This window comes from Berkeleyomyces rouxiae, assembly GCF_048999995.1.
Source record: "Berkeleyomyces rouxiae strain 22BRR77 chromosome Unknown BrBRR77_ptg000004l, whole genome shotgun sequence".
Lineage (NCBI taxonomy): Eukaryota > Fungi > Ascomycota > Sordariomycetes > Microascales > Ceratocystidaceae > Berkeleyomyces > Berkeleyomyces rouxiae.
This window is the reverse complement of record NW_027396494.1, coordinates 2,165,458-3,098,043: the sequence shown is the minus strand read 5'-3', so window position 1 is coordinate 3,098,043 and position 932,586 is coordinate 2,165,458. Positions and strand designations below refer to the sequence as shown.

The 932,586-nt window shown below is 52.5% G+C and overlaps 298 protein-coding genes across 298 annotated transcripts; 153 read left to right on the top strand and 145 right to left on the bottom strand.

Annotated features, from left to right (window-relative positions):
• Nucleotides 1-2,746: 2,746 nt before the first annotated feature.
• On the bottom strand, nt 2,747-3,790 carry BROUX77_005123 (uncharacterized protein; the record flags this gene model as incomplete). Its single annotated transcript, XM_073749962.1, has 1 exon — nt 2,747-3,790. One exon carries the CDS (start codon nt 3,788-3,790, stop codon nt 2,747-2,749), a length of 1,044 nt encoding a protein of 347 aa, XP_073605580.1.
• Nucleotides 3,791-7,658: 3,868 nt separating this feature from the next.
• Nucleotides 7,659-9,007, bottom strand: BROUX77_005122 (uncharacterized protein; the record flags this gene model as incomplete). The annotated part of the gene is made up of 3 exons (XM_073749961.1): nt 7,659-8,547; nt 8,629-8,688; nt 8,766-9,007. 3 exons carry the CDS (start codon nt 9,005-9,007, stop codon nt 7,659-7,661), a joined length of 1,191 nt encoding a protein of 396 aa, XP_073605579.1.
• A 2,094-nt stretch (nt 9,008-11,101) lies between these two features.
• Nucleotides 11,102-13,294, top strand: BROUX77_005121 (uncharacterized protein; the record flags this gene model as incomplete). Its single annotated transcript, XM_073749960.1, has 1 exon — nt 11,102-13,294. The coding sequence occupies one exon, from the start codon at nt 11,102-11,104 to the stop codon at nt 13,292-13,294; it is 2,193 nt and encodes a 730-aa protein (XP_073605578.1).
• Nucleotides 13,295-13,426: 132 nt separating this feature from the next.
• BROUX77_005120 (uncharacterized protein) lies at nt 13,427-15,181 on the bottom strand (the record flags this gene model as incomplete). Its single annotated transcript, XM_073749959.1, has 2 exons — nt 13,427-14,811; nt 14,881-15,181. The coding sequence occupies 2 exons, from the start codon at nt 15,179-15,181 to the stop codon at nt 13,427-13,429; spliced, it is 1,686 nt and encodes a 561-aa protein (XP_073605577.1).
• A 1,221-nt stretch (nt 15,182-16,402) lies between these two features.
• On the top strand, nt 16,403-17,317 carry BROUX77_005119 (uncharacterized protein; the record flags this gene model as incomplete). Its single annotated transcript, XM_073749958.1, has 1 exon — nt 16,403-17,317. One exon carries the CDS (start codon nt 16,403-16,405, stop codon nt 17,315-17,317), a length of 915 nt encoding a protein of 304 aa, XP_073605576.1.
• Nucleotides 17,318-17,476: 159 nt separating this feature from the next.
• On the bottom strand, nt 17,477-18,631 carry BROUX77_005118 (uncharacterized protein; the record flags this gene model as incomplete). The annotated part of the gene is made up of 1 exon (XM_073749957.1): nt 17,477-18,631. The coding sequence occupies one exon, from the start codon at nt 18,629-18,631 to the stop codon at nt 17,477-17,479; it is 1,155 nt and encodes a 384-aa protein (XP_073605575.1).
• Nucleotides 18,632-19,235: 604 nt separating this feature from the next.
• On the top strand, nt 19,236-20,348 carry BROUX77_005117 (uncharacterized protein; the record flags this gene model as incomplete). Its single annotated transcript, XM_073749955.1, has 5 exons — nt 19,236-19,242; nt 19,372-19,431; nt 19,502-19,596; nt 19,673-19,885; nt 19,962-20,348. 5 exons carry the CDS (start codon nt 19,236-19,238, stop codon nt 20,346-20,348), a joined length of 762 nt encoding a protein of 253 aa, XP_073605574.1.
• A 301-nt stretch (nt 20,349-20,649) lies between these two features.
• BROUX77_005116 (uncharacterized protein) lies at nt 20,650-22,202 on the top strand (the record flags this gene model as incomplete). Its single annotated transcript, XM_073749954.1, has 2 exons — nt 20,650-21,089; nt 21,137-22,202. The coding sequence occupies 2 exons, from the start codon at nt 20,650-20,652 to the stop codon at nt 22,200-22,202; spliced, it is 1,506 nt and encodes a 501-aa protein (XP_073605573.1).
• A 269-nt stretch (nt 22,203-22,471) lies between these two features.
• BROUX77_005115 (uncharacterized protein) lies at nt 22,472-23,899 on the top strand (the record flags this gene model as incomplete). The annotated part of the gene is made up of 1 exon (XM_073749953.1): nt 22,472-23,899. The coding sequence occupies one exon, from the start codon at nt 22,472-22,474 to the stop codon at nt 23,897-23,899; it is 1,428 nt and encodes a 475-aa protein (XP_073605572.1).
• Nucleotides 23,900-24,026: 127 nt separating this feature from the next.
• On the top strand, nt 24,027-25,949 carry BROUX77_005114 (uncharacterized protein; the record flags this gene model as incomplete). Its single annotated transcript, XM_073749952.1, has 2 exons — nt 24,027-25,448; nt 25,620-25,949. The coding sequence occupies 2 exons, from the start codon at nt 24,027-24,029 to the stop codon at nt 25,947-25,949; spliced, it is 1,752 nt and encodes a 583-aa protein (XP_073605571.1).
• A 4,620-nt stretch (nt 25,950-30,569) lies between these two features.
• Nucleotides 30,570-31,363, top strand: BROUX77_005113 (uncharacterized protein; the record flags this gene model as incomplete). The annotated part of the gene is made up of 4 exons (XM_073749951.1): nt 30,570-30,579; nt 30,678-30,915; nt 31,008-31,173; nt 31,229-31,363. 4 exons carry the CDS (start codon nt 30,570-30,572, stop codon nt 31,361-31,363), a joined length of 549 nt encoding a protein of 182 aa, XP_073605570.1.
• A 316-nt stretch (nt 31,364-31,679) lies between these two features.
• BROUX77_005112 (uncharacterized protein) lies at nt 31,680-32,285 on the bottom strand (the record flags this gene model as incomplete). Its single annotated transcript, XM_073749950.1, has 3 exons — nt 31,680-31,744; nt 31,805-31,897; nt 31,982-32,285. The coding sequence occupies 3 exons, from the start codon at nt 32,283-32,285 to the stop codon at nt 31,680-31,682; spliced, it is 462 nt and encodes a 153-aa protein (XP_073605569.1).
• A 1,346-nt stretch (nt 32,286-33,631) lies between these two features.
• BROUX77_005111 (uncharacterized protein) lies at nt 33,632-37,414 on the top strand (the record flags this gene model as incomplete). Its single annotated transcript, XM_073749949.1, has 2 exons — nt 33,632-33,873; nt 33,946-37,414. 2 exons carry the CDS (start codon nt 33,632-33,634, stop codon nt 37,412-37,414), a joined length of 3,711 nt encoding a protein of 1,236 aa, XP_073605568.1.
• A 511-nt stretch (nt 37,415-37,925) lies between these two features.
• Nucleotides 37,926-38,737, top strand: BROUX77_005110 (uncharacterized protein; the record flags this gene model as incomplete). The annotated part of the gene is made up of 2 exons (XM_073749948.1): nt 37,926-38,004; nt 38,109-38,737. 2 exons carry the CDS (start codon nt 37,926-37,928, stop codon nt 38,735-38,737), a joined length of 708 nt encoding a protein of 235 aa, XP_073605567.1.
• Nucleotides 38,738-42,144: 3,407 nt separating this feature from the next.
• BROUX77_005109 (uncharacterized protein) lies at nt 42,145-43,908 on the bottom strand (the record flags this gene model as incomplete). The annotated part of the gene is made up of 4 exons (XM_073749947.1): nt 42,145-42,372; nt 42,446-43,554; nt 43,801-43,841; nt 43,901-43,908. The coding sequence occupies 4 exons, from the start codon at nt 43,906-43,908 to the stop codon at nt 42,145-42,147; spliced, it is 1,386 nt and encodes a 461-aa protein (XP_073605566.1).
• A 1,147-nt stretch (nt 43,909-45,055) lies between these two features.
• BROUX77_005108 (uncharacterized protein) lies at nt 45,056-50,566 on the top strand (the record flags this gene model as incomplete). Its single annotated transcript, XM_073749946.1, has 1 exon — nt 45,056-50,566. One exon carries the CDS (start codon nt 45,056-45,058, stop codon nt 50,564-50,566), a length of 5,511 nt encoding a protein of 1,836 aa, XP_073605565.1.
• Nucleotides 50,567-50,875: 309 nt separating this feature from the next.
• BROUX77_005107 (uncharacterized protein) lies at nt 50,876-51,644 on the bottom strand (the record flags this gene model as incomplete). The annotated part of the gene is made up of 2 exons (XM_073749944.1): nt 50,876-51,409; nt 51,468-51,644. The coding sequence occupies 2 exons, from the start codon at nt 51,642-51,644 to the stop codon at nt 50,876-50,878; spliced, it is 711 nt and encodes a 236-aa protein (XP_073605564.1).
• Nucleotides 51,645-52,039: 395 nt separating this feature from the next.
• BROUX77_005106 (uncharacterized protein) lies at nt 52,040-54,008 on the top strand (the record flags this gene model as incomplete). Its single annotated transcript, XM_073749943.1, has 3 exons — nt 52,040-52,230; nt 52,308-53,205; nt 53,265-54,008. The coding sequence occupies 3 exons, from the start codon at nt 52,040-52,042 to the stop codon at nt 54,006-54,008; spliced, it is 1,833 nt and encodes a 610-aa protein (XP_073605563.1).
• Nucleotides 54,009-54,180: 172 nt separating this feature from the next.
• BROUX77_005105 (uncharacterized protein) lies at nt 54,181-55,390 on the bottom strand (the record flags this gene model as incomplete). Its single annotated transcript, XM_073749942.1, has 3 exons — nt 54,181-54,792; nt 54,894-55,073; nt 55,142-55,390. The coding sequence occupies 3 exons, from the start codon at nt 55,388-55,390 to the stop codon at nt 54,181-54,183; spliced, it is 1,041 nt and encodes a 346-aa protein (XP_073605562.1).
• Nucleotides 55,391-56,086: 696 nt separating this feature from the next.
• BROUX77_005104 (uncharacterized protein) lies at nt 56,087-58,988 on the bottom strand (the record flags this gene model as incomplete). Its single annotated transcript, XM_073749941.1, has 3 exons — nt 56,087-57,680; nt 57,742-58,348; nt 58,424-58,988. 3 exons carry the CDS (start codon nt 58,986-58,988, stop codon nt 56,087-56,089), a joined length of 2,766 nt encoding a protein of 921 aa, XP_073605561.1.
• A 6,234-nt stretch (nt 58,989-65,222) lies between these two features.
• BROUX77_005103 (uncharacterized protein) lies at nt 65,223-67,017 on the bottom strand (the record flags this gene model as incomplete). Its single annotated transcript, XM_073749940.1, has 3 exons — nt 65,223-65,429; nt 65,576-66,652; nt 66,718-67,017. 3 exons carry the CDS (start codon nt 67,015-67,017, stop codon nt 65,223-65,225), a joined length of 1,584 nt encoding a protein of 527 aa, XP_073605560.1.
• A 621-nt stretch (nt 67,018-67,638) lies between these two features.
• On the top strand, nt 67,639-69,179 carry BROUX77_005102 (uncharacterized protein; the record flags this gene model as incomplete). Its single annotated transcript, XM_073749939.1, has 3 exons — nt 67,639-67,758; nt 67,895-69,052; nt 69,147-69,179. 3 exons carry the CDS (start codon nt 67,639-67,641, stop codon nt 69,177-69,179), a joined length of 1,311 nt encoding a protein of 436 aa, XP_073605559.1.
• Nucleotides 69,180-70,137: 958 nt separating this feature from the next.
• BROUX77_005101 (uncharacterized protein) lies at nt 70,138-70,584 on the bottom strand (the record flags this gene model as incomplete). Its single annotated transcript, XM_073749938.1, has 3 exons — nt 70,138-70,187; nt 70,344-70,450; nt 70,568-70,584. The coding sequence occupies 3 exons, from the start codon at nt 70,582-70,584 to the stop codon at nt 70,138-70,140; spliced, it is 174 nt and encodes a 57-aa protein (XP_073605558.1).
• Nucleotides 70,585-72,552: 1,968 nt separating this feature from the next.
• BROUX77_005100 (uncharacterized protein) lies at nt 72,553-72,939 on the top strand (the record flags this gene model as incomplete). Its single annotated transcript, XM_073749937.1, has 2 exons — nt 72,553-72,749; nt 72,864-72,939. The coding sequence occupies 2 exons, from the start codon at nt 72,553-72,555 to the stop codon at nt 72,937-72,939; spliced, it is 273 nt and encodes a 90-aa protein (XP_073605557.1).
• Nucleotides 72,940-73,688: 749 nt separating this feature from the next.
• Nucleotides 73,689-75,305, bottom strand: BROUX77_005099 (uncharacterized protein; the record flags this gene model as incomplete). Its single annotated transcript, XM_073749936.1, has 1 exon — nt 73,689-75,305. One exon carries the CDS (start codon nt 75,303-75,305, stop codon nt 73,689-73,691), a length of 1,617 nt encoding a protein of 538 aa, XP_073605556.1.
• Nucleotides 75,306-75,899: 594 nt separating this feature from the next.
• Nucleotides 75,900-77,145, bottom strand: BROUX77_005098 (uncharacterized protein; the record flags this gene model as incomplete). Its single annotated transcript, XM_073749935.1, has 3 exons — nt 75,900-76,046; nt 76,107-76,540; nt 76,641-77,145. The coding sequence occupies 3 exons, from the start codon at nt 77,143-77,145 to the stop codon at nt 75,900-75,902; spliced, it is 1,086 nt and encodes a 361-aa protein (XP_073605555.1).
• Nucleotides 77,146-77,865: 720 nt separating this feature from the next.
• Nucleotides 77,866-78,504, top strand: BROUX77_005097 (uncharacterized protein; the record flags this gene model as incomplete). The annotated part of the gene is made up of 1 exon (XM_073749932.1): nt 77,866-78,504. One exon carries the CDS (start codon nt 77,866-77,868, stop codon nt 78,502-78,504), a length of 639 nt encoding a protein of 212 aa, XP_073605554.1.
• A 391-nt stretch (nt 78,505-78,895) lies between these two features.
• Nucleotides 78,896-80,369, bottom strand: BROUX77_005096 (uncharacterized protein; the record flags this gene model as incomplete). Its single annotated transcript, XM_073749931.1, has 4 exons — nt 78,896-79,472; nt 79,541-79,808; nt 79,879-79,948; nt 80,112-80,369. 4 exons carry the CDS (start codon nt 80,367-80,369, stop codon nt 78,896-78,898), a joined length of 1,173 nt encoding a protein of 390 aa, XP_073605553.1.
• A 1,874-nt stretch (nt 80,370-82,243) lies between these two features.
• Nucleotides 82,244-85,346, top strand: BROUX77_005095 (uncharacterized protein; the record flags this gene model as incomplete). The annotated part of the gene is made up of 5 exons (XM_073749930.1): nt 82,244-82,295; nt 82,362-82,943; nt 83,462-83,602; nt 83,662-84,355; nt 84,452-85,346. The coding sequence occupies 5 exons, from the start codon at nt 82,244-82,246 to the stop codon at nt 85,344-85,346; spliced, it is 2,364 nt and encodes a 787-aa protein (XP_073605552.1).
• An 11,400-nt stretch (nt 85,347-96,746) lies between these two features.
• On the top strand, nt 96,747-98,177 carry BROUX77_005094 (uncharacterized protein; the record flags this gene model as incomplete). Its single annotated transcript, XM_073749929.1, has 3 exons — nt 96,747-97,598; nt 97,661-97,924; nt 97,983-98,177. The coding sequence occupies 3 exons, from the start codon at nt 96,747-96,749 to the stop codon at nt 98,175-98,177; spliced, it is 1,311 nt and encodes a 436-aa protein (XP_073605551.1).
• Nucleotides 98,178-101,026: 2,849 nt separating this feature from the next.
• BROUX77_005093 (uncharacterized protein) lies at nt 101,027-103,686 on the bottom strand (the record flags this gene model as incomplete). Its single annotated transcript, XM_073749928.1, has 5 exons — nt 101,027-103,025; nt 103,099-103,232; nt 103,335-103,400; nt 103,527-103,599; nt 103,676-103,686. 5 exons carry the CDS (start codon nt 103,684-103,686, stop codon nt 101,027-101,029), a joined length of 2,283 nt encoding a protein of 760 aa, XP_073605550.1.
• Nucleotides 103,687-105,213: 1,527 nt separating this feature from the next.
• Nucleotides 105,214-105,534, bottom strand: BROUX77_005092 (uncharacterized protein; the record flags this gene model as incomplete). The annotated part of the gene is made up of 1 exon (XM_073749927.1): nt 105,214-105,534. One exon carries the CDS (start codon nt 105,532-105,534, stop codon nt 105,214-105,216), a length of 321 nt encoding a protein of 106 aa, XP_073605549.1.
• A 183-nt stretch (nt 105,535-105,717) lies between these two features.
• On the bottom strand, nt 105,718-106,746 carry BROUX77_005091 (uncharacterized protein; the record flags this gene model as incomplete). The annotated part of the gene is made up of 1 exon (XM_073749926.1): nt 105,718-106,746. One exon carries the CDS (start codon nt 106,744-106,746, stop codon nt 105,718-105,720), a length of 1,029 nt encoding a protein of 342 aa, XP_073605548.1.
• Nucleotides 106,747-107,593: 847 nt separating this feature from the next.
• Nucleotides 107,594-109,044, bottom strand: BROUX77_005090 (uncharacterized protein; the record flags this gene model as incomplete). Its single annotated transcript, XM_073749925.1, has 5 exons — nt 107,594-107,938; nt 108,049-108,307; nt 108,392-108,549; nt 108,624-108,808; nt 108,918-109,044. 5 exons carry the CDS (start codon nt 109,042-109,044, stop codon nt 107,594-107,596), a joined length of 1,074 nt encoding a protein of 357 aa, XP_073605547.1.
• Nucleotides 109,045-112,317: 3,273 nt separating this feature from the next.
• Nucleotides 112,318-113,466, top strand: BROUX77_005089 (uncharacterized protein; the record flags this gene model as incomplete). The annotated part of the gene is made up of 3 exons (XM_073749924.1): nt 112,318-112,354; nt 112,552-113,118; nt 113,189-113,466. The coding sequence occupies 3 exons, from the start codon at nt 112,318-112,320 to the stop codon at nt 113,464-113,466; spliced, it is 882 nt and encodes a 293-aa protein (XP_073605546.1).
• Nucleotides 113,467-113,746: 280 nt separating this feature from the next.
• Nucleotides 113,747-114,742, bottom strand: BROUX77_005088 (uncharacterized protein; the record flags this gene model as incomplete). Its single annotated transcript, XM_073749923.1, has 1 exon — nt 113,747-114,742. One exon carries the CDS (start codon nt 114,740-114,742, stop codon nt 113,747-113,749), a length of 996 nt encoding a protein of 331 aa, XP_073605545.1.
• A 428-nt stretch (nt 114,743-115,170) lies between these two features.
• BROUX77_005087 (uncharacterized protein) lies at nt 115,171-118,551 on the bottom strand (the record flags this gene model as incomplete). The annotated part of the gene is made up of 1 exon (XM_073749921.1): nt 115,171-118,551. One exon carries the CDS (start codon nt 118,549-118,551, stop codon nt 115,171-115,173), a length of 3,381 nt encoding a protein of 1,126 aa, XP_073605544.1.
• A 1,319-nt stretch (nt 118,552-119,870) lies between these two features.
• Nucleotides 119,871-120,601, top strand: BROUX77_005086 (uncharacterized protein; the record flags this gene model as incomplete). The annotated part of the gene is made up of 3 exons (XM_073749920.1): nt 119,871-120,146; nt 120,245-120,349; nt 120,425-120,601. The coding sequence occupies 3 exons, from the start codon at nt 119,871-119,873 to the stop codon at nt 120,599-120,601; spliced, it is 558 nt and encodes a 185-aa protein (XP_073605543.1).
• A 183-nt stretch (nt 120,602-120,784) lies between these two features.
• On the bottom strand, nt 120,785-121,666 carry BROUX77_005085 (uncharacterized protein; the record flags this gene model as incomplete). The annotated part of the gene is made up of 3 exons (XM_073749919.1): nt 120,785-120,960; nt 121,025-121,254; nt 121,320-121,666. The coding sequence occupies 3 exons, from the start codon at nt 121,664-121,666 to the stop codon at nt 120,785-120,787; spliced, it is 753 nt and encodes a 250-aa protein (XP_073605542.1).
• A 1,451-nt stretch (nt 121,667-123,117) lies between these two features.
• Nucleotides 123,118-124,302, top strand: BROUX77_005084 (uncharacterized protein; the record flags this gene model as incomplete). Its single annotated transcript, XM_073749918.1, has 2 exons — nt 123,118-123,363; nt 123,472-124,302. 2 exons carry the CDS (start codon nt 123,118-123,120, stop codon nt 124,300-124,302), a joined length of 1,077 nt encoding a protein of 358 aa, XP_073605541.1.
• A 717-nt stretch (nt 124,303-125,019) lies between these two features.
• Nucleotides 125,020-125,693, bottom strand: BROUX77_005083 (uncharacterized protein; the record flags this gene model as incomplete). The annotated part of the gene is made up of 2 exons (XM_073749917.1): nt 125,020-125,387; nt 125,459-125,693. 2 exons carry the CDS (start codon nt 125,691-125,693, stop codon nt 125,020-125,022), a joined length of 603 nt encoding a protein of 200 aa, XP_073605540.1.
• A 4,173-nt stretch (nt 125,694-129,866) lies between these two features.
• BROUX77_005082 (uncharacterized protein) lies at nt 129,867-130,471 on the top strand (the record flags this gene model as incomplete). The annotated part of the gene is made up of 2 exons (XM_073749916.1): nt 129,867-130,008; nt 130,104-130,471. The coding sequence occupies 2 exons, from the start codon at nt 129,867-129,869 to the stop codon at nt 130,469-130,471; spliced, it is 510 nt and encodes a 169-aa protein (XP_073605539.1).
• Nucleotides 130,472-134,133: 3,662 nt separating this feature from the next.
• Nucleotides 134,134-135,765, top strand: BROUX77_005081 (uncharacterized protein; the record flags this gene model as incomplete). Its single annotated transcript, XM_073749915.1, has 5 exons — nt 134,134-134,246; nt 134,318-134,450; nt 134,573-134,639; nt 134,770-135,084; nt 135,161-135,765. 5 exons carry the CDS (start codon nt 134,134-134,136, stop codon nt 135,763-135,765), a joined length of 1,233 nt encoding a protein of 410 aa, XP_073605538.1.
• A 434-nt stretch (nt 135,766-136,199) lies between these two features.
• BROUX77_005080 (uncharacterized protein) lies at nt 136,200-137,071 on the bottom strand (the record flags this gene model as incomplete). The annotated part of the gene is made up of 2 exons (XM_073749914.1): nt 136,200-136,846; nt 136,939-137,071. The coding sequence occupies 2 exons, from the start codon at nt 137,069-137,071 to the stop codon at nt 136,200-136,202; spliced, it is 780 nt and encodes a 259-aa protein (XP_073605537.1).
• Nucleotides 137,072-138,788: 1,717 nt separating this feature from the next.
• Nucleotides 138,789-139,771, bottom strand: BROUX77_005079 (uncharacterized protein; the record flags this gene model as incomplete). The annotated part of the gene is made up of 3 exons (XM_073749913.1): nt 138,789-138,817; nt 139,066-139,482; nt 139,546-139,771. The coding sequence occupies 3 exons, from the start codon at nt 139,769-139,771 to the stop codon at nt 138,789-138,791; spliced, it is 672 nt and encodes a 223-aa protein (XP_073605536.1).
• Nucleotides 139,772-140,303: 532 nt separating this feature from the next.
• Nucleotides 140,304-142,817, bottom strand: BROUX77_005078 (uncharacterized protein; the record flags this gene model as incomplete). Its single annotated transcript, XM_073749912.1, has 2 exons — nt 140,304-142,389; nt 142,450-142,817. 2 exons carry the CDS (start codon nt 142,815-142,817, stop codon nt 140,304-140,306), a joined length of 2,454 nt encoding a protein of 817 aa, XP_073605535.1.
• Nucleotides 142,818-144,840: 2,023 nt separating this feature from the next.
• Nucleotides 144,841-146,337, bottom strand: BROUX77_005077 (uncharacterized protein; the record flags this gene model as incomplete). The annotated part of the gene is made up of 1 exon (XM_073749910.1): nt 144,841-146,337. One exon carries the CDS (start codon nt 146,335-146,337, stop codon nt 144,841-144,843), a length of 1,497 nt encoding a protein of 498 aa, XP_073605534.1.
• A 680-nt stretch (nt 146,338-147,017) lies between these two features.
• Nucleotides 147,018-148,292, bottom strand: BROUX77_005076 (uncharacterized protein; the record flags this gene model as incomplete). The annotated part of the gene is made up of 1 exon (XM_073749909.1): nt 147,018-148,292. The coding sequence occupies one exon, from the start codon at nt 148,290-148,292 to the stop codon at nt 147,018-147,020; it is 1,275 nt and encodes a 424-aa protein (XP_073605533.1).
• A 1,543-nt stretch (nt 148,293-149,835) lies between these two features.
• On the top strand, nt 149,836-151,568 carry BROUX77_005075 (uncharacterized protein; the record flags this gene model as incomplete). The annotated part of the gene is made up of 3 exons (XM_073749908.1): nt 149,836-149,979; nt 150,032-150,982; nt 151,050-151,568. 3 exons carry the CDS (start codon nt 149,836-149,838, stop codon nt 151,566-151,568), a joined length of 1,614 nt encoding a protein of 537 aa, XP_073605532.1.
• A 2,485-nt stretch (nt 151,569-154,053) lies between these two features.
• Nucleotides 154,054-154,539, top strand: BROUX77_005074 (uncharacterized protein; the record flags this gene model as incomplete). Its single annotated transcript, XM_073749907.1, has 1 exon — nt 154,054-154,539. The coding sequence occupies one exon, from the start codon at nt 154,054-154,056 to the stop codon at nt 154,537-154,539; it is 486 nt and encodes a 161-aa protein (XP_073605531.1).
• An 874-nt stretch (nt 154,540-155,413) lies between these two features.
• BROUX77_005073 (uncharacterized protein) lies at nt 155,414-156,962 on the top strand (the record flags this gene model as incomplete). The annotated part of the gene is made up of 2 exons (XM_073749906.1): nt 155,414-155,493; nt 155,567-156,962. The coding sequence occupies 2 exons, from the start codon at nt 155,414-155,416 to the stop codon at nt 156,960-156,962; spliced, it is 1,476 nt and encodes a 491-aa protein (XP_073605530.1).
• A 6,559-nt stretch (nt 156,963-163,521) lies between these two features.
• Nucleotides 163,522-165,392, top strand: BROUX77_005072 (uncharacterized protein; the record flags this gene model as incomplete). The annotated part of the gene is made up of 3 exons (XM_073749905.1): nt 163,522-163,713; nt 163,800-163,907; nt 164,082-165,392. The coding sequence occupies 3 exons, from the start codon at nt 163,522-163,524 to the stop codon at nt 165,390-165,392; spliced, it is 1,611 nt and encodes a 536-aa protein (XP_073605529.1).
• Nucleotides 165,393-165,978: 586 nt separating this feature from the next.
• BROUX77_005071 (uncharacterized protein) lies at nt 165,979-167,396 on the bottom strand (the record flags this gene model as incomplete). Its single annotated transcript, XM_073749904.1, has 2 exons — nt 165,979-167,175; nt 167,250-167,396. The coding sequence occupies 2 exons, from the start codon at nt 167,394-167,396 to the stop codon at nt 165,979-165,981; spliced, it is 1,344 nt and encodes a 447-aa protein (XP_073605528.1).
• Nucleotides 167,397-167,889: 493 nt separating this feature from the next.
• Nucleotides 167,890-169,011, top strand: BROUX77_005070 (uncharacterized protein; the record flags this gene model as incomplete). The annotated part of the gene is made up of 1 exon (XM_073749903.1): nt 167,890-169,011. One exon carries the CDS (start codon nt 167,890-167,892, stop codon nt 169,009-169,011), a length of 1,122 nt encoding a protein of 373 aa, XP_073605527.1.
• Nucleotides 169,012-170,088: 1,077 nt separating this feature from the next.
• BROUX77_005069 (uncharacterized protein) lies at nt 170,089-170,775 on the top strand (the record flags this gene model as incomplete). The annotated part of the gene is made up of 2 exons (XM_073749902.1): nt 170,089-170,338; nt 170,462-170,775. The coding sequence occupies 2 exons, from the start codon at nt 170,089-170,091 to the stop codon at nt 170,773-170,775; spliced, it is 564 nt and encodes a 187-aa protein (XP_073605526.1).
• Nucleotides 170,776-171,250: 475 nt separating this feature from the next.
• On the bottom strand, nt 171,251-172,486 carry BROUX77_005068 (uncharacterized protein; the record flags this gene model as incomplete). The annotated part of the gene is made up of 1 exon (XM_073749901.1): nt 171,251-172,486. The coding sequence occupies one exon, from the start codon at nt 172,484-172,486 to the stop codon at nt 171,251-171,253; it is 1,236 nt and encodes a 411-aa protein (XP_073605525.1).
• Nucleotides 172,487-173,283: 797 nt separating this feature from the next.
• BROUX77_005067 (uncharacterized protein) lies at nt 173,284-174,787 on the bottom strand (the record flags this gene model as incomplete). Its single annotated transcript, XM_073749899.1, has 3 exons — nt 173,284-174,014; nt 174,143-174,562; nt 174,772-174,787. The coding sequence occupies 3 exons, from the start codon at nt 174,785-174,787 to the stop codon at nt 173,284-173,286; spliced, it is 1,167 nt and encodes a 388-aa protein (XP_073605524.1).
• Nucleotides 174,788-175,475: 688 nt separating this feature from the next.
• BROUX77_005066 (uncharacterized protein) lies at nt 175,476-176,308 on the top strand (the record flags this gene model as incomplete). The annotated part of the gene is made up of 2 exons (XM_073749898.1): nt 175,476-175,562; nt 175,622-176,308. 2 exons carry the CDS (start codon nt 175,476-175,478, stop codon nt 176,306-176,308), a joined length of 774 nt encoding a protein of 257 aa, XP_073605523.1.
• Nucleotides 176,309-176,509: 201 nt separating this feature from the next.
• BROUX77_005065 (uncharacterized protein) lies at nt 176,510-178,137 on the bottom strand (the record flags this gene model as incomplete). The annotated part of the gene is made up of 2 exons (XM_073749897.1): nt 176,510-177,961; nt 178,039-178,137. The coding sequence occupies 2 exons, from the start codon at nt 178,135-178,137 to the stop codon at nt 176,510-176,512; spliced, it is 1,551 nt and encodes a 516-aa protein (XP_073605522.1).
• A 486-nt stretch (nt 178,138-178,623) lies between these two features.
• Nucleotides 178,624-179,246, top strand: BROUX77_005064 (uncharacterized protein; the record flags this gene model as incomplete). Its single annotated transcript, XM_073749896.1, has 3 exons — nt 178,624-178,660; nt 178,847-178,971; nt 179,142-179,246. 3 exons carry the CDS (start codon nt 178,624-178,626, stop codon nt 179,244-179,246), a joined length of 267 nt encoding a protein of 88 aa, XP_073605521.1.
• A 1,520-nt stretch (nt 179,247-180,766) lies between these two features.
• Nucleotides 180,767-182,015, top strand: BROUX77_005063 (uncharacterized protein; the record flags this gene model as incomplete). The annotated part of the gene is made up of 2 exons (XM_073749895.1): nt 180,767-181,888; nt 181,968-182,015. 2 exons carry the CDS (start codon nt 180,767-180,769, stop codon nt 182,013-182,015), a joined length of 1,170 nt encoding a protein of 389 aa, XP_073605520.1.
• A 624-nt stretch (nt 182,016-182,639) lies between these two features.
• Nucleotides 182,640-186,347, top strand: BROUX77_005062 (uncharacterized protein; the record flags this gene model as incomplete). The annotated part of the gene is made up of 2 exons (XM_073749894.1): nt 182,640-182,896; nt 182,981-186,347. The coding sequence occupies 2 exons, from the start codon at nt 182,640-182,642 to the stop codon at nt 186,345-186,347; spliced, it is 3,624 nt and encodes a 1,207-aa protein (XP_073605519.1).
• Nucleotides 186,348-186,995: 648 nt separating this feature from the next.
• Nucleotides 186,996-188,026, bottom strand: BROUX77_005061 (uncharacterized protein; the record flags this gene model as incomplete). The annotated part of the gene is made up of 3 exons (XM_073749893.1): nt 186,996-187,075; nt 187,396-187,643; nt 187,944-188,026. 3 exons carry the CDS (start codon nt 188,024-188,026, stop codon nt 186,996-186,998), a joined length of 411 nt encoding a protein of 136 aa, XP_073605518.1.
• A 374-nt stretch (nt 188,027-188,400) lies between these two features.
• BROUX77_005060 (uncharacterized protein) lies at nt 188,401-189,482 on the top strand (the record flags this gene model as incomplete). Its single annotated transcript, XM_073749892.1, has 2 exons — nt 188,401-188,643; nt 188,709-189,482. 2 exons carry the CDS (start codon nt 188,401-188,403, stop codon nt 189,480-189,482), a joined length of 1,017 nt encoding a protein of 338 aa, XP_073605517.1.
• Nucleotides 189,483-189,609: 127 nt separating this feature from the next.
• BROUX77_005059 (uncharacterized protein) lies at nt 189,610-191,387 on the bottom strand (the record flags this gene model as incomplete). The annotated part of the gene is made up of 3 exons (XM_073749891.1): nt 189,610-190,838; nt 190,915-191,026; nt 191,136-191,387. The coding sequence occupies 3 exons, from the start codon at nt 191,385-191,387 to the stop codon at nt 189,610-189,612; spliced, it is 1,593 nt and encodes a 530-aa protein (XP_073605516.1).
• A 1,792-nt stretch (nt 191,388-193,179) lies between these two features.
• Nucleotides 193,180-193,974, top strand: BROUX77_005058 (uncharacterized protein; the record flags this gene model as incomplete). Its single annotated transcript, XM_073749890.1, has 4 exons — nt 193,180-193,232; nt 193,368-193,456; nt 193,535-193,666; nt 193,796-193,974. The coding sequence occupies 4 exons, from the start codon at nt 193,180-193,182 to the stop codon at nt 193,972-193,974; spliced, it is 453 nt and encodes a 150-aa protein (XP_073605515.1).
• A 3,550-nt stretch (nt 193,975-197,524) lies between these two features.
• BROUX77_005057 (uncharacterized protein) lies at nt 197,525-198,196 on the top strand (the record flags this gene model as incomplete). Its single annotated transcript, XM_073749888.1, has 1 exon — nt 197,525-198,196. One exon carries the CDS (start codon nt 197,525-197,527, stop codon nt 198,194-198,196), a length of 672 nt encoding a protein of 223 aa, XP_073605514.1.
• Nucleotides 198,197-199,303: 1,107 nt separating this feature from the next.
• On the top strand, nt 199,304-200,584 carry BROUX77_005056 (uncharacterized protein; the record flags this gene model as incomplete). The annotated part of the gene is made up of 2 exons (XM_073749887.1): nt 199,304-199,446; nt 199,522-200,584. 2 exons carry the CDS (start codon nt 199,304-199,306, stop codon nt 200,582-200,584), a joined length of 1,206 nt encoding a protein of 401 aa, XP_073605513.1.
• A 1,070-nt stretch (nt 200,585-201,654) lies between these two features.
• Nucleotides 201,655-203,953, top strand: BROUX77_005055 (uncharacterized protein; the record flags this gene model as incomplete). The annotated part of the gene is made up of 2 exons (XM_073749886.1): nt 201,655-201,665; nt 201,733-203,953. 2 exons carry the CDS (start codon nt 201,655-201,657, stop codon nt 203,951-203,953), a joined length of 2,232 nt encoding a protein of 743 aa, XP_073605512.1.
• A 3,481-nt stretch (nt 203,954-207,434) lies between these two features.
• Nucleotides 207,435-209,196, top strand: BROUX77_005054 (uncharacterized protein; the record flags this gene model as incomplete). Its single annotated transcript, XM_073749885.1, has 3 exons — nt 207,435-208,365; nt 208,467-208,668; nt 208,752-209,196. 3 exons carry the CDS (start codon nt 207,435-207,437, stop codon nt 209,194-209,196), a joined length of 1,578 nt encoding a protein of 525 aa, XP_073605511.1.
• Nucleotides 209,197-210,121: 925 nt separating this feature from the next.
• On the top strand, nt 210,122-213,527 carry BROUX77_005053 (uncharacterized protein; the record flags this gene model as incomplete). The annotated part of the gene is made up of 3 exons (XM_073749884.1): nt 210,122-210,148; nt 210,216-210,530; nt 210,600-213,527. The coding sequence occupies 3 exons, from the start codon at nt 210,122-210,124 to the stop codon at nt 213,525-213,527; spliced, it is 3,270 nt and encodes a 1,089-aa protein (XP_073605510.1).
• Nucleotides 213,528-213,691: 164 nt separating this feature from the next.
• BROUX77_005052 (uncharacterized protein) lies at nt 213,692-215,425 on the bottom strand (the record flags this gene model as incomplete). Its single annotated transcript, XM_073749883.1, has 3 exons — nt 213,692-215,148; nt 215,246-215,325; nt 215,394-215,425. 3 exons carry the CDS (start codon nt 215,423-215,425, stop codon nt 213,692-213,694), a joined length of 1,569 nt encoding a protein of 522 aa, XP_073605509.1.
• A 625-nt stretch (nt 215,426-216,050) lies between these two features.
• BROUX77_005051 (uncharacterized protein) lies at nt 216,051-216,556 on the top strand (the record flags this gene model as incomplete). The annotated part of the gene is made up of 2 exons (XM_073749882.1): nt 216,051-216,075; nt 216,156-216,556. 2 exons carry the CDS (start codon nt 216,051-216,053, stop codon nt 216,554-216,556), a joined length of 426 nt encoding a protein of 141 aa, XP_073605508.1.
• A 358-nt stretch (nt 216,557-216,914) lies between these two features.
• Nucleotides 216,915-219,092, bottom strand: BROUX77_005050 (uncharacterized protein; the record flags this gene model as incomplete). Its single annotated transcript, XM_073749881.1, has 4 exons — nt 216,915-218,359; nt 218,424-218,497; nt 218,574-218,581; nt 218,655-219,092. The coding sequence occupies 4 exons, from the start codon at nt 219,090-219,092 to the stop codon at nt 216,915-216,917; spliced, it is 1,965 nt and encodes a 654-aa protein (XP_073605507.1).
• A 1,271-nt stretch (nt 219,093-220,363) lies between these two features.
• BROUX77_005049 (uncharacterized protein) lies at nt 220,364-221,770 on the top strand (the record flags this gene model as incomplete). The annotated part of the gene is made up of 1 exon (XM_073749880.1): nt 220,364-221,770. The coding sequence occupies one exon, from the start codon at nt 220,364-220,366 to the stop codon at nt 221,768-221,770; it is 1,407 nt and encodes a 468-aa protein (XP_073605506.1).
• Nucleotides 221,771-222,114: 344 nt separating this feature from the next.
• Nucleotides 222,115-223,712, bottom strand: BROUX77_005048 (uncharacterized protein; the record flags this gene model as incomplete). Its single annotated transcript, XM_073749879.1, has 5 exons — nt 222,115-222,735; nt 222,809-223,092; nt 223,174-223,185; nt 223,247-223,265; nt 223,674-223,712. 5 exons carry the CDS (start codon nt 223,710-223,712, stop codon nt 222,115-222,117), a joined length of 975 nt encoding a protein of 324 aa, XP_073605505.1.
• Nucleotides 223,713-224,655: 943 nt separating this feature from the next.
• On the bottom strand, nt 224,656-227,307 carry BROUX77_005047 (uncharacterized protein; the record flags this gene model as incomplete). Its single annotated transcript, XM_073749877.1, has 1 exon — nt 224,656-227,307. The coding sequence occupies one exon, from the start codon at nt 227,305-227,307 to the stop codon at nt 224,656-224,658; it is 2,652 nt and encodes an 883-aa protein (XP_073605504.1).
• Nucleotides 227,308-228,533: 1,226 nt separating this feature from the next.
• Nucleotides 228,534-229,767, bottom strand: BROUX77_005046 (uncharacterized protein; the record flags this gene model as incomplete). Its single annotated transcript, XM_073749876.1, has 5 exons — nt 228,534-228,556; nt 228,616-228,712; nt 228,786-228,937; nt 229,065-229,244; nt 229,755-229,767. The coding sequence occupies 5 exons, from the start codon at nt 229,765-229,767 to the stop codon at nt 228,534-228,536; spliced, it is 465 nt and encodes a 154-aa protein (XP_073605503.1).
• A 1,853-nt stretch (nt 229,768-231,620) lies between these two features.
• On the top strand, nt 231,621-237,116 carry BROUX77_005045 (uncharacterized protein; the record flags this gene model as incomplete). The annotated part of the gene is made up of 2 exons (XM_073749875.1): nt 231,621-235,466; nt 235,530-237,116. The coding sequence occupies 2 exons, from the start codon at nt 231,621-231,623 to the stop codon at nt 237,114-237,116; spliced, it is 5,433 nt and encodes a 1,810-aa protein (XP_073605502.1).
• A 564-nt stretch (nt 237,117-237,680) lies between these two features.
• On the bottom strand, nt 237,681-241,181 carry BROUX77_005044 (uncharacterized protein; the record flags this gene model as incomplete). Its single annotated transcript, XM_073749874.1, has 1 exon — nt 237,681-241,181. One exon carries the CDS (start codon nt 241,179-241,181, stop codon nt 237,681-237,683), a length of 3,501 nt encoding a protein of 1,166 aa, XP_073605501.1.
• Nucleotides 241,182-243,032: 1,851 nt separating this feature from the next.
• On the top strand, nt 243,033-244,516 carry BROUX77_005043 (uncharacterized protein; the record flags this gene model as incomplete). The annotated part of the gene is made up of 3 exons (XM_073749873.1): nt 243,033-243,441; nt 243,510-244,116; nt 244,186-244,516. 3 exons carry the CDS (start codon nt 243,033-243,035, stop codon nt 244,514-244,516), a joined length of 1,347 nt encoding a protein of 448 aa, XP_073605500.1.
• Nucleotides 244,517-245,114: 598 nt separating this feature from the next.
• On the bottom strand, nt 245,115-247,015 carry BROUX77_005042 (uncharacterized protein; the record flags this gene model as incomplete). Its single annotated transcript, XM_073749872.1, has 2 exons — nt 245,115-246,612; nt 246,726-247,015. 2 exons carry the CDS (start codon nt 247,013-247,015, stop codon nt 245,115-245,117), a joined length of 1,788 nt encoding a protein of 595 aa, XP_073605499.1.
• A 1,986-nt stretch (nt 247,016-249,001) lies between these two features.
• BROUX77_005041 (uncharacterized protein) lies at nt 249,002-250,407 on the bottom strand (the record flags this gene model as incomplete). The annotated part of the gene is made up of 3 exons (XM_073749871.1): nt 249,002-249,411; nt 249,481-250,042; nt 250,393-250,407. The coding sequence occupies 3 exons, from the start codon at nt 250,405-250,407 to the stop codon at nt 249,002-249,004; spliced, it is 987 nt and encodes a 328-aa protein (XP_073605498.1).
• A 7,785-nt stretch (nt 250,408-258,192) lies between these two features.
• Nucleotides 258,193-262,641, top strand: BROUX77_005040 (uncharacterized protein; the record flags this gene model as incomplete). Its single annotated transcript, XM_073749870.1, has 2 exons — nt 258,193-259,139; nt 259,212-262,641. The coding sequence occupies 2 exons, from the start codon at nt 258,193-258,195 to the stop codon at nt 262,639-262,641; spliced, it is 4,377 nt and encodes a 1,458-aa protein (XP_073605497.1).
• A 1,483-nt stretch (nt 262,642-264,124) lies between these two features.
• BROUX77_005039 (uncharacterized protein) lies at nt 264,125-264,862 on the top strand (the record flags this gene model as incomplete). Its single annotated transcript, XM_073749869.1, has 1 exon — nt 264,125-264,862. One exon carries the CDS (start codon nt 264,125-264,127, stop codon nt 264,860-264,862), a length of 738 nt encoding a protein of 245 aa, XP_073605496.1.
• Nucleotides 264,863-266,313: 1,451 nt separating this feature from the next.
• Nucleotides 266,314-267,729, top strand: BROUX77_005038 (uncharacterized protein; the record flags this gene model as incomplete). Its single annotated transcript, XM_073749868.1, has 1 exon — nt 266,314-267,729. The coding sequence occupies one exon, from the start codon at nt 266,314-266,316 to the stop codon at nt 267,727-267,729; it is 1,416 nt and encodes a 471-aa protein (XP_073605495.1).
• A 336-nt stretch (nt 267,730-268,065) lies between these two features.
• Nucleotides 268,066-269,829, bottom strand: BROUX77_005037 (uncharacterized protein; the record flags this gene model as incomplete). The annotated part of the gene is made up of 1 exon (XM_073749866.1): nt 268,066-269,829. One exon carries the CDS (start codon nt 269,827-269,829, stop codon nt 268,066-268,068), a length of 1,764 nt encoding a protein of 587 aa, XP_073605494.1.
• A 565-nt stretch (nt 269,830-270,394) lies between these two features.
• On the bottom strand, nt 270,395-273,016 carry BROUX77_005036 (uncharacterized protein; the record flags this gene model as incomplete). The annotated part of the gene is made up of 1 exon (XM_073749865.1): nt 270,395-273,016. The coding sequence occupies one exon, from the start codon at nt 273,014-273,016 to the stop codon at nt 270,395-270,397; it is 2,622 nt and encodes an 873-aa protein (XP_073605493.1).
• A 796-nt stretch (nt 273,017-273,812) lies between these two features.
• On the bottom strand, nt 273,813-274,682 carry BROUX77_005035 (uncharacterized protein; the record flags this gene model as incomplete). The annotated part of the gene is made up of 1 exon (XM_073749864.1): nt 273,813-274,682. The coding sequence occupies one exon, from the start codon at nt 274,680-274,682 to the stop codon at nt 273,813-273,815; it is 870 nt and encodes a 289-aa protein (XP_073605492.1).
• A 3,636-nt stretch (nt 274,683-278,318) lies between these two features.
• Nucleotides 278,319-278,552, top strand: BROUX77_005034 (uncharacterized protein; the record flags this gene model as incomplete). The annotated part of the gene is made up of 1 exon (XM_073749863.1): nt 278,319-278,552. One exon carries the CDS (start codon nt 278,319-278,321, stop codon nt 278,550-278,552), a length of 234 nt encoding a protein of 77 aa, XP_073605491.1.
• Nucleotides 278,553-279,890: 1,338 nt separating this feature from the next.
• On the top strand, nt 279,891-280,592 carry BROUX77_005033 (uncharacterized protein; the record flags this gene model as incomplete). The annotated part of the gene is made up of 1 exon (XM_073749862.1): nt 279,891-280,592. One exon carries the CDS (start codon nt 279,891-279,893, stop codon nt 280,590-280,592), a length of 702 nt encoding a protein of 233 aa, XP_073605490.1.
• An 810-nt stretch (nt 280,593-281,402) lies between these two features.
• Nucleotides 281,403-281,849, top strand: BROUX77_005032 (uncharacterized protein; the record flags this gene model as incomplete). Its single annotated transcript, XM_073749861.1, has 1 exon — nt 281,403-281,849. The coding sequence occupies one exon, from the start codon at nt 281,403-281,405 to the stop codon at nt 281,847-281,849; it is 447 nt and encodes a 148-aa protein (XP_073605489.1).
• A 6,505-nt stretch (nt 281,850-288,354) lies between these two features.
• Nucleotides 288,355-288,759, bottom strand: BROUX77_005031 (uncharacterized protein; the record flags this gene model as incomplete). Its single annotated transcript, XM_073749860.1, has 1 exon — nt 288,355-288,759. One exon carries the CDS (start codon nt 288,757-288,759, stop codon nt 288,355-288,357), a length of 405 nt encoding a protein of 134 aa, XP_073605488.1.
• A 2,232-nt stretch (nt 288,760-290,991) lies between these two features.
• Nucleotides 290,992-291,498, bottom strand: BROUX77_005030 (uncharacterized protein; the record flags this gene model as incomplete). The annotated part of the gene is made up of 1 exon (XM_073749859.1): nt 290,992-291,498. The coding sequence occupies one exon, from the start codon at nt 291,496-291,498 to the stop codon at nt 290,992-290,994; it is 507 nt and encodes a 168-aa protein (XP_073605487.1).
• A 1,532-nt stretch (nt 291,499-293,030) lies between these two features.
• BROUX77_005029 (uncharacterized protein) lies at nt 293,031-300,825 on the bottom strand (the record flags this gene model as incomplete). Its single annotated transcript, XM_073749858.1, has 3 exons — nt 293,031-298,900; nt 299,002-300,353; nt 300,815-300,825. The coding sequence occupies 3 exons, from the start codon at nt 300,823-300,825 to the stop codon at nt 293,031-293,033; spliced, it is 7,233 nt and encodes a 2,410-aa protein (XP_073605486.1).
• A 1,189-nt stretch (nt 300,826-302,014) lies between these two features.
• On the bottom strand, nt 302,015-302,795 carry BROUX77_005028 (uncharacterized protein; the record flags this gene model as incomplete). Its single annotated transcript, XM_073749857.1, has 4 exons — nt 302,015-302,127; nt 302,210-302,324; nt 302,382-302,435; nt 302,589-302,795. 4 exons carry the CDS (start codon nt 302,793-302,795, stop codon nt 302,015-302,017), a joined length of 489 nt encoding a protein of 162 aa, XP_073605485.1.
• Nucleotides 302,796-303,955: 1,160 nt separating this feature from the next.
• BROUX77_005027 (uncharacterized protein) lies at nt 303,956-304,873 on the bottom strand (the record flags this gene model as incomplete). The annotated part of the gene is made up of 1 exon (XM_073749855.1): nt 303,956-304,873. The coding sequence occupies one exon, from the start codon at nt 304,871-304,873 to the stop codon at nt 303,956-303,958; it is 918 nt and encodes a 305-aa protein (XP_073605484.1).
• A 3,246-nt stretch (nt 304,874-308,119) lies between these two features.
• On the top strand, nt 308,120-310,007 carry BROUX77_005026 (uncharacterized protein; the record flags this gene model as incomplete). Its single annotated transcript, XM_073749854.1, has 2 exons — nt 308,120-308,751; nt 308,819-310,007. The coding sequence occupies 2 exons, from the start codon at nt 308,120-308,122 to the stop codon at nt 310,005-310,007; spliced, it is 1,821 nt and encodes a 606-aa protein (XP_073605483.1).
• A 254-nt stretch (nt 310,008-310,261) lies between these two features.
• BROUX77_005025 (uncharacterized protein) lies at nt 310,262-310,669 on the bottom strand (the record flags this gene model as incomplete). The annotated part of the gene is made up of 1 exon (XM_073749853.1): nt 310,262-310,669. One exon carries the CDS (start codon nt 310,667-310,669, stop codon nt 310,262-310,264), a length of 408 nt encoding a protein of 135 aa, XP_073605482.1.
• Nucleotides 310,670-313,267: 2,598 nt separating this feature from the next.
• Nucleotides 313,268-314,899, top strand: BROUX77_005024 (uncharacterized protein; the record flags this gene model as incomplete). The annotated part of the gene is made up of 1 exon (XM_073749852.1): nt 313,268-314,899. One exon carries the CDS (start codon nt 313,268-313,270, stop codon nt 314,897-314,899), a length of 1,632 nt encoding a protein of 543 aa, XP_073605481.1.
• A 411-nt stretch (nt 314,900-315,310) lies between these two features.
• BROUX77_005023 (uncharacterized protein) lies at nt 315,311-318,793 on the top strand (the record flags this gene model as incomplete). Its single annotated transcript, XM_073749851.1, has 1 exon — nt 315,311-318,793. One exon carries the CDS (start codon nt 315,311-315,313, stop codon nt 318,791-318,793), a length of 3,483 nt encoding a protein of 1,160 aa, XP_073605480.1.
• A 463-nt stretch (nt 318,794-319,256) lies between these two features.
• Nucleotides 319,257-320,734, top strand: BROUX77_005022 (uncharacterized protein; the record flags this gene model as incomplete). The annotated part of the gene is made up of 3 exons (XM_073749850.1): nt 319,257-319,455; nt 319,525-320,354; nt 320,414-320,734. The coding sequence occupies 3 exons, from the start codon at nt 319,257-319,259 to the stop codon at nt 320,732-320,734; spliced, it is 1,350 nt and encodes a 449-aa protein (XP_073605479.1).
• A 230-nt stretch (nt 320,735-320,964) lies between these two features.
• BROUX77_005021 (uncharacterized protein) lies at nt 320,965-323,011 on the bottom strand (the record flags this gene model as incomplete). The annotated part of the gene is made up of 3 exons (XM_073749849.1): nt 320,965-321,737; nt 321,811-322,711; nt 322,781-323,011. 3 exons carry the CDS (start codon nt 323,009-323,011, stop codon nt 320,965-320,967), a joined length of 1,905 nt encoding a protein of 634 aa, XP_073605478.1.
• Nucleotides 323,012-323,648: 637 nt separating this feature from the next.
• BROUX77_005020 (uncharacterized protein) lies at nt 323,649-324,786 on the top strand (the record flags this gene model as incomplete). Its single annotated transcript, XM_073749848.1, has 3 exons — nt 323,649-324,153; nt 324,236-324,561; nt 324,628-324,786. The coding sequence occupies 3 exons, from the start codon at nt 323,649-323,651 to the stop codon at nt 324,784-324,786; spliced, it is 990 nt and encodes a 329-aa protein (XP_073605477.1).
• Nucleotides 324,787-325,438: 652 nt separating this feature from the next.
• BROUX77_005019 (uncharacterized protein) lies at nt 325,439-326,257 on the top strand (the record flags this gene model as incomplete). Its single annotated transcript, XM_073749847.1, has 2 exons — nt 325,439-325,638; nt 325,768-326,257. The coding sequence occupies 2 exons, from the start codon at nt 325,439-325,441 to the stop codon at nt 326,255-326,257; spliced, it is 690 nt and encodes a 229-aa protein (XP_073605476.1).
• A 6,626-nt stretch (nt 326,258-332,883) lies between these two features.
• Nucleotides 332,884-333,129, top strand: BROUX77_005018 (uncharacterized protein; the record flags this gene model as incomplete). The annotated part of the gene is made up of 1 exon (XM_073749846.1): nt 332,884-333,129. One exon carries the CDS (start codon nt 332,884-332,886, stop codon nt 333,127-333,129), a length of 246 nt encoding a protein of 81 aa, XP_073605475.1.
• A 153-nt stretch (nt 333,130-333,282) lies between these two features.
• On the top strand, nt 333,283-338,091 carry BROUX77_005017 (uncharacterized protein; the record flags this gene model as incomplete). Its single annotated transcript, XM_073749844.1, has 1 exon — nt 333,283-338,091. The coding sequence occupies one exon, from the start codon at nt 333,283-333,285 to the stop codon at nt 338,089-338,091; it is 4,809 nt and encodes a 1,602-aa protein (XP_073605474.1).
• Nucleotides 338,092-339,437: 1,346 nt separating this feature from the next.
• Nucleotides 339,438-341,605, bottom strand: BROUX77_005016 (uncharacterized protein; the record flags this gene model as incomplete). Its single annotated transcript, XM_073749843.1, has 6 exons — nt 339,438-340,176; nt 340,239-340,595; nt 340,665-340,871; nt 340,931-341,054; nt 341,122-341,255; nt 341,325-341,605. The coding sequence occupies 6 exons, from the start codon at nt 341,603-341,605 to the stop codon at nt 339,438-339,440; spliced, it is 1,842 nt and encodes a 613-aa protein (XP_073605473.1).
• Nucleotides 341,606-349,479: 7,874 nt separating this feature from the next.
• On the top strand, nt 349,480-357,115 carry BROUX77_005015 (uncharacterized protein; the record flags this gene model as incomplete). Its single annotated transcript, XM_073749842.1, has 9 exons — nt 349,480-349,704; nt 349,819-349,875; nt 349,940-350,027; nt 350,084-350,149; nt 350,211-350,413; nt 350,481-350,721; nt 350,784-355,526; nt 355,582-356,204; nt 356,270-357,115. 9 exons carry the CDS (start codon nt 349,480-349,482, stop codon nt 357,113-357,115), a joined length of 7,092 nt encoding a protein of 2,363 aa, XP_073605472.1.
• A 2,441-nt stretch (nt 357,116-359,556) lies between these two features.
• On the bottom strand, nt 359,557-359,976 carry BROUX77_005014 (uncharacterized protein; the record flags this gene model as incomplete). Its single annotated transcript, XM_073749841.1, has 1 exon — nt 359,557-359,976. One exon carries the CDS (start codon nt 359,974-359,976, stop codon nt 359,557-359,559), a length of 420 nt encoding a protein of 139 aa, XP_073605471.1.
• Nucleotides 359,977-360,239: 263 nt separating this feature from the next.
• Nucleotides 360,240-362,357, bottom strand: BROUX77_005013 (uncharacterized protein; the record flags this gene model as incomplete). Its single annotated transcript, XM_073749840.1, has 1 exon — nt 360,240-362,357. One exon carries the CDS (start codon nt 362,355-362,357, stop codon nt 360,240-360,242), a length of 2,118 nt encoding a protein of 705 aa, XP_073605470.1.
• Nucleotides 362,358-363,224: 867 nt separating this feature from the next.
• Nucleotides 363,225-363,770, top strand: BROUX77_005012 (uncharacterized protein; the record flags this gene model as incomplete). Its single annotated transcript, XM_073749839.1, has 1 exon — nt 363,225-363,770. One exon carries the CDS (start codon nt 363,225-363,227, stop codon nt 363,768-363,770), a length of 546 nt encoding a protein of 181 aa, XP_073605469.1.
• A 3,132-nt stretch (nt 363,771-366,902) lies between these two features.
• BROUX77_005011 (uncharacterized protein) lies at nt 366,903-367,172 on the top strand (the record flags this gene model as incomplete). Its single annotated transcript, XM_073749838.1, has 2 exons — nt 366,903-366,929; nt 366,984-367,172. The coding sequence occupies 2 exons, from the start codon at nt 366,903-366,905 to the stop codon at nt 367,170-367,172; spliced, it is 216 nt and encodes a 71-aa protein (XP_073605468.1).
• Nucleotides 367,173-367,784: 612 nt separating this feature from the next.
• On the bottom strand, nt 367,785-368,722 carry BROUX77_005010 (uncharacterized protein; the record flags this gene model as incomplete). Its single annotated transcript, XM_073749837.1, has 4 exons — nt 367,785-367,911; nt 367,992-368,128; nt 368,308-368,323; nt 368,472-368,722. 4 exons carry the CDS (start codon nt 368,720-368,722, stop codon nt 367,785-367,787), a joined length of 531 nt encoding a protein of 176 aa, XP_073605467.1.
• Nucleotides 368,723-369,416: 694 nt separating this feature from the next.
• On the top strand, nt 369,417-369,890 carry BROUX77_005009 (uncharacterized protein; the record flags this gene model as incomplete). The annotated part of the gene is made up of 4 exons (XM_073749836.1): nt 369,417-369,502; nt 369,564-369,670; nt 369,733-369,765; nt 369,835-369,890. 4 exons carry the CDS (start codon nt 369,417-369,419, stop codon nt 369,888-369,890), a joined length of 282 nt encoding a protein of 93 aa, XP_073605466.1.
• Nucleotides 369,891-370,199: 309 nt separating this feature from the next.
• Nucleotides 370,200-370,731, bottom strand: BROUX77_005008 (uncharacterized protein; the record flags this gene model as incomplete). The annotated part of the gene is made up of 3 exons (XM_073749835.1): nt 370,200-370,280; nt 370,361-370,651; nt 370,720-370,731. The coding sequence occupies 3 exons, from the start codon at nt 370,729-370,731 to the stop codon at nt 370,200-370,202; spliced, it is 384 nt and encodes a 127-aa protein (XP_073605465.1).
• A 1,241-nt stretch (nt 370,732-371,972) lies between these two features.
• BROUX77_005007 (uncharacterized protein) lies at nt 371,973-372,697 on the top strand (the record flags this gene model as incomplete). Its single annotated transcript, XM_073749833.1, has 2 exons — nt 371,973-372,101; nt 372,383-372,697. The coding sequence occupies 2 exons, from the start codon at nt 371,973-371,975 to the stop codon at nt 372,695-372,697; spliced, it is 444 nt and encodes a 147-aa protein (XP_073605464.1).
• A 1,450-nt stretch (nt 372,698-374,147) lies between these two features.
• On the top strand, nt 374,148-374,936 carry BROUX77_005006 (uncharacterized protein; the record flags this gene model as incomplete). The annotated part of the gene is made up of 3 exons (XM_073749832.1): nt 374,148-374,381; nt 374,447-374,505; nt 374,606-374,936. 3 exons carry the CDS (start codon nt 374,148-374,150, stop codon nt 374,934-374,936), a joined length of 624 nt encoding a protein of 207 aa, XP_073605463.1.
• Nucleotides 374,937-375,680: 744 nt separating this feature from the next.
• BROUX77_005005 (uncharacterized protein) lies at nt 375,681-376,664 on the top strand (the record flags this gene model as incomplete). Its single annotated transcript, XM_073749831.1, has 3 exons — nt 375,681-375,689; nt 376,033-376,515; nt 376,635-376,664. The coding sequence occupies 3 exons, from the start codon at nt 375,681-375,683 to the stop codon at nt 376,662-376,664; spliced, it is 522 nt and encodes a 173-aa protein (XP_073605462.1).
• A 2,760-nt stretch (nt 376,665-379,424) lies between these two features.
• Nucleotides 379,425-380,582, top strand: BROUX77_005004 (uncharacterized protein; the record flags this gene model as incomplete). Its single annotated transcript, XM_073749830.1, has 1 exon — nt 379,425-380,582. The coding sequence occupies one exon, from the start codon at nt 379,425-379,427 to the stop codon at nt 380,580-380,582; it is 1,158 nt and encodes a 385-aa protein (XP_073605461.1).
• Nucleotides 380,583-381,316: 734 nt separating this feature from the next.
• Nucleotides 381,317-382,798, top strand: BROUX77_005003 (uncharacterized protein; the record flags this gene model as incomplete). The annotated part of the gene is made up of 3 exons (XM_073749829.1): nt 381,317-381,552; nt 381,613-381,978; nt 382,039-382,798. The coding sequence occupies 3 exons, from the start codon at nt 381,317-381,319 to the stop codon at nt 382,796-382,798; spliced, it is 1,362 nt and encodes a 453-aa protein (XP_073605460.1).
• A 588-nt stretch (nt 382,799-383,386) lies between these two features.
• BROUX77_005002 (uncharacterized protein) lies at nt 383,387-385,184 on the top strand (the record flags this gene model as incomplete). The annotated part of the gene is made up of 4 exons (XM_073749828.1): nt 383,387-383,593; nt 383,650-384,268; nt 384,330-384,728; nt 384,796-385,184. The coding sequence occupies 4 exons, from the start codon at nt 383,387-383,389 to the stop codon at nt 385,182-385,184; spliced, it is 1,614 nt and encodes a 537-aa protein (XP_073605459.1).
• A 942-nt stretch (nt 385,185-386,126) lies between these two features.
• BROUX77_005001 (uncharacterized protein) lies at nt 386,127-390,478 on the top strand (the record flags this gene model as incomplete). The annotated part of the gene is made up of 2 exons (XM_073749827.1): nt 386,127-388,737; nt 388,815-390,478. The coding sequence occupies 2 exons, from the start codon at nt 386,127-386,129 to the stop codon at nt 390,476-390,478; spliced, it is 4,275 nt and encodes a 1,424-aa protein (XP_073605458.1).
• Nucleotides 390,479-390,614: 136 nt separating this feature from the next.
• On the bottom strand, nt 390,615-391,577 carry BROUX77_005000 (uncharacterized protein; the record flags this gene model as incomplete). Its single annotated transcript, XM_073749826.1, has 4 exons — nt 390,615-390,683; nt 390,764-390,984; nt 391,059-391,135; nt 391,216-391,577. The coding sequence occupies 4 exons, from the start codon at nt 391,575-391,577 to the stop codon at nt 390,615-390,617; spliced, it is 729 nt and encodes a 242-aa protein (XP_073605457.1).
• Nucleotides 391,578-391,881: 304 nt separating this feature from the next.
• BROUX77_004999 (uncharacterized protein) lies at nt 391,882-392,838 on the top strand (the record flags this gene model as incomplete). The annotated part of the gene is made up of 1 exon (XM_073749825.1): nt 391,882-392,838. One exon carries the CDS (start codon nt 391,882-391,884, stop codon nt 392,836-392,838), a length of 957 nt encoding a protein of 318 aa, XP_073605456.1.
• A 252-nt stretch (nt 392,839-393,090) lies between these two features.
• On the bottom strand, nt 393,091-394,707 carry BROUX77_004998 (uncharacterized protein; the record flags this gene model as incomplete). Its single annotated transcript, XM_073749824.1, has 3 exons — nt 393,091-393,899; nt 393,966-394,251; nt 394,411-394,707. 3 exons carry the CDS (start codon nt 394,705-394,707, stop codon nt 393,091-393,093), a joined length of 1,392 nt encoding a protein of 463 aa, XP_073605455.1.
• Nucleotides 394,708-395,698: 991 nt separating this feature from the next.
• Nucleotides 395,699-396,172, top strand: BROUX77_004997 (uncharacterized protein; the record flags this gene model as incomplete). The annotated part of the gene is made up of 1 exon (XM_073749820.1): nt 395,699-396,172. One exon carries the CDS (start codon nt 395,699-395,701, stop codon nt 396,170-396,172), a length of 474 nt encoding a protein of 157 aa, XP_073605454.1.
• Nucleotides 396,173-397,236: 1,064 nt separating this feature from the next.
• Nucleotides 397,237-398,796, top strand: BROUX77_004996 (uncharacterized protein; the record flags this gene model as incomplete). The annotated part of the gene is made up of 1 exon (XM_073749819.1): nt 397,237-398,796. The coding sequence occupies one exon, from the start codon at nt 397,237-397,239 to the stop codon at nt 398,794-398,796; it is 1,560 nt and encodes a 519-aa protein (XP_073605453.1).
• A 4,413-nt stretch (nt 398,797-403,209) lies between these two features.
• On the bottom strand, nt 403,210-403,659 carry BROUX77_004995 (uncharacterized protein; the record flags this gene model as incomplete). The annotated part of the gene is made up of 1 exon (XM_073749818.1): nt 403,210-403,659. The coding sequence occupies one exon, from the start codon at nt 403,657-403,659 to the stop codon at nt 403,210-403,212; it is 450 nt and encodes a 149-aa protein (XP_073605452.1).
• A 1,320-nt stretch (nt 403,660-404,979) lies between these two features.
• Nucleotides 404,980-406,066, bottom strand: BROUX77_004994 (uncharacterized protein; the record flags this gene model as incomplete). The annotated part of the gene is made up of 3 exons (XM_073749817.1): nt 404,980-405,325; nt 405,504-405,851; nt 405,978-406,066. 3 exons carry the CDS (start codon nt 406,064-406,066, stop codon nt 404,980-404,982), a joined length of 783 nt encoding a protein of 260 aa, XP_073605451.1.
• Nucleotides 406,067-406,575: 509 nt separating this feature from the next.
• On the top strand, nt 406,576-411,746 carry BROUX77_004993 (uncharacterized protein; the record flags this gene model as incomplete). The annotated part of the gene is made up of 2 exons (XM_073749816.1): nt 406,576-408,019; nt 408,097-411,746. The coding sequence occupies 2 exons, from the start codon at nt 406,576-406,578 to the stop codon at nt 411,744-411,746; spliced, it is 5,094 nt and encodes a 1,697-aa protein (XP_073605450.1).
• Nucleotides 411,747-413,487: 1,741 nt separating this feature from the next.
• BROUX77_004992 (uncharacterized protein) lies at nt 413,488-415,035 on the bottom strand (the record flags this gene model as incomplete). Its single annotated transcript, XM_073749815.1, has 1 exon — nt 413,488-415,035. The coding sequence occupies one exon, from the start codon at nt 415,033-415,035 to the stop codon at nt 413,488-413,490; it is 1,548 nt and encodes a 515-aa protein (XP_073605449.1).
• Nucleotides 415,036-418,518: 3,483 nt separating this feature from the next.
• Nucleotides 418,519-420,469, bottom strand: BROUX77_004991 (uncharacterized protein; the record flags this gene model as incomplete). The annotated part of the gene is made up of 4 exons (XM_073749814.1): nt 418,519-419,581; nt 419,648-419,889; nt 419,962-420,054; nt 420,143-420,469. 4 exons carry the CDS (start codon nt 420,467-420,469, stop codon nt 418,519-418,521), a joined length of 1,725 nt encoding a protein of 574 aa, XP_073605448.1.
• Nucleotides 420,470-421,884: 1,415 nt separating this feature from the next.
• Nucleotides 421,885-423,190, bottom strand: BROUX77_004990 (uncharacterized protein; the record flags this gene model as incomplete). Its single annotated transcript, XM_073749813.1, has 3 exons — nt 421,885-422,132; nt 422,214-422,949; nt 423,032-423,190. 3 exons carry the CDS (start codon nt 423,188-423,190, stop codon nt 421,885-421,887), a joined length of 1,143 nt encoding a protein of 380 aa, XP_073605447.1.
• Nucleotides 423,191-425,026: 1,836 nt separating this feature from the next.
• Nucleotides 425,027-426,994, top strand: BROUX77_004989 (uncharacterized protein; the record flags this gene model as incomplete). The annotated part of the gene is made up of 4 exons (XM_073749812.1): nt 425,027-425,105; nt 425,195-425,247; nt 425,351-426,883; nt 426,962-426,994. 4 exons carry the CDS (start codon nt 425,027-425,029, stop codon nt 426,992-426,994), a joined length of 1,698 nt encoding a protein of 565 aa, XP_073605446.1.
• Nucleotides 426,995-427,597: 603 nt separating this feature from the next.
• Nucleotides 427,598-428,137, bottom strand: BROUX77_004988 (uncharacterized protein; the record flags this gene model as incomplete). Its single annotated transcript, XM_073749811.1, has 2 exons — nt 427,598-427,850; nt 427,938-428,137. 2 exons carry the CDS (start codon nt 428,135-428,137, stop codon nt 427,598-427,600), a joined length of 453 nt encoding a protein of 150 aa, XP_073605445.1.
• A 975-nt stretch (nt 428,138-429,112) lies between these two features.
• On the bottom strand, nt 429,113-429,974 carry BROUX77_004987 (uncharacterized protein; the record flags this gene model as incomplete). Its single annotated transcript, XM_073749809.1, has 3 exons — nt 429,113-429,388; nt 429,497-429,693; nt 429,794-429,974. 3 exons carry the CDS (start codon nt 429,972-429,974, stop codon nt 429,113-429,115), a joined length of 654 nt encoding a protein of 217 aa, XP_073605444.1.
• Nucleotides 429,975-430,860: 886 nt separating this feature from the next.
• Nucleotides 430,861-432,135, top strand: BROUX77_004986 (uncharacterized protein; the record flags this gene model as incomplete). Its single annotated transcript, XM_073749808.1, has 1 exon — nt 430,861-432,135. One exon carries the CDS (start codon nt 430,861-430,863, stop codon nt 432,133-432,135), a length of 1,275 nt encoding a protein of 424 aa, XP_073605443.1.
• A 228-nt stretch (nt 432,136-432,363) lies between these two features.
• On the bottom strand, nt 432,364-433,224 carry BROUX77_004985 (uncharacterized protein; the record flags this gene model as incomplete). The annotated part of the gene is made up of 2 exons (XM_073749807.1): nt 432,364-433,073; nt 433,146-433,224. The coding sequence occupies 2 exons, from the start codon at nt 433,222-433,224 to the stop codon at nt 432,364-432,366; spliced, it is 789 nt and encodes a 262-aa protein (XP_073605442.1).
• Nucleotides 433,225-433,795: 571 nt separating this feature from the next.
• BROUX77_004984 (uncharacterized protein) lies at nt 433,796-434,940 on the bottom strand (the record flags this gene model as incomplete). The annotated part of the gene is made up of 2 exons (XM_073749806.1): nt 433,796-434,869; nt 434,920-434,940. 2 exons carry the CDS (start codon nt 434,938-434,940, stop codon nt 433,796-433,798), a joined length of 1,095 nt encoding a protein of 364 aa, XP_073605441.1.
• A 1,642-nt stretch (nt 434,941-436,582) lies between these two features.
• Nucleotides 436,583-437,026, bottom strand: BROUX77_004983 (uncharacterized protein; the record flags this gene model as incomplete). Its single annotated transcript, XM_073749805.1, has 1 exon — nt 436,583-437,026. One exon carries the CDS (start codon nt 437,024-437,026, stop codon nt 436,583-436,585), a length of 444 nt encoding a protein of 147 aa, XP_073605440.1.
• Nucleotides 437,027-440,507: 3,481 nt separating this feature from the next.
• Nucleotides 440,508-441,994, top strand: BROUX77_004982 (uncharacterized protein; the record flags this gene model as incomplete). Its single annotated transcript, XM_073749804.1, has 2 exons — nt 440,508-440,817; nt 440,883-441,994. The coding sequence occupies 2 exons, from the start codon at nt 440,508-440,510 to the stop codon at nt 441,992-441,994; spliced, it is 1,422 nt and encodes a 473-aa protein (XP_073605439.1).
• A 507-nt stretch (nt 441,995-442,501) lies between these two features.
• BROUX77_004981 (uncharacterized protein) lies at nt 442,502-443,526 on the bottom strand (the record flags this gene model as incomplete). The annotated part of the gene is made up of 2 exons (XM_073749803.1): nt 442,502-443,199; nt 443,271-443,526. 2 exons carry the CDS (start codon nt 443,524-443,526, stop codon nt 442,502-442,504), a joined length of 954 nt encoding a protein of 317 aa, XP_073605438.1.
• A 125-nt stretch (nt 443,527-443,651) lies between these two features.
• On the top strand, nt 443,652-445,826 carry BROUX77_004980 (uncharacterized protein; the record flags this gene model as incomplete). The annotated part of the gene is made up of 5 exons (XM_073749802.1): nt 443,652-443,705; nt 443,888-444,976; nt 445,092-445,147; nt 445,233-445,380; nt 445,587-445,826. 5 exons carry the CDS (start codon nt 443,652-443,654, stop codon nt 445,824-445,826), a joined length of 1,587 nt encoding a protein of 528 aa, XP_073605437.1.
• Nucleotides 445,827-446,422: 596 nt separating this feature from the next.
• Nucleotides 446,423-447,060, bottom strand: BROUX77_004979 (uncharacterized protein; the record flags this gene model as incomplete). Its single annotated transcript, XM_073749801.1, has 3 exons — nt 446,423-446,664; nt 446,729-446,803; nt 447,033-447,060. The coding sequence occupies 3 exons, from the start codon at nt 447,058-447,060 to the stop codon at nt 446,423-446,425; spliced, it is 345 nt and encodes a 114-aa protein (XP_073605436.1).
• A 690-nt stretch (nt 447,061-447,750) lies between these two features.
• BROUX77_004978 (uncharacterized protein) lies at nt 447,751-449,391 on the top strand (the record flags this gene model as incomplete). Its single annotated transcript, XM_073749800.1, has 1 exon — nt 447,751-449,391. The coding sequence occupies one exon, from the start codon at nt 447,751-447,753 to the stop codon at nt 449,389-449,391; it is 1,641 nt and encodes a 546-aa protein (XP_073605435.1).
• Nucleotides 449,392-449,492: 101 nt separating this feature from the next.
• On the bottom strand, nt 449,493-450,899 carry BROUX77_004977 (uncharacterized protein; the record flags this gene model as incomplete). Its single annotated transcript, XM_073749798.1, has 3 exons — nt 449,493-449,763; nt 449,865-450,346; nt 450,426-450,899. The coding sequence occupies 3 exons, from the start codon at nt 450,897-450,899 to the stop codon at nt 449,493-449,495; spliced, it is 1,227 nt and encodes a 408-aa protein (XP_073605434.1).
• A 2,266-nt stretch (nt 450,900-453,165) lies between these two features.
• On the top strand, nt 453,166-453,807 carry BROUX77_004976 (uncharacterized protein; the record flags this gene model as incomplete). The annotated part of the gene is made up of 3 exons (XM_073749797.1): nt 453,166-453,243; nt 453,306-453,413; nt 453,508-453,807. 3 exons carry the CDS (start codon nt 453,166-453,168, stop codon nt 453,805-453,807), a joined length of 486 nt encoding a protein of 161 aa, XP_073605433.1.
• Nucleotides 453,808-454,221: 414 nt separating this feature from the next.
• Nucleotides 454,222-454,704, top strand: BROUX77_004975 (uncharacterized protein; the record flags this gene model as incomplete). Its single annotated transcript, XM_073749796.1, has 3 exons — nt 454,222-454,231; nt 454,301-454,584; nt 454,669-454,704. 3 exons carry the CDS (start codon nt 454,222-454,224, stop codon nt 454,702-454,704), a joined length of 330 nt encoding a protein of 109 aa, XP_073605432.1.
• Nucleotides 454,705-455,122: 418 nt separating this feature from the next.
• On the bottom strand, nt 455,123-455,550 carry BROUX77_004974 (uncharacterized protein; the record flags this gene model as incomplete). The annotated part of the gene is made up of 2 exons (XM_073749795.1): nt 455,123-455,395; nt 455,461-455,550. 2 exons carry the CDS (start codon nt 455,548-455,550, stop codon nt 455,123-455,125), a joined length of 363 nt encoding a protein of 120 aa, XP_073605431.1.
• A 395-nt stretch (nt 455,551-455,945) lies between these two features.
• BROUX77_004973 (uncharacterized protein) lies at nt 455,946-457,760 on the bottom strand (the record flags this gene model as incomplete). Its single annotated transcript, XM_073749794.1, has 2 exons — nt 455,946-457,279; nt 457,352-457,760. The coding sequence occupies 2 exons, from the start codon at nt 457,758-457,760 to the stop codon at nt 455,946-455,948; spliced, it is 1,743 nt and encodes a 580-aa protein (XP_073605430.1).
• A 4,512-nt stretch (nt 457,761-462,272) lies between these two features.
• BROUX77_004972 (uncharacterized protein) lies at nt 462,273-463,166 on the top strand (the record flags this gene model as incomplete). Its single annotated transcript, XM_073749793.1, has 2 exons — nt 462,273-462,949; nt 463,010-463,166. The coding sequence occupies 2 exons, from the start codon at nt 462,273-462,275 to the stop codon at nt 463,164-463,166; spliced, it is 834 nt and encodes a 277-aa protein (XP_073605429.1).
• A 1,710-nt stretch (nt 463,167-464,876) lies between these two features.
• Nucleotides 464,877-466,325, top strand: BROUX77_004971 (uncharacterized protein; the record flags this gene model as incomplete). The annotated part of the gene is made up of 1 exon (XM_073749792.1): nt 464,877-466,325. The coding sequence occupies one exon, from the start codon at nt 464,877-464,879 to the stop codon at nt 466,323-466,325; it is 1,449 nt and encodes a 482-aa protein (XP_073605428.1).
• Nucleotides 466,326-466,565: 240 nt separating this feature from the next.
• BROUX77_004970 (uncharacterized protein) lies at nt 466,566-468,227 on the bottom strand (the record flags this gene model as incomplete). The annotated part of the gene is made up of 1 exon (XM_073749791.1): nt 466,566-468,227. One exon carries the CDS (start codon nt 468,225-468,227, stop codon nt 466,566-466,568), a length of 1,662 nt encoding a protein of 553 aa, XP_073605427.1.
• A 1,842-nt stretch (nt 468,228-470,069) lies between these two features.
• Nucleotides 470,070-471,450, bottom strand: BROUX77_004969 (uncharacterized protein; the record flags this gene model as incomplete). The annotated part of the gene is made up of 6 exons (XM_073749790.1): nt 470,070-470,230; nt 470,380-470,637; nt 470,698-470,839; nt 470,895-471,001; nt 471,116-471,147; nt 471,431-471,450. 6 exons carry the CDS (start codon nt 471,448-471,450, stop codon nt 470,070-470,072), a joined length of 720 nt encoding a protein of 239 aa, XP_073605426.1.
• A 4,601-nt stretch (nt 471,451-476,051) lies between these two features.
• On the top strand, nt 476,052-478,268 carry BROUX77_004968 (uncharacterized protein; the record flags this gene model as incomplete). Its single annotated transcript, XM_073749789.1, has 1 exon — nt 476,052-478,268. The coding sequence occupies one exon, from the start codon at nt 476,052-476,054 to the stop codon at nt 478,266-478,268; it is 2,217 nt and encodes a 738-aa protein (XP_073605425.1).
• Nucleotides 478,269-479,197: 929 nt separating this feature from the next.
• On the bottom strand, nt 479,198-481,088 carry BROUX77_004967 (uncharacterized protein; the record flags this gene model as incomplete). Its single annotated transcript, XM_073749787.1, has 2 exons — nt 479,198-479,599; nt 479,688-481,088. 2 exons carry the CDS (start codon nt 481,086-481,088, stop codon nt 479,198-479,200), a joined length of 1,803 nt encoding a protein of 600 aa, XP_073605424.1.
• A 400-nt stretch (nt 481,089-481,488) lies between these two features.
• Nucleotides 481,489-481,926, top strand: BROUX77_004966 (uncharacterized protein; the record flags this gene model as incomplete). The annotated part of the gene is made up of 3 exons (XM_073749786.1): nt 481,489-481,491; nt 481,567-481,773; nt 481,852-481,926. The coding sequence occupies 3 exons, from the start codon at nt 481,489-481,491 to the stop codon at nt 481,924-481,926; spliced, it is 285 nt and encodes a 94-aa protein (XP_073605423.1).
• A 193-nt stretch (nt 481,927-482,119) lies between these two features.
• BROUX77_004965 (uncharacterized protein) lies at nt 482,120-483,272 on the bottom strand (the record flags this gene model as incomplete). Its single annotated transcript, XM_073749785.1, has 4 exons — nt 482,120-482,715; nt 482,797-482,928; nt 483,021-483,186; nt 483,246-483,272. 4 exons carry the CDS (start codon nt 483,270-483,272, stop codon nt 482,120-482,122), a joined length of 921 nt encoding a protein of 306 aa, XP_073605422.1.
• Nucleotides 483,273-483,890: 618 nt separating this feature from the next.
• BROUX77_004964 (uncharacterized protein) lies at nt 483,891-487,333 on the top strand (the record flags this gene model as incomplete). Its single annotated transcript, XM_073749784.1, has 3 exons — nt 483,891-485,496; nt 485,555-485,838; nt 485,918-487,333. The coding sequence occupies 3 exons, from the start codon at nt 483,891-483,893 to the stop codon at nt 487,331-487,333; spliced, it is 3,306 nt and encodes a 1,101-aa protein (XP_073605421.1).
• Nucleotides 487,334-487,866: 533 nt separating this feature from the next.
• Nucleotides 487,867-489,494, bottom strand: BROUX77_004963 (translation elongation factor EF-1 alpha; the record flags this gene model as incomplete). The annotated part of the gene is made up of 3 exons (XM_073749783.1): nt 487,867-488,975; nt 489,035-489,173; nt 489,318-489,494. The coding sequence occupies 3 exons, from the start codon at nt 489,492-489,494 to the stop codon at nt 487,867-487,869; spliced, it is 1,425 nt and encodes a 474-aa protein (XP_073605420.1).
• A 1,844-nt stretch (nt 489,495-491,338) lies between these two features.
• Nucleotides 491,339-494,461, top strand: BROUX77_004962 (uncharacterized protein; the record flags this gene model as incomplete). The annotated part of the gene is made up of 4 exons (XM_073749782.1): nt 491,339-491,417; nt 491,626-491,936; nt 492,014-494,150; nt 494,229-494,461. 4 exons carry the CDS (start codon nt 491,339-491,341, stop codon nt 494,459-494,461), a joined length of 2,760 nt encoding a protein of 919 aa, XP_073605419.1.
• A 580-nt stretch (nt 494,462-495,041) lies between these two features.
• On the top strand, nt 495,042-496,337 carry BROUX77_004961 (uncharacterized protein; the record flags this gene model as incomplete). The annotated part of the gene is made up of 2 exons (XM_073749781.1): nt 495,042-495,349; nt 495,416-496,337. The coding sequence occupies 2 exons, from the start codon at nt 495,042-495,044 to the stop codon at nt 496,335-496,337; spliced, it is 1,230 nt and encodes a 409-aa protein (XP_073605418.1).
• Nucleotides 496,338-496,641: 304 nt separating this feature from the next.
• BROUX77_004960 (uncharacterized protein) lies at nt 496,642-501,289 on the bottom strand (the record flags this gene model as incomplete). The annotated part of the gene is made up of 5 exons (XM_073749780.1): nt 496,642-497,227; nt 497,329-497,663; nt 498,064-498,281; nt 498,690-500,660; nt 500,725-501,289. The coding sequence occupies 5 exons, from the start codon at nt 501,287-501,289 to the stop codon at nt 496,642-496,644; spliced, it is 3,675 nt and encodes a 1,224-aa protein (XP_073605417.1).
• Nucleotides 501,290-502,255: 966 nt separating this feature from the next.
• Nucleotides 502,256-504,780, bottom strand: BROUX77_004959 (uncharacterized protein; the record flags this gene model as incomplete). The annotated part of the gene is made up of 2 exons (XM_073749779.1): nt 502,256-504,531; nt 504,594-504,780. The coding sequence occupies 2 exons, from the start codon at nt 504,778-504,780 to the stop codon at nt 502,256-502,258; spliced, it is 2,463 nt and encodes an 820-aa protein (XP_073605416.1).
• A 3,376-nt stretch (nt 504,781-508,156) lies between these two features.
• On the top strand, nt 508,157-510,254 carry BROUX77_004958 (uncharacterized protein; the record flags this gene model as incomplete). The annotated part of the gene is made up of 2 exons (XM_073749778.1): nt 508,157-508,980; nt 509,051-510,254. 2 exons carry the CDS (start codon nt 508,157-508,159, stop codon nt 510,252-510,254), a joined length of 2,028 nt encoding a protein of 675 aa, XP_073605415.1.
• Nucleotides 510,255-512,164: 1,910 nt separating this feature from the next.
• Nucleotides 512,165-513,674, top strand: BROUX77_004957 (uncharacterized protein; the record flags this gene model as incomplete). Its single annotated transcript, XM_073749776.1, has 2 exons — nt 512,165-512,577; nt 512,627-513,674. 2 exons carry the CDS (start codon nt 512,165-512,167, stop codon nt 513,672-513,674), a joined length of 1,461 nt encoding a protein of 486 aa, XP_073605414.1.
• A 669-nt stretch (nt 513,675-514,343) lies between these two features.
• On the bottom strand, nt 514,344-517,234 carry BROUX77_004956 (uncharacterized protein; the record flags this gene model as incomplete). The annotated part of the gene is made up of 3 exons (XM_073749775.1): nt 514,344-515,121; nt 515,193-515,792; nt 515,865-517,234. 3 exons carry the CDS (start codon nt 517,232-517,234, stop codon nt 514,344-514,346), a joined length of 2,748 nt encoding a protein of 915 aa, XP_073605413.1.
• Nucleotides 517,235-518,880: 1,646 nt separating this feature from the next.
• On the top strand, nt 518,881-520,086 carry BROUX77_004955 (uncharacterized protein; the record flags this gene model as incomplete). The annotated part of the gene is made up of 2 exons (XM_073749774.1): nt 518,881-519,412; nt 519,482-520,086. 2 exons carry the CDS (start codon nt 518,881-518,883, stop codon nt 520,084-520,086), a joined length of 1,137 nt encoding a protein of 378 aa, XP_073605412.1.
• A 762-nt stretch (nt 520,087-520,848) lies between these two features.
• On the bottom strand, nt 520,849-521,832 carry BROUX77_004954 (uncharacterized protein; the record flags this gene model as incomplete). Its single annotated transcript, XM_073749773.1, has 6 exons — nt 520,849-520,912; nt 520,968-521,200; nt 521,252-521,432; nt 521,485-521,543; nt 521,652-521,684; nt 521,800-521,832. The coding sequence occupies 6 exons, from the start codon at nt 521,830-521,832 to the stop codon at nt 520,849-520,851; spliced, it is 603 nt and encodes a 200-aa protein (XP_073605411.1).
• A 3,006-nt stretch (nt 521,833-524,838) lies between these two features.
• Nucleotides 524,839-529,294, bottom strand: BROUX77_004953 (uncharacterized protein; the record flags this gene model as incomplete). Its single annotated transcript, XM_073749772.1, has 3 exons — nt 524,839-527,166; nt 527,217-528,825; nt 528,879-529,294. The coding sequence occupies 3 exons, from the start codon at nt 529,292-529,294 to the stop codon at nt 524,839-524,841; spliced, it is 4,353 nt and encodes a 1,450-aa protein (XP_073605410.1).
• Nucleotides 529,295-530,529: 1,235 nt separating this feature from the next.
• On the bottom strand, nt 530,530-533,432 carry BROUX77_004952 (uncharacterized protein; the record flags this gene model as incomplete). Its single annotated transcript, XM_073749771.1, has 4 exons — nt 530,530-531,384; nt 531,453-531,837; nt 531,941-532,564; nt 532,627-533,432. The coding sequence occupies 4 exons, from the start codon at nt 533,430-533,432 to the stop codon at nt 530,530-530,532; spliced, it is 2,670 nt and encodes an 889-aa protein (XP_073605409.1).
• Nucleotides 533,433-536,489: 3,057 nt separating this feature from the next.
• Nucleotides 536,490-538,407, top strand: BROUX77_004951 (uncharacterized protein; the record flags this gene model as incomplete). Its single annotated transcript, XM_073749770.1, has 5 exons — nt 536,490-536,559; nt 536,784-536,902; nt 537,034-537,195; nt 537,254-538,018; nt 538,102-538,407. 5 exons carry the CDS (start codon nt 536,490-536,492, stop codon nt 538,405-538,407), a joined length of 1,422 nt encoding a protein of 473 aa, XP_073605408.1.
• Nucleotides 538,408-539,157: 750 nt separating this feature from the next.
• On the bottom strand, nt 539,158-540,212 carry BROUX77_004950 (uncharacterized protein; the record flags this gene model as incomplete). The annotated part of the gene is made up of 2 exons (XM_073749769.1): nt 539,158-539,493; nt 539,568-540,212. 2 exons carry the CDS (start codon nt 540,210-540,212, stop codon nt 539,158-539,160), a joined length of 981 nt encoding a protein of 326 aa, XP_073605407.1.
• A 1,493-nt stretch (nt 540,213-541,705) lies between these two features.
• Nucleotides 541,706-542,799, bottom strand: BROUX77_004949 (uncharacterized protein; the record flags this gene model as incomplete). Its single annotated transcript, XM_073749768.1, has 3 exons — nt 541,706-542,114; nt 542,203-542,656; nt 542,766-542,799. The coding sequence occupies 3 exons, from the start codon at nt 542,797-542,799 to the stop codon at nt 541,706-541,708; spliced, it is 897 nt and encodes a 298-aa protein (XP_073605406.1).
• Nucleotides 542,800-543,064: 265 nt separating this feature from the next.
• On the top strand, nt 543,065-543,274 carry BROUX77_004948 (uncharacterized protein; the record flags this gene model as incomplete). Its single annotated transcript, XM_073749767.1, has 1 exon — nt 543,065-543,274. The coding sequence occupies one exon, from the start codon at nt 543,065-543,067 to the stop codon at nt 543,272-543,274; it is 210 nt and encodes a 69-aa protein (XP_073605405.1).
• Nucleotides 543,275-543,887: 613 nt separating this feature from the next.
• BROUX77_004947 (uncharacterized protein) lies at nt 543,888-547,355 on the top strand (the record flags this gene model as incomplete). The annotated part of the gene is made up of 1 exon (XM_073749765.1): nt 543,888-547,355. The coding sequence occupies one exon, from the start codon at nt 543,888-543,890 to the stop codon at nt 547,353-547,355; it is 3,468 nt and encodes a 1,155-aa protein (XP_073605404.1).
• A 1,015-nt stretch (nt 547,356-548,370) lies between these two features.
• On the top strand, nt 548,371-550,224 carry BROUX77_004946 (uncharacterized protein; the record flags this gene model as incomplete). The annotated part of the gene is made up of 3 exons (XM_073749764.1): nt 548,371-548,418; nt 548,493-548,969; nt 549,064-550,224. The coding sequence occupies 3 exons, from the start codon at nt 548,371-548,373 to the stop codon at nt 550,222-550,224; spliced, it is 1,686 nt and encodes a 561-aa protein (XP_073605403.1).
• A 1,096-nt stretch (nt 550,225-551,320) lies between these two features.
• Nucleotides 551,321-553,483, bottom strand: BROUX77_004945 (uncharacterized protein; the record flags this gene model as incomplete). Its single annotated transcript, XM_073749763.1, has 4 exons — nt 551,321-551,568; nt 551,684-552,157; nt 552,234-553,203; nt 553,286-553,483. 4 exons carry the CDS (start codon nt 553,481-553,483, stop codon nt 551,321-551,323), a joined length of 1,890 nt encoding a protein of 629 aa, XP_073605402.1.
• A 1,399-nt stretch (nt 553,484-554,882) lies between these two features.
• BROUX77_004944 (uncharacterized protein) lies at nt 554,883-555,800 on the top strand (the record flags this gene model as incomplete). Its single annotated transcript, XM_073749762.1, has 2 exons — nt 554,883-555,598; nt 555,671-555,800. The coding sequence occupies 2 exons, from the start codon at nt 554,883-554,885 to the stop codon at nt 555,798-555,800; spliced, it is 846 nt and encodes a 281-aa protein (XP_073605401.1).
• Nucleotides 555,801-556,644: 844 nt separating this feature from the next.
• Nucleotides 556,645-564,207, bottom strand: BROUX77_004943 (uncharacterized protein; the record flags this gene model as incomplete). The annotated part of the gene is made up of 5 exons (XM_073749761.1): nt 556,645-557,218; nt 557,280-558,457; nt 559,976-562,081; nt 562,132-563,740; nt 563,795-564,207. The coding sequence occupies 5 exons, from the start codon at nt 564,205-564,207 to the stop codon at nt 556,645-556,647; spliced, it is 5,880 nt and encodes a 1,959-aa protein (XP_073605400.1).
• A 2,407-nt stretch (nt 564,208-566,614) lies between these two features.
• Nucleotides 566,615-567,682, top strand: BROUX77_004942 (uncharacterized protein; the record flags this gene model as incomplete). Its single annotated transcript, XM_073749760.1, has 1 exon — nt 566,615-567,682. One exon carries the CDS (start codon nt 566,615-566,617, stop codon nt 567,680-567,682), a length of 1,068 nt encoding a protein of 355 aa, XP_073605399.1.
• Nucleotides 567,683-569,440: 1,758 nt separating this feature from the next.
• Nucleotides 569,441-571,201, top strand: BROUX77_004941 (uncharacterized protein; the record flags this gene model as incomplete). Its single annotated transcript, XM_073749759.1, has 2 exons — nt 569,441-569,618; nt 569,715-571,201. 2 exons carry the CDS (start codon nt 569,441-569,443, stop codon nt 571,199-571,201), a joined length of 1,665 nt encoding a protein of 554 aa, XP_073605398.1.
• A 2,402-nt stretch (nt 571,202-573,603) lies between these two features.
• Nucleotides 573,604-576,877, top strand: BROUX77_004940 (uncharacterized protein; the record flags this gene model as incomplete). The annotated part of the gene is made up of 3 exons (XM_073749758.1): nt 573,604-573,776; nt 573,839-573,977; nt 574,031-576,877. 3 exons carry the CDS (start codon nt 573,604-573,606, stop codon nt 576,875-576,877), a joined length of 3,159 nt encoding a protein of 1,052 aa, XP_073605397.1.
• A 558-nt stretch (nt 576,878-577,435) lies between these two features.
• Nucleotides 577,436-578,939, bottom strand: BROUX77_004939 (uncharacterized protein; the record flags this gene model as incomplete). Its single annotated transcript, XM_073749757.1, has 5 exons — nt 577,436-577,671; nt 577,748-578,468; nt 578,539-578,604; nt 578,789-578,809; nt 578,889-578,939. 5 exons carry the CDS (start codon nt 578,937-578,939, stop codon nt 577,436-577,438), a joined length of 1,095 nt encoding a protein of 364 aa, XP_073605396.1.
• Nucleotides 578,940-579,818: 879 nt separating this feature from the next.
• On the bottom strand, nt 579,819-582,984 carry BROUX77_004938 (uncharacterized protein; the record flags this gene model as incomplete). Its single annotated transcript, XM_073749756.1, has 3 exons — nt 579,819-580,164; nt 580,223-582,763; nt 582,959-582,984. The coding sequence occupies 3 exons, from the start codon at nt 582,982-582,984 to the stop codon at nt 579,819-579,821; spliced, it is 2,913 nt and encodes a 970-aa protein (XP_073605395.1).
• A 1,677-nt stretch (nt 582,985-584,661) lies between these two features.
• On the bottom strand, nt 584,662-585,861 carry BROUX77_004937 (uncharacterized protein; the record flags this gene model as incomplete). The annotated part of the gene is made up of 2 exons (XM_073749754.1): nt 584,662-585,528; nt 585,601-585,861. 2 exons carry the CDS (start codon nt 585,859-585,861, stop codon nt 584,662-584,664), a joined length of 1,128 nt encoding a protein of 375 aa, XP_073605394.1.
• A 668-nt stretch (nt 585,862-586,529) lies between these two features.
• BROUX77_004936 (uncharacterized protein) lies at nt 586,530-587,663 on the bottom strand (the record flags this gene model as incomplete). The annotated part of the gene is made up of 1 exon (XM_073749753.1): nt 586,530-587,663. One exon carries the CDS (start codon nt 587,661-587,663, stop codon nt 586,530-586,532), a length of 1,134 nt encoding a protein of 377 aa, XP_073605393.1.
• A 465-nt stretch (nt 587,664-588,128) lies between these two features.
• Nucleotides 588,129-588,389, bottom strand: BROUX77_004935 (uncharacterized protein; the record flags this gene model as incomplete). The annotated part of the gene is made up of 1 exon (XM_073749752.1): nt 588,129-588,389. The coding sequence occupies one exon, from the start codon at nt 588,387-588,389 to the stop codon at nt 588,129-588,131; it is 261 nt and encodes an 86-aa protein (XP_073605392.1).
• A 147-nt stretch (nt 588,390-588,536) lies between these two features.
• BROUX77_004934 (uncharacterized protein) lies at nt 588,537-592,147 on the bottom strand (the record flags this gene model as incomplete). Its single annotated transcript, XM_073749751.1, has 4 exons — nt 588,537-590,237; nt 590,454-590,939; nt 591,456-591,781; nt 592,117-592,147. The coding sequence occupies 4 exons, from the start codon at nt 592,145-592,147 to the stop codon at nt 588,537-588,539; spliced, it is 2,544 nt and encodes an 847-aa protein (XP_073605391.1).
• A 669-nt stretch (nt 592,148-592,816) lies between these two features.
• BROUX77_004933 (uncharacterized protein) lies at nt 592,817-593,554 on the top strand (the record flags this gene model as incomplete). Its single annotated transcript, XM_073749750.1, has 1 exon — nt 592,817-593,554. One exon carries the CDS (start codon nt 592,817-592,819, stop codon nt 593,552-593,554), a length of 738 nt encoding a protein of 245 aa, XP_073605390.1.
• An 11,135-nt stretch (nt 593,555-604,689) lies between these two features.
• On the top strand, nt 604,690-606,867 carry BROUX77_004932 (uncharacterized protein; the record flags this gene model as incomplete). The annotated part of the gene is made up of 3 exons (XM_073749749.1): nt 604,690-604,712; nt 604,773-605,143; nt 605,201-606,867. 3 exons carry the CDS (start codon nt 604,690-604,692, stop codon nt 606,865-606,867), a joined length of 2,061 nt encoding a protein of 686 aa, XP_073605389.1.
• A 3,752-nt stretch (nt 606,868-610,619) lies between these two features.
• On the top strand, nt 610,620-613,176 carry BROUX77_004931 (uncharacterized protein; the record flags this gene model as incomplete). The annotated part of the gene is made up of 3 exons (XM_073749748.1): nt 610,620-610,659; nt 610,752-610,830; nt 610,926-613,176. The coding sequence occupies 3 exons, from the start codon at nt 610,620-610,622 to the stop codon at nt 613,174-613,176; spliced, it is 2,370 nt and encodes a 789-aa protein (XP_073605388.1).
• Nucleotides 613,177-614,082: 906 nt separating this feature from the next.
• On the top strand, nt 614,083-615,960 carry BROUX77_004930 (uncharacterized protein; the record flags this gene model as incomplete). Its single annotated transcript, XM_073749747.1, has 2 exons — nt 614,083-614,477; nt 614,625-615,960. The coding sequence occupies 2 exons, from the start codon at nt 614,083-614,085 to the stop codon at nt 615,958-615,960; spliced, it is 1,731 nt and encodes a 576-aa protein (XP_073605387.1).
• Nucleotides 615,961-616,666: 706 nt separating this feature from the next.
• BROUX77_004929 (uncharacterized protein) lies at nt 616,667-618,645 on the bottom strand (the record flags this gene model as incomplete). Its single annotated transcript, XM_073749746.1, has 6 exons — nt 616,667-617,243; nt 617,311-617,365; nt 617,428-617,520; nt 617,602-617,694; nt 618,120-618,138; nt 618,628-618,645. The coding sequence occupies 6 exons, from the start codon at nt 618,643-618,645 to the stop codon at nt 616,667-616,669; spliced, it is 855 nt and encodes a 284-aa protein (XP_073605386.1).
• Nucleotides 618,646-620,206: 1,561 nt separating this feature from the next.
• On the bottom strand, nt 620,207-621,659 carry BROUX77_004928 (uncharacterized protein; the record flags this gene model as incomplete). Its single annotated transcript, XM_073749745.1, has 4 exons — nt 620,207-620,553; nt 620,636-621,142; nt 621,207-621,423; nt 621,483-621,659. The coding sequence occupies 4 exons, from the start codon at nt 621,657-621,659 to the stop codon at nt 620,207-620,209; spliced, it is 1,248 nt and encodes a 415-aa protein (XP_073605385.1).
• A 5,760-nt stretch (nt 621,660-627,419) lies between these two features.
• BROUX77_004927 (uncharacterized protein) lies at nt 627,420-630,085 on the top strand (the record flags this gene model as incomplete). The annotated part of the gene is made up of 2 exons (XM_073749743.1): nt 627,420-627,476; nt 627,560-630,085. 2 exons carry the CDS (start codon nt 627,420-627,422, stop codon nt 630,083-630,085), a joined length of 2,583 nt encoding a protein of 860 aa, XP_073605384.1.
• Nucleotides 630,086-630,917: 832 nt separating this feature from the next.
• BROUX77_004926 (uncharacterized protein) lies at nt 630,918-633,509 on the bottom strand (the record flags this gene model as incomplete). The annotated part of the gene is made up of 1 exon (XM_073749742.1): nt 630,918-633,509. One exon carries the CDS (start codon nt 633,507-633,509, stop codon nt 630,918-630,920), a length of 2,592 nt encoding a protein of 863 aa, XP_073605383.1.
• Nucleotides 633,510-634,236: 727 nt separating this feature from the next.
• BROUX77_004925 (uncharacterized protein) lies at nt 634,237-635,079 on the top strand (the record flags this gene model as incomplete). The annotated part of the gene is made up of 1 exon (XM_073749741.1): nt 634,237-635,079. The coding sequence occupies one exon, from the start codon at nt 634,237-634,239 to the stop codon at nt 635,077-635,079; it is 843 nt and encodes a 280-aa protein (XP_073605382.1).
• Nucleotides 635,080-637,331: 2,252 nt separating this feature from the next.
• Nucleotides 637,332-638,399, top strand: BROUX77_004924 (uncharacterized protein; the record flags this gene model as incomplete). Its single annotated transcript, XM_073749740.1, has 1 exon — nt 637,332-638,399. One exon carries the CDS (start codon nt 637,332-637,334, stop codon nt 638,397-638,399), a length of 1,068 nt encoding a protein of 355 aa, XP_073605381.1.
• Nucleotides 638,400-639,221: 822 nt separating this feature from the next.
• Nucleotides 639,222-641,482, bottom strand: BROUX77_004923 (uncharacterized protein; the record flags this gene model as incomplete). Its single annotated transcript, XM_073749739.1, has 2 exons — nt 639,222-641,402; nt 641,453-641,482. 2 exons carry the CDS (start codon nt 641,480-641,482, stop codon nt 639,222-639,224), a joined length of 2,211 nt encoding a protein of 736 aa, XP_073605380.1.
• Nucleotides 641,483-645,060: 3,578 nt separating this feature from the next.
• On the bottom strand, nt 645,061-646,844 carry BROUX77_004922 (uncharacterized protein; the record flags this gene model as incomplete). Its single annotated transcript, XM_073749738.1, has 2 exons — nt 645,061-646,764; nt 646,815-646,844. 2 exons carry the CDS (start codon nt 646,842-646,844, stop codon nt 645,061-645,063), a joined length of 1,734 nt encoding a protein of 577 aa, XP_073605379.1.
• Nucleotides 646,845-647,302: 458 nt separating this feature from the next.
• On the bottom strand, nt 647,303-648,233 carry BROUX77_004921 (uncharacterized protein; the record flags this gene model as incomplete). Its single annotated transcript, XM_073749737.1, has 2 exons — nt 647,303-647,314; nt 647,388-648,233. 2 exons carry the CDS (start codon nt 648,231-648,233, stop codon nt 647,303-647,305), a joined length of 858 nt encoding a protein of 285 aa, XP_073605378.1.
• A 239-nt stretch (nt 648,234-648,472) lies between these two features.
• BROUX77_004920 (uncharacterized protein) lies at nt 648,473-648,892 on the bottom strand (the record flags this gene model as incomplete). The annotated part of the gene is made up of 1 exon (XM_073749736.1): nt 648,473-648,892. The coding sequence occupies one exon, from the start codon at nt 648,890-648,892 to the stop codon at nt 648,473-648,475; it is 420 nt and encodes a 139-aa protein (XP_073605377.1).
• A 1,305-nt stretch (nt 648,893-650,197) lies between these two features.
• On the top strand, nt 650,198-652,042 carry BROUX77_004919 (uncharacterized protein; the record flags this gene model as incomplete). Its single annotated transcript, XM_073749735.1, has 1 exon — nt 650,198-652,042. One exon carries the CDS (start codon nt 650,198-650,200, stop codon nt 652,040-652,042), a length of 1,845 nt encoding a protein of 614 aa, XP_073605376.1.
• Nucleotides 652,043-652,509: 467 nt separating this feature from the next.
• Nucleotides 652,510-653,355, top strand: BROUX77_004918 (uncharacterized protein; the record flags this gene model as incomplete). The annotated part of the gene is made up of 1 exon (XM_073749734.1): nt 652,510-653,355. One exon carries the CDS (start codon nt 652,510-652,512, stop codon nt 653,353-653,355), a length of 846 nt encoding a protein of 281 aa, XP_073605375.1.
• Nucleotides 653,356-653,752: 397 nt separating this feature from the next.
• Nucleotides 653,753-655,154, bottom strand: BROUX77_004917 (uncharacterized protein; the record flags this gene model as incomplete). The annotated part of the gene is made up of 5 exons (XM_073749732.1): nt 653,753-653,902; nt 653,973-654,475; nt 654,560-654,590; nt 654,658-654,780; nt 655,110-655,154. 5 exons carry the CDS (start codon nt 655,152-655,154, stop codon nt 653,753-653,755), a joined length of 852 nt encoding a protein of 283 aa, XP_073605374.1.
• Nucleotides 655,155-657,207: 2,053 nt separating this feature from the next.
• Nucleotides 657,208-660,526, top strand: BROUX77_004916 (uncharacterized protein; the record flags this gene model as incomplete). Its single annotated transcript, XM_073749731.1, has 4 exons — nt 657,208-658,158; nt 658,210-658,384; nt 658,439-659,865; nt 659,918-660,526. The coding sequence occupies 4 exons, from the start codon at nt 657,208-657,210 to the stop codon at nt 660,524-660,526; spliced, it is 3,162 nt and encodes a 1,053-aa protein (XP_073605373.1).
• Nucleotides 660,527-664,770: 4,244 nt separating this feature from the next.
• BROUX77_004915 (uncharacterized protein) lies at nt 664,771-667,288 on the bottom strand (the record flags this gene model as incomplete). Its single annotated transcript, XM_073749730.1, has 6 exons — nt 664,771-666,177; nt 666,245-666,429; nt 666,495-666,521; nt 666,838-666,863; nt 666,970-667,020; nt 667,263-667,288. 6 exons carry the CDS (start codon nt 667,286-667,288, stop codon nt 664,771-664,773), a joined length of 1,722 nt encoding a protein of 573 aa, XP_073605372.1.
• A 2,071-nt stretch (nt 667,289-669,359) lies between these two features.
• Nucleotides 669,360-670,104, top strand: BROUX77_004914 (uncharacterized protein; the record flags this gene model as incomplete). Its single annotated transcript, XM_073749729.1, has 4 exons — nt 669,360-669,394; nt 669,487-669,647; nt 669,732-669,755; nt 669,851-670,104. The coding sequence occupies 4 exons, from the start codon at nt 669,360-669,362 to the stop codon at nt 670,102-670,104; spliced, it is 474 nt and encodes a 157-aa protein (XP_073605371.1).
• Nucleotides 670,105-670,848: 744 nt separating this feature from the next.
• Nucleotides 670,849-672,110, top strand: BROUX77_004913 (uncharacterized protein; the record flags this gene model as incomplete). The annotated part of the gene is made up of 4 exons (XM_073749728.1): nt 670,849-670,936; nt 670,992-671,227; nt 671,334-671,939; nt 672,009-672,110. 4 exons carry the CDS (start codon nt 670,849-670,851, stop codon nt 672,108-672,110), a joined length of 1,032 nt encoding a protein of 343 aa, XP_073605370.1.
• Nucleotides 672,111-672,471: 361 nt separating this feature from the next.
• On the bottom strand, nt 672,472-673,271 carry BROUX77_004912 (uncharacterized protein; the record flags this gene model as incomplete). The annotated part of the gene is made up of 2 exons (XM_073749727.1): nt 672,472-672,777; nt 672,849-673,271. The coding sequence occupies 2 exons, from the start codon at nt 673,269-673,271 to the stop codon at nt 672,472-672,474; spliced, it is 729 nt and encodes a 242-aa protein (XP_073605369.1).
• A 645-nt stretch (nt 673,272-673,916) lies between these two features.
• BROUX77_004911 (uncharacterized protein) lies at nt 673,917-675,820 on the top strand (the record flags this gene model as incomplete). Its single annotated transcript, XM_073749726.1, has 3 exons — nt 673,917-674,224; nt 674,281-674,431; nt 674,483-675,820. The coding sequence occupies 3 exons, from the start codon at nt 673,917-673,919 to the stop codon at nt 675,818-675,820; spliced, it is 1,797 nt and encodes a 598-aa protein (XP_073605368.1).
• Nucleotides 675,821-676,367: 547 nt separating this feature from the next.
• Nucleotides 676,368-678,314, bottom strand: BROUX77_004910 (uncharacterized protein; the record flags this gene model as incomplete). Its single annotated transcript, XM_073749725.1, has 3 exons — nt 676,368-677,386; nt 677,448-678,244; nt 678,307-678,314. 3 exons carry the CDS (start codon nt 678,312-678,314, stop codon nt 676,368-676,370), a joined length of 1,824 nt encoding a protein of 607 aa, XP_073605367.1.
• Nucleotides 678,315-680,160: 1,846 nt separating this feature from the next.
• Nucleotides 680,161-681,140, bottom strand: BROUX77_004909 (uncharacterized protein; the record flags this gene model as incomplete). Its single annotated transcript, XM_073749724.1, has 2 exons — nt 680,161-680,984; nt 681,062-681,140. 2 exons carry the CDS (start codon nt 681,138-681,140, stop codon nt 680,161-680,163), a joined length of 903 nt encoding a protein of 300 aa, XP_073605366.1.
• Nucleotides 681,141-683,871: 2,731 nt separating this feature from the next.
• BROUX77_004908 (uncharacterized protein) lies at nt 683,872-685,332 on the top strand (the record flags this gene model as incomplete). Its single annotated transcript, XM_073749723.1, has 1 exon — nt 683,872-685,332. The coding sequence occupies one exon, from the start codon at nt 683,872-683,874 to the stop codon at nt 685,330-685,332; it is 1,461 nt and encodes a 486-aa protein (XP_073605365.1).
• A 362-nt stretch (nt 685,333-685,694) lies between these two features.
• BROUX77_004907 (uncharacterized protein) lies at nt 685,695-687,035 on the bottom strand (the record flags this gene model as incomplete). Its single annotated transcript, XM_073749721.1, has 1 exon — nt 685,695-687,035. The coding sequence occupies one exon, from the start codon at nt 687,033-687,035 to the stop codon at nt 685,695-685,697; it is 1,341 nt and encodes a 446-aa protein (XP_073605364.1).
• A 2,866-nt stretch (nt 687,036-689,901) lies between these two features.
• Nucleotides 689,902-690,504, top strand: BROUX77_004906 (uncharacterized protein; the record flags this gene model as incomplete). Its single annotated transcript, XM_073749720.1, has 1 exon — nt 689,902-690,504. The coding sequence occupies one exon, from the start codon at nt 689,902-689,904 to the stop codon at nt 690,502-690,504; it is 603 nt and encodes a 200-aa protein (XP_073605363.1).
• Nucleotides 690,505-691,950: 1,446 nt separating this feature from the next.
• On the top strand, nt 691,951-693,568 carry BROUX77_004905 (uncharacterized protein; the record flags this gene model as incomplete). The annotated part of the gene is made up of 4 exons (XM_073749719.1): nt 691,951-692,038; nt 692,162-692,641; nt 692,699-692,940; nt 693,002-693,568. The coding sequence occupies 4 exons, from the start codon at nt 691,951-691,953 to the stop codon at nt 693,566-693,568; spliced, it is 1,377 nt and encodes a 458-aa protein (XP_073605362.1).
• A 408-nt stretch (nt 693,569-693,976) lies between these two features.
• Nucleotides 693,977-694,734, top strand: BROUX77_004904 (uncharacterized protein; the record flags this gene model as incomplete). Its single annotated transcript, XM_073749718.1, has 2 exons — nt 693,977-694,462; nt 694,609-694,734. The coding sequence occupies 2 exons, from the start codon at nt 693,977-693,979 to the stop codon at nt 694,732-694,734; spliced, it is 612 nt and encodes a 203-aa protein (XP_073605361.1).
• A 925-nt stretch (nt 694,735-695,659) lies between these two features.
• BROUX77_004903 (uncharacterized protein) lies at nt 695,660-696,628 on the top strand (the record flags this gene model as incomplete). Its single annotated transcript, XM_073749717.1, has 1 exon — nt 695,660-696,628. The coding sequence occupies one exon, from the start codon at nt 695,660-695,662 to the stop codon at nt 696,626-696,628; it is 969 nt and encodes a 322-aa protein (XP_073605360.1).
• A 957-nt stretch (nt 696,629-697,585) lies between these two features.
• On the bottom strand, nt 697,586-699,181 carry BROUX77_004902 (uncharacterized protein; the record flags this gene model as incomplete). The annotated part of the gene is made up of 1 exon (XM_073749716.1): nt 697,586-699,181. One exon carries the CDS (start codon nt 699,179-699,181, stop codon nt 697,586-697,588), a length of 1,596 nt encoding a protein of 531 aa, XP_073605359.1.
• A 639-nt stretch (nt 699,182-699,820) lies between these two features.
• On the bottom strand, nt 699,821-703,023 carry BROUX77_004901 (uncharacterized protein; the record flags this gene model as incomplete). The annotated part of the gene is made up of 2 exons (XM_073749715.1): nt 699,821-702,063; nt 702,156-703,023. 2 exons carry the CDS (start codon nt 703,021-703,023, stop codon nt 699,821-699,823), a joined length of 3,111 nt encoding a protein of 1,036 aa, XP_073605358.1.
• Nucleotides 703,024-704,951: 1,928 nt separating this feature from the next.
• BROUX77_004900 (uncharacterized protein) lies at nt 704,952-705,449 on the top strand (the record flags this gene model as incomplete). Its single annotated transcript, XM_073749714.1, has 1 exon — nt 704,952-705,449. One exon carries the CDS (start codon nt 704,952-704,954, stop codon nt 705,447-705,449), a length of 498 nt encoding a protein of 165 aa, XP_073605357.1.
• Nucleotides 705,450-705,747: 298 nt separating this feature from the next.
• BROUX77_004899 (uncharacterized protein) lies at nt 705,748-706,042 on the bottom strand (the record flags this gene model as incomplete). Its single annotated transcript, XM_073749713.1, has 2 exons — nt 705,748-705,899; nt 705,967-706,042. The coding sequence occupies 2 exons, from the start codon at nt 706,040-706,042 to the stop codon at nt 705,748-705,750; spliced, it is 228 nt and encodes a 75-aa protein (XP_073605356.1).
• Nucleotides 706,043-706,500: 458 nt separating this feature from the next.
• On the bottom strand, nt 706,501-706,793 carry BROUX77_004898 (uncharacterized protein; the record flags this gene model as incomplete). Its single annotated transcript, XM_073749712.1, has 2 exons — nt 706,501-706,604; nt 706,676-706,793. The coding sequence occupies 2 exons, from the start codon at nt 706,791-706,793 to the stop codon at nt 706,501-706,503; spliced, it is 222 nt and encodes a 73-aa protein (XP_073605355.1).
• Nucleotides 706,794-708,185: 1,392 nt separating this feature from the next.
• Nucleotides 708,186-709,926, top strand: BROUX77_004897 (uncharacterized protein; the record flags this gene model as incomplete). Its single annotated transcript, XM_073749709.1, has 4 exons — nt 708,186-708,481; nt 708,535-708,607; nt 708,667-708,815; nt 708,876-709,926. The coding sequence occupies 4 exons, from the start codon at nt 708,186-708,188 to the stop codon at nt 709,924-709,926; spliced, it is 1,569 nt and encodes a 522-aa protein (XP_073605354.1).
• Nucleotides 709,927-710,236: 310 nt separating this feature from the next.
• BROUX77_004896 (uncharacterized protein) lies at nt 710,237-710,796 on the bottom strand (the record flags this gene model as incomplete). The annotated part of the gene is made up of 3 exons (XM_073749708.1): nt 710,237-710,295; nt 710,354-710,445; nt 710,510-710,796. The coding sequence occupies 3 exons, from the start codon at nt 710,794-710,796 to the stop codon at nt 710,237-710,239; spliced, it is 438 nt and encodes a 145-aa protein (XP_073605353.1).
• Nucleotides 710,797-715,150: 4,354 nt separating this feature from the next.
• BROUX77_004895 (uncharacterized protein) lies at nt 715,151-716,842 on the top strand (the record flags this gene model as incomplete). The annotated part of the gene is made up of 3 exons (XM_073749707.1): nt 715,151-715,784; nt 715,853-716,342; nt 716,401-716,842. The coding sequence occupies 3 exons, from the start codon at nt 715,151-715,153 to the stop codon at nt 716,840-716,842; spliced, it is 1,566 nt and encodes a 521-aa protein (XP_073605352.1).
• Nucleotides 716,843-717,640: 798 nt separating this feature from the next.
• BROUX77_004894 (uncharacterized protein) lies at nt 717,641-718,411 on the bottom strand (the record flags this gene model as incomplete). Its single annotated transcript, XM_073749706.1, has 1 exon — nt 717,641-718,411. The coding sequence occupies one exon, from the start codon at nt 718,409-718,411 to the stop codon at nt 717,641-717,643; it is 771 nt and encodes a 256-aa protein (XP_073605351.1).
• Nucleotides 718,412-723,996: 5,585 nt separating this feature from the next.
• Nucleotides 723,997-726,883, top strand: BROUX77_004893 (uncharacterized protein; the record flags this gene model as incomplete). Its single annotated transcript, XM_073749705.1, has 2 exons — nt 723,997-724,288; nt 724,368-726,883. The coding sequence occupies 2 exons, from the start codon at nt 723,997-723,999 to the stop codon at nt 726,881-726,883; spliced, it is 2,808 nt and encodes a 935-aa protein (XP_073605350.1).
• A 215-nt stretch (nt 726,884-727,098) lies between these two features.
• BROUX77_004892 (uncharacterized protein) lies at nt 727,099-727,950 on the bottom strand (the record flags this gene model as incomplete). The annotated part of the gene is made up of 1 exon (XM_073749704.1): nt 727,099-727,950. One exon carries the CDS (start codon nt 727,948-727,950, stop codon nt 727,099-727,101), a length of 852 nt encoding a protein of 283 aa, XP_073605349.1.
• An 836-nt stretch (nt 727,951-728,786) lies between these two features.
• BROUX77_004891 (uncharacterized protein) lies at nt 728,787-729,962 on the top strand (the record flags this gene model as incomplete). Its single annotated transcript, XM_073749703.1, has 2 exons — nt 728,787-728,907; nt 729,184-729,962. The coding sequence occupies 2 exons, from the start codon at nt 728,787-728,789 to the stop codon at nt 729,960-729,962; spliced, it is 900 nt and encodes a 299-aa protein (XP_073605348.1).
• Nucleotides 729,963-731,373: 1,411 nt separating this feature from the next.
• Nucleotides 731,374-732,507, top strand: BROUX77_004890 (uncharacterized protein; the record flags this gene model as incomplete). Its single annotated transcript, XM_073749702.1, has 3 exons — nt 731,374-731,958; nt 732,020-732,367; nt 732,436-732,507. The coding sequence occupies 3 exons, from the start codon at nt 731,374-731,376 to the stop codon at nt 732,505-732,507; spliced, it is 1,005 nt and encodes a 334-aa protein (XP_073605347.1).
• Nucleotides 732,508-733,949: 1,442 nt separating this feature from the next.
• On the top strand, nt 733,950-735,459 carry BROUX77_004889 (uncharacterized protein; the record flags this gene model as incomplete). Its single annotated transcript, XM_073749701.1, has 2 exons — nt 733,950-735,275; nt 735,337-735,459. The coding sequence occupies 2 exons, from the start codon at nt 733,950-733,952 to the stop codon at nt 735,457-735,459; spliced, it is 1,449 nt and encodes a 482-aa protein (XP_073605346.1).
• Nucleotides 735,460-735,585: 126 nt separating this feature from the next.
• On the bottom strand, nt 735,586-736,707 carry BROUX77_004888 (uncharacterized protein; the record flags this gene model as incomplete). The annotated part of the gene is made up of 4 exons (XM_073749700.1): nt 735,586-735,863; nt 735,937-736,053; nt 736,131-736,148; nt 736,233-736,707. 4 exons carry the CDS (start codon nt 736,705-736,707, stop codon nt 735,586-735,588), a joined length of 888 nt encoding a protein of 295 aa, XP_073605345.1.
• Nucleotides 736,708-737,613: 906 nt separating this feature from the next.
• On the top strand, nt 737,614-739,630 carry BROUX77_004887 (uncharacterized protein; the record flags this gene model as incomplete). Its single annotated transcript, XM_073749698.1, has 5 exons — nt 737,614-738,096; nt 738,170-738,456; nt 738,531-738,777; nt 738,849-739,245; nt 739,317-739,630. The coding sequence occupies 5 exons, from the start codon at nt 737,614-737,616 to the stop codon at nt 739,628-739,630; spliced, it is 1,728 nt and encodes a 575-aa protein (XP_073605344.1).
• Nucleotides 739,631-740,130: 500 nt separating this feature from the next.
• On the top strand, nt 740,131-742,119 carry BROUX77_004886 (uncharacterized protein; the record flags this gene model as incomplete). Its single annotated transcript, XM_073749697.1, has 4 exons — nt 740,131-740,138; nt 740,310-741,035; nt 741,097-741,465; nt 741,558-742,119. The coding sequence occupies 4 exons, from the start codon at nt 740,131-740,133 to the stop codon at nt 742,117-742,119; spliced, it is 1,665 nt and encodes a 554-aa protein (XP_073605343.1).
• Nucleotides 742,120-743,083: 964 nt separating this feature from the next.
• BROUX77_004885 (uncharacterized protein) lies at nt 743,084-745,909 on the bottom strand (the record flags this gene model as incomplete). Its single annotated transcript, XM_073749696.1, has 1 exon — nt 743,084-745,909. One exon carries the CDS (start codon nt 745,907-745,909, stop codon nt 743,084-743,086), a length of 2,826 nt encoding a protein of 941 aa, XP_073605342.1.
• A 14,230-nt stretch (nt 745,910-760,139) lies between these two features.
• Nucleotides 760,140-762,441, bottom strand: BROUX77_004884 (uncharacterized protein; the record flags this gene model as incomplete). Its single annotated transcript, XM_073749695.1, has 2 exons — nt 760,140-761,365; nt 761,433-762,441. The coding sequence occupies 2 exons, from the start codon at nt 762,439-762,441 to the stop codon at nt 760,140-760,142; spliced, it is 2,235 nt and encodes a 744-aa protein (XP_073605341.1).
• Nucleotides 762,442-764,074: 1,633 nt separating this feature from the next.
• BROUX77_004883 (uncharacterized protein) lies at nt 764,075-764,998 on the top strand (the record flags this gene model as incomplete). Its single annotated transcript, XM_073749694.1, has 1 exon — nt 764,075-764,998. One exon carries the CDS (start codon nt 764,075-764,077, stop codon nt 764,996-764,998), a length of 924 nt encoding a protein of 307 aa, XP_073605340.1.
• A 277-nt stretch (nt 764,999-765,275) lies between these two features.
• Nucleotides 765,276-768,422, bottom strand: BROUX77_004882 (uncharacterized protein; the record flags this gene model as incomplete). Its single annotated transcript, XM_073749693.1, has 2 exons — nt 765,276-765,679; nt 765,746-768,422. 2 exons carry the CDS (start codon nt 768,420-768,422, stop codon nt 765,276-765,278), a joined length of 3,081 nt encoding a protein of 1,026 aa, XP_073605339.1.
• A 513-nt stretch (nt 768,423-768,935) lies between these two features.
• On the top strand, nt 768,936-771,215 carry BROUX77_004881 (uncharacterized protein; the record flags this gene model as incomplete). The annotated part of the gene is made up of 1 exon (XM_073749692.1): nt 768,936-771,215. The coding sequence occupies one exon, from the start codon at nt 768,936-768,938 to the stop codon at nt 771,213-771,215; it is 2,280 nt and encodes a 759-aa protein (XP_073605338.1).
• A 279-nt stretch (nt 771,216-771,494) lies between these two features.
• BROUX77_004880 (uncharacterized protein) lies at nt 771,495-774,519 on the bottom strand (the record flags this gene model as incomplete). The annotated part of the gene is made up of 8 exons (XM_073749691.1): nt 771,495-772,048; nt 772,103-772,578; nt 772,640-772,923; nt 772,984-773,210; nt 773,268-773,641; nt 773,700-773,827; nt 773,885-774,176; nt 774,332-774,519. 8 exons carry the CDS (start codon nt 774,517-774,519, stop codon nt 771,495-771,497), a joined length of 2,523 nt encoding a protein of 840 aa, XP_073605337.1.
• An 868-nt stretch (nt 774,520-775,387) lies between these two features.
• BROUX77_004879 (uncharacterized protein) lies at nt 775,388-775,852 on the bottom strand (the record flags this gene model as incomplete). The annotated part of the gene is made up of 3 exons (XM_073749690.1): nt 775,388-775,524; nt 775,590-775,637; nt 775,696-775,852. 3 exons carry the CDS (start codon nt 775,850-775,852, stop codon nt 775,388-775,390), a joined length of 342 nt encoding a protein of 113 aa, XP_073605336.1.
• Nucleotides 775,853-777,073: 1,221 nt separating this feature from the next.
• On the top strand, nt 777,074-779,051 carry BROUX77_004878 (uncharacterized protein; the record flags this gene model as incomplete). The annotated part of the gene is made up of 6 exons (XM_073749689.1): nt 777,074-777,224; nt 777,300-777,551; nt 777,627-777,695; nt 777,755-778,062; nt 778,138-778,243; nt 778,303-779,051. 6 exons carry the CDS (start codon nt 777,074-777,076, stop codon nt 779,049-779,051), a joined length of 1,635 nt encoding a protein of 544 aa, XP_073605335.1.
• Nucleotides 779,052-780,255: 1,204 nt separating this feature from the next.
• Nucleotides 780,256-781,325, top strand: BROUX77_004877 (uncharacterized protein; the record flags this gene model as incomplete). Its single annotated transcript, XM_073749687.1, has 4 exons — nt 780,256-780,650; nt 780,844-780,961; nt 781,036-781,125; nt 781,194-781,325. The coding sequence occupies 4 exons, from the start codon at nt 780,256-780,258 to the stop codon at nt 781,323-781,325; spliced, it is 735 nt and encodes a 244-aa protein (XP_073605334.1).
• Nucleotides 781,326-782,252: 927 nt separating this feature from the next.
• BROUX77_004876 (uncharacterized protein) lies at nt 782,253-783,972 on the bottom strand (the record flags this gene model as incomplete). Its single annotated transcript, XM_073749686.1, has 6 exons — nt 782,253-782,396; nt 782,484-782,628; nt 782,694-783,153; nt 783,409-783,607; nt 783,770-783,801; nt 783,960-783,972. The coding sequence occupies 6 exons, from the start codon at nt 783,970-783,972 to the stop codon at nt 782,253-782,255; spliced, it is 993 nt and encodes a 330-aa protein (XP_073605333.1).
• Nucleotides 783,973-786,983: 3,011 nt separating this feature from the next.
• BROUX77_004875 (uncharacterized protein) lies at nt 786,984-788,190 on the bottom strand (the record flags this gene model as incomplete). Its single annotated transcript, XM_073749685.1, has 5 exons — nt 786,984-787,137; nt 787,322-787,446; nt 787,590-787,613; nt 787,691-787,785; nt 788,151-788,190. 5 exons carry the CDS (start codon nt 788,188-788,190, stop codon nt 786,984-786,986), a joined length of 438 nt encoding a protein of 145 aa, XP_073605332.1.
• A 1,093-nt stretch (nt 788,191-789,283) lies between these two features.
• Nucleotides 789,284-789,667, top strand: BROUX77_004874 (uncharacterized protein; the record flags this gene model as incomplete). Its single annotated transcript, XM_073749684.1, has 1 exon — nt 789,284-789,667. The coding sequence occupies one exon, from the start codon at nt 789,284-789,286 to the stop codon at nt 789,665-789,667; it is 384 nt and encodes a 127-aa protein (XP_073605331.1).
• A 1,633-nt stretch (nt 789,668-791,300) lies between these two features.
• BROUX77_004873 (uncharacterized protein) lies at nt 791,301-792,480 on the bottom strand (the record flags this gene model as incomplete). Its single annotated transcript, XM_073749683.1, has 2 exons — nt 791,301-792,084; nt 792,233-792,480. The coding sequence occupies 2 exons, from the start codon at nt 792,478-792,480 to the stop codon at nt 791,301-791,303; spliced, it is 1,032 nt and encodes a 343-aa protein (XP_073605330.1).
• Nucleotides 792,481-795,281: 2,801 nt separating this feature from the next.
• Nucleotides 795,282-797,281, bottom strand: BROUX77_004872 (uncharacterized protein; the record flags this gene model as incomplete). The annotated part of the gene is made up of 4 exons (XM_073749682.1): nt 795,282-795,509; nt 795,597-796,941; nt 797,003-797,084; nt 797,149-797,281. The coding sequence occupies 4 exons, from the start codon at nt 797,279-797,281 to the stop codon at nt 795,282-795,284; spliced, it is 1,788 nt and encodes a 595-aa protein (XP_073605329.1).
• A 2,230-nt stretch (nt 797,282-799,511) lies between these two features.
• On the bottom strand, nt 799,512-800,685 carry BROUX77_004871 (uncharacterized protein; the record flags this gene model as incomplete). Its single annotated transcript, XM_073749681.1, has 2 exons — nt 799,512-800,340; nt 800,420-800,685. 2 exons carry the CDS (start codon nt 800,683-800,685, stop codon nt 799,512-799,514), a joined length of 1,095 nt encoding a protein of 364 aa, XP_073605328.1.
• A 1,359-nt stretch (nt 800,686-802,044) lies between these two features.
• Nucleotides 802,045-804,447, top strand: BROUX77_004870 (uncharacterized protein; the record flags this gene model as incomplete). The annotated part of the gene is made up of 6 exons (XM_073749680.1): nt 802,045-802,217; nt 802,297-802,989; nt 803,066-803,319; nt 803,404-803,562; nt 803,629-804,229; nt 804,294-804,447. The coding sequence occupies 6 exons, from the start codon at nt 802,045-802,047 to the stop codon at nt 804,445-804,447; spliced, it is 2,034 nt and encodes a 677-aa protein (XP_073605327.1).
• A 477-nt stretch (nt 804,448-804,924) lies between these two features.
• Nucleotides 804,925-806,925, bottom strand: BROUX77_004869 (uncharacterized protein; the record flags this gene model as incomplete). Its single annotated transcript, XM_073749679.1, has 1 exon — nt 804,925-806,925. One exon carries the CDS (start codon nt 806,923-806,925, stop codon nt 804,925-804,927), a length of 2,001 nt encoding a protein of 666 aa, XP_073605326.1.
• A 9,276-nt stretch (nt 806,926-816,201) lies between these two features.
• On the top strand, nt 816,202-817,216 carry BROUX77_004868 (uncharacterized protein; the record flags this gene model as incomplete). Its single annotated transcript, XM_073749678.1, has 3 exons — nt 816,202-816,250; nt 816,311-816,351; nt 816,575-817,216. The coding sequence occupies 3 exons, from the start codon at nt 816,202-816,204 to the stop codon at nt 817,214-817,216; spliced, it is 732 nt and encodes a 243-aa protein (XP_073605325.1).
• A 1,709-nt stretch (nt 817,217-818,925) lies between these two features.
• On the bottom strand, nt 818,926-819,801 carry BROUX77_004867 (uncharacterized protein; the record flags this gene model as incomplete). The annotated part of the gene is made up of 1 exon (XM_073749676.1): nt 818,926-819,801. The coding sequence occupies one exon, from the start codon at nt 819,799-819,801 to the stop codon at nt 818,926-818,928; it is 876 nt and encodes a 291-aa protein (XP_073605324.1).
• Nucleotides 819,802-820,208: 407 nt separating this feature from the next.
• On the top strand, nt 820,209-821,089 carry BROUX77_004866 (uncharacterized protein; the record flags this gene model as incomplete). The annotated part of the gene is made up of 4 exons (XM_073749675.1): nt 820,209-820,233; nt 820,532-820,584; nt 820,647-820,939; nt 821,002-821,089. 4 exons carry the CDS (start codon nt 820,209-820,211, stop codon nt 821,087-821,089), a joined length of 459 nt encoding a protein of 152 aa, XP_073605323.1.
• Nucleotides 821,090-821,701: 612 nt separating this feature from the next.
• On the top strand, nt 821,702-822,763 carry BROUX77_004865 (uncharacterized protein; the record flags this gene model as incomplete). The annotated part of the gene is made up of 1 exon (XM_073749674.1): nt 821,702-822,763. The coding sequence occupies one exon, from the start codon at nt 821,702-821,704 to the stop codon at nt 822,761-822,763; it is 1,062 nt and encodes a 353-aa protein (XP_073605322.1).
• A 625-nt stretch (nt 822,764-823,388) lies between these two features.
• Nucleotides 823,389-823,833, bottom strand: BROUX77_004864 (uncharacterized protein; the record flags this gene model as incomplete). The annotated part of the gene is made up of 2 exons (XM_073749673.1): nt 823,389-823,552; nt 823,725-823,833. The coding sequence occupies 2 exons, from the start codon at nt 823,831-823,833 to the stop codon at nt 823,389-823,391; spliced, it is 273 nt and encodes a 90-aa protein (XP_073605321.1).
• A 382-nt stretch (nt 823,834-824,215) lies between these two features.
• On the bottom strand, nt 824,216-826,081 carry BROUX77_004863 (uncharacterized protein; the record flags this gene model as incomplete). The annotated part of the gene is made up of 1 exon (XM_073749672.1): nt 824,216-826,081. One exon carries the CDS (start codon nt 826,079-826,081, stop codon nt 824,216-824,218), a length of 1,866 nt encoding a protein of 621 aa, XP_073605320.1.
• Nucleotides 826,082-827,715: 1,634 nt separating this feature from the next.
• On the bottom strand, nt 827,716-830,061 carry BROUX77_004862 (uncharacterized protein; the record flags this gene model as incomplete). Its single annotated transcript, XM_073749671.1, has 1 exon — nt 827,716-830,061. One exon carries the CDS (start codon nt 830,059-830,061, stop codon nt 827,716-827,718), a length of 2,346 nt encoding a protein of 781 aa, XP_073605319.1.
• A 1,022-nt stretch (nt 830,062-831,083) lies between these two features.
• BROUX77_004861 (uncharacterized protein) lies at nt 831,084-831,562 on the top strand (the record flags this gene model as incomplete). Its single annotated transcript, XM_073749670.1, has 3 exons — nt 831,084-831,134; nt 831,208-831,267; nt 831,371-831,562. The coding sequence occupies 3 exons, from the start codon at nt 831,084-831,086 to the stop codon at nt 831,560-831,562; spliced, it is 303 nt and encodes a 100-aa protein (XP_073605318.1).
• Nucleotides 831,563-831,952: 390 nt separating this feature from the next.
• Nucleotides 831,953-832,540, bottom strand: BROUX77_004860 (uncharacterized protein; the record flags this gene model as incomplete). Its single annotated transcript, XM_073749669.1, has 4 exons — nt 831,953-832,051; nt 832,130-832,200; nt 832,270-832,348; nt 832,445-832,540. 4 exons carry the CDS (start codon nt 832,538-832,540, stop codon nt 831,953-831,955), a joined length of 345 nt encoding a protein of 114 aa, XP_073605317.1.
• A 2,278-nt stretch (nt 832,541-834,818) lies between these two features.
• BROUX77_004859 (uncharacterized protein) lies at nt 834,819-836,240 on the top strand (the record flags this gene model as incomplete). Its single annotated transcript, XM_073749668.1, has 1 exon — nt 834,819-836,240. One exon carries the CDS (start codon nt 834,819-834,821, stop codon nt 836,238-836,240), a length of 1,422 nt encoding a protein of 473 aa, XP_073605316.1.
• Nucleotides 836,241-837,393: 1,153 nt separating this feature from the next.
• On the top strand, nt 837,394-840,069 carry BROUX77_004858 (uncharacterized protein; the record flags this gene model as incomplete). Its single annotated transcript, XM_073749667.1, has 9 exons — nt 837,394-838,476; nt 838,545-838,727; nt 838,798-838,976; nt 839,044-839,081; nt 839,145-839,218; nt 839,289-839,349; nt 839,408-839,538; nt 839,605-839,798; nt 839,853-840,069. The coding sequence occupies 9 exons, from the start codon at nt 837,394-837,396 to the stop codon at nt 840,067-840,069; spliced, it is 2,160 nt and encodes a 719-aa protein (XP_073605315.1).
• A 934-nt stretch (nt 840,070-841,003) lies between these two features.
• BROUX77_004857 (uncharacterized protein) lies at nt 841,004-841,702 on the top strand (the record flags this gene model as incomplete). The annotated part of the gene is made up of 3 exons (XM_073749665.1): nt 841,004-841,241; nt 841,314-841,560; nt 841,618-841,702. The coding sequence occupies 3 exons, from the start codon at nt 841,004-841,006 to the stop codon at nt 841,700-841,702; spliced, it is 570 nt and encodes a 189-aa protein (XP_073605314.1).
• Nucleotides 841,703-841,917: 215 nt separating this feature from the next.
• On the bottom strand, nt 841,918-844,138 carry BROUX77_004856 (uncharacterized protein; the record flags this gene model as incomplete). The annotated part of the gene is made up of 3 exons (XM_073749664.1): nt 841,918-843,597; nt 843,680-843,941; nt 844,038-844,138. 3 exons carry the CDS (start codon nt 844,136-844,138, stop codon nt 841,918-841,920), a joined length of 2,043 nt encoding a protein of 680 aa, XP_073605313.1.
• A 241-nt stretch (nt 844,139-844,379) lies between these two features.
• BROUX77_004855 (uncharacterized protein) lies at nt 844,380-846,162 on the bottom strand (the record flags this gene model as incomplete). The annotated part of the gene is made up of 2 exons (XM_073749663.1): nt 844,380-844,970; nt 845,020-846,162. The coding sequence occupies 2 exons, from the start codon at nt 846,160-846,162 to the stop codon at nt 844,380-844,382; spliced, it is 1,734 nt and encodes a 577-aa protein (XP_073605312.1).
• A 734-nt stretch (nt 846,163-846,896) lies between these two features.
• BROUX77_004854 (uncharacterized protein) lies at nt 846,897-848,207 on the top strand (the record flags this gene model as incomplete). The annotated part of the gene is made up of 2 exons (XM_073749662.1): nt 846,897-846,946; nt 847,004-848,207. 2 exons carry the CDS (start codon nt 846,897-846,899, stop codon nt 848,205-848,207), a joined length of 1,254 nt encoding a protein of 417 aa, XP_073605311.1.
• A 188-nt stretch (nt 848,208-848,395) lies between these two features.
• BROUX77_004853 (uncharacterized protein) lies at nt 848,396-849,584 on the bottom strand (the record flags this gene model as incomplete). The annotated part of the gene is made up of 3 exons (XM_073749661.1): nt 848,396-848,869; nt 848,950-849,336; nt 849,540-849,584. The coding sequence occupies 3 exons, from the start codon at nt 849,582-849,584 to the stop codon at nt 848,396-848,398; spliced, it is 906 nt and encodes a 301-aa protein (XP_073605310.1).
• Nucleotides 849,585-853,589: 4,005 nt separating this feature from the next.
• BROUX77_004852 (uncharacterized protein) lies at nt 853,590-857,080 on the top strand (the record flags this gene model as incomplete). Its single annotated transcript, XM_073749660.1, has 2 exons — nt 853,590-856,360; nt 856,432-857,080. 2 exons carry the CDS (start codon nt 853,590-853,592, stop codon nt 857,078-857,080), a joined length of 3,420 nt encoding a protein of 1,139 aa, XP_073605309.1.
• A 524-nt stretch (nt 857,081-857,604) lies between these two features.
• On the bottom strand, nt 857,605-859,532 carry BROUX77_004851 (uncharacterized protein; the record flags this gene model as incomplete). The annotated part of the gene is made up of 5 exons (XM_073749659.1): nt 857,605-858,053; nt 858,116-859,137; nt 859,224-859,323; nt 859,392-859,436; nt 859,511-859,532. 5 exons carry the CDS (start codon nt 859,530-859,532, stop codon nt 857,605-857,607), a joined length of 1,638 nt encoding a protein of 545 aa, XP_073605308.1.
• A 647-nt stretch (nt 859,533-860,179) lies between these two features.
• Nucleotides 860,180-861,486, bottom strand: BROUX77_004850 (uncharacterized protein; the record flags this gene model as incomplete). The annotated part of the gene is made up of 3 exons (XM_073749658.1): nt 860,180-860,616; nt 860,711-861,091; nt 861,150-861,486. 3 exons carry the CDS (start codon nt 861,484-861,486, stop codon nt 860,180-860,182), a joined length of 1,155 nt encoding a protein of 384 aa, XP_073605307.1.
• A 1,153-nt stretch (nt 861,487-862,639) lies between these two features.
• BROUX77_004849 (uncharacterized protein) lies at nt 862,640-863,805 on the bottom strand (the record flags this gene model as incomplete). The annotated part of the gene is made up of 2 exons (XM_073749657.1): nt 862,640-863,602; nt 863,677-863,805. 2 exons carry the CDS (start codon nt 863,803-863,805, stop codon nt 862,640-862,642), a joined length of 1,092 nt encoding a protein of 363 aa, XP_073605306.1.
• Nucleotides 863,806-864,096: 291 nt separating this feature from the next.
• BROUX77_004848 (uncharacterized protein) lies at nt 864,097-864,903 on the bottom strand (the record flags this gene model as incomplete). Its single annotated transcript, XM_073749656.1, has 4 exons — nt 864,097-864,222; nt 864,307-864,366; nt 864,448-864,786; nt 864,874-864,903. 4 exons carry the CDS (start codon nt 864,901-864,903, stop codon nt 864,097-864,099), a joined length of 555 nt encoding a protein of 184 aa, XP_073605305.1.
• Nucleotides 864,904-865,376: 473 nt separating this feature from the next.
• Nucleotides 865,377-866,235, bottom strand: BROUX77_004847 (uncharacterized protein; the record flags this gene model as incomplete). The annotated part of the gene is made up of 2 exons (XM_073749654.1): nt 865,377-865,946; nt 866,056-866,235. 2 exons carry the CDS (start codon nt 866,233-866,235, stop codon nt 865,377-865,379), a joined length of 750 nt encoding a protein of 249 aa, XP_073605304.1.
• A 777-nt stretch (nt 866,236-867,012) lies between these two features.
• On the top strand, nt 867,013-867,576 carry BROUX77_004846 (uncharacterized protein; the record flags this gene model as incomplete). The annotated part of the gene is made up of 3 exons (XM_073749653.1): nt 867,013-867,076; nt 867,156-867,280; nt 867,361-867,576. 3 exons carry the CDS (start codon nt 867,013-867,015, stop codon nt 867,574-867,576), a joined length of 405 nt encoding a protein of 134 aa, XP_073605303.1.
• Nucleotides 867,577-868,250: 674 nt separating this feature from the next.
• On the top strand, nt 868,251-868,859 carry BROUX77_004845 (uncharacterized protein; the record flags this gene model as incomplete). The annotated part of the gene is made up of 3 exons (XM_073749652.1): nt 868,251-868,485; nt 868,557-868,636; nt 868,707-868,859. The coding sequence occupies 3 exons, from the start codon at nt 868,251-868,253 to the stop codon at nt 868,857-868,859; spliced, it is 468 nt and encodes a 155-aa protein (XP_073605302.1).
• An 80-nt stretch (nt 868,860-868,939) lies between these two features.
• Nucleotides 868,940-871,205, bottom strand: BROUX77_004844 (uncharacterized protein; the record flags this gene model as incomplete). Its single annotated transcript, XM_073749651.1, has 4 exons — nt 868,940-869,368; nt 869,426-869,687; nt 869,751-870,831; nt 870,917-871,205. 4 exons carry the CDS (start codon nt 871,203-871,205, stop codon nt 868,940-868,942), a joined length of 2,061 nt encoding a protein of 686 aa, XP_073605301.1.
• A 1,080-nt stretch (nt 871,206-872,285) lies between these two features.
• On the top strand, nt 872,286-875,664 carry BROUX77_004843 (uncharacterized protein; the record flags this gene model as incomplete). Its single annotated transcript, XM_073749650.1, has 7 exons — nt 872,286-872,330; nt 872,401-872,894; nt 872,958-873,090; nt 873,157-874,915; nt 874,975-875,165; nt 875,231-875,511; nt 875,571-875,664. The coding sequence occupies 7 exons, from the start codon at nt 872,286-872,288 to the stop codon at nt 875,662-875,664; spliced, it is 2,997 nt and encodes a 998-aa protein (XP_073605300.1).
• A 134-nt stretch (nt 875,665-875,798) lies between these two features.
• BROUX77_004842 (uncharacterized protein) lies at nt 875,799-877,238 on the bottom strand (the record flags this gene model as incomplete). Its single annotated transcript, XM_073749649.1, has 5 exons — nt 875,799-876,256; nt 876,336-876,457; nt 876,540-876,655; nt 876,720-876,800; nt 876,876-877,238. The coding sequence occupies 5 exons, from the start codon at nt 877,236-877,238 to the stop codon at nt 875,799-875,801; spliced, it is 1,140 nt and encodes a 379-aa protein (XP_073605299.1).
• A 335-nt stretch (nt 877,239-877,573) lies between these two features.
• Nucleotides 877,574-878,619, bottom strand: BROUX77_004841 (uncharacterized protein; the record flags this gene model as incomplete). Its single annotated transcript, XM_073749648.1, has 3 exons — nt 877,574-877,776; nt 877,851-878,466; nt 878,566-878,619. The coding sequence occupies 3 exons, from the start codon at nt 878,617-878,619 to the stop codon at nt 877,574-877,576; spliced, it is 873 nt and encodes a 290-aa protein (XP_073605298.1).
• Nucleotides 878,620-879,050: 431 nt separating this feature from the next.
• BROUX77_004840 (uncharacterized protein) lies at nt 879,051-879,857 on the bottom strand (the record flags this gene model as incomplete). Its single annotated transcript, XM_073749647.1, has 2 exons — nt 879,051-879,425; nt 879,657-879,857. 2 exons carry the CDS (start codon nt 879,855-879,857, stop codon nt 879,051-879,053), a joined length of 576 nt encoding a protein of 191 aa, XP_073605297.1.
• A 552-nt stretch (nt 879,858-880,409) lies between these two features.
• BROUX77_004839 (uncharacterized protein) lies at nt 880,410-881,601 on the top strand (the record flags this gene model as incomplete). The annotated part of the gene is made up of 5 exons (XM_073749646.1): nt 880,410-880,497; nt 880,578-880,591; nt 880,672-880,725; nt 880,797-881,507; nt 881,572-881,601. 5 exons carry the CDS (start codon nt 880,410-880,412, stop codon nt 881,599-881,601), a joined length of 897 nt encoding a protein of 298 aa, XP_073605296.1.
• Nucleotides 881,602-881,876: 275 nt separating this feature from the next.
• Nucleotides 881,877-884,585, bottom strand: BROUX77_004838 (uncharacterized protein; the record flags this gene model as incomplete). The annotated part of the gene is made up of 7 exons (XM_073749645.1): nt 881,877-881,976; nt 882,040-882,450; nt 882,508-882,800; nt 882,874-883,009; nt 883,070-883,281; nt 883,334-884,476; nt 884,535-884,585. 7 exons carry the CDS (start codon nt 884,583-884,585, stop codon nt 881,877-881,879), a joined length of 2,346 nt encoding a protein of 781 aa, XP_073605295.1.
• Nucleotides 884,586-885,380: 795 nt separating this feature from the next.
• BROUX77_004837 (uncharacterized protein) lies at nt 885,381-887,892 on the top strand (the record flags this gene model as incomplete). Its single annotated transcript, XM_073749643.1, has 12 exons — nt 885,381-885,815; nt 886,196-886,357; nt 886,416-886,541; nt 886,610-886,819; nt 886,873-886,994; nt 887,063-887,093; nt 887,147-887,173; nt 887,243-887,271; nt 887,338-887,381; nt 887,438-887,517; nt 887,570-887,684; nt 887,747-887,892. 12 exons carry the CDS (start codon nt 885,381-885,383, stop codon nt 887,890-887,892), a joined length of 1,527 nt encoding a protein of 508 aa, XP_073605294.1.
• Nucleotides 887,893-888,048: 156 nt separating this feature from the next.
• On the bottom strand, nt 888,049-890,583 carry BROUX77_004836 (uncharacterized protein; the record flags this gene model as incomplete). Its single annotated transcript, XM_073749642.1, has 1 exon — nt 888,049-890,583. One exon carries the CDS (start codon nt 890,581-890,583, stop codon nt 888,049-888,051), a length of 2,535 nt encoding a protein of 844 aa, XP_073605293.1.
• A 5,423-nt stretch (nt 890,584-896,006) lies between these two features.
• Nucleotides 896,007-897,275, top strand: BROUX77_004835 (uncharacterized protein; the record flags this gene model as incomplete). Its single annotated transcript, XM_073749641.1, has 1 exon — nt 896,007-897,275. The coding sequence occupies one exon, from the start codon at nt 896,007-896,009 to the stop codon at nt 897,273-897,275; it is 1,269 nt and encodes a 422-aa protein (XP_073605292.1).
• Nucleotides 897,276-897,325: 50 nt separating this feature from the next.
• On the top strand, nt 897,326-900,952 carry BROUX77_004834 (uncharacterized protein; the record flags this gene model as incomplete). Its single annotated transcript, XM_073749640.1, has 1 exon — nt 897,326-900,952. The coding sequence occupies one exon, from the start codon at nt 897,326-897,328 to the stop codon at nt 900,950-900,952; it is 3,627 nt and encodes a 1,208-aa protein (XP_073605291.1).
• Nucleotides 900,953-902,604: 1,652 nt separating this feature from the next.
• On the top strand, nt 902,605-903,573 carry BROUX77_004833 (uncharacterized protein; the record flags this gene model as incomplete). Its single annotated transcript, XM_073749639.1, has 1 exon — nt 902,605-903,573. The coding sequence occupies one exon, from the start codon at nt 902,605-902,607 to the stop codon at nt 903,571-903,573; it is 969 nt and encodes a 322-aa protein (XP_073605290.1).
• A 721-nt stretch (nt 903,574-904,294) lies between these two features.
• Nucleotides 904,295-905,517, top strand: BROUX77_004832 (uncharacterized protein; the record flags this gene model as incomplete). Its single annotated transcript, XM_073749638.1, has 2 exons — nt 904,295-904,489; nt 904,783-905,517. 2 exons carry the CDS (start codon nt 904,295-904,297, stop codon nt 905,515-905,517), a joined length of 930 nt encoding a protein of 309 aa, XP_073605289.1.
• A 1,054-nt stretch (nt 905,518-906,571) lies between these two features.
• BROUX77_004831 (uncharacterized protein) lies at nt 906,572-907,738 on the top strand (the record flags this gene model as incomplete). The annotated part of the gene is made up of 1 exon (XM_073749637.1): nt 906,572-907,738. The coding sequence occupies one exon, from the start codon at nt 906,572-906,574 to the stop codon at nt 907,736-907,738; it is 1,167 nt and encodes a 388-aa protein (XP_073605288.1).
• Nucleotides 907,739-907,902: 164 nt separating this feature from the next.
• On the top strand, nt 907,903-910,401 carry BROUX77_004830 (uncharacterized protein; the record flags this gene model as incomplete). Its single annotated transcript, XM_073749636.1, has 1 exon — nt 907,903-910,401. One exon carries the CDS (start codon nt 907,903-907,905, stop codon nt 910,399-910,401), a length of 2,499 nt encoding a protein of 832 aa, XP_073605287.1.
• A 2,390-nt stretch (nt 910,402-912,791) lies between these two features.
• BROUX77_004829 (uncharacterized protein) lies at nt 912,792-918,073 on the top strand (the record flags this gene model as incomplete). Its single annotated transcript, XM_073749635.1, has 2 exons — nt 912,792-916,461; nt 917,466-918,073. The coding sequence occupies 2 exons, from the start codon at nt 912,792-912,794 to the stop codon at nt 918,071-918,073; spliced, it is 4,278 nt and encodes a 1,425-aa protein (XP_073605286.1).
• Nucleotides 918,074-918,927: 854 nt separating this feature from the next.
• Nucleotides 918,928-920,094, top strand: BROUX77_004828 (uncharacterized protein; the record flags this gene model as incomplete). Its single annotated transcript, XM_073749634.1, has 1 exon — nt 918,928-920,094. The coding sequence occupies one exon, from the start codon at nt 918,928-918,930 to the stop codon at nt 920,092-920,094; it is 1,167 nt and encodes a 388-aa protein (XP_073605285.1).
• Nucleotides 920,095-920,258: 164 nt separating this feature from the next.
• BROUX77_004827 (uncharacterized protein) lies at nt 920,259-923,849 on the top strand (the record flags this gene model as incomplete). The annotated part of the gene is made up of 1 exon (XM_073749632.1): nt 920,259-923,849. One exon carries the CDS (start codon nt 920,259-920,261, stop codon nt 923,847-923,849), a length of 3,591 nt encoding a protein of 1,196 aa, XP_073605284.1.
• A 1,175-nt stretch (nt 923,850-925,024) lies between these two features.
• On the top strand, nt 925,025-927,799 carry BROUX77_004826 (uncharacterized protein; the record flags this gene model as incomplete). The annotated part of the gene is made up of 1 exon (XM_073749631.1): nt 925,025-927,799. The coding sequence occupies one exon, from the start codon at nt 925,025-925,027 to the stop codon at nt 927,797-927,799; it is 2,775 nt and encodes a 924-aa protein (XP_073605283.1).
• Nucleotides 927,800-932,586: the final 4,787 nt, after the last annotated feature.

Sequence of the window (932,586 nt, the reverse complement as noted above, 5' to 3'; positions counted from 1 at the left end):
CCCTAAAACCCTAAAACCCTAAAACCTAAAACCCTAAAACCCTAAAACCCAAAAACCCTAAACCTAAAACCTAAAAACCCTAAACCCTAAAACCCTAAAACCCTAAACCCTAAAACCTAAACCCAAACCCTAAAACCCTAAAACCTTTAAAACCCTAAACCTAAAACCCTAAAACCTAAAAACCCTAAACCAAAACCCTAAAACCCACAAAAACCCTAAAACCCTAAAACCCTAAAACCCTAAACCCTAACGAAACCCTAAAACCCTAACCCTAACCCTAAACACTAACCCTAAAACCCTAAACAAACCCTAAACCCTAAAACCCTAAAACCTAAAACCCTAAACCCTAAACAAAACCCTAAAACCCTAAAACCCTAAAACCCTAAACCCTAAAACCCTAAAACCTAAAACCCTAAAACCCTAAAACCCTAAAACCTAAAACCTAAACCCTCTAAACCCTAAACCCTAAAACCCTAACCTAAAACCTAACCCTAAACCCTAACACCCACCTATAACCTAAACCCTAAACCCTAACTAACCTAACCTATAACTAAAACCCAACCACCCAAAACCCTAAAACCCTAAAACCCAACAAAAAACCTATCCTAAAAACCCTAAAACCCCAAACCCTAAAACCCTAAAACCCTAAAACCCTAACCCTAACCCTAACCCTAAAACCCTAAAACCCAAAACCCTAACCCTAAAACCCTAAAACCCTAACCCTAACCCTATCCCTAACCCTAAAACCCTAAACCCTAAACCCTAAAACCCTAAAACCCTAACCAAACCCTAAAACCCTACCCTATATAAAACACTAAAAACACTAAACCCAAACTAAAACCCTAAACCCTAAACCCAAAACCCTAAAACCTAAAACCCTAAAACCTAAAACCCTAAAACCCTAAAACCCTAAAACCTAAACCCTAAAACCCAAAACCCTAACGACCCTAAAACCCTAAAACCCTAAAAACCCTAAAACCCTAAAACCCTAACCCCTAACCCTAAAACCCTAAAACCCTAAAACCCTAACCCTAAAACCCTAAAACCCTAAAACCCTAAAACCCTAACCCTAAAACCCTAAAACCCTAAAACCCTAAAACCCTAAAAACCCTAAACCCTAAAACCCTAAAACCCTAAAACCCTAAAACCCTAAAACCCTAAAACCCTAACCCTAAAACCCTAAACCCTAAAACCCTAAAACCCTAAAACCCTAAAACCCTAAAACCCTAAACCCTAAAACGAACCCTAAAACCCTAAAACCCTAAAACCCTAAAACCCTAAAACCCTAAAACCCTAAAACCCTAAAACCCTAAAACCCTAAAACCCTAAAACCCTAAAACCCTAAAACCCTAAAACCCTAAAACCCTAAAACCCTAAAACCCTAAAACCCTAAAACCCTAAAACCCTAAAACCCTAAAACCCTAAAACCCTAAAACCCTAAAACCCTAAAACCCTAAAACCCTAAAACCCTAAAACCCTAAAACCCTAAAACCCTAAAACCCTAAAACCCTAAAACCCTAAAACCCTAAAACCCTAAAACCCTAAAACCCTAAAACCCTAAAACCCTAAAACCCTAAAACCCTAAAACCCTAAAACCCTAAAACCCTAAAACCCTAAAACCCTAAAACCCTAAAACCCTAAAACCCTAAAACCCTAAAACCCTAAAACCCTAAAACCCTAAAACCCTAAAACCCTAAAACCCTAAAACCCTAAAACCCTAAAACCCTAAAACCCTAAAACCCTAAAACCCTAAAACCCTAAAACCCTAAAACCCTAAAACCCTAAACCCTAAAACCCTAAAACCCTAAAACCCTAAAACCCTAACCCTAAAACCCTAAAACCCTAAAACCCTAAAACCCTAAAACCCTAAAACCCTAACTAACGACCCTAACGAACTAAAACCCTAACGATAACGAGCGAAGAACCACGAGTTCTTCTCTGGTCATGCTATAAAGGGGGCCCCATGGAGCTTCTTCGTCGGGCACGGTCAACTCGATCCTATGATCCTGGCCAGGCCGGCGGGGAGGCATCTTTTTAGCAAATTGTGCGTCTGGATCAAACACCTTGACCTTGTCGTGCTCGATCCAAGCTGGGATCTTCTTTTTCCACTCTCTGGGGTTGGCTGGTACTCTATCTTTCTCCAAACGGGCCAAGGCTTTATTGATATCTTCGATTGAAGCTGCAAAAACCCGCAGCTTATCTCTCTTGGCGGCGCGGAAGAAGGTGCTCGCTCTGTTTATTCGTACCATGGTAGAGCGGAAGGTATGGTTTGTCGTCGCCTTTCCTCGAGCGACAATGCCGGATTTAAATCTAACTGTGTCGGCTTCACAGTCTATCCTTGCCCCTTGTTTCTTGAGCCATGGGTATCCGATCAGGATGTCTTCGGCTAATTTTGGTACTACCCACGCCACATGTTTTTCTATGTGGCCCGATATGTCAATTTTAAACACGGCTAGTCGGTCAACCGTGACGGTACTCTTTGAATTAAATGGTACCAGCGTTCTGGGACGCGAACTGAAAAGCGTATCAAGTTTCCATTTCTTTACAAGGTCACTGCTGATCATAGAGGGGGAAGCGCTACCGGTGTCAATCAATGCAATCACGGGACAAGTGTTGTTGATCACTGCATCTAATTGAATTGATGTGTTGGTAATAGATCTATTCAACTCTTCCCATTCCTTCACAGCAGCCTTGTCGTCTTTGAAAACCTGCTTGGGCCTCTGACCACGACTTGGGGCAGAGGCGATCAGTTTCCCGAGTCCTCCTCGGCGGTCTCGTAATATTCTTCGCCCTCTTCTTCGAGTACAGGAGGAGGGAGGTTCGTGGCTGCGCGAACACTCTGTTGTACCGGGGGGCGGGCACGCTCGAATGGGCAGTTAGGGGACATGTGGCCACCAGCGCCACAACGGAGGCACAGTCCTCTGGCTCTTCGTGACTGGAGTTCTTCCTTGGAGACCCACTTGGCACGACGGGGGGCACTGTTATGGGTGGGCGCCCAGTCCATGGCATCAGGGGAGTGTTGTGCCGGGACATTGCGGAACTGGGACGTCCGGGCAGGGTTCCTCGGAGGGTGGGCATGCCGACACTCGTCGAGTTTTTGCCAGGCATTAAGCACCTGTTGTGCGTATTGTTCGTAGGTTGGGGGGTCTGGGAAACCAGCCAGGGCAGACATCACTTGCCCGGGGAGGGTGCGCCTCAGATTCATTATGCGCTCTTCGTGGCTCAGTCTATAGCAGCCAGCGATCTGCATCAACCGACTGACCCGAGCCAAATGTTCCGGAGCAGAGGCACCTCGGCATTTGAGGGTGTGCAGCTCCAAGAGTGCACGACGGGAAGCTGAGGTGTCCTCGAAGCAGCTGTCCAAGAATTCCAGGAACTTATCCACGTTCTCCAACGATGGATCGCGGCTCATGCGGGCAATGTAGGTCTGTGCCTGGAGCAAGGCATTGTCGGCTAACAGACCGTAACAGTGCAGAATGAACCCTCCTGCGCCGTTGAAGTGACTGTGGTCGTAGCGGTACTTCATCTCCACGTATGACCGGTACGTTGGGTAGAGATCAGGCCGCGTATGGTCATAACGGACCGGGCGGAGGTCGGAGGAGGTGTTTCGCACAACCACTGGGGTCGCGGGGGCGGAGTTGGGGAGTCCCTGCATTTCGTTATTGTGAGCCATTGTTGCTTCGTGGAAAACCTCTGGCTCACCGGGGACTTCTGGTAGTATGCTGTCTTCTCGGAAGCTGTGGTGGAAGGAAGAATCGTCGTCAGAGGGTGCAAAATAGTTTGGGGCCATAGGGTTTGGCCGCTGTGGATATTCAAATGGCAAAGTAAAAGAAAAGTAAAAATATATCTCGATCCCTCGTCGGGTCGGCGGTAAAGTAAAAAAAAAAGGAAAGATAAGAGTGACTTAAGGAAAAATAAAAAAAAAAAAAAAAGGAAAAGGGAAAGGGGGGTTTGAGAATTCGAGATGATGTTAAGGTGTGATTACGCTAAGCTGGATCTTCACAGAAAGGGACACAGAGGGACAAAGATCTCGAATTGAAGAACAAAACTAAACTCTCTAAATGGTGTAGAAACAATGCGACTATTTATCCTGTTGGAAAGGGAGGCAACCGACGATCGGCGGCGACGACAACTAGTTCCTCTAGGAAGTGCCGTTAGTCTTGGTTCTGGTCTGGCATTAGTTTTGCCGTACCAGCGCCGGACTAGTCCTTCGAGGATACGCCGTTAGTGTTGGTGTCGGGCTTCCGTCGGTCCTTAAGGGTGCAACCCCAACACACCCCGATGCCCACCACCCGTTGAGCTTCACTGCATGCGGACCACTGATCTACAGTGCAAGCAAATTATACAAATAAGCCCGTCAAGGCTAGGCTATCCTCTGGGTGTTTTTTCATTTCCTGCTTTCATCGTGTTCATGTCTGTGGCTTGACTGACGAGATCACTTCTCTCAACAGCAAGCATCCTGCGTTCGACCTTACTACACTTCAACTACTCATCGTCAACGTGGTTGGGGTATATCAATAAACTCACCAAAGTTTGTCCACTTTGCCAGTATGCTTGGCTTTCCCAGTTTAAATCGCCTGATTTCTTTAACTTAATTATCAGAATCACAGGCCCGATCACCACCACACGTCCGACGTCACTGCACCTCAACCGCTTGTTCCCTGCGGAATCCAATTATACCAATAGCCAGATCTTGCTCGGACTATTCCCTAGGTCTGTTTTTATTTTCGTGGTGCAGTGTCGTCATGTCGTCAAATCAATTTCGGCGTCTCCACCCCGTGCATACCCCGGGTCATCCCACCACGTTCGCCTTGACAGCACATGAGTTACTTTTCGCCTCTACATTTCAACTATACTGATAGTTTTCTCTCATTCCGTTGGTTTCCCGAGTCTAGTTTACTTTTCTTCTTGCAATGTCTCCGTCTTTCGAAATTGATTTTGGCATCACCACCACGTACACACCTCCGAACACCACCACACGTGTACCGTCAAAGCTCAACCAACTCTTGACGCCTCTGCAATCCAATTGGTTTTTCGTGTGTATTTCAGTTGGTTCATCCTCCGCGCCTGTTTTTATTTTCAACCTGCACACTCCCTGTTCCGCTAAACCAAACTTCGCATCTCAACGCCGCGCACACCTCCGAACATCACAACACGTTTGTCGTCACAGCTCAGCCGCCTCTTGTCCCCTCTGCAATTCAATTGTATTTCCGTCTGCACTTTAGTTTGTTCATTCTCGGAGCATAGACTTTCTTTCGTCGTGCATTCTCCCCGTCTTGTCAAGTCAATTTTCGTATCACCACCGCGTTCACTGCTTCGAACATCACGACACGTTTACCGTCACAGCACATCGACCACTTGTCGCCTAGAAAATCCAATTATACCGGCGTGTGTGTATCAAGCAGTTCATGCTCTGTGCCTAACCTTTCTTTTGTAATTTCAATCCTGTGTTGTTCGCAACTTGACTTCCGCATCACCACCCCGCTCACTACCCCGATCACCACAACACGTCTGCCTTCACTGCATCCCAATCACTTGTCACCTGCACAATCAAATTACACCGATATGCTCCCCCAAACCAGCTCATTCTCCGAGTATACTTTGCCCTCTTGCCTTATCACACGTCATGATTGTCACTTGCCTTGACCTCACATCCGCTGCTCAAAGGAGATATTCAATTCCGGCCACCACCCAACTCTCACCTGTGACACTTCACCAGCACCAATCTCAATCTCCAGCCTATACTCAATGTCCCTTTTGTATCTTGCGTCACATCTTGCTCTGTCTCTGTAACTATATCTGCTCAAACTCGGTGTTGTGATCTACCAATTGTCTTGTGTGCACTCCCATTTGTGTGATGTTCATTATGTCAGCCTTGTTCTCTTAACCCTACCCAATATTCATCAATGTGCAATGGCTACCAACAAGCCAAGCAAAAAACGAAGTCAACCAGTCTTCTAACTTTTCAAACAACCACCACACCTGCACCACGTCGTTCCAAAAAAAAAAAATATGAATACTACAGCAACCAGTCCAGTGGTTTATCTTCACTTTTAAACACCTTTTGTTCATTTTAATGCAGTTCTCGTGAGTGCATCGAGCTGTGAAGACAGCCAATTGCCTCGATCACTTCCAATACGAGTATGCTATTCTCTGATTCAGCGGATCCCTGTTACTTCCCCACTGTTTCCTGAGTTGCACAGCAGCTTTCTTCGTCGAATTCTTTTTTCAAACAACTTGGATTTTTTCTTGACTGACCACCCCATCCCGAATACTTTGTCACATTTTGTCGCAGTTGAACTTTCTTTGAAATCTTCAAACAGCCACCACAACTGCAAATATACTTCAAAAAAATCATGGTCTGTAATAGTTTGTCTCTTCAAGCCTCAGCTTCACTCTAATTCTCTTGTTTTCTTTTTTAATGTAGATCTCACCAGTGCATCCCAGTGCAAAGACACTCAATAGTTGCGACAGCTTCCAGGCCATGTCCACTAAAGCAACCACTGTAGCCACTGTAAATCGCTGTCGTGCCAGTCACATACAACTGATTTGGATTTTTTTTGCCAGCTTCAAAATGTATGTCTCAACAGGCTCTCACGATGCAGCCATTTCTGAGTCGTGCAATTCAGCAACTGGATGTGTGTCAAAAGTAAAAGGCAATTGTGTTGCACATCTGTTGCTATCCAGTTTTTAATAAACAAAGCAATTAATGGTGAGTGCACATACATGAAATAGTAGATGTATGGTTGATTGCGTTGATGTTAAACACCAAGTTGTTCAATCGTGATGTCGCAAAATCAGTGTGTGCGTCAAGTAAATGTGTGTGTGTAAGTGTGTCGCTGGGACTTGGACATTTACAAAGGCACTTGAACAAAAAAAAAAGAATCCCATACCAAGACATGGATACATGTCGATTGCCAGGTCTGCTCAGCAACAGGACCAGGAGACAAGATTTGTTTTTTTTCTGCAGGCAAATAGCCGAGCATAAACAAGCGGATCCAGCCAATCAGAGCTAGGCAGTTTTGAACGAAAGTTGGGTTTAAAAAAAAATGTAAAATGATGATCCCAAGACCATCACCATAACCCCTATCACGTGACTACACAACCCTACAACTTATCCTAAACACCGCAGACGACAAATATGATTAAAGGGAATGCCCTAATCTAACAGCCCCTTTATTCAGAAGTATAAGTAGCGCGCGGCTGTCCAGGAGGTAGCCATAAGTGATAGACCTTAATAGATAACTTCAACTTCATCCAAAGTGCCGTTCACCACATTCACTGCCTTTTGGAACCTACAAAAAAAGAATATTTGAAGTACCTTTAGTATGGAGTAATGGGGTAAAAGGTACATGGATTAAAAAAAAAGATTAGTATGTGAAAAAGCAGTTTTGTGTCAAAACTGGGCCAGGGCGGGTATATATATAAAAAGAAGAGAGAAAGTCGAACTGCAACATACACTAACGACAAACATCAGTTATGGGCAAGAGGGATAACTAACTGTGATGGCCCCATACAAGTTATATTCACACACGGGGCTGGTCAACTAGTTGTTTGTGTATTTACGCTCAAGTAATAGAGGAAGGCCTCGAAGTCAATATGTGCTAGATAGAGTACCACGCACTATGTACTGTTCCTCAATCAAAACGGACCAATGCTTAAACATCCATTCCCTGAAGTCTGCAGTTTTCGACGATGGTACGTCCTGGGAAAGTGTCCCTGTTAAAAGTGCACACTGGGAGGTTAAAGATACAGGGCGCTGTGGGATCGGCAGGTAAAATCTCGGGGGTGTACAGCTGCACCTTGTGGCGATCAAAACAGGTCGAGGGGCCGTGCATTATAGTATCCTTGGTGATGCCATACTTTTCAATAAGCTTGGTTACGAGCTTTGGATCCTCGTCGTCGCCAATTCGGAAAGCATAGCTGTAGTCAACACCGTCAACTGTGCCACAAGCTTTCGAGGCCTCATTGTTAGGGTTGTAGCAGCCACCAATGCTTCTGTAGACAAAAGCCTTCCGTCCTTGCAGTGCAAGAGCGATAGAACGGAGCTTCATGCTATCAATGATCCCCTTTTGCATGTTAGCTTGTGTGAAGTTTTGAGAGATACCTAAAAAGCCACCACCGGCTAAAATGGGGTTGATGCCAGAAGTTTCATTGTTGATCTCCGCATTAAGTGTATTATGAAGAGACGCTGAGATGGTGGATTGGTAATCTTGAACGGCAGTCGATATGCTTGATGCAAGGTCACTCCACTTGACAAAGAGATCTGGTTGCGCGGGGGGCTTAACCTGGCCGCCCAGGAAGTTGATAGCTCCTTTGGAAGCTGAAGCCGCCGGCTTCAAGGCGCCCGTGAATGGGACAACACTCAGGCCAAGAGTGATCATGGAAGTCAGTTCTTTAAAAGGGGTGGAATCGTCTGGGGGTCTGGGCCAGATATCGTTAATGATGGCGGGAACCTCGAGAGACATGATACTAGCGGCAAAGGATACGGCGGTGTTAAGAGCATTCATATAACTATTGTAGTTCTGGACTGCGACTAGCGCATACCTGGATTAATTCGTTAGCTGAATGTCTCAAATACTTTGACTCTATGGTAGAGTCTGCAACTTTGCCCTCGGGCATGCTTACCATCCAGGAAGGTCGACTGGAAGACAGGGCTGGCCAGCGTTGCAGAATTTGTCAAGCCCGCTGAAAGTTTATATGTTAGTCTATTGCTGTGGTAGAGACGTGGTCCCACCAATTTGATAATTACAAGTATTACTGACCAAAAGAAGTTGGGGGCTCCGAGAGAGGAAGCCAGACCCTGGACATTGTTGGTGGTGAGACTCTGCGCGGTGGTATTGAGAAAACCATCAACCTTCAGCTTGGTCCAAGTCGCCTCGTTCAGAGGCTCAGTAGAGCAAGAGTCGGCGCCGTCTCCATTGTTCTGGGGCAAGGCGATTGGATTTGCCGTAGCCGGGTTGAATAACGAGAGTGCGATCAGGAAGAATGATGCTTTGAAATGCATCGTGATGGTTGTGTTGAAAAAATAGCCAGCTAGTGAAACGAAGGGAAAGATTGCATCAAGCAATCCGGTAAATGAATGAATGGAGAAGCAATTTGAAAGATAGCAGAGAAAGAATCAGGAGCTCAGAGTGTGATGGTGGCGGTCGGTATTTATACACTTGTAAGTACTGTTCTCTTTCTTGCAACTAACTAGGCGTCAACATTGAGCAACAGGCTGCACGTTTGGGCACATGGACGTCATGGCGAGGTCCCATAGAGCTGGAGCAAAATGTAAATCCTATTACCGATTCTACGTAACTCCGCGTTACCCGGAAATCGGTGGCATAGGAGCATCAGCCAAGGCAATCTTCACGGCACATCGAGCAGTCCTGAGAAGATTCCATGAACAAGGTTATGCAACTCAACCAGGTAGACATGCAGATATTAGAATGCATACCACTTGTACAAGCATAGAGTGGCGTCCCAATCATATGAAGGGTTGCGAGCAAACATTGGATATTTGACTAGCTCGTTTGACAAGGCATCGACGCATGGTCCTCACTTAGACGTAAAGCCTCCGCATTTACAAGGCGTCAGGGTGTGGTGGATCTGTGATGAGAGCCACGAGCCGGGCCACGGGATGTTGTTAGCTTGTGCGTGTCTACAAAGTTGGATGAAACAAGTCTTGTTATTGACCGGATGATATAGGTAGTCAACTACATACTGGATGATCCACGTGCATCTAGGTGAATGCTTAAGTTGGACAAGCCTGCCCTTGTTTGAGAGGGGTTAGGGTTATACCACAACAACTACACAACTGCCAGTATTGGACACAATTTTGGTGTTTAGAATACTGGTAATAGCTACAGGTGCGGCGTTAACATCAATATCTCCAGCTGGCCATGGAGTACTTTTATTATTTTGATGGGAGATTAGGTGAGAGTGATTGGCGTGCTCGATATCAAGTCGTTTTGCTCTCCAATTGTCATTGGCTCCCGACAGCTCGCCCAATCCAGGCCAAGTTACATCCGTCCTTATTCCAACTGGAAGTTTTGCGTTTGGATTTCAAGCTGCAAAAGCTTAAAAGGCTTCAAAGACGCAACACCTAAGAGCACATGCTGGATGAGCAAACCCCGTTGATGAGTGGTGTTGCGGCCGTGGCTAAGGCAGCACGATCGTTTAGGGGTTTACGCAAAGCTCATTGACATACGAGTAACCGGTGTTTCATCTAACGGAGCCGGAAAAACCCCACTCCATTATGCCGGGAACCGACATCCTCGGTATCACCCAACTCCGGAGGCTTTTATAAGTATACATCTTCATAACTCGGGGAGAAAACACAAAATATCAAGGCCCTCATTCCGCCAGTAACTATCATGTCAAAATCAGGGGCACAATATACTGACTAAACACTACAGGAAAACCCCTTCCGCCTCATAACCCATACAAGAGAGGGGTAAGAACGGAAGACGGGGTGAAACTTAGATCTGTATATAGTTAGTTACTTACAGTAGTTACATCGTTATACGATTCACACATCTCACAGCCACGATATGGCAACTAAAAATAGTCCACCGTACATCTGGTACACTAAGCCATGACGAACCCCAAATCCAGCCTCCAAGCGTTGTCATACCGAATAGAACAAAGGAATGACAGCCGTGATTGTTGGCTAGCCATACTCCCAACCCTAACCCGTGAGGAGCCGTTCATCCACAGGTGCAAATAAACAATCTTCCAGTCCCACGGATCAAATTATTCAGGTTCTCATACTATCACTACGATTCGTCCAAAATGTTTATATTTCTTTTGTCCACGAGAATAATTACGCATACGTCATAACAGCAGCACCTGTCTAGGCCCTATGTTATGGGAGTTGGAGTTAGCCCTGGCCTAGCGGCTAGTCGCGGCTTTTCAATGTTTCACTGTCACGAGAACATCAACATCCCCAAATCAACGAGGAGATGGCATGTTTGCATTTGTATATCAACCAGAAACCTACCGTTGAATTTATCCACCCCATTAACACAACAAAACTGCCTATTAACGCCCTCAACTGTTTACAATATTATCTCATCACCAATCTACTTCTTACTCTCCTCAACTTTCACCAACTATGCGTTCTCTAAGAACCCATACGAAGCACTTGTCTCGCCAGCATAGATGGAAGTCGACGACTACCAATGCCGACTCACCCCGTCTTGTTCCCTCCATTAGCCCGATAACCTCTCTCATGATCGCCAATCGTGGCGAAATTGCTCTTCGTATTCATCGAACCGCCCAAAACCTTGGCATTCAGACTGCAACTCTTTACACTGATCCCGACGCCTCCTCACAGCATGCTGCCATAGGAACCTACTCTTTCAATCTTGGTCCAGCCAACGGCTATCTCGACGGCGAACGTATTATACGCATAGCCAAGGCCCACGGCATACAGGCATTGCACCCTGGGTACGGCTTCCTTTCTGAAAACCCAGCATTTGCCGCTCGTTGTGAACAAGAAGGCATTGTTTTCGTGGGCCCACCTGCTCAAGCCATGGCCGATATGGGCCACAAAGCCCGCAGCAAAGAAATCATGGAAGCATCCGGAGTGCCGTGTGTCCCGGGATATCACGGATCGGAGCAAGGAGAGGCCCAGTTGCTCGGCCATGCACGGCAAGTTGGCTTCCCAGTACTCTTGAAGAGCGTCCGTGGCGGTGGTGGCAAAGGGATGCGCATAGTCAAGCACGAGGGAGAATTCCTGTCTCAACTGCAAAGCGCCAGAGCTGAAGCAAATGCTAACTTTGGCGAGGGAGGCGAAGTTATGCTTGTGGAGCGGTACATCGAGCGACCTCGCCACGTCGAAGTCCAAGTATTTGCCGACAAGTACGGGAATTGTGTGGCCCTGGGCGAGCGCGATTGCAGTGTACAGAGACGCCACCAAAAGATTATCGAAGAGTCGCCTGCTCCACACCTTGATGCTTCAACGCGGGCGGATTTGTGGAACAAAGCTCGGACAGCTGCACTAGCTGTTGGCTATGTCGGTGCCGGAACCGTCGAGTTCATTCTTGACAAAGACTCTGGCCAGTTCTTTTTCATGGAAATGAACACTCGTCTGCAAGTAGAACATCCAGTGAGCGAGATGGTGACTGGCACTGATTTAGTGGAATGGCAGGTTCGAATTGCTTCTGGTGAAAAGTTACCCTTAACTCAGACCCAAATCGAGAACAACATTGCCGCGAGAGGCGTTGCTATTGAAGCCCGCATCTATGCTGAGAAACCCGAAGATGGATTCATGCCAGACTCTGGAAAGATTATACACTTGAAAACTCCTTCTACCAACGAGGATATCCGCATCGACGCAGGTTTTTGCCAAGGAGACATCGTCACGGAAGCCTATGATGGCATGATTGCCAAGTTGATTGTGCGCGCCGAGGACCGCAAGACTGCTTTGCGCATGTTAGAACGAGCTTTGGCCGAGTACGAAGTTGTTGGGCTCGGCACTAACATCGAATTTCTCAAAAGACTTTGCCAATCGCCAGCCTTTGTTGAGGGTGATGTCGAGACAGGATTCATCGGAAAACATCACCAAGAGTTATTTGCAGCCGTGCAATACAACGACGAAGTTTTTATACAAGGTGCCTTGGCTTTGATGCCTGTGCCACCTAACGCACCGCACGCGTCTTCAGATACAACACACGGAGAGAACCTGGGGTTTGGAGGCCCGGTTTGTCTCGAAAGCTCAAGCTCTGTTGGGACTAGGAGCTTCAGCTTCAAAGTCTTGGACCCCCGGAATGAGACTGACGTATCTTCCACAGTAACTCTCAACCAAGTAGGACACCAGACCTATGACGCCTACGTTAGGCTGACACAGAAAGGTCAAACTGAATCCCGCTCATACGCAAATCTTGTTGCTTCCTTGCATTCCACTTCCATCAATGCCTCCGACGTCACTACCTTATTTCCCTTACAAAGAATCAACAGCAGTGTCGTGACTGAAGCTTCGGATCCTAAGCAGACTAAGATATCTGTGTTCCAGCACGGATTCAAGTACGATCTCCAACTCATGAGTCCCACGTGGTTCGATGAGGCCCTGGGAATAAAGGAGCATAGTGGTAGCGTCACGGCCCCAATGCCGTGCAAAGTCCTTAAAGTTGAAGCTGAAGAAGGACAAAGTGTCAAGAAAGGCGATATGCTAGTCGTGATTGAGTCAATGAAGATGGAGACTGTAATCAAGGCTCCTCGAGACGGGGTCGTCAAGAAGTTGACACACCAGCCTGGTGATATTTGCAAGGCTGGCACTGTGCTAGTTGTGTTTGAAGATGAGTAGCAGAACGAGTAGTTATTCTTAATATTTACAAGCCTATTGAACCGAATAGACGCCATCCCCAGTGTGACAAAAGGAAAGCACGCAAAACATGTCTATGGGTAGCAAATAGTTGGTAGATGTGTAACTCTTCCCTTACGCCATGGCTTCAATGTCCTTATGCGCTTCAAAGTCGAGTCCTGCAAAGCCATCTTCCATGGTCCAGAGCTTCTCTTGTTGCTCCACTGGTTGATTCAGTGCCGTGCACGCAGCACCAACAACTAAAAGTCCCGGAGGCCGCGAGCCTTCTGTCTCAATAGCCTGTGCCACATGTCGCAGTGTAGTTCGAATAACTCTTTGGTCTGGACAGGTTGCTCGCTCAAGGACAGCACACGGTATATCCAGAGGGAATAGAACTCTTGTGGGTTTGGGGTCTGTTAGGAATTCATTCTTCTCATACGGGAGATGTGTTGTTAGTTCTGTCACCAAGTCTTTGATACGATGCAGAGCCATAAGAAATACGACAGTCCGTGTAGAAACGAACTCTGGTGGGGTCGGGGCTACGCCCTTTTTACCGGTGCCGGTACAAATTAGAATCTGGTCAGAAACATCTCGTTGCGTGGCTGGTATCGCAGCAAATAGCGGCGCCGATAGGGCGGAGGTAATGCCAGGAAGAACAGTAACATCGTCGCCGGCACCATTTTCGCGGAAGAACATGACTTCTTCACCGCCGCGCCCATAAATGTATGGGTCCCCCTGCTTTAAACGCAAAACTGTTTTCCCCTCGGCCCAAGCTGTAATGGCAAGCGTGTGTAGTTCGGCCTGTGCTGCATCGGCATTACCAGGGAATTTGCGAGCGATTGTTACAGGGATGCGGCGAGGAATCAAAGCAAGAACACCAGCGGGTACGAGCTTATCAGCCAATATCACATCAGCGGTTTGAATAGCGTGGAACGTGGCACGAGTCAAGAGATCGGGATGACCAGGCCCCGAGCCAGCTAGAATGATCTTGCCACGGCGGCGGTTGCTCGGTTGTAACTGTGATGTTACAGTTGCATCTGAATCGGTTGCGGATATCACAACTTCGGGTGCTTTTGGCGCGCTAAGAACCATGTCAATTTCCGTCTCACTGACTTGGGCCAGCCGCTTCAAAGGCCAATATTCGCAGACTTGAGAAAGCCAGCGGAGTTTCCGGCCTTTCAAGGCTGCCTCTGACCCCTCCTTCACCAGCTTGTTGAACGAAGCATTCTGGTCTGTGGTTTCTTCAGCTTCATCAAGGGAATTTCCGCTACCTTCGTGAATTATTCGCCTCCGTATCGCGCCGAGTTTTCCGCAGGCGATTCCAAGTCCTGCGGGCAATGATGAAGTAATATCGCGTCGAATTCGAGAAGCCAGCTTGCATCCATTTCCGTTTGTGGTCACTCCAATTTGGAGAGGCCCATCGGTGTGTACACTAAGTAGAGATAAACTGCAAAGCTCTGGTGCGTCGATGACGTTAATGGGGATGCGGTTTTCTTTGCAGACGGCAGATATAGAGGCACCTAAGGAGACTATGTTAGAATACCTCAAAGGAGCGACCATGCCAAGTTTATAGTCGAGAATGGACATACTTTCAGACTTTCCAGGACCCCCAACGACAAACACGGCATCAACCACGCCCTTCACGGCTTCTCGACCCAGAATAAAGAGGAATTCGTCTCGGAAGTTCTCCCTAATCCATTGTATCTTGCGTTCGTCCAGTAGTTTTTGAAACGCTGAGTGTAGAGGTACAGAAGGGTCCGGAGATGTCCCAACCACGATGACTGAAGCGCCTGCTCCCAGAGACTGCGTACAACGAGTTGCCGCAAGGGGTCCCAGACCAACTACCAGGTGCACGTGGCCGGCGCATTGGAGAGCGGCAAGAAGAGGCATGGCGGGGTATGGCGTTGATCAAATGAAGCACTGTAGAAGCCAGTAACAGAGGAAGCACTAAGCCGAGCTTTCAGAGGTGAATAAAGTGGCGATTGACATATTTAAACATTTTTGCATAATTATCTGGAAGTGGGTTTCTGAATAGAAAAAAGTCGTTAACTAGTGTGAATGACGAGCGCAAGAGTCCAAAAACGTCATCAATAGAATACGCCATCACTAGCCAATCAGCGACGGTTTATTCTTGCTGAGAGCGTTGCAAGAAACATGACTACCATAACTAGTTGGCTTGTTGCCGATAGTTAACTACACACATTCAAGTCGTATATCTTTGGAAATATATAGTGAAAGAAGATTTACTAGTTAAGAGTCGCCTTGAGGAAAATGATCGTTGTGGACTACAAACGGTGCATAATACAAGTGTGTGTATCCTCATGAGATGCTGTAGGGGAACCCCGTAAATGCCTGCAAACGACAAGTAACCCTATATCACTAGTGTATAACCCTAGTATACCAGAGAACTGCTCAATTTGGAACCTGAAGATGACGACTGAAGGTGTTTGTGCAACAGTTACAAATCTACCTTCATCATACTTAATGATATGTAGAGCTGACGATAACTATCTTGAGCCAAGCGCGGTTGTCAACCACTAGATCAATAGTAAAGTACACACCTTATCTGTTTGGAAGTTGTATGCTATGTTTTGAGAAAGAAGCAGGTGTAGGCTTGCTTGGGGACGTCTTTAGTTTATACTCACCATTTCTATCAATCAATATCTGACAATATTTAGTTAGTGGGAAGATTTAGTAGAGGAGGACATTAGTGTTGTCACGTATGATACATTGTCAATATCTACATATTCACTAGGTGATGCTAGAAAGACTAGTTAACCATGTCAGTAGTTAGTTACTGAGAGTTGCTACAACTTTGCCTTTGTGCAACCTGGGCCAAAGAGCAAGACTCGTCGTTGAAAATAGTGGGTCTTGACAGGTCTGACTTGATTTTAAGCCGATTACTAAGAGCATGGCTGTGAGCTACATAGTTGACGACATTTGTTTGGAGTACTTGTACGACTTGGTTCGGAGTCTCATGCTATATTCTTCCAACGCCTTGCCAATATTCTGAGTCTGTGATACTTTTTGCCCTCGTTTCCGAAAATATCCCATCAAAACTTCCTCCTTTTGTTCCACAGCGATCCATCATCTAGCCTTTGCCCCTCCATCATGCCCTCGCATCAAGGCCTAGCTCCAGCTCAGATTGAAGCTTATCACCGAGATGGCTACCTTATCATCCCGAATGCTCTGAGGCCCGAGACTGTAACTGAGCTGCTGGCCGAGACTCACTCCCTGCTCAGTGAATTTTCTACAGACGATCACCCAATGACGCGTTTTTCTACAGGCGAAAAAAGTGATCATGTTGGCGACGATTATTTTCTCTCATCAGGGGATAAAGTCCGCTTTTTCTTCGAGGAAGATGCTTTCGACTCGGCCGGAAATTTGATAAAGCCCAAGGAACTAGCTGTCAACAAGATTGGGCATTATCTACATAAGCTCTCACCACCATTTGCCCGTCTGCTAGCTGCTGATTGTACTGAACCCACCTCACCCTCTGCCATCGCCCGTGCTCTTGGGTTCGCCGACCCACGCTGCTTGCAAAGCATGATCATCTGCAAACAGCCAGAAATTGGCGGTGCTGTGCCGCCACACCAGGACTCGACATTCCTGTATACAGATCCTCCTTCGGCTACGGGGTTCTGGTATGCTCTACAGGATGCGACCCTTGAGAACGGCTGCTTGAGCTTCCTGCCAGGCTCACATCGCTGGGCCCCCATCAAGACACGCATGGTGCGCAAAGAGGGCGGAGCGGGTGGCACAGAGATGGTTGAGAATACTGGCCCGCAGTTTCCCATCGGTACTGAGTTTGGCGGCCCTGAAATAGGCGGAGAGTATGTCCCGGGTGAAGTCAAGGCGGGGTCATTGGTGTTGATTCATGGCAACTTGTTGCATCGGAGCGAGTATAACACTGGAAAGAAAGGGCGTATCATCTATACATTTCACTGCATTGAGAACAATAATGTCGTGTACGATGAACGCAACTGGTTGCAACCGCCTGCGGAAGGCTTTACGAAGCTATTTTAAGTAAATACACAAGGAACAACGTGCGTTTATAAAGAACTAGTTAACTAAGAATGTCAAACCACGATACCAGAGGATACCAAGACTCCAAACTATGAAAAAAGAAACTTTTGTGTTGTCTTTTTTCTTGCAGCCAAGGCAGTCTCAAGAGAAACTTGCGAGTTAATCACTGTCAGAGTCACTAGAATCCGAATCCGACTCAGACGAGCTTGTATCCGAATCAGCCGTGACACGCTTCTTGCGGGACCGCACCTTTTTGCCGTTAGGCTTGACTTGAGTAGCCGTCGCTGGCTTGGCTTCTTTCTCCTCTTCATCTTGCGAAACGGTTTTCTTGGTTTCCATTTTCAGCCCAGAGTCTTCCGTGACGACTGCCTCTGTGTTCTCCGCAAGCTCGGCAATAATGCCCTCTGCTCGCATGCGCTTTATGATTCTCTTGACCATGGCCGCGCCCTCGGAATTAGAAATAGCATCCTGATCCGCTTCAATTTGCGATTCATCAATGTGCTTTACTCCATCTTTGCTTGTCTGAACTGTCAACCCACGCATACACTCTGCCAGCCGCACATGGTATTTGACATTGGCTGCCATCTGTGCTGCAGTCGGCGGTGTCGGCGCAGTGCCTGGAAGCGGTGCCTCGCCCGTAACGTGCTCCATGTCAGCTTGCTGAATAGAACGCGCTACGTTTAATAGGCGTACACGTGCGTAGCCTTGGATATCACGAATATATTCGTAAAAAGTAGTCATGTCGCGGGATGGTACGACGCTCCCGTCGTAGACATATTTGATGAGTAGTGTTTGGTGGTTCTTGTTGAATTTCCATCCTGTACGGTTGGTTTTCCACAAACGCAAATATTCGAGGGAGGGCGTGATATCGGTAGTCATAGAATGACCGGAGGTAGTAGCATTAGATCCGGCCGTTTTAGATTTCTTTGTCTTGAGCTTTTTGGGTTTCTTTGCCGGAGTAAGAGTCTGCGTATTTCCAGCACCAGTATGGGACTCAAGGGTTGTATCTGCGGAGAAAGAAACACTCTTGTACCTATTGCTAGCATGAGTTTCGGAGTTTCCGTAGTTGGAATCATGGCGGGGCTTTTTGAAACCAGAATCCGTCGTCGAATAGTCGTGTGTCTTTAACGAGGATCGCAACGGCGTGTTGTTGCTCCCAGTCGCCGAATCGTATTTGCGTTTAGCTGGGGGTGTCGGTGAAGAAGATACAGCGGAAGCTGGTGTCGGAGCAGAGGATGGCGCCGGAGAAGACTCAGAGCCAGAAGCACCCTTGAGCTTAAGGCCCAAACGTTTCCAGGCAGGAATAACCGCCATCGTGAGCTATAAAAGAGAGATGATGTGTGAGGTAGTGAAGTTGGTGGTGGTTTGAATAGTCTTTGAATGTAGACCCAGACAAGTCACGAAGTCTAGTCAAGAGAAAAATGGCTTTTCGAAAACTTGTTGCGAGTTAACACTCGAAAAGCAGATGGATGGGAATGCTGGAGGACTTCTGGCAAGAGAAGTGATGCGCAATGTGCTTCATTGCGATGGTGCTGCTTCAGGCTCAAGTGATTTTTTTTTTCTTATCAGCCAAGCAATGTTATCTTATCTCAGCGATTGACTGCACAAGGATTGGGGTCAAATGCCCCCTAGAGCTATGAATTGTAGGTTTTGGTCTGACAGCTGTCCGCCACCTCTTCACAGCTGCCAGTAGCCTTGGCTCTTTAGAGCTCCTCTGAATCTTTGCTGGAAGCAAGGCAGCTTCTTGCGCACGCGTTCCTACGTCTACAAAGCAACGTTTTACTCAAGTCCGACCTGCTAGTCAGTATCTTCTCGCTATTTGCCCAGAGACAGAAAAGCCGTGAAGAAGTATTCCTCTTTTATCCGCTGTTTTAATTGAAAACAAGGCCTCCGCCCACTTCATCAAATCATCGTCACAATGGCGGGTACGTTGTTCAAACTTGAGGTTCTGCCTCTCAGTGTTGCAGCTCATGATGATAGCCTCAGCGTTGCTAGTTTTCGGCATAGCAAATGTTCCGTAGAGAAAATATCTTACTAACCCTCATATTCAATAGGTTCCGGCTCCGACAGACACATCACCATCTTCTCCGAACAGGGCCGCCTGTACCAAGTCGGTAGGACCGACCCCGCGAATCCATCACGAACACGAACTATCCCCATACTAATAAATTGGCAAATGGATAGAATATGCTTTCAAGGCTATCACTGCGGCAAACATCATGTCAGTAGGCGTGAGGGGCAAGGACTGCGCTGTCGTGCTGTCTCAAAAGAAGGTGCCTGTAAGTGAATGTCGTGAATTCCATCCCCGCTCACTTCCTATGCAATGGCGATTCGGGTACTGATACTCTCCTATAGGACAAGCTCATAGATCCCTCCTCCGTTACACACATTTTTCGCATCTCTTCTTCGGTCGGATGTGTTATGACTGGTTCTATTGCCGATGCTAGACCCTTCGCTCAGCGTGCGCAGGCCGAAGCCGCAGAGTTTAAATACAAGTACGGTTACGAGATGCCTGCCGATGCCGTTGCCAAGCGCTTGGCCAATATCAGTCAAGTTTACACCCAAAGGGTAAGTCTCGACATTTCATTTTATATCTGGGGTTTCTATAAGATTTTAACTGACTTGTTTGTGTCAACTCTCGTAGGCTATGATGCGCCCCTATGGTATTGCAACCACATTGATATCCCTAGATGAAGAATACGGCCCGCAGCTGTTCAAGTGTGATCCTGCTGGTTACTATGTGGGCTACAAGGGCACTGCTGCCGGTCCTAAGCAGCAGGAGGCTTTGAACCACTTGGAGAAGAAGCTACGCAACAAGACGTGTGCTGATGGATCGTGGGAGGACGTGGTTGAGCTCGCCATCACTACCCTCAGCACTGTTCTAAGCATGGATTTCAAAAAGAATGAAATCGAGATTGGAATTGTTGGTGGCCCTCGCGCCGATGGAAAAGAGGGCACTGAGCCGGGCTTCAGAACGCTATCAGAGGAGGAAATTGATGAGCGGTTGCAGGCGATCGCCGAGAAGGACTAGACTACCCATCAGTATTGCGTTGATACTTAGCACTTGCGGCCACGGTCATAGTAGCAAGTGAAAGGTTCTTTGTCTATTGTAGCTCAGAGCAGCCTTTTAATGAGATATGCTACATGAATTTTCAACTCACAGTTTCGCTTGCCCACCTCCTGTCAAAGATCGTGAGCGCTAAATCGGGGGTTCATTAACCCTAGTATTAGAAGAGAGACAAAAAGTTGAATAGAAGCAAGGGTTGTCAAAAACACTAGTTAATCAGAAGACAATCCTATTTTCCATGGTACTTAACCTTCTTACACATACCATGCCTACCCCTACCTTTGCCGGACTTGACTCCCTTGACGCCGAAGTGGCCCAGTCCATTCAGGCGACAATCGAGAGGGCTACCCAAGTAGCCCAGCTTTTTGATAGTGTACACGCGGTCGTAAAGACCAAAATTCCGTCCATCTCGGACCCCACCGCTCGCGATGTCATCGCCAAACAACTGACTGCCGCTCACTCAGCCATCGCTGATGGATCTTTTGCCACCAAGTTTAACCCGGACGGCGGCCGCTCCGCCTCCAAGCGCCAGAACACCAATGCCCAGAACGGCAACACCGAGCCCAAGCAGCAGCGCGGCCCGCAGACTCGCTCCTTCAGCGACGTCCTCCAGGCCGGCCTCCCCACCCAAGGCCCCACCATTCAGGCCCCTCCCCCACCAACGGCCCCACTCCCCGCCGCTCCCTTCGGGACACCCACGTCTTTGTGCGCCGCCAGCCCGCAGCCACCACCCGCGTCCGCCTTTACCCCAGCGAGGGCTCCCCGCTGAACCATGCCGCCCCCTCCGACATCACACGTTTCCTGAACAACATCCCGGACATTAAGAACACGGTCCTGAGGGTCCACCCCATGAGAGTCGGCTTTGCTGTCGACCCCATCGAGACACAGGGAAACGAGGCCCTGATCCAACTCGCCAGAAACAGGGATGCCATCATGAGCGCCCTCTCAGCCGAACTCCGCGTCGTCCCCCCGACCTACGGATACATCGTATCCAGAATCCCTAAAGATATGTTCTGCCCGGAAGCGGGCTGCATCGCCCCCACCACCGTCGTGGCTGTCGCCCGTATCGCCAAGGATGAAACTGGCGTTCAGCCCTCCCAGGTCGTCTGGTCTAAACACTACGACCCCGACGTCAACGCCACCATCACCGCCGTCACCTCCTTCCCGGAGGCAGTCGGCACCTTCCACATCCGAAACTCCGCCCCCAGCCGGGCCCAACAACTCCGATCGAACGTGGACAGATGCGAGATCTGCCACGACTACGCCCATCCCACTCGGTACTGCAGACGCAGGGCCATGTGTGGATCGTGCGGCCTGCGCGCTCACGCGGGGGCCTGTACATCCCCCGTGAGATGCGTCAACTGCCTATCTCTGGAGCATTCAGTCGACTGCGAGAAATGCCCCGTTCGCCCCGTTATCGTCCGCGGTGGTGTCTTCTCCCCGTCCGGGGAGGAGCGCCGACGCGTCCGCCACGCCAATCGCAGAAGCAACAAGAAATCCGTCTCGAACGACAGACGGGATGAGGCTGCTTCTATCATAGCAAACGCATCGGTCCCCATCCCGGGCTTCGTCCCGGCTCCTCCTCCCTCTGCACCCTCCTCGAGCGTAATTGCCGGGGATATCAGAGGCCCCACCCAGACCACCAGTAGTCCTATCACGGACTGCATACCAAGCGGCGTAGTCGTCGGCGGCAGCCAGGACTGCAGCATGGGAGGCACTGCGCCTTCCAGGCGCTTGCGAAAGTCTCCCACGGGAGCCCCACGCCCTCGCGGCGTCCAAGGGAGTACCGGCGCGGCCGTAACCAGCCCCCGCAGCTAAAGATATTTCAAGCCAACGTCCAGAGATCAGGCCCATGCCATGACGCACTACTGCACTTCGCGACAGAACGCAGAGCCAACATCGTCCTGATCCAGGAGCCATGACCCAACACGCGGGGCCGCCGACGCCTATCTAAAAGCTGTCAGGGTTACGACCTCTATGCCCCTATCTCCCCTACCTCCGCAATCTTTCGCCCTAGGTATCTCACGTACGTGCGAAAGGCGTCAGGCCTGAACGCCGAACAACTTAACACCACGCCAACCACCGACATGATCTGCCTCCGCCTCAACTCTAATCCCCAAATCCACGTCACAAACGTTTACAGACAACCGGGCCAGGGAATCCACGCTAGCCTCGACCCTCTTCTGACCATGGAGGTACATCACAACTCCATACTCGCAGGCGACTTCAACCTTGTCTCTCAAAGATGGAATCAGCGATGCCCGCCCTCGTCCGGTATTCGAACCTTCGAAGAATGGGTAGACAACAACACCCTTAACCTATGCATGCCCATAAACTCTCCCACTCACAGACAGGGCAACATGATTGACCTTGTATGGTCCAACATGCCAGGTGTCCACGCACATGTGAAAGACAACCTCCACTCAGGATCCGACCACTCCATGATAGTTACCACTGTAAACCTTGCGGAACGACCCGAGCGTCCTGTGAGCCGCTTCATCCCAGACCTGGCCCCGTACATGGAAACCGACTTCGTTAAGAGGCTCAACCGGCTACCACCGCCGTCCCTATCCTCCTCCCCGCCACAAATCGACACCGCTGTCCGACGAGGCATAGACACATTGCATAACACCCTGCTGGAGGTTTGCCCCTCCAATCGCGTGTCCTCCGGCGCCCCTCGGAAACCGTACTGGAACCAAGAATGCGCCACAGCTAGAGACGAGCGTAACCGTGAAAGACGACGATCCGGAATGTGGAGTCCGGAATACATATCCCTGGCAAAAGCGCTCAAAAGTGCAACCTCCCGCACGGCGAAAGCATGTAGGCGGCGACACATGGATGAGGTCAAGACCCCAGAAGCCGCCCACAAGGTCATGGGTTATTACAAGGAAGGCTCCCGCTTTGCTCCACCGCCTCTGGTTCACGAAGGGCACGTCTACAGCACCCCAGCCGAACGCGCCGACATATTTCTGCGCACCAAACTACTACGCCCCACTGAGGCCACCGACTTCCTCTTCGACGCTTACAGCTCCGTCCCGCCACGCAACATCAGCTTCCCGGCTAGCACGTCTGAGCGCGAGGCTCGCAAATGCCTCATCGACGTCCACAACTCTGTACCTGGCGCGGACGGCCTAAACGCCAAGGCGCTTCGCTCCGTCTGGAAGGCTCCTGACTGGCGGGACTGGCTCATAGAACTCTTTGACCTGTGCCTGATGACAGGCCATCACCCAGCCTCGTTCAGAGAAGCCCAAGTCGTTCCCATCCCGAAGCCACACAAGGATGATCTCACAACGACTGCTAACTGGAGGCCCATCTCCCTACTCCCCACCATCGGCAAGGGTATCGAACGCCTCATAGCCCGACGACTCACCAACGCGGCCATCCTCCACTGCCTAACCCCCTCCCAACTCTTCGGCGGCCTTCCGGGCCGGTCAGCCACGGACCTCGTTGAGACTCTGGTACACCGCATCGAGCATGGCCTCCAGAATAGAGGTCTCCACCCTGGTTACACTTGACATCGAGGCCGCCTATGACAGCGTCCTCCCAAGTCGCCTGGCATGTCGGCTACTTTATTATGGCTTCCCAAGGTGGGTATGTCGATGGGCGCGCTCCTTTGCGTCGAACCGCTCGGCCCACGTCCGGATGGACTCCTTCATCGCCTCCACCACCCAACTCGAGCACGGCCTCCCACAAGGGTCGCCTGTTTCCCCCATCCTCTTCCTTCTTTTTATTGCGCCCATGCACCACAGTAAGATGCACTTTGGATACGTTGACGACGCAGCCATCCTGGGCCGCTCCTCCACCCTCGAAAAGTCCGCCGCGCAAGCCGCACAGCTTGCCAATGAAGCCATCCAATGGGGAAGGCAAAACGGCCTGAGTTTCTCTCGTGGCAAAACTGAGTTGCAACACTTCCACCGGGCTGCTGGCTCTGGCCCAACAGTGACGATCGATGGGAACACCATCCAACCGAACAGGGAAACCAAGTGGCTGGGTATCCATCTGGATTCCAAACTCAACTTCCACGCGCACGTCAAAGATATGACGTCGAAAGCCATGCGAGCAGCCGCCCACGCCCGCTCCTTGGCAAACGTCATTCGCGGCGTCCCAGCCAATCTCCTCCGTCTCGCAGCATGCGCCGCCATATTCCCCGTCCTTCTATACGGCGCCTCGGTGTGGTACCATGGACCACAAAGATACCTAGCCACAGGCAGACTGGGCCCCGCCCGCCAAATCCAACTCGTTGACATGGTCTCCAAAGCCATCGTCTGCACAGCCAAGGCCATTGTCCCCGCGTACCGCACGACCCCCCACGCGGCCCTCTTTAGGGAAGCTGGTGTTCTCCCCGCCCGAATCATGTTAGACCGTTGCCGCCGTGCCGCAGCCGTCCGCATCGCAGGCCTGGACGATAGGCACCCCCTGGTGCGCCTGGCCAGAGCCCGCACGCACACGCGACTCACCCTCCGCCACAACGAACTGCCGCGAGCACCCGCCGCGACCCGCATCCTGCCGCTGAGCTACCCACCGCCAAAGCCTCCGGAAACGAAAAGCGACCGCCAGACCCGCGCAACCAAAGCACGCATCGCCCGCATCCCGTACTGCGACCTGCAAGTCTTCTCGGACGACAGCAAGCTTCAAGACGGATCCACAGGAGCAGCCACGACAATGTACATCGCCGGCCTAGACCTACCGCCGGTCGCGACACATCTGGGCAATATGATGGAAGTCTACGACGCCGAACTGTTCGGAGCCCTGGCTGGCCTCAAAGCCGCCTTTGAATCACCTGCCTCCGCCTTCGCTGAAAACGTTGTCATCATGCTGGACAACCAAGAAGCCGCGTACCGCCTCCTTGTCGGCCATCCTACACCATCGTCGCAAGACATCATCCTGGACTTCCGCGCAACCGCCGCCAAGTGGCCAGCACGCTCGCGCAACCCCATGTCTCCTGGCCCAGGACGGGCCATCGTGCAATGGATCCCCGGTCATGCCGACATCCCGGGCAACGAAGCGGCCGACCGAGCCGCCAAGACCGCCGCATCTTCGCCCCCTTCCGAAGGCCCCACCCCGGTAAGCCTCGCAGCTCTCGCATCGTGGGCTCGGGCTGAGCACGTGAGAGACATCGCCGCATACTAGCAGAACCATATCCCCAGCACCTACCTAGAACTCCAGATTCCATAGTACACAAAGGCTCCACCGGAGCTCTCCCTGCCCCGATTCTACCTGAGCTTCATTCTACAGTGCCGCACGGCCCATGGAGATTTCGCACTGTACCACGAGAAGCTAGGCCACCCCCCGGAGAGTTGGAACTGCTCGTGCGGCATGCCGAAGGCCCGCACCCACTTCCTGTTCTGCAAGCCCGCCCGGCAGCAAGCAAAGACCGCCGCTCCCAGACTCCGCCTCGGGAGCATCCAGAGCCTTCTCGGTTCCCCGGAGGGTACCACCCGTTTTGCCCAGTTCCTCGCGCATTCCGAGTTCCTGACACGGTACTCTGTACCTGTCCACTACCACCCCACCTCACCCCTGTCCGTGTCTGGTCCGGCCGAAAGGCCCCAGACTCGAAACTCTTAGGTTTGTAGCTCATCGTTCCCCACGTAGCTATCTCTTCACACCCTGCGTAATGCGGGTGGCAGCCGTAGTCCTTCACATAGAAGTCCACATGTCCCCACAAGGATGAGGTCGTGACTCACATGCACCTACCTCGGGCCATGACCCTAAGGTTGCTCTGCACGTGACAGCTTCCTGCGTGACTATAAAAATAAATAAAAACAAAAATAAATCTTCCATGGTACAGGGATCTCTTTCTGGGAAGGCCTAGTTTTTCATCTGATGATGGTTGGACGATACCAACCTTTTTTCTTCTTCTTCTCAGAGATTTTTGAAAGTGGTCCAATCTTCAAAGACGCCTAATATGCACATGCGCAGTTATACTTGAATACATTTAGTTCTTCGGAGGGGTCGGTAGCCCTTCATGCCTACAATTTTATATGCATGCTTGCAACTATCACGTTATTGGCCAAGTTGGGTGTTTCGGCTTACTCATGCTGCTTCGTTTTTGACGTCCAAATAGGAACAGGAAGAGGTAAGTTCCCCTGACATAATCTCCTGTTTTGTTTCTACATGTTCATCTCCCATGGGGTTTACCCTTCTATAATATCATCATCTCCCAACCTACAACTTCTTATAGGCTGTCGTTTTGACTTGGCATTGTCTCTTGACATTGGGAGGGGCGTTACCCGGCGAGCCCAATGCTGAATCCTAGACCAATTAACTTACACAAGTGCACAAGCAGCCTATCATGTGAGCTTCATTGCTTCCCTCCCTCAAAGCGAGTTTGTTCGTGTAAGAGATTCAAAACTACAATACAAACTATGTGCAGGCTAGACCAGACTGTGCTACCTCTGTCCACATTGTTTCTTTTCATCCCGCGTAACAGGAGAGGCGTATGTATACAGAAGAAGAAACAAGAACCATGTCAATTCACTATCATTGACAGCTTACCCCTGTATCTGCTGAACCTCGGGAGCTGAAAGCTTGGATTCATTAGCTGACAACGTGGCTATATGTAGCACCTAGTTATACGTGGATGTACAAATGCTGTATAAAAAGGCTTGAAGACAAGGGAAAAGAGGGCGAAAATCTCCAGGCTTCATACATGAAAGGTGGTACACAAGACATTTGAAAGGGGGGGGGGTGAGGGAGGGCTGCATTCCTGATTATTCTTGTTGTTCATTCGCTCGAAGATTCTTGTGGTGCCAATTGCTTGTTCGATTGTCTTGGTATAACTAACTACACATAGCTATGTACATGTAGATCTCTATACAGCCATCCATGTTGCTTCGTTGTCTTAGATGTCTTACTTGTTTCGAGAAGGCACTTGTGTGGTTCTGTAATCTGCCTTAACCGTCATCCCCGCGAGGACACATGCATCCGACCCTTACATACTAGGTCGTTGCCCTCTCCTCTTCCTGTGTACTGAGGGTCAAGTCCAACTTCTCTTTGAAATGGCAAAACATATACTACAGCTTGGGATACACCAACCAGCGTCGAAGACCCCCTTTTCCTCCTTTTTTTTTCTCTCTTTCGTCGGGGTAGAAGTTTCTAAGCCATTGAGCGTCATGAAGACCAATGATAACTGAAATCAGCCTCTGCCATCAATTTCACTTGTTTCTAGGTTTTCCTCCCAAACAAATTCGAAATGATATGTCAATACCGTAAATCAAGTGCACATGTTGTCATATCGTCATTTATATGCTTCGATAAATACAAGTCCATGCATATGTGAGCTGCACCGCATCGAGAGCCTCGACAAAGATCAAACGGAAGATGCCGTTGAAAATTGATACCTATTTTCGGTTGCACGTATCGTCATTATACCTCGTTAACCCAGGCCCCTTCTCTTTCTTCTTGGGTGTTTTGGTGAAAACAGAAAACAGCCAAGCCTTTCTACACGCGGGGTTGAAGCTGCCATCTTGTCGATACATGGATACATCTGCTTCACTCCATTGAGTTTCACTCATCCTCATCAGTTGGACGCTGATTGCAAAATGTTGGCATAGAAAATGACGGAGCCTCGATTGGCCGACTTCCAGCATGTAACTAGTTATACAAGTGTAGTTAGTTAGGTATGTTACTCGCCATGTAGTATGTACGTACCTTGCTTTTTCTTCACATATCCAGTGATCGGCGTCAACTTCAATACACAGAACCAAAAAAGAAGCTTCAAATCTGAAAACGACATGTACACATGTATCTACAGGCTATAAGACGATGTATGCATGCAGCCCGCCGCACATCCCACTTTAACGTTTCTTTCACTCTTCTCACTCCAAATCCAACCGGTGAACTTTATCGAATCTATGTTTGTATGGACACCGCTACAAGTACTGGTACATGCGTACACGTATACGTGCATGCGTGTGCCTTTGTACCTTGTACTTCATATAACACGTTTGCTCTAGCTGCTTTGATTGGTACCTGTGCATATGCAAGCTTCAGCCTCTTTCCTAATCAGTCGAAGAATTGCTGCAGGCAACTGCAGAATGGCAAGCTGAGGATGGGATGAACAAGGTCTCCACTTGAATACATACTACACAACTACATAACTAACTGTAACTATGCATGGGTTCGCGGGCAACATTGGCAGAAAAGCAGGAAAAACAACGACAACAATTACTACCAGCGTGCGAGAGACGAGGGCGGAAGGCCAAGGAAGAGGGAACGAAAACAAGAGGGTATAGGGCTGAAGGGCCAGGTAACAGGTGCATAGGGGGTCGGAGGGGGAAGACACGCTTCCAGCTTGGACTCGGGCTTGGACTCGACAAAGGCTTAACTAGTTACACTATCACTAGTTAACACCTTAATGAAAGGCATGTACCTACTTAACCACTCCCTCGCTTGTGCTGGCCAAATTCAATTCCAATGCAACATAGCTTGATGTTCAAGAGGCGCAAGACTTGTCCATTCCAGCTATCTGCAACTCTCTCAAAATGGAAGCCGAACAGTGTATACTTGTCGGGTATCACATCATAATTGGTTGGCTTTTCTATTTGCGAAACTGGAGTTGAAGCGTCCAGTGGTGCTTTTTGTCTACTACGAGGAGGTATCCGACTCCTGTATCGCAATCATCACAAGGGAACCTACACCAGAGACAACAGAGCGAGAGGCCTGGAACCCCGTAGAGCCAAAGACTGTAGAGCACTTAGGTAGCTTGAAGGGCGGCAGGGGACATACGAAGAACACAATGATGCGCAGCTAGAGGGTATGTTAATATGGTAAGAGGTGTTTCAATGGCAGTTACACTCTCTTCGAAGTCTAAAGGCTAGCGTTGCAGTTTCCAGTCTCCAATTGTACTTGTAGGAGCTTTTGTCTCGGAATATCGTGGATAATGAGTAACACGAGCTAAAAGCACACCATGTTCCTCCCTGTAGTGCTTACATCGTTTTTCTAGGTATGTACACTCTACAAATTCTCAGGCCTATGTTCAGTAGAGTTCTTACTTGCAGCAGGCACAAAGGGGTCGTTGGAAGCCCGTGGAAACGTCCTAATTCTACCAATGGGGGTATATCTGGCGATAGACGGCCAAGGTGAATATGTATAGAGATTAAAATAGATACCTACCCAAGTGTACTGGGGACAGCAGGCTCACCATCCCCCGAGCCAGCTGAGTTGTTGTGTTACTACCTTTACAGTCATGCAACTACGTATTTTTGTTTCTACCAACATCTATACAAGCTCTTGGCTTGATTGTGGAGGCATGTTCCTTAGCTCCCCATCAAGACCCTGTTCCGGCCTTTGGCTCAAGGTCCTGGTCCAAGCTCCTCTGTCTGCTCTTCGTTAGCCTTGGTCATTTGGTTTCTGTCCTATTTTACAAGTAGTTGACTAGTAACCATATAACTACATGCATGTGCATGTAGTTATGTACATACATGCGTACATGCTAGTACTACAAGTATATACAGGTACAATTGCATCCATTCTGTAAACCCTTGCATTGTGGCCTTTCTTCGCTTCTCTTTTTTCTATCCATCTGGTTTTGTTGTCGCTCGCTTTTGTCTTTCCTCTCCCCTCCCCTCCGGTACTGTTCACACCCCTCCCCCGTCTCTTACTCTTAGAGGCAATATACACATCTTTAGGCCCAACAGCCTGGGTGGCCCATCCCAGCCGGGTGGCTAAAATACCAGGCACTGGTTGGCAAAACAGAATGCCGAGCCACCATATTGGGCATAGAGGGAAATGGAGCCGGGCCATGATGATCGGCTTTCCTTCCCTGCGTCTTCTTACTTCTATTGTCTCTTGTTGGCGGGCTCTGAGGTTCTGAAAGTAGTTGTTGGACAACTGGCTTGTCTTTCATTCTGAGCCCTGGACGTGTTTTGTTTCTTTGCAAGCTTTTCATCCTCCTAGGGTCTTTCAAAGCACTTTTCTTGGAGGCCGTCAAGCCCGCCTTCATTGAACTATGTATAAAGACCGGCTCTATGAAATCATGAGCCACTGATATTCGTTGCTGTAAATCACACAATCAACATCAAATATTTGGACTCCAAACTCTCTTTTCTCAAGCTACTCATTCCCATTTATACTTTGAACTTGCCTATCCCAAGAGTAGTTTGTCTTTTTCGACTCTTATTCCATATTCTCTTCAGGCCAGCCCAGTTTCTTGGTGTCTTTGTATACTTTCTATACATATCCATTATGGACGGCTGTAAGTCATCCCTCGGCAGTTACTCACAAGGTTTCCCAGTTCTAGTTGACTAGTTATAACTATATCCATGTTCTCTCCTAATTCCTGGACCCACACAGTCAATCAACTCCGCCAGATGCGTGTTGCAGAGCTTCTTGAGGACTTCCGTGTCTTACAGTACCACATTGCAAATGCCCCCCAGGATCCGGTCGAGATGGTCGACTACTATACCGAAGGGTGGGTTGCTCTTCGGGAAGCCCATCTGGATGGCCGGCATATTCTAGATTGTGCAGCAGATACACGCGTGCCTAGAGCAAAGGGTGGACCGGAGGAGCAAGAAAAAGCCGAACTGCAGCAGTGAGTTATTCCAGACATGGCTGTCTCTCCCTTCAATTGCCATGATAACCTCTACCTTCACTTTCACTAACTTTAGCCAACTCCTCATTTAGAGTTCATCTCGACGCCTTCTCGAGACGCCACGTGGGACAAAAGATTCACCTACGTCAAGCAGCTGCCATGCGCTGGATCGAATACCGTGCTCGTATCCTCGAAGGTGATGGTACTTTAGCTGCTACACAACATGCTTTGGCTATTCTGGACAACCAATTGAGAACTGTAAGCTCTTCTGCCTTCGAATAATGTTTCAAGACAATACTAACCATGGTAACAGGAACTCGAGGCCCTTACCGATGAGACTATATATGCGCAACTTCAGGCCCATGACCTTTCATTAAACCGATGGATCGGAGAGGACCCCAGTCTCCGTCGAGTAAAGGCGTGGATCTCAAGCCGGTCTCGAGTCTAATCACACCGGGGCCTGATACTCCTTGTGCAACTCGGCTGGTCCGAGTTACACAACAACAAGCAGGGCTTGACTTACTTTCTTGTCAGCTTTTTCTCATTGTTTTTTTCTTTTGTTCTCTACCTTAGAAACAGCATTGCGTGCCGGGTATTTTTTATGGTGTTTGTACATAATGAATGTCAAATAGAGTGTTTGGAAAACCAACAGTATCAATTCTCGTGGCAAAACAAGTTTTTTAGTCTTGGAGTGATATGCACCACGATCACCAATGACAACTTTCCAGTCATGAGACGTTGACTTTAAAACAGCTTTCTCGACACTAGGATTTACTGATGACGCAAAGACCAATCCCGATCAAAGAGATTACTACTCCCAATGCAGTCTCTATCACGAGTATTAGCAAAACGCAAAAAATAGTCACCTATAGAAGACAACAAGACTCACCTTTTGAAATAACCTTGTTTTCAACCCACCATTCACCTAATATTGTGAACAGGAACCCAAGGGTATTGACGATTGGGACTGTCAAGCTCAATTCTTCAAAAATGAATAGCAGGATGTTATAATTTAAGTGAGTGCTTTCATAAACAGGGAGAAGCGTAGATAATAGACATAACTCACCCGCTTGACCAATTAACAGAAAAAACCACACACTCCCTGTCAAATTCACCACTAGAGGCACTGCATACCGGGGGTTCCGTAGTAGATCCAGAACAGCGAACAAGGCGCCATAGACTTTAGACTTGACCCAGCTAGACTGTACATCTCGAGAGGTCAAGATGGGATGCGGCGGCGGCATATGATTTTTCGCGGCCCTCCGTAAAAATGGGGTAGTGAATCCCCAGGCTATCCCCACAAGAATGAAACTCAGAATGTAGTTGATAACAGGAGGCCTGGGCTCAACATCACTGGGCAGGTTCTCCATGGTTGTTGGGAGAATGACACGGCAAGTAGATGAGTACGGAATAGATGGTGTTGTAGTAACAAAGATGAAGGATCGTATATAAGCTAGAATGTGGTATACTGGTTCCGCGTGCGAATTGGGCTGGTGATGTATACGTACATGATGCGATACACCTGCATCCACGGAAGGTGACGTTGTCGCCAAAACGCTGCTTACATAACGCCAAAGACCTGGGTCTGGATTCTGGACATGTAACCCTAACAACGTCCAGACCAAGGGCAACAAGGCATAACTACAGCAGCGAAGGGATTCACACGCATGACAACAGCATTGTTGTTGCCTAGCGACAATAAGCGATGCCCCAAACAAGAAAATTACAAACAACCTGTGACACTGGACCAAAAGCAGAGTTCTTGGATCTGTTCAGTTCATGCTCGCTGAGTGGTGATGAAGGGAGAATAATGTCCGTAGAGATTTGGCTATTCACAAATGGACTATACATGCGTACAGAGCACGGCATAATGGCCCCTCTTATTTTATAGCCATTATATTCTTCCAGTTGACTAACATCTTGTGCCTAGGCTGGCAACTCACCCACGCACATGGAAGTGGTTTCTCAGTTATCGATAACCAGCTATTTGCCTTGCAGGTTGATCTTGTTGATCGTCTGTCCATGTGCATAACTAGTTATTTCCCGTTGCACAGGCTTACCTGCGCTGGCAGCCGAAGCATTCCCAGCCACACCCATTTTTTGTAGCAGTCGCCGGCCTCATCACGCTGTGGCTATGAAGCAAGAGGGGCTCCTGGTTTCTGTGGTTATTTCCCTGTCGTTCGCCTCAGGTCCTGAAGTTTTTTGTACATTTCTGGCGCTGCAGGGGAGGTGCCTGCATCTTATCTGCCGAAGCTTCCCTTCCATTGATCGACTCTCGTCTCTCTCTCTCCACGTCGCCAACTGCGTTTTTCTTCGGCGCAACTTCACTGGATTCCGCTCTCTTTTTTCCAATTATTTTCGTCTCTAGTTTCTGAGCGTCTCAATTCAAATTAAGTTCTGCTCCTCTTCTTTCTTTCGACTGCGTTGACTGCCAACTCACTTCTGGCCCTTCATTTTCTCTGCTCTATTTTCGGAACCCCGCGCTAACGCCCAAGTTGACTGGCAGGCTCAGCTCATCCCACGACTACAACCACAACTACGCTGACGCTTTGTTTTGTTGGCTTTTTTTTATTTTATTCGAAATACCCACACGAAAAATACATTCATCCGTCTACCCAGTACTTCCTCCTGAGCTCAACGGTTGACTGTGCAGCTTGGCGCTGAAGACTGCCAGAAACCGCACGCTACACCGGCCCGAGGCCATCTCCCTTTTACGATGACCACCAACAAAGCCTTGAAGCCGGGAACGCTCAGCCAACTTCAACATTCGGCTGGGATTTTTGCCGATGCCTCTATTGACGGCCCGGAAATCGGCACCTTGGTCCTGATTGTTGACCGCGCTAAGAACTTGCCCAACCGCAAAACGATAGGCAAACAGGACCCATACTGTGCGGCTCGCTTGGGCAAAGAGGCTCACAAGACCCGGACAGACATCCGAGGTGGACAAACCCCGCGATGGTAAGAATGATGCTGCCAGATGATATTTTTTTTAATTTAATTTCGAAAATGGGCACCGACTGACTTGAATAGGGATCAAGAGCTTCGCTTCAAGGTTCACGACTCTCCAGACTACTACCAACTCAAAGTTTCCATTTTCAACGATGACAAGAAGACTGATCTCATTGGAGAGACCTGGGTCGATCTCAAAGATATCATCAAGCATGGTGGTGGCCAAAATGACCGCTGGCAGAGTTTAGGTTGTCGTGGAAAGTATGCTGGTGAAATTCGAATCGAGTTGACGTATTATGACAATCGCCCCAAGCCCGTTACAGCGGTACGTTCGGGAGACTTAGATGTGAGCCCAATCAGTGCAGACCCCACATCAGGCTCTGCTCGGCGGCGGAGCCCCGTGAAGAGACGTCCATTGCCATCAGACCCCGTCACTGGCGAAATACCATCTCACGTCAACCCCACTCCGCCCCTGCGAACGGCTCCGTCTACGTCGCATATGGCAATACCCCCTCAAATGCAAGATGCTGTCGCTCAGCCACACCGTGTCGGGCCGCGTCCTCAACCATCTACCCGCGCCGAACAACAGCAGGCTGCTGCACTGGCCCAGAAGCAAAAAGTTATCCGCTTGCAACAACAACAGCAGGAACTCCTGGAGAGAAATCAAGCGCAACACCAGAAGTTTCAGCAGGCTCTCGCGAAAAAGGAGGCCGCTGCTGCTGCAGCAACGGCTGCGGCTGTTGCAGCTGTAGTGTCTTCATCTCCTCCCTCGAACCAAGGCTACACCCGTGATCAATATGGGATCCCTGTCCACTCTGATAATCCACAAGTAGCTGAAGCGCCTCAAGAAGCTCGCCGACCCAATGACTCTCATGGCAATATTGTGGACCCACAGTATCCGAAGCATCATGATTCGTTCATGGGCAATTATCATGAAGAGTCTGCTCCGCACATGCCTACTCAGGCCTATGGCCAGCAACAAATGTTATTGGATGGGAAGCAATCCTATGGCGCATCTCAACAAATGGATGATGCTCCTCCACCCCCACCAGCTCATAGAAGTAGAGGCGGTAGTGGCACTTTGCAGTCACAAGAAGCCTCTTATCGTAATGTATATGAAACTGTACAGCCTGCTAAGCCAAATGGGATGAGACAGGAAGTTTTGCGGAACCAGGCTCACCGTAACCCCGTTGTTGTACATGAATCGCCAGAGCATGGCCCGTTTGCCCAACCGCGATACCATGGGGCCCCGCACCAGCAAGCTCTTTCACACCGTCTTTCTATGCAGCCAACAGTCGAGGATGTTCCTGATTCTCCAAATGCCGCCTCTCAGACTATCATAAGGAAGTCTGTCGGCCGCCCCTCTCAACTGGGCAATTCCGATCCGGGTCACGAGCCCGAAACTGCGGGTCAGTATCAACAGAACTCTGTTCAGGTTAGTGACCAATCTCATCAACATCACGGCGGACCCAAAAAAAATCAGAATGAGGAGCATCAACTTTCGCAAGCTCCGGCTCACCAATATCAGCCATCGCCTCCAGCTCATAGCTCTGCTTCGCAGTTCTCCGGGCATAATTCCCAACCCTTAGAACAAGGTTCCCATCACCGTCAAGTCTCACGTCATGACTCGTCTCCAGATACCAACTATCAAGCACCACCACCCGCAGCGCCCCAACACCAAACTATGCACTCTCAGCATCACCCGCAATCTCATCCAGTCTCACAAATGGAACAACCTCATCTCCCACCGCTATCTACATCTCTGTCGCATAACAACCAAGGCTCGCAGTATAACGATTGCCAGAATCATCAGATAAGTGACAAGTTTGGACACACGGTGACCCAGAGTCCGATTCATGGTGAGGGCCATGTTTCAAGCCCATCACCTTATGGCACTAGTCCTCAGCCAAATTCTTCTCCCATAAATGAGTCCTCTGACATGGCCATGACTCTTGTCACTCGGCCTGTTCAGGATAAGTTGCCAGGGCCCTCAATCCCAGCTTCTCTAATCCCTGGCGTCGATCCCATCATCGCTCAAGAGATTTCCGATCTAGCCCATGAGAAACGTCAACGAGAACGAGGTTTTAGCTACCCAACTTCAATAAAAACCTTTTCTTATCAGCCATCTCAGGGTCAGTATCAGCAACAGCCACAGGGCCAACTGCCGCCTCCACAATATCAACAGTCCAACCCACGGCAAAGCCAGGATCAATTCCAAGCACATTCTCAGCGTGGCCGATCCATGACAAACACGGAAATTGTTCCTTATGGGTATAATGGGAGAGGACCTTCTCCGCGTCCATACGATCCAAAAGATGCAAACCCTAGCACGTATCTCAGGCACAGCCCTTCTCCTCGGCCACACACAGCCCAGGAGCCTTCCCCTGATCCATATTATGCATCTCACAGTCGTGATCAAACCGGCTATAGCCAGCGCAACAGTGCAGTGTTTTATGATGGTGCATCCCCTCACCAACCGTCTCCTCACTCTCAGCAAATAGTTCATCACGGCAAACGTAGTCCTTCGTCACATCAGAATTTCGAAAAAAGCCAATCACCCCACCCATACTCTGGGAGAAGCCCGTCTCCGAATCCTTATTCTGGAGGAGGCCAATCACCTAATCCATACTCTGGAGGAAGCCCTTCGCCAAACCCCAGCACCGGCCGGGATCCTTCGCCAAATCCGTACTATGAGCGTGGCTGTTCTCCCAACCCACATACAGGAAGAAGTCCATCGCCAAACCCGCGCTCCCAACCTCAATACACTATTCGTCGCAAGTCAGTTAGCCCCGCACCACCAACTTCGCAAAGCAGGCGCTCGTCTGCGGTCCCATTCAATCCAGCTTCTTACGACGAATACAACACAAACGCTTTGGTCGAAAGAACGTCGGGAAATTCAAACGACAAAATCATCATGTACGATGGGCGTGAGGTTGATCCGACTGATCATCTACCAATCGAATCTTGGGCCCCTGAGCCTGACAGGCCTCGAGATGATAACGGAAGACAACAAAGCCCCCAACCCTCTGGACGCAGTAGGCCGGAAGGCCCAAGCGCGTATCCCGGACCATCTGGTCGCCGGCAATTAAAAATTGCGGGTCATACTCCTGCCTCACAGGCCCAGATCGGCTATGGAGGTAATGACGTTCCACAAGGCAACCCCTACCACCCGGGGTCATCCCAAGTCCGGAACCGCCTACAGAAGAAGTCTAATCGGCCAAGTGGGGGCCACTTGAACCATGGCATCAATCCTCTGGGCCCAGCAAACAACAGTTATCAAGAAAACTTCAATCCTGGCCAACCTACTAGAGCCAAAACCTGGGACTACTCACAGGAAAATAACCCTCCACATAACTCTAGCGCGTCTCGGGGCGCGATTCAAGGTGTACCTATTGTCCCGGCCAAAGTGTCAACAACAAGTAGCGCTCTGGTTCGGGTTGCGCCGCCACGGGGGGGGGGCCCTGCAAATCCAGATGACTGGGCACTGATGGAGGAAATGCAGAGAATTGATATTGGTTCAGGACGGTCTAGACGACACGGAGGTTACTGAAGAGAGAAGGCAAGAGGTGAGGGTTGATGGTTGATGAGGCTTTGGCTGTTTATGCTCGCTTGCTTGTTTCAGTTTTGATTTTCTTTCATTTTCAATCGTACGTCTCGTTCAACCAACCTATGATCTGTACTGAATTGTTTCATATTTGATGCTGATTAGATACGATGTATGGAGAGAGTGATGGTAAACATTTTGCATGAGAACGACAAGTGACTAGTTAGTTATGTATGCATCTATAACGTTGCATAGTTATGTAGTCATGTGCATAGATCATTCCATGTGTGTATGTATGCACATACGTCCACAACAACTTGTACCAGTACACAGGTGGTTCACATATTTCTCCACTTCCGACCACATCATTGAAGCGGGGCAATTGATCTTCAGTATTTACTCCAACCAAATACCTCACGCACACTTGCATCTTGTTGTAACTGATCACGTCAATTTTCAGCATCAACGAGAAATCAGTCAAATCTTGTGAAGTCGTTTTTTTAACCTTAAAATAACTATGGACCCTGACACCATTGCCCGTCTAACCGACAAAGTCATTGCAAAATTTACAACTCTGCCAAAAAACCAGCGCCTCAGTACGTTTCTTATGCCCATCCACAAAAGCCAAACAAATTCCGATAGTTAGCTGGCTCTCTTGTTTGAAAATAAGTCACCCCTAACGAATCTATCGCTGTTGCAGTCATTGCAATTGCAGGGATCCCAGGCTCAGGGAAAACAACTCTAGCGCAAGCCATGACCACGACTCTTAATAGCCGTTTGCAAACTACTGCCGGTACTAATTCCACCTCTACGGCGCCTCCTGTGGTCTGTATATCCATGGATGGCTTTCACTATACCCGCGCCTATCTTTCCACGATGCACAACGCAGTTGAGGCTCACGCGCGTCGCGGCGCAGCCTTCACATTTGATTCCGCTGGCTGGGCTACGCTGGTGACGACCTTGGGCGCGCCAATCGATGCTGCTACACCGCACATAGATGTCCCCGGCTTTGATCACAGTGTCAAGGACCCTGTGCAAGCTGCAGTTCGTGTAAGTCCTGAGAGCCGTATTGTGATTTGTGAAGGCAATTATCTGGCGATGAATGTGGAGCCGTGGAGAAGCGCGGCGCAGAGATATGATGATCTGTGGCTGGTAGAGGTGGATAAACAAGTGGCGAGAGAGAGATTGGTTAGGAGACACTTGGCGGCAGGAATTTGCTCAGTACGAGAGGAAGCAGAGAAGAGGGCAGATGAAAATGACTTGGTGAATGGGGCTGAAATACTGGGGCATTTGATTAGTGAAATCAGCGAACACATCAAGAGTACTTGACAGGGGCATTATGCAAATCTTTGTCCTTATAACTAGTTAGTTAGTTACATGAAGTACTCATACATCATTCATTTTTTGTTCTTGTAATTCATTGACAGTGGCGACTGTTACGATTCATCAAGTGTCTCATTCGTTCCACCCGATGCCATTGTACAACCATCTCCAAATACCAAAAACCAGCTTTCATGTGTGTGTGAGTGATCGTATCCTCTATTTTTGTGTGCGGAAAGTCCATGGGCCAGATGCAAAACAGGATTCTCTGGGCTTGACGTTGGCGGTTGTTGTTGAGAATAACTAAGCGCATTTGTGGAAGGGATAAACTCCGGTCGTGTTGGGCAAAAGGCGATTGTTGTAGGCTGCGGAACCGAGGTGGGAGATGCAGCTGGTACACCACTTGACTGGAACTCAGAGGCCGTGGCTCTAGGCCGACCTTTTGGGTGTGTCAAGTTGTCAAATTCATAACAAGAACCTGCAGCAATAGGGGTAATTTCAGCTACAGTCATTACCACAGACTGTTTGAGTACCATTTGCGGCTCATGAACATTTGGAGTTGGTTTCTCAAACTCAATCAGAGGGATATCAACTTCTTGAGATCCCGACTTTTCTGAACCTCCAAAGATAGGGGTGCATATTGCAGCATTAGATGGCGCAACTATAGCTTCCCACAGTTTGTTCAGTCTTGAAAGCTCATCTTGTTCTACTTCAAAGTCCATCAGATTCATAGAACATCCCGATGAAATCGAAGGAAAAGTTTCAGCTATTGGTGGCGTAGAACGAGAGACCGAACCAGTGGGTGAGCCGAGGCTTGGAAGACTATCTAGGCCATTTTCAGGGGAGCCAGTCTTCCCTAATTCAATATAAGAATCAGTTTCAGACCTTGCGAGAGCAACAGGCTCCCATGAAATGCCGCTATAGAGACTCTCCAGGCCGATGATGCTCTCGGTTGGAGTTAGCTTCACTTGAGCCAGCCAGTCCTTTTTTAGCTTCTTTTCCATGTCTTGTAGATGAGTGAGAGCATGGATGAAGGCAATCCGCGTCGCATTACTTTCAAAATACATAGTGAGAGTGAATAGGGTGCTCTTTTTGTCAATATGGGTCTCGTGCTGAAACCACAAACGCAGTCCAGTGTCTTCCAAGACCTCGCGATAGCGACGGATATTCGAGGCGTTTACATAGATAATCCGGGATAAGTGACGCATGAATAAATTTAAGCCAATAGCCCCATTTTGGCGCTCTACCCACTCCAGTATAGCGTAGTATGTAGATCGCTCACCCCCAATTACAATGGACACTCGTTCTGAGAACGCCATGAAATGGCTGACGATATTGTACTGAGGATCATCAGATACCTTCCAGTTTTCTAAATATCTTCCGAGCCCCTCAACAAGTGAAAGATATGTGGGCACCGTTTTGTCCCATGGAGTGGGTAGACTGCCATGCAGACACGCCGTCGATAGAGAGGGATAGGAAGCAATTTTTACGTCTTCATGAGACTTTCGTAGTGGGGGCAAGTTTTCGATTGGAACCTTGTTGAGGTTGCTTGCTCCAATCGTTCTAGCCTGTAGCTGTCGAGCCAACTCTGCGCAGGAGGGTCGTGGCACAAAGTCGTTGATGACAACGCCAGCTAGAAGTTCATGAAAGGTATATCGAACGCGAAAATCCTCAGGGCTTCTATTATTCTCAATGTTAGGCGCTCCCACGTAAAACAAGCTTTTCAGATTTGGTCTCAAAGCTAGAATATCTAGTAGCTGGTAGCGATAAAAGGGCAATAGCCTGTGTTGAGAACAGTCGCTGTGCAGGCGTGACGGCGTCAACACGGGCGAAGCATTGACAATATGCTCAGTTACAGAATTCACCGAGAGTGTAAGATCTGCATTGATGGATTTCGATGGGGAGCTAGAGCGAGAGATCGCAGACGGCCTCTTCATGAAACTAGCAGGAAGTTTGTAGGTATTCATGGTTTTGTTAAAGTTCAAGCAATTGTTAGAGTCATGACTTTTTGTGCTCTTGGACATTTTAGAGGCACTGCGTGGCAGGAACTTGGTGTTCATTTTCTCAATAGGGGTGGGTGAATGCCTCTTTTTAGACTTTGGAGCTGCAGCAACAGCCTTGGGGCTGTTGGAAAATACAAAATGATTAGCTCAAAGACTTTCAAGTTGAGGACAAGCAATATCATACAGAGTGCGATTCTGAAAGAAAATAGGCTCACCCACGTCCAGATCTTTTACAGCTCTGGAATCCGAGTCATCAAAGACAGCATCTAATCATAGTTAAAAACCATCGCCAACTAGCACACGTTAATGCTTGACCTACTTTGAAACATTGCCCCAATATCACTGACGATAATTGGTGCCGTGCTATGGGTTCGACGTCCGAAAGACGTGGAGTCAAATGTAGATATATCGGTCTTGTTAGTAGAAAGGCTTGCATGACTGCCTAAAGAGGCAACTTCGTACGCCGCATTCCCAATTTCTAGCTAGATGGAAGGAAAATCAAGATGATTAGTAGGTGTCGTGGGCTTAGGATTAGGTCAACACTGTAGTTAGTTAAACAGTTATAATGAGAATGTTGTTCAACCCACCCGCATTTGGGCTAAAGAAGCAGCGATATCATCAACATCGTTATTCGCTTCCATGGTAGAAAGAGTCGTGATTCAAGGCGAGAGTATCCAAAAACAGAGAGCCGGGACTTGGTGTATGTGGCTTCTGCGTAAATAAGCGACTTCACTCTATTATGGCGTGAAAACTTGGCAAGCTAATGTGAAAATGATTAGTTTTTGATAGGTAAGCACAGCAAAGAAGGAAACATGGAAGACAGAACTTCCAATCTTTGTTCTGGGAAGAAAAGGACGTTGTGATTCGTTTCAGAAGCTGGGCTGCTATGAAATTTGTCTCTGTGGAAGTGGTGGACAACTATTGGAGATGCAAAATTAACAAGCCAACAAAGTCACATTTTGTGCGTGGGAGTGGATATAATGAGAGTGATTTCAAGCACATGCCCTAGATGCAACTTATCGTGCAAGGCAGTCACGCAGTTTTCTATCAGATTCCAACGCTCTGAAAGAAACGGGAAGTCGCGATCATGCCAAGAGGGACTGGGGTCAGTGACAGGGAAATAGGCAGGAAGTCTGTGGTGAATCATGATTGATCGGCCAATCTAGTAGAAAAGAACGCAGCAGCCCAGAAAAGCAAAAGACTAAATACAATGCTGTAGAATGTGGATGAAGAGAAAAGCCATAGGCGAGGTTAATGGTGGGGCCAATACAGGAGCACAAGATCGGCCATACACGGATCCCCAATGGCAAGTAACAGCATCTGTGTGAAGGCAATCAAACCGAGATAAGCGGACCCCCAGACAGATCATATCGGACGCAAACCAATTGAGGGTCAACTGAAAGAGAGTCACCCTCACATACGTTTATCTGTCTCGGGACCAGATACACCACCCGCAAGCTCTGGGTTGAGATAATCGGCATTTTCAGCGGCTTCGTACTCAGCAATCAGATCAGCCACAACCTGACGTGACTCATCAAACTCGCCAAAGTTCTCTGAAAATGGCGCAGTCTTTTTGTAAGCTTCGAGAAAAGCGTTGCGCTTTTTCATGCCATCAAATTGGCGAGCAATCTTTTTGAAGAGCTAGAGAAGGAAAATAGAGTCAGCATAAAATAGCCAACATGAGTGTGCTTGTTGATCATAGCTAATTACATACCGTTGCTATACTAGTGTGATTAGCCAACATCAAACCACTCACGCGGTGGTTCATGGGAATGTAGGGACTCTTTTTCGTCAGGGCCACCTGGATACTAGCTGGACCCCACGGGATAAACGTAGCCAGTCGACGTTCTCTGATTCGCAGCAAACTCTTATGTACATCAGTCGGGTCAACCTCACCCTGGATGACGTTGAGAATAGAAATATAGCAGCTCTTTTTGGTTGGCATCGTCGACACCATTCGATTCTTGGGTTGCAATAGCCGCCGCATGACATCCAAAACTGTGGTCTTCCGCACTGTCTTTGCTTGGCCAACCTGGTCACCTGTGAATGGCGTATAGGCAGTCATTAAAAAGTGGCAACGCGGGGTCGGTATCAGTGAAGCCAGGATACTGACCAGGTCATTGTGCATGTACCCGGGATAACGAAGTGTAGTGGTGCTGGCAGACATGACGGTAGAAACGAGCTGGTTAGTCTGAGCAAATGAAGGCTCTTGTACATGTAATCGATCTGCGGCAATGTGCGATAGTGCACCGTTATCAAGGACGACAACTGAGTCAGCATTTTGGGTTAGACGCCTCATGGTAAGTATACTATTGTACGGGTGTACAACAACGTCACCAGAATTGGTAGTGTCGGGGAAGACGGAGTAGGTCTGGATGATTTTCTTGGGAAAGCGGTCGTTCAGTCGTTCTAGCAAAAAAGAGCCCAGCCCAGAGCCTGTGCCTCCAGCAATTGAGTGGAGTAGCATAAAGCCCTCTAGCGAGTCACTACCCTCTGCCTCTCGGTCAATCATTTCGATAATGTCTTCGTGGACGTACTCGCCAGTCTGGTAGCCATCACCCCAATTATTTGCAGCCCCAGCGCCGCTTTTGCCAATGTAGAAATTCTCTGGGTTGTAAATGTTGCCATACGGACTAGTCTGGATGGAATTCAGAACTCGTGGTTCGAGATCGATCAATATGGCTCGTGGGATGTATCGTGTGTCATCACTCTGGTAGTAGAAGACATCTTTGCGATCACCGCCCTCAGTTGCAAAGTCCTCCAAGTTTCCATCTTGACTGATGCCGTGTTCTTGGCAGAGCTGCTGCCAAAATTGACTACCGACTAGAAGGACCGAGGAACAAGGTTAGAGGCAGAGCGGATGATGTTTGTGGATATTGAGCGTGCTCAGTGATAATGGGGAGAAGAGGGGGGGACATCTCAAGCATAAGCATAGCGGGCATGACGCCAGAGCTTGTATAGATGACGGTAGGTGACTATATGATGAACTCGCATCATGTAAGGGCAGCAGATCTGGCCCAAGTCAAACCTCATTCACAGCCAGGACGATGACGCATTTTCAGTACGTACTGCTGTTGCCGCATTGGCCTGCCTGAATGGTGATGATTTCTCTGTGTTTATGACGTCAGCGGTGAACAGATTCTAAGAAGTGGATGGTTGTTCTGCATACCTGGGCATTTTTTATGGTGTCGCACTGGTGAGGAGTAGACAATGGCTTTCAGGTATCTCTATCTTGAGCTTCAGCGCTTTCACGGTTGCACATCCAAATGTAGTTGGGAAGCTTGACGCGCTAGGGTACGTGGGTAGAATTAGCCGCAAAACAGCCGCTAACTAATGGGACAATCATCAACCTGGAGAGTGGGGCGTAATACCAGCTAACCCTTCCACATGCTCACATTGAACTTTCCTTTCGGTGTATTTTGCATGTAGAGACTGAACATAAAACCCTCGGCTGGAGCACAGGTTCTACGTGCACTAACTCGCACAACTTGCAACCTTAGTTGGGTTGAAATAATTTGTGTAGCTAACTAACTATCAGGATTTATACGGCTAACTAATACTATCCCATAGTTAGTTGAACAAAACTAGTATTATTTAGTACATACATACATACGCACACACTGATACCTCAGTGGTTGTGCCTCCAGTACTGAATTACACATAATACATATGTCGTCAGTACCCACTCGTTCTGGATTTAGGGGTAACAATGCCTGTTTATTGCCCATCGCTAAAGCAAAGCAAAGAACCAAACCAGTCAACTAACTTCCAGCCAACAGACTGACAACGTGACCAGCCAAACCAGACCAGCCCAAGCCAAGCCAAGCCAAGCCAGAGCATCAAGCCTCTCTCCTGCTTCCTATCCACATACATAAACATCCATCATATCGCTATCGCACCAAATCCTGCTTCCAAGCAGTGTCTTTAGCATCATAACCATCATAACCATCATCACCTTCATCTCAAGCATTGCCTAGAGCCCAACCCTTTGCATCCACGTTCAACCCGTGCGACGTCCGACTACAGCTGTCGGCTTCCGACTTGCCCGCAAAGAGTAGAGAGACTCAAACCTAAGTCTTTTCCAATTATTGCATTGCCTATAGTGAGTGCCACATAAACACTCAATATCCATTGTCAGGCTGTGAATTGAGAGGGGCCGTCCTTTGGTGTGCTGACATTGCTACTTTAGAAATATTTCAACTACTGCCTAATCACCATCGCGTCCGCACATCTTCGCTGTCAGACAGTGACCTCGACAACACCTGCATATAAAAGCCTAAAACACCTCCCTTTGCCTTGAACGGAACGGCAGCACGTCTCAGTTATGGAAGCCAATGGCATCGCCAATAGTAGCTATGCTAACAAACCGAGTCCCTCTCCAATTCCAAGCCCTAAGCTCGACTCACAATCTCCATCCTTGCAACAGCCTGCCTTGATGGCCCAGGAGCGGATAGATGCTCGCGACTATGTAGGCCTTGGCCGCAGTGAAACAATGCCTGCACTGGGTGATGGCGCTTCCAGGAACTCATATTCTCAGCGCAATATATCGCCACTTGCTTTACCTCCCCTCAACATCAAAGATGCATTAGACGACCGTATGAACGAACCACCTGGTAGGGTAACCACTGCCACCGCCTCCGCCACTAATGACCGCCGCAATGTTCAATTTGCTGGCCCCTCGATTCAATCGCATTCCCGACAGGCTTCTTGGGAAGACAATGATGCCCCCCGTCCCTTGACAGCTACTTTCATGTCCAAGCTAAAGTCATTAAGCCTCCAAAGCCCCCGTTCAGCCAGCGGCGTGGCTGATAGTGGCAGTACACAATCACGAGCCAGCTCACCAAACAATCTTCATATCCTACCCGGGAGAAGAGCAACTGATCCTAACTTAGGCTCTGGAGCTATCGCTTCTCCAGAAATAGATCCTGTCACCCACACCGACTTTGACGCCGATGCTGATGCCGAAGAAACAGCTGATGAGACGATACGCGACCATGGCGAGTCGAAAAAGGCCACCAAGAAAAAGCGTAAGATTCGCCGCCCCAGACTTCCAGAATGGGCTTCGTCACCGAATACCACTGAAATTGCACCTGCACCTCTAAGCGCCGGCTTGATGATGCGCCACCGCAGTAGCCTACCAGGTCTTAGCGAGGAGGCCGAGCGCTGGAGTGCTGTTGTCTCTGAAGGCGAGGGCCGCGAAAGGCTGGAACAGAAGAAGCGGCCTCACAAGAGAGGATATGGCCACCGACAAGGATCCCGGGCCAGTGGCACCGAGGCTGGACCATCGTCATCACGGAGAGGTCATATGCGTCGCCTGACTTCATTCGGTGGAGGAATTGATGTCTTGGGTGGTGGTGCTGTTTCTGACCTCGATGGGGCCGCGACACCACGTCGAGCCTTCTTCAGCCATGAGCGGGCAGCTACGCTTGGTGCTCAAGGCTGGCATATGGTGAAGAGCACACTGAAAATGCTGCGGTCTAAACGCGATGATAGATTCAACATGTCCAAGTCCGCTGAGCTTATCTCGGAGCTTCAGGCCGGAGCCCCCGCCGCAATGCTTCTGGCAACATACATGCAACGCGATGAGCACGGGAACAAGCGTATTCCCGTGCTTCTCGAGCAGCTACAGCTCAACATAATCGACAGCAAACACCGACCCGAGGATGATAGTGAGCGTCACTCTATTTTTACGATTTCCATGGTTTATGGAAGTGGCCCAAGCTCCATGAAGTGGACCATCACGCGAACCCTAAGTGACATCTACCAGCTGCACTTGCGTTATCGTGTGAAGACGACTACTGCTAGACAGGAGGGTATCCTGGCCCGGTATCGACAACCCAAGTTTCCATCCGCAATTTTCCCGTGGTTCCGATCCTTCCGGTCACATGGCGATGAGAGTGAGGAGGAAGAAGAAGGCGAGAATGCACGACCAGACGCTAAAGACAAGGGGAAAGCAAATGCAAATGATGTAGAGAACCTGGATATTGCCAACCTTCCGCCACTTGAGGAGCCGCCCCGGATTCACGATCAGAATTCTAGTTCCCCTTCTCGTTCTCATTCTCGCTCGCATTCACGTTCTCATTCACGCACAAATTCTCGTACACATTCCCTCAGCAATTTAACCGATGACGGGGAGTCTGGAATTGAAGGTCTTGGGATTGGTGGCTCTTATAGCGGCCAACTTGCCGCGTCAGCCACCCGCAGGCGTCATGTTGATCGACAAAGGAAGGCACTGGAAAAGTATCTCTGTGAGATGATTAAATGGCTGATGATCAGGCCTGACAGCAACCGCATGTGTCGGTTCCTTGAGCTTTCAGCTCTTGGCGTTAGACTGGCAGCAGAAGGCAGCCACCATGGCAAAGAATGTTATCTGCATATCCAGAGCAGCAAAGGCTTGGACTTTAGGCGAGTGCTCACACCTGGCAAGGTTATCGCTCGCCATAGTCGCAAATGGTTTCTTGTGCGTCAAAGTTATATTGTTTGTGTGGAGTCCCCCGAGAACATGAATGTTTACGACGTATACTTGGTCGATGCTGCTTTTGATATTGGACATAAGCGCAAGAAGAAATTCTTTGGCCGAGGAGGTAGCACTCCGGTGACTCCAGTTACGCCAGTTGCACTGGACGATGAAGACTCAGAAAAGGGCGAGGGCCCAATCAACAGTGGGAAACACCACCGGATGACACTTTATACATCAGAGCGCAAGGTTAAACTGTTCTCTCGCAACCACTCGGTCATTCAACAATTTGAGGCATCGGTGCGTGAGATGCTCGCTACTACGCCATGGCACCAGCCCAACCGCTTTGATAGTTTTGGTCCTGTGCGCCAAAATGTCTATGCACAATGGCTAGTTGATGGCCGTGATTACATGTGGAATGTGTCACGGGCTATTCAGATGGCTCGCGATGTCATTTACATCCATGACTGGTGGCTAAGTCCCGAGTTGTACATGCGGCGACCAGCTGCCATTAGTCAAAAGTGGCGACTTGACCGGCTACTTCAGCGAAAGGCTCAGGAGGGTGTCAAGATCTTTGTCATCGTGTACCGCAATGTCGAAGCTGCCATTCCCATTGACTCAACGCATACTAAAACCTCGCTTCTGAATCTGCACCCCAACATCTTCATCCAGAGATCCCCTCACCAGTTCAAGAAGAACCAGTTTATATATGCCCACCATGAAAAGCTCGTCATTGTGGACCACGATATTGCCTTCCTTGGGGGTATTGATCTTTGTTTTGGCCGCTGGGACTCACCGCAGCACCCACTTACCGATGACAGGCCAACCGGCTTCGAGCCGCCCAAGGAGGAGCCAACTGGTGCAGCAGGACTGAATGCTGGGCTTAATGACGGCGCCGGATCCGGTCAGCCCTTGCACAACCCTAGCCGCTATCAGATGTTTCCTGGTAAAGACTACAGCAATCCACGTGTTCAGGACTTTTACCGCCTCAACGCTCCATATGAGGAAATGTATGATCGATCACGTGTGCCGCGCATGCCGTGGCATGATGTTGCCATGCAGGTTGTGGGACAGCCGGCACGTGATTTAACCCGCCATTTTGTGCAGCGCTGGAACTACATTCGTCGGGGTCGCAAGGCGACACGGCCTCTACCGTTTCTTCTACCGCCACCTGACGCAAAGCTGGAGCAACTAGAGCAGCTAGGTTTGACAGGCACCTGTGAAGTGCAGCTGTTGAGGTCGGCTGGCAATTGGTCACTTGGTACCAATCACACGGAACACAGTATCCAAAACGCCTACATCAAGATGATTGAAGACTCGGATCATTTCGTGTACATGGAAAACCAATTTTTTGTCACCAGCACTGAGTTCGATGGTGTCCGTATCATGAACAGAATCGGTGATGCTCTCGTGGCGCGGGCTATACGTGCACACCGCGAAAATCAAGATTGGCGCTGTGTCATCATCATCCCACTCATGCCTGGATTTCAGAATACTGTCGACAATGCTGAAGGTACCAGCATCCGACTGATCCTAGAAAGTCAGTACCGCAGCATCTCGCGTGGGCCGTTCTCTATATTTGGCCGTCTTAACGCTCTTGGAATCAATGCTGAAGACTATATCCAGTTCTTCAGTCTGCGCCAGTGGGGAAAAATGGAAAATGGCGTGCTGGTAACAGAACAGCTGTACATCCATGCAAAGATCATTATAGTCGACGACCGTGTGGCTTTGATTGGATCTGCCAATATCAATGAGCGTTCCATGTTGGGCGATCGGGACTCGGAGGTAGCGGCGGTTGTTAGAGATACGGACCTTATTGACTCTCACATGGCTGGAAAGCCGTACCAAGTCGGTCGCTTTGCACATACCTTGCGCATGCGACTCATGAGAGAGCATTTAGGGCTCGATGTTGATGAGATTCTGGAAGAGGATCTAGTTGCTGAGATGGAGCAAGAGGAGCAGGATGAGTTTGATGGCTCTGATTACTCGGGTACGGGGTCGATTTTCAGCGAAGAAGAGGTTGAACTTGAAATGCCGGGATCCTCGCATTTCCACCAAGCCAATCCAGTCACTCATGACGGTTCTAGTAACGCCAGTTGTAGCGAGCCTGTGATTGCTCCCGAGACAACTGATGCTTCCAACTCAAATTCACAGACTTGGCGTCAGAGCCATATTGAGTATTTCGCCAATGATGAGAATTGCGACCCAGCAACTAAGAGCCATAAGTCCGAAGCCCATGGCTCCATAACCACGAAATCTGGAACTATTGAGCAGCCTGCTGAGACTAAAACTCGTGGGCGGAGTAACACTAACCTGTCACGCGGGCGGCGGTCTAGTCGCATGATCCCTTCATCGACGCCTGGTGGCCCTTCTGTTGGCGCGCCATCAACCGGACCCGCTCAAAAACCGGCTTCAGTCCCATTGCCCTCATCATCACACCCGTTGGCCGCTGATATCACACTTGCACCACTGGATAAAGACTGCATGCGCGACCCTATAGCGCCTGAATTCCTCGACAAAGTCTGGAACCAGGTTGCAGCCAACAACACAACCCTATATCGCCGTGTTTTCCGCTGCATGCCCGACAACGAGGTCTCCACGTGGAATGATTACCGCGACTACATGGATTATTCTGAGCGCTTTACAGCGTCTATGGAAGCTAATGTTGCCGACAATCGACCCTCAGGAAGCAGTCATGGCCATATCAATCATCCGACCATCGATCTGAAGGCGGCAGCACATGCTGCTAACGAAGCACGGAACCGCGTTGTGGTTGATGATCCTACAGTCCTAGAAGCTGTCGGAACTACACATGGAGGTGCATGTGGTACAACCAGTGCTGACCCCTCGGCACGCTTGCGTGTTCCGCTAAAAATTGACACCACAACTGAGACTACTACCTCGACATCTACTGCAACTGCTGTTAACCCCGGTGTTACTGATGGACCATCGCCTGTTCTCCCCGCCGGCGATGTTCCTTTTCCTCCTCTAGACCCTACCATTACCATTCCACCAACAACGCCCGATGGCGAACGCTCACGCGAGAAGCGCACGACCTTTTCAACTCCACCAAACAAGCCTTCTGCTGGTGGCTCTACCACCGCAGCCCATGAAAGCACTCCCGGAACCGGGGCTTCTCAACCCATGTTATCGGCCAGCAGCACTATGCGCAAGCGGAAGCGAACTAACACCAAGGGTAGTCGCCACCGTAGCAACACACATAATCCCTTGGAAGTGCTGCCACAGTCCGAGGCCGAAGAACTGCTGAGCTTGATGCAGGGGCCATTGGTGCAGTTCCCTTACGACTGGTTATTGACAGAGGAGAACAAGCGCAACTGGGGTTACCAAGTAGACCATGTAGCGCCGCTACAGATTTAGTGAGTACCAGACCTTGAGACAAAAAGAAGAACGACATACTGACGTGATACCGTGCTTGCTTTGTAGTATTTGATTTTGTCGTCAGTGGCCTTTTGGCTGAGAAAAACAGTTTCTTGGTTGCATTTTTTATTTCATGGGGTTCTTTTTCTCAGGATGGTGGGGTTTCATATAACTATTTATTTCTCATAACTACTTCTACAGATCATACTTAAGTAGCTCTTGGCCACCATAACTACACATAACTGAATATAGATGGATAGTATAGACATGTATCCACGGCTTGAAGTCGACGAAGGGTAAGCTATATATTTATACTCGCTCACTAACCCAGATAGCTGTGCGGCAACCACGCCGGATCACCTCAGTCAGCAACCAGTGGGGATTTGCTTCTTTGCTGTCATTACCAACTGCGTGATCAAGATGCTCGAGCTCCTCATCACGGATGCGTCGCAAAGTTTCTATTAGGTCACGGAACTCAGGCCCAACGTCACAGCCATCGGCTTCCCAGCCGGCCACAATCTCCAACAGCCCTCGGATCTGGTCATTGTAGTGGTCGCCAATTTCCGTCTCGACAGCTTCGGTGCATGCCATTGCCACCTCCTTGCCCATCATGGCTGTTCCCCAACCAAGAGTTGTTGACATCAGACTCCAGAGAGGGTACAGGGCTGTCGGTCGCACGCGGTGCTTGGCCAGCATGTCAGTGAATGTGCTCAGATGGCCAGCTTCCTGGTCGTGCATGTGCTGCATTAACCCACGCAACTGGGGCTCTTGCGCGACTATGACGGGAGTCTGGGCGCGGTAAATGCGCACGGCGGCAAGCTCACCGGCATGGTTGACACGTAACTGACATGGATAGGGTTAGCTGATGATGTCGGTAGCCGGAAAAGAAATGAAAACACACAGCACTGGACAAGAAGTCTCGTTGTTCTTGAGTTAGTGGTTTGCGCCGCTTTGGGGGGGTTGTCGTAGAGGCCTCGGTCTCTGTGGTTAGCCCCCGGCTCAAGCCCCATGACGGCAGCCGCGAAAAGCCAAAACGCCGAGCGACAGTATGGCGGGCGAGACAACGAGCTATGGGCATCTTGTGGGAAATACAAGTACTACGGATACAGCCTCAAAGTAGTCGTGCAGGTCGATGTGACATCATGCGATCAGCAGCTTCAAGCGGCTATGGAGCCACAAGTCAGCGGCTGTAATATCGAATGCCACATAGCCGGCTAATACTCGGCAATACCGCGTACGGTTGAGGTTTCCAAAGTTGCGCCAGCCTTGTCGCACTTTTTAGACCATGTTCACGGAGCTGTCCTTTAAATTTGGTTTCCCTCTCGATTTTCTGTCTGCCGCCGTGGTCTCGCAATTTCTCTGCTAATTTCTTCATCTGTCTCTCCTCACAACGCCGACATCCTCTGATATCGCAATCGTAGCGTAAAATAGCGAGCTTTGCCCTCTGATAAACACCTCCTTCATCCATCGACAATGGCCGACATCGACGACGAGCTTCTTGCCCTGGCGGGTGGCGGTTCCGATGGCGAGGACAACAGCATCCACAGCTTGTCGCCAGTCTCCAACGGGACCCCGCGCAAGAGAAGAAGATCGCGCTCCAGAACGCGGTCGCCAGCGAGAAGAGCACGCCATGACGACTCAGACGAGGAGGAAGGAGAAGCCAGGTATGCATATCCAAACCCATGCGCCAATATATAGTTTCCCATGAGATCCCCTTTTTAAACTAACGTTTAACCTTCAGATCTTCTGCTCCCGGGAGCCCTGACTCACAGCAATCGGTACCCATGGACGAATCTGATTCCGACGCCGAGCCCGCCCCATCGAAGTCCTTTTCACGCGATGCGATTGGTGTAGATGAGGAGTACCCCGTCGAGGGCCTATATCGCAGTCATGCCGAAAAGGCCGAAATCTCTCGCATGGTGGAAGTAGAGCGCGAAACCATCTTGGCCGAACGTCGAGAGCACATGGAGCGCTTCAAGCAAAACCGTGTGTTACGCCAGCTTGTCTCGCAGCGGGAATCTGGTTCAGGCTCGGGGAGCGGAAAGCGCAGTAAGCGCTCGGCAGGAGATGCTGACCTCGATGACTTGGGGTCGGACTCAGATGCTGACACTCGACCTAAAGGCCGCTCTGCTCGCTCCAAGGCTAGCGACAAGATGGACGACTACCGGCGTGCTCGTGCTGAAAAGGTTGACCGCATGCGCCGCTTGAAGGAAGACCGCGAACGTGTTAGAGATTCTTCCAATGGTCGCGACTATGACGCATATGGCGATGCCGACGAAGGCGACTCGTGGCATCATAGCCCTACACCAGAGAAAAAGCCCCGGCGTCAGCCCGAATTGGCAGACTTTGAAAGACTGCGCATCAGCAGATCTGGCTTTGCGCAAATTTGCTTCAAGCCGCAGTTTGAAGAGTCTGTCAACGAGTGCTACGTGCGCGTGCTCGGAAAGCCTGATCGCAATACAGGTGTACAGCAGTATCACTTGCTGAGCATCAAAGGCATAACTACCGGCAAACCGTATGCGATGCAGGATGGTCGTGGAAGCAACTCGTTTGTCACCGAACAATATGTTGTCGCTGGCTTGGGCAAACGGACTGAAACATATCCATTTGTAGCCATTTCCAGTGGCAAAGTCACCGAGGTAACAATCTTCTATGTCGCTCCTTATCCCACTAATATACTGACCGCATGCACTTCTAGTCCGAACTACAAAAACACAAAGATGCCCTGGCCGGTATGGGCCTTAATACACCGCGCCTGTCGACTCTCGAAGACCGACTAGCTGTTCTCAGCAAGCTCGTCCGATACGAATTAAATAACAAGGAGATTACGGAAATGGTCGAGCGCAAGAATCAACTCCGCCGTCGTGTCGACCCCACCCAGCGCGAGGCCCTTCAGCGGAGTATTACTGAGGCCGAGGAGGCTGGGAACATGATCATGGCGCGACAGCTGCAAGAGGATCTAGAAGCCTTGGGCTCTTCCACTGGCCTTGCCTTCCGCACTAGTTTGAACCCCAAGACTTCATCACCCGGTGCCCACCGAATCCAGCAGGACAAGATGGCTGAACTCAATCGCCTAAACCGTAAAAAGAACGTCGAAGCCGTGCGTCGGGCTCAGATCAAGGAGCGCCAACGTGTCCGTGACATCGAGGCAGCCGCTGCTCGTGGTGAAGTAGTGCACGAGGACCTGTCACGCCGCTTGAAGACCAAGGCTAAATTCGTGCATGATGTCAACGACGGCGGGCTGGGAGGGAGTCAAAAGGCATCGACACCCTCAGCAGACACTAACACTGTTACGAGAGCGGGAACAGGTGGGAAGCCCTCTCAGCCAGTATTCCAAGTGGTGCAGACAGTGTCCAACGGCATCCCAACAGTGCATCGGCCAGTTCAGGAAGACGACATCATTGCCAACTTGGACATGGACATTGACGTGGAAATAGACTAACATCTTTGGGATGTTGGCTTTCTTTGCTGGGCTAGCGGCGTTTTGTAGGTTCTCTGGGTTGTTTTTTGTGTGTAAATTCTGCTCTCGCATGATAACTTTGAACTCGCTGTTTTGTTGTTTATGTGAATATAGAAAATTGAGATTGTCCCTACCACAGCTTTCGTTCTCTCGCTCACTCTGTCCCTGTCCCGGCCTCGTCTTTGGCCTTAATTGGCGCCACCTTGACTGACACTTTGCTGTACCACCCGCCGGCCAACAGCGCCCTGCTCACCATCTTCATGGCCATCTTGATCAACCACATTTTCACCCAATCCAGTATCCCGATGCGCTTCTGCCAGCCAGGCGGTCCGGCAGCACGTGCAACAATCTCTCGAAAGCGGCGGGGGTCGTCTGTAACCACCGCATCAATGCCGCCAACACGTTGACCCGCCAGCGCGGCATGCTCCACCGCCCACGCCATGTGCGCCTCGTCGTTGACGGTCCACAAGAACAATGCCGAGTCGGCAAATTGGTCCAGTTCCCGCGCGCTCATGCCGCGCACTGTTGCCAGTGCAAGGTTCAAGCTGCACTGCGGGTATGCCGGAAGCACCTCTGCCGCGGCGTAGGCTGGCGACAGCCCAATGTGTGCCAGCGGCAGGCCAGGCAGATATTTCTGTGCCAGCGCCATGTACGCGGGTTTCCAGCAGCCGACGAGTATGCGCTGTGCCCATGGCCGATCTGGGGAGGGGACGCGCGCAAGCACGGCCGAGATTGCTTCGAAGAGCTGAACGGCATCATCGTGTAGCTAAACAATGTATTAGCGCGAATGGCCGATATGTGTGTAGTGTGATATATTCTCTTATGAAGGCAAGTTGAGTCCATGGAGAGAGGGTGATCGTGGCTCACCTTGATGTCCAGAATTAACCATATAGCTGCGTTCTGCGGCTCTGCGAGATATTCGAGGAGCTCCTGTAGTGATGGAACTGGTGTGTGCGGCGGTCTCAGGGATCGCAGTTTGGCCAGCTCAGCGAAATCAAGATCGTGTATCTTCTCCGTGCGGCCAAAGCAGCGCTTGAGATTGACGTCCTATAACCATCATGTGTGAATCAGTAAATCCCCTCTCTCAGATGCAATATTTATCTCAGGTTACATACATGTGCCAGCACAACCACGCCGTCACGACTCAGGTGCACGTCAGTCTCTAATGCCTGCGCACCGGCCTCCTCCACGGCTCCGCGAAACCCGGCCATAGAGTTCTCGGGATACACCGCGCTGAAGCCACGGTGGGCTACAGCCTGTGGCACCATAATAGAGGCATTCTCGGGGTGCGGAATAGCCTTTGCCCACAAAGCGGTCGTGTGCGGCAGGGGCTTAGGGTTAACTTCTGTGGGTTGAGAGGACATTGTAATGGTGAAAATAAAATGGAACGAAGGCCAAAATGCAACAAGTTATCAAGAAGGCGTTGACTGTGGAAGGAGGAGGCGTTCAAGTTAAAAAAAGGAGAAGGGGCAGTGCAGTAATATTTGAGTCTGGATGTACAGGTAGAACTTACAAGGAGCCGCGAGCTTAGTTATCGAGCCCAGGCCCTAGTTCGATCTGGCAGCAAAAGGAAGCGAACGGGAAGGGTTCTAAAAAGCATGCAGTTCTAGCTGGGGATGAAGAGATAGATATCGGAGGAAGGCACGGAAGGATTAAAAAAGGAATCAAGGGACTCGGACTCGGAGGAGGACTCGATGGCGGGACAAGAAGCCTATCAATCTCATTGTTAGCTTGCTTTTATGCGTGGCTTCGCCGGCCCGGATTCCTTGTCACCCATGTCATGAAATATGGACGTCGGAAAGTATTGATTCATCATGAAATCCAAGAAAAGAAAAGCAATGTGAAATATAAGATCATAGCCAGAATATGGCTCGGAGTGAGAACTCGACAAGTATAAATGCGCTAACTAAGGAACTCCCCCCTTTCTTAGAAACCCTCCCAAAAAGACAAATCAGCCTCCAATGGTGATATCACAAATACGTATCATTTTCAAAGACAACGCTACCCCATAAAAAAAACAAAAAAAAACAAAAACACCAAAGATGGAATATATTGCACCATTACACAAATGAATTGAACGTGTCCAAGATGTTGTCGCCAATAAATGGCATCACGTAGCCGTCTTCATTTGCCATACCACCCATCACTAACGGAGTAAAGTCCGTCTTGTGCTGCGGTGATCCCCCAGAAGGTGAGACCTGGGTTGCACTAATTTCAGCTGTTGTGCCAGCGCCTGTATGCTCATCGCTGCCAGCTGTTGTGTCGCTGATAGCTAGAGACGGCGGGCCACCGCCCACAGTCACGTGCATGTTGTAGTTCCACCCATCAGGGAGTTGCTGCTGACTACTGCTGGACGGTGAATCCCCCTGGCCCATGATCATGTCATGTTGGTTTCCGTAAATCATGTCGAAGAACTGGTTTGTTCCTTCAGCCACAGTGCTATCGGCTATCGCTGCTGACATCATATTCTTGAGCGCTTCCTCGGTTGACGGGTCGCTATCGATTGATAGGCGGCCTGGAGTCATGTGAGAAGTATCCATATCAGGTTGAGAAGCACGCTTCGGCGTTTCTAGCTTAGATGGAGATCCATAGGGGTAGAACAAGTCAAAACCTGCATCTCCCGGTGCAGTAGGAATAATGTTGTTCTTTCCAAGGTCGAAAGAACTCATAGCTGGAGTCCGAAGAGTTGGTCTTGACGGCATCGCAGGCATGGTCATCCGACGGAGACGTTCAGCTTGAGCCATAAGATCCGGCTCACTGGTAGAAGCGATGTTCAGTTTGTTAGCTTGAAGATGGTGGCCACTGTTGGCATTTCGACCAGAAGTCGGATTTTCACACCCAATGTTTGTGTGCGCGACAGAGATAGACCCATTCTCTGATCGAGGTCGGTGAGGTGTAGCCAGTTTGGATTCGTCCTGGAGACGCAAAACAGAGCCGTCTTCAAGTCTGACAAAGGCAGCAGCAGCCTTCTTGAAGTCGAGGCATCCAGGAGCCTTGAGACGGAACAGGCCCTTGACTATGAAGTTTATCAGGGGCACATTGCCCTGCAAAGAACTGTTTCCAGGTAACTCAAGTTTGATGCCTTCGTAGAGAAGAGAAAGGCCCGATACGGCTAGAATATCCGCCTTGTTAAGGCATAAAGCAAAAGACATGCGACGCTCTTCTAGCAACTCAATAATTTGCACAATCCGCTTGCTGGTCTTTCCGATGATCAAAATGTTGGCACCGTTGTTTGAAAAAGGCTTGGCCTCGAGAGCGGGGCGGTGAGTCAACATGCGAACGTAGTTGAAGGCGAGAGCTAGAATAGGGGATCTGCTTCCGGTCATGCTAGTTGCTGGCTTGTCTTGCTCAAACGTGAGCTTCAAGTGAAGGGGAAGAGAGCTTTCCCATTCTATCAGCTGAGTATCCAAGTTACTCATGGTCTGGACTGAGACTTCCGAAGCACACGTGGCATAAGCAGTATCGAGAACCTTGGCCATTATGCGGCTGAGACGGAACAAAGCCAAAGCGCTGGAAATTCGAGTAGCCTCTCCTGGCAAAGTAGGTTGGATACCAGTTTCAGAGATATACTCATCATCTGCATCAATGGGATACTCGGTTTCGACCCAGCTATCTGAAATCAAACGGGGAGTTCCTAGAAGTGCAGCAGCAAAACTATCATCATGTCTTAGTAAGTGTACGTTTTATAGAACAAGACTGGAGAGTATAAACTTACCAATCAACAGTGTACAGAGTCCAAAATGCCTTCTTCCGACTTTCGACGGTCAAGGCCCCAAAAGAGAAATGCTTCTGCTTGTGGTGCAGACCTAGACGAAGGCAGGTACTAACAGCAATTGAACGATAGTACTGGAGGCGTTTGTGGTTTCCTCTGACTGTGCAATACATTATGGCGAGAATCACGCATTGAAGCGTCGAGATGGAATTGTCCAGTATCAAGGGGTCAAGGAAGTATTGCCAGCGGCGTTCGCAAAAGGCAATCTGATCAGTGTCAGTCTGATCACTAGATAGAGCAGCAATGGCAAAAACGAGATATAATTGGGCAAGTTTATGTGGGCTTTTGACCTTTGCTTGGTCTGTCATAAACTCATCGTAGGTGCGGAGGAAGTCGGGCTTGTGTAGTACAGGGAATAGAGGGGCCCATTCCTGGAAGAATACATTGACACACTTGTCCGTGAAAAGACGAGGCGGGACAGCATTTGAATTCAACGGGCCAGGTGTTACTTCAGAAGTAAGAGGGCCACAACCTTGCATGTGGAGGAAAGCCTGAGGGTCGAATGGGGGGCAGTGAGAGGCCTTTTCCTGCATAAGACGCTTGAATGACTCTGTGAAGATCTGTCAGTAGGCTGTAAGTAGTACAAATACTAATTTCGGTGCTATTGAAGGCGTCAAAGTCATACCAATGAAGCTTTTTCCGCTGGATGGGCCCATGAAGAATGAGTCCGAGTTCTCAACTCCAAGTTGTAGTGATGGCACGGGAGTTTTGAATCTGTCTTCGGTTGAAGAGGCGCTTGATGCCGGAGTATTTGAGCTAGATGCGGCGCTCTGGGATAGCGATTGCAGCGGACTTGAGGCGGAGGTGCTGCCATTGATAGACGTAGCAATAGACTGGGTTTGAGTAGATGAAGCAGCTAGAGGTGTAGGGCGGTTGGCAGGCATGCGTGATTTGGAGAGGAACTCGAGGCGCCTATCTTGTTCATCAAGAGCGTCTTTGAGGTCGCGGTTTTCTGATTCAAGGCCACGAATACGCTCTTCGAGTGACTCGGTGTAGCCTCTAGGGAAGGCTCTTCTGCTAAGCTTGTCACTAGTTTTGCAGTTAAAGCCAACAGACGAACATTGTGAGCAGGTTGGGCGGAGACCGTCACAGCGGATCTTTTTAGACCGGCAGCGGTCACAGGCCTGGGCTATCCGGCTCTGAGAGCCCTTGCCAACCTGGATGACCTTCATTGGTATTATTCCGGGCATTGTGAGAATGTGTAGAGGTGGAGGAGAAGAGACGAATAGAGGGGGACAAGGGTGGTGGTTGGGAAATCTTGTGAAGTGGAAAATAGGCAATATAAAAAGGATTAAGCCGGGTGTTATATGCAGTTCGTGAAGGTCGGTGGCATCAGGACTGCGAGAGAGAGGCGCAAATCTAATAATGTCGAGGTTGGCGATGTTGGTGGTGATGAAGAATCAAGAAAGGCAAGAGGAAGATTTGAGGTGGAATAGAGAATAGAGAAGGTTTAGAAGGAAGGAAACAAATCTATAGTTTGAAGCAACTGGTAGTTGGGTAATTGTACAACATATACAGAGCACATCGTCGAGGGAAGTTGCCAACTTTGTAGGGGGAGCAATGATGCTTTAAAGCAACCGGATGCGAAGTGAGCAAGAGCCAGGCACAGTGTACTGACGCACAGTTAAATGGCCGTGGATTTACTGTACCTCTGTAGGTGTAAAATAAGCCTGCTTTTATCGTTCTGAAGGTTCTCTTTCCGCTCTAACAGGGAAGTTCCAAGCTTTGGCTCCCGTGCTAAAGCCCGGGGTCATGTGGGGCAACTCCACAAGGGCTTTTTCTGCAGGATTCTTTTTTTTGTTTTTTTTTTTTTCTCGAGAACTTGGGGTAATCATGACAACATTTGATGGGCAGCAAAAATGGGCGATTATCGCTTTGTCAACCTGCCTTTTCGTAGATACAATTTCTGGCTTGCAACTAATATTGTGCATTTTCCTGCTTCGCACTCATGACGATCCTTCCCTATACATTGGAACGCTGCCGGAACCCTACTGAAGGAGCCTCAAGGCCATCCTTCCCTCTTCTCTCTATTCTCAGACCTACTTCGCCTGGTGAGTGCATGGCATGACTTACAAGTATCGTCCGTCGAGGTCGCGGAAATGGCAAACAGTTGGCAGTAGGCATGTGGAATAGCGTAGAAGGTAGTCTGTAAATAGGTAATCCTAATACCATGCGACTCTGGTCATCCAAGGCTCTTGGAAAACTACCCCCAGCATACAAAGCTGTTGTTGTATATGGGTTAGATGGCAAACTGCATGATGACTGAGCGCCCGGATCATTGTCACTTCGAATGAGGTACGGAAAGTAAGCCAGAAAGTCACTTCGTCCATGAGCCAGAAATGCGAGCTGGGCTAGCCAGGCACAAGCATGGCCACTGTGGGTTCATGGACACAAGTCACTATAAAGCTGACATACACACGACTATGTGAAGCGAGTCTCACTCTCACTCTCATTTTCATTCTCATTCTCATTCTCATTCTCAGTTGATTTCAGTATTATCCACTTTTTTTCACAACTCATTAAGATGTTCTTAGTTTCAACGTGAAACCTGCACACCATAGTTACATATAGTTATGCTCGTTTTCGCTGATGGGCTGTTCGCACTTTAAGCTTTTGGTTGGCAAGTGGCAGCTGGAGAAAGGCAACGCCAGTTCGTTTGCAACCACACAGTTCGAAGCACACAGTATAAGAGCCAAGATAGATCAAAATCTACAAGTCGTTGGTTGTGCACATATATACATGCATACTTAAAGGTACATAACTCCCAACCATGCCGTCCTCCTTGTATACTGACACACGAGGGCAAGATCTCTGAACCTGTCTATAGAAGATACAGCTTCGCCAATCATCGGGAGCCATCTGTTCCGCTTTCCGTATCTTTTTCTTCGTTGCCCATCCCGCACGCTACTATTGTCCCCCCCCCCTCCCCAGTGTTCATCATCGGTTCGTCCTTCTGCGGTCTCTGTCTCATAATCTGACGACGATTCTCACGCCTCGCTCTTTTAAGATCTCACCCGGCTTATTCGTTGTCTCACTCATGTACATATTTACAGATAGTCACAAGTAGTTGTGTACATGTAGTTGGTTACTTGCCTGTCTTTGCGCACACTCCATGTTATCTGTCTACATTCATAGTGGCTGGTTCTTGGACCCGTCGCATGCCCCCTGTCACTTTCATTTCCTTGTTCGATGGGCTTCCTTCTCCGCATTTTCCATCGAAGCTTCTTTAACACCAGCCAACCAGGCCCATTTCCCCAGATTTCTTCCCCGGATTTTGCGGTGGGATAACAAGGGAAGAGGAGGATAAACCTCCATTCGTCCTCGTATGATGGGAGTGCAAAAAAGGCCAGACAAAAAAAAAAGTCCGATAACAAATTAAGTGCAGAATTATCAGGTCCAATGCTCGCCTGGTTCAACCACGAAAATTATCGCTAAATATGGATGTGGCTAGAGAAGAGGGCGCTGATCTCAAAGGGAGGCATAAGAGAAGGTAGCAAACAGACTACACAAGATGGATGTAAAAGTTCGTGCACATAAAGTCTATCTAGTTATGTGCTTGTACTGGTATTAATGCCGGTTCTCAAAACCGCTGTCGATCTGGATCCTTTCAATATCTGCCAGCTCGCCTCACCTATTTCCAGCTTAGTTGGCGACAGGGTCCCGACTCAAATCTTTGCCTTGCACCTGTCTATACATTCAACATATAGTGTCCGTGTGGTTCTATTGGACAGACTGCCTGAGCCACCAAAGTCAGGGAGGCCTTCATACTGTGGCCAGCCAGCTTTGGCTTTCCTCACGTCATGTGCCCTTGCGTACCAGAGTTACACTCGTCCTGTCTTGTCCGCGCTGCCTTTTTCAAGGGCGATTGACTTGAGTTTTTCTCTTGGGGTAGTTAACTAACTTGTTAACTAACACTTCTTCCAAGTTGTTGTTTTTTGTAGCATCTCAATAACTGGCCATGTACTATTTGTAGTTGTAGCTAGCCAACTACTTGTAATAGTTGCAAGAAATTCCAATGCTACCATGATTTACTAGTACAGCCACTTCTAGCTTCCGTCTCATTCCGACTTACTCTACCTGTCTCTACTTTTGGCTCTTTATCTCCAACTCCAACGGCAAATGTCGATTGAATTGGCTATGCTTTCGGGTTTGCCCTGTCGCCGGGAGTCACACGAAAACAGGAGCGGAAAGAAAACTTGACCTGGGAGATTGCTGACCATCTGCAGTTCATCTTTTAGCCCAGCACAACAGCTGGCTTACAAGTATATCGACCAAGCCAGCGTCAGCGCATCCTACAAATGCGATCTTTACAAGCACAAGATAACATGGGGGCTCGCTTGTTATAGTTGTTATTCTTGTAATGTTTCAATATGTAGGTCTTGTCGTGTTCTTTGTGGGCTAGATACAAGTATCACCAAGAGTTATAACTATAGGTAGCAACAGCAGCTACATGGCCATACAAGTTCTACCCAGGTACATGCATACTTTGACGTACTGCCCACTATGGTCGTAGCCAAGCCTTTAGGGGGGCTTGCCCAGACACAGGAATATAAATACAAGTCGTCATTTAAATACACAGTATAAACACCCAGACAATATAAACTGCGTCACTGGCCCAATGACAGCGAGAAAATAACCAATTAATTGATGTTGGGTCGATCTTCCTGGGGCTATGTGGCGGTTCAAGTCAAAACAGCCCGAACTCAGCACCATGTTTAAATCCCCTCGTTTCTGTGGCCTTTTGTTTGTCAATCAGTCAGCAGCGATTGGAATGAATACCTTTTTATTCAACATTCCATCTCTTTCTTCTGAAGTAACGCCTACCATCATGCTGCTTGTTTATTGGGAATCTGGGGGAGGCGAAGACATCATGATCATACTGGGGAAAGGCAACAAAAAAGGCGCTAAATGAGCCAGCAGTTTTGGGGCATGTCGATGATAGGGCGGCTCGCAGTTGGAAGCCGTACATCTACAAAAAAAACAAGATCTTTCGGTGTAATACTTTCCAAGCGACACTGCTCAGTTGCCATATTGGACTCTTTCTGAAAGTCTTTGCTTGATGTCGTCCAAGTACAACAAGAAACCACAGGAGCCAGACAAGCGCCAAATGAAAAGAAAAAAAAAAGGTGCATATGTTGGAAGGTTAGCGAAGAGTGACGGATATGCTACATAACATGGGGTGTTTTTTTTTTCGTGGCCCATTGTTGCACGGTCAAGAGCTCTAGCGCAGGAAACTCGACGGCCCCGACTTTGAGACTACGACGCTGGCCACGCGGAACAGGATGGGCACCATGACGAAGAAGGAAGAGGAAGGCAAGGGAATGAATCAATGGTAAATGGTCGACTAAGTCAGTGAGTGGCCAAGCTTGATGGGAGGGGTCAGGCTTGTTTTCTCTTTTCCCCAACTCTTTTTCCCTTGCCCCTTGTCCCCGCCTATTCTCTTCTGATTCATTGTTGTCTCTCTTGCCTCTTTTTGTCTTGTCACAGGGCTACGATGTTTGTTCAAGATTGATTGCCTATTTGGGATGCTGATGTACATCTAAGCAGGGGAGCAGGAGACGAGGTGATTGGGCTTGATGCTCCTGTCGGTTAGTGAGAACTCTGAGGTTTCGTTTCGCCTCCCTTGATGACAGCACAGCACAACACACCCAGCAAAGACGACTGGTGAGAAGGGGAGGGGGATTCCAAGCCCGGAGGTGAAGAGGAAGAATAATACGGTGAGCCATGAAAACTGAGGGCCAGGGCGGCATTGGGCGTGAAACACAGGCAACACAGAGCCAGAGGCTGACCTGCTCCACGTGCATCGCATCGCCAACTACCAACGTCACGATTTAGTCCTGGACACGCATAGACAAATATCAGCTGCAAACGCCAGAGTCTGGGCCTAGACAACCCGGAAATCCCGACTGTGCGGGCTTTTTTTCTTATTTTTTTTGTTGATTAGCTTGTTTTGTTTCGTTGCCGACTAACACGGGCATAGAAGATGGGAGTGTTTATGTAGTTATGTAGCTACATACATATGTACAAGTAGTGAGTTGCACCTCACACGTCTCAATGTGGACAGCCAGTCCTCTGAAGCCTGGTCGTTTTCGCGCCTCCCCCGCATTCCCTCTCCGCCTAGTCTATCTTGGTCCTTGTTTTTGATTCGTGGTAAGTTGAAGATTCTGCACCGCCTTTCGGGCGCTGATGGGTTTTTCTGGGGAAGTCCAACAAACAAAGACAGCGGCACGTTAAAATATGCGAGAAGAATACCTGCATCCGTTTTGTGGGGCGCCGTTAACGACGTGTTGGTGTGTCGGCGGGCGGAGCACGAGAGCAGAAAAGACGAAACAATAACTGGCGAGCTATGTAGCAGGCTATACCTGTGACTATTTGTGTCTGCAAATACAGCTGCACCCACGCATCGTCTATGTATGTGTACATACAGACATGGACCAGCCCAGGCTACTTTGAGACACTCGGGTCGTGCTCGAGTCGGAACTGGCTGGACTCAAGCTGGACCCGGCGCAAAACGAAAACCGCTCCACTGGTCCACCGCAAATCGCCATAAAAACTAATCCGCCGGTTCTGCTCGTCTGGCCTGCCGCTGGGCGGTGCGTCAATGTATGTGCATACATATGTAGCCCGTCCTCGTGATCAAGCCTCTGTTCCGCTCCCCCTCGAGTGGCTACTTCTATGCTTTTTTTGTTTCTTCCTCTAGCCTCCATCCTGCCACCGTGACCTCATTGCGCCTTCCATGAAATTAATTCTCTCTGTTTATTCTTTTCCATTCATAACCCGCTCTCCAGTCGTCTGTTGCCCTAACGTGCGTACATTTTATATCCAGAAACCACATGTAGTCAACAAGCCGCCTGACAGGGTTTTTCTGGCGTTCATCTTTTCTCTATTTTCGTGCCTGCCTGTCGTGTAAGACGAAATCCCACAAGGTACCTGTGTACTTAGCCCGTCCCAAATAGGAAAACAGTCTTCTTGAATGCCTTCACCCTTGCTCCCCTCTTCCATGTCTGGGATCTAGGATCTGGGACGCTGTGGGGTGGAGAGTCAATCACGCATGTCTGGAAAAAAGGGAGAACAACCTCTATACTATACAGTCACCCCCTCATTTGGTGAGACGAAGTGTGCCCCACGGATTCAACGTCTTGGCCTTCTATGCTAAGGCACCACCACAAGGACAAGCCAAGTCAAAACTAACAGAAAATTCCATAGGACAGCGAAGATGCCGAAGGGTTCCGCAAAACTAACTCTAACCAAGGCTTTGGGGTAAAGGAAACATCGTGTTATGTGACTGGCTGATCAACAGACTCGCCTCAAGTCTGGGGTAGAAGCACACAAACGGATGGCCTGGAAGGGTCTACTACGTGCTCAGCGCTAGTCCCGAGTTGCAAAGAAAAGAAATTCGGAACCAACCAGCTTCGTTTTCGAGCTCAGCTAAAATCCTCGTCCGAGTCGTCCCTGTTCGTACTACCTCTTGTAAAAGTTCCTGCTGCGGCGTCCGACTCTCCCAAATCCCCGTCGTCCGTTTCGCCTTTTTTCTTGAGAAGAGCAACCAAGTCTTTTGGCGATACTTCAAAGCCGTTATTGACGGCCTGGAGATAAGCTTGAAGAAGCCCATCTTCAAACTGCTCTGCAAGCTAAGTCACGAGACGATGTCAGTATGCATGTGCAACCCAAATAAAACAGTTGAGATATAGGTTGACAAGTAAGCTGCGTGCGTGCACATCTGTAATAATATGTACACCACTTGTCATTTTCACTGGGATTTTGTGATACAACTTACCGCGCTTTCCAAATATCCTATAGCCGACTGAATCAACTGAGCTTCAGTATACGCAAACTGGGCAGCCAATGTATACGTGTATGGCTTCCCTTCCCACAGTCCCTCATGTTTGGTGATATCAAAGTTTCGTGTAATCTCATCAATACTGAGCTCAGATTTCATCATGTGCAATGCCCTGAAACTGATGACAGGCCAAATATCCGAGTCTTTGAGCAAATTTTCAATGTTCATTGCCATGCCAGTAATGTCAGTTCCATCTAAAAACATGTGCAGTTCCTGGCCACCCTCGAGGTCTTGTGCGACCTGAAAGGTCAACCCATCTTCGGTATTTAGTGCTGCAAGATACGCATAAGGGCATTCCCAATACTTCCGCCCACGTTCGTATTCCGCCAGGTCTTCAGGTAACGTAATGCGCAGATGGGGCGTGTGAGATTTGAATGCGGCATGTTTGGCGCCAGCCAGCGGATCCGAAGTAGCAAAATGGAAAGGAAGTGTCAATGGGCGGACAACAAAGTCCATATCAAACATGCCGTAGGCAAACAGATACTCTGCTGCACTGCGGTCGTTGCCATAGTTGATAAAAATCTCGCTGCCCTTTTCCACAGAAGCGCCGGGTCGAAGTGCGAGAATAACATCATTTGTGGTGGCGTCGCGTTCCCAGTACGCATTGTTAGCAGTAGCATTGTGGTTGGCCATGTCAAGAACAGGGACCATACAGGTGCCCAGACCAGGAATTTCAAGAGCGCGTGAGCGGTACCACGCATCAGCTAGCTGCCAGTCACGGAGGGAGATGCCGGCAGGTGAGAAGGATAAGTCTTGCAAAAAGTCGAGGTCCTTTGATATCTCAACAAGGCGATCATATTCGTGTTCAAGTACATTGAGCTTTGCTTGTACAGGCTCAGCAAGCTCGGTGCCGTGCAACAGAGATATGTGGGAAGCAGGCCAGAGCGTAGGAGTGGGAATGTCCTCGGGGAGAAACTTGACATACTCCGTCCACGGTGAGGGAAGAATGGATAGCTCATGCCGTGAGTTTATGCGGTGAAACATCAGATACAAGACGAATTGTTCACGCAGGCACTAGGAAGGTGTTAGAATGAAGCGGCCAGATACTTCTTCTCAACTGCATAGATGGTAATACTAACTGACTTGCCATACGCGCTGAGCAGCTGAAAAAACTTGGGCTCAACTTTGGTGTATTCTTCAATAGCTAGCTGGCTCAGCACAACATCCTCTGGGACTCTGAGTACGGGCGAGTCAACCTGGACTTTGGTGTCTTCACTCTCGGGGCAGGAGATGTCCTTGGTAGCCACGATCCCATGACCGATTTCTGGGCTAACATGTGCTACCTCTGCGTTGTTGAAGACAAGGTTGTTAAGATGGCTCCAAGTAGGCAAAATCTCGAGACTGAGCTTTGGGGCGGGGTCCGGCAGATGGACTGGCATGGTTTCTGAAGGCGGTGACCGAATCGAATAAAATATGTGAAGCAACCGCTATTACTAATTCGGGGTCAAAAAATGTACCTTTTTCTATAACAGTCTTTCGCCCTAGAAAGATAAAGAAATATATGCAAGTTGGCACTTGACGGTAGACATCGATCAATCACAAAGTCGCAACAAGGCCGAGGTGAAATGGAACCCCACTTTTATAGCCGAAAAGCAGACCCACACAAGTCGCACAAGGCCAAAATCGCCGTTTGGAATAGTTACCAAATAACCGCCAACTCTGCGTTTTGCCGATAGACTGGTGCGCCTGCATTTCAAAACGGCGTTTAGCGTCACGGTGGTGGCTAACCGCCGTCTACAAAGTGGGGTGAAAATTTAAAGCCTTGTCTTATCATGCATATTCTGCCTTTGGTTTTGTAGTTGGATGGGCCGTTTTCTTTTTTTTTTCAGTGTGACTATTTGGACTTACTTTCCCTCCTCTTTGCAACGACAGTGATTCTGGTGTATTCTTTTTTACGGCATTGCGGCGTCGCTACAAATTTGTCTCCAGTTGTTTCTTGCGCCCTAGACGAAGAACCCTTTTTCTTCAAAGTCTCCAGCAAATACTCACCTCACCTCGCCATGGCTCGTGATCCGCTGATCGGCCTAGTTGGCAAGCCATCGGCTGGCAAAAGCACGACTCTGAATTCTCTGACTGATGCTTCTTCCAAAGTCGGTATGTTTCCGTATCCTCGCAGCCGTGTTTGTTCTTTTCTGTCTCCTCCCTCGCTCATTCTTGACAAGTCCGGCGCCCAAAACTGACCACAATGCAGGAAACTTTCCGTATGGCCGAGCTACTCTTGTGCATGACTAAATGCTAGACATCTCCCGCTAACAGATAATCTTCCATTTCCATTCGTCTCTCTGCGACAGTTTTACCACCATCGACCCGCAGCGTGCCATAGGCTACCTACAAATCGAATGCGCCTGCGCACGTTTTAATCTGCAAGAGAAGTGCAAACCCAACTACGGATCATGCGACAATGGCCGCCGCTCGGTACCCATTGAGTTGTTGGATGTAGCTGGTCTTGTGCCTGGTGCTCACCAGGGCCGCGGGCTTGGTAACAAGTTCCTGGATGACCTGCGACATGCCGATGCTTTGATCCACGTGGTTGATGTTTCGGGCACAGTGGATGCTGAGGGAAAGGAAACCCGGGGCTACGACCCATCTGTTGACATTGCTTGGCTGCGCTCGGAAATTGTGGCGTGGGTCAAGGGCAACTTGATGGAACGTTGGCCCAGTATCCGCCGTCGGCACATGGCCACAAAGTCTTCGGCAGTCGACACACTACGTGCGCAGTTTGGCGGTTACGGCGCCAATCTTAAGCTCGTGCAACGGGCACTCGACCGTTCAGGCGTCAAAGAGGCACTTGAAGACTGGGATGATGACAAAATTGACGTGGTGGTCAACGCCTTCATTGACGAAAAGTTTCCGACAGTCATTGCGCTGAATAAAATCGATCACCCCGACGCCGACAAAAACATTGCCAAAATCGCGAAACAGCAAGACCCTAACACGCTTGTTCTATGCTCGGCTGTCAGTGAAGTGTTTCTCCGCAAGATGGTTAAGCAGGGCTATATCAAATACACCGAGGGCAGCGAGTTTGTTGACACGCGCGAAGATCTGATTGCAGATGGCGATGAGCTGGGCGGCGGGCTCAAGGAGCTAGATGACAAGAACAAGACGCGCATTGAGAACCTGAAAGACATGGTTCTCTACCGGTTTGGATCAACAGGCGTGGTCCGCGTACTACAAAAAGCGGCTGAGGTTCTCGGCCTCGTGCCAGTATTTCCCGTGCGCAACATATCCACGTTTGGGTCAGCAGGCGTGGGCGACACTAAAGCGGTATTCCGTGATTGTGTGCTCGTAAACAAAAACTCAACGGTGGCGGATGTGGCACGCAAGGTCATGGGCGACGCGCCAATTGCGTTTGTAGAAGGCCTCGGCGGCCTGCGGGTATCCGAGGATGACATAGTGGGGCCCGGAAAAAATGACGTAAGTTATAAGACATACGACCACCCCGCCTCCCGATGCCGGCAGAAACGGAAGCTGGATATTGTAGATTCGGTTGCTAACAAATGTGGCGCAGATACTGTCATTCAAGGTCGGAAGAGGGAACTAGAAGGAGATCACCAGCTCAGTCGCCTGTAGCTATCACATGTGCTGGCGGCCTCAGTTGACCATGACCTTCTGCTTGTCTAAAAACAGGTCAGGTGCGATCTTACGGTGTCACTGCACATCCACCCACATATACATACACACAAATATGCATGAAGAGGGGCTAAAAGCTCGGTAAGCTCGGGATCAACTTTAAAAAAAGCAAGAATTGCCACAACTGATAGATGGCTGGGTTTGGGGACCAAACTATTTGTACAAGACGTCACAAGATGAATTTACTGCAGCGAACAATGTAGCTGTATCGAAATGGAGAAACAATAAGGTCATTTCAAGATTTTGTCATATGGGACGGACTTTAGAGTTATATGGAGTTTTATTTCCAGCACCAAAAAAATACCAAAATTCGGAAAAATAGCAGCAACGACAAGCAAAGAGGGGAATAAAAGAGAAAGACAGCAGTTAGAACAGCACACCAAAGGAAATTCGGGGGGCTAGACCAGGAGAGATGCATCCAGGGTGCATGTAGTAACGATAAGGTAAACAAGAAATCAGGCGGGAAAAGCTCATGCGAGGAAGATGCCAGAGAATGTGACATGTCAATACAAGACGAGTCTTTATTGGGGAAATTTGTTGCACACCTTCCCAGACGTTCCGGGCTTTCGGTCTTGTCAGGCCAAAGAGACGGGGGCCACTCCAAAAACGACGGCAGCTTTGCTTTGCTACCAGCGTGATGCTGAGTGAGCCATGCGCCTGTGCTTTGGGGGCCATTATCGAGTGGTTGACATTGGCCGGAGGCTTTCTCGTCCCGGGTCCCACCTCAAGGGAAATAAAGGAGAGGGAGAAATTAGAAAGACATTAAGATAGTCGTCAACAGCGTCAGTGGCGCGAGGGTTTACATAAGACCCAGACGCCGATGGAAGTGGCAGTGGCACACGCTCTGAAACAAGAAGCGAGGACGTCCGTTAATACTTCAGAATGATGTACAACGCGTGGATAATGCCGGGAATGTAACCTGTGAAGAGGTGGGCGCGGTTAGTTATGAAAAAAAAGGCCATAGGCTCTGAAGAGCCTGTGTGGAATAACGTTGAATGACGTTATCACGTGACTATCCGAACCGCCCCAAGAGAAGGTACTACACAGTCATGAGAACCGATGCAGGAAAACTCACCAAGAATGGTCAGCAGAATGTTGATGCAGAGATCGGCACCGCAGCCTCTCTCGAGGAAAACACCAAGAGGAGGCAGAATGATGGCAAGAATAATCTTGCAGATGTCGCTGAACGGCCAAGGGTTAGTAAAGAGGGTTTCACAAGGGATGGGGGCACGAGGAGCAAGCTAGAAAGCTCTCAAGCCGCAGCTGTAGAGGTAGCGATCCATAACAGCGCTGGCTTACCTGGCAGTGAAAGGCATGATGGTCGAATGGAAATGTGGTCGACTACAAAAAATAAAGACTGAAGAACGAGTACGAAGATTTGGAAGTGGTTCCTTTATGCAGAAGAAAAGATAACGATGAAAAAGGAAATGAGAAAGGGCTGGCTGGGGTGGCGGAGGAGGGGCTTGTTATAAGAGCTGCCTAATGGCCAAGGAGAAAAAATATTATTATTTCTTTTTGTGTAAGAAGAATGCCAAAAGAAGATCTCAGACTTGGACTTTGGTTTATGTGGTCTTAATGCCAGCTGTTTTATTTTCTTACACCCTTCACCAAATCTGACATGCAAGCTCAGAATGAGGTATGCCGAAAATATGTGTGCATACAGAAGCAAATGCTGTTGAATTCCTGTTCTGGCGGGATTTTGCTGTTCTTGTTGTTTTTGTCGTGGGTTTCTCCTTGTGGAACAAATCAAGTCCAAGATCAACCACGAAAGCTGAGGCCCAACGTTCAGTAAGAGGCCGGTTGACTGGGAAAAAAGACCAATCGTGACAAAGAAACAGAGAACATTGATTCGTCAGCCATAAGAGTTGACAGGGACACAGAGCTCGAAAACACGCGAATTAGCTCAGCTGCGATTAGTTACAAGGAAGTAGACAACGCCTATCGCTGCTTGCAGCTTTGTCTCTCGTGTTTCTTGTTCCGCTCCTGAAAGCAGGTTTGCTGCCTCCTACTTCTGTTCCTCTTAATGCGTCATTCGTCTATTCCCGCGTCTGCACCTGAATTTCGATCCAACAATGTCTCATACCTCCCACTGGCATGATGTGAAGAAAGAAAGCCTCGGCGTGTGTGCCTCAGCTTCATGTGAGCCTGCTGACTCAACGCATAAATGCCTTGCCAAGAAACTTGGTAGCGGGCTCAGATAGCCAGGTGCCACCTGCGCTGCTTTAAGAGGTGGCTGAGGCATGAACAGGAAGGATGCCCAAGCTCTTGGCGCTAGTAGGGTTGGCGGTCAATTCCAGGGCTGAATGTCACGTGAGTGGAGCCATAGAGTGATAATACAAGGGTTTATAGTCTGCAACCCTATTGGTCCTAACCCCCTGACTCCACTTTCATACGTCATCATATCCAACTAGCCGGGCACACTCGGGCAGGGTCGGTTAGGCCTTCCATGGTGCGAGTAGAGTCACTGATCGGTCATATGCATAACTTGCATGCATATTAGCCTCCATAGTTTGTTATCTATTAGTCTGCAAGTACCGTCTACCAACACACAGCACACCATAGGAACTCAGCACAAAGTATACACACATCAATATCAGAGTAGACTTTCATTCTCGTTTGTGACAGCCCGCTATCCAAATTCCAACCTTAACATCAGCTCAAATCTTCATACATACGATCTAAAACCCAACAATAACACAGATCTTGATTTGAATTTGTTTCTTCCCATTATACCAACCCTATTTTCCATGACCCTATTCGCCTTCCACTTGCCTATTGTCGGCGAAGTCGAAGTGTTCAGCCAACAAATCAGCCCATTCACTGAATTAGATCCCAACACCTCTGCTCTGATTGGCTGCTTGTACATCTAAAGTGGGTTCCATAGCACCACTGTCACACGACTCACACACCACTTTGACACCGACGAAGGCTAAGTTCCGACGTCTCTATATAATTTTCAGTCAATTGCATCCAAGTTAACTCTATTTTGCTAGCAAAATCGAGTTTTTCCGGGGAAGAAAACAAGATGGCCTGATCATGGCCAAGGGAAATCGCCGAACTCAGAGCCTTGACGTGTTGGTATCGAGTGAGGGGGGCGTCAAGATGCAATATATAAAGAGGCAGACCGGTATGTGTGTGTAGTTACTTGTATCTTGTCGTACCACAATCAACTCACTTGAGCTCTTCGACACCTTCTGCAACCTTCCACAGCATACTTTTACAAATAACCTTATACCTGCCTACCTCAACTTGTCTTAAGACGAGACCACTATCATAGACCAAACATGTCTCCCGCTCTTGCCTCCGCTGCCCGCGCATCTGCCCGCCTTGCTGGCAACCGTCAATTTTCTCTTCTCACTTCCATGCGTAATGTTGCCCGCTCGATGGAACCACACCCGTTTCAACGCCTACCTGGCTCGCATGTTGCAGCCCGGCCCGACTACTCGGCCATGATCAAGAGAATTGGCAAGCAGACCGTTGTGTATGTCACTTCATGTCTCTTCCTTAACTATACACACAATATGAATGCTATATGCTATACATTCAGTTTCACTTGAGTCTGTTAATCGAAACTAACATATTTGATACTTATTAGCTTCTCTCCTGCTTTTGCTACCATTATGTTCTGGCCTATGGCTGCATCTCAGCTCCTCGACGGCCATGTGAACTAAAGTATGACGAGAACTTCTTGATATAATCCGGCCGTCTACTCACTGGTTTTCTTGTACTTATTTTCTATTTTCAGGCGGCATCTGGGACGGCGTTGTTCTTTTTTTTGTTATTGTTGAAGAGTTCGCCTGTCGGCCAACTTCTGCTTCTTATTTATTGAAATACAGCAAACATTATTTCATTTAATCCTCCAACGTGACACAAACGTCATGTACATACAGACGTAATCGCAACCGACAACTGCCGGCCGGTAGTGCTGGACCCGAGAATCGTGGTACAGACTGACCTTGAGCGGCCGCTGGTTTTTTAACACGACTCTGATAGAACAATACTTATACATAGCTACAGCTTTGGGATAAGGATTCTAATGACTGTCAGTTGCGTCGGATGACTTAAAGAGAGTGGAACACATACATAGTCACAAGATGCCGCGCATTTGATGCCATATTTAGGGAAGAATTTGAACAAAGCTTTAAAAAGATGACCAACGCCACGCACGATGCGAGATATTTCCAGAGATAACAAAGAAGAAAAGCTTCTAGAGAACAAAAACCCAACAAAAAAGAGAATAAACAACCTATAGCACATCAGGCGTGTTTAAAGGCGAAAAGAAGGAAGAAGAGAAAAAAAAAGGACGCGAAATATCCCAACACTCGCCTCAAGTCTTGAACACTAACAATCAAATACACGCCATTTCGCATGATCTTGACTGACGGAAAAACAAATGCCACATGATTTAGGGCTAGCCTTTTTACGCTGCTCCCATCATCAAGCTCTCTGCCATGCCACTGGTCTGTGATGCCTGTTGCGCCCGCTCGACTTCATAACGAACCTTCCTCCGCAGCGCGCGGAAGCCTTCCCAGAGCTCAGCTGACTCGTCAACGTACTGGGCATACAGCTCCAGCAAGAGAATGCCCACTTCAGCACAGACATTGACGTAGCGGGGGTCCATAATGTGTTTACACACCCACTTGAGCACAGGCTGTACCGTGTGCTCATCACGACCCTCGAGCGCCGCCCGCAGCGCGTTGCGATGGCGCAGTGTCACCAGGACCGTCAGTACTGTAACTGGCTTGTAGTCAAGATTCTTACGGTCGAGCACTGTGTCAAGCGCCGTCGCATAAAGACCATGGCGCAGATCCCGCTGCCATTGACGTTCCTTCTTGGTGGTCGTGCGCTCCTCAGCAATGACGACGTCGGCACTCTCACCAACAAGATCGAGACGCTTGCGCAAGGATAGCGTGCGCTTCTTCTTGTTGGCCTTGGCATCATGTGCGGCAATGCTGCCGGCGAGAAGGGCCTCCATCTCCTTTTCACGCTCTTTAGCCTTGGCGGCTTCGGCGCCTGTCAGTCGCGTACGGATACTGAGCGCACCGCTAGCCATACCAACAGCCAGATGGCGATCCACGGCGTCAGCCCCGTTACCAGCCCCGATAACCTGAAGAGAGAGAATCGGGGCAGGGTATTTGGTAGTGTTGACAACATTCCATCCCGTAGTCTCGAATACTTTGACGTGGCCGTCCAGGGCACCTGAGAGCACACGACGACCACTGCTGGCTAGTGAAAGAGAAGTCACGGTTTTCTGGTGATTAGAGATGAGATGCAGGGGGCGACCAGCAACCAAATCAAGCACGGAGATAGTATTAGACGCAGCAGCAAGGAGAGTTGTGCCACTAGGAAGAGCCAGTACAGACTCAATGGGATTGGCATGCTTGAAGGTCATGGCGGCGGCTCCAGTGCCTGTTCGGGGATCCCAGATCTTAACAGTCGAGTCGTATGAGCCAGATGCCAGCAGATTGGCCATGCTGCCGGGCAGGAATGTTGCAGAGCGCACGTAATCGGTGTGACCATGGAAGGTAGTAGTGGGGTCATTGGCAGTCAAGTCCCATAGACGCACGGTGCGGTCGTCCGAGGCACTCATCAGAGTAGTCAACTCAGAGGGAGAAAACTTAGTAGTCCAAACCGGTTGTTTGTGTTGGTTCCATGTGCGCAAAATGCTGCGCGAGCCGACGTCAAACACCTGCATACGACCAGTGTCTTCTCCGGCTACTAGAATACGGCCATCGCGGCGGATCTCTCCGCTGCGGGCAATGTCGCCGAATCGCGAAATGGACTTGACGAGCTTCCGGGTACGGATCGAGTATAGCTGGATGCGCGTGCCGCTCGTTACGGCGAAAAGATCGTTAGTGGCAGACGCGAGCAGGGCAGAGTCATTTATCGGACTGGAGATGTGGGTGACAGCCTTATTGGAGGGCAGCGAGAAAAGCAGCTGATTCTTGAAGGACTTCCAGTATCGTTGCTCGGCAGTGAAAGGCGACGGGCCTTGGGACAGCTTGACCTGCTGCAGGGGAAAAACGGAGGTAGCCATGGCAGTGTCGTCGTTTTCGGGGGTATTATGGTATTATGGCTGTCGAGATGATTCGAGGAAAAGCAGCGATTTATTGAAAAGATGAAGACAGCGGACTGACCATAGAACCGCAAAAGCCTTGTCCAGTTTGAATAGTTCCCCGTGTCAAGGTTATGCCTTCTTTCTTGGCGGTTGAGGTCAAGATGATGGACAGGGCATTATCATTGTCGCGATGGGACAAATTTTGAGCGAGGGATGGAATTTTTTGGCGCTTTATCTTATCGATAGGAGTATCAATTGTGGGGTTTCTGTGGTGCAGCTTTGACCTGCAGTGTACCCTAACCCTAGTGATGAAATTTCAAATGGAGATGTGCGGTGATAGTTCGTGACGTAGTTGACTTATGCCTATCACAAAAGCATTCATGCTCTGACAATAACTAACCGAACATTGAAATTACAATTATCAATATGGTTTTAAACGCATTACTAAAGGGTTTACAAGTAATTGAATATATCCTCATTGAAATTCATGTTGACTCACTTCACGTTTCATGTTATGCGCGTATAGAGCCATATTTCTATGCTGGATCTCCATCATTTTGGGGCCCGTCTTCTTTAGACCACCAAGATGCCGCGGCTCAAGGCATCCATGAACATGTTTGCGAATACTGATGTCTGGCCTTTGCAGTCGCTTTGCTGCCGCTTTTCCATAGCTTGAGGCAGCCACTCTTGTATTTTCTTGATACGGGATTCGTTCTGGGCCTGGTTAGCAAATACACTCTTCCTCTCTGGTTCTTCCCCTCCTCCCCTGCACCAACTTACCGATGGATGTGTGCTGGCCCATTCAGGAACGTCTTGGTGAGTTCGCTTCGAGATGTAGTCCATGCGTTTCCAGAACTCAACTGCCTCACGCGGATCGTAGCAGCCCTCGGCCATAATCATTAGCCCAATGTAGTCCGCTTCGCTCTCCTGAACTCTACTCATGGGCATTTGGAACACCATGTCGAGCATACCAGGAAGAAACCAAGCAGTTGCAAAGAACAATGGTGGCACAACGTATGAAAGCGCCAGCAGTGAGTACATGAGCAAGTTGCTACCTATGGCCGATGACTGTCGTTCGCCAAAGTGCTGCGCGAGATTGTGTGCAATCTCGTGACCAAGAACAGCTGCAAGCCCGTCTTCAGTACGTGTCACGCGAAAAATACCGTCAAACACAAAAACCTTGCCACCAGGGAGAACGAAAGCGTTGGCGGTATCTTTGTACATGTTAGCAGAAATCACACAAAAACAGCTGGGTTTAGAGAAGAAACGGGGTATCGGCTCTTGGATACAGCCGCCAATTCTGGCACCACTCACTTGGATCGTGAATCACCCGCACTTCCCAGTCGGTCTCGTCCGGCATCCCGCTTACCGGAATCAGCCGCTGCATCACCCTCTTGACCATTCTCGTGCGGGGATCCCACTCTGGCAAAAATGACCCGCCTTGGCTTTCTACCTCGTACTCAATGCGCTTCACCTGCTGGTCAACTATAGCCCCGCCACCATCACCGTAACAATTGAACCGCCGCCGCCCAGAGACTGGCACTGTCTGGGTATTAGCTGCATAGAAGACCACAGCCGCACCGGCACAGCATGCCACAAACGACCACGTAACTGGCGACTTGGCCGTTGATTTAGCACGCTCGTAGGTGAAGAGTGGCTTAGCCTGTGAGAGTCGATACCGGTGCATCATCTCGAATCGCTGCCGGGGAGATATGTATTCTTCCTCGGGGGGATCCTCTGGCCGCTGGTTGGGATTCATTGGTGGACCATTTGGTCTGCGATAGAAGCGCACGCCTTGCCCTATACGAGAGGCGCGCATGGTGTAAAGCTCGTGTGCTTGTAGCGTAGGCGTAGATAATGGCAATAGACACGGAAGAGGAGACCGAAGAGAGCGCGCATGGCGCGGCCATACACGTGATGAGATACAAGGAAACATTTTGGGCCGAAGCAACAAGTACGGCTGCTTTGAATGGAAAAACTAGAATCGGACGGTCAGAATAAAGCAGCGAGCACTTGTGCTAAAGGATTCACTTGACATGCGTAGAAGGGAAAAATAAAAGTCTAAGCTGTCATGTAGTTGCCTCCACCGAAGTTGAGCTCCACCAGATTCGATGTTCCAAAAATATACCCTTTTACTGAGATTCCGTTGCACAAAGCAAGCATTAGATAATCCACAAAATGTGGTAGGATTTATCAAAGACCGTGCGCTATTTAGTGGCCCTTAGACAAGCAAGCGTCAATGTGGGTCTTAGAGACTTTCAAGCAGGAATACTTGGGCTTTGACAAGCTTCGACTTCGTTCTTCTGCCATGAACAAGGAACTAGGAACTAAGAACTCGACTGCTAGGGTGACAACGGGCCAGTGCCGAGAAGAAATCTCATGCTATTAAGCCCCAGTGTAGAGATGTGTAGTTTAGATGGGAGATAAGGATTGGCGGAGCGAAGTTCTCGCACTCTCCTTTCGTTTATCTACCAGTACCCTTCGTGCTTTTGACAGTCCAGTCACTTCTATCATAGAACTATATCCATCGTCTCACGAAATGGCTGTCCTTGACTTGAGTATCATCAAGCCCTTCTTTACCGCCTCGGGCCCGGAATCTAGTCAGATTCAAAAAATCATTGCCGCCCTGTCCATGATCAAGTACATCGAGGGCAGCTACTTTGTCGAAACTGATCGTAATCCAACACTGGTAGAATCTCCGTTCCCCGGTACTTCGGCTTCCGAAGAAACTCTTTCTTTGGTTTCTGTGCGCCCGGGATATACCCCAGGCTTCCGCAACGCCAGTACATCCATTTTTTATCTGCTCACGCCGTCTTCAGCTTCTGGCCGTTTCCACGCTAATCGCGCCCGGACTATCCATACCCTGCATTCAGGCCGTGGGCGTTATGTCTTGATCCCTCCAGACGGCCGCGTAGAGCAATTCGTGGTTGGGAAAAGCGTTGCGGGTGGAGAGAAGCTGCAGTGGTTTGTGGAGGGAGGAGCCTGGAAGGCCAGCTATCTGCTGCCAGATGACGAAGAAGACACGGACAGCAATGGTCTGCTGATTTCCGAAACTGTGGTGCCTGGATTCGAGTATCAAGATTACGAGTTCATGTCGCATGAAAGCTGTACGAGACTGTTGGCCCAATGTCGGGCGAAAAGCTGGACTGGTTGGTTAGATCTTGAGCGGGGAAAGTAACCGGTTTGTAAAGAGTAAATATCGATGCTAATATAAAATAGAGCCGCCGTCACTCAAGCCATTCCTTGGAAGATAGTATCTGAAGTGTCCCCACTGAGATTCTAAAAAAATGGAGCTTTTTGTGTGAATCGATAATCCATTAACTCCCTCTGTTCTAGGTTTTGGGCGTCCTCCTGGCGTCCCTTATGTACTCCTCGTATATCCAGTCGTGTGCGCACTCATTTATGTGAGGGACACTCATATATGTAAGGAGGCACTCTTTTTCTGACACTTTTGGGAGACAGAAGTCGCAAGGGAAGGAGAAAGCGTAGTCGTACAAGTACAATGTAATCCGTTTTCCTCCTTATCCTTGGTGGCGAGATTAACCCAATTCATTTTTATCTGGGGGAGCCTAAACAGCATGAGGTCTCCCAAGAAGTGGCTTACGGCCAATTACTACATGATACTGATGATAGGCATGGATGCGTGGGTCGCTAATATCTCTGCGCACGCCAACAAGTGACGCTTCGATCTCTTCTCTGCTACGCGCAAAATGGCGGTTGAACAATGCAAGAGAGAAGCCACTTAGGCCATCAAGCAGGACACGCTCCCATTTGCTGCCAATTGCCTTGTGTTTTGGATCGCGCGGCCATGTGTTGAGCGGTATCTTGTACACAACCTCCTGGACGTCAACGAAGCCTATTTCCTCGTACCATTGACGCAAGTATGGAGCAATGACAATTTGGCGATCTAGACACTCACTGGCCTCTTGTAGCTCACGGCACCAAAATGCCAGGGGGGAGCTTGGAGAAAGCGTACCATCGTCACAGAAAGCCTGGTGTTGGATTTCCTGGATTTCAAACCACCCGCCAGGAGATAAATTGTCAAAAGCCTGCTGAATGATGTTTCTCTTGAAGTTTTTGAAAGACCCCAGGCAACATCGGGTATGGATATAATCAAAGGGTTGTGCGAATCCCCATTCGTCTTCTCTGAAGTAAAAGTGAACTTTAGCATATAAACATACTCTTTCATGCAGTTTATGACAATGGAAACTCACGCATCTTCTACAAAGAAATGCACATTCGGTGGAACTTGCTTTGGCTGAATGGGGGATAAGTCGTTTCCTTGAATCTGAGTGTTCGGATATAAATCAGCAATATCCATTGCCCAGATTCCAGTTCCAGTCGCAATGTCCAGTACATTGCTAGGTGGTTGCTGTAAAGTCCAGGGAGCCAGGTGTATCCGACCACCAGAAACCTCATTTAGAATATGATACTGCCTATCTAGGCGCCGAGTCTCAATGGGATCATTGGGATAAGGATAAGCTACAAGACAATGTATTGGGGTCAGCATTGGTCCCGTTGCAGCTCGAGAACAATAGACAGGTACACTCACACCCCGGTCTAAAAGCCGGATAGGTCCGACCAAACTCTTCGGGGAAGTTCAAGGTGCTCTCGCTCAAAGACTGTGAGTCTCTGTCTAGAAATTAGTATCAAAAGAGACAACGTTGATGTAGTCACAAGTTCTCACGCAATATCAGGGCACGAATGCATCTAAAGAGAGGGAAATGAGGACAATCAGTAACTAATGAAGGAAGTGATGAGATTCGTGTGTGTGGCAATACTAACCAGTTGAGTGTCCATGTTGGGACCCAGGAATCTTTCATTCTGTGAGAACAATCGAAACCCTTTGCTTGTTCCCCAGATTGGCCCCGAGTCAAAAGTGAAGTCGAACTGGCGACCAGAGCCTGCTTCTCCATATGTATTGGAATCATTACATATGGTCTTTGGCTTAGAAGATGAGGTTGATTCAAACTCGGAATTGGGCACTGGGTGTACCGGTCCCAAAGGCTTGTTTCGCCGAGAGATGCGCGAAAACTTGGGCATTATGAGATGACTAATAATGAGTGATGCTTTTTTTTTTTTTTTTTTTTTTTTTTTTTTTTGGAAATACCACCACAGCAAGTAAATTCGTTATTGAAGAATTGGAGCACTTGAGCGATGGCACAAGAGAGGCTTGTAACTTGCGAGATTTCTTTTCTTTCAAGAAAAAAGAACATCACGAGACCTTATTAATAAAACGTTTAGGCCCCTGGAGACAAAAGCAACTAGACGCTGACTTGAGGGGCTACTCACTCACTGTCACATTCAAATAGAATAGTCAAAAACCCGACTCTCTGGGATCAGGACATCAGGCGGAAAATGTCCTTGCCTGGGTTGTTCATGTGCCTTGAGAACCAGATTCCCGGAGAACAAGATATATGAGATAGTTATTAAGCCTGTCGCCAGCAGGTTGGACTGGATGTTGATTGGTAGAGGGGACCCTGTTCTTTGGATTTCTCGCTCTTGATGTCAAGTGGCCCGCCCCAATACAATTGCTGACAGGCTCAAATAGCGGTGTTAGGAGCGGCCTGCAGCTTACATATTGCATTGCATCTGCGCACCTATGAAGGTGAGTTGGGCAGGTTGTGAGCTGTGGGTTGTGGATAGGCAAGAGCTAGACTTGTACAGGTGTTGATTTGTCAACCATGGCACCATGTCAATAGTGTCTAGCCTCAGGTTCAGTATCTCAGCTGCCAAAGCAAATACGAGCAAACATGTAGGCGATCGCACACATCAGCTTGAGTCAGGCATTAGGTCTTGCTTCCCCAGTGACCATTTCTATGATTGTACAAAGCAAATAGAGCGGGGAAGAGTGTGAATGGCTCTGCCCCCAAGCACCGTCCGTCCACGCATGCATACAAGTATGTACGTAGTACATACATAGTTACATACATATTCACACTAGTATGTGTGTACATATGCATGTATGTGGCTGAATAGGGTAATCGAGGTTCATTGGTATGCACTTTGTGTTTGCGCCTGGGTGGAGGAGAGCGTTGATACCATGCCCAGAAGCGGATGGCAAGCTAGAAACATATTGCCTGACAACAAGAAGCACCCAAGTCCTCGGGATGCCACTCGGAAATCCCAGCGGGCCGGGGTATGGATCAACACCCAGCTCAAGTATCCAGGGCGTTTGGCAACGACTAGTTGCTGCGGAGGTATGCAAACACTTGGACGTAGCGACATAAAATGCACGGTTAGGAGATAACTACTTGTAACTATTGCTTACGCCGACGTCTTGGTAGTGAGATGCTGCATGCGGGGAGTCAATTGCTGGTTGTAGGTACTGACCGTCATTGTCGACCAGTAAGTACGAGAATAACCTACTGTTAGCTGTTGGGAATGATAGCGTAAAAGAGAGAAATAGGCCGTGTTGTAAGAGTGAAAATATACGCAACTTCAGTGAAACTAAACCAACTGGATGTTGAAATCTCAGGTCGACTCGTATGATGTCATTACATACATATGCTAGTTAGTTACTGTAACATGAAATTTAGAAGGAAGCCGCTATAACTGCGGCGTAAATACTAGGGTTAGGGGCTGTCTAGCACGGACAAGAACTGCAAATACACAGTGGTGAGGAAGCCATACTATGATAGTACACTAACAGCCAGCCACTACTATTGCTAGCAAGTTAGTTAACAAATGATCAAGCACTGCCCAACTCACCCAGAATGAGGCGAATAATGCAAGACTCTTATGATGTCAGCCTCAAAGCCCCAAACAAAGCTCACCAGCTAACTAACTACAAGTAACTAACTACAGCAAGTACAAGCACTGAATATTCTGCCATTTTGTAGACAGCTTGCTTTGCGTTTTACGAAAATCATTTCTCCACCGCTTGTTTCATTATCGCCATCGCCATCGCCATCGCCATGGTGACTCTTCGAGCTGTGTACAAGGTTGCCTTGGCTGCAATATTAGCGGGTATGGAACTTACTTTGCGCTTGAAAAATCACTCTGCATCAGCTAACATGACCGCCTCAAATACAGCGACAATCATGGTTCTCATTGCCATTACCTCCCCGAGCTGGGCCTCCTATAGCATCACGACGGCAGCCGGTGAGCGACTCCACCTCTCGGTCGGCCTTCACCGCAGCTGCTCCAACAGCCGGCCCGAGCCGTGCCAGCCCTTCCCCGACCCCGTGACATGCGAGACGGATACCGAGGGCTTCTGCACAAACTGGCGCACGCTAGGATTCGTTGCGTACCTGGCCGAGATTGTGTTGCTGGTCATGGTGCTATGTTGCCTGATTGTTGCGGCCGGCCCGCCGAAGCGCCGCGAGGTGGGGTGGAAAGTGCTAGTCCCCGGCCTGGTTGTGGCTGCATCGCTACAGCTCTGGGGCATTTCGATAGCGGAGTATCTGCTGGTGAATAGCAGCATGTTCCGGGTTCCGGGGTGGCGGATGGACAGCGCGGCCTGGTGGTTTATCAGCGGGATGTTGGTGGCTGCAACCTCGGCGATTGGCCTGGGCGTAGCCTCTGTGGTTCTAGAGGGAAGAGAGATGGAGGGTTCGCTGACTTTGGACGACCCTCTGCTAGCAGGAGGAAGAGCTGAAGAGAGAAGCTCGGAGGGTTTGTAAACCCGTTCTCATAGATAACTACTCAACTATTACAACTAGCCAGTTCTAGTTTTCCTGCGGAAACCAACCCCTGTCACAAAATAACCACAGGAATCAACGGCTTTAGCTCGATTTTAGCGGGGCCGGCGTTCTTGCGCTATGCCGGAGGTGGAAGCCGGAATTCCGTTATCAATATGTGTTTATGCCGCAGCCACCCAAACAGCCGGGGACTTATATGGGTGGATGATTGCTACCATCTATCCACAGACTTAAAGACTCGCTATCCCAACGGACGTCTTGTTCTTTAATTTCATGCACTCTGTTTTTCTTCACCGAGTCAGTGTACCCTTAGCCGCAGGGTCAGTCCATCCTGTTCATCAAATCTTAGTCAGCATCGTGGCTTCTACTGCAACAACACCTTTCATTCTTTCATCGTACAATCAACCTCAGTCCTCCTCCTCCAACCTCTCTACCAGGACTAAGCTCAGCTCAACTCCACCAACGTCTTGCTTTACGTCTTACGTCATTTAGCGCCAAACATGGCGTTCCCCTACACAGATGAAGAATGGGCCGAAGTTGAAGCCGAGCTTCCCCGTCCCCAAGATCCCTTCATGGCCCAATACTTGAAGGGCCGTGAAGCTCTGATTGAACAAGAACAAAGCCGGCGAAGTGGTAATCACCATGCACCCGTTTTATGGCATCACAACAGTCACTCACTACTTGCTTAATAGATGCCGCGTTCCGCACCGCCCTATCGCCGATAGCCCGAGAGGCCTGCGCCATTGTTGAGCGCATTCGTGTCAAGGAACAAGCCACCATCTGGACGCCGGCGAATGAAGATGCCATGGCCCAGTCAGAGCATTTGCCGTACTACCCAGGAATGATGTTCACACATGCCAAGACTCGCATGGAACAGACAAAGCTATGGAATATTGTGCGCCGGCTACCCAAAGGCGCCCTTCTCCACGCACACCTGGATGCCACTGTTGACTTTGATTATTTGTTCAAAGCTCTGCTAGAGCTTCCCGGTATGCACATGTCCACAGACCAGCCTTGCCTGGAAAGCGCGGAGAACCGCAGCAAGGCTGCCATTCAGTTCTGTTGGCGCAAGAAGGAAGATCTGGTCGGCCCTGCAATATGGCGCTCCGAGTATACGCCAAATAAGTTTGTGCCCATCGCTCAAGCCGCAGATAGCTTCCCGCATGGTGGCCGCGAAGGCTTCACAAAGTGGCTCAAGACCCGCTGCACCATTTCAACAACGGACTCCGAGGAACAGTTCCGCGGCGTGGACCATATATGGACCAAGTTTGCCAACTGCTTTTTGGTAGCTGGTCAGATCTTGCACTATGAGCCCATGACCCGACTGTTCATGCAAAGATTATTAGCCCAACTTCATGAAGATGGAGTCAGTTGGGCTGAATTCAGGTATGGGTTTGTCTAACTGGAGGAATAACCCCCAAGGAAGCATATTGCGAATATGGCGATGACGATGCTAACAAGGAAAATCTCCTCATACTACAGATTCGTATGGCCTCGCCAGTACTACCGCGAACATAGCGAAACTCCCGAGCCCGGCCACGACGCTTTTCTGCAAACCATTGATGAAGAGCTGACTAAGTTCAAGGCAGCTAATCCTTCATTCTGGGGTATCAGGCTAATTACTACGACAATCCGCAGCTTTGACGCCCGCACTATTACGCACGCAATGGAGCAGTGTATTATGCAAAAACTCGCCTTCCCTCATTTAATTGCTGGTTTTGATCTTGTGGGTGCCGAAGACCGCGGCCGCACATTGAAGGACTTACTCCCAGAGCTATTCTGGTTCCGAAAACAGTGTGCGTTGGAAGGCGTTGAAATCCCCTTCTTCTTTCACGCCGGAGAGACTCTTGGAGATGGAAATGACACTGATAAGAATCTATTTGATGCTATTCTTCTCGGCACACGACGCATTGGCCACGGGTTCTCCCTTTACAAACACCCTCTGCTCATAGAAATGGTTCGTGACAAGCGAATCCTGATCGAGTCATGCCCCATTAGCAACGAGGTTCTTCGTCTGTGTAGCAGCGTCATGTCACACCCGTTACCGTCTCTCCTTGCCCAAGGTGTTAGCTGTTCACTCTGCAATGACGATCCTGCCATGCTTGGCCAAGAGCACGCAGGCATGTCACATGACTTTTGGCAGGCTCTTCAAGGCTGGGACAACCTTGGCCTAGCAGGCTTGGGCTCACTTGCGGAAAACAGTGTACGCTGGTCAGCGTTTGAAGATCAAACCAGTGAGGAATGGACAAAGGGCATCAAAGAGGCAAGTCTAGGCCAAGGCGAAAAGGCCACCCGATTGAAGGAGTGGAGGATCGAGTGGGAGAGATTTTGCTTGTGGGTTGTCACAGAGTATGGCGATACAACGAAAGACGAGTAGGGGATGCCGCTAAATGCATAAGCTCAAGGGTGTTTCTTTTGGGGCAACCTGATGTTGGAGAGTTCACACTAAACCCCCTTCCCCCTGGCCTTGATATTGGCAAGATTGTTCTACTTGGCGAGCAGTTGGCCGCCACTTCGACACAGTTGGGAAGGCCGATGTGGGCTTGGAGCCTTGGGTAAGATTACTTGGACATGAAGTAGCGAACATGGTGGTGATCATGAGAAAACATATGCTGTACATACATGAGGATTATCTTGCTCAATATTCATGCTATTCATATTGACAGACTATTAATTGTCACACCAAGCACAAATTCGTCTTACAAAATGAATTACGTATTGCCAACCAGGCTCCTTGGGCAGAATCACGGCGGGGGACAACAGCCTTGAGCATGAGTTAGTTCCCGTTGGGAAATCGCATCTGACGCTGTATTTTGAGTAAATAGTGGATGTCTGTGGTGCTTTTGCAACCTGATCAGCCCAACCTGGGTCCATATGAAGTCTCATTGACTGAATGAGGAGGGGGGTGCTTGGGAGAGCGAGGTAAGGATTCGCCCGTGTGAAGTACAGGCAATCTCTTGATTTTAATCAGTGGCGTGTCGTTCGATTTCGAGGTCTTGTCCAACCCTGGAGCTAGGGTAGCTACATGATACATCACCAGATCCTTTTCATCACATCGCCCTATCACACTCTTCTAACCCAACTTGCTGAGCCCGATCTGAAAATGAAAGTTCTGGCCGTCAAAGAAAATGAGGCCATTGTTTGGGTGTGTATCAAGAGATGGAAAGCCAAAGGTGGTCTAGATGAGTCTGATAGGTCATGTCGTCCCTTGTAGCCTGGGGAGTTTACACACCACATCCCACTTGAGACTAATGGCTGTTGTACCCATTGCCAACACTAGAGTGATTCCCGCCACTGCCGTATTCAAGTCTATGTATCTAGATGTTTTGCCCATAAAATATCTACTTCCTACACCTCCCGCGCCAGTCTTGACCAAGAAAGCCCCCAGCATGGCATCCAGTGGTTGTATTCCACCAGCTAGCCATTAAAGAAAACAGGTCAAAAAATAGACGGTACTCTTGAGCTGATAGCCTTAAGCTGACTATCACCAAAAGAGCATCTCCTTGCGAGATCCATATCTTAGACCAGCACGGTAGCATTCTCTTACCATTCCCCGATATAAAGTACGTACGCGCAAATGTCCCGTCTTTCTAAGGCTGCATGAAACCGATACATATCTGTTGATGCTGTTTCACATGATCTGCAGAAAATACCTGGAGGCAATCAACATTTCTCGTTGCACCAGACCAAGCAGGTTGCGAACAAGTAGACAGGCTACTGACACGAAGGTCCCAGTGATTGGCGAATGACTTTATGTGATTGGATGAGATATAGTGTGACTTTCCACATGTAAGCGACTATATCCTGATACAGAAACAAAGATTATGGAGTGCGGCCCAGAAGCACAGTTGGATTCAATCTTCATATTGAGGGAGCTAGATGTATAGCACATGGAACATCAACAGGGCAGACAACAACCAATGAGTTACAATCTATGGGCCTGTCAACATAGCAGAGAAGATAGACGACGCGTTTCTCCTGTCGTGTCCCACCTTCATGCATACCTCTAGGCAGATATATCTTTCCTACCCTGTCTCGGGCTTCATGCACATGCTCTAATCACCCGTGGACGAACCATTTGGTTAGTAGGACTCGTTCCCTGCAGTATATGCATTTGGTGTACTTTGATGTCGCATTATGACATACCATGAGTATTCATGTCTACAAGAACCAAGTGGGAGCTTGGAATATTTAATGCTACAGTCATGTTCTTTTTCTCTTAACAAGAGAAAAGAAGACATGGTGTGGAAGCAGAAGTCCTGTAGCCGAGAGTAACAATGGCGGGTGGACTGCCCAAGAACGGTAAAGAGAACCCGGAAGATGTGGCTCGGTGTGATTTGGTGTGCATCGAGACTACAGCACTTTATCAGCTTGCCTTGGAGCTTCCCTTTCTCTTCATGTCAGGTATATCAGCCAGCGACAAGTAGGTAGCTTACGAAAACTGCCCGGCGGTCCGCCGGGTAGATATTGCTAGTAATACGCACTATGTCTTACTCGAAAACGGAATGATCGCTTGGTTTCATTGTTTGTTGTCCATGTATAATAGATGATTTTTGCAGCAATAACCCGAGACATTCTAACCGAGAACATCTCTTGATGCCCGGCGCGGAGATGCTTCAAAGTCTCAGGTAACTATCTTGAATCAGGCTGTTAAGGCCGCGAGAAGTATTTAACTCACGTCGCTCAAGACTGGGGATACAAGGAGTTGGTTTCTCCAGGGGAGTATATTAGCGTTGTCCTGTGGTTAGCAAGACTATTCCAATATCTCTACAGCCCTTGTTTGTTTGGTTGTATTCTTTGGCATCTACCTACTGCTGTCTCGCACCAATACAACGGCATGTTCCGGACGGAAGCAGTCGGATGATGTCATCTTCCAAACTACACCCGGATCCTCCCCGGGCCCCTCCGGGAGATTCCCTGATAGGTAAAAATAGCCGGCGGCCTGTCACAGCTCAGACGGGACCGATGGTGTAATTGGTTATCACGTTTGTCTAACAGTTGCTTAGTGAATGTGTGGACACAAAAGGTCGGCGGCTCAAGTCCGCCTCGGCTCATAATGCTGGAGATCATTGCCTTTTTGCCAGTCCGGTCAAGTTTTTGCTCCGGGTTTAAGAAGAAAATGGAGTGCGTGTGAATCTTGATCTCGAGTCGCACAAGCACGAAAGACGCTAGGCCTAACCTGGTAAGACAGGTAAATAAAGACTTTCAAATCAAAGCCCAACCTGGTAATCTTGCCTTTTTGGATAGGCGTGGCTTTTAGGTGCTCAAGTAAGGCTCGGGCTATTTTTTTCTTCCCCGCTAGAGTTGTAGCTTCGTGCTCTAATTCTCATCTAGATACTCACTCATAATTGGCTTCCCAGTGCTTAGGCCCTGCCTTTTGCCCTCTATTGCGTTGCTTTTCCTTCTTCAGATGAAACCTTGTCCTGTCGGACCTTGCCTCGTTTCGTGCTGCCACTTGATGCTAGCTTGAGCAACTTAGGACCAAGCTCCTTTGTTTTTGCATGGATACATGGTAGGGGGGGGGGGGGGTGTGATTGTTACTGCTATGGGTCGACATAGAAGTAGCAGCTCCGAGCTCTACCTTGCAAGCTTCCCTCATAGCCCTGTCGCTCTGTTGTTTCGCCTGCTGGTCCTCAATTTAAGATGGTGGAAGAATATGGGGGCTATGATGGCCAATTAGGCTGAGAACGGAGGCAGGCTAAGCAAAACCAAGACGAGATGGCATTTCGCGGAGACATCTTTGTGTCAGTCTGTTGATGGGATCTGATCTCGGAGAGTAGAAGCGAGACGGAGGAGGAAGGCTACAAGGAGGAATATGTTATGAAGATCAAAGTGTTGGCCAAGTATGCACGAATCGCGATAGAACCCGGCAGCTAAGGCACAGAAGCATTGCTGTTCGGTGTGGTCATGATTGTATCAGTGTCTGGGTTTCTCTCCTTGCTTTGTACCAGGACAGGTGGTTTTCACGTTGCTATATTTTCGTTTGTCATGAGTCACTTCAATATCGTCTCTTGCGTCAGCTTTTTCTCTCCATGGACCGCTTCGCCTCGTTACGATATTCCTAGTCTACTTCAATACACAAATAGGTCAGAACAAGTGCAGGTACAAATAAGTAGAGTAGTAATGTTGGAGTACACTCCCTGGCCTTTTTGAAACAGAAGCCGTGGTGCTGCTTGTAGCTTTATTTCCATTAGTGCCCTAGCTTCCGAGGCACAGTTGACAGGCGGTTTAAGGCTGTACACAAGACGAGAGAGAATTTCAAATGGGGTACATATTCCATGTAGCGAATGAGCAAGATAGTTGTGTACTAGAAAATGTTACAAGTTCGCCATACCTTTTCAGGGAGTTAGTCTGCACACACTCATATATTCCAGAGGGGCTTAGGCTTTTTAGTTCAGGCCGAGTTTTTTCTTGACCCCTACTACCATCTCCCCTATCCATGGTGCAAGCTATACTACGTACATACATACAGCATACATATATGTAATGATGTTATAGAAACACACTATGTTGACTGGCCCTTCCTTTCCCTTGCTCCTTAGAGATCTCTGCAGAATCGGAATCGGAATCGGAATCGTAAGCACGCTAAATTGCACTCATATACAAGCTTGCAAAGGCATGACGACTAGTTAGTTAAACGAATCCAACTGCAGAGTATGGCCGGGTGAAGGGGAGTGAAGGAGGCTCAAGGCCCTGTTTCTGGATCCTTTGATGCTCCCACGGGGTGCAAGCCGAGGTCCAGAGATAGATACTGGCAAGGACACATGTGCTGTTAGTACTCACTATACGAGTATGTACTGTGTATTAGCTGGCTGTATCTAGATACTAAAAAGGATGAGAAACAAATGAAAACGTCCAAGTGCAAGTATACTTACACCCATGCATGCATTTTTATCGAAAGGGTCTGGCAAAAAAAAAAAAAAAAAGGTCAAGTATTTGTCTCTCCTTGTTTCGTCTCAGTTGCTCTATTTCACAGTCATGATTGTGATGCCAAGAACCACAAAGGCCGAAAGACGAACGACAGCTACTTGTGTACAAGTATGTACAAATAGTTAGTTGCCAACTAGCAGCTACAAGTGGTTGGTCATCATACAAGATAAACTCTGACATCCCTGGCTGATCTGCCTCTGTCTTGGCCTCTACCTTCGTCTTTGCTTGCTGTCATTTTATTTCCTTTTGTCTCCATAGTTCAGGATTACTCTTGCACATCAACTCAGCCAGGGCTGTAGGAACATCTGGTGAAGATCAACAATTATGCCCTCCGTGAACCGTAGTGTCTCAAAGTCTGTCTGGCCCATGTGTTGCATGTATGCATAACTGTGTGTGTGCACTTGCTTCTAGATAATCGGAAGCCGGCTGCTTCAGTCTGATCAGCGCCGAGCTGCCCCTTTGTTCTTATGCTTGTAAGCTTCAACACTGACAAGCATTTGGATGGAGATACTAGGACGAAAAATTACCGATAATCTTGATTCAGGCTCACGAGTAAAAGCTTCTCTTGCTGTAGGCATTTCTTGGCCACTCCTATCCATTCCTACGCTGCCTGCTATGGCTGAGTCCTTGAGTCGGGGGCGGGAAAGAGTCTAGATCTCAATCCAGAAAAACAGCGGAAGGGGAAAGGGAGACTCAAAACCCGATCTCGCTTGTTGTCTTGGGGGGGATGTAGATGTCTTGGTTCTGGAGCCAGTCTTTTGGAAAGGAAGCAGAAGGAATGAAAGGGGAGGGGGAAGCAACTGAGAACGAATAAAATAGAAAGAACATCAAAAGACTTCAACATTGTCCACTCTGCATGAACTTGTATGCTAGTCACTCTCAGTTCTAGTACAGTCATGGTTATCTGCATGAGTTCATGTGTTCATAGCATCAGACTGCCAATCAAACCGGCAGCTTTGCAACCCGACTAAGAATGAAAACTATTATGTTATTACGTATGATCTGCAGGAAAATGACACATCAAGCATTGTACTCAGCCTGATAGAAGGGCAAAGGGAAATGCAGAAAATATAGAAGGAAAAAAGGGAGAGCCTCCAGCTCTGGAACCTGCATGAATTGTTGTTCTTGGTTAACTCAGACCAACTAACTCCCCTAAAGCCACCGCCCTGAACTTAAAGTCCTCGAACCAGAGACTGAACACAAGCCGTGTATGCCATGACGTGTTCTTTTATGCATATGCTTGCATTCTTCTGCCTTGTCCACCCGTTGTCTTTTCAGCTTCAGCTTGGGCTTCAGCTTCAATTTTCTGCTTGAGTTAGTTAATGCTTCGGAGCAACAATGTTTGTCAAGCCCGCTTGGCAATCCGGACGATCTCAATTTTGGGGCAGCTTTCAAAAGCACGAGAGGCCGACGGGGTCAGTGAGCGGAGACTAGGCCTGTTAAAAAAGAAATTCGATAAAATAACAATGCAAGTCTGCTCACGCAAAAAGCCACAAGAAGGGCCCAAGCTAACAAATCACAAAAGGCTACTAGAAGCCTTTGGAAGGCTCTCTCTTGGCCAAATCTGGTGCCAAGCCCGTTGTATCTCCGCAAGCTCGTCAGGAAGACTGAAAGCACGAGACGTGAGTTCAGGGTCATGACAGAGAGAGAGGTACCGGTACAAGTAACTAGGTGTGCGTCTGCGCATCTATGGGTGTAAAAGTACATGAAAGCCAACAAAGCTTGGGGCCAGCACAGAATCACCCCGGCTCCTTGCTGGATCAGGTCGATCTAATCGCAAAGAGGTCTAGGCTAGGGAGAAGCTAATGACATGGCAGGTGAGCCCAAGTATTAGTATAGAACAGACACCACACCACAGTGGCAACAGCTAGCAGACAGCGGCCAGGAGCTAGGAGCCAACGTCCTTGGAGACAGAAACCAAACGATCTCCCCTGCGAACGTTCCCAGTGCCGCTCGCAAGTGCCACATCTCATTTTTGCACTGGGACCTGATGTCGGCATGAACGATGTATTGGGAAACCTTGCCGTTGTTGGTTTTTCCATAGTCTTGGGTGTAGTAGTTAGTCAGTCTGCCCAGGAAAGGGTTTTGTTTATGTTTGCTGGAAGTTCCCGGCCGGTTCGCCTCTTCCAGGTTCTGTTTCCCAGTCCTTGGACCTGGAGCTTGGCTGTCCTGTATGTATGTATGTACATATGTACATCCGTACATACTTATATATACATATGCACACCTCCATGTGTACTTGGACGAAAACGGCGACTACAAAGCCCGGAAGATGTGGATGGAGAAAAATGAGACTCATGCTGTAATATTCACTAGGGTTAAGCGAATGCAAGCTTGATCTGCAGTCTAGCATCTCCTTTTTTCTGTACATGCACATGTATTCAGCTATCTAGTTACTTGTACTCATACACCGTTCCACTCTAGATCGATCACACACCACCTGATGACCATCGACATCCTGTAGTACTTGTATACTTGTAGCAGAATTGCCATACAGACACAACCAAGGTTTCCCTCTTGTGCTTTGCTAGAGAGTTGTTTGTGTTGTGGCCGAGGGTCAGGGCAAGGTGGCACAAGGGAAAACACAAACAAGAAGTCTCTCCCCTCTTGACATCATAAGCAGCCCAGCTATGATCAAGACATGGCCGGGCCTTGTGTGGCTGAATGGTTAAAAGAGAGGGGTTTTTGGGGGTATACATGTAGGAGGGTCTTTGCAGGCAAGCCGTCACAGTCCGTACCTGAAGAAGGAGTAAAAAAAGAAGCAGAAGACTGCCAAGGTACTGGCATATAGAAGTAAGAGTAAGCTATACATATAGTGAGTGGCATGGCATTGCATTGCATACGTATTTTGCAGAGGAAAAGGCGAGCCAGATCTACAGGCCAGAGACAACGGCAGATAGCCATAGGTACAGGGACTAGCCAGAGTAGAGAAAGCTCGGACCTTTGGATAGATGACCTGGAGAGGAAGCTATAGCCAGCGGCGGCGCGAGGACCGAGACGATACGGGCATGATAAACTCGGCACATATACAGCAAACAGCTTAGTCACTGCAACGTAATAAGGCAGTGCTTGGACAAGCAGACAAGTACCCTCCCACTGGCCCTTGCATTGTTGAGCCCTGTGTGTGTATATGGGGCAAGTAATAGTAGCTAACTATAGTTGGCTACTAGTTATATGTACACAATTGTACATATTATTCTCGCCATATCCCAGTCTTGTTTGGCCACAGCCGCATACACCGTACAGAAGAAAGTGAAGCCGACGATGGAGTGCGAGGATTGAGTCGAGGCCGGGTATACAAGTGAAAGTGGAAGTGGAAGTGGAAGTGAAAGAAACATAGTGTGTGTAGTTGGTTACCAGCAACTAGGTATTTACTTGTCGAGTCAAGTACAATCTGTATGTACGTACATACACACGTACCTGTTGAAAAGATTAAAGCTTTTTGTCTTTCATACCCCCAGGCGTCTCAGCCCTGCCCCTCTCTACCCTGCTCCCTTGGGTCTTTCATGCTCAAGGCTCCGTCCTCCAGTAACTATCCTCCCAGTCCTGCTCGTTATATTCCGCACTAGCCCTGGGGTCGCTGGGATCTTCCTCAATCGATAACTTAATCTACAAATCTTGATTGCATTCTGCTAGCCCAACATACATCATCTGCATATAACGTTTCGCCTCCCCTTTTTTTCTTTTATTTCCCCGAGCTCGCGTTTTCTCCATGCCGAGCCAAGAAGAGGTCAAATACCAGAACAACCAGCATGCAATATTATGTGTCCAAGCAAACGGGCCATGTCTGAAGAGAGGACTAGGGCTAGGTTAGGGTCATTGATTGCTCTGTGCTTGCAGGACCACGACCCTGCATAGGATCTAACTGTGCAATTATATAGTTTGTGATGGGAAGATACTCGATAGCCTGCGTACACACAAGAGAGAGGAACTCGAGAGGTATCATGGCCGACATGTTGAGGCTTTCGTTTGGTTAATACAGTGTGTCCTATACGATAGGATGCTGGATTATCCGTCACCAATACACAACCACAACTACAATGCGGCACTATGCTGTACCGTGGCTGTCTCACACCGCAACGAGTATTGAATCAGGCGAACAACGAACAAGAAAAAAGCAAAGGGCAGAAAAAAAGGAAATAAAAGAAACGCAAACAGGCTGGTTGGTTGGTTGTTCCTTGTGAAACGTGACCCGGCTGATTAGTATCTAGTTATAGGTATGCAAGTGAGTATGTACAAGCAGCAAGCAGCAAGCAGTGTATGTGATGTGATGGAGGACGAGGTCGTCTTCTTCACACTTCATGATCGCAATTGGATAGCAGAGGGACGAGGAGAGGGACAAGAGAAGGAAGAGGTGGAGTACACACATGGGAGAGAGAGTTGAGCGTTTCTGGGTGTATAGTTACAGATGCCTACAACTAGTCAGCTACATGACTAACTACACATGGTTGGCCAACTAGTCAGTTGCACGCAACTAGCTACATACGTGCACATATGTACATGGCAAGCATATAACTAATGTACGTATGTATGTACACACATGCACACATGTGTGAGTACGAGGAAGCATGTACAGACCTACAAGTGAAGCACTTCACACAATAGTTCTGGTAGTTAGTGTGGACAGACAACAACTAGAGGCGTGATGTTTCAACCCACCCACGAAGGAGTGTTCCTATAAGAATGGTTCGGCGTGTGGGCCGTGAGGGGCGGGCGGGCAGAGGGCGTGATGATGCAGGCGTGCATGTATATGTGGTTATTTGTACTTGGGTATACATGTGTACACACACACACATAGTTAATAGTTGCTAGTAGTTATAGCCAACTAGTGAGAGATCAGAGAGACGAACAATAGGAGAGGAATAAATAACAGAGCGGAAGCTATGCATGATGCAATGCTCTGGGATTTGTCGGAAGCGAGGAGAGGAGAAAAAGCCGCGACGGGGCACACGTTCTTGACGATACCTGGAGGCGAGGATGTCGGCATGTAGAAGTAGATAGCAGCAGTAGTAGAAGAAGAGGAGGGGGGGCCACGGGAGCTTCTAGGGCGTTTGGAACCCCCGGAGAGAAGGGCGCTGAGACACTGGAAGGGGGAGGGCTACGCTACTTGGCGGCGAGATTATATCACTCCTGTAGGCACCCTTGATCGATCGTCTTATACGTTTCCTTTTTCTCCCCTCCGCTCCATACAGGCATGCCTATCTTTTATCTTGGGTTTCCCTTTGTCTTCTCCACCCTCTCTCCCCTCCCCGCGGCTCTCGACATCCACCGCACGCGTATCTGGCGATGGATACACAGCGCCAACGAACCTCCACACCCCTTCCCTCGTTGTGATCCCTCCCCCCTCCGAGAACCGCACATTTTAACGCTGCCCACGTCCTTGGAAGAAGCCTTGGCTAGTTTGTATCTGCATACTGCCCACTGCAGTGACACCCTCGCCCGGGCCAGAAAAAAAACAACAGCAGCCATTTGTGGCCCGGCTGTTCCTCTGGCCGTGATGCGCTCGATTTATTTATTGGCCCCTTTATTTGGTCCTAAGCACATTCTTCTGCTTTGCTCTCTTTGCTTTTCTCTTCAAGATGCAACTCTAGCCTATAAAACTACACCCTGATCGCACCTTCCCCGTGTTTTTTTTGCCTCGATCGTCTTTATACTGTCCCGCAGCTGCTTCGTTTCGCTTTCGCTTTGCCTGGCTCTTTCCTTGCTCTTGCTTCCCTCTTCCTTCCCTCTTCCCTGGCGCCTTCCTTGCTCGGCTGTATTGTATGTGTGTATGGATGTATGGATGTGTGAATGTACAAGTATCCTCTCTCCTGCCTTCCCTGTCGCTCTATCCTTGTTTTGCTTCCTTCCATGGAGGTGCTAGTCTGACTCTGCGCTCTGGCAATTGCAATTTACAGCCTTTTATTCTCACTTTCTTTGCTGTGCTTCTTTTCGTTCTTTTGCTTCTTCGCCTTCCTTTCTTCCTTCTGTTTCTTTCTCCCTTGCTTTTCGTATTTGTATCAGAGACTCCGCTGTCACCAAACTTTTTTTTTGTTTTTTAATTCCCTTCTTCCCAGGGGACGCTTCTTCTCTGTCTTTTCATTTCTTTCCCACGCACTTTCAATTCACACATTTGCAACCAACCTACCTACCTGCACTGGGGGCTCTCTCTACCTTATCTCTTCTGCATCTTCCTGGCTGGCCTTTTTTTTCTGCCCTCTGTCTTTAGTTCCGTCTTTCATTAGCTCCTAAGTCGTGCCCATTGCTTCTCCCTCGTTGCATCTTTTTTTGTGTGCGAATTCATTACATTTACCACCGACAATTGATTGCCATCCCTTGTTTGTGGAAATTGCCGTCTTCATACGCATTGTCGCTTCCGTCTTCCGCAACTGCTTTCCAGCGTCATCCATCACACCACAATTCACAGCAACTACCGCTTCCTCGTTTTCTGCTATCTTATCTCGATTTCCAACATCACCACATTACCGACCAAAATTGCCTTCTTCTTTTTCTTCCTCCATTGGTGCTTTTCTTTTGTCGCACTAACTCTGCTCTCCTCCTTTGAAACGCTGTCCTTCTTTCTTTGCATCGGACAGCTGACCTGTTCTTACTTGCTCCTGCATATCTTGCAGAACTGGCGGATTCCTGTCTTGAAGTTTCCTTCTAAGTATTTCGTTTTGTCTTCATTATAGACTCGGCATCGATTTTATATTTTGGTTTCTGATTTTGCGGCTCTCTGCTTTCTTCGTTTTCAACCTCCTTTTTTGTCTTTTTATATCCCCCCCCCACCCACCCGAACAAAAAGTCTGCTGGCAACTCCTTTTCCAACCTGGATATTCCATTCAATTCTGTTTCCCCTTGTCCCACAATGCGCGTCCAAACTCTTTCTCCACACCCTGGCCCGGCCCCTGCATCATCAGCCGCGTCTTCTCAGTACCAGCCCCGCAAAACCATGGACTACCGGGCTTCTATACCTCGGGCCGCCGAGCCCTATGCCTCGGGCCATGATATGCGCCGGGATACCGCCGGCTCTGCCCCCCGCCTTAGCCTTCCTTCTATAAGCGCCATGGTCCAGATGGAGCCCGTGCCCGGCTCTGTCAACTCTCAGGGGCTTTCTTCCTCCGTTTCCAGTGCCGCTCCCGCCAGTTTCAACTACCCCGCACACCAGAACGGACACCACCGCGCCGCCGCAACACCGTCATCTTATAGTCCATCCCCGATTTCCAGCGGGCCACCTCCCTTGCCGTCCTTGTCGCTATCCACCCCACACGGCCCTGGCCATGCGCCCTCACCCTTCTCGTCCGAGGCTGACTCCCAGATTTCGCCGTCTAGCGCCCATCCCAACTACGGCCACAGCACCTTCCGCGACAGTGTCAGCAGCGGCCGTTTCTCGGAGGCTGAGTCTCACCAGAGCTCGTACCCACGTTACTCGCCTGTCCATGCAGAGCTACCCGACCGAACAAGATGTGGCAGCCAAAGCGACCCCTCAGTATATATGACCCACGGAGTCCCGACGCCTCCCACACAGACACCGTCGGCGCCCTCGGTGGTCGGCGGGCCAACAGCGCCTCCCCAACAACAGCGGTTTCAATCGCAGCACTCTCCCGAAAACTACCCCAACGGCCAATTTCCTCTCCCCGTGTTCCGCGAGCACCAGCAGCCGAGACAGACAGGCGATTCAATGCAGCATATCTGGGACTACCGTGATATTCTTGTGCGGGTATGAAACATCAACAGTTCTACTCTCATCAGATCCTATTTATACTAACCTGGCTTTGATAGGCTTCCTCAGCAGGTCATACCATAACCAACTTTGTGGACCACTACTTGCGGATAGCAGACGACCAGTCTGGTGCGCCAGGAATGATTCCACGGATGCCTGCTGAGCGTGAGGTGACAGATATGATCAACAACATGGAGCTTATGCGCCAGTCCCTTATTCGTATGCGCACGCACATTGCCGAACGAGGGAATATGCACCGGGATGACACTGGCAACGAGCAAACACCACCACGTCGGGCTTCAGAGCCACGCCGACGTCGAGGTGTAAGTAAACCATGATTTGATTTCCCCCCCTCATACAATACTAACTGTTATTCTGTAGCGCGCTGCCCCCCCAGGACGTTGCCATTCATGCGCCCGTGTTGACACCCCCGAATGGCGCCGTGGCCCCGACGGAGCGAGAACGCTCTGCAATGCCTGCGGCCTGCACTATGCCAAGCTAGAACGCAAGCGTACCAACGAACAACGAGCAGAAAACGCCAAGAGTAGCGGCGGCAACGGTCCTGCCGCCAACTAAAAGGATACGGCAGATTATCAGGGGATATTCGCCTTGACTGTGAATCGCGGCTACCTGAAATCTCCATATCCAACCTCATCCGTCTATTCTTGCTCTTTGTTCCGCGTTGCCTCTTGTCTCTTGTGTCTTCTTCATTTTCATCCCTTGGCATTCCGTTCTCCTTTTTAATCAATGCCATTTTCCTTCTTTGTTTGGGAATTTATCTCTTCTGCAGCATTTCAGCACGAATGTTCTCTGTTTTTTCTCTTTGCCACCTGTTTTTTTACCATTACTTTTTTCCCCTTCCATTTCCTGTTCGTTTTCACGCCTCGGATGGCCTTTTTTTTTTTACCAAGCGTTGTATACCTCCTTTTGTTGTTGGAGGCCCGTTTCTTTTTCTCTCCTTTTTTTTTTTTTTTTTTTTTTTTTTGGTGGCAACGCTTTTACGCTTGCTCAGGTTTATTGAGTTGGACCTTTTTTTTTATTTCTCTTTTCTTTGTGTTTTTAATGACACGACTTGTTTGATGCTGTTTGATATAAATTATGGGTGTCTGCTTAGTTCTAATCGAATCAATCTTCTGCATCACCAACCAACTAGCGCTATATCAAATCTCGTTATCAAAGGTTGCGCTGATAACCCTTGTATACGTCAACCCTAGTATTTTTATTCTGTGCAGATCACCACCTTCTGCATTTTCATGTAAGTGAAACATCCACAAGAACTGGAACTGCACACTCCGCAGGCAAACCGACCCCAAATGCGCACAAGCTAGGGTCATGACATTAGAATTTAGATGCCCACGCAACCCGCGTGATCATCGCGATTCTTTTCTCTTTGCAGGCACCAAGGCAGACCGACCTACAGTGCTTCCTAGAAAGTTGCGCGCTTCCGTTTAGATTACACGTTGTCTGTGTATGTATCTTCATCCAACGACCCTGCAATATAGTTAGTCTTATATCACAATACCAGGCATGAAGCTATTGGCCGAGATATATGCCGCGTTTAAGATGGCGCTTGCAGAGACAAAGAAGGGGTGTGGGTAGGAGAAACATGCTTTTTGGCAAGTAACTAGTTAGTCAAGACACAAAGTTCACGACCACGAGAAACGCCCCCTAATTTCTGAATTTATTGCAAAATGTGATAGCAACAAGAAAAAAAAAGACCGACTGTAACACATCTTACAAGCACACCTGTGCGCTGGACAATGCCGCTCAATGGCCTTCGCGACGAGTACGCAGCTTGGCTAAACCATGCTCATGTATCGACCTTTGGCAAAACTTGCAACAGGCCAGTTTCCCTGATCCTGTATCCCAGTTGCCGGCCGGAGGGCGATTCTACGAGAGACAAAATACATACATACACCAAGCGTGGTGGCGGAGGAAGTTTCAAAGGAGCACGAGCTTGGAAAGTGATAGGCAGCGGGGAGCGGACATGAGTATACGGAGCGACCACTCATGCAGACACAAACCACAGACCACGGATACAAGGCCTCACACTCACACAAGCAAGACGGGCGATCGCCACTTCAAATCGCGGCATACAACGTCGTGCATCAACAGCAAGCAAAAAACCAAGAACCACTCCAACCGGAGCGTCCTTTCTTTTTTTTTCTTTTTGGGGGTGGGGGGGTGGGTGGGGGGGGGGGGGGGCGTTTCTTTTGTCTCGCGCATATGGTGGCTCGGTATTGACTGGTCTTTTTCAAGCCAGAAGGGCTATGCGTAGTGTATGTACGCAGTATAGCGTATCACAGCTCTGCACACCACAGCACAGAGATGGAGACAGCAAGTGACACTCAACAAGACGACCGCCAGAGACAGCAGGATGAGAGACAACTGGGCACATCTGCTTTCCAATCTTCCCGTGTCACATGGTTCTTGAACGCACCAAAGAATTGCTTTTTCCCTAAAGGGAGGGAAGAACTGCCCACCGGAAAAAAAAGAGAATCCACCCCCTCACAGCTAGCGATACATGTCACTCTGAAAGCAGCGCGCCGCAGCTCTCTTCTACCGGAGGTGATGGATGATTATTGTTTTTTCTCTCTCTTTTTGCCTGTGTTTCTTCAAGGCTCGTCCTGATATCATCTCCTTGGCCGTACTACTTCATCAGAGACATTTATCTGCAGGTATGCGGGATCTGAGTTTCTTTTTTTCCTTCTTCTTTCATGGCTAACCACCAGTGCATAGAAAGAGTGAAGCGGCGAATAAGCAGAGGCTAGCAGAACATCGTCTTGGTTTCATGCTACATCCAATAGTATACTCTGTCTATCTTTTTTTTTCTTCATATTCCCCTCTACCCCATCCGGGGGGTGTTCTAGCATGAGAAGTGCATTCTCCTTTGCAAGCAGGACGGTAACCTTTTGTACGACGCCAAAGATCCTGTGCTACCTTGCCACCTGCAGCGTCTTTGTGCAGCCTGCGCGAATGGCCACCTGCTCCTGCTAGGGTGAAGTAGCCCTAGTCTTTTCCGGTGATGGAGCTAGCCGCTTTTCCTTTCTATGGCATGATACCTCTGTATTCCCATAGGTCAAAACAAAAATCTGCTGTCATGTCTTGTATTTGTCTCTGTGCCATTGACCTGTGTTACACAGCAACGGTTAGCCTTGAGAAGTGAGTCGGGCCACGTCAGAGGCGAAAGAGGGGCCTCACGGACAGGATGCTACAATAGGTGGGCCTCGAAAGAAGAGGCGTAGGCGTGGACAGGGGCGGTTGAACTGATAAAATGACGTAAAAGCGTACAATATACATGTCGTCACTGCTGAAGAGAACCACGAGAAAAGGAAACACTATGTATTCGCTTAGAATGGGTAGAGTAAAACAAGAAAAGAAATGTGAAATGATAGCAACCGACAAACCCTTCATCGTTCTGTAGACTAAGCTTGAGACTCGATGGCTTGTCCGCTTAGGTTCCCTGCCTTAATTTCGTTGCCCTGGAGCGTAATGATGTCGTTGGTCTCAGCCTCGGTGCCTTCCACCTCAACGTCATTCGGCTCTATCATAACTACATCGTCCTCATCCTCTTCAGTGTTTGAGGCCCCTGAATCAACCATGACACTAGCTTCAGTGTTATCCACAGCCGTATTCTCAATATCACTGGCACTCTCGGCATTGGGCTCAGCCTCTCGCGTGGCCACCACCTGGAAGTCCTCGCCCAGCTTGCAGCCCTTGAAGTTTCCATACAGCTTGTACAAGCCATGTACACCGCCACCGTTGAAGCGCTCACCGTTGGCTTCACGGTCGCCGAGAGCAATCACTGCAGCAATCAGATCACGGTTGACTTCCTCGCTGACTACGCTGTCATGGTTGTAGGCCGGATGCGCGGTGACAAAGTCGCGGATCCAACGAGACGCCGTGCAAAGTTCACCACTGGCGCGCTGGCGGATCAGGCGCAGATACTTGACCAGCTCGCAGCGGGTCGATACGTCAACGTTGATGTTGTCGAGGTATGACTCTACGATGGTAGCGAGACCAGGGAAGCCATCGGGGTGACCACCGTTGATTACTTCGTTGATGGTCATTTCCGTGTACTCGTCTTCGACAGGCCCAAATGGCGACACTGGCCGGCTGGGCGCGCGTGAGCACGGCCGTGAGGATGAGTCACCGCCACCGGCACGGGAGGTGCGCTTGGGGAAAGGATCCTTGCGGAAGTAGAACTTTTGCGTGCTGACGGCATCGAGCGCGTGTGCCCGTTCCATATTCTCGTCTACCTTTTTAATGGGAATATAAAAGTTGAGGTCAAACGAGAGAATAGCGCGCGTGATCAGCACCATGAAGACTGAAAATGCGGCGTTTTCAAAGTCGGTCAACTGAATCTCCATGGGCCGGAACTCAACGCGCCAGCCAATCGAGTTGTCCGCTGGCGGGGGCTTGAAGCGCATGTGCTGCCAGTTCGTTGACTGAATGTTTTCAAAGTGGTCTGTTTTACCCAGATCAAGCTCTTGCAAGTCCTCTTCAAAGACAACAATCGGGTCGCGGATGAACAAGTGTGCAAAGTGTGTGGCCAGGCGGTCATCCATACCACCATCCATCAGCTGCTGCTTGATAGCCGGGTCTATCACTAGATCGGGGTCAAAGTATTCAGGGCGCAGTCGGGCATCGGTCGAGATGTAGGTTGAGTTGGAGGCATAACGGGATTTGGGAATTTGCCAGCGGTCGTTCTTCAGCGGCTCCTCGCCAAACTCCTCGCGCGTTCGATCGTCAACGGCGTTGCCAATCTGGTTCCATCGTACGTCGGTGTCAGCCAGGAAGCCCTTGTAAATAGGCGTGGCCGCTGTTAATGCCAGCATGATGGGCCCCAGTGGGCTCAGCTGGTCGTACATGGTGCGACCCTCAAGGATGTTCATGGCCTGGAACGTAATCTGCAGACAACAGCTGCCCATGCCAAAGGCCATGGCATCCATGTGGATGAAGTTGTCTGGTGCAGCGCCATTGCGCACGTCGGCATCTTCGGGCCAAGTGTGCATGTCGAAGTTGACTGTCGGATCGATCCAGGGCTTGGGCGTATTCTTGTCGAAGAAGACGGGGACATTGACTTGGACCTTGCGACCTCGGCGCGACCGGATATTGGCGGCAAGAGTGGGAAAACGAATGTGCGGGTTGGCAATCTCATCGGGTACAAACTGAGACCGCAACTTGTCTCCCGATGGTGGGTAGTACGGGTCGCTGAAGACGCCGGGCGACCCTAGACGCGGAAAGGTTGTCAGGGTTATGGGATATTCGGTGGGTAGCATGTGGGCTCTGGCCAGCTTCCGGCGCAGTCGCATGTCTGGCTCAACTTCTAGCAGTTCTTTGAAGCCAATACCCCAGGGTTTACCAGGCGTGGTTTCCAGCATGAAGCGGCCAAACTCGGGATGGAACACGGGCATTGCATGTCTAGCGAGGGGAGGCATTGTTAGCATGACATACGGTCGGCCTGCTCTCTTCTTAAAGGCCCGTCCAGACTTACTTTTTCTCTGCTCCTGACGCATCGCGCAGCGTGACATCCTTGAGCTTAGAGAGTTCCTCGAGAATCTCCGCCTGGCGCAATGAAACTACCACACCGGGTTTGTCTTTAGAGTAAACCACCACGAGGTACTCGATCTAGAAGTGAACAGTGAGCAAAGGGAAAGAATCGCAAATGCGCAAGAAGAAACAGGACGCTCTAGAGCCCCCCGCGCCTCTCGGCGGAGTTGGAGTAATCACCTCATCACCCCACAGCATGGCATTTCGCTCCTTAGTCTTGGCCTTGTTCCAGATCTCGAGCAGTTGCTACCGAAGGTTAGTGAATGGAAAGGCCAAAGCGGACGTCGAGCTGCAATCTGCCCTACGCAGCATCGTCCGGTGCATGTCCGGCTGCGGAGGAGACCATCGCCAGAGAACTCGTTGACCACATACTTGGATGCCCCATTCGCGCACCTGCTGGGCTTTCTTCTTCGCCTCAGGCCATTCTAGCGCTGTTCCCAAAGCTCTGTGCGACACTTTGTTAGAACCAAGACGATATTGAGCGACAGAGTCATGAGCGGAGAGGAAGAGGGGAAACTCACAATAGGCCCATTTTAGACTGTGGCAAAGATAGACGGAGATGACGGGCAGGGTTCTCAATAAAGCGCAGAGAGAGTCAGTACAGCAAAGGCGACACAGGAGCGACAAATCAACGCCTGCTTTTTCTCGGTCTCAGTCACGGCAAAAATGAGGAGGAAGAGGGAGAAAAGCCAGAGCCGAAGGATAGAAACAGAAAAAAAAGAATTCCAAGGCCGATGAGACTAAGAAAAATAAGAACAGGCCGAATAATAAAATCGATAAATGTGGAAAAGAAAAAAAAGCCGGCTGTGGTCCAAGTGTCTAAACAAACAAACACCGCAACTTCCTCTTCAGGACCTCCTACTACAATGGTTTAGAGCAACTACCGCCAGGTGATTGATTATCCCGAGTTTTCCCCTCCTTCCTCCTCCAACCCGTTCTTCAGTTGCACTATTGCTCTTGCCATACGTGGGGGCCCGACCTCGAGGACATGGAAAGAAGATTGATCATATTATCTTCCAGACTCGATAAACGCACCAGCCAAAGTCAGACCTGTTGCGCTCATTCTCTGCCGCTCTCAGAGCCTCAGACAATCATTCCGCCAGAATCAAGACAAGGAAGCCGATGACGCAAGAGGGGTGCACGAGGAAGTGAGGAGCAACCCAGAAGCCTTCTGGGCAATAGAAGCAATCAAAACTGATATATTAGTCCACCGCTTGCTCCTTCTCGGGCATAACCGCGGGTCAGTGTCGATTCTCAGGACATACGATGTCACTCTTGAAGACGATAAACAGTTGATCGGAAGACTGGGCGGGACTCCTTCTGAACCCCATTAACCCTAAGCTGCATTCGTTTCCTTTGTTCTGGTATTTTTAGGGGCGTAAGCCTCTAGGTCTCTGAACGACAACACCCATCGCCTGGTGACCTTTTTTTTTTTTTTTTCTCTCTTGAGATCATCACAAGTCATTTTGGCATCCGCAGCTCTTGGGCAAAGTAAGCCCCCCCATGCTGTTATTCTCACTACTTGATTGGCTGCACTCATTTCCCCCTGCTTGCACTGGATACACAAGATATGCAGGCTTGACTTGACTTGAGGAAGGCGTCATTGTCAGCCAAGGGTTTTGCCAGAAGCCGGGTAAAAGGGCCGCCATGTAATTGGCTAGCCAAGTGAACTGGGCTCCACTTTGTCACGGGAGGGAAATGCACGGAAGAAGCCTGTCAAAACTTTGAAGCCCACGTTTGAACGAGCCCTAGTTTGTACATACATACATGGTTATGTATAACGAGCATTACTAAGTCAAGCACCTCCTTGGAAATCACGCAGCTTTGACGTCTCGTCGGCCCGCGACAGGTTTTCCGCTGCTGCGAAGACGAACAGGCGTGCTTAGAAATCAAGACCCAGACAGACAACAAGCAGCAAAAACGCAGATTCGATCTGTTCTTCGTCAAGCTTTGTTAATTTAGGTGACTAATCTATGTCTCGTGGATTTTTTTTTAATTTGTGCGCGTGGGTGGACGAATGCATTGTCATGGTCTGATGGGTCGCCTTTTGCCCCTCTCCTTATTTCTCGTCTGTCACCGGAAAAGTAAGGTTCGATCTTCTGGCATGTCTGATCGTGACATGCGATGGCCCCTTCCGCAAGATTTTCTGCCATAATCTTTTCAGCACTCCCTGTGCTTTCAATCTATCTTCCGTATCAAGTTCTGTTGTGGTCGGGTTTGATGGCACACCATCGCCATTCCAGCGGGCAAGAGGACGACTCTCATCCTGTGAGTCGATAGTAAAGGTCGGACTGAAGGGCGCGTAGGTCGTGCTGTTTGTGGTAGCAGTGGTGAGTGGCGTGGCTGGCTTCAATACGCTCTTGTCGGGCTTTTTTTGCATGTCCAGCGGTGTTAAAGTCCTGCCTTTTGCAGAGTATTTGTCTGATGTGTCGCATTCACGTTCAGCTTCAAATAGTCCCTTGTTTCGCTCATATGCCGCCTGATCTACAGGGACACATGCCAGGACCCGGAAACTGACCGGCTGCGTGAATGGGTTAAAGTCAATATATTGCCGTAGGTTCTTCTAGGGCCTAGGCAAGTCAAATGGCCATGCACCAGGCAGAGGGTGGTTCCGAGCCCAAGTCAAAATCTGATCTTTGTATAGATGCAGCAGATTGTATAGGCCTGTTGCCTTGAAAACTCCATTGTCAGGTATCAACCAGTCCGAGGTTTCCTCTGGATTGACTTCATAGAACTCAAGCCCATCGGCGACGGCAACCGGCCGCTCTTTCTTTTTTGTCATGAAACGGCCATCTCTATAGCGACTATGGTGCATTCGGATACTAAAGTCAACCAAATACACAGTCTCTAGCATCGGGAAGTGAGCCGGGAGCCAAAAGAGACTTGTATGGCGAGGCATGAGATCACGAGAGGCCCATGGATCACATAAAACATTGGAGTACCGGAACGCAATCTTGTGAACATCGGCGAGTTGAGGGAAGATTGCGCATAAGAAAAAGTCATCTAGACGAGTATTAGGTTGACTTGAGGGCGAGAGCAAGGTCAGTTGACGTGGCAGAGCTTGATGGGAGGCAGAGGCAGTATCGATGTAAGAACGGCTGTCTGACTCTGGCTTCTGAGTTGCCTGTATCTTGTCGTCGGCCTTTGCCCGTTCCTTTGGTTTATCATCTCGAGATAAACAAATCTGGAAGAAGAAGATGTCTTTGACCGGATCAACATAAATATTGTTGGTAGCCGGCGTCTCAGAGTCTGACCAGATTCGTCTGGGAAGGAAGAATTCAATGGACGAATGGCCCAGTTTTTGGGCCTTCCTTCTGTTTAAAAGATCGTTATGAACGCGATACATAGATGGATTGGTGGCAGCGAGAATGCCCGAATCGTTTTGGCTAGGTCGAGTACGGGGTCCCAAGATTTTGAACAGTGGGCCGTATTGTCGGCCGGGGACAAGGCCGTCCCAAGCAGGCCGGAACCGATCATCGTCAGGGACGGTGTGAATGGAAAAAAATTGAGCATTAGATAGCCGAGATCGATTGAAGGCGTCGGGCCACGAATCAGAGATGAATGTAGGAGGGCGTTTTTTGAGTTTGGCCATCGTGGAATGATTAGACATTCGACCACCACTTGTGTTAAAACACGGATGCTGGACGGGATGTCGGTAGTAGCCAACGAGAAGAAATTGAGACTGCTGAGAGCCGTAGAGCTAGGCGTCGAAATCGAAAGACACGCGGAGGTGCTAAGGAACACAGAAAAGGATGTTTTGCAGATGTTCACCGAGTTTTAATGGCGATGGTTACTTTGCGTCTCTCAGGCCAAAGGGAGCGAAACTGAAGAAAACAAAATGCCACCACGGCAACGGCATCATGAAAAGTTTTCAGTGCCCAACTAGGGCTCAAACGCACAAGGTAATCAATGTCTAGTTTGGGAAAGAACCCAAGGCCACAAAGGCCCTACCTGGCAGCTACCTGCGATGGGCATGGTCTTCCCCAAGTGGGAAATGATCTCATGTCGACAATTGCCTTGTTTACCTAGAAATTCGTAGGCTTGTACGACCGGGATCCAACGTTATCTAAACAAGAGAACCGGCTGCGGCATCAGATTAAAGCATGGGTATCAAGGAAATTAAGCAGCGCGGGGTGATTTTGATTTTGCACACGCAACAAAGCACGTATAGATGTAGTTTAGTTTCTTGTTGGTATCGTAAGTGGTAGAAAATAAGGTGTGAAAGAAACAACGGAAGGACGCAATGGTCGGAACTCAGTGCGAACATGTGAAGACGAAACCAATTAAACAAAGCATGGCTGATAAAGCATGTGCCGTCAAGCTGCGCACAGGAGCCCCGAGCAAAACAAAAGTCGCGATAAACAATAGTATAAAGCATCAAACGCCTCCCAACCGAGAATACCCTCCCTTTCCATAAGCTTCTTTTGGTTTTGTGCTCTCTACAGGATGAGATCTTTTAGATTTCTCTGGATAATCATGTCCTGGACCGACGTCATGGTGATCTTGAGCAGATTTGTGTCGGTTGCATTAGTAAAATGGCCGTAGATCTCCTTATTAGGGTTTCTATTCAGCGCCTTGAACTTTTCAAGAAAGTACTTGCTAGCCTGGCGCCAGTCATCAGGGGGTCCGGTGTAGTCGGAAAAGCCATGTTCGTGTAGTGGGCTGATAGCGAGTTTTGCGCGGAAGAGGTCCATTTTGTTAAGGAAGAGGATAAGCGCACTCTTGGAAAACCAATGCGAATTTGCAACCGATTCCCAAAGCATCAAGGCTTCATTTATTTGGTTCTAAAATCCTGTTAGTACAAGAGCGTGTAGGTTATCATGTAAGGATGACTGGGAAGTTGGAGCGGGCGGGTGTCATGGCCAAGGTCCGGTGCGGGGTATCCAAAACTTACACCCTCTTTATCCTCAACCAAGCACTGGTCGTATCCACTAATAGCTACCAGGAAAAGTAAACAGCTAACGTTCTCAAAGCAGTGAATCCACTTCTTCCGCTCGGACCGCTGGCCGCCAACGTCAAACATGCGGTATGTGAGTTGGCCGAGATCAAAAACCGTTTCCGTGATGCCGGTGGTGCGCAGCCTTGCCCGCAAAAGATCTTGGTTGTTTGGAATGAACTCGGGAGCCCATAAGCGATCAAGGTCTTCCACAAAGCTGCAGAAAGAAGAAAAAAGAAGCAAGGAGGTTAGCATCTGACGCCGAGCCCGACTCGATCGGCATTTGCGGGAAGAGGCTCACTATACTAGATTGTCATGCAGAGCATAGACATTGCCCTTGGCCATAGCCTGGCGCATGCCGTCATCTACCCAGAGAGATTTTATGGGTTCAAAATACTGTGGAGGGAAAGGTTCACGGGTACCGACTTCATAGTCGACCTGAATAAGTTCCATGTGTTTCTAGGTAGGTTAGCAGACAGACACGGAAGTACCAGACTATATAACAGGCATATGCATGTATCAAGCGCACATACCTCGTTCTCCGGGTTCTGAAATTCAATCGATAGCTCCTTCATGACATGGTAGATGAGGCGGTAGGACTGAATTATGTTGTTGAAGATGACAGGCTTCCACTCCAGCTTCTCATTTTTGCTAAAGCCTTGCGCATATATGAGCTTCATTTGCTTCAGGACAGTAGATTTACCTGATTCTCCGGCGCCTATATCAAAGGAGGGAGAGGGTGGTTATTAGAGTCTGGGTGGCAGATCAAAATTGCCCGGAAAGGAATCTCTATGTAGCTAGGACCTCGCAGCAGCTCTGGGACTCACCTAATAGCAGTAGTTTGATTTCCTTGCGCATTTTCTTCTCGTCGGCTCGGATCAACCTGTCGATATGACGCGACTGGGCTAGCTCGCCATCCTCGACTTTCCGGCTACTAAAACACATGAAGGGCATTTGGGGAGAATGAAGCACGAGAGAGGGCCAAAAACAATTAGAAGGGGCGGGCTGGGAAAGCGGAAAATGCAATGCGCGGGGCACTAGATCACGATGGTCTGCCCTCAGATCGGATTGAGAAATGAGCGGGTGAGAAGCGGAACAAGAGGACAAAAAAGGCGGCCAAGGAGAAGAAAAGAAGCAGAACCAGAGACACGGTGGGACGGATTGGAGATTACGTCTTAGTAAACGGGCCGGCGAAAAGGCCTGATATTAGCTTCCCGTGACAAATAGGGACAAAGAGGTAAGGAAAGGAATAAAGGACGCTAGTTGTTGATTTAATGCGCAAAAAAGAGAAGAAAGAAGGCCAAGAGAACAACGAGGGCCGAAGAAAGTGGCAAAGTCACAAGGCGATGCTTTGAGTGAGATTATTCGCAGGTAAGACTTTGCAACCTCTAACAACGGACGGTTCAGTGACGAGAAATTCGTAGGCGGAGGGAGAGAGGAAGAGAGAGAGAGGGGCTATGGTATGGCAAGAAAGCAGAAGGAAAAAAAGAGAAGAGGATACAGAGACGACGGCTGCAGGGCTGACGGAATGCTGCAAATATCAAAAGGATGACGAGTCTTCGCGACAGGCGCAGGAGGAGGAGGAGGAGAAAGAGGAAAAGGGTCTCTGGCAATGTGTGCAATTAGAAGGTGGTCTTATGGTAAATTTGCGCCAAGTTGCTGTTTTTTTTTGCTTTTTCTTTTTCTTCTCTTTTCTCACCTTTGTCTTTTCCTGTTCCTTGCCCTCTGGTTTCTCGCTCTCATTAAGACAACCCCATCCTACAAGCTCAGCACCCATCCGCAACCTTGATCTTGACTCGCCCACAAACACGAACAGACAAGGGCTGAAGCAAGGATCCCCTCTGCCCCCTCCCCTCTCCTGCCCTCCCCTTCTCCTCAATTCGTCCTTCTGGTTGCACTACGGAAAGACATATTGCCTCAAGAGCGAACGGCTTGCTCGCTTGGCAAACAGAAAGGGAAGTCGAATAAGCCCCAGGCTCAAGCTTAAAGCTGCAGAGCTTCCACCCAGGCTGAAGGGAGTCGGGCGGGAGTGGCACAAACAACAGTGGCTTTAGAAAATGTGATTGTGCATACCAGCCAACATATACACCTGCAACTATTCATATTTGTACACATAAACACAATACAATGCACAGAGCACACGGATGGATCGGTGGTATTAATAGGCCCTACGGCATACATGGCATCGCGTTGTGTTGCAGCATGTATGGATCGGTGATTATCCCGACTCCTGTGTATGTGCAACTGTGCCATGTAGCTAGCATATGTGCACATAGACGCACATGACTACGCACATCCATCTATAGACAAGAATCTATAGTTGTCGTTTAGTTAGTTAGAAGTTGTACATGCAACTGTCGCCTTGTAGCCTCTTTCACCCATCCCATCCGCCCAAGCCAAGACCAAGACCGTATGGCCCAAGCACACTTGTCAACTTTGTGTTGCCTGGCTGACCTTGTCCCGAGCGTGTCCCGACTTGCTTTCCTGGATTGCCTTGTCCCGGCTTCGGCTGTTGAATGGGCTTTCGTCGATAAGCTCATGACAGGATTCCATGTTTATGCCAGGGATGGAGAAATGATGGGGCAGCAGCAGGATGGACGAGTGGTTCCTTTGCTTTTTTTTTCGGCAGACTTTTGACACTTGCCCTGAGCATTTTACTCTGCAAGGAGGGCGGCTAGACTAGGCTTGCGGCTGTGGGATCGCCTGATCGTCTCTTTTACGTGGGCTAGGCCGCTGTTAGTGCTGTGACAGCTTTGCTTTGGGTAGGGCCGTGGCCACAGTCACAGTCACAGTCACATTCACAACCCGCAGACTTGCCGACGACAAATAAAACCGGCTCCAAGTAGCACTGGTAAACAAATCGACACTTGCTTATCTCTTTCAGCAGAACTCCTCGCTTACGGGTTCCAGACTGGCCAGCTATGTTTGTTTCTCTGCAGGTTTCAGGGGGGTTTGGTACCTTTCTTTCGTCTGGTACCTGTGCTAGGAAATGAGCAATAGTAGAGCAACTATCTACGTATAACTAGCCATTGTTATTTACTTCTTGATTGGGCTCTCGCTTTGCTGGTTACACTACTTCTCGGAATTGTCTTGCTTCGAAATCGAGCTGATCAGGGCCACGCTATAAACGTTTTCCTGGCTTGCTATAACTAAGCATTTGGAAGAAGTAGGAATGGAAGGAAGGATTAAGCACTCTAGCCTTGCCCTTGCATTATTGAGACAGAGAAATGGGCGAAAGAAGCGTGTGGGAAATGACAATGCAAGGAACTTCTAGTCAGCAGGATGAGAAAAACGCCAGTTGCAAGGGTATCAGACAGCGGGTATATTGGACACATTCGACCGTAACCCTGGTGACACCAAAAGCACGTGACTGTAAAAACCATGTCCCGGCAAAACACCGGGTCAGTACGAATTTTCTAGAATGTCTGTTCTGCACATCATCGCGGCAAGCGACCTGCCAGCAATTGGACATGAGGCCGGGGCCGGGTCATGCAGCCGGCACAACGCATAACAACGAGGTGAGCGTTTTTCAACTCCTTCTCCAAGCCTTTAGTCTCCATCCCATCACCGCTCTTTTTTGGCGTCTTGGGAAACCAGCCAAAGAACTGTGCACGCTGCCCATTGCAAAACTTCCAGGCCGCCCCACTAGGGAAGAGAAAAAAAAACTGGACCGCCGAGGCCAGGCGCACACAAGTAGCCGCTACCTCGTCGCACCATGGCAGCCGGCAGCAAAGCTGCGTACCGGGTACTTGGTCGCACCACGGCCACAGCCACGGAGCCTTCCCTTCTAGGCCAGAGCACGGCAAGAAAAATTGTGCCGCGGCGGGCCTCAAATAAAATCTTTGAATTTCCACCATCGCGACCAACTTGCGCCTTGAACCTCTCCTACAGCCAATTTTGCAGCACGACGCCACAAGCAAAGGTGAGTGAATCCGGTTATATCAGCATGTGCTTCTATCGTTTTTGGTTTTTATCGCGCGTCTTCTTGTATATAAAAGACCACTGCCGCCCGTTGATTCGCCTGAGAGTTCTGGCCAATGACCGGCTAGTCTTGGTTTAATTCTTTTTTATCAACTAGTTATTTATCTTTTCTTGAACATCTTCTCCGCTTCCAACTCCCCCTTCTCCGTTTCATTTTCCCATTATTTCTACTCTGCGTCTGACTTGTCATCCTGACGTTTCTGTTGTCTTCTCAAGCTTCCGACTTCACATTCACAAACTGCAACAATGAGCGCCGACGAACTGTCCCACCCCACCATCCAGGGTGAGTCTTGCTTCCCTTCCTGTGCCAGTCCGAAGTAGAGATGTTGTATTGAGCTTGGCCATTGGTGTTTGCAATTGGCGCCAGGGTGATAGCCAATGGCCGTCGTCGACGTCATAACCGCACACTCCCCTAGGCCTGCCGTCTCTATGACCCCCCTCTCCATCGCTGCCCCCATGCTAACTAACGTCACCGTCCAGATGGCTGGTTCCGCGAAATCTCCGACATGTGGCCCGGTGAGGCCAACATCTTCCGCGTGAAGAAGATCCTCCACAAGGAGAAGTCTCAGTACCAGGACGTCATGTTCTTCGAGTCCACTGACCACGGCAAGATGCTCGTCCTCGACAACGTTCTGCAGTGCTGCGAGCGTGACGAGTTCTCCTACCAGGAGATGATCTGCAACCTGGCCATGAACTCCCACCCCAACCCCAAGAAGGTTCTGGTCATTGGTGGTGGTGATGGTGGTGTTCTGCGTGAGGTCGTCAAGCACGAGTGCGTTGAGGAGGCCATCCTGTGCGACATTGACGAGGCTGTCATTCGCCTGTCCAAGGAGTTCCTCCCCGACATGGCTGTCGGTCTGGACCACCCCAAGTCCCGTGTCCACGTTGGTGACGGCTTCAAGTTCCTCGACGAGTTCAAGAACACGTTCGATGTCATCATCACTGACTCCTCCGACCCTGAGGGCCCTGCTGAGTCTCTGTTCCAGAAACCCTACTTCCAGCTTCTGCACGATGCTCTGCGTGAGGGCGGTGTCATCACCACTCAGGGTGAGTAGCTCCCTCCGTTTTGTACACCCTCATTATTATGCACTAGCTAACCAACTGCTTCTCTCTCTAGCCGAGTCTCTGTGGCTGCACCTGCCTTTGATCACCCAGCTGAAGAAGGACTGCAAGTCCATCTTCCCCGTCGCCGAGTACGCCTTCACCACCATTCCCTCGTACCCCTCCGGCCAGATCGGCTTCATGGTCTGCTCCAAGGACCCCAACGCCAACCTCAAGACCCCCCTGCGCAAGTGGTCGGCCGAAGATGAGGACAAGTTCTGCCGCTACTACAGCGCTGAGGTGCACGAGGCTGCTTTCACTCTGCCTAAGTTCGCCCAGAAGGCTTTGGAGTAAGAGACGAACAAAGAAATCGCGGTGCGGATGACTCGAAAAATAGAAGGATACCTAACCAAAAACAAGTTTTGGGAATAACCATTACCCATTATAAATATTCAAGCGGGGCCTGGCATGATAGAAAATTCCGAGAAGCGGACTGTCCAGCCGCAATATAATTGAATGACGTCAAATTACATTTCTCTTTGTTCTTCTAACTAGTGAAATGTCAAGTCTTTAATCTGTAACTCTACTTACGCTAGAACAGCATCTTTGATGCTTCCTTGGGAATACCTATCTTCTACGAAATGACTACCTTGGCTCCCTCTGCCACATTAGCATAGACATCAAATCTCCGTTGTGTACTAACAGGAATTCCGCTTCTCGCATCACCCAAGGCCCCAGGCGTCAACTGGGCCGTGACAATGGTCTCCTCAGCCTCAGCTTCCGTCATCACCGTCGCCATAGGATCCGCCACCAAGCTATGACCCCAGGCATGGTATCCTGCATTCAAGTCGCGGGCCGGACTGCACAGCACCGTATACATTTGGTTATCGACTGCGCGCGCCTGCGCCAGCAGCCGCCAGTGCATCGGGCCAGTGGTCATGTTGAACGCGCCTGGAACAATAAACGCAAAGCAGTCGTTCCGCGCCGCAATAGCCGCTAGCGCCGGGAACCGGATGTCGTAGCAAATAGCGATGCTGACACGGCCATACGGCGGGAAGTCAACCACCGTCGCTGCCGAGCCACCCGTAAGCACCTCGCTCTCGCGGAACGTGATCTTGCCGGGAATGTCGATATCGAACAAATGCACCTTGCGGTGCGACGCCAACAACGTGCCGGTCGGGTCAAAGACCAAGCACGTGTTGTACAGCTTGTCACTAGCCTCGTCGCGCTCGGGGATTGAGCCGCCGACCAAGAAAACACCAGCATCACGCGCCATGGCAGACAGCGCAGCAAACGACGGCGCGCTGGCAGCTGGCGGCGGCGAGGGCGTCAGCACCTCGGCGTACTGGGGAAAGAAGGACGTGCCATACGGCGAATTGAAGCACTCGGGTAGCACAACGATGCCGGCGCCAGTGGCGGCAGCCTCGAGCACCTTTTCGCGGGCATGGGCCAGGTTGGCGGCCTTGTCAGCGCCAGAGGCAAGCTGCACGCAGGCAATAGTGACGGGCTTGCGGAGGACGGACATCTTGCGTATGTGGGCGAGAAACGAAGGAGCAAACTTGCGTAGGGTTGTTGTTGGGCGGAGAAGAGAGCTTGTGAACAGTGATAGTTTGCAGGAGGCAAGCCGCATTATAAGGCGTCTACCGTTTCAAATAGTTATTCCAGAGACAATAAACGAATGGATGTCGTTCTGTTACTTACTTGTACTTGCATTCTACATGTGTTTTGGGATTTCGAAGGGCGTGGTGATGCGGGGTGGACCCATATTTAAGGCGACATTTTAGCTCAAGGTCGGAGCTTCTCTCACGCTGTGGAGCAACTTCACCCAACTATCTAGTTAACTATCACAAGAGGCGCCAATAGCTTCTAGAATATAAAATAGTAGTTATTATTGACGACAGTCGGTCATATTACAGACACAAGATCAGGTCCACATGTCAAGCTACCAGGCTGCTCAATGACCACTCCAAGACAAGACGGAGCGTGGGTATAAAAAAGAAAAGAGTAACTAGTAGCATACAAAAACAAACATGAGGTCTGGCGTCAACCATCTAGAAACTAGTGGGTAAGAATTCGCACCGTCTGAAGCAAGATGCCAAAGAACAAGCCTCGTGACACCTCCTCCATCTGTAGACAATCAAACAAGCGGCCCATGGCGTCGCTAGTTGCATTTTGTCCCATCACACCCTTTAGCGCACCAGGGACACCACTTTGAATGAGCAGGCGTCTTGCTTTAATACGCAACTTTTCCTTCTCTTCATCCCTCATTGGCTCAACTGCAGCGGCTGCCTCTTCGGCTGTCGGTATCGCGTTTTCACGCAGTTTCATAATGTGAGCTGCAATACCAGCATCGGACGAATTGTTGTCGAGTACCGAAGATTGCATCATCTCTTGAATTGCAATCAAAGATGGGTTGTTTGGGCGTAGAAGAAATGACTTTGCCGCCGCCAGCAGAGTCCGGCGGAAATTCCAAGCCGAAGAAAGTGTATAGAGTTCATTGAAAACCGCAAACATGAGCTCAACTGCAACACGGGTGTCAGCCTGGCTCAAGGGAGCATGTGTTAAGGCTTTCTTAGAACCAGACTTAGTATTCTTAGTAGGCAAGATAGGTACCGATGACGTCTTATTGTGGGCCTTGACAGTATTGGATGAAGTCAGGTTCCGCCCCAAGGGTGAAGATACTAATAGGTTAGCTGATGCAGTTGGTGAAAGGAGAGATTCAACTCGGTCGCCTTTGTTGAGTCCAAGATGAGTCTCTTCAGCATCTTCAGTCATCTGATCTGGAGGCGGCGGCAGTCTCAAGTTTTCAAGGCTAGAAGCAGAGGGTGACCGTGGTGATCTCAAAGCTGCAAGACTGCTAGCCCTGCTATGATCACGGCTTCCTCCCGCACGCCCACTGCTCGAAATCTTCTCCCAGCGATCAAAATGAGACCGGCGAGCAGCTTCATTTTCATCCGGAATAGGTGGGGGAGACATGGCCATGGACTGATGACTAGGCCTACGCTCCATGGGTGCAACCTTGCCGGGCTGCACGGAGATAATTGAGGAGCGCGTGCTCTCAAGACTGGCACGAGCAAGAGAGAGCCCAGGTGAGGGAAATTCGGGGCGCCCAGGGGTACCAGTGGGTGACAGGTTCAGGCTCATGCGTGACTTGTTTTCTGTAACGGGCGGTGGAGAAAAAGCCGGTGAGGAGATAGGATCGTGCAATGTAGGCTCTGGGCTTGGAGTAGCTACCTGTGTTTGACGTTTGCCAAGGTTTCCAATAGATCCAAACAAACCCCCAACAACGGCTTTACTGCCCTGTAAGGCACCCTTTGGAGCATCGGCAACTGCGTCCAGCATGCCACCCATGGCGTTCCAGCCAAACAACGACTTTTCAGGCACCTTGGGCATACCTTGGTCCTTATCGAGGAATCGTTTCATGCCTTCACTCTCTGCTAAAGGCTGATACCAACAAGCATCTTTAAGATACTGTTCTAGTTCTGTTCGTAGGGTCGAGCGAGTATGGCCCTTCCAGGATGGAAGAAGAGTGTGTTGTTCCACAAAAGAAGACGCTCCCGAGACAGTTGCAATGCGTCGTAGAATTTCATGCAGCGACTCAAAATCGCTGTATCTCCGGACAACCATCCAGCCAGGGTAATGAGAAGAGGCAGGCTCAACTTGTATCAAGTATTCCCAGTTGGGTTTTCCCAGAATTTTCCAGGTGCTGTCGGTGTCATCATCATGAACAGTAATACTGGCATTGTGTAATGTGAGAGGCTCCTTTCTATTGGCATCCTCTTCGCTTGTATCGTTCGCCGCAGGTACCATTTGGTCAAAGTTTACGAAGGTCCGCTGTTCGCTTCCAGACACTGGGGCCACTGAGTCATTGGTACTTCTCGCATCATTGGATAGCTCGGGAGAGGCGGGAGTAGTAGGCGTTCTCACAATTTCACCAGGAGTAGAGTCAGTATCCACCAATGAGTAAGCCTTGTTATCAGAGCCTTGATCAACGTCAATAGAACTAGGAGCTAGGCTAGATTCCGATTCATTTTTAGGCGTTGAAGGTAGTTCAAAGCTTTGGGGGTGTGTAGCCTGTTGATCTGCAATCATCTGGTTTATGCGACGCATTTCCTCCAGAGCCTCTTCCATTTCCTCATCAGCCCTGCTGAGCTTTTTCTTGTGAGTGAATGTCTGTCGATGGTCTTTGTCCAAGCTTACTCTAGCGCTTGTTGTTTCAGATGAGCTATCAGCATCGGCATTGGCGGAGACCGTTCGTCTATTAGCATCAGGCTTGGCTTGCATGCCAACATCAATAGCCTGACTAAAGTCTGGTTCGCCTGCCTCCAAAAGAGACACGATCCAACCATTGATCCATTCCGGCTGTGAGCATGAAAGTAGTGTCTTTTCGAGAATCACGCCAGAAAGTATCTCACGTAGGAAGATGCGGGCTGGATCACATTCGAATATAGGTTTGTCGAGATACGTCAAGAGATCTTCGGAGATTGTTTTCAGTTTTGCTGTTTGCTGTTTTTGGTTTAAAAGATTTGCCAGATTGCTATCGGGGTTCTCTGCCAAGTACCCATAAATGACGTCAACAGCCGAGACTTTGGAATCGGATGGGATTTCAGCAAAGGCAGCAGATAGCTCAGAGAGAAAGACGATGATCATAGAGACCGAATTGGTAACAAAGTCAAGAAATACATCGGCGGGACGTTTACGAGACAGGTGATTCGATATAGAGATGATGTAGTTGGTCAAAGCACGGCGACAAGCCAGAGAAAAAGAACGATCACTCGGTACGACAGGACTATACCACGATTTAATGTACTCGCGGATAGCAGCGTCAATAAGGCCGTTCAAGGCTTCGCGGGTTTGAGGGGGGAAATCATCAAGGGTGCTGATTATGTTTGTTTCGTCGAGCTCCGAGTCCTTTTGGAGAGCCGCAGATGTGTGACTAGAGCCTAGCAATCGTTGGAGCAGTTCAGCACCAACTTCAGACCTGGCTGTTCGAGACTGCTGGGGAGAACGAGTTTCAAAAGACGCATAGATGGCCACGCCACCAACAGCACCAATAAGAATTAGACCAACACGGCCGAGGATGATGTATGTGGCAGCAGCAATGCCAACGCCTACAGCTGAGAGGGTGGCGGGGGAGGCAGTGGCCAGAAAGTTCGTGATCTTTTCAATGAGCTCTGCTTTTGCGGCAGCAGCGGCAGCGGCAGGGTCATCTGTAGACTTAGTGACTGTTGTTATTCTTGGTGTTGGACAAGAAACAAGTGGCGTCTTTTCATTTGAATCATCTGAGGGTTGTAATGAGGTCGTTTCAGGAGTTTTTGCTTTGTTGACTGACGGCTTCTCGATGGTGGTGGCGGGGTCTCCCTCCTCTATTTTTGTTGCGGTCGGTTCGCTCGTAGCCGATAAATGCCGCCCTGGGGCTTCGTGCTCGGAGTTGGACATTATGGCGGGTGTGTGTATGTTGGTGGTAGACGGATTATGAGATCAAGGAAGACTTCTTGCAGGCAAGATTCACATGTTAAGCTTCCATAGACAGGCAGAGTCGACAGAATACAAGTGACGAAGATGGTAGACCGAAAAGACCGAGGGTCGAGGAGTCAAAAGTCGGCCTTCGTGTAAAGAGTAAAGAGTTCAAGTGCTAAGTGGGCACAATTGCGATGGTTTCGGGCCTAATTTTTGGTTATTTTATCTGTCGATGTTTCGAACGGCGTATATGATAGAGAAGATTGTATCTGTTGATCTCGTTGATTGGAGAGCAAGAGAATGGGAGTGGGAGAGAAACACTGAGATATAGAAGAAACGATGGCAGGAGAGCCCTACGCACCATAGTAGCAATAGTACAATTATAATTAGCAGCGGATCCATATAGCGTGGGGAGCAGGGGAAGCTGCATACAAACACCACAGATTAGAATACAGAGAACAACCCCGTTAGCTGGCCAGTTATTAGGGAAGAAGGAGCTCCTGGATAGAAGAGGGCTTAGCTGCAGGGGTTGTTTCAAGTCGAGACGAGAGCTCAGGGAAGGGCTGGCAGGAGGCCGTTAGCGGGAGCCTAGCGACGAAGTTGGAGAGAGGAGAAAGACAACAGGAAAGCCGCCTAAGTCCAGATGGCCGTAAAGAGAAGAGGGGGAAACCAAAATCGGCCGACCACAAGGGAAAAATAAGAGGCTTTGCTGAGCAAAAGAAATCTGGCAAAAAGCTTCATGTGGGAGGAGCTCGGGTCTGGGGATAAGCCAAGGTGGGCCGGGCAGGCACCCAGCAAGACAAGCGCTACAAATAGTGATTGTACCTATGTATGTACAGCTATTTAAATGTGCAGAAATAGACAATTCAGGGCGGTGAAGCTTCAAAGAGCGTTACTTGAGCAGAGATGTGTAGACATCGAGCTTGAAACTACATAATTAACATCGCAAGTAGAAATGGGACAAAGGGGGGGGGAAACCACAAGCAAATGGGCACGTTAACTATGGAGTCCGGCCCCCCTTTTTTGCCCAGCTTTAGAGATGAATAATGTCATGATCCCTTCTCAACTTCTTATCAACGCTCAATCCCGGTGGCACGTGACTTGGCGTAACGCCAGCTCCCCACACAAAAAGGCTACACGCGAAGCGCGCTCCAACGCCTTGTCATGTTTGCTCAGCATCCCCCTGCTCGCTACTCAGCCCAAGTAACCAGCTAGTGCCAACTACTGTCCTTGTACGCCAATTTTAAGCTCGTCTACTTGTTCCAATAGCTGCTGGTCTTGATTACAGGAACCAAGCCATGTTCCCATCTTTGCTTACTGCAACGACTAGAAACATCCGCCATTCTGTCCAGACTCTTCCGTCACGGCACATCTTCTCCTCTTCGGCCGCTATTCTTCGTCCCCACAGACATCTAGCTCGATACTTTTCTACCGGTAAAAACATGGGCAAGTGGGAGAACAAGAAGCGATCTGCCAATCGCGCCAATGATTCAGGCGACGAGGGTGGCTCTCGCTCCCAAAAGAAGACCAAGTCTGAGGCTTCCGGCTCAAATGATGCCGAAGAGTCGTGGCAGGTATGTCAATTACCAAGCCATTGTTGACTTTGAAATCCGGCTTCTAGCTACATACAGGCTCTATAGTCCCTCTATTGTTATTAACAATTCTTGTGTAGCTTTCAGGAAAACGCAAGGTCACTCTATCGGAGTTCAAGGGATCTACCTATGTCAACATCCGTGAATACTATGAAAAGGACGGCGAGGAACTGCCTGGCAAGAAGGCAAGTCGGCACCAATTGCATCTGTTAGCTATAACACATATAGCCACTATTGATCAATAGCTAACATTTCACCAGGGCATCTCCCTCAATCTGGAGCAGTACCGCACTCTCATCGCCACCATCCCCAAGATTAACGATGTCCTGCTTCAAAAAGGCATAACCCTGCCCCTCTTAAAGCCCGCTGCTGATGCCGATGCGCCGACCAAGAAAACGCGGGAGGCCGAGGCCGTCGCCAGCGACAAAGAGGAGTAGATATTTCTTCATACTGCGCCATTATGTTTAAATATAACCTGTCAATTTGGACTACATGCTGCAATTACACTAAGTCAATTAACTACAGATTATGTCCAAGCCAAGAACATACGCACTCGGTTGACGAAATCGTTGGCAGCACAAACTTGAATGGTTTAAACCGTAACTCCTCTCTCTCAAATATTAACGAGTCATATAACCACCGTTTGCAAAAATAGTCTGTCCTGTAATCCATTGGCCTTCAGTCACCAAAAACTTGACAATAGGTGCAATGTCTGTTACTTCGGTAAGACGGTCTTCCATCGCTTGGCTCTTGTGAAATGCGACAGCCTCAGTAGATTCCTGGGGATAGAAAAAGGCTACGTCCTGTTAGTTGTCATGATGGGAAGGCGCTCGACGATTGTTGTTATGCGAGTGGCTTACGTGTATCCATTGGTCCTGGGGCGATTGCATTGACGCTAATACGACGGGCTTGAAGCTCCTTTGCTGCTCCACGAGTGAAGTGCTCCACGGAAGCTTTGGACCCTGCGTACGAAGTATACAGTCCGGTAAAGGCACCGAGTAAGGAAGTAACAATGGTGATGATCTTGCCACCTCGAGCCACATGCTTAGAGGCTTCCTTGAGGATAAAGAAAGCCGCCTTCGAGTTGATTCTAAGTCTCGTGCCAAGTTAGTCCCGTCCACGACAACTCGACTCAATAGAACGACGAAAACTCACGCAAACATATCATCGTACTCCTGCTCAGTAATCTCCATAATACTCTTTTTGAGAATCTTGCCGACCGTGTTGACCACTATATCGAGCTTCTTAAAATCACGCAGCACATCTTCGAATAACTTCTCAACCGCTCCCGCACTTCGTAGGTCGCCTGTATAAAATTTCACCTTGGCTGACGGGTTAGCCAACACAAGTTCCTTGGTCAAGTCATCGGCTGATTCCTTGGACAAGGCAGAGTTGTAGTGCAAAGCAAGAGATGGCCCGAGGGGCGACAGAGTGCGAGCGATCTCAGCACCGAGGTTTTTCGCTGCCCCGGTGATGAGGACGACTTTATTAGCGAGAGACATGACTTTTGGTGAAATTGTGCGCAAGTATATATCTACCTGGGTGATGATTAACAGGTTCCTAAAAAATGAGAATAGGAAAGGGCGGGGAATTCTATATTTTATTTGACAGCCCGAGAACAAGTCCATATGTTTGACTATAGTTAACTATCCATTTGTACTCCTTTGTATACATACATACACTCAACCTGACAGTCTCCTGGATTTATCGGCAGTGCTGACTAGAGATATCAAGAGCTAAACCAGACATGGCTGAAGCATGAGCCTACAACATAGTAAGCAATGGTTCTTTGCGGAAAGTATGACAGCGTACCTGTACAACTGACAACAGATATTGATAGAGGAAGTTGTCTTGATATTGCTGTCAAGTGTGTAAGTATGTACATTTTGCTCGTGTCAAACCTTACGAGCACCAATTTGAAATAACTAGTTGACTAAACAAATACATACTTCACAAGCACAGTGTGCTTACAAGTACAGATGAAAGCATCAATAGACTATCGAACCGCTCTCATGTTCTAGACTTGGGCTAATAATATGTGATGCTTGCACAAGCATTTCAAAAGTATTTCTTGTACCACATGGCCACTATCAAGCTGCAGTGGATATACTTGTAAATAATTGGCTGGCCAACTACAACTACTGACCATTCTATAACCAACTCAGCACTACCAGTCTCCATATGGCCTTGCCTGGTCTTCTCATAACTATAGATCGTTGTTGAGGTCTGGTCGTGCGCGTGGCTCACACATATACATGCGTGCTTGTGTATTGTATGTTTGGATGCATAGGATCAAAGCCTCCCACGAAATGGTAGAATCACGTCGTGGTGAACTTTGAGGGCGTTATAATCTTTGGCACAGTAACCTGAAAACCCAAATGTACGTCTAAGGCTAATGAGCCTCACACTATGGCCAGAATGTAACCCTACACAATCATCCAGTGACGATTTCTTCATACTCATCCATCGTATCAAAAAAGCCGGAAAGAAAAAAGGGTCAATCAGACTAGCCAGCACATAAAAACTCACAATTAGCCATCCCAATGTAAACATCACCTAATCTGCTTCTCAGATTTGATTTCCAGTACAAGCCATTCCATATCTCATCGTCTTAATTAAGTAACCAACCCCACTACAGATGTACTCTTGTGTGATTTCGTTGGGGAGTTGTTGGTGAACAGTTCGGGCCAATTTCGGTAAAACCGCATTCAGTTACACGCCTTCATTAACGAGCCGAGGTCCCCGCGATGGGCTGCGTATATCAAAAGAACAGCAACGCTGGTCCATAGCTTTCCACGAAATTTCCTAGAAACTCCTCGTTTCTTTGGCAATTAGCAATTGGCGGTAGACTATCAGACTAGAGCACTATACCACCGTGCAACAGTTCGGAATCTTTAAACAGCTTGATCTTTACATACACTCCATCATCACCCAATATCCCAGGCTGTTCGCAATGACTGTCACCGAAAAGGCCCCCCCGCGCCTACAAAAGACACAGGCCGTCAATGGGATAGCCCTCGTGATCAAGGCGGCCCGCCTGCTGCTACCGGTAATGGTTGCTGGTGTTGGCTACGCTGGTTGGTCCATTGAATGGGTGCCTATGATTCGCCACTTCTTCCTGGGTCCAGGCAAATGGTCACGCATGATGCTTCTGGGCTTCGGGTTAGCGAACTGGAAGAATATGCCATTTATGTGGACGGTGAGTAAATTGAACATCCATAAGCTTACCCATGATACACCGGTGTACTTTGCATCATGTGCGACAACAACACCAGTTACGTGTTTTCGTTGCTAACACAGTAGCTAGTACCGCGTTTGGAAAGCCATTATCATGCACTCGTGGGTCCGCTCCGTGCCTCCATGTACACCGCGCATGTTGTATGCTCCCATGATATCACCTTCCCGTACGCCACTGTTGGAGATTGACTACAATCTCCACAAATCCAACTCTACCTATTTCTCAGATCTCGATGTCAGCCGTAGTCACTTGGTGTCGTATATCGCTAGAGAGGGCATGGTAGCACTGGCCAACAACGCTCAGAATAAGATTGTTATCAATGCGACCACAGGTGCCCCAGCTACAGGCACGTTCGGAATCATGCTTGGTGCTGCACACTGTAGCTGGCACCGCGAGATTCCACCCGGCCAGAAGTACGAAGTGTGGACACGCATTCTCAGCTGGGACCGCAAATGGCTTTACATCCTGACGCACTTCGTGCCTGCTGGCCTGGGCCGGCCGTCTGAGTACCTTGACCCCAAGAGCGGCAAGGTTACAAGCAAAAAGGGCCCGGCTGTGGGTTGGGAAAAGAGAATTTATGCGACGGCATTGAGCAAGTATGTGTTCAAGCTAGACCGGCTCACTATCCATCCGGCGCTGCTGTTGAATGCTTCGAGTCTTCTTCCTGTGCGGCCTGGAGGCTGGAACAAAGAAGACCTGGTCGAGGTGCCAAGCGCGGAGCTCATTGAGGCGGAACCGGAAAACGTCAATGGCACTGATGGTCAGCCGGGCTGGGAATGGGTAGAGTGGCGCAGACAGCAAGGCATGAAGTATGCAAGTGGGTTCTTGAAGCTGGACGAGTTGTCGACGTTCTTTGAAGGCGGCCAGGGCGCTGCCATTGGTGTGTTTGGGCCGTGCTAAGCAGGGGGAACCGGTGAGAAGAAACAAGGGAGTGGTTAAATACGACTTGACTTGACATGGGACAGGAATATTCCTTTTACTGTCTCGCCTTGAGATTAACCTAAAGACTAGTGATATGTGAGCTGAGATGAGAGCGTGTCGTTGCATAATATTGTGGAATGAGTGTCCAAAAAGGGGAAGATGACACTTGGGTTCCGGGTCACTTATATCTAGGGTTATTCTGACATTGTCCTTCCTGTCGACGAAAATTGGTTGTCACCAGGACTATGTCGAAAAAAAAATGATTAACCGCAAGGCAAAACACAACATGATGAACGATTGCACAAAAAGTTATTTAGGTGACCGATCTTTTCAAATCGAAAAAAAAAGATGTTTTCTTGTTTGCATTAAGATTAGAGCGAAAACTAGCGCTGAACCGGTTAACTAACACGTTCTACCTGTGACCCCGAATTCAAAACGCCGGCAAGCATGAGATCGGTTGGATGCAGTGAAGTCGACCTAACTATCTTGGAAAAAGAAACAAGCAACTTTGAGGTGGCTGTCTCCATCTCCAAAGTAAATGGGGCCCTACAACGCCGCGCCGCTCACATCCCAAAACTCAACCAAATATCAAGTTAAACACCAAAACCCCGCCCATAATGAAAAAAAAGTCCATCCCAAAAATAAAGACATCCACTCGCAGTGAGGGATGAGAAGATATGGGGATCCAGGGCGCATTTACAGAGCCAGGACAACGGCGGCGGCCAGAGCCAAACCAGCAGCACCGACGCGCTCGGCACCAGAGTCAACGATGGCACCGGTGGTGGCGGCAGGGGAGCTGCCAGAGGTGCCAACGCTGCCGCCAGTGCCAGCGGCACTGCCAGTAGGGACGACAGCACCGCCGCCGGCAACGGTGGTAGAGCTGGAGGCCTCGACCTCGGTGGAAGAGGCGGCAGCAGCAGTGGTGGAAGCGGCCTCGGACGAGGCGGCGGCGGTGGTGGAAGCAGCAGCACTAGTGGCAGCAGAGGAGCCGGCGGCAGTCGAGCCGCTGGAGCCGCCCTCGGAAGAGACGGCGGAGCAGATCTTGCTGATCAGGCCGGGGAGCTCTATAATAGAAGGGAGAGATGTTAGCGGTAGGTAGATATGGCAGGAGGCCATGGCATGCGACAGGACGTACGGAGAACAACGTTGGACTCGCAAGCACCCTTGAGCAGACACTCGGTAGCGACAGGAGTGATCTCGTCCAGCTTGGAGCAAGAGCAAGAGTAGTCACCCTCGCCGCAGCTAGCAGCGGTCTCGGCGCTCTTGATGCAGGACAGAGCACACGAAGGGATCTGGGAGATCAGGTCGGCGGAGCCGGCAGCGCTGGCCACGGAGGCAACAGCAGCAACAAGAGCCATAGAGAACTTCATTTTGAAAGATTGAAAGGTTGATTATTAAAAGAAGATAAAAGTAGAGGCAAAAAGTGAACAGTGAAAGAGAAGGGACAGAAGTAGGCTGTGTTGGGTGAAGAGAAGACAAAAAGGTTTCCATCTGGGTGGAGGATTCCCCTTCTACTTATACAATTCCCAGGCTGGCCTGTCGACCCACTACCGATGGCCAACACCAGCACTTGTGGGATGGGGCCTCGAGCCGGGTTTAGGCCTGCCGCGTTCGGCCCATGAGTCTCCCATTTCCGTGAGCTCCTTAGAAACCAGAAGCTGGAACGCCACGGGCAGTTGCGGCCATGCCTCGTTGAGTCAAGCAGGCCCGCAACCAATGGCTTGCTTTCCACGAGCTAGAGAAGTCCAGCTCGATAGATGTCACGTATCTGCCAGCGTTTCCCGCTGTGCTGTTTCTGGTGTGGCTCTACACTCGCTTGATCCGGCAACGGTGACCGCCGCACCACCAGCCGGCAGCCCACAAGTCTGGGGTAACGTGGGGTGGGAATGATGCTGATCAGCATGGAATGTACTAGGCTAGGCGAAAACGTATGGCAGCTTACCTCTACTGCCCCCTTCAGTCTGTGTCTCGCCGGCTTTCCCTATTTCGCTGCTAGTGGAGAGGGCGATGTCCAACCGTGTTGAAAAGAAAACACCAATAGTTCCTGTGGCGGGAAGTGGCCTGGCTGGATACTTGGAGGTTTGCCGTCACAACTCTAAATTGTCAAACACGGCGATAGGCCCTGTGCTCGGACCAATCAGGGTGGTGAGAGAAGGATCAATTGTCTATGTCGGAGCTTTTGTCTGTTTTGAGTAGAAAGGAATTTCGTTTTGGGGGAGTTATGCAGGGGACAGGCTGAGGAGGCCGCTTGTAAAATGCTGCGGTCACAGGGTGCAGGTTAGTTAGTGGCTGTGAAGACATGAAATGGCCTTATTTCAGACCGCTGTAATTAGTGTGACTAGCGGTGGCAGATGCTGTAGCTATAGAGTGGGGCGCTGCAAAGGCAGTGGACACTCTGGTGTCATCAGTGGTGGATGCAGCATTTTGTGCACGCTAATTGTGCATCAGGCGTAGAGACATCAACAGAATTCTTTGGTTCTTCTGTCTGTCTGTGCATGTGGTGCCAACTTACTATGTTAAATGCAACTTAAAGTGCACACTGCGTCAGACTTTGGCGTCGCGCCGTCTCTGGAGCCGCTAGCCAGCGTCGCAGGCAGCTTGGGGCTTGGGCTTCCCACACTCGTATCTCAAAATCTCAAAGCACCGGCTGTGGGCGAATTGGCAACTTTTCTCCAGAAATTGGGGTTTTTTGTTCGCCTTTCTCCTGATTTTTTAAATCCTTTTTCTCTGCGCATCTCAAGTTGGAGACAGTAATCATGCATCGACCTTAACCATATCAATATTTGGCTCACACGCTCTTTTCCTCGGCTTCACAAGTTTAACCATTGATGGCTATCACCAGATACTCACTCGCATGCACCCGGGAAAATCTTCTCCCCGAATCTGTCAGAAGTTTTCTTACCTCTTTTATGCGTTTGCCCCCCTTTTTCTCGCTATCCCGCCTCTTCATTAGACGCCAAGAACGTGAAGATCAGGTAACACAAAAACAACTACGCCAAATTTGATGATGCCTGGCCATCTTAGCCACAGACCTGCAGTCAAGTTGACTGCGCACAAGCAAATTTTCTTTTATATCCGCTTGTCAACTGCTCTTGCATTCTGTAATGGCTACAGTAAATCCCGCTATTAACAGAAAGCTCCGACAGACTTCACATCCACACCTCGCTCTGGCATGCTGTAGGGGGAGAGGCAAAACAGCACCTGAACAAAGCTCCGAGTAATCCCCTTGTCAAAGCTTTTTTTCCCTGACACCAGCAAGTAAGCTCAGCTTCTTATGTTGGCGTCGAATTTTTAGGGTCTTTCGACTAACTTGAGAGCAAAGAGAAGCTGAAAAGACAGACAGCCCATACAAATGCCTTCATACACACTAGAACTTTCAAGCTTACGACAGTAAGAAGACCACTTTTATATTTGTACTGCTAGTGGTAGGCTTCAACCATCTGAGCGCTGAAAACTCGAGGCTGTCGTGGGCCGATACGTGAACTTGTGTGCATGCACACACATACCTGACACTAAGAAAATCCAGCCATGCATTTCTTCAGGTCATGTAAGCCCTGCCCCGCAAAACCTCTGTGAAAATATACCGCAACAGTGCTCACGCCACTTCACTACGCTTCCACTTCCACGCATCAAACCACACATAGTGTTCTCTAGAAAAATCCGCGTTTCTCGCCATCACATGGCAAAAGTTGGAGTTTCGTCTTCTATGCTTCTTTGGCTTTTGCCTCCTAGAAAGTAAGATTCGTATTTGCCTGATGTCTTGTTAGTTATGAGCCTTGGTGGCAAAAGAAAATCTTCAAGTAGTGAATGCCTAGTTACAAGCCTAGTCACAAAATGTGGTGAAACTGAAACCCTAATGCTTCTCTCTAAACCTCTGCAACCCAATTGATTTTTCTCTTTCCTATCCAACATCGCCAACTCCATGAAGCAAAAAGGAAATAGGCCTGATGCCACGGGCCAAATTTCTTTCCTGTCGCTCTCTCTTTTACTACATGTACACACATAACTCCAAATAAATGCAATTCCCCCTTCTCCCCAACAAATAAAATCTTCGGTTTTCCAGGAACAAGGATATACATACATACATATGTACACACATGCATACACATACACCCAGGGGCAGCGAAAGGACAGGCGAGCATGGGCATCCGTGAATGTGAGAGCCATTAGTTTCTTTTCTCCTTCGACAGCCCTAAGAAATATGTGTGAAGAGAGTATATCTGAAGACCCTTGTATGCTAGAATACTTGGGGATCTCTGCTGCTGCTGAGTCACAAGCCCCAGATCCCATCTTCCATGTCTTGAGAGACGCACCCAATGTAAATCGAGCCCGAATGTCTCGGCTTCTCTCTTTCAAGACTCCGTTGGCTTTCTCGATGAAGACTCGCACTAGTTGATAAATTGCTTGCTGCATGTCACTACTCCTTGTTCGCTTTTTGGGAAGGATCTGAAAAGACTATGTTCTGCCAAGGGACGTGAGAGAAAGCTTTATTGCACTAAGCTTCGATCCTGGCGTAGCTTGTTTTTCTCCCCAACATTCTTGTCTTCCTTGAACCTCTTCTCCCATATTGCCATGGCCTTTCTATCGTCTTGGCTACTTTCTTGTTCTTTGTCTATGCAAGGGACCGATTCTTGGAAGTTGTCTCTCTCGCTTTCACTGGCGCTTTTCTGTAACTGCTTTCTTTTGCCTTGGCATGTCTTCATGCTGCATGTATCATCAGCCGCGTAATTGGTCGAGTGTCAACTAAACGATTGATTACACATGAGTGATCAACTAGTTACAAGTACTTGTCAAACCTTAACCTCTGAAATCTGAAATAAAGTAAAGCATAAAGTTTCTGACTAGTGCGTCAATTCAATCAAGGCACTGAGCTCTTCAAAGAACGAAATGAAATGATCTTTTCACTCCAAGTCATTAAACAACTCAAAACACGAACTTGGAAATATCAGGCGACAAAATCGGGCAACCGCGAGCATGTCTTTCTCACCTCAGTTCAAGCCTTGGAGAAAAACAACGCAGGATTTACATTGCAGGGTTGATAGATGTTCCCGTGCCGAGGATAGTATTAAGAATAGGGTCTACTGATATTCATGGGTTTATGTCGAGTTCATCTTTCTTATCGATAGTGCGATGGCTCACATATAGGGTTATTGTTGCAAGTCCCTCATATCTTCAACCCTTTTAGGGTGAGGGCGAATATGTCAATGAATCGTTACTTCTCTTCTCTTGTTCTCCCTAGGCTCTATGTTTTCCCTCTCCCTGCCTTTGTATCCCAGGTCATGGGAACTGTGGGTCTCCATGTGCACGTGCCCTAGGGTCACGTGTCATCATGTACCCTGGCTGTACCCTTACGCCAACTCAACAAACCCCTCTTTATGGTGTTAGGACTTCTGTGAAACCATCGGATTCATTAATATGCGTGCTTTAACTAGTGATTCTTGATTCAAGCTTGATACGCAACTTCTAAATCACACTGTCGACATCTCAATACTCCCGGTGAAAGTTTCCACTACAACCTCGTATTCCTAAAAGACTTGTTCATCATGGCTGAGGGAAAGACCAACGTGCTGTTCGTATGCTTGGGCAACATTTGCCGCTCAACCATGGCCGAGGGTATCTTCCAGTCTATTGCACGGAAAGAGCCGTATGACGAGTTGGTTGGCGTGATTGACTCTTGTGGAACTGGTACGTGTGAGAAAATAGAAAGCTTATGCCGACCTGGGATATGCAAAACGCCAATGGGTAACCCGCTAACATAAATGTAACCGCCAAACTTACAGGCGCCTACCACATTGGTGATGGGCCTGACTCGCGAACCATGTGGAAGTTGCAGGAGAACGGAATAACCAACTATGTACATCAAGCGCGCAAGGTGCAGCTTTCGGACTTTGATAAGTTTGACTACATTTTTGCCATGGACCGGTCGAATCTGTCCGATCTACAGTCTCTACAGCAGCGCCGGGAGAAGTCCAAGGGCGAGCCAAGAGCCAAGGTCATGCTATTCGGCGAGTACGCTGGAATGGGGAAAGCTGAGGTGGTTCACGATCCTTACTACGGAGGCAAAGAAGGCTTCGAAGAAGCGTACCAAAGATGCCTCAAGTACACAAACAACTTTCTTGCCAAGTTAACAGAAGAGAAAGGAAAATAGATGCGCTGGAAAGGATTGCAATGGCACTGCTTGTGCACTTTCAGAATGCCTTGGAGTAGACTTTTAACGAAAGGAAGGGAAAGAGAGTCTGGAGAAGGACAGACATTCATAGAATAGAGCTCATACCTGTGATTTGTGCTTCCCTTATTTGATATTGATATACTTGTATCCTTCTAGATCCAGAACCACATCTTTGTGTTGATAGTACTCGCCAGAGAAGAGTATGTGGGAGACGACCGCGGTCCCATCATCTATTATACCGTATTAGAGGATAGACTTGAGATTGGTCAAAGAGAATTATGATGTCATTAAATCTCCTCTAACAATCATCGACCAGAAGACTTCCACAGGCTGTTGCAGTTGGTTTATAGGTGTAGGTGGGAAGATATAGATGATAGACTGATGGTCAAGCGCGTAATGTGAGAGACCAGTTCAATTCACGGAAACTTGATTAGTGACGGAAACTACTTGATGGTGCTCTTGAATGAGGCATCAAGATACTCCCCTTAGGTGCTTATACAGCAAGTATTGTTTGTATAATGTCAGAGCTAATAGTTAGATAAAATTTGCGGCTGCGAATGAATCATAGATGTGTTGGAAAGGTTGTACTCTTGGTATTCATGGATGCAGCGTATCGATTAAGAATACGATATAACTTGTTGGTGCCTGAGGCTCGTCTTGGGCTCCAAATTCCATGTTTCAATGCGATAGATTCAACTTGGCCAACGTATTGGTTTTGGTTTTGCAATTGTAATACAACTCAGGGATTTGGACGATATGATAATTCTCCTGCCCCCGGAAACGTATATGGTCAAACTTTTACACTCACTAAACACCAAAGCTCTATTCGGCTGGATCCACGGTGTGCAGAATCTCTCGTCATCGTGATGATCAGGGTGCGACCTGTTTTCCAAACTCACACCCAGAACACCAGGGAAAATACTTGGTTCTTTGTAGTCCCTTTGATTTACAGGCTCCTTTTATACTTTTCACTAAGCCTTTGGAAGATGTAGGTCACGAATTGTTGAAAATATTGCCCAGAGAGGTTTCTTCAAAGCTGGTCATCTGGGCTGGTTTGTCTCACGAAACACACGTTAAATTTGAGACACCATACCTTGTGAATTTCTTCAATGTCCCCTATTAAAGCTTGACATAATCGTAGCCTGATTATATACTGTTTTTCTATTTGATTGAACCTCCGTGAACGGCTAGGTCTAGCCTTTGGCTTCAGCGTGGAAGTTTCTTTCGCGGGTTGAAGTATGTGGATGACGGTTCTATGGTCCATCCCAAACTTCTTCCCAACGAATCTTGCCGATATTCCTTTCTGTGAAAGGATAACCATGACTACCCTCTCTTCCGCGGGAAATTCCTCACCCTTTTGCAATTGGAGCATCTAGTGTCATATAGAAAGCGTTTTGAAGTTCTTGTGACAAAGCGATGGGAGGGTTAGAAGTTGAAGGAGTGATTTATCCGGAAGACTTAGTTCTAGAAGAAGGATTGTCAATAACACTTGATATCATCATTATGATGTTGAAACGTTCTAGTCTTCCTGTAGCGACAATTGGGTAGTTCTTTGTAACTATGGTCAACTGAAAACCAATATCTACAAGGGGTTGATGAGTAGGAAACGTAATGCTGGGTGTCACAGGTAGTGCTATTGAGCATTCGTGGAGCTGCTTTCTTCAACTTTAGCCAACTACTTACTAGTCGACAGATCTAGCAAGACTGAAAGATGAGAATATAGAGGAGGGGGAGACAAGAAATAACGCAATACGCGTATGATATTGTTCAAGGTATCCTCTTTGACGCACATGTGATGATTTTTGTTACCGGCAATTGTTGTTGTAGATTGAGTAATATGTGAAGAAATATTTGTAGGCGACTAATTATAGGAGAGGGGAATGAATGCCCATTTTTTGAGCTCTGAAGATTATTGTCCAGGAGATAGAGTTGTGATGAGCCGGGATGAAGAAGTCTAGGGTAGACTGATGTTTGGGTAAGTCAACTATGTAACACGAATCGAGTTGTGGCGCTAACTAGCATGTGGCGGTATATGTGGCTGAGAAAAACAGCGTCTGGCAGGGAAGCAAGGCATTCTGTGTGAATGGTTTCAAGAACCGGCTCTCTGGTCGAGAAAAGGGAACTCTTTGTGTAGTTGAATATACTAAATATTTACACGTATCTTGCAATCGCTGAAACTGTGGATGCGTAGGAAAGATTGGACGAACTAAGACGGCGGAGTTTGTTCGACCGAACACACAAGCCAGCCAAAACTTCAGGCCTAGGCTCATGGTGGCGCCCCCAAGCCAAAGGGAACACGCGGTGCACTGATGGTTGTGAGGGTTTTATAAGAGGCTGCAGCAATTAATCGCAAGGATAGAAGGGGAGTGCCTGTGTGGTTGTAATAGGAGGATGTTCTCCTTAAGCTTGGCTCCAGAATTTCAAGCACAAGAGAGATTTTGGGGGTGGGTTCTGGACTATTTGGAAACACTGGCGAGAAGCGAGGGTGCGTGCGTGATTGCGAGAACCCAAGACAAGCAAGCGGCCAGGAAGCAGGAGAAGCCAGAGGTGGATGTGGGCAGACAAAGATGACCACAGCCAGCCAATTATGAGAATAGAAAAAAGAAAAACCAAAAAAATCACAAGAATGAAGTCACTACTTGGCTGTGAAAGAGAATACAAGGGTGTGTTTGAACGTTCTATTTCTGGAAACCCGCCTTTCAGCCGTTTCTCGGCCTGCCATCGTGAGTTCTTTCTTTGTCCTGGCCGGCGATCCAATCAGGGGAGCAGGACAGGGCACTTGCCAGCGATGCGCTTGTTCTCTCAATGTGATGTGGCTTATCCTACGAGTGCTTGCAAAGACTACGCATTCGTTGACTCTACCATTTATCTAAGCCCAAAGCTTTCCAATACCCAGGCCTCGGCTACAGGGGGCTTTGTCGTAAATCCCAAGTCCATAGACAAAGCAACCGAAGCAAACGAAGCGGTCGAACACAGCAAGACGATCTGGTCCTGGCTTGGTTGTGGGCAACAGGGAAGGAACTGCCGTAAGCTCCAAGACGAAACCGTTAGTTGCCCTTTGGCTTTCTGCGCCTGCGCTTTTCGTATGAAGGCCGTTGCTATTTTTTGATGACACTTTTCATCTTTCTTTGTTCCTTTTTTAATTAGCTACTTTGAAATTATTCCCACTCTTCGTCGCCAGCATCTCTGGCAGCCGGGCGTCAAAAAGGCAGCGCTTCCCTCCTGCTTTTCCCTCTTTGTGTTTTTGTGATCCATCACTAGAGCTTCCATTGTGACGGCGTCCTTTATTCGCCCTGATTTATCTCTTATTTTCCATTCGTTGATTCTATTTGCACTACATACATATACTGGAGCGAGTTCTTCTCGTTTTCTGCCCTTTTTCTTGTCTTGCTGACATTTTTGCATTCTTTTTTCTCATCTTGGTCCTTTGATATCCTCATCTTGCGCTCTGCTTTCCCCCCCCTGCTTATTACATATAGCTATCCATTATTTGCTATCCCCTAGTCCACTGAACGAGACCACATCTCCGCTTTCGATAGACCCCGCAAATTGCTACATACAACACTGGTCTTGACAAACCACGAACCCCCTCATAACAAAAACACCAAAACTCCAGTCTACCGCGTCGCCTCTTCTTCAAAATGGCTGATGTCCAGGGTCGCAAGGTCTTTAAGGTCTTTAACCAAGACTTCTACGTCGATGAGCGCTACACAGTGACCAAAGAATTGGGCCAGGGCGCCTACGGCGTCGTTTGGTGAGTCTGCACCTTTCTCCTCCGCTTCAGCTTACTCTTTAGTTCCGGCTTGATTGTCTAACACCATCTAGCGCTGCTGTCAACAACTTCACCAATGAAGGCGTCGCCATCAAGAAGGTCACCAATGTCTTCAGCAAAAAGATTCTCGCCAAGCGCGCACTGCGCGAAATCAAGCTGCTACAGCACTTCCGCGGCCACCGCAACGTAAGCTCCTTGTCTCCCTGTCTTTCTCTCTCTCTTTGCCCTACTATCTTGAGAGTCTGCAAGGCACTTCTGGCCCCCCTTTTGAGTTTGTTGTCTAACATCTATGTGTTTGGCGACTATAGATTACCTGCCTGTACGACATGGACATTCCCCGCCCCGATAACTTTAACGAAACCTACCTGTATGAAGGTGAGCCAACTTGCACCCGTCCACTATTTTTTTTCCGGCCGTGCTCCGTGGCCCCGGCTCTTTCACATCGCGAGGCCTCTTCTTTGGCTATACGTCTCGACCTCTCTCTAACTAATGCTTCCTATCCTAGAACTCATGGAATGTGATCTTGCCGCCATCATCCGCTCCGGCCAAGCCCTCACCGATGCCCACTTCCAGTCCTTTATTTACCAGATTCTGTGTGGCCTCAAGTACATTCACTCCGCCAACGTGCTTCACCGTGATCTGAAGCCTGGTAACCTGTTGGTCAATGCCGACTGCGAGCTCAAGATTTGCGACTTTGGTTTGGCCCGCGGCTTTTCTATTGACCCCGATGAGAACGCCGGTTACATGACGGAATACGTCGCCACCAGATGGTACCGTGCCCCCGAGATCATGCTAAGCTTTCAGAGCTACACCAAGGCTAGTAAGTGCAAACCAAGTCAGGCCTATCAACACTTGATTGAACCCAAACTGACAATATCTCTTTTCTCACGTCGCAGTTGATGTCTGGTCCGTTGGCTGCATTCTTGCTGAGCTGCTAGGCGGCCGCCCCTTTTTCAAGGGCCGTGACTACGTTGACCAGCTGAACCAAATTCTGCACATTCTCGGCACCCCCAACGAAGAGACTCTATGCCGGATTGGCTCTACTCGTGCCCAGGAATATGTGCGCAACCTGCCCTTTATGCCCAAGAAGCACTTTACCTCGCTCTTCCCCAACGCCAACCCACAGGCTCTCGACCTTCTTGATCGCATGCTGGCCTTTGACCCGTCTCAGCGCATTAGCGTCGAGGAAGCTCTGGAGCACCCTTACCTATCCATCTGGCACGATCCTTCCGACGAACCTGAGTGCCCTACTACCTTCAACTTTGATTTCGAGGTAGTTGAGGATGTTCCCGAGATGCGCAAGATGATTTTGGCTGAGGTGTACCGCTTCCGTGAGGTTGTGCGCCAAGTGCCCAATGCTCAGGCGGGAGCTGGGGCCGCTGCCGGTCAGCCGGCCCAGGTTCCCATGCCCCAGGGTGGTGGCTGGACGGCCGAGGATCCGCGACCGCAGGAGTACATGGCCCAAGCGCAGGGTCTGGAGGCTGAGCTGGCACGGGGATAGATTTGGACACACCAATACTCGAGGACCTTGGGCCTTATATTCTTTACTTTCATTTGCTGTTCATCTTTTGACGTACATGATACATATCACGAATACATATATACGCTGAATCTGTTGTTCCATATGCGATTACGAATTTCTTTGGTTGAGGTTCTTTGCTTCCTGCTATAGTGTGTTTGTTTTTACCTTGCTTGACCTTCCATTCATATATATGTAGCTATGTACATACATTCAACTAGTTACAAAGTACGTGATACTTCAACGCTATAGACGAACTCCAATATAAACCGCGTTCGCACAAACAAATTAAACCCAAATTAGACACCGGGGCGCTCTAAACAGCCCAGAAAATAACCTCAATTAACATAACGCCGCCCATTCTTCCAAAGCCTCAACTGAATCGATGGCTGTCTTGTTTTTGTTTTCGTCTTCGTCTATTTGGCAGGGCCATAGAGGAAGTAGTAAGCAGTGTACACAGAGCTATCATCTCCGGCCGAGGTGCAGGTGTGAGCCGAGCCACCTGCAGTCTCGACGCGGTAACCCGCAGTGATGCAGACCGAGCCACCAACATCACCAATGTACAGCCACGGTACAGCAGGCTCTCCATTGGGACCCGCGGTGGCATTGGCTGGGGCTGGCTGCGAGCCAAGCTTACTCGCAATAAGCTTTTCCCCATTGGTCAACTCAAAACGGGGGACGCCCTTGGCATCAAAAAAGTGTTCGCCAATATGCGGAAGAGGGGCGCGCGCACCAGCAGCACTCAGATCTAGAGGAGCTACAGGCGCCGGCGGGAATGGGTTGGCCGAAGCTCCCTCGGCAGACTGGGCTACGCGGGTGTTGGGTGCCGTGGTGAGCGGGAATGGTGTATCCAGAGCCGGACCTGTAAGACCCAAGAACTGTTCTAGAGAGAGAGAAAAGGGGGATTGTCCCGGGTACAACGGTGTGGCATCGTAGAGTACTGCTAGCGCGCCTGTGGCAGCGGCTGTAGCGCCTTCAAACGCGCAGGTATAGTTTTGGTAGCCATGGCCAAGGACAATGTGTTTAAGGACCAGGCCATTAGGGACGGCAGGAAGCTCAGGTGCTGCGGGAGGAGTGGGGATTATGTTAGTCTCTTGAATCAGGTAGGATCGACACGTTACGTTGGAGGGGACAGAGAGAAGACGTGAGACTTACAGACACCAGAAGTGGGAAGAATCGGCTGGCTGGGGGGATTGAAGGTTGGAAAGCGAGACGGCGGAGATACAGCGCGAGCATCAGCTTGGCTGGAAAGAACAGCAGCAACAATGGTAGCTGTGAAAAAGTGCATGATGGATGGGATGAGACTCGTGGTGGATGTAGAGAGTTAGGGAAGCGAGAGAAGAAGAGGACAAAGAGTTAGGAAAGAGTCAGTGGCGATCACAAAGAAAAAGAGCAGAAGCGCAAGCTAGGCTTTAGTATGCCCTAGATGTGTAGTCTATATTGACCGTGTGCAAAAATAGAGTGGCAGGCTAATGCAGAAACTGCAAGTAGGAGGGGACAATGCCTGATTTGGTAGTGGGCGTTTAACAACTGCGATAGTTATATGCAGTGCAGAGAAAGAAAGAGAGAAGAGAGAGAAAGACAAAGATGGGATACGAGGCAAAGAAAGAAATCAAAGATGGCTGGCGGCTTTAGCGAACGGGAGAAAGATGAGGGCGGTGGTTCAAGTGAGTGAAAGGTGGAAGAATGGTGATAGTCTGTTGTCGAGCACCAAAATTGAACATAGACAGACAGGCACATGGCCAGCTTTATATAACTATCTCGTTCTTGATCTTGTTCTCTCATTCACATACAGGCATGGTGAATGGTACAAACCGTCTTGTAGAGTTTCCGCCATTTCGCTCGAGCCGGCGAGCACGGGCTGAGATTCAACAGTCAATATGTCTCTCCCTCACCTACCAGAAGTCTCAGTAGTGTAACAAGACGGCTGAGACTAAGAAACCAATACAACGGCACACAGTCACGGAAGAGTGGAGGGGCCGGGGCGGCGGAGTCCCGTGCCCCCATCAAGAAGACAAATCTGGGGTCTAGCAGGCGGTACACTTGCTTTATTTTTTCTTCTGTTGCCTTTCGGCATCTGCTTTGGCCAAGGAGCTTGGACACTGCCGCAGCAACAGTTTGACACAAAAAAGCTTGTCACGAAACCAAAGCCTACAACAGCACCTGTTAAACAGCGTGTGGCACGAGCGTGGCCAGGGTAGACTTGACAGTGACAAGACACATGGGCAGGGGGGCGCTTTTGTTTCAAGGTCAAGCAAACAGGGCAAAAGGGTCTGGAAAACAAGAGAAAGCTAGCTAAAGGATTTCTGGGTGCTAGTATCAGGACAGAGACAACAGCGTGATGAGCACAGGAACGTGCACAGCACATGAAGACGATGCTCGTTAAGTATCATGAAAATTGGTGGACGGTAGACATGCAATACAGGAACAGAAAATCACCACCAACACTGCCATGTGTCGAAGGGGAAAAACGCTGCGACTTTCGCTCGCTTCCTGAGCGGCCCGTTTCTTCTTCCAGCCGCTCATCATCGCATCACCACCTTTACTACTCAGCTCTCCCGTATTCCACATCAGCTGATGCGCGAGCGGATTTTCCACCGTAATGCATTATGCTGGGAGCTCTTTTTAGCTGTGGATCTGGTTGATTTTGAACTAGCACGCCACGTTCTAGGGCTCACAAGACAAGTTTGGTTGAGCGGGTGGCTTGCGCCCGGGCTGCGGCCGCTGAATGTTGTGCCCGTTGTTCCATGGCAGTGCGTAGGGTTGTGCGTTAGGGTCCAATATACCTAGGCTCAGTGTCTATTTTAGGCACGGCTTGGTGGCACAAGGAATGGGCGGTGATTCTAGTTATTGCCCAAGTTTGTAGCACATGCGACATTTGTCTTATTCCCTCCATTTTCTACTCGACGGCACGTGGAATTCTAGACCTCGCTAGACTTCACAGCGGGGACAAATTCTAGTTGTATCACGGGCCATCTCCAGAAGCTGAATTGCTATGGTGCCTATTACGAGGCTGTACCAACATATTTGGTGTCTGGTTGTTGGTTAGAGTTATATTAAAATTCGCCGCCGCCCCCCCCCCATGTATTAGTTATCGTACCCGCGGCTTCTCCCTTGTACATTGGATATATATTGTATTTGTAAATGATTAACCAACCAGCCAAGGCCTAAATTCAGCTCAGGCTCGCACCCGCCCTTGCAGCGGACTTGAATGCGGTGAGCTTTGTGCCACCTCTGACTCAAATGTCTCTTCTCTTTGGGTTGCTTGTGGATGTATTTTACCTGGTGCGCTATTCTCAGCATCCACTGTTGGCCGCTCCATAGTGTGCTGAGTGTCCTGTGTTTGATTCGAGGTGAGATGTGTGGGGCCTTCTTCCATTACGACCTCTAGCTCGCGTGACGACAATGACCTTGTTGACCCCCTAGATATGGGCGCGATAGTTGAGTCGCGAGAAAGCGTCTCTCGACGGGCACTGAGGAGTTGAAAAGACGAAGGTGTGATGGCGACCACAGGCTTTTGGGGTAGCTTTTTACGCCGTTGGAAAAAGAAAAACTCCCAGGTGCCAATGATGGCTAGTAGTACGAAGAAGAAAACAGGTGCTGCGACCCAGGCGTAGTATGCTCTGGAGGGCGGAGAGGAGAGGTAGTGTTCGGTGCTGGTCGATGAGGATAGAGTGTCTTCGGTTGCGATGGGGGTGGCTAATCGAGGGCAAAGGGATTGTTAGCAGGCTGCGATTGTTAAGGGGACCGGGGGAAACATACCAAGTTCTAGTGTGCTTTCGGGCTCGAGAGTCGCAGTGTTGAAAGTGGATGGGGAGAATAGGTGGTCATCGATTTCATCGCTATCGTCATCATCATCGTTCTCATCAGACTGGAATGCCTCTGTTGCAATAGGTTCACTGCTCATCCAGCTTTCATCGGGAGCAGGGGTTCGCGGGAGGTTGCGGCCCCGGAGCGTGAGAGTGGTAAAAGTTGCAGAGAAGCGCATTGTGAATAAATGGACGTAGAGAAACATCAACTATTGCTAGACTACAAAAGAAAACAGATGGGCTTTCATATAATATTATATATACACATTAGTGATTCTCGTTAATCGTACTATCAACGCTACATGATTATCTCCTTCGTAAAAGCCCACTGCCGGGATCAAATCTCATTTTGCACTTGGGGATCTGAGTACACTCATCTATTTTCATCATCATATTTCAGCCCTGGCACACTGTTACGGGTGTTAAACTGTCCGAGCTACCCAAACAGCAGAAAGCCCGGATTACACAAGCAGGAGGAGCGCGTTGTACCAAGGGTAATCTCAAGGGGCACACGCTGCAGCCCGAGATAACCCAAGGCTGAATCAAGCAAGTCAGACTCATAACAGGATGTTATGAACGGAAGAAAAGAACAGCCTCCTGCAGAAAAACGAACAAGCCTAGGGCTGAAGTTTATAGAGCGATGGCAGCATCCGAGCAAGGTCTAGAAAATCGGCATCGATCGCCGGCTTTTCTCTCTCTACCCTGTTTTGCCTAAACGATGTGGTCCGTCTCGTAATACGGGTTGTTCGGGTCGTAGGGAAACTTGCGCACCACCACGTCACCCTTGTATTGCCAGAGGTCGACAGTCGCCGGCTCATAGTCGAGCGTGCAATTCTCTGCCTTCTGGCCAAAGTCGACCACTTTGGCCGCTGTACCGTTGCCATACTGAATGCGGATCATGTTGTTGGTGCGGCGGCTCTGGTCAACTAGGAAGTAGTTGCTGGGCATGAATTGAATACCGGAGTGGGCCGTGGTAAAGACAGTGTTGGGCAGATCACCGGTGTGAGGGACATGGTGCATGCCCAGGTTCAGCCACATAACAAGATCCTCGTTGCGGAGGTTCTCGCCGTCAAAGAACTTGCTGAAGTCGACGGGAGGGTCAAAGACGTCTTGCGAGTTGTAGGCATGAGCCACACGCGGCTCTGTATCCTTGTGGCGAGTGACTTGCACGTCATACTCAGCCCAGCGAGCAGCGTTGACCAGGTTGCTCGAATTCTTGACCGTCAGATGGCATGTGCCGGTGTAGGGTAGCACGCGGTAGCCGCGCAGCTCGCCATACTTGTTGGGACTGTCTTCGCTGACCACTAGCACCTGCGTCTTGCCGTTGTCGGTCCAGTTGAAGCGGCTGTCGTCCTCAGACTCGAGGAACGAGCGCTTGACCTGCATGGTGTTGCGGGGCTTATCGCTCCACGGGAACTTTTGCTCCACGGGCACGGTGCTCATCATCTGTACACTGTTGTTGCGGCCGAGAATGTCAAAGTCGGCTTTGAAGTTGAGCACATGGTCGTGCATAGAGCCGGACAGGTTGTCATGAATCTTGTATCCGTAGTCGCCGTTATGCGCATAGTATGCCGACTGAATGTACCCAGATGCGCGGACCTCAACAGCCATGCTGCCGTCCATGGAGAATGTGTAGGAGAACATGTAGTCATAGTTGCCGACAGTCGACACGGAGCGCACGGTGAACTGGGTGTTCTTGGTGATGCTGATGTACTCGGAGCTCGAGTGGCGTTGAATGGGGTAGTCGGTCTCGGTCTCAAACAGGCAGATGGAGTTCAGATGAGTGTGGGTTGTCTCGCTGACGTAGAAAGACGAGTTGAGAAAGGTTGCATAGCTCGGGCAGTCATAGCCCTTGACCATCTCAAAGGCATAGGGCCCAAAGCCATAGAAAGTGTCGAGGTACGAAGTGCCAGACTGCACCGGGTCGTTACCGGCGTAGTGGGCCAACGCCTCCTGCAGACCCAGTTCGTAGAGGATGCGCGTGCCCTCGTAGCGAATGTCATAGAGCGTCATGCCAACATCACGCGAAAAGCCAATGTAGAACGTGAAGCCCATCCACTCGACGTACTGCGCGTCGTGGTCCAGGCTGTAGCGGCTGCCGGCTGGGGCCACCTGTACTGGTGGCTGGGCTGCATCGAGCGGGAAGGGTGTACCAAGTTGGTCGGTCATGGCCCACTCACCCTCAACGTTAGGACCGTTCTTGACAAATCCGTCGCCCCAGTAGGCCTTGCGGAAGTCTTCAGTAGTGTTGTAGTACACGTTGTCATACAGCCAGCCCTTGAGCTCCCACTTGCTAGGATCACGGCCGGTGACGTCGCTCTGGACGTAGAGGCCTAGAGGCAGGAGTGTCTCAGAATCAAATCCAGAGTCGGGGTAGTTCCAGAAGCCATCCCAGCGAATAACACGGCCATTGTCTTGCCACAGGGGGTCAATACCCCAGATATCCATGGTGTCGTTGTCCAGGCCCATAACAGTGCCGTTCCACAGGTCCAGCGTGATGTCCGAGATGGAAGCGCCAATCTTGTACAGCCATTCCGAGTACAGAATATCGTCAGAGTCGGCGTCCAAGTTGCGGACACGACCCTCGTTTTGCTTGGTGTACGGGAAGGTTAACGGTGCCCATGTAGTAGTTCCGTTCCGAACAGGGATGGGTCCAATGACAATGTCCTGATAGTAGGGGTTCTCAGACGCACGGTAGTCTAGAACGGCGTGGGCGTACTTGACGGGCGCCGTGGAGTTGCCATCAATGTAGCTCAAGGCGTCAGACTTGTTAGGTGCAAGAGTCTCAACAAGTATACTGTGCGAGAGGTTAGCTACACTCAAGCTGGGATAGATGGGGGACATAATTGTCACTTGCATGGTGTTGTCCCACGAGGTGGCATTTTCCGAGACGGTAAGATTCAGGTCCTTCTGATCAAACATCCAGGCTACCAGGCCTGCTGCTTCAGACTCACTCAGTGCTGCCCAGATGTTTGTTTTGGGCGCCGGGATGTTGGTGGCCAGCGTCTCTTTGCAGTCTGGGTAGCTATCTTGACGGCGGTACATGCCACTATTGACGCCAAGACTGCCCTCAAGGTTGCGCTTGAGATTGTGCGACATCTTCTTGCGCGCCGGACCCTTGTGCACCCATGTGCTCTTGGGCTCCGGGCGTGCTGAGGACTCGCGGGCAAGGGCGCCCAGGAGGAGCACAACCGAGGCGAGGCCCTTGGAGAAGGGGGGAATCATGATTTAGGGGAACGGATGAAAACCAAGAAGAATTAGAAAGTGGCAGCCAGGAGAGAGCAAAGCCTCCTATTTGATTGTGGAAATGCAGCTGGTTGGGAAAGTAAAAGCGTCAGACTCTCTGGGTCCATAGAGGGTTATATAGACCAGAGGAGCAAGTCCGAGAACGGAAGTTGAGGCTGGAGAGAGGGTAGCTAACCTCGGAACAGATATGCGCCAATCCGACGTACATACTCATTGCCACGAAGAACGACCGAGCCAGCATCCCGAGTCATGGTGGCCTAAAGCGCTACTAGAAGATGTGCGTGTAAGTGCTACTACGAATACAGCCAATAAAAAAAACCTAAAATCGACAACTCGAACATGCTGTTAGCCAAGTCTAAAACCGCAATCACACCGAAGCGGAACCTGCGGATTCTCAAGGTGCTGATAACAGCATGTGAGGCCGCATAGTTGCGCTAGGCTTAGTCGTGTAGTGGTGATAGGATAGCGAGTGGTACGTAGGTGACAGTTGGTGGAGGATGAGGGGAAGTTCGCAATATCAATGCTACTAGTGGCTAGCATCCCAGCCTCTCATCAGTGACTTCCAGCTCCGGCTGAAATATATGGCCGACGAGTCCATGGCGAAGATATCTGAGATGATGATTAGTTCTAGTGTTTCTGAGGGATTTGAGTCTGCCGAGGAGAGGAATAGGTGCGGCATGTTGCCGCCTTCAAAGTGCAAGTAGTTATACTTGTACTACAGCTACTGAAGCAGCGGGCGTTGAAGACCGGCACTGGCCTAGAATTGGCAGCGGTAATACATGTTAATCCAGGAGAAACGCCTGTGGGATCGACTGACAGCTTGACTCTAGAGCTCGCTCTGGGGCTTGGCGTGCCAGGAGGAGAGTGGTACGAAAAGACGACACTCAGAAACATTGTCAAAGCCTACTTACTCAAAACAAGCTTGTAAGTACAAGCGCCTGAGGATTTCCCGGGTCAGTTCCACTTTGTTATCTTCGCTTTTTGCACTCTTGCGTTCTGTCTGTTATGATGTCAGCTTGATTTTGCCTCAACCCTTATCTTGAATTTCTCCCCGGGTTTTCCTTCAGGAAAACAGCAAATGCAAGTATGGAAATAAATAGGCATGTAAATAAGCTAGCTACAGCAATTAGTTGCCTGATTCGGTGTCCATCTTAGCTGCCTTTCCTGGAGGATCTTATCTATGGACATGCAAAGCGGAGTCTAACGTGTAGTACGTCAGTATCTAGATTTAAGGACATGGAAGCACACTGGTATCCATCCACTTCGTCTGTTCCATTCCATCCATCCATACCACCATTCCATCCTCCAGATATTGAAGATAAAACAACAACAGTCATCCCATCCTCGTAAGCTAACCTACACCCTGTCACAAACAACCAGAATTGACAAGATAACCCCATGCAAAAGTTCTCACCCGAAAGAGAAAATTCCGCACCGGCTGAGACAAAATCAACCCTATCGATGATTGACCGACGGTGTGTCGTGTCGTCTTCTACTGGCATGTCCCGAGCTTGGTTACAGCTGTGGACAGTTGCACATATGTAGAGTTGTCTGTGCTCTTTGGATGTCGATGTCAAGTCGTTGCCAAGACCGAAGGGTTCTAGTAGCAATGCTTCCATCACCGAGGGATTCAGTAAGTCAATCGGCTCCACGCCGCGGTCCAAATTTGGCTGCTACGGACATCGACAACTTGACGGTGGAAATTGTTGGACTCTCGTAAATACATACATTTAGTTATGTAGTTGGCTACTTGTATTTGTACATGTCACCAAAAGAATAGGCAGGAGCGACTCGACAAAGCCGGGATCGTGACACATCTATAAATACACTTGAACTGGAGTAGTTGCCCTTTTCAATTATATACATTCCCTACATTCTCATCGTGTCTCCTCCATTTCGTCGACTACAAACCTTGCCTCGCAGCGATCTTGCTGGGGCTGTTAACCACCCTCAAAACAAAGAGGCTGGATGCCTAGGAAGACCATGGCTAGTTTTGTTTTCTTCATATCTTTGTGACTGCCAGAGCATAGTGCAGAATTCCAACGCTTTGTGAAACGCCTACATCGTGCTGCAGGCCCTTTTCGGGTGGAAGTTCCGGCGAGGTTTCGGCCGCAGTACACGAACTATCCGACGACATGGAGATAGATGCTCGCATATTATCGCGAATCTTCCAGCCTCGCAGCACCACTAGCGAGCCAGCAGCCACAATGTACATGCAGCCGACAAAAATCTGCGCCCCGATGTACTTGCCTGTGCCAGCTACAATCTCTAGCGCCATGGCCTCGCTAAAGGTCGATGGCAGTACGAGGACTAGCCACATGAGATTAAGTGCCGACGGAATATCGGCAAGGCCGACAACCTCGGCTGTCACGGGTGCCACAGTCGTCCAAAATGTGCCGGCGACTGCACCGCCAACAATGGCGAAGAATACAAGCACGCCGAACGACTTGGCTGGAATCCAAACGGCGAACACGAATACGGCGCATAGAAGAGTCATGAAGGCTGCCATGTTGATTCGCCCCGAGCGGTCGCTAAAATACCCCACAAACGGGCGACCGACGCCCTGGCCTAGGTTGAACATGGCACTAACAAGTGCGGCATCAGAGGCGCCGAGCCCGATACTGTTGGCGTAGTTGGCAAGACTGAAAATCAAGACGATGTAGCCCAGCAATGAGAACCAGCCGTAAGCTAGCAGTAGGAAATATTCTAGTCGGCGAAACAGCTTGGTATCAAAGGCACTTTGGCGAGACCCGACAGCAGCGTGTCTGTCTTTGACGAGGGCAGAACAAAAGGCGTTCACAACAAAGGCCGTGATGCCTAAGATTCGATATGTCCACGCCACACCATGTTTCCGCAGCATTACGCCCGATACTAGAGAGTAGAGCAGGCCGCCCATTCCCGAGCCGGCAGCTGAGATGCCATTTGCCAAGGACCGCTTAGAAGTGAACCACTGCGGGATGACGTTGGAGCTGGGTACAAACAGGAAACCCATTCCGACTCCGAACAATAACCCCTGTGTCAGAAACAGGTGCCACACCCTGTGAGCAAAACTAGCGCCTATCAAGCTTGCAGCCTCGACCACAACGCCTATGTACATGGTCGGTTTGGTGCCGAAGCGGCGGGTGCACATGATGGCGAGGGGAGAGATCAACAGGGCACATGAGATGCTAAGAGATCCGATGAAGGCAAAGTGCAGCGACGTAGCACTGGGGTATGTCTTTTCCTTGAGATAGTGGGCGAGGAAGACGCCGTAGCTGCTATTTAGGCCCCACGTGTGTCCGTTGATGACGGCGACGCACGCCGTGCACACCCAGCCGTAGCCGCCGTCGGGCTGCAACGGTGCCTGGGGGTTGGACCCACTGGGGGTAGGCTCTGGTGCAGAACCAGCGGGCGCCCGCACGAGCCTGCGCCCGCTGGCGTTGGCCATGTCACATGTGTCGGGAGTCGGCTGGGTTAGGGCTGCAGCGGAGGCGGGAAGAGTCGAAGGCGGCGTTGACATGATCGGAGGACACGGAAAAGGTGAGAAGCGGCTTCCGAGCGAGGCAATGAAGACAGAGGGGAAAGAAGACAACGCCAAATGCTGCCGTAGGCCGTCCTTTTAACCAGTCGGAGTAGCTGTGACATGGCGCTGGGAATAGCGCGGAGATAGCGCGGTGCATGCACGAGGGACCGACTAACAGGGGAACTGACCAATGAGGTTAGCCGCGTTGGGACTCGGCCCGGGGCTAGCACCAACTACCGTGAGTCAGCCCGACGACTGGGAGCAGGTAGACGAGGAAATATGAGTCTTGAATTGCGGCTCAAGACTGGAGCCAGCCCTCAATCTGGATTTGTAAGCATTCTCTGGAACTATGTTCCCGACAAGAGTCACCCGGCGTGCTGGACGACGCCCAAGCTTGTACGACATGCATATACACAAGTACACATGGTCACCGAGAAGACTTGCAAAGAGTTCGAGATATGCAGGGCCCGAGGGCAATAAAAAGCGGAAAAAAACCCCTTCTACATGTACATCTCGATGTCGCTTATGCCAACGGTTCCAAGCCAGCTTCAGGGGCCTTGGGTTGATCTCCATTGTCCCTATTAGCCTGGGGTGAGATATGTATTTTGATATAACCCTCCAATCTCCGAGTATCTATCACCTCTTGCTTGCTTTCCTACTTCCTACCCCCACATTCTCTATGTCATCGAGTACGACGTTGGCGTCGGTGGCCGCGCGCGGCGCCAGTCAATCTGGCTTCGAATATCCCGGATCTCTTCCTCTTGCACACCACAGTCCGTGACGGCAAAGTCAATGACGCGCTTACGGCTACCCATCAAATATCCCGACGACTTGGCGCGCCGGTTCTCCTCGCGCTGCAGTTCGCCATTACGCAGCTGCGCCTCGGTAGCATCATCCAACATGCTTCCCTCGATGCTAATGAAGCTGTGGTCATCGCGTACACCAACATCGAACCGCTTGATACGGAAGATAGCCTTGCCGTCAACGCGCATCCCAGTCTCGTCGACCCAGTAGCCAGTGGACTGCGGTGTAGCACCGCCTTCAGCACTAGCATCAACTTCCATGGCATCGTCCTCCATCTCGGCCTCCTCGGCAGCCACCCAGCGCCACGAACGCGGCAGTCGCGATGCCTCGATGCTAGCATTGAAGCGACCCCAGCAGACTACACCGATATGACCCTCGGTCTGCAGTACGACCTCGCCCTCCATCCAGGCACCAACAGCAGGCACAAACAGGTCTAGGTCGGCAGTGACCCAGGTGTAGCCGACGGCAAACTCGTCGCGGGACTGCAACTTGACGGGCTGAGCATTAGTCTCGGTAGCTCCAACTCGCGACGGCCACTGCGAGACGACAACGTTACGATAGGCCAGAAGTACACCATGGTAAATGTTGCTGTAGCGGTTGAGCAGCGGCGTGAGCAATTGTGAGCCGGCGGCGGCGGCCGGCTTGTCAAACCCGACGGGGAACAGGCAGGTTTTGATCGAGAAAGTCTGGGTGTAGAGCGGGAATTCGGGTTCGTCGGGCGCAAAATCTGGCTTGAAGTAGCCGTTGCCTGGCGGTTTTGTTTCAATGGACTGTATGGGACGGTCGGCTGCGGAGGCGGATGTGGCAGTGGGCTTCTTTTCGTCGTCAGAATCCGAGCTGGAGTCGTCACTTTCTGCGTCGGATGCAGCTTCGTTAACAGCCGGCTTGGCCTCTGCAACCTCTTCTTCTTCTTCCGACGATGACGAGTCGGCAGGAGACTCGGCCTTGACTACAGGAGTCTCCTTGTTCTTCTTGCTCTTCTTGTCTTTCTTTTCGGCAGCATCAGCAGGCTCAGCCTCGCCCTTCTTGACCTTCTTGGACTTCTTTTTCTCTGAGTCGTGAGACTTGACCTTCTGTTTTTTGTTGACGGCAGCAGCGGCGTCGGCCTCCTCATCACGAGGGCGCTTTTTTTCGGAAGACTTTGACATGGCTACGGTGGACGGATGGTTGTAGGGCGCAGAGACGGTTGAAATGGGTTTAGGTTCAATGTAAACGGCCAGCCTCTAGAATTAAAATAGAAAGAAATGAAATGAAGACGAGGCGACAAAAAACAATCGTCGGCTGGCGCAACAAAAAGTCATGATGCAAGCTTCATTGATGGGAAGCCAGCACCCAGCAGAGGAAAAAAAAAAAGTCGCGCTTATCGATAAGAACAGACATTTGACATCTTATCGCGGCGAAAAGCTTTTGTGGCTCCAGAATTGCTTATCTGGTACCGTAGCTCGGTGAGACGCCACAAGTGTGGGTTATATGTGGCGCAGTTGTCTAAGTGCCACGAAGGAGATCTATCCAGGTGGACAAGGGAAATAAGCTTGGTGATAACTAACTATAGCGCAGATAGAATGTATGGATCTCTGCGAGTAGTATTCGGCTTGCGCTGTATTCAACACCCTTTGAAGAAAGACATTGCGCTACAAATATGCCACCTCCACGCTCAACAATCTGTAAAAAGGCCTCGCTGGACAAGAGTTCCAAAATGCGATATGTGGTGACGAGGCTTCCCCATCACTTTTATAGAGCATAGCGTTGTTCTCGTTGTGGTAAAGATTTTGCAACAGTGGCGGGCTAGTCAAGGGCTGCGTGGCCTATGATTGGCTAGCTCATCTCTAATCCGACAAAGCCGGGCCGGGCGCCCATCCTTCAAACCTGTTCGTTGCTTGTTAGTCTGCCTGTGATATGGCCAAGGGTTACATTGACTTACATCAGATGGGGAGGGGGCTTTCCTCGAATTGTGATAAGAGATGAGAACACTAACCTGCATCTCAGTGCGGAGAAGGTGGCAGCGGGAGCCAAAAGAACTAAGCTAACAAATACACACATAATACACGTGTAATCGAGAAAACACTAGAAAAGGGGAGTCAGAAGAAAACAGAGTACCACAAAGATCTCAGATCAAACAGCTAAAGGGGCTACAACAACCATCCAATCTTGTTTTAGTAACAACATCTACCACCACCACCACACCAATCTATCTAGCACACAGGGCACTCTCTGTACCACGCTTTCTCCAAGAGAAACAAAGCCGTTATCGTGTGGGTCTTGGTAGCCCGTCCTATCTGTACATAGTGAGGATAAAGGTGCCTATCAAGGGGGCGGGAGCATTAAGCCGTAGCAACACCAGCACCAAAAAGGGCCTCCTGTTTCTTCTGTGGTCCAGATAAGCCACTGGTCAGAACATTCACAAGAGGTGCAACAGCTAGGACTCGGCACAGATGCCACTTCGAGCCAGACGCGGGATTCCTTCGAGTGTATCTGGGCGTCTGGGGTTGCGTTCCTAGGTATTCCCATAAGATAGATTGTATGACAGAGTCCTTCGGCACTTAAAAGACACAGTCTGCCTCATCTAGACCTTATCCTCACGCTACTGTGCTCTCTATTTCTGCAGCCTCTCATTCAACGCGATAGCAACATCAAAGTTGTCGCCGTCTTTTTCTCGTCTTCTTTTCCGTTCCTGTCCCTCCTTCTCTCGCCATGGCCGATCTGCCCCGAAGCGAGGCCGGGCCATCGGCTACCGCCATCAACGACCGAAGCCAGCTAGAGCAGTTTGGCTATGAACAGGAGCTAGATCGCAATTGGGGTCTGTTACAGAACTTTGGAGTGTCTTTTTCCATTATTGTAAGCAAGATCACATGATGCCATCTATGTGCCAAACTAACACCTTCTACAGAGTGTCATCACCGGCCTAACAACTCTCTTCGGATACGGACTGGCCAATGGCGGTCCGGCCGTCATGTCTATTGGCTGGCTGGTCATCTCTGCCGCCACCATCTCAGTCGCTACAGCAATGGCGGAAGTCTGTTCAGCTCTGCCGACATCTGGCGGACCCTATTTCTGGGCTGCCCTATTGTCACCACCAAAGTGGGCGCCTTTTATGGCCTGGTTGACAGGATGGTTCAACTTCCTGGGCCAGGTAGCTGTGACTACAGGTATCAGCTTCGGTCTGGCAGGGCTTATTTCTACTGCCATTACGGTCAAAAACCCAGACTACGAGCCGACCGAGGCCAAGACCATTGGAATCTACGCCGCGATCTTGTTCTCCCACGGTCTCATCAACACATTTGGCGCAAGTACGTTGCGCCACTTAAACAACCTGTCAATTCTGCTGCACTCGGTTGGTGTGACATCCATCTGTATTGCCGTTCTAGCAAAGGCGCCTACCCACCAGAGCGCTAGTTTCGTCTTTGGCCACTTTGTAGACGGCACCGGTGTCGATGGTCACGAAGGCTGGAGTGAGCGCGCCAGCCCAGCATATGTCGTGTTTATTGGCGCTCTCATGTCGCAGTTTACACAGACAGGCTTCGACGCATCTGCCCATATGTCCGAAGAGACACAGAACGCCTCGTGGAGTGCGCCTATTGGCGTAGTCTCGAGTGTCGGCTGCTCGGCCATCTTCGGGTTTTTTGTGCTGCTATCGTTTCTGTTCTCCATCCAGGATCTAGATCGCACAATGAACGGCCCATACGGCCAGCCGGTGCTGCAAATCCTGGTCGACTGCCTCGGCGAGAATGGTGCCGTTGCCGTCTTTTCTATCATATGTGTGTGCGTTTGGCACTGTGGACTATTCAGTATTACCAGCAACAGTCGCATGATGTATGCGTTCGCGCGAGATGGCGGCATTGTAAGTACCTTCCGGGGCGTATCCTCATTATCATCCTTTGTTTAACTAACCACTTGTCGCCATGTAGCCCGCCTTCTTTGATAATGTCAGCACATCCTTCAAGGTTCCGATCCGCGCCATCTGGCTGGCCATTGTTCTTGCCTTCATCCTGGCTCTGCCTTCTCTCGGCTCGGACGTGGCCTACGCCGCCGCCACATCTATTGCCACCATCGGGCTGTACATTTCCTATGGGTTGCCGGTCATGGCTGGCCTTATCTGGCACAGCGAGTTTGAAAAGATGAAGGGCCCCTTCAACCTACATGGCTTCTCACGGCCTGTGGCTATTGTTTGCTGCCTGTGGATTGCTCTCATCACTGTCGTCTTCTGCCTCCCTAACGCTAACCCCGTCACCACCCAGACCCTCAACTACACTCCTGTTGCTGTTGGAATTCTGTTAGCTGGTACGCTGGGCAGCTGGGTATTATATGCACAACGCTGGTTTGTTGGGCCATCACTCGAGATTCAAGAGGCCATCCGTGCCATGAACACTTCAGTTCTGCCACCCGCGCCGGAGAAGAGTGCAGCAACAGACGTCAAGACGCCGTGAGAGCTACATGGCACAGAAGATAGGGGATAACATTGTTGTATAATTGGTAGTTCCAGACTTTTAACTATTTATATTGTAATGTTGTAATGCTTCAGTGGTAATTTGACGTCTTTATTTACCCAATCAAAATACCACAACGGATACTTAACTACGTCAACTCGTGTCTTGTCTTTCCATCAAGTCTCCGACCAACCCTGCCTCATTCAAGGCAGTGTTTGCCTCTTCTACCTCAAATACATATACACTTGCTGGTTCTATTTGCATGCAAGTATTTGTTATCCCTTGCTCACTGCATGTTTCTTCGCCTAATCGGTTCGACAGATCAAGTTGGCGCTCAAGGAGCGAGACAACCCTGGTCTATATATGCAAGACGATTATACCCTTATGCATGGATTTGGCTGTGGCTTGGCTGTTCTAGTTCGTGTGGAGTTGAGCCTCTTTCTAAAATGGATACGATGGGAAAAAGAAGGGCAAGGAAAGGTTATCCCTCCGTAGATGCGCTTCTACTTTCATGTACCTGCGCACCTTGATTCTAGAAGCCAGAGGTGTCCGAAAAATTGTCTATCTTCTGTCTTAACTTGGCCTATGGTCTCGGTACTGATTGATGTGCACGGGCTTCTTTGACATGAGAAAAACAGAGAACATGCCATGCCAGACCCCTTCTCATATTTGTCTGTACATGCATACACACACATCAGCCAGCCTACTTTTTGATTGATTAAATTGTTTGATGGCCAGCTAGCACAACAACAGATGGCCCTGACTCTAACTGGCTCTTCAATCCACGGACGCTATTTTGTGCTCTTTTGTATGGGCTAAACCCAACGGAGGCCGTCTATAATCCCCGGGGCCTCATCCTGCCCGACTTGGACTAAGATCCAGGCTCATCTCCGCATACCATGGCATATTAAGCATTGGGCCTCCAGACGAAGGCAAAAAAGGAGACTTTTTTCTACTTTGTGCTCTTTTTGAGGCCAGTGAATGGGACAGAAAACAAAAGTATGTGCGTGCGTGCCAGTGCATCAGAGGTGAAGCATTGGCTGCATAATTTCTTTCATTTGTAGAACGCCTAAGCTTATGCCAGTGGCCACTGTTTTTTGCCTGGTTTTTTTTTCTAGTTACCTATGCTGATCAGTACCGTAATGCACAGAGACAGTCAACCTCGCCACTGGATTTGCTTTTTTTCTTTTCCTCATGTCCAGTGGCCTTATCTCGTCTGGTCTCAATGTCAAAGTCTCCCCCTGATGACTTCAGCTTATCAAGTCGTCGTCCTCGAGGCCCCAGGAGGCAATTTCTCTTCGTTGTTCACGCCAGCGAATGGACTCGACAGGGAACACAAAAAGGCAATACCCAGGAAGTCTAAGCATTAGCCACCTCAATATGGTATCTGCCACAATCCTTCGAGGCATGCAATCAGCGTCGCGAACTATCGGAGCAAGTACGCCATATCAAAAAGCAATTGTCGTTTTTTCTTGCAACCCCGAGTCTACTTGCAACCCCGTGCCCATAATCTCTATACGCATTTACGTACTTCTTGTACAGGATACTTGGTACTTACATGGCATTGGCATCATCATTGCCCGTGCAATTGAATGCCCGTTCTGACGACTGGCCGTGTCACACGCAGACCGACCCCATAAGCCGTAGTCTTGTCAGAAAAAACACACAGACTAAATATCAGAGTACAGACCGACCTGACAGAAATGAAAGTCTTTGAGCATATGGCCCAGCCAGCGACACCCCAAGGTAGCTTTGCTTCCCGCCTGTTCAAGTACATATATTCATATTCGTATCTGCTGCTGGCTGGCTGTCTTGCCCTAGTGGTTCTTGAGCTCGCCCTCACCCGCGCCCTCTGAGATGCCGCCCCTAAATCTCACCCAGGTTGGGCTGTGGCGGGGCCCACACATGGTCTAGACTTATAATTTGCTGGCGCTGACCTTTCCTCTTTCGCTAGCCGCAGCCCAATGGATTACCCCCCCCCCTTCCATTTGGCGGTATGGCCTGTCAAGGATATAGCTGGACCGGGCTTCAGCAGACATTGAAGAGCGAAACAGACCGTGAGAGATATATATATCTTGAGCCCCGTGCTTTGGGATCCTTTGAATGGAGTGAGAGTGTGTCTGTGATTGACTGGCCAATCTCTCACCTTCATGTACTCACGTCTTAATGTTTTTTTCTTCTATACTCTGACTACACGCCTGCCCGCATATAATAATACCTAATCCTCGGGTACTCTCCTCCACGCATTCATTCGTGAACCTCCCTCCAGTTTTCTTGATCACCCGCTCTCATCCGTCCGACGTCTTCGCTCTCACCCACAAACCATATTAAATGTTTTCGACCATATTATCAGCACCCTCAAATCCAACATACGAACTTTTGCACGATCGGTAACTAAAAGCACCGGGCACCATTCTGCGCTCCGGCTTCTTGAATCTACACACAAACGCCATAATTGCATCACTCTCCAGCCTAGCTCTCCAACATGTCGCCTTCTACATCCCATAGCGAGCTTACCATGCAGTACTTTCTGCAATTGCAAGCACAGCATTCAGCACTGATGTCGCAGATTGACGCTCATCGCGCCTCATCACTCGAACCTTGCTTTACTGCTTCTTCTGCTACCATTGCTGGTCCCACGGCCACCGCTACATCTCCTTCTACCATGCCCTCTTCGCCCTTCGCTCTTTCCCGCGAGCACTCGCGCTCCTCTCGCCGATCGTCGCTCAACGCCTCAACCAGTCTGGACCTCTGGCCGTGGGCCAACGAAGAGCTGGACGTACAAGCCGAGGAGCGTCAGCTGTCTAATGTCAACGAGGACATCAAGCGCACGCTGACTGAGCTTCTCAACTGCGATGATGTGCGCAAGGATAACAACCGCCGCTTGTGGGTACAAAGCCGCCTCATGGAGACAGAGCGTGAGCTGCGGTCCGGAAGAAGACGGCGCAGTGCAGCCAGCAGCGAGGCCTGAACCAGGCCGGCTTGTCTGAATATCCAGAGAAAACACAAGAGACACCCCAAAACCGTGCTAGGCATAGACCATCACGCCAGTTCCGTCTGGGTATAGCCCCTCGCCCAACAAAACTCAAAAAAGCATAATTAAGTCTCCAACTAGGCCAGCACCGGCATCCCTTATGGACCAATCACGGCCCCTCTTGGCGCTTCAGCTTTTGATTCCGTCCGCCTCCGTCGAACCACCTCAGGCGACCTATCTCCTTTCCTTCTCCCCCAATCTTGTCTAGTTCCCCTCACACTCTGTCTTTGCCTTGGCATGACCAAGCCCCTCACTTAACGTAAGGCTGTCATCTTGTTCCAGTGTTTTGTTCATCGTGTGACATTTTCTTTTCTGTTTTCGCACCTTTCCGTGTCGGTTGGACACGCCGCATATTGGCTATTCCGTTTTGTTTGAAGAGCGTTTTCATTTATAGAGCAGCCAAGTCTCTCTCGGGACTCTGGTATACATACACACATATTATTTGTGAGGCAGCTTGAGCGTAACTATGGTCGTATTTTGTAGTGAATACTGCCGGCTTTCATAGGACCTGGGATCAGACTAGGACTAACACACTTTCGTAGAAAATAAAGTTGGGCTGAGACAAGAGATGCGAATCCTTGAAAGGTTAGCGTGTAAGTAGAGTCCTAGCGCTAGGCTTTAGTAGGGTTACAATCAAGACAAGGGACGATATATGCCTTGATTGTACTAGGGTTATAGTGCCATATTGCGCTTCACGTGATCTCACTTCGTCACGTAATCGCGTCGTCATCTCAACTTTTGCGATGGTCCACATCTTGAGACTCCGACTTTGTAGCATCATCACCGCGATAGGAGCTTCCAAAGCGCCACGATGTCAGTTCTGATTGAAACTAGCGCCGGCGATCTTGTCATTGATCTGCTTGTCGACTATGCGCCAAAGCTCTGTGAGAAGTGAGTTCTGCGCCGCCAGCGCCTCATGTAATTTGCCCATTAATTAACTATTAACTTCTGTGTGGCATTGTAGTTTTCTCAAGCTTTGCAAAGTCAAGTACTACAACTTTTCGCCCGTCCACTCAATCCAAAAGAACTTTTCGTTCCAGACCGGCGACCCGCTTGGCCCTTTTTCAGCCGAGTCTGATGGCGGCACCTCGATCTTCGGCCTGCTCTCTGGCAATCCAGCACAAAAGTCGTTTCCCGCTGAATTCAGTCCAAAGTTGAAGCATGCCGAGCGCGGAACGGTCAGTATGGCTACAGTGCCAGCCGAATCCGGCAGCGGCAGCGATGGCTCGGATGTAGTGCGCTTGGCTGGCTCACAGTTCATTGTGACGCTAGGCGACGAGACCGACTATCTAGACGGCAAGGCTGCTATATTTGGCAAGATTGTCGAAGGCTTTGATGTCTTGGAGAAAATCAATGGCGCATTCACCGACGAAAAAGGCCATCCGCTGGTCGACATCAGACTGTTGCATACGATTATCCTCGACGACCCGTTTCCCGACCCCGATGGCCTCGCTGCCAAAGAACCCCCACAGTCGCCGGTTCCAAGCAAAGCCCAGCTTGCTACAGTTCGGATCGAAAGCGAAGACGCACTTAAGGACAATGATAACATGGACGAAGAGGAAAAAGAGAAACAGCGCCGCGAGCGGGAAGCTCGCGCGCAGGCTTTGACGCTCGAGATGATGGGCGATCTGCCTTTTGCTGATGTTAAGCCGCCCGAGAACGTCCTGTTCGTGTGCAAGCTGAACCCTGTGACGACTGATGAAGACCTGTCGTTGATTTTCGGCCGTTTCGGCCGCATTGTTAGCTGTGAGGTGATTCGCGACAAGAACACGGGCGACTCGCTACAATACGCCTTTGTTGAGTATGATGAGAAGGAGGCCTGTGAGCGTGCCTATTTCAAGATGCAAGATGTGCTGATCGACGACCGTCGCATCCATGTTGACTTCTCGCAAAGCGTGAGCAAGCTTAGTGATGTGTGGAGAGACGGCGCGAATAAAAAGAGGCAACAGAGGCGCGGTGGTGGCTGGGGTGGTGTTGATCAGCTGGAAAAGCGCAGCCAGTACCGCGAGCAGAGTAAGAGCACAGAAACGACCTATGACATGGTGCATGGAAACGAGGAGATGAAGGGCCGCATGAGGAGCCGGAGTCCCAAGAGCGGAGAAAGAAATCGAGATCGGGATCGGGAGCGAGATGAAGAGAGAGACAGAAGAAGAGGTTTTGATGATCGAGATCGGCGTCGGGATCGAGACCGCGACAGAGGCCGGGACAGAGATTATCGCAACAGTGACAGGGATGGAGACCGGAACACTGATAGGCACCGGGATAGCGATCGAGATCGCAACAGAGACAGACACCGCAATGGAGGTGACCGTGATAGATACCGGGAAAGGGACGGACGTCGGCGCCGGGATGGCTACTGATTCCTGGGATCCTACAATACGGAACGCGGAGATGTAACGCGCAAATACCACATCGGCAGTACGGGTTATACATGTATACACCCAGAGAGATGAGATCAGACCTAGGCTAGGTCAGGATGTACATATGCACCACCATAACCACACACAGCCGCACGACAGAGTACACTACAGCAAGCTTGATGCTGCGTCCACATGTCACTACCATCAGCTTCGAGCTTCTTTGGACGCATCGCGAAGCTCCCCACACCAGTGAACGCCCATCATCAAGATCGCTAACTATGTCTTTGTGCCCGTAGTGCTGGACTTTTCTCAAAACTATCCATCCAGCCCTCTCGCTATGCCCTGCCAACCTCTTACGCTCTCCTCTTCGTATTAATTTAATTCCCTGTCTTCGCCTTCTCGCTCCCCCTTCAAGACGAAGCATAGCAAGATAAAGCTAGATTGGTGCTCGTGCTCCCTGCCTTGAAGATGTACGTTTCCTCACCGCCTCTTCTCTGCTCTAGCATCTTCATCTGGCAGTAGAGGCAAAATACGGCTATTGCTATGGCTAATGCGCCATATCCTCAGTTGGAACATGGGATTTGCAGAGAACCCATTGCGTAACACTGGTGGAAGGGATAGCCGCATATCTCTGAGGTCTAGGACGTGAGATGAATGGGGGCCTTGGAGAAGAAGACCCAAAGAAGGAAGAGGAGGAAAATGGATGAAAGAGAGGACTGGGTCACTCCCCAAATGGAGTGTAAAAGACAGAGTTCCATATGGTCAGTGTACATTTGTATCTTTTGTGGACTACATCATTTCCTATCGTGTTTGCTTGGTGCCCAACTGACAAGCTCCTACTATCCTGTTTGTTCTTGGCCCAGCCTCACGACAACGGCACACCACTACGAGATTAGCCGAGCTCATTTGGTGCAAGATGGACAGATGGAGCGCAATGAATAGTTCAGTGAACCCTAAGAGTTCCCAGTTAGCCGTGATATATTTGATATTAGCTGCTTAGATTCTGTCCATCTGTGGCGAGATGCTGTGCCTCTACCGGAATATCATAGTCACCTTCTACCGCCCTAGTCCCCAAGTGTTGTCTTTCACAGAGTGCCAGGCAATGGGCCAATCCTGAGCGAGAAACAACTCCCATTCGTCCTGTCTCCTGTTTTCCATCTTTTGACACAGCATTTTACCTTTCTCTGCAGGGACTTCTCGGCCGCTAATTATATTACTCGCGTATCTACACTCTCGCTTATTGCCATTTCTGCTTATGCATCGATGGGCAAGAGTAGGCTAAATATACCATTTTGCTGCTCGACGAGTGTCTTGTCTCCTTGTCTGAATGTGTATAATATATGTATGTACATACATACACGACGACCTAGCCGCTGGAGAAGGTAAAGCTGTGGCGAGCTGTGGCAGCCTCTGCCTGAGATAAACAAGCACGGAGATGAGAGCAAACGACTATTGTACACAGACACCCTATTTCCATGAGTAGTGAATGAGTGTCTATGTATTGACGAGGAGGGAGATGGGTGCCTTGTCAGATGAGGATATGTGATACAAAGGAGAGAAAGGCTGCATTCCAAATGCAAAAAAGACAAATATGGCCATTGTAGTAAGACGTTGAGAGTAGGACATCTCCTACCTAAAGGCTGGAAGAGAGAGAAAAGGGTAAAAGAAGGAATGGAAACCATCGATCACAAGACGAAGTAGTTGATGTACTGGTGTTGGGTGTGATATCACCGACCAAAAATGAAAAGAGCGAGAGCGAGAGCGAGAAGAGAAAGACAAGACTGCACTGAATAGTACGTGTCACTTAGTAACTGACCGAGGTATTACATGTTAATTCCTAAGAGAGTTCCCTCAATGGTAAGCACTCTAGCCATTTGTTAGTCATGAACTCTTAATGCATTCTAAAGCTGGCTTGGGAAGTTGTGCACCGACGTTGAAGCAACAATGACTCGACTAAAACAACCAACTCAACCCATTTCTGGCTCCGCTTTAGACGCCGCTTTAGTAAGACTGCTTTAGACTTCTTCACAGTAGCTAAAGGCCAAGATACACATCGTCGTTATCGACATTCCAGTTTGGTGTCGTTGACTACATAGTTAGTGCTTCAACCACATTTCCATTCTTACATTCACCCTGCCATAGTAGCGGGCACTATAGGCGCCACAAGACTCCCTTTCTACTAGCTGTGTCCCCTCTCTGGCTTGACAGACTTTCTGTTGCAATTCTTGTAATCTTTCACTGCATTTTTGTTTCTGTGTAATTCAACTACAAGTAGACACCACTGGAACGTGGAAGTCCGTGTACCTTGCAGAACAGCAGGCCTTTCACCCCCCCCCCCCCCCCCTTCGCATCGCTTTGGTCTGCTTTGTCTCCCTGCCATCGCGCTTTGCACCCATAACCACCCATGACTTTTACTATTGTTTCTTCTCTTGTTATATAGTTGCAACCTCCTTGTTTCTAGAAAGTAGACTTGGGACCCTTATTTTCTTCTTTCGCTTCTTTGTATGCCCATGCACATCACAGAGAGCAAGGTGTTACACAGAATAGTGCCTGTTTCTATTTTCAAGCAAGACAAGTTCTACGATGAGGATCTTTTGTTGGAAAGGATGGAATGGAATATATGTATGTGGCTGTCTGTGATTTATTACCAACATGATGGAGGTTTCCCTACTGACTTGGCTCTTTTACGTTCTCTCCTGTGTTCTGTAAAAGTTGCATTGTATTCCCACCCCTCCTCGGCTCCCAATGACCAAGAAGGTGAGCATGATTACCTTACCATGACAGCCCTGCGAAAGACCGATGTAAAGGACAAAGAGCCATGTCTCGCGGATGGTAGTTCCGGGGGCTTGGGAGGGAGGGTGGAACTAACAACAAAAGACAGAAGACAAAAAGGGACTGGGGGGGAAGTTTGGTACAAAGGAAAGGGTGAAGCACAAAGTATTGGAAGGACAAGTCAAAAGAATCAGGCCGGGTAGCGGTAGAATGGATCTGGCCATCAGGCCGTCGGTCAGATTAACACCATATTGTCAGCTAGGAGCACTGGAAGTAGGTGGTCTAGAAGATCAACAAACTTGCCTCAAAATGAACGTACCGTGCATCGAACAATTCAAGAGCCTTGAAAACGTCTCGGCTTACTGGATCTTCCTTGCGCAATCTATGCTTCTGGTACAGTTCTGTCCTTGTTCACACAGTGAATGGTGGTGTAGCTATGAGTGACTACATCTCTTGACCGCGATTAGCTTCGCGCAGCCAAAGGGGGGTTGGTCTAATGACTAGGATAAAAAGGAGGGCAATGCATTGAATGGCAATACGCACGCTGTGGCAGATATGTGGTTGTGATTACAACCATCTCTTGGTGCTAGGACTCACGGCATCACAGCATGGCATTTAAGTTGAGCAAGCTCAACGTGGCCAAGCCACTTTGTGCGGTGAGTCTGCTGCAAACAAAGACGATGGGAGTCACTGAATGACACCAACATAGATTGGGAAGAAGAGTAATAGCGGGAGAGAGACCGCCGATACAATGGCCCGGCTAACAAAACTGGCCAAGAAGAAACAAGACGGGATGCCCGTACAGAGCTTAGCATGCGTATATGTCAAGTTATAATTAGTGAAATTAAAGGTGCGGTGCTTGCTGTACTGGTAGGCCACCGAAGCAACTTCAAATAGCCATCATACTTTGGGAATGGCCCGCCATGAAGCAGGACATGATGGGGCTAATTCCGCACGAAACACCCATCATGTACAAGTACATTTACCACAAGGGGTGAAGTGAGGCACATGGGGCAATGTGTATGTACAAATAGTTATTTGCATAGGTAGAGGTGCCAAGAGGAGGAGGTGAGAGTAGTGACTACGGCAAATCGGCGTCAGAGTGTTCTATCCAGGTACTTTGCACACACATGTAACTACATGCATACATGCGTACATGTATGATGTATATGTGTCTACAGCACCAGAGGTCTCGTCACTTCTCGAAAGGGCAAGCAGTAGAGAGCGAGAAAAGAGGAAGGGCGGACTGCGTCCTTGGAGGCGGTGACGTTTTGGTAGACACAGCACACCCTCCCCCCGCATACAATTCCCCCAATTGGTATATGCAGGAAGGCTAGAGATTGCGAGTGGGTAAAAAGGAAAACAGTGGGGAAGACGACGCAGTCAGTGAGAATACAAACGACCCAGGGCTTGGTTGGGTGTTTTGAAGCGGGCGCAGACGTGGGCGACGGTAGTTGGGCGGTGGGTGGTGGGACCTGTCTGCCGGCCTGTCTGTTGGTCTGTATATGACAGCTTGTTGGCTTGCACCCAGGCACGATTTGTTGTTGTATTTTGAGGAGGGTGGGATACTTCCCCATGGATGGTCTAGTATAGCCCAGAGAGCGCTGTTCATGTATATGTGTATGTATGTACATTGTGTCAGCCAAAGCCGTCCGAGGCGTGGCTTTGTATTGTCGGTTGTAAGTTACATTCTCTCGGTTGCCTATGGCCATCTGGGCCATCCAGTCCTTTCCCACGCAACCCGCGCTGCAAAGAGCCTTGTAGACCTGTCTTTCACAGCATCGTCCGTCTTTTGTAGATGCATTGCATTGCATGGTACATGTCCATTGTCCATTCCCTGGCCCCAGGTGGGTCCCCTGTGATTTGTTTGCTCTATTTAGCTACTACATTCGGATTTCTCTCTGGTAACTATCTTACTTGGCCAACGGGAGTATTCTGGTCTCTCCTTGCTGTTCAGGTGTTGGCCTCAGGCTCTTTTGTCGGTGTTTTACAGGCTGGGTTTCGGCCAATCAGCGGTTGCGCTCCCAGAAGGCGCCAATCACAGGCCAAGGGTGGATATCTCGAGTTATACAGAGGCTTGAGACGACACTAGCCATGTTGGCGAATCAACACAAGACCTTCTTTTATTGTTTGTTGTTCAACCAAACGCTGGCCAATGCACTGGAGCTGGCTGGACAGAAACTCAGCTCCGCTGATCAGCAGGCAGGGCTTCACTGACATGGCCAAAGTACCTTCAGGGGCCCCTCCCAAAGGCTCTGGCTGGTTTGTTCTCGAAGGTTAAGGATCCGTCACGGTAAGGTAGCTGCCCTCACCCTGGCTGGGCCGCCTCGGCAATGCATTGTATGTATGTGCGTATGTATCTGCATCCTTGTTATGGAGGGAATGATGCTGAGGCTGGTGATATCGTACGTAGTGTGTAGGTCTGGTTCTGGCGGGGAAGGGGCGTCCGTCGCCCATGTTTCCAGATAAAGATGGGGTGGGACTTGTCTTGCTGTGCTCAGCCCAACAAGCACGTACACACACGCACGCAAACCAGGAGCCATCCTTGAGGTATTGACATCTGCCGTACTCGTATCACCTGCACTCTGTAGAGTGTCAAGAAATGGAAACGGGCGGCAAAAGCGGACACGAAGGAAGAAAAGAGAACTTCAGGGCATTGCAATATCCCTGGCCTGTCTGTTTTCCATACGCCTTTTGTGTAACTGCAACCTGATACAATTTCCAAGTTGAGAGAAATGCTTGTCGAAGATTAACGAAGGAAAGAGGAGGATCGCAGGGCCGCAACTGAGATCCCAGATACCAGAGAAATAAAGAATAAAATAGGGAAAATGGAAAAAGCCACCTGAGTGGCGGTCTACGTGGTACAGAGAGCATGGCTTCAACACGAGGAACGTGTATATCAGGGTCGGGCAGCCACTCTTGAGCCGGATTGATCTCTTGCATTTTCCCAAACAACCTTCCCGCTGCCTAGATCTCTACCTCGCGCAGTTTCCATCGCTGCTCTCCTGCGGCTTTTCTGTCGTGATTCGCCATCTTTTCTGTCCGTCTGGCTGCCCTCGCCATTGTTTCTCCTGACGGTCTTGTCTCTTCCAGGCCCGTAATAGTGTATTTTATTTTATTTCTCGTTTCTTCTCGCACATCTCTTGTTTTCTTATCCTTTCTGTCTAGCAGCTATTCTTGTCTCTTTTCTCCAGATCTTGATCTTCTTTTCTCGGCGAACACGCACCTAAACCCTCGCCTCGTCCCGCTTCCCTCTTGCTCCTGCCCGATCTGGCTCTTGCCTTCCAGGACTCGTGTTGGCGTCGATACTCCTTCCTTTCTGGCCTGGCCGACATCTTGCTCAAGTCCGTTCGGCGTTTGTCTCTCGGCTAGCCATTCCGCACCACCTGCTGCACTACCACCGCAAACGCAGCCGCACTTTTTTCTGCTACTCCGTGGTGGACTCCTGCACGTTTGGTTCGCTTGTCCTCTGCTCGATTTAGGTAGTCAGTTGCGATATCCCTAGTTCTTTGTTTTCTAGACGACAAGGGAAGGCTTTTCTCGTGTTAGTTTTGCTGGTTTTCTTGTCTTCAGCTCCCCAACTGGAACACTTCTGCGCTGGAGCCAGAGTCTTGTGCATTTCTATCTTGTATTGTCTTCGTCCTTTCTCTCGACCTTTGGCTTGTTCTCTTCTTTTACTTTTTTTGCTTTGTCGTCAATCGTCTCTTCAGCTCTTCTAGAACGTCTATTTGCCTTGTTTTCTCTTCTCCGCTCTCCGCCCTCATCCTGGTTACTCCTCTTTTCTGCAATGGTCACCCACAGCTATCTTCCTGGCCGCTTCAGCCATGCCGGTCCCGGATATCAGATCCCATACACCGACCGCCGCCAGGCCCTGAGCCACGACCGACGCGCTGTCTTTTCCGCAGCCACCGGCACTTCAGACAAGGAAGGCGGGAATTCTAATGAGGGAGCACCCCCGCGCAAGAGAATCGCAGTTGCTGTAAGTTCAGGTCTCCGAGTCTGGCCTCGACCGCCATCGGCTGAAAAGAATGCCAAAAGGGACAGTTGCTAACGTGGCCCACACAGTGCAGCCGTTGCCGGAAACGCAAGATCCGGTGCAGCGGTGATGATGGAACTGGCGCTTCATGCCAAAATTGCCAAACTGCTGGCGCCGACCAATGCCAGTTTTTGCGCGTAAGTAACAGCCGATCTGGCTTTCGCGCGACCTTAGACATGTGAAGTTGTGACTTGTTTCATCCTCACTCGTACCCATACCCATGCCCATGCCCTCCCTGTTCACCACCCACCCGCCTTGTCTATCCCTGCCTGTCTTGTCACCCGCTGACCTTGTTTGGCCTGTCCCTGCAGGTTGCCTCCACTGAAACGACTTTCCGCACCGACGACTCGACTTTCTCTTACAACATCGCTGCGGCCCGCATGCACCAGTCGGTGCCCAAGGGTGCCCCGCCGCCACTCTCAATGATGACCCCCGTCGTCCACTCGCCATACCCCGATCTTTCCACATCTTCGCTGCAATCACATGGTTCAGGCTCAGGCTACTCGCAAAGTGAGGTGATGGCCTCGTACCACCAGACTTCATACGCCCCAGCCAGTGATAAGTCGCACAGCAACAGTGGCGTGTCCACCATGGCGACGCATTGGACCCCTCCTTACGGCGAGGAGCAAGTCGACTGCAATGCCATGACCCCGTACCCCTACTCGCATGCACCACACATGGTATCGTCAACCCCGTCGTATCGCATGCCCGACGTCATGTCAAATAAAACCAGCCATGTGCATCAAGCGCATCACAGCTCTCATCCGCCCAGTCAGGCCTATGGCGATGTCGACACAGCCTACACATACGGCAATTCGCCGTCGGCTATCCAGCGCTCGGCGCTGAACACACATACACAGCACTATCTACCGTACTCGTTGCCCATGTCAACAACCAGCGCTGGAATGGGAATTGGCGACTCGGCTGAGCGCGTTCTCCCGACCCCTCAACGACTGGCTTCCACGCCGGGCCAGGTAGCAGCAATTTACCGCGCCACTGGTTCAGGTCACAATAGCTCCACCCACATCCACGGCCAGGGCCATGGCCATGGCCATTTTCACCACCAACCGCACGGGTCTAGCGCGACGAGCAGCAATGTGTCGACCAGTGTGATCTCCGACGTGTCTATGCCAACTTCATCCACGGCATACTCTGGCGTATACGAAATGCCGACTGCGACGACACCATCCTACCTCCCTTCGCACTCGGCCCCTGTCACATCGACGAGCATTCTGTCTTCTTCGGTATCCTCTACATCCTCAATCCCACGCTCCGACTCAACAGCCATGGCCAGTTTAGCGGAAACATACACAACCCCCACATCCAGCGATCCAGTGTACTCGCCCACTAATGGGGAGTCACTAACAGCTGCCTCAAGCAACAGCGACTTGGCATACCGATACAACGAGTCGGTGCGGCGTACGGGGTCTACCTGTGGCGATGACCTAGCCCTCTCCACAACTTCCAACACAACAAGCCTCCCGCTGCACCAGCTTTCAAGCTCCCAGCCATATGACTCGGCAGACTCTGAAGTCGCTGTCTTGACACATGCGGATTCCCAGGACTCGGAGACGCTGGTGATGAAGCAAGGAGAGGTGGGCTGCATGACCCCACATGCGTAGGTCGTGTAATTCTGGGGCAAACAACAGGCGGTGGGTAAGTGTTTCGTTTCTTTCTTATCTGTGATGCATTAGTGGTCTTTGTCTTTCTTTGCCCTGGGGTCTTCCTCTAGTTTTTATGAGCCCTGCTCTCCTCCGGTGGTGCATCTCTGCGATACAACCTCTTGTTTGATCTTGGTGGACGTGCTTGTTATTCTCCATAGGCCTTTCTTCATGTTGCCCTCCCTCGCTTATTCTTGGCCTTCCAATTCTCACATCTCTGTGAAGAACGCTGCCTTTCAAAGATTTTTGTTTTTGTTCTTCTCTTTTTGTGACCTAGGAGTAGCCTAGGCCCGGTCGACACGGTTCGCATCTAATCTTTGCTATGTAGTTAGTCAATTAGCTTATTAACCATGCTTTCTGCTCATTAGTTTTCTGTTTGTTTGCTTAGTTAGTTGTAATGGCAAAATGGCTTGCGGCAATCTCCGCAGTATAAAAGTCCGGGTAACACCAATGTTGGCATTTTGGGATTCTTCCACTCGTCTATCTCATAGGGCTAACTATATATGTCATCCCTTCTATCCCTTACCGCTCCTACCTCATGTACCTCTTACGCCTCGCAGAAAGCCTTGAACGTCACAAACTCGTCGTCATCGCTGCCCTCAGACTCGAGAACCAGTTCAGCCGATGCTCCCACAAAGTACACATAGCCGGCCTCAATAGGTTCCGTCTTGGGCCCCACGCTAATTTTGCCCTTGCCTGATGTGCAAATGACAACACTGGGGCCGTCAATGGACTCAAACGTAGCCTTTGCACCGTTGCCGTTCAGCTTGGTGCGGATGACAGCAAACTCATCAATTGGGGGGTCGTACAACATCACGCTGCTGGCGCTAGAGTATCCATTGCGGTTGAGGGTGGCATAGGGGTACTCAGTCGGCACCATCTTTTGCTGGTCAATGGGTGCAAAGTTGTACGTCAGCATTTCCACTAGCGTAGTCACGTCCTTAAACTTGGGGGTAAACCCGGCGCGGACTACGTTGTCGGAAGCAGCCATGCACTCGACGATATCGCCAGACACGTAGGCGTGAATGTCATCGGCCACCAAGAAAAGCGCCTCGCCAGGCTGCAGGGTGACAAAATTGAGGAAGAAGAGCACAAAGATGCCAATATCAACGCCGAATTCGCCGTGGGTGCGCGTCACCAATTCGGCCAGAACAGCACCAGACGTCGAGGCCACGCCACCAGCCGCAAACTGGTCGCCCTGGGTCTTGGCCAGCTCGATCAGCTGCGCTGTCAATGGCGCCAGCACATCTTCCTTTGTAGACGCCTCCATAGCAGCACCAAAAATGCGCTGCAGCTGCTTCTTGCTCTCGGAAATCTCGGCCTCGGACGGTTCCTCGGGCTGCGCTTTGGCGTTAGCAATGAAGGCGGCGGCGGCCTCCTCGCCAATCAAATCACGGAACGGCGCAACACTCTCAAGGAAGTGGACAATCTCAGCCAGAGGGCGGAAGCCGCACAAACCCTCAAACGGCGTCACGGCAATGGCCATCTCAGGCTTGTGGTTGTCATCGGGGTAGTGCGCGGGATCGCGCGCGTGCAAGAGCTCTGCGAGCTTCTTGTTGGGGTGGGCTTGAATGGAAAGAGCCTTGTTGATGCTCAGAATCTTGAACAGAAAAGGCAGTTTGGAGCCAAACTTGTCGGCAATAGACTTGGACAGCAGCGCCTCGTTCCCCTCAACAAGCTCAAGAAGCGTGCGGCCGGTTTGCACGTCACGCGAGGGGTTGGAGGGGTGAGTACCCATCCACAGCTGCAGGAAAGGAGAAAATGGAGCCCGGTTAACTTGTACTCGGCCCACGATCAGCGACAGTGTTATTCACGTACCTCGGCATACGGCTTGTCCTCCTGCACAGTGAAGCCCTCGGCCGGCGTGGCGGCGGCGTATTTGGCAGCAGCAGAGTTGGAGCCAAACTTTCCCCACTCGTACGAATTAACGCCACACTGCAAGCGAATCAGTGGAACGGGAAGCATTGTGACGGTGGTGCGGAGATGGAGGGCGTATGTTGGGAATAGGGAGAAAGAGAAGAAATCAATCAAGCCAATCCGCTGCTCAGCACTTCAAGTGGTGATGAAGCATTGAACCCAGACCCCACCATAGCTCAGGGGAGCTTAAACAGACCGAAAAGCCAAAGCGGCCAATCACAAGAACTGGATCTGCCACCTGCGGCTCCACTTTTTATTTGATCTCCCGCCTGGTGGGGCAGGACATGACATAATCCAATCACGTGACACGCTCAACGTCACTCTGTTGCTAGGAAGCCGGCGTCAGGATCCGCGAATGAACTGCCTTGCTTTAGAGCGCGATCGAGTTGGCGATCCAGCGCTGCCCTTCTTTGTGTTTTCATGCCTGGTACTTTTTTTCTGTTTGCTCTACTCGAGTCTTTAATTCTCTCATTCCTCTTTACCTTTCCCCCCTCAGCCTTGCCTCGCACCTCTTGGCTCTAGCCTCACCTCCGCAAAACACATGTCACAGCGCAATCGCAGCGGGCGTGGCTCGGCGCGCAACATCGGGACTGCTCATGGAGAAGAAGTACCCCTGTGGGAATCATGCCGGGATAAGATCAACGAGTGTATCACGCTGGTCAATGATGACAACGCGAATCTAGACAAGATCCTGTCTCTTGACTCGCAAGCCGCCGAGGAGGTGCGCAAGGACTCACAGCCAGCGTATCGTACGCTAGCCAAAATGGAAGACCTTTGCCGGACAGGCGTCAAGGCTGATGAAACCGCAGCAACGCATATCAAGAACCTGATTGAGCAGTTGACAATTCTCAGGGGTGTACAAAGCGCAAAGGAACAGGGGACTGCAGGCGATGAAAAGCCAACACCGTCGGGGCCAATATCACGAGCTGGATCGTCTCGAACACGCGAGCGGGAAAAGGAGCGGGAAAAGGACAGATCAACGCCTGTTCCTGCTGCCTCTACGACCGCTGCCTCATCTGCCGCCGCGGCTGCGGCAGCTGGCAACAGCTTGTACGATTACGATGGCGGGGCAGATTCGCTTGTCCCGAGCCCGGCTGGCGGGCCGCCGTCACGTCGCGCCGAGCGCGCCGAGCGGAATTCGCAGCGCGACAGCATCCCGCCAGCTGAAGACGACCGTACGCCAGGGCCCAGTGATAAGGGCAGCGGCACGCCCTCGGCACACGGAGGAAGCGGCAGCGGGTTGCGGGCCAAACCGCATGTTTTTGCCAAGGGCGATGCAGTCGCCTTCAAGCCCAAGACGGCACCCGGCGAGTCTCCGTCAGACTGGATACTCGGCGAAGTCAAAGTGGTGCTGGGCGAGGGCAAGAGCCGACGCTACAAGGTGCTCGATGTCGAGCCGGATGACCAGAGCCCACAGAAAGAGTACCGTAGCAGCGCAAGCAGCATGATCCCCATTACCACTGAGGCCGGGGTCAAGAGTTTGCCTGAATGGGAATCAGGCAAGAAGGTCTTGGCCATGTATCCTCAAACAACCACATTCTATCCGGCCGAGGTTATCAGCACAGCAGAGGACGGCAAGGTAAATCTGCGCTTTGAGGGGGAGAATGATTCTACGACCATGCAGCAGGTTGAGCGGAGGTTTGTCGTTGGCTTCCGCGCATAGACGAGGGCGGCATAGCGAGGGGACCAGGAGTTGTCCCGGCGTTGGGCGGAGTACAGTTTGTTCACATGGCGTTAGGAGTATTTGATTGAGTAAATGTGGCCATGTTTCTCGGCCTTTTTGTGTATTTTCTGGCGACATTTATGCATGGGTTCGGGCAACTCTTTGAACCCCGTGATGATCCAGTCAGTCAGTCTACTACTAGTGCAGGCGCAATTTTTTGGGGGTGCTCTCTTAGTGCTGTAGACCCTGTAACACCATATCAGGCTCTTCACAGTGCGCAACACACATGCCCCTTGCAGCTGAGCACTTCCAGCTGTGTCTAGTCTAGTGCATGTCCATCTCTACACTACTATTGGCAGAAAACACGCCTACCCAGGTCTCTAGTTATTATTACAATACCGGCCGGCCACTTTGTTACCCACGTAGCTATAGTCTAGCCCAGTCTGACAGCCAGCTTTCCCCTTTTTCCCTTCTCTTTTGCTCCATGAAACACGCTGGTTCCTTCGTGGCTAAGTCTCCTTTTGCGTCCAGCCCAAAGTCAGTGCTCCAACCCTAAAGCAGCTCTCTCCAGTCCATCCACAGCGCGGTAGCTAAACCCTTGTATCGCACGCAAAGTCAACCTCTTGAATTCCAGCTCGCCTCCTCCCCTCCCTCTCCTCTTTGTTGCGGCTGTCTGCCTAGGATCCCTTTATCACTCTACTGTTTGCTTTGCCAGACTTGTTTCCTAGTTTTCTCTTTCTCTTCTCAGCTCCGGGCCTGATCGCAGACGGGTTGTCCTTTAGCCACCAAATTACCACCACCATCCTATCCAGCTAAACTTTTGATATTACTACCACGATCCCCCTTTCTCGGCCACCAAAATACCCAGTGCCAGCAATACGAGCGACTCCCTTTTACCACGAGCCTTGATTTTTTCTCCTCTGTTCCTCTTGCATCGCGTGCGCGTTTGTTGTCACATTGCATCACGATCACGACTTTCGCTCTCGTTACGGCCACCTCGCTCTCGTCGCTCTCGAGACGCACCACTCCCTCCCTCCCTCCCTCCCGTCCGCGAATACACAAACACATTCTCTCACCATGGGCGGCCAACTCTCCAAAATGATGGCCAAGATCTTCGGATCCAAGGAAATGCGCCTCCTGATGCTCGGCCTTGATGCTGCTGGCAAGACTACTATTCTGTACAAGCTCAAGCTGGGCCAGGACGTCACCACCATCCCGACCGTTGGCTTCAACGTCGAGACCGTGACGTACAAGAACGTCAAGTTCAATGTATGGGATGTCGGTGGTCAGGACAAGATTCGCCCGCTGTGGCGACACTACTTTAGCGGTAAGGGAGCCCTTTCCCCAGGCCAGACCAGGTCCGCCCGGACCAACAAGCTCAAGAAACGCCAGTGCGTTTCTACACCACACCACCTACCTGCTAACAACTGACTCTTCTTCTCTTCTCCAGGCACCCAGGGCCTCATCTTTGTCATCGACTCGTCCGACCGCGCGCGAATGGAGGAGGCGCGCACCGAGCTGCACCGCATCATCAACGACCACGAGATGAAAGACAGCCTGCTGCTGGTGTTTGCCAACAAGCAGGATCTCCCCGAGGCCATGACCCCGCAGGACGTCACCGAGTGCCTGCAGCTGGCCAAGCTCAAGGACAAGGTCTGGTATGTGGTGCCGTCGTGCGCCACGACTGGCGAGGGTCTGCTTGAGGGCTTGGCGTGGCTGAGCAATAATATCAAGGCCCCGCCAGTGCCTGTTGCGAAGAAGTAGGCTGCGACCAAGGCTGCTTTCACGTGGCGGCCGGCTGGAGCATGCGCCAAGTATCCGGCTGGCCCGTTCGGCTCCCGCGCTAGCCGGTCTCGCGCCCGGCTGTGCAGCACCTCGGCCTCCGCTGCAGCACCCACACCCTCCTTGGTTTCTCTCGTGTCTTGTTTTATACCCATTTTCTTTCATCTTCTTCTCCTTCTCCTCTGCCCCATTTTGCTCTCCTATACTGCCTTTCTAATCTATGTAATGCGGTCAATGAAAGTTGTTTGTCAATATTCAATGCAATACTTTGTGTCTCGCTGTGATTCCGTCGTTATTTTGGTAGTCTGTTATTTCTACCGGGCCAAATATAATTCAACCTTGCATCCGGGCCCTCGCATGCTGGCAAACAAGAGGTGGGATGTAATAGTACCTTTGAAATTCCCTCTACGTAATCTAGTCCCTTTATACCCATTGGAATCCATCTCTTGAACCTCTCCTACTCCTTAAGTCGTTTGCTGGCCCGGCCTAGTGAATCGTCATGTAGTCCCGATCGTTTTGAGCCAGAAATACTACCCTGAGTGCGCATTTCGTCGTCTGGGCTAATGCGCCGGTGCGGATACTCGTTCTTCAGCCCCTCAAAGCAACCTGCTGTTAGTCTATCGCCGGTCGAAAAGAACGGGTGTTGCAATGCCTGAGATGCCGACAGTCTCTTCTGTGGATCGTATTCTAAAAGACCGGCGAGTAATCTATACCCTTCGGCCCCCAGAGACGTCAGTGGATAGGGCGATCCTGGCGTAGTATTGGCGCCTGGAACGTTTAGGCCGTTGACTGCTTGGTGGTACCACTTTTCAAGTAGTGACGTGTTTGGGGGTTTCTGATAGAGATTGTGATGTGGTTGGAGCATCATGGAGAGAGAAGTTTGCTCTGGCATGTGGACGACGAGAGGCCAACGGTCGCGCGAGGGCATTCCCATGATGTCGACAATCTTTTGCATTTGGCTGCGCTGAAAAGGTACCGTCTTCTTGCTGTCCATTTTGGCCTCTTCACCCTTGAAGATGGGTCGCAACGACATGAGCTCTGCAAAAATGCAGCCCACTGCCCACATGTCGATCGGAGGCCCGTAATGTTGCGAGCCAAGAATAAGTTCGGGTGCGCGGTACCATATGGTGACAACGACTTTGTCGCCACTAAACAAGCTATGTAGAGGTTTGTTGAACTGGCGTGCCAGGCCAAGATCACCAATCTTGACCTCACCGCTGCTCGAAACCATAATATTTGCAGGCTTCAGATCTCTATGAAGGATCCAGTTTGTGTGGAGGTATAAACAGCCATTCAGCAGCTGGAACATGATGCTTTTGATGGCTGTCGGCATGATTGGTCGTCGTGGGTGTTGCGTGTGGTGGTGAATAATCTGCAGCAGGTCATGCTCGCAAAACTCGAACACGATGTAGATGCACTTGGGCTCCAGGATGATTTCGATTAGCTTGACGACGTTCGCATGCCGCAGTTCTGTACACAGCGACATCTCTCGGATGGCTGATTGCGAGATTCCTGTATATGCTAGCTGCTCGCCCTCCTTGTCGGGCTTGAACTTTTTAATGGCGTACTCCCCGGGCCGGCCACTGCGATCCGTAGCCTTGTACACGCGGCCATATGTGCCACTACTAATGAAGCCCATGATCTTGTACTTGTCTCGCACGCGGTAGCGCGGCTGGTATGCCTGGAGGCCCATTGTTCGATCGGAGTCTAGATGGCAATGTTGAGTTAGTATGCTGGGTTCTAGTTGTAAAGAGAAGACAGGCAATGCCGCTTTCGCAAGTTATTGCTTGTAGGAAGGAATGCATGATGCGATTTATCGCAGGATCAAAACAAGCTGTGTTCGCGTTGTCGCCTGGACTGTGCGCTTTAAGGAATTCGTCCGCGCTGAGCCGGGACCAGACGCACCTAAAGACGGGTTTGTCAGGCTCATATCCCGCGGAGCTGGCGAAGAGACGGTGAGTTGAATAGCCTGCCGTTGTCGCAACGAGGATCGGTGGTTGCGTTGATGAAAAAGGCCCCGCCGAGCAGGGGACTGTGTAGGTTGTGGTTATGCAATAGTTATCTGATGGAAGATTGCGTAGCAAGCAAGGCTTGCACAAGTTCAAGGGATCGCAAAGACTGCAGATGCTAAGCAAAGCGTGTTGGGGGGGGGGGTGAAATTAAGGATACGGCGTGAAGTTCAGCTGATGCGTCGTTCAATATGTGTTGTGCAATCGTCGACTTTTTGTTTGCGCGACTTGGTGATGACGATTTAGTTCCCGATTGCTCAATGTGGCGCCGATAAATCAGGTGTGGCGCTAAAAATCCGCCACATCAACCTCAGGCCTCTATCACATACGGGTCGTGACAATAGACCAAGGACAACTTGATACAATAAAGAACTTGTTTAACTAAACCCAGCAACTACCATGCAATCAAAACGTGAGGCTGCTCTCGGTACATCGTGTCTCGTATCGGTACACATGAACTTCGCGACTGCTACCCATTTCTCTACCTTGGGCCCAGCTTCTCCAGCACGCGCACACCCTGTTCCTCCCACTCTTGCTTCGTCACCCACATGTTCTCCTTGTCTGCCATGATGTTGGCAAGCACTGCGCCGCCAAGGAACACCATGTGGCGTCGTCTCGGGGGGTCTTCTATCCGGACTTTAAACTTGCTCAGACGCTCGGGGTTTCCACCCAGCACGCGCGTCAGCCACAGCTGCTTAATCTCCTTCTCCAGTCTTGAAGGCAGACCGGGGTACATGCTGCTACCGCCAGAAAGAACAATCGCCTTGTAGAGAGCCGAGCGGACATCGACATCGGCTGCCTGGATGGTGTTGAACAGGAACTCGGCCATACCCGGCTGCTCGCAGTCGACTAGGTGGGGCTGGAACAGACATTCAGGTGCTTCGAAGCGTTCGCTGCCGACGCGGATGACACGACCATCGGGCAGAGTGTAGCTTTGCACTAGTGTAGTAGTGTCTTCGGAAAGACGCTTGTCCAGCTCCAGGTCGTAGGACACGTAGCAGAACTTCTCCTTGATCTGGCGTACTGTTTCAAAATCGGCAGTACGGTTGAGCGCATAACCACGGCGAGTGAGTAGGTTGATGAGGTTGCGTGTAACATCGCGACCAGCAACATCTAGACGGCGAGTGAGGTGATTGAGGACGACGGATTCGTACACGGGAACAATATGGGTCACACCGTCACCGGAATCGACGACAACGCCGGAGGAGAGACCTGGCAGAAGATACAGCGTCAGCACACGCAGCGGCATGTTAGGTTCCCAGGCATGTATAGCGTGCATTGGTAGGCCAAAAGGCCGCACGTCTAGGAATCAAGAAACAAAAGGACGCAAGAGAACTCACCTTGAGCATACAGTGCTAGAACGGCCTGGATCGCAACATAGACACCGCCAAACTCGTAGCGCTCAAACATGACCTCACACATCTGCTCACGGTTCTTCAGGGGGTTCATGGGCGGCTCAGTCAGCAGAATCTTGCGTCCTCTCGGGTCAACCTTCATCTTCTCGAAAAAGGTGTAGTCCCAGAGGTGTTGCATATCATCCCACTTCTTGACAATGCCGTTCTCCATCGGGTAGCTAATCTGAAGCATAGTACGGGCGGCAGCGGCATCGTCACCGCACATAATGTCCTTGATGACGAGGTCATCGTCGCCCTTTTCCTCGGTACGCAGAATCGGCCGTCCAACAATGGAGGGGTATTGGAACTCGGGGAAGTTCTGGGCGGCGTAACCGACCTTGAGGAAACCGGTTCCTCCGTCGAGCACTGTGGTGAAGAAAGAAAGAGGTCAGTCAAATCTGAAGGGAGATAGCGCCACAATAGTGGTGGGTGTATTTGTGGTGTGGGACGCGGAAGTTGCGGAGAGACGCCGAAAAGCCCCATGGAGGCTATTATCTAAGTATACCCGCAATTGAATCGGGGAGTCCATGACTGAGAAGACAGGATAGACAGTGAGAAAGAGTGCGTGGACATACCAATGGGAGCAGACATGGCGAAGAGCTTTCTTAACAAGACAGAACAAAGACAGGCAAGCAACCGCAAGCAGCCCAATAGCTTCCAGGCTGCAATGTGTAGATGATGAAGGGCAATTGGAAGGCGGTGCGATTTGGTCGCAGCAAGCTCAGCTCAGCTTAACTAGGCTTCCAGCGAAGCCTGGAGGATTGCGGTTCGAGGCTGAAGTGACGATATGGTCGGCTGTTTAACGGCTGTCAGAGGCTGTTGCCGGCTGGCGGATGGTCCGGGAAGGAGAAAGGGACAGTGTTGATGACGATGGCAGCTTCGGAGCAAATCGAAGATGGCCAGCAGGAATGAAGCAGATGGCTGTGTCGTGTTGAGGCGAAGGAAGGCTGGCGGGGTTTGAACGGCTATTGACAGTAAACAGGCGAGTTTACGGGGAGAGCCCCTGTATCTCTGCGTTGTAGTTTCAGTGGATTGGGGCATTCCGGCCGCCTGCAAGCTTAATACTAGCTCCAGTGCTTTGCCTCTTTCACGCTGGTTAGGGTATGGTCCCATTGCAATACAGGCAAGCTTCTAACCCTGGGCCTTTTTCGACAGATCTGATTACTCGAAGCCTTTACTCGATAAGATCGATTTATCAGTAACTACATATAAAAGAGAACCACCAGTAGATTAGTTAGCCCTTCTCGATCACTCTTTCCTCTGTGCATACCTACCAGATATGAAAGCCCTCATCATCAACCCCAACTCTTCACAACACATGAGCGACGGTGTCAAAAAGGCCCTTGACGCCCACGTTGACTCTTTAGTGAGTAAACAGGCACTGTGCATGCTCTAGGTCCAAGCTTTCCTGACCCATATTTCTAGAACCTCAATGTCGAAGTCACTGTATATACGGCTCCCAAGACTAGCCCGCAGAGCATAGATGACGCCGAGGACATAGAGGAAAGCTCCAAGGCCGTACAGGCCGATCTGTTCCCGCAACTGTCGTTTCTCCAGAGTTTTGGCATGATTCTGATAGCGTGCTTCAGTGTTCATCCCCTCGTGAAAGCGGTGGATAAGTACGTTAACAAGGGCCGCAGCACGAGAATCCCCGTCACGGGCATCTTTGAAGCAGCCGTCCTGGAGGCCGATAGTGCTGCTAGACGTATAGCGCTACCCTCTGACGACAACCAGAGAGTTCCGCGTTGGGGAATCGTTACGACTGGGAAGTTCTGGGAAAGTCATCTTACCCATGGTGTGGCCAAAAACCTAACAGACAGTGAGGACCAGAGCCCCAGCCCTCACTTTGCAGGGGTGTTTTCCACTGGCCTGAATGCAGGCGATTTCCACAATGTGGATCCCGATACAGTGAAGCAGCGGCTCTGTAAAGCTGTGGATAGACTACTCAGGGTTGGGAACGTTCAGTCTATCATCATGGGCTGTGCTGGCATGGCCGGACTTGAGGATATCATCCGGAACGAGGCTATCAAGATATATGGGGATCAAGGAAAAGATCTCCACATAGTTGACGGCCTAAAGTCTGGGTTAACCTTGTTGGCGAGTGAAGCCTAGACGGGTGGTTTGTAGATAGTTATATCCAACTGAAGATGTAATTGTAGGAGGCACGAAGCAATTTGAGAGAGCACTACAAGGCGCAGAGAATAAACGCAGCTGTAACCATCAAGCAAGGAAAAGAAAACAATAACTATACTAGTTATAGGAAGGGGAAGTGGGGAAAACAAAATACAAGTCCTGGACGACCATGATGTAAATTTAATCAAGGCGACGCGTACGTCCCCAGACTTCATCAGCATTGCGCTTGCCTTTAGTCTCGGGAACATATGATAGCACAAAGAGGAACACTAGGACTGCAAAACCACCAAATATGTAGTAGATCCAACCAGCACCGCCAAGAATTTCGTTAAGGAAAGTGTTTACGATAGGGAAAAACTGTGCAATCAGGAATGTTGCGATGTAGTTGGAGCCCAGAGCCCAGCTTTGAGCCGCGCCAACAGCCTCCTGGTTTACAAGTTCGGATGCCATGATGAATGGGACAGGACCCAAGCCGACAGCGAAGAAGCCGACAAACCCGAGAACCGCAAAGGCCGAGAGATACTTCATACCGGTTTGAATAGAAAAGGCAAGCAGGACGGAGCTAGTGCCTTGGCCAGCAATCGAGAGCAAAAGGCATTGGCGACGTCCCAGCTTGTCGGGGAGTGGTGAACAGGCGACAGTCGTGCCAAGATTCACGAGCGAAATGATGATGGTCAGTAGCGCAGAACTGATGGGCAGCATATCATTCAGCAAAGATACGGAGTACATGATGATGCTGTTGATCCCGCACAACTGCTGGCCTGTAGCAATGCCCACACATGCGACGATGCCCTGTAAGGCATCCGGATCATGTAGTACCTCGAGGAAACCCAAGTGAGATCCATCTGCAGTTGAGCCGGCGTTGGAAGGTGGGATTGGAGGCGAGAGTAAGCCCTCTTGTTCGGCTGTGGACTCGGCCCTGGCAGCAGAATCGTAGTCTTTCCATCCCGCCACCTCATCCGAAATGTCTGCATTTGGCCCACCACGAATACGTTGCAGATTGCGCCGCGCAGATTCAAACCGGTTTTGGCTAGCGAGCCATGCGGGGCTTTCGGGGATGAAGGACAGGCCGAAGAGGTGTGCGCAGCCTAGCAAAATTCCCGAACCGAGAATCCAGCGCCATGCGTTGCCATACGACATGAAGTAGCCTTCAACTTGTGTGATAAGGATGCCCACGTTGATCATGACCTGGGTCGATGTACCAAAGAGACCGCGCGAAGCAGGAGGCGCTACTTCGCTAACGTATAGAGGGACAATGACGGTGGATGATCCAGCACCCAGTCCCCCGATCAAACGGCCAAGCGCTATCATTCCGACACTACCAGCAAAGGTTTCGAATAGGGCGCCAATCAGGAAACAGGCACCGGTGATGCGCATGGCCGGGCGGCGGCCAAGCTTCGACGTAATGGGACCAGCGGCAAGGGCGCCAGTCAGACCGCCGATGGTGAATATGGAGGAGATTGTGGCGAAGGCGGCTTCGGACATGGGAATGCAGTCGGGGAGCAAGCCATCGCTACTATCCGCCATTGGGGCGACACCGGAACCCGAGACCCAGCGGCCGATTTTTGATGTAAGCGAAGCTGCCGGCCTGAGCTTGCAGGTGATGACATCTTGAGGAGCGTTGAGCTCAGCCTAGCAGTTTTTAGTAACGGGGCAAAAATCATGTAGACAATAACTAAGTGATGTAGGCTTTTAGTTTGCCAACTTACAATGTGGAAGCCAAACTGTAGTGGGCCCAGGGCTGCCAGGAACACTATGATGATGGCATAGATACTTGCGCCGCCCAAGCGATTTTGGGAACCAGACATCGTGAGCTGCACGGAAAACGAGAGACGAGGCTAGAATGAGTGTTTTAATATTGTACAGACGGAGCGCAAGTTTCCCGTCGAGGGAAGATAACGGCAGCACGTCCTACTTGAATATAAGTAAAAACAAGAAAAGATCTAGTTATTCCCAAAATATTCAAGGTCGCCAAGTCCGCAAATACAAAGTTGCGCTGGGCTGGGATGGATGTGCTTAAAAGTGGAATCATGATTGTTCTCCATTTTTGTTGAACGTACCTTTTGTGGGGAAGATGGAGGATTGGGGTGGAGCTTTCGGTGAGCCTAGCATCTGCACGTCTTTTATTGGCCAGTGACCGAGATTACCTAAGGATCAAGCAACATCGTTCTCTGGCCTACAGTAATTAAAGCTCTTGCGGAGAAGATCAGTGCCGAACTGCCACTCCAGATCCGCCCTCCGATAACCCGAATTTCGCCTTTCCCGGTTTCACAAGCCTTCCGCCCGCCGAAGTCATGACTTCTCCTTCAGAATCCACCCAGCCCGTCCGCCGTAAGCCTGCCTTGCACCAACCCTCTTCTCAACCAACTCAACCCGACTCTCACACTTGCGGGACGCCGGGCTCCAATCCGGGCTAGCATACCTCAGCTTATATGGCTACTCAAAGAGATCTATATTTGCTATTTTTCTCCTCAATTCGAAATATTCTGGCTAACCTCACATCGCTTAAAATAATAGGCGCAACCCGCGAGGAAATGCGCGAGGCGCGGCTCCCTCTGGCCTACCGTGATAGCTGTGCGCATCTTCTGATTCCTCTTAACCGCTGCCGTTACGATACGTATTACCTGCCTTGGAAGTGTGAGGTATGTCTATAGACGTCCATTGGGTCACCCACGCTATGCTGGGCCTATGTTGGCGGCGCCCCGAACACCCTCATTCCGAATCCGTAACTCGTCTTTCTTGGGACGGCCCAGCTAGTCAAAGTCTTCTTCCTTATTTTCGGCTTTCTAATTTCTTCTCTCTTGGTGTTCAGGATGAACGCCATTCATACGAAAAGTGCCAGTACCTCGAGTTCAAGAAGCGTGTTGCTAAGATGGACGAACTCCGTGCCGCCAAAGGTGGTGCCCGCAGCAACTAAAGATGTAGGCTTTCTACAATCGACTCATCTCACAGTTAAGCCATGCAGACCCAAGCTCAACCGTGCCAGTCACGTTCAACTTCGCGAGCCCAGTCGAGAAGAACCAGCCCATCAGCAGAGGCCATGCCATTTGCATTACAGACTGCCTAGGAGCAACAGAAAGAACAGTACCATCACGCAAATAAGCATACATAGATACAGAATTGTCTAGAGTTTTACCTTTGAGGATATATCCATGAGAGCGTATTCTGACGACGTCTAGCTAGGGCGCAGGTTAAAGATAGTGCAAGATTACAACAGCATACAATTGGTGCCCCCAGAAACGGCAATTGGTGTCAACCTACCTGAATTTACGGATATCTGAGCCATCTCTAGAAACCCGGATACTTTGAGTAGTAGATTATAAGCGCATGTATTAGTTAACACAAAGAGCATAGTTGATCGTAAATGAAGTGGTGAGGATACAGAGAGGGTTCTAATCTTGTAGACATAACGATCGTATGTATCGAAGGTCAGGTTTATCACTCGGGAAACATCATGTGCTTTGAGGTGATAGATGACTAGAATAGAAAGATACAAATAAATTTTCACAGGCTATTCACGTTAGACTATGTTCAGTTTCTCATACATGTGCACTATGATCACATATAAAATCGTCGGCCGGCCAGTCATGTTTGGGATGTTGAACAGGTTCCGAGTTAGCGCAGTAGGGTTATATGGGGTTTGGCTATTATGGGCATCAGGAAAGGCTGGTGGACCCCCGCGATAATACATGATGACGCGCGCGGCAGATTTGGCTTTATCAGGGATCACACAGCGACTGGGATTTATAATATTTGGCTAATACTACCGTGAAAAAGTAGCACGGAGCTGCGGGCGACATCAATACTGCATATTCTGAGCATCCTGTTCGTACCGTAACTAGAACTCATGTTCTGTTTAGCTGTTCACTGTGTATGTGCACATGTTTCCTTTCTTCCATGCCGCGGAAGAAGTCACAAACAGGAAGTGGGGCCCCGCTTCATTACTAATCACATCAATGGTCTGTTAGTAATAAATCGCCTGGTAAAATAGACAATTAAATCCAGAAAGAGAAGACAGAAGGCGGACTTCGGGACGTGCGCTTGATTTGGACTCGGAGGGTAGTTGGAGTCGGCCTTGACTGGCCTGATCTGGCAACTACGCTAACGAGAAGGGAGAGAGGGTTTTAGTTTTCTTGACGTCTTCGTCTCTCGGTCTGACACTTTCTTCTTCTCTTTTTTTCCTTCATATTTAACTTCGCACCCTTGGGCTGTTTTGCATGTCTCATTGTTGCCGTCCTTTGTTGTTCCCCCGACTCACTCGTTTTTTTTGCTTGTTTTTCAGCACCCCTCCTATTTCTCTATAAGAAGACGGCACGAACGTACTGCCCCTTCTCTTTCCCTGTGCAACCACCATATCCGGCCTCACTATCTCATCGCACCACTATCGGCCAATTGCAGTCGGATTCCAGTGCGGAAACTTGCTAATCTTGAATCGCAATGTCACGACCACCCGAGCCCCCGCAGACCGCCGTCGGCTCCGGCCCCGGCCTCGCAGTAGGAGCTGAATCCTTCCCCATCGCGACCCAGCTCCCCTCGTTCTACTCACCACATGCCGCCGCCGACCGGAACCCTAGAGCCGATTCTCCCGACAATATATCTCTTAATGGCGGTACAGATGCCGACTTCCCTGCCCCTCGCCAAGCGCCACCTGCGTCGATCCTGTCGCCTTCCTTTACCCCGCCGCAAACTCCTGGTTCACATACCCCGCGCCCCGACGCAGCCCCGCGATCTGTGCCCGTAGATAGCACAGATCCAAAGGGAGGCTGTGGTAACAAGCGGCCAAGGCTGCTTGAGAAATTGCCTGAAGTGACATGCCTAGTAAGGGCGCGCATTCCTACTACGGCCGGAACCGAAATGTTTTTGCATCTTTACTCCAATAATGTCGACAACAAAGAGCACCTAGCAATTGTGTTTGGGCCCAGCATTAGAAGTAGGAGTCTGGATGCTGTAGTTCCAGGGGAGACGGAAATGGACCGTATGGTCCGAGGAGCATACACAGGGCGCCTGTTCCCTGGGCGAACAACAAGTGGCATGGCTAAGGACGGCGAAGAAACCACTGCTGCTACTAATGTCGCAGAGCAGCCCAAAGCAACAACTCCCCTCGTTCGCATACATTCCGAGTGCTATACCGGCGAAACTGCCTGGTCAGCCCGTTGTGACTGTGGCGAGCAGCTAGACGAAGCCGCGAGGCTTATGACTCTGCCGTCCAACACAGATGGCGGGATCATCATTTACCTGCGCCAAGAGGGCCGAGGCATTGGATTAGGCGAGAAGCTCAAGGCATACAATTTGCAAGATCTTGGCTCAGACACGGTGGAGGCGAACTTGATCCTGCGTCATCCCGCCGACGCTCGAAGCTATGGCCTTGCAACGGCGATGCTCATGGATCTTGGACAGACTGAAGTCAAACTGCTCACTAACAATCCCGATAAGATCCGTGCCGTTGAGGGCCCTAACAGAGAAGTTGTGGTGAAGGAGCGTGTGAGCATGGTGCCGTTGTCGTGGAAGGGCCGAGGAGGCTTCCGCAGCCAAGAAGTTGAAGGCTACTTAAAAACAAAGGTACGTGAGCAAGATTGGGGGCAGAAAACGAGATGGACTCCTTTTATGTCTGCAACATCATACTAACGGATGACTACAGATAGAGAAAATGGGACACATGCTGGACTTGGGCTCCATGCCACAATAGGCGACGGATGAGTTTGAGAACAGAAGGGAGGAAAGGACGGGGTTAAGGGGGGATATATCGCAAGCCGGAGTTTGGATGTACCGCCAAACGAGCCCTTTGCTGTGCAATTAGCAATTAGCAATGATATTTTGTATTTTATCGTCTTCGTCTTCGTTGTTTTACATGTTGCTGCGCATAGCTGTCTGCATTTCGAATGGAAATGGTACATAGTACTTTGTACCCCTGTTGAAGCCGACCCACAAAAAAGTTCCAAGACTCTGTCCGAATATTTGCAAGGCGCGTTTGAAGAAATCCGCAATTGCAGTTTGCGACTTGCAGCAACAGCTTGGGCAAACTTGTGATACCTGCCTGTCTTGTTTCTCTTCATCGCAGCCCTTTGAACGAAAAAGTTGAGAGATTGTCGTTATCACCGGATTTTCACAACATAAAGCTGGTGGCATTATTTCGACCGACTCGAACCTAACATCCAAATCATCACCATCGCATTTGCCAGTGCGCAGCAAGTTTTCGTCCAACTCAACTTCACGAGGTCGGCTCTCCTCTGCGTCTCACGAAACCGATCGATCATACACCCAGTTCTCTTTGATAATAAGCCAGCCGGGGCTATACCTTAACTACCGGGCCATGAGACTTCGGCTGATTGTCCGCCGCGTTGCCGCGCCGGATTCACGGCTCCTGTGGAATGTTCCAGACCAGACCGATTACCCCGTGTCACGGCTCACTGCCCAAGTACACGCGGTGCTTCCACTGTATTCAGAGAACAACTCAGCATCTACGCTGGAGGACTTTGTTGTCGAGCTGGTTGATAAGAACGGCGGCTCATTTGAATGTCTGCACTTTCAGCAAATCACTGAAATCCTGAAGGAAGACGACCAAGTCTTGTGAGTAGAACAAGAGATCACGCGCCGTGGGGAGCTCTATTTCCTTTTGACTTTGCTGACCATATGCGCGCTCCGCGTCAACAGAATTCGACCTTTGCGCCACGATGAACTCGATGCTCGTGAAGCCTCTGGGCGCATGCTCTGCGAGGAAGACGGCCCAACAATCGTGGACGGCGTATCCTACGGAAGCCTGCGCGCCATCTCGCTCTATCCACCAAACACCAACGATGCGTCTCAATCTTACTCACGTGTCTCCAAGCGAAGACGCACTTCCTACTTCAATGCCAGTGACATCGAAGCCAGCACTCCTGCTAGACTGACGGTTGGGAACCGGGCACCATCGGAAACACCTACCTACCAGCCCGGATCCAGCACGCGATCACAGTGTGCTTTGGAAATAGAAAAACCTGAGCCTGAATTGGTGCCCAAGGACCGTCGCCTCTCAGATGCCCATCAACAAGCGGCACCTCTCCCAGACACGTCTCGCAGCCAAGTTATGAGAAACACCCCACCAAAGAACCTACCCCAGCCGCTTTCTTTCACACCAAGAAACCAACCTACACCGAGAAATATGCACAAATCCAACGGCTTTGTTGAAACGCAACCTCGGCTGCTTGCTAATCCCACAAAGTCACCTAAGGACTTGTGCAGAGTGAAGCAACGGACGGTTTTTGGAAAGCAGGACCAAGAGATTCCGGAAATAGCGGAGTTCGACTCTGATGAACCGCCCGAAGAGGCTTCTTCCAAGGCCCCCACGAACCAACAGAAGGTCCCTCAGATAGAAACTTTGTCAGTTGAAGTGGCCCAGCCAGTCCCACGGCCGCAGTCTCAAGAACCCTCCCATGGAGCTGGATCTTCAAAATATCAAGATTCTCAGAATGAGGAGAGCCAAGTCCTTTTGGCCCATAAAAATGTGCCCGACCTGGGAAGCCCCATGTCTGAGGATTCAGATGACAGTTCGGATGATGGCTCGGACGATAGTTCCAGCGATAGTGATTCTTCGGAAAGCGATGATGACCAGGTCAGGAAGGTTACCAGAAGGGAGGTCGCAAACGCCAAATCCACTGCTAATGTCGCCGAGGCTCCTTCTGCGCCAGTTTTGCTTTCGAGTTCTTCATCGTCAAGCTCGGACTCTTCAGACTCGGATTCGTCATCTGATTCGGATTCGGATTCCTCTAGTGATGACGATCAAGCTACTCGTCCATCCGCAGTTTCCACGAGCCATAGGCTTACACACACTAGCACGGCAATGCCAACCAAGGCTGGTATGACCAAAACGCAAAAGCGAAATGAACGCCGCCGAATTGCGCTCAAAGCCCGCCGTCAAGCACAAGCCCAGCCGAACGTGCTCGAAAAGGATAACACTGCCGATGAGATTGAACAACGTCGACAGGCTTTGCTAAGGTCACTATTGGGCTATGAGAGTCTTGCTCCTGAAATTGAAGCCGAACCACAAGCCAAGAATAAAGCCAATGTTTCTCCGCCCGAGTCCGATCGTCACCAAGAACCTCAACCTGAGGCCTCATCTAGTACCCATGCATCGAAGAGCGTCAACAGTGATGCATCTGATCTTAACAGCTGGCGCAGCAAGCTTAATCTCCGGGCTATAGAGTGTATCAGAGAAGACATGGACCTTGGGGAACCGCCTTTCCCCTTTGTTCAACGCTGGTATCGCAAACAGTCTACCACTCAAGGGAAGCGAAAGCGTAGGGAGTGGGATGAAGAGGCCACTCAGGATCAGTTACCATACGACGATACAGACGTCGTTGATCACGGCTATTACGATCACGACAGCATGGCGTATGGATACGAAGAGCCCCAAAATTACAACGACAAAAGCCGTGTATTGGACGTTCCGCCTGAGCCACGGGATGATCTTCCTGAGCCGCCTAAAGATTTGGCTACACTATCTGTTCTTAAGTTAGGAGAAGCTAAAAAGGAGATGGTCATTACCTATCAAAAATGGATCTTGTCGACAGCTACCAACTGGGAACCAGTGATTGCCAGTGTCACCGCCATCATCACTGAAGTTCATGAAGACTCGTCCTTGACAGTTCGTCTCTCATATCGAGACCAAGAGAAAGAGCGGCCCGAAAAGGAATACGACCCGGCCACCGGGCAGCGCATCTACCGTGGCTTTGAAGCTCCTGACGACGACGACCAAGACAACGAGAACATGAATGGAATCGAAACTATAGCATTTGCAGAATTGGTGGACCCCCGTGTGGTGGTGGACCCCACAAAGGACCACGAAGAAGCCCATATCCACAAGGACGGTACGTTTGGTGAAGCTGTACAAGACATCCAACCACATGGACCGCCTCAACAGTCGGAGGAGAAGAATGATCAGGACAAGAACGAAGCTGTAGCACAGATGGATGTGGACAGTGCTCAAGGATCACCCAAATCTAGCCTGGACTCTGATGCTGATGCTGATTCTTCCTATCAACCATCCTCGCCATTCATCGTTTCTCTTCCGACCATGGCCGACCAAGAATCTTCTGAGTCTCATTCACACCTTGATATCTCGCAGGTTACTGATCAAACTATGGTTGCTAACTTCTCTTCTCAGGTGGAAGTTAACTCCCAAGTAGATAAAACTGTAGATTCAGACCCCTCACCAGGCCGTGAGCTTGATGAGCCCCGATCACGCGAACCTAGTGTCCCAGGAAAGAGTCAGCCTGGAAATACTCTTCAAGCACTAGCTAGTGAGGGATCTGCATCACCCACCTCAGTCGCAATTTCTGCTCCTCCTTCAGCACAGAGCTCCCATCACCAGGACAGTGAAGAGGAGGTAGACATAAATATGCCAGACATTCAAGTCTATGACGATGCCCAAGAGAGCGTTGTACACTCTGCAGACCTTTCAGACACCTCCGACTACAACATGCCCAGCGCACAGAACTATGTGAAGTCCCAGAACACAGTCAGCATTGTTGACCCAGCTGAGGACTTACACTCAACAACCACTCCCTCAGAACCCAAATCCAATACAGACGACGCTACGCTCGACTCCAACAAGACCTCGGCCCTGTCTCCTCGGCCCTCTTACACCAGACCAACCTCCGCATCACCTGAGCTAGCATTCCTTCCTCTCCTCGAGGCCCAACTCAATCCACAAGAGAGTCCAAGACCGCAAACGCCCAATAACGGGCAAGATAACAGCCGGTGGGACACGTCCAGCTCCCCATTACCGACACTGGAGGAAATGCTCTCAGCCCCGAGAGCGACACAGTCTACCAATCGCTCCTCGCCCAGTCACACCCCCGTTCCAAGCTTGCGCGCATCTAGTCTTCGCACCCAGGCGATCCCGGGACTCGCTCAACCCGCGACAAGCATAGTCTCAAGTCAACTGACGAGCCCGAGTCTATCGCAAGCGCCTCGGACACCATTTGAGATGCGTCCTGGGTCACAGGTTATTGATCTGTTGAGCAGCGACGATGACGAGTAAATAACAAGAAAAGACGTTAAATTCGACATATAGAGAGCATTGTACTAGCGATGAGTCCCAGTGGAGTCCAAGTATGAGTGGCGATTGTAGGAGTTTGACCATTGATATCCATATACCCAGAGGGTCAGGCTAAGGTAATAAAAGTTTAGAATCACGATAGTTACATACTTGCTTTGTCCATCATAGAACCCACAACATTTTAGTCTGTGTAACCCTAGCCTCCCAGGCTTACGACCGATCATTACCCCTGAGCCGGCTCTCTTACAATTCATGGCATCACAGCACATAAAAATACAAAGTCATGAGCGTTTCCTAAGTTTTTTTTTTTGCTTAATTGTTGTTTTGTTTTGTCTTTTTAAGCAGGCGCTTCTCCAGCGACCTAAAACCTCTCTCTCCAATTCTCAGGAAGTAAAAATAAAACAATGTTCGCTTTTTTCTGTCATACAGCATCATCAAGGGCCGGATAGGAGATGTTCAAGACAACCATTGCTTTTATGCCTGGTGGCCCCAGTACCGAAAATGAAATGAGCCCCCTTCGTTCCCAGCACATATTCCAAACTGTCCATGGAAAAAAAGGAAGAAAGAAGAAAGGTCGCAGAAGAGGCGAGCCACGCAAGAAGGAAATAAAGGAGGACGGGCGCCCACCGTTTATTTCTCCTTCTTGGCCTTGGCACCCTTGGTCTTGGCAGTGCCACGGAGGGTCTTCTGGCGGTTCTTGCGCTGCTTGCCTGTTATAGAGATGATGTGTTAGTGACGGTAATACTCTTGGCAGCCACGAGGGGACAGCCATGCCAGATAGACCGCATGATGATTAGGGACGGAGTATAAGAAAGCCTCTTGTCTTCCCAGGGGAGAAGACAGGAGACAAAAGCCCTTCTCGACTCGTCTGTAACAGCCACCACCTAGGTAACTAGCAGCCATGGTAGCAGCCACGAAAGCAGACTGTTCGTTGTCTGAAAGACATTGAACCGAAAACAGCGTAGCCACAGGCTGCTAGGCACCCGTTGGTGGCAGTGGAAGCGGCAGAGAGAGCGAGGATAGCACTTACGCTGTTGCCGGGAGGCACGCTCAACCTTGGTGGCGAGGCCGACACGAACCAGGCGGTAGCGGGGCTCGAACTTGGTCATGGCCTCGGGGGAGTCGTAGACCAGGGCGAAGCCGGTGGTCTTGCCACCACCGAACTGGGTGCGCAGACCGAAGACCGAGACACGGTCCTTGGTGGCCTTGTACATGGTGGCCAGCTTCTCGCGGAGCTCATCCTTGGAGATGTTGGCACGGTTGGGGTGCAGGATGTCACTGGGAGTCATTTTATGTTAGAAAAGTGTATTCCGACCAGGAATCTGTGCAGTCGATTCGAGTGTGCATCAATGGAGACATTGTGACGTGGTTTGCGATCGTGTTGCTAGGTCGAGTCGATCGTTTCGGCGTGGTTGTCGGGTCCCATCGGGTGCTGCCGACGATGAATTCCTGAATGTTGTTGTTCAAAGCTTTGGTTTGGTAGGCTTCGAGTCGGATAGTTTCGATCACGTTCACAACAGTCTCACACAAATGCACACATTGATCGATGATGCCGGAAATTAGATTGGTAAAACTCACACAACCATCTGCTTGCGACCCAGCAGGGGGTTGCGGATGAACTTGCGGGTGCGCAGAGTGACGGGAGTATCGACGTCGGCCATTTTTGCGGTGTGTGATTTGCAAAGGGGAAAAAATCAGGACAGAGGAAGAGGGGACAAATGAATCGTGATACTTTTCTTCAGGCCAAGACAGCAAGCTCAAAAATGTTAATGTGGAGACTTGGCCCACGCCCCACACAGGAATTTTGCATCAATGGCCAGTTCGTGTGGGGCTGAGTAATCAAGCCCTACCAGGAAGTTTGTGGCTGTTGCCAAGCGGGGCGGCTGAAAAGCACGTGCAGATGACAAGGATTTGAAAGCATGCAAGTTGTGGCGCCCGACAGCCCCAGCCACAGTGCTTTGTACGACCATGATTAGACTGTCGCTGCGATCATTTTCCTTGTTCATACTTCATCCCATTCAGTACAACGCCAATCATGGGAGATCAGAACAGCACTTTTCAAGTCCAGCGCTTTTGCCGGCAATACTTTCAGCTAGAGCGCGATTTGGACTTTCCGGCAGCGGAATACTTGAGGGAAGAAGCTGTGCAGGCACAAATCTCTCAATACATCAACGATCCGCTACGCACCGACTCCGGCCCTCCACCCCGGTATCGACTCCGAGCCCTGAAAAGTCTTGTTTCTTACATTGAGTCTAGCATTAGTGACTGGGATGAACATGTGCGTTTCTTCTGTACATATTCTTAGCTGTAGGGTTGCTTGGCGCTGACTTTGTTTCGGGGCAGGGCGTAAACGAGGATCTTATGGAGGCTATGGCGGAACTGATGGCATCACCACTTGCACCAGAGGCCGTAGAGATCCAAAAGCGATCATACGTGACATATCATGTATCAGAACTAGAAAAAAACGAACCTAACCCGCCTCCGGCTATCATTCTTCTCGAGTCTCGGTCGCTAATTTCCCAGGGTGGGACAACGGGTCTAAGGACATGGGAAGCCGCACTTCACCTGGGAAATTATCTCTGCAACCATGACGCCGATATCCGGGGCCAATCCGTGCTTGAGCTTGGTGCAGGAACCGGCTACCTGTCTATCTTAGCTTCCAAGCATTTGGGTGCACAGAGAGTCGCAGCAACAGACGGGTCGGACGAGGTTATCAATTTGTTAACTGATAACTTTTATCTCAATGGGCTCCAGGCTGACCGAACAGTCGTCGCAGCCGCTTTGCTATGGGGTCACGCCATTCTAAAACCAGAGGAAACGGCTTGGGGCCAACTTGGTCCTATTGACACAGTCATTGGTGCTGACATCACATATGATCAACGTGTGATCCCGAGTTTAGTAGCAACTATTACCGAGTTGCGTGAGCATTTTCCCAAGCTCAAAATCATAATCAGTGCAACACAACGAAACGAGGAAACGTTCCAAGCGTTTGTGGATATTTGCAGAAACTCGGGGTTCAACGTCGAGTTCATGAACTATTCTGGAACTCCTCCAACTCACCAAAAAGGTCCCTTTTACGACACCACAGTCCCAATACATATTGTCAAACTGAATTAATAAAAGAAATACAGGCAACTGTTATCATTATAAGCAAGGCCCAAAGCTATCATCGGGGTATATTATCCTTTTTCACAACGCCCTTCCATTACATTACTCCTTTTTATACACATGTACTACACCATTTTCAGTCGTTCTTGCCAACAGCAACGCCCCAGAAGTACGCAGCCCAGGATCCCAACACCATGAAAACAAGGCCCACAAGAAGGCTCTTGCTAATCAGTGTGTTACGGTGCGTGTTTGTAGGCGATTCAAAGGACTCGTGAAGCTTGAGCAATACATCGCCATTTGCAAGGCGCTTTTTGCGACTCCATTGCAGGCGGCCCATTGTCTGAGTAGTGTAACCAATAGCAAGAAGAATCAATCCCACAACCACGGATGTGGCAGCAAGAAACACATAGGCAATGACAACGCGGTCGTAGCTATCATCCGGGGTGTTGTCTTGAATGACGCCCGTGATGATACGGACCAAAATGTTCATGCTGTTGTTGACAGTGATCTTAACGGCATAGCCCGAGCCAAAGACCTCTTGGTACCACATCGAGGTGCGAATGCTGTCAATAATAACGGTAGGGCCAAACGACACAGCGACAGCATAGATTCCAAATGAGGCAGCAGTTCCAGAGACAGTCTCGCCCCAGGCAACAAAGCACATGGACATCAGCATACCCAGGCCGCAAATTACCATGAGCGTCAGACGCTGGCCATAGATATCGACAAAGAGGCCAATCAAAGGGACGAAGAAAAACCCCAGGTACTGCGACATGGACGAGTACCAACCAGCCGTGACCTCGGAAATCTTGAAGCGCTGCTGAGCAAGCTCGGTCGAGTTCTGCGAGAAAATGATGGCTGTCGATGTCTGGAACATAGAGAAGAAAATGACCCCCCAGAAAGGCCATGGCAGTCGAACAACCTTGCTCAGCTCCCACTTCTTGTTCTTTTCCGTCAGCTTTTCTCCCGTAGCCGGATCGCGGATGCCAGTGTAGCGCTTCTCGCACCACTTAGAAAACCAGTAAAAGACACCGGTAGCAATGTTGGTGAAGATGTTGATGAATACGGCGGTCCAGTAGACCCAAGCAAAGTCGCCGGTGCTCTTGGCAATGGGGTTTGCAGTAGCCTTTCCAACAAAAGCTCCGATTTTACCAATACCCAGCTCAAAAGCCAGGGTGGATGCGAAGCCATGCGACGGAGGGAACCAAGATGAGAAAACCTTGTACTGGGCAACCTGTGTGGCAGTGTCACCAAGAGACTGAATAACGTAGGCGGCAATCATGAACTTGTAGCTACGAGCCTGGGCAGCACCAGCAACAAGAATGGCGCCAACGGTGTAAGCCATGTTTCCCCAAAGCATAGCGCCTATAAGTACGGTTACACCATGTTAGCTTTTGATATTATGATTAAGGACAACAGCGGAAAAGGGAATCAAACTTACGGGCTCCGCCCATGCGATCAGTCACAATACCAGTCAAGATCATCAGAGCCGTCTTGATGAAGTCATCGCTAGCCTCAAGTGCAGAATACTGAGTGTTGTTGATGTGCAGCTCCTACATATCGAAAAACAGCGCTGTTAGTTATCTTGCATCCGACACAATGGTGCTGTGTGCCTGATTGTGAAAGCAAGGAGGGTGAGGGAGGGGAAAAAAATAAACCCACCTTTTTCAGTGTTTTCTTCATAGCCGAAGTCAGGCCGCTACTCCAGTGAGACCCAAAGCCCACCAGGGTAATCAGGACAATGGCAGAGATTTTCATCTTCCACGGGACGTGGTCAGACATGGCACTGGCCGGGCGCGACGAGGTGCTGGGGGCGATCTGCACCACGCCGACGTTGCCCTTCTCCGATGAGCTGTTCTTCTCATGGTCCGACTCGGACTGCAGAGCGGCATTATCGCAAGATGTGACGTTCATCTTGAAGTCGCACGTGGGGTTTGATCTGATAAGAGAGCAACAGTAACCAAGTCACTAGAAAAGATGAGGACAATGGACAAGAACAAACCGGCTAGCTGCCGAGAAGCCTGGGCCTTTTATAGCTCGGGAACAGCAAAGCTCAAGTGCCATCTCAACAGCCCACATGGCAATGGCGAAGGCCCAACCAACTAGTGCGACAAAGATTGCAGAGGTTAGGGGCCGATTGATAATGGCATGCTGGTCGGCTTCCTGGCCAGTCTGCTTTAGCGCCGGACGAGGCAATAGCCCGGACGCTCTACGATCCTCTTGCTGTACATCGCGCAGCAACTTCCCTTTTAAGCCCGAGACATCGAGTCTCTGCCCGAGTCATCCTGGCCGTAGAAAGCCTGAGGAAGCTAGAATGCAACGCTAGTGCATTTATCTTATCAGATCAAAGTCTGCACCAGGCAATGGAGGAAATTGACGGTTACGCATCAACACACTGCCAAGGGAGTTAGCATGCTTAGTCAAAAGGATGAACGTTGTTCCCGGGAGCTGCTAGTGAAGCCAGATGGAAGAGTTTTTTCGGCTTGCCCTCTTTAAACTATTCTAGCCCGCCCATCGGAGGTTGTGCATACGGCATACGGCTGTTTATCAGATCAATCATTCTAGGCCTACATTGTGTATATCTTACAGTTAAGGACATACTCACACACAGTCTTGCCATCCACCTAGAATTTCTTGGCACGCTTTTCTCTTCCTTCGCCTGTCAGAAGCTTGACACTATTGTGATAATAATGACTTGATTTATTGAGGTCAGAGTTTTACCCCTTTGGAGGGTGTGTCTCTGATTCTATCTAGGAGTGTCGTGTGTGTGGGTCCAGCCACGTGTCGTGTGGCTGTTGTGGCTAGGATTGGGGTTTATACCACAACAACCATAGCTCGTTTTCTCCTTAGATATAGGTGCAATTACATGCATAACGACAAGCAGTACTCTCGGTCGAGGTATGGTCGATATCCATAGTTGGTCACAAAGCTGGAAATCTGGATTCATACTGCCATGTATTCAAAACGCTAGAATCTTTGTGTTGGGACACGATTCCAAAGTCTTGGCAAAAGAAGATCTCCAACCACAATGAGTCTCCAGCAGGCCGCACTTGTCAAACTACAGCCCAAGAGTCAATTCTCGGTCTTTTACTCAAAAGAGGAAGTCTGTTTTTCCAATCGACGCCGTCGGATGACCTTCAATTAGGGGTTTCCTAATACTACGACCCGTGGATAGAACCATCTCTGTTCCCACAACTATGTGTGCTCAATCCGGTGCACTCGGTTCTATGTATTGTTGCTTGCTAGAGAGATGTTTCAGCACGGAGCAAACCCTTGTCAGCAGCTTGAGAATGTGTGGAAATAGGACATTACTTGAGGTGTCTTGAGTTGGAAACTCGGCGGCATAATCTGCGTTTATCGCAATACGCATCTAGTACCTACGTGCAGACAAAAATACAAAGTAGCATACATAGTTAGTTGCCAGCAAATGCAACTGCCAAAGCCTAGGCTTGTACGACTCTTCAGCCTCATGCACTCGTTTTTGCTCGTCTTTCCTTTTTTAGCTCAATGAGAGGGGCAATCCTCAACCCTGCCTCTTCGTCATCATTGATTCTTCCTCAGCCTTGTTACATATTATTAGGCATTGATTAGGGACCTCTTTTTTTCCACTCAACCCGGCTGTGCTTCTTCCAACCTCTACTTCAACTTTCCTCACTACACAAACGCTACCATTTAGATATTCTTGCGTCCTTTTCCCATACCTATCATGGCGCTGCCCAAAAGAATCATAAAAGAGACCGAGCGTCTCATGGCCGAGCCGTAAGTCCTCCTTCAACGCTTCCGTCGGAGCGGTAGACCTCCGGTCTCAGGCTCCCGGGCCTGCTCTGCGCCCAGATAATATCCTTTGGTCTCCGTGTCTATTATACCATGTGCTCCTGTCTAACTTCTCTGCAGCGTTCCGGGTATTAGCGCCGTCCCACACGAAGACAATCTGCGATACTTCGATGTCGAGATCTACGGTCCCTCGCAGTCGCCGTACGAGGGTACATTCCCCAATAGACGTTCCTTAGTTGTATCATATACACATCTCTCTCAACTAACACGCGAATTATGTCTTGTAGGCGGCGTTTTCAAGCTCGAACTGTTCCTCCCCGACGACTACCCTATGACTCCCCCCAAGATCCGCTTCTTGACTAAGATCTTCCATCCCAACGTCGACAAGCTAGGCCGTATTTGCCTGGACGTGCTGAAGAGTAAGTCTCTCCATGAAATCACCGAGGTCCAGAGGTCAACATCATACTTCGACGCTTGCCCATACACACAGTCAACCCGCTGCATACCAGATCATGTGCTAACCCTAGATCTTGTGTCCTGTTCGTCAGACAACTGGTCTCCTGCTCTGCAGATTCGTACAATTCTGCTGTCTATCCAGGCCCTTCTTGGTGCGCCCAACCCAGATGACCCGTTAGCTGCCGATGTAGCCAAGAGCTGGAAGGAAGACGAGCAAGCAGCCATTGCGACAGCCCGTGAATGGACGCAGAAGTATGCCAAACAAAACTAGATGTCGCCAGCCGGACGTTGTTATTCCTACTACTTTCTGTTTTAGTTTCTCCTCGTCATTTTGCCCCTTTAATATTGTTGTTATCCTGTGACGCTTGCTTTGTTCTCTTAGTTCTAGCACTCTAGACCACCGGTTCTTTTGACTTGGTACTCTGCTTCCCATTTACTTCCTAGCCGAATTTAAGCCCAGCTTCGTATCTTTGTCGAGCTAATTTGCTCAGAACTTGTCATCTCAGGTCCTCATACTATAGCTCCATGCTTTCTGCCCCGCATCGTCCGAGCTGTCGGGTTTCTAACCCTAGCGCGTGTTTATAACCCTACTCTCTGTCATGAAGCAAAATGAGGTCACACAATCACACATGGATGCGACCATATGACAACCAGCAGCTGGTCTAGACCACACCTTACATTCAAAGCATATGCATGGAATATCAAAAATTTATCTTCTTGCATAGTTAACTAGTTAACTAGTTGCAGGGACTTGTAACTCGTGAAATGATGACGTACGGTTGCAAGTCCGTGTGAAATCCTTGCCGAGAGATTTCGTCTTTCTCTACAACTAACTGTACTACACACTAGCTAGTAGCTATGCTTGCGCGTTAAAGTGGTCGGGAAACTCGGCTGGGTCGTGTAAAAGTGCACATACCCGTCCTTGTAGTGCTGGTTATTCTGGCATTTGTTCCGTTGTTCTTGAATATATGTCAGGCGAGCATGTATGTGCTATGCATGCAGAGAGAGAGGGGGAGGCATGTAGGTAACGAGTTAGTTATTCGAATTGTGAAACGTCCAAGAGACAGAGTTGGTGAGTTTTCCGTGTTCCCCTCCTTCGTTCGCTCAAGGCAAGGGACTGGCTGTCCATGTCAACTCTACTACCAACTTTGCCGGTAGCGTTTGCTGCAGTTTTAAGTGCGTGCAGAATTCAAGACGAAAAGGAAACAGGCGGATAAACAACCATTGCACAGATTGAAACGAAACAACGGGACGGAAAAAAAGGAACCAAAAAACAGGTGCTAGTGGGATGGAAACAAAGATTGATAGGACAAAGAGGCCGTGGCGTGGTGTGGTACCTTTGTATAATTGCGTTGCACGAATGCTCCAAGCGTATCTGTGATGGCCCCCAGGAGATAATAAAAGCATAATCTCAACAACAAGACGAGACGAGGGACACACACGGAGAAGAGAGGCCGACTCTTGCGGTTATGACGCTGACCCGGGGAATGCATATAAACTTATCGGGGTTTTGTAAACTGTGGAGGGGGCTTTAGTTGTGCCAGGAGAGATTATACGTGTGTGCACATGGGCTTCCCCTATTCGTACAAAGGGTCACAGAGTCGGGACAGGTAGGCGGAAGTACAGGTACTTGTCCGGTAGACATGTCTACGGCTACAATGTGCCTGTTTAGTGTTTAAATATATGTACTTGCACTTGCAAATCTTGGGGGTCTTGGACCCTCCTTCCTCTGCTCTTCTCCTGCAGTAGTGCATCCCATCGCAGACTAGAACTTGATCGTGGAGTTAAAGTCAGGGGCTGCAAGGAGGAGTCCAAGACAGCCATAGCCTCTTGTGATTGGCTGGCTGGGTGGCCGGACCAAGGGGAATTCGCCATCTGATGCAGTCTTTCGGAATAAAGACCCACACTTCGTCTTGTTTCCACAAGCACAAGCACAAGCTCAAGTTGCAATTGCAGGCAGATTTTTGCTATACTCCAGCAGATGCCCAGCGAGAAGCAGCCAAAAGCAGCAACAAGATGCTTGTAGTCACCTGGATAGTCAACTGATGGACTTGCCCTGTCTGATGCGATCTGTGAACTGGGAAAAAGGAAATACCCTACGAAAATATTTTCACTTCTTTCCTGGCCCATTGGCGTGCGGCTTCCCTTATATTCTCATCTCCTCGTCCTGATGTTGCCCCCCCTCATTCTTTTCCTCCCATGATCAGCCCAGCAATCATCGCCACGTCTGCTATTTGTCGTCATATAGCGTTGTTTTCCACGCCTTTTTTTTTTTTTTTTTTTTTTTTAATTTCCTTGGACATCGCGTCCCAAGTTCACGGTAGCATCTGTATCTCGTCTCCAATTTCACGCGCTTTGAGCCTACCTTGCTGCACTCTACAGACAGCTACGGTACCTGTGTACTTGTGTAGATTGCTCTTCTCATCGGCTCGCCATCTTTTGCAGTCTCATCACACTCACCTGTATCAACTCATGTCAGTTTTTCCCAGCCTTCTCCTTTCCGGTTTCTTGATTACAGACCCGGCCAAGTGAAGCGAATGTTGCTTTTCTGCTTGACCTGGATTCTATTAATTTTCATAAAATGTCAAAGCTAAAGCTAAGAGCACGCTAACACTGCCGTTATTAACTATAGCTCCCCTTGTCTTTGATTCTCTCCCCCCTCGTCGGCCGTGTCGTTCGTTGCCTAGCATTTCAACTCGTCCACTACAATTCCTCAACGCACGAAGCGAGAAACGACTTCATTTGGTAACTTGTCTAACAAAGTATAGTCACAAGTCTACAACTCAACTCAAGCCCTGTTCCAAGTTCTTGGTCCCCTGTCGTGGACCCTCTGTTCATATATTCCTGGTCGCTCCCCTCCACCCACGCTCTCATCCTTGGTCATACTGCACTCACATACTTCTCTCGGTATACCTGTTTTCTACCAGCCCTTCTCTTTTTTTTTTCTTGGTATCTTTGTCTCTGTATATTCGCCATTGTCTCTGTCATCGCCAGCCATCTCCTAGAGAGTACGAGATCGTTCTGATACAATACCACGGGCTTATTCCTCCTCGCTCCCAAGTCCTATGTCGATCTGATTGCTGTTTTGCACGCCTGTCAATCCGGTCGAAACGAAACTAGGGCCCGCAACCCTTCATTATATTCTACCACCACATCCGCCTTCCTCTTGTCCTCCTCAACTTTACCTTGTTCAGGGTTCCCCTACACACTGCAACTTTAGCACTGCGACCTACCCACGCTCCTTTTTTGTACAACACATCCAAGTCACTGCACTGGTTGTTCAAAGCAGACTCAGTGTCTTGTCTCTTGATCTCTATTTCTAGTCTTGCCTCCTACCAACAGAAAGTCGGAGAAAACCAGCCCATAGAATTTGGCTTAAGATTAACCTACTGTTTTACCTATTTTTCCCACCAACCATTGTGGATTAAGTTAGCTTGGTCGGCTTCTGTTTTTGCAGTCGGACCACATTATTCTTACTTTTATTCTACTCTTTAGCAACAATTCCTCTCAAAACCGCCACGCTGGATTCCCTCAGAGCCTCGGATTCACCCTCTCGGCCTCTCAACACATCAGTGTGGAAATCTTCAGGCACTCCATACCGACCGTTGATTGTGCGTTTTTTTGCCACATTGGTGACCGCGTCGTCCCGACTTAAGGAGTCGCGCGCCTTGACACATCCTCACCATCAAGCCCCGAAACAAAAAAACCAGGACGAGGCTGATCAGGAACACGAGGACGACAGCCTGGTATCAACATCAACGCTTAGCCCCGTTTCGTCTCCGGCTTTGCCGTCACCCTCATCCGACAATAAATCTTCAGCCATGCCCGCCGCCAAGACAGATGCGCCGAAGCGCTTCGAGTTACCTGCGCTTAACTTCAACTTTGAATCGCTTACCGACGGCACCGATATTCCCCCGCCGCTGCCGTCTCCCGTGATCAAAACCCCTTCACCTGCACCAGTCGCAGTTGCAGCCAAACCGGCGCAAAATGTAGCTTCAATGCCTACAGTCGCCGCAACAGGAGCAGTAACCCCGGCCAAGGTTGCCGCTATTAGCCCTAACGGTAACAGTACGATTTCCATTTCCTCTCCTCCAGTTCCTTCTGCCACCCGTGGATCTAAACGGCGCGCCGACGAAGCGCCTACTGCTACTCGTCACGGTAGCCTTCGCCGTCTCTTAAGCCGGTCTTTGTTGAATCACGCTTACGTAGAAGATAAAGATTTGTCCACATCTGCCCAAAATTCAACTAGCCCGGGAAGTGATGGCACCGGATCGACTGCAGATGACAAGAAGGCCAAGCGCCGCAGCGGTTGGTTTCAGCGCCTTCGATCTTCCGACGGCGTTGCGAAACGGTCCAGCGTGATATTTGACGAACCCAAGAAGTCGGGCCCGCCGCCGCCCATGATCCCCGAGTTGAGCACTTTGGAAACCAAGATCGACCTTGGTAACGCTGGCGCGATTTCCGACGAGTCCTTCTTCAAAAGCTTCAAATGAAGACAACCTAAACAATTGGGTTGAAGTAACCATTTATTTACCAACCAACTTTCTTTTTCGCCATTTCTTTTTCCTTTGTCTGCTTCTATGTCTCCTTGCGGTTTTGTTGACGAGCGACGACGACTCTGAACCCTCCCCAATCCTTCATTCTATACGAGACTGACTATTTGGACGGTTGTGTCTTTCTTTTTCTCTTTGAAAATCAACACTTTTCTCTCTTAACTACTACCTCTTCCTGGTATTTTCCCATCTAACATATCCCATTATTCTGGTTGTTATACTTTACTCCTATTCTCCTCCTGCGCCCCTTGCTTCGCATCACCCATTACCTATTGTCCAGCTTCCCGACTCATTGATAACATGTTGGGAATCGAAATTTTTGGCGAAATCCCCTCGCATGATGCACAGAAACATGGTCATTCCTCACTCAACTGAAATGGCTACACCCATTTTCTTTGGCTGGTTTCCTGCGATATTGAAATGGCGGCTCTCACTTTTGCCTATGGACTTTCTGGGGGGGGCTGGGCGTCTTGATGGCGAGGGCTGATGGGCCAGGTGTGGGAAAATGGAACTTGCGATACCCAGCTCGTTCTCGGGCACATTCATTTAAATTTATTTCTTTTATACATTATTGTCTACATATCAACTTGTACTGTGTTTTTGGAGCTTGATCTTGATCTTGGTCTCTTGTTGATGTCGTTGATCCCATGTCGAGAGATGCGTCTGTGTACCAGCCCCACAAATGTCTACATGTGTCAACCAATTATGCGGGCTTAATGGGAAAGCTATTATCAGGGTTGTGAGCTGTTCGAGAGCTTTGGTTGACAGCCCTGGCTATGATTGGTGCGATAAGCTCGTTATCGGATCCGTGGAGCGGGACCAAGGGAAGCCAGTTGGAGGAATGGGGTGATGATGAGGTTTACGTCAAATAAGAAGCCTTTTCGAGAGAGAGCTTCTAAGTTTTCAGCATTGCTCCCTTCTGTACTTTTTTTTTTGCGTGTTGGCTGAGTTTGAATCTATGGGTGTGACATCCTGTTGTATCTCGCACAATACTCTGAGTGTCTAACCATTTAGTTACACATACCACAACACATCACAGACATCGCAATGCTTCGACCGGTCCTCAACAAACAGCAGCCGACGCGCCTGTTGCCTCGAATCTGCGCGCGATGGAAATCTGGACCGTACGGCTATACGCAGGCCAAGTCATTGGTTTACTCCAACACGGGTAATCCGGAGGAAGTGCTTCAGTAAGTTACTGGTGCTATGAAAACTGACCCTTCATGCTTGATGCAACCAGCTAACTTTGCCCCATTGGATTGTAGTCTTCACTCACATTCCATCTCGCCCACGATCCCTTCGTCTCAAGTTCTTTTGCGTACACTTGCTTCACCTATCAACCCCGCCGACATCAACACCGTGCAGGGCACATACGGCATCAAACCGACCTTTTCACAACTGATTGGCACTTCAGAACCCTCTGCTATTCCGGGCAATGAGGCTGTTTTTGAAGTTCTCTCTACTGGCAGCGGAGTGTCGCATCTTTCGCCCGGCGACTGGGTGATTCCCGCTTCCTCGGGTTTTGGCACCTGGCGCACACATGCACTGGCTGATGCCTCTGCGCTCATGCCCATTGACAAGACCGGCTTAACGACCACGCAGGTGGCCACCGTGAGCGTCAACCCTAGCACGGCATACCGACTACTGCGCATGTACGGCCCTCAGAACAAGCCACAGGGCCCGATGACACCACTGGCGCCCAACTCGGGCGCGTGGTTTGTGCAAAACGGCGCAAACTCGGGTGTCGGCCGCTCGGCTATCCAGTTTGGTCGGCTGTGGGGCCTGCGTAGCATCAACGTTGTGCGTGAACGGACCACACCTGCTGAGACCGAGGCGCTTAAAGCTGAGCTGACGGAACTGGGCGCCACGGCCGTGGTAACAGACGCCGAATTCACTGCGCGCGAGTGGCCTGCACAACTGGCGGAGATCCTGGGCAAGGGCGAACAAGTTGGACTTGGGCTGAACTGTGTAGGCGGTAAGAGCCTGACGGCGATGGCGCGCACATTGGGTCACGGCGGTAGTCTTGTGACGTATGGAGCTATGGCAGCACGCGAGCGCACGCAGGTGCCAGCGGGGCTGATGATCTTCAAGGACATTAGACTGCTGGGCTTCTGGCTGACTCGGTGGAATCAGACGGATCCCGAGGGTCGACGAGTGACCATCAACGATATCCTAGAGCTGACGCGGCAGGGCCGATTTGTTGATGTGCCGTACAATGAGCAGAAGTGGGAGTGGGAGACGGACGAAAAGCAGCTGGCGAGCACAGTGCAGAAGGGCCTGGACGGATTCCGCGGCGGCAAGGGCATTTTCATGTTTGGTGATACCTAGGGGGGGCAGGAGAGACAGAAGTTGAGAGGGGGGTGGGAGGTGAATGTAGACAGTAAGGCGTCTTGCGTGTTGGGGCGTGGTTCTTTTCCCTTCTTTGGTCTTCTCTCTGCACTCCCTCGTTCCCTCGTGTAGGCTGTGTTGCCAGTTGTACCTGCAGCTTCAACTCAGCCAAAGTATATCAGGAGCGAAGCGTCAGGCGGCCTTCTTTTTTTTTTTTTTTTTTCTTTCTTCGGGCCCTCTCTCTTGTCAGATAGTCTCTTGCCGCCTCCAATCCCACTCGCTGCGCAAAAAAAAACCCGTAACGTTGGGCAGAAATGCACAGTCACCCCTCTGACCCTCTGAGTCTATGTGCTGTGCCTGAAAACGCACCATGACTCGACCCCGACAAAGAACTTCGTCTTATCTCAGTCTGATAATGCCTTAACCAAGGGTTCGCCTAGTTGTGTGGGAACAGCCCAACTGGACTCCAGCAGACTGATGCTGTCCGATTGGACTGCGCTGGCTAGATTGCCCGTGCATAACAGGCGCACTGGACACATACATGCACACATTTACATTCTGATATGGTGCTATGTACATACTAATATGATAGCATCGTGCTCTTACGCACTTTGATATGCCCACCATGCCATGCACACAAAGCATCGCCAGCCTCAAGACGGCAACCTTGATCAACCAGCCCTGCACCAAGAAGCCTCGTGCCGACGCCTCACGCTGAAGCCTAGCCAGACTCGCTGCTGCGGCCCAGTGTTTGTGTCATTCCGGTCTTGGCTCAGAGCCTGAAGTCGAGCCGAGAAGTGAATGTCTCCAAAGACTCCCAGCTATCAAGGGTACCTACATACCGAGTCTTGCAGCTTATATAGACTACAGGTCCACCGCTGCACTCTATGCCGACTTGGGCTTCCTGCTTGCTGCATTCTTTTCTCACGCTGTGCTTTCGTGTCTTTGCTGCTGGAAGCTATTTTTGTCTTTGCCTTCTGTGCTCTCTGTTGCCCTTGTATAGTGATACTCGGAGTAACTGGCCGTTTTATATCTTTCTATTTCACCGTTCCATTTTTTGATTGCTCACCATGGAACTGTCGTAAGTCTCCCTTGGTCTCTTCCCTTTGGTTCACATATATCACTGACACTGCTCGTCTATCCCACAGTCCTCTAGAGCAAATCACCAGTGACCTCTCCACAGAACTGGACTCAAGATCGCTCTCCGTGCCTACTACAATCGTTCCTTCTGGGCTTCTCTCACCAACTTCAGCACAGATCCTCTACGCCTTCATCCACTTCTCTTACACTGGTGCTTACGCCGTACCGCCAAATACCTTGGTAAAGCGCCGCTCTCTCGTGGCCTCCATGGAAACCTGCATCGACGTTCTCTCGGCCGCCGCTGCTGCCAGAAACCAGGGTCTTGTCACTGTTGCCCAGGCCGAATTCACCTCTTTGCGCGCGCGCCTCAAGGACCGTGACGTGCTCGATATTCTCAGCATGAAGCATGGCGCCCACCCCACCGTCGACGCCGAGCTGCGCAGCCTGGTTGAAGACTACCACAACTCGCCAGCCCGTGCCAAAACCCTTCAATCTTGGGTCACTCTGGCCAACGCACCAAGCCTATGCGCCACAGTCAGCGGTGCCTACCTCGATTCGCGGTCCGAACTAATTGCTGTGACTGCACGTGAGGCTGCTGCAACGCAACAGGCAGCGCAGATACGCGCCGAGCTGGACGAAGAGCGACGACTGGGCGTACAACTGGGCGTGCAATTAACACAGCTGGAGGCGCGTATTAAAGAGCTGGAACTAGAGAGAGAAGAGGAACGCATGAAACTAATGGTAGAAGACATGCACAGAGCGAGTGAGGAGCGCGCATCAGTGGAGCACAAGATTCATGGAGACAGCCAAGCGACCTACAATGACGCAGCGGAACTCGAGATAAGGCCTAGTGATGTGGACACTGACAGTGAGTCTGACTATGGTCCAGATCCCACAGAGACTACTAGCCCATATTGCGAGGAGGACGGCGAGGAGTCCACTGAAGTGCATACTATCGCAGGCATTCATGAAATGGACGGCGAGCCTGCAGCTACTGCGACAACCAACACCGACGTATACGACCACGGATTGCCAGTCGCAGCTGTTACTGCACCTGTTGCTATGAATAGCCCCTCTAAATCTTCTGCGCCCCCAGAGGCAGTAGCTGCAGCAGTAGCCGCAATGGCCGCAGCGGCATCAACGGCATCTCCGCCGGCAAACAACAACCAGAACGCCACTACCGGGGCCCCTCCGGGCCCGCAGCATGCATTTCAGGACTTCGCGCTGGAACCTGCGGCAACGGACGAGTCGGACCTTGAGGATATTTCAGTGCATCCCCCGACACAGCTCATGGCGCCAAAAGCTCAAGCTGAAGCTCAAGACGAAGCAGAGGACACGAAGACCTCGATAAATGCACAACCTACTGGCGAACATGAAACCTCTCATCATGGGCCTGAGTCTGATAGCGCTGATGTGGTACCGCCCATTTCCAATAGCATTGTTGATGCTGTTGTTATTGAGCCTCAGACTGCCAATCTCGATGCTTCTTCCTCTGTCAACGAAGAGACGGCGACTTCCCCTCCGTGCTCCGGGAGGCCTGAGACCGATGTCCCATCCAACAATCCTGGCAGATGTGTCAGTCCCGAAGCCGAAAGGCCTGCGCTACCGCCACGGCCTGACAACAGCGCTAGCGTTGCCACCGCGGCCGTTTCCGCGGCCGTCACCGCAGCCGCGACTGCCTCTCCGCTACCGCTGCTCGCCACAGCGACGTCGTATTGGAACATGTTCCACCGCGACCCCCGCCCCGAGAAGCCCACCACTGCTCTGTCGCCTGTCACAGCAGCTGCCGACTCATCGCGCGGTACGATGTCTGACTCTATGGCTGTTCCTATCCCTGTGCCTGTGCCTGTGTCTATATCTGGTCGTAGTGACACAGCTGTCGCCCGGGCCAACACGCCCGCCGTCCCCGGCGCCTTCAGTCTGCCCGCCAGCCCCTCAGGCTCACTGCGGCTTAGCTGCTCCGACGCCGATGCCGCGCCCATGAGCCGGGACCGCGCGTGCTCGCAGCAGCAGAACCTCCCGCCGTCGCCACTGCCGTCGCCGTCGCTGTCACCGTCCCCGTCTACACGGCGGATGCGCAAGTCCCGCCGGCTCAGCGTCTGGCTCGCCAGCGGAAATGGCAGCGGCAGCCCCAGCGGCAACAATGGCCTCAAGGCCGACACATCAACGGCGGCCGAGACGGACCACACTGTGGTCACCCGCTCGTCACACACACACATGCATATGCAGGCCCAGACCCACAGCCAGATCTCCGAGGTCCGGGCCGTGGGGTGGTCGCCGTGGGCGTAGCTCGTGTCGGGGCGCTGGCTGTGGGGGTACACACGGGTGTGGCAGATGAGAGACGACGAGGATGTCGGTGATTGGTGGCTGGTGCCCTGTTGAGCAGCTTCTAGGGCGCTTTTACCTAGACCTAGGGTTATATAGAGAAATTGTTAGGGACTATTGTTTTGTTGACGTCATTTGTTCTGGTTTTCACTAGCGACAATATTACGGTTTGAGGAAGTGCCTGATTTTTCATGCATCTTTGTTCTTTTGCTCTATCGTTTCACTCCATTGTTTTAAATAGTAGATGGTATGTTCAGCCGATAATGGCTCATCACAAAAAGAAAAACAAAAGCTTCACGGGCCGCACCGAGGAAGCCCTTTTAACCCGAATTATGAAACAAAGACCCAAGCTACGAGTCCTCCTATAGTTGGTGGTAATTTATATGTATGTACATACATACAGATGATGGACAGGCGAGACGAAGGCACACAGACTGGCTACTGGACTGTGACTCTGAGGAATTCTCCTCCATGAAGCCGGAGGCTTTTCTTGCTACTGACTGTCGCGGGTTACGCCGACATTTGTCTGGATTTGATTTGCGGGTTAACATGTCGATCGACATTGAGCTAAACCGAGGAAAATGCACAGCAGAGTTACATACAAGAACACAACACACATGTACCATGAGACCATGAGCACTAGAAGCTACATTAGTTCGATATTTGGATTCGTACAAGTACATGGAAATGTACATAGATTCACACGCACATGCAATACAGACGGGTACATACAGATAGGCAAGTAAAGACGAGCACATATGTAGCTACATCTATACATACACATGCTTTGGCGTCGTACATATATCCCGTCACATAAAATTTACGGCGTGACCAGGCTGCAGACAAAATCATAGGCCGGAATGGTGTCTTGTGCGAGGCCAACAAAACGCGGAAACTTGGCATGGCAAATCGAAGTGGCAGACGCGGATTTTAAAGTAAGAAAGGAGAGAGGAGAACATGAAAACAGGCTCAAAGAACAAACGGCTGGCAGGGGGGAAGGGGGGAGGGGGTACTACAATGCAGTGTACAGGGGACAGGGCTGAGGAGAGGAGAAGACAAGAGGGGACATGCTGGCAGTGAGTTGGTTATACGAGTAGCCGAGGACAAGAAGGAAGAAGTGGAGGAGAGGAGAGGAGAGGAGAGGAAGAGGAAAAAAGTCTCTGCGGGCGAAGAAGAAGCCCAAGAGGAATGAGACGTGCTTTGCTGGTTGCATCTTCATTTATCATGGGCCTTTTGGCGGAGAGAGAAGATGGAGTAGAAGGGAGGGTGATGTGCGCTCTGAAAGCGAATCCAAGTGCTTAGAGATTGTAGCAGAGATCACGGGCGCGTGATATGCAGGAAGCAACGACTAAGCCATGCGTATTTGTATGTATGTGTGTGCGTGTGCTGCTTAGTTATCTCCAACTACACAAGAATAGCACAAGCACAAGTGGTAGCCAGGCGTCCTTTCACAGCCACATGCGCATGTGAACAAGAACAGACAGAGCGAGGAGAGGAACAAAGAAAGACCAAGCAAAGCCTGATATCTGGTGTGGGCTCTGGGCCTGGCCCTCCTCTGGTTGTCAGAAATCCTTATTGGCGTCTAATATGCAAAGTCACAGCCTCGGACGAAGACTTGTAGGAGCCTAGGGCTTGTTCCAAGTCAAATCGAGGTGACAGAGTTCGAGCAAGACCTGTTCGCTCGGCTGGTTGCCGTAAAGAGGGCGGGTGTGAAGGGCATCAAGGGTAGTAGTATTCCCGGTGTGTTTTCTCTTTTCCAGTTGGATAGCTAGTTACTTTGCCTGCACTGGACAATAGAGACTGGATGGGATGGGATGAGTGAGCGTCTTTTCTGATTACCTAGCCAACTAACACTTGTACTTGTAATCTTACTGTAGCCTTTTCCTCTACGCCCAACGGGCGTCCACTGGGCTGCACAACGAGCAGCCATAGGAGCTTGCCTTCTCTCTCGGGAGACTGCCCAGGATGGGTTCACCTTTTACGCCCTGGGATTCTTCTTCTGGGCGGCCGGACTCTTGCGTGCACGGCCAGGAATCCCATTCCAGGCCAGTGTCAAAGCTTATGTGGTCTTGGTGCTAATGTATACTGGGCTGGAATAGCCTGGTAGAAGCGCCAGTCTCCAAACTGTCCAGACTACATGTGTACAGACTGGCGTGGCCGGCTGTTAGCTTGTCTCATTTGTCTGGTATCCGTGTGTGCATAGTTGGCTATGGCTAGTTATCTGTCTAGATAGTTGCAAGAAGTTATAGCGAATTATGATGCAGATAGAACAGGCCAGATGTGTGCATGTTCCATGTTAGCGGGCGTGTGTACATTTGCCTGTGTGTATGTACATACATACATACATACATACATACGTACGTACAAGCAACGGCCGTGTATGTATATAGGTACCGCCCCCCGGTCGTCCTGTTCGAGTTTCGCCTTTTTGATGGCGTTTATTCCCATGCCTCACCTGCGTTATATTGACACCCACCACTAGTTCTCTCGAGGTTTTTATCGTCTCGGTGAACATCTCGTGCTTTTTGTTTATTCAAGTAGTTGCACCTACTTCGTCTCATTTTGCCGCGTTCTTGCTCCGTTGTGGCTCGGGCGTCCCTCATTCTTCAACTAAGAGCAGTCGCCCCCTAAAAGGCAAGAACGAGTCTGCCAAGCCTGGCAATCACTCCCGCTTCCGAGCCCGATCTTTCCTCACCCCGACCTTCCTGAAAACGAAAGAACCTCCGTCATCTGAAGTAGTGCCTTCCTGAGGCCGGGCATATCGTCGGGAGAATACTGTCCTCAATCTTGCCCTGCATCAAATTTTCCTTTCCTTTCCTTTGCTTTTTTATTTTTATTTTTTTATTTTTCGCGATCTTCATCTCCGCCGGGAATTTTTTCTTCCTTCATTTCTCGAGCTCTGTTTCGTCCCGCCCACTCCTAGGCTCGCCACGGCTCTTGCCTTCGCCCTCGGCATCTGACAGTTCCTTGTCTCACTTGTTTGTCTGACATCCGCTCTATCAAAGTGCTTCTTCAGCTTCGGCTTTCATCCTTCGTCTTCGGCCGCATGCTCCTTTGTCTACCTGGCGCTGTCTGGTTTTGCTTGCCATAACTAACTGTTATCGAGTTACACGTCCGTTTATACATGCGCACGTACTTGTACATACAACATACATTAAATTTCAACATATACCCCTCCCTGCTGCAGCGAAACGATTCCTTTTCTTTATCAACCTACTGCTTGTGCATCATTCCCCTACACGCTTTCTTCCTGCATCTGCGCCTACGCCTGCGCCTGCATCTGCATCCAAAGCTAAAGAAAACCAACTTTCAATCGACGCCCACCTTCCGCCCGATACTTATTCTATAGCGCCTGGTCTTTGTTCTCCTTACTCCATCCCCAACGACGAAATCTTGCAGACGCTCTCTATCCCTGTGCCGGCCAAATCACATTTACAGTCCAATCATGAAGGCGCAACTGGGCTCTCTTGGCTTCGATCCCGATACTTATTCCCATTCCCGTGTCTCTCCTCCAGACCTGAGTTTCAACCGTGGTGCGCCAGCTGCCCACTCCGCGTCCGAGCCGTCCGTCGATTTCTCTCTCTCCTTTTCATCGTATCTGTCGCCTCCCTCGCCTCCGCCGCCCCCACCGCCCGAAAAAGACCACATACCCGGCCGCCTCCGCACCATGGCTTCCTCCTCCTCTACCGCAGACTCCTGCCTGACCACCGTCTCATCAAGCTCAACAACTACTTCGCCGTCTTTTACTGCCTCAGCCAAACCAAATGGAATCATCAAGCCCGCAACACCGCCACCATCAATCTCGCGATCTCGCCGTCTTATGAAGCACCCCATATTGCAGCGCTTTAGTAATCGCACACCCTCTTCATCTGCCGTTGCCGATGCCCTCGACTCTCGCGACTCATCCCTTTCTCTACTACAAAGATCGACCCCCCTTCCACTACCAGATTTACCAGATGAAGCCCTGGGTGAATCTATATCCAACTCCTTGGCGCCGTTGACGATCGGGGATACTCTTGACAGTGGGAACCTAACATACACGTCTTCCAATTTGGTCTCACCTCCGCCTGTGGCCGAGTTTCAGACCCATCACCCCGACCCCCACGACCCTTTAGAAGAAGAATATGTCTCTGTTGCTAGCACCTCGATTCGACAAGGGACGCACGACTACCCCTTTGAAAATGGCCGCCGATATCACTGGTTCATGGAGGGGAGCTACAACTTCCCTAACGATGCAGATGAGCAGGAGAACGAACAAATCCGACACGAGCTCGTCATGATGCTGTTTGAAGACCAACTACATTTTTCGCCTATTGGCGACACGCCACAACGAATACTCGACCTAGGCACTGGGACAGGCCAATGGGCCATTGATAGTACGTTGTCAGATGTGGACTAGACATGCTCATAAACACACTGCTCTATGTGTCTCTCTTGAAATGGCTGCATTACTAACTTATATTTCTTTTGATTTTAGTGGCCGATAGGTATCCCAGCGCTCTCCTGAGAGGCATAGATTTAAGCCCAATCCAACCCAATTGGGTACCGCCAAACGTTTGCTTCATGGTCGATGATATGGAGGGCGCATGGATGTATTCCCAGCCTTTTGACCTTATCCACGCGCGCCATGCGGCATTAGCCGTCCGGAATTGGCCACGGGTCTTACGGAACTCTTTTATGTATGCCAAATTCTTGCGTTTTTCTTTTGTCGAGCTGAAAAATTTGTCCCTACTATGTTATTCATTTGCTAACTTCCACGAAGGAATCTCAAGCCTGGCGGCTGGATCGAACTCCAGGAACTCGATTACATTCCTTACGCCCTCAATAGAGAAAAAGATGTTAAAAATGAACCAGTCGGTCAATACTGGCGCCTTGTGCGCGATGGTTTGTCGGAGCGGGGTGTCAGCGTCCACATGGTTGCAAGCGGCCGTCTGGCTAACCAGCTCTCGGAATCCGGCTTTGTCAATGTTACTGAGCGCATGTTCCACGTGCCCATTGGCGCCTGGGCCGGCGACGAGGGTCTGCTGTGGCGCAGTCTCTTTCTTGCTAGTGTCCAGGCTACAGCGCTTGGGCCGCTGACGCGCGGGCTTGGGTGGACGAGACAACAAGTCGAGGTCTTTCTGGTGCAGGTTCGACAGTCATACATGGATGATTCGCTGAAACTGGGCATGACAATGCACGTGGTATATGGCCAAAAACCTACCTAGATGGATGGGTACGCCAAAGGGATACTTAAGAACGAACGCATAATGATAATTTCTAAATAACCATTGCAATGCAGATACTATGTACTGAAACAATGTAACGCAGGGCATGGGCGTGCTTTATGTAGGGTGGCAGGATGAGCAGTAAAATGTCCTAGTTGTATTGGGGATCTACCTAGCTGATAGTGTTCAAAGGCATTCTGGAACATCCGAGAAACTTGGCATGGAACTCGGTTGTTTAATGGAAGCATATGCACGGGAGTTTGTGCAGAAAACTTAATAGAGCTGACAACCGTGCCATCGAGGCTTCGGGAACGGGCAACTGTTCGGAAGTTAACTTATGTCGACCTGAGATAACGCCTGGATTGCTTTCCAGTATATTTCTTTACGGTGTTTCCTCATAGCTGCTCGTATTTTTACAGATCCTGACCCTAAATTTGAGGCACACTTAGGCGCCCCAAGATTGACTGAGACAATATACACCCAACATCTTGCAGAGTTGTAGCCAAACGAGTTGGAAGCTCACAGAACGACGTCTGAATCTTGACTTGGTCCCGCCCTTGCGTCGCACAAACAAGTTTAATGTGGTACAAGCATGTGGGTGGATGAGAGAAGCAGGAAGAAGTGGGTCACTTCAATCTTTTCTTTCCAGAGAAAAAAAGTATTCACACCTGCTAAGCACCCATATTCATACCATGTCCCCACACTAGCTCAAGATTCACACCGACTCTGACTAGCCCCTCCAAGTAGTCCCTCGGCCGCAAGCTTCTAAATTTCTCGTCTTTGGCGCTGACGACACTGTTCCGGTTTTCATTGACACAAGGCTTCTCGTCTTATTGGCTTTTACGTTGTCTCAGGTGTTGATTTTATTTTGTCCTCTTGTTGCTTATTGCTCTTGTCTCTTGTCTATTGCACACAGCCGGCCACAATGAAGCAGCGGTTCTCCTCGTTAGACGTCAAGGCAAGCCACATCTACAGCTTCTAGTCACATAGCCATCATGCCGTTCTAACCCTAGCCACAGGTTATTGCTCACGAGCTCAACCAGGTGCTCCCGTCGCTGCGAGTCTCCAACATCTACGACCTCTCCTCCAAGATCTTTCTCATCAAACTCTCCAAGCCCGACCACAAGAAACAGCTCGTCATTGAAACAGGCTTCCGATGCCATGTGACCGAGTTCGCGCGCACAACAGCCCAGGAGCCGTCGGCATTTGTAGCGCGCCTGCGCAAGTTCCTCAAGACGCGGCGAGTCACGTCAGTAGCGCAGATTGGCACCGACCGTGTGCTAGAGTTCCAGTTTAGCGATGGCCAATACCGAATGTACCTGGAGTTCTTTGCTGTGAGTTTGGTTCCAAAGGCTTTGTAAAATAAAAGGTTGGCTTGACTAACATGTACGCCTTGTGTCTAGAGTGGAAACATTATCCTCACCGACGCCGATCTCAAGATTCTAGCTCTGCAGCGCAATGTGCCCGAAGGCGAAGGCCAGGAGCCTCAAAGCGTTGGCTTGAACTACCGTCTCGACAACCGCCAGAATTTTGCTGGTATTCCCGAGCTCACAACAGACCGAGTCCGGTCTGCGCTAGAAGCAGTCATCGCCAAGTCCGCAGCCGCTAGAACCAAGGTACCAGCAACAAAGAAGAAATCTAAGCCGGGCGATGACCTGCGCAAGGGCATTGCCGTTTCCCTGTCTGAGCTCCCGCCTATGCTAGTTGAGCACGCCCTTGCCCAGGCTCAATTTGATGTATCCATTCCACTGGCCGACATTCTGTCTCGCGACGAAACTCTAGAAGCCCTCCATTCCGCTCTGACCTCTGCACTAGAATTATCCGACAATATCATCCAGTCAAAGACATCAAATGGTTACATTATTGCCCGCAAACAGACACGCGCCATTCAGCCTCTGGACGATAGTGCAGCAGTGCAAGAGCCTGTAACACAAGAAGTCCTTCTATACGATGATTTTCATCCATTCTTACCGCACAAGTTCAACAACAACCAGGACGTCAGTATCATCACCATTGATGGCTTCAACAAAACAGTGGACACCTTCTTCTCCTCCATTGAAGGCCAAAAACTTGAGTCAAGGTTGAATGAACGGGAAGTCATAGCAAAGAAAAAGCTGGATGCGGCACGGAACGACCAGGCCAAGCGCCTTGAGGGCTTAGAGAGCGTGGCTGTACTCAATCTGCAAAAGGCTGCCGCCATTGAGGCCAATCTTGAACGTGTCCAGGAGGCTATCGATGCTGTCAATGGCCTCCTGGATGAAGGCATGGACTGGGTTGATGCGGGCAAGCTGATTGAGCGTGAGCAAAAGCGCAAGAATCCCGTGGCTGAGATTATTAAACTGCCCTTAAAGCTAGCTGAGAGCACTATTACATTGCTGTTGAACGAGGCTAACGAAGACGATGACAACGAGGATGACGGTTACGAAACTGCGTCTTCAGTGGACGAAAGCTCTGAAGATGAGAGTGAGAGTGATGAAGATGACGCCACGGCCAATAAAAAGACGAAATTCCGTAATCAACCCAAAGCTCTCGACAAGCGCCTACAGGTGGACGTCAACCTGAAACTCAGTCCATGGAGTAACGCCCGCGAATACTATGACCAGAAACGCACCGCCGCAGAAAAGAAACATAAGACGGCCGAGCAGTCTGTGATCGCGTTGAAGAACGCCGAGCAAAAGATCAAGGCTGACCTCAAGCATGGCCTGCGCCAGGAGAAGCCCGTCCTGCATCAGATCCGTGTGCCTTTTTGGTTTGAAAAGTTTCTTTGGTTCGTCTCTTCTGATGGATATCTTGTGCTTGCGAGTAAAGATCCCACACAGGCCGACATGCTTTACCAGCGCCATCTCAAAAGAGGCGACGTCTGGGCTTCAGCTGATATCGCGGGAGCCTGCTCTGTCGTCATCAAGAACGACGCTGCAGCTGCCCCCGATGCTCCGATCCCACCCTCGACGCTGGGCCAGGCTGGAACCTTGGCTGTAGCTTCATCCGAGGCCTGGGATAGCAAGGCTGGCCTGGGTGCTTGGTGGGTTCGCGCCGACCAATTGACCAAAAAGTCCGCTGCTGGCGATTTCTTGCCTCCGGGGCAGTTCATTGTGCAAGGGGCGAAGAACTTCCTGCCTCCTCCCCAGCTGTTGATTGGCTTCGGAGTCATGTTCAGAGTGAGCGAGACGAGCGCTCAGGCAAACCACTCCAAGCATCGCGTGTACACACGTGTAGTCAAGAAGAAGGTTTTAGATAAAGGGGTGAAAGATGATGAAAATGCTGATGATAACAACAGCAACAGCGATAATGACGACGAGGGCTTGGCTAATAAAAAGGCCAACCCGTTATCTTCTAGCTCCCTTCCAGAACAAGACGCAGATAACATTGATGGCGAAGCAGCTGATAGCCTCGCTAAACAAGTGGAAAAAACCAACATTTCTGCTTCTTCGCCCTCCCAGGAACTACAAGAGGACGAGTCTCCTGTCACCAACACCCGTCAGGAGTCGAGTGATGATACCCTTTCTACCCACATTAATACTCAAGATCCGGACCAGGAAGCTTCGCCATCTACGCCATCATCTGTGGCCCCCTCCGTCGCCGGAGGTGACAAGAAGGCGCCACTCAAACGCGGCCAGAAGGCCAAGCTCAAGAAAATCGCCTCCAAGTACAAGCACCAAGACGACGAAGACCGCGCTGCTGCTGAGCTTCTCCTCGGCGCAACCGCCGGCCGCCAGAAAGCCGAAGCCGAAGCCAAGGCGAAAGCCCAGCGTGAATCTGAAGCTGAAGCAGCCAAAGCCCGCCGCCGCGCCCAGCACGAGAAGCATCAGCGCGACGCAGCGGCCCACGAAGCCCGCCGCCGCAAGCAGATCGAGGCAGCGGGCGCAGCGCAGGACGACGACGACGACGACGAGGACCCCGACTTTGTCTCGGCGCTCGAATGCCTTGTCGCCACGCCAGCGCCCGGCGACGACATTCTCGACGTCATACCCGTTTCGGGCCCGTGGACTGCCATGGCCCGCATCAAGTACAAGGTCAAGCTGCAGCCGGGCGCGTTGAAGAAGGGCAAGGCGGTTCGCGAGATTCTGGAGCGATGGAAGGTTGCTGCTGCGTCCAAGGGCGCCATCGACGACAAGGCCCAGGACACGGAGCGCATGTGGCCGCGCGAGACGGAGCTGCTGCGCGGGCTGAAGCCTGAGGAGGTGGTCAATGTCGTGCCGGTAAGCAAGGTGCGCGTTATGATTGCCGGCGGCTCGGTTGGCGGTGGCAGTAGTGGTGCAGGTGGAAAAAAAGACCAGGGCAAGGGCGGCAAGGGGGGTAAGAATGGCGGAGGCCAAGGCAAGCGCAAGTAGAGCTGGGTCTGTACGAGATGGGATATAGTTATTGTGTTAACTAATTACACTAAGCCAGTCGTCTATCTAGGCATTTGAGATGTAGTTACACAATCACGCCCTTTCGAATAAATGACAATCACTAAACAAGCACAAAGCAAATATATATTGAACATTGTCCCGGGCTAGCATCCATTTGCTAGTCTTCCATTCGCATCAGCTACTCCGCGCTTTGCCTCTCTGCGCTCCCGCAGCTGATTTGCCATTGACATGCTCGCCTGTCTCGCGCGGCGGTACCGCTCAAACTCGCCCTGGCCCGGAATAGGGCTGGTGAAGCTATCCAGCGCGTCGTAGACGTGGGCAAAGACCTGCTGGTCGACATCGGCGGCCCAGAGGAAATCAAGGTGCTCGTAGTGCGGTACCTCGGTGGCCACGGTGCGGTCGGGCAGCTCGCGCAGCATCACGCGAATGTCGACGAGCGAGTCGCTGCCGCCGTAGACGAGGGCAATGGGCGTCTTGATGTTGCGTGTGGGATAGCGGGCGACGCGCGTGTACTTGGAAGCGGAGCCCTGCAGGCCGACCAGCGGCATGGGCATGGCGGCCACGTCGTCGTCGTACATCTGGAAGGTCTTGTTACGGATGATCTGGAACCAGTGCACGACGCTCTTGGTGCTGGTGTACGAGTAGAGGTGCGGGTAGGCGGCGAGTTTCTGCGTCTCGGTGATGTTGCGCGTCTGCCAGTTGAACAGGAAGCGCATGCCGCGGTCAACCATGCGCACAAAGATGGGCGGATACAAGATGGACTGCCACAGCGTGGCAGAGCCGAGGATTGAGCCACGGCCAAACAGCAGGAACAGCACCTGCGGCGACGCCTTGACGAGCGCGTCGACAATGCCGTTCGACAGACCGGCCGGAGACATGGCGGGCGCCAGGGCAATGAAGACGTTGATCTGGTTATTGAGCTGCGGGTGGATGGACAGCGCGGCAAAAGCCTGGGCCGTGCCCTGCGAGAAGCCAATGTACGACAGACTGGGCTGGTCCGTGGTGGTCAGCACATATTCAATGCTGTCGGGGATGTCATGAAAGGCAAACTCGTCGATGCTGAAGTTCCAAAAGGCAGGGTCGGTCGGCGAGCGGTTGACGGATTTCTTCGAGTACTTGTTGCCGCGGTTGTTTCCCAACCACACGTCAAAGCCGCGCTCCACAAGCTGGAACGGCAGCGAGCGGCGTGCCTCGGTCTGACACACCCACACCTCGCTGTTCATTAGGAGGCCGTGGTGCAAGTAGACTACGCGCTTATGGATGCTCTCAGGGCCGTCGTTAACCCGTTGACCTTCCTCGCCCTTTTTCCATGCTAGCCGGTGCAGGCCTAATAGATATCCGTCTTTGGTCTGCACTACATGCTCTTCGGCCTCGTAACCATGCAAGCGGCACAGATCGACGAAATCAGAGGCATCGCGCAAGGCCGACGGCGCAAGTGAGCACGAGCCGTCGTCGGATGAGACGTAGCTTGGGAAGTCTGAGATTTCATCTGGATCCTCGACAACAGAGAGGCTGGCCAACTCAGTGGCTGTCGGCCTTGAAGCATAGCAAAGGAAGAGCCGCCGCGATGCGCCATAAAAGAAGGACAGAAGCGAGGTTGCTGCGCATGGAAGAGTTAGATTGGTTTGATTAGATGCAAAACAAGCAGGGGGTCCTGACTCTCTGGCGAGGATCCAGAATGAAGGGCAAGAACTTACGCAAGGCAAGTGTCATGACACGAATTAACGCTTCAAAGCCGACAAGCGCAAATGAGACCACCAACGCCAGGTACTCGGCCCTGCAGACGCCGTGTTAGTAGGAAGCCGGCCGGCGGTGTTTCGGCATAAGGGTTACGGGACAACTCACGGGTTAAGCCGACCCACGAATGGCATTGGCATTTTTGATGGTTCTGAATGAGAAAAGAAGAAAGTGAACGGACGACAGAGACGCAGGAAAAAAAGGGGGGATAAATTAAAACAAATTTAACAAATAAATATTAAGAAGTGAATGAGAAGAAAGAAGAAAAAAAGAAGGACTCGAGACAGTCTCGAGAGTCAAAAGGTGAAGAGAAAGAAGGCAGGAAAGAAAACAATGGAACAAAAAGAAGGAAACAAGAAGAAGAGAGACGGGTAGGTGCCTATCCAAACAAGAAGGCGTGAACAATGCAGTTGCCAAATATTTCTCCAGGAATCAGACGCCACGCTGAAAATAAACAATTGTCCGGGGTTTGAATTGCCAAAGTGGAAGGAGCTGCCGCTTTTTCTGTCTATTACAAGCCCTAACCCGAGGACTAGAGAAAATAAGCATGACGTCAGCAGGCGGCGCCCAACTAGGATATATATGGCATATAGTGACATGGAGTTGGCCTGATAAGATATGTAAATAAACCCGTGTTTAGCCGGATATTACCCGCTCGTCGAACCATGTTGAGCTGCCTTTTATCAACGACATGGTTGAGGAGCAAAGCTCACTGCGTCTAAAGAGCGATACAAAGTCGCAGCGTCTTCTTGCACACTATCCACAATGCCAAACTCATGTAGAGAGCTTCGTATGTGAACCCTAAATCCAGAGCCAACCCCCGCTCCCGGGCTCTTGCTGCCGATCGCCCGACTAACCCTTCCCCGAAAGGCGACGCCCTGGCCCAGTGCCTTCAGCAATCCGACTGCGTCATGGTGCAGCGCAACTCCGCAGCCGACTGCCTGCGCAAGCCGCACGTCGACTCGCTGCCGCCGGCATGCCTGCAGCTCAAGCGCGGCTTTGGCGAGTGCCGGCGCGGGCTGGTCGACATGCGCAAGCGCTTCCGCGGCAACATGCCCGTCAGCTACAAGCACATGCAGGAAGCCGACCAGGGCGTCAACTACCAGCTGTATGCGGGCGCACCGGCTTTTGCGACGGGCGCGCGCGTCACCGACGGCAATGAGCCCGAGGAAAAGGACTGGCGCGATGTCGAGACTGAGCGCTACATGAAGGAGATGGAGGCCATGAGAGCTAAAAAGGAGGAGGAGCAGCGGCGGCTGGCGAAGAAGTAAAGCGGTAGGATTGAATGAGCTTGGGGGGTGGGAGTCTAGAAGAATGAGCTTTACCCGAACGGCCTGTCCGTCTTGGCTGTATCGGCTACACAGGGCCACGGCCGATACCCATGTACCAATACCAAATAGTTCACGCATGTTGCACTTTCTAAAACACTGTTGTTTTGCTCACCAGCAAACCAAAGCTTCACAGCGACCTCATGTTCACACAAAGTTTCTATCAATGTCTATCAACGGTAAAAAATAGAAGAAAAAAAAGGAAATATGCCATGAATCCAGCCCTCCTCGCGGCTGGACAAACACCTACTTTCTTATCCGTTGTCCACACCACTATTTACGTTCCTTTGCCGTCTCATGCTTATTTGCCCGAATCCTCCTTGAGCGAGACAATCTGATTCAGCACGAGCTTTTCCTCGGTAGAGTCAGGGTCCATTGCAAAGTACGCCACGCGCATGCCCTGGAACCGCACTGTCTCGGCAGCCGGCTCAGTGCTCTCGCCAGTCTTTTGCTCGCCCTCGGTAGCGGGCCACGGCGCGCGGGCTTTGACGTCAGCAATGCCCGACTCGATTAGGGCAGAGGGCCAGACCGTCTCGCTGTCGGGGTTGATGTCGCTGAGGTAACCCTCCTTGAGGGTCATGGGGTCGTCGCTCTTGAAGAGCTGCTTGTAGATGCGCACCTCTGTAGGGAGGGCATCAGCGCCAACCCACTGGATGTATGTCTTGGGCTTCTTGCCCTCACGGTCAAACACGGCGCGAATCTCGGTGACCTTTCCGGTAGTCTCGTCTTTGGTGTAAGATACTGCCTTGACGGGGAACGGCAGCTGAAGCAGGCCAACGCTCTTGTTGGGAGCCAGGCGGAAGTATCCCTTGCTGTCCTCTTCGCGGAAGTCGCTGCGGTCAATGTACAACGTCTTACTGAGCTTGACCTTGTGCGAGCCCATCTTAGGGTCCTTAGGCGAGAACGGTAGATCTAGCTCTGTGTTCTCCAGGTCACCAATATCTTCAATGATAAGGGGTACAGGGTCTAAAACAAGCATCAGACGGGGAACTGTAGTCTCAAGATACTTGCGGACGGCTTGCTCAAAGCGGGCAATCTGGATGACACTCTTGGCCGTAGTGACACCAAGCTCGTTGATGAAAGACAGAATTGCGCCAGGAGGCACACCACGGCGGCGAATAGCAATCAGGGTGTATAGGCGAGGATCATCCCAGCCCCGGACGTAGCCCTGTTCGACCAAGGTACGCAGAGCACGCTTGCTCATGACAGTACCGGCAACATTGAGACGGCCATACTCGCGCTGCATGGGCTCGTAGACACCGAGGCTGGTGTTGAGCCACTCGTAACTCTCACGAGACAGCACAAACTCGGTGGTGCACAGCGAGTGGGTGACGTTTTCAAAACTGTCACACAGGCCGTGGGTGAAGTCGTAGGTGGGGTAGATTTTCCACTTGTCGCCGGTGCGAACGTGGTGTGTCTGGTTCTTGGGAATGCGGTAGGCAGCTAGATCCCACATCTGAGGGTTGTTGTTGACAATGTCCTGCTTCATGCGCAGAACAGCGGTTTGAGGTGCGTACTTGCCATCGCGCATATCACGGAACTTGGCAAGATTAGTGGCTTTGTCGGTCTCGGCATGCTCGCAGCGAGTGCGGGGAATGGAGCCGTTTTCACCGCCACGCTGGATCTTGATGGCAGCAGCGTCGCAGTGGCAGACGTAGGCCTTGCCAAGGTCAATTAGCTTCTCGGCCAGATCGTACAGCTTTTGGAAGTTATCACTGGAGTGGGTGACAGTAGCGGGCTTAAATCCTGAAGGACATGGACGTTAGTTGAAAGCAAAAGCAGATAGCAAAGGCCTAAAGCGGTGGCTTACCAAGCCAGGCAATCATCTCCTTGATAGCAGTGAAGTACTTTTCTTCCTCGGCGTCAGGGTTGGTATCGTCGAAGCTGTGTGTGTCAGTATTGGAGATTTGTTGAATTGTACAAAGATCACCACAGACAACCATGTAGCCCATGAACATACCGAAGAATCTGAATCTCTGAGTTAGTAACAGTTTGAATTGGAATACCTTTTCTTTTTTGTTTCAGTTGTAGAAAGACTCACAGTCTTGCCGCCATGGAAGCGAGCGAAGCCAAAGTTGATGGCAATAGCCTTGGCATGACCCAAATGAAGATAGCCATTGGGCTCCGGGGGGAAACGTGTGATAACGGGCTTCATGGGGCGGATGTTGAAAACGTCAGCGAGGAAGCCCTGCTTGAACATGGCGTCAGGGTCCAGCGGGGACTCGGCCTCGGCCTCCTTCTTGGCCGGCTTGGGCTTGTCTGCGTCAGGCTTCTTCTCAGCAGCAGCCTTGGCCTTGTGCTGAGCAGCGGCAGCCTTCTTGGCACGCTTCTGCATACGCTTCTTCAGTTCGTTCTTGGACACCATTTCTCCCGTCTCCTCGTCCAGCACGAGCTTGGCCACGGCGGCCGTGATCTCGGCAGTGGCATTGGAGGGCGAGGCAGCAGCTGCGGCCGGGGGAGGCGCAGAAGACTCAGACATGGCTTATGTTTGGGAGTGAGGGTACGTCTGGGCTCTCTGAATAAGACGTATATGTGAAGATGGCGAAGAGTCTATGTTGTACAGGATAAACAAGTGCTCCGACTCGGCAGAAGTTTAGATGAGGCTTGTGTCAAGCTGTTTATCGTTAGAGTCTAGGTAGAGAAGTGGGCCACACAAAGCGAAGATACCTCAAGAGACGTGAGCGCTAAGAAAATCAACGATGCGATAAGCCTTGACAATGAAGCACGCCACAACAAAGGAGAGTCGTTGATATAGCGGGGTGAGTCACTTGTATGATAAGCGATAAGACGGAGCGGAGGATAAGTAACCCTAGAGACTCCGGGGTCTGGCACCTGCCACATGGGGCGAGACAGCTGAAGGAGCCGCCAGACAAGGGGGGCTTACCGACCGAGTGCGTGGTAGCCCAAAAGGACAATAAGCTGACAGCAGCACAAGTACAAGTACAAATGTACAAATAGCTGCCATGCTTGCACATGGAAAACTGTATGCGCCTTATCGGGAACAACGGAGATATGGCAGCAGGGAGGTGGAGGGTTCTAGAGGCGAGGAACAGGAGGGATGAGATGAGCCAAGAGAGTGAATTCATGAATTCGCAGGCTTTCTGTCCCTGGAAATGTATGCAAGTCTTGGATGTATGTACATTTGCGCCTGCACTTTTCATTTTCCCCACGACCGCAAGTCCGCCGTATCAGTCCAAGCTCCTCGCTCACATAGAGCAAGAGCGCCTCCTTCAATGGGAAGCAGCCGCGGGCTGAATGTGCAGCTGCCAGCCTGCACCTAGCTGTTTGTTTGTCGACCGACTTGTGCAGTTACCTGTTGAAAAGCGTAAGCCATTTCTTGGCGCTTGTGGTACGAGGCTGTTTCTCCAGGGAGGACCTGTCCGCGCTCTTTAATTCATCGAGTTTACCGACCTTGTCTAGTTGGGTTATTTGTTTTTCTTCCTCCCCCTCCTCCTTTGTTAGCTCCTTGCTGTCATACATAACTACATCGATAATCTTTTTTTCTTCTTCCTTTGCATCGGCTCATTGGCACTGCCTGCGGTCCTCGTTCTTGCAAGCGTCTGCTGATGTCTCCTTTCTCTTCCTCGTTCATTTATTTCCGCCATTAGCTTCTCGGCCGTGCCCTTGACCTCGATCCCGACCTCAGCCTTAACCTCAACCGCCCGTATGCCTCTCGGCCCCCAAACATCGATAACATATCCTCGGGCTGTTTGATTATTCCTTGTCTCTATATATCGTGTACTCTCCGCTATGCTGCCCCTAAAATGTTTTCCTACCGTCAACCGCAAGTTCCAGCGGTCCCTCACGATCCTCATGCTGTTTACGCTTTCAACTATGCTATACACAACCAGGCATCTATTTGATGGCCCAGTTACCTCTGATATATTCTTCCCCGAAGACATCAATCTAAGTGGGATCACAGTAGCCCCCGATGAAGATGTCTGGGTCTCCCACCCTGAATGGGATCCAAACGAAGGCAAGCATAAAGCAGACAACGATCCTTCGGTGAACAACGGCGCTATTACAACCGGAAGCACTCCCATGCTGTTCAATACTGCCGCCCATCCGCCGCTCTTTGGCGCTGGAAGTCCGACGCTGTTGCGGGAGATCGACCATGGCTTGATTCCCACTCTCGACAACAAGCGCCGCCTGCTGATTATTGGCGATGTGCACGGCATGAAGAAACCCCTCCACCAGCTTCTAGCCAAGGCAAACTACCAGCCGGCCACCGATCATTTGGTTTTCCTCGGAAACGTCATCGGCCGGGGGTCTGTTAGCAGCGATGTGCTCGATTTCGTCATGGCGCAAAAGGCCAGCATTCTCCGTGCCGATGTCGAAGACCGCGTCATCCTGTCCAGCGCCTCATACTACGACGCCGTCGCCAATGAGCACGGCTATGCTATTTCCAACACCACCAAGCCCTTTGCCCCCGGCAGCAAAGTCGGCCCCGACCCCACCGGCGACCGCAACATTCACAAGCAGGACCATTTCCTCCACGGCGACCACGCCCACCGCGCCCTGGCTGCATCGCTCTCGGTCGAGCAGCTGGCCTACCTGTCCGCCGCGCCCGCCATCCTCCGCGTTCCTATGCCTGGTGTGGTGACGCCGCTAGCCATTGTGCACGGAGGCCTAGTCCCCGGCATCCCGCTCTCGGCCCAAAACGCCAATATCGTCATGACGATGCGCGGCATCCAATACCCGCGCGAAATCGCCCGCCAGGAAGACGCCGTGCGCATGGTCAACAAGCACATTGCCGATCTGGCCGCGCAGGATCTGCCGCATGTCTTTGGCCGCCGCACGTTTGAAAAAATGGTGCGCGCGCAGTTTGCCAACATCTCGCGGCCCACTGACCGCGACATGGTCGTGCCCACCGACTTTGATGACCACCCTGCGTCGGACAGCACGTTCCCGTGGGCCGAGGTCTGGAACGACCGTGCCGACAAAGCGGCCGCTGCAGCTGCCGCTGGCGCAGACGTCGGCGAGCGCTACATGGTCGTCTACGGCCACGGCACCGGCAATGGGCTCGAGGACGGCCGATGGACAGTCAGTTTGGACATGGGCTGCATCGACGGCGGTCGTCTGGCGCTGATGGCCGTGTCTATTACCGAGCATGGCATGAAGCGCGAGATGAAAACGGTGAGCTGCGGGTGGTGGTAAAAGAGACATGTGGTCAGCTGAGTACAAATGTGCTTTTGTGACTGGTACTGTCATTCTGCATGCATCAAGGTTCTTTTTTTTTTTTCGTTCTCCAGCAACTTTCCATTTTTTGCTTCTTTTTCTTGCTATCTCTTCTTCCATTCCCCCCTCCCTTACATTCTTACCCTGCGTCCCTCTTGTACATAAATTCGAATACTTCTTAGACTTGCTGGTATGTAATCATTAAAAATTGTATATTTTTATGGCATGGCTCGTAACCTACAAAACTAAGAACGTATCCCCACTGAAGAAACAATAAATCAACGAGCTAAAACGGCCGGCGACAGCATCGGAAGCATGGCCGCTTAAGCAGACAGCTTGGCCTTGATCAGACCCTTGAGAACAATGCCATCAGCAGCGAACTTGCTGATGCCCTCACGCAGCTTCTCAACGGCCATCTGCTCCTCGTTGAAGTCGAAGCGGAAAGTAGCCTCGTTGCTAATGTAAGACTTCTTCTCAATGTTGAGAGAGGCGGCAGACGCAGCGTTGAGCTTCTGGGGAACCGCGGCAGTGGAGTTGAGCAGTTCCTCCAGCAGACCAGGGGAGATGGTCAGGTAGTCGCAGCCAGCCAGCTCGGTAATCTCGCCGGTGTTGCGGAACGAGGCACCCATGACAATGGTCTTGTAGCCGAACTTCTTGTAGTAGTCAAAAATGGACTTGACCGAGGCGACACCGGGGTCCTCCTCCTTGGAGTAGTCCTTCTTGGTGGCAGCCTTGTACCAGTCAAGGATGCGGCCGACAAAGGGCGAGATCAGGAAAGCACCGGCCTCAGCAGCGCCAATAGCCTGAACCAGCGAGAACATCAGGGTCAGGTTGCAGTTGATGCCATGGTCGCGCTGCAGAATCTCAGCGGCCTTGATACCCTCCCAGGTGGAGGCCAGCTTGATGAGGATGCGGTCCTTGGAGATACCGCGCTTCTCGTACAGCTGCGAGGGGGGCAAGCGAACGGTGTTAGCAAAAGCAGTCACTATGACCTAGCATATTAGGGCTTAGACTCACAACAATGATGGCCAGGGCCTTGTCAACCGAAGCCTTGACGTCGAAGGACAGGCGAGCGTCAACCTCGGTGGAAACCTTGCCAGGGATGATCTCCAGAATCTTGGAGCCAAACTCGACCAGGATGTTGTCCATGGCGGCCTCGATCTGGGTCTCCTCGTCACCACCAGCAGCCTTGGCAGCAGCGACAGCGGCGTCAATGAGAGCAGCGTACTCGGGCTTCTTGGAAGCGGCGAGAATCAGAGAGGGGTTGGTGGTAGCATCCTGAGGCTTGTACTTGCCAATGGCTGAGAACGGCAAAGAGCGGATTGTTAGTATTGGGGGCCGTCCGGGGTGGTGGTATTGGTTGTAGCGGTGTTAAAACTCACAGGCAAAGTCACCTAGACAGCGGAGAATGATTAGCCATAGTTCAAACAATTGGCGGGAAGAGTCAGAGCTTACCAGAGTCGCAGACAACAACCTACAAAAAAGACAGAGAAGAACGGTGTTAGCAGATGTCTCTTTTACCCGCACTTGTTCCAAGCCTGGGGAAAGAGCTACAAGACTGAAGCTTCCTCCTTCCCCATTGACAACAGCCCCACGGCAGTCTTGACGTGGATCACCAGGTCTCAGCCTTGGTAGCTCGATAGGATTTTGGCCCCAGATGCGGCTTCAAATTTTGTTGGGAAAAGGCGGATGTGGGTGAGAGCGGGCAGCGCAATTGGAGCCGCGGGGCTTTCATTGAGGGGCGGCGGGGTCTCTTGGCCAGAAAACCAGCAAACCAGCCCTACTAGAAGCGCTGCCGGGCCGCAGCAGAAAGCCACAACAGCCACCGCCGCCCCAATGACAGAACGTGGCAGGAAAGGGGCAGGAGAAGGGAAGAACTTACAGTGCCAGAGGCCTTGAGCTGATCAAGAGAAGAAGACATGGTGGAAGATTGAAGAAGACAGCGTGGATAGAGTCTGAGGGTTTTGCGGGTGTGCTTGGAGGAGAGAAAGAAATGGAAAAGAAAAGAAGGGAGAGCAGGAAAGGGCCGGACCTAAAAAGAAAGAAAAGGAAATGCAGAGCCTCGGGAGCTCGACTTGCTGAAGCTTCCTCCCCAGTAAATAAACAGCCAAAACGAATGGAATGGCGGGGTTGCGATGGGTGAGCTCTGGGCTTCCAGGGCCAGGGAGGGGCTTCTTACAGCGCAGCCACCCGCTTCAGGACCTAACCCATAATTATAATGTTAACTAATGTATGTATTTATCAGCACTAGCTAAACCTCCAGAAACACCCCCCACGGCTCCTCAAACCCTTCCCCAAACAACAAAGTCCGCCAGCTGCCCCGAGAATCGAGAATAACAACACCCACTACAGGTTACAAGTTACAAGTTACAAGCAGTTACATATGTACATAGCTACATATGTATTTATTACCACGTATTGGCCTCATCTTAAAACACTCCAGGCAACACCATTACAATTACATACACACACACACCCACCCACCCACACCCCCTCTTTTCTCGTTTGGCCGTCCCTGTTCTCGCAGGCTCTCTCCTGCGTCAGGTCTTTTGATCTCTTGATCCCTTGTTCCCTGTTCCTTGCACGCTTGTAGAACCGCGGGAATCGTAGGCCGGCGCATATCAAAGACTGGACTCTAGACTGCTTGCTGGTGATACTTGCGGTGCTTGGTCTTTGCCGCCACTGCTATAGGTGTATAATACATATATATATGTACATGCTTGTGTACCCTAAAGAAATATCTTATCACGTGTACTCAGTATCACGGTTATCACCGCCGCTTTGTAGTCCTACCTGTTGACCACCACATCTAATATTATTCTAAAACTCCTCCGTGGTATATAGAAATATAAGCTCCCCATCATCTAGTCCTCAGTGATATCACCATACTCCCACATGCCCCGGCGATCGCTCTTAGCCTGCGACTCCGTATCCTTAAGAGCCTTGATGTAGGCATCGTAGGCCCGGTTGCGCTCCCATGCCTTGGGCTTGCGCGCCACCATGGCCAGGCCCTCGCCCACCAAGTCACGGTTCAAAGACTCGAAAGGTCCGGCTCCTGGCATGTACAGAGACACGTAGTTCATACCCTCCTTAACATCCACATGGTCAAACAACGCCACCAGTTTTCTTCCGTCCGTCTCGTCGAGCAGCGCATCAATCGTCTCCGTCAGGTATTGCGGCGCCGTCGGCAGCTGCACAAATGACAGCAGAGCGTCCATCGCCTGCGGCCGGAGCTTCTCCTTGGAGAATTGCTCCGTCAGCGGCCGCAGCTTGTTCCACGGAATCTTCTGAGAGTTGCCGTAGTCGACGTATACAACGTCGGCAACCTTGGCCGCTCGGTCGTTGGAACGAACACGGCCTCTGTACCAGCGCTTGTCAACGAACTGCGCCGCCACATATTCACCAACCTTGACTTCCGACAATGTGTTCTTGTTGCGAGGGTCATTGTGGAACGTTTGGAATGTGTTCATCATGGTCTCCAGAGCTGCGCTACTACTGCCGACTTGCTGCAACTTCAGTCTGCCATTCTCATCAATGTGCGTGACAAACACCTCACGGTAGTCTGAAGGCTTCTTGTCGGGAATGGTTTCCGTGGAAGCGGCGGCGGCAGACGACTTGGGTGCCTCTTCGTAGCTATCCTCCTCATCCTGCGAGGGGTCCCAGTCGTGCCACAGACCCTTGCGGCCCTGCTTAGCCCGGGTCTCTGCAGCAAAAAGCTCAGTGGCATTGCCCGCCTTCTCAGCACTGTACGCGTGCACGGAAGCTAGACCCTCCTCAACCAGGACCTTGGCGAAGCTTTCGCGGTTGACATACAAATCACCGATAAAGGCACCAGTCTTGTCGATGTCATGGATGTCAATCTCGCAGTCACGCTGATTGCAGCGGCGGTTAGCCAGGTCCAAAGCCTCCTGGCCAAAGGGCTCACCACCCTCACCATTGTTGCGGGGCGCACGGGGGGCTCGGATGCCACCAAGAACCATGGTAATCTTGGAGTTTTCACGAGGAATCAAGACAGTAAAGCGCGATCCAGCCTTGCAAAAGTCGATAATGGCAGCAATCTTGCGCTGACGTTGCAGAGTAGACAGCTGAATCTTAGCCTTTTGAAGTGACTCTGACATGTCAGTGTACTGCGCGCCCTTAGGCGGCTTTCCGCTCCACATACCCTTGGCCTCATCCTTGGCCTTTTCCTGTGCAGCCAACAGCTCGTCATAGTTGGGGGCACGGTCACTGTCATCGGCACGGTGTCTGATGACCGAAGCCCACCCGTTCTCAACCAAAGCCAGGTTGATGTTGTTGCCCTTCTCGGTAATGGTAGCAACATCCCGGGCCTCAAAGCCATCGCTAGCAGCCTTGTGACCATTGACTGCCACACGTACATGCTTGCCAATAAGCTTCTTACGGAGGTACTCCTTGGCGGCATCTCTGAACGGAGCTTCAGACGGCTCGCTGGTGCGAGGAGCACGGATGCTACTCAAGCTAATACGTTTTTCGTCCGTTCCCGTCTTGGAACGGATGAAAACAGTGTCGGCAGAAATAATTTTGGAAATGACCATGTCTGAAGTGCTACCCTCATTGTTTCTAGCAACGTGGTTGGTGTGCAGGTTCAGCTTCTGAGCCTGGGCCTTCTTCTCAGCCGCACGGAGGGCAGGCATCTTGTCGCCCAGGAGAGTCGAGTGGAAGTCGTTGCAACGGGCAAGGCCGGCCTCTAGCAGAAAGGATGAAATATCACCACGAGGATGAATCAGGCTAGCGATCAACTGGCCCTGGTTGCTCACGCCAGCGATGAAGACCTTGACGGAGCGCTGGTGAAGGCGATCCTCGACAAACTTCTTGGCATCATTGCCAAACGGCTCGGCGGCCTGTACACTACCATCGGACAGAGTACGTTCGGTAGTGGGTGTGCGAATGCCAGCAACCAGAGTCATGACATTGAGATGCTCAGACTCTGACACAAGCAATCTCAACAGCACACGGTCGCCGGACAGAACACGCTCGACAATGCCATCCATTAGCTTCCCCTTGTAGTTTTCCAGGAAAGAAGGACCACCAAGATCGTGTTGTGTGGTAAGGTAGCCCCCAGTACCAGACCAAAGACCAAGATCATCCATGCGAGCCTGGTCCTGCAGACTACGCAGCTTGTCCAGGTGAGTGAGAGTTTCTTCATCGTCGTCTTTGCGACCAGCCTCGTCGCGAACCTTGAGCCAACCCCACTTCAAAGCCTCATCAGGCAACATAGGACCGTCCTTTCCACCGTACTGTACAGTGCCAAAGTCTCTCTTAAGTGCCGGAACATTGTACAGAGGTGTGCAGTGAACGGTCTGGCCAATGAGCTTTTCACGCAAAAACTCTCTAGATTGGAAAGCAAAGGGCTCGTCGCCCTCACGGCGCATATGCGGGCTAGTTACATAGGCGAGAGAGAAAGTGCGTTCGTCCTGGGGGCGCTGGGGGTTGCAAAGCAAAAGGGTATCACCAGAGATGATACCCTTGACTTTGGCAAAGAAAGGATTCATCGACATTTCGTATTTCGGAAAGGAAGAAGACGACGGTAGATGAATATATAAGGGTCTGCATGGAGAGCGATAAAACAACAGTTAGCATGTTTTATTGCAGTCGTTGTGCTTGTGGTTGATGCAAACGAGTATCCAAAGGCCTTGGAGCTACATTCTCATAGGTTTTGGGGCAAAAAGAGGCGGATGCAGCTTCCAAAAGCTCCCCCGAAGCATAATTCGAGGCCAATGGCTCCCTAAATCGATTTTGACTTGACATTGAAGCTTGTAGTTGCAAGACACATGACACAATGTATAGTTGACGGTGAGAGGATCATCAATGCCATGACTTACAAAAAGTACAGAAGAGCACGAAGGCGGCTGTATAATAGCTCAAGAAGGAGAGTAGAATGTAATATACAGAATGGCCAGCAAAAGACAGACGAGATGAAACGTATCGCAAGCCGGCAATAAATATAGAGATGGAGATGGAGATGGGATGAAGGGAGAAGGAAACAGGAAGATTTTCTGTTATCTGGAAAGAGCCGGTCTTTATATAAGCGGAGACAGAGCGAGTAGTTACCACGAAGGCGAGATCAAGGCAACTACGAATAGTTAGTAGTACTAAAAAAAGATGGACGAGCTGTTCTCTTTTTGTCACTCCACACGTCTCGGTGACGTTCAAAAGGACAGCAAGTGGGTTTCGTGCTTTCGCTTCTTTTGGTTAACACGCCAGTTGACACTAGAAAGAAGCAAGTAACAATGTACTTTTGCGTAACTAACTACTGTTTGGTCGCAACTTGGCAACTGCCTCACCTAAGCAGCACAGCGCTGCTTTCAACAGACAGAGTCAAGGCAACTACCAACAGGGTCAATGGGGCTAGAGGCTGTGCTCAAGTTCAGGCAGTTGCGGGCTAGACATCCCATGTCCCACATCGTGCTTTCGGACCAGCTTTCGTGGCCTTTTGGGGAACCCATTGGGATTTGTCATCTCCAACTCTAACCCCAGATGTTAGGGTTAAAAATAACTAGACACTGACACACAGACGTACACTTTGCATTGCACATAGCAAGGGCAAGTTAGTCACGGCCATGTCAGCTTGGTTGAGTATAATACAAGGTGTAATAGACACATGAAGAAAAACAGATAGTTGGTTTCTTGATCAGATTTACTCATTAATGTTATGTGGTTGGTTTGTTGGATTGTGAGCCTTCTTCAGCATGTTCGATACGCAATCACGCACGAGGTTCTGCAATTAGGCGCAGATACCAATCACACCTGTAAAGAATTAAGTTAGCCAGCAATGCTAATACCGGGAGTCAATTGGCTAGACTTACCGCAGGCGGGACGGGGGCCGGCATTGCCAGTCTTCAGAGACTCCTCGTTGCTGCCCTTGCCGAGATCGTCGGTGCCACCGTGGACAACAATGGTGCGCTAGATTGGACGTTAGTACTAGGTCTAACAAGGATTTCCACATGATGGCCAGTGTCTATGTGTATAAACTTACACCCAGGACGCTGTGGGGACCAATCAGCTTGACATGGGAGTCAGTGATGGTACCCTTGGCGACACCGTTGGCATCAGTCTCAATGTTGCCAAGGTCACCAACGTGGCGAGCCTCGTCGCTAGGAGCACCGTGGGTCTTGCCGTGGGGGTTGACTGGAAAAGAGAACGACGGTTAGCAGGTTCATAATGCAGCTGGGGAGACGGAAGGACCGTCAGAGTGAAGAGTGCGGGGCATGGGGTCATTCGCCCGCTCCTCCAATTCGTTTCTGTTGTGACATACAGTGAGGGCCGGCGGAGGTGCAGCCGTTGGTGTTGTCACCGAAGGTGTGGATGTGCATGCCACGCTTGGCGTTGGCGTCCTGGCCCGAGATCTCGTAGGTGATGGAGGTGGGCTCGTTCTCCGAGGCCTGCTCAAAGACGATGGTGCCGGTGACAGTGGAGTCACCACGAACGACGCAGACTAAAAGAGTCAGTCAGACACATTAGCTTGGAGTCTTTTAAGAATTGATGGGCTGGCCCGAGATCGACACGCCACAATGGGGGTCTGGCCTATATACAGTCGCTGTGTATACATGGCTCATGTATGAAGCTTCATCTTGGTTCCTGTTACACACACAGACAGACACAGACACACGCGCAGGTAAAGAAAGCCCTTGTAGGGTGTGCATGTGTATTTTATGCTCACTCCAGCCGGCCCTGGCTTGAGCGTTGCACTCGCAGCAAATAACTTGCTCGTCCAGCCAGAAGAGACACGCCGCCCAGTCGGACATGAGCCGATATGCAGTGAAAACTTGCTCACGTCACCAAACTAGCGGTTCCTTTAGCCGAAAAAGACAACGGGAAGCTTGGTCGGTCGCAGTTGGACTGATCTGGCGTCTGGGGAACGGCAACGGAGGAGGGGTAGACATAGAGCACGTGGAGGGAATTTCAATAATGCCCCGCGGGGCGGGAGGGCACAAGAGAGACATACCAGCCTTGACCATTTTGAAGAATTGTTGAACGGAGTTTTGGATATAAGATGGGAGACGGTGGTTGTATGAGAAACGAAAGTAAGAGAAGAGGAGAGAAACGGAGGTCAGCAAGTGGGAGGGGGCGGTTCGCCTCTAAATACAATGGCCAAGATACAAGATACACATGCTCCAGAGAGCTTGTCACTCTCTCACAGCGCTGAATGGCTTGCTCTAACGCCGGAAAAAACGCAGTAAAATAAAAGCGGAGATGCGGATACAGAGTACCGAGCTCCCATGTCGAGCTGCAGCTTCGTTCCTCTGGCTTCCCTTGCGTTGTGCCGACAGCGGCCAAGCTTCGTGGGATTGAGCTCAGCTAAAGCTCCGTTTCAGTAGTGCTGTGGTGTTTGCACCGCTTTACTGTACAGCTGCGTTACAGCGTCTACAGCGCTTGTAGTGGGCTATTCTGGGCCCTGAAAACAGTTGCCGCCCCGCTGTGACCAAGCACAAGGACAATGGTAAACAACGGAACGCAGAGCTCAAGGCCACCGGCTTATTCGCGTGATGCTGACAAACGTGACGCATCGTCTACTTCGGTTTCTTCTTCTGGCGGCTTGCCGATGAGTAAAAGCTAAGCGTTTAATTCAGGCACACATTTACCGGGTGTCAATCGCACCCGTACCGTACCCGCAGACTTTTATCTGATTGGAAACTCGGCTCAACCATCTACCGAGTGCAGGCCGTCGGCGCCGATAGAACAGGCCGTGGGTCAGCTTTGACTAGGGTTGAAGGATCGCTGAACCCATGATGGCAGGGCTGCCACTGACTAGGGTTAGAGTGCTCATCTCGGACCTCGCACACACGGCTACTTGTTTCGAATGTTGCACTTGCCTCATCGTCGGCTGTTCAACGGGAGTTCACTCCACGTTTCCCCCAGACTCAAACAGCAAAAACTCAAAAGTTTTCCTCGTTCCAAATAGTAGACTTGTTCAAACCCAAATTATCACGACTTTTTTTGCTCCAGTCTCAACCATAGCCGCCCTTGTTTTGCTGGTTGCTGTTGTTTCGGCAGCGGATGCCAGGAGAGCACTAATGAATCCTGTTGCCGGTCTCCAAGTGTTGTCAGCTTTTGCCTTGCCTTGTGAGCTTTGTTTCTTCGCGGCCCTGCTTCACAACCAAAGGCGGTATTACCACCACCAGAACGAATAGAGTCCACCCTCAAGATTGGCTCACTGCCCACGGTTTTATTTTCGCTTTTTCGGCACCAGCACACCATCCCGGAATCAGACCTAGCACTCAGCTCTTGCCGCAGACAACCATACTCGCCATTTCTTAAACAACTAGGCACAGAGAGCGGGGGGTTTCTGGCTGCCTTGCGTTTCTCTATTGCGCACACCCGCAATCTGATTTTCGACTTTTTCACCAGATTTTCCAACACTTGATTTGCATCTATTCGCGAAACCGACCGGCTTCTACTATATAACCGCTTTACTCGCTGATCTGGCCTTTGTCCTATCAGGTACTGACTGTTGATCTTCCCACCACTCAACCATCGTCACTGCTTCCCTGCTTCTCCTCCCACAATAGCCTCTCGTATTGGCTCCGCATCTGGGTTTTTCTCATCCTAATCTCGTTGGCAACACACTCCGTTCTCGTCCGTTAAACCTGCGACTCTAACATTCCGTCTGTTCGATCTCGGCAGCCCGTTGCCTGATCTGGCTCATCGTACATTTCTCACAACGTTCCCTGTCACTCTCTTATTGCACCCTCCCCCGCTTTCAGTTTCTCGCTTGCCGCTTTACTTATCTCGTCGACGATATTCCCGAGCAACCATAGCCTTTTCTACTGACCCATGATCAATCTCTGTTCGCCTCAAGTCCACCGTCAAGATGTCGTTTCGCTCCGATTCTCAAGGCCACTACGGCCACGTTCCGCCCGTACAGTATCCTATTGGCGACAACAATGGCGCAAGTCCGAGCGATGCGACCGGAGTCTCCCGTCAACTGAGCTTCAACAACGGAGATGATTCTGCTGGTGTTGCACACTATCACCAAAATCAGCAATACCAGCAAGCGCCGTCGCATCAACAACACCAACTGCGACAGCAACAGGGATCCGACGAGCTCTTTCTACCTGCTGCTAGCACGGCTGTTACCTCGGCCCGGGGCTCTATCAACCATGGATCTACATACTCCCCCGGGTCCTCGACTGCCTACAATCCCCAAACCTACCGATCAAATACCATCTCACAGCCCTATCATTCCTCGCCCACAAATAACCGCTATGGAAACTCCGCCACAACCCCCTATGGATCAACCTCGGCCTCCCAACAGCAGCACCAGCAAAAGTTTACTCCTCAGACATACAACCCTGCCGCTTACGCCAACACTGGAGGTACTATACAGCGTGGCCCGACCTATCACGGCTACAGCAACTACTCCGGGAACACCAATACGCATTCGCACTCTCTTTCTCATTCTCGATCACAGTACTCGGGCTCATCTTCTGCCGTCTCAGCCAGCAACTCCCTTGCTTCTCCCATGACGGCCCAGTCTACTCATAGTTTTCCGTCATATGCTTCGCCTCAAGGATATGAAATGCTCCCGACCAGTTCCGCTGCCCCTTCAATCTCTCATAGTCATAGCCATAGCCAAAACCATAGCATCACGTCAATCGCATCCAACGGCACAGTCCCTGTGATTGGCACCCCTGTCCCTGGCGCTTCTGCCGCTGCTTCATACAACCCATCAACGTACAACCCCTCGACTTACGGTAATCAGTCGCAGTCTATCGGTTCACCGTCCAACGGTACTTCTACTTCGTCATCCGGGATGTACGAGCCCCCTGCTCAGATTCCTCCATACCCGATGAATTCCCATGACTCTATTCCCGTCGGTCCTGTTTTTGCCGAAGACTCATCAGATGTCGCGTACTATGATAATCTTGCTATCAATCGCATAGCTCGGTCCAATTCACATGCGTCTAAACAACCCCAGACACCCTATGAACCTGGCTCACTCACTCGCCATCCCACAAACGCTCCTCTACCATCGCGACCCATGGAAGACTACAGTGAAAGTGACTGGGGCACTAATGAAAGCATTAGCAACTTTGATGCTGATGAGTTTGCTCAAGAACATGCCACACAGGATAGCCTGATGCAAGACATTCAAGCCATGACACTCCAGCCACACCGTACGCCTTCAATTTCCAACAACAATCGCATTTCGCCCGAGGAAATGGATAACATGCGCTGGAAAGATTCTCCATCTGTTGCTGCTTCTGCTGCCCCGGCCCCCCTCACGGGCCATCAGAATAAACAGTCCGGGAGCGAGCCTGGCGATACCAACTCTGGATTTTCACAAACTAACAACTACGACTACGGTGCCTACGATGATCCAGATGATGACGATGACGATGATTGTGCCCAACTAGGACTGGCCATGATGAAAGACGCCGAAAGGGAAGAACAGTCCCATCGCTTTAGTAACGTTTATGTCTACGGTGGTTCAGGCTCTATAGCTTCAGATTTTACATCTCCGCAAACTCCTTCATTCACAGGCTCTTCGGTTTCCCTACGATCAACGTCTACTGTCACGCAGTCCAGTGCGACCACAACCACCATTCCGTCACGATCTGATACTGTACAACTACAGCTACCCGAGGAAGATGTTGACCAAAACGATGGAACCGATTCCGCCTATAATTCAACTCCTGCGCAGGGCTATAACACAAATGGTACCTACCAAGGTCCGGTGCAACATTATGGAAACAACGGATATAGCTATGATGCATCTAATTCTCAACTCAGTCCTATTGACAGCACACGGCCACAAAACTATCGACAGCACAGTTACAAGTACGGCGACAATGACAACAAGCCTGGATTTGAAGCTGCTGATATGGATTATGAAAATACTGGAGGCTTACATACTCCAGCACCTGAGATGGCATCTGTTGTGTATGACGAAGGAGATGCTGAGGAAGATCAAAGCTCACTCACCTCTGGCAGTGATGAATATCCCGATATGTTCTATCATCCTGGGCCCATCAACCGACCCCTCCCATCTCTACCGCCAATGTCCCCCAATGACCAGGCCTACAATGAAGGCTTCAGTGCTTCTCAGTCGAACCCGAGCGTGGATCACATGTCAAACTACAGCACTGAAGCCCAAGCGGCAACTCATGTTGAACGTGCTAGTTCGATGAATATGCACAGTCATACACCGGCCGTAGTTGCGCCGTCTCGTTCACGTACCGATGCCAGTGAATTGCGCCGAGGGCAGCGCACATCCTTGCTCCCTGCAGCCATCAACGCCACTGCAACTCGCACCTACGCCAACTATGAAGACAACTCGAACAACCTTGCTAGCTTCGATATCTCGCTTCCCCAGGGCCGCAAACGGCGGTTTGTCCCATCAAAACTATCTTCATCGGACATCCGGAAGTGCAGCCAACCTTGGGCTCTCAGCTGTCTGGCTTCTTGGATTCAGGAAATGGCTGATGGTGAGCCGGATCTGAAGAAGAAAACCATTGAAGAAGGTCTAGTGGCTCTTTTCACTGCCAAGGTTAATACCATGAATATTGCCGATGCCGAGACTCTTGGTGCGTATGTGGTCAACTTGATGCTAAAAGTCGAGTTCCTGATCCCTGAAGAAGAATGGGTTAAGTTTGGCACTGGAAGCATGTCTGGTGTGCTTTGGCAGTTGACAGGATTCGGCTGCTATGCTCCCAAAGTACACGAGGTTGCAATGGCTGGCCGCTGTTACTCGCACCACTGTGCGCGAACCTTGAAGAAGGCTAATCTGGACAGTATTCTTTCGGAAGACTTTGCCAAGTCTCTGGACTGGGATGCCCACTACAAAATGACGCCTGAAATATTGGAAACAAAGAGCAAGGCAGAGGCTAAACGCCAGCGTATTCTCCATGAGGTTATCACTGGTGAAGAAGGCTACATGAATCAGTTGGAAGTACTCCGCGTACTCTACCGCGATCAGCTATGTAATAGCGAGCCAGCTATTATCCCACCACAGAAACTCAAAAAGTTTATTCTGGAAGTATTCGGTCAGGTCGATCCCGTGCTCAAGGCCAACAAGGATAACCTTCTGGCGCAGCTCAAGTACCGCCAACAAGAACAAGGTCCATGGGTGTCGGGAATTAGTGATCTATTCCGTGAGTGGATTCGCAAAGCTCGTGATGCGTACTTAGCTTATGCAGCAGCGTATCCCAACGCTGAACTTTCCATGCGTCGTGAACAGTCATGTAACCTCCTCTTCCGAGAATTTCTTAAGGCCGTGAGCAATCACAAGCGCTCAGAGCGTCTAGAATGGACTACTTTTCTCAAGGCCCCGATCACGCGTCTGCAGCGGTACACACTGTTGCTACAGACTCTGGTCAAGCACTCAGAGGATGGCGAGGAGAAAGTGAACTTGGGAAAAGCCATCGAAGAGATTCACAAAGTCACTCTGGAGTGTGATGTCAAAGTGGCTGAAGTACAAAAACAGGTTACCATCAAGGAACTCGGCAAGATGATTGTGCTACGGGCAAACATGCACTCAACGCTCAATCTGGACCATCTTGGCCGTGAGCTTCTAATGCAGGGCGATCTACAACGCACTGGATCTAAGAATATGAGCTGGGTGAACACGCACGCGTTGTTGTTTGACCATTACCTAGTTCTTTCCAAGGTCAGCAAAAATCCACAAGGCGAAAAGAAGTACGATGTGTCGAAGGAGGTAAGTTACCATACCATACATTCCCTATGGTCATAGCTACACTGCTAACTATAACTACTGTAGCCTATTCCCATGCCTTTACTAGTTCTCGACAGTGCCAATGACGATCCTATTTCCAAGCAAAAAGGAATCACTGCTCCCCTCGGCCGCCCGACCCCTGCGGCTAGCAGCCAGCTTTCCCGCACTAACACGCCAGCCGGTGGAATGGAACAAATGACTGGTGATGACGGCAAGGTTTTATATCCTTTCAGGATCAAACATCTCGGCCATGAAGTTTTTATCTTGTACGCGTCTTCAGCACAAGCTCGCGCCGAGTGGTGTGCAAAGATCACGGAAGCTAAGACACGACATGCCAAGGCACTGCGTTCGCAAAACGCTGAACCCTTTCGTCTTCGTGTTCTTGCTGACAGTGCCTTTGCTTATGACTCAATGACAGCTGCTGGCAAGGTTCCTGGAGTACCAATCAAGGAAACGCCGTTAGACAGTGCTATCCGAGACTTGGAATCTGTCTATGGCCCTGGTCGTGGCCCTGCCCCCGTGTGCAGAGCCCAGGTCAACTGTGCCACTGGATTTTCAGCATTTGGAAAGTCCATTATTGCCATTGGTACTGACTTTGGTGTGTTTATCTCGGACACGACAAATCCTCGTGGCTGGACAAAGACGGTGACGGCAACCAAAGTTACTCAGATCGCTGTGCTGGAAGAGTTTTCTGTGTGCCTGATTATCACTGACCGCTCGTTGATTTCCTACCGACTGGATGTTGTGGCGCCGATTGGCAGCAGCTTCGGCTCAACTTCTACACATGATAACCCACGTAAGGCGCCACAAAAGCTTGCCAAAGACGTGTCGTTCTTTGCTGCAGCACGCATGAAGGAGCGCATGCTCGTCTTTTACAAGCGCAAGGAAGGCGTGCACAATACGTTCTTTAAGGTCCTTGAACCCGTGTACCACAAGAGCACAGAGAAGAAGTCTAAGCTGTTTGGTGGCTGGAAAACAACAGGCACTACGGAGAGCTTCCGTGACTACGACGAGTTCTACCTACCAGTTGAGTGCTACAGTCTTAATCTCTTCCACTCATACATTGCCGTGGCCACAGCGAAGGGCTTTGAGCTCCTCACACTCGACAAGAAACAACCTGTCTCAATCCCCGACCTCAAACAATCAGCCATCACCAACATCGCCAACCGCGTACGCGACCAAAAGCCGCTCGGCATGTTCCGCCTCAACGACCAAGAGTTCCTACTCGCCTACGAGGACTGCGCCGTCTACGTCGACAAGCACGGCGACGTCTCGCGCACCCTCATCATGGAGTATTCGGGCCGGCAGAAAAAGGCCCGTGGTGCCACCCTGTGCGGCCAGTACCTGCTGCTCTTCAACGAGGACTACGTCGAGGTGCGCAACGCCGAAAACGGCCGCCTGCGCCAAATCATCGCGGGCAAGGACGTGCGCTGCCTCGACTACGGCGCCAAGGGCCCCACGGGCAGCGTCGCGGCGGCGGCTGCGGCGGCTGCTGAGGACGTCAATACGGCTGTGGCCACGGGCCTGGTGGATAGCAGGACTACGGTCAAGATTGCCATGACGCATCCCGAGTTCACAGGCATGCAGATTGTGTTGGAGATGGTGCTGAACAATGGGCACACGGAGAAGTAGGTTGTGGCTTGAAGGTGGTTGATTCATCGTGTCTTTTTTTCCGGGGACAGTGTTGGGATCGTCTGTCTTTGTCTTTTTTTTTTCCCTTCTGCTTTTCAGGCTTCTGCCTCGTCGCGGAATCCTACGCTCTATTTCTGCCTTTGTCTAATGTGTTCTTTTTTTGTTTTGATTTCTGCTTTCTGATACCATGTTTCAATCTATGCGTTGCACTTTTTTTTTTTTTTTTTTTTCTATCTTGCGTTCTTCAACTTTAAATCAAAGTGTGTACATGGTATGGGACGTTTTCAAGATGACTTTATAGTTTTTCCCTTCAGAGGCTATATCCATGGGATCGTGAAACAAATCAGATAAAGAATAATAATGCCAAAATGTACCAGCTATTGAATAATCTAGCGTACTAGTTGATGAAGGGGGGGGGGGGGGGGGGGGGGGGGCAAGAACAAAAAACAAAGAAACAAACAAGAAAACAAATACTCCGTTCTGCAAGCAAGACGTTACCTTCTTGTACACTGTATATATGAAACACATCAGTCAAACTAATCCAACCAACTCGGCTCTCTCCCATCAGCTCGTAAACTCCAAAACCTTGCTTGTCCCCGCGTTCTCTCCCACATCCACCAACTGCTCATTCTCGACGCCGCCCACGCCACCGCCAGCATGGGCGTCGGCACCATCGAGCAAGTCTCTGCCCTGCGTATCATCCTCATCGTCGTCTTCATCGTCATCCTGGGAGCCATTAGGCGCCGACGACCCCGCAACTGCAGAGCCAGACGCCAGCGGGCCCGATCCCAACTGGCCGCCGTTTGCGAGAGCGGCTCGCTCCATTTCCTTTTGCGCCTCCTCAATGCGGCGCTGCACTTCGCTGGCCACTTGCATTCCATTGGTGACGATGTTATCTAGTACACCGCGCAAGCCGCGGCCAGCTTGGTTGAGGTTAATGTTGGCGCCGACCCCCGTGCCTGCGGTAGAAGGCCCTGCTGCGGCCGAAGCAGCAGCACGGGCAGCGCCAGTAAAGCTAACACCAAGATTAGAAAATGTAGTAAGAGTAGAAGATAAAGGCGTTGCGGCAGGTTGTAATCCGTCAATTATGTGGAAGGAGGCGGGGAGTGAAGACTCGAAGAACTGCTCGAGCATCTCATCGGCAAGCACAACCATGCGGAAGGTTGGTAGAGTAATGTGCAGAGGATTTGACGGGTCCAGAGCAGCATTGGCGGCCTGCGAGGAAGCTGATCGATCGGTTTTACGTCTAGTATTTTTCAGAGAGGACTTTGCTTTGGCCGGAGGGGGACTGTTTGGAGGCGAATCTTCCATAGTCAAAAGATCAATTTCGGGCATTTTGTCTGCGGCAGAGGCTCCGTCTTCTGAGATATCGTCCTCAGACTCATCACCGATAGCAAAAGCATCTGGGTCTATTAAGTCGTTCGCAGGATCAACCGAGGCTGCAGCGGCTGCAGCCTCTGCTTCCTTTCGTCTAGCCAGCTCAGCTTCACGAGCGGCCACGTTCTGAGGGTGGTCGGGATCGGCGTATTCAAAACAACGCCGGATAAATGCACTAACACTGCCGAGAAACTTTTCGTTATTCGATAGCCCAGGAATCACAATGCCGGGTACACTTCCAGCCGGCGCAGCCATGGACTCAGGAGGGGGCGAGTTATTTTGGGCAGCAGGGCTCAAGTTGCCGTCCAACCCCCGACGCGAAAGGAAGAGCAGGGCCTCAGACATGCGCAAAATACCCTCACGATCAACACGGCCATCCGAATCATCATCATACAGCTCAAAAAAATAAGTGATGGTGCCCATGATGTCGCGCTTCCCCTTGAGTCTCGCCAGCCCCAGCACTACATCCTGTAGTGTTAGGAAGCCCTTAGAGTCTGAATCCCAGCGAGCAAATAACCGCTGCATGAATTCATGATCAGCCGGCTCAGGACCAGCACCCCATGGGCCAAGGTAGACTGAGACATCAGATTTGCGGGCAGCACCAAATATTCCCTTATCTCGCTCCGAGTAAGCATCACGTCGAGGTGTAGCCGGGTTATCGGCAATAGCCCATTTGGTCATGTTAGCAAGGAACTCGCGGAAGCCGTCGTAATCCATCTCGCTGGTACTAGGGCCGAGACCCACACGGCCCTTGGCAATGCTGTGATCGTTGGACGAGATTGAAAAGGAGTCCGACGCACGACTCTTGCCTCCAGGACGGCCAGCATTGAAAGCACCGCGTCGGCGTTGTTCCTCGAGCAAAATGTTATCACGCTGTTGACGCTCGTATAGGATGGTGTAGAAGCGGTCGTATAAGGCGCCCAGCTCGTCAGCAGTCATAAGCTTGCTGTCGGGTCCCAGGTTCCGCAAAGCAGTGCGTTTAGCAAAGTTCTCAATGTTGTTGAGAACAGCATCCTTGTTCTTGAGACGTAGCTCAGTGATGCTACGATGGGTGATTTCTGAGAACTCTTTAAAGGCAACAACCATAAGTTCCTGGAAGCGTGTAACGGCACGGAGCTTTGGGTTTTCTGATTTGGGATGTGCCGACTCATCTAGGCGAGTAAAGTATGACTTGAGAACAGAAATAAAGGCGCCGTCATCGGCAGCATCCAGCAACTCCTCGCCATTGATACGAAGGATCGCCAGACCAACCTGGAATAGTACTTTGGGGCCTTCAACAAAGAAGACATCAAGCACCCTAAAGGCAAATACTAGGGGCATGGAGTTGATGTACAGAGACAAGAACCACGGCAGTGACACAACGCTAAGCTGAACATCGCTTTTAACGAGGTGTTCCCAAAGAACGGGCATGGTGCGCTCAACTAAAGACTCAAAGACCTTCTGGTCGAGCAAAGTGCCGTACATGGTTGTAGAATAGTACCCAGGCACCAAGCGATCGCAGAGGGCCGACAGAAGGAAGAAGGCCTGTGTTTCAGACATGTAGATGAGTAGGGCGGCGACAACTATGTTCATGGCCTGACAGTAGCCAACGTCGGCGTTGACCCAACTGTAGGCTGTAAGCACGCGGCGCAAACGACCAATTCCCTCTTCACTCTGAAAGCCCGGATACTCGGGTAGACTTCGGTTGAGGTCCTTTTCGATTTCATCGATGGCAAGCGACTCTTTGCCGGCATGCTTTTCAAGGGTGTCAACATACAGACTAGGGTTTTCGAGACGGAGATACAAGGAGCCTGATGTCAGCTCCCAAACTTCTCCGCGTAAACGATTAGGCAGACCAACACGGATCAACTTGTGGAAGGTGGGCTGGCGGATGAGGGTAATGTTGCGTCCGTTGTCGCGCAAATATTCTGTCCACAGACGCATCTTTGCTCGGTCTCGTAGTTTCTTTGCATCGCCAGGGTATCGGAACATCATCCCCAGACCAGCATCAGGCGGGGAGGATGGTTTCTTGTCAGCAGGAAGAAGGAGATATTCGGAATAACACTCGGAAGCAACACGTTTCATTTTGGCAACACTGACGACACCAGCTCTCAGGCCGCGCTTTAGCCCATCGCAAAAGCGCTCGCAAGCTTGTCTGGTTCCAGCCAGATAGATTGTGAAGCGCTGCTCGCGGTCTTCTGCCGAAGGCGTGACCTTGGAAGTTTCAAGCATGAAGCCATTCCAAGTAGTAATTGCGAGGGCGAACTGGAACTGATGGCTGTTGAGGCGCTCAACACGACGAATAGCGCACAGCGGGAAAGTAAAGCCGTTCCCACCAGGCCCGCCGCCATGGGTTTGGCCGGTGAAGAGTTGGGATGTGGCCAGGGTGGAGGACTGGACGAAGCTGGAGGGTGTTGTGGAGAAGGCGATAAAGCCCTGGCTCAAATGCAGTTTTCCAGCATAGCGATAACCGCGGTCATGGTCCTTTTCGCCGTATGTGGCATTGAAGGGCGGGATGATCAGCTCGGCGTTGATCTCATAGTTGGGGGTCTGAGAAGCGGGGAGGCGGAACTGGGCCTGGAAAAGAGTGGCTTTGTCTGGGTTGACGTCAGGATCGGAGTTGTTGGAGCGATTAAGACCGAGATTGAGGCCGGCGGAGGGGTCAATAAGCTGCTGAGCCTTCTGGACGAAGTTGGTGAAGTTGAGCATCGTGGTGGTAGGGGGAGCTTCCAGCCGGGGCTGCCGCAGCTATCTCCAGGCAGGCTAGTGGAGGGGAGAACAGAAGGCGCGGTCCATATAGCGGCGGGCGGGGCACAGGGTCAACTGTTGGGCAGGCGGCAGTTGTTGATGGGGAATGGGCGATAGTAGCGAGAAGCAGAAGCGAAGGATGGTCAGCGCCGGCGTTGGATCCGGGGTCGAGATTGGGGCGGAGTGGGAGGTTTCGCGGGAGTCCAAGGCAGCGACAAATACGGCAGCTGCGAGTCCTAGAACGGGTGTCGAGTGTGGGAAAGAGAGCGAAATCGACGGAGATGAAAACCGAAGAAAAAAGAGAAGCAAAGATGGAAGCTGGAGGGAGGAGAAAAAGAAAAGGGAACAGGGAAGGAAAAATAGGGAAGAAAGTTGAGGTTCAAGCAGACGGAAGCTTGATCCTCGCGGCAAACGGAATGACCCAGGAACAAAGTAGTTGCTTGTTTCGTGGTGATAAAAGTGGCCCTGCCGTGCCTTGAATGCGGCAGTTTCCTGTTGCGATAGCTGCGATCTGGGCGAGTCTCCTTACTTGCTGTGTACTTTCTGGGTAGTAAGGCTATACTGGAATAGGCGCGTAGCTTCATATATGTCTGCGTGTATCTTTGCTGTGCCTTTTCTGTATCTTTAAGTACATACACATGTAATTAACTAGCTACTTGAAGCTGCACTATCACTCTTCCTTTCATTTGGGACTTGGTCTCGCTCGTCATTTTTGTCGCTACCTGTACCTTCCTCCCTCACCTAGACCCTATTTAACCCTAGATCAGGTGGTGCATTTCTGCTGGAGCCTGTGCACGGATCATCGTGCCCTCTTCTGACCGTGTGACCCCACATTTCTCAGCTTGAGTCTGTCAGCTGACGGCATTATAGGCCAGCTGTCGCCATGTGGCCGGAAGCTCCCTGGTACTTGCATACAAGCTCTCCTTGGTTTCAGTTCCTGATCGGCTTCGGCTAGACTCTCGCTGGAGTTCTTGTGACAGGCCCTTGTTTTATCTTCATCGTGATCACCGTGGTCGTGTTGCTCTTGTTATTGTTCCTGTCGTTCTTGTCTTGGTTCTTTCAACTCTAGCTTTACTGAAGCTTAGAATCCTAAACACTAGCAGTTTTGTCCCCAGAGTCGGCGCAAGCGCGGCCTCTTTTTTTTTCCTTTATATTGGTGTCTGTAGTATTTCTTTTGTGTCTTTTATCTTTCTCATTCTTTTCTTCTTTTCCTTCTTTTTCTAGACTTCTTCCATCACTACACTTTTCTCTGTCTTGTTTCACCGCATCTCCACAGCCGAAGTGGTGACTCTACAAGCCTCGGTTTCGCGGTCTACTCGTACGGATCTTCACGTCTTTATTCGCTCTGCTATTCGCGCTTGTTCTTTTTCTCTTAGTATTCATTCTTTCTTCGCCGCCTTTCTGACATTTCTATTGCTTACCGCTACTGTCAACGAGGGAAAAAAAACAAAATACCACCCCTTGGCCCATTCCCTTCTCTTCCTCCGTCTTTTTCGTTCCGGCCAATTGCCGTGGCCTGTTTACAGTCTCCAGGTCATAAAAGGCCAAGGACCCGTCATCTTTCCATCTTTTCTCCATTTATCCTTTTTCGAACACAAAGAACCCAAAAAAAGGAAAAAAAAAAAAGAAAAGGGGACCCACGTTTCACTTCTGGACCATGCAACCAAACCCTAGTCCACTAACCCCAGAGACGTCATTCCTCTTCCGTTGTGCGACCACAACAACCTCGGAGTTGTTCTTGCTTTCAGTGTTCTTCCTTTGAGCTTTCTTTCTTTTCTTCTTCCATTCTTTTCCCTTCCTCACGCGCCCAAGATGCTGTGGCAGTGCAAAAAGAAGCCCAGCGACGTCACCGTCGCCACGACGGGCCCATGCCACAGCACGCCCAGCAAGTTCCAACCCTCGGTGCAGGCCCGGGTGACCGTTACTCCGTGTTTAACAGGACGGACCTACAGCCAGAGAACACCCCGCCACTGCAGCAACAGTTCTTCCTTGGCTGCTGCAAGCACCCAGAAGCATAGTACCGCTCCGTGCAGTCCTTCTCTGGAGCTAACCGTGGAGGAAAAGTGTGCCCGCAACATCCCGCTCAACACAGAGGACTTCAACCTGGTCCGTACTCTAGGCACAGGCACCTTTGCCCGAGTCTGTCTGGTGCGCCCAGCGGCCGAGAATGACACGAACTGCGGCCGCGTTTACGCACTCAAGATCCTGCGCAAAACTGAAGGTAAGGCTATCCAAGCAACTAGTGGCCCGGCCGCTCCCGGATGACTCTCCACTAAGCGACTCTCTTAGTTATCCGTCTTAAGCAGGTCGACCACGTCCGTCAGGAACTTGCTATTCTCTCTGCTGTCGCCGACCACCCATTCATTACGCGTCTGCACGGCTCATTCACCGATCCTGATCGCCTGTTCCTGCTGCTCGACTATGTCCCCGGGGGTGAGCTGTTCACCTACCTACGGCGCTGGAAGTACTTTGATGAGCCCGTGGCTCGTTTCTATACTGCCGAGATTGTGCTGGTGCTCGAGTATCTACACGAGACTCAGGACGGCATTGCCTACCGTGACCTCAAGCCTGAGAATATCCTGCTTGACCGCGACGGCCACATCAAGCTGGTTGATTTTGGCTTTGCCAAGCGGCTGGGCGGCCGTGGCATGTGTAAAGCTTCTGGCCGAGACACCCCCATGTCCGAAGCCGAACATGACTCGGCTGCGCCAGCAGGCCTGTATTCCTGTGAAACATACACCCTTTGTGGCACCCCGGAGTATCTAGCACCCGAGGTCATTCAGAATCGCGGCCACACAGGCGCCGTCGATTGGTGGGCGCTGGGCATCTTGCTCTACGAGTTCCTCACAGGCTACCCACCATTCTGGCACCAGAACCCTATTGAGATCTACCGCCAGTACGTGATTCCCTGCTGCCCCCGCCCCCTCACACCGGTTTCATCCTACTAACTTTCTCGGCACGCCAGGATTCTTGAGACAAAGATATCCTTCCCCACGTCGCCCGCAATCTCCAGCACCGCCCAGGACCTGATTCTCGGCCTATGCACAACCGACCGCAGCCAGCGCCTTGGAAACATGGCCGCTGGTGCCGCGCAGGTCAAGCAGCACGCCTTCTTTGCCGACACAGACTGGGACGCTGTCGTCAACCGCCGCTGCACGCCGCCGATTGTCCCGGTTGTGCGCCATGCGGCTGATGCGCATTGCTTCGATGTTTATCCCGAGGATGACGGCTCGTCGCGCGGTGAATATACGCCGGAACTTGCCGAGCTCTACGACAAGCAGTTTGCCGATTTCTGAAGCAGTCTCGGAGTCGTCTGAGATACTGCAGCGCAGGCATTATTTTGCCTTTTCTTGGTTTTCTTTTTCCTATTCCCCTTTATCCGTCCCTTCCTCGTTTTTGCCACTAGTTCCCTTTCCCCATACTTTTCTATCACTTCACTTTTGTTCTTCCACGGCGTTATGGTATACCTCTCCCCGTCTTTGATTTTCCTCGTCTCGCCTCTGCCGCCGTCGATGTTCGCGAAGTGGTCTTTGTCTAGTCTCTGTTTTACTTTTCATTTTACCTCCGGTTCCTAGACCCAGGACATTTTTAGTTTTCTTTTTCGTTTTTGACTTTCTGCTTGATAGCGGTTAGATATCTACTCCTTAATTATATGTAGCGCTCGTATTCTGCTTCTGAAGATGGTCCCAATACGCGTCTTGTCAAGATGCGGATCAACTGGGACGCGCTACGACGGCAGCTTGTTTTGTTGTTCCTCTTTTTCTGCTCTAATCTGTCGTAGTTTGTCTATCACATGTCTGCATGTCTCTATTCTCGGCGTATGCGGGTTCTACAAAACAAAAAAAAACGAAACGACATGAAAAGAAATAACGCCTGCTGCTCCATACCATCACGCTATTCAAACTCATAAAAATTCTGCACTGCGACATACGTAGCCGCCACCAGTGACAATACCGTCGCCAGCACCAGGGCCCCTTGCCGTGTGGCCCATACCGCCCCGGCCCAGCCGACAGCCCACTCCCTGCGACGTCCGGCGCGGCGCACCGCCCATGAGTCGGCATCTATGCTGGATGGCAGACGCGCTCGCGGATCGTTCTGCCACGCCGTTGGCATGTTGGTACCTACGACCTGATCGTTATCGTCACTATCATGGTTCATGTCGCTTCCGCCATGAGGCGGGGCGAGGACCTCCCGCGATAGGAGCGGCACAGATACGTGTAGATACACAGGCTGGTGGTCACTGGACCGCATGAGCGGGAGTGACGTGTACGTATGTACATCGATGGAGGTAGCCTGCTTCTGTTTCTTTGCATTCGTGCTGCTGCTGCTATCATGCACCCACGGCGGTGTATCAAGATACAGAATGCGATCTGTCCACGAGGGATAGCGGTGCCGGGCAAAGGTAGCTGGGACATGGGTCTCAATCTGATTCTCGGGTGCAACACGTGGCAATGCCTTATACTTGTACGTAGGCGGAAAAGCCACGGGTGCTTCCATCATTCCATGGAAAGTGCGGCCGGCCTTTCGCTCCCGCGTCAGCTGGTCCATTGGTAGAAACTTTTCAAAGTAATTAGGTGATTCTGGATCAGGAGACGGGAACACGGCATCTGGCGGAGGTGAAGTCAAGGATATGCGGTAGTTGAAATCGCCGCCAATGAATAGATGTGACGAGGGCTTGAAAACAGATAGATCGTGCAACTTTGCATCGAGATTGACCTTGGCATCGTGATGGCGCGCGGCTAGAAGCCCAATGTCCTCGCCATCCGAGTCTCCATGACTTCCATCCCGGTTTTCTGCATCACCAGTTTGCGCTGTCAGTTGAGCATGCTTCTGGATAACAGGCGCAGGGTCAGCAAAGGTCAGCTCACGCATGATCCTGAGCCAGTTTGCGTTGCGCTGGGCGAGATTTTCTTCCATTGCAGCCAAATGAGCGGCTACAAATGTGAGCTCGGTGCTTTCACTAGAGCTGTCGTAAGCGCGCGAGAATACAGTTCGCAGACCAACAGCGCCTTTGTTGCCCATCCCCGCGGCGCCAAATCCGACCTCGGCCACTTGCACCGGGCCCACAGCAGCAGGCGAGCGGGCAAATAGCATCAAGGCCGTCATGCCCACATTGTGAGACTTGATGAGAGAGTATGGGCGGTCGGAATCGGGCGGGAGAGTTTCAAAATGTAGCGGCAAAGCAGGCGTGCTTGTCGAGTTGGCATTAATGTTGCAGGTAGTGTCACTGGCAGCGGCAGCGGCCTGGGCACAACCGACGCTGCTGGTGTCTGTACCCACAGCGGCGTTAAGCGCAGCAAGGTTCAGGGCTTCTTCGAAACGGTGGAGATATAAGTCCAGCAGGGCCCCGCCAATGAAAGCGTTGGGGAGAGGAGCGACTTCCTGCAGAGATCTTGACAAAGGCCAAGGAGACGGGTAGAAAAAGAGTTAGCAGACAGAAAGCAGGCGAGTGAGGCGCAAGGCGTAGAGACTGGAGATAGCCCGCAGAGGCAGAGTCCAACTTACAGCACAACCATCTCGGGGAGCTGTGCCGGCGCTGCAGCTTGGCCGCGCTCAAGCAGGGCCGAGTACAAGTGTGTCGCAAAAGTGCCCACGTCAATGGCCGCTTTGGCACAATTGAAGGTGAGCATCAATAGATCGAGCTTCATATTGTCGAGATCACCAGCCACAGCGTGCTGCACGCCACGAGACGAAGAAGAAGAAGAATGACCTGGCACAGAGTGGGAGGGAGAAGGAGAATTTGGCGAGGACGTCGCAGTTGTCTCAACGGAAAATCCAGCAACGGGTGCCGCCATGACGTCGACGAGGTTCTGGGCCCGGGATTTCCCCTCTTGCAACTGCGGTTGGTTGGGAAGTACAAAGATGGCGATGAATAGCGGCTATGGATCAAAAAAGAGGGAGATAAAGAAGCAGAGGGCCAAGCTTTCGTCTCCCCAGAATACCAAAAACGCACAAAAATGCATTCATCATCGAAAAAAGGGAATTGCTTCAACTTACGCCCAGCTGCACTGCCAACGCCAGCAGCTCCTTCGGCCTCTGGTAACCCTTGTGAAACCCTATACATCACGTCTCTACCGTCCACATGTCCACTTCCACATCAACCCGCTCCTCCTGCTGACCCCACTTCCACTTCGACATGCAGGTCAGGTACGAAATACTTGTTTCCATGCATCATACGCCCCCCTTCGGTTAAGCTGAACCACACACATATGTCCAGGACCGGTGCGCCCTGGTTATCACGCTTGCCCTCCACCGCACAGGTCCAGATGTCATGACAGTCGACTGATCTGCTATCGAATAAGCAAGTTTCCCACAACGCCCGTGTCTCCAAATCAAATTGAGAGTGCATATATGGTTACCATCACAAAGGGGTAGAATTAATGGGCTATCATAACGGAAAGTTGTCACCTTGTAATTAAGTTCGCTGTACTACCATGTCTTCAGTCTCAGGACATAACCCAATCATCAACACAAATCCTGGCGCACAAAAACGCCTCGTCTGTAGGTGCATCAAACAGGGCTTCAAAGAAAATTCTTGTAATGATAAAAGCACGAGAGGAGAGCGCTCCGCATTTACGCCGCTTGGTGATCCAATGACAAGAGGAACAATAGGAGATAAAGGCACGCTAACAACTGCAAATAAGAAGAAGATGGCAAAAAAACAATGGGTAAGAGTTCCAAAAAGAATAACAAAACAAGGAGATCAGAGCTTTAGCTGGGTCTTGAACACCAGGAACAAAAGTCGTACTTCTAAACAATCATAGCCGAAGTCACAGTAACACTAAAGAGCCCGCTGCTCGAAAATTCCATGTCCCCCAAATAGGACACGAAAGGCTTCCAAACACAACGTTCCCTCTATTCTGCATGTGCCACTAAGGAACCGACGCTGACCGCAACACAACAAGCCCTGTGGTACCCGCGAAATTATCACAAGTACCTGACATGCCTTCCAAACCGCCAGCTTATCCTGGTGAGCTAGAAGCGCATGGTATGATGTAGACCCCCAAATGGGCCAAAATACACCATACCAGCTTCAGCCACCAGAGAAATGCCGTGGTTCAGGTAAAGTTGTAAACGAAACTAAGCATGTAGAAATAAGGTAGGAAAGTACAAGACAATAAGAGACCCCAACTAGGAGTCAAACGGAGGACGCCTAGCTAAGAACAGCCGAAGCATGTTCCGAGTTTAGCAACGTAGTTCTGCAAAAGTTTGGCAGTGGTCTTCAAAATCGTGATCTAGGTCGGTTTTGGTGAAGGCAAAGAAGTAGCCGACTAGATGATTTGTGAAGACAGACAGAAGCAACATTCGCGTGTGGCGCAGACCTCAGGTCAACGAGAAATACCAGAAAATGTCCTGGAGCCAGATTTAAAAAATCCGCCTCCATTCTTTTCCAGGTAGTCATACCCTCAGTTTGATCTCTCCAAGTGGTGCAAATAGAAACAAAAGCGGAGCCCCAGAAGGGCTTATTTCCGGATTGCATCTCTCGTCAAGTCGCAGTGTGCAGCCCAAAATGGATGTTGGTACTAGCCAGCATGGTATATAGCCATAAACACATGATACAGTGAACACCTTGGCCATCGAAACGCTTAGGTTATCGAAAAAACAAGACACGGTACCGTACCAGGTTGATAACGTATACAATCACACTGATTGCCCAACCATAATGACCTTGCGGTAACCATCTGGCTACAAAAACTGTATCGCGGGAGGTAAGACAACGTTGAGCGAAACCCTTATCTTTCACGGCCTTAAAATTTTGTTAGCAACACCCATGGTAGGGTTTAGGTTTTGTTGAAGGACATACCACCAGCGGCACGATTCTTATCAAGGTCCTCACCGTTCTGTTGGGCAATCGCCTGTGCATTTTTCTGGTACTTATACACAGTCCAGTCAAAGACATAATCATACTGGAAGCCCTCACGCACAAACAGATCACGGAAGATCTTGCGGAGATAGCTATAGTCGGGCTTATCATCGAAGCGCAACGAACGAGTGTAGTTGAGGTAGATGGCGAACTCATTAGGGAAGCCACGGCAGAGTACTTCAGTGGGGGTGGTCATCTTCTTCTCCATGATGCGGTCGTATTTCTGCTTCTTGGTAGCAGCCTTCAGGCCTTGCCAAGGGAGAGAACCACGGCAGAAGTACAGCATGACATAACCCAGAGACTCCATGTCATCACGGCGAGACTGTTCTATAGAATGAAAAAGAATAAAGTCAGTGATTGTCGCGAAGTATTCAATATTCGAAGGCACAAACTTACCAACGCCAAGATGCGTGTTGATGGAAGCATAACGAGCAGTACCGGTGAGGTTCTTGTTCTCTCTGTAAGGGATGTGGAAATGCGTCTTGGGATCGCGGTATTTCTTGGCCAGACCAAAGTCAATAACGTTGACCTGGTTGCCACGCTTTCCGATGCCCATGAGGAAGTTATCGGGCTTGATATCACGATGGATGAAAGACTTGGCGTGAATGTACTCGATGCGAGAGATGAGCTGGTCGGCCAGTAAAAGGACGGTCTTCAGAGAAAACTTGCGGTTGCAGAAGTTGAACAGATCCTCAAGAGAAGGTCCGAGAAGGTCCATAACCATGGCATTGTAATCACACTCGGTTCCAAACCAACGGACGAAAGGAATTCCAACGCCACCTGCTAGAGACTTGTAGACACGAGCTTCATACTCCAGCTGCGGGTGCTTGGCCTTAACGCTTTCTAGTTTGATAGCAATTTCCTCGCCCGAAATGATGTTGGTACCCAGGTAGATATCGCCGAAAGAACCAGAACCGATCTTGCGGCCGATGCGGTACTTGCTACCAACACGGAGATCCTATGAAAGAAAATGGCACGGTTAGCTTTTTTTTCTTAGGGGCTGGAGTGAGCCTGAGACTGCGGCTGGGAAGTGGATAAGACTGATGAGGCCATCTTCGCCGATAAGCAAAGGGCGATGGACGCGGATATGCAGGCGAACATAACCACTCCATCTACTACGTTCTCACGAAGCATTCAATCATGTCCGAAATTCCCAGCTCCAGCAAAATTATTTGAGTCAACAAGGCAGATGTGTTGATAGACGGCGGTGGGTTTCCGATGGTCTTGGGCACAGGCAGCGATGATGGCGGCCTTATGGGTTGGTCGTCCTCGATGGTGAAGCGAAAGCGGAGGGGGAAAAATACTCACCATGGCGGTAGTCATTTTGTATGCGTTTTCCGAAGAAAGCTTCAGATGTCTGCAACGTAGAAAAACAGAAGGTGAGGAGATGAGAAAGGAGTAACAAAAACAAGTGAAGTGATGATGGTTGAGGTGTGCGTGAAGCGGGAAGAAATGAAGGGGAAAGGAAGAAGAGATTGGGCCGTTGGCACAAAGCTTGAGAGAAAAGGAAGATAAGAAGAAGAGGAAAATGCCTGGGTAAAAAATAAATAATTATGGAATATAGCCCGGCCGGCAAGCCCTGTATCAAGTGCAGTAAGCACCAAGCAAACGGCCAAAGCAAACACATGTAACTATGTAGTTAAGTACGTGCTACATACATACATGGAGAGAGGGGAAACTCTCTAACTAAGTATGTGGAAAGTACTACAGAACTGACTAATACTCAAAAAGGGAAGGAATGCGGCAAACCGGCGAAAAGAAAAGAGGGTCTGGTGGGCTCTAATTGGTTGTAGCTGTCTCCCATCGGCTCTGATTGGCCTATAGCGTGCGAGCCTGGCCAGACCTGCTGCGGGCTGGCTGAGCTGCAGTCTGCCGTTCAGGCTTCAGCAACGCTGCCACAGTGCTGAGTAGGCCCTAGAACAGTTGGCTTACAGGGGGTCCAGAGCCTGGTAGAAAGATCCGCTATGGCTCTTCAAGACCCTGTATCTCCTTCTACACAGCCCAACATAGCCTAAAGGGCGGTAAACGACTAAAGGCCCTTCCATCACGCTAGAAACCCCCGGCGGTCGGGGATACGCGAACTTGGACTCTTGGAATCTGACTAGGAAAATGTGGCGGTGAAATCTCTTGGGTGCATAAACAACAGGACCAAGTGAACCAAGTGGCGAGATATCTGCAGATAGTTCGTTTTCCCTGACATTCAACGAGGAAACGGCCCGGCTCATCTTGAAGTTGAACAGCCCATGAGAGACTGTACAACTAGTTGTAGATATTTGTAGCACGTAACTATGTATAAATGTACATACATAACCACACCATCTCATGCCAGCCAATTTCCTTGCCTCCCTCTCATTCTTCCTCTTCGCCTCTCTTTAACTACCTCTTCTTGCAAGTACGAGTTCATCTTGGCCTAGGCCTCATTTACACTGACCACCTTGCCACAGGACCCATAGAGCAGGCCTCTAAACTTTATGCTCTTCATCTCAAACAATGTGACTGCGAAGCCGAATGGAATAACAAAAAACAATATGATCAGGACCTTCTACAGAATGACATCCAATTCATAACTACATGGGCTTGTATGATCCTGTGCCACTTGCAGTCTCCATTGGAGAGTATGAAAGTGGAAGTACAAATACTCCATTCGCTTGTTGTTCGCCTTGTCACTTCATTGCTGCAGCATTGTCTCAATCAACAAAAACAAGGAATGAAGCTGCGAATAGCGCTCACACGCTGTTTAGACCTTGTATCCCAACATTTCCTCGAAACGCGGTCTGCGTGATTTTGTCGTCTATGACAACATCCCATGCGATGCTGGCGCTCAGGTTCTACGTGGATAGCAACGACACTAAAATGAACAGCAACATCAGGGCACAGAGCACCAAGTGCCAGGAAAGAAGACTACCCAACTCCCAGCTGGATGGAATATCTAAGCGAGAAATGAAAAGTAAAAAACAACACCAAAGGAAACTGGTGACGCACACATTCAGTCGCGGGTCATGATAATGACATCTGTAACCATGTATGTAGTGAATGACCTAACCCTCGCTGTTAGGGTACCATCTCGCCGCTTGGGGTCGATAAGTACTGCAAGTAAAGCCATCGCTTTTCTGACCGCACGTCTCAGCCTGGACTGATCATCTACCCCATCTCGGCCGACGCTACGTATCCCAAAGCTTCACACAAATAGTTACTCACCACAAGTATGTGCGTTATTATATAGTTAGTTAACGGTTTCTCCCAAACTTCCCATCGTCAACTTCCCAAGCGCAGTTGCTACCTGTACAAAATATTGCCAGCAAATGAACAGTAGTAGGCCGGCGATTAATCTTCATCTTGTCCGTGTTGTAACTATACAAACTGCTCATCCAAGTCTCTAGTTCTACATACTCCAAGGCAGATTAGCTGTCACTGGGCTGCCAACACAGCACAATTCTGCAGCAGGGCGGGCGGGCCTCGCATATTTTGGAACACTCCAAGACGCATACCACCACCACAACACTTTACTGCTACACATAACTAGCTATGCGTCGGCGTTGTTTGCTATACAAGTAAGTATACATATTCCGCGACATACTGTTTAAAACAATGTGATCATTTTAAGTGCATGTATGTACACACGTATCCAATACGACTCCCGAAAAGTTGGAGATCTAGAAAAACAAGGTGGTGTGGAGTAACGCGCTTTGGATGCATGGGGCTGAAGTTTGGGCATACATGTATACTCAATCTTGGCTTATCATCGGTCTCTCTCTATGCTATTTGACTTTTAGATATACAGCAAAGAATTTTCAGGCTACATGTAATTTCTTGCCCTTATTAATATCACAAGTCATGACAAGTGCTGCAGGCAAAATTATACATGTAATGGCATTTGCTGTGGTGTGTACAGTTATTAGGGTATAGACCCTAATAACGGACAAGTATCTCTTCGGCAATGAAACTGTTACATGTTGTTCCTGTTTCAAAGCTGTGAAAACGGATAATTTTACGCCAAGTTTGTATGTACAATGTGTCGAATAGTTCAAAGTTGCTTTTATACTAGTTCACAGCCATGAGTGCCTTGTAAGTGAAGCTACATTAGTCAACTTATGTTGGTTAGATCCAGGTTCATTGACTCAGGGGAAAATATCATTCTGTACATTCTAAAAAAAGTCCACAATGGATCTCGTTCGGGGATTACATACTTTAGAAAACTCTATAATTTAACCGTTGAATCAGGATGACGATCTCTTCTATTTGTTCATGTACACGGTATTTTACAGTTTGATATACGGCTAGCTAGAATCTTGCACAGCCATGAATTCTGACCACGACAACAATGATAATACAATCGATCTTGTTTCGGGATTAGCAAGTATGAAACATGAATTTTTGGGTTTCAATAAAAGAATCACCAGAGGGACTTGAACGCTATATTGATGTACTCTAATCATCCATTCTGTCCCCTCACTCGTCCGTCACAAGCATAACGTAGCATCAGCATAGTCCTTGTCTCAGGACAACACCAAGATACTAAGGTAGATATCAAAACGCCATATTTTCACTGACTTTCAGATTAATGAGACTATTATCGTACTATGACTTTTATTATTCATTGTTCGGCCATGCGCAGTATAGACTAGAGGTACATACTCAATCTTATGATGTTACACACACAGTACCACATCTTTTGCTTTGTGTAACAATGCAGTGTATGGAGGACATCATCAAGATAATTACATACAAGAGGCAAGTCATGAAATCCAAGTAATAGAGTTCCAGTCACATCATGGGGGGGGGGGGGGGGGGGGTTCTAGAAGAATCTATCTTGATAGATCTTGGCTTGAAGAACAAATAACTATTGTTCCATTTCATCCAAGTATTAACCAGAAGAAACCCGTCTCCACCATCTAGCCTGCTCGCTCAACCCGCTTAGGAGAGACAAAGAAGGCTGGGAGCTCACAGAGTCTCAGTCGGCCATTCCGGTTTTCGGTGCATTTTTATGTAAGAACTGAGCAGATCATCCATGCCATGTATGCCGTGTGTGCTTGTACAAGTATACATACATATGCAGTATCTAGCTACGCCTGATGATGAAAGCAATAAGTAATGGGAGCAGATAACAATGTTTGTGTTTTTTATCTACATTTTGAACACATTTTTGTCGTATCTGATAGACTGCATGAGCATATAGAAGAGTAAACAGAGGGAGTCAACCCTTCTAGTTCACCTTTCTCGGTATCTAATCACGCTTGTACGGCATCTAGATCATCGATATGAGTGAAGTATGACTTTTGAATAGTGGACTCACTCATGCCAGGGCATTTTTGAACAAAGCCAGACTCTGAGTGAGAAGAGGGGTTGAGAAGCCATAATAAATCTGATATTCATAGTGGTGTTGATGACATTCTGAAAGTCGAAACTGGGAACCCTAATACACAACAAGGGAGGGTTAGTGGATGAATGACAGGGTTCGGATTGAGCACTCAGCCAAGTGGTACCTGAGACACTAATCTTGACAACTGAAGCTAGCTTAACTAGCGCTGGCCTCTTCGGAAATTGAGATTAGAGTTAGAGAGTAAATATATACACGTGCAGAAGAAAAAGCTAGACACACGTTGGTGTTCGTGATGGTGACAGGAAATTAGTTTGTCTTTGATGCAATGACCATAGACAGAAAATGCGAACGGTCTCACGAGTCGGAGTCGGGAACACACTCTTGTCCAGAACCACTTTAAGCTGGGTCCTAGGGACGATGCTTGGCTTGGCTTGACTGAGTGGCAAAAAAGAAGAGGTGGGAAAGTGACAGTTTGTTGGCAGACTCTGTTGAGCTTCCACAACAGGAAAAAAAGGGGCGGATCGCCATTGAATAACACGATTGCAGCTGAAATACAAATAATAGTATACTTGTTATTGTATGAGTGCTTGTATATATTGCATACAAATAACTATGTGTATAGTTGCATATCTAGTTTTAGGGAGGAAGGGAGTTTTCCCTGTTAGAGTTGGAAGATGAATATGTGCAAAGAGCCATGACAAGGTATGTTGAAGTCGTTGTTCTGGGAAACCTGGGATTGCCACGCTGGGGCTGAACCAAAACCAATCCACCAACGTATTCTGGTTGACAGGCCGCTTCTGCTCTATTGCAGCACTCAGATGTTGTCAATGACAAATTCAAGCCATGGAGGAGTTGCAACCTTGAGCATATAATCTCCCCTGATATTACAAGTAGGGAACTCCCTTGTATGTTATCGATAAGAGAACTGTGCTATGGTGCTGTAGCCGAACTTTTTTGTGATGTCAACAACGAACAACGGGGCCGGTCCGGCTTGCTTGATGTGAATGCTGAACAGGCGTTAGAGATGAGAGGGAAGTAAGGAGAGACACCAAGAATAGATGACGATTTTGGGGATGGATGTCAATAAATGGCGATGCAAGCTGAGTGAAGCGGCATGTACGTGTATACGAGAGAAAGGACATGGCATGTTCCCAGGAGGTACTCTCCAGAGCGTGTTTATGTGGCCGAGTACATTGACGATACATCCAGTAGCAAAGACAACACGGTTGGTGTGTTGTGCGTGCTTGGTTTTACAAATAGATCTCCTTCCAGATTGTTTCACCGCTTTTGCTCAACTAATTATGTGAGGTTGCCCGTTTGCTGTGTTGTGGGCTCGCATGACCAATCAAGTAGTTACTCGCCGTAAATATATTTTCTGCCACAATTAACTAATCGCCAAAAAGAAAATCCAACTTCCTTACCGCTCGTGTTCCCCGCCCTACATGGTTGCTATACACACGCACTACTTGCAGCCGGAGCCGTCCTCAAACATCTACACCGGGAAAATGTCGTGATCGGATAACAAAAGAAAAACCCCCCATCAGGTCTCCCCGCCTGCCCTAGTCGGCTTGGCTCTGGGCTCGAGTCTAGCTTAATTTGGCCATCAAACCCCAGACAAACCCAACCTGGCTTGGCGTGGCCTCCGACTGATGTGTTTAGGGAGACAAATTTTCCGAGGGACAGGACCGTGAGTTTGCGTACGTGACAAGCGTACTGAAGTAAGGTGAGGTGAGGTGAGGTGAAGTGAATCCTTGATACTGACAACCAATCTCCCCAGACAGACAGTTAGCTAACTGGCAAGCCAGAGAGCAATTGAGAAGCAGCCGAATTCCATAGCATGTTGAACACACCCACACCCCTCTTTCTCGTGCGCTCTCCCAGTCAATGTGCATGACAAGGCCAGCTGCCAACTGCAAAGACCACAGAGGCCGACTCGAGAGGCTTGCATTTTTGTCTCTGGTGCGGAGGTAATGGAGATATCCTGCCGGTGTGGTGGGGTATGAGGTTACATGATGTCCATGTATACGTGCATACATAGCTAGTTACTTGCAACTAGTCAACTATGTGCTTGCATACACATGTTCAGTCCCAGCCATCTGGCTGCAGCTTGCGCTCGTCGCTCTTTGCTTTGCAGCGCCGCCACTTTATGCCGCCGATGGTGTTGTATATGAATATGCAGTGCAGAACCTATATCATGCATAGCTTGAGGATGCACGTGCATAGTGCCTTGCAGAATCTGGGAGTTTTCAGCTATGTATGTATGTCGCGGACAGCATTTGGCTTGAGGTTGACAAGCCGTGCTCTATCAACCTTCGCTGTGCTGTGTGTGCGTGCGTGCTGTGTTGGCTATTGTTCACCTTGGCTTGAGTTGAGCATGGATACCCATTAACCTAACCTTCCCTATTTTACAGATGATTGACCCCTTCGCCTAGAAGGTTTGGTTAGCCCCTAATTTTGCTTTCTACGCCTGAGCCTCTCCATCCATACTATACATTTGCGCATTTGGTAGCCTACAGCGAATGTGTAAGCGAAAATAGATAGAGAAGAGACTAGAATAGTACTTCATCAACATGTCCAAGTTTCAGTTGCACATGAAGAGAGGCGGCGTGTTTTACCACGTCAACTTTTTGTTGCTTTCCAACCTAGTTTTTCAGCTGCAGATGCTTCGTTTTACTAGCTAACCGCATACTCACGCTAACTTCCAGGATTTACTGGTCGACTGACTGACTATTCGCACCTCATAGTCTTTCCTCTTGCCTCAAGGCTGGCTCGTTTTGTCTTTCACCATCTGAGCCAAAAGTAAGAGTAACTTGCCTCATATATCCATGCCATCACCCCTTGACCATGTTCTTCATTCAACCCATCTTTACACGCCCCCGGCTCATTGGCAGCGGAAAGTTGGATTTCTCTGGCTTCTGTCCGTTCCTGCGACCCTGCTGTCTAATTTCTCAATCAGCGGATAACTTTACATGCCTACTCCCTGTCTGCGAGTTGTCTGTTCTCCGTGGTGGCCTGCTGCTGTCTGCTTAGCCCTTCTTTATTCTGTCGGAATTCAAGTTCTTGGAACAATACGCACAGCACAGCAAGGCCGGGCTGGATAGCCCAGACAGACAGGAGGATCCTGGAAATATTTAAACGATCGGCTGTTGTCAAGTCCTGGTAAGGTATGTTGTGCTCATTGGTGTGACTTACATATAATACCACCCGGCTCTCTCCCCAACTCGAATCCGCCTCCTCCCAAGGGAAACCTTTTTTTTCTTTTGCCTCTTGAATTTTCGTGAGAGACTTTGGGCCCATACATTTCCCACATTACCTTGATATTTCTTTTTTTGCCTTACATGTTTCCTTTTTCTTGGTCAACTATAGGAAATTCCGTTTAACTATTTATTTGTGTATCTTTTCTTTTTGCTCTTGTTTACTTTGCCATTCTCATCCGTTGCCGCCTTCATATAGAGACGCCCACCACACCTCAAGACCCATCGATCTAGATACCGAGTTTCAAGCTTTGGACACTCCGCAGACTAACCTAACGACAAGACAATCACCTTCATTATAATCAGCTTGACAACACCCAGTGTTGAAATACTGCGTCAAATGGAATCACACGAGATTTGCGCCTCGTTATAGTCTTCGTTGTCTCCGAGTCCTGCCTGCCCTTTGGGCGCATACCGCTTGGAGGTTCAAGAAGAAGGTGTTGGGCCCGGCCCCATGCCTGTGGGCGTGTCCCGCAGCTTTTGTTTCGTTTCTTTTCCTTCGTTTTTCTTCTCTCTTTTCCCTCGAGGCTCGAGATGGGCAATGCTCAATCTCATGGTGCAGGCTCTGCGGCCGGTAAAAGCCAATTGCACAATTCTGCCGAAGGTGTCTCTCGAAACATTTATAGAAATACCACAGAATGGGCCTATTCTCAGCAGGTTTGCTACGCCAGACCTCGTTTCACATCTGCTTCGAGTGGTACCTCTGAAAATGGAACCCCATTAGTGGCCTCTCCGATAAAAATAAAGCCTGCGCATCGACCGTTTACCGCTGATATTGATGCATGCCCACCGTCTGCTGAACCGGTGGATATTGACTCCGGCCAGGCTCTTCCATCTACTGCAACAGTTGGCATCCCTGAAATACCAAAGTCTTCATTCGGTGTTGACTTCAGCAACTTTTTGGAAGGCACCTTGGTAGCTGATCAGGCGCCCAACGCTCGGCAACCTCAGCAAGCCTCTTCTGACATTATCATCACGAATGCGACCTCGACCCCAACATTAAAAACCGGTACTGCTACTGTGAATGCGGAACGACATGCGGGCAAAGCCGACTTTTTTACCTCACCATTTCCTTCGCCATCTCCCCCAGAAATACCTACACGAAATGCGCCTTTACCAACCTCGACATTCAGAGGGAGCCAAAAACTTCCTATCTTCTCTTTGGGCTCCGACGATAGCCGCCCTCCATCTCAAGCGAGCTCAGTGCACGATTCTCCCGACGCTGAGGATACCATGTTCGCCGGTGTCCTCGGTGATACAAACGCCAGCGAAGAAGACTTGAAACTTAGTATGAAAAAGAACAAGCGAACAAGTCTATTCCGTACACTCTCCACCAAGGATGTGGGTGAGCGTAGCATTAGAACCAAGAGTGTCTTTGTGGCAGGCTCTTCGATGAAGGATATGCTTGCCCGCAGAGCCACGACAATTGGTTATGACAAGTCAATTGCGGACTTTTACTCCAGTAAAGCTGGAAATAATGCGTGAGTACCGCTAAGATTCTTATATGGTTAAAACTGACCAATTCTTTATTAACTATTCCTGTCATTTTTTAGTGCCCACTCATGGTTGATAGCTGGGAACCGAACCTCGCGCAACTTTGATATGACGTCATATGAAGCACAAAGGCTTTTGAATCTGAACGAAATTCCATTCGACAACATGAAGTTTGAGCAGGCGTTCTCTGACAACTATAGCCCTACAGGAGATGTAAGCAATGATAAAGCTACCGAGACAATTTCTCGCGTTGCATCTGATTTATCATTTCTTGCCCCCTCCAGACGAAGATCCGTGGCCCAGACCCCCGGCGTCGCTACCAGAGGGCCGCCATCGCCTTTGTTTCCACAGCGCCCAAGCCACAGCGCGGACGAAACAAGAAGCTTTGGCCAAATAGAAAGCATAGAGTCAGAGCCAGTAGAAATCGCTATGTCTGCTGTCCCAGGCCAACTGACTGCCGACTGGCAACAAGAAACCCATGAACGTGCGGCAACACCATGTGAATCACACTACATGCAGCTTGGCGGCATCAAGTTTGGCTCGCTTCGGATCATGAATGGGTCTCCTGATGTAAGCCCTCGATCATCGATGGCGATAGCACTTCATGATGGTTCGGAAGACACTACATCAGCCCATAAACTCAATGATAGCCTTTCTATGGAAGCCATCTCTTTCGACAAGCCTATGTCACTGAAGTCCCTAGAGAGGAGTCAGCTTGGAGTTTCCTCCTTGAGCTTGACTCCTACGACTATACAACTAATCTCTACATCCCCGTCCATAGAGACCCCCGTCACTTTGGCCTTTGAAAACTCGCCAAAGGAAGAGTCTTTCGTCGTCGATGAGACCAAGGACAATATGATATCACTAGACTTACCAATCGTGGATCTATTTTCCGACCTCAACCTCGATTTCGGAAGCTTTTCCCTTTCCCCTCCGGGAAGCCCCAAGAATGAACTCCTGACCACGTCGAAACCTGAGTTTACAGACAATGATGTGCTTGAAAATGACATTGAATCCGAGTTCTCACTTGAGATCCTGTGTGTCAGACCCGACATCAGCGCTCACCCTTCACAGTCTACCGATACGGATATTTCAGTGTCAACCCAAACTATCTCACGATCGACCAGCGGCGCTGTCTCCAGTCCAGCGTCAGAGTACTCGCAATTTACTACTAAACGGTCCATCAACACTGACTCTGGCTATGGGTCTAACATGTCGATAAGATCTTCTCAGAGTTCGGTATTAGCAAGAGGCGATAAGCACAACCTTGTTCGGTCGGCGACCGGATCTCAGTCTCGACGCCGCGGCACTGTGTCCCTGGGACCGTCTAGCCTTGAAAGATCACAGTCATCGGCGTCATCTGCTAGACTACCTAGCTTGAAATTTAGCACCGTGTGCATGCCTGAGTCGTCTTCTCCTGTGGTCTCAAACTTCCCAAACATACAAGAGTCAGTTTCTGTTGCCTCCACTGTGACTTCATCACCAAAGTCTCTCGTCTCCAAGCACTCTAGAGACTTAGTCTCGGGATCACCACCGCGTATGCGCAATAGCTCTCCCGTGGCTCCCAAAGTGCCTCATGTAGCGCTTCTAGCTACCAGAAACGCTTCCATAAAGAAGTCCCGAAGAGCCTCGTCTTATTACAGCCCCAGCGCGTCTAGCGTCATGCCACCTCAGCAATCTCAGGTTATTCCTGCTACCCCGGTACCAGTTCATGCTCCTAAAGAATCGACGACCTCTTCCCGTGGTGGGGATAAACTGGGCAAGTTCAAGAAGTTACTCAGTAGTACTGGCTTCCGATCCTCCTTCTACGGTTCCAATAAGGACGAGGCTCCGGCTGTTATTATCAACAGTGGATCGAGCTCGGCATCTCCTGCTTCATCCCGGAAAGCCAAAGACCTGAAGAGCGCAGAGCTTTTGCATCCGTCTGTGAAGAGACTCATTAGGGGGCAGCCAAGCAAAGCAACACTACAGACCATTATGAGTGTCGGTAGCTTTGAGAATGCACTAACCCCCATTGAGGGCCAGGTCACGTCCATTCACGTCCAGGACCAATCTTCAGACCCTGTGATTCCCAAAACCCCCATCTGCGAAGAAGTACAGATTTTGAGTGAGCCGGCCAACAGTGTGCACGAGGCCAACACCAAACTGCGCAAAAGGAGATCTTTTTTGAACGATCCTTTTAGCAATGTATTGTCCCGTTCCAAGTCTTTGAAAAAGGCAGTATCTTCTAGCACCCAATCCAACAAAAATACTACACCGCGGTCAAGCCGAGTGGCTCCTCAAACCCCTGAGATACATCCCCAACGGCCTGACCGGTATAGAGCACGTTCTTTCAAAAGCGACAAAACAGTCGGCAGTAGCGCAAACCAAGCGAATGCCATTGTCGCTCAGAAACTAGCCTTTGACAAGGCCCTTGCTGATCTCAGCGAGGAACGCAAAAAGACCATCAACCCCATGTTGGGTCGTATGACGGACGGACTTTCCCGCTGCACCCGTAAGCGCAGTACCACGGATCCGACCCGTGTTGGTGCCTCCCCGAAGCCCGTTGTGGCGACGGCTCCAGCGTCAGTCGTATCACAACCTCAATCACCCGCGCTGTTTCGAGGCGCGTCTAACAGTAACATCGTGCGGACTTATTCATGCGGACTATTTCAAAGCGAAGCGTCACCTCCCGAGTCCCTTGGTCGAGCCTTTTGCGCATCCTATGTCATGGCGCCCGCTGGCGCTGCCACTCATACTGACTGGTCTTCTGCGCCTCCTTCTCGGCGCCGCAGCCTTGTTAGTCTCCGAATTTCAAACTTTTGGTCAGATACGCCACAACGCAAGACGAGAGATGGATCTGAATCGCCGAAAAAGACATGTCATTCCCGCGCATCTTCAAGAGATGGCAGACAAATAGAGACTACCGAAGCACTGGTGCAAGCCCGTCCAGTGCGTGTACGACTGACTCGTGCCTATTCTGATACGCAAGGAGTATCTAAAGGCATGACCTCGCCTGTACCCAAGGGAATGCGCGAACGACCCTCGAGTGCTGTAGCTGCCTTTTCATCTTCTGAAGCACAGCAAGCTGTTACCAACAGTACGCAGCGACATTCATCTCCAGCATTAGCACTGCCTATCTACCAGCGACAGAGCCCCGCGCAAGGCACGTCGACACACCACAGCTATGTCCAGAGCCACGGCCGGCCAGCACGCCGGCAGAACCAACAATCACGGCCCCCTTCATGTGCTCCTAAAATGCACCAGCTAGTGGACATGTATGCCACACAACAGCAAGAGATGTACATGCGCAACATGAGCTTTGGGCACATTCAACAGCTGCAAACCCCACGTCATAGAGGCAATCAGACCAATGTACATGCACGCAAGCGCAGTTGGAGCGCCGATGCTCAGCCAGGGCCGGGCTACAGGGCACCTTACCGGACACTGCACAGCTACACCGCTGCAGTCTCCCGGAACACGCCGTCATGGGGCTACGAAACCAGATGATTCATGTCTGCTGATCTTTCCATTCATTCCTTATCTTTCATGTCTTCATTTTCTTCTATATTTTCTATGTACATTGAAGCGTTTACTTTTTCTGAATTTTTCTTTGGCATGTTTCTACTCGAGAATTCCGGTATCGGAATCATTGACCTGACGATCTTTCATATTTTTCCTTTACATATTTCTTTTTGTTACGCATTCACCATTTGTTGGTGTCTAGCAGTATATAACTTTGAGGCTATATTTATATCCCACGATTTTTCATGTGAAGAGATCTTGACTATTGATGTAAAGCTATAAAAAAAGTAATAACCTAGGGTTAAGGACATGGCAGGCCATTTATAGAGAGAGAACCAGTTGCGGATGTATATCAGACTTTTGCGCATGGTCTACTGACGTGTCATTGTTTTGTGAAGATGGCTAGCTGACTTCTAGTAAAATAAAATCTTTCGACTCTATGAAAGGCATCCAGGAGACTCGACCAAGCTTTCTTTGGGGCCTGCACCGGACGGCGCAGATGTGGTCTGATGGCGTGGCTCTCCACCCCCCACCAGGCGCGAAAAACGGTGGTGTCGCCGGCGCGAAACTCGCTGCGTGCCCAGGACAGTGACATGCCTAGCCTAGCGGTGCTTATGTTGGCACCCCGCCTTGCTTAACTGTCGGCGAGATCGTTGCGACATTAGAGTGGTGAAGGGAAACTCGAAGCCAATATTAGTGGAGCGTGACACGAGTGGTGGGATCCTGCATGTGGTACAAGGAAACAAGTGACAAAAGAACAAAAAAAAGAAAACAATTCCCTCAGGTAAGCCCTAACCTCACAAGAAGTTAATCATCCCCACCAACAGTATTAAGAAACTTGACCAGACACAAACCATCGTGGCATGGGAAAACCAGAGTCTTTAAACGGGTGAAAATCCGGAAGCTAAGAGTCTATTCTCCCGCTTCCCGAAGTGGCCGTCGCACCGATAGATATGCCCTCAATATAGTCGAGGTAGGCCTTATCCTTGTCCTTTTCTCCAGACGTACGAGTCTTCATGGCGCATAGGCTCTTGATGCTCCATGTACGTTGAATGTAAACTTCTGTCCTAAGACTCAACCATTGGAAGCACACGCCATGACTGGGACTCGGCGTCCTTTTTGCTACTTCCTTTCTGGCTCAGAAGCACCGGAACTAGAGGCAATCCTATCTACTTTGCGCCTCTTAAGCGCATAATCTCATATGGGCCCGTGGGAGTCTAATGCTACTATTCGGGATATGGGGGTCTAGTTGTTTATCTTGTTCGCAACTCTGGTGCCAGACTATGATTCCAGCGTCAAGTGCAAGTGAACGTTGATAAAAGCCGCCAGTGCCTCAACTGGACACGGAAAAGAGAAGCTGTTGTCTTTCTCCTTCACCATTACATCTGAGCCTGCTTCCCAACTTCTCATAGCTAGCTGTCGTTTTATTCTTTCACGTTGACCAGTTCATCCTTTCCACTTCTTCAAGATGAAAGTCCCATTTGTTCTCCTTGCCGGCGCCTCTTCTGTATCGGCTACCTTCTGGGGTAACCTCTGTGCCAAGGGGTTTCCTTGCCGCGATGTGCTGGATTCGGCCCCCAGTGAGACTTTGATCCCGGGTCCCACCAAGACGATGAGAAAGATGCCTTCGCAGACCACCAGTTTGCCTGATAGCATGTACCTGCTTGACACCACTTCCAGGGTCAAGACCTCCCAGGACTCGGATTTCAAAGCAAACTGTGCCGACCTCATTCAATTAGACGCATTGCTAGAAGTCTCCAAGTCCGGCCGCAACTCTGAGGCCTGTGGCTCTCAAAAAGAGTGTTTGGACATTGATCAGTTGGGCGAAGTTTTAGGAAGCTTCGAATGTGGCGACAGTGCTGTCAGCTCTGAGTCCAAGTCCGAGTGCAACGTCAATGTTGACTCGGCACCTAAATACTGGGAGAAAGTCTACGGGCCCTATTGGAACACTGAGGAGCATAGGTGCATGATCGAACCTCGTACTATGCCAGCCTTTGAGGGAGTTTTTCCCGAAATTTATCCCAAACTTGAGGAGGCTGGTTGTCTCATTGATATGAGTCAATCACCTGACTACCTGAAGGCTATCCAAGAGGGTGATCCGTATGCCGATCGCCCTCATCCCGTTGATATCTCGCAGTGTCCAGACGCTTGGGCGTGGTTATTTAAGTCCTTGAACGTGGAAGACTCAAACCCCAAGAACGCGTGAATCAGTCTTACTTCCTAAAGACTACTAGACAGACTATCAGCCCCTAAATACATCGTTGACATTAGTTAAACTTTGTCTAAAACAACAATGAAGGGGTAATTTATTGTATGTGGTCTGTTCATGCGCGTACAGGTAGAGACTTTCCGCACAGTAGCAGCTCTTTCTCAACCCACAATTCGCTCGGGCGGATAAACAAATTGCCGCCAAGGAGTACTCATAGGATTTTCAAGGTAAATGTCACCGAATCATTGACAAACTGCAACGGCCCGTGCGCCGAGTTTGGAAAGATAGACGGCGTCAAGCCTTGTCAGATATTAGAGCCATGTGCAGTTATGCATGTATGTAACTATCCGAATACGTAGATCTTCTCATGATACCACTAGCGCCGAGACTAATATGCCTGTGTAGGAGTGTCTTGTTTCTATTTACTTCGATACTGGATCTCGGGTATTGCGTATGTGTATGTATGTGCATGTATTTCCAGTTCTGGCCTTTGCGAAATTTCGAAAACTCTGCGACATGGCTCAGGCTACGCCCTATTTCTAGAGTTCATGCTGGCGGCTCACTGCGGATGATGAATATTTGAAGTGTCGTTCAGGCGCGCTTAGGGGCGAGCTAGACAACTGGAACTTGCATCCTAAACCACCCAAAACAAAGCTACCTGAGTGAAGTCCCTGAGGCTGCGGGATGTGGGGTGCGGAATGTGGATAACGGGAAGTGGGTTGCAAGAGGGAGCTCGGCCCTACATAAATAACTCGGGGCAGTGTAGCTTCTATGAATCATTCTGATGTCAAGACTCCTGCTAGTGGCGTCGGGGTAACCGTCGAACCAATGTTTACGGTTCCTCTGTTTACCTTTCCATCCCACATATCTTACGTCAGACAAGGTCTTCGTGTAAGAGAACCCGGCAGGTCCTAACACCCTGGCAGCGGCAGATCCGACTGCCGCGATCCACCCCCTTCAGGCCGCCCTGGTGGCCGTAGTATCCTAGCTGGAGGTTCCACTCTCCGCAAATGTGTCTCAACTTGACCTGGCTATATTTAACGTCCACCAAAATCACTAAGATCACACGACGCCAGATTGGCTACCGGACGGAAACTTAGAGTCCTCCGCTCGACACGCCGCATAGTTTCTGTGTGTTCGGGTTGGCGCACTTTCCCCAAGCCCCGAAGAACCAGTGGTCCACACCCTCTAGCCGCCTGATTTGGTTTTATTCTTTTACGTCTGCCTACTGTTATTTTGCAGCAATACGACGGAGTTGCCAACTTCACCGTTCTCTCCATAGATACCTTTGCCGCGTCTCGATATTAACAACCACAGGTCTATCCGATATGGTCTAGGGGCTAGGATATCTCGCTCTCACCGAGAAGGCCGGGGTTCGATTCCCCGTATCGGAGGTATAAGCCATACTCGATGTGTATAGGGACACTTCCCGGATTAAAATTCCGAGGATGACTCAAATTTTTTTTCTGGCTAAATTACGCTGGGCTGTTAGTTACACAAAGACAAATGATGGATATATCAACCCTATCCCTGCATCATCTCGCCCCCATTTACAGGGTGACAAGAAGGCTGCAGCTGCGGCGCACCTAGCCTTGGTACGCTCCTCTTCCCCCTCGGACCTCTGGATATACACAGACGGATCCAAGCTGGGAGAGGGCCGGGTCGGCGCTGGGTGGGCCATCATTCGGGACGGGACAGTCCTGGACACGGGCAACTGCCCGATTCCTTTCCACGCCGAGGTTCATGACGCCGAGGTGATGGCCATTGCCAGAGCCCTGGAAAAAGTAGACTCGTGGGTGAAACCACAGCGCCGCAAGGTCTGGGTCTGCTCCGACAACCTCGCCGCGGTGTACCGCCTCACGACATGGGGCGCGAAGCCCGGAACCTCCGAAGAGCTTCTCCGGAGGGCCCAAACGATCTGCGCCGACTGGATTGGCCAAAGCCCTGACCACCCAGGTCCTAGACCGTGGCCAGATGGTGCCCCCGCTGTGGAAGTGATTTGGGTCCCGGGGCACTCCGACGTCTGGGGCAACGAGCTAGCGGACCGACAAGCCAAGATGGGCGCCGAGAGGGCCTACACGCCCGTAGGGATGTCCCTTTCCTGGGCCCGCAGCCATTTCCGCGCCCGGATCACCACCGAGTTTCGCACCTGGTGGTCGAATGAAGGTTGTGCCAACAGACCGCACCTGAGCCGACCTCTCCAGGCTCCTAAGAAGGCCTGGAAAAACCTTCTTGACGACACTGAGCGCAAGCTCGCCCGCGCTGTCCTGACAGCACTTTCTGGTCACGGAGACTACGCAGACTACCACCGCCGTTTCAATCACTTGAACGCGGTGCTAACCTGCCCCCTCTGCGACGCTGAGACCACCCCGGAGCACATCTGGACCTGCCCCCGCAACCCTCAACGGATGGCTAAGGGCTTCTTCCAGAAGCTCATGGCCACCAAGAGTGGAGCCATCTGGCTGGCATCTAAAGCGGCCAAGAGTCCTCCGGTGCTTCTAGCCCACCGCCGTGCGGTAACGGGAACGGACCCGCAGGAAGGGGACTCCCCAGTTCGCCCTCCGCCCGACCCTCCACCGCCTTGTCCGACCCTCCACCACCTGGTCCGACCCTGCCCGGGGCGGTTTAGCCTCTGGAGCCCTACTTTTTTGCGCCACCGCGCTGCCAAACCTCTGGCGCGAACACGCCGCCAACTCCCTTTTCTTATTTTGCACAAAATTTTTTATCACTACATCGACGGTGAGGCCAGGACTCTGGGTTTTGTTTGGTGCCACGCGGACGAAGGACAGCCTCTGCGCTGGGCAGGTGGGAGACCTCCTGTCATTATACTTTGGATTGTGGGGTTTCTGTATGCATGGTTTTAGGTTTTGGTTTTTGCTTCTGTTATGTATTTTTCCTGGTACTAGAAATAGTCCCCTGTCATTATTATTATTATTATTATTATTATTGCGTTTTACGTCTGTCTGTGGGTCACGTGGACCCGACCCTATTGGATCGTTAGACGTCGAGGCACCCTAGGGTCCTCGAAAATCCCTCCAAGGTGAAGGTCCGGAAAACAAAGGAAAAGTTATGTGGTACAAGAACCCCGGAAGAAGGGGAAAAACCGGTCGGAACTGGGGAGCGGGAGGGGACTCAAGCAGCGCTATCCTGGCTGAGCTTTCTCTCCTACCGTCCACCAAAACATGGCTACAAGCTACAGGCTACGGGCATATATCTACGAAGAATTTTGTTTCTTCAACAAACCTGCGGAAGTCGCGTGCACCTTGTTTCGTGGTCAGGGTGTCGTCGATTGTCATGTGTATGGGCCTCCTGGTGAAGACCTTCGACAGACGTTTGCCTTTCCAACAGAAGAAGAGGTGGAGGGGGTCTTTTCGTTTCCCGCATGAGCATGTGGCTTTAAAGTTGGCGTGGTTCATGCGCTCGTGGTATTCTTCGAAGTCCCCGTGGTGGGAACGAGCAGCGAGTAGCCAACCAAGAGTCTTTCTAGGGATTGTCAGCTCGAAGGGGGCCTTCAGTGTCACCGTGAGCCCGAGGTCCTTGTATGACGTGGGGGCTGAGGTAGCCCACCATTCTGCATACGCAACGCGTAGCCTTTCGCGTGCCACACGGTGAACGTGGGCGATAGAGGGGGTGAGGTTGGGTGGTGGAGTTAGAGACGCGCCTTCCTTTGCCAGAGTGTCAGCCATTTCGTTGCCGGGAATGCCCTTGTGTCCAGGAACCCAGAACGGGAGGACTTGTCCCTCTTGCACTCGAGGGTAGCGGTGTCGGTTGGGCCAAGTGCTAGCAAGTGAGTGGAACTCAAGGATGCGGTCTTGGCTGGTGTCTGTCGGTGTGGCCCCGGGGAGGAGGCAGTCATGAGCGGCCTGGTTGTCTAGAATCACCAGGATATTGTCGGCTAAGTAGGTGCAGGGGGTCCGGAGGGCCATCCTCAAACCAAACAGCGCGCCCGCTATCTCAGCGTCATAGACTTCGTGATTCGTCCCAAGGGAGCCGCGCCCGCTTCCGAGCAGATGGCCGCCTTGGAAGATGACAAATCCCCAGCCAGTGCGGCCGTCATCAAGCTTGGAGCCATCTGAGTACACCAGGATGTCACGGGTGGCGGCTGCCTTCCGGAGCGGGGAGAAGTCGTAGCCTTCCTTGGTCTTCTTGGTCGGTTGTGCCGTCTTGGGCGGGGGCATCAGCTTGGGTCTTGGAGGCTTGTGTTCGATCAGAGAAAGAGTTTGGCCAAGTCTAGTTTCGGGGCTGGCGTCGGCTCGGGTTATCAGCGGGTGAGCGGAGTCCAGGCTTGTCCACCTAGCGGCTAACCTTTGTCGTTTGTTTTCCAGGAGGAGCAAGGCGGGGGCGATTGCGGCTTCGCGATGAAGGGTTGAGGACGGCGTGGTCTTCCAAACTGGCAGCACCGCTCTCATCGCGACTCGGAGCGTGCCCTCTATTTTGCTTGCGAGGTGTTTAGCCCCAGTGGAGACTTGATTGCCCCTGGAGCTCGTCCGGTGGAGGCCTGGCCAGTACGCTTCTGCACCATACGTTGCGGTAGGGATCACACAAGCAATGACCGCAAGTCGGGCCATGACAGGAGGAACGCCACTCTGCGTATTCGAGATGGACCTCAGAAAGTTGGCTGCTTTGCGTCCCTTGGTGGACCATGTCTCTACGTGCTTGTTGAACGACAGCTTAGAGTCGAGCCAGAAGCCAAGCCATGTCATAGAGCTCTTCGGGGAAGTTGTGGTTCCACCAATCGTTACCGGAGGGTGGGGGTGGAGGCGGGATCGTGTGAAGTGGGGCACCTCAGTCTTGTTTGGTGCAAACTCTACTCCGTTCTCGTGAGCCCATTTTCGCATTTTCTCGGCAGCAGACTGAGCCGAGGCTGCAGACTCCAAGGGTGACCGGCCGCTGGCGAGAATAGCCACGTCGTCTGCGTAGCTGAATCGGTGTTTGGTACTGATCAGAGGCTGAAGGAACAGCATGAACAGAATGGGGGATACCGGAGAGCCTTGTGGGACGCCGCACGATATGTCTTTCCCTGTCGATCGGAACGAGCCCATCCGCAACCGGCATTTCTGTCGGATACAAAGGAACCCACCCAGCTAGTCAAATGTGTGGGCCAGCCTTGTTCGCGGAGCCGACATTGGAGTCGACCGGGGAGGACTGCGTCGAAAGCGCCTTTAACGTCCATGGTCAATAAGGTACTCACCTTGCTCTCCGCCCAATTTCTTTCGATGTCATGGATGACGCAGGCCACCAGATTAGATGCGCTTCTTTTCGGCAGGGCGCCAAATTGTTGTGGGTGGAGAATTGAGTTTTCGAGGGCTAGGAACGTGATTTTCTTGGCGATGAGCCTCTCGAGGCCTTTGCCGAGGCACGGTAAGTTCCCCTGTCGTATGTCAAGAATCTCTCGCGAGTAGACAGGTAAATAAAGACTTTCATCATCATTATATCAACCCTATCCTTAAGCATAAAACAAAATTCTCAAAAATCAATAACAAACACTAGCATAAAATGACAAGAAAATCAACAAGATGCCGACGTGCATCATGCCGCCATTCTCTTGTCGCCATCTGAACTTGTCCCATCACCTGCAGGGCTGTCATCGTCTTTATCGGCGTCGCCGTGATTAAGTAGATGGCCAACCTTGCCTTTGACCCAGTCCAGTGCCTGGTCAACGTGCTCTACGATCCCGCTGCTTTCCTTTTCATCAGTGTCACCGCTGTCGCTGTCGCTGTCGCTGTCGTGATTGCCACCATCAGACTCGTCGTTCTTATCGCTAGGATCGCCTTCCTTATCGCCATTGCTATCATTGTTGTTGTTGTTGTTGGCTCCGGAGAGGTTGTTGATTTTATCGGTAATCCAATCCCAGAAGGACGAGAGCGAGTCAACGGCGCCCTTCTGCGGGCTCTGTGTCTCAGAGGGGGGGGTTTCGTTGGACGCGGGCGTTGGCTCGGGGACGTCAATAGCCGTTGTGGAGAGTTCGTCAGCGGACGTTGAGATTGATGAAACGACCGACGTGGAGGAGATTTCAACGTCTGGCGTGGTAGCCACTTCCAGAACTGAGGAGATTGTGGTAGGCTCTGAAGAACTTGTAGAACTTGTCAGGGTCGTGACCTCCGTATACCCTTCTGGATCGTCATCTAGGTCTGCAAAATTCTCTGGCGCATGTGTGCCCAGCACCTGTAGCGGGAACTGGAGCGTCGAGTTGTTTGGCATCGGCATCAGTCCCACACTACGGCATACCATGTTATATACTTCAGTATTCTGGAACACATCGATTTCGCTATTGCCCTGATGTGGGAACGCCGGGCCACGGGCAATGAAGATGGCGCGCATGAGCGGGTTGTCATTGTCATAGCCATGCAGACCGCGCGGCTCAAAGACGCGCCCCTCCTCTGCCGCCGCCTTGACGTCGAATTCGCTGCGTGGAGCAATAGCCCAGCCAGTGCGCGGCACGATCCACAGCGGCGCGATGCGCGGGTTACGCGCAAAATGGTAGCGTGTAGGCATGTCGCCGTCACGCAGATACACGTCAAAGGCAGGGGGATCTATAGCCACAGCGCGCTTGCGCAGGTCGTCGTACATGGGTTGCAGGTCAGCGGCGGGGTCGTGCAAGCGCAGGCCGACCAGGGGCCAACCATCCTGGTGCGACACCTTGGATAGGTCGACGAGGTCGTCCAGCTGCAGCACGCGTGTGGTGTCGGTCGTTGCCATACCATGGTCAGAGACGATGATGATGTTGACAATGTCGGTCAGGTTGCGCTGCTCGAGGCCGCTGAAAAGACTGTCCAGCATGGTGTCGACGTCGGAAATGGTGGTGCGAATTTCAGTGCTGTTAGGCCCGTAGCGGTGGCCATCGGCGTCAACGTTGGGCACGTAAAAGGCAATTAGCTGCGCGCGCGTCTCATTGCGCGGAACGTCGGGCGCTTCAGCGCCGGGTTTGTCTAGAAACTCGAGCACACGCGCTACCTTCTTTTCCAACGGCTCGTCGCCATTAAACTTGTCGAGAAAACTAGGCTCGACACCGCCAATGTGCGCTTCGCTTCCGGGCCACATGTGCACACCGGCACGGATCCCTGCCTTCTCCGCCGTCACCCAGAACGGCTCGCCACCCCACCACTTAGGATCGAGGCTGCGTGCTGGGTCGGTATAGTAGAATTCTTTCTTCATCTCTGGGTCCCAGAACGTGTTTCCGACAATGCCGTGTGATTCGGGATACATGCCGGTGGCAAGTGTGTAGTGATTCGGAAATGTTACCGAAGGAAACGATGGTTTCATGTACTTGGGCGACACACCCTCCTGAATGAATTTCTTCAGGCGAGGGGTCAAGCCACGCTGTAAGAAGTCTGCGCGGAAGCCGTCCAGACTGACGATGATGGTTGTCGGGGCAAAGAGTGCTGTGCCATTGCTGACTAGCTGCTTGCTGTCAATTTCCACTGGAATTGTCGCAGGCGTTCTTGACGACTGGCCCCAGATCAGAATCACCACTGCTAATAGGGCCACCGCAACCACTGCTCCAATTGCCAAGCAGCGAGTGCGTGCACCACCGGCATGCGCATGATTCAGTCGCCCACCCCGCCGATAGTGCAGATCATCGCCATCATCGCCATCATCGCGATCTGAGCTAGATCCGGTAGAGCTACCGTCCTTGAACCCACCCTCCTCCATCTCGTACATCAGCTCGCCGTCTTCGCCATGCGCGACATCCTCCAGCAACTTATTCTTTCTGCGCTGGCGGCGCAGTCTGCGCGCGCTACGCTTTTCAAGCGTAGAATCCCGGGCAGCCGCGACTGACGACGACGCCAGGCTCAGCGATGACGACGAGCGAGCCGGGGCTGCGTTGCGGAACAGGCCGGCCAGCGGCTTGGCCAGCGGCGCCAGTGCGGACGGGCGGCGCGTCTGCTTGCGGCGCTGCTTCTGCACCAGCGTCTCAAGCTCGTCCTCGTCCTGCAGCACGAGCTGGTCGTGCAGGCGCAGCTCGGAACTATTGCGCGCGCGTACCTGCAGCTCGTCGTCTGAACTGTCGCTGTCCTGGTCGCTACGGCCGCTGTGCGCGCTGTGGAGCGAGGCGGCATCGTCATCATATGCAATGGGCGAAAGGAGGTTGTGGCCGTCGCGGCTGTCGAGCCCAAGATCGCTGCTCGCGCCAGACTTGCGGGAAGACATGATCTGTTGGTCGGTCGATCGGTCGGTGTGGGGGAGACTACGGTATCTAAGTGGGGATCCGAGGTAGGAAAGCGGCCAAATGTCGGGTGGAAAAAGACACTGACTGAAAAAAGAGGGTCCAAGCAGGCAATTGTCAAGTCTGCCAAGTTCAGTCCGAGCCCGGACAATTGCAGTGGCTTGTCGTTGATGTCGTGGTCAGGGACAAGTAACTTGATAGTTGCAGGAATCGTGAAACAAGACTCTCACAGGGGAAAAATTGCGGCTAAACTGTGGCTAAACTGTGGCTAAACACGAAACTAGTCAAGGGTTGCCAAGGGTTTTAGACACTGGGATAATAGCTTCTGCCCCATCCAAAGCGACCCAGGTTTTTCTTCTCTTTTTACCCCTCCGCACAAACCCCACTTCGTCCAGACAACTTTTTCATTTCATTTCATTTCATCTATTTTACATCAATCGGAGTGTTCGTCAAACACTCATAAGATGACCAGGCAGGTCCTGGCAACCTGGCAGCGGCATAACCGGCTGCCGGGATCCTCCGATTCAGACTGCCTTGGTGACCGTAGTCTCCCAGCTCCGAAGAAACTGTAGACGCCGACTCGGGATTTCCCTGTGGTGATAAGCACATCCTGGCGCAGGATACATCAGGGGGGATACATGAAGACTGTGATAATGAAAAAGGAAAAGAACAGGAAAAAAAGAAAGAAAAAGAAACAAGTAATACACGAAAGAAAGCACCCAAAGACAAAACAGAAATACAAAAACAAAAACACACCACGCCAAACGCCATCGCAGCTGGTCATTCCTCTCTCGCCCTCTTCAACTTCTTGAGGAGCTGCTTGCTTCCTTTGACTGTAGGGAGAAGCTTTTTAACGAGTCTCTCCGTCAGCCGTAGCCTCTGTGGGATCGAGTCACACGTCCACGGGTGCCACGGGGTCTTCTCCTGTCCACATCTCGGACAATCGTGAGCGGCCCCGGTGTGCTCGAACCTCTGGTGGTACGTGGCAAAGTCGCCGTGTCCAGAAATTGCTGCCATCAATGTGCCAATATCGAGTCGGTCGTGTTCCCTGTAGTCCTTGAACTTCCAGGGTTCGACGGGCTCTGGCTTGTCTATATGGGAAGGCCCGTTCTGTGCCCCCCACCACGTCTTGAACTCTGTGGCCGCTTGCTCCCGGCACCAACGTTTTGCCCTGGAGAGCGACATCTCGAGCCCGCCAACTTCAGTCCCAGCAACCCCTCTGGCTAACCGGTCGGCTCTTTCATTGCCGGGGATGTTCTTGTGGCCCGGTACCCATCTGACTCTTGCCTTTGGCGCAAAGAGCCCGCCCTGTCTCAGCTTCCAGCTTGCCAGGAGTCGTCTCGTCTCGTCGATGACTGTTTGGGATGTCCCCAGGTCGCCCTCTTCTGCATTCAGACGGTTCACAATGCCCCTGTTATCAAGACATAGGTAAAGGTCGCCGGTCGTCTCTTGCGGTAGCTCGTGGGCCGCTTGCACGGCGTGTAGGGCTGCGATTGCCTCAGCGTCAGCCACTTCTTGCCAGGTGCCCAATGGTTTGCTACCTTCGGCGCAGGTCGTATTGTCTACCACCAGGGTCCACCCGGCCCCTGCGCCGCCGTCTTTGACTTTCGCCCCGTCTGAGTAGGCCCACACCGTATCAGGCCACGCCATGCGCAGGTCCTCTAGATGTCTGGCTACCTCCTCATCTTTGTCGCCCTTTGCCTCGATGGGGTCGTCTGGTCTCTCCTTTGCAGGTCTCACCCCGCCAGGGCTAGGTATCGTTCTGGGCAGGAGCCTAGAGAGAGTCTGAATTCTGTTGCCAGTGTCCCAGTCCTTACACAGGTGGGCGTCGTCAAGGTTGTGCAGCCGGGTTGCCTCTCTTCGAGCGTTGCTATCGAGGAGGATCTCTGCTGGCGGAATCATCGCTGCGCGGTGTAACAGTCCGATTGGCGTCGTTCTGTACATTGGCAAGGCTGCTCGGATCGCTTTCCTGAGGGCTATATCAAATAGCTTGGCTGTCGTGGCGATCTTCCGTTCCTTGTGCATCGGCCACCAGGCGGCCGCAGCGTACGTCAGTTTGGAGACTGCACAGGCTCTCACTACATGTAGTAAAAGGCCCGGGGGAGCTCCCTTGTGGCATCCTGCGAGGAGTCTCAGCCCGCTGGCTGTGGTCTCAATCTTCCTGATCGTCTTGTCGCGGTGCTGAGTGAACGCTAGCTTCCTGTCCAGCTCTAGTCCGAGCCAGCGGAGAGTGCTGCCCTGTGGCGTGGCCTCCATAACGTTCCCGTCCGGTAACTTCACGGGAGGGTTCCCTGCCTGCTTTTTCTTGGTGAGGTGCAGGATCCCCGTCTTTCCCTGGTCCAACTGTAGGCCATTTCCTCTGCACCAGTTATCAGCCCGTTCCAAAAGGAGAGCCAACCCCTGTGCATTGGTCTTCAAATCTGGCGAAGCCCACAGGACACATCCGTCGTCTGCGTAACCCCTGGCTCCCGGTAGAGAGCTGTATAGAGGGGCCATGAACAGCATGTAGAGAATCGGGGAGACCGGTGACCCTTGGGGTAGTGAGCCTCCCAGCTGTCTCGTGTCCGTGACATGACCGTCCATCGCTAGCGCTGCGCTTCGTCCTTGTAGGAACGACCTTGTCCATTTGCACAGTGCTATTGGCCACCCTTCCTCCTGGAGTCGGTTGACCATGCGGTTCGGCGTGACAGTATCGAAAGCTCCTTTGACATCAAATGTAGCTATCGACACTGCGTTCTTCATTTCCCAGCCCCGTTCGATCTCGTCTACCAGACTGAGCAACAGGTCTGAACACGCGCGCTTTGGAATCGCACAAGCGTACCTCTTGGGAATGACGTCTCTTTCCACGGCTTCATAGGCCAGCCGCCTTGCCACCAGTCGCTCCAGGCCTTTGCCTAGGGTCGGTAGTAGCGAGATGAGTCTGTATGCCCTTGGCTCTCGACGGTCTCTCCCTGGCTTGGGGACCGGACACATACGAGTCTTCTTGAAAATGTCAGGGTGTACTCCGTGGGTCAGGGCCACTTGGTAGAGGCGGACAATGGCTTCTTTCAGGTGCGGCCAGGCCTTTTTCCACAGATCGTTTCGGAGTCCGTCCATTCCCGGGGCTGTGTTTGCTGGCTTTTTGATGGCCCGCAGCACTTCTGCCTCGGTTGGGGGGTCCCAGACCCTTCTCCCGTCTTCGTCTAGTGGACCCAGTGCTTCGTCGTCTTCTCGTTTTGTCGGTGCATGCACGTCCAAAAGGAGTTCGCACTTGTCCCTGGTGTCTGACAGCATCTCCCCGTTGGGGTCCAGACAACTCGACACTCCCGCCAACACTAACCTGCCGTGAAGTTTTGACTCTTTATTCCATTCATGCTTGGGGGAGTGGAACCACCCGGTAAGAGCCACCGCCATTTCCCGCCCCGATTTCTTTTGTAAACAGCTGCTAACGCAAAATTTAAAGTCAGGTGAAGGTCCTACACGTCCGGAAGGTGTTTCCCTTGGATTGTCTCCCCGCCAGCTTTGATCCTCAGTCCCCCGAAGGTCTCATGACAAGCCAATCTGTAAAGGAGCTTGTTGGCATTATTCTGGCGGAAGGCAGGCTTAGATACCGGCATTCACACACTGACAATTGCCTCACCCCATCGCCGTACACTTATACCTGCAGTCAGAATTCACACACGATGTGGAAAAGCGTCTCCCGGAATATCTGCCGTGTATGTCGCAGAAAAAACAGTTTCCGTGCGAAGGCTACTTAAAGCTGCACCCTTCCACGAGAGATCAACGTCTGACCCTGGAGCCTCATCACGAGTACCACAAACCTTATAACACCATGAAGCTCAGCATGCCTTGCCAAATACCCACTACAACTTCAAACGATATACTACTCCCTTGCCAAATATCTATTGATCTTTGAATGTCCCAACATCCTCCTTCTGACATATACCGAGCTCTGGTGAATTCAGGCACACCAGGATGTGAGAGTGTGGCTCAGCACCAGGTGTATTACCGTTGGAAGCGAGCAAAGGCCTCGATGTGGAAACGCGACGAGGATCCTTATGTGTCGGCGCGGACTCTCCTTTCAGAACCACGCTACATCGACAAGTTTAATAGCAAGTTTATGGAAGTGGGTGGTTTCAGCGGCATTGCCGTGTACATCCGAGAAACAATTGAAGCCTTGAGTGCAAGAATCCGGGAACTCGCCATGGATTCGACGCGTAGAACCAATGGGTCAGCGGCGGAGCTCTTTGGAGTCTTAGCTGAAGTGGATGGTGCTGGAATTCCACTGGCCTATTGCTACATCCAGCCTCCTCGTGGAGATGTCACAGCGACACCCGGCGCGAAAATCGAAATACTTGCCAGGTTTTTGGCGTGGTTGAAAGATGCTGGTGTGAATCCCTCATTTTTCGGCACGGATAAGGACGCATCTGAGATCGCTGCCGTGGGGCGGGTCTGGCCTTCAGCTACCCACCAGCTTTGTTGTTGGCATGCCAAGCGTGCGGTTCGGAAAAAGCTGGACAGCTCAGAGCAGGTGAGCCACTATGCCCACTACCATCCAGGTGAAGCATTGAGGCTCATTCCATCGCTGGAGGTGTGTTGGGGTTCGTCATTAATGCGGCGACCGCCTGGTGATCACAGAAATCGGCGACGCGAGTGTCCATCCCGCGACATTTCGACCATAGGACTGGGCAGACTGGAGTCGATGACCAATGCAGAGAAGGATAAGGTGTTGAGCTTGTTCTTGCGGCATTTCAATGCTCATTCTTTCATCCCGGACGCACGTGGAAATGTGTGGTCTCCGGGTGAGATCCATCAGCAAAGCGCACTGGAGATGTATCGGTGGTGCAAGGGTAAACATTTCCCTCGTTTGTGGGCATACCTGTTTACAAACTGGTATTCTCCTGCAAAGTGGAAGCTGTGGGCCAGGTCGTCAAATCCCCAAGAGATTCCAGTTCTCAAGACCACCATGGTCGTTGAGTCTCATTGGAGAAAACTGAAACAGGATTTTCTCAATAGATTCCACCAGCCCCGCATTGATCTTGCACTCTGGGTCATTATCTCCAGGGTTGTTCCGGATCCAATTCAGCAAATGATGACCATTCAAGAGATGAATCATCGGTAGGGGCTTGCGTCCTGGAGGAAAGACTTCAAGAGAGTTTGGACGGAATCTGAAGGACCCAGGCGATGAATACTTCTGCCCCCGTAGACCTCCCGTCTTCCCCACTCTCGGACTATTCTTCAGTCCACGAGAATCTGCCCCTAGATTCTAGTCCTTCCGCTTCCCCTCGCGTGCCTTCACGTTTGAAAATGGAACGCGACTCCGCGCCTCCCGCTGACGAGCTCGTCGCCCCCAGCGAGGTCCAGTTCCTGCACGACCAGATTGCAGAGCTGACCCGCCAACTTCGCAACTCCACCGTCCGTGACAAGTCTCCTCTCCCCGATCACCCCAAGGATTCGCATGTCGACGATGCCCACGCCAGAGCCAGCCTCGTCACCGTTCAGTCCATGAACGAAATGCGCTGGTCCTTCAAGGTCCCCTAGTTTGCCATCCTTTCCTCTGCCCTTCAGTGGGCCACTTGGTGCCAGTTTGTACTTGCTGGATTCACCGCTCTGGGCATTGAGCCTTCTGATCTCGTCTACGTTGACAACACCCCACGGATCCTCATCCTCCAATATCTGCGTGCCACAATATTTGTTTCGCTCCAGAAAGCTGTCCGTCTTTGTACTACCTACGAAGAAATCTTCTCAGTCCTCAAGGCCAAAACGGCAGACGCTTCTCCCATCATGCAAAGGGAGCTCCAGGCAAAACTCCAAACATGTAATTTCGAACCAGGTGAAACTCTCTCCAAGTTTCTTAAACGGTACGAATCTCTGTTGGAAACTGCTGAGGACATGGGTATTTGCGTTAGCTCTGATGAACGTCTGAACAAGATACGTGGTACTCGGATCTCCATGTTTCCTTGATTTAGATTGCTACCTGGGACGTTCTCTTGGATGTATTGAAGTGCATTTCTTCTGCCGAAAGGTTTAAGAAAGCTCCGGTCGCAGTCCCTAGAAAAGCCAACAACGGACACGCCCAGGGACAACGCAGATTTGGCGGCGGCTGCCACAACTGCAACGAGCGCGGTCATCACTCTGACCATTGCCCCAAGCCGCTAGACCAGGCCAGACTCGACGCAAGAAGAAGACGTGCTCCTGCCGCTAGACAGCAGCAAACAGCCAACCTCGTCCAAGAGGTTCAGCAGGAGAATGATACCCTCAACGGTACGAACTAGCCATCCCCAATTGCTTGCCCTACTGTTACCATCAAGTCCTCTTGCTTCACTTTGCTACCACGGAACGAAACTGACACCGATCCTCTCCACAACAGCTGGCTGAAATGGTTGGCCGCGCTGGTGCTTCCGTCCATGTTGTTAGCCATGAGGAGGATTTTATTCCTGGTACCATAGTCAATACAAGGGTCTGTGTTTCTACTGGCAATGGCAACGCGATTGCTACCAAACAAGGTGTCGTAATTCTTCGGTTGCGTGAATCAAACGCTCTGCTTGAGCTCCATAATGTCATGCTTCTCCCAAACGCCTCAATCAATATTTTATCTCTGCAAAAATGGGACTTGGCAGGAGGAATCGTATCCGGCAGAAAGATCATCAAGAACAGGAGACTGTTTGCTACTTGCGACAGCAAGTTCAGATTCCAGCCTAGGGTCGTCTCTAGATCTTACCAACTCATTACGCCTGCTCCCAACGACAAACCTACTGTAGCTTCTATCGACCAACAACCTCTTTTTATTACTACCCCGACATTGAACCCGTCGCAGCTTTCACGAACGAATAACTTCTTTCTGTCCCCGTTCCTAACATTGAACATGCCGCGTTCCCCATGAACGAATGCCCTTCTCCTATTCCTGTCACCAACATTGAACCTTCTGTTTCCCCAATTGACGAACTGCCTCTTTCTATTCCTCCCATTGACGATGTCCCTGTCTTGGCCGCTGTTGAGCAAGCCCCCTTTTTCATCCCTGACTCAACAGATGAAGTGATAGAGACCGCCCTTCCCCTTCCTTCCCCACGATCTTCCGCACATCTCCATGACCCAGCCGCATCCAGTACCCACGACCTGCCAGCCACCAAGACCAAAGGACAGCTCACCCGAGCAATGCACATGCGCTGCGGTCACGTCGGCAGAATCGCCCTAGCCAAGACTATTGCCGAAACCAGAGGCTCACTCATACAAGATCCCAAGTTATCTGACACATGGGCCTGCGACACATGCCTTGAAGCCAAAGCTGTTAGATTCACATCCCAAGACTCCCGACCTCTAGTCCACTCAATCATGGACTGCGTCCACATCGACGTAGCTGACGCGGGTTGGACTTCCATGAACGACTGTAAATATTTTGTGGTTCTCACGGATGAGTTCACGAAGTTCCGAGCTGCTGTGCCTATCCTGAAAGTTGTCAAAAGAGCTGGTGCTATCATCATCGAAAAGCTAAAGTCCTGGACCACCCAGACAGGGCGCCAGCCAGTGAAACTTATGCTCGACAACGGCACTGACGTGAACATATCGATGGTCAAGGCCTGAGCTGCTCAACATGGCATTACAGTGGTTACCTCTGCCCCTTACGTACCTGCACAGAACGGCACTGCTGAGAGAGCTGTCAAGGAAATCATCACCAGACTGCGCGTCGTTCTAGCCGATGGCGTACCACAAAACTGCTGGGACATCGCCTTGCCAACAATTCTGGAAAAGATTTACACGGTCGTCCCCCAGGATCAGGATACGTCAGCCACCTGTAGATGGAACAATGAGATCGCTCATCTTGCAGGCAGAGTCCCTCCTCCAAAGCCCAGCATCGCTCATTGGCGCACCCTCGGAAGCCCGTGCATTATAGTTCTCTCTGTTACTGAAATTGCCCGGAATCGTGTCCCCAAGACAACCACCCAGATACGCCACTGCGTACTCGTTGGACACGAAGGAACACACAACTATGTTGTTTACTGTCCTAAGGCCAAGAAGATTTACAGAACGCCGCACGTGTCCATAAAGGAACGGCTCCCAGAGATGATTCCAACCATCGTTTCCAGGCCGCTTGGTGCCCTTCGACCTACACATCCCGACATGCTCCCCAACCTCTCCACGGCCAGTTCTGGCACCAGAAATGCTTTCCTCTCCAATTCCCCTAACAAAAAGGAGATGGTCGCCTGCATTAGCGCCAAACTCTACGACACTTTCCTTCCTTTACCGACCGCAGATTCCTCAACCTCCACGACCAAAGAGACATGCTCCTTTGTCAGGCCCGTTGATTCGCCAAAACATGTTTCCGATGTTGCTGAATCCTTGTACGCCCTGACTTCCTTCTCCGAACCGTCAACCCCCTGACAAGTAGTGGCGATGAGCCAAAAGTGGGTTGAGGCCATGAGCAAGGAAATCGAAGCCATACTTTCCTACAACGTTTTTGATTTCGTCGACAAGCCCAATGACCAAAAGCTTATTTCCTTGAGGTGGGTCTTCAAAATCAAGACTGACGGTAGGTTCAAGGCTCGCCTTGCCGCCAGAGGGGATATGCAACGCGAAGGTGTTGACTACGGCGAAACCTTCGCTTCAACGGCCCATTCCGACTCATGGTGGATACTCATAGCCATTGCCACCATGAAAAGAAGAGCCTTGCGACAGTTTGACATCACGGCAGCTTACCTTCATGGAATTATTCACGAGGACATCTACGTCAGAGTCCCCAAGGAAGTCGACGGCTACTTGATGGCCCACCCTGAGCTTGCTGAGCACTTTGGCTACAGCACAGGCAAGGTCATCAAGCTCAAGCGTACCTTGTACGGCTAAAAGCAAAGTGGCCATGAATGGCAGCAAGTGCTCAAGACCTATCTTCTCTCCGTTGGGTTCACCCAATTGCCTTGTGACCCGGCCACGTATCGCAACAAGGACCTCGACATTACCGTCTGCACACACATTGACGATTTTCTGTACGATGGACCTGATGAGCGCACAGTGGTCAAATTCGAGAAAGACCTCCTCGACAAGTTTCACGACCAGTTAACTGAGGTTCCCGAATGGTTGCTTCGCGTAAGATTGAGCGTGAATCCCAACTCTGTTGATCTCGATCAAATCCATCTGATTGAAAGTATCCTGGAGGAAGCCGGCATGAGTGCATGCCAGCCAATTTGCCTTCAACAATCCGAGAGTTTCCCACGACAGGATGTTGACCCACCTTCTGAGGTACATCAACTGTACGAAGTCCCTCAGGATTACATATACGACCCCCGTCAAATCCCTTAACGGTCCCATCAAGTTGTACCTGTACTTTGATGCAACTTGGGCAGATGGCCCTGACGCCAAATTCACCACCAGCTACATCATCTATCTCGCCGGTGGCCCTGTTATCTGGTCTTCAAAGCGGCAGGCGGTCGTCACTAGAAGCACCCTGGAGAGTGAATTGGTAGACGCGTCTGAATCTATGGCAACTGGAGCTTTCGTTGTCAACTTTGCAGCGCAAACCGGCAATCCAATCGAGCTGTATGGATTCGTTGACAAAAAGGGAGCCTTGATCACCGCCAACCATCCTGATGCCACCTCTCGTGCCCCAAGACATATCAGGGTTGTCCACATGTACATTCGCGAGAAGGTCGCCGACGGTACTGTCACCTTAGAGTTTGTAGACACCAAACGCCGGATAGCAGACGCCCTTACCAAGCCTTTGTCCGCTCCTCTGGTCTCTAAGTTCAACAACGCCATCTTCGGGTCACGCGATCCCGAGACACCTCATCACGAGTCTATCGTGGTAGATAGTGTATCTGCCTTTGGCAAAAGGGGGGGGTGTTGCGAGGCGCTTAGGGTTACTCAACCACTGAGGCTCGCCGCTGATGTAGACCAAACAGAAAACAAATACAAAGGAAACAACAAAGGGAAGTACGAATAAGGAGAGAGTTAAGTAGAAAAAGAATGTGGTGACGGCGGCGCAGACGCGCTAAGAGGGAGACCCCGAGGGATCGGCGTCTCCAGGTGAGAGAGTGCGGGTGGGACCGCGTCTAGCGCCTGCGTGTCTGGCCTCATGCGGCGGTGAGCCAGCAGGGCCGTGGGGGCTTTGGCTGCTTTGGCGGCCAGCCAGCATGCTCCGCGCTTAGTGCCGATCAACTTTTGAAAGAAGCTGCTGGACACCCGCTGTGGGTTGTAGTGGAAGACTCAGATGTTTGATTTGAAAGTCTTTATTTACCTGTCTACTCGCGAGGGAATCTCGACATACGACAGGAGACTATTTCTAGCACCAGAATAATTACATAGTTAACAACAGTGAAAACCAAGAATCTAAAAACCATGCTTACAGAAACCCCACAATCCAAAGTATAATGACGGGAGGTTTCCCACCTGCCCAGCGCAGAGGCTGTCCTTCGTCCGCGTGGCACCAAACAAAACCCAGAGTCCTGGCCTCACCGTCGATGTAGTGATAAAAAATTTTGTGCAAAATAAGAAAAGGGAGTTGGCGGCGTGTTCGCGCCAGAGGTTTGACAGCGCGGTGGCGCAAAAAAGTAGGGCTCCAGAGGCTAAACCGCCCCGGGCAGGGTCGGACCAGGTGGTGGAGGGTCGGGCGAGGGGCGAACTGGGGAGTCCCCTTCCTGCGGGTCCGTTCCCGTTACCGCACGGCGGTGTGCTAGAAGCACCAGAGGGACTCCGTTGAGGGTTGCGGGGGCATTGAATTGAATTGAAAGTCTTTATTTAACCTGTCTACTCGCGAGGGATTCTCGGCATACGACAGGGGACCATTGCTGGTACCAGAAATACATACAGCTGTTTAAAAACCAGCACCCGAATCCGCCTATAGATAGTTGCACTGGCGAAGTGTAATGACGTGCAGTTTTCCACCGCCCAGCTGCTAGGACTGTCCCTCTCTCGTGCAACCTCCAAACAAAACCCGGAATCCTGGCTAACTGCTGTAGTACCGCGCAAAAAGCGCAACAACCCCAAACCATCCCCCAAAGAAAAAGTGGAACCAAAACCAGCGCAGCCCTGCTGTGGAGCTACCATCCCCACCAACATTCATTCGTCGGCTAAAGGGTGGGAAAACGAGAAAAATTCTCGCAGACGAACCAATCAGCGGACGTGGCCTGGGGGCTCTCGAAAGAGCGAAAAAACCACGGCCAGATGAGCCTCCAGAAGTCTGGTGATCGTGGGACCTGAAGAAAGAAAAGTTGGCGTAACCGTAGCGTGCGCAATGGATGAGGCACAGCGATACGGTTCCCGCGCCACGGGGCGGACTACCTGAACCTTCCAGAAAGGCGGTCCATCGAGAGTGAGTGTGTCTCCCTGAGGTGCAGTGCAGAGTGCTCGAGGGGCCGACGGTCGTAGCGGTGGTGAGAAAAGGGGCGAACGTCGACGAGATCAACCCACGAGAGGGGAAAAAGACGGGCTCAAGGCCTCACAACTCGAAAAAAGAATAGACGCAGCTTTGGGGATATGTGCGCGCTCGTTCAAGCCCACAACGAGGGGGGAATGTTCGTTTTTTGGCCAGGGGGCGACATCTTGAACTCAAAGGTGCCACCCCGAGGGTTGTAGGAGGGAAGGTTGGTTGCGGGGGCAGGCCCAAACAGCGTGAAAAAAAAAAAAAAAAAAAAAAAACAGAATCGACAGCGAGTTTCAATGGTGAAACACTGAACAAAATAAGAGTGAAATCCCCCACAACCAAAAAGGTTATCGTGATCTTTCGAGAGGAAAGATAGATTGCAACTGCGTAATCTGGGAATCGAACCCAGGGCTAATCGAAATCATTACCAGATGGCAACGATTAATGTTACCACTACACCAATTACGCCTGTCTTGAACGAGGCTGTTACAATCTCCACCTAAGAGGGGTCTGACGTCATGCGCATTTGCGGGAAAATGCTGTAGACGTAGAAGAATAAAATAAATCAATCAAATCAATTAAAACGCTCATTTCTTTGAGGACAAAACCACGCGTAATCCGCTGGGGGACAAACCCCCGTGCCGAGAGCCGGTGGCCTTTTAGACTAGTTTTTCACGCGGTTTGTTGCAAACCAAAAATACCAGGTAACCAACCCTGGAAAGGTAGGTGTGCCCTCGGGCCGCGCTGGACGGAGAGTCCTCCTGGCTTCTACGCCGGACCCTCAAAAGTCACAGGAGATGCTTGAAGTCTTTGCGAGCCTGCAATCGCTGACCACCCGGGAGTTGTTCGGAAGATGACATCATCCGACTGCTTCCGTCCGGAATATGCCGTCGTATTGCTGCGAAATAACAGTAGGTAGACGTAAAAGAATAAAATCAAATCAGGCGGCTAGAGGGTGTGGACCACTGGTTCTTCGGGGCTTGGGGATAGTGCGCCAACCCGAACACACAGAAACTATGCGGCGTGTCGAGCGGAGGACTCTAAGTTTCCGTCCGGTAGCCAATCTGGCGTCGTGTAATCTTAGTGATTTTGGTAGACGATAAATATAGTCAAGTCAAGTCAAGGGAAAAAAAACGCTCAAAGACCAATCTTCCCTAGGGAGATCCCGAGTCGGCGTCTGCAGTTTCTTCGGAGCTGGGAGACTACGGTTACCAAGGCAGTCCGAATCGGAGGATCTCGACAGCCGGTTATGCCGCTACCAGATTGCCAGGACCTACCTAGTCATCTTATGAGTGTTTGACAAACACTCCGATTAATGTAAAATAGATAGAAAATAAAGAAGAGGCGGTAGAGGGGACTAAGCGAGTCCTTCTAGCTTCCATACCGGACCCTTAAAAGGCACAGGAGTTTGTCGAAGTCTATGCGCATCTGCAATTACTGACCGCTCGGGAGATGTTTGGATGATGACGTCATCTGACTGCTTGCGTCCGGAACTAACAAGCATTGGTTGACCAGCAAAATGTATGGATGTAAATCTCATGAAAAGGAAGGATAATCTATCCCTGACTAAGTGCCCTGCTGTAGAAGTACACGCTGCATAACTCCCGTCAGAAACTCAAGGTTCCCAAATCTCATGATAGTGACCCTCCCAGACCGACTGCCAATTACCACAGTAGACCCATCAACTGATGAACAGTCAGGACGGAATGAAACAGTGATCCACAAGATTGGAATGTTTTCCTACAAGATCCAGCACTTGTCTGAACTGATTTTCAAGCCATTGTGGTGCTGAACAAGAGATTGGGAAGCTGTTTGGCTGATTGATGACCCGTTAGAAACATCTAGAACACTGTGATCAGTGGTATGAAAGCCCCCCAAACGATCGAATTTGAGAGTACGGGTGAACATCTCTAGCACTTGAACACAGGTGCCACCATCGCTTCGCCAGAGTCGCACTGTATTATCATTTGAGGCGGAGGCCACGAGCTGCCCGTCAGATGAAAAGGCCACTGAAGCTACTCCGTTAGTGTGCCCTTCTAAGACCTGTTCATAATGGTCCTAGTAATCATTTGTTCGTGGCTTGGTAGATATCCACTTCGGGATCTTTTGTTCAAAGATCCGTCGAACCAGACTATTTTTTGGGCTGAAGACAAGGACTAACGAATAAATCTGGAATAAATCTGAAGAGGAGTGTCGGCGATTATCGCCAGATTAACTCGTACCAATCGCAACGCGTCTTGCAAAAAAGCTTTCAGGTCATGGCTTTCTTCTGCCTGAGACGGTTAGCTCATCGATCGTGTCTAGTTCACAATCGGCACTCACTTTGAGAAGTGTTTGTAGCGTCCTCAGCATTTTGAGGCCTTCCGGGGCTCTTCCAATAAGACTCATTGCTTCTAACCAATTGAGAAAATGCTCCTTCAAGAACAGAATAACATCGCTGTTGTCATCGGGACGAGTTTCTCCTTTTTCCATGTGGCTAAACCAGTAAAGACATGCATAATGTAGCTCTAGAAAAATATAGGTTTGGATCGAATCGCTTTCAATATCGGCGTACTTCGTTCCTGGCAGTACGAGTTGGCAAATGTCATGACGCAAGTGCTTCTTCATGACACGCAAACAATTCTGAGCCAATCTCCTGTGGGTTTCTTTTTCGTCCACCCAAAAAGAGCTTACCCCACGCTTTTCCGGATCGACTAGAAAGTCACGGAAAGATAAGTCAAATAACCTTATTGGCAGTCGATCTAAAGATGGTACGCTAAGTACTGAGTATAACAAATCAAACCGAGTTTTGATTATGTCTTTCGGGATGCTAAGAAGCTGTGCCAGTGCATTAGTTGAGAGCGGACTCGCAACTACGAAAATCGGACCAACAATCTCCCGAAATCTTTCGATTGCAGCCTTCTGTTCTCTACCTGACAGACCCTGAGCAAGACTATACAAGACGGGCAAGTAAGTTGACTCTGACCGCGACATTTGACTCTCCGTATTCAGGCGCAATATTTCATCAAGTTATCTGCCTGGATTGGCGCATCTCTGATTGCCAAGGAACCGACAGGTTGTAGCCGCAAATATGAACAGTGGAGTGACCATTCCCAAAAGAGTCTGAATTTTGTCTTTTCCGGGCCAGTCAAGAGGTAGTTGGTTTTCGGCGTCCGCAAAATTGTTGTAATCCGTCCTGATTCTATGAAGCTCGTGTTTTAAGAACGCGTAAATATCACGTTCAACAAAGCTCGGCGGTATCTCATTAAGAACGAAATCTTGAAATGTCCCCTTGGCAGCGCTGAAGCCAAGGCGGATGGGTAATTTAGGTCGGCTAATGATAACCCACTTCAGCTTGATGTATGAGTTCATAGTATTTGCGCACGAGAACAGATTGATGATGAGCTTCATGTCTTCATCATTGTCACACTCGTCAAGAGCATCAATGACAAACACAAGCAAGGGAGCTTTGCCAGACCCAGGAGAAACGTTGGCCAGTGGCTCCTTGATCAGCTTCTCAAACTGGTCTCTTGGGCTCTTTCTCACAATAGCTTTGTCAGCATCGATTTCTTTGCGTATGATTTGTGCGAAGTCCGGGTACTTCTCGCTGAGCTGAGTCGCGAGCGTCGAGAAGAATCTTGACAAGTTTCCGCGATCACCCTCACCTCTTCTAAAAAAGAAGGTTTCACCAAGCTGGCCACACTTTGCAAAGTCCTGGCAAATGATTCGGGAGATGTTAGACTTTCCCGTACCAGCCACGCCATTCAAACAAAAAAGAGACTTGAAAGAAGGGTCAGTTGCCCATGTTTTGATATCGTCCAGAAGCTCTGCCCGGGTCCCTGGCAGGCAGACAGCATTATTTCTTTCGTCGTGGGAGTTGAATGATGCTCCGTTTGCGGTGGCGAGGATACCAAGACCAATTTTGAGAAAGATATCCTAAAGAAGATTACTAAATTGAAGAATTTTTAGAGTTGGCTTGAGAAAATTGGGAGGAGCGCCTTACGTTTGGTGGACTTAGAGAATGTGAGCGATGGTTTCGTTGTATCCCTGAATGTCCTCGATAAATCCCTTCACCTCCTCACTCTGAAAAGGCCATTTTAGCGCACGAGTAAATGGTCTTTTCCATTTTCTGGTACGCTTAGGCTGAAGCTTCGGGACGAGTGCCTGGAGCTTGGTATCGCTTTGTTTGAGAACTTGATCTAGACTCTTAGACTTTGCAAGTTCGTGTCCCTCTGGCTTCTTCAACAAGTCTTGAACTTCTTCGGCGATATTTTTCAAAGCTTCGACTTCCTCCTGTAGCTGGCCGGTTTCAGCAGCGGACTTTTTGACAGTTTTGGTGTAATCTAAGCAAAGTGAGCCAAACTTGACAGCCAGCTCAACAACTGCAATGACAGAGGCAGCAACACCTAGTCCCTCCATTATGGAAACGGCAGAGATATCGGGGATATCGGGCTCTCGTCGAAAGTGGCGATATCAGGTTGAGGATGTGTTTCACGGGAATGAAATGATGAAGCTAAGCTCTTGTCGAGAATCAAGTCTTCTTCGATTTTCTTTGGGGAGGAAATGAATGGTGAACTGAGGGGGGATTAGAGAGAGTTTTGGAGAATCAGGCTCATCCCACTGTATGCGGGCGAAATGTATACTGCCCAACAGCCACATGATTGACTTCGCAAACAGCCATGGCACAACCTGGGGATATTTGTCTCCTTGGCGCAAGTATCAGCCCATTGAATGGCTGAAATGGAATCCGAGGCTGATGATGGAATTTTCAAGATCTCCAATACACGTGGAAGATTTTTCTTCTTGCTGTCCTCATTAGCTTCAAACAGAAGTTACACAAGTATTTGTATCACATAGAAAGGAGGCAAATGCTCCATTGAGCAGTTACACTATGGTTATCTAGGCTTGATTTGCAGTTTTCCCCATCTCTCTCCTTTGCTCTTCCATGGCAGTCGGGACTGCATCGAGCCTCGGCCATGTCATATATAATTTGTTATTATAATATGGTGAAAATGCAGCGAGCCAAGGCGCCTTTTGACGAGCCAGTTGGTGTCAAACTATCGCTGTAGGGTTCGCTACAAAGAGGTCAAGTTAGCCAGTTAACGTACAGCACAAAGGTCATGACAGCCCAGCGTATATAATGTAAGACATAAGCCTCACTAAGTAAGCAAGTTCAAAGGAACGTTCGTCTTTTTGACGCTGTGGTAATTTACACACTTCGACAACAATTCGCCCCTTGACCCTTTTAATTCTACATTTGAGCCTTGTATCAGCTCTAGTGTCTCTTGAGACCAACAGTTTTGTAGACAACATTTCCACACTATATAACTGGTTGTATTGAGTCTCAGTATATGATTAGCGAAGCTCCGGCTAATGCCGGGCTTCCGAGAGTTTTCCCTCGGCTGTATTTTGACGCGTTTCCTCTTGATCAACACACTCCTCGTCTGTCTGAGCCCAGGAGTTTTGTAGAGAGCACCATTTGTTTGTTTGTTTTCCTACCGGTTGCTTCTGACGTTTGTTCAACTTTCTTCCTTGCTTGCTGGCGTTTCTTTTCTTGGTGTTTTGAAGGTGGATCTTCGATTGAATAGGAGATTTCCTCAACTCAGCTATGAATTCGGGAATAGTTCGTTATTGGGCAGCGGGAAGAGTCAGGAATCTTGATCTTTGAGTCTTATACCACTTGGGATATAGACTGCGAAGACCAACGCATATCCAAGTAATTTGATCGGTCTCTGGAATTTCGAGGCCATTCGAGGCTATCTCTTTGAATGCCTGGTGGACTTTTTGAGAGTATTTGACAGGGTTCGAAATTGTGCAGGGATTCTCAAGTTCTCGGAGGGCGTGCCAGGCTAGTGTTTTATCATGGAAGCTTGGTCGTTTGAAATAGTTCCTGAGCTTGGATAGGACAGTGAATGCATCGATGGTATAGTCGCCTTCGAAGCGACCAGCGACGCGTTATCAGAGGGTTTGTTCGACGTAGAGAAATAGAACCTCCTTTGCTCTCAGTTTGAGGGATTTCTTAGTGTCCTCGGTCAAGCCTTCGACATCAGCAAGAGGCTTTTCGATCGCAAGCAGGAATTGTCCGGAGTTTGCCAGGATAACGAGTTGATTGCGCCATTGTTCGAACTCGCTATCTTCCCTGAAAATGGGAATAAGAACAAGAGGAGTCATGTCATATGGGACAATATCAGAACTCATATTTGAGAGGGTGGATAAGGAGGACTGAGAGAAGTGAGATTCAAAGGAGTTGATTTGAGGAGAAAGGTAATTCGTAGTAGAGGATAAGAGGAGTTTCAGAAGGGCTGATTCCGATGTTGTGATTGCGGAGGAAGAGGGCCAGGCTCATAACCTAATAGACTACGTTGTATGGAAGAGAAGAGAAGTGAATCGATTGATTGAGACTGAACGAGATACAGATCATCTTCTTGTTGTTCAACCTCAGTCAATCGATTTACTTCTCTTTTCTTCCATACAACATTGTCTATTAAATTTCATGGTCACTTTTTTTTTTATTCTGAGACATGTCGTTTGGCTGGGAGGCTTGTTTGGAATTTGTATAACTTGACTTGAATTGACTTGACTGAACTTAACGTGGCTAAGCCGTGCGAAGAGCATTGCATCGTACCGATGGTAGGACTCTTATTAACCGGTCTACTCGCGAGTGATTCTCGGCATGGGAGCCCTCTCGGCGCCGACCTTACCCTCTCTCAACTTGGATCCGTCTGTGTAGATCCAGAGGTCTGAGGGGGGAGAGGAGCGTACCAAAGCTAGGTGCGCCGCAGCTGCAGCCTTCTTGTCACCCTGCAAATGGGGGCGAGATGATGCAGGTGCGCCTGTGAAGGGGGCCGGGTAGTTTGTGGCCAAGTTGTGCGGGAGCAGCATCTTGAGCCTCCCTATTCTACCCCAGTTGGTGGCTGTTGTTCCCAGCGGGTGGTTCGGCTGCGCGAGGGTGGCCCTAAGTCCGGCCGAACCAAGGCGGTTGTCCAGGACAAAACTCATTGGTGGGAAACCAGACGCTAGATTGTAAATTGCACATGGGGTTGTGCAATATAGCGGGAGCGCCGCACGAAGACCTCGGCGGACTATGCGATCCAGGAGCCTTGTGGCCTCCAGTAACACCGGCTCAGCGGAGCATTGGGCGAGGTTAGGCGCCACCATGTGGCCGCAGCGTAGGACAGCTTGGCGACAACGCATGCGCGGACTGCCGTGAGGGCGCCCTTGATCGGAGCGCCTTTCCAACACACAGACAGAATCCGGATGCCGCGAATGGCCGGTGCCGTTCTCTGTGCCACGTCTCGGATGTGTGGCACGAAGGAGAGGTTTCGTGACCAGCGCACGCCGAGCCAGCGCAGGGTCCCGTGAGGGTCGACCGCCTCCAGCATAGAGCCGTCAGGGAGTCGCAGGCCTGGGTTTTGACCATGACGCTTGCGCGTCACGTGGAGTTCGGATTTGGCCAGGCCGAACGCCCGACTGGTGGGTGTGAGAGCCTTTATTTACCAGTCTACTCGCTTGCTTGATTGATTGATTCTTTATTAGCCTGTCTACCCGCAAGGGCATCACGGCCCGCCATAAGACGGACCGGAACTAAAAGCACAAGAAAGAAGAAGAAAAAAAGAAGCGGAGAAATAAAATATAAAAGAGGGGCAGCTGTATGTGTGAAAAGGTGGGGACGGGTTCAAACGGGGCAAATAATTTTCGCAGCTGATAGTTTGTGTAACAATGGCGCTACGACCGACCGCAAAAAGGAAATTTCCAGCTGACCTCACCGAGGTCCCACGGCAAGGAAAAAGGAAACCACGACTCGGCGGTGGATAAATCTCCGATACGGGGAATCGAACCCCGGCCTTCTCGGTGAGAGCGAGATATCCTAGCCCCTAGACCATATCGGATAAGCTGTTTTTGATGGAGGACGGTCATTTTATCACCGTTTAAGAAGCATTGTAGAAAAAAGTGGTTAGTATAAAAATGCGTCGTGTGATCTTAGTGATTTTGGTAGACGATAAATATAGTCAAGTCAAGTGGTTAGTATAAGACGTGAAACATCGTCAAGTCAAGTCAGAAACTGGGCGACGTTGAAGCGAGGTAGACGTTAAAGATGCATTTTGCATGATGAATTCAATGAGATGAGCGAAAGTTCGAATGTGTCCGGCGTGGTAGCTCAAGATACAGTGAAGACAGACACACAGTGTTCAATGGTTACATGAAGACATTAAGTTATAAAAAAAGAAAGACATGGACCACATGCAAATAAGAAAACAGAGAGAAAAAGAACATGCTAAAAGAAAGAAAGAACTTAATAGAAAGAAATGAAAATGACTTATTAACACGAGAACAAAAGAAAAACACGGATATCAACTTGAAATTCAGAATCAGGTCAGGAAAAGAAGAAGGGAAAAAAAAAAGAAAAAAAAAACCAACAAATTTAGAGCAAATGACAAAAGAAAAACGGGAAAAAAAAGAGAAAGGTACTAGAAAAGAAAAAGAGAGGATGAAACGAAAAGGTGAGCGTTCTTGGTGGCAATCTGGACGCAATAGAGAAAATGAACTAGGTCAGACAAAAAAAGAGTAACAAAAGAAAAACAACACATGGATCCAAATCAAGTCACGGAGTAAGCATAAGGAGCAGACCACACGAAAGAAGAAAAAAAGGACGGGAAAAAAAAGAACCTCCCCTCCTTCAAACACACTACTCAGTCCTCGAAGAAATCATCGTCATCATCAAACCCATTAATCTGCGCGTCCGGGTCATACGCATGCGCCTTCATCATCGGCGGCGTGCGCAGCTCGCGCGGCGGCGAAGCCGCTCCGCTGGCCATGGGGATGCCGCCAACCGCTGACGAAATGCTGTCGGCGTGCGAGATGCCGCGCGTGCGCGACACGTCTAATTGCTGTGGCTGGCGCGCACCATGCGTCCCCGACGTCAGACGTCGCCCGGTCGCAGAGAACGCCGTCGGCTGCGGGTCGGTGTCGTCGGCCAGCGAGAAGCTGGCGGCTGAGAGCGGGGGGGCGCGTGAGGTGCTAGACGAGATCATGTTGGTGTTGTTGGTGCTGCTGCTGGAAATCACGCGCGAGCTGGTGCCCGGCGGCGTGAGGAGGCCGCTGAGGTTGCTGGACGCGGCGCCCGGGGTAGCAGTAGATTCGGGATGGGCGGCGGTCGTGGGCGTTGTGGCAGTAGAGGTCGCGGCAGAAGGCGCGGCACTGCTCTTGGTCAGCGGGGCGGTGGATGCTGAGCCTACAAGCGAAGTGGTCGCGGACGATCTGATGCTTGCAAAGGCCGGCTGCCCCTTGCGCCAATTACCCCAGGCCGCGGCGAGGGGGCCGACAGCTTGGGCAACACGGGGCGTGGCGGCGTCGGTGAAAGTCTTTGCCAGACGCGGCAACTTGATGGCAGAACCTCCGTTCATGGCGCGCTCGCGCTCCTGCTCCTCCATCTGCAGGTTGGCCTTTAGGCGGATAGCAGCATCTTTGACACGCTCGCGGTCGAACGAATCAGCAGACAGCGCGGCAATAACGTCCTGCAGGTCGGCATGGCGCACAGCAAGCAGCTCACGCAGCCAGACAATCTCGTCATCACGCTTGGTGATCTTGGCCTCCATGTCAGGGTCCAGATCAGCCGTTGCTTCCTCGAGCTCCTCGATGCGGTGTTCACGTGCCTGCAGCTGCTCCTGAAGCACCATGATTGACTCGCGCAATGCTTGGGGCGAGATCTTTTCGGGGAGTTCAGTGAGCCCGCGAGAAGCAGCACTTGTGGGTCCAGCAGTCGAAGACGTGCTGTTGCGAGTGGCCTGTTGAGCCGCAGCTACTGCAGCTTGCTTAGCAATCTCCAGCTTGTCCTCAAGATGGATCATGCGATCCTGAAGATGCTCTGTCTTGGACGTCGACAGGCTCAAACGCTCTAGCAAGAGTTGCTCACGGGTCTGCGCCTCGTCCGTCACCAGAGATAGTTTGTGCTGGTATCTCGTGTGTAGATCTTCCATTTCATTGGTGTACTTGTCGGTCAACTCCTTGATAGCACGGTCTTTGGTCTCGTTGGCATCCTCAACCATCATCTCAGTGCGGGCCTTGGAAGAGTCGGCATCCAATTTGACGTTGTCAAGCTCAAGGCGTAGGGCAGCAATGTGTTCTTCCAACTCAACCCGTGCAACATTGACTTGGTTGTTGGCCTCATCCACCTGGCTCTGCATTGAGAAACGCGTACGCTGAACCTCGTTGGCACCAGACTCACGCGCCTCCTCAAACTCAAGACGGTAGCGCATGACTGCCTGCTGTAGCTCGTGGTTTTCGCCACGCATCTTGACGAGCAGCTCTTCCAGCTGTTTGTTTTCGTTCATGGCGCGCATACCCTGGCGTTCAATGCCCTCCAGACGCTCCAGCTCCTTCTCGAGACGCTCACGCGTGCAGGCCTCGGCCTGGAGCTTGGCATCCAAAACATCTTGACGAGCCAGGAGAGCCTGCTCATGGCGCATGCGCCGAGCATTTTCCTCGGTAAACTGGTGAGAAGCGCTAGTCATGTCCTCTTGAAGAGAGATGAACTTGTTTCTCCAGTTCTCCCGAATACGCTCATTCTCCTCTAGTTGCATGCCAAGGGTAGCTAGAACCTTCTGCAGTTGCTTAACCTCCTCGTGGGACTCCAGAGCCTGGCTCTCATATCGCTCCGCAAGTACATTCTTCGCCTCAGCTTCAGATTGCCACTTTTGGGCATCCTTGCGTGCTGCCTCGAGTCCGGACTCCAGGGTAGAAAGACGAGAGGAATCAACGGACTTGGCCTGTGATGTGTTTTCGTTGGCAGCCTCGAGTAATGTCATGCGCCTGCTAGCCTTGTTGAGCTCCTGCTCAAGGGACCGGATCTTGTGGCTCTGCTCGTCAGTAAGATGCTGTAGTCTAGCCTCTTCCTTGGATGAGACGCGCAGTAGACGCTGGCTTTCAGCTGCCTCGTCTTGCGCTGCATGCCGAAGATCAACCTGCTCAGCAACACGTTCCTCTTCGTGACGCAGCTTCGTCTCCAGATTAGCATATCTAGAGTCCATGCTAGCCCGCTGGGCAACTTCATTGTTCAGGCGGCTCTCAACAGACTGGAGGTTGCGTTCCAACTCTGCGGCACGGTCCTCGGCAGCACGGCGATCATTAATCTCTTTATGCACCCGAGATTCTTCCAAGTGCAGACGCTGCTCGAGATCCAGAATCCGAGCCTGCATTTCCTCAGTCTTGGACGGAATCTCGTCGTTGAGAAGTGCCGCACGGGGAGGGGAAGCAATGTGTGCCTTGATATCCTCAATAGCCTGGGCCAGAACATTGTTATCATTGGAGTTGGTCATCAAGTTAGTGTGCTGAGAAATGGCCTCTGCAACAGCGCTACGGATCAGCTCCATTCGCTTCTCCTTTCTTGGGCTGACCGGGCAAACAGGCATAGGCTCATCATCCTCGTCGTCAGCATCGCTAAGCTGAATGTCATCAGACAGGTTGCGGCTACGGCGTTCGCGGCCGCTAAAGAGAGAATCTTGAATGGTTTCCAGGGCTTTCTCAAGGGGCTGGAGGCGGGCAGCCAGGACTTCATCGACCAACTGGTTGACGCGGCCATCAAAGAACGTAGCGCGAGGGCCAAGCTTGCCCTCGTCGTCTCCGGTGAACGTGCCATCCCAGTCACTAGGGGCCTCGCTATGGTTGCGGTTTCTATTCAGGCGGTGGATAGGGCCGGCAAAGAAAGAGCCGCTACGGGGAGTACCCATGAAAGCATTCTCTCCAACATTGTCACCCGAGTAGTCCACAAATTGCTTGTGACGTGCAGGGCTCAGGCTACCACTGTGGTAAAAGTCATCTTGCTCAGGAGAATTCTCAAAGGCAAAGGTACCAGCAACTGCTGCAATGGAAACTTGACGGTTGGGGCCAGACTGGTGTGAGCCGGAAATGGTCTTGTGCACGCCCATGTTGGGGTCCTTGTTCATGGCGAGCATGATGTCATTAATTTCCTCGAATGTTGGCGTGTGAGACTCGTCGCTCTCGTTGGTAGCGCCAGGTGAGGCATTTTCCTGAAGCTGTGTATCAACAAGTTCATCTTCCTCAAGCTCATCACCAGAGACTCCGTCGTTCTCGAGATTGGAGGGGGCAACGTCACGGGTAGGCGAAGGTGAAGCAAAGCGAGAGGCCTTGAGACCACGTGGAGGCGAGGCGAAGCGAGAGCTCATCAAGCCACGAGGAGGAGGCAGCGTAGGGGTATCGAGGCGGCGGGAATTGTTCGTGGAGGGTGCATTTTCGGAAACAGTAGTCTTTTTCTCGAGGACCTGGGGAACAAAGGTTTCTGGGGTGGGAGTAGTTTCAAGCTCTTCAGGTTGAGATCCAGACTGTGCAGCTAGTTCCTCTTCCTTGACAAGCTCATCAAGCTCGGCAGCAACATCAACATCATGAATGTCAGCTTCAGATTCCGCCTCGGGCTCAGTGTGGTAGGCAGCAGCACCGGGAACGAATACTTTAGCAGTGACAGACAACGACTTCTTGTGACCAGGCTTCTGCGCCAATGTAGTAGGCGCGGGCGCAGGAGTCCAATTATCGCCAAAGGGACGGGCTTGACTGAAATTGAGCATCTCTTGCTTAGATTCAAGCTCGAATGGAGCCCAGTTAGCCGCGCGCTGGCCAATTGACTCGGCCGATGGACTGTTGGCGCTGCTGGGCTTTGTGTCCGTGGGCTCAGACTGGACAGCAGAGCTTAGGTTCACTGAAGTATCTACAACAGGAGTGGCAACCTCATCATCAGCAGCCGTGTCGGACTGTATTTCACCTTCCTCAAGCTCGCCATTATTAAACCCAAAGTTGCCAGGGGCCTCTTGGGGTTCGGCAAAGAGGGGCTGAGCATCTTCATCGTCAGTGTTACGGCCGAATCCAAAAGCCCTAGCACGCTTGGCCCGGGCATGGTTGGTGGGGCGGCCCTCAGCATCTTCATCACACGAAGCCTCCTCAGTATTTTTGTCGCTGGGGACAACGATGGGAATAGCCTTGGACTTGTTCGTGAGGTTCTCTACTTCAGGGATCTCCACATTTCCGAACATCGAACTAACGTATGCCTCACTTTGGGCTTGGGTAGACGGAGTAAAGGCCGGAGCATTGGGTCGGAAGCTGGAAAAGCTGAATTCACTCTGTCCAGGGGAAAATGTGGCTGCCGAGGCACTAATCTTGGTCGAAGGAGGCGTAGCGTTGACAGCAGTAGAGGGGCCTTGGAACGGCTCAAAGGTAGATGACGAAGCACTAGCACCAAAGTTGAAGCTGCTAGGCGTGAAGTTGCTAGCGGGGTTGAACTTGAAGACGGGCGCGTCAGCGTTGAGCCCGGACATGGATGCCTTGCTGCCATGGCTTGACTGGCGCACGCTGCGGTTACCCGAAGTGACATCCTGCCACGGGTTGCTGACAGTAGAGAATGTATGCTGGTGGGCGGTCACATGCTTGGTGAAGTCAAAGCCGATATCAGGAGTCTCACTAACACTCTGGTCAGTTGGAACCTCGGCAAACTCATTGATGGTCTGCTGGGGCTCAACTTGTGTCATGGAGCGCAGCTGGTTGGCTAAGCTATTGGAGTCATCAGAGCCTTCAGTGACCTTGTCACCCATATAGAAGTTGTTGGCGAGAGAATGGCCACGGCTGTGTGGACGCGGGTGGTGCAGCACAGTGTTGCTAGCTGCAAATTGTGTTGTTGGCAGAGCTGCAAACTGGACTGAAGATTGTTGGCGCGTGTGAGCAGGTTGCGGGGCAAAAGTGGTCGTAGACTGTGGTAAGCTGTTAACGACATCATCGTTGTTGGGGTTGTAATCAGCATGCTCAAAGTCTTTCTCCAGCTGTTTTTCGAGGTGGTACTGCTGATCTTCAATCGCGTTTTGTTGATCCTGCGGTTGGCTTTGTTGAATTTCCTCCTGTTGGGTAGACAGATCGGTATCAAGATTTTGAACGGGCTCCACAACAGTGTTATTCTGTTGGACTTGCTCTTCTTCTTCCTCTTCCTCGTGCACAATCTCTTGCATCATGGGTGTCCTACGAGGAGGCATGGGCTGGTAAGGCTGTGACATCATAGGGTACTGCATGGACTGGTGGCGTTGGTGCATATTCATAGCCGGGCTACCAGTAGGCTGGAACGGAGAGCTTGGCGACATGGCACCCGGATATCCCATGGGGGATTCGGCACGGTGGAGCCCATGCATCATCATGTTTTGCTGTGCCCAGTTGGGTGAAGGCTGGTTCATCTGGAAAGGAGAGTGGGAAGGGATGGAAATTGACTGCCGAGCGTTGTATTTCGCAGGATGTCCACCCATGGAAACCGGAGTCGGGACAGAGTTGATGCCGGGGCTCTGGTTCATTCCCGCACGATTGAATTGCGCAGGAAAGATGAAACTGCCAGCAGAAGATGTCGGAATCGGTGGAGAGTAGACCTGTCCAGGGTGCTGCATTGTGGAAATGCGGCGATGGGTCATGAGCGAGGGAGCCGGAGAAGGCGTGGCGGGGATTGGCACTTCGGCAGCGGTAAGTACACCGAGAGCGCGAAGCTTTGCTTCTTGTAGGTCGGCAGTATACTTGGCCCATGCTATGAACGGTGTTAGTTAGTATGGCGCGAAATCCTCAGCGGGATATTGTAGGGCCATGCTTGAAACAGGCCCAGGAATTGTGTGTTCAAAAATGGCTTACCGTCAAGATCAGGGAGCACAACTTTGTACTTGTTTTTCCGCTCAATTGCAATGTCTTCAGAGCTGGGCCAATCGATGCGACTTTGGGCAGCATCTTCAAGAGCGTGGCCAATGATGGGAGTTTCAAGACTCCATCCAGCAGTCTGGTATCCAAGATTCTCCCATTCTCTGTATAGTTGGTCAACTTGCTCGGCAGACAGAGGCATATTGCCGTCTAGGCCTCTCCTGTCCTCCCGGGGGAGACAGAACAGGATGCACTTTCCCTTCCATGGGATCTTCTTGCGGACTCTTGCAGGGATCTGTTCTTTGGATGATGTTCTCCGGACATCGGCGGGGGCAATGGGGGGCTGAGCGGCAGACGCGGGCTCGGAGACTTCCTGGTCGGTGCTGGAAGAAGCGGCCAGAGGGGGAGGAGGAGGAAGAGGCTTTTCAGTGGCAGCCGAGGGCCCGTGGGTGGCATCAGAATCGGCCGTCATGGTGGTGGGTTTGTAAGAGTGTGAAGCAGCGCGAAGAGTTTCCAGGCTGGAGCGTTTGGATTCGTTGGCGAGAAAGCGAGAGAGCGATCTCCTGGTGGGTTTGGGGGAGTTGGAGGCACCAGCCCTTTTTCCAAGGCTTAGATTCCAGGGAGTAATGCCGCCAGAAAAGGAGCTCCTCAATGAAGAGTGCCCACTGATGGTTGCAGTGCCGGAATCGTTGGCGTCGTTGTCGCTGAGCCAGAGATAGTTTTCAGCCGAGTCGTTGGCGTCGGTGTGTTGGCGGATCCAGTCCTCGGTGAGGCCGCGGGCTGGGCGGCGGGCTCTATTGGCAAGGACAGATGCGGAGGCCGAGGGCAGAATCGCCGAGGTGTCGACGAGGGCGCGGGGGTGGTCGGGCGGCGGACGCAGAAAGGGAGTCGGCAGATCGAGGCGGTGGATGGGCTCGTCTTCCGATGACTCTGAGAGGTCGGAGTCGTTTTCAGAGAGGGCCTGGAGGCGGAGTTTCTCACGGTCGGAGTCGGGGTAGGGAGAGCCCCAGCTGGTGATGGCAAAGTCGCGCGGGCTGTTATCGACGCGGTCGCTGGAGGTGCTGCTGGGGGGCGGTCTCGGGGAAGATGCAGGCGGAGGAGTGCGCAAGATGTCCCGGACGCGATCGGACAGCACGGGCGCAGGCAGAGAGGGGAGAATGGGCGAAGACGAGCCGTCTTCTCCGTCTGCCGTCGACGTGGCTGAAAGAGCGGGCGAGGATGGGCCGGAGGTGGCAGCGACAGCAGCGGCAGGAGAAGCAGAAGCGGGCAAGGAAAAGGAGCTGTCCTGTGCAGCTGCACTAGGAGGAAGCGACAAGGCGAGATGCTGGGAAGACACCGTCGTGAGAGCTCTATATTGAGACAAAGGGAAAGGGAGGCTTGTTAGCAGCGGCAGCGATGCAAGCGCCCGAGGGCCACTGGCATGGAAGACGAAGGCAAATTCCAGCGGGCTCTGGCGCTCTTCTGCTTGCGGGGAGCGAGCGTCGACTTACGGCTGGAGATCAGCGCAGACGAAGATCAAGTCGTCTGCAACCGAGTCTCAATTGGAGCTGTGGTGATGCTGGGGCAATGGTAGGCTGAGTCGTTTTAGAATTAGGACTGAGGCCAAGGTCGGTCGGGGGGAGGGCCAAATGGAGATGGATGGACGGATGATGACTATCGACAGTTATAGACAGATGGACAATTAGACAAAAGAGACGGTCACGGTCGGTGGAAGATAAAGATGCCGGGGTGAAATGAAATGAGGGGACTAGAAACGAAGAGACAAAATAAAAAAGAACAGACAATAATAATAACAAAAAAGCCACTGAACGACTGCAGCATGCACGCGCAGGACGAGACGAGACTCACGGGCTCGGTGAGAATTGAAGAAGCACGCGGGCGGGCGAGACGAGAGGGCAGTAGGGCAGGGCACAACACAATGGCGGACGAGGAAAATAGAAGAAAAAGAAGGAAGAAAAGAAGCGAAAAAAGGGGGCGGACAGGGGGAGAATGGATGAATTAGCTGTGCAGGAAGTTCAGTGGTGGTGGACTTGGGGATTCTGCTTAATTAAGGCCTGTGTCTGCATAACTTTGTACATGGCATAGTTGGTTAATTATAATAACCAGTTCTGTATTGCAGCGCTGCAGCTATTCTCATCCTCTGTTCCCATCCTCTATTCTCGTGCTGTTGGTACTGTGTCCCTCCCTCCACTCCAGCTCAAAAGAAATCCAGGCTCGTCCTTTTCTGCTCCCTTCCGTTCACATGCACAATCCCCATCGGCTGAATGGCTCGCTCGCGCCTTTCCAGTTAGCCTCGCTCTGCTCGCTGCTATTGTATGTACGAGTATAACAACAGGGACGCCCCAAAGGGAGCGAAGCATTGATGGAGCTGCAGCTAGAGCTCCCCAATCCCAATACTTGGCCCGATAATAATATCCGACGTCTATCGGGTCCTGACAGGGTTAGGGTCTGATGCTGAACAATGTCCCATCTGCCAGCTGCCAGCACATGGTAGACAGCGCCGCGGCTTGTCTTGTCTGCCCATTTCTCTAGCCTATTCCGAAGCCCATGGCATTGTGTCCTGTCAGCTTACACGGCGCTTGCCAACGACGACGACAACGTTTCTTTGAGTGTCTTTGAATATAAGTGTGGCTCCATACATGGCCAACTATAACCAACTATAGTTACATGTGGGTGGATATTGCCAGCTCCGGGGCTGTTCCTTGCAGGTGAAAGAAAGCCCAGATCCGTGCTCCTCTCCTCTTCTCTTCTCCTCTCAAAGGAGATTCCTTGCCTCTCTCTGCTCTGCCCTCGAAATTAAGGGTCCATGCCAGTCTAACCTAACCCCACACATATTCATGCTGCCGCCCGGCACTTCCCCTCTGCTGCTGCCCAATCCAGTCCCCAAGCTCCCTCCTCTGCTTCTCTCCCTTTGACTCGTAGTCTTTGGTCCTAATAGAAGTGTAGATAGATGGTCTTAGCTTGACCTGGCCCCCCGTCTTTTACTGCCGCCCTCAATTCCCCGCCTGCCCTACAACTCGCAGAAGATATCCAACTCTGGCGTAGACGTAACCAACGCCAACTGGCCATCGCCATCTGAGAAGGTGGTCACTGCTGCTTGGCTGACAGTTGTCTTGCACTCGTCTGGACCCAAGAAGAAAAAAGAGAGAGAATACATCGTTAGCTTCAGTGCCACTCGCATTGACAGTAGCCACAGGAAACTCACTGTTCTGCGAATCGCAGTCACCCACGGTAAACGACGCTCCGCCCGAGTTGGCGATCGTCGCGCATTTGTTCTTTTGGTTATCGCAAGAACGGCCGGCGGCAGTGGCAAAGTCGGGCTGGATGGTGTTAGAGAGACCGGGCCGGGAAAGGGAGAAGGGGAGTATCCAACTCACAAAGGTATCGCCGTTGACTTCGTATGGCCGTGAGGAGTCGCTAGATTTGGTGATCTGATGAGATTGAGTGTTAGCCCCAGAGCCGAGATTCAACCAATCATATAAACAAACACAACCACAAGAACAGAATGCGGAAACACACAGGCACACAGGCACACCTATTCGGTCCATGCATGTCATATCCTCTCCCTCCTCCGTTCAACCTACCGGATCTGCCTCCGCTCCTCCCAATGCGCCCGTAAAGGTCTGCAGATTCTCGCTATCACGCGGCAGCAATCCAAATGTCCATCCGGCATTCAGCTCGTCCTTGAGTTGGATGGCATGCGCCGGCGCTGGGCCAGCACCAAGTAGTGCCGCGAGCCCAAGCACCAGAGAAAGCAGCGGGCGCGTCGCTGGAGAGGAGAGGCAGCGCATGGCGGGGGTAGTCTGTGTATCTGTGCCTGGTGGGGGTTGAGCGAGTTGTCGGGATGTTGTTGACAGTCGAGGCCGTTTTTTACAAGCCAAAGAGAAACAGGAATGAATATAAGATGGTGGTTGAATATCAGCTAAACTCGCTCTCCGATCTAGACTTCATCATGTGAAGCCCCTGAAACCTCCTCTTGCATGATGCGTACTAGTCCAAACTAACCCTAATAACAACAACCCTGTCTCTGAAACAATACCAGCGCGAAAGTAACGGGCGATTTGACAGTGGACCGACTTGACTGCCTGAAAATAAAATACCGTAGGGATCAAACAGGTGGACAGAGTCATACAAAGCAAACACAGACACATGTGATTCGGATCGAGACAAATCGTGTGACCGGATCTTATCAAGTAGTTACATATATAAATAGTGTAGAAATGTACAATCATCGAGAATGTACGCGTGATATGAGGGTGAGTCTTTGGAAGAAAGACCTGAAAAAAAAAACACCAAGTTCCAGACCAAAAAGAAAAAGCAAAAAAAGCCCAAAGCACCCGTCCATTTCCCGATAAATAAATGAAAAAAAAAGAGACAAAGATCAAACAAACAAATCCGAACATCAGCTGGAACCGTGAGCGGTGGTGGTGGTGGTGGTCAAAGGCTCTGTAAAGAGCGGCCTGCTCTAAAGGAGTGTAATATATCTGAAAAACGAAGAACGCAGTAGAGAATGTGTGTATAAGAGAAAAAAGACAGCAGGAAACATGGAGTGAGGGCTAAGCAATATAGGCTTCTTTTTTTAGGGAGTGGAGGGGACAGTATTAGTATGTATCTGGGTATCAAGGACCAATAACAAGCAGGTTATCCTGAATCGTGAGGCATGGCTCTGGCCAGACAGAGCAGCATGCGCAATACGCCATGACGCAGCACAGCGTACAATTTAAACTCAGGCTGCTCGATGGGCCGGTATATTGCTTGTAGCAGAAGACGTGGCCATGCGAAGCTACCGTATTTTGGATGGCCCGGCCTGTGGTGAGATGCAGCCAAGGTGTCGGAGCCGACCAACTGCCCGACCAGGTACAAGAGCTAGGGTATGGAGCCAGCGAGCCGACGTGTATTTTAGTGGATGTGGGAGATCGAGAGAGCTTAAAATGCCCCGTTATTATCCAGCCTAGAAGTTGGACGAAGCATTGACGTGTGTGGGTGCGTGGTACGTCTCCAGTGTAGACTGGAAGGGGTTCCGTGCCGGGGCCCCGGCAATAGGCGAGGTAGTGGTCCGGGGCGCGTTGCTGGTTTCCATGACGTGATAGCCGGTGTTAGTGCTCATCAGGCCGTCGTTCTCGTCGCTGTTGTTGCGGTTACCCCAAATTCTCCAGGCCACGAAGCCGACGGCACCGAGAATAACGGCACCGCCAATACCGACAGCCAGACCAATAACGGTGTTGCGGGTCTTGGTTGACATGCCAGAAGAGCCGTTGTCGCCATCATCGGCGGGGGAGGCAGTCTGGGTGGTGGTGGAAATGGACGTCGAAGTGACAATTGCACCTGAGCTGTCGGTAGTGGTGATGACGATGACGGTGGTAGAAACGCTGGCAGTGGCACTGGTGTTGTCGTCGTCGTCGTCGCTATCGCTGGAAGCGGAAGTAGTGGCAGCATCGTTGGCAGAAGTGGTGGTGGGCGAGTCTGAGGCTGACGACTCGTTGGAATCATTGGTTGAGGACGATTGGGCCGAGGTGGAAGCCGAGACCTGGGGCGTGGAGGTGGCTGTGGTAGGTGAAGATGACGAGGGCTCTGCCACGGTGGTGGTCCGGGAAACAACGACGGTGCTCGTGGAAGCAGGCGAGGCCGTTGACGTGGGGGCAGCCGACTCGGACTGGGAGGTGGCAGCGCTGGAAGTAGCAGCTGGAGTGCTGGTCTCAGCGGCAGTTGTGGCGTCAGCGGCGGATGTTTCCTCGGCGGCGGATGACGAGTCTTGTCTTCTCAAAAGGTTGCCGTAGCGGCCGGGAGCGTAGTGGTCCAATGAGGCATGGACCAGGAAGATGCAGCCCAAAGACAGCAGCAACAGGTTGAAGAGCCTAGAGGCGTACATTGCGGCGATTTGTGTGTATGTGGGTGAGAGAAGATGGAGGCCTGCCAATGGCAATCAAGAGACGTTCTGTTATCGTCGGGCACTTCTGAGAGTTTGACCAGCGTAGAAGAAGAATGAACTGTGGCAGAAACGAGAGACGGCGAAGGAGAAAATGGGTGAAGCGAGCGAAGAGAAGCAAACAGAATGAAGAAGAACAAAAACTAAGAATAAGAAGAAGAGATAAAAAAAAGATGGAGATGGAAGTCGTGAAAGAGTAGCGAGCGTGGGGAGAGAGAAAAATAAAAGAAAAAAAGAGGAGGAGAGAGCAGGGCAAATAGCAAATAAAAGGAGATAACTAGCTCTTGGGTGCATTTGAAAAGAAGGCGAGGGGGGAGACACAGGAAGAGGGATGGGAAAAGAGGTGAAGGCCTGGAATAAAAAAAGAACATGGGCCTTGTGACTTGCTGGGGGACTCGTGCAGGGAAGGCCACGGGGGGTACAAGTGACCCAGTGACAGCACAAAAGCACAAGACCAAAAGCACAAAGGCAGGCGTCAAAGGCGCGACGATAGTTATCGATAGTTGGTTGCGTGGGCGTAGCCACAAGGGGAATGAGCGAGTTGTTTTGGACCATTGTTTTCTTTTTTTCTTCTTTGTTGTTCTGCTTATCTCTCTTTTCTTCTGTAGTTATTGCTTAGATTCCTGGAATTGCTTCATTCCCGGCCGGCCCTCCAGGCAGTCCAATCCCGTCCCCGGGCTCGGGTTGTTGCTTGTGCTCCCTCTGCCCTCTCCCTGAGCGGCCTGCGCTGGCTGCTTAGTCATAGCTTCACTTTCGCACCTGCCCACTCTTTTTTTACCCGTTCCCATCCTTCCCTGGTCGAAATACGACAGTTGCTGACTTGCGACTTCCCCGGGCCAGAAAAAGCCAGCCAACATGATCCCATGATTGCGACATTGTGATAGTGATTAAAGATGTGGTAGCTACTCGGGGGAAGGAAAATGGGCCGTCAGAAAAAATGGTGATGGGTCATGTCACTTTTAACTTTTGCCATTGTAAACGCCATAAAAAGGAAGACTTTTTTTCCATCTCCCTCTCCTCTCAGGGGCCATCGGCCGAGGATCGCTGGATGATTTTCTGCACACGACACGCACAAGCCTACATCTGGTGAGAAGAACAAGAAGAGCAACCAAGCAGTACACACGCATGTACAGGTACAGAAGCAGCCGTGCTATGGGCTGTACAAATACTTGTACTCGGTACAAAAAAAATACACCTACATGTGGTTGACTATAGCCGCGCATCATATAGTTACTAACTGGCGCCCAGAGAAAGCCATAGTAGGGCTGTGATATGGCCCTGCCTTGCATTGATGTGTTTGAGCACGGGCTTGAAACAGGGAAGCATGAAGAGACTCGATAAATCCCAGAGAAAAAAAGAACAGCTGGCGAGTCACTCTAGCATCTGAGGTTGAGTGTCTTGCACTCCTCCACCTACAGCCGGCCCATCCTTCTCTATCTTTTTTTCGCTCTTTTTTTTTTACACCAGCGTCTCTCCCTGCCATTCCATTCCTTGACATTCTATGTATATGAAATCCCCCACCCTTCCATGCTGTTCCATCTGGTTCGGCTCCTCACACAATGTGGCACGTCACTTGCCACCCACCTTGTGTTTGTCTTTGGTTGAAAGCTCTGCTGCTGACTGCATTCCTGTCTGTCAGGTTTTTTTTCTCGTCTTCCTACATTCCTCTCTTCCTTTTCCTGCGTCTCGTGTTAGTCCTGGCGGCTTAAGCCTCCGCTAAACCAGTTTGGTTATCGTCTGTGACAACAAAGCTCCCGACCCCTGGCTAGAGTTAGCCTCAAGCTGACAGTGTCTACACGACTACTTAGGGTTTATCTTCAGGGTTCACCTACGCTTCGGAGAGGGCCTTCTTTCCTTTCATCTCCAAATGTGGCTGGTCGGAAATAATGGTTATCAGACGCTATAAATAGAAACACAGCCTCTCGCTCGTCTCTCCGCCCTTTCCTTTCCTGTCACTCCGTCCACCTCGCCAAAACCAACGTCAAAGCAACGCACAAGCTTGCCCTGAGATGGAAACTTTCCACCTCCGCACACCTGAAGAAAGCTTACCCATGAGCTCATCACGTAGCTATATATCTTTACAAGTACACGTAACTACGTCTCTGGCAGTCAATAGTCAGTCTGCCTTTCGAGACCGCCTCGCGACAAAAAGGGAGGAGGACTCCGACAGTCGCCATGGCTCCCCTTGTTCTAGAAAACCCGCCAGACAGACAAGTTTGGTTTCCCTTGCTAGTGATCTGAAACAATAGCCAACCTCTTCCTATTCCTCTTGTCCTTTTTTCTTCGGCGCCTGGTGGATAATCTATTTGACATTGGCCTGCATCTTTGCGTCTTTGTTTTCCGCAGTCAAGCCTTCTGGTGAAAGCCGTCATATGTCTGTCTGCGGCCTTGTCACTTCCAAGAATGTCCAAGTGTACATCCGGCTTTAACAAGTCCTGCCAACGTCCCTGTCAGTGACGCAGCGGCTGCTATGTATATTGACCTTGCATTGACTCGCCGAGGCACATGCATGGCGGTGCATGTGCGAGAGCTGGAGATAAAAGTCGTCGAAACCGGGTATAAACCCTAGACTTTTGTTAACCCTGGATACCGCTGCAAACCCTATTTTACTGACATCCGCACAGCAATAACCCCACACACCGTCAGCGCTCCGCCTTTCTTTCGGGCTCCTGGTAAATAACGCGGGAAAGGACCCTCAAGTGCCCTTGGTAACTGCAACATGCCTGAAATGCAACCCAACTCCCACGAACCTGCCAAAGGCGGAAGCCTCATGTAAAGCGCCTGAGGCCTTATCGCAGCCTCATCTTCTTGACGTCGTTGCTCGCCTCACAACGAACCACCAGAATTAGCCCCCTGTTTCTTCCGTTTTTGTACAAAAGTCGGAGCAGTGTTACCAAGGACACTCTCGCTATCTTTCTCCCTCCCTCCGTTCTTATTTTAGCATCTGACCTAACCAACCGCAAAATCCGCCACCAAGCCTGCCCGAAACGCCGCTCCACGCTGTGATAGCCATAGTCTGCGGCTTCTCCCCTTTGTGCTGTGCTGACCGCCTTTCAAGCGAGCCAGAGTCCGCAGCTTGTTTTGTGCACACCACCATTACCTCTCAACCACAACCACAACCTCATCCTTATCCTCGACCCACTCCCACTCCCACTCCCACTCCCACGCCCGCTCCTAGACCTCCCGGCAATGGACCCACCCCGTCCCAGCCTGCGCCCGCTGCCATTCCCCCTCAGCGGCGGCGCCAAGAGCAGCTCCAGGGCAAACTACAAGAGCGCCAGCACCCATAGCGTGCTGACTTGCAGCACCGCCACATCTCGACCGAAACACACCACGGCTGTTCCCGAAAGCCACTCCACTCCATGGACGCTACCGCCAGCTCGCCAGAGGAGTCGCGTGACCCCGGCCGCCGCCGTTAGCCGTCCGCGGGCCGAGGGCGCATCTATCGGTCTTGCTTCTTCTACTTCTAGCCCAGCGGACCCAACGCTCACGACTACTCCGCCCTGCGCTGCGCCCAGAGCCACCATCACCGCCCCCGCCGAAGATAGCTATACGCGCCTGCAAAGGCACAAGCAAAAACTGCGCCAGAAGCGCCAGACCGTGACTATCCATACGTCTATGTTGTTTGACCCACAGAAGGAAAAGTTTGTGGCTGACGTCACTATCGAGGTCAATGTGAATACTGGAAAGATCGCGCGCGTGATCCAGCATGATGCCGACACAGAAGTCGTTACAAAGGCTGGCGATGTCGATCTGCGAGGAAAGTTTGTGATGCCTGGCTTCGTAGATTCCCATACCCACGTGTTCTTGCACTCGTACAGGTGAGATGGAATACACACCGTTCCCGCCCCACTCATGACATTGACTAACTCCCAGCCCGCCTCTCAGAGAACGCCCCGCGTCGGTTCAGATCGCATCTGAAGGTATCGTAGAACGCACTATCCGCGCCTCCAACCACGTGCGCGCTGCTCTCTTTGCTGGCTACACAAGCCTTCGTGATCTCAGCACTGAGGGAATGCAGTCCTTTGACACCGACTTGCGCAATTGCATAAATCGTGGCCTGACGCCCGGCCCTCGGCTCTTTGTCGCCACTAGCCCGTTGACATCTCCGATTGCCGACCATTTTCACGGCGATCTTGCCTCTCACGTGATGATGGATCCCAGTGATGGCGTGGCGGCTGTCGTCGAAGCTGTGAGGAAACGTGCTGCCGCCGGCGCTGACGTCATCAAGGTGTATGCAGATTCGTCATCACGACTATATAGTGGGTCGCGGTATGCAGGTACATCCGAAGATGAGCCGGCCCGTGCTGTCCCTGCTTTTACTTATGCCGAGCTCCGGGCGCTTGTCACTGAAGCCCGGATCAACAATTTGCCTGTAGCTGCGCACGCGACCAGTGCCGAAGCAGCGCTCATGGCTGTCGAAGCTGGCGCATCGACACTTGAGCGTGGCCCGATTGATGCTGACGACGAGTTGTTCCACGCCATGCGCGAACGTGGTTGCATCTATGTACCGACGCTGGCTGCCCTCGAGGCGCTAGTCCCAGAAGCTATGCAGAGTATGCAGCGCAGCGTGCGGCTGGCCTACGACATTGGCGTGACGATTGCAGCCGGTAGCGACTCAGGCGTCTTTGCGCACGGCCAGGGCGCGCGCGAGCTCGAGTTGTTGCTTGATGCTGGCGTGCCGGTGGCTGCGGTGCTGTGCGCAGCAACAATCAACGGCTACAGGGCGTGCGGTGGCGGCTGGGCGCGTGGGGTTGGTGCAGGGTCAGGGAACAGCTATGCCAGCGGCAGCGGTAACGGCAGCAACGGCAGCATGACCGGCGTAGGCTCGGCGAGCGTGCAGTTTGGCTGGCTGGGCGAGGGCTGCATGGCGGACATCGTGGCGTTGAATGCCGACCCGCGCACGGACCCGCGCGCGTTTCGCAGCGTGGACTTTGTCATGAAGGAGGGCCAGATTTGGAAGCTGGAAGGAGCGCGCACGCCGCTTGTGTTTGGGCCAGCGGAGCTGGGCTTTCCTGGCCAGGATGAGGCGGAGGCGGGATGGGAGGTGGTGGAGAAACCGCCATGGAGAGACTAGATTCGCCGTGGGCAAGGGGATTAGGTGGGCGATGGCGGGTGCAGAGGATACTACTACAGATACGGAGGACGCGATTGACGATTTTATGAGGCCTGGTTTCTACAGCTACGGGCATACGCACATATGAATTCTCTTTTTTCTTTTTTCTTTTTGCTTTTGCTTTGTTTTTTTTTAAAAAAGAAAAACAGACATGCCATGTACCGAGACCCATCCCCTGTGCGCTTTCCTTTCTGACTCATCCGCCCCTCAGCGGTCTAATGCCACTCACACCAGGCCGTCCACGGCGAACACGTCTCGTTGCGCATCCAGCAGCAAAACGCGCCATCGCAATAAAACATGTCGCTGCTCGAGGCATGGAAACCCGTCATCACCACTACCTGTGTGCCATTCCATGAACAGCCGCCGCAGTAGCGCCCGCGCGGTACGATAGGATTGCACAGACAGCCGCTGTAGCTGGGGCATGCGTATTGCGCCAGCTCGTCGTCGGGGTCTGGACTCGAGCTCGGGCTTGGGTCGGTGTTCCACCACCAGTGTTTGGCGGGAGCGGGCGGAGCGGATCTGGACGGGGTTGAGCTGCCGGCTGCGGATGGTTGGGGGGCAGCGACGTCCTGGGCGCGAGCCGAGATTAGTAAAAGCGCTGTTGAGATGGCGATGGTGTGCATTCTGCGTGGATGTGGAATGAAGAAATAAGTATGAACGTTGACGTGAAGGCTCGTTCTGCCCACGGTAAGACTCAACAAGTCCTCTCCTAGTACTTATTGCTCAGGTTGTGGAGTTCTCGTACTACACGCAAACACCGACATTTTCCCAGCGGCTGTTTGTCTGCTCCTGTGCTCTGGTTGGTCATGCTGCCTTGATTCCCTGTAGCATAGTTACATACAAGTCATACTTGCGTGCCGTGTTTGCAGTAGATGAAGATTGACTTGGTCTTTTGACGATTTTGCTTGCTTACACAGACGATGGAACAAATGCAAGACAAGATTTTCTTCCTTGCTGGAATGTCGTTTTCTGTCGCTAGATTTGAATGGCAGTTGCCGTCTTTTTGTGTGATACAAATACTTGTGTAACTTCCATTTGGAGCTAATGGGAACGGCAAGAACAAAAAGTCTTCCGCGAGTATTGAACATCATGAAAATTCCATCATCAGTCTCCCACTTATTCAAAATATTGATTTGGCTGATATTTCCACCAATGAGACAAATATCTCTAATTTCTCCCATGGCTGTATGTAGGCAGTCTTGTATGCAAGGCCAGTCCAATTACTTGGCTGTTGGGCAGCATTCGTTTCGCCCGAATACAGTGGGATAAGGCAGACTCTCCAAAACACTCTTTTAGCTCCCCTCGATTCAGCTTTTATTTCCTACTCGCCCTAAACAACTCGAGGAATACTTGATTCTGGACAACACCTCGCCTTCATTAGTTCATTCCCGCGAAACACATCCTCGACCTGCTATTGCTAACATCAACGAGAAACTGATATTCCCTACTCCTCTACCTGGCCTTTTCACCTGACGGCTAGCTCGTGGCCTGGGCCTCATATGACGCAACAGTCAGGCTCTGGCGAAGCGATGATGGCAAATGCGTTCTAGAGCTGGAGAAGAACACCCAAACTCTCAAGTTTGACTCTTCGGGGGCCTTCCTTATCGCTGATCGTGGTGCTATGGCTGTTTCCAGCGGGACATCAACCAGCCAGACACCATCCCAGTTTCTTGTTCGGCCCTTTAACGACTTCAACATCAGTTTAGATGGATTCTGGATTTTGTGGGAAAACATTCCAATATTGTCGATCCCTATTATATTTCGTGACCGTATATTTTTCGATGGATCTACCGTGGTACTTGTCAGTAACACTGGGAGGGTCACTATCATCAAATTTGAAAATCTGGAGTGTATGGGCAAGCTGTGAAGCGCGTGCTTCTACAGAAATATACGTAGTTAAAGGTAAATTCCCCTTCCTCTTCAAGAGACTTACATTGACATATTTTACTTGTCAACGAATGCTTGTTAGTTCCGGACAGGAGCAGCCGGATGACGTCATCTTCCGAACAACTCCCGGGCGGTCACCGATTACAGGTGCGTGTGGATTTCAGACATTTCCTGCGATACTTCAAGGTCCGACGTAGAAGCCAGAAGGACTCTCTGCCCAGCGCAACCCGAGGACGCATCCACCCAGAACACCGCCGGGTCTCGGCCCGGGATGTTGTCGCCAGAGCCCCACTTTTCCCACAACTTGCATCCATATATTGTCATAAGCCGTCGTCCTTCAACAATCAGAAATGGAAACCAAGGCAAAGCGCACTCCCAGGAGGACCAAGGCACATACAGGGCGCAGTGCTGGCAGCCATGTCTGGACACGGAGACTTCAGGGACTACCACGAACGCCTCCAGCACGAAGACGCCGTCATCACATGCGATGCGTGTGGAAGAGACAAGGATATATCCCACCAGTGGACCTGCAGGAAGAAGCCACGCCCCTGGAGCGCACCCTTTGTCCAGAAGCTGCTGAGAAGCATAACTGGCAGAAGAACTCTGGCGGTGGCCCTCATCAAGGGGACAAAGGACTAAATCTGATGAGTGCCGTTTTCTCTTTCCTTTTGTTTGTTTGAGTGTTTTTCTTTTCTTTTGTCTGATTCGGATCGACGTACAGGGGGTATCTACAGATGGAGTCCTATGGGACCCGTGAGGGTATAGCCGGACCCAGAATAGATACGGGAGGTGGATGAAGGTAAACCGATGTCAGAAAACTCGGACCCGTGTCTCTGTAGAGCGCAACTGCTCCGGACTCAAAAATCCAAGCGCCATAGTTTAGGAAGAGTATAAATAGAACAACAACAACAACAACAATCAGAAATGGCACTATGGCCGAGTGGTTAAGGCGCTTCCCTGCTATCTAGCAGCTCAGGAAGTCCGTTCGCGGGCGCGTGTTCGAATCACGTTGGTGTCGACATTTTCTTTTGCCATCGTCCCCCCCTTTTTTTTTTTTTTTTTTTTTTTTTTTTGTTTGTCCATGTCGTCAGTCTTCCCTTTTTCACAACGTGTCAACAAAACCGGAAGTTTGGTGTGCTTTTTTTTTTTTTTGTGTCTTGGGTTTTTTTTTTTTTTTGGCTCCTGATTTCACGTTTACAAATTTGAAATTCTGGCACCAACATTTTCCTCCATTTTCAGAGGGCACCTTCGACATTTCGACCAAGCTAACAGCTACCATTATTGCAAACTACTTTACTTTATTTTCGCCCCCGGCAGGTCCTGTCATCCCTAAGATGATCGCGTCCGTCCACGCGCCCGCGCCCGCCGCGCCCGCGTCCGCGCCTCCGTCATTGACGTATGCGCAGGCCACCTCGCCCGCCAGCGACCCCTCCCCCGTGCCCACCACTGTCCCCTCCTCCGCGTCGTTCTCGCCGAACCTCGCCGGCCAGGCCCCTCAGGGGCTCCCCTCTTCCGTCGCGCGCGTCGCGACAGGCGCAAAACGCGTCAGGAGCGAAGACGCGCCCCTCCCCCAAGAGGCTCACTACGCTCCCATCTCGCTCCCCGTCGGCCCCGTAAAGGCTCTAGCCGACGCCCTCCGCAACCAGAAAGACGCGGAAGCAGCAACCCGTGATAGGATGCTGAACACTTTCTCGGCCATGGCCGACAACTGCCTGGCCGCAATGGCCCCGCAGGCCAGCGCGCACGAGTCGACGCGCAAACTTCTAGACTTCCTGCAACAGGGTCTTCTAGACACCCTCCAGCACGCCATGACAGGCGCGCCCCAGCCTCCCCCCAACCGTGCCCCTCGCGACACGACCCCCTCCCCGGCGCCGCAACGCGAGCGCCCCGCCCGCCCATCGACCCCGTCAGAGGCACCATCAGCCCGCGACCCCCCTGCTGCCGCTCCCGCAGCGCCCACCGAGTCCTTGGATAAGGAATCCTGGAGCACCGTCGCCCGCAAGGGCAAAAAAGCGTCCAAGGCTGCCCAGCCCGCGGCTCCCTCGGCCGGAGCCCCCAAGCCCAGACAGGGCAAAGCCAGCGTGGTCCCTGAAAAGGCCACCCCCGCCGACAACCGCCTCTTCGTGGTTGTGCCCACCGATTCCCCCCTCCGGAAGCTCTCGCCGGCTTACATCGTAACGAAGGCCAACGCGGGCATCCCCCGCGGCGAGGGCGCAGGCACCGCCACCGCCACCAAGACGGGCTTTGCCCTGACAGCCGTCCGTGACGTCGGCAAATTCCTCAGCCACGCTGAGCGCATCCGCGCCAACCTGACTGCGGAGAAGGTCCACAAGAGGGACGCTTGGTCCAAGTACATCGTACACGGACTGCCAACCTCGATCACGGTCGAGGACCCCAAGACCCCTGGCGCCGTGATGCTCCACCGGGTCACCCTAGACGATGTCCGTCAGGATATCGAACAGGCCTTTGGAGTCGTCTCCGCCAGCGCCACGCTGTCGAAGTACGTTGGCAAGGCGGGCGTGCCCACCTTCCGCGCCCACATCGCCTTCCACGAAGGCCTTGTGGCCCCGTCTGCGGTTCCCCGTCGCGTAGCGACACTCGGAGAGCTGCACATGGTCTCCCCTGACAACACCCTGGAGCGTTTCCCGTTCTGCACACGCTGCCGGGCCCGCCACTTTGACCGCAAATGCCCGGCCGACACCGTGACGTCGTCCTCGACCCCGGCAGCCGCCGCCCAGGGAGACAAGGTACCGTCCCCTAAGCCCGCCCAAGCGCCACTCGTGGCCGACAACACCACCACCCAGCCCCAGCCGTCGACACAGGACAAGAGCCCTTCAAGCCCCCAGGCTCCCCCATCCTCCGTCTCCTCGTCGCCCAGCCAGCCCTCCTCCCTGCCCACCTCCAGCGAATCCTCTGAAACACAGGACTCAATGCAGGTAGACGACAACGTCGAGGAAGTTCTGTAAATGTTAGGAAACCCTAACTCTACAGTACTGAACATAATTTCGGCGAATGTACAGAGGTCCTGGACCTGTGCACAGGCGTTGCTACAGAAGGCGCATGAAGACCAGGTGAACGTGGTCTGCCTCCAAGAGGCCCCGTCAGGCGCAGATCCGGGGAACAGAACGTTTCCCAGACACCCCTCCTATCAGGCAATTGTCCCGGAGGGTAACTGGCGCTCGAAACCCCGAGTTGCCACATACGTATCGACAAATAGGCGCGGTCTTCGCTTCCAGAAGGCGTACATGAGGGAGGAGCACCCAGACATGGTCATGGTTGAGGTGGTACACGGAGGACACTCATACACCATCGTCAACCTCTACAACGCGGGGGCAGGTTCTTCCCGCACGGGCGAAGCGCTTCACCTTCTCACAAGGATGCAGCCGGGACCACGCTCGGTGATTACTGGGGATTTCAACCTACACCACAGTGCTTGGAACCCCCTTAGCGCCTCGGACGATCTGGATGCAGAGCTCCTGCTGTCATGGATGGAAGAGAGGGCACTGCTGCTCGGTAACGCTGATGGAGAACCCACCCACGAGTCAGGCAGCGTCATTGACCTGGCGATCTTCTCGGCGCCTTTGTTCGCGCTAGGCGCGACCGCCGAGCTCAGAGACGAGTACACCTGCGGGAGCGACCATTTCCCAATGACAATTACTCTGCCACTTGCCGACCAGCCGACGGCTGCAGCCCCTCCTGGGCGACTCGTCATGGACAAGATGGACAGGAAGAAGTTCACTGCAGCCTGCAAAGCGGGGGTGCCCTTGATGGACGCCCTAGTCGCAGGTATACGCAGGAGACCTTTGTCCCGGGCGGAAAAAACTCAACACGTGGATGACTTCGCACGGACTCTTCAGGAAGTCATTCTCGGAGCCCTCGACGCGTCGACACCCAGGTCGCTCGGCAAGGCCAAAAGTTTCCCCTGGTGGGACAAAGATTGCAGGGAGGCAAGCGCAGAACAGCAGTCAGCCAAGCACCGTGTCAACAACGCCGACTCAGAGACTGCGGAACGGGAGGCGAGAAAGGATCGCAGAGAAGCCAAGAAGCGGCTGGGCATGGTCCTCAAGAAAGCTGCGGGAAACTTCTACGACAACAGGGTCGCCAAGGCCACGCAAGCGCGAGACATTTTCCAGATTGTCAAGTGGAGAACTAAACCGCCCGCTCGACCATCGCCAGCGCTAGCGCCGGTAGAGGGTGCAGAAGCCACGGTGCAGGACACCACAGAGAAGATTGCACTTCTCCGCAGCGTGCATATGCCATCCTCTCGCCCGGGTGACTTGCCCCCTCCAGACTTGTCGCAAGCCCCAGTCGGGACCGAGCCGATCACGAAGCACGAGGTCAAAGCTGCTTTGTGGAAGCCTCAGAACACCGCGCCCGGTCTAGACAGCCTCTCCAACAACGCCCTGAAGCTAGCCTGGCCCGCTCTGGGGAAGCAGATCACTTATCTTTTCAAGGTCAGTTTTTCCTGGGGGCTCCACCCTTCCCCCTTCAAGCAAGCGAAGGTGATTGCCCTCGCCAAGCCAAACAAGAAGGACCGGTCGTCGCCGCGCTCCTACCGGCTCATCTCGCTGCTGCCAACTCTGGCCAAGTGCTTGGAAAGGATTGTTGCCCGCCGACTCTCGCTCTGGGCCCTAGAGAAGGGACACATTGGGGACAACTACGCTGGGGCGGTGCCTGGGCGTAGCGCCGAAGACATGTGTCTGAGTCTGGTTGAGTCTCTAGAGTACTACATGGACCGCCAGATGGAATCCTCAGTCTTGACGTTCGATGTCAAGGGAGCTTTTGATGCAGTGCAGCCGCACCGCATGGTACAACGTCTGGTCGATCTGGATTGCCCGGCCGAGACATGCCGATGGGTATCCTCGTTCCTCTCGGACCGCAAGGCCTCGTTGGTGCTCGATGGCGTTGACGATCTCCTTCAGCCCACAGGAGGGAGCCTACCCCAAGGCTCGCCAATTTCTCCCATCTTGTTCATGCTCTTCATGGCACCACTCTTCAGGATGGCCCTCCCGTGCTCCCTCCGCGGCTATGCGGACGACGGCTGCCTGGTCAGCTCAGGCTCGTCTCTGGCAGCCAACTGCTCGGTGCTGTCCCACACCCTCAACATTGTCAACAACTGGTGTGTGAGGAACGGCATGATGCTCGACCTTGCCAAGTCGGAACTCCTCCACGTGACGCGCAAGCGCCACGGCCAAAACCCGGGTCTTCTACTCCCCGATAGCGGCTCACTAGATGCCATAGACCCCAAGGATACCCTACGATGGCTCGGCGTGCGTTGGTCACGCAACCTGTCCTTCGTGCCGCACATCCGCGACGTCGCCCAGAGGACGGCACCCACCATACGCGGCATTCAGATTCTGTCTGGTTGCTGGAAGGGGGCCCCGGTGAAAGGCGCCCTCACGGCAGTCCGCTCTTGTGTGGTGAACAAGCTCGCCTACGCCGCCGCCGTCTGGTGGAACCACGGAGCCGGGACAACTAGCCAACCCCGTGGGCTGAAGCAGGCCGTGGCACTCCTGGATCGCACAGTCCGCCGAGGTCTGCGTGCGGCACTCCCGCTATATTGCACAACCCCATGCGCTATATACAACCTAGCGTCCGGTTTCCCGCCAATGAGTTTTGTCCTAGACAGCCGCCTTGGTTCGGCCGGACTTAGGGCCACTCTCGCGCAGCCAAACCACCCGCTCGGAACGACAGCCACAAACTGGGGTAGAATAGGGAGGCTCAAGATGCTGCTCCCGCACAGCCTGGCCACAAACTACCCGGCCCCCTTCACGGGCGCGCCTGCATCATCTCGCCCCCATTTACAGGGTGACAAGAAGGCTGCAGCTGCGGCGCACCTAGCCTTGGTACGCTCCTCTTCCCCCTCGGACCTCTGGATATACACAGACGGATCCAAGCTGGGAGAGGGCCGGGTCGGCGCTGGGTGGGCGATCATTCGGGACGAGACAGTCCTGGACACGGGCAACTGCCCGATTCCTTTCCACGCCGAGGTTCATGACGCCGAGGTGATGGCCATTGCCAGAGCCCTGGAAAAAGTAGACTCGTGGGTGAAACCACAGTGCCGCAAGGTCTGGGTCTGCTCCGACAACCTCGCCGCGGTGTACCGCCTCACGACATGGGGCGCGAAGCCCGGAACCTCCGAAGAGCTTCTCCGGAGGGCCCAAACGATTTGCGCCGACTGGATTGGCCAAAGCCCTGACCACCCAGGTCCTAGACCGTGGCCAGATGGTGCCCCCGCTGTGGAAGTGATTTGGGTCCCGGGACACTCCGACGTCTGGGGCAACGAGCTCGCGGACCGACAAGCCAAGATAGGCGCCGAGAGGGCCTACACGCCCGTAGGAATGTCCCTTTCCTGGGCCCGCAGCCATTTCCGCGCCCGCGTCACCACCGAGTTTCGCACCTGGTGGTCGAATGAAGGTTGTGCCAACAGACCTCACCTGAGCCGACCTCTCGAGGCTCCTAAGAAGGCCTGGAAAAACCTTCTTGACGACACTGAGCGCAAGCTCGCCCGCGCTGTCCTGACAGCACTTTCTGGTCACGGAGACTACGCAGACTACCACCGCCGTTTCAATCACTTGAACGCAGTGCTAACCTGCCCCCTCTGCGACGCTGAGACCACCCCGGAGCACATCTGGACCTGCCCCCGCAACCCTCAACGGATGGCTAAGGGCTTCTTCCAGAAGCTCATAGCCACCAAGAGTGGAGCCATCTGGCTGGCATCTAAAGCGGCCAAGAGTCCTCCGGTGCTTCTAGCACACCGCCGTGCGGTAACGGGAACGGACCCGCAGGAAGGGGACTCCCCAGTTCGCCCTCCGCCCGACCCTCCACCGCCTGGTCCGACCCTGCCCGGGGCAGCTTAGCATCTGGGGCCCAATCTTTTTTCGCGCAACCGCGCTGCCAACCCTCTGGCGTGAATACGCCGCCAACCCCCCTTTTTTTTTTCTTATTTTGCACAAATATTTTTATCACTACATCGGCGGTGAGGCCAGGACTCTGGGTCTTGTTTGGACCACGCGGACGAAGGACAGCCTCTGCGCTGGGCAGGTGGGAGACCTCCTGTCATTATACTTTGGATTGTGGGGTTTCTGTATGCATGGTTTTAGGTTTTGGTTTTTGCTTCTGTTATGTATTTTTCCTGGTACTAGAAATAGTCCCCTGTCGTATGCCGAGAATCCCTCGCGAGTAGACAGGTTAAATAAAGACTTTCATTTCATTTGAAATTCTGGCTCTGGGTTGAGACAGCATCTGTCATTTTGATTACTTTTCTTTTTTTTGTTTTTTTTTTTTTTCGTTTTTCTTGTTTTTTTTTTATTCGCCAAGGCCATGGCTGACATCGTCTTCGACCCGCTGCTGACTAAGCCCGATGTGCTGCTGCTGAAGAACCTCCAGGACGACATCTTGGATGCCGAAAACACCGCCCGGCCCACGTTCGATGACTCCTCGGCTAGTGCCCTGGCTAGTGGTGCCCAGCTTGGCTCGGGCTCACACTTCGTCTGGCGTAAAGACCATGCCCAATTTCAGGGTGCGTTGTGTCACCAAGTTCCACCCCATACCCCCCCCTTGCCCACCACTATACTAACGCTCTTCTTAGACCGCGACGAAGTGCTCATCAACCACCTGACCGCGCTCAACACGCCGGCCGATCCGCTCTTTGAGCCCACCGTCTTCAGCAATGTGTCGTATGACGATCTGCGCCGGCTGCCGCCGCTCGTCAACGCCTGGCTGCTCCAGCCATACCTGCGCCTGGCCCGCGCCTGCATGCGTGTTGAGGCCGACGCCATCATGCTGACGCACCTGCTGCTCTACGCAACGACCACGGTGCCAAGCGCGCTGGCGCTGTTCCTAGGCCGCACAGGCGCCATGCACGGCGTGGTGCACATGGTGATGCAGACGTTGTTCGCCGGGCCGTACACGCTGCTGATGCACCAGCACATTCACGGGCGCGGTGTGCTGAACACGCAGCTTGCGCTGATCGACGCCGTCTTTCCGTACGTGCTGAACCCGCTGATGGGCCACACGCAAAATTCGTACTACTACCACCACGTCAAGCACCACCACGTCGAGGGCAACGGCCCGCGCGACCTGTCGTCGACGCTGCGCTACCAGCGCGACAGCCCGGCGCATTTTGCTTGCTACACGGCCCGCTTCTTCCTGTTCATCTGGTTCGAGCTGCCGCTGTATTTTGCTCGTCGCGGCCGCTGGCTGGTGGCCGCCAAGGTCGCCTTCTGGGAGCTCGGGTCGTATGCCACGTACGCTACCATGTTCCACATCAATGCGCGCGCTACCTGCTTTGTTTTCTTGTGGCCGCTGCTGCTGATGCGCATTGCACTAATGGTGGGCAATTGGGGCCAGCACGCCTTTGTTGATCATGACGAGCCAGACTCCGACTTCCGGTCGAGCGTCACGCTTATTGATGTACCAGTAAGTACCCCAGTTCCTATATTGTGTACGCACACAGTCCAACTAACTCCCCCTGCCAGAGCAACCGCCACTGCTTCAACGACGGCTATCACACGTCACATCACCTGAACCCCCGGCGGCACTGGCGCGAACATCCCGTCGCCTTCCTCAAGGCCAAGCAGACATATTCGGCCCAGCAGGCGCTAGTCTTCCACAACATTGACTACTTGATGATCACAATCCGCCTCTTGATGAAGGACTATGCGACGCTAGCGCGTTGTCTCGTGCCCATTGGTGATCAGATCTACATGTCCATGGATGAACGCATCGACATGCTCAAGGACCATACCAAACAGTTCACCGAGGCCGAGTTGGCGGAGAAATTCCCCAAGGCGACGTGATAGAGTAGAGGGAGATTGAGAGAAGATGAGGGAGGCATGAGGCCACGCTGTGATACCCCAACTACACGTTTGAGACGATTCTTCGCATGCACACATAACCCCGTAATTTTTCTTTTTTTCGTCTGTTTACTTATATGCCTCTAGGCTTCTCCTAGCCTCATTACTGTACACGTTTATGTCATTATCCATTTAGTATTACCTCTTGGCCGCCTCCCCAAATATCCCATCCTCTAGTTTGCTGCCAACAACTTCTCCACGGCCCACTTGACCGAAAAGTTACGCAGGTCCGAGTAATGTTGGCCCACGCCAACAAAAAGCACTGGCACGTTGGTGGCGTGGATCAGGCTGACCAGCGTACCGACCATGTCTCCAACAGTGTCGCACTTTGAGATGATGAAGCCGTCGAGGGTGCGTGCGGCGCCGAATGAAGCGTTGAAGTTGCGCGCCTGGGCCACGGAGTCGGTGCCAACTAGCGCCTCACCTACCATCAGAATCTTGTCTGGGTTAGCAAACTTGGCAAACTTCTCCAGCGACGACATCAGCCGCTGGTCGTTGTGGCGGCGGCCAGCCGTGTCGATAAGCACCACATCAAACCCCTCTTGCGCCGCAAACGTCACGGCATCCTTGGCTACAGCTGCAGCATCTTTGCCGTAGCCCTTTTGGTACAGCTCGACCTGACCACCTTCACGCGCCGTGAGCTCCTTGAGGTTGCGCACGTGCACAGCGAGCTGCTCGACTGCACCCGATCGGAAAGTATCGCCAGCCGCAATCAGGACCTTGTACTTGTTCTGAAGCAAAAAGTAACAGATTTTGGATAGATTCGTCGACTTGCCGACACCGTTGACGCCAACAATGGAAATGACATAGGGCCGCGGTTTGGATAATGACGTCATTCCGGGGGATGTGATATTGTTGATCTCTCGCAACAGATCAAGTGATGACGTCGGTGTCAACATCTTGGTCAGTGAAGCCTCCATCGCCAGCTTTATGCGGTCTTGAACGCCTGCAGGTAAAATCGGTCAGTATATCGTGTCACAGTCTCAAAGAGATTAACAAGGAACCAAAGGAACACGCACTCTCCCATGTCCCAGTCTTGGAACCAACCAGCTCCTTTTCAACGCTTTCGCATAGTCGCAAGGTAGCTTCCCGAGCCACGTTCTTCTTCAGCAGATGCTCCTCCATCGTCTTTATCGCCTTATTAAGACCCTCTTCCGTCATTGTCTTTCCACCGACGACATTCCGGAACATGTCGCTCAAAGCGCCAAACCCAGTGCCGACCAGTCCACCCTTTCTGCTTCGAGACTGGGCATCAGCCTCGGCCTCAGCCTTTTCATTTTTCCTTGAATTTGCTGAGGCCAAGATATCGTGCACTTCGTCTCCCAGGTCACGCAGCACAAACTGGCCCTTGGCTGTGGTAGTGCCCCATGTCGAGGCATCTGGGTTCTCCAGGTTTGCTGAGGGCCCCAGAGTTGCTTGGCTGTCGGTCGGTGCTGAGTAGTCCAGCTGCACACCGTCGTCCTCGGTAGCGAGTCCGTCGGCATCCCACTTGCGGCCCTTCTTCTTGGTGTCCTTGGTAGACGAGACAACTCTGGCTTTGCGTGTAGAAGAAGAAGACTCATTGCCGGACTGTACAGCCGATTGCGCCTGGGCTTTGCGTTGTCGGCGTGACAGCTTGCCACCTGGGCCCGCAATGGCGGTGGTCATGGGTGTCGTTGGCCTTGAAGGCATGGAGTCGTCGGCTGAGAAGTCATCAAAGGCAAGCGGTGCGCCGGGAACGGGTGCCGAAGTCTCGGCAGGCCCGGAAACTTGCTCGAGCTCGCCGAGCTGTTGGTCAAAGTATTTGTCAAAGTTGCTGCAGACGACGATGGTTGTGTTTGGCCGCTTGAGCTTGTCCTCGTATAGACTGACGAAGATGGTGCTGAGGTTGTCAACCAGGCTGTCGACCCAAGGCATGTAAACAACTGATCTGTAGACAGCCTAGGATACAAAAGTTAGTCGGCACTCTCGCAGAGCAAAGCGCACATAGACCTCTGGTGTGAAGCTTACCACAAAAATGACGCCGAGCTCCTTCACCAATGTCCACTTGACGGTATGGTGGTCAGTCTTGTAGGCCAAATTTGTCTTGGCCGAGCCGGTGTCGACTTTGGCACCGGGGATTTTGTCCTCAATGAAGACATCTGTAATAAAGCTGTTGACGACGGCCGGGCCGGTCTTGGTAAAGGACCGGGACCAGAGTACGACGCCGGCTGTGGTCACGACTTCGAAAGAATCGAGCATGTTGGAGATGGTGTAGACGGTGATTAACGTGCAATACGAGAGGCTGTAAGAGAAGGGGTATCAGACAAACAAACAAGGCGCAAAAAAGAAAAAAGAAAAAAAAAATAAGACTGAATCAAATCGCCACTCGTCAAAATCAACTGGAACGCTGGATGCAGCAAGATTGCGTCACGAAGTGCGCTGCTAATCAAATCGTCCAAGTTCTCAAGAAGCCAGCAAGCCATTAGCCTGGTAGCCCGATAAAGGCCCAGGCATGGCTTGATTTGATTGGTGCGATAAGTGCTCCCTTCGTTAGGTGGCACAAAGCTCCCAAGCTAAGCTAGCACGATGTCAGGACATCAGCTGCCACCAGCTGTCGCCACGTGACTCTTTTTGAAGGCCAACCAACCCAAGCTCATGCACTTTGAATGTGGCTCAACAACAAGGCGAACCTGTTCTTTCTTAGCGCTCGCCCACCATCTAACTCAGCTCCAGCCAGGCTCTGCAACGCGACCACCCCGCGCGTGACTGGCTATCTGTCGCTCTATTTATTCTTCTGCCTCTGCCCGCGTCCCCGCGCATCGCCAAACCCCGCTGTCTTCGGCTCCAAGCCTACCGCCGTTCCTCGCCCCCCTCCCTCCTCTAAGCCACGCCTACCATGCAGCGGCCAACATACGGCCAATCGCCGCCCCTACACCACCCCGTCCCACAACATGTGTCGACCGTGCCGCAGCTCCGGTCTCCTCCACCACCGTCGCTCTCACAACCGCAGGCCCAGCCCGGCACCGCTGGCTATGGCAACCCGTACACCTCCAGCAACACGCCGGCCGCTGGCGCGGGACCCGCCGGCAACATGTTTGGCAACTATGGGCAGTTCATGAACGATCCCACTGCTCAAGTGGCCGCACAATTTGGCCAGACGGCCTTTAAGCACGGCCAAGAGTATCTTGAACAAAACGTTAATCGCTGGTTCAACTTTGCTTCGCTCAAGCCGTACTTTAACGTCACCAACTTCTACGTCGTCAACAAGCTGTTCCTCGTGCTGTTTCCCTGGCGCCATAAGCCGTGGTCTCGCAAGCAGGCAATGGGTGGTGCCAGTGGCCAGGAGATGTGGTATCTGCCTCCTCGCGACGATGTCAACAGCCCAGACATGTACATTCCAGGTAGGACGAAGATGCAGACCAAGCGAGCTTCTCATGGAGGCGCATGACTGGCCATTCGCTAACACATGTCGCGCTCTTTCAGTTATGGCCTTAGTTACCTACGTCCTACTCTCAACTCTAGTCGCTGGTCTACGCGGCGAGTTCCAGCCCGAGGTCCTCGGAACCACAGCTTCGTCAGCACTGGTGGTAGTGATTGTAGAAATCCTAGTTCTCAAGCTGGGTTGCTACCTTCTCGGCATCTCGAACCAATCCCAGCTCCTTGATCTAATTGCCTACTCAGGCTACAAGTTCGTCGGCATCATTGTCACCATTGTTGTCGCCGAGGTTGGCAACGGCGGCCATGGAACGGGAGGCTGGATCGGCTGGCTTGTTTTTGGCTACACCTTCCTAGCCAACTCACTATTTTTGGTAAGCCATATAAGTGCCTATTTCTGTATAAATGCCGTGTCTTTATCGTCTAACACCCACCTCTAGATGCGCTCTCTGAAATATGTCTTGCTACCCGAAAACTCCAACAACAGCCACGCCAGCGTGCACACGTCGCGCGCCAAGCGCAACCAGCGCACGCAGTTCCTCTTTGCCTACTCATACCTGGTGCAATTCTTCTTCATGTGGATGCTGACCCGGCCCTAAGTCTAGGAACAGACTAATCTGGGCCGGTAGACTGGGCCTAAGCCCCGTGGAGGTTTGGCCAGTCGAGGCAATTCCTACTAGTGATGCAGCTTTACATGACTATTGGTTTTCTGTAGGCACAAAGCATCAGATTCTAAATTTCTCCTTCTACTTGATGAAAATATACGCTTTTGTTGATGTCGTGAACACCGCCCTCTAGGTACCACGTGATGCGTCTGAATAGGGTTATGGGGCTTGACCTCGGGGGTTACACAGATTTCAGGGTTTGTCTGAGATTTGTTCCCACGTCTTACTTGACAACTAACACATCTCAACCTTTTAGTCATAGCCTATTCAACTTCGTCACTACAAACTGATAACAAACCTTTTCGCAAAATCACCAAAGCCTCTAGTTACTCTATTTGTTATTTTGAGGCTGCTTAGTTTCAGGTTTCCGGGACCTCGCTTCTCGAGGCAAAAAGGACAGCCTAACAACTCCCAATTTAATACGGGAGCCTGCATACTCATCACGCAGAAGACAAGACAGGTCACTATCACTATTTAGTATACTCCACCCATTCGCCTGTGTTTGTGCGATATCCAGCTCAACATCTCGGCCTCGTACTTCATCCTGGCCTCAAAGTTGGCTTCTTTTCATTGGACTCTTCATGCCATGGCTCTCTCAGTGATTGTCAAGGTCACGCTGCAGGCTGCTGCCATTAATGCGCTTTCAAACCTCATTGCCCAAGGCCTGGCAGTATCGCGGGCTAGTCTGGCAGCCGATGAGGTGACGCAGGGCGCCAGAATTGACTGGATTTCGATGTTTCAGTTCGTATTGTTTGCCGTGCTGAACACACCGCCCAATTTCCTATGGTACGTAGCCGACGGTGGTGTTGCCATCATCACGTCTCATATTCTTTGTTTGAACCACGCGTTCTCCAACAAAGCCATTACACATCGTTCCGGAAAAAAAAAAGTACCCCTCGACTAACGCTCTCTCAGGCAAGTCTGGCTCGAGGACATGTTCCCATCTTACCACGCAGCACCTCCAGCCCCCAAGTCCACCGCAGACACCAAGCCGCCAGCGCCCTCCAAGCCGCGGCTCAATGTGCGCCATACGGCCATCAAGTTTGTGCTGGACCAGACAGTCGGTGCGGCGGTCAACACGCTGCTGTTCTCGGTGGTGATGGGCGCACTCAAGGCGTCGATGACGCCACAGCCAGGCGAGGCGTTGGATGACGTTGATCCCAGCAGCGCTGCGTATCTGTTCAGTGCGCGTGCGGTCGATGCGGCGCGTGTCGACTGGCCTGCGCTCTGGGCTGGCGCCAGGGCTGACTTCTGGCCCATCGTCATGGCAGGCTGGCGGCTCTGGCCGGCGGTCAGCCTGGTCAACTATGCCGTTGTGCAGAGCGTGGAAATGCGCAATCTACTGGGCAATTTGGCGGGGCTGGGATGGGGTGTGTACATGAGCATGTTGGCGGCTGGGCAATAGTCTGGATATACTTGTATGTGGACAAGGCAAAACGGCGCGATATAGGAGGGGAAAGGGGGGGCATGTTGGTTGACATGTGTCCAGCTGAGTGAGTGGGCCTGAGCCGGTCTGGGGGTACCCGAGGGATGTGTGCTACGCATGTGTTTGGCCTTGGAGTGTCCCCATCTTGCATTATGGGACTTGCCTGACAAATTACTACAAAGTTTTCTCGGCTTATGTGTGAATGCGTATGCATGCGTCGGCGCGTGTTGTCTATAGGTCGTGTGATTTATAAGATGGCTGTAGCTGTCCCTGCCCCCTAGTGAAATCAGCACAGTGGGTTTGGAGGCCACAGGGAGAAGCATCGAAAGGAAATTAGCCATGGAGCTAGAACGTGGAATAGACCAGATGACAAACACAAGCTCTCAAGACAAAGAAAACTAAGCCCCCCCCCTCCCCTTCTTTCGTCTCTCCCTTCCCCTTTCCTCAGCCAATATCAAACCGAAGCAGGGAACCCGCAGCTTCTGAACTGGTCTTTGTTCCTTGAAGCCAGCACCGACAAAGCAACAAGCCAATTCGGGCTAAGCTTCTTGAGACCAATAATACATGGAAGCTTCGATGCCGCACGGTGAACAGTATGATTTGCACCGGGGGTTGGGGTCATGGCACAAATGAAGGGAAGTGCGCATGCCTTGATTTCTTTGTGCTTGGAGTTTTCCCTTTTTCACCTAGAAGAATGGACATAACAGGCATCATGCCCGCGTCTCTCCTTTTCGTGGGACAATGTTTCTTTCATGCTAAGAAAGGTTGGGCCATCCTAGTCATCCAGGATAGCCATGCTGGTCAGGTAGTCAATTGTGGTTGTTATAATGGAGAGAGTATGTCTAGGGTTGTACTTAGGGTCTATGGGCTGACGATGTCGTCATGGACTTCTCGCATTGCAATGCGGCCACATTCGCACAACTACATATAATCACCTGTTGTACATTTATATATGAAGGTGGCTTGAAACGAAGCCATGACGCAACATGAACGTGACAATATTATGCATGCAGAGTCCTTCAACGGACAGTGTACAAACTGGGATGTAGACAAGTACCACTCGTGTAGACAATTGCTTCAGAATCGTTATGTCTGCCGGTGTTGTGTTTGGCACCGACCGGTACACAGGCCAGCAAGAAACGCAACAGATGTTCAGATGGACAGGACAGGACAGGAAAAGGAGGAGATTCACATGCGAAATTTGTTGCTATTATTGGGCGGTCAAGGAGAAAACACTGGGCCGGGTGCATGGGGTTTCACCTACTGATTAGAAGCGCCAGACTTGCATGTATAGTTGACAAACGTTGGTGAAGTGAAGGAGGGGAGAAGAGAGAGAAAAAGGAAAAAAAAAAAGAGAGAGAGAGATGATGATGATGAGATTATTTATTCACCTGTGTACTCACTCACTATGGGGTGAAAGAATTTATGTTTTCTTTTTTTTTTAAAAAAAAAAAAAAAACCAAGGAAAATTCCGAGTCAACATCCCGAGAAATCAATGTGCTCCAAAAAGGAAAAAGGGAGAAAAGATGATGAAAGTCTTTATTTACCTGTCTACTCGCGAGGGATTCTCGACATACGACAGTAAGGGAGAAAAGAGAAAACAAAAAAAACCGAGGGGGAAAAACAAAAGCTTTTAACCGAGGCCCATGCCAGATTCGAACTGGCGTCTTTGGAAGACCCTGATTGTTGTAATCAAAATCCAACGTCATAACCACTAAACTAATGGGCCCTCGCTTGTTGAAATGCACAACGTTTGTAGTGTATATAAATCATAAAAAGAAAGTAATTTTTGCACACGTATTCTTGTCACTTAACACAAAGTGTTGGCTACTGGTTCTTCGGGGCGTGAAGACGATGTGCTATTCCAGACACACAGAAACTATACGGCATGCCGGGCGGAGGGCACTCAATATCTGACTGGGAGCCAATCCGGCGTGGTTTTGTTTGGTAGACGTTAAATATAGTCCAGTCCAGTCAAGATGTCTTGGTAAAATCCGAATCTTACAGGTTATTTTGACAATATTAACCCTGGAGACGATCACTACTCATAGACTCACGCCAGCCAGCCAGTCAGCCAGCCAGCCGGGGCCATGAATGTAGATGTAAATGTAGACACACGCCAAGTTGGCCCTGGCGTTGAGTAAAATCCCCATGCGTGCCGCCATTTGCGGCTGCTTTTTCTTTAAAAAAAAAGAAAAAAGAAAAAAGAAACTTGCCTTTTTTTTGGGTTTTCCTTTTTGCCAATTCTTCACACCGCCATTTAATGGCTCCCTTGTTGCTGACTCCTACCGGGGAACTTATACCAGCAGCGTCCAATGTATTCCTGATCCAGAGAGAATGTGGGAGGAGGATGGGGATGTGGGGGAAGGAGAAACGAAAAACCAACAGCACGGCGCTGATTCTCTGCTGGTTGGTCAGAAACCGAAACAAGAAGAAAAAAAGAAAGAAAGATAGAAAGAAAGCCAAGAGACGACTGATTCCCCACCGCCCTTGGCTATCTCCCGCCATTATTTTATTTGTCCAAAGAAGACCCCGTGACCATCCTTTTAGGGCTTTTTCTCTTGTGGCTTGGGTGGTTGTGGATGTGGTTAACCAACCCTTTATACTTGTAACATAGCTGTACACATGTGTATCGTATGTATACTCTCGGGCACGGATCGACATCCTCTCACTGGAACTTTACTTTTTTCGCACCCGCTAAGTCCTTCTTTCCCCTCATCTTCCAGGCTCAATACCGCCGTTTCTAGCGTGTGACCTATGAAGCTGTATTATTACGTCATAATAGATTAACCGGGATACAGACCATGCATGTAGGTGGTTGAGGATTGAGTTGCGTGGTGCAAGGTTGTCCCAGGGAGAGAAAAAATGAAGGTTCCTTTATCTCGGGTGTGGATCAGCTATTAGACATGGATATATCCCTTCTCCTAGTGTTCTGGCCCCAAGTCTTGATCTTGCCCTCATTTCCGGAAGAATAATGGGTTTTGTTTTTGTTTTTGTTTTCCTTTTTTCTCTTTTTGTCTCACCCACTGCCTGTTGAGAAACGAAAAGAGAAAAGAATTACAAGGCAAGGGAGAAGAAAGTCAAGAGAGAAGGAATCCATTGTTTTCCAGCGCTAGAATATCAGTCAAATAAGGAAGAAGAAAAAAAGTCCTGGCACATGAGACGAGACAAATACAAGTGTGCACATACATATCATGATATATTGTAGATAGGTAGTCATATTGCATAGTTGCAGGGAAACAAAGCAGAGCGCGCGTATGCAAATAATTAGTAACTAATTGTTGTGAAAGAGTGTGTCTTTGTTGAGCATCAAGCTTGCCGTGTTTTTGATGTCGCCGGACAGCCTTGAAAGTTTTTGTATTCTTTTTATTATTCTTTCCTGAGGTTTTTTTTTTTCTCGTTGTTGGATGATATCATCCCACGGTTCTTCTATTTTTGGGTCGAGAAGCCTGTGAGGTCAAGTAATTACCAACCCAAATGCAAGTCCAAGAAAAGGCGAGGGGGATTGTAAGGGTTAATTGGAGACAAGACTTTGGTGAGACGACTAACCCTGTGTGTGCGAGTGTTATTTGAAAAAAAAAAAAAAAAACCAGTAGGACGACATCTCCTTTGATTAGCTCAAGAGTTAAAACATGGATCAATGGTTGGTTGGTTAGACCGGTCAGGTCATGAGGCAGTCTGTCGTTTGATTCGTTTCGGGGATTCTTTTTCTTGTTGTTTTCTCTTTGTTCTTTTCCAACGTGGGCGGGGAGACATGTCCTTTTATTACTTTTTCCCCTTTAGTCAGTTAACTAACTAAGCCATGACATCATTAACAGTTTCACTAGCCCAACCGTCATACCGCAGGGGCTCTTCAAGGTCATGGATTCATATTACTCGAAGTAACTTGTTCTTTTCTCATTTTATTCTCATGTGGGCCAAGCTTGTGGGAATTTCTGTGTTTTCTTTTTTCTTTTTCGTTTTCTTTTTGCTCCTATACATCGGGAGGATAAATCACACGGCAGTCGTCTTCTCGCCATGCCCGCATCACTAGGAAACGAGAATAACTATAATAACCAACTTTGCCTTTAGCATAGGAGCTCCCGAGCTAGCCTGGTCCTTGAACCTGTGCTTTGACTTCTTTGTGTGTGTATCACTTAGGGAGCTCAGGGAGGAGATAGGGCTGTTCTGTGTTGCAGTGATGCACGTAGTTGGAGGTGCTGGGAAACACCCCTAGTTGACTACAAGTACATATTTCCATCAGAGAACCATGCTCTCTTGGGTGGATGACTCTAGCATGTAGTATGCCACCATCGGACCTGGTAAGACACCAGGTGTTAGTCACTGTGTGCTGTGCCATTCTTTGCGTTCTCCCTAAAGCCCATGCCATTGTTTTTCTCTCTCTTATTTCCACAGGCAACGGTTCTGCGGTTTGGACCAGCCATGGTGAAGGTGGTTTTGTTTGAATTCTTGTCTCCTGTCTAGGCTTAACACCGGTGTTTTATGTTCTCCATCCCCTTTGCGACCCAGTAACAGAACGACAGAACGACAGAACAAGGGACTAGTGTGGAGTAGAGTAGTAGAAAAGACAAAACGGCGGCTGGCGGTCTGCTCCAGTAACTCGTTGAAAAAAAATGTGTTCTGCCTGACCGTCTTTTGATTTTTCTTTTCTCATGGTCTGGTACAGTATGAATGGTGTGGGTGGGTGTTGGTAAGAGTTGGTGCCCATTCCATCTATCAATAGCAGCAATAAAATATGTAGCCTTCTCTTTTCTCCCATCCTTGTTTCTCTTCTGCCCCCTCTTTATCTTGGTTTAGCCTTTTCTTTTTTCTCTCTTCTTAGATATGCAGGATGACGTGTGGACCAAGATTGTTCATGGGGACGCTTTGGCAGAGACGTGGTGCATGGGATGGAATGGCATGGGAAAGGGGAAAAGAGGAGGGAAGGGGGGGGAGAAAAAAGATGACCAACTCTATCATCTCTCACGTTTTCTCAGAGAACACACAGGTTCGCTGGCCTTATTTTGTTCTGGTGCAGCTGGGGCCGGGAGCGGGACGAGAGCAGACCGAGCAGAGCAGAACAGACCAGTTCAGTCTATAGTTAGTTGTAGCTGTAGTTATAGTTGGTTATAGCTATAGTGCAGTCCATGCTTGGCCGTGCTGGCTGGTATTTGGGTGTCTTTTCTCTCTCTCTGTCTCTCCAGGTCGAGGCTCGATCGACCATTGCGTCACTGGTTGGCGATTTTCGTCTCGTCTCGTGTTGCTGGCGGCAGACAGATAGGCGTTGCGCAGCATAGCATTAGCATTGTTCTTTTCTTCCTTGTCAGTTCTGGCCTTTTGCTTCTTTCGAACAAAGACAAAGGCCAGCCAATGGATGGATGGAGGGAGTGACGTGACTAGGCTGTTTTCTGGAGCAAAGAATAGAAGGTGGTTCTAGTTGACGAGCAACTAGTTAGCTAGCTAGCGGCTAGTTAGTTTCTAGTCTGGGGCTAGACGCAAGAGAGAAAAGGCGACGGAGACAGACACGGGGACAGAGACAGAGACAGAGACGGCGCTTCGTCTTGGACAGAGGCTTGACGGGCAGAATAAAGGTGTGGACTGCCATCACAGAGATGGGCAAGAGGAGAGGGGCATGTGCTTCCCCAGGCTGTGGCCTGGAGCCTGTAACTTGGAGCCTGTCGCTATATGTGTGTGTCTGTGCCTGTGTCCGTGTCTGTGTTCTCACCAAGACTTGATACAAAGCTGGTGGTCTGAAGTGAAGTCAAGTCAAGCCAAGTGGGATCCTTGAACCATGTCGTATCTTTTCTCTTCTGGCTCCTGCTCACTCGCACATGATGCAATTAACATTTGCTTGCCGGCGGCTTTTGGCTTTTGGCGCAGTTAGTCAGTTATTCTGCCACTGCCAGGTTCTTCTTTGAATCCGAATTTTTGGATATTGCTCCAGTTTGGCGGGTTCTTCTTTTTTTTTTTTTTTTTTTTTTTTTTTTTCTTCTTTCTTTCTTTCTCCTGGACTCGGTCTTTCCCCTTTCAACAACCACCCGTTTGCTCTCTTGGAGATAATTTTCTCGCACGCAAACCTCTGATCTGATCTCTTTTCCTTCTTTCTCCCTCGCTCCCACTTTGTGCTGTTGTTTCGTTTCCAGCACGAGTCTCTCCGTCTTCCACCAGGAATCTGTCGCTCTTCCGTGTTCCTCCCCTTTGTGCCCTTCCGCTTCTCGGCGCCATCACCGACTCGACTGCCGTCTCCTTCTCCCCCCTCTCAAGCCTCTCAAAGCGCTTGTGCCCTGATTGGCTGGGGGCTACTTGCGGACACCGCCATCACATCCCTTCACCTCACTTCGCCTCCCATCGCACCCACCTGTATTTTGCTGCCAGCCAACCCAACGACACTTAAAGCACGGCTGTAACGAACGAACCATCCCAAGCTCCTCGCTGGCGGCAATCCTTCACGTCTGTCTGCAGCTTTCTCCGTCTCATTACTACATCCATCCAATCCATCCAATCCAATCCACCTAGACCGACACACACACGACCGCCTGCTTCTATCTCTTTTGTCCCCCTTTTTCTTTTTTTTTCTTTTTAATTCTCGTCTTTCTTTTCTCCTGCCTCTTCTCATTGCCTCAATAATGACTCTTCCCGCAACGGGACCCGAGGAAGCTACTGTCAACCGAATCGACACTGGCCTTCCGCTTTCTCCTTCGCCGCTGCCGATCCCCTCCTCGCCGACCTCCGTCTCGTCCGCCTCGTCCGCCCGTCTTCCTTCCTTCGTCACCACTCTAATCTCCCGCTGCCGACGATCTTCGCAACTGCCGCTGTCACCATCACCGCTACCGCCGCAGCCCGCCACCTCCTCGGCCCGCTCTTCACATTGACAACGAGCCCGCGCCTTTGGCATCTTCCAAAAGCTTCCTCTACGAGCCCGCTCCCACCCCCATCTGCGCCGCCGCCCATCGGCTACCGCTGCACCATCCAGCTGTGATCCTGCTCTGCTTGTGTCAGCCTTGGACGCCCCCCCTTCTGCTTCCATGGCTACACCTACCGAGTCTTCTACTGGGCCGTCTTTGGCCCTGGGGCCTGCCGCCAACCCCGTCCCAATCGCAGCCACCGATATGCCTGCCCACCAAAGGAACCAGTCTCTGAGTGCCAGTCTCTCCCAGACATGCGTCCTTCCACTTTCACTGCCAGAGGAATCTTTGCCAAAAGCGCCTGTCCCGTTACAAGAGGACAACCAGCACCAACACCTACAAAATAGCATGCACATGCATGAAATCCCCATCCCCACACTGACAGACCCCAAGATACTGTCCGAAATCCAGCCTTCACCTTCTTCCGGTCCTCCTGAAAGCCCGGCCTCATGTCAAGGCACTGGCCTGCACATCCCGGCCCAGACCGGGGGCTCAACCCAGGCCCAGCAGGCCCAGACCCAGGCCCAGGCCCAGGCCCAGGCCCGGATCGACCTCCAGCCTCAGCATGAGTCTGTATCCTACTCTGCGTCTTTGGCTCCGTCCTCACCTGTAGCTCTACTCACACCCGAACATTGGCTACCACCCCCACATGCATCTCCGTCATCCCCACCTCAGCCTGAACATGTACCACAGCCTGAGCCCTCCACTCAGGCTCAATCCCACCAACCTATGCTGCCTTCATTACCTACGCCCGGCTCCGCTGCTACCGCTTCTACTTACTGGGACGAGTTCGACTACTTCTTGGCCGACCTTCTCGAGCCTGACCCTCGGCCTACCTTTGTTGTCAAGCTCCCTCCTGTCTCTTGCCCAACGAACCACCTGAAACCACAGTTGCACCGTCAGCCAACACAACTACCTGTCGTTACGCTGCCTCTCACTTTGTTTGACCAGACTCAGGCCCAGATGCAGACCACCGGAAGCATTTCTACAGCGTCAATATCCTCGGCTCTTGATGACCAGGACTCTGGCTTTTCTGCTTCTGTCATTCTCCCTTCGTCAGCACCATCTGCACAGTCTCTAGACCTGGAGCCGCCTACCTCTTTTATCACCCATGTTCCACTACCTGTGCCTGCTCTTCCTGTGCCTGAATCAACGTCCGTTTCTGCACTTGTGGCTGGGCTGCCGTCTCTATCTGCACCAATGCTAAGTCATTTCAACCATGCATTTGAGTCTTCACCAGCATTTGCCGCCGTGCTCGACGCCTTAAAACACGACTGTAGTCAGGGAGAATCCAGACTTGATGTTCGCCAAGACAACTTGTGGAAGTGGATTCTATCGTTCGCTCCAGATACTTATTCTTCACATACCGCCTTGGAAGATCAGACCCCAACAGACCAACCAGCCAGAATTTCGCCAGATTTTGCCCAGCCAAGGGTTGCAGTGCACTTCGGAACTCCGTGGACTGCCTACATTGTTAGACGTCAGTGGATTGTTGTCAGCGCCAAGACTGTACCCCAGCTTATTATGCCTACCGTTGAAGTTCCTGCATCTATGGGCATGGCCATGTCTATACCACAGGACAAACCTGTCAACATTCCTCTGCCACATTCGCCACTTATCCACGAACCCATGTTTGACTGTTCTACTGCCCGCTCTGCCTCCACTTCAACTACAAGCGTCGATGAAATCGACGAAAGTACCATCCTACCATTCAATGACTCCAACTCTAGCAACCACACCAAAAAGACCGACTTGCTATCGCAGACAGTGCCATCGTCTCTTATAGAATCTGATCTTGACCGCGATGCCAATGTCCTGGAAAATCCCTACGCCGAGATTGATGCTGTATCAGCTCTTTTCCCAGAAGAGACCATTGATGAATCAGAATCAAAAATAGAAACCACCCAGTCCTCCAAGTCTGACCTGGCTGAAATCCACCATTCCCCCCAAACAATAAATACCTTTAACCGGGATCTTCATTCATCCAGAGCCCTGGACTTGCAGCAGCAGCTTCGGGTGGTGGCCAACAGTCTCCCAATAGCCATTTGCCTGTCAAGCCCCCATGGCACCATCAATTTTGCTAACGACGAGTGGTATCGGATTTCTGGCATGAGCCGAGAAGAGAACCACATTCTATCATGTGTTGCTGACGAACACCGCCTCACTGTTGAGACAGCCCTTGAGGAGCTGGACAGCCAGAACATTGTCAACTTCCAGTTCCGCACCAGACGCCGGGACAACCGCGACAGCAACTCGTGCAACACAGATACCAAGTCTGATTCTTCAGAGCACAACTCCCACAGCGAACGTTACATCACGGCTACTGCTAAAGCTGAGCGTCGCACTAATGGACGTGTCATCCGCGTGTTCACCTGTCTCACTGATATCACCAATGTGACCCTGGAAAAGCTTTCTTCAGATTCCGCCAGGAGGCAGGCCCAAGATGATGAAAATCTAAAACGCATGGCGCAATATGCCTCTGTTGGAATGTATCATATCGACCGCAAAGGCCGCATCTTTAGTGCCAATGACATATTCTTCCAAATGACTGGCCAAGAGCGCGTTGACCTGCACGAAACTGAGGTCATGTTGGGTGATTTGGCATATCTCGACGAGGAAAATAAAACAATCGAAGACCTTTTAACCGAGGTTGCTGCAAATGGATCCTATGAGACCCAGGAAATGCGTCTCAAAACTACATGTATGGCCGAAGACGGTTACGGAGGCCGCCGGCCTGCTCCAAGCTGGGTGCTAGTCAGTGTTCTTCCTCTCCGAGATATGAACGGGGTTGTGTCATCATTCACCGGATGCATTAGCGACATCTCTGACCAAAAATGGCAGACGGAGAGAGAGCGTCAGCACAAAGAGGAGGCTATCGAGTCGAAGCGCCAGCAAGAGACCTTGATTGACATGACATCGCATGAGATGCGAAATCCTCTCGGATCGATTATCCAATGCGCCGATGATATCGTCAATAGCCTGAACACAATTCTTGAAGAGTTTGACGTGAGCTCTTTTGGGATGACGGCGACTTTGAGTGATAGCCCTGAATTGCCCCTAGACTCATCTACAACCTCTGCCCCATCGCCCATTACACAGTCTGCTGTTGCCATTCTCCCTCGCCCGATACCGTCGCCAGCCCAAGCGCGCAGACTACAGATGATTGAGGACTGCATGGAGGATGCTGAGACTATTGTCGAGTGTGCTCAGCATCAAAAGAGAATTGTGGATGACATTCTGACGCTGTCCAAGTTGGACGCTAAGCTTCTCATGGTTACAGCAGTGACCGCTGACCCTGTTGATATGGTGAACAAGGCGGTCAAAATGTTTGATGCCGAGGCTCGCCGTGTTGATGTCAACATGAGCTTTACTGTGGACAAGTCATTTTCATCTCGAGGCTTGAGTTTTCTGGACTTTGATCCATCTCGTGTCACTCAGGTTCTCATTAATCTCCTCTCCAACGCACTCAAGTTCACCCAAGGTCGATCCAAACGAAACATTACTGTTTGTCTGAAAGCCTCAGACCACCGTCCAGAGCCGCCCTTCTCGGCCGTCAACTTCAACCACCGATTGTCTCGAGCTCCTACCAATAAGATGAATACGGCCCTTGCCCCTCACGCGGAAAAGTCTGCTGCTGGAGCTGCATCTATGCCTGAGGCGAAAACAGTAGACAACAATAGCAATAAGATGTATCTGCTTTTTGAGGTTGAGGATACGGGTAAAGGTCTGACCGAGGAAGAAGCACGTAGCTTATTCAATCGCTTTTATCAAGGCAACTCGCATACCCATGTCAAATATGGCGGATCTGGTCTCGGCTTGTTCATCTCGCGTCGCCTCACAGAGCTACAACACGGCGCCATTGGTGTCAAGAGCAAGGCTGGTGAGGGCTCCACATTTGCCTTTTACATCGAGACAACGCTACCCCCCGCCCCTGTGGTTGACGAAGCCAAGTCCGCGGCGGCCAAGTCTTCAAAGTCTCTGACGGCACAGCGGCGAGAGCGCAAACTCCGCAAGTCGGCTGCACCCGTCGAAACAACAGCCAAAGACATGCATAAGCGTAAGGTCTCGATGCTCTCTAAGATATACTCTCGCACCTTTCCTCACAAGTCAAGCCCGACCGTGGCTGCTGTCGAGTCTATCATTAGCAGCACTAGCAACGTCTTGGTCGTTGAGGACAACTCAATCAACGCCCGTGTGACCAAGAAAGCCCTTAACGATAATGGCTTCAACGTTGAAGTTGTTACCAATGGGGCCGAAGCTATTGATAAGCTCAAGTCACAATCGCTCATTGTCAAGGCTGTTTCCAGCCAACTCAGTTCAGTCTCCACAGGCGAGCCATCACACTCTCTTCCATCTCGTGCCCCCGTTCCTACGAGCTTTCGGTCCCGCCGCTCGTCCTCTACTGCCATCGCCGCTGCACCTGGTACCCGAAGCCTCGGCACGCGCCGCACAGCATCCTCCATGTCTCTTAACGGGCTTTCCTCTGCCTCATCGCCATCGCCATCCGCCACGCCCAGCCCAACCACGGCAACAGCCACAGTCCCGCTCCCCGACCCGTCAACGGCCATCGGCATGGTGCTCATGGACATTGAGATGCCCATCAAAAACGGGCTCGACTGCACGCGGGAAATCCGCGAGATGGAGCGCGACGGGCGCATCGTGTGCGCCTCGGGCGGCCGCATCCCCATCATCGCCATTAGCGGCCATGCGCGCGACGAGCAGGTGCAGAGGGCGCGTGAAGCCGGCTGTGACGGCGTCATGGTCAAGCCGTTCCGCATTCCAGACCTGCTCGAGAAGATGAAGACCGTCTTCTCCGCAGTTACTGAGCCGGCTATCAGGGACACTGAAGCGCGGCTGCAGACGCAGATTAGCTCGGTCGCAGAAGCCAACAGGGACATGGAAATGAGCGAAGAAGCCTTGTTGGAGTGAAGGGCCAGCTCTATATCCTTTATTCTTCTCCCTCCCATGGGGGTTCTCTTCCCCATTTTTGTCTTTGATCTTGCCGCGACATTACCGACAAGAGGACACCCCAGCTTGCTCATTTTCTTCATCCATTCGTCTTTTAAACTGCCATTTCTTTTTTTCACTTGTTTTTTCTTCGTTGATACCACGGCCTTTATCTCTTTTTTTATAGCGTTTTTTTCTTTTCTTTTTCTCCTTCTTGTCATCTTTTCCTCTATCTACACACAACCATCACTTTCCCTCCAAGTTTGTCTTTTCTTTCTTTCTTTCTGCCCAACTACATGGGTCTCATCATTCTTGTTCTTTACAGCCAGCCATTCTCGCGCTACATACTATAGACACAACAGACGTGTGTCTACTCTGATTTTCTTATCAATTCTTTTTTTTGCGTCATCATTTTTTTTCCTTTTCTTTTGTTTTTTTTTCCCTGTTGTTGCGAAGCCTGCCAATACTAGCCATTTTGAATCTTGTTTTCTTTCTTTCTTATACACTACGTTTGCTTGTTTTGCTTTTTTTTTTGTTTGTTTTCTCAAAGGGAGGAGAAGCGTACTTATTTTGGCTTTGTGACGCCGACTTTTTTTGGGTCATTTGACATTTATGTCCGGTTTTTCTTTTTTTTTTTTTTTTTTTCATCCCATTCAACCTACCAAACACCATATAGACTCTTTTTTTTCCCCCCTGAGATTTAGCCTTGTTCTTATTTCTGCCTTGACAGAATCCAAATATACTCTAGCAAAAGAAAAAAACCCAACCTTTTTCTTGCATTGTTTCGTCTATCAATTGGTTACTGCCTCCTTTTCTTCTTGTGTAGTTGTCATGCTTTACGACCTTTGGTCTCTTTTTTATGAAATCATCGAGATTTCTGCGGCTAGTCCCTTTTGGTATAAGTCTACTGGGCCAAACTACTGCTCAAATGGGATAACTAAGAATTGAGTCGTAACTAGTCATTCCACGATGGGAAAAAGAAATGACAGCTTATTTCAAACAAAAGGCATTGTTGAAAATAGCCCTGGAAAGAACAAATGGAAATGTATGTACAGCGCGAGGGGGGTTGCTTTTGCGTGCTCAGACATGCCGGGAGCGTTTCGTGATGTTTTTACTACTCGAACTCAACATATTACCTTGTCACTAAGCAATAAATAACCCCCCCCACCATCAGACCTCATTTTCATCACGCTTCCCGCGGCCGCCACAAGATGGAAAAGAAAAAATAAAAAAAAAGATAAAAAAACACCAGACACCAAAGCAAACCCCTTCAACCGTTAGCTCATACCGGCTTGCTCATTTACTCCAGGCTCCCCTTCTCTGTATTTCTATAGTCTGAACCGCCGCGACCGGTAGGAGTGGATGCTTCCCATGTCGCTCATTTCCGTGGCTGTCTCTGTGCTGTTTCGGATGTCTTTGTGCTGATGCTCTGCCAGGACCGACATGGCGACGGGGTTTCGCTCCCACACAAACATGGATATGAGAACCATGGCGACGGTGACGTAGGCCATTATTCGTATCTCTTTTGCAAATGTCTCAGCGTAGGCTTCCTTGGATACTCTGGGAATATCCGGCGACGACTCCAGCTCCAGACTTGAAAGAGCATGGTTTGTACTTGTGTTGTAGGATACTATTGTGAGCATGATAAGCCCAAAGCATCCGCCGAGTACACGTGCTTGAGCTACGGCGCCCTGGGCAGAGGCTAGATCTTCATTGCGGATTTGTAATGCTGCGATAATGGTAGATGCGCCAAAGCACATGCCAACACCGAGTCCGATGATTGCCTGGAATACATATTGCGGCTTGACGTCTGCATCGGCCGTAGAAAATGTTGTCATGAGACCCAGACCGAGCAGCTGTAAACAAGAAGATGCAATGAGTGTGATTGACGTATTGTTACGCTTGCTGGAAAGCGCTCCTGCTAGAAAAGACCCAACCGCACACGACCCTAGCAAGGGTATCAAGTGTAGACCAGCAAGAAGAGGATTATCTCCATTGATGACCTGAAAGCGTTCAGGAATCGCCACAGTAAGGGCAAAGTATGGGAAGCCAGACAGCATGGTAACGCTAGAGGAAGTTAGTACGTGGTACTCGAATGCAAAAAAAAAAAGAAAGGACATAATACCTACCTGACGCATGAAATAAATACTCTGTGAAAGAACAACCGCACGGGAAAGACTGGCGCAATGTGTGAAAAATAGCCTCGTCCAAGCACAACCTGCCACGCCACAAATATCACAGCACACATAAAGGCAAAAGTGAAAGCGGCAACAATACCGGGAGAGTCCCATGGGGAGATTCCCGAGCCAGCTTGTTGCAGTGCGAGAATAAGTAGACAAAAAGAGCATAGAAGAGTGCCACTGCCCACAAAGTCGATGCTAGTGAACGAGGTCCAGGTATATCTACTCAGTGGAGAGTCTATCTCCCGAATGGATACAGGCCAGGAAAGCGTAAGTAGCAGAGTTACAGCCATGCCTGCCGGAATGCTACATGGTGAAGGCGAAACTGTTAGTTAACTTGACTGATAATCAACTGGCAAGGTGTCAGCAACTCACTTCATGTTGAAAATCCAACGCCAGCCGACGTAGTACGAGATAAGGCCGCCTAGAATCGGGCCCAGTACTAGGGCAATAGCGAGAGTGATGCCAACCATGGCTCCCACAAGACTGGGCGTACGAATAGGACCCATTTCCACAACCGCTATTTGGGCTAGACTATACAAGCCTGACCCGCCAATTCCCTGGAAGGCACGGCAGATGATTCTGGGCGGATATTAGTTGACATTCCGCAGGGTTTGGAAAAGTGGGAGGGTTGGGCTCACAGTTGTTTCATACTAGAGCTGGCACCGCAGCCCATTGAGAAACAGTTAAATATGACCCATGAGATGAGCAAAATGTCGCGTCGGCCGTAAATATCACTCAATCTAGAGATACAAACGGCGAAGCCTGGTGATAGACACTCAAATTAGCATGTTGACGGTCCAAGATAAAGTGCGATAGTGAAATTGCCCACCCATGTATGTGAGAAGATAGGCTAGGATGATCCACGGGGTGCTGATTGAATCGTTGAACTCGCGCGATATTGTGACTAGCGAGGTTGAAACAATTCCCGCATCGAGACTGGAAAAGAAGAGGCCTAATAGACTCCTGTAGCGCCAAAGAATGATCAGTATGAGCCCACCCTACTGTCCATGTTCTCACCAAATCTCAACTCACCCCACCATGATGACGGTTTGCCGTGCGCGGGTCAACTGAGGACCTTGTATCGGCACAATATCAACAGTTGTCGCTCTACTCCGTCGGTCCCGCGGCATCGGACCGAGACCGGGGCCGGGGCCGGGACCAGGGCCAGGGACTGGGCCAAGGCTCTGGCCACTGAGAGGTGATGATCCTGGAGGCGACGGGGTTGCCAGAGCCGGCGGCTCGGTGAGAATGGCAAAGTCGCTAAAGGAAAGATTCGGATACGGCAGCGAAAAACGAGCTGATGGTGCAGGCATTGTGGGTGGCGGCTTGGCCTTTGGGGGCCAGTTTGTTAGATGTGGGATGGGAAAAATAGAAGAGAACGTAGTGGAAGAAGAAGAAAACTCAAAGGCGGGGAAATAGAGAAGAAATATTTTCAGTTCGGAGGAGGTTCTGAGCGAGGCAAGAGCGGCCGGCAAGATCACAGTCGAAGCAATAGCTCCTTTTAGCATCAACTATCAAGGCAAGAAGGAGTTCGGCTCTATCAACAAGGCAGTTGCCTCTTTGGGAATGAGTATGCTTAGACAACAGGGTTCTTTCCGCAGAAAAAAAGGAAACGGCAAGTTTATGATGTAATCGGACTTGGGGCTCGTGACTGCTTTGTTAAAATATGGCCATAGGCCTTAGGCGGAGTTTGGCGATTGTGAAGCTGGCTGTAAAATTTAGCCCGCGAGACTTGGACGATGGTGTGTGCCTTTTGAGGCAAAGACGGGCTTTCTGGACACCAGACGTAGAACAAGGGAGGGCCGCTTCCCACGGGTGCTTGTAGTGATAGACTGAGAGATTGGGATGACGACGGCATGTGTCGTGTATCTAACAGCACTGGGCTTTAGCCAACGTTGGTCAAGGGCTTTATGATAGGCAAAGAGAGGCTGGTGGCAAAATATACAAGGTGAAAGCGACGGATCAGAACAAGTGTGAGAGGGCAGAAGAAGGATAGGAAGAAGAGAAGACAAAAGATGGCCGGTTGGCGACACAAGTGACACTGATATATTTAGAGAGCAACCAAAGACTGGATATCATCCAAAGTATAAGTTTGCTTCCCTCTGCTGTTGTCAAGCAGGCACTAAAGCACGTCAGGAGAGGAACAGAAATAAATAAGGCCAGCGAAAGAGCAAGCACCTGATATCTCAGCTGCCCTGCCTTATAATCTTCTGTGCTGAGATTACTAGCTCAATGGAGGGGTGCCTGAGTCTGACTCTGGAGATCGAGACAGACGACAAGAGTAGGAAAAAGGAAAAATAGCAACTTCTCAAACTGGGCATGCAAAGCAGGCATAAGAAACATGGACTCACCTATTTGATTGTCTGCCTTTTGCTGCTGGCTTGCGCGTGCTTCTCGCTTGGGGACTTGGATGTATCCCCTGTGGGTCTTACTGGTGGCACATCAGTCTATCTACTCCGCAGGTGGGATGTTCTCACTGGCTAGTGTGTTGGAACTTTGGGTGGGACGCTAGCAATGCTGTATACTGTAGTATTGTGTTGCCATCACCTGCTGTGTGCCTTTTTGTCTATTACAGCCCTAGGTTCTGTGCTGTCCTCAAAGGCTTGATATCAGAAGACGGACAAAATGGTCTTGTTTGATCGGGTCTTAGGGGTTTCTTTCTTCCGTCTGCACTATCAAGGCAGATGGGATGGAGAGTCGGGGCGTGCACAAGACACTGCTGGGGAACCTTCGTATTCTTGTGCGTGCGTTTTCTGTGGAGCGTTGCTGTCCCATGTAACAAGTGATGAGGTCGAAGAGTCTTGCGGGGAAATGTCAACTGACTATTAAGGATAGAGGAAAGAAAACGGAGGCAAGATATTGAGGCAGCAGAATCTTGGGTAATATCGCGATCGACGGAAGAAAAGAAGAGAGCATACTTTTGATCACGGGGTGACCTTGCAATCAAAACATAGCTACCGCTTTTAATCCAGATTCGGGTGATTCTTGTGCGAGGCCAAGAGTTCATCTGCTATATTGGGTAACGGCCTGTCTAGCAGATTGAACGGCACCTATACAAAGAAACAGTTGCGCTATACAAAACGCGAAGTGTCTTGTTTAGCCCTGAACCCCAGCACGACGACTCTAAGACAGGCTGAGCAATATTGGCGTTATTTGTTTGTGTGTTGTCTTTCAGTGACTCTTTCTTTTTGGCTTGTTTTCCTGGGCTGGTTGGTGCCTTTTAGGATAAACCCCCAGCACTAGATATGCTTTGACTGAATATAGGCGTGGTTGGGTTGCCTCGAGACTCAATAGTAACAGGTCAAAGATGAGTGAGCTACCAGAAACAAGAGAGAAGCAGGCCCAAGCGACGGTTGTTAGAGTTGCCGAACGGAACATCCAGTGGCCGTCCTTCTTGCGCTTTTTCATGAGTTCTCGGTCCCTAGTCACTCCTATGAAGGCTGTTCGATATAGCACAGAAATACTGGCAAAGAGGTGATGAAGTTTGTAGATGGCGACGAAAACCACATGTCAGACCTTCAGACGTGCAAGTTGACATGGGCCCTTCCCTGCTACTACTCTCATCGAGATCTTGGACAACCATAAACGACCCAAACCACTGCTCATCTATTGCACCTTGCCTGTTGGCGTTTTTTGACAGGTGCTTTGGCAGACTGAGGAGCGAGCAGACAGAAAAAGCCCTTGTAAGCGTGGTGGATTTCGGCTGGGTACCAGACTAGATGTCTGCATGGCGTATTTTGAAGGTTGTACGAAGCCTGCGAGTGCATGATTCTACCAGGAAATCTATTTTTAGGTGAATTTTATGGCGCTATTAATGCCATTGAGACGTATTATACCTCGCTTCATTTAGCCTTGTCTCGCTGCCATTATTCTCAGATACCGAAAGCGAAAGATGGCACAAGACATGGTCGTGGCAGTTTAGTGCTTTGCGTGAAGTCTTTCAGGGGGCTTATTTTGACCGCTCGAGGTGGGAGGCCGTTTGGACTAGTCTTTATAATTTCAACTTTTGATGCTCGTTTCATTCAGAAAGGCTGCGCAATGCCTTTCAAAAAATAAACTACACTACGGGGTCCTCTTCCATCTGAGTCGTTTTCTGCAACCGAGCGAAGCAGGTCTGCTTATCTTCCTCTAGATATGCCGCAGGAAACCCCGAAGACGGCTAATAGTTTTTTTTTGCTTTTTTTGCTTCTATATGCTCCAGTGGGCGCAACTTCAGCCCACAAAATGTACAGAGCCCGGGCTAGATGGTATTGTAGGAAACTGGTTACTTGATGGGAGCCCATGAACTGGGAATGGACGCGAGATAATAAAAGTGGGACCATGTCACACAAACAAATTGTTGAGATGAAGAGGCACAAGATTGATGAAGAATTGCTGTGCTGGTCGGTCATTGTCTCGCTTCTTGGCTCCCTCACTTTTCAAACTCATTATGTAAGTATTTTCCTGCCTTTTTTCTTGCGTTTTGACTACAACACACTTTTGAGTGCCTTGTCGATTCTTTCTTGATTGGGCGATGACATGTCTTGTGTAGCACCAGGCCAACAACACCGCCAACAAGATATTGAGTTGGAGCTGCAGAGTTTTAAAGTCGCAAGAAAAGTCAGGCATTCGGAATTCTATTTCCACCTATCTTTCGACCCCCTAAGTCCCTTGCTGGTCCCAGTACATCAGTGTGATTTTGCGATCATTTCTTGGCTAACGGGTATAGGCACATCCAAGTACCAATGCAAAGGCCGTTGGAGTTCTACCAACAAGTGCTGTTAAACCTAGACAGATCATCTAAACTATGAGTATTAAAGATGCGTCTCAAGTAAGAATTGATGGGAAATGTCGCATATTGAAATATTATGACTGTGGAATAGGATTATTCGACTTGAAACTGTATAGGGTTAATAACCCTTTTTTGTCTCTAGGCTTATAAGACAAAACAAAGGTTTTGGAGAAAGACAAAATCACAATGAGCTGACCGGCAATTAAAGGACGAGCTCAGACGAGTCTTGAAACCGCTCTACAAGCCGCTCCAATCATTGAGCATGTGACTTATGCATGGGCAACGCCTGGTGTAGCTATAACAATACTGACCACGCTGGTGGAGAGTTGTTCTTTGTGTGATGGAAAAGGGAAACACGGAGAAAAAGATGGCCATGGCGTGTCGATATGATAATATTGAGTGTCGATGACAATGGCAGTAGGTGGGCATATATCCTTGCAGTACAACACATGCACTGACTGGATATATGTGGTTTGATGCCGCCTGCCCTTTAGATGTATCTTTGCAGTACAAAAATATGTGCCTTATTTTTACTGGCATAGTCAAGAGAAACCGTGGCCAAATGATGATGAACCGTAGTGAGAAAAAAAGAGTTTGTACGCGCGTATGCAGGTGTTGGCACATGCACCAACGCGTAGTTTGGCTTACGTGCGTTGAGCGTACATATATACACGCATAGCAAACAGCAGCCTCCTGGCAAACACTACCGACATATAGAGACACAACAACACAGGGTCCGATGGTAATTTGATGATGCATCACTAACCGTGGAGGTTGAATTACTACGGCCGTTGCAGGGCCTTTTTCTTCTAGAAGCATTAATACTCAAGCCCTGGCAGCCCTTTGGCGCCGGGCATGGCAGAAATGCAGCCACCCTGCCGGCCGATGGCACTGAAGAAGGGCGGGACGGACGGAGAAAAGACAGAGCCGGCAATGTAATGTAAATCCGTTCATCTTTGGCTAGCCGGCGGCCACTAGTAAGGGTATCCATGACAGCAGGGTTGTAGATGTAAGTCAGCCCCTGTAAAGCGCTCGCACACAGCGGGCCGACCTAACTTCAGTACAAGATCAATTTGTAAAAAACAATGACAGAGCTCGAAATCAACTTGAACGCTAATGAAAACACTGCTAATAAAGCTTGACCGCATGGCAATCTTTATTCTCATGTTCTGCTCTCGGAACCGGACCTGGTTGTTGGTGTAGGGTATCTGGCATTTCTTTTTCTTTTCTGTCAATACCGCCGCAAGCCCAGCTCCGCAAAGATAATGAGATAAAATTCTTATCTAGCAACAATTATAATGGCTAGTTGTTAATGTGGTAAGATGTATGAATTGAGGCTCAGACCCAGAACCCTGGGAGAGATTGAACAGACTTTTTTTCTTTAAAAAAATAAACTCTGACTTTGTATCTCTGTTCCGTAACGAGATCACGATCCTCTTCCTCGCCTTTCTTTAAATTTCACTTGAGTGGAAGCGAGCAACGCGAACCATACAATGTCTTACCTCATTCTCTTGATCTTACTATTTACAGACAGCGTTTTCGTCTCGTCTTGCCATTTTCCTGGGCTGTTCGTGCCGTTCATTGTGCTCCTTGGTTTGTGTCTATGTTGCGCGGCAGCGAAAGAAATGGGTTATTATGTGTGCTTGTCTTTTGAGTGTCGTAGGGCCTCAATTGGCGGTGTGGACTGCGAACTTGCTACCCGTATGCCTCCCCCTGAGCCCCGTAACTATCTACTCAGCTACAGATAGCAGTACTATGGGCGTCCCCTTTCCGCCATTCTGCATGCGTGGGAGGAATAAACTTTCCGACAAGTTACGATGAGCGAGATCTAAAGACATAACCCACATTGCATCGGCCATAAAATAGATGGGTTAGTGGATAGATAGATATGTTGGAATCGACTTAAACACAGCAGCGCCAAAGGTAGCAGTGCACACAATGGAAGGTGAGAAGCAAGCGGGCAAGAGAAAAATAAAGAATGATATTGGGCAGTTAGTCAAAGAAAACATGAGGACTCCGGCACATGTATCATTGATTATTGTCAATATTATATCATGCCAGTCGTACATATTGGCAGGTCAGCATGAAAGCCGCGCCATGACTCACCATATTTTGGGAAGTTGCATGAGGCCTAGTATAAATCTTGGATAGTAGTTGAGTCTAATTGAAGATTCCGTGGCTCAGGGTTCCTTGTGTTTGGTGCCAGTTTGGACCAATTAGGCAAGTGAGCAGGGCTTGGTGAGCAGAGCACAAGATGGCGTTAAATCAGTAGGGTTGCATGGAGCAGATATCTTGTCCATCAAACTGAGCATCATATCGGGAATAGTTGATCTGCGTAAACGTTAGAAAAAGGAAGCTCGGGAGTTTGGACAAGGTGGTCTCCGTTACTGTCTGTAGCAGATGTCTACCAAAGTGAGACCCGGGACAGGACAGAGACAGCAGAACAGCCAAGCACGCTCAGGGTAGTGAAGAGACGGCAGCCCAGGGATGTCTACGGATACTCAAGGCAACTAAGAGACAGTATGTCTCCGGCTCTGGCTTCTCCTTGCTGTCAGATGTCTACTGAGCCGGCCATTATGTCCCATTTCCGTCCTGTTTGGGCGGCACACTGGACGAATTTCCCTCCAGAGTCTCTTATTTTCCACACAGCGGCTCGGAGATGCACTCCCCCGTGCCATCACTAGCAACTGAAGAAGCAAGTCAAGGCTATGGAAACTCAAAGTGAAGCAGAATCATGCCTTGCGTCTTCTTCCGAGTCGACCAGACCACCCTGCCAAGGAGAGACAGAGGAAGAACAGGAGAGATATTAAGCATTCAGCTCCGAATGAGAACCCAGCAAACCCAACAAAGGGGATTTTGGCAACGAAGAGGGAGTATGTGATCTGGTGGATACGAGATCTGAACACGGGGCGTTGGTGTGGAAGTGGCAGGGCCGATAATTGCAGTAAATATCCATTGCTGCTTTTAGGCATACTCCGGGCCGTTGATTTGTGTGATACTCTTGGCCTCCTGGTAGAGTTGATGAGCCGCCCCTTGCGGCCCAACATATAGCACGCCACGTGTAGCTTTGGGCTTCTGTCCTGAACCCCAATCAAGCTCTCACTGCCTGGGCCTCTTTGCTTGCCGCGGGTCGACTGATGACTGCGTTCCGCCCACCTCCGTCAAACCTGCCCTGCTACACGTCCTTGCGCGCTGTATCGACACACGCTTGGCGTCACCCTGCCGCTGTCTTGCCCTATTCCGCCACTCCTCAGTTTGGCCGCGCTGGCCTGGCTGGTGGCCTCCCGGCGCCTCGACTCGAGGCTTTCCCCTGTGACGTACTACCGGGCGCATCTGTGGCATTGGGCCACGCACATCCACGGTAAAAGGTTCCTTTGTGTGTCTCCCGCCACTCTGTTCTGCCGCATTATCCTGGCCTTCATGGTGTGTCGTGCTTTGTGGCTCCACATTAAGGAAGAAAGAACAAGGAAAGAACGCGCAAACAAGGTAAAAAATCCAGCGGGACCGCGCGCCTTCCGTGATTAATCTATCGCTGACAGACCGCTTTATCCTTCATTTTATTTCTGTTCATATGCCATGTATCCTGCCCGTTTACACGGGGGCATTTGGCTCTTCTTGCTGTCTATAACTTGGGCTGGTGCTCTCTGCGATTTACAATTTGACGGCTCCTAGCTTTCGGTGTTTACTGCTGTTTCTCTCTGAGCTGCTTTCATCTGGCTCAAGTATTCTTTCCCCGTTCTACTGGCTTTTTTAGTGAAGGCAGTTTTGCCCACAATATCAGGCATCACGGTGAGTAGAGCTACTACCTCTGGCCTAGTCTGGAAACCTAGAACTGGCCATCAATGCGCCTCTTTCTGCTGTCTGTTTGCCTAGTAACCCTTACGTCTATCGACATACCTTTGGCACCCGTTTGACACAATGGGCGAAGAGTCATCGTGGTTGCCGCCCGCGTTGAAAACTCTTCAGACTCAACAACGTAGCTGCCTGGCCAGGCCCCGATGCCCCCACCAGCTGTTTCCCAATCTGAGCGTGGTTGCCCTTCAGGCAGTCCAAATCGTGCCGAATCTCTGGGTACTAACCTTTCTTGCGATACTTCTGCCTAGAATCGACCTTGACCGCTGGTCTTGCATTGGTGGCCCACCTGCCGCTCTAAACAACGTGCAGTGCGGACTTTTCTTCTTTGATCTTGTTTGCTTTTTCATATAAATCTCACACGTACACGCACACAGGCCGCACAAGCTTTTCTCTTGTGTTCTCTTCTTCTCATCTTTTCTTTTTCACTTGCAAAGCATTCATCTGCTCTTTGCCATCGCCTCTTTCCTAGATAGCCACAACTATCTTCTTAAGTCTCTGGCGCTTCTGCATCGCCAGACTTTATTCTTTCTCCCTTTCTCTCTACCACAACACAAATGCAGAATGTCACAAATACCACCGCCACCATTATTACCAGAGCCGGCCCCAACACTGGCTACACAACCACAAAATGCCGTGGTTATCGGCATGGGTTGTAGGATGCCGGGAAGTGCGACTTCCCCCAGCCGGCTATGGGAAATGCTGTGCCGCAAAGAATCCGGCTGGAGCCCTATCGACCGGTTCAATGCGCGGGGGTTTTACCACCCCGACTCAAAGCGACAGGGCGCTGTAGGTTTTGCCCGTGCTTTTTCCTGTGTTGATGTTGACTTAAAGTTGGCGTCTTGTTGCTATACCTTGCTTAATTGAATCCTTTGGCTGACTGGCAGCTGTCATGGCGTCTAGATCCCTGTAAAAGGCGCGCACTTTCTCGGCTCGGATCCTGCGAGCTTTGACGCTTCAGTATGTTATCCCTTGAAGGTCCCACAACACCAGTTGAAAGTCTCAAAATTTAACACCAGAACAGTTCTTCTCTGTCCCGGCTGCCGCCGCACGGTCCATGGACCCTCAGCAAAGATTGCTGCTGGAGGTGACATACGAGGCCCTTGAGAGTGGTAAGAGAATGCAGATTTTAGGACAATGTAGCTTGAACAGAAACTAAATTAAACAGCCGGACTCACTCTCGAAGAAGTCAAGGGTTCCATGACCTCAGTGTTCATTGCTTCGTTTGTCAAAGGTAAATGCCGGTCTATTCCGAAGCTATGTCTCCCAAGACCAAAACCCTAACACCAGGACAGACTACGAGGCAGTGTCACTGCGCGATATCGACAGCCAGCCTGATCTGGCTGCCACTGGAAACGGTACAGCAATCCTCTCAAACAGGATCTCGTACTTTTTCGACCTCAAGGGTCCAAGTGTCACGATCGATACGGCTTGCAGTGGCAGTTTAGTGGCTATCGATCTCGCGATTCAGTCGCTCAAATCCGGCTCTTCGGACATGGTGAGTCATTTTGTTTTGGAAGAAATCTCTTCCGTTAAATATATCTCTGTCTGCTAACCCCCCGCAGGCCATAGTCGGTGGTGTTAACATGATGTTGATACCCGATACCATGATCCCCATGTCTTCCATGGGTTTCCTGAGCTCGGACGGAAAGTGTTACACTTTCGATTCCCGAGCCAGTGGATACGGACGCGGCGAGGGTGCAGGCATCGTCGTTTTGAAGCGGCTGAATGATGCCATTGCACACAACGACCCGATTCGGGCAGAGGTCGTTGGTCATGGCACCAACCAAGATGGCCGGACATCAGGTATGCTTTACACACCACCAATAATCATGCCACAGACTTTAAAAACTAACATCTCTTTTTAGGCATCACTTTGCCAAACGCCGCGTCCCAGGAGATGAACATCCGGGACGTCTATACTCGGAGTAATCTTTCCTATTCTGACACCGCCTACGTAGAGTGTCACGGTACCGGCACCATCGTCGGTGATGCCACGGAAATGTATGCAGTTTCCGCTGGCATCCGATCGAAGCAGTCCCCAGGACAAGGGCCCCTAATAATCGGGTCCCTGAAAACCAACATCGGCCACTTAGAGGGTGCTGCCGGTGTTGCCGGCTTTATCAAGTCTGTTCTGGCTGTTGAAAGAGGGCAAATCCCCCCTATAATCAACTTCGAAAATCCCCGCAAAGATATCAGTGCGGAGGACTTAGGACTCAAGATCCCCCTTGAGGTCATGGAGTGGCCCCAAGGTTACCGCAGACGCCAGGCGAGTATCAACTCGTTTGGCTTTGGAGGCACCAATGCACATGTCGTGGTTGCAGATGCGGTACATCTCAATCATAATGACCATAGTGCTGGTCCTTTTTCTCTCTGTCCTGCCCTTGCACAGGAACGCTCGCAGCCCTTTGTCTTCTCCGCTCACGGCGCATCTAGCCTCAAAAAGATGCTTGCCCAGCTCCTGAATCATATTGAAGGAGCACCCAACGTTGCCGATTCCTACTTCCAGAATTTGGCTTACACCCTTGGCTGCCGCCGCTCACGCTTCGATACGCGTGTTGCCGTTGCGGCTTCGTCTCTTCAGCATCTACAGGCCCAACTCCGCGAAGTCAGTGACACTGCCTTCGTGAAATCAAGCTCACTGGCTCCCAGAGTTGTGTTTGTCTTTGCTGGCCAGGGTGGTGTTTGGGCTCAAATGGGCCAAAATCTGATTTCATTCCAGGTTTACCGTGAGAGCGTTGCTGCCGCAAATTCGTTCATCAAGAGAACGTATCAGTGGTCCTACGATATCGAGGACTTGCTGGCGCAATCTGCGGAGGAGGGTAGTCAGATTGCCGATGTTGACATTGCGCAGCTGGTGACCACAGTGGTCCAGGTTGCCTGTGTTGACCTTCTCACGTCGTTTGGTGTCAAAGCTGAGTGTGTAATTGGCCACTCTTCCGGTGAGATTGCCGCTGCATATGCAGCAAGAAAAATCACCCGCCAATCTGCGTGGTCGTGCGCGTTTCTGCGTGGTCTTTGGGTCCACCTTCTCCTAGTGAGAGACCCAGATGTCGAAGGTGGCATGATCTCCGCCGGTCTTAGTGCGGGAGATGCCAGTGCCTTGCTTGAAGAGCTCCAGCTAGATCGGAGCCGGGTTGTTGTTGCCTGTGTCAACAGCCCACGGTCAGTTACCATTTCTGGCCGCAGCTCTGAGATGGCTGTCGTTGCGAAGGAACTCGCAGCACGCAAAATATTTCATCGCGTGCTGCAGATTCCCTGCGGTTACCACTCTCCCGACATGGGAAGAATTGAGGTGGATTATGTCCAAAGTCTATACATCCACCCTCAAAATGAGGATTCTTTTTCGGCGGCTGGGGTTGCTTCTGCCCCTATCATGTACTCATCGCTTCTTGGTCGTGCTCTTGACAAGAAGCCTCTGAGTAATCAATACTGGGGTATGAATCTCACCCGCCAGGTGCAGTTCCAAGCTGGTTTAGAAGCAATGGTGTCATCGTTTACCGAGCCTTCCTCTACCAACCGACCAACTATTTTTATTGAAGTTGGAACTGGCGGTGGAATGCGGACTCCGGTGTTGGACAGCATCGCTGGGCACTTTTCTGGGAAAAGAAGCCAGCCGAAATACCTGTCGCTGCTCAATATGAGGCAGCCATCGGAGTTGGCTGTCATTCAGCGGCTTGGTGAGATGTGGACATACGGTATTGACATGGACATGTCAAAGATGGTTTTGCGGTCTCCTACCGTTCCTCTAGGTCAACTCTCTTGCTTGGTTGACCTACCATCATACCCGTGGAATCACGAGACAACATACTGGTCTCAGTCCCGTCTCACCACGGCTCACCTCACCCGCACTTGGCCCCGTCGGGATTTGATTGGATCCCGCAGCATGGATTCTACGCCTTTTGAATCGAAGTGGCGTGGATTCCATCGCCTTGCCGAAAATCCCTGGATAAAAGATCACAAGGTCCAGGGTACAATCCTTTACCCCGCAGCTGGAATGATCGCAATGGTGATTGAAGCAGCCTCTGAGTTAGCTGCCGAAAAGTCTGGCGCTTTTGTCGCCTTTGAAATTATGGACTTTGTGATTCACCAGGCGATGGTAGTCCCCGCAGATGCTCAAGGTCTTGAGAGCACTCTGTCGCTGAAGCTTGATCATGCTTCACAGACCCCATCCTATGCCTTCGACATATACTCCCAGACCTTCTTTGGCGCCCCTCAGCGCAACGCCTCGGGCACTCTCGCCCTAATCTCCGCCAGCCCAGAACATGATCTCTTGCTGGCCAAGCAAAACGCTCGCCTTCTCGAGTGCTATTCGATCTGCAAACAAGACAGTAGCACTATCGAGCTGTATGAGACTTTAGAGTCAATTGGCTTACAGTATGGCCCTACCTTCCGCAACATCACCCAAATAAGTCGGAAGGGCAGCTGCGCCTACGCCACTCTAAAAGTCCCTGACACGAGAGCCACAATGCCACATGCTTTTGAGTTTGAGCATATCATTCACCCCGCGACATTGGACAGTATGCTTCACGCTCTGTTCAGTCCCGAAAGCCAGCCCATGGTACCTATCGGTATCGAGAAGATTGTTGTTTCGGCATCTCTTCGTGGCGGCAATGCCGGGTCACACTTTTATGGATTTGGTCATTTGACTAGCCATGGTATGCGTGAGTCTAGAGGAGACGTGGTTATGACTCTCAGTGTGGCTGATCCGCCACAGGTCGTTCTCAGTGGCATCAGACTCGCCGCTCTACAGCTCCCGGAAGGATGGTTGGCGCCCCATAGAAACTTGGCCAGCGAAATCGTGTGGAAGGAAGATATTTCTACCTCCAAATATTCCTCCTCTCTCCACTCCCTCCACGATGTTCTTGAATCCATGGTGTTCAAGAAGGCTTCTGTATCCGCTCTGCAGATTGGATGGTCTGTGACCACGAGCCCCGATGTCCTTCTGCAGCTTTCCGCAGTTTGCCGGCGTCTGAAGCTGACAGTCCAAAGCCACATGTCGCAGCCTGTTGATGAAGAGTTTCTCCAGCATAGCAATATTTCGCACAAGATCGTTGATATGTTTGATGGTGAGTCTACCCTTGCCTCAAACTACGATCTGATTTTCGTTCATGACCACGATGGTCTTGACATTGCTGCCTTGCAATCTCATCTTTCGTCTCATAGTGTGATGCTGCTTGCTGGGTCTCTTGACGACATCAAAGCATCTTTGGAAATAGAGCAACCTGCTGTTGATTTTTCTCGGGCCACTGCTGTTTCGTGCTTTGGAGATGCCTTTACCATGCTTAGAACATCTCAGGACGCTGCCACTATGAGCAAGCCAGTCGCCATACTTATTCCACAGGACCGCCCCCACGACGTTGTTACCATGGCCACCAACATCCGTTCTCTCCTCGTTGACCAAGATATCACAGTCAAGTCTATTGTGATGCCAATGGAGGATCCACTCGATATTGCAGGCCACCAGGTCATTTCTCTGTGCCACTTAGCTCGTGACCTTTCAAGATGGGAAAGCTCGGACGATATTTCAGAAATCCGGAATCTCAAAAGACATTCTGCCGGTATTTTCTTCGTCACACAGCCTGTGCTTGGGAACTGCATGTTCGGTGCCCAAGTTACCGGATTGGTCAGAACGCTGATCTCCGAAGGTTCGCTTATCCCTCTTGGTGTTCTCAAGCTGTCCGGAGAGGCAAAATTGGCCGATATATGTGTGTCCTCGTCTGTAAGAGACGCGGTGATACAAGTCTTTGGTTCTGCTAGATCTGGAGATGTAGAGTTTGAAGAGCGGGACACGGTGTTGTTTGTTCCCCGGCTCCAGCTTCGACGAGACGTCAATGCTATAATTGACCCCTCTCTAGTAGAGTCTACCAAAGCTAGATTTTACAGCGCCGACCCTTTAGAGCAGACAATGCTAAAGTGCCGCAAGATGACAGGTGAAGCCGATAGTCTTCACTGGGTGCAGGCCCCCCTGGCATTCCCCGGCCCAGGCGAAGTCATCTTCCGACGGTCTGCAACGCTTGTCTCTTCTGGCGATGTCATGCAGCTAAAAAGCCGGGCTTCTTCTCTGTCTTTCCCATCTCTTGGATGTGACTTCTTTGGTTTCGCTCCGTCGCTCTCGTCGACTTCCAAGTCTGGATTCGAGAATGGCTCTGCTGTCGTTGGTCTGATGCTCCCCCAGCCACTTTCATCTCACGTTCTAACAAACCCACTCCTGGTGCGACCTCTCCCCAAACAGTTTGGCTACTTTAGCCTATCAGCTTATATTTCTGCTATAGCTGCACTGGTCGACTCGCGCCCGCTAATGGACGCTCTTGAATCATTTGATGCTCGATCTTTCCTGTGTGGTCACAGACCAGCAGTTGGTAAGAGAGTATTGGTTGTGGGCGCAGCATCGGTTCATGGACAAGCATGTGTTCAAGTGGCTTCTGCTTTTGGTTATAACGTCTTTTGCCTCGTTGAATCTTCGGATAAAGCCGACATGGTGATACAAGCCGGTGTTCCCTGGGAGTGTGTTGCAGCATCAGAGTCTGGGCTGGAACGATCTTCGTTCAAGCAACGTTTCGACGTCGCCTTCATCTCCCCAGGATACCAATGTCCAGCTTCCATCAAATGTAAGTGAACGCTTTCTTGACTACCCCTAGGCATAATACTAACCTTTTTATTCAGGCCGCCATCTCTTCCAAGTTATCGATTACGATTCCAGCAGCCCTACTTTTTCTAAACCCCGCGGTGCTATCTACTACGAATGGGACATTAAACAACTCCTTAAGGAAGAAGTCATTTTATTATCGCAAGTAATTGACATCATCCAAGTTCTTTCGTGTTCTGGTCAGTTAGCACTCAGCTACCCCGGCCCCATACACGCAGTGTCCTCAGTGACAGACGCTATCCGCCTTCGTGAAGTTCATCCAAACCACGGCATGGTCGTTGCATCTTTTGAGCCTGATCACAATGTCACTTTGACACCGAAGATTGAGATGCCTACTCTGCCAACTCGACTTGTCAAGGATAGCTTTTATATCGTCGCGGGATCGCCTAGGGGTTTGGCGGGCAGCATCGGTCGAATGCTCGTGCAAAACGGTGCCAAGAAGTTGGCCTTCCTATCTCGCTCCGCGGGGACTTCAGTCGAAGATAAGAAACTCGTCATGGAGTTGGAGGCCCTCGGCGCCGTGGTACAACTTCTGGCTGTGGATCTGACCAATATCGGGCATGTGGTAACGGTGGCTTCAACTCTGATGCAACTCGGTGGTGGTGTCAAGGGTGTCATCCAGTGTGCAGGTGTCCTACAAGTAAGAATCCCTTGATCTTTTTTCTCCTTATTATCAGCCTAAACTAACGATATGCTTCACCATAGGACTGTGTCTTCGATTCAATGACACAAGAGCAGTGGGATACTGTCATGAAGCCCAAAGTCCAAGGCACAAAGAACTTGGTTGCAGCCTTTACGCCAGCCAATACACCATTGAAATCGCTCCCGTGGTTCGTCTTTCTCTCCAGCGCTGCCGGTGTGATTGGCAACCGTGGTCAAGCCAACTATGCCGCCGCCAATACGTGGCAAGATGCCTTTGCATCAGCGCTGCGTACCCATGGCATATGTGCCACATCACTAGGCTTTGGTCCTATCATGGGTCCAGGCATGATTTCACGCAATCCGGCTGTTATGGAAGCCCTCAAAGCAAGTGGATTCTTTGGAATCCGCCACGCTGACTTTCTACGGTGTGTTGGTATGGCTGTGGCAGCAGGTATGAGACTTCCAGCACACATGGCCTTTGGACTCGGAACGGGTGGCTTGCAGCGTCAGATGAAAACCGCAGACCCTTACTGGCTTAACACGGCCATCTACAACCACCTTGCACTAGTTGATATTCCGGCAAACAACGAGGACGACACAGACGACAAGGCAGAAGAGACATCAAAAAAGCCACGACTAAACCTTACGAGCGTGGAGAGCGTGCAACAGGCTATCGCCGACGCACTCGCCGAGCGACTAGAAATGGCCCCTGGCAGCATTGACGTTGAGCGGTCCATGTTGGCCTACGGCCTGGACTCGTTCAGCGGGTTTTGGCTGCGCAAATGGGTAAAAGACAACACAGGCGTGGAGATTCTGGTGTTTGAAATTATCGGAGACGTGACACTGGCGGCGCTAGCGCAAAACGTGGTGAGAAGATGGCAGAGCCTTCAAGCGGCATCATCTCGGTGATTGATATTTATGGCGAGGACATACTACATACGGCGGCGGGTACTTATTGACATTTAAAAGAGGCTGAATAGAAGAAAGCCTGGGATTTGTTTGTGATAGTTAGAGAGAGGGTTTAGATTTCAGAGGCGGCTATTTACGGAGGGATACTATAAGTCGGGGCTAAGATGCCTAGAGGACCAACAGAACCGGGTTGCATTGGTGTTTTTTATAGTTGCTAGTTCTTTGTCGTTTTATTAGATTCGTGGGTTTGTTTTCTTTTCTGTAACTAACTATTTAGCGATGGTGTTTTCGGAGTTTGTCTTTTTCTTTCTTCTTCTGTACCAATGGAGCGATTTGATTTGATTTGACTTCATTGAACGTGACCAAGTTACACGCCTAATTGCGTCCACAACCCGAGCATTCCCATAATTTATTTGCTCTCGCACGGCAGCAAGAAGCTCCCCTCATACTTCTTCTGGTTCAAGAATTTCATATTCGCCATCCTGCGCTCTAATCAGCAAACTCGCCTCATCATCGGAATCTTGACGCGGACCGTCATCGACAGTAATAACGGGAGCAGTGTTTTCACGTCGAAAGACCTGCGTTATGACGAGGTGCTGGTTTGTCCATGAAGAAGTCATTCGATGCCGTTTAAGAATGTCAAAGAACAAAACCCTACCCCCAATCAGCTCAAAACAGTTCAGAATATGTGTGCAAATCAAGAACCGACGGTGAAGAAAATATCAACAACCGCGGGTCCAAGTCGCAGGGTTGGTGTGGTGATCAATGATGAGATCGTTGCTAAGTTTGTCATCCACGGGCTTATCCCACTCACTCTTGAACTCTTTGCGCCAGTGAGCAATTCCCATGCGGGAATCTCTTGACAGCATCGCGTTCATTCGTTTCACGGTGTCGGGGATTGAGCGGGAAACGAGAACCCAATCAACCTGGTCGATTCGGGGCCGTTTGAATTTGTGGAGATAGTCGTGCTTGACCCGCCGCTAATGAGACTCCACGATCATCGTTATCTTTAAAACGGGAATCTCCTCTGCCTTCACTGAACGCGCCCATAGTACCCATTGAGCAGATTCGTACCAATTCACAAAGAGATGGGAGAAGAGTTTGTTGCGCTGAGGCCGCAGCCTCATTGGACCTGGGGTTCTTTTATATGAATGACTAAGCAATGTGCATGTGATGACTAAGCCAGAAAACATAAAAGGGAACAAAAGATTTGGAGACACGGGGAATCGAACCCCGGACCTGATCCAAGCTTTTTGGAGGCAACAGCTTCAAACATGCTAAGGATCCGTCATACCACTAGACCATGTCCCCTGTTGATGGTAACTAACAGCTTAGCTGTATATATATAGCCCATGTCGTACCCTAACCCTAACGCGTCCGTCGCATTGCTGCGCAATAACAGTAGGTAGACCTATATTTCAACACTTCCCCAGAACTCACCATCCAGTCCCATTCCCAGCATCACCACAAACTCAACACGTTTAGTTTTTCCCAAGGGCTTTATCAATCCATCGGCCACCATATCTTTTGTTCCAATGTGTCTCACGTTGATCTTATCCTATTTCAACAGATTCCATAGGCTGTGGTGATGTGTGTGAATCGATGATCTATTCTCCTCCCTCTGTTCTAGGTTTTGGGCGTCCTCCTGGTGTCCCTTATATACTCCTCGTATGTCCAGTCATGTGCGCACTCATTTATGTAAGGAGGCACTCTTTTTCTGACATGATGTACGTCGATATGTTTGACACGGCCCAGCCCGCCCTAGCCTGGGCCAGTGCGACCGCGCCCTCATTGTCACATCTCAGCTCGGTTATGATGTCAGGGGATGTCGTGGTGATGACTCCTTTCCATAAGTTTCTCAAGCCGTAGCCATCCCACATGTCCCGAATCAGCCTTGTCAGGTGCAGTGACTCCTTTGCGCAGTGGGACAGCGCTGTGTACTCCGCCTCGGTAGTTGAGGTGCTGACGGACTTCTGTAGTTGACTCTTCCAGCTCAGACACCCCCCAAAGAGTTTGAACACGTAGGCCAGTGTTGATGCTCGCTGCTCTTCTTTAGAGGCAAAGTTGGCATCGGAATATTCCATGAGAGCATCGCTTGATCTGAAGCAAATAGAGTATCGCTTCGTGCTTCTCAGATACCGGATGAGATGGTGAAGAGCCTTTTCATGTCTCACCTCTGAGTCGATCAGGTGTTGACATAGCTTGTTTACAGCGTATGCTATGTCCGGTCGAGTTTGCTGCGCAAGGTATTGGAGGCAGCCCACAAAGTGCTGGTAACGGTCGATGTCTGCCTGTGGTTCATGCTGTATGCGTGGTGATAGCAGTTCGGCCTCATTAGCCACCGGCGCTGTTGTCGTGCGCTTTCGATCAGAGACAAAACCAATTTCGTGTACGACCTCATTGACGTGATGCTCTGGTGAGAGCCATAGCCGTCGGTTGGCTCAGTCCCGGGTGACTTTGACCCCCAGAATAACTTTCACTGGGCCCAGATCTTTGATGCCGAATCGCTCCTTCATCTTGGACTTAAACCATTCAATCTGGGAGCGGTTTTTGGAGGCACACGGCATATCATCCACATATAACAGAATGTAGATGCCTCTTTCTTGATGGCGGAACTGGCACGGATCTGTCTCGATGCACGAAAAGCCCAATGCTATCAGGTACTGCGAGAGTGTCTCGTACCAATCGCGAGCTGCCTGCTTGAGGCCATACAGACTCTTTTTCAGCTTCAAGACGTGGCCTTTGGGAACATTGGTGAGACCTTTGGGGATCTGTAGATATATGTCCTCTTTGAGTTCTGACTCGGTGAACGCGTTGTTGACATCAATTTGGTCACAGTTAAGGTCGAGAGTTGCAACCATCGCTATAAACAATCGCAAGGACACTGAGCTGGCGGTCGCAGCGTATGTGTGTGTGTGACGTCCACGCCATATTACTGAGCAAAGCCTCTAACAGTGAGGCGGCTTTTCAGTTTCTTCAGTGTTCCGTCCAGGTTGTGTCTCGTGGCAAATACCCACTTGGTCATCAGCAGATTCATGCCCTTCTCGAATGGTATTGCCTCTCAGGTTCCGTTAGCAATAATAGCCGTGAGTTCTGCATTGGCCGATTGAGACCACATCTCCCCCTAATCTGGGTCGTCCATGACTTCTCTGTACGTCTTCGGAATCGGAACGTACTCTAACGGCCCTGGTTGGTCGGTTCCGGCAAGCATGACTCGGGCCTTCTTCGTGATTTGTTTCGCTCTGGTCGATTCTTCTTGCATGTGACGCTTGCCCTCATAGTTCCTTGCTTGCTCTTGCATCCTCAAGGCCGTCTCTGTTGACATGACTACCCCTTCAATGCCCTCCTCATCGTTCGTAGTCAGATCTTCTGGTGTCGCGTCTTGTGGTCTCCGCATCGGGATAAGCTGTATTCCGGTGTCTGGATCTATCTCCGCGGGCAGATCGACTGGTTCATCACATGTCGGCATCTCCATCTCTAAGTCCTCATCACGGGGCTGGGTGGCAAAGGAGACATCCATCACATCGGCTTCTTGAGGACGCACAGTCTCTGGGGTTGTTTCAACTTCATCGTCAGGGTCAATCATCGATCGGTCGTCAGCCTGGGTTGGCATCTGCGTTCCCGTTGTCTTCGTCGTGTGGCCGGCTCCCCCGGCTCCCATGACCTTTCTAGGACGACCGACTGGTCTCCTATTCGGGCGGTTGTTGTATATTATGGGGATGCCTGTGGGGATATTAAGATCAATCCCTGCTGCCCCGCCGGGCATCTCGTCATACCAGTCAACAATCGTTGCGGGGATCACCTTCTGAAGATCCGGGGCCCAGAAGCGCCACATCTTGGTCGTATCTTTGCAGTGGCCGACGAAAATAGCCTTTCGCCCTGTGTCCATGTGGCTGTCTTTCCGAGTTCGAGCAGGCAAGGACTCAGCGCTGATGTATGTGTAGGCTTCGCAGCCCCATGGGTGCAAGTGCTCGATGGTTGGATTCGTACCGCAAAAGACTTGGCACCTACTCTTCCCCGTCTCCATGTCGCAACTCTTCATGTTGAGCAACTCACAGGTTGCTTCCATAGCAAGAAGCCAAAAGCAGGTAGGAAGCCGAGAGGACTCCAGGAGCGCTCGGCTACCCTCTTCTAGGCTGCAGTGAAATCGCTCAACCTTGCCGTTTTGCCAGGAACTGTAAGGGACTGTCAGCTGTTTAACGACACCGTCGGTCTTCTGCCATTGCGTGGATAACTGGACCAGTTCCGGGGCGTTGTCCGTTCTCACCGCTCCCAGTCTCTGGCCGCATCGTTGCTCAGCCTCTGCTCGCCAATCACGCAACACTTGCGGTGCTCCGTTTCGCGTGCGTAGTCCGAAAACCCAACACATGTTTGAGTACGCGTCCACTATCACGAGGGAATAGACCGATTTATCAAGTGCCGGTGAGCCAAACTTTCCCGCAACATCGACGTATATCAGTTCCAACACTCGGGAGGGTTTGTTAGTAGTCTGCTTAGGCATCTTCTTCGTCATTTTCGTCTGTGAACACGCCCTGCACTTCGTAACCGCCGCAGGAGGATGGACACCAGCAAGCCCGCAAGCCTTTTTAATGGAGCCGGCGGCCAGGTGGGCGAACTTTCCGTGCGAAAAGCCGTGGTCGTGAGGGGCGACTTCCTCAATCTCGTACGTATGTTCCTCTGAGTCATCTGTATCTGGGGAATTGCTGGTCATCTTCTCCCCTTCTTCTTCTACTTCTGCCCTGGTCGTGTAAGCCTTCGTGGCGTCTGGTCGTGCCGTCATTGTGACTTTTGGAGGTTGCACAACGCAAAGATCGTTCTTCCGCTCAGCCTGCAGGACAGTCTGTCCCAAGTCGTCTTGGAATGTGAATTTATTCGCATCCACCTTGCCGGTCAATCCCTGGTCGCATAGCTTGGACACCGACAACAGATCATCTTGGAGTTTTGGTACGTGTAAAGCCTCCTTGGCAAGCAACTTATTTTTCTTGCTATCTACTACCTCTATCTCTCCCAGCCCCACTCTCTCAGCCTCACTGGTTGCGGTCAGGACCGTTCCTCCCTGCGCCTGGTAGGTCTCCTGTCGAAAGTTTGTTGACGTCTTGCCCATGTGATGTGTGGCACCGCTATCAACGATCATGGGGCTGGGGAACGACTCACTGGACCGTTGCTGAAGTTCGTTGAACTGGGGGAGAAGCGGGCAGTCGGCTCGCATATGGCCCAGCTGCCGGCAGAGGTAGCAGATCATTCTGCGTCGTTGATTCCCGTTTCTAGACCTCGGGACTGGCGAACTGGCCCTGTTGGCCCTCGGCACCATCGTGAGGTCGCTTCTCTCCTCGGCTTGTATCATCTTTCCTACGATGAGCGAAGTGTCGTTCCCGAACCTCATCCCGAAACGTAGTTCGTCCCTGAGCGGGAACGGGAGGACCGGTTCTAGCCTCTCCGGCAGGTCGTGGTCTCTGGCGAACATGTGCCCTTCCTTCTTGTCGAACTCGAGCAGCAGATTCCGGTGCCTCTTCAGCTGTGTCCAGGTCTCGCTGATGTTCCCGGTGTAAACGGGAAAGCTGATGGCCTGGATGGCCTCGCGCTCCTGTTAATGCATGAATTGAACAGAGTATTTCCGGAGAGTTTCAAACGCTGCCTTCGGATCTTGGCACCAATTGACCGTGCTGGCGAGTTCTCCGTTAAGACCCGTCAACATAATTCGCGTGGTCTTTATGCTCTCAGCTTCAGATGGTAAGTAGTCGTACTCCTCTTGGAAGACAACAAGTATAAGGCCTTCCGCGGTCAGGACCTTCACCAGTTCCTGCTGCCATTCAAGCCAGTTAGAACCGGTGAGGTGTAAGAATATACCGGTGGCGTGACGCGATTTTCAGTTCCCGAATGCCAGTACCGGAGTCCGCCTTCCTCTAGGATGGTGCCAACAAGTTCCTTTATCGCCGTGGTTGTGGTGGAAGTCTCAGACGAGGGGGAACCGAACTCAACAGGAAGAGAATTCATTGGAAAGGTTTTCTTGACATGGAAGACCCGATCTTGTTTCTAAAGCTCGCGTTGGCTAATGATGCGTTAGCAGGTGTTATAGGAATATTCCCATAACTGTGAATCGTTCACAGAAATGATGAGTGTGTTGCGTCGCCAGACAGTTGTCACCATTCAAGATCTCGCTGCCCAAGTCCTACGGCAACTATGCGACTTTGAAATTTCACCAGGTGAAACACTGGGTGAGCTGCTGGACCGCTATGACGATCTGATGGCCAGAGCTCAGGTAACAGGTCTTGATCTTGAGGAAAGAAGCAAGATCGCCTACGTGATGTCGGCTGTCGGAAAGCATTACGAGAGCCTGGAAACTCTCATCCGACCCATCAAGGACTACGACGACGCGTACAGCACTCTTCGCGCCGAGGCGAACATGGCGTCCTTCAAGCGTCCTCCTGTTCCCAGACCGACCACAAGGGGCAACAGACCAGCCGGAGCCAAACGACCACGGACGGGATGCTGGAACTGCAATGTCGTAGGGCATCACTCCGCCGTATGCCCTGAGAGAAGAAACGATACCAGGATGAGGGCCAGAGCCAGAGGCAGGAATGATGCGCCCAACAACACTCATGGTGGCAACACCAACACGGCTCGGTCCATGAAACCGAAAACGAAGAAGGTATGAGAAAAATCCAACAACAACCCATCAACAGTCGTCAGAAGCCCTATGCTCCTTCAACATTTCTGTCAACTCGAGGGTTCCAAAAGGAGGGGAGCTTGCGGAGTCCTGTTCCCTTGCGCCGGCTACAAGAGGAGAAAAATTACAAAAGTTGCAGCAACGGTCAAGCCCGCAAAAGGACAAAGCTACGCGTAATCCGCCGGGGACAATCCTCCGTGCCGAGAGCCGGTGACCTTTTAGACTAGACTTCACGCGGTTTGTTGCAAACCAAAAAGACCAGGTAACCAACCCTGGAACCCCGCACGCTTGCCCTCTGGCTGCGCTGGACAGAGAGTCCCCCTGACTTCTACGCCGGTCCCTCAAAAGTCATAGGAGATGCTTGAAGTCTACGCGAACTTGCAATTGCTCACCACCCGGGAGTTGCCTAAAAGATGACATCATCCTACTGCTTCCGTCCGGAATATACAGTCGTATTGCTGCGCAATAACAGCAGGTAGACGTAAATCCATAAATTCAATTCAAACTCCCTTCTTGCAACCTTGCTCATAGAAGAGTGTGGATCACTGGTTCTTCGGGGCTTGGGGACGGTGCACCATCCCCAACACACAGAAACTATGGGTGTGCCAAGCAGAGGACTTTAAATTTCCGTCTGGTAACCAATCTGGTGTCGTGTGATCTTGGTGATTTGTGTAGATGATAAATATAGTCAAGTCAAGCCAAGTCAAGCCTAAAATCTCAAACTTACCTCTTACAACCCTTGGAGGTACCTCTCCGGCCAGCCTAGCCGGAGCACGGAGATGGACAAGGGACCGTTCACGTCTCGACTATGGAGACTGGTGGCAAGAGCAAAAAGGATGCCGCCCACTCGGAACTAGTGTCCCCGCAGAGTCTCCCTTCCATATCTCCTGTTACCATAGCCTCATCAGGATTGAGCTAAGCCATATTCTGACTGCCAGAACCAGAGACGGCGGCTTCGACAAAGTCCATGACCGGTAGGAACACAATCGTCCACGCGGGTGCCGAGCCTGCAACCAGCCAAAAGAACAAGGTCACCGGTGGACGTTCAGGGCAGTACCGAGGCCATGGATCCAAAGATTTGCGGGCAAGCTCCTAAAGACTACGAAGAAAGCAAATTACTGCATTCCGTCTCTCGTTCGTGCAACCCTCAAACATAGCCCGCAGCCTATTTGCTGCCGAGATGATGGGTTTTGTGTAACCATGAAATCCAGTGGAGCAAAAAAGGCAAAACATACAACACTGGGGATTCCCACGTGGTCACCCACCGTAGTACTAGTCCAGCGCTTTGTAGGTTAACTAAGGGAGAGCGGACGGGATCCCGTGCTTTCTACAAGCTATGGTCGTATGTGAAGTGTTGCAACGGTACTACGAAATATTAAGCATTAACACACACTAGGCGGAAAAGATCACAGGCAAAGAAACAGCCCGACTGAGTTCCTCGGACCTTGAGAGCACTCCTCGGCAGATGGTGACATCTAGGATGCAATCTATCGAGGCCGTTGAAGAAGCTTCGCCATCATGAATGGCATTTTCTTGAGTCTATAGTCCTACGAGTAGTTGAGTCTACCAGAATGAGAGAGTATAAGAATGTTGATAAAAGCAACGATCAGAACGGCAGCCAAGGGTTGTCATAAGACAAAAGACAACGGAGTCATGAGGACATGCTCCCAAAAGAGGGAAGACAAAGGCAAAAAAAAGCCAGACCAAATGACAAGATCTGACAGAGTTGTGGCGTAGTTCCAAGAACAAGACATCCTCTGGACCAAAGAACATGCACGGTTAAGGGCAAGAAATCAAACAAAAGACAAGAACTAAGAGAGTTGTGGCCAAGTTCCGAGGTCAAAATAACAGTTGACCCAAGAGCCAGAAGAAGTTAAAGCCAGGACCCACTTTAGACGACATGAACTGAGAAAGGCGAGGCTTGGTTTCTCTCTTCCTTTCTTTCTCTCTCTCTCCCACATATACACACACAAAAAAAAGGTAAGTAGGAATTCTGGTGCAGGCGTTGGCCTGGAAGAATGCGCAATTAAAAATCCTCATAGACAAAAACCATAACTCTACAAATTACATGGTGTTACATGGCGTACCCATCTTTGCCATAGAAATTTGCAAGTGGTATAGTAGCTTCAGGTAGGTACCAACTATAATAATATTAATAATAAAACGAGATCCGGTGGTAGGTATGATGGCTGCCCCCTTTTTCTTCTATTTCACGTGATTCACATGGGGCTTACACGCACCGAATTTTGTCCCGAACTGCTGCCTTCGTCTTGTGCGTTCTTCTGCCTCTTGTATTTGCTACGAACGAGCCTGCATTCTCACTTGACCTATTCTGCGCAAATTTCGCTGGAATATTTCTGCGATAATGTCCGATCAACTAATGACACAGGACGAAGCCGTCTCTGCGCTTCTGGCCTACATATTCTCTGGCGCATTTGGCTCGCCGAAAGGGAAAGGCGTGAGCTATGCACTGATGAAGACAACACCCACTACCTTCTCGTAATCGGCAGCTTTGGAGGACTTTGATGAATCCCCTACTCCCATTACTCGGTATCTAGTCAACACTGACAGACAATCAAAAGAGATATCACCTCCTACACCTATTTGTCTCTCCGAGTCGGAACTTGGCGAAGCGATTTTATCGGCGACAGGTCATCATTTAGACACATCCACTCGATTCACAGACGGGGCGTTAAGCATCTCATACAATATCACAGTCGAGGAAGATCGCCATGTCGCATACATCGTTCAACTTCGCCACCACGGCTCTGTAGCATCCATGGACGCGCTCATGACCTTGATTTCGAGCACAGTTGACTCCCGAACCCTGCCCGTGCCCCCTGTTTATCCCATTCTGGGCGAGCAGGAGCAACAAGTAGCCACATGCATGGGCCGGCAGATCACGCGATTCGTCCCGGGCGTCATGGCGTCGTCGACCCCTTTACCTCGGTGCGCGACTACCTGTGCGCATAAATCAGGTCATCGCTCGTCGCGCTCGAGAAGCAGGAAGACATCGAAGAATACAAAGACCGGTTCCTCCTACGCATCAGGCGCTTTGTCGAAGATGATGGCCTGTAGCACAAAGTTCCCTGTATCGTCGAGGACGTCCCTATCGTCGCCATGCACGCCGATCTAGGCCCGCATAACGTCATCGTGTCGAGTGAGGCGCCACACAGCTAGATACAAGCCGTGATAGACTAGGAGTTTGTTGCCTGTGCGCCGTACTCGTCGCAGCACCGCACCCTGGAGATGCTCTTCCGCGAGTCTGGGGCCAACGGATTTGGACCCGAGTACGAGGGCGCCGGAGAACTGCGCGACGCTTTCTGGGCCGCCATCTCCGAATGGAAGACGTGGAACGAGAGCGAGGCAAGCGAGGTGTTCCTGGAATAGTTCGGGTTCGGCCTCTTCATGAAACCGGAATGGAGGCCGAAGGACTTGCCTGCGGATGAGGCCAGCAGTTGAGCCACTTCACGACCAAGATCAATGATACATATCGAACAAACCCTAGCTCAAAGCCATTTTGTCGCAACCCTAAACAGTGCTACAAGATCCGAGTCAAAAAAAACAATGGAAAAACCATCCAAGTAGAACACAGCTGAAGAGGCAGCTCGAAGCGCATCAGCGCTTGTTTTTTCTCAAGTGCAAAAAAGAGTAAAAGACTGCGGTTATGACAAGGCCTGGAAGTTTATTTAAATTTTTTTCTTGAAGTTTTATATTGGTTGGTCTCTTGGCTTTTTTTTTTGCACAAACACAAGAGAAGGTCTCTATGAACAAACATGAAGAGAGTGTAGCATATATAGAGAGACGCTGAGAAATCTATGCATGGTCCCCTTTTCTTGAGAGCAGCAGATACCCGGGACAGCGGCGGCGGACACAAGAGAAACGACAGAGGGGAAGGAACAGGCAGGGCGCTTTATGACAGGGCAAAGAAGGCGAGGTGTGTGGCAAAATGGAGAGAATCACGAGACAGACGGACAGCAGAGCGGGCTTATACTGGCTGGCTTAAGCCTTGGCGGGGGCAGCCTCGATCTCGTCAGTCTTCTTGTCCTTCTGCGACTGGTGCCACATGGCGATGCGGCCCAGTTGAATGATGGCGACCAGGCCGACGAAGAAGTTCACGGCAGCAAGTCTGCGGAGCGGGTGTTAGCTACATACGAACAGGCGAGACAAGGCAAGACAGCGGCGGTAAAGAGAGCAAAGGAAACGTACAGTATGTTGCGGGGCTTGATGATGAAGCACCAGCGGGTCCAGATGACACCAGTGCACATCAGGGCGAACTGCTGGGTGGCCGAGATGTTCTCAGCGGGGCGGGCAAAGTCTGAGATACCGGCCAGGACGAGAGACCACTGGCGAGGAGAGTTAGTCAGAGGCCTGGCAAAGAAGGGAGCGAGTGCGTGGGAGAATCAATAGCCAGGGGTGTGGTAGGAAGTGAGACGGCGGAGTCTCGTTTGGAACGGGATGCGAATGTCCGAATCTTGGCTCATCGCGGAGATGATATCGGCGGAAGATGGCAGTGAGAACGAACCTTCATGACAGGAGCCCTATTCGGAAACAAAAAGGTTAGCTGGATGGATGTACACATGCTTGAGAAGCGTCTATATGGCCGCTCGGGGCCCGAAGCCCGAAGCCCAGGCGGAGCCCCGCCGGCTCACAAACCGGGCAGCCAGAAAGCAACTAGAATAGACTCACCAGAAATGGACCGTCTTCAGGCCGACGGGGCTGTCCCACATGCGCTTGAACCACGACTGCGCAGGCTGCTCGGCAGCGGTGCTCTGGAAGCGGCGAGCCCCCTGCTGGAAAACCCTCTTAAAAGCCTGCTGGGCTGTGGTGTGCGAGAAGGCGGGCGATGCACGGGCAGCGGCAGAGCGGAAAGCGCCGGTAGCGGGGGCAGGGCGCGCCGAAGCGCGGAAGGCGGTGCGGGCAGCAGCAGCGAAGGACATTGTGAGAGAGTAACGGGCTCTTTTTTTTTTCTTCTCAAAGGTTGTCGTGACAGAGGGACAATCGGTTCGGAATTGTTTTTTGGAGGCGAGGATGGAGGGAGGGAGAGATAAGAAAAGAAGAAAAAAGCGAGACAAAAATAAAATAAAAAAGAATAAAAATTGGCCGAAGGACGGATTTGCTGCGGAGGGGCAAAATAGCCAAGATTTGAGACTCGAGACACAAGTTTTGGCTCACTTGGCTGCGCTTCCTCTCAAAGATAGTCGATGCTTGCTAGGAAACAATTACCGCTGTAAGAATGAGCCGATTCTCGCTCTCAATGAGCGTCTCCTGTCATCTTAAGAGCCTCATATCGCTGTAACGTCTCATCTTCGTTTTGTCATAGACTAACCCTAATACGGCTTGCAAGCCCGTCTCTCCGGTTATGCTAGGGTTTCTGACCCTTGGGCCCGCTATTCAGCCCTGTTCCCCAGGCAGCCAGACCCGGGCTTAGCTTGAGCTTTGCAACTTAGCCAACCTGACTGGAAATCCCGCGATCCCGTTTCCCGGCTCGCCAACTCCGCACTGCCTCAGCCCGCACCGAGTTTTTCCGTATCTCCGCTTTTGCTCAGCATCCCCGCCTTGCTTGACCTACGGCTATCTGTCTCAGCCAGCCTTGCCGCATACTCCCGTCCCCCCACCACCATCAACGTCACGATGTCCGGAAAATACGCCTTCAACACGGCTGTCAAGGAGCTGCGCTTCCTCTTCTGCAATGCCTCCGATAAGGGTGCTGCTACAAGGTACGTCCTGGCCTATTTTCTGTCTTCTGGCCGCTGTGCTTGGGACTAACGTGCCGTCTAGAACCTTCCTCAACCGCGCCTATCCGACCATGAAGAAGAACAACCCCAACACGCCAATTCTGATGCGCGAGGCCCTCGGCACACCCTCGCGCGTGTTTGCGCGTTACGGTAAATGAAGGCTGTTTGTAACACTACCTGCACCAGTGCTACTAACACGAATCCCCGACTAGACTTTGGTGTTGAGAAGACCGAGTCGCTTGAAGGTACGGCCATGCCCCTCATCCCATTGCATTGTCCTAGTAGAGCCACTGCTAACACAATATTTCCACCAGGCCTCTCCGATAAGCAGATCGAAGATGCCGTTTCGGCTCTTGTCAAGTCTGCGTGATCGATATTGCCCCGATAGAAGCACGCCCAACCCAAAACGGCCAGTCCCATCCAGCTCGGCAGACAGCAGACGAGCGAATAGAGGAGCCCCCTCTCACCATACGCACACAAAGCACGACAACAGCTTGGCTATTAGAGCCAGTAGACAACACAGCAATACAAAGTATTCCAGACATGCATAGCTTGATAATTGAGAGAGCATGTATTGTACAATGTTCCGTAACTGTGATAGGGCGATTGCTCAGATGAGATTCCACTCCATTGCGTATCCGCCTGGGAATGTTGGCCGATGCACTGCTGTATTCTCTGATTACTTCTGGGCGTGCACAAGCTTGAGAATCTCTGACTCGTTCTCGCCAGCAACCACCTTGGCGTTGTTCCAGTCGACGACCTACACTCCACCCTAGCGTTAGCACCAAGTCCTCTCGGCTCCTGTGCCCACTACGCACCATTCACACGGGCACTACTCACCACCGGACGCTGGAAGCTTTCGGGCGCCAGCTTGTACTTCTTCAGAGCCTCCGATTCGCTGCTGGCACCGCTGATGATGCTGGAAATGCGACTCGCCCCAGCATAGCTCAGAATCGTCTTGAGCTGATCCTCGGTCGGCGCCTGCTCCGTCACGTTGACCTCGAACAGATCCCGCGCGCCAGACGTAGAGTTGGCCGAGGCCACAGCCGCCTGCTTGAGCGACTGGGCAATGCGCACAGAGGCGGGAGAACCAGCCTTGCTAAAGAGCGTGATGATATCGATGGCTTTGGGCTATAGAGGCAGGTCAGTTTGCGGGAGCCTGGAAAACACGGAAGCAGCAGATATCAAGAGCAACTCACGAAACGGATCATGGTGAATGGGAATCGTGTTTGTTTTTGTTTATGGACGGTTTGTTTCTATTGAGCTACTCGCTATAACTAACTATGCATTCAGTTCGGTGTGCTACGAAGTCTGATGCGCTCCAGCTCCAGTCCGGACTCCTCATCATTGTTAATGCCTGGAATGTGGGGCATAGACAACGAGAGCTCCCGGGCTAGGGTTAATTAAGCCTAGTTAGAATGGCAACATCTACGCTACGCTACACCTGAGGGCCTAGATTTGTGCCACCTATGGCATTCACGAATTGAACATTAGGTCACCACTACTCGAAGGATAAAAATTCAAGAGTCATAGAAAATGTATTGACATGCATGGATGGCATGACAGATCTAACTAAGAAGCCATCAAGACTCAGTTCTCTGCGTTTACTATAACACTTTAGGTAAGTTAGCCAACAGTCCTCAAAACTGAGTAGCAGTTTGAATGTGTGAATGGATAGGGGCGATTCAGAATATGTAAGAAAAGAAATGTCATTTAACCAACTGCTATAGCAGCCCCGGCGAGGGCGCCAACAGAAAGAATCAAACGCAAATTACCTCATCAGGAACGTGTGAAAAGTGAAGAAACTGGAGTGAAGCTTACCAAGAGCTGAATATTGAGGCGCAAGACTTGCTGGATGGAAGTTAGTGATGGCTCGAGATCAACGTCCGGGGCCGCACTTGACTCAAGTAGCGGACGCCAGATCGAAGACTAGAGTCGATAACTATAAGGCTCGAGGCCAACACTGAGGAGCAAAGGGATTCAATAAAGATGAACAAAGATTGGCGCTTCACGAGAATTTATGGTCGCCGGGAAAAAAAAAAGTTCGACAAGGCTAGACACCAGTGGGGCTACATCACGTGTAGATATGACCCGGTATCGCCCAAATTGATAAGACTTATCTAGAGCGAGCGCCACAAGAATTAATCCCTGCGTTATTCTCGGTGAGCCCGCACACTTTTACAGGAAAACTTAGGGCTCGGGTCCACAAATTTCTCGTGGGACCACAGACTGCAAAATCGTCGCCCAGCAAGGCTGGTCTATCATTGTGGAAACCCAAACTAACCACACAACGTTGAGAGTCATCACCAAGCTCTTGGTATGTGAACATCCAAACCCTCAAACATAAACCATCAGATATCTCGACAACCGACTCTTCATTCTTTCATTTTGCCCGACTCTCCTCGACTTTCCCGTCTAATCTTTCTCCTCTCAACTTTCAGATATTTTCAAAATGGCCGAAGCGACGGTAACGAACCCCAGCTGGCGTCTGGTCGAGGTCGGCCGCGTCGTCCTCGTTCAGGGTGCCCACCCTGACGCTGGCCGCCTGGCTGCCATTGTCGAGATTATTGACCACAAGCGCGTACGTTTCTTCTTTCTCGCCTGAAAAACCACCAGGACTTGAGTGAAAGCGCAACTTCGAGCCGAGTTCCAGCGATATCTTTTTCCTTTGCCATGCGATATCTTCCAGTACATCCGAACCCGAAAACTTGCGCAAGCGTATCATCTAGCATTACGATCAAAAAGCCGAACCTGGAACTCGGATATACTCTCGAAATGCGCCCACACGAAATCCGCATGCTGTCAATCCATATTCCCAACCCACAGAAAGCGCCAGTTGTTAACATGTCTTGCGTTATATAGGTTCTCGTCGAGGGCCCCTCTTCCGACTCCAAGCTTGCTGTCATCCGCAAGTCGATCCCCCTGTCCGACTGCCTTCTGTCCCAGCTGGTCATCAAGGGTCTTCCCCGCGGTGCCCGCCAGGCTACCCTGAAGAAGTTCTGGGAGGCTGCTGAGATCGATGCCAAGTGGAAGCAGAGCAACTGGTTCAAGCGCCGCGAGCAGATCGAGAAGCGGAGAGCTCTGACCGACTTTGACCGCTTCAAGGTCCTCCGCCTCAAGAAGCAGCGCCGCTTCGAGGAGCGCAAGGCTCTGGCCAAGGTCAAGGCCTCTGCGTAAACGCTTTAAAAGAAAAATAAATTACTGTTTCTTATTGCGACTTCTTGTTTTTGCGAAAAACTTTGGGACACAATCGGAAGAGAGAATAAAAAAAAAGTTCAAAAAAAGCATTTCTTTTTGTGCGGGAGTCACTTTGGGATGTCGTCGCTCTCTTCACATGTCAACAAAGGGAGCGATGTTTTGAACAGGACATGGGATACCGGATCACGGCTTGCTTGCTTCAGCCAATTTTTATTTCTTTCAGCAGGGCCATCGCGATAAGTAAGGTCTTTGTGCCATTGCGTCATTCTCTCATTGGGATTCGCAGCGGGAAGAGCTGTATGTTCATGTTTTCTACAACACACTCATAAGGACAGATGACGGCGTCAAACGGAATCAGAGAAATGTATTTTCAAGCATTAGGAAAACGGTCTCCTAATTGTATGGGTATTGGGTATTTTAAGACCGTTACAACTACTCCCCTGGCTCCCTAGATTTATTGTGTTTACTGTGGTGTTTTCTGTAGTTGTCACTGCTGGATTCATGTATCGCTGAGAGGTGTTCTATCTTCTCCCCTCTTGAGGCTTCTGATAATCGCCATCTCAACAGCGGGCTAGAGTCCCCCTCGATGATTGGCATGTGTAGTCCAAAGCCTGAAATTTGGCTTGATGTAATTCCATGCGCTGAGTTGAAATCCCCGTCATGTTTGTTGATTATCTGACATCACATATTGACTTTGTTGCTCTCATCGTCGTCGTCGTTGAATCTGAACCCGCATGCCCCGTTTTCCTCGGCTCGCGTTCTTATCGTTATCAGTCCACTTGTGGAGCGCACAACTAGAAAGAATGGAAATTTACTGATGACTAAGCCTGTAGTACCAGTCACTGCAAAAACCAGAGCCAATGAGTGAAGCATCAGAGAAGGAAAAGCCGCTTGTCAGTGCTCTGGCTACAGAGCAGCATGAATGTGGAGGCAGGCGTCTTTAGTGGCTGCTGTACTGTACTTGGTGGGTGGGCTTGTGGTGGTACATTGGCCCACGGTGTTGGCATGCACCCAACCCTAGGTATTTGGATGTCAATCGAAGTTTTCCACCTGTGCCAAACCTAGCTCTCTCAACATCACCAACCAAGTTTTACCCTTCCCACTTCACATTTCCGGTACGTTGACGCTCCTTTAGCCCATTTTGTATGCCGGCCATTCGTATACTCCGCCATTGTTAAGCCGGCCGAGGCAATTCTTCTCTGGATCTGAAGCTTGCTATGGTTGAGAATTTCATGTCGAGAATAAGAATCATGAGCTGGAGAAAATGCCATGATTCATGAAATCACCAAATTAAGCCCCTGAAAAGAAGAATGAGATCAAGGCAGCGCTTTGGTCGAACAGATAAGAGCAAAATCTGCCTCAAAGAGCCATACAACTAACGATTTTTGTCCACGATTTTTCCCCGCACTACAGACACATCATATTCACAATGTCTGACCCCCGCGTTGAGGAGCTCCCCGTCGACGAGACCAAGAAGGTCGTCGCCCAGGACCACGATGACAGCTCCGACTCTGAGGTTGAGGCCGGCGAGGGCTCTCTGCCTGCTGGTGCCCAGGCCGTCGTCCACTCTCGTAACGAGAAGAAGGCCCGCAAGGCCATTGAGAAGCTGCACCTGATCCGTGTCCCCGGTATCACCCGTGTGACTCTGCGCCGCCCCAAGAACGTACGTACACGGAGACTTTATGTGCCGATGCCTAGTTTATACGTGTGTACTAACAGCAATGGCAGATCCTGTTCGTCATCAACAACCCCGAGGTCTACAAGTCTCCCCACAGCAACACCTACATGTAAGAACACAACCCCCCTTCCCCATGCCACTTCCGCACTGGCAAGTAATTGCGGTAACCTGCTTGACCCCGTCCAACAATGCTAATGCACCGAGTAAAGTGTCTTCGGTGAGGCCAAGATTGAGGACATCAACGCCGCTGCCCAGCAGGCCGCTGCCTCTCAGCTGGCTGCTGCTGCTCACGACGACCACGCCGGCCACGACCACGACCACGACCACGACCACGACCACGAGACCGAGGAGAAGAAGGAGGAAAAGAAGGAAGAGGAGGAAGAGGAAGAGGACGAGGAGCCCGCCGACGAGGAGGGTCTTGAGGCCAAGGACATTGAGCTGGTCATGACCCAGGCCAACGTCTCCAGGAACAAGGCTATCAAAGCTCTAAGGGAGAACGGCAACGATTTAGTCAACTCCATCATGTCACTGAGCATCTAAGACGATGCCAAGGGCGCACCAATGGTGGCTTCTCTAGCTGTTCTGCTGTTGTGCTGTCAGTTACCGCGGCAGCTGTCTATCATGCAACCGCAGCAGGACATGTATTGAAGTCTCCTGTATAAAAAAAATCGATCCAAAATATTTGGGCCTACTACCAATGTTGTCGCAATTTGATGTCTTATTGGATGCATGTGTAGAAGATGATGTATCGTGAGCAACTGAATATATGCATATGTGTGACCACCTATAAAGTTGTAGCAGCCTTAACTGGGTTGCTTGTGGCCAAGTTAATACCCGTCTGTCCAATGTTTAACCTGCAATAATGTTGATTGCCGATGGCGGCGGCTTCAAGCTGGCTTCAATAGTGGGGTAAAAATCGAAAACTCTGAGATACAGTAGCTTGGCCAGAAAGACATCATACGAATAATAACAATTGAGTGCTTGGGACTTGCCAATGAGACTTGAAAGCGACACTTTATTTTACCTCCAAGATGTTCCACATCATACATCGAGTTGACTACCAAGTTTATAGACTTGGATTGTCATTAAGATGGCGGGGTTCTCGGCTCTACTAGGGTTAGGTTCACGGAGAATTTACATCACGTGATTTGCTTAGTCAGAAAATATCGGGACAGGTCGGCCAGGCCATCAAAGCCAGGCGAAAACAATTGCTTCTCGAGTGTTGAAGGTCCGAAATAGAACCTCACGTCTATCCAACCCACTACACTTTTACAATTCTTCACAATGGCCACGGTACGTGCAATGCAATAGTCCCCCCCCATTGCCAAACATTCATTTTGTTCCACTGCTCGGCTCTGCTTGGTTCCTCGGCAGGAGAGGCGGAGGAGGCGGAGGAGGCGGAGGAGGCCCCGGGCCTGGCGAGGCTCCTCCTGACGACGGCCCATTGAGGCCTGGAGAAACAATGGCTTGAGCTGTACAACGCGATAGCCAGGCAATTGGTGGAAACAAGCTGAAGCAGAGCTGTTGGCTGGCGGTTGGAAGCCGGGCGAGCGGAGGGGGGTGACAAGCACCAGTATCACGAGCAAATTAAGCTAATTCATGTGTGGGTTTCTTCCCCTTTTTCGGTGGACTATAGCGCAGCGCTGCTACCAAGCTCGACTGGGTCAAGGTTGCCTCGTCCCTGGGCCTCCGCGGCCAGACGGCGTCGTCTCTGCAAGCCTTCAAGAAGCGCAACGATGAAGCCCGCCGCAAGTTGACTGCGCTGAACGAGCTGCCGACCTCGGTCGACTTTGCTCACTACCGCAGCGTGCTGAAGAACCAGGCTGTTGTCGACGAGATCGAGAAGCGCTTTGCCTCTTTCAAGCCCTCTACCTACGATGTCGCGCGCCAGGTCAAGGCTATTGAGGCCTTTGAGGTCGAGGCTATCAAGAACGCCGAGGCCACCAAGACCAAGGTCGACCTGGAGCTCAAGGACCTCGAGAAGACCCTGACCAACATTGAGTCTGCCCGGCCGTTCGAGGACCTCACTGTCGAGGACGTCGTGGCTGCCGAGCCCTCGATTGACGAGAAGACCTCCCAGCTGGTTTCCAAGGGCCGCTGGGTTGTTCCCGGCTACAAGGTACGTTTGACTAATGGGAGAGAGAGGTGCATTGGGCTGGGGGGTTTTGGTTCTCTGGCTGGAGATGGCCGTACGCACACGAAGCTTGCTAACTGTTCTTTCTTTCCCCCTTTGCGTAGGAGCGCTTCGGCGACCTGGCCGTCCTGTAAATTTCTTGCTACGATACGACATCGAATCCCAAGCCGAACTCGACGACAACATCGACATGGACATCGACGCTATCGTCATTTGTATTTCCTCGTCCTAGCAGATACGCAGTGTGTACTTTAGCTTTCGTAGATGGGAGACCTGGGCAGCGCCATAGTGAAAGCCAAACAACCTTCTACCAAACACATGAAACCTGTTGCCATCTTCGTTTTCCCTGCCTTTTGATAATGATTTGCCGTGTGGGAGGGGGGCGGGGGCGGAGTGAGATTGTGATGTTGATTAAGATATGTCTGGGTGCGTGAGGGCTTTGCCGTGGCGGCATTTCCTTGTGGTCGTATTCAAGCTCCAGCTGTCTGGTGTATTGATGCCAGGAGATTTACCAAGAGCAAAGTCAGCTGACGTAGGGATGATGAGGCATGAACCAGTCTGTCAGCCTTCAATTTGCATATTGGGAGACATTTGGCTGGCCCTACGTCAGATGTCAAGGCTGAGACGGACGGACACAAAGGGAGAGTATGATGGAACAGCGGTGCACATAGCCAGACATGCATCCTTGGTAGTAGCTTGAACAGACAGACGGCACAAGTTGCTCTGCAAAGAACCAGACGAACCTCGGCTGTCAGCAGCATCGTATTGTGTTGGAGCTCGAGGGCCTGTCTTTATATGGCAATGTCTTGCTCGGATGGGACGTAATCAACTTGGTGCTGGTCGTTGTTCGCATTGTTCTAGATTCTAGCGCCATGGGCCGGCCAAGGCGGGCGGAAAGGCGCTAGATAGCCCCAGATCGGCGAGGGTGGCTTTATCTGTTTGTCTTGCATCTTTTCCTGTGGCTGTCGTTCGTCTGTCTCCTCCCTCCCTCCCCTCCGCCTCTCGACCCCGGCACATTGGCGCATTACGCTGGGTCTTGGTTTAATCCAAGTTGCTGGGAAATGCTCTTACGGCCGGCCAACGACAACCACTAAAATGCTGCGATTCTGTATCTGCCCCCTGGACCGTCTCCTGGATCCCCTTCCTGGGGTCCGTTTCCACGCGAAATCATAGATCCTCGGTAACGGCGACCAGCTGACCGACAGTCCTCCTGTAAATCCATGCCCGCAGAGCCCGGGTTGAGCGAGGCATGTGTAGAGAGAAAGGCATGCATCTATGTCTGCTTCAGCTCTGGTGGTCGCTGTCCTCCCTCTTGAGAAGGTCGTCGTTGGAGCTGAGGGCGTGTTCCAGACACCTTACCAAGAACGCGGATATGCATCTTGCATCTGTACTCGATCTTGCATCTGTACTCGATCTTGTTTGCGTGCCCCCCCCCCCCCCCCCCCCCCATGCCATGGCCATGCTATTGCGCTTTTGTTTCGAGTCGACAAAGAACCCATGGCCCAGTCTCAGCATCAAGCTGGTACACTTTCTGGGAACTGCTTCCTATCCAGTCAACAGCAAAGTATGGTAAACAATCTCGAAGGGTAGCTGACATGTCGAAATTGGGGTTTGAGCTTTAATCCTGCCATGCTGCGGCTTGGGTCTTTGGAGCGTTTGGTGAGGCTTCTGGACCGAGTATTTGTCGCGTCGATCTCCCCCTTCCCCAGAGGTGGTAGCATCAGTGTCAGCTCTGCTGGCTAGACTAGACAGGTCGCTTTTGTCTTTTCTTTTTCTGCCGCTTCTATCACATTGCTCCTTGGTCTGTCTCTGGGCCTGCCGCAGGAGGTCGAGAAGCGCTCTTTGCATTATCTGGTTCTGGCTCTAGTTCTAGCTCCCTGACAGAGAACAGATTCCGCATTGGCCACTACAGCTGCAGCACTGGGATCGCTTGTAACTATACATAGGACATAGTTATGGTTATAGGTGAGAACCTGCTAGATACCCCTGTCTAATAGCGACAGCATGTACAGAGCTGAACGGCTGGGGGGAGGGGAGGGGAGGGGGTTGAAGTTGGAATCCTGGTCCAGTGAATGCCTGTGTATAGAAAACTACACACAGTAAAATCGCATAGTTGGTTAGGTCCTTGGGAAAACCGACAACACGCCGGCTGTGACTAAACCAAGCCATCGGAACGGGTCATGAAGCGAGGAGAACAACCAGCCGCCCTGACTGTGAAACAGCGGGAGGCCAGGCCAGCCAAATTCCCAGAGGCTTGGGCTGACCAGTAGCAGCAGTCAGTTCCTGTTCTAGTTCCAGTCCCCAGTCCCCAGTCCCAGACACTAGACCGACTACCTACATACAAGTATGGCATGCCTCTACTCCCGGCCACACATCAACAAGTATCAACCCAGTGTGGCATCCTTCATCTAGGACTGAGCAGAGGTTCTTTCACCCACGTACACGAGTACAGTACAAGCACCAAGCCAACCAGCACAAGTACTGTACATCTGGAAGTATCATCTGAAGCCGCTGGCTGTACATCAGCACCGTTCCTGTTTCTTTTTCCTGGCGCGTGTTTAAAGCCGGAGCCAAGCCCATTTCCATTTCCTTTTCCCCCAGCATCTTCTGCTTCTGCAGCCCCGTGACGTCGAACACTCTCGCCCTGCTACAGTGCCCGAGAGCTCCTGGTCTTCCATCTCCTTCTTCCTGCTGCTTCTGCTGCTGCTGCCACCCGCCGCCGGTGTCTTATGCAGATCGACCTCGCCTGCAGCTGACATATCGTGTAACAACAACAACAACAACACCAACAACAACATCCTACCCACTGCCTTGGAAAGGCCATCTCCTTTTTTTTCTTCTGTGTTTCCTGTCTGTGCCAACGTCCGTGGTATCGGTTCAGCGCCTCGGCCGTAATGCGTTACACTGTATCGTGCGCAGCTTCGTCCATGGCGCCCCCAGCTGTCATTAACCCCTCCCTTGCAGACCTCAACGCACTGATTCTCACCCAGTGTCCCCCCATTGACAAGTCGTGGGCGGACCACGAAGCCGCCAAGGTGGCAGCATCCCCGCCCTCGGATCGAACAGTCGTCAAGGAGAAAAAGTCACATGTCTCTTCCAAGGCCAAGGCCAAGCAGCAAAGCTATGCGCACGAGTGCCGGCTGCTCAACCGGCGGCTCATGGCACCCGATGGCCTGTTCCCCGAGCTGGCCCACGGAGTCCAGGTCAAGCAAATGGCGGCGCGCTCGACTCTAGACAACGCCAAGGTGCCCATTCTACGATACTCGCGGAGGCAGGATGCCGGGACAAGGCCAGACGCCGTGCTCATATACTATCATGGCGGCGGGCTCTGGATTGGCGAGGCAGACAGCGAGGAGCTCTCGTGCCGCAAGCTGCTTGTCGGCAACTATCACGTCTACTCGGTGGGATACCGGCTACTGCCCGACTATGCCGGCAGCGTGTGCCTCTCGGACGCCGTCGACGCCTGCCAGCAAATACTCCGGTGGGCTGTGCCGGGGCCGCGGCCGCGAGTCGTCATCGTCGGCAGTTCCTCGGGCGGCGAACTGGCGGCCCTGGTCTCACAGCACGTGGTACAGCACAGCCTCGAAACCAGCACGGCCATCCCGTTTTGCGGCACGATTCTGCGGTGTCCCGTGACCAGCGACGTGTGGAGCGGGCGCGACTACGTGCCCGAGCCCGTGCGCCACATGCACACCACGGCCCAGCCGGCCTTTTACACCAGCATCGCCGGCGACATGAAGCGGCTGGTGCCCCGCGACGGGCTCGAGGCCATGCCGCTCGAGGCGCCGCCGCACGTCCTGGCCCACATGCCGCCCACCTGGCTGCAGCTGGCCACCAACGACGTGCTCTACGCCGACGGCCTGTGCTACGCGGCGCTCCTGCGCATTCATCAGCGCGCGCTCGCCCTCGACGTCGTGCACAACTTTCCGCACACTTTCTGGCTGCTGGCGCCACATTTGCCGCGGGCAATCACGGCCGACGCGGCCATGGTCGATGGGCTGCGCTGGATCTTGCAGCAGGCGGAGGAGACGGAGACGGAGGCGGAGGCGTAAGTCCCCGATGCGATGGGCGGCTCGGCGGAGACTTTAGAGGCTGGGTAATGGGAAGTGATTCCCGAGACAGGGGGGAGGGGTCAGGCTTTTTGTTTTTGTTTGTCCTTTATTGGATAAATTGGAGTATTTTCTCATTTTTCTTGTCATTCTCGCACGAGCCAGAAGTGACCCGATGCAAAGCATAACTAAACTTCATAATCGCAATGAAATATTCATGATGCAGAGTTGGGTGAAGTCCCGTGTTTCCCACAGTAGGGTTGGAAAGTAAAGGGTTAGATAAGACAAAGAACGCCCTGGCTGCTGGACTGCCTGATTGTTTTGATTGATTGAGTCCTGGCCGCCGGACTTCGGGCGGCGTCGTGATTCATGATTTCTGCCATGGGTTGACTCACGTGATGCCAGCTGTCAGCCAGATGTGATGTGATAGGCGGAGACTAACTTTAGAGACTGAAGGGGGTTTTGTTGATCGGCGATAAGGGATAAATAGCGATTAAACCAGCATGTTGATTAGAATAAAAAAGAATTAGCTTGGAAAAATAACTGCTAGTTGGAGACTCCGGATGTGCATATTTAGTGGCAGCGGCCGCGTCGCTTCGGCCGTGGACATCTTCTCTTCTCTCCGTGGTTTTCCTTTGACTGAGCGACAATAGCAAGCGTCGGTCTTGTTCTTCCTCGAAAACAAGCTCTAGTCCCTGTGCCCGTGTGCCCCGGACTTTGCCTGTGTTGCGGCCGCCATGAGCAGCACTACCCTCTCGAGCGCCTCTCAATCTTCCGCACCCGCAATGGCGTCACTGGCCGCCGGCGACATCGTCCAGTTGCCGTGTGGCCGGCTTGTCAGCCGAGCTGAGCTGGCTGCCGACCGCGCCGTGTCCGCGTCTGCCCCGCCGCGCGCCGCGTGCTCGGAAACGGGCCCGGTGGCCGGCGCCGAGGAGGCGGGCTGGCGGCGCGTGGTGCGCAATTTCACGCCGTCGTGAGTACTTGTCCCCCCGGTGGGTGTGTGGCGCGGCTGACTTGGCTAACGTTGTGACAGGTGGTTTGCGGCCAACATGGGCACGGGCATCGTGTCCATCCTGCTGCATGAACTGCCGTACAATGCGCGCTGGACCGAGGTGCTGAGCTGGGTCTTTTTCGCGCTCAACGTGCTCATGTTTTGCACCTTTTCGCTGATCTGCGCTGTGCGATTCTCGCTGTACCCAGAAATCTGGTCCGCCATGGTCATGCATCCCGTGCAGAGTCTGTTTCTCGGCACTTTTCCCATGGGCCTGTCGACCATCATCAACATGCTGGCGCTGTCGTGTAGCCACTGGGGCAAGTGGCTGGCGTACACGGCCTGGGCCCTGTGGTGGGTGAATGTGGTGCTGGCGGTGGCCACATGCGTTGGGATTCCGTTTGTTGTGTAAGTCCTGAAAGAGACACCACGCGACTCTTATTCTCCCCGCTAACATTCCCACTCCAGAATGCACTTCCACAAGCCTGGCTTGCACACTATCACCGGAGGCATCCTGCTGCCCATCGTCCCGACCGTCGTCGTGTCGTCAACCGGCGCGCTGGTCTCCAGCATTCTGCCGTCGGCATCGCACTCGCAGCTGACCATCATCACGAGCTACGTGCTCTGGGGCCTCGGCATTTCCTTCAGCATGGTCATCACCGCGCTGTACTTTCACCGCCTGACCGTGCACAGCCTGCCGTCGCGTGAGCTGATTGTCTCCGTGTTTCTGCCCGTTGGTCCGCTCGGCCAGGGCGGCTTCGGCATCCAGCGGCTCGGCCGCGAGGCTCTGCGCGTCTTTCCGCAAACCGGCCTGCTGCGCCAAGTCCTGGACGACGGCGTGGCCGACGGCGCTCTTATTGCCGGCCGCTTCTTTTATCTGACCGGCCTTTTTCTGGGCCTGATCATGTGGGGCTTCGGTTTGCTGATTCTCAGCAACGCTCTGCTCAGCATTGTCCTGACCAAAAAGTTCCCCTTCAACATGGGCTGGTGGGGCTTCACTTTCCCCATTGGCGTTTTAGCTACCTGCACTGGTCAGTTGGCCAAGAGCCTGGACAGCACGTTTATGCGCGTGGCTACAATGGTGCTATCCTTGGCAGTTGTCGCCCTGTGGGGGCTGGTAGCGACTAAGACTCTGTGGCTGGCGTACACAGGCGAGATCTTCTATGCGCCTTGCCTGAAGGATCTGCGTAAGAAACAGGACCGCGGGGAGGAGTCAAAGACAAACTGAGATGTCTGGTCAAATGCCTACAGCGCATACGACAACTACAAGAACTCGTGAACCAACTAGGGCTCCAGAGCCGTAGACTAAACAATATTCATAATACTCACATAGATTGATAGCTACTACACAAATTAAAAGTTTTCATTGTGCTCTGGTTACTGAGCCCATGCCCATGAGACGGTGAATAGTTTGTGGTCCAAGTGTTATCTCATTTTCTAGCTGGTCAACTCTCGTGTGACATCTCATCCGCACGTGAATATTGCTCCCGGACAACCCTAAGAACTTAACATGTAACCCCTAGTCTCCACGATCCTGGTCCATCGATCCCCTCTGGCTTGTTGATCTTTGGGGAATTGATAGCCGTCGTTTTACCGAGCCATAACAATCACATGGTTAAGCTACAGCTCTTCGTATCTCCATCTTCACAAAGACGAAACAGTTGACGACATCACCCTCATCTCAAGTGTGTGAAGAGATAACAAAAGACCCTTTTATATGCCAAGAATGACGTCACGTCTTCTAAGAACTGCCCGTGCCGTGCGGCAGCCGTCCTTAGGCCTGCCGCTACCACTTGGCGTCCCACTATCTCGGGGCATGCGGTATTCTACTACGGCAGATGAAACTCAGAACAGCAAGTGGAGCGGAGCATCTGTTATGTGCGTTGCGGTGGGAGCGGCAGCTCTAGGATGGGGTATAGCGCATGGGCTTGGCGGGCAGACACAGACGCACAAAGAATCCAAAGAGAGGGGAATTTTCGACTTGAATGTGCCAGAGTATGCATCTCTAGAGCAGATGCAAGCGGTACGTGCTGGCGGACAGGCGACTGGGAATAGTGGATTGACCGTTTCTTCTCCTAGGCTATTGCTGAAATCCAGCGCGAGGTTGACGCGGATGATATAATCTCTACGGATGAAGAGGATCTGAAAGCTCATGGGTACTCGTCGTGGGCCACCGTGAACCCCGAGCAGCTGCCTGTAGCTGTGGCATATCCGCGCTCGACACGGCACGTGTCGATAATTGCACGGATATGTAATAAGCACCGGGTACCGGTGATTCCGTACTCTGGAGGTACCAGCATAGAAGGCAACTTTTCAGCACCCTACGGCGGCGTGAGCGTGGACTTTGCATACATGGACAGGATTGTGCAGCTCAACAAAGATGACATGGATGTAGTGGTGCAGCCGAGTGTCGGGTGGCAGGACTTGAATGCCGAGCTTGTGCGACAGGGAGTGAAGCTGTTTTTCCCCATTGACCCGGGACCCAGCGCTAAGATTGGTGGCATGGTTGGTACTAACTGCTCAGGCACACATGCAGTGCGCTATGGCACTATGAAAGACTGGGTGATAAATCTGACGGTGGTGTTGGCGGATGGAACCATAATCAAGACGCGAAGGCGGCCGCGCAAGTCATCGGCTGGGTACAACTTGAACGGCATCTTTGTGGGGTCAGAGGGCACTCTGGGTCTTGTGACTGAGGGTAAGAGCAATGTAATACAACAAATACCCAGTCTACCAATACAGCTAACCGGGACTTTTAGTTACCCTCAAGCTTGCCGTCATTACGGAAAGTCTATCCGTCGCCGTAGTCACCTTCCCGACTATCCGCGACGCGGCTTCGGCTGCCGCAGGCGTTATGCAGGCGGGGATCCCTGTGGCTGCAGTCGAGCTGATGGACGAAGTGCAGATGAAGGTAGTCAACGATGTGGGATCGACGAGGCCGCGCGTCTGGAAGGAAACGCCCACGCTATTCTTCAAGTTTACCGGCACAAACCAGAGCATAGCCGAGTGTATCGAGCACGTTCAGGCAATCTCGCAAAAGAACGGGTCTAGCCAGTTTGAGTTTGCCAAGGATGAAGCGGAAAAGGTGCTGCTATGGTCAGCACGAAAGGAGGCGTTGTGGTCTATTCTGTCACTCCGCAAAGACAAACAGGAGTTTTGTGAGTGTCTACATTCCGCATCGGGCAAGAAAAGAAACATGGACATCTTACTAACGTAGATATGCAGTGGGCACTGATGTTGCCGTCCCTCTTAGCCGACTGGTTGACATGATTGAGGTGAGCAAGAAAGACACAGCCGATCTGGGGCTGTTTGTCAGCATCTTGGGTCACGTGGGCGACGGGAACTTCCACGAAAGCATCATTTACGACACGACTGATGCCGAGGAGGTCGCCCGGGTGAAGGCATGTGTTGGCCGGATGATTGATCGGGCCATGGAGATGGACGGAACGTGCACGGGTGAACACTCGGTTGGCATGGCCAAAAAGGACTACTTGGTTAAGGAGCTAGGGTTGGAGACTATCGGGGCGATGAAGGCGATCAAGCAGGCGCTGGACCCGAAGTGGATCATGAACCCGGGAAAGATTATGGATGTTCCAGGAGAAGAAAAGAAGTAAAGAGAGAATATCAATTGAAGAGTGTGGTAACAAGAGGAATATGCCGGCAGCCGTCGGAGGCACGGGCCGGCGTTCCAGTTTAGGCAATGCAAGCTGGTTACACAAGGAACCCTTCCGCGCCGATATTACATGGGAAGGCAGAAAACAACAACCTCTCTTCCGATGAGGCTATTCAGAGTAGCTTGAAAGAAGTCACTTGGCTGCAATGCATCAAAATGAGCGGCTTTGTTTGCAGTGAAATTAAACGACGAAATCCTATGAGTCACCAATGTTTGTGTCGTGTTGGTATTTGCCGACAACATCAGGAGTCAGCCCGCCTGTCTCTGGCAAGCAGGAATGGTGCCGGTTTGCTAAGTCTTGTGCGGCTGCCGCGCCCTGTTGGTTTTGAGCTGTGCGTTATCCTTAAGCAAGAGCCCCTTGATATCGGGTTTCTTTCTCAGTCATCTAGATTGCACTTTTATCCTTCTTGCGGATTCGAAAAGCTTCACTCTTGTGTTGTGGCCGCCCGGCAGCATCAGAAGCAGGTACACGTCGCGTTCCATTTCTCTTAAATATTCTAACTAGCTCTAGGCGCCAGGAAGCTTCGCCAGAGTTAGAAAGAACCGACGTCAACAGCAACAGCACGCAGAGAAGTGAGGCAACTGCTACCAACGGCAGAAAACCTGTGTACCCGAGACCTGTTGCAGAGTTTTCATTGCTTGAAAGCCTTAGGCAGGCGCAGTGATCACGTGAAGTCGTCCGCTGTACTGAGGCATTCCAAACGAAACTCTTGGTCATCTTGGAAAATCCAGCAGTGAGATCTCCTCCGCCAATTTCTCCCCTCGGAGACCCGGTACTCCCCCGATTAGCCCGGCCTGCGTCGTATTTAAACGAGTGCCCGTCATTTCTTTTCTGATCTTCTGGAGCAGATGATTCATTTCTGCCTTTGCTCATGACGCCAATATGAGTCTCTCCCGCATCAAAAGCCCGGCCATGCCTGGCGTTACATATCCTGCCGTCTTCTGCCTCAATCCCGAAGCCACGACCTTTGGCATTCTGATCAGAGACGATGTCATGATGTCCATGAGAACCATAGCCTCGGACCCCGTCGATCTTGGCTGCCGCCAGTCTCTGGAGTTTGATCTAGCCCGCAAGCAGATCCGTTTTTGTTTTGGGCTCGCTCGCGCTGCTACGAAGCAAACGCCGTGTGTCTACAAGGCCATTATTACCTTTGACAATATCGACGCCATCTACTACGAAAACAACCCTGGTACCCGCCAGTCACAGCACGCGTCTCTGAATCTCCGCCTGACCATGCAGTGCCCCCCGCTATACTTCATGAAGCGCGCTGACTCCGACGCCAAGCCCGGGGGGCCTAATCATACTCAGGAGCCCTGGGCCCGAGCAGTCAATATTGGCGCAGGTGAAGATGCCCGGCAGGTGCCTCCTCTAAACTTCCACACATCTTCGAATAAACCATCATTTATTGATCTGGGAAAGTGGAAGACCCTACGTTTCCGAGTCGCGCAGTGGTCCGATCGATCCGAGCTTTCTGCCGCCCTCGATGATTTTAAGCTGCCGCTGCTTCCTGAGCCCACACCGCTCGTCCTCACGCCGCGCGCTACAAACAATGTTTGGAGCATCCTGGATAGCTCGGAAACCAGCACTCCGCCTTCATTCAATAACTTTGCCATTCTTTCGTCCATAGGTACTACGCCCCAGAAACTGCCATGGGCCGTTCGCTACCAGCTGGAAGTCTGTATCACGCGAGGAATTTTCGAAGAGCACGCCATCAATGAAGACTTCATCAAGCTGCTGGCCGCCAAAAGCGAGGAAGATGCACGTTTTCTCTTGGAGCAAGCTGCTGACTTGCGCGACCGTAGCACAATATCCAAGACCAAGATTCTAATTCCTAACCCTCATGATATTTTCGATCTAAACAATGCCCTCCTCCAGGGCTGCAGGGCCAATATACGGCCTCGGATTCCGCACTACTGCGCCCTCATCCGTAAAGCCATCATCACGCCAACCACCATGTACTTTATGACACCAGCCATTGAGAGCAGTAACCGCGTCCTACGCAGATACCAACATTTGCAGGACCGCTTTTTGCGCGTCCAATTTAGTGACGAGCTACTCAACGGCAGGCTCAGGCGTGGTAAAAGCCACACCCAAAGCAACAGCGCGTATGTGCGCATCTTTCAGACGTTGTACCAGGGCATTCGTGTAGGCGATCGCATTTTCAAGTTCTTGGCTTGCGGCAACTCTCAGATGCGCGAAGGTGGTGCGTACTTTTTCGCCGATACGCCCGACGTCACGCGTGATGACATACGCACGTGGATGGGCAACTTTAGCAGCATCAGAAGCATCGCCAAGTGCACAGCACGTCTAGGCCAGTGTTTCTCAACCACGCGCGACATTCGCGGCATTTCGATGCCCGTAATCTGCCGTATCGCTGACATCGAGCGTAATGGCTACTGCTTCACTGACGGCATTGGCAAAATCTCCACGTTCCTTGCTCGCCTAATCATGGAGGAGATGGAGCTTTTCGTTGCGCCCGGCGAGCCAATCCCCGCCGCCTATCAGTTTCGCATGGGCGGCTGCAAGGGTGTGCTCGCAGTGTCGGACGACGCCACCGGAATGCAAGTGCACATCCGCAAGTCCCAGGAAAAGTTTATTTCGGACTTTAACGCCTTGGAAGTTATCCGAGTGTCACAGTTTGCCATTGCCACTCTTAACCGCCAGACTATCGTTCTACTGTCAAGTATGGGGGTTCCCGATGAGACCTTTGAGAAGCTGCTCAACGACCAGTTGACAGCCTACGAAAAGGCCATGGTCGACCTTCCGACGGCTGTGACTCTACTAACCCAACATGTTGACGAAAACACCATCACACTTCAGATCGCCGACATGGTGCGTGCTGGCTTCCTCAAAAAAGACTGCCAAGAGCCTTTTGTCATGTCGATAATGAGCCTGTGGCGTGCTTGGTCACTGAAGTTGCTCAAGGAAAAGGCCCGTCTTGTCATTCCCCAAGGTGCATTTCTGCTGGGCTGCGTAGACGAAAGCGGACTTTTGCGAGGCCACTCCATCGCGAGCGAAGGTTCCAAGTCTCGTGACATTGAAAAACTGCCGCAAATATTTGTGCGTATCCCGCATCCTAGCTTAAGCGGGGAATATATGACCGTTGAGGGCCTTTGCATTGTGGGACGCAATCCATCTTTACACCCAGGTGATATCCGGGTGGTCCAGGCGGTTAGCATACCGGGGCTCAACCACTTGACCAACGTGGTGGTGTTCCCCAGCATTGGGGACCGCGATGTGCCCAGCATGCTGTCTGGTGGAGACCTAGATGGCGACGACTTCTTTGTGATCTGGGATCAAACATTGATTCCGCCCCAGTGGAATCATCCGCCCATGGTGATGAAGGCCGCTAAACCCGTTGAAAATCCAAAGGATGTTAGCATTGCTGATATGCAAATGTTTTTTGTCAAATATCTGCGCGACGATATTCTGCCTGTGATTGCGCATGCTCATCTTGCCCTCGCCGATGCTCAAGGCGCCAAGAGCAAAGAGTGTAAGTGGTCCTTGTCCCTCATATATGACCTTGGTTCATCTACTTCGTATCACGCCATTTAACCATATGCTCAACAGGCCTCAAGCTTGCTGCACTGCACTCCAAGGCCGTTGACTTTGCCAAGTCCGGTATCCCAGCCGAAATGCCTCATTGGTTGCATCCCAAAAAGTGGCCGCACTTTATGGAAAACAAACGTGGGGCCATCTACCATTCAACACGACCGCTGGGTGTCATCTATGACCGTGTACAGCACATTGAGTTTAGCCCGTTTTACACCAAAGCAATGCACCAGAGCATCCTCGATCAGGCAGCACTGCCTGAACACTTGACTCTGGCGCGCCAGATTAAACTGCAGTACGATATGGAAATGCGACGCCTAATGGGCCAGTTTGAGGTTGATACCGAGTTCGAAGCGTGGACAACATTTGTGCTTCGCTGGTCGCGTACTGTAAACTCATACAAGCTACAGGAACGCCTTGGTCGAGAGATCAGTGTTCTGAAACGGACATTCAGAGAAATGTGCGTCGAGAAGGTCGGCGGCGTTCTGTCGTTTTATACCGTCAGACCGCTGTTAATTGCCATGTACCATGTGACCCACGAAGAGCTACGCGAAGCTTTAGCAATATTAGCTAGCCATGGCTGTGGATTGGAAGAGGCTGAAAAAGGTAATGAGACCACCAGGAAGCCACATCCCAAGAACATGCCGCTCATCAGCTTTCCGTGGCTCTTCCCTGAATTTATGTGTCGGTTGACGGCTGGCAAGGACAAAGAAGAAGATGCCTTTGTGTTGACGGAAGCGAGCTCTACAGGCCTGCGGCATTTCAAACCGAAGCAGCACTATCCGATTGCTACTACTACTCCAGAGATCAGGTCTAAGCTAGAAGATGAGACTGCTGTCTCTGTTGCTGTTGGTGCGACTTCATCTCCTACAGTACCAAATATGCTGCCTTCAGAAATGAGCTTGAAGACAAGCCTGTTGCCCCAAGACCCTGTGCTCGATCTGCCAACGAGTGTCGTTCTGCAGGCAACGAATGTCCCTGCAATAAGTACACCTATGAACGCCAAGGCTCATTCTGTGCCTGTGATTATTGATGCTGCCAAGCCGGCTGAAGTCTTCAAGACCGACAGTCCCAGTGACGACACAGAGACGGCGCATATCGAATGTCTGCCTGCTACACCTAAGCCCACGGAATCTATCTGCGAACCTCCGAATACTGCTAAACTGGCAAGCCACCTGAGCCCAGTCAAGAGCAACCCCGTCACTGTCTCATACATCTCCACCCAGTCAGTGTCGGGTGACGAACATTCTGTCGGCCTGTTGACGTCTTATCTCGACGAGCCTATACCAACCATAGACTGCGTCGTGCTGGAGCCAACAGGTGTGCCAAGCCAGAGCTCTCTGGTCCCGCCGCACGAGACCAACGCTAGTGGTGTGTTTAAGACGATTGGCTTGCGAAGCAATGCATTCAATATCATTCCCAGTGATATTGGGGTTCTATCATCCGTGCTGAAAAGCGATGGCAAATCTGCAGGGTTTCTTGAAACACCTAGCCTCTCTGATGCCTGGGACATTCCAGGTCTTGAATGCGAGATGAGAAATATGTCGGTCACGGAGGGGTTGAGCGAACTACCACAGAGCAGTGAGGAGGCTAAAGATTGGGACAACGGTGTAGAAGGTCTTGGTGCATCCAAAGGGGGACCCGCGTGGAAGAGGTGGCTTGAGATGGAGCGTCTTTTGTAAGCGGATTAGCAAGCAGAGAGACAGAGAAGACAAGCGTGGTTTACATTCATTATCATTAATTATCAACCGGCCATCACGGCGTGCGTGCGATGCAGTAGCGCTTGATGTGAAATTCCTAGTGTAGACAGCCAGCTCGCTATCGCGGCACACAAATATCCGAGCGGATGATCCATTTCTCTCCATCCTTGACCTCCTGGCCCTCGTGCTACCCCGAGATGCAATGTCAGCTACGCCCAATGTAAAACAGAGAACTCTCCCCACACAGTAGTAGTGCCGCCAACTCACCAGCATGCAGTCGTCGCCGTGCTTGTGTAGCAGCACCATGCCCGTCTCGGGTGCGACAGCAATCTCCTCGCGCTTAAGCGGCCGGTCGAACGGGAAAAAGACGGTCTCGCCACCAACGCAGCCGTCGGCCGCTGACGTCAGGTACAGCAGCAGCGTCCATGTGGTCCGCGCTGCCACTGTCGTGGCGCCCTGGCGCAGCGAGACGGGGTTCCAGTCGTCGTCTGTGGCGGCGGGAAGGCGGGTGCGTGTGTTAGCGGGGGACTTAGTGGATGCAGGGAAACAGGCGGATACATACAGTGTGCATCAAAGAATTGGCCCTTGGTGTAGCGATAGATGCGTATGTTGGGGTTAAGTCCGATAGGCTCGCCGTCCCTAACAAGCGGAGGGGGAGGGGGAGATTTCTTTTTAGTACAGCTTACCACAGATATAGACCCGCCAACCATCCGACTCACCACAAATCGCGCACGCCCTCCTGCAAGACAGCTTCGCGCAGGCCCGTCTCCTCCCACAAGCGGCGCGCAAACTCGGGGTCCTGCACCTGAAACCGATCATTAACGCGCGCAGCATCGCCGCGCTTCGGCCGGCCCGGCGTCGTGGCCAGCGGCAGCGAGCGCAGGAAGCTGACATAGTCGCGGCACAGGCTGCGTGGGAAAAACGAGCGCAGCAGCACGACTTTGTCTGGCAGCGCGGGCAGCGGCTCGGGCGCGAGCTCGGTGATGGGCAGCGCCGGCTTGAATGGCGGCCAGTTGGGCGCCGGGGCGCTGGGAGCTGCACTGGCTGGCTTCGGTGCGGGCTTGGTCTTCTTGGCGCACATGGCAGCTGGATAGCGTGAAGGTAGAGGTTTCGGTGTACAAGGGGAACGGGCGACGGGATGAGGTCGGAGGACAGCTTTGTACAACGTGAGACCCCGCGATAAGGATGTGTTATCGATAGGCGATAAGCGCGGGAGGAACCCCGCTATAAAACTTCAAAGCTCCCGCGATCGTGGAGCAGAGCCACGAGAGCGACGACGACGACGACGCAGCCGAGACAAGACCAGGACCAGTTATCCAATCCAGCGACTCCTGCATAGCCGGACAACTTCCCGAACACACCGGCAACCTCAGTCGACGCCCGCAATGGTGCAACCGCAGCCCCCAGCGGCTGAAGCCACGACAGCGGCCCCATCCACCACGCTTCGCCGCAAGACGCCCTCCGAGCGCACCGCCACACAAGCCAGCCTCTTCATTCTCGGCGCCAGCTTTTCTGCAGCCTCGGTGCTGCTGACACGGCGCGCCGTGCACCGGCGGCGCGTAGCCGCGGTCCCGTTCTTCTTCCCGGCCCACGCCCGCCTGGCGTTCCCTGCGCGACTGCAAGGTGCAATCGCACAGGCGCGCGCGCAGGCTACTACCGAGGCGGAAAGGACGGCGCAGCTTAGTGTCGAGCATGCGGCTAGCGGCGCAGCGGAGGTCAAGACTCAGAAGGCACCGGGTGCGGGGATGACAGCATGGTTTCCGCGCTTCTTCGGCGCTGCGGGGGAGAAGAGTGCGGAAGATGCAAAGGTTGCGACGGCTGCGGTGCCTCGAGAGGCGGAGGTTGCGTCAAAGACAGAACCCTCGGCAGGCCGTGGTGCTCCCGAGCCTTCACCGCGCGCACCAGACGCGCCGGCGCCCACGCCGTGCCCCGCGCTGCCGCCTGCGTCACTCGACCCTGCCAACCCCGCCGACCTCGAGACAATGACATACGCGGCCATTGCGCTCAGTCTCTCGTCCGAGCTCGCGCGCAAGCGCTCCGACTCGGCCGGGCTGGCCGCCGAGGCGCTGGTCCTCGCGACGGCCAACGTGGTCTCGTTTGCGCTGCTGTGCGCTGCGGGCTTTGCTATTGCGCTGGACATTGCCGAGGTCGAGGACGTGCGCGCGTATGCGCGCCGCAGCGTCTTGGCGGCGGCGGGCGGTGCGGCAACGCCCGAGGAGGAGGAGAGGGCGGAGAAGGAGCTGGAGAGCATGGCGAGGGAGTTTTTGGATAAGTTTGGGATTGCGGCGGAGGAAGAGGATAGGTTGGAGAAGGCGGAGGCGCAGCCCGGGACGACGGCGTAGACTGGGGGTTTTGTACGATTAGGAAGCTGGAGATAATACCGGTGCTGGTTCACACAGTGTAAGATAGGAAACAATATTAGAGACGCCACAGAAGCGCCAAGTGACCAAATGAACGCTATGCCTGCTGTATATATTGTATGTGCATGTACCAAGAGAGCAGAAACAAACAAGAAAAAAATGGAAAAAACAAATAGACACCATTGCCGCCACACCATCCCATTCTCTCGACCTTCGTCGTTTTCGTTTTCAGCCTCAGTGCCTGGACGGCCGCACGTCGTCTATGCTGCCACGGCGGCCCCAGTTGCGAGGCTGGCGCTTGATAAAGGCGCCAACAGAGCCGAGGTATCCCTCGTGGCGCAGAAAGTAAGCCTCCTTCTGGCCCTTGCTCCAAAACTTGATGGCGTAGCTCAGCGTGTTGATGGTCTGGCGGTGGCCGCGGATAAAGCTGCCGCCAAAGTAGATTTGCGACAGCCCGTGGATCTGCGACTGCAGGTAGGCAATCTGGCCAATGTTGTTGCTGATGGCGTACAGCAGCGAGCGCGAGATGTCGTTGGATGAGAACGAGCTGGCATCTGAGCCGGCCAAGGAATCTGCATCGGGGCCGTCGGCGGCGGCGGTGGCGGCGTCGAGTGACAGCCCGTCGGCTGCTGCGCTCTCGGCCCGCGCTTCGGCCTCGCGCTTCATACGGAAGACCTTTCCAAACGAGCTGGCAATGGTGGTGCTCTTCAGGCCAATCTTGCCGTAGTCTGTGCCGTAGATGTCGCCGACCAACATGTCGACCTTGGAGTTGTCGCCCTCGTCGGCCATGGCCAACATGTCGTCAAACGTCCGCGCACCTGTCAGCAGCGACAAGAGACCCCAGAGAGTGCCGCCGCCAAGCGAGGTGCCGCCGACACGCTCGTACTGACGCGGGCCCGATACCTTGAGGAAGGATACGCCAGATCCAATGTTGACAAGAAGATAGGGGTATATGTTCTGGCTAGGCTCGACAAAGGCCATGGGGTCGGCCTCGCTGTATGTGAAGACCTCGCGAGGGATCTCGGAAATGAAGAAGTCAAGGCCTACAACGAGAAGGAAGGGGTGGGTTAGCAGACCAATCCCAACGCCGGAACAGAAGAGACACTCACCAATAATCAGACACTCCATTTCATCCTCTCGCACGACATCAACGTCGCCCAGCGCCGCACGGATCTTGTCGTAGAACTTGTACGCGCCGCCGCCGGTAGCAATCACACTCAGCGCGCCTGGCGTTGATCCATTCAGCGCAAGCTGCTCATCCTTGATATGGGCCATAAACTCGATGCATTCCTCGATACGGTCGGTCTCAAAGTTGAGAAAATTGAGACGGCCGCCGGAATCGGACGACGACGGTTCGCGCGTGAAATAGACTAGCTTGGCCAGCGAGCCACCAATCTATAGTTGTGCCAGCAGCAGGATGACGTCAGCGCACAGTTGCACCAGGTGCGGCGCAGCAAGGGGAGGCTGGCATATCAGAGGAGAGAAGGGCAAAGGGGCCAGGACGGGGCGGGCCAGCACCAGCGCCGGCGCGGCCTGGTGCGCAGGCAGACTCACATCGACGGCAATATGGCTCACGACAGCCGTGTGGTTGGGCAGGCGGATGTCGCTGGTCTCGCGGCGGCTGGGCGACGAGCCGTTGGACGGCGACTTGGGATCAGCCGAGTCAACGATAAAGGCGCCCGTGACGTTGATGCGCACGGCGCCGGGCTGCGTGATGGTCGTGTCGATTTTCTCCGTTGCTGCCGACGGCTGCGTGCGCGCGCGGCCGCGCGACGTCGGCGCCGCGGCGCTGGTGCCTGGTGCCAGCTCGCTGGTTCCGTCGGCCACGGCCATGCTGAGCGGCGGGTGCATGTGAGCGATAGCGGAGGAGAGACAAAGCGGGGAGAGGAGGATGGGTGCAAGGGCGGCACGAGTGTCGAGATCGGGCAGATTGCGGCAGTAGAACAGAGCGCGCGTGTCTCGCGATTCACATCAGCCCAGGCTCGGAGACAGGCGGAGACAGAGAATCGGGGGAGTCGTGGTATTTCTGCGGCCATGACTCGACGAGTCACACAGAAGCCATGCATGTTAGGGTTCCCTAGGGTCTTGGAATCTGCCGAGGACTGTTCCTCGGCTGACATGTCAGCACACGAGGGACATTAAAAATGGCCGAGCAAGCTGGCCGCCCCAGGTAGTGAGATTGGAGATTGGAGATTGGAGATTTCCCTGCTGGACAAAAGGGACCCCGGAGCACTGGATACCGTCTGGCACGCCTGAGACAGTTGAATGATGCATCATGTGAAGCGGCACGTGTCTTGTTAAAGGTCGGTGAGGCGGTCGGTGTACCGGCTAATCCTCGGTAGACAGCCAAGACCCCTAGGGACATAAATTCACAAAAAATGAAAGACCACATGTGGTACGAGCCGGGTTTTCCTTTTTTTGAGCGTTATTGTCACGATTTCGACAAAGAAGTGAATTCAAAAACCCAGAGAAAGAAAAAAATAAATCCCCCCCCCCCCCCCCATTTTCAAAGCGATAGCCAGAATCTCACAAAAAAAAGATAAAATGGAGACACGGGGAATCGAACCCCGGACCTGATCCAAGACGTTGTCAAGCAGAAACTTCACACTTGCTAAGGATCCGTCATACCACTAGACCATGTCCCCTACTGGTGGTGTGATCTATAATAGTGGGACCTATAATTTGCGCGGCTAGGGTTAGGGTACAAAAATCACGCTACACACACAACCTTTTCAACAACACCTTTCAAGAGGTACCTTTGGTGTTTTCAGAGACAAATACGACTTTCTACATTAAATAAGTACAATAAATAGATTTCTTGACCTGTCTTTAGTCATTGAAAATGACGGGAGACATGGAAACGCTCGGCGCGTGTTTTGAACGCGCTTTTAGGGACGCGGAGCAGGCAACCCTAGCCATGGAGAGAAAAATCGATAGCTACAAGAAAACTATCGAATTCTTCGAGAAGAACGCTGAGGAGCTGGAGAAGCTCTCCAAGAAGATGGATGAACAGTTCGTCCCCAAATTGGCGGAATGGGTCGTGAGTTTCCGCGCCAGCGGTCCCAACGTGACCAAGCTAGCAGAGCCGAACCGCAAGACTGCGGATAAGGCTGTGCCCGGCCCAACAAAGGAGAAGGACACAAAGTCCAACGCGTCCGGAGGCACTGTCTCCCAAATGAGCTACGCTGGAGCTGCGGCTAAGACAGTCGGGCAAAAACAGGAGACAACCCCAAAGCAGAAGTCGAGAAAGGCGACGCAGGAGAACAAGAAGCAGGAGGCCCGCCACGACTACAGAGTTTTCCTGAGAATGGACTAAGAACATGGGAGCCAGCGTGAGAGCCGAAGTCGATGACCCATAGGTATGGGTAGCGCTGAGAGACCAACAGACCTCGTGGTACGAGCTGAGCGCTGAGGGACAGATGGTGCCCATACCCATGAATGAAGCAAAGGCCAAGCACCACGTGTAGGAGGCTTTCGGCGTGGCCCCGACTGCGTGCAGCCTCCTGAGAGAGGGACTGAAGGCCACAGTTAGAGCAGCCTTCAAGGCCAGGGAGCTGAAGGGCCGCCCCAAACAGGTAAACTTTATGGGTCAAAAGACAAAGGCCTTCTATAGTGAACTTAGGCAAACATGGCGCTGCGAGAAATGTGGACGCTGACATGACAGCAAGGAATGTCGGGAAGAGACAGTGACTTGCGCCAGATGCAAGAAGACTGAGTGATTTTGGTAGATGATAAATATAGTCAAGTCAACTCCTATAGGGAGATCCCGAGTCGGCGTCTACAGTTACTTTGGAGCTGGGAGACTACGGTCACTAAGTCAGTCCGAATCGGAGGATTTCGGCAGCCGGTTACGCCGCTATCAGGTTGCTAGGACCTGCCTGGTCATCTTATGAGTGTTTGACGAATACTCCGATTGATGTAAAATAGATAAAATGAAGTAAATACAAAAAAAGTCCCTCAAAATACGACATTTGGACTGTCTTTCAACGTCGTCTTTTGTCAAAGTTCTAACTGTTACACAGGTTTCACAAGGTGCAGCGCTAAAAAAGAAAGTGCACCTGTGTAACAAGCAAAGCACGAGGGTCCTGCCGAAAACCCCACAGATAGACATCACGTGACATGAACACCCAGATTAATTATATAACCCTGGCCAGCCACCACAAAGATCACGACATCACTTCGCATAAACAAACTTCCTGTTGCCAACAACGAACCTCACCAATTATCATCGCATGTCCTCATCAACTGACGAAAACCATCTCATGATATTCCATTGCAAAAACCACTGACCAACCCATGTTCACTCCTGACTTTCAATTTGTCTTTTGTTCCGTTTCCCTTCCTTTACTGCACTTATTTTATTTTATTTTTTTTTTCATCATGGAGTCCCACGAACCACCATCAGGAGCAGAAAATGGCTTGGCCCAACAACTACAAGAGGCACAAGAAGAGGTCAGAAAAGCCAAAGAAATGGTCGAGAAGGCTAATGAGAGGGCCGAGAAGTCCGATGAGAGGGCCGAAAAGGCCGAGAAAAGGGCCGAGAAGGCTGAGGAAATCGCCGAGAAGGAAAGACGCAAGACCCGGCCAAGCACACTGTCCTCCTACATCTATTACAACCACTCCATGGGCTTCCAGACGCTGAATGTGGAGACCAAAAACTATTCGACCGCTATAAATGCCACTTCTATCGCTAAGCGTTACTATCCTCGAAAGCTCCAGCTATGGCTCGAGTTTCCTAAATTTCATGAAGAAAAGTTTTCTGCCCTCAATAAACTATGCAAAGACGACCATATATTTGAATCATACACGCTTACTGCTGGTTGTCCATTCTATCTTAAAGGTGTGAATATTGGCAACGAGGGATCATGTTCCTTGTTTTGCCATATGGTCACTGAGCGTCCCGTTAAGCACATCTTTGACTATTACCTCCCACAAAGGCCGTGTGGTGTCAAGGGGATTCTTTTCAATAAAAGTCCCAGTCTTAAGCAGACATACATGGACCATATGCAGTCAACCCAATTCCAAGATGATATCACTTTATTTCCTGAAGGGCCTGACTTTGATCTGTCTTATGACGAACCATTGATTGATGGTGATGCTCCAAACATCTCACTCGACGAACTCGTCGATGATGAACAAGGTCCTTGTGTGTCCATGGCGGTCTTGCCTCTAAGGCCTGACCCTGAAAACACCGACAAAAACAGCCCAGCAACTGACCACAACGATTGTGACGACCCCCAAGTTCAGTCTGCTACCGGTGCCAAGTCGGGTCGTAAACGTGCTGCTTCGTCCCTTCATCCCATCGATAGTTCTCGTCCAGCAAAGATTCATGCTACCGGTCGCCGAATAAGACTGGATGCCATGTGCTTTGGCAAAGAACAACTGGATACCTCCAAAGGTCTTTTTGTGGTGAAGTACAAACCTCCACAAAAGATGGCTCCTGATATCCTCCGACGCATTCCTAACAAAGACAGGGGGACTGATGATTCCATCTTTGAGCGTTGCATAGAATCCAAGTTAGTCGAGCATTTCTCACGGGACGACCCAAGTCTCTTGGACCTTGACGGAAAAGATAAACGGCAGTTCCAGATTGCTCATGCATTTGTCGTCAAAGCTTTGGTACAGACCTTCCACTACATGATTGCCACTAGAATTCCCTATGCGACCTTGACAACCGGCGAGTGCACTGTTTTCCTGCATCACGACCTATCGGAGCCTGGGGTTTTGCAATACCATCTTGCCGTTCACCGGGATGATGTATTAGGAATTCCTTTCTATAAATCTGTTGACCCTCCACCCGATGACGTCATTGATGCAGCATATGAGAACGGAATAAAGAGGACTGCAATTGCACTGACATCGACACTACTAACGTTGGCTCTCGAGTACGACCCAAAAAACGACCCGAATTTCGACAAAACGCTCCATCTCCCCATCTGAGCTGACTCACCATCTAAGGATCAGAAATCCTTGCCTGACACCAGAGACGGTGACTCCGGGAAACAGCAGGATCAAGGCAATTCTTCGAGCCATGTTGAAGGACAAAGCGATCGGCAAACTTCAGATGCTACGACTCACGCAAGCTTGGTTCTCGTTTCAGAAATCCATACAGATGTCCCGCTTTTGCCGTATTGCACCCATGAATGTCTTCTTGGCCTGATGCGTGGAGGTTGGCTTGACGAACATTGTCCCAACTTTGACACCCACAAAGCCAAAAGCCAAGGTCCCTCCAACTTGTTCCAGCGACACCCGGTCACCCACGAAGAGCTTCGGTCTCTTGTCAAGTCGCAGCTAAACATCGTAAATCGCTCTGGATTCGAAGTCCTGCATGGAGAGAAGGGTTTCTTTGGCAGTCTTGTCAAGATCACTCTACAGCACTATGGTTATACGTTTGTTGCGAAGGCGACCATTTCCTACTGCATGCCGCTGCTCCGCCACGAAATCAAGGCCTGCCGTCGCTTAGAGTCTCTACAAGGAATAGCTGTGCCTGTATGCCTCGATCACGTGCACTTGGACTTGGGTATATATACAGGATGCATTGCTGAAGAGTTTTTGCTGCTCTCTTACGCTGGAAGACATGTCCGTGATCTCAATGATGTGAAGTCTGAAGTGGACTAATTGTGCCAAATGCTGCGCGATGCAGGCGTTGAAGACGGTGATGTTCGTGAGCCCAACGTTGTGCTTGATCCTGAATCGGGCACCTTGATGCTTATTGACTTTGACCGAGCCGAGTTTCATGCGCCTGCCGCATCTCTACTGCTATCCCCTACGGAACCTCTTATGCCTGCGGCCAAGAAGCAAAAAATAGACCAATATGTGACTCGATGGAAAGCAGGACGGGCACTGCAGCCAGGACCAGACCGTAAAATCTTTGGGTAGACTATATGGAGGGGCGCAGATGTAAGGTGAAGTATGCTATGTGGGCACCATGTATAGGGTGTGTGTATTTGTTAGCTCCAGGTGTTAGATGCATGGTATTTGCAGTCTTTGAAGTTGTCTATGTTGAAATAGTTGCATGATATTAATATTACAAAGCAGACATTGTCTATTTACTGGACTACCGTCAGACGTCTGCATAAGTCTAAGTTACAAGTCAATCCTACAGGAATTAAATGGTGGACCTCGGCTAGTCAGCGGCCCTCCACCTGCACGAGTCAACACAAATCATACAGAAAGCCCCTCCTCGGAGTGTAATGTCGGAGGGTCTCATACCTGCCCAGCACTGTCCTTTGCTTGATTCGGAAGTCTTTATTTACCTGTCTACTCGCGAGGTATTCTCGGCATACGGCAGGGGACTACAAGTAGTATCAGAAAATTACATACAGAAGCAGAACCCCCACGCACCAAGTGTATTGACTAAAGTGTTGTCCACCCCCCAGCCCAGAGGCTGTCCTGAGGCTTCAGCTATGCTAAGGATCCGTCATACCACTAGACCATGTCCCCTTGTGACGATGATATACATGGCTCATCCTGTACCCTAGCCCTAGGGCATCAGCCTCCCCCTACAACCCTCGGGGGGGGGGGGGGGGGGGGGTGCCTTTGGGAGGAGACGAGGTAGTCAGATCGGAAGGAGATGTCGAGGAGGGTTCCATGAGGAGGTTCTGGGGGTCCTTTTCCCGTCCACCAACTATAAAGGAGGGAAAACTTTCAACAAATGTAGCAACGGCCATGCCCGCAAGAGGACAAAACCACGTGTAGTCCGCCGGGGACAACCCCCCGTGCCGAGAGCCGGTGGCCTTTTAGACTAGACTACACGCGGTTTGTTGCAAACCAAAAATAACAGGCAACCAAACCTAGAACCCCGCAGGCTCGCCCTCGGGCCGCGCTGGACAGAGAGTCCTGCTGGCTTCCACGTCGGGTCCTGAAGTATTACAGGAGATGCTTAAAATCTACACGCACCTGCAATCGCTGACCGCCCGAGGGTTGTTCGGAAGATGACGTCATGCGGCTGCTCTTCGTTGACAAGTAAAATATGTCGATGTAAGTCTCTTGAAGAGGAAGGCGAATTTATCTCCAACTACTGTTAGAATGGTATCACCGCCGTATACCTGAGACTATGGGCCGCCATGTTGAAACCGGACTACCGACTCTCGAAACCCCCGAGGACGGACTCCTGGACGCCTGAACTTGTGAACCCATGCACAGGTTTCACGATCTAGACGACGTTTCGTGGGTAATGGGAAAGGTGTATAAAGAGCAGGTGCTCCCTCTCCGTTGTGATGGAAAGTCTAGGAAATATTAGATCATCCTCTTCGAGTTCAGTATCAATTCAATCAATTCTTCTTTCTTCTCTTCCATACGACTAAGTCTATTAACTACGTATATTGCTGTAAAAGTGTAGGCTTTACAGCTGGCCTAATACACTCCGGATTTTTAAATTTGAGGATAGTGACCCTCCCAGTCTCACTGACAAGTACCACAGTAGATGTATCGAAAAAAAAAACGGCCACGGAATTCAATGGGGATCCACAATATTGGAATGTTTTCCCACAAGATCCAGCATCTATCTGAACTGATGCCGAAATCGTTAGAGGGCCGAACAAGGAACTGGAAGGGTGTATGGCTGGTTGATGCCCCGCTGAAAACAGCCATAGCGCCGTGATCAGTGATAAGGAAGGCCCCCGAAGAGTCAAACTTGAGAGTTTTGGTGTTCTCCTTTAGCTCTTGAACGCAAGCGCTATCATCTTTTCGCCAGAGCCGCACCGTTTTATCATCTGAGGCCGAGGCCACGGGCTGGCCGTCAGGTGAAAAGGCCACTGAAACTACTCCGTTAGTGTGCCCTTCCAAGACCTGTTCACAATGGTCCCAGTCATCATTTGTTTGTGGCTTGGTCAATATCCACTTTGTAATCTTTTGTTCAAAGATCCGTCGAATCAGACTATTTTTCGGGCTGAATGCGAGGACCGACGAATAAATTTGAAGGGGTGTATCGCTGATTGAATCGTTTTTAATGTCGGCAGACCTTGTTCCCGGCAGGACGAGTTGACAAATGTCTTGATGCAAGTGTTTTTTTATGACACGCAGACAGTTTTGAGCCAAGCTCCTGTGGGTCTCTTTCTCGTCCACCCAAAAGGGGGTTTTCCCCTGCTTTTCCGGATCGACTAGAAAATCACGGAAAGACAGATGGAATAGCCTTATCGGCAGTTGATCTGAGGATGGTACGCCAAGTACTGAGTATAACAAATTGAGTTGGGTTTTGATTAGGTCTTTCGGGATGCCAAGAAGCTGCGCGAGTGCATTAGTTGAGAGCGGACTCGCAACTAAAACAATGGGACCAACAATCTGCCGAAATCTTTCGATTGCAGTCTTCTGTTCTCTACCTGACAGACCCTGAGAAAGACTATTCAAGGCAGGCAAGTAAGTTGCCTTTAACCGCGACACTTGACTCTCCGTATTCAGGCGCAATATTTCCTCAAGTTGTCTGCCTGGATCGGCGCATCTCTGATCGCCTAGGAACCGACAGGTTGTAGCCGCAAAGATAAACAATGGAGTGGCCATTCCCACGAGAGTCTGAATGTTGTCTTTTCCGGGCCAGTCAAGAGGTAGTTGGTTTTCGGCATCCGCAAAATTGTTGTAATCTGTCTTGATTCTATCAAGCTCGTGTTTGAAGAACGTGGAAATATCACGTTCAACAAAGCTTGGTGGTATCTCATGAAGGATCAAGTCCTGAAATGTTCCTTTGACAGCGCTGAAGCAAAGGCGGATGGGTAGTTCAGGTCGGCTGGTAATAACCCACTTCAGCTTGATTCTTGGGTTAGTAATATCTGCGCATGAGGAGAAAAGATTAATGATCAGCTTTATATCGTCATCATTGTCACACTCGTCGAGAGCATCAATGATAAAGACAAGGAAAGGCGTTTCAGGAGAATCAAGAGAAATGTTGGCCAGTGGTTCTTTGGTGAGCTTGTCAAACTGATCTCTTGGACCCTTTCTAACAATAGCTTTGTCGGCATCAACTTCTTTGCGAATGCTTTGTGCGAAGTCCGGGTACTTTTCGCTGAGCTGAGTGGCGAGCGTCGTGACGAATCTCGACAAGTTTCCGCGGTCGCCCTCGCCTCTTCTGAAAAAGAATCTTGCGCCAAGCTGGCCGTGTTTTGCAAAGTCCTGGCAAATGGTCCGAGAAATGGTAGATTTTCCTGTGCCAGCCATGCCATTCAGCCAAAACAGACTTGGAAGAAGGGTCACTGGCCCATGTTTTCATATCACCCAGAAGCTCCGCCCGGGTCCCTGGCAGGCAAATTGCATTATGTCTTTCGTCGTGGGAGTCAAATGATGCTTCATCTGCGGTAGTGAGGATACCAAGATGGATTTTGAGAGAAACATCCTGAAGAAGAGTACTAAACCAATGGGTTGTTAGAGTTGGCTTGGGGAAAATGTGAGGATTGCCTTACGTTTGGTGACTTGGAGAATGTGGGAGATGGTTTCGTTGTATCCATGAATATCCCTAATAAACCCCTTTACCTCCTCACACTGAAAAGGCCATTTCAATGCGCGAGTAAATGGTCTCCATTTTCTGGTAGGCTTGGGCTGAAGCTTTGAGACTACTTCCTTGAGCTTAGTATCGCTTTGTTGGAGAACAACAGTCAGACTCGTGGACTTTACAAGTTCTTGTCCCTCTGGCTTTTCTAACAAGACTCGAACTTGTGTGGCGACGTTTTCTAGACTAGCGACTTCTTCCTGTAGTTGCTTGATTTCAATAGCGGAGTTTTTGATGGCTTTACTGTATTCTAAGCAAAGTGAGCCAAGTTTGGTAGTCAACTCAACAATTGTGATGACAGAGGCAGCAGCACCAAGGGCCTTCATTCTGGAGATGGTAGGGAAGTAGGGGATATCGGTTTCTCGTTGATGGTGGCAATTGAAGGTTGAGAATGCGTTTCGTGGGAATGAAATGATGGAGGTGAGCTGTTGTCGAGAGTCAACTCTTCTTCGATTCTCTTTGGGGAAGAAATGAATGGTGAACTGAGGCGGGATTAGAGAGAGCTTTGGAGAATCAGGCTCATCCCACTGTATGCGGGCGAAATGCATACTGCCCAACAGCCACGCAATTGGGTTGACCTTGCATGCAACCTTGACAGAAAGCGAGGGACTTCAATTCATTGGTTCAAGTATTAGTCAAAGCAAGGGTTCGAATGAAGAGAAGACTGATGATGGAATTTTCAAGATCTCTAATAGTCGTGGAAGACTTTTCTTCTTGCCTTCCCCATTAGCCTCAAACAGAAGTTACACAACAAGTATCTGTATCACACGAGAAAATGCAACTGCCATTCAAGTCTAGTGACAGAAAACGACATTCCACCAAGAAAGAAAATTCTTGCGACGATTAGTTCCTCGACATCTACCCATTCGCCTTTGAAAAGAAGGAAATTATCTCTTGAGGCCCTAAGTAAGTAGGGCGGTACTTATGAGGTTGGTCTCTCACCCACCCTACGAGCCTTTGCCCAAGGTTTCGCGAGGACAGCAACACAGTCTCGATGCTGCTGCAATTTTGGGCTTTCCAATACGACAATGAGCCGCGAGGCCCAAGTCTGCTCCTCTCCCACTTTGGGGGACTTCCTTGTCGTTGATTTGTCCAATACCAACATATACGCACAAGGCTGGCGGTTGAAGGCTATCTATTGCCTTGTGCTTTGTACATAAATATATCTATGTATACAGAGAGCTGATGTCATCTCATGTAAAACCTGCGTCGAATATAGTGCGACGATCACTGCACTAACGCGAGCTTCAATCATGGCTTTTGGATACCAAAGGAATGCCTTTTCTGTCTTCACTATGTAGACTTGGACCTAGAAATCATCAATCTTCGTTCTCTTCTTTTCCGATACATTGAATCTCCCATGCTTCCATCTCTTTGAGCGTGTGACGTTCCAGAATCTACTTTCGTCAAAGGACAACGGCAAGTCCTCCTATTAAATACTGATAGCAAGCCGGCAGAAGATAGTACGTCTAAGAATAGTTACAAAAAGAAATCATGGTTACGTGTACATTCAACAACACAGTAAAAAAGGGTCAAGTTTGCAAGTTTTTTTTTGTCTTATTTCTTGTTAATTTTTGAATTCTTTTGGCTCATTTTTGGTGTTGGCAAGTCTAAACACAGTGCACTTCACTAAAACCACGCCGAATTTACTGGGTGGCAGCAGCACGGCGCTTGTCACGCTCCTCAGCAATGGTGAGCTTGACACCCTTGCCCTTGGGCAGGGAAACGAGGGGCTTCTCCTGGCCAATGACAAAGACGTTGCTCTCACGGGTGGTGAAGGTGTTGCCGATGGCGTCCTTGAGGTGGACGATGGCGAAGCCACCGTCGTGGCGCTCACGGTGGGTGATGACACCAACACGACCCATGTTGCGACCGCCGGTGATCATGGCCAGAGCACCAGTGTCGAATCTGACAAAGTCAATGATCTTGCCAGTCTCCAGGTCGATCTTGACGGTGTCGTTGACCTTGATGAGAGGGTCGGGGTAGCGGATGCTGCGGAGTATCACGGGTTAGCAGACTAAGCGGAGGAAGGGGGGTACATACAGCCGTCGAAGCGAAACAACAGTCTCCTCCAAGGTCAAATGTTCTCCTTAAGGGGTAGGGCGATGTGATGACACAAGAATCGACCAAAGCTTGATCCAACGACTGAATGATGGCTGATAGAACTCACGTTCTGGCATCGTGCGTAACCAAGTATGGGATTCCACCACGGCCGAGCTGGACGCGCTTGACCTTGCCGAGCTTGAAGGTAGCCTCCTCGTTCTGAATGCGGTGAACGGTGAAGCGGCCCTTGGTGTCGTAGATCAGGCGGAAGTTCTCGCCAGTCTTCTCGATGGAAATGACGTCCATGAAGCCAGTGGGGAAGGTCATGTCGGTGCGGACCTTGCCATCAACCTTGATCAGGCGCTGCATGAGAATGGCTCTGGTCTCACGAAAGTTGAGCGCATACTTGAGGCGGTTGCGCACGAAGACAATGAGAGGCAGGCAGTCACGCTGCTTGTGGGGACCGGGGCTGGGCCTATAGTGCGAGAAAAAGTCGTTGTTAGTAAATGTTGTTGATGGTGGTTGTGGTTGTGTTGGTGGCGATGGTGATGCCATCAAGATGGAGGCGGCGATATTTCATGTCAGTAGGAGAGCAACGTACTTGGGGGCGTAAACGCCGCTCAGCTTGTCCAGCAGCCAGTGAGAGGGAGCCGAAAGGCGCTTCTGATGCTTCTTAGGTCCACGGCCCATTTTGACGATTTGGTGATCAAACTAAACTTGTCGAATGGTTTGGTGATGGTCAAAGTTCAAGCAGCAGACTTCTGATGTTAGGAACTTTTACTCAATTGCCAAGTGGTAATTTTTTTTTCCCTTCTGGTGGGCGTTTGCACTAGTAAATGTGGGTCTCTGTCCTTATGAGCCCTAACGCCTCACGTCAACGCCTCAAAAGTAGACACGTGACCTTGAAAGCTGAAAAGAACAGGGGAGGGGAGGCGCAAATGGAATAATGTGGGTCGCCGGACATTCAACGTTTCATGGTTTCATGGTTTCATGAGCACTGTTGTGATATCAAGTCCCAGCCACAAAGTCAGCCACGGTTCAGCCACATCACGTGACTACATACACCACCTGCTCTCCCTAGACACACATGAACCCGTGCCCTGCAACGACGTTAACACTTACCAAGATATAGGTAAAAGTGACCTCAGACCTCTCAATACCCCTTTAAAGCAATAAAGAACAAGCTAAGACCCCTCGCCATGCTTCTGCCCGGAGTTGACGCCTCGTTGGGCGTCCTCACGCAGCGGATCCAAGCGGTGAGGTCGGTAGCCACACGCGTCGAAGACGCGTTGCGCACTTCGCGCCCCGACGCCGAGAACACGGCCGAAACTGAACTTTTCGAATCCTTCTCCGAAGAAGTGATTCGAATCCTGCACTCCAAAGCCATGGAGTACGTCGGGCAAGGCGAAACCGCTCTAGCCCCTACAAGCCAGGAAAGCGCCCCGGAATCCGGTCCCGCAGCCCCCGAGAAAGGACGGCCCGCCAAACCCACCAACGGACCCGCAAAGAAGAAACCGAGTGGCCCGCCTGAGAAATCGGCGCCTCCCGCTCAACCTCAACAGGAAGAAAACAAGAAGCGGTCTCCCGAGGGCGAACACCCCGCCGCTCCAAAACCGAAATCGACACCCTCCTATGCCGCGATCCTGGCGGTCCCCGACGACAACAACAGCAAGTCCCTCGACATCCGGGCCACGAAGACCAAGACTAAAGCCAAGGACAAACAAGCCGCTCCCGACACAAGCAAACACCGAATCTTCCTCCGCCTCCCCGCGGACTCCCCGCAAAGGCACGCCGGCGCCGCGGAAACCAAGAAATTTGTCGTCAGACACCTGGGCGTGAATGCTGAAGACCTGAAAACGGTCAAGCAGGTCAACACCGGCTTTGCTCTGTCCTTCGACTCACAGACAACCATGGCTGCTGCCCTTACTAAAATGGACAAAGCCTCCGCGGTCTTCAGTGGCTGCACAGTCGACACAGCCACCAAGTGGCACACTTACGTGATTAATCGCGTACCCAAGAACACACGCAACCTGGTCGGCCAGGTCAGTCTGGTAACCATCCAGCGCATCGAAGAGGAGATCGAGAGCCAGCTCGGTGTGTGCGCCACGCGCGTGGCCTGGTCAAAGCACAACCAGGACTCCTCCCCCACCTCCTCAATTGTCTTCTCGCTCGAGAAGCCCCTCCGAACCTCCCTGAAGCTCTTTGGCTCCAGCGCCCCGGCCATCAAGGCCAGACAACACGAACGCGTCCAGCAGTGCGACGCGTGCTTCGGCTTCCACCGCACTGACGGATGCCCCCGAAAGGAGCTCTGCCCCAGCTGCGGTCAGCGACAACACGTGGGCCCCTGCCCAAGGCCAGTCACATGCGTGAACTGCCACGGCCCCCATCCCTCCAAGGATTTGGACTGCCCGGTCCGACCGTATGTCAGGAACGGGATTGTGCGCCAGCTCCCCGCGGAAGCGATAAAGAAAATCCGCGCTGGCTTCGCCCAAAAGCCTACCCCGAAAGCCCCGGAGACCGGCACCAACGAGAAAAGCCCCTCTCCAACCGAGGAACCCCTCGCCCCAACGACACAGTCGGACGTCATGGAAGTATCTTCCGACTCCGATTCCGAAACCCACTCCTCCCCCGATTCGTCTACATGTTAGGAAACCCTATCAGGACGATCCGAGGACAGGAGACCACTGACTCCCACCCCCCTCACCTTCGTGTTTTTCAAGCGAACGTGGGCAGGGGCGGCCCGGCACACGACCTTGCTCTCCACTTAGCTGAGAAGAACAAGGCGGATGTCGTACTCCTCCAAGAACCATACACCTTCAAAGACAGGCATGGTGCTGTCCGTACCAAATGCCACCCTAATTGGGACACTTTCCTGCCTGTCGCTGACCCTGAAACCCGACCCAGGGCTATAACCTTCATCCGCAAAGAAAAAGGTCTACACCCGATTCAGCTATGCCCGACACGCACCGGCGACTGTGTATGGCTGCAACTGGAAAGGAGCGGAAGAGAAATCCAAATTGTTAATGTATATCGCCACCAAGAGACCCTGGCCGCTGACTTGATCAGATGGCTGGACCCGATCTTTGGGAAATGCCTGATAGCAGGAGACTTCAATCTCCACCACCCCTACTGGGAACCCGGAGTGCCAATTTCGAACGGAGCGAGCGTCTTTGCCGACTGGATCGACGAGGTGGGTCTCTCTCTAACCAGCCCTCCCGGCGTCCCGACACATGCCAGAGGGCACACCCTAGACCTATGTCTCTCCAACATCCCAGATGTTGAGTCCGAAATAGCTAGCACTCTTGACACTACTTCCGATCACTCCACGATCTGGACAAGGATCCCTTTTGGCAAGCCTATCCCACCCGAACCTCTACCCGGTTATACATTAGCCGCCGAGAAGATACCTGAGCTCAGACGTACATTCAGATCGCTCCCTCTACCCCACCTCCCTCACCCCGACTCCCCTCCCACCACGACGTTACTAGACGAGGCCGTAGAGTGCCTGAACCGGTCCATTGAAGCCGCCTTGGCCGCCACTATGGAGAGACGAAAGAGAGCCTCCCGCAGAGGCACCCCCTGGTGGAACGAAGACTGCAAGGATGCCGAGCGAGCTTACAAGGACGCCATCCAAACAACGACCTTTGACATCGACAATCTGATCAAAGCAAAAAAGAACCTACGCAACGCTGTACGCCGCGCTAAGAGATCGTTGAACAAAGAGAGAATCGCAGACGCCTCTACCCCCGACAGCCTGTGGAAAATAGCTAGATGGCGCAAGCCCAACAACCTCTCTGGAAGTCCCCCTTTGCAGGACGGCGACAGAACCGTGGTGACCCCCTTGGAGAAGATGGATCTGCTGGCGAGTCGACTCCTCGATCGAGGTGACCTGACGAGGGACCTAAACCCAGGAGGCTATCACACGGCCCCTGCCCGCAGGATCGACATGGATACCGAATTCAGTCAAGCAGAAGTCCGCCGAGCAGTGATAGGAGCGAAAAACTCAACTCCCGGCCGTGACGGCATATCAGTGGCCATCCTAAAAGCCCTTTGGGGCGAACTCGAGGCCTTCGTGACATCCTTATTCTCCCTGTGCTTCAGATGGGGGCATCACCCTGCTCACTTCAAACACGCCGAAATTGTGGTCATCCCCAAGCCAGACAAAGACCCTTCTCTCCCTGGCTCATGGCGTCCCATCGCCCTACTACCATGCCTCGGCAAAGGCCTCGAGAGGCTCATCGCCAGGAAGATTACGTTCCTAGCCCTCGAAAACTCAATCCTCCACCCGCAACAATTTGGCGCCTTGCCGAAAAGAAGCGCATCTGACCTGGTGGCCTGCGTCATCCATGACATCGAAAGAAATTGGGCGGAGAGCAAGGTGAGTACCTTATTGACCATGGACGTTAAAGGTGCTTTCGACGCAGTCCTCCCCGGTCGGCTCCAATGTCGGCTCCGCGAACAAGGCTGGCCCTCATACTTGACAAGCTGGGTGGGTTCCTTTATCTCCGACAGAAAATGCCGGCTACGGATGGGCTCGATCCGATCGACAGGGAAAAACATATCGTGCGGTGTTCCACAAGGCTCTCCGGTATCCCCCATTCTGTTCATGCTGTTCCTTCAGCCTCTGATCAGCACCAAACACCGATTCAGCTACGCAGACGACGTGGCTATTCTCGCCAGCGGCCGGTCGCCCCTGGAGTCTGTAGCCTCGGCTCAGTCTGCTGCTGAGAAAATGCGAAAATGGGCTCATGAGAACGGAGTAGAGTTCGCACCAAACAAGACTGAGGTGCTCCACTTCACACGATCCCGCCTCCACCCCCACCCTCCGGTAACTATTGGTGGAACCACAACTGCCCCGAAGAGCTCTATGAGATGGCTCGGCTTCTGGCTCGACTCTAAGCTGTCGTTCAACAAGCACGTAGAGACATGGTCCACCAAGGGGCGCAAAGCAGCCAACTTTCTGAGATCCATCTCGAACACGCAGAGCGGAGTCCCTCCTGCCATGGCCCGACTTGCGGTCATTGCTTGCGTGATCCCTACCGCAATGTATGGCGCAGAAACGTACTGGCCAGGCCTCCACCGGACGAGCTCCAGAGGCAATCAGGTCTCCACTCGGGCTAAACACCTCGCAAACAGAATAGAGGGCACGCTCCGGGTCGCGATGAGAGCGGTGCTGCCAGTATGGAAGACTACGCCCTCCTCAGCCCTTCATCGCGAGGCCGCAATCGCCCCCGCCTTACTCCTCCTGGAGAACAAACGACAAAGGTTAGCCGCTAGGTGGACAAGCCTGGACCCTGCTCACCCGCTGGTATCTCGAGCCAACGCCAGCCCTGAAACTAGACTCGGCCGAACTCTTTCCCTGATCGAGCACAAACCGCCAAGACCCAAACTGATGCCCCCGCCCAAGACGGCACAACCGACCAAAAAGACCAAGGAAGGCTACGACTTCTCCCCGCTCCGGAAAGCCGCCGACACCCGTGACATCTTGGTGTACTCAGATGGCTCCAAGCTTGAGGATGGCCGCACTGGCTGGGGATTTGTCATCTTCCAAGGTGGCCATCTGCTCGGAAGCGGTCGCGGCTCCCTTGGGACGAACCACGAGGTCTATGACGCTGAGATAGCCGGTGCACTGTTCGGCTTGAGGATGGCCCTCCAGACCCCATGCACCTACTTAGCCGACAACATCCTAGTAGTCCTAGACAACCAGGCCGCTCATGACTGCCTCCTCCCCGGGGCCACACCGACAGACACCAGCCAAGACCGCATCCTTGAGTTCCACTCACTTGCTGGCACTTGGCCCAACCGACACCGCTACCCTCGAGTGCAAGTGGGGCAAGTCCTCCCGTTCTGGGTCCCTGGACACAAGGGCATTCCCGGCAACGAAATGGCTGACACTCTGGCAAAGGAAGGCGCGTCTCTGACTCCACCACCCAACCTCACCCCCTCTATCGCCCACGTTCACCGTGTGGCACGCGAAAGGCTACGCGTTGCGTATGCAGAATGGTGGGCTACCTCAGCCCCCACGTCATACAAGGACCTCGGGCTCACGGCGACACTGAAGGCCCCCTTCGAGCTGACAATCCCTAGAAAGACTCTTGGTTGGCTACTCGCTGCTCGTTCCCACCACGGGGACTTCGAAGAATACCACGAGCGCATGAACCACGCCAACTTTAAAGCCACATGCTCATGCGGGAAACGAAAAGATCCCCTCCACCTCTTCTTCTGTTGGAAAGGCAAACGTCTGTCGAAGGTCTTCACCAGGAGGCCCATACACATGACAATCGACGACACCCTGACCACGAAACAAGGTGCACGCGACTTCCGCAGGTTTGTTGAAGAAACAAAATTCTTCGTAGATATATGCCCGTAGCCTGTAGCTTGTAGCCATGTTTTGGTGGACGGTAGGAGAGAAAGCTCAGCCAGGATAGCGCTGCTTGAGTCCCCTCCCGCTCCCCAGTTCCGACCGGTTTTTCCCCTTCTTCCGGGGTTCTTGTACCACATAACTTTTCCTTTGTTTTCCGGACCTTCACCTTGGAGGGATTTTCGAGGACCCTAGGGTGCCTCGACGTCTAACGATCCAATAGGGTCGGGTCCACGTGACCCACAGACAGACGTAAAACGCAATAATAATAATAATAATAATAATAATAATAAGAACCCGTGCCCTGCTACATAGAACTCTCCCTTGGATATACTTAATTTCCATGCAAAATCCCAACAAGCACTGACAAGCTGACTCAGCAGGCTGAATTGGCAATTGTAACAAGGTAGTTAGTCGGTTAACAATTTGCCGATCCATACAAGAAATTGGGATCGTTACTCTGCCGCATCCACGCAGCGCAGAGTGAATAAGGCCCGGAGTACTTCTCGCAAGACTAGGCTTATGATCGGGGGAATCCCACGTTATCCCCAAATCTCCATCTCTCTTTGCAGACACAAGCACACGTGAATCTCGGGATGGGCTAACTAACTATTGGATCTAGCCAGCGCATGGGCAAATTTTCCTCCATGAGACGGCTGTGAAGAGGAGAAAAGAGAAGCGGCGTATGGGCAGGTATCAGCATGCATGCTGCAAATTTGGTCATTGCTGGGTCGTCTTGAGAAGATGCCAAGGGGGGAGACGAACAGCTACGGGGCCGATCTCCGAGTCCAAGTGCCGGGGCAGCCAGCGCCTGGAACACCACAACACCGCTCAGGCGAACGCTTGGCATCAAACGGCCGGGGGGGGGAGGTTGGATGCAACAATCAAGCCAACACAGAGGGGGAATACCGCCGAAACAGACCGGGGGCGGAGGAGAACTGGTTGTGCGTGCTTCTATTTGCACGCTGCAACGTGCAGTCTCCCCAAACATCACACATCACAACTGGTGTGCTGGTCTGACTAGAAGCCCCACGACAATCAATTCAGCAGAGCCTCAACGGTAGGTCGCCACCACAGGTGCATGATGGGCGGTCGGCCAGCCCCGACCAACGTTTAGTCAGTGCACCCGCAAGCCACGCCAACGTGGGGTACAGGGCCTGGATTTTTGTTTGGTTACTAATGGCTGTGTTAGATAAGAGCTGATGACCAAAGAAAATAACACAAACACACAGCCATCACAAAACGGGTCGGACGGAACAAGCAGAAGGAGAGAGCCTGGCAGATGGGATGGAGACGGACACCGAGACGGACACCGAGACGGACATCGGGCATTGCCGGTGTATTACAAACACAAAGGGTTCATTGGTAGTTAATAGTTGTTGAGATAATAACTAGTGATGGTAACACGACTAGTGTCGGCTTTAAGCATTATGCACCACCGGAGTTAAAGAAAGTAAGCAAATGTAAATGGGTAACTAACTGACTAGGTAAATCATGAGTGATGGCGTGGACAAATAAAAGCTCACACGATGGAATTCTATGTATGTAACTATATGTTGATATGCAAGGAGGCATGGGGGTATATGTATGAACAAGATGCTAGAGATGCGTATGGATGGATGATGCAGATGGCGATGTAGGAAAAGGAAAACAGCAGAGAAGATGCATGGCTGGGGTGGGACGTAAGATGCCCGTCCGTGAGCAAGGGGGCGAGAAGGCGAGAGAAGACGAGGGGGGAGTGGCCTGGCGGTCAGTCGGCTTGCAGCAGGTGAAGGACATTGTAGGCAGGGGTGCTGTCGTCGCCGGCGTCGCTTGTGTGGGCGCTGACGTTACCGGTGTCGGGTGTTTCACTTCGCGCATATTCGGCAGTATGGGCGTCGGAGTTATTAGCCGCAGCCACCGCAAGCTGGCGAAGGGTTTCTTCGACCAGGTCAATGGTGCGTGGCTCGAGGCCGTCGGGCTGGAAGCCCTCGACGCCACGCTTGCTTAGTTTGGCGTTTAGGGCCTTGAAGACGTCGGGGAAGCGGTTGCGCACGCGGTCGCGTAGGTCGGTAGGGTGGCGCTCCTGAATGCAGGTGTAGGCGGTGTCGTTGCGGATTTTGGACCACTGTGGGCCGTATTGGATCAGGCCGCGGAGGATGCACGTGTCCTCTTCAGCGGTGAAGCGGCGGCGCTCTCGGCGGGGAGCGACCTTGAAGGGGCCGGTGATGCCGAGTTTCTGGATGTCTTCCATGGTGCGGCGGTGGCTGCGTTTCCGCTGGGGCCGGTGGCTCAGGGCCTTCAAGTCGGGCGAGGAGGTGGGTGCACTTGTTGAAGCTGCAGGGTAGGCGTTGAGGATGTTGCTTGGGAACGTGTCCTTCATCTGTGGTGACGATCTGGGAGTGTTGTCATGCACCGACGAGTAGCCCACATCGTCCTGGGCCGAGGGGTTGAGGATATTGCTGGGAAAGGTGCTGACAGCGGCGCGCTTGCTGCTAGAAGGTACAGCGGCTGCAGAGGGCGATGGTGCGGCCGTGGTGTCTGGAGTAGTGCGGGAGTTGACGCGGCGCAGGAGCTCTGGCGGAGCACAAGTGCGGAAGCGGTCCTTGAGATCGGCTGCCGAGCGGTCGTTGAACACAAAGGCAGGGTCTTTGGCAATGGTTGTCCAGGCGCCAATGCCATGCTTCTCGGTGGCAAGGATGAGCTTCTCGGTCTCCGCGTCGGTCCACTTGCGGCGGCTCTTTTTAGAGCGGCGCTGGAGGTTGGACGGAGATGTTGAGCGGCGCATGGCCGAGCCGGCAGCGGCAGCCACTTCGTCGGAGATGGAGACGTGGTCGGCAGGGCCCAGCGGTTCCGGCACGGCCGACGCGAGGCTGGGCAGCTCGGGCAGATGGGTCAGGGCCTCCGTGTGGATCTTGGGCAGCTGCTGCGACGGCGACGGGCCGGGAGCGCGGGCTGGGGCGGCGCGCGGCTTCCCGGCGGCCAGCAAGCCATCTTCAAACGGCGGGAGCACGGGCGGCAGCTCACACGGCACAGAGCCGGCACGGTAGGTATCCCGGGGGTCAATGAAGTTCTCCTCGTAGACCTGCTGGATGCTCGGCAGCGTGTGGCTCGGGAGGGCGTCATTTTGGCGGGGCGGCTGCTCGTTCCAGTACGAAAAGCCGTACTCGGGGTCAGATTGGTAGGGATTAGTGGCTAAGCTGGACGAGGGATGCGGCAGCGGGAAGTTGGGCAGGACGGAGTTGGTTGGCCTCACGGCGGCGGATGCAGCGGCATCAGGCGGTGGATTAGAGGTAGCAGGGCGTTTTTGTGAGTCCATTGGAGAGTGATGTTGCGGCTGTGTGGATGGTCCCGGCGAGATTTGGATTCACATGGAGGGTAAGCCCTGGTTTAGTATGGGCGTGAGCTTGAGGTGAGATGGGAGGGGAGAGGAGGGGGGGAGGTTGTATATAGATAGGCTGTGGCTTTGGGCTGTGGGACTCGGATCTCGGGGTCGAAAGCCAAACAGCCAGACAAACAAGTAACAAGGCCGAGACCAAGGCAGAACACACAGGAGAAGAAGAAGAAGAAGACCCTGGAGCGTGCCGACTTGTCGGGCAGAAAATAGAAGAGACGAATGAAGGCAGAATAAGAACTAATCAAATTAGTTAGTTGACTAGTTGGGGCAAAGGTACAAAATACAAAAAAAAGAAAAACGAAGAAAAAAAACCCAGACCAGAGCCAAGCAAGTAGCAAATAGCCAGCCGGGCCACGTCTGGGGAAAGCTTGCTCTTGTAATGCCGTCGTTCCAGTTATGCTTGAGTTGTACGGGGAATCAGCAGGCCAAATCGCAATTAAAAGCCGCCGGTTGACGCCGTGAAATACGGTAAATACGATGTGGAACGCCCGTGACCCAGCGGCTTGCCGTGGCCCAAAATAACCGACTCGGCCGTCACGTGATGGGACGGGGGCCTAGTACCCGCTACCTGCAGCGGCAGCACGGAGAGCGGGCGAATAGATGTATCGTCTACTTTGCTTTTTGACTCGCCTTCCCCACTGCCGGCACCTTGTGCAACCGAAGCCGAACGACCACGCAGTCAGGAGCCAGGAGCCGATGAATCTATGTATACACCTGGACAGCACAAGGGGAGTTCGCAGCTAGGCTGGGAAAAGAAAGGATTCTGACCAGGGCTTGGTCTTCTGGCCCTGGCTCTCCGTACGTGCGTGGGTAGGTGGGTGTGTGTGTGTTGTGCTTGTGAAATTCCCTGCCCAAAGCACCGCATAAATAACCGTGTGTCATTCTGGTCGGTCACCTGTGCCTGTTGGGTGTTTGTTGATGGGATGGGGCCTGCCATCAACCACCAGTCTAATAGCCGCGAAATAGCTTAGCCGCGATGGCTTAGTCAGTCGGCCTAATAAGTGTCACCGCCAAAAGGCAAAAAGATAAAAAAGAAATGAGAAAAGCCCGCCAAACAAGGCCTAGTAAAAAACTCATCAGCTTGGGTACAATTTTCTCCACGTGTCCGTGGCATTGGGCCATGGTCTTCCTGCGCGCTCATTTCGTGTTGATACCGTGTTGCCGTGTTGCCGTGTTGTCGCTTTCTTCGTCTTCGCGGATTCCTCTCGTTCCCTTTTTACCCTCATTCTTTTTTAAACAAAAATGGCCATCTTGTGCATCATTCCCATGACAATGGTGAGAAAAAAAAAGTCTTGGCCTGCGGATCACAGAGACCTGATGTAAGAAAAAATGCGTTGGTGCGTCTGTACCCTTGTACCCTGTACTTCTATACATCCCTGTGCCCTAATTCCCTTGTATTCTTGTACCTCTGTACCTCTAAAGTGTGGCTGAGACCCCCCCACCACTCCGCCTGTCAGAAAAAATGGACCCACAACTGCAATTCTACACCAGTCACAGAAGTTGGCCCAAAATGCATGGATCGACGAACCTTTGTCCTGATCTGGTCAGCAAGCCACGCGTGCCACTTGTGCGCCTGTGCTGCATCATCTAGCCTCTGCGCGTTCTAATCTGCATGTCGAGGGAGCTCCGCCTCCAGGCGGACGCAGTCTGCCGCGGAAAGTGGGTGGAGCCGCCGCAGTCAAGCGCCTATTGATTCAACACCCAGGCGCGGGGCCTGTGCCCGCCCCACCCCCGCCCTCGGGAGAGACCGTGCTTTCTCTCTCTCTGTCTCTCTTCTTCTTCGTCTCGTCTTCCCCTTCTTCGTCTTGTCTTCCCGATCTCTTTGCTCAAGCACGCGGGCCTGGCAGCAGACGGCCACCCGAGATGAATCCGAGCGAAGCCGAAGAGACTCGGGGAAGTCGATTTACGCTTAAACGACAGCTCCGGGACAAGTGCCGGCTGGCCAGGTCGCCAGGCGTCAGCTGGGCAAAACATCAGTTGCCAGAGGACTTCCTGCCCATAGCCCAGCCTTCTTTTGCGCAGGAGCCATGGCCCCTGGAGACCCAGTATTGGCCTGCCACATATACCACTACCACACACGCCAGCTCACGTCACCGGGAACCGTGAAATAAACAGGGCACAAGGACACAGCTACGCTCCAAGGCACTCGGAGATGCAGGACGCGAGACATGTCGTAAGTTACTACGACTCAGACTTGGCATATGTCTTGCGTGGCTCTGCGGCTCTGATGACTTTGTTTGAGTCTTGTCCCCCTCAACCCGACAAAATGCAGACTACACAAAAATAACAGAGAGAGACCGGCTGTGACCCGGTCTATATTCACGCATGTCCCCATTATTTCACGCACGGTCTACACATTGGCTTTTCCAGCCTTGACGCCCCAAAATTCCAGGATCTGAATAGGGTTTTAAATCCTTGGGTTTAGCCCTTGTCTCCATGAAAAGATCGAAACAGAAATTCCTCCGTTTTTTCTTTTCGCAAACTAGTGAACTGTCGCCTTAACCCAACCAGCAATTCTATTTTGAAAGCCCCCGAGCTACTCCGGTTCTTTGATGACCTATATCCCGAACATCGAAAACCCTCCATCAGAGAACAGGAGACTAATGCCTGTGGTTGCATGTATGTACATACTATCCACGTCTGTGCCATCAACATTCTTGTACGACCTATACGCCGCCGACCGACACATTAAGGCACTGGGGTCGAGATCCAACGAAAAGCCCCCATTACTTTGTTGCGGCTTTCCGGTAACAGGGGCTTTAATTTTCCCAGGGAATTAAAATCCGACTGACTATACGTTGAGCATGTCTTGGGTTGTGCCGAGTCTTACGCAGCCTTACAAATTGCGCACGCTGAATCAAGCGTCAGCCACCATGTACATACATACATGCGATATATACGCAGACATATATACATATATATCGCACACATATACATGACAGGGCCTTGGTTCCGTCTTACCTTTGTTCGCCAATGCGCCCATCACTGCTGCCCCCAACTATGACGAACTCTTTTCCATGTGCCTAAACATACATTACACACGTAAAGAAAAAGAAAACACGTCTACACATGAAATCATTAGTCACGAATTTCACACCACGGCGACTGCTTCTGACTCTCTACTGGTGAAAAACAGTATCTCCTGTTCTATTACAAGGGTAGTTAGGTTACGTTTGTACATGTAAGAGACATCTACCTCGGCGCTTGTCAAAGATGTGGTCCAAGCTTGAAAAAAGAATAGTCGCGGACTTTTTTTTTCATTTATTTTACTCTCTGTCTCGGTCTTCCCCACCTGCATACTGCACGTCCACCTTGCTAACTGTTCATTCGGAGGCTATTTTATTCTACCGTAGAAGCAGAAAAAAAAAGAAAAAGTATCCGATCCCCTAACTCAACATAGCCTCCTCAGTGGGCAAAGCGGAAATCCAGACGTTTCATTCCCTCATCTGTCGTGCTGCGCACGTAGTCGTCCTGTTCCTCCTTGGACATGGCGTTCCACTGGCGTTCACGCACTTTGTTGCGCCAAATATAAAATACCTTTACCAGGTAGAACTGGAGAATGTTGTAGACGGTGATGGCTAGCAGAATCTTATTGCCGCGGCGGTACAGCGGCTTATCGTCCTCACGGTAAATGTTGGTGGCGATGATGTTGCCCGCCTGCACAAACATGTTGTACAGCGCCGCACTGACGGCGCGCGTCCGGACAGAGTTGCTGTTCCGTGCGTTCCAACTAACAAGAATCGCGTGGCAGTAGGGATAGCTCAGCAGGCCGCTCAGTAGCGTGTAGCGCACCCACGCACTCGTGCTGGCTGGGATTGCCACAAGCGCAATCAGCCACGGCAGAATCCAAATGTTGGACAGCGATGAGACAATAGACCGCTCCTTGAACTTTTCCGACACCCACGAAATGACCAGCAGTTGCACGGCAAACAGAAACTGCGATGGGATGGCTAGCAAATTGGCCTTGAACGTGCTAAAGCCCAGCTGGCGCAGGATGTACGACAGGTATGTGTTGGGCGGCGACGGCGGGATGTATGACGTCAGGCCAATCAGGTACAGCGGCCACATCTCCCAGTCCTTGAGCACCTTCCAGAGCAAGGCCAGCCCGACGCCCTGCCGGTTGTTCATGTCGCCTTTGGACGGGTCGTCGCGCAGTAGCCGGTTGACCATAATGTACTCCTCGCGCTCCGAGAACCAGCCTGATGCGCCGCGCATCCAGCCAGCCGTCTGGCACGGGCCGGGGGGCATCAGGCCGACGGCCAGAATGCCAATGGTCAGTGTCAGGGCCGCTTCAATCAGAAACAGCCACTGCCAGCCCGAGTAGCCGGCAACTCCACGCATCTGGAGCACGCCGGCGGCGATGAAGGAGCCGACAATGTTGCAGGTGCTCAGGGCCGTCCAGAAGAAGGCGAGGCGCTTGGGCAGCTCATTGGACTTGTAAAAGTACGTGAGCCAGAGAACGACGTCGCTGTGGTACAGTGTTAGAGAGAGAGAGAAGCAGGTTGAGCACGGAAGAAAAGAAAGGAAAACTCACGGAATGAAGCCACCCATAGTCAGGCCCAACAGACAGCGCATCACATAATAATGTGTTTTGGACGTCATCCACGCCTGGCAGCCCGACACAATCGACCAGGCAATGATGAGTGCGGGGATCCAGCGATCCGCACCGAGCCTTTTGCTAATCAGTCCGCTGGGCAACTCAGCGGCGAGGAACGAGGTCAGGAAGATGGTCTGGCCGTAGTTGAAGTCGTTGGTAGTCATGTTGAGTTCTGGGAGCTGTAGCGCAAAAGGAAATGGATGTCAGTAATAGGCTGAGTGTAGCATCCATCGAGATGGGACGCGGCTTACCAAGTTGTCCGAGATGGCTCGGTTGATGTTGCGACGGTTCAAGTCCAGGGAGCAAAACATGAACCAGGCAAGAAGGACAATGCGAATGTCAATCTATCCAGCACGAGACGTACGTCAGCAGGAGGGAAAAGAAAAAAAAACAACGATGCGACAAAGCGAGCTCTTCCATCACGGGACTTACCTTGCGAATGAGCCTGCGCTCTTCTTCAGCCGTCCACTCAAACGCCGGATCGAAGCGATGCCGGTTCTCGTACTCTGCCTTGTCGTAGACGCTGCGCCAGTACTCGGCCAGACTCGGGCTGGAAAATGCGTGGTGTGGCGTTGAGCCGAGCACGTGCGGCGTTGCCTCTGTGATGGTGCCGCTGTCCGACGACGTGACGGAGTTGGCCCGCGTGGTGTGTGTGTCTTTGGGGCTTTTGCTGTCGTCTTCGTGGGCTGCTGTTGGAGAGGGACCTTTGGGGCTGCTGCCAGTAGGTTTCTGGCTATGAGACCACGGCCAGGGAGTCATGATGCCGGGGCCAGGAGGGAGGATGGAGAAGAAGAGGCGGGTTTTAGGGTTGTGTGGTCTGGAGAGACAAAAGGGTGCAGTGCAGTGCTATCGTGACAAAGGGAAGAAACCAAGTGGAATATGGCGGTAGGACGAGTCTGATTTATACGTGGTGGTCTGTAGACCTCTCCTCTATCTTGCTGGCACTCTCGGTCAGAACCCGGCGCATTGAGAGCAAACTATCACGCTATACCGGGATGCTTATCAGCCAGCATGTACCTCCGGCGTTCTCTATGACTGGGCCGGGTGGTGGACGCTGCGCGAGCTCGATTTATCCATGGTGGCGTTTTTGCCTAGTCTATGGTACCAGATACATTACCGGATAGACAGCCCGATTAGGGGGGTGCTGGCTCGTGGGTGTCATCGGGGGACGCTCCGTTTTGTGTCCACGTCTGCAGACTAGCTCAAAGGACGGGAAACAAGAGATTTGTAAGCACGTGAAAAGTGGCAGCTCGGAATCTCGAGATCGAAATGCGACACTCAAAGAAAAGGAGCCGCTTGCGCAGAATCTCGTGCGTCTGTCTTTAGGGAGAACGCTGACGCAGTGGGACTGTGTGCCCCAGGCAAGCTCCCCGCAAATGGTCTTATCTGAGCTTTTGATATTCCCAGCAGATGGTGTCATTGGCGGTCGACATTGTGTCTGTGTATTACGACAGACGGTAGGCGGCGGACCGTGGCCCTGCGACCAAGACCAGAGCATGAACCCAGCATGGCCAGCGAGAGAGGAGAGAGACAACGAGCCAATCAGAGTATTGGTGAATTGCTGAAAAGGGCTAAGCCAGACAGACAATGCAGAAAAGAACAGACGCAGCAGCACGCGGGCGGCGGTCGTGGGCTTAATCGAGAAACCGGAGAAAAACACGGCGAAGGAGCGACGCCAAGACTTTTTGCAAAGAGCTACCCTTGCTTTGGTGCGACATGGAAATGTGAACGACACTTTTTGGCATTATTGCACCACACTGGAGAGGGGGCGGTGGAATTGTGGTGCAACAGGGAGAAGATATATCGACATTTGCGATAGTGATGCTTGAAAATGTGACGAGATAGTGGATTCGTGGTGGTTGCCAAAGACGCGGATGTTCGGGAAGATCCGGGGTGAGAGCAGAGTGCGACGAGGAAGGTGGCACAAAACATACGCGTACAGATGGTGTAACGCGAACGTGGTGAAATACGAAATGTGCACACCTGTTGTCTTTAAAACACAACCCTGTCTGCTTGATTTAGCACCTGTTTGTTGCTACAACAGCTTCTCTTTGTTATACCTGGCATCTCTCATTTACTATCAAAAAAGCAGAATACTAAACAACACCCCTCGCTTGCTACAAGACAACCACCGACACCACAGTACTACTATCTACAGTCCACCATCCAGCCGCCTATCCCTCGTACGGCGTCTCGTACGGCGCCTCAGCCTGCGGCGTGATCCGCGCCAGATGGCGTCTCTCGCCCGACGCCCAATCAACAAGAGCCGAGTGCTGGGTGACGCGGTTGTCCCAGACTACGACGGTGCCGGGCTCCCACTTGACGCGGACCTGGAAGTCGGCGCCCCATGCCAGGTGGTCATAGAGAAACTTGAGCAGGGCGTCGGACTCTTCTTTTTTGTAGCCGACGATTTCGCGGGTGACTGTGCGGTGGGGGGTGTTAGCAGACAAAACCGGCTCAAAAAAAAAAAAAAAAAAAAAAAGAGGGCCCGGGGACTACATACACTGCGGGTTGACGTAGAGAGCCTTTTCGCCCGTCACCGGGTGCGTGCGCACAACCGGATGCACGCTGGCAACAGGCTCGCGCCGCTTGATGCTGCCCTTGCTCAGTGACGCATTAACCTGCTCGATGCCCGAGTGCACGGCCTTGAGGCCATGCAAGCGCTGCTTGAAGCCGTCGCTCAGGCGGTTGTACGCCTCGGCGGCATTGGTGAAAATCGTATCGCCGCCGGTCGACGGTAGGTCCAGCACGTAGAGAAAGGTGGTGCCGGGCGGCTGGGCCTCGTACGACACGTCGCTGTGCCAGGCGACGGAGCTGAGGCGGTTGGCAAAGTAGGCGTCGGCGGCCGTGTCGCTGCCGGCCGAGCGGTGCACCAGGTGCACCTCGGGGTGGCCGGCCGGCGAGCCGCTGGTCGGGTGGATGTGGTGCCGGCCAAAGTAGCCGCCAAACTCCAGAGCCTGCTCGATGGGCAGAGCGGCAAAGTCCTGGTTGCGGAAGGCAACGACCTTGCGCTCGGCGACGAAGCGCGCGAGCTGGTCGCGCCCTGCTGCGCTGAGACTGCTGAGCTGGATCCCGCTGACCTCGGAGCCGGTCAAGGGCGTCAGGTGGCTGACTTTGGTCGACGCGCCGAGCAGCTCGGGGTAGCTGGGGTCGGCGTCTTTGCCATGCTCGTAGTGTTCAAAGGGCGTCAGGGGCGGGTATTTCTGGCTGGCGTTCCAGGTGGGCAAGTAGTACGGGTACTGGAACGTAGTTAGCACATGAAGATACTCAAGCAGGGAAGTCTGGGGTAGGAATCGAAAGACGCCATCCTACGTTGCGTACCGTAGCAGCTTCAAACTTGCCGTCTGTAGTGCCAGTCAGCTCAGTGGCAGCCAGAGTCACGGGCGACAGCTCCTTGTAGTCGCCGTCGGCCTTGGTGTAGAGCTGGATCTTGGTCACAGGCAGAGATTCAACGGCAGTGTCGGTTGCTGAAGGCGCCATTGCTGAAGGGTTCAAGATGGAATAAAAAGGGAAGGTTATTAAAAGGAAGTTATCGAGCACAACAAAGTTGTTTGCAAATATGAGGATATGGACTGAAAGGACATAGATATCTGGGTTGAGGCAGCCCCAGGTAGGTAGCGGGCTTTATACTATTTCTACACTTGGCGAGCGTCACATTATGCTGAGAGAGTGTGTGTGATAGTGCGCCATATGTTGCAATTGGAATCTATCACGGCAACATTGCGGGGGGTTCACGCCGGGGGGTTCAGTTGGCAGACTACACACCTCGGTCAAGATATGGCCGAAGCGAGTGTATGTAACCCGTGGCATATTCCCGGTCTCTGCCATATTGTGTGTACTGTATTGTACTTTGTCAAAGATGGAGGGCAGAGAAAGCACTTGCGCTCAGATGTCGTGAACACGGCTGATGATGACACCACAGTTCCTCCAGGTACATGGCCGTCCACCGCGGGGACATTTTCGGAGCATGCCAGCTGGTCTATAAACTTGCCGGTTGTCCACACAGGAATCGGCTTTGACAGAATAGCCTGTAGCATCTTGTATGGTGCAATTTGCTGTGCGCAACACACAATGAGGGAGGGGTGGTAGGTTGGTACGGAAGATCAAAAGTATCTGGGCATTCTCTCGAAGCGTGTTAGTTGATGTCCTGTCAGAATAGCAGCAGATCTTGGTTGAGGGCAGATGTGATAGGGTTGATTGGCGGGTTTCAAGGGTCTCTGACAGCTCAGTCCCACCCTAAGTGCCGAGCAGCTCCAAGGGTCTCGGCAACTGTGGCGGGATTGTGGCGCTCAATAAAACACCCCAGACGTCTTTTCTGTTGAGTTCCCAAAGCGGCAAGGCAGCCAGGGACCGGCGACCAGGGACCGGGGGGAGAGGACCTTATAGCGAATGTGCGTGCTGGTCCCCTGCAGTAGGCGCTGCAGCAGGCGAGTTGGAGCGCGTGCTATATGGTGTTATAGCGGGTGTTATAGCGGAGGCTGTAGCGGTCTGAGGCAGAAGCAGTGCATGGGGCGCCCTGAGCGCACGCAAACCTAGTGAATTTCTTGGTCTTTGTTGGGAAAACAGAACAGAACAGGACCGGCATTCCAACAAAGACAGCCAGAGAAAGCGAGCGCGCGCACGGCGGCAGAGCGCGCAGAAAAAGACGGTGTGCAGGGTGGGTGGCTCAACGGGCGGGTTGAGATGGATGTTTTGCTACTATAGTCTTGATCTTCTAGGGTGGACAAGATGCTGCGGGCCATGGTTCCTGCAGCGCGGCTTGCAGCGTGTGTGTGGTTGTGTTATTACTAGTGCAGCGGCGCTATAGAGGGCGACAGGCTCTTGAGTACAGGGTACACCGGCGCTGGCCCCCGCCGGCTATAGCGCTCTCGCACGCTGTACGGCGGCCAGTCCAGGCCTGTGGCCAGCCGGGCCGCCCGCCATGTTGCAGTGCAGATCGGACTGCAGCCAGGCGCCACGTGCGTGGTGCCCCATCAAATCAAATCAAGCCAAATCCGCTTTCAGCCACACTCCCCCCCACTCCATTCCCGTTGACTCCAATTTCAGCCTCAGCTTTGGAGCTGCCGGCCGTCTTGAACCTTGGCTCTTCTCGCTCAACCACCAAAAAAAAAACAAGGACGCGCCGTGTTGTGCGGCTCTGGCTGTTTGTAACGAGATACTGGAAACCAGCGCGAGAAGCTATTTCCGCACGAGAGATTGCAACGCTTGGAAAACGCAACCATCCCCGCCCGCCTTTGGACCATCTCCCGCAAAGCCTTCACCACCATCACGACTACCATCATCATCGCCAAATCTTCCGCCCCCCGCCCGCCCGCCATGTTCTACCACGGCTCCCTCCAGGAAGGCATCGCCTCGGCCGTCCAGCGCAACAAGACCGTCGTTTGCTTTGTCACAGGTACCTCCCACCACCAAGTCTCGGCCGCTGGACCCTAACCGTAGTGGCTGGCTGCCTCTGCCACCGAAACCGCAGCTGACCCTTGCTAGATGAACAGGAAGAAAGCAAAGTCTGGGAAGACGACTTTCTGGTTGACCAAGAGGTACAACTGCCCCAAGCCCCCGTCCGTCGGGCGTCTCCCTTGCGCCCACCGCTGCCGCCCGCCCGGCCCCACCCGCCCCGATCCCCGCTGACGCTCTCTCCAGATTTCAGACGTCCTCCGCAACGAGGCCATTGCCCTGCGGCTTGCCGCCGGGTCTGAAGAAGCCGGCTACCTGGCTGCCATCTTCCCGCTCCCCAAGACGCCGACGCTCGTGATCCTCAAGAACGGCGAGCTCAAAGAGTACATCAGCGCCGGCGCCAGCAAAGAGGTTTTCCTGCAGCGCACCCTCAACTCGTTTGGCCGCAAGCGCAAGCCGACGCCCGAGCCCGCCACCTCGTCGCCGACCAGCGACCAATCGGCCGCCGGCATTATCGCCGCCGCTCTGTCTGCCGCCTCGTCGCCCGTTATCCGCGCCAGCAGCTCGCGGGGACCCTCACCGCCCCCGTCATATTCCACCAGCCAGTTGTCCCAGGCCCAGTCCCACGCTGATGACCAAGCCGAGACCCAGTCTCACTCTCCCTTGGCGCTGTCACTACAACAGAGCCCTATACGGGCAGCAGCCCTGCCTGACTCTGACGTCCTCGCCGCCCACCAGCCAGAACCCGAGTCCCAGTCTCGATCCCAGCCTGTTTCATCGGCCCAGCAAATCCTTGCCGAGCGCGCCGCCCGCATCTCTGCCCAGCGCGCTGAAGAAGCTCGCGCCGCCAAAGCCCGCGCCGCCAATTCCTCCTCATCCCCCGCATCCACCGACCCCGCCCCCGCCCCGTCGACGCCTCTGACCGCCTCGCAATCCGACCACGTCTCGTCCATCCAGCGCCAGCGCGCCGCAGAACTAGCCGAAAAGAAGCGCATTCTCCAGCAAATCGAAGACGACAAACTTGCCCGTCGCCAACGCGCTGCCGACCGCTCTGCCGCCAAGCTGACCACAGGCAGCGTCGCCGCAGCCCTCGCCAGCGCGCCCTCAAGCTCCATTTCCCGCGCGAGCAACGCCGCTATGGCTGCGCTGCAGGTCCGTCTAGAAGACGGAAGCAGCCTGCGCTCGCGCTTCGCCCGCGACGCGACGCTGGCCGGCGACGTGCGCCCGTGGATCGCCCGCGAACGGGCCGCCCAGAACCTACCTGACGCCGCCTACCACTTCAAGCTGGTCCTCACGCCGCAGCCCAACCGCCTCATTGACGCTGTCGACGAGGACAAGCCCCTGCACGCCCTGGGCCTGACGCCCTCGGCTACCCTGGTGCTCGTGCCCTCGCCCGGCGCCGCCTCGGCGTATCCTGGCTCTGCTGGCGGCGCGTCCGCGGGCGGCCCGCTGTCTTACATTCTAGCCTTCTTCACCTGGCTGTCGGCCATGGTGTACACGTTCCTCGGTATCGGCGCTACTGCGCCCTCGCAGGCTGCAGAACACTCACCCGGCAGTAGCACATCAGACACGACCGCTGCCTCTGTGCGGGAGTCCGGCTCCAGCGATCTGCGCAGGCGGAGGCAGCAGGCTGGATCGTCCTTTGGCGCCCCAGGTGCATCAACACCTCCAGCTGCTGCTGCTGCGGCGGCGGCGCGGCGGATACATGGATTCGAGAGCGGTGCGCAGCGGCGCGACGATGCGCCGCCCGGCGAACATCAGCTGTACAACGGCAACTCGGTAAGTTGAAGAAGGCCGGCTGTGGCTTCCGGAGTGTGAGTTGGTGTGGAATGCAGTGGCTAACGTGTATGGATGTAGACAAACTTCGAGCCACGACCGGATGACGAGTGAGGGCGGGACGGACTGTGCCGCTGTCGACCTCTCAGATTTTGTTCCTCTTGTTTCTTTTTCTTCTTCTGCTTTTTGCATCATCACACATACATACATACTACATGGCACACATCATGGACCCAGCCGTGTCGAATGCTGCATTGTTACTTGGTTTTTTCCTTCTTTCTGTTGGCGCTTGTAGCTTGGGCCTGGGTATTTACGCGGTTTTATACATTTAATAATACATGTTTCCCTTCTCTTTCTTTTTCTCGATTCTTGGACACACAAGCTGAATCTTGAGAGAAGATCCAGGGTGGGGGAAAAAAGGAAGAGAGAGAGAGGAGGAGAGAATAATATGCTTGACAAGAAAAAGAAAAGGGATACAAAAGCGGCAGAAACAGAAATGTCCATGTATAATCGGAGCTTCATGCCGGACGAAATTACAGATAAGAGTGAAGAAAACAAGAGAAAGCAAAAGAACAACAGGCAATGCAAGTATGCCAACACGGGTCAGACGACGAGCACCAAGGAACAAGACTCCAAATACAAGCACCTGAATTCTCGACACCTTTTCACCCGCCTTCGCCCCGGGTCAACCGGAGGGAGGGCGCTCGGCCAGCGCGTCTAGTACGGCGCCGCAGCAGCCTGGCACGCCTTCAGCTGGTCCAAGTACCAGTTGCAGATCTGCAGGTTGCCGCTGTGCTCGTCCATGCACTTGGTGAACTGCTGCGCGGCAGGGCTGCAGTTGCCGACCTGGTTCTGCGCGGGCGCCTGGGCAGCGGCGGTCTGGGGCGAGGCGTCCAGCGGCGCCTGCGCGCTGCCGCCGCTGAACATGCCGCCGATGGCGTGGCCGATAGACGAGCCGATGGCGACGCCGCTGGGAGACAGGAGAGAGTTAGCGGAACGGAAGGCCCGAGGGGGAGGAGCGGAGAGCGCTGGGAGCCTCGGTAGGAAAGGGACTTACGCGGCGGTGCTGGCCATCTGGCCAAACAGGCCGGGGCCGCTGGAAGCCGGAGCAGCGGCAGCGGCCGGAGCGGCAGCAGGCGGGGCGGCGGCCGGGGCGTAGGTGGTCGCGGGCCGGGTCTGCTGGGCCATGGGGGCGGCGGCGGGCTTAGAGAGGGTGGGGCGGGCGGGAGCACGGCCGGAAGAGCGCTGACGAGGCATGGTGGGCGGATTGGAGTAGTATAGACTAGACTAGAAAAAAAAAGAAGGACGATGTGGTGGTTGGAAGCGACGGAAAAGGCAAAATCTTTGTCGTTGGAGGGGGGGAAGAAAGAATTCGAGGTTTCATCCAAAAAAAAAGTCACAAGGATCACAGGACCCTTTTGCTTTTTTTTATTGTGGAAACTGACAGAACCTCATCGGCTATTGGTAGCCTTGCATGAAAGGCTGGCTGCCAAGCCACCTCCTGCGTTTGCTCTTCCGCTCTGGTTTTTTTCTTTTGTGGGGTACGCCACGTGATGCTTCCGTGGGACTGACGTCACTGAAGCCAATCGAAGCTGCTGCATATGTAATGTTCGGCAGCGACAGCCGGATGACCGCATCTTTAAAGCAAAGACCGCTGCCTTGATGAGCCTCCCCACATATATATTGTAATAGCAGACTGCTGGCTGTCTCCTGGAATCTTCAAGCGCCTGCTTCCAAATCTGGGGTAGAGCCGCCTCGGCATCGGGGTCTTGCAGTCAGATCCGACCCGCGTCAATGTCTCGGCAATGAGCTTCAATAATGCGCGTCGTCTGGTTCCTCTCTACCCGTCGTTTTTCTATTGAGAAACAGCAGCCGCCAATGAAAAATCACTAACGACAGAGACGCATTCTTTATGTGTACTAGGCCTCTTTGTGTCATGTCAAGTCGAGCCCATGTTGACCTTGTGTAACGCTCACGAGATAGCAAGCTCCAACCAAGTTTCTGTAAGCATGTCTTTCCCCTGCAAGAGATGTATTGATTTATTTCACGCAGAAGCGAATAATGAGGGACTACCCCAGTTCGATAAAAGGTAAAAGAAACACAACCTGACGTCATACAACTTGGGCGTCCGCGTCGGAAGTATATTCTGTACTGCACTCTTACCACTTCCCTTAACCCTGTGCTCCAGCAGACTAGAATCTCCCATTACCCTCTACTCCACTCTATATTATCCTATGAACTGTGCTTTTTGCCTTTGCCTTTCTGTTTCTTTTTTGTTGTCGTCGTTCCTGAGCCTGGATTAGTCCGACTCTTTTGCTTTTTCGCTCTGTTGTCTGATGCGCTGCCACCAGTGCTGCACTCGCTTTCCTCGCCCGTCGTCGTCGCAGCAGCCGGTGTATCTGCGTCTGCCGCGGGCCGCTTGGCACTGCCCAGGGAGCGCATGAAAGCCTTTGCTTTTTCTTTTGCCACTTGCTCGGCAAGCTTGACCTGGATCGACGCATCGTCGGACTAGAACAAGGTGAAGAATTGTTAGTATTTGGATGTAAAAGAGGCACGAAGTAGCAGCGGGCTAGGTATCTGTCCCCTCCTGTGCCAACAGTAGAAAGATGGTCGTACTAATCCATGCTTGATGATGCGCGTCGCCGCTTCTGTATTTAATCTAACGCTGGGTTGTTGTGCTTGTGTCTGTTGCGCCGCGTCGGCCGGCGGCTTCTCGACAGCCTCAATCTTGGCAAAGTACTGCTTCACGCGCATCAACTCGGTCTTGTACACCGGGTGATTCAAGGCGTCGGCGCCCTCGACGCGGAGTCCAGCTAAACAGCAGTATTAGCACTCTATTCCTCGCACTCCCCTTGTCCCACTGGAAATCAACCAGTTCTTTTCTTTTTCTTCTTCTTCGCAGCAAGGCCGTACCGAATATCAGTGTTTCGAGCGCATAGTTGGCCAGCGTAAACAGCTTCGCGCGGTCCAGCAGCGGCATATTCGCGGCTGCGCTGTCGTTGAGCGCGCGCAGCAGCGGCTTCAGCGCCTCGTCCAGCGCATCCAGCTGCTTGTCGAGCTTGTTCAGGTCTTTGGTGACGTCACGGACCGACATTTTGGGCGGACGTGTAGGCTGTGTCTTTGTGTGGTTCGATCGGAGGAGCGTGGTGGCTGCTGTCGCGGGACTAGAATACATGAAAAAAAAAAAAAAAAGAATAATCGCCGCTGAGTGACAGGCATCTTATCGATATGCATGTAATCGGGGAGATAGCTGCGATACATGCATCATCCGATTGCCGACTGTCTTATGTCATTGGGCCCTTTTCTGCAAGCAGCGAGAAAGTCTACGGATTGACCTTGTTTCTGCCCCAAATCCGAATTGGCTATTCTTTAGTCTTGACCACCACCTTTCTCGTTCGTCTCTTTTGCTGCTCATATGAAAAGTGCCAGCTGAAGTGAATTCATCCATTCAAGTTCATCTATTTGGCAGCTGGCACGTTCTCTCTGTCACCTGTCTCCACCCGCCGGTACCCTCCCGCCCAAGCCAAAAAATCTCCAATTCTCTTTCCTCATCCACGTTCTAAGCTTGTGATTCTGCCCTTTAAGCCTGTATTTGCTTTGTGCGTGGTCTCGCGGGCTTCGAGCAGGAACTCTTGTACTCTGCTGCCGCCACTCTTATTGTCCTCGTTTTCTTGCTTCTCGGCCGTGCCCCTTGCCGATCCGCCACTCTGGCCTGCCTACTCCCCCCGCGAGCTACGGCTCGGATACCGCACATCCGCCCGCTATGCAGCCCCGGTAGCACGGCTGTGGGCCGGGTGGCCACCTGCTCCTCCAACCACATCCTCCCTGCGACTCTGCGCCTACGAAAACACCGATCAATCTCCACCGTCGGCTCTGGTGCCGCCTCACTACTGCCGGCTTCAAGAGCCGCCCGGCCGGCGGCGAGGACCCCGTGGGCAGCCGTCCATTGCCCGCGCTATCACGGGGCTACGCTGCCCACCATGGCCCGGAATTACTCAGCGGAGTCTGTGTCTTTAGCACGTGCTGAGCGGGGGGCGAGTGAGGCGGCGGAGGACTCTGTTGAGACGCCCGTTGATACGGAGGCTGTTGCTGTTGCTGTTGCAGATACACACGCCAACGCAACCACCCCGCCACATTCTTCAACGGAACCTTCAGAGCGCGGCAGTAGCAGCGGTGGTCCAATATTACCTCCAGTGCTACCCGGGGCAATACCGCCCGTAATGGCCACCGAGCCCCGCGGCAACGATCTGCACGTTCTAGGCGCCACGCAGACTTCAGTTTTCGTCTCCAAGAATCTACGACCAAAGTTCGACAACGTCCGGGAAATCAAGACCGAGCCCCTCTTTACCGAAGTCCAGCCCCGCAAGATCAAGTACCCACCCGTAGTGCCGGCCACAGCCGACGACAACGATGGCCCCATCAAGAACCTGCTAGTGACGGGCCTGACGACCGAAAGCTTTCACAACCTTCAGCCAATAGCAAACCGCATCTCCACTGATACGTCGATATGTTTGATTGACGAGGGTCTGGGGTTTGCTGAGCAACTCGACGAAAAGATATTCACCGATCCGGAAAAGCGGCCCACGTATATCCTCGGCCAGATCGACTCTCGGCTGATGTGGGATCGCGACCACCCCGAAAAGCTCAAGCGGCTGCGCACGCGGCTGACCACGTCGGTGCCGCCTCTAGGCCTCATGGAGGACCCACGGCTAGTCAACAACGAAATGGTCGAGGCGTTCCGGGCCACGCCGGAGTTCAATGCCGTCATGCCCTTTTACGACCGGTGGCTGGCGTCCAAGCTCAGCAACCTGGTGTTTGCAGCCGTCATCGACCCGGTGTGTGTGGCGCTCGACTGCAGCTACAATCAGCTGTCGCAAAACAACTGGGGCTCACGCATGGTCAACAGCCTGATCAACGAGCTGGAGCTGGTCGTGTCTAACCTGCCCGAGCTGCACCACTCGCCAGTGGTGCGCGTGCTCGTGCGCGGCGAGGGCCTGCGCAAGGAGTGCTTTGGCAAGCTGCGCAACCGCCGCGGCGCCACGAGCAAAATGGTCCTGCAGGTGCGCCGCGGCCTGCCCACCGACATTGACTTTATCAACGGCTACTTTGTGCGCCGCGCGCGCGAGATCGGCATCCGCTGCCCGGCCAACGAGCTGGCTATTTCAATGGTCAAGGCAAAGCACTACCACGTCAAGCGGGTGACGGACATGATTATCCCGTTCGAGGTGACGTCACGGCCGAATTACATGGTGTGATCTGTATGATTTAGGGTGTGGGCTGGGGGAATGGTACAATGGGTAGGGGAAAGGGTGGCGGGGCTGGAGGGGGCAGAGATGGACTTCTCTGACGTTCTTCTCTGGTCCTGGTTTGTCTGTATTATAGAAGCTTTGTTTTCCTTTTTTGTTTCTTTCTGATCTAGAATTATCCCGGGGCATCATGCTGTTATGCTTTTACTATCGCTCTCTTTTGTTCAGTTCATTCTGCTAGTCCATCTTCCATGTCACGTCCTGTCCTTGCTTGTTCTTCAGTCCATTGCTGCCCAGCGCCTTGCGCTCGTCCGTCGTATGGTCGCCGCGGTCATTCGTAGCCCAGATGCGCTCGACGCACAGCTCAAATGGGCCGGGCTTGCGGTCAATCAGGCTGATGCCGACCGTCAGCACGCGCTGCTTAATCAGCTGAATCTGCGGCTCGATGACCATGCCGTGGTTGGTCCGCATAAAGTCGCGCCAGTCAATCAACACCGTCTCCCACTCGCCGGGCCGCTTGGCAAACAGTCGGTGCTGGAAGACGTCCTGCGGCACAATGCTCTCCGTCATGACGTTGACGTAGTAGCTGCGACCGTCCGACTTGATGCGCAGCGCCAGGTAGTTCCACGGCTCCACGTCCCACCTGCCGTAGCCAAAGGCCGACAGCTTCTGGTCGCCCGTGCGGAACGCTGCGAACCCGCTGCGCTTGACTTTGAACCGGTCCTTGGGCAGCTGGTCCGAGATGGTCCCGTACCACCGCATGTAACCGCGCCCGGCTGCCGCGCCCGCGCCGGCCGGCCGCGTGCTAACGTACTCGGAGTGCGAGGTCGAGAAGCCGCCGAATTCCTGGTCGCACATCAGCTTGATGTCCTCGACGTCGTCGGGGCCTTCAAATTTCTGCAAGTCGTAGGGGCCGCTGGGGCCGCGGATGTTTTCCATTTTCGTGACTGCGAAAGAGGAGGCCGGCTTGCGGGTTAGAGCTTGCGTCTATGCTCCCGGGAGAGGGGGGAGAGGAATACCAATCTGGACCTGGCGCTGCAGGTGAGCCATGGTGCGGCCCCAAAAGCCCTTGGCTAGCAAGGCTGTTGTGCTCCTCATTGCATCTGCGGTCTTGTGTGTTGTGGGCACTGGGCTGCGGTTCTCCCAAAATCGGAGGCTATGCCGGAATCTGATGATGATGGCGATGACCTCAGTTAGCTGCTGCTTTCCGGCTAAATCTTGGGTAATTGGCTCGCCTAAGGGTTTGAATGGCAAAACACACGGCGCGGGTGAAGAGCTGCTGACGTTAAATAAGAATGACTTGAGAGCTAAAATTTGACAATTAGTAGAAGCTGATATTGAGCGTCGCATCAACCAGACTAAAGACAGCAACGGCTCACAAGTTAATTGAAGACTGCTTCATAGATGCTAATCCAAGGCCTCTGTTGGCTTTGGTGATGCTCTTGACTTATTCTCATTGGTTGGAGCGTTCTCCGTGCTCTAGTTTCTCGGTTAAACTGCGGGTATTTTGAAACTAGGTTCCTGTGTAAGGGTATGTTCGTAGTAGGGTTACGGGGTTGAAATTCATCATTAGGGACTACGCAGGCTGTCGAATCTTGATCTGACAGCCATTCGTTGAACAGCAAAATGTACGGATGTAAGTCTCATGATAAGGAAATAAGATCTATCTCTAACTACGCCCTTGGTATAGAAGTGCGTGTTGCGTAGCTGACCTCATGAAATCAAGATTTTTAAATCTCATGATAGTGACCCTCCCAAACTGACTGCAAAGCACCACAGTAGATCCATCGAAATACAGACGACCACGGAATAGAATAGGGATCCATAATATTGGAATATTTTCCCACAAGATCCAGCACGAGTCTGAACTGACATTGATGCAATTGAAGTGCTCGTCAAGAGACTGGGAAAGCGACTGGCTGATTGATGTCCCGCTAGAAACAGCCATGCTACCGTGATCAGTGATAATAAAGGCCCCCGAAGAGTTAAACTTGAGAGTTTGGGTGTCCTCCTTTAGCTGTTGAACACAGGTGCCATCATCGCTTCGCCAGAGCCGGACCGTTTCATCATATGAGGCCGAGGCCACAAGCTGGCCGTCAGGTGAAAAGGCCACAGAATTCACACAATCTGTGTGGCCCTTCAGCTCTTGAACACAGGCCCCACCATCCTTTTGCCAAAGGCGCACTGTTTTATCATACGAGGCCGAGGCCACGAGCTGGCCGTCAGGTGAAAAGGCCACAGAATTCACACAATCTGTGTGGCCCTTCAGCTCTTGAACACAGGCCCCACCATCGCTTCGCCAGAGCCGCACCGTGCCATCATATGAGGCCGAGGCCACAAGCTGGCCGTCAGGTGAAAAGGCCACAGAATTCACACAATCTGTGTGGCCCTTCAGCTCTTGAACACAGGCCCCACCATCCTTTTGCCAAAGGCGCACTGTTTTATCATACGAGGCCGAGGCCACGAGCTGGCCGTCAGGTGAAAAGGCCACAGAATTCACTGGGTCACTGTGACCTTGTAAAATCTGTTCACATTGATCCCACTCATGATTCGTTCGTGGCTTAGTCGATATCCAATTTGGAATCTCTTTGTCAAAGTTTCGACGAACCAGACTACTTTTTGGGCTGAAGGCTAGGACCGACGAATAAATCTGAAGGGGAGTATCGCTGATTGTTGCCAGATTGACTCGTACCATCTGTAACGCATCTTGAAAAAAGGCTTGTAGATTTTGGCTTTCCTCTGGCTATATATTATTAGCTCATTGATTGCGTCTTTTCCATGATGGGCACTCACTTTGAAAATTGTTTGCAGCATCCTCAGTATTTTGACAATTTCCAGGGCTCTTCCAATAAGACTCATTGCTTCCAACCAATGGAGAAAATGCTTTTTTAGGAACATAATAACATCACTGTTGTCATCGAGGACAACTTGACCCTCTCGCAGGTGGTTAACCCAGTAAAGACAGGCATATTTCAGCTCTGGAGGAAGGTTGGCTCGGATTAAATCGCTTTTGATGTCGGCGCACTTTGTTCCTGGCAGTACGAGTTGACAAATGTCTTGACGCAAGTGCTTTTTCATGACACGCAGACAGTTTTGAGCCAAGCTCCTGTGGGTTTCTTTTTCGTCCACCCAAAAGGGGTTTTCCCCTTGCTTTTCCGGATTGATTAGAAAGTCACGGAAAGACAGATGGAATAGCCTTACTGGCAAATCATTCGCTGTTGGCACATCAAGGACTGAATGCAGCAGTTCAAGCTGCCCGTCTATTTTCTTTTTTGGAAGGTCCAAAAGATCTTTCAGTGCGGCAGTTGTCAGGGGACTCGCAAGAACCACAATTGGTCCAATAATTTCTCGGAACATTTCAATTACGCCTCTCTTGGATCTGTCTGCTAGACCTTTGGTTAGATTGTTGAGAACAGGCAGATAGGTTGCGTCCAGTTGTGATGATTGACCATCTACTCTAAAATCAAGAATCTGTTCAAGCAAGTCATCTGGTTCACCACATCTCCGATCTTTTAAGAATCGGCAAATAGTAGCTGCAAAGATGAAGAGCGGGATAGCTCTTGTGACCAAGGTCTCGACACTTTGTGGTCCAGGCCAGTCAGAAGACAATCTTCTATCGGAGGCCACGAAACCGTTGTGCTCTGTCTTGATGTTGTGAAGCTCGTATTCCAGGAAAGCGGAAATATCACGTTCAACAAAGCTCAGGGGTATCTCATGGAGGATCAAGTCTTGAAATGTCCCCTTGGCAGCGCTGAAGCCAAGGCGGATAGGTAGGTCAGGTCGGCTGGTAATAACCCACTTCATCTTGATGTTTGGGTTCGTGAGACTTGCGCACGAGGAGAAGAGTCTGATGATGAGCTTCATGTCTTCATCATTGTCACACTCGTCGAGAGCATCAATGACAAACACCAAAAAGGACGCTTTCTGGGATCCAGGGGAAATTACAGCCAGTGGTTCCCTGATCAGCTTCTCAAACTGATCTTTTGGCCCCTTTCTCACAAGAGCTTTGTCGTCATCGATCGCCGTGCAAATGCTTTGTGCGAAGTCCGGGTACTTCTCGCTGAGCTGAGTCGCGAGCGTCGAGAAGAATCTTGATATATTTCCGCGGTCACCCTCGCCTCTTTTGAAAAAGAAGCTTGCGCCAAGCCGGCGAGACTCGGAAAGTTGCTGACAGATAGTACGTGAGATGGTAGACTTTCCCGTGCCAGCCCTTCCATTCAACCAATAGAGAGACTTGGAAGAAGGGTCACTGGCCCATGTTTTTATATCGCTCAGAAGCTCAGCCCGGGTTCCTGGTAGGCAGACAGAATTATTTCTTTCTTCATGGGAGTCGAAAGATGCTCCGTTTGCGGTCGTGAGGGACTTCAGAACAGTTTCGAGGCGGAGTTTGTGAAGAATATTACTAAACCAAATATTTGTTAGAGTCGGTCTAAGAAAGATAGAGGGGGGGGGCACCTTACGTCTGATGAACTTGGAGAATATGAGAGATGGTTTCGTGGTACCCTCGAATGTCTTGGATAAGTTGATTCACCTCCTCGCGCTGAAATGGCCATTTTAATGCGCGAGCTAGTTTTCTCCGTTTGGCCTTATGCTCGTACTCGGGCTGTTGGTTTGGTCCCTTGGACTCAAGCTTTTGCTCTAGTTCCTTAAGCTTTGCGCGACTCTGTTGGAGAACGTGATCCAGACTCTTGAACTGCTCGAAGTCTTGTCCCTCTGGCTTTTCTAACAAGACTCGAACTTGTTTGGCAGCGTTTTCCAGACTAGCGACTTCCTCCTTTAGTTCATTGATTTCAGCAGCGGAGTTTTTGACAGCTTTAGTGTAATCTAAGCAAAGTGAGCCAAGTTTGGCAGTTAACTCAACAACAGTGATGGCAGAGGCAGTAGCACCAAGAGCCTCCATTGTGGGAATGGTAGGGGATATCGGTTTCTCGTTGACGGTGGTGATGTCAGGTTGAGGATGTGTTTCGTGGAAATGAAATGATGGAGGCGAGCTGTTGTCGAGAGTCAACTCTTCTTCGATTCTCTTTGGGGAGGAAATAAAAGCTGAATCGAGGGGGGCTTAGAGAGCGTTTTGGAGAGTCTGCCTTATCCCACTGTATTCGGGCGAAACGAATGCTGCCCAACAGCCAAGTAATTGGACTGGCCTTGCATACAAGACCACCTGCATACAGCCATGGGAGAAATTGGGGATATTTGTCTCGTTGGTGGAAATATCAGCCAAATCGATATTTTGAATAAGTGGGAGACTGACGATGGAATTCTCACGATCTCCAATAAGCACTCGAGGAAGATTTTTCTTCTTGCGGTCCTCGGTAGCCTCAAACAGAAGTTACACAACAAGTATATGTATCACACGAGAAAAGGCAACTGCCATTCAAGTCTAGTGACAGAAAACGACATTCCATCAAGAAAGGAAATCTTGCGACTATTCATTCTCATCAGTTTTCAATAGAAGTTACTGTTGTTCTTTGACGAAAGTAAATTCGCGAACATCACAAGTTCAACGAGATTGAAGCATGAAGAGATCCGATTATCATAGAAAAAGAGAACAAAGGTCGATGATTTCTATGTCCGAGTCTACACATTGGAAATAAGAAAGGATTTAGTGCACATACCCCGTCAACTCTTGAACGCAGGTGTCATTCTTAGGTTGCTAGAGCCAGATTGTTTTACCAAGGCTTTGAGCCTGTCATCAAGTGAAAAGATAACTAAATTCACTGTAGACCTGGGTTAGCACATCTTAGGGTTCGAGACATGCAAAAATGTCCGTGGTTGCACAAGGCACGTGACACAAATGTCAGCCGGCATCCATCCCGCCTTGAGCCGAAGTATCGTCAACCCTGCACTTGGATGACCAATCGCGTAGCTCATGTGAGCCGAACCCCGGGAGCAGAACGGGCATCATTGGCAAGTCTATGCTGGTGTCTAGGGCCATGGCCATGGGCAGCAACTGAGGCGGGCGCCAGGGCTCGTCAGTCGACGCCCGGACGTCGAGAGACGTCGCTGGCCATGGCCAAGTAAGCCATGTGGCTCCCAGACCAAGCAAGAGTCATAGTCATACAGTCATGGGCAGAGTCATCTGGAAGACAGGTGCCGGGAACAACGGCAAGGGCGTGGGTTATCAGTACGTACAGAACACAAGTTGACCTAGGACTCGGTATGCCGTGTGTGGGAGGCGTCCTTGTATATTCGCATAGCTGGTCCTGAAATTACAGTGGAGCACCCCTGCTGTTCACGCCGGCTCTAAGCGACGCAAGCCAGCGCTGGCCGCCCGCTTCCAAGCGCGTCTGGCAGGGCTGGCCAGGATGGTGTTGGCGGCACTCCGGACGCGGAACCAGGCCAGTCCAAGGCCTGCTGTGCCTTGTGCTAATATTGTATGTTGGCGTGACAGAGGCGACGAAGCCAAGCGTGGGGCATTTCTACGACCAAAGCCTCTCCGGGCATGGCGAGACTCGACCAAACTGCCAGGATACAAGTACAAAGTACAGCACCACATGAACAGTCGGGCCAGGGCCATTAGTCTGGCGACAGCGGCACCGGCACCCAAGAGGGCAAACAAAGGGCCACGGCTAGCATGCGTGGCTAGCGTGTAAGCCAAGGAAGGCAGCGAGGTTTTCCCGCTGGCGGCTGAGTTTTCGGTGGTAGCGCCAGATTAGATGGACGTGACCCGTGGCCGGCCAGCCAGTACCAGCAGCTGGTTGAGGTCAAGCTTGGCCGTTCCAGCCATGTCCAACATGGAGTCCTCGAGGTACAAGCACAAGTACCCAGGCCCAAGGTCCCAGTCCAGAATTGGGCGAGCTACAAAAAGACGGCAACTGCGCGTTTTCGCTCTGCCTCTTTCCTTTCCGTCTCCCCCACCATCTTTGCTTTGCGCCCCTTCCCTCTTTCGACTCGCCGGGTTTCGTTTGTGCGCTCACCGCCTTTGGATAGAAAACTTTTCTCTCTTCTGCCTCAATCTTTTTTTATTCCTCTCCTCCGCTCATCGCCAAAACCGCCTCGCAATGAGCTCCAATCAGCCGTCCTCCGAGGCGTCTAACGCCATTATTTATGTCACTTATAGCGCTTTCCTGTACGCACTTTTTTTTCTCCACCGACCTGCGCGATCGCCGCTGATCTGCACAACCCTGGAAGCTGACATTTTAACCCTAGCGTCCTTGGAATTGTTGTGTCATGGGTCTTCCGCGAGAAGCTCACCAGCACCTTTTACTCGAGCAACAGGACTCAGTCGGGTTAGCTTTTACTCTCCTCTGTTTCATGCGTGACTTGTCCTGTCTCAGGGTCCTGCGACAACTGCCAAAAGCTTCACTGACTAACGCTTGTCTCATCGCCGCTGCCGCACAGCTCTGCCACTGGCCCTAAACTTCATGGCCTCTGGTGAGTGGTGTTCTGCTACGGCCCGGTTTGGCGCATGCTCCGCTCCGCGCTTCGGCGTGTCTGGGTGAGAGACATGTGCGTTCTCGTTTTTGGCTGCTTGTGCCGAGTCTACCTCTTGACTGAGTGTGGAAGCCTTGCATGTCAGGCAAGACGAGGGTTCAACCGGGCCGAGCATGATTTGTTCAGCAAGCTCTTTCCCACGTGGAAGATCAAAGGCGGCAGCAATAGGTTTTTTTAATTTCCATATTTTCTTCGACTCGACGCCGTCGAGTGGACATTTCCTCACGGTAGCCAGGGGCTACCGTGAGAGACAGGTGGCGTATCAACGCACCGGCGGGCCTGGAAATGGCTCGCGCGTGCCCGCCATCGTGTACCGGCATTCATCTTCGACTGGATGCGCAGGAAAGCCTGAAATATGGCCTTCTTTTATTTGACGTCATCTACACTGTCTTCCCTCTTTCAGGTCTGGTTTGCCATGCTGGGCGTGCCATGCCATGTCTTCTTGGAATATAGACGACACAGCATCAAACTTTCCCTGCTATAAGAGAGGAAGCACAGGAAGCTACTGATTCAATATACCTATAGGTTCGTTTCCCAATTAGCCTTGCTCTTTGAGACTAACTTTGCTCGACGGCGCTTAACCCCGCCTCAGCACTGTGAAATCAAGAGACAAGGCGCGGCTCACTACGGGCGCTGATTTGAAGCTATCTTGGTCCCATCCACCCACTGCCCTATCGTAGGTTCACGCCTACAGCGGGATGGCAGTGGAGATGGGCCAAGGGCGGAAATGACGCTGAGATTGTACCGTAATACTCGATCAAGTTAATACTTGCGTGGGAAACGTGCTGCCGCTTCGATCAACCCCTTCCCCTCTTCCCGATCCCCTTTTCTTTGCCTTTTCCCCCCTCCTCCCCCTCTCATGTTATTCATCTACGCCCTGGTCCTCTCAGGAGCGTTCGCTAACAGTAGCAGGTCTTGGTTCTGGTATATTCTTTTCGTTCCCAGAGATGGCCACAGTGGCCGGTGTGCAGGGTTTGATTATCTACGCTCTCTCGTGTGGTATTCCCATGCTCGTCTTTGCCTACTTTGGCAGCATCATCCGCAAGCAGTGCCCCGATGGCTTTGTTTTGACAGAGTGGACGCGACAGCGCTACGGCGTCATTGCCTCGCTGTATCTGAGCTTCATGACTCTGTTCACTCTGTTCTTGTACATGGTGTCTGAGCTATCGGCTATTGGCCAGGTCATCAACACCCTGACCGGCCTCAAGGGAATTTCCGCTGTCATTGTTGAATGCGTTGTTACCACGATTTACACTTGTACGTCACTTCCGCAGCACCCAACTCGATTTACTGGTGTTTTGCTCTTCTAACATCTCCAACAGCACTTGGCGGTTTCCGCATCTCCTTCTTCACCGACACTATCCAGGGCATTATGATTCTCTGCCTTGTTGTCATGGCCACCATCGCCATTGGCACTACTGCCGACATTGACCGCTCGCTGATTGACTCTTCGGGTCTTCTTGACGCCAGTCTTCTTGGATGGCAGCTGCTGTACATCCTGCCTGTCTGTGTCATCACCAACAACTTCTTTCTGTCGTCGTACTGGCTGCGCACTTTTGCCTCCAAGACCGACAAGGATCTGTGGGTTGGTGCCGGCATTGCCTCGGTTGTCGTCACGTGTGTGTTGGTGCTGGTTGGCATGACGGGCATCATTGCTGTCTGGGCTGGCCTCTACACCGACAATGCCGATGCTATCCCATCAGCTGCCTTCTTCCTCCTGCTCGAGCAGCTGCCGACGTGGGTCATTGGCGTGGTTCTAGTGCTGTCGGTGGCCATGTCTACCGCTGCCTTGGACTCGCTGCAGTCGGCCATGGTGTCGTCCGCCTCCAACGACTTTTTCCGCAACAAGCTCAACATTTGGTACATCCGTGGCCTGGTTGTGCTTGTCATGATTCCCATTGTCGTCGTGGCCCTCAAGACGCCTTCTGTTCTGCAAATCTACCTGATTTCCGATCTCCTGTCGTCGGCAGTCGTGCCTATTCTGGTGCTCGGCCTCTTCCACCGCTTCTTTTTCCTGCGTGGCTTCGACATTGTCGTCGGAGGCCTTGGTGGCATCTTGACCGTCTTCATCTTTGGCTGCATCTACTACGGCAGTGCCCAGCAGGGCGGCGACCTTCTTTTGATTGAGCAGGGCTTGACCTCTGGTGACTGGGGTGTGTTTGGAGCCTTTGTTGCCGCGCCTGTTGGCGGTATCGTCTGGGGCTTTGGCGCCGCCGGCCTCCGCATGGGCGTCAACTACATGCTGGCCAAGAGAAACGGCACCCGCTTCACTGACCTCGACAGACCCGTGCCCCAGGCCCTCGCTGTCGTAGGTCAGCTCCACGGCGGCGCGTCGTTGAGTGGAGCCACGGATGCCCCCCTATCCAAGAACCTAGATGGTGCTACCGAGCATACTATGACCCCGGTCGAGGTGCCTGCTGGAAAGTTCTTCTAAAGCAAGCGTCTTCGTGGCAGCAGTGTCGATGGCCTGTGGTGGCAAGTGGCATCGTGCCTGTATATGCTTGTAGCCTGCGGCCAGGTGCAAGTGTTGGGAATATAAAAGGACTTGTTAGTGTACAGTATGACTACAGTATGTCTGGAGGTTTTTCGTAGGCAGCGAAGAAGGCTGTTTTAATATCTATAATATCACTCTCGCCTGCCAGTTGGGACGTTGTTGGTCGTCAGTCCCGGCGTGGCGGATGCAGTTGTGTTCTCTCTCCTCTCTAAACATCGCTTGCTGTCGATTACTGTGCCATGTTTCCCGCCGTGTCGTTGTTGTGCTCTTCACGCTGAATTATCCGTTCATACAAATCGTTGTTGATACACGCCAAGGCCTGGCTCTGTTCCGCCTATATGCGGATGCTCTACATGATATAAATACAAATACAGGTGCAGCCCATGGCCACAGCCACAGCTAAGCTATCGCCATGATACCCGCTCTCAATGCCTGTCTGCCCCGTCCTCACCGGCTCGCAGCATTCTTGCCGCGCGTCTGCTTGTACTGCTTAACCGCCTGCATCTGCAGCGACTCAAGATGGGCCGCATCGCGCTCCCACGCCTCGGGTGTAGTATCCGGCAGATAGCCATACAGGTACCAGGGGCCCTTTTCGTACGTGCGGGGGTCAATCGACCGAAACATCATGAGGTTCTCCGACTTGTGGTGGACCTTTTTATCGTGCTCGAGCGGCAGGCCCGTCAGCGGATCGAGGCGTGCCAGGACCTGGGTGCTCGCGATGCGCACAGCGACCATCTGGCGCAGGCTGCCGTTGTCAGTGGGCATCTGCATGAGGCGCGAGGAGACGACGCGCGGGGTGCCGTTGAGGCGCTCGCGCGCCCAGGCGTAGCGCTCGCGCGGGCGGCGGCGCGCCAGCGCCGCGCCAAACGAGCCGTACAGCACGGCGCCGCACAGGCGGCGCAGCGCGGCGTCGTCGCCGGCCGCCATGGCGCTGTTGACGTCGCGCTGCAGCGCCAGCGCCGTCTGCGCCAGCTGCGCGCGCGACTCGTACTTGAGCACGGCCGGCTTGAAGATGCCCGGCTTAGACGCCCAGCTCAACGACAGCCGGTAAAAGTAGTTTTGCGCCCAGTTCTTGCACCGCTCCCACTGGTACTTGGGCATGTCGGCGAGTGCGAGCTTGTTGAGCGGTAGGGCGATGAAGGTTCCTGGTGGTGAGGGGGGGAGGGGTTAGCCAGGGTCATTGGGCCGGGGAGATGGGGCGGTGAGCGGAGCGTACCGGGCATCAACATGTCCTTGGAGCGGCCGTCCATCTGCTCCATGCGCGAGCGCTGCGTGACCAGAGGCGACTCGGATGAGCGGGCCTGCGCGTGCATGCGCTTAGCCATCTTATCCGACTCTCGCGAGCCCGAGGCCCAGCGCACGCCCAGCGCGCCAAAGGCCGCGAGCAGCGGCACGGCCGGCGCAGGGACACCGGCGCGGGGGCCAACCAGGGCCGGTCTGGCAGACAGCAGCGAGCCGAGTCTGGAGGCCATCCTGTATGTGTGTGTGTGGGTGTGGGTGTGCAAGACACACGAAAAGCGGTTCTAGCGTTCGGGAGGCGCTTGGTGGCGCACGTGAGCAGGTGTTTCGGCTCTGGAGACTCTGCGGGCGGACCCGGATGCGCGGAATAAGTCGTCGTGGGATGGCGAGCGAGGAAGCGCCGAGCCGTCTGGTACAGAACAAGCAAAGCTGGCGATGGCTTCACATAGATTGAAATTTCGTGCAGACGGCCGGCTAAACAGATTAGCCGAGCGGTCGCACAAAGTGGAGGTCCCGACGCATTAGGGTCTACAGCAAAGAAAAGAAGAAGGAAATCAGACTAACTAACCCACAACGAAACCCAGCCCCATCCAGGAAAAACCACCGGGCTCCTTGTCCATCCCGGCACCTTCGAGGCAGTCTGCATCCCGCCGCCCGCCCGCCTCGAGCGTCTTCCTGCATCTCCGCCCAGCGCCCCTACCCGGTCCTCTCCGCTTCCTCGCATCCGGCCCACCCGCCTCGGCTGATTCGCCTGTCCCCCCTCCCCCCCGTCGCCACCACCACCGCCGCAGCCGCCGCCGCAGCTCCCCGCCGGATGCGTGCAATCACGTGCCAAATGCGCTGTCTCTAAGTTCTCCACACGCCAATCTCACCCCGCTGAGACCGTCTACCGCCGCTTCGCCACCGCTACTGTTCTGCGCACCCCCTCCCTCGCCACTCTCGCGTGCCATGGACCGCTCCAGTCTGCGCCCCGTCAACGACCCCCCGCCGCCCTTTGACCACGCCCTGTCCGCCGCTGCCCCCGCTACATCGTCTCCGCCTGCCGGTGCCGTGGCCAGCAGCATCCGCCTGCGCAAGCCGTCTATCTCCGCCTCGGCAGCCGGAGCCGGAACCGCTGCCGCTGCTGCAGCTGCCGTCGGCCCACCGTCGCACCAGCATGTCGCGCTGGCCACCAGCACGGCCGCGATGATTGCCGCCGCCTCGTCGACAGCCGCAGCCGCCGCTTCGCCCACCGCCGCCGCGCTCTCGCTCACGCCCGGCAGCGCAGACTGCGTTGGCAGCAGCAGCAGCAGCAGCAGCAGCGCGCCCGCAGCACCGCGCGCCTCGACGCTGGCCACAGCCTTCCGCCCGTCCCCGCACGGGATCAAGATTGCACCGACCAAGTCGCTCTCGGCGGCCATCGCCGAGGCCGCCGCCAAGCACGCGGCAGCGGCGGGCGGGGCGGGCGCGCGCCGCGCCGACGACGTGCTGCAGGCGTCGCTGCTGGCGCCCCGCGTGGCTGTCATCCTCAACGTGCCCGAAAGCTGGCATCTGCCGCTGTTTGTCGGGCGACTGATTAGCATCGTCCCGGCAATCTTGTATGGCTGGCGCCCCGCGCTGCAACTGCTGGACCAGATGCTGCCGGGCGAGGAGGGCGGCGCGGGTGCGTTTCCGCGCACGGAGACAGCGTTGGCGTCTATGTGGGTGAGTACACGCCTAGGGACTTGGGGTATTTGGGCTGTCTTGGGTGCTGCCTTTGGTACACCCGGCTCGGTGCTTTGGCTGACTCGATAACTAACCATGCCCTTCTTAACACCAGTGCTTTGCCGCCGGCTACCTCTCCTTTTTCTTTGCCGACTGCTTAATGTCTCGATGGTACCCTCCTCCCAATCCCCAAGTTCCCCTCTCTCTCTCTCCCTTCACCGATCCAACACTAACCCCCTCCCGCTCTCCCAAACAGGCTCATCAACTACACGCCCCAAGCCACCATCGTCCGGCTCCTGTCCATCAACGCCGTCAACTTTTACGTCACAAACATCACGCTCAAGCTGTTTGGCGCGTTCCATGATTTACGGCTCTTTCTACCTGCGTGGATTGCCATTAGCGCGGTGAGTCTGAGGCGGAGAACAAGGAAAAAAAAAAGAAAATCCACACACACAAAAAGAACGACGGGGGTGTATCTGCCAGATTGAAGCCAACCCAGAAAAAAGACGTCATCGACACCACCACGCCTTATCTTATCGCACTCCGACCACCCTAACCCTACAACTACCGCTAACTTTTCCTCTGTCCCCCCTCTCTCTCTTTTGTACAGTTCCTCACGGGCGTCTACCACGTCACACACCAGAAAATCAACATCCGCAAAGAAACAATCACGTCCATCAACGTGTTCTCCATTGCCAGCTCCATCAGCATGGTCTCGCTACTGCTGCTGGCCTATGGTGCGCGGCCCGATCTGCCAGAGATTCCGTTGGTCGTATATTCGCGGCTCTTGTTTGCGCATTTCCTCAAATTGCTGGTGCGCCTGCGGGCGTCGTTGCGGGAGCAGCGGTAGGAGGGAGGCAAGATTGGGACGGAGAAGCAGCAGGGTGCTGGATAAGCCAAAAAACACAAAAGGGGAGAGGGCTGCCGGGGCCAAAAGTACCAGCCGCACTCGAGACACGACACATAAAAGACGGACACATACATGAATGCACAGATACGCACGAATAAGAACAGATAAATATAGGACGGCACTTTTATTCATTTCCAGTCGCTAAGACCAGACACACAACCAGTGCCGCGCAAGTACTAATAAGCAAAGGAACTCCATCGTCTGGATCGCTCATCTCAGAGTAGCAGCAGACACGTCATGGAGCCACAGCAACACAGACACAGAGCCACAGCCACAGCCAACGATTTGGCGTGGATGGTTGCTTTGCAATCAGGCCGTGGAATCGACCGACACGTCCGTCATTACTCTGGGCCGGGCGTTGAAGAAAGGCTTTCCACAGAATTCCACCGCGTTGAAAGACAGCTCTCCTTTCTGTAGTCGTGACATGGCCAGGGCCGGCGAGCTCCGAGCATCGGCACCACGTAGAACGAGGTGGGCGACACAGAGCTCAATGTCAGAACGAAAACAGCCGCGGACCCAAGAGAGGGTATGGGGACTTAGAAACCGTGGATCTTGATGGTGTTGGGGTGAAGCTCAAGGCCGTCAGTCTTGTCGATCAAGAAGCTGCGGACATCGTTGCGCTGGTCGCCCTGGAGCTGGATGACATCACCCATCTCCTCATCGTGGACAACAGTGCCGTTGCAGGCAAACTTCTTCTTGATGACCTTGAGAATCTTCTTGCGGTCAAACTGCGAAGGCAGGCCCTGGACCGTAGTCAAGGTCTTACGGCCATTGCGCTCTGGGAGGGGGGCCGGGTGTCAGCAATAGCGGGCTGAGGAGGGTCACGGGAGCCAAAAACCTACGCTGGATTCTGATGTGAATATAGTTTTGAGTCGCCTTGGTCTCACCAGTTTCTTCGTCGGCTTCGGCGAAGGGGTCTATCGCGATGGCGGGTTGAGTTAGCAGACTGGGCGGATAAAATGCTGACTGGAGCGGGTGGAGCAGGATATTCTGACGAATCAGAGGCCGGGAGAGGGACAAGCAACCCTGCGAGGGGAAGAGACGGCGCAGCGATGCGTCAGAGCAAAATCAACCGCCAGCTCGGCCGCGGCCGGCAGGAGAGCGGCGCCGGGGGGACAGCGAGGCAGAATATGCAGGGGAGCGTACCGTAGGTCTTGAGATTTTCGATAGACATAAACTCGGGTGTTTGGGGGTGATCGGGGGAAGCCGGTTGTTGGATGACTGGAATCAAAAATAAAGCGACAGACAACAGGAAAAGTGCCTCGCGGAAAAAAAAAAAGAGTTGGGTGGGTAAGTAGATATTAAGCGGAGATGGAAGTCTCAACAGAGATGATGGGATGATGCGAGAAAGAAAAAAAAATTGCTGAAAGCAAAATCGGGGTGGAGGGATAATAAAGAGAGAAAAAGGGGGGACGAGAGCGGGCAGAGTGGCGGGATTTTATCTGGCGGCCTACGAGAAGCTGGCTGGCTGTTTACCTGTCACACATGCGTCTAGCGCCAGGGTTAGGCCAGCTAGGGTTCCGAGCTCTCGAGTCATCGCAGCTGGAGCCCCACATAAAGTGCGCCCCAGTGGCCCCACACCTGTGATCACGTGTGTGGGGGAGTCCGTCACGTGATAATTCTTGGCACGTGCCAATGGAAGTTTCTAGTGAGGCCCGGGGGGAGGGCCGGGGAGAGGGCCGGGGGAAGCAGAGCCGGGCGCGGAAGAAACAACACGCGGTCCTACGCCGAGAACCATCACCTCTCCGGCCCCGACTGCCGTACGCAAGCACGCGTCTCCGTAATGCGCGCTGTGCTGTGGTAAGCCCCGTATTTCGCGCACATGTTCCAGTCCGCCGCCGGGCCGACCTGTCCTGCCCCCGCCATGGCCGAGGCCTACCCCGACGACGCAGCGCCGGTGCTAGTCGACCACGGCTCCAGCGCGCCGGAGGCTGGCACCGGGACCGACGCCGGGATAGCATGGACGCCCATGGTGCGCCAAAACTGCGCGTTCCCGCCGGCCATCTTCCAGACCGTGATGCTCAACTTCATCCGGAACCCCAACATCAACACGTCGTGGCTGTTCCGCGCCGACATTACGCGCGACCAGACGGCGTCGCCGTTCAGTCTCGTGTCCCCGGCCGCTGCTGCCGCCCCCGATGCGGCGCCCCCTGCGCTGGCCCACCTGCCGCGCTTCCCGGGCTTCCAGCTGGCCCGGCTGATGGTGCGCACGCTCGTGCCGCGCAACGTGCTGCGCGACGCGCCGCTCGACCAGACGTGTCTGTGGTACACGCGCGCCGATGCCGACGGCACCGCGTGGTCGCTGGTCGTGTACATCCCGCATGGCGAGAGCGGCAAGCTGCCCTTCTACCACCCGAACGTGCGCGGTGTCGCGCACCTGCACCAGTGGAGTCCGGGCGCGGGCAGCGCCGACCCAACTGCGGGCAGTGGCGCCGTCTCTGTGCACTTTCTCTTCTTCGACGCTGCCGACCGCGCCGCGGACCCAAAGACGGCGCGCACCGCGCTGCACCTCCTGACCGCGCTGCACAAGCACGGCAAGGGCCAGGCCGCCGGCTACAAGAAGCGCGTGCACCACGACGTGGTCGTCCCGCAAGCGCGCTTCCAGAACCGCTACGCCGCGCTCAAGTCGCAGTATGCCGGCAGCCTGGTGCGCAGCTGGGCCGAGAACACGGATCCGAGCAAGCATGTGTTTGAGGACCTGGGCATTGCCGCGTTCCTGATTGAGTTGTGGGCCGACATGTACAGCATGGAGCCACGGGCAGATGCAGATGCAGACGCAGCTAATGCTAGGCTCGCGCTACAAGGAGAATCACCGTCAAAGCCCCCGTTCCCCGGCTTCGTCGACATTGGCTGCGGCAACGGCCTGTTGGTCTATATCCTGCGCCAGGAAGGCTATCGCGGCTGGGGCTTTGATGCGCGCGACCGCCGCTCATGGGCGACATACAGCGCGCCGCCGCCCGCCGCCGGCGACGAAGCCCCGCTGCAGGCCAAAGTCCTCTTGCCTGTGCTCGCGACGCCCGGCAACGCCATGACCAACGCAACAGACCAACGCACCGCCGCCGCTGCCGCCCACCAACTCCACAACGGCGTCTTCCCGCCCGGTACCTTCATCATCTCCAACCACGCCGACGAGCTGACGCCCTGGACGCCGCTGCTGGCCGCGCACTCGCGCTGCCCGTTCCTGATGATCCCGTGCTGCAGCCACAACCTTGCCGGCGACAAGTTCCGCGCTCACCCGCCGCGCGACCGCTCCAAACCACACTCGGCCTACGCGTCGCTGGTCGATTGGGTCGAGCAGATTGCCGAGGCCTGCGGGTACAGAGTCGAGACCGAGATGCTCCGGATCCCCTCGACGCGGAATACCGCGCTGCTGGGCCGGACGTTGATGGCGGGCCGAGGCGCGGAGGAGGTGGACTTGGACCAGGTCATCGCCCGGTTTGGCGGGTGTGCGGGGTACCGCGAGAACGTCATGCAGTTGGTAAAAGGCGGCCTTCGGGGGCATTAGCTTGTAGCACATAGATTAAAAAAATAGACCAAACGACATTAGAATAAACACCAGAGCTCATCATCCCTTGATCAGCCTTCTTATAAATACTCAACACACATTCAATCAACATCTGGCACCGGCAAGTGGTCCACCAGCTTCATCGTTAGCCCCAGTTCCCTCATAGCCTTTTGTGCGTTGCTATCGCGCAGTGTCTCTGTTTGCTCCTGTGTCACCAGCACAAACTCGTGCTCCAGCAGCAAGTCTCCCTCCTTCATGTTGTACTCCTGTGCTTTCTGCGCATCAACCGTCCCCAAATCAACAATGAGACTCTGTTTGACACCAAATACTGCGTCTGATGTCTCGTAGGGATCGCCGCGGACGTAGAGGGCGCTAGTGGGTGTTGATTATTAGCAGGGATCTTAATTTGGTTTGGTGGCTTTGGAATTTATTCCTTTGTTGTTCCTCATCCGGGGGCAGAGAAGCTAACTCACGTAATCAGATGGTCCCAGCCAGGTTTCTCGAACATGAAATGCATGTGTGCTGGTCGCCAGCAGTGTCTACCCAACAGTTGCAGCATCTTTCCTACTGGCCCGTCATTCGGGATTGGGTAACTGACAGGCTTGATGCCCTTGAACCAGAACTTTCCATTCTCGTCAGATACCATGACGCAACGTTCCGAGGGCTCGTCGCGTTCTGAATGCTGCACGTCGTAGTTTCCGCTGCTGTCGGTTTCCCAAATGTCAATCTTGACGCCCGCCACGGGGTTTCCCGCTGTGTCTTTGACAGTGCACACAGCCAGCAAGGGGATTCCGTCGGGGTCGCTTGTCATGGAGGCGCCGTTGGTGAGCACTGGCGCATCATGTGTATGGAAGGGCCCCAGTACCGAGCCCTCTGTTGAGTTTGATGGCTTGGGGTGGTTGATGCTGTCGACCAACAGTGATAGGCCAAGAACATCGGACAGAAGAATGAATTCCTGAAATAACGGGAGTGTTAGTGTCGAAGAAGACGTACGTTGTATTTTAAATGTGAAAACGCGAGGAAGAAATACATACTTGGCGCACTTCGGAAGAGATTTGACCACACGATACCAAAAAGTTGAGGCCTGTCATCCATTCTTCTGTACTCAGCCTGGTTTCACGGGCAAAATCATGCAAGTGTGTGACCAGGCGCTCCATAATGTAGCGTAGCCGGGCATCGTCACATTGTGAGTTGATGAGGTTGGTGTTGGGGGTGATGTTGTCAATGGTGAGGTCGAGAAGCTTGGGAGTGGTGAAGGCAGCGCCTGTTGATGGCGTTGACTTTGGGGGAGCATCATCTTTTGATCTGCCCTCTAAGACACTGTTGATTGAAGTATCAGCAGTGCCTAGGCGATGATGGCCGTCATCGTCGTCGGTGGAGGTCAGCGCAGATGTCGGTGACGTCGGTGTAAGAGGCGTGGTTGGCGTTGACAGCGATGATTCGGGCTTTTCTTTCTTTTTCCGGAGGTCAAAGCGAGAGCGTATTAGTGTCACAAGCGGGACGCGCATGGTGATGGAAACAAAGACGAGTGATGACGAGAGTGGAAAACAGAGGCGTGGAATAAAACAATTAGGAGCTAAAGTTGATTTGTCTAGAGTCAGCCGAGGGGTCAGATGATTGGATCTTGATGGTCTTGATGCTTTGTGCAGAGTAAGCGGCAGTTCTAGAGTGTTTAAGTAGAGATGGTGGGTTTTCTTTTTATAGGTTTACAAAGCCCCCTGCAACGGGTTCCCCAGGAAAACAAAGCCATCCAACGCAGAGGTTGCAATGGACTCTCTCCACACGGCAGATCTGCCATAGTCAAGAGCCGAAAGTCTCCACACACCCTCTTTTTGCGTAGGGTTGTTTGTATATTGTTGCGACTCACAGGTCGTCAAGAGGAGGGGGGATTTTTTCCCTCTTTTTTTCTCGGCTTTTTACAATGCTCCCAGTAGTACATGCGCATGTACAGTTGCAGAAGCACCAGCGTCAGGGCACATGAGGCGGATGTGCATTGTTCAATGGATGCGCAGAGACTGGGAACTGGGCAAATAGCAACGAGATGAGAGCAGCTGGACAGCGCACAGCGCAGGAAAAAGGATGTTGGCCAGGCCTACACCACGAGTGTTTGTGCAGCCGGAGGGTAGCAGTGTCTGCGCCGTTGGAATTTCCCAATCGCCAGGAGAACGGAGGCCCTGGGACCAAGTCGCTGGCTCAGCCCAGGCCAGTCAACCAAAAATGAAACTCCCTGTCCATCAGCTCACGCCCACGTCAATAATATTGAAATTGAATTGACGGGCCTCCAGGGAGCGGCATCGGACATAAACCCCCGCGAAAAACCAGCGGGCGACTCTAGAGCGCGCAGGATCCAGAGCAATCATGTTATTTCGGAAGAGAGAAACGCATAGGACAAAGATTGTTCCCCTCTCTCCTCCCCAGGCCATCTACAGAGGATAAACATTGAGGCGCTGGACAGGCAGGATGAGGCGGCAGGGTTTCTTTTTTGTTTTTTTCTTGGGATTTTGGCTTCTTGGGAGCATCATCGAATGTGGTTAGTCAGCCAAGACAAAGAGCTAAACAAAGAACGCAGGGCGTGACTAACATGAGAGCTATTGTTTCTTTTTTTTGTTTTTTTTTTCAAGGATGCTGGCGGTACAGGGAAGAAAGATCTTCTGGCTGGTGTAAAATTGGCGCAAGGAAGAAAAATGAAGCCGTGATTTACGGCAACAAGATGAAATTCAGGCGGCACTTGGAAAGAAGCGCACATTTTGATTTTGAATTGGGCAAAATTCAAGTTCAAAGCCCAGCGCCACAGATGGTGAGTTTGTTTTGTGGTTGTGGCTGAATTGTTTGAGCAGTTTCCCAAGTTGCAAGTTGCGTAACTTCCATGAGATGGGTTCCATATCCTGAGACAGGTACTTGTACTTGCAACTATAGGCACTTATACAAGTACATGCAGATTTGCAGAACTGTGTAGACACGCAGTGGCCTGTCTCGCCTTGTATCCACTTCTAGACTACAAAAGAACCTCTGGAGAAGCACAGCTTTTTGTGCCCGAAGCTCTGGCGGTGCTGGCAGTGGATCTTGTGTCACCATTCCTCTAGCAAGCTCCAATTGACAGAGCCAGGTGCCACAGAGAAAGGCCCAGCTTAGTAGCATCTATGCATATAAGTGTAATGCACTTTTTGTACTTGTACACTTGCTGCAGGTACCCAGTACTTGTGGTCAACACCAAGATACGACGGCTCTTTCCTTGCGTGGAGAGTGACGATGGCAAGAGGGAGCAACAGCAACCAGGCAAGAGCCCCAGTTGTGATTGTGGCTTCATGTCTTTATTTATGTGGCTTCACGTCTGTGGCTTCACTTCTATGGCTTCACTTCTGTGGCCTTGTGGCTGCTCGTCGTTGCCCTCGTGCCTGGCCCTTTCCATCCAGCGGCCAACGGAGCAACCACCCATTAACGTCCAGACAAGACCGACATCTCAGCCACAGTCGTGCCCGGAGTAGAGACCAAAGCCACAAAAGAGCGCCTCCAGACACGGTCAGCCACAGTTCTCGATCGCCAACTACACGCACCAGGAGGCTTCTTCGTCTTTCTGCCGCGTTCCACCGGTGATTGCCTGATTTCTTTTGCTCAAACAATCTCTTCTCATCTTTGTTTCCCTTTCTTTTTTCCTTTTTACTTCTTTCTTTGTACCTTTTCTTTTTCCCTCTCCGCCAGCATCACTTCCGGCTCTTCTTTCCAGCCTTTGGCGCTTTGCTCATCTCGTTGTCTTCTCCGTCTATATCCGCGACAATGAAGTTTCCAGCTGCTGTTCTTCTCGCTGCCGCCGGCGTCGCCACAGCTCAGTTCGACGGCGTCCCTCAGTGTGGCGTATGTATCGGATTTCAGATTCCTTGGTATTTGCAAGAACTCCCACTAACAAACGCCCTCAGATCCAATGCTTGACTGCTGCTATTGAGCGTATTGGCTGTGATATCAATAACCCGGCCTGCTCTTGCACCGCTGAGAACCAGACCAGACTGGCTTCCGATCTGCAGATGGTATGAATTCTTTTTTACTTTGTCACGCAGAATCTGCTGCCAACACACAACCCTCTTGCCCTTCTCTTCTCGTTCTAACTCGTGAAATCTGCAGGTCACCTGTCTCACCACCTCGTGCTCGGCTGACGAACTGGCCGACACCATTTCGGCCGGCACAAAGCTGTGCTCCGTAGCCACTGCCTCGCTTGCTTCATCTTCCACGCCCCTTGAGACTGCCTCACTCTCGCGCCTGGGATTTGCCGCCGCGTCAGGCGTCGCTTCTTCAACCACTGCGCCCCTGGCTTCCAGCACCGCCTCGCAGCATGATGCCGATATCAGCGCAGCCGATTTCCCAACCTTTTCCTCGATTGCTCTTGTCGCTGCTATCTTGATTGGCACTATTCACGTCTTCTAAGAAGCAAAAAGGAGAAAAAGAAACACAAGACTTGGTTTTCGGCTGCCTTCCAAGGACTGTGTGCTGAAGACGCCATGGTTCATAAGCTGTGTTTGCGTTGATAAAGAGATGGCGAGCTCTTGGGAAAGATAGCTTAGTAGTCTCTCAAAAAGAAATGTCGTACACCTTTGTTGCTTAGACTGTGACCGTGAAATCATTGGATTCTCATATCAGGACGTAGTATAAGAGAACATGAGGTTGACTTAGAGACTAGGGTCAAGGGTTAACACAAATACTAATAAAGCCACGTGATGGCTATAAGTATCTAGTCACTCTCAAGTTTTTATAAAAGTCCAACTCAGTTTTCATGTGATCTTTCAACATAAGCCACCATCTTTACATTTACTCAAAGTCTCCCCGCAGCTCTTTTTCACAATGCACGTCTGTAAGTCCAAAGACTCCCCGCCTCCAACAACTCTCAGCCGGCCGACTAACCAACCCCCCACAAAAAAAGTCTGCCCCCAGTGCGGCAACATTCTGGCCGTGGCGCTTGTCCAGGGCCGTAACCGGCTCGAGTGCCGCACATGTCCGTACGTGCACGCGATAGTGCGGCCCGTCTTTTCGCGGCACGAGTTTGAGCGGCAGGAAAAGGAAGACGTGTTTGGTGGGCCGGGCGCGTGGGACAATGCGCAAAAGACGGAGAAGCAGTGTCCCAAGGACGGGTGCAACGGCATCGAGGCGGCCTTTTTCCAGGTGCAGATCCGGTCGGCTGATGAGCCGATGACGAGCTTTTTCAAGGTGCGTGTGTGGGCGAGAGTCTGGGGTCTGAGGTCTGGGGTCTGGGTCCAGATCTAAGTGTTCTCGTGGCTAACCTCAACACAGTGCATGTCATGCGGCAACCGCTGGAGAGAAAACTAGATGTCGTTACAAAAGACCGGGCGGCGATCCGAGGAGGGTAGACTGTGGGTGGGTGAGAGAGAGAGCAACTGGGGGTTTGTATTCAGACTGGCATTAGCAAGGCGTTTTTGGGTTTCCTGGTTATTTGTTCACGAGTAAGTCAATAGCCGTGTTGTCTGATCTACTGCGGCTACAGTCCGGCCTTGACAAAAAAAAGAAGACAAGATATTTTAATGGTATCGAGCAAGAGAAGAGAAAGTGAAATACCTGCTCAAGTACAACCCACGAGTAGCAAAAGAAAAAAAAAATGAAAAGGGAGGAGACCGCTCCCCTCCCCCCAAGAAACTCCAGCGCCTAACCAACCATGGAGACAAACAGAAAAAAAGTAAAGGAAAAAAAGAAAAGCAGAATCCGCAGACGCTCCCGGCCCCAGCTACCGTTACGTCTCCTTGTGCCAGTCCACCGCCGCCTTCATGCCGTCATTAATCATGGCCTGCACGAGCTCAGGGCCCAGAATCTCGGTGCGGAAGCGCTCCTGCTGCAGCAGCTCGAGGTTTCGCAGCGTCGGCCCAGGATACGTCAAGTACTTGAGGTACGGCGGCTGCGCCCAGTACCGCAGGTACGCCAGGTACGCCACAAAGGCCGGCTGCTGCAGGAACTTTTGCGACGCCAGGTGGTTGAGGTACATGGGATTAGCGAGAGATTGGACAAACTGAGAGAGAAGGAATTAGCTGGGGCGGTGTGGCAGAAAGAGAGCAGAAAAGCGCGAATGCTTACCTCGAGCTCAATCTCGAAGCGCGAGTATCCGCCGTACGTCTGCTCGATCTCGGGCGGCGCCGGGCCGGCGGCTGTGAGGTTCTCGTCCATGGCAATTGCGGCGCGGACAATCTATGTGGTAGGGCAGCAAGAAAAAAGAAGAAAAAACAGAATATACAGTTGATGATATCCAAACAGCAGTTGTTGTTGCTACGAAAAGGAAATTCCAGCTTAAGCATGTGATGTTCTGGTGATGTCATCAAGAAGCACCCAACAAGGAAGGAAAAAAACAAAGAAGCAGGCACCGCGAGGCTGAAGTCGCAAGGCTCTTGCTGTGTGCGACGTGGGGTGTCTGTAGACCCACTTTATAGTTGCACTACTTGACGTTGCACAAATTCAAAAGGACATCAACGACGGGTGGCTAACGAAATGTACTAAAACATGTATTAAGCAGCATGTATACTAACTGTATACAAATCTATACCCGACTCCAGGCGCCTCTATATCTAGTTTAGAAACCGCCTGTTGATGATGATCGGCCGCGCAGGGTCCCACGGCCCGTATATCTCGTTCTTATATTTTTGGAGACCAATCAGCCACCAGCTGCAGCCGCCCATGGCCAGCGCGGCGACCGTGGCGGCGCCCAGGGCGCCAGCGACGGCGTTGTAGTAGGAATCGGTGTGCTGGGTAGAAATGATGCCGACGCCGGCGCCGGCGCCGAGGACCAGGAGGACGGTCAGGGCAACGTGGTAGCGCCAGCCGCGGTGGCGCGCGTAGATGCGGAACACGGGGAACAGGCCAAAGACCTCAATGGAGAAGAGCGTCAGACTAAAGACTTGGCCGGTCGAGGGCAGGCGGCTGGCGAGCACGGTCGACGCCATCAGCGCGGCGTTGGTCGAGAGCGACACGGGGAACTTGGTGCCGACGCTGCCCGAGTAGTCAAACGAGAAGATGTTGATGGCGAGCAGGCAGAAGCACATGGTCCAGATACTGTCGCTGGACGTTGAGCGCGTCAGCGACTTGAGAATGGGCGACAGGCCGAGCAGCGTAAAGTAGATGAGGATGGCGCTCTTGAAGGTGGCCATGCGCCGGATGCTCCGCGGCTCTTCAATCGGCACAGGCGCAAAGTCAAAGTTGGACTGTAGATTCGGCGATGGCTGGGAACCAAGTGCCCCTGCTGCTGCGGGTATACCAGGGGTAGTGCTTCCGCCGGGAGGCGCTCCGTTGGCCAGGATGGGCGAAATGGGCGAGTTCAAGGCCGTCGGTAGGAACGAGGTCGAGGTGGGTGTACTCACTACGGTAGAAGCACCATCGGCAATTACCGGCGAGACTACGGCAGGGAGCACAGCGACGGGCGATCGAACAGCCGCGCCTTTAATCATGGTTGGCCGGCGCCTGCGTGCACTCACAACGCGCTTGCCGGTGCCAGTGCCGGTGGCAGTCGAGGTGATGGTAGCTGCCGAGACAGGGCCGGAGCCGATAGCAGGCGCGGCACTGGCGGCACCTGGCACCGTGATGCCCAGGCCCAGGCCCAGGCCCAGGCCTGGCTGGAAGGAGTTGGCAAAGACGTGCTCCTCAATGTCCTCCTCGTCGGCTACCCAGCGCTCCCAGATCAGCCAGCCGACAAAAGTGGCGCAGGAGCTGAAGCCGACAATGGACACGGGCGACACGCGCTCTTGGAAGATGCCAACAAAGGAGGTGACAAAGATTATGACGCTGCATACGTGCTGGACGATGATGGTGCAGTCGGCTATCAGAGGCCAGAACTCGTATGGCTGGAGGCGCGGGTTCCGCTGCAGGCTTTCGAGAAAGGTATTTTGGTCGGTGTAGTTATCAGGAACTAGAGCAAGACAGGACAGAGTTAGCGAATCGATCACCAGGGCAGAAGCCAGAAGCCAGAAGCGAGTCTTACACGACTGCTGCACCCACAGCAGGCGCCTCCAGGTGCGCGACCGCTTACGCCGGCGCGTGCGGCTGTAATTCATGTAGCGCCCGGCCGCAGCCGGTGCGCCGGGCCGAGACGCCGCGCGCGACTTGGTGGCCGGCGGCGAGCCGGGGACGGCATGTGTAGCCGCGAAGAAGGCGTCATCAGGCGATAGGTGCGAGCGCGTGGGCAGCGGCGAGTGCAGGACGTCGGGCGCCGTGGACGAGCGGACGAGTGGCGGCGGCGAGAAAGCCAGGTCGTCGGTGGCGGGGCCGGGGGCGGAGCCGTATGTGGTGGAGGCGGAGCCGGTGTCAGTGCCGGTGCTAGCGCCGGTGCTGGGGGGCCCAGTGAAGAAGCCGTCGTCGGGAGGCGGTAGAGGGGGTTGCTGGACTGGCATGGTCAGGCCATCTGGAGGCGGGAATGCGAGAGGCGCGGTCGAGGCGGCAGAGACAAGACAGCGGAGGGAAGAGGGAGGAGGAAAGAGGGAAGAGGAGGAGGGAATGGCGGGAGGAGTATGTGGTGGAGTGTCGAGTGTCGAGATGTCTTGGGATGGCTATCGCATATCAGGGAGCAGCTCAGTCTATGTTGTGGGCACAGCAGAGAGGCTGTTGGGTTTGGGCGCCGGCAAAGGAGAGAACCGAAAAGACAGGAAAAGAACAGCAGCTTTGTGAGGCCGGTCAAAGAACAACGGCCGAGCTTGCGAAGCTTGTGAAGCTTGTGAATCCAGACAAAAACGAACAAAAAGAGAGGTCAATGTTTGGGTGGCAGCTTTGGCACCTGTCAAGGTGAGTCGCCTGGCAGCTGGCACAGGCTGTCGTAGAGATACGTACCTTTTATAGGGTTATGCTAGGGTCTAGTGAATAAAGATGACACCGATAACTTGAGCTTACTTTTACAAACATGCCACAGTTGGTTGATGTTGATGAGACATGCGTCTAGACACATTGGCAGACGCATTTGCAGAAATACTTGTTGTTGCCCTATTCCCCAAGACCTCTAGCCATTCGCATAACTAACCATGCAGAGCAAGACATATCAGAGACAAGACAAGATAGTCGGCAAGCTGGAATGGGCTGGATGGATCGCATCGCAGCACAAGGAGGTCTAGACCTTGACGCACTTGTATGTTTGCTGGGTCAAGTTCCACGAGAGATGGTGCTCGATGGGGTCAGAAGAAGAGAAGACAGTGGGAGCAATAGCGAAGCGAGCGAGGACAGCAAGAGACATTGAGGCAGAGCTAAAAGCCAGAGTCAGAGTCAGAGTCAGAGTCAGAGTTCAGAGTTCAGAGTCAGGCCGAAGCCAAAGACACGCTCGCAGATATCAGCCGGGCGTCAAGCGCGCTTGGGGCTGGAAAGATCCGCTGGGCAAGTAGAGCAAGAGTAAGGGGGATGGGGGAGGGAAGAGGAACGGGCTTCTCTCGTTCTCTGGTTTAGGACATATGCTCTTCGAGCCTTCGAGGCGGCCCCCAACCAACTCTGGGCAGGAAAGGCAGCACGTGGGGCAACATACGAAGCCTGAAAGGGACTTTGTGAGTGCAGGAATGCAGGCGATGATGGGAAGGAGGGGGGCCAGGGCTGCGTTGGCGACAGCCGGGAGTGGTAGTAAGAGTAGCGAGAGACAATAGTATGCCAGGGTTGCATCAGGGTTAGTGGGCTAGACCGCGTCTGGCCGGTCTGGGGTACAGGGGATGGGGGCTAGTGGCTAAGAGGTTTAGGCGCTGAGTTACAGCACCAAGCCTCAAACTAGTGGCTCTGGATAACTTGCTCTGGATGGGTTGGGACGGCCTGGCTTACAGGACTGAGCTAGTGCGGCTCTAGTGAGGTGAAGGAGGTTGCCTGGTAGTGCTATCTATGTAACTGAGTAATTGATCTGTGTAGGTGATCAGTATGTGTGTGTGTATGTGTATATGAGTGTATGTGCTCGGTGACTTGGCCCGCAAGCAACGCACAAAGGAAGAGGCGCAGATTCATTCCGTCTATTTTCCTCTCATCCGCCCATCCTGTTTTGTTCCTGTGTTTGCTGGCCGCTCCCAGTTCTGGCTGGCTGGCCGTCCGTCCGTCCATGGACAAAATGTCAAGCCAGGGCATTGAGTGACAGGTTGCAGGAAGCGGCGGCGTGTGGCGATCCCGCCGGAAATATGTGCAGAGCCTTTGAGGAACGCGAGGTGGGAGGCAGAGGCAGATGGGATGATCGCCGGGATGCAAACAGAGAGAAGAGGTGACGTGAAGTGAAGCCGAGGGTGGATAGTTACAGTATAGTGTGGTATGGTACAAGCCTGGAGGTATTTGTGTGCGTGTGCTGCCAGGCCCGGCCGTCTTTGGCTGGCATGAAGACTACAGAGACGACAACGAGAGGAAACTCACGTCCCTGGATTTTGAGTCCTTTAGTTTTGTCGAATACGAGCGGCAGATATTCGGAGGAGGGAGAGTCGAGGTATTTTCTGTTTTTCTTTTTCAATTTATTCATTTTCCATTCCCGATGCGGTAAGGCGCTAGAAGCTTGGAAGCTTTTGTTCTTTTTTTTCCAAGAGTGGGGCACATGGAAGCCCCACCCGAGATTGCCTGTCTTTTCTATGTGAACAATATAATCTTCATGATACTAGATGCAGGTTATATTTGGAAGCGGAACAAAAAACGACAAGGAAGAAGAAGAAGAAGAAGAAGAAGAAAAAAAGAACTCACCGTCATTGCCATGTCTGACTGCAAATTGGCTACGGGGACTGTATCTCTGATGACTAACAGATAATTGCCGGCGTGGGTTGGTCCTTAATTACTGAGCATCGCTAGGGTTAGCTTGGAATTGGCCAAGGGTTAGCCACGCCCTTGAACTACATGGCCTCCCGCTTCTACTTCCGTCCAATGCAAACCCAAACATGCCTTGTAACAGACAGCCATCCGTGTCCTTTTTTTTTTCTCTTGAAAGAAGCCCCCGGTCCTGTTTCAGCCAGAGGTTATAGTGTAGGATAACGTCGCAGGGCCAAGGCCCTCACCCCCAAGCGCAGCAGGCTTTCTGGGAGATCTGCTTACCTAAGCACAGCGGCAGATGCCTGATTACATAAGACTGCAGATAATTCCGACAAGCCAACATCTGACGACGGACTTGCGTGAGATGGTTTGTGCGTCTGGCCCGAGTTCCCTTTTTCCATCTTCTTGTCTTTGCCCTGCTTTGCCTTTGCGCATTGGTGGCTCTAGCTTTTCTGGTCTTTGCTCGTTAATCTGGCAGATTTTATTTTACAATGGGCACAGGGGACAGATGCGTAGCAAGGGAGGCCTGTCCCTGAATCTTTCTATATGGGGATAACTACAAGCGTATTTAAGTTCCCTGCTTTTTTTCTTCTTCTCGCTTTGTGATCTGACCAGCTTTCAGCCAGGTTGCATTTGTGCTAGGATTGTGGGAGGAATAAGAACCTTTGCGTTGAAATGGTAGCAGTGCATTCACGGCGACGGGGGTGTAAGGCTCGGCAGGGTTGTATTACAGGCGGGCGCTGCAGACTTTTGCGTGGTGGGCTGCTCACCGATGGACTTGTCCGATCTGGGCTCGAGGTAGTGTTTTTTCTTTTCTTTTTATATTGGGGGATCTTGTTGTCAGACCAGGGGCTTGATTGATTGCAACACACACACACAAGTTCGAAACCGGCGCGAGCAAGAAGAGACACCACCAGAACCAGGACCAGGACCAGGACCAAGATCAAAGACTCTCGGGCTCGGGCTCGGGCTGGAATCGAGCTTGAGCTTGAGCTTGAGTCTCGAGTCTGAAGTCTGAAATCTGAGGAGGTACTTGGGTACTCGGAGCACAGGAAAGAACTTGCTCGCACACGCGGCAAGAGCCCCGAGGCAGGGCAAACGCAGACGACGTGTGAGGAAAGCATGGGCTCTTCACAGGGAAAGAGCAGGAGCCAGCTGCAGAGCAAGAACTGCGGCTTCCTTCCTTGCCTGCAATCTGGGTGGTGTGGATTGATATTGATATCGCCCATATACTAGACACATTAGCAGAAAACAGGACTAAACAGAACAACAAGCAGCGCGCGGTGAGCAATTAGCGTCAAGCAAAGCAATAAGCAGCCTGGATTGTGGGCGGCTGACAGAGCTGTGGCGCGGGATGGGAGGAAGGAGCGCCCTCGGTGTCACAAACAGAGCAGTTACCTCCAGTCCTCGTCCTCGGCTCAGTTCGAGTTCGTCTCCTTTCCTTCTTCTTTTGCGCTGGCTCTTTCCCTTTTCTCCTGGCTGCTCCTTCCTTAGCATTTTGGTGCCTGGGCTTCAAGCATAGACTCGGGAAATAGAAAAGAAAAAAAACTTGTCCCTGGGCCAGGAGCCGTGCGCTGGGGCTTGGGGTCTTTTTTTTTTCTTTTTTTTTTCTGTTCATTTTATCGTCTGCAAAACTTCATGATGTGATGCCAGGGCCAGAAGAGACAAAAAAAGAGAGAATAAAAGAGAGAAAAAAAAAGACCCCCCGGAACCTGGCCGACAACACAGGAAGGAATCGCAATCCTGGCTGCTCGCGCCTTCTTTTTTTGGACGCACCTTCAAGCTAATCCATCTTGTCTCTTTCTCTGTTTGTTGTCCCTTCCTTTTTTAGGTCTGTTCTTATTCCTCTTATTCCTCTTATTTATCGTCTTTTTTTATTTTTTATTTATTATTATTTATTTTTTTTTTTTTTTTCCATCCATATGCCTCACGACCTTCTTTCTTCCTCCTCCTCCTTCTTTATATATTGGCCCGGTCTTCCGCGTCCTCACAACTTACATCCTCTCGTCTCCTCCACCACCACCAACAAAAACAAGCTTCCTCAATAATCAAACTCCCCTCTCCCCCCGGGCTACCTTATTTGGTTATTCTTTTTGTTGTCTCTCCTTCACTTCTTATCTTTTTCTCTTTTTCTTTTCCTCTTCTTTTTCCCTTCTCCCGCCACCATGAAGTTCCTCTACGCCCTCGCCGCTGCCGCCATGGCCGTTGCTCCCTCCGCCGCCGCCCCCGTCCACTACGCTCCCTCCAAGGTCAACACCATCGGCCTCCCACCGTCCATCCCCGCCGAGCTCAAGAGCGTCATCTTTGTTGATGAGGACACCTCCAAAATGGACGCCGTCGATGCCGAGAGCCGCGGCCCCCGCAAGGTCGCCCAGGTCGAGTTTGACATGACCACCTTTGTGGTCCCGGCCAGCACCGACATCGAAGTCATTGAAGCCCTGATCGCCAAGTTCTCGCCGCCCAAGCCCGAGACCGCCGTGCCGCCCCACTCCACCGAGGCCTTCATGGCCGCCTACCGCAAGGAAGCCGCCCTGCGTGGCCTGCACCCCCACTACCGCCGCCCCAGCGCCCACCCCCACGCCGCCGCCGCCGCCGGCACCCGCCACCACAGCAAGATGAACCGCCGGCCCAGCCACCGCCACAGACTTGCCGCCGCCGCCGCCAAGGCCAAGGCCATGGCCTCGTGCAAGTACTACAGCGCCAGCATCGGCCGCCTGAACCTGGACAAGGTGGCCACCACGTGGATGCAGCTGCCCTGGACCATGCGCTTCGTCGTCTGGTTCTCCATGTGCTTCGTGGCCTCGCTGATGATTGTCGCCAGCATTGCCTTTGTCGCCAGCTTGTAAGTTGAAGTCTGTATCCGCTGCGCAGAGATTCACCCACTAACACGCATGCACTCCAGCTTTTTTGGTAGCCGTCTCCCCGGATCCATCCGCCTCGAGGAGAATGACAGGGAGCGTGCTGCCCCTGTCGCCGTTGCCGCCTCGCCCGTTAGCGAGAAGAAATCCGCTACATTCTTGGAACCCGAGACCAAGCCCGAGTCCGAGGCCCAGGAGTAAATGCTCATGCTCTGATACCTGCTTTACGACTACGAAACTCATGTCACATTTTCCTTTCTTCTACTTTACGACCTTCATCTTCAAAACGTGTCATCATACAGCACAGCATAGCACAGCATAGCATTTCTTCCTCTTACTACGCATATACACCATCCATCGCCGGCCTGCACATCTACGGTTTTCTTTTTCTTTCGTCTGTTTACAAGCATCGTTCGCCATTTATCTACAGCATGCCATGCGCAGCGTCGTTTTAGGCGACTGCCTGGCCACCCACACTCGTTAGGTTCTCAGTTTTTTTTTTGTTTTTTTTTTTTTTTGTTTTTAGGACTCTTGATATTGGCAGCATCTGGGGGTCTCTGGGTTCATATTTACGCCTCCTTGGCTGACGGGTTTATACATGGTGTTGTCTTCTGAGCGCGGAGTTTTTATTTTATTTTAATGGGGGGGGACCATTTCAAGGACACTCACTCCTAGGGTTTCATACATGACTACACAAGGAATACATTTTTGTCTCTTGAAAAATTGCGATTTGCCTGCTTGGTTCTTCTGTGTCACTCGCTATCCGCCGTTACCTGATCAGAAGCCGTGAATTCACTGATCGGACCGAGACATGCATCACGTGGTTGGCTGCAGCGTTGCAAGTTACTGATTATCGCCAGGTTGGTCGGTCAGTCCGATGTGTGGATTTTCTGGGTGTGCCGGACGACGAAAGCGCGAGGCCTGTGGCATTGAACACAGCCAGTAACAGAGAGGCCCATCTGAAACCGTCGCTTTTGTTTCTTTTTTGGACATGCTGGCAGGGTAAGTGGCGAAGCGGGCCTTTTTTACTCTTGTTTTTAATTACACATGGGTGCACTTGGTCAGAAGATGCTGGGACACGTCGGATGGATGGGTGGCTTGGGCTCTGTTTCAGACGGCTACCGGCCACAATGTATAAATCATTACATAATCAGAGGCAACAAGAAGACCAGACAGAAGACCGCAAAGTATATCAGATATGTAGAGGGCCGGTGCGGATGGGAAGGCGCCAAATACGGCAGGCGTAGATGAAAGTGGAGACGCCGGCCCGGAGCCCGCCGGCTGTTCTCAGACAAGCAACTGCCAGAATGGATAAATGGACCCCAAGGCCGCGGCCCACAGCAAGTGGGGAAGCAACCCTCTCTGGAAAAGTAGGAGTCGGTTGCCGTGAAAAGAAAGTGCCCCCTCGACGGTTTCGAAGCAAAACCAGAGAAGAGAGAGAGAGGAGAAAAGCGGGGCGGAACAAAAAAAGAACAGCAGCCGAGGAAAAGGAGCCACTGGCACGGCGTGTGGAAAAAAATATATATATAAAAATAAAAAAATACAGAGTACAACTACTGTTTGGGGAATTATCACCAGCTGCAACTGCTGTTGTTGCCTCGTGACACCTTTTTTTTCTTCTGCAGGCACGTCGCTCTTGCCTCGGATTTTGTGGGTAGAAAGGGCTGCGACAAAGACGGAAGGCACGTAGGGAGCACAGAATTTTTTTTCTTTTTTTTTTTTTTTCTTTTTCCTTTTTCCGGAGTTCTACTCTCACGACAAGAATAAAGCGGGAGAGAAAGAAAGAGAAAAGAAAAAGGGGAGAGACGGAGAACAATCAACACGCCAGCAACCCTCGAAGAAAAAAAAAGAACCTCGCCCCCCCCCCCTCTCCTCGCATCCAATCATTTCGACTCCCGTTGCGGCCCGGTCATGCCTCCGACCCCGCCCGCGGCCGTCTTCCAGGTCCCGGCCGCCCTGACCATCCCGCGCCTGCGCCGGCTGGCATTCCATGTCGGGTCGCCGATGACGGCGCGCAAGGCTGAGCTGAAAGCCGGCATCGAGGCGGCCGTGCAGTCGCAGGCAGCAGCGGACAGCGGGGCCCCGTGTGCGGCGGCCGACGGCAGCGCAAAGCCGAAAAAGACGCGTGCCGGCGGCGGCGGCGGAGGCGGCGGCGCGAAGAACAAGCCGGCTCCCGCCGCGGCCACCGCCCTACCGCGCCGACACATCGTCGTCAGCATCGACATGGGCATCCGCAACTTCGCTGTGTGTGTGCTCGCGTCGGGCGCCGGCGCCGGCGCCAAGCAGACGGCCGCGGCGGCGCGGCACGCCAGGGCCTGCGTGACTGACATGGCCCGCCCGCTGTGGACGAGTACGCCGCAGGTGCTGGTGTGGCGCAAGTACGACCTGCTGGAACTTTTCAAAGGCCCCGCCGAGGCTACGGCGGCCGTGCGGGCTCAGCTGCCGCTCGACGAACAAGAGGGAGCCCAGCCATCGACGGCGCTCAAGGTCACGGACTTTGCGACGGCGGATATCCCCGCGCTGGCTGTGCGTGTGGTCCAGGACATTATCCTGCCGCTCAGTGGCGTTGCGGCCGGGGGCGGGGCGCCGCAGACGGTGCGGGCTGATCGCGTGCTGATTGAGCACCAGCGCCATCGCTCGCGCGGCGTCATGAGCGTGCTGCATACCACGGTGCTTGTGAACGCGCTGGAAGTCAGTCTGCACACTCTACTCCACGGCATGCGCGAGTTCGGCTTTGCCTCGCTTCCGGCCGGTGCCGGTGCCCCCGTCCCGCGTGTCCCCCCAACACACCTGCTGGACCCGCGCAAAGTCTCCGAGTTCTGGGTGCGCGACATGGACCAGGCTCTCGACGAGGCCAATGCCCGCAAGCGGCGCGCGCGGCCCCGGCGCAAGCGCTCTGCCAGCGCCAGCGCAGAGATCTATGGTGCCGACGTTATTGACGAGGAGCAGGGGGACAGCGACCAGCCTGATGATGAGTCGCCGCTCAAGGGGCCCTCGCGTGCGCGCCCGACGACACTGGCGATCAAGCGCGCCAAGATCGGCGTGTTGACGAGGTGGCTGGAGGCGGGCGCGCTGGACCTGGCGACGCCCGAAGCGCATGCTGTGGCGGCCAAGTTCCTCCCGGCAGGCGCGGAGAAGCAGGCAAAGGCCGGGGCTAGAGCCAAGGGCAAGACAAAGTCAAAGGCGGAAGCAAAAGAGCCAGAGTTGAAGAAGCCCAGAAAAGACGCGGCCGCGGCAGCTCGGGCTCGCAAGATGGACGACTTGGCGGATTGTATCCTCCAGGGCCTGTATGCGCTGCGGATCGACGAGAACCGCCGGGCGATGCTGGCGTGGGACGTGGAGCCGTTCTTGGAGGAGTGACGTCCTCGGCGCCGCGGGTCGTGGGCGAGGATACACGATGTGCATGATTACATGGTACATTCTGGGTGTAGAAAACTGGACATGGGCAAGACGCAGGCAGGATATGATGTAAGTTTTTTAACTTCTTATCTGCGGGAAAAACGCTACGCTTAAACAGGGAATAATACAAAAAGTTACATGACCACCAACCGACGCCAGCACCACACAAAAAAACAGCACCGCCATCTCTGTCCGTCTCCCTCAGCCGCCCTCGGGCTGGCGGCCGCCGGGCAACAGCGCCTTGGGACCACCGCCGCGATTCCCCATCGACACCGCCAGCCCCGTCGACAAGCCGACGACGAATAATAAGATGGCCGCGCAGATCCAGTACCGCTTATGCTTGCCCCAGTGCTTGCGCTTAATCACCGCCGCGTCGGCCGCCGCCACCGGCTGCCCGTTGGGATGGATCCAGTACGCCGTGCTCCACGGGCGGTCGCGCGGCACCGCGTGCAGGTTCCGCGCATACTGATGTGGTTCGGCTGCCGGCTGGTGCGGGTAGGCCGCGGCGCGCGAGTGCGACACGAGGCTTGCGGCGCTCGCGTCGGACGCCGCGCGCATCGGCATCAGCGACGTGCCCGACGACGAGAGCGTGCGCCCGCGCCCGCGCCCGCGCGGCTGCAGCGGCGCGGTGCTGCCCAGCGAGAGCGTCGGCGACGGCGGCTGCGTCATGCCGGCCGTGGACGGGGTGGCCAACGAGGTCACAGTGGCCAGGGGCGCGGGCGCGGCCCCGGGCACGACCACAGTCGTCGTTACGGTGCCGGTGCCGGCTGTCGTTGCTGTCGCTGCCGTCGTGGGCCGCGACGGCTCGTATGGCGGCGGCGGGCCGTACGAGTCGACGCGCGCGGCGCGCGCAGGCACGTTGGTCGCGATGGCTGGCATCGGGAGCGTCATCGGCACGCTCTGCGTCTGCCAGGCGATGAGCCCGGCGGCGCTAGACGATGCGGATGATGCGCTCTGCGGCGTCTGGGAGAGCGAGAGTGGCAGCGGGAGCGGTAGACCGCTGCCAGGCATGGCGAGGTGGTCGATTTTGTGGTCGGTGGACGGAGTGGCGGTGGTGTCTGGTGTAGAGCTGGAAGCGGAGGCGTGTGTGGGCGTTGATGTTGGTGCGAGTGCGGCGCTGGGAGCGGAGCTGTGAGTGGTGGGTGAGGCGGCGTTGAGGCCTGATTTGCTGGGTGTTGAGGCAAAGCTGTTGGCTGGTAGACTGGAGTTGAAGCTGGGGTCAGGGCCGAAGCCAGAATTTGAGCCGAAGCCAAGGCCCGTGTTGGAGCCGAAGCCTGTGTCTGTGTTGGAGCCAAAGCCAATGCCCGTGTTCGCTCCGTACTCTGGCCCCAACCCCGAGTTTGAGCCGAAACCCATGCCAGTGTTCGAAGCATACCCCGGGCCAAAGCTAGCGCTTGAGCCAAACCCCAGGCCCAAGCCCAGTCCAGAATTCACACCAAAGTCCAGGCCCAGGCCCGAGTTAGACCCAAAGTCCAAGTCAAGTCCGGTATTTGAGCCAAAGCCCGAATTCGAGCCAGGGTGGGGTCCTGTGGCAAAGCTGGGCCCGGACGGCAGCTGATCTGGATAGTTGCGAGACGGCGGCTGGGCGCTTGGGGGTTTATGGTCTGGCGCGGATTTACTATCAGACAGGCTCATGCGCTTGGCCGGGACCGGAGGACTAGCGGTGGTGTTGTTGGCGGCGGCATCAGGAAAAGCGGACTTGGTGGTGGTGGAGACGTCTAGAGGGGCACTGGGAGCTGAAGTTGAAGCTGAAGCCAGGGCTGAAGCTGGGGCTGATGCTGATTCTGGTGCTGCGGCGTCGGATGTGGCGGCGTGGGGCAGAGGAGACTTTTCTTCGGCCGGCGGGGCCTTTTCCGGAGACATTGTGGCGAGGAGGACCGGATGGGGAGAGTTCTACGGAAGACGATACAAGCCCAGGACACGCAAGCGAGAAAATGTGAGGCGTGGATGGGTAGCGGCAGCCACCGAGGCACAGACGGCGAGATGCGGGCGTGAGATGCCAGACGCCGGAGGAAGCAAAGTATGGCTGGATTGGGAAGAGACGGCGGGAGTTGGAAAAAAAAAAAAAAAAAAAAACAAAAGGCACAAAACGAGTGAGACAGATGCGGCCTTTGTGATTTTCAAGAAGCCAGAAATAGAGGGCAACCCAGAGAAAAAAAGAATAATCGAACAAACCGGAAAAGAAAATCAGTTGGTTATATCTACTTGTATGCGCTTTCGACCAATCACAGTCAAGATTCAACTTGGGCAGGAGGCAAAAAAAAAAAAGGAAAGAATAGAAGATCAGGTTAGGAAGGAAGGAGGCAAAAAGGAGTCCAGAACGGGCTCCTTCCCACTTTGATGTAAGAACTAGGAAGGGGAAAAAAAAGAGAGAAAGACCGGCGACTACCGATACAAGTAGTTGCTTAGTAAATCGGCCAGAGATGAGATGAAGAACAGCGAGATACGGGAAGGAGAAAAACGGTCTGGGCTTTGTCCGGGCCAGGGGGAGATCTTCCTTTCTCTCTTTTTCTGTTCTCTTCGGGGTGGTGGAACCGGAGCCCTCTCTGGGGAGGCAATGTCCGTATCCGCGGAGGTGGGAAGGGGGAGAAGAAGAGGACTGGACTCTTTTGAGAGAAAGAAAAAGAGCACGAAGAAGAAAAGGAAAGAGCAAGAGAAGAGAGCGTAGTTGCCCTGAGCCACAGCGTGCCTTCCCCTCTCTTTGTCCCCTCGAGGGCTGAACGCGCGTCACCATTGTGCAGCAAGGCAATTGTCTAATTGGATCTTAAATCTCTAATTGAATGTGGGGGAAATGCATAAAGCGCGAATTACAAGAGCAAAACGACGAGAAGAGGGAGCGGCCGTAATTGATTGAGCAGTGTAGTATTTCTCTCTTTTTTTTTCTGTCATGCCAGGCCTCTCATGTGGTGGGAGCTTTTTTTTTTTTCTGATGCTTTTTTGCGAGAGAAACAGGAACAACAAAAGTGAAACAAAACAAACGGTAGGGCACGTCGTCATCGCCAATGGCTGAGCCGGGTGCCATCTAATGCTGCTTTTTTAGCCGGGGGGGGCGTGGCTTGGGAGGTGAGGTAGGGTTGAGCTTGAACCCAGGCCCAATCCGAGCGTGCTGGCTGGTGGTGTCAACGGGGGGGGGGGGGGGGGGGCTGCAGAAGTCTATATTTGGCAGCACGGCCACATGGCTACGACAGCGACAGAGACAGGAGACGCTGGACGAGGAGGAGGAGCGAGGAGACACTGGGACGAGCACCAGGAAGAGGAGGGCTGGTGGTGACAATGTCACTCTGCCTTGGCGCCGGCCCGACGGGGCGGAGTCTGCCCGCAGCACAGGCCCGCGCACTACTGCACCCACGGCTACAATTACAGCTACAATTCTTGCACGAGACTCGAGAACACGCGTTCGCCAGGTTTGGTGTGGTGGTTCTTACACAAGCATGGCCTGTTTCGATCAGGGCAGGAACAGCCACACGTGTGTAACCATCAGCCACAAGCTGCGCCACACCGGAATCAGGGCCGGGAGAAAGGGGGGAGGAGAATGCTAAGAGTGTGAGCACAAGCGGCTCTGGATGCTGATTAAGATTCGTATTATATTTTGAAACCCCCTCCCTCTCTCCCGCCCCGCAGCAGCGGCGCCGTGCTTCTCTGGCAGTGCTCGCTCTCGCCTTGTGCCGCGCGGAGCGGCGACCCGGGCTTCTCCTTCCACCGCACCTACAAAATGACACACCGCTGGAGCCCGCTGCCGCGGCCCTTTTTGCCGCTCCTCCGGCGCCGCCGTGCGTTGTGCCGTTCTTCGGTCTGGTCGACTTCGTAGATGTCGTCGCGGCGGAGCATTTGCCTGCAGAGATCGATAAAGACTTCGTCGACGTTTGCTGGGTAGGTGGTGTTAGCAATGGGGAGGGGGTCACATTGAGAGTCGGGACAAGGGGTCACAGTGAGGGTCAGGTCAAGGGAATAGACCCGCTGAGAACGCAAAAAGAAAAAAAAAAAAAAAAAAAAAAAAAAGACTGCCATCACTCACTCCGCGTCCGCGCACTCGCCTCGTAATACGGCGACCCCCATTCCTGCGAAATGGCAAAGGCCCGCGCGCGCGACACCTCGCGCTGGTCCTCGAGGTCCGACTTGTTGCCGACAATGACGATGGGCACGGTTTCGTCGTCCTTGATGCGGATGATTTCCTTGCGCAGCGACGCCAGCTCCGTCAGCGACGAGTTGGACGTGATGCTAAAGACGAGCAGGAAGCCCTGGCCCGTCTTCATGTAGAGATCGCGCATGGCGACTGAGAGGCGCGGGAGTGTCAGTACAAGGCATTGAGAGGCGTGGGGGGAGTAGGGCCTACCAAACTGCTCGGTTCCGGCTGTGTCGAGACTACACGGCACAGAAACGGGGAGGCGATAGGTTAGCGGGAAGTGGCACTCGTGCACCGTCATCGGCGAGGCGCGTCTTACATCTCCAAGACTATTTGTCGTCCCTGTAGAAAGCTGGCGGTCAGTAGCTGGCGGAGACGGGAAACGGCCGCGGGCACGGGATACTTACATCGACGTGTATTTGTGTGCGATAGGTGTCTTCGATGGTGGGATCATAGCTCTCGATCCACTCGTTGTGGACAAACTGGGCTGTCAAGCAGCTTTTTCCCACGCCACCTTGCGAGATTGGGTTAGCCAAGAGGAGGGCTATGGCAGAAGCAGCGAAGCAGGAGTAGGAAAAAAAAAAGGAAAAAAAAAAGAAAAAGAGGGCTTGTGATGGCCTGTACTCACCGGCTCCAAACACCACGACGTGGAGCTCTCGACTAGTACGAACGACAACGTTAGCTTTCAGCTGCATGGGCCGACGCGCCAGCATACAACATAACATGCACACAGGGGCTGCATCTCTTGGCAGGAGGGGGAGGCGGGCCGATAAAGCGGCCACTCTGCATCGGGCAGCGGGTGGGCGAGCCGGGGGAGACAACTCCCCAAGGCCAAGGCGCTGGCGGCTAAGGCTTTGCCGAGCCTTGGAGACGGAGCAGGGTTGTGTAGCGGGGAGGGGGGAGCGTGGGGTTGGGCTGGGTTGGTTGCATATATAGCACACACCTTGGCTGATATCGCGGCATTGTGTATGCAGAAAAGAAGGGATAGTTGGGTCGTCGGGTTTATACAGCGGACACGGCCGGCTGTGGAGAGGACGACGGAGAAGATCAAGGAGAATTAAAAAAAAATAAAGAGCAACGGGGGAGGGCTTTTGGGCGGAGGGAATAGCTGCTCGGCTCGGTGGGGGCTGGAGGAGGGGGAGCAGACCAGGCAATTTGACAGCAGAGGAAGTAGAAGCTGGGAAGCTGGGCTTGTCACAAGTTGCGATGTGTGGGAGGGGGGGTTCAACAATGGCAGAAGGAGCTATAAAAAAGAGTCTGGTTCCAAGAGGTGTCTAGAGGTTGGAGTTAAAAAAAAAAAAGGAAAAAAAAGGTTAAATAAATGGAAAAGGAATATTAATGTGTTTGGGTAGGTGTTGGAGGGCGAGAATATAGTTAGTAGGTAAGATGGAGAAAGAAAGAAGAATAGAGAAAGGCGAGGTCAGCGGCAGGTGACCGGAAGGGACCGAAGTCGAGAGCGGAGAGAGAGAGAGAGAAAAGAAGGCGAGAAAAAAAAAGAAAAAAGAAAAAAAAGAATTAGACTGAGAAATTAGTTCAGAAATAAGAAACAAAGCAGACAAGCTCGAGATGGACAACCATAGCAAGCGGAGCGGGAGATGGTGGCGGCGACGTCATATACTGTTTGTTTGGTTGTTTTTTTATTCTTTTTTTTTCTCGGTGAGGTTAGAAATGCGAACAGACGCAATCAGAAGAAGAAGAGAGAGGGAGAGAGAAGAGGGGCAGGGAGGAAAGATGAGAGGAAGAAGGGCTGTTTTTTCTGTCTTCTTGTCTAGTTGCAAAAGAAAAGAAAAAAAACAAAAAAAGAGCAAGATGTCTGGAATTTAGACAGAAACAATTTCGACAAGCAAAAAAAAAAAAAGAAATCGGCAGGTATTTTTCTTCTTCCCAACCCAGAAAGAGCAGGTCAATTGAAGAAACCACGACTCGAGGACTCGACCTCGAGGGAGAGATGAAGAAAAAAAAAAGGCAAACGGCGGATAGGGCAGTTGCCTCTAGGGAAGGAGAGCAAGTGTGGAGGAAGAGGAAGGAGGAGAGGTTCGTGACTTCCCCCCTTCGGGTGGGTTTACCTTTTTTTTCCCTGGGTTATTTCCGGGGTTTGACGCGTTTATCTTGTGTGACAAAGAGAAAAAAAGAAAAGAAAAGACGCGCTGTGGGTGTTTTTTTTTGGGTACTTGGGATCGAAGGGGGAGAGGCAAAAAAAAAAAAAAAAAGAAAAACTGCAGTATTTTGGTGCTCTCCGTCACGAACAAACTCGTGAACCCGTGCTCCCCGAGGCTCGTTTCTCGTCTGATGCTGTTTATCCCATCGCAAATACACAAAATACCCAGCTCCATCCTCCGATTCTTCATTTGTTTCACCCAACAAGCCAAACATGACAACTGGCATGTGTCTCTGGAGCGAGGGAAATAGAGATGTGCGCCATAACCCTGTCGCCTACCCTAACCCTAATGTTGCCTGTGTCTCCACCTTTCCCGTGGCCATTCCTTCCCGTCCTGACCCCGCTTGTTCTTCTGGGACAGAGCTCGAGTGAGAAGAGGGGGCGGACGAAGAAGATAAGCGCCAACGAGTGCTTGTGTGTATGTAGTTACCGGGGGCGCCCGCCGCAATGGGTGCGCCGAAGCTTGAAAGGCATAGGGAGCTTGTCAGGTTTCTTGGCCGTGTGTCTTGGTTTCGTCCGGCCGGCTGTCGGCACTGGGTGTTCCGTCTTGGGACAGCAAACCATTGCTTCCATGTCTGGTATGTACGTACAGTCATCTTGTGGTCCCCTTTCTTCGAGTGTTTTTGGCTCCGAGGGGTCTTGGCTAGTCTGATGCTCAGACCGCCAAAGGGGTCGTGCACCAGGAGCCAGAGCAAGGAACATGGAAGAGGGCACGGGAGAGCAAGGTTTTGGGTTTGCGTGTCTGGTTTGGTCTACACACACGAGCTACGGGTTGGTTGTCTGCTTTGCGTGTAAGTTATTGCCTCGTGCCGGCTGTATAGAGACACGGACGCTACAAGCATGTGTTGCATGAGCGCAATGCAGACCGGCCGGTGAAACGTAGAGCCAGAGGGGAGGGGAGAGGAGGGGAGGGGTACAAGATGCAGGTTTACGGGTTGCTAACCAGCTGGTTCTAGGTTTGTATGTTCGTGTGGGTTGTGTTCCGCAGGTGTCTGTCGGTTGCCCAAACCCCCCGGGCATGTCGCACAGATCTGGCGGACGAGGGAGGCGCCGACTTTAAGGAAGAACACGAAGGGGAGAATAAGGGGTCGGATAAGATCAACAGCGAAGGAGAAAGAGAGAGACAGAGAGAGATAGGACGACTGAGGTTTCACATGAGGTGGTGAGCTTGACGAGAAAAAAAAAGGGGGTGTTCTTGTCAAGGGGGGAGAGGAGACAGGGAGCTGGGGAGCGAGTTGTTGACAAGTGCGGCCAGGCCAGGTCAGGCCAGGGCAAGGGGACGCGACAGAGTCTCAGAGCAAGGCGTTTTGGGTTTAGTTTGAAGCAGCAGAGAGAGAGGAAGAGGAAGAGAGAGAGAGGTAGAGAGGTACAGGTGGAGGTACATAGGTACATGTGCTTTTTTGTGGGAGCACGGGCCTCCCGGTCAAAGACCTCTGGAAAGAAGGAAGGAAGGAAGGGCTGAAAAAAGAAGTAGCAAATGGGAAAGAAGTTGTGGAAGAAGACGAAGAACAAAAAAAAGCAGGTAGTTACTGGTAAACAAACACAAACGCGGCAACTGCCCGGAAAAGGGGGAACGTCGAGGACGACGACCCGTGAAGTCATGATCTTTTTTTTTTCTTTTCTTTTACTGATTACTACTAGCTAGTTTCTTCGACTTATTTTCTCACTCTGCCCTCCGTCTCCGTCGTCTGGCTGATTGCCTGCCTGCTCGGCATTGACACTTACTGGACAAACTCGCCACTTTTTGGCCCTCTCCTCGGTTCTAAACCCCCCGAACTAGTGGTATATAGCACATCTAGACGCATGCAAAAACCCCTTGGGGAGAGGGAGGGGGGTAGAGCGAGGGGTAGAACCAGCTCTCACGTTTCCGTGTTTCAACAACGTCAAGGCTGATGGGATGGCGGACGGAGAATAACAAGGAAAAAGGGCAGGACCGGGCGGGGGCCGTTCATCCTGTCATTTCTACAATATGGGGAGTTCTACAGGCTCTGGAGGGAGACGATAGCAAGTACGGGCGCTAGTCGAAGTTGATGTGTTTGTCGAGTATCTGTGCTCATGACGTGTGTGTGTCTGTCTGTCTATCTGCCTGTCTGCCATAGAGCTGTCTTTCTTGGCACCCACAGAGCAAGGCGAGGGCAGGGACGACTGGCCGTGTCTGGCTGTGTCTGTTCTGTTTGGTACCTGTATACATAGTCTGGTCTGGCCTGGGAAAAGGGGGCTTTCGGCAGAGTCCCGTCTGTCGCGTCTCGTTTCGTCTGGCGTGAATGAGGCAGAGCTTGAGATTGGATTGGGGACCCGCCGCATTTACTACTGGACTTGGGAGACAGAAAGCGAGCGTGTGAGAACGCAAGAGAGCGGATCGCACCTTTGCTTTTGCCCGTTGTCGAGGAACGGGGAGGGGTGGTGGATTCGGGCGTTTTGTGGAGAGGGGGCGTGCGTGGAATTCAGGGAGGACGAGAGAAGCAGGCAGTTGCTCGGATTGCGAGCGAGGTCTTTCCTTGGGCGTCGATCTCTGGAAATGGCTGCATATTGGAATATTCGCGTATTCGTGAAATGGACAGCGAACTATGTGTGCAATTCGGCAAGTTATACAGGACACAAGCAGGTGGCACATGTGTCTAGGAACAACAAGGACAACTCTGTCCCCATCTCGTCTTCTGAATGGATCCCCAGACACTCCTTCACTCAGGCCTTCCCCCCCCGGCTTCACACGGCCTCAAACCGCTTCCTCTGCTGCCCCCATCCCACTCTTTTCCCCTTTCATTAGTGGCCTGGTCTCCCAGATCCATCCCCCCGGCGGCTGAACCTGAACCTGAAGCCTCACGCCTGAAGCCCTATCTCTTCTGTAGTCGCCAGAATTTACTGCATTTTATCGCTTCTCCCCCCCGTCCCATCTGCGAGGTTATTTCCGAAACGTGCAAACGCGCGCTCTTGCCTTCTGGCCGCGGGCTCTTTCCCTCTCCTCTCTCTGCGACCGCATTCCAGCGTAGTTGCCAGCGAGGAAACACGGGCGACTGCCTCTTTGGTCTAGGCCTGCTGACATAAGAATTTGGCTGTTTAGTGTTTGGGATTAATTGCTTAATTTAACTGTGCGCGTAGCTGCCCTTTCTTCCCTTCTTTATTCTTCCCCTCCTCTTTTAGTTGTTTTTTTTCTTTTCCATTCTTCACGACTTTTTTTTTCTACTGCCGCCTCATTTTCTTTTTTGCTTCCACTTCATAGTCTCGATTTTCATTTCTTTTTTTTATACCGTCCTGACCATTGCCTAATTTTCTGTGTCCTGTCCGCCCTCAGATTCACTCGGCTGCATCCCATCACCATCTTCCGACCTCCTTTTTTCTTTCCTGCGTGCCCGTTCGCCTCGCCCTCCGCGACCGCCTCCGTCTTCCCCATTCGCCGCACTGGACCATGACAGATAGCCTCACACAAAGCCTCGACTCAGAAGCCTCGCCGCCAACACCACCAGCCCCCGCGATAGCGCCGCAGGAACCCGCCTCCGTGTCTTCTTCCGCCGCCGCCCCCGCCGCCGACGACATGGACCACCCTTCCTCCAGCCCGGCCATCAACACGCCCGCCGACTCGGCCTCGCCCGTCAGCAACGGCCCGCCCGCGGCTCCTGCCGCCAAGCTCTCCGGCATCATGGCAGACTCCACCAGCCTGCCCCGCCCGGCCGTCCCCGAAAACGCCGCCGGCTCCGGTTTCGACCCCGCGCCGCAGCGCCCCGTGGCCATCCGCATCCGCCACCTGCCAGAGTTCACCACCACCGACCAGGCCAAGTTCATGCTGCAGTTCTGCGGCGACGACGTCATTGACGTCGAGACCCAGCCCGCCGATCCCACATCCCACGACGCCGGATTGGCCACCGCCCACGTGACCGTGCGTTCTCGCCACGTTGCCGACGAGGTGCTGCGCAGTCTCGACGGAAAAATGAACATCCGTGGCACCGCCACGCTGATTGTCGAGGTGGCCTCAGCCTCCAACACCCCCACCCAGGCTGCCGGCCGGCTCCGGGGCCGTGTGTCGCCGTCGTCGACCGCGCTGCCAATAACCATGAACACGGCCCTGGCCGCCGCCGCCGCTTCCGGTGCTGCTGGCCCGAGCTCTGCTGCGGCGTCGGCCTCTGGCTACAGCCCCGGCCCTATGGCGCCCCCGGCCCCGGCCTACGGATCGTCCTCGACGCCCGGCTCCGTGTCGGGCAACCCCCGCAACGCTGCCGGCGGCAGCGAGGCCCGCTACGCCTTTGGCACGCTCCCCACCGGCAGCGAGATCACGCGCCAGACCGGCAAGGACCTGATTGGCGGGAGCGAGGCCAACCACGACGACGACAACGAGCTGCTGTCGATTCCCTTCAACGGCTCCAGCACATCCAACGGCTTCGTCAACGGCGCCGGCTTCTTCAACGGCACCCCCCTCACCACCCTCGGCCCCGGTGGCGCCACCATCACCTCGGGCGCGCCCCCACCCGGCGCCATTCCCATCTTCCCCACTCTCGGCGCTGGCGCCCTGCCTCCCATGAACTCGCAGCGCCGCGCCACCGTGGCCCACATCCCGATGCTCAACGCGCTGGCGGGCTTGACGCCGCTCAACACCACCAACCTGGGCCAGGTCAACGGCTCCATGCTGTTCCACCCCGTGACCGGCCCGGCCTCGGCCATTTCGCCCATTGTCGGCAACAACATTCTCTCGCCGCTGTCGACCGTCGGCGGCATCCACGGGCCCTTCACCGCTGGTCCCACGCCCGGGCCCTCGTTCCGCCGCGGCAGCAACTTCCCGTCGGCCAACCCCGCCGACCAGAACCCGCCATGCAACACGCTCTACGTCGGCAACCTGCCGGCCGGCACCACCGAGGACGAGCTCAAGGAGGTGTTTACGCCCGTCAAGGGCTACAAGCGCCTGTGCTACCGCGTCAAGGCCAACGGTCCCATGTGCTTTGTCGAGTTTGAGGACATCCAGCATGCCACCAAGTGCCTGAACGACATGTACGGCTACCTGCTGCCCCGGAGCAACAAGCACGGCATCCGCCTGAGCTTTTCCAAGAACCCGCTGGGCGTGCGCTCCGTGCCCGCCGCCTCCATGGCCAACAACACCCTGCCCGCCATGGCCGGCAGCTCGCACGCCGTCCCGGCCTTCCCCAACGCCAGCGGCCCGCCGCCGGGTCTGTCGATGCCGCCGGGCCTGGCGCTCAACACGCGCACCGTCAGCAGCAGCAGCGGCGGTGGCGGCGCGTCGTCTGCCGGCACCGCGACCGCCGGCGCCGTCAACATCAACACCAGCCTGGCGTCGGAGATGAGCCTGCTGTCGACCAGCGCGTCGGCCGTCAGCGCCGGAGGCGCGTCATCGTCGGCGTCGTCGTCGGCCTCGCCGTCCGTCCCCGCCTACTACCCCGCCTCGGCCAGCACCATCACGGCCAACCCGTGGAACACGGGCGGCAGCGTCTTCTCCGGCTCCGCCCACATGTTCGACTCCATGTCGGCCACCCGCGGTTTCAGCGCCTTCCACGCTATGCCCATCCTCGAGCAGGCGCCCGACTCGGCCGGCCCCACGGCTTCGGCTCCGGCTGCCGCGGCCCCGTCGCAGGCGCAGGCCGGCGCTGGGCTCTTCTCGTCGCACATGATGGGCCACTAGACGGGCTGGGCCGGTCTGGGTCCCGGGGTCCTCTTCCCTCTGTCCATGATTTCTCCTTTGTACGTCATCGCGCGTCTGTGTTTGCGCACCAGCGTCTGCATCTCGTTTCTCATTTCTCCACGGCGTCCATTCCATCTCTCGGCCGGGATCATGCTCTCGCATCTTTTTTGTCCTTTTGCGTTGTTCTCTCGTTTCCATCTGCGTCATTCACATACGTCATGCTCATCTTGCACTGCTGCTTCTTGCTCTTGCTCCATCTACATCTTCATGTGATTCCCCTCCATTATTTCATCTAGTTGTTCCTATTTTTTTTTTCTTCTTGTCTCCCATGCCCGCTTAATATTGGCTTGTGCTGCTTACCATTTGCTGTGCCGCCTGTCCGGGGGCTGTGTCCCGGCGTCCAGCCCGGCCCCGGTCGGCTGTTGGTCCCGCGTGTCATCTGCCCTGTGCCTCATATTCTTTTGCTATACGATACTTGGTTTCTTTTTTTCTTTTCTCCTGTTCTCTCTTATTGCACTCCGCGTTTCTCTCTTCTTCTTTCCTTTTGTCCGCAAGGCTTGAAGCTTTCCTTACAGAGGCCTTCTTTTGGTTCCGTTTCTTTTTCTTCCTGGTGTCCGGTGGTCTCTAGCTGGCACATGAAGCGTCCCGGATCGACCGGTCCCGGTCGCGACGTGTGGTCACGTCGGCGGAGGGCGCTGCGGCCTTCTGCATCGAGAGCCCGGGCTCCAGTGCCTTGGGGAGGTGTTTTGCCCTGATTTCTTGCTCCCATAGTTTCCTTTTGCCTTGAATCGCTTTTTATCTTTGCCTTGACTGAAAATGCGTGAATGAATGTTTAGTGTATCTGACGTGCTTGTGACTCTGTCTAAATCTGCCGTAGGAGCTCCCAAAGCCACCGCCGCCTTGTCTCTCCCCTTTCTTACGGCCCCGTCTCACCGCCGGCCCGCAAACTCCATCTTGGCGCCCTTGACAAAGACATCCAGCCGCTTTGCCAAAAAGTCCTCGAGTACCAGCGTCTTGGGCATGCCGCGGCCATCGGCAAACGCATCGCGGTGGAAGTTGGCAATGTGCGCGTCCTTGTTGGTCTTTGCGCAGGCGAGGCAGCAGAAGAACGAGTTGCGCTTGAGCCGCACGTCGCACATCAGACACGCCACGGCCGTCGTCGAGTCCAGCGCGCCGTTGGGCTGGTGCGTCGTGGTTGTCGGCGTTGGCGGCGCGCCCGCGCCGAGCGGAGGGCTGGGCCCGGGCGCTGCGGGGGTCGATGGCGCCGTGGGCGCGAGCCGGATGCAGCTGGCGCCGCTCTCGCACGGGTGGGCTTCCTTGACGTGGGCTTCCTGTGGACGGGCGGATAAAAGGTGGTTAGCATCGGTCGTGGCATAGGCGTAGGAGACGTGGGACGACGGGGCTCGGCCCGCTACTTACGTGGCCCTTGTTGTAGCACGCCTCGGAGCAGTACAGCGTCTGGCCGGGCACGCGGCCGGCCAGCGTGCCCAGCACGCAGATGGCGCAGCCCAAGCTGGGGCCGGCTTTGGGATCGACGAGGGCGGCGCAGGCGCAGCACGGGGCCTTGTCGTACATGGCAGCCGGAATTTTCTTCGGGTCGTCGGCATCCGGCTTGTCGAGCGGATGGGCAGCAGCGGCCGCACGGGCCTTGGCCTTGGCCTCCGCCTCGGCGGCGCGGATCGCCTCGGCGCGGCGCTTCTCCTCGGCCGCAGCCTTTTCGCGGCGGCGGCGCGCGGCGTCTTCTTCGTTGGCGCGCTTGGCGCGCTGCAGCTCGGCCATGCGCGTGGTCATAGCGGCGAGTTCGGCGGCGCGGCGCGCCTGCGCGTCCATGATGCGCACGAGCTGGTCGACTCGCTGGCGCTGCTCGGGCGTCAGCGGCGTTGCGGTGCCGAGGCCCAGCGCGCGCCGCCGGTCCGGCGGGCCGCTGTGTTGGTGGCTGGTTGGCGCGCCGGTGGTGGAGGACGTGCGCCGGAGGTCGGCTTCGATGATGGACATGAGCCGCTCGATGGAGACGGAGGGGTCTTGGTATATTTGTGCGTAGCGCTCGGTGCCGGGGATCAGCGGAGATGTAGGTGTTGCTGTGGATGTGGAGGTCGAGGGTGGTACCGGGTCGGGTGGCGGCGGCGGCGGCGGCGGCTTGTCGCTGCCGGGCTGGGTATCACTTGTGTCTGGTGCCGGGTCTGACGGCCTATGGAATAGAAAGTTGGCGGCAACGAGCTTCGCTGCGTCGTCCTCGCAGCCGCGTCGGCGCGTCGCATACTGCTCGACTTCAGCCGGGCCGATGTGGCGGTCCTTGGGCGGGCCGATGGCGGCCGCCACAGCCTCAGACAGCTCCTCAAAGTCGAACTCGACGGGCAGCGGCGGCTGGCCCGGTGCGGCAGCCGGCATCTCGCGGTCGGTGCCAAGTAGGCGGGCGACGTGGTCGCTGGCGTGGGCGCTCTCGAGCACGGCAATCAGCAGCGGGTACTGGGTGACCATGTCGCGGTACCACTGGGTCTTTTCGGCGGCGATGCGGGCGCTGACAGCCCGCATGTCGGCGTCGTAGACGCGGGCGCGTGCAAACAGCGTGTTCAGCTCGGCGAGGAAGCCGGCGCGGTTGCGGAACCAGGCGCCCGGCGGCGGCGAGTGGAACACGCGCTGGATCCGGTCGACGATGGCGCCGTGGCACGCGCGGCATTGGATCGCGACCGCCGTGCCGTGCGCGTCGCGGCAGCTCTGGCTGATTGCGTTGACGTCGGCGCTGCACTCGGCCCACGCCTGCTTGAGGTTGTACAGCGGGCCGGTCCAGTCGGCGATCGGGGGGTCGTCGAAGACGGGCATGGCGGGCTGGGATGGGGCAGCCTTGGGGCCGCGGGGCGGGCGGGCGGGCGGAGAGAGCAGATGCGGGATGGGTCGTGGGGATGGGCCGAGCTGCGCGGGCGGGAGCGGATCGGAAAATGGAGGCTGAGCGGGGAGAGTTGGACTGATGCTGAAAGGGAAGCGGCGATGGGCCCAGGCTCAGGCGCAAGATGAAGTGACGATGAGGCGCTAGCAAGGTGTGGCGTTTTGATCATGTGGCGTATACTGTGCGACTTTAAAAAGTGGGGGCTGTCAGGGCAGCGGTCTGTGCGACGATGAAAAGCGGGTCCGTGCAGCCTTGCTGTATTTGCTTTCAGCCTTGCGTTCGCATCGCAACAGGACAGTGACCTCACATCCAGACCCGCAGCAGCAATCTTCCACAATGGTGAGTCCCTGGGCGCTTCTCGTTCCTTGTTTCTCTCTACTAATCAAGTGCCCCGTGTCCCTTTCTCCCTCGCAGGCCGACAAACTCCGCGCGCAACAGGAACTCGAGCGCCTCCAGGCCAAATACATCGGCACCGGCCACCCGGACATTTCCAGCTGGGAGTGGAAGACCAACATCCAGCGCGACACGCTGTCGTCGATTGCCGGACACCCCGGCATGGTCAACTACATGGCCGTGGCCGAGAACGAGCCGCTGCACACGGTGCGCACGCGCATGATCCGGGTGAGTTTCCGAAGCGGAGGCGCAGCCGCGCGCATTGGGCACAGCAGAGCGGCGTGGTCTGGCTAACACAACGTGTAGAAAATGCTCCAGCCGTGTGGGCCGCCGCCGGCGCGCGAGGAGGATCTGGCGATGCGCATGGACGAATCCAAGTAGACGGGCCGGAGGATGGGAGGCCAGGGTCCGGGGAGACGAGACCAAGCGCCGGACACAGATACCTAGCTAGAGTTGGCTCTTTGAATTGAAAATGCTACAAATATATACACCCGGCTCTGATTGCTCTTCAGACAGCGCCTTTGTCGGTGACCTATTCCCTAGGCGCATGGGGTCCTTGTTCTGCCCTTGCCCTTCACCGCCTCGCCGACCGGCCCTGCGCCGTCGGCTCGTCCAGATCCATTTCTTCGCCGTCCTCAGCGGCACCGGCATCTGCAGCCTCAACGCTGCGAAACTCAGTGCCCAGACTCGCGGCAATCTGCTTTTCAATCTCGGGCGTGGACTCGCCATAGACGGCGCGCACAAACTGCGCCACATTCTCGGGGGCCATCTCAACCTTTGCGCGCGGGCCGACCAAGTAGCTCGTGTTATTGCGCTCGTCGTCGGCGCCGGCGCCGCCCGCCAGCCCGTCCTTGTCAATCTTCTTGACAACGTAGCCGTGGCGCTCCATGCGGGCCAGCACGTCGGTCGTGCGCTGCGTGCCGAGGTGCGTGTCGGCGTTCATGCGGCCAAGGAAGCGGCGCAGCTTGGCCTCGGTCATCTCGCCGCCGTGCAGCAGGACTAGCGTGACGATCAGCGTGTAGAAGCCGGCGTACGTGGCCTCGGCCTCGGCGGTCGGCGCGTGCGACGGCGGCACGAGCGACGGCGTGCGCAGCGAGTCTGGCAGGATCGACACGAGGATGTACGAGTCGGGCGCCTTGGACGCCACGTGGGCATTGGCCGAGGCGGCAGCTGCAGAGAGACGTTAGCCCGGGCCGGAGGGGAAAGAGGGATGTCCCAGAAAGTCTTGGGTGCGACCGGCGGTGTACTTGCCCTTGCGCTTCTCCTCCATCGTCAGCTTCTCGCGGATCGGCAGCTGGCGCAGCTCCAGGCCAAACACCTGCGCCAGCTTCTTCTGCGCCAGGTCAAACGCCCGTTTCCAGGCGCGCGGGTGCTGGGCCATGACTGGCGGCAGTCAGCAAAGTGTGCGGCGGTGCGGGAAAGGGGGAGGGGCCATGCCCGAGAGCCGGTGGCCCGGGCGCCGGGGAGGCGCTCACACTTATCGCGGAAGGTCTGGCGCCGGATCGGCATGCGCTGCAGATCGCAGGCTAGCGCATAACGCACGAGGTTCTTGGCCACTTGATTGTGGACGTCGTCGGGCGCGGCGGGGCCGTCGACCATGGTGGTGTCGGCGGCATCGTGGTCGTCGGGGTCTGGCTGCTGCTGGCGGTGGGGGATAGGGTGAGCGCGGAGGAAGAGACAAGGACAGCGGGACAGCTTACTGTGCGCCGTCTGCGGGAGGACGACATGATTGAAGTGGCTTGTCGAGAAGAAAAAGCGCGGCCAGCCGGCGAAACTCCCCAGCGACAGGAAGATCGTGACGAACTATCGCTGTATCCGACTCATGCGTATAACGGGGGACAAGTCCACTCTTTTGGGTTCTGCCGCTCTTGGTGTAACCCCAGCTCAGAAGTGTGGGGCTCTGGCTCACCGCCTTGGGGCTCTTCAGCAAAGAGCGCCCCGAGCAGTGCGGAGGCAGAGCCGGTCGGAAGGCCGTGGCTGCAAGGGCACGGCTGGCTCTCCGGGATCCAAGGGTTTCCCGCCCAGTTGGCCCTCTCACAGTTCTCCCGGCACTCTGTTTCCGCCTGCCACCCTCTACTTGGAGGCCCATGCTGCGGGCCGGGCTTATCGATAAGCCCACCCTGCCAAAAAAAAATCCTGCGACCGGCCAACCCACTCACAACGTCAGCGCACCAAGACCACGACGAAAAGGCCGCTGGACAATGGCACTGACATTCTGAGGCTGCAGATCCGAAGCGCCTGGTGAGACACCGCCCGACTTTCCTCTACGCCGCCTGGTTCTCCGCTTCCAGCCCCGTCACAAGACCCCCGCCGCCGCCACACATCCGCCGCCCCCTCCGCCCCCCATGTACGCCGCCGTCCGCCGGCCGGCCCAGCAAGCCAGCCTGCAATGGCTCGCGCGCCGCCACATGCTGCAGGCCGTCTCGCGCCAGACCCGGGGCCTGCGAGTCTCGGGGTCGCTGCGCCGGGACGACGACGCGCCTGACCGGCCGTCTGAAGAGGCCCCGTCGCCGCCCGCCCCAGCACCCGCCAGCGACAACTTCAAGTCGTTCGAGGACATGTTCACCAGCGTGGCTCGCCAGAAGCCGCTCAAGGCGACGGCCCGCACAGCCGAGGCCTGGGCCATTGAGGACTTTGGCTTCGGGCCCGGCGAGGCTGCCTTTGCGCAAGAGCCGCGCAAGAGCTACAGTACGCGCAAAAAGCATGCTCGGAGGGCTGCCCGCCAGACCGCGACGGACCCGCCTGCCCAGGCCGCCAGAGACCCCGAGACCAAGTGGTTCATGCCCGAGTACAAGGAGAACCCCAGCCATGCCGTCGAAGACTCGCCAGATCCCGCAGCCGAGACCGAGACCGCCCAGCCCGTGTCTCCGCCGACCACCACCGAATGGCTCGACGACGACGCCCTGCACACCACACACAGGGCTGAGAGACCAGAGCCCGGCACCGAGATACATGACCGCCGCAGACCCCCCAGACACCAGCCCAGCCGCAGACGCGACGACTCGCGGCCGCGCCAGTTCCGCCCGCGCGAGCGTCCACCGCGCGCACAGCGCAGCCAAAAGCCGCTGGAGGAGATGCTTCAGAAGATGAGTGCCGACGGCCTCATGTTTGACGCAAGAGGCGTGCCGCTACAGCCGGCTGGCACCAAGGAAGCTTCCGAGGCGGAGCCCAACGTTTCCGCGGACGGCGATGCCGCAGTTGAGTCCGCCGCACCGGCCGAAAGCGACGCCGCCCCCAGCGATCCCAGCCCCAGCAGTCCCGCTGCCCCCACCGCCGCCGCCGCCGTTACCGCCGACCCTATTGCCGCGCTCGCGGACATCCCGCGCCACATCCAGGTCGACAACTCGTCCACGCACAGCATCCGCTTCCGCTCGCCGACGCAGCGGGTCAAAATCAGCTCGGAGCCGCTGGACAAGCCGATCCTGGGCGAGCTGGGGCAGGCGATTGTGATGCGGGCCAGCCGGCCGCCGAAGCCGATTGCCTACGATACCGAGGAGGTGGCGGCGGCGGGCGCGCTGGACGCCACAGCCATCGAGGCCATGGCGCAAGACCGCGTGCTGCCGACGGCCAGTGAGCTGGTGGCCAACATTGACGAGCTGCGGCCGGCCGCCAACATTGTGCAGTACGACGACTTTGTGCGGCTGCGCGACGAGCTGGAAGGCAGCTTGACGGCCGAGAACCTGCAAGATTACCTCGACCACTATGGCACAAGCCGCGTCCTGAACCCCGGCACCGACTACCGCGATCCCGAGGACGTCAGCTACAACTGGATCTCGGGCCCTGTCACGTGGATCCCGCAGACTCTGCTGGTTGCAAAGGACTTTAAGCGCAAGGAGGTCCTTGTGCTCAACCTGTTGCTGCGCCAGTGGAAGCTCAAGATCCAGGAAGAAGAGTTTGGCCGCGGCTCCATCTCGGTGAAAATGGCCTCGCACGCCGTCGAGCTGCTGCTCAGTACGTGCTCCCCCCCCTCTTTTTAGACTGCCCCCCTCTGCTAACACACACGCTCCAGGCCCCCAGACAAACATGCTGTCCCTGCTCAAGCGCCGCTACCTCGGCGTCGGCGACACCATCCGCATCGACCCGGCCTCCAGCACCCTGGCCATCTCGGCCTCGCACGCCCTGTGCATGACGCTGCTGCGCAAGATCGACGAGCTTGTCACGCGCATGCGCGGCGGCAGCATTCCGCTGGCCCTGTTTGGCAACCGCCGCCTGACCGAGGCCCAAGTCAAGGAACTGGCGCGCATCACGACCACCTGGATCCGCCAGAGCCCCGAAGACGCCAAGAACCCGAGTGTATGTCCGCCACCAACCAGCATGCTCTGCATCTTGTCTTGTCTCTCCCCCTGCTGACCTAAAGCCCCCCCCTCGCTAGGTCGACGTCTCCTGGGTCGAAGACATCGTCCCCATGCCCGCCATCGAAAGCATCAAGCACGTCGTCACGCGTCTGATGCACTCGGCGCTTGTGCCCGCCACCGACTCGACCACCGTGGCCATCGTGCCCCCGCCCACTGCCGAGACCATGCTTGTACAGGACCACACCAACCCGAAGAACCGCAGCTGGAAGAACCGCATGGGCCAATGGATGCGTCTGGCCGCGCCGAGCTCTACCTCCCCCTCTTCTTCTTCTGCCGAGACCTCGCCCCCCTCTGCCGCCGAACCCTCCGCCGCCGAACCCTCTGCCGCCGAACCCTCCGCCGCCGAACCCTCCGCCGCCGAACCCTCCGCCGCCGAACCCTCTGCCGCCGAGCTCTCCACCACTGAACCCTCCCCCACCGAGGCCGCCGCCACTGCCGACTCCCCCCTCCTCCCCCCACTTCCCGCCGAACTCACCAACATCCTCAAATGGCCCCTCGCCGCCGCCACGCCGCCCCCCCCCGCCCCCTCGCCCTTGGGCTGGTCACCCATCACCACGCGCACCAGCGCCGTCTTCGGCCACGTGCTGCACAACAAGCCAGCCAGCACCGACACATCATGCATCGCGCAGCCCAGCAGCGCCTCACTCACCGCCGCCTTCCTCGCGCCCGCCATGCCACACATCAGCTGCCTAGCGCAGATCCCGACAGACCGCAGCGCCCAGGCGCCCAGCGAGACGCACACGCTCGTGCTGCACTTTGTCGCATCACCGCAGTCCCTGCCTCCCTCCTCCGCCTCCGCCTCCACCCCCCGCCTTGAACTCCACATCTCCGTGCCGCCCACCGCCACCAGCATCACCTGGCTCAACAGCGCCAAGCGCCTCGTGTACATCCGCGCCGCCCACCGCGCGCACATGCTCCTGCCCGCGGCCGCCGTCGACGTGCAGCTGACGCAGCAGCGCGTGCAGACGCTTGCCGCCTCGGTGCTGGTCGAGCACGCGGCGCTGCGCCGCTTCGTCGACGAGTCGATTCTCGATGTCGTCGAGGGCACGCTGCGCACGCCGCCGGCCGTAAATGTGGCTGTGCCGCTGGGCGGGGAAACCGACGCCGACGCCGACGCTGACGCCGCGGAACTCCAGTTCCTCTTCACCGGCCTCGAGATGCGCGAGACCTTTTCCGCTGCCTTCCATGGCCACCGCCTTTCGCACTCGTCTATTGAGGCTGGATACCACGGCGGCCAGCGCGCCGAGTTGGCCCTCGATCCCGTTGCGGGAGCTGTTTTGCCCATGGGTGGCCTCGACGCTACCATTGGGTCCAGCACCGATGCCGATGTCGATGTCGATGCTGCGTTTACCCAGGACTACCTTCGTGCCGTGCATGCCGTCGCCAACGGACACTATTTCCCGTGGCACCAGAAGCTGGAGCGCTTCACCTAACTGGATAGAGGACCAAGAGACACGAGACAGGAGACTCATTTGTACCATCACCGCCCTTTCACACATTTTTCTGCTTTTTTTCATATTCTTGTACAACATCATGTAAAAATATGGGGTTTTTATTTTTTTCGTTCAAGTCTAGATAGTTATTTGATCATCTTTTTTGTTGTATTCCTGTCTGGAGTAAAGCAAGAGTGTCACAATGTCCTCTGAAATAGTCCGGCAAAGCTGGCACAAAAGAGCTTTGCTATTTGCACAGTAGTACAAGCTTGCGTTAGGGTTAGACTTGGTTGTCATCCTCTAGTCTCGTGGACACACTACTACACTTACAACTGCTATTCCAGCCACACTTGACCTTTTCACACACGAGCCACACTCAACTCCCCTCCTCACACAAATCACATTCACAAAATTCAGCTCCAGGTTTAGTTATCATGTATCATTCATTGGTTTTTTTTTTCAGCTAAGCTCACTCAGACAAAGAAAAAAACAGCTAGGCCTATTCCATCCCGCATCCTCACGGATTAAGCCGTTTATTTCTTGGCAGCCTTGGCAGCAGACTTGGTGACCTTGCCACCGGTGGCAGCAGACTTGTCGACGGCCTTGATGACACCGACGGCGACGGTCTGGCGCATGTCACGGACGGCGAAACGGCCCAGGGGAGGGTACTCGGTGAAGGCCTCAACGCACATGGGCTTGGAGGGAATCATCTTGACGATGCAAGCATCACCAGACTTGACGAACTTGGGGGAGTCCTCAACCGACTTACCGGTACGGCGGTCGATCTTCTCCAGCAGCTCAGAGAACTTGCAGGCAATGTGGGCGGTGTGGCAGTCCAGAACGGGAGCGTAACCGGCACCGATCTGGCCAGGGTGGTTCATGACGATGACCTGGGCGGTGAAGTTGGCGCAGCCCTGGGGAGGGTCGTTCTTGGAGTCACCAGCAACGTTACCACGGCGGATATCCTTGACGGAGACGTTCTTGACGTTGAAACCAACGTTGTCACCGGGCAGACCCTCGGACAGCTGCTCGTGGTGCATCTCGACGGACTTGACTTCAGTGGTCACGTTGGAGGGAGCGAAGGTAACGACCATACCGGGCTTCAGGACACCAGTCTCGATACGGCCGACGGGGACCGTGCCGATACCACCGATCTTGTAGACATCCTGCAGGGGCAGACGCAGGGGCTTGTCGGTGGGACGCTTGGGGGTCTCAATGGCGTCAATGGCCTCCAGGAGGGTCTTACCGGTGCTAGAGCCGGCCTTGGTCTCCTTGTTCCAGCCCTTGTACCAGGGGCAGTTGGTGGAGGGCTCCAGCATGTTGTCACCGTTGAAACCGGAGATGGGGACGAAGGCAACGGTCTTGGGGTTGAAGCCGACCTTCTTGATGAAGTTGGAGGTCTCCTTGATAATCTCAAGGTAACGGGCCTCGGACCACTTGGTGGTGTCCATCTTGTTGATGGCAACAATCAGCTGCTTAACACCCAGGGTGTAAGCCAGCAGAGCGTGCTCACGGGTCTGGCCATCCTTGGAGATACCAGCCTCGAACTCACCGGTACCGGCAGCAATGATCAGAATAGCGCAGTCAGCCTGAGAAGTACCAGTGATCATGTTCTTGATGAAATCTCTGTGACCGGGAGCGTCTGTTGATGGCTTGTTAGACATTGACGGGAGCTATAATGAGGAGACAAGGACAACTTACCAATGACGGTGACATAGTACTTGGGAGTCTCGAACTTCCACAGGGCAATGTCGATGGTGATACCACGCTCACGCTCGGCCTTGAGCTTGTCAAGAACCCAGGCGTACTTGAAGGAACCCTTACCGAGCTCGGCGGCCTCCTGTGCAAAGACGGTCAGTACGTGAATTGAGGTTGAGGGTGGAGACCATGCAAGCCCTCTAGCAGATGACCCGCTTTTTTAACTTGTCTACCCCGCCCCACGTGTGAGAAGGTGTCTGCAAGCTTAAAAGCCGGGCGCCAGTGCCAATTGAGTTTGCAGGCCAGTATGGGGGAGTAGGGGAGACTTATTCTCGAACTTCTCGATGGTACGCTTGTCGATACCACCGCACTTGTAGATCAGGTGACCGGTGGTGGTCGACTTGCCGGAATCGACGTGGCCGATAACGACGATGTTGATGTGGGCCTTTTCCTCCTTACCCATTTTGACGGATTTTTATGAAGATTATAGGGTGGTGTTTTAAACTAAGGAAGACACGGGGTCAGTATGAATTTTGCACGAGGCGGCGACGGCGACAGTGGTGGGCAGGGCGGGAAGGTCAGGAAGACGGCGGAGCAGACGTCCAATGGTGGTGGAGGAACAAGGGAAGACGAGTCAGGGCATTGGAGATGTGAGGACTCACAATTTGCAGATGGATTGCTCAGAATCACGGTGTGCAGACAAGAGAGAGAAAGAAGAAGAAAAGTTTTGAAAGAAGATGGGCGTCGAGACAAAATTAAATAGGTACAGGTTTAGGGGAGGGGAAGGTAAAAGCGGGGTGGGTGGCAGAAAAATCGAATAGTGGGGCGAGGGGTATATCCTGCCGGCGTGTGCGCAAATGTTCACGCAGCGCTGCCCTAGAACGGCCAGACTACATACATGTTTGTAGCTATACTTGTGCAAGCAGGCGAGAAGGATGGCCAATCAGCGGGCTGCACGGCCGGATTTAAGTGGAGAGCGCAGACTCTGCTGTGTGTGGTTTCGGCAGCCCAGGCTAGTGTGTGGTGGCTATCTGCTGCACAGCAAGCCGGCGTGGCCCATTGAGGCCTGCTTGTGTGTTTGGGCGTGAGTCATTGGCCGTTGGCGGCGGCGAGAGGCCACATATTGCCTGCTGAGCACGGCCAGGCCGCTCTTTTCATCGCGTTTTTTGGCCATCTGAAGCCATTGGAGTGTGGGCGAGTCGTGGGTGGTGCACTCCGGCACAGGGTAGCTGGGCCATTGGTCGCCAGCCAGACAGGCACCGGGGGCCAGAACGCTAGCAAGTCTTCCATGCCCTTGTATCTGCTACCAGCTCGCTGGTAGCTTATTCGCGCATCCTGATAAGTCGCGAGTACTCGGCTCCACTTTGAATTTTTTTTCATGTGCCTCATACTTTGACTGCGGATGCTCCGTCGCTAGATCCATCGCGGGGGGGCAAACAGGAGCAGGGCCAAAAGTACGGCAGAAGTACCGGTACCTTGGGCACTGTGCGAGTTGTGTGGGCCGGCAGGTACCGCTACTTGTGCACTGGAATGCAGGCAACCGCCTCCCCTCCTCAGTTTCCAGGAATGGCAACCGCCGGAAAGAAAAAGAGGGGTGGGCGGGTATTGGTGGGCTGGTGGATTTGGAAGGCGGTGAAAAGACGTGGCAGGCAATGACGAGCATGGACGCATTTTGGTGTGTTTCGCAAGGGCAGAGATTTTTTTGGTGAGAGAGTGCAAAGATAAGTACAGATGGATAAATGGCTACAGACAAGTGAGGACAGACTCGGCGTTGCGGTGGTGAAGAAATTGAATTGAGTATACAGGCGGCAAAGTCAACAGAGCGCGGTGGCTGCCGTAGAAGCCGGCAATTACTCCAGCCCAGGAACAGGTAAGAAGCAACAAGTAAGAAGTGTGGTAGTTACTTGTTATTCGTGGTGTGTGCATTTGGAGGGAGGGCTTTCCCCGTTTGCTGGCATCAGTTTCCAGAAGAGTTTCAAGCCGAGCGGGGTATGCCATGGCTGACAGCCGCATAACCCTAAGATGATTCTGAGACAAGTCCCAAGACCCTGTTGCTACAACCTCAACCCTACTTTGCTCCTCCACGTGATACGCACGTGTACCCGCTGACAAAGCCACCCCACTTTAAAGTTGCCGCCTCCCCCCGGCCAAGTCCCAAGTGAGACGTGTCGATGTTGGCCGCTGGAATGGGGCTCCATTGAAACCAAGCGCCAGGCCAGATTCCACTCTCACCGCAAACTTGCCGCTTACAATCAACACGACCTTTACGCATTGAACGGCACCACAGCATCAGCTCCAGCTTCGAGAATGAGTTACGGCGGCAAAAAAGACGACGATGCCGACGTCGGCCTTGTGCGGGCCGACCGCACGCAGGTATTCCAAGAGGGTGAGTTTGGCGCTCTTGTTGCTGGAGCTTGGAGCCACCGTGCCCATAGCTTGAGCTTCCCCTGACGAGGCCCGGTCGAGGCCGGCCCGCGAGTCTCGGCCCGCCAATGGCGCCGGCTTCGGCTTCGGCTGCCCCTGGCGCTGCCGCTTCTGTGGTCCCTCCGCCTCCCCCTTCTTTGATCAGCGCTAACCACCGTTCCGTCTCCCAGCACGCCTATTCAACTCCTCGCCAATCCAACCGCGCAAATGCCGGATTCTCCTGACCAAGATTGCCCTGCTGCTCTACACGGGCGAAAAGTTTCCCACCACCGAGGCCACCACGCTCTTCTTTGGCATCTCCAAGCTGTTCCAGAACAAAGATGCCGGCCTGCGCCAAATGGTGCACCTGGTCATCAAGGAGCTCTCCAGCTCGGCCGAAGACATCATCATGGTCACGAGCACCATCATGAAGGACACGGGCGGCGGCACCGATGCCATCTTCCGCCCCAATGCCATTCGTGCCCTGTGCCGCATCATTGATGTAAGTTGCCGGCCTTGAAAACCCCCCGTACCTCCCCAGCTCCCCAGGGTTAACCCATTCGCTCGCCGTGTGCACAGGCCTCCACTGTCCAATCCATCGAACGTGTCATGAAGACCGCCATTGTCGACAAGAACCCGTCCGTTTCCTCAGCCGCCCTCGTTTCGTCCTACCATCTGCTACCTATTGCCCGCGATGTTGTGCGGCGCTGGCAGAGCGAGACCCAGGAGGCCGGTGCATCCAACAAGTCGTCGGGCGGTTTCTCGCTCGGCTTCTCGTCCAGCAATCAGATGCCGCTCAACAACTCGACCATGACCCAATATCACGCCATCGGCCTGCTCTACCAGATGCGCATGCACGACCGCATGGCCCTCGTCAAGATGGTGCAGCAGTTTGGCACGCCCGGCGCCGTCAAGAACTCGGCTGCGCTGATAATGCTCGTGCGTTTGGCTGCCCAGCTGGCCGATGAGGATGCGTCGCTGCGCAAGCCCATGATGCAGCTGCTGGACGGGTGGCTGAGACACAAGAGCGAAATGGTCAACTTTGAGGCTGCCAAGGCCATTTGCGACATGCGCGATGTCAGCGACGCCGAGGTCACCCAGGCCGTGCATACGCTGCAGCTGTTCCTCACGTCGCCGCGCGCCGTGACCAAGTTTGCTGCGCTACGCATCTTGCACAACATTGCCTCGTTCAAGCCGGCAGCTGTCAGCCCGTGCAACCCCGACATTGAGCTCCTCATCTCCAACTCGAACCGGTCGATTGCGACGTTTGCTATTACCACGCTGCTCAAGACGGGCACCGAGGCAAGTGTCGACCGCCTGATGAAGCAAATCTCCAATCTCATGTCGGAAATCTCGGACGAGTTCAAGATTACCATTGTCGAGGCCATCCGCACGCTGTGCCTCAAGTTCCCCAGCAAGCAGGCTGGCATGCTGACCTTTCTCAGCGGCATCCTCCGCGACGAGGGCGGCTACGAGTTTAAGCGGTCGGTGGTGGAGAGCATGTTTGATCTGATCAAGTTTGTGCCAACATCCAAGGAGGAGGCGCTGGCCCACCTGTGCGAATTTATCGAGGACTGCGAGTTCACCAAGCTGGCTGTGCGCATCCTGCACCTGATTGGCCTCGAGGGCCCCAAGACGGCCCACCCGACCAAGTACATTCGCTACATTTACAATCGCGTTGTCCTCGAAAACTCGATTGTTCGTGCGGCGGCTGTGACTGCGCTGGCCAAGTTTGGTGTGGGCCAAAAGGACCCCGAGGTCAAGAAGAGCGTACACGTGTTGTTGACGCGCTGCCTAGACGACGTTGACGACGAGGTGCGCGACCGTGCTGCGCTGAACTTGCGTCTCATGGACGAGGAGGACGACGAGCTGGCCGTGCGCTTTGTCAAGAACGACAATGTCTTTTCGCTCGAGTACTTTGAGAAGCAGCTTGTGGTGTATGTTACGTCTGACGACAAGGAAAGCTTTGCCGAGCCGTTTGACATTTCCAAGGTGCCGACCGTCACCAAGGAGCAGGTGGATGCCGAAGACCGCACCAAGAAGCTGACGGCGTCAACGCCGCTGACCAAGCCCAGCAAGACGAGCGCCAGCAAGGCGGCACCCAGCGGCGCGGCCGAGGCGGCTGCGTCGGCGTCGGCCGTGGCTCAGCGCTATGCACAGGAGCTCATGCAGATTCCCGAAATGGCGGCGTTTGGCGCTGTGCTCAAGTCGTCGGCGCCGGTCGAGCTGACCGAGGCCGAGACCGAGTACGTTGTCAGCGTGGTCAAGCACGTGTTCAAGGAGCACATTGTGCTGCAGTACGACGTCAAGAACACGCTGCCGTCGACGGTGCTCGAGAATGTGTCGGTGGTTGCTACGGCTGGCGACGAGGAGGAGCTCGAGGAGGAGTTTATCCTGCAAGCGGCCAAGCTGGAGACGGACGTGCCGGGCCAGGTGTACGTGGCGTTCCGCAAGGCGGGCGGTGCCGAGGCTCTGCCAGTCAGCGCGTTCTCCAACGTGCTCAAGTTCACCATTAAGGAAATCGACCCGTCAACCAACGAGCCCGAAGACGACGGCTACGACGACGAGTACGAGGTGGGCGAGTTTGAGCTCTCAGGCAGCGACTACGTGGTGCCGCTGTTTGCGGGCAACTTTAACCACCTCTGGGAGCAGGTTGGCGCGTCTGGCGACGAGGCCACGGAGACGCTGCAGCTGGGCGACATGAAGAGCATAGCAAGTATGTACTACGACACAAGTAACAGAGAGAGAGAAGCGGAGAGACTTTTGCTAACGACATTTGTTTTCCGTCTACTAGATGCCACAGAGCAGATTGCCAAGGCGCTGTCATTGCAGCCCCTCGAGGGCACCGACGTGCCAGTCAACCAGGCCACGCACACACTCAAGATGCTGGGCAAGACGATTACCGGCGGTAAGGTGGTGGCCAGTGCACGCATGGCCTTTTCGGCCAAGGCGGGCGTGACGACCAAGGTAGTGGTGCGCAGCGAGGAGGAGAATGTGGCGGCGCTGGTGCTGAGCGCGCTGGCGTGAGGGGGCGGCCGGTAGAGAGAGGGAGAGAGAGGGGTGTTTTCCTTCTTTTGGGATTTGTTTATTGTTTCCGAGAGCGCATTATATTATTACGTTTTGATTCAAGTTGAGCTGTGGTTGTGAGGGAATCTCTTGTCGTGGTCGTACAAGAGCTAGTGTCACATGCATGTGAAAGGCGGTCAGGCCAGAGCCAGATTCTGCCGGCCCCGGGCAATTTAGCCGACAATATCCCGCGAACGCCTTCCCTATGAGTCTGGTTGCAGCAGTTCTCCGGCGGAAGGAGGGGCGATGTGCCGCAAAGATCTTGACATTGTGATTCGGCGAGATTCCATTGACTTCCATTGCGTGGGGGATCTCTGGGCAAGAACGGCGTCTTTTTTCTTCTTCCTTTTTTTTCTGCTTCGCTTTTCTTGTTGCTGCGTGCGTGGCTTCTTTTTCGTGCTTCCGGCTTTGCTTCACGTGTCTCTTCCGCTGCGGAAGCAAACGACTGCCGATAGACTAACCGACCGACCGACCGACCGGATCTCCGACTCCTCCGCCCACCGTCTCCCCGGGCCCCGCCTTCTCCGCCCCGCCGCCCGCCATGGTCTACGTCCGCCAAGAGTCCCTCCCGGGCCTCAAGGAGTACAAATACTCGGGCGTCGACCACTCGCTCGTCTCCAAATACATCCTCAAGCCGTTCTACTCGAATGTCGTCATCAAGCTCTTCCCCATGAGCATGGCGCCGAATTTGATTACGCTGTCGGGCTTTGGCTTTGTGATCGTCAATTTTCTGACGCTGCTGTGGTACAATCCCACGCTGGACCAGGACTGCCCACCGTGGGTCTATTTCTCGTGGGCGGCCGGCCTGCTGCTGTACCAGACGTTTGATGCCGTTGACGGCTCCCAGGCGTGAGTGTCTCCGTGTTTTCCCCTCCGGGCCGAGTCCCCGTGCTAACAACCCCGGCGTCTCCGCAGCCGCCGCACGCGCCAAAGCGGCCCCCTCGGCGAGCTCTTTGACCACGGCGTCGACGCGCTCAACACGGCGCTGGAGGCCATCATCTTTGCCGCCACGCAGAACATGGGCCAGGGCTGGATGACGGTGGTCACGCTGTTTGCGTCGTCGCTGACCTTTTACGTGCAGACGTGGGACGAGTACCACACCAAGACGCTGACACTGGGCATCGTCAACGGGCCCGTCGAGGGCGTGCTGATCCTCGTGGCCGTCTACGCCGCCACCGGCTTCCTCGGCGGCGCGTCGTTCTGGAAGCAGCCGATGCTGGCCACGCTGGGGCTGCCGGCGCCCGGCTTCCTGCCGGCGCCCGTGCGCCAGCTCAGCTTCACCGAGTGGTACACGGTGCTAGGCACCGTGGTCATGGTGTTCAACACGTTCGAGGCTGCGCGCAGCGTGATCCGCGCGCGCCGCGCCCGCGGCGACCGCAGCCGCTTTGCCCTGGTCGGCCTGCTGCCGTTCTTTGCCATCTGGGCCCTGATTGCCGGGTACCTGGCGCTGCAGCCGGTGATTCTGCACCAGCACTTGGTGCCGTTCCTCGTCTTTGCCGGCCTGATCAACGCCTACGCCGTCGGCCGCATCATCACCGCCCACCTCGTGCGCCTCGACTTTCCGCACTTCAACGTGCTGGGCCTGCCGCTGGTCCTGGGCATTGCCGACGCCCTGGGCCCCGTGCTGCGCGCCCACGTCGGCGTCGGCTGGCCGAGCGCCCTGGGCACCGGCGTGTACCAGGTGGCCTACATGTTCCTCATGTTTGGCTTTGCCGTCGGCGTGTACTCGTCGTTTGTGGTGGACGTGATTGTGACCATCTGTGACTACCTGGACATCTGGTGCCTGACCATCAAGCACCCGTATGTCGAAGGCCAGGAGGACAAGAAGACGGCGTGAGCAGAGGGTGTGCGTGCCGTTTGTCTTGTGAATATCTGCCTTGTGTCTCTGTCCCTTCTTTTCTCCTTCTGCCCTCCCCTTAGACTACCACGACTAGACCCCCATCTACACCGATATAAAAACGGACCCATACACATGTATATAGATAGTTATATATATCTTCCATAGTAAAAACAGAAAGTTGAAAGCACTTGCAGATGCCCTTTTCCCTCTGGCCATGGCAACAGTACCAGCAAAACGCCCAACACGTAAACAAAACCCAAATGCATACACACAAAGCCCGAGGCCGCCGCTCTCCTCGCCCTCACAGCACCTCGTCATCCACCTCCTCCAACACACTCTCCTCAATCGCGCGCCTGATATCCCGCTCGCCAAACACGGGCCCCTGCCCATCGCAGCGCACGTGCATCTTCAGCCTGTCGCTGACGCTCTCCAGATTGACGCGGCCCGTGCGGAACAGCTCGTGGCCGACAATCAAATCCCACGCCGCCGCTACCGCCAGCAGCCGCTCGCCCGAGTCCGAGACCACGACGCGGTGGCTGCGCGTCTTGTTCTCGTGGCCCTCGAGCATGTCCGTGTAGAAGCTGTCGGGGTCGTACGTCATCGGGCCCGTGGTGGGTGCGGGCGCAGCCGCGGCGGCGGCGGCGGTAGCCGTGTGCAGTGGCGCGTGGCCGGGGCCGGCGGACGGCGAGGCCGAGGACATGGCGGCGGCGGCAGCGGCAGCGGCGCCAGTCACGCGCAGGATCTCGTTCTCGGTTGTGATTTTCTCGATGCGGCGGCGGAGCTGCTCGTTTTCTGTGGATGTTTGCTGGCTGGACGCTTCGAGCGAGGCGAGTTTTTCTTCGAGTTCCTTGACGTGGCGTTCCTTGCGTTCGCGGAAGGCCCGTTGTCTAGGGAGAGAGAGAAAGTGTGAGCGGGAGCAAAAGCAAGACGAAACAAACGGGAGACCGAAACACCCCTCAGATCCCCCAACACAAGAGCGCTCACTTACGCTGCGCGGTTCTGCGCTTTGCGCCGCGACTGGGCCGGCGTCAACTCATCGTCGTCCGAATTCGACCCAGGCCGACGGCCCGCAGGCGGCGGCGGTGGCGTCTGTTCGACATGCGACGCAATCGGCGGTGTCAGCGGCGCAAAGCCGGGGACGGCATGCTGTTGCTGTTGTTGTTGCGGTGCGCCCGGCACGACAGCCGCAAACTGCATGGCGGCGGTGGGGTCGAACCCAAAGGCGTCGAGCTGGTGCTGGTGGTGCCCGGCGTGCGGCGCCGGCGGAAACGGCTCGAAAAGCGTCTGCAGCGGAAGAATCGGAGTGTGAGCAAAGGCCGTGTTCTGGGTCCCGGCAGCGTTGGAAGTTGTCGCGGGGTCGGCCGAGGCCGTGGGGGACGAATACGAGTTGTACAGAGCCATGGTCCCTTGTTCTTTTCTTCTTTTTTTTTTCTTTTTTTGGGCAGGGAGAGGGGCAAGAGAATCGAAAGAGGCACAAGAACAGGCGAGAATCCACGAGAGATGAAGGCAGGGAGATCGCCAAGGGGCCGGCTGAAATCTCAAAGTCAAAGCCACAGCCAACGAGAGCCCAAGAGCGGAGTTCTCTAGTCTAGCCGCCAGGGGGGGGAATCAGAAGGTTCTAGCCCCCCCAGACCCCCAAACCCCAGAAGCCTGGGCCCCTAGGCTACGGCGCCCCCAGGCCCCCCCAGACTCTCGCTTGAACAAGAAACAACAAGTCACTTACAGACGGCGACGTCATCCCGCGCCTCCACTCCTCCTCCGGTCCCGCGGCGTCTGCCGCTCCACTTGCCGGACACTCCTCGGCCGTGCTGGCGGCCAGGCCGCCCTGCGGGAGCGGGAGCGGGGGTGGCACGCTCATAAACGACGGGGCATATGCCGGCTGGCTGGATCCGCCGAAACAGGGCGGCTGGCTCGAAGAATCGCCGGGCGGGAAATCCATGGCTGAGACAGTCAACAGAAACTGCGGCAGAAACGGTAGTTGGTGATAACAATAGCAATACGCCGGGCTGGCGGGCTATGGCTAGGCTTGGATCGTTACAGGTACAAATACTTGATATCTAATCAGCCTCGGGGTCTGGTCTGGGGTAGAAAATAAAAGAACAAAAAAAAGCCCCCAAGATCCACAAGGCTGCACCACCACACTGACCTCCACGCCCTACCAAGACTCCCCTCCTCCTCCTCGAATCCCTGCCTCCTCCCCGTCCGCCACAGCCGCCCTCACCGCCCTCGCCTCCTCCGCAAGCGCAGCCTGCAGCCCCGCCCACGGCCTGCGGTACTTCTCCCAGTGCCCGCCAATAGGCCCATGCATCCTCTCGCTCTCGGGCGGGATCCTCGCCGGCGCCCACTCACGCCCAGTCCAGCCCGCATCCAGCCCCCCAACCGGGAGCATCCTGTCTCCCCGGCCCTCCTCCTCGCCCTCGCTCTCGCCCTCGCCCCGCCATCTGTCGTCCGCCGCCGCCCACATATCGCCCGGAATCAGCGTGCCGGGGTCGACCAGCGTCAGGGCCAGCGCCAGCGCTTTGTCAATCTCCGCCTGTCGCGGTTCGTGGAAGCTCTGCCTCTGCCGCTCCAGAACCCGCACCTCCTTGGCGCCCATGTGCAGCGGATACGCCCGCGCCAGGAGCGCCTCCTTCATCTCCGCGCTGCCGTGGACGCCGAGGCCATACGGCCACGGGGCGTCGGGGATGGGGATGCACGGCCTGGCCTTCGAGCCAGAAGTCGAAGACGCAGCCAAGCCGAATGCCGGCTGCTCTTCTTCTGCGGCATATGCATCCCGCAGCTGCGCCGCCTTCATTTGCCGCTCGCCCATGTCCTGGCCTCTGTAGTCGTAGTTGATGCCGCCACGGACCTGCTGCAGCTCGGGATTGTACTCTTCAAAACTGCAATACATGCAGTAGTCGTCTTGCCCCGCCGGCACCGGGTGCGGGTAGTAGTGTCGGACCGCCAACGGGTTCCCACAAGCCGGCATCTGCTGCGCCGCCTGGTGTTCAGACATGGCCACCTGCTCACTCTCATGCTGCGGACTTGAATGATGCGACCTGATCTGCGCCGACAGCGCCTGCAAGCCACCCCTCGACGCGGCCATCAAAAGCTGGTCGCCATGTCCAGGCTGTCCATGCAGCGACCGTGCCACCGTCGGCGGCGCCGTGTGCGTGCCGGTAGGATGCACGCCGGGGCTTGGCCAAAGTGCCAGACCGCCCACCGCCGGCGCCGACGTCGCAGCAGCCGCCAAGCCCGGTGTCTGTCCGCTCCGCACAGCGCCAAGACCCCCGCCACCAGCAGCAGCGGCGGCGGCAGCGACATCCAGGAACTTGACTGCCTGCGCCGCCACAGGCGTCGGGGCAACCGGCGCCACGCAGCACTCTACATCTGCCGCGGCTGCACGGCCGTCCGTCTCAGCGCCCTGTGCTCCTTCAGCCAACGCAGGGCTCTCAAGTCCGCCAAAATCGCTGGCCGAGTGCACAGGAAACGAGGGGCGCGGTGGCGGCACGCTAGACAAAGACAAGACACGCCGGCCGCCCAGAGACTGGCCCACGTCCGAGACGTGGCGATAGCGCTGCCTGGCAGCCTTGCTTGCCCGCGCAAAGCGGCCCTGGGTCTGCACGCCGTCGGCCATCTCAGTCGCCGAGGCCTGCCTACCAGTGGCACTTGGCAGGCCCGAATCCATCGCACCCGGTCCGAAGCCATCTCCACCAGGCGCCCGCTGCGCCCGGCCCGGCACCTGCTTCGACTGGCCTCCAATGTCCGCCATCTGCCTCTCAATATGGCACGCCTCGGTATGCTGGCTCCACGTCCTCTCGCCCGGCGGCGGCATGGCCCGCAGTGCCTTGCGGAGCGCCTGCAGCTGCGGCACAACCATCTCCGCGGCCAACGTGGCCTCCTCGGCATCTACATCCGCGCCAGCAGTCTTGCCTCGTGACGCCGCTCCGCTCTTGGCCGCCGCCTTGCGGCCCTGTCTGCGGTGGCGGCGCGACTCGTGCAACCCCAAGTCGGCAAAGTCGGCCGTCGACCCCGATGAGCCCAGGCTGCGCGAGCGGTCGGACAAGACGGTGTTCTGGCTTCCGTCCGAATCCACCGAGCGGCAGTGACTCGAAAACGAAAACACCTGCGGCTGCGGCTGCGGCTGCGACACACTTGTCAAAGACAGGCCCTGGCTCGGCCGCGCAGACGCCGTGCCCGAGACGCCAGCCGCCTCCGCAAACCCGGTCTTCGCCGCATACCCCGCGCCCACGCACTTGGTCATAAACTCCTCTGCCGTCGGCCGCAGGCTCGAGACAGACGCCGGCGACGCCTTTTTCGCCGCGTTGTCCGCGTCCAGATCTACATCCGCATGTCAGAACCCACTCGTGCGCTACATAGAAAAGAAAAGCCTGCTGCTGCTTACCCTTGTCGTCTTCGCCGTCGTATAGCGCGCAGCCCGACTTGCTGCTGCCACGCACATCCAAGCCGCCTAGCTCCGCGAACGGCCGCAGCGCCGCCCGGTCCGGCGTAAGTGCAGGGCCGACGCCGCCCATGCGCCCGCGTGGTGGCTGCGCTGGCCCGCCTTCAGCAGCAGTGCCGCTCGACTGCGGCAACAGGGCGTCATCGTCGCGCAGACCCAGCCGCACGCCGCCGCTGCTCTCGGCGTCGTCAAGCTGCCACGGCTCGCTGGCGTGCAGGGAGCCCGGGGCACTGTGGCGCACCGCTGCGCCGCTGCCGCTGCCGCTGCCGCCGCTCAGCTGGTGGCTGGCGCCAGACACCTCCATGATGACCTCGCGGGCTTCGTTTTGGTTCGGGTTGGGGTACGAGGCGAGGCTGAAGAGCGACTTGAGCGTAAAGTTGGAGAGCAGCAGCTTGCGCATGCTGCTGTTGGGCGGGTCGTCAGCGGGGCCGGCCGCGGGCTTCTTGTCGTGCTTGAGGCTGCAGACTGGCGGGTCGGCGCCTGAGGCCTCGGTGGATGGTTCTGCCATGGTGAAAGAAAACAAATGTAGTGTAGAGGGTACAGACAAACCACAAAAAACAAACCAACGTAGTCGGCTGGATAGATCCGAGACCAGGCCTGGGCACCGCAGACTCAAGACATCAAGAGACAGCCCCGGTAACAAAACTCGCGGCAATAGGCAAGCATGCAAGTACCTAAAGTTTCCTCGGCGCAGGAACCTCGCTCGAGTCCAGAAACAAACAACACGAGACTGCCCCGGCTGGGCCGGAGGCCGTAGGGCCTGGGCATGTCCCCTGAGTAGAAGTGTATGTACATGTGGAAGTCCCCGAACCAGAGCCCCTGCTGTTGTCCCTCGACAAGCCCGGCGAGACGGCAAGAACAGGAGAACAAGAACCCGTGGCCGCAGAGCAGTTGCAATGACGCCAGAGCGATGGGCGTGGTAGAAGGGAAGAAACGTCGACGAGATCGTTGTTGTTGTTGTTGGTTGCCGTTGGACATTCACGTGAATAGGGCTAGAATCAAAGGAAATCAAAACAAATCTAAACGTTGTAAATAGTTTTTCAATATATGATATTAAATGCAGTGCGGTGTACTCTATCCAACACCGAACCCGATGTAAAAGAACTCCCAAGAAAAAGAAAAGAAAAGAAAAAAACAATGCCGGGTCCTTGTTGACTGGCCTGGTACAACAACCACCGGCCAAGGACGGGGGAAAGAAAACGCGAGACGACGTTGTTATGCGAAAAAAAAAAAAAAGTAGTGATGCCAAGTAAACAAAAAAAACACATGCCAAGAAGATAGCATCGGGTAGATCTGGCCAAAATCAAACACAAGAGATAAACAAAAAAAAAATCAAGGGAAACATTGCGAAGGGTATCAACACAGTCAGAAAAAAACCGTCCGACGTAGCATGAATGAATGACAACGCCAGTTTTCATTTTGGGGCAGAAATCGAGTTGGAGCATGGGATATCAAGACAACACACGAGCCTTGTTTACCGCCGTGAGGGAAGAGCAAAGTCGGGGTTGCTGTTCAGGAGCATGTCCTGGCGTTGCTGTGACGGAGGGGGTCTTCTCGGCCCGCCGCCACCGCCACCGCCACCACCGCCCATCCACGGCCCGCCATTGTTGGGGGCCGGGCCTGGACCAGGTCCGTAGTTTTGCCGCGGTCGAGGTCGGGGACCAGGACCCATGGGACCCATAGGTCCCGTAGGACCCATAGGCCCGGGGCCCATGGGACCTCTGCCACCGAATGGAGGCATAGGCGGCGCATTCGGGTTCCAGCGAGGGTTGATTCCACGCTGAGAGATGGAGGTAAAGTTGGACACATCCGACTCACCACCAGGGCTACGCGGGTCGCCCATACGAGGAATGTCGTCAATGGTAACTTCGGGTGGCGTAATCATGATGTTGTGCGACGCCGGCTTGGGTGACGGGGTTTGATTGGCGTACTGAGGCTCTACATCTTCATAATAACCGCCACTGGGTGCGGGTGCGGGAGCAGGGCCATCTTCGGGAATTGTAGCGGGTGACGGCTGGCGGCCTAGGGCAAGAGGGGGCGGCAGAGCAGACGGGCGGGCAGCGTTAGTCCAACCATTGGCGGGGCTGGGGGGTGCCGAGCCGTTCTCATTTCCATCCTGGCTATACTTGCTGGTGGTGCTAACAACGGTCTGGCGCAAATCATCACCAAGACGCATGGGTCGTGTGCTTGTAGTAGCGTCAAGCTCGACATTATCATTCTTGGTCTTGTCGTCGGCTTCAGGTTTAGGGGTGCTCGGCTTGGCCTCAAAAGTGCTTCCCTCCATCTCAAAGGCAATCGGCTCAGCAGGGCTGGCAATGGGAGAGATTGTCGCAATGACGTCAGCCGGGAGAGGAGGCGGGGATTCGGCTCTCGGGAGGCTCATGCGCCTTTCATTGCCGGTGGTGGTTTCGGTTCCAAAGTTAAAGTCTTGCATGGGGTTGGTGGGATTGTTGGGCAGGTTATCCGTGTAGCTATCAATGACAAGCTGCTGCTGAGTGTAGGGGACGAAATTATTGTTGGTGTTTCCGGTGTTGTTGTAGTCATCATTACCAAGGTTGTTGTTGCTGACGTTGTTGTACGTATCGTTGATGGGCATGTTGTAGTTGTCATTGTATCCGTCGTTGTTGTACCCGTTCTGATTCAAACTGTTGCTGCGCGGCATGTTGTATGTTTCTTGGTAGCCATATCCATTGTCATTCTGATAGTTAGCCGGCGGCTGGCGCGGGCGTCCTTGTCCATATCCGCCACGGGCACCAGGGCCATAGCCTCCACGAGCACCATATCCATAATCGTTACCATCTCCGCGTCCGGGCGAAGGGCCATATCCGTTGTTGCCATTGTTAGGGTAGTTGTTGGGGCCAGGAGGGCCGTTAGGAGGGCCGTTGGGACCGCCGTAGCCTCCACGGCCACCACCGTAGCCACCGCGGCCTCGGAAGTTTTGAGGTCCGCCGCGGCCAGTGTAGTTATTGAAGCGGTCTACAGAGACATTCTGGTTCGCAGGATACATGGGCTGGCCCTGGTCGATCGGGTTGCCGTACTGGTCAACCTGGGGAGGGGCAGAGTTGGAGCGCGGCGGGCCATAGTTGCCCATGTTCATGGGCGGTGGGGGCAGCGGAACGTCGGCCATCTGGTCTACAGAGTTGACCCTGTGGACGGAGCTCTGGGAGGTCAAAGGCACACGCTCGTCACTGACCTGGCTGGCGGCCTTGTCCTTTGAGCTGTCAAAAGTAGCAAAGGCGGGAAGCCCGTCGGAAGCACCCTGTTTCGCACTGGGAATGGCGGGAATGGACGGCACAGGAACAGTTACTGTGGTAGCGTTGGCAGCCTTGATTGCATTTTCACGGTTGTAAAAGTTCTCGCCGCTCATCTCAGCGTGCTCGGCAATCTTCTTCTTTCGGGACTTGCGGCTAATCAGAGTGCGACGCATGGCACAAGCCATAATTGAGCCCAAGCCAAGCAAAATGGTGGCCGCAAGAACGAGATAGGATCCCCATCCCAAGTGAGGAATGAAGAGAAGGACATCGGCAAGGAATGCCAGCAAGGATACCAGAAAAGACAGAAAGTTGAAAATGGTCACAGCCAGCAGGTAGCGCGAGGAATGGGCGGCTGAGCGAATGTGGGCAGTAAAGGCCATGACCAAGGTGATTAACGTCACCAGACAGGCGACGGGATGAACAATCAAGAGCGCAGTCAGGTTGTTCCGAGTGTCTGCAGCCAACTTGAAGTCGGAATCCTTGGTGGTGTCGGTGGCTATGGAAGAGGGTCGTCAGCAAAAGGGCGATCAATCATGTGAAACAAGTGACAGTACTCACCGACTTTGTAGCCGACCTGGAAGCCGCTGCAGTCGTCGACGTGGCAGAAGCCAAAGACGCCATACTCAAAGTCGTTGAAGGTGCCGAGCGGCACGCCCTTGATGATCGGGGTGGAGAGCACAGAGACCACCAGCAGGCCAAAGGCTACGATCAGCAGCACCGACAGCGGAGTCGCTGGACGCAGCATGGCGACGGAGAGTCCAAAAAGGCGAGGATCCGGAGGGACGGGGCAGGCGGAGGAGGGGGGCCGGCGTCGTCAAGACGCGGCTTCGGGACGGAGCTCGAGACGGGGCGGGCGGCAGACGAGGAGGCGGTTTACGAGTGGCAGCTGTGGGTCATGTGTGGCAGCGGGCAGGCGTGAAAATGCGAGCGGATGCTGACAGCGGGCGACAATGGGCCAGGGCTATCCTATCGTCTGATTTGGGTGGTTTTGGTTGGAGTATCGCAGCGTGTCGCCATATACCCGGCCACGGTGAGTCTCGCACGATGATTGCCGGGAGATGGAGGCGCGATGTGAGGCCGCGAGATGGGCGTGGCGATGGCGTCGAATCAGAGCTCACGGGGGAAAAAAGGCTCGCGTGGAGCTGGGAGAAGACTTTTGTCGAAGAGAAGCGGCGATTAATCGATGATTCGAAAGAGGGAAAATTGGAAGAGAAGATGCGAGAAAGAATAAGAAAAAGAAAATTCTTCGCTCGGTGGGCGGTGAGGCAGAAAATGGAGTGGTGAAGAAAAAAGGAAAGAACGGGAACACGAGGAAGGCACTGGGAAGAAAAGAGAAAGTAGCATCCAAAACGTCACTGACAAACGGGCCCTGGCTAGTTTTCTTGGGGCAGTTTCCCTACCCTACGATGGACACATTGAGAGAACGGGTAACACTGGACAAGACAACCAAACAGCACAGACACCCCAGCAGCCAAAACAGACATTCCAGGAACAAAGCAAGGGCCAAGCCAGCAGCCGGCACCCAACAGCCCAGGCTTTTTGAGACTTTGAGGGGAGTCCGACGGCGGGTTGTCTATACATATTACGAGACCAATTCAATAGAGGTAGTTGCGCTCGCTCGCGGCTTCCACGCAGGTACAGAACAAGGAAGGCAGGCTCAGGCTCAGGCTCAGGCCCCACAGCTGCCGTCCCACTTTCCTTCTTTTTCTGGCTCTTGTCCCTTTTCTCTGTTTCTGTTCCTGCCCTGGCCAGAATCCTTTGATCCTTTGTTGCGCCAGGTACCGATAACCACAGACATGCAATTACAGGCCTTTGAGCCCAAGCACACAGATTGGATTGAAGGAAAAGAAAAAGTCGCGATACCGTTGAATGAGTGCCTAGATACAAGTCCAAGTGCTCCTTTGCTGTAGAGCGCTCATCTGCGTGCGTCACCAGATACGTAACTACCTCTCTCGTAGACAAGAAGCAATTACCACATGTGCCACTTTTGGCACTAACCAGCTGCACTAGTCAACGTTGCACAGCCCAATTTTTTGAGGCAGCTTCCCTCTGCCTTTTTTTATCCTGTTCTTCCCTTTCTTGCTAGCCTCTTTGTGGGTCCTTGTTTAGGGTCCAGAGGCTTTTTTAGGGTCTTTTGCCCACTGCCCAGTCGGCTTACACGCCTTTGAGCTGCGGGATGGTGAGGATCCCTTGGCTGGCGGCCAAATTTAGTTTCACCTCGCCTGGGATTCTTCCCTGGTGCCTGTCCCCTGTTCCCTGCTCTATTCTTTGCTTCGAAAGCGCACGCAGCAAGCTTCGGCGGCATGCCGGTACCGGGCTAGGTTGCCGGGCAATACCAGGCATGGATACACTATAACGAGTGAGTAGGATAACCAGCTACTTGTAATCTTGACAGCTCGCTCACGTCATTTCGTGGATTCTATTGCTAGTGGCGGCTGCGTCTTTCTTGTCTTGTTTGCCTATACGAGCACAAGCCACAAGCTAGGATCCTCGAAGCGTGTTTCCCTCGAGTCTCGAGTGACCTGTGAGTGACCAAGTGCTTAGCAGCCCGTGTTGACTATGGCGCACACATACCGCAGGTGGCTAGCCGGCTTCTCAAGCCTACACAAGCGCCCTGGACCACCAAAGTCTCTCAGGTCTCTCTTGGCCCTAAAACATGCCAATCCAATCACAGCCATCCCCACAAGACAAGCCCGTGAAACAGGCCGTATGAACAATTTATTTGCATCATGTGCAGATACTACACTACCTGACATTTAGGAGATTGGATTGTCTGTTTAGTTGGGCTCCCTTCCTGGAGATAATGCAGACATTCATTAGTATGTCCATGTCGGGCTTAGCTCTGAGAGTGTCTGTTAACCGCGAGTACGACGACGCTACTGGCGCGAGCACATCAAGTGAAAACTAGAGCTGGACCGACTCGCTCTTCTTTTACCCGAAATACACCCGTAGCTAATTTGTCGGTGGAAATCTTACATGTGACACATGCGGCGTGTGACACTTGGGACTTGTTACCTGTGACTTGCCTAGAGTCCTTCCGGCCACAAGGAATGCCCACAGGATTTGCTCCGCCGGCCAGATACGAGCACCAAGAGAACTTACTGCTGGCTTGCTGTCTGTCTGTCTTGTAAACTTGCTCTTGCGTTGGGGGCACTTGGTCCAAGTGGCTAGTGGCTGCCCACCATTGCTAGCCAGCCACCACCCACTCACAGAGCACCCACCAAACCGGCACAGATCAACAAAGTGCCAAAGTACAAGTATAAGTCACAGGAAGCTGGCTGGAAAAACGCCCATCCCAAATAACCTTTGGTTATGCACACATGGTACTGCTATGTTTCCAGGTGATGGGCCTCGCCTGTTGGGTCCCAGGCACTGCTGCTAGAGCCATGACGTGTTTTGAGCAGATGCAGCGTCATTATCTATCAATCATGGTCTGGTCTGGTCTGATTATTGTTGTTGTTATGGCCTTGACATGTGAGTACATACTCTGTCGTCTAGGGTTAATGGCAACCCCCAACCAGGGTTTAACTCCCAGAATCCAGAATCTTGCATAACGCCGCCGTACGCATCCCAGACATCAGACCCAGGCCCTGTAGCCTTGGGTGTTTGAGGGAAACCGGGGCACTAATCTCGCTGCCTATGGGCCCGGAGATTTCTCCCCCGCAGCATCCTGTTTCAAAGTATCCGGAAACCCGTGGAGGCTGTGTCGCGTGTTTGAGCTCTCAACGTGTCAGATCAACGCCTTGAAATGTGCACGTGACCAAACCCTATGCACGTGAATATAACCCCAACTCCATGTCGGGGCCGCTCAGACCCGCCTTGCCGACTGGGATTCCACCGATCGGCGACAAGTTGGGCGTGTTGGCCGAAGGGAAGGGCGGAGAAGCGGCAAAGTGGGAAAAGGGAGAGAACCCGCCGTCCGCATCGGAGTTAAGGAGCCAAAGGCCAACCAAAGCTACCGAGTTGGGGCAGAAATCGACCGACGAAGCTGGCGGCCTGAACTTCCAGGCTGTGATTTATTTAGGGAGCGGCTACTTTGACGTGGCGCCGATTGTGCAGCTCAGCTTTGGTTTTCTCTTCTCCCCAACACCAACACGCGAAATTCAGTGAGTGCTGCTGCAATGCTTCGACTTGCGCGTGGCTCTCGGCCATGTTCGTCTCCGCTGAGGACCCTGCTGGCGTCTCCGCTCTCATCTCCGGCCCAGCCCCCGCACCCGCCGGCCGGCCGCTGCACACGCCGCCACGTGCACCGCTCTTCGGCTCTCGGGCGCTCAGGACAGCCCGGATCGCAGTTCGAGCCGCTGCGGCCGCCCTCGCCGGAATCGCTCGGCCAGCCGCGTGCAGCACGGAGCTACACGAAATCGCGGCGCTGGGCGCGGCGACTGCTGCTTGTTGCGGGCGTGGGCGGCGTGGGATATGTAGCCGACCGCCATTTCTTTGCCGGCGGCGTGGTGCGGTCGCTGCGCACATTCGGCACCGGCCTGGTGGTTGCGACCGACTACAAGCTGAATTTCCGGCCGGATCCGTGGTTTGCCGGCGACCCGAGCGACCTGCACCGGCGCAATGCCGAGAGGCTGTCGCAGCTGATCCGCACCAACGGCGGCGTGTACTTGAAGATTGGCCAGGCCATTGCCATGCAGACGGCTGTGCTGCCGCCCGAGTTCCAGGCCATGTTTGCGCGCATGTTTGACGATGCGCCGCAAAACGACTGGAGCGACGTCGAGGCCGTGATACGAGAGGACTTTGGCGGCCGATCGGTCGAGGAGGTTTTTGGCGTCAGCTTCACGGGTGACAAGGGCAAGGGCCTGATGGAGAGGAGGGCAAGAGCGAGTGCCAGCGTGGCCCAGGTTCACTGGGCAAGACTGGGCGATGGGCGAGAAGTGGCCATCAAGATCCAGAAGCGCGAAATCATGAAACAGCTTGCATTTGACTTGTGGACATTCAAGTAAGTCTCTCCTTTTAGGCCATTTGGTCAAGGCCGTGGATGCTAACCGAATGCGCGTGCCCTCTTTAAGAGTCATGACCAGCATCTACTCTTGGGCCTTTGAGCTGCCGTTGACCACATTTGTCCCCTACATTTGCGAGCGGCTCAAGCTGGAGACGGACTTTGTCAACGAGGCCAACAATTCTCGGACCATGCGGAACCTGGTAAACTCGGAGCCTCTCTTCCGCGACCGCGTCTACATCCCCGCCATCTACGACGACCTCACTACGCGCCGTGTCATGACGGCAGAGTGGATCGAGGGAGTTCGTCTCCACGACCGCGAAATCCTGACTCGGCCGTGGTTGGACCGCACAAGCAACTCTACACCTGGAGTTTCCTCGCCTCTCTCGGCCCCCGACATGCCGGCTTCCCGGGCACAGCTCCAAACACACGCGCTCAACGAACAGCTCAAGCCCACGCGGCAGGAATGGCGGGGCAAGGACGGCCGTGGCGGTCTGGGCGTGAGCCGGGCCGAAGTCATGCACACCATTGTCGATCTATTTGCCGCGCAAATCTTCCGCTGGGGCGTGGTGCACTGTGACCCGCACCCCGGCAACATATTTGTGCGGCGTCTGGACAACGGCAAGGCGCAGGTGGTCCTCATCGACCACGGGCTCTACGTGTACATGCGGCCCGAGTTCCGGACGCAATACGCGCAGTTCTGGAAGGCGCTGATGACGCTGGACCGCGCGACCATCCTGCGCATCAGCAGGACCTGGGGCATCGGATCGGGCGAGGTGCTGGCCAGTGCCACGCTGCTGCGGCCATACCAGGGCGAGGACACCCGGCAGTTTCTCGATTCGCTCAAGGGCAAGACGCGGGCCGAGCGGCAGATCCTGGCGCGCGAGCGCATAAAGAAGACGACGCGCGAGTTTCTACAGGATGAGCATCTGATGCCCAAGGAGTTGATCTTTATCGGGCGCAACATGCGCATTGTGCAGGGCAACAACCAGGCCATGGGGTCGCCCGTCAATCGAGTCAAGCTGATGGGCGAGTGGGCTAGCCGCAGTCTCTACATGCAGGCCGGGCTGTCGCCGCTGGCAAAGGCCGACTACTACCTGCGCCACATGATGTTCAAGCTGGTGATGGTGGTGTCGGACGTAGCGTTTTACTGGTTCCGGGCGCGGCAGCTACTGGGATGGGGCAAGGGCATGGAGGACGAGGTGGAAGAGCGCATGAAGCAGATGGCGAGCGAGTATGGCGTCGAGCTGCAGCACGATGTGTTTGAGGGGTAGGTAGAGAGGGGGAGGAGGGTGCCCCCGGTATGTGCATGAGAACAAACCCCCTATGGGCATGATTACCTAATACACTGGATAAACGCATGTGCGTGTGAGTGGCATCCCCCTTTCCCGTGTCATGAGCATGAGACAGGACCACCTGCGCATATTTTCTTTATGCACGGCTGCATTGCATTGTCTTGTGATGCAGAGGTCCTTTGCTTTGGCCGGAAGCACGTAGAAGAAAAGAAGACACTCTTCTGTAGCGCTTCTATTGTTGTCGCTTGCAGTTCTTTGTAGGGACCAGCCCGGTACAACAAGACAAGTGCAAGCTGGTGGCTCAGGGGAGAGAAGACGATAAGAGAGCGGGACAGAGAGACACAGAGTGAGAGAGCTTGGACGGAAAGCTAAAGACAGGGCTCAGACGGGGTGTTTCATGTTGACTGGGAAGGATCCTTGTTATGTGGTACAGCCCCTGAATTGCGGGCTACTCTGCTGTCCTTGTACAAAGTGGTCTGTATTGGGTTGCAAGTTGGATCGTACTAGAGGCGCGAGAGAGAGAGCGAAAGACCAGCCAGCAAAGAGAACCAAGGCCGAGGTCCGTCGAGACTGGCCATGGCACAGCATGGCGCGAGTTCCTCTTTGCCCTGTGGCCCCTCGTCGGGCCGTTCTCCGGCCGCCCAGCCACGGCACGCGACGGGGCTGACGGGGCTGACTGGGGCAGCGAGCCATTGTCGCCAGAGGAAGAAATGGCCCGGTGTCGTGGGTGGTCTGGTGTTTGGATGTCAGGGCCGTCCTGGAGATACAGTGCAGCTATCCCGAGTTACCTGCACTTGTCTCCGTTTAACCGCCAATGTCCCGCTGCCGCCTTCCCCGCTGCCTCATTGTTGCCGTAGGTCTTTTGGCTGGGGAGAAGGGGGGCCGGGACGTTGTTTTGTTTCTTCTTCTTCTCCTCCTCCTCCTCTCCTTCAACCACCACCCGCTTCCATCTCCAGTCCACCCATAGCTCTCGGCTTACTATCAACTCCCCCCTTCCACTCTTATATTCTTACTGGGCCTTCCTTATTCCCACTGCCTTGCCATCCCATGGTTGATTGGCCCGCTGGTCTTGTCCTCCTCTGCTGCAATATCAAATTAACCACTCCATCGAACCACACCCACACTCACACGCTTTGGCTTGGCCTTTTTTGCCTTGGGTCTTCCCTGTCGGCCACAAGTCACTCCCCTGTTGGCGTCTCTTCTTCTTCTTCTCGCAAGCCAGGCCCTGTTTCGCCTGTCCCCCCTGCACGATTTATACTTGTATACAAGTACTTGTTCATACCCCCGGACCGGCTGCGAGGAGCCCTCCAGCCCGTCACCTCGCTTCTCTTTTTCTTCTTCTTTTTTTCTAACGCTGTTCTCTGAACCTGAGACCCCCCATCTTCTGTCTCTAAACATCTCCCGTTCAAATCGTCATTGTTTATCGTGTCCCTGCCGACTTCATACAATCTGGGCACTCCTGATGTAAGTCGCCTCCGAGAGGACATAAAAATATCTCGCCCATGTCGCAAGATGTAGATCGCACCAGATGCCCGGCGTTTAAATGCACCCCAGACGCTTCTTTGGCTTTTTGTCTTGTCCTCCGCCTTCTTCTTGTCTTCAGTTCTCCCCGCCAACTAACACGTCCTCCCTCTGCTGCAGCCACCAACTCACCATCATCTTATCCCGCTCTCCAGTCGCAACCGCCCGCGGCTTGCCACAGCTTAAGCGCCCCTCTGTCGCAAGCCTGCATCGCACGCTGTTTGCGCCCTCCCAGCGAGTTTGTCCCACGTGGCCGAGTTTGAGCAGAATCGCCTCGTGTGCCGCCATCGCTTCAAAAACGCCTGGTCTCCGCCTGGCGCCGGCTTCTCCATCTTTCCCAAGCTTCACCCATCCACCTAGCCGCCATCATGTTGCTGCGACGTAGCAAGTCTAGCGACCTCAAGAGCAAAAAGGCCCGCGAGCAGCAGGAGCTCCTGCGCCAACAGCAGCAGCAAGCCATCCCCAAGATGCCGCCAAAGCTCCCCGAGTTCAACAAGGCCCATGACCAGCTCTCACAAGCCTTTGGCGCCACCCATCTTTCGCACGACGCCGCCTCAATCGCATCGGGCCCAACCGAGTCCTACTCGACCCGCACCTCAATCGACCCCGGCCGCTATGTCGTCTCCAAGCCGCCCCCGGTGCCACAGACCATCCCCTTTGACCCCTACGCCAGGACCGAGAGCATGACCCACCGCGGCCGCTACAGCTACGCCAGCAGTGCCATAAGCACCATCAACAGCCCCCGCCGCGTGCGCCGCCGCAAGGACCCCACGCCTTTCAAGTATGTAGAGCCCCAGCCCTCGTCTTGAACCAGTACTAACAACCTGCAGCATTCTGGTTATCGGAGCCCGCAACTCGGGCAAGACCTCGTTCCTAGAATTCCTCAAGACAGCCCTGGCGCTTCCGCCAAAAAAGAGATCCCGCAAGACGGAAGAGGACGAGCCCGTGTACCGCGCGCCCCAGGGCAACTTTACGCCCCATTTCCTGGAGACCGAAATCGACAATGAGCGCATCGGCCTGACGCTGTGGGACTCGGAGGGTCTGGAGAAGAACGTGGTCGATCTTCAGCTCCGGGAGATGCTGGCCTTTTTGGAAAACAAGTTTGAAGACACATTTACCGAAGAGATGAAGGTTGTCCGCTCGCCTGGCGTCCAGGACACCCACATCCATGCCGTCTTCCTAGTCCTTGACCCCGTGCGCCTGGACCAGAATCTATCGGCCTCGCGCTCTGCCACCCACAGCTTCAAGGGCCTCCATTCGCGTGTCCTTGGCGGCCTGGACGAGGACCTTGATCTGCAGGTCCTCCGCACCCTGAACAAAAAGACCACTGTCATCCCCGTCATTTCCAAGGCCGACACCATTACCTCCAAGCACATGGCTGTGCTGAAAAGGAGCGTTGCCGAGAGCCTGAAGAGGGCCAACTTGGACCCCCTGGCGGGTCTTGGACTAAACGAAGACGGCTCGGATTCTAGCTGCATTGACGAGACAGACGAGTATGAGATATCTGCCGGCAATGGCGCCACTGCGGTGCCCGACTACGAGACGGTCGGCCGGGCCATCAGCGATCCAGAAGAACTCGGCCCGTTTTCCAGGAACCCGGACCCGGCCCAGCGCCACAGCACAGCGCCAGAGGAGCCGCCGGTGCTGCCCATGTCCATCATCAGCCCAGATCTGTACGAGCCCGGCGTCATGGGCCGCCAGTTCCCGTGGGGCTTTGCCGATCCGTACAACGAGGAGCACTGCGACTTTATACGCCTCAAGGAGGCCGTGTTTTCCGAGTGGCGCGGCGATCTCCGCGAGCTGAGCAGAGAGCAATGGTACGAGGGCTGGCGGACCAGCAGACTGAAGCTGCGGAGCAGCAACAGCGTGAGGCGGTGACGGAGCTTTTGAGTGTTTTTCTTTTTCTGTTTGGGACTGGCTGGCGGGCAAGGCGTTTTTCTGGGTATTTCTTTTCTTCTTCTTCTTCTTCTCACCATCTCCTTGCTGGAGCCTTTTTCTTTTCTTGTCTCCCCTTTTTTTGAAAACCTCGAGATTCCCTTTTGTTTTCTTTCTTGTTCCTTTTGTCACGTATTGTTTTCTGTTATGTAGCGTTGGCCTAAATATCAAGTTGAGTGCCTGTGAAGAAGCAGCAAATTAGTGTGTGTGTGTGAGTGAGTGAGCTTTATGATTATGTGAAGACCAAGGTTTTTTTTTTAGATTTTGTTTTTTGCTTTTGCCATTGACAGACTTTGTATGTAGTGGTACTGGTTCCTACGCCCATTATATTCCTTGGGTAGTGCCGCTGAGCACGAGGGGACAGAGCCAAGGCATGTTTGATGATCTATAGATGCTTGTGTGTATCATGGGAATAGAGAAACGGAGAGAGTAGTGGTGGGAAAGAAAGAAAGAAAACAACACATGGAAGAGAAAAAAAAAATAAGAGAACCCCGTCAAACAAAGCCTTTGCATCAAAGAAAGAACAGAAGAAGAAGAAAAAAAAAATAAAGAAATCCCATCCATCTCCAACCATCATCTCCTCGCGCGTGTTCCCCCCCTCCCCCCCTTTCTTTACATCATCCCGTTCGTCTCCGACGACACAGGCACCATCTGCATGTCGCCGCCCATCTGCGCGCCCGCGTCCATGTCGACATCGACGCCAACATGAGCGACAGCCGCTGCGGCCGCGACGGCGGCTGCGGCCGCGACGTCGGACTGGGTCTGGGGCGGGATACCAGGGCCGGCATTCGGATTCGCCGCGGCGGAGCCGGACATGACGGCAGCAGGCTGCGGCTGCGGCTGCGAGGGCGTCTGCGGCTGCGAGGGCGTGGCAAAGCTCAGCTGGGCGGCCTGCTGCATCTGGCCAAAGCGCTCCTGGATGCGGGCGTGGATCTGCTCGTGGGTCTCGTGGGCGTGCAGCTGGGCGTGCAGCTCCTGCTGGGCGGCGGCGCGGGCGGGGTGCGAGGGGTCGGCGATGGCGACGCTCATGTTGGCAATGGACGCCGTGGCCTGGCTGAGGCTGGGGTCTGTAACGGCGGATGTGTCCATGGTTGCTGTGGGGGGCACGGCGGCAGCTGCGGCGGCGGCGGCTGCTGCGGCTGCGACGGCGGCGGCGGTGGATGATGATGATGATTGTGTGGGCTGCGGCGGCGGCTGCGAGGACGCGGGCGCGCTGACGGCGTCGTAGTCGTCGTCCATGCCGTCTTCCCATTCGGTGTTGATGGGGATGCCGTGCTCGTCAATGTCCTTTTCCATGCGGTGCGGGTTCTTGTTGTGCTTGCGCACGAGCGTCTGTTCTTTGAGGTGGAGGCCGACGTTGTCGAAGCCGGGGAGCAGAATCTTGTCGTGTCTGTGCGGCGGTTGTCAGTACACTCTTGAAAAAAAAAAAAAGATAAGAAACGCTTGAAAAAAGAAACTCACCGGAGCATGTCAACCTTCAAGTTCCGCGCCTTGTCGCGCAACTGCTGCTGCGTTCTCGGAATCTCAAAGGTCGCCTCCTTGGAAATCCGCGCCCAATTGCACCCATAGCGGTCAATGTAATCGCATAGCTTCTCGGTATCGCCAGGGCCCCAAAAGAAGCGCTTCTGCAGCTCCTTGCGCTTGCCGCCACTATCGCCAGCGACCGACACCTGCGACGCCGCGACGGCCGGGTCGCTCGGCGAGTGCGGCACGACGACGCCGGCGGGCGTGTTGGGCAGCGGCGTGCCGGCCACGGCCACCATGCCCTGTGAGGCCATGGGGTGCGGCGCCTGCTGCTGCTGCTGCTGCGTCTGTGGAGGGTGTTGTTGCTGCTGCGAGGACTGCGGCTGCGACGAGGGAATGTTGGTGACTGCTTGCAGCTGGGCTAGTTGGCTCGACGGGGTCGCGTTGCTGCGGCGCTGGCGCTTCTGCGGCACCTTGCGGATGACGGCAGACTGGTCGCCCTCGACTTCGGGCACGCGGCGCTTGCGATTCCTGTTAAAGTCGTTTGTGCCGAGGCGCGAGAAGCGGCTGAGGGACGAGAGGCCATCGTAGAGATTACTAAAGAGGGGGGGAAACAGCTTGTGTTAGCACTAGGAAAGAAACCCCCGCATCGTTATCAGTAGGACTTACCGAGCTGGCTCGTTGAAGCCAGAACGCTGCTGGCTGCCCATTTGGTCTTCATACTCCTCGCCAGCATCTGGCAGCTTCTGGCGCGTCTTGGCCAGATATCCACGGTCGACCTCTTCAAAGATCTTGACGATGAAGCGGCGCAACTCCTGGACAAAGGGCTGGACCTCGGAGAACTTGTTAAGCGTGCCGTCAGGATCGCTCTGGGAGTTTGCAAACTCAAAGACGGCGTCGACGCGCTCCATGGTCTTTTGGCGAATCATTTCGTCGCCGGCGTCGTTGGTGTACTCGGTCATGTCAAAGTCGCCAATGAGCTTCCAGTTGGCGCTGGGCAGCTTGGCGCGGTCGCCGTCCCAGTCGCGCGACGGGTCATCAGACTGGTCGAGGAAGATTTTTTTGAAAATGTTGACGACGTCGAGCTTGTCGGAGCCGTGTAGCTCGAGCATCCAGCGCTGGGTGCGAATGTCAAGGGCCATGCCAATGTAGTCGTTTGAGTCCAGCCAGTCGACGGAAATGCCAGAGCTGTGGGCAATGGAAAAAGGGAAGCCCTCGTCCAGTATCTGCAGCAGAATCTTGAGGTCGTCGTCGGCCTCCTCGTGGCGGTTCAGGGCGTCCAGCACGGTGGCCAGGTTCGCCAGTGACATGGAGAGATAGGCAGTCTCGGCCGTGGCTGTATCCTCGAAGCTGTTCTGGATCTCATTGAGGTTCAGCAGAGCATCGCCCGGGGTCATGTAGGGTCCCTTGATGAGGTCAAAGGCCTGGCGCAGGATAGTCCACACCTGGCTCCATGATGGGCTGTTAGGGCAGGGCTGGGCGAGGTGGTTCTTGAGCGACAGGGCGTCTGCCCTCAGAGCCGGCAGCAACAGGCCCAGGACCGCGGGGTCTTTTCCGTTGGTGGGGCCAGGGGCGCGGGCGATTGAATCGACTGCGGGCATCATGTCTGCAGGGTTTGGCAGGGCGGCAGCAGCCACAAAGGGCGCCTGGCCGTTGAGCGACTGCATGTCGGCCGCAAGGGGGGCGTGCTCCTCGGCCGGCGCGACACTACGGCGCGGCACCGACATGGGAGCCGGCACCTGCGACAGCTGCTGGTCAATGGCCATTTCATCGGGCAGGACCGACGTGTCGACCTCGGCATCCTCGTCGTCGTCCTCTTCCTCGGGGGCTTCGTCGTCGTCCTCGCCCTCGGCCTCCTCGTCCTCATCAGCGCCGTCGTCCTCGGACGGCAGCGCGCCCGTCTCGCCGGACAGGTCGCGCGGCGGCTTGAAGTCGCCCTTGGTCTCGGAGAGCGCCATGACGGCAGTAGCAGCGGCTTGCTCGTCGGACGGGTCGACGTTGATGGCGTTTCCGCGCGTGGAGCGTGTCCGGCCAGCCATTGCGGAGCTGTGGTGTGCGGTCTATTCCTCCTTCCTTTTTCTTTCCCGAACTCAGGCGCCCGGGGTCGTCTTCTCGCTGTGGACGCGGTCAGTCAGACAATTCGAGGCGCGAGTCAAGCGGCAGCGGCAGCGGCAGCTGGCCGTGCTGGTCTGGCGTAGTGTGGTCTGGAGTTTTGGCTTTGCCGCCCAAAGGAGCAATATTAACCCTTGGCCTAGCAAGCGTGTTAGCCAGAAAAGCGCGTCTCACTAAGAAGAGCCGTGCAGTACGTGTGCAGCTTCCAAGGGTAAGACGTGACGAAGGGTTTGCGGATGTTCACAAAGCCCAAGAGCGGGATAAAAGAAAACTAAAGTATCAATAAACGCTCCCTGCAACTGTCGCGTTAGCACACGTCTACACGCTGCCGCATTCTTTTTTTTATGCCTGAGCAAACAGGTACACAACAACCAGCCTAGAAATAGCAAGGCCGGGCAGAGAACGCAGTTGCCCCAACCATTGAAAAACTACGGCTAATGTAACGAATGAATGGGTTGTCGGGTCGAAGCTCACCTGAAAAAAATTGCTGAATTAAAAAAAGCGGCCGGCAACGAGAGCTCAATTCGCGGCGGCAGAAGAATGAACCGGGGCAAAGCGGACACTCAGATACGCTGTTTCGCAGGGCCTCTTGAGATGGGAGAAGAACAAAAAAAAAGCGAAGGGAAAAAAGGGTAGACGGGTGAGAAGGGTTAAAGGTCGGGGTTTGGGTCGCGGGGAGAGGAGGAGGGAAAAATGGAGGAGGAAAAAGAAAGAGAGAGAGAAAGGGTTGAAGAAATTTGTGGTGCTGGGCAGTACCCTAAAATATTATAACCCTGCCAGCACCTCAACGCGTGAACCCTACATTTCTTTTTTCTCATTGGACCGTGGGCTGGCGGGCCCCTCGTCCGTGCGCGCGGCCAAATTAGGGTGGCTGGAAAAAAAGGAAGGACGCTGTGTCACGTGTCGGGTGCAAGTCAGCAGCGCTTATGTCAGCAGCGCATGGACACGCATCCGCCACGTAGTCAAGGTGGGGCAGCCCCAAAGACCGGAATTAAGGGTTGGGGGTTGGTGTATCTAGAATGCTGGAGAGTGGCACGCACAAAGCGCGTGTTCTTTGGGGGGAGGGCGCCGGGTGACTTTGAGCTGATGAGAATGTGAAGTGGCGATTGTGCCATCGGGAAGACGACTCGGAGAATTCAGATGAATGGCTGCAGATCAAAGGCATGGCCGATGCAGGACCAAGTTGAAGCAACAACGAGTAAGGTGTATTACAGGATGTGGAAATCCATAGGGTTTATGTGCATTCTAATAGGGTTATTTTCATTTCCTTTTTTTTTTTTGCCATTTTGGGCGGTGAAGAAATTTTGAACGGGCCTTTCGCGACGCCGGACAGTATTAGACTTTTTTTTTGTCTTTGGCACACGACGATTTTCTTTTTGGTAACAGACCCAAAGCCCATTGATAGACTGCCAAAGATTATACAAATCGATTGATTTACTTCTTCCTTTTGGAATCTCCTTTGTTGAAACATTCGACCTTTCAAGGGACCGCAACTTGGGACCCAGGAACTGCTGTGCTTCCACCACCCCTCTGCTCAACCTTTTATCAGATACACACACACAAATTGCCCGCCATGGCTGTCAAGCGCAGACGCGAAGACGACGACGACATTGCCGCAGCGACCAGTGCCGAATACGACCTCGAGAACAGCGGGCGCAAGACCAAGAAGGCGTTTGGCGCGTCCAAGAAGGACAAGCCGTTCCAGTCCAAGGCGGTCAAGGCTAAGCTGAAGGCGGCCAAGAGCAACGAGGACGACGCGGAGGAAGAGGATGACAACAAGGCCGCTGGCGGCGCAGAGGGCACTACCGCTGCGGCGGTGGCAGACAAGCCGGGCGAACAACAGCAGCTGTCCAAGAAGCAGCTAAAGAAGCTCGAGAAAAAGGCAAAGAAGGCTAAGGAGATCGAGGAGAAGGATGCCGTCAAGGCCGTTGAGCGCGATGCTCTGAAGAACGAGGACAAGACGGCAGAGCAGGATGAGGCGGCGAGGATAGAGGACGGCGCAGAGCAGGCGAACGAGGCCGAAGAGGACGACGACGAGGAGGAACAAGAGGACGAGGGCGAGCAGAGCAAAAAGGCCAAGAAAGAGCGCTTCATTGTGTTTGTCGGTACGTCAACGCCGCCCCGCATTCCACCACCCCGGCCCTCCTGACCACTGTACTAACGCCCCCCGGCAGGCAACCTTCCCTTTACGGCGCGAGAAGAACACGTCCGCGCGCACTTTTCCGCGCTGGAGCCCTCGTCGATCCGACTGCTGACGTCCAAAGACGACCCGAGCAAGACGCGCGGCATCGCCTTTGTCGAGTTCCCGCACTGGCGCGCCATGCGCACGTGTCTCGACAAGTTCCACCACAGCCTGTTCTCCGACGGCGCGTCGCCCGCGCGCAAAATCAACATTGAGCTGACGGCCGGCGGCGGCGGCAAGACAGCCCACCGCACGGCCAAGATCAAGGCCAAAAACGACAAGCTGCGCGCTTCGCGCGTGCGCCGCATCCAGCGCGAGGCCGACGAGCGCGGCGTGCGCAAGGAGAACCAGGACCGCGAGGATGCGCAGACTGCCCGCGACTCGGGGATGCACCCCGCGCGCCTGGCGCAGATTAGAGACGGCGGCGCGCCGGAGGAGCACCGCGAGGACCGCGGCGGGCGCGGTGGACGCGGTGGGCGCGGTGGGCGTGGCGGACGGGACGGACGGGGTGGGCGTGGCGGGTTTGGCAGAGGCGGCGGCGGCGGACGTGGTGGGGATAGAGGCGGGGGCCGCGACTTTAAGAGACAGCGGCGGTGAGGCAGTGTTTTTGGCTCCAGTAGTCGACCATGTTGCCTTATTTCATCTACAAAACAAACACATCACGGTCACATGTAAAAAGAAGCGCACAACGATAGAGGATAAGCCAAGCTTTAAAAAAAAAAGAGTAAGCTGTTAAAACATGAAGAGATAACGAGAGAAATTGGGAATATGAAGCTCCACCCAAGACGCCATTCCAAAATATCAAAAAATAAAAAGGCAGCACAAAAAAAGTAGATGAAAAAAAAAAGAATAAATGACAAGCAAGAGACACACAAGAGGCAAGGGGAGGGGGGAGGTAAGAAAAAAAAAGAAAAAAAAACCCCCAGATCAGAGAGACAGTGAAATGGCATCAAAATTCAAAGATGAAAAGACAACAACAGACCTTGGTCTTTCGACCAACGGCAAGGCGAGGAGAGCGAAACACACGGGCGCTTCTCTCGAGCAGCGTCAGACGGCAGCAAAAGGGGCTGGTCGCCTCGCACTCGCTTACCAGAACGCCTTTGCAGCGGGGAGAGCGGCAAGTGGGGAGATGGGGAGATGGGGAGGGGCATGAACAATGAACACGTGAGGCGGCGGGGTATTTCTGTAGCGTGGCGGGAGGGATACATTCATTGTGGCGGCTGGCGGTTCAGCGCAACGAAGAGGGAGGCGCCCGCCGAAGGATGTGTGTGTGGGTTTTGTTTCGCATGACTGCAGCCACAGGTCTCGGCAGGGCGCTGCAGAGCACAGGGGCGGGCGGGCGGTCGGGGGTGCTGTGCTCTACAGAATGGTGCACTTGGGCTTCTTTGGCTTGACGTTGACGGGTCGGGGGCTGAGGACAGCGCTGTAGGTGGGTTAGAAGATGGGCTTTCTCAGGCGGGCTTTCTCAGGCGGCTTACCGGATGGCCTCGTCAAAGACGCTCTTCAGATTCCGCTGGGTCAGGGCCGAGCACTCGAGGTACTTGCGCGCCTTGATGTCGCGGGCGCAGATCAGGGCCTGGTCGTACGAGACGGGCTCCATGCGCTTCTGCAGCATCTGCTCGAGCGTGTCTTTGTCGTCGCGCAAATCCAGCTTGGTGCCGACGAGGATGATGGGGATGTTGGGGGCGTGGTGGCCGATCTCGGGGTACCACTGGGAGGGGCGGTTAGCGGGAGCCGGCGGACGGACGAACGGGCTGCTTACCTTGGCCTTGACGTTGTCAAACGAGGGCGGGCTGACAATGGAGAAGCAAATCAGAAAGACATCGGACTGCGGGTACGACAGGGGCCGCAGACGGTCGTAATCTTCCTGGCCGGCAGTATCCCAGAGACCCAGGCTGATGGGCTTGCCGTCAACCATGACACTCGCCGAGTAGTTGTCGAAACTGAGACGGAGGGTTAGCCAGAGCCGGCGGAGGAAACGCAAAGGGCACTCACACAGTGGGCACGTATTCGCCGGGAAAGGCATTGGTGGTGTATGAGATCAGGAGGCAGGTCTAGAGCAAGAGACGCGTTAATGTTCAGTCCACACTGGGCCGGGCGGACGCGGGGCTCGGGCCGGAGCGGGCGACCGCATGGGGGGAGGCTTCTCTGGCTGTATTTACCTTGCCGACGGCACCATCGCCAGTGACGACGCACTAGAGAGAGAAGAGGTTAGCTGGCTGGCCGGAACGGTGGAGACGGGGCGGGTGCTCCAAGGCGGCCCCCTTTTTCTGGCGGACGCGGGAGAACGAGACCGAGGCATCGACATACCTTGAGAGACTGAACACCAGGCTGGGCGGCCATTGTGGATGTGTGTGTGCGTGTAGTAAGAGAGTGTCTGTCACGATCGAGACGGGGACGGAGGGGGGCCGTGGACGCGGAGTCGAAATTCGGAGGAGGCCGCAGCAACGGGGGGCGGCGATTCAATGGGGACTCAAAGAAACGGCGGAACGAGGGCGATGGTGGCAGACAGACAGCAGCGGGCTTTTTGGGCGGTCCAAGGTGTCGAGGCGAAAATGGAGGTCGAGGTCGAAAGGGAGGAAATGAAAACAAGGGTCAAGTCAGGCCAGACGAGCGGATTGGCCGTTGTTTTGATAGGGAAAATAAGGAAGCCCCTAAAAAGCCGAAGCGGAGACTACGAAAGCGAGGCGGCGAGGCTAGCGGTAAAAGAAAAAAAGAAGAAAAAAAGGCGCGGTCGAGGGCGGTGGTGACGAAATGGTGGCACCGCAAAAAAAAGACGATGAGCTGAAGAAAGAAAAAAAAAAGTTGGTGATCTGGCGGGTGGTGTTGAAAGAAAAAAAAAAAAAAGAGAAAGAAAAGAAATCGAGAGGCTGGAACAGAGAGCGAAAGACAGGATAAATGAAGAATTAAAAAGGAAGGAGCAAGCCCAGAGTCCTGCGATCCGAAAAGGCAGGCGCGGCGTGGTGCTGGCTGGGCCAGAGGGCAAGAGGAAGGAACGGACAGCGGCAACTGCAGTTTTGGGCCACCCTCATTTATTGATTTTATGTCCATGTGTCCATGTGTCCATGTGCAGGTACCTGCCTTTTGCTGCCGCCGTGACTGCCTTTACCACAATCGCCAGCCAACTACACTTCCTTAACTACACACTCGCTCACATGCTCTCTCTTTTTTGTTTTATCTTTTTGTCTCTTTTCGAAAAAGGAGCTCTCCAGAAACAGGTGGTCAGAGGGTCAAAGGGTCGTCTGGCCTGGTCTGTTTGAAGACTGTCCCGCTAAACGAGTCCATCCATCCACAGACAGCCAAACAGCCGCGCCCAAACATTCGCTCCCAGCCAGACACGAGAAGACAAAGACAACCTCCCCCCTCCTCTCTCCTCTCTCCTCTCTCCTCTCCCCCCCCCAGTCCGAGGACCACAACCACATGCCACATGCCACACAAAACCAACGCCCAACGCCCAGCACAGTATCCAAATAAATACCACAAACTCCCCCCCTCCCCCGTCCCCCAGTCCCCCTCCCCCCTCCTCCTATGTTCGTGCGCTTGCTGTAGCTGTAGACCTTAAACCTGCTCCCAGCTCCCCAGCCCAGGCCAAGAAGCTCACCAATGTTTCGAGTCACCGTCAACACACCTCACTCGCTTCTTCTCTTCCCCACAGTCTGCCGCACCCTCGCCGCACTGTACCCGGCCTCTAGCCCCCTTCTTTCTCTTTGGCTCCTCTCCTCCTCTCCTCTTCGCCGCCCCTTATCCGCTTATATGCAACATGTAAATCACACAGTACAGAAATCAGCTTGTTTGGCCTTTTTTTTCTGCACAAGCTTGGGCCACAGCCAATAGCGAACAGGGGAGCCCTCAGACCCTTCGGCCCTCGACCCTCTACGCCAGACACTCTCCATCTTCTCTCTATCTCTATCTCTCTATCTCTCTCTCTCCCTCTACCCTCTATCTCTCTCTCTGTCCCCCCTCGGCCTCAAACATGTGACGGACCGTTCCCTCGGTGCCGTACTATGCTGCGTTTCATCGCTCATCGCTCCCCAGTAACTGGCCCACGAGCCTCTTGCTCTTGTTCTTGAAGCCGTGTCGTATCGTATCGTGTTCTGTTCTGTTCCGTTCTGTTCTGTTTGCCCCCAAAGAAACACAATACCACCGTCTAAAGCCACCAGTCTCCCAGTCTCCCAGTCCTGTCCCCTCCTTCCCCCCCTCTCTCTCCATCTCCCTCTCCGCCATCCACATCCAATCATCTCCTCTAGTTACTTTTATCCGCCTATACCACCATCCCCATCCACTTACACACCCGTACCTGCACCTACTTTTCAACCTTTCCACATGACATGACATATATGTATGTATGTAGGTACCGCTCCGTACCGCTCCGCACCGTACCGTACCGCTCAGTCCACCCAGCCCCGTAGAGACGAAAAAAAAAAGGAAATATAACCAAGGGCCAAAGCAAACCAACTAAAAAAAAAAAAGTCAAAGCGACAAAATAACTACACCTTCTTTTTCCACAGGTGCCGCTACAACTCCACACACATACTCACAAATACAAACTCAAGTACAAGTACTTGACTTGACTTTATTTTACGTGACTAAGCTACATGAAAAGCATTACACGGTCAAGTACAAGTACATCCTCCCCAAAACTCACAGAATCTTCCAGAAACACAACGGAACAGACCCCACGCTAACCAAAAGGCAAAAAAAGAAAAACACATCCACATACTGGAGACACGGGGAATCGAACCCCGGACCTGATCCAAATTACCTTGAGAGGTGCTAAGGATCCGTCATACCACTAGACCATGTCCCCTATTCCTGCTTCACTCACATCATATTCCCTACTATAAAATTGGACTAGGGTTAGGGTACACACTCATGTTACACACACGAAGGTTGGTAAAAATAAACAACGACAACAACACGTGGGTTGGTGGACAGGAGAAGACTCTATGCCTGGACTTGACTATATTTATCACATACCAAAAAGACTCCATGCCATCAGTAGACGTGTAACTCGATCCCAGAGAAGCTACGATAGACACAAAGATTCGTTAAAAGGCCCCTCCCTACAGTCAAAGGATGCAAGCGGCTTCTCAAGAGATTGAAGAGGACTGAACAACTGCGCTGACGTTTCTTTGGAGCTGGGAGTCCTCCTGGCTTCTACACTGGACCTTGAAAAGTCAAAAAAGAAAGATGCTTGAGGTCGATGCGCATTTGCAATTACTGACGGCCCTGGAGTTGTTCGGAAGGTGACGTCATCCAGGTACTCCTGTCCGGAACTGACAAGCATTCGTTCACCAATAAAATGTATGGATGTAAGTCTCTTGAAATCGGAGAACGATCTATCTCTAACTACGTACCTTGTGGTAAAAGTGCACGCTGCACAGCCCCCGCTAGAAACTCAAGGTTCTCAAATCTCATGATCGTGACCCTACCAGTATTACTACCAAGTACCACAGTAGATATATCTAGTGATGAACAAAAGCCACGGAATGAAGCAGAGATCCACAAGATTGGAATGTTTTCCCACAAGATCCAGCACGAGTCTGAACTGATACCGAGCCGGTGGAAGTGCCCATCAAGAGACTGGGAAGGTGTCTGGCTGATTGATGTCCCGCTGGAAACAGCCAAAGTACCGTGATCGGTGATGATAAAGGCCCCCGAAGAGTCAAACTTCAGAGTTTGAGCCCTCTCCTCCAGCCTTTGAACACAGGTGCCATCATCGCTTTGCCAGAGACGGATGGTTCCATCCTGCGAGGCCGAGGCCACGAGCTGGCCATAAGGTGAAAATGCCACAGAACTCACATGATCAGTGTGGCCCCGAAGCTCTTGAACACAAGTGCCATCATCGCTTCGCCAGATCCGGACTGTTCTATCCCATGAGGCCGAGGCCACGAGCTGGCCGTCAGGTGAAAATGCCACGGATTTCACATAATGAGCGTGGCCCCGAAGCTCTTGAACACAAGTACCGTCATCGCTTCGCCAGAGCCTCACCATATGATCATCTGAGGCCGAGGCCACAAGGTGCCCGTCAGGTGAAAAGGCCACGGAATTTACACCATCTGTGTAGTCCCGAAGCTCTTGAACACAAGTCCCGTCATCGCTCCGCCAGAGACGGACCGTTCGATCCTCTGAGGCCAAGGGCTGACCGTCAGGTGAAAATGCCACAGTATTCATCCAAATTGTGTGGTCTTTTAGCTCTTGAACACAGGTGCCATCGTTGCCCCGCCAAATCCGGACCGTTCCATCCCATGAGGCCGAGGCCACGAGCTGGCCGTCAGGTGAAAATGCCACCGAATTTATATAATCAGTGTGGCCCCGAAGCTCTTGAACGCAAGTGCCACTATCTCTTCGCCAGAGCCGGACCGTTCGATCCTGCGAGGCCGAGGCCACGAGTTGGCCATCAGGTGAAAATACCACGGAATTCACACCATCTGTGTGGCCCGGAGGCTCTTGAACACAAGTGCCATCATCGCTTCGCCAGAGCCGGAGCGTTCCATCTTGGGAGGCCGAGGCCACGAGCTGGCCATCAGGTGAAAATGCAACAGAATTCACCGATCCTGTGTGGCCCTTCAGCTCTTGAACACAAGTACCATCGTCGCTTCGCCAGAGCCGGACCGTTCCATCCTGGGAGGCCGAGGCCACGAGCTGGCCGTCAGGTGAAAATGCCACCGAATTCACATAATCTGTGTGGCCCCGAAGCTTTTGAACACAAGTGCCACTATCTCTTCGCCAGAGCCGGGCCGTTCCATCTCGCGACGCCGTGGCCACGAACTGGCCATCGGGTGAAAATGCCACCGAATTCACATAATCTGTGTGGCCCCGAAGCTCTTGAACACAAGTGCCGTCATCTCTTCGCCAGAGCCGGACCGTTTCATCTCGCGACGCCGACGCCACGAGCTGGCCATCGGGTGAAAATGCCACCGAATTCACCGATCCTGTGTGGTCCTTCAGCTCTTGAACACAGATGCCATCATTGCTTCGCCAGAGCCGAACTGTTCTGTCAACTGAGGCTGAGGCTACGAGCTGGCCGTCAGGTGAAAATGCCACGGAACTCACTATATTTGTGTGGCCCCGAAGCTCTTGAGCACAAGTGCCATCATCTCTTCGCCAGAGCCGCACCGTCCCATCCCATGAGGCTGAGGCTACGAGCTGGCCGTCAGGTGAAAATGCCACAGAATTCACATAATGAGTGTGGCCCCGAAGCTCTTGAACACAAGTGCCGTCATCGCTTCGCCAGAGCCGGACCGTTTCATCTCGCGACGCCGAGGCCACGAACTGGCCATCGGGTGAAAATGCCACCGAATTCACATAATCTGTGTGACCCCGAAGCTCTTGAACACAGGTGCCATCATCTCTTCGCCAGAGCCGGACCGTTTGATCCTGCGAGGCCGAGGCCACGAGCTGGCCATCAGGTGAAAACCACACTGAAAATACTGGTTCAGTGTGACCTTCCAAGACCTGTTCACATTGGTCCCACTCATTATTTGTTCCAGGCTTCACTGATATCCATTTCGGAATCTTGTGTTCAAAGATTCGACGAACCAGACTATTCTTCGGGCTGAAGGCAAGGACCGACGAATAAATCTGAAGAGGCGTATTAGCGATTGTTAGCAAGTTGGCTCGTACCACTCGTAACGCGTCTTGCAAAAAGGCCTGCAGATCTCGGCTTTCTTCCCGCTTTAGACAGTTAGCTTATCGTTCGCGTCTTTTCCATTATGGCCACTCACCTTGAGAATAGTTTGCACCGTTCTCAGCATTTTGAGGCTTTCTGGGGCTCTTCCAATAAGACTGATTGCTTCCAACCAATGGAGCAAATGCTCCCGCAAAAATCTTAGAACGTTGCTGTTGTCATCCAGAAGAATTTCACCTTTTTCTATATGGCTAACCCAGTAAAGACAGGCATATTGGAGTGACAAGGGGATCTTTTCTTTTACAACTCGACTCTCGATATCGGCGCACTTTGTTCCCGGAAGTACGAGCTGGCAAATGTCTTCACGCAAGTGCTTCTTCATAACACCAAGGCAGTTCTGAGCCAAGCTCCTGTGAGTTTCTTTTTCATCCACCCAAAAGGGGTTTTCCCCTTGCTTTTCTGGATCGACTAGAAAATCACGGAAAGACAGATGGAATAGCCTTACTGGCAAATCATTCGCTGTTGGTACATCAAGGACTGAATGTAGCAGTTCAAGCTGCCCATCTATTTTCTTTTTGGGGAGGTCTAAAAGGTCTCCTAGTGCGGCAGTTGTCAGAGGACTTGCTAGAACCACAATTGGGCCAACAATCGCTCGGAACATTTCAATAACGACTGTCTTGCTTTTGCCCGTTCGACCTTTGATCAAATTGTTGAGAACGGGCAGATAGGTTGCGTCTAGCTGTGATGATTGACCATCTGCTTCAAAACCGAGAATCTGTTCAAGCAGGTCATCCGGATCACCCAAGCCTCGATCATTGATAAATCGGCAAACAGTAGCTGCGAAGATGAAGAGCGGTATAGCCTTTGTGGCAAGAGCCTCGACGCTTTGTGCCGCGGGCCAGTCAGGAGACAGTTGTTTGTCGAAGGACACAAAACCATTGTACTCAGTCTTGATGCTGTCAAGCTCATGCTTCAAGAAAGTGGAAATATCACGTTCAACAAAGCTCGGTGGTATTTCATGAAGGACCAAGTCCTGGAATGTTCCCTTGACAGCACTGAAGCCGAGGCGGATGGGTAGGTCAGGCCGGCTGGTGATGAGCCACTTCAGCTTCATGTTTGGGTTCGTAAGACTTGCGCACGAAGAGAAAAGATTAATGATCAGCTTTATATCGTCATTATTGTCGCACTCGTCAAGGGCGTCAACGACAAACACGAGAAAGGACCCTTTATGAGAATCAAGAGAAGTGTTGGTCAGTGGTTCCTTGATCAGCTTCTCAAACTGATCTCTTGGGCCCTTTCCCACAATACTTTCATCGCCAGCGACCACCGCGCGGATGTTCTGCGCGAAGTTGGGGTACTTTTGAGCAAGCTGAGTGGCGAGTGTCGTGACGAATCTTGTCAAGTTTCCGCGGTCACCCTCGCCTCTTTTGAAAAAGAAGCTTGCACCAAGCTGGCCACACTTCGTAAAGTCATGGCAAATGGTCCGAGAAATGGTAGACTTTCCTGTACCAGCCATGCCATTCAGCCAAAAGAGAGACTTGGAAGAAGAATCGCTGGCCCATGTTTTGATGTCGTTTAGAAGCTCCGTCCGGGTTCCCGGCAGGCAGACAGCATTACGTGATTCGTCGTAAGAGTCGAATGAAACCCCGCCTGCATGAGGAAGAGTATGTAGAACCGTTTTGAGGCATAGTTCGTGAAGAAGATTACTAAACCAATGGGTTGTTAGAATTGATTGAAAAGAGCGAGAGGAGCGCCTTACGTCTGGTAGACTTGGAGAATTTGAGAGATGGTTTCATTGTATCTCTGAATGTCTCCAATAAATTCCCTTACTTCCTCGCGCTGAAAAGGCCATTCTAGTGCCCGAGTAAATGGTCTTCTCCATTTTTTGGTAGACTTGGGCTGAAGCTTCAGGACAAGTGCTTGGAGTTTGGTATCGCTTTGCTTAAGAACTTGATCTAGACTCTCGGACTTTACAAGTTCTTGTCCTTCTGGCTTACTCAACAAGTCTTGAACTCGTTCGGCAATATCTTTTAAAACTTTGACTTCCTTCTCTAGCTGGCCGATCTCAGCAGCGGAGTTTTTGACAGCTTTGGTGTAATCTAAGCAAAGTAAGCCAACCTTGGCACCCAGCTCAACAACTGTGATGACAGTGGTAGCAGCGCCTAGCACCTCCATTCTAGAAATGACAGGGGTGTGGGGGATATCGGTCTCTCGTTGACGGTGGCGATATCAGGTTGAGGATGCGTTTCGTGGGAATGAAATGATGGAGGTGAGCTGTTGTCGAGAGTCAACTCTTCTTTAATTCTCCTTGGGGAGGAAATGCACGGTGAACTGAGGGGGAACTCTGAGGTCGTTCTTCCAGAATCAGGCTCATCCCACTGTATGCGGGCGAAATGCATGCTGCCCAATGGCCACGTGATTGACCTTGCATACAACCTTAACAGAAAGCGAGGGACTTCATTTTGATGACGAAAATATTAGCCAAAGCAAGGTTTCGAATGAAGGGAAGACTGATGATGGAATTTTCAAGATCTCCAAGACTCGTGGAAGATTTTTCTTCTTGCCGTCCCCATCAGCCTTAAACAGAAGTTACACAACGAATATTTGTATCACGTGAGAAAAGGCAACTGCCATTCAAGTCTAGTGACAGAACACGCCATTCCACCAAGAAAGAAAACTCTTGCGATGATTACTTATTCAACATCCAGCCACTGGTATGTAATCAGAAGGAAATAATACGTTGTTACTACAAAAAGCATTATGTCATGATTATCGCTGCCATGCAGGTTCATGTGAAAAAGAGCGAAGAAGTCTCGCAAAACGAGAGGAAAGTGAACCAGGACTTCATAACTTACCGCCATGCTGAAATGAGAGAAATAGCAGTAGCAGAAGCATATCGTTGATCTCTTGAAATCCTTGGAAAACGGGGTCTGTACCTTTGAGGTCAATCTCCCCGTTGAAGCCTTTGCTCAGGATTTCACGAGGCCGGAAATATGACCCCAAAGCTGCTCCCATTCTCATCTTTTCAACACGACAACGTGCTGTGAAGCCTGAGCCTGTTTTCCCAACTTTGGGGGAATTCCTAGCCGTTTACTTGCCCTATTTTAATGGCACCGTCTCTATGATCGCCAGGCCTTTATCACTGCCACACACATCAACTACGCGGTGTGTCGAGCGGAGGACGTTGAATTCCCGTCCGGTAACCAATCCGGCGTCGTTTGATCTTGGTGACTCCGATAGACATAAAATATAGCCAAGCCAAGTCAAGTTGCACACACTAGTTCATGTCCAAGTGCCACCAACATAATCAACACTGGCGTCTTCTCAAAAAGGACTTCGGGCCAATAGACTGGTTCCTGTTCTTTATATAACCATAAATCTATCTTTATATCCTGCCTCCCAGACCTACTTCATTTCCGCCCCCCCCCAAATGCTCCCTCGAACCCACTCCACCCCTCCGTCTCGAGTTCTGCCTTGGCGTACTCTACGAGCAGGTCTGCCTGTACAATAGCCTCCATTTCAACGCCCACGTCCAACCCTGGATTCACGCCTGCCATTGCTGCGTCGGGCCCCGCCGTTGGAGTGACCCCTGCATCGTGCACATGCCCGAAAAACTCGCCGACAAGGTCCATCTCGGGGCCGGCAACGGCTCTGCCCGCGTGGCGTGTGAGGAAGCGCGGCAGAGCTGGTGGCATGTGGTGGCTGTGGGGCTGGGTGGTTGGCTGCGGATCCATGTCGACGCCTAGGCCGGTGTAGTCGTAGTCGTAGGCGTAGGTATATGCGTCGTGGGCGGCAATAAGGGGATCGTCGGCCGCGTCGTGAGCCTGTGCGGCTATTTTCCGCGCGAGCTCCAGATCGATGGGTGGTGGGGCGGGGTAGGCAAAAGTCCCGTTGGGTGGAAAATCAAGTGAGTCGGGCGCGCTACCTGTGGTGTTACTGCGCAACGGGACAAATGGCCCTGGCTCTATTGGTCTCTTAGTTTGTGTTGTTGGGTCGGATGTTGTCTGTGGCACTAGGTCGCCGATAGGTGTGCAGTTTTTAGCTTCAGGCAGCTGTGCTATCAAGACTGCGGCTTGCTGTCTCGTCATGTCAACTCCAATATCTTGAGCCTGAACAGGCGAAGTCTTGCTGGAGGAGACTCCACTGTCTATGACATGGCCAGACTCGTGCTTCCCTGAGCTCGTGGCTGGTCGTTTGCGACTGAATGGTGTTGGCATCTGTGTCTGTCGTGTTCCAAGGCGCTCAGATAAACACGTAAACAAACGCTACCAGAGAACAAGACGATTGTTAGTCTACTTCTTTGCTTATGGCTTGCATCAAAACGGCCATTTACCTTTAAAGCTCTGCCTATACCTTCCGCTGCCATATCTTGCTTCACCAACTTGGTCACCAAATCTCGCCCAGCATATGCATCATCTAGAATCTCCGCCGAGTCTTGTTTATGTGGGTTCTCCGACACATAAAATACCAAAACTATGGTGGCAAACAGCTCTGTAAACAGTTTAAGCCAGTACGGCCCAATAACCACACCCTGCTTTTGCATTTCAACTCCAATCTGCACAATATTGCGCGAGACACTGATGGCGGCCGCTGCGTACGAGTATGCTGCATCCTCTATGTCCTGACCTTTGGTCAATCGCGGAGACGTGTAGTGAAGAAATGGACGATACAAGGCCAGCTGAACGTGAGCATACGTAAAGCGGAGTACATGTTGGACGCTAGACATCATGTCAGCACAAACAACCAGTTAGTTGCAAAGACCAGGGAAACAATTTTAAGGTCATCTAGAAATTTCCCTAGTTGCTAAAACGGTAAGCTTACCGAACCATTTCGATTGGCCCTTTGAACCCGGGCCGCCATGCCATTGGCAGTTTCTCAAACCATTGTTGGAGATCTTTCTCAATCTCACAAACCTTTTCATAAACTATGCAAGGTACCGAAGGGCATGCATCAAGCCCGTGCTTCTGGGCGCCGTTTATTGGATATACATGCTTTGTTATCCTGCCCATGATTTCCATCAAACGAGTATGTGCGTTGAAAGCCTCGAAAAATGGATGTGTCTTGAGGGGTTGAGGCAGGATCTGATCAGGCAGGATATAATCGTCGTCGACCTCTCTCGGAGGCTCTTGGTCGACATCGTCGAAATTCAAAAGAAGAGGGAAACCTAGCATATACGATATTTGGATATCCAAATGACGCACTAAGAAGAAGACGCGCCGTCTTTCTTCAATTTCGATATAGCTCATGCTACTGTCATGGATATTACGATGGAGTCCCATTCGGATGCACATACGAAGTGCCACCCCAACAAAGGCATATCCCCGGTTCATGTCAGACGACATTTGCAGAAAGAGGGTCATGTGAATAAATGCCTGCAGGGTCTTTAGACTGCAATGCTCATCGGCGTCTTGCAAAAGGGCCTGGCATATTTCATAGTGTCGAAGCCTATAAACACATTAGCATATGCTCACCAACACGTCAAAGATTATATAAACGGACAGGAATACCCTTCTTTTAAAAATCCCAGATTTTCGGACTGTGTGCTAGAAGCACAGTCCATTGTCTGGTACATATAACCTACAGCAAACACCGAGTGAACAACCGCAAGACTATGCCGAAAGGTCACACTAGCCATAGCTTCAAATGGAGCAGCATAAACTTGATCTAGTAGAGCATAAAAGGATGGCATGTGCAGAATGCGGATGAGACAAGTTGCACTGTTGAGATTGTAATAGTAACAAAGGCCATGTGCTACTTCTTTGGTAGGAAGGTAAGTCTTGCCAGCCAATGTCAAAGAGTCACCGTTGTTCTCAAGACTCCTGTTTGGCACGGCTGACTTGGCGAGAGTTTGAAGACATCTTGGACGCATTTGAAAATCCTCCTCATTTTCTAGTACCAGCCCAAGCATCCCTCGAAAATGCTTTTTGATCCATAGGAAAAATACGGTACTAGAGGAGGGGCCTTGAAAGTTCCAGTTGCCAGGACCGTTGAAGTCAAGATTCCCGATAGAGCCAGTCATGGAAGCAATGGTCTTGTCATGTGCGGCCTGGGGCTTGGATGTCTGTTTGCGAGCCAACTGTCTGGCTCGAATCTCTTGCTGAATGGTGGGATTCAGGGCTGGATCAGCCAAGTCGATATCGGGTAGATACTTCTTGAGGAGGCTTTCAGCGCGCTGCAACTGATTTTCAAGAGCCTCGATATACTGGGGAGTAGGATTCCGTCTCCGATTTGAGGGCTTTATATAGGTGCACTCTAGATACAAAGAAGAAAACAGTTGGTTATGATATGCGATCTGGGGGACGAGGCGAGCCATCGTCTTTCGGATATTGGAGTTGAATGAGGTGAGACTTACTGTAGCTATAAATAAAGCAATGGCTACATGGCTGTTTGCCGTCACACTTGATTTTCTTTTGTCGACACTCATCACAGGCTCTTGTTACTCTGCGGCGTTTTTGTGCGGGCTCGCTGGATTGATGGTCTTGTAGCCGCAGTCTATAAAAACAATCGTCGTCCCCGTCTTCAGAGTCAGGATTTGGACTTTTACTGGGCGAGACGCTTTCGAAGACATGTGTCACTGGAGCCCCGCTTTGTGTTGATCTTGATTGTGCGCTATGGCTAGATGATGGAGGCAAAGGCATTCCTAACCGGTTGTGCTTCCCTATTACCGGGACAGGACTAGGATGAGAGACTGTATGGCGGTCTCGGGCGGCCGCGAGGCGGAGGACTTTGATCCGGGCGATATAAGAAGACAAATGAGCAGGTGATGGGTTGATTCGGCAGGTTGGCTAATGTAGTAGCCAGATTAGATGACGAATGATAGCAACAATAAGCGCCAATAGCCATGGGCAATGCGGTACACTAGCTGCTTTAAGCTTGTTTGGCTAGTGAATATTGAGTGTGGTGGACTCGACTCGGAACGAAGCAAGTGACGTCTAGAAGCTGAGACGAGCTAGCAATTTGTTGGGATGGGATAGGAATATGCCTAGATTTTGAATAATCCATGTCCCAGCACCTGAACGGAAAGGAACTCAAGGACCAGGGTTCAAACGGAGTCTAAAATGTGCATGGGGAGCCGTCGTTTAACTCACAGGAGGGCGTGGGGATCAGGCCAAGAGCTTATTGGAAGAAGCGCGCTGAAGACAAACAGCCCAAGAGTGAACGGCCACAGGTGTTCAAGCCGGAGAAGCTGGTGCATCTGTTCAACAAAGAGAGCGGGCATAGCTGGGCTTAATGGGCGTAGGGGTGGGTGGGCCCAGGCCCGTAGGTGGTTGTAGTGTAACGCTGTGCAGGCATTACGCTCCAGGTTGACATTGGCCTGCATGAGGCTAAAGGCCGAAGGCTAGAACCGAAGCCATAAGCCAAAGGTCAGAAGCCAGAGGGCGGGTTTGTTGTGGATGTCGGCCGAACATTTAATGTGGGAGGGAACAAGGACTTGCAGGGGGGCTGCTGAGGCTTGTGGGAGGGTGTAGATATACAAAGCGAAAACACGTGTTTGTGACAGGCATCGACATCATGGCTGTGGCAGGAGACCCTAACCGGCAGAGAATGGGGAACAGGGCCGTGGAAGAAGGAAGAAGGAGGAGGGTTGGCGGGGTTAGCATGGTGTTGGTGATGCTGGTGATGCTGGTGATGTTGGCGAAGTCGACGGCAGAGGGCAGAGGGCAGAGGGTAGAATTTTCGATGGGAGGTTAAAGAGGGGAAAGGCGGGGGGCGGGGGGGGGCCTTATGGACCAGGACAGAACAGCCACACTTCTGCCGCTCGGATGGAAAGAACGGAGAAACAGATGAACCCATAGGCAGTTGCTGGGTTCGTCGGCTTGTGCGACCTTGAAATCGGCACCAACGTGAACTTGTGCTTGAATCTTTTTTTCCTGTACTACTTGCACTTGAAATATGCACATACATACAATATGTATCTATGTACTTGTATACCGGTTGCGGCCCGGCCTGGCTGATTGACATTACGAAACTAGAGCCCTTCCCACCCATCTCCCGAGAGCTGTATGTTTGCCGGGTCCTGTTTGATCTTGGTGGCGGAGCCGGAGTGACTTCAAGGCATTAGACCCGCGCTCCACCACCACAAGACCACGCGCAGTGGATTTTAATGACAAGATGGGAACAAGGGCGTGGGCGAAGGCTGGCCCCTCGCAAAAGAACTTTTCCCTGCCTTTTCTGCTATTCATTCCCGCCTGCCAAGGAGGCCAAGGCCAATGCAAAGACAGCGATTTGGCCAGTGACATGAGGCTGGTCAGAGCGGGAGTGAGTGGAGCAAAGTACAGCAGATAGACAAAGACTCGGGTATACTTCGTAATGGCAGGGACACGAGGACAGATCAAAGCATCTGCGAGCATGTACCAAGGCTATTGTGCTGCCTAGCTCTGCCAGCATAGCCAATGTATTGTGCTTGGATATGGAAAAAGTGCCAAATGGGGGCACAACAATGGGCCAGGGGGAACAATGGAAGGAAGAGGCACACTTTTGGGTTGTTGTTCGTTGTCCAACGTTACAGCTGCACTGCCTTCCTGGCCGGTTTTGAGCAATTCAGTTGCTTGCTCCAAAGAACAAGCCGGCTCTCGCTAGAAAAAGAGCCTCGTGCCGACGGTGTCGATCGTAGCTTCCATCCATGTTCTGTCACTCTTGTCTCGGTTGTCTCTCTGCCCCCTTCTTCTCCTTCTTTTTCGCCTTACAAGCCACAAGGGCACTGCCGCTATTTTCGAGCGAGTGCCGACCACATTATCTAGGCACAAGCAAGTCTCAAAAGACTCGGACTTGTTTGGTGTGTGTTTGCAGATCTTCTGCTACTTCAGCCCTTTTCTACTTATCTCTGGTTCTCTCCTTCTCTCTCAAAAAAAAAAACACCGCCACAATGGTATTGGTATGTGCGTTGCATGATACTAGGTGGTGATGGCCTCTCTGTGTCTTGCACTCTAATCTTCCATTTACCGGCTCCTGATCCATTCATCCCGCTGCCAGGATGTGTGTGAGTGATGTGCACCAAGGCTATTTTTAGTAGTCGAATTTAGCAACTAGTCGCTGGTCGTCTGGACGCTCGCCGTGAAACTGAGGCATGTGTGCGGGAACAAGTAAGACGTATTGACACATTAGGGTATGTGCTGTCTATAGGGTTAGTGAGTACAACCACACAGTATATGTGGCGGATAATGCACCGTGTACGAACTGTCCTACAGCTGGCAGAGCCGGCAGAGCTGCAGAGCCTCTCACACGCCACCTGCCAGCGGCCATCCTTTGTCGTGGTGGGGCACGTACACAGATAGAGGAGCTCAAGCTTCCTCCCCTGCAACCTTCATAAACATGACGCCTTGATCTTGTTGCCCTCTGCGCATTCTCGCCATCACCACGCCTAGAAATCATGGCAGCCCCCGGTCTTGTCTCCGCATTTTTTGAAAAGCGCCGCCGCGAGGGGCACTATGTTTTTGAAGGTGGGTTGCCAGATTCGCCCGAGCCCCATCCCGGCCTGGCTCCGAAGCACCGGCTTTGCTTTGCCTGGCGGAGTTCGTGTGCGCGCATCTCTCAAACAATGACGCAATACCCGCCGACCACGATCCACGATCCAGCTGTTGCGTGTTATGCTTCTGCCCCTCTCTCCCTACACTTCCTGTTCCCGGCCTGCATCCGCTAACGAAACAAAACCAATGTTTGTCAGGCCCTGTCCCATTCGAGCTTCACAGCTACATAGCAAACTATCGCGGTATCCCCCCCCCTAGAATCTTCCTACGCACAATGGATAATACTAGGACAGTCGCTGACTTAGTGCTCCTCGAGGTAAATATGCAGGACGCACTCGCTATGCCAGACTTCGTTTCCTCGGATGTACCAGTGTCGTGCTCTGCATCCCGGCTCTGAAAGCTGCCGTGGCGGAAGCCAAGGATTTTCTGGACGTGTCCAGGTACCAGGAAGCTGTCAAGACATTAGCTGAAGTTGCGCCCGATGACCCCGATGCCAAGGAAGATGCCGCATGGATCGATAAAATCGAGGCAGTTTTTAAGGAAGAAAATGAACAGCTACAGGCGGATTTTCACAAAAGTCAACACATGTCTGACGAAAAAAAGATGTGTGTAAGTTGTGGTCATTGCAAAGCTAGTCATAGCTGTACTGGCTAACTCAAATTTCTAGGTTTCGCAGCTGTATCTTGGATCCCTATGTTCAGTATACGGGAAGCCAGCATCTGCCATGGAGCACTTCTCCACAAGCTGGGAGCTAGCAACGACTGACGAAGAGTACCTGGATGTACAGGAAGCCATGATGATTCATAGCTTCCACATGCGAGATTGGTCTTTGGTCGCAACAAACGCTAAAAAAACACTCTCGATCAGGAAAACGGTAGATGACCTTGACTTGAGCAGCAAGTCTGCTGCATTTACGTGTTTGGGTATTGCGTACATGTACCAAAACGAACTTGAAAAAGCATACGACGAGTTTGAACGCGTGGAACTGGCGCCTAGGGACTCATTGATGGGAGATGTCTCTTCGGCATCTGATGTGGCCATGTACGGAAGCCTGCTGTCCCTAGCTCTAATGTCACGGACCGAGATCCAAGAACGGGTTTTGTCTAATGTAGCGTTCCGTGTGGTCTTGGGAATGGCGCCAAATCTCCTCAGAGCCGTCGTGGCATATGTGACGGGTCGCTATGGCCTGTGCTTGACCATGTTAGAGAGCCACCGCAGCCACTGTCTATTGGACATACACATGAGCAAACATGCGGAGTTTCTCTACGGCAAGATCCGTGCCAAGTGTATTGAACAATTCTGCATGCCATTCTCTAAAGTTACCATCAAGAGCCTAGAACGTGTTTTTGGCCAACCGGATAAAGACATTGTTGACGAGCTCAAGCTGATGATTGAGAGCGGCATGAAGGCTCGCATCGACACCATAGAGGGGGTAGGTTGTCCCTTGAGATGTGGCAGTGTCTGCCGCAAAGTTTGAAATCATGGTGACTGAGCTAACAATCACTGAAATACCAGGTGCTAATTCCGCCATTTGGATACGTAGTCCTTGACCACATTCACAAAATGACCATGGACATGGAGCAGCGGCAAAATAGTCTCCAGAATGGACTGCGACAGATGGGGCTAGATATAGCCAATCTTGACGACGCTGCAATCGTGCCACCAGTGGCCGATGAACAAGATTCTCAGAGCGCTGCGAATGGAGCTGCTACAGTAGAAAGTGCGCCGCTGCCTCAGCCCCAGCCACAGCCAAGCACCAGTGCCGATGGTACTTCCCAGGACACGGAATCAAAAGATAGCGACGTGAATATGAGCGAGTAGGCTGTTGCATGCCGAAAACCTTGACAGTAGTCTTATGCAGCAGCATTAGTCCTTTTAGCCATCAGCGAGCCAAAGCGTATTATTTGTTGCTTTAGACAGCCATTCGGACTGGTAATTAAATAAAAACAATTGGCTTTTGAAAAAGGCGTGAGACGTGTTTCGTTGATGTTGGGAGTATCCATGTGTTGGGATCGGCATCGCGGCCATCTGCCCCGTCTTTGCCGTGTCCTTTGTGTAACTATATCTAATATCTAACTAACAAGGAGATGTAAAGTTGTCACACAAAAACCATGAACTGCTAGCATGCCAGCTACGAGTTGCCTTTATCACGAAGCTCTCAAGTACCCAGGTTCTCGAGTGCTAGTCTGGAATATAAAAGAAGAAATCGCAGACGTGTCTTTTACCACATTTCTTGTATGTAGTCACTAGAAGGCGGCTTGTGTTTTTTTTTCCTTCTTCGGCTGCGAGGCCTGGCCTCTAATGACATCATTTAGGATGAGACAGAGATCGCCGGGGCTAGACTGGGACTTGTATGTATGTACTTGGATAAATAGTTGCAATTTGATTAGGCATCCCCTGCCAGAGATCATGGGGGGGGGGGGGGGTATTAGGGATATAGTTGTGTAAACAGAAAACAGGATCAAGGGATAAATAGCAAGCATAGATGCGCCACAGCGAGGTAGATGTTCCTACATTCCAACCACCATTATTTCCTTCCCAACTGACGTCACTCCTGTGAGGCTACTCGCTCTATGAGAGGCCGACACCCAGACCAATACCCAGGCCCAGAGCCAGCAGAATAAACAGCACCAGCAGCGTGCACCACCATTTGAGCTTGCGCGTGTGACGGGCCTTAGCCGTGGCCTCGTCGACGTGCTTGTTGCCGGCCTCCATGTTGTCGACGGCCTCGCTGGCTTTGACTTCAACTGCTTCGATTGCCGCACCCTGCGATGCAGTCATGCTATCGATTTGGTCAAATAGGAGCGATAGCTCTTGGAGACTGCGCTCAATGTGCTGCAGGTCGTTGTGGCGGGCGCGCACGGCACCAAGAGCGCTTTGGGCATGACGCATGCGGGAGTCATGGAGCTAAAGGGAGGAATGGGTTAGCCAGAGCCGGTTTCTTGTGTCTCTTTTTGGGGGTTGCCAGCGCTGGGACTCACTGCTGTTTGAAAGACGCCCTCGTTGGACCAGTCCTGCTCTGTTGCCGCCTGGACCTCCTCCTCTGTTGCCTCGGGGTTGGCAACGCGGTACTGGCGGGCAATCTGCTCGCGGTATTTGCGCGAATATTCCGCTTCGGTCTGCATCAGGCGTTGCACTGTGTCCTGAAGCTGCTTCTTGAGCGTGTTGTATTGGCCCGTCTTGGCCTGGGCTGCTGAGCTGGTTGGTGTGCGGCTAATGTCTTCGTCCAACTGGGCCAGATGGTTCTTGAGCTGGATGGCCTTGTCTTGCGCTTCTGATACGGCACTGTCTACGGCGGCGCTGGCATTGGTGTCAGTCGAGGCCAGCGCACGCTGGTGCAAAGCCACAATGTTGTCAATGTCGGTGTTGAGGGACTGGATATTTGTGCGCAGCGTTGAAGCTTCGTTCAGAAAGGTGGAGCGGTCCAACGGTCCCGAAGGCTGAGATTGCGGCTGAGACTGCGATTGGGCGTAGTTGGCCATTTCGTACTGCTGTCCATGGCCTTGCTGGCGATCATCATACTGCGCATATGGACTCGCGTTTGCGACGACATCATTGCTGGCGTTTTCGACATTGCTGGCTTCTTCATACGGACTGCCTCCGTAGGCTGAATACTGATTGGACATGTTGTTAAATGTAGTCTTTGTGTGTTTGTTCTGTGGTTGGAAGCGCGTGGTACACCTCCGTGGGTCGGATGCTTCCGAGAGTGCCGCAGCGGAGCACGATGAGGATACTAGGGTTGACTAATATGGCGGATCTCACGATTGGCGAAACCCTGAGGAATGCGAATGGCGGGCGGACGGCGATGGGAAATGTGTTTGTGACAAAAGATTCCAAAACCCAAGAATTGGTGAGCAAAAAAGAAGACGAAGAAAAAAAGGCCACGACGAGAGAAATAAAAGTTTTCCTCTTTTGCAGCTAGAGGAAAGGGCGAATAAAGAAGTAACCAAAAAAGGAGTGCGCCTGCTGTGGTGATCATAGACAAAGCCGGCTATAAATCTTTTTTCGTGGCTTCCGCATTGGACGTGCTTTCCTTTTCTTTCTCACCGATTGTCCGAGTCAACACAGGTACCTCGAGGTACACCGACCTCGACACAGCCCTGGCCGCATTGGGGGAATTGCTCTCGTCCGACTCGTCATGGCGGCAGGAAGTTGGCCACAAGGCCTCTCTGCTGTGGAAAAATGCGACAGCTGCGCTGGAACTCGTTGTTTTTGGCTTACGGAAGCTGCGGTAAGTGTGGGCTATTGCGTCACATGTCGGGGTGGAGTTTGCTGGTACTTGGAGGTACCGGGGGGTACATGTGGTGTGGATGGATTTTGTGTGCGATTGCAGTTGCCTGCAGTGGATAAAATCAAAAGCATTTTTCTGCCTGAAGATACTTGTGCAGCTTGTAACCTTAAAACAGCTCAGTTACACACAGTTAGCTGTCCGCGCGGAACTGGGTTGTGTCCTGTTTTTTGGGATGCAATATGTGCGTGCTTGATTTCACTGTTTCTCCTTCTAGTGTCAAACATTAGCCGTCGCCATAGCTCGAGGAAGCTCCAGCTCCGGAAGCTGTTCGTATAATCTTGGCCCATCATGTCACCCTGGCTCGAAACAAACATGGCCCCACTTTTGGACAGGTTATACGACCAAACATTGTCTAAAACACAACCTGGCTATCACTATGGGGCACACTAGAACCGGGGCCCATTGTTTGCAGGTCTGCCGCCGAGTCTACTCCGCCCGACTGCGCCATGGCTTGACAAGATCGAGACGGTTAGTAGGCGACATCTGAAGGACGTTGAAAAAAACGCGTGTGGGATTCTCACACAGACAATGGCAAATACATACAAGCATTGCTAGTTGGGAGCTGACTAACTACTGCCAACTAGCCAACTAATACCCTCAATACTGCCGACGCTTTGGCCGGCGACAGCGACAGCCCGGCGTCCGGCTTTATCCACCATATTGATATCAATTGAAGCCCGTTATGCTCCCTAACGCCGAGTGTGAATGCATGTACACAGTGGTACCAACAAAAAAACAATCGCATCCCAAAACAACAAAATCCAAGCAGGGCCAAAAACAGGAATACACGGCACCGCCAGCCATTCGCTTCTCCCCCCTCGCTTCGCCTTACAAGTAGTTCTTCTTGCGGCCCGTCCGCGTGTACTGTGACAGGTGCCACTCGACGTCGCCGTCCTTGTTTTCCAGGGTGCTGTTGCGGATCTCAAAGGCACGCATCGTCATGCGGGGCCCAACCTCGGCCAGCTCCACGCTGTCGTGGCCCGTCCGCACAAAGACGTGGTGCCGCACCTCGATGCTGTCATCCATGTTTTTGAATGTCACGATACGATTGCCCAGCTGCGACTTGCTGGTCAGCGGCTCGCGCGGCGGGAACAGGTGCTTGAGGATCTTGACTACGCGCTTGCCGAGCGGCGTCGTGAAGCCATCAAAGATGAGGTGCGGGTAGGCCTCGCTGACAGTGCCGCGGACGGCCCCGGGGATATCGTGGCGAAGCACGACGTTGTGTAGGGAAAAGGAGCTGCGGCAGAGTGAAGTGCGGTTAGTTTGTGGTCGCTAGTACGCTTTCTCCCTTGACTCCAAGTAGATTAGACGAGTTGGCTACTTACAGCGTGGGTCCATGGGGCAGATGCGAAATTGACAGGGCCGTCGGCGTACCGCGATGCTCGTGGAGAAGCACCATGTCCGTCAGGCCATTGCTCTTGCACGAGTGAACCAGCTCGGGAAGAACCAGGTTACCTCTGTTGAGGCGGATGGCAGTGGGAAACAAGAGGCGGATCTCCTTTGAGAAAGCCGCCAGACGGGTGCTGGGGTCGCGCGAGGTCGTCACCATCACGCGCGGCTCGACGATGCCCGACAGTTCCGCATACTCATCGTCCATGTCAAGCCGCTCGTGCGTGGTCAGGTCGGCCTGTGACTCGTCGTACGGCAAGTCTTTGCGCAGCGCAGTGTCCTTGGCGATGCTCGGATCGAGGGGCTTTCCCGAGGCGAGCGAGGCGCGCAGCTTAGCGCGCTTCTCGGAGATTTCGGCATCGCGCAGCGTGACGGCGCGGCGGTAGAGGTCTGCGATGCGACAAACGGGTTAGCCAGGGTGCCGAGGGGATCGTGGTCTGGTCGTCGTTTCGGGCGACGAGAGACGAGGGTTGGCCGATGTTGGCTGGGGTTGACGTACAGTCTCTCCGCTGACGAGCTTGTTTCCGGATCATACTTGATGTGTGTGGGCAATGGACGGCGGGAGATAAATGACGCGACGGCCGGCTGTGCTGGGGTCGTTCTCGGGATCGTTGACGTCTGGATCCAGTTGCGGCGGTCTTGTGGGCAGCTTTGACGTCGAGTCCCAGTCGTGATTCTCCTACTTCAAAAAAGTTTCCCCGCGATAAGCTCTTATCGGCCTTATCGGACTATCGGATCAGCCGAGAATCAGCCGGCCGCGCCATAAAGACTGTCCTCCCTCCCCACAATCCACAATCCATGTCGATAATACCTAATATCACCACAATCCCCGGCATCACTTCAATTTTCCCCCACTCACCACAAGAGCCGCCAACCGCCAACCTCAGCCCCGCCCTGCTTCTCTGGTCCGCCAATCTTGCCGACTCACCGAATCTTGCACTCCGGCCGGCACTTCTCTCCCGCAGTCCGTCTTCCGACTACCGCCGCCCCAACACCGTTAATATGTGACTCTTTGCTTGACAAGACGCTCTTCTCTTCTACTTCTCAGCTTTAGCCGCCGGCTTTTATTTGACTCTTGTCCTTGGCCCACTAATCCATCAAGCACCCCTCCCCTCTGTAAATCCATCGTAAAACAGGGCTCCAAAAAAGGACCCTTCCAAGCAATCCAACCCTTGAAATTCCTGCTCGGTGTCCAAAGCCGTCGCCAAAACCCTTCCCGTCCATACTGGCAACTTGGTCTTTGATCGCCGCCTTGTTGGTGTTCGTTGCCCCTCGACGCGTATCTGCTCTTGACTCGAAACTCGATTTTTCTTCGATTTTTTTTTTTCGATTTTTTTTCTTTGCTTTGCCACATTTTGGCTCTCTACTGCTGATTAGGTAAGCCGCCGACGCTGTACTACCTCAAAGTAGTCCCGTTATCCCAGCCTCCAGACTGTCTGTCACCACCAGAGCCCCTCCCTTCCTCCAGGTACCACCACTTGTATTGGGCGCCACTCTTCTTCCGCTCGAAACCCACTTTCTTTCTTTTTTTCTGGGAACGCGCCGACTGACCATCAACTCTCCACGCCCATAGAAGCCCTTCTTCTGCCGCTTCGCTCCAGAAACTCGGCGTCCAGGTATCATGGACGACCAAGCTGACGCCAGCGTCGCACATCAAAACTTTGATTCGCAGTCTGTCAACGACCCTGATAATGAGGAAACCCTCCTTTTCTCTGGCCTAGCTGGCCGCCGCCGCACCACCGACGACGATAACCTGATTGACGACTTTGCCTCGGAGGACGACGACGATCATGACCATGACCACGACCACGACCACGACAATGACAGCTCTGCCAGTGTTGCCATCGACGACCTTGACCGTCTAAGTATTACTGCCCCCGAGGAACCAGTCTTGCCTGCCCATGCCTGCAGCTACTGCGAAATCCACAACCCCAGCTGTGTCGTCAAGTGTCTGATTTGCAACAAGTGGTTCTGCAATGGCCGCACCAGGGGCCGTTCCGCCCACATCATTAACCATCTGGTCCGCTCTCGCCACAAGGAGGTTTCGCTGCATCCTGACTCGACCCTGGGAGGCACCACCCTCGAGTGCTACGTCTGTGGCATCAAAAACGTCTTCCTGCTTGGCTTTATTCCTGCGAAGGCCGACTCTGTTGTCGTCCTCTTGTGCCGGAGTCCCTGTGCTTCCGACCCTTCGCGCAAGGAGGCCACCTGGGATATCACCAAATGGCAACCTCTGATTGAAGATCGCACTTTCCTGCCCTGGCTTGTTCACCTGCCTTCCGAGGAGGAAAAGATGCGCTCTCGCCACATCACCAACGACCAAATGTCCAGCCTGGAAACCCTCTGGAAGACAAACCCTGAACGCGGCATAGATTTCCTCAACTGCACCGACGATATTGAGGATGAGCCCCTTCCTGTCCTTCTCAACTACAACGACCCTTATCACTACCACAGCGTGTTTGGTCCCCTGGTCACCATGGAAAGCGACTATGACAAAGAACTCAAAGAGGCCCAGACCGAGGATGACTTGACAATTACCTGGGACCAAGCTCTCAACACCAGGACGACTGCTCGCTTCAAGCTGCGCAAAATTGAACTTGGTGATGTCAAGCTTGCTGTTGGAGACGAAATGCGCCTCCACTACTCGTCCGGCAACCGCCTCATCTGGGAAGGTGTTGGTTATGTCATCAAAATCCCCAACAACGAGTCGGCCACCGTTACCCTTGAACTACGCAAGACTGGCAACGACAAGCCCGTGCCTCAGCATCTCGAGACTGGATTCTCGGCCGACTACGTCTGGAAGGCCACGTCCTATGAGCGCATGCTTTGGGCCCTCAACACCTTTCAGCGCGACGAAAAGTCTATTCATGGCTACATTTTCCACAAGCTCCTGGGCCATGATGTAACTCCCAAGCCCAAGGACCGTGGCCGCCACCAAAATCTCAGCCGCAAGATTCACGCTCCTGGTCTGCCCACCCTCAATGACAGCCAGAGCAACGCTGTTCGTACCGTTCTTCAGCAGCCTCTCAGTTTGATTCAGGGCCCCCCTGGAACTGGCAAGACGGTCACGTCTGCCACCATCATTTACAACATGGCAAAACAATCTGGGGGCGAGCCCGTTCTTGTGTGCGCCCCGTCAAACGTTGCCGTCGACCAGCTTTGCGAGCGTATTAGTCTGACTGGCCTCAAGGTTGTTCGTCTCACTGCCAAGTCACGCGAAGACGTTGAGTCGTCTGTTCACCACTTGTCTCTTCACGAGCAGGTCCGCCAGGGCCAGACCAACTCGGAGCTTGCTCGCCTACTCCAGCTCCAGACGGAAATTGGAGAGCTCACTAGCGAGGATGAAAAGCGCTACCGCAAGCTCTTGCGCAAGGCCGAAAAGGATTTCCTCAACAACGCCGATGTTATTTGCTGCACCTGCGTTGGTGCCGGCGACCCCCGCCTGTTGAAAAAGAGCTTCCGCCATGTTCTGATCGACGAATCCACCCAGTCTGCTGAGCCAGAATGTCTGATTCCCATTGTTCACGGCGCTACCCAGGTCGTGCTCGTCGGCGACCACAAGCAGCTGGGCCCCGTCATCATGAACAAAAAGGCAGCCCGTGCTGGTCTGAACCAGTCTCTTTTTGAACGTCTCGTGCACTTAGGCATGAACCCTATCCGCCTAAATGTGCAATATCGTATGCACCCCTGCCTTTCAGACTTCCCCTCCAACATGTTCTATGATGGCGATTTGCAAAATGGTATTGGCTACGAGTCTCGCATTCGGAATGATATCGACTTCCCCTGGCCCGTGAAGGAATCGCCCATGATGTTCTGGGCTAACATGGGCAATGAGGAAATTTCCGCATCGGGTACCTCATACTTGAACCGCACCGAAGCGTCCAACGTCGAAAAGGTCGTGACCCGCTTTCTCAAGGAGGGCGTGCAGCCCACAGACATTGGTGTCATCACCCCGTATGAAGGCCAGCGCAGCTTCCTGGTCACGACGATGCAGACCACTGGCACGTGCAACAAAGACCTTTACAAGCGTGTCGAAGTTGCATCCGTCGATGCCTTCCAGGGTCGTGAGAAGGACTGGATCGTTCTCTCTTGTGTTCGCTCAAATGATAACCAAGGAATTGGTTTCTTGTCCGACCCGCGTCGTTTGAACGTTGCGCTTACCCGTGCCAAGTACGGTCTGGTCATTATCGGTAACCCCAAGGCTCTGTCCAAGAACGAGCTGTGGCATAGTCTTCTGAGCCACTACAAGGACAAGAACTGCTTTGTCGAGGGTCCCCTTTCAAACCTGCAAAAGTCTCTTATGCAGTTTAGCCGTCCCCGACCTTCGTTCCGTCCCCGCAACAACAACCCTAACAACATCGGGCTAAACGCCGCGCACCAGCCTCACGGCATCTATGGTCCTTCAGGCAGTGCTAGCACTGTGGGTGGTCACGGTGGCCTTGGAAACGGTGGCCGCTATGGCTCGGGCCGTGACTTTGATACCGGCTCAATGATGTCGTACATTCCCGATGACGTTTCCTCTCTACATGGATCCATCTACAGTGGAGCATCGCTGAACTTGAAGTTTAACAACGGCTTCTTAGCTGGCCTTGCTCCCGAGATGTGGCCTGGTCTCCCTGGCGTTCCTGCTGTCCCTCGTGGCGGCCGTCGTCATGCCCGGCCTGCCGAGAGTATTGCAGGCGAAAGCGATGCGACATCGGAATTCACTGATGCCACGTCAGTCGTCGGAGGCAATGGTGTCGGCCAAGGCGGTGTTAGTTTGAATCTTGGTGTCAACGGGCCTTCCGGCAACATGCACCCCCATAATCAGGCGCAACACCATCACCACGTTCTGAGCGGCAGCAGCAGCAGCGCACAAAAGGATCGTTTCAACAGGTACATTCAAAACGGCGGTCGCATGACCACCAGCCGGCCACTGGATGATGATGAAAAGAGCGTCAGCACGGCCTTCCAGAGCCAGATTGGCGACCCGCGACGTGGCGGCCCCAGCTTAACCGTAGGCCGGCCTGGTAGTCTGCGCAAGAGCGTGCCCACGTCGGGTGAGAATAAGAGCCGCAGAGCAAATGGCAAGAAGGCAGCCAAGGAATGAGCGACGGGGTAAAGACGCTAATGAGCAAGATGCAGACAAGAAAGTCAGTCTACTAGAAAGGTAGCGAGCCACGATGACTCTTGAGCAGCGGGCGCTCATTTCGCCCCTGTTTCTTTGCTATCAAGCTTGCTCCTATCGGGTCTGCGCACTACTCTTATCCGCCTATACAGGCTACATGCTATCTTTGCTAGCCAAGGACTTGTTTTTTCAACCCTAGTTGTCGACGCAGGCGTTGCTTCAGTTATGAGAAACTTAGATTTCTCTTCTGGTGCTACATATTGCCTATTCATCAGCCAAGGCTTCCGGGCAAAGTTGGAATCCTTTGGACAGTTGTCTCTTGCTGCTTTCGTCCAAACTAGCATCCCTAGTGCCGTCGAGCTACTTGTGCGTTGTTGCATTCAACTGCCCGCACTGTTAGAGCAGGCCTAACTAAGTTATGTCGGCCCTCCTTTTTTTCAATCCGAGCCGACGATTCACTTGGAACATGGGGGATGTCTATTGTGGTTGTGGCTTTCCTTCGTAGTCTTCCTCTTGTTCCACCACGTCGGGTTTGGGGAACAGTTCCTAGGTCCTTAGTGGTGTTAGGCCTTTGCGCTATACAGGCGACATGTGGTATATTCTATATGGAGGAGTGTCTGCATAAGTTTTATTTCTGTACAGTCAATAAAAGTATGTTGTGAGAAGCGTGGTTTCATGTTTTGCGTGTATTGTGTGATCATGTCGTTGGGGCAGATGTCGTGAAGGAGATGGTAAATAATTGAGCGTTAGTTAACCCTAGCCCGACCCTATGAGACATGTAGTTATGGCCCCACTTTGGGAGCTTACGTCAGGACAAGTTTACCAGAGCTTCACGTGGGATGGGCAACACTCCAAAAGCGCCACCGACTACTACACACAACTTTTAACAAAACTACGGCGATCTGGCGCTTCCATTTGGTTCTTTGACATTTAGAGCGGAAGCCGCAGACACGAAGCATCGAATTGCAGCATCTCACGAACAAACACAGACACCGCAATGGACGAGAAGCAACGAGCCGAGAAGCTGGCGGCTGCGCGCAAAAAGGTGAGGCCTGGGGCCAAGCAAGCTTATAAGAGGCCAAGGACGAACTGCAGGGCTAACACCGATTGTGAGTACAGGCGCAGCAGATGAAGAAGGCGAAGAAAGAGAAGAAAGACAAGGCCGAGAAGCCTGGTGACCACGACAAAGAGACCCCCGACAGCGCGGTAGCCGAGGCGCCAAAGGATGAGAAGCCCAAAGACACGCCGGAAAGCGAGGCGGCAAAAGACACAGCGGCCGCGCCCGAATCCCCGACCAACGAAGCCCCCGACAAGCAGCCCGCCAGTACCCCCGATGCCGCGTCAACGACGGCCGCCTCGGAGCCGTCTCCGCCCGTAGAAGTTGAAGCTGCTGTGGCCACGGTCACGGCGGCGGAAATCTACCGCAAGCAGGCTGCGCGCATTGAGGAGCTCGAGAAGGAGAATAAGCGCCTCAGCAAGGACTCGGCGGACGCAGACAAGCGCTGGAAAAAGGCCGAGGAGGAGCTGGAAGACTTGCGTGAGGCCGAGGATTGCAAGAAGGAGGGCGCGGTGGATGCGGATGAGGCTGAAAAGTTGGTATGTTGAGATGGAGCCTGATATTCCCTGTGGCCCCTTTCCCTCCCTGTTCATTTCCGATTTTCGTAAAGCCCTTGACTAATAAGTGCTACAGAAAGCGGACAATGAAAGCTTGGAGCGCCAAATTAAGCAGCTACAGTCGCAACTTGCTCGTCGCCACAGCTCATCGGCTGCTTCGCCGGTAGCCGGGGGGCTCTCACCAGCCGTGCTGCAGGAGCAGATCAACTCCAAGACGGCAGTAATCGAGTCAATGGAAGCCGAGCTCTCGACGCTGCGCGCGAAGCTGGAGCGTGTCGAGTCTGGCACCTCGTCCGAAAAAGAGCAGATTTCCGCGCTCGAGGAGAAGCTGGAGCGCGCCGAAAAGAGAGCGGCGCTTGCGCAAGATGAGCTCGCAGAACTCAAGAAGAGCGCGGACCGCACGGCCGAAAAGGCGCTGCGTGACGATAGCGAGCGCACCAGCATCGAGACGAAGCTGCGCGCGCTCGAGGCCGAGCTGGCGGACAAGCAGGCCGCGCTCGCCGAGGCTGACAAGAAGATTGACGTGCTCGAGAAAAAAGTCGCCGCGCTGACCACGCTGCATAAGGAGCAGGGCTCGCGCGAGGAAGACGTGCGCAAGAAGCAGGAGCTGGTCGACAAGCAGCTGCTCGAGCTGAAGCTCAAGGGCGACGAGCACGAGCAGCGCCGCCGCCTGCATCAGAGCGGCAGCAGCAGCCGCAAGTCTGCTGACGGCGGGCTGGACGACGAGGGCGTCGACGAGCTCGAGGACGAGGCGCGCCAGCGCCTTGAGCGCCAGGTGCGCGATCTCGAAGCCGAGGTGTCGGAGCTGCGGCGCGGCATCTGGCGCGACCGGCGCAAGTCGCTGGCCAGCGGAGGCGACGGCGGTAGCGGCGCCACAGCCTTCCATGACGTCGATTTGAACTCTGCGCCGCCGACGCACTCGCGCAAGCCGACGCAGACGGGGGGCTTTGGCGAGTTCCTTGCCAGCGGGCTGAACGCGCTGGCGGGCGGTGGCGGTGGCGGCGAAGAGGCCGGAGGAGCGGCGGACGAGGACGACTCGTTCCTCTCGGACGAGGATGAGGCCGCGCTGGATTTCGACGAAGATGCATTCCGCCGCGCGCAGGCTGAGGAGGCCAAGGCGCGGTTGGAGCGGATAAAGGAGTTAAAGCGCGGGTTGAAGAATTGGGAGGGGTGGAGACTGGATTTGGTGGATACGCGCAAGGGCGTCCAGGGCTTTGGGGATGTGTTTGAGGTGTAGAGAGGCCTGGGGATAGGGTGTAGAAGGGGTTTGGCTAGAGAGGACTTGGAATCGAGAGGCCTTGGAATACAAAGAGATGTAATGTTTTTTTCTTCATGTTCACGGATAGCCATGGTAAGAACAGTCGGTGTAAGCTGGTAGGATGTAGTTGCATTGTTCTTGTGATACATACATTTCACGTCTTTGTACAACGTCACAGGAACGTCAATTCTTTTTTACACGAAACATCAGAATACATGGCAGCACGATGGGAGGGAGAGGGAATACATTTTTTTTTTCAACAGACGAGAAACAAGATGAGTAGTGAGAAATAGGAAGAAAAAAAACATCAATTAAGCAAAAGAAAAAAAAAGACAGGAGATCCAGTTAAGACAAGGAATGAAATGAATAAGAAGGAAGAAAAAAAAACAACATGTCGTGAAGAGAGAGAGAGAAAAGAAAAAAAAAGATAGATGGTGTTACAGGATCTCCGGGGTTCCGGCGGAGTGGGAAGGAAGGAGAAGATCAGCAGAGAGCCAAGAGTCAGAGAAGAGACGGAGAGGTGCTAGAGAAACATGGCGAGACAGAGAGACAGGGGAGGCCATAAAAAGAGGGAAGGGAGAAGATGGAAAGAAAACAACAAAAAAAGGAGTAGAGGTAGCCCAAGAAGAACAACGCGAGCAAGACAAACTCCAAAGAAGCAGAGTGTTCTCTTCTTTCTTTTCCTCTTGTCTCTTGAGAGAATGTACGCTACGACGGCAACGCGATGGTAAGCCAAGGTGGAGGGGAAGAAATAAAGAAAAAAAAAAAGAAAAACAAAAGTACGTATATGGTACAGGCATGCGTTCTTGATGGTGTTCTCTATGGAGAGCTGGATAGTTCTTTTGTTCCATGTCTTTTTTTTCTTTTCCCTATCCCGGCCGAGGTGGCGGAGGCTTAATTAGACGGGTGGTGTCGGATACTTCTCTTTCTCTTTCTCTCTGTCTTCATTACCGCTTTGCCTTCCTCCCTTGGTCATTCTCTGTGGTTAATCTTTCACGGTAAATGTGCTCTGCACACATGCGTTGCACTGGAACCGCTCTTGTATTGTCTTGGGTTTCTTTTTTGTATTTTTGATTTACTTGAGCGCAGCAGCGGCGGCGCCCGGGTTCATCATGGCCAGCTTGGCGGCCAGCTCGGGGTACTTCTCCTGCACCTCGAGCTGGGTCGAGGTGGCCTCGGCGTAGGACAGGGCGTTGACAATCTCGCCCTCAGTGCGGGCAATCTCGGCGGCGCGGCGGAAGTACTTGAGCGCCTCAACGGTCTTGCCTTGCTGCAGGAGCAGCTGGGCCATGGTGGCAACGGCGATGTCGCACTCGGGGTCGACTGAGGGAGAGAGGAGGAAGGCGGTTAGTTTCAGCGTTTACAAAACAAAAGAAAGGGAAAGAAAATAGAGGTTGTGGCAAAACAGAAAAAAGAAAGTATAACACGGGGAACTCACTAATCAGGGCTTTCTGGCACAGACCCTCGGCCTCGGCAAAGTCCTGCTTCCATTGGAAAATGGCTAGGGCCTTGTTGATCAGCGGCAGCACGTTCATGGACATGGGCGAGGCCGACTTTTCAATCTTGATGGCCTCGTCAAACTTTTCAATGGCTTCGTTGAAGTTGCCCTGGTCCAGAAGCAGCTCGCCGTAGTAGTTGTAGACGTCGGGCACGTTGGGGAAGTTCTTGACGCAGCGGCGGAAGGTAGCCATGGACGAGGCCACAGAGCCCATCTTGTACTGCGTCACGCCGAGCTGGATGTGCGAGAAGATGAAATCGCGGTCCAGGTCGATACTCTTCTGGTAGTCCTTGGCGGCCTCGTTAAACTCGGACTTTATAAAGTGCAGCTGGGCGCGGTGGTAGTAGACGTCCGGGTCGTTGGGGTCCTTGGCAGCGACGGCCTGGAAGTCGGCGGTGGCCTCTTCGGGGCGGCCTAGAAAGAGAAAAAAAAGGGGGCATTCGTTAGCAATTGGTAGACAGCCAGCCGGGCAATGTGGAAACAAACTTACCCAACTCTAGGTTCATGCTCGCGCGCTTAATGTAGCTCTGGGTCATGGAATCGTCGAGCTCAATGCTCTTGGTCACGTCCTCCATGGCGTCCTCGTGCTTGCCGACCAGACATCTAAAGGTGCCACGCATGTTGTAGGCCAGGGCCTCGTACTCGCCCAGGTCGCCCAGCTCCAGGGCCTTTTCAAAGGCCTGTCTCGCCTCCTCGTAGCCCTCGGACGTGCGCTTCTCCTGCGACAGCAGGCCGAGCTGCAGCTGGCCCTTGCCAGTGTCCTTGGCCAGCTCGACCGAGTCCTCGAGGCCGGCAGGGCGGGGCTTAGTGCGGAAGCTCTGCAGGTAGTTGCGCACAAAGGTGTGCGACGGCAGGTGCTCGGAGCGGGCGGCCATCATTTCCTTGGCCTTGTCCTCGGCCACGCGGCGCAGCAGGCGCTCGACCGACTCGGCATTGGCCTGGCTGCGGAAGTTGTCGATGATGCACGACGTGGTGTAGTCCAGCAGGGCCTCGCGGAAGCGGGCTGTCTTGTCGTAGGCGTGGGCGCGGCGGTTGAGGGCCTTGACGTACTGCGAGTCGATGGCAATGGCGGCCGTGGTGTCCTCGATGACCTTGTCCCACTCGTTCTGGGCGCTGTAGCAGGCCGCGCGGTTGCTGTAGAAGATGGCGTCGTCCGACTTGCATAGAATGGCGCGCGTGTACAGATCGATGGCGCGCGCGTAGCTCTTTTCGCCGTACGCCTTGTTGCCGGCCTTTTTCAAGCGGTCGGCGTACTCCTTGCGCGTGGATGCCGAGAGCCCGGCCAGCGACGCCTCGCTGACTTCGGGGAGGTCGTCGTCGGCCGCGGCGACCGATGCCTTAGCCGCCGAGGACGAGGAGCCTGCTGACCGGGCCGAGGCGCCGTCGGACCTCTTGGACTTTTCGCTTTTGGCCGCGTCGCGCAGACGCTTGCGGTCCTTCTTGTTGAGCTTGACCGGCTTCTTCAGACCAGGGGGTTAGCTTGATGACGTAGCTTTGGGGGAGAGGAGGGGGATGGGAGGGGAGACTCAAGGGGACACGTACGGGATCGCTTGTGCTGTTATAGTAGACCACGCCGGCACCCGTCACTACCACCACGACTCCGGCTATCGTGTACACGGCGACCTTGTTCTCCGACACCCACGACGATATCCGGTCCCAGACCGACGGAGCGGCCTGCGATGCGGGAATGGAAAGGATCGGCCGCAGCGGGGGGGCCGATGATGGCGACGGCAGGGACATGTTTTCTGAGGGGGCGGTCAAGGAGGCCGAGGCTGAGGAGGGAGAGTTTGATTGAAAGACGATCGACAATTCGGGGACGACAGCAGCGGCGGCTTACGAAAAAAAAATTAAAAAATCCAGAGACGCTGAGAGAGCTGCGGCACGCGGCTGCGGTGATGGAAGCTCAAGAAAGATTTTCCGGGTCTCCAAAAGTGGGCAAGGCTGTCAGTGGCAGGTTCCAAGGCTGGCTGGCTGGGGGCGGCCGGGGAGGGAAGGGACGCGGGGACGATGGGATGAAAATAAACGACAAGAAGGCAGGGGCGGCGCGACAGCCAATTGACGGGCAATTAGAGAAGAGACGAATTGGAGGTTGGAGGTTTGGAGGGTGGGAGGGTTCACGGGGAGTTTTCGGGCGGGAGAGAGCTGGGCTTCTTTTTTTTGCGAACAGAAAGCTGGTCATTGGCAAAAGAGAAAAAAAATCAAAGATGCTGGGAGACGCTTCCACAAGCACTAGGACCAAATATATCTGCACAACACAGGCACACGTCTTGCTGCATGAATTGGCCCAAAAAAGAGGTGGAGCTGACTTGCAGTTTGTTATCGCAACTTCCACCGTCTGGAGCTTGAGGACGAGGAAGGCACACATGCCGAGAATGCAATGTCCGCAATCTGCGTACTCGTACTTGCACTTCTTCAGCGGGCTATTACCCTCAGCCAGCCCTGCGCTTGCCGGCCAATTGGAATGGGCAATTGCATCCTCTCCCATCTCGCTTGCCCGGCCAGCCCATTGCAGTTACTTGAAGCGCCATCGTAACTACCAGCCCATCGATCGATACTACCCACCACATATTATTGTAAGAATAGTGCATCGGGTGTCTGACATAGCTAGTTAGCTATAGTTGACTATGTACTTGATAGCACACAACTCAGTGTAAAGGCGCCGCGCCTCTCCAATACCAATACCCTCACACATTTTACCCCAGCCAACCCCTCATCTGAACTTGCCTGCCCACCCGCTTCCACCGCTTCCATTGGCTCTGCAGATGCAGGTGCGGGTGCAAGTGCAGGCAGCCGCCCTGTTCGGCAACCACAATCACAATCAAGATAAGCTCTCTGGTAGTTACTCTGGCTGATTGTTTTGTTTCATTTGGGTTCCTGCCAGAATAGCGATCAGACAGCTTCCAAACTAATTGTTTGAGGTGCTGTATGCATTTAACGGGGCTGTGATCTGCCTGCATACGTTCAAAGCATATATTCGCTTACCGGGGCACAATGCACTGATACATGCATATCAAGCAAGCTACCCGTACCACTTACACTGCATGACGCAGCTTCACAGCTACACAACTTCACGGATTCACAACTCTGAGACCGCCTCCCCTACCAGCCGCACATCATCTCCTCCCTCTAGCTTGCAGTCATGGCCGAAGAATTCGAGCTCATCTCGTCCCTGCGCTACGACCCGCTGCTCGAAGCCGCCCACCACAACCCGGACTTCCCCCACGCCGCCTGGAACCACACCACGCTCTCGCGCTGCTACATGCTCGACTTCCACCGCGACCGCCTGCAGCGCGCCGCCGCCCACTGGGTCTGGAACGACGTCTACAGCACGCTGAGCGGGCCCGCAGGCCTGGACGCGCTGGCGGCCCTGATCGACCGCAGCGTGCGCGCCGCCGGCACCGTGGACCAGGCGCAGGCAGTGCGGCTCTCCGTCTCGCGCGACGGCCACATGGCCGCGACGCTGCGGGCCGTCAGCAGCCCCGCCACGCTCGAGGACCTGTACCCCAGCGTGCTGACGGCGCCTGCGCCCGCGCACCCGGCGGCCGCTGAGGTGACGGAGCCGTCGTTTGCCGTGCGCCTGGACCACTGCGCGACGGAGCCGTCGCCCTTTACGCACTACAAGACAACAAAGCGCGACATGTACAATACGGCGCGCGCGCGGCTCGGCATTGCGCTGGCGGACCCGGTCGAGGTACTGATGGTTAGCGCACAGGGCGAGATCATGGAGGGCAGTATCACGACGCCGTTTTTTTGGCGCGGAGGGCGCTGGGTGACTCCACCCATCCCTGATGCTTACCAGGACCACAAGGGAGCCGGCGGCCAAGACGGAACAACCCGGCGCTGGGCGTTGGAGCAGTAAGTTGATAGACACGGCGCCTGAGAACAACACTGTATACAAGAGACGAGACGCTGACTCTTGCCGTACAGAAACTTTGCTGTGGAAGAAACAGTACACATAGACTCCATCAAGGACGGAGAGATCATCTGGATCAGCAACGGCGTCCGAGGGTTCTTCAAAGCCAAGGTGCAAAAGCCAGCCCCGATCCGCATAGATTAAGGGTTACTCTACTTGATGCCGCAGTAAGGGTTAGTGCAAAAAGGCTTATCCATGGAGAGACGGCTACCCCAACTTTAGTAGCGGGGTTTTCTTTTTTCTTTTTTGTGATGCATGGTTCGACCAGCTTGAGAGTTGTTTGTTATAGTACATGCTTTTCATAAGATATTGAGATTGATCAGTTGATAATTGATATACAGGGGCCTGAGCCAAACCAGAGCAAAGAAGCGGTTTTAAAAGAGAATAAAACAAAGATCTCGGGCCTGGTGTCGCTCCAGGTCCAAAGAGGAGATGGTGACTTTTTTTTTTTTTGGGGGGGGGGGGGGGGGGGGGGTGTGCTGATGTACGATGAGGAGGGAAAGAAAAAGAGAAGAGAAAAGAAGAAGAAGTGGTATCCGTGGTAGAGGCAGTGGAGAATAGGAAAAAGGGTAAACAACAAAAGGGAATCTGTGGTGGTGGTGATACATGGAGATAGTCGGAGCGGCTATAATTCCGAAGCGAAGATGCTCAACGTGTCCTCGTGAGCACGGAGGGCAGGAAGGCGGCAGACACAAACCAGCATGAAGGTGAAGGTGGGCCGTAGTAGATATAAAAGTACAAGTAGAGATGGGCGTAGATGGAGTGTGGAATTCGTGGCACACGAAGAGAGGGAGAATAGGGGGGGGGGGGTAGTGGGCGAAGAACAGAGAGCAGAAACCATGTCTCCGGTTTGACGTGGAGTAAATGTGAAGAGACGGCTCTCGTGCAAAAGAGTGGCCGTCAATGAACAGGAAAGATAGGAGAAGTGAAAAGACGGAGGATCAAGGAGAGAGAAGGGTCAGGTAACAAGACAAGTGCAGGGCTCGCTTCACAACACCGAAGGAGGAGAGTTCAAGCTAGCAGTATTCAGTCGCAGCGCGCCCTGAAGCTCTGTGATTTGTGCCATCATGCTCAGCTGATCCTGCTGGAACTGCGCGCGCAGCTCCTGGTTCTCCTGATGGAGCCGCTTGATTTGTTCGCGCAGCTCTTGGACCTCGTCCGAGTACGCGCCGCCATCGGCGCTGCCGCCGTCGTCGGCCGTGCCGTTCCCGTTGCTGCCGGGCGCCGGGCGCTTCCGGATGGTTGGCAGCTCACCAAGCCCGCCCTTTTCGCTCTCGTCACTGAGCGACTGAGCTTCGTCGGGTGGCGAGGCAATACCAGACGTGTCCGACGTGTGCACGCGCCGCAGGTGTTCGTTAAGGTTTTCCTGTCGCGAGAAGCCCTTGCCAGTGTGGCGCTTGCACGACAAATGTGGACAGTTGACTGTCTTTTTGGGACCGCCGTGCTTGCCGTGTACTTCGCGCTGGTGGCGGAGGAGGCCGCCCGAGTATGTAAATCCAGGCAGCTTTTCGCAGCCAGGCTGGTCACACCGATATGGCCGCTCGTGCTTGTCCATGTGTTTACTGATGGTGTGTTGTTAGCAATCAACAGAAGAAAGGTAAGGGTAAGCCGTAGTGTACTTACTTCCACTCGCACTTGCGATTGAATGCGCGCTGAATATCGGAACAGTCAGCAAATGTGCAGTGATATTTGCCATCGCCATGCTTGTGGACTTCACGTTCCGGCTTCGTTATCGGCCGAATGCGCGATGTGCTCTGGCCAGGACTCGGCGCTTGACTGTGAGACATGACGGAAGCGGAATTCTGCTGAAGAGGCAAGCCCGTGACGCTGAGCACGCCGTCTTCATCCACATTGTCGACATCGAGACCAACGGCCGCAGCAACATCAGCATCACCAATCCGGTCCACGGAGATTCCTGTCCTCATATCAACAGAGTTGGCCACGTCATGGACGTCTGGGCTACTGGCATCGCCACCTGGGCTTTTGAGGTCGTTCAGATGCAGGTCGGTATGCTCGGCCAAAGCTGGCATTCCGGCCAATGCAGCAGCCAGTCCTGGAATTGGCGCCGTAGAAAGATCGAGATGGCCGTGCTCGGCTACCGAAACAGCAATGGCCATGGCGGCTTCCTCCTCCATCATATTTCGCTCGTGTTCCTCCCGCTCTAGCATTCCGTGCTCTTCGACAGAGAGGAGCGATGGCGGGGGGCCAGATACAGAGACATTGAACGAGCTCAGATCGGGGACGGCATCGGTGCCATATGGGTCAGAGAGGCTTGTGGACGGGTCGCCATCAGCCATGGAGGAGTAGGAGCCCTCATGGATGAACTGGCGCGGCTCATATGTTACGGGCATCATGGAGGCAAAGACGTCTGTTTCAGGCTGGGGATCGCTGTTGAATGGGTTGTCGTGGTGGTTTTGGCTGTGGTTGTGACCGTGACCGTGGCTTTGACTGGCACTGAGATGGAGCTTTGAAGGCAGTGGGTTGGGCGAGAGTCGAGAAGCGTCATGACCGGAATGGTTCGAGAGCGTGTGGCTCTGGTGCAAGTGCTGCTGCAGGTGCTGGTGGTGAAGCGGGACGGCCGAGCCGACAGGCGACGGCGTCGGCGTCGAAAGCAGCGGGTGGCTGGCCGTGGCTGCCGTGGTTGCTATGGGGCCCGCGGGGGACGCCGAGGACTCGGTCTTCCGGTGCTGCGGGATCTGCTGCCGGTGCTGATACGGCGGCGGCGGCTGCTGTTGCTCCAGGCCGTGGAGCGAAGCGGAAGCGAAAGCGGCGTGCGAAGAGTCGGGGCCGCAGGGAGGAGGCTGGTCGTCAGGATTGAGCCGTGGAGAGAGAGAAAAATCCACGCTTGGAGTAGTCGGCGCTCATATGCAGGGCGCCAGAGAACTGCACGGTCTGGGATGGGAGAAGTGGATGTGGATGTAATTGGTGGCCGGGTCTCTGTGTTGTCTTGGTTCTAGTTCTCGCTCGATCTGGGTGGCAGCTTCGGGGCAGAGGAGGGCGATTGACTGAGAAGAGAAATTGTCGTGATACTTTTGAACTGTCGTAAATCTTTTTGAGGTCACAAAAACAAAGAGTTAAAAAAAAAAGGTTGCAGAAGTTATGGAAGAAGAAAAAAAGAAACCTTGTCGTCACAAAGGGATAGCTGAACACGTCCAACAAAAGGAACAAAAAAAGAAAGAAAGCACGGCTAAGCAAAATAATATGACGCTCGAATCTCGGGATATGCAAGATCAACACATCAAAGTCAAAGATTGTTGCGACGGCCCGGGGGAAGGGTTTGTGGCAGATTAGCCGCCTTTCAGCCGACAACCGGGGCCAGTAAAAAACATCACATGAGGTGCTATTGTGGGGCTATAGCATAGACCATGCACCCTATCACTGCGGGGTCCTTAGGGTTAGACGCACGGAATTGTCAAAAATTGAAATGTGGGTCTTGCCGTGGATCGAACACGGGACCTCTCGCAAGCAATGCTGTAGGGTTAACCCTAAGCGAGAATCATACCACTAGACCACAAGACCAAGGGTTACTGATACATCTTCACATGTCAGACGGCTGGGGCAAACCGGGATTGAACCGGTGACCTTTAGATAACAGAACCACTGAAGTTGCGCTTCAGTCTAACGCGCTCCCAACTGCGCCATTGCCCCATATTTGATGGTAGTTGGGCCGTCTATTAGGCTATATGAAGTCTTTTGAAAAGACGGGAAGTTGCCAAACAACCTTCCCTCCTACAACCCTCGGGGGAGCACCTTTGAGGTCGGCCTCCCCCCCAAGCCTATGCTGAGGGCCTCACGAGGACAGCAACACGATCCCAATGCTGCTGCCATTCTTGTCCTTTCAACATGACAACGAGCTGCGAAGCCCGAGTCCGCTTTCTCCCAACTTTGAGGGATTTCCTCGCCGTCGACTCGCTTCATTTTCACGACACCGTCCCCGCGATCGCCGGGCCTTCATCGCCGCTACACACAGCAACTATGCGGCGTGTCAAGCGGAGCACATTAAACTCCCGTCCGGTAACCAATCTGGCGTTGTTTCATTTTAGTGATTCCGATAGACGTAAAATATAGTCAAATCAAGTCAAGAGAAGTTGCACTCGGGCTGCGTTCGCCCCGGAGTTCGGAAGGTGACTGCTTCTCTCCAGAAGTGACAAGCATTCATTCACCAGTAAGATGTATGCATGTAAGTCTGTTGACAATGAAACACAATTTATTTCTAACTAAGTACATTGCTATAGAATCACACGCTACATAGCTCCCGTTAGAAACTCAAGATTCTCAAATCTCATGATAGTAACCCTCCCAGACCGACTACCAATTACCACAGTAGACCCATCAACCGATGAACAGTCAGGACGGAATGAAAGAGGTAGCCACAAGATTGGAATGGTTTTCCACAAGATCCAACATCCATCTGAACTGATGTTGGCGCCACTGAAGTTCTCAGCAAGAGACGGAGAAGCAGTTGGGTTGATTGATGAGCCGTCAGGAGTAGCCATGACACCACGATCAGCAATAAGAACGGTCCCGAGAGAGTCGAATTTGAGAGTTTCAGTGTTCTTCTTTAGCTCTTGGACACAGGTGCCATCATTGCTTTCCCAGAGCCTGATCGTTCTATCACGCGAGGCCGAGGCCACGACCTGGCTGTCAGGTGAAAAGGCGACCGAACGTACTGATTTAGTGTGGCCGTTCAGTTCCTGCAGACAGGCGCCGTCATCACTTTGCCAGAGGCGCACCGTTCCATCTCGCGAAGCCGAAGCAATGAGCCTTCCGTCAGGTGAAAAGATGACGGGTCTCACGCAACCTGTATGGCCCTTCAACTCTTGCACACAGCTGCCGTCATCAATCCTCCAGAGCCGCGCCGTTTTATCTTTGGAGCCCGAAGCAACCAACTGCCCATCAGTGGAAAAAGCTACAGAAAAAACTCCGTCGCTGTGACCCTCCAGCTCATGAATACAGCTGCCATCATCGCTTCGCCAGAGTCGGACAGTCTGATCATGGGAGGCAGAGGCCAAGAGCTGTCCATCAGGGGAAAAGGTCACGGTATTCACCCAATTACTGTGACCCTTAAGCTCTTGAACACAGCTGCCATCATCGGTCCGCCAGAGCCGGACAGTTTGATCGTTTGAGGCCGAGGCTAGAAGCTGGCCGTCGGGTGAGAAAGCCATGGAACTCACCCAGTTCGTGTGACCCTTCAGCTCTTGGATGCAAGCGCCATCATCGCTTCGCCAGAGCCGCACAGTTTGATCGTTTGAGGCAGAAGCCACGAGTTTGCCATCAGGTGAAAAGGCTACTGAAAAGACTGCTCTAGTATGGCCTTCTAGCTCTTCAGCACAGGTACCAGGATCGAGTCGCCAGAGCCAAACTGTTTCATCATGTGAGGCCGACGCCACAAGCCTGCCGTCAAATGAAAAGGCCACGGAATTCACAAATTTGGTGTGGCCCTTGAACTCCTGAATACAGGTACCGTCATCGCTCTGCCAGAGGCGCACCGTTTCATCCCACGAAGCCGAAGTTACGAACTGGCCATCAGGCGAGAAGGCAACAGATCTCACAGACTCTGTGTGACCCTTTAGCTCTTGAAGAAGGGTGCCGTCATCGCTTCGCCAGAGCCGGACTGTTTTATCATCTGAAGATGAGGCCACGAGCTGACCGTCGGGTGAAAAGGCCACGGATCTCACACACTCTGCGTGGCCCTCTAGCTCTTGAACACAGGTGCTGTCATCGACGCTCCAGATCCGTGTTGTTTTATCCTTTGAGCCTGAAGCCACGAACCGGCCATTAGGTGAAAAGGCGACGGCGTTCACCCAACTTGTGTGACCCTTCAGCTCTTGAACACAGCTGCCATCATCGGTCCGCCAGAGTCGGACTGTTTCATCATTTGAGGCCGAAGCTACGAGCTGACCGTCGGGCGAAAAGGCGACAGAATTCACCCAACCTGTGTGGCCCTTCAGCTCTTGGACGCAAGTGCCATCGTCGCTTCGCCAGAGGCACACCGTTTTGTCCTGCGAGCCTGTGGCCACGAGCTGGCCATCAGGCGAAAAGGCCACCGAAAATACAGGCTTAGTGTGGCCTTTCAGTTCTTGAACACAGGTACCATTATCGCTTTGCCACAGCCGGACCGTTTGATCATGTGAGGCCGAAGCGACGAGCCTCCCGTCAGGTGAAAAGGCCACGGAGTTCACGAATCTAGTGTGACCTTCTAAGACTTGTTCACATTGGTCCCACTCATTAATTGTTCCAGGCTTCACCGATATCCATTTCGGAATCTTGTGTTCAAAGACTCGACGAACCAAACTATTTCTCGGGCTGAAGGCAAGAACCGACGAATAAATCTGTAGAGGTGCACCAGTTATAGTTGGCAGGTTGGTTCGTATCATCCGTGCCGCGTCTTGCAAAAAGGCTTGCAGATCCCGGCTTTCCTCTGGCTATATGCTGTTAGCTCATGGATCAAGTCTAGTCTATGATAGGGACTTACCTTGAGAATTGCTTGTAGAGTCCGCAGCATTTCGAGACTTTCTGGAGCTCGTCCGATTAAGCTCATTACCTCTAACCAATGGAGAAAATTCTCCCGCAAGAACTGAAGAACATCACTGCTATCGTCGACGAGAACCTCCCCTTTTTGCAAATGGCTCACCCAGTAAAGACAGGCATATTGGAGTGACAAGGGAATCTTGTTCTGTACAACTTCATTCTCAATTTCGGCGCACTTTGTTGCAGGTAGCACGAGCTGGCAAATGTCTTGACGCAAGTGCTTCTTCATAACACGAAGGCAGTTCTGAGCCAAGCTCCTGTGAGTTTCTTTCTCATCCACCCAAAAGGGGTTTTCCCCTTGCTTTTCTGGATCGACTAAAAAGTCACGGAAAGACAGATGGAATAGCCTCACTGGCAAATCATTCGCTGTTGGTACATCAAGGACTGAATGTAGCAGTTCAAGCTGCCCATCTATTTTCTTTTTGGGGAGGTCCAAAAGGTCTCCCAGTGCGGCAGTTGTCAGAGGACTCGCAAGAACCACAATTGGCCCAACAATCGCTTGAAACATTTCAATAACGACTGTCTTGCTTTTGCCCGTTCGACCTTTGATCAAATTGTTGAGAACGGGCAGATAGGTTGCGTCTAGCTGTGATGATTGACCATCTGCTTCAAAACCGAGAATCTGCTCAAGCAGGTCATCCGGATCACCTAAGCCTCGATCATTGATAAATCGGCAAATAGTAGCTGCGAAGATGAAGAGCGGGATAGCCTTTGTGGCAAGAGCCTCGACGCTTTGTGCTTTAGGCCAGTCAAGAGACAGTTGTTTGTCGGAGGACACAAAACCATTGTACTCAGTCTTGATGCTGTCAAGCTCATGCTTCAAGAAAGTGGAAATATCACGTTCAACAAAGCTCGGTGGTATTTCATGGAGGACCAAGTCCTGGAATGTTCCCTTGACAGCGCTGAAGCCGAGGCGGATGGGTAGGTCAGGCCGGCTAGTGATAAGCCACTTCAGCTTTATGTTTGGGTTCGTAAGACTTGCGCACGAGGAGAAAAGATTAATGATCAGCTTTATATCGTCATCATTGTCACACTCATCGAGAGCATCAATGACAAAGACAAGGAAAGGCGTTTCATGAGAATCAAGAGAAATGCTGGCCAGTGGTTCTTTGATGAGCTTCTCAAACTGATCTCTTGGACCCTTTCTAACAATAGCTTTGTCGGCATCAACTTCTTTGCGAATGCTTTGTGCGAAGTCCGGGTACTTTTCGCTGAGCTGAGTGGCGAGCGTCGTGACGAATCTCGACAAGTTTCCGCGGTCGCCCTCGCCTCTTTTGAAAAAGAAGCTTGCACCAAGCTGGCCACACTTCGTAAAGTCATGGCAAATCGTCCGAGAAATGGTAGATTTTCCCGTGCCAGCCATGCCATTCAGCCAAAAGAGAGACTTGGAAGAAGAGTCATTGGCCCATGTTTTGATGTCGTCCAGGAGCTCAACTCGGGTCCCTGGCAGACAGACTGCATTATGTCTTTCGTCGTGGGAGTCGAACGATGCCCCATTTGCGGTGGCAAGGGTACCCAGAATGGCTTTGAGGCATAGTTCGTGAAGAAGATTGCTAAATCAATAGGTTGTTAGAGCTGACCTGGGAAAAGTGGGAGGAACACCTTACGTTTGGTAGACTTGTAGAATGTGAGAGATGGTTTCGTTGTATCCCTGAAGGTCCCGAATAAGTCCGTCGACTTCCTCACGCTGAAACGGCCATTTCAGTGCACGAGCAAATGTTTTCCATGTCTTAGTAGGCTTGGACTGAAGCTTTTGGTCTATCTCCTGGAGTTGAGCGTAGCTCTGTTTGAGAACCTGATCCAGGCTCTTAGACTTTTTAAGTTCTTGTCCCTCTGGCTTCTTCAACAGGTCTTGAACTTGTTCGGCGACATTTTTCAAAACTTCGACTGCCTCCTGTAGCTGAGTGATTTCGGTGGCAGAGTTTTTGACGGCTTTACTGTACTTGAAGCAAACTGAGCAAATTTTGGCACCCAACTCAATGACTGAGAAAACAGTGGCAGCAGAACCTAGCGCCTCCATCCTGGAAACGGCAGGGGAGTTGGGAATATCGTTTTTTTCGTTGAAGGGAGCAGTAGTAGTTTGAAGATGTGTTGAGTATAAAAGCAATGGTGAAGGTGAGGTGTTACTGAGGATCAAGTTTCCTTCGATTTTCTTTGGAAGAGGAGATAAAAGCTCAATTGAGGGGAAGTCTGAGGACGTGTTTCGAGAATCTGGCTCGTTCCAATGCATCCGGGCGAAGTGCATGCTGCGCAATGGCCACGTGATTGGCCTTGCATACAACCTTGACAGAAAGTGAGGGACTTCATTTTGTCGGTGAAAACATGAGACTATACAATGGCGCAATTGGATTGGGATAATGAGGATCGAATTTTCAAGATCTCCAATACTCGTGGAAGGTTTTTCTTTTTGCTATCCGCGCTAGCCGTAAACAGAAGTTACACAAGTATTTGTATCACGAACAAGAAGGCAACTGCCATTCGAGTCTAATGACAAAAGACGACATTCCAGCAGGGAAGAAAATCGTACGACTATTCATTCATCAAGCTCTGGCCACTGGAATTGGGCGAGAAGCATATAGCATGTTGCTACTACAGGGGCTAGCCTCTGATGTGTCAAACTATCGCTGTTGGGATCACTACGAAGAGGCTAAGTTACCCAGTTAGAGTACAGCACATTGGCTATGAGAGCCCAGCGTACAGAATGGAAGATAGGAGCCATACTAAGAAAGCAAGTCCAAGTGAACGTTCGTCTTTTTCGCGCAGTGGTAGTTTACACGCTTTGACATGATGATTCTAACTGCTACGGAGGTTAATGTGAAAGAGGGCGAGTAAGTCTCCCAAAATTAGAGGGAAACGAACTTGGAAACTACAGCTTACTGTTATGCTGATATGAAGGAAATAGGAGTAGCAAAAAATATTGTTGATCTCTTGAAACCCTTAGCAAGAGGGGGGTACCTTGGGTCAGCCTCCTCCGCTCGCCCCTCAAGCCTTTGCTCAGGGTCTCGCGAGGGCAGCAACATGATCGCAATGTTGCTGCCATTTTCATCTTTTCAACAGCACAATGAGCTGCGAAGCCCGAGCCCAACTTCTCCCAACTTGAGAGGATTTCCTCGCCGTCGACTCGCCCCCTTTTCTCGGCACCCTCCCCGCGATCGCCGCCATTTCATTACCACCACACACAACAACTCAGGATCCCACCTGCGCGCTTCAAGAGACTATCTCATTTAGGGTTAAGACAGTCCACCATCATCTTTTCTTTTTTTCCTTTGTCTTTTCTTCGTCCTCCTCTGGCACTCGGGGACTGCATCGGGTCTCAGCCATAGTTCGGTACAGCGGCCACGTCGAAAAGCGAAAGGGCAGACTCTTAGGCTCCGGGAGCTCATCTGGCGCGGGTTTTCACTCGCTAAACGACAAGATTTTTATTTCCGTCCCACGCTGTTTTTTGTAGTCGACTTTTTGTCCAGCTACATCTCTCACTACAGTGAATTTTAGCAGAGATGCTTAACTCCTTGTGAGGGTTAGGGTTTACATGAAAAATTTGGATCGCCCGATAATACCAACGAAAACTGAATGATCACGTGACCAACTTATCCTCCAAATTCAAAGTAAAGATCGCGACCTAAATCTTCCTTTTTACCACACTAATTATGATAATACGTACACACGACACTCGCTATAATGAGAGCTTGACTGCTGGCTTGTGTTTTTCTTTCGAATTGAATTGCGTTTGAATTGAAGTTTTGGAGTTGAATTGATTTTTGACTTAGACTTTTCGGCGTTGTTCTGCCACCCCCCCCCCCCCCCTGTTAGCAAAAATCCCATGTTGTTCGCCCATTTGGCGTCAATCTCTGTCTACGTGATCATTCAGTTTTCGTTGGTATTATCGAACGATGTTTGGGAATGATACGCCATCCCTAACACACAGAAACTATATACGTGTTGAGCGGAGGACAACAAATTACTGTCCGGTAACCAATCTGGCGTCGTTCGATCTTGGTGATTTGGGCAGTCGTCAAATAATACATACCAATAGACAAATACGAGGCTCCGACACCAGCTTGATGTGCTGAGATGTCCAGAACCTTCAAACATTTAACATAAGCCGGCATCTTCATGCGGTTGTGTCAGTATCGAGTTAGTAAGCTATCTCCCTGTTTCTCTTTTTGGTAGTTAGTTAACTAGTTAACTATGTAACTACATATATGTACATACATACTTCTCCACTCTGTCTTTGGCCGTTAGTAATACAACTCAGAGAAAGATGACTACAAGTACAAGTACACACAAACAACCAACTATATCCAAATCAACTCATCTAGCAATTATGTCCCGGAACACATGTTGATCTAATCTTTGGTGACATCATACCTGATCAATTCTTGCCAACTAACAAAGCCCTAGAGCACTTCTCTTTTTTCGCCTCGAATATGAGTAAAGCCGCGCAGTTCAAATCTCTCCTGACACGGGCCTACCCGTGGATCCAGACCCCATTCATTGTCGGAGCCCCGATGCGCGTAATGTCGGGTGCTTCACTTGCCGTTGCTATCTCTGAAGCCAGGGGTCTGGGCTTCATAGGCCCCGGCGCCAAGGCTGGCGATATATTCCATGAACTCGAGGCCGCCAAGACGCTTCTCGCGGCGTCACCAGCCCTCAAACAATTAGAGCCATCTGTCCCACTTCCAATTGGCGTCGGCTTCCAGACCTGGAATGGCGACTTGGACACTGCTGTGTCTGCTGTTCATAAGTACATGCCATGTGCTGCTTGGCTGTTTGCCCCGAGACATGGCCAGAAGGAGCTGGATGAATGGACGGATCGGATTCGAAGGGCATCCGAGATGACAAAGATTTGGGTCCAAGTTGGTAGCCTCTGTGAAGCACTAGATGCAGCCCAGAGTGTCTATGCGCCAGATATCCTGGTGCTCCAGGGAACCGAGGCTGGCGGGCATGGACGTGCAGTAGATGGCATGGGCCTCATTACATTGCTCCCTGAAATCCAAGATAAGCTTGACCAGATGGGCTCTACGATCCCACTTCTTGCTGGTGGTGGTATTGCAGATGGAAGAGGTGTCGTGGCTGCCTTCGGCCTCGGCGCTGCAGGTGTGGTCATGGGCACTCGATTTCTAGCATCGACAGAGGCCCGCATCGCCAAGGGCTATCAAGACGAGATTATCAGAGCCAACAACGGTGCCGTTTCTACTGTACGGACACACCTGTATAATCACCTGCGTGGAACCTTTGGCTGGCCCGAGCAGTTCAGTCCAAGGACGGTGGTTAACCAGACCTGGGTCGACCATAAAGAAGGCGTTGCATTCGAGGAGCTGCAAAAGCGGCACAACGAGGCTGTTGCCCTGGGTGATGGTGGCTGGGGTCCAGATGGAAGACTGGCTACCTATGCTGGGGCCAACATTGGGCTAATTCATAGTGTGGGGGATGCAGCGAGCATTGTTCAGAAGACACGGGATGAAGCAGTTGGGATAATCAAGTCCTTGCAATGATCTCGGAGGTAGTTTATGTAGTACTCATAGAAGCCTACGATTTTGGAGCTGAAGAGCAAATCCTGGCTGATAAAAGACTTGTGGGTAGTATGTCTGTAGTATTGGCATATTCTAGCTTGTCTAGGACTGGCGGAACAGCGGTCGTGTGCTGGTTTCGTGTAACCAGGATTGATGCCACAAGGATTGGACTACTCAAGGTTCAATCCCGGAGACCATAGTCATTCGATCATATGACGAGGCTTGCTTTCTTCTCTCGGATGGATCAACTAGACATATAGGTGTAGCTTTCAAGTGGTGATAGGAAACACAGCCAACACGAAGATGCCGAGCTTCGCACCTATTAGTCCTGTGCACGCATGTCATATGAGGCTCGCAACTTCCATGGTTTATGAACGAATATTGCTGTTTCTTTTTCTTTTTCCTGTTGATAGACTTCAGGCCTCGAATGATCCCCACGCTCTCGTCGAGATTTTCCCATTGCATCAGTGCCGATGCCATCTTAGGAGAGCTCCTGCAGACAAGAATCAAATGATGAACGAAGCGGACGCCGAAGACAGCTTTGTAATCAATCAGGTATCACACAAAGGGCTGCAGGGTGGGGGTATCGACATGAAATACATGCAGCAGTCAAACAATCAGGGTACTGTCTGCTTCCTTATAGCCGAAAGCAGGGGTTGAGCCTGGGCGCAATGACAATTTACCTGTAGGGCGGCTGTAAGCGCAATGACACTCCCCCTTGACAACAACGACAGGCGCATAAGCTCAATGTTCCAGAATATTTCTAGATTGCTGCAACTGTTGAGAAGGCCCGACAATCGGGAACTTCGCAAGCCCAAGCATCGCAGATACTTGTTTCCGACAGCGCTCCTCCGGTACCAAACAAAGCGGACAAAATAAAGGAAAAAAGAGGGGGAGTTATTTATAGACGCGCGGACTCGCGGCGTTGTTGAGGGCTTTTCGTCTGTTGTGACATCTCCACTTACTGGACTTGACAATCATGTCAAAGACGAAGCGAGCGCACTGTTCACGCCGCTGGGCTGATGGATGGAGGGTGGGTGCATGAAGAAAAAAGACTAGTGTGAAAAAGACGGAAGACAAAAAGGAAAAAGTGTAGCTAGTTAACTACGCAAAAAAAAACAAGAAACACGCATTTTGACGCGCCGCTTGCCGTCGATATCGCCAGTGACATTGGAAATTTAAGCTATTGCAAGAATGGCAGGTGCGGATGGACTCGAGGCCGGAAATAGGCCTAGGCAATTGCTTCGTGGACTCGGGAACTCGTATGGTCTGCTCATTCGTCCCCACCTTCCCTCCCGTTCTGGGCAACTACCTCAGGAAAATCGCCCTCGGCCGTCATATTTACACCATGTTAAGGAAAGCTCAGATAATTTTCTGCAGTCTTCTTTCCCTGTTTCCTGGTTTTTCTTTTGTAAGCAAATATCATCGCGCGCGCTACCTTTTTTTTTTTCTTTTTTCCCTTGTTTTTTCTCGACATTAACATCATCACCAATGGTCATTGGTTTTGTGTGCGATCTCCTCTCGTTCCCATTGCACTGGTCAAGCTGTGTATATATCTCTATGCGAAATATTGAAAAATGATGCCTTGTCTCTGTTCTGCTTTGTATTCACTTTCCATCACGCCTCCGTTCCTGTCTTGTTTTGTTGCTGCTGCCGCTTCCTTCCCTTCTTTTCCCCCGCCTTCTCTTTTCTCTCAGCCCGCACCTGCCCTGTTAGCAGCTTCCTCTTCTGATTTTAGCAATGTCCTCGACTTTACGAGTCGCGGCTGATCCCGAGTCCGCTCCCGAGTCCGCTCCCGAGTCCGCGGCCAAATCTGCACAGTTGGTGTCTACCATCACTGCAAAAGACAAGGTGCTAGAGTACTCGCCTGAAGAGGCTGAGCGCATGTACCGCAGACTTGACTGGCGTATCATTCCAGGTAAGCAGAAAGAACTGCGGTTTGCTCCGTTTGTTCCAACCCTGGCACAGACTCAGACCCGAGACTCGCATGTTGGCTAACCCTATTCTCTTGTAGCTTTCTGGGCGCTCTTCTTCCTTTGTTCCGGCATCCGCTCCAACATTGGTATTGCCCAGACTATGAACAAGGATTCGCACCATGACTTGATGAGTGAGCTGGGGTTGACCTCCAAGGACACTTCTAGCGCATTAGCTCTGTTCTATATTGCCTACACCATCTTTGATGTTCCATCGAACCTCGTCATGACACGCTTTAGCCCCCGCGTCTGGATGGCCCGCATCGTCACTGCGACCGGCATCATCGGCGCCTGTTTCGCTGCCGTCCAAGACGCCTGGAGCCTGAAGCTACTACGATTTCTTCTCGGCGCCGTTATTGCCGGCATGTGGTCGGGCATGGCTTTCTACCTAACCATGTTCTACCCGCCATCGCATACCGGCAAGCGCATCGGCATGTACTACACCGCTGCCCAAGCCTCAGCCGCCGTAGTCGGCCTAGTCTCGGCCGGCTTCCAGGAAATGGACGGCGTAGGCGGGCTCGTCGGCTTCCAGTGGATGTTTCTCATGTGGGGCATCGTGACCACGGCCGTCGGAATCTCGCTGCTTTGGTGGCTGCCCGACCGGCCCCTTGCACCCGGCCAGACGCGTGCGTGCAGCGGCATTACACGCTATGTCCCGGCGACGCCCGAGGCGCTGTCGGGCCGCGACGCACAGATTCACTACCAGGACCTCCGGCGCGTCTACTACACGCGCCGCTGGAAGCTCAGCGATCTAGCGCAGGTGCTGATGGACTGGAGGCTGTGGCCGCTGATGCTCATGTACTTTGGCGTGGTGGGCGTCGGCATCGGCACGCAGCTCTACGGCTCGGTGATTATCGCTTCCATCCGGCCTAGTGCTAGCACCATTGTGGTGTCGCTGCTCTTTGCGCCAATCTGGATTGTAGATCTAATCTCCATCCTGCTCATTGTGCCGCTATCAGACCGCTTCCACCACTATCGGCCGTTCTTCTTTGTCGGAGGCGTGTGCATCCAGATCGCGGGACTTCTCACGACTACCTTTGCCATTAACAATGGCTGGGCACGCTACGGTGGCCTGTTGATGGTTGGCTTTGGACTAGGCCCGACTGTGCCAGTGTGCATGGCCTGGACCACGGCCATCTTCCAAAAACGCCACGGCGACATCGGCGTGGCTGCTGCGACGGCCGTTGTCTCCGGCTTAGGAAATCTCGGCAGCATCACTACTACGTATGGCTTGTACACAGGCTGGGCTGAAGACGCCAAGCCCGGGCCGCACCGCTTCCGCAAGAGCAATCTGGCCATGGTCGGCATCTTGTGCATGAGCATTCTCAGTAGCATAATCATGTTTGTGTTGCTGAGGATCTTTGGCGCGCCTCCCATCAACCAGCTGGAGGCTGAAGCGGACGGCACGGAGGAGCTGGAGTGCGAGCTCAAGATCAAGTGTGCCGGTGGCACCGCCCCCACTGAGCAGGAGGCGGATTGCGGCTCGAGCAAGGCTAAACCACCGACCCAAAGCGTCCTTGAGAGATAGAAACGTTATGTGATGGAGAGGGTATTGCTTGGCTGCGCTTTGGCAACAGGATCTTCTTTCTCGTCTGTGCAGTGCCATGTACATGAGTTTCTTTCTTTCAGCGTCGTATTCTTTGATACGTAATTTCATTGCCTTGCTCATACTTGATTGTTTTTCTTGCTTCTGCTCTTTAAACCTACGAGAGATATGCCTCTCTCGCCTCTTCATAGTTATAGAAAACCTTCGGTTCTGTATTCTTCTAGGCTCGTCCCGCTTAGCTTAGATCAGACCCAAGGCAGGGTTGAAGTTGCAATGCCCCAGTTTTGATACTTGTTGTGCACTTCCGTGATACTTAGTTACACTCCTCAGTCGTTGGTCACATGTTCCGTGGGGTATGTCTCACCTTTCCAAGACTTGTTCTTGATAGCTTGTCTCGTTTATTTATAGATACAAAGTTCGCGTGCAAGTAGTTTTTGTCTTTCTTTTAACCAAGACAGGTCACATACAGAATCAAAACTAGCTCTCTTTGAGAGATAAAAGCTGACGTCACCCAAGCCATAGCTCAACGTGGTCCTCGAGACACTATGTTCTGGGAGAATGTTGAGGGCTTAGGCTCTGCGTCATTAGGGTTAGCAGCATGCATGGACTACTAGATGGTTACACCAACCTAAGCTTCATGTTTCACAATAGCAGCCCAACCACATTGCTGTGGCCGTGTTTTTCTTTCTTTTTTGTCCGGCCAACGTGTACGTTGAGCTGAAAAAAAAAGCTGCATACACGACAGTGTCACAAGGAGACTTTGCTATGATTTTCTTTCTTCTTCTTTTCGATTGCTCTATGTGAAATTAGAGTCCGTATATGCAGGAATACAGCGCAGTCATCTGCTTACACCTACACTACGAAGCCACACCACGCCAATAATCCAGGCACAACCACAGCAGAAACAGACAGGTAGAGAACCCGCCTCGACAAGACTGCTGGGAAAGAAGGTACTACCGTGGTTATCTGCATGGCTCGGAAACAAAACTTGAAAGCCCTACGAGTTCCGTTGAGACAAAAAGCCCGTGCATGTGCGATATTGCCTTTGCCCGCCGAGGACTTCTCAGCTAGGAAGCAGTAGTCAGAGGGGGATATCAACAGGACTCCAAGTCTAAGGCTGAGAAGAGAAATACCGGGGGTTTAGAGCCGGTACATGTGATCTTGCATTAAGGCCTTTTGGAATTGCGCTGTAGAGAGGAGTGTCGTTCTCCCGCAAATTGGGGTCGGCTAAACAAAGGATTCTGGCATCAAAATCATGCAAGAATAGTACTAAGGGGACAAACATAGCCCGAAAACTCGACAGGTATGACAAGATGAACTGAGGTTCGCTCAGTATGGGCGTAATTGAACGGGATTCATGCAGCGCAAGCACCCGTCGACTCTAGTGCATCACGTCATCCTTTCCAGCCCGATACATTCCACCAACTCTGCAGCCCTCGAACCATAACTAGACCGGTCTGGTATCCTGTTGAATCTTGCGGCTTCACGCTAGTTGACTAAGCCCCCTCTTCCCCTGAGAGTTAGAATGGTACCATGGAACAGCATCAGGATACACATGTGAATAACAGTCATTTGTGCGTTTCAAGAAATCTAATGAAGAATACATGGCTGGTGTCACACAAGAGGTGAAGTTAGCTATGTGGGAGTTGGGGTATCACTGAAACTCAGGCTACTGAGATGCTAGAGTTCGAATTCTGTCCTATCGATTCAGCACGTGGGACAAAAGCCTCGACGTGTCACTAACAGACTCACAGGCCGACCGGGCTGCTCGAGAGGTGAGTTGGCTATATGTGGTCTATAGTCAGTCAATAAAAGACTGCAATAAGGGGGCAGAGAAACCAGGCACGCTGGTTGTGTGAGGAACTGGTGTTCGTATTCAGTATGAAATGGGGGACTGCGGGCGGTGATATTCCACCACCGCTTCATGTAGTGAGCAAGTTGAGCAGGTCCGAGTATTGTCGCACTACATGTGGCCTTTGATGTCTGGCTTCGTTGAGAGAATTGTGTAGACGTATTCTAGGTCGCAGTGGAGATACACTGCTCGAATACGACCTTGGTTTGGAGGAGACTGTGATTAGCATGCACGCCTCAAACTTGGAGGAGAGCTGACAAGAGAAAGACTTGGAAACCTGGAGAGTCTCTTCATTACTCACGCCTAGTTGCATATAAACTGTCTTGAGACCTACCCAAATCTCACTCTTGGGTCTTTTCTCTTCACCTCCGCGGCCAAGACTCACTTCACCCAAGACTTTTTGTCTGTGATCTGTTCAGCCTGCAGGGTTTAACCTCTTCTTCTTTCTTGCCTTCACTCTCGTTTTCCTCCGGACCCATTTTCTCTCGTTGTACTTTTCTTCATCCAAGTCTTTGCTTGAATACCCGCCGAAATGAAGTTTACTGTCGGCCTTCTAGGCTTTGCAGTGCCCGCCTTGGCTGGCAAATGGGGCGGCAACTCGGGCTGGGGCCACAGCAAGAACGGCATTACTAGCCGTGTCACCGCGACTACTTATGAGACTACGACTGTTTGCCCCGTCACAACGACTATTACCTGGGGAGGATCGTGAGTTGACCTAGCGGCTAACGCAGCACGAAAGCACTTGCTAACAGTACCATTGTGATTAGAACCAAGACGTTGACTACTCTGACTACCTCTACGATTACTGTCACCAAGGACTGTGGCGGTGAATGTGCCGGACAGACAGTCACGGTGCACGGCGCGGACACCACGGTCGCCACTACAACTGAAGTTGAGCTGACCTACGTACGTAAACCGCCAGAGCCTCCAGAGTGGAAAACGAGACTAACTCGCTACAGACTACTATCTGCCCAGTCACCGAGACCATCACCAAGGGCGGCTCGACCATCACCTCGACGTACACCACGACCTCTGCTGTCGTGACTAAGGTGCCTACCACCATCTACGAGACAGCTGTTCTTCCCGATGTGACCTCTGTGGTCAGCGCGCTGGTCCTGACCACCTACACCAAGAAGGTCCCCGTGACCGAGACGACGGTGATTGGTGGCAACACGGAGACGGTGACGTACACCACTACGTCGACAATAGTCACCGAGGTCCCGGTTACCCAGGTCGTGACGGACAAAGCCCCGGATATCACTGAAGCTGCTACCTACTGGCTGACTGTCACTGAGACCAAGGAGACTCCGGTCGTTTCGACTGTGGTGGTCAACGGATCTACCGTGTACAACACCCACACTGCCTATGCTACGGAGACCTTGACTATTCCTGTGACCAAGGTTGTCACTAGTCAAGGCCCTGACGTTACCGAGGGTGTGACACAGTGGAAGACCGTTACTGAAACCAAGGAGGTTCCCTATGTTTATACCGTGGTGGTCAACGGCGAGACTGTTTACAACACCTACACTGCCTATGCCACAGAGACTCTGACTATTCCTGTGACCAAGGTTGTCACCAGCCAGGGTCCCGACGTCACTGAAGGCGTAACCGCATGGAAGACCATCACCGACACTAAAGAAGTCCCCGTCATCTCCACCGTCGTCGTCAACGGCGAGACCATCTACAACACCTACACCTCTTTCACCACCGAGACCCTTACCGTCCCCGTCACCAAGGTCGTGACCAGTCAAGGCCCCGACGTGACCGAGGGCGTGACGCAGTGGCAGACGCTGACTTCGACCAAGGAAGTGCCCACTGTTTCGACAACCGTGATCAACGGCAAGACTGTCTACCAGACCTTCACTGTGCTGACAACCGAGGTTGTCACTGTTCCCGTGACCTCTGTGCTGACTTCGGAGCTGCCTGACGTCACTGAGGTCGTCAGCAAGTGGGACGTCACTACCCAGACTGCCGTTGTGCCTGTGACGCAGTGGACGGTGGTAAACGGTGAGACTGTGTATACCACTTTTACCAAACTGGCGACGTCGGTTATCACGGTCCCGCAGACGGTTGTCTTGACTTCTGAGCTCCCTGATGCTACTTCAGTTGTTGTGGAATATGAGACTGTTACTATTGCTAAGGATGTTCCAGTCACTTCTTTCATTGTGGTTAACGGCGAGACTATCTACACTACCTACACCAAGAAGACTACCGTCGAGACTGCTATTCCTCACACAGTTGTTATTACCTCGGAGCTCCCTGACGTTACCTCGGCCGTCGTGGAATATGAGACTGTTACCATTGTCAAAGACATTCCTATCACCTCTTACACGGTCGTCAACGGAGAGACTATCTACACTACCTACACTAAGCAGGTTACCGTAGAGACTGATATCCCCCACACTGTCGTCATCACCTCGGAGCTCCCTGATGTGACCTCGGTGGTTAAGGAGTACGACACCGTCACTCTGACAAAGAACATTCCTGTGACTTCCTACACGGTCGTCAACGGCGAGACTGTCTATACCACCTACACCAAGCAGGTTACTGTCGAGACAGCCATCCCGCACACGGTTGTCGTCACCTCTGAGCTCCCTGATATCACCTCAGTCGTTGAGCAATACGACACGGTGACCTTGACCTCTGCCGTGCCCGTGACCGCCGTGACCGTCGTTGCCGGCGAGACCATCACCACCACCTTCATCAAGCAGATAACCGAGGTGCAGACTGTGGCGCACACCGTGCTTGTCACACAGGCCGGCCCGAACGTCACCGCCACCGCGCAGGCTCTGCAGTACACGACCGTGACCGAAGGCTACGCTGTGACCGAGACGACCGAAGTGGCCGGCGAGACGCTGACAGTGACATACACGGCGCACCACACCATCGTGACCAAGGTGCCCACCAAGGTCGTCGTGACGCAAAAGGGCCCCAACGTCACGCACACCGAAGACGTGTACGCGACGGCCGTCGTCACCGAGGTCGCCGCGACCACCGAGACCAGCTACGTCGGCGGCAACACGCAGTACGTGACGGTGACCAACGTGCAGCCGGCGACGGTCACGGTGCCGTCGACGGTGATCGAGTACGTCACGCACGGCACCACCGTCACCGTGCAGACCGACCTGTACACGACCACAACGTGCGTCGTGGCCACCACCACCACGGCTGCCGGCAACGCCACCGTCACCGTCTACGAAACCGGTTACAAGACGCTGACCTACACCAAGGCCAGCACATGGACCGACGTCGTGCCCACCACCCTGACCACCACCATCTACATCACCCAGCACACCACCGTCCCCGGTCCCGCGCCCACCGACTACTACGCGCCCGCGCCGCCCGTCGTCGTCACCGTCACCCAGACCAACTGGGCGTCCGTCACCGACAAGGCGCAGACCACGTGGAAGACCCACACGCCCAGCACGCTGTACACCACCACCACAGTGCCAGACGGCGACGGCGGCTACGGACCCGGCCCTGACAGCAGCAGCAGCAGCAGCAGCCAGGAGGTCTACTCCACCGTCCAGAGCGCCAGCGCCCTGACCCCACCCACCACGTCGCTCCCGACGCCCGACGGCAGCTACGGCGGCTACCGGCGCGACAAGCGGGCGACTGAGGAGTCTGCTGCTGCCTCGTCTGCTTCCGAGGCCTCGACCGCGTCGTCGAGCGCACCTAGCGGATCCTCGGCTTCCGCCTCCGCCTCCGCCACGGTCCCCGTGACTGCTGGTGCTGGCGCGCTGGGCCGTGGAGTCGGTCCGCTTTGTGCTGTGGTCGGTCTTGTAGCTGCGGCGATGCTCATGTAAGCGCATTGAGAAGACTGTCTCTCAGGGCGTATCTGGCTGCCCTTCACGGCCAGCTTCGCCCGTTTTTCCATCTCTGCCTCTGGGCAATCTCTTCTCTGCCTGTGTGCTCTTTCTCGGCCCCAGCACTTTTCTTTTCCTTCAAGACTCTCTTGGCTCCGCTAATCGCCCCCCCCCCCAGCAGATCATGAGAAGTGTCTGCCAGGGCAAGCGCCCTCTGGTGCGCTTTGCTCCGTATACTTGTGTTTCTTCTTGCTTCTCTTCTATGGCCATGCGGCCACTTAATCTCCAACACCTTTAGTAATGTCCGTCACCGTGCATAACCCTTTATTTTCCTTCTTCTTTCCATAGCTACACCCAAATAAACAACAGTTATGCACATTCTCCGAGGCCCCTGTGAATACCGTGACAATGTCTTGTTCATGACTAACCTTTTCTCTCTTCGCCCCTCTGTTTACATCATGCCGGCGTAAGAAAAGAACGTAAAAAAAAGAAACTCAAAATGCAAAAAAAAAAAAGAAATCCACATGTATGCTCTATCTCCATCATTCCTGGCTTCTCTTACTGGGCCAGGATCTTGTTCAGCTCAGCAATGACAGCATCACCCATGACAGCCGTGCCAGCATCACCGCCCAGATCCTTGGTCCGCACGCCGCTGTCAATGGCGCGCTTGACAGCCTCCTCGACGGCAGTGGCCTCCTCGGGGAGGTTCAGCGAGAAGCGCAGCATCATGGCAACCGACAGGATGGTACCGACGGGGTTGACGATGCCCTTTCCGGAGATGTCGGGGGCAGAGCCTACAGATGATAGTTAGTACATGGGTGAGAAAAACAAGGGTCCGGGCCGCTCAAGACGCAGAACAAGAATACTCACCGTGAATGGGCTCGTAGATGCCGTTGCACTTGCTCTTGCCGTCGGGAATGCCGCTCAGACTGGCACTGGGCAACAGACCAATGGAGCCGGGGATAACGCTGGCCTCGTCCGAGATGATGTCGCCAAACAGGTTGCTCGTGACAACGACGCCGTTGAGGCCGCGGGGGTTCTTGACCAGGATCATGGCAGCCGAGTCAATCAGCTGGTGCTCCAGCTTCAGGCTCGGGAACTCCTTCTCAAAGACCTCGGCGATGACCTTGCGCCACAGGCGGCTGGTGGCCAGCACGTTGGCCTTGTCCAGCGACCACACCGTCTTGTCGCCACGGCGCAGGGCCAGGAAGCCGGCCAGACGGGCAATGCGCTCAACCTCGGCGCGCGAGTAGGGCTCGGTGTCCCAGGCCTGACCGTCGCCCTCGTCCTCCTTGCGCTCGCCAAAGTAGATGCCGCCAGTCAGCTCGCGCACAATCATCATGTCGGTGCCGCGGCACACTTCGGCCTTGAGCGGCGAGAAGTCGACCAGCGACTCGGACGCAAAGCTGCACGGGCGCAGGTTGCCATACGTGCCCATCTCCTTCCGGATGCGCAGGATGCCCTGCTCGGGGCGCACCTTGCCGGTGCCCCACTCGGGGCCGCCAATGGCACCGAGCAGAACGGCGTCGGCGGCCTTGGCGGCATTGAGCGCTTCGTCGGTGAGGGGGGTGCCGTGGGCATCAATGGAGCACTAGTCGCACGCAGCAACACGTTAGCTGGTCCTCGGGAACCCGAACAGCGGGGAACGAGGGGAAACTCACGCCACCCATCAGGTGGTTCTGCAGGTTGAACTTGACGGGGCGAGCAGTCTCGAGGGCTTTCAGGACCTAGTTCAGCGCTGTCAGCATTGGCATGCGGAACATTCGCCACACGGTGAGCCAGCGGCCCAGGCCGGGGCCGGTTCTGGGAGCCCGGCCTCGCTGCGTGCCGCTGGTCTCTTATTCGTCGTGCCGAATCTCGGGGTTTCTAGGCGCAAAGGGCCGGAGCCATGGCCAATCGTCGCTTGCGTACCTTGACGCCCTCAGCCACACACTATTAACAGTAGAAAACAAAAAGGTTAGCTTATTTGGTCTCTCTCTAGAAGCACAGCGCAAATAGACAACCAACGAACCTCAGGACCACTGTGGTCGCCACCAAACACGACAATGTTGAACTCGGACATTTTGGATAGACGAAAAAAGGGCGGATACTAAGAAGAAGAAGGCGACAATGACGCACAAAATAAAAGAAGAAGAGAATTAAAAAAAAAAACGAGGCAAAGGAGAGGAGGAAAAGCGGATAACGTGAAGCTCAACAAAAAAAAGAAAAAGAAAAAAAAAGAGGTAGTTTCTATAAAGGGCAGCAAACCACGGCAGTACAGTCACCAGCTCCTTCCTACTTCATCGCTTGTCACTTGTCACTTGTCACTTGTATACAGCCACTGATTTGAATCATCGCCGATGCGATCGCCGGCCGCAAACAAGCAATTGCTCCAAAATCTCCCAGCACGCAGGCCAAAGCTCGGCGCACTTTTCGCTACAGCTGCCCATTTTTGTTTTTATTGCTGTTTTTTACTTCGTCCTTCTTGTATCTTTTGCTTGGGTCCCACGCCTTTCCCTCCGATTTCTTCACATGCAACTGCCTCGTTGCCTGCCCTGCCCCGCCCCACCTTCTAGAAAAAAATACGGCCCCTCCTAAATTCCCCACGCCGCCGATCCGAGATCGGAATGGAATATCTTGGATTTGGGTCCAATACAAAAACAGGCCTTCTTGCATGTTACCGGCTTTTGGTGATGTTGCAAAACAGGCATGCGTAGACACAATATTTCTGCCCGCTTGTGTGGTGTGATTTCTTCTGTCATTAACCTTCGTCGCATCGTTTATCGTGGCTGTCAAAAACATGATGTGAACTGCCTTTGCGCCCGCTCTTTAACCTGTGAACCAACCAACGCAGAAACCCAGCGAGAAAAAAAATAGAAAAGAAAAACAAGTGCCCAGCCATGTAAAAAAAAGAAAAGAATGGACGTCGTCTATGCGCCCACACCCACTCCCGGCCGCTTAATCACCGCACATTGGCTCCCACCGCCGCCACCGGCACGGCCGCTGCAGCCGGTGCCGCCGCTGGTGCCGCCTTCGCCTTTGCCTTGGCTCTCGGCTTCGGCTTAGCCCTGGGCTTGGGGCCGGGCTTTCCCTTGGTCGCCGGTCCAGCGCGCGCAGGAGCAGCAGGGTTTATGGCCGCCGTTGTCATTGCTGCCGATGCTGCCGCTGCCGCTGCTGCCACTGTTGTTCCCGTCACCCCTGTGCCTCCAACCGTGGCGCCAATGCAAAACACACAAAGGTACGTCGTCGGCCTAGTTTGAACTGTGACATTTACACAGCCACCGTGCAACCATTTCTGGCACGAGGAGCTACAATCACTATTGTTAGTCAGGACTCTTGAGATCACAAAACAGATTAACCACTTACCAATTGACCATGAATTGGTTTCCCACGAGCTCTGGGCTATTTTGCTGGCATACACATCGAATGACGCTGGTAGTATCCGATGTTGCTCCTGTTCCCAGTGTAGGGTCAACCAACGGAGCCAGGGAAATGTTCAGTCCCGGATGTGTCTCTTGAAGGTGTGCTGAGTCGCCAACAGGGAATGCACCAGCCAGCATCTGCATGTTCTGATATTGTATCTGAGACAGGGTCATGACCATGCTAGAGCGCATGTCTTCTAGTTGAAAGCCAGTGCCGAGGTCAAGGCCTGCGTTCTTGGTTTCGATAGGCGCCATGTCTTGTGAACCGATCATGCCATTTGTCATCATGGCATTCTGGTTATTCATTGCCACACCGGTTCTACTGCTACCCGATGCCATCATCTCACTTGGTCGCTTGCGTCGGCTTTCTCGCAGCTTGAGGAGTTCGCACATAGCATCGCCCTCATTAGTAGCACTTCGGCCGTCAACTCGTTCTCTGTCCATCCCCTCGGACCCTGTGTCGCTATCATCCAGTCCAAGCGGTGAGTTGCAGTATGGTGTTTCGGATGGCGTAGCCCGTGTGCTAATGCTGCCACTGTCCGGGCTTTGCCGATACGACGCCAACGGGTGGCTATATCCTGCCGACCGGCGGTCTTCAAAGCTAGTGTATTTCGGGCTGCGCCCAGGGATAATTATGGGCTCGTCGTCACTAGATGAGTCATAGTATTCGGCAGGGCTGTAACTGCGCGAGCGTCTGTCAGACTCTCTGCGTACAATCCGGTTTGATGGCTTTGGCGGTAGCGGCGTGGGAAAGGCCTCGGCATGAGCGCGGCCCATTGCATCAATGACGAACTTGACCGAAGGGCTAGCTGGTCGGGATCTGGGTGCCGCGGGTTTCTGTGAGATGTCAGAGCCAGATGCTAGGTGGGCTAGTCTGTGGGGCTTTGCAAGTGTTGATCGGTCGCCTGAGGCCGATCGTGAAGTGGGCAGAGGTCTGGGAGTCCTGGCTCCGCCTCCGCTTCCACTTCCGCCAATGCCAGGAGACTTGGTGCGCACGACGGGGGCAAGCGTCGAGAGAGCAGCAGGACGCGCAAGAGTGCGCTTACCACGGGCATCACTAAAGCTCCGCTGTAAGCTGGGTCTGCCAATTCTGGCTGCTCCCGAGCCGCTTAAAGCTGACTTGCTTTCCTTTAAGCTGGACGAGCGAGCAAGGCCGTGGCCAGAAATATGGGCCGTGGAAGATGGTGGATCAGCGAGGCTAATGGTCGAGGCCTGGGCCGGGGCCATTGATGATCCCAGAGACGATGGTTGTGGGCAAGAAATTGGCGCAAAGCTGGTGGAAGAATCCAGGGTGTCAGGAGGTTGGGAGTAGATAAGACCAGGATTGACGGCAGTGGGATTATCGAGTATTGGAGTCGAGAAAGCTGGCGACATTGCCGAAATCTTAGCAGCGGCCCGAGTGCCAATGACAGATAGTTGAGGATTTGCAGCCAGAGGGCGTCTGCGCTTGACTGGCAAGGCCATTGTTTCCGAGGCCAAGGGCGATGTCGAGGAAAAAGCTTTGTTTCGGGCGTTTTGCTGGAGTTGCTGGGGGCTGCCGGCTGGCAGAGGAAGTGACAGGGAAGCAGCACTGTGCATGGAGTGGTTGTTGAACATTTGGGTATGGTTGTTCCAGCCATCGTAGCTCGACATGGCGCTGTTCTGAATAAACGGGTTTTGAGGGTGTAGCTGCATATGTTGGTGCTGTGGTGATGCTTGTGGTTTGGATTCTCTGTATTGTTGTTGCAATTGGATCTGCTGCTGGGCAAAAAGTTGAACGTCGTCGGCAGTAAAGTCAATATCCATGGCCAAGGACATGTCGGTATCCCAAAGGGACTGCTCGCCCATGAAAGAGGCGGACGCAGGGTTGAAGTTATGGACTATCGCAGAGGCACCATGGGTCTGTTGTGATAGAAGATTAGACAGGTCGGGCTGTGTTCCTTTTAGAGAGTCGCTGGTGGCCACGGTCTTGTCACTCTGTATAGCCATAGTTTCCGGTTTGTTCGGCTGATGGCCTTTGAGCTTTATCTGGTCAGTGGGATCAGTGGTGATGGGAGCTTTGAGAGTGGTGTAAGCTTTGCTGGCGACGGTCTGCTTAGGCTGGGATTCTAGAGCACTGGACCTGTGTACTTTTGATGGATTAATCACGGGAGTGGTGGTCCGAGATTTGCGCTGAGGGACCGGGGCGTTGCTTGAAAGTCGACGCTTGGCCGGCAAACAAGTGGTGTGCGGCGGTATAGCAAGAACAGTCGGGGTGCCGCAGATCAGATCGACAATATGCAAGTGTGAGGCAGACGCAACGAAAGGGAGGTCTTCTGATAGGCGGCAGTTCCAGGCAGCAGTGGTGGTGTCTTGGTCGGGATCTGGTGTCCTGGCTATAACAGGTGGTTTTGAATCAATGGGAAACGACTCTAGCGCAGCAGAGGATTCGCAAAGTGAGGTCGGAGTTGCAATGTCCGAGCTAGCTTGGCTTGGTGTTGGAGGCTGGGAGCTCGATTCTTGAAGGCTAAGTTGACAGAGCAAGTTGGTTAGTGTCTGCAGAGACTGACTAGTTATACAGCGAGTGATGATGATGCCTCGAGCAAGCCGCCAGACGGACGGCGGACGAAAAGCGATCAGGAGCCGATTCCTCAACAAGACTCATGTGGACAAAAATGGCCAAGAAGCCAAACACGATAAGATAAAGGAGACAAAAACACACCTAGGAAGAAGCAGGTCGGTATGCATAGCTCTGAGATTAAGAGAGGGGAGAGTCTAAGGTCTAAGGTTTGAGGAGGCGATTTGCAAACGCGAACAATGGATGAGAAGAACAGCGACAGAAGAAGACGATAGCAAGCGCACTCTAGAACAATGCAAACAAAAGCGAAAGAAAAAAAATGCAAGGCCCAGGCCTGGTATTACGGCACAGGCTTAGGAAGTCGCCGGGCAAAGGCGGTGTAGGCGAAGAAGCTATGATGCTGTCAATGCCCCTGGCAAGGGAGCGCAGGGAAGAAGCAGAGCAGAACCAAGGACGAGACCAAGCACCAAGGGCAGGTAGTGGGAAGCCAGAGTGAAGGCTGCTCTGCTCTCGATCTCGATCTCGATGGGATGGCGATGTGGAGGGCGCTGGAGATCTAGGGCACTGCGCCAATAGCAGCAAAGAAGCTCAGTTGTTGTTTGCTAGTTAGGCCGGTCGCCGTTGCTATGTACAGGAGTTGGTTGTCAACAGGAGAAAAAAACATAAGACAAAACAAAACACAGAGCAACAAGCCCGTCCAGACAAGCGCACCCACCCACAGAAGCTCAGCGAGGAGGGATCGATCCTTGTGTTTTTTTAGGGCCCAAAGGATCCTGGTCGGTCTCGGTTTATTGTGCAGCAGAGGGGCGAGCTGCAAGCCCATCCAGCAAGACGCAGAGACCCAACGAAAAGAAACGAAACAATAAAACACTCGCACAGGAAGCCTCGTCGTGGGCCCCGATTCGCAGGTCGCTCGACAGTCAGAGTTGGGCGAGCTAAAAAAAATTCACACCGGTAGAAAAGCTTCACTTTTCCCGCTCGGAGTTGGCCTGAGGCGCCCAGATGGCCTGTGGCTGTTGGTGGGGAGCTGTGTGGGGCGGCCAGGGCGCCTGTGGCCTTCTATTGGCTGCTGCAAGAACTGGAGCCGCCGTGTGTACCACGAGTAATTACTTACATGCATCTAGCAGGTCCCTATTGTCGACAAGTGCAACTGCCCCTCTGTCAAACAATTCGCACAAAGTCTTTCTTTCCATCTCGTGTCTCTCGTCCCCCATCGCCCCTCGCCCATCGCCCCTCGCCCATCGCCCCTCGCCCGTCTCTTCTTAGTTTCCGCCTAAATTGGCGCCCATTCTCGCTCACACTTCCCTCCCCTCCCCTCAGCTCTGCTCCAACACTAACACTAACCAACTTAACTAATGCAAGTCGCAAAACCCAGACACATTCCCCAAGGAAGCGACCGCTGCAGCCCTTTCCCGAATTCACGCTAGTGCTGCATTGTGTACCTGGCTCCTTCCGATTTCTCACTCAGCCCATCCAATGACTGTCCAATACCAAATGCCCCAGTGTAGACCCTACCCAACCCTAGCCTGTGGTGCACCCAACATAGCCATGCTTCACCAACGACACATTTATATCATGTGTCTTCCCTTCCATTGTCTCTCTTCAACTGCATGCACTCTACCCCTCCATGCCTTCGTCCCGCTTGACAGATCAACTCAAACAAAACATGTCACAGCTAACATTAACGCTTAAAGACTCGTATCGATACTCTAATTATCCCGTCATCAGCCAGATCCCACCCCCTCGCTTCACTCTGGCGCTTTTGCTTGAACAATGATCCTCTGGCATGGCATGGCCGCCCCTTTCGGCACTATTGTATCGCCCACCAGATCTCACTTCGATCTGCCTCATTCCTGTGCAGCAAGGCCCGTTTGTCTAATAGTTCCAATGATGGATACGCCTTGGCTTTGTGGGAATGCCTGAAGCTTGTCATTGAGCACGGACTCCGTGACCGTCTCGATATCCGAGTTGGAGTCTGGTGATTCAGCAACTATACATCCCGTCGCTTCTTCTAGCGGTGCCTCCCTAGAAGAAAAAACTCGTGGAAACGTGCCATCTTGAATCTTATCCAACGGTGTAACGGGCGAGGATATCCCATGGATCAATGAGAGAAGGGACTGGCCCAACATTGTACCAGAGCCACTATCCACGACGTGGAGCAGAAACGATGCTAGATTCAAGATGAGACTCCTTAAACTGGAACGCTTGATTTTGCCCATGTCAGAGCTCGAGTTCTGCGGAATGTGCACATGGAACAAAAGCGTATCTGGATTTGTTAGATCTGGAATCGAGAGGAAGATGATTGCTTCGCACGTGGCAATGTATCCATAGCGGCACCTTGTTTTATACATCCCCTCGTACGCCTTGATCAAGACAGAAGGGAGATCGGCGTTCTTCCAAACACCTGTATCGCATCTACTGATGTGGCTCTGAAAGTGCTCAGTAAACTTCACCCATGTCTTATTGTCAAGTGCCTTCTTGATGCTTGAGCGAGGGAGATACTCGGGCTGTATTGCGAGCCCCCAGATACACCTTTCGGCAGATTCGCAATCATCCCGTGTCTTGACCCAAAGTTTTTCGGCAACGGGGAACGGCAGCTCCGGGAGCCCAAATCCAGTCCCGTAGTATGCAGCGACGCGGCACGTCAGCTTCACTGACGTCATGTGCTTGTTGACCAGCTTTTGGGCCGGAGACTCGAAGTAGATGTAGTTGTGCTACTAAATATCCAACACCGACTCAAGCGGGAATCCTGGCACTTCTGGAAGGTCCTGGGCAGCGGTCAAAACGAGTTTCTTGATGCTTGTGTTGTTGTTGTGGTCAAAACTTTCTAGCAGCTGCTTCTGCAACAGAGGGAACTTTTCCCATGGCAACAGCGCCTTGAGGCGGAAGATCGTTGGTGTTGTGCAAGGAGACATGTAGTTGGAGCTGAAGTTGGAGTCGGAGACGGAGGAGATGGAGGTGGGAGCGGAGCCGGACTCAGATCCGATCGCAGTATCAAGATTGAAACTTGATCTGCCAGAGGTGTTTTCCGGGAGGACGGTATCCATATTGGGCGAAAAGAAATATAAGATAGGTAAGAAATATGGACAAGCTAATGGGGAATAGTCGTAGAGATACGATACAATAGTTTGGAGCAAGGTGGACTGGCAGGCAAGACAGAAGAGTAAAGGTCAGAAGCAAAGAAATTTGACTGTTGCTAATCTCGATCGATAGCTTTGAATCGTAAACAGAAGAGGTGTTGGCCCCGGGTAGCTACCAGCGAAGATGCTCCGCAACTGCGGTGTCCGGGGCTTGAACTTGTGAGTGAATTTGACAGTCTTTATTTACAGAAGTAGCTTTTCATGGTGAGTGACGTTCTTCCCGATTGATTGATGATTCTTTATTTACCTGTCTACTCGCGAGGTATTCTCGGCATACGACAGGGGACTACAAGTAGTACTAGAAATTACATACAGAAATAGAAACCCAAAATCCAAACCATGCATACAGAAACCCCACAATCCAAAGTATAATGACAGGAGGTCTCCCACCTGCCCAGCGCAGAGGCTGTCCTTCGTCCGCGTGGCCCCAAACAAGACCCAGAGTCCTGGTCTCACCGCCGATGTAGTGATAAAAATATTTGTGCAAAATAAGAAAAAAAAAGGGGGGGTTGGCGGCGTATTCACGCCAGAGGGTTGGCAGCGCGGTTGCGCGAAAAAAGATTGGGCCCCAGAGGCTAAGCTGCCCCGGGCAGGGTCGGACCAGGCGGTGGAGGGTCGGGCGGAGGGCGAACTGGGGAGTCCCCTTCCTGCGGGTCCGTTCCCGTTACCGCACGGCGGTGTGCTAGAAGCACCGGAGGACTCTTGGCCGCTTTAGATGCCAGCCAGATGGCTCCACTCTTGATGGCTATGAGCTTCTGGAAGAAGCCCTTAGCCATCCGTTGAGGGTTGCGGGGGCAGGTCCAGATGTGCTCCGGGGTGGTCTCAGCGTCGCAGAGGGGGCAGGTTAGCACTGCGTTCAAGTGATTGAAACGGCGGTGGTAGTCTACGTAGTCTCCGTGACCAGAAAGTGCTGTCAGGACAGCGCGGGCAAGCTTGCGCTCAGTGTCGTCAAGAAGGTTTTTCCAGGCCTTCTTAGGAGCCTCGAGAGGTCGGCTCAGGTGAGGTCTGTTGGCACAACCTTCATTCGACCACCAGGTGCGAAACTCGGTGGTGACGCGGGCACGGAAATGGCTGCGGGCCCAGGAAAGGGACATTCCTACGGGCGTGTAGGCCCTCTCGGCGCCCATCTTGGCTTGTCGGTCCGCGAGCTCGTTGCCCCAGACGTCGGAGTGCCCCGGGACCCAAATCACTTCCACAGCGGGGGCACCATCTGGCCACGGTCTAGGACCTGGGTGGTCAGGGCTTTGGCCAATCCAGTCGGCGCAAATTGTTTGGGCCCTCCGGAGAAGCTCTTCGGAGGTTCCGGGCTTCGCGCCCCATGTCGTGAAGCGGTACACCGCGGCGAGGTTGTCGGGGCAGACCCAGACCTTGCGGCACTGTGGTTTCACCCACGAGTCTACTTTTTCCAGGGCTCTGGCAATGGCCATCACCTCGGCGTCATGAACCTCGGCGTGGAAAGGAATCGGGCAGTTGCCCGTGTCCAGGACTGTCCCGTCCCGAATGATCGCCCACCCAGCGCCGACCTGGCCCTCTCCCAGCTTGGATCCGTCTGTGTATATCCAGAGGTCCGAGGGGGAAGAGGAGCGTACCAAGGCTAGGTGCGCCGCAGCTGCAGCCTTCTTGTCGCCCTGTAAATGGGGGCGAGATGATGCAGGCGCGCCCGTGAAGGGGGCCGGGTAGTTAGTGGCCAGGCTGTGCGGGAGCAGCATCTTGAGCCTCCCTATTCTACCCCAGTTTGTGGCTGTCGTTCCGAGCGGGTGGTTTGGCTACGTGAGAGTGGCCCTAAGTCCGGCCGAACCAAGGCGGCTGTCCAGGACAAAACTCATTGGCGGGAAACCGGACGCTAGGTTGTATATAGCGCATGGGGTTGTGCAATATAGCGGGAGTGCCGCACGCAGACCTCGGCGGACTGTGCGATCCAGGAGTGCCACGGCCTGCTTCAGCCCACGGGGTTGGCTAGTTGTCCCGGCTCCGTGGTTCCACCAGACGGCGGCGGCGTAGGCGAGCTTGTTCACCACACAAGAGCGGACTGCCGTGAGGGCGCCTTTCACCGGGGCCCCCTTCCAGCAACCAGACAGAATCTGAATGCCGCGTATGGTGGGTGCCGTCCTCTGGGCGACGTCGCGGATGTGCGGCACGAAGGACAGGTTGCGTGACCAACGCACGCCGAGCCATCATAGGGTATCCTTGGGGTCTATGGCATTTAGTGAGCCGCTATCGGGGAGTAGAAGACCCGGGGTTTGGCCGTGGCGCTTGCGCGTCACGTGGAGGAGTTCCGACTTGGCAAGGTCGAGCATCATGCCGTTCCTCACACACCAGTTGTTGACAATGTTGAGGGTGTGGGACAGCACCGAGCAGTTGGCTGCCAGAGACGAGCCTGAGCTGACCAGGCAGCCGTCGTCCGCATAGCCGCGGAGGGAGCACGGGAGGGCCATCCTGAAGAGTGGTGCCATGAAGAGCATGAACAAGATGGGGGAAATTGGCGAGCCTTGGGGTATGCTCCCTCCTGTGGGCTGAAGGAGATCGTCAATGCCATCGAGCACCAACAAAGCCTTGCAGTCCGAGAGAAACGAGGACACCCATCAGCATGTCTCAGCCGGGCAATCCAGATCGACCAGACGTTGTACCATGCGGTGCGGCTGCACTGCATCAAAAGCTCCCTTGACATCGAACGTCAAGACTGAGGATTCCATCTGGCGGTCCATGTAGTACTCCAGAGACTCAACCAGACTCAGACACATGTCTTCAGCGCTACGCCCAGGCACCGCCCCAGCGTAGTTGTCCCCAATGTGTCCCTTCTCTAGGGCCCAGAGCGAGAGTCGGCGGGCAACAATCCTTTCCAAGCACTTGGCCAGAGTTGGCAGCAGCGAGATGAGCCGGTAGAAACGCGGCGACGACCGGTCCTTCTTGTTTGGCTTGGCGAGGGCAATCACCTTCGCTTGCTTGAAGGGGGAAGGGTGGAGTCCCCAGGAAAAACTGACCTTGAAAAGATAAGTGATCTGCTTCCCCAGAGCGGGCCAGGCTAGCTTCAGGGCGTTGTTGGAGAGGCTGTCTAGACCGGGCGCGGTGTTCTGAGGCTTCCACAAAGCAGCTTTGACCTCGTGCTTCGTGATCGGCTCGGTCCCGACTGGGGCTTGCGACAAGTCTGGAGGGGGCAAGTCACCCGGGCGAGAGGATGGCATATGCACGCTGCGGAGAAGTGCAATCTTCTCTGTGGTGTCCTGCACCGTGGCCTCTGCACCCTCCGCCGGCGCTAGCGCTGGCGATGGTCGAGCGGGCGGTTTAGTTCTCCACTTGACAATCTGGAAAATGTCTCGCGCTTGCGTGGCCTTGGCGACCCTGTTGTCGTAGAAGTTTCCCGCAGCTTTCTTGAGGACCATGCCCAGCCGCTTCTTGGCTTCTCTGCGATCCTTTCTCGTCCCCCGTTCCGCAGTCTCTGAGTCGGCGTTGTTGACACGGTGCTTGGCTGACTGCTGTTCTGCGCTTGCCTCCCTGCAATCCTTGTCCCACCAGGGGAAACTTTTGGCCTTGCCGAGCGACCTGGATGTCGACGCGTCGAGGGCTCCGAGAATGACTTCCTGAAGAGTCCGTGCGAAGTCATCCACGTGTTGAGTTTTTTCCGCCCGGGACAAAGGTCTCCTGCGTATACCTGCGACTAGGGCGTCCATCAAGGGCACCCCCGCTTTGCAGGCTGCAGTGAACTTCTTCCTGTCCATCTTGTCCATGACGAGTCGCCCAGGAGGGGCTGCAGCCGTCGGCTGGTCGGCAAGTGGCAGAGTAATTGTCAGTGGGAAATGGTCGCTCCCGCAGGTGTACTCGTCTCTGAGCTCGGCGGTCGCGCCAAGCGCGAACAGAGGCGCCGAGAAGATCGCCAGGTCAATGACGCTGCCTGACTCGTGGGTGGGTTCTCCATCAGCGTTACCGAGCAGCAGTGCCCTCTCTTCCATCCATGACAGCAGGAGCTCTGCATCCAGATCGTCCGAGGCGCTACGGGGGTTCCAAGCACTGTGGTGTAGGTTGAAATCCCCAGTAATCACCGAGCGTGGTCCCGGCTGCATCCTTGTGAGAAGGTGAAGCGCTTCGCCCGTGTGGGAAGAACCTGCCTCCGCGTTGTAGAGGTTGACGATGGTGTATGAGTGTCCTCCGTGTACCACCTCAACCATGACCATGTCTGGGTGCTCCTCCCTCATGTACGCCTTCTGGAAGCGAAGACCGCGCCTATTTGTCGATACGTATGTGGCAACTCGGGGTTTCGAGCGCCAGTTACCCTCCGGGACAATTGCCTGATAGGAGGGGTGTCTGGGAAACGTTCTGTTCCCCGGATCTGCGCCTGACGGGGCCTCTTGGAGGCAGACCACGTTCACCTGGTCTTCATGCGCCTTCTGTAGCAACGCCTGTGCACAGGTCCAGGACCTCTGTACATTCGCCGAATTTATGTTCAGTACCGTAGAGTTAGGGTTTCCTAACATTTACAGAACTTCCCCGACGTTGTCGTCTACCTGCATTGAGTCCTGTGTTTCAGAGGATTCGCTGGAGGTGGGCAGGGAGGAGGGCTGGCTGGGCGACGAGGAGACGGAGGATGGGGGAGCCTGGGGGCTTGAAGGGCTCTTGTCCTGTGTCGACGGCTGGGGCTGGGTGGCGGTGTTGTCGGCCACGAGTGGCGCTTGGGTGGGCTTAGGGGACGGTACCTTGTCTCCCTGGGCGGCGGCTGCCGGGGTCGAGGACGACGTCACGGTGTCGGCCGGGCATTTGCGGTCAAAGTGGCGGACCCGGCAGCGTGTGCAGAACGGGAAGCGCTCCAGGGTGTTGTCAGGGGAGACCATGTGCAGCTCTCCGAGTGTCGCTACGCGACGGGGAACCGCAGACGGGGCTACAAGGCCTTCGTGGAAGGCGATGTGGGCGCGGAAGGTGGGCACGCCCGCCTTGCCAACGTACTTCGACAGCGTGGCGCTGGCGGAGACGACTCCAAAGGCCTGTTCGATATCCTGACGGACAGCACCGCGCGGGCGAGGCGTGGAAAGGGGCAAAAGTTCCGGCTGATTGTTTGTCTTTATTTTACCTGTCTACTCGCGAGGTATTCTCGACATACGACAGGGGACTAAAACTAGTACCAAGAAATACATACAGAAGCTAAAGAACCAAAGACCCAGAATCATGCATACAGAAAATCCCCACAGCACGAAGTATAATGACGGAGGGTCCCCCGACCGCCCAGCGCAATGGCTGTCCTTCGCTTGTAAGGCCCCAAACAAGACCCCAAGCCTCGGCCTTTACCCTGTAGAAGACCAAACCCAAAAGAAAGATAGAACATGACAAAAGAAAAGTAACAAAGGAAAGACAGGAAGTAGAGAGAGAAAGGGAGAACAAGCAAACAGACGAGAGTGGCAGCGCGCGCGCTAAGCCGAGAGGCCCGGGGTAGCCCCCGCACTGGGAGGTGGAGGGGCGGGCGGTGGTAGGCTCGACGGGGAGCGAGCGGGAGGGTCGGCGGCCTGTGGGTGCACCTCAGTCCTCGCACGGCGGTGGGCGAGTAGCACAGTGGGTGCTTTAGCTGCCTTGGCGGCCAGCCAGGTGGCCCCGCGCTTGGTGCCTATCAACTTCTGGAAGAAGCTGCGGGACACCCGCTGTGGGTTCCGGGGGCAGACCCAAACATGTTCTGGGGCGGTCTCCGATCCGCAAAGGGGGCAGGAGAGCACGGCGTCCACATGTTCGAAGCGGCGATGGTAGGCCGCAAAGTCGCCATGGCCGGACAGAGCAGTCAGCACTGCGCGGGCGAGCTTGCGATCGGTCTCGTCAAGGAGACTTGACCAAGCCTTCTTGGGGGGTTCAACTGGGCGGTGCAGATGGGGTCTGATGACGCGTCCCTCCTCTGCCCACCAGGCGCGGATTGATTGATTGATTGATTCTTTATTTACCTGTCTACTCGCGAGGTATTCTCGGCATACGACAGGGGACTACAAGTAGTACCAGAAATTACATACAGAAACAGAAACCTAAAATCCAAACCATGCATACAGAAACCCCCCGCACAAAGTGTAATGACTAAAGTGTGTCCACCCGCACCAGGCGCGGAAAGCAGAGTCGAGACGGGAGCGGAAATAGTGGCGGGCCCAGGAGAGCGACATGCCGTCCAGCCAGGTGTTTGCAAAAGTTCCGGCATCTTACTGCCAAGCCGCGGCGACATCGCCAGAGCCATTCCGGGCTAAAGACATTTTGTCATCGCTGATTAAAAAAAGATGAAGGCCAAAAAGCGATCACCACATTCCGGTGGACGTGTATATATACATTGACAAGACTGGGACTCGAACCCAGGCGGATTTCTCCATCAGGAAACTTGCGTTAAGGAACAGCCTTAACCTGACGCCATAACCAACTCGGCCATCTTGCCAATTGTTGTTGTGAAGGCTCACTCAGGTTGGAATTATAAAGGGTTCTCTTTTGTGGGGACGCCTCCATCGTAAAAGAATAATACTGAAATCCCTTTGTTCACATATTTTCTACGACGACGGTATCAAACAAGAGGCAAGACTGTTCTCTGTAAGTAGATGTATAATTGACTCAAGGGGCTGGTTGTTTGTAGCACAATGTGTAACCTTCCGGATGCGTCTCCGGTTATCACCACGTGATATATAGCCCTATCTTCCTACCAAGACTAGGTCCGCTTACATCGGAAGGGCCATATCATCACAGAGGGTGTGATGATGACGACATCTGCTAGTCACATGTTCACAATCTGTCTTTGTATTGTGGTATTTCTTCCATATCAAACCATCAGTCTCATCTTGAACAACAAAAACAAAATCCACAGACCTTACCAATCACCAGCCCCATTTTGTCATCTTCGTTCACTTATCCATCAGCACTGATGGCTCCAGTGTACATCTATTCCAAAAGCCCCATCAACCCCACAGCCCTCGAAGCCTCTCCATTGCAGGGTGTGGCGCCAGTGACTATCTACTCGTCAAGTCCCATTCGGCCGACTACTGAAAACTCAAATCGCGACAGTACGAGTAACGTCAAAGACGGCTCCGGTACCACCATTGCCGACAGCAACCGCCGCAACAGCAGTATTTCTTCTTCTAGTAGCGTATTTGCCTTGACAAGCTCATTCTCTAATACTGTCCCTACGCAAGCTGTGAATAGCCGGCCAGGGAAGCAAGTCGCTAAGCACTCGCCCACTAAACAGCTCCATGCAAGCAACGTGCCTACAGGTCCAGGCGCCGACCGTCCCCGTACCATACAAGACGGCAGCTATTATGACCAACCAGAGCACAAGTCACAAGCCTCGACCTCTATACTGGCCTCCTATCTTCCGGATGTGACCGCCGATAACAATAGTGACGACTCAGACTCCGTCCTGTCCCATCCGCATGGCTACCAGCAAAACGTCCACGCCTTTGAATATACAGCCAGCCAGCGTGCCGCACACGAGGCAGCGTCGCGCAACCACACACTCGCTTTCAACATGGGCATGCCAGGTCAAGAAGGTGATGTGCCACCGGGCTGGAATGTCACGCGGCAGTTTGTAGCGGCGGCTTCCCAGAAGCTGGCCTCGGCCGAAGAGGACATGTGGAATCGCATCAACATGAGTCTGGGTGGATAAGCGCGTGCTTCATAATTGAATTATTAGATTGGGGGCAGTAAAGCTGCAACTCTGCTAGATTGAAAGTCAGGCTCTAGTGCTCAAGTCATGGAATGATTGTAGGGAAAGATCTGGCATTAACATGCAGCCCTATGTATTCAACCTTCATAGACGATACATCACAGTGATTACGCTCCTTCTACGAACGCGGGCTTTGGGCATACATCTTAGTTATAGAAGCATACATAACTATGTATAGTTAATCAAGGCTTTCTCAAAAGCCATTGCCACTTACAATCCACGCTCCACTCTTAAGCAACCGATACTATACCTTTCCATTTGTCCGCTCTGTCCGCTCACCAGCCTCTTCCCAAGACGTCCCACCATGACATAACAATGCGCAAGAACAGCTCTTTGAGGAAAGCCAGGCCAAGCAGCCTGCTTTCGGCGAAGCAAAGAACAACACCGGCTGATGAAATGGCAGAAGCCTGCCAAAGGAAAAGGAAAGAAAACAAAAAAAGGGTCGTGCACGGCAGCAAGTCGCCTCCTTTCTCCCCCTCCCCTTCCCCTCCCCTCGTCGCCGTCAGCCAACTTGTTAGTCAGCCTCACGGAGTCCAGCCATTATCACAGACTCTTAATGCCATGCCATCAACCAAGCCCGCACCTACCACGCTCGGCTCGGCAATGTGCGCGCGCGAAAAGCTAAGCACTACCCAAAAGAGGGCTTGCAGAACCAGTCTCCGGCTCACATCGAAAATACGAAGCCTTGCTCGAGAGACAAAGCAAAGCAAAGGCCTCTGAGGGCAGACACGGTAGCACTCGGGGATCTGCCAGTGATCTACCGGGCTACAGAGGAAAGAGGCAAGCTTTACTGTCACAACTATCTGCCCCGAGGTCCTAGTTCGCATGGCTTCAGGTCAGAATGACATCGATTTCGACCCAAGTCCTTTGGCCCTGTGTGCTTTTGTTTTCTCCTACTTGCCATTTTGGTGCCTTTGTACCCAAACAGCGAATGAGATACTAGCTGGCTAATATATGTCCACTTCAAGGGTTCAGCCACAGAATAGACGTGCCGCTAGAAATTCACGTACAACCCATGATTGATTGATCAAACGAGGGACACAATGATATTGGTAGTTATGACCAAGAACGTACTTGTCTATAGCTACTACATGTAGTCATCTATGTATGTATGTATGGACATTTGTATGTGCGTAGATGTAGTGTAGTGTAGTATGAGGATGCCAAAAGTACTGCCCCCTCAGCCAACCAGAGCAGGGGGCTCTCTGAAGTTCTGGATATAGCAGCTTCCCAGGCTCAGCAGCAAGAACCTGCCCCGTCTAGAATAGAACTCAGTGGAAACAGCAGGAGACAGAAAGAAAAAAAAAGACCAAGGACAGAACAAAACAAGAAGGAGCGCGGGAGATGAAATGAAATGTCAGGGTACGTGGGAAAAGGAAAGAGCGCCAGGGCTATGAGGAAGGAGGGGTGGAGTTGGTTGCTATTCTGAGCGACGCGATAAAATAGACCCGAAAGCCGAAGGAGAGAAAAGAAAAGAAAAAAATTAAAGAGAAAAAGAATGTAAAAATAAACGACGGACTTTGAGTTCTATTCTTGTTGCTACTTTTTTTTTCGTGTGCGTGGTTTTTTCTTCATTTTGTTGTGCCGTTTCAATTTATTTTTTTTCCTTGGTCTTTTGTCAAGAGAACAAGATCCGGCCCCGCAGATCCGGACTCACGCCTCACCCGGGCCCATCTACGCCATGCGGCCCTTCTAACAGCTGCCGGCACACTTGGGTTTCCTCTGGTGCTGCAAAATGACACTGTCTGTCTGGAGACGGGTCGAGAGGGGGAGGCAGAGAAGTAAGACCAGCGGAATGTCATGGTGGCTGGGGCTGGGGTTATAGTGGTAGGAGGAAGAGGAGACTTGCCAGTCGTAACTAGCACGAGTGTCTGTGAAAACGGGAGACACTAGCTTTTCACGCTATCCAAGTAAGACGTGCATATCTACATCTAGTTATTCAAGTCCATAGTTGGCCAACTACTTGTGTTTGGTTCTGGATCTAGAGCAGTTTCTTTCGGCTGACTCTATTTGAAGCCATGGATTCTTTTTTTAACCCCTGGCGCTCTCTCTCGACTAGACAAGCGGCCCTTAGCAGGGACAACACCGGAGAGTATAACTGGCAGCTCAAAAAGTCGACAATGGCTTGTTTTGTCTTGCTGGTGGAAATGAGCCAAGGGAGTGTGAGCTTTTGGCTCTGCTGTTTCTATTTGCGTTGCCGCACACTGCAAAACAAATACCTGCGCCTCTTTGCCCGGCACGTAACTATAGTCCAAGTATACAGGTACAGGTATGTACAAGTACAGGTATACGCACCCCTAGCTAGCACGCCGTGCCTCACGGCAGCTTGGGATTTGCTTGGCCAAACACTGAGGAGCAGGAGACAAAGTGCCAACATTCGCTCCTGTGTAACGCCGGAAGGGCAACAGGTACTTGTTCTTGTGGAAGTCGGTTGCAGAGCAACTGGGAACTGGTGATCTAGCGGAGCAAGTAGAGCGTTTCTTTGCGGTCGGGGGAGCTTTGCTGTACCTGTAGTCACTTGTACAGGGGAGGGAAAGTCTCTAGGGAGGGAAACGCGTTGCGGATGTTGTGTGAGTGTATGCTTCTTGTGCACATACGTGTACACGTGCGTGTGCAACGCGTAGACCCCCGGAGCTTGTGGCCCCGAACTTATGTGTGTGTGTGTATACAAGGAGTCCATTCTTGTGTCTGTGTTTGTGCAGCCGGCACTGCTCTCCGCGGGCTGCTGCTTTAGGATTTCCGTTTCGATCTCAGTGGTCTTGGACAGCGGCGTCTTTCTCCCGTCAGTCAGAGCCAGAGTCAGACAGGGCACAGCTGCGGCTGTGCGTGTGCATAGAAGCAAGAGATGTCGCCGCCCACCAAATGCCGTTTTCCGAGACCAAGACCAGAACCAAAAGCGTAAGCACAAGCATAAGCAAGAAAGACATGCGCGGGGCGGACAAGCAGTTCTGCATCCAGCCGAGTCGGCATTGTTGGCTCGCGGTGTAAGTGTGTAACACGAGAAATAACACGGCGTGTAGGGCCGATCTGTTCAGTGTGGAGGCCCTGTATTACAGCCCATGCATCCCCTGTGCAGCCCCTGTGCAGCAGTAATTCACCCCCTGTATTGCAGATCGCTCCAGTGCAGCGGCCCTAGAGTCCAGTCTGCAGCCCTGAACATCTGAACATCATGTCAAGCCGGCTGGCCGGCAGGCTGCACAGGACATTCTCCAATGTCAAGCCCTCAAACAAAAGATTGCCGAGACAAGACAGCAATGAAGCAGCAAGTGTGACAAGTTCAAGGGATCGCGGAAGCTAGAGAACCCAGACAAAAAAAAAGGAAAGAAAACAAAAAGGGGGGCAAAGCAGAAACAAGAAAAAAAGAATTAAAAAAAAAGTCACAAGATATTGCACTCTGTAACCCACAAGCTTATAGACAGCCTGGAACACGGCGGATTGCCGATCAGCAACGCTTTTTGTTTCGACTGGCTCTTGTCTTTTTTTTTTTTTTGAGGCAGCGGGAGTCCTCCAGGCCGAGCATGGAGGTACTTAAACCTTGCACTTTGCATTGAAAACAAAAGGAACCGCCAGAACGCTAGGAGTCAAGAAGAGGCTTACTTATTATTCACGGACTCGCTAATTAAGCAGCTGTCAGTCAGCCGTGTTTGTCTGGAGTGGTGTTTTATATTCAAGGACAGCAGCTCGGATTTGCTGTGTGGCTATCTTGAACCAGCTTGGCTTGGCTATATTTGTCGTCTACAGTATTTACATACAGCCTTTCCTCGCGAATCCATGCTTATTACTGTGCTTTTGGGCATCTCCCCCAAGAATCCAAAGCCCTCTTAAGCCCCAATAGCGAGCCGCTCATCCAACAAGCCATGCGCAGTGGTCAACCACTGTCGATACTCACCATGGTGTAGTTGGTTATCACGTTCGACTGTAACTTGAAAGAATTGCGATCGAAAGGTCACCGGATCGACTCCGGTTGGTGAGAACATTTTTGACGCCGTCATCGGCGGGGCTTAATTTATCTTCATGATAGTTTGGTAACCCTAACCCTACCGTTGGCAGCACTTTGATGGTCTCTATTCATATCCAGCGTCCATTTCATATTTGAAATCCTATAGCTTGACAAAGGATTTCAAAGCTTTTTCCCAGCAGTTACATAATTAGTTAGTCAGTTGGCAGCATGTTCTGCCCTAGGCTCTAGACAGGCACACCCCGTACATACATATGTACAACCCTAAAAACGTGAACTCCCCTGTCAGTGGCTCGCCCAGGTTCCGTTGATCTCCCGCTTTGAGACATGCACAGGGATTACCGGCGTCTGTGACAGATCTGAGACGAGGCTTGACTCTGCAAAAGGCTTAGCTATCCGGTTGTCTACATACACAACTACATATAGATACATGTAGCCAACTATTGAATTGAGCGTAACTAGCTGAAGAAACTTTGAGCCAGACAAAAACCAAGAACCAACTACATAGCATGGTGTTGGCAGCTGACTTGAAAAGAAAAAAAAGAAAAGAAAAATAACAAAAAAAAAGAAAAGGGCTCCCACGATATTGTGCTCTTTCTTTTTCAGGAACCAGGAACAAGAATCCCTCCAATCGCCCGACAGAGGTACAACTGTACAGCTACATAGCTAACCAACTACAAGCACAGATATGTACTCGCTACTTGCAACTATGGCCCGTTAACACGCAAGCTCAAGGTCAGGGCTACCGGCTGGGGGAGGGAGGGGCCTGATCTGGCCTGTCCAGGCCTTCCCTGGCCTGTCCTGGGGTCAAGGGCTGAGATGGAGGTGGAGATGGGCAGGCCTTTGTCTGTGCTGTTGCATCCTTCCTGGGGTTGCTGTTCCTGGGCTCCCTCGTACCTCTTCTCTCTTCTGTGAGTCCTGTTGTTAGTCCTTTTTCTTCCCTCTTCTGTTCGCTCTGCTGGACTAGCTTTAAATGAGGCCACCAGCGGCAGCTCCGGCAAGCTTCTTCCGAACAAGAAGTAGGGCAGCTTGCTGCCTGCGGAAGAGGAGGGGTAGTCTCCGCCAGCCATATCATAGTTACACATCTAATTCAGACAGGTACAAGTGTGTATAGTAAGCTAGATCGTTGCTTCCGTTTCTCGCCGATATAAGACGGGGTCTTTTGTCCTCTCGTGGTGACGTGGACAGGTGAAAAAAAAAAGAAACCAGATGGCCCGGCCAGGCCAACATAACAGCCAAAGCCACGACAGCCCAGCAGCTGGCTAGGCTGACTCTGATAAGATTCTGGCTGGGCCTACTATTGCACCACTTATATTTTGTCTCGTTTTCAAGGGGCTTACAACTCCATTGGATCAGCGGGCTCTTTGCTTTGGGGGGTTGTGGGGGGTCAATATGGCCAATGCACTGCAAAGAGGCGAGGGGGGAGGAATCTTATCAAACTTGCTCTATCCCATCACATGCAAGTAAACATCGAGCTTGCTCGCTGCTACTGGCTGTCCAACTTTACTCCGTCATGTGCTGGCGAGGCCTAGAGAACTCGGACCAGGTGGAGGGCTTTTTGACTCCAGTCATAACTCAAGTGGCCGGCAAGCCCAGGGCCCTCTGGCTCGCTTGGAACAGCATAAGCCGACTGATTGGATGTCAAGGGGTAAGTCATGTTGTATGTCGCACCTGGGTTGTACATTGTTGAAAGATGTGTACCTACAAGGACACCTTCTGCCTTATCCCTTTTCCATCCGTGGCCAATGACACCGGATGGGTCCTTTGGGGTTTTCGTTTCTTCCTCTACTGTGACCCTTCTTGGAACTAGATTGCCCATGAGGCCTAGACTCTCCCTGGGCTCCATTATCTGATAATCTGGGCTTTATGTGCTCCTGTTTCTTGTCGTGTCCTGATTGTCGTTGTTTACACGAGGTTTCTGTGTAGTGGCCAATAAGACCTTTCAACAATGGAAAAAGAAATGTCTACGCATGAGGTGATTTCACATTTATATTCAGCTGTATGTTCAGCCCATTTGGATATGTCGTTGGACTGTGTCGTTGTTGTTGTTCGACAGATGGGCCTTAAGTAAAATGTAACCACAACGGTTGGCATCTTCACCCGCCGCTTATCGCACTTGCAGGCCAGCCACTTGCAAATAAGCTGTGGCAACAAGTCGTACAAGTATCCTCTAGCCTGGATTAAGCGTACAAGCATAAAAGACAGGACTAGGAAAACAATGGCAAAGTTTAGGCTTTTGCCCTGGCCGAAGCCAACAATAACCTTGGCTGCCGGCTTGACTCACCTTGAGATGTAGAAAACAAGGCTGCCGCTTAGAGTGTATGGATATACACACCACCAGTAGTATTTTTGCCTTTTTTCCCCTAAATTATCACTACCTAATTTCCTTTTGGTGCCATTGAGAAAAAAAAAATCACGCGCGCCTAGAGAGACCAAGGCTTAATACAGATCTAACATCCCTATCACGCAGGTACAAGAGTACAAAGGTACAAGAGTACAAATATGCTTGTACCTATGTACCTATGTGCAGACAGACTCGGGCTTCTAGTACTCTTCTCCACCTCTTCGGTTAAAAAAGAAGCAAGGGCACAGGCTTCGATGGAGCTTCTAGCACACTTGCAGCGTCTCTTTTGGGCATGCACTCTACCCGGCTGACCGGGGGGCAAGAGCCAGCATTGGTTTGGGCGGGGGTGGAAATGGGAATGGCAGTTACTGATCACTCATCACTGATCACGAGCGTCCAGTAGGCAACTGCCATCACACAACCACAAGTGCGTGTGTAAAAGTACTTGCAAGTACGAGTAGCTACCCAACGTGGTGCCTATCTCTGCCCAACTACCTGTAGCAATGAACTGCGGTGCAGGCTGGCCTCTTTTCAAATTTTTTTTTCACCCAACCATCATAAGCAAATTCCGTCTGTCCCTACTGGCTGAAAAATCCCCTTTCAAAAACTCGAGCTACACGACCGCCATAACTATTTTCCTCCTCGCCTCAATAGACAGGAATCCGTCGGGTTCGGGTGGCTTCACGATGCATAGCAGACGTTAAGCTGACACTGCCGACCCGCAACTGTTGTTCCTGTCTCTTCCCTAAACGAATTGCGCGTAGCTGCCTTGCCTTGCATGGCATGTGCAAACGAACACATCTGGCAATCACATGCCGAAACCCATGTGGCTGGAGGAAGCTACCGCATTGTGCATCGCGCACTACTGTAGCTCAAGGGAGCTGTCATATTGCTTGGTTGCAAGTTTAACAGGTAGTTGCGTAGTTGGTTGTACGCACAAGTAGTGCGATCGTGAGCTCTGGGACAGGGAAGGAACAGACGCTCTTGCCGCGCACAAAACGAATTGAAAAAAAAAAAAGACACTGAAAGGGAAGTTGCAGCCTCAAAACTAGGGCTGTACAATCAAAATTCCAACCAATTTTTTTTTGAATTCTTCTTTGTCGCCATAGCGCTTGTGATCGCCGGTATTCCTCTTAACCTTCTTCCTTTTTTTCTTCAACTCCGCCGCTATGATTCAACGGTCGGCGTTCCATTTTATCGCCGATTTTCCTTTCCTGCCTGTGATTCGCCAGGCTGAGGTCTCTCCATTTCCAGCCGCCACGCCACCGATGACAAGGCCGTGCTTCAATTCTGCCAGCAGATTGGCGCCCGAGTCGCCAAGGTCCGCGTGTGAAGGCGTGTGTGCTGCTGGAGTTATAGTTAGCATACAGAAAAACTTGGACGTGTGCCAACCGTCGTCTCATCTCGCATTCGGAACACTTACATCCCGGCTGTTCTGCTTTATGCCGTGGCTACGAATGTTTACAAATACAATGGGCGACAGCTCCAAACAGGGCCGTTCGTTGTTGGCCAGCGTCATACATGGCTAGTTAAATACTAAGAACCCTTCTCGTTTAGGCACACAGCTGCCTGCGCTGTGCAAGCCGAGCCTTGCTGACCATAAATCATCACAATGGACTTTGTTGACTCTCCATCGAGACTGCTGCTCCGGCTTCTTTCGCTGACCCATGTAATCCGTAGCTCAACTGGGAGCCCTGACTGGGAACTTTTAGGCTCCCAGGCCATCTTCTATCTTCCGTACAGACACCCCTCGCTGCCACTCTCCACAACATTAGCTTTACTTTTCTTTGCGCGGCTTGCCTTTTGGATGGCTTGGGCTGACTCGGGCTAGACTGGTACTAACCAACTACACGTACTTTTGGCTCATTGACCAGCTCTTGGTCGTGCTTTTTTTCTGTCTCAAGCCTGGGCCTGGCAGCAAGCCATGCGTGAGTGCGATATCCTTGGACTTGGGAATGATCGGCAGACTCGGCATCTCAAGCCTCGCACAATTATTCGTGTTGATTTTTCTCCAAACTTCTTTGTCGCTTTTTTTCTGTTCCCCCTCCCCCCTCCCTCCTCTGCTGCAGGTCCTTAGATACCGACACATGCGGTGACTCTCTTACCATTTTGGCTCTGCTTGCATACTATACAGGCGTCATGGCGATACTGGGCCCGTCTAATTGGCTTCTTCCTTCCATCTAGACCTGGCCTCGCCTTGATTCTGGCCCGGTCAAGGCAACCCCGCCTAGGGATTTAACAGACTGAAAATTCCACCTAACAAACCCAACTCCCCTTTGGAGTTCATAGCCATGCAACCTTTAGGGTTTTTTCCCTGTCATCCATTTAAAAGTACCTACCGCCTGCATCGGCTGGAAGCTTTGAAGTCTAGGTGCGTCATAGATGGCAAACGAGAGGGAGGGGAAAATGAAGAAAGAAAAGTCGTTGATCCTGGCTGGATCTTTCACCTTCTACTTGGGCTGAAGCTTGTACTGGTTGGTGTCTGTACTGCACTGGAAGCAATCACCCACTAAACAGCCTTTGGTCTAATACGTGTACAGGCCTGAGCACTGAACATGTTGAATGCCTGCGTGTATTCTGTAGCAGCCGTGAACCACTTTAATCTATACAGCCTCTGTCTGTTGCACTTGTATCTGCCTGTTTTGTGGCATGTGCTGTTGTGGTGTATGCAGCATTTGCTGTGTCCACCCGGCGCGGCTTGGTGGAAGAACACAAAAGATGGAGGGGCAGGAAAACAAACCACAAGTCAAACGGCCTTTTGCATGCAAGTCCGCTCCCGACACACTTGTACACATGGACATACATATGTACATATCAGCAGCTGTTGGCACTCAGATACCGCTCCTCTATATTTTCTTACCATTGGTGACTGTCGACAAACAGGGACTGCCATTGTTAATTTCCAGATGCCGGCGATGTCTTCGGTTTTTAGACCCCTCGGAGGTGCCAGGTTGAAAGCTTCTACCATGTTACAACAAAGGACTTGGCCCGCCTCAGTTTATCAAAAATAAGAACAGCAAATAATAAGTATACGAGCGGCAGAGAAGCCCGCGAGTTGGCGGCCAGCGACGTCACGGACATGAGCTTTTTTTTTTCGCCCTCTGTTCTTTTTTTTAGGCTCTTGTTCTTTGACTCGTCCGTTTTTTTCTCGCCAATCATTTGCAACAGCTTCATGTCGGGCAAGCCTTGTCGACAATACGACTCCAGACGTACGTGCACTGTTCTCCGAGGCTACCTAGTGAGCAGCTAGCCTGGGGGCAGGGTGAGTGTATGGTGGCCCTGGTCCACTTCCCCCACCAGTCCCGCCCCAGTATTCGCTGTTATCTGGCTGTGTACTTGTATTTTTTGGTCAGTTGTGGTTCGGTTACCAAAACCTTGTGCTATGGTGTGCTGTGCCTTGAGACTGTCAAGATGCCGGTGTTGGCGTATCGGATGGGGGACAGACTGGCGGAGTGGCGGTATTGGTGGGCTTCCCGAGCTCAAGCTGCATTCTCTCTTTGCTTTTCTCTTTCTTGTTTTTTTTTTTCTTTCCTGATGTCCTTCTCACCCCATTTTTTCTTCTCACGCCAAGGGTTTCCTCCGACCGACACTGCCTTGCAGTCTTTCTTCTTTTGCTTCAACCTGAGCTACAGCCATTCTGTCTGGCCTAGCTATACAAGTACAACTAGAACCTCGAAAAGCCGCATTTGAAGGCCGGGGGTGGGCCTCTAGAGCTGGCTTTTCCTTGGTTATTCATCGTGCCTTTCAACGATGATATCCGCCTGTGGCACACTTGGTCTGGCTCACTCGCCCGCCGCACAAAAATCGACTCACATGGCAAGCCTCTACTCGCCAATGTTGCTGTTTATTTTATTTTTATCCAAACATTTATCTCTTTTCCCACGTTATTCCCAGAAGGAGAGCCATCTCTTGGCATTCTAAAAAGCTTCCTTCACTTTCTCTGGCTCTGTCTTTTCTTGTCTCCCTGGTCCCCTCTTCCAGTATGTCCCTGGCCGGGAGACCCCTGCTCCATAGAGCCTATAATACATCTATTCTATGATACCAGACTTGGACCGGCCGCAGACACAGGCACAGACACCCACACACACCTTAAACCTCACGCCCAAGTCCATTATCCCACACCCATTTTTGGCCTCTGTCTGCCATACCCCCCTTCTCTCCCGAGCTCACACCTCTTCTGTCTCAAGTCGTCCTTCTCTCTCGTCCCTCATCTTTCTCTCTGGTCCCCTCGACAGTACCGACTATACATAGAATACATATACCCGAGAGCTAGCACCTTCTTTCTGTCCCCCGAGTTCTCAGTTCGAAAGAATCAGCTTTGATTTCATTCACAGCAAACGAATTGGAATTATACGACATCTTACGCTCCTTTCCAACTCTTTCTGCTTCGACTCCGATTTCAACCTCTTCTTTATTTCTCCTTCTTTCTACATACTACTTTTTGTCTCTTTTTTTCTTCTTCTTTTCTTCTACTTCTTTTATCTTTCATCTTCACCTTTTCCTTATAGCCGGTCACATTGTTTATCTCTACAAGTTTTGTTCTGATCTCTTCCATCAATCACGCCTTATAGACTTGGAGCAGCTTCTGTACAAAACATATTGTCATCACTAGTTGCCTTCTCATCAACCGAGCGACCGATCACTTCGAGATCTCTCTTCAACTACGTTCAAAGTTGCCGCAATTAAACTGTGACTACGACCTCATTAGTTCCGTTCTTGTCCTGCATTAGTAGGACTTGTTTAGCTCAAATCCTCCCACTAAAGAGAACGACCATGGACTCCAGCGAATCTCACATGTAAGTCAATTCTTAGACACACACTGTTCGGCAGAGTATCATGACTAACACCACTTACAGTCAGCAGCAGTCCCGGTCTAACCTAGACAGCAGCAACTTCCCCTTCAGCACTCCCACACCCATCAAGTACCGTCATGATGACCCTCCTCGCTCTACCCCCATGGTCACCCTGACTCCTGGCGAGATGTCCATAAAAGCCGAGTCAACCATGTCTCCAAGCATGTGGCACACTCCAGCATCTGCCAGCCGTTCCCGTCCTGCCACTATTCACGAAGCCTTTTCATCATGCTGCAGTGGTGATGACCACAGATCTCTCCCCGCATGGGACTCCTCAACCATGGCCCTTCAACAAACACCCAACGACCCCATGTGCTCTTCTCGCCCTGTCTCTATGCATCAGGACTTCTTGAACCCCATGTCCTCAGACTACAGTATGTCATTGACTCAATCCACATCTAAAATGCCACTCTCTAACAACATCTATCTAGACTCTTGGACGTCACGCAAGTGCGAGGAAAGTTTAGAATTCCCTGACATGCAAATCGGTCAGGCCTACACGGCCGATGAGGCTATTCCTATTCTGGACCTACGTTTCCAGAACGGCCAAACAGAGAGTATGGACAGTACTATTGCCCGCAAGCGAACGTCTGGTTCCTCTTTCACCATGTCAACCAATGGTGCCATGTCTGACATGTCTTCCTACGAAGATTTCTCCAGTGCTCTTTCCGAAGCTCCTTCCATGAGCTCGGATTACCCTCCGCCTTCTAACCGCACCTCTCTTCTTTCTTCGTGCACCCAGCTTTCGCCTGTGGCTTCCCCCCGCATGGCAAACCAAGGCCGCACTGAGCTAGTTCGCACTCAGAGCCGTGGTCATGCCTCACCCTCTCCTCGCCCAAGCGCTCGTGCTGCGCCTTACAACGTCGATGTCGGCCGTGGTAACAACAAGCGCTGGTCAACAGGCTCCTATGGCACTCAGCAGAACCGCCATGCTGCCCCTTATAACATTTACCACTCAGCCGCTAGTGACATGTTTGGTTCCCGGATGGCTAACGGCCCGGATCCCTCGGCTGTTGGCGCTGGCATGCCTATTGACTACACCGGCCTGCAAAGCACCCAGCAGAACCCCTATATGATGGCCAGCGGTCCCTACCGCAACAGCATGTTGCTGCCTACTCAGCTTCCTTCTCAAGTACCTTCTCACCCATACTCTACGGATATGAATACCCTGCATGCCCCTCCTCCGCTGATATCCCATGGCATGTTCCGGATGCTCCAGAGCAATGGTGACCCCTACGCCATGCCAGCTCACTATGGCGACCTCTCGGATCCCCCGGATCTGTATTCGGCTCTCAACGAGGAGCAAATCCCTCCTCCCCCCGAAGACATGAACCCGTCGGACCCTGACTTGATTCCCCATGAACAGGAGCTGCGCTTTGAAGGTGACCTCTACACCCCTCGCTGGGTTCGCGGTCACGGCAACAAGCGTGAGGGTTGGTGTGGTATCTGCAAGCCCGGTCGCTGGCTTGTGCTGAAGAACTCGGCCTACTGGTACGATAAATCCTTCACCCATGGCATCAGTGCTACTACCGGTAGTCCGTTCCAGGAACCTCTGGAGACACGGCGCATGGACGGCAATCCCGATGTCTGGGAGGGTCTGTGCGGCAGCTGCAATGATTGGATTGCCCTCGTGAGCAGCAAGAAAAAGGGCACCACGTGGTTCCGACACGCATACAAGTGCCATACGCACTCAAAGATCAAAGATGCGCCCAAGCGCCGTCGTGAAGCCAATCAAAGCCGCGCGCTCGCTGCATCAAGCATGGCCAAACCCAAGGTTGAGCCTCAGTTGCCGCACACACCGCCGACGCAGCACATGGACCCAAACCCAAACTCCAACTCCAACCCTATCATGCCCATGACTATGGCTAGCAACGAACCAGGAACTCTGTCCATGTCCTCTGTGCCGGTGTCGATGCCCATGATGTCGGGACACATGATGACATCAGGTAGTATGCCACCGCACATGTCGCAGCCGACGCCTCCCTCGACGTCTGCATCTCCTCTGCCCTCGTCGGCACCGCCAATGAGACCAATCTCCCAATTCTCGCGAGGTCTACCACCACCTATTGCCGAAGGGGCTCCTCCAGGAATGATTTAACAGAGGAACAATGAAAACAACAGAAAGAAATGAAAGAACGAAAAAGAAGGAAAAAAAAGTAGCGTTGTGTTTTCTTTTTCTTTACGCCCGTTTATGCCCTCCCCTCTCTCCTGCTTTGTCTTTTACCCTAGCCACCCTTGTTTTTTTTTCATGTGTTTTTGTCTTTTGTTTGCTATCTTTTCTTTGTGTCCAAAGAGGACCAATATCTTGTTTACCTTACGACACCCCGATACCCAATGAAGAATGAGAAACATAAACATCGCATCACCACCATCATCATCACAGCTTAGAATCCTGTTGTCCCGGCTATCTTAGCATTGCTAACACTAGCTTTTGGCAAGAGGACTCAATCTGTATGCATTCTTTTCCTTCTCCTTTTATCTTGTTATCTGGATAGACTTGTTAGTCTGACAGTGGATATAGAGCCTTGTTTTTTTTGTTTGGTTGCTTCCCTTCTTTTTTGGTCTTGTTTCTCTCTTGAACTGTATGCTTGTCCGATTTTGTTGTTCAATTCAGTCTTTATCTTTTTAGAGTTTTCTGGTGCTCATCTTTGGTGTTCTCTCTCTCTTTCTGTTAGATATAACCACTCCTCATTGATACAGTTTCTTGGAGTTTTTTTTTTTTTTTTTTTTTTTTGCTTGTTCCATGGGTCCATCTCTTCTCCACTCAGCTGTTGTCCTTAGCATCCGCGTGCTATATTGGCTGATTTTTTTTGAAGGTTTTTGTTAGTTGTTTTCCCTTTTTCTCTTGTATGGTGGATACAAGATGAGTCTTGATCCACGTTATTTTCCTTTTGCTTCTTTTTGTTTTTCTTTCGTTCTTCTTGATTTTGTCGTGCTAGTTATTAGTTACATAGAGATTTCGGGAACCGTTCAGCGGCGCCTGTATGCTCAACAATATTTTACATGCTTTGATTTGCTTGAGATGAATCGTCTGTTGGGCGGGTGTCTGATCTGCCTGGCTGAAAGAAACGTGACTTACACACAGGCCAATGGCGTCCTGTTGGTCTTTGCGTCTTTGGGCTTGGGATTTTTTTTTTGTATGTTTCCATGGAGAAATAGAAAAATAGGAACAAGAGAAAAATAAAATAAAAGAAAATATAGTCGACGAGCGCGTCTTGCCCGCGTCGCTCATCCGTCTCACACGTTCACTTTTGCTAGCTATGGGTATCAGCGGGGGGTTTTGCTGCCAGAGAGCCAGCCTTCCAGCCCACTAACTACACCATGGAAAAAGTGGTTATAGTGTGTTTGTAGTTAGTTGGTGCATACGCAGGCAGCGTTTCAGATGAGAAGCCGGTGGCTGGTGGTGCGCTATAAGATTCCTGAGCTATCATAAGATAACTATAACTAGCACATCAGCTTAGGTGTGTTGTTAAGGCCCTCGTGAGACGGAGTCAGTTGGCGGGGGAAACACGGAGGACTACAAGTCACTATAACTAGATAGGATGATATGTACGATTTGGTATCTGGTTGGATGGCCCCGCCGTGGGGCTGGGTTAGCTGAAATGCTCTAACCATTATGTTGATATCTTAAGGTCGTCGTTCTATATGACCAAGGGAGAGGAAGAGGGAGAAATGGGATGAGGGGATCGAGAAGAGACCAGACGCTTGGGGCCAAACATGGTATGCTAGGTTGGGGAAGGCGCTGGGAGCGGAGCAGAGGGCGGGGCCTGGCACGGGCGCCGGGGTCGGGCGCCAGGCGTGTTGCATGGGGGTGCCAGAAGGTGGTGGGTGGTATGTCTTCTGCCTGGTATACTTTGGTACGAGGAAAAGTATGTGAAGAGTGCAATGGGCGCCACGGCTCTGGCCGAAAAAGAAGACAGGCGGAGAGTAAGAGGCGGGATTGGGCGGGGTGTGGGGGAGGCAAGGACGAAGTCGTCGGGGTCTCGGGGAGCCGGGGTGCTGGTGCGGCGTGGAGTAGACAAGACGCGGGAATACCTTGATAACTACAAGAGAATATGGATCAAGGCAGATCTCAGAAGTGTGCAGGTCAAAGGCCCAGCCGACGCGTCTATCAGGCGATACCTTAGCGTCCGGGCTCCGATGGGCTTGCTACGGCCGTTACAGGGGGGCACGGGGGGGGAGGGGAGGGTGAAGGAGACTCTGCTGCAGGCCGACGGCGGGTGCGGGGAAACGGGAAACGGAGTTGTGCGTGTGCAACGCAAGGACAGGCCGACGTATGGGGTCGGACCAGAGATCAGATCAGATGGTAAGTGTAGACAAGTGGTGCAAGTGTGTATAGAGCCAACACGTGCGTGGAACAACAGAGGCCAAGGCAGCCCGTCAAATTCAGCCCAGCTGGCGGTCTCGTTGCGACAACTGGCCCGAGCTTCTTCTGGGGGAGGGGTGGGACCTTTGAGAGAGAGAAAAAAAAAAAAAGACTAAGTATCTAAATCAGGATGAAGCACTCACAAGAAGTAAGTAGTAGGTGCTTGTGGGCTTGTCGTAAAAGTAAAGAAAGAGCAGGTGGGTTCAGCGCCAGCGCCAGCTAAGCAGCGAGAGTGCGAGATCTAAAAAAAAAAAATGTGCTGCGAGCTCTGCGAGAAAACAATCTCGTCTGAGAAAATATGCACGCACTGATGGTAGGCTTTGGCTTTGGCCTGAGCTTGGACCAGCCACTCAGCCTCACGCAGATGCACGCTGCAGCTCCGGGCTCGCCTTGATCGCGCAGGCCATTCATTCATCCGCCTGATGTGCGCAGATATACAGGCACAGGTGTCCCAGTATGCACTCTCCAAGTTCAAGTGCCCCCCAAATACTCTCCAAGTAGTCATCCGAGGATGCAATGGCACTTTGCACTTCTGTCCTTGCATCTACTCTCCTCCCCCGTCTCCCCCGTCTCCCCCGTCTCCCCCGCACGGCACCCTGACCGCCCCTTCACCACCACCCCCCCTCCTAAGGCCTGCAGATAGCCTCGGAAGCAGCCATCAACACCGGGTGTCTGGCTGTACCCCAGGCCTAGGACATGTTAGATTCAGTGATCGGTGGGAGACAAGAGACGACATGGTACACGGTGCAGTTGGGAGTAGATGTGTCTGGAGAGCCCGACTCGATTCGCCTGTTGTTCAGTGTTAAGGTGGTTGATGTTGATAGTTAAAGGGTTAGCTACCAGTAGTCAGTGGCTAACCCTATCATGGATGCTTGGAAAAGCGGGTCTTGGCTAGTTCCTCTCATTTGTGTAACTAAACCATGAGAGTGCTTGGTCACACAGAAACGAGCAATTAATGAATGACGTGAACTTCACCGCATCTTCCAAGAAGCTTCAAGAAACTTAACCGATGTTAAGAGCTCTTGAATCTACGGCATGCGTCTTGGGTCTTGGAAAGAGCCCGCCTCGGATTGAGTTACAGAAGCAACAGACCACATATGGGCGAGACTTTGAAAGCATCCCATCAACAGACAGGCCAGCGTCCTGCCCCAATAAAAGGTTTCTGGATCATATAAAGTCATTTTTAGTTTCAAATTTTGGTGTGGGACCGTTGTTTCAAATAGTAAACCCAACCCTGAGCCGTGGGCCTGCTGGCTTCTGTCCCGCAAATCGTAGGGCTCCCCTTCATGTGTGTCTGGGTTAGAGCATATTCCAGGACCTTCAAAACGTAGGGTTACTGATCACGTGACCCACCGACAGAGGTGAACATCAGTCCATGTACATGCCGAAAGCAAAAACTCAATCGCCACTGACTGGCCACGTCTTTTTGCGGCTTCTTTGTCGCATTTCCCGCGCCTGTCAAATTCTGCAAAAAGCGAGGCATCATGGTGGGCAAAGTTAGCGAGCGCGTCCTCCTACGCGAAGGTAAGCAATTATCACGGCCTTGTGGGCGGGCAAAGCTCCTGCCGGCCCGGGGTTGGCCCGATTTACTGACGCTGACGCCGCTGGCTGCGCAGGCCTTGAGCGAACCGACAATGGCATGAAGCAGACGACGTGGCCCGAGGTGGCGCCAATTAACCAGAAGAACTACTACACGTACGTACAACCCCCCCCCAATCCCCGGTGGCCGCGGTTGCGCCGGCCTTGTGGACGAGGCTGGCCTGGCTAACAGCACAGCTCGACCGAAACAGTGACTACATGAAGCGCGATGACCAGATTCTTGCGTTGAGACTACAGGGCGATGCGGCGCGCGAGCAGATTATCCAGACCGCCAAGGAGCGGGAGCGCGCGCGTGCCCAATGGGCAGCCAAGGATCTGGACCCGGAGGCCCAGGCGGAGACTACAACGGATGCCCAAGCCGAGCCCCAAACCGAGCACGACAGCCAGGACGGCGGCGATGACGAGTCCGGCGCAGAACAAAAGCCCGACCGCCTTGATCTGGACCTCGACAACCCCGCACGCATGATTGTGATCCACCCCGGCAGCCAGAACCTGCGCATCGGCTTTGCCAGCGACCCGCTCCCCAAGACGGTGCCGATGGTGCTTGGAAACAAGGCGCCACATACCGAGTCGGAGGAGCACGAGGCTCTGCCGCGGCGCAATTTCGAAGAGCAGACGCTGGAGGGCCAGTTTGGCGACGAGTGGAGCAAAAAGTACCGCAAGCTCTCCGAGGACCTGAAGATTGAGATGCGCGCCAACAAGCACAAGGTGCTCCCCAACAGCAAGGACCTGGTGGTCAACTACAACCGCCGCTCCGAGGACGAGCGCATCCCGGTCCACAACGACGCGCTGCAGGTCGAGTGGACTGACGTGTCGTTGGGCGAGGCGACGTGGACCGGCAACGACGCGCTGCGCATCCCAGACGACTCGGAGCCCAAGTACAAGCTGTGGTGGCCGATGCAGCACGGCTGGCTCAACGAGGATGACTACGGCACGTCGGAGCATCTGCACGACGACTTTGAGACGGTCGTTGAAAAGGCCATGCGCAGTGAGCTGGGGCTGCAGAGCAGCATGGAGTGGAAAAAGTACAGCTGCATCTTCATTATCCCCGACCTGTACGACAAAAAGTATGTGGAGCAGATGCTCGAGTCGTGTCTGACGTGGTTCGAGTTTAACCGCGTGTGCTTTATCCAGGAGAGCATGGCGGCGACGTTTGGCGCCGGCTACACACAGGCCTGCGTAGTGGACGTAGGCGCGCAAAAGACATCCATCACGTGCGTCGAGGACGGCATGTGCCTGGAGGACTCGCGCATCAATCTCAAGTACGGCGGCTGGGATGTGACCGAGACCTTTGTGCGGATGATGCTCTTTGACAGCTTTCCCTATGAGGAGATCAATCTTCGCCGGCGCTACGACTGGTTGATGGCCGAGGAACTCAAGATCAAGCACTGCTCGCTGGCCCAGAACCTTGTCTCGGTGCAGCTAATGACCTTTCACGTGCGCGCGCCCAACCAGCCAACGCGCAAGTTCCAGGCCAAGATGTACGACGAGGCGTACCTGGCCGCCATGGGCTTCTACGACCCGGCCATCTTTGACAACACGGCCAAGCTGCGCGGCCGCCGCAAGCTGGTCGACATGTCGTACAACTGCTACGAGGCCGACGCGCCCGACGACCCGGCCTCGGCCGCCCAGCTGGCCGTGCTGACCATGGTCAAGCCGTCGCTCAAGAACAACATGGTGCCCGGCACGCAGCCCGGTCTACTGGCACAGGCGGCCGCCGGTGCCAACGGCGTCTCAACGCCCGTCAAAGACCGCTCGCAGCCGTTCAACTTCCTGGCCAAAGTCAACGAGGGCCTCAGCTCGACGCCCGCCACGTCCAACGCGCCCTCGCCCGGGCCCAGCGCTGGCGGAGGCCCCGACGGCGCGTCGACGCCGCTGCCGCCGGCCTTTGTCTTTGGCCGCGACACAGCGACCGGGAGCCCCGCGCCCGGCAGCGTGCGCAACGGCACGCCCGGGCCGTCCATCAGCGGCGGCGGGGCAGCCTCGGACGCCGGCGCGCCGCCCAGCACCAGCACCGCCACTGTCCCCGCCGGGGCGGCGGCGGCACCGCACTACTCGGCGACAGAGCTGGCGCGCGAGCGCGACTCGGTGCTCGCGCTGGCGCCGCTCGACGTGGCGGTCATGACGAGCATCTCGCACGCGGCGCGCGGCGACGAAAAGAAGCTGCGCGAGCTGCTCGGCAGCGTCATGGTGGTCGGCGGCGGCGCCAAGATCCCGCTGTTTGGCAGCGTGCTCGAGGACAAGCTGCGCGCGCACCGGCCCGACCTCAGCGACAAAATCTACGTCAGCCGCAGCGCGCGCGACATGGACGAGCAGGTCGTCACGTGGAAGGGCGCCAGCGTCTTCGCCAAGCTGCCGACCAACGACAGCTGGATCACGGCGTTTGAGTACGAGCGCCTCGGCTCGCGCATCCTGCACCACAAGGTCATGTGGTCGTGGTGATGCGATGCGGCAGGCCCGAGATGCGGCCGGGCCGGCTTGTGTTCTAGTGATTCGTGGGGCAGGGGCGGCGTCTGTTTCATGAGGGTCTCGGCGTTGCAAGGCGTTTTTTCTGTGCTTGGGCGAGTACACTTGTACTCGTTGGGCATACGTGTGTCTGTGTTTGTTTTTTTTGGTTCTTATTTCCTGGTGGCCTCTCTCTCTTCTAATCCCATCTGTATTATCTCGCCTGTCTCTTTGGATCGTCCACTTTGCCAGCCTCCTTCGCCTCCCCCGCCCCTCGCCCCGTGCTGATATCAGTTCTCAGGGCGGTGTAAGGCTCTGCACCTCGACACAGCCCAACCCGGCTGACTAAGCGGCCCAGGGGGGCGCAGGCAAGGATAAAGCTCCTCGAGCTCCTGCTATGAGCTGTCTAGCGCCAATCGAAGCTTTAGGCAATTGTTTAGTTCCTTTGAGAGCCCGTTCTCCCGTAGTTTTATTCACTTTTTTTTTTCCTCGCATGTGTTGACGTAGGGGGGGGCGGGCACGACCAGACTTTATAGCCGTCCAGCCTCGCTCTTCTTTTTTTATTTTTTATTTTTTTTAAAAAAAAAGTGCTTCCTCTGTACTTTTTCATCTTTCCCGTTGGGCTCTTTTGACTGAGACTTGCCGGTGATTCTTTTGTTTTGTCTTTTTGCTTCTTCTCCCTTTTTTCCTTGCACTTGTCTCTGTATTGTATTCCTGGCTTGACGTCACACGGGCCCCGTCCAACTTCTTGTCTGGCTCCTTGGCCAGCCTCCACTAACCAGACCGCCCGGCCGCCCGCCAGCTCTCTAACCCCGCCCGGATCCACCCCAGCCGCAGCTCCGAGCCGCGGGCTCCATCCACTGTCTCCGCCCGGGCCCAACCGCCACTCTCTCTCGGCCTGCCATGGCTTCTCTGCGGCGCCGCGTGCGCGCGCTGCTGCCGTTCGGCCCGGCCACCACGGGCCTGCAGGGCACGACGTATCTGCTGGGCATCGCGCTGTTTTCCATTTCCTTTCTGGTCTTCCTCAACAGCAGCGTGTCGTTTGTCATCACCGACGTCATTGGCCAGAAGCGCGCGGTCGGCGATGTTGTCGGCACGCTGGGCTTTGCCGACGAGGCCGTCGCCCTGGTCATGTGCCCCGTGTGGGGCTTGCTTTCTGACCGGCTCGGCGTGCGCTGGATCGCCGTGCTGGGATACACTATTGTAGCGGCCGCCCTGACCGTCTTTGTCCAGGCGCGCAATGTCTATCCGCAGCTGTTGTTGGCACGAGTGTTCTTTGCCGTTGGTGCTACCGCCTGGTAAGAATAAACACCCCCCTCCCCCTCCCCTCCCCCGGGGTGCCCTTGTTCGCCACTCCCCTTGCGCATACTCCTCCTCGGCCCGCTCCCTCCCGTGTCTCACCCCCTCCCCCCTCCCCGGCCCCGCTAACCAATCCCCTTCCCCAGTGCCACCATGGTGACAGCCATCCTGCCGTCCCTAGCCGACGACCCTCCTCCGCCATTGGACTCGCCGTTGTCGCCATCCTACAACGCCGACGCCAACGAGACCTCTCCGCTATGCGCGACAACCGCGCGCGAGAAGCCGCCCGTGCTCGCCGGCTACGTCGGCCTCTTCACCGGCTGCGGCGCCCTGGTCGCCCTAGCACTCTTCCTCCCGCTGCCCGCCCGCTTTGCCGAGCAGGACGGCGTGTCGCAGCGCGAGGCCGTCATGCGCAGCTACTACGTCGTCGCCGCCGTCGCCCTGTGCGTCGCTGGCTTTGTTGCCGTTGGCCTGCGCGGCCTCAAGGGCGAGGAGGGCAAGGGCTGGCGCACGCTGCTGGGGCTTGCGCCCAAGGGGGGCGCCGCCGGTGCCGACTTCGACGACGTAGACAGCCCGTCCTACACGCCCTCCCGCCGCCCGCTGCCTTACCTGCATCTCATGCGCGCAGCGGTGCGCCTGGGCTTCGTCGACGCCGAGATCGGCCTGGGCTACCTCGGCGGCTTTGTCGCGCGGGCATCCACCGTGGCCATCTCGCTGTTCGTGCCGCTCTTCGTCAACACATTCTTCATCGACCACGGGTTCTGCCACGGCTCGCCCCACGACCCATCGCCCGAGCTCAAGCGCGAGTGCCGCTCCGCCTACATCCTGGCCGCCATCCTGACCGGCGTCGCCCAGACCACCGGCCTCCTGTGCGCCCCGCTGTTCGGCTACCTCGCGCGCCGTCCGCGCCGCTGGAACGCGCCGCTCATCGCCGCAACCACCTTCGGCATCGTCGGCTACATCGCCTTCCCGCTGCTCCCCAGCCCCGAGCTGGCGCCCAGCGGCGGCCGTCACGGCAGCCGCTGGGTCCTGCTGTCCGTCGCGCTCATGGGCGCCAGCCAGATCGGCGCTATCGTGTGCAGCCTAGGCTCGCTGGGCCGCGGCGTCATCGACTCGTCGCCCGCGCCCGCGCCCTTTGGCCCCGCGCCCGTGCTGCCCCAGACCGACGACTGCCCGCCGGCCCACCACGACGCCGACGCCGAGTACTGCGAGGCGTGCAGCGCCGAGGAGGCCGAGTGCCTGCTGCCCGGCCGCGCCCACGCGCACGCCGCCATCTCGCGCATCCAGCTCAAGGGCTCCATTGCCGGGCTGTACTCGTGGTGCGGCGGCGCTGCCATCCTACTCCTGACCAAGACGGGCGGCCGCCTGTTCGACACCGTCTCGCCGGGCGCCCCGTTCTATCTCATGGCTGGCTTCAATGCCATGCTCCTCGTGGCTGTGCTGGCAGTCGATGTGGCACGGGCGCGCGTAGTGGAATGTTGACCATGGACGGAGAGGAAAATGCCTGGGGCGGGTGCGGCTTCAGATATTCCGTGAGGCCATTTGTTGGCTGAATGCTGCTCACAATTTGCCGTTGGCCCTGTTTGGTTTCTTTTTGTTTTTGTATATAGATTGCTTTTGTCCCGAATTTGCCTGATATCACGTTATGTTTTTTTTTTTTTTTGGTTTTCGTATGCCTTTCCTTTGTCTATTTCTTTGCCATCATCATACGCCACATAAATATAAAACCTTGTTTCTTTTAAATTGTCTTCCTGGGCCGGCCTGGCTGAAAAAAAAAACGATATTGCTTGTCGTCTTGGGATTGTGACAACTGCAATAAGCATGGTTACACAGCTACAGCTCATCTCACTTTCACCGAGTCCCCTCACATGAACACATAAGCTCACATGTCACTCTCACTCTCACTTTCACTACACATGGCCTCACTTTCTCCTCGCCCAATGTTGTTAGTTTCTTGAATTTTTTTTTGGTTTCTCTTCCTGTTTTGTTTTGCTGGGAATGTATCTAGACAAACGAAAAGAAAAAAAGAAAAGAGGCACAGACAGGGAAGAGGCATAACAAGCAACCCTTCGGCTCCCTTAGTTCTCGTTGCTGCTTTTTTAGGGGCTCTTTCTTTCTTGGCTTATTCCTTCCATCACAGAGGAGGTTTTATGACCTTCTTTTTTTTTGGTCAAGACCCTCCTTCTGCTTAAGCGCCCAGCGAAGGGAAAGCAGACTCGTCAGAGGTGTTGATGGTAGTCTGCTTGGGACCACGGGGACCGGCGTTGTTGCGGGCACCACCACGGGGGCCGGCGTTTCCGCGGGCACCGCGGCCCTCGCCACGGCCCTCGCCGCGGAAGCCTCCACGGCCGCCACGGCCACCCTCAGAGCGAGAAGGACGCTCGGCCTCGACGAAGCGGGGCTCGATGTCAATGGTCTGCTTGACCTTGCGCTCACGCTGGCGGACAGCCTTGCCGGTGCCGGGGGTGAAGTAGTCAGCTTCCTCGTTGACAACCTGCTTGGCGGTCTCCCACTTCTTGTTGGTCTTGGAGCCCTCGTTGGCCTGGCGCAGAGACAGAGATTCACCCAGAGCAAGCTTCTTCTCGGCCTTCTCAGCCAGGAAGTCGTCAAAGGACTTGACCTTCTCCTCGGGCTCGGCCTCCTCGGTGGCCTCCTCCTCGGTCTTGTCAGCGGCGGCAATTTCCTCGCCGGCGATCTCGTCCTTCAGCTCAGCGTTGCCCTCAATGGCACCCCAGGCCTTGTCAGCCTGCTTCTCGCCGGGACCACTAGATACGAGTTAGTACATTGATGATGGACTTTGGCTCTGGGGTGGACGGCGCTGCAAAAACTTACCCGACGCTCTTGGAGTGACGGTCATCCATCTGGCGAGGGAAGCGAGAGCCACGGCCTGATGATTTGAATGTTAGTTGCAAAGCTATATAAAAGTTTCATTGGGCTAGTATCACTTACCACCACGGGCACCACCGCGGGTGCGGCGGGCACCAGACTCCTCGGTAGTCTTGCCACGGTTGTTCTCACGGCCAGCGTTCTTGTCACGGAAAGCTAAGGCACAAAAATGACTTGTTAGCAATCTGTGTTCATCCAAGGTTCAGAACTGTGCAGAGAGAGAAGACAGTTACATACCGGCTTCGTTACCACCACGGCGAGCGGGAGCAGCAGAGGCGGGGGCCTCCTTCTTGGCGGGAGCCGCGGCAGGGGCGGGGCTGTCGCCGTCGCCTGTGTGAAACGTGCGAGGTTAGTCTGAAGTTCAAGTGCAAAGTATTTGGCCATCTTTGATCTCAGAGTGTCGGTCTACTAAGCTCAGCCAGGCATGAGCATGGTCTGATGCTTTGGGTCAATGCACGATCGTTCCATCGGGTTTTGTAGCAAGAATAGCTAACGAAAAGAAAAGAGCCATTGGTTTCAACTCCTGCTTCCAATGCAGCTTGAAGAGCGGCGGGTGAACCGGACTTCGTTCGCAAGAGGCAGTGCAAGTAGGTACGCCATGAATTGTAATTGTTGACCAAGCATTTGTTGCTAGGGCCCATTTCGAGGCTTTATTCAACATCTGAGGCCGCCCCTCATGGTAAACAATGAACAAATGAGCCGTTTGTGACTCAAGTCGAGTCAAAGATGGTGAGTTTCAAGCATCGTGAACGTACCGAGCAGGTCAAAGGGGTTCTATAAGACGAATGGTGGTTAGCATAAAAGTACCAGGATTCGCTTCAGGGTCCGATGGACAGCCGAATTGCCGCCATGCACTTTGAATTGCCGCAGAGCAAGTCTGCCAAATCGAACGCAATAAGCAGCCCGTTTGGGAAGATTGACCATGCCGTCGTCGCAGCGGTGTTTTTTTTTTCTTTTCGTTTCGCAGATTCCCGTCTTGCACTGTGCCGTAGACCCCCGCCCCCGATTGCATACTCGGTCTCGTAAAAAAAAGCCCATTATCCCAGCATGCGGTGCCGGATTAACGAGTGCCGGACGAAAGAACAGACGGAGAGCAAGGCGGCAGCGGAAAAGAAAAAAAAAGCCCACAGCCACACAATCGACTAAACAGAACGGCGGCGAGCAGTCTTCCCCCACGGCCGGGACTTTGGTAAGCCCCCCCCCGGGTGTCCACGGAACCATCCCACAACACCTCTTCCAACACACAGCAGTCAAGCAACGTACCTTGGAGACAACCGACATTTTGTCTCTTGATTCTTGTTTAAACGCCTAACAGGCGGAGAGTATAAAAAGTCACAAGGTGGGTGGGAAGGGGGGATGTAGGTGGAAAAGAGAAAAAAAAAGAAGCGGGAAAAGTGTGCGAGGAGAAGGAGGAAAGTGGGCAGGCAAAGGATGGGTTGTGCAGGGAATGAGTGGGTTACGCTCAGTCTTCAGATTTTTTTATTTTTCTTTTCTACATTTATTTAAATTCTTTTGGCTTCCACCATAATACAGATTCATACACCATACACACAACATTTACTCACCGCCCAGCCGGCCAGCCTCGTAGAACCACTGTAAACGTAAATGTCTGGCCGGTCCATCTCGATTTCCATGCGCTGCTGTGCTCTCTGTTGGTCCTTTTCCAACCTTGGCTGTCTATCCAACGGCTTGCCCCCCTTCGTCACCAGCTCTGCCAAATTCTCTTTGCCTTTGCTCTGCTTTGATCCTTATTCTGCATGCACTACCCGCCCTGGCAAAACTCCGGCCGCCAGGACACCCACTAATTCTTGCATGGAAAATACAGTGTGTGGCCCGCCGCTCTGTTGCTATAAAGCCGCATGTTTACACTATGCCCCGCACTGTCCACTTTCACACAAAATTTTCGCTGGAAATTCTAAGCTTCTAGCCCTACTTTTGGAGCTCCCCCGCTTCGGCTTCAGCCACGCTGCTGAGCAGCTGTCACCAGCTGAGTCCAGCTGTTGTGCAGTGAGAATGTGGCGGTGGCGGTGGCGGGTCTTCTAACCGCCCAAACCCTTATGCTAAATGCTCTGCTTTAAGCTGAGTTGACTTTTATACATAATTAGCCCAAATTAAACACGAACACAGTCAAACGATATCTGCTCGTGATGTCTTGACAAAAAGCACGGTACACGCAAATCATGCCATGGTCATGTGGCAACATTAGTATGGAAACAAACTTTTGTATGGGGTATGTATGGAGAAACACGCTGGTAGAAGATATCAAGAAATATACATAGAAAACCCAAACCAAAACGAAATCATGATGCTTTTTGTGATTGCGCCGCCGATACCGCGGCACTCCGACCAAATAAAGATAAATCTGAGAAATATGAATACTGTGTATCATGAATTAGAAGCCGTAACTCTAGGCGAGTGGAGAGCTCCAAGCGCCACAGGTGGATGGAGATTTTATGTTGGAGAAAAGAGAAGAAGAGCCAGTAGGGGCTCAATTGAGCAAGCCTGGACTGGAGTGACATCCAAAGGCTTGCTTTGATGTGTCGAAAAGAAGACGGATTGGGTATGGTATGCCACAAAGTCATGCCAGTAGCCTGGAGGTATGTGCGTGTGTGTGTGGCCGTGCTGAATCCAGATTGAGCAACATTGGCAGGTTACAACAAAGACGACCACCAGAGCCAAAGCATACTGAGAGGCTAAATATATATAGTACACGAGAAGGGGAAAGAATTAGAAGAAAAGGGAATACTGCACATAACCAGTAATTTTCAAGCAGGGCAAGGTCACGCCAGCCACGGCGAAAGAGCGAGCACACAGAAGCAGGAGGGATGGGGCGGTAATGGCTCTACCGCATGTTGCTCTGGTCAAAGGCGAATGGCGTAGGAAATGCCATGCTCGCACTGAGACCAAAGGGATCCCATTCCATGCCCGAGTCGAGCAGTTGGGTCATGGATGGGTACTGCCCGCCATTCGCGCCAGCCGGTGGTTGCGATTGTTGCGGTTGCTGCTGCTGCTGCTGAGACGGCTGTGGTTGCATGACATCATGCTGGTTTTGGGCATGTGACCCTCTGGTGGATGCGGGCGATGGCATAATGGATGGGGGTGCGGAGTAGTTGGAATAGGTACCATTGCCACTGGATGGCTCTAGCTCAGAGTCCTCCATCATTTCTTGTTGCGCATCGTATTCTTGTTCTGTCGCAATACCATGTTAGTTGAGCACACCAAAAAGAAAACCTGGTGGGACATGTGGATCGAGTGGCAAGGCGCTGCTTACCTAGTTGTTCAATGTGGTTTTGAAAGCCGGGAGTCGGGTAGTAAGATGCAGCTTGAGCCGCTCTACTCTGACTATGAGGCTGTTGATGAGGATTCATGATCTGCGGAGGCGCCGGCATTGAATTTATAGGGCTCATGTGAGATTTGATTGAAGGAGGGACTGAAGTCCGAGAAGGCATGTAATCTGATGCTGCCGGAGACAGTGCGGCAGGGCCAGCAAAGGTAGGCCCGGAAGCAGAAGGCGAATTGGGGTGGTTTGATGCAGGCATAGGTCTGTTGCGCGGAGATGTCAAGGAGCCGAGTCCGGCTTGATGCAGCGGCGGGGGAAGCGGGCTGATTGGAACTGTATCTAGCTTGGTGGCAATGGAGCCTGGCCTGCGGTTCTGGTTGTGGCGGTTCATGATGGCGCGCTGGATAGGCGGGGGCTGGACGATGTTCTGGGGCATGTGGGTTGGGCCCAGGTTCGGACTGCCGGTCTTGGCACGGAGTTCGGCCTGTACATCAATGCCTGTGATGGGGTTAGTATTATGTGGCAACAGTGAGAGCTGATGAGATGAGGAACAACGGCGAACCTTTTTCAAGGAGAATACGCTCGAGGAGCGAGTTCTTGTACCGGAGCATCAGACATTCATCAGCGGCGTTTCTATGGGCAGCCTGGAGGTTCTGGAGATTGCTTTCGTGGACTCTGATAGTCTCTTCAAGCTGCTTGATGTACTCGGTGCGCCTTTCGCGGAAAGCAGCCTGCGCTTGGCGGTTCCGTTGTTTTCTTTCTTCGGAGGTGGCGTAGATCTGTAAGAGGCCGGGTCAGTAAGAGTAAAGAGGGTACAAGGGACAGCAGAGAAACTCACAGGCTTCCGTCCTCCTTTGCGCTTTGGTTGCTGGGTTTCCTGGGCATTGGTGATACTCGACGGGGTGGTAGTAGCGGCAGTGGCCTGGTCGGCCTCTGGACTCGAGCCCATGGACTCTTCGCCGCCAGTGTCTTCCTTGACCCTTATTTTTTCGTTGGTGTCCTTTGAAATGGACATGGCGTCGTTCATATTCATGTGTAGATGCGGTTGGGATTGTCGCTGCCTGCAGCAGATGGCGGATGGAGAGAGAGGGAGAAGCGCAGGAGACGAGACGTGAAAGACGACTGGCTTGTCGCAGCTTTGTGTGTGTGGTGTGATGGAGTGGTGGTGTGCTTGGTGGTCTCACGTGCTAATGGTGCTGTGTGTATTATAATACGAGGGGAGTGGCTGGTCTTTAGGCGGACTTCAGGGCACCAATGGAAGAAGAAGCGTCTCTGTGGCGCCAGAATATGGAGGAAAAGACAGCTTCGATAACGGAAAGACGACGAGATATAGACAGGCGGATATGAGCTGTGACCAGGATGTCTCAGTCGGGTTGTCGTTGAGAATGGAGACCAGCACTATCCTCTCACAAAGAGAAGAAAGGATGATTTGCGGGCGCAAAATCGACAAGCCCTGTAGAAAATGCCTGCAGCGTTGCAGAAGGGTGCAGGCAGGGCCTTTGTAAATTTGAGAGGGGCGGCAGCGGCAATGGGAGTAATGACAGCGACAGCGACAGTGACAGCGAGAACGACAGCGAGAATAACGACACTATATGGGCGATAGTCTTGAAGCAACGATGATAGAGACACTGGACAGCACAGTCGGCGAGATTAAAAAAGGGTTAAGGGGTTGCTGGCCGCAGTAAGAATAAAAGAGGCCACTGCACGTTCGGAGGCATGCAAAGGCGGCTGGGCGGCTGGCAGCGGTAACACGGAGCAGCGGGTGATAACGGAGGGGCACGGGCGGCACGGGACTAAGATCAAGGACAAGAGTACCGAAGCCTCAGCGAAGTCAGGCGGGTTATGCGAACACAGTCGAAGATTCGGTTGCCAATGTCGGTGCGGGTGTGTGAGAGGTGAGAGTTGGAAGACAAAGAGGGAAGGGAAAAGGCGTGTGTGCGGGCGCAAAATGCAGGCCAGAGGATTTGGAGCAGCGAAAAAAAAAAAAAAAAAGGTAGAAGAGGAAAGGGAAGGAGGAAAAAAATAGAAAAAAAAGTAGCTGCGATTTTCGACGGACAATTGCCCACAGACACCGAGTGGCAGGAATGCAGCGGGAGAGCTTCCCAGAGCAGCAAGAGCACGCAGTAAGGTTTGTCCCAGTAAAGGAAGTACAGGTACTAGCGGCAAGCGAGTCAGAGCCAAATTGCGAAGCCAGAAACAGAAGACAGAGGCAGAGGACGACAGAAGCAGAGGCAGAAGACAGGAGCAAGAGGAAAGAGCAAGGCAAGACAAGGCAAGTACACCACAAGTACAAGTAAGTATACGATCGCTGCGAGGAAAGAACAAAGTAGGAGCGGCCAACAGCGTTTTATGTAATGGGAACGCGGAGACAGGGCCGGAGAGTGGCTTGAGTGGCTTGGAAAAGCCAGATCCAGCACGGCGGCCTGGACGTCTGCAGCCCAAGTACAAGTACCAGCAGCCAGGCACAAATATGAGTGTGTGTGCGGGTATTTTGTACAGGCCCAAGGGCAGGTCTAGCAGCTCCAAGTAGCCCGGCTGCGGTGCTCTGCTGTCGGTCGCTGGTTTGCTGGCGGATATGTACGCGGTACCTGGCCACTACGTGGGAGGGCCTGCACGGTCCAAGTCTTCGGTACATCCATGGCATCCGTGGGCCTTCCAGGGTGCCCATGGACGATACCCATGGGAATCCATACATAGTACAGATCCTGGAAGCATGGCAGACGACACGGACGCTGACCCAGACAATTGCAGGCGTGCAGGCGTGCAGGCGTGCAGCCCGGATACACATACAAGCACTACCACCACCATAGCTATGTAGTACCGACATATGTATGTACGTCCACATTGCTTCATGTTGTCTGGCTAGCTATCTGCACTGGCATACTTGGTCCGGTATATTGTAGTTAGCCAACTAGCTAGTTGGCTGACTAGTTATCTGTAGTTACGTGTATATATGTAGTTACAACATATGTGCACACACCCAGGCACTTGGACTCTTCGGTCGGGTCCCCGATGTAGCGTCGCGCCCCATTGTAGACTCCTGTGGCGCCCTCTTTCCTTGCATACCTCCACGCCTGTCTTGTACATCCGCCGTCCTCATCCTTATCCTCGTCCTCGTCCGCGTCGCCCTCGTCGTCCCCGTCACTCCAACGCTGGCTGACCGAAGCGGGGCCTGGAAAATAAAGCGGGGCCTGGATGGATTTTCTTGTGTGGGTGGGTCCCACATGAGCACAAACCCCAATCCCTGCTGCTCCGCTCCTCTATTCTTCTCCTCTATTCTCCTCCCTTTGCTGCATCGCATCCTTGTCACTCTGCCCATCTCTGTCTCTTTATTCTGTCTCTCCCAGTAATCCACACTCGCCATTCACCGCCGCATTTCCCCAGATTCCGCGGCACCGGCGACCCTCGCAACTTTTCTTTTTTTGTTACTTTTTCTTTCTTTTGCATGGCTGACCCAATATATTCTCCTGCTCCTCCGACCTATGGCTTTACCTTCAACGCATGAACCCCAAAAACGCCACCCACCAATGGCCCACGTCGCATCTCCCGTGTTCTCCCGTTGAGCCCTGAGCCCTGCCCTGCCCTGCCCTTCTCTGCCAGTGGCCCGCCAGTGGCCCGCCAGTGGCCCGCCAATGGCCTAGTACTAATGTCTCCAATGCCAGGCCAGCGTCTCCCAACATCAGCCGTTTGACCGTCCAGTGGTCGCCCGTTTTGGTCTAGCCTTGATGCTAGGGAACTTGGGTTGACACTGACGTGCTGCTTCTATGTGCTACATCCACATACAAGCACCTCTAGGTCCTTGTCTGTCCGCTTTCGCTCTCACTCTCCTCAATGGTGGAGGCTTTGGATACAAGTGGACATACACGCACGGTGCATGGAATGTGCCATTCCATGCCCATCTTTCCTCAAGACAGCTCTAGCCGAGACTTAATTCTGTGCCTTGTTTCCTGTGTTGTACCATCCAAGTCCAAGTATACCTCCAGGCTGGCACTGTACAAATACATCTATAGCCCTGCCCTGTCTTGCTTGAGCAAGCGGCAAGCAAGCAAAACTCGAACTGCAACGTTCTACCTACCCTTAAAGACACACTCTCTCTGGTCAACTCACAGTCTCGGCGAAGTCCGACTTCTAGATACAGACAAAGGGCATTTTCCTTTTTTCTTCCCTTGGTTCACCCGTCTGGCCTTCACCCCCTTAACAACAAAACGAGATGATAAAGACGAAGAAAAGAAAAGGACGTCTGAGACGAAAAGGTCACGCACCAACAATTCAACACCGCCTTGCTCTTTCAGCCAAAATCAGATCACTCTAGTTCTCGAATAAAAAAATAGAAAAAAAGACAGAGAGACCTAAACCAAACGGCTCCACTCCACCCCATTCTTTTTCTTGCCAGCAACCTTCTCCAAGGTTGTCTATTCCACAAAGTTGACTACGTTAACTTGAGAGCTAGTCATGCTAGTGGCTAGTGACCACTAGCGTGAAGACATATTTTACATGTATAGTTACCGATACAAATACTACTTGGACAACTCGGCATCTTCCCTTTGCAGCTCCGATTTCCTATTGAGAAAATAATGTTTGTCACATGAGTTCTGTTTCCGTCCAAACCCACTCTCCCCTCTCTACCTCCTCGCATCGCCTTGTCTCTCGTCTCACCTCACGATCCCCGGTTTAGCGCCTGTTCCCCAAGATTGCCATGGCTTTCTCGCTTCGACTTTGGATCCATCAAGGTTAGAGAAGAATGGTTGCTGTTTTGCCTGCTATGTGGCTCTAGCTTTTTGTTCTAGAAAAGAATGTCTGCAAGGGTCGGCAGAGACAGAAAGGGAGGGAGTTACGATCCTGTTGGTCCTAGCTTTTTACCCTCTGGCCACCCGCTGGCTTTGGCTCTGCCCTGATTTTTGGCTCAGTTCTGGCTCTGGCTTTGGCGTGCTGTCGGTATAGCCATGGTGATGGTCATAGACCCAACGGGGAACATGGAAAGGAGGGATTCCCGTGTCTTGCGCAGCCGCTTCTTTTTTCCTCGTCTCCTTTTTGTGCATCACAAGCTCTGTTATGCCATGTTGCTGCGCGTTGATGCAATGCTACGAAGCCTGCATCAATATACTTTGTCTGCCTGCGCCTGCGTCTGCGTCTGCGTCTGCATGTGCATCTCTCTCTAGTTACATGTTAACTAGAGCATGTCTGGCTAGCTATTGTAAGTGTAAAACAGACGAAAAGGAAACAAGGGACACAAGTTCCCGAGTCCTAAAAAAAAAAAAAAGGCACCACCTTGGCCTGGCGGCGACTAAAAAAGAGGTGCGACGATGAACGGCGAAACACCGGCCAGACCCTGGATCTTGCTCTTTGTGTGTAAAACATCAAGCACCAACCAGGGAAGCCCTTTTCTTTTTGGCCTAGCTCGCCTGACAACAGTAACAAACTACATACAAATGGAAGTGGAATGACTCTAGAAATCCGTTTTGATCTCCAATGAAAGGCACTACCCAAGAAAGATTTTTCCCCCCTCCCCAGACCTAGACCTTGTTGACTGGGGGGGTTGGACACAACACTTGCTTTCTTACTTCCGTTCTGGGGCTTAATGGAACCAGCCTTACAAACTCGCTGCACAAGTATGCACAATACTAACTAGTTATATGCATATATGTATATATATACATGTACAACCCACAGCGCACAGGCATAGATACCGGCACAGACACAGGCACAGGCACAAACACAAACACAATAAACAACATGACTTAGTCCAGGTTTCACGAGTCTGGTCTTTTCAACAAGACATGGGTTGCAGCTCCATTGTCTTTTTGCATTTTGAGCCTTGTTTTGACGCCCGCTTTCATCTACGCTGCAAATAGCGGCTATGTGCGTGGGGGACGGCGTCCTGGTTTACCCATAAACCCTTGCACGTGATTAACAACGGGTGTCTCAATGACTAAGGTTATATATGCAAAACGTTAGGGTTATCGGTGGGCTGCCCTTCGAAGGCTCAACATGCAGCTCATGTTGCTGTGGTGATTAACGGAGATAGCAAAGCAACCGACTGGCCGTCTTGTCTTTTTCTTTCTTTTACTTGTTTGGTTGCTGTTTATCTGCCTATTCAGATCTTTGTCGTTGTGTTTGTCTACTCGGGCTTTGTGCACTTGTCCATAGCATGTCTCTCAAGTGAGGAAGTGAGGCGTTGCCATCACTGTCTCCTGCTGGCACAGTTCCAGAACCGTGTCTGAACAGTGTGTAGAACAGTGCGCTGACAGCGAAAGTGGGGCAAGTAAACAAGCTGGCTGTCTGCCGTTTTGGGCCTGTGCAACAATAACAACAAACAAAGGCTTCCTTCCTGGCCCGCTCTCCGATTTCTTTTTCTGCTCTTCTTTTTTTTCCCACAACAACCAACAGCAGACCAGAACGGACAACACGCTCGGCGCATAATCAATCCCAAGCGGCCTCGCACGCTTACTTTCCCACAACACGCGCGCTTCCCTGTCCAAGCTTTTATTTATTTTTCTTTTACCGCCGTTTTTTTCTGGTATCATTTTCCCCCTTGCCCAACCCAGTCGTCTCTGCTCTTTGCCGTTCCATCGCCCATCAACCAGCTGCCCCGAACGCCGACATTGATGGCATAACTGCATCCTGTCTGCGCGCTGTTCATTTTCCGTGGATTTCGTTGCACTTTGCATTGACGGCCTGTCACGCGCTGCCCGCCTTCATCTCTGCTGCCGTCCAAGCTGCTTTGGTGATCCCAGCTTTCTGCCTTTTGCCGCTGCTACTGCCGCCCATCTGTAAAATGTCCACTACACCAACGCCGCGTCGTCGCTCGGCGCGCCTAGCAAGTGCCTCAAAGGTATGCTGGCCATGGGAATCGCCCGGTTGCTCAGCCCCACTCCACCCGATCCGTGCTAACCGCTGCTTTTGTGAGTCCAACAGCCCCGACCTGCGCCGCTAGCCGCTACTCTTGCTGCTGTAGCTGAAGATGCCGAGCCTTTCATCGCTGCCAGCCCGAGTCTGCCCCGTCCAATCGCCCAGGGGCCGCAGACTTCGCCTATATCCTCTATGCGACACCAGCCATCGACACCTTCCACCAGCGTGGCCAAGCCTCCAGCTTCTGAGATGCACCCTAGCAAGATCCATCGCCCTAGCCTCCTGCCTTCATCTGCCGTCAAACATGGCTTCCGTGACTTGAATCCCACTACGCGCACTGAACAGCTTCTTGTAGCTGCCCAGGCGACACCAACCAAGTCGCGAGACACACCATCCAAGCCTACTGCTTCTACTCACCACATCATGCCTTCATCTCCCTTCACTTTCAGTGTCAACCGCCCTGGACTTGACAAGGGCCTGAGCAGCGAAGCTCTAAAGGTCATGGAAGGTCTGCGTGAAGAGGCTGCTAGGATCAAAGCTGATCTCATTGCTGATCGTGATCGCGAACAGGCAGAGCATGCTACTGGCGACCGAAAGTATGCCCAGCCCAAGGGCAAAAGCAATCGCTACAGTGCCGTTCACATGGCCGAGTTTAAGAAGATGGACTCAATTGAGAACCATCCTTCGGCCTTCCGTGCTGCACCTGGCCGATTCACTCCAGTCAAGGCAATCAAGCGCAAGCCCTCCAAGGCTAATCTTGACGATGCTAGCGACGCCACAACTCGAGAGCCGGGTCTCAAGCGCTCCCCATCTAAGGCCAGTCTCATTGACGAAGAGGCCGCTCCCTCGACGCCCAGCAAGATTCCTGGTCTCGGAGGCTTGCGTGCTGGCATTTCCAACGTGAAGCGACTCAAGCAGAAACTCGAAGATGATGCCGCGACGACGCGTCCGGTTTCACGCGATACTAACACGAGTGCTATTCCACGCCCTACACCAAGCGCCGCTTCACCCTCAAAGTCACACCATGCCTCTTCTACTACATTTGGGACGCCGACGCGCTCCGGTATTGCGCGCCCGACCGACTTCTCATCTACAATCAGGCTGGTCAAGTCTAGCTCTAAGTTGGATCTTGCTGCGCACCCAGAAGCGGTCGTACAGGCTACTCCCTCGATTGTTTCATGCCCAACAACTGGTGACCCAACAGCCACACCCTCGGCCATTCCTCGCTCTAGTGCAACCTCTACTATCACGCCCTCCACAACTGGCACCCCTGGTCGATTTGAACATATTAAGTCTATCTTGAAGAAGACGACCGTTCCTAAGTCTGGTTCTCAGAACTCCAAAATCACAGGCAATTCAGAAGCCCCTGGTACCCCCTCTAAGACACCTCATGCCTCCCGTATCACTGATAAAGACCTGACTACACCCAGTCATAAGCTCATGAAGCATAGTGTCAACACACCTCGGTTGACTACCGTTACTCCCACTAGCCACGTGTCGCCGTCATTCAAGTCAGCCATGAAGAGAGTGCGTATGGTTGCACCAGGTGATGAATATCCCACTATGGAATCTGTTCTTGACAAGGCCGAGACTGCGCTCGAGGTCAAGTATCCAGATCTCACAAATTTTAGCGGCCTATCGGAAACAGATATTGTTATACCTGACGCGGATGAATCGAAGCCACCCTCCGTCTCGGGCACTTTCAGCTTCCGCAGTGACAAGACGATTGATTTTGGGGTATCTAAACCGTCCTTTGGCTCCTCTGCTGGGCAGGCGAGCATCCGGCAAGTGCGCCAGTCTGTATTTGGTGGTGTTCCTGGTGGCTTTCCTAAAAGCCAGCTTGAGGGCATGCCTGATGCCCCTACTACGAGCCCCAGAGCCTCAAAAGAGTCTGGAGGTAACAAAGAGAATTCTGTTCCATCTTCCGTCAACAGCGATGGAAAATATCAAGCTATATCGCACGGGATTGGCAATAAGAAGCGCAACAGAGCTTCTGCTGACGAGGATGACCAAGGACGTGATACGCCGCGTGCTAACAAAAAGCGCCGCAACGAAAATGGATCCCTGGAAGTCCCTGCTACTCCTTCGCGACCGACAGGCCCTGTTCCTAAGCCTTTTCCCACGAGTGCATTGAAGGTCAAGCCCAAGACCCCATCGACAACTAGAACTGGTGCGGCGTCGTCTACAGTCTCGGCTAGAGTACCGGGATATGCTGCTGCTACATCTGCCGTAAAGAACAAGGAGTTGCTTACGCGCAAGATCAGACAGCCGGTTCGTCCCACCGACAAGCTCAAGTCTGCCACAGCTGCTGCTGCTGTTGGTGCTACCAAGACTGCTTCTGCACCACCCAAACCTACGATTTCTACTGGGTCACGTACCGCAGCCCAAACCCTCTCCCGCATTGCTGCACCCACACCCTCGCGCTCGGCAGCTCCCACCCCAGTCTCACGTGGTGCCGCTACTCCTAGCCGCATCAAGACGGCCGGAGCCACTTCTGCTGCTACGGCATCTCCCGCTCGGGTAAAGCCCCGCGCTGCGCCGTCTATTAGCGCATCGCGTCTTGCAATGCTTGCTGCTCCCAAGCGTCGATAAACATGGTGCTCTCCGATGCACTCTTTTTTAATGTAGGGCGTTCTTTATTGGACGTCTGAACACACGGTTTGTTCTTTTTCTTTTCCTTTGCTTCTTCAGGTAGCTGATAAACTCGCAGCACTGCCTCTGTTATTCCTCCATTTTTTCTCTTTGCACATTACATGTCGACTTGTTGCGTCGAGGCTACAGCTCGAGTCTTGACTACTCCTTGTGTAACCTGGCCTTGTGGTACACTAGGACTACACAGGCGACACTCGGAATTTCTATTATTCTTCTTTCTTTTTACTGCATTACAAACGACATACATTCTGACATATCGGCGCATTCAAAGGCACCTGTTCAGGGGATTAGGTGCCTGGTACTTTTTTTATCATTACTTTTTTGTTCTTTCCATCTTGCTGTTGTACTGTGAATTTTCTCGTGGCGCTTTATTTTGTTGGCTTTTAATCATCTTCTCGTTTTTGGCTCACATAGACTCTCTATTCATCTTTTTTCTTGGCTTGCTGTACAAATACACCGCACCTTTTTGTTGTATCATTGCCTGCTCATGTACACACTCACTCCTATTGTGTCCATGTTATTTGGTAGCTGTAACAAACAAACAATTACACATCCTTTGAATCGACGTGATGCTGATGCCTGTGGCAAGTCGTGACTAGTAGTACATACATAACAGTAATAGCAGTAGTAGTGACATGAATCATTTCTGTAGGATAGGCGTTCTCCCCAAAAGGGTAAACTCGGCCTTGTGTAGTGGGTGCCGTGCGGTCTGCTTTCTTTCCTTTTGTTCTCCCTTCCAACACTCCCCTCCCATCCTCCTACCCTCCTCTCCTTACATACCAGCTACTGTGCCCAACTCCTCTCTCGCAATCTGCCAGAACCGATGGCTCCAGTATCGTTCCTCTGCCGAAGTCTCGTTCTTGGCCGCATAGTCCATCTCGCACTGGACCAGAGCCGTCGCCTCCGCCAGGCGGTTCATGCGGACCAGCATGGCCAGCACGTCGGCCTGGGCCGTCAAGGCCATGCGCACGCTGGGCCACAGGCTGCGGTAAACGTCGAGGTAGTGCAGGGCGAGGGCGTAGGCGCCGTGCGCGACGAAGCCGCTAATCACGCACTCCCAAAAGACGCAGTCGAGCATGGCGCCGGGCCGGCGCGCCGTCAGGTCCCACTGCTGCACGAGCGCGTGCACGGCGGCGGTGTCGCCGCGCGTAAAGTAGTGCTCGACGAGAATGGTGAAGACGTGCGCGCTGGGCGCCACGTCGCGCGCCGCCATGTGCGCGAGCACTGCCTGCGCTGCGCGGCTGCCGTTGGGCCCGCCCTTGGCGAGCACCACGTGCAGCATCTTGGCGTACGTGGCTGTCTGCACAGCCATGTCGGACTGCTCAAAGGCGGCGAGCGAGTCGAGCACCGCGGCCACCTGCTCCTCGGGCGTCGCGCCGGCCGTGGCCTGGGACAGCGCGTGCTCAATCAGGATGGTGTATGTGGCGATGTCGGGCTCGATGCCAGTCTCGCGCATGCGCTCCAGCAGCGTGGGCGCCTCGGCTTCCAGGTCGCAGCGCATCAGGCCCTCGAGCAGAATGTTGTAGGTGACGACGTCAGGCTCGATTTTGCGTTCGCCGGCCCAGGTGAGGATGCGGCGTGCGCCAGCGGCGTCGCGCCTGCGGAACAGGCTCGTCAGTGTGGCGTTGACGGCGCCAATGGTCGGCGGGCAGCAGGTGGACGGCTGCTCCTGGTGCATGGCGTCCATTTCAAAGAGGGCGTTGACAGACTCGCGTACCATGCCCAGATGGCCAAGCGCGGATATTCTGGCCGCCCAAAAGATGTCGTCGACAGGCGCGCCGTTCTTTTTGAGCATGCGCCACAGGGCTTCGATCTTGGGCGGCTCGCGTGACTCGCGCCAGCCGTTGACCATGGACGTGTAGGTTTTGGAATCGACGTCGAACTTGAAGCGCGCCATGGTGTTGAGTACCAGGTCAACGCTGGGGCCGCTCTTGAGGCAGCAAAATACATAGACGAAGAAGTTGAGCATCATAGCCTGCTCCTGGCGCTCCTCGACGGTCACTGACGGCTTGTTGAGTGCACATGCCTGAGGGAACTCGCGGAAGAGATGTTTGGCCCGGTCAGCCTCGCGGCTACGTAGGGCATCGGATAGTTGCTTGTGGAATGATGATATAAGGTTGACGAGCGAGATGGCGTTATTATCGGTCTTGGGTGAGATGCGTGCTAGATCATGCATGCCCTGCAGCAGATCGGGGTGATTGACCAGGAGCTGAGATATTTCGGCCTCGCCGACTCTGAGGCCGGCCATGAGAGTGTCGAGGAAGCCCTTGACAGCCGCAAAACGGGTGCTCGCAGACTTGAGCGTGTGGGCATACAATGAGAAAATAATGTACCAGCTCATCAGCGCTTCACTCAAGGCGGGGATGGACGTGGGGTTTTGCCATGGGAGCAGCATCTCCAGGGCCTTTTGCAGGCCCACGCCGTCCTGCTGCAGGACCGCGATCCGGGATGGCGTGACTTCCGGAAGCTCGGTAAAGCCCGTTGCATCAGGCACGCCAACGGGCGCAGGTTTCGCAAGCACAAGCTTCCAGAAGGCTTCCTGATCGTCGAGCACGGCGTCGCGCAGATCATTGGGCAGCGTGGTGTCGAGCAGCGGATACCGGGCCGACTCGAGCACAAGGCCGACTAGGGGTTCGGCCTGCTTAAGGGCAATCTTGAAAAGCACATTGACGTCGCCGCGGTGACCAAAGGCGGCTTGCATCTGGTAGAGGCTCGTGAGCGAGGGCAGCGTCCTGTCTGTAGGCTCCTGCAGCTTGGCCTGCTGGATCAGTGACAACAGGACAGACATGTGCTGGTAGACGACGGGGTGCTGGCGCACGCTCTGGTCCAGCGGCAGCAGATTCTTCTCGGCCGAGGCAAAGCGCTCGGTCAAGGAGCGCTTGTTGTGGGATTCGGTTTGTCTGACGAAGTCAATGGCCCAGACGAGCTGCTGGGACGGCGGCGCGCTGGAAATCGGGGGTGTGTGGATGGTCATGTACGGCCACGATGGCGGAACTAGCCACTGCTGCTGTTGCCGGGGCGGCGGCGCAGTCGAGAACGGTAGCGGGCGCTGTGTGGGCTTCTTCTTGGTGTGTTTAGGCCGGCCGGACTGCCATGTCCTTGGCGGTACTTTCGGCTGGGCAGGGCGGAGTTTCGATGGCGCGCTGTTGTGGACCACCGGTGGAGGCTTCGAGCCCCAATGCTGTGGCGGGGCAACAGGAGGAACAGCAGTAGCCGCAGCAAGCCCGTCGCGCCGGCGCGGCTGCGACGTTGACGCGGCGCGGAGCTGTTGTGACTGGAGGGCCGGGCAGCGTGCCTGCAGACACGGCGGCGGCGGCGTCGGCGCAGCCAGACAGGCGGCGCGGCCGGCTCGGAGACGATGCATGTTGCGGAGCGAGCGGGGGCGGGGGCGGCTTTCGGCGGGAGAGCAGCGGCGGCGCAACGAATCGGACGGAGCTGATACAGGCTCGGCTAACGTGCTTACGCTCAAATGGCTCACCCGCGGGCGCGATAACGTCAACAGGGCCGGTGGGCGGTCCGTTTTTTGGTTGCTGTTGATTGGTTCCCAGAGTAGCTCAGATAAAAACTGGAGAAGCTCAAAAAAGGGAAGGAACTGCGCGGGGCTGGGCGAGAGCTCCGACATGCATTGGTGCATAATCCCCCGCATTATGCAACAATCGGGGCTTGTGACCGAAAAGTGTCAAAAATGTGGGTCTTGCCGTGGATCGAACACGGGACCTCTCGCAAGCGATGCTGTAGGGTTAACCCTAAGCGAGAATCATACCACTAGACCACAAGACCAAGGGTTACTGATACATCTTCACATGTCAGACGGCTGGGGCAAACCGGGATTGAACCGGTGACCTTTAGATAACAGAACCACTGAAGTTGCGCTTCAGTCTAACGCGCTCCCAACTGCGCCATTGCCCCACATTTGATGGAAACTGGGCATGTTATTTGATCATATGAAGTCTCTTGGAAAGACGGGAAGTTGCACCCCTTCCAACAACACCTTTCAAGAGGCACCTTTGGTGTTTTCAGAGACAAATACGACTTTTTACATTAAATAAATACAATAAACGGATTCCCTGACCTGTCTTCAGTCATTGAAGATGACGGGAGGCAAGGAAAAGCTCGACGCGTGTTTTGAACGCGCTTTTAGGGACGCGGAGCAGGCAACCCTAGCCATGGAGAGAAAAATCGATAGCTACAAGAAAACTATCGAATTCTTCGAGAAGAACGCTGAGGAGCTGGAGAAGCTCTCCAAGGAGATGGACGAACAATTCGTCCCCAAATTGGTGGAATGGGCCGTGAGTTTCCGCGTCAGCGGTCCCAACGCGACCAAGCCAGCAGAGCCGAACCGCAAGGCTGCGGACAAGGCTGTGCCCGGCCCAACCAAGGAGAAGGACACAAAGTCCAACGCGTCCGGAGGCACTGTCTACCAAATGAGCTACGCTGGAGCTGCGGCTAAGGCAGTCGGGCAACAACAGGAGAAGACCCAAAAGCAGAAGTCGAGAAAGGCGACACAGGAGAAGAAAAAGCAGGAGGCCCGCCAAGACTACAGAGTTTTCCTGAGAATGGACCAGGAGCATCAACTGCGCGACCTACACCCCATGGCAGTGCTGGGCGTGGTGAACAAGGCAGTTCCGAAGGGCAGAAAGTTCATACGGGCGAACAAGACGGCAACAGGCTTTGCTATCCTCCCGGACAAGGGAGCAGAACTGGCAGCAGAGGAACTAGCCGCGGTGGCCAAGACCATGGGAGCCGGCGTGAAAGCCGAAGTCGACGACCCATGGGTATGGGTAGCGCTGAGAGACCAGCAGACCTCGTGGTACGAGCTGAGCGCCGAGGGACAGATGGTGCTCGTACCCATGGATGAAGCAAAGGCCAAGCACCACGTGCAGGAGGCTTTCGGCGTGGCCCCGGCTGCGTGCAGCCTCTTGAGAGAGGGATAGAAAGGCCACGCGTTCTCATTTTTTGCAGAGAAGATGTGAAGGCACGTGGACTGCAATGGGAACCTCCACACCCGGACATTTAAAGCCTGGTGGTGGAGACGCAAGGAGGAGAGATACGGATCACCAATGTATACAACGCCCTGAGAGGATCCAAACGCCGCGGTGAGGCAGCAAAAAAATTGGTGGAAACAAGACCAAGCCGAAAAGCCATAATAGTGGGTGACTTCAACCTAAGCCATCCAATCTGGGATGGCGAAGCGCCCCCCGAAGGAAGAGAACCGCAGGCACAAGAGCTGGTAGACTGGGTGGAGAGCGGATCTATGGTGGTTCTGAATGACCCCGGGATACCAATACACGCGAGAGGGGGCGTTTTGGACCTTTCAGTGATAGGGTGCGAGCTTTACAGCAAGGTGGGATGGTTTGGGTCACATGACGAGATGGATGTGGGAAGCGATCACACCTTGTTGGAACTGATGCTGACGAGAGCCCCCGTGACAAAAAACGACCGAGCAAGAATGCGAATTGCACAAGATGGACCAGAAGCGATACTCGACAGAGCAAAGACCGAGAGCACAAGAATTGACCGGTGGTGGACGACCCAAGAAACAGGAAACGTTGACTTGGACAGACTCACTGAGGAAATTTTGACAAGCATCTCCCAGGCAGCTTTGACAAAGGCTAAGAAGAACGGAGGAAGAGACCATCCATGGTGGACCTGTGAGTGCTAGGACAGACACAAAGAAGTACTGGCAGCTAGAAGAGCCCTGGGGAGCACTTCTGCGATTACCCAAGCCGCCCGAGGAGAGTACCTGGCGACCATTAAACGAGCAAAGGCAACCTTCTACAACGGCAAGATAAACGGAATGGCCCAAACAAAGGAAATCTACAAAGCCGTGGGCTGGACAGGAAGCACCACGCGCACCGAGTTACCGGCGGTCCGCACAACTGAGGGGACGCCGGCCAGGACGACTGCGGGAAAGGCCGACGCACTGCTGGAAGCGCATGTGAGAAACAGACTGCCGGACGTGGCACCTCCGACGATACCGGAAGACCGCCACCCCTTCACACTGGATCTCACGGTTGAAGAAGTCAAGAGCGCCGTGTTTGCACCTAAGAACACGGTCCCAGGACTAGACGACATTCCTAACCAGGCTCTAAAGCTGGCATGGGAAGGACTGGGAGAACACATCACTAGACTTTTTAGGCTGTGCATCGAAAGAACACATCACCCCAAGCCTTTCAAGACCGCCTGCCTGGTGCCAATTCCAAAGCCAGGTAAGGCCGACAAGAACAACCCGAGGTCGTTTAGACTAATCTCACTGCTCCCCACGCTTGGGAAAGCTCTGGAAAGATTAATGGCAAGAAGACTAGCTAGGGAGGCCCTTGAAAGAGGTGTGATACACCCTTACTACGCTGGAGCGGTGCCGCAACGAGCGGCGGCGGACCTGACCCTATCCTTGGTGACGGAGGTTAGACACGCATGGAAACAGAAACAGGTGGCATCGATGCTCACGTTTGACGTCAAGGGCGCGTTCGATGCGGTCACGCCAAACAGAATGGTGAAAAGGCTTGTGGAACAGAAGTGGCCAACAATTTACTGTGGATGGGTCAAATCATTTTTGGAAAACAGGACAGCGAGGATGAGGATAGACGATGAGGTGTCGCCAGCAGAGATGCTCCCAGGGACTCTGCCTCAGGGATCGCCAGTCTCACCGGTGCTATTCATGCTATTCATGTGTCCCCTATACCGCATTCAGATGCTCAGAGGATATGCAGATGACGGGTGTCTGTTGGCGACGGGCCGGAACCTGCAGGAGACTACCAGAACCTTGGAGCGGGATCTACAGGGTGTGGAGAATTGGTGCCAAGCGAACGGACTCAGTCTGGACCAGGGAAAGACGGCACTGATACACTTCCACAAGAAGGGAACAGAAGGGCCAGCAGCAAAGATGGCAGACGGATCCCAAGTCATACCCACGCCGAATGGGGACGCCCTACGATGGCTGGGGGTACACTTCGACAAGAAACGCACGTTCAAAGGGCACACGGAAGTGATGATGGGGAAAGCTCGCAAGGCCGCTGATGCGATGCGGATTTTGGCAGGGTGCTACAAGGGAGCAGAAGTCCAGGCGATGGTGAACGCGACAAGAGCATGCGTGATCTCAAATCTGACTTACGCGGCAGCCACTTGGTGGCCAGCCCCTCGAGGAAACATGTCAGATGACAAGCGCATGAAGACCATCACCGGGAAAATGGACGTGGTAGCCAGGGCCGCATACCGAGCAGCCGCGCCCGCCTACAGGACAACGCCAGTGGACCTGGTACACCACGCCGTCGGGGCCCCGCCGATCACGGTGATCCTTGACGACACTATCAGAGCTGAGGCTATCAGGAGAGCCAAGTACAAGCACGGAGTGCATATCCCTGACGCCTTCGACGGATGGACGGATTGGATACTGGGCACACTACCGAATAGGTACACGAAGCTCAACTGCTGGGCCAGATATGGCGGTGCTCCCGCCCCTGAGGAAAGAAGGACGGCCTACGGCTCGAAGCTGGAGGAAGCAGAAAGACACACCCAGGAGATCACAGACGAAAGCTCACCAATTCTGTGGGCGTACTCAGATGGGTCCAAGGACTCCAAAGGTTACGCCGGCTCAGGATGGGCTTTGATCAAGCAAGGGCAAGAACTGGCCACAGGCAAACTGCATCTGGGGATCGGGGCAGAGGTTGCGGATGCGGAGGCGATCGCGGCGAGACACGCTGCAGACGAAGCAGTCAATGCCACTGCAAACACAGCGAACATTAAAATCGTCATCTGCCTAGATAACCGCAGCGTGGTGGATAGGCTGAACGCCAGGCTCCCAGTTTGGGGCACCTCGCAGGAAGCTATAGACGAAACAAGAGACCTTATGCGGAAGTGGAAAGACGGACACCCAGGCCGAAGCTGGGAATTTAGGTGGGTTCCGGGCCACAGAAGCATCCCGGGAAACGAGCGAGCGGACCAGCTGGCGAAAGAGGCCACTACAGAGGAAACAGCCCAGCCCAACCCATTGTGGACTTTGGCTGCACTGAAACGATGGCGCAAGCGGGAGTTCCAAGCAGCGACAGATCGATGGTGGAAAAGCACCGGGCGAAATCTGGAAGCACCGGTGGCACGGAGGGCTACGGCCGGAAAGCACAACCGAGTCAGCATCGACAGAGTCCTCGCGGCTAGGTCGGGGCACAGAGACTTAGACAAGTACCACGTCCGCTTCGAGCACGACACGCCGTTAGGGTGCGAGAGATGCGGGGCCGAGAAAGACGGCCCACACGTTTAGACATGCAAAGGCCTACAGAAAAGATACAGCAGGTCATGGGTAGAGCGTCTATTGAAGACGGCACGAGGGGCAAAGACGTTGGCCGAGAGAGTCGACAAACTGGCACAGAGGGGCCCCGGGCGGCAACGCCTCATCAACCAAGCATAGGCCGGCAGAAAGACCGAGCCATTTTCTACTTTTTTTCCTTTGTCTAGTTCTTTGTATTTCGTTATTTGTTTTACTGGGACCTTTGGGGTGACGTTAGGGTCGCTCTGGAGGCTGCGAGCCTCCGTGTTCCAGCTGTTTGTTCTCTTCGTTCAGGTGCAGACCTGCTCTTTTCATAGTTATACTCTTTTCACAGGTGGACTAGCCGCCTGTGACGCCCATTCGACCAGTGAACCCTGGCACACGGCGTAAAAATAAACAACAACAACAACAAAAAAAAAAGGGAAGTTGCACCCGGGCATGTATCCTGCGCCAGGAGGTGCTTATCACCACAGGGAGATCCCGAGTCGGCGTCTACAGTCTCTTCGGAGCTGGGAGACTACGGCCACCAAGCCAGTCCGAATCGGAGGATCCCGGCAGCCGGTTATGCCGCTGCCAGGTTGCTAGGACCTGTCTGGTCATCTTATGAATGCTTGACGAACACTCCGATTGATGTAAAATAGATGAAATGAAATGAAAAGTTGCAGTCGGGCTGCGTTCGCCCCGGAATTGTTCGGAAGGTGACTGCTTCTGTCCAGAAGTGACAAGCATTCGTTCACCAGTAAGATATATGGATGTAAGTATGTTGAGAATGAAACACAATCTATTTCTAACTGAGTACTCTGCTGTAGAATCACGCTACATAGCTCCCGTCAGGAACTCAAGGTTCCCAAATCTCATGATAATGACCCGTCCAGATCGAGTGCCAGTCGCCACAGTAGATCCATCGACCAATGAAGAGTAACCACGGAATGAAACAGGGATCCACAATATTGGAATGTTTTCCCACAAGATCCAGCACCTGTCCGAACTGATGTTGGCGCCACTCAAGTTCTCAGCAAGAGACGGAGAAGTTGTTGGGTTGATTGATGGCCTGTTAGAAACATCCAAAACACCGCGATCAGTGATAAGAAAGGCCCCGAGAGGGTCGAATTTGAGAGTACGAGTGTACATCTCTAGCTTTTGAACACAGCTGCCATCATCACCCCGCCAGAGCCGCACCGTTTTGTCGAGTGAAGCCGAGGCCACGTGCTTGCCGTCAGGTGAAAAGGCCACAAAATTCACCCAATCTGTATGGCCTTGCAGTTCTTGAACGCAGGTGCCATCATCGCTTCGCCAGAGACGCACCGTTTTATCGTGTGAAGCCGAGGCCACGTGCTTGCCGTCAGGTGAAAAGGCCACATAGTTCACCCAATCTGTGTGACCCTTCAATTCTTGAACGCAGGTGCCATCATCACTTCGCCAGAAACGAACTGTGTTGTCAGTTGAGGTCGAGGCCACGTGCTTGCCGTCAGGTGAAAAGGCCACAAAATTCACCCAATCTGTATGTCCTTGCAGTTCTTGAACGCAGGTGCCATCATCGCTTCGCCAGAGACGCACCGTTTTATCGTGTGAAACCGAGGCCACGTGCTTGCCGTCAGGTGAAAAGGCCACAAAATTCACCCAATCTGTATGGCCTTGCAGTTCTTGAACGCAGGTGCCATCATCGCTTCGCCAGAAACGAACTGTGTTATCAGTTGAAGCTGAGGCGACATGTTTACCGTCAGATGAAAAGACCACGCAAGTCAATTGTTTAGTGTGCCCCTTCAGCTCTTGAACACAGTTGCCATCATCGGTTCGCCAGAGCCGGACGGATGTATCACTTGAGGCCGAGACCACGAACCTACCATCAGGTGAAAAGGCCACAAAATTCACCCAATCTGTATGGCCTTTCCGCTCTTTCATACAGGTGCCATCATAGCTTCGCCAGAGTCGGATCATTTTATCAGTTGAGGCCGAGGCCACGAGCTGGCCGTCAGGTGAAAAGGCTACAGCATTGACCCAATTTGTGTGGCCCTTGAGCTCTTGGACACAGGTGCCATCATTGCCCCGCCAAAGCCGGACCGTTCCATCATGCGAAGCTGAGGCCACGAGCTGGCCGTCTGGTGAAAGGGTCACATAACTCACACGATCGGTGTGGCCCTTGAGCTCTTGGATACAGGTGCCATCATCGATTCGCCAGAGCCTGACTGTTTTATCATTTGAGGCCGAAGCCACGAGCCGGCTGTCAGGTGAAAAGGCTACAGCATTCACCCAATTTGTGTGGCCGTTAAGCTCTTGAACACAGGTGCCATCGTTGCCTTGCCAAAGCCGAACCGTTCCATCATGCGAAGCTGAGGCCACAAGCTGGCCGTCTGGTGAAAGGGCCACAGAACTCACACGATCAGTGTGGCCCTTGAGCTCTTGGATACAGGTGCCGTCATCGCTTCGCCAGAGCCTGACTGTTTTATCATCTGAGGCTGAAGCCACGAGCTGGCCGTCAGGTGAAAAGGACACAGACTTGACCCAACTTGTGTGGCCGTTCAGCTCTTGGACACAGGTGCCATCATCGGTCCGCCAAAGCCGCACTGTTTTATCAGATGAGGCTGAGGCGACGAGCTGGCTGTTAGATGAAAGGGCCACAGAATTCACACGGTCAGTGTGGCCCGTCAACTCCTGAACACAGGTGCCATCATCACTTCGCCAAAGCTGGACCGTTTTATCATATGAGGCCGAGGCCACGAGCTGACCGTTAGGGGAAAAGGCCACTGAAGTTACTAATTCACTGTGACCTTCTAAGATCTGTTCGCATTGGTCCCAGCCATCATTTGTTTGTGGCTTGAGCAATATCCACTTTGGGATCTTTTGTTCAAACATCTGTCGAACCAGACTATTTTTCGGGCTGAAGGCAAGGATCGAAGAATAAATCTGAAGAGGCGTACTAGTGATTGTTGGCAAGTTTGTTCGTACCACTCGTAACGCGTCTTGTAAAAAGGCCTGCAGATCTCGGCTTTCCTCCCGCTATAGACAGTTAGCTTATCGATCGCGTCTTTTCCGTGATGGGCACTCACCTTGAGAACTGTTTGCAGCGTCCTCAGCATTTTGAGGCTTTCTGGGGCTCTCCCAATAAGACTCATTGCTTCTAACCAATGGAGCAAATGCTCCCGCAAAAATCTTAAAACGTTACTGTTGTCATCAAGAAGAATTTCACCTTTTTCTATATGACTAACCCAGTAAAGACAGGCATATTGCAGCTGTGAGGGAAGATGTGCTTTTATGGAATTGCTCTCAATGTCGGCACACCTTGTTCCTGGCAGTATAAGTTGGCAAATGTCTTGACGCAAGTGCTTGTTCATGATACGTAGACAGTTTTGACCCAAGCTCCTATGGGATTCTTTTTCATCCACCCAAAACGTGACCTTTGCTTGTTTCTCTGGATCAATGAGAAAGTCTCGGAACGACAAATGAAACAACCTCACCGGCAATTCATTTGTTGCTGGTACATCAAGGACTGAATGCAGTAGGTCAAGCTGTCCATCTATTTTTCTTTTTGGAATGTCCAAAAGATCTGCCAGTGCAATAGTTGTCAGGGGACTTGCAAGAATCAAAATTGGACCAACAATCGCTCGGAACGTTTCGATAACGCCTCTCTTGGGTTTATCCGCCAGACCTTTAGTCAGATTATTGAGCACAGGCATGTATGTTGCCTCTAGTGATGATTGCTCATCTGATTGAAAATCAAGAATCTGTTCAAGCAAGTCTTCCGGACTACCAAATCTCCGATTATTCAGTAATCGGCAAATAGTAGCTGCGAAGATGAAAAGTGGAATAGCTTTTGCGACAAGAGCCCTGAAGCTTTGTGCTCCGGGCCAGTAAGAAGGCAGTTGTCTGTCAGAGAACACAGAACTATTGTACTCCGTCTTGATTTTATCAAGCTCGTGTTTCAGGAAGGCGGAAATATCACGTTCAACAAAGCTTGGTGGTATCTCGTGAAGGACAAAGTCTTGAAATGTCCCCTGCACAGCGCTGAAGCCAAGGCGGATGGGTAGGTCAGGTCGACTGGTGATGAGCCACTTCAGTTTCATGTTTGGGCTCGTAACATTTCCACAGGAGGAGAAAAGATTAATGATGAGCTTTATATCGTCATCATTGTCACACTCGTCAAGAGCATCAATGACAAAAACGAAGAAAGGCCTTTTCTGAGATCCAAGACGAATTTTGGCTAGTGGTCCCTTAATGAGCTTCTCAAACTGATCTTTTGGCCCCTTTCTCACAATGCTTTTATCGGCATCGATCGTCGTGCGAATGCTTTGTGCGAAGTCCGGATGCCTTTCACTGAGCTGAGTGGCGAGCGTCGTGACGAATCTTAACAAGTTTCCGCGGTCACCCTCGCCTCTTTTGAAAAAGAAGCTTGCACCAAGTTGGCTACATTTTTCAAAGTCGCGGCAAATGGTCCGAGAGATAGTAGACTTTCCCGTACCGGCCACGCCATTTAACCAAAAGAGAGATTTGGAAAAAGGGTTACTGGCCCATGTTTTGATATCGCTCAGAAGTTCCTTCCTAGTCCCTGGCAAGCAGACTGCATTATGTCTTTCGTCGTGAGAGTCGAATGATGCTTCATTTGCAATAGGGAGGGTATCCAGAACGGTTTTGAGACAGAGTTCGTGAAGAAGATTACTAAACCAATGATTTGTTAGAATTGACTGGGAAAAGTGGGAGGAGCACCTTACGTTTGATGAACTTGGAAAATATGAGAGATAGTTTCATTGTATTTCTGAATGTCCCCGATAAGTCCATTCACCTCCTCACGCTGAAATGGCCATTTCAATGCGCGAGGACTTAGTTTTCTCCGTTTGGCCTTATGCTTGGGCCCAGGATGTTGGTCTAGTTCTTTGGGCTCAAGCTTTTGCTCTAGCTCCTTGAGCTTTGTGTGACTCTGCTTGAGAACAACATCCAGACTCTTGGACTGTTTGAGCTCTTGTCCTTCTGGCTTCTCTAACAAAAGTCGAACTTCTTCGGCGACATTTTTAAAAGCTTCAACTGCCTCCTTTAGTTCATTGATTTCAGTGGCAGAGTTTTTGACAGCTCTACCGTAATCTAGGCAAAGCGAGCCAAGTTTGGCAGTCAACTCAACAATTGTGATGACAGTGGTAGCAGCGCCTAGCACCTCCATTCTAGAAACGGCAGGGGTGTGTGAGGTATCAGTCTCCGGTTGACGGCGGCGATATCAGGTTGAGGATGCGTTTCGTGGGCATGAAATGATGGAGGTGAGCTGCTGTCGAGAGTTAACTCTTATTCAATTCTCTTTGTGGAGGAAATGCATGGTGAGCTGAGGGGAGATTAGAGAGAGCTTTGGAGAATCGAACTCATCCCACTGTATGCGGGCGAAATGCATGCTGCCCAACGGCCACGTGATTGACCTTGCATACAACCTTAACAGAAAGCGAGGGACTTCATTTTGATGACGAAAATATTAGCCAAAGCAAGGTTTCGAATGAAGGGAAGACTGATGATGGAATTTTCAAGATCTCCAATACTCGTGGAAGACTTTTCTTCTTGCCGTCCCCATCAGCCTCAAACAGAAGTTACACAAGAAATATTTATATCACGCGAGAAAAGGCAACTGCCATTCAAGTCTAGTGACAGAACACGACATTCCAACAAGAAAAAAACTATTGCGACTATTCGTTCTTCAACATTCAGCCACTGGTATGTAACCAGAAGGAAATAATACGTCGTTACTACAAAAGGCCCTAGGTCATGATTATCGCTGCCACGCAGGTTGATGTGAAAAAGAGCGAAGAAATATCTCAAAACGAAAGAAAGTGAACCAGGACTTCATAACTTACCGCCATGCTGAAATGAGAGAAATAGCAGTAGCAGGAGCATATCGTTGATCTCTTGAAATCCTCGGAAAACGGGGTTTTTACCTTTGAGGTCAGTCTCTCCCTCAAGCCTTTGCTGAGGGTCTCACAAGGACAGCAACAAGATCCCAATATTGCTGCCATTCCCGTCTTTTCAACACGACAACGAGCTGCGAAGCCCGAGTCCGCTTTTTATCAACTTTTAGGGATCTCCTCGCCGTTGACTTGCCTCATTTTCACGACACCGTCCCCGCATTCGCCGGGCCTTCATCGCCGCCACACACACAGCAACTACGCGGCGTGCCAAGCGGAGCACGCTAAATCCCCGCCTGACAAGCAATCCGGCGTCGTTTGATCTTAGTGATTCCGGTAGACGTGAAATATAGTCAGGTCAAGTCAAGTCGAGTCGTTACACACACCTGTTGGTAGACAGAAGAAGACTCCATGTCATCCGTAGACGTGTAACTCGATCCCAGAGAAGCTAGGACTGACAGAAAGATTCGTTAAAAAGCTCCTCCCTACAGTCAAAGGATGCAAGCAGCTCCTCAAGAGATTGAAGAGGATGAGAGAGGACTGACCAACCGCGCTGACGTTTCTTTTGAGCTCGAAGTTCTCCTGGCTTCTACACTGGACCTTGAAAAGTTGGAGAAGAGGGATGCCTGAGGTCGATGCGCATTTGCAATCACTGACGGCCTGGAAGTTTTGTTGAAAGATGACGTCATCCAGCTGCTCCTGTGCAGAACTAAAACGCATTCGTTGACCGGCAGAATGTATGCATCTAAGTCTCTTGAAATCGGGGAATGATCTATCTCTAACTACGTACCTTGCGGTAAAAGTGCACGCTGCATAGCTCCCGCCAGAAACTCAAGGTTCTCAAATCTCATGATCGTGACCCTACCAGTCTTACTACCAAGTACCACAGTAGATCCATCTACTGATGAACGAAAGCCACGGAATGAAGCAGAGATCCACAAGATTGGAATGTTTTCCCACAAAATCCAGCACCGGTCTGGACTGATATTGAAGTCGCTGAAGCGCTGAATAAGAGACTGGGAAGCTGTCTGGCTGATGGATGATATGTTAGAAACATCCAGAACACCGCGATCAGTGGTGAGAAAGGCCCCCGAAGAGTCAAACTTGAGAGTTTGGGCCCCCTCCTCTAGTCTTTGAACATAGGTGCCATCATCGCTCCGCCAAAGCCGGACCGTTCCATCCCATGAGGCCGAGGCCACGAGCTGGCCGTCGGGTGAGAATGCCACAGAATTCACATAATCTGTGTGGCCCAGAAGCTCTTGAACACAAGTACCATCATCGCTCCGCCAAAGCCGGACCGTTTGATCCTCTGAGGCCGAGGCCACGAGTTGGCCGTCAGGTGAGAATGCCACGGAGCTCACATCATCTGTGTGGCCCCGAAGCTCTTGAACACAGGTGCTGTCATCTATTCGCCAGAGCCGGACCGTTCCATCCCATGAGGCCGAGGCCACGAGCTGGCCGTTGGGTGAGAATGCCACAGAATTCACATAACCTGTGTGGCCCCGAAGCTCTTGAACGCAAGTGCCATCATCGCTTCGCCAGAGCCGGACCGTTCCATCCCATGAGGCCGAGGCCACGAGTTGGCCGTCAGGTGAGAATGTCACGGAACTCACGAAATTTGTGTGGCCCCGAAGCTCTTGAACGTAAGTGCTATCATCGCTTCGCCAGAGCAGGACTGTTTGATCCTCTGAGGCCGAGGCCACGAGCTGGCCGTTGGGTGAGAATGCCACAGAATTCACATAACCTGCGTGGCCCCGAAGCTCTTGAACGCAAGTACCATCATCGCTTCGCCAGAGCCGGACCGTTCCATCCCATGAGGCCGAGGCCACGAGTTGGCCGTCAGGTGAAAAGGACACAGACTTGACCCAACTTGTGTGGCCGTTCAGCTCTTGGATACAGGTGCCATCATCGATTCGCCAGAGCCTGACTGTTTTATCATTTGAGGCCGAAGCCACGAGCCGGCTGTCAGGTGAAAAGGCTACAGCATTCACCCAATTTGTGTGGCCGTTCAGCTCTTGAACACAGGTGCCATCGTTGCCTTGCCAAAGCCGAACCGTTCCATCATGCGAAGCTGAGGCCACAAGCTGGCCGTCTGGTGAAAGGGCCACAGAACTCACACGATCAGTGTGGCCCTTGAGCTCTTGGATACAGGTGCCGTCATCGCTTCGCCAGAGCCTGACTGTTTTATCATCTGAGGCTGAAGCGACGAGCCTCCCGTCAGGTGAAAAGGCCACGGAGTTCACGAATCTAGTGTGACCTTCCAAGACCTGTTCACATCGGTCCCACTCATCATTTGTTCCAGGCTTCACCGATATCCATTTCGGAATTTTGTGTTCAAAGACTCGACGAACCAAACTATTTCTCGGGCTGAAGGCAAGAACCGACGAATAAATCTGTAGAGGTGCACCAGTTATAGTTGGCAGGTTGGTTCGTATCATCCGTACCGCGTCTTGCAAAAAGGCTTGCAGATCCCGGCTTTCCTCTGGCTATATGCTGTTAGCTCATGGATCAAGTCTAGTCTATGATAGGGACTTACCTTGAGAATTGCTTGTAGAGTCCGCAGCATTTCGAGACTTACTGAAGCTCGTCCGATTAAGCTCATTACCTCTAACCAATGGAGAAAATTCTCCCGCAAGAACTGAAGAACATCACTGCTATCGTCGACGAGAACTTCCCCCTTTTGTAAATGGGTCACCCAGTAAAAACAGGCATATTGGAGCGCCAAGGGAATCTTGTCCTGTACAACTTCATTCTCAATTTCGGCGCACTTTGTTGCTGGAAGCACGAGCTGGCAAATGTCTTCACGCAAGTGTTTCTTCATAACACGAAGGCAGTTCTGAGCCAAGCTCCTGTGAGTTTCTTTTTCGTCCACCCAAAAGGGGGTTTCCCCTTGCTTTTCCGGATCGACTAGAAAATCACGGAAAGACAGATGGAATAGCCTCACTGGCAAATCATTCGCTGTTGGTACATCAAGGACTGAATGTAGCAGTTCAAGCTGGCCATCTACTTTCTTTTTGGGGAGGTCTAAAAGGTCTCCTAGTGCGGCAGTTGTCAGAGGACTTGCTAGAACCACAATTGGCCCAACAATCGCTTGAAACATTTCAATAACGACTGTCTTGCTTTTGCCCGTTCGACCTTTGATCAAATTGTTGAGAACGGGCAGATAGGTCGCGTCTAGTTGTGATGATTGACCATCTGCTTCAAAACTGAGAATCTGCTCAAGCAGGTCATCCGGATCACCCAAGCCTCGATCATTGATAAATCGGCAAATAGTAGCTGCAAAGATGAAGAGTGGTATAGCCTTTGTGGTAAGAGCCTCGACGCTTTGTGCTTTAGGCCAGTCAGGGGACAATTGTTTGTCGGAGGACACAAAACCATTGTACTCCGTCTTGATGTTGTCAAGCTCATGCTTCAAGAAAGTGGAAATATCACGTTCAACAAAGCTCGGTGAAATTTCATGAAGAACCAAGCCCTGGAATGTCCCCTTAACAGCACTGAAGCCGAGGCGAATGGGTAGGTCAGGTCGGCTAGTGATGAGCCACTTCAGCTTCATGTTTAGGTTTGTAATCTTTGCGCACGAAGAGAAAAGATTGATGATCAGCTTTATATCGTCATCATTGTCGCACTCGTCAAGGGCGTCAATGACAAACACGAGAAAGGGCCCCTTATGAGAATCAAGAGAAGTGTTGGTCAGTGGTTCCTTGATCAGTTCCTCAAACTGATCTCTTGGGCCCTTTCCCACAATACTTTCATCGCCAGCGACCACCGCGCGGATGCTCTGCGCGAAGTTGGGGTACTTTTGAGCAAGCTGAGTGGCGAGTGTCGTGACGAATCTTGTCAAGTTTCCGCGATCACCCTCGCCTCTTTTGAAAAAGAAGCTTGCACCAAGCTGGCCACACTTCGTAAAGTCATGGCAAATGGTCCGAGAAATGGTAGACTTTCCTGTGCCAGCCATGCCATTCAGCCAAAAGAGAGACTTGGAAGAAGAATCGCTGGCCCATGTTTTGATGTCGTCCAGGAGCTCAACTCGGGTTCCTGGCAGGCAGACAGCATTACGTGATTCTTCGTAAGAGTCGAATGAAACCCCGACTGCATGAGGAAGAGTATGCAGAACCGTTTTGAGGCATAGTTCCTGAAGAAAATCACTGAACCACTGGGTTGTTAGATTTGATTAAAAAGAGTGAGAGGAGCGCCTCACGTTTGGTAGACTTGGAGAATTTGAGAGATGGTTTCATTGTATCTCTGAATGTCTCGAATAAATCCCTTCACTTCCTCGCGCTGAAAAGGCCATTGCAATTCCCGAGTAAATGGTATTCTCCATTTTTTGGTAGACTTAGGCTGAAGCTTCAGGACAAGTGCCTGGAGTTTGGTATCGCTTTGTTTCAGAACTTGATCTAGACTCTTGGACTTTGCAAGTTCTTGTCCTTCTGGCTTTTTAAACAAGTCATGAACTCGTTCGGCAATATCTTTTAAAAATTCAATTTCTTCCTGTAGCTGGCCGATTTCAGCAGCGGAATTCTTGACAGCTCTACCGTAATCTAGGCAAAGCGAGCCAAGTTTGGCAGTCAACTCAATAATTGTGATGACAGTGGTAGCAGCGCCTAGCACCTCCATTCTAGAAACGGCAGGGGTGTGTGAGGTATCAGTCTCCGGTTGACGGCGGCGATATCAGGTTGAGGATGCGTTTCGTGGGCATGAAATGATGGAGGTGAGCTGTTGTCGAAAGTCAACTCTTCTTCGATTCTCTTTGGGGAGAAAATAAAAGTTGAACTGAGGGGGGATTAGAGAGAGTTTTGGAGAATCAGGCTCATCCCACTGTATGCGGGCGAAATGCATGCTGCCTAACAGCCACGCAATTGGATTGGCCTTGTATGCAACCTTGACAGAAAGCGAGGGGCTTCATTTTGTTGACGAAAATATTAGCCAAAGCAATAGTTGGAATGAGTGGGAGACTGATGATGGAATTTCCAAGATCTCCAGTACTCGTTGAAGACTTTTCTTCTTGCCGCCCTAATCAGCTTCAAACAGAAGTTACACAAGTATTTATACCGCATGACAAGAAGACAACTGCTCCATTTAGCAGTTACCACTCAAGTCAATTCACGGGAAATGATATTAGAGCTAGTTATGAAGAGAATCTTGCGACTGTTTGTTCCTCAACATCTACCTACTAGCATTTCACAAGAAGCATTTATCACGATGTTGCTACAGAAGGCAGCGTTCAATGATTCTCACTGCCACGCAAGTTGATGTGAAAAAAAGTGAGAAGTCCCTAAAAAGGGCAGGAGCGAGATGTGATTTTATAACTGTCCGTTATGTTGAAATAAAGGAAACCGTGGTAGCAGGGGCACATTGATCTTTTGAAGCCTCCAGCAAAGGGGTTGGGGAGACGACGATGATAATCTTTGGCAACCTATCTCTTCAAGAGACGTTACCTTTGCGCCAGTCCATCCAATCTATCCTTTTTTTCGTTATAAACTTTAACTTGCCGCTAGCCAAACCTTATCTGCAATTCAAGAAACCCGCGTAGCCTGGAGTTATCTAGTTGTTGAGTAGCAGTGCAACACAGTGCATACCGGATCCACACTGTACAGGCATCCCCCTGGATAGATGTCTTGCCTCAGAGTTCCTCCGTGTCGCGGGCTTAGGAAACCTCGGTCTTGCGCCAGATTCCGCTCGCTCTGGTTATTATTCCGGTCTTGGCCTGTGTTCTTTTTCAACACATACATTTTGCTGCTCTTCTTCCACGTCCTTCTTTTCCCCTGCTAAGGCCAAGAATTTGCCGATCCTCAGCCCTATATGTCCGGAACGTGAACGTTGACAAGTTCCCCTGTAGCTTGCTTAAAGAAGCCAGCCTTGGGCAAGAATATCCAGATCCCCATCCTCATAATAAGCCCTGCCACTTGGCGATCTCCAACAATGGGGCTGACGCAGAATCTGCCCATGCTGCCGGTTGTGCTGATGTGCATGTTTGCCTATCTCATGCTGCCCTTCTTCTTCACCAACAGCCCGGCTCAAGACTTTCGCTACAGCCAAGACCGCGGCCGCGACGAGCCCGAAGCCCCGCCGGATTTTTCTATCAACGGCATTCCCGTCCGGCGCATCAGTTACGACTGGTCGACGGCCCTGCGCTACTTCCCCGTCGATTCGTACGCTGCGCCGCCGCCCGGGCCTGCCAAGGCCTTCCCCCGCGTGCAGTTTGAGTTTCCGGACGACAAGCCTGCTGCCAAGGCGCGCAAAACGAACGCCAAGCGCCGCGATAGCGTGCGCTCCGTGTTCAAGCGCGACTGGGCTCTGTACCGTCGCTACGCCTGGATGCAGGACGAGCTTAAGCCCGTGGCCGGCAAGCCAAAGAACCCGTTTGGCGGCTGGGCCGCGACGGCAATCGACTCGCTAGACTCGCTGTGGATTATGGGGCTCAAGACAGAGTTCAGCGAGGCTGTTCGAGATGTTGCCCAGATCGACTGGGCACGCACAAGGGCAATCAGCCTTAATCTATTTGAGACGACCATTCGCCACCTGGGTGGCCTGCTCTCGGCCCACATTCTCAGCGAAGACCCCGTATTGCTGGCCAAGGCCGTGGAGTTGGGCGACATGCTATACATTGCGTTCGACACACCCAACCACATCCCGTCATTCTGGCTGACGTTTGCCATGGCGCGGCAGGGCCGTCAAGTCGCCGGAGGCCGGGAGCCAGCGGCCGCCATCGGCACTCTAAGCATGGAGTTTTCGGAGCTGTCGCGACTCACTGGCGACAACAAGTACTATGATGCCATCGATCGCATCCGGCTCTTCTTCAAACGCACCCAGAGCCAGAGCCTGTTGCCCGGTATGTGGCCGCTACTGATTGACTTTCAGAATGAGAAAGTCGGCAACGGCATCTTCACTCTGAGCGGCGGCGCTGACTCCCTGTATGAGTATCTCCCCAAAATGGACCTACTCCTCGCAGGACGCGAGCCCACATGGCGTGAAATGGCTCTGTATTCGCTTGACACGGCGATGGCCAACCTCATCTTCCGGCCCATGACCACAGACCAGGCTGACGTGCTCTTCACCGGCCGCATCACCATTGACAAGGACGGTGTGTCTCAAATGCAGCACCAAAGTGAACACTTGTCATGCTTTGTTGGCGGCATGTTCCTCCTATCAGGCAAAATCTATAATCGCACCGACTATCTGGGGGCTGGCGAGCGCCTGGCCCAGGGCTGTGCCTGGGCTTACACGCAGTTCTCCACTGGCATTATGCCTGAGATCTTTGAGCTTCTCCCATGTCCCGCAAGCGAGTCGTATGCGCCCGACTTTGCCGCATGTGAATTCAACCCTGCAGCGCGGCTACACACCGAGGACGACAACAACGACGACCACTCCACCAAGGTCATGGTAGATCTGCCCGATAGCTTCACTGACGTGAACGATGCACGGTACATCATGCGGCCAGAAGCTATTGAGAGCCTCTTCTACGCGTATCGCATCACCGGCAAGGAGCAGTACCGCGACCAGGCCTGGGCCATGTGGACCGCAATTGAGAAGGCCACGCGCGTGCACTATGGCCACTCGGGCATCGCCAACGTCCACATGCAAAAGGGGGACAAAACTGCCTATCTGGACTCGATGGAGTCCTTTTGGTTTGCCGAGACGCTAAAGTACTTTTATCTGATCTTTGCCGAGCCGGACACCATGAGCCTCGATGACTACGTGTTCAACACTGAGGCCCATGCGTTCCCTCGTCCCAGTCCAAGTCTCGCTCCGGCTCCGGCCTCGTAGGCTATGTAGTTTATTGTATCCAACCCTGTTTATTTTGAAACTATTGCTTCGTCTTTCCTCCTTCGTCCCGCATATTGCGCCGACGAACATCATAGCGAAGATCTGATTAGCAACCCTAAGTCGTAAAATTGGGTCTAGACCCTTATCAATCGATAGCCTACCTTCTATATCCTAGAAGATCGGGGCTCAATCGGCTCTCACACAACCGGCGGGCCATATTATATAAGCCGCCTCTGGCTCTTCAAACGTCACCCAGGCGTCTTACTATTTAGCCTAAAGTCAACCAAGTTAAATCAACATCTCCATTTCACAGGCTATAGCCTCTTCCATCCGCCCAATTGACCGCTTGGATTACAGCCTTGGCTTCTTCTCCCAGTCCACCGACGCCTGTCGTCCACGAGTTTAGCGAATCAACTCCTCTCGCCGGGCCCGCAACCCAGGCCTTCCAAACCCTTATTCTGCCCTCCATGACCCTCCACACCTTCGCGCCGCGTGCCCTGCGCCTCTCGCGCTTCTACTCCCTACTCCTCTCCGTCCCACCCCTTCTCCATACCCGCCGCCTCTTCTCCTCCAACCACCACCCCCCCATGGCCCAGACGCACTACGACGTGCTCGCCGTGCCAACGACTGCGTCGCCAGTCGCCATCAAAAAGGCCTTTTACGCGCTATCCAAGACGTACCACCCGGACCTCAACCCCGACAACCCCAGCGCCAAAGCCCACTTCCAACGCATCTCCGAGGCCTATGCCGTGCTATCGGTGCCGGCCAAACGCAGCGCCTACGACCGCAGCACGCCTGCTGTGCACCAGCGCCGCCACGCCAGCCCCAGCCACACCGCGCCGCGCCGCAGCGGCTCGTACGCCTCGTCCAGCCCGGCTGGCGGCCGCCCTGCGTCTGGCCTGTCCAGCCGCCGCACGCCTTTTTTCCACGCCGGCGCGCAGTACGCCAAGCGGCAGGCTGCACACGGCGGGCCGGGCGCGTCTCACGCGTACTCGCAGACAGACACACGCGAGCACGCACAGAGCGCTGCGGGCCATGCCGACAGCCCCTCGGCGCACTATCGCTGGCCGGGCACCGGGCCGGGACCTGATCCGCTGCACTCGGTCGGACGAATGGCGCATTTTGATGCTGTGGCACATTTCCAGACGCACATGCGGCAGGAAGTGCTGCGCAATCACCGACGGGCGGTCAATGAGGCGCGCCAAAAGGACGTGGACCAGGCATCGTCTGGCTCCCGGTTTTTTCTCATCTTGGCCATGGTTGTTGGCGGAGTCGCCGTGGTGCCGGTGCTGATTCCCAGCACAGGCAAGTAGAGAGAAGGGGAAACAGACTAAAACGATAGACGGGCGTAGTAAAGCAGAAGATCTTGTATGGGATATGTGCCTGGGCACAAACAAAAAGGGACACAGACCCGACGGTTGACAGATATCAGCCTATAAGTGAATAGTATACAAGTACACCAGGCCTTAGCCACAGCGGCATTTTTCATATTTCAGCATCTATTATTACATATACAGCTACACATTACATGCAGATATCATCAGTTGAGTAGTGAAGCTATCAAGGCTTTGTTTGGCAGTGGTATATTTGTTTTGTCTCAGCTCCAGCTGATGGAACCTCAAGAAGAGTCAGTCCCGACCGTCATAGCCAAGGCCGATCGGAAGAGTATTCAGAGACGTTGTATCGGCAAATTCAAGCGGGCGGGGAAATCTACGAGGAGAAGGTGAACGAGGTGCCAATCTTGTGGGTAGCCTGGTCCAGCTTCTGGGTGTCAATGGAGGCACCCAGACCCAGGGTCACGCCGTCGCGGAGCAGGACGTTGTAGGACAGGGCAGCAATACCGCGGTCGTTGATCTTGGCCTGCAATTGGAGAACGGAGAGGGGTTAGCAGACAAGTAGACAGAGGTTCGAGACTCGATAGGCAACTCACCTTGGCGAACGAGACGGGGTCAATGCGGTACTTGGAGGCAATCTCCAGACCAACAGCAGAGCCGGTCTTGGAGTTCCACGAGGCCTTGCAGCCAGCCTCAACCTGAGAGTTGACCTTCTGGTAGAAAGAGGCCGAGAAGACGGACAGATTGTCGGTGGCGGTGATGGCAGCGCTGTAGGCGGGGGCGCTGTAGCCAACGGCGGCGTTGTACGAGGTGATGGCGGCCTTGCCAACGTCGTAGCCAGCCGAGGCACCAGCCAGGAAGCCCTCGTGGCCAACAACAGCGTCAATGGCGGCAGTAGGGCCGCTCAGCAGGTTGAAGAAGGCACGGCCGTGGAAGTTGGACTGCTTGAAGTACAGGTTGAGCTTGGCACCCTTCTTCTGCGAGGCGGGCAGGAAGGTGAAAAGACCCTCGGCCTTGAGGCCCTTGGCCAGAGTGTCGGACAGCTCAAGCTTGGTGTCGAGAGCGTTGGCGGTGTTCCAGGTCTGGGTCAGGGTCAGGCCTGGGGGAAGGGGTGTTAGTTGGTGGCTCTGGAGCAGTTGAAGGGTTGGTCCTTAGGAAACCAATTGCAGCTGATATTTCGTACCGGAGGGCTTGTCGGTGTATTTTCCCTCGAGCTATACAACAAGGTCCAGTCAGTAATCTGGCAGTGTTGAAACATGTCGAATCGAGGAGGCTACTTACAGCACCGTTGGTGACCTTCTCGTGAGAAGATTTGCCGGTGACCTTGAAGGCAACGTTGTTGGGGGTGTTGCTCTTGAACTCAAAGGTCGAGGCGGCGGCGTGGTAGAAATCCCGGTTGAGGAGCTGTTTTTGATTGTCAGCATTCGGTCAGACAAAGCGTTTCAGAGCCACGGGGCATTGATAGGGCGGGCTTGCTGGGCCAGCGTCTCGTGATGTCACTGGATGCTCTCAAAACTCTGCCGGAGTTGCAAGTTCCACCGCCTGCCTTGGCGGCCGGTCTCTGAGGGCCGAAGGCGGGCCAATTGGCGCGGCGAACGACCAGAAACCAGATTGAACCGAGAAACGACCCTAAGCAGAGCAAAGAACAATCATCACGGACAGGCCATCGGGAGCATCAGCAGCGACGCTGGCCAATAAGCCGAGGCTATGCAGCCCAAAAGGAAACAACGCACATCGTTGGCCGGCTTGGCGATATCGGTGAAGGCGGGAACAGCCATTGTGAATAATAGGCGGGATTGTGGTGGGTGAGAAACAAAGAAGAGAGAATGTGTGGTGGGCAAAGAGGAAAAGAAAGTCAAGGAGAGAAGTAAAAAGATTATGTATAAAGGACGCGAAAATTAAGAGAGGGTGGGAGCCTTGGCTGGAGAGGGGCGCCTTCTCGATCGGGGAAAAAATTGAGTTGTGAGCCACCTTCCCTTCCTGCAGCAACAAGCAACCACATGGCCCTGGATTTGGCTGTTACTTCGTCAACTGGAGCCCCCCTCCAATAAAGAGCGTGTAGTTTCCTTCATAGCACCATTGTAGCTTCCCCCTCTTCTCGAGTCCAAGCCCAACCATCGTGCGCAATTTGGTGGGCTGGGTTGGTACCTGAATCTGCGCCCAAACCTAAACCCGTGGCCTGGATTTCTGGTTGCTGATGCACCCAGGCGACCCTGGCCTGGTGCTACCCCTCCTAAAACCAAGAGAAACCAACCCAGCTAAAAAGACGTCAACCTGCTGCCATGTTGCGATTTTTGGCAGCCCAGATTACTCGGCGATGGGTCTATGCAGACGAGAAGAATACAAGTAAAGGCAATTTCCCAAACTGCAAGTAACTATATAAGTGCAATTGCTTGTTTTTGCACTGATCTTCTGATTCTCTTGCCCTTGTTGGGACTGTTTGATGGGGGGGCTCACGGACGACTGGATGTTTGATCTTTAGTCTTTAGGGTTAGCGCGTCCCATTCCTCGCTGCACCGCCAGTTGCCGCAGCGACTTGGGTCTTCGGCAGATTGCGGATATTCTTGGCTGTGTTCGCTTGAAGACAACCTCCCCCACTCTGGTTGCCCACATGGCTAAGCCCGTTCTTCCTAGTCGCCCACCGCGCCAGGCTTTTGCTAGGGGACGTGGTGTCAAACTATCGCTGTTAGGATCACTACAAAAGAGGCCAAGTTACCCAGTTAGCGTACAGCACAGTGGCCAAAAGAGAGCCCAGCGTACATAATGGAAGATAGTTTTGGGGAGAGGGCGAATAAATTAGTAAATCGTTACCCTTTCACTATCTACTCCTATTCTCTTCTATGCCCGAAGCCTTGCCTTTTATTCCCATGTCGTGAGATGTTGTGGGTCTTTACGGCACGTGATCAGATGTCACGTGCTACCCTTGTACCCTTATCTCAACTCAACAGAAAGAAGCCCTACCAAGTAAGCAAGTCCAAATGAGCGTTCGTCTTTTTGGCGCAGTGGTAGTTTGCACGCTTCGACACGTGGAGACTGTGCAGTTGTGCTAAGTGTCATAGTATATTCTGCCCGAAAGGGTAGCCGCCCCACTATGTGGGGCGCTGCCGGAACAACTATACTCGCATGTGGCGCAAGGCTCCACATGGGATAGGGAAATTGGAGATCAGAGCAACGCTATGTCGAACTTAACCCCTAATATATACTATGCGCATATTACCACATGACACTAAGCGACCACTCATCACTGATTAGGTAATAGACGTGGTCACGTGTGATTTCACGTGTCGGTCCTATGCGCAATCAGATACCCTGGGATTAGCAGGAGTGTAACCCTATCGGTGTCCAACCTTGCAGTACCTGTGAATAAGTCCGGGCGTCATCTGTTTATTCTGGATACTGAGCTTTGTCATGATCAAGCAAACCTTGACCTAGATACATAGAATTGCGCCCTTTCAATGGAATGTATGCTGTTGTTTTTGTCGCTATCCTGAACACCTTGAATCTTCCACATTGGGAAAAGGCGGCAGCTTGACATCCATGAATGTCTTGGCAGGGCCCGTATATGGAAACTCCGGGGTTTCTCAGAGCACATTAACGACAATGAATCGGAGGCGCCAGTCAATACCAGCAGGCCAATCCTCCCATGGCGCATGGGTGTTAGTCCGGTTCGTTGTCGTGCAGAACAAATATAAATTTGCGTGTTCTTGGACCGTAAGCCAAGTAGTTTTCTAGTTCTGATTACCGCATAGTTAGTTACTGTTCACATTCTGAAGATTATACACAGTTGTCAAATATCTTGTTCCTTACGTTACACAAAGAACCACCATCACCATGTCCGAAGCAAAGGCCCCAGGCCGCGTTTCTGGCCAGGCAAACGATCCTCTTTCACTCCCCCCGCATGCCCTTCCCTTCTCCGAGGTCATAGCAGAGCTCTCGACCGATGCTTCTGCTGGTCTCTCGGCGGAGGAATTAGGTATTCGGCAGGCTCGCCATGGTGCCAATGATCTCGAAGAGGAAAAGGGAGTCCAGCCCCTCGAAGTCCTCATTGCCCAGGTTGCCAATGCCATGACTATGGTGCTCCTTCTCGCCCTCGGCGTTTCGTTCGCAATCCAGGCCTGGATTGAGGGCAGCGTTCTCGCTGTCTTAATCCTTGTCAACGTCGTTGTCGGCTTTATGCAGGACCTCCAAGCTGCGCGGACTATTGCATCGCTCAAGTCGCTAAATAGCCCTACTGCAAGAGCTATCCGAGATGGGGTTTCCATTGTGGTGAAGGCAACAACTCTAGTGCCAGGGGACATCATCGAGCTCAAGACCGGTGATTCGGTTCCCGCTGATGCCAGACTGGTAACCGCCATTAACCTTGAAGCAGATGAAGCCCTTCTGACAGGAGAAAGTGTCCCAGTGCGCAAGGACCCTCTAGAGGTGTTTGACGAAGACACAGGTCCTGGCGATCGACGAAACGTCGTCTACTCATCAAGCATCATCACCAAGGGCCGCGGACAGGCTGTGGTCTTCGCCACTGGCATGTGCACCGAGATCGGTGCGATTGCGGCTGCTCTTAGAGATCAGGGCGGCGACAAGAGACAGCTCAAACGCAATGGCGATGGCGAGGCATTGATTGGTGCTTATGTCGAGTTCCTGTTCGGAAGAACCTGGGACTGGCTTGGCACTTTTCTAGGTGTCACTGTTGGTACCCCCCTACAACGCAAGCTGGCCAGACTATTTTTGTGTATCTTTGCCTTTGCGCTCCTATGCGGAATCACCGTTCTTGGTGCGAATAGCGTGAGTTTCCCTTTTTAACTGCCTCCTGGGTTCATGAGCTGACAATTACAGTTCCGGGCTCGTAATGACGTCATCATTTATGCCGTAGCAGTGGCTATTGGCACGCTCCCCGTTACGCTGATCTTGGTCTTGACGATAACTATGGCTGCTGGCACAAAGGCCATGGTTCAGAGAAACGTAGTTGTGCGGAATATGCGATCGCTGGAGGCACTCGGAGGTGTTACCAGTAAGCTCATTTGGCATTTGATGTTTATAGACGAGTAGTGACTGACTAGAACAGATATCTGCTCCGACAAAACGGGAACCTTAACGCAGGGCAAGATGGTCGCTAGAATGGCTTGGATCCCATATCGCGGGACTTACACTGTGGACACGTCCCAGGATCCCTTTAACCCTGAGGTTGGCCAGCTTACTTTTACAGAGCAGCAACCAAGTGACATGATGCAGAACGAGAAAAACGGCATCGCCATTAAAATCGAAAGCGAGATCCATCCTGCTTTAGATCAGTATCTCAAGGTTGCTGCTTTTGCAAATCTGGCAACGCTCCAAAAGTCACTGGACGATGGCGCATGGAAAGCAACTGGAGATCCAACTGAAATTGCCCTTCGCGTCTTTGCTGCACGCTTCGGCAAGATGGGCCTCGCCGATGATTGGATCCAACTGGCTGAGTTCCCCTTCGACTCGTCTATCAAGAGAATGTCCGTCGTATGCCACCACCAGCCCACTCAAGCGACTCACATCTTTACCAAGGGCGCCGTCGAGCGTGTCATTGACATATGTTCAACTGTCTCCTCTGTCAACGGCATTGTGCCTCTGACTGCAGCCCTCAAGGATGACATTCTTAGTAACATGGAAGCCTTGGCACGACGAGGCCTGCGTATTCTTGCCCTTGCGGGTGGCACTTGTGCCCAGTTTGTATCCGCCGAGGACGCGCGCCAAGGCCGTCTCCAGCGCGATGTATTTGAGAAGTCTCTGACTTTCCACGGACTTATCGGGATCTACGACCCTCCACGTCCAGAGTCTCGGCCGAGCGTTTTCAAGTGCCACCAGGCAGGGATTGGTGTCCACATGCTGACCGGCGACCATCCAGAAACAGCCCGCACAATTGCAATCGACGTAGGAATTCTACCGTCGCGCATGGAGCTTCTACGCGCTGATATCGCACGCAACATTGTCATGACCGCTCACGACTTTGACCGTCTGTCAGACACGGAGATCGATGCCCTCCCCGAACTCCCGCTTGTAGTTGCCCGATGCGCGCCCTCTACTAAGGTCCGAATGATCGATGCACTCCGCCGGCGTGGTCGCTATGTGGCAATGACGGGCGACGGCGTCAATGATTCCCCTAGCCTGAAACGTGCGGATGTCGGTATTGCCATGGGCCAAGGCGGTAGTGATGTTGCCAAGTCCGCATCGGATATTGTTCTCAGTGATGATAACTTCGCTAGCATTCTCAATGCTGTGGAAGAGGGACGTCGGATCTTTGATAATGTGCAAAAGTTCATGCTGCACGTTCTTGCTGCCAATGTTGCCTTTGTTTCAACGCTGTTGATTGGCTTGGCGTACAAGGATAACACAGGAACCTCCGTGTTCCAGATCACGCCTGTGGAAATTCTTTTCATGTTGCTAATTGCTGGAGCATTCAGCGAGACTGGCTTGGGCTTCGAGGCAGCATCGCCAGATATCCTGAAGAGACCTCCTCAGAGTGTAAGTGTTTGGCCCTGTATCAAAAAGGTTCAACTTGCTGACCACAAAATAGCTGAAATACGGTGTGTTCACCCCCGAGTTCCTTGCCGACCTCGCAGCCTACGGGATTTTGATGGCCATTTGCATACTCTCATCTTTCGTGGCCGTGATCTTCGGCATGTACGACGGGAACTTTGGCGTAGACTGTAACCGTCGGTATTCGACATCTTGTGACGGGGTTTTTCGCGCACGCTCGACATCTTACACTGTCATGATGTGGATGTTTCTCTTTTACTCTTGGCAGCTGGTTGATGCGCGGCGGTCGTTCCTCGATGGGTTTGTTCCAGACACTAAGGCATGGGCCCTCAGACTGTGGCGCAACCAGGTCCTTTTCTGGTCTGTCGTCGGTGGCTCTGTCCTTGTCCTTCCGACACTGTATATTCCGGGTCTTGATCGTACCGTCTTTCTTCATGAGGGCATCGACAAGGAATGGGGTGTTGTGTTTGGCGCTACCATTTTCTTCTTTGTTGGTGCCGAGGCGTGGAAATGGGCTAAGCGTGTCTATTTGAGGAGACGCGATCCCATGCTGGCCACGGATATTGACCTAACAGATCAAGACTTGGAGAAGATGGCGTTTGAGAGACTTATGAAGGGGGAAGAGCGTAACCAAGGCGCTGTATAAGGGATAGTGGGTAGTTCGTTGTGTTCGAGACCCAAGGGTCTAGACCCTAGAAGGGAGCAGATAACTTGATGAATTGGGGAAAACCTGTGCGACATGACACAAACCCAAGTTCAAGACGACACTTCAAACACAAGAACCGAACAACATAGGAGATAGTACCAAATTCAACTTTGAACTATTGCACCAAAAGCACCTAGATCATTTGAATAGCATTCCCAAACCAGCGAGGAAAGTAATAATGTGATGTGGGAAGTCTTATCGGCTGTTCTTTTGAGGAAGACGGCTATTCGACTAAATTGTTTTGTCCGCAGGTAGCTAGCTAACAGTGAACGGGCCTTCATCAACCATTACATATAGAGAGTGAAGTGTCAAAAATTTGTTCAATGCAACTAAAAAAAAGCTATTTATAAGATGTTCATTTATTGGGAATTTCTGCTCGCTGTGACGACCAACTCGGCTGAAATGTGGGACTCCCGGGTCGTAATGACGAAAGGAAAGATGAAAAGAACCAGAGTATTCATGACAATGTGTGTTAAATTCTTCTAGTCGATTATGCAACAGATTTCTCCAAGAATTCAGGGCGATGGAATTTCATAACCACTAGTGCTCTAGATTCTAGACGAAGAACAATACTGGTTCTAGAAGCTAATGAAGACTCGACGCGAAGTAAAGAGGGTAGTCAAAGTAGTGGAATGTCATACCACATGATCCAGCACTTATCCTTACTAACCTTGATGGGAGTGTAAGAGTGATCAAAGTGTTGATGATCAATTGGACCAAATAAAGCAGGCTCGCGAATAGCGATGGGCCCTTGGTCAGTTTGTAAAGTTTGTTTCGAGGCGTTACATACAAGATGTGAGGTTTTGATAGATGAAATCACCTGCATGCAAGACCCATCATGACTGCGCCATAGTCGAACTGTATTGTCCCAAGAGGCTGAGGCTAGAAGTGTGCCATCGGGAGAAAACACAACCCAAGTTAAAATGTTTGTGTGTCCCTTCAAGACTTGCAGACTTTGGTTCAATAAATCATCCAGGTCCGGTAGTCCGGGTATCCACTTTGGAATATCGTTTCCAAAGAATTGTCTACATAGACTCTCTTGAGGCGCAAAAACAAGCACAGAAGCGTAGATCTGAAGAGGAGTGACTTCAATTATTGGCAAGTTGGTTCGAATCAACAGCCAAGCGTCTTCCAAGAAGGCACACAGGTCCTTGTATTCCTTTGGCTGTACGATGTTAGCGCAATGTTTAATCCATACGTATTTGGTCATGAAAACTCACATTGAAAGCCATTTGCAAAGATTTAAGCACGCCAATACTTTCCAAAGCCCTTCCAATGAGACTCAATGCTTCTACCCAGTGGAAAAGGTGTTTTTTCAAGAACTCGTGAAAATCGCTACGCAGCTCACGAAGAACTTCCCCTTGGTGCATGTGTGTCGCCCAGTGCAGACAAGCATATTGTAATTGCGGTGGAAGATGACGTTTTATGGTCTCATCTTTAATAGAAGATCGACTAGTTCCAGGTAGCACAAGCTGGCAAATACCCATCCTAAGGTATTTGTTCATCACACTCAAGCAATTAATAGCTAGGGTTTGGTGAGCTTCTTTCTCATCTACCCAAAAGCAGTGTTTTCTTCGGTTCTCAGGATTGACCAGAAAGTCACGGAATGACAGATGCAAAAGCCTTACTGGCGATTCGCTCGATTGTGGGACGTTGAGAACTGAATGCAATAAGTCGAGTTGTTGGCCAATTATGTTCTTGGAAATGTTGAGAAGTTCTGCCAGTGTATTTGTTGAAACGGGACTTACAAGAACAACTATAGGACCAACAACATTCCGGAAACGTCGAATCTTTTCGTCCAGACGACTACCAGTTAAGTCCTTAATCATCCTATTCAAGACCTGCATATAGGTTGCATGTAGCTGTGATTCATGGCTTCCCATCTTGAAATCGACGACCTCTTTGAGCAGAGTGTTTGGAGAAGCGTAGTTTCGATCGTCGATAAACCGGCAAGTCGTGGCTGCAAAAATAAAGAGCGGGACGGCCCTTTTCAAAAGGACTTGGATATTCTGTTCCCCTGGCCAGTCTAGTGGCAGGTGTCGGTCATTAGGGACAGAAGCATTGTAATCGGTCATGATTCTGTCGAGCTCGTGTTCCAGGAAGATTTTGATGTCGTTCTCAATGATGTCAGGTGCTATTTCATGGAGAATTAAGTCCTGGAATGTGCCCTTCGCAGCATTGAAACCAAGACGGATGGGCAGTTCGGGCCTGCTCGTTATTAAGCATTTAAGCTTCAGCTTCATAGTTTTATCTTTAGCATAAGAGGAGAAGAGGTCAATGATGAGTCTGAAATCTTGATCGTCATCACACTCATCGAGAGCATCAATGACAAATACGAGCGAAATCGAAGGCATGCTTTGTGACTCGAGGGAAAATTTCCGGAGCGGTTGTTTGATTAGTAAGTCAACTTGATCTTCCATGCTTTTCAAAGAAATGTTCGGGGCGTTATGAATCGCGGTTTCAATGTAAGGCGCAATCTTCGGGTGCAAATCGGCGAGTTGAGCGGTGATGGATGTGATGAATCTTACCAGACTACTTCGGTCTGCCTCTCCTCTTTTGAAGAAAAAGCTTGAGCCAAGCTGACTAGTCTGAAGAAAGTGTTGGCAAAGAGTGCGCGAAATGGTAGACTTCCCCGTGCCAGCCATGCCATTAAGCCAGAAAAGGGTCTTTGAATCAGACTCATCTGCCCATTCCTTGATTTCTTGTAGAAGACCGACTCGGGTCTCCGCTAAGCAAGTCGGATTTCTTTTTTCGTCTTGGGAGTTAAACCATACTCCCGCTGCTACAGGAAGTGTACCGGGGATGGCACTGTGTACGGAGGCATATTGGTTATAGTGGTTGCGACTCATTTGCTCAACATTATCATCGACATTCTGAAGAACTTCTCTAAATTTTTAGATTCAATTAGCACTTATAGCTGTTGACGTTCTTCAGAACACCAAGAGGTGACGTACAATTGATGGACCTGCAGAATCTGAGTGATCAATCCATTGTTGTTCCGCAATTTCTCTGTAACTGCCTGGAAATCGCCTTGCTTGAATGGCCACTTGCATTCACGAAGCCCTCTTTTTTTCGGGATATTTATTGACAAGATGAGGTTCGAGATTTTTGATCAAGCCTTCCAGAAGAGAGCGGCTGTCTTCTAAAACGTCATAAAGATGCTGAGAGTTTTCGAGCTTCGACCTAATCGGACCATTCAATAAGACTTGAATTTTATTGCCGAATATGTCTAGACTTTTGACTTCTAGGTTTAAGTGCTTGATATCATCTTTCGCTCCTCTGACATCTTTCCCGTACTTGACACAAAGGGAGCCGATCTTTATCGAAAGCTAGGCGAGTGCAAACGCACTAGAAACACTGCCGAATGTTTCTAAAGCCATAGTCGCAATATGTGTGATATGGATATGGCTATTGTTTGAAAGAGGAATGATGTGTTTATGGAGAGATAGGTGACACCTAGGTTAGAAAGAGTAGCAAGGCAATAGGGAAGAGACGAAGAAGGCGAGATATAAAGGATAGCACATTTAGACACTTGCCCGCTACTTCTCAGCAGGTTTCACCTCAGCCCGGCTGAGGTGTGGCTCAGCCTCGCATGCAACAGTAGTCTACATCTTTATGCAACAGGGACAGACGACCGTGTCCTATTGGTGGGGGTCTCGTGAAGTTGCTACGTAGCTGCATGTTATCGTCACAATGAGACCAGGATCTAGACGATTATGAATAGGTGTGAATGGGCTCTTGGGGTAGAAAATAGGGGTAGATGTGTACTTGTAGGGCATCCTATTCCAGCCGATCCATGGCTCCGGTACCCAGCCTTGCATCAGGTGTTCAGATTGGTGATGAGAAGTGACGTTGATCTGTTACACCAGGCCACACACGAATGGATCACAACGGTGTATACCCGGTGAATAACCGTGGTGTACTGATTCAACCCAACATTGACGAAGTTAGGTAGTTCCACTTTTTTCTTGAAACAAAAACACTCTAGCCAAGGAGCATCTCCATAACTAGCACAAACAGCACGAGGTCAATGAAACCACAAAACAATTTGACTCGAGACATTTTCTACTCTACACCTGTAGTGACTCAACTGAAAAGCTTGAAATAGGAGGGAAGAAGTCCCTTTTACTCTATAATTTTTTAATTCCCCAGTCTGTCCTCAATTTTCACAGCTACATAATACCTTACGCAGCAGAGTCGTACTTAGCGTTGTGGATGGAAATAGAACGGCCAGAGGGATCGGTCTGCTTAGACCACTTGGGAGTCCAGCGCATAACAGTCGACGCGCAGGTCTGGGGGAACAGTTCGTCGAACATCATGCGGTACCAGTAGGCCTCCTTGGTGTCGGGAATGTCAGAGCCCCACTCGGGCTTGGGGTTCTTCATCATCTCGTCGGTGACCTGCAGCTCGGCATTGTCCTTGAGCGCGTCAATCCATCCGTATCCAACACCGTCCGAGAACTGCTCCTTCTGGCGCCAGAGGATGTCATCGGGCAGGTAGGGGTTCTCCTTGGTGTCAAAGGCCTTGCGCAGAATGTGCTTCTCAATCTTCTCCTTGTTGATCATCTTCTCCTTGGGATCAATGTTCATGCAAGTCTCCAGGAATTCCTTGTCCAGGAAGGGCACACGGGCCTCCAGACCCCAGGCAGAGGTGGACTTGTTGGCACGCAGGCAGTCAGCCAGGTGCAGGTTACGCACACGGCTGACGGTCTCCTCGTGGAAGGAGTTGGCATCGGGAGCGGCATGGAAGTAGAGGTAACCGCCAAAGATCTCGTCAGAGCCCTCGCCAGACAGAACCATCTTGATACCCATGGCCTTGATCTTGCGAGACAGGAGGTACATGGGGGTAGAGGCGCGAATGGTGGTGACATCGTAGGTCTCCAGGTGGTAAATGACGTCAGACAGGGCGTTGAGACCATCTTCAATGGTGAAGGTCATGACGTGGTGCTTGGTACCCAGGAACTTGGCAACCTTGAGGGCAGCCTCGTTGTCGGGAGATCCAGGCAGACCAATGGAGAAGGAGTTGAGCTGAGGCAAGTAGGTGACGGTGTCCAAGTGGTTCTCGTCGTCCATACCAACCAGACCCTCACCAGTGTCAGGGTTCTGGGCCTTCTCGGTCTTGTTGGCAAGAGCAGCCTCCTTCAGTCTCAGAGTCTCGCGCTGGGCAATGGAAGCAACCAGCGAAGAGTCCAGACCACCCGACAGCAAAACGCCGTAGGGGACCTCGGCCATGAGGCGCTTCCGCACCGACTTCTCGAGAGACTCGCGGATAGCGGTCAAATCAAGAGGAGTGGAGGGGACGCGAGAAGGCTCCCACCATGAGGGTTTGAAGTAGCGGGTGCGCTCGCCGGTCTCGGAGTCGAAAACGTGGCCGGGAGGGAAAGCCTCGATCTTATCGCAAACGGGGGCCAGCGACTTGAGTTCGGAAGCGAAGTAAACGGTCTCGGGTTCCTTTGAAGACCAACCCTGGTACAGGGTGGTAATACCAATGGGGTCGCGGGCAGCAATGATTCTGTCCTTCTTCTTGTCGTACAGGACGAAGGAGAACATGCCGTCGAGGTGGTTGGGGGCATCGACGCCATACTTTTCGTACTATCATAGAAAAGCGTAGTGTTAGGGGGTTCGGAACTGCCAGATGTGAGAAGCGACTTGGGCTTACCAGAGGAATGACAACCTCGCAGTCAGAGGCGGTCTTGAAATGGTACGAGTTGTGCAGGCTCTTGCGGATAGAGCGATGGTTGTAGATTTCACCGTTGACGGCGAGAATGATGGTGTCATCAGCGTTGGTCAGGGGCTGGGCGCCAGACTCGACGCCAACAATGGACAGACGCTCATGGCAGAGAACTGGAAAGGAGGAAAGTTAGAGACTACTACAAGAGGGGGGGGGTGTGACTTCGGGAACAACTTACTGGTGTTGTTGCAGGTGATGCTACCGCCTGGATAAGTGAGAATAAGTTAGCATTGTTGAATTGGAGTTTCCGGAAAGTGGTGCTGTCGCTCAACCACCCAATTCAACAGTTTTCAACGTCATCGATGCGCCAGTGGACCCAGAGTGAAAAATGCCCTGCGAAAAATACCCCCGCAAAAAAACAAAACAGGGGGCCGCTACGCTGGGCTGGCCCATTGTGACTCAAAACATGGGAGAATCAGTGGGAAAGAGAGTGTGTGTGCTTTCACGTGAAGCGACTTCGACAGAATAACAAGGGCGGAATAAACGGGCAGAGAATTTCGAGAGCGCGGAATAGGACTTACTCCAGTCGGGGCCACGATGGCGGATCCTAAGAGGTAACAGGTGTTAGTCAAGAGTTTAGATAACAGTGGGGTGGGTGGAATGGGAGTTCAGTTCGCATTGCCCGCGGGCGACAGAGAGAAAATTCGACTTACAGCTTGGAAAGCTTCAGCGCAGTGGGCTTGAAGGCCTGGACGTCAGGGTGACTAGAATAGGAAAACGAGGCGAGAGTCAGTCGAAGATTCTGTGATTATCACGACGGCGATTTTTTTTGTTTGGCGGAGTTTGTAGAATATGGCGGGGCACCCCTGAAGGCGTCGAGTCGCAAAGCAATGAAGCAGAGAACCGGATCCCAGAGCCAAAGCTGATGCGAAGCCAAACCGTCGAGAACAGCTGGATGGGGTCATCTCCAAGACAAAAAAAATCAAATTGTGTGCGTCAAACGTACCGGTGACACGCGAAAATGCCACACATTGTTTCTGAGGCGAGAAGATGGGAAGATGTGGCGCAAAGGTCGGATTAGGAAAGCGCGACAAATTTGTCGAAACGGCAAGAGCACGCGGAGATGGGATGAAAATGATACCGTCAAGAAGATATCGTGAAGAAGACCAACAATGTCAACCAAAACAAGAAGAATGTCTAGGAGAGAAAAAAAGATGTGACCAAACTAAAGAGATAGCGTGTGGTCTGCAGAGATGGTGGGGCTCTTTATATGTAGTTACTTGCACTTGTACCTATATGGATTGGGTGGCCAAGCAAGGCCAAAGCCGCCGGCGCCAGTTCAAATGCAGCTGGCTGGCTGCGGCTGAGAGTCATAGATAGCAAAGGTGGGACCGCAGGGCCAGAGAAAAGATAACCTGGCTCTGCGGCCTGCCGCCGATTGATTGCGCTGGGGGCGCCGGAGACTATCCACCAGCGTCTGTATAGTTATACAATGCAGCGAATCACGAACCCCTGGACCTAAGGCAAAATGCGAAACAAGACGCATGGAAGAGTCATAGATACATACATGTCGATGCATATAGCCATGGATGCAAGCACTAACACGACGATAATGGAGCTTGTCGATGAAAAGGGGAAATGCTCAGTTGCTATTCACTTAATTTCTACCTACAATGGTATTGTGGACTTTGTTTTGTGTCCAAATCTCGCAAGACTCTTTGCTTGTTCACTTGTAAAACCATACATGCACATTTAGTACCAGAGAAGAGCCCGATCTCGGCTTCCAGAAGAGTGTGCAAAACAGTCCATCTCATTGGCTGGATATGCCACGAAGACGAACAAAAATGAAAACCAAGCCCGGCATTTTTGAACCGATAAGAAACCTTGGTGTTGTACCAATTAGTTTCGTCTCCTTTCAAGAATAAATGCCTACTTTGTCTTATCAGACCCAGGCTGATCTATCCTCTGAAAATTTAATGGCCTGTGCCCTTCCTTTCGGCTTTGGCTGTGACGAGCTCTGTGTCACACCTGCATAGCAAAGTCATCGAGAAGCACCTTTCTAAGCACGGGGAAAGAATCACTATCAGTGGGAGTCATAAAGGATTTGGCAGTGTCCACGTCAACAATGGCGGTTTCTTAGAATCATGTGACCGTAAAAGATTGCAATAACGACCATTTCGAGGTCGTTTAACCCTAGATAGTCAAATTCAACCCTAAATGCTCTGAAAATCAATTTCCGAAAAAGACTATCTGATTTCCCTTAGGTACCTTTGCTTCACATCGTTTTGACATCTTCTCACTGGCATCTGGGAATAGCAATGCTAGTGCCTTAGAACACCCCTCAACAGCTCGAGATGAACTTTAAAGATGGCTTCTCAACCAACACTAAGTGCACAAAGATATTCCCATGACTACAGTTATACCTAGAACAGCGCTCTCGTTAACCTCGGCGCTTTTGAAAGAAGCTCCAGTTAGCCATCACCACCCCAGAAGGATAGTTGGCCCGTGATTCAAAGACAGTGGCTAGAATAGCACAGAGGTGGAGGTGTAATTAATCACCACGTCGCACAATTACAGACCGTGTAACCTTATCCGATTTTGAAGACCTTCACGTGACCCAAAAAGCCTCCCAATAGCATAGTGCGAACATGATTTGTCGCACTAGCCGCACCGTGTGTGCATATGTCATCCCATCCCCGATTTTACTGAAGGCGAAGGAAGGAACCCAGAGAACATCGCCAAAGTACAGGCAGTTGCTTTTCTTTCGCCACAGTTTCGCTTTGCCAACGAGGCTGCATTTTTATTTTCACAGTTCTCACGTCATACTGCCATTTTTTGGAGTAACAGCCTTTTCACGTCCTGCCCTTTCCACCCCGCCCTTACCCAAAACTCTTCCTCACCGGGTCCGACTACAAGCCTTTTCCAGAATCCATCGGGACAACATTTGCAGCCGACGCCGATTCCGACGCCGCCATCCATCCTCGAATTTCGCCATTTCTATCTGCGATTTAGCAGCCAGAAAGTCACCACCGTCCCCGTGTGCCTGCCCCCAAGGATCTCCCAAGCCGCAGACCAACTCAGCCTTGTGAGCCCAACACCAATCATGAGTCTGTGCCAGAATCGCTTGCAAGAAGAAAGGTAAGCTCTACCAGGCCGAGATGCTTCTAAAAGCCTGGAAACGCGAGTTCTGACATTTAGTTTGCGACATTGCTCTTTTGCCGCTTGATCAGAAAACAGTGGCGGAGAGATCACCCTTTCGGCTTCTATGCCCGGCCACAACGCAATGCCCAAGGGCAACTCGATATCAAGGTGTGGGAGTGCGGTATTCCTGGAAAGGAAAAGACAATTTGGGAGGGCGGTCTGTTCAAGCTGGTGATTACATTCCCTGAAGGTGAGTTTCCTGTGCAACGTAATGGGATGGGCTCTATTCCAGTTTGCTTCAAAGTCTCAAGTTAACATTGACTCTCCGGCGCAGAATATCCAACCAAGCCCCCCAAGTGTAAGCTTTTACCCATGCGACAGCTTTTCCACCAGCATCACTGGATGCGACAAGCGTCTAATCCCAGAAACTAACCATGATCTTCTTTGTCTCAGGCAAATTTGTCCCGCCTCTATTCCATCCCAACGTCTACCCTTCTGGCACCGTGTGCCTATCTATTCTCAACGAAGACGAAGCCTGGAAACCGGCCATTACCATGAAGCAAATTCTGCTGGGTATCCAGGATCTACTGAACGATCCGAACCCCGACTCGCCGGCGCAAGCGGAAGCCTACAATCTTTTTAGACGCGACAAGGGCGAGTACGAGAAGCGTGTCAAGCGTGTGGTCCGGGAAAACCCCGCGGCTTAAGCTATCATGTGGAGGACAGGGGGAGCATAACGTTTTCCGGGTATTGGCTGTCTTGTGCAAAAGCTCTGGTCTGATGCGCTGGCAAATTTAGCACGGGCGTTCAAGTTGGCTACAAGGTTCATGTCTGGTTTCTAGAGGGGAAACAGCAGGGAGTTGAGGTGGTTCTTAGACCTCTATTGTTGTTCTTTTGGTTAGTCTATGGCAATTGTTTCTTTAATCTACCCTGTCGCTTGTCAGGGTCTCAGAGGGCCAGCAAAATGGTGGACTGTGTCTCATTAGCAATCGGGAGACATGCCATCTTGTTTGTCTTTATGGATAGATACATTGATGCCCCAATCATATGCATGTAATGAAATATATGCGCGTATGGCACATCTCCAACTCCCTGCCATCCCCCACGCAGCTCCAATTTCCCCCACTATCCACACCCTTGGGCCCATGGACAATATGCATGTATCCGGCTCAACAAGTCAACGGGCTGGGCTTGGGCCTTGCTGGGCTAGCTGGCCATGAACAGAGCTTCTTGTGTTCTTTGCATGTGATCAGTCAATCTGTGCTCTGACCCGGATGCGAGCTTGACTGCCGTGTCTTTTATTGCCTTAATTGTTTGGTTTTCACTGCCAGCCTTCTCTCTCTGCTAATCGGATTCCGCCTTTGTTTCTGCTTCTCCATACGCTTCGACATCACCACTCCGTGACCAGCAGGCTCGCCCCAAACCTCAACTCCCATAACTAGTTCCCCATCATGTCGGCCCCTCCTCCGCCGAAGCCGACCTTTGAAGACGTCGACGATGTCCCTGATCCCGATGAGGACGATCTAGATGATCTGGACGGTGAGTGTCTAGTATAGTAGAAGAAGCCATGAGCGCACTCTAACCATTTTCACAGATATGCTCGATGAGTTCTCGGCAACAAGCCTCGGTAATGCGCCTGGCTCCATTCCTACTATCCCATCTGTAATACCGCCGGCAGCTGCAAAAGGCGCTCCCGGTGCCAACCCAGCAGCAGCTACCAAGCCAGCAGACAACCAGCCTGGTGTAGACGACGATCTTTCAGAAGAAGAATTTGCAAAACAGCTCCAGGAGGGCATGGCAAGTCTGTTGGGTGGAATGGGAGCGGATTCTGTAAGCCTACCTTCGTGATCTGAGAAAGCGCAAGGGCCAGTAATGGAGGCGTTGGTGTAAACGCTTTGGTTATTTCCAAAAATAAGTCACTAACAAAAGGGTGCAGAAGGAAATGCAAGCCCAGTTTGAGGATATCTTCAAGCAAATAAGTACAGAGGCAGCAAAGGCCGCTGCTACTGCTGCGGATGGCCAACCCCCCGCGGCATCAGCAGCCACAGCCAGCGGCCCTTCAGCAGCGCCCCGGATGCCCTCACGGCCATCTACAGCCCGTAGCGAAAACGCCAGCGACTTTCAAGACACCATCCGCAAAACGATTGAGCGTATGCAAACCTCGGGCGACCAAGCAACTGCAGCAGCTGCCGCCAACGGCAGCGACGACTTGCTGTCGGAAATGTTCAAACAGATGGGTGCCGGCGGCGGCGCTGGAATCCCTGGGCTAGATGGCGGTGGCGAGGAGGACTTTTCCAAGATGCTGATGGGAATGATGGAGCAGCTGACCAACAAGGAGATCCTGTATGAGCCGATGAAGGAGCTAAACGAGCGCTTCCCGGCGTGGATGGAAGAGAACAAAGACAAGATTTCAGCCGAGGATGCCCAGAGATACCAGACGCAGCAGAAGCTGGTCAAGGAGATTGTCGCCAAGTTTGACGACCCAAAGTTTTCCGACGAGAATGCCGCCGATCGCCAGTACATTGTTGAGCGCATGCAAAAGGTAAGACTGCCGTCGGGAGCCCATGATTCATTCCACAAAGCCATCAGCTAACTTCTTTCTGTCCCGCAGATGCAAGATGCTGGGTCCCCGCCCCCTGATCTCGTCGGCGACATGCCCTCGGCACAAGATGCTTTTGGAGCACCAGACGACGAGGCATGCAATCCGCAGTAACAACCCTGATCTTCATTGACGTAATCTATTCCCGTGGCTCATAGCAGGCTTGACTTGACTTTTTTTTATATTCATTCACTTTTCATATGACAGCTGAATACTAGCACTACTCACTGCCCCAACAAAGATGCAAAAAGATTTGTGACCCTCAGGCACCAGCTCAAGAAAGAACATAAAGCCAGGGCTGGCCCATCATTTGTCGAAAACTTTGACAGAATTGCTCAATCGCAGACTGTTACTGCAATGTCTCTTCCCCAAAATCCTAACACATACACAACCCATTAAAGAAAACGCCTAGAAACGCCGTCCTATCCAGATCAAGGCAACATCAACTGTAGTAGGGCCCAACATTTTCGACATCTCATGACATCTCGGTGTCGCCTTGTTTCTTCTCTTCGGCGCGAATTAGATCCAGTAGCATGTCATCATCCACGTCCCACTCGGACATGGGCGCTTTTTGGGTGTTTTCGTTCATCATCGCCTCGTATTCAAGTTGGGCGGCTTCCTCGTCCAGATACATGTCTGGGAGAGTTTCCTCGTCGTAAGGCTGCTGCTGAGCGCTGAGTGCATCATCGATAAAGGCATCCATAGCCCAGTCGTTTCCCGATGCCTCGTTGGCCTTCTGGGCTAGATATTTTTGATGTTCTTCATGCCAACTCCGAACAGCCTGTGAAATGGGTGTGGCCAAATTAGCCTATGGAATCATATGATGACACGGGGACCAAGAGGAACACCTACCTGAGCCTCGATCGAGCGCTTCTCAAATCGCTTCTCGTCTCCTCTTTCGCGTACTGTCTTCAGGAACAGCTGTCTACGAGCTGCTAGCTCATCTTCCCTCTTGCGCCGAACAGGGTTTGGCCGCGTGGGACGATGGGAAAATTTAGAAAACTTGTCAAATCCTCTGAGTGGTGATGAGGCTACATTTCCGTTATCTTCGTCTGTAGCATTGCTGCCATCATAGTTGAATGAGCCGAATAGAGACTGCCGGGTGGCCCCGAAGTTCACTGATTCTGAAGACGGTCTGATAGGCGATGAGCGTGTTGGGGAGCCAGGAGGGGACGAGTTGAAGAAAGCGGCTTGCTGCGATGCGTTTGATGGTCGGAGTGGAGATGAAACGGGCGGTTGATGGTAAGCCCAATCGCCAGGAGCGAGAGATGGCATCGTTGGAATTGAGAACATGGCGCGTCGCGTCGCGGTATAATTAAAAATTCCTGTGGGTCTTTCTATTGGGAGAACAAATAAAAGATCGCAAGGTGGGTTGTAGATGCAAGCTGGAGGTAGTGTGTAGAAAGGAAACCTCCAACAGACGACAAGAAAGGTTGATGATGTGACCAGGAACACGTCCGGACAAATGACGCGTCTGTTTAATTCTAAGTCACCACGACGGAAGCCTACGCGTTTTCACGTGATGAGCATGCCCGGTTAAATGGAATGTTTAACCCTAGGTACCGTTATCAGTTAACCCTTGTACATCAGTAATAAACACCAGGAACGCAGAAATCATGGAGACACATGATACAAGACGCAAGAACACAAGAGACAACCGGTAGTTGCTTAGCCGGTATATTTTCTCAATGTGTTTTTGTGCGTGCCAAACACTGCGCAACTTCCATTTTCTTTCTCTTGTTTAATTGTGGCATATCTGGAATTTCCTCTTCAATTTCCTCTGCTATTTTCTGCCTTTTAATTTCTTCTGATCTCATGGAGGTTCACTAAAAGGTCGATTCTGCTGCATCTCCATCCATAGGTTTCTTGCGCCCATTCAATTCTGCTGCTACAAGCATCGTGCAGGCGCTTCTTTTTGTCATGCAGGGCTCACTACAGCCTTGGACTCGCATTTCGAGTACCAATTGCCGCCGGTTTGCAACCACCTGTCTACGCAGTGCCCCAAAGTGGCCGACCCGACTGCATCTCCGCAGCCATCGGTTATATTCGGCTCACTCCCAGTCTCAGACTCACTCACAATATAGAAGCCGGCGTGTCGTGTTATTCGCCTCCGGTACGGCTGCGCTAGGAACTGCTGCCGCTGTCTTCACTGAAGATATCAAGACTGGCTATGAGACGGCCGAGAGAAGCACCCGTGTGGGTGTGGCCTTAGCCGTGTGTGTCAATGAGTGAGTATGTTGACTTGTGCCCTATAGAGTTATGTATTCTAACTACTTGGCTATAGTTATCGAGTGACGTTGAATAAAATGAAAAAAATCATAGACCCTGAGGAAAAGAACCAAGAACTTCATTCCTGTCACCGGCGATGCGCAAACCGAACGTTAAAGGTTCTCGAGAAGAATGGTGGAATTTTTATCAAGCTTGGTCAGCATTTGGTACGTAACACCCGCCACCTCGTTGAAAATCTCAACTAACAAGGTCCATAGAGTGCCATGAACTACTTGCTTCCCATGGAGTGGACAACAACCTTTATCCCTCTGCAAGATAAATGCCCCGTCTCATCACTTGAATCCATTCAGGATATGTTCCGGAAAGATACTGGCGGTGAGATATCAGATTTTTTCACGGATTTTGACCCGACCCCCATCGGTGCCGCGTCATTGGCTCAGGTGCACATGGCTAGATTGAAGGAGACTGGCCAAGAGGTCGCCGTTAAGGTCCAGCACCCTTCACTTGATGTTTTCTCCCCCCTTGACATCAAACTCACATCCTTTACATTTACTACACTGAAAAAGGTTTTCCCTGAGTATGACCTGGAGTGGCTTGCCAAGGAGATGGAGGAGTCTCTTCCCCGTGAACTTGATTTTCGGGAGGAGGCCCGAAATGCCGAACGTACCAAGGAATACTTCTCACATATTCCCGAACTACCACTGGTTATTCCAGATGTTGTTTGGGCCAAGCGCCGTATCTTGGTCATGGCTGCCGAAAAGGGCAGCAGATTAGATGACCTTGAGTACATGGATAAGAATGGAATCGACCGTGATGAAGTCTCGGCCTCTCTGGCACGCATCTTCAACGAAATGATCTTTGGCCACAATGCCCCTCTTCATTGCGATCCCCACGGTGGAAACCTGGCCATTCGAAAAAACAATCAACGCCGTGGCCATAACTTTGATGTGATCTTGTACGATCACGGCCTATACCGTGATATTCCCGAAGATATGCGCCGATCCTACGCTAAGATGTGGATCGCAGCCGTCGACGGGGACATGGACCGCATGTGCAAATACGCTATGGAAGTTGCCAACATTGAGGAAAAAGATTTCCCTCTCTTTGCCTCCGCCATTACCGGCCGTGATTATCGTGTCGTGCGCAAGAGTGGCAGCATGTTCAAAAAACGCACCGATGCCGAGCAAAAGCGAATGAGTACCATGCTGAAGGACGGCTTGATTATTGATCTTGTGCATTTGCTTGGAAAGGTCCCCCCGGTTATTTTGCTCATTCTGAAAACGAATGACCTGACTCGCAGTCTGGACGAGAACCTGCATACACGCCAGGGCCCTATCCGCTCATTCATGATTTTGGCACGGTACTGTGCACGTACGGTTTTCCAAGAAAGCGTCGAAGCTATCAAGATGAAGGGGTCGTCAATATTGTGGCCGCCAAACGCCTTCAACTACCTGTCAGCATGGCTTTCATTTTGGCGCGTTGAAATGAAGCTAAACGTGTTTGAGTGGTGGATTTATACATGTCGGGCATTGGGGTTCAGCTCCGGCCTTTCACGTAGTTTAAGTGCGCATGATGCTGTTGCTGTTGGAGCTTAGGTGAGATTAAGCATCCGACGCGTTACAAGGAAAACGTTTTTTGTATGAGTAGTGTATGAATACTGAAAATCATAACTATATCTTTGTCTACTTTCATGCACCTAGACAGTATACTATGTACACGGTATGCAGTGCAATAACTGTGATAATCTAGTATTTGAGAAATCGGTCACTACTGGCACGACAGGAAAAAAAAAAAGGAAAAAACCAAAACGCCATACGCCCTAGCCCAAAGAAAAGGCTCTTAACATGATTGTAGCACGTAATGTGGTGTGTAATAGTCCGTGGTTGGAGCATAGCGGATCTGCCGGATGCGCGAGAAAGTTGAGAGTTGTGACAAAAAAAATACCAGTAAGATAGATGAAATACCAGGTCAGAGGGTATGGTAGAGGCGATGAAAAAAAGAAGGTGTCATGACGAGTCGTAACAGGGCAGAAATAGAACAACAGAAATGATGCAGCTAGAGAAGAAGTGTAGTTTAAGAGAAAAGAAGAAAGGCAGATGACTTGCGAGGCTGGGATGACGACGACGAAGACAGCGTTCGACCTCACGTTAGCCGCGGCCGCTTATTGTCCGGACCCACCTGGCCGCCGGCCACCATCGGATTATTATTCGTGACCTCTGACAGCGCCTGGCGGCCGACCTGCGCAGCCGCAGGACCGTTTTGCTGGTGCTGCGGCTGGTTGTACTGCTGCTGGTGCTGGAGCTGCGGATACTGTGGTGCGCCCTGCGGCGGGCGCTTCATCATCTTGGGCGGACGGTACTGGCCCCTGTTGCCGAGCGGGCTGCCGGCGGCGGCGGGCGGCGCGCCGATGCGCCGCGTGTGGTCGAGGTGCGGGTTGAGCAAGTTGGCTCCGGCGCCAGCGCCGGAGACGCTGCGGGTGGCGGGGCCGGTAGCGCGCTGAAGCGAGGGGCTTTGCTGCGCGCCTTGGTGCTGCTGGTGCATGTGTTGGTGGGGCGCGGCGGGGCCGGAGGGTTGTTGTTGTTGTTGTTGTTGTTGTTGGGAGGATGCGGGGGGCACGTGTTGCAGGTTGCGTGCGACGGGCTTGGAAGAGTTGTGGTCGACGCCTGGTGTTTTGCGGATCGAAGGGCTCTCGGCCTTGGGGTTGAAGACGTATTGGGCGGCGGGGACGGCAGAGGGGTTGTTGATGGCGGTTTCGGGGAGTTGACTGACGGCGCGTGCGGAAAAAAAGCCGACGGGTTCGTTGCCGTTGGGGAGCCTGGGGGGCCCGGGGCCGGGTCCCGGCTCACCGTTGGTATGCATTTGGCCGTTGGGTCCGGTGGGGTTGGTGTTCTGGTTGAATTGAGGGGCTCGAGTTGGGGGCATGCCGCGGTTAGCGGCAGCGGGGCCATTGCCGTTGGTTTTCACGGGCATGGAGCGACTGTTGTGGACCGGCGTTTGTGGTGCTGCGGGTTGATAGACAGACTTGTTGTACATTTGAGGGCCCTGGTTGCTATTCCCGCTGCTATGGGGATTGCCTCCGTTGGGAGCCTCTGTGGTCCCCGGGAGCACTATCTCATCCGGATGGCCTTCTTCAGCCATGCACAAATCGGCATCATCGATGTCTACAATAATTGGGATATTAGCAATTGGAGAATTAGATAGCGTAGACAGCATCGAACCCACCATCCATAAGGTTGTCCAAATCGTCCATGGAATCAATGACAGGTGCCGGCGATGCGGCCCTAGAGTTGTTGCCACTTGCGGCAGCGGCTATCTGTTGCACAGCAGCAGAAGGAGCTGACTTAATGCCCCCTGGAGGAACAGATGCCGGTCTGGGTGGTGCGGTGATCTGAGCCATGGTTTGGACAGGTGAAATGGTTGGTGCGGCCTCAATTCGATTCAGTCGATTTTTGTCTCCGTGGCGATACAAGTTCTGCTCATCAAACTTGACAGGCATGGGTTTAACTCTGGTGACCTTGGACAAGTAGTCCTTATCGTAGATGCAGTTGCCGAGGACGTTTCCAAAGTTTCGTAGTGTACGCTTGAGGGCGTCGGTCGTACCCTCCTTTTTCGCTTTTTCAAAGGCGGCTGCTTTGCCCTTGGCGTTCTCGATGTGTCCATACCCAACATCCTCGTGAAAAGTGCCATCGCGAAGGGTCACACGCATGATGACAGACAGCCCTAGGCTGACTCGAGCCGTCTGTGGGTTCTCATCGACGAAGTCAACTTGGATATTCTGAATAGAGCTGGACCAGCCATTGAAGCTCAGAACTTCATTAGCAAGGTTGATGACCTTGTCTGCAGCAAGATAATGCACTCGACCACCGCCAGGGCCTTGTCTGTTGGAAATGTACTCTGGGCCTAGCTGCTTGTCAAGGCGATATTGCAAGGTGGCGATTTCGTCAGCGGTATAGGCGGATACACGAGTCTGCGGCTCTTCAAACGGGTTGACGATCCCGGCCTGATGTTGGTCTCCCACACTGTGATGAGTACTTCTTAGCAGCGAGTATAAGGTGGAAGGCTTAAGGACAAGAGAACTTACGCAGGCATCTTGACGGATACTAAATTAGGAACTAATGAGATGAGACGAGAGGTACGAGGCTAGCTTCAAAAATTGGCCCCAATAAAAGGTCAACCCAAGCTTTGGTGAAGTGTGCGCAAGCTAAAGCAAAGCAAAGCACAGCGGGGGGGGGGGACGACCAAGGCTGCGAGGAGCCTAAGGCAAATAAAAGACTGGTGTGCACATAGAAGAACAGGAGAGAAAAAAAGGTTTCGTGGTTTCTCCGAATTCGCAAAAAAGATCAGAGATTTCGCCTGTTTCCGTATTCAGACTTCGCAAGCCCCAGAGATTCGATGGTGTTTTCGGGGTAGTTGCGCAAGACGTCAGGTTCCCCTCCTCACGAAATGTGTCGTAAGAGATGCAGGAGAAATGAGGGGAAGAAAAGAGGAGTCTGCCAGCAAGACTTGGTCAATATCAGGCAGAGAAGGCGGTGAGCAAGCCTGGGCCGAAGATGCGGAAGGAAGCGCTGAAAGGAGGGAAGCTTGGGAGGTTCTCTGATGTGAAGGAGGGATGATGGTCGGTCGAAACGCGCTGTCTGCCCTGGTAGCCGACGCGTTGGGCGACAGGCTAGGTTGACGGGTGATCACGTGGATATTTTGAGCTTTGGAACGGAAAGGATTGTGGGGCAGTCCTTTGAGAAACCCTAACTAAATTAACCCTTGACAAGGCTAGGGGCGCCTTGAGAATCTTGTCGGTTATCCACCGGAAGACTCCACTTTAACCCGGGGCCTAAAGTGGAGTAGCTGTAGACGTTCGTTCGGGGGGCGGTGATGGCGTAATCTTGGTTGGTATGCATTTGGGAAGCTGCTTGACGTGTTTCAAGGTGATTTGTTTAGCCTGACTATCATGACATGCACCTCTGAAAAGACTATAAGCAACAATGCTTATGTACACGTAAAGGTCTACAAACAGGCCAAGTGGCTGATGCTTGCAATATTAACTGGTCTATAATCGTGTAGCCTTCATGGAATCACGCGTACCGAGGATGGATCACATGTGAGGACTAAAAGTGTAAATTCTGTGCCTAGAGAAAAGTGTTGTGGTGAAGAGAGAAGAGAAAGGGCGAGATATGCAATTAACCGAGACATCAATAGATGTATACAATAAAACAGCAGTCATGAAGAATGGCTAGAGAACTAGGACTGCAGAGCAGCAGACATCATGGAATACAATGCAAAGTAACATGAAATAACAAGATCACCGATTCCCTCGTGCTAAAAAATCTATGCCCAGGTATCCAACGGCCAAAAAACTAAAAACAAAAACAGAAGGAAACAGAATCATAAATGAGGCACAAACAGCCGGTAAAAACAGAGCGAGCCTGGAAAGAAATAGACGGGTGGAGGCAAATTGCGGGAAAATCCCAACCGAAAAAGAAAAAAAAACCAAGAGAATAAAAGACAATCCAAGACGAAGGAAGTGACTCTGGGAGAGAGCCGCGGCGAAAGAGCAAATACGAAATTCAAAACAACTGTTGTTTTTGTAGGCCATGTAAAAAGCAAGAAGAAGCTACATTTAGTAACGGCGTACTAGCATGAAACTCGTAGGTCTGCAATGACAACGATATTAAATGCTGTTGAGCAGGTTGGGCCCTAGTAGCTGATTTGCAGCGCAGTGTTGCACACAGCAAAAGGAAGTGGAGAGAGGAAAGAATCGTGGCGTGCTTATGCAATAGAAGAAACGAATGATGCTAGATGCAAAGGAGAAGAACAATCAGGTTCTGCCTGCGAACATTAGAAGTTGTCCATGAGCAGAAAGGAAGAAAACCAAGAAAAAGTAAAACAGATCACAAGGACAAGTGTACCGTCAGAAATAAATAAACAGGTTGCATCTCTTTTACCACGGCCCAACACGAACGCCAGGAAGACCATAGGTTCCCGACATTAGCTGATTTCGAATGCAGCTCGCATCGTTGACAGTACCGGCGGGGTTGGACCAGGCCGCAGCACCTTGAAGAGCTGCGAGGGCAGGAGCCAGGCGGCCACCGGACTGGGCATTATGGCGGCCAATAGTCTGTTCCCAGCTACCAGTTGAGAACTGGAACCCGGCTCCTCTGCTAGAAGCTTCATTAAAAACCAAGGCCCAAGCCTTGGCGATTTCCTCATAGGCGGTTTCTTTGTGGTGGGTGTATGAAGGGGATTCCCAGTTGGGCAGAGAATGAATAATTTTAGTAGCGCCGTCTAGGAACTGCAATGAGGCAGAGATTTGCGTTTCAACAGGCGGCAGGAATTGCACCGTAAAGTCGGCCAGGGCGTCGATGAGAGCAATAAGGGGCTGCTTGACTCTGTTGTAGGTGTAGTCGGGTGATGAAGTTCCGTATGGCATGGCGTCTTTGAGTCGGTCCATGTAACCATTGAGAAGTTGGAGAACGGAAGAAACGGTTGGCTTGGGGGCTGATGTTGCAACTTCATGACCGATTGCGGGATGTTGGAGGCATATTTGTTCAAGAACAGTTCGTAGTTGAGCAGGATCAAGAGTCTCGAGTAATCTAGGCATAGACAGTTGGCGACCAACAAGTTCAACATGTCGGTTTCGTTTTAGAGGTCGTGATACCTGACGTTGTGTGATGGCAGGGGAGGCAGAGGGTGAAATGCTCATCTCATCGTCATCATCAGCCTTTCGCTTGCGGGAGGTGGAAGTTGACATGTTGAAAGGGGACACTGTTGAGACAAGATATCATGATTAGCTGGTGTGCTACCACCAAGACAAGCTGAATAGCCAGAACTAAGCAACTTACTAGATCGTTGTGGAGAGCGACGAGTGGACTCGTGGCTGTGAGCAAAAACAACGTTTTGGGGAGGAAGAACTGCACTCATGGTGAAATGACAGCAGAGTTACGGTGGTCTGAAAGGGATACAGTATAATGGTTGACAGGCACCCGGAGACAAAGGAGCGTAACCAGCGAATGGGTATCAGCAGGGAGCGTGACTCTTTCTTTCCAATAGCAGCAAATAAGAAATAGAGATGCAGGTAGCAAGTTGTTCAAGAATAGAGTTTTGGAGCGTCGTGATGGCGGGTGGAAGGCGATTTGTCGTTGTTGTGAGTCAAGGCCAGCGGCAGACAACCAATCAAAGGCAGCAACAGCGTTCTGCCAGACTGGGAGAAATAGCGGAGCGTCTCGTGTATTGTCGAGACGTTGCGTAGAGGATGTTGCTGCTGTGTTTTGGGCGTTGGGCGATGGACGATGGTAGAAGAATAAAGCAGGAGTGTTGGAAGAGGAGAGAAAAAGAGGGAGTAGTTTGGCCAACAACAACAAAAGGAGGGAAATAAAGACCGTTTGTAAGAAATGAAAGACCGAAGGCACAGAAAAACAGCGTGCAGTTGCTGGCGCAGGGGTCAGGGATATAAAAAAATAAAGAAAAAAAGAGGGTCATAGCAGAGGCTAGAGTCGACGGCAGGAAGCAAGGACTCCTGACGGAGTAACTGCCCAGCGCTGGCCGCTTGTGAGGTTACTAGCCTTTGGTCAGGGAGATTTTTAGTTGGTCCAGAAAGAAGGTCAACAGCGTCTGACTCTAGCGCGCCTATGCTGTTATAGGTAACCACCGCTCGTTTCCCCTGGTGCACTAGTTATTTACAAGTAGCTGGCTACTTACATACATACTTGCATATATGTACAAGACCGTCGGTCTGTGTTGGCAGAGTGGCCCTTTTTGAGGGTTTTCTTTCTTCTCACCTTTCTCTTCTCTTTCCCCCTCTTGCTACGACCTAGCATGCCAATAAAGGACCATGCCCTGTCCGTCGTGGGCCTTGATCTCTTTTTCGGCAGGGTCCGACTGCCCTGGCACCCTTCCGCACTGTGCAGAGACACCGCAGGGGCGACTAAAAGACCGTGTGGGTAGATGAGTCAGAACTGTGTGTACATGTAGGTGCCGCCGCTGCACCCAATCTCAAAACTGGACAGGTACGACGACATGCTACAAATTGCGGCTCCTGCCTGGTTTTACTGGCCCTTTGATGCTACTCTTAACTCTTGGGAGACGACTGCCAACTGGTGCCACCTGGCACAGCCTCCAAGTAACACATTAGTTTAGCTGGCTGTTGGTTTTCACCCTTGCACAAAAACCGTCACAGGAGGGAACAGACATCTCAGCTCGTCTGTCCGCCCGAAAACCCGCCCCTCCCACCTGCAATCACTCGCCCTATAAACACCCAAACTATAACCGGCCACCCCACTGTTCTCTCCAGCAAAAGCGGGCCCCTTTGATAATGCCTGTCCTCACCAGCTAATCAGGCCGGCAAGAAACACGGCACGGGTGTTGTGCATAACACGGATGTCAAGTTGAACAGCAACTTTTTAAGCATGAACTTAGCTGCTGTCGGATGCCTGATTATTGTCACTTGCGGCCTGCTGCGTATTCTCCACCACCGTCTCTTCTTCCAGGGTGGACATTTATTTTCCGCTCTCACTTGTCCGCTCCTCCTTGAGCCTAGGCCTTTCGCTTGGCAGTCCCCTACTAATCCATATCCAAGCTAGAATCCAACCCAGCCCCTCCTAGACACGCAGAGACTGGCGTAGTACTACTACGACTTGCAGCGGCAATGAAGGCTATGCTATGGAGAAACGCTGCTGCCTCCATGCCATGATAGTGATACGAGTCAGCCGAGACCTCATCAGCCGCTGAAACGCTAAACACCCGTCAGCTGGCAGACTTAGACTCCTCGTGCTGGTAACTAGTTGTACATCCGCTGAGCTTGTCAAGTGAGGTTTGATGGTGCTCGTGACCTGCCTGTACATTTGTAGGTACCCATCACACATGCCGATCATTCGCTGTTAAAAGTGGAGACGCCCGTCTTGATGACGATGATGATTCGTATGGCGGTGTGGAGACCAATGCATTTAGAGGTTGAGCCTCCATCCGCAGAAAGAAAGACCCTGCCAACTATCGTCTTGTAGTGAGCTACTGTATACCAGAGGCTCACCCCATAGCAGACTTTTACCTTTTTCGTTGGGCGCAGATACAGACAAGGCCATGTCAGGGGGGCTGTGATATGTACCTAACCCGGGGATGGCTAGTAAGTGAAAAAGCCTTACCTTCAACCGGTCCATACCTAACTCATGTAGAGCCAATACTATCGTGCATATATAGAAATACACATGTAATCGCTCGTCAGGTCAACCTAGCCATATTACACTGCCGTCGCAATTTACCCGACCATGGGGAATAAACTGTCACGAATCTTACTCCCGATCGTCTCCAACGTCATTAGATCCCAAGACAGGAAAGGTGGGGTCATGCTGTTGCCACATGCGCCACAGTTATCTCAAGAGGCCGCTCTGAAAGATTCCAATGTGGCTGGCTGCTTATCTTATCGCAGCCACCGCCTCCTGGGCAGAAACTTTTTTTTGTCGTCGGCCGTTTTTGAAGTTTAGGGTGGGTAGTGAAGCTTGCAGATAGAGAGTATAGCGACCAGAATCAAAGCCAACATTTGTTCCTTTGATACTATCTGCGACCGCCAATTTCAGTCCGCGCCCTTCCTCTTATCTACCGGCCCCTACCACCGCAAATTTATATTTTCTCTATTCTACATAAATCAGTGCGCAACAACATGGGCAAGCGCGTTCATGTCACCGACGAGGCCGCCGCCGCCGTAAAGGAAGAGCTGGAGGCGGCTGTCATCAAGATTGAGACTTCAAAGACCAGCAAGAAGAGCAAGAAGAGCAGCAAGAAGTCTAACGCCGAAGCCATTGTTGGCGATGACAAGGAGCCTTTCGAGATCCCCCAGAAGAAGACCAAGTCGTCCAAAAAGAAGACCGAGGCCTCGGCTGCGGAGGCTGATGTCGCGATGAACGAAGCCGAGACTACCACCGACTCTGTTGCCCAATCTTCTACCACCGACGCCATAGCCGACACCGATGCCGATGCCGAAACCAAATCGTCCAAGAAGCGCAAGGCCGATCTCGAGGAGATCCAAGTTGATCTCAGCCTGCCCGAACCGCCGTCGAAGAAAGCCAAACGTCTGATGAAGAAGGGCAAAAACCCGGCCGGTCTCTCCAAGTCCAAAAAGAAAGCCGCCGCTAGTGACGAAGATCTGCTTGACGTGACACCCGGCGAGGGCGATGCCACTGGCGACGACGCCACCGGCGAGAAGAAGGAGGGTACCAAGAAGCCGCGCTCCGAACACTGCGTGTGGGTGGGTAACCTGCCGTTCCATGTGACGACCAGCGAGTTGCGCAAGTGGCTCATTGATAACTCGGGCGGCGTTATTCTGGAAACATCCATCACCCGTGTCAAGATGCCCAGCAGCAAGGAGCACAAGCTGCCCAATGGCGAGCGCCAGAACAAGGGCTTTGCCTATGTCGACTTTGACACCCTGTCCAACAAGGTCGCAGCCATTGCTCTGTCGGAGACATCACTGGGCACGCGCAAGCTGCTTATCAAGGACTCGACGTCGTTTGAGGGTCGCCCCAAGCCCGTGGCTGAGACGACGGACGCTGTGGCCAAGAACGAGGAAGCAGCGAAGGATGCCAAGCCGCAAACTAAGAGCGAGCGTGACTCCTGCAAGAAGATCTATGTGGGCAATATGCCGTTCGCGGCCAACGAGGACGACGTGTACACGTTGTTTGAGAAGTGCGGCGACATTGACTGGGTCAAGGTAGCCACGTTCGAAGACTCGGGTAAGTGCAAGGGCTATGGCTGGGTCAAATTCAAGGAGGCCGAGGCCGCTGCGTCGGCTGTCAAGGGCTGGGTGCTGGTGCCGCAGGATGAAGACAACCCCGAGGACTTCCAGACCGAGGAGGAAAAGACAGCCATTGCAGCGGCCGAGGCTACCGAGGAGGGCGACGACACGAAGCAAAGGAAGAAGCCCAAGAAGGCCAAGATGCGCAAGTGGCACGTCACTAGACTCAAGGGCCGTGAGCTCAAGATTGAGCTGGCTGAGGACAATAAGACTCGCTACGAGAAGCGCTTTGGCCGGAACTCCAAGCAGGCGCAGGCGCAGAACCAGGAGCGGTTTGCTGGCCGCAACGATGCAAATGCCGCCCCGGATGCGATGGAGGTTGATGCCTAATAAACACTGAGCCCCCGACAAAAAGTAAAAAAAAAAGAAAAAGCCCTGTTCCCTTGTTTTCTTGCTCGTTGTTTGCAATACTCTTGTTTTTCTCTCTTCTTTTTTCCCGTTCTTTTCTTCTTGGGTATTTGCTGGTATTTGTGAGTACTAGTACTGTTGCATATACGGTTGTAGAGCCTGGCATTTGGCGTTTTATGGTTGAAGAGGTATTTGGAAATTTGTGGTGAGCTTTATATTTTAATGGAATAAATCGAAGTTCTCATCATGGTGTTTTGGATGGTTTAGGCGTGAATCGTGGAACTTGGTAACTAACTGCGTTCATTACCCTTTAGTTTTAATCTATGGAAAACTGGCTGACTGTCTTAATAGCGGTTGCAAATGAACGTTCTCATCTCGTCCTCGCTCATCCGCTCATACATGGCAACCTCCGCTTTCTTGACGTCCATGTAACATGCTAGCAGATCGGCGTTCAAGCACCGAGTCACCTCCGATTTCTTCAGAAGAGCCAGGGCATCCGGTAAGGACTCGGGGAATGCCCGTTGGCTCTTTGCACAGTCGCCGTTGATACCATTAGTAGTGGGCCCCTTGAAAAGCTCAGGTGTACTACACTCTGCCATGTTCAGTTTCATTTTCTTTGTGTATCCCAAACGGCCAGCTGTAAGTATCGCAGCCAGCGCCAGGTATGGGTTTGCCATTCCATCCATGGTCTTGAGCTCCCAGTGGCTGTTATGAATTACGCGCAACGCTGCCTCTTTGTCCTGCTTTCCCCAGGCGACCTTGGAGCCTCCAGCCCAGAACTTGTCTTTCATGCGGAGATAGCTGGCAGGCGAGGAGTACGTAAAGGCCAACAGCGCGGGTAGCTCATGCAGGATACCAGCATAGAACGATTCATAAGCCTTGGCATCAGTGTCGAGTCTGCCTTCAAGTGAGATATGGACGTGACTCCCAGAGCCGCACTTAGCGGTGTCAAATTTGGGGTGAAAGGTCACGACAAGATTTTCCTCCATGGCGGTGGCGTATAGTATCTCCCGGGCATGAAGCAAGTTTTCAATGGCTTCCATCGGCGGCTTATGCGGCAGGATAATTTCGTACTGGCTGCTGGCAGCTTCAGCATGATATTGCTCGACGTTGATGCCGCATGCCTTTAGCTTTTTGATCGTCGGCTCAATCACGCGGGCAGCGTAGCCTGTGTCCAGGGCACGCGCATATGACCATGATCCCTGATATTTTGAGACCAGATTGCCTGAAGGATCGCGCTCCAAAATCATGAACTCCATTTCGAAGCCAATGCGAAATTTCAAGCCCAATTCCTCAGCTTCGCGAATTACTTGCTCAAGCTGAGATCGCGGGCACTGGGTGCTGGGATTTCGATTTTGATCCATGTAAAAGGCCCCCTGTACGGAGGCATGCCCAGCACGCGGCCCGAGGCGAAGACTGTCCCACTCCGGGAGCAGGAGCTGCTCGCCGGCTGCAGAACTGCCAATGTAGCTGTCATCAGGCATGAGGCCGGTCCAGGCACTGGCCACGCCGACATAGAATTCTCGCAGGTTTCGCATGCTTTCAAGGGCTTGACCAACTGGGAAGACGCGTGCGCGTGGAATCGAGCTGAAATCAAGCCAGTAGAGCCGAATGTACTCAATCTTCTCAGGGCCCTCATTCAGGTCCCTGAGGATTGCAGCCCTGCGAATAAGTTCAGGAATCATTTCAAGAGTCGGTAGTGGTATTTGGTGTAACTAATAGTATGGTTGATCGAAGCGCAATGGTGAATGAAGGTAGAGGTGGCTAGAAAGAACAGAAAACGCGGGTGGGCAAGAAAGCAAGGTCTGCAAGGGACACAGAGTACCAGTCCCAGATTATATGCAAACACAAGAGATCAGCGTAGCAAGCAACGTGTGCTCATAACACACGCATGGAACACGCAGACCGCGTACCACTTTCTGTTGAGCTGCATCTCAAAAGACGATCCGTACAGCGAAATGGAACTCAACTTTCGCCCTTGAATAGATCACGGCGATCGGGCAAGCGCACATACATTAGGACATCGGATGCGAAGAAATACAGAGTCCCCCTCGATAAGAGCAAGAATGAGAGCCAACATTACTGTGCCCGCAAAGTTATACAGAAAAAAGCGGCTAGCAACCGGGTATAAGTGCGCTTTCGAGCCTAGCCACAATTGCAGGATGTTTTTCGCGGCCTTTTCTGGAAGCCAAGCTGAGGGACTTTCGCGGCCGTGGCTTTAAGGCCCGTTGTGTTGATGGGGCCACTGCATGTAGCCGAGGCCGGCAGTGGAGTGTGTTGGAAGAAACGTACGAAAGGAGCGGTAATATGCAGCTGAGTTTTCAAGCCAACCATGTATTACGCTTTTCGTCTTTGCACGGCGCCCGCTGTGCGGCTCTTGGCGGACGGCCGAGTTTATTTGAGGTCGTACTAAGGGTTAGGAGATCAGCTGACATGTTGCATTGTTACACAAACAAAGTTGACGAAGTGAGTATGATGGGCGCGCAAGAAGACGACACAGATCGACCGGTTACTCAGCCCAGTCTTGGGATATTTCCGGAGAGACAAGACTTAAGCTGTAAATGACCTATATGTATCCCGGATCTGCAGTCTCCACCGCGTGCGAGGTTTTCAATCTGAGGCTGACTTGCTGGAACTATCCAGCGTTGTAGCGAGATGCGGGGCCCAGCTTTTGATATCCCGAAGAGGCACGTGAAAGCGAAAAGGCTCGCGTGTGTTTTTCCACGACCAAAGAGACTGGGTTCTTGTGCTTTCAAAGGGTGGCAAATATTGCATTCGCCAGTTGGGCCATGTGATTGATGAAATGCAACTGTAATGGTCCGAGAAAACCAACAAAAAAAAAAGAGCGTTATGCCTCCTGCTGTCGGAGCCCTGGCGATGACTAAGCAACTCCAACAACGGAAGCCCAAGGCATTTGGCCATCCCACAACGGCATTGTCCAACTCTGGTCTTGGCCCGTTCAGGTCAAGAGCTGGTAAGGCTGTCCAATAGTCGGCAAGCCCAAGCTTGGATCTTTTTGTTCTCCGGAATATGACCAAGACAAAAATCACTAGTGCCAACCCATACAATTCTCTTGTTTCGATCCCTTGCCTGGCAACCCATTCAGGCTGGCGACGATAGTGTCAACATGCCCATGTCAACACGCCCTAGCACGCACGCTTCCAGGACGTAGTCTTCTTTGCCATGCATGCTGCTGCTTCTCTTTTCCTCGTCCCCAGCACGTCTATTTTTACTATCTATGCCTTCCAAAGACCCTACTTGCATTCTCATATTTCTCCCTTGGACTGCCCTCCCTTAGTATCGCTGTCCTTGCGCCACACACGCTTCTTGCGCATCTAATACCCGAGAAGGAGATCTGGGGATCCGAGACCGACTTTTTTTCAGCGTCGCCAGCCACAATATGTCAAAAAATCACTGCAGCAATATTGGCTTCTCTGCAGTAGTGAACAGACATGGGAGACCAGGGCACTCACAACTTGAGTCTTGGTCTGGCTAGACAACACACGCGAGACATGCTGAGAGGGATAGAATTGCCCATGTCCTCGCAGTCGCCATCTCGTGGCATGACTTCAGCCTCCATCAGTCAAACCCATATATTAGCGGGACTGCATTCCTGACGAGGTCTTCGGTCAGCTAGAGCATGGTCTCGATGCACAAGCGGGGCTATTCTTTGGGTAGTAGAAGACTTGGCAAGGGCTGGGAGAGCCTGGTCTAGAAGACCGGCTAATGGTTCTGGGCTTTCAACCAGGTAGAGAGAGTGCAGGCTCCAGCAGTCGAGCTGACGATATTTGGAGTTTGCATGTGTGCGACGACGTCTCCATGAGGCCGGCGATGTTGAAGAGGCAGATTAGGTAGTGGTCCGGGCGACTCGGGAGGTAAGCGTGCGCCCATTTGCTGTGGCCCGACCATGGTGAAGTCCTCGTGAACTTTGGTCATGGTGCATCACACGCCCTAGCCGGCGGGGACTTGGGCATCATACTAGCCCTAACCCTAGCGCGGGCAGCACTAACACGGGCGCCTCTGCCAGTCTGGATTGAACGACTTGCTTCGTATTTCCTTTGGTGACATGTGAAATGTAAATCCCCGATCCATACACTGCAACTACTCAGATATGTATTATCACATCTTGTTGCCCTACATAGCTTGCCCCCACTTTTCTGTTAGTCCAAAAATAGATCGCACCCTCCCGCCTGGTATCTTCATGGACCGTCCCTCGATCTCCGTCCACTTTGCTTGCACACCCCTTCCGGGAGAAAAATGACAGCCGTGATGTGTTGCGCCTGCTACATGTACGCCCTTGGAGCTGTGAAGGGCAGGTGAGACGACGAATGGGCAGTGTATCTCGACTCCGATCATGCTGGCTTCGAGATGTATAAGAATGGCCGACATCTTCTTCTCGAGAGTACATTTCTTGTTTTCGATTCCTCACCATCATCTCAACCACAGCCTCGCTTCAATCTTCCTCTCTACACTCGCGATCTAATATCTTCTAGATCTCATTCTTCACCAACTACAACTTCTTTACCACTTCAACTCAACCAACCGCTCAAAATGTTCTTCTCTACTGCTCTCATCTCTGCTCTGGCTGTCCTGCCCGCTACCTTTGCCATTCCCACCCAGCCCAACGTTGAGGCCAGAGCCACCCCCGCGCTCGATGACCCCAATGTCTTCCACCCCAACATCAGCAAGGTCTACGACCTACTCAACTACGGCAGCAGCTTCACCCAGTTCTGCTCCAACGCCGGATCGTCGTTCCAGAACGGCGTCGACCAGCGCAGCATGCTCCACCGCTTTGACTTTGACGAGTCCTTTGAGGGCAGAAAGTGCGGTCTGATGTTCGAGGCCACCGGCATCACCCTGTACTACAACTCGTCGTTCCCCATCACCATGCAGCTTTTCACCACCACGGATGGCACTCCCCTGCCCTGCGAGGACAACACCCTGAACAACAAGCGCGACAAGCACATTGCTGACATCACTATCTACTCGTCCAACGGCGATGTCCACTGGACCAACTACACCAGCGACTTTTACGTCGAGGCCGACGACTGCCAGACCTCGGGCTCCCAGGGCTACGAGGTTGCCATGACTGGCGAGGCCAAGTATGCTGCTTGGACTCTGCCCGTCATGGGCCTCATGCTCCGCGCCGAGTAAGGCGCATGGTCGAGTTTCGACCACGAGAGACACGATGGCAGTCTCTCAGCAAAGGCTGTTCGCAGGATTGATCGCCTGATCTAGCGAGCACATACTTGCCGCCATCACCGTGTGCATTTCATTTAGTTCGTTTGGAACTTCATTTTTCTGTCCTTTTTTGCTTTCTTATGCGTCATCACAATTGTTTTGCTGTTTTTCATTGTCGTAGTTGCTTGCATTCTGTTTTGATCTCTTTTTGAGATGTCTGATTGTTTCGCATTGTTCTTTCCATTGCCCCCGCTCTATAATCAATACATCCTGCTATATTCTATGATTTTCTTTCCCTGTGATATGCTGCAAGGGCTGCCAGTAGTCGTAGATCTCTACTTGCACCTTGGCCTGGGGCTCACTTGATAACATTCGTAACAGTACTGTCGTCGTCGTCAGCAGTGTTAGCCGATCCTCATGTCCCCGAAGTTTAGCCACATTATCTCTTTCTGTGTTACCATGGACTCGGGGCCAGAGGAATCCCGGTAGCTGACTGTAGGGTGGGGAGCCCCTGACCATGGGCCATTTCTCCCGGGAGAGGGCTGCGCAGTAAAAAACAATAGAAAACAAGCTTTTGTTTTGGCTCAGGGTTCTCCAGACTATAAGGAGGCGGGCTGGGGGTGCGAAACCGGGACTGCACAAGCACCAATGGTTACAGATGTTCAACGTGCAAGGAGAACTGTAGGCTGGGCTATGTAACAATTGTCTTCACTACCTACAACGAGGGACAAATCTCGAGGTACACCACATGTACCAAGTTGTCTGGTGGTGCTTGTAGATAATCCCTTTTGGTGATATTAGCCCCAATCCACCACTCGCTCACTTTATGCGGGAAAAGGGAGAAGGCAGGACTCAAAACAGTAAAAGACCCTGACTACCTGCTTAGGCACCTCGTCTGCAGCAGTTTTGATAGAGGTGCAAGCGTTTACATGTCTGTATTGTTCGTTGCTTGGACAGGTCTCCTTCAAGCGGTACGAGGGTCCCAGGCCAGTCGGAAGGAACTGACTGATATGAATCAGCACACTCTGTTCGCCCACGAAGGCTATGTGCACATCTGACGCTGGCCTGGCTCGTATTCCAGGCCGCTCTGTTTTTTGAGCTCACAGCGCGGGCAACTCAGGAATATGACACAGTGTTGGGCCTTATCTTTCTGTTGACCTGGCTTTCCCTTTCCCCTCTACTTGTTTTATATCGTGGCCACCTTGATCTGCAGTCTTGGTTTTTTTTGAAGTCGTCTTCATTGCCTCTTCGACTTGTTTTTATTTCCTAAAGATTCTCGGTGCTTTATTTAGGGACGGCAGCTCTCCTAAATCACCATTTCGGTTATCACTTGTGCTCCCTTTGCCGCTAGGTTCCACGCAGATCGAGTCGCAGGGCGTTGCTGAATCTTACATCGTCGTCTCAGCGTCTTTTATCACAATGCCAAGGCTTGGCGTCATTGTCCTTGCATTGGCAGCTGTCATTGCCACGACCAACGGCCAGAGTCCCTTTAGCATTGATTCAAATGGTGTGTGACAAGCTAGGATCAAATTCTTTGTTTTCTTATCTTCATAATATTCCCACATCTTTCAGTGCGTAGTTATCACATTACAACACATGCTAACATCTGCACGCGTTGTGCTTCCTGTAGATGGCATTGTACAATCGGCCCGGACACTTGCATATGACACGCTAGTATACTACAAAGGAAATCTCTCGGGCAATGTCCCTGGCATTCTGCCCGGACCTCCTCCCGCGGGTGACTACTACTGGTGGGAGGGCGGAGCACTATGGGGAGCCATGCTGGACTACTGGCACTACACCGGTGACACGACATACAACCCGCTTGTGAAGCAGGCTTTGCTATTCCAAGTCGGCGAGGGCCAGGACTATATGCCCAAGAACTACACAGCGTCCCTCGGAAACGATGACCAGGGTTTCTGGGGCATGTCCGCGATGCTAGCAGCCGAAGTTGGATTCGAGAACCCAGACTCGTCCCAACCACAGTGGCTTGCCCTGGCCCAGGCCGTATTCAACACCCAAGCTGCTCCCGATCGGCACGATTCTTATTGTGGAGGAGGGTTGCGTTGGCAGATTCCCATGACCAATAATGGCTATGACTATAAGAATAGTGAGCTGGACTTTGAGAAGCCATCCGAGTATTTGTGTACTGTGCTGACTGTGATAGGCATTGCCAATGGCGTCTTTTTCAATCTCGGAGCCCGACTGGCGCGGTATACCGGCAACGACTCGTATGCCAAGACTGCCAACGAGACTTACACCTGGATGAAGCAGGTCAAGTTCATTGACGATGATTACAACATCTACGACGGTGGCCACATTGAGAACAACTGCACTGATATTAACAAAGCGCAATTCTCATACAACAGCGCCATCTTTCTACAGGGTGCCGCATACCTCTACAACTTTGTGAGTAGCAACGGTACACTCTCATGCCCTCTATGGCCTGGCGCTTCTAACCTTCTCAAAGACCAACGGCTCCGCCACGTGGAAGAACGAAGTTGATCACCTCCTCAACGCCACGCTCCGAAACTTCTTCCCCAACAACACGGCCTTCGAGCCCGCCTGCGAGACCGATCTGACCTGCACAACCGACATGTGGAGTTTCAAGGGCTACGTGGCCCGCTGGCTGGCCTCAGTCACCAAAGTGGCGCCATACACGCACGACACGATTCTGCCGGTGCTTCGGACATCAGCCAGCAAGGCCATTGCGCAGTGCACCGGCGACGCGTTTGGCCGGCAGTGCGGCTTCAGCTGGACCAAGGGCACGTTCGACAACAAGACGGGCTGCGGCCAGGAAATGAACGTCATGAGTACCGTGTCGTCGCTGCTGGTGGACTCGGTTGGCGCGCCGCTGACGGCTGCCGCGGGCGGTACGAGTCAGGGGAACCCCGGTGCTGGCGCGCATTCAAGGACCTTTCTGCCGACGGAGAAGAAGGCCACTGCCGGAGACAAGGCGGGCGCGAGCATCCTGACCATTTTGATGGTGGGAGCGAGTACAGGGTTGTTTGTGTGGATGTGTAGAGGACCGGGGTAAGGGTTGCCCGGGTTGCCATATCTTTTCTATGTTGCCATGATTGTATACGAGCCGAATATTGCGTGTTTTTGAGGGGGCGTTGAGGCGAAGTTACGAGCTAGTTAGTTAGTCCTTTGATACCATTTGAATTTCTCGCGTTTTATACAGCCAGAAGCACAGGAGAAACATGTAGCCAGTCTGGTGTTCTCAGCCTTGACATGGATGGCGTTGTTTGCTCGTTTAGGTGCTTGTTTCAGTTTCAGCCTTGCTATGCGGGCATCTGTTTTAATGCTGTGTGGGTGAGACTTGCTCAATCCTCAAGACACATCATCACATTGTTCCAGCCGCAAGCGTCACTTTATAGAATCACTACAACCACATCCCGGAACAAAATCAGCACCGTCTTTCACTTCCAGATACATGCACACAATGGCGGCACCGCTACCCGTGCCCGACTTTTCCGACCGCAGGCAGTTCCCGGGCTTCCGCGAAACGCCGACTACAGCCGGGCCGCACGTGCTGCTTGGGACGTACAAGGAAAACATGACCATCATGCGGCCGACCTACATTGTGGAAGACCGGGACGGCGTGCAGTTTGCCATGACCTTTATGATTGCCAACGACTCGCCGGCGCGGCCGGGGTTCAAAAAGGGCGCGGCCGTCGCGCTCTGCGGACTGGCACGCGAGGAGCCGGCAAAGGCCGAGGCGGGAGCTGAAAGCAGCGGCAAGGCCGGCTTCGTCCGCGTGCAGCCGGGCGAGGAGGCGCGTGTGGTTGGGCTGGGCAGGGCGCCGTTGGACAGGTTCTGGGCGGCGGCGGCTGCGGCTGCGGCGGGCTGTGCGGGCTGTGGCAAGGACGACGAGACGCAGGCAATGAAGAGGTGCACCAACTGCGGCTGGGTGAAGTACTGCAAAAAGGTAAGACTGGAAGGGTGTGAGAGCGGGGGATGCAGAGTAAGCGGCTGACTGGGCGACGTCAACTGGGCAGAGGGGACGGCACAACCACGCAGCGAGACACGGGAAACGGAAAAGGTAGCACTCCGCTAACGAGCTTGTCTTAACAGGAATGTCAGATTGAGGGCTGGAACAACAAGGGGCACAAGGGCGATTGTAGGGCGTTCGGGATGCTGCAGGCGGCGTTGAGAGGGGCAGAGGAGCGGGGAGCGAGCGAGCAGGTAAACGAGGAGTAGTGAGACTGCGAGAGACTGGACGAGACGGCTCTGATGGTGAGTCTGGGAGAGTCTCAGGGCCAGCGGGCAAGGGTGGAAGCAGCGCGGGCGTAGTTCCACGAGCAATCTCGACTGGACTTGCACAATAAAGCACCGGTATAAACCACGTCCTCTGCGCCACTTGTTCCTGGGTCCCTCCGGCGGACTTTTCTTTTTATTTGCCTCATTTTCTTCCCCTCATTTTTGCACTGCTCCTTTTTTTTTCTTCTTCTTTTCTCCAAATCCACTGAGGTGATCCTTGTGAGACCAGCTTTTGCGCATGCGCCGGGGAGTTTTTTTTTTTTTTTTTTTCCTTTTTGTTGGAGCACTCGCCTGATCCCGGCCCGACTTCTTAACTCCCCATCACGCGATCTTGATCTCGGCGTCTGCTGTCTTCACCTGTTCTGTGTCTTTGCCTGGCCCAAGACATCCATACTGGTATAATATAGAACTGTACATCTCTCCTCCTCCCCACCACCATCGCCTCACTTGCATCTCACGGCCCTGTCTCTCCCCCACGCCACCGCGCCTTGCATGTGATAATCTTATCCTTGCTTGGCTGCGTCGCGTTTAGCCCTTTGGGGCTTGGTGCATCTTCTACCTCAATTCTATGCGTGTCCAGTCCCAGCGGCGACCACTCGGATCCTGCAGCTTCCGGGATTTATTTATACCGTCCGCTAACCAGCATCACATTGCAGCTTGGCAGCACGCCCGCCCGGACGCTCACATTAGCTGTTATTCAAGCTGCAATATACACGGCCGAGTCTCCGGCTTCTCAGGCGCTATTTGTACATACATACAAACCCCCGTTCTCCAGCCCTGGCTTAGCTTCAAACATATAAAACCCAGGCCCTTCTCCTCTTCTCTGCCCACACCAACCCAGCCCAACCCAAACCACATCTCCACCATGACCGACCAATCCGTACCTCTCCTCGTTCGCCCGGTGCCTCGCCGGCCCTTTGTCCCAGCCTTCTCTAGCCCCACGCCTCCGCCCGACTCCGCCGCCAGCGACGACGCGCACGACTTCAAAACCACCACCGCGCGCTTTTTGCGCACCTTCAACACGGACCCGGCCGCATCGGCACCGGCCACGCCAACCTCGCCGGCCCTCAGCCGATCGGGCTCGTCCTTTTTCAATCTCAGGCTCAATCTTAGCGGCATTGGCCTTGCCTCGTCTCCTGCCAATAATACCTCCTCTACGCTCGGTGGAATCTTCTCGCCAAGTATGACGTCAGCCGACAGATTCTTCGACGACTCCGAATCCACCCCCAGCAGCCCCTGGGAAAATGGCTCACAGTCTCCAATCTGGCGTCAAGGCCTGGACAACTCCACCTATGACCTCATCAAGAAGCGCTCCAATCTGCGCCACCAGCCCTATCGACCTTCCAGCTTTGATATGACGGCCCGCTCGATTCCCCCATCCACCAGCCCAGCGCCGCGAGCAGTCTCCTCTGGCGCGCCCGACGGCGTCTTGAGCCGCCTGTCATGCTCCCCCTTGCCAATCCGCATCGCTATCCTGTTTGTCCTGGGCGCCGCCTACGGCAACGTCCTTGCAGGCCTCAACGCCACACGCAACGGCAATTCTTTGCCACGCCAGCTTCTCGACTGGCGATACCTGATTGCCTGGGGCTGCGTCGGCGTTGCCTGTGGCATTATTCTGCCGTATGTGGATGCCGTCTGGGACTCTGTCTTCAGCGAAGGCGAGCAGGACTTGGGCTCAAATGACGTCAAGCTACTGTCGAGTCACAATAGGGCTGATACGTTGAGGGAATGGACGCTGGCGCTTCAGAGCATTGCTACCTTTGTGGCGATCGTGTTTGCCATCGTCGGCATATCGTCTGTCATAATACTTGCTACAGGCCGTCTCTTGATCTAAAATATGTTTTCCGACATCCCTTATCCATGCTCAGTTTGCTTGTGCTGGCACTGCTTCTGTTCCGTGAGCTTCCACCGCTGGCCGGCGCTTACATCCACGTTTTCCTCACTTTAGAGGCCTGGCATTCTATCTCTTCTTCTAGTCTGTTTCTACTTGTTTCTTTTGGTGTTTATGGTTCAACAGTTTTCATGATATCATGTCCGCCTTTCATCAAGGCCGTCAACCTGGGCGTTTTGCTTTTTCTTAGTCTAGCAGATTTGAAGTCAATTTGAATGTATATTTAGCATTACTATGGCACTTGGAAGCAATATAGGGACTGCAGATATGTGCGTGTGTTGTCCAAACAATCTTGACTTGTCGGACTTGACTGTCTCCAATATACAAGATCCTCCAGTCTCTTCCAGAAACTCCAAATTCCTCAGCCTCATGAGCACTGGGCTAGACTTTGTATCAATCTCATAGCGACTCGAAAGAAGCCAAGTAGCTTTTGGTTTTTGGTTGACTGCTAAGTTGGCTTGATCTCGACTATTCTTCGTGTCAAAACTTGCATGAAGAACTAGTTGTGAAAACCTGAGCACCTGGATGCTTTCTAAAGTTCTAACTAACTACTCTCTCAGTGAAACTTGATATTTCTATCCAGTAGAGGAAATCTCCCCCAAAGAACTTGAAGAGTTTGGTTACACACGCAGTTAGCATCAGGGTCATCATGAACCTCACGAACATGTACAGAGCCAGTTTTGGCCATCCGAGAAGGTGTTACAGACGAGATTCTATCTCAAAGAAGCATACCTTTTTATAAAAGACGATGTTGATACGGGAAAGGCTGTATGGGCAAGTAATCTTCATCTAACTTTGACAACATGCTGAGAAAAGATGAAATCCGGAACGTACAACACGTTATAAACATGACAATGCTATTAACTAGTAAAAACAGATGTGGGTTGACAACAAGCCACTCTAATCATCATCTTCATCATCGTCATCCTCCGACGAGCTTTCCACCTCGTCCTCCGAATCTTCCAAGCCCTCGGGACGCGGTGTCATGATAAACGCCTCCAAGCACGTGATTCGGTTCTGCGTCTCATACGTGCCAAGCAACTTGCCCACCTGCGGCGCCACTGCCTCTTCCACCGCCTTCTTATCCGCTGAACTTTTACCCGCCGTTTTCTTATCCGTCTTGACGCGCTTCGCGCCCGCCTCCGACGCGGGAGGCATCTGCAGCTCTGTCGACTCCACGCGCCACACACGCACGCGCCCGTCGCTGCTACCAGCCACAATGACAAAGGCGCCGTCGGCGCTGCGCAGCACCTTGAAGTCCTTGATGCGCGTAGCGACGCCGGTAGCGCGGCCGCCGACCTGCGCGACCAGCTTGGCGACAGGTAGTGTGGAGTCGTCATCGTCATCGTCATCGCTCTCTTCGTCCTCGTCACCGTCGTCGGATGCGGGCTTGGTCAGGTCGCTCTGGCGCGTCGAGTAGAACAGCACGCGGCCGTCCTCGGTCGACACAGCCAGCAGCGTGTCGCCATCCTCGTCGGCCGGCAGACTCTCGTCCAGGCGCACGTAGGCAATCTGGTGGACCTTTGTGCGCACGTCGCCGAGCACAGTGCACCTGGCCGTGCTATCCATGCCGAACACGACGACGTCGCGGTCAAACGCAACGGCAAACTCGTCGCCATCGTCGGCGGTCGAGCCCCAGCGCACGCGGCGGCCCTCGCCCGACGAATGCTTGCCCTCGCCAGCTTGCACGAGTACGTCGCGGCCAAAGTTGAGCACGCCGGCCTTTTTGCCCGTCACCAGGTTCCACAGGCGCATGGCCTTTTCGCCGCGGCTGACAGAGATCATGACCTTGAGTGACGGGTGCACGGCAAAGTCGTTGACGCCGGCCGGCTGGCCGCCAAACACTGCCGTGTCGCCCGTTGGCCGGCCGTGCGCCTTGGGGATCGGCACCTTGATGGTCGACAGCAGCTGCCAGTCGCGCACGCGCGTGACGCCAATGACCGAGTCCTCGCCGGCGCTGAGCAGCTTGCCACGCGTGGGAAAGACGAGCGCGTTGACGCTGCTGCTGTGGTGCATGAGCGCACCAACCTCGCGGTTGTTCTTATTCTCGCGAATGGGCCGCGGCGCCAGCGCCGCCAGCAGCTTGTCGTCGGCCGACGCCGCCGTCGGCTCGGTCTTGGGCTCGTGTGCGCTCAGGTTGTAGACGTTGATGCGCTCGTCCGTGCTGCCCGAGGCTAGAAACACCTTTTGCCCCTGGCCCGGCACCGGCAGCGACGGCGGCGAGAGCGCCACACTGCGGATGGCAGAGTTGTGTGCGTTGAATAGAAAAGTGTCGGCAAAGGCGGTCGAGGTCGGCGCGATGCGAGCTGTCAGGCCGTGGAGCACACGGTCATATGAGCCGGTGATGATCTGGATGGTGAACGGCGCTGCGGTGCTGGTCGGCTTGGGCGCTTCGGGGGCGGAGGGCTTTGTTGTGGTGGGAGTTGACGTAGTGGTGGATTTCTTTGCGGCCGCAACGCCGGAGGACACGACTTCTGATCTCTTTCTTTTCGCCATTTTATATGTGTATGTGAGGAGAGTAGTTTCAAAGGTTCACTGAAGAGGGTAGATCGGAAGGGCAAACTCGGGCTCGTTTCATTAATAAAATTCAAAATTCTACGAAGAAAGAGTTGGCTGCGATTCTGCTTCAAAATACTCGAGAAAAAAAAAATGTTTGTTCTGCCGTACGCCAAACTTCTTTATCGATAAGAGATAATCTAGTAGCCCCACTTTCGATTGTTGTTAAAAGCGTACGGAGGAAACCTCATTGTCATAACAATAAAATGTGGATTTTATCTACATGTCACTGATCCGGTTCACAATGCTTCATATTGAACAAATCTGCGCTTGAAAAAGCCACCCAACAACACAAATGGCTACTCGCATGGTGTGCTGGACATACAAAGAAGAAAGAGAAAAAAAAACAGAAAGTGCTGCGAAACTACAGGTAGCCATCGCCAAGGGCAGGGAACTTGGTCGTCAGGAACATCACAATAGTTCACCCAAAATAGAACAATACAGAGAGAACCAGAAGAAAAAGAGAGCAGAGAGTCCTGGCCGTTTCATCGAGTGGAGGAAGCCAGCGTATTGATAAATATTACCACGACACCAACAGCTCCCACAATCCTGTGATGGAAACAAGATACTGCTGGCCCGCTACTTCTTGTCGAGATCCATGTCGACCATCTCAATTGCGCCCAGACTAGGAAACCGTTTAGAAAAGTCATTGAGATAGCTCGAGTCCCCTGCTGCAGACCCGGTGGTAGGGGCCGATCCCGCCGCCATGACGGGCTGCGCAGGAGCGAGTCCCTTGGTAGGGGATGCCGAGCGACCAGTGGATATCCCATTCAAGTGCCCAGGCTTCCGAGGCGCGACAGGTTTAGGTGGCAGCGGGGGACGGCCGGTACTTCCCCCTGTTGCGAGATCGTGTTTGACGCGCAGCTGGGTTTCGGATGCCATGGTACGCACGGGCTTGCGCGTGATTTCAGGGGGTGGAGGACGGTCAACTACCGGGCGCGGCGGCGGCGGTGGGGCGGCTGCTTCCTCGGGCTCGGTGTATCTCCCATATCCTTGGGCTGTACGCTGTACGGGCGCACTCCGCTGCTCTTCGCTAAGCAGGCTTTGAACTCTGTTTTGGATGCTAATCGCGCGCGAGACGCCGCCAATGCTTTTAGGAAGGGTAGATTCAGAAGCAGGTGACAGGGGACTACCGCTTTGCCGCTCAGTAAGCCGGCGCCGGTACTCGGCCTGCGCAGCCTCGACACGTCTTTCTTCCTCGGCCAGCTGTAGCCGCTCAAACTCGCGGCGCATCTCCGGCGTCATGTCTTGGTCATTTTCGGAATTGTGGCCGTCATCCGAGCGGCCGTCAGTAGCTTCAGATCCGGCTATGGGTGTCAATACTGTGTCGCGGATATCTTTCTTGGGTGAAGGCGAACGAGGAGACGGCTGCTTTTTAGACGAGGAGCTGTGATGGCTCTCGAATCGCTTGAAGGCGTCACCAAATTTTCCAGCGAGTATGTTTTTAGTGCCCGACAGTGAAAGACTAGTGCGCTTGCTAGACTTGGACTTCTTAGAGTCGGATTCCATTGCGTTGCGCAAGTATTCAAGGTCTTCTCCGCTAATATCCTGAGAGATACGGGACTTGTCAAGAGAACGCCGGGAGCTCTTGTCAAGAGAGCGGCGGCTCCCTTTATCCATTGAGGCTCTTTCTCTCTCCTTTTCACGTAGAAATTCCATGTTGGATTCAAGGTGCGTGCTCACCGGTCTTGGGCGTGCGCTAGTAGACCTAGACGGCGGGGAGGTATCAAGCAGATCGGCTGACAAGGTCTGGGGAGGAGGTCGCGACACTTCGAGAGACGGCCGGGACGAGGAAGGCACACGGTTGTGGCTTGACGATCTCATACCGGCAGACTTGGCAACACTGACAGTGTGAAGTTCGTCCGTCGAGTACCGGGAAACGCTACCGGATGGTGGAGGCAGGTTATCGGACGCAGTGGCATAACGGTGAATAATTGGCCGTGAGGAAGCAGCCAACTCGCCAGTTGTCATGGTCCCCACTGACACCATTGTAGACATGACCTGCGGCGACGAAGAGTAGGCAGAGGACCCGTGGGAGGAAATAGCTTCAAGTTCAGGATTCCTTGCAATGATGGCATAGGCCTTGTTGGTCTCCCCGCTAACAGGAGGCGGTGATCTTATACCCGTAGGTGTGGGCACATCTGACTTTTGGCGGGGTGTCTCGGCAGCCGCTGGAGCGCTTGAGCCACCGCGTGGGTGGGAAAAGGCTTCGTCGGCAAGCTTCTCGGTAACACGCTTGTCCAAAGTTGCAGGCAAAGAAGGAGAATCAAAGTCGAACTTGCTGCCTTGGTCATGGAGTAACGAGAACTGGTCAAGGGTCGGGAAGCGAGCAGATAGCTCGTCAGCAGGGTCGATATTGGCAGGAGGCGAGAGTACTACGGCGGGTTTGGCGGAAAGCTTGGCAGGAGCCGAAACTGAAGACGGGGCAGCGGGAGTTGTCGAGGTCTTGCTGGCATCCAGAGCCGCGAAGGGGTCGCCGTTGATGACGCGCATAGGTGAGGGACTAGGGCGGTTGACGGAGTGTGGGGCTGTTATTGGAGCCATTGAAGCGGCGGGAGTGGTGGAGGTTGGACGGCCGCGTCTCATGGGAACGATTTCGGGGAGGGCCTGCTGTACCGGAGCATGGTGGGAGATGGAGACACCGACAGCAGGCTTTTGGTCTGAGGTTGCGGCACCGGTCTTGTTTTCAAGATGCTTGTCAGGGATTGAAGAACTAGAGTATATGTCATGAATGGGAACGTCGCGGCCTTGCATACGGCAGGCCTCCTTCAGGACTTGGTATATGTTGGGTCGGCTCGAGGGCGCTTCGCGGAGCATGGCAGCTAAAGGCAGAGTAAGGGTTAGCCGAGTGGAAGCCAACAGGTGGAAGCCAGCAACGTGCATAGACAGAAGCCAAGGCCGGACATGTGCCTACCGATAAGGTTGCGCAGGCGATCGGAGAACTGCGGGTAGGCGGGGAAGCGCAGGCTAGCATTGAGGATAGCAAGCTGGCCCTGGTCTTCAAAGGGGGTCGTGTAGTAGCACAGCTTGTAGAGCAGCACGCCAAGGGCCCAGATGTCGGACTTTTCGTCAATGGGCTGCATGCGATACACGTCGACCATTTCCGGGCTGCGGTACTGCAGCGTGGTGTGGCGCTGGATGTCGTCGTCGATCTGGCGGCATTCGGCAACGGTGGTCGGAGCGGAGCGGGGCGGAGCGGCGGAGCCAAAGTCGCAGACCTTGAAGCGCTTCGACCCGTCGGAGCGGTTGGTGATGAGGACGTTTTCGACCTTGAGATCGCGGTGCAGCAGAGCCGGTTTCAGATAGTGCATGCACGCCACGCCCTCGGCCACGTCGCCAAAGATCTTGAGGATTTCGGGCTCGGTCAGGCGATGCTGCAGGCGGGTGTTCATAAAGTCAATAAGACCGCCACCGTTGCAGAACTCCATCAGCAGGAACACCTCGTAGCCGCCGCCCTTCATTTCCGAGGCGTGCGAGTCAATATACGTGACGATGGGCTTATGGCCCTTGAGGCGCTTCATGGTCTCGACCTCGGTGCGCATGCCGCGCAGTGTCTCCTTGTCCGGGACGGCCACCCTCTTGAGAACGGCCATGTCGGTCCCATCCACCGGCACCGGCATCTTGACGAGGTACACATGGGCAAAGCCGCCCTCGGAGAGGTATTTCTGGATCACCACCCGGTGGTTGCCGACCTGGATCTTGGTTCCGGGCGAAAAGGTGCCGGGCGGTTGTGAGGCCGTTATGGGCAGATGCATCTGCACGTGATGTGAGGCGGAAGCCATTGCGGGCGGCAAATGGCGGTCGCGGGGTTCGGAGCGGAGGCGGCTGACAAGAAAAAGACGGAGGTCGGGCGGGCGCGGTGTGGCCGGGGAGGGAGAGGCGGCAAATGAATCAATAAAATGGATAAAGAACGTTGCAGGACACGAGCCTCGGAGCACAAGGCTGGCTGGCGATGAGGACAGCAGGGCAGGAAGACAAGGGAAGCAGGCACAAGACGGCAGGTGGCGGAGGAGGAAAAGAAAACTGCCAACGCAAGACAAGACGGCGGAAAAAAAAGGAACCACGACGCAGAGGCCAAAAGACGAGCAAATGCTGCCAGCAAATGGCAAGTACACAGCGCGCTAAAAGCCGGCGAACAGCGGGTTTTGCGCAAGACCAAGACTCGGCGCAGACGGAGCAGCGAAACCAGCAAAAGCAGCGAAGCCAAAAGCGTGAATTCTCGGTAGGTGTGGGTGGGTATGGCCTCGGTGAGGACGACTAGCTCACAGCCAAATGAAGCAATAGCCGCAGCTCGGGATAGTAGAATACGAGCAGGCGGCCAGGGCTTCGCAGGCAACGGCACAATACAAAAAGTCACAAGAAAAAGACATATAAATCACAGAGAAAAATCTCGCCCAAAAAAAGGAGAAGAGAAAACCACCTATACACTTGGCTCTGCCTCCCCGTCACTGCTCGCTTTGCTTCTGGTGATGTCAAACCTCATACGCATCAGGTTGGTCCAAGCTGCCACCAGATCCACAGAACCACAAGGCCTTGCCTCCCTCCCTCTATTCCCCATCCTCCATCCTCTACCCCCTGGCCCAACCCCACTGAACTGTTCCTTTAGGCTGCCAAAAACTCAACACCGCCTGCACGATTGCTGCAAAGCGGGAAATGCCTCTGGCAGAACGACGCTAAAAGTGTGGCGCCCCCCGGTAGATGAATCCTGGCGGGGCGGGCCACGCCTGTACCCAGACCAGGTGCCACCAGGTGCCAAGCGGCTGTCACGCCGACACATGCCTCAACGTCCGCGTTCGACGGCGCTCCGGACTGGAATGCATAACAAGGACAATGATTCCCGCCGGGAATGACAAGAACCACAAAACACGCATCAGGAGGCGCAGGCCTGGAATGGAAACGTAAACACAGAAGCTATGGCGGGCCTCCATCTCCCAGCTTGCTAAATACGCTCCTTTGCAATATTACATTTCACATCAGATGCGACCCCGATGCCAAGCTGGTTCCACGGCGCCACCCTCCAGCTCTGCTGATTGCCCACCACTGTGATCAAGTTTTCAGCGGCCAAGAGCAAAGCCAAGTGTGATACCACGTCGTCAATCATCGACCTTTTGGCCGAGACACCCCCCCCCCCAGCTGCTGACACTCACGTCCAGCTACCCGTCTGGTGCTGTGGCACTCTGCCCGCTGACCACCGGGGCAACTCCTTGTGCCAAGTGTCACCATGGCCCATGTCCGTTTCACACCCTCCAATAGGCGGAATGGAGTCCGGCGTACTTTGCGGTCGCTGTCCATCCATGCCATCCGCAATCTCGCGGAATATCCATCCACCCAAGGGGCGTATCACAGAACGAGGAGGACCTGGTGTATGTCTTAGTCTTTGTCTTTGCATGTCTATGCTTCCACCCATCCAAACCGGCAAGGCCCTCTGCTCTCTCCTGTCTGCGCTTGTTTGGGTACAAGTAGCCGGAGACATATGGTCTTCCTGCTGATCAGGGCTATTGCTATCTCGCTGGTGACTCGGTTACGCGGTACTTGTGCAGCCGAGGGCTCTTCTCGCCTCTGTAACTTCTTGTTTTATTTGTTTACCCTGCCCCTCCCTCGTTCTCTTAATAATTCCCCTTTCGCCGCCTTTTCTCGGTACATGGTCTTGCTCTGTTGTCTCCATCCTCTCTACTCTAAAGACTCTGCTGGCCCATTAACCCCTCTCATCATGTACTGCTCGTTTTCTCTTGCCGTTCTGGCTGGTGCCGTCTCTGCCGCTCCATCCTTTATCAATGGCTCGGCTCTCGTTGATCCCATCCCCTCAGCTTCTCCTTCTACCATGACCGGCACTGTGGTCCCAGTTCCTCTTCCTGCTACTCTCTCACCTTCACTATCTAGAACTCCCGCACAGTCTTCTGTCACGTCGGTCCCAGCGTCCACTTGGACCCAGCCGCCCCGCGTCAATGACTATCCATTCACCCGTGAGCACCCTCCAGTCAACAACACCGTCACTGGCCCCTGCAAGGACGTGACATGCCACACTGGCTTCGAGTGCCATGTCTACGGTAACGAGGCAAAGTGTGTTATTACTGGAGGCTCGCAGTGCGGTCGTGTCTGGTGCCCAGGTAACATGAGCTGCTGCAACTCATCATGCAGCATGTGTGTGCCTCTATATGCTGCTTGCACTCAGCAATTTTGCGAACAGGTTAGCAGCTTGGTCCCATAGCGCTTCCTTTGCCATATAACTAACACCAGATGGTAGATCTAAAGTAGGAACTGTTGGCGAAAGCACCACCTAGTATCTCTGCTTTGCATGTGCTGACCGCATCTGCCATTTGCGTCATGATGGCTTGTTCCACGCCACAGTTGATGCTGCTCTATTCTGATGACTTCTCTGTATCCCATATTACCTCCGCTACTACTAAATAATATCAATGAACGACAATGTCCCTTATGACCATCAAGCCTTCTCTTCAACTACTGCCCTGCTTCGCAGTAAAGATGTTGTTCTTCCTGCTATGAATTTACAGATGTGCCGTGAAAGCAGATGTTGCTGTATGTTTCCCTTTCTCGCAGAGAATCTTGACACCATATCCACCAGCACCGGCGCTCTGCATGGTTGCATAGGCTCCTTTTGCAGGCTGAATCTTGCCAAAAAGCCCCGCCGCAATGCTTTCTATAAGGTTCATCAGCATTTGAATAAAATGACAACTCAAATGGACATCTCCAAGGTTGCCGCCTACTCTTAATCAGCCCTTTGCTCCCAAACCCAAGAACAGCAAGAGCCTTGATGACCTCTTCGGGTAGTTGAGGCTTCATTGTGTGTTGTGCCAGTCGATTAGTTATAGGACTGAATATAGTATCGAGCAGTATGTTGTGCAAGTAGTCGTCTTTTAAACGGCAATGGATAATGGCAACAGAAAAACGTCGTCGAATTTCTACCAAAGAACCCATTTCAAGGGCACTAAACTTTGATGTATGTGCGCAGATTTATACGGCTACAGCTCACGGTTGCACCACGCCTCCATTCAAGATGTCGTTGATTTTGACACATTAGTCTTGGCTGACTCATGTCCTTCGCGCTGCTTGCCATGTGTCATTTTACCGGCAAACATCAAAGATGCCTTGTCATTCACTCCAGTTGTGACGTGCCACATGTCTCTCATGATCCAATTAATAATAAAAATGAAGCCATTGATTATCTAAAAGTCATATTGATCCGCAGTAGAGCCCCAGAGCGAGTTTGCCCAACACAGTTATCTTTAGGTATTCGCTTGTTAAAGCCAGGCAGTGGTAGCAGCTGTAGCTCCAGCACTCTGAAGCATAGAAAAGATACTTCCAGCCGCAACAGTTGGAGTTTGAATGGCAGCTGCAATGGATCCTGAAGTACATGCACATTTATATGTGTCAGCTATTCAGTTTTGTCATATCGTTTTCATCATTGCCACTTACCAGCTTTGACACCAGCGGCTGTGAAGCCCGCTACGGTTAGAAGGGGACCTGGGATCATAGCCACGGGAATAGCCACTATGCCAGCATCAATACCGAGACCCGTTGTGATACCAATCATCGTGTATGTAAGACTAGAGTTGGTAATTCAAGATCGTGAATTATCGATTGTCGGTAAGAAAAGAGGTGAGTTTCGTAACTGTTGTTGTAGAAGAAAAGGAAAAGGGTTTCTCAAATGCACAAGAGCTGATCTGTCGGTATTTATATTTTAGTTGGTCTTGTGGCAGAAAGTTCTAGAGTTCTCACTCCAACATGACTTTGGCAGAGCAACCGCCATAGTTGCCTTCATTTCTGAATCTTATACTTCTACCTCAAATGAAACCAGCAGATTTCACGAATTCCACAGTAACACATATATCCCGCATTATTCATATCTAGAAAGTTACTTTTGCACATCGCTCATGCACAAATCACCAGTCGTAATATGAACAAACACAGGAGCGCCACTGTATCGCATAACGGCTATGGTCTAGTCGTGAGACCTAGTTGGGATTACGCCAATATTCCCATGCATTACATTAGTATGTAAGCTATTGGCAGGTGAACTACAACCCTAGCTATGATTCAGCCTTTTTATCAATGATATAAGCTGATACTGAGATCCGGCCAGGTCTCAGTGACTACTGACGGCCTACCGTATGCTGTTGATCCAGCAATTTACAGTGTACTGTGGATGTTATTTGGAAGAATGAAAGTGATATCGACAAGGCTAAAGACTTGGTTGCTAGTGAAAAGGAATATATCCACTGCAAAAGGGAAAGTTGAAGCATTCAACAATATTCATACTCTACATCCAAGGCAAAAAGTCCTATTAGGTTTCAGACATATAACTCTGGTCAGAGGATCTGATACATATCTTGCATGGCTAAATCGTAATTGGAAAACACCTGCAGCAACACGCCCCTCATGTCGTACGTCTGTCTACAATAATGTTCTTAAATATTGGCGATTTTTTGATGCTTATAATCATTCAAAAAGCCCAAACAAGACCTTGCCAAAATACATGCATGTCTATGTGATGCTAGCCATATTGTAACATATGCGTGGAGTCTATGAATTCTTGGCAGCTCAACTACATGCACAACATACGCTAAAGTCACACAGACACACACAGGTTACACGATCTATAGGTGTCACGTGACATTAGACCCTGATCCCTGACCCCGATCCTTCGCATGGCGCCATTGTGCATTGATCAGCAGAACCCGCAGTTGATGATGTCGGCGGGCTTTTTAAGAGCGCACTTGCTCCACGCCCAGGTATTTCTTCAATTTTGATTTCTCCAACTAAGAGGGGTTGAAGATTGATTCAGTCTCTATTTCGTGTGTGTCCTTGTCTAGGTCATTCTCCCGAGTTCACGGCAGTCAGCGGTTAGTTAGCAAGATTCTTGTCTTCCTCCCCTCACTCTCCGTCGACATTACTAATCGTAAAAGGCCCAGAAGAACAAGATATAATGGGCCTTCCCGAGTCTTATCCCCCGGCCTTGACCACCTCTGAGGAGGAGCACATCCTGACTGTCGTCAAGGACTGGACAATCGCCAATGGTTTGTGCATCCGCCCGCCTCCGGCTGTATTTCCGTTGGCCAATGACCCGCATGCTATCCTTGGATGCCATGTGGCAGTGACATTGTTCCCCAGCCGCTTTCCGCGCGAATGCTTTGAGCAGGGGCAGGCCGTGCAAAAGGCATATGGCGAGCTGTATATCAAGATTGGTCGCGACGAAGAATTCCTTGGCGACATTGTAAGACAGTAAGTCAGTGGTCTAAGGAAGTAAAAATCGTTACATCTTTCTAACGGTTTAGGGTCGAGGGTGACGAATTCACGGTTAACCTGTGGAAGATTCATGAGCGTGTGAAAGCGGAGGGATATGTCCAGGTATGAGCCGCTATCATGTAACCCATGTCGGACCACGTCACTTTCTAACACTATTACAGCCTCTTTCTCTCGGTCTGTTCCGTTCCGATTACATGGTGCATGAAAATGTTACCAATGGCAAGACTACGCTGCAGGCGAAGCAGGTAGAGTTCAACACGATATCGGTTTCTTTCGGTGGCCTATCTTCCAAGACTTCTCAGCTTCATAGGTAAGTAATAGTGTCTGTGTTGCATATCCCACCCGCATCCTTTACTAACCAATTCGATAGATACTTGGCCACCACCGAGTTCCCGCTTCTGGAAAACTCTCTTCCCTTGGGCACTGTTGACACCCCACTGAGCGAAAGTGCTCAGGAGCTTGCCGCTGGTCTTCGTGCCGCGTATGACGTCTACAACAGCACCGAGGGCCCTGGAGCGCTTCCCCGCTGCGTTTTGTTTATCGTGCAAGACGGCGAACGCAACGTTTTCGACCAGCGCCACCTCGAATACTTTCTCACGCAACCCAACTCTCCCACTCAGGAGTCTGTACCTACCTTCCGTCTGCCCATTTCCAAGATTCGCCAGCACACAACTGTAGAAGACTCCGCCAAGCGCCGCCTCATTTACGCCGTTCCGCAGAACCCCTCGGTGAAGTATGAGGTTGCTGTGGTCTACTTCCGCTCAGCCTACGACCCGTCCGACTACCCAGTATCTGAGGTGTGGGAGGGTCGCCATCACCTGGAGCGCTCCAACGCCATCAAATGCCCAACTGTGCTGACGCAACTAGCTGGCTGCAAAAAAGTACAGCAGGTGCTTGCGACACCCCGAGCCGATAGCACAGACGGCTCGTCAACCCTTCTCGGCAAGTTTGCCAATGAAGACGCTGCCGAGACGGCCCTTTTGCGCGAGACCTTCACCAACATCTACCCCATGGACTCGTCAGCGGCAGGTCTGGCGGCACGAAAGATGGCACTAGATGCAGAACTGTGCCAGTCATTTGTGCTCAAGCCGCAGCGCGAGGGTGGCGGCAACAACATCTACCGGTCTGCCATCCCAGCGTACCTGCAAAGCATCCCCGAGAAAACCTGGGGAGCGTACATTCTCATGGAGCTGATTACGCCCCCGCCTGTGAACAACTTTATTCTCCGCAACGGTGTAGTCGAAAAAGGCGGTGTTATTTGCGAGCTAGGCGTGTACAGCACGGCTATCTGGAACCAGGACTCGGGCGAGGTGCTGCGCAACCAGCAAGCCGGTTATCTCCTGAGAACAAAGGGCAACAAGAGCGAAGAGGGCGGTGTAGCTGCGGGCTATGGCTGTATGGACAGTGTAGCTCTAGTCTAGAATTGGTTTAGGCGCGGTTTAGAGCAACAATAGCAATAGAACTCATAGACGTTTGCAGTAAAAGCATATCAACACAAAATAGAACCCAATGCAAGCAGAATGCTCCAGAATGAGCCAAAACAGGTGGGCAAATAAATTGGTAAAATACAAGGACATCAAACATGAAACTTTCTACTGCTAACTACCAGCATGGAAGAAGATGTTTTAGCGTTGTTCAACGGGGGTCGCAGAAACAAGGGACAAGAAAACAACTAGCTTTGCCAGCTCATTAATTTTCATTTTGTAGTAATAATACAGTTTTTGTACACGCTTACTGCTGGTGCTCGTCAGCACCTTCAGCCTTGGGGCGCTTCAGGATCTCAATGTTGCCTATTCGGTGGTTAGCGTGACGATAATATGGGCGTACTGAAGGGTAAGGGTATCATACGCTGGATGATGCTCAAGCTGGAGATGGACTTGTTGGCAGCCTCATCGTGGTAGCTAGACATTGAGGCGTCGCCCTCGACATAGACCATGGAGCTGCAAGAAAACAGGATATCAGCAGTCGCTCATATAAATAGAGCAAAGAACGGAGCACACTCACCCCTTAGGGAGACCCAGCATGAAGTCCTTCTTCTTGGAGCCGGCCTCGTCCGACTTGACGAAGTAGGTGATGCGGAAGAAGCTGGCAGGGCGATCGCGGCCGTTGCTGCAGGCCACGGAGTAGCGCACAAGCTCGAGGTCGGGCTTGCTGGTGGGGATGGCCTCGGGAGTGCCAGCCAGGTGGCCGAGAATGGTCATGCGAGCCACGTTCATCGGGGACGAAGTGCTAAAGGCACGGGTGGCGGAGGCCGACGAGACGGCAGCGCGGCGGGCGAGGAAGGACGACATGGCAACGGAAGCGGGGTAGTCTGCTGTGCGGGGGTAGAAAAACACGTGGGGGAGATTGGCAGCGGTGACAGAGGTGGACGTCGTTGGGCGGAAAAGAAGAACACAAAAAAAAAGCAAGTATAGAAAATAGTACGCGATAGAGGTACGTACCGTCGCAAGCAATACAAGGCTACCAATGACCGAATCAACAAACAAAGCAGAGTTTTTGAAGTGGGGAAAGTATGATTTGATGTCGCACAGGCACAAAACTAGGAGGTTAGTTTACTTAAGGCGAAAACAGCCGAAGGGCTGGACCCAATGCACAAAGCGCTTCACGGCATGCAACCCGTGTTTTTTCGTTTGTGTGTTTACTCTTGTGCTGGAATTCACTGGTGGTAAACGGCCCGCTTCTAGCGATAAGCTCTTCAAGGGCGCGGTCTTTTGCATTCCGGAACTGAGTCACATGACTCTCCGCTAACCCAGACATTTCTGTTGTATGTGTTCTAACCCTACTGTAGCTCACACTTTGTCCAACATGCCACTGCTTTCTTATATGCGGCGTCCTAGTCATGGTAGGTCTCACACAATCTTGTCACAAGGGCCACAGCCACGTGGGCTCAGTGTTAAGCCTCAGTTCTGCCATCTTCAGGTCCATCTCGCTCTCGCCACCAATAAGAGTGCAAGTAAGGATGAGCATGAGTGTACAGACATGCTTGCCACGCTGAACTCAACCACGCCATCATAACCTGGCCAAGATCAAGGGTCTAGAAGACTGCATGCCACGCTCCCCTGTGGACCCCCCATATAAAATGGCTTCATCTAAGCAGGAGAGTTCCAACGATGGCCTGCACTTCCATTTTTTGATCCTTTCTCCTGGCTAGTGTGGGGTAGCATTAGCTATTCCAGCATACAAATACAAATGTCCAACCAACAACTATGGACCCTCCATATCAACAATTGGTTTCTGAAAAAAGACCCATGGAGAAATATCACAAGTGGCAGCTTCAAGTAACTAGTTAACTATAGCTCAAGAACAAGCTTTCATCTCCACTGAATAATAGGTGTTGAGGAATGCCGGTCCATAAAGCCATCCCATCCTGAAAACCCCTGTGGCCAGACCTAGTTCATCCGGGCTCATTTTATGTCCATGTTGAGTAAATAAACAACACCGGCAATCAGATAGCAGTGGCCAGCCAAGCAGTCAAAGACTACGAAGTGGTAGCACTCGCGATATTGTTCGTGAAGATTTTATGCAGCAGTGACTAGTTAGCTGTGCCAGCTTGTTACACTTGTGTAGTTATCGGCGGCAATGAGATGACTGTTGTCTCGGGCCAATTTCTTGTGTGATTATCCCATCAAAATGCGAATAATCTTTTCATTCAGATAAGTAGCTCTCGTCAACAATCAGCAACATTGGCCCTGTTGGGTGTTTCGTACTATCTGCCCGCAAAGTTCAGTCCGCGCGGGCAGTGTCATCAATCACATCTACCTATACCTCCGCCCCAGACCCAGAAGCCCATATTATGATAAAGCCCATGACAATGCATATTCTCAAGAGTTCCAAGCAATACCACGGGCCGTCCAGAACTCTTGACACCCACAAGCCATGTTTGATTCATGACAGTGCTACTTTGAGACATTTCCTTCTACATATGTGTGTAGCCTGGTACCTACGGGATGATTCCGTTGGCTGTGTTCATCTGGACTATCTATCAAGCAGCGCCTATTCAACTAAGTATTCTAGCAGCAGAGAGTGCGGGTCCGGCCATGGTATCAAAGTGTCGTTGTTCCGAGCCCTTTGTCGCAACCGCTGCCCCTCCCCAGCCATTGCCAGTCCCAAGACATAAGCGTGCTGTCCAGCGCATCAAAACATGAATAAAAAGCAAGTATCCCAAGCTCCTACCTGGGACTGACGGCGACGGCCTTTTTTGTTAGGTGACGGGATAGTGGTGGCCGGCAGTCTAGGCAGGGGAGACCCCTACACCGAGCCCTGACATTACAGCCCAGAGAGAGCAAGGAAATCAGCCATGCAGCTTGAGAATTTGTCTGCTGCGCTAAGCATACATGCGCATATGCATCATACATGTCTTCCTTCAACATTCTGTACTCTGAGTAGAAATGCGGAGCTTGTTGTCCAGGCTATGTTGTCTTGTCTGCCATTTCGGCACCAGGGACCCATGCTCCCCCATGCTCCCGCGTGTAAGCTAGCCAATGGGCGGCTTCACAAAAGCGGAGGCCCAGTGTCTCGATTTATTTGACCCTTGTCCTAGTAGCCCGATTTGGGTTTCAATAGAGCTCCACAAAAGACCTCTATTGATACCCACATTAGATCGATCTGGCAACAACGACCACCGTGAGAGAAGAGGAAGGAGCTGTGAACAGAGAATACAGGAGCAAAAAACGCTGATCTAGGAAAGGGACTGTCAGTCCATGCCCATGGCATCTAGCCTTCTTTTTTCTCACATTTGCTGAAAACAGGACAAACAGAACATGGATAGCTCGCACGCCCAGAAATCCAGGCTTTCAGCTCCGTCCTGGCCTGCATTAGGCGGGAATAGCTCAACCACGCCAGGAGAGGGCGGGAAATAGCAGGTGCTCAGAGGAGAAAAAAGCAAAGGAAGAAGGAGCAAACGCAGGCGGTCCACAATGCTGGCAAGAGCTGTCCCGGAACTGCACAAAAAGCATCAACCTGGCACTTGCCGTGAATTGCGCTTCTCATCGCATATCAGAGGGTGGCGTGGCTTCCTGACTAGATAGCGCCCAGCCCACAGAGAGAAACTGCTGTTCTGATTCGTGAAGACCCCGATTCTGGCAGTGAAATCTTCAAGTCCAATTTCTACCAGGGAAAAAAAAAACATCCCCTCCCGCATCCATCATCCCGGCAGACAAACATCTCGCAGCCAAACACGAGCATCAAGACCAAACGCCCCCGTTGTCCACGCCTCTCCCCCAACCAACAGAGACCAATAACTAAATTCCGGCAGAAACAAAGAAACAGCGCTGTCCAGGGCTTGTTTTTATATTACAGACCCGTGTCTCATGCTGTCTTGCCTTTGACTATCAGGCCATCCACCACCTCTGGCCAGTGCCCGACCTCCATCCCACCTCATCTGGGCTCTGGCTTATTTCTGATCGGTATCAGGTCTTTGCTGTCACTGCAATCTGGCCGGGATACTGGCCCCACTCCTTCTTCAAAACTACGTCTTGGCAATGTACCACGGCCAGCCTCTTCAAGACGCAACGTCAACGCTTTTGTTCTGCCGCAAGCCATTGGCTCATCCTCTCGTCTCCTCTTTCACCATCTGCAAGGATTTGATCTTCCCGCCGGCACAGGTATCCGCCTTTAAGCTTCCGCCCCTGCTCCTATCACCGCAGCCGCCGCAGACTTCAGTCCTGAAGAAGCCTGGCACTAGAGGATCTGGCTGTTAGTCTGATCTAGCATCGTTCTTGTTTGCATTTGACTGAGGATAACTCTTTAAGATCCGCCAACTGACCTGCAGACCACTCACAAAGATGCCGAGCCTTTCAATTCTTAATATATCCTACACTTGTTCTCGGCCTCTTAGTCGCCCCGGGCTTTCCCAAGCCTGCTATCTTCATGAAATGCCTGAGATACCTGCAGTCTAGCTTTGTCGCTCCTTGTCCACACATTCAAGGCATGACAGTATCTTTGGGCAATGGCTGAAGATTGAAGTGTGTCGAGATACTCATCGCATCTCAGATATCAGAATTACACCGGCCTCTGTCATCGCCCCTTTCTCTTGGTTTTACTCTGCCAGTCTCCTACTCTGTTACGATATCAGACGGGCAACCTGTAACGACAAGTACTTATCACATCAGCTCTCAATCGCATTAGTGCTCTGTCAAGTTTCCAAAACCGAGACCATTATCAAAAGTTGAAAGCACATGTAAAAGACGGAAAAGTCTACCTAGTCGTCTATGATCCTTTGACACTTTCCTTGTCGTCGGGTATTTATATGTATACCGTCCATATCGCTATTGTGCTTAAAGTGCTGGACCCCTCTCAATCACAGCCAGCTTCTGTATCACTCCGAGATCTCGCTCTGGTGCGATCTTCTGGATGTTGATTCTATATCAGTCTCTCTTTTGCTGTTCCAAATTTACCATCTTTCTCGTCATTCTGTCTCCCCATCAACTCTCTTCCTCTTCTTTGTGCGAGACCACCCTCCTATTTCTTTCTGTCCTTACTCTTTGTTCCGCCGGAGAGCCATAGACTGATCTGTGGCTTCTCTAATTCTCAAGGTTCAACTAGTGTCCTTTTCTTCGCCCGATACACTCATCGACAATTCACTAGTTCCCTTCTTGCTTCCCCCCTCCTTCGTTCTTAAGCTATCTTGCCTCTTATACACACATCATGGCACCCCCAACAGTCATCGATCTTTCATACTTCAGTCTTGGTCCCAATGACACCCTAATACCCAAGCTCCCGCCAGCAGATGCCTATCCACCTGGGCATTTGGCAAACCTCATCTGCCGGATCATATTTGGCCTGTTCTCGTTCTTCGCCTGCCTTGTACCGCTTAGAATGCTGTACCGGAATGGCGAACTTGCTGGAGCAGTCTTCGTTTCCGCAGTTCTCTTTACCATCGTATTATTCCTCATTGATGCTATTACATGGTCCAGTTTGGATACCTCAGGCTGGTGGAATGGTGTTGGATACTGTGATGTGCATATATTTATCCTCATGGCCACCCAAACTATTGTGGTTACCTCAGTCTTTGCGATTATGCGCAATCTTGCTGAGAACGTCAACATGATGCGAACTGGCCCACTGACCAGAAAAGAGAAGAAGCGCAAAAACCTCATTCAAGCTCTCATCATATTCCCGGTTCCTATCATTCAAATGGCCTGGATGTTTCCTATGTCATCGCAGCGTTATGGTATTGTTCCTCTCGCCGGCTGTGTCAGTCGCACTTACGCCTCGTGGCCCATCCTCTTTTTCATCGTCCCACAAGTTTTCTTCCCTTGCTTAACGGCCGTGTATGCCAGTAAGTTATGGATTCCATTCCCATCTGATACGTCTGTTTGCCTTGCTAACCAAGTTGACGCTTTGTAGCTCTCATCTACCTCCGCTTCAGGGAACTTCGTAAAAGCACCGGCAATGTCCTTTCGGTATCTAGTAACCCTCTCGTCCGTTCGAGAAGCAATCGTGCCCGCAGGAGACTCTATTTTATGAGTCTGTCCATTATCCTGCCATATCTTCCCATTGATATGTACCTGGCTGCACAGAATATAAAGACTTTTACACCTTTTTTTCCCTTCGACTACGACAAAATCCACGGCGGAGTGCCAGGTATCCCATGGAACTCGGTCCTTTATTTCGTTGGTGAATGGACAACTTTCATCTTGGTTAACAATAACTGGTTGTTTCCTTTGTGTGCTGTACCAATCTTTCTCTTTTTTGGCATGACTATTGATGCAATCAACAACTACCGCCGAATCCTTGTGCGGTGTGGCATGTCAAGATTCTGGCCCTGGTTGACGGAAGAGTATAGCCCTGATCGAGTACAGCAACCTAGCTGGGTTGGGTCTGTGTTTGACTCTCAGTAAGTTCAGCATTCTCTTTCTTTCATAATCTTGCCAATTACTAACCAGTTACCCTAGTCCTAGCCAAGAGCGTCACCCAAGCCAGGTTGACCAAGCCCTTATCCTCAGAACCAATGGGCTCATCAACCAGAACGTTAACGATGAAAAGCTACCAGATCTTCGGCATGCTCGCCATTTATCTGATGCTTCCAACATATCCGAGCTTAACGAGTCTAGCTCCGGATACATGTCTAGTCGCCTGTTGCTGTCTCAATCTGATAGCCATTCCCCTCTGTCCTTCCCACCTCCCACTGTTCATCGGTCTACTAGAGATGTCTGGGACGGTAACACAACAACCCTCCATGGAGCACCCTCTAAGGCTGGCCCTGCTACTCCAAACCTTGAGCAGGGATCTTCAGAGAGTCAACGCCTTCACGGTGTTGCTAGTTCCAGAAACGGAGCAGATGTCAAGGTGGAGACAGAGATTGTGCGGTCATCGGAAGTGGTGAAGAAGAAGTGATATTTGGAGGGGGTTTGAGTTTCCTGGGTTTGAGCCTTGCTTGGGATGCGTTTATTCTTGTGTTTTAATATCGATGTGTGCCGCTGGAAGGAGCACGTATATATCCTGATTGTTTTTTTTGTATATCCACATCGCTCCAGACATATCTCGAGCGTCTCTTATTTATTAGACAATACTTATTCAATCTTTACCCATAACTAGTTGATCTGGTTACTATTTTTCCTCAGGGCGATTGTTTCATTTGTACGACACAATAACTGCAGAGAGCATAAAAGGTGAGAATATTTAGACTAGATATCAAACATTATGATACACAAAAATGAGACCAGAGAAAAACGGACGGAATAGATACAAAAAGACAAAATAGAACGCCAAATCGCGCCATCCCGCGTAGAAAACGGGAGTAAGGGAGCTGGTATCAAAAGCGAATGGGGGGGTTCAAACAAGGAGACAAGGGAAAAAGCAAAGCAAAAAAAACGTGTGTGGCGGCATGAAAAAGAAAGAGGATATGCAAATAAGAGGATCCAAGTGAAGGAAGAAATAGAGGGCACGCAGGGAATATGAAACAATGAAAAAAAAAAGAGAGAGATTCAGTTCGTAGCTCAACGTCGTCAACCAAAAAAAGAATTTGCGCCCAGTCCGTCCAAGCCATTTTTTGCGTGATTATGGAAAATGGGAGGGGGTATATAAAACAGAAAAAAGAAAGAAAAGAAAAAAGAAACAAGAAACAGGGGTTCAATGGTTATGGCGTAGATGGAAGGAATAGAAGAGAGGTGGATCGGGGAGGTGTGAGGAGCCTCATGGCGCGCGCGTCGTTGCGGCGGCTTGCGGTGTATACGGCGCGCTGCGGGAGGCAGCGGAGCCGGGCGTGGTTGGTGAATTTTGCGCCGGGGCGATTTCCGGGTCTGGAATCTGGATGTCGAGGCTCATGTAGCCCGAGAGACGCAGGGGGATAATTTTGGGGGCGGCAGCGCGGCCGTCGGCGCCCATGGAGCGCGCAATTTCGCGGTTCCAGTTGTCGAGCCAGGCCTCGATGCTGCGCAGCTGCTGCTTGGCGTGGGTCAGGCCGAGGTCCTCCCAGACCCAGCCGGTGACGAGGCCGAGGAGGCCGTCAACAATGTTGCGCATGCTGTAGGGGTTGAAGGTGGCGTGTAGGTTCTTGTTTATGTGCTCAACGACACGGCGGAACTCGAGCTCCGACATGCCGGCCGGGTCGAGGATCTCGGGGTACAGGTCGGCAAAGGCGGGGGTGACGTCGCCGGAGACGAGGAAGTCGCGACGCACGCGGATGATGCGCGTGGTTGCGTATTCGGGCGAGTTGACGGGGACGTAGGGGTTGCGATGAGGGTAGCACGGGTGCTGAGGACCCCATTCCTCGCCGTCGACTCCGTCGAGGTCCTCGCCCATCATGGACGAGTCGGACGATGAGAGCCCGGAACCAATGCTGCCAAGCGACATGCGGAAGTCTGGTGGTGCCAGGGAATCAGGCCCGCGCTCAAGGTCGCGCGAGAAGCGGGCGGCTGCGGTGGCGGCAGGCTCGGGCTGCTGAGGCATGATGACGGTTGCCATTGTGTGAGTGATGGATATGGATGGTAGAGTGGCGTTGTGACGCAACTGTGACGCAGGAGGTGTCACAGTCGGTGGCAGGGGTTGTTGAAGGTGAGTATCGTGAGAAATTTGCGAGATCCCAGATGGCCGACGGGTTGATAAATCTTGATGAGACGACGGAGAAGCAGGCAGGGCTGGCGAATTCGGTCCAGATTCAGGACTCGGCCGCGGGCTCGCAGATGCGATCGAGCTACGCCCTGCTTCGTACGACAGCCGAACAGAGCTTGGGAGTGAAACACGACGGCCTGTGTCAACGTCGAGACTCAGAGAAGCGTGAGGACCTGAGGTCGGGTTTTTCAGGCGCCTCTGCTCCGGAAGTGACAAAAGCGGAGATTCAAGCGGAGCTGAGCTATCGGGAGCCACAGGATCGTGATTTCGGTCAAGATCTGGATGTGAGAGCGGTACTGAGGGTGGAGGTGGCGTAGATGTGCGGTGTTTACGTGGAGACGGCGGACCTCGTGGAGAAGAGCAAGGAGAAAGAGGTGAGCCGGAGTTACCGGACAGACGAGGCGTTGAGTTGGTGGGATTCCAGAGACGTGCAGCCAAGGGGCGAGGGCGGCCTCTGATGCGATTATCGGGAGCACCTAGCGATAGAGCGGGAAATTTGTGAGATGCAGATTTTGGCGAAGGCTCGACAGCACGGCGAGCCTGGTGAGAGGCAGGGAACGCGGTTGGTTCAGGGGCAGTCGATATATGACTGTGGTGGGTGGAAGCCGATAGAGCGTGGTTCCCGGAGCCGGGAGTGTGTGGGTTTGAGGCGGACGTTAAGGAGGTCGGTGCGGGATGGGCGGAAGCGTGAAATGCGTGAGAATCCGTGGGCGAGACTTAGAAAGGGCGGCTGCTGAAGCAATGACAGCAGGCGCCGAAACACGGGTTGAGGGGAGACGAAGACAGGAGTGGGCTAGCGGTGACAGTGATAGTAGCCCGTGGTGGTGAGGCTGTAGGCAAAGACACGGCTGCAACACAAAGTAAACAAGAAACAAACGCAACAAGGACGCAGGAGCACCGGCAAAAACGATGGCGACAACAGCAGCAGCAACGCAAAAAAAGAACAGCGCAGGATGGGCCAACAACGAAAACCGAGATGAGCAGAGCGCCAAAAACAAGGATGCAGACGAGGACCGGGCCAGGGATTTTAGTGGAGATGGGGGCCGTGCAAAGTGTGTGCAGGGCGCGTGTGGCGGTTGTGGCGTCAGTGGCTGTCGGCGTGGCAGCTTCTGTGGCGGCACACTGCTGCTGCTGCTAGTTGTCGTCGTCGTTTTTGTGGGTGCTGCGTCTGGGAGGAAAGAGGTCGGCGTTGCTGTTGTCATTAGGGCAACACTGGCCAACATCGCGAAACAAAGAAAAGAAGAACCGAGGCGGATGACCAAGACACAGAACCAATGCGTGTCTCTATTTTTGCGCTCTCGGCGGCGTTTTTTTTCTCGCGCAACAGGCGGAACACACTCGCTCTTTAATACTCGCGGATGGCCCAGGCGACGCGAAGAGATTCCCGCTGGACAGGCGAGCTGAAACGAAAACACAGAAAAGAAGATGAGACGAGACTAGACAAGAATAGCAACAGGCAATCATCATGCGAACTGGCCGTCTAATATATTGTCACACCTAAGCCCCGAGGTGTGATGGCAAGATTAGCTCTCGAGAACCGGCGCTTTGTTGTTGTTGTTGTTATGATTGCCAAACTATTGCCTGCATGGTTGGCGCTGACTGGTGATTGATGGCGTCACTCCCAAGACGCACCATGACAGACAAGCACCTGGGCCTCACGTAATGCAAAATCCCGCTGGATCAAGCCCCAAGCCCGAGCGTAAGGCTGCATAAACTCGCAATCTGCCAGGCAGCCAGCTGGCCGGTGGGCAGCCGCCAAGTCGAGGCCTCATCTGAACGTCTTCTGCCGGCTTCTGGTGCCATTTAGCGGCATCGTCTGTTTTCTACCGGCTTCTTCTGTTTATGTTTCGATGGCTGATGTGCCGCTGCCATTGTCTCTGCCTGACCTCTTTTTCACACTTGCATTTGCAATACTACATCTAGGACCTATATCCAACCTTCAAGTCTTACCCAGTCCCCCCCCCGTACCCTGCACCAAAGCTCTCAGCGTCTCTGTTTTTCTCTTGCCGCACTTTTCACGCCAGGGTCACAAGCCCCATCAGCCGGCTAATTAAACTACGTGGAAGTCGATTAGCATGGCACAGACTATACGGCCAGTTGAGGTCCCCTGACCATGTGACGATGAACACTAGGACTAGAAGAAATCCCACGAGAAAAGGTCTCGGCACAACCACGAGCACAAAATCATATCCTTGTGTGCTACCATGTAGCACCAGAATATGCCAGCGCAAGTCTGCATTATTTGCGCTTGTCTGGCTATTCTCTCTTCTTTCCCTTGACACCACCATTCATCCCGAAAATCATACCCAAAACACCCGGCCGTCTCCTCAACAAATACCCAACTGCTATAGGCAAGTCCCATGAACCACTGTTGAAAAAAAAAACGAAACCCTTGAAAGACGAGTACCTCTCACGAGTACAAATGGTCCCTGTCGGTTCAAAGAGTGCAAAGGGTTGGCCAAGACTTGAGTCCATCTCCAGCCGTAGCCGGGGCTGAGGTATAAGCGGCCAAAGTACCAGTCAATATACCACTCCATAAAGGGCGTGATCATACATACACTCTTTATGAGCCACGTTCGTCACGCTTCCCCAATCTGCTTGCCACAACGGCCAAAAAAAACACACCAAAACAAACAAGAAAATGGCGCTCTTCCTCGGTGAACAGCACAATCTACTGTGTACTGTTTCCGCTCATCGAAGTCTCATTGCTCCACATGACCTATACCCAGTAATCGGCAGTTCAATGAAATCGCTCACGGCATAATTTAACTCTCGCTTTTTGCAACTATCGCCCAAATGAGACTTGAATTTGGTCATATGATGTGAGTAAGGCCTTAAAGTTTATTGTCGTGCTGAAAAGAGAGAATGGCAGCATTATCGATATTGTGCTGCTGACTTCGTGAGACCCTGAACAAAGGCTCAAAAGGGGGAAAGGCCAACCTCAAAGGCAACCCCCGTGAGGGTTCTAAGAGGGAAAGGTACCTACTCACCTAGAACTCAAGGGAGCAAGTTATCCGTCGTCAAGCTTCGGTGTTCTACCGGACTTTATTCGCCCCTGCACCCGCTACATTGGATAAGATTTTAGCGCTTTGTGCAAATGTTGTTCTATGGCCCTGTCTTGACCATCTATGATGATATTTATTGACTAGGAGAAGTGAGTGCACCTACAGCAATATTCGTTCTAGTAAGTTGGCTTTTCCCTAGTTATACTAACGCCGTGACAATAAGGTATCTACGAAGGTACTACACCTCAAAGATTGTATACTCTTACAAATAGCTATACGCCGTAGTACTCGTAACACCTACACCTGTTATGCTTGTACACCTGTGCCGGCTTCTCATCCAAGACCCCAGGCCAACAAACAAGGTGACGAAAAATTGCGATTGACAGCCCCGCCTTGAAATTGCGTCTTTTACGGCCTGACACCCTGAAGCCACACAAGAGCAATAGATTTACAAAGTATTCAGGCCAGCTCCTGAAGCCCCAGTTCGAAGGTGCTACACCGAGGGGACGAATCAGTGGCATCTACACTCCTCAGGGAACCCAGCGAGCCGCAGCAAGGGAGAACAAGAGTCAACTTGTCCAACTTACACAGAAAATGAGACAGAACTTGGACCTGCTAGTTCAGATTTCCTCTTGACACATTGGTGACGTACAGCAAACATGAACAGCCAGAATGCTAGGGGATGTCTTGGTTCTAGGAGCCATGGCAAACTAGATCAAGTTATTGGGGGTTCAAGGAGAAGAACCTAGCACAGCTCTAACCCTATCGCTGGGCAGACGACAAATGCACTATGCATCCAACCAACTTGTGCAAGCTGAAATCCTCCTCCTCAGCATCGCAGGATCACATTGTCATCTATTGATCCCTGCAGACCGGGTTACTTTGTGGTTACGGCTCAAAAACCTTAAAGTAGAGCTAGGATGCGCTATATTGGCGAGAACAGTCTTAATTTCCAGCAGCTGTGAGCAAGAGTCGACAGAGGCCTAGCCTGAATCTGGTCTCTTGTGGCTCCAGTGTGCCGATTATTGATCTCCATGGGCCGCTGTCTCTGGAGGGTAACACCACGGCTGTATTGCACCACTAGTGAGTGGTAGTTATTGTCACTCGACGCCTTAAGCTGCTCAATTGTCTCTGGTCCAGAGCCATGGGAAGTACTGATACACTAGGACCGAGACTCTGGCTGCAGGCTGCTTCTGTTTGCACTGCTAGTTAGTTGTCGTTATTTCTGCCGTTGTCCCCTTTGTCTTCGGTTCGCTGCCCTTTGGCCAATACAACCTCCATCTTGCCTACCTTGTCCATTTCCTCCTCGCGTCTTGACACTTCTTTAAGCTTTCTAGACCCCCCTGAACCTGTCCGAGGCCTGGGCCTCTTTGGCCACGTCCTACCTGCAGAAGCAAGCACACAATGTCAGGTTGCACTTGTACAAATATCACGAGTCCGGCTTCCACTTTCACTGCCTGCTTGATCTGAGCCATTGTTCCGGACTACTTGCAAGCATTTGTGCATGTGCGGATCTTCTTACCGTCAAGGCTGAGCTTTCTCCTCTCTGAGTGTGTTACTGGCACAAGGGTTCATGCGGCAGCGTAGATCAAGCGAGCCATATCCAACACCTGCCACTCGTCCGTCACTCAACTTTGCGAGCCCTTACACACTGAAGCCACTCCTCCTCCTCCTGTGCACTCAACAGGACAGGCCAGACAGACCGTCCGCAACTCACTGTCTTTACGCCGTTGTTGCATACTTTGTGCTCGCCAAGCTCGTTTGTCTCCGCCATCCCTCCAGCATCTCGCTGCGCTTCTCAGCGCACATCTTTTTCTTCCTTTTTTCATCTCCCTTGTGGGGACTCCTGTTTTCTCCTTGACGACCCATTCCTTTAGTCTCATTTCGCGGCCTGTCACCGGACTCAAGCCACAACTAAGATTGTGTGTCTTGCTGCAGGCTTCCTTGACACTCCAGAACCACGGCGAATTGGCTCTCAGACTCTCTCTCTGTACCAGAGGAGCATCAGACTCACAAACTCTTTTCCTTTGCTGCCATTTTTGTTTTCCTCTTCCTTTTGCATTCCTGAGCTTTTCTTCACCTCATTTTTAGAGTGTGTATGTGCTTGTGTACTAGTGCTACTACATGCTGATACTAATACTCATATCACGCCGTTCGTGACACTCACGCACTGTTACTCGGCCGTTTCTTCTTGATATTCTTTTAATAATTTCCAATCATTAATTCAACCGACTCTCTTTACATGATACGCCATTCTAATCATACATCTGCTTCTTCGGTTTCCAGGCTCTCCTTCGACCTTCCTCAGCCTGCATCCGCCCAATAATGTTAATATCTTGAATCTTGGATCCGTTTTATACCCTTTATACCCTCACGGACGACTATTCGAAACTGACTGTGGTTTAATACAAACGCTCTCTTAATACGCCTATCATGTTGTCTCGATCGATGTCATTTTTCATACCCCTTCTCCTACTCTACATCCACATCTCATCAGCCCACGTCGTGAGGCGCCAAGAAAATGCTGCCAACACTATATCTCCATACTCTATTGTTGAGAGTGCCACCTCCGACTTGACCTTTACTCCCACGGCGACTGCCACTGATTCGTCAGATTCTTTCACCATCACCCCCTACGCTACCATTACACCCGTGCCTTCATTCAACGCTACGAACTCTACCAGTGCGTTTGGCAGAAACTCGACTGCGACACGTGCATCAGCCAGTAAGTAATACTCTCCAGTAGTCTATTGTTTTGTATTCATTGTCCTACTATAAAATCAAACGCTAACATGCGTTGACAGCTTCAACTGCAACATCCGAGCCTGTGCCCGATCTCCCTATCAAAGTCAGCCTGACGCCTGGTCTTGGGCTGGCCGGTGCTCTCCTTATACTTACCGGAGGTGTCTTGGCATTCTGGAAAAACAACTCTATCCAGGCCTTCCTCGGTGGCACGCTCCTTGCCGCCCTTGCAACCATTGTCTTGATAATCTACGTCATGCACCCGCCCATTAGCAAGGGGCTTCAATTTGCATACCTGGTGGCAGCCGCACTCACTGGCGTTGCACTGGGTGGAATGTCAGTGCTATTCCGTGAAATTCTCGAAAGTCTGGCATGCATGCTGGGAGGATTCTGCATCAGCATGTGGTTCCTGAGTTTGGCCGATGATGGGCTTATCCATGTCACTGTCGGTCGTGTTGCTCTTATTGCGAGCAGCTCGCTCGTTGGGTGGGCCATTTACTGGATCCCATTCACGAGAGACTGGGTTCTGATGGGTTTGATGGCCTTCGCTGGCTCGACAGCGATGGTTTTGGGTGTCGACTGCTTCAGCCGCGCTGGCTTAAAGGAGTTTTGGGTGTATCTCTGGGACATCCATCCTGATCTGTTCGAGCACGACATGGAATTTAAAATCACTAAGGGCATAAAGGCCGAGCTAGCCGCCATCATCATTTTGTTTGTGGCTGGTGTAGTCGCCCAACTACACCTTTGGCGGAAGATTTATGCCCGCAAAAATGCTAGGAAGGTCAAGGAAAAGGCCGCCCGTGCCGACGTTGAAGCCCTCAACGAAGCAGCCGGCCGCGCTATCCAGACCAAGCTGGCCCAGGAAAAGGCCAGCTGGGAGCGTATTTACTCTGATGCAAACAGTATTCACGAGACTGACGAGCAAGAAAAGCCGACATCAGAGCGCAACTCGGAGGACTCGGGTGTCCATGGCATGGTGATTGTTGAGCACCGGGTTGAAGAAGACTACACTGGCCGTGTCGCTAAACGGATGTCATCTGCATCCAGACAACCCCAACCAACCATCGCAGAGGACGGTCCGTTCACTGCCTATCAGCCCGCGGTGCGTCATGTAGCATCTCGCGTGACCATGTCTCCGAGATCGCCTTCTTTCAATGTTGTTTCTCGTCAGGGAAGTTTGCATCTGCCATTGAAGGAAAACCGTAGCTCTGCTTCTACTACAATCAACGAGAGCTCGCCGGTGGCATCTTGTCATGCCTCTGTTCACAGCCAGATGCCCTCAACCGACGGCTCTGAAAGTGCCAAAAAGTCTGTTGCCTCGTCTCCAATCACCGCCTCGCCGAGGAACTCCCCAGAGGAACTGGGCCGCACTTCCGAGGATAATTCTTCTGTAGTTTCAGAACTACGCGAAGGAGAGAATATGTCCGTTGGTGCTACTGTAGACGACGCTCAGAGTCAAAGGAGCATTGCTGCCAGCCAGGATAAGACTGGCCACCCAGAGTCTACTGGCACTGGGCAATCCTTGCAGGACGACGGAGAAGATGATGAGTCTGTTAGCTCACATGCTTCCACAGATCCGTCCACACCCCGAATTGTTCTTCCAAGCCGTCTTTCACGCACTGATTTGAAGACTCGCACCAACGACTGGGTCAGACACTCGATTGGTGCTGACCACCCTCAGGCCGGAGAAATCGGAGATCAGGCTGAAGAAGCCAGCGATACTGCTGAAGAAGCCGCCCGCCCAGTCAACATTCAAGACCTACAGTTGACTGCTGCTGATGTTTCGATCCCGACTACTGGTGTCTCTGAGACCCTGAATGACTTCTATGGTCCTTCAATTATGGCGACTGCTGCGACACGCGAACAGCGTCGGACATCAAGGAACTCCTCAGCATTGCACAGCACAAGCTCCCATCGCCAGTCAAAGGGCGGCGCTTCACCAACAAGCAATGGGCCCCGGACTCTTCTCGGGAAGCGGGATGAGTATCTCAGATCCAAGACCCAGCTCACCCAAGTGCCAAACGCCAAGATATCACGAAGTCACAGTGATAAAAAAGTCCTTTCTCGCCATCTCTCCGCCAGAGACGTAAACGCAGTTGGAGGCATGTCTGACATCAAGCGTAACAACTCCACCGCTCTATCCAACCTCATCATCCCCAGTACGAGCCAAGCCAGTCTCAACAGTCAGAACCGAGCCATTCTCAGTCCTGAACAACGCGCATCACGTCTCGCCTCGTTCCGCGAAAGCATCCAAGCTGACCCGCGTGTGCAGACGTCTCTATCCGCCGCCCATCTTGGCGCGGGGCCTTCTTCGCCCGCCCTGTCACCAGGGCTCAAGCCCTCGTCGTCTCTTGCCAGCGTGAACAACAACTTGCGCTACCGGCCAGAGGACGAAGAAATATTGCAGCGCCAACGGAGCCTGCTTTTGAACAAAATGGAGACTGATAGAGCGGCGCGTGAAACCCAGTTGCGGGATCGTGAGGTTGCGGATCAGCGGCTTGAACAGATGATGAATTTTGGGGGTATGCAAGGTACGCATCGCCAGGTGCTGCGACGCATGCAGGACAAGGTGCAATGAAGACAAAATGACGTGCAATATAGTGCGTAGCCCATGTGGGCTTTGTGTCGTTATTTTGGCTGGTGCTTCACAAATTGATGTCTCTGGGTTTTGGGTAGATGCATTGGTTCATGATATGAAACGTTTGATTCTGTATATACAAGATAAGAGGGCCATTCTGTGAGCCCGACCCCAAACATACTCTTCTATGAAATTGTATATCAATATACGATTGTCTAATAATACGTTCCACCGTCGTCCAAGAACTTCTGCTCCATGACTGTCGATACCCGGCCAAGGTGTTCGTTCCGGTGCGGGTATCTACCGTACTCCTTAATGAGTGACACATGCTTCTCCTCCGCCTTGAGGCTATTCTCAACCCAACCCAGAGCCTCTTTCTCGCCTTTACTCTCAATCTCGGCCTTGCATTCGGCCATCAGCTCGGCGTAGCGTCCATGGTCCTCGAGCCACTCGCTGTGCATCAACGGAAGATACCAGAACGTGCGGCGCAGCGGGTACACGGCCACGGAGCTATGGGTATCGGGGCGTCTAGTCGGGCTGAGGCCTAGAAAGGTGTACATGACAGCACGCGAGATGCGGTCCAGGTGATTGTAGATCAGGGCCTGGTTAGTGCGGAAGATGTTGCGCGGGACCTGGTCCAGAAGCAGAATCAGCGCCAGCGCATGGCGGGCTTGCTCGTCGGGCAGGTCCGCAGCCGGCCCGGCATCACCGCCGCTCGCGGCAGTCGGGAACGCGCTGTCGACGCCAAAGAACGGCGCGGCTATGTGCGCGTCCTGCCGCCGCTCCTCGGCGAACGAGCCTGGCAGCGGCTCCGGCAGCGGAAAGGCGTCGGGCAGCAGCAACGAGAGCGCGGGGCGGAAGCGCGTGGCGCAGAGCTCGTCAAAAGCGGCCTTTTCGGCCGGCGAGCCCTGGCCGAACCATTTCTTGATGGTGGCTTCCGGCGCCGTGGTGGCGTTGGGCGGAAGATCTTCGTACCAGGTTTGGTATACCTGGGCGTATAGCTCGGGCGTAAAGGTTTCCCGGATGCGGGCAAGGCTAGCAGCGGGGATGGTCGGATAGGTTGACATGGTGGGCAGACGGTAAGGCGTCAGATTGTTGATGCGGGCAATGGGCGTGGGACGTTTGATATGTGAGATGGCGTGAATGACGGATGGGATTCTCATAGCGCGGGACGGCTTGGAGGAACTGTCATAAACTACGGGAGGATAGGAGGCTTAATACAGCAGTCTCGAGTCGTGTATGTATTATGTGTGTACATAGTTACTTGGGCTTCCCCCACACCAACTGCGCTGAGATTACAGACGTATTACATACAAGTTACCGGCAAGTCCATATTACAAATACGAATTTGGCCACAAGAGTAGAGCCCGGACCTGTCACCCCCGCCCCGGCGCCGGAAAGCCGATCTATGCTACAATATCTGCGAGTATTATCAACCAACAGTCCTCATTAGTGTAGTGGTGATCATACCTGCTTGTCACGCAGGTGACCTGGGTTCGATTCCCAGATGGGGAGACTCACGATGTGCAAGTCCGTCTCGCACATCAACTTTTGATTTTTACCAAATCTATCTGCTTAGTCAGCACATTTATGCTTGCGGGCGGTATGAGACACACCGAGTGTAGCTGACAGTCAGATGGCCATCAAGCCATGCCAAACTCTGTATGCGTCAAGGGAAATCGACAAGTACTACATGTGTGGTTCCTGCCCTGCCAGTGACCCTATTTTGCGTTGGCGTAAAACCAAACTCGTCGTTCTCCTCTCCAAACTCAAACTTTCCTCTAGCAAACCACCAAGATTTTATCGCGTCCTGCCCCACCACAGCTTCACAGCATCCATCATAGCCTGGTTTCTCCCTTCCCCGCTCTAACCCTAAATCCTCCTCTCGCTTAGACGTCCAGCCATGGCTTCCATGCGCCCCCTTCGAGGCAGCTGTCACTGCGGCCGCTACAGATACATTGTCGAGCGGCCCTTGGACACAACCGAGTCTGTCCCTGTACTGATTGACGCTAATCGGCTGCATGGTAGGTCATCCAAATGATCAGATTCTTTGTCGTGCTTGATCCAAGCTGCATAAGAGAGACCGTCCGGGCGGCTCATAATCCATGGGTCATGTTATATCCACACGGCCAGGATTGTCCTCGCCTCACACCACCACGGCCCCAACCTCATCTATGCTCGCACCACCACCACGCACCCGCCAGGCCATGCATGGCCCCTCCAACGTCGTACTTGCTCTACTCTGGTCCCTCATGTAGCCCCTGTTGCTAACCAGTGCTTCTGCCGCCGTCCAATCACAGAAACCTCGGTGGCCTCGCCCCTGCCAGCATTCTTGCGCGTCCCGCTTTCCTGGTACCATAGCAGCACGCATGCGCTTTTTCCCGACGAATCCCGCACCGCCATTTCACGCTTTTACTCGCCTGCCGATAGCTCGTGCCGGCGTAATTTCTGTGGATTTTGCGGCACACCCTTGTCGTTCTGGAGCGAGGAGCCCCACTCGGAAGCCGAGTATATACAGGTGTCACTGGGGAGCTTGCTGCGAGAGGATTTACATGATTTGGAGGAACTGGGATATGTACTCGGATCAGAGGACGAGACAGAGCGTCCAGCAGATGTCGTGGAGCCTGGCTCGGAACTGACTGCATCGTCAGCAAACAGTGGCTCCAGCCATGGGACGAAGGGGGAGCCCCCCAACACACGGGCGGTAGGATCGAAAGTGGGCACGAGTGAGGCCAGAAACCGCAGCACCAACACAGTCGACATGTCCAAAAAGGACTCGTTTTCAAAGTCACAGCCGCTGTTGCACCAGCGAGTCTCGACCCAGCTCCCGTGGTTTGAAGGCTTTTTCGACGACTTCATGGCCAAGGGACGCCTGCACCGCCATCATGGCACGCACACCTCCAAAGACGGAAGCACCCATGTTGAATGGGAGGTGGTTGAGTGGACAGGGGACGCTGATGAGCAAGACAATACAAAGGAAGAGGAGGAAGGGCAGGAAGGGGGGGCAATGAAGGCGGTGGGGACGGCCAGTCAAGGAAAACGAAAGCTTGGAGTCCTGGAGCTGGGCGAGGAGCTGTGAGCGAGGACTTGGACTCCTGAAGCGACAAGATGTGGGGGAGAGGCGAGGAATAGGTTTAAGTTGAATTTCAATTGACTACTATTGACTTCTTGTATAAGCAAATCACGTCGTCTTTCGACAGGTGTGACTTGTTGGCAAAAGGATAAGACAAGACACCAAGACCCGAGACCATGGTGCTGGGAAAGCAAGCTCAATCCAGTTTTAGCTCACATTGTAATAACATGTCCCACCCATACTGTGTTATGGATTATGGGGACAAGCCAGGTTTTGGGAGGCCGGGAGACGGGAGAGGAGACGACGGCGAGGGGAGACAAGTGGACAATGGCCTTGTCAGTTTTGTTCTTTTTTCTTCTTCTTTTTCTTCTTCTTTTTCTTCTTCTTTTTCTTCTTCTTTTTCTTCTTCTTTTTCTTCTTCTTTTTCTTCTTCTTTTTCTTCATAGCACCACGCAGCAAAAAAAAATGATCGTTGACTGCTGCAGGCTTACCCAACATGCAGGTTGTGTTTTAGTCCGACGTCCAAGCCCGAGCCCGGGAAACAGGATGCTGGGGAAGAAGAAAAAGACGTCGTTTTGAATCTTCATGAGTCTGACTTGCATCTGAGACAGACTGCGGGAAAAGAGGGCTGCTCGCAGATTACGTCGCCGGACAGGGCCAACGACCGGCCCGCGGAGTCTCTAGCGGCAGTCTCCAGGGAGCCCGCAGACCAACCAGGCTCGTCCTGGGCCCTGTGAGCCTCCCCCTCCTTGGGGGGGGGGGGGGGGGCGCGCTCCGTCTAGAATGGCTTCAGAAGGTCTCCAGGGACGGCCTCAGCTTTCAGTGGAGCCTGTTCCTAACATGTCTTCCCTCCCGCCTCTGTCTCTTTTCTTCATCTTGACTGCGGTGCAGACTGGCAGTGCTACCGAGCTTATCAATGAGTCTCGTGCCATTAGGCATGCAAGTAGCAGAGATGGATGGAAGACGGACGAGGGTGAGAGAGAAAACAAAAAAGAGGGGACTGATCAAGGAAAAGACCCGCCAACTTCCTCTTGTCTCTCTCTTGTCTCCTAGTGATGGTGGTGCACATGATGTGTATCTGTGGATGAGGATGAGGATGAGGATGTGGGTGTATACACATGTATACTGATACATGACTAAATACATAACTACACACACACACACAAGTCCAAACTGGTACTGGTTACGCTCCCGACTCCACACATTCGTGTTCTGGGCCTGCATTGTCCATGCCAAGTCCAAGTCCCTACAAGTCGGGGGCCTCTGCGTTCATATGACTTGAGCTCCTCCCGCTGGCGACCTGCTCTCCTTATATCTCCTTTGATCCCCCCGCCTCTTCCTCTTCCTTCTTCCTTTTCTGCCTCTTCCCTCCCCATTCCGCCATCCATCCCCTATCTCTATTTTACACCCTTACACCATGTCTAGCCCCAAGCTCATCGTTGTCGTCGGTGCTACCGGCAACCAGGGCGGCTCTGTGGCCCGCCGCTTTCTCCAGGCTGGCTTCCGCGTGCGCGGTATCTGCCGCAACACCTCCTCCGAGGCTGCCGTCAAGCTGGCGGCTCTCGGCGCCGAAATGGTGCCCGCCAACCTCGACAACCTGGAAACCCTAGTGCCTGCCTTTGCTGGCGCCAACGTCATCTTCTCTGTCACCCAGTACTGGGAGCCCTTCTTCGCTGGCCGCCCCAAGGCTGCTGAACTGGGCATCACCTGCCGTCGGTATGCCTACGATGTCGAGCTGCAGCAGGGAAAAAACATCACCGACGCTGCGGCCACCACCGTCGACACGCTGGACGCCAACGGCTTCTTGGTGTCAACCCTGAGCCATGCTGGGAAGTGCTCCAACGGCAAGTGGAAGGAGTTATACCACTTCGATGCCAAGGCCGATGTGTTCCCCTACTATGTGCAGGAGAAGTACCCCGAGCTGGCCAAGAAAATGTCCTGCATCCAGACTGGGTACTTCTACACTAGCTTCAGAATTCTTCCGCAGTCATGGCTGCACAAGGTGCGCTATCTTTCCGTCCTGCCCTCCTGAACAACGCCTGCCTTTGCTAACCCAATTCCAGAGACCCGACGGCGTCACCGAGATGGCCACCACCACTTCACCCACCAAGGCCGTGCCCCACCTGATTCCTGGCGAGGATATGGGCAACTTCACCTACGCCGTCTACCAGATGCCACCCGGCAAGAACTACATGGCATCCGGCACTGTGTGTACCTGGGCCGAGTGGATGGCCACCTGGAGCCGGGTCACTGGCCTGCCCGCCGAATACCGCCAAGTGTCGGCAGAGGAGATGATTGCTGCCCCCAACGACGAAATGTTGGGCCAAGAACTGGAAGACATGTTCTCGTACAGCACTGAGCCCGGCTACGATGGTGCCATGGACCTCCTGTATGCTGAGGATCTCGTCAAGGTAAGAATGAGAAAAGCCGTCCTGGGTCTCCTTGGCCGTCATGATTCAATGACTAATAACGTGAATAGGCTGGCATTGACTGCCCCATGACTACGTTGGAAGACTGGATGAAGAGATATGATTGGTCCGAGTGGATGTAAACAGCCTAGAATAACGCAAAACACGTACAAATATACCATCGCATAATCAACAGCTCGCCCATGTTTGAACAGCCGTTTCTTGGCGTATAATTGACGGGCAACCACAGGCTTAATGGGTTTTGTGGACGTGGTGTCCCTAGTCTCTTACAGAGGGTCTTTATATTTGTCCTCTAACTTGGTCTGTCATCTTTCTCTATGTTAGCTGCCCTTGCAGTATTACTTTTAGTGAACATTTTTGCCAACTCTACATTCATAGTAGAAATTGTCTCCTTTGAATAACTATGTTGCTTACAACAATAGCCTGGCAGAGGTCTTTGTATAAGCACGGTGGGATATCGCCTAAATCAAGCCATGCACCAAAGTTCGTTCAAAATCACTAACATCTCAGCACCTATTCAACTTTGAACCACTGTAACTTGGACGGAGTAACAGAGCAAGGTCAACCTTTTTTTCGGAATGGGTTAAACGGAAAGGCTCTCGTGAATTACATGGGGTTACGTGGCAATTCCATAAAAGCTGTTACTACCCAAAGGACTTGGAGCTCATGATGATCTTAGAAGACCACGAGAGCAATACATGATGCCTATTCCTTTTCAGCATCTAGAAAGTTATGACCTCGGCTTCAGATGAGAATACAGTCTACCCTTGGCACTGCGATGTGACGCTTCCATGCCTGAACTTTGGGCCATGAAAACACAGCTCCTTGGCTCTGGGCTAAGCCTATGGGCTGACTGTAGTTCTTTGGCCGTTCAAGACTCTGTTTGATATCTGCATCTGAAACATTTGTGGATTTTTCGGTTACATGGGAACCAGTGAAGGCGGTCACTTGGTCCTACAGCATGGCATTCCTATTTTCTAGCAGCTTCTTCTATTCTACAGTGAGACCAACATTCAACAGTTACACAACTGTTAGTATCAACGTAAGCATAACAGGAGGAGAGCGAATTGTGTTACACACACTTCCTTCTATAAGCTCTGATTAGCTCATGAGTACCTAGATGTTCAATTCATGAAAACACAGCTTGTAGTAGCCGATACATTCACCAGAGACTTATCAAGCAAAAGTTAAAAGCCTCTTCTCCTTCTGTTTCAATGGAATCTCGCGCCGGGATCCCTTCCTTTTCCAACCTCTCAATGTCATGCAGACTAAAGTGGATCTCCAAATCATGATATTATCTTACGAAGCGGCATCTTTGTTCGAGCCCCGCTTCACACGTCAGCGTACATAATACACGAGAAAAGCCCCGTCAATCCCACGAAAACTGTACATCAGGAGCAATCATTGTTCTTCTCGTCATCGGAATTATCCCTAGGCTCTTGTTTGTCTTCTCTTGACATCTTCACTGTATACTTGTCTTACACCTCCCTCTCTAGAATGTCACTCCCCGGTGATTTTCTCTGGGGCTATGCCACTGCAGCGTAGGCCTCTCTCATGAATCTAAATGGTGATTTCATCCTCTCTGACTGTAGTATCTAGTTACCAAATCGAAGGTTCTGTTGATGTTGATGGCCGTGGCCCATCTGTCTGGGACACCTTTTGTGCTATCCCTGGCAAAATAGCCGATGGAAGCTCCGGGGTTGTGGCCTGTGACTCTTACAAAAGAGCAAGCGGCGATGTGGCTTTACTCAAGTCTCTTGGAGCCAAGTGCTACCGATTTTCCATATCATGGTCGCGTGTAATCCCCCTTGGAGGTCGCAACGACCCTGTCAACAAGATTGGCCTTGACTTTTACATAGGATTTGTTGACCAATTGCTCGGAGCTGGAATCACACCATTCGTCACCCTCTTCCACTGGGATTTACCGGCTGCTCTGGAAAAGCGCTACAATGGTCTTCTTGATCGCACCGAGTTTGCCCTCGACTTTGAACACTACGCTCGTCTGATGTTCAAAGCACTACCCAAAGTCAAACACTGGATCACTTTCAATGAACCCTGGTGCTCAGCTATTCTGGGCTACAGTATCGGCATAAATGCTCCGGGGCGTACATCCGATAGGACAAAAAGTCCTGTTGGCGACTCCACCCATGAGCCGTGGATCGCTGGTCACAGCATACTTGTAGCTCATGGGCGGGCTGTCAAGGCCTATCGGAGCATGTTTCAATCGATGCCTAGCGACAACACGCCCGCTGCGAAAGCTGGAATCATTGGTATCACTCTCAACGGCGATTTTGCGTATCCATGGGATCCTGAGAACCCCCTTGATCACGCCGCTGTCACTCGTCGTCTAGAGTTCTCCATGGCCTGGTTTGCCGATCCTATTTACTTTGGCACATATCCAGCTTCGATGCGGGAGCAGTTAGGCTCACGTCTACCCGAATTTACAGACGAAGAGCGTGAGCTCGTCCTTGGGTCCAACGACTTTTACGGCATGAACCATTATACATCCAACTACGCCAAGCACAAGGATGGCCCGGCTCCGGCCTGGGACTTTGTGGGACACATGGATCTGAGTTTTTGGAACAAAACTGGGGATTGCATTGGTGAAGAAACCCAGTCCGCGTGGCTGCGGCCTAATCCAGAGGGTTTCAGAAACTTGTTGGTTTGGCTGAGTAAACGGTACAACTATCCAACCATCTACGTCACAGAGAACGGTACATCGGTCAAAGGCGAGAACGACCTCATCATCGGGGACATGGTCAACGATGATTTCCGTGTCAAGTACTTTGACACCTATGTTCATGCTATGGCCAAAGCATGTGAAGAGGACAAAGTGATTGTCAAGGGCTACCTTGCTTGGTCGCTAATGGACAACTTTGAGTGGGCTGATGTAAGATAACATCGCAGCTGCTTAGACTGTTATGGGTGGTGCTAACTTTGTGTCTGTCTAGGGTTATCAAACGCGTTTCGGCGTTGTTGCTGTTGATTATGAGGATGACCAGAAGCGGTATCCCAAAAAGAGCGCCAAATCAATGAAGCCTCTGTTTGAGAGTCTGATTAGAAAGTCCTCTTGAGATGTTGCTTACCTACTTAGAGTTATAATCTCAAATACAGTACGGAAAGCCGCAATTCCTAATCCATCTTTGTGATCGGCCTTACACAATACACCGTGAAGCCATAGCATCTCGCCATAATCTTCGTCATACAATATGTTCCAATCCCGCGGCCTTGGCTTTTTGGTCTGCCAGGTCGCACAGGAACTTGAACTCTTTCTGGCCTACTCTGCTCACTGACAACCGCGTCTGCTTCAGCATCTGCATGTCGTCTAGTTTCCCCTGGTCGCCTAGCTGGCGGAGCTCCTGCAAGCCAATTTGCACGGCGAACTTTTTGACAAAACGCACGTGGACAAGCCCCCATCGCGGATTTTCTTTGGTAGACTTTGGGTCATAGTACGCTGTGCCTGGCCGGCGGGCAGAGACTATCATGAGATTCGAGTTAGTGGAATATCATTCATGGCAAGTATTGGGATTTCATGGGAAGAAGCAACGTACCATCCTCGGAGTATTCCTTGACAACTTCCATGATCCCAACAATGCCGGGTTCCTTGGTGTTGGAGTGGTAGAAAAATGCCTTGTCGCCGTGATTCATGGCTTTGAAGTTATTCCGTGCTAAAAGATGTTAGTCCCTGTCTTATGAAAGGATTCCATGGAATTGTATCATGATTCACAAGTGGCACAGTTCATACCGGCGTAGTTGCGGATTCCTATTCACACGATGTTAGCCACTAGTCTTCGGGTTTCCGCTCCTGAACATGACGTATTTCCCAGTATAACGCAGCAGAACTTACCATCCCAAGGCTCCGGTTTCTTCCGGGCTCGCAAATCGTCAATCGAGAAACGCACATCGATGCCATTCTCGTAGCGTGTCTCGGGCTCGGCCTTCATGAGAAAATACCACTCGCCATCGTGCCGCTCGATCTCAGGATTAATATCCGGCAATGACTCCGGGTCCAGGTCTTCATCTGAGTTCAGGCCTGCGCCAACTGTGGGCTTGTTTGAGGGGGACGCCGACCGAACTTTGGGTTTTGGGGCAGCTTTCGCTTTGGGGGCAGGCTTCCTTTTTGTCCGCTGAGGCTTTTGGTCCTCCGCCTCTTCTAAATCTGAGGATATAGGTGACTTTTGCCTCGCTGACTGGGATTTCCCCCGGGAAGTGGCGTCTGCCGTCTCAATCTCCGGGGCTTTGGAGCCCCTCAGGCGAGCGGATATCCGTCTCTTGGGCTCCTCGGCAATTTCCGTCTCTGTCGCTGCTCGTTTTCTTGCCATGGCTGAGGTGGTAGTTATAATGTTCTGGTGTCCAATGATAAGCCAAGACAGCCGCCTTTCGATCGAAATCACTGGGCGTATTGTTTGTAGGCGACCCCTTGCTCTTGTCAGTGTAACCCAGACGCGTCGTCGCGATCGTGAAATAGGGCCCCACATTTAATGTTAGGGTTTGACTCGACACAGGAACTCCAAAAATGGAAGAAGAAAAGTCCGAAAGCTTGAAGCTTATTTTCTAGTAGTAATAGGCCAGACTCCAGTTAGACATACAAAACCAGGCAGTTGCCGGACGTCCAGAAGTTGGAGACGCAATACAAGGATTTCCCAAGGAACAATCAAAAAGAAAAGTTCAACAAAGCTTCAGCACGAGGCAACTGCCCTTACACATGGTCTCCACTGGTGACGTCGCTTGTGGGGTTGTGAACGCATCCTCTACCTGCGGACTATTTCCAACCGGAAATACAAATACATGTGCATATGTATGAGCTTGAAGCAAATTCGGGGCTCAGCTAGGTATGTAGGCAAACATTTTTGGCATTTGAATGTTGAGGGCTTTCTGTAAATCGCTCTCTCTCTCACTTGACCTTAGCATATCTCCTGTTCTATCCTAGCAGGCCTCGTTGGAGAACAAACAACTTAGGATCGTTTCGAGACAGAATTGGGGTTCATGTCTGAGCCGGATGTGGAGATCAATATGTCGGCATGTGAGTTGTAGTTTACATATGGCCAAGCCCGCCCATTGTATTTGTCTTTGTGTTTTTTTTTTCGTCTTCGGCTTGTAGAAGAGACTGTTTTTTGTTGCGATACACCTATTGAATCTCATCGTTATTAACTACACTCCGTTGCTTTGGATTTGCCCTTTTTATTGTATATTTAATCAAGTGGGAAGGCCGCCGCTAATCCCTCGCCATGTCGACACTATCCGAACGGCTAGGAAGCATCCTAAACCACCTCAAGGCCGGGGCCGGCGCTGATTTTGAGCACCGGCACAACCTGCACACGCTTTCGCCGACCTTCTTCCTTCCCCGTGCAGCGGCTATTGAACCTGATGCCGAGGCCGTTGTGCATCTGACGCGCAACGAACAGATCCTGCGGCGCTCGTACCAGAGCCTGTCTGATCGTGTCTGTGGCCTAGCTTACTACTTTCTTAAGCATGGACTTAAGCGGGTCGGCGTTCTAGCTCCGAATACACCGGCGTTCCTCGAGTGCATCTACGGCATTGTGGCGGCCGGGGGCGTGGTCGTGCCAGTGAACTACCGGCTGAAGGAAGATGACATACTGTACATCTTTGACTTTGCCGAAGTAGATGCCATTGTTGTTGATGACGAATTCAAAGACTTGTTAGGCCCATACATCAAGCGTCACCCCGAAACGAAAATCGTTATTGACTTGGTAGGGTGCTAGCTAATGCTTTGCTCTCCTCAGGGCTTATATTAATAACCCTTTGTGCTAACTTGTACCTCAGGATACGGATGCAACAGAAGCTCCACAATGTGGCCCCTATGGTGAAGCCATTCTTGAAGGTCTAGAATTCGATACCGCGAATGGCAGCAAGGGCTGGGCCGGTCTCGAGGCTCAGTGCAAAGATGAAGAGGATATGATTGCCTTGCCGTTTACATCAGGAACTACATCTCGGCCAAAGGGCGTAGTGCTCACTCACCGAGGAGCATACCTAGCATCCATGGCAGGTATTATTGACAATGGGCTCAATATAGAAGAAGGCCGATGTAAATATTTGTGGACGTTACCTATGTAAGTGAGACACTGATGAACAGCGAAGCTGAACATGCACGAATTGCACTTTCTCTTGTTCTAACAGCTTTCAGGTTCCATGCCATGGGTTGGACATTTCCTTGGAGCGTCACTGCGGTCCGTGGCACTCACTATGGATTACGCAAGGTCGAGTATCCGTTCATCTGGAAGATGCTCAAGGAAGAGGGTATTACCCACTTCTGCGCGGCACCCACGGTCAACACCCTTCTATGCAACTCGCCCGAGGCCGAGCGTCTTCCTCGCCCCGTGCGAGTAGTCGTGGCAGCCAGCCCGCCCACTGCTCATCTCTTTGAACTCATGGTATGTACACATCTCTCGCCAGCCCAGATCAAGCAAGTCGGTACAGGCTGTTATTTCTAACGTTGCAACAGTCTAGCCTCAACCTTATGCCCCGCCACGCTTATGGCATGACCGAAACATACGGCCCGTTGACATGTTGCTACGAAATGCCCGCATGGAGCTCGCTTCCCAAGAAGGAAAAGTTCGCTCGAATGGCTCGTCAAGGTCACGGCTTTGTCACCAGTCTCCCGATTCGCGTGGTCAAAACCGACCAGCCCGAAGGCGTCTTGATTGATGTAGCCAAGGACGGCATCGAAATTGGCGAAATTGTCTTCTTTGGCAACATCTGCGCCAAGGGCTACTACAAGGACCCTGCTGCCACTAGAAAGTTGTTTGCGGGGGGTGGCCTTCACAGCGGCGACTTGGCTGTGTGGCATCCCGATGGAAGTGCTCAGGTGCTGGACCGCTCCAAGGACATAATCATTTCCGGTACATATCCCGATCTCACGAGAACAAAAACATGAGGCCGGACTTTTTTGCTAACACAGGAACTATCACAGGCGGAGAGAACATCTCTTCAGTTGCGCTGGAAAGCATGCTGGTGGAGCATCCCGACGTCCTCGAAGCTGGCGTTGTTGCTGTTCAGGACGAGCACTGGGGAGAACGGCCCAAAGCATATATCACGCTCAAGCAGGACCGACACATTGAGGAGTCTGAATTTCTGGAGTGGGCCAAGAATCACAGCGGCATTAGCAAGTTTATGGTTCCACGGGAGGTTGAAGTGGTGCAGGAGCTGCCCAAGACTAGCACAGGCAAGATTCGCAAGAACGTGCTGAGAGAGTGGGCAAAGGCGGGCGTGCAGGAAGTTAAATAGACACAGGAGAGACGCAAGAAAGAGACAAAGTAGAGTAGACAAAGTGCTTTCTGGATGTATAACTACAAAAACTCCAAATGCTCTTCGTTGCCCTAGCGATCTAAAGGAAGGCGGTGAAAAGCTATGTTTTCTGCCGCTCCTTCCTTAGTTTAAGTGGAATCTACGACCAGGTCGCGTTTGGCGTGGTCCCCGCGAAAAGAGAGGCAAGAGCTAAATTAGGGTCAGGAATAACCCAGTAATTTTCGACTGTGTGGCTTCGGTTTTTTCGTGCTTCATATCGAAGCTTCATCTTTCCTTTGCCACGCAAATCAATTCATCACCACCTCATTAATCATCTATTATTAGACCAGCAACGACCCTTTTATCTGGAGCTGATCGCTGCTTTCATCGCCGAATCCGAGTTCTTGCTGCCGCGTAGTCGCGCTCGTTGTACGAACGCCACTCCTCAATTTGCGATCGCGAAAGGCCGTCGGGTCTATTCTCTTTAATCGCCATCCATCATGTCTTTGTGAGTGAATCCGCATCGCGATATTTCAGCCAGCTGCTCGGTTCATAGTCTTTGATTGTACCTATGTACTGGGGCTGGGCATCTTGCCCTGGTGGCGGGGCGCCTCGAACATGTGAATCAACAATCCCGTGATCACCAAGGCTAATTGCTTTCCCTTCTTCCTATTTACAGCGAGAGCTTCGACAACATCCACCTCGACCTTTCCTCCCAGCCCGGAAAGTGCCGCTTTGCCAAGGACGGCTTTGGCTGGAAGCCCTCATCGGGAGGCGACACCTTTACTCTGGATAACACTCAGATCGGTGCCGCGCAATGGAGCAGGGCTTCCAAAGGCTACGAGGTCAAAGTCCTCGATCGCAATTCACGCATCATCCAACTCGATGGCTTCCTGCAGGAGGACTATGACCGTCTAGTGAAAATCTTCAAAAACTGGTACAGCATTGGTCTTGAAAACAAGGAACACGCCCTGCGTGGCTGGAACTGGGGAAAGACCGAATTTACCAAGGCCGAGCTTACCTTCAACGTCCAGAACCGCCCGGCCTTTGAGATTCCTTACTCCGAAATCAGCAACACTAACCTTGCCGGTCGCAACGAAATCTCCGTGGAAATGTCACTACCGGCAGATGGCGAGGAGGACAAAGGCTCCGCCAAGCTAGGCGGTGCGCGTGGAAAGGGCAAAAAGTCCGGCGCTGGTAAGGACCAGCTTGTCGAGATGCGCTTCTACGTTCCCGGCATGGCTAGCCTGAAAAAGGTTGGCGAGGATGGCGAAGAGCTGGAAGAGACGGAGGAGAAGAGCGCCGCGGCATTATTCTACGATACACTAATGGAAAAGGCTGAAATTGGCGAGACTGCCGGCGATACCATTGCTACATTCCTCGAGGTTTTACATCTCACTCCCAGGTACGTCAGGATTCTTTTCCCGAGTGCGATTACTCCAGACCAATGCTAACATGCAGTCCAGAGGTCGTTTCGACATCGACATGTACGACTCTTCATTCAGATTGCGCGGAAAGTCTTACGACTACAAGATCAAGTACGATTCTATCAAAAAGTTCATGGTCCTGCCCCCCGACGAGACACACTGCATGCTTTGCCTGGGTCTTGATCCGCCTCTGCGCCAGGGCCAAACAAGATATCCCTTTGTTGTTATGCAGTTCAACAAGGAAGAGGAAACCACGATCGACCTCAACATTTCCGAGGAAGATCTCAAGACCAAGTACCAAGATCGTTTGGTTGGTCACTATGAACAGCCGCTGCACCAGGTGGTGACATACCTGTTCAAGGGACTAGGCCGGAAGAAGATCAGCACGCCTGCCAAGAGCTTTTTGACGTAAGTGTATACGAGATTATTGGGCTCGTTGCTCCATCTTTACCTCTACTCGTGATTGCGGCACGTCAAACTAACATTAAACATTTTTTCAGGCACCGCCAATCACAGGGCATCAAGTGCTCTATCAAGGCCAGCGAGGGTCACCTTTTCCTGCTGGAAAAGGCCTTCATGTTTGTGCCCAAACCTGCAACCTACGTCACATACGAACAAACACAATCCGTCACATTCTCGCGTGTCGAGGGTGCCATGTCTGCGCTGTCGACATTTGACATTACTGTACACATGAAGAATGCTGGCTCATGGCAATTTAGCAACATTAATCGTGAAGACCTCAAGGCACTCGAGACCTTCTTCCGGCTCAAGGGCCTACGCGTCAAGAACGAGATTGACGAGGACGCCAAAATGGCTGCTGCGGCTGTGCGTGCCGAGCTCTCCGACTCGGACGGCGAAATGGTGCCCAACAGAGCCGACCGTGGCTCAGCCGACGAAGACGAGGAGTCCATCGACGAGGACTTTGAGGCTGAGAGCGAGTCTGAGGTCGCCGAAGAGTTTGACAGCGAGCACGAGAGTTCGGGCTCTGGCTCGGGAGAAAGCGACGTGGACGATGACGACAAAGATCAGCCGCCTGCCAAGAAGAAGAAGTCGGCTGATTAGAGCGGCAGAGAGGGCTGGGGAGATAGGGAAATATGAGTGTGGTGTTTATTGCTTTTTGGATTACGCGTAGATTTAACACCAGTATTCGTTGGCGTCAGATTATGTAGAGATGATGGCCTGTAGTGGCCATGATTATATGCTACGATTACGTGTTGTTGGTGTTTCGATACCAATTTCCCAGTCACACACATTAATCACAATTGGAACATGGGCAGTTAACAGCTTATATGAATTTTTTTTCAGCTTATAATTGTACATGAGATACGTGGTGGAGTTTGGATGTATATAAGTGAGTCCCCCTTGGGCATAAGGAAGATGAGAGCGCCTGAAGAAAAAACAGAGGGCAAGGGGAGAGAGGTAAATCGCCAAGAGGCGGATGCAAGTCTGGGCCAAAGGTGAGAATTGCAAGATGGATCAGAAGCAAATGTACTGCAGGTAGACTAAGAAACGCAAAAGTCGAGAGAACCCGGGTAGAATAACGACAAAGAATGTGCGGAAAAAGAAAAATGAGAAACTCCCGAGTGGCGGAATCGCCCTCGCCGATTCCCCGGAACTCCCTAGTATAAAATAAAAAAAGAAAGGCTGGACACGGAAAAAAGAATGGACTTGAGGCAACGCAATGAAGGTAGAGAAAGAGGACCGAGAGGATATGACGCAGGGTAGGCAAGAGGTCTCTTTTGGGAGAGTATAAAGCGGATGAAGAAAAAAAAAAGATGAAAACACAGGGCCTGGCAGACGACGCCGAATAAAAAAACCGAATCTAATGTATGGGGGAGAGGAAAACAAATGAGATTTTGATAACAGGAGGCTAGACGGAGCCTCGGTAGCTCTCTTGGTAGAAGATGGAGCAAGTGTAGTGAGTGCCTGTGAGCGGCGTGTATAATATATAGCGGCGGTAGACGAGATCTTGTCTCTCACTGAAGCCGGAGAGAATGAGTGTATGCTGAATGCGAGTCTCCAGTCTCTAGACCTGGTGAGGCTGCGAGCGGGGGGTAGGGAAAATAGAAAAGGACGGGGTGCTCAGACTGGTCGTCAGAGCCCGGCGGCGCAGGGGAGCAACAGGGATAGCCTTGGCCGTGGCGGGCAGATCGCCGGTGCTGGAGCCCAGGCGCAGGAAGTCGACCTCGGTCGGCTCAATGCCCAACACCACGCCGGCATCGCTGATGGGGCTCCAGTCGGCCATGATGTCCGAGGTGCAGGTCATGCGGGTCATGGTAGTGGAGGCGGAGACGTGGCGTTCGGCGCTCATACTGGTCGAGATGGTGCCGGCATCGGACGAGGCCACGGTCGAGAGCGTGGTCATGGTCGATGTGCTTGTGCGGTCGGGGCTAGGGCGGTAGACAGAGGACATGCGGTTCTTGCGCGCATTGAACTTGACTTCAAAGTTGGCGCGGGGGTCGTGGATAAAGAGCGCGTCGGCGTCGGCATCGCCCTCAGCAAAGGAGGCGTCAACCTCGCCCTCCTCCTCGGCCAGCATCATCATTTGCTGGCGGTAGTCGGCGGGGATCAGCAGCGACGGCGACAGCGTGAAGCCCTGGCTCTCGCGGAACGTGCTCAGCGTGTTGCTCGAGTTGGAGCGGCCATGGGCCGACCGCGGCAGCGAAAAGTTGGACAGCACCGGCGGCTGCGGCGGCGTCAGCGGGTTGAGCGCGTGGACCGGCGTGGTGGCCGATGTCGCAGGGCTGGTCGGGCTCAGCGTCGGGACGCTAGTGGACGGGCTGGAAATGGCAAGCCCAGTCATTACGTGGTGCAGGCCCAGATGGGCAAGAGTAACGTCGGGGAAACCAGAGGCATCGTCGGCGGGAGAGGCTCCCTGGAGATCAGACGACTCTTGGCGCTCAATGCGGATGTCGAGCGAAGCGCGCTTCCACTCGTACGAGCAGTCCGCCTCGACCTCGTGGTCATACGCGTAGTCGATGTCGTCTTCCCAGCTGCCGCTCCCGGTGGTCTCGATAATCTGAGCCTCGGGCTGCTCAATCTGGGGAGAGGCGATAGTGGAATCTGTGCTCGCAGTGCTCTCGCTGTCATCGGCAGCCGGTGACTCGGCAACAGCAACAGGCGAAGACTCCAGCTCCACGACAGCCTTGGTTTCCTCGGCGCTGTGAGACAGCAGGCCAAGAGTATCTGAGCCAGCGCTGCCAGGCCGGGTAGAGGCAGCAGGCGAGGCAGGCATAGTGGCAGCCAGCTCTCGAGGCGTCGGCTCGGTGTTCTCGCGGAGAGACTCGTGGATGTTGACCACGCTCATGCAAGAACGGTTAAAGTATTCCTCCTCTTCCGGCACATCGGCAAGCTTCTCAAAGAGGGGCGGGCTGGTGGGCGAGGGCATGGGCCAGGCCACATCGTCCGGCGTGGTGATGGCGTGCGAGAAGTGGCAGCCGCTAGGAACACCGGCCAGCGATATCGACATGGCCTCGGGCAGAGACAGGCTGTTGGCAGTGGCAGGGCGGTCAAAGGCCACCTCGATGCCCTCGGGCTGGTTCGAGCTGCGGCTGGACACTCTGGGCGGCGGCATGGGCGGGCTGACGAGCGGGCTGCAGAGAAGCGGAAACAGGCTCTCGGCGGGCCGCGGGGGCCGCGGTGGTGGGGCTCCAGCGCGGAGCTGGTCTGAGGAAGAGGACCGCGAGCCGCTCATGTGCCGCCTGTGGCCAATCTCGGCCGGGGCAGACAGAATCGGCTTCGGCTGCGTTGATTGCAGCGGTGGTGGCTGCGGCTCGTCGGCAGTCAGGGCCGTGGCCGGCGCGTCAACCATGGCTGGCATGGTGGCAGTCCGGTGCGCGGCGTTGAACGACGAGAATTCATTGACGAGTTCCATTCTGCTTGTGGCAGGAAGGCTGGGTAGGTCTTCGCGGTTGGTGTGTGTCAGGTGCTGGAAGTTGTACGGGCCCGAGATATTGTACTTGCGGATGGGGAACGTGGTAGAAGATGCAGGCGTGGTAGGGTCATCGGGCTTGACACTACGCCGGCGGGAGAAGATGGAGGGGAAGCGGGATTCAGAGGTGGAAGAAGAGGGGGAAGTGACGGTTGCCGAGACCGGGGTGGGGTTATACGGCTCGAATGTAGACACATCCGTTGAGAGGGGAGACATGGACGAGGCAGCAGATCTAATGCCCGTGTCACTCTGCTCACGACGGAGGCGTCCACGGCCCTGCAATATCGCCTTGCCAAGGGCCTGGACGCCGCTGTCTGGTCTCTCCTTGGTGCTGTGGCGCAAGCTGGAGATGGTTGAGCGGGAGGAAGACTTGCGCGAGAGTGACGACACATTGGTGTCGACAGTAAGCGGCTCCCATGACGGCCAGTTTGACGACGACACAATCGACCGCAGTGACGAGGTCGACGATGTGGGCGCGTGGCGGGACAGAGTTGTCCGGTCGGCGCGGGACGTCGACGACGACCGGGAAGCCATTGAGGCCGCGCGCATTTGGTTGCTAAGCGCGCGCAGGCGCTGGGGAGAGGGAGGGCCGTCAACGGCAGGCTCTAGAAGCTCGCTCAGTCCAACGAGTCCCAGATCGGAGGTGCTGGCGGAAGCGGCGCAGTAGGCGGGAGCCGGTGGCTGCCACAGAGTAGATGTGGTGACGGAAGCAGAGGAAGACGTGTGTAGCTTGCGGGTCCCAGTAAAGGCAGTCGATATTTCATTGCACTGAGACACCAGGGCTTCGGACGACGCAGAAATGGGAGCTGTGGGGACGGTAGTGGTGGCCGACCGCTTGCGCGACTGGGCGTGAGGGTCCTGGTTACTTGTACTCGAGCTGGAGTAGTGATAACTGGGAAGAGAGCTGGTCATGCTCCACATGATGGAAATGGCTGGGTTAAGAGGAAAACAGAGGGATATGATGGGATGGCAAGCAAAGAAAGGAGCAGCAACGCTCGGGCTCCAGAGTTGGTGGCTCCTGCGGTTCGATCCCAGTCGAACGGGGAGAAGGGGGGGGGTTGAGAAAATGTGATGTAAAAGAGACAAGGCTGAACAGGGGACAGCCTTTGTAAGAGAGTTGAGCACGAGCTGGAGTGCGCGTGTGTTGTTCTAAAGAAAACCGTTAGCAAAAAACAAGAAGCATATTGGCCAAACTGGAGCGAGCCAAACAAGACGGCAAGAGAACGTCGAGGAGTGCCAGACACAGCAGGAAAGAGCAAGCCGCTTCACAAGGAAAGAGCAGGAACCTCGGATCAGCCCTAGACTCGAGTGCCTTCCCAAAATGCCAGAGCGGCTCGACCTCGAGCGCCTTCGTCCACGAGTCTCGAACCTTTTATCCCGATTTTTTTCCCTTGGTTCGGGCGTCGATTTCTGCAGTCTTGCAAGCTCACGGCTGGTCCGCGCTCTCTCCCTCAGTTTCTCTCTTGGCCGTCTTGTTCGGCTGCGTTTCAAAACGTACGTGATATACGGACAGTCCGTACTATGAATCAAGACTATTCATGTGCTAGTGAGCGTCTGGTCGCCAACAACTGCTCGGGCTGCTGTCAGGCCAAAGAGCAGTGTTGCAGGATTGGTGGAGGAGACAAATAAAGCTGCGTTTGGGTGACGGTGGTGGAGAAGAGGCCGGTTATAGATGAGTGTCGTTGATTTGGAAGTATTAAAAGTGACAATGTCAGCCGACGTTAGTGGTTTGAATGGCAGATAATATCGACAGAAAGCTTATGATTGATAGAATGTCGTTCGTAGGTCGTAGTCACAAGGTTGTAAGTCAAAGTCGAGGGAGAGTGTTGTTGATCAAGGGAAAGAAGAACACGGAGTAAATATTATTATGGATGGTATAAAGGAAAGAACAGGCCAGTCTGCCGTGGAAACTGCCCAAGATACACAAGACGAATATGAGGGTATGAATAAGAAGCAATTGCCAGAGAAATCAAAGAGACGGACCGGCTCGATTCTAATAATGAGAAGAATGACGCCCAGAAGAACAACCTCTGACCTTTGAGCAATAACTACCAGCTACATCCACACACAAGTAACTGCCAAAACAAGGAATAAACTAACAGGGATATGCTCTCTTTTTTCTTCCAGGAGAAGGGGGCGTGTGGGGATGCTCCACACCCTTACTTGAGCTACACAAGCAAAGAAAAAAAAAAAGAGCAAGGGTGGGGATAACTTCCAGGGTGCCCCCGTCCAGCAAGGCGGTGTAAAAATATTCTTAGGGGTGTAGTCTTAGTGACTATACCAGAGAGAAAAAGAAGAAAAAAGCAATGGAAAAATGAGAAAGGCGGGACGAAGCAGAACAAGAAGGTAGTCACCCAAGAGGGGGGGCAACTTCCCAAACAGATTAGCGTGGAACAAACAGCAACGACCTCAAGTCTAAAAAAGCAAGCAGGAGAAAACAAAGCAATTGCCCAACTTGCTGTGTGCCGAAGAAGCGAGCTCAACGAGCGCTCTTTCCATTCGTAGCTGCGCTATACTTCACATGTTTTTTTTCGACATATAAACAAGTCCGACAGAAAGTCCACGATCGAAGCGGCCTTCTCTGCTCGTCATGGGGATTTTCGTATTCTAGAAGGACAACAGAAGCCCTCCCTAGACTTCAGCTGGTGGCTTTTGCAGTCGTCTGGTTTGCCCATTGTCGGTTTCAAGCTTCCGCGGGCCGCTCGAGACACAAGAAAGCAAGGGCGGTCTCACAGGTCACAAGTGAAGTGCGTGCAAGAGAAGAACCAAGACTCCAAAGGACCCGACACAGAAAGACAGAAAAACCAGCCTGTAGCTACAGGATGGAGGGGGTCCCTGGGAGCCAAAGGGAACCTGGCTAGCAGGGGAAGAAATGCAGATTGAGCGAGAGAGTGGTGTTGCTGCTGACTGTTGCAAGTCACATAACTACTAGTTAGCTACAAGAGAGACGGACTGGTCACACTACACTACAGCGATTCACACCAGGTTACTATGGTTTGAACTACTGTAGAGGCCATCTAGCTGCCACATCTCGTTTGGCGCGCTGCAACTGGTCAAACAACGAACAACGCAACTGGTTCTCGAGTTGAGCTCTAGTCTGACTGCTCTGGATGTTGGCAAAGTCAACGGGCCGTCTTGATGCTGCCCAAAACATAGCAACTAGTATCATTAGCCTAAAAATGGGCACCCCCACCTCGCCGTTGACGTCCAGCATTGTGCTGGTCTAGACCTCGATTACCGAAATCGCGCTCATTGCAGTTTGCCGTGCTGCTCGTGTGTGCCTGGGGTTGCAGTGTTTGGCAATGGACTTGCACAAGTTCTCATCTGTTTGGTGGCCTTTTCGTGTTTATTTGGACTCGTCAGGCCGTTTGCACACATTGGCCAAATATGGCCACCAACTTGCAACCGACTGACCAACTGCATGGCAGACAACAACTATCAACCTGAGGATCAAACGATAGAGCTGCCAGACGGCCCGCTTGTAGCCTGGGCCCTGAGCTGAGCTGCATGCAGCAAATGAGGTTTGGCCATGCTAGGGCTCGTGATATAACCAAGCCAATTACCCCCAGATCTCGCACTGCTAGGACTAAAGCATAAATGCAAGGAAATGAATGGTTGATGCAGACAAGCCTAGCAGCTGTACCAAAGAGATGAACTGCAATCAGACGAACCAAAAAAGCTGTAGCAACCGCGCCGCAACGCCGTTGGTCTTTTGTTTATGGATCGGCTCAGTTTCTCAAACCTTTTTAATACATAAGCTCATCAGCTCTTGGGTGCACGTATAAGTCTCCAAGTGCAGCAGCTGGCTCCAGGATGCTCCCAAGTGTCTGTGGGCTGAATCTATGGACTGCGGTGTAACTATCAGGGCCCTCCAGTCATGATTAAGAAAAGCAAGGCATAGCCACCGAGATAACATGCTGGAGGGTCATGAGTAGTCAACATCACTTTGAATCCTCACTAACACCCGGCTTGTTGTGCATATATTAGGGTCAGGGGTTTAAACCCGCCAGGCTCGACATTTGCCGGTAGTTGCCCAGCTGCATGAGTCGATATAAAAATAACTTTGATATCGAGAAACTGCCTTTTCATTCACGATACGTGCCTGCCTTTTGTTTTTTTTTTCCTTGGCTAGCATCCGAACACCAGCCGTGTGACCTCGGCGATCGTCAGTTTTTCAGCCTCTTGTTCATTTCTTTTTGCATGTCTTGGGAGCTGGAGACGTGTACAAGTATCGCCATTGTCTTTTTTTCTTGCCTCTTTCTTTCCGAACAGAAAATTTTCCCGGCCTCTTGGTTTTTGGGTTACAGGAGGGGGCTGTTCAAGGGCTTCATCTTATTTTATCAAATGGGTGAACTCCTGGCTCTAGGCTTAAAGTAGTGTGCCATTCACCACTTTGCTGGAGCAGGGCTTATTTGGTGTGTGCATGGTATTGTCATGGCCAGCCTTGTTCGGCCAGCCTTGCCTTGTTTTTTTTTTTTTCTGTCTGGGGGCTTGCCTCTCCCCCCCCAGCCTACCTTGTTCTCAGTCCAAGCATGGAAAAAGCCTGAGCCCAAATAGCGAACCATGGGACGAGTAGTGGCGATGGTTTGACGTTGTCATTTTCCATGACGCGAGCTGAGACATTGCTTCAGCTTGAGGAGTTCGTAGGTCAAAGAGACAGCACAACTATAATTGGCCAATGGCAGAAAGCCTCCAACGACATCACAGATGCATAGTCATGCACATTTATTTGTACTACAGGCATCACCACGCAAGCTATCAACCCCTGTAGCCCTGACGGGAAAAATAGAACTAATTCAGGTTCTTTTTTTCTGCTCTCGCTGGGCCAGCCCAACTTGAGCTTGTGTAATGAGTTGCAGGACTTGTTTGGGATGGCAAGACAGGGCAGGGCAGACAAAAACAGAGACGAGCAGATAACCAAAGCGCACAGCACAGGGGTGGCCATCGTGGCCATGGACGAGTTTTTCGTCAAGGCTTGCCTGGGACAGGGCCACAGATAGCAGAAGCGAGAGAAGACGTCGATCGATGCTGTGAATGGGAAACGTGCGCTACAATACACTTAAGGGGGCATATCGACTTAGTGGGGGTATATGGATACCGCCGTTGGAAGCTGAATTCGCATAAGTGCACCATGTGCATAAAGCTGTGTGTAGAACTATAGATGTAGATGTGCCATGTGTCTTTCACATCACAAGAACACTCGCTGGTGTAAACAAAGCTGCGATGCCCCGAGCTTTCTTCTCCACTACTGTTGGGACGAAAAAAAAAAAAGTGTGTGAGAGAGCTCCAGTTTTCCGTTGATATTATTCACTTTTATACATGTTTTCGTCACATTTCTTACTTCTGTGTTTTTTTTTTGGTCCCTGAAGTCCATCCATGGCCCTAAAGATCGTCTCTGCATTTAAAAGCACGAGCCACTGCCGTCGAAAAATCTCTAAATTTCGTGACTAAAGACTGTAGTAATGGGGGGATCAAGGCCGATCCTAGAGTGGCTGTCTCGCCGACTCCATCACCACAGGTACACCACCAATGTAAGGTTTTTTTTCTTTCCTTCTCTCCTAGCACGGAGACGTGGAAAGTCCGAGATTCTCGGCGAGTGTGAAGCTTGCGGGTACTAAAAAAAAAATTGGGGGTTTCATTCTGTTTTTTTTCTCTCTCGGCACAATAACGGACCTCGTCTTTGAGTAAAGCCACTGGAGAAAAAGACTTGTTTGTGGGAATTTTTTTTCCAGACCTGCCTCGGTGCTAAAAAGGCTTTTGCTGAATGCAACGGCAGAGTGCTACGTGCGAACATGCATACAGGTGCGCGCACTGCCATTCTTACAGCTCATGTCTGCGCCTGTTTTTATACACGCAAGGATGTAAAGACCTCCCAGCGCTATGTACGATGGTACATCACTCAGGGGCATGTGCAGGCAGTGTTTCTTTACGTGCCTGTAGCCAGCTAGCTATACTGCGTGTATATATCTTTGCGCACATACAGGCCAACAACACCTTCCATAGATATTATGCTGGGGATTCACATATATACACACATGGAAGAAGTGTGCTGCCCATGTCGTCCGTGACCACGGCGTGCTGCTACCACAGCTTCCAAAGCTGCACAGTGAGAGAGTCCTGCTCCATTCCATCACATCTGCACCCAGCGTCATTCTAAAGCGCACATACCCTCTAAGAAGCGCGTCTTGGGATGAGGCCCGTTATTATTTTTGAGGCCAATACACGTGCCACTGCGACTTGTGTGTGCCTCTCCTGCTCAGCAAAGAGTCCAAGTTGTTCAAGCAATGTCACTAGTCACAGCATAACTCATCCCAATGAAATGAAGTACACAATGCTGCCATGCTCTTCAGTCACATTCACGCCGGCGCATAGACTTGTCGTCCCGGGCTTGGTGCTCAAGTCAGGGTAATTACCGCCGGCTTCCTAGCCAAGCGTGATTTCGGCATAACGCTCCTTCCGCCGCAAATGAGCTAACTACAGACATCTGGACAGAAGGCACGTTGCCGTCACACTGGCGTACAATGCAATTGCCTTGGATCCGCTGCACAAATCGGGCAAGTCACACCACACCACCGGCAACAATGCACTGGCGCCCATATTTTTATGCGCCTTATAAAAACATTCCGTTCATTCACGCACAAGGCAGCGAGTTGTCTTTGTCGAGATAAGGGTTGCGTCTTTTTCTTTTCATTACGTCTGTTTCTGTCGTCCAACAACCACGATCCAGCTTCGTATAAGTGCTCCTTGGTTCTCTCCAACTTCCACTCTTTCCAGTATGTACAACCCGCTCTACGCCCGCTCTTACCCAGTTGTAAGGCAAGGCAGGGCAGTTGCAGCTCAGAACGGGTAACTGCGTGTGCCCCTGGCGTCTGAGACAGGAAATGTCCAAGAAGTTTTGAGCCTCGTTCACTGTTGGGCGAGGGACTCTCTGCTCCACTTTTCCCTTCTCGGCCTGTGATACGACAAAACACATGCAATTGTGAAAGGCTGGATCACGACAAAAAAAACCCACTTCAGCATATTTATATGTACAATTACGGTTACAATTCCAATTCCAATGTGAATCGCCAAACACACATCTATCTGCAGTGTCACAACCACACGCGCCAATATCACTTATACGCCGCCGCTTAGAAGCCTCAGCCTCAGAACGCAAATCCTGCGTCTTCTTTCCGATTCCATTTTGCCAGCCACACATGCTGCGCGCTCTCCACACCCCCCAATCGAGTAATCGCCAGTTTCTTACGTGTGTACATTAGGCAGTTATCTACTCCAATCCAGTTTTTGTTGGCAAGAAGTAGGCAAGTGCCTATACAGACTGCATACATACAGAGTAGCTACCTACCTATCTAAGCCATGCATATCCAAGTAATTCCAAACCGGTGATATCCCTGCTAGAGCCGGAAAAAAGACTCTACCACTCGGCAAGGCTTTTTTACGACAAGGGTTTAACCCTGTCGGATTAGTGAATCAAGTGTATCACCTCTCAAAAAACCAGTGTTTCGTGTAGCACTTGCAAGTCGGCATAATGATGGTCAATCCTGAGAGTATGGGTGGACTTGAGAAACATGTTGATATTGTCTTGTCATAGATATATGCGTTAGTAGCTCTGGATAAGACCATCGTGGGGGGCATGCTTGCTAGCTATTCTGCTTTACTCGGCGCGGCGTTTGCTCCGGGGATGTTCCCTCCAGCTTTGAGCTTTCCCGCTTCCTCAAAAAGTCCGCAGCTTGACTGTTTTTGCCGCTAAATAGCTGCAAGCCCAAGGGGCCAGAGGAGGGGAAGAAGGGGACTGCATCCGATTTGTAGGTGACACCTTGAACCAAGATACAAACCACCTACATTGCCGATCACAGGCTCCTGCATATACAAATGTAGTAACTAGGTATAGCTGGTCATACATAGCTACACGCGTGTGTGGATGTACTTGAGCGGCGGTGTTACGTATATACTTGTAGATCTCAAACAGAATAGACCTGCGGGCTACGGAAGAGGAATCTTTGCTTTTGTATATTTCTGTACCCGGGGCTGCATGCTATGTACTGGCTGCTCCAAAAACACTCATTTGAGCTAGATACCGCTGGGAAAGGATTTCAGCTGCATTGCATTGCATTGCAGATAGAGAAGGAAAAAAAACCAGACAAGGTCGCAACCACCACATTAAACAAACACAGGGTTTATAAGACCACCGGTAACTAACTAATGGAATAGGGGACATGGAGAAGAGGGGCACACACAAGGGGAGAAGTGACATGCAAATCAAGTGCTGTACACTCTTGGTTACCACGAACGGCATGATAACGCGAGAAGATGCAAGAGACATACAGGAAAGGCCTATTGGAGCTTGTCAAACACAGTAGGGGCCGCGCAAGGCTTCGTTTACATGTAACTACAGTTGCAGCCATTCTCACATGTGGTTGGTGTTTGGTTTTGCATCTTTAAGCTCCGATGACGGGCAGGTAACGGAGTTATTTTACTTTGCAAACACAAGTTTCAACCCAGCGTGCAAAAGCGAGGAGAATGGGCATACACAAAGTGCAGTAGACTTGCTTGGAGACACGCCCATTTGTACAGACATGGCTTGGAGGGGCAGATAAAGGAATCTTGACATCTGATATCGTGACCCCTCACTTGGATCCAGGAAAAGGGTAAGAGAGAACTCCCGGTGTTCTCTCCGGGTCCCGGGCCCCGAGGGAGTGGCTTAGTTGGGCCGCGCCTTTCTCCTACAACGACTCCCCTTTCTCCCAAGCTATACCGACAGACACAGGGGCTGTAATCCTTTTTGGGTTGAAGCCAGAAGGGTCTTGAGAATGCATGTCTTCGAGGCTTGTAATCAGGAGCCAGAAAGCGAGCTAGATAAGTCGACCTTGTGGTTTTTTTAGTACCAGAGACAGCTGGCCGTCAGCCGCTGTCAGCTGCCCAAGAAACTAGACTCTCCATCGGAAGCAAGAAGAGCCAGCTACACAACTAGTTACACCTTGCCTCGTAGAACTTCACTGCTCCAACGGCCAGATTGGGCAACCATCTGTGCCGGCGGATTTCCCCATCTAAGTATCGTGGTGCTATCAAATTTGTTGAACGATTCAACAACATCTAGCGCCATGGAACAAATAAGAAATGAGACCACAAGGCGACACGTCATTGGCGGCGCCAATTTGGCCAGTCAAAGGCAGACCTCGCGACCAGCAATTCGAATTGAGCCCTGGATATGAGATCACGGGAAGATGTGCAGATCAATGGGCTATACCGCAGCGGATATACCGCCGTTAGCTTGTAACAAAAGCCTGTACGTGAGTGTTTTAGTGTGTGTTCCTAGGCCGGCGTGGGATTTTCTGCCTTGTGGTGTCGTGCGTAACGTGAGGAAATGTCTTGGTCTGAGAAAGTCTGAGGGACTGCGCCCAAGGATTCTTGATGGGGGGGATCATCCCGGACTTTTGACAAAAGCCTAGCCTCAGAAGCAGTCTACGGCGGCACCAGGCTTGAAACATTGTCATTGTCGATCAGCGAACTAAGACTCTGCTGGTCTTGACTGCTGCGAAGGAGAAAGAACGCCTGATGTTCCATGTTTATTCTCCGTATCTTGGCTTGTGTAGCTGGTGGTCTTGACATTGCGTACACCATCTTTCGATATGCGGCAGAAAGATATCGTGTAAAAAAAAAAAAAAAAAAAAAAAAAAGCGTACTATCAGAAATACGCCTCGGATCGGACCAGGCTCATATTACATTGTTACTATCAAATTAAAACAAAACAAACTCGACCACGTTAGCAACGACCCCAATGTCATTTCTACTGCTAGTCTTCTTCCCTCATAGTTCCAAAAGCCACAATGTAGCATTTCCACGTTATGTGGGCTTTCATACGAAGAAATCTTGTGCATCCCACTTTCCAACAAGCAGGTATCAAGCAATGTCGTCGATCACCTGCCTTGTTGAGCTGGGTTCTAGACTAAGAAGGCCGGTATAGAGGTAGCATTCTGCAGGGGTACAAGTCCGTCTTGGTCAAGGCACAAGCTGTCCAAAGGGCTCTGGACATGCTCCAAAACATAGGGATTTCCGTAGAGGAGAGAGGCTGCTGCTTTGCCAACAATGATTGCTGTATTTCCTGCCACCTCAACTCGCTGCCACTTGGAAGCCTGGTAGCAGCAATCTATCTCACGGCGATCTGCTATCAGAATGCAACATCCTTTTGATCTTAGCATATTCGAGAAGAAAGAAAAAAAAGAAAAGGCTTGTTGCTAGCTTCTCTGGTCAAACAGGTCGGTCCAAGCTGGGGCTCGATCATCAACTTGCTCTCTCTCTTTCCTCGCTCGCCGTTCTTGATCTCTGGCAGATCAGAGTCCGCGCACACATATACGAAGACTAAGATTCGGGAGATACTGGATACGCCAGGTGCATGGCGTCAAAAATAACAACACCAATTCCATATCTGGCTTTCTCGTCTCTTCCTTTTGCTCTTCCTTTTTCTCCTCCCCAACACCACCAGTATCGTCCTGGCTCTGCACTTGTGCCTTTCTGAGACAAGCCGCCTCTTCCTGGTCTTGGAATCGAGGAGCCCACTTCCTCTATGACGAGCTTATTCCTAGAGTCCCTGAAACTAACAGGACAGCTTCTCCAAGGCCAAGTGACAAGCTAAAAGCCACATCTTGCGTTCTTTCTCTGCTTGACCTGGCCTAGTTGGTAGTCGGTGGATAGACAGACCCCCTGTATGCCGAGAGGCACAGTGAGGTCTTAGCATAGTTAACCCTAGTACTAGCTGCGCCTCTGCGCCATGATCAAGGCCGATCTTGACAATTGTTTGACAAGCTCTTCCGAGTTGATCACGTTGACCTACAGAATGTCAGAGGTTTCTCGGAAAGTTATGTAGTTTGGGGAGGAGGGGACGAGACACAGAGAGGGACAAGACGCAAGACAGGCGCGAAACAACGCCGAGTCGGCGATTTTTTTTGTGCTTCTTTTTCTTCTTAGGAGGTGGCGAAACAATATCGAGCGGACAATTCTTTCTCAGAGAGAATAGCAACGTGATCTTACATGCATCTCAAACTTGTATCTCTTCTCCGCCCTTGGATTCTGGCGCAATGTTTCATCCCAGACAGCTGATAGGGTTGGGCATGAGTGCTTCTTGTCTCTTGTTGCTGCCGCTCCCTTGCTTCTTTTCATGCTGTTATTCTGCCCCTCCCCTCCCCTCCCGATAGTGTCTCGCGGATTCTAAGGCCTTCGACCCAGATGGTGCCTTTTTTCTGCGAGGGGGCTGCCAGGGCATGTGGCAGGTATGCACCCACCACCCCCTTTGCTTGACTTCCCAATGTGTGCAAATACATGTTGTTTCTTCTTCTGCTTTTGACTGCTTAACAACCTGGTGATTATGGGTCTCGAAACATGCTACTCCACAACGGCTTCTGCCAGCCTCAAACTCCCGGTGCATCACAAATGCCTTGTTCCTTATAAGCTTCTTATGCCGCCCATTTGGGTAAGCGTGTGGTATGTTTTGTATGCAAGTGCATCTATCTCAATCTGGACGCTCTGGACCTGCCGGAAAGTTCTGGAAACTAGTCAACTAGTCAGTACAAACCGGTCGCGGCGTAGAATCTTCAGAGGTCTGGAGATAAGAAATCCAGAACGTGCCCAGGTACAATTGGAAGCGGCCCAGCACGGGACGGGTTTCCTTGGTCCTCCTCTTCTCTCTTTGCGATCCTCTGGTTCTACGGTTGGCTGCAGAGAAAACGACCGATTTCCCTATCAAAGCTGGCCTGGCTATCTGCACCAAATGAAGCGAGTAGGGCCTTGATGGTATATTTTTGATACTGTCAACTGGCTATCAATTACACGGGTAGTTGCTGATTGGGGCTCTGTAATATCCCGGGCTGTGCGACCTCAGAATCCGGGAAGCCGGCGGAACGAGGTAGTTGCCACACCGCAACAAAGGCATTGGATGAAAACCCGCAGAAAACAAAAGGAAGTTTCCTGGCCTCGAGTCTCCAAGACAACGACGCCCGTACCATTCACCAGCGCGGACTGTGCAACATTGCAGAACACGGGTGGCGGATCACAGGCCACGGGCTGCGGGCCACAGACTACGGGCCACGGACGCTAGACTACTCCAGGTATTAGTGCTACAAGCAGTAAAGAGCTGCACAAAAGAGGACAGAGGCTGCCGCGCGTTTGGCCTGTTATGGTTTATGCCGAAAAATGAGCTTAACCAAGGCGGATGGGCGACCGTGCATCAGGGTGTAAGAGAACAGAGCAATGCTGATCTTTGTGAGATATAGTCAGGTACACACACACACAATATGTAGGTGCCTTGCAAGCATATGGGAACTTGGGCTTGGTGGCGGCGAATTGCGTATGATCGCCCATATGCGCATGTATCTAACCGTTCACCGGAGAGCATTATACGGACATGGCTCAGGCCGTAGTGTGACGTGATGGCCACCGTCACTCTGGAGATGCAACGAGGTTAATGGCATTGACAGGAGCCGTGATTGGTACATGTTTAAATGTGAAGCAGGAAAAGTCTGGTTGACTCTGGGGGGAGGGCATTGACATCAAGCCAGAAGACTGCTACTTACACAGCCACAGTCAACTTTGTTTTGCGTCTTGTTTCTTCACAGCACGCTGTCTGTCCACTCAACCAGACTTGCATCTCTTGCAAGATGAAACAAGCCAGATCTTCAACAGGTCGGCAGTTAATGTCTCTCCTCCTGTGGTGGAAATCCAGCGAGAAGGGGGAAAAAAAAATCCCGAAAAATGCTGCATGCATTGACGGTGAATTCTGGTGAAGTCTTTTGTTCTGGGGCTTCAGTGCCTTCTGGAATGAGACAAAAGAGAAAGCCTTTTTTTGTCTCTCGTTGGTATATACTACAAGGTATGAGGAAGGATACGCGAGAAGGGAGTTGGACAAACAAGAGGGGGTTGGATATTCTGTTACCAACGGACAGGAAACCCAAAAAAAAAAAAGGATGGCGAAAAAAAGGACTCTCCAGGCCTTGTCTGTGCGGGTACTCTGGCTTTTTTCTTTTCCTTTTTCTCCACGCGTGAGACTCATCACAATGGAACCTCAGTCTTGCTTTGTTTGGAGGGGGTACCCAAGCTGGATCAAGGCTTCCCGCCACTGCGGAAAAGCAAATGATAGTAGAGGGCACTTGGACTCGGATCAAAAGAAAAAGGAAGCAAAGAAAAAAAAAGCAAACCTGACCAAACAAGCCCATGTTGCGCTGCTCACCGCTTCACGATGCCGTAGCTGGGGGAGCATTGCTGATCTCGCCGACGGGCCGGCCTGCCTCAGCTTCTTATTTTTTGTTTTTCTTTTCTTTTCTTTTTTTTTTTTTTCACCCGGGTAGCGTTCCCGTGGGTAGAGATATTGTGGCTAACATCAACAACCACCATTACCACCCCCCGGGAACTAGCAACATCCAGGCAAGACATTGAAAAAAAAAAGGCGCACAAAAAAGGGGTGCTTCTTTTGCTGTCTGTTTTTCTTTATAGAAAAAAAAAAGTCTGCTCCCCTCGTTGTCCAGATACGAAAGCTATGGGCTGGCTCCCTAGGACCGGGCTATATCGGGACTACGATATAGCTACAGAGGGTCTTGGTAACAATGAAGACTGCAAAAGACGGACGATGGCTCACAAGTTTGTGGACAGCGCATGGGATACATGACATAGTAGCAGTGGTGTTGAGGTAGTAGCTAATTACTAGATGAAGAGAAAAAAAAGACAGGTCTTGTGAAGTGGATGGGAGGAGGAGAAGGAAAAAAGAAAGAAAAAAGAAGAAACAAAAAGAATCAGCTCAGCTCAGCTCTTTGTTTCTTCTTTCTGTCTAGCCTGCAACAAAACCCAGCAAAACCTCCAGCTTCCCCAGCCGCACGCACGCACACACGTCCATCTGTGGTGTTGCAGCCACGGCCTATAACAGCCACCACAGCTGCGCATACAAGCAGCCTGGCGCGGGACGTCACGCTGGCCGTGGAGCCGGCCAGTCTCAGTCTTGCTGGGTAGGAGTAGCAGCAGCAGCACTGCGCGCCTTGCCGCGACTTCGCGTGGCTGAGGCATATCCACCACCATCGCCGAGCCCAGTGCAGGTCGCTAGACAGGGGAGAGGGGAGAGGGGGGAGGGGGATAGAGACAAAAGCAAGAGAAGAAGAAGAAATCTTTCCAAGACTTGCATGGCAGCAGCGGCGGCAGCAGCAGCAGTGTCGCAGGCAGACAGACAGGCGGGCAGGGAGGCGTTACGAGAGCGCAACGCTGTATTGCATGTGGTCACTATAACTAGTTGTAGTATCACGTAGCTAACTGGTATATCCGCTGGCCAGCTATACATCCAAGCAACTTACCCAAGGCTACTTGGTATACACATGTGCAGTCCATCCATGCCCTGCCCTGCCCTGCCTGCCTGCCTGCTTCCCATAGACCCCGGCCGGCCGTCTTGTCTTCTGTTTTGCCAATGCCGATACAAGCCTTGCTTTGACGGCTTGGTTTCATCGGCGGCTGAAGTTACATTGCAAGTGAGAAAAAAAAAACATGATAAACAAGGTCACAGAGACCTGGGCAAAGAGCCTTAATATGCTCGCAGTAATAAACGTGCGTGGTCGCCCATCTGACGACGTCAATTACCCTTGACGCCTTACTGAATGGCGACCGTTTTGGGCGATCTCGCCGACCGCCGGGAATCGCAGACGCGTGGTGGCATACATGTATAAGCTGTAGGTCCAGATGAGGGAAGAGCGTGCCGCCATCGGCGGATAGAGAGTGACATTGACCAAAGGACTTCGGAAAAGATTAGCGTAGTAATCAAGGTAGACAATATTATATTTTCTTCGTCTTCTCTGACAGTCAGCCAAGCCAGCATGGAGTGCAGCAAAAGACACAGCACGAAATTGCACATGAGCTGGTTTGCGCCTGGGAAAGCGAGCAGCAAGACAATGCGAGAACAGTGGGAAGAGAAAGGATGTGGATAGCATGTAGGTACTACTTGATATGAAGCGAGCAAAGAGGAAAACAGAAACAGTAAAAAAAAACCATGAGCATGAAGGAAACAAAACGCCTTGCGCCTGGCGACCAGAAAAGAGACTAGAAAATCAAGTATGAAAAAAAAAGAACAAGCGTATGCGGGTATCGAAACAAAGGCCGACCGAGTCCTACTTCCCAGCGCAAGAGCCTACTGGCGGCGTGGCGTTGCATCATACATAGAGTCAACGTAGCCCCTACTCGGTTTAATCAGTCCATTCAACGTGTCGCTGAGACTCCGGTGCCGCTGCCTCTTGATCGCGGGGTCCTTGAACGATCGCTCGCGGGACGTCGATGGCCGGGGTGGCACCGTGGACTCGGCCGTTTCGAACAATGGGCCGAGCAGAGGCTGGCGCGAGCCAAGTCCAGAGCTCTCGCCACCCTCGCTGCCATCTTCATCGTCCATGAACATGCCCGCGCGAATGCTGGACCATAGACGCCCCAGCGAGGTGCGGCGCGCCAAGCGGGTTTTGTGGCGTAGGCTGTCTGTTATCACAGCTGAGACGGCGGATGAAAACGGCGATGCTGAAATTACCGGGCCAGGGAACCGCCTGCCACCCGAAGCCCAGCGTGTGGGAGTGACCGTGAAAGGGTCGGTGGTCCCATTTGAAGGGCCGTGGCTAGTGGCGGGGGGCGTTGATGGTTCAAACATGGCTGTGGCTGGAGGCTCGGACATCGTAGACACCGGTTGGTATTCTGGGACCAGACAATGCTGCAGTGGAGTGGGATCAGGCCTTGGGGGTGGAGGACCAGATGCTTCCTCAGTCCAGTTATGAAAGTCAGAATGGTGCTGCTGATGATCGGTCACGGTAGCTTGGAGTGGCTCTTGGGCACGCGAAGATGGTACACTAGTTTCATGAGTAATGCTGATTCGTCTTTCCGTTGAGAGGATAGGGAACTCGGATTGGGATGGTCGTTGTGAGCTAAAGGAGCTCCGTGGGGTATGGGAGGGCGAAGCATCAGCATAGGCCTCATGAGACATCAGGCCGATGGTTTCATCCATTCCGTCGGCTTCCAAGCCACGGCTTTCTTCATCGCCCGGGCGCGGGCGGTCACTCGTGATCAGGAAGACACCAAAGAAGGTCAAGAGGCATCCGCTGATAAACTTGACTGACTGTACAAGTGTAGTTCTTTCAAAGTCCTGATACAAAACTGCACTACCAACAATGACGCACAATGTGAACATGACGAATTGGATCGGGATGACCTGTGTCGAATCAAATCGTTGAAGAGCGCGGTTGAGATAGCGAATTTGCATAATGGCAGTGACGATGAGAACAAGCAAAAGCGCATAAGTCACGGGGGTCTGAAAGGCGCGCAACAGAGCAGAAGAAAGCATCGAGGAGACGCCCTTGGTGGCGAGGGCAGTATAGCCACCTACCAGTAAGAGTTAGTATGAATGAATGAGGAGCCTGGGAGCCCGCAATAAGTGAAAATGACGTACCAAATAAACCAACCAACCCCAGATCAATCAGAATAGTCCGCTTGCCATACCGCCGGCTCGCCCACATGAGCGTTGCAATCATGGCAATTGTTACACAAAGATATATCTCGAATGCAGGCGCAGTGATAGCATCCCACACGTCATGAGGGCCCAGCTTGGACTCGTCGCCACCAGCGCTCATCACTACCACGACAACACCGGCCACAGCTGTCATGACTCCCCAAGCATCGCGCGCACGGAACCTTTCGTGGAAGAGGATAGGCGCAATGACACAGTTAGACACTAGCGCAACAACACCAAGCGGCGACACTATGGAGGCTGGCGCAAAACCGTAGGCTAGGAAGTTTCCCATCTCGCCGAGGATGATGAGCACTTGACCTAGCCACCAATAAGGAGAGTGTAAATATGAGAGAGAGGCGTCCTTTTCGGAAGGCGACGGAGACGGCGAAGGGTCCTCACCAGCCGGTCGCTCGCTTTCATACGATGCGCGTGGCGAGTATGCGGCGGATACGGTGCGCGAGAGCGGGGGCGATGGAAAGTGCACGGTTGGTATTGCGCCGTAGCCCGAGAAACCAACATCGGACGTCCCCCGGCGGGCAGCCGTGGCGCAGTCGTTCTCGTTGGAGGTGACGGTGCTTAACCTGGGAAAGTCCTGCGGGCGATGATGGGGATTTTCGCGGTCGTGCGGTTCGTTGTGACGATGATGTTCCCGGGCGGCCTGGAGTTTAGCCCGTCGGTCAGTCCGTTGGGCTTGGGCTTTCATCTGCGCGCGTTTCTCGTGCAGCTTGAGATGGGCATAGCGCTGTACGTTGAGAGCCAGAGCAATGAGCACATTGCCGCTGATGGCAGTTGCAATGCCGATGATTTGAGACCAGTCCTTTGCGGGCTGGTTCGGGGGAGGCGCATCAAAGGGTCGGGATGTGGTGGAAGGATTGAGAGGCCATGACAGGCCGGATATAGCGGCGGCAGCCGCCGAGGACGTGCCGGAAAAGGCCGCAGGGGCGTTCATTATGGCGGCGATGGGCCAAAGAGGCCGGGCTTGTGGATTTGAGCAGACACGGTCGGGCAGCAGAGTCGGAAGTAGTTTGGTGGAAATCTAGGGGCGTGGGTTGGGTTGGAGGAAGGCCGGCAGATCTGGGTTAAGGACGCACTAGAGGCAGGGCCTGCAGGGGCCAAGGCAAAACCACAGCAAAGCCAGAGCCAGAGCCAAAGCACAAGCGAACTGCAGGCAATTAATCAATGGAGCCAAGCTGAGCCATGTAAGCGTGACAGGTGGAAAAGGCGCATGTAACATGCGAAGCTGGGTGCGGGCGGGTTTAGGGTGAGGTATGATGGGAGGAATAGTAGAAATAAAAAGAGCAGAAAAAAAAAGAAGAAAAAAAAAAGCCAATTTCGCTCGCCAGCCGGATTTCTAAACATGAGCAAAAGATGAGATTGGCTCCTGTCAAAAGTCCGGGATTGCGTCAAAAGCTTTTGCGCTCGTTTTGGTCGGGGACGGCTTCGTCAAAACAGCCGAGAATTTGCAGGGCAGGCTTATTGGTAATCATTGAGATTGGGCTGCAGGAAGACAGAAGAGAACAGCAGGAAGAAAAGGGAGATGAGTCTCATGATAGAAATAAAACGAACCGGCCTGCTGGAGAGCGGGGCAGATTTGGTTTGGGGGAGCGATTCGTGGTCGTGAGGAACGCCGGTGCCGAAAATGCTGAAGAAAGGAGTGAAAAAAAAAAAAAAGATGTCAGGAGAGGACAATGAGGGGCCAGAGAGGTGTCGGAAGCTCGGTCAAATCAAAATGCAGGCCCTGTCAAAGAGGCTGAGATGGTTAGATTGAGTAGTTGCCTTTGGTTGTCTGTTCTGCTGGTTTTCTCGCCGGAACTGGATCGCGACCCCGTGCTGCTTTTATCCCAAAAGCGCGGTACCTGCCATTCTGGCTCTGGCATTCGGGGTTTGCGCCGTAGGGTTGTAGGCATCCTCTCGCCAGTCTGAGCTTGCTCTTGGCGCCTATACCGAAATTTCAGCTTAAACGGTCTACCTAGACTATATGGGACAGCCATTATCCAGGCAGCAGGCTGGGCTTAGGGTATCTGTAGCTGCTGCACTATCGGAGCTTTCTCACATGTCCGGAAACCATCCGGTATGTTGAATATAGAGCGTCCCCCCTGGAAACCACGGCCAAAATTTGTTGCAGAGGGCAAAAGCATTTGCGGATGCCTAGAACATGTTTTGCGGCTATTCAGGCTTCCAAGAAGATCCTTGCACAGCGCGCCCAGCTCCTCAGAAATATGCAGCTGTCTTTCTTCTCTGACTTTTGACACGGAACCAACTAGAGCTTTCTCCTGAGCCGTGGCGCAGATGTGGCGTCAACGTCGGTCGTCATTCGTGGCGCTTTTCTTTTTGCCCTGTGCGACGAGTCTTATGAAGCCTTTGGTCACAACTTCATCAGTTGACTAAAAGCAACAGCTGCCATATACAAGCGTCACGTCTCTTAAAAACCCTATTTTTGCCTTAACCCGAGATTTGATTCATCTACCCAACCTGTTCTTCTCTGAACAAAAAGAAGACAAAAAGCCTGCCAACCTTCACACTTCACAAACTACCGCCATCCTCCCACGTTCTCCACTTTCAACCACGCCTCATACATTGCCATGCTTTGGGACATCTTCACCACCACCACCGCAGGCCATGAGCCCATGACCACGCTCATATGGTCGCACTACATCCACAACTCGCCCTACTCGCCGCTGAACCTCACCGCGCTGCCCCAGCCAACCCCCAGCGACGCGCCCGCATCCACGCCGCCCGGCAGCTTCACCTTTGCCGATGCCTTTGAAGACCTGCTGGCTGTCGCCGCATCGCAGCCCATGATGCCGACGCAGACGCGCCTGGAAATGCGCACACTCATGCGCCAGGTCTTTCCTGCTGCCGGCGGCGAGCCACCGGCCTTTTGGCTGCAGCGCATGGACTCTGCCGGGCTGCTGGCGCCCAACACGCGGCACTTTTTTGCGCCCGACGAGGTCTTTCACCCGCTTGCGCGCCTGGGCTCCGCCGACGACGAGAGAACGACTGATGCTACCGGCGGCGGTGGCGGCTTGCTTGACAACGTCGACTTGTTCCGCAGGGAATTCGAGCGCGCGACGCGCGACCTGTCTCTGTCGGAAGACGACGCCAAAAAGGCCGGCGAGGCCCTCGAAGAGCTCGCCGGTCTGTGGACCTCGGCCTTTGAGACGGGCGCCAAGTCGTTTGGCACCTTTATCGACATGGTGCGGCAGGGCGCTGCCGCCGTGAGCTCCGATCTGGATGTGCTCGCGAAAAATAAAGACACACTCAAGGTCACCCACTCGTCAAACGACGGCAAGGAGCTGGACAACGAAAAGTGCAAAACTGTCGAGTCCAAGGACGAGTATATTGATTGGATGGGAATGCTCCATACAAAGACTACTACCCAGAAGCTTGACGAAAGCGGCCGTGTTGTTAGCAGTCAGTCTAGCTGGAGCATGACGAACAACTACGACAAGGAAAAGTACAAACACCTCAAAAATGACAAGGGAGGCACTTCTGGCGATCCCTGAGACACACCCGGAGCCGGCAACAACGTTGTTTGAACCTAGTCGATCTTGTCTGCCTGTCGCTAGCCTTGATTTGTTTATGTTCCATTCTCCTCTCAGTGCTTCACATTTTGTTTTATGTAACATCACCACCCCTCCCATGTATGCATGTAACACCACCTGTAGTAATACTTATACGCAAAAAGAACAAGTTGGAACAAGTACCAAGATATCTCAACAAAACTAAATCCGTCAAATCATAGCCTCGTTACGTGTCAATTAAACAACAATACTCGCTGGCCTACTCTATAGCACTGGCATCCGACATCATCGTCGTCTCATTTTGTCCTTCCTTTGCAGTCACAGTGTTGTCGCTGCCTTCGTCATCATCTTCCTCGGGCTTTATTGAGATGGACAATGTCGACATCAGCCCACTGGCATCGTGCATGCTAGACTTTTCTGTTGCGGAAAGCATCGACATGTTCTGCTTGGGAATGCGAGACGACTTTTCGCCGAGGGCATTGACAATCTTGCCGAGTGTCACATGGAGCTTGTACAGAGAGTTCTTGCTAGATGCATCTGATAGGAGGTTGGACTCGACTGCTTCGGAAACCTCTTCGAAAAGCTCGCGCAGCTTGTCCTCGTCGGCAATGGGCGAGATGTAAAGCTTGCCGAGAAGTGGAGCAAGCGTCTTTCTTTCATCCTCTAAAACAATCACGTATCAGCATTTTATGTCACTTGGCTTAATTTTGCAAGTAAAAAGGGACTTACTGCTCATGTTGGAGTTAAGTCTCTCTAAAATATCAAAGGCAAAGTCCAGGTGCACATTGCCTGGGGCATGTTTCTTTTCTGCCTCGCCTTGGTTCTGAGGGTTGAAACACTTTCTGGGATCTGTCCAATCAACTAGACATGAGCCAATGATGCTAATGCTGACCATTTCATCACCGACATCAGCGTCATCATCATCCTCATATGCGTCTCGAATATTGTACAAAGAATGGAGGGCATCCAACGCAACTGTACGGAGCAGTTCCTGATTTTCCGATCGCGAAAAGCAAAAGACAGGCAGGAAGTAGTTTAGTGCTTGGCGGACACTTTGATTCTCCGAACTTGAAGGGTCAAAGTAGGCCACGACGAGAGTTTTCAACAGTTCTGATGCCACATCCGGATCAGTGACAACCTGGCCCAGGAGGAGCTTTGATACTGCCAGCACAGCAGCGCCCTGGACTTCGGGGGCACGCGAGCCGAGCTTCAGAGCTCGAACGTAGACCTTGAGAAGTGTGGGGTTGGACGTCAGAAGTTGTGCACCATGCACGTTGAGAATATCAGTGAGAATTTGGAGAGCCGTGATTTGCAGTGCAGCATGTCCCTTGCTGAAAAAGTGCACGAATAGTGTCAGGTTCTCCTCGGCAAGTGCCTTGTCAAGAAGAGCACAAAGACCCAGACAAACCAAGCCCCGCTCGCGCACAGGGGCCTCGTGGCTCCTGACAGCGGGTACTACGAGGTTGTTCAGCATGGCTACCAGGTGGTCGTTCTTCTGCAGACTGCCCCTGACGTTGGTCAGCATGCATTGCACAATATGCAGACACTTCATGTTGATGACAATCTCCTTGATAGCCTTGGCCTGGGCTTCTTCCTCGGTGATCGAATCATCATCCTCATCATCACCGCCATCTCTGCCGCTGGCCGTATTACCCCGACTGCTGACTGCGGAGTGGGCAGAATGGAAGCTTTCGTCGGCATCTTCTTGCTGGGGGTCATCTTCGGCAATTGTATCATGAACATCAGCTACAGCCTCAAGAACGACACTGCAGAATTCACGCTCCCCGGCAGCGTCAGGAGCACAGATATCGCGCAAAACCTCCACAATTAGCTTGGTGATGTCATCAGGAACAGCTGGATTTGAGAGGATCTGGCGCAGAAGAGCAAACATCTTTCTCCGGCCAACTTCGTCCGAGTAGTCTAGCGTCAATGCAATACGGAGAAGCTGCTCGACAATAAACTCTTGCTCCATTGTGTCTTCCTCTTCGTCTTCGTTGGTGTTCTCACTGACGCGCTTGATTGCCTCGAGTAGGGCATTGACGTAGCGCTCTAGGAAAAAGGCTAGCCGGGTAACTTCGGGCATCTTTTCCTCTATCAAATACTCATACTTGGGGTTGCTGCGACAGAAATCGTTGAAAGTGCGAGCCATGAACACGCTTTCAGCAGTCAACGTCTCCCAGAAGGTATCATCAAATACAACAGCCTCACGGTAGTCTGGTCTACCCTCCCAGAAGCCCTTCATAGCCTCAATGGCAACACCATTTTCTTCGCCAGAATTGATAATATCGATGCGCTCAAGTAGTTCCTGAAGGCCTTCAAGGCTGGGAACGGGGGCTGGAGGGGGAGCTTCAGGGTCTTCGGGCTGCTCTTGGTGAGCTGCAGCGCAATCCTCGACCCAGCGCTCACGGAAGAGCTTTCCAGCAGCTTTCCGGACATTCTCGTCTCTGTCACGCAGACCCCATCGAAGCAGTTTTTCTCGCATGCTCAATGAGAGATGACGGAAGTCTCCCAGAGCTGGCAGAAGCCGAGAGTAGACAGCGCGACGAGTGAGAGCATCTTGATCGCGCGCTCTCTCGAGCAAATACGGAAGGGTAGTGGGGAGGATGGGAAGGTTGACGAGTAGAGTCCGCCGCACCTCGGCACTGGGGTCATTTTGAAGAAGATCCAGTAGTTTACCCAAGAGACCGGCACTGAGATCCTGCTCTTCATCTTCATCGGAGTTGGCCGCTGCTTCACCGTTGCCAGCCAAACGAGTCAGGCCCAGGACAGCCTGGGCCCTGACCATGGATTCCTTGTCGCGGATGCGCTTCAGCAGCACGTAACGCAGCTTTTGGAAAAGCTCATCATCAATAGCATCAAGCGAGTTGACGACCTGAGACACGAGCTGAGTGGAGCGGAAGCGCACATACTTGTCCTTGGCTACGGTGTGCGGCATGATGTTTTCCAGAAGCTTGGTGGTCAGCCGTGTGGCGGGGGTTTCCGGCATGACACTAGCGTCCTCCTCAACGTCATCCAGAGCTATCTCATTGTCTTTTTCGCTGGCATGGCGCAGGAACAAGCCAATGAAGCGAATAGACTTTTCACCGACACTCTCCGACTTGCGGACTGGCAGCACGCGCAGCACGCAGCGGATGAACTCGGTGTTGAAGGTCTCCTCATCAAAATCATGCGCAGAGCCCTTCTTGACATCTAATGGTTCGTAGCAGCAGGCTTCGTGGATCTTGCGGAGGCTGATGACAAATTTGCGGTGGGAGGCTGTGGTGCGCTGGGCATCGCGGAAGATGGCGCAGATCTGCGGTCTGAGCTCGTTGTCCGGGGCGTCTTCGGGGATTTCGACGTGGTTCTGGGAGTGGGACGACCGAGAGTTGGCCGCCTTGGACCGGCTTGCACCCTTGGCTGGCGGCATGGCAGAATGAGGGGCGGCGGTGGTGGTGGGGAGAAAAGCAAGTCTTGACAAGCGAGAACGGGTGAGTCAAAGTGAGGGCGGGGCGGGCAGGTTCCGTGCAAGGGGCGCGGAGCCGGAGATCGGCGAGCGGGTTTCGGCGGCGTGTAATGTGCAAAATGGTCGAGTGTCTGCTGAAAACTATCGCCATGCAGAAAGAAGAGAAAAGAAGCTTTGCTGCGTCTGTCTTTCAGCGTTGCTCTGCATAATTGCGCCCCTCCTGGGTGTTGTGGTTGTGTTTACTTTGTTCTCTTTTGAGCCTAGTACTATGGAGCCAGCTGCTGCCAGCTGCTGCGCATGTCGGCAGAACAGCGGCTAATCCGATAAAGAAAAATTCCCTTATCCTCCAAAAAAACTTCTGGCTTAGTATTGAGCTCGCAGCGATTCTGAAGGCGTTGGACAATTCAACAGCCATCGTGAGCACTGCAACTAATTTCTTTGTTGCTGCCGCTTTATTTACACACTCTACACAACACAATGGTCGACGCCAAATCTAACGGCGTCAAGCGCCAGCGTCGCGAAGACGACGAATTCGCCATCGAAGATGCCCCCCTTCTCGCCGCTGCTGATGCTGCCACTGGCAAGCAGCCCAAGAACAAGCGCCAGCGCATGGGCGAATCGAGCTCTCTTTTCGTCCGGTCTCTGCCGCCCGATGCCACCAGCGAGACGCTGACCGAGTTCTTTTCGCAACACTACCCCGTCAAGCACGCCGTCGTTGTCAGCGACCCCTCGACCAAGGCCTCCCGTGGCTACGGCTTCGTCACCCTTGCCGATGCTGATGATACCAAGGACGCGCAGACCAAGCTCAACAATGTTGTTTGGAACAAGCGCAAGCTTCGCATTGAGGTTGCCGAGGCCAGAAAGCGCAAGCCGGGTACCGAAAACGAAATCTCCGAGAGCAAGGCCAAGCGTCTGGCCGAGCAGGAGGAGTCCCGCAAACCACCCAAGCTGATTATCCGCAATCTGCCATGGTCCATCAAGAAGCCCGACCAGCTGGCCAAGTTGTTTGCAGGCTTTGGCAAGGTCAAGTTTGCCGATGTGCCCAACGACAAGGGCAAGCTGTCTGGTTTCGGCTTCATCACGATGCGCGGCCGCAAGAATGCCGAGAAGGCTCTAGCTGCCATCAACGGCAAGGAGGTTGACGGCCGCACAATTGCTGTTGACTGGGCTGTTGACAAGGAGACATATCAGAAGCAGCAGCAGGCTGAGGCTAGTCAGCGCAAGGAGGAAAAGGCCAAGGCGAAGGAGGCCAAGAAGAAGGAGAATGGCGATAAGGAAGCCGAGAAAAAGAAAGACGATGGAGATGAGTTTGCTGGAATGACCGAGGCTGAGCGAGATGTTGCCATGTTCTTCAAGAATACGGATCTTGAGTCTGAAAAGGAGGATAACAGCGATTCTGACTCCGATTCTGACTCTGACTCCGACAAGTCTGACGATGAGGATGACCTGGACGAGGAAGAAGATGAAGAGGACGAGGAAGAGAAGCCCCAAAAGAAAGTGACCGACAACTCTTCGACTGTTTTTGTCCGCAACCTACCCTTTACCGCCACCGACGACACTGTCAAGACCTTTTTCGGCAAGTTTGGTGCCATTCGCTATGCCCGTGTCGTCATGGACAAGGCCACCGACCGCCCTGCCGGTACCGGCTTTGTCTGCTTCTTTGAAGTCAGCGACTGCCTTGCCTGCGTGAAAGCCGCTCCCCAGACCGCCGCTGCGCCTGCCCACCTGTCCAAAAAGGCCCGGAAGTCCATTCTCACTGATGAGGCAGCGGATCCCGATGGCAAGTACACCATGGATGGGCGTATTCTGCAGGTGACGCAGGCCGTTAGCAAGGACGAGGCCACGCGCATGACTAACGAGGGCGCGCAGTCGCGTCGCGAAAAAGACAAGCGCCGCCTGTTCCTGCTCAACGAGGGTGCACTCGACCAGCGCTCCTCGCTGTACCGCGCCCTGACACCCTCGGAGATCAAGATGCGCGAGGCCAGTGCCGACCAGCGCAAGAAGCTGGTGCAGAACAACCCGATGCTCCACATCTCGCTCACCCGTCTGGCTGTGCGCAACCTGCCCAAGAGCATGGGCTCCAAGGAGCTCAAGCAGCTGGCCCGTGAGGCCGTAGTCAAGTTCGCCACTGACGTCAAGGAAGGCCGCCGCGAGCCGCTGTCCAAGGAGGAGAAGTCGCGCGGCGTAGCCGAGGCGCGCGAAGCCGAGCAGTCGCGTAAGGCGCGCGGCAAGGGTGTGGTGAAGCAGGCCAAGATTGAATTCGAGAGCATCGAGGGCTCCAAGATGCCCGAAAAGGACGGCGCGCGCAGCCGTGGCTACGGCTTCATCGAGTACAGTTCGCATCGCTGGGCGCTCATGGGCCTGCGCCACCTCAACGGCCACCAAATCGACGATGGCGAGGGCCGCAAGAAGCGCCTTATCATCGAGTTCGCCATTGAGAACGCCCAGGTCGTTGCACGCAGAGCCCAACAGCTGCGCAACAGAGCTCAGCAGATGGGCGAGAATCCTACTGCCCCCGAGGAGAGAAAGCCGCTAGGCGGCCGTGATGGAAAGGCTAATTTCGCCGGCCGCAATGGCCGCGATGGCAAGCCTGGCTTCAGGGGCCGCGACAGGGCCGGTCGGGGAGACAGCAAGTTTGATCGCCGGAAAAGCGACCAGACGCCCCGCAAGCAGGACGACACCAGCTCCAAGCTGCGTAACCAAGTGATTGCCAGAAAGATGGTTATGCGGAAGAAGAAGAGAGCCATGCGTGCCTGAAATCGTTCAGGTGGGATCGAGGTGTGAGGGGATGTTCCGAAGGGCCTTTGTGAATAGGGTTGTTTGTGGGAATTTGATTTTGACTAGTTACTGCGTTTTTGTTGGCGTTCAAGGGTTTGGAAAAAGAGAAGAACTGCATACAGCGGCCTTTTGCTTTGGTATAACTACACATGACTAGCCAGTTGTGTATGTTTGCATAACATAATTTACTATTAACTACAACTACATGGCACTCGGTGATTGAATATGTACTGATTACATGCAAACCCTCTCTATCTCTTATCCCTCAATCGAGTAAATCAAGCCAGTAACGCCGATATTGAGAAGAAAATGTGTGCTAGCCCAGCCTGCGCAATACAGAAACTTTGGAGAAAAGACTGTCCATATGAACAAATGGGTGCGCATCGCGACACAAGCCGCCATCACAGAGGTTGCACTGACTGCCATAAAGAAAGTCATCATCTGGACATGGATCTGGTATCCATCGGGAAAGCCCTTTTCCCGCCTTTGGGCCATCAATGCCGCACAAGCGCTTGACCAGAACAATGGGCCGGCCAGATTCGAAGCTAAGGTGAGAATGCCGACTGCAACAATGTTGAACTCGGTAACGCCGTTGTAACCCGAAGAGAGGTCGATGGAAGATATAGCATTAGTGCCTCCAAACGCGAAGAAGGACGCGTATTGTAACATGAGAGTGGTGAGTGAGATCTCGGAAGCTGTCAGATTACTCATACGAAGAAGCTCGAAAACTACCCCCATGATTAAAAACAACGGGATATTTGTGACACGACTTTGCATGATCAAAAAAAGGGAAAGGGTATGGTGAAGAACCACTTGCAGCGTGTTAGTAATGAGACAAAGCGCGTGGGCAGGGCAGGGGAACTTACAGGAAGGACCAGACGAGGTCGAGTAATTTTGACGGCGGTAGACAACATAAGCCCCCGTCGCAAAAAGAAGACAGAAGAGGGTTTGTGCTGTTTGGGGCAGCGTTGTCATGTCTATAACAGGTGTGACAAACTCGTCCCACCATGTGAACACCAGCTCCGGCGAATCGGCATTAGCGGCCGCCAGTTTGAAAAACAAAATTCCTATAGTAAGGACCGAGGCAAACTCGTTAGAAAGATTCACAGTTTTATCTTGGAATGTCCATTCAAAGCCAGCTATCCGATTTGAAAGGTGAAAGCCGGCAAAGGCAATGCTTATAACGACTGTCAACCAAAGAACGACAGGAAAGGGCTTGATGAATGATGTGACTATGTCCGGTCCACCAGCAAACTTCTGGCCCGTTTGATTCCAGCCACGGAGAATGCGAAGCATGGCTAAGACTGAAACGAACCAGAAGATAGGCCGGCGATGTACATTACTACCAAAGTTAGTACATTGTGGCTGCTCTTTTCTTGAAGTTAGGGACTGGTTGAGCTTACGATGAGTTTTGTAGTTGATGCTTTGTTAAATAAGCCAGCCATAAAGATGCAGTCCAGTACCAAAAGTGCTGCTCCTCTTCGACAAAGCTGCTGCCAAACATCATGGCGCCATATAGAAATGAAATGCACAAGATAGGGGCCATGGATGACTTGGTAGGCGTTCCAACAACTGCGGCAGCAGATAGCAAGACTGCAACTAGACCAACGGCTAGACCACAGAATATGTAATTCATCTTAAAATCACTTGCCATGTTGCTCATGAGATCTTGAGCGTCGCGAAGCCACTGGTGCGGGGGTCAGTAAAGTTACAAACAGAGCTGGGTTTTCGTTGAAACCAAACACACCTCAGTCATGCCTAGGACCCAATCTTGGTCCAGCTTTTTATCATTCCCGAGTTTCTTGGTCTGGGTCGAAAGCTTGAGCCACCGACAAGCAAGAATCTCAATATCAGACTTGGCATGGGTACACCGTTCTACATTCGAAGCAGTGAACAAAGATTCCCCAAACGCTGTTGTAATGACTTTAAGCATCTGATGTGCATTTTGTACTAATACTTTTGCTTGATCGGCTTCTATGCATCTGTCAGTAATCAATACTAGCAACGCAATATCTGAAAATGACTACTTACTGTCCCCCCAGAGCGACAGAAAGTATGGGATTGTGGCACCCAAAGAGTTTTTAGGGACAGGAAACCCAAGCAAAGCAGCGAGGGTGGGGACGAGATCAGACTGCTCGACGAAATTGTAAAAACGGAAGTTTTCCACGGGCGGTAAAGGAGCTTCGAATTTCTCGGATGCGATGCGCTTGAACTTAGGGGAGATAAAAACGAGTGCAGGTGAAGTTTCGCCAGACGAGGAAGCGCCATGATTCCCGGCGTCGTTCATTCCGTGGTCACCACAGACAACGAAAAGAGTGGATGAGAGGTGAGGTTCAGTCTCGATAGCAGTGTATATCTGCTGTACTATCCCATCCATTTCTCCTTGCTTTGGGACCATGTTCACACTAGAACAAAACCGACCATTAGAAATATTTTTGGGCATTTCCAACAATATCTGCGTACCTTTTAGGGCCTGACTTGTGGCCAATATGGTCCAGGCCAAGATAGTGCAGAATCATTGAGTTCCAGTCATCATTTTGCAGCTCTTCTGGAATGTGTCTAGTGACATTGTTGTCGACAATGGTATAATCCTGTATCTTTGAGTTAGTATGACGGCCAACATGGATTCTGCAACAAGAAGCACGCACAGCTACAAAAAAGCTAGTTGTTCCATCCCCGCGGTCAAATGTTTCAGGGAACAGCTTGAACCATGTGTCATCTCCAAACATGATCATCTTGCCTGTATCCTTGGCCTTCATTTGGAGCAGCCAATTGTCTTGATTAGTCAGAGCAGACGACTTATCGCCTTCAAAGACATTCAGAATGACGTCCAGGAATGACGGGATAGAACCAGTGGTAAGGGCCTTGAGGCGAGGCATGGTTACAGTCGGAGAGCGGGCATTCGATGTAAAAGGAACAGCAGCACCATCGCGAATGAGTCTATGAGCTATGGTTAGAATGGCGAGCTCGCTCAGGCGAGAGCTTGTGAGTGGACTCACTGATGAGTAAACTGAAACCCGCTTCCATGGGCATACACAAAATCACTTCAAACTGTTAGCGCATTCCATGCAGTTATTGGGGGCAGGGATCCTCACCTCCGCAGAGCATCGACAACCATGAAAATCAGCCGGTCGAACTGGGCTTCTGGCGGAGGGCCATTTTGCAGCTGGTCGTGCTGGGCCAGCCCGGACAAAAGCGGTTTGTAGGGGAAAAAGCCGAGGCCGAAGAGCGCCAGTGAGACAATGGCCAAGATGTTGGCGGCAGTCACAAGCAGCTTTGGCATGGCGACTAGAATGTGCAATTCGTGGTGGTGTTCATGGGGGTGGTGATGTTGAATTGTGTGGGTTGGGGTTAAGAAGCAGCACAGATGGAGACGCGTCGCAAGAGGCTGAAATGAAAACGAGAGACACGAAAAGGCCACGAAAAAAACAGCGATTAGAAAAACTGCTGATTAGGGCCTGCGGGATAGTCAATGGCGGCAGGAAGTAAAAAAAAAACACGTGCGGTGGGAAAACGGCAAGAGTTGCGTTGGTTCTTTCTCCTCTCAGTTGCGGTACTCCAGCGCCAGAAAAGCCACGTCCAACTTTGCCTTGCCAGGACTTCCGTGAAAAGTGGGGCCGGCCGAGCCATGCTCATCCTGTCTAGCCGGCCGGGTTTAAGAAAGTGGGTCTTTTTGGAGGGAGGCCGTATTTGCATTTCATGATCGTAACCACAGCTTCACAAAAGTACAGCGAAACGGCGTTTAGGGGGCATATTAGAAGCGTCAAGATTGATTTGTTAAGTTTCGTACTGGTAACTAGATGGCGGCATAAAGGCCTTGGGTTTCACTTAGAGGAATAGAAACAGCAGACCACGCACGATGAATAGGAAAGCAACAAGGTCTCGCCCGGTATATAGAAGAAGCAACTGAACCAGTGTAGACGAAATCAGAACGGGTGTATCATTTTTAAAAAGCACAACAAAGCGTCCGTTCCCAGCAAAACCAAAAGCCAACATTGCGATAGTGAGAACAGACAGACTACTGGCACCATTCTGCATGTAGTGCCAGAGAAAGATGATAGTGGATGGCAAAGCCAGATCAAAAAGCCACAAGCGAAACAGGGAGAGAGAAAGCGCAAAGGAAATCATGACCAAACAACGGGGCCCACGGCTCATCTCTTGCCGCGAGTGCGCTCCTTGAAGGTCTTGAAGACTATGCTGGACTTCTTGGACTTGCGCTTCTTGAGTATCCGCTTGCTGCTGGCAGAAACTGAGGTCTTGGCCTTGGCAGCGCCGTCGACTTCCATGTCTGCAAAGGTGTTAGGAACTTTTCCGGTCGAGTTTTATTGGCATGTGACAGGGCTTAGTACTCACCGTCACCAGTCTTGCTGGTCTCGGGCTCCTCATCTTCAACGGCATCGTCTAGGAGAATATTAGTATATCTAGTCTTGAGCAGCCACCGCTTCAAGTCCTGCCTTACCCATCTTCACATCGACAACGGGCTTCGCGGCTTTGGCCAGCTCAAGCAGCTTGGCCGAGAGACGCTGGGTGCGGGCATCTTCAACGGGGCCGAAAACCCTGCTCTTGAGCTTGGAGTTGTTGTTCTTGATAGCGCTGGAACGCGAGCTTCTGGCCATTTTGACGGAGACTGGGGGAGGATTTGTCGAGATAAGCGGAGAACGAGAGCAAGAAAACTTCAAAGTTGGCGGGTTGTTGGTTATTCTGCGACTTCACTGCGATCGAGACTGAAAAAAAAAAATCGGCACAATCGCCAGGATTGGAAAGCGGTGTGGGGCCGCGCCACCGATAAGCCTGTTGGGTGTTAACTGTTGTTGCACAGCGCCACAGCGCCACTCTCGGCAACTAGGGTTTGCATGGGCCCCAGGCGGCTCAGCGCGCCAGACCCTGGGCCCTCGCAGTTTCCACCGGTCGCATCGCAGTTCTGCCGGGTCTCACCGCCCTGTGCGCCAGCCAGTGACATCAATCTTGCGTGCACTTTGGCGTGCGTTGGAGCTCCCGCTTTGCATCTGCAGCCCTGAAGTTGTGCCGCTCGCCTGTACTTGCTTTCGCTTGATTTCATGGGCTGATATCTGCCTTTTTTTGCTCTCGTTCTTTTTGACTCCAGCCACCCGCCGCCGAGGCTCCGTGTCCCTCATCTGCAGCCTCCTCGTCCGTCGATGAGTTTTTCGTCACGCCGTCGATCGCGACAAATTGCCCGGTTAACGCTTCGCCAACACGCCTCCCAGCTCGCACCGACTGTGCCTCTACATCTCCACACTCCAATCGACCCCCTCTGTGCCCCTTGCCCCCGCCGCACTCCATTTGTCTCCTCCGCTGCATTCCGAGCTTGCTGGCTGCCTAGAAGCCATCCCCGCCCGCGTCCCGAGGCCAAACTCCGATTTCTTTGTCGGTCCTCTACAAGTGCAGGTTTCGCCGTGCATCGCCTGGCTGTCTCTTGTCTTGGGCTCTTGGGCCTCTGGACTGGCCAGCAGATAACCCGTGCCCGGCTTCGGCTGGCTACCTTGGTCTGGCGATACCCGCCAACCGGCGGCCGCACACGGGTCTATCCACACTCCCCGTTAACGGGTGTCGCTCCTATTGGCTCATACTTCTGGCTCTGTATGCGCCGGCGTCTCTTGGAATTTTATCGACCTCTGGCCCGAAAGGCCCTGTCTCGCTGCGACTTGTTACTGGTAAACCAGGCGGAAGCCAATAAGTAAGGGACTCTATTGGCCGGCTCGACAACCGTCCTCCCGACTTGGCAACAGACGAAGTGCCGCCGCGAACAATACCCGTCGGGCCAACGCCCGTCCCTCCATTCATTAGCTTTATCAGAGGTCCCTGAGCTTGCCTTCACAATGTCATACATCGCGCAACAGGACATAAGTTCCTTGCTCAAAGCAGTGAATGGCAACTCACTACGAGTCAAGCAGCTGTCGGTTGTTTTGGGCTCCCTGGGTCTGAGCAAACATGGCGTAAAAGCCGAGCAGCAAAAGAGACTTTCCCAATGTTAGTAGTGGTCCCTCATATTTCCCTCACCTCACTTTGCCCTACCACCAGCCAGCTCTAACCAGATCTCCGCAGTCATCCAGGATGTTGTCAACAATAACAATGTGGCCGTCTTCTATCAGATCATGACCGATGTCCACGTTTTGGTCGGAAAGCCCCCTCCAAACCCGCCAGGAACATCCGGCTCGTCATATGGTGGCGATACATATCATTCCAGGTCGATAGGCACACATAGCCAAGGCACACCAGTGTCCATGTCACCTGCTGACCGCCCGTCATGGCCAATAGGCAGCGTTCGAGGACCCAGTCGACCATCGATAGATCCCTGTATGTTGAGATATTCCGCAGGACAAGCCCGATGGTGGCATTTGTATGATGAACACTGGTACTAACTCGAAGTAGGCCTAGGGTTCAAGCCAAGCCCATTCTACGAGATACAGTCGCAAATTGGCAGCGTCAAGACATGCTCTCGTAAGAAACCAACACACGACATGGCAGCATACATTGATACTAATAGTCCTTGACTGTAGTCTTCCCCTCTCACAGAAACACAGTCACCGTCACCCTGAGGCTTGGTGATAACCCTGATCTTGCCAATGTTGCCAACGACAATCGAATGCGCATCTTTGTCTTTTGTGCCGATGGGTACACGACTAACCGCGACATTGCCTTCCCGCAACAGTCTCAGATTCGCGTAAATGGACAAGACCTACGCGTAAACCTACGCGGAGTCAAGAAGCGGCCTGGCTCAACACGTCCAGCCGACATCACGGAGCACCTTCGTTTGCGACCAAGCTACAACAACAACATTGACTTCACTTACGAACACACTACCAAGGTATGTGGCCACTTGACTATAGCAGCTGTGACAATAACGGAAGCTAACACCATCATCTCTACTCGTATTGTACAGAACTTCTACCTCGCCTTGTATGTTTGCAAGGCCATTTCCGTCGATGAGCTGACGAAAACTATTTCAAATCGGTCTAAAATCACAAAGGCTTCGGTCATTCAAGAACGTGAGTCGCCAGTGGTGTCTTCCATTTGGCCTTCTCGACAGGTCGCTAACTCTTTGTAGTGACCAAAACTCTGGACGACCCGGATATTGAGGCCACCTCACAAGTGCTCTCATTGAAATGCCCTCTATCCTACTCCAGGCTAAAACTGCCCTGCCGAGGCACTGCCTGCCGGCACATACAATGCTTTGATGCAGAATCATATCTTCTTTTACAACAACAAGCCCCCACGTGGCAATGCCCCATCTGCAACAAGTACACTCCCTATGAGCAGCTGGCTATTGACCAGTATGTCCTGGAGATTCTGGAGACCACGGCAATGTCCTTAGAGCAAGTGACCATCGAGCCAACTGGAGAATGGGGTGTGCCTGCCCTCAAACTCAACAACACATCCCAGCCTACCGCTCACGCCGGCGACGACGACGACGACGACGACGACCTGATCATTGAGAATCTTGTCTCACCAAAACAAGAGGAGCACATCACCTACTCAATAACGCCCGCGCAAACAACACCGTCCGTGAACCAGGATAACGGCCTGGGCGCTGGTGCCGGCACCAAGCGCAAAGTTGTCATTGATCTGACGTTCTCTGACGACGAGGACGACGACGTGCCGGCCAAGAGACAGGCCACCGAGTTGGCCTTTACCACCGAGACCTTTGATGACCTGTCTGCCCATCCCGAATTGCTCGGCATGGTCGATGCAACGGGCGCCACCAGCTCCGATATCAACCACGTCCAGGCCCCGTCGTGGTACGCCTCGTGCTCGCCGCTGCTGGGACAGTATGCGCCACAGGCCGAGGACTACTGAGCGCCAGATGTAGCAGCATCGTCAGAGAGAATCTGGCGGTCTTTGTCTGTTACAGGACTGTATTTCGGCGGTGTTCCATGTATTTGGCCGACTCGCCCCCCCCCCCCCCCCCCGGATCCTTTGTTCTTCTTCTTTTTCAGTTCTTTTTTCTCCCTCTCTTCCGCGTGGAATGTGCATTTTCTGTTGTCCCTTTTTTTTTCTTGCTTCTTGTCTCTTTGTGTTCTTTGTTTTTTTTTTCATGTTGCTATTGGAATTTTCTTTGCGATCATGGATTTGGAATAAGCAAGGGGTGCCATGTGTTTTTTTCTTGGTCTTTGCTTAGGGGAATGCACTGTTTTTTGATTTAGTATGCTCTGGTATCTTGTCTGTTGAGTTGCGTGTTGTGGTTCATTTTTCATTTTCATTTTTGTTTTTTCAAGTCTTGCTCTGTTTTGTCTTATCTGCAGCCTATATGAGATAGAGAGCACTGCTTTTGGCTTCATATTTGATGAAGCTTTTTTTTCACATGAGAGAAAAAAAGAGAATGAAAAAGCAATGTCGCATTAAATTTGCATGTGCCGTTTTCACAATTGTAGTTCTGCATCACGGCCCACGGCCCACGGAAGCAACTGCTGTTTTCGCGGTTGGCATGCGTCGAGTTACACAGAGAACACCGAAATGGGGCTTGGCTCTAGCTTCGCTCACCGCCCGCGTTTTCTGCCCGTGCTTTGCGGGCCCATGACATCCAGCTTGGATTTGGCTTTGGAACATTTGTACAAGAAGTTTGGGCATCGTGAAGCTGTAAGCTACTCCCCAAGAAAAAAAAAAGACAAGGATTGCTAGAAGCGTGATACCTCTGGCCGTTGTTTCCGCGCTTATACTTTTACAGTCTTTGACCTTTTTTTTTCTGCGTCCCCGAACCAACGTGGCTTATCTTCATCTTCTGCCGATTCCCCGCCCAGCCTTGCTTCTAACTGGCAAAAGCCCGGCTTTCAAGCTGCCCACAGCCCGAAAGCTCCAAGCGACAACCGACGATACCACCTCTTCCAACCAGGCGCGACAAGCTGCAGCTCGCAAATACCCGAATAGCGCTTCCCAACTACTACACCCGCCCATCCCCTGCGGCTCGTGGACCACCCCGCACACCGCCAAACAACCTCACGGGCTCCCGGCCAACCGAACCAACCCTCCCTCCCTCTGCCACACACACACACACACATACACAATGTCTTTCCAAAACATCGCACACCCGCCAACAGCCACCGCCACGACGCCCGACGCCGCCTTTCTCGCCTCCTCGTGCCTCGACTTCCTGCTCATCGAGCTCGTCCCGCTCGCCTTCCGCGTGACCAACGACCTGGAGCCCGAGCCGGCGGCCGCCGAGGCTAGCGCGAGCGCGGCAGCAGCGGGCGGCAGCACGACTACAGGCGAGGCCAGCGCTAGTTCTGGGCCGCTGGCGCCGGCGCCGGCGCCGGGAGGAGGCTTGGGCGCGGGGTTGCGCGGCGTAGGTGGCGCCGCCGCCGGCAGCGTCAAGAAGATGGACGAGGATGAAGAAAAGGACGCCGTGTTCTACCGGCTTGAGTCGCTGGGGTATCGCGTGGGCCAGGGCCTTGTCGAGAGGTAAGCAGCCATGGACCGGCTCGTTGATCCATCCGCTCCGGCACGATGCGCAGACAATGTGGAAAACTCATCCCACGGGATGAGCAGCAATGTTGGAATGCACTGCATGCGCCCCGGTCTTTCTTTTTTTTTTTTCCTCTCTGTCGCTAACACACACTCTCTAACCCTCCCCCCGCGCGCGCGCTCTACACAGATTCTCCAAAGACCGCCCGCGCTTCAACGACACGCTGGACGTAATCAAGTTTCTCTGCAAGGATCTGTGGATGCTTGTGTTTCGGAAACAAATCGACAATCTCAAGACGAACCACCGAGTGCGTTTGTTCCATGTGCTTTTCTTTTCTTTTCGTGTTCTTGCTAACAAGAAACTCCCCCTTCGTTTCTCCAGGGCGTCTACGTGCTCACCGACAACACCTTCCGTCCATTATCCCGCATGAGCGCCGAAGCCGGCGGCCAGGCCGTTGTGCGCGCCCAACCTGTGTGTTTATCTCTCTCTCTCTCTCTCTCTATTGGCTCATCATTAACCCCCCTCCCCTCCCCGTATAGTTCCTCTGGTTCCCCTGCGGCATCGTCCGCGGCGCCTTATCAGCAATGGGCATCGACGCAACCGTCAGCGCCGACACGAGCGAATTGCCCACGGCCATCTTCCAGGTCAAAACGCTGACGGCAAAACAGTAACGACGGGGGGGCGAGATGTTTATTTCTTTTGTTTTTCTCTACTTGTTCTTCGAGCGTCGTTGTTATGCAGAGCTTTTCTCTGCTCGCGTGTATACACATATCCAAACATGAAGGCACCTCCTTTTGTTTTTCTCTTTTTTCCCGTGCCCTATTTTCCTACTTACGATTCGCTTTTTCATCAATGCCTGGTTTTAGATTGCTTGCATCTGCAAAATCGCAGCTCATCTTGGTGGTATTAGTTGAATGAAAGAGACAAAAAAAGACTAGCGGTATCATTTATGTATGTACTGAGTAAAAGAGTATTGAAAAGAAAAGACACAGCCCTTTTACAGCTGTATTATATGTTGGTGGTTCAGACGAAACACTGCTCGTGCATTTTGTACTCGAGCATACTTCGCCTTTGCCATAATATTGTCGGGCAGCCGAAAGCGAGGTTCGCTGAGTCCACATGGAGATCTCTTCCTCCATACTTAGAGCCTATATAACAGTGAAGAATAATCATATCAGCACACCGTTTTCAAAACATGGCAGATTTCATTTACGTGGCGGTCACGAATGTGGAATATGAGTCGGGTTGTCTTTGCCAAATAAGAGGTCTAGATGTGTACCACCATTACCCATGCCAGTGAACAAAAAAGGAAATCAAGAAAACAAATGATCACCATCATAACGGTACGCCCGGCTTCCATCTCCCTTTCTACATAATTGTCAAGCCATACAACTCAACCTGCGGGTTGCTATTCTTTGTAGAAAACTTGTGCTGCAAGAGCAGGAGGAGAGCGGATGTTGTTGTGTAGAAAGGAGGGAGGAGGTCTTGAGAATTGATAAGATGTGGCGGTCCCAATAATGGTGATGATGTGCGCTGTGTTGCTGTTGGTGAAGGAGATGTGTGTTATGCAAGGGGAGGAAGGGTTAAAAGGGCAGTATTCACTTTTGCTCGGCGGGCTTGTTGGCGAACACAACGCCCTTCTCAAGATTGCCCTTAAGGCCGCTAATGCAGGCCTGCAGGAGGGTCTCCTCCTTTGCGGACAGACCCTCGAGAGCATTGTGGACCTTTTCGACACCGTTGGGCTGTGTATTTTTTTGTCATGTTAGCTTTCATGTGGGAAAATGCAAGAAATACAATTGCTGAGTTGAAAAGGGGAAAAAAACACTTACGCCAAGTTCTACAGGAACAGAGAAGAAGTCGCAGCCAGTCTTGCTGGCAATCTCAGCACCACCGGGAACACCAGGCAGGTAAACGTAAGAGGGCTCGACCAGGCCCTTCTCTCCGGCAGCGGCCCGCAAAACCTTCTCGGCGAAGCTGTTTGGGCACTAGTCAGTATTTCGTTTCCTAGAGAAAAAGTTTTAGGAGTATGGATTACGTACCGGTAGCCAGCGTAGGCCATGGACAACGTGGCGGAGCCAGCGCCATTCTTGGCCTTTACAACCTCATCACCACCAAACTGCACGCGGTTGACAAGAGCGTCGTACTTGTCGTCGGGAATGGTGACCGAAGGAGTCACCTTGCTAAATAGAGGAACAATGGTTTCACCGGAGTGTCCACCAATCACAGGGACGGTCAGGTTGGCCTTAGCAACACCGGTAATCTCAGAAACAAAAGTCTCGGCACGGACAATGTCCAGGGTAGTGACACCAAACAGGCGCTTGGGGTCAAAGACACCCTTGGCCTTGAGGGTCTCGGCAGAAATGGGGACGGTTGAGTTTACGGGGTTAGAAATGACCAGAATGAAAGCCTTGGGAGCGACCTCGGCAGCAGCAGCAATGAGACCCTTTACAATGCCAGCATTGATGGTGAAAAGGTCGTCACGGGTCATGCCCGGCTTGCCTGCATGTTGAGTGTTAGTAAGGCATTAATTGCATGCAGTAGAGGTGGGAGTTTTTTTTTTTGCGGTCCGGTTTAGGAACACGGCGATTGTTGGGACAATATGCATGTGAGAGAAAGAAGGCAAAAAAAGCGATAAAAAGGCACAATAGAATAGTCCTGAGCCCCGTTTGGGAGCAATCAGTTGGGGGGAGCGAAGAGCCACCACTCAGGTGCGGCAAAACAACAAAAGCAGGTGGTAGCGATGGATGGACTTACGAGGGACGCCAGCAGGGATCACGATGATGTCAGCATCTTTGAAGGCAGCCTTCATGCCATCGTTCTCGGGAAGGTAACCAGTCACAGTGGCCTTTGAGGAAATGTGCGAGATATCAGCGGCAACGCCTGGAGTGTTGACGACATCGTACAGGGCAAGCTCGTCAATGAGGGGAGACAGCTTCAGCAGCAGCGACAGGGGCTAGGCGGAAGCAGATACAGGGAGTGCATGGTCAGCGAGCGTTCTCCAACAAAGTCCGGCGGGGGCCATTGATAGTGAGTGGGGGATGAAGTCTTATCCGGAGAAGCGGAAGAGGCTTTGTTTTCAGAGGCTCTGAAGAAGGGGATAGAGATATAATCTTACCTGGCCAATACCACCAGCGGCGCCAGCAACAACTGAGAAGAGCAAACGATGGATATGTTAGCATGAAAGGAGCGGGTTGGAGAAGAGTTGAGCCAATAAATGGGCTTCTTGTTGATGAGTTCACAGCATCTAGCTGCAGGATGTATGGAAAGGTGATGGGCAATAATGAAGGGGATATATGACAACTCACCAGCCTTGACCATGATTGTGAAGTGTGGATGTGAGGGTTAAAGAGAGGTGAGAGAGAATGAGGGTTATGGCGAGGGCTTGCAGAGAGGAGAGAGTCGCAGCAAGAGGAGCAAGAGGACAACGGGGAGGACGAGGATATATAAAGCCTGAAGAATGAAGAGGGGAAAGATGAAGAAGAGATGAAGAGGAGAGGGGGAGGGGAAAAGCCAGAGAGGAGAAGTAAGGGAAAGAAAGGGACAGGGAAATAGCTAGCACAAGGAAGCAAAGTAAGGTAAGAGCCGAGGAGGGAGACACAGCGGATGGAAAACGAGGAAGGAGCACGCATTCGGTATTTAAGGAAGTTGCGGCTGGGGATGCCAGGTTTCGTCGCGGCAAAGAAGCAAGTGCAAGCTCCAATATCGGAAGGCACAGCGCCACGGAGCAAGAACCAGGCCCATTAACTGGCAGAACGGCACAGTGTTGTGCGTACAGTGCGCAGGCAGCGCGGGCTGTGACTGGCACGCATATCAAGCTTCGATTTGCTTTTTGGCGGTCTTCTACACTTGTTTGAAACCTGCATCTTACACTGTTGCGCTTGGATTCATGGCATGGGCTGTAAGGTGGGTGTAAGTCTGAGGACCAGCACAGTTCAGGAAGTGGCGGGCAGACAAGCAAAAGAAGACGAATGAAAGCGCGCAAGTAAGTCAAGCAGGTAGTTACTGCTTCGCACCTGCCACTGTGCCTTATCCACCACTGCTATAGCCGTCAGATATTACGTGCAGCTCTGGCTGGCTTTCAACGAGCCTCTTCTTCCAGTCTCAGTCGCCTATGTCCCCCGCACTTTCTGGCTGGTCGAGACAAGGGCAACCGAACCAGGATGAGCACATTACAAAGCCCAGGCAGGACGTAAAAAAGAGAGAGAAAAAAGAGAAAAAAAAAAAGCCTCCCCCCCCCCCCCCACTAATAGCAGCGCGCAGTTACCAAACAAAGTTGCCCCGAGTTGAGTTGGAGAAGCTTTTAGCTGTCCCCTGGACCTAGACCTTAACCCGCTGTAACTCTACACATAATGTCTATCACAGGACAAAAGGGATGGGGCCGCACCAGATCAACGGCCTCCAACCTGCTTGGTGTTCAGTTTGTTTCTCCGCATCGAGAGCGTTGCATGTGTATGCTTTGTGCTTTGTGTTGTGTGGTTGTTTCTGAATGGATGGATGGCCGGGCGGCCGGGGGTTTCTTGTCTTCTCCGCATCGAGCCCCTACCTACAAATACACACACACATGTGTACCAATAGACTCTGCAGCAATTCACACATGCCCGCTTCCAAAGAGCCTCTTGATGTTGATTTTTCTGCGCCTCCAGAGCCTCCTCACTTCCCCCAAATCTCAACTGCTACCTGCCACCTCTCAAACACCCATCAGCCCATTTCCACTGCGTATGCGGAGGGACAATGGAGAAGGGAGAATGGAGGGGAGGGGCAGGAGGGGCCAGCGGAGACTTGCGCCTACTATCATGAAAGAAAAAAAAAAAAACCCCTGGTTCCACGTACCGCAGCTAGCTAACTAAACAGCCACGACGAAAAACTTCGGCCCGACGTTTCCACGCCGATGCGCTCTGTACATTTACATTTTTTTTCTTCATTTCTCTCTTCATTTCGTCCCTCAGCCGGAAGAAGAGAAAACAATGCTTTCCATGCGCAAAAAAGAGCGACAGTCGCTTAGCCCTGCCACCAACCGGATCCCAAGCTTGTTCGTGCAGAGGCGTAACTAACAGCAAGCACACGCTTTCACTTGGCTGGTTGGCATCCTTACACTTCTTCTTCCTCGGCATTCACGCCTCCGTTTTACTCCTGTCCAGAGTCGGACTAGTTTGACCCCTGGCTTGGGCTCTCAGACGGGGGCACGCTTGGCTTCTCGTGATACCCTCTGCTGCTCACTAGGGTTAGGGTTCACACGGGTTCTGGCTATTGATCGGCTTGACGAGAAAGCTCGTGATTCCGACTGTTTATCTTGACGCCAGGTCGCCTCGGCACGGAACGTTGCGCAAGAAGCCAGCCGCATACACATGCCGTCCGATCGATGTACACTTCACACTTGGACACAGTGAACATAGCAACCCCGTAACACCGCCCTTGGCGCTTTACTTCGAGGCTCAAAGAGACAACCAGCCAACCCCACCATCAGCCACGCCCGCTCAACCTGGCCCACGATACTTAGCCCATGGCTATATAAGCCGTGCTGTGCTGCCCTCCACGCCCCCGCTACCAAGGCGCGCTTATTATGTTATCCATTTCTTCAAGTCTCCTCCGACATAGGCCTGGTGAAAAGCCCCCAGCCTACCACAATCCCTCGAAGAGGAAAACCCAAGCGCGAAAATAAAAAAAAAAGAAACCCCCCCCCCCCCCCCAAATGCTTCCCCTTTGCTTGCTGCCCCCGGCTTCAACGTGATGCGAAAAATGTTTCGCTGCAAGCCGCCGCTGAACTACCACCGGTCGGCTTTCTGTCGGCGTTTTGGTGCCAGTTTCCCCCGGAGATGATGTCCGAAGGAGAGGGGCAAGAGCTCCATATAGAACTGTGCTGCCCTGCCCAGGCTTTTTGGACTGTCTTCCTTTCAAGGCGTCAAGATTATGGAGGGGGAGCAGCGGCATTTTGACGTCGAGGCGCCTCCATCTCTGTGATTTTGTTGTTTATTTTAACGCCGTTACGTGGGATCCATATCCGTGAACATTGCAATCCTCGTAAAGCTGTCACACACACACACACACACACACACACACACACACACACACACACACACACACACACACACACACACACACACACACACACACGCACAAACTATTGCGTACGTTCGCATATTTGTTGATCTTGTTATGATTTTTTATTCTTTTTGGTTCATGGCCGATTCGTTATCCTGAAGCGGAATTTCCCAATTCCCAAATCCCCCCAGATGGTTCCCTTTTTTCATGACACATCCTTGGTAATATTGATATGGAACAGAACAACAAAAAACAGACATCACCGTAAACATGCTATTGGGTCAACATGTTTACAGAGCCTTCTTGCCGCGGGGCTTGGCCTCGTGGTCAGCCTTGACGGGCTTGGTGGTGTGCTTCAGGGCAGAGGCGCGCTGGACGGCAGCCTCGCGCAGGTCGGGGCGGTAGCCGGCAGCAGCGGTGGCGGTAGCAACAGCCTTGAAGATGCTGGAGGGAGGAGTGCACATGTTAGTAGGCGTGTATGCATCTCAAAATGGAATTTCCCCGTCATGTATACACTTGGCCCCTCAAAGGTCATGGGAGAGAAAACTCTCAGAGTTCTCGAGTTCTCATGACATCCATCGCCTTGGAGGCTCAGTGTGCATGCAGAGAAGAATACGACGCAACGTACCGGCGAGAGTCCTTGGCGGCGGGGAAGGTGGCGGAGATGGTGGCCTTGACGGGGGTGGCAGCGGCGGAGACCTTCTTGGTCAGGAGGGTGACACCACCGTTGGCAGCGGGGACGACACCGACGGCCTAGAGAAACACGGGTGTTAGTTTTTTTTTGTGGTGCGTGGCAGTGGTGAATAGCCGGTCTTTGGCAAGACAGCAACTGTCAGCGAGCCACATTGCGAAGCTGCTGTTATCGGAGTTGGAGAGCGTGGCAGAGGTTGTTGTACCTTCTCGTTGGCGAAACCAGCGTACTACAGAACGGTTGTTAGAATGATGGGCTCTCACTTGGATATTGCATCTAGAGACTCGTCGGACTGGGATGGCTTACCTTCTTGGAGTGGACGTTGGTCAGGTTGAGGGGGTCGCGCGACAGCTGGATACCGCCGTTGGTCTTGCGCTTAACCAGGTAGGAGTTCTGGTTGCCTGTATAGTCGGACTGTCAGCACTTGTGGCTGGATATTTTGCTTAATATGGTGTGTTCAGAGCCCCGCGCCCCGAGATCCCGCATGGGATAGCCATCCGTCATGAGCGTTCAACACTGCCGTAAAGAGGGTTCCCGGCCCCTGGAGATTCAGAGTTTTTGGTGTCCGGAAAAATACCACTATTTCCCTTTTCATAGAACCGGTCTCTCGGGAGTATTCAGTCGTCTTTGGCGACAGTGCGATGGCCATCGGTCGGGTCGAGATCGGGGTTGTGGGAGCAGGGCTTTTCGAATTTCCTCAAGATGCATTTGTAGGCCTAGGAAGTCGGGAAAGGTTTTTTTTTTTTTAAAAAAAAAAAAGACTTACGGGCAACCTCCCAGACAAGATCGTAAGAAACGTTGGACATTTTGGCTAATGTGATGTGTGACGAGGGATTGGGATTCCTTGACAAAGACTTGGGACGTACGGGCGGAAATGAGATTCTGCTAAGCTGGTGATACTTTTTTGGGCGTTGTGAATTTCGACACTGTCGAAATTGTGTGGGCTTGGATGCACTTCCTATTTGGGCCTAGTGGCACACAGCAAAGGGCTTGGGAAAAACCCGCGCCACACTTGCATCAGCCACACGACGCCACCGATAGAAAGAGGAGGGGGGGCGCTATCGGCCACCTCGATCTGGTTGGGCAGGCCATAATTGGCCAACAAATGATGACGACGACGAGGTTGTTTCTTGGGGGAGAGTGGTACGTCAGCGCTGGAGGGCGATGTGAATTTCGGTGTGGAAAGAAAGACTGCCGCTGCGTTTTGGTATTTTGACGGGTTCTGGCGTGTCCTGAAGCACTTTGCACTTTGTGAACATGTCCTTTTTTAAATAATTTTTTTAATGAGGAACAGGCCAAGGCGAGCATGAATCACGCCAACACGCTTTTCAAACAGCGCCAGCTTCTCTTCTGCCTATTTTCTTCGTATAGCCCGTCAGCTACATAACTCCACGAGGCCCAATCTCCAAGGTGTCGTGGTTCACGACTAGCTTTTTTGTTTATTTAATTTGGCGCCTGAACCGCTCGCACACGAAATAACTCCAGCCACAAGGCCGCTCGAAGCTCCAAGCTCACCCAAATCCAAACTCATAGCTGCCAGGCCTGGTAATCCTGGGCCGTACCGCCGCTTCCGGTCAATCAGCTGATCCCTGGCCATTCCCATCCATTGTGTTGTACTTTAAACAGGTTTTCTGCACGCACTTTACGAACCAACGAGCGAGCTTGAGTCTGTCGGTAGCTGCGACAGCGTTTCTTAGTCCGCTGCCCTCTGTGTATTCACCGTCCGCGTCCCGTGGCCATCGAGTCTGGAGCCGGTCCTCTACACTCTTGCTCTGTTTCTCCTCTCTACCAGCCCCGAGCACCATCTCCGCGCCTCCGCCGCAGCATCGCGTGCGCGCCTCATCCACGCCTCCTCGCCCGCTCACCCCCAAAACCCACACGTCACACCTCCCGCCCGCCATGATCTTCTACGCGTCCGTCGGCTTTTTCCTGACGCTGCTGGTCGTCGCGCTCTACCTGACCCGCGTCTACTGGATCCCCGTGCTCGCCAGCCTCTCGATCCCCGGCCGCGAGCACCTGTACCAGGCGCTGCCGACGTCGTTCCAGGCCGACGTGGAGGCCGGGCTCAGCAGCAGCACGTTTGACCTGGCCGGCAACATTGCCGAGGGCGACGCGCGGGCCGGCCTCGACGACGCGGCCAAGGCCGAGGTCCTGCGCATCATGAAGAAGCGCCGCCTGCCGTTTGACGAGGCGCGCAAGGCCTTCATGGAGCAGCGCTTCCGCGCCAACGGCATCGGCGCCGATGGCCTGCCGCGGGACCCCAAGTTTGTCAGCTTCTCATGATTGGGGGCCCCTGTGGCATGGCCTGGCCTGGCCTGGCCGTCTTGTCAGCACCCACCGGCGAGGCTGTGTGCACACCCGCCATCTTTCTTTCTTTTCTTGCTGACACCCTTGTTTCTGCTGCTCTTCTTGCGGCCTTGCTTTCGTATTCGCGCCCCGTCCGCCTCGCTCGCCGCGCTGTATTTTTTTTCCTTTGTTCTGCTTCATTCCAGTCGCCTTGCTTCCCTTTGTTCTTGTGCTTCCCTGTCACAAGTAAACCACGACTCACCGCCACAACCACGACATCTCACTCGACCATTCGACAGATCACCCGCCGACTGCTGTAAGTGCTCTGTCCCTTGCAGTGGGAGGCATATCAGCGTATATATATAGCCAGATACAGAGATTCTGCCCTGTTGGCAGTCTTCATCCCCATGAACTCCGGTGATGTTTATAAATCCGAGTCTCAGTCCGGCCGGCGACATGGGTGGCTTCGCCTCCCTGCAACAACGTAAAGGGGCGATTCTGTGGTCTAGAGAATAGAAGAACGTCATGACCGTGGACGGGGTCACGTTTGTTTTTGATCAGTTGCGATGTCTGACCTGCTGTCTGGTTTCTTGTCTCTTTTTTTTTCTTCTTTTTCTTCGTTCGGATACTTGTTGATATCCTCTGCATCTCTGCTTTTCCTCTGTCATCTTCCTTTTCCTCTATCATCTTCCTTTTGTATCCGTATATCTAGCCCTTTCTGATAGACTTGGTCCTTTTGCGTACCAGTGCACCGTGCTCCAAATATATGTTCTGCTTACATTCATATTACAAGGCAAAACACAAAGACTTGTTGTGTTGACCCTGGCTGCACCTATTCCTCCTTGTACAAGTAAGCCTTTCTTTGTTTTTTTTTTTTTTGCCAAGTAAGACCAGCGTCATTATTAGTAAGTTCTGTATCAACTAAAATATTAAAAGGGGAAACCCCCAAAAAAAAAAAAAAAAGAGAGAGATCGTTGAGTTATCATGGTCGTGTCCCCTGGGACAGATTCTTTCGTTCCTATTCCAAAAAAAACGAATCCCAACACCCGCCCAGTTGTTTTCTCCTTTGCCGCCCAACCGCCCCCCCCCCCCCCGTCCATCCAGAGAGAAAAGAGAAGGAAAAAAACAAACAAACAAGATATGTGTGAAATGTCTTGAAGTCATGAATAAGCAAGACAACGAGCAAGACGGAAGAAAAGAAAAAAAAAGAGAAACATTGGTGTAGTTGTAGTCGACTACGTGTGGTGACACAAAAAATCCCATCTTGCCTCAGAGAATAATAAAAGTGCCAGAAGTGAAAATAAAAGGCGGTAATTTTGGCAAATTATCAACAAGAAGGCAAATCGAAGCTGAAGACTTGTGGCCCACCGGTATCGAGGGAATAGGAGAGGGCAGGGCAAAAAGAAAAAGAAAGAAGTTGTTCGTGTGATGTACAATGAAGGGCGATGCCATCTTCCCAGATGAAAACAGGCGCCAGTCATAGAAAAAGGGGAGAAAAAATGTGTCATGCTTTTGTGAAGGCGTGAAATGAAGCAGCAAAGGATAGGAAAATCAAACAAAAAAACAATAGACAGCAGCAACAAGGAAAAACAAAGAGCAGGATGCATGTGAAGACGCAGATGGCGACGCTTCATTTGGTCTTCTTGTCCTCGCTGCCGTATGACCGGTCGTCGCCGCCCTCGACCTCCTTGACAATGTCGTCGACCTCCAGAGACTCCTTCTGGAACGTCTTCTTGGACATCTTGAGCTCCTTCTCAAACATGTAAGCCTCGGGGCGGCGGTAGGTTCCGCCCAGACGGTCGAGGAAGGTAAAGAACTGGCCGTAGTTGACCTCGAACTTGGAATGGTGCAGCGAGTGGCAGGCGGCGCCGTTGACGACGGGGTTGTCGGTCAGGTACTCGCCGTCGTGGATCATGATGGTCCAGAAGTTGACAAAGGCGAAGAGCAGCACGTAGGCCATCTTCTGCAGCGGGAAGATGAAGGGGAAGATGTGGTAGGGCAGCGACTGGGCCCAGCCGTCGACGGGGTGGAAGGCGTGGCTGGCAAAGGGCGTGGGCATGATCCACTTGTGGTGCGGCTTGTGCAGGTGCTTGTAGATGCGCGGGTGGTGGAGGCCGCGGTGAATCCAGTAGATCCAGAAGTCGGTGAAGACGAGGAACAGCGGGAACTGCAGCCAGTTGTACCACCAGGCCGGCGCCTGGTCAAAGGTGTCGTAGAGCCTGCCGAAGCCCTTGACCTCGCACAGGAAGAAGGGAATGGTGAGGACGGCCATGAGCGGCAGGGCCTGGTTGGCCTGCTTCATCTCCAGAGACATCTGGTTCTTGAGGAATCGCGGGTGGTCAAAGGTGCGCTTGTCGAAGATGAAGCAGTAGGAGAGCGTGGCAAAGACAAAGTAGAGAAGGACGCCAAAGATCCTACAGGCAGAGTTAGAAGTCTAAAGTCAGCATGCATGTGACGTCGGGAAGGAAAGCTTCCAACATGGTGGGGGGAGGGGCGAGGCACGCGGGCGCGGGGCGGCGGCATCCGCGAACGCCAAAGGCACTGCGACATGAGATGACGTACCAAGTGATGAAGAAGAGCGTGATCAGCTGGCGCAGGGTGTGATCTCGGTTCCATTCGCTCAGGTACGCGGCCGGTGACGGCTCCATGTGCAGATACGACGTTGCCGGCACATATTTCCAGTTGCTAAAGGACACCGAGCCGCTGGCGTTGCCGGACACGGCGCTGTGGGAGGCGAGACGGGCCGGCACGGCCCAGGCGTAGATGTGGTCGGCGACGTAGGTGTCGATGACCTCGAGAACAACGTCCATGATGAGGGTAGCGACCGGCTAGCTGTTTTGTTTCGGATCGTCTTTGGCGTGTGTGGGAGGGAGAGAGACGAGAAGCCACAGGTGAAGAAGAAGAACAAAAAAAAAGGGACACTAAACAAAAGGCGGATTTGGGCAGGCCAGGCGAGGAGCGGAAATGAAAGAAAAAGAAGAGAAAAAGGCTGTCAAATCCCAGTCAGGCCGGGACAGGTGGAGGTTTTATTCGAATTAAAGACCAAGCCAAAGTAAAGTGTCGAGGAGGAGCGAAGCGAGGAAGCTGGTGGGAAAGAAGTAGAAAAAAAAAGAAAAAAAAACTTGCAAGGAGCTGGTGAAGAAAAAAAAGGCCTTTTGACAGCAGACAACAAAACAGGCAGGAGGGAATAAAATATGTAGAAAATAGCAAGCAACGGGGTTCGGGCAGTTCGGAGGAGGGAAGGAAAGGAAAGGGACATGTGACTTTAAATGGTGAAATTACCTGGGAACCAGCTCGACGGGCACGGAGCGACGAACCAGGAAGGCAATGACATACAGAGCAAGTGCCCTTTGCGTGCTGCTCTTGCTCTTGTCTTGTCGTCCCATCGGGAGCTTCGACATCCGCGTGCGGTGGAGGGTCCATGCCCCAGAACAGGCAATTGCCACTCAATTGTCACTGTCAAAACAGGCAGTCGGGGGCATCCACTAAAGAAAGACAGGCAACCAAGCCGGCAACTGCTCTGACGAGCGCACATCGTGCTATCTACACAATCGGGATGGCCGCCGATAAGATTAAAAATACACACGTCTCTGTGATAGCAGAATGCCATTATTCACCTCTTTATATGCCTGTGCCGCCGCATCATTTCCGCGCTTCCTCTGCCGCCAGAAACCTCGCCATACTGCCTGCCATGGCCTGATGAGTGAGTTGGTTGGCGCCTGTTGGTCTCCCCCCGTGTCCTTCTCCCTGGCCGCCCCCCCTCGAATTCGCATGATGACCTGACCCGCGGGTACATTGACTTGAACTCTCTTTTGCTGTTCAGTCTATGCCTGGCTACCGATTAAAAAAAAATACACAGACCACGCGCCCAGTCACACACACCCTACGGAAACCTTGGGTCCCCCCGGTTCACTAACAACCTTAGCCAAGCTTCCACAGAGTCGCGCTCAGCTCCAGGGTCTTGCCGCCTGTGATTGGCCCAGCTGCCCGGCTTTTTGCTGTCCTGTCTGACCCAGTGCCCCCATGGCCCATGTCGCGCGCACAGTGCTGCTTTCGCCGCGTCTGGCCTGACTCTGCGGGCCCTTTGCTCTGTGGATACAGTGCGCACACCGAGACTGCCGCACGCTGTACTCCGGCTCCCCCGGTTACGAGTACGAACAAGAGCCCCCTCCCCTTGCCCCAAAGAAAATGCTGGCTAACTCTATTGTCAGCAGTGCAACAAAGTCCAACGTCACCTGAATTTGACTCCGCGACGTGCCAGCGATGAAAGCCAGCGCGCTTGAGAATGAGGAGCAAAAATCATTATTAAAAAAAACAAGGACTCGCACCAATTGCCCACTCCAAGTTTCCAGCCCCCTACTGCAAAAAGAGTCTCCACTACCCCCAGCCAAATTCATCACATGTAATTTGTTGTCGTGTTTTTGGTCCCTGAACGGTGCTCAGGGCTAGGCCAAAAGTATACGACCATCCTAAAAAAAAACAAAAAAAAACTCTGTATTCCTAGCATGCCGGCACCACTGGGCTCTTCCTCTTCCTCTTCCAACCAATCAACCAACCATAATCCTGGCTCGTTCTCGTACCCGCCTGAACTGAGCTGCTTATCAGATCTTTTCTTTTCTCCCCATCACCAACTTTGCACCACCAGCTCGACTGCCATCCCTACAAGTGCCTGGTACTAAACACACGTTGTTTGCTTGGCCATCCCTAACTTTCTTTTTTTTAATTATTTTTATTTCCCTGAACTTACCTAAAGACCACGTCGCTTCGTTTGCTGGCACCTCATTAATTAACACCGACGTCATCCTCACTTTTACTTGGCCTCTTCCGACCATCGGAGACGAATGGCACATGACGTTTGTAATCCTTGCTTCTGTTGACTTGTTTTGTTTTTTTTTCCTTCTCTTTTCCTGCTCCCTGGTTTCTGTTTCATTCTTCCCTAACTACCGTTCTCTCTCCCTTTTGTTCTACCATCCTTCATCCCACATCTCGAAGAATCCCGCCCCGTCTACACGTATAATTCTTCTTGTTCTTCCCAAAGTCACATCACCACCATACTCACACATCACTAACAAATCACGTACAACACCACAAAAATAAGGAAAGAAAACAGAGGAACCTGATTCAAAACTACAACAACTACTACATGGTAGGAATTTGAAACAGCGCGGGATACCAAAAAAAAAAACACGAAATTGCTAAAATTCCAAAACCCACGATAGAACCAAAGATGGAAAAAAAAAAGAGAAGAAAAAAAAACAAAGAAGAGAAGATGACGAGACTCCAATCAGAGCCTCCCTTTCGGCTAGCCTTGTTTGTTTGTCTTCAACCGTGGCTGACACCTGGGCGTCCCAAAAATGGACACCGTCCTCTAGTTAGAGACAAGACTGATGTTTGACTTGCGTGCGTAAGATGTATGCATGTGTGTGTGTGTGTGACCCAAGCCAGCACAAGTATCCATCCCATCGTCATCTTCACCACCCGCCATCAGCCAGGAGAACAACAAGACAAAACAATCAAGCAATAGAAACGCAACGAAAAGAGATGCTACGGGCTACTACGACGCGCGCCAACTCCATTCATTCCACATCCCTAGCCAATAGAGCCATCTTGCTTATGCGAGGTTGCGGTATGACCAAATGCGAGCGCGCATGTCGCCCGAGCCCGTCGCAAAGTAGCCGCCGGTCGGGCTGGGTGCAACTGAGATGACGGAGTTCTTGTGTCCTTGAAGCATCAGCTGCGTAGAGCCGGTACGGGGATCCCAAAACTGGACGCCGCGGTCCTTGGAGCCCGACATGACCCACAGGCCGTCGGGAGTGAAGGCAACCGAGAGTACAAAGTCCTAAGAGTTGAGTCGCAAATGTTAGTTGGTTCTAGTCTTTGGTGGAACAAGGCATGCGGCCTTGCTTGGAAGCGCTATAAAACTTACACGGTGGCCCTCAAAAGTCTTGATGCAGCGGCCGCCCTTGGGGCCGGGGTTAGAAGATCCACGAGGAGTGTTGAGCTCCCACATCTTGATAGTCTTGTCCAAGCTACCACTGACGAGGTCCTTGCCGTTGGGAGAGAAGGCGACAGAGTAGACGCTATCCTTGTGACCATCGGGACCCTCCAGACGCTCGAGGAGGTAGCCTTGGTGGATGTCCCACACGCGAACGCTCTTGTCCAGCGAACCAGCAGCAACGTACTTGGTGTCGGGAGAAATGGCAACCGTGGTAACGCCATCTTCAATAGTGAGGGTAAAGGTGTTGGTACCGTTTTCAATGTCCCACAGACGCACGGTTCTGTCGCCACTTCCAGAAGCAATAGTTCTGCCGTCACGGGCAAAGTCGAGCGAGTAGATATCTTGCTCGTGGCCCGAGAAAGTGTTGCGAATAGAACGGCTCTGGATGTCCCACACACGAATCAGCTTGTCCTCTGCACCAGTAGCGAGATAGCGACCGTCAGGGCTGAAGCAAACACTGCGGATGTAGAGATCGCCAGCAACGTCGGCGGTTTCGTCCTGGAGGACGCAAATCTTTTCACCAGTCTGCACGTCGTAAATCTGGGCAGAGCGGTTGCAGCCAGTGGCGACGTACTTGCCGTCATGGCTGAAACGCACGCAGCACACAACACTCTCGTGGGTGAGAGTGTGGACTAGGTCGACGTCAAGAGTACGCGGAACGGCGTCGTTGAACACGCAAAGCCAGTCGGAGCCAGTCTTCTTGAGCTGAGGAGGGAGACGGTCAGGGTCGACTTCCATGCTGGTGTGGGCCTGAGGGGGTCTGGGGCCCATGCGCGCGTGGTCCGGGGTCGGGTGCGAAACCTGGGGAGACTGGGTGGCACCCGGGAAGGGCATGGGGTTGCTGATCTGAGGCGTCGCGGGACCAGCAGTCGGAGGAGGGCGGCCCATGCCGCGGCCGCGAGGGCCGGGCGAGGCGGTCGATTGGGGCGGCTGGGGGCCCATGCCGTTGGAGATGGGGGCCTGACCGTAGGCGTTTTGCTGGAAAGGGGGTTGTTGCGAGGGGCCCGGAGGCGGGGGCGGGACGGGAAGACCAGTAGGGCCTGGGGGCATTTGGCCATGGGGAGGCATCTGGTCGCCCTGAGGCGGCTGCTGGGGTGGAGGTGCCAGGCCGCCCTGGCCGCCGCCGGACATGATTCCATTGAACAGGCCACTACCGCCGGAAATAGCAGGCGGTTGTTGGACCGAATGGGGGGGCGGACCTCCCATGGAGCCCTGGGGGGCGCCTCTGGCAGCTTCGAGCTGGCGTCTCAGATGCGCAATTTCTTCTTCGAATCTGGAGCAAGGTTAGCAGGGGGCCAAAGGCAAGGAGCATGTCGACGGCTGAGGGGACCAACTTTTGCTTGAGAGTCATGTGCGTTTGCTCCATGGCATAGACCTTTTCGCGGATGAGCTGCAGCTCGCTGACCTGAGATTGAACTGTTACCGACGTTAGCATGCGGTCTTTGAGGACGGACAGGGGAGGCGATCGGATCGGACGCACTTTGATGCTCGTAGTTTTCGCCAGATCTAATTTGCGATTCGTACTCGGACCGAACCTGATCGAGCAACTCATTGAAGCGGTTGTTGGGAGGAGCTCCGCCCATACGGGGAGGGTGCTGGTTGTACATGGACATGACGGGCGAGCCTGAAACCAGTACGCGGATGCGGAGGGGGGAGGTCTCGCGGCGATGGGATTGGTGGTGTGGTCACGACAGTCGCAAGCCGGCGCAAGGCTGACGAGCGGAGGATCCGAGGGGGGTAAAAGCGCGATCGCTCGGGGGGATGGAGACGGCAGCGAGGCAACGATCAACAAGACACGCTGGCGGGAAGCAGCAGTATCGAGACGGCGGATTCCTAGTATCGCGAGTCTAGAACGCGATGGCAGGGAGAGGCAGCAGGCGCGGAGGGCGGTGCAAAACAGACACGACACGGTCACGATGCGATACGATGCGACGACGCGGTGCTAAGACGGGGAGCGGGTCTCGAGGCGTCCGGGATAAGGGTTTGGCGAGGGAGGTCGGGTCGCGGATACGGATTCGAAAGGGGGCGAAAGGAGAGGCAGCTGCGTTTCCTGCTCGCGTGGTATTTTTTTTTCGCTATCGCGACACACGTCTTGCCAAGGGTGTCGAAGGTGGAAGAGCTTGGAGCCAGACGCGAGGCTACGGCAAGAAACAAGCACCCAGGCGGAGAGAAGAGCAGAGCAGAATAGGGCAGGGCAGCAGGGGACTCCAAACAAAGGGCGAGCTCGAAGCTGATCCAACCGCTTTTTGCTGGTGCTGGGCCGGATGTTGTTATGCAACGAGTTTGTCGCCAGCAGGCTCGGTCGGGACGGATGGAAAATGGCTGGTCGGTGGAAATGGCAGCGATGAGATTGTGCGATAGAAACAAAAAAGGACGAGATGGGAGAAAGTTGGCTGGCGATGATGCCAATGCAGGAAGAAAAGGCGGGAGTCGGGGGGGGGGGGGGGGGGAGAGAAAAAAAAAAAAAGGTAGAGAAAGGTAAAGGGGAAGGCGATAAAGCAAGAAGCAAGAGCGTGCACACGGTCAGGCAGGAGCGAAAAGACAGCTTACTCTCTTTGCGTGGACTTTGACGGCAACTGCACAACCTTTTTTTCTTTCTACTCGTGGTGCTAGCAAAAGAAGGAAGGAAGGAAGCAAGCAAGGATGATTGGATGGGGAAGGGCAGGCGCAAAGTGGGGCTCCAACAGCGCGCAGAAGCAGGAAAAATGGCCCTATAAACCGGGGCTTTTTTATCGGGCTGCATGTATCTCCCATGTACCCCTGCTGGGCCTGCACGCCCAACGCCACATGGAGATACCTGCCGAACAGTGCATCCGCGGCGGATTACGGGGATGTACGTATGTATCTTTCAGCCACAGCAGACCCGCTTTTGCTGCGACTCTGGGCGGCGGGTACATGGCGCGACTTTTCTGCATTGAGGCTGTCTCAGGCCCGTGTCTGGTTTGGTCTGGTCTTTTTATTGATGTGTACTTGGTACTTTTACTTTTACTGGTGTCGGTTGTCTTGTGCGCGGGTGCATCCAGCAATTCCAGCATGGCAGGGCGTGTCTGGTAAACAAAGCGCCGGCCTGTCATGGCCATGGCCTGGGGTGGAGATATCAATCCGCAAACGTAAACAAAGCGGGCTGACTTAGTCGGGACTCCGATCCGAGATCCACGCGCTTCTTGTTAGACCGGCGCAAATGTGGAGACGCCAGCGCGAGGCGAGGCGAGCCGCGCCGTGTGTGCAGCGAGGAGAGGGAAGCCGAGAGCCAGAGAGGCAGAGACCCGGAGACCCAGAGACCCCCAGAGACCCCGGGCTCTGAATATCACACGCGCGTGCGTACATCCAGACACACTGTGACGAATCCACCAGCCCGTGACCCCCAAAGTACCGCGCACTGCGCCCGATGATGCAAAGATTCGGCCAGTATCACCTTGTACCGAATGCCATGGAGCTCCTAGGGCCGGCAAACCCCCCCCCCCCCCCACGCCACACACAGTTCACACACATGGAGCTCCCCAAGCTAGCCCTCTCCATCTTACACACCCTGCTCTCATGGGCTCAGCTCCAACACACACACAAGTAATCTTCCGGTGTACTTGTGCTTACGCTTCTGTTCTGGAGCTGACCTAACCTGACTTCAACCCGCCCTCATTAGCCTCTCGCCACTACCACCACGTGTGTAACCCTATCCTAGCCACCCTAGACATGTAGTGTCACCAAGTTGCACGTCCTGCCGCCCAGCACACGTAACACATGGTGTCAAAGGAGTTGAGAACAAGCTAGTAGTCCAATTGGCAGTTAGCTTTACACAGTTCCTCATCGTCCCAGTCGTACGCTCCATTATACGGCGTGCCTGTATCACAGAGACCCAAACAGGTCACTCATGTCTGTCCCAAGCTTCGGCTTGGCCTTCTTTTTCTTCTTTGCGCCCGAGACATCATCTCCCGTCGGCCGCTTCTTCTTCTTTTCCTTCTTGGTAGTGTCTCCAAATATGTCATCGAAGCCCATGGTCTTGCGTGTGACTGCTGGCCTCTTTTCAGGTACGCCGGGCTCGGCCAGGGCGCTACTTGGGGTGTCGCTGGGGCTCAACTTCTTAGTTTTGTGCGGCTTTGCAGTCTCTCCGAATGCATCTGTAGCGTCCTTTACCTTGTGCAATGGTTTGCGCGATGGCTTCTTTGCTGTCATGCCGACATCACCAAAAATGTCATCAAATGTGTCTGCCTCTTCCGGCTGTTTTTTGCTTGGCCTTTCAGGCTGAGAAAAGTGGTCAAAGATGTCGTCGAAGCTATCGGCATTTTGCCTGTTGCTACATGGTTTCGGCATAGACCGAGGCGTACTGGAAATATCGTCAAGTGTTTCGTTATCCGACAGTAGCTTCCTGCATGATGGCTCATCGGTTGATTTCGAGCTCTTGGAAGCCGGCTTCTTTGGCGCTAAATCTCTCGAGATGGCCACCCCGGTATCAACCAGCGGAGAGTCTTGATGAGACAGTAAATCACGCTTTCCACTCTCCACTAGTGAATGTCCCGGTGCCCCAGTCGAAGTTTTGAGAGGCTCACTAGGCCGTGATTGTGTCTCGACCGAGGGCATTATTGGTTGAAGAGCCGAGTTGACTTGTGATATGATGCCAATCAAGGCTAGACCAAGCTGCGAAAACTGCGTGTCGGCTGTGAGTTGTGTAAACGATCTAGTAAAGCGTCGGTAAAAGAAAAAGAATATTAGTTCATGTTCAAGGTTACAGCTCGATAGCTGAGGACCCAACCCACACGTAAGCACTGGGCATTATTTCAAGCCCTAGCCAGCGGGCTCTCTCGCGCCGCATCTTGGACGAAGTCTCCTGTAGCAGACGTCGAATTGCCCTCCGCAGAATGCCAACATCTCGCCACCACACCGAGTGTCTGTGTTGGTTCTTGCTGCGATGGCACAGTGCATCGAGCAGCTCCAGGGCGGGCGAGAGCTGAGACGAAATCTCTTGGAACTGTGCGTTGCTGAGAGTCTCCATTGCCGCTGGGTTATGTGCCGGAGTAGGCATGAGATTTAGATTTGTCGGTAGTTATGTTCTAGATGGAGTCTTGCTGGTCGCGCAGAGGTTGAAGTGTATGACGCCCAGTATGAAGACGGTCGGCCACTTTTGTTATCGATAAGATAGCTAGTGATAAGATAAGTGATACGATGTGTACCTGTACATGGTCTTCAGACTTCACACCAGAGAGACGTGAAGCGAGAGGCCTGTGAGCTCCATGGCTGTCTTTTGTTAATGATGTAGTGGATGGTATGATTGAACCGGAGTTTGTGGGGGACATGGTGGTTCTGTATTTGTGCTCCCGGCCGGTTTCTGGGATATGCTGGTGGATGCTTGCATATGGTTACAATATACTTGTACCAGCATGTCGCCATGTTTCACATAGACGAGGCGTGATGTGATCTCACGATTGGACCAGGTAGTGTTGACCAACACTTGTTACAAACGCTTGTGGAAAGTTCTAGTTATCGCCAGGCCTCGCCGGAGTGTGGCCAGAGAAGGGAAGCGAGAGCATGTAGATGTTGGTTGCCGGCCCATTGAAAAAAAAAAAAAAAAAAAGAATAAAAAAAAAGGCACCTCAAGTGATAGCGATAACGATAGCGGCTAGCAGCGCCCGGTCCAAAAAGGCAACAGCCGTCCAGACTGTGACTGCCCGTGGGGAGGCGGGTGGAAAGTGGCGACGTGAGGTGACGATGATTGGTGGAGGCGGAAGTCTCTTGGCTGTAGCCGTAAAAAAAGAAATCAATAAATCAATAAACCATCCCAGGCCGGCCCGCACACTCCAAACAAAACGGACCCGCTCGCCCACCTGCATGACAAACAAGCGCACCTGCCTTGGCTGCAGATGTAGCTTATCGCTTTTTCTTTTTTCCATAGGACATATCATGATGTAATGGATGGTGCGGGCCGAAACCAGACCAACGGACCGCCGTGGCAAACGACCAAGAGACGCCAAATGAATATTATTTTTTTCCCAGCAGTGCCTCTTTGGCACACAACGAAAATTTGCGATGCGTAGAGTTTTTTTTTTTCTTTTCATTTTTCCAGGCAATTGTATCGTTTTCTTAGCCCGACCCACCCACTAGCTAGCTCCCTAGAACCCTTTTTTTCTCCCTAGATAAACACGGAGGCAACTACGAGTCCCAATACCTGGCTGGTCGTTATCTATCAGCCTGTGCCTGCCGTCCACGATATCAGCGTTGTCCTGATAATCTGAAGTCTGAAATCGGATAGGCAGGTTCCTGCTCTTTTGCACAAAAACGAAGCTCTTGCCCAAACCGTCCTGCCCCATCGGCTTTCTGCGTGCCTTCCCTTAACAACTGCGATCCCGCCAAACTAAAGGAAAAGAAAAAAAAAAGGAAAAAAGAAATGGCCGCCAGCAGCAGCCTTCCACACGAGCGCGATCGCTCCGGCGGCTTTTTGTCCAGCAGTTTTACCTCGCGATGGACCGACGGCGCCGATTCCGACGCCGGCGCCGACGTGGAAGGCAACGCCGGCGAGGACAGCAGCCTGCTTGGAGGCCACGGCCGGCGCCAACGAAGGTTTGTTTCCCTCCCGCACCCCCGCACCCCCCTCCTCCCGCTCCCCGCCGGCTAACCACATCCTCGCCCGCACCCACAGCTCCTCGACAACCAACCGCCTGGCTGCCCTCACCGACATTGGCGGCGTCAACTCCATCCGATCCTTCACGCGCAGCTGGCAGCGCGCCGCCGGCTTCCAGGAAGTCATCCCGCGCCGGCCCTCGTTCCAGTTTGCGCCCGACTACGCGCCCGAGGCCAGCGCGCTCGACCAGGCCAGCGCCGTGTCCGACGGCCCGCACACGCCGGCGCCGCAGGGGCTGCTCGGCGCGCAGATCCGCAGCGGCAGCAGCCCCGCGGGCAGCGCCGCTGCGTCCCCGGCGTCCCAGGCCGCCGCCGCCGCCGCCGGCGACTTCCGCGAGCGCGAGCGCAAGGCCCTCGAGGCCGACCTGCTGGCTGCCCGCGCCGCGCCGCGCAGTAGCTTCTCGAGCGCCAGCGAGATGCGCATGGGCGCGCTCTTCGCCGGCCCGCCGCACCTGGCCGACCCGCTGGCCGGCAGCTACCAGAGCTACCGCAGCTACGGCTCGGTGGCCTCGGTGCTGACGGACCGCAGCGGCATGGCGCGCGCGTGGCAGCAGCAGCAACAGGAGCGGCAGCAGCAGACGGCGGGCGAAGAGGCTGGTGAGCACCGCGAGATTCCGCCGATTCTCGTGCGCGAGGTCGAGCAGGACGGCAAGATTGTGCTGGCTGTCGAGGGCCAGTCGACGCTGCCGCAGACCGTCTTCAATTCCATCAAGTGAGCCGCCCATTGCGAGTCTCCCAACGCCCTTGTTCCGTTTGAGCTAATCTCCCCCCCCCCCCCCCCCCGACAGTGTCCTGATTGGCGTCGGCCTGCTCAGTCTGCCCATGGGCGTTCGCTACGCCGGCTGGATCTGCGGCATGCTTCTCCTCGCGGCCGCCGCGCTGGTCTGCAGCTACACGGCGCGGCTGCTCGCCAAGTGCATGGATCTCGACCAGAGCATCATCACTTTCTCGGACCTGGCCTACATCTCGTTTGGCAGCAGGGCGCGGATCGCCACGAGTATCTTGTTCACGCTCGAGCTGCTGGCCGCGTGTGTGGCGCTGAGTAAGTCGTCCCCGCCGCCCCTCTCTCCCCCCTAAATGCCTGCCGTGCTTCGTCTCATGCTAACCCCCGGCTCCCCGCGCCTAGTCGTCTTGTTCGCCGATTCCCTCGAGCTGCTGGTTCCCGGCTTCCTGAGCTCTGTGCAGTGGAAGGTCGTCTGCTGTCTGCTGATTTGCCCGCTTAACTTTGTGCCGCTGCGGCTGCTGAGCTTCACCAGCGTGATCGGCATCTTCTGCTGTCTCTGCAGTATGTTTCCCCGCCCCTCCGAGACCCGTATTCCCCCCGTCCCCGCTAACACCGCCCTGCCGCCAGTCGTCTCCATCGTCGTCTTCGACGGCCTCTACAAACCCGACTTCCCCGGCTCCCTCCTCGAGCCCGCCGCCACCTACCTACTGCCCGAACACTGGTCGACGCTCCCGCTCTCGTTCGGCCTGCTCCTCAGCCCGTGGGGCGGCCACTCGGTCTTCCCCAACATCTACCGCGACATGCGCCACCCGTACAAGTACGCCGCGGCCGTCAAGACCACCTTCTGCTTCACCTACCTGCTCGACGCCACCACCGCCGTCGCCGGCCTGCTCATGTTTGGCGACGGCGTGTCCGAGGAAATCACGTCCAACATCCTGCGCACCGCCGGCTACCCCCGCCTGCTCACGCTGCTCATGTGCGCCTTTATCGCTGTCATCCCGCTCACAAAGATCCCCCTCAACGCCCGCCCCATTGTCAACACCCTCGAGGTCGTCTTCCGCGTCAACGACCCCGCCCTGCAAATCAGCCCGCGCGCCCGCACCCTGCTGCGCGCCTCGGTCAAGCTGTTTGTCATTGTCGTGTTCCTCGTCATCTCCATCCTCTTCCCCGCCTTTGACAGCATCATGGCGTTTATGGGCAGCGGTCTGTGCTTTAGCATTTGCATCATGTGAGTCCGCTTCTTCCCTATTCTTCGCGCTTGTTTGCTTCTTGTCTAATCCGGTCCCCTCTAGCCTGCCACTCGCCTTCTATCTCAAGCTCTTCAGCACCGAAATCCACCCATCCGAGAGACTTCTTTGCCACGTGCTGATTGTCATCTCGACCACCATGTCCCTAGTCGGCACTGTCTGGGCTTTCCTGCCCAAAGACCTCATCCACGCAAATTGAGAAATTGATCTCATGGCATTTGACAGGCATTCTAGTTTTGTCTTCGTAATTGAATAGTATTGGATAGTCACTCCGTCAAATAGTCATTCGTGTGAGCCTAGAGTTGTTTAGTAGAAAAGGGACAAGATCCTGGCATTCAGTGTCACAGAGTCAATACAAAAAGGAACAAACAACTGTGGGTAATTTCTGGTATTGCAGATTCACGTTGTATCTAAGTTCGACTTGGGTCTGGAACCAATAAATGCTTCCCCAATTTACCAGCCGACAAACACACACCAGACATCAAATATGTCAAGAATACACAGAAAAGCGAGAGGCTGATTTCCACATCGGATAAAAATCCTGAACCAAAAAGAGACAAACATTAGAAATCGTTGTGCCTTCAAGCCGAGGAAACCCGCCGTCCACAATTGGTGCTATGACCCAATAGGGTGCTTTTACTATCCAAAAAAAAATAGTGTTTTGATTTGCACCAAATTAGCAGTCAAGCCCAACCCACGTGTTCGTGAAATGATTTCGGTTTTCACGCCAGTTGCTGCTGCAAGCCCAAGGCCGAGCAGGCTGGAGATTATCGCGCTGCTTAACACGACTGTTTCGAGAGGAGAATAGTTGATTAGAGGCAGCTTCGCTTAGAACGCCACAGAAGGTGCTTCCCAATCCAAAGTTGTGGCTCGAGAGACTCTGAGACTGTGTAGGACGCGGCCCAGTCTTGTCAAAAGCCCGCCGACGCTGCCCCAAAGCCTCCCATTTCTCCAACGTCTTCTTGCCCTCGTTGGCGTTGGCCTTTAGGGGGGAAAGCGGCACCAGGGGACCCTTGTCCTTGGGAGAAGGCAAGGTGCGGGGAACAGAAAGATCCTCGGCGGCGGGAGAGTCGTGGAAAAAGAAGCCATCGGCCATGAAGTCGTCCTCGAGATCAGCGGCAGCAAGGTCGGCACTGAGGGCAGAAGTGCCCCGAATGGCAGGCTTGACATTGGTGTCCAAGGTGAGCTCGTCCACATTGCCGGTCGACGAATACTTGACACTATCGTTGGAGAAAGTGCGAGCATTCATCTCCTTGCGGGTGTCAACATGGACGTCGGGATCCTCATAAGGGATAACAGAGTTGTCAGTGAAGGACATGTCGAAGTCGAAGTCATCGTCGTCGTCCATCATGTCACTCCAGCTAACACCACTGGCACCCTTGCCGCGACCAAAAGAAAAGGAAAGATTGGAAAGAGGAGGGGCTCTAGCCTTGGGGATCGGGACAGATCCGACCTGCAGAGTCTGGCGGGCGGGGGCGGGAATAGCACGAGCGGCCGTCATGGGCTGGAAAGAACCAATGCTAGACTCAGCCATGGAGGACATGGGAGTTTCCAGAGCAACGTCACACCAGTTGCGTTGGTTTTCAGACCCAGAAAACAAAGGCTCATCGTACTCTTCATCGCGAATGGTGGAGAGCATGCGTCTGTGCTTGCTCTCAGGAATAGGGACAGGAGCAAAGAAGGGGTTTTCGTTTCCGTGCATGGAAGGGCTCTGGATCGAAGGAGTACGAAGAGGGGCACGGTTGGCGTCGGGCACGGCGGGACGCTCAGCTAACATAAACTCATCGAGCACTTCGTCAAAGTTTGTGAAGCTGTTGACACGCCACAGGGCATCACGGACACCGGCCAAAGAGCGCTTGCTGGGATCAATGCTCATGCACTGGCTGATAACCTCGAAGGTGTCAGGGGACATGTCGGGGAAAACATCAAACAGAGACTGCTTGTCCGCAGCAAAATCGCGGAAGAGAGGGTCATTCATGGTGGGACGGGTGAAGGGGTTGCGGGAGAAGAGAATGTTGAGGAGGCAGATGCCAATTGACCAGATGTCAGACTGGCCAGGGGAGTAGCCCATACCAGCATGATCGTACTGCTCGGGAGCCATGTAGCGGTCGCTGCCGACAGCCATCTCGTCACACCATTCTTCGGTGGTGGCTAGGCCGAAATCACCGAGTTTCATGGAGCCAGTCTTGGTAATGAAGATGTTTTCAGGCTTAATATCGCGGTGGAAGACTCCCATGCCGTGCATGTACTCGACGGCGTCGACAATCTGCAGCATGAACTTGCGCACATGCTCAGTCTCACCGGGGCCGCAATCACTGCGGATAGCCTCGTAGAGGTCACCGCGCTCGCAGAATTCGATGACGAGGTAGAGGTGAGAAGACGTCTCGAACGAGTCCAGGAGACTGACGATTCCCTGGTGTCTGCCAAGACGCTCGTGAATCTCCAGCTCTTCGGACTTGTCGTCAACCAGGAAGACCTGCTCCTGTTGCGACTCGACATCATTCTCTGACGCAGCAGACTGCTTCGTCATGCACTTGATGGCCACCTTGTCGTTGGTTTGCAAATCAGTTGCCAAGAAGACCATGCCAAAAGAGCCATGGTTGAGGGGCTGTTCTGTGCGGTAGCGACCGTTGAGGATGGCACCGTTTTCGAAGGATGATCTGAGGCAGTGAGACATTGTGAAGAGTGGGGTGGGTATTTTTGAATAGATGACAAAAAAGGAAATTAAGGAAATATAGAAGATATAACAAATGAAAAAGAACAGTGATGGTAACAAGGCTGGGACTGTTGATGTAACGGTTATTTGGAAAATATAAAAAAAAAGAAAGGAGCTGAGAAGAGGCAAGCTGATGAAAAGATGCTTTGAGATGAGTTGCGATGATCGTACAAAAGGCAAAGAAGATTGGCGCGCCAAAGTAAAGAAATAAAATGATTTGTGAGACTCCGAGAGGTAGAGATTGCGGTATAACTGGAGTTCAGGCGGCAAGCGAAACAGGAAAGAAAAAAAGAGAAAAAAAAGGTAAAGTGAAGCAAGGATGGGCACGGTATGTTCAAAAACAATCGTTGGTGATACCAAGAAGTCGCTGGAGATGGTGGTATGAAGAGGCGCAAGAAGAAAAAAGCAGCAAAGGCAGACAAAGAGGCGATGGACAGCGACGAATTGATGAAGCAGTAACGATAATAAGAACAAATGTGTGTACAACTCCGGGTCGTTCGTTTCGATTTCAGAGGCTCATTGAATGGGGAAGGTCATAAAAGGGTAACAAAGGGAAAGAAAAAGATATTTGCAAAAGAACAAGAAACGGTGGGTATCGACGAGCAGAGGCCGAGCCAAATGTCTGGACGCGGGTCCGGTGAGTGAAGGGAGAACAGGCACTTGGACGCTATAAAGACATGAGGTTGCGGCTGTGGAACAGATGCGCTGGACGGACCAGCGCGTGAAAAGAAGAGTAAAGAGTTGGCAGGTAGAGAGTGTTGGGGTTTGCGTGGGAAGAAGGGACCTCGTAGGTGGACGAGACTTCTAGTTGGCGGAATCAGAGCTCTCGGTGGAGACGGAGAGGTCGGAAGACGGAGATGGAGTAAATCGAGTCGGGGGTCTTGGCTGTGTTTAAATAAGAGCGCGAATTGCAGAGATTAACAGCCAGGACGGCGGGTAGTGGTCGCACAGTTCTTGTCGAGCGTTCGGCTACGGAGAGTCGAGGTGAACAAGCGCAGTGCAGAAGATGTGAGTGTGTGCGGGAAACCAGATCGGTAAACCTGTGTTCCTTTTTCTCTTCGGCGTTCGTTGAGGCAGGGAGTGCGGTCAAAACAGGAGCGAATTGATCGGCTGAGGGACCGTGGAAAAGTGCGGCAGAGGAGATTGGCTGATTGCGCAAGAGCTTGAAGCAATGATACTGCAGGTTGGGGAGAGGCGGTATCAAGACGGCGGGGAGTTGGTATAGCGTCGCGAAGGTCTTGGAGGAGAGTGGCGAGAAGCGGTAGAGTAACAGAAAAGAGAGAGAGAGAGACCTAAGCAGACAAAGCAGTCAAGCGCGAAAAGCGGCGAGTAGCGTGATGGCAAGGGGAAAGGAAAAAGGAAGAGGAAAAGAGAGTGGAAGAGGGCGGTAGAAGTAGAACGGAACGGAACAGCAGAGGCAGAAGAGAAAAAGGAAAACGGGGCCGTGGTGGAGGAGAGCGAAAGGAAAAAAAAAAGAAGGAAAGAGAGTGAGTGAGAATGCTGAGCAGAAAGGAAGAGAAGAGAAGAGGAGAGAAAGAGGAGGAAGAGGAAGAGAAAGGAAGGGAGAGAAAGGAAGGTTGGAGAAGCATCAAGAAAGGAAACGAGCGCGCGAAGTATAGGTAGAGACGGAATAAAAGTGGAAAAATAAGAGGGCAGTCCAGTCAACGGCAAGTACCAGGTACGGCGAGCAGCAGGGCAAGAGGGCAGGCGGGTGCCTACGTAGCTACGTAGCTACGTATCTATGTACCTATGTACCTCTGTACCCACGTACCCAAGTACCTCCACGTATCTGCGCATGCTTGTCACTTGTATCTGGTGCCTTCCCTGCTGCCTCCTTCCTTTGGCTGTGGCTGTTGCTCTTGTTGCTGTTCTTGCTCCTGCTCTTCCTAGTCACAGACCAATCCAATCCAGTCCAGTCACAGGTCACACCACCCTTTCCGTTGGCCATCATTAGGTGACTCAAATTAGTCAGTCAGCGAGGAGAGTCATTGCCAGCGGTACCGGCCGCGGTGCTGGTAAAATCATGGCTTTTACAGGTGGCCGGAGGCAGTGCCCTGGACCCGCTGAGCGAGTGTGAGTCTTAGGGGGCGTGCAGTGCTGGCTCCAAGGGGCGTGCTGAGTAGCCGATGAGTGTTTCTCTGGACTTGCAGGCCGCCATTGTGACTGTGTGCCCACGGTCTAGGGTGTCTGCCCACTGTATCTGCCCACTGTCCACTATATCTCCCCTCTGCCCACTGTACTCTCCATGTGTCTCTTCCCCCCCAGATCCCATGTTGTTTTTTTTTTCATCCTGCTATTCCTTCCCCTACGCCTTATCCCAAATTATCCTCTTTTGTTTCCTTACTGTCGCAATCAAGACTCGACTGGGTTAGTTCTGCTGGATGGTGGAGTGGGTCTTTGTTTAACCTCGAGACTGCGCTGTTTTCCTGTTTGATTTCGTGCTTCTATTAGTAGCAGCAGGGCTTGCTCCTGTGGCCGTTCTCCGACCGTGGCGGCGTCAAGGAAATAACAAGTACTGGAGTTGGCTGCTTTCATCTGGAGTTGCATACCGTGTCTTCTGCCAAACATCGTTGGCTTGGTCCCGACAACTAATGCATACCGCGCTCTCTATTCAGCGCCCTGGTGCACTACTAGCACAGGGGCCATGCACTAATTTGACGCCTAATTTGGCGCTAGAGGCATTGCTTTATGCTTCTGATCTCTAAAGAAAGAAAGAAAGAAAGAGCCGGCCTGTGCCTGTGTGGGGCTGCTCAGCATTGTGCTGCACAAAGTACACGGTACCTTTCTCCTTATCTCCAGACCCTCCTCTGCTCGATTCTATGCCACATGAACCACGCCAGCAAGTTGCCTCTTGACTCTTGCGCAGGTGCCGCTCCGCCCACTGCCACTCACTCGCTGTCAATAAAGACTCGGCGCTGTTTCCTTTTCGTTGCTCCCGTCGGTGACTCTTTGGGTGGCGGCAAAACTGGCACCTGGAGAATTCTCTTGGTGTGTGCGTGTACTTATGTGCTAACAGTGGCACCACAAACTCCCGACTATTCCTGGACAAAGACATGTCCGAGATCTCCATGCCTTTCCGGCCAGGCGCTGACAGGCCACTTGTGCAAGTACACACACACTAGAGGGCGCCATTAGCCACTAATGCATGCTTTTATGCATGTGAGCAAAAAAACAATCTCAGCGAGATGTGTACCCTGAGGTACATGTTCGGCCGCGATAAGACAGCCAGAGCCAGCACTGAGGTTAGCTGGCACTGGAGCTGGCCACGCCCTGCTGTACTTGTTGTTGTTTATCGTTTAACGTCGTTTTGGTCCTGCCGCACTTGTACCTGCGTAGTAAATAGAAGAACAGATGTGAGGGCGTTGCGTTCGCCTGGCCTACAAACCCTTACTTGTGCCAACCCTTACTCGCACCATCCCCAACCCTCTTGTTTTTCTCTGTTTCATAAGACCATGGTTGTTGTTTGTTCAGTTGGAGAGTGCCTGACATTAGCATGAATTTCGACTCCACACAAGCAGATATCCAACTATGCCGAAGAAAGACAGTGGCTGAGAATGCGTAAGCTTCGTGACCTGGCATTGACGGATCAAAAAGAGCAACAAGGCTTGCAAGCAAAATGCAGGTACATACAATCACGAGTGGGGCCGCTGTGTGTGGATGCTACCTGCCTGAGTGGCTTTGTGTTTGTGACTCCCTTCAACCCTAACATGGGAAAATCGGAAACTAGTAGCAGAATGGTTCTCCAAATATTGCTTGACTATGAGACGTTGAGGGGGTTTGCGGACATGAAGGGACAAATTGCTCCCGATTAGTCACAGCAAGCTCGCCAGAAAGAGCAACTACCGCAAAAGCCAAGTTTCTGTCTGGCATGAACAGGTAGAAAAATACCAAAGCTTTTTTTTTCTTTTTTTTTCTTTTCCGTTAGCAAACAATTGCGGATACAAAGAGGCTGACAGGACTTAGCAAGATTCTCAGACTATAGCATTGTGCCCGCCTCTTGGGAGAACAGACAGACAAAACAATACATATTACTTAGTGGTCAACTAGTTATTAGGCCATCTTATGCGTAGATCACGGCGGGGAGAAAAAAGTACAAGCAAACAATGAAAAAAAAAAAAAAACAAAAAAAAACATTGCAAAATAGTTTAGCCAAATATGAATCGGGAAGTTGCCATTTCCATTTCCTTGGTCGCAAAGGCGGATTCCGGAAGCAGCGCAGGAACAAATGGAAAGTACAGCCAATCCAAACGGAAAGAGAGAGACACCTGATAGATGGATACAGGCAACTGCCGTAGGCATCCATCAACCGCATCCATTCCACCCGAGCCCCATTCCAACCAACGATTCGCAATGAGGCCAGACCAGAGAGCGGAAAATCAATATAAATACAAGTACAGATACAAGCATGCGCACCTCCCACAAAGCGTCCCTTGCCCGAGAAAAGAAAGGCAAAAAAGTAAAGTGCAGAAGGGCAGAAGGGGGCCGGGCCTGGCCTGATCAGAAGCCAGCTCCCCCGCTCCACTCTTCTCGTTGCTATTACGACAGTGTGGGGCACAATGGGCGATGACGAATCTCGATCACATGTGAAGCTGGGGTTGTGGGTGGAATGGCGAAAGGGAAAAAAAAAGAAAGAAAAAAAAAGAAAATCAAGCCCCCCCTGAACCAGCAAGCACCAACTATTAGGTACAAATACAAATACAACAAAAAGTGCACGCCGCAAAATGCTCCGTCGATGGCCGGGCCACGTCCCTTAATGATATTTTGCGTTGTGTGTGTTATCTGTGTGCGTGGGACTGGGCAACAGTTGGCCAAAGACGAGGAAGCTTGAGCCTATGCCACCGCCAACAGCCTCAGCCCCTTTTCTTCTTCTTTGCTCTCGAGTATGCAGTATCAATCAGAGCTGGGCCTGGGCCTACTGCAGTGATCACACCTGTCTGGGCCTTACAGAACAACATCAAAACAAAACAACCCATCCCATCCCCAGGCGCTCCGACCGTTGCTCGCCAGCTCGTCCCTTGTTCATTTATTCGTTGCATTGGCTGCAGGCCCCTGTCTGCGATCCCCTTGTCAAACAGCCGGGATATTTGGGCTGGATCGCCCAATGCCTGCTTCTCTTCTGCTTCTACATGCAGAACAAGTCACCCGACCTCGTCTTGTGGGTGGTCGAGTGACTTGGCCAAGGAGTATCTCGGATAAAGCTTGGGCAGTTTGGGGGAAGGCGAGTTATCACGATATCCTAGCGGGAGCACGGAAAATAAACAAGAGAACCCGGACAGACAGCCTGAAGAAAAAAATAAAATAAAAAGGAGACCAACCAGAAACAGCCCGAAATACGTCAAAGCTTCTCCTTGAAAGCTGGGATGGTTTGGCCAAGAGACCAACACGAACGAACCCGCCACCCTCGTTCATCAGGGTCTGCCAGCTGCAGCCAGCTGACCCGCACAGCCTACACAGCCCAAGGGTTAGGGTGTAGTCTAACCACTTGAAACTCTCTACATGAGCGGTTTTCTTGTCCTCCTGCCGATCGCAAATCTCTATTCAACCCGTCATGGCTATTTATTCCCTGTCCAGGTTACGGACTTGCAGATAGAAGCGTTGCGTTGCTGATGTTTCGGGCGGAGGAGCCATTAAGCAGAGGGTGACATCTTTTGTGATCCTGTCGCACGCCTTTGTCCATATCAGGCCGATGGGACGAGATGGAGTGGCCGGGAGGGTAACATTGGGGAGAAGGGAGAGACAGCTAGTTTTGTTTTGCTGTATCTGTCGATGTAGAGCTTCTCTCTTTCTCTCTCTCTCTCTCTCTCTCTCTCTCTCTCTCTCTCTCTCTCTCTCTCTCTCTCTCTCTCTCGCCGTCCGTTCTTACTTCTGAAACCCGGCCCTGTCTTGCCAGATTTGGTCCCTTGCGACATTCCAACCCCATGTTTGACTGACCCAGGCTTTGAAGTTGTCGTCTTCCCGTTCTTCTTGGTACAACCCACTGAGCGTTGCTTTTTTGGCGCAGATCTGCTTACATGTTCATCTTACCGAAATCACCATCCACCTGGTGCTGCGACTTTGCTGTCATTGCTCCAGTTCCAGTCCCAGCACTTACATCATCGTTTCTTGTTGGGGTTCTGCCCCCCCTCACTTATCCCCCGGAAAAAAAAAAGTCTACGATCGACCCTTGATTTTCGTTGTTGGCGAAATGACATGGAGTCATGATCCAGGGTCAAAGTGTTTCCGGCCGAGAAACAAGGGTTTCGGAGGGGAGATGGGGGAACATGAATCCATGGATCCATCGTGATGCCTGCTTGTCTGCAATACATGCGTTGAGAGTTGGCCAAAGGATGGTGTCAACGAAGAGAATGAAGTCATTGTTCTGGCAGTTCCACGAGTGGACTCCCTCGCAGGAATGGCCCTGAAAAGCCGGGGCCGGGGGCCGGGGGCCGGAGGCCGGATGGGAGATGAGTTGAGCCGATACGCTCGGCATGGAATGTGTACAACTATGCAAGCTTGTCTATACTATAATTATCCTGGATGCATCAAACAATGTTGGTAGCACGTCATTTGCAGAGAGCAGAGTGTCCCTGTAGACGCCAGAGCTGGCGCTACGCGCTCAAGGATAGAGGGCGCCTGGGAATCGTAGCAGAGAACAACAGTACTGGGCTCCCAGAAATCACCCACTGTCACTGTCCATTTGTAGCCCCCAAGGCCTAAAGCATCCCCCCCGGTGCCTGTGTGCTTTGCTTCCTCGTCCAACCACACACAAACCCAAGCCAAGCTGGCCGGCTGTTTTGTTTCGCAGTGCTTCCTGACCCAGGCTAACGAGAGCGAGACACGTACTTAGAGATAGGCCTAAGTCCTATTACAGACGTCAAGATAAAACAACAACATAGGCCCAGGTCCAAGTGCCTCGATAGCCGCCGACCGCATACATGCATATCTCGCCCACCCACTCCTGAGACACATGCACACATAAGCTGCCCACGCTCTCCCCAGCCATTGCGTGATCAGGAGCCTACAGCCATACAAAGCGGCGCAGGCTCCTTCTCTCCAGCAGCACCGATCCGTCTCGGAGGCGCCCCATCTCTCGTAGGACGACCACAGAACAGGCCGGGCCCCCGTGGTTGAGGCTCGGAGCTGAAGAGGCGTGCTGGTCGCCATCCACCGGCTCCTCCATGACGAAATGTGCAGCTGAGTGGACACGCCATGCAGGACATCGTCATTTTTAGCACAGCCGATGCCATCGATACCCACCAGCGTCGACAGCCACATGGTCGCCTGGCCGGAGCAAGCGAGGGGAGGGGGCAAGGGAGGAGCCCCCCCGATTTGGTTGAAGGAGCTGAGGGTTTGGGGCTGAAGGTCGGGCGGGTTCACTTGGCCTGTCCTGACGTTCCCTTTTGGGCATTAGTGTCGTGTCTCTTGGCCAAGCGCAAGTCTGCGATAGTTGTTGATTCTTTATTGGCTCTGGCGCTGGGGTCACAAGACCACTCGGCAAGTCTATATTTGCATGCACAACGGCGGGCTTGGGCCTTGGCCAGTCCTGCTGCATTCTGCCACTCTCGACATGCCCATTATTAGCTGGTATGGCTGGACTATAAGCTCTATCGTCATCTTCTTGAGGCTATCTCCTTGCATAGGCCCTCCCGGCAGACACGCACCCACGCACCTGCGCCGGGAGGAGGAGGCTACCAAATTCCAGAACCATCTCTCCCCCACCTCCCATCTCCCATCTGACAGCAATGTTTCCGGTTCCGTAAGATGCCCTTCATACAACCAACCGCTTGGGGTTCGACATGTCTCTGTGGCTGCTACGGCCAATGCCAGTCTTGAAGTCTTGCAGGCCTGGCCTTTCTCGGCCTGGTGCTGATTCTGACACGCGGATGCATGGCACAAGGGGTTGCAAGACACGCTGGATACTTGTACAAGTGCAAAAACAACTACTGGCTATCGTTATCTGTGTGTTGTTTGTTGTCAACGCGGGAGTGGCAGCTGGCAGCTGGCAGTTGAGAGACGAGAGACGAGAGTTGTTCGAAGGGGACCGAGTCCTCTCTCTCCTGCTTCCTTACTCTCTCTCCATTCACCGCTTTTTCTTCCATGGCGTGAATTGATTCTCCTCATTTTGTTTAGTTCTCTTTCTACTCAGCAACTCTTGACGGTGCACTGATCGTCAAGCACACAATCCTTGCCTAGCGAGCATGAATTACAAGTACAGATATACATGCAACTTGCACCATCTGGCCCGCCTGGCTCCTTGTATCTTCGTAAACGGCAGATAACAAAGCGCCAGGGCTCTAGCACAATCCCACAGATAAGTGCCTGGCCAGAAGGTCCCAAGACCACGGTCTAACTACTTGTATGCAGACAAGTCCATACATATGTATGTATGTACATACGCACGCCATACCGGCGAAAAGGTCACCCGCTAGCCAGTTCATAGTTATCTACGCGTTCAAGATATGCCCTTGTGCTTGTCAGCAAACCATCCAGATGCTTTGCTGACTTGAGCTGAAGAGGAGGAGGCATGAGTGAGCCCGTTTCACCTGGGCCTGTAAGTCGAGGAGATAGACTTTTCTTTCCCCCTCCAAAATGCTACGGTTTGAGACGTCAATCTGCATTAAAGAGACTGTTGGAACTTTTCGCTCGCCCTTCTGTTCCTGGTCGTCGACGCGAATCTCATGTGATCTGCAGCTTCTTTCTCCTGACTTTGCGGTCATGTCTCCCCGGCCGGCCCAGAGGTGACGGATACAAGCAGGCCACGCGTGTTCATGTAGAGAAGACGTGAGTGTGCCGGGCTGGAGAGCCCGGCGCCAAGCACAGAGAAGGATACACGCAGTGAGTATGTATGCAACTACACACATGGTTACTTATCCGTCTCCAACATCTCCTTTCAGGCTAAAGGTACACTTGAGACATACAGGAACAACAGCCACTGTACATTGTCTCACCGCCTTTTTTAATCTTTTTTTTCCTTAACCCTTTTCTCTTCCTCTCCTACGCCAATCCAACCAGCTGATTCATTAATTCATCGTATGACGGACTGGCTGCTTGACGCCTTGGTGTGTTGGACTAACCGAAGCACAAAGCTTCGGTATTCTCCATGTTGCCAACAGAACCCTAACGCGCAACCCCAGCCCCGCTCTGGAGGGTCGTGATTTTCGGATGTCGGCCAATTTCAAAGTGTGCGGGGATTATCTCGGGCCGCTGTGACTTGCCCTCAAAGCCCGAGTACAACGGCCCCCGGAAGCCCCTGCAACCATGTCTGCTCCTGATATTTCGCCTGTCAAAGTTGTTCTCCTTGACATTGGTATGGCCAAGCCTTTCTTCATGTACACCCGAACAAGCAAATCTGTCTAACACTGGCCAGAGGGAACCGTGTGTCCGATATCGTTCGTCAAGGATGTATTGGTGAGTCCAACTTCAACTCTGAATCTGCGTCTCGGCCGTGGCATTCTTCTTGGTCGGCGGGCGGGATGTTCGGCCCGAGACGCAACAGCCCTGCCGCAAGTTGCCCAGAGCCCGCCGCTGGTCGCACGCCGCTCACCGCCTGTTGTGTGATGCACCCCGGGCCAAAGCCGCGCTGCCGCCTCCACAGGACAAAGGCCAGAACGCTGTCTAACGTGTGCCCCAGTTCCCGTATGCCCTGAACGCCCTCACCAAGGACCTGGACTCGCTTTGGGATACCGAGGCCTTTCAACCCTACAAGGCTGCCTTTCCCGAAGAGTACCAGCAGTCCAAGCAAGCTTTCTCGGCCCATGCCGCGGATCTGATTGCCCGCGACGTCAAGATCAGCTACCTCAAGAGCCTCCAGGGCCACCTGTGGAAGGAAGGCTACCAGAACGGCGAGTTTGCAGCTCCGCTGTTTCCCGATGTCGCCGAAGCCATTGCCCGCTGGAAGGCGACGGGCATCCGCGTCATGATTTACTCGTCGGGGTCGGTTCCGGCTCAGAAGCTCTTCTTTGGCTACACCAATGCGACGCCGGCTGATCTGACGGGAAGCATCAGCGACTGGTTTGACACGGTCAACGCGGGCCTGAAGAACGAGGCCTCGAGCTACGAAAAGATTGCTGCCAAGTACTCGCCAGAGACTACTCCTGCGCAGTGGCTCTTCCTCAGCGACAACTTGAACGAGGTCGAGGCTGCTCGCGCTGCAGGCATGCAGAGCCTACCCGTCATCCGCCCAGGAAACCAAACTCTTCCCGCTGACAACCCTCTGTCGGCTGAAGCGGTGACTGAGTTTTCCGCCATCAACCCGGCGCTGGCCGGACTCTAGAGACTGCCAAAGGGTATCTCGTTGTGTTGTCACACCACAAATAAATAGACTTGCTTTTTTTTGTTTTGCTCAACCATCTGCTTTCTTGTTGTTGTAGGGCACTGTGTCAGCTGAGCCACTGGCTAGCTCCAAACATGTCATTGCTCTGACCGCGTCCAGAATGGCTTCTTTGTTCACCAACATGCATGCGTGGCGAGATAACATGTCCTTGCGAGCCTCAAATGTCATTCTGCAGCTTACATGTGCGGCTTGACCGCGCGCAGCCATCAGCCTTCTAGTGATTGTACCGGGCATACACTTCGAGAACCAGACTTCGTCTAATATCACATGAACCAGCCGTCTTCTCACTGCCAATCCTTCCCTTCCTTTGTCACCCCATAATGGGCCTGGATTGCCTGTTGCGGCCTAACCCTGATAACAGCCACGAGAAAACCCCAAACTATGATGCTACCTAAAAATCATGTGTGCTTGTACATGTGTACGTACATGCATGTGTGTGCATATGCTTGCATGCACCTGTTTTCATGAGTGTCGCGGCCAACGCAACGTCATGTTCGGGGGGCAAGGAACTATCGGTTCGTAGCAGGATTGGGTTGTATAGGAAAAAGAAAAAGGGAGTTTGTCTGTTAGCCACACCCTCGCGGTCCCGGGATCAGGAGCCGGAGCCAGGGTCTTGATTATGTTCGTGTAAGTACAGTTTGGGGATCTACGCTCGAAGCTGCTCACGGGTTCAATCAGACTACTTGTTGTCCACACGAGAGCAGGCCGGGATTCAAGAGGCACACGTCCTGGCGCCTCTGTATTATCATTGGCATTTTCGGATGCCATGTATCCGTGACGACTGCGACTAGCGGCTGCTTGCTGCTTCCTTGCGTCTGGGCTGCTTTGTGGAAAAGTCCACTGAGCCCCAACCCGTTATACAGCTTGATTGGCAACTAGATGCAATCCTGTTTATGTTTACCTGCCCTTGCTTGATGCCACGTCGCCATGGACTAGATCAACATGCAGTCTGGACTCAGTCGTGCGCGCATTTAAATTCACACGTGTCACTGATAGCGCGGTACTTGTACATGGACAACAAGGACATAAAGGCATCTTGCAACTAGTTGGTTGCTCCGAAAAACACCATTCTGCACATCAGCAAGCCTTGCTGGGATTGTTTTGATCTTCTTCGGCGCCGTCCTGTACGGCTTCCCTGCAACTATTCATGCACTCATTCTCTTGTGTGCTTGGTGCAAGTGTGCGTGAGTGAAAAGAGAGCCACTTGCCGGGACGGGACTGTGTGTACACTTGTACGCAGCCCTTGGCGGCTGGTCCGCAGCATCTTATTGGGCCGTAGACCCCAAGAAACTAGATTGTTCCATGTATCTCAAGTCAAACCGTGGGTTTGTGTTACACGCGGTCCTTTGTGTAGCCTGGGGGCTTCCCGAGTTGTAGCTCCAGGTATAACATGACACGACTGATTTTCAGCTTCTGTCGCTGTACTACATGTTTCCATGTGGTAAAAGAAAATGCAATGTGTCCTGTAATGTGACTGTGAATATTCTAAACGCATCTTTGATTAAGAAAAAAGCAGGAAGAGAATACAAGTGTTCGCTATGGAGTAACAACGCCATTTCTTGGGGGTATATTGAGGAAGCAAAAAAAGCAAAGTAGCCGTGGCTGAACGAACGACGACGCAGCCGAATAGGCTGCTCCGGCAGGAAATATCATGACCTGTGGGCCTTGTTCAGGATGATTGTGAAGTTGTTCCGAGTCGCGCCGGGGTTCAGTTCTTGCTTTCGGAAGACGGCGTTGGGCGTTGGTGTAAGAGACGTGCGTTGCCACAGCTGATAGATGAGCTTGTTTGTCTTTTTTTCGTGTAGCACGGAGAGCCCGAGTGACGCCATGATTTCAGCAAGACGCTGGTTGGTGAAGTATCGCGAGTTGTCAACACAGCTGCGAGGCAGAACCAGGAAGAGAACCGGAAGTGCACCTTTGCACGTCGCCTCGCAGTCGACTGACGGCTGTCGCAGAAACGACAGTGTGCGCCTCAGCATGTTACCCCGGACTATGGCGTCAGGAACAAAGTTTACGACAAGACTGAGAGAGAGCACGTCGAAGCGGTCGGCGTTGGAAGTGGGAAGTGGACGTTCCATGAAATCTTGCTGTATAATGCCCGGTTCTTGGCTGTTCAAGTCAATGCAGACCATATCAAAATGGCCGCTTAATGAGCAAGCATTAGTTGTACTCAACGCGCCAACTTCAAGCATACGCAGCCGGGACGTCTCTTGCACTTTGCCTGTTTTCCTCTTAAGCCCAAGCCATTCTAGGAGAACAACGGACGAGTCGCCGCCACGGTCTTTACTCTGGCCCTGCAGACTGGCCTTTTGGTACTGATCCAAGCCACCCAGGGCTTCAATTTCTGCAGCAAGGGCAGCAGCCCTTGATTGATCCCCCTGCTTGCTTGCCAGCGTTCGTGCCTTTTCCAGTTGGTGATGCTTGTTGATGACGGTTCTGGAGGCCTTGCGTGTAATCGAGGCAGTCGGCGGCTTCAGAACCGGCGGCCGGCCGGTGTTGAGGCGAACCTTTTTACATCTAGCCATGTGATATTCTTAAAGTAGTGTGACAAGGGGGAACTTCTATCGAAAGAATGATATGTGCGGTTTAGTTGATATCTCTACGTACATTGATGTAAGAGTCTCTTGTTACACCTACAATCCATCTTCGCTTTTGTAACTTTTTACCGGGTCCTGTAATCGATAAGATAAAAACATCTATCACTATCTTCACGTGAAATCTCTTATCACCCCCCCCCCCCCCCCCCCGACTGGCAAAAATGGAGCCCTAACCGATAAAAGACCCACATAGTGCCCACTAAATTTGTTAAAAAAACTACCTTGTGTGCAAAGAAATGTAGTTTGAAATTGTCGAAAAAGTTTCCGGATTTGCTGTTTTTTCGATTCTTTCCAACTAACCAGTTTTGCCAACGACGACAAACGACATCGACACAATGGCCCCCAAGGATTCCAAGAAGGGTACGTGATGCCTCGACAACGACTGTCAAACTCTCGACACTTGCACAGACAGCTCTTCCATCTCGCTTGCTGTCGACCTTCTCGAAGCATCCCAAACCGACGTTGCCGACTCTGAACACGAATCGAAACACACCCGGGAGGAGATGTCTTCGAGGACCATGGTTATTGGAGAGGCTCTCGGTGGTAATAGCCGAGGCCTTTTCAACCACTGGACATGACCTGTTAAAGCATCATGCAGCAGCAGACTTTGCGAGTTCTTGTTAAGAGCGATTGCTGATGCTTTCTTTTTTTGATACAGCTGCCAAGGGCACCAAGCAGGCCAACGCCGCCGCTAAGGCCGCCCTGAAGGGTGTAAGTGACTACCAACTCAGCTAGCAGCCTCATTTCATCACCAGATATTAACAGCCCTATAGGTCAACTCGCACAAGGTCAAGAAGGCTCGCTACAGCACCATCTTCCACCGCCCCAAGACTCTGGAGGTGTCTCGTGCCCCCAAGTACCCCCGCAAGTCGATCCCTCACGATGTTCGTCTGGATGAGCACAAGATTGTCGTCCACCCCCTGAACACTGAGTCCGCCATGAAGAAGATTGAGGAGAACAACACCTTGGTCTTCATCGTCGACATCAAGGCCAACAAGGCTCAGATCAAGCAGGCTCTGAAGAAGCTGTACGACATTGACACCGTCAAGATCAACACCCTGATCCGGTAAGTTTGCGCTGTCCTCGTCATTCTCAAGTAAAGAATACCCTCTTACTGACTCACAACAGCCCCGACGGCTCCAAGAAGGCCTACGCCCGCCTGACCCCCGATGTCGATGCTCTTGACATTGCTGCCACCAAGCTGGCCCTCGTTTAAAGCGTTGCCTAAACAAAACTTGGGGGAAGTGGGAAAAAACAAAAGGAATCACATACAAAAAAAAACAGATAAATCTTTTTTTTTGTTCTTGGAACTGGGACTTCTTTCTCATATGGGTCATGACTTCGGAATCAAAAATACAAGGCGTTCTAAAGCAATCTTCTTTTTTCTTTCTTCTCTTTCTATTTGATAGGATGCTCGCATCTTCTTTCAGGGAGCAACTCGGCGCACAGGACAACGGGATTTTTTGGGACTCTTGATCTTTTTTTTTGATCTTTTCATCATGTGTTCTTCTGGTTGCTCGTCGTGTTGTTCTGAGTAGCTCGTGAAGTTTGTGTCGTGCAATCTAGAGTCCATGTCATAAGTATCCATGCGCCCGACGGAATTCGTGCTCTAGATAATACTGACGATGGATAAGAGTCTCGTCGTATAAATGTCCCCTCTCGTAGCCTCACAGATTTAGTCTTGGTTTTCCGTAGAAAATTTTCGTCGTCAGGATAAAACCCTATCATTCAGTGCGAAACCCTTATAACATCGTGTTTGAATTACATGCCAAACCCTAGTATTTCCCCTATCATAGTTTCATTTAACCATCCCACAACCACCGACACGATGACGAAAATGTCTAACGTAACACTTGGACCTCAAGAACTCTCGAAACTCCCGGCGGAGGTAGCCGAGTATCTCGCCTCAGGCGACCACACCGTCCCAGCCGCCGTAGCGACCGCAATCCGAGCGACCGCCAGCCCGCCCGACCGCTACACCGACGCACAACGGGCCGCCGACATCCAGACCATCTCCGAGTTCACGCATGATGTGTTCCGGCAGCTGCTGAGCCAAGCCAAGGCGTCCGAATCGAGCTTGGCCGCGGAGCGGGAGCAGGAGAGGGCCGCAATGGCCGATGAACGGCGCCAGTTTGCTGTGCTCCAGGAGAAGCTGAATGGACTGACCTTGATGTGCCAGGATGCGGTTGACAGAGCCACGGGGTCGGAAGATCGCGGCGCGCCGGCCGATATAATTGATAGCTCTGTTCCGGGCCCGGGCAGATTCCATGGCACGGCGGATGACCCTGATGACATCTGCGGGCAGTATCGCCTGTGGCGCGACCTGGTTCAGCTCAAGTTTATGGATGAAAGATCAGTGTATACTTCAGAAGCCAAGAAGATTCGTCTCGCCTTGCGGCTGCTGGCAGGCGACGCTGGAGTCCTGACGGAGAATATCAAAGCAGCAATGATCAAGAACCCAAACGACCCCCAGAAGTGGAAGCACCAGACCTTCAAGAGCCTGATTGAGTATCTGGACAGCGTGTACGACAGGAACAGCAGCGTCGCTCGCGATGCCAATGAATTGTCCCGTCTGTCGATGAAAGCCGTGGCGGACTTCCCCTACTTTGTGATTAGACTCGAGACGCTTAGCGCATCGCTGAAGCTGGACAACATAACAAAGGCACTGGTGCTGCGCGCTAGACTGCCCCAGGATATGGTGACTGCCTCGTTTAGCATGCAGGCTCGTCTTAGCGACTATCAGGGTTGGCTCAGCGGGTTGACAAACATATACAACAACCTGTCCGAGATAGACGCCGATAATGCCTTCAGGAGTATCGTTAACGGAGACCCTCCTGCGCCGCAGCGCCAGAGGAAGCCTCGTCGGAGACAGGGTAATAATGGCCAGTGAGACGGACGGGTTCCCTGGATGATGCTGCGGGATTGCGAGTTGTTGGTTTCGCTCGCAGCTACGTATTACGCCAGGCCAGAACAAAAAAGACCTTTGGTCGACTTCTAGATGCACATAGAAAAAGGGCTGTGTTGAATGTTTGGCCAGGCCATTAGCTCTTTGACCACCCCGAGATAGTAACTCATCGCTCGCTGTCCTAGAAATAACAAAGCTGAAAGAAGAACACGCTTGCACCGGGTCCTTGTCCATGCTGATAGAGTCACCGTTTCCACCGTAGAATATAACCAGGGTTGTTGATTGGTGGTAGTACAAATATAATTACACATTCAAGGCGCTGCTATGTCTCTCTGGCCTTGGAGCTTTTGATATGTATCTCGGAGAAGGCCTCGTGCGGTTGTTCTTTTCTTTCACCTTGCTGCATACAACCCCACCTCCGCCAAATTCGTACACTCTCCCACGCGCAATCTCTTCAGCAGACGGGACCCATCAAAGCATCTTCCACCGACCCGTCCCTCGTCTCGCGGGCGGCTCCGCGACCGCGGGACAAGACGCGGCAGCAAGAACCAAAGCAGTTCCTCCACACCAACCCCCCTCCCCCCCCCACGGGACTCGGCATCGCACGCCTCTACTTGCGCATGTTCTCAAGGTGCTTCATGGTCAGGAAGTTGATGTCGAGAAAGCGCTGCACGCAGTTGGTCATGCACGCCTCTTCGCCCCGGTCCAGGCTCTGGCTCTTGATCGGCCCCGTGATGCATTTTTTCCAGCACATTTCGGTCAGGGTGTGGGTGGCTGGAAGGAGAGTGTGTGGTGTTAGCTAGGGAACAGGACTTGAGAAGGGGGGGGGGGGGGGGGGGGGTGACGCTGGGACTCTGCGGCTCTGCGGCTCTGGGTGCGTTGTGGTGCGCCGGCTGGCCGCCACCACCATTTCGCCGCGCCCGTGAGACCACGCTAGTCTACGTACTCGTTTGGATATGCGAGCGCTGGTTCTCGCCCTCGAGGAAATGGCGAAGCTCCTCCTTGTCCTTGTCGTTCAGCTTGGACAGGTCGGCGTTGTCGATTTTGGAGGCCATTGTGACTGTCAAAAAATGAGGTTAAAGATTGAATGAAGACACGGGAAAAACAAAACACAAAAGGATATGTGCCGGATCAGAAAAAAACTCTCAATAGCTTGGACTCGCCTGCCCAAGCGAATCCGCGATACTTGGTGTATGGTCTCGAAAATTTCGTGGCGGCGGCTAACGCGGGTCTGCTGAGTCAGCAAGAAGCGCGGCGACAATCACGTCCTCCTCGCGGTCCGGCCAGTAATTACTTCATGTTCCTCGTTCACTTAGTTGCCCAGCTATTTACTATAAAACAGATAGTCTGACTTTATTACCGCTCCGAATTTGTATCTTCCAACAATTCAATTTCTACCAACATTACTAGCCCATTCTATTTCTCAAATCCCCGGCTTCAAATGTACCGCAGGCGCCGAGCAATGCCCACGATAATAATGGAAATAACAACCATGAAGCCCATGATGCCAAAGAAGGGGCCAAGGCTGTCCGTGTCCTTCCACGGAACCTGCACGTTCATGCCAAACATGCCGCTGACCAAGTTGAGCGGCACGAGGATCGAGGCGAGAAAAGTGATCTTGCTGAGGGCCTCGTTGGTGGCGGTGCCCTGGGAGATGCTGTTGACTGTCAGCTGCGTGAGGTACGAGTGGTGGACGCGGGAGAGCATCTTTTCAAAGTGAGTCAGGTTGCCAACCATGGTCACGACGTGGTCCTGAATGTCACCCAGATACAAGCCAATGTCCATGCGAGGCGTGACCTTGTAGTTCTCGTTGCAACGCTTGGTGAAGCCCCGAAGCACATCGGCCTTGCCGCCGAGAAGGCGGATCAACGAAGTCACGTTGCGTCTGGTAGTGACGACGGACTTTAGGAACTCGTTGGAGTCTTCATCGTGGATTATAAAGACAGAATCCTCAATGCTATCGACTACGCGCTCGAGCTGCTTGATGACGGGGGCAAAGCTATCGACAATGTCGTCAATGAGAGCATAGCAGATCCAGTCGCTGCTCAGAGAGACAAAGTCCTTCAAGAGCGCAATGCGACGTCTGACGTGGGAGGCATGCTGGTTGGGAGCGAAGCTGAAGCTCAAAGTGCCCTCGCGGAACACAATGGCATAAATGTGCAGCGGCTCATACTCTTGAATGCCCTCCTCGTCTGTAACCGTGTTGAATGAGCGGAAGCAGACAAAATAATAGGCCGGGAACAGCTCAATCTTCTCGCGAGACTCCTGGGTAGCAATGTCTTCATGGGTAAGGGGGTGCACACCAAATGCCTTGCAAATGGCGTTGATCTCATCAGCAGTAGGGTTGTTGATGTTGAGCCACCACACTCCATCTTGCTGCTCAGGAGGGATCTCGAAAAGGCCACGGATGTCTTCTCCCGGGATAAGAAGATCACACAGCTCAGGAGCGTGAATTGTTGATTCCCAGTTGGAAGAAAAGAAGCTGATGCGAGTGTTGTCGACAGGAGGCGGAACGGGGGTGCGAGATTCAATTCTCACAGCGGCATCTCCTGTCTCGGGCAGCTCAGCTTCAGCCTTGACATCGCTGTCAAAGGACTCTGAGGGGTGAATCACGGGCTCATTCACTACCGAGACACCGGTAGCAGTCTGTGCGGTGTGTTGACGCAAGAGGCTAGCAGCCTCGGCATCCATGGCAGCTTCCTGTGCCTCGCGCTGGTTGTTGATGAACTCCTCCAGATAGTCAAAGTCGATGTTGAGCTGATCCTTGTTCTGGACGGGGAAGCAGACGTCTTCCTCGGCAGTCTGCACGCTGATAACACTAGCACGGTCATCAATGGTGCGGGGGCGACTGCGGAAGCTACGAGCTTCAATGGAGCTGGCGCGGCTTTTGCGGTCGTCTTCATCGTAGCGGGGGCGAGAGGGGTCGGAAAAAGACATCTCCCGTTCCCGGCGACGGGCTTGGGCAAAGGCCTTGACCGAATTGGGCGGTGAGTGGGTCTGCGATGACCCCGCAGTCATGCGGCGGCTGCGGCGAGAGGGCGACTGGCGACCCATAGGGCCGTCATCCTCGCTATCACTGACCGCCTCCTCGGTGAAGTCACGGACATGGACATTGCTGCCAGTATGCTCGGCCTGCGCCTCGCGCTCGAGATTGCGCGACGCATACAGGGTGTCAAAGGTCCCGCGGCGGGGGCGTTCGTTTTGCCGAGGAGTCGCAGGAGACAAGTGACGGTGGTCGTCGAGTTCCAGCATGGGAACCGAGAGGTTGTTGTTGTTGTCGTAAGTGTCCTCGTGGTCAGACATGGTGGCTGAAGAAGCGCAGGGCGTTCGAGGAGTATTGAAACGGGAGAAAGCGAGCGGATCGGGAGAGAACTCTTGGTCTTCAAAGACTGGTATATACCGCTATGAGAGAGGCCCGTACGGCACGTGCAAGGACAGGCGGGCACGCACACAGAGGGGTTGGTCAGGACAGACAGAATGGGAGGGATGAGACAAAAGACTGCAATAACTTAGAAACCAGTAGCCATAGTGCAATAGAACAACAGAGAACGGGGCTCTCCTCTATGCGCGCTACGGAAGATCGTGACAGTGGCGATCTTACGGAGGCTTCTTGTTCACTCCGCTGTAGACCCAGAAGCCAGGGTCGTGGCGGGAGTTGGCGGGAGTAAGAGTTGCCAGAGTGAAAGCCGCCAACTTGACGGAAGACAACGAGGATATAGAGAAGCCGTAAGCAAGTCGCGCGGTGGCGATGGAAGAGAGTCGAGGCAGCGGTGACGATGCGCGAAATTTGGCCAGCAGCTGATGGACTGACGAATCGAGAAAGCCAAGGCCAGGGATCGAACGATATCGAGAGAAAAGCGATAAGGGCAGATGCTTGTGGAACCTGGACTTGGGGAGATGCAGGGAGGCTCAGAGAGAGAAAGCGGAGAATAAAAGACGTAGATTGGTGGTGATTCGAAGGACAAAGAAGCCGCGGATTCAAAGAAAGACGACGCAGGGCAAAATGCTTATCGCCGCAAAGGTTGGCCTGGTTTAAGTATTTATCGTGAGGAGGAAACGAGACGTCAAGACATGCAGCTTGGTGATTGGCGAGAATTATAGTGGGGCGGGAGTTATTTGTGAGAAAAATGGGGCTGAAAGAAGAAAATTTTGGCGGGTCCCACCGCCAGCAACAGGGCCCCGATTGAGTGTGTTTGCTGTGGTACAAAGCACCAGGTTCAGGGTACACGACGGGCGCAGGAGCCGCCGCTGTACAAGAGGTACTGGGTACCTGTGTTTTTAGACAGCGGGTGGCGTGCAGATGTCACCACCGGCGGATTAAACACGCATGGAGACAAGGAAGGAGGGCGAAGAAGAACAACACACGCAGCTGCAACTACCCTGGCCAGCCACAGCACGATGCTCGACTCGAGCTCTCGTGTGCGCGCACAAGGCAAAAATAAAGCAGACTATTTACCATTATAGTAGTAGCTATAATATGCACTGTCTCACTGGCCCCTTTTCTGTGTTGCTGCTTGGATTCCATGGGAAGAAGAAAAAGAAGAAAAAAAAAGTACCTCAGACTTCGTTTGGGAACGGCTGGCCTCAACCCAGATCAAAAGAGGCAACTGCACCTTTAAAATCCAGCAACTCCCTTGCAGCCGGATGAACTCCGGTTCCACGGCACCGTGACCGCCAATCGTGAGCCCATGTGGTTAAAATGCCACATGGAAGAGAATGCGCTCGGGAAAGCAGTGATAGAAATACCATCACGCCAAAAACAAGATAATCGTACCAAAAAATACATATAAACATGTTCTATTTATTGCCAACCAGCCAGTCCGGCTCAACCCTTATCAAAATGTTTTCTCCTCTGTTGTTTCGATTGCCCACACTTCTTTTTGCTGGGCAACGACACTGCCACGCCCTCCTCAGCCCCCTTTGCGTTCAAGAGCGCTTTACCACGACTCCAGGTTGGTCAGAACACAGGCCTCACCGTTGCGGGGAATCAGCTGTCCGATACGGTGCACCTTTTGGCCAGCAGCAGCAAGCTCAGCATATGCCTCATCGGCCTTGGACGCCTCTACGGCAAGAATCATGCCAAGACCGTTGTTGAACGTGCGGCACATCTCAATGGCGGGCACGTTGCCCGTCTCGCGCAGCCACTTGAACACAGCCGGCCGCTCCCACGACTTGAGGTCAATGTCAGCAGCCAGACGGTCGGGTAGCATGCGCGGGACATTGTCAATGAGGCCTCCGCCAGTAATGTGGGCCGCACCCTTCACGAGATCCTTGGCAAACACCTGCAGAAGCGCCTTGACGTATAGGCGCGTAGGGGTGAGCAGCGCCTCACCAACAGACTTGGTGGGTTCCCAAGGAGCAGTGTCCTTGTAGGTCAGGCCGCTGGCATCCGTGACAATCTTGCGGACCAGTGAGAAGCCATTTGAGTGAACACCGCTGGACTCCAGACCAAGGAGCACGTCGCCGGGAACCATGGCGTCCAGTTTGGGCAGTCTGCGCTCAGCAGTGACAACACCAATGGCAGCACCAGCAGCATCGTAGTCTTCCTCTTGGTACATGCCAGGCATCTCGGCCGTCTCGCCACCAATCAGGGCACAGCCCGATTCTCTGCAGCCGGCAGCCACACCTTCCACGAATGCGGTAGCTGAAAGCGGATCCAGCTTGCTGCAGCCGTAGTAGTCAAGGAACATGAGAGGCTCGGCACCCTGCACCACCAGATCGTTCACATTCATGGCAACCAGATCAATGCCGACAGTGTCATGCTTGCCCATGGCGTGCGCAATCATCAGCTTGGTACCCACACCATCGATGGCGCCGACTAGAATCGGGGCGTTGGGGTAGCCGCAGTGGGACAGGTCCAGCTCGCCACCAAATCCACCAATCTCGGCATCAGCACCAGCACGCTTGGTGGAACGAACGGCAGTCTTGATGCGCTCAACAAACTCGTTGCCGCCATCGATGCTCACACCAGCCTGGGAGTAAGTCATCTCGGTCTTAGCCTTGCTCTTGAACGCCCGGTGGGCAATGTCCTTGCGGTAGAACATACCGTCGAACTTGATGAGCTTCATGCTCTCGTAGACCTTGGCAACTGCGGCCTCCAGAGTCTCGGCAGTAGCATTGGCAGCGATAACACGGCCACCGGCAGTCTTGAGCTGAGTGCCCTCCAGAGCAGTACCAGCATGGAAAATGGTAGTGTTCTCTGGGCTAGGATCGACAGTCATGGGAATACCCTTGGCATAAGAACCAGGGTAGCCGCCAGAAGCGGCAACAACAGTAGCACTGAACTTTTGGTCAACCTTGAAGTCAACGGCATCCAGGTAGCCGCCAGTGCAGGCGAGCATGACCTCGGCCAGATCGGTATCAGCAGACAGCAGAGGAAGCACGGTCTGAGTCTCAGGGTCGCCAAAGCGGACGTTGTACTCTAGAACCTTGGGGCCTTTGGGGGTGATCATGAGTCCCGTGAAGAGAACACCAACAAAGCGAGCTCTCTCTTGGCGCAGACCACGAATAGTAGGGCCGAGGATCTCCTTGTCGACGGTGGCCAGCAGAGACTTGGTAGCAATGCTAGTAGGGGCGTAGCAGCCCATGCCGCCGGTGTTGGGGCCCAGATCGCCGTCAAAAATTCTCTTGTGGTCCTGGGCGGCGGGCAAGGACTTGAAAGTGTAGCCATCAGAGAAGGTCAAGATGCTGAGCTCGTCGCCAGTCAAGAACTCCTCAATGACCACTTCACTACCAGCATCACCGAAGGCGCGGTCAATCATAATCTCCTTGACGGCAGCTCTGGCCTCTTCCTTGGTGGTAGGGATGATGACGCCCTTGCCAGCAGCCAGGCCGGTGGCCTTGATGACAATATCGTGGTCAATGCTGTCGATGTACGCCAGGGCCTCGTCAGCATTGCTAAAGTTCTTGTAAGCAGCAGTAGGGATGTTGTGGCGGGCCATAAAGTCCTTGGAGAAAGTCTTGCTGCCCTCCATCTGGGCAGCCTCCTTGGAGGGGCCAAACACGGGGATGCCAGCCAGGCGGAAGGGCTCCTCAATGCCGTCAACCAGCGGAGCCTCGGGGCCGGGAACAACCAGGCCAACACGCTCCTTCTTGGCGAACTCGACCAGGCCGGCAAAGTCGGCGGCCGAGACTGACGTCACATTGGTGGTCTTGGGGCAGCCAGCCGTACCGCCGTTTCCGGGGACAGCAAAGATGGCGTCGACCTGGGGTGACTGGCTCAGCTTCCAGGCAATGGCATGCTCACGGCCGCCGTTGCCAACGAGAAGAACGCGTAGAGACATGGTGGGGGAGGGGGAGGGCCGGATATGGGCCGGTGGATGACGAAGACAAAGAAAGAGACGATGGTAGAGACGCTTTCGCGGCTATGGACCTTGCTTGCGGATGACACAGGCACACGCTCAAAGCAGCCAAGGCAAAGCAGAAAAGGAAATAAGAGTCAGGAACTAGAACCAGGCCCAGGCGCCGTATTATAGCGTTGCGACGAGATGAGCGTTCTTGCGTGGGCACGGCCAGCCGATGTCCCCCAGTCCGAAGGAAAATTTGAGCTACCCTTTTTTTTTTCTTTTTTTTTTCTGACGTGCTGCTCTGCGGGCAGGAACGTCAAGTCTGGTCTGGTCTGGCAGTTGCTACATACTATGGGCCAATGGGATTGTCCCACTAACAAACCCGCCTGCAACGCGAGACTAGGCCGGCTTGGGTTAACTGTCTGTGGCGCTGTGGCCGAGGGGCGGATGCAGAATTTTCTTTTCTTTTCTTTTCTTGCTCAGTCAGAGAGTTGCCATATTATGGCGCAATTCTACGCTGATCTCTGAAAGCAGTCTGTTTTGCCACGCGCGTAGACTTGTGCTTGTGTACGGCCGCCACAAGTCCAGACGGATAGTGCTCAGAACTCAGCACCCGTTCCCTCTTCCTGCAAAAACGCGATGATGTTGGCGGGGTAAAAAGACCCAGCTTTTTTCTCAACGTTCCCCTCTTTTCTCAAATGAGAAATGAGGTCATTCTTATCGCCACGTGATGCAAAATACAGTGTTGCTCCACTTTTATTGACCCCTCTCCCCAGACACCCAGACAAGGCTAAATCATGAGACGTCAGCCTTGTCCCGATAACAAGGGTCGCATGAAGCCCTAAAGGATTCAGGGTTTGTCGCATAGTGCTTACTTGGCCGATTGGCTTGTCGCCAACTTTCAACCATGCGATGTCCACGACCACAAACACACACACACCATACGCAGCCTCGACCGCTACATCTTGACCTTGTCGATACTTTTGCGCCTCTCCCCAGAAACCACAGCTTACGTAACCATGGCTGAAGAGTTCATAGACAGGATTCGCGACGTCTTTGACGGCCAAATTGTCAGTACAAACCCTCACAAACCCCAACCTCACACTCTCCGCCTTACCGTGCCGTACTAACTATCGATTGCAGGACTTTAAAGGACAACCCTTCGCCGAGCTCATACAGAATGTCGCCATGTCCGTCTTCGGCGTAAGTGCCCCCGGGTGTACATTTTTCCAGCTGTCTTCTCGTTCCGCTCCTGGCCACCCTCTCCACCGCCCTTAGCGCCAAAGCTTCTAACCAAGTCGCACAGATACTAGCGTTTATATACGGCTACGTCTACCAAGACATACGCGCAGCCCTCTTCATCGTTCTCGGTGGCGCCATAGTCACGCTCCTCCTGGTCGTTCCGCCATGGCCCATGTACAAACGCAACCCGGTCAAGTGGCTGCCCGCCGGCACGGGGTTCCAAACATATCAGTCACTGTTGGAAAAGGACCAGTAGTGGTGTAGCCATCAGCAAGAAAGATCACGGACACAGGCCATATTCTGTATTTGTTAGGGGGTTTCGTCATAGGGCATTAATTCATTATGGGACGGGACAAGCTATGCAACGCAAGAGACATTCGCTACATGACACTATTGTCTGATCTAGCCAGGACCCACGTGTGAGCCCCCCAGAAGTGAAGCCGGAATAGTACGTATGCTTACGCTCCGGGTACATGTTTTGGATGTTCCAGAAGAGTGCGGAGTCGGCAGATGGTCTAATATCTTGTTCTGTGGGGATCATTGAATCGCGCGGGGGGGTCAACGATCTTCGATGCTAGAATACAGACGAGAGAGGCAATGACATGGTCGAGCGGTCAGTCGTTGGCAAGGTGTCGTAGTTTTGCGTCTATCGGCCGTACTTTTGGAATTCCCAGTCACGGTTGTCGAGCGGGCACACCTGTCTAGCCTTGAGCCATCTTGAGATGCAGTGGAAATGGAATGCGTGCTAGAGGAGTAGATTCAGTGTTAATGTGAATATCCCGGAAACTGGTGTAGGGAGGGAGGGAGCTGGTCCGGATCGTACATTGCAAATGCCCCAAGCTACAGTGCACTCCTCGCTGGTAGCAGAGCCGTGGTTTGCTTGGCATTCGATACCTGGACATCGGGCTTGTTAGCTAGACGCACGTTGGGCTGCTGGTTGTCATGTAGAGCCGGGAGACTTGCATAGGTCCATGATGTGGTTTCTGCAGATGGCACAGTTGTCGACAACAATATCCCAAGCCCAGAGAGCTACAGCGTGCAGCTAGACGAATGTGGTTGGTCAGCAAATGGTATTCACAGCATGTCCAGAATCGCTCAAGCTTTCCAGAAAGCCCTCCTCTACTGCGTGATATCGCACCTTCTTAACCTCAAAGTTCTTCTTTCCGTTGTCGACAGCCTTGTCAGCAGCTTTCTTGGAGTCGCCCGGGGCATCTGTCATATTGACGTCGGCCATGATCAAGCGGTGCCGTGGATGTGGGTGATGGGGGGGGGGGCAAAAAGCTATATTTGGCCGAAGGGGTTGTACTAGAGGCGTACGGTGTGATGTGGTCGGGTCTCGCGTCAAGGGTCTCGCGTCAAAGTAAGATCCCGGGGTGGTCAAGAATGAGGCGTCGCAAGCGTAACGCCGGGAATAGTGCAATGCAAAGCACAAGCACGCGAGCGAGAAAATGGAGATGGAAATATGGGCTTGCGACCTGTGAATATCGGCGCACGGTTAGCTGGCGGTACGTCCCTGGCACTCATGGACGGAATAGGAAAACAGGGAAGGAGGATTGGGGCAGAGATTGGAGTTGGCCAGGCTCCACGAGAATGGAAAAAGGGCATCAACAGCCCAAGGTCGATCTTACACAGGCAGGGTATGGCGTAATTCAGATTGCCACTGGCCGAGATGGTGACAGTTTCTCTGGCAAAAAATCACAACACGGCGACTAGATGCGAATATCAGTCCCGAAAGCATCAAGCGGCAAGCCCATTCGTCGGACTGGAGGGGATAGGGTTATGGCTAATCAGTAACCCTTGCGGTGCGCTACTGCGAAGTGGCAAGGGGCAGCACCCAATCAAAACCGAGAGTGGCTGATAGGCGCGGGCTGGTTGTGGATTTCTCTCTGGCTGGCCAACAAACTACAACATGGGAGCATGTTTCTTTTTGTGGTGGTGGGGTGGTGGTTGATGAACCAGTTTCAGAGAGAGAATGAGTGCCTGGGTGCATTGCATTATGCATGCAATACAATAAAAGTCAGAGACATGGAGACACTGGCCGACGCTCGATAAGCCTGGGACAAGGAGCCCTGCGAGCCAGTACCGGCCGGTAATGGAAACGCAGTGAAGACTAGCGCGGTGACAACTAGCGGGGGTAGTGCAGTGAACTAGAAGCCACTAAAGGGCAGTGGATTGGGCGCCCAAACACTAGCCGAAAGCCAGAAACAGCGCCCCTAAAATATGGCGCTATTGCACTGCAGAGGCCCGCGCCAGGCCTGGCCTTAGGGCCCGTTTAGGCGGGTTGGCGGTCGCTGAGACGGGCATTCTGCCGCGGCTCTGTCACCATTCGCCGAGTTGAACGAGTAGTTGCTCCTGGTGCGCGCACCTGCTGCATCTGCACTGCGCCCGCGCCCAATCCGCTTGAAAGTTTAGTTCCTTCCCTGTTCGTCACGCCCCTCACACCCCATTAAAAGTATAACTACAGGCTCCCTCTCCCTTTCCTTCTTGTTCCTCTCTCATTTCTTCTCATCCAATCCACCCCAAATCGCCCATTCCCCCTGTGGTTGATAAAACTAGCGAGCGCCAGCGTTCACATTCGCCGTCGAGCTTTGAACTGTTTATTTCCAGCAGCCCTTCTTTTCTCTCCTACGCATCAACTCGTTGATTGTTTGCGAGCGAAGCGCTACTCTCTGTTGGTCTGCTTTTCAGTTCAATACGCGCCGTTTCAAGGTAAGAGACGCACCGAAACCCTCAACCCTCAACCTCCAACCTCCAGAGACAGAGCCTGCCTGGCCTGGCCGTGGAAAACAACCCGGCCGCCCAGCCCAATCTCCTAGCCTTATGCAGCCAGCACGCTCGCCCCCCTCGCTCCTCCTGCTGCCGCCCGCATCGCATCATCGCACCGCCCTGCCTGCTCCGTGGTTGTAGTTGTGGTGACGATGCATCCTCAGCGCTGCCGCCGTCTTTTGCTTTGAACAGAGACATTTGCGGTGGACCTGCGTCGGCAGATGGGCCCGACCCGACTAGGGAGTCTGTATCCTGGGCGCCTTAGATGACCCTCGCTCTGCTTTTCTTCTGGGGCTGGATGGCTGGCTGACGGGCTGACTGACTGGCTGGACGAGCCCCCTCCCTCTCCATCGCTCCCTCTCCCCTGCCTGCCCTGCCTGTGCCCTGCAAACTGCAAACAGACGCTACCAAAATCCACCACTGCTTTGACTCTGGCGCTCAAACCATTACTGACTGTTCTATTTTCGCTCATGCAGTAAATCGCCTATCACAACCACTATGCAGAACAAAACTTCGCACTTTTCCAACACTTTGTTTTTTTCTTCATCTACTCTCTCCAACGCAACCATTATTTCACCAGCAACGTCTACTTCTCTACTTGCCACCGATCACCCGCCTGGCCTTTTTATTCCTGCCTGCTCATCGACACACCGCAACACCGTTGAACCGTGAGTGTCTCTTGACGCTCTACTATCCGTTTAAATATTCCCAACAACGCTCTTACCACATCGCCATCTTTCGCCGTCATGTCTGAAGCTGCCGCTCCCAGAGAAAAGCGCGCTGGCCGCAACAACAACAACAGACAGCGCAACCGCGCCAACAAGGGCCGCCAGCCTGCGAATGTGTCAGAGTCTGAACATGCTGCTAATGCCGCAACAACCTCCGGCGAGCCTCCCAAGACACCCCAGAAGAACAACTCCAGCCAGCAAAAGACCACTGGTCAGGACAAGAGCCAAAGTCGGTCTCAGCTGAAGCAGTCCAAGAACCGGTCTCGCTCTAATAAAAACCTGCAAACCTCGCCGCAGCCGCAAACTCCTCACAACAACCGCTCCGTCTCTGGTCGCCAGACTACTCCTCCTCAGAGCGCCGGCCTTCCTCGCTCAAGCTCGACTCCGTTTGCTGGCTCGACCTTCCATGCTTCGCCTGCCCCATCTTCGCTGCCTATGCCCAAGTTTCTGGCCAAGAAGCCCACCACTCCGGAAGCAGAACTATCACGGTCGGTCTCGGAGAAGACGGAATCTCCCGCCAAGCAGACGCTCCCGCCTGCTGCGCACGCCTTTGTCGCTTCACCTCCGCTCCACAACCCCGGCCTCGTCTCTGACTCGCCACTGGAGTTCATCTTCAAGGCCGATCGTGCCGAAAAGGAGCGTGCTAAGCACTCTACCCCCAACGGACCCGGTGCAGAGAACAGATACCTGGACAAGCCTCATACCGTGCCGCGCATGTCTTCTCACCAAACCACCAACTCTCCCCCCTCCGATTCGCCTGCGCTACTGTCGGCCATCTTCAACAGCGTCCAGGCCTCCCCTTCTGTCAACAAGGTCATGCGCTCTGGTGGCGACAACACGGGCTATTCCAACAAATACTACAAGGCCATGGCTTCTGAGCTCGATAATGGCTATGCCCACCAGCCCGTTGGCTCGTCATTTGCTCGCCCCTTCACCGAGCGCCTGAGAGAGGCCCAGAGCCCGCGCCGTGACAACTACACCGGTCCTACTCCTTCTCCTCCCCTCACCCAAAACCTCATGCATACGCCTCCCCCTCTGCCCTCGCATATCATGCCGACTCCTCCTCGGGCTTCAATGCAGACGCCTCCCCACAACTCTCATTACATCTCGGACGATGCCAGCGCTGCTCTCAAGGCGTACCTGTTCAACATCCCCACGCCCGAGACCCCTTCGACCAACGTCAACCCCATGAAGCGCAACGGCGATTTCTCCCACAGCCCTCCTGTCCACCATGCCCATGGCTTTCACATGGGCTACCACCACACCCAGCACCAGGGAGGAATGAGTGCGGATGGCCCGATCGGCTTGCAGTCTGGGTTCCACGCCAGTCTACCTCAGAAGTCCGTGTCGACCGGATATCCCGTGATTGCGGGCGATACGCTGGCTCTGGAGGACCGCCTCAGACAGATGCTTAAGATTTCACCCTCCAGCTCTGCCTAAGGCGCCTACCACAGGCATCGGACCGATAATTTTTTTCTTTCGACTAAATGGTTTCATTATCATGTTTTCCTCATGATATAACTCTATCCCGACTCTCTACTACGACCGACAAGTCTTACTGTCAGAACTCGCAAAGACACTCGCGGTCTCGTTTTTACACGATTTCTTTTGTCTTCACACGTTCTTTTCCCATTCTTACTGGGGTTCCCTTTGTCCCATTCTTTTTCTTTATTGCCACTCTCTTTTGAAAGCGGATCATGAGCGGATCATAAGCAGATTCTGTCTTTTTTTAATCGTCGGGGCCATTACTTTCGGACTATTTATTTAATCCTCAATTTACAACATACTGGTAACACTTTTGCGCTCTGTGTAGCGCATCGCTTGGTGATCATAGCGAGGTTGGCTAGGATGTGTCGCAATTATTTTGAGTTAAACGACAAGTCATTTAATAATGAAATCATGAAGGAAAACTTGAGCCATTTTTTGATGCAGTGAATCAAGTATGCCGTAAGACTGAGGGGGCGACCAAGTGAATTCCACCTAGGTATGTCTGCCTGTATTTATCGGAGTCTTGGATTGCACAAGGCAATAAAGTTCTGAAGTTGAGCGATGAATGCTAGAGAACTATGTGTTCTCACCTGTAAAAAGTCCCTATCGGCCTGGTAAATTCGCTCGGCTAACAAATATAGCATGCTTTGCGCTGTCAGCGTTTCACATGTGCGATAGTTATTGAGGTTTTTTATTCTTCAACAGCCGGGATACCATGGAAAGTAGCGGGTATTTTTGGCCTTGATCCGATGATTGATGCTATTATGAGCGCACAACAGATTCCATCCGGCTGTTGGGCACTCACAAGAGCCCTGGAGATATGTAGTGCTGCAGTATTCGCTCTGCCCTTCTGCTTCTGGCTTCATTGCTGTGATTTTCTGTGGTGTTGCAGCCATGTCGCAGGGTCCGATGTGCCGGCCAATGTGAGACACGTGATCTCGTGACTGGCCGAATGACACGCGCCAAACCCTATCTCCCGGTCTTGTTTTGCTCAGCAGGACAACCAACCATTCCATATCGGCTTTGCTTACTTTCTTGAATCTCTGATCACCGCCACCTTGGCTGCATTTACTTTTGCTGGTATTCCCTCCTTGTCTGTGAAAGCATGAGCGACAATGGCTATTCCAGCGGCGAGGAACGCTACCAGGCTGATATCCGCCGCGCTATCGCGCTGTCGGCCAAGAGTTGCCCGCTTGAGCCCGAGGGCCCGTCGGATCATGGACAGCGGAACCACAGGTCAGATTTCCCCGGCCGCAACGGCCGCAAGACCGCGCGCGCGCTGCCTGCCCACGTGGCGGCTGCGCTCTTCTCGGCCAACCTCGCCACGCCCTCGGCCATGGTCGCGTCGAAAGTCGCCAGCGGGCCTGCCGGCGCGAGCACCGCGGGGCCTGCGCCGCCGGGCGTGGGGGCGCGCGAATCTGCGGCGGCGGGCGTAGTCTCTACAGGAACTGACGTGTCTTTTCAAGTGCCGGTGCTGTCGCAGTTCGGAGCCATGATGCTTGATCGGAAAAGGATGGAGGAGGAGCGGTTGGCGCGGGCAAGACTCCGTTCTGGAACACCACCCGTGCCAATCAAGCGCAGCAGGGATGAGGCTGAGTTGGACGTGGGCGTCAAGGAGGAGCCTGTCACGCGCAGGATTAAGCTCGAGAACGGTCCTGCCTTGGTGAAGAAAGAAGATGAAGTGGGTGTCAGGCCGGTCGTGGATATCGAGTCGGATGAGGAGGAGCCTGTGGCAACTTCTTCGTGCACGCGAGAGCCCGTCACGATTGTCCTTGACAGCGATTCTGAGCCTGATGCAACGCCGAAGAAGGAAGCCAAGACTGAAGAAAACGACTTTGTGATGAGCACGATGAAGCTATCCGAGGCCCATTCTGCAGTCAATCCAAAGCAAGAACCGGCAGATCGGGCACACTTCTCTTCCATGGCTACAGCAAAGCTTAAAGATGATAAACAGAAATCTTGCTCCTCTTCAGGCCTTCCCTTCCCACATGGCACTGTGAAGAAGACTTGGCTGAGAGGACACCCTCAGACCGATGACGTCATAACCATACAGCAAGTCATGCAAAAAGACAAGCTGATTATGGGCGTTGTGTCCTCCTTTCAATGGGAAGAGGGCTTCCTCATGCAGAATATCAACATATCACGGACAAAGCTGTTTCTGGTAGTCCATGCTGCGAGTAATGACCAGGTAAAAAAACGAAAACCCCGATTCCAGGCTCACTTGGCTGTGAAATAAGATGCTGACTTTTTTGGCAGAGAAGCGAATACGAGTTCTCCAAGCCCAATGATAATGTCCGGTACATATATCCGCCTATTGCTCGGAGGGGCATCATGCACTCAAAGCTCATGATACTCAAGTTTGCCTCGTACCTGCGAATCGTTGTGCCGACGGCGAACTTTGTGAGCTATGACTGGGGGTCTACAGGCGCCATGGAAAATGTGAGATGCCGCGTCCCATCTACGGCCGTGATCTCATGCGAATTAGGACCTCCGACTGACAATAAAATAGCATGTGTTTTTGATTGATCTTCCGCTACAACAAGAGCCTTTGGAGGACGCCTCTCCAGGCCCATTCGAACACAGCCTGACGCGGTTTCTGCTGCTATCCAAGTTGCCCGAGGGATTGGTTTCCTCATTGAAAAAATACGATTTTAGCGCGGCTAATAAATACCGCTTTGTGTACTCGGCGTATGTTTATATCTCCTCTGGCATGGCGGGCCACACCAAGAACGATGTGCTAACTGGAAACTAACAGCAATGGATCACATCGCGGTCAGGACAGAGACCTTGCTGGTATGTCTAATCAAGAACAAGGACTTTGTGTTTATCTGGTTGCTGACTCTCATCTGCGCAAAGGATTCTGTGGGCTTGCCAATGCTGTGAAAAGCTTGGGGCTTGCGACGAGCAATCCTGTCGAGGTCGATATTGTTGTAAGAAGTGCTTCTCTATGATGTATAAGAGTGCGCAGCTTGAATGCTAACTGCCTGGCTATGAAAACAGAGTTCTTCTGTCGGTAAACTTAATATCGACTTTCTCAGCAAGATATACACGTCATGTCGAGGCAAGCTTTCACACTCTTTGTGCCTATCTCCAAGAACGCTTATCGCTGACCGAAATAGGATACCTGCTATCTGATAGACGCGTCGTGCAAGACGGCGTTGAAAAGGAAACCACCGGAAGCTTGACCGACCACATGCGTTTCTACTTTCCTTCTTTGAAGACAGTAGAAGCAAGCCTCAATGGCACATCAGTAAGAGCATCAAAAACTATTGGCAACAGAGCCTGCAAGTAATGTACTAAGACATGTGAACTGCAGGGAGCGGGAACCATTTGTCTAAGCTCTCAATGGTTTGCCGACAAAACCTTTCCCAGTGACATTTTCCGTGACTGTGTCAGCGTGCGGTCTCGAAGCCTGATGCACAGCAAAATCTTCTTTGTGCGCAACAAGACCGACACTGGCACCAAGGCATGGGCGTACGTGGGCAGTGGAAATCTGTCCCAGAGCGCATGGTAAGCCGCCCCCCTCATTCTGAAGTGAGTCTGCGCACTAACAGTTGACATCAGGGGTCGGATTTCTGTTCCCAAGACGGCGGAACCAAGCATGACGTGCGATAACTGGGAGTGTGGTGTCGTGCTGGCCGTTGGCGAGGACGTAGGCACGGGGCTCGGGGGAGGAGTTGCGCCGTTGGATATGTTCCAGAAGCAAGTCCCGGTCCCCTTTGACGTTGAAAAGGCTGTGCCGTACAAGGGGAGCCAGCTCAAACCGTGGTGCATGTGGTAGGGGATACCGACGACACTTGGGCGGGCAGCTATGAAGTCGCGCCTTGTTGCGGCAGGGTTACAGGACATACGAGGCTGCGGCATAGAGATTGGTGGCTTTAATTCTAAGTGTATTGCTGTTTTGCAGGTCCGTTTCCGTCATGTAGAGATGGCGGTGTTGTGTTACACAACCCAGATCACGTGAGCACGTCTTTGTGCAACCGAGACATTGACCGGGCGGCCTTCTTCTTCAGCGGACGCAGCCTCGTTCTCGATCTTTGCGAAACAATTCTGCTCGTAGTCTTCGGATCGATCTTGGCGCTTTTTCTTTGCGCATCGAGCGACGATCACGGGCCTGAGTTTTCTTTTTGAGACCGCCCACTTTGAAAACACGCCCCCCCCCTCCCCGGCGCATCGATTATTTTCCCACGCCAAAAAAAAAAAAAAAAGAAATCCCGCCCTCCTCTTCAGCTACTTACCCGCCGCGAAGGGATGCCCGGCACGACAAAGACAAACTTGCCATGATAAACGTGCTCCTCCGGTCGGCGTCTGGCCCTCGGGGCATTTCGCACTGCGCTCGGCGAGCCTCGAATCTCTCTCTCGGCGGCCGCCGGCTGCTGCTTCCGCACGCCCAGGGCACAAGCTTGCTTGCGAGACACGTGCCTGGCAGCACGGCGGAGGCGTGGCCGGCGCGGCGATTCAGTCTCGGAGCGGCTTTTTGTGATAAGAGGTGATGACAGAGCGGGCGCATTGGACGAATGAAGAGAGGGACGCCCTCTTCCCCCCAAAGGAAGAAGAAATGAGGGCCCCCTTTCGCAAGAGATCATAGCGACTGACAACGCAAGCGTAGCCAGACACAACCCGCCGAACCCCCCCACGCCGCTCCGACGGCCGGCCCCGCTGCCGCGAAGCCTGCGGCGGTCGAGGTCCACGAAGACATCTACACGCTGCCCAACATGCTCACGTTTTCACGGCTGCTGGCGGCGCCCGCCATCGGATACCTGATCCTGCACGACCACCACGCCTGGGCCGCCGGCTTGTTTGCCTATGCCGGCATCACCGACATGCTCGACGGCTGGATTGCGCGCAAGTGGAACCAGCGGACGGTGGTCGGCACCGTCATCGATCCGGCTGCCGACAAGGCGCTGATGACGATTCTGACTGTGTGTCTGGCCGCCAAGGGCGGTCTTCCGGGTACGTCTTGTCGGCGGTGAATAAAAGAAGAACACTTGGGGCTAATCAATTTTTCTCTCTGGCTTGCTACAGTCTGGCTGGCCGTCATCATCCTCGGCCGCGACGTCGGCCTGGCTATCTCGGCCATCTACTACCGCTACATCTCGCTGCCGCCGCCCAAGACCTTCAAGCGCTACTGGGACCTGTCGATTCCCTCGGCCGAGGTCCACCCCACTACCATCAGCAAGGTCAACACTGCGCTGCAGCTCGGTCTGATTGGCCTGGCCACTGCTGCTCCCATCATTCCACATGACCTGGCTCCGGCTCTGAGCTACCTCCAGTACGTGTGCTACAAAGCGTTTCCCGATAGAATGACCCCTGGGGCTAACTGTCATAGATACATTGTTGCGACCACGACTGTCTGGAGTGGCGCCAGCTACGTGTACAGCAAAGATGCCGTCAAGATTCTGAACAAGGTCTAAAGACCAGGCCAAAATACGGGGTTGTTGGTTGATATACAATAGAATGCGTCGTCCGAAGTTACGTACAAGACCGCAGAGCCATTCTAGATTCTGCAAGCCAATGATATAAACAATTAATAAACCAAACAAAAAAAAGAAAATACGATACAATGACGCCAATCCCACATGAGCTCCCCTCCATAATCATACATGTATCCCGCGCGCCACTAGGACCACTACGCATCCTGGGACTGTTCAAGTCTCTTGTCGTCAGCCGCAGCCACATTCTGCCGCACCGTCTCAAACGCAGCTTCGCGCTTCTGACCCGCCATGACATGCTTGAGCAGTCTCAGCGATCCACTGGGCGTCATGCCCTCCAGCCGACGGGCCTGCGCTATGCTCTCGGGCCGCGTCAACGCCAGGACCTCTCTCTCATGGAACGACAAGCCGCAGACCTTGCTGTAGTCGAGGTCCAGCGGCAACCTCAGCGTCTCCTCGCGCTCGAGCGACCTGCGCCACGCGACCTGCGAGTCCATGTAAGGCGCGTAGACGGCCTCGATGCCAACGCGCCGGCGCACGTCGGCCGAGTACTCGCGCAGCTGCGGCACCAGGTGCTCGAGCATGTGCAGGCCCGAGGCGGGCGTGCGCAGCACCTCGAGCGCCGAGCGCAGCTGCGTGTCCTGGCGCACGCGGAACCCGCGCCGCTGCCACTCGGGCGCCGACAGGCGGTGCGCGTCCAGCAGCGCGAGCAGCTCGGCCATGTCGCGCTGGTCGCGCGTGAACTTGGCCCAGCGCGCGTCGCTGACGATGCCGGCCGCGCGGCCCCGCTGCGTCAGCCGCGTGTCGGCGTTGTCGGACCGCGAGCTGATGCGGTATTCGCTGCGCGTCGTGAACATGCGGTACGGCTCGGATACGCCCTTGGTGGTGAGGTCGTCAATCATGACGCCAATGTAGCCGTCGGACCGCGAGAGCGTCAGCGGCGTCTGGTTCTGGGATAGGCGGCCGGCGTTGGCGCCAGCGATGATGCCCTGGCCGGCGGCCTCTTCGTAGCCGGTGGTGCCGTTGATCTGGCCGGCGAGGAAGAGGCCCTTGATGGCTTTGGTTTCCAGTGTGGATTTCAGGCTGCGCGGGTCGACGTAGTCGTACTCGACGCCGTATCCAGGCTGCAGCATGACAGCGTCCTCGAGGCCATGTATGGTTCGGAGGAGCTGCTCTTGGGCTTCAGCAGGAATGGTCATGGAAAGGCCGTTGGGGTAAAAGACATCGGTATCAAATCCCTCGGGCTCGATCCACACCAAATGGCGGGGTTTATCAGCAAACTTGATGACCTTGGACTCGAGAGACGGGCAGTATCTCGGGCCCTTGACCGTCTCCCGGATATGGATTGTCTTGTCCAGGTTATCCCGCACCACCTGGTGGCTGCGTTCGTTGGTGTAGGTCATGAAGCAGGAAAGCTGGTCCTTGACAGCCACCGAGTCGTTCATGAAGCTAAAGGGCATCGGCGGGTCGTCGCCAAGCTGCTCTTCCATCTGGTCAAACTTGATGCTATGCCGTGCAATGCGCGGCGGCGTTCCCGTCTTCAGGCGGCCCAGCTTGAGGCCAGCGCTCTTCAGCGACTGGCTCAGCCCAAACGTCGCCTCCTCGCCCAGTCTGCCCGACGGAAAGGCCTCGAGGCCAATATGTATTTCGCCGCCGAGAAAGGTCCCCGTCGTGATGACAACGCTGCGTGTGGCAATGACTTCTCCAGACTCGAGTTTGATTCCGGTTATCGTCCCGTACGGAGCATCTGTTGGCGCATTGTGGTCGACGACTATATCGGCAGCTTTGCCCACCACAATGGACAGATTGGGGTAGGTGGTGAGCTCGTCGCTCATGTATCGGTTATAAAGTTTACGGTCGATTTGTGCACGGGGACCCTACAATTCCAGAACACGCCAGTTAGCACTCGGCCCTAGACACCACGCCATAGCCAATCCAGAGCCCCCAAAGCTTACTTACCCACACAGCCGGGCCTTTGACCTTGTTCAGGACCTTGAACTGCACGCCCGCCTTGTCGATGATCCGGCCCGCAAGTCCGTCCAGCGCATCAATCTCCCGCAGGATAATGCCCTTTCCAATGCCGCCAAAGCTGGGATTACACGAGCACACGCCCAGGTTATCAATCGTGGGCGTGATGAGCGCCGTCTTGGCGCCGGTTCGCGCAGCCGCCGCCGAGGCTTCAGTGCCAGCATGGCCGCCGCCAATGACTACAACATCGAAGCTGCAAGGAAATAGATAAATCCCCCGGAGCTACAGTTAGTGTCTCCTCTCTGCGTCGCTGAAGGCCCGTTGTGCCAGGAAGGTAATTCTTACTTACCTCCGGTTGGTAGACACAGAAGCAAAGCCTCTACGGCACAAGGCTCGACTGCGAAGCAAGACCCAGGGCCTTGCGGTCGCGGAGATGTTTGGAAACCGCATTGCGTGTGCTTTCTGCGCTGCGACAAGCTCCTCGCGGCATTAGCTTAACCAAACATCACAAATCACATGTGCAAAACCGTACATCATGAAATTTCGTATCTTATCAGTATAATAGCCCCGGTATGTACATAATGCAACCCCAACCCTAGGCCGGCCATCGACGTCACTGTTCTCTTTGCGAGAAAACCGATTCGCAGTTATAGTTATGAAATTCATCAGCCCCTTTGCAAAGGGTTCCACGCTACACAGTCGGCCATGAAGACACGGCCTCGTCCACTTCATCAAAGAATGACTCGGTGTTGTGAACCGTGGTTCCTCCCAGCACAACCCGCACGCCAGGAGTGTTAGCATTGATAGACGCCACAGTCTTGGACTCCTCGTAGGTCGCGCCGCCAATAATAAACACAATAATGTCCTGCGGCTTGTCACGGGTCGACCCGTCGAGATACGGATATTGTTGTTCGCGCAAACGTCCCTTGATCAGGTTCTGCAGCGTCGCCTCAAGCACGGGATTGTGCTGAGTGTAGACATTCTCAACGCCCTTGAGCCCTCGCAATCCCCTGGCACCAAGAATGCCTCCGCCCTCGAACAAGTCCGTTATGCCGGCCTGTGTCGGGGGTTGGCTCAGCGAGCTTTTGTACTTGACCACTTCCTCTACTAGAGCCGCTTTTCTGGGAGAGACCCCTCCTGCAGCAACCAGTAAATCAATCAACATGGGGAGAGCCGAGTTGGGCGATTTGGCATAGCGCAGCGCATAGAGGGTGACAAGAGCTACCTTGGACTCTGCCGAGACCTGAGGATTCGGGATCAAGTTTTGGATGCTCTGTTTGGGCTGTTAGTGACGGGTGCTCGAATTGTGCGTTTCTGGGGCTCCTTCTTACCCGCAGACTAGAACTGTGGCTGTCGTTGCAAGCAAGGCTTTGCTCCAGCTCGCTGACCTCGAGCATATTCTCGGCTCCCACACGCCTGCTCAACTCGGAAACCAAGGTGACATGTTTACTGACGTTTCCGGCAAGTTTCCGGAACTCGGGATATTCTTCAATAAACCGTTTCATGTCGTCAATCGAGTTCAAGTCGGCGCTGCTCTTTGTTTTCGACTGGTACTGTTCCACATAGTCCTTGATGTTGCTACCGAGGTCGCCAAAGTTCAAATACATGTTCTTTTTGAAGAACGGGTCTTGATCTTGAGACAGGACAATTTCCTTGAGCTCTGGCCGAATGTCTGGGATATTGCTGAGATCCACGCGGCCGTTGTTTATTCCCATCATGTGATGCACCATGGCCTGGTACGTCCACTGCGTCAGAAGAGGCGTTACCGGATCTTCGCGCCGGTCAAGAACCAGTAATATGGGAGGAGTGTCGACTTTGCGAAAGTCAAACAACTGCTCTTCTTGGGTCATTCGATAGCGGACCTCGGTGGCCAGCTTTTTCGCAAGACCGCTTGTCTTGGTATACCGAATGAGCGGCTTCTTCTTCAGGGCCAAGAGCACTGCAGTCAGGCCTTCTGAGCATCGCTGCAGCACGTCCGGATTCCAGTGCTCTGGGCCTCCACCCCAGACTCTGTGCTTGGGGGAGGCGATGTCAAAGGAAAAGAGATCTGGATTGATGACTACAAAGTCGGCAAACTGCTCCTGAACTTGCTTCACCACCTCGTGGTCATCGGCCTCGGCAAGCCGCTCAAGAGACGACTTTTTGATAATGTTGGTGAAGAACAAAAAGTACTCGCCATACTTGGGCTCTCGCAGCTCTTCAATGAGCAGCTCGATAGACTCTGGGGACGGGCGTACGAGGCACAGACATCGCAGGTGGCGCATCTTTTCTCGGTTGGCATTGTCCAGCCTATCTATCAAGTAGATTTCGTGGTTTAATAGAGACGACTGCGTGGTGGCCGTCGAGGCTATGGAAACCGTGTCACTGTCCAGCAGCAGTATCTTCATTTTGGCCGAGGCAGCGGTGCCGCCGGGCTTCTCGCCAGCTGAAACAACATTGGCCAGGTAGCCGGCCATAGCCTGCCAGATATCCATGACGACGGTTTGGAGGCAGAGACAAAGCCACGGAGGCGCGAGGGGCCGTCAGCACGGAAGACAACAAGTCCAGCAACGCCACGGGAAACCGAGACTGCGCGTTGGCGCAATAGAACGAGGCTTTTTGTCGCCTGGTGAGGGTGGTGGGAGCTCCTGGAGCTATGCCGGCGAAATGTGGAGATCTCGACAGCTTCAACAGGGACAGGGACAAGCTCCATGCAAATAGAGAACACACTGGGTATCGCGGGCCTCAAGCGAAAGTGTGAGTACGTAGGAGCATGGAAAGCAAAAAGAAACACATGCAAAAAATGTCGTGCCTGAATCTCAAGGCTATTTTCAATGGCGTCGCAACGAAGGCAGTTGCGCTATTGTGACGGTGTCGCTTCACTCAAAGGAGGCTGACGAGGAAGTTGCTGGACTGGACCGCGTGGCTGAAGGGGTTAGGCGGGGCGGCGGCGGTGGCTGCCTATGCATGTATCGCAGCTATGCGCTTATCAAGAACACCCAGGTATCCACTTTGATTCGAGTCGCCGGATCCACTCTGCACTCCACCGCCTTCAACTTCGGCGTCATCCGCTCTTGTGCCGCTTTGAAGCTCTCGCTTTCAGGCCCGTCATCAGCGCGACAAAAATGGCTGGCGATCACTCTTGATCTGGGACTTTGCCATACTATTTTACTGTTTGGTCTGTGCCGTTTCTCGCCCGCGCAAAGCAGCACCGCAACACCTGCCCGCCATGTCCTTGCCACTCACCGAAGCGCCGCCAGCTGTGCGCTCGGAGCCGGCGTAAGACCTCTTCTCTCTCGCCCTTTTTCCGTTTACAACACTAACCCGATCCTCTAGTCTCTCCTTCACGCAGGGGCTCATTGTTGGCCAACTGTCTGTTGTGATTGTCCTGGCTGCCTTTATCCGCTTCTTCATCTTTGGCGATGCTCCCTCCACTGAAGAAACTGCAGCCCAAAGAGCAACTGAGCGCCGGTCACGGACTCTGGCCCACAAAAAGTCGCTTCTCCGAATGCGGTCCTCTAACCGGGGGCATTCAAGCCAGCCGACTCTGAATCGCAAAAAGTCCAGTGTGCTCAGAGGTCCCACAACCTTGACCATTGGCTCGATCCTCAGCAAGACCTATTACAAAGTTGACAGCCATCAGCCTGAAAGCCTCGATTGGTTCAACGTCCTGGTGGCGCAAATGATTGCGCAACTGCGGAGCGATGCTCAGCATGACGATGCTATTTTAGATTCGCTGACAAAGGCCTTGAACGGTGACTCGCGGCCAGACTTTCTAGATGAAATTCGCGTCACCGAGCTGAGTTTGGGCGAGGATTTCCCCATCTTCAGCAACTGCAGAATCATCCCCGTCGACGAAGACGGCATTGTCATGGCTAACGCCAAGTCTCTGAATGCTAGTGTAGCCTCGCGCGACGGGCCGCGTCTGCAAGCCCGCCTGGACATTGATCTCAGTGACATGCTGACACTAGCCCTGGAGACCAAGATCCTCATCAACTATCCCAAGAAGCTGTCTGCCGTGCTGCCTGTGGCTCTAGCTGTCTCTGTAACACGATTCAGCGGTACGCTTTCCATATCCTTCATCCCCAACAACCGAGCCCAGCAGACGCCTGCTATGATGGCGTTCAACTTTCTCGACGACTACCGCCTAGACCTCTCAATCCGCAGTTTTCTCGGCGGCCGCTCGCGTCTGCAGGACGTACCCAAGATTGCACAGCTCATCGAGTCGCGTCTGCACCGCTGGTTCGACGAACGCTGTGTCGAGCCCCGGTTCCAGGAGATTCCCCTGCCCAACATGTGGCCGCGCAAGAAGAACACGCGCGGTCCAGAGGACACCCATCTTGATGGCTACAACGCTGGATCGGGGATCGGTGTAGCTAGAGGAAGCTCTACCACGCGGTCCAAGAGCCGCGATATCCCAAAGGAGGTCCAGGAAGAGGCCCGCAAGGAAATCGAGGCGGAAATGGATGCTCGCAGTTCTGATCTGGGGCAGGAGAAAGAGACGCTTCGTATGAGGAGAAGACGCGGCGTCGATGAGTAATGGTAATTTTTATAAGAGCATACACGGCAATGCGCAAGTCAGCAGTAGATGAACTTTTACACATGAATTTGAAGAAAGACTGGTCATGCGCTCCTAAACCCATCGGTAGCCAATTGCGGTTCTCTGAAAGATTAATCATCTATCGTAAGGTCTGCTTCTAGTAGTAGTAAATTCTATCCTGTTGAATTCTAGTATATCCCCTGCGCGCTATATGAAAGAGGCCAAAGGCAAGTGTACCACGCAGCAGTTCCCAGAACCAAAATCACATAATACGCTACGGTCCACACGCGAACTTTCGGAGACGTTGAGGGGACATCATAAGGCACCCAATATGGATTGACAGGGCCCCAAAACCTCGGGAGTCCCAGAGCATTGCACTGGGCATGAAGCAGGGCTACGGCAAGGAAGCTCTGGGTGCGCAGGAAAAAGAATGTGGCCATGGAGCCAAAGACAGAGGTGTAAGTGAATTGCACAAACGAGCGTATCAGGGCCATGGAGACGGGAACTTTGGGATGTGTAATGCGGAACTCGTAGAAATGGTGCACATGGGCCAGCCCAAAGAGAATGGGAGTCACAAAGATTGTACGGACGGGAGAAACACCAGCAATGACAAAGAGAGGAACTGTAGCAGAGCGGAAGAGCGCCTCTTCAGTTATCGGGCCCTAAACAGAGTGTCAGTCGGAGATGAATCAACTAGTATCTCTGGTCAGGTTTCGGGTAGGTGCGTGGGCGTGGTACATACGACTACAAGGTTCCTCCGATTCTGTAGATTAGACCAGACGGACCCAATTGTTACGCCATCAACCAGGGCCCGCCAGCCGCCCTCTATCACGAGGGACTCAAAGATGGGCCCAGCAAACAAGAGCGAGTTGAGCAGCAAGATCCTCGCCGTCTCAGAGACGCCAAGGGGCCAGCAGCCCATGAGCGCCAGAGCATCCAAGCCCGAGCGGGCGCCCTCTGGGGCCCGAGAGATGATGATGTAGCTAACAATAGTACAGGCAGCTGTAGACAGTGTCACGGCAGCTATGCGGCCCCTAATAACCTGCGGATGGTCCCTATTGAGGGTTTCCGACGGCCTGGTGGTCTTGGAGGCGTACAGAGGCGCAACATATGCTACGGTATAAAGGACCTGCGAGGGCCAGGGTCAGGGCCAGCATGTCAGCGAGGGCGTGGGACAGCCAAGCGGCCGGCCGGGGAAGGGGAGGAGGTTGGCGTCCCTTGGTTTGTGCTACCATCTGGAAAGCAAGTGGCTGAGGTGTGGCAGGTGTGGCTGGGGCGGCTAGGGTTGAGAGGGTTTTGGGGGGGGGGGGGGGAGGAGGAGATCAAACTCACCAGAAGACCCGAGGCCAGGGCGGGCGTAATAGGCAAATGCGACATTTTGCCGCGAAGATCAGGAAGCTTGTGTTTTTGAGTTTGTTTGTTTGTTTTGTTTATTAGCTGTTCTTGTTTTCTTTGCCGTTGGGCTTGGTTGTCTCACCGGCCCAGAAAAGAAAAAAGTAAAAAGAAAAAGGGAACGTCGTGTTATCTTAGGCGGCCAGCGCTAAAAGAAGCAGCGCTAGCGGGGGGGTCTCGGTTAGTGCTTGGGCACTAAAGAGCCCTGTTTTTAGGGGCTGGTTCAGCAGGCTGCGGAGAGGCGGATGGGCTCCTCGCTTCTGTGCCCTGCTTCACAAGCCTGGGCTCAAGTGGTTCAGGAACTATGGACTGTGGTTAGAAGGAATGGAGCACAGGTGCAGACGCAGAAACAAGAGGCCTGTACTCTGGGGTGATGTCAGAGAATATGCAGGTGGCCTGGTTTTGGCTGGGCTGGGCTGGAATGGGCCGGGCTGGTGATGGCTGCTGTCTGTGGGAGAGGCCACCTGGACAAAAGGCTGCGGATGTGAGGATCGTGGGCCGGAGAAGAGGAAGGGAGGAGAAGAGGAAGAAGCACCGAATTTTTATGAGAGAGCGGGTTGCATTGTTGCTGTTAGCAGCTTTCCACTGCCATTGTGGTCGTGGTGATAATGGGAACACATGCAAGAGAAATCACATTGTTCTCAGGTGTGCATCGTTAGGGTTACTTACACCACGTTTAGGGTATTCTCGGTCTGTCTTGATGTTCTTCTAGTCCACAAACTTTGACGATGATGGCCATGGCGAGCACCGAGAACGAGAACGTTACCCCTGGTCGTGTATGCAAGAGGGGACCATATCCTGGCCGTGGCTTGCTTGCTCTAGCTTCTCTCTACAAAACACGGCGAATCAGGGCCAGCAGAGCTTGTCGTCCGAACCTGACCTTGATGGTTCGTGCAGCATTCCGCTGGGGTTCTGGAAAATCTTTGCACGCCAACATAAGGGGGCGAGAAAAAGAAAAGAAGAAGAGGGAGGGGAGGGGAGGGTTGTGTGGGCTGGAAGAGTGCTTCCGTTGTAGGTGCGACAGAACCCGTGAAACTTTTTTGTTTTTTTTTTGCTTTCTTCTTCTGTTATTAGGCTTGGTTCTTGTTTATGTCATTGTTTGTTTGTTTTGTGGGGGGTTGCAAAGTAAACAAGACAGATCGACTTTGTTAGCGGTAACAAGAGCGTCCATCGAGGATTCCCACCCGGCATCCGGAATGGAGACGGCCTATTTAGTCAGTTTATCGAACTACGCCTGCATAGCGGCAGATTAACAATGAACACTGCCTCATACTATAACACGACGGCTAAGCAGTGTCTAGTCTGATTGTTACTGCATAGCGAGCCGGTATATGCCTCCAGAGCCAGGTGAAGAAGAGGGAAAAACTGGTCTTTTTCACGACAAAGTTCCGATCACACAAAGAAGTCAAAAGCGGACCATGTGCTTGCGTGCTTGCTTGTCCTGCAGGCGGTTGATTTCGTTTAAGCAGGCCTTGGGGAAGGGGTGCATGCGTAGAGGCCTGGCGGGCAGGGAAGCGAGGAGGGAAAAGGGGGCAGACACAAGCACAAGCACAAGCACAAGACTACGTACAATGCGTACAATTTGTGTATACATATCTTCTGCAGTCCACATTCAGGTGCCTGTGGGCTCACATATGCGCTCACCTGCAGCTGCTTGCGCCAGCCCGCACACCTTGCATGCGTTTACGTTGTTTCGAAGATGAGGCTACGCTTCTTGGAGATGCACGGGTCAGGATGAGGCATTGGTGGGAGAGAGCTGTCGACGACCAGGACTAGACTAGATCCAGGTAGGTAGGCCCGGGAGGTGAGTGACAGGCTGTCTCTGGCTGCTTGAACGAGACACACAGAATGCAGGGGAGAGCATAGCTAACATGAATGAGGTTTATTTCCAAGACACGCGGCGGGCGACGGATGTTGTATTATGGTTGAGACTTTCGGGTGATGTGGTTATCTAGAATATCGATGGGCAATAGGGCGAGAGATTGTGAGACCCAAAGAGGGAAAAAAAAGAAAAAAATAAAGACCAAGTCCAATGCATGTAAGTCGGGTGGGTTATTATATCAAAACGTCCTGGCTTATAGCAGTAGGGTTAAATGAAGCGACCAATATTCACCGGAACAATAACCCACAGCTAATTAAGAACCAATACGAAGAAAAAAAAAGAGAAGAGAATGCATGGCAAGTCCGGATAGGGTTAGACAGAGGGAAAAAGTACAAGATACTTCGGTACTTTGGTACCTGGTGTCCTCGACGTGTCAAAGGTTCTGGGTGGCAAAGACTTGGGTTGAAATTAGGAACCTGCCACGGCAGAAAGAAGACAATGGCACTTCCCAAGAAAAAAAGGGGGCCCACATTTCATTCTCGGGGCCTTCTTTGTTGCCTTTTTTTTTTTTTCTTTCTTGTTTTTCCCCTGGCCAGTGTTGGCAGTTGCAGAGAAATTTTGGGCGTGCAGGGAAGGTACGCCGCAATCCTTTTGTGAATTCAAGGTAGGTACAGCCCAGCCCCACTTTTAGTTGGACGACCACCTTTGGTATTTTTCTTTTTTTAATTCTTTTTTTTTTTACCATTATACACCGCAACTTTGGACCTTTTTTTGCAGCCTTGTTCTCATTACCGCTGCTGATGGGATTTGGGATTTGCATCTGTGCCCGGGCTGTCTGCTTGTTGCTTGCTGCTTGTCCGTGCCTCAGCTGGAGCTCTGCTGGCGCTTGTTGTAGCTTGATCAGAGTGGGAGAGCCCGCCTGCTTGGTACCAGACTTGACTTGACTAGATTGTACGTCCAAGGTGTAAATGGCAGTCCCTGGCCTGATAATGGCTGGGGGGGGGGGGGGGGGGGGGGGGCAAGGAAAAGAGCAAGGGGAGCGAGAGACACAATCTCACTGCTTCTTTTCTGGGCTGTTGGTCGTTGGGAGGCCCAAGGCTGCGATGGACCAGGCCGGAAGGCTGGGGGGGAATGACTGGGAGTGGTTTGTTTTCTGGTACTTGTACAAGTTGCATGCAGGTTGGTCGGGGGGGAGGAGAAGAGAAGGGGGGCACATGTGCAAAAAAGAAAGTGGCTTGGGATCCCTTTTTGAGGTGTCGAGGCCGTCTTGCTGGGAGATATTAATGGCGAGGTGGTCGTGATGGCATGGCAAGTGGGCTTTCTCTCTTTTGATTGTCTCTTGGTCTTGAGAGTCTTTTGGTTTTGTTTTGTATGTGGTTTGGCTGTTAGTAGCACGCTTCACGACGTTCATTTTTTTTTCTAGTCGAGGCCTCTCGTTCTTTTCCGCTGCCCCGGCGTCCATTCTCTTGGTGTGTCTTTGTCTTTTTTTTGATTCTTCTGGCTTGGTCTTTGTGCTCCCGACCTGCCGGCCTGTCAGTCTTTTCCGTGTGATACGATATCCGGCTCTTGTTTTTTTTTTTTTATTATTACACGCCAGCGCTTCCGGCGATCTTTGCTTTTCCGCTGCTGCTACGTTTCAAGATATTCGACGACGACAACGACGACAACGATACAGAAGACGAGACGACGACTTGGAGTGACAGTGCCATCGAAACACGTCAAAGACTGGGTGTGACCGTCTAAATTATCACGACTTTTTTTTTTCTTTTTATTTTTATTTTTTCCATCGCCTTCGCCGCTCGTCATTTGCCGATATTCGCTTTCTCAATTGTCCGCTAGCGACAGTCAATGCTCTCTTATTTTATATAGCCCCTCCCATTATATTTTTATACCGAGCACCTCGCCTTTTTTTTTTTTTTTCGTCGAGGCGCCGCCCTAACGACCCCCGGTCTCTTCTATTCTGGCTTATTATCTTGGGCTAAGATTAGGACCCTCATTTTTTGTGCCCCCGGACCATCGCCAGCTATACCAGACAATCCCTGCTGGGCCGGTGTCACAGTCGTGGACTAAGTCCCAGCTTGGACAAGTGCCTGTGGGTGGCTATTATATCATACTGGCAGAGCGTCTTCCTGGGCCCGTCCGCCTACGAAGGAAAAAAAAGAGAGAGAATGTCCTCCTCTCGCTCCCCATCTTCTCGCCGCGAGACTTTTTCCTCTGCCTCATCGACCTCGCACTCTGCTCGCGGCATCCGCGTGGTTCCCTATTCGCCTCCCCGAGCCGCCGCCGACGGAACCCAGAGCCGCCGGTCCTCAGTCGCCTCGCCCTACGCCAGTCCCAGCCGCCGGCCATCCTCCGCCGCCAGCGCCAATGTGCTGTGCTTCGACGACGCCTCCAGCCTCGAGTTTGCCCGCGACGACGCCTCCGCCTCCGCCTTCCGCCGCCGGTCCAGCGCTGCAGACCGCCTGGCCGACTGGTCCCAGCTGTCCTTTGGGCTGTCCGAAGTCTCGCTGCACCGCTCCTTGGCCGCCGCCTCCGAGCTGCTGGCCGACGAGTCCGCCATGTCCGACGCCAACAGCAGCATGCAGTCGTCGCTGGGCTCGTCCTTTGGCGCCTCGCACACCACCGCCCACAGCGACGTTTCAGGCGTGTCCTCGCTCCAGGCCCCTGCAGCGGGCGCCCCAAAGCGTGTTAGTGGCACGCCAGCCGCAGGGGGCTCTGGCGCTGCGTCTGGCGATCATCCTGCCTCATCTTCCTTCTGCACGTCGGCCATGGGGGGCATGTCGGGGGGAGAGTCTTCGTCGCTGCTGGAGAGTTCCGCCGCCGACCGCGACGGCCGCCCCAGTACTGCCCACAAGCGCCGCAACCTGCTGACCGTCTCGTCCAACGGCAAGACCTTTTCGCTGACGCCCCTGGCGCCGGCTGCTGCCTCTGCCTCTTCTGCGACGTCTCCCCCTTCTCCCTTCGCCGCGTCTCCCTCGAAGGCCCAATCTCAATCACGGCCGCCAGACGCATCCTCAAACACCCCCCCAAGACCCCTGCCCTCAGCTCCCACCTCGCCCGTGGCTATTCCCGCAGGCTCCTCGTCCTCCTCAATACGCACCGCCTCTGCCTCGGCCACGTCTGTTTTTTCCTCGTCCTTGTCTTCGTCTGCCTCCAGCACTATCCGGCCCGTCTTTGACTCGCCGCGCCTCAGTTCCAGCGCCTTCTCCGCGTCCACCACCACGTCCCGCGCGCCCTCGTGCCACCGCCGCCTGTCTGAGGACACGTTTTCGACCGTCACGCGCCCGTCGTCGACCGTCGTCTCGCTGAGCTCGCCCGTGTCGTCCTCGCCGAGCCCCAAGTTCGACAGCCGCCGCTACTCCCGCCGCTACTCCCGCCGCGAGGAAGCCGGCCTCGAGCCCGATCTGACCGCCGCCTCCATCACCGTCGTCGATCCCGAGCCCTGGGATCAGCCCATGGTCGGGGGCTTGCGCCAGGTGCCACACAAGCCGCAGACCCTCCAGCCTGACAGCCTCGACTGCGTGTCGCCGACCACCGTCGCCCGCTTCTCCGTCGACGACCAGGCCCGCGTCTTTGCCGCCGAGCCCGCCCTGCCCGCCGCCAAGAGATCCTCCGTGTCCTCAGCCCACCGCCGCTCGCAGCCCGCTGCCGCCGAGCCGCCTCACCCCGTCTACCCCGACCTTAACGAAAAGTCCTCGTTCCAGTCCGAGACTACGCTCTCCGAGACCAGCAACTACAAGATTTACGCACGGTCCAGCTCGCCGCCAGTCCCCGACGACGCACTGAGCCTTGCGCCGTCGCTCGACTCCAACACCAACGTCCAGATCCTCGGCCACTCGTCGCCGCCCGCGTCCATCGCCGCGTCGGCCGCCGACGACGACCTCGACACCACCATTCTTTACAGCGACGACGAGGACAACTTTGTCGTGCACAACGTGTCCGAGCTGCCGGCCTCGTCCTCGCCGCCCGCGTCGCCCACCAACTCCGTCGTGCGCCTGCAGCCTGAGTTTTCCCAGGAGAGCCTGCGCGTCGCCCCGCTCCGCCCCGACGTCAAGGTCACGCCCGCGCCCGCGCCGCGCCCGCTCTCGGCGTCCTCGGACTCCAACGCAACCCTCCGCCACGCCCCCTCGGCCGACTCCCTCTGCAGCGCCTTCAGCCTCGAGTCCGCCCAGTCGCTGCTGGCCACGCCCGCCGCGCTCTACATCCATCGCGCCTCTATCCTCAACATCTCCAGTCGCTCGGGCCCGGCGACTCCCACTGCCGCGTCTGCTACTGGCCCCGAATCCGCCTCAACCTCAACCCAGTCCCTGCTCACCTCTGACACCATGTCCCACCACTACTCGGAGCCGTGGAACCGCTACTCCGCCGGCTCCAGCTCCATCGAGGGCGCCAGCAGCGGCCCATCCGCCGGCCCGTCGCTCATCATCTCGCCCATCGAGGCGCACCCGCACAAATGGAGCGACCAGCTCTCGACCGTCATGTCCGAGAGCGAGCCGTCCACAACGGTGCCCAACTCGCCCGTGTCGCGCTCCAACTCGATGGCGTCCTTTGCCAACTCCAACGGCGGGCGGCTCAGCATCGGCCACGCCAGCAGCATCAACTCGCGCCGCATGCCCAGCATCTCGTCCTCCATTGCCGGCTACCCCGAGCCCAGCAGCGCCGCCGCCAGCAGCAGCGCCCGCTCGCACTCGCGCAGCAACAGCGCCTCCGTCGACCGCCCGCTGCCCGCCTACCACCGCGCCGCCAACGGCCTGCACGTCATCCACCACGTCGACGAGCACGGCGACGGCCTCGGCGAGCTCAACACCCTGCAGTCGCGCCCCTCGCGCACCCGTCTCGGCAGCATCTTCTCCAACATCTCGTCCGACCGCGGCCTGCACTCGTCGTCCAGCTCGCGCGCCGCCAGCCTCTCGCCCTCGTCCATCCCCACCTGGGCCCGGTATGTCCTCTCCTCAACCCCCTCTCCCCCATCCACCAGTCTATCCTGCTAACACCTCCTCCCTCCCACAGCCTCTACTACGGCAGCGGCGAGCGCCGCTTCCTCTCCCCGACCACCGAGGGCTCCGACGCCGGCGACAGCCGCCCGGGCTCGCGACACAGCGCCACCGGCGGCGCGCGCCCCACCACCGCCGACGCGCCGCTGGAAACCACGCACTCGCACCCGCGGCCCGGCGGCCACGTGCGCCGCTTCAGCATCCGCGCGCAGATCCGCAAGCAGACATCCAGCATCTGGTCGCCGCACTTGCGCCAGGACCGCCGCACCATCCAGAACCGCTACAGCAGCATGTGGGACCCGCCGTCGGTCGCCTGGGCCAGCGGCGGCAGCGGCGGCGTGCTGCGCCGCCGCCGCAACGCCCAGGTCGTCGGCTTCATTGTCGGCTTCGTCTTCCCGCTGGCCTGGATGCTGGCCGCCGTGCTCCCGCTGCCCGACGCTGACGCCGAGCAGAAACTCATGGAGGACGGCCTGAACCGCAGCGGCGATGTCTCCAGCGCCCACGAGCCCATCGTCCCCTCGCAGCCGCAGCCCGACGACACGCTCCATCTCCGCATGCTCGAGGCTGCCCGCTGGTGGCGCCGGCTCAACCGGTACATGTCGGTCGTCGGCGTCCTCGTTCTCGGCGCCATGGTCGCGCTGATTGTCGTTGGCGTCAACTCATAGAGCGTCTGGCTCTCCTGACGCCACACCACGCCACATCTCTGATTACCATCTTCCCATTCTCTGCTACATATACGGCCCTGAACGCCTTTGCTTCTACGCTCTTCTTCGCTTCTCTTCAAAGTCCTCGTGGCTCACGGTTTGTACGATTACTGTTCTTGTTCATTTTCATTGTCATCTTTTTTTTGCGGTGAATTCTACGTCACATCTCGCCTGGGGGTTAATTATTGTCCGGCCAAAAAGCTTCTCTTCCAGATACCATTTATATCCTCGCGCCACACAGCTCGGGTTTTGTTTTCTTTTCTTTGCAATAATGCAAGTCTCAGGACCGCCGCAGTACATACATCTATTTATTTATATATAGCATAGCGTCACATTTCTTACATCAAACTTGTTTCCACTTGACACATAATAGCGCAGTTATGCCTTGTATCGTACATGACTTGACATCTAGATGCCCATCCATCTTGTCCTCCAACATTTGACGCCGCCGTGCCACACGCATCACCCGTCTCAGCATCGTGGCCCTACTCCTTTTTCGCCGCCTTGTGCTTGGCCTCCATCTCAGCCTTGATCTCCTCCACCATCTCAGCCACGTCCTTTTCAAGGTTGTCCGTCACACCGAGGATGGGATGGGTCGATGAGACGCTGTCCGTGCTGGCGTTTCTCGAGAGATTCGGCCGCGGGCCAAAGAAGCGGCCCTTGGCCTGGCGCGTCTCGAGCTGCTTGCGCAGGATGCCTCGGGCCGGAGACGCAAAGAAGGCGACAGTCAGCATCACGCCGACAATGGCAAAGTAGTTGAGACGGCGCCAAATCTCCCACGAATCGCGGAACGACAGGACCAAAAAGGGCATAACCACAAAGGAAAAGATGAGCTGCGTGGCAATGGGGCACAAGAGGTCGTATAGCTTCTTGTTCGGCGTCGGCTTGTTGGTGTGGGGATCCAGGAAGAAGGGGCGAACGTAGCGGCGGAAGTCTAGACGTGGTTAGTATACTTGCCCATGTTAAATCAAAACAGTTGCAGGACCCAAAACTTACTCTTGGCGGACGTCTGGATGAAGCTGGCCAGGATAAAGCTCATGTAGTATCCAGGGTGGAAACCATGCCAGAAAGCACTGGTGCCAAACGTCATCAAGCTGGCGCGGAAGCCGGGCTTCTTGCCGCGCGGAGTGACACGGAGGTAAATGTAGTTGCGCAGCCAGTTGCTGGTGTTCATGTTCCAGCCGCCCAGGAACGCACGGGGGTTCTGGGCCGTCTCGACAGCCATCGGATCAATGTTTTGGAGTCTGTTCCACGAAATCTTGCCCGTGGCAGGGTCGGCGCCATTGTAGCCAATGCCCGCCAGAATGCAGGCGCCCTCAGTCAGAGTCCAGACGCCATAGTACTTGGTGCGGGCAGCAACACCGACAAGGTACATGACCCAGATGCGCTTGAAAAAGCCATTCTCGAGGAAAGAGTCCTCCAGCATCATCTGCGGGTAGTACATGCCGCTCAGAAACACAAAGGCTCCAATCCACAGCAGGCCACCAATGGCTTTGGCAGTGGCAGGGCCGCCGCTGCGGGGAATCTTTCTCTGCTTGCGGACAGGCGGGCGCTTGGCGGGCTCAACGGTGCTGGGGACGTCGAACATGGTAGTGTCAACCCACTGGCGGTACTCGGAGTAGTCGAAGGCCGGGCCGGCAAAGAGCGAGGGGAAGAAAAGGACGTAGCCGGCATAGTCCACCAGCGAAGGGAGCTCCTTGATCATGCGGTCGCGCTGGAAGTCGGACAGTTGGTCCTCGGGCAGCACGCCGTCGGCGACATTCCAGCAAAAGGCATTGAGCTTCATGACCAGCACCATCTGCGCACCTGTCACGTCCACGGCAGTCGGCTCATTCGCAATTTGGCGCAGGATGTGGCTGTAGGAGAGGTGTCCCATCAAAAAGGCAAAGCCTATCCACGGCATAAAAGGGCTTCCGCGGAGGAAGTAAGCAATCAGGTAGGCGCCGACTGAGCTAATGGCGAGGGTCTGGACGCCGCCCCAGAGATCGAAGAGACCGACCAGGTAGAAGACGGAAGTGCTGAGCGAGGATTGGTGTTAGTTGGAGAGGGAGAGAGACAGAAACTTGGAGAGGGAGAGAGCCGGAAGCTCGGCGGCGTCTCTTACCCAATGATGAAGGCATTCTTCCAGGCAGGCTTGTTATCGGGTATTCTCTTCAAAAGCCCACAAAGAGGGTACGACAAGAGGAACGAGAAGATGAGTTTTACTGTGCGAGGAGCCCGCGGTCAGCACAATTCCGGCTGAAACAAACGCCCGGGCGGAGGATGGACGAACATTCATCGGAGGAGGCTCCGATCGACGGCGCAATCTGCCGGAACGCTAGAAAAAAAAATGACAGCGGTTAGCACGGCAAAAGAGGCATGGGGAAGCAGGCGGGACGAGGCCATAGTTACGTTTATCGACGAACTCGAGCATGATGCGGGGGGCGGGACGAATGTTGGAGAAGGAAGAGAAGAAGAGAAAAAAAAAAAAAGAGAGGCGGAAGTTCCCAAACAATTCCGTCCTGGACGCTCCGACCTGAAATCGCAGCAGCTACCGGCACGAGGTTGAGAGTTTGGGTTGGGTGGGACCTGAAGGAGATTATGTAAGCGGCCATTGACCAACTGGTTAGCTGGCTCTGGCTCCAGCTCTACGCCTGCTCGCCAACAAAAACAGGCAAGCCAGTTGGTGTAGCTTTCTTTCTTTTCTTTGGAGGGCCTTTACCTTGTTCACATGTTGCGTCAACAGACCTTTTTTTTTTTTTTTTTTCCCTGTGCTTGTCATTTTTTTTTACCGGGGGTCCAACTAAGCTTAAATTTGTTGAGGCCGAGCTAGTCTGCCACAACAACTTCTGCGGGGATACATGCACACCGACATCTTCACCACTCGACGTGTCCTGTTGCCCTCAGACAGTCGTCTCAACGGGAGTCTTGCCAAAAACCAGTGGTATATATCAACTCAGGCTGCTAGTCTAGTCTTGCATCTTCTCCTCATCAATTCATCATGCACGCAAAACACCATTCCCGTGCCAACGGAACCTTGGCCGGCGAAACACCTTGCCCGCCAGTACTTTTTTTTCACCTTCATGAGTTGGCATCACGGTTGCTCTGAGAGCTGGCGCTCATGGTCACGCGCGAGGTGGGCAGCGACATCTTGCCCGCAGCACTCTGGCGGACGCGGGCCCAGGCATACACGAGACCAGCAACAAAGCCCAGGAAGATGGCCGAGACACTGCCAAAGGTGACGGGCGCGGCGAAGAAGACCAGGCCGGCAATGGCAATGGGCAGCTTGTTCAGGGCACCAACCATGGAGTAGGTCGTCGATGAGGTAACGCGGATGCACCAGGCGGAGCAGTAGGAAATCAGGATGGCGCAGATGCCCGAGTAGACCATGCCAATCATCAGGCTGTTGCGGCTCTCGACGGGGAAGTTCTTGGCGAGGTTCTCACTGGACCAGTCCTCGGCGAGCAGTGACATGACAACTAGGACGGGAATGGTGAGAAGGTTGTTGTAGAACATGGCTATATTGGGAGAAGAAACGCATTAGTACGGCAGTTGGATGCATGTGACGCTGCAGCTCAGCAGCGCCTAGGCGGTGAAAAGGAGAACACTCACTGTCCCAGTCCTTGAAGTTCATGGTCTTGATGACCTTTTTCATCGCCAGCACGTACATGGCAGTGCAGAAGACGTTCAGACTCATCCACGCGTAGCCGGCGTTGAGGGTCGCCATGGCGTCCACGGCGGAGGCGTCCACGGCGTCGCCGCTGATGGCGTGCTGGATGTCGGCCCAAGCAGCAACAATCGAGGACAGCACCATCAGACCAAATGAGAGCAGGGCCAGCGGCGTGACGTTTCCGCCAAACCAGAGGACCTCGCCGTAGGCGATGACGATAATGGTCAGGTTCTTGAAGATGGTGTAGACAGGGACCGAGAGGAACTGCAGAGCCTTGATGCCAGTGTAGATCATGCCGACAAGCAGCAGCGAGATGGGGAACCCTAGAGGAGGAGGCGGCGGTTAGTTCTGGGTCGCAGACGGGAGAGCTGGCAGACTCACATCTCTTGGCCTTGGCCTGGTCGTACGGCGCGAGGTCCTTGATGACGCCCATCTCCTTGAGCCCAAAGATGGTGCCGCTGCACACGATGGACTGGATGGCAAGGTAGAAGAGATTCAGATTCCACGAGCTGCCCGACACGACATACTTGTTCACAACCGTCATGGAGATGGAGGCAAAGCAGTAGGCGACGATGGAGATGCCGGGGCTGTTGCTGAAGCGGGCCAGGTCAAAGCCCTGGTTCTGGCGAGCAGACGAGCGGCCCGAGATGAAGCCGTCCCGCTCGCCGTAGCCGGCGGGAGAGCGCATCTCGTAGTCTTCGTTCTTCTTGTCGGACATTGTGGTGGTGGTGAGAGGGCAGGAAAGCTGGCTCGAGAGAATTGCCTGGCGCGGTCAGTCGTCTGCAGCACGCGTGCGAGATTCTCGTGATCGAAAACGAAGGGGCGAGAAACACGGGGGGGGGGGGGGACGTCGAGTATTTGTCCTGGGAGCTGGGCCGGGCGTGCAGCGCAAATAAAAAGAAAAATAAACAATAATAGCAGCGTTAAAGGAGTATATTAGAGAACAGTCAAAGCGAGTGGACAGGGCGGACAGGGCTCCCGAAAATAGGACAGTCAAGCAACGAGAAGAGAAGACAAAATGGCCAGAGAAACAAAGTGTCGACAGCGACGATGCAGCGGTTCTCTCAGTCGGTCTTTTCTAGCTGTTGAGGGTGAAGGGGAAGATGGACAGAGAGAAAAAAAGGAACAAAATTTAGGAGAGGACCAGGGCGTGCTCATTAATGGAGAACACGTAACTAACTCGAGCAAAAAAAACAAAAAAAAAAAAAAGAACAAGAGATGCTTTCTTTGGAATTAGAACCAAGATCCCAGATAGGCAACGGTCGCACGGTGCCAAATTTACCCAGGCCGGGTGCTTGTATCGCACATCAGCGCTATCTGTTAGGCCGCCCCCGCTGCATTCCCTGGCGAGCACTAACAGCGGAGACGGCGAGCACCAGGTAGCCCCTTTTTTCTTTTTGATTTTTTTTTCTTTTTCTGGCATGAAATTCAACCACTGATGAGCGCGGCAAAGATGCTCCGCACCCGCTTCTTGCGGCACTTTGCATTATTACAGCTTCATTTTACATGACCGCGAGGTCTATAAGAAGAACACCCCCCCGGGAAATTACAACAGCAAGTCTCATCTGCCATGCCATGTCATGCCGTCCGCCTCAGAGCACGGCTTCTCTCGTCTTTCATTGTTCAGACGGTCTGAGGGGCCGCTCGTTGTTTCTCACATCCCTTCTCTTCCCTCCCCCTCCCTGTCCTGTCCTCTCAAACAAAGGGCTTTCTTCTCATTTGTCTGGCCTGTCTCGCTATTTTCGTTAGCCTAACAGAGCCTCTTTTTGCCATGGGTCTTGTCTTTGTGTTCATGTCCATTCGCAAGCTGCTGGCGTAAGCCAAAAATCTGCTTCCCCCCCCCCTGCCGCGGGTAAACCTCGGACGTCGTCTCAGTCCGCCATGTCGACATCGTTGCCGTCCTGGCCGTCCCGCTCATTGCCCGTAGATCTTGTGTCTCTGCCCATGGCCTCGCTCTCTCGAATATCGTGCTCCGATAGCCCGCAGTCGGGCGCAAGCGGGTAGTTGAGGTGCTTCCAGTCCTCGAGCTCTTCCGTGACTGAGCGCAACCTGTCTCTAATGCTCTCGATGGCATAGCTCCCCAGTAACAGCCGCAGCGGCGGGTACGAGCAATGTGCCAGCTGCCAGATCAGCTCGGCGCATTTGATGGCGCTCGTGGGTTGCTTGTCGCCTAGCCACTGAAACATTCGTTTGGCATGTAGCGCGGGAGATGTGTGCGTCGAGTAGGGCTCGCTTGTCTGCGTTATCAAAAAGTGACCCCAGCTGGGTAGGGGGTTTTCCTCGGTGTATGTGTCGTTGTCGTCCCGCCGGACCAAGCCAGGCTCGACGAGCGTGGCCTTGACATTGAACGGGTCGGTCTCGTACAGCATGGCTTCGATCAGTCCTTCCACAGCGTACTTGGTCGCACAAAAGGGCCCCAGGCCCGGCACGCCCAGCGCGCCAGCCGGCGAACTAAAGATCAAGTAGCGGCCGCCATTCTGCCGTCTAAAGTACGGCAGGGACTCCTGGATGATGTGGACAGCGCCCATAAAGTTTGTTTCAAACTGGTTGCGCATCTCATGGTCGTCCTGGTCTTCACACGCGCCAATGACGCCATAGCCCGAGCAGTTTGCAATGACATTGATGCGCCCAAAGTGGCTCAGCGTCTGCTGGATGACGCTGGCGACCGACTCGCGCGATCGCACATCACAGAGAGCGCCCAGGCAATTTTCCGGCTGGTTGGCCATGGCAGCCGGCGTGGTTTCAAGCGTGCGGCCAACGGTGGTGACTTTGTCTCCGTGGGCCAGTGCTGTCTTGACGACGGACCGTCCCATGTGGCCGGTCCCGCCGAAAACCTAGACGTCCAGGTCAGCTCCAGCTCCACGTTGTGCCGAGGTGAGGCGATGCAGGGGGGCTGGCGTGAGCTTACAATCCATACCAGCTCTTTTTTCGGGCCATCGGCGAGCGGCGGGTCACAGCTTGCGGGCAATTGAAGCTTGGAGCGTGTGGATGGCTCGCTAGCGGTTGCGCCGGGAGATGTTTCCGCGGGGGCTTCCATGGTGGTAGACTTTTATGTATAGTAGGAGGAATTAAGAGACGAGGTTGATTTGGGTTTGTAGGAGGGTAGCACAGGCGATGAGGTACCTTGTACTGTTATCTACAGGCCAGCACGTGTCACCAGACTTATGCCCCGGAACCAACTAGCTAACCCTAACACAGCTAGGTCTGTCAGTGAGGATGGTGTAAATTTTTCACCCTCAGCAAAGCACATGGTAGTCGAGTACGTGCATGAACAAGCCGTCAAAGCAGGTCTGGCCATGTGTCTATATTTACTTTCTCTGCTGCTAATCTAGCTGGCCGAAGCAAGAAACTCCTTTAAATACTCTTGACGGAAGAGGTTGTTTTCTAGCTCGGCATCTCGGTTGAGTGCCGTCCACTTGGGCTCGTCCTTGAAGAGTCTCATGGCGTGCACGTACTGTGGGCGCGAGGCTGCGTGTTAGTCAGTTTGTAGGAGACCTGGGTGTTTTGAAGCTGGGGGGCAGCCGGCTTTGGGGCTTACGTTGGACTCGTCTGTAGTGAAGCGGTGGTAGATTCCAGCGGGAAGAATAATCAGGTCGTCCTGGTGTTGGCACAGAAGGTCAGCACAAGAGCCACAGATACACACACGGGGACTACAACCACAGCGAGACCACATCCACACGTGATTCGACGCTGCCGGTCGCCTTGCCTTTTCCAGCAGAATGCGAATCCACTCGTCGCCCTTGCTGCGCACGTCAAAGTAGCCCCGGCCGCCGCGAATGTAGCGAATCTCCTCGTCCTCGTGGAGGTGCTCGTGGAAAAAGGTCTTGACCTTTTCCTCGTACACGGCGCCCATCTTGTCGGGCGACACAAAGACCTCGTCGCGGTTCTTGTAGCCGCGCTCCAGCGCCAGGCGGTTGACGCTGTCGAGGCTGTCGTAGTGGTAGTAGACGACGCCGAGCTCGGCCAGGTCCTGGACGCTGACGGCCTTGCCCAGGTCGTGTGGCAGACGCTGGTCGCCCTGCGCGCGAAGACTGGGTTAGTAGAGGCCGGACCGAGGCCCTTGGCCCGTTGTCTTCTTCCTTTCTGCATAGACACATGGACATACCTCGAGATTATCATAGAGGTAGGCCTTCATTTTATTTTGATACGCTGAAAGTCTCTTGCCGTAGTTGAGGGATTTGGACAGAGAGGAGAGATGCCGGCTGGGATTTTCTTGTTCTTTTTTTTTTGTTTCGAGGAAGCTTTGGTCGCAAAAGCCAAATAGTTGTGCTTTATTCAAGTGAGGCGCGGGGTTATTTTTTTTTCTCAGCGTGGTGACGTTCTTTTAGTGGCCGGTGACGCAAAAAAACCCCGATAATGCGGATAAAATGGACCACTCTCGATCACCCTTTAGCATTTGCATTCACAAGTTTCTACACACTTCACACACCAGAAGCTGGCAGGCAATTTTCTGGAAATAGGGAACCTGGGCGTTTTGGTCTTGGTCTTCCTGTTGTTGAATGCTACTGTAAAACCCCACAAACGCCGACGCAATAAAACAGACAATGATGATGGGAGCCCGCTTGGCGCATGGACCGTAGCCTCGGTCGTGTGGCAGGCCGTCGGCGCCTAAAAGACGTCGCGGTCGCCAATAGCAGCGGGCGCCGCTTGCAGGGCACCTTCCACGGGCTGCTCCGTCTCGGCGCCCGGGTTGTTTGCCGGCCGCCCGTCAAACATGCGGAACCACCAGGCCGGCGGGTCCAAGGGCCGCTGGCCGTTGTGCAGAGGGGGGTACAGGTCGTTGAAGAAGTACCAGACGTGGCCAATGACCACGCCGATGATCTCGTCCTTGGGCACGCGGTTGTGCACGACCAGGCTGAAGAGCATGAGCACCCAGGGCAGATACGGCGCGGTAAAGACCATGACACCCAGGAAGCTAAGCCGCGTGTTGGGGTTCCGGCGCGACCAGATGTAGACGAGCGTCGAGGACAGTGGGTGGCCGAGGAAGGGCATCGAAATCAGCGGCGCCATGGCGATCAGGCTGGCCATGACGCAGAACATGAGCCATGCGAAGTTGGCGGGCGAGCGGCCCGAGGACTCTTCCAGCAGGCGCGAGTATCTTTGCAGGAAATACACGTTGAAGATCAGGTCGAGGGAAAAGGGACCAAAGTAGATGAAGGAAGATACCAGTCGCCAGTACTAGAGCCAGGGGGCGAGGGTTGTTAGTGAGAGGGGCCAATGGAGGGTGGAGGGGTGACTCCCGGGGGACGCCGCAGACATGGCCGGAGCCGGCCGCTATGTAAATTACCTGGTACTTGTAGAACACGGCCCGGTGGCTGTAAAACAGCTGAAAGGGCGACACCATGCCAAACTGCACGAGCGCACTGGTCAGAAACGTGGCCGTTGTCCACCAGCGGGTGCAGGTGGGCGTGTTCCAGAACCACTCTTCAAGAGGGAACTGGCCGCCGGCGGCTATGGCCTCGTCCATGGTATGGGTGGTGGGCGGTGAGCGGTGGAGGCTGGAAGCTGGAAGCTGAAAGCTGGAAGCTGGGAACTGAGAACTAGAAGCTAGAAGCCGACGCAGAGGCGGCAGGACACGGCGGGCAGATCGGCTTGGAAAAGCTGGAGCAGAGGGAGTCGTGCAGATGTTGGCCGCTACAGCCGCTGAGATAGGATGAAAGCAAAGTCAAGGCCACAGAACCAAAAAGCCATGGCCCATTGTCTGCGACACTAATCTGTGGCGCTGAGAAATCAAAGGCCCTGACGTAGCTTTGCCTGCTATGTGGCCACGTGCCAGCTGGCAAGGCACGGCAGCTGCCTCTGACAGCTGGCGGTCGCCTGGGAGACTGAGCTGCGGTTTAATGGGCGCAAAGTCGCGGGGCTGGGCGAGTTTTGGCCTGCAGGCTTTGTTCTTTATTTGCGATTGGGTGCGAGCATGGTTGCTAGCTGATTTGTTTTTTTTTCTTTTTTTTTTCCAGCTGCGATAGTTTATCTTTTGCGACAAGCTGCTGATTCAACGCTTTTTGGATGCTTTGATCGTCCATTGTCTTTTTCCGCTGCTCAAGTTCGCGATTTTTTTTTCCGTGCGCAAATCGCGGCTTCGCCTTTCGCCTCCAGCTCTCGCTCGCTGTGCCTTTGACCTTCTCCCATCGCGCATTTGTTGACTTTCGACTTGCGAAATACTGCGACCGCCACCATCGACTTTCCTGCGCGCGTCGCGTCATCCCGCAATTTCGGCCAAGCTGCTCAGATTGTCCCCTCACCAATGCCCAGATTATCCAATGGCCCCAGGGTATCCAAGCCCGGGAAAAAGAGCCGCGGCGTCCAGCGTAAGTCACGAGACGTAGCCGCAGCTATTCCGCTGAGCTGCCCGCCACCGATCCGCCAATGCTGACTGCCTCCGTGAAGCCGGCGACCCCGTGCCGTACCGAGAAAAGCGCCGCTACCGCCCCGGAACCGTTGCCTTGCGAGAGATCCGCGAATACCAGAGCAGCACCAAACTGCTGATACAAAAACTGCCCTTTGCTCGACTGGTTAGTGCCCACGCCACAAGCCCCCCCTGAAGCTATAGCCATCGCAGCTCCAGAGTATACTGACACGTCCCCTGGCGCAGGTTCGAGAAATCGCCCTCCAGTACAGACCACAAGACGAAGAGATGAGGTGGCAGTCCCAAGCAATCATGGCCCTGCAAGAAGCCGCCGAGGCCTTCCTCGTCCACATGTTTGAAGACACGAACCTGTGCGCCATACACGCAAAACGAGTCACGATTATGCAAAAAGACATCCAGCTGGCCCGTCGGATCCGGGGTGTCTGGGGTGGCCTGGGTTGAGCTGGCTGTTCTTATGTTCCTGCTGGGGTTCGGTTTTTGCCTTTGTTTCTTTTGCATGGCGTGGCGTTTTTCTACTTGGCGGGGGTTATGCTGTGTTTTTTGTGCTATTGGGTAACTATAGGTGCTTTGTTTCTGATGGAAGAGCTGGCGGACGGCGCATTTCCCCGGGTCTCGGGCCGGCAGGCAATGCGACCTTGGTGCCGAGATCATGGCGGCGGCGATGTGGGACGAGATAACCAAAAAGCTCGGGAGGGAGCAAGGGAGCGATAAAAAGACAAGCCAAGCCAAGGTCTCGTCAGCACACCCAGACCCTAGACTTTGGCTCCAAAATCATCCAAAGTGCGGGAGGGAGGGGGCTCAGCCACACGCGCCGCCTCCCGCTTGCCGCTTGCGTCCGAGAATCATGGCGACTTGGCCCTTTTGACGGCCGCCATTCTGTGGCGCTGAGACCAGAGAACGCAGCCACAGCCACAGCAGCTGGCGGCCGCCCTGCAGCATGCCGCACGCCGCAACGCGAGGGACAGATGACGTGTGTGTATGTAAATCTACATTTTTCCGCTGCATCTCTTGTCTAGACCTGAATCTTCTCTCCACCATTCATTGTTCCCAGTCCCACTCTACTTTTTTTTTTCTTCTTTTCCCGTTGTCTGTCCCCGCCCCCGCCCCCGCCCGCCATGTCTTCCGCCTTTCTCCTCCGCCGCATCGCCCTCCGCCCCGGAATGGCGCTCGGCCTGACCTCCGTGTGCGTCCTCAACGCGCGCCACACCTTCAAAATGGACTCGGCCGTGGTGTCCGCGCTGGACAAGCCCGTTGTCTTGGAGTCCCGCAGACGTCCAGCCAAGCCGTCGTCGCGGGAGCTTTCCGCCGAAGCTGAGACCATGGGCCAAATCTCGAGCGGCTGTGTTACCGGCAAGTCGCTTCTGAGGTTGAGGCCTGGGTTGAGACTCACTCTGTTCAGCTATGCTAACTTGCCGTTCTAGGGCTCATGGCTGGCATTGCCGTCTCCATGATTTCAAAGGTTCTCATCTTCTTTGCAGGTGCTCTTGCATCAACAATGGTTGTAAGTAACTGACTCCATAAGCCCTCTGCCAGCCAACTCCGAATCTCTTTGCTAAATTGCATTTTCACAGCTGGCCTACCGCCTTGGTCTGAATCCGCTGAGCTACCTGAGGATTCCCGAGAGGTACAAGCTCCAGAATGTTGTTCCACGAATCACCCACAAGCTCCCCTTCAAGGCTGCTTTTAGCGTCACCTTTCTTCTAGCTGCATTTGCGCGCATATAATGCCGCCTGTGTTTATAATTATAGTTGCCCAACTACAGAGGCCATATCCTTGATAGCGTCCGTTACCTCGAGTCCAGATTCTACGACAGCGGTGCTGTTTCTTTCTTCAACCAATCCAATGTAATAATATCATCCTTGAAGCCGTCTTTCATCTTCTCGTATATGCCGGCATGTGACTCGTCAATCCATTTCTTCTCAGATTCGGTCAACAGGCCTACGTCGATCAGCTTGCGGCAATAGGGTACCATGGTGATATGCTCAAAGCCCAGGTATGGCTTATCACCAAATGAGTGTCTTGTCTTGACCTCATGAACCATAATCATGTTTTCAATGCGAATACCAAAGGATCCATCTTCGTAATAGCCAGGCTCGTTGGAGATGACGTTTCCGGGCGCAAGAGCAACTTCGGCATACTGAACGCGTGTTCCGATACCAATAGGACCCTCATGAACGTTGAGGTACGAGCCCACGCCGTGTCCAGTTCCATGTCTGTAGTCCAACCCTTCTTTCTACGTGGGAGTTAGCATGAGGTTTTTCGGATATAGGCGAAATTGGGCCTCACTCACCCATAGGAATTGACGCGCCATCGTGTCTAGTGCAAAGCCCGAGGTACCCTTGGGGAATACGGCCGTGTCCAGGGCGATATTTCCCTTGAGAACCAGGGTGTACGCCTTTTTCTCAAAGTCAGTCGGTGTGCCAAAGTGAAGAGTGCGTGTGGTGTCAGTGGTGCCGTCCAAGTACTGGGCTCCAGAGTCGCAAAGGTATATAGCGTTGGGGTCAATTGCGGCACAGTTGCCGCGCTGGGGACTGTAATGAATGACGGCAGCGCTGCTTGGTTTTAGTGGTCATGTTCCTCGCTGAAATGAAGTTTTGGAATGAATGTATGCTTACTTGGGGCCAGTTGATGATATGGTATCGAATGACAAACCAACAAACATGTCTTGCTTCTTGCGAAGGCTTTCCAGTTTATCTGCGGCTTCAACCTCGTCAAGTTTGGATTTCTTAACGGCAAGTTCGTGCTCTAACCAAGCAAAGTATTCAATGAGAGCGGCACCATCTCTGATATGGCACTGGCGCATGCCCTCCAGTTCAGTTTGGTTTTTGATAGCCTTCGCATCGCCAACTGGACTTCTAGTCTCATCGACATTTGCGTCGCCACCAAGAGCCAGCTTCAGAGCCCACGAAGCCTTGTTGCAGATCAAAAAGCGGGGAGAGGTATCTGAAGGCTCAGAGTCTGTCTGAGGAGCAAGCTTCTTGCATTCGTCGAAGAAGGTATCATAGGGCTTTACCTGGACTTTTGACTTTTCAAGACTAGGGCGTACGTCTGCAGAGAGCTTTTCTGGGTCGACATACAGGGTGGCTGAGTCGGGGGTGATGATTGCGTAGGAGAAGAAGATGGGACAGTAGGAAATGTCGGCACCACGCAGGTTGAAGAGCCAGGCAATCTCATCGAGCATTGAAATGACGATGCCTGCGGCCTTTCTTTTTTTCAGGTCTTCCCGCAGAGCGGTCAGCTTAGCCCCGACGCTCTTGCCGGCAAAGGACTCGGGCAAAACCTTTATGGGGCTGCTCGGGAGTGCTGGACGCGAATCACCCCAAACGCGATCAACGAGGTTGTCCCGAAGAGGCAGCAGCTGGGTACCAGCAGACTTTCTGACCTTTTCGGCAAGCTTCCGGGCGACGGAGTTGGACAAGAGCGTGGGATCAACGGCCACCACCTTGCCCTGAGTAGCCTCCTCGGCGGTCCATTCCTGCCAGGTCGGCACATCCTGGATGCCCTGCTTGAGAAGAGTCCAGTTGCTGTCAAGCTGCTTGGCGGCCTGGTTGAAGTAGCGGCCGTCGGTGGACAGGACTGCCTTGTCGTGCGAAACGATTGCACAGCCGGCCGAGCCAGTGAAGCCGGAGATGAACTCGCGGCGGGCGTGGCAGGTGGCGGTGTACTCGGACGAGTGGCTGTCCTCGGAGGGGACGACTGGATGAGAGCGCGGCGAGGCAGGAAGCTTAGTACAAGCCCCACGACATGATTGGTTCGGGGATGAGAGCGACGGCGGGCTTACTGTAGATATCGACCTGGTGCTCTTTCATGGCGGCGCGTAGAGCGGCCAGGCGCGCCGAGGTGTTTACGTGGCCGTCCATGGCGGAGAAGCAGCGTCGGGCCGGGGGAGAAGCGCGGGAGGTCGGTGGCGGTGGTGTTGGCGTTGGCGTTGGCATTGGCGTTGGCAAGATTGACGGGGGGCAGCCAGCGCGCGAGAAGAGCGCCAGGCGGCGGGAACAAGCCTGAAAGCGGTGAGCCGAAGCAGCAAAAGTAGGGAGGCGGCAGCGGAGAAGAGTCGCTCTGGGGAGCATTTCTTCTTGGTGGAGAGCGAAAGGGAGAAATCTTCTGGCTGCTGGGCGTCCCGAAGAGGGAGTGAGGGCTATTTGGCTATTACTCTCCTTGGAGGGGGGCTTCTTGCCTGTGCTTGATTCACGGCTAGCAGCAATATATGGAGATCTTACAATCCTGCGGGTGCGCCATTGGCCCACCAGAACAGGGAAAGAGAAAGAGCCACCCACCACCTGCCACCTCCCACGCGGGCTGTTTGTCTCCTTCCGTCGGTGCCAGAGCAACATTGGCAACTGCGATTGTTCAGAGGGCAGGCAGCTCTAGTTATATATGTATGTACATACCTAACTACATACATATGTACATACATATGTATATATACATCTATGTGTGTGTATGTGTACAGGCCTCCTCCCGCATAAACGCTGCTTCCATCTCTCACTCCTCTTGAATCAATCAAAGCCTATGATGTAATTGTCAGCACATGCATAACTACAACTACAAAAAAAAGCCCCTCCCTGGTAGCACTTGCAAATGCCCCAAGACTGGATCCCCTGCTCCCTGCCTTCCATGATTGCTGGGTCGACCCATTCGTCGTTTTTTTGCAGGGCAATAGCCAAAAAAAAAAAAAAAAAAAGAACAGTAATTCCTCGCAATTTTTCATGGCTCTTTCGCTTCTTGATTCTTCTTTCCCAATCCCAATCCCAATTCTGTCTGCGCAATTGCCTCTGACCATCGCCACGGGACCAATCTGCCTTGATTTGCTCCTGCCGTTTGTGCATGGCACCTTCGAGAACCTTTCCCCCCCCCCCCCAAAGCGCCTGTAGCGACCTCCTATTTTCCCGTGGTTCTACTGCCCTACTGCCCTATTTCCCCTTCTTCCACCCACTGTAGTGCATCCAACTAATGCACCCATTGATACTGCCCATTCCGCCCTTCTCACCACCTTAAAGCCAAAGAAAGCCCTGCTCTGCCTGGCTCTCTTATCCCTTCCTTTTCTCCCCTCGTCCAACTCTGCAAACCCTAGGGTTGCACCCAACCCACCCACACCCAACTTCGCCTCTTTCGACCTCCGGCTTTGGACTTCGTGCTGCTCCCTCGGAATGGCCACCATACCCTACCCAGTCTCTCTGGAGGACGTTGAAGTCGTGAGTACATCTGTTTCCAACCAGCGATCTGAATCTGCCAGACCACAGTGCTAATATCCCGTCGTGCCAGCTGGTGCTCTCTCTGTACAATCCCGAGTCGATTGCCAATGTTCCCACCATCCAGAACACGCTCCACCAGGTCCAAAAGTCTCCCGAGGGCTGGAGAATTGCCCACGAGCTGCTCAGCCGCCGCGATGAAAAGGTGCGCTTCTTTGGCGTTCTCACCTTCATCGTCAAGCTCAACACCGAGAGCTCGTCCTTGGCTGCCGCCGAAGCTGTCGAGCTGAGAGACACTCTGCTGCAGTGGCTTCTGACCTATACGGTAGATGACTCCAGCAAGCTGGTGCTGCGGAAGCTCTCTACAGCCCTGGTGACTTGCTATCTGCGCTTCCCAAAGACGTGGGAACGCGCCGTCCACCAGGTCTTTGCCGCCCTGTCTGCGAATGGCTCGGGCCTTCCCAATGCCGCTGTCTTGGACCCCGTGAAAGCTCTTAATGTAGCCATTCTATTTGCTTCAGACCTGGCAGAAGAGGCTGCCAAAATCGATGCCAACTCTATATCCAAGTAAGTGGCTTCACCGACAGCATTGGCATAGCGCCTCCAATCTAACAACCGACTCCCGACTAGCCTGGACCTATTCGGCTGCATCCAGGACAACGTCCACGATGTTTGTGCCATGATATCACATGCTATACAGCTTTATCTGCAAAGTCCAAGCGAGAACCGCCATGTTGCGGAAGCTGCTATCCACTGTCTTCAGGTAAAGCCCGCCTAGACGGCCATGTAACGCCTACATTCCTCCTCACTAACATGCATACATCTGCAGGTCTGGATATCTCTCTCGCAAAAGTCGCTTGCCAAAGCCACCGAAAACTCTTCAAGCTTCAAGCCACTTGTGCTTACAGTCATAGAGACAATGACCTCTACCGAGCAAGTCTTTAGTCCCGCGTTGGAGCTACTACTTGATCTACTGTCTTACAACAATGAAGTCTTGTCGGAAAAACACATTGCCGCCATCTACACACTCTTGCTTGGATCTCTGGGCCAATCTTACTACGCTCGCCTGCTCAACGGCGACTTTGAGTTTGATTGCATGCAATACGGCCTGGTTGCCATTGCTTTAGCTGACTCGCAAATTTCAACTTTGGCGACCGTTCCTGGACCTCGAGAAACCCAGCTCCTCGATGTCTTGGTTGGTTTCATTTCAACACAAGGCTACCCTGGCGTTGATGACAAGTTGTTTGTGCCTGTGATTGAGCTTTGGTGCAATTTTGCTGAAACTGTCGCAGAGGAGCATGTCTCTGAGGATGGCGAATCGGGCGTGGGGCTCAAGTATCTCGCGAGAGTAGCCCAAACAGTCTGCAAAAAAATTGTCCTCCCTCCACCCGACGAACTTGCTGATTGGGATACCAGTGAAAAGGATGCATTCGGCAGCGCAAGAAGGGACGTTTCTGACTTTCTTGAAGCTGCCCACTCTTCATTGGGCAACCAGTTGCTATCATACTACAGCCAACTCTTGACGGAAGAACTAACATTCCGTCGATGGCAGGATCTAGAGGGCGTGGCTCATTCTCTTGGAGCATTTTCCTATTGTATTTCGCGAGATACCTCTACCGATGCCATTGTAGCTTCCGTCTTTTCGGAAGAGCTCTTTTCTTTACTCCACCCATCCAATTCCGAGATGCCTCCTAGGTGCCGCCAGACGTGCATTGGACTGATTGAAAAGTTTTCGTGCTTCTTCCAGAGAAACATAGATAGGCTCCCGTCAGCATTGACTGTCCTCTTTTCCGTTGTCGGGGACCCAGTCTTGACGAACCCTGCCGCCAAGTCCATCTACGAACTTTGCACTTCATGTAAAGAAGTTTTGATGCCAGAGGCCTCGAGCTTCATTGACCAATACCAATCAATGACGCGCGACAATGTTATTGAGTGTATAACCAGGGAACGGCTTGCAGGTGCTATTGCTTCTGTTATTCAGATCATCCCGGATGAGAACACTCGCCTTGACTTTCTCACCCAAATGATTGACGTTGTCGAGGTAGATGTCAAGCTCAGTCTTGAGTTGGCATCAAATCCGGACCTATCTCAGATTCCTCATGTTACACGGTGCTCTACCCGGTGCTGTGCTGGCCTGACTCCAGCGGAACTCGCCGCTCATGTGGCAGTTCGTTCGTTGAGAAGTCTATTGTGTATAGCTCGCGACTTCCGGTCAGCTGTTGACTGCACTCGCCAAGATTCAACGCTCCTTGCTGTCTCTCCTGCACTCTCAGTTGTGCAGTCTCGGCTTATGGAAACTATATCTGGTGTCCAACGATCATTCCCCTTCAATGGCGAGATCATCGATGTAATATGCCATATTCTGCGAGTGGGCATCGCCGAGTCTATTCCAGGCCCGTTTGTTTTCCCCATTGAAGGAGTGACACAGTATCTAGTTGCGCAATCGTCTTCAAATCCTAGAATTGGCGCCTTTATTGCCACTGCGTGCTCCTTATCCAGTTCTCTGGCCCATCGCCAGATCAGCAACCCAGATGCCATTCTCACTAGGTTGATGGACTGGGCCATAACACTGCTTCGCCAATTACCTGGTAAGATAAAAATAACGATGCACGATATCCTTGACAGCTGCTAACTAGGTGCATTACAGAAATCGATTATGATGTTGAGGTTGCCCAGAATGTTCTCAACTTTGCCGAAAAGGCGGTATTGACTATTGAAAGAACGCTTCTTTTACTTCAGTCCCAGCCAAGTGATCATCTGGAGGCTCTCTTTGGGTTCAGCATCCGAGTTATTGACGGAAAAGAGCCTCTCGTCAAGACAGCCTCTCTTGACTTTTGGGTGAGTAAATCGTTCTTGTTGGTTTGAGCAACCTTTAATCGCCCGGCATTACTAACACTACATAGGCCGCCTTTCTTGGACACCCGGTCCCTCTTGAGATGGAAAACCCGTATCGTCAGGCTATCGACAGGCTTGGCCCCAGCATCGCGCAGTGCCTCATCAAAAACATTGGCGGCAATGCTGCTCGCAGTGAACTAGACAAACTGTCTCTTCCTTTGAAGAAGATGATGGCGACCAAGCCCCAAGCAAAAGGCTGGCTTGAGGCTGCATTAATGAGCCCCAGCTTCCCGAGCAACAAGGTCTCGGATGCAGATAAAAGCCAGTTCTTGAAGAAGCTGCTCCTTGTGTAAGTACGGTTACTTGAAGCTCGTCTTTGTCCCCCTTGACGCTAACCGGCTTTTTCAGTGCACGCACTGCTCGCTCTTCTCGCACAGCCAACCAGGTCATCCGCGACTTTTGGCTGGCGTGTAGAGGTTCTCAGTTCGCATACGTTTCCTAGGGCGACGTATATTAAACAGGAAATGCTATTGATCACGTCACGGCAGCTACAGGAGAAATGTTTGCGACGAGCGAAACTCCTGCACGCCTTGGTTTCTTTTTTCTTTCAAATCCTATCAACGATACTTGTCTCTTTTAAAACCCAACGGCTTCCCTTACTAAAGCCATTGTTTGTGCTGCGCGCTCGCGAGCCTTCTCTGCGCTCTTTTGCTCTACAAAGTCAACATACTTGCCATTATCCTCTGACATGATCCTGGCATAGCGAGGGCCAATGCCATCCAGAGCAGAGATGACAGCCTCGGATACTTTAGTTTTGAGGTCTTTGAGGGTTTGTCCTGCCAAGCTTTCGGCTAGTTCAGAGGGTGTTCGCTCTGACGGGTCAAAGGCAGACAGGATGTCAAGTAAATTTGAGACTCCCGGCCGAGCCTGAGGATCGTATGTGATGCCTGCCTCTGAATCTGTCAAAGACGACATTATTTTCCTGTGAATGGCTTCTGGCGTATCGGTGATGAGAATACGAGATTTGGGGTCTGGGTGAGACTTGGACATTTTCTGCGTTGGTGACTGAAGCGACATGATTCGGCGCTCCGGGGCTTTTTTTTTATTTACATAGACAGTTAGAAGGCTTTGTTGTTGGCTCTGGTACTTTAGGGTCGGATCTTTGGATCTTACGGATAATAGATTGTGGTGGCACTAGAATCTTTTTCTTGTGAGCACTGTTGAAGTTGGTCACACACTCTCGGGCGAATTCAAGGTGCTGGCGCTGGTCGTCGCCCACCGGGACGTGGGTTGCTCTATGTTTGTGACGAGGGAGTTTAGCAGTTGGCTTCTCCTACTCAGACTCTGTACATCGTATGTTTCTCGGGAGTCTGTTACCTGTAGACCAGGATGTCTGCGGCCTGTAGCACGGGATATGAAAAGAGCCCGAGCTTGAGTGACGAACGGGACTTTTCATCTTCAACATTTGCCGTGGATGACAGCGAGAGTTTCGACTACAGAGGCGGTTAGTCCTGGCCCAGCACGCCCGCAAGCAGAGAATCGCGAGGAGATGCAGACCTTCCATTGCGTCATACGTGAGAGATATCCAACTGAAGCAGTGCAGCTTAGGATCCACATGAGCTCACTGTGAGCCGGCACCTAAGAAGAAGGCGACGCGTTAGACAAGACGCGATACAGGCGCGATGAGAAGCAAGCCTCGATGGCCCCGCGTACCGACGACTGGTAGAAAAGAAGGCACCGCTCGGGGTCAATGCCCGTCGCCAGAAGAGCCGCCATGGTCTCGCGCTTCGAGCGGCGCAGTCTGTCGGCCGCGATGGGCAGCGTGATTGCGTGCAGATCGACGACTGAGTACAGCAGGTCGGTCGCTGCGCGCGGCTCCTTTTGCAGCTGGACCCATTGGCGGATCGCGCCGAGGTAGTTCCCGATGTGCGGTGTGCCGGTTGGCTGGATGCCGGAGAAGATGACCTTCTTCGCGGGGGTTGTGGCGGTGGAGGAGTGCCGAATGGTCCTTGAAGTCGTGATTCGCCGCAGGCCCAAAGACCGCAAGCACTGCATAGAGCCGAGACTGCACGACATATTTGCGGTGTGAAATGCCGTGGCGGCTTGCAGATGGGTTCTCGTGGAATGCGATGTTGAAGCTTTGGTGGTTAAAAGTGGGGTCCCGTTACATGCATAACGTTGATAGGGTGGGAAGAAAATTTTGGGTCCGTGATGTAGCTACCAGGCTCACGAGAATAACGAGACAGACGACATTTCGGGGGTTGAGAGATTGTAGCAAGAAAGAAACAAAAGGCCCTGCGCGTAAATGCAATCTCGAAAATGCACCGTACAATTCAAATCTACTATACAAAGGCCCAGACAGGCAAGACCGGATGACATTGACTCTACACCACCCCAACAAGTGCCTCGAGCTACGTAGCCTTGGCTTCCTCCTTTTGCGCGGCGGTCTCGGTGGCGGCGTCGCGGTACGGGCGGCGGAACTTGGGCTGCTCAACCAGCTTCTCCAGTTGCTCCAGGTCCTTGAACTTGTAGGGCCGGTCCTGGGCGAAGTGGCCCCAGGCCGTTTCCATTTCCTCGGACTCGGGCAGCTCGGCATCCATAGTCTTGCCGACGCCTGGACAGCAGCAAAAGCGGTGGTTAGCAAAGCGGCTCTGTGCGCAGGAACACGATGGGTTGGGTGGGACATACCTAGGTCGCTAAACTCCCAGACATTGGCCTTGGCACCCACGCCGTAGAAGGCGTGCTTGCGGAGAAAGGCGAGCCAGACCTGGACGGCCTGCGGGTCTCCGTCACGGATCTGTATCAGCCGGCGCTTGGTCACACGCTCAAAGTTTTCCTGTGATTTCTTGAAGATGAAGTGGGATCGCGGGACCGTCCAGCGCTCGGTGATCTGGGGCAGCGGCACGGGGCCGTAGGCCGGCAGGTTGAGGTAGTAGGCGGCGCGCAGGGCAAAGTCGGCAAAGAACTCGAGCGGTCGCAAGCTGTACGAGCGGAGCTGGAGATCGCACGACGGGATGCCGTACTTGGCTGTCCGTTTCAACGGCTTCATGTAGATGGCCTGCACGCTCATCGGCAGCCGCCTAAGCTTCTCTTCGGCCTCGCTGGGCTCCGCCGCCGCGCCATTCTCGGCCTTCTTTGCGCTGCTGCTGTTGCCGAACTTGTTGTACTGGATCGACGGCAGGTCAAACGTCTCGGACGCCGCGTCCGACTTGCCAATGGCGGCAAACGGCGGCTTCGGGCCCGTGGGCGTGGCGCTGTACGCAGCAGACCGGCTGAGGAAGCGGAGGCCGGCCGAAGCGGGGATCTGTGCATATCGAGAGGTTCAATTGTCAGAATAGAGGAGCCCTGGGGTGCTTCTGTGGCGCCGCCGAGGGGCGTTTCGCCGGCTCGGGTCCAGTCATACCTGGGAAGACCGCAGGGAGCCAATGGCCTGCGGCAGCAGTGTTGAGCCCTTCATCGCGGCAATGTTTGGCTGTGTTCGCGAGCAAGAAGAAGACAAAAGGCACAACGCCAACAACAAGCGGCCAGTGAGCAAAGCCAAGGCAAAGATAACCCGACGCAAAGATTCAGATGGACTTGCGCTTGGAGGACGGCAGAAAATGAATGTGGGGCTCGCATATGCACTTAACCGCTTCACAGAGGCCAGGACGGGGAAATCGTTATATCAGAAGTCTTATTATTGTAGCGCGAAAACAAATTTAATTATCGGGTATCATAAAAACCAAGTCCTATCCTATATCCAGCATCACAGATCCAGAAGAAAATTACAAAATCAAAAATAACACGGCAGTTCAGCCTGAACGACACAGCTCGTCGCAAAATAATAGACATGCAGAATACGACAGACAGAGGCGGTCCAGCCACGGAGGAGCGCGCGTTGCGGCCAGCTTATTTGCTCTTGCGGGCAGCCTTGCGTGCCTTGGCAAAGGCTTTACGGCCGCTCGTCTTGGCCACCTGGATCTCGCTATACTTGGACTTGAATTTGCCCGAAGACTTTTCGGCTGCGAGAACCTCGTCCGCAAAGGTCCGCTGTCTGTCGTGCTTGCTCACTCTGGAGCTGAAAAACTCGGTTGGACCAGCAACGACTTCGCCGACGTGGCTGTAACGTGGCACTTGCGAGCGCAACGACTGCTTCTTGTAGTGGACTTTGGGGTTCAGGGCGTTGCGCAAGCGGAGGAGTTGCAGGTCACGCTTGAGTTCGGGCGTGAGGTTGGTCTTGGGGAGATCAAACCAGCCACTGCCAGCAGTATCTTTCGTTTCAGTCTTGGTTTCAACACGCATGTTAGCAAAGGAGTCCCGAGCTTGTGTGTGTCAGAGCAAACGAGTAGAGAAGGGGATGCCGTCAGAGTAACTATGAAAAAGAAAGAGTATCATGTAATTGCAGAAAGACCAACCAAAACGGAGATCAAGCCTGCCTCCACGTGCCTAAGCGGCCAATCTTCATCACGGGCAGATAAAAGGAACAAGAGTGCGGGAGCGGATCAATTCGCTTACCTTGGATGCAGCGTGACTGGCAGAATCGACCTGGCGCACCTCAAGCTCAGGCTTCTTGGACTGAGATTGAGCCTGGACGGCAATGCTCTTGTCAACGGCTGGGATCAGCGCCTGTTTTTTGGGTGCCGTTAAGCTGGAGAGGCGCGCCTCAGCAGCAGCCAGGAGCCCATTGATATCGATCTGTGTGGTTAATTCTGTCATGGGACTGGTTTTGTGGCCAAGTCTAAAACGGAGTATTCCAGAGCTTGATGAAGAACAAAGAAAAAGGAAAACGAGAACAAGAGAGAGAGACCAAAAAAACAGGCGAGCTTATTAAATGGCAACGAGAAAGAAAAAAAAAGTTGGGTTGATAAGATAAGCCCAGACCCAGTAAGTGGGGCGTTTCAGTGGAGCACGATCGGGTTGGGGTTAGTTAGTTAGTCAGCGGGCGCGGGCACCGGCGCAAGAAGCTCTCTCTTGCCCATTCTGGGAGGACGCGAGCGTGAAGGGAGGCAAGTGCTTCAGGTGGCGGCGGCTCATGGAGCAGTTGCATTTTCACAGTCAGCCGGTCTTTTTTTTTTTTGCCATCTTGTTTTTCTGCCAACTGCATATCAACAAAAAAAAAACCGCCCTCCTTTGACTCCAAAGCACTACCCGGAAGGCCTCATTTCTTCCTTGTCGCGTTGCGCGCTTTCCTTTCGCCGCAATCTTCGCCTCTCGCGAATAACCCCACCACCGCCGCAAATCAAAGCCCTTCCCACAATGTCCGCCAACATGGACGCCGCCTCCAACGCCGTACCGGCCCCGGCAGAGCTCCCGCGCGAACAGGTGGTCTATGATACCAGCCTTGGAGGCCACTATGGTAAGGCTGTTTTTGTTCTTCGTTCTCTCCATCTGTCCGCCAAGGCGACATTCCCAGCTGACATTTCTCGTTACACACAGGCGCCAGTGCCGCTGTACGTTGAAGCGGCGACTTTATCGCATGCATGCTTGTTTTGCCCTGTTCCCCAAATGCTAACATTTGGTGTTGGTGTAGATCGCGGCCCAAGGCCTCGGCCCAGGTGAAATTTATACCGGCCCGTGGGCCAACGTAAGTCTCCGCTTCCCGCTCTGCTTTGTGCGCTGGCCCTGTGATCCGATCTGACCAATATCGCGGCATAGGTCCCCCAGGGTCTAAACCCTCCCTACAGAGACATCATGACCACCTACTGGCAACACACCATCGAACATCTCGAAAACGACAACCATGATTACAAGATTCACCAGCTGCCTCTGGCTCGCATCAAAAAGGTCATGAAGGCCGACCCAGACGTGAGAATGATCTCCGCCGAAGCACCCATCCTCTTTGCGAAAGGCTGCGACATTTTCATCACCGAACTCACCATGCGTGCGTGGATCCACGCCGAGGAGAACAAGCGCCGCACTCTCCAGCGCTCCGACATCGCCTCGGCTCTTGGAAAATCCGACATGTTTGATTTCCTGATTGACATTGTCCCGAGGGAAGAAGCCGCTGCCAATGCCAAGCGTTCCAATACCCAAACCTCGGCTGCCCAAGCCCAGGCTCAGGCTCAAGCTCAGGCTCAGGCCCAGGCTCAAGCCCAGGCTCAGGCCCAGGCTCAGGCCCAGGCCATGGCGAACGTCGCCGGCCAGCCGTCTCAGATCCCGAGTGCTCTTCCCGCTGCTGGGGGTTCTGCAGCCCACATGAGCTCCGGCGACTACGCCATGGGCACTCATAACCTGAGAACTGACCAGGACTACCAACAACCAGGTGTCATGTACCCGGGCGCAACAGCCCCGCAGTATACTCAGGCGCAAAATGGGCTGTATAGCGAAATCGATGGCATGTATTACGCCTCGATGCCCACGCAGCAGGCAAGTTGACGTGCCTTTTAAACCAACCTGTCCATGTATTGTTTGCTTTGCTAACCTTCAACAGGGACAAATACCACAAGACGAGTTCGAGTAGGTGCTTTGTCGTGCGTTTAAATAATCTGTGCGAATCCTTTTGGGTGTGCTTGTCTGTCCTTCTTCTGTTCTTCGTTTTCTTTTTTTGTCGCGTACGCTGCTCGCTGTCATTCGTAACTGGTTTAATCTATTCGTCCTGTAACAAGTAGAGTACATCACATCCCGTCATCCCTGCTAGCTAGCACTCTCATGACCTATTTGTTCAAAAAAACAAGGGTGGACTATTCCGCATCAAGAGGCAAACCATGACGAGCAGGTTGACGTACGCACGGAACTTTACGTTCTTTGGTTCATCATACCGCCAAATCTCGATGAAAAGTTGGCCAGGCCAGCCGTACGCGAGGTTGTGGCAGGTATATTGGCACTCGCCGTGACCCTGTAAACACGCATGTTAGCATTAGCCTCTTTGATTGTTCTAAACGCGGGTTAGTATACGTACTTTTCCAGAAGAATAGGCCCATTGAGCGGATCGACGCGGCCGTATTTCTTGTTGCGCGTAGATATATCGAAGAACTCGTCATGGTTGTCACTTTGCATGAGATTAATAGTCTGCTGCAGCTCGTCAAGGTTCTCGCGAAGCATGGCGCCGTTCTCAAGGCTGTCCACGAATTCAGTAAGATAGTAGACATCCTTTGCTAGCGAAGCGACGCCAAATGAGTTGATGTGCTTGACGTCGGGCGAGAGCGGTAGAGCGAGAATCTTGTTGGCCGCATGGCTCAGTGCATCAAAGTAAATAAGTTCCTTGATCTCACGCGGAAGACCGAGAAGCGTCGAGTTCATGATGTTGGAGAGATAGGTGGTGAGCGTCTGCATATAATTGCTTGTCTCGTTTGGGGGAGAAGAAGACATCCTAATACACGGTTAGACGACATTACTGTTAGTTTGGCGTGTTTCGCAAAATCCTCACCAGTTGTATTCGGCAGTATCAACGAGATCGTCGATTTTGGAGTTGACGACTTCAAAGATGCGCTTTTCTGCTGTTTTCTTGTTGTTGCGGAACTCGCTGGTAGCTCGCAGGGTGACCGGACCACCAGCCGAAGTGGATGATCGAGCACGTATCAGAAGCTGTTCGAGCTCCTGGCACGCAATCTCAAAGTGTTCCAGGTTGATCAGGATCTGGACAATTTGGCCGAGGTATTGAGATGCCAGCTTGTCGACCAAGGATCGACATACTTTTTCAACTAGTAACTCATCCAGTGCCTGCGATGCAGACTGTTAGTGAGTGTTTCCTTGTCCAGAAAGAAGAGCAAAGAAAAAAGTGCAGACTTCTCACCTTGCGGAGGGTTTCGTCAATGAGGGTCGGGTGTTGGAAATGGTCATCGGAAAAGAAGTAGAACTGATTCAAAAAGTTTCGAATATCAATGCAGCATAAGGGGTACATTTGAGAAAACGGAAGTACACAGGGAAACCTTGATAGAAGCAAACATGTCAGTAGAGTGCCATTCAACGAGAAATAGAGAGCATCTTACGTGAGTTCAGATACCGGCTTGTCCTGGTTGAACCAACTGACGTTGACGACCTTCTCGTACTCCTCGGCGCTCTGTATGGCCATGGGCATGTAGTCGTCGGTTGAGACGATTTCTTGGAAATCTTGGCTGAATCTGTGCTTCAACAAGTCGGAATACTTCTGGAACAGTGTAAGAAGAAACCCGTCGAGCATGGATACGGAATATCCCCATCCCTAAAGAGTGTTAGCCAGCCAATTCAAGGAACAATAAGCGACAGAAACTTGCCTCCATGGTTTGGATGAATATTGCAATGTAGCCCTTGATTTTGAGCAGGCCTTCGGCGTCACTAATGTCATTGAGAGCTCGTGAAGTCAATGACATGGATGTTTGACACATGGAATCCCAAAGCTCCTCAACGTCTACGGCCGATCTCAGTTGAGGGAGCCGCTGCAATGTGGCTTTTTCAATAATGGCAAACCCAGCAATACCCTCCAATAAACCACTCAGCGACATGTCGCCATCGCCAAGCAGATCTACAGAGCTCGGCAGCAGCAGATCTTTTTGTTGTCGACGTGTTGCTGAATACTCGGATCTGAATTTCTCGCTCTGGCCAAGAGATTCGTGGATGTGAAGGCACTCGAATAAAGGCGTGAAGTCAATCTGGAGCTCGTCGTTGTCAAGGACATCAAATTCCTTGCCATCGTCGCACACGAGTTCAATAGCAGAATTCAGCTTGAACTTGGACATATAGGGGTCTTCTTTGACGCGATCCCTTTGCCGTTCTCGACGGAGTTCTGTGTGATAAAAGGCAACCTCCCCCAGAAATTGCGATGTTTCGCGGATCCGGAAAAGCCAAGTATTAAGGTCTGTCATGACCGCGTCTGATATTATGCGCTGGGATGCCGGAATAGACTTTTGGATGACGTCTGCGAGACGCTGTTGTGTCGCATATTTGTTTTGGATCGTAGGGATGAGATGTTCGTTTTGGAGGTCGTCGAGCGATTTCAGAGCAGCATAGTACTTTTTTTTTCGAATGAGTTCGTGGGCGTTGTTGACTGCACGGAGAATCCGTAGAGATTCTTGCAAAGCCGACGATACATCGGCAAGATTTTGCCGAGTTGCCCGCGTGTTGACCAGGACCTGTTTCTGGGCAGCGAGCTTTTCTGTGCTGGACTGTATGGACTCATTGAGGCCCATGATCTCTGTTGTTAAAAAGACCGTCGTCTCGCGCACTTGCTGCAACTGGTTGACGGAGCTAAGAAACTCTCCATGTTGAGTCAGGCCGATCTGCTCTATCTCGGCTTCCTTGCCATCGGCATAGCTGTTCAAGCTCTGGATCAGGGATCCGGTCCGGGTAGTGATTGCAGCATCTTTGAGAACCGGGATGAGCTGGTCAATAAAGTCGGACTCGGCGGGCGGAAGGATGATCTGGCAAGGTTAGCGATATGCGAAAGACGTGGAAACACTTGGTGAAGCCGCCGCATACCCCTTCAACAGCGGATTGGTAGTCGTCGTAGGCGCGGGTTCGTCGTGACATAATAGAGAGCAGGAGAAAATCGTGTCTGGCCGCGCTCCTGGCTTCGGTGGAGTGTTTGCTGCGTTTGGCTGATGGTGCTCGTTCTCTGTAGCGATGGTTTGTCGTTAACCTAGCGAGGGAATTTTGCCGTATTTGAAGCTTCAAAGCTTGTGGTGATGCCATTGACTAGAATACCTGTTCAACTTCCCCCACATCAGCGTAACCCTAGCCAAGGGTTAGAAGCTTGGAGCTGGGCAGGTGTGACAACTATTGGGTCCACAATGGACGTCAATGTTGCACACTATTCGCGGTTTGGGGAAGAAACTGGTGATATTCTCGATTTGTGCTTTGTAGTTTTCTTCTTCCAAAGGAAGAAACAGAGAGACCACACGTGCCATGTGGATTTATGTAGGAAATATGACACTGTATTGGCACCGATTGTTCCTCTTCCAGACAAATCATTATGGCGACGGATGGTTGCCCGGCAAGGCTTCCAACCTTGGGCCATATTCGATTCTTGCTAGGAATTATTTATAAAAAGACGGAGGAGCCTACCCAACTTCCTTCTACCACGAGAGACTACCAATCTTGCATTCTCATTCCCTTGACCTCGTTTTCACTCATCTTTCTTGCATTTCTCATCAGGTGTGTCACCGGCGTCGATATAAATCTTTGCGAAAGAAACGGCATTCGAAAATGAAATAAAGACACTGCATGTTTATCAAGTACGCGCCCGTTTTCTGACTTCTTTTTTTAAGCCTATTGTTCTTTATTTAAAGGCTTTTTACTCTGTTCTAGCTCTTGGAAGCCCGAAAAATGTCGAAACATACAGGCAAGGCGGGATGCTTCCCGAATTATGGGTTGACTCCTGCTATATATCACGACACACCCAACTACCAAAAACACCCGTGTCTCTATTATTCCTCGCCAGATAGGCTTGCCAACAGCAACAAGTCTGGCGAGCATCCTGAACTCATCCTCAAACATGACGATACGGCAGCCAATGCGGCTTCGAACAACACCCCTGATACAACTTGGGGAGTAGCTAGAAGCAACTGTCATCAGTTACAAAGCGCCTCTGCCCCAAGCCCGTTTATTTCAAGCCCCCAGTTCTCAGCATCTACCATGAGCGATGTACCAGAGTACCCGGTTTACCCGTTTTTGAGTAACGAAATGGGGTTCAGCCGGTATTTGGTTGTCTCGGCACTGGCCGCCAACATTGAGGTGGACGATTTGCGCCGTGAGCTTGTGGTAAGTGTAGCGAAAGTTGAATCGACAGGCCGAAATCTCACATAATCATTCTATTCTATAGGCATTGCTGTCATACTTGCAACAGCACAACGAAGGCACATGCTCCATCCAGCAATACGCAGGCTATGTTCTCGCCTTGTTCAGCAATATCAGGGATGCTGTTCAGGCCGTCCACTTTGTACACAAGTATCAGCCGACATGGGGAATCGACTACGCAACCAAGGAAGAAATCTCCTGGGTAAGACACTCCGAGTTTTCTGGAAAATAAACGTCACGAGTCTGCGTGTTAACTCATAGAGTAGATTGGCAGATTTCATAATGAGAGCCAGGTGTTGGTCAGGGTTCGCGCCATACCTCCCGTTGTCGCACATACGGCACAGCTAGAAAGCTTTGTCATGTCCTACGTTGGCGAACAAGGCCATGTGTTTGCCATCAAGTACGTCGACGGAGGAAACGATGATCAATTCTCAGCTGTAATTGAGTTTTGCGACACAAGCTCGGTTTGGACTCTCAGCAAAGGCCTGGGAGCTTTGCAGATACAGGCATGTTCTACCCTCAATCTTTGGTAGGAAACGCGACGTCTAATATCCTATGTTCTAGGGCATTGAATTCACTATTGCAATGGAAACCCCCCCGGCCGGCCTGAGTCTGCACCCACTGCTACGACAATTCCCGCTAGAAGTTTCTTCTTCAATCAAGATGGCCGAAAGCCTGCTTGTTCGCAAGGTACACCACTGAGAATCGAACATCCAAGTACACGTGAATTCGCACGAAACTGACTGCGTCTCAAATAGCCTCCGGTGGTAGTTGAAAGCCCGCGCTACGTGTCCGATGAGGTAGTCCAGTCTCACCTTGATCGCGTTACGCGGGCCTTTAAGCCCCGCGAAGTTGTTAAATCGTACCACCACAACCACAACTCGGCTACACATTCTCGAGGACACCGTAACTTGAGCAACTTTGTGGACCTCGACCGCATTCACTGTGGCCAAGACGTCCGTACAACTGTAAGAAACCATGCCCACTATTCAGTCAAGTACAGGCACTCATAAAACACTAGATCATGCTGAGAAACATCCCAAACAAGGTTGACCAGGCCTGGTTGAAGCGGTTCCTTGACGAGACTAGTTGGGGGCGGTTCGACTTTATGTACCTCAGAATCGACTTTGCCAACGACTGCAAGTGAGTGGCCCGACAGCCTGTGGATTTCTCACGCTGCCTAGAATTGGAGAATGCTGACAACTGTACAGTGTTGGCTACGCATTCATCAACTTTTGTGATGTAAGTTATTCACCCCCAATGCTAAATTTCTCTCTTTGTATGATTACTGACAGTTGAACAAGCCAATGGATGTCGTCCATGTAAGTTGATACCTCGTTTTGAACGTATGAATAACTAGTGTTCTAAAGATTCATGTTTGTTCATCACAGTTTGTATCGAAACGCGGTAATCAACGCTGGTAAGCACCGCCCATACGCTCTACTACAACGGTATATTTCCCAGGCAGCTGACCTAATCCCTACAGGAACTGCTTCAAGAGTGACAAAGTTGCCGAGGTATCGTATGCCGGTAGGTCCAGACTTCACCGTCACCACTTATGGGGTCTTGGGCTAACAAAGAGACAGCTCTTCAAGGCCGCGATGCGCTAGTTGCCAAGTTCCGCAACAGCGTCGTAATGCTTGAAGCCCCTCATTACCGACCCAAGGTGAGAGGCACAAAGCCGATGTCTTGCTGTAACCTTTCTAACTATAATGTAGCTGTTCTATACCGGAGAAAGCGCTCCCGGTTGCATAGTCGGAGAGGAAGAAGCCTTTCCAGAGCCTGACAACGACATCAAGATGCGCCGCAGCTGTGCGAATGCGGAGCAAGGCAGTAAGTAATTTGTCTATAGAGTCTGCTAGTTTTGCCTCTGACGAGTTTTGCATCATGTATAGGACTTTTCACGTCAAACTCCAACCACAAATACAACCCCCGAGGAGGTAGAACAAAGCGCCTGCACCACGACTCCGCGACAAAAGATGACGAAAAGTCTCAGCTCGACCGAGGAATCTACTATCTAGGGAGCGGTCAGCAGCATTAATTTCACGAATTGGAATATCGGGGAACCATGCTGGACCTAGTCGTAAGCCTTGAATTAAAGTAAATATGTTTATGTATTTGTTCATGGCGGTATCTAACGAGACCAAATGTTTAACTTCAACCCCCAAATTAGAGTAAACAGTATAAAATGGTAATCTCATTCATCACGGTTCGGGTGCTCCGGTAAAGCCGGCAATGGCTTACGGACTGCTTCCGTTGGCATGGTGAATGAGGCCCGATGAGAGAGGCGTGACTGAGTCCCCAGTATCCGGGACCTATGCTCCGGCGCTGGTGATTCCATGGCTTCGTCACAGACAGATGGTGCTGTGGAATCTGGTGGAGACGTTTGCTGCCTCTGGGAATGGTTGTACGACATGTGTAAATTGGGCTGTAGATTATTAACCTCGGCGTTTATCTCAGCTTCAGACTCGGTATCAACCCCATTTTCTTCTTCTTCCCAGTTTTCGAGACGATCTGCAAAATAAGACTCGCGCGTCGATGTCTGTCCGATGGGACGAAAGCTACGCGACGATGCTTTGCGTAAAGGCTCGACCCTTTCCTGTACGTTGCGACTTGGGGGAAGTTGTGTCCATTCCATGGGCGATGCAATGACTGAGCGCGAGAAAATCACCAGGACAAGACACGAGAGGAGCAAGACCGACTGTCCGATAGACATGCGCTTTTGAAAGACGACCTCTTCAGCGAGGACATTGAGACGAGATCCCAATGCTACTATTTCCTTCTCGGACTGGACGCGTTGGGCTTCGAGAGCAGCCGCTGCCAGCTCCCAAATCTGCTCATACTGGAATCTTAGCATGCGAACTTCTTCCAATATAGTGTCATTGAGGTTTCCCAGCAGGAGGTCTAGTTTGACTCTCTGCTGCTGGTCAGCCTTGGACAAAGCTTCTTGGATGTAGTATGATTGTTCTTCAAGATAGCGAATAGACCAAGTCACATTTGTTTCCAAATGCTGCAGTCGTTTTGAAACGGATTTGAAAAAGCTTTCTTGAACCAACGGGGTAGGAGAAGGATTGGAGGACTTGCTCCGGATAGGAGTAGATTCAATGGGCTTTGTAGTGGCGGATATGGTGGTGTTGACCACGGATTCGGTCGGAATTTCAGGGGAAACGGTGGTTGTAGAGGAAGTGCCAGATGTAGTAGAAGCCACCGACGAAACTATGCCAGTATCTCCCACTGTTGTGTGGGCCTGCGGCTTGCTGTCTGCACCGTTATTCTGATCAGTTGCGCTCAGCTTCAAGTTTTGGGCCGTTTCGGGGACGGGGATTGTGGTTGCATTTAAAGGTACTGGAGTCCCTGATGTGCTTCTTGCGCCCAGTGAGTTATTGGGAGCCGCTTGTATTGGGCATTCAAAAGCATGGGCTGAAAAGAATATATGACTGGGAAAGGCGCGATTTGGTGATTGGTACGAATCACCCGGTTCAGTCGCACGGCTCAGATTCAGGTTCTCCGCAGCATAATCTAAAGTATGGATGTCATCATTCTCCCGAATATTCTCCCCAGAATCATCTCGTTCAACTGGTTCATTGTGTTCGTCATGGACCCGTTCTGAAGTAGGGATTTCGCCAGCCTGATGTTGAGCCGCATCGTCTATCAACGGCGGTTCGTCGACTATGCTTTCTGCCTCCTTCCATGACTCAATCATGGTGGTTCCATGGATGCGGACAAGCGAGAGTGGGCAATAGTATTCAGTGCCATAGTGAGAGAGGAATTCGATCCGGATGTATCGAGCGTAAATGCGCGGGTTTTCAACCAGAAATGCCTGTATATCGCGTGAGTTTCGAGCCTCGAATGTCCCCAAATCAACCCATTTGTCCGGCTTGACAGGAAACCGGTCACTGGCGCTGACTCGAAATAGTCTGACCATGCTTGAGAAGAACTCAAAGTTTGCGATCACCACTGTATCAACCAGGATGTCATCGCTGAGCTCGATGATTACAAACTTGTTCTTGGTGGCACATTCCAGCAGCATGTACGAGTCTTTGTTTTCGCGGAGAATGGCTTTGGCATTTTTGGCACCCGATGTGGTCTTTAGCACAGTGGCCCCAGAGTCAAACGACGCGTATGAGAAGCGCTCCTTGCAGGTTTTGCCAGCATCTTTCGAAGGATGATACAAAAGCTTGACCTCATCTGCCAGCACATCAGCCGCGGCCGCTGTGCTTTGCGCATCGGCATTCGTGTGCGTGACTTTAGTGGATGACGGCCGCAGGGTTCTGACGGCCGGCTCATCATGATGCGACAACTGGAGTTTGTGTGTGACATCCAGCCATCGCGACAAGTCTTTTGCATGCTGATCGGCTATTTCGATGCCCTCGTTGTCACGTTTGCGCATCATTTCCTCTTTCCACTGTTCAAACGACATGAACGGTCTGCTCTCGGCCGTTGCATCCGGCGGCGACGAAGAGCTAGCTTCATCCCCTGTGGGCGATGCCAGCGGGGCAGCGCTGCTGGTAGTATTGAGGCCACGACTCTGGGCCACGGTCTGGGAAGCGGGCAGATTCGGATGATGCGTAGTTGTGAGCGGGCATTGCAGCAGTGATTCTAGATAATTGGCATCGTGGGACCAGCCGGCACAAGTGCGGGAATCAGATCGGGGCAAGTCGGCGGCACAAACAAAGAAAGCCCCCACTAGAAGCATGAATGTGGGAAGCGTCCGTAAGTTCTGGAACAACATGATGTGGCCATGCTGGAGTGGAAATGCTGTGGAAGATCGTTGGACACGTCAAGTCGCGCAGGCACTGACGTTGTATCGACATGATGGTGCGGGTTGTTGACCCTAACCCTAGCTGGGCTCAACCACGATTACCTAATGGCAAGGCCGAATTTTGACGCGGGAGCGTCATGAAAAAAAATTCTTGGGACAACGCGAAGATGAAGAGATCCTGGAAGCCGCGACATCAAGCAACGCGACGTGTTTTTCAAAATAAACCCAGTGTATTATTTTCTATTGTTGACTTTAACATGGTAAGACTACTAGATCACGACTCGGGAACCCAACCAAGAGATCAGCCACACTCACTACCGCATCATGACGATTAATGACTAGTACATAGCCAACGCCGCAAATCTTGACCAGCTACCTCGAAGCCCACGCCGATCCCAGACGGCTGCCGAATCGATGATAACTTGGAAATGCAACGCGCTCTTCCTACCAACCAACTTAAATCACCCTTGGAGACCTTAAATGCATTCAAAAATAAGCTATCTTATGGCCAAGGCGCCCCTTTAACCTCACACGAGGGAAGCCGTACTGGCAACAAGCTCATGCTAGGTAGTTGGCGGTACGCAATCGTGCGCATACACACAAGCCCATTGCAGACCCAGTGAACTCCACCAAGACAATGTTGGCGACTGGGGCGGATCGAACATAGAAGGGGAATCCCATGGCTAAATGCTCAGCGCCTGTCTTGTCCAAAAAAAAACAATTAAGATGTCTAGGGAACTTCAAGTGTCACTGCAAGAAGGTCTTAGCTCCTCATCTGCCTTATTCTAGAATGCGGCTCAAGAACCTCCAGCACAACCTCATCAACGCTATGTTTGAATAGGTGCTAGACTTTCTTGCTATCCCACAACCTAAATTTCACGACGGGACTGTGGGAACTTGTACTATGGCCATGGAGATTTGGCCGAAGTCCTTATTCGTTGTCTACAAACTACAAAAACCAAGTTGCCATTTCTCAGAGACACAGAACATCTCTCATGTTGCTTGCTAAAAGGAACTTGTTAGAAGAAATAAGCGGGTTCTTTCTAGTATCTCTTGATCTAACAGAGATGCCAGCTCCGCTATCGTCAACTCGGCACAGTCTGTTCTACTGAGTCTACTCGGAATCACACAGCTAACTAGGCGTCTTTGAAAACGTTTACACACTCACTATATGGAAGCAGCTTCCGACAATTGAGGACGTCACTTTTATTAAACCTGCTAAAGCGTCCCAATTTCGGAAATCCGGTTTATTCTCCCATTACCGCCGACTCTTATTTTTTACGGAATCCTGCGAGTTAAGACACACAATGAGAGAAGGCCACGAAGTTGCAAAACGAGACCAAATCACTCGAATGCTCCCCGAAAGGAATTTGAACGGCAGGTCCGTTGCTCAACCTCCACATCAGCTCTCGATCAGAGCATCAAACAAGCCCATGCAAAATAAACTGTGTGGCACAGCCCCCTTACAGCATATCCGTGGCTATGAAGGTACATATACTACCCACTCAACCGAGCCCGTGAACGAACAGAGAACAGAGGCTGACGCCATGGTTGTCTATGCCAGAGTGTAATCTCATCTTCTGCAGACAGGCTGGCGACGGCAGGGATACTTCGCTGGATACCTACCTCCCTTGGGGACAACCGCGAACAATGTAAACATGGACAGCACAAGCTAACTTGCTGTCCTTCAGTGGCCTATTGAAAACGTAAGTCGGACGGAGTTTTGAACCCCAAAAGCCCAAGACCTCCGGAAATATGTTCGCAGGCCAACGCGATATTACACACCCTGATTTCACCTCATAATATTGGCATTGGCTTCTCGACAGCCCTCGACCCCCAATCAACTCGACTGTTGCTGCCACGTCTTCTGATGTTGAGACTGCTAGGGTATATATACTGGTGAGGTATTTAATATGGCCGCCAATATCACTCAAGCCACTGCCAAAGACTGATGGATCGTGGCAGTCTAACGCACACATGTGCGCCGTAGGATTGCCACCAATATCACTGCTACTCCGACCGCTTTGCCAATCCCGACAAATACGACTGCCCCTTATGAAAACACTGCAATTGTTACTGTAGGACACCAGATTCGAGAACAAACCCAATGCTGCAACGACAAGTCTACAGTATGGTGAACCGCTTTGAACAAGATTGCTGTTCCGGTAGTTCAGGGCATCAAGGCTGGGGACGTCCTGTTGCGCGCCGCAAACTGGTAGGCAGTCAAATCCAGGACTGCCAACATCCCTCGCATCATCACGATATCCTGCTTCAGTAACTGCCGGTTCATGCGCTCCCAAGCCCTCGTGTCCCGCCAGGACAGACAGTCCAAGTTTTATTGTCATTGATGGTATGTCCATTTGCGACGGCTACGGCCATTTCAAAGAGCTGTTCGGGGGTATGGCCGGCTTTGGCGGCGTCAACATCTCGAGCTTGCCGTGCTGATTTGTAATTCCGTACAAAGGGAAGCATGCTGGGTCTGGTTGAGGCGTTGGCCCATGTCGGCTAAGAAAAGCGCCTGGGCAAAACACTTGGAGTCAGCGGTGCCATCGTGCACACAATGCTATACTGAGACCACAAATTCATGTCCGATTCTCCTTCTGTCTATGAAAGGGGGTCACAAAACAGGGCAACGTTTGCGCATACTTCAGCGTAACATGCGTGAAATGAAGGATGTCCAACAGATAATACTTGGGGCCGTTGCCACCAGAAAACCAAACGTTGTCTGGATCTTGGAGGCTCATGCTTTCGAACTATAGAATGGGTATAGGATGTTGACACGGTCGGGCTTCACCATGGTTATGCCTTTCAACTTCAGAAACCTTGATGCTATGGGGTCGCGCTGGCAAATCCTAGACTACATTTACTGAGACCCACTGTTCTCCGTGGTGGGTGCTCGAGTTTGGAAATGAGGAGAACTGACAACACACACAATTCCTTGCGTTGGATTCGTTTCTGCCCCGCAATGCCTACAACGAGCGTTAGCAGATCATGCTGCAAGCCTTTTCAGTCAACAATGTCCACGCACAATCGAGAGTGCTCCCTCATGTCCATCCAAGTTTTGTCGTCATCAATTCCAGAACCCACACCCGGAACATGGAGGAACTGTCTAGGCACGGTTAACATCACGTTAGCGCAGAAGTCGCTTCTGCTAGCCGGAGTGACACCTAGCTCACAGGCAGAGCCTGAAACTGCGCTCTATGGTTTTGACAATATCCGTGTCTACCCGCTTATGTTAGTGATTACCGAATCTTAAAGGTTTTTGCTTATGACACTGGCGTTGATTGAGCTGATGCAAAGCATTGAAGAACATTTCTTATTCTTCTAACCAACCATGATATCAATTTGAATTTATAGACACACCTCGACGGCGTGAAACCATGGTACAAATCACTCAATAGAGTTGGCGATTACAACGTTCGTGTAGAATGACCATACTAACCTCGTTCTTCGACAGATGAATCACAGTCCCTACGTTGCCGGAGATCCGACCCCAGTCTCTATAGTTGCCCCGCCATCGACCCTTGACCTTGTCAAGAGGGTAGTCGTCGTCGTAGAGAATGATAGCTGCACGAAAGCCACCTGACCATGCCTAAACTTCCATGGGCATCACAAAATTCCGGCTTCAGCAGATTCTATTGCTCCTACTACTGCTACGTTCTCTGGCTGATTTGTCAACTCTGCCCCAAGTGGGCACATCACAACAGTAGTAGTATCAGACGAATCAAAGACATACGGCCCGTCGTCATCAAAACTGTTTCAAGCGACTTCATGATGAACCAAATCTGGGATATCTGTAGAAGGCCAAGTGAGTATCGTTGGATCCAGTCAAAGGACTGTGATTCAACTCCCTGGTTGTTTATCGAAGATCGCGAGCTAACAAATGAGCATTTCACTAATAGACCATGTATGGCACACGACTGAAAAACTAACATACTACCACGAGTAGCAGCCTGAAAGAAAGCTACATCGCCCTCGGCAGTCAAGTAGAAGCGGAAATGAAGATATGTGAGTAACACCATCTTCAAGCACAACACGTTGCACATTCTATTTACCGTGTACACTATCATGCACATCTTTATTCCTCCAATATATTCTGTTCTTCTATGATGTTGACTTTACTAGTGAGTAGAACACTTACGAGATTACAAGGGGACGGCCTATTCTCCCCCCTTCATCAGCCCGCATCGTTGCACCGATGGCAATGGGGCTTCCCTAAACTACCACTCCCATCGGCTCTGAGGCCCACACTCGCCAGCTGGTTCAAGCCTAGCTTGATGATATGCGCATGGCCCCGCCTCATGGCTCTCGTACGCGTTTCTCTTTGCCCGAGTTCACAGGCAAGGGCCCAGAGGAGTTCGATCTGTGGTTCCACCAAGTCCAGCTGGCTTGAATGATTTGGAGGCACCATTGCACCGATGATGAGTTCATCACCTTCGTCTACTGATGGATCAGCTCTCTGATCTGAAGTAGAACGAGGAGCGCATCGAGGTTTATCTCCAAACTTTTGAGAGCCTCCTAACTCGGGCCGAGGCCCGGTCCCACGCGGACTCCCAGAAGATCCTCCGGCTCCACCGCAGCCTAGACCCCCACGTGCACTCCTACGTGCAGCGCAACTACGCCCCCAGAAACTTCGGCAGTTATGTCGACAGAGAGATCTTGGCCGCAGAGGCCATCCACCAAGAGAAGAACGAGGCGGCCCACACCCGCAGCTGGCGTCAGAATGCAGTTGCTCCCGCCCCTCCACTCTGCTCCCAAACTTCTCGGTCCCGCAGGCCACAGCGTCTCGAGCCTCCCGGGATACCCCCACGGAATTACGCATAGCGCACATCAGAAAGATCAGGCACCACGACCTCAAAGTCTTTGCTGCCAACATACAGGATATCAACAAGGCCTTAGAGAAATTGGCCAGAGAGAACGAACCCCCCGCCGACAACTGGAAAGAGAAGGTCCCCCACTGGGTTGACCCAGACAACGTTGTAGCCTTTGACCTAGAAGCACTACACGCTTGCCGCCTGCCACCGCTTTGCCCAGACATGAACCATGAGATCCACTTGACTGTTCCTGTAAGGCTTTACGGTCTAAAGGAGAACGCTTTTAGAACAGCAGAAATAAATTAAGAAACAGATAAGGAGAAAAGACTAATGTACAGGAAAACAGGCGGAAACAACACTATCTATATACGCGCGGTAGAGGTATGACGCGTACCCTTGACAACGGCGGTGTGCACACGGGTTTAGCAGGCGGTGAGTAACGGCGGTGTGCAAGGCGGTGTGGACGGCGGTGTAAACGGCGGTGGGGGCGGAGCCTGAGCCTACCTCGATCCATAGATCGTTACAGTCCCCTCGTCCAACGCCAATTACCTCCGTTCCCAACGTTCCTGTGACCGTCACATGTCCTACCGCGTCCCCCCTCAAGACCCTGACTCTGACTCTGACGCTGCTTCTCAAAACTCTGTCTTCTTTGACCCCGCCTCGCCTCCCGCAACAATGTCCAACCCCACTGTCCCCGGCCCGAGCAACGCAGGCCCCTCCATGCAAGACCTGTTCCAAGCCCTCCAGACCATGCGTGAGGAAAATGAACGTGCGCAGCAACAACTGCGCGCAGACAACGAACGCGCACAGCTACAACTGCGCGAAGAGTTCTCCCGCGCGCAACAACAGCGGGACCAGGAGATCGCCAATCTCCAGGCCTTTGCCCGCGCTGCCACTGCCTCCCCTGCTCCCCCCGTTCTTGCTACTCCGTCCGTCCCCGTTGTCACAGCTGACGCCTTTGTCAAACGCCCCAAGCCCAAGATTCCCGACATTCCCCTGTTCAGCGGCAAGAGAGCCGAGTACCGCGTTTGGGCCATGTACGCCCGCCAAAAGATCGCGCGTGACGGTCCCTCCATCGGTGACGATGGGGACCAGTACACATATCTTTTTGCCCGTATGTCCACCGAAGCCCAGAACCTTGTCGCTGTCTACTTCGCCCGTGGCCTTGAGATGGGCTACACCGCTGCCACTTTCCTCGCATACCTGGACAGAATGTTCATCGACCCGTATGCTGCCGAGCGCGCCTCCACGCAACTCCAGAACCTCCGCCAGCGGGATAACGAGCCGTTCGCTCTTTTCCTGCCCAAGTTCGAGAAGTTGCTCGGCGAAGCTGGTACTGACTCCGACCGTGCCAGCATCTCTATCCTGCGCACCGCCCTCTGTCCAGAACTGCGTCGGGCCATGGCGAACCCGAGGACGGATTACACCTACGAGGATTACAAGTCCGAGTTGTTCACCGTCTCTTCCAAGCTGGAGGAATGCAACGTCCTCGAGCGTTCCTCCAGCAGGATAACCCCGTCCTTCCCTGCCAACCCTGTACCTGTCCGCCACCCCGACGCCATGGACTGGACCCCCACCATCACCACCACGGGCCTGAAGCCATTGACCGACGAGGAGCGCGAGCGCCTTCGCCGCAACCGCGCCTGCTTCCGCTGCCGGCAGACTGGCCATCTGCGCCAGAACTGCCCGCTAAACTTTGCTCCTACTACCACTGTCCCTGTCCGCTCCGCCAACCTTTACCAGCCTGCTATGCCGACCCCGGCTCTGCCTCTGTCTCTGCCTCTGCCTCTGCCCGCGCCTGCGCCCACGCCCGTGCCCCGCGACATGTCGGGAAATGGAGAGCTCTAGGCGAACGTCGCCGTCTAGAGCCCCAAGGAGAGAAGATCGCTCGGGAGGAAATGGGGGCTAGGGGTACTTATATAGATGTTGTTCTAAATAAAACTTGTTCTACCTCTGCCTTCGTCGACTCCGGTTGCCTGTGTCTTGCCACTGTCTCTCCGCGCACCGCTACCCGCGCCCACGCTGCCATCCTGCCCATCTGCCCTCGTCCAATTGCTCAAGTAGTTGATGACCGAAATCCACCCGTCATAGACCAAGTTGCTGTCTTCGATCTTGGTCTCGGAGGATTGGACGAGAAACTTTACGCCTACATCGTCCCCGGTCAGTCTGAAGACCTTATCCTCGGTCAAGGATGGATTGCCAAACACGATGCTTCCCTTCGCCCCGCGCAAAACGAAGTATTCATCCGCCTGCCCACGCCTCTTCGCCTGACTACGACCACCGCTGACCCCAACGTTCTCCCCGTCTCCGCCCGCGCCATTCGTGCCTTCCAGTTGAGTGCCCGACGCTCTCCCAATGTCCGCATTTTCTCCGCCACGCTCCATGACATTGAGAAAGCTCTCAAAGCCAAGATCTACACCGACCCCCGTGCCAACTGTCCCGAGTGGCTTCTTCCCGTCATCGACGCCTTCGATAGGAAGAAAGCTTCTGAGCTTCCCCCGAACCGCCCTGGAATTGATACAGAGATCCGCCTTAAACCAGGCTTGTCCCCGCCCTCGTGTCCTCTGTACTCAATGAGCCGAGAAGAACTGCTGCTCCTCCGGAAAACCCTCTACGACCTGCTGGACGCTGGCTTTATCCGAGCCAGTAGTGCTGAGGGAGGTGCTCCTGTCATCTTCGTGAAGAAACCTGGTGGTGGTCTTCGTTTTTGCGTAGACTACCGTGCCCTGAACAGCGTCACGGAGAAGGATGGTTACCCGTTACCACTGATCAACGACACCCTCCGTGACATCGCTGCCGCCAAGTACGTCTCCAAGGTCGATGTAATCTCCGCGTTCCACCGTCTCCGCCTGAAAGAAGGTAGTGAAGCCTACACGGCCTTCCGCACCCATCTCGGCGCGTATGAATGGCTAGTCACCCCTTTCGGCCTCACTGGTGCTCCTGCTGCTTTCCAACGTTTTATCAATCATGTGCTCTCCCGCTGGCTCGGTATCTCCTGCTCTGCTTACCTCGACGATGTAGTGATCTACAGCTCTGACTCCCGCAAAGAACACCGTGACCTTGTCCGTCAGATCATCCGCGCCCTTGGCGATGCTGGCTTACAGCTTGACTGGGATAAAAGTGAATTTGAGTCCCCGTCCATCAAGTATCTCGGCTTCATTGTTGAACCCGGCTCCGGCATCCGTGCAGACCCTGACAAAGTCAAAGCCATCCAGGAATGGGAGGCTCCCACGTCTGTCCGTGGAGTCCGTAGTTTTCTTGGGTTCGCCAACTTCTACCGCTGTTTTGTCTCCGAATACTCCACCATCGCCGCACCACTGACCCGGTTAACCAAGAAGGACCAACCCTTCAAGTGGGAAGACGAACAACTCCGTTCGTTTGAAGCCTTGAAGAAGGCCCTTGTCTCTGCCCCGCTCCTTGCCACCTTCGACCCTGACCTCCCCACCATCGTTGAAGCCGATGCTTCCGGCTGGGCCCTGGGAGGTTCCCTCAGACAGCAAGGTGCTGATTCTCTTTGGCGTCCTGTTGCTTACTTCTCGCGAAAGCTCAGCCCAGCGGAAGTCAACTATCCTATCCACGATAAGGAAATGTTGGCCATCCACTCCTGCCTCCGCGCTTGGCGCTCCTACCTCGCTGGCATCCCGTTCGAAGTACACACCGACCACCAGAACCTTTTGTACTTCCAGAAGCAAAGAACCCTGTCAGAACGCCAACGCCGCTGGGCCCATGAATTGTCCGAGTTCGACTTTCGGTTAATTCATCGACCCGGCGTTACTCAAGTGACCTCCGATGCCCTTTCCCGCCGCGACCAAGACCTGCCCCAAGACCTCTCTGATAAACGCCTCCAGTCCCGTGTCCACCAAGTTCTGCGCCCTGACGGGCCCGACTTCGTCATTGCCGCCGCTGTTTGGGCTAAAGAGCCTGACAAAGACCCCGAAGGAACCCTGACCCTCGACCACGCTGCCCTAGATGCCCCTTTTGCTGACCCGGAACTCCAGACCCTCTGGCACTCGGCACTTACCCATAACGAACGTTATTGGCAAGCGCGACAAGCTGTCCAAGAACAAGCCCGCTCGTTCCCCAACGAGTGGGGCCTTCCTTGGCAGATCAGCGAGTGTACCCTCGACTCCGCCACCCGTCTCCTCTGGCGTGACCGCCTGTGGATCCCGTACTACGAGCCCCTCCGCACTCGTATCATCCAGCAAGTCCACGACTCCACGCTCACCGGTCACCCTGGAGGATCAGCAACCCGTGATCTAGTCAGCCGCTCCTACGCTTGGCCTGGCCTCTCTGACGATGTCCGCCGCTTCGTTGGTAATTGCGACACTTGCGGTAAAAGCAAGATTTGGCGCGACCAGAAGCGTGGCCTCCTGAAGCCCCTGCCCGTCCCAGACCGTGCCTGGCAAGAACTCGCCATGGATTTCATCGTCGGTCTCCCTGAGTCCGAAGGCTGCACTACAATTTTGGGAATCACCGATCGGCTGTCGAAGAGTAAAATCTTGATACCGATGCAATCTTACACTGCCCCAGATGTTGCCAGAGCCTTTATAACCCATGTCTTTGCTCACCACGGCCTACCTCGCGCCATCACTTCCGACCGAGGCCCTCAGTTCACCGGTTTATTCTGGACAGAAGTCTGTCGCCAACTCTCCATCACCCGCCGCCTCTCCACCGCGTTTCACCCCGAGACCGACGGCGCCCAAGAGCGTTCCAACCAAGAGATCGAGACTTACCTTCGTGCCTTCACCGCTTTCCTGCAAGACGACTGGGCTGCACTTCTTCCCCAAGCCCAGGTCGCCCTGAACAATCGCACCGCTACTGCCACTGGCCTTTCCCCCTTTTTCTTCACCCACGGTTACAACATTGACCCCCTTGACATGACTACCGACCACGAACCAGGCTCCACCGTTTCCCCCGCCACTGCCGGCCACAACTGGCTCGCCAAGCACCGCGACGCAACCGCGTTCGCCCAGGCCTCCATGGCATTCGCCCTTGAAACACAGGAACGACATGCCAACCGGGGACGCCAGGCAGCGGAAGCTTTCAAAGTCGGCGACCGAGTCTACCTGCGTCTGCGCAACGTGCGCACCATCCGCCCCTCGAAGACACTCGACTGGCTTGCCTTGCCGTACCGTGTTATCCAAGTCGTCGGTACGCACGCTGTCAAACTGGACACGCCCACCGGTATCCACCCCGTCTTCCACGTGAGTCTTGTCCGCCGCGCCCGTGATGACCCTCTGCCTTCCCAAGTCCTAGCCAACCCTGAACCACCTGCAATCGCGCCCGAAGAAGCCTCCGGCGATTTAGTGGCTGGCGAGTATCTTGTCGACGAAATCCTACAACACAAGGTCGTCGACAAACGTCACAAAGTGCTCGTCCAGTGGACTGGATGGGCAGAGCCAACGTGGGAACCCTTGTCACACGTCAAAGACACAGCAGCCCTTGAGAGATACGAGCAGACCCACGAGTGCCCCTGGAAGTTGCCAGTAGTCCCCCGGAGGAGAGGGAGGAGGAGGCGATTGTAACGATCTATGGATCGAGGTAGGCTCAGGCTCCGCCCTCACCGCTGTTTACACCGCCGTCCACACCGCCTTGCATACCGCCGTTACTCACCGCCTGCCAAACCCGTGTGCACACCGCCGTTGTCAAGGGTACGCGTCATACCTCTACCGCGCGTATATAGATAGTGTTGTTTCCGCCCGTTTTCTTGTACATTAGTCTTTTCTCTTCATCTGTTTCTTAATTTATTTCTGCTGTTCTAAAAGCGTTCTCCTTTAGACCGTAAAGCCTTACACTGCCTATGGTGGTGCAGGCCAGTCTTGTATCTTGTGCTGAAATACTGCCAAGTTTGACAAGCTGACTGTTACGGGTCGTGGACCCGATGTTGGATCACCTTTGGGCTGATCCATGTTGACCCACTTTTTGTATGATTTGAAGTTGGGTCCACTTTTGGGTTAGGGTTTGTGGACCCACTTTTAGTCGACCAGGGTGCGACCCACTTTTTGTGTCACATGGGTCGGGACCCACTTTTATGTTCAGGGGTATGGGCCCACTTTTATTGTGCAAGGGTCATAGGGCTGGTTGCCCTGGTGGGGCGCACACAACTGGATTCTCAAACGCCTATAAAGCATGGCCAGTTCCCCCATCTTTAGTTTAGATTTTCTTCTTCCTTTTCTTTCTTTTCTTCCCCATGTTAAAGATAATAAACAGCATTTGGTCATAACTATGAGATTTTCTCATACTTAGTGAAACCCGTCACATATTATCTTTAACATCTTCTTGAGTTTTCTCACGATCCCCTGGAGTTACGGGATCCGTTCAAGAAGTTTTATATACAGTTTTCATCCCTCTATTTGGATATGTTCCTATCCCTGTTCTACCTGTTTGTTTTTATCCTATTTGGGCAAGTGCAATCTTATGCCATGTCGAGCCCTATGTTAGGGTCTGGGAGACCCGGGTTGTAACGATCTATGGATCGAGGTAGGCTCAGGCTCCGCCCTCACCGCCGTTTACACCGCCGTCCACACCGCCTTGCATACCGCCGTTACTCACCGCCTGCCAAACCCGTGTGCACACCGCCGTTGTCAAGGGTACGCGTCATGCCTCTACCGCGTGTATATAGATAGTGTTGTTTCCGCCCGTTTTCTTGTACATTAGTCTTTTCTCTTTATCTGTTTCTTAATTTATTTCTGCTGTTCTAAAAGCGTTCTCCTTTAGACCGTAAAGCCTTACACGGGTCAAGGCTTTGCCTGATTGTCCGAGTTGAAGCCGGTGTGGCTTGAGCAACGGTGGTTCGAGTGTCGGTGGTCTGAGTCCGCAAAGGCCCGACTACTGACGGTCCGAATACAAGTGGCCCAACCGGCCTTGATCCGAACGCCCGATGACTCACCACGTTTGGGTCAATCAGGTAGGCCTCAGTTGTTCTACCCAGGCAGTATAAAGAGCTACTGCTCTCTCCTAGTTTTAGTTAGTTCTTTCTTCTTCTCTCCATCGCAATATATCTGTTTCTGCCCTTCTACGTCCTTTTACGACTTGGCCCCTTACATCATATTGCGATCTTCTTTTTCGCTACAGCCCTACAGTTCTACAGTTCTCAACAGTCTTATCGCTTATTTTCCCCAAACCCGTTATCAATCTTCATCACATATTATTTTTTACTGTTACACAAACTCTCAACATGAGTGGCCGCACCACCGACGACATGCGGGCCGCTTACGCAAGCTCCTCTGTCCCCAGTGTTGACAGCACTGAGGACAAATATGCTCAACGGTTCGCCAAGCTGGAGAGCAAGTTTGCCAAGATGCTGGCTATGCTGGAGAACCAGAGTGAAGCCGCCCAGCAGGCAGCCGCCCAAACCCAAGCCTCCCAAGCAGCGCTTGCTACCGCCACCGCTGCTGCTGCCGCCGCCGCCTCAGCGGCTGGTAACGAGAATGGTCGCGCAAAATTGCGCTACAAGATTCCCTCGCTGAGTTCCACCGAGCCCGAGGAATTCGACGCCTGGTTCGACCAGGTCCTGGAAATATGGCACTGCGAGCGTGGCCATGTGGCCGACCGAGACTTCATCGTCTCGATCTATGCCCAGGCCGAGGGTTTGGCCCGGAGCCGCATGCGGTCAATCAAGACCCGACTAACAGACAACGGCCCCGTTTCCTGCGACCAGTTCCTTCAAGAGCTGCAGGGAGCATTTGAAGACAAAGTTGCCGTAGATAAGGCACAAGACCAGCTCTCGCGGTTAAAGCAGAGAGGCAGAAGGATCGAGGTCCATCTGCAGGAGTTTGAGGACCTGCTGACCCGCGCCAAAGCTCTGGACGCGGCGGACTCACAGAAGATTAGGTGGCTGAAGGACAGCCTCGACACGCCCATTCGGGAATACGTGGCGAACTCGTTCCCTCCCCGGGTCTTCTCGGAGTACTTAGACCGGGTCGTGTTAGCTGCCGAGGAACTGCGGCAGCGTAAGCTCGATGCCGAGTCGACTTCTGGCCGCCGCTCCGGCTATTATCCGTCCGCCCCCGCTGGCCACCGCCATCCCGACGCCATGGACTGGGAACGAACCCGCCGCGTTGCCCCCCAGCCTACCCGTGCGCCTGCTGCCCGCCGCACTGCCCGCTGGGCGAGTATTACGGATAGGGCCCGAAGAAAGGATTAGGGTTCCGGGTACAGCCAACGACTCGGGACAATGATAGGTTCCTGAGGTGGACAGTCGGGCCTGTGGAGGAAGACGTCAGTTAGACAGAGTGCTAAGACGTATGGTCGGTTGAGATGAAGAGGCAACACACAACTTAGATGGCTATTCTGAGAATAGAGCGGCACAAAGAGGAAGGAGGAGGAACAATCACACACTTCAAAGAAGAAGAAAGGTTGAACTGCAAAGAAAGCAAGAACAGAATGGTATAAAGAAGAAGAAGAAGGTAAGCAAGTGCATGTGATTGTTAAGCTTGGAGAACAAGAGTAAACCTGATCAACTCAGGGCAGGAGACGACGATATTTATGTTGTCGGCGCTCCTGACAAAACTCTGTCTTCCCAAGCTAGAAACAATCAACATCTAACTACGAACAAAAGATAAGTCTCGTGTAAACAAGACGTAACAGGTTCGTAACAATCGAACCAGATAACAACCCCCACCTAAGCACGCAATGGCAATTGCAACAAGAAAACTCCGCAGCAGCAGAACAACGTCTATCAGAGCACCCGTGCTCAGCACATCCCACGACAACCTCATATCCGTTGATCAACTCACGATCTACACAGACCAACCTGTGCCATAAGCGCATCTTCATAGGTCGCCGACCTTCGGCGTTGTGGAAAAGAAGAGTGGGGTAGGTCTCATGCATAACCCTTAGCATGAGCAGTGTCAGGATAGCTATTCATGACAGCGAGTGAAGAGGAACGAGAGAGACGTCGTCGCGCTGGCCTCTGCATCCGCTGTGGCGCCTCAGGTCACTTTGTACGGGAATGCCCCTACGATGTGCCTCCCAACCGGAACGCGCCTCCTGCCCGTGTCCGCGGTGTACACGTGCCCACGCCGCCGCAGCTAGACGATGACCTGGATGCCGATTTCGGTGTCGTACAGTTGCCCACTGCTCAGTCGGAAAACTGAGACCCTCCGGTGACAGTCGCCCCCGGAGGGGTAAGAACAAGAAGGGAACGTCCCCTTTGCTTGTGAGAGGCTCCTTATCCGTTGACGTTGTAATCAACGGCTCTCACAACTCAGTAGCTTTAGTCGACACCGGAAATACAGTCTCCTTGATCATATCCCAGGCCCTCGTGAAACGATTGAAACTACCTTGTTCTGCGCTGCAAACTTCCCTTTCCCTAAAGCCTTTTAATGACCAACCTTCTTCTGTGGCCACTCAGGCTGCCCGCTTCGAGCTGGATCTCGGCGGCCTCCGGGAAGAAGTCCTTGCCCTTGTCGTACCCGACATTTATGATGACGAACTTCTTATTGGATACCCGTGGCTGAGCCACCACAACGCCCTAATAGACTGCAACCGGCACCGTTTGGTGCTCCCCCACTTCTCCGTCCCTCGCTCTGTTTCGACCATTCGGAACTTGGACACCCCTACGGAATTGAAAGCTGCACGTGTCAGCAAGATCTTGCACCAGGACTTGAAGGTCTTTGCTGCGAGCATACAGGATATCAACAAAGCATTGGAAAAGTTGGCCCGAGAGAACGAGCCTGTTACAGATGACTGGAAGGAAAAGGTTCCCAGTTGGATAGACCCACAGAATGTTGTTGCTTTTGACCCAGAAGCACTCTACACGCGCCGCCTCCCGCCGCTGCGTCCCGGGATGAACCACGAGATTCATCTAACTGTCCCCGACTCGGAAGCTCCCTGGGGACCACTGTACAGCCTTTCCCACGATGAGTTGATAGTACTGCGCCAAACGTTATTGAACCTACTGAACAAGAAGTTCATTCGAATGAGTAGTTCCACTGCTGCTGCCCCCATCCTGTTCGTCAAGAAACCTGGCGGTGGACTTAGATTCTGCGTGGACTACCGTCTGTTGAACAAGCTGATGAAGAAGGATAGATACCTGTTACGGGTCGTGGACCCGACGTTGGATCATCTTTGGGCTGATCCATGTTGACCCACTTTTTGTGTGATTTGAAGTTGGGTCCACTTTCGGGTTAGGGTTTGTGGACCCACTTTTAGTCGACCAGGGTGCGACCCACTTTTTGTGTCACAGGGGTCGGGACCCACTTTTATGTGCACGGGTGTTGCTCCACTTTTATTGTACAGGGGTCATAGGGCTGGTTGCCCTGGTGGGGCGCACAATGTCATGAATAGCTATCCTGACACTGCTCATGCTAAGGGTTATGCATGAGACCTACCCCACTCTTCTTTTCCACAACGCCGAAGGTCGGCGACCTATGAAGATGCGCTTATGGCACAGGTTGGTCTGTGTAGATCGTGAGTTGATCAACGGATATGAGGTTGTCGTGGGATGTGCTGAGCACGGGTGCTCTGATAGACGTTGTTCTGCTGCTGCAGAGTTTTCTTGTTGCAATTGCCATTGCGTGCTTAGGTGGGGGTTGTTATCTGGTTCGATTGTTACGAACCTGTTACGTCTTGTTTACACGAGACTTATCTTTTGTTCGTAGTTAGATGTTGATTGTTTCTAGCTTGGGAAGACAGAGTTTTGTCAGGAGCGCCGACAACATAAATATCGTCGTCTCCTGCCCTGAGTTGATCAGGTTTACTCTTGTTCTCGAAGCTTAACAATCACATGCACTTGCTTACCTTCTTCTTCTTCTTTATACCATTCTGTTCTTGCTTTCTTTGCAGTTCAACCTTTCTTCTTCTTTGAAGTGTGTGATTGTTCCTCCTCCTTCCTCTTTGTGCCGCTCTATTCTCAGAATAGCCATCTAAGTTGTGTGTTGCCTCTTCATCTCAACCGACCATACGTCTTAGCACTCTGTCTAACTGACGTCTTCCTCCACAGGCCCGACTGTCCACCTCAGGAACCTATCATTGTCCCGAGTCGTTGGCTGTACCCGGAACCCTAATCCTTTCTTCGGGCCCTATCCGTAATATTTTGTTAAGCTTCATTTGAAGACCCGACGCTATCACAACTTTGGCTCTCTTTGGCACTTTTTTCTCTCCTCATTTATTTTTCCCTCTCTATTACGTTTCAACTCGCAATGGCCCTCACTCGCGAAATGATCGAGCATCTCAATACGTTCCTCCTGTCGATTCCTGACCGAACTCCTGAGAACTGGCATCTCGGTGCCCTTCCTAGGGAGTTCAGTGCTGAGATCAAAATGGCTATTGTGGCGGCTTACATGTCTGGTCTGCGCACCGACGATGGTGCCCCGCCCATCCCCGTTGGCTCTGTTCCTGATGCGGCTCAGGTTTACTGGGCTGCGTTCCAGGCTGGCGCTGAAGCCCGCTTCAACTCCCTTGAGTCTCTTCCCCGAGTCAAACGGGAAGAGGATGCCGATCCGTTGAAAGAGGCCGACAAGCATCTTGATGTCGTGCCCTATGATGGCAATCAGCAAGGCTTCCAGGCGTTCCAGAGGCAACTTGCGGTCAAATTTGCTGCTGCACCCAAGCACCACCGCACGGAGCAGCGCAAGCTGATGACTGCCTTCTCCTACCTTAGAGATGGCGCTCTGGATTGGGCCATGCCTCGGATGGACCCGGCCACTGGACACATGAACTTTGAAACGTACGACGATTTTATGAAATCGTTAGCTGAGGCTTTCGATGACCCTGACTGGCGCATGACTGCGACCCAGCAGATCTTCGACTTAAAGCAGACAGGTACTTGTACTGCCTATCACTCTGCTTTTACAACGCTGTTGAAGAAACTCGGTTGGGCCGACGCTGATTTCACCATTGCACTATTTCAGCGAGGCCTCAAGCCCCACATACAGGACGCTCTGGCTTGGAACACCTATCCTGCCCCTAAGGGAACGCTTGATCAGTTCGCTAATTTCTGCAACACGCTGGACAATACGATCAACAACCGAACCCGGGGAAACAACGGGAAAATCCAACCGCCTCCTGGTGTGGTCCCCTTTCAGCAAGATTCTCGTTCGAGAAATGCTGGCGCCCAAAAAGCTGTCCCCAACACCAAGCCAGCTAAGGGTACCTCTGCAGGTCCCGATGCCAACGGTCTACCCTTCCGTAAGACTGCTGACGGCAAAATGGCAAAGGGTGTTTGTTGGAAGTGTGGCGCAAAGGACCACATGCTAAAGGCTTGCCCCAAAAACAACCTTGCTCTTCGCGCAGCTACTGTCCCTTCTCCCTCCACTTCTACCCGGGCTCCCTCGACGGCCCCTGCGCCTGATGCGTCAAAAAACTAGAAGGGCTACCGACCCATTCCCCTCTGGTCCTGGCTAGCCCTGACGCTGCTGATGAGGGTCTCTTGAGAATCAGCACTTGTTCTCTTGATAATGCTATCGATTATGGTAACTCTTCCCCTCTGGTTATTCCTGTGACAGTGAATAATTCCATTGAGGCCTACGCTATGGTGGATTCGGGATCAACAACTTGTTTTGTGGATTCTGAATTTATAGCAAGGCATCAGATTCCTACTGTTCTCAAGGCCAGAGCCGAGTCGCTCCATGTTGTTGATGGTAGTGAAACTGCTGCGGGTAAAGTGACCCACCAAGTTCCTTTGTCCCTCTCTTTTCCTAATTATTCAGAAACTTTGGTTTTTCAAATCACGAAGCTTGGGGGCTACCACATCATCCTGGGGAAATGCTGGCTCGACGCCCATAACCCGGAAATTTCTTGGCCTTCCAATACGCTCAAGATATCGGTTACTTCTACCGCCGATGGCAATGCTGTGGCAGCTTCTGATTCTTCTTCTTCTTCTTCTTCTGTTTCGACTGCTTCTACTGATTCTGGCGCTTCGTTTGATTTTTCTTATACAAAAAACGACAAAAATATTGCTTCTACCGCTGGCAGTCAGATTGAGGGATCTGCTCCTGCTTCAGCCACTTCACCCCTTCCTTCTTTTATTGCACAATCGTCAGCTGTGTCTTGTTCCTGTGTGACGGTGTCGTCTCAGGCTTTGCATCGCTTTGCCAAAGCTGAGAAACTACAGATTTATCGTGTCACCGCTCAGGAAGTCCTGGATTATCTCAATCAGGAGGACCTAACTCCGGAACAAGAGCATGCACGGCTCCTTGAACGCATCCCGAAGAAATACCATGACCTACTTCCTCTGTTCTCTCGAGAAGGTGCTGATCAACTACCACCTCACCGGGACATTGATCATGCGATTAACTTCGTTCCCGATGCGAAATACCCCAAGGCCCCGCTGTACGATATGACTCCACTCGAGTTGCAGGCTGTCAAAAAATATCTAGATGGCATGCTTGCTAAAGGCTTTATTTCCTCTTCCTCTTCGCCGCTGGCTTCCCCGATTCTTTTTGCTAGGAAGCCAGGCAGTTTACGATTCTGTGTTGATTTCCGAGCCGTCAATGATATCACCATCAAAGACGTAACTCCTCTGCCTCGGATCAATGAATCACTGCGCACGGCGGCTACGGGAAACATTTTTACAAAGCTGGATCTGAGAGCTGCGTACCACTTGATTCGCATCAAGAAAGGTGATGAATACAAGACAGCTTTCAGAACTCGATATGGCATTTTTGAGTACAATGTGATGCCGTTTGGGCTCACCAATGCTCCTGCCACGTGTCAGAAATATGTCAGCGAGGTCTTGTCGGAGTATTTGGACATATTCTGTGTCTGTTACTTGGATGATATCCTGGTGTTCTCTCTGAACCAAGAGGAACATGATGTTCATGTGCGCAAAGTCCTGCTAAAATTAGCGCAGGCCAGTCTGTTTGTCAAGGGTGAAAAATGCGAATTCGACAAGACTGAAACTACCTTTGTTGGCTTTGTTATTTCAGCCGATGCTCTGAAGATGGACCCCGCTAAAGTTGCGGCTGTCCGTGAGTGGGAGGCTCCCCGAACTGTTAAGGGAGTCCAGTCCTTTTTGGGTTTTGCCAATTTCTATAGGAGGTTCATCCGTGACTTCTCTAGAATCTGCACACCTCTCTTCGAGTTGACTAAAAAGACGCAATCTTTTGTCTGGTCCTCTGAATGTGAGGCAGCATTTCACACCCTGAAGGACCTTTTCTGCTCTGAACCTATCCTCAAGCACTTTGATTACCTGTTGGACACTGTTATTGAAACAGACGCGTCTGACCGTGTAATATCTGCCGTCATGTCTCAATACCACCCGACTGACAAGGGGCTTCTACTACACCCCGTGGCCTATTTCTCTCAAAAAATGAATCCTGCCCAGTGTAACTACGGCGTAGGTGACAAGGAGTTGTTAGCCATTGTGGAGTCTCTAAAGTCGTGGCGATTCATGGTTGAAAGTCTGGAAAAACCTGTTCTGGTATTGACGGACCATCGGAATTTAGCCGTTCTTAAGCAAATTCCGGCCATGAACAGACGGCAAGCGAGGTGGGCTATGGAACTGAGCGAGTACCGTTATGTCATCACTTATAGGCCTGGCTCCTTGAATTCTAGAGCTGATGCCCTGACCAGACGCTACGAAGACCTCGTTTCTTCTTCTTCTGAGGAGGATAAAGAGCTGTGTGCTCCTATTATTCCCCCTGAAAATTTTATTGGTACCATGTCTTTGGTAGACGAGGTAAAAATCGCGCTATCCACGGACAAGTGGGCTCTTGATGTTATTTCTGCTCTTCGAGGCCAGTCGACCAAACCTCCAGATGTGGACCTCAGTGTCTGCAGGCTTGACAATGACGGTCTTTTGTTTGTCAACGACCTTCTATATTTGCCGAACGAGGATCTACGAGTTCGTGCATTGAAGAATTGTCATGATATATGCCTAGCGGACACCCTGGACAAAAGAACACTTTTGAACTTCTTGTTCGGGAATACTGGTGGCCCGGGATGCGTCGTGATGTCATCCGGTACATCCGAAATTGTGAGGTCTGCCAACGGATCAAGTCCGCGCGACATAGTCCCTACGGTCTACTGAAACCTCTGACCATTCCGCAAGCTCGGTGGACATCTGTGTCCCTTGATTTTATCACCGGCTTGCCGGTCTCCAATTCTTTTGACATGATTCTCGTTGTCGTCGATAGGCTTAGCAAAATGGCTCACTTTATACCTTGCGATTCCTCGCTGGATGCTGCAGGTTTTGCTAAGCTCTATTTGTCAGCAGTGTATAGGCTCCACGGTCTGCCATTGGACATTGTGTCCGACAGGGGTAGTCTGTTTACGTCGGCTTTTTCCAAGGCTTTAGCCAAACTGTTGGGCATAAAGCAAAATCTGAGTACTGCGTTCCACCCTCAGACCGATGGTCAGACTGAGCGTGTGAACTCTATTTTGGAGCAATACCTGCGGGGTTACACCAACTATAGACAGGACAATTGGGCTGATCTTTTGCCCTTGGCGGAGTTCTCTTACAATGACTCCGAGTCCAGTTCTACTATGCTGACGCCCTTCTTTGCGAACCACGGGTTTCACCCCAGAAGTGGGCGTGAGTCGCTCCCAGTCTCTGTGGAAAAAGGCCCGTTGCGGAACTTTGTTAAAGAGCTTGACAACATTTGTCAGTTTTTAAAGACTGAAATTACGTGGAGCCGTGAGCGGATGACCGAGTACGCGAATCGACACAAATCTTCCGCCCCTCTCCTTCGAGAAGGGGACTTAGTGTGGCTTTTGAGTAGAAATATTCGAACTACTCGTCCTTCAAAGAAGTTGGACTTCAAGAAGCTTGGCCCATTTAAGATTCTACGGAAGGTGTCTTCGCATGCCTACGAGTTGGCACTCCCTGCCACTATGAAGGTTCATCCCGTCTTCCACGTTTGTCTGCTGGAACCATGTGCGTCGGATCCTCTTCCTGGCCAGAAAAACCCTCCTCCTCCTCCCGTCATAGTAGATGGCGAGGAAGAATTTGTGGTCAAGGAAATTATAGGCGTGTCTTCGCGTGGCCCTCTGCAATATCAAGTAGTTTGGGAGGGCTATGAACATGATGGACCCTCCTGGGAACCTCTGGACCATTTAGCCAATGCACCTGAGAAGGTTGCAGAATTCTACAAGAGGATGCCTAACGCCAGACGATCTTAGTACTGCTGTGGAAATCAGTCATAAAAAGGGGGGCTACTGTCATGAATAGCTATCCTGACACTGCTCATGCTAAGGGTTATGCATGAGACCTACCCCACTCTTCTTTTCCACAACGCCGAAGGTCGGCGACCTATGAAGATGCGCTTATGGCACAGGTTGGTCTGTGTAGATCGTGAGTTGATCAACGGATATGAGGTTGTCGTGGGATGTGCTGAGCACGGGTGCTCTGATAGACGTTGTTCTGCTGCTGCAGAGTTTTCTTGTTGCAATTGCCATTGCGTGCTTAGGTGGGGGTTGTTATCTGGTTCGATTGTTACGAACCTGTTACGTCTTGTTTACACGAGACTTATCTTTTGTTCGTAGTTAGATGTTGATTGTTTCTAGCTTGGGAAGACAGAGTTTTGTCAGGAGCGCCGACAACATAAATATCGTCGTCTCCTGCCCTGAGTTGATCAGGTTTACTCTTGTTCTCGAAGCTTAACAATCACATGCACTTGCTTACCTTCTTCTTCTTCTTTATACCATTCTGTTCTTGCTTTCTTTGCAGTTCAACCTTTCTTCTTCTTTGAAGTGTGTGATTGTTCCTCCTCCTTCCTCTTTGTGCCGCTCTATTCTCAGAATAGCCATCTAAGTTGTGTGTTGCCTCTTCATCTCAACCGACCATACGTCTTAGCACTCTGTCTAACTGACGTCTTCCTCCACAGGCCCGACTGTCCACCTCAGGAACCTATCATTGTCCCGAGTCGTTGGCTGTACCCGGAACCCTAATCCTTTCTTCGGGCCCTATCCGTAATACACAACTGGATTGTCGAACGCCTATAAAGCAGAGCCAGTTCCCCCATCTTTAGTTTGGATTTTCTTCTTCCTTTTCTTTCTTTTCTTCCCTATGTTAAAGATAATAAACAGCATTGGACCTAACTATGAGTTTTCTCCGTACTTAGACAACCCGTCACATATTATCTTTAACATCACAATTTTTTTATCTTAGAAGCTTGTGAGGAAGCTTCACTACCCCTTGTTGTCTTAGAAGCTTGTGAGGAAGCTTCATTACCCCTTACGTTCTCTTAGAAGCCTGTGAGGAAGCTTCACTACCCCTTGTTGTCTTAGAAGCTTGTGAGGAAGCTTCATTACCCCTTACGTTCTCTTAGAAGCCTGTGAGGAAGCTTCCCGTCCCCCCACCATCCGAAGTCCGCCGACCTTGCATAAGTGTCAAGGTTCTTAAGCGAAGAATACCACGTTCCGCACGTGACGAAAGAAGTTAGGACTCGCATTCAGGCCGTGAGATAGTATACTTTAACGATGAACGACAAAACAGAAGATGTTCTGTCCGGGCTACCCCGCGACTCCCAACAGGAGCAGCCCACCAATACCCCAGGATTAGAAGTATTTACGCCTCAGCAACTCGCAATAGTCCAGATGATACTACAGAACCACGCGAAACTACAAGCCCCGGCTCCTCCCGCGCCTGCACTTGCCCTACCACCTTCACAACCGATGATTAACCACCGCTACAACGCACCGTGGCCAGAGTGGGATGGAAAGCTTTTGTCCTTCCCCAGATATTTTAAACAGTTGAAGGTCCGCGCGCAAATCGCAGCTCACGTCATCGGGTCTTCCCAAGCAATTTGTCTCAGCATTTTCATGAGTATTCACGCTGAGCAACAAGCGAGAGTAGAACAATGGTTCACCGATGGCGCCATACACGATTGGGATTGGAAGAGTTTTCTTCAGCACATCAACGACCAGTTTGAAGACAAGGACGCGATCCAGAAGGCAGGCCAGAAGCTCTGCGCTATACAGATGGGAAGTCACCAGAGTTTTGTGTCTTTCCTACAAGATTTCGAGCACCAAGTTGGCTTATGTGGAGGTTTGGACTGGCCCGACCGCGTTAAGATTTTACACCTGAACTCCGCCATAAACTCGACACTTCAGGTGTACCTCACAGTTAAAAACCTCCCCAACGACGACTACCCGAGATGGGTCGAGAAGGTAAAGAGGGTAGCCGGACGAGTGGAAGCGCTACCAGGATATAGTCCCAAGGACCCGTCGAAGACTTTGACGTGGTACACCGAGACGAAAGCGGAAACAATGTTCGCCAAAGTTGTAACCCCGAGCGTCGTGGACCAGCAACTGCACCCCGACAATGATGAAGAACGCGTGACAATGAGTGTCAACGCCTTCCACACGCCGCTCCAAAGCAATGAAAGCCAACGCGCCCGTTCCGTCAAACCCCGCGCACCTTGGAGATCTGCAGATGAGAAAGAGAAGGCGAAGTCTGGCAACGCCTGTTTCCGTTGCCTTGCCACGGGCCACCGGTCCCTTGACTGCCCGAAGTTTGCCCCGAGCCGTCGACCGGCGAGAGTGAATCACACGATGATTCCAGAAGTTTCAGAGCCGATGAACGAGATTATCGAGAGCGTTCCGCACGAGGCGGACAAAAGAGTGGACTCTGACGAATTTCGGCCCCAGAGTTTAAAGAAGAGAAGACGCAAGAAGAGAACCGACACCAATGCCGCCAATGCTGATGCAGTCAACCACATGCATTCCACACCGTTTTTGATCGAGACCTTCGTCAACAACTTCTTTTATTGTGACGCACTGCTCGACACTGGATGCTTGGTAACATCAGCATTTGACGAAAGTCTAGTCAAGCGACGGGGTCTTCAGCGTATCCCCGTAAAGAGAAGAGAACTACTACTTGCAGAAAACGACACGAAGAAGAGATGGATTTCAGAGATTGCAGTGTGCGACATTGATATCGACGGTCGCAAAGAGAAAGTTTACGGTTACGTCATACCGAATTTAGCCTACGACATGATCCTGGGAAAGCCCTGGATGGAGAAGAACGACGTCGTGTACTCCGCGAAAGAACGAATGATTACCTTCAAAGATCAAGGAGACCGACTTATTGTCCGAGAAAAAGGCTGGCGTGAAGCGCACGCTGGCACCCCGAAAGCAAGCATGGTGATGGCAGCAGTTTTTGCTGCAGAGATCCGACGAGGAAGGAAGAGCAAACAGAAGCTACAAGTGTTTTCGGCCTCCATTCAAGACATCAACAAGGCCCTTGAGGTGAAAGCCCGCCTCACGAGAGAAGAGATTTCCGAGAGACTCCCGCAGGAACTCAAGCATTTAGCACCGATTTTCCTAGACGATGGCGAAGGAGATTTACCGCCCAACCGACCAGGCATCGACCACGCCATAAAGATGAAGAAAGACGACCAAGGACGAGAGAAAGAGGTTCCATGGGGCCCCCTGTACAACATGTCGAGAGATGAATTGTTGGTTCTGCGCAAGACGCTCGCAGACCATTTGGACAAGGGATGGATTCGCGCTAGCAGCTCCCCCGGAGGCGCCCCGGTCCTGTTTGTTCGGAAACCCGGAGGCGGTCTGAGATTCTGCGTGGACTATCGAGCACTGAATGACATAACTGAGAAAGATCGTTACCCGCTGCCGCTGATCAGTGAAACTCTGAGAGCGCTAGCCAAGGCACGCTATTTTACCAAGGTCGATGTCCGCGCAGCGTTTCACAAGATACGAATCACGGAAGGCGATGAATGGAAAACCGCTTTCCGGACCAGGTTCGGCCTCTACGAGTGGCTAGTTACGCCCTTTGGACTATCCGGAGCACCCGCCACGTTTCAACGATACATCAACAGCACGCTCCGCGACTATTTGGATGACTTTTGTTCCGCGTACCTCGACGATGTACTGATTTACACCGACGGAAGTCACAAAGACCACATGAGAAAGGTGAATCTTGTGTTGAAGAGATTGGGCGATGCTGGTCTACGTTTAGACCTGAACAAGTGCGAGTTTGCAGTGACCGAGACGAAGTACCTGGGCTTTATCATCCAGGCCGGAGAGGGGATAAAAGTCGATCCCGCCAAAGTGGCTGCAATCCGCGAGTGGCAGCCTCCGACGAATGTGAAAGGCGTCCGCAGTTTTCTTGGCTTTGCGAATTTTTACCGCCAATTTATCCCGTTATTCAGCGAAGTTGCAGCGCCGTTAGTTCGACTTACGAAGAAAGAAGAGCCGTGGAAGTGGGGCAAGACAGAAGACCAAGCCTTTGAGAAGCTGAAGAACGACTTCATGAGAGCCCCCGTGCTAGCAATGTGGGATGAAGAACGGCCTACAATAGTAGAGTGCGACTGCTCAGGATGGGCACTGGGAGGTACGCTGTCGCAGGTCGACGAGACTGGAAGCCTCCGCCCCGTTGCATTTTTCTCGAAGAAGCTGAGCCCCGCCGAAGTCAACTACGAGATCCATGATAAAGAGTTGTTGGCTGTCATAAAGTGTCTTGAAGAATGGAGAGGCGAACTAAAGAGTCTTGGAGCCCCGTTTAAGATTCTTACCGACCACAGGAATCTTCAATATTTCATGACAACGCGCAAGCTATCGGAGAGACAGGTTCGGTGGTCACAGACACTTTCAGAGTATGATTTCCAACTGGAGTTTCGAGCAGGAGTCAAGAACGGAAAGCCCGATGCGTTGAGTCGACGAGAGCAGGACACCCCCCAGGGCGAGGATGATGAGCGACTCAAATCTCGAATCATGAAGCTAGTCAAGGATCACTGGCTTCCCGAAGCAACGACAGTAGCTCTGTCCCCGGCGGAGATCGTTCAGAGAACCGACATTGTCCCCCACGGAGATCAGATATTTTCGCAGCAAGAGTTACAGCGCCTGTGGGACGAAGCCAAGACGAAGGACAGCGATTTCCACGAGATGTACAAGGCCCTAGCGGCCGCAGAGAGAAGTTTTCCCCCGACACTGACCAAGAAGGTGGCTATATCCATAGCCGAATGTAAATTCGACAACCGAGGCGCCCTTGTATATCGACAGAAGCTATTTATACCAGACTGGGAGCCCCTACGGACAGCGTTGATTCAGAGTACACATGATTCACACGTTACTGGCCACCCGGGACGAGACGGCACGCTTGCCATCCTATCGCGCGACTTCTTCTGGCCCGGTATTTCAAGAGATGTACGTCGCTTCTGTGCGAACTGCGACGTGTGCGGAAGATCCAAAGTTTGGCGAGAACGGAAGAAAGGACTACTGCGACCACTGCCGATACCGGAAAGACCACATTCAGAGCTGGGAATCGATTTCATGACTGAACTGCCGGCACGGAAGCCCGGCGACCCGAGATACCTGATGGTGATTGTCGACAGGTTGACAGGAGCTGTGACCCTTGAAGCGATGACAACAATGACCGCGACACATTGCGCCGAGAGATTCTTGCAATGTCACTGGAAGTATCACGGCTTCCCACACGCCCTTACGTCAGACAGAGGAACCAACTGGACGAGCGAATTTTGGAGCAGCCTATGTCGTTTAACCAGCATCGAGAGAAGACTATCCACGGGATTCCATCCCCAGACAGACGGAGCCACGGAACGGATGAACCAGGAAGTGTTGGCGTACATGAGAGCGTTCGTTACCTATTCCCAGTACGACTGGCCGGAACTGTTGCCTGCCGCAATGTTAGCCATCAACAACCGCAATACGTCCATGGGGGTGAGCCCGTTTTTCCTCACCCACGGCTACCATGTGGACACGATCGAGCAAGTCCAACCGGAAGAGTCGCCGAAGACACTGGAACAGCAAGACGCCGAGAGATTCTTTTTTTTTTTTTTTTTTATTCATTACTCGCATGGAACCTGACAGGGTTATGGCGAGGTGTATATTAATACTATACACGAATCAAGGTTTAACGGAATCTCAAACAAGCTAGCTACTACACATAATATACTCCAAACCCCTGGCAGGGAGGCAGTTACATCTAAGATCCCACAAATATAATCCCCAAGTTATGACAGAAAGGAAATACATGAATAGCTTTTGGTATGAATTTCCAACGAGCAGCACTAACCCCAAGTGCCCCAGTCAAGGTTGACTGCTCGTAGAAAATTGGCGTCACTGGTAGGAATCGAACCTACGACTTCTCGGTAGCTAACTGAAAAGCCTTGCCAGGTGCTATACCACTGCACCACAGCGACGCCGAGAGATTCGTTGAGAGATTCCGTGAAGGCTGGGAGTTGGCACAAGCCGCCATGGCGTCACGACAGCAAGAAATGGAGAATCAGGCCAACAAGTCACGCAGCAGCCAAGAGCGTTTCGAAGTAGGCGACCTAGTGTGGCTCAAGCTAAAGAACATTTCGACACCCCAGATTTCCAAGAAAATGTCGTGGGTCAACGCCAAATACCGAGTGACGAAAGTCGTATCTCCCCACGTTGTCGAGCTTGATGTGCCTACGAATATCTACCCGAAGTTCCATGTCGACCTGATCAAGAGAGCAGCCGGGAATCCACTCCCCTCCCAAAAGACCGACGACACGCAACCCCCCGCGCTCGAAGAGAACGAATATGGAGAGCCTGAATACTTGGTCGAGCGAATCTTGAGAAGCCGCCGGAGACGCGTAGGAAGAGGCTACCGCAGAGAGGTACTTGTCAAATGGGCAGGGTATGCAGAGCCAGACTGGAGACCGCGAGCCGACTTTGAGGAGACGGAAGCACTGGAGACTTTCGAAGCCGAGTTTGGAGATGAGGATGACGTTGGAGAGCCACAGTGTCATGAATAGCTATCCTGACACTGCTCATGCTAAGGGTTATGCATGAGACCTACCCCACTCTTCTTTTCCACAACGCCGAAGGTCGGCGACCTATGAAGATGCGCTTATGGCACAGGTTGGTCTGTGTAGATCGTGAGTTGATCAACGGATATGAGGTTGTCGTGGGATGTGCTGAGCACGGGTGCTCTGATAGACGTTGTTCTGCTGCTGCGGAGTTTTCTTGTTGCAATTGCCATTGCGTGCTTAGGTGGGGGTTGTTATCTGGTTCGATTGTTACGAACCTGTTACGTCTTGTTTACACGAGACTTATCTTTTGTTCGTAGTTAGATGTTGATTGTTTCTAGCTTGGGAAGACAGAGTTTTGTCAGGAGCGCCGACAACATAAATATCGTCGTCTCCTGCCCTGAGTTGATCAGGTTTACTCTTGTTCTCCAAGCTTAACAATCACATGCACTTGCTTACCTTCTTTTTCTTCTTTATACCATTCTGTTCTTGCTTTCTTTGCAGTTCAACCTTTCTTCTTCTTTGAAGTGTGTGATTGTTCCTCCTCCTTCCTCTTTGTGCCGCTCTATTCTCAGAATAGCCATCTAAGTTGTGTGTTGCCTCTTCATCTCAACCGACCATACGTCTTAGCACTCTGTCTAACTGACGTCTTCCTCCACAGGCCCGACTGTCCACCTCAGGAACCTATCATTGTCCCGAGTCGTTGGCTGTACCCGGAACCCTAATCCTTTCTTCGGGCCCTATCCGTAATATTTTGTTAAGCTTCATTTGAAGACCCGACGCTATTACAACTTTGGCTCTCTTTGGCACTTTTTTCTCTCCTCATTTATTTTTCCCTCTCTATTACGTTTCAACTCGCAATGGCCCTCACTCGCGAAATGATCGAGCATCTCAATACGTTCCTCCTGTCGATTCCTGACCGAACTCCTGAGAACTGGCATCTCGGTGCCCTTCCTAGGGAGTTCAGTGCTGAGATCAAAATGGCTATTGTGGCGGCTTACATGTCTGGTCTGCGCACCGACGATGGTGCCCCGCCCATCCCCGTTGGCTCTGTTCCTGATGCGGCTCAGGTTTACTGGGCTGCGTTCCAGGCTGGCGCTGAAGCCCGCTTCAACTCCCTTGAGTCTCTTCCCCGAGTCAAACGGGAAGAGGATGCCGATCCGTTGAAAGAGGCCGACAAGCATCTTGATGTCGTGCCCTATGATGGCAATCAGCAAGGCTTCCAGGCGTTCCAGAGGCAACTTGCGGTCAAATTTGCTGCTGCACCCAAGCACCACCGCACGGAGCAGCGCAAGCTGATGACTGCCTTCTCCTACCTTAGAGATGGCGCTCTGGATTGGGCCATGCCTCGGATGGACCCGGCCACTGGACACATGAACTTTGAAACGTACGACGATTTTATGAAATCGTTAGCTGAGGCTTTCGATGACCCTGACTGGCGCATGACTGCGACCCAGCAGATCTTCGACTTAAAGCAGACAGGTACTTGTACTGCCTATCACTCTGCTTTTACAACGCTGTTGAAGAAACTCGGTTGGGCCGACGCTGATTTCACCATTGCACTATTTCAGCGAGGCCTCAAGCCCCACATACAGGACGCTCTGGCTTGGAACACCTATCCTGCCCCTAAGGGAACGCTTGATCAGTTCGCTAATTTCTGCAACACGCTGGACAATACGATCAACAACCGAACCCGGGGAAACAACGGGAAAATCCAACCGCCTCCTGGTGTGGTCCCCTTTCAGCAAGATTCTCGTTCGAGAAATGCTGGCGCCCAAAAAGCTGTCCCCAACACCAAGCCAGCTAAGGGTACCTCTGCAGGTCCCGATGCCAACGGTCTACCCTTCCGTAAGACTGCTGACGGCAAAATGGCAAAGGGTGTTTGTTGGAAGTGTGGCGCAAAGGACCACATGCTAAAGGCTTGCCCCAAAAACAACCTTGCTCTTCGCGCAGCTACTGTCCCTTCTCCCTCCACTTCTACCCGGGCTCCCTCGACGGCCCCTGCGCCTGATGCGTCAAAAAACTAGAAGGGCTACCGACCCATTCCCCTCTGGTCCTGGCTAGCCCTGACGCTGCTGATGAGGGTCTCTTGAGAATCAGCACTTGTTCTCTTGATAATGCTATCGATTATGGTAACTCTCCCCCTCTGGTTATTCCTGTGACAGTGAATAATTCCATTGAGGCCTACGCTATGGTGGATTCGGGATCAACAACTTGTTTTGTGGATTCTGAATTTATAGCAAGGCATCAGATTCCTACTGTTCTCAAGGCCAGAGCCGAGTCGCTCCATGTTGTTGATGGTAGTGAAACTGCTGCGGGTAAAGTGACCCACCAAGTTCCTTTGTCCCTCTCTTTTCCTAATTATTCAGAAACTTTGGTTTTTCAAATCACGAAGCTTGGGGGCTACCACATCATCCTGGGGAAATGCTGGCTCGACGCCCATAACCCGGAAATTTCTTGGCCTTCCAATACGCTCAAGATATCGGTTACTTCTACCGCCGATGGCAATGCTGTGGCAGCTTCTGATTCTTCTTCTTCTTCTTCTTCTGTTTCGACTGCTTCTACTGATTCTGGCGCTTCGTTTGATTTTTCTTATACAAAAAACGACAAAAATATTGCTTCTACCGCTGGCAGTCAGATTGAGGGATCTGCTCCTGCTTCAGCCACTTCACCCCTTCCTTCTTTTATTGCACAATCGTCAGCTGTGTCTTGTTCCTGTGTGACGGTGTCGTCTCAGGCTTTGCATCGCTTTGCCAAAGCTGAGAAACTACAGATTTATCGTGTCACCGCTCAGGAAGTCCTGGATTATCTCAATCAGGAGGACCTAACTCCGGAACAAGAGCATGCACGGCTCCTTGAACGCATCCCGAAGAAATACCATGACCTACTTCCTCTGTTCTCTCGAGAAGGTGCTGATCAACTACCACCTCACCGGGACATTGATCATGCGATTAACTTCGTTCCCGATGCGAAATACCCCAAGGCCCCGCTGTACGATATGACTCCACTCGAGTTGCAGGCTGTCAAAAAATATCTAGATGGCATGCTTGCTAAAGGCTTTATTTCCTCTTCCTCTTCGCCGCTGGCTTCCCCGATTCTTTTTGCTAGGAAGCCAGGCAGTTTACGATTCTGTGTTGATTTCCGAGCCGTCAATGATATCACCATCAAAGACGTAACTCCTCTGCCTCGGATCAATGAATCACTGCGCACGGCGGCTACGGGAAACATTTTTACAAAGCTGGATCTGAGAGCTGCGTACCACTTGATTCGCATCAAGAAAGGTGATGAATACAAGACAGCTTTCAGAACTCGATATGGCATTTTTGAGTACAATGTGATGCCGTTTGGGCTCACCAATGCTCCTGCCACGTGTCAGAAATATGTCAGCGAGGTCTTGTCGGAGTATTTGGACATATTCTGTGTCTGTTACTTGGATGATATCCTGGTGTTCTCTCTGAACCAAGAGGAACATGATGTTCATGTGCGCAAAGTCCTGCTAAAATTAGCGCAGGCCAGTCTGTTTGTCAAGGGTGAAAAATGCGAATTCGACAAGACTGAAACTACCTTTGTTGGCTTTGTTATTTCAGCCGATGCTCTGAAGATGGACCCCGCTAAAGTTGCGGCTGTCCGTGAGTGGGAGGCTCCCCGAACTGTTAAGGGAGTCCAGTCCTTTTTGGGTTTTGCCAATTTCTATAGGAGGTTCATCCGTGACTTCTCTAGAATCTGCACACCTCTCTTCGAGTTGACTAAAAAGACGCAATCTTTTGTCTGGTCCTCTGAATGTGAGGCAGCATTTCACACCCTGAAGGACCTTTTCTGCTCTGAACCTATCCTCAAGCACTTTGATTACCTGTTGGACACTGTTATTGAAACAGACGCGTCTGACCGTGTAATATCTGCCGTCATGTCTCAATACCACCCGACTGACAAGGGGCTTCTACTACACCCCGTGGCCTATTTCTCTCAAAAAATGAATCCTGCCCAGTGTAACTACGGCGTAGGTGACAAGGAGTTGTTAGCCATTGTGGAGTCTCTAAAGTCGTGGCGATTCATGGTTGAAAGTCTGGAAAAACCTGTTCTGGTATTGACGGACCATCGGAATTTAGCCGTTCTTAAGCAAATTCCGGCCATGAACAGACGGCAAGCGAGGTGGGCTATGGAACTGAGCGAGTACCGTTATGTCATCACTTATAGGCCTGGCTCCTTGAATTCTAGAGCTGATGCCCTGACCAGACGCTACGAAGACCTCGTTTCTTCTTCTTCTGAGGAGGATAAAGAGCTGTGTGCTCCTATTATTCCCCCTGAAAATTTTATTGGTACCATGTCTTTGGTAGACGAGGTAAAAATCGCGCTATCCACGGACAAGTGGGCTCTTGATGTTATTTCTGCTCTTCGAGGCCAGTCGACCAAACCTCCAGATGTGGACCTCAGTGTCTGCAGGCTTGACAATGACGGTCTTTTGTTTGTCAACGACCTTCTATATTTGCCGAACGAGGATCTACGAGTTCGTGCATTGAAGAATTGTCATGATATTATGCCTAGCGGACACCCTGGACAAAAGAACACTTTTGAACTTCTTGTTCGGGAATACTGGTGGCCCGGGATGCGTCGTGATGTCATCCGGTACATCCGAAATTGTGAGGTCTGCCAACGGATCAAGTCCGCGCGACATAGTCCCTACGGTCTACTGAAACCTCTGACCATTCCGCAAGCTCGGTGGACATCTGTGTCCCTTGATTTTATCACCGGCTTGCCGGTCTCCAATTCTTTTGACATGATTCTCGTTGTCGTCGATAGGCTTAGCAAAATGGCTCACTTTATACCTTGCGATTCCTCGCTGGATGCTGCAGGTTTTGCTAAGCTCTATTTGTCAGCAGTGTATAGGCTCCACGGTCTGCCATTGGACATTGTGTCCGACAGGGGTAGTCTGTTTACGTCGGCTTTTTCCAAGGCTTTAGCCAAACTGTTGGGCATAAAGCAAAATCTGAGTACTGCGTTCCACCCTCAGACCGATGGTCAGACTGAGCGTGTGAACTCTATTTTGGAGCAATACCTGCGGGGTTACACCAACTATAGACAGGACAATTGGGCTGATCTTTTGCCCTTGGCGGAGTTCTCTTACAATGACTCCGAGTCCAGTTCTACTATGCTGACGCCCTTCTTTGCGAACCACGGGTTTCACCCCAGAAGTGGGCGTGAGTCGCTCCCAGTCTCTGTGGAAAAAGGCCCGTTGCGGAACTTTGTTAAAGAGCTTGACAACATTTGTCAGTTTTTAAAGACTGAAATTACGTGGAGCCGTGAGCGGATGACCGAGTACGCGAATCGACACAAATCTTCCGCCCCTCTCCTTCGAGAAGGGGACTTAGTGTGGCTTTTGAGTAGAAATATTCGAACTACTCGTCCTTCAAAGAAGTTGGACTTCAAGAAGCTTGGCCCATTTAAGATTCTACGGAAGGTGTCTTCGCATGCCTACGAGTTGGCACTCCCTGCCACTATGAAGGTTCATCCCGTCTTCCACGTTTGTCTGCTGGAACCATGTGCGTCGGATCCTCTTCCTGGCCAGAAAAACCCTCCTCCTCCTCCCGTCATAGTAGATGGCGAGGAAGAATTTGTGGTCAAGGAAATTATAGGCGTGTCTTCGCGTGGCCCTCTGCAATATCAAGTAGTTTGGGAGGGCTATGAACATGATGGACCCTCCTGGGAACCTCTGGACCATTTAGCCAATGCACCTGAGAAGGTTGCAGAATTCTACAAGAGGATGCCTAACGCCAGACGATCTTAGTACTGCTGTGGAAATCAGTCATAAAAAGGGGGGCTACTGTCATGAATAGCTATCCTGACACTGCTCATGCTAAGGGTTATGCATGAGACCTACCCCACTCTTCTTTTCCACAACGCCGAAGGTCGGCGACCTATGAAGATGCGCTTATGGCACAGGTTGGTCTGTGTAGATCGTGAGTTGATCAACGGATATGAGGTTGTCGTGGGATGTGCTGAGCACGGGTGCTCTGATAGACGTTGTTCTGCTGCTGCGGAGTTTTCTTGTTGCAATTGCCATTGCGTGCTTAGGTGGGGGTTGTTATCTGGTTCGATTGTTACGAACCTGTTACGTCTTGTTTACACGAGACTTATCTTTTGTTCGTAGTTAGATGTTGATTGTTTCTAGCTTGGGAAGACAGAGTTTTGTCAGGAGCGCCGACAACATAAATATCGTCGTCTCCTGCCCTGAGTTGATCAGGTTTACTCTTGTTCTCCAAGCTTAACAATCACATGCACTTGCTTACCTTCTTTTTCTTCTTTATACCATTCTGTTCTTGCTTTCTTTGCAGTTCAACCTTTCTTCTTCTTTGAAGTGTGTGATTGTTCCTCCTCCTTCCTCTTTGTGCCGCTCTATTCTCAGAATAGCCATCTAAGTTGTGTGTTGCCTCTTCATCTCAACCGACCATACGTCTTAGCACTCTGTCTAACTGACGTCTTCCTCCACAGGCCCGACTGTCCACCTCAGGAACCTATCATTGTCCCGAGTCGTTGGCTGTACCCGGAACCCTAATCCTTTCTTCGGGCCCTATCCGTAATACACAGACTGGCGCTATGACAGGCCCCCGCACACGGATGAGAGGAGGGGGGTAATGTTACGGGTCGTGGACCCGACGTTGGATCATCTTTGGGCTGATCCATGTTGACCCACTTTTTGTGTGATTTGAAGTTGGGTCCACTTTCGGGTTAGGGTTTGTGGACCCACTTTTAGTCGACCAGGGTGCGACCCACTTTTTGTGTCACAGGGGTCGGGACCCACTTTTATGTGCACGGGTGTTGCTCCACTTTTATTGTACAGGGGTCATAGGGCTGGTTGCCCTGGTGGGGCGCACAACTGGATTGTCGAACGCCTATAAAGCAGAGCCAGTTCCCCCATCTTTAGTTTGGATTTTCTTCTTCCTTTTCTTTCTTTTCTTCCCTATGTTAAAGATAATAAACAGCATTGGACCTAACTATGAGTTTTCTCCGTACTTAGACAACCCGTCACAATACCCGTTACCCAACTTCAAGGAAACACTACGCCAAATCAGCCGTTCAAAGTGGTTCACTAAGCTTGACGTCGTTGCAGCGTTCCATAATATCCGTATCGAGCCAGGCCACGAATGGAAGACCGCTTTCCGTACGCGCCTGGGCTCCTTTGAATGGAACGTGATGCCGTTTGGTTTGTCCAATGCTCCTGCCCAATTCCAACGCTTCCTGAATTCCGTATTGCAAGAGTACCTCGACCTGTTTTGTTCTGCTTACGTTGATGACATCCTAGTGTACACCGATGGCTCCCTCGACGAGCACAAGGAACAAGTTAACCACGTCCTAGCCAAGCTCGTGAAGGCCGGACTGACGGTTGACATCGACAAGTGCGAGTTCGGTGTACAAGAAGTCAAGTACCTGGGCTACATCATCAAGCCTGGAAAAGCAACAATGGATCCTGCCAAGGTGCAAGCAGTGAAAGACTGGCCCGTACCCAGTTCCAAGAAAGAGCTCCGTGGCTTCCTAGGATTTGCCAATTTTTACCGCCCGTTCATCAAGAACTTTGCCGAAGTAGCCGTCCCTCTCACTTCACTGACTGGTCACCTAGTTCCCTTCGTCTGGTCTCCAGAATGCCAAGCTGCCTTCTCGTCACTCAAAGATCTCTTCTGTGCTTCGCCCGTCTTGCGCCTCTTCGACCACTCTCTGCCAACAACTGTCGAAGCTGACTCTTCAGGCTACAGCACCGGAGCTGTCCTATTGCAGCAGCATCCAGATGGCCTGTTTCCATGTGCCTACATCAGCCAGAAGCTGTCTCCTGCCGAGTCCAACTATGAGATCCATGACAAAGAAATGTTGGCAATTGTCCGAGCCCTGAAAGAGTGGAGAGGAGAGTTACGTGGCGCCCAGGGACCCATCCGAGTGTTAACAGACCACAAGAACTTGTTGCATTTTACCTCTGCGCAACAGTTAACAGAGAGGCAAGCTCGTTGGGCTAACCTGCTAAGCGAGTTTGACCTAACATTGGAACACCGTCCCGGGAAACTGTCCCCACTGCCCGATGCTCTCTCCCGTCTTCACATGCCTTCAGGTCCCGATGATCCCCGCCTACAAGCTCGCAACCAACAGCTCCTCCAGTGTTTGCCCGACGGTGTCCTGAAAGTCAGATCTGCTCGCGTTACACTGCCATCCCCGTTCCGTAAGGAAGCCCTCAGTACACTGTGGGAACAAGCATTGTCAGCCGACTCTGACTATGCGGCAGCATGCGCAGTGGTTGCCTCTCAGGCGCCCAAATGGCCAGACAGCTTGAAGACTAATTGGCGAGTGTCACTGTCCGAATGCTCATTGGACTCCGAAGGTCGACTGCGATACAGATCAAGATTGTGGGTACCCCAGTGGGAACCTCTGAGGACGGCCTTACTACAAGAGATTCACGATTCCGTGACACTAGTCCACCCCGGCCAAAGAATCATGTGTCAGGAAGTTTCCAAGACTTACTTCTGGCCGCACTACACAGCGGATGTCAAACGGTTCTGCCGCAACTGCGAAATCTGCGGTAGCACGAACGTCATGCGCCAGCTCAAGCAAGGTCTCCTGAAGCCCCTTCCGGTACCTGACCGCATCTGGCGTGACATTGGCATAGATCTGATTGGCCCTCTCCCGCCGTGCAAGAAGGAAGGAAAAGTCTACAAGCACGTCATGACGGTGGTGGACCATCTGTCCAAGGGTGTCATCCTTATAGCCTGCCGCAGCCTGGATATCGAGTATCTTGCCAGCCGTTTCTTGGAAGTCTACTACCCTCGTCATGGTCTTCCTAACAGCATTGCTTCTGACCGCCAATTTGCCAACATGTTCTGGAAACGACTCTGTACCACCCTGAAGATCGATCGTCGTCTGTCCACCGCTTACCACCCACAGACCAACGGGGCCACTGAGAGGACAAATGCTGAGGTGAAGACAAAGATGGCCAAACTCCTACACGACCGCTCAGACTGGCTAGACTGCCTGCCAATTGTGGAGTTTGCCCTGAACGCAGCCCCCGCGGCTTCAACAGAGACGTCCCCGTTCACGTTGTCCCACGGCTATAGTCCTGACTTGGTTGAGCTGCAGCCCGACGCCATTGCCCCTCTAGCAGCCCCCGTTGCAGCCAACACGAGTCCCATAGCCCAAGCAACAAGAATCCTGAAGAGCTTGGCAGACCACACGGATTGGGCCAAAGCCTCTCTCAGCGCCGCCAAGTCTGCTATGGAGGAACAGTCGAACAGACACAGACAACCACATCGACGTTTCCAGCCCGGCGACTGGGTTTGGTTGGCAAAAAGCTCCCATACCGTGCAGCAAGAAGGCCCAGGCAAGCGACTCCGGCCAAGATACCAGAAGCTCCAGGTCTTAGAGGCTGTAGGCTCCCACAGCTACCGTCTTGACCTGAAGGGTGCCAGAGGACACGACGTGTTTCATGTCGACAGATTGAAATACCACCCGAACGACCCTTGGCCCTCACAAGACCCGCACGTATCGAGCCCCGGACCAGTCGAGATCGATGGCTTTGAGGAATACGAAGTCGAGAAGATCCTGGAACACCGGCCAGCCACGAGAGACGAACCAGCCCAGTACTTGGTGAAATGGGTTGGTTGGCGAGATCCCACTTGGGAACCTACAGAGGCGCTGGAAGAAACGGCTGCTTTGGAAGAATTCTTGCGAGCGCAGGAGACTGCCGACGTTGAGGTGTGAGTGCCGTGGCGAGAGGACTGCTTGAGTCCGAAGTTTGATTGAAGGAGCTGCGAGTTCCACGGTTGTTGCACACGGTCTATTTCCCTTTCCTTTGACATTTTTTTTTTTTTTTTTTTTTTTTTCCACTGTCTGTTCCACTCCTTGTTCGTTCTGTTGTCGTTTACGGATGATTAGTTGCTTGTTGTTTGCTATTCCCTTTTGTTGTTCTCAGTTGGTGTCCACCTTCCTGTTGTTTTCTTTTCTTGTGTTACACGGCCATGGGAGGATGGGAAGAAAGAGAAGGAGGCTGATGTTAGGGTCTGGGAGACCCGGGTCAAGGCTTTGCCTGATTGTCCGAGTTGAAGCCGGTGTGGCTTGAGCAACGGTGGTTCGAGTGTCGGTGGTCTGAGTCCGCAAAGGCCCGACTACTGACGGTCCGAATACAAGTGGCCCAACCGGCCTTGATCCGAACGCCCGATGACTCACCACGTTTGGGTCAATCAGGTAGGCCTCAGTTGTTCTACCCAGGCAGTATAAAGAGCTACTGCTCTCTCCTAGTTTTAGTTAGTTCTTTCTTCTTCTCTCCATCGCAATATATCTGTTTCTGCCCTTCTACGTCCTTTTACGACTTGGCCCCTTACACCCTAGGACCCCCCGTTTTCCGCCTTCCCTCCCCGCCACGTTGCCACCCCAGGTCGCCACCATGCCCCAGCAGACCGAAGTCAACCCGCAGCCTGATGTCACCACGTATTACGGATAGGGCCCAAGGAAACCATTAGGGTTCTAGAAAGCCAACGACTCAGGACAATGATAGGTTCCAGAGGTGGACAGTCAGGCCTGCGCGGATATACGGCCGGGAGGAGAGGATAGAACTCTCTAGGTCGTATGGTCGGTTTGAGGTAAAGAGGCACACTCAACTAATTGATCTTATAACACACGGAAGGGAATAAACAATCACAGGAACACTGAGGTAACGAAGACGACAGAAGGTACTGATGCAATGAAGGCTATCAAGAAACAAGTGATAATTAAAGATATAGTACTAAAGAAGAAGGTACTATCGAAGAAGTGATACTATAAACTAGTATACAAAGAAGAATGGCAAAAGGGGTGTATGTGATTGTTAAGCTTGGGGAGCAAGAGTTAACCTGATCACACAGGGCAGAAGGCAACGCTATTTAAGGCGTTGCAGATTCTGACAACAGAGATCTTCCCAAGCTAGAACCAAATCACAGATAACCGAAAGTGGGGACATACGTAACTCAACGTTACCAGACGCTACTATCAAACCGGATGTTAGTTCACGAGATAAACCAACACGGCAGCAGCAGAACTGAAAATCCCTCAAGACACCCAGGCAACGATATGTCGCGTTACAGCGATATCGGCCTAACAGGTGTGGGCCCCACGCTCAAACGCTGTTGACACAAAAGGAACGAGAATAGCAGTCAACTCAGAATAAGCTGCATCAACTGCAGAGTACCGAGTTACCTAATAGCGATGATCTATAGTGTGCAAGCCGGCCACACCCGAGTAGATAAACCGGAGTGACACCTCAAGGTTACACAGACCACCAAGTGGTATAACCGTATCATCATACGTCCTTGGAACATTAGCGTGACACAACGGAAGCGGGGTAAGGTGCCAGGCATAACCCTATGCAATGGCAATGGCAAGAATGGCTATTCATGACAGTATGCTCCTTTTAAATGACTGATTTCCACAGCAGTACTAAGATCGCCACATCCTAGACTAGAATCAAGTCGGAGAATTCGCAAAAGGAAGCCGGGCATCTAGGGACACGGAAGTCCACCGGGCTTTGCAGAATCGGAACAGAAGGAATAAGCCAACCATACGGGTCTAGACACAGCATGACTCCGCAGGCAAGAATTGTAGATCTCGATGCACCAACAACATCGTGACGTATAGGGGATCAACGGAATCCCTAGCATGAAAGCTTGTACATCTGATCAACATAAAACAAGGCCTTGAAGTGCAACGACAACTTCGTAAGGGCCTCGTGTCCACAGACAAGAGGAAGGTAAAAAAGAATGGGAATAACGAAAGGCAACCTCATCAACCGAGGGGCAGCACCAAGGATCTTAAGTGGGAATAAGTTGAGAACGCAGCTCAGTACCCGCAAAGGCAAAGGTTTTTCAACCTTGTTGTCCTCCCTAGTTATGGCATTGGTCATAGAAGTAAGAGCCAGGCCTGTAGGTTATAACAAACAACAATCGCTCAGTTCCATAGCCCATAAATCTGTTGCCTGCAAGATGCAGAAGGTCCCCTGAGAACTACCAAGTTCTGGTAACAAGTGTACACCAGAGTGGCTACTCAGTTGGCACAATCATCAATCGCCGCGACATAATCGCCTCCACAATAGCTAAGAACCCCCTGGGACATGGTTCGATGGATGTAAACGAACACGATTCCGGTTGTGGGAGAATAGACTAACATGTGTAATGGGGACTCATCATCGATCGGGTAATTGGTATATGACAACAGACAGCATGGAAACAAAGACGTGCAGGATCCGTAAAGAGTATTGGTGAAAGGGGAAAACAAGAAATTGGTAAAGTCAGCTTGTCAAACTTGGCAGTATTTCAGCACAAGATACAAGACTGGCCTGCACCACCATAGGCAGGACTTCGAAGAGGGACATCGTGTTTCTTTTAACGAGAAGAAAAACAACAAGATATTGTCCAAAAGAGAGAGGCAGAGAGTAGGCCCAAGTGAAGACACAAAGAGGTCGAAGAAAGGAGACATAGAGTAGTCGCAAGTAGACGTAACAGAGTCGAAGAAAGTAACAGGCAAGAGAGCTGTCCAAAGTAGAGGACACAGAACATGTCACAAGAAGTAGACGTATAGTGGTCGTAAGTAGACACAACAACAGCCGAAAGAAAATAGTCCGAACAGTGGCCTAACGCATTAGACACAACTGTGGCACGAAGACTAGACATAACTGTCAAGAAGTGGGACAGAAGCGAGCTGTTAACAAAGCGAGTAGACAGCAACTGTCAATACCCAGACAGACACGGGCTGTCAGCAAAGCGAGTAGATATAAACTATCAATACCCGGACAGACACGAGCTGTCGGCAATTATAACCCAGCAGGGGTCAAACGCAAGCACCATAGTGGTCAAAGAAGAGACACAAAAAAAGCAGTCGCCGATGGACACACGGTGTCACAAGGAAGAGGCATTAAGAGGTGTCAACCCAAAGAACAGACACGAGCTGTTCGTAGAACCAACGAGCTCAGCAAAGAACAGACACTAGCTGCTGATATCATATAAATAGACCCAACAGGAGTCAAAACAATTAGGCAAGACAAAGGCCAAGAAATACAGACACAGAGGTCTAAAAACAGACATAAACTGTCCAAGAAATCCCACAAGAACTCAATAACATGCTTTGGCACAATGGCAGGTGTGTGAGTAAACTCAACAACAACACTTTATACACTCAGGTACCATGTTGTAACTCAAAGTAATCTGGGAGTTGGCAACATCATTGCTGCAAGCCAAAAGGTGCATAGCTGGTAGACATGGCTTTCTGGAAACCCCCGTTCAGATGTGGCAAGTTGTAACGACTGGTTGATGCGGGACCAAATGAACAGCTTATAAAATAAGGTAGTTGACCGCCCGTAAATCAACAGAAGATCGTACACTGCCTGGTTCCCGAGGACAAAGAATCGGAGAAGCCAACACTGAAGAAGTAGGGGCAATGAAGCCACGTGTGAGCATGCCATCCAGGTTTTGCTTGACAAGTTGCAAATTTAGATGTGCATCATCAGACGGAAGAGTATTGATATGTTCGGCAGTCGAGACAAGATTAACAGCATGACCTGCGTCTTGACAAGAGGTGGTTGAAGGTACACCATCCCGCAAGAACACCGGACGCAAATCATAATAACTGTCCGAACTGCATTCGGGATATCGCTTGTGCACTTGTTCTAGCCGTAGGTCATCCTGATCAACAGGATCGAGAACCTGCTCAGCGGTAGTGCGGTGAGCCCGCCGGTTCTCATTGCTTGCAGTGGAACGCAAAGCTTGAGACGACATTAGCCTAGAGGAACAAAGTGCTTCAACGAAATTAAAGGAGCTGGGACAGAGACAGTGCCATCAACTGACTGTCCACAGAAGAAGAGAAGTAGATTGAGAAATGGAATCAACTAAGAACCAGAAAGAGCCGAGTTATGACTAGCGGACGAAGAAGGTTGTGTAACAACAGCAGCGCTAGTATGATCATAGGAAGACGGGATATCGGCCGTAGTCGAGAGCCGGAACGAAAAGAAGAATAAGGTGTGCTAAAGAATAACAAAGAGTTGGAAGAATGTGTGAGTCTTTAAATGAAGCTTAACAAAATATTACGGATAGGGCCCAAGGAAACCATTAGGGTTCTAGAAAGCCAACGACTCAGGACAATGATAGGTTCCAGAGGTGGACAGTCAGGCCTGCGCGGATATACGGCCGGGAGGAGAGGATAGAACTCTCTAGGTCGTATGGTCGGTTTGAGGTAAAGAGGCACACTCAACTAATTGATCTTATAACACACGGAAGGGAATAAACAATCACAGGAACACTGAGGTAACGAAGACGACAGAAGGTACTGATGCAATGAAGGCTATCAAGAAACAAGTGATAATTAAAGATATAGTACTAAAGAAGAAGGTACTATCGAAGAAGTGATACTATAAACTAGTATACAAAGAAGAATGGCAAAAGGGGTGTATGTGATTGTTAAGCTTGGGGAGCAAGAGTTAACCTGATCACACAGGGCAGAAGGCAACGCTATTTAAGGCGTTGCAG